This window comes from Neovison vison, chromosome 1, assembly GCF_020171115.1.
Source record: "Neovison vison isolate M4711 chromosome 1, ASM_NN_V1, whole genome shotgun sequence".
NCBI lineage: Eukaryota > Metazoa > Chordata > Mammalia > Carnivora > Mustelidae > Neogale > Neogale vison.
In genome coordinates, this window is record NC_058091.1 from 29,063,210 (window position 1) to 30,216,642 (window position 1,153,433).

The 1,153,433-nt window shown below is 35.2% G+C and overlaps 1 protein-coding gene, 1 non-coding gene and 2 pseudogenes across 5 annotated transcripts; 3 read left to right on the forward strand and 1 right to left on the reverse strand.

Moving 5' to 3' along the window:
• Positions 1–51,021: 51,021 nt before the first annotated feature.
• LOC122913090 lies at positions 51,022–51,742 on the forward strand (annotated as a pseudogene).
• Positions 51,743–122,003: 70,261 nt separating this feature from the next.
• LOC122897569 lies at positions 122,004–122,110 on the forward strand. Its single transcript, XR_006382556.1, has one exon. It is a non-coding gene; the product is annotated as a U6 spliceosomal RNA (small nuclear RNA).
• A 97,462-nt stretch (positions 122,111–219,572) lies between these two features.
• Positions 219,573–861,243, reverse strand: GRIK2 (glutamate ionotropic receptor kainate type subunit 2). Of its 4 annotated transcripts, XM_044244968.1 has the most exons (17): positions 860,586–861,243; positions 618,348–618,515; positions 615,990–616,247; positions 575,977–576,158; positions 569,086–569,139; positions 565,692–565,865; positions 474,773–474,916; positions 471,980–472,087; positions 456,716–456,829; positions 421,500–421,706; positions 380,967–381,190; positions 345,681–345,799; positions 341,395–341,612; positions 249,942–250,167; positions 234,005–234,255; positions 223,620–223,754; positions 221,216–221,271 (listed from the first exon to the last, which is right to left on the reverse strand). In XM_044244968.1, the coding sequence occupies exons 1-16, from the start codon at positions 860,698–860,700 to the stop codon at positions 223,635–223,637; spliced, it is 2,682 nt and encodes an 893-aa protein (XP_044100903.1). In that variant the 5' UTR covers positions 860,701–861,243; the 3' UTR covers positions 221,216–221,271; positions 223,620–223,634. The 4 variants fall into 4 exon arrangements, with proteins under 4 accessions (XP_044100893.1, XP_044100922.1, XP_044100903.1 ...); XM_044244958.1 differs by lacking the exon at positions 223,620–223,754 and having other exon boundaries at positions 219,573–221,271; XM_044244978.1 differs by lacking the exons at positions 221,216–221,271; positions 223,620–223,754 and adding an exon at positions 225,442–225,489.
• A 10,981-nt stretch (positions 861,244–872,224) lies between these two features.
• On the forward strand, positions 872,225–872,815 carry LOC122898570 (annotated as a pseudogene).
• Positions 872,816–1,153,433: the final 280,618 nt, after the last annotated feature.

The following is a 1,153,433-nucleotide window of genomic DNA, read 5'->3' on the forward strand; positions in this document are numbered from 1 at the left end:
TGGAACTTTTAGCCTCTGGAACTGTAGGAACAATAAATTTTTGTTGTTTTAGCCACCTAAAATGTAGTTCTTCCTTATGGCAACCTTAGGAAACTAATGCAATTTCTTACTATTCTGCACTCACTCACTGCTTCCAACTAAATTTAGAAAGTGGGTTCAGATTATTTGGATTTTTGTTTTGATTTGTATAAGTTTGTTATATATTTTGGATATTAGCCCCCTCCAAAACCCTGTATCAGAGATATGATTTGCAAATACTTTTTCCTGTCTAGTAGACCACATTTTCATTTTATTGATGATTTCCTTTGCTCTGCAGAAATTTTTAGTTTGATGTAGTCTCACCTGTTGATTTTTGCTTCTGTTACCTTTGCTTTTGGAATCAGACACAAAAAAATCATCTCTAAGACCAAATGTCAAAGAGATTACTGCCTGTGTTTTCTTCTAGAAGTTTTGTGGTTACAGGGCTTACTATCAAGTCTTTAATCCATTTTGAGTTAGTGTTTACATGTGGTATAAGATAGTATTGTAGTTTCATTCTTTTTCATGTGGCTGCCCAGTTTTCCCAACACCATTTATTGAAATACTGTCCTTTCCTCCTCATGTATTTTTGGCTCCTTTGTCATAAGTAATTTATTGACCATATATATTTACATATACATAATTACATGTATATTTAATTAAGTTTCATATACATAACTACATATTAATAATTACATATACATAATACATATATATAATTAATTGACCATATACATTTGAGTCTATTTATGGGGTATCTATTCTGTTCCATTAATTTATGTGTCTTTTTAATGCCAATACCATACTGTTTTGAGTACTACAGCTTTGTAATATACTTTGAAATCAGGAAGTGTGATATCTAGATTTGTTCTTTCTCGAGATTGCTTTGGCTACTTGGGATCATTTGTGGTTCCACACAAATTTCAGAATTGTTTTGTTCTTGTTCTGTGAAAAATGCCCTTTGAATTTTGATAGGGATTGTATTAATTCTGTAGATTATTTTCAATAGCATGAACATTTTAACAATATTAATTCATTTAATTCATGAACATAGAATAATATTTAACATTTTCTATAAAATAGGGTTATTGGCAATAAACTCCTTTGGGTTTTCTAGAAAACTAGTTATCCCTCATTCAATTCTGAATGATAATCTTGCGAGGTATTGTTGCTGATTTTTTTTTCCTTTCAGAACTTGGAATATACCATTCTACTCCTTTCTGACCTGCAAAAGTTTTTGCTGAAACATCTGTCTGAAGGGGGTTTGCCTATATGTACACATTGTTTTTCTCTTGCTGCTTTTAAGATTCCCGCTTTATTTTCGCTTTTGACATTTTAATTATAATGTGTCTTTGTGTGGATCTCTTAAGGTTCATCTTAATTGAAACTCTCTAGGCTTCCTGATCTGGGTATCTATTTCCTTCCTCAGGTTAGGAAAGTTTTCAGTCATTATTCCATCAAACTAGTTTTCTGCCTCTTTTCTCTCCCTTCTCATCCTGGGATTCTTAGAAAATGAATGCTATTCCACTTGATGATGGTCTCTATGTGCCTTAAGCTATCCTCACTTTTTCAAGTTCTTTCTCTCTCCTTCTCTCTCTCTTTTCCTGCTCTATTTGGGTGAGTTCTACTGCTCTGTGTTCTGGACCACTAATCTTTTTTTGTGTGTGTGCTCCATCTAGTCTTCTGTCGAACCTCTTTACCTTATTTTTCAATTCAGTCGTATTCTTCAGCTATGTGACCTCCACTTGGCATTTGCTTTTATTTTATATCTCTTTGTTGAAGTTCTCACTGTGCTCATCCATTTTCCTCCTGAGTTCAGTGAACATCTTTATGACCATTTCATTGAATTCTTTTTTTTAAAGATTTTATTTTATTTATTTGTCATAGAGAGAGAAGCAAGAGCAAGCACAGGCAGACAGAGTGGCAGGCAGAGTCAGAGGGAGAAGCAGGCTCCCTGCCAAGCAAGGAGCCCGATGCGGGACTCGATCCCAGGACGCTGGGATCATGACCTGAGCCTAAGGCAGCCGCTCAACCAACCGAGCCACCCAGGCATCCCCATTGAATTCTTTATTAGGTAAATTACTTATCTCAGTTTCATGAAGGTATTTTTTTCTGAGGTTTTATATGGCTCTTTTGTTTAGCATATATGCCCGTTTTTGTTTTGTTTGTTTGTTTGTTTTTCATTTTGCTTATCTCTGTTAATTTTTTTTTTGTAGGAAATGAAAGAATTCACGAACTTCCAGTCATGAAGGAATGACCTCATGTAGGAAATGGAATTTATTACTCAAGATGTTGTCTCCCAAACCTTCATGATTGTCTAAGTAGCCCGATTTATTTTCGTCAGGCCCTAACTGTTGAAGGTGCACCAAGATCTGTCAGTATTCTAAAGAGAAAGATATCAATCAGCATCTCATTTAAAGCTGATAGGAAGCCAGAACTTCAGGGTAAAGCTTTTAAAGTATACAAAAACATTTTAAAGTGTACAAATGTATAGAGTCCTGAGGGACAATAAACTCTGCTGGTCTCCTAACTAGGCAATCTGAAAGTCCCCCTGAGCAATGGATGCAAAAATTGCAGCTTCAGACGAGTATATAAGCTCTTTTGGCGTAGGTACTAGTGAGCTGCAGCAAGGCCAAGGGAGAGCACAGTGATGGCATCCATCAGTTTACATACCCCAAGAGAAACTCTGTAGCCTCTAGATATGTGATAAACATGAACTCTAGCCATTTAGCTAGTTTTCTAGTCTTTTTCAGAGGGAATTGCTCCTTGTGTAACTGTAGATGTGGTTTGTCCATGGGATTTGGTGAGTTCGGTGTCTTTCTATGCTGAAAATTTTTTTAAACAATCCTAATTTAGATTTTTAAACAGGATGCCTGATCAGTTAGAATTTGATGATATGGCAAAATGTTAACAAATATAACATTTAAATTATAACTTGAATAAACATCTTTCCAATAACTGGATTATAGGTTTCAAGCCCTAATTTAGGTTCCGAAATAACATTTATTGCTTGAATAATAACATTCAATGCTATCAGAAATAACTAGAATTATGTGCAATCTACTTATGATTAGCTGCAAAAATGAACCCTATTAAGCACATTTTTTTGTAGGAATGCCTGTATATTTATTATTAAAATATATTTATTTTAAGGAAGGTATCTTAAATGTAAAGTTTTTTTAAAAATTTCAAATGATAATAGTGCAAATAGATAAGACTGACAATTTTTAAACAACCTTTCAAGGTAAAAATGTTATTATATTTTCTCATCACAAAATATGAACATCTACAAGTGCATTTTGAAAGAGTGGTTAGAGTGTTGTCATGGAAACATTCCTATGCTACCACTCTATGAGTCTGTGGCAAAATTTTCCAGACTCCGCTTTTAATAATCTCAATACTATCCAATAATGCCATTGATGTGGTACATGCCTCTTGTACCACAGATATTGAAATTGATATAAAATCCTTTATTTTCCATCTAAAAGTGAAAAAATAAAATCTATCTAAATTGGCAATAAAACATTTTTGATTCCTATATCAGTAACAGCTTACTTAGAAACTAGAATATAGCAAAAATTTTAAAATTAGTATTTTCTATTATATACTTCTAAAAGGCTTTATATATATGAATATCTCTACATATGCATATTTATGTATTTTATATACATATAATATGCTTGCTTTTGTTTATTTATTTATATTAAGACTTTTGTAGCAAGATGGCTCAGGCTACTGCAAAATTTGCAATCATGTTTTTAGATGGTTGTAATTCATGGTGGAATTTGAATCTGGTGACATACATTAATAACTATTAAAATTAACTTTTGTTATACTGGGCTCAACTTATTGATTATTTTCCAGACCATTTAACACTGAACTTGTTCTTTGGGAATGAAAATCATGTAAATAAGATTACAAGGACACTGACAAGTTATGTGTAATTCATAGCGCATGGAGAATAATATTAACAATAATAATAAGAGCTCTTGTATATTTTGTATTTTCTTCATTACATACACTTTGTTTAGCACTTGAAGATCTATGTTTAACTATGAGATTTTAAGTCTATTTTATGAACTAGAAAATCTATGCTCAGAAAGATTGTGTAATTTGTCTAATATTGCAAAATTTTTCAGTGTTTGAATCTGGAATCAAAATACAAATTTATTTCACATTAAAGCCAGTTCTTGTAGCACTGATATATACTGTTTATCAGAGCAATGGACTATGGTTATTATAGTGGAAGCTAGCTACAAACAAGATACAAACATTAATTTAGATTTTAAAAGATAAGTAAAAATTCATCCAGACAAACAGAATCATAAAAAGTAGAATAAAAAATGTAATATGTTATAAATTTTGTCCCACTGTTTATTAGCATTATGATGTTTGTCCAGTTACTTAATGAATAATTATATCAAAACAAGGAAAATAGCATTATGGAGTTATAGGCTTGTTTTGATAATTACATAAAATTAATGTATAGGGATGCCTGGGTGGCTCAGTGGGTTAAGGCCTCTGCCTTCAGCTCAGGTCATGGTCCTGGGGTCCTGAGATTGAGCCCTGGATTGGGCTATCTGCTCAGTTGGGAGCCTGCTTCCTCCTCTCTTCTTCTCTGCCTACTTGTGATCTCTCTTTCTCTGTGTCAAATCAATAAATAAAATCTTTAAAAAAAATTAATGTATATAAAGAATGTAGCCTAATGCCCATCAAAAAGATGTACTTTAAAAATAAGTATATAAAAGTTCCCATATTAGTAAACCACTTTTAAAATCCTGGAATTATTTTTTTTAAACTACACCAAAAGAATGATGGTATAAATTAAGTCTTACAAGAAGTCCAATTTTATTGAAGTAATCCATAAAAAATATTTCATGAAGCTATAAACAATGAACTAGTAACATGATTCACTCATTGATCCTACCAATAGTATGGTTCCTTCTATGGGAAGCCATAAAGTACAAACTCTTAAGGTGTTATGGGTTAAATTGTGTCTCTCCCAAAAAGATAAGTTGAAGTCCTAAATAACCCAATGCCTTATAATATTATCTCATTTGAAAATAGAGTTGTTGAAGATGTAATTAATTCAAATAAGATGAAGTAGTACAGGAGAGAGTGGTCACTTAATTCAATCACACATTAACTGAAGTAATAATTAAGAAAAATTTTAAATAAGTTACATCATAGTAAATAACATATACACAGTAGAGAGAGGTAAAGTCACATGTTAGCTGAAGGGTGAACAAAAAGACCAAGCTAGAGAGAGAAGTGGATAAAACAGCTGGATCACATTAAAAGCAGTATTGCTAGAATGAACATTGTCAGATTTTAATTACTGAGGTTCCAGAATTTCTTCAGATTTTAGAATGACCCTTTTATCAGGTACTCCGTGGGGCATAAACTTCTTGTTGAATTAGTCTGAGCTTGTTTTCATTATTGCTCCACATAAAACCTTTTGATAATTCTCCTCTTCCTGACTTTTTAGCTGAATAATCTACATTTCTTGTGGAACAGTAAGTTCCCACTAGCAATAGTAATTTTTTCCCTGATAAAGAAAGAAGTATTTTAAAAAATTGATTTGTCTTTGCTTTCTTAAATCTTTATATTTGTTCTTCCCTGACCACCTTTCCTTTTGTTTCTTCCTTAAATGTTTTACTTACTTATAAGACAGAGAACAAAGGACTGAAAAAAACCTCACTTGATAAAGTGAGCTAAGATAAATCTCATGCTTAAGAAACCACTGTTGGGGGGCGCCTGGGTGGCTCAGTGGGTTAAAGCCTCTGCTTCGGCTCAGGTCATGATCCCAGGGTCCTGGGCTAGAGCCCCACATCAGGTTCTCTGCTCAGCAGGGAGCTTGCTTCCCCCTCTCTCTCTGCCTGCCTCTCTGCCTATTTGTGATCTCTGTCTATCAAATAAATAAATAAATAAATAAATCTTTAAAAAAAAAAAAGACTTGATATTAAGAAACCACTAATGTAGGTACAGTAGAGAGTCAACAGGAGACACACAAAGAATGAAGATGGACATGGTGAATGGAAGTATGAGAAGTAAGAGACTGGGAGAGTTTGAATGATGAGGATTGTGATAAAAGAAAATGGGATATTGTTTTAGGGAGAAATAATTGTTCTTATAAAAGTAATAAAAGTGTACCACAAACCAGAAATTTATACTGTTAAAAATTTTAAATTAACCTCTCCAGATTCCTTTATGGATATATTTTATAATACATGGATATGGATAAGCAATATATATCATATTTATTATATATATTGATATCATATATAATATATATGGAATTATATGTGTAGACTGTATATGTGATTATATATTATAGATACACACACACGTACATATATAGAAAACATTTATCTGCCAATTGTAGTAGAGCAGAGTGTTATAAACATCTGTAGAATCAAAATGTATGAATTTGAATATTTTCTTCACAGCTTTCTAGCATTATGATTTGGGATATTATGTACATTCTTGTTCAGTTTTCACATCTATAGAAATGATAAATGATGTTATCTAAACAATTTGTACTAAAAATTTAAAACAATAAAGCATACAGTGTTCCTTAGTAATCATTCAACAAATCTCACTTCAGTTTTAACTTAAATATATCTGGGCATGCTGCCATCTTTACACAGTAGGATAATAGAATTTAATGTAACATATTGTAAGCTAAAAGTTTAAAATCCATCTAAAATCTGATCTCCTAAGGTTTTCTCTGATTAAGTCATTATGTTGCCCTCTATTTGATGTAATAATTCTTGACTGAAACTCTTAGACTTAACTGCTTAAGATGTAGAGTGACTTACGTTTTTAGGACTTCCTTGGTTCATATATGTTAATGAACTTCTGTTGAAGAGATGTAATAGTAAAATACAATATAAGAAATCAAGTGGTTTTGGTTTTCCTTAGGGCTTAAAAGGGTACAAGGGAGCAAAAGCCCTATCCTAAAATTCATTTAAAAAAAAAAACTAGAAAACCTTGAAAATCATAACTTTTTGAGCCCCTTAGAGTGCTAGAATCACAAGTTTATTAGACAAACTGAATTCCAAATGATGCCAAGCCTGTGTATGGAAAGAGACATGCAGACTCTTTCACTTTGGGAAGACCATGGAAGGAAGAAGTGGATACCATAAAAAGTATGTAAGAGTAAAATAAGTAAACATTTAGCAAATTTCTAAGGGCTGAGTAGACTGGTGTGATACTTCAGAATCTCTGGGAGTCTGAGAAAGCAGAGAAGTCTGTCCCAATTGCCATCATTTACAAGAACTTTCCTCTTAGGCTTTATTTACATCTATGCCACTAAATAATCCTATTATTTCAAGTTGTAGCTTTTAGCTTCCTTCCCAAGTTTCACATTGCTGATCACTGAATCACAGAGTATTTTCTTTCCTAATCATGCTCCAGTTACTTTTTACATCATCCTGGGTTGTGCTCCAAGGAGATTTTAGGAATTGAGCCTTAAACTTGAAACATTATTAGCTTACAGCTAATAAACTCCAATGTTCATTTTTATCATTCACCAGGTAGTGAAATAAAAACACTGAAATTTTATGACAGTAGTTTGTAGGCCATAAGAGGAGAGCACGGTCTGACGGAAAGAGGACAGATTTGGGCATTAGACAGACTGGGTCTTACCCACATACTCACTGTGTGACCTTTAAAATATTACTTTAATTTTAGCTCTTGGTCTCTCATTTTCCCAATCTATAAAATGGGATTAATAAAATCTAACTTCCCTATGTTGAGAATTTGAGGTAATATATGAAAAGTCATTCTATAAATAGTAGTCATTATAAATTCAAGTTTTATTTCTCAATACTCCATCCATTGTTAATAGTAACCTTTGGATTAACAACAGTTTGTCTATATTAATGGACTTGTGAGAGAGTTGGAAAGGATTATTTTTATAAAAATAAGATTATCTGTTAGTATTTTATATGTCAATTAACATTTCTAATATTGGTATAATTTTCTGTCAGTAACCTACATTATCATCATCATCAAATCTGTCCCCACTAACGAAATGGAAAATCCATAATGATCCATAAATCTACATGAAAGCCTAACTATGTAGAAGCTATTAATATTTTATTAGCAACATAGCTGCAGCTGTCCTTACAAAAATTTGATTTTAAGAAAAGTTTTTGAAAGATTTTTCTCCATTAAACAATTGAGGATATATCTATTTTCATTTTTTAAAATATGGCTTTTAACTTCAACTATGTCATTGGATTCAGAAAGGAACATTCAATCATGTTTAATGGAAATAACTTATTAAATATTGTAGAGAGATGACTTTGATGATACTTTCATTAATTGAAGGTTGCCATAACAACTGAAGGTCTACGTTCACCACCTCATAGTTACAAAGGGAACTAGCTGTCCTATATCACCTTTATTATAATTCTTAATACTTGCACATGTGTGGCATGCCTAATTTATCTCAAAATGATATTGAGGTGAAAAGGACATGATAAAAATGCAAATACAGGGACTCATGTCCATTTTTGTTAGCACAAAGTATCACAAGTTAACTAATGTTTTTCTGTCTCTGAATATCTTAGAATGTATTTATTGTTTTCAAACATGTAATTGTACCCAGGCTATACTCCACAAATTGGATCTTTATGAGATTTTCTAAATATGTCATATATATATATATATATATATATATATATCCAGACATCTTTTTTCCCTATGTAACACTCACACTAATTAAGCAGTGAATACATGCTTGTTGAAGGAATATCACATTAGAAAGTAAATAAGGGATTTAGTTGACAAAAAAATATAAAAAATTAATGTCTTCTGGAAAGCAACACAATGTAGGGCTGCCATATAGTAGTATGCATGTAGCTCAGTCACATCTTTTGAGGCAAGAAATATGGCAATCTATATAGTTTCCATGAGACAATATATTCTGAATCCAAATCCCTCATTTTTAACAAATCATTTAAGACTCATCTTCAGCCCTACCTAGGGCTCTTTCCCCCATCCTTAGGACTGATCATTGTATTTTATTATACAAAAAGCTAGCTAATGGAATGAAAAAAATTTTGTTTTATTTTAGAATGGTCAAAGACCTTCCTTTTACTCAAATTATTTACTAGCTGTTATTAGTTACCCAGAATTCTCCCTTACTATAATATTCGATTAGTTGGATTTTATTAATTTTTTTTTAAATTATGGGTAGGAAGGCAGTTTTAGTTAGTCACATCTTTGCTCAAATATTGTAACAGGACCTATATTCATTGAACCACCTGACCTACCTACCTAAGTGGAATATTTGAGCTCATGTGCCTCTGTCAATATGGTTTTAGACATGCTAAAAAGCATTTCTCTACTTTTTCCTGCCTTAAGTCAGTCTTGCAGGTTACTTCTTGATTTACACTGTCCTCATCTCAGTGTGATGGAAAATTTACCCAGGCAGACTTAGCCAAGAATGTGGGGCTCCTTTCCCCTCACAGCTCCTAGTCTACAAGGATGGTTCTTATGGGGGGACAGGTGGCCAGTATGTCTTATCATCCTCAGCCCCATGTTACAGAAGCATTATTTTAGGAAAGTACAGCTGAGATGTATTAGGCTTTCTTCTTTCACTCAGCTTCTACTTATAAGGTAGAAGCCCTAATCTAGACATGGCAAGCTGAGGACACCAGGCTTTGTTTGCTCTCAGTCTTTGGAGGTTCCAATCCAGAAGGGGCAAGTTGAGATCAGGACTATCGTCACCACTCAGTGCCTTACTAGTAGAGCAGAATCATTATCCTGAGAGAAGCAAGCAAGAAGACAGAGTCCTTAGTCCTGGGATTAGATATATCTGGCATTTTTTATGGCAAATTCTTATTTCTTTCTAATTGTTGCTTTCGTAATGTCATTCAGCTTAGAACCACATAATCTGGATTTCCAGAAATGATACCTCTCAGTTTTTTTCTAGAACTCTAGCAATCTTTTTTATTTCTTGCTCCTTCATCCTGTTGCCATTTTTATTACTAATGAGAAATAAAATTTCTCATTTTCTTTCTAGAGTCATTGGTCCAGAACATCTATATATGTAGTAAAATAATGTAACATTATTTTTTTTAATAAAAAGAACAAAAATTTGTTTGAAATACTTTTCAAAGTGCATAACAGATTAAATAACATTTGTTTAATTTTCTAGAATGGGTGGCACAAAAATTGAGTACATTTATCCTACCTGGAAATCAAGGCTGTGTTTTGTGTTTTTTTTTTGTTTTGTTTTGCATACTAATGTGTTTAATTTTTTTAATTCAAATTTAGTATAATTTATTCTATTATTCTGCTCAGGCTGCCATAACAGAATACAATAGCAGAAATATTGTCTCATAGCTCTGCAGGCTGGTAAGTCCAAGATCAAGATGCTAGCAGATAGGTTTCCTCTGAGGCCTATCCTCTTGTTTTGTAGATGGCTGCCATCTTGCATTGTGCGCACATGGCCTTTTCTTTTTCAGAAGCAGAGAGAGAGATCTCTCTTCCTATAGAACCACCTAAATGGTCTGAAAATATGCAGGGAATGATCCCAATCTTTTGATACCGGTTGAGTCCTGATTTAGGACCGAGGGTGTGATCTATTCTGGAGAATGTTCCATGTGCACTAGAGAAGAATGTGTGTTCTGTTGCTTTGGGATGAAATGTTCTGAATATATCTATAGGAAAGAATGTCCAATGGAAAAAAGACAGCCTCTTTAATAAATGGTGTTGGGAAAATTGGACAACCACGTGCAGAAAAATGAAATTGGACCATTTCCTTACACCACACACAAAAATAGACTCAAAATGGATTAAGGACCTCAATGTGAGAAAGAAATCCATCAAAATCCTTGAGGAGAACACAGGCAGCAACCTCTTCGACCTCAGCCGCAGCAACATCTTCTTAGGAACATTGCCAAAGGCAAGGGAAGCAAAGGCAAAAATGAACTATTGGGATTTCATCAAGATCAAAAGCTTTTGCACAGCAAAGGAAAAAATTAACAAAATCAAAAGATAACTGACAGAATGGGAGAAGATATTTGCAAACAACATATCAGATAAAGGACTAGTGTCCAAAATCTATAAAGAACTTAACAAACTCAACACCCAAAGAACAAATAATCCAATCAAGAAATGGGCAGAGGACATGAACAGACGTTTCTGCAAAGAAGACATCCAGATGGCCAACAGACACATGAAAAAGTGCTCCATATCACTCGGCATCAGGGAAATACAAATCAAAACCACAATGAGATATCACCTCACACCAGTCAGAATGGCTAAAATCAACAAGTCAGGAAATGACAGATGCTGGCGAGGATGCGGAGAAAGGGGAACCCTCCTACACTGTTGGTGGGAATGCAAACTGGTGCAACCACTCTGGAAAACAGCATGGAGGTTCCTCAAAATGTTGAAAATAGAACTGCCCTATGACCCAGCAATTGCACTACTGGGTATTTACCCTAAAGATACAAACGTAGTGATCCAAAGGGGCACGTGCACCCAAATGTTTATAGCAGCAATGTCCACAATAGCCAAACTATGGAAAGAACCTAGATGTCCATCAATAGATGAATGGATCAAGAAGATGTGGTATATATACACAATGGAATACTATGCATCCATCAAAAGAAACGAAATCTTGCCATTTGCAACAACATGGATGGAACTAGAGCGTATCATGCTTAGCAAAATAAGTCAAGCGGAGAAAGACAACTATCATACGATCTCCCTGATATGAGGAAGTGGTGATGCAACATGGGGGCTTAAGTGGGTAGGAGAAGAATCCATGAAACAAGATGGGACAGGGAGGGAGACAAACCATAAATGACTCTTAATCTCATGAAACAAACTGTGCGTTGCTGGGGGGAGGAGGGGTGGGAGAAGGGGGGTAGGTTATGGACATTGGGGAGGGTATGCGCTTTTGGGTAAATTAGAAGGGGAGGCGAACCATGAGAGACTATGGACTCTGAAAAACAATCTGAGGGGTTTGAAGTGGCGGGGGGGTGGGAGGTTGGGGTACCAGGTGGTGGGTATTATAGAGGGCACGGCTTGCATGGAGCACTGGGTGTGGTGAAAAAATAAGGAATACTGTTTTTCTGAAAATAAATAAATTGGAAAAAAAAAACACAAAAAAAAAACCAAACCACCTAAATGATTAGAGCTCACTTTTATGACTTTATCTAACCTTAATTATTTCTTAAAGGACCTATCTCCAAATAAGGTCACATTGAGGTTATGGTATCAACAGATGAATCTGAGGGGAGGGGAGACACAATTCAGATTTATATTGGGCTTTTACTATGAATACGCACTGAAATATTCAGCCATTGCTGTAGAAGTCTATTTTAATACTTTATTTTCATATCCTTGAAAATGTTTATTGGTGAGATTTCCTAGCTTCAGGCAGTTTAATATTTGACCTCACTTTCCTTTTAGGATGGTTGCCAAATGGTCTATAACCTCTGCTATGACTAATTTTATAGTTACTTTCATAGCAAAGTCATTATCTTCTAGCAGTTCCTGAATGATTTTCCAAGGATATTTCACATGTTCAGCCCGTAAACATTCCAACGTGATATTTGCTTCCAATTTCATTGTAGCATTTTCAGATATGCCTGCATAAAATAGATTGGCTAAGAATGAATTTAAACACAACTTCAACTTTTGCTTTGGAGAGGAGAATAGATCACAAATGGCAGAAATCTAAAATACATTTTCTAAATAGTGGGTGGTAGCCTAAGGATACTATGGAAATGATCTGAATTAAAATATTTAATTTGATGTTAACATAGTTTGTATGTGCAAAATGTCAAATGTTTTAATGATGATAATAAATGCAATATTAAATTGTTACCATTTTCCTCTAAACTGCTACAACTGATATTCACTGGAAATATCAACATGAAATTTTAGAAAATTGTTTCATTAAAAGAGTTTTATTACCACCACTAGGAAATAGAAATAAAAATAACTAATGAAAAGACAACATGGTAAGGAGATATAGGAGAACAAGCAGCTTCAAGAGCATTCTGGGGTAAATTAATTTATAAATAACATAAAGATAATAAATCTGTCTTTTGATCATTATAATTGGCAATATTTTTTATTAAAGATTGAATAATTGCTTAAATATTAAATAGTTGCAGCTGAGATGTTTAGCATCTATAAATGTGAGATCCTAATACTTAAGGTTTCTTTTTTCCTTAACCAAATTTGTGATGCTAATTAGGAAGCAAGTGAGTTGTCATGAGTTACAAATGTTTTCAAGGAGATAATTAATGTTACCTGTCCAGGATAAGTGACAGCTCCTTAGTTTTGTCATTTAATTGTATCAAAATACATTCAGATTGATAAAAGGAATCCATTTTAACTTTACTTTGCTGTTGCATCTTAAAACTGTGTCCTCCATGGCAATGAATCAAAGTACATACTTTAATGTTAGAAGCAAAAGCATCTTCCCATGACTTGATGTTTTAAAACATTTTTTAAACATTCCTATTTTTAGTGTTTTCAACTTGTTTTTTACACTGATTTTTCTTAGTTTGGCTCATGCACATGACAAGCATAACTACAACTTCTTCTGTATAGGAATATTCAAAGATACATAAATAGCCTGTTCTGATTAAACCAGATTTCAAGAAAACATTTCTCTTTACTCTAAATCACGTGTTTTTTTAAGTTCCCTTTGATTTCAAAAGTCATTAATTTATTTATTCTGGCTTTCAGTGAAGGGGGGGCATGAGTTGGAACCTAATTACTATTTACTTTCTGTGGTTTACTTTCAAGGTTAAGTATAAGAGTCTCATACAGTCTATATTGAGACTTATATCCCTATACCTGGGCCTTAATAGAAACAAACAGTTGTTCCAGAATAAAAGCAAAATATAGAGGAGATGGAACTATATCACATGGGAAGGAGAAATAAAGGAAAAACCCTCATAATTCTTACAGATGAAGAAGTTAGCAAACTTCTAACAAAAGGAATGTATTTTTAAAGGGGAGATTATTCTAAATCAAAACCCCTGGTATTTTGTAGATACTGACATATGGATTCAAAATGTGTATGAAAACACAAAAGATTGAGAAAGACCAACACGATACTGAAGAACTAATTTAGAGTACTAACCCTACCTGCTTATGATACTTATAAAGCCATAGTGTATCCATACAACTTGGAATTGGTGAAAAAAATAGACATACAGATCAATAGAATAAAATAAATAACCCAAAAATTGAGTGGCACAAATTTAGTTACTTGATCTTTGGCGAAGACAATTCAACGGAGACAGGAAACTCTTCCAACAAATGGTAATGGGGAAACTGGAGTCCAGGTTCAAGAATAAAAATGACATAGACATGGAATGCAGCTTACATTTCCACAAAAATTAACTTCAATGTGTTGTAGCTGGGGTAAATGACAAATTCTAATAATGACAAAGTATTTACTATTAAGTAGTTAACTTGATTTTTTGTTTATCTACAATTATATATACCTAGTTATGCCTAATCTATGGATATTAAACAAAAAAATCAGTGATTACATTTGTTAATTCTATTGTTTTTACTAAAGAATTGATTTGTCATTTACTTTTCAACATATTTTTAAACCAAATTTACATATTTGCCTCTAAATATTTCTGACATCCCTGAGTTTAGTTACTAGGCATTTTTTTTGTTTGTTTTTTTTTTTTTTCCCCAATTTATTTATTTTCAGAAAAACAACCCTTACAGTTGTTTTCACGCCTTTGTTCTTGAATATGCCTGCTGTGGTGGTGCTCCTCTATCTTGCTGGAGTTTTATTCTTTCTCAGTTTACATAGGACTACCTTAAAGCTGTGGGATTCTGTGGGGGAAGTTTAATCAGGACTTTGCCCTGAAATATTTTACTCGATTAAAAAGATCTAATAGATATCACACTTTTGGTCTGATATTAGTTCTGATTCAACTTTGTTTAAAATTTTACTGGTTGTTTGTCTCTCAAAGATTTTCTCAATAATTTGGAGGGAGGTTAGGGGTCTCACATCAATTCGCTTTTTCAGCTTTGAAAAGCTCACAATTTCTGTATTTTTCTATCCCATTTCATTTTTTTCTTTCAAACCTTCCAATTCTTTCCTTGATTTACTATTATTTCCCTAACACCTTCCCGAGGACAAACAACAATAAAAATATCACTGGTATTCTATTTTCTGAACTCTTTTCCTATAGTTAGAGTCAGAAGGTGAGATCTTTTGCCTTTTAAATTCTCTCAAGTCACAGTTTTCTAAAATGTTTTGCCATTGTGTTATGTGGATTGCCTTTTTTCCCATTTCCAAAATGTTTCTTGGCATCTATTTTCCTAATTATAACCCTTACTTCTTCTTTTTTTTTTTTTTTAAGATTTTACTTATTCATTTGACAGACAGAGATCACAGATAGGCAGAGAGGCAGGCAGAGAGAGGAAGGGAAGCAGGCTCCCCACCGAGCAGAGAGCCCAAGGTGGGGCTCGATCCCAGGACCCTGGGATCACGACCTGAGCTGAAGGCAGAGGCTTTAGCCCACTGAGCCACCCAGGTGCTCAGACCCTTACTTCTTAAGAGTTATATATTATTCAAAGGATCTGATACTTTTGTAAGAAAATATATATATTTAAAGATTTACTTAATAACTACTGAATTTAAATTTAATACATTACAGAGAGATCATTCCTTACCAAAATTGTGGTAAGGTAAGGGAACTACTTCTTTAAACATTGGATGCCATATCTTTATCTTTGTTTTTTATGGAATGAACTAAGTTGAGAAAGTCTCTATGAAATTTGATCATTTATACCTATAAGAATACAAAAGATAATTTATTTTTTAAAGGATTCTATTTATTTATTTGAGAGAGAGAGAGAGCACAAGCAGGGAGGAGGGGCAGAGGGAGAAGCAGGCTCCCTGCTGAGCAGAGAGCTCAACGTAGAACTCGATCCCAGAACCCTGGGACCATGATCTGAGCTGAAGGCAGATACTTAACCAACTGAGCCACCCAGGTGACTACAAAAGATAATTTTAAAACTTCTAGAAAATGGTTTAAAAAGATTAGATATAGGAAGAATAGTGAAGAAATTCCTTGAACAATTTTAATCTCTGTAATTATGTCTGCAACAGAGCCTGGGTAGTGAAAGTGAGGAATTGTATGTGCTTTTAACACCAATGAATTAGCAATCACTGACAGAACCTGAACTCAAGTAGAAAGCTCTAACATCCAAAAGGTTCTACAGGCTGAGAGCCATAAGGATGGCTGGCAGAGAATCAGAGCATGGGTTCAAGTAAGCAGGCCGTAATCAATGAAGCTCATCTAGTGTATTTGTCATAAACAAGCAAATTAGTTACTATAACCAATGTAGGGAAAGGTAGCAAGGATAATTAAAAGCTAAGCTAATGATGGAACATTTAAAAATGCTCATTATCTAATTTAAAATTATCACTGAACTCATAGATATAGAGAACAGATGGGTGGTTTCCAGAGCTGGAGGTGGGGCTAGGTGAAATGAGTGAAGGAGGTCAAAAGTACAAATTCCCAGTTATGAATTAATTACGTTCTGGGGTTGTAATGTAACGTATGGTGACAATAGTTAATAGTACTATATCGTGTATTTGAAAGTTGCTAAATGAGTAGATCTTCAAAGTTCTCATCACCAGAAAAAAAAAAAAAAGGTAACTATGTGTATTGATAGATGGTAAGAAGAGTACTTGTAGTGATCACTTTGCAATATATACAAATATCAATTCTTTATGTTGTACCCCTGAAACTAATAAAATGTTATATGTCAATTATATCTCAATTCATTTAAAAAAAGGTATTGAAGTTTGAGATGCATCTCTGCTACAAATGGTTATTAAGTAGTCAAAAATAAAAAAAAATTAGTAAGATACAGAAATAATAAAGCAAAGATATCATTACAGAAGTCTCTAGGAAATACTACTTTTTATTTGTAGTAGTCATCATTTTAAAGTATTTTTTTCTGTAATAAATATTTTAAATGTCTCATAAATTGGGACATAAACCAACTGATCCATTAATTTGATTATAAATAAAAATGAAACACATAAAGTATTTTTTATTATTAAAGTATAATAGACATAGAATATCCTATTAGTGTCAGGTATATATTATCCTGATTTGATATTTGTATGCCTTATGAAATGACTACACAATAAATTGTTACCATCTGTCATGATACAATATTATTACAATATTATTGATTATATTTTCTATGCTATACATTCTATATTTATGGCTTACTTATTTTACAACTGGAAGTTAATACCTCTTAATCTCCTTTACCTATTTTACCTGACCCCAAGCCCTTTCTCCATCTGGTAAACAACAGTTTGGTTTTTTGTATCTATAAGTCCGTTTCTGTATTGTCTTATGTGTTCATTTGTTTTGTTCTTAAAATTCCACATATCAGTGAAATCATACAGTATTTATCTTTCTGACTTATTTCACTTAGCATAATATTCCCTAGGTCCATCAATGTCGTAAATGGTAAGATTTCATTATTTTAAAGATTATTTCTTTCTTCATTTATTTGAGATGAAGAGAGAGTGTGCATGAACTGGGAAAGGGGTAGAGGGAGAGGCAGAGAATCCTAAGCAGTCTCCACACTGAGCCGGAAGCCTGATTCAGTTTGATTCTATGACCCTGAGATCATCACCTGAGCCAAAATCAAGAATCAGACACCTAGCCGACTGAGACTTCCAGGCACCCCAAGATTTTATTCTTTTTATAGTTGAGTAATATTCTATTATAAAAATAATACCACATCATCTTTATCCATTCAACTATTGATGGACACTTAGGTTGCTTCCATATCTTGACTATTGTAAACAATGCAGCAACATAGGTATGCATAGATTTCTCTGGATTGGTATTTCCATTTTCTTTAGATAAATGCCCAGAAGTGGAGTTGCTGGTTGTATAGTACTTCTATTTTTATATTTTTGAGGAAACTCCATACTATTTTCTATAGTAGTTCCACCATTTATTTATTTATTTCCACTGACAGTGTACAAGCATTTCCTTTCCCCTGCGTCCTCCCCAATAGTTGTTACTTTTTTTTGTTGTTGTTATTTTGATAATGGCCAATTTGACAGGTATGAAGTGATATCTCATTGTGGTTTTGATATTTATTTCCCTGATGGTTAATGATGTTGAGCATTTTCCATATGCTCATTGACCATAGGTATATCCTCTTTGGAAAATTGTCTATTCAAGTCCTATGTCCATTTTGTAATCAGCTTGTTTGTTTTTCAAAAGCAAGTTGTGTAAATTGTTTATATATTTTAGGTAGTAACTCCTTATTGGACATATAGTTTGCAAATAGCTTCTCTCATTTAGTAGGCTACTTTTCCATTTTGTTGATGGTTTTCTTTTCTGTACAAATCTTTTTAGTTTGATGTAATCCCATTTGTTTATTTTCGCTTTTGTTGCCCTTGAAAACACAGAAAGCTTGAACATTATAAAACACAATGGTGAAAAGGTGGATCCTAAATGTATGCCAGGCACCACTAGATGTTTTATTCATATTACGGCATATAATCTTGAAGAATAACTTATTATTATTATTCTATAACATTTTTCATAAATATACTCAACCATAAATTAATTAAGTGCTAACACCTCTGGGAAAATTACTAAGAGTTATGATATGAAATCAAGTCACAAATACCTATATTGTACAACTTAAAGTCTCTACTGTGAGCTTATAAAATATTTCCAGCTGATAGATAATAGTTGTGTGCTATTATCAAACACTAATATATTAAACAATGACACCTTTAGTACATGTTCCGGTGGCACAATAAGCTACTCTTATATAATACACCCCTCCAGCTTTATTGTAAAGCTGGGAGCTGTTTCACTATTGTGAAGCACATGAAGTAGAACACTTATTGCTATTATGCCAAATAAATGAAGTGAAACAACAAAGAGGCCTTTAAATGAACTGTATTTTATGGCTAAAGCACAGAGAAGACTAAATGAAAAACCAACTTGGAATTCATTCAGTCATTTTGCTTCTTCGTTTGTCTGTGTGAGAGAACAGCCCATTCTGAACAGGAGGGGAAGCCCTAAATTCTAGTACTGTCTTGTTATGGCAGAGTTATGAAAGAGCCTAAACCAAGAGTGAAGAAAATGTGCATAGTACATCATATCATATGATTTAAAATATGATTTTAATATGGTTTATGATATAAAATACAGAGATGAAAAGGAATAATAACTGTCCTTTTCCAACTTCATATGGATAGGATAAAGCCAAAGTTGTTTAAATTTCATTGGGGAAAATGCTGATATTTAAGTTTGTAGCACAACCACAAGAAACATGTTTTTTTGAGATTTTATTTATTTATTATTTATTTATTTGAGAGAAAGAGAGAGAGATAGAGAGAGATGGGGGGCAGAAACAGAGGGGGAGTGAAAAGGAGGAGGAAGGACTCTCAAGCAGATTCTGTGTTGAGCACAGTGCCCAATGACGCACGTGATCTCACAACCCTGAGATCATGACCTAAGCCAAAACCAAGAGTCAGACATGTAACCAACTGAGCCACCTTGGCACCCCTCAAATAATGTTTTTATATACCCTATTTAAAACCCCAGTTTTTGAAATTTTAGATTCCAAACTTTAAAATATGTAATTTTTAAAAAAATCTAATTTTGGGGAGGGGTAAGGTATGAATATGTGTTTTCGTATCTTGATAAATATCTTCTGTCCTATTTCCTTAATTCATGTCCCATATTTTTTACATCATTCCTATTAGCTTAAAAGGTGCATGTTCCCATAAAAATAAATTTGCTGATATGGGAATATTAATTTGAGCGGACCTGTGTCAATGTTGACACTAAAGACAGCAGTGTATACTGTCATAAGCAGTTTCAGAAAATCAATTGTTTACTGATTGTAAAATCAGTATGATGTTGGAATGGGTTACAATGATATGTTATTGATCTCTCCTTAAAATATTATAACAGCCATAAATCAGGTTTCTGGGACCATAGCATTATCTATATATGAGGACAGAGCAGTGCTCATTTTTATATCTTTGTTGATTTTTCTCTAATCCTTTTCTTTCATAATAGCAAAACTAGAGCAGAAATTTGCTGGCCATAAGGCAATAAAAAATATGTGTTCCTCTCAGTGCTGCTGGAGTTTGTTCTGTGGGTTTAATCCCTCTCTTTCCTGAGCCATCAGCCTTCATAAATGCACAAGAATTTAAAAGAAAAAGAAGAGGAAGAGGAAGAAGGAGGAGGAGAGAGAGAACAAAGGAGAAGGAGGAGGAATTGAGGAGGAAGGGAAAAGAAGAGGTAGGGGAAGAAGTGAGAGAGGGAAGAGAAGGGAAAAAGGAAAAGAAAAGAATGTACCTAATCTCACCGCTAAGGGTATATTTTTCTTTTCTCACTGCTACTAGCTTTGGGGAATATGTGGTTTATTTTAAATATCTCCATTCTTCTTTCAATTCCTTTCCTCTTCCTCCTGTATACTTGTCCAGGAAACCCATCAGCCTGTCTCCCATGGAATTTATCATTACTTTGGCTTTGGGTACACTTGATTTTCCTAGGTATTTGCTGTACTTACAGTAGATTCTTCTATCTCACTCAGTGTTTCATATTCTGATCTAAAGTTGGTCAAAGTAGCTTTATTATTACCAGTGGTTATATAGTCCATATGAATAGTAAGCAGATTTCAATCTTTCCCTTTCGTTCTCTCTCTCACTTTTCTTATTCCTCCTCCTCCTCCTCCTTTTTTAATTTTATTTCTTAAAATAAAAAGAGAACATATCCTAAAAAGAGTAGTATAGTGGGATACCTGGGTGGCTCAGTCAGTTAAGCAGCTGCCTTTGTCTCAGGTCATGGTCCCAGGGTCCTGGGATCGAATCATAAATCAGGCTCCTTGCACAGCAGGAAACCTGCTTCTCCCTCCGCCTGTTCTGCCTGCTGCTTCCCCAGCTTGTGCTTGCTGTCTCTGATAAAAAAAAAGTAAATAAAATCTTTAAAAAAAAAAAGTATTACTGGTATTATTGCTGGAATTTTGGAGTGGTAACTTAGCAAGAATAGTGTGAGAATAATGTGTTTATCTCATAAAAGCTAGAATTCAATCCAGTTTGTAGAGATGTACTTTATCTTCTAGATGACTACAAACACGTCGGTTGAATAATTAAAAAAAAAAAAAAAAAAAACAACTTGACATTTTGCCAAAAAAAAAAAATCTACCCTAACATGGATTCTATGTTCTCATTACCTGCTTGTGTGTTCTATATGAGTCCAAATCTTTCAAAATGATATAAATCATTTTGGAATAAAGACACTGCCTGTTTTCCAGGTCTCCCAGAGAGGGAATAAAAAGGGACAGAAAGGAAATTGACTACTTTTCTTTTATCTAGGTTATTTGAAAATAGGTTATTTTAGAGATCTCCACCCTAAAATGGTGTGAGTGTTGTCAGCTGAGCCTAATCCTTAAGCATACCATAAAGTGCTTCAGAAAAAAATGCAATGTGAATGTGTGTATGTATACACAGGTGTCAAGGAAAAGTACAAAAAAGAGCGAGCCATAGATAGAATAAAAACAAAATGGTGCAAAATGAAAGCAATGTCTGAATCAGGGAAAGGGGGTATTAGAACTTCTTGCACTATTCTTGCAACTGTTCCATAAATTTTGAAATAAAATAATAACAAAATTTGCAAACACATAAGCATTTTTAAATAGAGAAGGAAAAACATTGAGCAGGATGAAGAAGACCCTAGATGACTTTGGAGAAATAAATAGGCACCAGATCATTGAGGGTTTTGTGGTCCATGGTCTGGGCTTGGATTTTACTCCAGTTGCATGGGAAGCATTAACTTATTTCTGGTAAAATCTGATTTGATGGTTTCAGATCATTGAGCTGCAGTTTGGATGAGATGGGGTTTTTGTTGTTTTTTTATTATTTGTTTTGTTATTTTCATTTTTCTCTAAAAACTGCTATCAGCTGTGTAATGTGCACTTTTGTTTCCTAATGGAAAGCCAGTTTACTTATTGACATTCGTCTAGTTCACAGCTTTTCAATTGCTTTTAGTTTTTACAGCTGTCCACTTAACAAAGCTTCTTCCTGCCTGCAGGACAATATGGGATTGTGACTCCAGAGTGGAGTAGAGGATTGGAGAAGTCTCACATATTCCATCCTTCCCCTCTTTGTTTGATTCTCTGCTCTGGTGTCTGAGAGAAAACAAAGGCAGTTCCTCCTTTGAGGCTTTTGGAGATACTTGTATTTGTATTTTAGAATCAGTGTTTCTAAATGAGAGCAACAATATATCCATGAGAGTGAACAAGCTGACCCCTTCTTGCTACCTCTCATTATTCAACTTAGGTTTTAGTGCCTGGCTGAGAATTTGACTTTAGTCTGCATTAAAGTTGTCCTTTTTCAGCAAGCCCAATATTTTTGCTAATAGCTATATTTAAACACATTTATTATTTTTAACAGAAAAGTACTGCTTTAGAAAGTAGCATAGTTAAAATAGGGATTGGTTCACATAGATTTTTTTATAAAGTTGAAAAAAGCTTATTATATATAAAAACAGGAGTATGGCTAACATACCATATATATAGTTGTGGATATAACTGATAGAAGCAAATTTAAATAGCAAGAAAAATATCAAAATGATGCTGAATTCTTATCATGAACCAACATATATAGATCATTGATTATTTTTCCCTAGAATTCTTCATTCAAAGAAAATGTCACAGGGAACTCAATATAATATAGATGGAATCTACTATGTTCTGGTGAAAGCATTGGTATTTGTCCTAAAGTCCCTATTCAGCCCTTCCCAATTCCTATCACCTGCAGACTCCGCAAATCACTTCAAAGCTCTCACAATAAACTTTAATACTTGCTTAAGTGATGGTGTTTTCCATAGATCTCATTTTTCTTGCTAAGAAAATATGTCTGAAGTCAGTGAAATTGTTTATTAAATGGTATATTATAATTAACATAATATAGTTATATAGTTATATAAACTATATAGTTTATATAGTTATATATATATAGTTATATAGTTTTATATATATAGTTATATAGTTTTATATATATAGTTATATAGTTTTATAAAAAACTAAAGTGCCATGGACATTATATTTAAGAAAACCATGATATAAAATGTATTTGTAAGAAGACTCAATTTTCTAAAAGAAGGGATAGAAATATAAAATATATTGAAGTTGAGAAAAATGTTAGTGTGTTTATCTCTGTGTTGTGGGATTTTGGAGGGAGTTTTACTGTATTTTGAAAATGTGTATGTTTTCTCAATTATCTATACCACATAAGTTTAACACCAGGAAAATATTTTAAACTTAGATCACTCTTTAAAATCACTGTAAAACTTGTGTTTAAATTTTATTTAAATTGTCTTTAATCCAAACTTTATCCTAATAGGATTGTTTTTGGAATTACAAAATATTATAGTTAAAGAAAACAATATAGATAAAACTTCTCCTTAAGTCCACATAAAATCAGTGTTCTTGAAAACACTGCTATGTCTTATATAATGTAACACTTCAGGAAATACCACACAGTATCCTTTAGCTTTAGAGATTTATAATTACATTAGAATTGTAAAAGCTAACAAATTGGAGATTTTTAACTTTGTCTGACTGTTTTCTAAATTTATTTTCATTTAACACTCATTATAATTTTTAGTAGCACAATTTTTTTTTTTGCACAAGATGTAGCAATATTACTATATGCTGTTCATTTTATAGGTGAGGTAACTTAAATCGAAGGATGAGGTTCTCTGCCTGAGATTATATTATCAGAGATGAAATAAGAATGAGAACAGAGACTTTCATTTTTATCTTATTAGAGAAGGAGAGGAGGGCAGAGAGAGAGAATTTCAAGCAGGCTCCAACCCCAGCATTGAGCCCTGCACTGGGTTCAATCTCACAACCCTGAGATCATGACCTGAGCTGGAATCTAGAGTTGGCCACTTAACTTAGCCACCCAGGGGCCCCACAGAACGGAAGCTTTTAAACTAGTGTTTATAGTCTGTATATAGTCCAATGCTTAGTGCTTGGCTCTAATAGTTCCAAAAATTTAAATCCTGTATATTTAATCGAAGGCACACCAAAAGGTTTATTGTACTTAGACAAATAGTTAAATCTTACTTTTTAAAAAAGTATTTATTGGGGCGCCCGGGTGGCTCAGGTGGTTAAGCGGCTGCCTTCGGCTCGGGTCATGATTCCAGGATCCTGGGATCGAGCCCAGCATCGGGCTCCCTACTCAGCGTAGAGCCTGCTTCTCTCTCTCCCCCTCTCCCTGCCGCTCTGCTTACTTGTGCTCTCTCTCTAGCTCTCTGTCAAATAAACAAATAAAATATTTTTTAAAAAGTAGTTATTATATTTGCTACAGGCTTCAGGAATAATCACAAATTCATAGATTATCATTATATTTCAAATATTAATCCTACAGAAATATCTTTCCTGCTAGATAAGTAAGAGATGGGAGGGGGTAAAAAAGCGAGCAAGAAAAAAAGATGAATATAAAGAATTCATTCAAAAACAATTATAAGGAAGTCTTAATATGTATCTGCATATGTGTTTAATACAAAAGGTAACTTTTTGTTTACTTTATTCACAATATTTCTCTATTCATATATTTTTTTAAACTGTCAATTTTTTTTAAGATTTTATTTATTTATTTGACAGAGAGAAATCACAAGTAGATGGAGAGGCAGGCAGAGAGAGAGGGAAGCAGGCTCCCTGCTGAGCAGAGAGCCCGATGCGGGACTCGATCCCAGGACCCTGAGATCATGACCTGAACCGAAGGCAGTGGCTTAACCCACTGAGCCACCCAGGCGCCCCTCTATTCATATTTTTAACTCAAATTCTGGAAGGACACTCAAGAGAATGAAATGGTTACTGTATTTTTTCTTTTCTTTTTGTTACATATGAATTTTTTTTTAATTTATTTATTTGACAGAGAGAGATCACAAGCAGGCAGAGAGAGAGAGAGGAGGAAGCAGGCTCCCTGCTGAGCAGAGAGCCCGATGCAGGACTCGATCCCAGGACCCTGAGATCATGACCTGAGCCGAAGGCAGCGGCTTAACCCACTGAGCCACCCAGGCGCCCTACATATGAATTTTTAATCACTGTTTGATTACATAGATACCATGATGTCCTAAGGAATTTTGTTCCTGATGTCTACTACTTTATGGAATGAAAATCCCCACACACTTATGAAGGATTCCATGGCTTATATTTCCCTGGGTAAAAAAAATTACCATTTATATTCAGTTTTGTTTAATGTAAATAATACTATCTTAATGATGTCTTTTATCTTCAAAAGAAATAGTTTTGAAAAAAGAATTCACACAAGGAAGAAAATATTATCTGAAAAGAAAAATGTTAGGTCAACAATTTAGATAAAAAATGACGGTTAAGAATTAAATTGAATATAAACTGGCAAAGCCATGGTTAGAACAATCTTCAGTTTGTGTTATGGTTCAGTTATATTTTAGATAAAGTTACTATAACAAATAGACTCAAAATGCGTATTGGCTTAAATATAATACATATTAATTTTTTACGGATATTGCCATTTAGTTTTGGTATTACTGATCAGTAGATGGCTCTATTACACATGTTGACTCATACATGGATATAGATTTTCTCCACGCAGTTTTTTATTCCCCAGGGCCTTATTATCAGCATATTGCTATGGAGAAGAGACACAGCTGTCCCCTAAAAGTTTTACACTGGAAGAGCACATTATGACTTCTATTCATATTACAGTGATAAGAACTACTCACATGGGACAGGACTAGCCATGAGAAATGTAAGCTTGTTAATGTAGTCCTTGGCTGAACAGCCAATTTTTAGCTACAAACGTATACCATGAATGGAAGACTGCAAATTGATAGATAACAAGACACCTCTGCCATTACAAAATATATATATATATACCAAGATATGTGTGATAATTGCAAACAACCCTTAACAAAAATTTACTTTTTTACTAATTATACTGTATTTAAATTCTAAAAAGCTTAATTGAAACTAAGAAGCATTTTTGTTTTAATTTCAGATTATCAGATAGTAATAACATCTACCTAAAGTGCATATACATATGAATCCTAGCATATCCGGATAAAGTAGAAGCTATTGATTATTCTTTTAAATAGTGCTTAAATGGACTTATATGTTACCTCTCCAGCCTCATTTTTCTTTACCATGGACCCTCACCCTTCTCTGAACCGGCCATTACTCTCTCACACATACACAGGATGATAGAATGAATTCATTTTCTTTACTTGATAAACTCTAAATTCCCCTTAAGTAGACCACTCAACTATTACCTACTCTAAAACATTCAATGACATTAGATAGACCGAACGCATTTCTACACGGCTCCTACAGCACAAAGCATAATTAACTAGCGGCAAAACCTCAGAGAAATTAACCTCTTAAAACACCTCATTCTAAGGAATACTCCTTAGTACTATTCACTGAGGCTGATTATGTTTTTCAAAAATGGCCACAGGAACATTGCGATCTTACATGATCTTACAGAATCCATTTCCCTTTGAATCTGTGCAGAATTCTGTGCCTCAAGAAAAACACAGAGATGAAGTGGTATTACCTTCTAGTTTGGGTCATAAAGATGGTACGGCTACTCGCTCTCTCACTCTCTCTTGCTCTCTCCCTCTCCTTCCTTTACTCTCTTGATCTCTCTCAGGCCATCTGTCCCTGGGGAATAGCTACCATTCTGAGAGAAAGCACAAAGTAGCCCTCTCAAATAGAACACGTGGAAAGAGAAGCTAGACCTCCAGCCATCAGCAACCATACCTGGAACTGCGGGTCAGTTTGAAGCCACATGACTGCAGCTTCCAGGCTTTAAATCTTCAGTCTCTGCCCCCAGACCTTGTAGAACAGAGACTAGCAATTTTGCTGTCCTCTGTCTGAACTAATTCCCTCAAAAATCTGAACATAATAAAAGCTGGTATTATGCCACTAAGTTTTGGAATAATTTGCTAAATAGTCAGAAAGGCCGATATACCCATTTTAGACACAAAAAGCCAGGTAGGCTGACATACTTTAGATACTTATTAAATATCAAGAAGAGATTAGAGATATCATGGGATCAATAAAGAGTGTAGTTGAGAATGACTAACACATAAGATGGACTTGGGCTTGAAACACATTACAATATCGATAATACAAGCATAAACATATCCAATTCAAAAACTGTGTGTCCTGGGATACCTGGGTGGCTCAGTCCCTTAAGTGTCTGACTTCAGTCCAGATCACTTTCCCAGGGTCCTGGGATTGAGCCTCACATTAGGCTCTCTGTTCAGCCAGCTTAGCCTGCTTTTCCCTCTCCCTCTGCCTGCTGTTCCCACCGCTGTGTTCTCTCTCTCTCTCTCTCTCTCCTGTCAAATAAATAAATAAAATCTTAAAAAAAAATCTTTGTGTTCCAATAATAATTTATAATTATCTTCTCAATAAGGAATCAGCAAAGAATTCCCTAATGTACACCAAAGGAAAATGTCTTTATTCTGATCACATTCAAATACTTTTGTTTTGTTCTTTTTCTTATCTTCATTCTTTGATTTTTTTTTTTTTGACCACATGTAAATTTATACTGGGTTATCCCTCCAATGTCTAAGACCCATGTTCTCAGTCTTTGTTACTAAACATCACAAAATTCACTAAAAATACAGTTTCAATCAATTAATTACAAACAGACTGACTGCCTCCAACACTTTCTGTGAAAGAGCTGGCCACTTACTACCAGTTAGCTTTGGAGCGGCTCTCCTTTGTATCTTTGTGACCTGGCAGCTTTCCGATGATCTTAGTTCTAAGCCCAGGGTCAGAATACTGTGTCCTGCCTGTGCTGTGGCCGATGGTCGGGATTAACTCTCATTCTGGTGAGCCACGACACGTACTTCCCTGTGTTAGAAGCTAATGACTGACTTTCCCAATTGGACAGCACAGAAATGCTGACCCTGGCATTGTTACATACCCGCTCTGGCAGAGGCAGCTTGGGAGCACTCTCGTTCACTCAGCCACCTCTGCAGTAGGGACTATCAAACCCAATTATTCCTTTTTTTTTTTTTTTTATTTTACTGTTATCCACCTGGCTAGAATCTCAGCTCCGTAAGAACAGAAAACCTGTCCCATCTTCATTTCTACAATCCTAAAAACATTTCTCATGTAGGGGTGATGCTCAATAAATGTTATTGAGTGTATCTTTTACATAGAAATCTTAAAATTAGAATCTGGCAATAACACTGCTCTTTGCCATCTTACCAATTTTTCACTCTACAGTGGTTCTTTAGCTTTTTCAGACATCTGGTTTTTAACTCCTCTCCTTTCTCTCAAACTGTAAGCCATGCCATGTGTTCTTTTTTAAATATAGGCTGTTCTCCACGTGGGCCCCTTCAACCAGGCCCCTATCTATACCCACAACCTCAATATGGGAAACTACAAGGACAGAGTAACCAAGATATATACCATTTTCACCCCTTACTAAGGGAGCTAAACCTGAGGGGAGAAACATGTCGTTGAATATGTAATGAATTGTTAGCTCCAAAAATTCTCAGTCTCCAATTTTCATGGCCCTTTAGAGCTACGAGACAATCACTCGGTTTTCCCAATAAATCCAATCTCCCATTATTTCCAAGGCTACTTCAAACCTTCTTCACTTAATTCCCTGCGCACATTACATTTCTACTCACTCTGGATGATTCCCTACTGACTAAAAAGACTCTATCACACAGTTCGTCATTCCTCTGTGCTCCTGTGGTCTGTGGGACCTTGTCCCTATCCTTCATCCCTCTGTCCACACATCCTTTATTCATACCTAACAGATGAAAATGTGTCTCCCACCATTTGCTCCAGATAGAACCTACTGTCTATGCCAGCTCTTCAATACCAAAATCTGAGAAATTATTCCAACTGTCTTATTCTTCAACCTTTCACTTTTTGTTGGCTCCTCACGTCAACATTTAAACACAAAATTTCTTGCAAATTTTGTGAAAAAACATTCTTCCTCTCGAAGTACCACCTATCTCTGTCTCCTTTCAGAAATTATCTTCTTTACCTCAGGTTTCTACTTCCACACTTCTAATGGACTCCACAAATGCCGCTTCCAGTCGGCGACGAGAGAAGAATCAGGCACAAACAAGTCAGGGGCAAGAGATTGGGAGCAGGGGACAACCGTCGAAAAGGACTGCAGCCCCGAGCAACTCCACAGTCTCACTTTTATTGCATAGAAAACAATAGCCAACAGAAGGATTGATGAAGGTCAAACGTTAGTCATGTCTTGCAGGCAAGCAAGGAGGAGGATAAAGTTTATAGTTAAACAAGCACATTCAAAGGACTCATCTAACTAACAACGGGCGCTTCGGGGAAGAGAAAGGAGCGATTGCTGATAAGGGAAGCAGGTGGTTTTCGGTCCACCCTGAGTTGACCTGGCGTTCCCGGGTGCTCAGCTCCTCTGAAGCAGGTGGCCTTCCGCCCTGGGCGGGCCGGGCATCCCCAGCTGCCCAGCTTCACGGTCGTACGTCGTCCTTCTCCCCAAAGACCTGTTGCCAGTATATGTATGTCCTAGGCCATATTTTTTTTTTTTTAAGATTTTATTTATTTATTTGACAGAGAGAAATCACAAGTAGACAGACGGAGAGGCAGGCAGAGAGAGGGAAGCAGGCTCCCTGCCGAGCAGAGAGCCCGACGCGGGACTTGATCCCAGGACCCTGAGATCATGACCCCAGCCGAAGGCAGCGGCTTAACCCACTGAGCCACCCAGGCGCCCTCTTAGGCCATATTTAAATGTAATTGGTAACTAGTAAAATCCTCCAGGGGTTACAGTTTAAGTAACAAATTGTTCCGAAGGGCAGCAGCACACAAATACTTCTTCTCTTTCTTTACTTCATTCTCCTTCCAACCACCTCTTCATTGAAAAAGTCACTTACTTATGGTAAATGTGATTGTCATTAATGTGTGTGTGTGTGCATAAAATTTATATAAAATGTAATTCATATATATTTTTAAAGATTTATTTGTTGGAGAGAGAGAGAGTGGGTGCACATGTGTGAGCAGAGGGAGGGTCAGAGGGAGAAGGAGAGAGAGTATCCCAAGAAAACTCCCTGATGTAAGCAGAGCCCCACAGGGGCTTCCATCCCAGGATGCTGAGAGCATGACCTGAGCCTAAATCAGGAGTTGGAGGGTTAACCGACTTTGCCACCCAGGCATTCCAGTATTTTTATATTTTATCACCAGACCAGATTCTTGCTTTTGATAATTTTAATTTTGCCTTGATGTTTTCACTTCCATTTATTCCATTTACAAGACTGTTTTTCCTGTTTTTTTCCTCCAAGCGCTTCTTAATTTTCTTAATGTTTGTTTTCTCTTACCACATTTTCAGTGCTTGTGTGTTTCTTTGTGTAAAATACTCTTTTTCCTCTGTTCATGTTATATCATTTCTCTGGGTGATATTGTCTGTCTCTTGTTTTAATTATTATATCTGAATGCTGTTAAATTCTAAATACACTTAATATATAAGATTTATTTAATGGGTTCCAGATCTATATATCCTACTACCTAACGGACATCTACACTTGGGTTTTCCATAGTCCTTACAATTCATCTCTGTTCTTATAAGTTCCAGTTATTACAAATACTAAAGTGACCTCATAATTTACATATCTCTTAAATTATGTTCATGCCTGTGTACCTTAAATAGTTAAAGCAAATAAAAGACTTTCTTGTGCTTTTGATATTTCTAAACCAGACTTAACCACAGGAAATTTTGACAAAATCATGCAAAATTCATTCTCTACATATGTTGCCAGGAATCAGGGCACGTACTTCCCTCGCTGCCCTAAGAAGTTGCTGATCTTGGACCAACTTTCAATTAGTAAGAACCTTTAGTTCTTACTTCTCAATTCTCAAAAGAATCCACTAGCAATTCCTTCACTATACACCTGGGATCTCTAGCATAATTCCAATGGTGTTTCACAAAATGCAGAAAGTTTCTTAAAAGCATCTTTTTGTTCAGTCCTACCATAGATTGCAGAAGAAATAATCTTGGTGAGGAAGAATCCAAAAAGGAGAAAATAGAGGCGGACTAAGTAAAATGTAATTTAACTTTTTTTTTTTTTTTTAAGATTTTATTTATTTATTTGACAGAGAGAGCAAGGGAGCACAAACAAGGGGAGGAGCAGAGGGGGAGGGAGAAGCAGAATCTCCACTGAGCAGGAGCCTGATGCAGGGCTCGATCCCAGACCCCTGGGATCATGACCTGAGCTGAAGGCAGATGCTTAACTGACTGAGCCACCCAGGCACCCCTAGTTTAACATTTTAATTGTCTTGTCATATTTACACAAACAATATTTTAATAAAAATATTTTAAGTTAACATGGAAAGTCTACAATAATCTTATTGTTTCTCTAAAAGGATCTTCTAATCACTGATGTGTGAAAAATATAAATATACTTTCTACTTCTCTCTCATGAAAGGTTGTGGGGAAGGACTATAAATCATCAAAGACAGACTCTAGACCTCACTAATCTCCCACTCCAGGGCACATGAGCGAACTGCTTCTGTAGATTTGCTTTTCTAAGTCCATAAACCATTGTCCAAACCACATACAGAGAGATGTTTTGGAACTCAGGATTTTTTTTGTTTTGTTTTGTTTTGTTTTCCCAGATTTTACGAAAGTAACATGGTACATGCACTAAATATTTTTGCTAAACAACTCTGGGGCACCTGGGTGGCTCAGTGGGTTAAGGCCTCTGCCTTCAGCTCAGGTCATGATCCCAGGGTCCTGGGATTGAGCCCCGCATCGGGCTCTCTGCTCAGTGGGGAGCCTGCTTCCTCCTCTCTCTCTCTGCCTGACTCTCTGCCTACTTGTGATCTGTCTGTCAAATGAATAAATAATAAATCTTAAAAAAAAATCTTAAAAAAAAAAAGAGAGATTTAAACAACTCTGACAATCTCTGAAAAAACACTCCATAATCATAAACATTCATATGACTTCAATCAAGGTAAGTGAAGACTTAAAGAGTCATATGTAAACGTAGGTCAGGTTTTCTAACTAATTAGACTTACACTGAACTCAAGCACGATGCCTGTTACATTTTTCGAGACTTTTAGATTTTGAGACTGCCGGGGGAAAATGTGAATCTGTATATCTTGAGAGTCAGATTGCAATGAACAATAATGAAAACTGAAGATCAAGAACTTCAACAGATAATTGGAAATATAAGTATATAATCCCTGGACTGCATAAAGTGTGTTAAATCAAAATAATTTACTTTGCTGGAATTTACTTTTAAGATCACAAGAAAATGGAACAAAGAAAAATGGAAGGGAAAAATGACTAGCTAGAGTACATTCATAAAATTTCAAACCTCTTAGTTCTTGAGTATTATCCTGGTTTAGATAAAGTAATCAGCTATTTAGTGTTTCACATGTCCAGTCTTAAAATGGAAAACTATCCCTGTTCTCTCTTACCTTGAAGAAAAATGCTCAAATTTCAATGTGTAATAGACTGTGAAGTTCATGGACTAAGGATAACATTTTTTGTGATGATTCTGAAATATTTAATTAAAATATATTTCAGTACTTATTTGAAAGGAATTAAGTGTTAATGAGTTTATAATAAAAATAATTAAGAAATTCTACTTCTCATGGAACATAATTGTTTTTATTAAAATATAGCATTAAAATGTTCTAAAATAAACACTTCTCTACATTTTTTAAAATTTTAGAGTATTTTTTTAATTTTAGAATTTTATTTTTTCAGTGTTCCAAGATTCATTGTTTATGCACCACACCCAGTGCTCCATGTAATATGTGCCATCCTTAGTACTGACCACCATGCCCTCCCAACCCTCATCCCTCCTCCCCTCCAAAACCCTCAGTTACTCAATTATCATATGGTTTCACTTCTCTACATTTTTAAATGTTTAGAAATGTTCAAAAGTTACAATGCCACCCAAGGCTTAAAAGACTAATGAACACGACTAGCTTAAGTAATGCTATCCATTTAGTTTTATATAGAAGAATTCGATTTAAAATGTCAAACTGATGTCTTTTTCACAGAATATTAAAAAGATTTTAGTGGAGTTTTTTTTTCTTTTGTTTCCTCGATGAAACTATTGGACATCTCACCAATTTGTACATTAATTGAATGATAATTCCATTTCAATTCAAGATTTTACATGCCTTCATAAATTTTGCCCTACGTTCCACATGTTCTTTGTAGTTTGAAACATTAGAGGTGCACTTTTATACATCTTATTTTACCTCTAAAATAATCCTTAGGTCTGTTTTCATTTCTTCATTCAGTCCTCCATTGCCATAGCACATGTCTTACCTCCTGTCATTGGATTGCTGTGACCTTTACTGATTGAAGTATTCTATAATTCTTAAAGACTTTTGCCTATGGAAAGAAATAACAACCCAAATGTGTGTTTTACTTAACATTCAATGATCAAAAATATTCATCCAAAAACAAAACTTTGTATATTTGTCAGGGTTCTTCAGAGAAATAGAATCAATAGGGTGTTTTTAGAAATATATTTATAAGGGGAGGTTTACCATAGGAATTGGTTCATGAAGTTACAAAGGTTATGACATCCCACAATCTGCAGTCAGCCAGCCAGACAGGAAATGTGGTATAACTGTCTGAGTCTGAAGGCTTGAAAATCAGGGAAACCAATGCTTTATATCCCACTCCTGTGCTGAAGGTCTAAGGGCCAGCAGTTCTGATAGCTGAGCACAGAAAAGATAGAAATCCCAGCTCAAGAAGACAGAGAGAATTTGCCTCTTCTTTGCATTTTTGTTCTCTTCAGACCCCCAGTGGACTAGGTGATTCAGGTCTACATTGGTGAGGGAACATCTCTTCATTCATTCAAAGGAATCAAATGATCATCTGCTAGAAATACCCTCACATGCACACAGAAATAATGTCTTACCAGCTCTCTACACATCTCCTACACATCTCTTGGCCCAGTAACGTTCACACACAAAATTAAGCAACACAGTTTGAAAATTAAAAAAGAAAAAGATTTATTTTGCTTTAAAATATTAAAATAAATTTGAATTTTAAAATATGAAAAATTTAATAAATTAAATTCCAATCAGATTCGTCTGAAATTGTAAATTCATTCAGGTGATTATTTTGGGTGGCTCAAACACAAGAAAAAATTGTTAATATCCAAAAAAAAGTGCATCATCACAAGAGAACCTACAAATGCTAACATGTTAATAAGGCAATATTATTATATTTATTTCAATAATTTTGACAAACTAGAACAAAGCTTATAGACCAAATGTGCCCACTGCCTATTTTTATACAGCTTATGAGCTAATTTGAAATGATTGAAATATAACCTACAGAAGAATAATATTTGACTCATGAAAATTACATGAAATTCCCATTACGTTGCCCATACATGCAGTTTCATGGAACTTAGCCACACATGTCCAGCTATGTATTGTTTATGGCTACTTTTATGCTATAATGGCAGAGTTGAGTAGATGCTACAAAAAACATATATGATGCTCCCATTTTGTGCTCTTCTACGCAACACAAATTGTAGGGAAACCTACAATTTGCCACTTTATAGTGTTTCAAGTCAAACTACAATTAGGTGAAATATAATCTTCCGGAAAAGACTTTAATACTTCTCATTAGTCAATTGTGTTAAAAAGGTAGTAGATCTGTATTACAAAATAATAACATATCAATAATATATTTTGAATTTTTTTCTTGTTATGAGAGTATTTAAGTACCTTGATGTTGAGTCTTGGCCTACACAGCCTAAAATATTTAAGATCTGACCCTAGAGAAAAAAATGTTGACTTCTGACAAAGATGAAATAAATTACTTGAAATATACCTATTACCCAAACAAGTGTAACACATATAAAATTGGAATAGACTTCTATAAATTAAATGAATTTATAATTTAAAAATTTTCCACAGAGAAAACTTCAGGCACAGATGGCTTCACTGATAAAAATTCCATGAAACACTTAAGGAAAAATACATGTATTTAAGAAAAAAACACATGTTTGTGTAGAATCATCTACGCAAACTCTCATGAATTAAAAAAAGGGGATCACTTCCCAACTCATGTTATGAGGTAGTAACTCTCTGGCCAAAATATCACAAGAAAGGAAAACTACAGAAAATAGCCTTCATAAACCTCAACAAAGAAATCAAAATTGGCAAGCCATATATAAATGGATCAGATATGATGATCAAGTGGGGTTTATTTAAGGAAAGCAAGTTTGGGTTAACTTAAAAAAAATTAAAGTAATTCATCGTACTAAAAAATCTAAATAAAAACCTATGCCCATATCAATAAATGAAAAAATCTTGATTAATTTAGTCCTTGTTCATTATAAAATCTCAGCAAACTAGGAATAAAAGAGAGATTCTCAGCCTCATTAATGATGATTATACATGAAAATCTACCTTCATGCTGAATGTTGAAAGGGTGAATGCTTTCTCCTTAAGATAGAAAATAAATGAGAAAAGCCCACTCACACTTCTATGTGTTCTGATCTGTTGTATACATTTATATGATTGTCTTAATATCAGTAAAACACTGCCTTGGTTGCTATACCTGTCTATGGTATGCTTTCAAGTCAAGTATTATGAATCCTCAAATTTGTTATTTTGTTGAGAGAGAGAGGGAAAGGACGCACATACACAGGGTTAGAGTCAAGAGGGAGAAACAGACTCCCTGCTAAGAGCAAAGTCCTATGCCAGGTTCCTTGCAGCGCTGTCTCTGACTGGGGGCTGATCCTAAAAACCCGAGATCGTGACCTGAGTTGAAGTCAGATGCTTAACCACCTGAGCCACCCAGGTCCTAAGATTCTTTGCCTTTCTATCTACATAAATCCTAGAATAAGATGGTTAACTGCTTAGAGGAAGAAGAAGAAAAAGAAGAAGAAGAAGAAGGAGGAGGAGGAGGAGAAGGAGGAGGAGGAGGAGAAGGAGGAGGAGGAGGAGGAGGAGAAGGAGGAGGAGGAAGAAGCCTATTGGAATTTTTACTGATGTTGTGTTAAATCTGTAGATGCATTTGGGGAAAACTGGCATCGTAACATTATTGAGTCTTCTGATTCATGAAAGTAACATCTCTTTCCCCATCTTTTTCTGGCTTTTAAAAGATATAATTCAGAAATATACAGTGTTCAGTATATAAGTCTTGCACATATTTTGTAAAAAATTAACTTTAAATATTTCATGTTTGGGCATTGCTGATGGTATGTTTGTTTTATGTTTCATTTGCCAAATTTTTCATTGCTACTATATAGAAATTGTGACCTTTGTGTAATAACCTTGCATTTTGCAGCCATGCTAAATTCACTTGTTATTCTAGAGGCATTTTTTTAAGGTTAGTTAAGATTTTCTAAATGTAAAATTATATCCTCAGTGAAAAAAAACAAACAAACAGATTTTTACCTTGTTCCAATCTAATATTTTCATTTATTTTGGTGTCTTATTGCATTGTCTATGCTGATCATATAGCACATAGCAATACTGCATTCTACCTGTATTTCCTTCTTTAATGCTCCATATAACATGCAAAATATTTTCTTATGTTTTTGGACTGCTGATCTCTAATCTGATCCCACCTACTTCCTCATTGTTTACTATTTTTACTTCTTATTTTAATGACAATGCATACAATTAAGGAAGATTTGAATTCTCAGATTTTGTAATAGTACTCGTCACAAACTTGCCAGGCACTCTCCTCATTCTGCGTCTTCCCCTTCTCTGTTCCTTCTGCTTAGGACAAACTTACCCCAAATAGCTGTAGAGCACATTCCCTTGTTTCTTTCAGGTCTCTACTCCTGTTTCCTTATCAGTGAAATCTACCCTGACTTCTTATATAAACATAACAATCCCTTTCCAGAAGCTCACTTAGAGACCCCTGCCATGCCTTATTTTTCTAAATGCCACTTATTAACATTTAGTGTGTTATTATATTATTTTCTCTCCATATCAGAATTTGAGCCTCCTAATAGGGACAAAGTATATTTTGTTCTGTGGCATCCTCATCAGTTATAACAGTGTCTGGGGCACCTGGGTGACTCAGTGGGTTAAGCTTCTGCCTTCCCCTCGGGTCATGATCTCAGGGTCCTGGGATCGAGCCCCACATCGGGTTCTCTGCTCAGCAGGGAGCCTGCTTCTCTCTCTGCCTGCCTCTCTGCCTACTTGTGATCTCTCTCTGTCAAATAAATTAAAAAAAAAATAATAACAGTATCTGACAAATTATGGGTGCTCAATAAATACTTTGTGGAGGAATGATTGAAGGAATAATGAATAACTCCAATGGGATCTCAAAATGTTTTATGTGTGTTTGTTCAATATATTAACAAGTACTAGTTATTGTCAGTGCAAGGACAAGATAATTTGAGATTTATAGAAACATTTAAATATATATATATTTTGGTGAACATTAAACATGTCAGAAAGTATATAAACAAAATGTGGCATAGAACACTTATTTTAAAAGTGGAATGAATAGCATGTGTTTCATGAATTAGTAGAGGAAAACATGACCAAAGAAATTAGTTGTTTCCTGGGTCCTTCATGAAGCTCAAAGCTATTGCTTTCTATGGGCCAGATTTTGACATAGAAGAAATCATATTCCATATTTTCCAACATTACATAAATATTTATCTTACCTTTTCTAAACCGGAAAGAAAAAGACTCAATTCTCTCAGTGAACAGTTGAATATGATACATCCCATTTTCATTTTTTACAATCCAGTTTAATTTAGAGACTGCAAAATGACCAGAGTCTCTAAACCATTGAAGTGATTATCTACATGGTCATCAGCAGTGGTGGGGTAAGGATAGAAGGATACAAATGATTTAAAGGAACCAGCATTGCTTCATGGGGATGGAGCCACTCAGTGGGAAACAATGCTGTACAGCCCTAGTCAGAGATGCATTTTGCATGTCCCCCAAGGTTTTTACAAGATCATACAGCTGCTGCATGCTGTGTGGTGAATTCTCTCCAAGCCCCAACATGAGATCTGGCTGTGTCATTGCCCTTTTATCAGAATTTTGGAAAAATTGACACTAAAAATCTATATAATACTTTTCAAATAAAATGTTAATGAGAGTAGGAGCTTATCAGCAAGGACACATATTTTTCCCTGGGCATGGGAAGGAAGAGTGAGAAGAGCAGAGGCAAAATGCAAATATCCCAAAATAGATTCCTTATCTTCTGTTTCATAGGATCCAAGAAAATCTACTTCCAAATAAAACATGTAAACCTACAAGGAGAAAGACACTGTAAATGATGGACCAACAGGAAGGTCTATGCATATATGTTTGCCTAGGTAAATATTAAAATAGGACATGTTAAAAATTTAAAAATAGAAAAAGTTTTGTTTCATTTCTGTTTATATTTCAGAAAGAATGAGCCTTATTAAAGGAAAAAGAAGCAAAAAGAAAGCAAGCTGTGAAATTTCTTACCACTGTTATTATGCTCGTTCTGACACCACAATTATTTTGCCACTCTGCATATAAATAAATATTATAAATTATATAATTATAAAATATTATATAATCATATATAAATTTATATATTTTATATGTCTATTAATATAAATTTATGTAAATGTATAATTATAATTTTATATTTATTATATATGTATATTTTGAGTAAGAAAAACATATAAATACATGTATATCCATGTGCACACATATTTACCAATATACAGTGGGTAAGAATATACAACAGAAGGTAAATTATTTTTTCTAAAAACTGTGGAATTATTTAGCAAGTTGGAAAGTTCATTTATCATTTTCAAATAAAATTACAGCTTTTTCTGTGAGTCAATCCACATGCTATTATTCAGTGTTGCCTATACTAACATTATTCAGCACTTTTCTGGGTAAATATGTAAACAGAGTACTTTTTTATTACAGGTTTTCTAGAATTTAGAATTCTCTCAATTAACCAAATTTTGTCTCATTTTTGATACTTTTTTTTCATTGAGAAGTTCTAGCAATTCCAGGTTGGAACTGAGTAAAAACTAACTAAAACTGAAAATAAAAGTTAAATGTCAGACTGACAAGTGTCTGGCTTTCAAGAAATAAGTATTTTCAGGGAATTCAGGAAACATTTTTCTGAAGAGCACCTGAATGAAATTATCTAGTATTAAAAGACATTAATACAATTTTATGTAAATGTATTTTATCTTTACAAATAAACCCAAGGCTTTGACATAATTATTATATTCTTATAACACCAATAGTATATTTTTATGATTAACAGTATTTGTGAACTAGTTTGTGGAAATTAGGAAGACTAGAAAAATAGAGATAAATCTCAATGAAGAAGTGAGTAAATGCAGAAGCAGAAATATAAAGGTCAAAATTAGCATTTCTGGCTAGATATATTAAGATATTTTATTCTTTTACTCAGTTTGTTTAAATATTTTCATGTTAAAAAGTCAGAGTGATTCATATTAAAATTTTATAGTGGAGTTTGCTTCTGCAAGCATGGGCTAACAAATCACCTAAACCGTAGAGAGTAACCAGAGTTGACAATGAAATTAGATTTTGTAAATCGACTATGACATGTTCATCTTTGATATTCTAGACTTAAATTTCAAGGAGCAGTCTCAAATGCCCAGTATGGTAGGCATATTAATGGCCTCTCAGAGATATCCACATCCAAATCCCTGGAACCTATAAATGTTACCTTACATGACAAAGGAAGAATATGGTATCAGATAGAATTAAGGGTGCTAATCAATTGCTATACACAGGGAAATTGTCCCTGTGGATCCAATATAATTTAAGGGTCTTTATTGTGAAAAAGGATGGAAGAAGTTTCAGTGTTTGAATAATGCTATAGGAGAAAAACTCCATCAGATATTATTGACTTTGGTGCTAGAAAGGGATCATGTACCAAAGATATGTGAGCAGCCTCTAAAACCTGGAAAATACAAGGAACTGATTCTTTCCTATATTTTCCACGGTGAAATGTAGCCCTCCTGACACCTTGAGTTTAGCTCAGTAAAAAAGACCCATTTCAGGTTTCTAACCTACATAAATATAAGTTAATGAGGATAATAAATTTGTTATTAAGTTTATGATAACTTGTTATAACAGAAGAAACTAATACATTTACCAAACACAGATGTTAAAGAAAAGAAAAAAATGTTTGCTATGAGTTAAATTTATATTCTAATGTTATTTTTGTATAAATTAATATAATAGGGCGCCTGGGTGGCTCAGTGGGTTAAGCCGCTGCCTTCGGCTCAGGTCATGATCTCGGGGGTCCTGGGATCGAGTCCCGCATCGGGGTCTCTGATCAGCAGGGAGCCTGCTTCCTCCTCTATCTCTCTCTGCCTGTCTCTCTGCCTACTTGTGATCTCTCTCTGTCAAATAAATAAATTTAAAAAATTAATATAATAAAGTATAAAATATTAAATCAGGTTACTCCCAAATGTATTTTTATATCTAGTCATGTTTTAAGACTGACCTTCTCTATCAGACCGTTCTTGAAAAACTCAAGATAAACCTACTATTTCACATTTTCTAGTTTACATGAAAGTGAAAAGAAAATTTTGAGGTATAATACAAAACATCAGCATAAATAATCACATAAATCTTAAGTGAACATTCAATCAATTCCTAAATTTTGAGTCATTTAGAGCATAAACTGTGTTTTTAGAATCTCAACTAGATTTAGAATATTATCAGCAAACTCAGAAATCTTTTACATTCTTCTTCCCAGGAGATACGCTTGCCAAATGTAAATAATATTCTGAATAGTACCTTTGATTTGTTTTTTGATAGATTTTGAGCCTTATTTTTTTTAAGATTTTATTTATTTATTTATTTTTTAATTTTAGAGAGAGTGTGAGTATAGGTGAGCTGGGGAGGGGCAGAGGAAGGAGAGAGAATCTCAAGTAGACTCCACGCTGAGCACAGAGCCTAAAGGGGAGCTTGAGCCCACGACCCTGAGATCATGACTTCAGCCGAAATCAAGAGTCCAACATTCACTAACTGAGCCACCCAGGTACCACAGTTTTGAACCTTATTTATGTAAACAGAATCATATAGTATGTACTTTCTTTTTTTTTTTTTTTAACCTGGGATGTTTTATTCAATATTCTATCTGTATTAATCACCCATTCTGTGTTTCCTGTAGTTCATTCTTTTTGGTCATTGTATATTATTTTGACATTTGTTTATGCCAGGTGCAGATGGAATTAAAGCTGCTAATCAATTAACTTTAACACAGAAAGATTATCCCAAATTATCCAGGTGAGCCCAGGGTAATCATGAGAGTCTTTAACCGTGGAAGAGGAAACACACACACACGGTTTATTGAGATAATTATTAATGAATTAATGAATCAAATCTTTAGAACATTTTGGGGAGAACTGACCTCTTCACAATATTGAGTTTTCTATTATGTTCTTTCTAATCTAGGAAAGTCTCTAACCTCTAATTATTTGGGGTTTTAATTGATCTTAAGTAACTTTTATATGTTTTTTTGTGCCTACTGTTCATAAGAAGGAAACACAAAGACAAAAATTCATACTTAGAGATGACACCAATGTCTTGGACTTAAAGATTATTTTTATTTGGATTGATGGTATTCTGTCAAATTCTGTCAAATACTATTCCCTGAGGTAATAAGAAAACTACAAATAAACTACAGTTGAGCAAATATCTATTTACTTATCTATCTCTCAAGTGGCAAATTAATCTTTTGTGAAATCCTTCTTTAAATGTAAAGGAAAAATAAATTATAGTATAAATTACGTTTTCCCTTCTAGACTGTCTCAAACATCTACAACGTAAAGTTCAACTTCTATGTTTGTAACTGATGCTTGGCAAATAATGCCAACTTACTAAATATATTCTTGTTATATTAAATAATATAATAAAAAGATAAACAGTATAGGTTACTTGCTTTTTGCTTTCTGTTTTTGTTTTTCTAATTATGTATATGTGTATATATACCTTTTATGGAAAAATATGTCAAGGATATTAATATTCATTTCTGAACTGATCTTTCCATTCTCATATTTTTTTCTGGGAGGTAATAATCAAATAATCCATTTACTTAATTATTATCAATTACTATTTTTTCCCTTAGTTTGCTGCATCAGCTTTTCAAATATATAGATATAACTTACTTTTTCACAAATGCATAAATTTATCAGATAATCTCTCAGTTGCAAGGCCCATATGTCCTATTGTAATCTGCAACAGGAAATAGATTTACAAGTCTGATACTAAATTATGGTTCTGGGACTCCTATCTACTATTCATCTGTATTGGATGCTTATTTCTTTTTAAATGCAATGTCCTAATTTTTTTCTTGGTTTCATGCTTTATTTTCTGAATGACTCCTTCAGTTGATTCACAAAGGAAGACTACATAGGATACGAAATTGTTAGTCTTTTTACACCTTAAAAATATTTTTATTCAACTCTTGCTATTCATTAATTGTTTAGCCCAATATGTCAGTTTATGAAATATATTTCTATTACATTCACTATATATTAAATATAGTAAGTATCTTTATTTTGTTTTTTGTTTTCTGTTTATGTTCCTGTAGGTCTTTTGTGTTTTTCTCTTGTTTATTTTCCATGTGTTTGATTCCTTGCTCTGTTATCTTTGAACCCTTCTGCTACTTTTACTTCCAAATTGTGGTTATCATATTTTAAATCTTTAAAGGTGTTTCTTATCCTCAAAACCTTCATCATAGCATGACTTCATGTCTTATAGCAGCAATATATCTTATCTCTGAATATGTTCAGTACATTAAGTTTTGCTCTGCTCCCTGCGCCTGCCTTCTTCCTTCCGAATGTGTGGTTTTTCTCTTTATTTTAGTTTGTTCTTCATCCCTAAGATCTGCTTAAATATCTGGTGAAGTTTGACCCTCATTGTTTAAGATGAGGCAACAAGAGGTGAAGGAGCTCGGACCTTGTCTGTGAAAGAGTGTGTGAAGGACACGTTCACGATTTTACATGTGATTCCGTCTTCTCATTTGGAGATTCCCTTGTCTCAGATATGACAGACTTTTTCCTGGGGCAGTTCAGTTTTCAGCAAGATTTGGGGATGGGGACCATGAACTACCTATGTCTGTCTACTTTCGTTAAGAATGTAAAATAGAGAAGAGGATGATGAAAGTTAATAGCAACATTTGTATTGTATCTTTAACTATAGCTTCAAATCCTATGTCCCATGCCTGTATGGTTGGTGTCCTGTGATGTCTGGAGCCCTTTGGTTCAATTTCCCCTGTGAGAAAGACCTCTGTTTTCTTACAGGGCATGGAAATTTAGGTATCTGGTTACTTGGTACGTGCTAATCTGTTTTAAGTTTTGAATATCTCAGGGATTCTATACAGAAACTGATTTTTATGTTAGTCTCTCCCTTTTCCTGCTTAGACTCTAAATTCTTTGGCTCCCAAAAGTCACTTCACATTCTTTTTCCTGGTTTTTATTTTTCAAGGAATTTTAAATATTTTATTCACTTTTTCCCTCTCTCCAGTCTCTGTCTTTGCAGTGTAACACTTTTATTCCTCTAATACCACTTTATAAAACTGGAGAAAGAAGAACATATAAAATAGGTTTTCCTGGAAGTCTTTCTTTCTGTTCTCCTTACAGAGAGAACCCAACTTTATTACATTATTACAACTTTAAAATTGTAGATATGCTGCTAACTGCAAAACAGTCACTTTATTTATAACATAAATATTTGTAATATTTATATTATATATTGATGATGGTGAGTGTGTATAGGCATAATATATAAATATATATTATTTATAAAATATTTATAACATAAATAACAGCCTTCAATGTCTGTGGTGTACCTGACATCTCATTGAATGGTTTATTGCCACTACAAATGTTATCAACTTTGACAAAAATTTATTAATTCTCCAACTTACCCCTCCTGTTCATGTTTCTCCACATTAATGGACATTTGAGTTGTTTTGAATGAGTAGTATTACTATAAATATTTTTGTACATGTGTTTTGTGAGATATATATTTAATATCTTAGGAACTTACTTAAGTGTGAGATCACTGATTTAAATGTGTTGTTTGGTTATTGCTGCTGTCTTTAGATTGTTTCTAGAATCATCTAAAGTTATAACTGAACCAGAAATTGAAAATGACTCAATCCCATAACGGACAGTTAATGTTGTTTGTCAGTTGGGAGTTACTTCAATAAGTCATTTACTCATTGCTTTTGTTGTTTGGGATTCTCGAAAATGGAGAGTGGCGTCTATGAGGGAGTGTCAAAGGTGAGCATTCCAGGAAATCCAACAGGATGTTGCAAGACTTCTGATGGCCAAGACTGGATATCTCAAAATACCACATCTGCCTTATTTAATTGCTTAATTGCCAGTTGCAAAGGGCAGACTGATTGAAAAAACAGTAAAGATAACGTTGGAATACTAGGATTGAGAGGCCATCTTTGGAGACCAGCTACCAAATATATTACATTTTATAAACATCCAAACAATTTTCCAAAACAGATGCATCAATACAGGGGTCCTCCAGATTCTCCATACCTCATTACTACTTCAAACTTTTAGTACTTTTAACCGTAGTCATTTTGGTGAGTGTGTATAGGCATATTATTGAGATTTTAATTTACATTTTCAAATGAGTATGTTGCTGAAGAATTCCAAATCTGATCACTTGAATGTTCTCTGGTATAAAGTGACTACTTAAATTTGTGCCTGTCTTTTATCATGTTAATTTACTTATTTTTCTTATTTGTAGGAAATTATTTAAATATTTGAAATACAGGGGTGCCTGGGTGGTTCAGTGGGTTAAAGCCTCTGCCTTTGGCTCAGGTCATGATCCCAAGGTCCTGGCATCGAGCCCCGCATCGGGCTCTCTGCTCAGCAGGGAGCCTGCTTCCCTTGCTCTCTCTCTGCCTGCCTTTCTGCCTACTTGTGATCTCTGTCTGTCAAATAAATACATTTAAAAAAATTTTTGAAATACATATTCAATGTCAAATGTATTTGTCATTCATACACTCTTATATGTGGTTTGTCTTAGCATCCTGATAATGTCCATTTTTTAAGAAGACCTGAATTACAATAAAATCCAAAATATTTTTTCTTTTCTATCTAGTGTTTTTATATTCTAAGAAGTTTTGTCTACTCCAAGGTCATACAAATATTTTAGAGTTTAATTCTAGAAGCCATTATATTTTGTGTTTATTTTATGAGGGTCTATAATCTACTTAAACTATGTTTTCTATTTAATTTGAGGTAGGAATAAAATTTCATGCAAATCTTTAACTGATCCAAATTTCAGGGGAACTTCTGTCATAAATCTGGTGACTATGTATGTTCCGGTCTATTTCTAAAGTTTCAATTATCTTTCCCTAGTCTATTTATCTATATGTTTTGTACATGTTTTGTTATATTGTATTTTTTCCTAGGTACCTATGTTGTTGGTATTTTAACCTCTAAGGAAAGTATAGATGATAAAGTCTAAGTAATTTGCACAAAATTAATAGTTCACAAGTGATAGAAGAAGGCTTCATGTCCCTGCCTGTTTGCCTAAATAATTTGTGTTATTGATACTTCATTATACAAATGTCTATGATAATAATATTACTTTCACATAGAAGTACGGTGCAAATCAAAGAGAATAACAAAAGTGAATCCTCTTTACTAGCTGGAAAGCACTAAAAAAAAAAATAAATTATTAAGAGATATATGTATTCTTTTTTTTTTTTTTAAGATTTTATTTATTTATTTGACAGACAGAGATCACAAGTAGGCAGAGAGAGAGAGGAGGAAGCAGGCTCCCTGCTGAGCAGAGAGCCTGATGCGGGGCTTGATCCCAGGACTCTGGGATCATGACCTGAGCTGAAGGCAGAGGCTTTAACCCACTGAGCCACCCAGGTGCCCTGAGATAGATGTATTTTTTATTGGCTCCAAAGACATCAGTTGTGAGTCTTGTCTATCTTAGTTATATGGCATTGTATAAGGTACTTACACTTCCTGTGACATGCCTTCAAACTATCTCAAATCCCTGGCATAAAATTAGACTACACATTTTCTAACATCCTTCATAGTTACTTAGACTATGTGGTTAAATTTTGGCCAATGAAATATGGTGAGTGAGGCTCTTGGGTGGCTTGGGCAGCTGCCTTCAGCTCAGGTCATGATCCCAGGGTCCTGGATCAAACCACCCTCCTCCTGGGTGATGCTCACTCTTGCAATCTCTGTAGCTCTCTCTCAAATAAATAAATAAAGTCTTAAAAAACAACCACGACAAAAAAACATGGACAGCAGTGATGTACAAGCTCTTCCAGTGCTACCCAGTAAATCTTCCCATGCATTTTCCTTCATCATCTACCTTGCCTAATGTCCTAATTGGAGATTAACACACACAACAAATTCAGAAACCAAAGCTAAAAGAGGCAGAGCTTTCATCAGCTTGCATTCCAGAATGTCTATGTGAACCAGAAAACTTCCCCTCATATTGAATTCTTGCAAGCCTCTATCATGAGTAAACAGTGTCTGTCAAATTAACTCTCTTGGATTTCAGAGTTTACCTATTTTATAGTATATACTGTATAGTATTCACATTTAATCTGCATGGTATTTTGCATTTGGTTTGGCACCCATATAAAATAATTTTGTAATATTTTTTAAAATGTAAAATTACCCTTTTGTGTAAATTTGTTTTTTTTCTTGTACTAGTTACAACATTTATAAACAATATATTATAGCAGTAGCCAAACCCCCCCAAAAAACAAAATAAAACCCTACAGCACTGACACTATCTTTGTATCACAAAGAGAAAAACAAGCTCTTTTAATAAACAAGTAGGTGCTTGTAGTAAATTTTAGACAAAATGCATATTGAAAAATACTCTCTCATCTCTAAGTCTATTGCCTTTTATTATATGCTGTAAATCCTAAAATTAATTAGAACTGCACAAATGGTAAAAATAAAATCCCCAAACTACAAACATTGGTTTCGGTGCCAATCCAGGTATCCAGATTCACTAATATGAAATTTTATATTGCACTTTCAAGCTGAGAATAGCTTCTCTAGGACACGTATAATAGAGTTTTATATCAGGGCTCTTTTCTGGAATAAAAATATATATTGTTTATGGAAGCATTCATGTGTAAAACGTAGTTCAGGAAATATTCTATAAACTTAATCAAGCATACAATTTTCCATCTTAAAGTGACTGGCCCTTTTTTTTTTTTAACTTTGTGGAATAGTTAAATACAAGTATTCAAAAAAGACTAAGAAAATTAGCATGTTAATATTTTATTTATTTGCATCATTTTTTTCTTCTTTCTCACCATTAGTATCAGTCATAAAAAATAAAAAAGTAGCATATAAGACATAGTTCTGTAGCTGTTACATCTCTCTCTTCAGGAGTACAATTGACAGTGGTGCCAACATCCCAGCCTTTGCCTGGGGGCCTGTCAAAGATTCATCTGTTGAAGGACAAACTGTCTTTAATACATTGCTCTCTCATAATCTTTTAGATTTCTGTGATATTACATTATATTACAACTCCTACTTCAAAGATCTCAGTGTTTCACAGATGTCATGTTTTTCAATCTCAAACTCCCTCCAAGGTCAAATCTACAAACAAACAAACAAAATTCTCCTTTTTTGTGGTGGGGTTTCTCTAAACATGCAACAATCATAATGAAGTGTTCAGCATAAATAACTCTCAACCTGCAATTGCAATTACATGGAAGAATATGCAAAAGTAAAAGTAATCATAAGATAACTGAATTTTTAGTTGTAACAAATCTTCCAATTTAAATTGTATCAGCATGATTAACATAACTGATGAGAAAAATTTACAAAACCTTCGTTATTCAGTTATATGCATCCTTTAAAATTAATTCTTATAAAATAATTTTGCTATTCTTTTTTTTAAAAAAACAAGGCAGTATGTTCTCCTGAAAAATATATTTTATTTGTTTTGAAATGAATCAGTTTTCTATTTTGATTCTGACACTAGCTAACTTCAATATGGGGATCATCAACTAAATATTGAGAATTTTGTGCACTGTAAACTATTACTGAAATTAATCCAATCCAATGGATAAAATGTGAGATAGGAAAATATTTGTGTATACATGTATATATTTTTATTTAAAATTGCAGAAAATTAAGTACAATATATAATAACTAACTTTTTTTAATAACTAACTTTTGAAGAGCATCTACTATGCATCAAAAAAATGAATAAACCTTATTCACTAGCAAAAACAAAAGTAGTATTTTGTAGGTCAGGATATTGAGAATCACGTGGGCTAGTGACTTTCAGATTCATCTAATAAATGGATTAGCTTAAATGTGAATCAAAGAGCACTAACCTTTGAATTTTCTGTGATACTCCTAATGATATCTGTTATGCAGTGACTATCTCATATAGTTTAAGGGAGAAAGCCAGAAATATATATAAAATTACCTTCAAAACTAATGGGCATATATTCTGAAATGTCCACTATTCTCCACCACCAATAGTAGCCTTGGTCTTGGACAAATGTTCACACTCTTGGGACAAAGTAGACCAGGTCCATTTAGCTTTAACGAAACACAGACGACAGCCAACAGAGCACACACAATAGAATAGCAGATTCTCCTGACTTTCAGGGCAGCTTCTGATTGTCTTCATTACTTGGTACTGAGACACACGTACTGAGACACATGTGATCAAAACGGACTCAGCCAAGTAGATAAGGAACTCCTCAGTTTAAGGAATTGTCTCTGGCATTCTTTTAGGTCTTACTTTGCGGGTCACACAGCCTTCTGGGAATGACATGTGTAGCCCCGCTCTCTAGCTTAACCACATTGCATCATCTAATGGTTACTAACCAATTCTATATTATAAATTATCAATCTGAGCAGGCAGCTGGCTACATGGCAACCTCAGCAGGATTATCATTTATTCTGTATCTGATACCTTCCAATATATTGCATGAGTAAGGAATACAAGAAAGATTATACAGAAAGTCAAATTCTCAGGCCTTCTTGAAGTTAGAGGGAAGACTACAGGACAGTTGTTTAACCATTCCTTTTCAGATCCTATCAGACTTATGCACTTGACTTAATTGGAAATACATAAAGCCAATTCCTTTCTGACAAGGGCTCCAATAGGTGCTGCTTCTAATTTTCTATTGAGGTGTTAGATTGTTTTCTCTTCATTCAAGGTCTATTCCCACATATGTCTAATCTCTCTTTTCAGGTTGGAAAATGTTCTGAGGGTAAAGATCTCATTCAAAAGAAAAAAAACAATAATAAAGTTAGAGACAGAGAACCTATGGTCTAGTCTTTCTATTCCTTAACTTTAGGACATCAAGGAAGTAGGTTGAACTCTCTGATTCTTAATGGGTACAATAAGTGGGATTGCCTAGATGATATCAAAACCTATTTACAAATCAAATACTTAAAAAAAAAAAAGATTTATTTATTTATTTATTTGAGAGAGAGAGGACAAGCAGGAGTGGCAGAGGGAAATGGAGAAAGAATCTCAAGCAGACTCTGAACTAAGTGTAAAGCCCTAAGTGGGGCCCGATTGCATGACGCCGAGATCATGACCTGAGCCGAAAACAAAGAGTCGGGTGTTCAACCAACTGTGTCATCCAGGCGCCCTACAAATCAAATATTCTGTATATCTCTGAGTCTACCAAAATAACTGACACAGAGTATAACATTAGTTCGGAGGGACATTTGGGATGCATTCCATATAGTGGTGTATATTTTTTGCTGAATAAGAGAAAGGGAAAATCTGGAAACAAGAGAGGCAGCTAGCTTATATTTTTACTTTCTGTTACTTTCATTCTGAGACTCTGTAATGATTGCACAACACTGCCCATTGTCACTTGCAGCAGTCTCCTGTGGAAAGAGTTGTCCTTGCCTCCTTTGTTGTGCAGCTTGGCCACATGAATTTTTCTGGAGGAAGAATCTGAGTGGAAGTGACATGACAGTTTTGAGAAGAACCTTGAACAGTCACTACATTCTTCAGTAGCTTCCTTGAACTTTTCCATCTGTTCAAAGCCAGCATGTTTTAGTCATGTTGATCCCATTGAAGACACAGAGCACAAAATCACAGCAAACTTGTAGCTTACATGTAATGAGAGAATATACATCTTTGTTTTGAAAGTCACTGAGACTAGAGTTGTTATCAATTCATGAATTCCAGATGGCTCAATAAGCAATATCAGAAACCAGATTTCTACATAGCAACAATCTAAATAATTTATATCTCAAAGGAGACTCGTGTGTATCGCCTTTTGTGGAAATGTTTAAGCCTATGTAATTTAACCTCCCACAAAATATATGTTTGCATGTATCTGAACATAATAAACTAATCCAGCCTGATGAAAGAACATAAAGTAAAATTAATATTTGATATTTTAATACATCAGATGAAAGTAAGATGCACCAGCTGACTGTAATTAAATTTATACTACTTATCTATTTGGGCTTGGTGATCATCAAAATATCACATACTAAAGTGTTAAAATTGGATGGTTGAAATAAACTCATTTGACAATTTCTTTACTTCATAAGCTCCTTCATATAATCTCCCCAAATTATCATTAGCATTGTGATTGTCAGTGATTCGTGATAAGAATTGATCAGTAGTAGATTGTACTAAAAAATAAATGATACATTGAGTAATCAATTTCAGAATTCTTTCTATGACTTTAAACCTTACTCAGATGAAACATAGAAAGTAACTGAGAAATATTAACAGTGATTTTGAAATCACTTAAAATTCATTTTCGGATATTTTTCCAGATTGGTTAGAAAAATATATGACCAAAATACTATTCTCGATGAGCTCTATAGATGTAGATTTAACCATTGTATTCATTTGCCTTATATAAAGAGAATTAATATAAGAAACATTGAAATATTGCTCATTAAAAAAAAAAAGAAAAAAAAAAAAGAAATATTGCTCATTAGATTGGGCTCTGGCTTCAGCTCAGTGGAGGGTGAGGTGGCCAGGACAGCAGATTCCACCCTGTGCCATGCAGGCCATCGAGTGTGTAGTGGTGGTAGACAGAAATGTAGGTAAAACCTGCCTATTGATCAGTTACACAACCAGGAATTTCCTAGAGAATATATCCCCCCTGTGTTTGACGACTACTCTGCCAATGTTGTGGCAGATGGGAAACTGGTCAATCTGGGTTTGGGGGATACAGCTGGACAAGAAAAGTAACATATTTCATAGCCTGTCCCATTCGCAAATAGATGTATTCTTAATTTGCTTTTCTCTTGTGAGTCCTGCACCGTTTGAAAACATTGGAGCAAAGTGGTACCCTGAAGTAGGACACCAATGTCCCAAACCCTCATCATGTTAGTGGCGACTAAACTTGGTCTCAGGGAGAATGAAGCCTCAATCAAGAAACTGAAGGAGAAGAATCTGACTCCCATCACCTCGACGCAGGGTTTGGCCATGGTAAGGAAGTCGGTGATTTAAAATGCCTGGATCGCTCCCTTATCACACAGGGAGGGCTCAACACAGTGATGAAGGTGTTACAGGAGTTCTCTGCTCCACTCTCATCAAGAGGAGGAAAAGAAAATGTCTACTGTTTAAATGTCTGGGGCCCTCTCCTGCCCAGTGCCCGTTGGAACCTTTGTACACTTTGCTCAAAAATGGTGGAACCTGTGCACTCAATTTCAAGTTTTTGTGACAGATTAGTTTTTTCATAACACTACTTTGAACCAGTTAGTAATTTTTAGGTTTTATTTGTTTAAAGTGTAAAACCTCAGTCTTACCCATTATATTCAAATTTAGCTCTAAAATGACAAGGTTTCTTAAAGCCATATTTTTCAAAGAGCTCCTATTCTTGCTCACACTAAGCGTTGCCAAAATACTTTGTGAACTAAGTTGCATTTTGCTGAGAACAGTAAGGCCCAAACCACTCAAGACCTTTGTATTTAAGAAGAGTCTGCAGTGTCTCTTTGGAAATACAGACACTTCCAAAGAAGTTTCTGATATGGAAAGCAGCACAGCCTCCTTCCTGAAACGTTGCTATCTAACGCACCTCTAGTTTATCAACCCCTATCTGTTCCCTAACACTGTACTGAATGTCATAACGGGATGAGTGTAATGGCTCAACTCTTTGGATCAATATTTTTTTAATTTTGTAGTGAGATTTAAACAAACAAACAAACAAAAAACAGTGTATTCGCTTTTGCTGAGAGTTTGAACACACCTCTTACTCCTGTGTCCCTCTGACAAAGTGTCTGTTCTAACCGTGTGCAGCAGGTGTCGTGATCCGAGGTTGAAGAGACTATTTTGACAAAACCTGGGGATTATTTATACCATATTGTACATGCCATAATTAAAATGAGTGAAAGTGTCATGGGTGAAATTTTAAAAGGTTAATCACTAATGCAGTAAATGATGAAGAAAGGTCAGTGTTACCACTAAGTAGTTTTAAACTTTACCTTTATTCTCAGACTTGCCTTCCTTCCTAAAATTGGGCATTTAATTCATTTTTGAACTGGTCATGCCCATAGTTGCTAACTTCGTGCTTTTCTTATAGAACCCCTTCTTAGGGAGCAATATACCTCCTTGTATTATAAAATCTTTCTGATAATGCATTAGACATTTTTTTTGTAGGTTAGTTAAAGTGCATTCTTCTTTCTTTGTTACTTTATTCAATGCTAATAAGTGCTTTCTTTAGTTTTCTAGGAAACAGGTATAAAAATCACATGTGGCTGCTTTATAGTTTTTGAAATATTTTAGATATTCCTAAAGTATAAACTTTCTTAACATCACTGTCTTGCCAGATTACCAACCATGTGCCTTGACTAATGCTGACCCTCCTCTTGGCTTAACCCGGATGGACACGCCCTTCCTATTGCTCTGCCTAACCATGTTCCTCTGGATCTATGAGGTTATGTAAGGCCCTGCTCAGGCTAACAAATTTTTGTACAACTTACTCACTGACAAAAAGACACCTTTCAACCAACAAAATTCTTAAAATTGACAGTTATAGAATTGAGGGGTGTCTTTACATTGATCTTTTGCTAATGCAATTAGCAGTATGTTTTGCATGTATGACTTAATAAATCCTTGATTCATAAAAAATTATTGCTAATTTTAAAAATCCTAAGTCAACCTTTATTCTTAGTAGTCTTTTAAATAGAAAAAATATATATTTAATATCTTAAAAATTTGGCAATGTTTTAAAGTTTTATAGGGATAATACAATCTTTCCTTTTTTTTTTTTTTTAAAGATTTTATTTATTTGACAGAGAGAGACACAGTGAGAGAGGGAACACAAGCAGGGGGAGTAGAAGTGGAAGAAGTAGGCTTCCTGCCTCGCAGGAAGCCCAATGTGGGGCTCAACCCCAGAACCCTGGGATCATGACCTGAGTTGAAAGCAGACCCTTAACGACTGATCCACCCAGCACCTGGGACAACACAATCTTTCCCCCATGTGTTGTTGCCATATCAAAGTATATTCTTCAAATATATTTCTAGTTTTTTTTTATTCTTGCATGAAAGAAATTTATGGAAAAGATAAATACTTACATTATTTATTATAGTAGTTAAAAATAATACCTTTTCCTTAAAGATGTCTCCTTAAAGATTCCTAGAATCTGTGAATATGTTAGGTTATTTGGCAAAGTTTAATTAAGGCCGTAGGTGGAAGTAAAGTTGCTAATCAACTAATCTTAAAATAGAGGTTATCTTGAATTATCTACGTGGGCTCAATGTAATCACAAGAGCCCTTAAAAGTAGAAGAAGGAATTAGAAGAAGAGTCAGAAAGACAGCAGTATGAAAACTGGCCCAGTGTAGCTAACTTTGATGATGGAAGGACAGGGCCATGAACCAAGGAAAATGGAATCATGAGAACAATAATAACAAAGACAAAGAAATGGATACTAGGGCCTCCCTCCAGAAAGTAGTACATCATGACAATGCCTTAGGCTTAGCCAGTTAGATCTATATCAGACTTCTGATGTATAGAACTATAAAATAATAACTTTGTGTTGCTTTAAGATACTGAATTTTTATAACTTATCACAATGACTATAGAAAGTTAGTACATCTATCCAATAAATCTTATTATAATTCTTTTTTTTTTAATTAAAAGATTTTATTTATTTATTTGACAGAGAGAGAGAGATCACAAGTAGGCAGAGAGTCAGGCGGCAGGGGGGGAAGCAGGCTCTCTGCTCAGCAGGGATGCTGAGGCAGATGCGGGGCTCGATCCCAGGACCCTGAGATCATGACCTGAGCCAAAGTCAGCGGCTTAATCCACTGAGCCACCAGGTACCCCCTCATTATAGTTCTTGAGCAGTCTGTAATCGTATTATATTCAAATTAGGTTAGGAATGAAAATAGGAAAAGAAGAAAATGGAGAGAAAAAAACTGAGAAATGAATTCATTCACTCATTCAACACATATCTGTTTGGTAGTATAGATATATGATAGCATGTATCTATAAACAGCATGTCTATAGCATATCTCTATATCTGCCTACATAGAATAAATGTATCAATAGCAATAATACAGAGAATCAGTTGTTGTGAGGAACAGCCAAGACAGATACAAGAAACTGGTTAGGAGGCTGTTTTTCCAAAGAAAGGAAAATACATAAAGATCCATGCTTCTTTATTAGTGCATTTTTAAGTAGTGATGAGGGTAAATAATGTGTTTAGATATCTGCAACATATGCGTTGTGACATCAAAATACCTGGGATTTCTATTGGTGACAAAGTGGTTAGGTTTTAAAAATACTGCTGTAGCTTGTAACCATCACAATGAAGTACTAAAATTTTGTTAGAAGTTAGTGAAAATAAAAATATTATTTTCTCCAACTGTGTTCAAGGATCTTTCAAGTTCTGTATATAGATATCTTTGGCTCAGTTCTAGGTCTAATGATCCAGGATTAACTTTCCTTAAATGCCTGCTAGAAGCAAATATAATTTTTTTTTTCCTCTGGAGGAATATAATATTATTCTTAGGTATCAAATCATGCGGGAAATTTTCCCTATTGAAAGTCTGAACAGAGGCGCCTGTGTGGCTCAGTGGGTTAAAGTCTCTGTCTTTGGCTCAGGTCATGATCCCAGGGTCCTGGTCTCTCTGCTCAGATGGGAATATGCTTCCTCCTCTCTTTCTCTCTCTGCCTGCCTCGCTGCCTACTTGTGATCTCTGTCTGTCAAATAAATAAATAAAATCCTAAAAAAAAAGTCTGAACAAACAAAAAGAGAGTTCTTCAGCCAACAGTTAGTAGAATACAAATTCTTCTCATGTGCACATGGGATACGCACCAAGATAAGCTATATTCTGAGCTATAAAATAAGCCTGAACAAATTTAAAAGAATATAGGTCATATCAAACATTTCTCAAGATATAATTTAATTAAACTATAAACCAGTATCAGAAAGATACTGGAAACTTTCTAAGTAATGGAAAATTAAATGATACACATCTAAATAGTTCATGCACTCAAGGCAGAAGATTTAAAGAAAATTAAAATTATTTTAACCAAATGTAAAAAAATATAGTATCAAGTTTGTGAAATGTAGCTAAAGCAGTGACTTAAGTGAATAAAAATAGTATTAGAAAACAGGACACATCTGAAAAAAGAGAAACAAAATGAAAAGCAAGTAGAAGGAAGAAAACAATAATAAAATAATAAGAAATCAATGAAAATGAAAACACAGAAACAATATAGAAAGTCAATGGAAGCAGAATCTAATTTTTTAAAAATAACTAAATTGATCATTTCTAGCCAGACTAACCAAGAAAAACAGATAGAAAATAAAAATACCAAGATCAAGAATGAAAGAAGTATATTACTACTAATCTCAAAGTCATTCAAAAGATGATAGGAAATACAGTTAACAAATCTATGCTCATCAATTTGAGCATTTAGCTATAATGAACCAATTCCTTGAAAAGTGCAAACTATCAAAACTCACAAAAAAGAAGTGAATAAACTGAGTAGTTCCATATCTATTAAAGAAATTTTATTTTATCTATAATAATCTAAAAAAGATAACTTCAGTCTCAGATAACTGCACTGAGAAATAATGTTAAATATTTAAAAAATAAATAATACAAACTTTACATATTTTTCCTGAAAGCAGATTAATATCAAAAGCAGATAAAATCACTAGAAGAAAACTACAGAACAATAACTTTTGTAAATATAGATACAAAAATCCTTCACAAAGTACTAGCAGAATAACTTATTTTTAATAGATTGATATGAAAAACAAATATACATAGATATTTGTATATTTGCATACAATGAATGTGCATGTATGTATACATGAATATATATATATATAGACATATATATATATATGTATATGTCTGTATATATGATAGCTTTTTCTCTTGAGAAAGCCTCCAACAAGCAGTGACAACATAATAGAAATGAACACATTGAACACACCTAGCTTTAAGATCTTGGTTTCTAAATGTTATTTTCCAGCAAAAAGAACCAGGATTCCTTGACAAAATGACTGACTCTAGTTAGGAAAAGGAAAGGACAAGATGAACATGGAGCATCTTGTACTGTCATAAGGAAGTGTTTGAAAAGATAAATAAATAAAAAAGATTGGTGGCATATCATCAAAAGGACACAGGAAGCAATCTGGAAAGAACTCCCCATTGCCAAAGTTGGAACAACTAGAGCAGCAAAATAAATGAAGTTCATTATAACTCAAAGAATCAAATAAATACACATATATTCATGTGTTCAAAATAATAACATACACCATTGAAAAATAAAGAAAGTGGAGAAAAGGGAAACTCTTCATTACAGAGAACTTTCAAGTAAATATGGAAGTTATGTGGTCATAGAAAATCAGTATGTGTACTTTATAGTAATGAGTACTGCAAGTATGATCCACTGATGAATGCTATATTAGCAAGCCTAAGAAGAGATTTCCATTGCCTCAAATAATCTTAAAATATTTATTAATTGGTGCAATTTTAACATGTATTTACAAATTTATTAATGCTCTTCTTTCCGGAGACAAATTTTCAATATCTTTTCTTTGAATATTGGCCGGATTTGGTGAATTGCTCTAATAAGTAAAGTATAAAAGGGAAAAATTGTAACTTTAAAAAGGAAAAATCTGGAAGACACCATCTTTTTTAATTTTTTATTTCAGTATGATTGACACACAATGTTAGATTAGTTTTAGGTGTTCAACTTGGTGATTTGACAAGTTTATACATTTCACTCTAAGTGTAGCTACCATCTGTCCAATTACCTTACCATGACTGTATCACTGACTGTATTCCTTATGATCCATTTTTTATTTTTATGACTTACTCATTCTATAACTGGTTGCTTGTATATGTCTCTCCCTTTCACTCATTTGGCTCAACCCCCATCCCCCACATGTAATCATCATGTGCAGACTTCAGAGTAAGTATGGTTAAGATAACCAAGGAAATAAAGGACAATATAAAAATGTCACCAAAGGAGGGGCGCCTGGCTGGCTCAGTTGGTTAAGCGTCTGCTTTTGGCTCAGGTCATGATCCCAGTATCCTGGGATAGAATCCCGCATCTGTCTCCCTGCTCTGCAGGGAGTCTGCTTCTCCTTCTGCCCCTCCCTCCCACTCTCTCTCTCTCTCTCTCTCTCTCTGTCAAAAAAAAAAAAAAAAAGAAAAGAAAAAAAAATTTAAAATCTCTAAAAAAAAAAAAAAATTTCACCAAAGGACTGGAAAGTATAAAAGAAGAACCAAATGTATATTTTAGAACTTGAAGCTACAGTAACTGAAATTAAAATCATCAAAGACCACAACATCACTTTATTGACAAGATACTTCTCCATTCCTATTTTATTTGAGTTTCCTGAGTATTTAAAATTGTTTGCCAAATGTCTCTTTTAGTTCTTACTGCTTCTTGATAATTTTTCTCCAAGCGTTCTTTGTCTGATCAGTTTCTAGTCTTGCTTCCTAAGATTTCTAGGTTTGTGTTTTATGTCATCCTATACAATTTCTTATCAATTGTCTTTGAAAGTGACAAATACTTACTTATCAGCATTTTTCTTTACTTTCTAAAAAATTATTTGTTTTCCTGGAAAGAAATTAAGCTCTTTGTATTTGTTTCTTTGAAACCCTAAAGTGTTTAATGTTGTGATTTGCACATAGTAGACACTAAAAATATATTAACAAATACAACTTTTATGAGGATCCTTATTATAGTTTAGTGTCACATTATTACAGTTCTAGAACAAATGCAAATATTCTTAGTGTTTATGGCGTATCAGGCTTTCAAAATTAATCTTTAATAATCTTTTTCGTTATGATGACATCATTTAACTTGTTAATGTTTTAGAAATGACTTACTTGGAAAACTAAAATGTCATTTTTAAAAATACTCTACGCAAAGCAGAATTTCTTTATTTATGGTTCTTAATTTTGAAGCTAAATAGATTATTTTTCTCATCTTATTACACTTCACCATTTTATTTTACTTTATTTTTTTTTTACACTTCACCATTTTAATTATTAAATGGGCTAAAAGATGAAAATGACTATGAAATGAAATGCCTTTTTTTTTCCACAAGCAGCACTTACTGATTATTTTGTTCTAACAGGTACTTTGGGAATGAAACACTGTTATTCTGTGCTTACAGCCTATTTGTCTTCTGAATTACCAGAATAGTCACTAGGCATCCACTTCCACAGCAGAGGAACTAATATTCCTGATGAAGGCAATATATAAGACAATCTGTGTTTCTAGTACAGAATGTGTATAAGCAAAACACAAAAACTAATCAAGCTAACTAGACTGTGCATTGATGAAATGAGTGAGGTGTATGAGTTCACTTATTAACTGGGAAAGGAAGACACAAATGTAAAATAATAGAAGCATAATTATTCTCATAACTTCTGTTTAATGGCTTGTTGAATTGAAAAACATATACAAATTTCTTATTAGATGTTATACATTGATAATAACTTTAAAAATATTTCACATGAGAAGAATTGAAGAAAAATGGCAGTTTAGAACATTTAGTGTCTCAAAGCCAAAAAAAAGAAAAAAGTGGAGGAAGAGAGAATAAAGAAGGAGGGAAGGGGTAATTCCCGCACAGGATAGTATAGCTAAAGATGGAAAGCAAACTAGCAAAAAAAATATTTCATTTATCATTATTATTTTTATTATTAGATACAGCAGTCAGTTGAGCTCTGATGAGCTTAATATAAATACATGTATTCTGTACGAGTCCAGTGTACCACCACACTCTAATCAACCACATCACATTTCTTCATTGAAGGATGAACAGCATTTTCAGAGCTGTTTAAATTCTGGAAAAGAGGATGCAATGTTATAGATTGGTAATTCTTTATTCAGGATCATTAATTCAGAAGAAATCTTTTGAATATACCTTGAGATCTGTGTTTGAGATTAGGTTTTGATGTGGTTGAGGGTCAACTGGCATGTTTTGGAGAAATTGATCCAAAATGCAGGTGCTTTACTGTTATTTTCTCCAGGTAAATTTCCCTGCATTCACTTCCATCAGATTGTTGATCTCTGTGTAGGCAGCTACTCATCAATAGTTCTTTAAACAATATGATTATAGGAAATATATCAGTTTAAAACAGGTCAATACAACTTTAATTTTCTCCACACATCACTCCTCCATTCATGTTGTTACACAGTATTTAAGAATCCCAAAACCTTGTTTTATAATATGACCCAACTCAAAAGTACACAATGGATAAATGCATTCCCTACTCTTACATCAAGATTTTGCATGTTAGTCCTGATACTTGTTCATTACTTTATAATAGAGATCATGACAACAACAATTTTACTTTTATTTTCCTGGTGGTCTTCAAAGTTTGAAGCATTACAAAAACATATGAAACATTATTATTTCAACAGTCTATTTTCTCCCTTCACCCAGATATTCTAAGATTTGTACATCCAAACTATTTTTTATGTTAATGTAGTGAATATATTTCAGCCATTTTAATAATATTTATTTGGGACTGGGGTCTAAAGTAAATACATCCAGCCGAAACAGCCCAAATATTGTATGTTACCATCGTCCTCAAACTTGTTCTTTTTTCATGTTTTAATTTTGAAGAATCATTTCTCTTTGCACTTACTGGAACTTTAGCTTTTTTTTTTTTTTTTAAAGCTTTTATTTATTTATTTGACAGGAAAGAAAGAGAGAATACAAACAAGGGGAGGTGCTGGCAGATATAGAGGGAGAAGCAGGCTGCCCACTGAGCAGGGAGCCCTCCTCAGACACCAGTCTCAGGACCCTGGGATCATGACCTGAGCCCAAGGCAGATGCATACGCAACTGAGCCACCAAGATGCCCCTAGCTTTTTTTTTTTTTTTTTTTTTTTTTTTTAATATTAGTGATCTGTATGAGTGTTAAGGGGTGGAACAGAGACACAATGTCCAATCGGAAAAGAGCCATACACTTGGAGTGAAACGTGTTTGCCTTTTAACTGTGAAATTTAACCACATTAACTTATTTAATATACTTAAATTCTAAAAAACTCAACTTCCTTAATAAGTTTACTTATCTATAAACTATAATATAGTTTACATGTAAAAAATGTAATTATGACTTCTGTATAATCACTACTGTAATAAGCACATAAGGTTTACACAAGAAGGCATTTTCAATTATAAAAGCCTAAAAGTACATAAAATAATATTTTAATTGACTAGGTTGTGGGCAATACATTTATATGTCCACAGTTTGTGCATTAAAATTAAAGTGGATAAAATTGGGCATTAAATGTTGAAATGATAAAATAGTTAAGACTCATAAATTAGTTCATACTGAATTCACTGATAGACAATAAGCATATTAACCAAATTCCGTTGTTTTAAGAGTACTAACCACCTTGCCAAGAGCTTTATTTTTAATTTGTAGTTAAAATAATGCAACTTTGCAGAATTTTATTTGAAATGTGAAGCAAGATACAATTAACAGGGGAAATGCAAATGCAAATTAATGGTTGTTTTCATAAGGGATTTAATCTTCTTGCTCATTTAACAGTAGGTGATTATTGTGTGTTTAAAATTTTACTGTGATAAAATATTCGTCCTAGGTGTAAAATAAAGAATTCATACTGTTTAAACTAAAATATTATGATTTGTTTTTACATTGACACTCTTCCATATTATATTCTCTGACTTTTGTGTGAAAAAGTGAAAATTCATTTCAGGCTTAAAAAAATTCATGTGGTATTAAATACAATTTTAATATGTTCTAATATATGTTCTAGGTAGATTTGATTTAAAAAGAAACAAATATTTAGAGAATTAAGGAAATACATGGAGTTGATACACAGACACTGCATCAAAATTAATTCCGTATAGTTACTGAATATTAAATATACATATTTACTGAACATAATATACTGAATATTAAAAATACATAGAGAAAAAGAGGAATAAATTGAGATATGTGTAAATATCCCAGGTTAACTTACAGTAAATGTTGACTCTAAAAATGTCTCTAAATAACTTTCTCTGGCTGTACCATTTGATTTCAATCTACAAAAATTAAAGACAATAACATGATTAATTTAGAGGAGATAGCATAGTCTGTCAAAATACATTAGAAGATAAAAGCACCTACTATTGTGAAGCAAACTTCTTTCTCAACAACAACAAACAAGTCAGTAACGTCAATATTTTAAATGGTAGTTTTTAAATATTTGCTTTCGCTAAAACAGTACAAAGATACACATGTGATGTTGCTTCACTTGGAATGATTCCAATAAATTAAATTAGTCTCTGACCTCTTTCTCATAACATTTCTAAGGTTATTAATAACTCTTGTTAATATGGTAAAAGTTTAGAAACTATTACATATTGGTAAATTCATCACTTAAACGTAATGGATGACATTTAAAATTATATGACATAATAAATTACCTGAATATTCTTTTTCACTGTAAACTAACTTTAAGCACACATTTTAAAGCATAAATATTTTATCACATTGCCATCAATGGAAGAGCCTCTTGGTGTTGAAACAACTATTCGATGGCTATGGAAGATAGGAATACCACAGCATTCCCCATGGAGTAGGACATCAACTTTTTTTTTTTTTAAAGAACCAAATTATTTTTAATTTCTTGTATTCATATACATAGAATAATGATGACTGATAAGTCAGGAGAGCAAAATCAGTTTTCCTAATTCAGAGCACATTCTATAGATGCATATAACATCTCTATTTAGAAGGAGAAGTTACTTAAACAGTAAGACAAAAATATTCCTGTGCAACCTCCTGTTACAGTATCATAAGTAAAACCTTGATGAGAAAGTTTGGTAGAGAAAATGATTAGTGGATTGATAGGTAGATGTGGTAGAGATTTATCTTCCATATTTTAGGTTATTTAAGGAGTATTTCCTATATATAGAAATACTGGATAAATATATATGAAATATCTTAAATCTCTTCATAAAATAATTTTAGAAGAGACATTTGAAGATTATCTCATGAAGAACACAACTAAAAAATAAAAACACTCAGACAATCAGAGAGAAATAATGAAATCCAGGGTGACACAGTGTACATATTCCTAAAACAATAAAGAATTTCCACAGGGCATGAGATAAGAAAACATAAGTCAGCTTAGGATACCATTTTTAAAGAACACAGAATTGGAATATAATAAGTAAGAACAACCCTCATACATTTCAAGGATGAACATCCTTCAGCATTGAGGTAGAGGGTCAATACTTAATATAAATTTCTCTTCAAATGTCGTCTTGGAAGATTCTCTTCAGCATTACATCTTGTCCTATTTCTTCTCATTTTGATGCAGTCCACTGTTGACGTTGTTGCTGATCACTGCCTAGAATGGTAGACTTCACCCCTCATAGGATTTTACTCCTCTCCACAAGGGTCTGAGAGAAGACTGTGAAAGGTAGTTTTCTATTTTTTGTTCTTTTCCAAACTTTCTCAATCTTCTGTTTATTTTTTCCAAATAATTTTATTTTTTATTCAAGATTTCATATGCATATTCATCATTTTTCCCCTGACATTCCTTGTTTTCTCCCACAGAAGTATTATTAATCTATAAACAAAAAAATAATAATTACCCAAAACTTATTTCCTCTCACCAGTGTAGGTAATGGCACCAAATTTATCTGTGTATACTGACTTGCTAAGATTTCCTTCTAATTTTATTTTTGTTGTTGTTCTTGTTGTTGTTTATGAAGATTTTATTTATTTATTTGACAGAGAGAGATACAGCTGGAGAGGGAAAACAAGCAGGGGGAGTGGGAAAAGGAGAAGCAGGCTTCCTGCCAAGCAGGGACCCCAATGCGGGGCTCCATCCCAGGACCCTGGGATCATGTCCTGAACCAAAAGCAGATGCATAAGGATTGAGCCACTTAGGTGCCCTCTAATTTTAAAATAATAACAAAACATTATCTCACTGTAACTAGGAAAGTGAACTTGACTTATAATCACAAATTTAAATATGAGATCCTTATTTCTGATGAAAGCAATATTGAAAGATTCAAAAAATTTTCTAAGAAAACTAGTAAGTTTACATGCAGTTCCACATAAAGAGAACATGTTCTCTAAAAAGAAAAGAAATGTTTAAGTACAATCAGTAAGAACCACTAATGTCTCAGGAAAAATGAAGCATTTAATTTTTTTTCCTCTACACACTTAAGAAAGAAGAAGAATTTGGACTCTGGATGTTGTCCATTAATAAAATAAAAATGTAGAACACTGATATAAAACTTTGGCTATTTAAATAAAATAAAATTGTAAAATTTCTAAATATTTCAAAAAGCATTATATTATATAATTTTGAAAGTATAATGTATAAAAAACATATGTATCTGTATGAGAAACTAAAGTGGTTGAAATTTCTGAAAAGCAAATTAACATGGAAATACCATCTGGCTGAGTGATGATGTACTTCCTGTAATATGAATTCTAGAAAAATTAGAAAAGCTGACACTAAAATACGCATAATGAAATATTGTTTTGAATAATGACATTAGAAATGATAGTTAACACATTTTGACTGCTTTTTATATAGTGGGAACTGGCTAAGTGTTTTTATATGTAAGTATTGGAAATCAGAAGATTTTAGATTCAAACTTCACATGTGCCATTTATTATATGAATTGAGGCAATAACTTAATCCTTGTGAAATACATCTCTAAAGTGTGGTGATAATAGAAAATAGCTAGAAGTGTGGTGTCTAAATTAAATGACACAATACACATGGAAGTATCTGGTAAAAAATATGTTCTGTTTAATTAGAATTTCTAATTTTCAGGAATAGGTTGAATTCTGGTTAATTTTTAAAATTCAATAGTTTCAATATTTATATTTATTTTAAAATTTTCTGCTAGTTAAAACTAAAATAGATTTCAAAAAAAGAAAGCCAATTGCTAAAGTTTATCCAAAGGAAAATTATATAAGCAACGTTATTAGTTTATAGCTGTGCTACACATATTCAGTCAATACTGAATGCCCACCTAAAGAGAAAAAAATAGCTGAATCTCAAAAAAAAGTCTCTTGTGATTAGGAATGTTCAAGACATAGATAAAACACTTCAAAAAGAAGTGAAGGCTGCAATTTCAAGTCTTTTTTCTTTTTTCTTGATTCTCCAAAGATTAGGCACTGGAAAAATGAAACTTCATAACATGGGAAAATATAATTGAGACAACAGGTTTAGAAAAATATATAGAAAAAAGAAAAGATGGTTTAGGTCAAATATAATTCTCTCTCTTGAGTAAGTAAGGTGGTTTAAGAACAGAAAGTTTGTGTGTGGAAACTCTAACAGAGAAAATAAAAGGAAAAACCCTCTTTTAATTCATTATATCACTTTAATACTGCATCCAGACAAGAAAAATACAAGGAAGCAGTTCTAATGGCAGTAACAGATATTATTTATTTCAGTTTCTGGCTTAAAAATCATCCCCAAATTAGTGGCATAAAATAACCACCATTTTATTGTGTGGGGCAGGAATTGTGATAGTGCACATTTGGGAAGACATCTCTACTTCAGACCTGGGACCTCAGGTGGAGAGACCCGAAAGGCTGTGGATGACTTGTACAACAGAGGGCAAGAGTTACCGTAATGCTTCATTCACATTTCTGTCATTTAGGCTGAGATGATCTACAGATCACAGTCAACTAGAAATGGTGACGCACATGTGGCTTCTCCCTGTGACTTGAGTTTCCTCGCAGCATGGTGACTGAGGGCTCCAAGAGTGGGTATTCATGCAAGCAAGGCAAAGACTAAAATTTCAGGTAAAAGGGACATAGAACGTACCCCTTCTTAGAAAGAGAATAAAAGATGTAGTCATATGTTGGGCACCTGGGTGGTTCAGTCGGTAAGGTATCTATCTTCGCTCAGGTCATGATCCCGGGGTCCTGGGATAGAACCCCTTGTCAGGCTCCCTGCTCAGTGGGGAGCCTGATTCTCCTTCTCTTTCTGCCCCTTTCCCCTGTTTATGCTCTCTCTGTCTCTCTCACATAAATATGTTAAAAAGTAAAAAATAAAATAAAATATTGTTAAACATTTCAACATTTTATTTTTAAGCATTGAATCAAACAAAAAATAATAACTTAATTAAAAGTCACTATTAGCTATTGGTCAAATATGAAACATAAGTTTTATAATATATATTGAAAAATAAAAAAAAATCCTAAGAGTGCAATATATTATTTTAAATATTAAAAAGATCTACATCAAAATTACTATCAACATGATACAGCCTAATATATAGATTTTGACATAAGCTAAGGAAACTGACACTAAGAGAAGTTTAAGCTTTTTTATTTCCAAATGCCTTGGTAATAATATAGAAATTTTATGCTAAAACCATAAGTATTTTGAAAGACTTTCTGGCAGTGTTTTCCTCCCGAGTTGCTTTTTAAAATAATGTATAATAGAGGTGGGATAATATCCCTCAATAACAAAAGAAATTCTGGACACCTAAGCTACTCCAATATTATTTCTGCATCTGGATCATTGATTTCATTTCTGTTGGCTTCTTAGGTTGTTACTATTACTGACATTTTAATACCATCCTTTGTTGAGAGAAAATTTAGGTAATGAGAGTTTTGCATTTAATTAGCTCTCATGGATTTTATAGTCTGGATGACAAATCAATTCCCTTAATACACAAAACTAAATGAAAAACAAACACTACCTCGTTTAGTCTATTGATTTCCCCCATGTTTTTGCTGTCTCGCTTTTATTTATTTATTTTTAATATTTTTCTTGTCATGCTTGAATCGAAACCTAAGCTTCCAGGCACAGGTGCTACCGTTCAAGCTCTTCCTAAAAGTGAAATGAAGTCCGCTCCTCTCGCTGACCTTCCTGGCCTTAGCTTAGAGTGAGATCACATATTCCCTCTCTTAGTCCCTTCCTGAAAAGCTGCTCCGTCCATAATCATTAGATAAGGCATAAAGTACTGGGTGCTAAGGAATGCTTTTCTAGCACAGAGAGCTTGCTCACTGCTTATGTCTCAGCTCAGGGGACAAAAGAATGCTTAAGAAGTCTTCTATTTGTTCTGAGATCTTAGTTTATTCTGCCAAGAACTACAAACGGTTTTATACTCCTCTATAGTTTTTGATGATGAGTCTACAAAGGAAATAATTTATATGGCTTCCTTCTTGATACAGTTCCTCTTACCGAAAAGAAATCCACTTTAAAATAGTTGACAAAATTAAAGTAAACACTCAAATACACTCACAGATTCTAGCCTCTGCTTTGTAGATGGACTCTGTCAGGATTCTATGGTGGGACAAGAGAAATAAATATTATTTTCTAAATTGATACTGAAACAAATGAGACGGCTATTGTCATTTTTCTTTTGTCATATCGTATTAGTCCACACTGAGGAATAGCGGCACAGCTATTCGAAAACGTTCCCATGTTGTCAACCCACGTAATGATTGTAAAATGAAAACCTTTCCTGTAATCATAAACATTTACCGACATATGCTTTGGATTCTGTGATATGTATATGCATTTAGTTTTACATTTATATTTGAAAGACCTTTTGGGTCAAGCATGTCTTCATTTATTTAGGTCTGAATTGACAGGCCACTCTTACATTCTGAATGCCATTTTCTAGAGGCAATGTATCCGAGTGTTAAGGATTTGGATGTTGTTGTGGCCATTTCTTTTGGAAAATACAATTTGTGACAACGTAGAATATTCTCTTAATCTTGACACATTTTACTACTCTTAAATTCTGTTGTTTCCCAAAAGGATATTGTTGATTCTTCCTTAGTTATTAATACATTCAGAATGTATAAGACAAAGGTGATTTTTAACATATATTGAACATTTTTTTATTATGAAAGGTAATAATGTTGACAAACGATTTGAAAATGAGAGAAACTCATGAAAGTTCAATGTTATTAAGGAACATGATGACTTTTAAAAATGTGATAATAAAATAAATAAAATACAGAAGTCACTTTGCCATTAACTTCTTTGGCATAATTTGTTAAGCTTTATAATTTTTCTTATAACCAAATAATAAAGGAGACTTCCTTGAAATCTTTAATCGTCCATATTGAAGTTAATTACTTCAAACTAAGGATTAGCCGTGAGCTGGGTAAATGGTTTCAGAAGATAATAATATTATGAAACCACATAGTCACGGGAAGAGATACTTAAGATATTAAAGAAATTAATATGGTCTGTTCTTAGTGAATTAATAGAGATTCAAAGGATTTGAGTAATAAACACTTATATACTTGGAAACTTTACAAGATGGTAAAAGGAGCTGTGGCATACAAAATTAGACTTCTGGGTCAAAATGTTACTATGTGATGTAGTCCTTTTGAAATTGATAATTAAACAACCATATTTTCCCAGATGACGCAGGCACATTTTCTAGATGATGAAAGTTTATCTAGCTGTGAATTTTAACTGGAAATAATGAAAAAATAATATGTTCTAATTGTTTAGAATGGTGTTTTATTTTAAATGGCTTAATGATTTCCCTCTCTAAACTAAAAACAGAAAGTTCTGGGTATACAGGCTGGCTCGCTGTGGAAAAGTTGTAACTTTGTCTTACATAGTATGGAAAAACACAGCAGCAACAAAAAAGGAGATGCTTGCCTTTTATGATAGTTGAAACCCACCAGTGGGAAGAAACTGATTATAGATACCAAAGTTTAGAGCTGGGTAATGTGAGAAGTTGAACAGATGCCAGAGGTTTAAAAAATAAGTTAAAAAGGCTGGAGAGATCATTTATTCTGAGAAAATTTAATAGTCTTTGAGAGCCTTTAAAGCTCAGAATCAGCAGCAAAGGTGTACTAATAAGTTACTTAATACCTTTATTCCAACTGTTAGCTGAGTATAAGCAAAAACAATGGCTAGAAAAGGAGAATGGGCTGACATTTATCACGGGTAATAGAAAAGATTTTTTAAAAACCCACAAAAATAAGCAATAAAAGAGATTAAACGGGAGTGAGTACTCTGGCTAATACAGTTCTTCAATTTCAAATTAGATTTGTGTTTCTTTCCTGCTTAATTCTAACATCATTCATCAGTTGTTTAAAAACATAATTAAACAAGTAAGGAGACATTACCTAAAGAAAGGTTGGTATTTTTATGTATTAAAAAGCACGATTAAATAAGCAAACTCATATTTAATTAAGTTAGGTATCTCTCATTTCCACTTCTACCCGAGTTGGTATACATTCTTCTACTCATCCTAATTATTTACCTCTGACAGGACTGTTCAACTACTGGCAAATTACAGAACCAAGCAGAGAAAGTAAAAGAATTTGTCATTTGTGCCAGTAGCCAATGTTAGGTGTTTGGGAAACCTTCCTTACCCTACTTCCACATGCATAGCTGGTTCTGTGAATTATCATGGAATTTATCACACAATAACAAATAAATAAATATGTAAGTGTTTGTTACTTTCATATCACAGATTATTTTTAAATATAGCAACCTCGAGAGCTAGAAAGGAAAACAGCACAAGGCAACAGTTTCATGAACTAGGTTCAAAAAATCCATAATCTCTTACATTATTACAGGCATGTAACAACACACAGGAAAGGTTCTTAGGCTCTGCTGAATGCCATTACAAGTTTTTTGAGTAGGTATATCATATGTCCCCTATAGCTGATCAGTTTGTGGTTCCAGTAAGGGTTGCCTTAATTGTCCATCCCTAAACCTCCCAGCTATTTTAAGGCCTTTGGCCTCTCCTTTCCTCACACTGTGGCTTGTTAGAAATGAGGATGAGGATGAGGTAGAAAAACAGATCACAGTAATTGCATATGCCTCGAGCAGTTCCGTAGACCTTCTCACACACCTCGGTGCCGCTTGCTCTAATTTCCCTACAGATTCTCCTGTCTAGTAAAGAAGTGGAATGTCCCACTCCTGATTTTTTAGACCTGTGATTTAACAATGCTGTCAGCTGTAGACAACTGAAAAAGCAAACAATCCAAAAAACACCCTACCTTTGTAAAATCCACTAATTTTAGGTGGTTACATCTGCAGGTAATGCAAAAAATTAGCAATTCCTTTGCTTCCTTCCTCCCTTCCTTCCTCCCTCCCTCTTTCTTTCTCCCTTTCTTTCTCTCTTTCTTTCTTTCTTTTTTTCTTTCTCTCTTTTACTACTACACTCCTCTTTCTTAGGACATATAAGTTAGTAGAACTCCATTTTTTTCCCTACAACTATGCATCTGACGAACATGGCATATTTTTCTTTTTATCGATGACTCACCATTTAATAATTTAATGACAAGTGTCTGAGGTTCTGTGTGTGTGGAGTGGGCTGGTGGAGAGTATGAGAAATAGATGTGTAGAAGGAAAACAACTTTCAAAAGACCGTTTTCTTATCTCCAGAGAATGTGGAATGGTTGAAAAATTCACCTCACCACCACTACCACCACCATCACGATGATTCTGATAAAGGTCCTTGGCTTGGACTCACGGATGAAAGGCAATGGCAGAAGCATGAGGAGGGAGTTTTGAACCATCAGGAGGCTTCATGCTCACCTTATGCAATATCTACAGCTGCATTTGGCCTGATTCCTGTATGACACACAAATCATCTTCTGTCCTATGTCCTGCTGCCTTTCACTGAAATTTGACTTCTATTGCCCTTCTCCAGTCTGTCTGTTTGTATGTCAAACCAACTGTTCAATGAGAACATTTGACCAGATGCCCATTGAAATGTTTCAAGTACCCTGACAGTTAAGAAGGCTTTGTCTGTTCAGAACAGATGGAAACTCTGGACAGGGCGAGATGGGATGTTACCTGATCCACATACTGGCACAGCTTTGAAGTCTAAACTTCAGCCAAAAAACCCTAAGAAACATTGTTACAAATATACCAGACGCTTCAAACCTTTTTAACCCCCCTTCCAAAAAAAAAAAAAAAAAAAATCCGTTAAGTCCTGGCTGAAGATCTAAAAAAGTTCTTGTATAGATGAAATCTATTTATAATTGCTGCACAGAGACTAATAAGTTGAAAAGCAACTGAAGCATCTGCTTACACTAGCTGGCCAGCTCTTTAGGGACAAGAAACAAGGTTCTATCCATTTTTATACATCCAAAATTTATCTCTCCAAAAGTTTATGTCAAATATTTAAAGAGTATTGCATTAGGCACCTTCCTGGGAGCTATTCCCTTCCATCTGGATGTAACAGTCTTCCTTCTCAAAGAAAGACAATTAAGCAACCAGTTTAATATCTTTTCATAACTACGGGGCTGGAGGTACAGACAATGTTCTGTGGCAGCACAAGGAATGTTGGTGGCAAAGTCAAAGTTTCCTGGAGAAAGCCACACTTCAGATGAGCTGTGAAGGATGCCAGAACACATACAAAGTTTACAGAAAGGAGAGATGAAGTGCCACCCAGAGAAACATAACAACAGTGTGACGAACTGGTATGTTTGGGGAAGTAAAGGTAGAAGCCAGGTTGAGCTTGAGAGAGAACACAGAAGGAAGGATTGTGTTCTTCATTCTGAAACATATGGGACCACAGAAGGATTTTAATACAGGGACTGGTATGATCATATTTGGATTTTATAAATATCCCTTTTGCAGCAGCAAAATTTATAGGAGTGGAACAGTACTGAAAGCAGAGGTACAAGTTATATTTTACTAAATATAGGATTCTTATATGGTTCAGATATTGCATCCAATACAGTTTTAAATTGGCTAAGTTTTTAAAATTTTCTTATCAAAGCCATATGATGAGTAGTTTTATTAAACTAAGCCTAGGATGGGTTTGGTACTAGCTCCAGCTCTAACACGGTCTTGTCCAGTAATATATGGGACTCATATGCAATGATGAGGCCTTGCATTTACACATGGTAAAATCAGAAAAACAGCCCTTCTCTCTTACCCCTACACTTGTGACTCAGCGTAAATCTACCTATTTCAAGAGCAGCTAGCAGGGCACACACTAATAAGCACAAAAGGAATTCAAATCTGAGCAGATAGCAAGGACTTAGTGGTTGAATGAGTGGGAGATGGTGGTGGGAGAGGCCCCTTCACCCCTTGGTGGGACAGTAAGTTGTATGAGAGTGTCCAGTGACTTAAACTGCATGTGGTTCGCCACTCGCCAGGCCTGGCTTCCAGGGAGTCACTAGGGAATGTAGAAAGTTATCCTAGAAGTACATGAAATATGTGCAGGAAATATAGACTGACGTTCCCTATCTGTACTATCAAGTATTTAAGCATATGGGGAGAACTACAGTATGGAATTCTTATATTTAATTGGGTAAGTAAGGTACATTAGACTATGAGTTTCAACACCTGAATTTGGCAAATTCTTTAAGAGAAGCATATATTAACAATTTGATTGTTTTGTTTCACAAAAAATATTTGTTGAAGAAAGCACTCTGGTTCTATCTATTTGTGTCTTTTACGACAAAAATATCCTGGTTGTGCAAACATAAGATCTGAAATATTTATACACGTTAAAGAAACATCTTAAACTGAGACTATCTTCCATTCTGCAGCACTGGCTCTGAGCTTATCAGGTGAACTTCCAACAAAAAAAACAAAAGGAAGAAGCATGCCAATGCCTTAAATCCACTTTCCTAAAAACAGAGGCTGTTCTTGAGAAAGGGATTGATTGAGGGAGGGCTCTCAGGAGAGGAGAGTAGAAGGCAGGGAAAGATCACAGGAAGAAAGGGAAACAAAGACTTTGTCTTGGCAGGGGATTAACTTCAGCTTGGCCCTAGGGGAAACTCAAATCACAGGGAAGAATCTGTCCCATGTAATGCTGGGGAGCTAGATATTTTAATTCCTTTGGTGGAGAGGGTGATGTTCTCCAGCAAGACAGGCAGAGCTATTCTCTGCCTGTTGAGAGCTATTCTCTAGAAGGATGGAGCCGCTAACAGTCTGAGCAGCAAGAAGCACCAGAACCCCCAGGACCCCTTAGATAATCATCCCGCTGAGAGGATGGGGAGGAGGAGCATGAAGAGATCCCTTAAACAGCAACCAGATTTGTGCATTTATAAGTTAATTTTCTGTTCATTACATATGAATCTTCCAGAATTTTACTTATACTGTACATGTGCTGCTGCATTTAAAAATATATCAGATCTTCAAATGGTAGCTTAAAAATTACGAAAATACCTTCTTATTCCTAACTGGCTCATCGGTCTAAATTACTCCGTAATTTTTCTAATTTAATTGGAAAAAATACACAGCTACCCTTTAAACATTAAATGCCAATTTTCAAATTTTCATAGTACGATTTAAAATCCTTGAAAAATAGGGGTTACAGTGGAAGTGCCAAGACAGCCTTAATTACAGCACTGGGAAAAGTAATGCTCTAATAGCTAAATAGTGGATTGTATTTCAAGTGAAGAAACAATAAAATTGTAAACCATGAAGCACAAGTGGGAGGATGAGACATATGTCTCATGGATTCACCCTCAACTAAAGTGACAATTTTGAGACCCAGTTGGATTCTTAATCAGATAACTTTATCAGGTGCAAAGAGCTGTCATTCTCACTGGCCATTAAAAAATAGCTTTTAAAATGGTGTTGAAAGTGGATCCCTGTTTCTTTCCTTCAGTCACATGCACTAGGGTCGGCCAGCTGCATATACGTGCTCACTTCTAAGAGCCTAACTCATCTCATTTAGGTCTTTTACATTTTTTTCTTGGAAATAATAAAATGCTAAACACTACAGAGTATAACCAGACAGCATCCACACCAAAAGAAATAACTAAAACATTTTCACATTAGCCGTGATTTTTCTTTGAGGACTAAGTCACAAGTTCTTCCTGAAAGGGATAATCTTGAAATTTCGATAAGGGTGGAAAGGCTTCTGAACAAAAGGTGAGGGAACCTATTTGTCCAGCATGGTTAAAACACTTTAGCTAAAACAACTATATAAAACTATTTCAACCTATTATATTCAGTGAAAAGTTTCCTCTAAAAATGAAATAAAATGCAAACATAAGAACAATAACAAAAAAAATACTCCTAAATAGATTACCCTTCCCTTTGGAAATAACACTTTTAGGAAAACTATCATATTTATTATTCTTGTAGGCTTGTGGGAAAGATTCTCCTGTGGGAGAATCCTGTGGCTTCTGAGAAAAGGGCTTGTGGGCTTGTGGGAAAGATTGAATGATGAGTAAAGAGTGACATATGTGAGATTTGGTCTCTTAATTCCCCAGCTCTTGTTCAAGTTGAGCTTTTAATTCCTGTTACATGGCTTCCTATTTCCAAAATAAGATTGAAAGGAGGAAGCTTAAAAAAGAATGAATGACAGAATGAAGGAATATATATTTGTGTAGGTAACATCCATGTATATACATCCATATGTACATAGATATCACATACTCACACACACACACCATTTTATACAAAACTTATTACCAACCACAGAAATCTGTTAACAGCGTGTCCTCACTCTTCACAATGAAATCCAAATTTATTTTCATAATCACGTTCTATTCCCCCAATATTTACTAATTTTTTTCAATGTAATAAAGTATGATAGGAAATAGTACATTAAATAAAGTTACACAAAGAGTGTTTCATGTCTGAGGCTTCCAGGGGCGAGATGAATTGCTTACATCACATAGCCTGAAGTAGAAGAACTGGGTTTGCATTGCAGAGATCCTAGCCTTTCTATCACACAGAATTATTACACACTCAAGGGCAGGGAAAGAACCTGAGACTTTTGGTAGGAGTTGCGACATGGTGCCTGGGTGTGGGGGGGTTAGGGAACATCCCAAACCCTCCACTGCACTGACCAACTATGAGGGAGTGGGGATGTAGCAAATAGAGGTGGGCAACATAAGGCTCTGGAAAACAATGATAAAAGCAAATATAAATATGAAAGTGAATATAAACACAATAAAGATAAATATAACAAATTGCATTTATTAGAATTATTTCACAATTTAATATACATGAAGGCCGATAAGGAGAATAAAAAATAAAGCCAAGCCTAATTGATATAGAGCATCTGTGTTTGGATTATTGGTCCTCAGTCACATCAATATGTGTATAGACTGACTATGCACATTCTTAGAAGCATGCTGATAAGAATTGCTATGGTCATTAAGAAGCTTGTAGTTCCTTCGACGTTTGAATTCATACTAAAAAAAAAATTCTTTCCAGGAAAAAGCAATTGGCTACTAAGAGGCAGCCATACCTAGCTACCAACTCCAAAGGACCAGTTCCTGTTTTTCTTAAAGAATGGGTTTCTGTTAATTCACCCGTTTCTGACTGCATATATGATTTTATATCTAAAATCTGTACAGATAAACATTTTCATTCTTAAAAAAGAATACCAGTGATTTTCTAATTTATGATGTGAAAAAATAAAATACATTTATGAAGATTACAGATTATGATAAAAATCTGCAATGCAAGGTCTTTCTTTTAGGGATTTTTTTTAAAGATCAAAGGAGATTAAAGCTATAAAACAGGGAAAACAATGAGTTAGCAACCCACAGAATACTATTACAATTTGCATTATTCTTAAAACATTTAGAATTTAGTGAAGTAGAAAATGAGAAAAAAATAGTAAAGCAGCCCACACGAAAACCAAATAACGTAGGAAATTAAACTATTCATAAATGTGGCAAAGCTTGATATAAGCCAAGTGGGAATTGACTTTTAAAGCTCAATCTTCTGAAAAATTAAATATGGCTTAAAAAATGGGTATCAATATGCACCATACACCAGTAGCTTTTCTTATTTACTCTGTTGCATTTGTCAATAGTCCCTTCATATTCAATAAATATTAACATATTGGAAGGAACTCTAAACACCTTATTTTTCCTAAGTAATTGTATAGTAAACCTAAATGTGAATGCTTACATGTTTAATTCTTTCAATAAAAGGACAAACTTTTTAAAAATATTTTTTAAAAAGTTCACTCATAGGGGTGCCTGGGTGGCTCAGTGGGTTAAAGCCTCTGCCTTTGGCTCAGGTCATGATCCCAGGGTTCTGGGATCGAGCCCCGCATCGGGCTCTCTGCTCTGCAGGGAGCCTGCTTCTTCCTCTCTCTCTGCCTGCCTCTCTGCCTACTTGTGATCTGTCTGTCAAATAAATAAATAAAATCTTAAAAAAAAAAAAAAGTTCACTCATAGAAAAAAGATGGGATCAGTAGGGAGACAAACCTAAGAGACCCTTAATCTCGCAAAACAGAGGGTTGCGGGGTGGGGAGGGTGGGGTTATGGACATTGGGGAGGGTGTGTGCTGTGGTGAGTGCTGGGAAGTGTGTGAACCTCACGATTCACAGACCTGTACCCCTGGGGCTAATAATACATTATATGTTTATAAAAAAATATTTAAAAAGTTCACTCGTAGAATCTGAGTGAAAAACTTTTTGAAGGAAAATAAGGGGATACGGTTATGGTTCAGTTTTGTGATTCACAGATTATAAAAATTGCCTGTTAGGAAATATCCCACAGTATTATGCACAGATACTTATTTGGAACTAATTACATTATGTTGTTATTAATTCTTTATAAGTTTGTTTTATATAGGAGTCTCCATTAATATGCAGAGGAACATTTTGTACAAGGAGATGGCCAATTTCTTAGACCAGATGAAGGAAGTACTTTCAGAAGAACAAAAAAATATATAAAACATTCAGAATTCTGAGAAGAGTAGATTGGTGAGTTTATAATTATCACAACGAAAATGCTATTTCTCTCTCCCTCTCCTTTTTTTCTCATTCTATTTATGGAAACAGAATAGCTTATTTAAGCAGTTATGTAGTACTACCAAAGTTACATAGTAGTTACATAGTCCTCTAAATACTTATATGTTAAATACTTAACCTAAACACAGACATTTAATTTCAAAATGTAACTGGTTAATTTCAAATTTTTGCATGCTTCCAAAAGTTAATTATTTTGATGTTTAATACATTTTAAAGGAAAGTGCAAATCATAACCTATTTGAAAATATTATAGATATAATCTTATTTAGATTATTTGAAGTTTATGTCTATGTTAAATATCAAATGACAGCACAATAGAATTAATTTTAAAAAGGAAGAGTATTTCAATATTCCTTCCTTTGGCATTATATTTTTCTCAGTTGAGGTCAAATTAAAAACATGAATACTAGCAAATCAGATTTTTCTACTAAGAAATATAAATAGGTCAGTTCTTCTATACAATGTCTATATGGTGAATCTCTGGTTCTGCAATTTGTATTTTAATTATTTTTTTCTTTCTGAATATAATTTTTGCCACTTGACTTTATACTTAGTTATTGCATGATGACTATAACTGAGAAAATAATCATATCAATATCTCTAGAAAATTCATTCATTTTCCCAAATTGAAACTCTGATTATAATTTAATCAGCCAATGACAATAATAAATCTATTGCAAAGAATATATCATTTGCCATTGATTCTGAGACTATGCTTCTTATATGTTACAGTACTATATTAGAAATACTGGAATACTGAGCTAAAAGAATACTTCTTCAATTCAAGTAAAGTACTCAGAATACTAATCAGTTTTATTATATGATCAGTATTACAGTTTTGAACTTAGAACATCATCCATTAACTCATTTTGTTTTTATGGCTTCCTTCAGATTATTAAGCAGTGACTCAATTCCAGAAAGTCACTAATATTTTTGTTAAAAATTATTGAAAAAAAAAGGAAGATTCCACTTAATTTTAGCAAAAAGAAAATCTTTCCAAGGATAAACAATTATATCAACATAAAATATTAGAAAATTCTAATTCATAATTGAAGATAAAAATAATACAATTAATTAAAATAGCTTAATTTTAATTAATTTAATTAATTTAATCCCTAGCAATTTATTTTTAAATCAATTTGAGGATCTCCATTGCCAGCAGGAAATGGTGCTTCAATGACCACATTCAATAAAAGGTGCCAAGAATTCTACAACCTTCTCAAGCTATAAGTCAGCCCCCAACTAGTGTTTCAGATTTGGACTGAATGCATGACTGCACATGTAGTACTGCTCCATTCAGTCTTAGTAGGAATATTTCTAATTAATTAGAAGAAATTTTTCCATTCCTAGCTGCCTTCATTTAGCCATATCAATTCCAGGTGAATTCTTAAGTTCAAGTTTGCTCAAGAATCGCACAGTGAAAAGGAAAAAGTATAATGCTAATTATCTCAAATCAACTTTTTAATATCTTATCATATATATAATGATATAATATGTAATGTATAATACATGATTTATGATCTTACTATATGTAACTATATATATATGTGTGTATATATATATATATATATGATCCAAAAATATACAACACAATCTTTCTTCTTGGTTTTCTGTTCTGTCTGTTCTGTCAAGAGAAAAAGCAGAAGGAATCATTTTCCATTACACATGCACACAAAATATATTAGAGTAGGTAGATAAAATACTCTTTTCAGAATAATAGGGAAGTGTTAAGGTGACATTTAATATCTTTGCTCCAATAATCACCTAACAATACTTACAGATAACTCAAGATTTTAGAAGTCAAAGGTTTTAAAAATTAGACAGAAGCCTCAAGCAGATGTGTGAATAGACTTTATTAACGTCTCAAAGTTTGAAAAATCTTTTAAAGGTTTTTAGTAAAAGTACTTACATGGTGTTTGAATTTCTTCTAATAGATTCCCACCATGTGGTTGCACTGACAGTCTGAAAATCTGTGACAGAGAAGCCATCATCCCTGAGGCAGCCTAGTCCATCAAGACTACTATAAAGTTCATCTTTAGAAGCCAACATTTGCCTTCTTATAGTTTTCAGTAATTATACCTCATTGCACCATATAAACCAACATTTCACTTGAATATGTTATATAATTGTAAGCATTATAGGTCCACATGTTTCTTCACTTCTTTTCCTCACCACTGTTTTATGAACTTCATGAATTAGTTGATGCCTTAGTTGTAATTTGATAATCTTTGTATTCCTAGCCCTTAATATGGAGTTATGCATGTAGAGAATATGTAGAATAAATGATTGTTAAATGAATGAATTATATCTGAAATATAAGCTCATCTCAAGAACAAGACACACTATTTTGTCATAAAACTTATGGGCATTGCGAGAAATATAAGGAAAAAGTTAATTAAAGGACAGCTACCAAGAATAATGGTCAATATTTCTAACATTTCCCAGGTACTTAAATCCAAAGCAAAGTCTGGGATCCATACTATTTTACTTGGACACAAGAAACACTGATGGTATCCAAGCAGGAAAGAATGTTTTTAACATGTGTTAGTGTGTGTTTCAAGAAAAGTAATAATCACAAATATGACATTTTAATATTATTCGTTTACATCACTGGAAAACTATAATCCTTTCAAAATCTAGTAATATTCAACATTATCTGTCTTTGGGAACACAGAATAAAATTTTAAATGTCAAAAATTTCTTAAAATACATTCAAAAATATTTTTTAAAAATGGTCTATAAAGAATACCAATGGAAAGATATCTTGTGTTCGTGGATTGGAAGGATTAATAGTGTTAGCATATCTAAAGTGATCTACAGACTCAGTGCAATTCCTATCAAAATTCCAATGGCATTTTTCAAAGAAATAGAAAATAAAATCTTAAAATTTGAATGGAACCACCAGACTTTAAATAGTCAAGGCAATCATAAGAAAGGAATTAAATTCTTGATTTTAAAATATGTTACAAACCTCTGGTCATCAAAATAATATGTATTGGCATAAAAACAGACACACAAGGCAAAGGAAGAGAAATAAACCCACCCACCCATATACAGATGTTTGACAAGGGAATCAAGAGCATACAATGGAGATGGCAAAGTCTTTTCAATAAAGGGTATCTGGTAAACTGGATATCCACATGCAGAAAAATGAAACGGAACCCCTATCTTATACCAATTCCAAATATGAACTTGAAATGGATTAAAAACTTAAATGTAAGCCATGACACAATAAACCTCTTAAAAAAGATAATGATCTTGGCAATGATTTCTGGATATGACACTAAAAGTACAGGCAACAAAAGCAAAAGTAAATAACTTGGGATTGCATCAAACTAAAAAGCTCTGCAGAGCAAAAGAATCCATCAACAAATTGGGGGAAAAAAAAAAAAACACCTACGGATTAGGTGAAAATATTTGCAAACCCATGTATCTGATAAGGGGTTAATAGCTAAAATACATAAGGAACACATACAAAAATTAGGTTAAAAATAGGTAGAAGGGGTTCCTGAGTGGCTCAGTTGGTTTATTGACTGCCTTCAGCTCAGGTCATGATCCTGGAGTCCCGGAATCAAGGCCTACATCTGGCTTCCTGCTCAGCAGGGGGTCTGTTTCTCTCTCTGACCTTCCCCTTCTCATGCTCACTCTCTCTCATTCTCTCTCTCTCTTAAATAAAAAAATAAAATCTTAAAAAAAAAATGGGCAAAGAATCTGAATAGACATTTTTCTAAAGGAAACACCTAAATGGCCAACAAGGTGCCTGGAAAGATAATCAACATCACTAATTATCAGGGAAATGCAAGTCAAAACCACAAATGAGATATCACCTTACATGTATTAGAATGGTTGTTATCAAAAAGAAGTGTTGGTGAGGTTGTGGAGAAAAAGGAACCCTTGAACAAGGCCAGTGGAAACACGAATTGGTATAGTCATTATGGAAAACAGCATGGAATTTTCTCAAGAAATTAAAAACAAAATTACCACATGATCCAGTAATCCCACTTTTGAGTATATACCTAAAGAAAACTCTATACCTAATGAAAACTCTGAGTGTATACCTAATGAAAACTCTAAATTGAAAAGATACAGGTATCCATATGTTCCTTGCAGCATTATTTACAATAACCAAGATATGGAAACAACTTAAGTGTCCACCAATGGATGAATAGACACAGAAAATGCGGTTTTATTCAACCATAAGAAAAAAAGAAAATCCTGTGACAACATGGATAAATCGGGTGTAGGGGGACATTATACTAAATGAATAAGCCAGACAAAAAAAGACAAATACCGGGGGTGCCTGGGTGGCTCAGAGGGTTAAGCCTCTGCCTTCAGTGCAGGTCATGATCTCAGGGCCCTGGGACCGAGCCCCGCATCGGGCTCTCTGCTCAGTGAGAGCCTGCTTCTTCCTCTCTCTCTCTACCTGCCTCTCTGCCTACTTGTGATCTCTGTCTATCAAATAAATAAATAAAATCTTTAAAAAAAAAAGACAAATACTGTATAATCTTACTCATATGTGGAATCTTAAAAAAAATAGGATTAAAAGAAACAGAGTAGAATGGAAATTGCTACTGGCTGAAGCATGGGGGAAATGGGAAGATCTTGGTTAAAGAGAAAAAACTTTCAATTATAGCATGAATATATTCTTGGGATCTAATGGACAGCGTGTGACTATAGTTAACAATACTGCATTGTATACTTGAAATTGGCTATGAGAGTGGATCTTAATTGTTCCCACAACACTTGCCAAAAAAACATGGTAACTCTTTGAGGTGATGTATGAGTAAAATAAATTTAATTATAGTAATCATTTCACAATGTATACAAAAGCAAATATGTTGTACACTTAAAATGTATACAACATTGTCAGTTATAACTCAATAAAGCTGGAAAAAGAAATATATGCAAAATACAAAAAAGACCCACAAAATAAAGTCACTACATGACATATAACTAAAATTTTTAAAATCTTTTTAGACACGATCCTTGAAAAATGGACCAGAATTCTTTATCACACATACTTGCACACACACTTTTAAATTTTTATTTAAAAAATATTTTACTGAGGCACCTGGGTGGCTTGGTGGGTTAAAGCCTCTGCCTTTGGCTCAGGTCATGATTCCAGGGTCCTCCAATGGAGTCCCGTATGGGGCTCTCTGCTCAGCAGGGAGCCTGCTTCCTCCTCTTTCTCTCTGCCTGTCTCTCTGCCTACTTGTGATCTCTGTCTGTCAAATAAATAAATAAAATCTTAAAAAATTGTTTACTGTTTTAATTTTTAATTGAAATATAGTTAACATACAGTATTAGTATCACAGGTACACGATAGTGATTGATAATTCTATACATTACACTCGCTCACATTCGTTTTTCTTTTGATGCTGCCACAATTCTTTAAATACCTCCTGTTATACCCCTGGCAGAAAAGGACATGCCTCTGTGATAGCCAGTGCTCCAAACCAGTGGTTGTCGACTGCCATGACACCATACACAGGTGTGCAGTGGAGGCTAAAAAGAAGAGGAGAGTTAGAACTGGCACAGCACGGCCTGTGTCCGTCATGTTCTCCCTGCTCCATCTGCTATCTCAGCAGTGCGCACCAGCCTCTGAGAGTAAGCTGTGCATTCCACACCACGCTGTAAGTATCAACATTCACATGGCTGATTCAGACATACCTTCCCTTCACCGCCATGGAAATGGATTTAACAATTTGAGCAAAGGTGCTAATGTCTTTGTTACTTCTCAGTTCTCATGCCCTCAGTTGCCATTAAATAAAATTGTGTGGTCTTCTTACTCAGTGCTTGTTTTAAAAAGATTGAAGGAATTTTAATAAACTAAACTAAACTAAAATAAAATTTAAAGTAAATTTTAAAATAAAATAAACAATAATCTGCTTCAAAACAAGAGTAAGGAAACATATCCACCTTTCTCCAGGTGAATAAATAAACCAACCAACAAACTAATAACTTCTTGTAACAACAAGAAATGTTACGAACAGGGAAAAGTCCTGCAACACAACACATATTGGGGGAAAAGGCCATCAGTAGACTTCTCCACATAGATGACATATCAGATCATCACACTGATGGGTAAATTAATATTTGAAATTAGGTGGGAGAAAAGGGGGAAAGCAGTTTTTTTCGTAAGGGAAACACAAACGTGCTGTGTTCACAATATGCAGTCTTTCTAAAATTGACGTTCAGAATAAGTAGGTTCTCGAACCTGCTTGCCTTTTCCCCCACCAAAGCATTTCAAAATGAGGATTATAAGGCACTATTCCTTTTCTTACAGTATGCCTTCTATTTGTAGAGAGACAGATTGGAGATTCACAGTTACAAAGAAAACACTTACTAGCTGTATATTAATGACATATCCCTTACTTATATTTGGAGAAGCAAGACGAATGAAAAAATAAGCATATCTAGGCATGTTTTGGTGAGATTTTGGGTAATTAAAATGAAGATTAGAGTCTAATAGATTCCAGAGAGGAAAATACAGAACCATGTGCATCAGCAACACTGTGCAAAAGAGAGAGAAAGCACACATGCAAATGTCACTTACATTTATGGGGAAAAATATCTCCAAGCTTGAATTCTATACCATGCAAAATTAAATGAAAGGGCATTTTTAGATGTAAAATATCCCAGAGATTTTCAGAAATATGTTAGAAAATGTGCACTAGGGTCTTGCACAAAATATATCACGGATTTTCTGAAACCCTCATTAAATAAAATACTCCGGCAGTATAATACGGAATACACAAAAAGGTATTTTGAAAATCCTAAAAACCAGGGCACCTGGGTGACTCAGTGGGTTAGGCCTCTGCCTTCAGCTCAGGTCATGGTCTCAGGGTCCTGGGATCAAGCCCCACATTGGGTCCCCTGCCCAGAAAAGCCTGCTTTCCCCCTCTCTCTGCCTGCCTTTCTGCCTAATTGTGATCCCTCTCTCTGTCAAATAAAAAAATATATTTATTAAAAAAAGAAAATCCTAAAAACCATGGTAGTAATATATATATAATATATGGTATACATATATATTATATACTCGATATGTTATATAATAAATATATTTAATCAGTATATATGTCATATAGATGTTACTAATATGACAGAGATAGATAAAGATAAAAATCCAGCCTAGGAAAAAATAGAGATTATTTAAAAACAAAAGAGAACTTTGAACAAATTCTAATTAATATACTCAGTGTCACATAAAAGCTTGCTTTAGGCCCCTGAGTTTTTCAATAATTAGATTTGTATAAATAGTATTGGAACATTCATTGTAAGGTAATAAACCACAGGTTTCCCCCACTATCCAAAAGTAGGATGTTTCTACAGAAACTTTCATAAGTAAATCATATAAAGCAAACAAGAAATTACCATTAATTTATATGGAAGATTTTTCAGCGCTGCCAGACCTAAAAATACAACCTCTCTTAGGTTTTTTTTGATACCCTAGGATACATCTTCCTAATGGATGAACAAAGCAAATCAAGATAAAGCACATACATAGTGACATATATAGTGATTTATATGGGTAATACATCAGCTGATTCTGGTAATATCACCAAGGTTATGAAATAAAGATAGTGAGAAAGAGAGTGGAATTGGGCTTCCTTCCTCTGCTGTTGAATGACTGAAGAGTGCTTTTTTAAAATTAAGTAATTAATTATTTTTTAAAATTATGTTCAATTAGCCAGCATATATTTGTTCTATCTCCCAGCTGGTACCTCTCCTTAGGACATAGTCTGAGTGATAAACACAGGAGCAGATTTTGTGTAACTGCTGTGTTCACGTGACATTAGGTGATCTTGGGATATGTTGTAAGGTCTTCAAATGCTGGGAAAGATGAACCTTGTTCTGAGGACTTCATAGTCACAATAGAGCCACTTCTATAGAAAATTGTCTGTTTTTCTTTTACATAAAGGACATACAGATTTGGTCAGATGGTAAGTCTTGTATTAGCTCTCCTATGCGGAGGAGATTTACGATGGCCAAGAAGCACAGTTATAGCATAAATAGAACTTGAAGCAACTTTCCTGAGCCAGTCCACTTCTCATCCTCACTTTCAGTTGTTTCTACTGATGTTGGAAAAAATCACTGGGATTATGACTACCATAATTCTTTTTGCTACTGCAAAATAATTTACCTCTTATTTTATTTAATAATACAGATTCTTACCATGAAAATGTAAATATACACTCTCTTGTCTAGACCGTATAACTCTGACCACATTTGGATGAATTTCTAATTAACTACTCCTTCCTATACCTATGGAAGTTAAAAAAAGAAAAAAAATTAATTCTTGATGATAAGTATTTTACCCATTCAAATTCTGAGGCTAAGGATCACATTTTTATTAATATCTTTGATCATTTTAATAAAAATATGCTATAGTGTAATTGATATTTTCAGTATATTAAGCTAATATAATTCCTTTACCTTCAGGATAAATATTTTAGAATGGACTTCAAAATATATGTCTAATCGTTTGAGTAGTGAAGTACTATTTTTATCTACGTCAGAGCATAGATGGATTTTAGTTTGCTATAAATGTTTAACATGCTGGTTATTTTATAATCGCTTCACCTCCAGATCAATATGGTTTTTAAAACTTAACAATATCATTTGAAAATTAATTTAAAATAAGAACTACTTTGTCCAAGTAATTTGAAACTCTAATACAATCAAACTTAATAATGACCTCTGAAGTAATCTCAAAAATGCCCTGATTCTCATTTTCTGACGATTAAAAACTGTGGTGATACTATATTTCTTAAAACTACGTACTAACTATTCATTTAATTTGATTTGAATGTGCTTTTTTGTGATTTTTGTTGTTGTTTTTTTGTACAACATGTAGTTTGTCAATCTGAACCCAACCAACTAAAGTTTTTGGTATAGCAGAGGGGATATTTCACCAAGCAAGATTTTGTTTCATAGTTACCACCTTTGTTCCAAGCGTAAAATAACACAGACTTGTTTGTGCAAACATTACACAAAATCAAACAAAATAAAACAAAATATAACACGTGTGCACAAATCCACACACACACGAAATATTATCATTTTAAAATATCAAATTCTTTTATGTTACTTGTAAGTATTTAATTGCTAAGTTCCACTAAATCTTTTGAAAATTGCAAAATGTAAGTTAAATCCACATTTATCCAAGACCAAGTCCATAGTAAAAGATATAAACTTTCTAAACAGCTTTGCTTTTAAAAGGGGACACCTGGATGGCTCAGTCAGTTGAACATCCCACTCTTAGTTTCAGCTCAGGTCATGATCTCAGGGTCCTGAGAGCAAGCCCCATGTCCAGCTCCCCTCTTAAAGGGGAATCTGCTAGATGGCCTCTCCATCTGCCCCTTAACCAACATGTGCGCACACGTGTGCACACATTCTCTCTCTCAAATAAATAAATAAATCTTTAAAGAAATAGGAAAGTAGCATACTTAGTAAACTTAGGCAAAAATTTTTGTCATCTAATGTTAGTTTTCAGTCTATATACACTTCTATGCTTTTGCAAAGTAATAAAATGTCTCATGTTTATTAGGCTAGCACTCATGATGCCAAAAAAAGGTGATAATTTACAAAGAAAAAGCCATAAGATATAATTAGCAGAAGTGTTAAATAAATAACTTATATGTTTGAATGAAATTTCATCTTAAACTAGGCATCTATGTTCTAATCTACATAGTTTAAGTGTATCTTATTTTTTAAACTCTTATTCATTGGTCCACATATAAATTAAATATTCCTTATGAATACTCACCAAATTACAAGAGATTCAAATATAAATTTGATATTTAAGTGATTTATTTGCATAGAAAAGACATTTGAAAGTAAGACTAGTTAACTGCTAAGTTAATCTCTAGTAGAAGACAATTCAAATAGAGGGATTTTGAGCTTAGTGCATTTGGCCCAGAATTAATTCAGAATTTAAAAAAGGAAGAACCTATAATAAAAGTTCAAATTATCGAAAAATAAAATTAAAATATTTAGTCAATCAAAAATTTAGAAATAGGATTTCAGAATTAGATGTTCATTTCACAGAATTCAATTTTCTAAATTTCTCAAATTACTTCAAAAGCTTAAAGTTATGTATTTAGGAACAGATGTTGTATTAAATTATATGCTCTTGTGCCTGTATGAAACAAGAATTATAAGATATATAATAGGATTTTCATTTTCCAGATAATTAAGTCTGCCATGGGCCACAAGACAAAGCATTTTAGATTGCTGAATTCATTCACATGGAGTTTCAAAAGATGAAAATGGAAGTATTTCATTTATAAGGAGGAAAATTCATTTATTTTGAGGATTATAATATTATCAGAAACATAGGTTTTATAATGCCACAACAGTTGTTTTGCAAGTTTAGGAACCCCAGGAAACATTCCTTAGACTATAAATAAAGAACAATTTTAGGTTTAACCAATATCTGAAATCACCCTCAGATAAAAGAGTAACTATATTTCTTCTATGCTCACTTTAAATTAGGAACATTTGAAGGAATTTTAGATATTCTGTGTTTCTTGGTGTCTTATTAACATTAAGTCATTCTGACTTTTTAGCAATGAAGTACTAAAGCAGACTCCTATTATATCTGAGAGCTGATTTTTTTGTTTTGTTTTGTTGTTTTGCTTCATTTTGGGAACTGATTGTTAGTGTTCAGGAATCTTGTAAGCATGTGAGTAGTTTGGAATGAGCCGTGGTACGGGTATTTACACCACAGACTTGGCAAATGCAACAAATCAAGTTTTCTTTGTTCATTTCTTTCTTTCTTTCTTTTTCTTTTTCCTGTTTTTTCCCTGGAGAAGAGTTGTTAAACTTTTACTAGCAGAGTAGTGGTTTTATCATTCCCAATGCTCATACATGTGAGAAAATTTTTAAATAGTCCTAGCTATAAATACAATGACTAGTGGATTTCTTTGTGAATGAACCATTGGTTTCTCAGAAAATTCTACTCTTGCTTCTCTACTCCTGTCACTCTGTAGAAGGCCAATTTCCACATCCCAAAATATTATTCTTCACAGAGCCATCAAATACGTATTCCCGGATTTTCATTATATTATTATACAAATTTTAGTCTTGTATTATAAATTATATAATTTCAGTATATAATTTTTTGTTCCTTTAACTGATATTTCTGTTTATCTTAACCCCTTCCTGAAACTCTATTCTATGTTCTGTTTCTTTGCAGCCCGCTCCGTACTCAATCAAATGGGTCAGCTTGCCAGTGTTATCCTTTTTGTTTTCTCTTTTCTTTGAAAGTTCTTTATGTTGTCTGAATTTTTGAAATTCTACTCATTCTTCAAAACCCACGTCTAGTGTTTTTCAATTTGAAGGAAGGAATATCAATATGATAGAAGTGTAGTACTGCAAATCTAACTTCTTGCATAGTGGTTAACCAAGGTGTTATGGAATAAACCATATATGATGCAGGAGGTACTTGTTAAGAAAAGAATGCAAATTTTAAATATTAATATGAGGTTATGGTGAACATGAAAACACACTGCTCAGCTATTCTGTTGCAGGAAGCACAGATGATCTCAAAGGGCAGCAAAGAAATTGTGTACCAAAATACCGGCAAGAATTAACTCTATTTAATGACAGAAGCTAGGGAAAGATCCTGGGATTAAATTATGTGGGTGTTAATTTAAAAGTGATGTTTTAAATTTAAGAGTGGATAAGGAAGGCATTGTTTTAAGGATACTTTTTCATGGCATGAGGTTAAATATTCTGGCAAGAATCCCAAGAGATGAGGCAAACTCACCACCAGGGTGACTCTTAGAAACCACCCAGGCTGAGAAAGTAATGGTGAATGCTGAGCAAAATAGAATGCCCAAGTTGCCCTGGAAGATGACATGGGAATGAATAAGGGGACATGCACATACTGTAATGGACATATGATGTCATGTCAGAGGACCCAAGAGGGAATTACGTTCCATGAGAGGGACCGTGGACATGACACAAAGGCCATTAGGAATGAGTTGGTGGAAGTTTTATTAAACCATAAAAAGTTCCATCATGTCTCTTCTCTGCAGTAGACTGATGACTAAAGGACAAGCAGTCACAGTGCTGGGCTTTTTAGTATCTCAGGGGATGACAGAATCCTGAAGTAATAGAGACCATAAGCATCACTGAACCACCAGAAGCTAGGAGACCATAATTGCAATAATATGGCTAATTCAAAGGGGAAGAGAAGGGAGCTGGGTCTAGAGGAGTTTTCAGATACAGTTAACAGAGTCTGGTACCCTTAAAACAAATTAGATGAACAGAGAATAAGGATGCTACTTAAGATTCATAACCAGGAAATAAGAACAAAGGAGCAAATCAAAAAAGCAAAGGCTGAGAGCAATCATCCCAATAAAATTTCATGAATCCCTTGTTCACGTCCTAGATTTGAAACAGTTTTTAGATTTGAAAAATGTTGATTGAAGAAAATGCCCAGGAAAAAAGGAGTCTTGCAACAGCAGAGTAACAATATAAAGTATTGCCCCCCCCACCCCAAAAGGGGTCTATGACTACTGGGTGACTCTATACTCAAAGGAAAGGCAAATACTCAGAAGGGTATATAACAGACTATGGGACACAGCAACTGAGCTGACACCAAAAACTCAACCACTCTCATGGCCTACCTGGCAGAGTGGGGACTTACAGGCACCAAACAATACATGCATTTTCTGTCAAAGTCCGTCTCATTCGGCCCACTTGTTCCATGAACTTGCTCTATGATCATTTTCTCAGTACCTGAGTATAAAACTGGAACGGATGTACTTGGCAATTTGAGTGGACACTACATTGTTTCATTGACCTTTGGGTATAAGCTTGATAGTAGGAAAGGTCAAATGAAAAACCTCTGAGACAAAATTAAAACTAAAATTACATTCCAGGAGGATGGGTCAAATCAGCACCACCTTTAAAGACTTAAAGCATTTGGGATCAATGGCTCCTATTATGTGGCTGTTTTAACTTGCCATTCTGGTCCCTGCAGAAATAGAATGAAGCTTGGAGAATCACTGTAGCCTATGACAGGCTCAACCAAGTGGAAACATGGACTGCAACCACTGTGCCAGTTATAGCATCATAGTTAGAAAGATTACTAAGGTACATGGTATACATAGGTGCAGGGCATACAGCCATTGATTTGGTCACTGCATTGTCGCTATTCCATGTACCAAAGAGAATCAGAAATACCTTTCATTCATAAGGAGTGGGAAATAATAGCCATTTACTGATTATATCACCTATTTTGCCTTCTATGATAATATAGTCTGGAAATATCTGTACAAACTGGGTATCACATAAAGCATCACACTAATCCATTATATTTATCAATATCATGTTGATATGATATGTAATACATAAGGTACACTGGAGAATTTGGTGAGATACTACCATCCAGAAGACACATGATAAGTCTACAAAGTTTAGGAAGCGTTCCAATTCTGCCGGTTTTTAGGAGTACAATATTCAAGGGCATGCCAGATGGATATCTTTTTTATATAAAAACCAAATTAATAAGTGCTGCATTCTCTATTACAAATAAGAAAACACTTCAAAAATAGCATGATAAGTACATGAAAGAGTGACCACACTCACAGAGATAAAGATTATGTATAGAACCAGCTCCAACTTACCAATACTGACATAACTACTGCCTATGAATGACCAAATTGGGAGCAACAGAGATGAATACTGAGCCCCCAATACAAAATTATTCAACTTGTAACTGTCTAAATTGAGTCTCTTCCAACTTGGAAGGCCAAAAGTCTGTCTTCATAAGGATAAATATCTATTCTAAGTATAGGTTTTCATTCTGGTCTCCAGAGACTTACCAGGCAACCATCTAGGGTGCTTACAGATCACCTAATTCACAGGTGCAGGCGTAGCATCTAAGTAGGCTTCTGACTTAACAGTGAAGGATGTGTGGGAGTCAGCCACAACCCACGAGCTCTTCCCTCCAGAAGCAGCCAGCCACATAGAACCTTAGAATGACCTACTCAAGGCATAACTGAAGTGACAGTTTGAAGACAATGCTCTGAAAGGAAAAAGTGTCCCTTTTCAAGATGTTGTGCATTCATTAAATCAGAGATCTTTATATGGTGTTTTGTCCTTAGTAGGAATAAGACACTGGCCCAAGAACAAAGGGCTGAATGCCTAAGTATCTTCTCTTACCATCCCTTCCTTTGAACCCATAGGAGAAATTTTGAGAAAATTCCAATCCTCATAACTCTGAACTCTGCAGGGTTGTAGTTTTGCCTCCAAAAGGGGAAAACTTCCTCCACAGAATATAGCAAGGAACTTACATTAAACTAGAAGCTACAGCAACTACCAGGATACTTTGGATTTCTGAAATCCAGACCAGCAGATAGATAACAAAGTTGCCATCTTTGAAGGAGCAATTTATCTTGAACATCAAGAGGTAATAGAGCTGCTTTTATACAATGGGTACACAGAAGAATATGTGAGGAGCTCATGTGATTTATTTAGGTACCTCCTGGTTCTTACTTTTCCCATGTATCTATAAGTAGACAAGTCCAGAGTCTCCAGCCTGAGAGGGTACAATTTGCCTCAGGCTTCCCAGGAATGTTGGTTTGGATCACATTACCAGTGACAGCAAAAGTTTGGAGTAATTTTGAATGCATAGTCATGGAGGAAGATGATGAGTACCAGTTGTACCCCAATGTCAACTACAGTATTAAGATCTACAATTCTTCCTATTAAACTCCCTCTTTTAAATTTCCACTGAGTAAGAGAGGTTCATGAGAAAATGCAGGAGCTATTCTTCAAACTCACATTGAACAGGAAATTCTGCCATGTATGCTGTAGATGATAGTGTCCATAGAGTTGTGCCAATAAGACCTACTACTTTGGAGAGTATAGTTGGCTAATAGCTCCAATTCCCATCCCTCTAATTTACCACTTCATTTATGCTGAGGACACACTTTCCCTCGGATGGTCCTAGTCAGTGACAGAGCTTGGCAGAGGTCTGACCCCTTCCAAAAGGACTCCTCTCATGGACAATTTCAGCATATATAATTTTTATTAGAATTTTTATACTAATTTTAGAAAATCTTTATCAAGTTTCTTTCATTCACAAACTGTTACATAGAGAATAAACTTCTATCATAAGACTGCTACTGTTTGGTGCTCTAAAAACACAAGAATTATTTTCAATTTTGTATTACCTACCAATAAATAGAAAAGTATATGAAAATGCAACATATTTATAGCTTTTATGCTACATTATCGAGTGAATTCTTGACATGAAAAGTGATACATTTTAATTAGACATCAGTAAGAACAGAATTTTCAAATCACTATGTTGTATACCTGAAACTAATATATGTCAACTGTACTTTAACTAAAAATTTTTAAAAATCCCTGAATCCCCCATTTATAATTTTATTTATCCCATAACTGGACAAACTTTCCATAGATTATCCTCTGACTCAGTACATCTCAAACCCTGTTTCTTCTTCATGACTATTTATTGTTGGTGCCAAAGAACATAAACTAGTATAGTTAGTATAAGAGAGTCTTAATTCTATGAGTTTAGGTCACATTGTGCACAGTGTACAGTAGAAGTATCTCTGGAAGTTGTTTCTGCAAGAGGATGGTTAATGGCAAGTTTACCTGAACATAGAAGGTTTCAAATACAGAAGTGTCACAAATCCCACTAAAAACAAAGAGTATCTCCAACTCGAATTCTCCTTGGCCAAATCTCAATAATCTTCCAGGCTGTTCAATATGTGAGCACAAAAAGAAGCCAAGAAGAAGTGTGATTGAGGGGAAGTTTGAGTTCAAAGAGATACCAATTGCAACTAATTCAGACCTAAGTAAACAAGCAAATCTTACAAAAATAAGAAATTAAAAAAAAAAAACACTTTATATTCCTGTGAATACATTATTGCTAAGACCATTACCTAGTGTCTTGGGGAGGGTCTGGGAAAATATGTGGTGTTGAAGTTTATAGCTCATTAATTTCATTTACCTTATTCTTTTGCTTCCAACAAGCCATTAAATGCACTTCTACTTTTGTATTGTTTATCTTAGTTAATACAATTATCTCAAGTTCAAGGTAGACCCTCAAACCCATCTTTGATTTCTACCTGTCATTTTTGTCTTTCACCCAGGCTGTCACAGAAGGATCCCAAATCTCCCACAAATATTTTATAAACTTTCTTCTTATCCATTCTTTTTGTACAGCTGTATTCTAGGTCTTTCTCTTGTTTGGGCTGTTACAAAATTGCCCCACCTTCACAATCTCTCATGTTAATGCTAGTGTCATCTGTCATAAAGGTAGAGGTGTGCACATCACTCCCTTACAGAGAGTGGAAAGAGAATGAAGATCAAACTATTCTGCAACAAGTACAAAAAGCATCCCGTGTCTCCACTTACATCTCCAGCTGCTTTGCCAAATGTGGCAGAGTAGCGTCTTTCAAATACCTGGGTCCTTTGTTCACTTATCCATCCACATAAAGTATTCTTTGACTTTCCCTTCATTTGACAAATGCCCAGACGTCTATCAAGAGCTAGATCTTAATGTCAACATCTGCTTTGTGAACACCAATCATTTCTCCTCTTCTTAGTAACAGAACTTAATCATTTTCCTAGGATGTGAATCCTCTGAATTCAGGTACTGCCTGGTTCACTTTTATGTTTGAAGTAGCAAGTGAAAACTGAATTAAATATGTATTTAATTTGTCACTTTGAATGCCATTCAGTTTGTCTATTGCTTGAATCATCTTGCCAATCAGATCCCCATTTTGTGTCTATGTCTGTTAAAATGTTCTGACCAAGCAAGTTTTTGTATCCCCATAGTTTTGGACTTGTTGCCATTTCTGCCTTTCTATTTCATCACTAAAGAAACAAGCACACAAGCAACTATAATAGGAATTAATAGAAGTTGGACACTCAAAAGGATGAATAAAGTGTACTAAATAACATTTGATATTAATTACCTTATAGATCTATATGTAAGAAATTATTATTCCTCAACTTATTGTATAGTAAAAGTCTAAAATTACTTTATCACCTTTGATATGAAAAATAGGTCCAGTCTCATTAGACAAAAGGGACCACATTTTATTTAACAGTGTATTTCCAGTAGTTGTTATAGAACTGTTTTCAAAGGTGATATTCTTTAATGACATCAAAAAAAAAGGGAAATATTTTAAGTTACAAAAGATGCTAGTATAGATAATAAAAAATGAAAATAAGCAGGAGGGTCTAGCGAGAGATGACAAATAATAAATATATACGGGGAGGTAGGGAAAAGAAGATAATGACAAATATTTGAGAGATAAATTAGAGGGGAAATAATGCAATACTCCACAATGGATCTGATGTAGTGTTGATATAGACAGAAACATAGAAAGGTAAATGTCACTGCCAAAGGACTCATTTTACTATTTATAAAAGAGTGGAATTTAAGACAAAACACTAATGGCATCTCCAAAGAGATAAAAAATGAAATGAATAATGTGCTTTCTCAGGGGAGAAATGGTTGAAGGAGCCACTTGCCTCTGTTCCTTTCAGAGTCATACTTTCTCCTCATTGTTCTATGGACTCCCTTGTCTTCTCCGGGCTTCAAAACTCACACAATGGCCCTAGACACATCAGTATGACTTCTTTGGTTGAGATATCTTTATGCCCCTCATTTTTATGTTGTAATAATTATTATATTTGCTTTGTTAATCTGAATTGGCAAGCAGTTTCATTTTATACACGGGATAACATAAGCAAGCTGAAATATGGCATGAGTTGAGTTAGAACAGGTAAGCTATTCCAATCACGATACATTAAAAAGAATCATAAAGAAAGACTGAGTCTACAATGGTAAAGGGCCAAATGGATTGGAGGTCATGGAGATAGAAATCCGAAGATAATTGATTTTTCTTTAATAGGAACTAGAAAGAAAACAAGGGATTAATGAAAAATCACAAGTGATAAGTTTAGGAAATTATTTAAAGGGAGGACAGACAGTAGTTAACTTGGTATTGGATTCATGAATGTTAAGTGGGAAGTTCATTATCTGATAATACTGATTACACCAAAAATCTCTTTTGAGTCATCAGTAGCCATAGCATATAGAAGTAGCGTTAGTAGCATATAGAAGTAACATTAATAGGCACCTGTACTGCTCTATGTAGACTTGCTACCCAAAGTAACTATCCTGAAAGAATGACTCAGTGACACCAGAGAATTCTTTCAGGCACTGGAACAAAATACATAAACATTTTGGGAAATTTTCTGTAACCTCAGAAAAACTCTAAATCTGAGGATATGGACCGAAATATATAGCAAAGCACACATGTAATGTGGGAGGACTAAATAGAGATCAAAACATAAAGCAGAGACACATTATATGTTCCTTAACTAAGAAAGTCAAGGAGACAACAAATATAAACAAATCCCATCATATTTTACATATCCTATATAAGGAAAGGTTATGTTATGCACATTTATTGCATTTTTAAATCTCTCCAATGTAGAGATTTACCATCTACTTAATGAACAATATGATTGTGATAACTCTTTATTTCAAGTGTCAACTTGACTGGGCCAAAGGCTTCCCAGACACTTGGTCGCACATTATTCTGGGTGTGTCTGTGTGTTTCCGGATATGATTAACACCTGAATCAGGAGACTTAGTAAAACAGCTTGCCTAGCTGACAGGGATGGGCCTCATCCAATCTATTAAAGACTTAAGTACAATAAATAGGCTGAAAAGTGAACTTCTCCTGCCTGACTGACTGACGCTGGAGCATCTTTCTTTTATTGCCTTGGGTCTTAAGCCCTCTGATTTTCAGACTGGAGTTCATATCAACAGCTCTCCTGGTTCTCAGGCCTTCAGACAGACTGGAAACCACTATCAGCTCTCCTGGGTCTCTAGCCCACCAGCTGCAGGTCTTGGGGCTTCTTAATCTCCATATTGCATGAGCCAATGATTTATAATAAACCTCTTTTGATATATCTATATCTATATATCTATATCTATGTGTGTGTGTCCTATTGGTTCTCTTTCTCTAGAGAATTCTGACTAATACAATGATACTGTGTGGTTCTAAATGCTAAGTGTTCTGTAATTTTCCCTAAATCTTTCTTTTTGGCATATAGCTAGACAGATACCAAAAAATACTAAAAAAGTATGTGAATCACTTTGGTACACACAATAACAAATTGGGAGAAAAGTGGTATCTTTTTCTTAATTTGTTTTTAAATATTTATTTATTTGAGAGAGTGAGAGTGGAGAGGGGCAGAAGAAGAAGGAGAGAGAGAATCTTAAACAGGCTTTACGCTCAGGCAGATCCAGATTAGGCGCTCAATCTCAACCACTCTGAGATTGTGATCTGAGTGGAAATCAAGAGCTGGACACTTAACTGACTGTGTCACCCAGATAACCCTTATTCTTTACTTTTTAATTGCCCATGCTCCTCTTTGCTTATACTCATTGTTTTACAAAGAAAACTTATTCTTTGTAAATAAGAATAAATTTTCTGCTTCTTTTTTTGCATATATTAATTTTTATTTAAAACCACACCTATTTCACAATTCTTTATTTCATATCTCTCACAGTGAATTACTGCAAGGCTTATTGCCTGTGATTTTGTATAATGCTTAGCATTCGGAGTCATACAATGTCACATTTCTTAAGTAGATGGAAGTCTCTGTTGTGTATCTATCAACACCCATCTCTATCTCAATATACTGCAAATACAATAAATAAGAACAGTGTAACATTTTCCTCATTAAGGAATATTAAAAATAGTAAACCTCAATAATATTTTTTGTTATTTGCTCATTTTGTTTTTAATCAGAAAGCAAATAGAATATTATTCTTATTAGTTCCTCACCCAATGCCACATATTACTTATAATAATTATATATACATATTTGTACACACATACCTTTCATGACCATACATATTGTTGCATGTCATATTATAATAGTTACTTCAGTTAAGTGTTACAAATATGGATCACTAGCTATGGAAAATAATGCTGATTGGCTAATACAATTGCTATAATAACCAGCAATTTTTGCCTTGCCATTTTCTCGACTATACAGGCCAGATAATTGCTTTCCTAGCTTCTCTTATAGCTTTGGGTGCCAGTGTGATACACAATATGTAAAGAAAATTTATAATTCAATAATAAGGCAATCATTCCAATAAGGTGGTCAAAATATTTTAACACTTCATAAAAGAAGATATACAAATGGCCAATAAACACATATATTTAGCCATCTGAGAAAAGCATATTAACACTGGGGGTGCCTGGGTGACCCAGGGAGTTAAGCCTCCACTTTCGGCTCAGGTCATGATCTCAGGATCCTAGGATTGAGCCCAGCACTGGGCTCTCTGCTCAGCAAGGAGACTGCTTCCCCCTCTCTCTCTGCCTGCCTCTCTGCCTACTTGCTATCTCTCTCACTGTCAAATAAATAAATAAATCTTTAAAAAAATAAATAAATAAACACATTAACACCAGATCAAAATATCACTACACACCCACTAGAACTGAATCTACTGTGCATTGGTGAGATTGTAAGGCAGCTGGAATTTCAATTAGTGATGGGACTAAAATTTTACAACTACTTTGGTTGGCAGTTTCTTATAATGTTAAACATAGATTTAATCATATGAACCAGCAATTTTATTCATGGGTATTTTCCCAAAAGAAATGAAAACACAGGCTCAATAGAAGACTTGACTGTAAATGTTTAAGACACTTTTATTATTAATAGTTCCAAACTGGAAACAATTGAAATCCTCATCAACAAATAAACGGATAAACAAATATTGGTAGAGTCATACAATTTAAGTGAAAATGGAAAGGAATGACCTACTGACAAATACAATATGAATAAAGCCAAAAGCATTGTGTTGAGAAACAAACTGAGGGTTTTGGAGGGGAGAAGGGACAGGGGTTGGGTGAGCCTGGTCAGTGTTATATAGATATATAGGCTTACAGTGGATATAGTCAAAATGTAACTTAGTTTTGATGCAGTTATCAGAGATACCAGATTATAGCTGGGTCTTCATACTTGGAGCAGTGATTCTGATAGAAAGGGTCATGATGTGCATACGTGTAACATACAATGTGGATGTCTAGTGGAGTGTCCAGAAAAGCTTCCTTGAGATGGTGGAGGGTATTAAGGAGGGCACGTATAGCATGGAGCACTGTGTGTGGTGCATAAACAACTAATCTTGGAACACAGGAAAAAATAAAAGAAAGAAGGAAAGAAAGAAAGAAAGAAAGAAACCAACCCCAAAATAGCGCCTACTGTATGATTCCATCTCTTTTGTTTGTTTGTTTGTTTGTTTTTTTTAAAGATTTTATTTCTTTATTTGTCAGAGAGAGAGAGCACAAGCAGGGGGAGTGGCAGGCAGAGGGAGAAGCAGGCTCCCTGCTGAGAAAGGAACTGGATGTTGGACTCAATCCCAGGACCCTGGCATTATGACCTAAGCTAAAGGCAGATGTTTAACCAACTGAACCACCCAGGATCCCCATGTATAATTCCATTTCTATAAAGTTCCAAAATCCACATAACTAAAGCATGGCGATAGGAAATAGAGTAGTGGTGACTAAGACCCTGAGGTGGAAGTGGGATTGACTGCAAAGGGTCAAAAGGAATTTGCTTGGGTGATGGAAATACTCTATATTTTCATTGCATTGCTGGTTATAAAATTGTATTCATTTACCAAAATGAATCAAACTATACATTTAAAATTGATGCATTTTGTTGCAAATAAATTATAGTTCAATGAAGTCAATTTAAAAGTTTAAAAATAATAAACAAAACACTGTTAGTCAGATTCTCTGTACTTTCCACTGAGTACGTCATAAACAAGTCATTAGGTACTAAGATATCCTCCTTTAACCGTAGTTCTAAACATATATAGATTTTAATCTCTCTAGTTAAATAGCTGTAGTCCTTATGGTTAAATGGTACCATGGAATGTGTGTGTGTGTGTGTGTGTGTGTGTGTTGATTTTCACTATTTCCACTCAGAATTCAGTCAAAGATTTTGAGGATGAATATAAATTAATTTGACTATAGATTCTCATATTTTAAATTGTGTCAAATAAGACCATTACAATCCAATATGAACTTCAAGGATATTCATTCCCCCGGAAACTTCTTAGTCTACTTCAGGAGGTGAATACCAATGCAGCAGTAATGTGATAATAATTGTGATCGAGGAGGTATGCACACTTCTGGAGCTGGGAGAAGAGTAAAATGCTTTACACTGATGCAACTACAGTAATTGGTTTGTTCTGCTCTGAGCTCAATTTAAAATGGCAATTATTTTTTGAATATGTGATTTAAATCTTTCAAGATATATTACAGTAAAAAAGAAAAAAAAAAGCTTTAGAATTGAAATGTAGACTCACACAACTAGTTATGGCAGAGGAAATTAGTGTCCATGAGATAACATTTAAATTTTATGTTGTGACTTCAATCAAGAATGAATTTGAATTTTTAGGATGTATTATAAGAGCATATGAATATATAAGACTAACCATTTAAAAATGACTTTTAAACTTACAGTTAAACCCTAATTAAAGATATTAAATGAGGCCTCATTCAAGATGACCAGCTGCACCGCCGTCTGAGTATAAGAAAATCCATCAAGTGTGTTCCATATCATCACTTTCATGTTTCCACAATTACGTGATATTATACTGCAGGTAAGTCTATCTAGGTTAAATGATCTCAGCTCACTAACTCTAAATTTTAGAACTGTTCAGGTCAAGGAATAATGGTTTACTCCTTTTCATCACAAATGCTCATCTGCAAATAAATGGTGTAGAAGTGAACATTGAGGAGTCCAGTATTTGTGATTTTACAAAACAATGAAGCCTCCTTCCAATAATTCACAATGCAGCGTAAAGCAGAAACATTATCATTATGATCAGAATTCAGTAGGCTAAGAATCTTAGGAAATAATGAATTACAGTGAAACTCGTGATAGTAAAATTACACAAATGCTACATCATTTCCATGCAAACCAGGATGACATCATTTAATTACTCAAAAACATATTGAGGAGTGTTCTTTCCTATGCATAAAAACAGGAGACTGGGGGCACCTGGGTGGCTCAGTGGGTTAAGCCGCTGCCTTCGGCTCAGGTCATGATCCCAGGGTCCTGGGATCGAGTCCCACATCGGGCTCTCCACTGGGCGGAGAGCCTGCTTTCCTCTCTCTCTCTCTGCCTACTTCTCTGCTTACTTGTGATCTCTCTCTGTCAAATAAATAAATAAAATCTTTAAAAAAAACAAAAAAAAACCAGGAGACTGGCCCAAGGAATTTCTTTACAATTATTACTGAAGAGATATCTATATTATTAATTATTATTATTCATATTATTTTTTCTTGTTGCGATGCACTAGAATTTTTAATGTTTCTCACTTTCATTTTATAGTGATGCACCCATTTTCCTATCTAGTTTACTACTAGGTGGACAAATTAAACTAATCTATGGCTGCCTTAGTACTATCAATATTACTTCATATTTATTGTATGAAAGGGGAAATGAAAATTAAAATGCAAACTTAAAGAGTAACAAGTAAACTCTTATTGGTCCCCTTTCATACAATACAAATAAAAACCCCTAGAATGATTTTTAATGAATTATTAATGCCACATTGCCAAATAGATGAGGGAATGGAAGTATAGCATGTTTACAGGAGATGGTGGCAAAGAAATTGGCATGGTGTCATTAAAGGGGTTCTAGCAAGGGAACATCTTCAAAACAAATGGGTCTTTTTTCCCAGTTAGATTTTTTTTTTCTTTTTTTTTTTCCAATTTATTTATTTTCAGAAAAACAGTATTCATTATTTTTTCACCACACCCAGTGCTCCATGCAAGCCGTGCCCTCTATAATACCCACCACCTGGTACCCCAACCTCCCACCCCCCCGCCACTTCAAACCCCTCAGATTGTTTTTCAGAGTCCATAGTCTCTCATGGTTCATCTCCCCTTCCAATTTACCCAAAAGCACATACCCTCCCCAATGTCCATAACCCTACCCCCCTTCTCCCAACCCCCCTCCCCCCAGCAACCCACAGTTTGTTACAAAAACAGGGTAGTCTGGATGGGGAGGGGCAATAATAATTCCATTTAATTCGTTTTTCTATACACTGTACTATGTATTTTATATTTATTCCATATCTCCCCCCAAATCTATTAGTTTGATTATTATTACCATCAGTTTGCTGATAAAAAAATTGAACAGAATGTTCAAATCATGAGCCAACTTGAGGATAGAAGTGAGAAGTGTGATATTTTACACATGTATACACATTTTCCAAAAAGCTTAACCAGTTTTTCAAACACATTTGATACTTTTAAAGATTTTTCACTTATTTATTTGAGAAAGAGAGAGTGAGAGAGCAGAGTAAGCAAGAACAAGAGAATGGGGAGAAGGGCAGAAGGAAAGGGAGAAGCAGGCTCCCCACTGGGCAAGGAGCCGGATGTAGGGCCATTCCAGGACCCTGGAATCATGACCTGAGCTTAAGGCAGATGCTTAACTGACTGAGTCACCCAGGAGCCACAACACATCTGATTTTTAATTTTATATTTGGAACTTCTCTATGCCACATTCTATATAATGAAACACACATTATATCTGTCAGGTACAATCTTGCAGACCCTTTGACAGAATTAGCTAAACCTTAAAAAAATATACCCAGCAATTCTAGATGAACTTCAATTGTATTAGTTTCTTGGGGCTGCCATAACCAAATATCACAGACTGAGTGCTTTAAACAACAGAAACTTATTTTCTTACAGTCCTCAAGGCTAGAAGTCCAAGATCAAAGTTTCAGCAGGTTTGATTTCTTCTGAAGCCTCTCTCTCTGACTGGGAGGTGGCCACCTCACATGGTCATCTTCCCGTGCACTTGAACACTTGTGTCTATCTCTTCTCCTAAAAATACCAGCCATATTGGATTAGGACCCACAGTAATGACCTCATTAACTTTAATTACTTCTTTAAAGGACAAACTGGGGGTTTCAGAGGGGAAGGGGGGTTTGTGTTAGCCTGGTGATGGGTATTAAGGAGGGCAGGAATTGCATGGAGCACTGGGTATTATATGCAAACAACGAATCATTGAACACAACATCAAAACTAATGGTGTGGGGTGCCTGGGTAGCTCAGATGGTTAAGTGTCTGCCTTTGGCTCAGATCATGAGCCCAGGGTCCTAGAATCAAACCCCACCTCTGCCCAGTGGGGAGCCTACTTCTCCCTTTCCCTTGCCTGTCACTCCCCCTGCTTGTGCTCTCGCACGCTCTCTCTCTCTCTGTCAAATAAATAAATAAAATCTTTAAAACAAACAAACAAAACTAATGATGTATGGTGACTAACACAACATAATAAAATTAAAAAATAAAATGAAGGCCTTTTCTCCAATGTTATTTAAATCCAAGTTACTCAGGTTTATGACTTCAACATGTGAATTTATTGGGGGTGGGGAGCAAGGTTCAACATATATACCAGCTCACCAAATTCTCTCAAGTTTTCTTATCTGATTCTCTCTCTTTAATATAGCTCAAAATTATTATTTTACACAAACATAAAGGCAATGCAATTAGTATCAAAGCAGGAAAATATTTCCAATTAGAAGATCTCTTTTTAAAATACAAATATTCAGAGAGAGAAAAAAATAATTAGTATATATTTTCACTAGATTATGAAATATATCAGATTTTTAAAATTTTATTTATTTATTTATTTATTTAGAGAACAGGTATATCAGGGGCACCTGGGTGGCTCAGAAGTTAAGCTTCTGCCTTCAGCTCAGATCATGATCCCAGGGCCCTGACATTGAGTCCCATGTGTCAGCTCCCTGCTCAGCTTCTCCTTCTGTCTGTCACTCCCCCTACTTGTGTGTGCTCTCTTTCTCTCTCTCTTTCTCTCTCTGACAAATTAAAAAAAAAAAAAAAATCTTTAAGAGAAGAGCTATATCAGATCAGTCTGTTAGAAACAGAGCTTAATTACTCTGAAAATCATTTCATTTAGAGACATTAAGAGAAGAAAGGTATTGCCTTAACTTCTTGCTACTAACTGTGTGGTTCAGGCAGGAGAAAACATCACCGGGGCGCTTACTAGAAATGCAGTCTTGTGCTCTACCCCAATCTTAGCAAATCCAAATCTGCATTTTAGCTATTCCTTGAGGTGATGATTATGAATAGTAAAATTTGAAAAGCTTTGATCTAAAATGTACCAGGTTTTTCCTAACAGCAGCATATATAAGGAATCAAAAGAGGTATAAGTGCAAATAAGGTCAGGAACAAGAGAAAATGATGCAGAAGTTTGATCTTCCTTTTGTTGTATTTTTGCTCTTAGAACTACTACACAAGATGTATATGCATAGAGAGTGTATCCAATAGTATTATTTAAAAATATTCTGTAATTTTTCCATTTGTTGCTTTGGAATAAATGTACTCCAATAATCATGCTTTCATAAGTGTTGTTATAGTAGCAACTTGAGATTAATTCCTTGAAATACTAGTACTGAAAATATTATGGAGAAGGAAAAGGCTGTGGTCAGTAACTTTGAGCAGGTTCGAATATTATATCCTTATATAATGTGCATTAATTCAGTGTGTAGTAGCATATCAGAGACTTTGAACCTTTCAGCAATAAGGCAACATGTCTAACTCTGCCCATGTGCCTAACTAATTTTACCATGGACACTTTTCATCTCAACCCCTACCAAAAGGTGAGAGGATGAGTATACTTGGTAAGTGTGCATAGACTCTGCTGTGTCCACTTCCAAATTTAAAGTCCAGCTCCATTACTTTTTGGATATAATTTTAGGCAATATTAAACACAACCAGGTCCCTTATAAGTAAACTGAGGTGTGATGATGTTCACCTATATCACAGTGTCTCGGGGCAACAAAAAGTTTAGTGTTAGCCTAAAAACAGATTAAGATACTTTCAAAGTCTCCTCTTTGAAGTCATCACTACTAGTGACCTGAAAACAAAAATAAAAATTTTCCTGGGTGCCTGGCTGGTTCATTCAGTACAGCATGCAATTTTTGATCTTGGGGTGGTAAATTTGAACCCCATATTGGGCATAGAGTTTACTTTTTAAAAAGTTGCAAAAGGGGTGCCTGGGTGGCTCAGTGGGTTAAAGCCTCTGCCTTCAGCTGAGGTCATGATCGCAGGGTCCTGGGATCGAGTCCCGCATCAGGCTCTCTGCTCAGCAGGGAGCCTGCTTCCCCCTCTTTCTATCTTTGCCTGCCTCTCTGCCTACTTGTGATGTCTTTCAAATTAAAAAAAAAGACAAAAAACAAAAAAACAAAACTAAAAAGTCACAAAAGAAAGTAGTTACACACACACACACACACATGCCCAACAATCACACAAAAAAGTCCCAAGAAAAAGTCACACACACACACAAATTTTCTTTAAGAAATACCAAAGACTATACAAAGATAATTTCTAATTAATAAGGTTTAAAAATGGAGATTTTCTCCCTGAATTCTACATGTTCCAGGCAAATATTTCATCTGACAGAAAATAGACCAACTTCATAAACATTTTATGTACGTTATTTGCTTTTTTTTTTTTTTTGAAAGGAGTTACCTCTCTGTAACATTTTAAGTTACCTTTATTTTTTTTGTATTAAAATGTTTTAATTAAATTTAGACTTATAGTAAATTGTGAATTTTGGGGGCATATGTTCATTATAAAATAAATATAGACTTCCTTTAGTTCAGAGTTTTTATCATAAAAGATTGTTGACTTTGGTCAAATGTTTTTTCTGCAGCCACTGAAAGGATTATATAATTTCTATCCTTCATTATATAAATTATACAATTCTATCCTACCCTTTTTAACAATTCTAATTTAGCTTCAACAATTGATTACAGGAATTCTCAGGAATAAACCTACTAAGTTCAATAGTATGAAAACATATGTCCAACTAAACAGAATAAATTAATTGATTTTAATAGATCTGAAATTTCTGAGAGGACCTTACCAATATCATGACTACCAAAATTGCTAAAGACTCTTTTTTTAAAACAATCTTAACTAAATTGAATATTGCAATATTAAAATGTTTTCAAAAATTGTTAATTTGTTAGACAAATAAAGGGATTTTTGGTTGTTATGTGTTTATATATTTATTTGTTTACACTGTAATTAAACATTGAAAAATATTTGGAAGGCCTTGTGTTTTTTTAAATCTAAGTGTTCTTTTGCTTTTTGCCATTTTTTTCATTTGAGCCTATATGAATATTTCTATTGATTGATATTACATTTACTTAAGCATATTGATCTGTTTTCATAGTTGTAGCAAATGTTTTTCATCTAAATTAGTTTAGCCTTTTTATTTTAAGTTTGTTGTGGTTCTATGGTTTTTGTTTTGCAGAAACTTTATGGTTTTATAGAGACAAATTTGTCAATACCTTATTTTGAGATTGATTTTGCTTTTAAACAAAACATTTCTAAATTCATATATAGTATATATTCTAAGCTTAAATCTCCCCTATCCTATATTTTGTCTGCACTTGTTTTTATGTGTATGTTTTGGCCTAATTACCTGGATATCTATTTTGTTCTGAAATTACTGACTTACTTGTTCAAAAATTATTCTCTTATTACCATGTTAAAATTTTATATGAATTAAGATTTATTTCTGGAATACTAAGCCAATCTATGCTCTCTATTACTGGACTATGACAATATATCATACTATGGGTACTTTTCTGAGAAGCTGTTTCTTTACTTCCTGTTACATAACATTGATTAGCACAGTTAGAAAGTAAAGAGGAAATGTCTTTCTTACTCAAGTATGTTTATCAATCTCTTTTTCAATATACAGAAGTCATTTCTCTTCATTTCCATTCATGTGGAAACCAAATCAGAGCAAAATGACTCCTGAAAGACCATTCGGCAGTGGATCAGTTGACTTTCCTTTACCTTCACACCATCAATCCACAGCAGAAACGTAGTCACAAGTATTCTGCTTATTTCATTTTTGTTGTTCTATAACCCCAAACTGGGCCAGATGAATATAGGGGAAGAGAGGTCAAGAGACATAGTTGAAGAATTACTATATTTATTATTTATATTATATATGTATGTACACAGTATATTTATATGCTTATATAAATATATAATTTATATTTAGAAACTCATACACTCATCTATTTGTATGTCATAAACAACTATATGTACTAAGTTACACAATTGTAAAAGTTACATTACACTATATATTACTCTCTTATACCCACAATATTATTGCCTCTACAGAATCCTCTTTTTCTCCTTTCTCTCATTTTTACTCAAATACTATATTATATAACTGTACTTAGGGAAGAAATTCATAAAAAAAATAATCAAATTTCACAGCAAAGTAGGTGATTACTTCAAAGAGAAAACGTAGGAAAAAATGTACAGAAAAACATTTTTGCTCCTTCTGTTTCCATTAGATGTAATGAATGTTGTAACCTACAAATCCAGAAAGAGAAACCTGGGGCGAATGACAAATGTTTTTCTCTCTTAGCAACAGCAGATTTGTGGCAAAATGGATCATTTTAGAGCCAATACATAAAATTGTATATTTTCCCCAGAATTGTGAGATTTTTGGTATGTTCTTTTATATCTTAAATCAATCTTTTGTCATCTTACCTTTCTGTAGTATTTTGGTCATCTGATCACGTTTTGTCTTTTGCTATTTCCCTGGTATAAGAGTTTGGCATCTTTCAGATTCTTTAACCCCAGAGATAGTGTTTTACTTATGGTCTCAGTTGTGCCATAGATAGAAGGGTCAACACCCACGAGCTTCATAATTTAATGTCTCTGTGTACTCTAGGGTGTATTTTTTTCCTCGAATATTGTTTCTTTGATTGTTTTAACAGAATCCATATCTCTTCCTAGGGCTCATCTATCACAAAACAATTTACAGTGCCTCACAAAACCCCACTACCTTGAAAAGAATGTATTTGTGTATTTTTCGCTCAGAGTGAATGACTCAGGTAGTACTATATCCCTGAGGCCTTGTTCTTTAGGTTCTTTCTGTTTAAAGAAAATGCATTTAGGTCAGATACTGAAAAAGGAACTATGTTTAGATAGCTGTGAGAACTGGTGAAAAATTGCTTGACAAGCAAACTTAGCAAAAGTTTGCTGAACTTAAGGTTTGAAGAGCCTACAGTCTTAGAGTCTTTGCAATTGCAGGAAATTTTAAATTAGTGTTAAAGATAATAACTGCAACCTTTAGTTAATAAAATAATAAGATATTGCTATGGTTTTCTATCCATGTCAATGACCATTCTCCTCCTTGATTCTAAGGCAAAATGAAATATATTGTTTTTGTTCCTTAGACAATTTTCATTGGGCTTAGCATATAGTTATATACTTGACATGCACTACTCAGTCCATAGTATGAGAATTCATTCATACACAGAACTTCAGGGAATACTTCTTTTATTTTTTACCAATATAATTTTGCCAGCCCACAGTCAGAATAATATAGTTATACAGTGCAGTGGTGTCTTTCAAGGAACTGTAAATTGTTTTATGATAAGTTGAAGCTAAGTTGGAAATATATTGCCTAGTTTTCCCTTCCTTGACCATTTCTGGATTCAGCTTGGCCCTAAGAGAAATCTGTGAGAGATCGGAAAGGGAGAAGGAAAGCTGTAGCCCGTTCCCCCGGTGATCAACACAGAGCTACAGGCATCTTGTTGCTGATCTCCTTGCTCACAGCGCAGATGCCTTGATTACGGGTCCTTCTCCTAGGCAAGATGACCTCCTTTAGTTTGGGTCCTAGCCGACACACGTGTGTGGGTTTGTGAAACGGACACATTTTTCTTGCAGATTGTGTCACCAGGGTTAAATGTGAGAGTGAAGTCCAGTCCATTCTCACAGGTCCCACTATGACTTTGTGGATTCCAGTTGGTGCTTCTGGGTTCCTGTCTGTTCCATGTTTTCTCTGTTTGGGTGGAACATTTATTCATGTTTCCCTGTTCTGCTGATCCACAACATCAGGCCAACAACCTTCTACAGACTTCTTCCCAGTGGCTCTCTGTAGTCCTTAATTAGTGTCTTTTCCCGTATCTGTTAAATGTTTCTTTCCAAGAGATTACTTTCTAACTATTCCAAAGATTGTGTAAGATTTAAATTCAATAATATACTTCTAATTCCATTTCACTCTCAGTGTTCTTTTTTTCTGAACTAACCATACTGACACATCTGGTGTCAAAAAAGGGAAACTGAGACAGAGGCAATCCTAGTTGTTTGCTAAACGTCTTTTCTCATGTTTCCAGGGCCCAAAATTAGATTATATTCCCCAGACTTCTCTGCAGCTTGGGGGGGACATGTTCGTCTAATCCTTTAAAAAATCCTGTATTTTTCTCAAGGCACTTGGGTGGCTAAGTCAGTTAAACGTCTGCCTTCGGCTCTGGTTATGATCCCAAGACCCTGGAATGGAGCCCTGCGTTAGGCTCCCTGTTCAGCGAGGAGCCTGCTTCTCTCTCTCTCCCTCTGCCTTTCCACCGGTTTGTGCTCTCTCACTTGCTCACTTGCTCTCTCAAGTAAATAAATAAAATCTTTTTTTAAAAAAAATCTGTATTATTCTCTAATACTCTCTCTTTAACTCTTCTCCCTGCTGAATGTAAAGTGTCCCAGGAAGGCTTCTGAAGACCATAAAGAAGCCTGAATCAGTAGAAGAAAGGAGACCAGGTCCCTGAGTGATGACAAAAAGCAGAGTACTGGAGCGCCTGGGTGGCTCAGTGGGTTAAGCCTCTGCCTTTGGCTCGGGTGATGATCTCACGGTCCTGGAATTGAGCTCCACATCGGGCTCTCTGCTCCGCGGGGAACCTGCTTCCCTCTCTCTCTCTGCCTGTCTCTCTGCCTACTTGTGATCTCTGTCTGTCAAATAAACAAATAAATCTTAAAAAAAAAAAAAAAAAAAAAAAAAGCAGAGTACTCCCGCTCTTCAGGGCTGCTGCCCTATGACATAGTGTGAAATAAACCTTATCTGAATAAAGCTTTGCGATTTCAGCATTGTTCATTTTTCATAAAAGCTGTTAGCCCGCCCTGACTAAAAGGTTTGGAATAAAATAAGAACAGAGCTTACAAATAGACATTTTTAAGGTACTTCTGAAGTTAAAAAAGTAGATCAGTTTCCATAATGGAGCAGAAAGAAATAGAGAATCACACAACAGAAAGAATTTCCCAATTAGCTTGCTAAAACTGAGTGACAAGTGTTTGAATATATATCCCCTGAGTAACCTGGCGACATCTGACATGGCTGGAAGTCTCAGGGAAGTCTTATTAGTGTATATACCATAGTTCACAATGCATATCACTCTTAACACTTATTATTATTGTGCTTTTTATTAGTTTTCTCAGTATTATGATTTAAATTTTTATTAATCATGGCATTTGCAATTAAAACTGATAAATCAAAAAAATTAACCATACACTTTTTGTTAACTGTATTTACCATATACCAACTTTATGCCATTATGGGACCTAGATTTTGTCCTTAAAATAACAAACAAGCTAACGTCCATGTAAATTTAAATTCTAAACTTCCAAAATATTTTCTAATAGTAAATTATTTAGAATTCTTCAATCTTCTAAAATATTTTAAAAAAGTCTAGACTTTCTGAAGGTATGGCATTTTATAAATTTTAACTCTGTATTAAAAGAAAAAGGTTTATTCAAAGCCACTGTGTTTCTGGAAGTTGAGTACCCTATGTTGTTCTTAAAATGTTTAAAGAATGCAAGTTGGTACAGCCACTTTGGAAAACAGTGTGGAGATTCCTTAAGATATTAAAAATAGAGTTTCCCTATGACCCTGCAATTGCAGTACTGGGTATTTACCCCAAAGATACAGATGTAGTGAAAAGAAGGGCCATCTGTACCCCGATGTTCATAAGCAGCAATGGCCACAGTTGCCAAACTGTGGAAAGAACCAAGATGCCCTTCAACAGATGAATGGATAAGGAAGATGTGGTCTGTATATACAATGGAGTATATGCCTCCATCAGAAAGATGAATACCAAACTTTTGTTTCAACATGGACAGGACTGGAAGAGATTATGCTGAGTGAAATAAGTCAAGCAGAGAGAGTCAATTATCATATGGTTTCACTTATTTGTGGAGCATAAGGAATAACATGGAGGAAATGGGGAGATGGAGAGGAGAAGGGAGTTGGGGGAAATTGGAAGGGGAGGTGAACCATGAGAGACTATGGACTCTGAAAAACAATCTGAGAGTTTTGGAGGGGAGGGGGATGGGAGGTTGGGTGAGCCTGGTGGTGGGTATTATGGAGGCATATATTGCATGGAATACTGGGTGTGATACATAAACAATGAATTCTGGTACACTGAAAAGAAATTTAAAAAATAAATAATTTTTAAAAATGTTTAAGATGTCTCTTCCTGTTTTGGATTATCAAGTTAAATAAGATTCTAAAAACACTGGCAGTGTCTTATAGTCAGTACTCAGTTTACCAGTTGTTTACATTAAAACTACCTTTAGTGAAATTCATGCAAATGAAAGTTTTCAAATCAGATGTGCAGTGGGTGCTTAGCCTGACACCAAAAATACCTACTGGTTGCCTGGTTTGCTCTAAGAGTAGAATATTGAATAAAAACACATGTTTTGAATTTGTCATCTCTAGAATCTGTACATGAACAGATAATTTCTCAATTTTAATCAGTGAAGAGGAAAGCAAACAAACAAAAGAACAAAAAGAAATATAAGCAAAAGAAAAAGACCTAGAAGAATAGATTTGTGGAAAATTAAGAACAAAAAAACCTTTTGAACAAGATAATTTAATGTTAAGCATATCTGTATTCTTATCTTTTGTATCTTATTGTATTTTGTCTGTATCTTATCTTTTGAAAAACATAATAATTTTTAGTAAATGTGAAATTTTTATTTTATAACTTTTAATATTTTTAATATCTCACAAATGCTCCCCTTTAGAGGATGTAGCAGCTTATTAAACTCTTAGAAAAAGTAAAGTAATACCATGAAAAGAACAATTTGAATATCATGTATTCTTTAAAGGGAATTTCAACATACTGACCATTGAAGAATTATACAATTCGAATTTAAATACTTAGGCTTCTCCATAAAAATGATTTCACATCTTTTGTATTATATTCCAGAAAGGCTATTAACACATTTTGCCTCATTTGAACCTAAAAACAAGCCAGGGAAGTATGCCAAATGAATGGTTTATTATTTGTTTTCCCTCAAATTCAACAAACAAAATTGCAAATATTTCATTTAAAAGAGTAGAGATGTACATACCGGAATAAAACTAAATAAAGAAAGTTACACAAATGTTCTGAAGGAGAAAGAATAAAGAGTTAATAATGAAATATTGACCAACATTTAAATCAAAAATTATTTTTTGTGTATATAAAGAGAGAGACAAAATTTAGCAAAATCTCCACCTTTGCATTAATTTTAAGTTTTATGACATTTTAAAAACTTACTCAGATTTTCATATCTATACTATCTTTTTTTGCAATTTTCCAAGCAATTTCCTTTTCATCATTTTCTTGACATTTGAGTTACTTTCACAAAAAAAGTTTTTGCCAAATAAAAGCTGTTTTTCCTGCCATACGAAAAAAAAAAAAATCTTTAAGACAATTTGAAAATCTGAACTGAAATAGAGTCTACCTTTTCTACTCTTTACAATGTAACTCCAATACGAGTCTCTCTCAGATACTTTACTTTCCTCACACAATGACCTTAGAGGGAATCCCTACTCCTTATTGTGTTCATCTCACTTAAGGGGGAAAAACATTCTTATATCTTCAGTGTCTACCTGAAAAACAATGACTACAATGTTTATATCTGTATTTCATCAAGATTACTGTGATATCTACAGCATTTGTTAGAGAAGAGTAAGAGACAAAGATGCAACAAGACAGGCAGAAATAGTGACTTAGACTTGGGGGGTGTTGCTGTGAAATATGGGACATATGGATTGATCTGAGGTATATTTAGAATGGACTATTTATTGGGAAATCTATGAGGTCAGTGACTGTGATGATCTGGATTTTCCACTTAACTAGACAAGGGGTGGAATCTGGAACAAATGTGTATTTGAATAGAAGAAAGACAACTTCAGTCTTGCTTCTTTAGTCATAAGTTGTTTTCAGAGATTCTAAGATGTAAGGCCAGGGAGGTTGCCGGGAGGTCTAGTCCTGCACAGTCCAATCAGTGGCCACTAACGATGTGTGACTATTTAGACAAAATAAAAAATTTAGTCTCACTAGCCACATTTCCCTTCATAGTTACACGTTGCTAGTGGCTACTGTTTTGGTCAGTACAGATATAAAACAATTCCATGAATAGTGGACTATTCTGCGGAGCTGGACTGATCTAGATAAAAATTCACTTTGTGATTTGTCTGTAAAGAAGTGTAAATACAGACATTATGAAGATTAATAGGCTGAGTGGTTACTTGCAGAATTCCACCCTCTAATCAGAGGAAAACAATGCACAGAGCTAATTACAAAGGCCAGGAAACGCTGGCATCATAAATCGAAGGGAGAGAAAGCTTCAAAATACAGAAAATTGTGGACAAGTTTGAGCTCTGTTAAGAAGCTAAGCAAGATGAGAGAAATATTTTGATTCTGGATTTAGTTACAGAGGGTTTAATAACAGAGGCCTTTGAAACAATTACTGAGACTTCCCACTTTCAGGAGAGTGTTAATGGTGAAGGCTAGAAAGGAATGGTTTCCAGAGCTAATAATGGAAGCTAGGGGGATGGGCACAGTATTATGGGTAATTCCTTAAATGCTTGGTTGTGAAACAAGGAAGACAGAATGTAGTCACTTCAAGACCATGAGAGGTCAAGAGGGAGATTGGTCCGTTTTTTGTTTTTGTTTTGGGGGTTTTTTGGTTTGTTTGTTTTTTGTTTTTAATTTTTAGAAAGAATAAAATGAATTTAACTTCAAAATCTATCTATGGTGTTGCAAAAAAGATGACCTTATTGAGAAGAAAGATAACTACAGAAGAGTGACAAAGAATAATTTATACTGTAGAATCCTGAGAAAAGAAAGAGAAATAAAGCAGAAAATGGAAAGATTAACCTGAGATAGAGTCATATGATTTACCAGAGTTCCTGTGATTTAAAAGCCTCCTTGTCATCTTTGCATTCACTGGTTTTGTTTTGGTTTTCCTATCATAAAACAATCAGAACATCTGTTTTCTAAACACAAAAAATTGTACTTACAGGTGTTTCTGGCACCATGCTGGCCTATTATTTTATTTGTTTTTCCCATAACAAGTTCACCTAAATGAGTCAATGAAGTTTAATCCTGCAAGACTCCTCTGTGTTTCTCTCCCATGGCAGTTACTTACCAAATGTTTCCCTCAGACAGGGAAAGGAACACCGTTAAGGAGTTCAATTTAACAACTCCATGGTCAGGTTTACATTTTAGGTAATTTCTTCCTCAGGTAGAGGAAGTTTCTAAGCCAAGGGAAGACTGCGGTAGGGAGAATATAATAGTAGGTGACTGCAGGTAGTAAGAGAAATTACAAGAGCCAGTGTTATCAAGGATGGGAATGAGGAACAGCAAGACAACAAGCAGTAATGGACAGACACAGAATGACCTAGAGCAGAAAGCATTCCATTGGCTCCTGTGTCATTTCTTTAATAACTTAGTTTATGATTTAATATTAATTATAGGATTACAGTATATACCAGTTCTGTCTCAAGTTTGTATTCATCAATATATTATATAGATACATAGTATATATCTAAATATTGAATATAGATTACCTGTATATTTATAGCTATATTCATAAATATATATTAACTAAATTTGTGTCAACTTTATATTCCAAATTCTCATTTCTCTGCTCTTTTAGTCAGAGGTCCTGATTCACCTATTATTTCTTTTCTATGATAATCTTGTTATATTCCACTTTACTTGACAATATTCCCTTTAAGAACAATGACGACAACAACAAAAGAGAATTGTAAGCTCAGTTCTAAGCTTGTGTAATATGTATTTCCACTATTTTCACACCCACAGTCTTCATCATGCTTTGAATACCATGTGCTCAGAAATGGAGTCTATCCTACGCTCCTACTCAGTTTTTTGGTTCATTCTCATCTCCTCCATCACCATAATAAAATAGTTATGCTTTTGGAATCTTCATGGAGGAGTAATTTCCAGGTTAGTTCTAAACCAAAAATGCCTCTCAATATCATGAACTCTGTTAAATAATCTCCTGAGCTACAGTTTCTGAGATTTTTGTTAAATAACTACTTCATGCCCACTACATTTATTTTAGCCTTCATTTTTTTCTTTAAAATTTAGCCCAGAAATTACAAAAATACATTTGTATCAGTCAAGAATAGAGCTACAAGCAGAACAACAACAACAACAAAACTCAACTAAATTATTGGAATCATAGACTATCATAACTCAAAAGAGCATGTAGGAAACTGGCCCAACATACTACCAAAATCAAGGTTTCTCTATTTTATTTCCATTTGACTTTTTTTCCTGTCATTTGACAATTCTCCAGCCATGATAAAGATATTCTACATGGCTCTGGAACACTTTTTAGAATCCTGAGTTTACATTCTAAGAGCATTACAAAAAAGATTGCTTCTTATCATCCATGCTTAGAAATATGCTAGAAGATCTTTGGTTTACTGACTTAAGTTGTACAACCACATTGATAGGCAAATTAATAGGGCTATATGTACAAGTTTTTTTATACGAAGAAAGAATCAAAAAGGCAAACAGTTACCAGCTACTCTGGTAGTTACATTAAATATGTTCTAGAATGAAAACCTGCTCAACGTGTTTTGTGGTCTTTGATTTTAAGTATTACGTTCAGTTGACACATTCAGAAAATGTGTTGTTTGAGTCTTTCATTTATGTATTATAAACAGAAAGGAAAAATAATCCCTTTCTTCTACATCTTGGTCCTCATTTAGTCCTCATAGCAGAGGAGAGAAAAGATCACCTTATTCTTCCTTATCCTTCCATAGTGACTGGAGGCCATGTTGAGCATGAATGGATATACACAGAAGGATGCTAGAGTCACCACGACACAGAATTTAAAGATGTGAGATAAAAAGTCAAACAGGCCTGATTTTAAATGCTAGCTCCACCACAAACTGAGTGTAATTAGGAAATAATAATGAAAGTATTCAGAGGTTATTTTATGGCAGGATTTGTTCTAAATGCTTCGGATATATGAGACCTAAGGGTTAACTTGTCTAAGATGGATCTTCCATAGGTAGGTTGGTCTCCTACAAATTTCCATGGAAACTCACTACTGCAGAGCTCGTAGGGAGCCAGCACTGGATGAGGTTGAAATGCGGGAGCACGATGCTGGCCTGGCATGTGATACAGATACAAACAGAAGGCTTGGAATTCAGCCCACTGACACACCATGATGGTCTCCACACTGGTATTCCTCCAACCACAGATGCTGAGCTGGGACATCTGGACTGGAGCCAAGGTTCTGCCCTTTGCAGTGTTGTTCAATCTCAGCTCCTCGTCAGGCCAGAGAGGGGAGGTCAATTTCTTATCCTTGCAGTTTAAATATCCTCACAACACAATGTGTAAGTCCTCCCAGAGACTGGGGTCCTGTTCTATTCTTGGGCTCCACCCCAGAATATAATGGGAGACAGGGGATCCACATTCTTGCCACTGATCCAGCTTCATTGTTTTTCCCAATAATTTTTGTTCCACTAGCCCTAATCTATGTGTTCTCTGACCATTTATTTGACCTCGTAGCTTGATATCATATTAATATTTGTTATGCCCAATTTTTTTTCCAATTTATTTATTTTCAAAAAAACAGTATTCATTATTTTTTCACCCCACCCAGTGCTCCATGCAAGCCGTGCCCTCTATAATACCCACCACCTGGTACCCCAACCTCCCACCCCCCCTCCACTTCAAACCCCTCAGATTGTTTTTCAGAGTCCATAGTCTCTCATGGTTCACCTCTCCTTCCAATTTACCCAAAAGCACATACCCTCCCCAATGTCCATAACCCTACCCCCCTTCTCCCAACCCCCCTCCCCCCAGCAACCCACAGTTTGTTTCGTGAGATTAAGAGTCACTTATGGTTTGTCTCCCTCCCTATCCCGTCTTGTTTCACGGATACATGGGGGCTTAAGTGGGTAGGAGAAGAATTTATGCCCAATTTTTTAATGGAAAAACAAAAATTCATTTATTTTACTTTTAAATTCCACACCACAACATTTTACTGAAAATGAAGTGATTTTTAATCTATAAGTAAAGGACTCTTTAAATGATACTCAGGATATTTTATAAGTTAGGTTTCAGGACAGATTTGAATTCACAACAGGTCTTATACACAACAATTTCAATTGGTCAGATACTCCAGAACACAATGTGGAGGCATAAGAGGTGTGTGATGACTTCTTAATAGTCCAAGGGCATAAAGACCTTTTTCAAATATGGAAAGAAATTAGTCTTTCCACAATATTAACCCCTAAAAGCTGTTTTCCTTTATAGACAATCATATTATTGTCAGTTTCATATACTTTTACTTTATAAAGAATTCCCAGAGGAAGAAATTTCTGGATGTTTTCCCAGATACATACAGCTACATTTTTCTGTTGTGCTTGAAACTGCAAAGTATGGCATGACCAGATCCAGATTCTTGTGATCAAAAGGCTTCATAATTGCCTCCTCTATATATACTCTCTGAGGTTGGTCAAATTCATAATCATTCCTGTAACAGGATCCATCTCTCCATGCATCATCACCACAACTTTATTATTGTGTTCATGGCCATTTGGATTGTTGCATTTCCCAAACAGTTTTAAGTTTTATTCATTATTCAGAGATTTGCTGTCGAGTAGGTGGGTGGCGCTGAAGGAGACGAGGTAGGACACTCAGGCCGGCAGTCCACCAAGCTCATTGTGGCTCTTGTTATTTTCATAAAACATTTCTACATGTTAACTCAACCCAGCATTATAGCTTCTTTCTGCGGCTTTACACAAACATTCACCTCTATCCAAAATATCCTTTCCCTTTGCTTAGTAAACACCTATTCCTTAGAACCCAAGTTAGAGGTCATTTTCTCTTTATGCTTTACCCTCTTTCCATGACAGAAACAGATGGTGATAATCCCTATACCTTGTAACAATTTTATGGCTTCGACATATTTCTAGAAAAGCATAATAAAAGTCATTCAAATTATTTGTCTAAAAGTTTTGGCTCCCCCAGAAAGATATGTTTTTTGAGGATAGGCAGCATTCATCTTTTTATCTGTATCTCTTAGCAACATGCCTGGACTGGAGTAGATGTATGATAAATTTGTTTAAACTGAAATTTACATTAAAAAAAACACCTCAGAATCCAATGTTATGGAAATAACCAAAATATTTAGACAATAAAGTTCAAAGCTACATTTTGAATGAAAATGATGCACCATCTGGCTCATCTCAAAGGAAAAGAACCACAAAAGTAATCTCTCAGAGTACTGATTACAAAGTCAAAATATATTTAATAACTGTTTGAGGAAATAAAACTTTACCACTAACATTCTCTTAAAAAATCACTCATCATTTCTAAATTGAACAGGGAAACTTGAACAACTCTGGTTAAATTTCCATGACAGTTGATGGAACATCTGTGCATATGGTCTCATCTGGTCACAATACCTGACCCACTGGTCAAAAAGAGAACCTGCTTTTCCTGTCACTTGTATCATTTATTTAGTGACACAGTTGTATTTTATGCTGTTTTGGGTTTTTTTTCGGAAATTGGTAGCTTAGTGACAATGATAGACTTAAAAATATAATTTTTATCCAGTCATTCTATCCAACAAAACATCTCCTGTTAATGTACCTTACAATCATTTCTTAAGTTAGTGGCTAACTTATACTGTATGCCATACATTTGATTTTTCATGAAGATTTATCTTTCTTCTATACCATACCACATTCTCTTACATCTTGATAACAATTTACAAAGATATTTAGACATTTCGTTTTCTTATTTTGGAATGTAGATATGGATGGGTTCAGGCAAACACATGGAAGTTGTCTTTTATCACACGGGGATAATTATATAAGTGGATATTCAGTGAAAATGCTTCCAGTGGGAAGAAAGCCCAGAGCAGTTGCAGAAACAATAAAAGGAAGGCAGCTGCCCAGTATTCCTGAGGGGCACTTAAACCCAGGTAATACATTCACCAAGCATTTTAAGTGTTCGCATTTTCAACAATGGAGAAGTTCTTCTTATACTGAAATTGAAATGGCACAAGAAAACAAATAAGAGAAAACCTTCATAGGGAAAACTCATTTCTGTCTGATTAATTTTGCGATGAGCATACAAATTCTCAAATGAATTTTTAAACTAAATGTCACGTGGTAGACTTTAGTTAAACTGAAAAAGTGATCAGCCTTATTACTTAAATTATAGACATCTGTATTCTTCCAAAATATTATCTAAATTGAAATTTTTCTAAAGGAATCTAAAGAGGAAGCTAAACTATAGAAATTCAAAAATGTTCCATAGATTTTCTTAAAAACAAGAAATGTGGACAAGGAAGCTAATCTCCTTTTGTATGTACTTTTCTTTATTAGAAAACAAACATGCTAATCCCACTAAACATTCGTTAAGCATGAGTTAACATAAAGGATCGAGTGAGTTGAAATCCAACTCACACAAATCAAATATTTTATTCCATTTCAAAATTTATTAATAAATTCAAGTAGATAAGCTTTTAAGAGGCACAGGTGATACAGGAAGAGTTTCAGTATTTGCAGTGTGTTTTTCTTCCCACATTGGATGTACCCTCCTGCCCAACTTAAAAGTCAAAGTCTCAAATTAGGGAAGTGTGTAATCTCCTAGATAATAATCAGGATCAAGTTCAGTTATAAAGATGCCCGTTTTTTATTCAGATAGATATATAGCGTGTGTGACATTTTTCGGGGAGCTATGCTGTATTCATCTATAGATTCCAGGATTGTTTATCATAAGCAATATTAGATCATAGGCATCCAGCATTCAATATACTTGAGGGAGCATATATTTTATGGTCATAGAGACCTTTTTGCTGGCATATATCCTTGCTTTGTTTGCCAGAAGTCCAGTTTTTACTATGTCCATAAAGAAATTACTCCAACTGCTCTCTTTCTATTTAAGTGAGCTCCCCAGCCTCAGGAATAAGAGCAAAATGGATTGCAAGTTGCTCCTCCTTAACCTCTTTCTTCCCAGCCTACATTTAACAAATGCAGTTTGAAGTAAGAGCAAACCATTAACTTTCTCTGGTCCCTCCCCTGAACTTTATTGCTTTAGCCAATACAATGTGAGTGGAAGAGCCAAAATATCATTGGATGAGTCCAGAGCAAGAGACTTATCAGTAGGAATTTCCAGGTACAAAAAAGCAGCAGTGAATCACTACAGAGTGATGTTAAACTACCAACTTTAAGGAACCAATATTGCAAATATGGTAAGGTACAAAGTATCTTTCCTTTCACTGTGAACGCCTCAAAGATTTAGCACAAAAGAAGAGCATAGTAAATGTTTATTGAATTGGATTTTTTAAACAGAGACATCTGTAAATTTTGAAACAAGAAAAACTTCAGTTTAGATATTCAACTTAGCTTTTATATATTCTAATTTAAACCTCTAAAAAGTTTTTAATCGCTTTCACATAGATAAGCTAAATTTACACATTTCAGAATGATCAAATTTTGTATTTTAGCTTTAATAAAAATGTATAAATTCTCCTTAGGTAGCAGATAAAAATAAATGAAGCTGACAGAAAAAGTAATGCTGTTTTCAAGCTTTCAGGTGTATGTTACAAAAATTAATAGTGATAGTAAAATGTATACACTGTGATAAAAAGTAAATACCCTTAACAGAAGTGTTTAGTTGATTCCTACTATCTTTTATTAAACAGCATTTAAGTTTAGCCATAATCAGTCATACTTTATACTGTTGGTTTAATTTATTAAAAAAAGCTACTGTGTTCATATTTGTTGATAGTTTAAACAAATACATACAACTTTCCTAAAAATATGCATTGTGTCTTTCAGAATTTGGCTCTTGCTTTTTAGAAACAAAAACAACAGAAACACTCATCAACCCTAGTATCTATTTTAAAAAGTGAATTTCTAAAAGTTCATTGTCTTCTAAAACTAACTATTGTAAGGTGAAACTATAAAAAATAAAATGAGTATTATGAATTATGAGAATTAGATGTTTCAAATTAAATTTGAGGTCATTTGATAGAAAATATTCCCACCACTTATGAGCTAAATAAGTAAACAAAAATAAATAAATAGGTAAATATAAATAAAAATAAGTAAATACATTAAAATGAGTAAATACATGCATAATGATGACTAATATAAATTTCTACTTTACTTTTGTCTACACTAAATTTATTTAAATATCTGTACTCTCTTTGTAACCAAAGTTGTCACAATATTTGATAACTTAAGAATGAGCAAATCTTTTTGGAAATAATTTGCCATGCAAATTTGTGTAAGAAAATGTCTTAAATGATGAAATTTTCACCATTATTTCATATTTGTTCACCTTTCGATTTGAGGCTATTTCCAGGCAAACCCAGATGAAACTATAAGACAGTAGACTGTAGGCTGCTTCTATGATTTTTTTGGCACCAATTTGAGAATTTGTATTTTTCTTTGAGCTAATATATTGTGAAAATGTATCTTTTTTTAAAGATTTTATTTATTTGAGGGGCACCTGAGTGGCTCAGCGGGTTAAAGCCTCTGCCTTCGGCTCAGGTCATGCCCCACATCGGGCTCTCTGCTCGGCAGGGAGCCTGCTTCCTCCTCTCTCTCTGCCTGCCTCTCTGCCTACTTGTGATCTCTGTCTGTCAAATAAATAAATAAAATCTTAAAAAAAAAAAGATTTTATTTATTTGAGAGAGAGTGGGCAAGAAAGGGTCTTCTCTTTTTTAATTGAGGTATAATTAACGCTGAACTCTTATAAACATTCAGAGTTGAATTTGTTTTCACCAATTTGGGAGTTATAGATTGTCAAGATTGCTGAGGTTTATCTGCAACAAGAAATTGTGACCTTTTTCATCTTAATGTTGATTATTTTATATTTTTACTTGCATTTAGATCTTTGTAGATATGCTAATCTCAAATAATATATTTATCTCGTTAATAATTGCTCTCTTTCATCTTAGTTGATATGGACTAGGGAAGAAGAGTATTTATTCATATACACTAATTACTACTTACTTTAAGATATAGTATAAAAAGTTATGACAGGAATTATAAGATCATTGTACAATTTGTCTCTAATATTCTATACTGTGTTCAAAATAATTATAAAAATTACTCTAATGATGAACATGTTAACTTATCCTGTATATATGTATTGTACATTTATTTTTAATGTGTTTAATATTAGAAGACCAAAGAAACCTTTAATTTGGAATTAATTGACTCAGAGAAATTTTTTGTTCTATTCTTTAATATCAGAATAATTTTGTGATAGAAAGGCCTGTTGATCCATAAATCCAAGTGCACCCTAATTTACATTTGGAAAGTTCCAGCAGTCTTCTTTTTTTTTATTTGCTTAGCTTTGAAACTATACTATTAAAAGTCCAGATAAGAAATAATCTAAAAGGGAAAAAATTACATTCATTTTTAATATGTATATATTGAAAAAGACAATATATTTTGGCATAGCCACAATATATGCTAAGTTGTTTATTAAGACTAGTTCTAATATATACTGAAGTATACAAACAGGTCAAGAACAATGGCTCTTGTATTTTTGAGGAAGTGTTTTTCTAGAATTTCCAATTGTTTGATGTTTTAATAAATATACTTGAAAATGAGGTGATGAATTATATACATATTGATGACCATTTAAAACATTTATCAAGCTATCCAAAGAAATCCTTCCTATTTACTTACCACTGTTTGGAAACCATTGCCATAAAGAATACCAGAGGGGCTGGCACGGAGGCATGTGCAGTAGATGACCACTTACATTATCTGTTTTTCAGATGTTCTTGTGAATTAAAAAGTAATAATAATTCCAGAAACGTAATGACTAGAGATTTGTTTCTTAACCATAAGGTTTTTAACCAGATTAAAAAGAAATATACCTTAGTCAAATCACACTCAAAAAAAAAAAAAATGTTTTTTCATTGTTAAGAGTATGATTAAGTTTCTGTGGAAGAAACTAGAAAGATAGAAAGTGAAGTTTGCTGGGTGGGGAGTCTAATAATTGCACTTAGGCTTTGGTTTTGTACAAATGTTAACTTGTAAATTTGAAAATGCAGAATATTGTTTTATCATGAAGGAATTGACCCTCAAACAGACTGTGAAAGATTATATAATTTGCTTATAATTCCTCCTCCCTTTTTTACCATTGATTAGTATGATTTGCTGGGATTATAACAAAGTCCCACCTCATGGCTAGGGGTGAGTCTGTATGATTTGCTTTAGCCAATATAATGCGGGTGGAAGAGAGAAAACACTAGTAACAAACTGGGCATTTAATAAGCATCACCTGTTCCCGCTTGCCCATATAATGGTCCGCCATCACTCTAAGAACACTCGTGCTGGGAAGTCTTGGATCCAAGGGCAACAAAGACATGCTTTAGCATATACCTGAACCTAGAGACCACCCCTGCTGCTTACCAGCTCCAGAGTAAGAAAATGTTAATTTTTTTCATCAGAAGCCAATCGACTTTGGGGTCATTATTTAGCTGACTTCCAATCAGTTTCTCTTTTAAAGCAATTTGCTAGAGATGATAATATTCTCTAGCTATACTTGAACATGGATATATTTTAAAACTTAGTGAGGTGCTCACTTCGGCAGCACATATACTAAAATTGGAACAATACAGAGAAGATTAGCATGGCCCCTGTGCAAGGATGACATGCAAATTCATGAAGCATTCCATATTAAAAAAACAAAAACAAAAACAAAAAACAAAAAACCAAAACAAAACAAAACTTAGTAAGTTTATTTTTTTTTTTCCCTGTAAGGGAGAGCAGAGTGTTGGTCCATACGTTGCTCTGCTGTTCTTGCCTTCACACACTCAGAATTCCCACATCTATGATTGCAGTGTCCCAGTTACACCCTTTAAACTATTTTATAATCTATGCATACTTTTTCCCATCTTTGCACCTGGAAAACATTTTATTTAGTTGTTTGCTGTAAACTCTAACCTGACATTCAGGACTCTTCACAGAATGGTTCCAACCTATGATTCTGTGCTCATCTTTGTTCTTTCCAATACATGTAATGTAGGTCAGTCAGTTAAGAATGCCCTGATGTGTCCAAATTTCAGGCAATTGTGCCTTTATCTATATAATTTTCTCTACCTGGGAAACATTCCATGTTCTAGTTTTTGTATTCCCCACGCTAGATTCTTGCCCCAGCACCAAGAAGAAGATCTGAAAATGAACTAGTTGTAACAGTTTCTAACTGAAAAATAAAATAAAATATAAAATAAAATAAATTAAAAAATAAAACCAGCTCAGAAAATAGTATATATAAGTAAGAGTATATAAATTATCTTCCTCTTGTTTTCTTTCGTAAAGAAAATATCAAAGAAAATAAAAGGTGATTATAAGAAAGATACGATAGGTATGAAAAGATACTCAGAAATCCTGGCTTATTAGAAAAAAAAGTGTAAAGGAAAAGATATCAAAGCAGATATCTTCAAAACTCTACCAATGGAGCAGAAAATAGAGTAAAAGGGAAGGTCACTTCTGTGTGTAGTCTTGTCCAAAGCCAAGGAAGAAAACGATAACCCATTTTTGAGATTTTATTTTAAAGACCAAAATTCAAGCTATTATGTTCTAGAACAAATGCTTCTTTGAATTTTCTTTTAGAAAATTTTTCATGGTACATTTATTTACCTTTCTATGTATTAATGGTTATTATTTAGAACAAACCAAATTTAATATCTGTTAAAGACTGAGAATATAGAAAAATTAGTTCAACAAGACCTGTTAAGAGTGATAGGTTTTATAAATCTTGCAGATTTGTTGTGGTTATGACAATAATAATAGGCTAGTATAATTTTCCATATAAAGAGAACTTGGGATTTGTTATATAATGGCCTTTATGAAAATATGTGAACATAAATACACGACTGATTTTTTTCTGGGGTGGTGCAAGATATACTTGCCTCTGCAGAATCTAAATAATACTAATTATGCAATCATTCTTATACTGGAAAAAATTTCCTGTAAGTTTCCCTTTCTTAAACCTTATATCTATCCATAGCACTTGTTAAATTTATAAATTAAATATGTGCCAAGAACTTATAACCTCTTTTTCAAGTAAAATGCATTTTTTTTAGTAAAATGCATTTTAATCTTATGTTAAATTGCAATGAAGTGAACAATTTTAAAAATTCTGTTATTTTTATTTCTGGTAAACTAAAGAAACATAATATTCTGTACAAAAGAGCAAGGCAGTTGTATGCCTTGGCTAAAGTTGTTAGAGTGCTCCATGACAGGGGAACTCAAAGAAAGGTGAAGGTTGACCCTAAGAAAATTTGACAGGATTATATAGAGGAGCAGATATCTTTCTGATATTTTATAGGCTAAAAGCTTAAGAAAAATATTTCTACTTAAAAATATTATCCATAGGAAAACCCCAGATATGTCAGAATTTGAGGGAAATAGTTTGGTATTGTACAATTTTCAAAAGCTGATGCATTTTAGAAAATGAACACATTTCTTAATTAAGTAACCTTAAAAATACATAATGACACGGGTAAAAATCAGTCTAAGCATTTTTTTATTAAGTATGTGAGATAAATTAAAATTGCCAATAATTTTGGGATCTTATAGGATAGCATCATTTGATCAATGTAATGATCCCATGAAAGGTACTATAATTATTTTCCAGAAGAAACTGAAGTTTAGGTCATCATTTACCTAAAATTGCAAAGTGATGGACCTGGAACTTAAACCTACATTTTTTTTTCAGGTTGAAATACTTAGCTATTATACTTTACCGTTTATTTATTTATACTGTATCATTCACTTATTCATTCTATTAAGGTGAACTCAAAAAATAGTTACGGAACCACTTCTATGGTCTAGGCACAATTCTAGTTAACAGGACAGTAACAAGCAGAAAAAAACAAAAAAAAAAACAAACAAAGAAAAAAAAAACAACAACCCTGCCTTCCCCCTTGAAACAGGTCAGAAAAACCTAAGGAGAAGTTAACATGGGGAATGAGAAGAGGGCTAACGGGATATTTGTAGTTTTAGAGAGTTGGATAAAAAGGAGATAGCTAAATAAAGCCTAAATATGGTGTGGAAAGAGGTCTTGTTAATATTTTGAGGGAGAGAATTCTACGCAGGGGGTAAGGGTGTATAAAAAATCTTTGAGGCAGGAGCATGCCTGCTGTGTTCAAGGAATCACAGAGTGTAGTATGGTGGAGCAGAGAAGATAAGAGAGGAGCAACAGGAGATGTGTTCAGAGAGATAATGAAGGGCTGACCATGTTTATCCCTGTAGTTTGCGGTGGTCCATCTAACATTTCTTCTCAGAACGATTTGTGGAATATTGAGAGCTTTATGCAGAAGATACCATGAACTGGCTTATGTTTACTAGGATCACTGTGACTGCAGTGTTGAGAATAAAATGAAGGAGAGCATATACAAACACATTTTACTATTTCAATTTAAAATAGTATTAATTTTTAATGAAATGCACAGTAAAAATGAAAGTGGAATGTGGACTGTGTGTTAGGACAAAAATAGAGTAAAAGCTGTAGAGTCCAGAATCTGGGTAGACATTTTACCAAAGAAGACATACAGATGATCACCAGGTACATGAAAAGATGTTCAACATCATGAATTATCAGGGAACTACAAATCAAAACCACAATGTGTTATCTATCACCTCATACCTGTTAGTATGGCTGTTATCAGAAAAACAACAAATAACAACCATTGGCAGGGATGTGGAGAAAGAGATCCCTTGTGCACTGTTGGTGGGAATGTAAATTGGTACAGCCATTATGGGAGAGAATATGGAGATACCTTAAAAAATTATACATGGAAGTACCATATGATGCAGTATTTCCACTTCTGGGTATTTTTCTGAAGAAAACAAAAACAGTCATTTGAAAAGATATATACAGCTTCATGTTCATTGCAGCATTATTGACAATAACCAAGATTTGGAAACAACCTAAGTGTCTTCCAATGGATCAGTGGATAAAGATATGGCATACACACACACACACACACACACACACACACACACAATGGAATACTATTCAGCCATAAAAAATGAAATATTGCCATTTGCAACACCATAGATAGATTTTGAAGGCATTATGCTAATGAAATAAATTAGACAAAGACAAATATTCTAAGAGCTCATTTATAAGTGGAATTTTAAAAAAAACAGCAACAACAATAAAAACAAGCTCATAGATACAAAAAAATGGTAGCTGCCAGAGGTGGTGGATGGGGGAGAATGGGCAAAATGGTGAAGGTGGTCAAAAGGTACAAACATCCAATTATAAAATAAATAAGTCATGGATGCATTGTATAGCATGGTGACTATAATTAGTAATACTGGATTGCATATTTGAAAGTGGTTAAAAGAGTAAATTTTTCAAGACTTCATGACTAGGAAAAATTTTTTAACTATGTATGATGATAAATGTTAACTAGATTTATTTTGGTGATCATTTTTCAATATATACAAATGTCAAATCATACAAAAAGAAGCTGTAGAGTCCAGGAAACTGTGATCCTTAGAAAAATATATCATATGCTTTATTAAAAATTAGAGACACTAAAGCAAAAGTTATTAATACCTCTTGCCAATTCTTATTAAAATGATTAAAAAAGTATAAGATCCACAAGAAATTAAGTTCAAGTAAAGCACTGAGGAAATTACTGAAATAATGAAGGGGCTAGAGGTCAGGTATTTGCATTAGGGTAGTGGACATGAAGAAAACTGAAAAGATTTTAGAAATACTTGGAGCATAAGGATTAACAGAATATAGTGATGGACTACATATGAAACATCAAAGTGGAGAGGCAAGTGTCAAGAATGTATGTCCTCTGAGTTTCTGCTTGTGAAATAAAAATGAAATTCAAAAAGAGAAAGCAGGTGACTTGTACTATCCATTCCTTATTACATGGACATGGGGGAAAGGAAAATTAATAGAAGGGGACAGAACAAATATGGTTCTAAACATATACAGGTGTGTTGGTTTTAAAATGTGCAAAAATGGGGTATGAGTGTGGTTCAGTGTGTTAAGCGCCTGGCTCTTCATTTCAACTAAGGTGATGATCAATTAAGGTCATGATCTTATGGGTCATGACATTGGGCCTCATGTCTGCCTCCACACTCAGTAGGGAATCTGCTTGAAGATTATCCACTGATGTGGATAAAATCACCTGAGGAGGAACTAGAGAACAGAACCTGATGCAAGGAGGTCTATTCCAGTATTTGCTGAAACAGTAGAGCTAAGCCTAGAGTGGAGACGTACAGAGAGAAGCAACTTGCAATGTATTTTTTTTTAATTTATTTATTTGACAGATCACAAGTGGGCAGAGAGGCAGGCAGAGACAGAGAGAGGGGGAAGCAGGCTCCCCACTGAGCAGAGAGCCCGATGCGAGGCTTGATCCAAGAACCCCGGACCATGACCTGAGCTGAAGGCAGAGGCTTTAACCCACTGAGCCACCCAGGCGCCCCTACTTGTAATTTATTTTTTATGGAAGCAGCGTGTCATTCAGAAGAGCATAGGATATGCTTTGGGGCAGAATCACAATCACCTTCCCTAATTTTGAACACATATGCCTGGAGGCATGAGTAGACCACAGGCCAGACAGGGAGCACAACTGGCATTTATTCCTCCTGCAGAACATCAAAAGCATTCGAGAGCCACTGAATAGGGAAGAACCAAGATTATGCAATGACTGACAGAGTGGTCGGGGTTTCCCCTGATACACCACAGAGGAGGCTGGACTTAGAAACAGATACGGGGAGCTAGCAAGAAAGCCAGGTCAATCATAAAGCCAAATACAGAAGCTTTGCTCCCAGGGCAACCACCTCATTCACACAGCAAATAACAATCCAGAAATGAAGTTCCTCTGTTGGAACTGCCCAGAGCCATGGTTCCCTTGCTATTAGAGTCATTCTGCTAAACTGCTGTACAGGAAATGTAAATTTATATCCACAAGCCCTCCAGCTTAAGATCTGAAGAGGGGACTAAAATAACAACTAGGTAAACAGTGAGGAAATTTCATTAAGAACACACCGTCACAAAGTACTGATATAGGCAAGATGGGGTATAAACACAAATTCAAGAGAAAATGAACAGAAATTGAAGAAGGGAAAAGAGAAGGAAGACTAAAATAATTCTGTGAGCTTTCATGCAGAATAGTTACAAAAATTCCAGTAATTTTTCCTATCCCTATTTCCTATCCCTGTGTCCCTACCTACCCTTGTTATAAAACTTTGAGAGCCCTCTCCATCTGACTCTGCTCAGTCTTGGGATTTGCTCAACACTGGGACCCCAGCAAATGACTAAGCATTTGAGAAGTGATTGTGCTTTGAGGCTTATCCTCTCTTGGAGCCCTGCTGCCCTATAAGAATTATGGGCTAGCTTGTTGGATAAGAGAGACAAGTGATTCCAGACATACATCCTAGAGCCAAGCAATTGCAAGGGTAAGGCCATCTAGGACCAGCCATGTGAACAGCTCAAGCCTAGATGAACTAAGCATGGCTCAGAGCAAAAGAAATGCCAGCACAACTGTGAACTTAATAACTCATTGTTGTTTTAAGCTGCTAAGTTGTGAAGTGATTTATGTGACATAAAAACTAATTGATGTGGATATTTACCATCCAACAAAAATTCTCTAATAAATTTTCAAAAAGAATTTAATCTGACTCTGATTATGTGTCTATTTATGATCATGTGCCAGTTGATACAGATCTGAGCCCAATGAGATAAAATTAGGGAGTCAAGGCTTATCAAGAAGGACAGATATTTCTAAACCACAGACAGTAAACTATACTTTTTAAGCGAGGTGAAAGTTAAAATAAATAACTCTTACAAACAAAATATCTAGCAATGAGAACATGAAAATAGTTATAGTAGTAAGGATCTGAAATCCCATATTATGTCAATGAAAAACAGAATGTGGACTGTGATCAAGGAAAAAGAATAAGTAGTATGATTAATATTTTGACTCATGCAGTAGAGACTTGGGATCTCTTTTTGTTTTAATATTATTAACTAAAAAATAGGATCAACTATGTATATTTTAAGTGCCATTACTAGTAGACTTAAAAACAGGATGAAAAGGTACACCTGGGTGGCCCAGTCAGGTAAGTATCTGCCTTTATCTCAGGTCATGATCCCAGAGTTCCTGGGATCTGTCCTGCCCCAGGCTTCCTGCTCAATGGGACATCTGTTTCCCCCTCTCCCTCTGCTCCATCCCCTGTTCATGCTCTCTCTCTCTTGCTCAGTCTGTCTCTAATAAATAAATAAAATCTTAAACAAAATAAGATGAAAACTTAAAGCATGCAGAATATATGTAAACTATATTATTAAAACCAGGCATATAAATTATATGATAATAAATATAAGATAAAACACAATAGTTTTTACAAAATACATAAAAGGAATAAAATAAACAGTGTAAGATAAAGCCTCACAAATTAGTTTTTAAAATCCATGTATTGGAGCACCTGGGTGGCTCAGTCAGTTAGGTGTCTGACTCTTGATTTCGTCTCAGGTCCTCATCTCGGGATTATAAGATCGAGCCCCGAGTTGGGTTCTGTTTTGGGCATGAGGTCTGCTTAAGATTCTCTCCCTCTCCCCTTCTACATTCCTCCCCCATCCCACTTGTGCTCTGTCTCTGTCTCTGTCTCTCTCTCAAAAACAACAACAACAACAACAACAACAATAATAATAATAATAACAATAAGTAACTAATAGAAAATGAAAACCCAAATATTATTAGTTACAAGGGACCCACTTAACACAAATTAAGTGATAAAGATTAAATATAAAATAATAGAAAATATATACTGGACAAATGCAACTAAAAGTAACTGGATTACTGCAATACCTTTGCAGTAAAATGAAAACAAAACTCATTAAAAATTACAGTTGTTTGGTATTTATGGAGGGTATAATCTACAATGCAGATATAACACCATCAACCTTCACAAGCTGAACAAAGAACTGGCCGAATAAAGTCAAACACCTAAAAAATAATAACCTTAGAAATGTAATAAGAAATTAGCATAAATTATTTGGTATTAGATTTCATCACACTTCTCCTTCCCTCTGGATAAATGAATTAATAAATAACTAAATAAGTCACCAAATCTGAATTATTCAAATAAAAAACTAGTATTATATCAAATTCTGAATCCTGCAATAGGGAATATGGCTACCTTTTAAATATCCTTAGCAATTTACAGAAATAATATCCACTTCAGGCTGCTAAATAATAAAAGCATTTCAAGTAGCAGAAAGTACATAGTTATTTTTCACAATTAGAATGTATGAACATTAAAATGATTATTAAGCATATCAACAGAAAGAACCCAGTCACCTGAAAATATTTGAACTCTTTTAAATAATATTTCTTACCAAACTTCCCATAAGACTGTGATTAAACAATACTTACAAAAAATAAGGACATCAAGATTTCTGAATTGAATTCAAAGCTATATTCAAACAAAACTGCTTAGATTAAAATATTTTCATGATTAAATTTAAAAGACACATAAAGCTAGCAGTCAATTCAATAGTTAGACAACAAAGATGTCAAATAATATTTAGTAAGCATAAACACACAGACCTAAGAAGGACAAATGTCTCTTTGACTATAGACAGTGAGTGAAGAAAATGAGAAAGTGAAGAAGTCTCTTCCTTCTCACAAGACTCCTTCATCATAACATTCCCAAGATCATCTTCTTTACCTGCTGGATTTCCTCAGAACATTTTATTAGAACAAAAATTTCAAAGACTAAGAAATGTTTAGAAAAGACTGTTTTAGAGCAATGCTACTTGTGGATTTTGATGTAATTGTTTTGTTTTTAAATTTTATTTTATTTAAATTCAATTAACTAACACTAGTGCATTATTAGTTTCAGAGGTAGGGTTCAGGGATCCTCAGTTGCATATAACACACAGTGATTACTGTAATTGTTTGATTAGATGTCAATCAAATTACAAAAATATCATATCAGCTACAGACATGGTAACTATACTGCAATAGCTTAATAATATAAAATCTAAAAATAAAAAAAATGTAAATCATGTATTAAAGTCCAACAAGAAACAAAAAAAACTTCATGGTTATAAAAATAAACAATAAAATTCACCATGTATATTGATTAAAAAAAGAACTTTAGGATGAATAAGATACAGATAATTTTAAAATTAGGAATAAGACTAAGCTTTTATATCATCACTATTATTAAAAATATTTCTTGGGGCGTCTGGGTGGCTCAATGGGTTAAAACCTCTGCCTTCGGCTTGGGTCATGATCTCAGGGTCCTGGGATCAAGCCCCGCATCGGGCTCTCTGCTCCGTGGACAGCCTGCTTCCTCCTCTCTCTCTGCCTGCATCTCTGCCTACTTGTGATCTCTGTCAAATAAATAAAAAAATCTTAAAAAAAAAAACCTCAACTCTTAAAAAAATATTTCTAGTAGTTCTTGTTAATACAAATGGAGGAAGAAAATGGTAATCAATATAAGTGTTAAGAAGGAAATAAAATTATCACTGTGTAGATTTTAACAGTATCTTTTGAGCAAACCCAAGAATATCAACTGTAAAATGAAGGAACCAGTGTAAGAGTTAAGTCCTACCAACAGCTGTACAATGGATTTAAAATAGCTCATACCTATAGCTCCCAACATAAAAATTATAAAGAGTTTAAAAACACTCATAGGAAAATTTAGATCATATGCAATAGCACTACAATTGCTATGAATACATTTAAAAAGATATATTGGAGCCTATAGAGAAAACAACAAAGTTTTACGAGGGCTAATAAAAGAATGCTTAAATAAATATCAGAAGTTTCAAGGTTCTGCTTGAGAAAATTACATATCCTACAGATACTTACAGATATTTATTGCCACACTTTTATACGCACAGCTTGCAAAATAATAATAACTGATTAGTGATGACTGAATAAACCTCAAAAGTTTCAAGGTTTGGCTTGGGAAATTACATTTTCTATAGTTTATAATAAAAAATAATAATAACTGATCATGAAGCTTCTGGTCACAAATACTCCTTTCTTTCATGGATTACCACTGTCAAAACTAAAACGTGGCTGATGTTTCATAAAACATTAAGTCCAAGGTCTCCACCTCAGAAACTCCAAAGTTGGATACAAACAACTACTAGATAACAATAAAAATTCTTATTTGGGAATGTAATTTAAGTCAAGTCAATATGGGATTTAAAAATAAGAATGTTATTTTTTAATGTAAAAGGAATTCTTTTAAATTCAAAGAGATTACCACTTTTTAATTTTTTTTTTTTTATTTGAGTCTAGTTGACACACGTTAGTTACCTTCGTTTCCGGCGTACATCTTAGTGATTCGATTTCTTTCTAGAGTGTTCTATGTTCACCACAGGTGTAGCTGCCATCTGTGACTACCACAGACCACCATTACAATAGCATTGACAATGTTCTCTGTACTGTCTTTTATTCCCATGACTTCATTCTATAAACTGAAGCCTATATGAAGATATTACTATTACTCTAAACAGTATCATTGTCTTAATTAAGCTAAATAGTATCATTGTCTTTCAAGTGCAGAAATACATCTGATATAGGCGATAGTATTTCAATTCAATTACCTAGTATTAGGTAAGCTTTTGTTACCACCCTCCTCACTATTTCCTAGCAGCACCAGTTCAAAGGTTCAAAGCAACCTTTTCAGCTCTTTTCTTCGTGAAGGTAGATGGACATGTTTACTCCAGCTTTGGGAACTTCCGCATGTTAAAGGGACTCTGTGATAGGTATGGAATATCCTAAACTTTACATGGATTTGAACACTATGTGTTTTCTGAGAATACACCTAGACTTATAGGCTTACTTCTTTTTGCCCTTTGAGAACGGTGTATCTTTATGCAGTTCTCAATGAACATTACACAATTTAACAAATCTAATTACACAGAATGTTCTCCATACTGAAATGACTAAAGGAATCTCTCCACATTGATGATCATAAGCTCAAATGCCCAGCCCCACCAGGAAATAGTGTCATTGTGTGAAAGGTCCAGGCTGGAGTAATGTCGAACAGGATAGCACATTACTTCTCAAGGAAGGCAGCTGCCGCTGAGCTTTGGCTCATTATTGTCTCTGGTGGAGATAGCTCTTTGATTTTTCACATAAAATCTCCCTGTACTTAATTATTAGAAAATAGTTCAATTTTGTTCAAATGGCGTGCCGGTCGAATGCACAACATTTGGCATGAGAATTACTAGTGGTAATCTCAGTTTTACCCATGCAGAAATCAGTAAAAACTCAGGTATTTTTTGTAAGGAAACAAAGCGATAGAACTTAGGATGTGGCTCCTAAAACTTTTAGGACACAAAACAAGCATGAAAATATACAACATGTAATAAAACAAGCAATAAATATGTCAACACAAAGAGGAAGAAGCAGAGGTTCCAGAAAAAGGTGCTAACATGAATATGAGAGTCATGTTCCCATCTTATCTTAATGGAATCAAACTGCTGTGATTACACTCGTGCCAGGGCGGAAGGAGAAAGGGAACAGCCCAGATTCATAACATCCTCTGGCAATGGCCTGCTTTCTAGGATGTCTTTTTCTTAAACTATGGGAAGAAAGTTCACCAACGGTGGGTGTTTGTGTGCCTGAAGCAAACCTTGAAAAATACCACTCTTACTCTATCCTTTTGCTGGAGAAAAATCAGAAATCTGTCCAGTTAGAAGACCCAGAGGGAAGGATGTCCTAAAGATAAAAGACATAGCACATTTGTTATAAGGAAATCCTAAGAATATAAGGGATAAAATACACTTACTAAATACTGCTATCTAATTACTAATACTACTAAATACTATCCCAGGTGCTTTATCTACGTTCACTTCCTTTATTCATAGCAGCAACCAAGACAGTAGAGTTATTACCCATGCTTTTTTGTAAAACAATAGATGCTGTCAAAGGGTAATTAACTCACCAAAGGACAAACAGCTAGAAAAGATGTAGATTTAAGAAAGAAATGTAGTTACATCTAGCTCCTTGAATACAATAATACAATCAAAGCCCCTTCAATACAATCAAAGGAAAGGGGAAAACACTTCCTGGCCAAGTTACATTGTCTCCAAATAGTATGGAAGAAAAGAGGGGCATAATTAAATTCTACTCCATTATTGACTCTCTCACTGTCAATCTTCTTGTCCTTCTTGTTTGTGAAGATGAACATAAGTTTGTTATAAAGAGTCATTCCAGGAATTTTAGATTAAATCCCTTTATCTCCCGTAATCATAGGAGTCTCTGGTTTTTAAATATATATATATCATATATGATAAGTTAATGATACATTAATATATATAAATTAATGATGATTTCTTTAAAGTTAAGTTACATTACTTATTTCAAAATAATATATAAAATAGGGATGACTGCTTGGTGCAGTCAGTTAAACATTCAACTCTTGGTTTTGGCTCAGGTCATGATCTCATGGGTCAGGTGCCATGCTCAGCAAAAAGTCTGCTTGAGATTTTCTCTCCCTCTTCCTCTGTCCCTCCCCTTTCTCTAAAAGGTGAATAAATAAATCTTCAAAAAATAATAAAATAATATTTAAAATATATATCACTCTATAAAAAAATTCAAATACCAAGAAATACATAAGCGAAAAATTCTTCATTCCTAACTATAGAATCTGTTTTTTTTCCAGAAGTAACCATGTTTAATAGGATTTTATGATCTCTTACAAATGATATATATAATGTATGTGCATGTAGAGATATGTCTATGTATGTAAGTATATATGTGTACATATCTATATATACATGTTATATGTTTATATGTGTATATATGCACATAAAAATTTAAATTCAGTGATTACTAAAGTAATTACCAACGAAGACAAATTTCCTCTGAATTTTAAGCTTATTATTATTTCATATATGAGCATTGCATCAACTAAATTTTATTGTGACTTCAAATATATCTATTTAAAAATAAGATTAAAAGTGTATCCACAGGTGCCTAGCAAAAAAAAAAAAAAAAGGAAACCTCCTGTCTCAGTAGAAATAATATAATGAAAATTTTCTGAACTATCCTTACTTTCTTATAAGTAGAGAAGAAAATATTTATATACATCCATGCCAAAGAGTTTTCAATAAAAATAAAACCAAGAAGTAAAGTACAGGTTAGTATTCAACATGTTCTTCTATTTTTAATTCTTAATATAATTTCATCTACTTGGCATACTCATTTTGGTTTTGTTTCATCTTTCTACAATTTTGTATCCTTCTTAAAAAAGATTTCTTGAAATAATAACAGATGCTATGACACAGACTATAGAAAAGGACTGTTCTAAGATACAGAATATTAACACATGTGAAGAAAAAAAATGCTTCTATTGATATTAAAATATTAGTATGTAGGGCACTTGGCTAACTCAGCCGGTTAAGCAGCCATCTCTTGATTTCAGCTCAGGTCTCTATCTCTGGGTCCTAGAATCAAGCCTCGTGTAGGGCTCTGTGCTCAGGGGGGAGTCTGGTCAAGATATTTTCTCTCTGCCTCTCCAAGCTCATGCTCTTTTCTCTTTCTTTCTCTAAAAGAAAGGAGAGATGGAAGGAAGGAAGGGGAGAAAGAGAAAGAGGAAAGAAGGAAGGAAGGGAGAAAGAGAGAGAGAGAAGGAAGGGCAGAGAGAGAGAAAGAGAGAGAAAGTTCTGTAAGTTCTGCTAGAGATTTGTTTTTAAAAATAAACTACTAATTTATTTATTTATTTATTTATTTATTTTGTTCATTCACACAACAAGAATGTTTGAGACTTTGGTGGTTTATTTACAAAGGAAAAAGAATCATTCTAAAGCTTTTTGTTTTCCAGTTTGAAGTCACTAAGTCTTCAGACTAAAACTTCTAAAAATTAAAAACAAAACAAAAATGTCAGCCTGGTCATTGGTCTAAATGTAGACATTCTATAGCTGTTTACAGAGCGGTCATTAGAAATCTTTGCAACTGCTTTGGCTGTGAAAACTTTGGAATCCAACACATTTTTGTGCTTGCAGCAATTTCAGTGAAAAAAAAAAAAATCTCTGTTTTATGTTGCTCCAAGTAATAAGGCCTAGGTTTTTGGAACTTCAGCTGGTTCTCTTCAAAAGTATCCATCATATGAGGGACTTGTCTTAATTCCTCCATTAGGAAATTTATGCTGGATTGCTAACCTCCACAATCAAGAGGAAAAGAAAAACAAACAAACAAGCAAACAAACAAACAAACACCAATGAAAGATCTTTATAGCTAATCTCATAGTTGCCCCCACCTAAAAGAGATGAAGAGAAATCACCAGGGAGGCTCATTCCCTTAGGGGAAAGACTCAGTGTTTTCACACGTGTTCTTCCTTCTACCTGGGATGTTCTTCCTCTCTCCTTTGTCTAGCTAATGTTTATCAGGCATTCGTTTGTTTAAACGTCATTTCCTCAGGGATGTCAGACTGTGTCAGTATTCCGTGCCATCTGTCCCAACCCTCCCCATCCCACCAATGCTGACGAGGCGAGGCTCCGCCAGACAGACCTATGTGTGTCTGCCTTTTTGCCATCATGCACCTCACTAGGCTCCCTACCAGCCACACTAGCCACCTGGCCCTTTCTGGAGCATGGCAAGTATACTCTTTTCTCAGAAAACAAGTGTGCCATTGCTGCTCCATCTCCCAGTACATTCTAGTTGCCACAAATCTGGCCCCTTCACCTCATTCAAGTCTTTACTCATGTCATTTACTCAGTTTGGTCTTCCCTGAGTATCCTTTTTAAAATTGAATTTCTCAGTTAGACAGCAAACTCCTTTCCTGTTTTATTTTCTTCTATAGAATCCACCATCTTATATACCATGCTATATAATTTGCCCTGCAAACTTCAAGAAACCAGGGTCTTTTGTCTGTTTCATTGGAACAATGCCCAGCTTTTAGGAGGTGCTCAATAAATATTTTTCGATAAACAAATGAATGCATGAAATACATTAGGGACTTTTAAACTGGGATCTATTGACCCAACTTGGGCACATAGATTGACTTCATGGATTCAATGAACACTTTGAAGTTGATTACAAAATATTCACAGGTCTGTATGTATTCTGAAAAACGTGTGGTGAGCTATCATCATTCTGAGGTTTAAGAGATTACAAAGGTAATGTATCTTTCAATACTTCACACATATTAGGTGCTCAAATTAGTACTATAGTAAATGATAAGTACCTATTTATACATCTGTGTCTCATATTAGACTACAAAGTTCTCAAAGAATTGTACACTCCTGGTATCTAATGTAATTTTTGAACTTGTATTATCTCATATTTGAAATTATTATTGAGCTCATATTATCAAGCATAAAGCAGCTATTCTTACTTAATAAATATTTGATGAACTGGACAATTATATTAACAAAGTCTGTAGAGAAAAAAGAGAACTAAATCAAGTTGGTAGATTGAATGAGCACACATGCTCAACTCCTCTCCTGCCTGAGAGCCAATTGAAACAGGTTAATAAGGATTCCTGGGTGGCTCCTTAAGCATCTGCCTTCAGCTCAGGTCATGATCCCAGGGTCCTGGGGTGGAGCCCCCCATCAGGCTCCCTGCACAGCAGGAAGCCTGCTTCTCCCTCTCCTACTCCTCCTACTTGTATTCCCTCTCTCTCTGTCTCTTTCTATGTCAAATGAACTTTTTTTAATATTAAAAAAAAGTTAATAAAACAAAATGTGTAAGACAATCACAAAAATTAGAAAAGAATATGAAATCATTGAAAATATAATTTTATTAAAATTGTGGAAGATGGAGAATGAATGGATAGAGTTACTGATGAACATGATTTCAAGAAATTGGAACCTCTAATGCCCAGAAAGGCTAAAATATACTTGAGATGCCTAGGACTTCAGAGGTAGTTGGCAATAGGACAGGGAACTGAAATCTAAATATTATTTGAAAATGAATAGCTGCATTAATAAGTCACTTTAAGGGCACTCATACACTGAGAGTGAAGAAACAGAAATTTATATTTCAAACAATTGGTAACCAAAAGATTGCAGGGGTAGACATTCTTAGACAAATGGACTTTCAGGAAAAAAAGGACACAGGAGACAAAGCAGATCATTACAAAACGGTAAAAAGATATAACAATTATAAATATTAATGGACTCAATACCACAACACCTTTAAATATTTGTAAAGCAAAGCTAATACCTATAAACACTTACACCTAGAAAAAAGGAAGATCTAAAACCACCTCATATGACAGTTGGCAGTTTATAAAAAGAACAAACTAAGCTAAAACTTAGTAGAACAAATGAAACAATAAAGATCAGAGCAGAAATAAATGTAATAAAGAATACAAAAGAAATAAAAAATACTTGAAAAACTAAGATTTGGTTATTTAAAAAGATAAAACTGACCAACCTTTAGCTAGACTAACCATGGAAAATACAAAGTACACAGATAAATAAAATTATAAATAAAATGTTACAAAAGATCCATAAAAATACAAAGAATCATAAGAGATTACTACCAATAATAAATAAGCACCAAAAAACTAAACATCCTAGAAGTTTTGGATAGTTCTTAGAAATGTACAACCTCCCAAGACTGAGTATTGAAGAACAGAAAATCTGAACAGACCAGTCATGAAGAAGGAGGTTGAATCAGTAATCAAAAATGTCTGAAAGAGAAAAGTCCAGGACCAGATGGACTCACTGGTGAATTCTATCTAACATTTTAAAAAGAATAAACATTAATCATTAAACTCTTCCAAAAAGTTGAAAAGGAGGAAATAGTCCAATTTCATTTTAGAGACCATAGAATGATACTATCTGATATTTTTATAATATAAAAGCCCAATAAGGTTACCACCAGAAAATAAAACTATAGGCCAATATCTCTTATGAATAATGATTCAAAAATTCTCAACAGGGGTACCTTGGTGGTGAAGTTGGTTAAGCAGCCAGCTCTTGATTTTGGCTTGTGTTGTGATTTCAGGGTCATGAAATTGAGGCTCATATCAGGCTCTGTGCTCAGTGTGGAGTGTGCTTGTGATTTTCTCTCCCTCTCCCTCAGTCCCTCCTCACTGCTTGCTCTCTCTCTCTTTCTCACTCTCTCTCTCTCTCAAATAAATAAAGAAATCTTTTTAAAAAGTTCTCAACAAATTCTAACAAGTCAAATTAAATAGCACATTAAAAGGTTATACAACATAATCAAGTAGGAGTCACTCCTGGGTTGCAAAGATGGTTCAAGATGTAAATCAATGAATGTGGTGTGTTGCATTAATAGAATGAAAGATAAAATTCAGACGATTATATCTCAAAAGATACAGAAACCAACTAACAAAATTCAACATCCATTCACAATAAAAACTCTGTAAGTTGAATATAGAGGAATGTACATGAACATAATAAAGGGTAGATATAGAATCTTGTAGCTGACATTGTACACAACAGTGAAAGTTTGAATTCTTGTCCTCTAACACCAAGTGTAATTCAAGGGTGCCCACTCTACCCATTCCTATTCAACTTAGTGCTGGAGTCCTAGCCAGAACAATCACACAAGATAAAGAAATAAAAGACAACTATCAGAAAAGAAAAAGTGAAATGGTTTCTCTTTGCAGATTACATGATTTTACATAGAAAAACCTTAAAACTCAACAACAACAACAAAAGAAACCCCACAAACTATTGGAACTAATAATCAAAATTGCGGGATACAAAATTAGTATACAAAAGTCACTAACAATGTACTCTGTGAAAAAGAAATAAAGAAACTATCCCACTTATAATGGCACCAAAATAATTTAAAAGCTTAGGAATAAATTTAACAATGGAGGTGAAAGTATTGTGGACCGAAAACTATAAGGCATTGATTAAAGAATTTGAAAATTCACAAAGATCCAAAGAGATCCTCAGTATTCCTAACTCAGAAGAACTAATATTGGTAAAATGTCCATACCACCCAAAGTGATCAACAAACTCAACCCTATCAAAATTACAATGGCATGTTTGTTTTTTGTTTTTTATAGAAATGGAAAAAATAAATGTGTTTGGATTTACGAAAGACCCTAAATAGTCAAAGCAATGTTGAGAGAGAAGAATAAAGCTGGAGGCATCACACTTCCTGATTTCAGCCTAAACTATGTTATAGTAATCAAATAGTGGGGTACTGGCATTGAAAAAAAAAAAAGGATGAATGAAACAGAATGAGAGTCCAGAAATAAACCCACACATATATGGTCAATTAATATATAGAAAATAAGCCAAGAATAGTCAGTGGCGAAAGATATTCTTATCAACAACTGGTAATGGGAAAATTGGATGTTCACAGGCAAAAGAATAAAACTGAACCCCTACCTAACACCACTCACAAAAATAAAATCAAAATAGATTAAAAGCCTTGAATGCAGACCTGAAAGCAAACATTTATAGAAGAAAAGAAAAAGGTAAAAAACTTCTTGGCATTGCTCTTGGCAATGATTTTTTGACTATGACACCAGAACCATAAGGAACAAAAGCAAAAACAAACAAGTATGAACCCGTCAAGCTAAGTAACTGCTGCACAGGAAAAGGGAACAATCAACAAAAGGAAGAGGCAGATTATAGAAAGGGAAAAATATTTGCAAGTCATATACCTGACACGGTGTCCATTTCCAAAATATATCAGAAATTCATATGACTCAATAGCAAATGAATAATTTGATTAAACTATGGGCAGATAATTTGAATAGATAATTTTCCAAAAATATAGAAATAGCCAGCAGGCATGTGAAAAGATGCTCCAGCATCAGGGACATGCAAATCAAAACCACAAGGTAACACGATGGCTATTATCAGAAAGACAAGAGATGAAAAATAGAACCCTCCTATGTTCCAGAGATTGCCCTTCAGAGTATATATTTGAAGAAAGTGAAATCATTATCTTGAAAACTTATCAGTGCCCCCACGGTCATTACAGAACTATTGGCAATAATCAAGGTATGGAAACAACCTACATCAGAGTGTGTGTGTGTGTGTGTGTGTGTGTGTGTGCTTATTTAGCCATAAAAAAAATAGAGAAATCCTGACATTTACAACAATGTGGATTTGGAGGGCATTATGCAAAGTAAAATAAGTTAGACCAAAAAAAAAAAAAAAAAAAAAAAAAGGACAAATGCTGTATGATCTCCCTTATACGTGAAATCTAAAAATATCAGACTTCTAGAAACAGAGCAAATGGCTTGTTGCCAGGGCCAGAAGTGGAGGAAAAGAATGAAGGTAGTCAAATGGTACAGACTTTCGGTTACAAGATGGACAAGTTCTAGGCATGAGTAACGTACAGCACAATGAACGTAGTTAACATTCTGTATTTTACACTTGAAGCTGTTAAGAGAGTAGACCTTAAAATCCCTCACCACACACACACACACACACACATAACTATGTGAGGTGATGGATGTGATGTGTTCACTAACCTCAGCGTGGTGATCGTTTCACAATATATCCATAACCATTCATCACTTCATACAACCTTAAACTTACACAGTGTTATATGTCAGTTTTATTTCAATCAAGCTTGAAAAATTAATACAGCAAAATTAGCATTCTGGAGATATAACTTGGAAGAACTATATTCAAACAGGCCAGTGAGTTTATTTCACGTAAGTGGATTGCTACTTCAGGTAATCCAGTGAGAATGGTGGGGAGTCAGAGGAAGGCAGAACACGAGGGTCTTAGATTTTACAGAAGTTCTTATGGCTACGATTTAATTTATTAGTATGTACGTGTAACATACTAAGAGAATATATTAAGTATTTTAGGTAAAAATAGCTGATACTTTTCTGCAATACTTGCTGTAGAAAATGGGGTATGGGAGACCGGAATTCTGTGATGTAAATATTCTATTCCTAGTTAAGAGAGATTTAAAAGACAGCAAGGATCAACCCATTTTGACACATGACAGATTTATGTGATTTTTTCCCTTAAAAAATCAATCAAAGGGGGTCAATAGCAATCCTCTTGTTTTGATGGTTGACGAACCAGAAAACTATCTGTGGATACATTGAGGACAGAGCAGACAGAGGAGTCTTGATAATCTCCTCTGTTTAAGATGTACAAGCCAGTTAAGGGAAATAAACGTAAGCATTGGTACTACCTTCCACAGAATCTTTAATACAGAAGTCTCTGTAAAAATACACACTCATTTCCTGGGAATAGATTCATGTAGATTCATAAATTGCTAATTAGCAGTTAACATTTAACAAATAGAGAGAGTACTATATTTTCTCTTATTCCTAATAACTGTGTGTATTCTAACTATTCTCTTTCAGAAATTTAATTCCATAATTTGTGGACTTTTCTTTTTTGAAAAAAAAAATCTAAAAAAAGAAAAAGAAATCTCCTTTAATTAGTCCCAACTAATAAACTATTTCGCATGGTTATATTTTCTTTCTGGACCATCTGCCTATGAAACAGGAATGCAGTGCTAAGCTGAGTTCAAAATAATAGGACTATCTCCAAAATCTCACATTCACCTTTCAACCTGAATGTCCAAAATTAAATACAGCTTCTTCCCACAGCACCTTCCCCTCCCTCACCACCAGGTCTGTCCAGACTGCTTTCCCTAGAGGTCTCCAAAAGCTAACTCCTTCATGTCCCACCTCTGACTCCATTCTGTCACTTCCTTTGCTATGGTTCTCCCAACTTTAATTCTTATGCGTTGGTATTTTTTAAATTGCACTAGCTTAAAACCAGTCTTCTTTACACAGAGTTGTGCTCTTTGACAAGCCCTATGGATTATTCTAAAGCAATCTCAATTTTTAAGCCACTACCTTTGAATATTACAAACTTAGAAATATAGAAGACACTGTAGCGTTCATTTAGTATGATTTTCTTTTTTCACCAATAAAGAAACTCGAGGTTGGGGCACCTGGGTGACTCAGTCCTTAAGCGTCTGCCTTCAGCTCAGGTCATGATCCCCGGGTCCTGGGATGGAGCCCTGCGTCAGGCTCCCTGCTCAGCAGGAAGGCTGCTTCTCCCTCTCTCACTCCCCCTGCTTGTGTTCCCTCTCTTGCTTGTCTCTCTCTGTCAAATAAATAAATGAAATCTTAAAAAAAAAAAAAAGAAAGAAAGAAAGAAATTAGAGGTTTTGATTACGGTTGCCCTTTTGAAGTTCTTATAATTGACAAACGGCAAAGCAAAAACAAAAGTCAGGATATCCTAATTATCAGTTAAAATCTTTCATTACATCTTAGTGAGAGATTTTTACTTATAGCACATGTCACATTTTGACTGTCAATTGCATGTAAGTTTTGTTTCAAACAGAATCAAAAGTGTGTATACATGTATAAGCTTATCTGAATACACTGAAATGACAATTGCTCTTGTAAGGACACGTGCAGAGAATTGAATCTCAGCAGGCTAACAAATCCAGCTGGAGTAGGGCAACGACGAGAGAGGTTCACAAAAGAAACACGTTAAGGACACATTGAACCAGCATGGTTGATGAGGCATGATTATAGAGTGCTGAGACATAATCATAGCATAAGGAACAGGCTGGAGTACCAGAATCAGAAACGTGAGCAAGGGCTCTGCAAACATCTGTTTCATCGCAACTCAAAATTACTACGCCACTTACCCAGCGTAAGAAAATCAGCTGGTCACATTTTTTCACATTTAAATGACAATTCTGAAACATGACAAGGCAAAGAAAATGTGTAGGGGTGTGTGTGCGTGTTCAAATGTACAGAAATACCCAGAAAACAAATTTTCAAAAATATTTGTTTTACATATATATATATACATATATATGTATGTGTGTGTATATATATGTATATACATATATGTGTGTGTATATATATATACACACACTCACAGATATACATATGTGTGTATATATACACACACACGTATATACAGATCTAAAAACATCTGTGTGTGTATATATAGATGTATTTAGATATATGGCATTTTAATATTCCCAAAAACATGAGATATCTTTTAATACTTTGGTACTTTTAGGAAAAAAATTAATTATCATAGTTTCCTCTTGGAGATTTATATGTATTTTAGTGTACAAACTACCCTTAAGGAGTCCTACAGAAAATAAAACCTGTCTTAAGCCTTCACTACCCATTCTTATTTGAAGGAAGACTTATTATTATTTTTTTTAAATTTACAGCAGGTATTTTATCTGCCACTAGGGACAGACACCTACCTCTTACTCTTTTGAGCTCAATGTTCGCTTTGCCTATTCTGCTGTGGGAAGAGAAGCAGGAACTCTATATGTCAAGTAGTATTAATGACCCTGTGGAAAAGAAATCACAGGTTGGAGAGATTGTATGTAAAAATCCTGGAAAGAGGAATCTGAAAAATGGTGCTCACCTTCCTGCAAGGTGACAATGAACTCTTGCCCATTAGTAGCTGCTATTTTGCAGAGGCAAAATGTCTTCTTTGGTCCACAGTGTCCACCACAGCCTGATTCATGCCATTATTTTATCTGCTTGCCCCTGTAAGTTTTAGAAAGTGTTATCCTTGCTGTGGGACTTCGAAGGAAAAGAGTCATCCCTTTCAGATGACAAGAAATTGTCAGTGTAGGTGGAGATTTGTCATTAATTACTTTGCAGCTTAGTGAATTTCACTTTTGCTTAAACTACTTGCTGGTGATAGCAGTAGGTCAGAATGCAAATAGTCACATTATTCTTCACCTGCATGCCTACTCCCATCTTGTCCTATTTTAGATGAAAATAATAAAGGAGATATTGATAATTTGTAGTCTGAAATATACATGTAAATCAAAATACTTTCCCCTAAGTTCTAATAAGATGATTTAAAAATCATATCATCTCTGCTCGTTGGAAACCTAACTTTTTGTTAATTAATATTACAGGCAGTGTTATTCCGATCATCGCCTTGTCCATGAGGGAATCAGATTGCCATTTGCTTTTATTCTATTTAAACATCTATGAGGAACAAGAGTAGAATAATAAATATGCTAAACTTCTTGTTTGAATTGCTATTTAATACAATGCCTGGATTTTATTGTTTGAAGAGTATTCCTTTGGCAATAAAATAATTATTATTTAAAACGAAATAGAGAAAGTGTGGGAATAATACACTGTATTCAGTTTTTCTCTCCCCTGGTTTCTGAAAGCTGCCTTTCTTCTTTCTTCTGGGCATGAAAAGAGGATAAGCCACTCTGACTTTCTCCTTCTGCTCATTTTTTTTCTTCTGGCTATGTCTGTTCCTGAAGGGAATAGAAAGTGTCAAGGAGCTTAGAAAGCAGCTTATGTGTTATCTGGGCTGGTTTTTCGCATTCTCTGCCTGCTCAACAGGGAACCATGGAATAGCTGACATCCTACTCAGTACTGCTGGGGACTTTTTGGACAAAGAAGACGGTAATAGGGAGCATTCTTTAAAACTTTCTGTGTGTAGATGATTTTAGATCCACAGAAGAGTTGCAAAAATAGTACACAAAGTTTCTACATCCTTTTCGACCCACTTCCATTATGCTAACAATCTATAGAACCACAGGATATTTATCAAAATTAAGAAATTAACATCAATACAATGCCATTTCAAGGAAAATACACAATTTATGTGAATTTCATCATTTTTTTTTGTTTCTATCACCGTACATTTTCTGTTCCAGGGCCAGTTTGGGTCTCACACTGTATTTGTTGGCATGTCCCCAAGTCTTCTCCATTCTAGAAGAGTGCCCCAGTCTTTTCTTGTCTTTTTGAATACTTGACACTCTGAAAAGGACTGATGGTTTTGTAGAATGTCCTCCAGTCTGGGTTTGCCTGATGTTTTCTCTTGATTACACTGAGGTTATGCATTACTAGGAATGATATCTCAGAGAGCATGTGAATTTCTCAGTGCATCATAACATGGATGCAAGATGTCTATATGTCATATTACTGGTGATGTTAACCTTGACCACTTAGTAAGAGTGGTGTTTGCTAGGATTCTGTACAGTTACTTTTCTGCTTTCTAATTACTAAATATTTCATAGATGAAACCTTGAGGTGATACAAATATCCTAGTTCTATTTAAACTTTTGTCCACTAATTTTGGCATCTATGGCTGGATTGGTGATTTTCCATTTACTGCTTTCCTTCCACTACTAATATTTGAAATTCTTTTGTGAGGGGATATTTGTCTATTCTCCTCAAACTATTGGTTTTTATTTATTATATCATATAAACTCATTAATTTGTACTTTATTTTGGGGGTTAGAATTCAATACCATTTTTATTTATTATCTTTGGTCATTGAAATCTCTTTCAGGATGGCTTATGTGACCTTTTAATCAAGGAAAAAGAGACAGGAGAAATGGGGTTGGGGGAAGTTTCTATTTTTAAATGAGATAGAGTAGCTCTCACTGAAAAGAGGATTTGGAGGTCAGGGATAGGTTGGGAAAAGGTGAGGGAACAAGGTTTGGAAAAAGCTGGGAACTCCACGTCCCAAGGGGAAGTAAGAGGCAGTGTGAGATCTCTAAGGTCCTGAGGCCAGTGTGCCTGCAGCAGAGCAAGACTTACCAAGTAGCAAAATGGAAGACAGAGGGAAGAAGTAGACTGTTTCAATTTAATTCTGTGGAGAAAAATAGCTTAGGTAAATAAGCGAATGCCAAAGTTTAAGAGAAAAGAGGGAAGGAAGGAAGGAAGGAGAGAGAGAAAAGGAAGGAAGGAAGGAGAGGAGAGGGGAGGAGAGGAAAAAGAAGGAGAGATGAGGAATAGTAACAGAGAGAAAGAGAGAGAGAGAGAGGAGAAGGAGACAAAGAAAAAGAGATGGGGCAGGGAAAGTGGAAAAATGTTAAAAATAAAATAAAATGTAGATCAGGATTGAAAATCCCCCAAACTGACAAAACCATCTAAGCCATGTAAGCAAAGTTAAATCTAATTTATTTCATGAATCAAATTTCATGAACATGGGTTATTTCTTCTAAGTGCTGTTAATAATCATTTAAAAAAGTACATCACCTTCTTTAAGTGGTATAAGATCATCATTTTTAACAAATCTCCTAATTCCTAGAACCCCCATTTTAATAACCAATCATTGAAATGGTTAAATGATTTCCTCATTTCCACTTTATAAGCCATCCTGTAATGTTAAGGTTCAGCTTCAAATCAGCTTTGGATTTGAAGGCCCCCAGTCGATGAACTGTTCTTACATGCACAACAAACTCTTACGAAGTACTATTTTACTGATCTGGTTTTAAAACTTACTGTTTCTGGATTTTTGGTAGAGGAAAAGAGGGATGGAGGAAGGGAACAAGGGAAGCAGGGAGTCAGAGAAGAAGAGAGGAAGTAAAGAAGGAAGCAAAGAAAGAAGGAACAAATGTACTACTTAAAAGAGGTTTATTATATATTAATGTGAAATAACTTCAAGTAAAATCTCATAAACACAAACAGGAGTATATTTTAGTGACATAATATAATATAATATATAATATTTAAAAGAAGCAAACTTCATTGTAAGTTTATTTTGTACCAAACATTGCATTAAGCATTTTCTACACATGTTCTCATTGAATCTCCACAAAGTAAGTAGAGAATCTTCATGGCATTGTTTTAAAACATCTATAGGTTGGAAGCTGGTGACTGATGACTATATGTCTCTCCAATGTCACACTGGAGTATTGCCTAACAGGACTAGCCAAGAGATCTGTAACTGTCTAGTGCTATACACATTTTATTTTATTTTACTTTACTCTATTTTTTATTTGCTAATTAGTATTGATTGAGGATTTAAATACTCTGTAAGGTAGCTATTGATTTGTATTAAATAGACAGTATTGCAAGTATTTCATGTCAAATAACACACATTAACTTTGAGATGCAAATAGAGATTCAAGGATGGTAAAGTTTTCATCTTTAACCAGTTTTATATATGATTAGAAACCTTATTCCAGCATCTATCTTTCTAAATAGAAAATAAATATTTTGAATAGAACCACCTTATTTTTTCTTGCAGTTTTAAAAGCAATCTTACCATTCTGCAGGTTTCTCATTAAGAAGTTTATACCTTTGGGACACCTGGGTGGCTCAGTTGGTTAAGCAGCTGCCTTCTGCTCAGGTCATGATCCCAGCGTCCTGGGATCGAGTCCCACATCAGGCTCCTTGCTCGGCAGGGAGCCTGCTTCTCCCTCTCCTCTGCCTGCCATTCTGTCTGCCTGTGCTCTCTCTCTCTCTCTGACAAATCAATAAAATCTTAAAAAAAAAAGTTTATACCTTTGACATGTATTTATTCTATATCTCTATGAGAATTATGCTTTTAATTTTTTGAAAAGTATACTTTGACTATTTAAAATACCTGCATCTGATAAACCTCAGTGATAGGGGAAACTCTCTAATGGCTGAAGCAGTTATATTAAAGATTCTGGCATAGTTCTTGATTATGAGTACTCCTGTGGACCAAAATTTGGAAGGAGTGGGTTCTACAAAAAAAAGAGTGAAAAGATCAAGAGTCACGGGGAGGAGAGAGACAAAAGGGTGAAAAGTCTTGACATTGTTCAAGTACTTGAGTCTACTCTTTCCTAAAAGCTAGGTCAGATGTCATTCTTGACTTCCATTAGACAGACTAGAATCATTTTAAAATGATTTAAAATCATTTTAAAAATCATTTTAAAACTAGAATCATTTAAAAATTTCTCAGGCTAACTTAAGTGGTTATGTTACTTCGTTATTTGTTGGTAATGCAACTCCAAATACAGGAAATTAAAGTATTTCAACTATGTCAGATATCAAAATCTATAGCTGGTTATCTGGTGCAACCAAGAAAAGATTCCTTTATAGTGGGTTGACAGACACCAGTCTTTTTGCTATCGCCTATTTTCTCTAAGGCACATGCTAGGAAACCGCAGGAACTGAAGATTTATGTGATTGGTGGAAAATAGCAGGTTACCAGCTCATATATATCAATTATCTGCTCTAAGGACTTGGAAAATACTAGTAAACTAAGCTGATTAAAAAAATAAATTTCGCTTCAATAAGAAGCTTATATTTTGATAGAGAGTTGTTGGTCTCAATGATCTTGTCCTTGTCCTATGGCCCATCTAAGCGCAATTAAGTGCAAGCCACTTGTACTCCACGGTACAAGCTAACTTTGTAAAAAGGAGACCCTTTTGTCTGCCTTCAGATACATGTGAGAGAGTGTGAGAATTCCAAGATCAGGAAGGACATTATAGGAAATGGGGGGTGGGGTGGATTCTAAGTTTATAACCAATATGATCGCTGTGAATCCTCTCCAGGAGACAAATACCAACACATTTAAAGACAGAAAGATGGAGTCTCCACACCTGTTACTAAGAAACAGAGCCAAATAATGGGGCCCAAATTAAACAGCAAGATTTCATAAGATTTCTGGATTGTGGTTACCAGCAAATGGATTCTTTCAGCAAACTTTTAAGGATTATAAAGTTAAAAATTAATTGATATAGATTATATCATTTTTGAATGATTGCTATTCTACAGGAGCAACCTGAATTTACCAAAAGGTTTAATTAAAATATGGACATGATTCATATCTTTGAGGATCTCATAATTAGGCTATGTAAAGCAGTGAGGAAATAAATAACAGAACAGAGTAGAGAGAAAAAAAAAATTCTGGAGGGATGAGCAAAATCATAGATACTGCAACTGCCAAAGGGCCTAGATTTACTCTAAGCCTGAATCTATACACTTGACATTCAGAGGAAAGCCAAATCGCACTTTAATGAGACTATTTTATCATCAGCTTCTGCTTTTCCTCATTTAAGTAGCTAACTGGTAAGAGCAGTATGTTCATAATCTACTTTCAAAGCAAACTTTGAAATAAAAACTCCTTAAAAATATGTCCTTATTCATGCATCATTACATTTATATAGCAGAATATTTTTAATCAGTGTCTAAGCTTTCTACTATGAATATATTTTCAAATAGTGCCTTAGTGCCTTGCGGAAGGAAGAGACACAACATATCGAAGAATAAGAATAACAAAGGAATAGAATAGGATAAGGAGACCTAATCTCTGGACGCTCACATTTAGAGCACGAAGAGAATTTAGAGATTGTTTCCCCCATTTTGAAGTTAAGAAAAGACCAGATAGGTTGATTCCATGTATAAAGACATGAAAAAACAAAGATATTCCAATGAAAGTGGAAGCCAGAACCACAGAGGAGCAAGAGAGTTCTGCACAATCTTATAGCTAAAACACACACACACACACACACACACACACACACACGTTCACATACACAGAGAGAAATACACACACAAAAGATCCCCACTTTCTGGTGTTCTTTGTTCTCATTGTTCTTTAGTGTACCAAAATACCAAATTTCATTGATTCAGTAAATACGCATTAAGAACGTACTATACACCAGGCACTCTTGTAAGTATTAGCAAATGCAGTGTCTGCTGAAGTATTTGTCTTCAAAAACAAACAAAACCTGCGTGACCATGCATTGGAACAAAGATTATGTTAATTCAGGCTTTACTTATACAATGAGGCTATGACTCCTAATTTTCACTAATGTCTACTTCTAAAGGCATAAATATTCCTCGTAATAATACATTCAGAAAACTGCAGCATATGACATAAATTGATAGCATGCCACGCTAAAACTTATTATAAGAAAGAGCAGATGAGGGGCGCCTGGGCGGCTCAGTGGGTTAAGCCTCTGTCTTCATCTTGGGTCCTGATCTCAGGGTCCTGGGATCGAGCCCCTCATTGAGCTCTCTGCTCAGTATGCAGAGATCACAAGAAGGCAGAGAGAGCCCTCTCTCTCTCTCTCTGAGGGCTCTCCCTGCCTACTTGTGATCTCCCTCTCTGTCAAATAAATACATAAAATCTTGAAGGAAAAAAAAAAAAGAAAGAGCAGATGAAGTGATGATTACCACAGGATGGGAGTCAGAGAAAGCTAAAGGAGGATACTAGTCTCCTGCAGGATCAGGCCATTAATTCAATAGGAAGACATAGAGAATTCAAATATCATCCAGGCTAACACCAGTAGTCATCAATGTTCACTCTGAGAATGTAGAGAGTAACGCGTGTGGAGTGATTACTGTAAGACAGCCACTTGCCACAACAGCAATTTTTCCAAGTTATAGGTTGGGGGTCTTATCTGGTTTAATCAGAGGGATACCAAAAGATGGCAGTAACAATAGGAAAAGTCCCAGAAAGCAGAGAAGAGTGTGAGAAGGTAAAGTTTTCTAGATAAAATCTGCATTATGGCCAGGTCCCAATGACATGGAAAAAATTTCTAGGACATAATGGACACCTCATAACCTTGTTGAATTAGTGAATACATGAATCATGTCATCATTTGCCATTGTAAGTAATCCATTACACTCAATCATTTTTTTTAACATATGTTGCTTTGGTACATACAACATTCAAAGTATTCTGATCGGTTCTATTGATGACACGAAGTAAAATGGACACGACTCTGATCTCAGAGAGTATAGAATTCAACCAGAGAGCTTTTGATTTCTCAATAGGCATAATAAATGCAAATAACTAACAGGTATAAGAATCAAAGGAAGGAGAATCCTCGAGGTCAAAAGGAAATGTGAAAGCTATCATGTGATTATGAGCAAGAGAGTAAGTGACATGGAATAGGCAGATACACACTGGCATCTATGGGTTCTAGTATGGGGCTATGGTTGGGCAGAACATAAAGTATAGAAACAATGGGTAGAGTCATAAGAAAAAGATTTTATAAGCTATAGTGGAGTCAAATTCTGAAGCATCTTGTAAACGATTCTTAATTTTCAGTTTAATGGCATGAAAGATCTGAAGGGCTATGAGCAGTAGACTCAGATCCAAGTGGCTTTATAAGGTCATTTTGACAGTCATTAGTGGGTTAGGGAGAAACGAAAGAAACTGAATGCATATAAATCGATTTGATATCTACTAGAAAGGTCCAGATTAATAAAATTTTTAAAAATTATTATTTTTCATGAGTTTCAATGTAGGAGAATGTAATTTCATATAAAATAATACCCTGGTTCGCATACACTGGATATTTTATAGTAAACTCTAAAAGTCAAATACTGAGTGTTTTAGAAATGTCAGAAAAGGTAATAAAAATCAATGTAATATTAGTTATCCTACTTTACATTATAGCAAACTCATAACCACTATCTACTAAAAGCTTTGAAAGTTCTTTAAGGAACATTATAATAGAGTTTTTAATGGAAAAAAGAAGGTCAGTTTCACAGCAAGAGAGGTCTCCATCAAATGATAAAAGAAATTCACAGTTCACTGCCTTTTCTGGAGTGCATCTTCTTCTTCTGTTTCTTTCTTGAGTTTGGGGCCAATAACAATGGCATGTGGAGATGGCAAAGGTTGAATTGTTGTGGAGGTGATGAACTAAATCATTATAGAGAAAAAAAAATGATAGAAAAATCATGACTTTTCAGGGAAAGAAATCTTAAAATAAAAACTATTTGCAGCTGTCCTACAAAAACCCAGTTTTCTGTTCTCCTAACGTTGTAATCAATTCTTGATTATCTACACTAATTGGGGAAGTAGGGCCACATTAATCTCAAACTCATTTATATGTTGTGACTGACTCAAGGACACTTGATAATATTCATAGCCTGTTGAGATTCTCCAAGGACCATGTTCTAATGATCTAATACAAGTATTCTAACACCAATTCTTAGGAGTCTTCTAGCGCCCTTGAGAAAACTGTGAAAAGGAGTGAACAAAACAGAAAAATGAGTATTCCATTTTACTTCATTAACTGTAGAAAAGAGGATGGGCATGACATCAACTAAAATAGAATTTTCACAAGGCTGTCCTGGGGTCCGCTACCTGGGCAATGTTGTGAATTCAGTTCCCTAACGGAAACAGCTGCTTTTCTAAACACTCACACAAAATAAAATCCAAATCAACCTACTGTATGATGAAGCCCTGTACTACTACATCAATTCCAAGTTTGACTCCAGAGACCAACAAATTTTGCCATTCTTCATATTCAGTTAAGTTAGACTTTCAGGAATTAACCCAAAAGCATCTCTTTCTCTCATGTATGCACATGTATATGTTATTTACAAGTCAATTTGCTGAAATCCCTCTAGTTTTCATCATTAACCGGTTTGCAACCAGACATTTCCTGAGCAACTGCCTTATCGGTTACAGGAATTTATTAGTCAAAGCAGACTCATAGAAACATTTCCAGCTTAGCGTGGCTTCTTATAGTTGCTGTATGTTTATAAACAAATCATCGGCAATATCTGATGCTAGAGATCTTCTGTAGCTACCTTGGACCTGAATCCATGTGATGTTTCAAGTGGGAAGTCAGTTACATGTTGATGTTTTCTTACTGTATCAATGAAATCCATATTTCCATGTCAGTTCTTGACAGGGATTTCTCAACAAAATGGATTTTTTTTTCAGTATTTCAATAAACATTGATATGCACCTCCCAAATAAATAACAAGTGATTTTGCAATTTTGATGAAAGCTATATACACTAATTTTTTTTAAAAAATGTCCGCCTTATAATTTGTGTGCGGTTTGAGGAAGTTCAGCAATTCCTTAAAACTCTCTCCAGTTGAACAGTGAATTTTTTTGTTTCAAGCACAAGGCCTTTGATCCCAGTCAACACACCCACTGGTTAGTAATGCCTTGTGTTATTTGAGCGTGAGCTGTTCTATAAGTTTGTCTGTGTTCCAGTGTGGATGATCGGGAAGTAAAAATAATCATCGTCCTACTCATAATTATAAAAGCAACATCAATGCCAATAGCAGTAACTGAAGATTTTATTTAAACCTATTTTAAAACAAGCCTCTTGTTTAAAATAACTAGGAGAAATGCATCATTTGTTTTCATAAGTGCTGATAAAATAGGAAACTGCAAGGTTTTTAACAACTATTTAATCCCAAATTAATCTCAGTCTAAATGTTCCCTTAGAATATGAAGTTCTTAACACTGAACCTGTGTTGGGGCTCCTGGGTGGCTCAATTGGTTAAGCATCTGCCTTTGGCTCAGGTCATGATCCCAGGGTCCTGGTATTGAGTCCTGCATCCTGTTCCTTGCTCAGTGGGGAACTGCTTCTCCTTCTCCCTCTGCTGCTCATGTTGCTTTTTTTTTCTCTCTCTCTCTCAAATAAATAAATACAATCTTAACTTTAAAAAAAAAAAAAAAACTGAATCTGTGTTAATTAAAGCAGAACTTTGTCCAGGGTATAGTTCTTTAAAAGCCTTGCACTATTTTTCTTCTGATTTTAGGTACTATAGGGGCCAAGGTGGCCCCAGAATATGACACTTGAGCAAATTATTTAAAATAAAGGTTACTTAAAAGGCAGCCTGTGCACGAAAGACACTCAGACCTTCCTCTGTCCCCTGAAAGTAGAAAATAAAACTCCCATGAGAAAGGTATCCTCCTTGTACTGGGGGGTAAAGAGACAATCTTATCACTGGAGATGGGAAATTTAGAGCCAAGTAACCTTCTTACTTTTTACAAATTTACCATGCCAGCCCAAATTCTGTTTAGAATCCTTACTAACTGGAGCTCCCAAAGTTAGGTTTTCCTTGTCCTGTCAATTCCTCACAGATTTATTATTGCTTTAACTAAAAATATATAAACTGCCTGCCTTGGGCATTTGCTTGGGTTTTAATTTCATTATTGGGCTTCTATGTGTATGTAACAAAATTGTTTTTTTTTTCCTTTTGTTAATTTGTCTTATTTAAATTTAATTCTTGTCCAACTGGAAGACCTTGAAGGTGCAGAAGAGAAGAATTTTTCCTTCCATTCAATACTTTATCAATTTTATATCAGTCATTTTTTTAAAGATTTTATTTATTTATTTGACACATAGAGAGAGAAATCACAAGTAGGCAGAGAGGCAGGCAGAGAGAGAGGGGGAAGCAGGCTCCCCGCTGAGCAGAGAGCCTGATGCGGGACTCGAGCCCAGGACCCTGAGATCATGCCCTGAGCTGAAGGCAGAGGCTTAAACTACTGAGCCACCACCCAGGCACCCTATATCAGTCATTCTAATGTGTGTTTGGCTTTGTGATACACAGGACAATTTTTAAGTTATTTTAAGAAGAGAACCAGACATTCCCTTTCTGGAAACCTAGAAGAATGGTAAATGTGAATATTTCACCATTAAGGGAAAGCTCATAGTATCTCTGGTGTTATAAGCACTGACTTGCCCAAGAGGTGGGCAGAGAGATGGAGAACCAGAGATCTCAAAGCACTTGGAAGATAAGGGAAGGGTGGAAAGCCCACTGTGAGAATGACAAAGGAATGCTTTGCAGGTTTGGTGGGATCCTCACTTGGATTGGGTGACATCAAAGGTAGTGGGACGTGGAGCCCAGGGAACTTGTCCTTCCACCTGGGGCCCTGCTGTGTCCTCTGCGTTCTTTCCCAACAAAACACATGTAATCAAAATATTTGCCTGGGGATTTTGGAATACTTTTCTTAACCATTGACTTCTTCCTGACCAACCCAGTTACACATCTATTTTAATATGAATTAGAAAAATGTGGGCATTCTATTCATAACAATGATATGAAGTTCAAAGTAGAGTGCTTTTGGGGGTCATCCCAACACTCATATACACCTCACTCTAGTTCCTTGATGGTGACTTCCTTCATGAATCTTTGTAAAGCAAACTTCTCAAGAATGTACTTTTGGTTTTCTTTTCTGTTCCCCTTTCTCCCATATGTGGTGCCAAAGCAAAACATAAAAAAGAAAGGAAAGAAAGAAAGAAAAGAAGGAAGGAAGAAGAAAAAAAGAAGCAACAAAAAACATCGATTCTTATTTTCTCAAAAACTGTGTTAATTATTTCCCCCTTTGTGCTCCCCACTCCCTATTATGAGCATTCATCACCTCCCCATCAGACCAATGCACTAGACCGCCACTGGTGCCTGAAGGCACGCACTCTCCCACTCCAGGCTTCGAATCACTCCTTTGCACAAGAGCACTTATTAGGACAGAATAAATTCCGGAGGTTATTCTGCACCATGAAAAATGTGTACCTAATCTTCCTTTCTATATGTATTGTCAATCCTCTTGACATCCACCAAACTTCCTTCTCAGAATGTGTATTTTCAAACCTTTGCTTCTACGTAAATGCATAATCTCTTCCATCTTGTTTATTTTTTCTTTCATGACCAATTTTTTTTGACCACTTCTCTTATTCCCTCACCTATGATTTTCTAGATCATAATATTTACCATTTCCTCGGGAGCCACAGGACTATAATTAATTTTCCATTTCTATTTTTGTTTGCATTAAATTTGCTTAGAATTCCTTGAAAAAGCTTTGCTTTTGGAAAAGGCTGCCCTTTTGTAAATGTTTAAATTTGTGCTATTAAATTTGCATTCACATTTCTCCACTCTTTCATGCTATTTTCATTCCTAACTTACCTTTTTCCATCCCACTCTTGGTCATCTTTTTCCATCTCAGAGTGAGTAAGAATCACTCACTTACAATGTTTTCTCTTCCCTGATGCTTGAGGGAAGAAAGTTCCATTATAGTGGGGATGAATATGGTCACATTGTTTTGTGATCAGACAGAGTTGTGTTTGAATTTTGCATTCAATGCTATCTAGCTAATTGGACTTAAGTTACCACTCTTATTAAAATTGCCTCATTTATAGTAGTTACTACAGTGCTTGTCATTCAAGAATTTTTAATATATACAACATTTTATTTTATTTTATTTTATTATTTTATTTCTAACATCTTAATTTAATTTCATTTCTTTTCAGGGTCCCAAGATTCTGTTTTGCATCACACCCAGTGCTCCATGTAATATGTGCCTTCCTTAATACCTAGCACCAGGCTTACCTGTCCCCCTACTCCCTCCCCTCCAAAACCCTCAGTTTGTTTCTCAGAGTCCACAGTCTCCGTGTCCTATAGGCAGAGAGGACAATGCCCAAGATCAACAAGTCTAGAAAGACATCCAGACACTTAATTGTGAAATTCATGAACCACAAATTCAGGCAGGTGGTCTTAAGGGCAGCTAGGGGTAAGAGATTCCTACATACAGAGGAAGGACCATTCAGGAATTTTTAAAGGTAAATGCATGAGTGTGTGTTAGTTGTTTACCCAGTAAAAAAACATTGAAATATGTCACTTCATTTCTTCTTCTTGTTTATATCTCAGCACAAGTAAAGAAATGGGTAAATTTAATTATAAACCCCATAGAGCAAAATTCTCACACTGGGTTTTAATTATAGCACTAAGAATATTCTTTTGTGATTCATACTTAACAATGTCAATATCCCAAGTGTCCTGCTTATGAAAACAAGGTGATACAGTGAAAGAAGCCTGAGTTCCAATTCTAGCTGTGTCACTCACATGTTGTATGACTCTGGGCAAATTAATTAAACTGAGTTTCAGTTTACATATCTGTAAAAACTCTGTGTAATAACGCTTACCCCTCAAAGGATTGCTTGAGGATTAAATGAGTTTGATGCATGAGTTTGATACCAATGAGTGTTGTTAAAAAACAAAATTTCAATGAGTACATTTTAAAGATCTAATTGCCATTATTAGAAAATTCATGAATTAAGCAGTACCCCATCTAGCAGGTAGAGGGGAGCTCTGGGGAGTTGTGCAAAATGGAAGGTTTTTAGAGAAAGAAGGTGGAGCAAGAAAGTTATTAGCAAAAGAAAAAGATTGTTCTAGTCAAGGTCTCTAGGAAAAGCAAGAGGTCTTATCATACAGATTACCTCATCTTCCTTTTGGGGGAGGACTAGGGCCCAAGTGGCAGACTCTGGCACTGATCTAAAAATTCCTGACTGGCTGGTTAAGAGTATACTTCTGGGGGAAGCTGGAGCAGCAATTAGATTATGTATTAAGCCTGAGTGTGGGAACTCAGTCTAAATGATGCAATTTTAGGCCTTCAGTTTTCTTTTTATCAATGTATAGATGATGATTCTCAGTGGAAATAGTCCTATGATTTAACTGTTTCATAAGTTGGATAAAATGCCATCCAGAATTGACATGAAATCTTATAGAATAATCAAGTCATTCCTTGTAGGAGGCTCTAAAAAACATGTCCCTCCATAATGAGCTCCTCTCTTCAGGATACAAACAAACACACACACAAGAAAAGGCTTAGTGGAGTCAATATTTTACAATCTTACATGCCTACTTTTTGTTTTTTTAAGATTTTATTTATTTATTTGACAGACAGAGATCACAAGTAGGCAGAGAGACAGGCAGAGAGAGAGGGGGAAACAGGCTCCCCGCTGAGCAGAGAGCCCGATGTGGGGCTCGATCCCAGGACCTGAGTCTAAGGCAGAGGCTTAACCCACTGAGCCCTCCAGGCGCCCCTTACATACCTACTTTTATCTTCATTTTATTTTCATCCATTCTACTCTTGTTCCTTATGAATTTGACTCTCTATATGCACACATTTTTTTCTTATTCTCTTCTGCTCTTTTCATGGTTCACAACTCGGGCTACATGTTAAGATCATCTGAAGAGCCCTAGAGCAAATATACTTGGGATCAATTGAATCAGAATTTCACAACCATTCTTCAACTCTAGCATGAGTTAGAATCATCAGGAGGGTTTCATCAAATGCAGTTTGCAGGGACTTATCCCCAACGTTTCTGGTTTAATAGGCATGTCATAGAGCTCGAATATTTGTATTTCTAACTAATTCTCATGTAATACTGATGCTGCTGGTCCAGGGAACATTTCTGAGAACCAGTGCACCCATAAGTAAGACTCAGATGTCAGTTTTCGATAAAAAGTTCTCACATGATCCTGATGCATACCAAGAGTAGGGAACCCCTATGCTGTCCTTTTCTTGGCTTCAAAAGCTACTCACTATACCCTTCATTCTGTGCCACCATTTTCCACCCACAGGCTGTACCTGCTATCATTCATTGTCAAGGTAGTAGGGATAAGCACATCATCCATTCACTAATCATTTAACACTAAAAACTGAGATAAATTACTTGCATCAGGATTTCAGGGCCTACTGAGGAAGACTAACAGACACAAATTTCAGTATCATGTGATACTGAAAATATCAGTATTATGATATTGATATGTAATATCAGTATCATGTGATATTTTATTAGTATCATGTGATTCTGATAAAATGTGTTTAGCCTGGGGGGCATAGGATTGAGGAAAAGGGCTCCTACTGACCTCGTATAGTACACAGTGTAAAAGTCAATTCTTCCATTTCAAGTACTAATTCAGTAAATAAACCAAGTAGGGAAGAAAATTCTAAAATACATTTTTGGTTTTGTTTTTTAGTATTTATTTTTCTTAGAAGGAGGGTGCAAATCATAATAGCTTCATGTCTTAAAGACTTATTATAAGAGATATTTATCACTAAGTGATCTAAACTGTGAGATACTTGGGTGGGCTATGGGTGGAAAGAAGACAAATAAATTTGGTCGAGCAATACTGAAATTCAGTATAAGTTTTAAAGTCAATGTCAGCACAAATCCACATTCAATAACTCAGAATAATCCTTACTTAGCAGAAAGAGTAATAGGACAGAGGTCGAATAATTTTCATCTAAAAATTTATCACAGTTATTTATTGTTGAGCCCCTCCAATGCCCCCAGTGTGCACTTGGCATCTGGAGTTACTTATACCTGGTCAGTAGTAGCCTAGCTAGGCTATAAATCAGGCTCTATTCCTTGACCTCTATTGATGCCATGGAAAAAATAATTAGCACCTGCACCACAGACGCAGATTCCAACTTTGCTGCCTGTTTATTCATCATTCCAAGTTAAAAAAAAAAAAAAAAAGAAACTACTTCTGCTGCCTACTCTGACCACCTGCCACCCTGTTCTTTCCTCTTTTCTCTCAACATAACCTTCAGAAGTAGTCTGAGGTGTGACAGACAACCTAACAGCTTTTTTGAAAAACACAGTTCATGTGCCTGTTCATTTGAGTGCTAAGTGCCAATTACGTGCTTCTTTGTACTGTGTCTACCTACAACATTGTTACTGCCATATTCCATATTCTTGCTATTAAAATTGCTGGTGTTGCCAACTCTCCATTTAAATATTTGAGGTGAGTATACAGTTCAAATACCCTTGTGACAAACATAAAAATGCTTAATTTGTTCCCGTGGCTCCAGCCCTGAAGTAAATAATATCTGCTTTGCTCCAGTCTGACACCTGTAGTGAACATTCAAGTCTAACCTGTTTTAGTTTCTGATTCCACTTCCTTGAAATATTTCACTTGTCTATATTTACCAAGCTGTTTCTATTAATAATTCAAATTAACCTCAACTAAATTACATTATGTGGAAATTATAATGTACACATTTTCGTAATGCATGCAAGGTTTAAAAAAAGTATTTTAGAATATACATCCAATACAAATAGAATGTTTACTGAACCAGAGACTCATAAAACTTTCAAGAATCTCAGATATAATCTAGTCTTAATGTATACATAGAGAAATCAAGAAATAAGTTTGTATAACACAGACCCTCAATGAAAGAACTAAAAGAACAAAAATTCCAGATTTTCCAACTTTGAAATCAGAACTATTTTCATTAAATGTAATTTTCAAAATGTGTCTTAATAAAATGACTGTTTGATAATGGCAAAGTTGATGTATAGAGCTAAAATAAAATGCTTTATTATTGAATCAAATAACTTTTTTAAAAAAAATTTTAAAGTTGTACTTGTTCAAAATCATAGGTTCATACTTTAGCTATTGTCTATGTTCATTTGGTCAAGATGCTCTTATAGGGCTATCGTAATTTATTCATTCTGTTTTAATGATGCCATTTTCTACACTTTTAATTTGACAACAGTATTCACTTGTCTTTTCGGAGCATCACAGACAGCTGCAGAAGAGAGATCCAACTGCATATTGGCAGGAGCCCACAGACCTGTAAGGCTGTTTGGGGTACAACTGCAGTTTAATTTAGGTTGATGAGAAAACACGCCAGAGTTTTCTCGTCAAAAATTTGGCCACATCTTTTGCTGAATATTTATGTGCTCCTAAATTTCTACAATTCTTTAAAAATACAAATTTTTTAATCTATTTAACAGTCTGTATATCGAAGTACTTAAAGTCTTCTCACGGTTCTTATAAATGTTAGGTTCTAAAATTACTTAGTGTAAGCAGAAATTTCACAGATAAGAAAACAGATCCTGAGAGGTTAAGCGGTATTTTCAAAATCACCCAGCTAGTTTATGGCAAAACTGAATTTCAGGATTCCGAGCTTATTCTAACGACCCCCAGACCATGGTTTGTCCATAGGCATTATTAAGCAAGCATCATGTTTGAAAATGCTACCTTCGTGGGTGCCTGGGTGGCTCAGTTGTTAAGTGTCTGCCTTCAGCTCAAGTCATGATCCTAGGGTCCTGGAATTGAGCCCCACATCAGGCTCTCGGCTTAGTCTCTCCCACTCTCCTTGCTAGTGTTGCCTCTCTCACTGTCTCTGTCTCTGTCAAATAAATAAATGAAATCGTTAAGAAGAAAAGAAAATGGTATTTTGTTAATACAGTTATGCAAAAGTGATGACTTCTCCTTACCTTTAACTCCCTCACCTCATCTAAATTACCACTGTGCCCTCATAATAACTGAATAGCCAGCCAATAATTTTCTGTTTTATTTTGTTTAACTATAGATAGTTTTCTACATTTATCTGAGGATCTTAGAATTAGGTTGTATCTGAGAGTCATCTTGGACTATCGTTCCTGTATTTTGTAACCCTACACGTCCTTCCAGTGCATGAATGATCTACTCTCTCCTTGAACGCTTTTAGTTTGTCTCACAAAGTTTCCCTTATTAGACAACTCTAAAACACTCAGTGGTTATTTTATTCAAGTTAGTATTTAATCTAGTTTACCATGGGCAAAATGATGAGATATATATCACAACTGGTGACATCAGTAATTCATAGTCCAGAGGAGGGAAAAAAAATAATGCTTGTATACACATAAGCATAATGCAGATAAAAACTGATAAATTTGATAAAATTATCTAAACAAAGTAACTAACATTTTTTGAGTCATGTCTCTCTGCCAGACACTGCCCATGGAAGAATGAAAAGAGCCCAAGGGATGCAGAGACCATCATCCTCTAAATAGCACTCATGAAGATGTCAGAACTTGGAATGTAGAAGGCTGAGTCAAAGCCATAGAGTGAGTTAGGGCTGGATCCAGAGTTAAAATCAAAGTCTCTTTCAGACCAACACTTCCACACTATGACACTCTGGAAATCTTAAAGGAAAAGGGAGATTAGTAGAGTTAGAGGTGGGATAAAACAAATCATAGAGAGAATGAGAGAATAAAATGGACAAAAGCTGACAGGGAAAAAAAAAAGCTTAGATCATGAACAATAAAAGTGTTTCAGTTTCAAGAAAGGTGACAGAGAGGGGAGAAGGTAGGATACATGCACTACGATCAGATTACAGAGAATGTGGAAAGCCGGCCTAAGATGTTTGTTGGCTATTGAGGAGCAATTGCAATTTTTGAGCATAAAAAATGACCTAATGAGAGTGAACTCCAGGGACATTAATTTTGGAGAAGTTTGAGAAAATATTGGATGAAGCAGAGTTGGAGAGGCATAGAGGCTCGGTGATGTCGAAGACAAAGAAAGTGTTGTTATTTTACCATGAGCCAGAATATTTTTCCGTACTTTTTTGTATTCTTTCTTAAAGATTTTATTTATTTATTTGAGAGGGAGAGAGAAAGAGCAAGTGAGAGCCAAAGAGCAGGGGTAAGGAGAAGCAGACACCCTGCTGAGCAGGGAGCCGGATGCAGGACCCTGAGATCATGACTGTGTGTGTGTGAAGGACCCTGAGATCATGACTTGAGAAGAAGCAGACGCTTAACCAACTGAGCTACCCAGGCACTCCCATTTTCATCTTTATTCTATTCCACCTTCTGGAGTGACACAAAATACATGCTATGATTTTTTTTATACCTTAAAGTAAGATTACAAGAATAGAAATGTATATTTTAATGTACTAAAATCACAACATATAAAAATTGTCTAATGCTTTACTTGCTAAATACTCCATTCTGGAAACTTAGCTTATAAATGAATATGTGCTTCCAGCTCGCTTTAAAATATACAGGTGTTATTTACACCAATAGCATCTAGACAGCAATCATATATCAGATTTATTAATGTTTTCAGGATTTATACAAATGTATTAGAAAAATTTCCTGAATACGTAATGCACAGTAGTACATGTTTGCATTTGATTAAGTGATTTATGAGAAAGATAAATAGAATGTTTATGGTCTGACAATAGGAGTACAGAAAAAATATTTTTATGAGGTCCAGCATTATAGTGAAGTATATAGAAATTGATTATATCAATTATTAGGTAACCTATAACATTAAAATAAACATAAACATTTATTCTCAACCTGTATTCTAGCACTCTGTCTTTAAACAACAGAACAACAGAAACAAAACAAAACAAAAAAACAGTACTTATATTTTGACATCTTTTATACATCTATATTTATATTTCACATGAAAAGCAGATGCTTAGACAATCCTTTTGTTAAAAAATTGACCCATGTAAATATATTCAGGATTAATGTAAAAATCCCTACACTTGATCTCAGCCAAAAGACCGAGAAGCGATTGTCAAAATCCGTACAAATGCACATACAATATGAACTATTAATTTCAATTTATTCTAAGGATAGACTAACGGATAAATGCCAAAATACAACTACAAGAATGTCTACTATTTCTTTTTGTATATTAAAGAAAATCTGAGGATCCATTAAATAAATAACACCCTAACAATTTAAAAATTATTTTTGTAAATGTATATTTAATAGATAGAAACATATTTTAAATTATTTAGGTATAAAATTCAGGCTAAAATACAATGAATAGGGAATGATAAATTATATGTATATCTAATATATGTAATTTATTAAACTAGTTTTCACTGGGTAGTACTTCCACAGTTTTTTTTTAATGCTTTTATCTATTTAGCACAATTTCTGTATTAAGACAGATTGAAAAGAATATCTTTTAATAGTTTTTATGTGAGCTGCAGTTTTTTTAGTCTCCATACTTTGAGGTGATTCATTTCACTGCAGTTTTCTTCAATTGTGTGTTTGACTATGGCTTCCATCCCAAATTTTCTGCTTCCACAGGAGCACACAGAATCCTCAGCTCAGATTTTTTTTTTCCCCTCCAAGTGTGCTAGCTTCTCATTGGTTATTTTTATTCATTCTTAAGCAATCTGTAAGAATCACTTTTACCTCCAAACTAATCATTCCATTTTCTACATTGTTTACTTGTCTGTATACTGCCATGATATTGGTATTTTTAGTCTCTTTTCAGTCATCCACACATAATATTTTAATAGTATTTTTTTAACTCAATGTATATCTTTTTCATGGTATTTGTTTTTCTCTCATGATAGTCTGCTTACTACAGAGAGAAATGTGTACTGGACTTGTTCTGAGTCCTTTTCCAAATGAATCTTGATCAAGTCTCCTTCACACACACAGATTAAAAACCTGTTGAAGTGTATGACTCATAGCTTAATTTCTAATATCTAGTAAGAGTTCTTGGACCAAGATTATCCTAATGTAGTTATTAAGAGCATGGATTTTGAAACCAGAGCTTGAGTTCATTTACTATTTGAACTTGGACAAGTTATTTAAAACTTTGGTCACTCAATCTCCTCATTAAAAATGAAAATAATACAATACTCTATTGGTTGTGGCAAAAGTTAACTAAGCTACCATGCATGAGGTGCTTAGACTAATGCTGCTTACATAGAAAGTTTTACAAAAGTATTGGCTATGATTTTTATACCTTTCCCTACTACCATTATCATTCTTTCACTCTCTGAAATTAATCAGAGAAAAAAAAAGAAGAAAAACAATAGTCTCAACTGTGCAATATCACTTTGTTTGGACTTCTCTAACCTCTGTTCCACTTAATAGCATATAATTGTGGGTATCAAACCTTTGGAGAAGTGACTTACTCTCAGACCACTTTACCCAACACTAATTTATCCACTGTGCTGTCTTATCCCAGGAGCGTTTTGTGACTTACCATTTCTAGGTGATTATTCAGAGACACAAATGGGAGTAGTGATAGTTGTGTGAGGACAAAGCACTGGGGGTTACTCAAAATGAGGTTTACACACTATAGGAATACTATTCATTTTTTAATATTCATTCCCACTTTTTATTATTTTGAGCCAAAGACTAGACCTGAGGAAGAAGTAGATCCACTTACTACTTTTAAGAAACATAAATGTTACTTTTTCACCCTTGTTGTATGCTTATATGATTGATATTTTTATGGTTATTTGTTGATTTTTGAAATCCATACCATCATAGTTATCACTAATAGAAATGTTTCCTGAATTTTATTAATAGGTTGAATTTAATATCCAGTTTTAGGTTGCATCCTGAGTTTTTAATTTTTTGTGTTTTTAAAGGGATTTTAATGGGAATTTGGAAGAGGCAGTAGCAAGTATAGTTAGTTAGATTCAACTTTGACCAAGATTCCTTAAAAGGAATAGTCCATTACGTAAGGGTTTGAGATAACAGGTTTTAGTTTTATTTTGTTCCTTTCCTAAAGAGCAAGAATAATAGAAGGAAGTACAAATGATTTATAGTGCTAAACATTTTTAAAGATTTTATTTATTTGACACAGAGAGAGAGATCACAAGTAGGCAGAGAGGCAGGCAGAGAGAGAGAGGGAATCAGGCTCCCCGCTGAGCAGAGCCCAATGTGGGGCTCGATCCCGGGACCCTGAGATCATGACCTGAGCCAAAGGCAGAGGCATTTTTTTTCAAAGGCAGAGGCTTAACCCACTGAGCCACCCAGGTGTCCCTATAGTGCTAAACATTTAACACTCACTAAGAAGAGAGCAATTCTGATGCTTATTAATTTTCCTGCCGAGAGGCCATTAATATACCCAGTCTAAATTTCACAATGAACTAGATGAAATTATAGATATATAGATGATATAGATAGATAGATGATAGATGATAGATAGATAGATAGATAGATATCCCTTCAGATAAAGCTCAGTTGGTGAAATTTGTGACTAAATGAAGAAGGTCACTAGGCTGGGGGAATAGAGGACCCTTGTGTTTCTAGTTTGAGCAACTGAGTTCTATGTTACCATTTAATAAGATTAAAAAATCATAAGGAAGGCACAGAGGTTTGGAGATTAATAATAAGTCAATTTGGGGAAATAGGAAACTTGATAAGCCAGTTGGCATCATATGGAAATAGGCAGTAAACTATTAGAAAGAAGGTAAGGAGTATGGCCATATTAATGAGTATCTAATGTAACATACAGTGTGAAAGATGCCGAACCAAGATCTGTGTTATGACAATGAATAAGACGAAATCCACTCTCCCTCTCCTGCTAGCAGCTTACAATTTAGCAACATGAGCCAAAACAAACTCCACAGTCTATCACTGATAAAAATGAAACCTTTGGTTCTGTTCATTGTTTTTGTTCTATTTTGTTACTCACTTTTGTTTATTATTAAACCAGCACCAAACATACAAGAGGTCATAAAAGAATGTGTGAGAGAAAGTGACCATGAAAGCTTCCTTGTTTGTTACAGGGATGAGCTCAAAGTTCTAAGTGTGTGTCTAAATGTGTAAGAAACTAAATGTGTAAGAAACTCACCAGACAGAGGAGCCAAAAACTGAGGACTCCCTGTCTCATACCCCTGTAGACTGAATGACTTCATTAACACCCAAGAGCCTAAGGAAATTCTTTCTGTATCACAATTACACATTTGCATTCCATTTCTTAGCATGTCATCTTCTACTTGAGGTTTCAACAGAGAGACCTAGGTGATCCAGTCACAAATATGCCGTAAGTGATTATATCCCAAGAGGGTATATGCTTCGTACAAAACAGAGAGAACAGAGTCTAGTGCATGGACCCCTCACCTAATCTCATTGGGGAGAAACCACAGTAACTTACCTCAGGAATGTCTTAAAGATATGAAAGTCTATCTTACTCTGGAGGAATTACATTCTAGGAAAAAGAGATAGCATGAATGAATGAATGAATAAATAAATAAAGGAAGGAAGCATGTAGAGTGAATCAGGAAACTGCATAATATGACTATTACCTGGTCTTGCCTTCCTTGGATTTTCGGAGGTAGATAATTTTAAAGGTATATCCTAAATATTATAATCCAAGAAGCAAAATTAATTATTTTGATAACAGAACTCCTTAAAAAAAATTTCAAGTGTTGAAAGAAAGACTAGACAAGAATAATAATTTATGGACTGTGATATATTCTAATTTAGAGCTCAGTTCCTGGTTCCGCACTGAGAAACTACTTCTACTACTCCTGACAATACTAGATATGATTTATTAGATGTCTTTTTTATACCTCCATCACATTAGCAATATTTCAGTATAGGCAGGAGGAAGTTACCATTTTATATGACTTAGTGTTTTCCTTTAGCAATGATCATAATTATAGGCATTCAATCCTCAACATCTTTTCCTCCCAAATCTCCTGTACATCACTATAAGGAAAAACATGGAAAAGGATGTCCGTCTCTATTTCTGAGATGACATAATTGAAGTTCTGAAAGCCTAATTCACTTTCAAAGGTAACACAATAGCAGAGTCAGAGTTTGAACCCATTCCTTTGCCCAGCATTCATTCCAGTTTTCCAGAACTGTAGAGGGGGTATGTGAGGGGGTATGTGAGCATATGTGAGAAGTTTTTGCTTTTAATATTTAAAATTTTTCCATCCCCTATATAAAGATGTCATGTGTGGTAGTTGAAAGGGTTGAAAGGGAGTGTATAAAGTTTAGCCAGCTAGCATGGTGCCCATCATCCCATTTTAGTCTTTCTGGTCCAGTTGACAATACATGACTGCAAACCTTTCCAAAGTGCCATTTCATCCATTAAATGCACATCATTTCTGTAGTAATTTGGTTCAAAATAAACTTCTATATTAAGGAAGTTGACCTGCAAAACACAGCATCTCAAACAAAGTAGAAGTTTATTTTTGTTTGTTTGTTTGTTTTTATAACACTCTATGGTTAGGTATACGGTCCAAGATAGGTAGACAACTTGGTTTCTCTATGATTTTTTCAGGAATGAAATTCAATTATACCTTGTTCTGTCATCTTTCAGTATGCTAACTCTGCCTGTATGATCCAAGTTAGTTTCACTTCACCTTTGTGTTTCTACTCCAGGTAGTAGGTAATAGGTGGGTAGAGGCCAGGTGAAGAAGTAAAGGGAGAGTATTTTCACATTAAGGCAGTGTATCTGTAATGTTTTATCCAGAGAAACAAAACCAATATGATACATATATATACACATAAATACTCACACATTCATACATATAATTTATAATATATTATATATTTATTATATACCATATACAGAGCTTAAATTGCAAGGAAATTGCTAATGCAGTTGCAGAGACTGGCTAAGCAAGTACAAAATCCACTGGGAGAAGAGTATTGTGGGCAGGATGGAACTCTGTGGGTATGGGCTGAAGCTGAAATTCCTCATTCTGTCATCTCTTCTCTTTGTCCTCCTACTCTTCCTTCTTCTTCCCTTCTCCTTCATCTCTTTCCTTCTTTCTCTCTCACATATAGGAAGACTCAGCTCTGCTTCAAGGCTTTCCAACTGATTAACTCAGACCCACACAAATCATTCAGAATAATCTCCCTTACATAAAGTCAATAGATTAAGGACTTGACTTATATCTGTGAAGTCTCTTCACAATAGCACTTAGTGTTTGGTTAAGTAGTTGGGAATGATGACCTAAGCAATTTCATGTAACAAAAAGACCCATTATAGCAAATTACCTGAAAAATTGTTCATATTAAATCCACTCACATTTCACTTGGAAAAATATAATTGTGTAGCTCCACATTGTTGCAAAGGAAACGGAATGGTAGTCGTTACCCAGGCAGTTGTAAACCCACCTAAAACTCCCTTAGCTTCACTGGCTGCAATGTCTCAATATTGCATTTTAAACACTTTTTAAATACATATCACCTTGTTTAATAGAGATTAATCTCTTAATTTTTCTCTATTTGACCCTTCAATTCCAATCATCCAAAATTTATCTTTTCTATGTAATTTGTTTCTTTCCAACACCTATTTCAGCCTTCATCTTATCCTTCTTTCCCTTTACCCCCACCCCCCACTGTCTTCTGGCTCAACAATAATTAGAGAAAGGGTTTATGCATCAAGCTGGTCTGGTTCAATGTTTTAACTGCCTTTTATTTTCCTCAGTCAACATATAGTGAGTTTTCATCCGTGTCCTGTTCTACCTTGTAATAAGTATCCCCTTCCTAGGACTTGATTATTAGCTTCTCTTCCATAAGTAGAAGGACTTTAGATTAGAGGAAGAAGATAAGAGGGATCCTACTTACATTTCTAAGAATACATCCCACTTCCCATAAAAACTTACTAGAGGAGGCCTTCAGTGGGAGAGGAGTAGAGTGCCTGCCTGAAGATGACATATCAATCGATGTTCCCCAGACATATTTTATTTCATATACTTCATGTTAGGATATATCTTTGAATATATATGGTAACCCTAGAGTAGCAGTCTAAGTGATTGGATAGGAAACTAATTCCCCACCCCTGGCATTTATTAGCATGATAAATATGGAAAGCCTTTGTAACAGTTTACAAACCATCAGAGACAATAGTCATCAATTTTTTATGGTCCTTTTTCTAATGAAATTTGACATAACTTGTTCTCATATCAGAGGACTCAGTTAAGGCTCCAGCAAAACTGAGGTTATATTTATTCTTATTGGCATGAGTCAATACTTAATCTGATCGGTAGCACAAGGATCAGACACTTCTATCAGAATATCCACTATCTGTGCCTTACTCCTGTTTTACGCTTGTGCACCTATTTCTCTTATTCTTCTCTTTCTCCCTCCATCTTGCTTTCTACAATCTTCATTTTCTCCCTCCCCTGTGAATATTTATGCCTTCATGAGGAAACCTAAGGGAACTGCTGCTGGCTCTTAAAATCAAGCAGTTGTGCACTTCCATTCAGCCAACGCTTAGCTGTACCTCACAATTCTCAACTAGATGATTTTAAATGTCATAAAACCATCTCAGACATTCTATTATTTTTTTTCCTTTTTATTGAGGCAACTATTAGGCAACAGAGTGGCTGTCTCTGTTTTATCTATACACTTCAGTGAGGCTGTTTTAACACCATGCGTGAGTTGGCTGCACCTCAGGATACTTGCTCTAGTGGTATTTTGCTGGGACATTATCATGTCTTGTCCACTGAGACTGAAGAATTCTCCAGAAACACTGACTGGAGAAAACTACACATGAACTAAGAACCCAGAGGATTGTGATATGGAAGGGCCATGAAGTTACTTGGAAACTTAATTATGAAAAAGCATGAGATGATTCTAGGGCAGAAGGTCAACTTGCCTCTGATTTTCACTCTTATTAATATAGAAAAAAAATCTTTTTACATGAAATAAAATTCCCTAGGCATCTCCATTAAGTTTCTTATTATATACTTACTAATTAAAAGTCTTTTGTAACCTTTAAATGATGAATTACCAGTAAATATCCCCCTAATATTCACATACCTGATCTGATATAATTTCTTATGGAGGAAGCAACATGGCATCATTTATTAAGAAGAGAAATTGAGTTCTTCACAAAGTAATGGGAATACATTCCTCTGGCATATTCTAAACACAGATCTTTGAAAACCCTCAATTAATAATGTGTTGAGATGTATCTGTGCCTTACCCACTAATCATAGGATGAAAATATACATTCTTTCTGTTTTTTCATTTTTAATGTTTAATCTCAAACGTAAATTTTTCCCTACAGAGAACATCTAAAGACAAATTCCCTTCGTGGCATTTTACAATTAATTTTAATATCCGTGAACTAAGCACATAAATTCTTCTAGTCATAGCATATGCAAATGTATTTCTGCATATCTTTGAAGTAGCTGTTATTAAACGCAGATACCATCTCCGCTTGGGGCTGAGCATTAAAATAGCTTTTATAAAATAACAAAAGATGCTGTATGTTATTTTCTAGATGGTTTATTTTATTCAATAAATCTCTTCAGACAGAAAGCACAAAAATGCTGTAACTCAAATTTCATAACTTATAACTCATGGAATGTGAGTCTTAGTATGAATAAAGGTTTTGAAATCATTTAAGTCCTTATTCTCAATCTAGAGAAGAAAGACATAATAAAGAGGAAAGCCTGGACAAATCCATTTCAAATAAAAATTCTACTCAGGAAATTTAAATTAGATACAAGATAAAATGAATTATCCCAAGTGATGAAGACCTTACAGTATTTTCTGTATCTGTGTCCAATTTTAGCAATATCCTCAGCTATTAATCACTGTTCAACAAAACAGAACCAAAATATGATATTTACATATATATTATAATGTGTTTATATAATAAATAATATAAAATATATATTTGTATATTTATAATATATAAATGCATATCCTTATGTATCTTGTGTATATACATATATATTTTATATATACAGATATATATAAAATAAGAAATTGGTTCACACTTATGGAGGCTGGCAAGTCCAATCTGCCAGGTGAGCTAGGCAGGCTGCAGACCCAGGAGGAACTGTACCAGCTGGAAGGTCATTAGTAGGAAAGCCAGTGTTGTAGATGTCTGAATACAGTTGACTGGAGAATTCTCTCTTACTTCAGGGAGAGAAGGGTTTTTTGTTCAATTCAGACTTTCAACCAATTAGATGTGACCCACTCATGTTATGGAGAATAGTTTGCTCTAATTAGCATTAGAATGCTAATTCCCTCCCAGAAACATCCTAGCAGAAACACCCAGAAGAATTTGACCAACTTTCTGGGCACCCCATAAACCAAACAAGTGAACATATAAAAAGACCTATCACCCACTCTCAATCATTTAAAATGAAAATTTTTATCTCCATATAGCAAGCTGAAGATTGATAAAGGTTTTTTTTTTTTTTTAAGATTTTATTAATTTATTTGAGAGAAAGAGAAAGTGAGAGACAGAACTGGAGCAAAGGGGGCCGGGCAGAGCGAGAAAAAGACTTCCCGCTGAGCAGGGAGCCCAATGCAGGACTTGATCCCAGAATCCTGAGTTCATGACTGAACTGAAGGCAGATGCTTAACTGACTGAGCCACCTAGGCACCCCTGATCAGGTTTTCATATCAAAATATCCATTGGAGGGGACCCTGGGTGGCTCAGTGGATTAAAGCTTCTGGCTTCAGCTCGGGTCATGATCTTAGGGTCCTGAGATCAAGCCCTGCATCAGGCTCTCTGCTCAACAGGGAGCCTGTTTCCCCACACCCACCCCCCTTTCTCTGCCTGCCTCTCTGTCTACTTGTGATCTCTCTGTCAAATAAATAAATAAAATCTTTAAAAAATATATCCATTGGGATAAAGAGAAATAGTTAAATATGTAGGCCTTATACGTTCTATAAGGTAAATTTTTAAAAAATCAAACTAAACTTGAAAGAAACAAATATTAACTTTATTCTACTTATTTACTAATTTGTTTACTTAAGTGGGCTTCATCCCCAATGAAGGGCTTGAACTCACGACCCTGAGATCAAGAGTTGTATGCTCTACTGACTGTGACAGGTGCCCCCAAATATTAATCTTAAAGTAAAAATCTCATATCATATTCAGTGCACAGAAGGGACTAAGAGTTTGGCAGTAAGATAGAACAATGTTTCAGATGACTAGTGACTGCCATTAAATGTTACTGGATAGTTTTCAAGAAGTTGTGAAATCAAAACGTGGGACAATGAATTAACCCCAAGGGAACACATGGTGGATTTGGTTAATTTTCTTCTAGGCAAAGAGCCTTAAGATGGTAAGTGTTTATCTTATCTTGAACAAAACATGTAGATTAGTGGAGGAAGAAATAATATGAATTTGGAAAACTGGCTCATCACCCAAAATTTCCCAAAATTCTCATACTTACTATTAAATAGATGCATTTAAGGCACACTAAAAGTTATTTAAGTAGTAATTGAATCCCCTTGGTTTCTTAAAGATATAATGAATTTGTATATCAAAATAATGACATCAATAAGTAAATCTCTATACAGAATAGGGCAAAAGTGTGTTAGACAGGTTGGAATTAAAGTGAGGATAAATTTTGATGATTCAATTTCAATTCAGAGTAATATTTGGTGGAGTTACAAAGACTTTCGCCATATTTTTCCCCTGTTTAGTAATTTCCTAATGAATAGGATACAGTTGTAGAGGGAATGTCTGTTGTAGAGGCCGTTTGTAAAAGGGTGGAAAGTATAGTTAATGACCTGTGATTTAAAAAATAATAATAATAATAATAATAACAACAAAGTTTTCAAAATTATAGCAGATCTTTTTTGTTATGGAACAAAACAGGGAGATTTCACAGATATAACTCTGTTCTTGTATTTTGGTTTTTGAAAGTAATATTTCTTCAATAGCTCATGACTGAGATTCTGTGGGAAAAAAAAAATTAGGAAAAGGCTTCCATTTCTGGCTATAGGACCGACTGGAAATCTTAAAAAAAAACTCATCACTAAAAAGCAATTAAAATAATAGCTTAACACTTTTTAAGATTTATTTGTTTATTTTTGAGATAGAGTGAAAGAGAGCATGTGTGCACACAGAGGCATGCTTGGGGTGGGGCAGAGGGAGAGGAGAGTCTCAAGCAAACTCCCAGCATCCAGCTGAGTGTGCAGAGCCCAAGGTAGGGCTCAGTCCCATGACCCATGAGATCACAACCTGAACCAAACCAATAGTCTGTCACTTAACTGATTGTGCCACCCAGGTGCCCCATGGCTAAATATTTTTAAACATTTTTAATTTAAAGACTATAAGGCAAGAAATTCCCTCAGGAGCCAGACTCAGTTTTTCTTAAACAGTTTTACTGTGTATAACTGACATTCAATAAACTGTACATATTTAAAGTACATGATCTGGTAACTTAAAAAAATGTATACATCACAAAAAACTCACCACATTTAAGAAAATGGATTTATCTATCTCCTCAAAAGTTTCCCTGTGACCCTTTGGTAGTCCCTTCCTTACATCTTTCCCCACACCCCAGGCAACCACTGATATGCCATCTGCCACTATAGATTAGTTCTTATTCCCTAGAATTTGAATATGTATCAAAATGTACAATATGGTCAAATTATTCAGTATTGACTAGAAGTGAAATTTGATGCATAAATTGTTAATGGATTAATTGAGGTGACAAAGGACAGAGACAAGATCTTATACAAGGTGAAAAGTCAGACTGAAGACTTCTACATAAAACTGAGGCTGCCTAAATGCAAATCCTCTGTGCAAGAGTGAAGAAGAAAAACAATATTATCCCAAAGGGAGACGGTATAGAAACTTGCTTCTACAACTATTGTCTCTTAGGTGAAAAGGAAATAATTAAAACTGATATTGTTTCCATTACCTAAAATTTATGGTTCAAAATAATCCAAGCTGAGAATTCAGTCTGAGAATTCGTCAATCTGTAGTGACTCCAGATACTTGGGAGAAAGATAAGCAAATTTTCTCAGAAGGAACATAGGTTACAGTTCATGACATCTGAGAAACGAACAACATCAAGACTAGATAAGATCAAGCAAGGGTTTTATTTGAGAAAACACCTGTGAACTATAAAAGGCTTAGAGAAGAAGTGATTAAAAGTTTTCAAGTTGTCATACAAGCCTGGCACCTGTGAAAAGTGAGAGTGAGAAGGGAAGATTGTGTAGAAGGACCACAGCACAATCAAATAGTCGCTTCCTTTCTGATTGGTGTCCTCAGTGAATAGGACCATGTTGGGTGCTAACACTGGTCTCCGTTGCCGGCGGTCTGATGGGAGCAAGCAGTGGCTTCTCAGGGGCATATGGATGATCACATAGATCAAGAGAAAAGAATAGGGAACTCAGAGATAAATTCAGACATATATGGAAACTAGATATATAAAAAGGAAGTATTTATGACCAGTAGCAAAGAAGGGTATTAAAAGGAACACTAACTCAAAAAGGCACCCCATGTTTACTGCAGCATTATTTACAATAGCCAAGATACAGAAGCAGCCTGAGTGTCCACTGACACATGAGAAGATGCAGTATACATATTATGAATATTACTCAACCTTAAAAATGAATAAGATCTTGCCATTGGGGACAACACGGATGGACTTAGAAGGTAATATAAGTGAAATGAGATGGAGAAAAACAAATACCATCTGATTTCACTTATATAAAAAGCAAAACAAATTAAAAAAAAAAAAGCAGAATTGTATCTGTAAATACAGAGAACAAACTGTTGGTTACTAGAGGGAAGATGGGGGGGACGGGCAAAATGGGTGAAGAGGAGGGGGAGATACAGTCTTCCAGCTATCGAATGAATAAGTCATGGGAATAAAAGGCTATAAAATATATAAGGAATATAGTCAGTGGTATTGTAATAAGGTTGCATGGTAATAGGCAGTAGCTACACTTGGGGTGAAAAATAGCATAACCTATAGAGTTGTTGAATCACTATGTTTTACACCTGAAATTAATGTAATCTTGTGTGTCAACTATATGCAAATAAAACTTTTTAAAAAGTACTATAATACTTTTCTAATTAAGGTGTTTTCCTGATTAAAAAGAGCAAAAAGGAAAATTATAAATTATTTTACAAGTACTTATAATTCAAAATAAATTTTGAGCTGAAATGTGAAATGCAAATGTTTAAAATGCTTCAAATATTATAGGAAATATATTCATGATTCCAAGAAAAGAAAAGATATTTGTTTTACATTATTTTATAAATAAGATGGGCAAAATGTCATGGAAAAACTAGTAAGTCAAATTATAATAAAATTACAAAATTCTGTCATCTTAAAACACTATAAAGTAAGTGAAAAGACAAGTCCCCAACCAAGAGGCAATATTTCAGTAGATATAACAGAAAAGTATTAGCGTGGAGAATACAGACAATTATTTGTAAAACGGCAACATGAAAAGAATCAGTCCGGTAGAAAACTAAAGAAACCATATGAAAAGACATTTTACTCAAAAGAAAACACAGATGAACAATAAATATAAAGAATGATGCTCAACATCAGGAAATGCGTATTAAAACTGCAAAGAAAAAATATTTTATAGTTAACAGATTTGCAAAATGTAAAATGTGTCACTGGGATTGCAGAGTAGGAAGAAATAATATACTGATAATACAAGTGTATATTGTTACAAACACTTAGGGAAATAATTTATCATTAGTTCTTAAAATTGACTATGTGTGGGGCGCCTGGGTGGCTCAGTGGGTTAAGCCGCTGCCTTCAGCTCAGGTCATGATCTCAGGGTCCTGGGATCGAGTCCCGCATCGGGCTCTCTGCTCAGCAGGGAGCCTGCTTCCCTCTCTCTCTCTCTGCCTGCCTCTCCATCCACTTGTGATTTCTATCTGTCAAATAAATAAATAAAATCTTTAAAAAAAATAAAAAATAAAATTGACTATGTGTATATCTGGACAGGAAGCCACGGAGGTGAGCACAATGGCTAGGAGAAGACTGCAGTTTGCAGGACATGTTTTTCAGGACTTGGTAAAAATTTAGAAAATAACAAATGTAGGCATAATAGCAATCTGTCACAGGTGCAGAAAAGGAGCAGCAACCTCCCTCCAGACCATCTGGGGAACAGTAACAAGACCCAAGGAAGGATTTTAAGATATAAATTTTTAAAAATTAATACAATTAATACAGTTTTACTCAGCACACTCACAGTAGCAAAAGAAATCCTGTTACTGATGAATGTTCAAAATTATTATTTGTGCCTAATTAGAAAAAGAATTTTTTTTAAGATTTTATTTATTTATTTGACAGAAAGAGAGAGAGAGAGATCACAAGTAGGCAGAGAGAGAGGCAAAGAGAGAGGAAGGGAAGCATGTTCCCTGCCTAGCAGAGAGCCCGATGTGGGGCTCGATCCCAGGACCCTGGGATCATGACCTGAGCCGAAGGCAGAGGCTTTAACACACTGAGCTACCCAGGTGCCCCTAGAAAAAGAATAATTTTTAAAAACTAGATCAAGTTCAGAAAATATTGCATTTCAGAAGTAAAGTGGAATATCTCCAACTTATTCTTAAATGATTGAATTATTGAGAGAAAAAATATATATACAGAGAGAGAGGGCGAGTGCAGGTGCTCAAATATTCTCGAGATAATACCTTCCCCACACACACACCCAGTGTGCACATCCTATATAATCCCACCACATGGGTACAGTCAGAGCCTGTGAATATAAGATATTACTCTCATAAGTAGGCTATTTATCAATTAATTTTAACTTAATCAAAAGACAGATTATCTGGTTGTGCCTGATCTAATCAACTGAGCCCATGAAGTCTTTAAGATTGGAGGGAACCATGTTGCAAGGACCTAGGTGACAGCCATCAAGAGGGGAGGCATCTAACTAGACTATGCCTTCAGGGAGATGAATTCTGCCAACAGCCATGTGAGCTTGAAAAAGAGTCCAACCTTGGGGCACCTGGGTGGCTCAGTAGTTTAAGTGACTGCTTTCAACTCAGGTCATGTCCTGGGATTGAGCCCTGCATCAGGCTCCCTACCCAGTGGGGACTCTGCTTCCCTCTCTCCCTCTGCTGCTCCCCCTGCTTGTCCTCTCTCCCCCAAACTCTCTCTCAAATAAATAAATAAGTAAATAAAGTCTTAAAATAAAAAGAAAAGGAATCCAACCTTCAGAAAGGAAGGTTGTCCAAACAACTCAATTTCAGCCTTGTGAGACACTGAGCAGAGGACCCAATGAACCCATGCCTAGACAGGAGACCCACAGAAACTGTGAAATAGCAAATTTCTGTAAGCCATCCGTTTTGTGATCATTTGTTATGCAGCAAAAGGAAGTCAATGCAATATTAAACCTGAATAAGAAAGATGATGATACTGATGATCTATGTAATGTAGGAGGATATCATTTGTGTGCGTGCGCACACACACACACACACACACACACACACAGAACCTCAGCTTCTAGTTTGCTCAAGAGCCAGGTTTTTTGGTTTATTCTGTTTCAGGTAGTACTCATATTAATTGCAACTTGTTCATGCAATTGACAAAGTCATTTAGAAAGTTTTCTGAGATTGTTGTGTTTCCATCACCTTTTCATTTATATGCAGTTTCTGAGTCCCATAAATCTTACCCACATAGACAGATCCTGAAGAAAAATGAAAGAACGTGCTAAATTCTTAAACCAAAAAAATCAAGATCATAGCTTTTCAATAAAAGTAAGACTATTGAAATGGACAGTGTCTTTCTAACACTCTGTATCTTAAGATTTTAAAATATTTCATGAAATTTAGATCTTGTGCCTCAATATTTTAGTAAATAAAAAATATGCTTCTTAATACTTCCTCCCCCACAGATTTTTTCATCTTTCTCTCTCACAAATACTAATGACTTACTCCAATATGGAGGAGTGTGAACGCTTCAAAGGATCTGTGGTACATTGTGTGTCATGCACAGCGTGGCAGGTGGTACAAGAAATCCAGCTACTTAAAAGACCTGGTTTGTCTTTCATATTAGCAGAAAACAAATAATCTTAATATACCCCCATGGTAACGCCACTGAGATTTTTATGATTATTGGTAAAGGCATCACACTCTCCATTACCATCATTTCTTTACATATACTGTGTCTAATTCCTACCTCCTTTTTGTGGTGGTCCTTTGGTTACAATACAGAACAAACCAGCTTATCACTATCTTCCTCAACCATCATCTTTACAAGTAATCTCACATGGTAGTTGAGAAAGATCACTATTGAACTGTTAATACAATCATCAAAGAAAAGGAATATCGTTATATTTGGCTAAAAGAATCTTTTTTTCCTTTTTTTAATTTACTTTTTAATTTTTTTAATAAACATATAATGTATTTTTATCCCCAGGGGTACAGGTCTGTGAATCACCGGGTTTACACATTTCACAGCACTCATCATAACACACACCCTCCCCAATGTCCATATCCCCACCCCCCTCTCCCATCCCCCCTCCCCCTAGCAACCCTCAGTCTGCTTTTTGAGATTGAGTCTTTTATGGTTTGTCTCCCTCCCAACCCCATCTTCTTTCACTTTTTCTTTTCCTACCCCCCAAACCCCCCACATTGCATCTCCACTTCCACATATCAGGGAGATCATATGATAATTGTCTTTCTCCAATTGACTTATTTCGCTAAGCATAATACCCTCTAGTTCCATCCATGTCATCGCAAATGGCAGATGCTGGCGAGGATGCGGAGAAAGGGGAACCCTCCTACACTATTGGTGGGAATGCAAGCTGGTGCAGCCACTTTGGAAAACAGTGTGGAGGTTCCTCAAAAAACTGGCTAAAAGAATCTTTCCAGAATTCCCTTGCCCTATTAAGATGACAGGATTATTGCATGTTTATTTTTAGTAAATATCAAAGTAAATATCTGCCAGGAACTGAGGACACAAAGTATTTCCAATTACTCTTGAGAAAGTTTGTACAAAAACTCTCAACAAAGTTTGAACTGCCTCCTGTACTGTAAGACAGAAATGTGTCACTCTCATAAATTTATAATAAATATGTTCATTATTATGTTAAAAATAATTTCCCACTTGATGACCAATACATTTTGATATTAAAATATTTTAATTATTTTTCCTTTTTCATTATTAATAAGGATGTTAGCTTTTTTTTCATGTAATTATTGGTCATTTATTGTTTCTTCTTTCCTGAATAAATTCATGTTTTCACTTAATTTAAAATACTTGCTTTTAATTACCTTGAGCTTCACACAGGATTCTCCAATTCTTCAAATGACCTCCTTTTGGTTTCTCTAATTCTTATAAAGGAAAATTTTTGGCTTTCTCAGTAGCATCCACATTAATATATTTGAAATAATAAAATGCTTTTTAAAAACTTTTGTATTATTAAATTAATAAAAGTGTTCAGTATGGCAATTACCAATAGACAAAAATCTCATAATTTATTCTTTTAAAAATACTTATTAATTGAAATTTATTGTTCAAAAGACAAAATGTATAATCAACCTTAATAGGAAGAATTACTATATAATTTTAGCAATGTTAGAATTCAGTATTATAAGATTTTTCCCATATCTTATTTTTGAGTTTTAATATTTGCTAATATATGATAACATTGCTATATTTTATCATTAAGAAATTCACCATCTTCATATAGTTTCTATTATAATCTTTTTTTATGTTTCTTTCCTCTCCAGTTCAGACATGCTTATAGTAAAAAAATAAAGATTGAGACAAAATTGAAATATTTGTAAACAAACTATTTGACTTTATTTATCGAGATTAGTATATCTATATACTTCTAATCTATGAGATGATAAATCAAAATAGTTGCATGTTTCAATGAAAATGTTTATTAAAGGACAACTGGGTGGCTCAGTAAGTTAAAGCCTCTGCCTTCAGCTCAGGTCATGATCCCAGGGTCAGTAAAGCTTTATCTGCTCTTTGGAAGAGCAGTCTATTTTCCCTACAATAAGCCCATAGAGCTGTATATTGCACCAGGTAGAAATCTGTAACGTAACTTAATTTTTACCTACAAGCACAACTACCAAAATATTATTGGTACCCTCAGAAGAGTTTGAAAGATTTATAATTGATCTATTTTTGCTCCATGCTATTTTTTTACTAAATATGAATTATTCTGTTCCATACATTCAAGTATACCAAAAAATAAGTTTAAAAAGTTTCAATAAGGAACAGAAGGAAATTTATCCTCAGCTTATAGTATACACTGATTTTCAACTTGAAGGCTATCTTTACTACCAGAAGGACTGTAAAGTGTACTTTAGAAAAGAGTTTATAGTCTATAGAGTTCCTAAGTGTGAGGAAAATACCTTAATCTAGAATTCAGGGATTTTCTACCTTCATGGATTTCTTCTGCTTATGCTTATCACTCCACTTTGGCCTTGAAAGAAAATTATCAGCGGCCAACTGAGTGTTTTCCTGTCCCGCTATTTAAATATTCTGCTTTGTATTATTCTACTCTGCCTCAGCTTCTGCTTGAAACCTGTAAATAAATACAATTAATCACATTTCACAGAACACAGTCCCCATTTTAACTCAATGACATGTATATTCTTGGTTTAAATCAATTGTCAACATATGCTCTGTCTCTTACTATTTACTCTGTAAGGTGTAGAAATTCATATACTAAAATAGAGAAAGAAAATATTTCATTTTCTTAGACACACTCCAAGTGTGTCAAATAAATGAACTGTGAAAAGTGACGTTGCTTTCTGATTCAGAAAAAGTTGAAAATTTTAAAGCATACATGTTTTTAAAACAATAGCTAATCAAATATGTTTAAACTAAATTACATGCTAAATGCTTATACAAAATCATGTTTACTCAGCCATATTCAAAAATTATTTATCAACTAAATGCTTAATTATAGTAACTGCTATTTTTATCCCATTCAGAAAATATTAATTAATCACCACTGGGCTTAAAACAATAAACAGATCAAATCTAAACAGAGCTGTCTAAACAGAGCTGTGCCAGTGTGGGCTAGCTTAGCTGGTGAGAACTGAGGGTTCCAGGGTCAGTGGAATCATATTGATTACTGCAAATCAGCCATGATAGAAGTATGGACACCACAGAGAATAAATGTATGGATTCAGGTACATTGGGTAGATGCACATGGAAGTGGGAGATGATAAACTTTCTGTTGAGATTGCTTCTTTGTTTTTTTTTTTTTTTTTTTCAGAGAAGGAGGAAATAAGGTCATGACTTGGGAGTGAAGATAAAAAAAAATAATTACAGATCATTTGAGAAGATTGGAAAAGGTAGAAACTAATAGTATGAGAATGAGAGAAAAGTATCACTGTCAAACAACATTCAGGATTTTTTTTTCCTTTACAGATGGCCCAATCAAAGTAGGATGATTCAAAGAGAATTAACTTTTAGTGAGATTATTTACAAAGGTGTAGTTATTAGTGCACTAGGTCATGACTAGTATCTGTCATGCATTCACCTCTAATCTGAAACAGACAAAAAAAGTTATTAAAATAAGAATGATTTTCATAGTACACTACCTTGAAAGTATCTACAACACACTCTTCTTTTCCATGCAGTTGCCTGCTGGGCCAAGTACAAACAAGTTAAAAGGGGCAATGGGCTCTGTTGATACATTATGTGGTCTCCTAAAGCAGGGTTTAGAATGTGTGGATCTAGGAACAATGGGAAGATATATTTTAAAGCCCCACTGAGGTTAGTAATCATAATTTTAAAGTTAGGAAAATCAGTATTTTTCTTTTAATTTTTTCTAGTCATGTTTATATTCAAGCACAGAGTAGCAAAAAAGTTGGATTTCAGTGGAACCACAGGAACTCAAATCTGTAAGGAATGAAGACAATAATTCCACTGAAGTAGAAGACTGAAAAAAAAAAAAAAAAGAGGCTTAGCAGGTGGCAGGTCTATAAGGGGACTTTAAAATTTTGTTGCTGAGAATCTTAAATTAATATTTCTATGTGAAAGTGGTCAACCTGAAAAGACTACAAACTGATTCTAGCTGATTCTAGACTGAATCTAGTCAAACTGAATCTAGTCTGATTCTTGCTTTATGACATTCTAGAAAAAGCAAAACTGCGGAGACAGTAAAAAAGATCAGTGGTAGCCACAGGAGGAGAGAAGGAGGAGAAATGAATAAACAGACCACAGAGAACTTTTAAGGGCATGAAAATACCCTATATAACATTATAATGATGGATATATATGATCATACTTTTACCCAAACCTATTGAATATACAACATCAAGAATAATTATGATAAATTATGGGCTTTGGTTGATTATCATGCATCAATCAGTGTTTGTACCATTTGAGTGAGTAGTATTAATAAGGGGGAAAAAGGTGCATGTGACAATGCTAGGAATATACTGAGAAATGTTTATGCCTTTATCTCAATGTTGTTGCAAATCTAAAACTGCTCTTCGAAAATAAGTCTTAACAACACACAAACAAAAATCTGGTTGTTTTAAGAGTGAAGCATGTGAGTATGATTTAGATTAGAAGCAGGGAGAAGAAGTAGTTCAGTTAGTTGAATAATACTCTGGGGGTTACAACATGCTTTAAATATTAAACAATTAAATTTAATTACCTGAACATTCCTAAAAGCTACATAGCTCATTCTTTCCTCAATCACATAACATACTTATTGAGTGACTGACGTGAGCCTTTGTGTGCTCTCATGGAAGGTACAGTGAAGGATAGTCTCTGCCTTCTTACAGAATTTTGAGAAATTAACTGGTATATTGAGAGATGAAATGACAACTAAAAGGTTTTTCTAGGATTAAAAAGAATCTGTCTCCACTCATGAGGTGCTTTTATACATTATCATTTCACCTTCTTCATCCAGCCTGTTGATCTCTGGATGAAGAACTGAGATGTACAGATTGTCACATTACAGACAGGCATTTTCAATTTACCAAACACTTTCCAATTTTATCCTCAAGGCCATGCTGTGAGATTATTTGAAAATTGGCAGAGAAATTTGCCTTAGGGATTCTAATAAAAGCTGAGGAATTAGAATTTGTTGTGATTATGATGTATTGAGAATGGTTTGATAATACAAAAAGATACAGTCATGCTCAAAGGAATTTTAACATTTAGCTTTATGTCTGTAAATTTTGGGTTCAACACCAGAGTTTATACACAATTTTGTAAAAATGTCTGTATGTTATTTTTAAATATACTTACACTGTGGTTTGGAGGAACAAAAGGTAACCCAAGAGATTCCCTGAGTCTACTTCATTATTTTAAGGATTTAAAAGAAGCATAACCGAAATGTTTCCAGTTTGTATTAAAGAGTAGAAAAAGAATTTCATCAAGATTACTCCTATATAGTGAAACTTATTCAAAATATGGATATATTCTTCATTCTCAGTTTTTTTCTCTGTATAGAAAGTACCAAAAAGAAACTGAGACAGTAATAAGTTAATGCCAACATTAACAAACTGAAAATTTAAAATCCAGTATTTAGTTGAATCTTTTTTTTTTTTTAAGATTTTATTCATTTACCCAACAGACAGAGATCACAAGTGGGCAGAGAGGCAGGCAGAGAGAGAGAGAGAAGCAGGCTTCCTGTTGAGCAGAGAGCCTGATGTGGGGCTCTATCCCAGGACCCTGGGATCTTGACCTGAGCTGAAGGTAGAGGCTTTAACCCACTGAGCCACCCAGGCGCCCCTTAGTTGAATCTTTTAAACATAATTATAAAAATACTTGGGGGAAAATAACTGATTTTTTGTTGTTGTTTTTGTGGCTTTTCTGCCACTTAAAGGACCGATGTTAATACTTAATGTTTCTCTTTGTTATTTAGGTTGTGTAATTTTTATTGTTCTATCTTCTGGTTTATCATTTTTTTTTTCTTCTGTCTCCTCCATTCTACCATTGAGCCCACTCACTGAGGTTTTATTCAGTTGGTGTTTTTTTAGGTGTAAAATTTGGTTGTCCTTTATGTGTTCTATTTCTTTGCTGAGATTTTCTATTTCTTCACTGAGACCTTTATTTTTCTTAAAAAAAAAAAAAAAAATATATATATATATATATATATATATATATATATATATAGTAGAGAAAAAGAGAGCAAGCAAGTGAGAGAGAGAGAGAGAGACCACAAGCTGGGGGGAGAGGCAGAGGGATCCTGACACAGGGCTTGATCCCAGGACCCTAAGATCATTACCTGAGCAAACAGGAGACACTAAACCAACTGAGCCATCCAGGTGCCCAGAGATTTTTATTTGAGACATTTGTTTCCAGAATGGTCATAATTGCTGTGAAAACATTTTCATCATGGCTGTTTTTGTTTTTTTTTTCTTTTAAGGTAATTCAAACATCTGCCATCTCAGTGTTGTCATCTATTGATTGTCTTTTCCCATTCAGCTTGAGGTCTTCCTGTTTCTTGATACAAGAGATGTATTTCAGTTAAAACATGCACATTTTCATATTATGTTATCAGACTCTGGGTCTTATTTAAACCTTTTATTTTCATTGGATTTCTCTTGGCACCATGCCCACAGGGGAAGGGGGACAAAAACCTTCAAGAACAATACCGTTTGTCCTCTACTGTATTTCTCATACGGGCACACAGAAGCCATTCAGCAAATGTGTTGTGTGTTTGAGTGAAAAGTGAGCTATCCAGCTATTAGGAGTGTTCAGAAGAGTAAACTGAAATGTCAAGTGAAGGTAAAAGTCCAGTTTGACCAATCAGCCTCCAGTCAGGGACAAGGCAGAACTTGTAGCTTTAGCATAGTATGAAGGTTCCAGCTCTTCACATGGTCTCCACTGACATTCTGATGAAGGTCAACTGGACAGTGGTGAAAGTCTTAAATCTATATTCTATGCTATATGAAAGTCCTAAATGAAAGTCCTATATGAAAGTCCTAAATCTATATGCCTCCTCTGATACCACCTCCATGAGGAAAAAGAAGAACCATCTTGAAACCACTAGGTGAGAGTGGAGATCCATATTCCTCATACAGTCTCTACCAATATAAATAAGGTGGTCTTATTATCAGCTGGCAGGGATGAAAGGCACAGATCCCTCTTTGGCCTTCTCTGACACTACCTCGTGGTTATGTTGGGAGACCCCATCATAACACTGCAAGGATAGAAATCCAAACTCTCTACTCATCCTATGCTGGCCCTGTGAAACCACAGTTTTTTCCTGTGGTGTTTACCTGATGTACAGAGGTTAATTGTCTAAAAGGTTTCTGTTTTGTAAGGTTGAACCTTTCCTGGTCCTTTGGCGAAAGAGCACAAGCTTTTATTTGGACTTTTTGTGTCAAGGTCTATTACAGTTTCTGGTATGCTAGATCTTTAAATCCAAGTCCAAGATATTTGAAGGAAAAAGAAAGCCTGGGAAACTCACGTTCCCAAGCTAGTCTATCTTTTCCCCATTTTTCAAAGTACTCTTTTTTTTTTTTTTTGTAATTAAATATGTAATGTTCAGGATTTTGTTTCATTAGTGGTTGGAATAGGGGAAAACACATCTTTCTTAATTTTTAAAAATATTTTTGATGTATGTTATTAATACAATAAATATATTTTAATTTGCTTGTTTTGTTCTACATTGTCAATTCTTATTCTGCCTCTGTTTGTATGGAGAATGACAGGAAATTATCAGTTGCTGTGAAATTATTAAATCCTGACCAAAAAGAAAAGAAATGCTTGCTTGGTCCACCCCAAGGAAATTACTTAAGGATAATGTATTTGAACATCAAAACACTGGCCTATGCCTATCATGAATAGATTTTTAACAAATACAAAGCATAATCACATCAAAAAATGGGCAGAAGACATGAACAGACACTTCTCAAAAGAAGACATACAAATGGCTAACAGTCACATGAAAAAATGTTCATTATCATTAGCAATCAGGGAGATTCAAATCAAAACCTATTGAGATATCACCTACACTCGTCAGAATGGCCAAAATTAGCAAGACAGTAAACAGCATGTATTGGAGAGGAGGTGGAGAAAGGGGAACCCTCTTACACTGTTGGTAGGAATGCAAGTTGATGTAGCCACTTTGGAAAACAGTGTGGAGATTCCTTAAGAAATTAAAAATAGAGCTTCCCTATGACCCTGCAATTGCACTACTGGGCATTTACCCCAAAGATAATGATGTAGTGAAAAGAAGGGCCATATGTACTCCAGTGTTCATAGCAGCAATGGCCACAGTTGCCAAACTGTAGAAAGAACCAAGATGCCCTTCAATTGATGAATGGATAAAGAAGATATGGTCCATATATACAGTGGAGTATTATGCCTCCATCAGAAAGGATGAATAGCCAACTTTTGTATCAACATGGATGGGACTGGAAGAGATTACACTGAGTGAAATAAGAGAGAGTCAATTATCATACAGTTTCACTTATTTGTGGAGCATAAGGAATAACATGGAGGGCATTGGGAGATGGCAAGGAGAAGTGAGTTGGGGTAAATTGGAGGGGGAGACAAACCATGAGAGACCGTGGACTCTAAGAAACAAACTGAGGATTTTGAAGGGGAGGGCAAGTAGGGGATTGGGTGAGCCTGGTGGTGGGTATTATGGAGGGCATGTATTGCATGGAGCACTGGGAGTGGTGCATAAACAATGAATTCTGGAACACTGAAAAGAAATAAAATAAAACAAAATGAAAAAAGATTTTCAGGCAACTATAGGAGAAATAAGTTAAAAACATTAAGCATATGTTGATCTATTATTAGGAAAAACAAAAGTTAATAGGTTATATAATAAAGTCCTTGCTTTTGACAGAGTTGTAAGAACCTATAAAAGCAAAGAAAAAATAAAATAAGCTCATTTCTATGATATAAAGCAAAAATGATTTCATATTTTGAATAAAATGATAAGTTCTTCAGAGAAGCCCTCAATGAAAAACCCCAAAATGTTTTCAAGGAGAACCTCATTAGGAGTATATAAATTTGGGGAAAATGTATTCAAGCCAGCCAGCCTAGATAATAGATTCTGAATCCTAATGTAAATGATCATGTCATTTGCAAAAACAAAAACAAAGCTGTTTGTCTACATTCCCAAATGGAAAGGTGCAGTTCTATGGAGCCATTTTAAAATGTTTGTCAACTTTAATAGTCTGATGATTTGGTAAGCATCTGGGTTACATTCTCTCACTTACTCACTTCTCTCACTTAATATGAAAGATTAGAAATTACATTTTAGTAAAGTTGCTCTAAAGGTCAGATTACAAAACAGACTTGATGTATATTCAGGATAAAATTTTGTCTCTTAGTAACCTGAAAGTGTCAAGGCAAAAACAGTCAAGGAAACAGGCTAAAGCTGTTTTGTTTTGTTCTAAATACAAAACATAAGCATGCATTCAAGAACTTGTAATCAAGAGAAAGTGGTTTTAGCTCTAGTTCTGTCATGGAACCATCACTCAGCCATTCTACAAGCCCATCTTCATTTGTGAAATAATTTTTACTGTGTCTGGTGAATCGCATCAGTTGTGTCCTGAGAATCTCTATGATCCAGTGGATGGAACAAATAAATTCATTTACTTCGTTCCTTCAACACATAAAGATTATTTGCCCCTTACATGACAGACATTGCAGAATCCAAAATGAGGGAAGCACAATCTGGGCTCTCAGGGTGATCTTGTTACCAGAAGCAATAACATCAAGGAATCAGGAAGACTCCTCAAGGGGGCGGCACCTCAGGCTAGGGGTAATTAAATAGAGGAGATGAACTTTTGAATGAGAGTAGATTTGGGGGCAAGGTGAAGGATCATTCTCCTTCTAAATGTTGTGCAACCCCTGGGGCTAATAATACATCATATGTTTATTAAAAAATTTAAAAATTGGGGCACCTGGGAGGCTCAGTGGGTTAAGCCGCTGCCTTCGGCTCAGGTCATGATCCCAGGGTCCTGGGATGGAGCCCTGCATCGGGCTCTCTGCTCAGCAGGGAGCCTGCTTCCTCCTCTCTCTCTGCCTGCCTCTCTGCCTGCTTGTGATCTCTCTCTGTCAAATAAATAAATAAAATCTTCAAAAAAAAAAAAAGAAATTATAAAAAAAATTAAAAAATTTAAAAAACATAATAAATGTTGAGCAAAATGCATATGTACCTTTTCTTTTGCTCTGTTTTGTTTTGAAAGAGTAATTCCATAGCTTTCACCTGAATTGCAAAAGGTAGATGACTCCCAACAGTTCAAGAATTACTGCCTTCTAGGAAGAGTAGAATTTAACCCAAGTTACAAGAGGGAAGGTGAGATGTCCTAGGGAGAACAATGAGAACAAGAAATACCACTGGAAGGAAGCACTATGCACTTATCTTAGAGATAAGATTTTATCTTATCATCATGGGGGATGTGGGGGAAGGGGGGACATTAAAAGGTTTTAAAGTAAAAGGAAAGCATATTCAGTTGGGTTGGAGAGATTGTCCCATAACAGCTGCATGTAGGATGAATCCAAGAACTAAAGGAGAAATTGGTAAATAGAAGCCTGATACTATATTCACTACTTAGGCAGTGTAGTAGGAATGTATAAGAAGAGATGGACTTCAGAAAAATTTAGATTAAAAAATGACCAAAAGTTGATATAACTGAATAAACAAAATTCATTGAAATCTATAAAAATCCATATAAAAGTGAACTTCCATTTCTAGCAATATGAAATAATAGAGATACACTGTTTTAGGATGGTTTCCCTAGAAAATACAGTCAGATACAAAGTGAAGCTTTTGTTAGGAAGTGGGATCCTAGGCAAGAAAGACGATACTAGGAAGAAAGAGGTTAGAAAGATAACAAATGCAAAGTGTTAAGTTGCTCGCTGGCCCCAGTTATCTCAGACCCATGGCTGGCTGCTCAGTCGCAGGGAGTATGTGGAGGAAAACACTGCACCTGAACACCGTGGTTGTGGGGCGAAGGAAAAGGGCTTATCCTCTTTTTCCCAGCTTCTGCTTCTCATTGTGCAAAGCTTCCCCATGGAGCATTAACTCTCCCGCGCTTCCCAGAATTGTTTCCCGGATCCTTCCTTCAGTCTGCTGTTGGGTACATGAGATCCATGTCAGAGTAAGGCACTTCACGGAACCGGAAGGGATGGGCAAAGTTTGTTTCAAGGCCTATGAGGGCAGTCAGTAGAGGCCCCCAAAGAGCTCCTCAGGCCTCTATTACAGCAGGCAGGAAGGGCCTCTGAGACAGCCCCGAGCATGGGAGATGTGGCAAATTGGCTCTCAGAAGGCGAAACCAGTGTGGGCAACAAAGGCGGCTAAATCAAGTACCAGAGTCATGTCTTGTACCCCAAGATGAATACAAAAAAAAAGGGGAGAAAGTCCAATTGTTCAGTGGGGTGGTCAGCTACAATCTCCTAAAAGAGCTATGAATATAAGTCAAACTGCCCCTACTTGTCATCTGTGTTTTGGTGTTTTCTGTTTGTTTATTTGTTTTTACTACTCCGACTTTAAATATCAGTGCCCCTTAAAGGATTTCGACAAAAATGGTCCCTAATTCTGTTTCCCTCTCCCCTTTGCTTGACCTCCTCTCTTCTCTTCTCTTCTCTTCTCTTCTCTTCTCTTCTCTTCTCTTTCCTCTCCCCTTGCTTTTCTTTTCCTCCTTCTCCCTACCTCCTTCTCCCCTCTTCCTTCCTTCCTTCATATCCCTAATGGAAAATTGAGGAAGTCAAATTAAGCATCACTATTACACTGAATATTAGTCAACTAACTGAAAATATATAGACATAATCTTGACTCTTTCAAAAATTTATAATATTTATTTAGACATTTTTCTTTCCTTTTGATTTGATTTTTATTTTAATTTTTGGAATTCAGTGAATTAGAAATATTCCATGTAATTTCTTTCCATTTTGACTTGGTATTTTCCCTTTCAAAGTTTAATTACTTGAAGACAATTTTTTAAAAATTTAATCTCAAACAGTGAAGAAAGATAAATACCTACTTATATAGAGGAGAAGAGTTGGAAACGCTTGACAGTATAGATGTGTACTTCTCTGTGTGTGTCTCTGTACATGTGCGTGGGGAGGGGTTGCATTTGTTTGTTTTTCCCAAAGTGTAGGAAAGTAAAATCATAGTAGTACAAGCGGAGGTGAACTAGAGGGAATTTGGAAACTGAATAATTTGAATTTCATAAGGAAGAAGGAGAAAAAAATCTCTTATAACAAAAGGTATTTTGAATTGATGGGAATCAGAGAAACACAAACCAGAGAGCGTGGAACTTGGAAAAATCACAAGTACAAAAAGATCAGCACTCTTGTCTCTATTATCAATAGAATGTATAACTTCACGAAAGACATCCAAATACGTTCAAAACAAGAGGTTGCTTTTTATGTATTTGTTTATGATAAGACATCATGTGTCTCAGAGACATGTAGAGTTTAAGTACTTAATATATTACAGTTACTTATTTTACTTTGTTTAAACTGTTTGCCTATTCATATGTTCTATGCTTTCTAAAGTTGTTTAACTGAAGTTCGGTTTTTATAATTAAGTGTCACCATCAACTCCTGAATACTCTGTCTTTTATAGTAAGAAAATAAATATATCTGCCTGCCCTCAGACTAGGGTTTTGGGCAGGGATTCAATTTGCACCATTGTGAATATTCCCTAAGAGATGAAAAAGTGAGGTGACATCTAAGTTTGCCAACTGGTCCATAAACCATAAATAGACGTATGCCTATTGTTCTGTCATAATTATTAATAGTGCATCTGCTCACTCTCAAAAGCATGTTAGTTTGGATGATAAATAAAAGAACTCAAAAATGAGGGCAAGAAGATTGTCATCAGGGAGCTAAAGTACAAAATTAACAGAATGGATCAAATCAGAAATGGATAGGTACATCTTAAAGTTAGAAAAAAGTTAATTAGAAAGTAATAGAATGTCTAAAGAAATTCAATTTCAATCAGGAAAGAATTACTAAATAATAGAAGCCTAGAAAAATCATTGTCACAGATTCTGTTTGTGCAAGCGTGACCCAGGTGCCACAGTGCCTTGGATCAGGACATTTTTATAGCGTTTTAAGCACACAGAGGTCCTCATGGTATTGTGAAGTTGGATGTATATGACAATCACAACCCAATGATAATCATTTGGAGGCTAAAACTTCCTTCTCTTGCTCTAATTTTGTGTTTATCAATCAGCCATCTGGTTATCTTTTGATTTTTTTTTTTAAAGATTTTATTTATTTTATTTGACAGATAGAGATCACAAGTAGGCAGAGAGGCAGGCAGAGAGAGAGGGAGGAGGAAGCAGGCTCCTTGCTGAGCAGAGAGCCCGATGCAGGGCTCGATCCCAGGATCCTGGGATCACGACCTGAGCCGAAGGCAGAGGCTTTAACCCACTGAGCCACCCAGGCACCCCATCTTTTGATTTTTTTGTGTAGAGATATGTACATTCCTTTTTTAATTCAACTTTTATTTAACACCTACTGTGTGTCAAGAATTGTGATGGACACTGGGATGCCAAGATAGATGCTGTTCTCATACAGCTCACAGCCACACTGGGAGAGAGAGTGAGATGAGAAAGGAAGAGGAAGAAGGAGGGAAGAGAGAGAGAAGGAAGAAAGGAGGGAGGGAGAGAGAGAAATAATTACTATTTGGGGTACTGTGGGAGCACCTAACTATGGGAGCTAGGAATAGGGAATAAGGACTGTCATGGGAGGCTTCCTGAAGGAGGTGACATTTAAGTGAAGTTAAAAATAAAATGAATGTGGGCGCCTGGGTGGCTCAGTGGGTTAAGCCGCTGGCTTCTGCTCAGGTCATGATCTCAGGGTCCTGGGATCGAGTCCCGCATCGGGCTCTCTGATCAGCAGGGAGCCTGCTTCCTCCTCTCTCTCTCTGCCTGCCTCTCTGCCTACTTGTGATCTCTCTCTGTCAAATAAATAGATAAAATCTTAAAAAAAATAAAAATAAATTAAAAAAAAATTAAAAAAATAAAACGAATAGAAACAGGGTGGTCAGACGGAATAAGAGAATGTATACTACAGGCAGAGGAGGACAAAAGAAGCAGTTAAGGGATTTGAAATTTGCATTGCTACTTATAGTAGCAAGGATTTTTGTTGTTTTTTTGTTTTGTTTTGTTTTTACTGTTTTAGATTTATTCCCTGACTGATCTATGTAGTCCAGGAAGGCTAACAACCATATTTTTCAAAAAAAAACAAATGAGTTGCATTCCTATGGAGTCTTGACTAAAGGGAGTACCATCCTGATTAGAGTTTTCTTAAAAAAAAAGGATTTTGAAATTTATTTGCAAAAAGGGAAAAGGCTAAGTATGCATATAATGGTTTTATTTTGGAAATATATCCATTTTTTAAGATTTTATTTATTTATTTGACAGACAGAGATCACAAGTAGGCAGAGAGGCAGGCAGAAAGAGAGGAGGAAGCAGGCTCCCTGCTGAGCAGAGAGCCCGATGCGGGGATCGATCCCAGAACCCCGGAATCATGACCCGAGCCGAAGGCAAAGGCTTTAGCCCATTGAGCCACCCAGGCAACCCAAATATATCCATTTTTTAGAAGATTTTATTTACTTATTTGAGAGAGAGAGAGCATGAGTAGAGGGGTAGAGGGAGGAGAGGAAGCAGACACCCCACTGAGCATGGAGCTTGAGGCTGGATTCCTGGACCCTGTGATCATGACCTGAGCTGAAGTAATACGTTTAACTGACTGAGCCACCCAGTTGCCCCTATCCATTTCTCTTACATATAGGTCATGTTCCTTGGCAGCCATTCCAACATCACGGACCTAGAAAGTGAGAGACACAAATAACATGCAAGAAAGGAGTATGAAATGTAAGCAAAATCACTGACTGGTAGGAAGGATAAATGTAAGGAAAATCCTGAGTCTGTGTGAAAGAGAGGCTAAAAGCAAAGCAAAGAGTGCCTGAATATGCACATCCTTCCTGGCCTATCTGGGATGAACTTCTAGAGATGGACTTGGTGCCAGAAAGGAGAAGCAAGACATCTTTATTCCTGGTTCCCAATTTTTAATATCTGGGGACAGAAGAGTACAGAGTCGCTTTGAATCAGTATAGGACAGTGACCTCACGGCAAAGAGACAACATGCCTTGATTTGACAAGAACCAAGAATTTGAGAAGAGCTGAAGCCCTCTCAGTCCTACACTCTGGTCACTCCTGTAGCTCTTTTGACTCCCAGGAGGTATGGAAGGGATTCAGATTTTGCAGAATCTCCATGAGGTTGTAAGAAGATAACTAAAAGAAAGAATAGAATTCCGTCTGGTAGGGGGAAAGGGTTTCTGAAACCAAACTCGGGATGAGCATCAAACAGCAGTAAAACATCAAAAATGTCTATAGCATTCACAACAGACAAGGTGGTACTGAGTGATCACAAAAGGACCAGTGAACTTTACCAAACCAGGAGAACAACCACCAATGTCCCAGCTATGGTAATCCTGCAGAATAGACAAGCTACCTTACCCAGAGATCAGAGAAGATAAAAAGGGCAGAGGCAGATGACAGTCTCTGCCACAGCACGATCATATCCTCTTTCTCAATAACTCACTGCCACCCTGGGGAAGAGGACATGAAAGAGAAGAGATGAAAAACTAAACATTTACCCAAAAGAAATCAAGGGATTCTAAAAGGCTCTTTAAACCAGAAAGGTTCAAGAGTATATTGACAAGGACAAGTCAGACAGATGGACTCCAGAAGTTGGGGCTTTTATGCCCCTTCCATTCCATGAAGTGTGGAAGGAATCTAGAAGTTCCTCTAGGTGTGGTGGTGGTACAGGGTTGAGTGTGGATTGTGGACAGTGGCAAACTGCAGAGCCGGAAAGACGATTATAGGTATCTCCACTGGGATTTGTTGTTAGCTTTTGCTACATTTAAAAAAATACTTAAGAGCCAAAACCAACACTATATTATTTTTACAGTTCTGTAGGTGAGGATGCATCTGTAGTCATCTGACAGCTCTACTGGGGCTGAAGGGTTCAAGATGTTCTCATTTACGTGCCTGAAAATGGGTACTGGCTATCGATTAATCCTCTCCTACACTTCCCTCTCTGTGGTGGGTTAACCTGGACTTCCTCACAGCATAGTGATCTCACAATCGAAAGAAAGAAACAAAATGAAATCTTAATTTTATGCAATTCAGGTAATCAGAGATTCCAAAAGAAATGTAGATTCTGTTGTAATAGTGAAATTTTCTTCTAATGATTACATTGTTCTCATCCTGTTCCCCGCTTGTTGGCGCTGAATGATATAATTATTTTTCTGCAGTGAATTAACTGCAAGTTTTCTGGTGCTTGAAACATTTTTTTTTTTACTTTTTTTTTTTTCTATTTTGGCCATCTCCCCCACCTACCTCCTCTCTGGCAGCCACCAGTTTCATCTCTGCTTCAGAGTCTAGTTTTTTTGTTTGTTTGTCATCTTTTTTCCTTTGTTCATTTGCTTTGTTTCTTAAATTTCACATATGAGTAAAATCATGTATTATTTGTCTTTCTCTGACCGACTTATTTCACTAACATTATACCTTCTAGATCCATCCACATTGTTAAGAATAACAAGATCTCATTCTTTTATCATTATTAATTTTCTTTATATACTTGGGCACAGAATTTATATACCTGGCACTAAAACATCAAGTCAAAGGACGAGTAGCCTTTAGAGAATCCATATACCCCCTGCAACCCTGGTATGCAAGTTTCCTCATGTTTGCCTGTTGGCCAAGCTGCTTTTCAAAGTACGTTTAACCACAAGGTCAGAGGTATTCGCTACCCACAAAGTTAAGATCACTGCATAAGCGAAGCAAGGCACGAGAGCTGATAACGCAAAGGGAAGTTGAAAGGGGTTATTGGTTAATGTTTAGTTCATACCCCATGCCCGGCCCCGTTCTCATTTCCCTTTCCCATATTGTCTTATTTCTACAATTAGTTGTGAACTGCTAAAGATCTCCAGCCTGTTTCCTGGCATACCTCTATCAAGCTATTCTGGCAAGGTTGAGGATTAGTAACAGATCATATGTACAGATATATTTGTGACAAAACAACAACAACAACAAAAACCTGTTTTTTATATGTAGAATGTCATTATTGTTTTTTTATTTATTTATTTTTTATTTACTCATTTGAGACAGAGACAGAGAGAGCACAAGCAGGGTGAGAGACAGAGGGAGAAGGAGAAACACACTCCCCGCTGAGCTGGGAGCCTGACATGGGGCTCGATCCCAGGACCTGGAGATCATGACCTGAGCTGAAGGCAGACACTTAAACATCTGAGCCACCCAGGAGCCTCAAGAATGCCATTTTTAAAAAAATGACATTTTGGGAATTCGCCTAATTAGCAATGGATTTTGCTTTCATTCATTCTAATAGTTTCAAAGAGTTTGTGTTATCTAACACCATATTCCTTCAGAGTTTCAAAACATTTGACTTCCTAAATTTACGTATTTGTCTGTGATGGAATCATTAGTATGAAAAATATTTCTCAAAACTCCATGTGGTCAACTATTATTCTTGATGAATTAAAAAACAAATTAATGAATGAAATTTTAAATAAATAAAGTTAAATAAAGAATAACAGGGACACAAAACGTGTTTCTAACTGATCACTTGTACATATATATTAAAATATACATTCTTCCAACACTTTAATAGTTATTTTTTCACCTTATGACTAACTCTATAGTAAATTTTTTAATTTACAGAAAACAACTTTTCATACTTGATGATGATTGTGTCCTTATGGTCACAAGATTGAATCCATAGAAAAGAAGAAGAATTTTAAAAATTCATGAATGGTTTCTATTTTCTCAAAGTTAATTACTTAAGCAGAAGGTTTAATCTTTATTACAGATTGTTCAGTAATTGAAAGCTGTTTGTATTTCACACCAGAGAGGTCAGGTTTATGTTCACAGTACCACCTCAGATTAAGGAGTAGACTTCAACTAAAGAAAGAATTAACCTAGAAAATAGAAATCTATTCGAAAGCACAGCTTGTGATTTTTTTTTTTCCTTTCAGGTAAGCCTTAGCTCTTAAAAAAAAAAAAAAATGGAGAAGAAGAAGAACAAAAGAAAAAGAAAAAGAAAAAAATAAGGCTACGAAGTCTGCCAGAACATAAACTCTTCCAAGCCACCACTCTGCATTACACACACACACATATACATGCATACACACACACACACACAGAGGCACCCACATGTGCACACACACATCTGCATGCACACACACACACACGCTCTTACACTCTACTAATTTCCCCAGGGCTTCTCTGATATAAAAGCAATTTTCTTCCCTTTCCCTCATGAAGTTTGTATTTTCAAACTGCTGTGAAACCATGCATTTAGTATAGCTCTTCATTTCTTTTTCAATTACCTAAAAGAAATATCTATCTTTTAAGTGCATTTAGGAATGTATCATCATAGTTCTATAATTGGATAGCTTTTCTTATACTGACTCTACTTCTTACACATACGGTTGTAATTGATAAGCCAAAAGATTTACATTGAAATTAGATGCCCAAACACTGGCAGTTCCATACCTATGGTGATTTTACTTATCTTTACCCGGATGTTATTTGTTTCTGCTTAGATACCATCAGCAACTTTAATATAGTATTTACAAATAAATAATGGTGATAATATTTTATCAATAAGTCCTCTTTTTAATCACATTACGTACACTAACATTTAATAGGATTAATATTTACTAAAGAATGTACATTTGTTGTGCAAGAAAATACTCTATTTATTAAGCTTTGTGTAGGAAAATGTTTTAGTTAATCACATTAGAAGTTTATGTATAACAACATTGTATTTATTTCATTTCATTTAGTTATTTTTTTAGCTACAGATCCTGCACATTGTGCTCCTAATTCCAAAGTAAATCTTAGTGGTTTAAAAGCAAAGTATAATTTCACTCATATTATTAGAAATTAGATATTGGTTGCAAATAAGGCCTTACCTAATAATGCCTTACAAACTGGTGTTTAATTTATTAATTTTTTTTAATCAAGTAGCTAAAATCTGTCACTTAAACTATACACTTTGTTTTTATGTGAGAAAATTAGCAACTCTTACTGAGATAATGATAGCTAGTACACTGTGTGTTAACTATATTCACTGTGTCAAGCACTTTATATCTATATCATATGATTTAATTATTACAAACTATAAGTAATGTTTTATTTATTATTATAAAGATAAAGAAAAATAAATATGAGGTGATTAATTAAATTCAGACCACAGCAAAGCCAAGATTAGACCCAGATTTCTAACTATTGCAAAGTCTGTTCTTAACCACTAGGCCTATAGAAAAATCAATTCTGTCCTTCCTACAGCACATATTTGAATGCTTCACTATACACTAAGACTTCAAACAAAATAGCTAAATAGATGCAGGCCAGAAAACCCTGGTAAAATATGTGCTAAAACATATGTCAAAATATCATAGGATTTGTTTGCGGGACACAAAATTTTGAATGATCTCAACTTTGGTGGTTATAAAAATGTGGTTCAAGATCACCCATATACAAATCACCTGATGTGTTTTTGCTTTTGTTTTTGTTTTTTTAAATTCAGATCCCTGGAACACATTATACAATTGACCCAAAATTGTAAAGAAATATGTCAGAAATGCACAACTTAATAAATTTCCTAGGTAATTTTCAGGTGGGCAAATGTTTAGGAAAACTGCTTTAAAAAAAATGTTTGCATTCTTTAAAATTCCATAAAGGCTCTAAATGTGTTAATCTGAGTAAAAAATACAAAATGTCCCTTGTGGATTTCTGCTTATCCCAAGATATTATTTAACCATATTCTACATTTATTCTTAATTACATGCTTCTAAATTAAAGAAGCAAATAAATAAATCTTTTTTAACTTGTTTTTCCAACTTCTATTTTATTTGCTCAAAAATAAAGTTGAAATCTAATTATTTCAGTTTTTATTATGACTTTCCTTGCTTTGTATCCCTGATCTGTTACCTCCAGTTGTTTGAGATGAATATGAAGTCTTGAGCAGTAAAAGAATGTTACATCTCTCATATTCAAGGATACAAAAATATAGCTCCAGAGAGATTCTAAGCATTGAGTTCTCTGTTATTAATGGAAGCGAAAGAGATAAGTTCGGAGCTATCAAAATTTGGGATTAGGAGTCACCTTCAGAGTCATCTTAACTATCATTTGAATTATCTGAGCTAGTAGATGCTGTCTTTTATCATTTAAATAGTCAATGCCATTAAACTTTATACATAATTTCTTTTTTGTTATGACTTTTATTATGTTTTGTTAGTCACCATACATACATCATTAGTTTTTGATGTAGTGTCCCATGATTCATTGTTTGTGTATAACACCCAGTGCAATCCATGCTCTCCTTAATATTCATCACCCGGCTAAATCTATCCCCCAACCCTCATCCCCTCTAAAACCATCAGGTTGTTTCCCAGAGTCCATTGTCTGTCGTGGTTCATCTCCCATTCTGATTCCCCCCTTCATTTCTCCCTTCCTTCTCCTAATGTCCTCCATGTTATTCCTTATGCACAACTTCTAATTCATAATCAGATGAGTGGGAATTGAAATTAAAATGCTTCTTCCTTTTTTCTATTATTTTTTATTTAGAGTTTTATTTTTTTCCCTTCAACTCTGTCTAATGTTCTTGGTGCAAAATTTTCTTTTGTGTATATAAATCTGATTATTCATTCCACTTAGCTAACATAGCAAAGGAATCTGATATAATCTGAAGGGTCAAAGTACCTCTCTGGTGGAAGTATAAAGGACATGAACAAGGAAGATGAATTCTCCATGCAGACAAAAAGAATTTGAAAGAAACTAAAGAAAGAGCTTGTGCAGGGCAATCTAAAATATGTTCAAGCAACAAGTAGTTCAGCTTGCCATGGGTGGAGAGAAAGAATGGGGTGGTTCAAAGATGGAATCACGATGCTACTGAGAGATAAAGATAGAGTTACACAGAAGCAGTGGATGAATCTGTATGTCATTTTTAAGTGCTTTCTCATATGGAGTCAAAGGAAAAGCTTTAATGTGGGAGCTGGAATGTTCAGATTAACATTTAGAAAAACCACTCTGGTTCAGTGTTGTATTAGTCCATTCAGGTTGGACTATATGTTCTAGCCTGGACCACACATATGCTGTAACCGGACACATTGAGTGAGTGGCTTATCACTAATGGAAATTTATTTCCCACAGTTCTAGAGGGAAATTTACTTCCCACAGTTCTAGAGGGTGATCTTCTAGTTCAGGATCAAGGTGCTGGCAGATTCAGTATTTGGTGAGTGCCTCCTTCCCAACTCATAATTGCTGTCCTCTCTATAAGGTATAACCTCACATGGTGGAAAGAACAAGCAAATTCTTTGAAACAGTGCTATCTGCATTCATGAGAGCTCCACCCACATGACCTAATCATATCCCAAACGCCTCACCTCCAGATACCATCACTTGGGGGATTTGGTTTAAACATATAAATTTGGGGGATATATAGACTTATATATCATATACATATATATGTGTACATATATATATATTTTATATACTTAAACATATAAATTTGGGAGATACAGACTAAATGTATATAGCTAATGGTTGTGGGAAACTTTGGACTAGAATTAGACTTGATATTCTCCTCTTTTCTAAGATGTATTATTTCTTCAATTTTTTGTATAAGGTATGGAATAAAAATCTCAAAATTCCTGAGATAGAAATCACTCATACTATTTTTTCTAGTAATATTTTTATTATGATATAATTTAGATGCCATATGATACACAGATTTTGACAGTTTCCTTGAGGTATACCTGACATACAGGTTTGCAGGGTACAATTTGTCAAATTTTGACATATGTGAACACTTGCAAAACATTAGCTCAAACAAAATGGGGAACATATCTATCATCTTTAAAACAATGTAGTGTAGTAGTTGAAACAGCAGTCGTCCTGGTCCTGTTCCAGGGGAAACATGTTAAGTATGATATTAGCTATAGTTTTTCAGACCACCTTTACCAGGTTGAATAAATTTCCTTCCATTTACTTTTTGAGGAGAGTTTTTATCAGGAATGAATGTTGGGATAAATTTTTAATTTCACTTATTTTCTCCATTGTGTTTATTTTCATTGATTTCCACTCTGACATGTATATGCTCTTTCTTGCACTTCATGTTTTTGTTTCCTTTTCCCTTTCTTGTTTCCTGAGGTGGAAACCATAGTCATTGATTTGAGATATATTTCTTTCTAAAAAGGAATTTTGTAGTATAAGTTCCCTTTTATGTTCTGCTATAACTGTACCCCACAAATGTTGACATATTGTGTTTCCTTTTCATTCGTTGCTAAATATTTGAAATTTAGCTTTTGATTTCTTCTTGGGGTCATAAATTATTTAGAAGTATGGTGTTTTCCCAAAATATTATAATATTTGGCCAAAAATGTTATTCTTGATTTTTAATTCAGTTCCATGTGGGCAGAGAATGCATTTTGTTTTATTCAAACACATTTCAATTTAATAATACTGGTTTTATGGCCCAGGATATGATCTATCTCAGTAAATATTCTATGTTTTTAGTATTACAACATTAGAGTAGTTCAATTACATTTCTCCTCTCCAAGATTTGGCATTCTTCATGTCATGCTTTTTACTTCTACATATGTTGTGTACTTTGAAATGTACTCTTATTATTTTTTGTTTTGATCAATTCATTTAAAGATGGTAAATAATAGTAACTCTTTATATTTACTCATGTAGTCACCATTTTTTAGTGTTCTTAATTATCTTTTGTAGAACTAGGCTCCTTTTTACTATTATTTTCTTCTTTCAAAGGACTCTTTAAAATTTCTTATAATGAATGTCTCCCTTTGTCTGCATAAGGCATTATTTTTTTTGAAAGATGTTTCACTGGATAAAAATTCTAAATTGACGGGGGGTTTTTTATTACTTTAAAGAGGTTGCTATACTGTTTTCTATCTAGCATCGCTTCTGAAGAAGTCCTTATTTTTTGTTGTTGTTATCCTTTTCCTTTTACTGTTTTAAAGATTTTCTATCACTGTCTTGAAGCAATTTGGTTATAATATATGTTGGTGTAGTTCTTTTCATATTTTTTGTTCTTATAGTTCTTTGAGTTGTTTGAATCATAGTTTTGCTCAATTTTGATAATTTTCAACCTTTATTTCTTTAAATAACTTTGGTCCTCTTTCTTCAGGGACAAAACTCATGTATCTAACCAACAGGTTAGAGTTGTTTCTCAGATCACTGCTTATCAGTTTTTTTTTTTTTTTAAGTAAACTTTCCTCTTTGTATTTTATTTTGGAAACTTTATATTGCTATATTCAAGTATACTAAACTTTTCTCTTGAAATGTCTAATTCAACATGGTTCCACCCATGATATTTTATTTTTCATCTCAGATATTGCCATTTTTACCTCTGGAATATCTTAAGATCTTCAACCTTTCATCTAGTTTCTTTAACATATGGTATATAGTCATAAAAAGGTTTTAAAGGCCCTCTGTAATATTTTCATCATGTGAGTCACTTGGGCATCTAGTTCTATGAGTCATTTTTCTTTTCACTTGGGTTGCATTTGGCTGCTTTCTTTACATACCAACTAATGTTTTTATTGGATGCTGGACTTTGTGAATTTTTCCTTTTTAGACATTGGCTATTTTTTATATTCCTATAAATGTTCTTGATATTTGTTCTGGGATAGTTAAGTTATTTGAAAATCATTTAACTTATTGAATGAGAATGTCTTACTCTTCATCTTCACCGACTATGAATTACTTCTCATTGCTACGAAATTTTAGATAAAGAAGTATACAGAATTCTATATTGTATTTTTATATCCAGTTTTTTTGTTTGTTAGGCTTTTGCATTTCAACCATGTTTTCACACTGTCAGTAGGTTTTTTGTTTGTTTGTTTTGTTTTTTTGGTGCTTTATAATCCATTGTACGAATACATGACACCTCATCTAACCATTCCTCTATTAATGGATTTGTTTTTTCTAATTTTGGACTATTCTGAATAAAGCTGCTACAAACATTCTTGTCCAAATATTTATTTGAACAGATGTTTTATGGTTTTATCCTTTATACCAGTGTGTGGAATCACTGCTTCATAGGGTAGAAGTGTAACTACTTAAGAAACTGTCAGATACTTTACTGGAGTAATAATATTCTCTCACTTTATTTTCATCCCTACTTTCAACCTTCCCTTTTTTTTTTTTTTTTTACTGTGAATCACTTATAAAAAGTGTATCTTTGGGATTTGCTCTTTTATGTTATGATGGTAGCTGTTAAATGGAAGAGTTGCCCATATTGGTATCTCCATACCCATCTCCTGAAAGTTTGCGATTTCTAATAGACACATGCAGTTACAAGCCACAGTTGTATCACAAGAACCTACCAAATCACTAAGTGATAAAAGCAAATCACCACTCAAATGGAATCTGATTTCATTTGTATGAAATCTAATTCATTGTGTATCTTTTAGAATCAAAATAAGGAGGATGTTTTTCACCATCAACTAATTTCTTTGTGATGATATTAAGAAACAACTTTTTTCCATGTAGTAATACTCTTTCTTATCAATGTCCCATCATAACCAATCATCGGTACCTTCACACATATACAATATAGCTTACAAAATCATCTCTACTTAGTAAATTCTATTTTCTTGTTTCCAAATTTTCAATATAAAATAAAGCAAAAAGTCAGAAAGCATTTCCCATTATATATGAATTATGAATATGCCAATAGTTAATTATTAATGAATATATGATTTAAACCAATTAAAAAGCAAAATATTTTGTGGCATGTCAATGAGACAATAATTGCTTTTACACATATAATATTGTTGATACATGACAACCATAATATTTAATATTAGAATTTTCTCAATAACACATCTGCTTTATTTTCTGATAAAGTTGTCATTAATTTAGGCAGCTGATTTTGTTAATGGCTGAGTAACGGTAGAATGTGAATATCATTATACATTTTTAATATTTTACTATAAGCAATATTAATTTAAATAATGCTTTTTAAATTATTTGTTAAATAATTTAAGATTTCTTGACAGGTCAGATGAATTAAATATAATGCTTCCTCCCTGATTTGATCAGTTAATTAAGTGAAAACAATTGAGAAATCTTATATATGTAAGCATGACAAAAGCCATTGAAAAGGTTAAGAACTTGGAATTTGTGAATAAAACTGCCTTCTGACAGAGAAACTAGACTGGGACTATAACTAAAAAGAGGCAAAAATTGTTTTTCCTGAAGGAGAAAGTTTAAGAGGGAGGAGTCTTGGTCCATCTGAAGCATAAAAAAGGAAATTCTCCATTAAATTAAAATCCAAATGCTGCCAGCCTTCCCCCAGGAGATTTCTCCCAGTGCAAGAGATCTTTCCTTCTCAGGCAGGTACACAGAGTGGGATCCCTAATGATATTTCAGGAAAAAGATAACTTGAAGCTCCAAGCTGCTTAGAGTCATAAAACTCACTCAGAGTGAGTTTTGGAGTTACCTCACTCAGAGTGAGTTTTGGAGTTAAGCTCCAAGCTGCTTAGAGTCATAAAACTCACTCAGACCTATGGTCTGAGTTCCATATTACTAGCGAGTCTTATACCACTTTTGAAAAGAATAATTGATTTCTTATTTTTTTCCCAATTCTCACCTTTCTTAAAGAGTAGAGAATACCTACAAACCAATATATGTTTATAGTTGCCTATGATAAGACTTAAATTTTTTCAATCAGATTAAAACCTAAGTATATGGTGATTTTTTTTGGATAATGCTAATTGGCACAATCTGAATCCACATCTAGAAAAGGCATGGCTGCCAGAGGTAGGATACTGCAGTTGAGAACCAGGTACAGAACCTCAGACTAGGCAGTGCTTAATGCCAGGGATTCTCTGCAACTGAGATTGGGAAAGGCAGTGAAAGAGATCTAGGTTAGCTTTCTTAGGTACAATAAAAGAAGGCAAGTTGACCATCAAATCAGGCAAACCAGAAGCAGATGCAAAACCTAAAATAAAAATAATATATAATTATACACTAAAACCAGTTAAGACTCAGTAAATCAACGTGGAAGAAAAAAATCCCTTCCTTTTTATGGAGTCGCCCTATGCAATAAAGTAGCTACTAGCTACCTGTCACTATTCACACATAAACTTAAAATAATTAATTAGAATTACATGTTCTGTTTATCAGTTGGTCATTTCCTTTCTCAAAAGCCACATGTGGCTAGTGGCTACTTTATTGGATAGAGCAAGTCTAGTGCATTTCCTTCATCACAGAGTGTTCTATTGGACAGTGCTGCTCTAAATAATGGCCTCAAACATTTGTAAACAGCAAAGTAACTTGCAATCTGCATGGATAAGTCATCTGGTTTAAATGTACAGCTTCCCAAAAGACAATTCTAAAGAGGCCAACAACTCAATACAGATGAAAAAAAAAAAAAAAAAAAGTTATGGACCTTTTTAAGCTTATGACTAGACGAACTGTGATGAAAACATCAAGGTCTTGTGGAAATACACATATGTCCTCTCTGACATCTCTTTCTAAAGCTTCAACACATGGTGTATTTTAGCAAGTTAGTCATAGCTTCATTCATTCTCTCACTCTTTCAGAAATCATTGAGTGTACGAAACTATGGTAGGAGGTAGAAATACAAAAAAAAAAAAAAAAAAAAGGAAGATACACAGTGTTCCTATAAGAATCTCATAGCACAAAAGTGAAGGATGCATGCAAGAAAATCATTCCAGTATATTTTCATTAATGTTATAATGGAAACAGTTTCAGCTTATTTTGTTTTTTTATTTTTTTGAAGACTTTATTTATTTTTGACACAGAGAGAGAGAGACAGTGAGAGGCAACACAAGAAGGGGGAGTGGGAGAGAGAGAAACAGGCTTCCGCTAGAGCAGGGAGCCCAATGCAGGGCTCGATCCCAGGACCCTGAGATCATAACCTGAGTCAAAGGCAGATGCCAAACAACTGAGCAACCCAGGCGACCCTCCACTGATTTTTAAAAGGCAATTCTTTCAGCAATCTGAGGGTGATTTAAGGGAAGATGAAGGTTGGAGAAAATGTTTGTGTACCAAGTCTGAAGTAAGGCAGTCGAAGAGGTAACAGAAGGAAATAAATTCATAAATATGCAGGAGGACAGTTGACCATAAAGTCCTTAACTATAGGTACTAACTCAGTATATTATTTAACTGAAGTTATTATTTTACTCATTATTTTTTTAACTAGTATATTATGTAACTAAATGTTCACTTGTTGAATGAACAAAATGAGAGGAAAAGAGGATACAATTTAATGATATCTTAGTGTAGACATGATGGAGAATGAGATGTGAAAGAATTTTCATTCATCTGTTCCATACTATGTTCTCTTACCCTATTATAAGACATACTGCCCCATGCTGTTGCCCAAGCCAGAAACTCTAGAGTCACTTTCTTGTCTTCCTATGTGTCTTCTCCATAGGAAATCGTATCTCATGACTCTACCTCTTTCATTTCTCTCAAAGGTGTTCGAATTTCTTCATCCCCATATCTATTGATTTATTTTATTCTTTTTGTTTTGTTTTTCTTTACAGGGAATTAAACAAAAGCCACCGTTTTTTTGTTTGTTTGTTTGTTTGTTTGTTTTTAGACTCTAATCTAGGTCTTCTCAAACTGATTCTCATCCTGCCACTGAGGTAACTTTTGTTTTTAAAGATTTCGTTTATTTATTTGAGAGAGAGAGACACCGAGAGCATGGATGAGGGAGGGGCAGAGGAAGAGGGAGAAGCAGAGTCTGGGCTGACCACAGAACCCCATGCGGGGTTTGATCTCAGGACTCCGAGACTACCTGAGCTGAAGTTGGACACTTAACCCACTGAGATATCCGGATGTCCTTGAGGTGACTTTTTAAATCTAAAATATGAATATAATCAAATCACCCCCTCTTTTATTTTAATGAGTATTCATTCCCTAACAGGTAAGTAGAAACTTCTAAGAATGGAATTACTTTAGAACATAGAATGTTTCCTTTCTCCTCCCCATGTATATTCACGACCTCAAATGTAAACTTTGAACCATATTTAAGCCGTCATAATTTTCGTAATAAAGTGTGTTCTTATTCTCTCTTCTGTCTTTAGACTTATCCCTTACTGTCAACTCTCTCCACCTCAAACCCCGTACTTTTTCGGGTTGTTTATGTTGGTCCTAATAGGCCATTTTCTGTACCACATTTAGAGGTGGTTTTCCTTATTCATTTTTCCTGCCCCCGTCCCCATCTAGATTAGGTACCTTCTCCATGAAGTCACATAATCTTATAAAAGCCTAGAAGAGTAATTTTCACAAAGGATTTTGATCTCTTTATTATAATATATTTGCTTTACCTTCTTCAGCATCTAGAAGAGTGCTTAGCAGTAATTTTTAGCAGGAAATGGAATACAGAGAGAGAGGAGATTTGGGGAAAATTTATAAATTCTCAGTAGTTACATAGAGGTGTCTGGCAATCAGAGAAGCAATCTAGGCTCAAAATAAATGTGAAGTCGCTGAAATCTAGCGAGTAGTTTAAGGAATGAGGTTATAGAAAATGTCCATGGAGAAAGGCAATGTCTTTACATGATTTCGTGATTTCCTCTTCGGTTCAAAGTTGTTGTTCTTTTAAGATTTTATTTATTTGAGAGAGAGAGAGAGAGAGAGAGAGAGAACATGAACAGAGGGGAGAGGCAGTGGAAGAGAGAGAAGCAGACACCTGGCTGAGCAGGGAGCCTGATACGGGGCTCCATCCCAGGACCCTGGGATCATGACCTGAGCTGAAGATAGATGCTTAACCAACTAAACCACCCAGGCACCCCTCAAAGTTTAGTATTGTAAGCTGAATTTAAAAATTCATTTATACTGGTAACCCATGTTCTCTTCCATCTTTACACCTGCCTCTGTTATTAGTTTTGTAATATTAATGAAATTTTTCATATTATATTTTCTTGGTACTATTTATTATAATTTCTTTGATTTTGAACTTGATTCTCCAAACACTTGGGAATCAGCAGATCACCAGGACATCCTTCTCTACTATTCTGCATTCACTTTTTGCTGACGGTGTTTTAACTATTATTTAGTGAGCTGTTAATTTCCTGAGACACCACTGTTCGCTTTTTAAGCAAATATTTATAGAAAAATCTAATGATAAAAATAAGTCACATGAAGGAGAATGGGACATTGCCTCCTAGCTACCTATTGAATCATCAAGAATGATTTTTCCCTATTAGTAGATCTAAGATTATTTGTCTTTTTTTTTGCTGGAAAGCTCAGCAAAGTAAGTCTTTGCAAAAGTAGGTCCATACCTACTGGAAAGCTGGAAAGCTCAGCAAAGTAAGTCTTTGCAAAAGTAGGTCCATACATTTCCAACATTGATTTTGGGGTGACAGGCTCAGGAATGCCTTAAGGATTTTCTGGGTGCTCTTCTTAGAATCTCAATTGCAAAATTGCCTATGAAAATTGATTAATGGTTATGATTACCATTAATGATCTATGGTTAAATGCTGATCTTACTGTCAAGTCATTTTGTCTTGCTCGCTGTGTTTTGGCTATACCAGTCTTCACTCTTTCCTGTGTTTTCACACATACTATTCTTTGAGTGGTTCTTCTCTAGAACTTTCATCCTTCTTGTCTCTCTTCTGGTACAATTCCAATTTTTACAGTTCAACCTAAATTTTCATTTATTCAGTCACCCTTTACTCTTAAGTGTAAGCTTTGTCCTCTGTAATACACTTTACTTACTATATTGGGTAGTTGGCTTAATATGTAACCCATATCTTGGTTTGTGTAATTATTTGTGTAATATTTGCCTATCCATTATACTGTAAACTGTATCACAGGAAAACCCAGTCTGCTAGCTAATCATTCAGTCCTTAGCTAATACCATAATATCTGGCTCACAGGAAGTGTTTAGGGAACATTTGTGGAACTAACATTCTTCAAAATATTTTCTTTAGAAGGAAGTTAATCATAAATCATAATTTATGGACTCTCAACTAGTCTTAACAAAAATGTTACTGACACGTCCAACAAATAAGGTTTACTTCCATAGAGATCAAATAATAAAACCATAAGCATGACAATGTAGGGGCAAATCTGTAAACATATCATTATACATTTGAAACAGTCATAAAAGAATCATGCATGATATTCTACGTCGATTGTCATTGCAATCACAAGAATATTTTTCCTTAAATTCTATTTTCATTCTTTCCCTACTGAAATTTAACTAGTTTTAAAACTAACTTGCTTACATTTTTCAAGATATAAAATATAAATTAAAATTAGGTTCAAAAGAAAAATTCACATATCACAAATAAAGGGCACCTACTATATTATATAAAAGACTGTGCTGAAGTCTGGAAGACTTCAAAAAGAGATCTAAGATGCATTTTCTACTTATGAGTTAGACCATGAAAATTGAGCAGAAAATTCTGATAGGGAGACACGGGGATGAGAACCTTTCTGGTATAGCAAGTGTACTAAATAAGAAAATTCTTTGCAAAATTATTTATCAGTTATATGTTAGGTTTGAAATATAGAGTATATGAGTGCAGTCATGAAAATGAGGGCTAAAAAGACAGTTTGGAACTAGCAGGTGTGGAGTTCAAAGTGTGTCTAAATGACATGTCAAAAGCTATTATTTATATTGCAGGTAACGGAAAAAATAAAAACACAACAACAACTAAAGACTGTTTTGTTGGTTTTTTTTGTTTTTTTTTTGTTTTTGTTTTTGTTTTTGCAGGAAACAAATGATTTATCAGGCTCCATTTTGTAAACAACTAGATTGGGGGTGTGAGGAGTAGATTAAAAAACAAAGTATGGGAAACAGGAAAAGATAGAAAGTGCTCCCATTGGGATAGAAAAAGATAATGAGAGTCTGGCTCTGTATAGGTGTATAAAAAGAATCCAAAATAGGTGAGGTGTGTACTTGTTTGCATATATATATATATATATATATATACACACACATATACACACACACACACACACACATACACACACAAACACACACACATATATCTATTTAACTTGGAGGTCAACACAGTCTTGTGTTGACCTCCAACATAGTTGGAGATCTAGACAAGTGCTGAGGGGGAGTGGACCTGGTGATTTCAGCAGTAAGTTCAAAAGAGGTAGGTGAAATGAGTAATGCCAAATGGGTTGGAAACAGCTCCTTTAAAGTCAGGAAAAAACAAAGAAGCACGTATTAGTTCAACATTGCATTGGGGTCATAGACAGCTTTATAAGACAAGAAGGAACTTAAAAACAAAAGTTTGATAGAAGAATGTAAGACATTCATTATTTGATTATGATGTGACTGTTTACATAGAAAATCCAAATTAATCTAGAGACAAATGTGTAGAAATAAAAGGAGAGCTTAGCAAGGTGGCTTAATATATGATATCCTCATCTACCTTTATATATAAGGAACAAACTGTATAAAAACAGTATTTTAAGAAAGACACCATTTATAATAGCTACAAAAATTATAAATTACCTAGAAACAAATGAAACAAATATATGTAAGAATTATATGCAAAATAAATTGCAAAAGACATTAAAGAAGGCAAGTAAGTGTTCATGAATAAGAAGGTAGTATCAAATAAATATATAAATTATTTCCAAATTGATTCAAAGATTTGACTTCATTCTGATTAAAATTTCAGCAGTTTTGTTTTACTGTGTGTGTATCATTTAAATGATTGATTATGAAATTTATGTGATATAACAAGATACTTCTGAAGACAGAGAATAAAATTAAACACAAAACCAGAAACAGACTCGAACATGTATGATAGGTCCCAGATGTAGCATAGCAGATCACTGAGAGAAGGAGATACCATTCAACAAATTAAGTGAGGCAGAAAAGATGTTTATACAGATGGGGGCAAAGGGAATGTACATATTTGAATTACACTAAAATTATAAAATAAAACTTTAAATTTTTTAGAAAAACATATAGATGAATATCATTCTGCTATCAATAAAGGAGGCATTTCTTAGAATATCAAAAGTGTGAACAATAAAGTAATAGAATGATACATTTGGCAACATTAACATTAGCAACTTATACTCATCAAATAGACTTTTTAAAACATGAAAACACATGAGTGACATAGGAGAGGCGATGTTTGCAGCAAATAAAACCAAGTAACAGATTAGATAATATCAGTAGTATTTAGGTGCCTAGAAATCATTAAGAAAAAAAAGTCAATAGAAACCTAGGTAAAGGTCCTAAGTAGACATTTGAAAGAATATGAAACACATGTAGCTAGTACACATGGAAGATAATCAATAACACTAGTCAACAGGAAAAGACAACTCAAGACCACAATGGCTTTTGAACACATTTGGTAAGAAAAAAATTAGAAAAAAAAAATACGAGAAAGATCAAAAATTGGAGAGGAAAGGTTCTCCTATGTATTGATGACTTAGGGGCTGACCAGTGCAGGTTTGGCAGTGTCAGAGAGTAGAACATTGACATATCCCAAGGCTCAGAGTATGTATATCTAATAAATATCTTAACATGTGGATCCCAGAAAACATATATAAAGATATATACGTATTAGCACAATATATAACTTTTAAAAAATCGTTGTAGACACTGACTAGAGAACAAATAAAGAAGTAATGGTGGAGTTAGTCAGTAAATATTATACAGCAGTGAAAAATGGTGAACAAGAGCTATCAGGAAAAAAAATTAATAAATCTTAGTAACATAATTTTAAATTAAAAGTAAGTTCCAGAAAACATATAATATCATACTTTTTCTCTCTATATATCCCTCTGTATTTCTGGAAATTTTCATTTCCACTGTTTATCGTCTGGAGTTTGTTAAATTGAAGGAAGGAGAGATATAAGGAAACTACTGAAATTACTGAAAAGCTTGGGATGATGAGGATGTAGGGAAAATGGGAGTAACAGAAGTCTCCATGGAAACAATGTGGGGGAAAAAAGAGAGTTTTTGCTCAGAGATAGTAATTTCAGAGTTTGATACTTAGGAGTGAGGGTTTATTCCTAGTGTCACTGAAGGCAAGGATGCAGCTAGATACGTGGGTTACAAAAATTATTTTGGAGTAAAGAGACTCGGGATTGTTATTGGGTCCCTATTGTAGATGAAGTTTATTCTTGTTGATGTCTTGCTGCTTTCAAAAAAAAGGGGGAGGGAGGTATATTTTCTATCAATCTTATATCACAGTCTGTTTAAGAGCTTGTATGAGAACTCAAGGATGTGCTAGGGCTATGTCCACTAACCCAAGACAAGTCTCCAATAGAACCCTTCCTGGGTTGCTTGGAAAGATTATAAAGTTGTGAAACATAATAGTCTCATTTCTCTGGCAATGTATTCACTATCTCTTTTATAAACCCACTCCCATTATCCAATAATTAAAGTTTAAAGGTAGGAGAAGCTTTGTCCCAGACCCTCATCTCTTCTTACTCAGTGCTCTTTACTGAGACTCTCTTGTTTACGTTCATTATTTTAGTTAATATCTTTTTGATGCTGACTTTACTCTTTATGCATTTACTCTAGACTCTAATTCACACACGTATAATGAATTGAAATTTCTTACAAGAAATTTGGATCTTTCAGAGATATCTCTGCCTGTGTCAAGAAGTACATGTATTCTCTTCCTCATAAATCTAGAAATTTCTTACACTTTCTTCTATTTGAGTTGATGGCAGTTAGTTGGGAAAAACCATACATTTGACGTAGATTTGCATAGCATAGTTGATATTACTAGTTCTCACAAAACCAATTTTGCTCTCCTTCCAGACTGCAACTCCCTACAGCACTTGGGAACCCCTTAAAATAGATCAGAAGTCTGTGAATAGATCCTACTAAGCCTTTCTGAGTGTGTTGTAGGAGAAGGCTTCACGAGGGTGCTAAAAGACTGAAGAATCTGGATTGTGAATTATCACAGGGAAGGTAATAGCCGTAGAGAGACATGGAAAAACAAAAACAGAAACAAAACCCACAACAGAATTTTCATGAATGAGGGATAAACTTTCATTTAATAAGCCATTGAGGGGCGCCTGGGTGGCTCAGTGGGTTAAAGCCTCTGCCTTTGGCTCAGGTCATGATCCCAGGGTACTGGGATTGAGCCCTACATCGGGCTTTCTGCTCAGCAGGGAGCCTGCTTCCCTTCCTCTCTCTCTGCCTGCCTCTCTGCCTACTTGTGAACTCTGTCTGTCAAATAAATAAATAAAATCTTCAATAAATAAATAAATAAGTAAATAAGTAAATAAGCCATTGAGACATCACTGTTGCTTGTTACTATGACCAAATATAGTGGCAAACAACATTGCAATCATTCTGAGTTTCATAGCTGTAAGACTTTTAAATTAATTTAAGTTCTCTTGTCAACAGTTTGCTTGTCCATAAAATGGGTGATAGTATTAATCCTAACCTCATAGTGTTGCTCAATGTACTAGAGGAGGTAATTCAAACACAGCGCTCTTTATAAGTTACAACACAGCAAGGATTAACAACCTTTATATTATTGAATTCACCAGGAAATTATGTGAATTTTTGCCTGCTGAATATTTTTTGAATCTGTCTCTTTCTGTTCATTTTTACTGTTACCAATCGGGTTTAATCTAAGCTAACCAGACTAGTTATTGATAGGGCTTCTTCACTAATCTTCCCATATCCACTCTGGTACCTATTTAAACTGTGCTCCAAATTGCAGCCTGAATGGTTTTTACAAAATGAAGATCTTATCCAACAATCTTGTTTCTGCTTAAGAGATTTAAATAGTTTGCCATTGCTCTTTGGATAAAGATCAAATCATTAAGGTCACTTGCACTACCTTGCTAAGGTCTAGCTCCTATCTATATTTTAAATGTATCCCAGTTACATATTCCCATACCTTCTTTGCTCTCCAATCGTACCATCTGTTAGTACTTGTCATGGTCCCTCCTGTCACAGGACATGTACATGTACTTTATCAGAGGCTTGTGATTTTTTTTTTCTCTTTGCTGAGAGCCTACTGCTCATCATTCACTGTCTCAGTGCAAACATCACTTACTCAGAGAAGCTTACCCTGATCCTCAAGTCTAAAATAAGGTTCTTTTATAAAAAACTGATAAAACACTGTATCTTTATTTTCTACCACTTGTGTGAGGAAAAACTCCAATGCATTTTTTGGTAGACTTTATACAGGGGCTAGATAATGGGAATTTGACTCAGTTTCATCCTGTTTCAACAAGGATGTTGTCGGTTTTATAAAGTCAGCTGTGGGGTCACTGTTTACTTCTACATTGCAAGAAAAGTAGGGAGCTTTTTAAAAAGGGCGGGGGGAGCAGTGGTGAAATTTTTTCTTATACCTATGTGAGGACAAAGGGGAAAAAATCAACACAAATGGGAATAGCATAGGTTCAAGAAAATTTGGGGTAAAGTTTTGGTGTCATATTTTGCATGTATTGGCAAATTGCCACCCTGAGTAATAGAATGGCAGTGATGTACTAATAGTACAGTTAATATCTTTGTTTATGTTCTCCACACCTGGAAGACTCCTACCCTGTGCCAGGGTTTGAAGTCAGTAGAAGTTATATACTCGTGGGAAGAAGATACAAATCAATAATATGTCTCATCATGCCAATATATGCTTATATGTGAATCTTTTATAAATATAAACCATTTTCATATATTTATCTCTTTAATTGTGCTGCCTGAGGGCTACTGAGGAAAGTCCCATCATTCATCAGAATCTAACAAAAGGAACACTTCTTTGAAATCATTTTATAATTTCTATTTATGTATTTAGCACATTTGATTAAGAACACCCTCCTCTAAACTATGACATCAAGTAAAATGTCTCCTTCTGGATCAGCATTGCACACAGAGTATCTAACACAAAGCTTGGTTTATAATGTAAATTCGTTGTTCTTTTTCACATAAACAAATAGGCACACATTTAATCGATTAATGTCGGCAAGGCACAGACTAACAGGCCAATGCTAACCGAGGTGTCCAATTTTTTAAAGAATGAGAAAGAGTATTGGGGCGCCTGGGTGGCTCAGTGGGTTAAAACCTCTGCCTTTGGCTCGGGTCATGACCCCAGGGTCCTGGGATCGAGCCCCACATCAGGCTCTCTGCTCAGCAGGGAGCCTGCTTCCTCCTCTCTCTGACTGCCTCTCTGCCTACTTGTAATCTCTGTCAAATAAATAAATAAAATCTTAAAAAGAAAAAAAGAATGAGAAAGAGTATCTTGGGAATCAAAGTAATGGCTAATATAAGTGAAAGGTATTCTGCAGAGTGAAGAGATTGGGAACTACTTCTTTTGTTGTGTTTCAAACAAATAATGTCATAAAGGAAAACCCAGGTTTCCATGAGATATAGGAATGTAAGGAAAACAGTAAGCTATCAGAGTATCTGATAAAGAGAGGGAGTGAGGAAGGTGGTGGTAGAGGGCACAAGAGTGGTAAGTGAGCAAAATAGGGGGTTAAAAGAACAAGGTCAGTTTTAGTGGGTGAGAGACTATAAAACACCGGGGATCTGTTTCCAATGCTTGTTTATACATTTTCCTCAGTGGTCGAACCCTTGACTTTTAGCTGACACATGGTTCCCTGAATTCAAGTCTACATTCCCTAACCTACCTTACAACTAACTGTGGGCATATGACTAAGTTGACCAATGTAACATGCGACTTGTGTGTGATATGTTACCTTAAAAGAAAGAAACAGGACTTTTTTGTTTCCTTTTGTTCCTCCCTCCTTGTAGAAATGTGGATACAGGGGCTGGAGGTATAGCACCTATTCTAAACTATGGAAAAACCTTAGATTAGAAGCTGGGATATAGGTCAATGTCTTAAAAAAAAAAACATTAAAAATATTATAGAAGGAGCATATGTGCTGTGTGTCTTTTATTTCTGCTCTACCATATGCAATTTGATAAAGGTGAGTTAGATATATGATCTATGATAGATTTTTCAGTGCATTAATAATGTTGGATTAGGTATTAAACTCTACAGATTGACTTTAAGGTAAACTATACTGGTAATTGAGAGTGTTATATTTTTGGAAGTATAATATTATAGAAATCTCCAGTTGAAATATAGGAAAACAGCAATTCTCCTTTGAAAGAGGCAGGGATATATTTGGTTATAAACATTTTTTTAAGTTATCCTCATAATAAATGTGAAAGCAAGATACCGTGTAAGGCAATATATTAAAGAGGAATTCTTAAAATCTTACAGTTCAGCACGGTTCACTAACAAAGTGTTCCTTATCTGCATTACAACACATGTTTCTTGAGCTTTATATAATAGAAATTGGAATGTTTTGAATTAGACCTAAGCCCTTAGAGTAAAAATTACACTAGTTTGCAAATTTAGCATTATTTGACAGATACTAAAATAGAAGTATTCCCCATTTCAGAAATATTCTTGGACTCCATTTCGTGAAATTCATTTTTTTGTGTGTGAAATTCATTTTTATGGTGAATGTATCCCCTTTAAATACGGAGTTAGAAAGATTATTTAGTAAAAAGAAAACATTGGCAATATTATGTTCTTTACAATTTGAAAAGCAAGGTCTATTCTGTCTCTGCTGTATTCGAACCAAAGCATTTCTAGTTTGGATTTGCTCCCTATATTGTATTTCTGCATATTTTCTTTAAAATGAAGTGTTGTTTCAGTGAAGAGTGAAGGATTGAATGGATGCATCAAATTTGCTCCTTACTCAACCATTAAAATGACAGTAGACAGATTTTTTTAATGCATAAAACTCCAAGAATAAAAGCAGAGAGGTGAAAATTTCACAAAATTTTGGAAGGAGATAGGCTTATGAACAAATGGTAGTTAACTAAGCAGATTCGAGAAAATAGAATTCAAAGTGGGCAGTGTGAAAAGCTGTCAACCAATCAGATTGTATAACAGAATTCTTTTTTTTTTAAAATATTTTATTTATTTATTTATTTGAGAGAGAGGAGAAAGAGAGAATGAGAGAGAGAGAGCATGAGGGGGGGAGGATCAAGCAAACTCCCCACTGAGCAGGGAGCCCGACTCCATCCTAGGATTCCAGGATCATGACGCGAGCTGAAGGCAGTTGCTTAATCAACTGAACCACCCACGCGCCCTGTATCACAGAATTCTTTAAGGCACAGGAACCAGCTGTACTAAGCACATTAATAACTAGTAATAGAGAAGGGAGAATACAATAAGGAGGACCTCCTAAATGTATTTTGAAAATGGTGGACCCCGTATCCCTCCCCTCCCTCTTTTTCACCTCAGGAACCTGTTCTCCACCAATTCAGCAAAATGATAGTGTTATTCTCAAAAGAGAAAAAAACGCAGTACTCCAGGCTAGAGGATGCCAAGCCCAATTACTAACTTTGAAACAGGTGGTGAAGTGACCTTAGTTGTTCTGAATTCAGAGAGTGGAGAACGCTAGTTCTCTTAAACAATGCTTACCATGGTGCATAAACAATGCATCTTGAGACACTGAAAAAATAAAATTATATTAAAAAACAAAACAACAACAAAAACAAAACAAAGCAAACAACAAAAACAATGCTTACCAGAACATTGGCAGTCAGGGCCTTAATCTTTAGGAAAGAAACTAAAAGAAACTTTTCATGAGAATCTAACAGGCCCAAGAAGAAAGATCCAAAGATATGGACATTTTGAAGGATTCATCAACAAATAGCCCAAGTAGATTAGTCTATAGAAAAGCTCAAATTAGATAAATATTCTTCCTTACAGCTCCGTGCATATAAAACTTCCAACTCAGAATTTAGTCATTTTTTGTTAATCATTAACAGGTTTCTAAGAATTAAAGTTAAACATTTGAAGAAAATCTCTAAAACAGAAGATAGGAATCCAAACAAGCAAGTAGGACAAATGGAACTGGGTAGAAACAGAATTATTCACAGGAAGAAGGGAATGTCATAGGATTGCTATTAATGTTTTCTGCGATATAAGAGAAGATATTATGGCCATAAAATAAGAACTTATAAAAATCAAAATAATTTCATGCTAAGAGAAGTTGTCAGAGTGAACATAGGAAGCAGAGAAAGCAATCCTCAAAGTGATGGTTCAGAAAGTTTTCTCCAATCTGAAGGACAACAGTGACTAAATTGAAAAAATTATCAAGAGCCCAACAAATGGATAAAAGTAGATATATGCCTATTACTTGGGTATTTCATGATGCTGGAAATACAAACCTAAAAGAGAGCTTAAAAAATACAAAACATCAGGGATCTGAATGATTTTGGGGTTTTCCACAGTAGCCTAGAAGTAAGAAAGCAATGAAAAGATATCTTGAAATTTATCTAAGAAAATTATTTTTAATTTAGAAATTTATACCCAGCAAAACCAACAATTATTCATGAGCATAGAATAAAAGCATTCAGACATATACAGCCTTTTTCAGAAATATCTCAAGAAAAAAAAAGAAATATCTGAAAAAGTGGACCTGTCCTGGAATTCTCAAGAAGCCACCAAAACTAGAGAAAAACCCTAGAAAAGAAAGGACATATATTAGAAGCAACAGAAGATTCAATACACTTGAGATTAAGGAGATCCTGAGGAGGCAAATGAAGGTAGGAATCTCACAATAATAATTATGCTGCAGACACAGATGGCCAATCATCAGTCCACATTGGAACAGTGTGATTCAAATTACAGATACATTCAGTATTGTCGTTATCAAAATCCTTACTGCCATTGTACCACCTTTTAAACCTGAAAAGATAATTCTCAGGTGAGCCTAGTCCATATTGTCATTCATACTTTGCCTTCCTTAATCAGACACAGAGGAAATTCTTCTTATATATTCTGTGACCTGTTTCCTGAAACAACCAGGCACTCTCTTCAGTGACAGTACTCTGCTTAAATTTACCTTTCAGAGTTGGAGGTGAGCAGCAGTAAGCCTACAGCCTATGTCCGGGGAACAATTTTTGGTGCACCCAATAACCAGATGCTGTGATACTGTGATGCTGCTGTACAATTGTATACAATTTGTTTTATGCATATTTCATAATAAACAAATATTAAAAAGTATCATTGTGCTAAAATATTTTCAAATCATTAATGTGTAATATATACGCCCATTCAATAATAACAAGAAACTTGTATAAAAATGTAACTGAGTTTCAAAATTTAGAAACATTTTAATTAATAAAATATCCTTATCCAAGTTACTGCATTTGTTAGATAAAATATACCCACTTGATGTTCTCATAGTGGTTAGGGTTGTTCATCTGTAAATATGTGAATAGCTCCTTGGTATTCCCCTAGTTGTTAGGGTTATTCAGCTGTAATATATATATATATATATACGTTACAAATCATTGGTATTTTCATTTGGTTAGGGTCATTTAGCTATGATATATGTAAATATATCCCCCCTCGTCTTTCCTAGTTGCTAGAGTTATTTGTGGTATATGTACCTCCACTGATTACCTGAAGTTGTCACATTATGTTCTTGATTGTAACACGTGTTCTCATCCTTCCTTTCTTATAGTTTAAGTGTTTTGCTAGAGAATAATGCTTACTTCAATATACTACCTTACCAGAAAGTGGACACATTTTTTTCACTGGTTGAAATTATTTTGAAAGTAATCAAGATTTTATTAAGATTGAGAACAGTATCTCAAAAAAAAATAGTATCTCAATTGTGCCTAAGCACCTAATAGGTAGGGAAATATCTGTTTTGGCTTTAACATAGAAAATGTTTAGGAAATGAATAAAAATTAAAATTACACAGTGTTTATATATCCTAAATTACCATTAGAGTAAAAATACAACAGTTTTTTTTACACTTTTCAAAATGGTTAAATTTAATATGTGAATAAAATAATTGCCACATTTTACAATCGAAATAATTATTTCCTGACTACTTAAAAAAAATTAAAGTTGTCATTTCTGGCCTATTATTAAGTTTGTTTAATATAATGAAGAACTGAACTTAAAAAATGCTTTAAAATATGATTAGAGTCTGATTGATAAAAAGCTTAATATCATACAAAATCTGAACATTTTTATGAGATATATTGAAGCTATTTACCATGTAAAAAAACAACGCTGAGATTTTTAGTAGTGGCTGTGTAACTCTCTAAAATTAAATCTGGGGACAAATTATCATTGAAATGTGAATTTTAATTGAAAAAAGCTGACACTAGAAATTTTGAAAATACTTGGGCATTTAATTTTTAATTTAATCAGATATTAGCAACTTGATTATGCAACTTCTATGAGTTTAAAAAATACAGAGCTTTTTCTTATTTATTTATTTGTTTGTTTGTTTATTTATTGGGTCACCTGTCATTAAAATGGTTACCTTTTTTCGCTTTAAAGAAATTCTGATAGGATGTTAACATCCAAACCACACCATTACTAAATATTGGTATTGAGCTTATCTTCTCTCCTTTTGCTGAGTTACACTGAATTATCGATGCACAAAGGAATTCTCAAATTGGACATAAGTTGAACTTCAAATATCATATAAGTAATCACCATACAGTCTTACATAACCCTATCAAATATAGTCAATATCCACTCATAGAAGAAGCAAGATCATGACTGCTGCTTCTGGAACTGCTATTTTTCTCATTTAAACCATCCTAAACTGAAAGATTCCAAGTTCTATCCCAGTCCGGCTTTTCCTACATCTGTTGTAGTTCATCACTGAGCCTTTTTCTTCTTTTCTCCAGGCGGTTCAGAAGCGGCCATCCTTGATGACCTAGAAGACTTCAGGAAGTGGACTTCCCTTCGAGCAATGAACATATTGTGCATTCTTACACATATACAAGAGAAAAATGAAAGTCAAAGCTGAAAGTAAAATGGACATAATTTTAATGATTTTTTTTAAATTTTGTGCATTGGATTCAAACAGCAAACTGTGTGCACTCAACTGTTATCACAATGTTGTCAAGAGGTCTGTGTCTTTTACCATTTTACACACAATTGTTCATTACAGTATGTTTTCAGCCTCGTGGAAACCCGGGGTGTGGCATGGTAAGCAGTGGTGGTAGTGCACCTAGCTTTTATATTATCTAACTTGAAAATATTTCTCTTCTATGATTCCTTTTTTCTTGATAAAAATAGTTTTCACCAAACGTTGGTGGTGCACACGCACTACCATTCATGCTTGACATCACACCCCTGACAGGAACACATGTTCTTATTTTGTTGATAAAAAGTATTACAAAAATTTCCATACAAAAACTATTTTCATAGAAATCTTGCATTTCCACAAATAAACCTGAACATTTTTTTGAAAAAAACTGCTCAAGAATTTTGTTCATTTAACATTGTGACTGTATTGATAAATGCAGTCCACTTCAAAGTTCTCCACACATACTTTTCTATGGTTGACCAGTCCCCTTTCTCCTTTCACCGAGATCTGCCCAGGCTCCATCAAGTTCATTTACAGCAGGAACGAGGGTTTAGGTTAACATATCTGAATGTGAGAACGAAAGCTTCAGTCTTCCACATAACCATTGATACTCAGCCCTCTTTACAACTTACGACAAAGATTGCAAAACATCATCCTTTTTAATTCAGAATCTCTGAACCAACTGTTGCCTTTTTATTCTTGGGACGGGGTTGGGGAAAAGGTGTAAAGGGATAGGTAGGGATCTGGTAGAGCTGTATGTTAAATCTCCTGCCTTAGTAAATTTAAGAAAACATTATTGCCTTAGTAATTGACATTTCTCTCTTAATCAGTGACACAGACTGTCAAAAGAAAGAAAGAAAAACACTGATGAATATTTGCTTTATATTCCACTTGCCATAAAATTCAGATTTGTTTTGCATTACATTATTTTTCACATCCTATAAAAACATATCGTCTATTCAGATGACCATTATACTGAGCAGCTGGGAGCTAGGAACATCACCACCTCTATTATCTGGGTGTCAGAAGTCTGTACTGTTTCTTCTAACACTACAGTTTTTGCTGATTCCAAGTATTTTTATGCTTAATGATTTTTTTTTTTAAACCGGTTACCCTTGGTTATTGATATTCCACCTCCTGGCAACAGTTGGACTTCAAAAGGAACCTGTAATTTCTCACTGGACTGCATTTGAAACCAGCCACAAAATGCGCATGTAACATTCACTCAAAAGAAGGGAGGAACCCATGATAAACAGTGTAACCCAGTGTAACTTGGTTGATCCATGATGCTTGTAAATCAAGTCTGATCATTGCAACTGCTAGGATCACAGAGTCTCTAGTTCATAGACACAGCGGCATGAGGTAACTCATTTTATTTTGCACAGGTTGCATATTTCCACAGGAAACATTCTCGCTAAATTGTTTGGAAAAAAAAAGGACGACAGTTTGTGCTTGGGTGTTGGGTGTCCCAGCTTTATGCCATGGTTTCTTTACCTGGCAACCTTCTGTCGTTAAATGTGTGCATGTTGATGACTTCTTCTGTTTTCACAATAACCGGGGCCTGTGGCTTGTGTTTCAACCGACGCTGACACTTCAGGGACATTCTCAGCTCTTCCACCATGGCGCTACAGAAGGACCTCTAAGAATAACACAGAGAATGAGATATTACAAAACAGATCAGCTGCAACTGCTCAGCAACAATATGAAAATCACTTTCAAGAGGCTTGTCAACATAGCAGCCTTGAAGGTTTGAAAACTTTCATTATAAAAGTGACAGCGGTTGTTGCAGTTATACAATGCATGATCATTAAAGTATCTTAGTAAAGTGGGCTAGTTTAAAGAAAATCTCCACCTGATAGTGATATAAACTGCCCACAAGGAATGCAAAGACTATGTCTATGTTGAATAGGATTTTCAGATGTAAAATTGATTAACATCGTAAAATATAGATCTACCTCAAAATTTAAATACAAACACATATACACCAATCAAGCAGAAATCCGTTCTTGATCTTTTAACAGATTAGAAGAAATGTCCTACTTTTTTAGATCACAACATGACATATGAAAATTTTCTTTAAACATGGATTCTTCATTGTGCATCTCAAAACAGAACAAAAATAGTACTCACACATTTAGACATAAAAACATGGAAAATTTCTGGTATTCAGTATATCTTTGTGGGATTGTGCCTATAAAACTATTGATGATGATTACAAACAAATATGATTTAATCATGAAATGACAAACTGTAGCACATTAAAAGTACATGAACAGATATTAACTTTTTTTTGGTCAACATCAGCTTGATAACTGAAAGCTGGCAAATAATTTATCCCATCAAGAAAAAATGACCCTATAAATAATATTTTTAATTCCCATTTCATTGGCAGTAGATTTGCTAGAAATTCTGTGTATCTGGGGCTCATTATTACACATTCCTCACGATTCCTAGTACAGAGTCATATATGTGAGACAAAATTTTTATTAGTCTTCTAATAACACACGTGAGATACACGTGTGTTAGTCACATATAAATCAGATTCATGAACCAGTTGCATATTGTAGTTGCAATTCAGATGAGCTGAGACTTTAGGCTCTTTCTGTGCAAGAACTGAAAATGTGGACAATGACCAAAAATGTGAACAAATATGAAAAATATATACAATTCCAAAAAGAGATATGAAAACATAATGAAATAAACCTAATCAAATTAGCATGTATAGATTTATTTTTTGCTTTAGGTGTTGCTGCTTTATTGTCTATCAGCTTAGGCTAATTGCAAATAATATTTAATAACATATATCTGGTTTATTTTTTAATATTTTGCATGCATAATCTTTTCTGACACTCAAAATAATACTTTGAGTTAAAGTAAGCATCTCTGTGACAGAAAACTGATTCAGAGAAAAGGGAAGCCACTTTCTAGAGTTCATACCTGAGATGCCAGTAAGATATCCTGATAACCCAATTTCGTGATTGTTGACCCTGTCTTTGTATCTTCTTGTCCATTCCTGGCCTTAACCTCATTTCTCTTTTATGGGTTCCTGAACAGTTTCCTTAGTGGTCTTCTCAACTCTCTATCTGGGATATTCCTTTCCAAAAGGCTCACAGATGCCAGAAAAATCTATTTTTAAACCTGTTATTAATAGCATTTCTTCATCTAAGAAAGAAGTAAAATCTAAATCTGTTCCCCCACCCCCATTATGTCTTCTCTGATTTAGCTTTCCTCCTTCCTCTTCACCCTCCCCATTTCTTTTTTCTATACACACACTCTTTCTCTGGTTGGACCTCCAGGGGTTTTCTCCTTTGTTTTTCCTTGCTCTAGGAGCCTGCAGAGTTCTTTCATCCTTCATATCAATCCAACTTTACCCCTTTACCTCAAGACATGATTCACTTTTTAACTTATTCAGAAATCACTTTCCAACTGACCAGGCTCATTATTTTCACTCAATTTGGTTTTGTCCCTTTAGTATTTTGCACTCATTATCATATTTTTCTATCTGGCCTCAGGGACTTCAATGTATCCCTGTCACTGAATTGTAAAGAGCAGAAATCAAGTTTTCATGGCACTGACTGAACACACGTGTATTCTTTAAACTTTGACTGGATTTTAACTGTAGCTACACATGACCCTAATCTTTGAATTCTTACTTAACACTCCATTTAATTCAATTGCTTAAGAAAGTTTTTTCAGAGGCACGGTAAAATGCATGTATACAAGAGACCTGACTAATCAAGGTAAAACTTTTGGTATTTGTTTAATAATATTAAATTAGTAAAGATATTAATTTATTAGTACTTATAATGGGTGATGATTAAATGCTACACATGAATTCCCCATTAACTTCAGTTATTGCCATGCATTATTTATAATGTGTTAAATTATACAGTTCAGAAGCTCATGAACTATATTTCTATTAAAGGATTTATATGACACCTGACAGCCAGTATATGGACACAGTGTTTCTCATTGCTTAATACCTACTATTAGATGTACTTATTAAGAACATGATGATAATGATGATGAAGATGGTGATGATGACAACACTGTAGAAATGGAAAAATCTGACTCCAAAAGGGGGAAGAATACATAGTCTTGAGGTAACTTAGTCTTGGCTCTCTGTTGAAACATTTAACAGAAGAATTGATTAGATAATATAACAAGGTCAGAACTTGATGCCATTGACACTTTAAAATGTTACAGGATGTAACAGGATGAATTGTTTGAAATAAGCCTTCATTTAAAATGAATAAATTTCCCGTATGTTAAATAATTGATCACACCCTCTTCTTGGCAAATTCAATTTGTAGACATTTTGAATATAATTAGTTTCAAAAAATAATGGCATAGATATATTAATTAATTTTGGGTCCATACTAAGAGAGTGGCCTACACAACTGATTTCCTATGGATAAAAAGTCTTATATATATGCATCCAAAGATGAAATGACTCAATTTTATTTCTAGTAAATTAAAGAGTAAACTGAACTTAGTACCCTACGATTAACTTCACACTACAAATAAAGTCATATAAAGTTCTTTTTAGACACTTTTATGTATTATATAACATTTATAATGCTGCATAATATAAAATGTAGGTAAGAAACCTACATCAAAGATCACGATACTTTCATCTTTTATAAATTAAATTGTCTTAAATGAATTATATTTACAAATTTAGAAACTCTGGAAATTATAAACATGTAACCCCACCATTACTGTTTTTAGGCTTTGTCTATTCTACAAAGCTATTAGAAAGTGAACATTTTAATCAAACAGCCTTTAATCAACCAAACAATAGCTTTGGTTATTTAATGTCAAATTACTACTTTTATTACATTTTTTTTCTCTGAATGAGCTGAATTTTAACAGTTCTTTTTTGATATATCACTGTCCATTTACCTAAGAAATAGTTTTATTTTAGGTTACTAATAAAGTCACTGGGAGACCACAAGGTTCTCTTTTCACATGTAGAATTATTTCTAATCCTTCACAAAACCATGAAAACCTTAAGACCCAAGCAAGAGTTTAACAACAACATGGGAAATTTAAAGAATTTAATGATATTATAAAGTACTGTTCATTTGTGACACCAGGCAAATACATGTTCTTTACTTTTTTTAAGTTTTACAGTGCAAATTTCTTGTTGTAATCTATGTTAAGAATCTAAAGTTGAAACTATAGATATGCTTGTGGATTATAGTTGTTTCTCTGTGCTGTGTGTGGCCAGAAAATTACTATGTCTAATTTTTAAAGTTCTAATGTTGTCATTCAAGAGACAATGTCTTTCCAACTTCATATAATAATTGGAATTTTGAAAAAAATGTCTCTCTGTTGAACTATGAAATAAGGCTTTGGAAAACCCAAGGACACTTAACAGGAGTCTCCTGACTTAAAATAAAAAAGAAGGGAAAGCAGAAGGGGGTATAGGGGGAGGAGGGAGGAGGAAAGGAGAAAGGAGAGCAGAAGAAAGAATTAAAAAAAAAGAGAGAGAGAGAGCAACAGAAAGAGAAGAAATAAAGGAGGGAATATGGGAGGGAGGGAGGAAGTCAGGCAAAGGCAAAGCAGGGAGGAAGCGGGAGGAGGGAGGAAGAAAAAGAAACTATGTTGCTTTCTTTTTCAAGTCACTTTTCCTTAAGAATGGAAAACCACAAGTTGTGTCATTAAATAAGGTAAGTTTCTTAGGGTGAGAACAACCACAAAAATGTTTCTCCACATTAATATAACAGACTACAAAAAGAAAAAAGAAAGGCACAAGGATACTAACCATTATTAAAAACCTCTTTTAGTAAGTTTCAAAAGTTTACTAAACAGTGTCTGGATGGTAGGGTGGCACTAACCATATAGAAGATTCCTGAAAATGAAAATTTAAATCTTTGAGCTGTTAGCATGTATAATTGCATTTAAATTAGTAAAACTCATTATCAAATTTACTATATTTAATGAGGCAACCTGTATTTACACATCACTAATTCTAGGAATGATGAAGGTCTGGAAAACTTAAAAGTATAGATTTGGCTATATTTACATTTTTTTTAACAAAGCTGTATTTTTATTTTGAGTATAATAAGAACAACATAATAATCCACAGGAAAATGTTCTCAAGAATATCATTATTGGTGTATAGAATAATTTATTCTTAATAGCTTAACTTTCTAATTTATAGATGTGTTTATATGATCACATGATGTGACAGCACTTGGAAAAGCACATGATTTTTTAAAAAGTACAAATCTAGGTGTAAATTTGTTCCACATTGAACACTGGCATAAACTACATTTTTAAGTTAAGATCTTTATATTTAGCGATGTCTCTTTTAAAAAACAGCAACTGATGAAAAATAACCAATTTGAATTTTTAAACTCTAAAGCTCATCACTTTCATGTTGAATATATGTAGTCATTTATCTCCCAAAGGCAAAATAATCATATTATGCACTGTGTATTTATATTTTTAAGGAGGAAGCTATTTTATATGTCTTGCTATTCTATTCTTTGATAGTATAAAATGAACTAAATGAGACTCCAATATCCATTCAGAATAATTTCCAACCATTTTTGCATATAGTTCCTATTGGAAATCCCACCAAAACATCTTCAAGCTACCTTTATCAGATTGTAGCTCAATATTCTAACATACACTAGCATATATTAACTAAACTTATTTTGTGTTTGTCCTTTAAATTGTTAACCTAGTATGGATAGCCAGTCCATTCTCAGATACTTTTCTAATTAATTTCTGAAGCCTTAGGCCATTTGACCAAGAATTCAAAGTCACATGTCATAAAGACGAATTGGAACAGTCACTGTGGATCCCCGCATAAAATTATCCCATATTACATAATAACTAAATCAACTAAATAATAACTAAAATGGCATAAACGTATATGAACATTATCAGTGATATTTTGTATAAATATTGCTGCATTAAATGAGGAAAATACTTGTCATTTAATACGACATATTCCTTTTGATTTATACTCTTTTTAAATGACAAGATTTTTAAAATATCAAAGAGCTAATGATATATATCAGAAGCATAAATTGACCTCAGGCTATATGAATGTAACAGTGAAGCAATGAGAGATGGAAAATGACTAGTTAAGACACTCATGTCAAAAATGTATATAGCAACTTTGATCATGATGCTCAGTTCCAGAGAGGCTCTCATTTTGGGAAAAAAAAAACAAAAAACAAAAATGTTATTTAGATTAGCTGTGCGCTGTCAGATGGGACCTTTTACCATCAGGTTCGGCCGTGATCTTATTACATCATCACTTTAATTTTATAGCTAGAGAAACTCAAACTCAAGAAGTCAAGTTATCGACCCAAGGTTATGCATATAACTGGTATCAGAGCTCAAAGAAGAGTGCTGTCCTCCTGACTAACATTCTATGAATGCTTTTATTATATCAGCCCACCTCCTGAACAGTGACTTGAATTTCAGTGGAGCTTTTTACCTGGACTCTGTTCTTAATCAATGTTAATTTTTGAATAGTAAGTAATAAATCAGACAGAAAAAATTATGGGGCAAAATGAAATACATTTTTTAATGAATAAAATGACAAAGCATCCTATGCTTTAGGTGGGGTTATTTTACAATGATAAACTTAACGAAAGATGGAAATATTCTCAGAAACCTTGACTCTTACAGAAACGGTTTACTGAATAGCTTTATATTGCATTTAGCAAATACAGTGAGTCAGAGAAAAATGAAGCATCATTATACATTTTTACACTTCCCCTCCTTAAGCTCGAAAAATCAATGAATAAGGTCTGACAAGATTCAACACCACTTTAGTCAATACAGCTATGAAATGCATTTTAAGAAAAAGCAATGTTAATCATCACTTTCTCACTAGCAGTCATAATGATACAATTTTCAACAAAACATATAACATCCAAATATCTAATGTTGAATTCCAGGAAAGCTCTCTCTTTTTAAGATCCAGCAGTTAAAATGCATCATCTTTATGAATAATAAGTATATTATAGCAATAGCTGCTTATTACACACCAGACATATGCAAAAGACTCAATGTATGTTAACTATCTTAATTTTTAAAACACATTCATTTATGGTGTATTCATAACCCATTTATTTGTTTATTTTAAGAGATGTATAAAAAGGTTAAGTCATTTTAACCAAAGTTGAACAAAGTTGAGAAAGGAGCCCAAATCTTTTTTTTTTTTTTTTTAATTCTAAAACTCATGCATAATTGTCTGGGAAAGTGAAATAACTAGACAGTGCTTAAGATCAAAGCCCACAATCTGTCTATCTAATTCAAACTCTCACTCTACATATTGCATCGATGCAACTTCAGGAAGAAAAATAATCAGGAAAAATAGTTAAATATTCTACATCCATTCTGTGCAATATGCTATAGCTTAAAAAGTGTGGAAGTAGACATCTTTGACTTTGGGAAGCACTTGACCCTTGAGACACTTATCCTAATGTACACAATATGGATAATGATATTTGCATCGTTCTCAGGGTAACTTTGTATTCAAATGAGATGGTACTCTTTAGAAACTCTTAAGTTATTTATAAAAATAAGGTAGTAAAATTATTATCCATTCAGCTAAAATCTTAATTTTAAAACATCATTTATGTGCATAAGTAGAGACTGGCTTAATCACAAACTAATGACTTAAAAATCCTTTAGATGATTTGGAACTAGATTAGTGAATAACATAAAGATTGGCATCTCACTTTTAAGTATGATTTGATATTTATATTTAAAAACATTTTTAAAAACCATCCAGGTAATTCTTATATAGGTCATTTGTAGAAATTAAGGGATGCTCTGCTCTCACATAAAGGCAGTAACATAAAAACAATACAAAATGGACTATTTGTCTAAAGTCTATTTTCAACTTTTAATTTCTGAATAGCAACATGCTTTGTGGCTAAATTTTATTATACTGAAAATAGAACTTCTACTTGCAAAAGGTAAATATTGAAATAAAATCTTTACTGATGATTTATAAACGTGTTTGCCTTCCTATGCCTTGTTCAATAAATGGTCTCTTTTAAAAAGCATTGCTCTGATAGAACAAATTCTTTAACATTCTGAAAGCGACAACCTGTTTTCATTCTTCTGGTTCCATGAAATAGAGATCCAGCCAGCTTTGAAAGTGTTTTCCTTGTAAGTATCTTTCACCCAAGATCCCTAGTCTTACAGCATTAAACTAACCCACTCTGACTTTTTCTTTGTTTTTCCTCCAAATTGTACTGTTTTCATTCGCTGGTCCTTCTAGTATGAGTTACAGCTTCCTTCTATATTTGTTATTCAACTATAGATTGAAGAGCATTCTATGTGCCCTTTAAATTTTTTTTTTAACTTTCACCGTCTGGAAAAACATCATTATTTAGAGATTATTTGGAATATGACATACCAGCGTTCTATAATACAAATAACAACATCGACTAAAATGTACTACATCCTGGAAAACAACAATACCAAGTAGTTCTTAACCCACTGAGCCACCCAGGCGCCCCCCAAGTAGTTCTTAAAATGTACTTCAATCATCTTAAAGGAAAGTTCAAATCAATACAAATTCAATATCTGAACAATAAATTGTTTATTTTTCTAATTCTCAGACATTTTGACTAAATATTGTTAAAACTTAAGTAATAAGAAAGAATATGTTTGCCGCTAAGTCTCTGTCAGGAAACTCAGAGATTCTTGTTCAAACTGTTCAATAAAAACCATTTTTACAAGCAAATCCATTTTCAATTGCAGGGAAAGAAAATATTTCTGTATATAAATCAGACAAAAAATTAAACTGTGTAAGTTACATTATTATTCTTTCTGGAATTCAGAAGTCAGAAATATGTACATCTTTAAAAAGAGGACATGTTAAAATATTTAAGAAAAGGTGAATGATTTTAAACATGAATTGAACCATAATTCTGTCATAAAATAATTTAGTTAAAATTAAAATAATTACTATCACTTCAAATTATAAAACCAATATATATCATCCATATGATCAGAGAAAACAAAACTTTGTATCTTAAATAGTTTTCTTCAGTTTAAGTAGACTTAGCGGGGCAGAGAGGAAATAGGATCTTTGAAGCAAATCCACGTGACCTGAAATTCACTGACAATTGTCTCAGATGTATAATAGTTTCTTGGATTGTTACTAAATGAAACTTAAGTACTAATATTTTTTAAATCAGGGAACAGGAAGGCAAGAAGAAAATCATGAGAAAATGTAAGTATTGATTAGTTACTTTTTCAGACACATTCAGGAAGGAAAAACATTTTGAAGATCTTTCCAAATGGTCAAGTTATATTTTGGAAAAATCAGAAAAATAAATACCTACTTATTTTAAAAGTTCAAAAAAATGAAAAGCAATGTATCTTTGATATATTAATATTTGCATCAAATAAAAACCATGAAGTATTATCAAAATTGTAATACACCATCTTGTGGTTATCTGAAAGGAATGCAATTTACGGTTTTTGAAGTTTCAGGGACCAGGTATTTCAGTGTTTTCTTCTGCTTTCAGTTTTAACCTTTCTTCATTTAAAAATGGTACTTTCTTACACCACTCCTAATTACTAAAAATATAAAAAAGTTATAGTCATCAAGACCTATTTGCTCCACTAACATTTTACAAAATGCATGTAATTCATTATTCATAAATTTTATCCGTAAGGTTCATATTCAACGAGAACTGTGTGTATCTGGCAGCCTATTTAGATAAAGATGGGAAATTTCATTTTTTTCTAAATCCAGTAATACTATAGCCTAAAGAAAGAAGGAAGAGAATAGAGAAAGAGAACAGAACAGAGATAGCAAAGAATATTTGAGCCAGGATTATGAATAATGTATCATTGTTCACATTTAATGTGCAAAATATAATTCCTTGCATGTTTAGTTCTCAATAAATAATTATTGAGTAAATGAATGATCACAAATATTTACCCTCCTTTTAAAATTTAACAAATGTAATTAAAGTCACAATTGTAAGTATAATAAATAAACTGTGAATTTTATAGGTCCTCATGCATATCCTGTGATAAATCTAGGAATATTTTATAGTTAATTTTAATAAATTAAGTAATATGTTAAACAAACTATAGGGTTCAACTAAATAAAGTATTTTCCTTAAGAAAAATAAAAAAAGAATTGAGTCCAAGAACTGGACTCACCACAATAAATAAAAATGGGTCACTTCTAATAAATCCATAAGTATTTATTTTATAAGCACAGTTCATTTGAACTATATAGAAACATAGTTCTTTTTTATTCTTTATGATATACTTTTCTAAATCATTTCCTGGCATCAACTTCATTAGTAATCTGAATAGATAGAAGGAAAATATAAATAAGTAAATAGATGATAGAGATAGATCATCCCTTTGGGACCTTGGAGATACAAACCAACAACACTACGTCTTTGTCCTAAAGGAACTGAGATTCTCATAGGGAGAGAGGCACTCACACAGAGAAACCAATATGAATAAAATAGTGTGCTAAGGGAGAATGGAGATGTGCATAGGCTTCACAGAGAAAAGGTATCTAGACTTAATAATTGATGTGGTTTAAAATGGACGAAATGCCTTCCTAACTTTCTCAAAGGGGTAGGAAATGTTTTTGGAATGATGATGGTACCTGAAATCACCTAAGTGGGAAAAAAAAAAAAGTAAGATGCATATCATAGTTTTTTTCCCACTGAAATGGGAAATGAAAACCCAACACCACCTTCTGGAATTAGCTGTGTCCTATACTCACATCCATTACATCTATTGATTAAGGAAAGCTTTCTGGGCAAGTTGATACCTACTCTTGAATGACTAGTGGGAGTTTACCAGACAGAAAAATGGTCAAGATTTGTTTAAGTCAAATGGAAGAAGATTTGAAAAAGCCAAAAGACCTTGGAAAATTGGAAGTCATTTAGTTTGACTAGAATAAAGGTACAAATTGGAGAAAAACAAAAAATAGAACTCTAATGGTAGACAGGGGCATCCTGACATGCCTCATCTGCTAAGCTGGGGAATTTGGATTTCATTATGAAACAATGTGGAGACAGAGTGTGAAAGCATTGGAGAATGTGACTAATAATACTCGCGTGATATCAACACAGTTGTTTATTTGCTTCATCTGAAGAAGAAAGGTACATTAATTTCCTTTTCCTAATTGTTTTAGAAGGTCATGCAGGTCCATAGAAATTCAAGAAAGCTGAATTTCAACCAAACTAGGTTTTTATAGTAAGTATGCAGAAGGTTATTTTAGAGAATTAAATCCCTAAATTCTCTGTTTTTGGGTTGTTTTATTTTGTTTTTAGCAGGAAGCATATAGACTGTGCATAAAGACACAGCCTAGGTAAATCATATGACTAGGACACAAAGTGACAAGGGCAATAGGATACCACATGTATCAAGAGAGTAATTCATTGGTTTTAACACTGAGCTTTAACTGAAAGAAAATGATTGCATATGGAGATTTGAGGTTCCAATTAGAAAACCCAAATTCCTTCTGGAATTTGTGGACTCATTTTAAGTATTAACTAACCAAATGACACATTTATTGCCAAATTATAGTAAAAATGGAAATTGATGTGTTAATGTTTTTTTGTCTTTGATTCGTTCTTTGAATTTGATTTCAAAACTGATTTTGACACTACAGAAAGGATCATAACATAAAAAACATATCTCCCTGATAAGAGGAATTTGAGAGGCAGTGTGGGGGGTTTGAGGGGTAGGGAAGGAAAAAATGAAACAAGATGAGATTGGGAGGGGGACAAACCATAAAAGACTATTAATCTTACAAAACAAACTGACAGTTACTGGGGGGAGGAGGGTGTGGAGAGGGTGGTTGGGTTATGGACATTGGGGAGAGTATGTGATATGGTGAATGCTGTGAAGTGTGTAAACCTGATGATTCATAGACCTGTACCCCGAGACAAATGATACATTATATGTTAATTTTAAAAAATATTGAGACTATTCGTTGATCACACCAGTGCAACAAATATTTGATTTAGCCCAAGTCATCAGATATAACCATCTTGAATGTTGTGGGGAAATAAATCATATGATTTTCTAAATTCTTCAAACTTTTGAGTTGGTAATTTTATTCAAGGGCAAAAAGAGACCTTCAAACTACTCAATTATAAAAATATTATTTCTAAGTGTTAAATACTATAGTCAAGTAAAAATATACTAATACTGTATCCAAAATTTTGATTCCAGACAGGAGAAGTAATTGCAACTAAATTGTCAAAGACAGAGAAAAATGTTTTTGTTTTTCAAAAACAGTTCTAAGGTTGTCCGTGTTCAAAGAATATTAGCAAAATATATTTACCTTATATTAATTTATGACATTATCTTTAATTTCATATGTTTTCTCTTCATATTTACCAGTAAGTTTATAAACCTCTTAAATATGAAAGAGAATATAATCTCACTATGACACAGGGTCTAAAGGTTAAGCCCTACAAAATTTTTTTTATTAAAAAAAAACAAATGAGATGGTTATATACAAAAAATAAATGAGGTGCTAGAAGATTTAAAAATGGTAAAGCAGTATTTCATGTTCAGAGCTATAAATTTACATACAAAAAGTTTCATGTACCATCTGAGAGATTTTTCTCTAAATATTCCTTATATTTATAGAACTGAAGAAATTATAGCACTAGAAATATATAATTTGAATGAGATTCACAAATTTTTCAAGAATGGAACATAAAGACATTTGTACAAAAGACTAAATATATTAAAATCTTGAGAAAAAAATGCCATAGTCTCAGTATATTTGAGGTTTATAAATATTCTTCTAAAGATTCTGGTGCCAAGGAATAAAGGACTTATTAAATGGCAAGAAAGGAATGACAGTATTTCCACACATTCACTAATTTAGAAAATTAACTGTAATTTTCACCATTTTTTTTCAATTAGAAAATTATTGGACTAAAAATCCTCCAAAAAAAAAAAATCTCATCTACCCTCTAACTTGAAACCTTCTTTCAGATTGTACTTTAAAACATGTTTTATCTATAGAGAAGTATTCTTTCCTTCATGTTACAATTTTTGATTTTTGCTTCCTTCATTAATTGCATTTCTTCATTGAACTAACTGCAATGAACTTCAAGCCGCAGAAGTTTCTCTTTTTCTCAGGCCTCAGTAACAGGAGAAATACTCCCTTGTCCTGAACCTGGCTTTAATTTAAACATATTCTTTTAAAATAAAAATCACAAGGGTATTCCTGATTCTTTCTGTGAACCTTCGTTAGCGAACGATTGGCAGAAGACAATTAGCGGTCACCGTGCTAAGCATTACCCTTGCTTGGAAAGATCAAAAATAGTTTGTTTTATTATAACAACAATTGCTTTAAATTGTAAAAAAGTGACATTTACCTTTTCCAATTGAGCGTTTTTTTTGGATTTGTATAAAAACTCTCCCACCGCCACAAAAACGGAGAGCACCAAGCCGGCTGCCAGCACAATGAAGATGCCACCAATATTTTGAACCCCCAGGGCACTGGCCTCCTTGCTCTCCTCCTCAGGACAGCCATTGCCTCTCCACCACTTCTCCTTCATCATGTGCAGCTTGCCTTCCTCTTGCAGCTGAAGAATTGCTATGGTGATTTTGTCTCTATATGGAGAACCTAAGCAAAGAGAGGGTATGTTAACTCTTTCAAGGAACCCAGAGGGTTTTTGTTTGTTTGTTTGTTTTTTGTTTTTGTTTTTGTTTTAAAGATTTTATTTATTTATTTGACAGAGAGAGAAATCACAAGCAGGCAGAGAGGCAGGCAGAGAGAGGGGAGGGGGGAAGCAGGCTCCCCGCTGAGCAGAGAGCCCGATGCGGGACTCGATTCCAGGACTCCGGGATCATGACCCGAGCTGAAGGCAGCCGATTAACCCACTGAGCCACCCAGGCGACCGGAACCCAGAGTTTTATAATTAAAAGTTAACATGATGAGAAGAGGACAGAGCTTTGTTCAAACGCTCCAGAGCATGCCAATGATTTATTTTCAGTAGAGAAAAACAACTGACCAAGGATAGAAATTTACTTTTTTTTTTAATATCTTTCATTTATTTATTGGACACAGAGAGAGATCACAAGTAGGCAGAGAGACAGACAAAGAGAGAGGGGGAAGCAGACTCCCCACTCAGCAGAAAGCCTGATGCGGGACTCAATCCCAGGACCCTGGGATCATGATCTGAGCCGAAAGCAGAGGCTTTAACCCACTGAGCCACCCAGGCACCCCAAGGATAGAAATTTAATGAAAGAAGTAATTAACAACATAAAGTAATGTCTTTCTGATTTTGAAGGATAAAATCATCTCCTTTTAAAAGGCAGGAAATTCAGAGCACTGGCAATTAAGTAAAACCAAAGTAGAAACCTAAACAAGAAATTGATAAAGTGCAAGGATATTTAGCTAATATATAGGAATCACTCCACACTGAAACAGAACATTGATAGACCAGTAATCTCTCTTTTCAGGAAAGTTGTGGGAAAAGTTGTGTTTCCCAGGATCAACAGGCTGTACTCAGGGGTAGCTAATACTTTGCGAGTGATAGGTACATACTCCTATTTTTTCTTTAATCTGAATAACAGAAATAACGGTCTTCTACACACTTGGATCCTTCAAAAATCATCATGGTAATAATACACTGTAAGTATTTTGGTTTTTTTTTTTTAAGTTTATTTATTATTTTATTTTTGGGGGGGAAAATGTTCTCTCCAGTGGAGGTAGCAGTATGAATGAAATTTAGTATTTATGTTGATGGGGGCATATATTCATCTGAATTAGCTGTTACATGATAAGTAATAACTTTCTAATTAGTTGCCCAAAAGCATAGAATAAAACTCAACGACGTGCATCTTTCAACCCCTATCCCAAGGGACTGGTGTTACCTCTTTTTCCCACCCAGAAATAGCCTCTATCTAAAGTTCCATCTTCTTTCCTAAAACGCTACACTGCACATTCCATTTTTCTGCATCTCCTCATTCATAAGTTCTTCTGTTTACAGAAAAATACTAATTTTCAAATTTTGCAACTTTGCTTAAAATGCAGAATAGTAGATTACAGCCGCTTGTATACAATCGGTGTGGACGTTCCTAACTACGCTGACACGACAGGTCGTTCTGGTACAGACCTAGTGTAAGAGCGTCAGGAAAAAGTCAATAACACGTGTATACACATATGGGTGTGTACCTCCATATGTATAGAGAAGCCACCCAGTTACATCCCACTGTTTGCAAGTGTTGCAAGGTAACCGGAACCTCAAGTAATTTAAATTCAGTTAACAAGTAGAATCCAGAACCAAACATGAACTAACAACAACATCAACAATAATAACAATTTAATAATAATTCAACAAATCATTAGAACAGGAAAATCACACTTCAGGGTTTGTGTGTGTGCTTGTGCATGTTTTTAAACAGATCTTTGTATCAGAAGCCCATTTTCTACCAAAAAACTGCGCTGATCCATTACTGTATTAAGTAAACTGTTGTTCTCACCAGTATTAAAGGTTAGGATAATTTCTGCACATGTAAAATTATTGTTTTGAAAAATATATTTAACATGTTCGTTTTTAATCCATTTCCTGCCTTTACAAAATGTCACAATTAAAAAAAAAAAACTAGTAAAGCTTTTGCAAAAAATTTCACAGAACATTGTCATTCAAGGCAGCAGTAACTTTTGATAATGTATAAAATCATATATGCAAAAATCTGAAACTCTCAGAAATATTACCCTCACACATAGTTCCACAGTAATAGGAAAAGAAAATATTTTTATCTGTGGAATACAATTTTAGCTGTGTACACTTCACGGTTAAGATCAGTATTTCCTGCATTTTTTTTTTTTTTTACTTAAATATACCTACTGGGACTTATACTAAAACTTTATCTTTGTTAAGAGTGATTAAAAACTTCGTCAAGAAACTTTTTTGCCTCATAAGGGACACCACTGTATATTTTGTTTTAACTTATTTAATATAACAAGACCAACATAGCATCATTCTCTTAGAAAGAATAGTCACGCTAAAAGCAGAAAGACAAGGGGAATCATAGAAAGTAAGTAACCTCATGAAAAAGTTGGAGGGATGGTCTACCTAATCTAGGGATGGCTGTTTCTTTAACATAATCCTTAATCTCACTCAGAAGAAATGTGTAGGTATATGGCTTCTGTACATTTTTCCAGTTTTCCTTAAAAGAACCATTATCCATTCCTATATTTAGAACTCAATATTTTGTTTCCATTATACAACTAATTCCTCATGATAATAGAAGAGTTTCTGCTTTTTGGCTTCTTTGTTGTACTCTCTTCCATATGCTACTCCTGATGAAAATATTAAATTTAAAATCAATTTAAAATTTTCAAAATCAGTTTAAAAGATTAGGTCTCAACTGACGAGCCTTGCTCAGTCTACCTTCTACCTTAATCACTAACTGAACACCCAGTCTAGGTTATCTAGTATTATCATTACTATTATTTACCTTTTGGGATGTGACTTATTTTCCTATGTACATTATAAACTCTGGAATAGATGATGTTTATCCATGTATATCTATCATTTATCTCTATCATCTATCATCTCAATATTTTTTACATGATTCTCAGTTCTGAATATTTTTTCACATAATAGGCTCTCAACAAATGTTTCATATTATGAGGAGCATATCTGACTGAAGTATTCTTACCATAATGGAAGAGTAACAACCTAGTCCTTTTGGTTTGTCGGACGTGTATTTCAAAACCATAAATTAAGGCCATCTGTTGTGCTATCCAGTTTTCATTAATTCACTGCATCTAACCTAACACCAGATTCAAGGTCACTCTTACTTTGAATTACCATTCTGATTAACCATGCATATTCTCTGTAAAATAAATATTTGATCGAGGGAAAAAATCCCCTTTAAGCAGAATTGCAGTTCATCAAATATACCTTTTAATTGGAAATACAGCAGCTGAAGCAAATTTTGTGCTGATAGTACTTGTGAAAATAGTACTTGTGGCCACATGTGACAAATATAAAATGTGGCTTCACTTTTAGAAGTACAATAGTAAGCAAAATTTGGGGTGATAGTGACTTGAAACGTAGACTTCAAAATGGAAAATTCTTGATACAGCTAAGTATTATTTTTTTTCAGCTAAGTATTATTTTGGGTCAGCTTATTTCTCATTCCAAACAATACTGAAAGAATATTATTTTATTGCCAACCCACCATAACCATTACACTGCATTAGGATGTTTATTCTAACATCTTCAAATACAATATTCTCCCCTACATTCTTAAAGAAAGAAACAAACAGAAGCAACCCACTTTTCAACAAATGATAGATACACCTTGATTTCTTGCTTGGCTGATCTTCCTAATTCTAGCACTTAAGAGTAAGCATAAAAATTTCCCATTGCTAGCAAACCTCCCCAAAGTTGTTTTCCAATATAAATATAATAGTGTGTGTATGGAATTTGGTTTAAATCAAAGCTACAAAGTTAATATACCTCATTTTGAGGTTTTAACAAGATAAAATAATATAGGAAATAATTGATGACAGTAAATCCTTGCCATGTTTTACTTATCATTTTTGTCATTGATTTAGTTCAAGTAATTATTTTTGTAAAGAAACAGCAATTCAACAACAAATTATTACTTCTTTGGTATATCATTTGATAATCCTGGGGAAATATTTCTATACAGAGACTAGTTGGATTCCAAGATGGGCTGAAATTTCATCTCATTGAAAAATCTCAAGGACACGTTGAGAGCAAAGAACAAAAGTATCTTTCATCCTCCTTGTGACATGAACAGCCATGTGCTGAGCCCCAATGAAGTGAACAGCCACTAGCTAGATAGATACAGCTTGCATTTTGCCCAGACCCCAACCCAGCTTCAATCCATACGCTGGCAAGCGAGGAGCCTTGAGAGCACTGAGCCACTATGAGAGAAGCTGCCTCCGAGGAAGATGTGTATTTTTGCAAGAGGACTCTGAGATTGATTGGAGAACTACTGAGGAAATTGTAAATATGTCTATGATAACACGTATTCTTTTTTTTTTTAAAGATTTTATTTATTTATTTGACAGAGAGAGATCACAAGCAGGCAGAGAGGCAGGCAGAGAGAGAGGAGGAAGCAGGCTCCCTGCTGAGCAGAGAGCCCGATGCAGGGCTCGATCCCAGGACCCTAAGATCATGACCTGAGCCAAAGGCAGCGGCTTAACCACTGAGCCACCCAGGTGCCCCGATAACACGTATTCTTGCACCTAAAAGTCAATCCTCAAATGCTTAAGGGACAGACAGATAGCCACAAATGAATGAAGAAGCACTTTTGACAAAACATATCTGAAAAATTACAACATCCACAGTGGATAACCTTCAGCTCCACTTTAAAAATTTCAACACAGGGGGGTGCCCAGGTGGCTCAGTGGGTAAAGCCTCTGCCTTCAGCTCAGGTCATGATCCCAGTGTCCTGGTATCGAGTCCCGCATTGGGCACTCTGCTCAGCGGGGAGCCTGCTTCCTCCTCTCTCTCTCTGTCTGCCTCTCTGCCTCCTTGTGATCTCTGTCTATCAAATAAATAAATAAAATCTTTAAAAAAAAATTTCAACACAGGGCTACCAGATATTTTATTTTATTTTTTGTGAGAACACATGAACCATGTTACCTAAAATTCTCTACATCAAAATATTAGCAAATAAATCATTTTTTGAAAAAATCTTGCAGGATATGCCAAGTACCTCTTAGAGCTGAATTTAGCCTTTTGATTTTCACTATGCAATCTCCGATTATTGGTTCCTTTATATTCTTGCTCACAATGAGATTTTCTTTGGTTATTTAAAAATGTAGTGCATACTGACATGAACTATTATGTTTAATTTTTTTTTACAAGTTGCCAAAAACCTATAAGTTAGAGCAACAAAGAAGTTTATAAATTCTTATGCATTCCTTGCATTTAAACACCAGTCAGCAGTTTCCTTTGGTCAGTGCTTTAATAAGTAAAAGACTGGTTAGCCCAAAAGATCTGAGGGTGTCTGCTGGAACCCTCAACTTCCATTCTTAAATTACTGTGCTGCTAGCAATGTTCTATTTTACGAAATGGCTCCCTGCTTCCTATGCCGAGATGAGTGCAAGGTTGCCATAAATGCACAATAAATTTCAGGTGCTTTTAGAGCTGTATCTCTTTTTACCATTCTTTCCATGATAAAATCTTCCAATAAAGATAGAACCAAACCACAGTCTCTTAGAGATTTTGCCTCAGTAGAAGATGGGTTTTATTGCCTCAAAGAACACTTTCCCTCCCATATTTGTTTTTAAGAAGTGCTAGGACAAATTTTACATTTACATTTCAGATTTAATTTTATATTGCTATATCTGCAGATCTATGTTTTTACTGAATCAATAATGTTCTTTACAGTACCATAGCATCATTGTCCATTTTCTCTTAGAACTTGTTTCTGTTTGTAATAAAAACATAACTTCTGTGATTGTTTAATGCCCATTGACCCTAACAAGCTATAAATTTCTTTTTTTAATTTATTTATTCGATAGAGAGAGATCACAAATAGGCAGGGAGGCAGGCAGAGAGAGAGGAGGAAGCAGGCTCCCCGCTGAGCAGAGAGCCCGATGCAGGGCTTGATCCCAGGACCCTGAGATCAAGACCTGAGCCGAAGGCTGAGGCTTAACCCACTGAGCCACCCAGGTGCCCCCAAGCTATAAATTTCATAAGGACAGGTATAACACCTAAGACAGAGTAAGAACACCATATTTGTTAAATGGACACATGCATAAATGAAAGAATGTATTAATTACAAAATAATTGATCATAAATGTTATCTTAAGTTATTTCTTATGAATCCAAACTATGTCTAGCTCTATAATTTATATGTGATAATTATATTAGATTTATTTCAAATGAAGCATTTAATACATGTAGCAACTAGACACTTTCATGGGGCCCATTTCACACTTCCTGTTAGATAATAGCTAAACTGGGTACTGTCTCCCTCTTTGCATTTTCTTTTGAAGATCTCCCACCAAAAGCCTTCAATTTGATAGGACTATAAGAAGTCCATTAATGAGAATCACAGAAATAGAAGAGTGATCTTATCTTGAAATCTAATTACCAACATTTTAATCACAGAATAGTAAATAACAGATAAAAATGATCCATTCTCCAGGATACCTTGTAATCTTTCCACATTGGAAATCTAGGAACATCATTTCCTTTTTTAAAATTTTCAGTGGTTCAGTAGTATAGCTCTTTCAGAGCTATAGAATAAAATACCCACTCCTAAATATGTCATGAAATCCACTTCTTCAATCTATCACAGGCCTCCTCTCTGATTTTACCTCTTCTACTTACAGCTCAACGGCAGTACACACTAGTTATACCTCCCATTGTCTGGAGAGCCCCATTTTCACACTTCCTCCAATTTTCTGGCTGAACTTCCCCTAATTCAGATAAACTTCTGCTCTCTCTTCCCTATATTTGCACACTTTTTCTTAAGTACCACAGATAAATACAGGATCCCTCTTCTCTGGTGCCATAACACATGCAAATATTCTAAAACAATATTTGGTGTCTCATGTTCTAATGTTTTTCCATACTTCTTTCCTTCCTAGATGACGATATGAATGCCCTGGGGGCAAGGACCATGTCAGAATCATGTGTTTTTGTTGTTGTTGTTTGTTTGCTTGCTTGCTTTTTCTTTACTATATGACACTCATAGATACCACGTAGCACAGGTGTAGATTCCAGGCATATAATGATAGACAATGCCACATGTGTCCTATCCTTGAGTTTTCACTGCAACAAAAACAACAAAAAACCACACACACACATTGGATATATAGAGAATAGAGGGTATAAAAGTAAGATACAAATAACTTAAAAACCACAGATATATCCTTAGTAATTCTCTGTGGTACATGTTTTCTGATGCAAATACTGTAAATATAATATGTTTAATCCTTATTACACCCCAGTTGTGTAGATGTGATTCTTTCACTTATAGATAATGATGTTGAGTCTTAAAGAGGCTCAGTAACTTCAACCAAGACACCAGCAACACTCAGGTGAAATGAGAATTTGTCCATAAGTCATCTAACTAAAAGTCCACACATTCTATATAACATGCAAAGAAAACGCCTTTCACATGAGAGCCAGCAAATGCAAGGCAGTCATCTTTGGAATTTAGTATTTACACATTTCACCTCCGTGCTTGTACTTTTTTTTTTCTAATAAGAGTGATTCATTGATTTTACTCAGTCCTTCTAACCAAAGGATAACAATCTGGCATAGTCAGTCTGGTTAACTAACCCATAATAGAGTTTGAACCCATGACCTTGGACTAATCAGAATAAGAAATCAACTAAATGAATGAAATGATCTTGCACATAAAACCTATGAGAACCAACTCTGTTTTCATAAAAATTGTCCATTCATGCATTGGCTGGGCACCATTTGGTCAGCATTTACAATATTAATGAGGATGGCTCACACTGTTGCTTATAAACCATCAAATTCCCCCTGGAAGCTTCCTAGATTCTAGCACGCAGGGTCTATTGAGGATGTCTGTGGAGCAGGCATAGCTTACTGAGACTCTCATCTGTTTTCAGTGACAAGAAATCTAGACATTAACAATATGCCAGGGATATACAACTTATACAAGTATAATTTGACTTTTTTTGGTTTAATTCAGGTTCTGAAAATTATTAGATCTTGATTTAGCCTTGCAAAATCATTTCACCAACATTAAAATTATGCTGCTTATGCAATGAAAAAATAGAATGCATTTTAATGGAAGGTTTGACCTGCAGAAAGATGAATAATTTGCATCAATTTTTGTGCATTATGTTCAACTAATGAAGACAAATGTATTCATTCATTTCAGTAAAGCTGAAGAACTGAAGGCCGGCTATTTTATGCATCTATAATGATGAATATTACAGTACTTATTATGTGATGAATTGGGAATTCTAGAAATGGATGGTGAGCAAAACAGGGAAAAAACATGCTTCTCATACTGATTTCTATTTTTATAAACACTGGCATCTGCCTTAAACAAACAACATGCCTCCCCTAGTACCAATTCTATATCTCTCACTTCATCAAAGAACAAGAAATAAAGAAGCAGTGAGATCTCATGGATTTAACATTAGAAGAGGGAAGTGAAGAAAGAAATTTCACATTGTTCACATGTCAAGGTAGTCTACTTCTACCGTAAAGAGTCAATGATACAACCTATTGCAACATTTTTTACTTAAGGCTAATTATGTATAAGAGCATTATAAGGAGATTAATGTTACTGAGAATCAGTCATAGGACTACTGCTATTTTGTATTCATTAACATAAAATGTTACCGAACAGTTTTTATTTATTTATTTATTTATTTTTAAAGATTTTATTTATTTATTTGACAGAAAGAGATCACAAGTAGGCAGAGAAGCAGGCAGAGAGAGAGAGAGGAGGAAGCAGGCTCCCTGCTGAGCAGAGAGGCCAATGCGGGACTCGATCCCAGGATCCCGAGATCATGACCTGAGCTGAAGGCAGCGGCTTAACCCACTGAGCCACCCAGGTGCCCCCAGTTACCGAACAGTTTTTAAAGGTAACTTGAAAATCCTATTATGAAATAAGAATATATCCTAACATTTATAATTAAATAATTAAATACAACAGAAATAAAATATATATAATAATTCTGTGTGTGATAAAATTAACTTTAGGGGTGCCTGGGTGGCTCAATCATTAAGCATCTGATTCTAGTTTTTAGCCTAGGTCATGATCTCATAGGTTGTGGGATCAAGTCCTGCATTGGGCTCCCTGCTCAGCAGGGAGTTTGCCGAAAGATTCTCTCCTTCTGCCCCTCTCTACTCTCTCTCTCAAAAATAAATAAATAAATATTTTAAAAAATTATCTTTAAGTCTAACCTTAGTATCAAAAATCACTATAAATATATCCACGTTACATTACTCTCTATTTCGTTTTTATACTTCTGCTTTATATTTTTCATGTATTACATATGTCAGCAGGTTGTATAATTGTGATATGACTAAGTTAATTTGCATTTCATCTACAGAAATAATAATTCACTGGCTGCATGAAAATTACTATTGATTTAACCCAACAAGTAAAATGGGAACGAATGATATTATAGAAAATTTTTAGCATCAACAGTATGCATAGAAAATGAACACAATCCCTCCATCCCCCGTCATCTGATACATATTTCATATTTATTAAAGTGATGAGGACTAGCGAATGAAGCACGCCACTAGCTTGTTGTTAAAAATAGAAATAGTTTTAATGACACCCTTCAGTCACTTTACAATATTTCTACCAAATTGAACATAGCAAAGCAAAATAACCCCAACTGGCCATAATGGATTTTTTCTAGACTGTTGCTTTCCTACCAGCTCATGGACCGCTGAGTCTGCCTAGTCCTCGAAGTAAAATGTGCACTCACCATTCGAAAGAGAGAAGCCAAGAAGGCTTTTAGTCTGGGCAGTAAGAAGGGAGGTAATGCAATAGAAAATGCCATTAAGCAGAAATGCTCCCTTTTCGGATAAATAGATTATTACCTATGGTGAATTAAAAGGCAAGAGACTGCAACTGCTCACACATTTTAAATATTCCCTAGTGAAAACTGCAGTGATTTGCTTTGATGCTTTACCTCATCTAGAATCTTTTTTTCTTTTTTTCAAATTCTTTTAAGGAAATAGGAAGTTCCGTTAAGAGTAAGAACACCTACAGCTTCAAAAATCTACCATACAGTACATATCACGTTGAAATAACACTGCTGCAGTCAGGAAAACGGAAAGGGATAGAATGTCACCCCAAGCTTAATTAAGCCAGCTTATGCTTATTTAGCATTTACCTTCACATCATTGTTGATTGCTCCACTAAAGTTATTTTTGTGTAAACAGAGCTTCCTTAATTAAATAGCTTATATTGGAGTCATTCAGCGATTTCACAACACACTTTGGGCAGTTCTCATCATACTCAGAATGATGAATGGTGATGGCAGGCCCCTAGAGGAATCACGCTGGAGGAGGCCTCGCAGGCTAACAAGAAACTGCATGGGCTTTTGGGGGGTTAAGGAAAATATACACAATTTTTGAAATATTTCTGATTTCCCACTCCAAAAAAGACAAAGTATTTTCCATTTTAACCTTCTCCACTTAACCTCATGTGCCTCCATGACAATATCTGGCGATCTGAACAACAATAAAAGCAAAAGGATTTCTTCTCCTTAATCACATTTACAGTATTAGTAAAGATGAAATTTTCACTATGGACTATGGCTCCTGCAGAATACAAACTCAAAATCCTGGGGAATTTCTGGCACTAATCTGAATTCACAGAACTTGAGCCCATGGTCCTCTACTGTGAATATATTTATCTCATCAACTCTTACTGCAAAAGAACAAGAGCCTCAAATAATATTTTTTTCACACCTGAATGAATTGCTTTTTGTTTGTGATTAAACAAAATTTTGAAACTAAATAAATATGTTGTATTACAAATAATCTTCAATATGCTTGAACAGCAACAACACAAAAGGCAAATGTTAATTAACTCATTGAAAAATATAGATTATGATATTGGTTGAAAGTTTATGGCAAGTCAGATTCTTATTCAAGTACTAGAATTACATGTCCTTGTGTTTACTAATGACTAAATAAATTTAAATAATTCACAAAGCCATATTTCTAGTAGAGGTAATGATAGAGCAAATCATAAATTACTGCCTGGAATCTTTTCCTTAGAAGTCAAGTATTTAAGGAAGTGAAGTATGAGATGCCTCTTTTTAGATTATACTTCTTTAATGAAGTTATATAAGAGAGTTAAGACTCACTCATAACGGACTGAGTCTCAAAATAATTTTGATTTTATACCATGTTATGAATGAATAAAATATAATTTGTTAAAGAACTTAATGTTATCATGTCAAAGTGAAGACAAGTTCTCTGAATAAGAAAAACAAGATATATATTGCAATACTTCCAGGTGATTGATTTGAATATTATTCCTTTACATTACTGTTTTAAATTTATCTCATTCAGAGTTAGGCTAAAAATAAAATATATGCTACATGCATTAAATAACCTTTAGTCATAATGAGAGGTTAATAAATTTAAATTAATATTTGGCAGTGAAAATAAAGAAGAACATGCTAAAATAGTCTTGGTCTATCATTTTTCAGATTTTTAAAATTTGTATTCCTATGTACTGATAATTTTACATTCAAATTCCAAGAATATCCTTACAAAAGTTAGAAATTTATCATGTGCTATTGCCTAATTTTAAAAAATTACTTTGATGAAAACACTAATATGCTACTATACCCCATTAATCTATACACTACAAAAAATGATTCCACTTAGATATATAATACAACATACCTCATGCATTGCCCTTGCCAATATCAATGGATATTTTCCACAATAACTCAGGTTTCTTCAAAAGGACAAAAGTTGATCTGATCAGCTAAGTTGAACAGATAACAGAAAAAAAATCTACATCCTGAGGTTTATAGTTTAATTTTTTTTTATCTCATCTATAAGATAAGCTTAAAATTAGAGGAAATAGAAATTCTAGGTGCTATGCCTGGTATTTTCCTCAATTTAAAAAGGTACATTAAAATATAACTTAAATATCTATCAATATTTTGAATTGTTTTATATTTTATTAATAAGCCTCTATCTTTTAGTAAAGAGTGTCAGGGGTACGGTGGGACTGAAAACTTCTTTTTGTATGTTTGTTTTGTGTATCTATAAGTCTGTTTCTGTTTTGTTTTCTTTTTCATTTTGATTTTTAGATTCCATATGTAAGTGAAATCACACAGTATTTGTTTTCCTCTGTCTGACTTACTTCACTTAGCATAATACCCTCTAGGGAATTGCAAGATTGTTGCAAATGATGATACTTTCTAATAGCACATTATCAGTCTATAGTCTAAAATATAAATTTGCTTATACTCCAATGCATAAATGAGTATACTTGAAAAAATGGCAAATAGTGACTCATCACAAATTCCAATAAATGGTACATGAACTCACGAAGTTTTTGTGTTCATTATGCAATTCTTACTGAGGGAAAGAATCATACCAGACCTAACCATGGCGAATACCACAGTTGGAGCACTCCATTAACAAAAAACTTTGCTCCTCAAGTAATAATTAAGAATACTCAATCATTAATAAATATTTATCATATATTAGAGTTAATTATAAAACTTCCGAATTAATACATACATTGGAATAACAACAATGCTTTGTTTGGGAGGGTTTTCCCTGGTTCAGGCAATAAAGGTGTTCATTTTGTATGCAGAATTTAAAAACAACAATAACATCCAATATTACACACACTAGCAAGGCAAACATGTCAAAAATAAAAATATCCCACCTCAAAAATATCTTCTGTACATCCAAATTCTAAATTATTACTGTTGAGTTTTAATAACACAGCTTTTATTAAGCTTTGAATTAACATACATTTAATTTCATAATCTTTCATAAACATTGTATTCCACTTGGAAACTAATTCGGAAAATGTCCTTTATATAGTTTACCCCCACCCTCACCTCCCGCAACAGGTGATCTCAGCTACACTTGCATAACTGGGGAATAAGAATCCAAGCTTTTGTGGATTTTTTTGTTTGCTTGTTTTCACTTCTACAGTGAATACGGAATCATTATTTGGGTCTACAATATATATATATAGAAATATGTTGGGCCTCCTGGGTGGTTCAGATGGTTACGCATCTGCCTTTGCTCAGGTCATGATCTCCAGGTCCTGGGATTGAGCCCCAGGTTGGGCTCCCAGCTCTCTGGAGAATCTACTTCTCCCTCTCTCTCTGCTTGTGCTCTCTCTGTCTCTCTCTCAGATGAATAAATAAAATCTTAAAAATTATATATATAGCAATATGCAGTTTAATAGGAGCTAGTGTCTCAAAGCTCTCTCAAAACCAGTCCAAACTACTTTGATCTATTTGATAAATTTGAGAAAACTTTACCAGATATAGTAAAATTTAGTGTAGAAATTTTTTAATGAAGTCATTATGGTCGAAAAGTTTGGGATTTCCCAGACATTTGAAAGTTGCTAGAAATGATCTCAAAGAAACAAAGACATTTATAGTATTGTAATGTCTGGAATTGCTCATGAAATTAGATTTCCATAAATCTATGCCTAACTTTCTAACCATTGTATATATGTTCATTTGAAAGAATTTTTTCACAATTAAAACTAACTAAATTTATGAGTAAAGCCAAATTGACAAGTAAATAAGGCTATGCTATTTATTAAATATAAATACATGAAGATCAGTTGTGATCAATCAATTAAAAATTTGCAGAAGTCAAGGCTCAGAAAAATTATAATGTTGTTATTTCTTACTGTGATGGGCCAGTGAATAGCTGTTTTCCCCTTCATTTCAAAAAACACATTGATGTAATTAAAACATGTTAATGTGTTGTTTTTTTTTTTTTTCCTTTTGTATAGTTTCCTGTTCCTGTTATAACAAATCATCTCAGGACACCTAGATGGCTCAGTTGGTTAAGCATCTGCCTTGAGCTCAGGTTATGATCCTGGGGTTCTGGGACTGAGCCCCACACTGACTCCCTGCTCAGCAGGGAGCCTGCTGCTCCCTCTCTCTCTGCCCCCACCCTATTCCTGTGAGTGTGTGCACTCTCTCTCTAATAAAGAAATAAAATCTTAAAAAAAAAAAATCACCACAAATGTAGTGGCTTCAAAAAATACAAATGAATTATCTGATAGTTTTAAGGGTCAGAAGGTCTAAAAGTGATATGTCTGCAAGGCTGCAATCCTTCTTCAACCTCTAGAAAATAATTTGTTTCCTTGTATTCTAAACTAACTCCAAGATGTCATCTGCTTTCCTTGGCTTGTGGCCCTTTCCTCCATGTTCAGTTCAGCAGGTAGCATTTTCAAATCTCTCAGTCTCTTTCTCCTCTCAACTCCCCGATACCATGGTCTGAATGTTTGTGACCATCCAAATTCCTATACTGAAACCTAATCTTCAACATAATGGTATTTGGAGGTGGGGCCCAATTAGTCAATAGATGGTGCCCTCATGAATGAGATTAGCGCTTTTATAAAAGGGACTCCGGAGAGATCCCTGACCATTCCGCCATGTGAGGACACAGTGAGAAGATGGTTGTCTATTAAACAAGAAGCAAGTCTTACTACAGGGAGTCAGCTGGCACTCAGATCATGGGCTTCCAGTTTACAGAACTGTGAAAAATAAATTTCTGCTGTTTATGTGCCACCCCATCTCTGGTATTTTGTTACAGGTGCCCAAATGGATTAAGATATTCTTCCTTTCACTTCTTTCATCATCATGCTTCCTTAACTGTGACTTCCTTAATTTGTTCTCCTTCTTATAAGGACCCACCTAGTTAAACCAGGGTAGTCTCCCCAACTCGAGATCCTTACCTTAATCACATTTGCAAAGTACCTTTTGTCATAAAAGGTAACATATTCACATGTTTTGAGGGTTAGGTTGTAGACATTTTGGGGAGCCATTATTATGCCCACCACATGTACATATGAACTGTAATGTTATATATGAATACATTTGTCACAAATATGTATATACGTAGACATATATTCATATACATTATACACATATATGAACTTCAGTACATCAGAGTTTTCATTGTCTCTTCTGGCAATTGTTATCCTTTATCTTTTTACTTCTTTTTTTATACTTTATTTCATTTCATGTTTATTATTGAAAATAACTTTGCCATATGAAAGAAAAAGGTTGTTAAAAATAATTAATCCTGGTGTCAAATATTCTAGATATGTAACTGGTAAACAGTCTGCTATTTCTCTTAAATAAAACAAACATCTTCTCTAATATAAAACAGTAAAACAAATATCCACAGAAATCAATGAACCATTTGTGGCCCATTCTTTTCATTAATTTTCTAATATTATACTCAATTCTACACTATATTAACTTTCAAATACTATACTCATAAGCCACAAATCTGAAAAATAAAATGCAAAAGCTTTTATTCCTAAAATATTTTTTAAATGTAGAATGGAGAGGGTCTTTTACATTGATGTGAGCTTTTTCTACACTGATACGCAAACATGTCTGCTGATGATTTTGGTAGAAATAAATTTTTCTTTTGTTACTTACCTGTTTAGATGCCGATGTCCAAATTGCTTCATGGTTTTGTACCGTAACAGAACATAACAAGATAGATTTGTTAAAAACAGAATTCCGAATGGCACATGGAGCCACTGTTTTCCCTTTTCACAGTGACTAAGATTAATGAACAAAGAACCAGGGACTGACATAAAACCTACCCATGGGGGTGCCAACACCATAACCTTTGGAGTCGATGAGGCCGCCAATCTGTGTCAGGTTACAGTTCCGCTGGGTAACAAACTCAATGGTTGTGGACTCCATTAGGAAAGCATAATCAGAGGTGAGGACTCTCTGGATTCCTTCTTCATTACTTTTGACGAGTACTGACTGCCTCCTGCTACTCATAAAGGCCCACATTTTGTCATACGTAGATATTTTTGATTTCTAGGGAAAAAGAAAATGGGTAAGAAAGATATTTCTTAGTTTCCATGTGATCCTACAATATTTAGATGGAATTCACTGTATTTCATTTACTCAAACTACCCTAATTGTTTTACTAATAATAGTAATATCTACACAATTCCTCATCTCACACATCCAGGTTTAACATCCAGGTGAATTATTTAACAAACATATCAAAAATAACTTATGTTAAAAATGCATAGCTGGTGGGGCGCCTGGGTGGCTCAGCAGGTTAAAGCCTCTGCCTTCGGCCCAGGTCATGATCCCGGGACCCTGGGATCGAGCGCCGCATCAGGCTCTCTGCTCAGTGCAGAGCCTGCTTCTCTCTCTCTCTCTCACACTCTCTTTCTCTCTCTCTGCTACTTGTGTTCTCTGTCAAATAAATAAATAAAATCTTTTAAAAAAAATGCATAGCTGGTAAATCATAGAAGGCAATAAAAAAGAGAATATCAATATTAATAGGAAGAATTTTGTGCTTGTATTTCACATGCGTATCTCAGATGTATAATTTTATTTTTCACCATAATTATAACATCAAATTCGGAAGACACTGACACTGGACACCAGCTGATACTGCAAAACCTTGAGGGTTTTTTTGTTTTTTTGTTTTTCCCTGCATGGTGACTATAAGACCAATGTCACATTATCCTCCAAATATACACAAAGGTATAGGTTGAACAAATAAAAACAATTTGTTCAAATAAAAATTGCCACTGGGACACAATCTGGACACCACAGAACCTCTTTTAGCCTGACTCAAGACAACAGGAAATCTATCATTCAGATCTACTGACTAAAGATTCCTGGACCAATAAAATTGAATAGATCTTATGTCCACCTGAAAATCCTCGATAAGGCTGCACTAGGATTTCATTAGTGAAGGAAAGAAATTGTTTTTGTTCAGAAGGCACTGGTAAAACATAACCATGGAAAAGGTAACATTGCTTATGAAAAGCTCATCTGTAAACCCTAACCTTAGTTAAATTCTTACATAAATACAAAAAAAAAAAAAAACCTGAAGCTATAAACACAAGGACGATATTCACTATATTCCTTGCACTGGCATAAAATGTTAAAACTGTTTTCAAATAAATAGATATGCAATCTTTCTACACCTTAAGCATGTATTTAGTCTTACATGTGCTAGGTCATAAATGGGATATTACCACTTCTTCCACCAGAAGGCCGGTGCACAATAATACTTTGAAAAATTCAGACACTGTTCCAATGACGATCGAAGAAAAACCTTACATGTACTGGGAGGAAAAACCTAAATGTACAATGACTGCCTTCTAAAAACAAGTATAGCATTAGGGCTAAGAGAGGGTAGAAATGCAAACCTTTGTTCTCCAGTGAAACACTAAAGCATACCAAAAGCCAACAGCTTGAAGTTTAAAAGATAAAGATAGCAGCTAGAACATCTAGAATAAGATTGATAGGATTACAAATTTGAGAAACTATGGTGGCATGTCAATTATTTTAAAGTAAAATAATCATATGTTGGAAATAAGAAAAATGAAAGGAATATTTAAGGTTATGATGAAATCCTTATTGGAATAGTTAAAACTGATAGATTTTGCACAGATGCATTTGACTTTCCAAATCAGTAACATAATGAGGATAGCCAGAATAAATTCCCTCCTTTCAAAGGTACAGAACTTATCTCCTAAGGATTTGCATTAAGAGAGGCCTAAATACAAAATAAAATCAAAATTAAAGCTCACCTGCAGATTGAGATTTGACATAAAAAATTAAATTGCACATAGTTTTTGATTTAGTGATAATAGATACACAATCCCATAAATAATAATTCTAAAAATGTATGTCATGAAAACTGCATACTCATCAGTTGATAATAAAAATGTAACTATTTAACAGAGAGTGATAGTGTGGTATCATAACTTGGGCATACTTTCCAATAACAAAACCAAGCAGAGAGAAAAGAAAGCGTACAAAAAGTGTACAGAAAGTTATTTTTGCTTGTATTGACCATAAATTGCCGAAATTCTCTCTTTTGCTTCAGTTATAAGAGTATTAACAATCGATGTTTTATTGCTTTAGTTACATGATTTCCAATTTCTGATAACACATTCTATTCATTGATAAAATTTAATTTAAATAAAACTTGAACATTAGTATTTTTGTCTCAAAGAGGGAGGGAACAGAATATTTACAATGACACTAATCTTTTAAATATGTCTATATACTTGTAAAATAATACATAATTATGTCTTTCTCTTATAATATTTTGTTATATTATATATTAGAATTTCATAATATTATGTATTATAAAAAATTATATTAGAAGTAGCATTTTCTGATTTAAAGACTATATATCATAGGAAATTTTAAAGAACAGAATTACATTTTTAACAGTATAACATATCCATTATTAATGTTGTTATGTAAACAGATTAAACTTTTTAACAACTGAAAACCAAGAAATTAAAAACCAATCCCAAGCTATCCTTTGCAGATATATATAGCTTAATTTTAAATTAATGTGAATGTAGAATTATTTTACATTAGAAGTATCTTATCTATGACTTTAATTGAAATAAGGATTTTACAAAATGCATTTGCATATAAAATTCTTTGAGTGCTTTGCTGCACTGATATTTTATTTCTATGAGTACTTCCTAGAATTACTATTGATAGTAATTTTGAAATTAATCATTTTGAATAATCCATTGCTACACAAGTATCTTCTACTGAGTTACTTCAGACTTTCAGAAATCTGTTGTCTATGATTTTTTTTTAAGATTTTATTTATTTATCTGATAGACAGAGATTACAAGTAGTCAGAGAGGCAGGCAGGGAGAGAGAGGAGGAAGCAGGCTCCCCGCTAAGCAGAGAGTCCGATGTGGGCTCGATTTCAGGACCCCAGGATCATTACCCAAGCCAAAGGCAGAGGCTTTAACCCACTGAACCACCCAGGTGCCCCTGTTGTTTATGATTTTTGTACAGCTTCACTCATCTTTCCTACCTGCAGAATATGTAAATATTTCTATTATTCTTAAAACTGTCAAATAGGTGTAGATAGAAAAGTACCCAAATTGTTTAATTTCTCTTAATAAAAATTTAAAAACCCGAACAAGAAATATTTCAATTTAAAAATACTATCTGCTGGTCACACATATTCTATGTGGCTTGTTTGCTTGATTTGTTGCCATTCTTGACTTCAATTTCCAATTTAGCACAGTCACTTGTTTGCACTTCCCATTTATGGCTATTAAGAGATATTATTAAAAATCATCACTGCCTCTGTGACTCTGTATGCATGGGGCGGGGAGATGATATTCATTTATTTCCTATTTCTACAGAAAGTTAAAAAGGTGGACTAATCTTCAGCATCTTCTGACAATCATTACTTCTTTTATGTATAGGAGTGAAGAGAATCTAATGTGTCAGGTTAAAAACAAAAGGTCTGCATAACATGAATTTGACTGAAACCCTCAAATTTAAAGAAGATAAGAAATTTACAAAGTATTTGAACTAAGTATCAGAATAAACTCATAGCCTGAATATGAAGTTTAGGATGTTTTTTTCTCTATAAATCTGACCATTCAGAAATAGTTGGTCACCTATTACTTGAGTAATTTATAGATCTATCTGAATAATGTAGGCTGAGTCAGAAATAATGATCACCAGCTGTATATCTCTTATTAATGGAATCTATGTCTTATGCAAGCCACTTAATATCTTTGAATTTCAGTTTGCATAATAGTCAAATATCTTTGCCAACTTCCTAGTGTTTCTTGTGAAAATCACAAAATATAATAAGATACTATGTGTAAGCACAAAATATAATAAGACACTATGTGCAAGTACACTATGTGAGATATTTTTATAATTCTTATTGTTTTTTAAAAAGAAAGTATACCACTAAATGCTTTATGTTAGTTTTCTTTAAAAAAAAAAAGACCAAAAACTGTGACAGAGATGGCAAGTTGAATACCGTCTCTGAGTACATGTTTCTCCCATGGTAAGAAACCACAAGATGAAAAAGAATGGGAAAATGTACAACTGGAAACAAAATTTTGGAAGCTGGAAAGAAGATAGATGAATTGTAACTCCGTTAAGTAAATTTAGAACACTCTCCTGCCCACAAAACTTACAGAGATTGGCATTTCTATATCTCTCTCAAAGCCAGAATGATCAAAGATCTGACAAAAGTAAAAATTATTGAAAGAATGTCTTTTAAAAAAGTTAGATGCTTGTTTCCCCCTTCTTTCTCTGAGCAGCATAGTGACTACTCCATTCCATCCAAGCAGAGGACTAGAGGTTTTCTTCTCTGGAGACAAAACAAGAGCACACTGGACACAGGTTAGCCAGGGCAGGCCACGTTAAAACCAGAAGAAAGAAGTTGGAGTCTACACCCAACGTTGAGGTCAGTCAGGCCTGTTTCTGTCCTCCTCCTTAGGATTCCTCCAGTAGAGACAATGGAAGATTTTTTTTCAAGTAAACTGGACTGTACCAGAGAGATAATAATGGCCAGTTAACACACATAAAGTTCAGCATGTGTGAGGCATCATTATTAATTATATAAATATTAAATCATTCTACAAGATTTCTATTAGGTGATAAGTACCTTTCAGCCATCCTTCAACTGAGGAAAATAGAAAACAGAGAGGTTAATAATTTGCCCAAATTCATGTGGCCAGTTAGTGGCAACACCAGGAATCAAACATTGACAGACTAGCTACCAAATTCATGTTTTTAATCATTACACAACACTGATTCTATGTAAAGACACATATCATGGATTCCCAACAAAGTGATCCAACACATCACCCTCTAACAAAGCCAGTTTTTCAGTCTTGAGCAAGCTACCAGAGTTTCCAGTAGCCTTTATCATCAAACACCAAAGATAACCAGATATTTGAAGGGAGCCTCTAATATGGAATATAAAGGAAAAAAAAGGCAGACATGCCTTCAGAGAGGTAAAAGATACTGCATAAATGAAAATTTAATTAATTAATTAATTAATTAATTAATGGATTCAGTTGAAAGAAAACACATTCAGGGAACAAATACATATTAAAAATCTCATATCAAAAATGAAAGCCTCAAGTGAAATATTAGAAAGTAAAATCTGAACAAAGTTTAAAGAAATCTCCAGAGAAGTAGGAAAAAGTTAAAAAGACAGAAAGAAGGAAAGAATGCCCTGAAGAAGGATCATGAACTGAGAAAGGCTGAGTCCAAGTAAGTTCATAACGAGAAGCGAAGAACTTTCTAGACAGAGGGAAAAGCAGTTAAGAGATGTCATCTTGGACATGAAATTGATAGACTGGCATACTTGAAGGAAGTATGCTTTGGCTGGGTCATATAGAGTCAAAGAACATGGTACCTGAAGATGACAGAGATATTTGACTAGAAAGATGACAGAGAAAGGGGTGACCAAGGTGACCTTACTGTTTCCCTCAGCTTTCTCATCTTTAGATGAGCTTTTTTTTTTTTTATTTTTTTTTTTATTTTTTTTTTAAAGATTTTATTTATTTATTTGACAGAGAGAAATCACAAGTAGGCAGAGAGGCAGGCAGAGAGAGAGAGGGGGAAGCAGGCTCCCCGCTGAGCAGAGAGCCCGATGCGGGACTCGATCCCAGGACTCTGAGATCATGACCTGAGCTGAAGGCAGCGGCTTAACCCACTGAGCCACCCAGGCGCCCTTTTTTTGTGTCCAGGCCCCTAACCTCATTTCTATCCTGGCCTTTCCAGAAACCAGATGGTCCAACCATTGAGGTCCCTTTACTCTTTTTCTTAGATTACTCACTTCAGAAAATATGTAATTTTAAATTCTTCATTTGCATCTTTCAGATGCTTTTTAAAAGCCTCTCATCAGCTTTACAGTTCAGGACCATCTTTCTCAAGAACCCAGGAGCCATCCTTGAAATATAATCATCAAATAAGAGAAGTGCATCTACCATGCAGTCTCTCTGTGAAGAAAAGAACTTAATTTATGTAGGCACTTTAAGTTATAAAACAATTCCTGTCATGAAGACACTAAAAGTTTCTTTTTCCTTTGGGTAAGACCAGTTAACAAATACAGTTAACAAATGTGGTGGCTATGATGCCGCCACCACAGCTCTTAGTAATACACAGCAGCAATCTAGGTGGGAAACAGTACTTGCACTAAGGGAAGTGGTGTTGGAGATAAAGAGAAAACTAAGATTTCAAGGTGTGGGCATGTACATATGCATATGTGTGTGTGTGTGTGTGTGTGTGTGTGTGTGTGTTATGGCTAGGGCTTGGTCATTACTGAGACTAATTGGTTTCTGGTTTAAACTAAGAAAGCAAAGAACATCAAAACAAGGTTGGAGGTACTTAAGAAACAGGTCTGCCATGTGAAGGTAGATATCTAACTTTGGAGTGCAGGGGAAAGGTAAAGGCTGAAAATACAGATTCTGGAGTCCTCTTGGACAAAGTAGTGGGTAGATGAGGAAAGAAGATCACAGAAGAACCCTAGGATCAAACTCAGTGCAATTTTGAATTTCAGTGGCTGGCAGAGAAAACTGAGCCTGCAAATGAGACACACAAAAAAGTGAAGAAAAAGGAAGAAAATATGGAAATTGTGGGGCTGCAGAAATCAAGGCAAGAAGGTGTTTAGTTAACAAATGATCACTTGTAGTGATTTGTGGGGGAAAAATGTATTCCTTGGACTTAGCAAGAGAAAGTTCCTTAGTTATTTAGCAAGAGCTAATTTAGTGGAGTCAAGTATTTAGAAGTCACATGGAAGTGGATTAAGGAAGGATTTGGAGAAAGTTAATGAAAGTTAAATAGAGCCAGTAAGTGTCAAAAAAGATATATGATCTCCACAATAATCTGTACATACATATGTGTGTGTGTGTGTATCCAAAGATAAACTATATATTTACATTTACTGATTATATATTTTTATTTTTATAAATATTTATATATGTCAGTAAGTAGGACTCTGAAGAATAGGAGATCCATGGCAGCTGACAGAAGAATATTTTGGTTTAAGTAAGACTTTCAAAGATTAAAGAGATTGAACATGTTTAAATGTCAGTGGGGAGATTCCAGGAGAAAAGAGAGGTTTAAAAAGCCAGAGAAAGAAAGACAATTAATAACGCAAAGTTTCTAATAAGATGAATCTCAAGTAGAATAACAGAAGATTTAAAACACTGCAATTAGCTTGACCTTTGATTTTAAAATATTAATATTAAACACATGTGAAATTTTATTGATACTCTAAGATGTCTTATGTAAGGAGAAAACAAGAAGTCTCAGCTAGATTTATTTTTAATAAATTAGAAAAATGTTGAACATTTTCAAAGTAAAATAGACTATAGATCTTTGAGGTTAAAATCAATAGGGGGAAGCTGTACAAATGAAAGATTAGGAATAAAAATTCATTTAAAGTCAGTAAGCAAGTAATTCAAACTGAAATTAACAATATTTGTATACTGAGTGTGAAAGTTGTATGTAAACTTGCTTAGAAGGAAGGACATACCAAGTTGCAATGTGAACTAAAGATTGGAGGTGAAAGATGGGACATGTTGAAAGAACCCCACATATGATGTTTTGCTTAACCTGCCGTGTTTAAGATTGGTTTCATTCAGTGAAGTAGCTACCAACCATCATCAAGGGACAAGGTAAAATCATGGATGGGAACTAAGCTGCTGAACTAAAATGTACAGTCTGTGAAGGTTTTCTAGCTTTGGGGCTTCAGAGAAGTAAGCACCTACATAGAACACCAGGAAAGACTCGGGAATTGGGACATAGTTTGGCTCTGTGCATCACTGCTGCCAACCTGGTGAGGAAAGACTTTCCAAAAGAATGCATTATTTAAGAGAAATAGGAAAAATGAAAGTCAGGTAATGAGCTAAGCATGAAATAATGTAATTCTTTGTAAGAAAAGCATTGAGATAATGACAAATTAGAGCATAATGGAGAAGCTGTTCAGATAGAGGTTAGCCAAATAAGATAAATATTCAATTAGTGAAAAAAAGAATCTTATTTTACTCCTTTACTACACAGATGAGAGAATTGAGGCTACTTCATAAGAAAAAAGAAAAATTGCCAATGAAGGTAGATTTGTAAAAAGTGATGATAGCATTTATAAGATCATGATTTTATGGAAGAATTTTAATTACATAGTAAGATGATTAACAAAAATGAGAAACATTCTTAAGTATTATCTTTACAGTTATGTTGTAAATAATAATTTAGATAAATAAAGTTGAGCAAATAAATGAAATCGTGACTCAAACACATTTCTTGCAATGTAATGAAAGTCAAAGCACTACAGAGAAAAAGCTTATTTAAAATTTTCTAAATAAAATCTTATTTTCTTAAGCAACGTACCCTGTCATTCTGAACACTAGAATCAATTTCTTTTTTGTTGTTGTTTTTGTGCCTCACATTAAAGACACTTTTTCTTCTATGTTAAATCAGATGAATTTACAGTGTCAACGTTTAGCAGTGTTTATTTTATCAGAATGCTGAGGTTTGTAAGCTGACTTGGTTTTTGCTACATCAGCACAAAACAAATAAAACTAGTTCATAAGGCACAGTCTTTTCATAATAGTTTTCAACAGAGCATAAAAGAAAAGAGTCTTGTCAAGAATAAACTTACAAAAAATAAGAAATACAACACTTTTTAAAAATTCCCACATGCCAAGTGATTTGTGCTTTAAAAAGAACATTTAGTTTAAATACTTGAAATATTTTAAACATACAGCTAATGATTTAAAATTTAAGGATATATTAGTTTGGGTTTCTGGCAGAACTCTAAATTTGCAACCTGAAATTATTTGGCTCTTTGCAGATCTCAAATAACTAATGGTTTTATGCAATGCTTTCCCTGAGCATTTTAGAGTGATTTTTAGAACTGTTAAGATATTAATGTAAGGATAGTGCTTTGAAATTTTGTTTCTCCGTGTTAGAAAAGGTTATGAAATAACATGAAATAAAATGTTATGAAAGCTACTAAAGTAAGGATTACTCTTGTACCATTTGTATAGATCTTTTCTTATTGGGAAAAACACATTTTACAAATAGAAAGCCATCTTCATTTTAAAAAAATATATCCTTAGCTTAAATTCTTTAGTACACAAATGAAATTTTTTTCACAAATGAATTCTTCATCTTCATTTGTTTTGCCTCCTGTCAAATGCAAATTAAAATTTAGAAACCATATTGTGATCATTAACCCTGTCAGTGTAAAAATGATAAGAAAATAACATATCAATATTTATGTGACCTCCAGAAGCAATAATTTAATTAACTTTTTAAGTACATTCTAGAAGAAAGTTTACCTTTACAAATGAAATGACAAATCTTAAACATTAATCTTGTTTGAACTATCATAGCCACGAAGTATCAAGAACACAGACAATCCAGTACTATTTTTGATAAGGTCTATTACATATAATATTAGAAGTATTGACTACAACTCAGATTCTTTAAAAATGTTAATCAAGTGATACAACCTCCAAAACGTCTTGAAATAAGCTAAAAAAATACTTCTTGTTAAGAATCCACTTATTTTGATTTAAAAAAATTATTCAGGAAAAAATTTTTGCCTTCGAAACCATAATGTCTGGCAGAACTCGCTGGACTTGATGAATATGGTGAAATTACCAAAATAAGAGACAGGAATTTCTGACCATTTTTCATAATTACCAAAATAAATTTGTTGGTATTGGACACTTACTCAAATTATTTCCTCTCAATAAATTCCACATGATGAATTCTGTTTCTAATATTAACCTAAATACGTGGATATAAATGTTATAATAATATTTCTTATTTTGTTAGGAAAAAGTCACATGTAATAATCCCTAATGCATGGTTTGAAAATGGTCCTGACCAAGGTCTCTCTTGGTAAAGGAGAATTTGGCTGAGATTTGCATTTTAATTTTTTATTACAGTAAATAAATTACCAACAATACTGGAACATATGTGCTAGGTAAGAACAGCTGAGCCCTATCTGGACTCATCTGACCTTGGTCACTAGGAAATTAGAGTTAATTTGGGAAAACAGGACTGAAGCCATATGTGGTTCATATCAAAGATGGATCTGAGGCTAGTGCAGTGATCTGAAAACATTTGGCTGTTAGTGAACCTGTCAGTTCTTGGAATAATTCTGGCAGTTTTATCTCAAGGCATCTGCAATCCCTTAAAACAGGATATTTGAAGAGAGGGACAATGAAACAGAATGTTTTTCTCAGTGCTGTGGAGAGCTAATAGAGGAATAAGAAACAGCTTTATGACTGAGCATAATATGATAGGCAGCAAGTTTAAAACAATCTGGTGCAGTTAAAGGCAGTTATTATTTTTAGGTAGCTAAACCAGTATTTGGTAACTCATTCTGCACTATTCAGAATCCTGATATAATGAGCCTTCTGGTTATGGCATTTTATTCTTTAAATGAGAAATCTTGAGCTCTGGTTAAAGGTTTTCTTTTCTTATAAATAATAGTAATCAACAATATATTTTATGGTCATTTGGCTAGACTTGAATAAAATTAGGAAACTTGACTTCACCAGGTCAATAAAGGACCTTGAATAAATCACAATTTCTTGGCATTGTCTAATACCAATTTCACAGAAATGTTATGATGAATTAATGAAAAAAATATATGAAGTCACTTTGACAAGCTATCAAGCTCTGTAGAGATATCAGGATATCACGATTTTATTCTAATCTCAAGTAATCACTCAATGGAGAAACATAGTAACTCTATACTATGACTGCCTTATACAATGACTGCAGCATTTTCCCACCATGTTATTCTATTTATGCCTTTTTCTTTAGAATAATTTATAATTTTTAGAGGTATGGAAGCACTCACTTGCTTACTCATTTACTCAGTTGTTCTTTCGTTCTAATATTTATTGAAAACCTGCTGGGTGTAAAGGATCAGGCCAAGTCATTGTGTATGCAGAGATAGCCAAAAACAAAGCAGGGCCCCTGTCCTAGTAAAGCTTAAAGTCTCATAATACATGACAAGTAAACTAAGAATTAAGAAATTGTGTGATAAAGGCCATGACAAATGACAGATGCAGTATGACCTAAATTGATGAAGGAAGACATGACAGAAAGTCAGAGGAAGTAATTTTCTTTCCTTTAAGATTCAAATCAGTCATAGTTTTTCTGGGTCCTTATTCTCCTCTAATTGAAACTCTGAGCTTTGAATAGTTGTGGGAAACACACAGACACACAGACACACAGACACACACACACACACACACACACACAACCCTCACCAAAAAAAAAAAAAAAAAAATCCCTGAACATTTGAAACTCTTTTTTAAAAAGACTTATTTATTTATTTGACAGAGAAAGAGAATGAGAGAAAGTGAGCCAGGTGTAGAGAGGCAGAAGCAAAGACACTTCAAGCAGATTTCCTGTTGAGCGTGCAGCCCAACACAGGGCTAGATCCCATGACCCTGAGATCATGACCCGAGCTGAAACCAAAAGCTAAGACCCAACTGAATGAGCCACCCGGGCTGCCCAACATTTGAAGCTCTTAAAAGAGCTGGCATTCTCACTTTTAGGCAGCCCCTTTCCTAGGGTTTCTTAATTTTATTGGGAGATAATGCAAACCTCACCAAAATATCTTAAAGATATGTATAATATCTGTACTGCTATAACCTTTATATATTTAACTATATCCCCAAAAAAGAGTGTTTTATTTCTAAATAGTAAATAAATGGCCTCAGTTGGATCCCAGGGACTTAAGAGAGACGAGATGAACAACCTTATTACCATTTCCACTCACTGACTGGACAAGCCTATTTGAATGACTAAATGAATCCTTAATCTCAGATACATTTTTTAGCCCCCTGAGGTACATTTTAATTACAAGAACCACACTCTGACCTAGGGGCTTGAACTTCCCATTTCTTCACCTGGAACCCACTTTCCTTGCATATTTGGTTGCCTCAGTCCTTCACTTTCTTCGGATCTTTACTCAAATATTACCTTTCCAAGGGAACTCCCACCATTTACCTTATTTATAATTCCCACTGTTGGCTTACCACAGATATGTCTCCTGCTTTTTTTTATCCATAGCACTTAATACCTATGTAGTATATTATTTATTTCCTATTTTTACTTATGCATCAATTCAATTTCTATCTCCATCTACTATGAGATGAACTCCATAAAGATGGAGATCTTTGTCTTGTTTTGTTTATCCTGATGCCCCTAGACCTAGAACAGTGCCTTGTACATTCCAATGGGTACCTTTTTGAATAAATGAGCCAAAAATGCTTAGATGGATGAATATATGCATACAGTGGAAATATTTCTACTGGGCTAAAGTCTAAAAAACAAGAATGTTAGTCTAACCTCTGGTCTTACCAAGCTAAGTGATATTTGGTGAGTAACTTCATCTCTCTAGAACTCAGTTTGCTCAGGTGCAAAATAAATGGGTTAAACCATATAAATGCTAAGATATCTTCCATCAAAGAAGGTCTACATAACTATGCATATTTAGAAGAATAACTAGGTAGATTTACTTCTTTCATATTCTATTATGCCTCAATTTAATAAAGAACAGACTACCACTGGCCTAGTTTTAAAGCAAAGCATAAAGAAATCCCCATCATTGCACTGCATACAGAAATTTAAGTTTCATTGCAATGTTCAAATGTAGCTTTAATGTATTAACAAAAAAATTCTAGAATGTATTTCACATTCCATATATCTCAAGGAAGAGAAGTAGGATTACAAACTTCTTTGTTCTTTACTTGGTTCTAAGTCATCATTTTCCCAACCCCTTTTGAAAACAAACCAAGGTACAAAACTCTATTCTTTAACACTCACACTCTACAATCTTACTACCTAATCCCTCTTACTATAGTCTTCTGCACATGTCTGGGTATTGCCATAATTTTTATAATATTGCAGGACCCAGTTGTTTGTTTCTATCAGTGGTGAACTGGCAAACATGTAATAACTGTCTTCCTGCCAAAGTAGAAAAGGCCCAAATTTATAATGTTTCCTGGTTGTTATAGTTTAAACATACCCACTATTGCCATTTTAAGCTGAGGGCATGATATCAACCAAACTATAAAATTCTAGAAAAGTTAATTCCTGCAAGTCAGTATAAGCCAGCTCCAGTACCCCCACTGTTCATCCCTCACTGGAAGTTCTGAAGTGACTCCACAGTTATTTGACAATCATTTCCAATGGCTTACTTAGATGAGCCTTAGCCACCCAAACCCACGGTCATATATTTATTTATCAACAACTAAATTTTCTTTACTTTTAAAATCAATTACTCAAATATCCTACTCCATGATTATTCCTTTCCTAGAGTGCTTATTTAATCTCTTTAGCTTGCATTTTCCAAGTTCATTGGTGCTTCATGCCATTAATGGTCTACATTGCAATTCATTACTACTTTCTACTTCTTTATATTCCATGTTGTTCAAGTGATTACTCACGAACTGTAGTTCCAAAATTAATGCTGCTAATATTCTAAACTCACCAATCTCCCCCTCTTCTTTGGATCACCTAATCTAACCTCAATTCTGAGTAAATCAAACTATCTACTTTTTCTAAATCTGTATCAAAGCAGCACAGCATTGCTGGAAAATGTCATACTACCAAGTATGACACTAAAGTAGGTGCTCACAACTGTCTGAAGTTTAAGACTTCTCAAATTATCCTCTATAATGCTGATTTCAACTTTTTCTCCTTTCCTGAAACTCAAAACCTTTTGTGGATTCATTAACTTTTGGCAGTTGACTTTGCCTTTACTTCATAATGAAAAGTGACACCACACATGGGAACAGACTCAAGGAACAATTTCCCTTATAGTAAAAATATTATATCTTACATAGCCATCTCTCCTCTTCTCCTTCTGTTTTGTTCCCCTTTCTCCCAGAGTGAATCCTTCATTTTGTGATTTAGATTCCATTTTGTGATTTAGATTTAGACACTTCCTTTTGTCTTTTTCAGGAATCTTACATAATTATTTTTCTCATATTGCTCCCCTTTAACTGACAACATTTAAGTATGTTTGAGTGTTCTAAGTCTTTACTTCCCTTTGCATAGGTGACATTCTTTCACTGGACAGTTACTATACCTTTTCTTTTCTCTTCTTTGCAGTAAAGGTCTCTTCATTATCCCATTTCCTGATTTCCTACCTGGGACTCTACCCATTCCAATCTGTCTTCTAGTCACATCCTTTTAATAAATCTAATGAAATATACCAATGACCTCCATACTTTAAAATTTAGATGAATTTTTGTTTGTTTTCAGGTTATCTGTCACCCTCCAACATGCTATGCGCTTAACCATTCCCGCATTCCGACATCCATTCCCAACAGCTCTATTCACATCCACTGCTGTGCCTTTCAGCCTATTTTCTCACTAAGCCAGAATGATCTTTCTGAATCTCAAACTTCATCATGTCAACTCACACTTCATTAATTGACTAGCAAGGTTCTTTGTTACTCCCAAATGAAAAGATAATAATAACACAGGCTATAAATCTAACAGGCAAAACTAATTGTCTATGTATTTTCTCCTTACTCCTTTCTAAGAAACTTCTAACAGAATATACATTTCCTATCCCGTCATCCATTGTAAGTTAGCTATGTGACCCAATTTTGCACAATGGTATAATCAGAAGATGGTAATGGAGCTTCTGGTGAATTCTTCTCAATAGGGCCGATTCAATTGGCATCTTCCCTATGCCTTTCTAGACTAACTCTGTGTTCTCATAATATATTGAAGGCAACATTTGTAGATTTTAGTTATACGTTCCATTTAATGATTATTTGGTTAATTTCTGTATTCTTCATGACTCTTAGTGAGTTATGGTGTCTAGGCATATCTTTATACCTATTTCAAGTACTGACAGAAAGAGACCCCATAAATATTTGAAAGAATGAATGGAATGCAGTAATGAAATGATAGACAATTAGCTATAAAACTTATTAAAATACATCCTAAGGAAAAATTCAATAATGCAATTTTATTAATTATAAAATTTAATTTTATAAATTCTAAAAGTTATTAACTATGCATAAAGTTATAGAATAGCTCAAGAAAATATGCAAAGCAATGATGAGAATTTATTAAATCTCATTTTCATGCAGATAATTTTAAATAATAGGCTAATTACTGTTAGAATCCTTTAAAGGAAGACTTGGGTCAATATTGCTACTGATAATATATACACCATATATTCTTAGTTGCTTTTCTTAAAACTTAATTGTGAACAGATACACAAAATGCTCCAGTAAGCATGTTAAGAAATGGTGCTATTTAAATTCTTATATCCCTATGAGATAAGTTTTGTGATATCCATCACAAAAATAAGCAAATTGAGATGAGGTCAATTAACATTTACTCTAAGATTTAAGGTAGATTCTTAAGTTATATGGGAGAGTAAGTTGCTGTGAGTTACAACAGGTGGCACCATTTTGCTGAAATTGCTTTTCTGTAATTAGTCTTTGGTACTATCTAAGTCAGTGATTTAGAGATAGGCCAAAATATATTTCCAAAATAACTACTATAAGAGGAAATAAAATAGATTCAAAACAATAGTTTCTGGCTAACAGTAAACAAAGGCAAGATTAGAACGAAACACCCTAAATACTTATGCTGAAGAATAAAATATGTAATGAAACCCAAAGAAATACCAAAGGAAAAAATCCAGTGGATATATCAAAACAAAAACAAAAACCCAGAAATTATATGTATACTACAACTGAGTTGATAGCTTTTAAAAACCATCCTCTGAAGTTAATTCCCAAAATCCCTAGTATGTGTTAAGTGATTCCTAAGTAAAGCTAAATTTAATCTTTAGGGCATGGTAAGAATAGTTTGGGTGTGTGCGTGGGTGTGTGAGTGTGTGCATGATATGTTGACAACCTGTTCAACTCCCTTTATATCCTCTGAACAGGATTAAATCCACTGGAGAGTCAATGAAGACTATTTTAAGAAGCTAGAGGTTAAAATTGATCCAATCCCAGGCCAACTTACAAGAAACATGAGAAAATATCCTTTTGCCAGCATGGGCAAATTCTAGGTCATCACCTCTGCTGTAATTAATGAATATCCTAATTCTATAAAAACATAAATGAAAAAAATCAGAACTAAAAGCTAATGAATAGCATTAATGAAAATTACATTATAAATAAAATCTGAAAAGAAACTAAAATTTAATAAACATAGATGGACTTTTATTTGTGATAAAGTTACATCATCATTCATCTTGTTAAGAGCATAATTTTAACCGTTTAGTTACTAACAGAGAAAGTAAAAATGAAAGATATTTTGACTCTCAGTATATATTTTTTTAAGATTTTATTTATTTGTTTGACAGAGAGAGAGATCACAAGTAGGCAGAGAGACAGAGGGGGGAGGGGAAGCAGGCTCCCTACAAAGCAGAGAGCCGGATGTGGGACTCAATCCCAGGGCTCTGGGATCATAACCTAAGGTGAAGGCAGAGGCTTAACCCACTGAGCCACCCAGGCGCCCTACCCTCAGTATTTCTATGTAAAAACTATTTGGTACTCACGCATTTAAGAATTTTATGAAAACAAAGTACATCTCTACTCTGATACTTAGTAGATAGCCAATAAGAACAATACTTAAGACGATTACGGAATACTTTTTGAACTTTTACTATTAAGTTAGCTGTATTTACCTGCCAGATTTTCTATCCTGCCTAAGATAACATACAAAAAAGGATAAGTCTTTCCTAAAAAAGCATTAGTTTTTTCACTAGAATGTATTTGTTACATTCTTTACTTCACATGTGACTGCTTGAGACCCTGTCCAGAAAGCACATAGTTCTCTGTAAAGAGAAAATGAAACAATAACTTTTTATATGGATATTGTCAAATTTACATATGCAAATGATTGATGCCTCTTTAAAACAGTCACTTTAATTTAAATTTGCTGCATTTTTAGAAATACCTTTTCTGGAATTGCCTTCAGATGTTATACTATTTTGACTATTCTTATTATTAACAATTTTAATCATATTAGATTTTCTTTTTGAAGGTGAGTCAAAGCATTTGGAGTAAAACAATGCATGTCGAATCCATTCACTATTTTTGTTGTTATTTTTCTAAAAGCTGAGATAACTATAAAGTAAAGGAGTTGGTTTTGTTGTGTTATAAGTGTATTCCTAAAACGAATTTCAAAATGAAAGCTCTAAAAAATTTTCTTAGCAGTCACAGCATAAAAACAGTCTCCTGAGGTGTTTCCGCAGTGCAATGGTATTCATTTCCTGTATGTGATCTATAGGCTTTGCACATGATGTAGTCTATTTTTAACCTAAAAGTTTTTTATTTTAAACATTTTTTTTAATCTAGCAAAAATATGTTTATATAAAAGCCAATCAGCCTGTAGTCTCTTTAACATCTATATGGGTAATATAATGTTAAACTGGGCATTTCACTTGAAGTGCCAAAAAAGAAAAGAAAAAAGAAAAAGACATAAAGTACTAAGTGTGAAATGGACGACCATGAAGACATTTCATGGGCCATCTAGGAACAACTGATGATTGATCCACAAGGGGAGTTAAAAGTTAATGAAAGATTAAGAATGAATATTTTAAGGACATTTAGGAAAGAGCTATTCTCTAGCTATGATTCTCAACACTTTTGCCTCATTCAGGTGGGCATGGGCACATGACATGTACCTCATAATCCCAAAATGGTTGAGATGCATCCACTTGAAGAGATTCATCCAAATCCCATTCATTGGTTAACATGGACAACTGGTGAGCCTCACACAGTTAGGAAATCTAAAGAGCAAATGCTTACATTTGAGAAGTAACTGCATCCATTTCCAGGATGGCAAAGACACATTTTAATCCCCAGGATGAAATACAGGCATCTGAATAAGAATGCTAGTCTGGGGCCAGTGTGATAGTAAGCTTGCCCAAGAAGGCAGTTGCCATGGGAAAAGGCAGGTTGCTTTCCAGTTAGCACAAAGTCAGCATTTCCTGAGGTAGATGTCACATCTCCTTCACCAGAACCCTGTTGTTGATTCTAAAGAAGTCGCAGATGTTGAGGAATGCTATCTTTGCTGATGGAGAGTTTTCTCTTACACCATCCATCAAAAAGATATTATGTCAAGAAGGCATCAAACCAGATGGTAAAGACAAGTTTTGAGATGGCAGTTTGACTTAAACTCCAGCCCTAAATTTTGGCTGATAACATCTTTTTGCCTTGATAAAAGTAAGCAGAACTGCTAGCATAACCAATTAATTTGCCTAAGTAAGTGCTACTAACAAAAATACCTATTTAAATGAAAACAAGTCAAATATTACTTGTTTGAAAAAAAAATACAGATAGTCAACTAAAAATCATGAAAAATGATTTCTTAAAATCCTTTTATAAGAAAAAAGAACCAAAATGTTTGGAAATTTATTTCAAGCAACAAAAGATACCACTAGAATGCCTCACAGAATATTTTTAAGTGTTGCTTACTTTTAGAAAACAAGTTGCACTGTTATTCAAATAATTAGTTGAAATAAAGTTTTCCTCAAAATCTTTCCTAGCAAGATTGTCTTTTAAAAAAAATATTGCTCGTCATAAAGTTATAGTTATTTATTCCACTTGAGTTAAGCAAATATACCTTGCTCCTACATTTCATGATTTCCAGTGTGTCCAAAATGATGATTTTTTGTTATTTTTCTCTTCAGAGATTGCACATTATTATTTGACTAGGCATCTGACTCTCAGGGATATGATTCCCTATCTCAAATAGTATTCGGGATTCTTCAGAGCATCCATGTAGCTGATACATAGTAGACATTAGTTATACAGAAAAAATTCAGAGAAGTGAAGCCAAGGACAGAGGGATATGTGTGCAAGAGGAGGCTCATGGGCACCTCAGTCAGTTAAGTGTCCGTCTTCCACCTAGATCATGATCCTCATGGGGTCCTGTGATTACGCTATGCATCCACCTCTCTGCTCAGCAGGGAATCTCCTTCTCCCCCTGCTCCTCCTCCCTACTTGTACACTCTCTCTCCCTCAAATAAATAAAACCTTAAAAAAAAAAAAAGAGGATTCTCATTAATTCAACAAAAGAAATTAGGATATCAAACACTAACTTTTCTGTATATGATGTTTTAGGTAGTAATCTAAAGGCATTGTCTTCCATTCAAAGGCCTCCTCAATTTATAACTTCCCTTTACTGTGTCACATGGGGAAAGAGAAGTTTCTCCTCTTTAACAGTGTCTGTTGAAAGGATTTCACAGACAGTGAAATGTAAATAAATCAAGAACTTTACCTTTAAAAAAAAAATCACATTGACCTAAGCTTTATGACTAGGAATAACAATAGTATAGAATTACAGAATTGCAGTTTCTGGAGATGTATACAATCTCTTAAATTTAAACAACTGAAGGTAGAGATGGGTTAAACTTGGATTTTATATTAAAAGCCCTTCCAGAAATAACCATTTCAATAAAAGTAAAGTGGAACAATGTTCAAAATGGGGCAAACGAAAGTAAGTCTGTGGTACTAAACCACACACACACATACACACACACACACACACACACACATAAAGATTTCATTAGTTGAATGTTGAATCTGTCAATTCTTTTTCATTTTTTTTTATGATTAGAGAACATAGAGAATTTATCTACATGATCAGGAAATAATCAAAACAAAACCAAGGTAATAAATATTTAGATATAAATTTTTCAAAATAACTAGTCAGACTAATTTATTTCAAATAATTTAAATAAGTAAACACTTGTGAGGTCAGTTTTAGACAATTGGATCTAAACCTGCTGTTCTATAATTTACACTGGTAGAGAATTAGTTTTTCTGATATACTTCATTACTTATTCTCTGTAATCAGATGACCCTGGCTCCAACCTTGCTGAAGCCATTTAAGTTAGTGTCTTCAAATTCCTTATGTCCACCTTGTGCATTATCAGAATTATTCCCTCCTGCATGTTTTAACCTTCTGTGCTGTTGCTTTATCATGGTTCTTCTGCCTCTCCAAGTCTTCATCCCAAAGAGCATGCCTTCTCTACCTTGTCTTTTCCATAACTACTTTTGACTCCTCCCTTTTTGCACACTGAGCCTTTAAAGCCACAAACAAATTGTTTTCCTATGTTCTTCACCATGTCTTCTTGACATGTACACTCTTCTCTCTGGCATTATATAACAACACTTTATTTTCCTGGTTCTACCTTTCCAATCCACTTTAAGGTGTGGGTTTTTTTTTTTTTCTTCTTCTTCTTCTTCTTCGTTCTTTTCTTCTTCTTCCCCTCCTCCTCCCCCTCTTCCTCCCCCTTCTTTTTCTTTTCCTCCTCCTTCTTTTTCTTCTTCTTCTTTCTCTTCCTCTTCCAACTAAGATTTTATTATTTAGAAAGAAAGCATAAGGGCAAGGGGAGGGGCTGGGGAAAAAGTAGAGAGAGAGAATCTCAAGTGGACTCCCCTATATGGGCTCTATCTCACAACCCTGAGATCATGACTTGAGCCCAACCAAGAGTCAGACCCTTAACTGACAGACTCAGGTGCCCCTTTTCTTTTTTCCTGCTTTCTAACATTAGATTTCTCTGTTCTGCCATCACCTCTTCCCCCCACCCAACCTCACCTTTAGTGAAACTATTAACTTAAAATTTGAATAATAATATGCTAATGACATTGTTTTTCTCATCTAAGTTCCCCTTAAGAGGCAAGAAAACATGTCCAATAATTTAACACTGCCATCTACCTGTAATTCCAGCCCCTTAAACTTGAATTGGCTCAGAGTGAATTCATCTACTCCAAGAAAATTTTATTTCCAACTTTTGTTTACATAAATGTATTATCTCACTATCCCCTAAAAGTAAAATTGTGGATTCCATCCATTTCAATGCAATACAATTTTTAAAGTTCTCTAAGATTTTGTTTTTTTGTAAATTCTTTCATGCTGTTTTCTGTGAAAGAAACGAAACAAGTGCTACAATATTCTGTCTCCATGCAGCTTAGATTCTAATAGGAAGGCAAACCAAAAGAGGAGTCCAAATATTGGTGATATGAAGAAGAAGGTGTAGAGCCACAGAGTGAAGGTGGCAGGAAAATAACATTCTAACAGGCTGGAAACCCTGTTTCTAACTGTTTCTATCATTTACTTTTCCCGTATCTATTTCTGAATATTACTTTATTTCAGGACCTTATTACCTCTCACTCAAACTCATATTATGATTTCTTAAATTGATGTAGTTTCCTCCTATTTCTCTCCTTTTCAATTACCTTCCTAACATATATTTTCTGATCACTGACTCTACCCCAAACAATTAAAATCACACATTTCTACAAAACCTCATATGATGTAATCATACTCCATAAAGTGTTACCTTTAGGGAAATTTCCATATTCAAACTGGCATACAAGCTTCACTAGAAACAACTATCTTAAACGCTGAACTTAAGTTTTGCTCACATTTTACCATGTATAGCAACGAAGGTAGTATTTTATATATAAAAGTCACTCAACAAATATTCACTGATTTCCACAGAATTCAAATACAGTAAAATTTTTAAATTATTGACAACTCCTATAAATTTTACCCCAAAATTAATACTGTGTTTTTAATTAAAATGACACAGAAAACATATATTCATAATTTTTTCATAAAAAGGTACTAAGAGAAAATTATGAACAAATTTATGCCAATAGTTTAAATTTCAATAAAATGGACAATTTCCTTGAGGAGAAAAATTAACAAAGTGGGCTCAAAGAAAACCAAAGGTGGTGGCATCACAATTCCACACTTCAAGCTCTACTACAAAGCTGTCATCATCAAGACAGTAAGGTACTGGCACAAAAACAGACACATAGATCAATGGAACAGAATAGAGAGCCCAGAAATAGACCCTCAATGCTACGGTCAACTAATCTTTGACAACACAAGAAAGAATGTCCAATGGGAAAAAAACAGTCTCTTCAACAAATGGTGTTGGGAAAATTGGACAGCCACGTGCAGAAAAATGAAATTGGACCATTTCCTTACACCACACACGAAAATAAACTCAAAATGGATGAAGGACCTCAATGTGAGAAAGGAATCCATCAAAATCCTTGAGGAGAACACAGGCAGCAACCTCTTCGACCTCAGCCGCAGCAACATCTTCCTAGGAACATCGCCAAAGGTAAGGGAAGCAAGGGCAAAATGAACTATTGGGATTTTATCAAGATCAAAAACTTTTGTACAGCAAAGGAAACAGTTAACAATACCAAAAGACAACTGACAGAATGGGAGAAGATATTTGCAAGCAACATATCAGATAAAGGGTTAGTATCCAAAATCTATAAAGAGCTTATCAAACTCAACACCCAAAGAACAAACAATCCAGTCAAGAAATGGACAGAGGATATGAACAGACATTTCTGCAAAGAAGACATCCAGATGGCCAGCAGACACATGAAAAAGTGCTCCACATCACTTGGCATCAGGGAAATACAAATCAAAATCAACAATGAGATACCACCTCTCACCAGTCAGAATGGCTAAAATTAACAAGTCAGGAAATGACAGATGCTGGCAAGGATGCAGAGAAAGGGGAACCCTCCTTCACTGTTGGTGGGAATGCAAGCTGGTGCAACCACTCTGGAAAACAGCATGGAGGTTTCTCAAAAAGTTGACAATATAGCTACCTCATGACCCAGCAATTGTACTGGGTATTTACCCTAAAGATACAAACATAGTGATCTGAAGGGGCACATGCACCCAAATGTTTATAGCAGCAATATCCACAATAGCCAAACTATGGAAATAACCATCAACAGATGAGTGGAAGAAGAAGTGGTATATATATACTATGGAATACTATGCAGCCATCAAAAGAAATGAAATCTTGCCATTTGTGATGACACAGATGGAACTAGAGGGTATTAGGCTTAGCGAAATAAGTCAATCGGAGAAAGACAACTATCATATGATCTCCCTGATAGTGAGGAAGTGGAGATGCAATGTGGGGGGTTTGGGGGTTAGGAAAAGAATAAATGAAACAAGATGGGATCGGGAGGGAGACAAACCATAAGAGATGCTTAATCTCACAAAACAAACTGAGGATTGCTGGGGAGAGAGGGAGAGGGAGAGGGTGGTGGGGTTATGGACATTGGGGAGGGTATGTGCTTTGGTGAGTGCTGTGAAGTGTGTAAACCTGGCGATTCACAGATCTATACCCCTGGGGCTAATAATACATTGTATGTTTATAAAAAATACAAAAAAATTAACAAACAAACAAACAAACAAAAACAAAATAAAGTGGGCTCAAGAAGAACTACAAGACCTGAATATCCTATGTAAATTTAATAAATTTAATTCCTAATTCAATGCCTGTGAAAGATAACTCCAGGCCCAGATGAGTTCATTGGTAAATTTTAACAAATATTTAAAGAAGAAATAACACCAAGCCCTATTTTGAGAAGCCTCTTACAGATTAGTAGTTTCCACAGATGGGGTGCCAGAGATGGGGGTGGGAAAAAGGGGTAAAGATGGTCAAAAGGTACACATTTTTAGTTATAAGATGAGTAAGTTCTTACTCCTGAAACGAATATTTTACTATGTGTTAACTAACTGGAATTTAAATAAAAACTTGAAACAACAGCAATAAAAGGGAAAAAAATATATTGCACAAACATGAAGATACTTCTAATTATGACTTTAACATCAAATGATAATATATAATTCTCTACAATTATAATTCACATATACATAGCTCATTTGTTTTTCTCAAACATTGTTTTACTGAACGTACTATGGAAAAGAATGATAAGACTTTGAGATGTTAGGAGAATTAATAAGGAACCTTAGTCTACAGAAATGATAGTGTGTCTAGGAGCCTTTTTATTGAGTATAAATCGAACATTCTTTTAACAAAATCTCCCAACTGAATGCTCCAGAAAATAATAAAAAATAGATTCCTCTATTTATATGGAATATTCAATACCAAAAAACATTAATTTTGTAAATTTTGTGTTTTTCCTTATGATATAATTCTATTTTTTATAATAATGTTATGCAAAATCTTCAAGTAGCAACTTTGATATTATGAATTGGATCATGTCCTGTCAAAATTTTTTTAACACTAACCCTGAGTACCTCAAAATTTGAATGTGTTTGGCAATAGGTGCCTTTAAACAGTTGATTAAATTAAAATGAGACCACCAAAGTGGGCCCTACTTTAATCTGACTAGTGTTCTTATAAGAAGAGGGAATCTGGACACATAAGTAGACACCAGGGGTCATAGGCACAGAGGGAAAACCATGTGAACACAAGGAGACAGCTAAGGAGAAAGACTTCAGGAGAAATCGACCTTATTAGCACCTTGACCTTGGACTTCAATCTCTAGAACTGTGAAAAAATAAACTTCCATTTCTTAAACCACTCAGTTTGTGACATTTTATTGCGATAGCCCTAACAAACTAATACACTTGGGTAAGATAGAACACATGTTTTCACTTATTGTATCTGAAGCCTTGGTTAAAATCAATTTATTGGACAAGATACTATGTTTTAGCATTCTAAGACATGATCCAATAGAAAAATTAATGCACCAGGGAAGTCTAATACAAAAATAATAAATATTATTTACCTGAAAAAATTGGGTCAGTGAGGACATTTATTCCTTTGAGTTATGCAAAAGACAAAGTAATTGTTGATGTGAAAAAAGCTAAGGAAGATTGATCAAGTATAATGCAAATATAAAAGAGATAGGAGGTGCTCTATAATAACACCTGATAGTTAAAAGTAATGACTAAAATAAATGTGTACCTACAACTTAAAGAAAGCTTATATGATTAGAACTCATCTAAAATAAGTTGGTTGAAATAAAAGTAGTAGAGGCAGGAAATAAGAGAAACAAAAACAAAATTTTAGTGAGGGGAGTGTTAAAGTCCCCTACTATTATTGTATTATTGTTGATGTGTTTCTTTGATTTTGTTATTAATTGGTTTATATAGTTGGCTGCTCCCACGTTCGGGGCATAGATATTTAAAATTGTTAGATCCTCTTGTTGGACAGACCCTTTGAGTATGATATAGTGTCCTTCCTCATCTCTTATTATAGTCTTTGGCTTAAAATCTAATTGATCTGATATAAGCATTTCCACTCCTGCTTTCTTCTGATGTCCATTAGCATGGTAAATTCTTTTCCACCCCCTCACTTTAAATCTGGAGGTGTCTTCGGGCTTAAAATGAGTTTCTTGGAGGCAACATATAGATGGATTTTGTTTTTTTATCCATTCTGATACCCTGTGTCTTTTGATTGGGGCATTTAGCCATTAACATTCAGGGTAACTATTGAGAGATATGAATTTAGTGCCATTGTATTGCCTGTAAGGTGACTGTTACTGTATATTGTCTCTGTTCCTTTCTGATCTACCACTTGTAGGCTCTCTCTTTGCTTAGAGGACCCCTTTCAATATTTCCTGTAGAGCTGGTTTGGTGTTTGCAAATTCTTTCAGTTTTTGTTTGTCCTGGAAGCTTTTAATCTCTCCTTCTATTTTCAGTGATAGCCTAGCTGGATATAGTATTCTTGGCTGCATGTTTTTCTCATTTAGTGCTCTGAAAATATCATGCCAGCTCTTTCTGTCCTGCCAGGTCTCTGTGGATAAGTCAGCTGCCAATCTAATATTTTTACCATTGTATGTTACAGACTTCTTTTCCCGGGCTGCTTTCAGGATTTTCTCTTTGTCACTAAGGCTTGTAAATTTTACTATTAGGTGATGGAGTGTAGGCCTATTCTTATTGATTTTAAGGGGCGAGGATACGGAGAAAGGGGAACCCTCCTACACTGTTGGTGGGAATGCAAGCTGGTCCAACCACTCTGGAAAACAGCATGGAGGTTCCTCAAAATGTTGAAAATAGAACTGCCCTATGACCCAGCAATTGCACTACTGGGTATTTACCCTAAAGATACAAATGTAGTGATCCAAAGGGGCACGTACACCTGAATGTTTATAGCAGCAATGTCCACCATAGCCAAACTATAGAAAGAACCTAGATGTCCATCAACAGATGAATGGATCAAGAAGATGTGGTATATATACACAATGGAATACTATGCAGCCATCAAAAGAAACGAAATCTTGCCATTTGCAACAACATGGATGGAACTAGAGCGTACCATGCTTAGCAAAATAAGTCAAGCGGAGAAAGACAACTATCATATGATCTCCCTGATATGAGGAAGTGGTGATGCAACATGGGGGCTTAAGTGGGTAGGAGAAGAATCAATGAAACAAGATGGGATTGGGAGGGAGACAAACCATAAGTGACTCTTAATCTCACAAAACAAACTGAGGGTTGCTGGGGGGAGGGGGGTTGGGAGAAGGGGGGTTGGTTATGGACCTTGGGGAGGGTACGTGCTTTGGTGAGTGCTGTGAAGTGTGTAAACATGGCGATTCAAAGACCTGTACCCCTGGGGATAAAAATATGTTTATAAAAAATAAAAAAATTTATAAAAAAAAATTGGGGAGGGTAGGTGCTTTGGTGAGTGCTGTGAAGTGTGTAAACCTGGCGATTCACAGACCTGTACCCCTGGGGATAAAAATATGTTTATAAAAAATAAAAAAATTAAAAAAAAAATGTTTAATACCTTGCCATTGGATAATATAGTAAGTCAGACTGATAGAGCTTTTAGAATGCAAAGTATTATAAAATTTAAAAATTGGCCTCTTACTGTGTAGATTTCTGAAAATCAAATCAAATTAATTGAATGGGAAAGGTATTACCGTTTATCGGTCCTCATAAAAGCAATCTTAGATATAAGAAGCCAAAGGAGTAAAATGTTAAACCATTGACAGAAAAAAATATATAATCTAAAAATTTTGGTCCAGAAAATCAGCAGATGAATACCATGACAGAACAAAAGTCTTTGATATATAAGGCACTCTTAATGAACTTGAGCAATACTATATAAAAGAAATTGTATCAGTGTTTCATTGATTTGGAATATGAACAGTAAGGATCAGTACATTATGGAAGAGATAAATACTGTCAAAATGAATGGAAATAAGAAACAGTGTCTTATAGTATATCCATTAGAATAGAGAATTAGGGCGCCTGGGTGGCTCAGTGGGTTAAGCCGCTGCCTTCGGCTCAGGTCATGATCTCAGGGTCCTGGGATCGAGTCCCACATCAGGCTCTCTGCTCAGCAGGGAGCCTGCTTCCCTCTCTCTCTCTGCCTGCCTCTCCGTCTACTTGTGACTTCTCTCTGTCAAATAAATAAATAAAATCTTTAAAAAAAAAAAAGAATAGAGAATTAAATTTTAATAATATCAATAAGATATATGTTTTTAATGGTATGGCATTTAAGAACCAGAGAGTTCAAACATGATGTTAAGCAATGAATAAAACACATAACTATGAATATATAGACATGCATTCATAAATATAAGAGGCATATATATCAAAGCAATTAAAAATCTCTTTACACTTTCCATATAAGGATAAAAAAAGAAGGAAAAAGATAAAAGTGATAAATGAATATAAAATGAAAAAGCAATGATAATCATAACATAACAGTGATTAAAGTAAATCTAAATAGGGTAAAGTTATGATCAAGGCACTAACTTCAGATTGGATAAGAAAATAAATTGTGGTATCTATTGCCTGTAAGGAAAAATTAAAAATAAGAAGATAGCAATTCAAATATAAGACAATCTTGAAGGAGCCTATGTCAGCTATTTTAAAATTTAAAATAGAATTTATGTATGCAAATCATAAAAGAGGAACTTGGAAGCTATGTAGTAAAGAGAAAATAGATCAAAAGAATAGAATGAATATAATCCTACACATGTATCTAAGAATATAGCCTCCATATTAAAGGAAAATTGGTAGAACTATCTATCTACCTATAGAACTTTTACTATATTATATATGATAACTATTAAATGCTATCATAGCATATAAGTAAATTGTAAGTTGAAAATCTCCAAAAGCAATACCTGATAAATTAAGTTAGAAATCAAATTAACAGAGAGATTAAAATCAGCAAATATTTAAGAAGGAACAAATCCATATAGCCCATGAGTGAAAGAAAAAATCAATGAATGAAGAAATTGAAAAATAGATTAGTTGAATGAAAATGAAAATAAAATGTATTAAAATGTACTGGTTGGAGATAAAGTAAAACTTCATATACATAGTTTAGAAAAGAAAAAATAATCAAATTAATTACTGCAATTTCCACTTTAAGAAAGAGAGAAAGAAGAGCAAATGAAAGCAACAGTAAGCAAAGTCAGAAAATAACATAAATAAGAGTGAAAATCAGTGAACTAGAAAAGGGAAAAATAACAGAGAAAGTCAATGAAATCAAATTAGTCTCTTTCAAAGGTCACTAAAATGTGTAAACTTCAAACCAGCTGATTAGAATAAAAGAGAGAACAGACAAATCATCAAAAATGAGAGAACTGACATTGCCACAGTTTTTATTGATGTAAACAAATAATAAAACAATACTGTGAACAAATTTTTACCAATAATTTCAACAACATAAATGAAATGGATAAATTTCATGAAAGATACAAATTACCAAAGCTCACTAAAAATAAAATAGATAACCTGAGTAAATCATATCTATGAAAATAACAGCATCTGTCATTACAAAGCTCCAAAAATGTATTTCTATAAAGAAAACTCTACAGAATTCTATTAGAGAATTCTGCCAAATATTTAAGAAAGAATACAAATTATAAACAAACTCTTCAGAAAAGAGATGATGCTATACTCCTAACTTGTTCTGTGAGGTCATCATTACTCTGATACTAAAACCAGAGAAAATATAAGATGAAAACAGTAGACCAATATCTGTCATGAACATAGATGCAAAAGTTCTTCTGAAGTTTTAGCAAATAGAATGCGATAATATATAAAAAGGATGAAGTAGAGTTTATCCTAAGGATAAAAGTAGAAAATAATATCATTTACCATATACACATATGATCATCTCGACAGAAGCAAAAAAATCATTTGGAAAAATTCAATTTCCACTCCTATTTTAAAGAGAAAATTTCAATAAATTAGGAAAAAGGTAAATTCCTCACCCCAATAAAAGAGTTCTAGAAAACCCAAAGCTAATGTCATATTTGATGAAAAACAAAATGTTTTCCCCTAAGTATGGGGCAAGAAAAAGACACTTTTCTCACTACTCTTAGTCAACACTTTAGTGAAGATTCCAGCCAATAGAGTAAAGCACAAAACAAAACAATGTTATTTATCTGGGGTAGAATATTAAAGTAAAACTGTGTTTATAGACCATATGGCTATCTATGTAGAAAACTCTGTGGACTCTACAAAAAATACTGGAACTAATAAGTGAGTTTAGTAAATATCTTAGAATAATACAGAGATGCTATAAAATAATTTTGCTTCTTCATGCTAACAATGGAAAAAAGACAAATATCATATGATCTCCCTGATATGAGGAAGTGGTGATGCAACATGGGGGCTTAAGTGGGTAGGAGAAGAATCCATGAAACAAGATGGGATAGGGAGGGAGACAAACCATAAGTGACTCTTAATCTCACGAAACAAACTGTGGGTTGCTGGGGCGGAGGGGGGTTGGGAGAAGGGGGGTAGGGTTATGGACACTGGGGAGGGTATGTGCTTTTGGGTCAGTTGGAAGGGGAGATGAACCATGAGAGACTATGGACTCTGAAAAACAGTCTGAAGGGTTTGAAGTGGCAGGGGGGTGGGAGGTTGGGGTACCAGGTGGTGGGTATTATAGAGGGCACAGCTTGCATGGAGCACTGGGTGTGGTGAGAAAATAATGAATACTGTTTTTCTGAAAATAAATAAATTGGAAAAAAAATACTATTTACAACAGTATTAAAATTATGAAATACTTAGTGATAATTTTGACAAAATTTATAAAAGATCCAGACACTGAAACTAAAAAGTATTCCTGACAATAATTAAATTAAACATTAATAGAAAAATATACTGTATTTATCAAAAGTCCCAATATTTTAAGATCCATTCTTTCCACTCCCTACCAAATGATCTGTAGATTTAGTGCGAGCCCCAAAAAATTATCAGTAAACATGTGTAGAATTTGCCATGCCGATCCTAAAATTCATATATAAATGTAAGTACCTGAAATAATCAAAATAGTTTCAAAGAAGAACAAAGTTAGAGGGCTTACACTATTTGATTTTAAGATTTGTTATAAACTTATGGTGATCAAGAGAGTGTAGCATTGGCATAGACAAATAGAACAGAGTGGAGAGTGCAGAAAAAAATCTCACATGCATGGTCAACTGATTTTTAAACTAGGTACAAAGGAAGCGAGCCTGCTTCCCTTCCTCTCTCTCTGCCTACCTCTCTGCCTACTTGTGATCTCTGTCAAATAAATAATAAATTAAAAAGTCTTTAAAAAAATAGTATGGAAAAAAAGCACAATTGACTATGCTTAGTATTTTTTTTTAACGGAGCAAACAAAAATATGGAGAAACAAAAATATATCTAAAAATAATGTTTTTAACAGAGTTAAATCCAGGGCTTAAAATAATTAAAGTTATTTGAAAAAATGAGAAATTCTACCATTGGCAACACTCATCAAAATAGGCCAATGGTGGAGGAAACCCAGTTTCTAAGTAATGATTCATTGCAACAAATCCATGACCATGCCTAAATGAAGATGTCTAAGGGGCCCAGATCTTTGGGGGAGCATCTCCAAGCAACCAAAAGAACAGGAAGGACAACTGAAGAATTCTAGTCCTCTGTGTCTTCTTTCTGCACAAGGGCATTCTCTAGAGGACATAAGCAGATGCAAACTATGATGCCTAATCTTCAGCAATCATAACCTCTTTCTTGTCACTCCACTTTATATTGGCAATTACAAAAAATAGTGCTGTCAAGTTAACCCTCAAAGCAAATGAAAATAGCTTTGTGCTCAACCTACACATGAAGATTGTCCACTGAAAGATTTTAGTGGAAACAGAACACTTTTTGCCATTTTTTGGCTGCATAAAAAAATGACTAGTGAATAATTATCAAATACAGTAAGAAAGAAAGAAACCTGATTGTAGTAGATGTAAAAAATTACTTTTCGCCATTTAAAATATTTAGCCTTACCCACTCTGTTGTCAAGCATTTTCTCTCAAACTATACTGACCTCTCTTGATACAAAATGTAATGTAATAAAAAGGACGGAATGAGAACAATTTTTAAAATAATTTTACCAAACTTCTCACTGCCTCTATTATACTAGATTTTGAACTTCAACACAGTGTGAAATTTCCAGTAATTTTAAGGACACAATTGATCAAGTAGTATTATAGTATTATATATGGTAGAATCTCCAATAATAGTTGAGAGAATCAATGTTAAAAAAATATATTCAAGTAGCTCAAGATTTTCACTCTAGTCACATTCATTAATACTACATGGACCATATAGTTCATTCACATCTCCTTGAAATAACTCCAGTTTAAACATACTACAACATTATCGAAATAGATGTATAAATTTTAAGCCAAAATTGTTACTGGAGGTGATATAATAGTTATGTTGGTGTTTTGTGTTAAACCAAACTTATTTAAATGATTTTGTGAATAGACATGTTTATAGATTTTTCATTCTTTTCCTGTGTTTTTCACAATAAGATTTTCAAGAACAATTTTCTCTAGGTTCTTTGGAAGGGTTATGTTCCCTTCTCTCACACACAAACACACACACACATGCATGCACATACACTCCTCTTAAATCTGACTTATATATCACCTGTGTATTGTGGGCTTAATAAATTAGAACATACCTCAAACTCTGTCAATCTTTTCATATTTGGAAACAGATTTTTTTTAAAGATTTTATTTATTTATTTGACAGACAGAGATCAAGAGTAGGCAGAGATAGGGGGAAGCAGGCTCCCTGCCGAGCAGAGAGCCCAATGCGGGACTCGATCCCACGACCCTGGGATCACAACCCAAGCCGAAGGCAGAGGCCCCAACCCACTGAACCACCCAGATGCCCTGGAAATAGATTTTTAAAACAACCTATTTTGAAAAGATATTGAGGAGCATTAAAGTAGTCTGCTATTTGCTATGGAATAGTAACAACAATTACAACTTTCTGAACAAAATTGATTTTTGGAACTGGACAAAAGAGCCAAAATCATTAATATCAAGAGTTCATTTCTGAAGAGAAATACATGAACTACAAAAGAAAATAAGCAACTGTCAAAATACACTCAGTTTTCACTCCAGCAGTCTTAAAGTTAATAGAAAAAAAAAAAAAACAACTGGAAAAATGTTAGTTGTTTTGTTAGCCAGTTATCAATTTATATAGGGAACACAACTTAAGGCCCATTATAACTTGTGTTCCTCTAATCAGACTGACATACTCATTAATCAGAAGTAGCCTCTTTCATTTCACTCAACCTGCCTCAGCTTTTAGAAAGCAAGTGTCAGATTCCCCATTTCATCTGATGGGTGGCATGTTAAACTGGACTACTTTGGATCTAGTATGGGTCCACATTCACAGATTGTAGTATCTTAAAATTGTTTAGACAATATTTATAGATACTCATAATTTTACTTCCACAGAATTTTTCCAAATAATAAATAAAATAATAAGGATCTATATCACAATAGTTATGTGTTCATATGCTAAGTTTTCTATCCTATAAGTCCTTTAAAGATTATTACATCATTAATGGTCATAAACATGATCTGATCAACACTGATATCAAAGTATCTTATCTTTGGCACAATCTATTTCCAATTTTTTTTCCTTACTTCTCACTGTAAGCTGTAGTTAAGGTGACCATATCATTTATTGATGCTATTGAGAGGGAAAAAAAAAAAAAAAAGAAGATGATGATTAGTTCAAGATACCAAGTACTAAGTGAGACTTTCCTGGGAAAATTGTGGCATATTTACATCCTATCTCTAATAGAAAAAAATGAAGGATTCATGGTCAGGGGTGCCAGATGGCATTACTAGTTTATCTCTAGGGGAGAAGTCTTGGACAAGTCTCTTTGTCATAAAGTTTCCCCTCTGTAAATTAGAATATTTATTCAGCTGTACCTAATATTCAAGAGTACAGTGAATATTTAATACATTTTGAGCTCTTTCCATGTTCCAAACAAAAAATGCATTAAAAATATTAGTTCATTGTTACTGCAATTTTGTGTGATTTTGAAATAAATTGATGCATATTTCATAATCACTATTTTAAAACTATAGACATGCATAAGTAGAATAAAACATTTTCATCTTTATGAATTGTTTTATCTAATAAGCTATGTAAAATATTATGCACTAATAATGCAAAAGCAAATAATTGAGGCTAGAAATGTAATTAAATTTAAAAAACTGGATTTTGAAGTTGAGATCACTGAGAAGTTGGGAAGGACTATGGGCAGAAAGTCCAATAGAAGACTACAATAATCCAGGATGCTCGATTGAACTAATTAGTCAGTATGGTAAGATGCACAGATTGCGGGGCACCTGGGTGGCTCAGTGGGTTAAAGCCAGGGTCCTGGGATCGAGCCCGGGCTCTCTGCTCAGCAGGAAGCCTGCTTCCCCGCCCCCACCTGCCTCTCTGCCTACTTGTGATCTCTGTCTATCAAATAAATAAATAAAATCTTTAAAGAAAAAAAAAAAAGAAATGCACAGATTGCAACATTAGCTTGGCAAAAATAAGACAATAAATACCTATGTAGTAGTTCCTAATATGATCCAAGCACATGAATAATAGATTCAAATACAGTTCAAGAAATACTAAAAACAAACAAAACAAAACAAACAAACAAAAAATACTGCCTATGTATAGATAAATAAAAGTGTTCCCATTGCCAGAAGAAAAGGACTAGGATTTGTAAAGTTATTTTAGCACAGAACTATGGTATTAACTTTTAAGTACAGTTTGCATAATCAAATTTGCACATTTTATTCTAGTTACCCAAAATGTCCAAATCTATGGCTACTTAAGATTGTAAAGCATGGAATATATATTTTATGATTTTGGAGTCCTCTAGTCCTTGAAAGATACCTTACCAGGTAAGCATTCAATAAACAACTGAATTAAATAATTATAAATGTATTTGAAAAGAAATCCTGAGAAAAACAGAGCTTGTTTAATGCTCAGAGGAGAACTAACAAATAAATATTTGTATTATACACAATAGGATTTTGTGTTCCTGTTTCTGTTTTCCTCCTGGTCCTCCTAGTCCTCTTTCTCCTCCTTGTCTTTAAATATAGAGTATAAATGGTTTGATCAATTGAATGAGGTTACAGGATGAACTTCATTGACTCACTCATTCAGCATTTACCAAAAAGGGATTTAGCAAGCTCAAGGATACAATTTACAGAAGTATTTTAAATACTTACAAATATGAAAAGTACTTATATTTCATTATGGAAACTATCTCACAAGTACATTTTAAAAATTATATATGCACACATATGTACATATTGCTCTTCTGTGATATAAAGCAGTATCTAAATTGTGTATGCTGAATAAAACCTGCACACATTTTAAATTCTTTTTTAAAAGAAGTGACTTTAATCATCCAAAGTAGTAACATTCCCTCAATAAAAGCAACTTTTATTATTTCCTTTAATCTTTAGAATATTCCATCTCTTTTCCTGTTGATTAAAAAAAAAAGTTTAGTTTGTCTGAATAATTCAAACTGGAGTGCTTTTCTTAAAAAGCTCTGCTGAGAAGTCATTAAAACTTGCCCACTGTGCTTCTGCAAACTGAATCTGATTTTGTGACCTTTATGTCTCACTTTTAAAATTTCAATCTGTCTGAAATCACTAGCTTAGTTTTTCTTTTTGCCTTTACCAAAATCCTCTCTATTGACCTAAGCTGCTTTGACCCTCACCCACATACAGTATGATTAATACCAAAGTGGAGCTGCATTAAGCATTTGCTTTGACGGGCTCATTATCTTTCCTCTTTGTTATTTTTCTTTGAGTCCTTTTTGATATGTATGAATTCATTGGAAACTGACAAGAGGCTTATGGTGATCTTATGCCCCCCTAAATAGGCTTTTATCTACACCATTTCAAATGCTACAGCAACATTAGAATGTATCACCCCTTTTACTTTGAGAACATAGAGCAATCTATTTATTCAAAAAAATCAAATAATAGGGAAGAGACTAATCTGAGGTCATGTAACGGTATCTTTCCTTGGGAACAACATCCTGAATCTCTGTGTAAAAGCTGTTTACAGTTGATATCTGCCACTGACTGATCTTTATTTTTATCTCAATTAACATAAATATTACCGCTATCAACTTTAAGTAAAGATACCTGCACAAAAAAATTTTAAAAATTTCCAATTATTGCAATTATTGCAAATAGTATGGATATATTATACAGTAACCCAGCTTTAATTGATTTAACTGGAAACAAATTTTACCATTTCTACAAATTCAAAAGCAGCATAATTTTTATTGATAAATGTGAAATTAAATATGTAAATATGGCACATATTATAGTAAGTATATTTATGCTAAATATATTTATACTATATTTATACTAAAAGTAAATCTGTTAATAAATGTACATTTTTATATATAAATATGTATATATAAATTTTGTATATATATTTTGTATTTATAAATATATTTATATTTACACTAAATCCATTACATTTATACTACAAATCAAATTCTTGGCTCTGACACTTTATATCTATATGAACTTCAACAAGACTTTTGATTCCAGAAATTTTAATACCCTTACTTTTATATGTGGATAATAAGAACATCCAGATCATAGTTTGGTTGTGAGGATTTTATAACAAAAATGCATGAAAAGTGCCTAACATGGTGCCTGGTATACAGTGAACACTCACTGTTGAAATGTGAACACTCACTCATATCAGGGTGGCAGAAATAAACCATTCTTCCAAATAAAAGAAAATGTATATATTGGTGACCCCATATAATTAAAATATAGCCATTGCTTAATTTACTACACATTTGAAAATGAAATTAATAGATTCCTATTAGATCTATATAAAACAAATACAGAGAAGAACAAATATCTATATATTTATAAGAATGTTCTTTGAAATGGTTTATTTCTTTGAATCAGTCCCAGATTTCATCTAATGACTCAGGAGCATTTGTGAAGCAAACTCTAAGACTGTATTAAATACTTTGTCTGCTGTAATTATTTAGTAAATGTTTATTTTTACAATCTAATATTATGAAAATCCCTAAAATAGTAAAATAGTTTTTTTCTTTAAATTTCATGGTTTCCACTAAAGAAATAATGAAATTAACTTTTATTGTGGGGGCGCCTGGGTAGCTCACTGGGTTAAACTTCTGCCTTGGGTTCAGGTCATGATCCCTGAGTCCTGGAACGGCGCTCTGCCATGGCTTGCTGCTCAGTGGAGAGTCTGCTTCTCCCTCTCCACATCCCCCAGCCCCCACTCATGTGTATGCATGCTCTTTCTCTCAAATAATAAGAATCTTTAAAAAAAACAACAATGATAACGATGAAAACCATTTATCATGTATCAGTGAGGAGCGTAGGCTTCTCCTATATGTTTTATAACTGCCAGGTACGTTTTATCCTGCAAGGTAGCCCTGTGGTGTACTGAGGAAGCTAAGGTTTAGGTAAAGTAATTTTTTAAAGCAGCACAAGTGATAAATAAAGACTTGCAAGTTCTTATAAAAAGTACTTCCTTAAGGTAATTTTTTTTTTTATTTGAACAAAACCATTGCTAGTTCCAAACTTTATTACCCATGAATTTTCCACCTCACAATTCATTTGCTTTTCTCTCCCAAATGAAGTAACTGGAAGATGTGATATTAAAAAAAAAAAAAAAAAAGTCCTAAGTGATATGATGAGTTAAAAATCTAATGTTCTATCCAAGCATGCATGTCTCTATCCATAATGCAGATAACATACTCTAAGACTCTAACTTAATTAATAAATGTCTTTGATAAAGCAAGAATCTGAAAACATCAAAACCACTGTGAAGTATTCATGTAGAAAAAGCTTTGAGGTGTGCAATGGAAATGGAATGTTTGCAAGGACATCCAAAAATAATTAACAAGCTCCTTAAGGTTCTTTTATAAAAACTACATAAATTCGATATACTTTGACTTTGACATTGGGGCTAAAAAATAAATGTACGGTATTTATGCAGTTCAGTATCAGATTTTATTGACATTTAACACTCAGATTATGCATTTAGAGATGTAAATTAAATTTCTCTTTAGAGCTCAGCAATGTACTACCAAAGGGTTTTTTTAAAGATCTTATTTATTTATTCATGAGAGACAGAGGGAGAGAGGCAGAAGGAGAAGCAGACCCCCTGCTGAGCAGAGGACCCAGGGCAGTTGAAGGACTTATTCCCAAGATGCTGGGATCACGACCTGAGCCAAAGGCAGATTCTTAACTGATTGAACCACCCAGACACCCATTAACATAGGTTTAAATTAAGTTTAAGATCAATTATTTTCAAGCTAGTTGGTTTGCTCTATAACACGCATGAGCCATATATTCTAGGTGCTTTTTTTTTTTTTAAGATTTATTTATTTGAGAGACAGAGAGAGAGAATGAGAGAGAGAGCATGAGAGGAGAAAGGTCAGCAAGAGAAGCAGACTCCCCACTGACTGAGCAGGGATCCCCATGAGGGACTTGATCCCAGGACTCCAGGATCATGACCTGAGCCGAAGGCAGTCACCCAACCAATTCAGCCACCCAGGCACCCCTATTCTAGGTACTTTTAAGAATTAACTCATACTAACTCTATGAGGTGGGGTCTTTTATTATCCCCATTTTGAAGATAAGTTACAAAGCACTAAGTAGCTTGCTCAAGGTCAAACAGCTACTAATGTGGTAGGAATGGGTTTCAAATTTAGGCAGTGAAACCCCAGAACCTCTCTTCTTTGTTATTATATTGTTTTGCAATCTCTTTTGCAATCTGTGATTTCAGTCTGCAGTCCTTCACAGAACAAATTAGAGTTAAAAATAACCTGAAACAGACTGTCTAAAGCAAACTATTATAATATTGTATATATAGTACTGGTGAAATACCATATACAACAGATTCAGATATTAGAATACTCATAGAAGAAATAATCTCAGAATCCAGTTTTTAGTCACACAGGTAACCTCCCCTCTAAATTATAATAGTGTGAAGCAATGTACAAGATCATTATGATTAAGTTTTTATGAATCATTCACAAACACGCACATACAGATACACACAGAGTCCTAACACTGGCATAAACCCTGAGCTTATCAGTTCCCACAGCACTGAGCTATTTGAAGCAGCAGATGAAGGAGAGAAGGCAGTTTTAAGATCTGATAAAACAAACAGTAAAGTGAAGATGTTCTTTAAATAGTTTCCAAGGTAACTGGTTATGGACTTGGAATCTATAAATAGAGGTATGGAGGATTTTAAGCCCAAGGAAAAAAGGGAAATTAATACTATCATTTCATAAAAATGAATCCAAGTCAAATGAGAGATGGAGCCTGCAGAAAACAGGAAAAAAGAAGTTACAAAAAATGTATTTATCTTGATTATATGTGGACCACATTATATATACTTCACAACCTACACTTATTAAAATTTAGAAAAATGAAGATATTAAAATATAAATCTAAGTATCATCTCATCAGTATAAATATATTCATGTAACTATATATAACTGCATAGTTATATATATTTGTGCTAATAATTAATATATATCTAATTAATTATAAAAAAGGCAACTAATGAAGTTTAATTGAAATTCATTAATAGGACTTAGAACAATTTAATTAACCCCATACGTCTTATATTAACTATCACACGCCTAATAGGAATTGAATAAGCAGTTACATTTTCATTACATTTATACAAATGTAAAGTTACTGTTAAAAATAGTCAAAGATCTAGCAGCATTAGGGTTTCAAATGTAAACATAATACAATTACTAAAGCAAAATAAGGTAACTACTTCTGGAATTAATAAAGGATTACCACCTATCTTTTTTGGTTTTGTTGTGTTGCTTATTATTAGTTCATTTGCTATGATTCTAAAGAACCACTAATGTAGCCATTCTGAATGTAAGCCATCCATGCCTTCACTAATGCCTTATGCATATAAAAGTGTTCCAAAAAGTTAGTGTAAGGTGAATAACAATATAATTCTCATATAGTGATGTGTAGACTATAGTTCTTAAGCGGAGTGGCTTGTAAACTTTTTCATACATGTAATAGGTTTTTGTTTTTTGAACAATCCATTCATCTAACAAGTGCCAGGTGCTGTTCCAGGCATGAATTATAAGAGAATGATTCTTTGCTAATGGTCTGGTGCAATATCATACTTGGGTCTAGACATAATAGACTTCCACAGCCTCATCAGTTCATGCAGGAAGTGAAGTACCAAAGCATCAAAACAAGATGGAAAATATGGGCATCCATGCTCAAGGTTACCTAATAGAAAAAGCAAATAATCCCCCAAATGTTTCATTGTGACATCATTTAATATCCTTTACTTTCTGGGGCACCCAGGTGGCTCAGTTGGTTAAGTGTTTGCCTTCAGCTTGGGTCATTATCCCAGGGTACTGGGATTGAACCCTACGTCAGGCTTCCAGCTCATTGGAGAGCCTGCTTCTTCTCTCTCCCTTTGTCCCGACCCCACCCCTCCCCCCCAACGTGTTCTGTCTCTCTCTATTGCTCTATCTCATGTAAATAAAATCTTTGAAAAAAAGAAGGAAAGGAAGGAAGGAGGGAAGGAAAGAAGGAAGGAAGGAAGGAAGAAAGGAAGGAAGGAAGGAAGGAAGGAAGGAAGGAAAGATAAGATGTGGGCACCTGGGTGGCTCAGTCTGTTAAGTGGCTGCCTTTGGATCAGGTCCTGATCCCAGGGTCCTGGATGGAGTTCTGCATCAGGCTCCCTGCTCAGTGGGAATCCTGCTTCTCCCTCTACCCCACCCTGCTTGCACACTGGCACGCTCTCTCTATTTCTCTCTTTTGCAAAAAATAATAAATCTTTTTAAAAAATAAATAAAAATAAAAATTTTAGAAAAGATGCTTTTATCTCCTTATGACTTTTATCAGGGATGTTGCAATGACAGAAGGGAGCTGTCAAGGTCAAACTATGCAGAAGAAAATATGACTAACTAATGTGTGGTTAGTTCAGGTAAAGTATCCAGACAATCCACACCAATATATTCACCAATTGCTAAATCACTCTTCTCTGACTGAATGTCAGACATAGCTTTCACACATACACTAAAATATAATGAATTTAAAATTAAAAGAATACTTTAAAGATAAATCTCCATTAGTCCAATTCTGAGTTCAGTATTCCTTTGTCACTTAAAACAATAAAAAATAAGTTTTCATTTTTTTGAATTCGTAATTGTAGCTCACTAAAATAAAATCATCATATTTATGAGTGCTTTGAAAAAGAATCAAATGGCATTTAAATCATATCAAAAATGCATTTAGTTCAATTTAATTGCTAATTTGAAAGAGATTGAAATCCAGACATTGAGATAAAAGTGCATAAATTCATATTCAAATGCAGTTCTTCATACTATAAAATGCATATCGCATGAACTTTGTAAGAGAGACACGATTTCTCAATAGCATGAGTATAAAATATGCCATACGTTTTATATCTTCTCTTTTTTGACAGAAAAAATAAAATGTAACTATACAATGAGGGCAAAAATATTACATATACCACACACTTTTTTATAAATTAAGTTTCAAACCTACGTGAACCTTCTCATTGAATTCTTTTTGTTCTCCATTCTATTCCTTTACCACTTTTTTCCTCTCTTCCACACCTTTGTATTAAAATGTATGCTCTCTGCTACAATCATAAGAACTTCCTTTCAAGGCCACCCTGAACTATTACTTCATATTTTTTGCCACCCAATGATTACATTTTGACTTTCCTTTTAAAGGGGTAAGAATCAAATGCCTATTTACAGTCCCAGAGTTTGTCTAATAGAAATAAACCTCCTTTACTTTAATTTTTTAATTTTATTTTTTTTAAGATTTTATTTGTTTGAGAGAGAGACAGTGAGAGAGAGCATGAGCGAGGAGAAGGTCAGAGGGAGACGCAGACTCCCCGTGGAGCTGGGAGCCTGATGAGGGACTCAGTCCTGGGACTCCAGGATCCTGACCTGAACTGAAGGTAGTCATTTAACCAATTGAGCCACCCAGGCACCCTATTTTTTTTCTTATTTTATTTTTTTCAGTGTTCCAAGATTCATTCTTTATGCATCACACCCAGTGCTCCATGCAATACTGCCCTCCTTAATACTCACCACCAGGTTCACCTATCACCCCTACTCCCCTCCCCTCCAAAACCCTGTTTGTCTCTCATAGTCCACAGTCTCTCATGTTTCCTCTCTCCCTCTGATTTCCCCCAACTCACTTTTCCTTTCCTTCTCCTAATGTCCTCCATGTTATTCCTTATGCTCCATAAGTAAGTGAAACCATATGATGATTAACTTTCTCTGCTTGACTTATTTCACTTAGCAAATCTCCTCCAGTCCTGTCCATGTTAATGCAAAAGTTGGGTTAAAAAATTAAACCTCCTTTATTGATCACTTCTCCTCTACTAAACATAGCTAACATAGACACATGCAGGATAAGGTCCAAGACGTGCAGATTTATATCAGAAGGCAAACACTCTCCAAAATCATGGAATATTTCACACTCTGTGTTCAGAGAGCATACAAAAAACCCAGAATGTCACTGAGAAAGATGTGGAACTACTCCTCTAGGCAGCTTGAAAGGAGTTAGGACTTTATCATAATATTGGACCTGAAATATTAAAGAACATAATAGCTTTTTAGATATATGTCCTACTTAAAAGAATGAGAAAAGTTCTTCTAACAGTTTAATAATGTCTGGTCTAGAATATATCACAAAAGTACCCCTTAGGAACAAAATATGGTTTATAAAACTATTTTCTCAGACCTGCAAAATTTTTTCACTGAATTTGAATGCTATTGAGGATGATACAAATCCTCAATTCTCTTCAGTCTTACCATTGCTGATTGTCCAGGACTGGCACATTGACTTAATTTACTTATTATCTTACCATTCACTGAGTTTGATGACTTCTAATTCACAGCAGTATTCTATGGAGTCCCGGGATTTAATGTAGAAGTCCCTAGAGTTTTTGGAGAGGAAGATAGGGTGTGGAGAAGGTAGAAACCATGGGACAATTGAAGATCTCAACTTCCACATATTTTATATGTTGGATATCTATATATTATTTTATTTGAGAAGAATATATTGCTTCTTTAAAGAAAAAAATATGTTATAAAATCACTGCTCTAAAAACACAGTTTATTTTCATTACTGGGGTCTGATTTGTGAATCATCTTCCTGGAAAATAATTTTATGAGAAGGTCCTTTTCTGCTTCTATAACTAATTGTCCTTGGCTGATTCTAAAATGGAACACTTTTTTACCAAATGCCATTACAGAGAGGATACTGTTGAAAATGAAGACGTGTGTGTGCGTGTGTGGTGTGTATTTGTATATGTATCAACCACAAATATATCTATGATTCTACTAGGGTAACTATTTCAATTGAATTCTTCCTAAATAACTGCTAAAGTATTGCAGAACTGGAAATATCCTTGAAGTTTCACTGAGGCCCAGAGAAAATAAATGAATTTGAATTCCAATGTTCCAGCCAAGGGAAAGGCTATTAAAGATACGTTTTGCTTGGGACAGTTCTTTGTTGGGCAGACACTACTCCACACAAAAGTAACATGGAGTGTAGCATCCCTGGTACACTGTGGTATGATGACAGCCAAATAATAAATCTCATTGCATACATTTCCAAATGACTTTTCTACTGGGGAGGGTAAACTCTCCAGTTTAGAATGACAGAATATCACTTAAAATTTACATGAGCCAAAGCTCTGTGTTCTTATTTCTGTTTTTCCCCTACATAACACTCCCTTTACATAAACACCTATCAATTACTTTTTTTTAAGATTTTATATATTTATTTTTGCAAGAGAGAGAGAAAGAGAGAGAGCATACACACGAGTCAGGGGTGGGAGGCAGAGAGAGCAGCAGACTCCTGGCTGAGCAGGGAGGCCAATGCAGGACTCAATTCCAGGACCCTGGGTCATGACCTGAGCAGAAGGCAGAGGCTTTAACCCACTGAGCCACCCAGGTGCCCCTAATTAATTATAACTTTAAACATGTTGGGCCTTTTTAGTAATTGTACCTATTTGCCATATGGATTATTAAATCTAACTTATGAAGGGTTACTTTCATGTAGCTATACTATATGTAGATCATATAAGATTTTTGTAAAGCTCCGTTTAGTTCTGTCTGTAAAAATATTTAATTTGCTTTTATTTTGCTCATAATAATGACAACAGATGTCTGTTATAAGCAATCTGACAAACATGTTTTCCAAATTTTCAAAAAGTATGGAGATTCTCAAGCTCACCTTCTGAAAATAAAACCAGGATATGGATTTCAAGAATTCAAAACCAAGGTTTTAAAAAAATTAACAAACCTAGTTTAAGGAATTATAGGTAAGTGGTGACTATACAGTGCTCACATAGTCTTATTCAAACATAATGTATTCTCTTTAAGACTGAGAGGAAATTGTAGGGTGCTCTCAGGTGAAAAAAATTAGTATCTCTGTCTGCACATACTTTATATGAAATGAAAGAGGGATTTCAAGTAAATTTCCTGTCAAGCAAAATATTTTGATCATTAAACCAACAATTACATTAATATACAAGATAGTAATAATTTAAGCCAATGTGCCATGTAATGTTGGAAATTCAATAAGATTTTGACAGAACACTTATTAATGCACAAATGTGTTTAAGCGATACAGGAACACTCTACATTTATGGTTGCACTAAAGATTTTGTGCTTTAGAAGATGATGACAAGAAAACAGCAATTAGAGACATGGCAGCAATACCGTCCTTTCACCTCGCGCTGACCGACCCATCCATGACTGATGTAGCAGGGATGAATTTTAGTAAATACGTAAACCGATGTGCAAAAATGACCATGATTTTCTTCAGCTAACTTCATTATGCTGAGTAGTATAGTGGGGTAAGCAGGAAATTTTAGAGGAGAGATAGAAAACCAACCAAAAGCCAAGTGCTGACTAAATTTGCCAACTTTACTCTTTTCTAGGTGAAAACCATCACTTTAATGTATATATTAAACCAATTGAAAGTTCAAGCCCTGTTATCCAGGTGGTCATTTATTGTCCAAATTAGAACAATTTAGAGAATGAAGAGAGGGTGCTAAAATAATTTAAAGAACTTAACTGATTTAAACAGGTGAAAACCGGGACTACCTTAAGAAAACTGGATACCTGGATTCTCCCCATCTTCTGCTTTTCTTTTCTTTTCTTTCTTTCTTTCTTTTTTTTTTTTTTTTTGAGAGAGAAAGAGAGAGGGAGAGAACATGAGCTTGACCATGGGACAGAGGAGGGGAGGATGTGCTGAGGGGCAGAGGGAGAGAGAGAATCTCAAGCAGACTCCACGCCCAGCAGAGAGCCTGACACAGGGCATGATGTCATGACCCTGAGATTATGACCTGAGCCAAAATCAAGACTCGGACACTTAACCAATGGAGCCACCGGGGTGGCCTGGGACTCCACTTTTTTTTAAAGATTTTATTTATTTATCTGACAGAGAGAAATCACAAGCAGACTGAGAGGCAGGCAGAGAGAGAGGGAGGGAAGAAGACTCCCTGCTGAGCAGAGAGCCCAACACGGGACTCGATCCCAGGACCCTGAGATCATGACCTGAGCCGAAGGCAGCGGCTCAACCCACTGAGCCACCCAGGTGCCCGGGACTCCACTTTTTAAAGGTGTGTCTCCCCTCTCAAGGGAACTTTACTCTTCCACTTTTTTTCTGAATCCAGCATTTGAGTGTAGAAGGAAGCAAATTTATCTCTGTGGGAATGAAATTCGAGGTCTGGTTTTCCTACTCTCTTTGGGCTCTTACATGCCATGATCCAGATGCCATTCATTTGGTAAGTCAGGGTGTGTGAAAATGGTGCCCTTTGTACCTTTTGCAGCATTTACTATAGTCTGCAATTTTTGTCTAATCCAGCCACCATTTTTACCCTCATGTGACACTGAAAAAGTTCTGGGTTCACACAACACAAGGTGTGATTGTATCAGTTAATGGTGAGAAATGGCTATGGCTTTTGCATTTCCATTTCTGCTTTTTCGTTTTCTTAAGTTTTACTATCCAGGATCAGAAAGGCATTCCTCCCTTCTGCTTTAACTTACATTTACAATTTAGATGGAACGGAAGAGGAGCCATCCTTTAGCTTGTCTTCCTTTACCTTTAGATTAAATGGCTGATTATTGTCTACCATCCAGGTTAAATCGAATAGCTTAGCTGCCACATATGCTTGGTAGAGTGACCATTAATGCAAACATCGTGATGTTTTAGCTTAAGTCCACACTAGAAAGTTTTATTTCTGAAGAGACCATTTGGGAAACAGAATAATTAAAGAAAGCCATGGGGAAATAATATGAGTTATTTTCCTCCTAAAAGAGGAAAAGACTAGGGTCAAAATATCTGAACAGTCAAGGTTAAAGATCAAAAAGACTACCAACCAGTTCTCTTTGCTTAAATTTGATGACAAATTAATATAAATGGATCTTCCTAACTCCTCCAAAATTGTAAGATTTCAGTCTCCTTTTATCTTCAATTTGGTTTGAAATAGTGGATGTGAAAATATACTGCCTGGCAGAGACTAGAAATTCAATAAATGTTAGTTTCCATTTTTTCTGTATTTTTTTCTTCCATCTGTCCATCAACTTTCACATCCACTCAACTATCTTCCTATTTTTGATTCCCTATCTCATTCTCACTGATCATACAATTCTGCCATCCATCTGCTCAGCTAATAAAACCAAGGTTATCTAAGTGAATTCTACTTTCTCATTTCCATTAAAATACTTTTTTTCTTTTCCTTTATTCTATTTTTTCAGTGTTCCAAGATTCATTGTTTATGCAACACAACCAGTGCTCTATGCAATACGTGCCCTCCATAATTTTAACTTCCACTTTACTTCTTTGCTTCCCATTTCATCTCAGAAGAAAAAAAAATTTTTTTCTTTTTATTGTTTCCTTGAAATTTTTCTCTTCTTCTTCTTCTCTTTTTTCTTTTTTAAGATTTTTATTTATTTGACAGAGAGAGAAACAGTGAGAGAGGGAACACAAGCAGAGACAGAGGGAGAAGCAGGCTTCCCATACAGCAGAGAGGCCAATACGGAGCTTGATCCCAGGAGCCTGGGATCATGACCTGAGCCAAAGGCAGACACTTAACAACTGAGCCACCCAGGAGCCCCAAAACTTTTCTCTTCTTCAAGGCATTGTTCAAATGACAGCTCCTCTGTAAATGTACTCCAGTCTCCGTCCTTTGCTGATTAGACTTAATCACCATTTCTTTGAATTCCTAGAGAAATTTGAGTGTATTATCATTGTAGTAACTATGTTTTCCCTCATAGTATTATATCTACATGGCTGACACCTCTCTAAACTGTAAAATCTTTGACATCAAGGATCATTCACTTCTTTAAATTAGCTATTAATGTCCAATAGATTTTGAGCATCAAAGATGCCTAGCCAATGATATTTGAGCTGAATGATGTTGATGATGTAGACAATGCACTATATGACCTTTTAACTTTTCATATCTTTGTACTTCTAAGTCAATGTTTGTGCTAATTTTTCCCAGGTTTCTAAGATGTTAAACTTTAGTCAACTTTTTTTTTCAGATTTTATTTATTTGAGATTGAGTGAGAGAGAGAGAGAGAGAGAGAGGGAGAGAGCAGGAATGGGGGGAAGGGCAGAGAGAGAGGGAGAAGCAATCTCTCTCCTGAGCAGGGAACCCAACACAGGGCTCGATCCCAAAACCCTGGGATCATGACCTGAGCTGAAGGGCAGATGCTTAAACAAATGAACTACCTAGACACCTCTCGAATTGTTTTATATCATGCATTTTCCCCAGATTAATTCATAAGTTAAGAATTATATCAGAATTTCTGATAAAGGCAGTATTATAAAAAGAGAAAATTTTAAATCCATGATGTTAAGAAAAGATGAATATATTTATAAACTTGAAATGAACAAAATGAAACAAAAACAACGTATGAAAGGTGGATGGAATGATGTGACCCACCTGCTTGGGTCTATATCAGGAATCAAGCATGGGTAGCTGAGAATTCAAACTCATGTTGTAAACAGAACACGTGTCTTCCAGGACAGGTGGCAGAATGGAGCCTGGCTCACTGTTCTACATGACAGATTGAAACAGAATTCTATTGCCTGGGGATATGTTTATAAAAAGCTGCCTGAGTGGGGACTCATGAAGACAGAGACACAACGGACTGACCAGGAACAGAATCAAGCTGCCTGTTCTAAAAAAAAAAAAAAAAGAAAGAAAGAATAAAGAAAAATTGGGAAACCTGGGTGGCTCAGTGGGTTAAGCTTCTGCTTTAGGCTCAGGACATGATCTCAGGGTCCTGAGATGGAGTCCCACATGGGGCTCTCTGCTCAGCGGGGAGCCTGCTTCCCTCTCTCTCTCTACCTTCTTCTCTGCCTACCTGTGATCTCTCTCTCTCCATTTAAAAAAAAAAATAATAATAATAATACAAATCTTAAAAAAATTTAAAAATTATTAAAATTTTAAAAAAAGAGGGGGTGTGGGTCATGATTAATTTGCTACTTCTAATCTTCCACTTCAAAGAAAATTAATTTTCATTTATTTACTATATGTTCTGTACTGTGGACTAAATGTTTGTGTCCCTCTAAAGTTCACAGACTGAAGCCTTGACCCCCAGTTTGATGGTATTTGGAATATGGCCTTTGGGTTGTAATTAGGTTTAGATGAGATCACACAGGTGAGGTCCCCATGACAGGATTAGTGCCCTTATAAAAAGAGGAAGAGAGGTAAGAGCTCTCTGTTTTTCTTTCTGACATGGCCAGAAGACAGCTGTCTACAAGCCAGGAAGAGAGCTTTCACCAGGAACTGAAATGGCCAGCACACTGATCTTGGACTTCCCAGCTTTCAGAACTATAAAAAACAAATGTCTGTTGTTTAAGCCACCCAGTCTATGATATTTTGTTACAGCAGCCCAAGCCGACTAAGATACTCTACTTACCTTCTTGTCACTAATGCAAACCTTTTAAATAACTCCAAGTGGCCTTATAATTAAAACATGAATAAACTATCAGAGACATGAAAGATTGTGTTTATATATTTAGGAATCCAAATGAGATAATCCCCAAAATCCTAACATTATTTAAGTACACATAGCATGTCTTTTAAAAGGTGATATTGATCAAAGTAATATACATATTCTGGTGGCATAGAGTTAGGAATTAGTAAATATTGCTCACTTACAAAATCCTTAAAGAACATTTACTCTATAAGGTCTATTATAAAAAAAAAAAAAAAAAAGAGAAAATAGTTTTTAAAAGGCTTTGAGTAAGTCATAGTACTGCTCTTACATCCCTTCCATGCCCTTCAATCCTTCTGGCACTAAGATAAGAAATTACTTTAGAAATACAGCAATCTCCAATTCTACTTGGGGACCTCTAAGATACTACTTCACTCAAAAAGAATTCTCCCTTTTCTTTAGAATCAGGAAAAGCAGTTGGAAAAATGTGAATGATGATAAAACATTCTTCCTTCATTCTGCTGAAAGTAATCATTTTTACTTGGTCAAGTTCTCTTAAAAACTTTCAAAGGGCTTTTGCTCTTTTTCGACATCTCAGCAGCTGTGTGTATTGGGGAGAGTATGAGATTTAATTGAAGTAGTAGGGAATTATGTAGAATGCATGAAAAACACGAAATTTAGAGCTATTTCAGTTCCTTATCTATGGATGTTTCTTTTCCTGACCAGCTTGTTTATTTATCTCACCATCATCCTTTCAAAAAATGGTAAACCCCACTTCTTCAAAGAAGCCCTTCTGACAACAAAAACAAATTTAGATCCCTCATTATATCCTTTCCTGACAAATGCAATTGGCCTCTGTTGGAATTCCCAAAGCTTTAATTGGTCATTATTTGTGAAATAATGGGCTTTGTCTCTTTCCTATTCTCTTGGCTGTAGCAGGACAGAGATTAAGCACTCACTACAGTACTTAAAATTTAGGAAAGATTCAATAAATTTTACTGAGTGAATAAGGAGAGGGTGAATTACTTAGGGGTTTAAAATATAAAGAATATAACTTTAAAAAGAAATTATACTCTTTAAGGTCCTTCCTTCACCAAGGTGATGAGGGAGCTTGTGTGCTGGAAGTAAGAACCAGGTTCACCAGAACCTCACATGCAGTATTAATCCATCCCTTCCCACAGAAAACATGAATCCTGGACAAGTTTATCTCTATCGAGGACAAAGAGGGAGCCGCTTCTTACCCAGCTCTTCTTATATCCCAACACTCCTATGAGTCTTCTACTGTGCCCTGTGGCACTCAGCAAATACCCCTCCAAGATCCATTATTTCCATGAATATTCTATTTATCTTCTAGCTTTAACAGAATTCTAGTTCTCTCCTAAAGATGGAAAATCCCCCCATGCTCATCTCCAGTGAAAGCTGTTCTTCTTAACAGTCCTGAGACCACAAGGGTGGACTTTTGGCTTTCTTTACCTATTGACCCTTTCCACCCTATTTCTGTTATTCCTCCCTACCTATTTCATGCTTTGAAATCTCACATGAGCAGATCATCTCACCTCCTTTGTCTTGTTGCCACCTCCTCCATCTTGTTGCCGCCTTTTACCAACTCCCACTTTTCAATGAGTTGGCCTCCCTGTTCTAAGCCACTTTCCCTTATGTTACTCCTATCTCAACTCTTGGTATATTCACTCATAGTTGATAATACCCATATCCTGTCCTCAAAGTTCCTGAACTTGTCTTTTTTTTCCCCTGGAACTTAACCATTCTCTCCCATAATCATACCATAAGCCTTGTCATCACTAAAAAATGCAATCCTTCCATAATCAGATTCCTGCATGCTACTCTTACATTGCTACTTCTAATTTTTCTAACAACCCTTCAACCCTAACACTTTCTTACTGTGTCTTACCCTCTAATACCTTCTCTTTCCTCCTCACCCAACTTAAATTTCCGGCTCAATTATAAAATTTACTTCCTATTTATGGACCACAGTTGACTTACCCTTTTTATACTTCTTCATCTGTCTTGGCAAAAACACAACCCAGGTTATATCTAGCTTTCTGCCTAACCACTTGTACCCACACAGCTGAACATGGTGAGAGAAAAATTTATGACCACAAGAGCAAGTCTCATTTTAAATTAATAACCCAAAAACCTCAGGCAAACTTTACTTCATCTACCTATTTGCATCTACTCCAACATACTCTGCCTTCTCTTCCTTTACTGGTTCCCAAAGAAAGTCAGTCACTCCACTTGTTCTAGACATCATCCTATTTTGCCCCCTCAGGGACGTTATTTCAAAAGTTCCTCCCACTTCTACACCATCTCATCCTTTCTACTAGATTATTTCCAAGAGCATACACATGATATTTCTTCCAATGAAAAACAAACATAACGAAATAAAGCTATTCTTTATCTTTACTGTGCTAATAAGTTATGTAATGTTATGTCAATAAGTCATAATAACACAACACAACTTATGTTTGTGACCTCACTGAAGTTTGGGTATCCAGCTATGGTGGGTATGTATATATGTGTCTTTATTTTAACCCCTCTTCACCATTATTCAAGAAAAAATAAAAATATCAATGTTATTTCCAAACAATACAATCTTGCCAAAAAAGCCACTTCTTATAAAAAATAAAAAATTAAAAAAATAAAAATAAAAATAAAAAAATTAAAAATTAAAAAAAAAAAACAAAGAGAGAAGCAAGAGCCCAACCAATCGGATGGATGCTGGCAGTTCACCACATCTGTATCTATACCATGAGCGTCCAGCCCGACCGTGGCACGGAGTCATCAGTTTGTTTTAAAAGCAGCCTCCGGGGGTGCCTGGGTGGCTCAGTGGGTTAAGCCTCTGTCTTTGGCTCAAGTCATGATCCCAGGGTGCAGGGATGGAGCCCCGTATCAGGCTCTCTGCTCAGCAAGAAGCCTGCTTCCCTTTCTCTCTGTCTGCCTCTCTGCCTACTTGTGATCTCTCCATCAAATAAATAAATAAAATCTTAAAAAAAAAAAAAAAAAGCCAGTTCTTTCTGTGTTGGCTACTGGTTCTCATCTTAGTCAGTCATCTCCCAATCTTTCTAACCTCAATCTGTTGATATTCTAACTGTGGCTACCAAAAATGGGAGAAATGTGTAGAGTAGAAGGAATGGTTTATATGGAAACAAGGGCCATGGATGGGGGCAGAGGGTTGTCTGCTTGAATTGATGGATAGTTACTGATGAGGTTTTTCATCCTTCAATTACTTCTGACCCAGAATTACACTTGTAATCCATCCACTTTATTTGAACAACATTTTAAATAAGAGCATATATCAAAAGACTTTTCAAAGAGTATAAATTTAGTTTCAATGGAATAAATTTGAATTTAAACTTCACTTTACTAAACTTCATAATTCCCAAATGGTATTCAGGAGAAGTAAAATTTTGCTCATGCTAACTGAATTTGGAGAGTATAACTGCTTGATTGGGAAAAGTATTGCTGTCCATTTTTTTACAAAACAAACATCTGCTTACATGACTACTGGATACAACTAATTGGTTGAAAATATGATATTATCTAAGAATGACCATAGGAAATGAGATTTTTTGACTCATGATTAACATACAGAAGTAAGAACAAAATAGCATTTGGTATATATCCATAGTTATACCACTAAGTGGTATAAGAAAATAGAAGGCAGGAGAGCTTTAGTCAACAGCTAATATTAAAAAAAATTGTCATTTATTTGCTAACAGTAAATAAATACAGCTTTCTAATGAATAAAAAACTGGTGACTAGTAAATGATTCTAAATATTATGTACATGCTTTCCATACAAGTGAACTGCTTATTAATATTTATGTCCCATTGACACAGTTTAATTCAACCATTCTTTCATAACATTTATATGGCTGTGGAAATATCAGCAATAGCACCAGGAAAAAAAAAAAAGGGAAATTGGCTTCTATATTCTAACTTCTTTCTGTCAGGAACTGCCAGATTGCTTCAACTTTTTGACATAAAGATACTGAAGATATAATGAGTTTAAAGTGAGCAGTATTCAAAGAGAAAAAGTAAGATGAGTGTAAGTACCCAACAGCTGTCAATCAGAATTTAAAAAATACCATGAGGTTACTACCTGACAGTCAAAAAAAGGACAACTTCTAGATTCAGTCATTTTGAACAAATGCAATTTTTAAAAGATCCATGTAATACCTGACAGAGGTATGGATAGACACTTCTTAAACTCCTCACAATTGGGGTAGAAATATACAATTGAGTAGATACATCAACCAACATTTCTCTGATTAGGAACACCCCCCACACACTTTAATCTTGAAAAACCTAGATGTATAGAATTTTGACCCAGTAGATTTGATCCTTAACACCCTGACATCTAAGCCATACTCTGATGAAGATGAGAAGATACCTAGTAGTTAAGCTTATGGTTTTAAGTCTCTGAGACAAATATATTTGGGGCTCAGAAAAAAAGTTACATCAGTGGGAAAGCAACTGTCACCATTTTTAAAAAGATGTTTATATTCAGAATGGAATTAAAATCACTTTCTTCTACAAATAACCAAATACATTGCTGCATCTTACTCACAAGAATAACTGTTTGAGCCATTTAAAGTGTGTTTATCATGTAGTCCACCTCCAGGAAAGTCACTCAAAGATTTTTACTTAGCAGATTTTTTTTTTTTTCTGGATAGAGTATTTCTAGAAAATTAATGCAATGAAGAAAGACATAAGAGCTGAAGTTGTGTTTGGATGTAGTGGGATGTCCAAGAGGACAGAGTGTACAGAGTGCAGAGGTCTTCTGTTCAGATCTCTCTTCAAGAGAACTCTGAGGAAGCACAGTTGGCTGACAGCCTCCAGTGGCCGCGCCTCAAGACCCACCATGGCCTTCATACCAAAACCACATTTCTGAGGCATTGCTCATAATCAGTCACTGAACAGAGTGAGGCTTCTCCATCTGGATCCTGCCTGCCTGATGTGGGACCCTTCCAATGAGCAGCACTGGCTTGGGGACTGTCCACTGGCCAGCCCGTGGCTTTCGCAGAATTGCTGAGTGGTCATAAATTCTCCCCATTCAGTCCTCCCCACTCACTTTTATCCATTCCCAGGTGTCAGGCCAGAACTGCTGTCTGAAGGCATTTCTTGCCCACCTTTGCTCCTCTCCTTCTCTTTCATCTCTCACAGACATTTCCAAACAAATCTTGGCTTCTCTAATTCCATCTTGTTGTCTGTTACAGGGGACTTAAATGCACCCACAAAATACATGCGCAAATTAATAGGAATGCACTATATTCTACTCCCTCCTTGTTGCACCCTCTCTTATGAAAAATCCCTTTTCTATTTAGTTCACCCCATATGGCTTTACAAGTTTCTCTGTTCCTCTCATTATTGTCATACTTACTGTATAGCTCCTTCACTCATTTAAGACATTAGCAACTGGGTCACAGTGTTTTCCACTCCAATTTTTGATAAAATATTGGCAATATTATGGCCATATAGACAACTGGTTAAAGGCCTAATCTCTCTGTCTTCTACAGAAATCCTCTGCTATTCCACAGCACTCCTCATTCCTGTAGTAAGACATCCCACTGTGCAAATACAAACTCCCATCCTTCTTACATATTTGCTCAGTTTATTCTACTGCACTTTTGTTTTGGAGGGGGCATCAGTCTGTCCACCAGCCTTTCTTTTACATCTCATGTCTTCTCTGTCTTCTAAGATTACTTAACTTTATTCCACATTCAGATTCCACAGACCATTTTGCAACTACTTTTTTTTTTTCCTAGAAGAGCCTGAACTCCTCTGCTTCATTATCCTCTCACAACAGTCATCTAAAAAACCTTCATAAATCCATTACTATTTATTCCATGACTATATTTAAGCTCCTTAATTCCACTGAGAAAAAAATATCCTGGAACAGGAGATGATAGATACCTTCAATGTCACCCATCACCCCAGAGTTCAAAATTGCCTTATTTGCTGTTACTCAATCAGTTCTTATGCAATTCTTCACAGTGGATCTTAACCCAATTTCCCTTTCCCTGAAATCTCTGATCTTCCTACCCTCCACCTCACCTTGAACTCTTTTCCCTCTTTTTCTAGTATGGTGAGAGAGACCCCTACCCCTGCCCTCTGTTCAAAGTGAAATAATTCTTTTCTGTTCTGTATATCATTGTCTTCAGCTTTTTTAGGGATCTTATGTTATCAAATATTTCCCTGTATTTCTGAGAGAAATTTTTTTTTAAGGTTTTATTCATTTATTTGAGACAGAGAGAGCATGAGCAGAGGGAGTGGCCAATGGAGAAGTAGACTCCCCACTGAGCAGGGAGCCTGATGTGGGGCTCAGTCCAGGACTCCTGGGATTTCGACCTGAGCTGAAGGCAGACACTTAACCGGCTGAGTCACCCAGGCACCCTGTCTCTATTCCTTCAATCGCTTTTCTACTTTCACTTTCATCATGTAACCCAAGAGAAAAAAATACAGTAGATTAAAAACATAGATAATACAATTAATTGTAACTAAAAGACCGTAACTAATCCCTCTTCCCCTCGTCACTGGCACTCTTTTCCCACTATTTGGCAGTTAACCAAACCACTTCTCCACTCACACTATTTTCTATTTCTTTCTGTCTCTGTTTTCTCAGCTCCAGTTTTTCCACCCTCACCTCTAGCTGTGCTTTGGAAATGGGCTCCACGTCACAAAATCCAATGGATTCTTCCATATCTCTACCTTGTTTGATCTCTAAGCAGCACTTTACACAGTTAATCACAACTTCTTTCTTAGGACAAGCCCTTTTGGTTTCCCAAACACCAAATATTCCACATTATCTTCCTACCTCTCTGATTGTTTTCTCAAAATTTCCTTTGTTATGTCATTTTTCTCTGAAATACTGGCTTATAAATTGCCACAGATCATTGCCTAAACAATTGTCCCTCTACCCTACAGCTCTCTAGGTGAATTATCTATTCCTAAAGTTTTAATTACATGAATTGATAATCATCACACTTGGGCTCCCTGGACCCCAGTTTTACCTTCTTTTTATACATCTCCATATGGAAGTCTCAAAAATATTTTAAAGTTAATATATCCCACATTTAAGCAATCATTTTTTCCTATTCTATCTCTTTGGATTTCCATAAATTAATCTATAAAACCAAGACATAATCCATGATTCCTCCTTTGTAAAAACAAGTAAAGAAAAGTATCAGCACTATTCTTTCCACTTTGGACTATTTCCACCTCAAATTGCCTTTCTTCTTGAACCAACCTTATCCTATCCTACACTTAACACTTAATTTTTTCTTAGCTAACTCTATTTTTGACTCGTTTCAATTTAAATGACTATTTTTAAAGGAAGCCTATCTTAGACCACCCAGACTGACTGGTTAACTGTTACATATATACAGATTCAATTACTAACACTAACATTCAGAATTTGAATTATTGTAATTTAATATAGAATATGTAGATTGTCAATTAAAAAACACTAATTCTATGATTCACACAATTTAGTGCATCCAAAAGTATATTTCCTCATTGTATAACATATTAATTATGGCCAAATTCCTTATTTAAGTTAAACAATACTGGAAGAGAATGCAGCACTCTAAGACTTCCTTGATATGGTAATGTGATTGTGTCTCACCGTACTAAAATGTGCTGTACAATGCAACATTTCGCACAGTGCTTGATCACCTTATAGTTTTTGGTTCATACTATATCCTAAGGAATAGTGTTCCAAGGATTTGCTTTGGAAAACATTGATAATTTGATAATTTATAAGCCACTGAGAGATGATTTTATATATGTCAATATTATTGCATACCTGATCCTTTAAAATTATTACTTAATACAATTTTATAATAGGTAAATATGTTTAAAAGAGATGAAAAATGACACATTTTGAGTCTGAAAACCTTTTGAAAAATCTCTGAGAAACAAACAGGGTTTTGGAGGGAAGAGGGATGGGGGTGATAGGTAAGCCTGCTGGTGGGTATTAAGGGGGGCACGTATTGCATAGAGCACTGGGTATGGTGCATAAACAATGAATCTTGGAACACTGAAAAACTTAAATTTAAATAAATAAATAAATAAATAATAAAAGCGCCAAATAAAAATGCACAGGAAAATACTGGGAGAAAATTTAAGACAAAGAAACAAAACAAAGATTCTAAATTTCTAAGAAAAAGTCAACAAAAGACCTTTTCTAGAAAGGTGATGACAGTAGGAATGTTTCTAAATATATGGGCTTTTAGATTAATAGTGAGATTGACTATTGTACAATGCATATTTGCAATGATAAGCATAAATGCATTTAAAAGTAGATTTCATCTATTAAAGAGTTCTGGTTTTAAAATATAGCATTCATAACCAACATTTGGAGAGTTTGCTAAAGATGGAGACTTGTAGACCCAATGGTAGAGTCTGAATCAGTAAATTGAAGAAAAGGCCCAGATTTTTAAATTTTATACAAAAATTCTGGTAATTTTGTGGCCTGTGAACTTTTTTTATGCCCTAAATAAATGATTACAAGCATAGAGTTCTTGTTATAACTAAAATCTTTCTCTTCCCATTCTCAAATGAAGCACTTACTGGTCAAACCCTTTCTGTTGTTCTTTACCACTATTCTAATTTATACTTTATGTGGGCTTATCTGAGAAACACATTAAATTTTTATCTGCAAAGATTATTGTTCTAAATTAAATATTTTATACTAAGGCCAAATATATCCTATAGACAGAGAAAGGAAATAATTCCATTAGGGAGAAGAACTGAAATTATCTTTTTGGAAATGATTCTTTATGCCACTGAAGTTACTATATTCTCTACCATAGATTTCAAATACTGACAATTATCTCAATATTACCCCTTATATTTCAAATTGACAATGATCTCAACATTACCCTTAATTCTGTCTTTCAGCACTTCTGTGGTTCTAATGAACTATTGAGACCATTGTTAATATTCTCATAGATCTTTCTCTTAAAAATAGCAAGTAACAACTTATGAGAAAATTCAGGTAAAATCAGAAGTATGATTTTGAGAAATAACCTATAAATATAAATATAGGCTAGAAAGTATTTTAGAAAATACAAAAATCTAAAATTTATTTTAATTTTTATTTTTTTTTAAATTTCTTTTCAGTGTTCCAGAATTCATTGTTTATGCACCACACTCAGTGCTCCATGCAATATGTGACCTCCACAATATCTACCACCAGGCTCACCCAACCTCCTACCCCCTCCCCTCCAAAACCCTCAGTTTTATCATGGGATTAAAAAATAACATTTAATAAAAATTCCACCATCTTATAATTATTTATATTTTAAAGAAAAGTATTGTGTTTTAAATGCAGGATGTGAAATATTAATACTATGTCAACTTGACGTTCACAATAATATGCTTTGAAAATACAAGATCAAACACCAAAAATACATGATCAAACTCTTTTTTTAACAGTTAGAAATTAAGTACAGTTCCTTCTTTATTTGCAATCCACATCTGCCATTAGATTTTATCCTAAAGAAATATACTTAAAGTTCTAGAAGTGCAAGGGTGAAAGGGAAGAGAGAAGAAAGAAAAAACATAAAGGTTGTACCTATAGGTTTGTCTTCAGGTAGATCAATGTTAGGAAATGCACATTGAGGAGCTAGAGATATTAAAATTATTGTTTTCTATTAAGGAGGGCTAGATGTTATCTGGGAGACCCTCTAAAAATACCTGATTCTATCTGGAATCCTCCTTTGACTGATTTTCTATTGACCATACTTTGAGCAATTTTGGAGGGATAGAAGCCATCTTGTAAAAAACTAACAGTAATGCAAATGATTCTTGTCCATATCAGTGCAAATTTGGTTTATGTCCTGGAGGAAAAATTGGTTTCCACCCTCTAGATAAGTTAACCCCATTTAAATTTATTGCTTTGATGGATTTTAACCAGTTTTACATTTATTAGCAAATGCATTTTAGCATTCCTAATTCTGAGTACTTACGTTTGTGTATTTTTCAAGTCCTTTTTTGAATAATTAAAAGGTGAGTAAAGCCTTCATCATGTGTTCTGTTTCTATTTACATGAGACTTGGTTTTTAACTTCTTGGAAATTATACTTTAGTATTTTTGTAGTTCATTTACCAAGATACCCAAGTGGATTCACCTGACAGAGTCAAATAAATTTTATTGCTGGAGAAGTGTACCTATGGGGCTACTTAAACTAAGGCACATCTTTTCTTGGCTACCAGAGTGAATCCCAAGTGTCAACAGAGCTTTAACTTTTCTGAGTCTTCAATTCTCAATTTTTTTTTTCTTTCTTTCCCTCTACTGTTTTTATGTCTTTTTTCTGTTTCTAGGTCTTGCCTGACCAGAAAATCATTCGTCCATTGATGACAGTAATGACTGCCAATTTGGTTTTCTGCTTTGTCCATTTGATGATCTCTTTCATATGGATAAAGAAAATCTATTCTCAATTAGGTGAAAGAAGACTGAGAATCTGGCTTATCTCCTTTTTATTTGTGTGCTTATGAGTTCAAACTCATTAGGAAAATGTTTCATGCCCACTGGGAAAGAAAACACTTAGTTGATATCTGAACCAGGAATTTTGTATTTTTCTGAGTTTACTTTTGACCATTGACTGAGGGAGTAAAACTATAGCTATATGGAATCTTTTTTTTTTTTAAGGTACATTTTGACTACATATCTCTGTGTCTGCAATTGAGAAAATTCTTCAATTCTACTTCCAGAGGGTATTAATAAATTATAGCATCTTTTAAATTAAAAAAAAAATCACTGTCCTAATTAGTTTATAAAAATACATACAGGCTTCTTAATTAAGAATTATTAATTAATCTTCTTAATTAAGCTTAAGCTTAATATTCTTAAATACTCAGAAAACACGATAAATTTTCTAATAAGTGAATTATGATAACCACTAAAAGATGCTTGTACACAGTATATTTTTTATAAAAATTAAAATCAGCCTGGTTTAATAATTATGATTTAAAGAATAAAAGTAGTTACATGACTTTATATAAATTATCAAGTTATATGATATACAACAGCATATAAAAATTTAACGTTTATAAAAATTAGATTTGGTTTCTCATGCAAAATCTATTTAATGTAAATCTTCGACAAAGCAGGAAAAAATATACAGTGGAAAAAAGACAGTCTCTTCAATAAATGGTGCTGGGAAAATTGGACAACTATATGTAGAAGAATGAAACTCGACCATTCTCTTACACCATACACAAAAATAAACTCGAAATTGATAAAAGACCTCAACGTGAGACAGGAATCCATCAGAATCCTAGAGGAGAACATAGGCAGTAACCTCTTCGATATCAGCCACAGCAACTTCTTTCAGATATATCTCCAAAGGCAAAGGAAACAAAAGCGAAGATGAACTTTTGGGACTTCATCAAGATCAAAAGCTTCTGCACAGCAAAGGAAACAGTCAACAAAACAGAGGCAACCCACAGAATGGGAGAAGATATTTGCAAATGACAGTACAGACAAAAGGTTAATATCCAGGATCTATAAAGAACTCCTCAAACTCAACACACACAAAACAGACAATCATATAAAAAATGTGCAGAAGATATGAACAAACACTTCTCCAAAGAAGACGTACAAATGGCTATCAGACACATAAAAGAATGTTCATCATCACTAGCCATGAGGGAGATTCAAATTAAAACCACATTGAGATACCATCTTACACCAGTTAGAAGGGCCAAAATTGGCAAGACAGGAAACTACGTGTGTTGAAGAGGATGTGGAGAAAGGGGAACCCTCTCACACTGTTGGTGGGAATGCAAGTTGGTGCAGCTGCTTTGGAGAACAGTGTGGAGATTCCTCAAGAAATTAAAAATAGAGCTTCCCTATAACCCTGCAATTGCACTACTGGGTATTTGCCCCAAAGATACAGATGTAGTGAAAAGAAGGGCCATCTGTTCCCCAATGTTTATAGCAGCAATGGCCACAGTCGCCAAACTGTGGAAAGAACCAAAATGCCCTTCAACAGACGAATGGATAAGGAAGATGTGGTCCATATACACTATGGAGTATTATGTGTCCATCAGAAAGGATGAATACCCAACTTTTGTAGCAACATGGATGGGACTTAAGGGAAGAGATTATGCTGAGTGAAATAAGTCAAGCAGAGAGAGTCCATTATCATACGGTTTCGCTTATTTGTAGAGCTTAACAAATAACATGGAGGATATAGGGAGATGGAGAGGAGAGGGAGTTGAGGGAAATTGGAAGGGGAGGTGAACCATGAGAGACTATGGACTCTGAAAAACAATCTGAGGGGTTTGAAGTGGCGGGGGGGTGGGAGGTTGGGGTACCAGGTGGTGGGTATTATAGAGGGCACAGCTTGCATGGAGCACTGGGTGTGGTGAAAAAATAATGAATACTGTTTTTCTGAAAATAAATAAATTGGAAAAAAAAAAAAAAAGACATGGAAAGAAAAAAAAAATCAAAAGGATAAATTTTCATGACATATGAAAATTATATAAAATTTAAATTTTAGTTTATTAGGTTCTACTGTAACTCAGTCATGCTTATTCATTTATGTATTGTCTATGGCTACTTTTGTGTTACAAAAGCAGAGTTGAATGTTAGTAACAGAAATTATGTGGCCCAGAAAGCCTATAATATTTATTGTCTGGTCTTTTACACAAAAGTTTGTCAACACTTTTTCTAGAAGAATCTAACTGTGTGAACTTAAACAGGGCATTTAAAATCATTCCGCCTTAGCTTTTTCATCTGCAAAATGGAGATTATAATAACTTCCTCAGAGAACTATCTGGAGGATTAAAAGAATTCAATATAATGTTGGGTTGTGGGTTTTTAAATTTGACTGCAACCCACAAGAAGAAATATATACACACATACATAAAATGGAAACGAGTGTTACAAAACAATACCTATATTCATATATTCATATATTTATGTGCTCTGAGGGTTTCCATATACTTCACCTAGTGCCCTTTGTTAGCATTTTACATAATCATGGCATACTAGACTCTGATATTTTTCAGAGATAATGAAACGCCTTACCTGATAAAAATTTCCAAGTCATGGTCATAAACACTCTTACTGAACTCAAAAAAATGGATAAACAGAGTAAGAAATTCAATAAAGAGGTACAAAATATTTAAAAATATGACACTGAAGTTATATAGTTGAGGAATACAATTGAACTAAAAAAATATGCTAGAGGGGTTCAATATCAGACTAGATGAAGCAGAAGAAAGAGTAAATGAACTGGAAGACAGATCAGTGGACTTCACCTAAAGAGTATGGCAAAAAAAAGAGAAAAAATTAAGAAATGAAGATAGATTAAGGGACCAACAGAACAACATGAAATGAAATAACAATCCCATTATAAGAGTCCCAGAAAGAGAAGATGGAAAAATAGGGCAGAAAACTTATTTGTAGAAATCAGGACTAAAAAATTCCCTAACCTGAGTAAGGAAACACACATCCAGATCTAGGAAGCTCAGAGAGTTCTAAAGAAGATCAGTCCCAAAAAACTACACCAGGACACACTGTAATTAAAATTTCAGAAGTTTAAGATAAAGAGAGAGTCTTAAAAGCAGAAAACAAAGCAAAACAGATGTGTTATGTACAAGGAAACTCCCATAAGAAAATAAGCAGATTTCTCAGCAGAAAATTTGCAGGCCAGAAATGAGTGTTATGATATGGTCAAAGTGCTGACTGTTAAAAACTTTCAACCAAGAATACTCTATTTGGCAAGGTTAACATTCTAAACTGAAGGAGGGATAGAGTTTTTCATTACCACTAAGCTGGTCTTATAGGAAATATTAAAGGGATTTTGTTAAGCTGAAAGGAAAGGGCAGTAATTGGCAACAACAACAATGAAAACACATAAAAGTAAAATCTCACTAGCAAAGGTAAATTTATGTTAAAGGTAGATTACTTATAAAGCTATTATCAAGGTTAAAAGTCAAAAGTAGTGAAAATAGCTACAACTACAAAAATTAGTTAAGGTATACATAAAATATAAAGATGAAAAATGTGACATTGAAAACATAAAAAAGGGATGCTTGGAGTAAACACATACAATTTTAGAATGCACTCAAATTTAACTTGCTATCAACTTAAAATAGATACATATACATATGTGTATGTATGTGTGTATATACATAGGTATACTGTACATATATCATTATGTATATACACTATTATATGTGGTAACCACAAAGCAAAAACCTATAGTAGACACACAAAAGATAACAAGAAAGAAACTTTAACATATCATTACAGCAAGTTAACAAACCACAAAAGAAGAGTGTAAGAGAAAAAGAAAGGAACGGAAAGGAACCACAAAACAGCAAACAATTAACAGAATGGCAATAAGCCCATAGCTATCAATAATTACTTTAAAGACAAATGGACTAAAATCTCCATTCGAAAGGCAGAATGTCTAAATGGATAAAGAGTGAGATCCATCTATATACTGTCTAGAAGAGACTCACATGAGAAGTAAGAACAGACAGACAGAAAGTAAACGGATAGGAAAAAAATGTTTTGTTCAAATGGAAACCAAAAGAAAGCTGGGGAAGCTATACTTATATCAGACAAAATGGACTTTAAAAAAATGTCTAATAAGAGAAAAAGATGGAAAAAAAAAAGAGAGATGGGCATTACATAATGATACAGGGGTCAATCCAACAAGAAGATATAACATCTGTAAACATTTATGCATCCAACATGGGAGCATCCAAAATTAGGGGGCAAAAAGGAAATAAGAAAAATCAGAAGAAATAAATGGAATAGAAAAAAAAAAGACAAAAGAAAATATCAAGGGGTACCTGAGTGGCTCAGTCGTTAGGCATCTGCCTTGGGCTCAGGTCATAATCCCAGCCTCCTGGGATCAAGCCCCACATCAGACTGCCTGCTCGGTGGAAAACCTGCTTCTCCCTCTCCCACTCCCCCTGGTTGTATTCCCTCTCTCACTGTCTCTCTCTCTCTGTCAAATAAATAAAATCTTTAAAAAAAAAAAAAGAAAAGATCAATAAAATTAAAAGCTTGTTCTTCTAAAAGAGAAACAAAATTGATAAGTCTCTAACTAGATTTACCAAGAGAAAAAGAAAAAGGGCTCATATAAATAAAATAAAATAATGAAGGAAACATTACAAATGATACCACATAAATACAAAGGATCATAAGAGACTATTGTGAACAATTATACCAAGAAATTAGACTGGAGGCCTGGACATATTCCTAGAAACATACATTCCTTCCAAGATCTAATTATTAAAAAATACAAAATCTGAATAGAGTGATCACTAATAAGGAAAGTGAATAAGTAATTAAAATCCTCTGAACAAACAAAAATCTAGGAGCAGAGAGCTTCAGAGGTGAATTCTAACAAACATTCAAAGATATAATACTTACCCTTCTCAAACTCTTCCAAAAAATTTAAGAGCAAGGAATGCTTCGAAACTCATTTTATGAAATCAGTATGTATACTGATATCAAAACTAAACAAGGACACTCTACACACAAAATATTACAGGCCAATATTCCTGTACACATTTTACAACATAAATGTAAAAATCCTCAACAAAATTTTAGCAAACATAATTCAACAGTACACTAAAAGGATCATACATCATTATCAAGTGGAATATAATCCAGGGAGCAAGGATAGTTTGACTTTTGCAAATTAACATGCTATACCACATTAAAAAAATGAAAGATTGGGGCGCCTGGGTGGCTCAGTGGGTTAAGCCGCTGCCTTCGGCTCAGGTCATGATCTCAGGGTCCTGGGATCGAGTCCCACATCAGGCTCTCTGCTCACCAGGGAGCCTGCTTCCTCCTCTCTCTCTGCCTGCCTCTCTGCCTACTTGTGATCTCTCTCTGTCAAATAAATAAAATCTTAAAAAAAATGAAAGATAAAAATCATATGATCATCTCAACAGATGCAGAAAAAGTACTTGACAAAATTCAATACCTATTTATGATGGAAACTCTCAACAAAATGAGTATAGATGTAAAGCACCTGCACATAACAAAACCCATATATGATAAGCCCACAGCTTACATATCTAACAGTGAAAAGCTGAAAGCTTTTCCTTTAAGATCAGGAACAAGATAAGCATACCCATTCTCACTACTTTTATTCAACATATTATTGGGAGCTTTAGTCAGAACAATTAGGGAAGAAAAAGACACTAAAATATCTAAATCGGAAAGAAATAAGTCAAGTTGTCCCTGTTTGCAGATGACATGATACTATCTGTAGAAAACCCTAAAGACTCTACCAAAAACTATTAGAACTAATAAATGAATTCAGTAAAGTTCTATGTACAAAAATCAATATACAAAACTCTGTTGAATTTTTATATACTAGTAATGAACTATCAGAAAGAAAAGTTAAGAAAACAATCCCATAAGAATAAAATACCTAAGGATATAGGGATGCCCAGTTGGCTCAGTTGGTTAAACATCTGCCTTTGGCCCAGGTCATGGTCTCAGGATCCTAGAATTGAGCCCCATGTCAGGTTCTCTGTTCAGCAGGGAGACTGCTTCTCCCATTCCCTGTGACTACCTCTTCCTCTGCCTATCACTCCCCCTACTTGTGCTCTCTCTCTTTCTCTGTCAAATAAATAAATACAGTCTTAAAAAAAATACCTAGGGATAAATTTAACAACGGAGGTGAAGCATAAAGGAAAGAAGTTAAGGAAGACACAAATAAGTGGAAAGATACTCCATGCTCACAGATTGAGAAAATTGATATTATTCTAATATTTACATTACGTAGAGTGATCTACAAATTCAATGCAATTCCTATAAAAATTCCAATGGCACTTTTCACTAAACTAGAACAATGAAAATTTGTATGGAATCACAAAAGATCCAAATAGCCAAAACAATCTTGAGAAAAAATAACAAAGTTGGAGGCATTATATTCTCTAATTTCAATCTACACTACAAAGTTATGGTACTCAAAACAGGAAGGTATTGGTATAAAAACAGACACATAGATCAATGCAACAGAAGTAAACCCATTCATTTATGGTCATTTAAATTATTACAAAGGAGGCAAGAATATTTAATGAGGAAACAACAGTCTTTATTGAAGAATAAATAATATTCAAAAATGGGACTGCCACATGCAAAAGAATCAATTTGGGTCTCTACCTTATATCCTATATGAAAATTAGCTCAAAATGGATTAACAATTTTAATTTAAGGCTTGAAAGTATAAAATTCCTAGAAAAAACATATAAGCTTCTTGACTTTGGTGGCAATCATTTTTTGGACCTAACTCCAAACGAAAATGTAACAAAAACAAGAATAAACAAATGGTACTACTCGTAACTAAAAAGCTTCGACACAGTAAAGGAAACCATTGCCAAATAAAAAGTCTTAACTATCAAATGGGAGAAGACATTTGCAAGTCATATAGCTGATTAGGGACTAATACTCAAAATATATAAAAGAACTCATACAACTCAATGACCAAAAAAACAAACAATCCAATTAAAAAAGGACAGAGATCCTGAATAGACATTTTTCCAAAGAACACATACAGATGTTCAACAGACACAAATTCATTTTATAGTTCTAAATAAAGCTATAAAAGATGGTTCTTCAGATGTATAATCTGCCTAAATAATAGAGATTCTGTATCTTATAAGAGTAACTTTCTTAACTTTATTTTGATTTTAAAAAATAGAAAAAAGAAAGTTCTTATTGAAGAGTTAAGATACAATGATATTTTAGGTTCATTTAAAATAAATTATTATTAAATAGATAATTAGGTACTGTTGTTCTGATATCTATGATCCTATCTTTATCAAGAGACCAAATCTTTTCTGACAACTTAATTTTGACTTTGTTAGAAGATATTGTAAACTCCAAAAAGATTTTTAAATAAATAAATCATCAATATCTTTTATAAGAAAATTAGCTTTCAGAGTTCCCAAACGATTCCTAGAAAACCTGAAAGATTTGTTCTTTACATTATTTTTTAAAATATGAGGAATGATTAAGTTCACTTATATACTCTATATTAGTTAAAAAGCACTTAGTTCACTGGGAAGAGCTGAATGTGAAAGGTTTCAAATTACAGATACCCTTCCTTAGTTTGTATAGGTTACATATTATCAGTATAACTACTAAAGTAATTTTAAATTTTACTAAAAGCCCTAGAGATTTTACAGTACACTCATTATCTACATTTTACCTTCAAGGGAAATACTGATCAAATTTTCATGAAACAGTTAGGTATTATACTCTAATAGAGAATTCCATACTCCTTTTCTATATTACTGGTTAACTGAAACAAATTATTCAGACTCTGATGCCTGTCTAAAGCCTCTACTGTAAGTTACAGGACAGGATTTGTATCTTCAACAAAGCCTTCTCGAAGTCTTATGAAAAGGTTCTCCCAAGTACTCTGAATTCCTCATACTTTAAAGAACAGAATCTAGGATTTGAGGGGAGATTACTTGGAAAATATTCAGACTGTGGGGTGCCTGGATGGCTCAGTTGGTTAAGTAGCAGGTTTGTCTCAGGTCATGATCTTATAGATCATGGGAATGAACCCCTCATCAGGCTCCGGCAGGAAGTCCAGGGAGTCTGCTTGAAGATTCTCTCCCTCTTCCTCTCCCACCACTCACATGCACAGCACCCCACCCCCTGCCAAAAAATAAATACATAACCAAACAAACAAATAAATAAATTTAAAAAAAAAGAAAGAAAATATTCAGAGTGTAATAATGGACTGAATCAGAATTTCCAGGTTTCTTTCACCCAAAACCAGACATACTTCATGGAAATAGATTGCTGTTCCTTGATGAAAAGAACAAGAATCAGGGGGTGGCTGAGTTGGTTAAGTGACACATTCTTGATCTCAGCTCAGGTCTTGATTCCAGGGTCATTAATTAATTATAGATGAATGAAGGAAATTTAATTGTGACTATTTGTTCAGAATATTGTCAATATTGCTTTTTATGTTCTCTTTTCAGGGCCATACAAAGATACTCTTTTCGTTCATGAATATTGCTAACATTCAGTTTTGTAGACTTTGGTTTTATAAATGGAAATTAACATGTTTAAATGATTCTGACTTATTCTCTGAAATTCAGAAACTCTTATTAAGTCCTCTTATTCTTTATGGCAATAACTTATTTGCATAGGTTCTATAAGAATATACTTTCATTTTTACTAGTATGTAATTGGACAAATCAATTTTGCAACCAAGACCATAGCTGGAGTGCCACATTTGATAATAATTCTCACTTAATCAGGGATGACAAGCTTATTATTTTTAAGTAGGGTTGATTTTTAATGTGCAGCCAATAGCTACAAAACCCCGCCTAGGAAAACAGGCCTATTCTTTGGCTTAAAAGTTCTAGCCTTACCGGTGGAAAGGAAGATTACTTCTTCCTAGGGCAGGAGTCTTAAGAATTCAGAGAACCATAAGAACAAAGGAATTCATCCACATTCAGTGAGATAGTAAGTGAAATTTGGAGGGAAATTTTCCCAATTTGGTCAAATAATAGCAGGTTTTAAAATTGTGATACAAGGCTATTTATAGAAAGTTGCAGTTAAAAGTTACTTCTATGATTTAGCAGCTGGAAAATAGTGCCTAGCTTTAGATTTGCAAAGCAAAATCATGGAGGCCTACATAGTTAATTAAGACTTTTGTTATATCTATATAAGTAATACAGTCTAATCTAAGAGACCAGTGTTTTTGTGATCAAGAACAATCTTTAGGATTTATGTAGAATAACAATGAGGGAGACATTCTGAAAATACTGTCCAAGATTTAGAAATGGATAAAAGGATTCCTGGGTGTTCTTTCAATGGAGGGTTGGATATTGTCTAGGGATTACCTAGAGATTATCTGATTCTATGAGTGTGCCCTGACTGAATTTATACTGAGTAAGCTATTAACAACACTATAGACATAGACATTATCTTATAGAAAACTGATAGTGATAATAAACAGCTCTTGTCCATAACAATGCAAATTAATTTTATATGTTAGAGTTAAAACAATTTACAACCTTTAGAAAGATTACAACAAATATATTTTATTACACTAGAAGAAATCAACTAATTTTACACATATTAGCAAATTCATTTTTGTATTCTCAATTGCTTCAAATTCTCTTTTGAATGAGTTTTAATAAAATCTTTGATACATGTTCATTTACATTATCATAAAAGTAACATTTTTAACTTTAAAAAATTATTCTTTAGCACCACAAATATTTGGGAAAGTGGCTATATACTTCCCCAAATTTGGAAACTGAAAATGTATGAGTCACTTTTCAACAGTGCCTCACTATACCCTATGAAATGGTTTTCAATCTTTGTATGTTTTTCAGAATCATTAAAATATGAACAAAAATAAGCAAACTGTTTTGGCTTCACTACTGGAGATTATGTTTCAATTGGTCTGAGCATTTGTATTTTTTAAAAGCTGCCCTTGTGATTTTAAGGCATAGCTGGGATTGAGGAATTTCCTTCAAGCATCATCTTGGACTACAGCTGAGAAAAGAGGGGAAGGAGACAGGTCTGTCAAATACTAGTTCCTCTCTCCTGTTTCAACTCAAATTGCTCTGCTTTTAGGAATTTTATATTTAGACACCTTTTAAAGAAAGGGTTTCACAGCTCTAAGAAGTTTGAAAATCACTCCCCTTACTTAAAGCCACCCAACTGTAATTCTTACTGTTCCTCCCAAATTCAACACTTAATCCAAACTGAACCATGCATTCCTGACGACATGTGCTCTATTTTCCTCTTACCTTACTCTCAGGACAGTGTTCCCCTCATCTCCACATTTCCAAATCTTGTATATCTGTTGTAACTCACCTTGAAAGAAAGTCATGTTCTACCCATGAAGATTGTGTAAATTTTTATTTTTTAAAAAAGTGGACTTACTCAATTTTCATGGTTTCTAACAGTTTATCTTACATATATATCGATTATAACATTACTTTCTAACATGACAATACATTTTAACAATAACAGGGTCAAATTCTCTGTATCTATTCCTCAACCCACAGTCTCACATTCCTTCCTTAAAAAATATGTAAAATACAAAGTCAGTAGGAGAGCTCACATAGGCAAACATTGTCCCATCCCTTATGATATAAGTTGATGAAAGATTAAAAGTGGTATAATGTTCTATTAAAATATCAATCCAGTACTGCTATATGCTTTTCTTCTATAAATATCAAACAAACTCCTATAACAGAAGATTTATTCAATGGATTGGGTATTGAATTAATCTCTTGAATTTTTTTTTACTATTTCACTTGCCTATCTGACTCAGTTGAATATTAGTTGTAAATCACTCATGTCAATCTCTCATTCATTGACTCATTTATACACTGGTAGTTTCTTGAGAACCTGTGATATGTCATTGGTTCCATATGTACTCAGGAAAATCAGATGGCTAGAACATCCACACCCTCAAAATACCTTGTTGGAAGAGTTAGGGTCTAAACAAAAAATTAAAATGGAGTGGATTTAGTAATATGCTTATCTTCTTCCATAAACTCCCTTCAGTCCTGTCAAATCCCTGTTCATTCTGTCAATCTAAAAATCTATTTGGGCATAACTTCTTTAAAATTTTCTAATTCTTTCCCAGACTTTGGCATTTATCCAGGAATATAAGATTGTTTTAAAATACAAAAACCAATTGATGATGTTCATCGTATCAATAGAATAAAGGAGAAAAGCAACACGACCATCTCAAAGACTCAGAAAAAGCATATTGACAAATCCAGCTCTTCCTCAAGATAAAAAACATTCAAAGAATAGGTAATAAATGCGCGCGCTCACGCGTGTGTGTGTGTGTGTGTGTGTACAGGCACACATGGTTATGGATGCTGAGAACTCCCATGATCTGCCATCTGCAAGATGGAGAACCAGGAAAGCCAATGGTATAATGGTATAGTTCAGTCCGAGTCGAAAGGTCTGAGAACAAGGTAAGCTGATAGTGTTAATCCTAGTCTAAGAGCAAAAGACCAATGTCTTATCTCAAATACCCAGACAGAGATAATTCAACCTTTCTCTGCCTTTTTGTTCTATTTGGGCTCCCAACAGATAGGACTGTACCCACCCACCCTGGGGAAGGCAATTGCTTCCCCAGTCCCCCAGTTCATATATTAATCTCTTCCAGAAACACATTCACAGACACACCCAGAAATAATACGCAACCAGATATCTTGGCACTCTGTGTCCCAGTCAGGATGACCCATAAAATTAACCATCATAGATTGTCTTCATTCTGATATGGAACAACTATTAAAAAAAATCTATACCATAATATAATAATAGTGAAAACCTGAATGCTTTCTCTCTAAGATCAGAAACAAGACAAAAATGTACCCTCTTGTCAATTCTAATCAACATTATACTGGATTTTTTTTTATATTGCCAGGACAATAAACCAAGAAAAAAATAAAAGGCATTCAGATTGGAAAGGAAGAATTAAAACTCTCTCTCTTTTTTGGTGACAAAATCTTACATATAGAAAATTCAAAGCAGTCTAGTAAAAAAATATTAGAAGAAATAAATGAGTTTAGGCAAGTTGCAGTATATATGATCAGTATACAAAAATCAATTCTATTTCTGGAAACTCGCAATGAACAGAAAATAAATTTCTAAAAGCAATTCTATTTATGATAGCATTAAAAAGAAAATACAGAGGAATACATTTTTAAAAGAAGCACGAGATTTATATAATAAAGCTTCAATACATTGCTTAAAGACATTTAAGGATCTAAATAAATGGAAGAACATTCCATGTCAAGGACCAGAAAACTTAACATCATTAGGATAACTATACTTCCCAAATAGATATATGAATTCAATGCAATCTCTATTATTATTCCACCGGGCTTTTTGCAGAAATTGACCAGTTATCCTTAAATGCATATGGAAATACAAGAAGTGCAAGTAGCCAAAACAATCTTGAAAAGGAAAACAAACAAACAAACAAACAAAAAACAGTAGGCTCACACTCTTAATTTCAAAATATAGATCAATGGGATAGACTTAACATTCCAAATATAAACCATTACATTTATGGATATTTGGCTTTTCATAAGAGTGTCAGAACAATTCAATGGGGAAAGGATAGACTTTTTTTTAAAAGATTTTATTTATTCATGAGAGACAGAAAGAGAGAGAGGCAGAGGGAGAAGCGGGCCCCCTGCTGAGCAGGAAGCCCAATGCAGAACTCAATCCCAGACCCTGGGTTCATGACCTGAGCCAAAAGTAGATGCTTAACCATCTAAGCCACCTAGATGCCTGGGAAGGATAATCTTTTTAACAAATAATGCTGAGACACCTGGGTGTTGACATGCAAAGGAGTAAAGTTGTCCCTGTTCCTCCCATCACACACAAGAATTAACTCATTGTGGGTCATAGACTTAAGTGTATGAGCTAAAATTATAAAGCTCTCAGAAGAAAATATAGTAGCAATCTCTAAGACCTTAGATTAGGATAAGTGTTGTTGGATATAATACTTATATCTCAAGCAACTAAAGAAAAGACATATAAATCAGAATTCATCAAAATTAAAAACTTTTGTGCATCAGTGAACATAATCAAGATAGATAAAAGACAACCCAAGAATAAAAATATTTGTAAATCATATTTCTGTTGAGGGATTTGTATCTAAAAAGTGTAAAGAACTATTTAAATTCAATAAAAAGATAACTCAATTTAAAATTGAGCAAAAAATATGACTAGATATTTCTCCAAAGATATACAGATGGTCAATGAGCACATAAAAAATGCTCAGTATCATTAGTATCAGAGAAATGCAAATCAAAACCACAATGAGACACCACTCCATTCTCAATAAAATGGTTATAATCAAAAAGATAAAAAGTGTTTGTGAGGATGTAAAGAGATTAGAATCCTCTATATGCTGCTGCTGGTAATATAAAAATGTGCAGCCATTTGGAAATCTGTCTAGGAATTCCTTGGTTTGTCAAACATAACATTATCGTATGATCCAGCAATTCCATTTCTAGGTATCTACCCAAGAAATATGAAAACCTATGTCCACTCAAAAACATGTACATAAATATTCATAGCAGATTTTATATATATAGGAAAGCATCACTCTTATTTTAAAATTCTATATGTATGTGCATATGTATGTATGTGTATATATGTATACACATACACATATATCTCAAAAGTGTGGTAAGAACATATAAGATCTCCACTTTCAGCAACTTTCAAGTATATATGACAGCATTTTTAGCCATAATATGAGTCATATATTCAAAACTTTTAAATATCTTATATCCATCATATTAAAGAACATCAGATAGGAGATGTAGGAAATTTCCTTCACAGTTCAAGGGTTATAATGACTATAGTTTAGAAGGCAGTTTCATGTATATACCGAATATAACATTTAAAAGTAAATAAAGATGGATTTCCCTGTTTTAAAAAGCATTTGAAAAACTGCACTGAAAGATTCCTCTAGTAACATCACAGTACAATATATTAATATGGTAAAATACCCTGAAAGATGACTCTTCACAACATGGAAAATTAACACAGATAGACATCTTACGGCTGGAGTCTGAGATATTTCTTTTAACTATAATGATGTTTCAACTGTATTAAACATAAAATAAAATCAGTGACCCACTCTTGCTAGAATAAAATGCTCCTGCTGGGTTGAAAGGACATAGGCACACTAGGTTCCACCTGTACACTATGCTTCTTTTAAATTCTCTTTGTCCAGTAAACTTAGCTGCCATTCTATGCCTTTGTAGATACTAATTTGAGACAGGTAGAGTGTTTCCTGGTTCTCACTACTGTCTGGACTTGTGTGTTAATTTAGGGGCTACAGGTGCTAGAAAAAAACTGGCAAGCAGTGTAAGAGGAGATTATCTGTAGAAGATAAGGGTGGGGGAGATTGGGGTGTGTGATAGACACGATAGAACTGTCTGCATTTGCCATAGAAATGTTGGGGAGATAAGAAAAATGGAAAGCAGAGCTACTTCTCTGTTCAGAGCATCAGAAAACTAGAGACCCTGGCAGTAAAAGAACATGCATTCTGCCTTAGGTAAGGTCTTAAGAACGCTGTAAGAAAAAGAAGAAAGAAAGAAAGAAAGAAAGAAAGAAAGAAAGAAAGAAAGAAAGAAAGAAAGAAAGAAAAGAAAGAAAGAGAAAGGAAGGAAGGAAGGAAGGAAGGAAGGAAGGAAGGAAAAAACAAAAACCTTTGGATACTGAGAATTGGGCTACAAATTATGCATGCAATCCTGCTTTCAAGCTGTAATGGATACAGAGATTTATTCAGCTGGTTTGTGGTCAACATCAAATCTCCATCAAATTCTTCTTACTTAAGAGTGAGAAAAACCTAGAATTGTCAAAGTAGGATCAATTAATTTTGAAAAAAGTATCATCTTGATAACTCAAAGGGAAAAACATATTTCTGTAAATGACTTATCACTATCAACAGAGAAGAAATTTGGAAACATTTTTTTAGTCTCAATGTGATGTGAGACTATAAGATTTGATAAAACAGGTGGAAACACAAGGTGAAACAGGTTGGGAATTTTGGTGTGTTTTTGTAATGTGAGATATTAGTGAAAAACTAAAACACACTGCCATTTTCTTAATCTTTGATTATTGAAAATCTGACAATCATTTCTTTAATTTTATGACAATTTTGAGTTAAAGTTAATGGTTCAGTACATGTTTGTATGACTTCCTTGACTCAAAGAACATTAGCCAAAAAACTGCAGTCATCACTAATTTGCAAAATTGTTGTATTTCTTTCAACAGTTCTATAAACTGCAATGAGTCATAGCATCTACACATGTATGCTAAAACATACTATCAACTGTGCCATAACACTTTTCATAGAGTCTGCTTCAAAACCAAGCACAAATAATTTTAATATCAAAAAGCATAAGGAAAGCATCACTCTTATTTTAAAATTCTAATAAATCAGGGTTGTTTTACCTAACATAGCTGGTGTATCAATCATTGTGAAAGAAACTAAATTTCTTATTTTTAGCTGAAATTCTTCTTTGATAGCCATAAAATTTTCGAAAATACCTATACTACTAGTTCTTTTTTTCAGTTTGAAACTCAACATGTCTTCCTAAATTTGGAAGTTTTTTCAGAAAAAATGTACCCAAAGTAGTAATTAAACAGTGTCCTTACAGTGCATAATTCATCTATATCTACAAAAAAAAGTGCTTGCAATTTTTAAAAATTTAAATCAACTAATATTTACTATTGTTAGAAAGCTCTTGTATACTATTGGCAATTGTTTGCTGGTTTAACTGAAGATCTTTTACTTATTGCACAATATTCCTTTTAATCTTTCCTTCTTAATTTTCTAATATTTCCACAGTTGAAATAATATCCTTTATCATCTTCTCATCTACTTTTTTTCTGTGTTTAAAAATCCATGTTGTTCAAAAGCAGTCCAAAGGTATAAGCTCAGATCCTTTAAAAATCATTTTAAAATTCTTGGAAGAGTTGGCTTTGATTTCAGGCAACTAATTTCATTGAATCTTTTATGGTCAAGAGAAACCGTTTATCAAATTCACTACGTATTTTCTGAGAACATTTCCTGATAATGGCTTTATTATTGTTAAAAATATGTTTATGCAATAAACAGCTTTTCAACTTTGCCTGAGCAAGATGCAACTGCTTTTTATGGTGAACTCTGTAACACATTCTCATCTAGACTCTTATTCTTTATTGTTCCAGTTGTATTACTAGCTTTTCCACTTCTACTCAATTCTGCTTCAACAGTATACCTTCATTTTACATTTGAAAATTTGCCCATATGTACTTTTTAAATTAGAAAAATAATTTAATTATATTTTTTTAAAATAATAGGATATATTTCAATTTATATAATTTTTTAAAGATTTTTATTTATTTATTCTTTGAGAGAGAGAGAGAGAGAGAGCAAGCACGCTTAAGCAGGAGAAGGGGCAGAGGATGAGAGAGAAGCAAACTTCCTACTGACTGGGGAGCTTGACACTGGACTCAATCCCAGGACCCTGGGATCATAACCTGAGCTGAAGGCAGATGCTTAACAACAGAGCCACTCAGGCGCCCCTATATTTCAGATTAATTGCCAGTTATGGCTTACATAGTTACTACTGTAACTTAGGTCAGTGCGTAAGCTGCTAAACAAACACATTACAATGTTACATCTGTACACAGAAGAAATCACTTGAACTGGGTCATTATATTGCAACTGCAATCACTGATTTGTTTATGAAGCCTACTAAAAATGACACAGGCACTGATCACATGCTCTACAATACAACATTTAACATGATGAAAAATTTAAAATGAATACATAATTTCATGTTTAATGGGAATATGTCCACACTGCCTCAAGTTCAAATTTTCAATTAAATTAATTAAATAAAATTTAAAATTTTGTTCTAGTTTCAGATAGAATAAATAATGGAGATAAAGGTACAGCATAGGGAGTATAGTCAATGGTGCTATAATAGCATTGTATGGCGATGGGGGTAGCTGGACTTGTGTTGACCACAGCATTATGCATACATGAATCTAATCACTATGTCGTACATCTGAAACTACTACACTATGTGTCAACTTTACTTCACTTAAAAAAAAAATTGTTCCTCAGTTGCACTAGCCACATTCTATGTATTTAACAGCCATGTACATTTTATAAAAGCCATAACAAAACAGAACTCCAATCTTATGTCTTAGCCTGAGAGAGTGAGATTTCTTTTTATTTTATTATTATTATTTTTGATAGAGAAAGAGAGAGAGAGAGAGATAACAAGGAGGCAGAGAGTCAGGCAGAGAGAGAGGGAGAGCAGGCTCCCTCCTGAGCAGAGAGCCCAATGCAGGGCTCGATCTCAGGACCCTGAGACCATGGCCCGGGCCCAAGGCAGAAGCTTAACCCACTGCACCACCCAGGCACCCTGAGAGTGATATTTCTTTGAAGAGTTTTGTAACAAGTCTCTGATCTTGACACTGTTAAAAGTGTTCCCAAATCAAAGAAAAAAGTACAAGCAAAATGCTCAAGTGTTTTTTGAGGTAGTCACGGCAAATCACTACAACCTTATTTTCAAGATAAAGCAGGGACAATAAAGTAGGCCCGATATTTGGAAAGAAACCATTGCTAATAAGGATAAGAAGGACGGTAAGATAGCTATTGCATGTCTACTGACAATACACACAGAAAGATATAGGAAGAGTTTAGCTACCATTATTATTTTTAACATATAATTCATTTTGTTCTTCTCGCTGTTAAGAGTGTTACTCTAAGAATTATGCATGTTACAGCATCAGGGTAAAGTAAATGGAAGTGGCAACTTGCAATGATTGGGCCCCAGAGAGAAAGCAGCTCTGAGAGTGACCTAGCAGACTTGATTCTCATGCACGAGTTTCTTCATTACGACAAAGGTTACATCCCATGATCTCAGGATTCCTGTTGCCACCAAATTAGTTTTCAGACACCTTCAAATAAAGATGTCTTTCTGACTTTGGAAGTTATCCTCTTGATAATGCTAACTTATTTGATTCCTTGTGAATAAATTTTGCTGGTTTTCTTAAAGTAATCTCTATTGTTTGTAATTCACAGACATAAATAGCTCTCGTGTTTTCCCTGGATTCCAGGGCGGTCTGTGTCATGAACATCAACATCTTCAATATCATCATCATCATTGTCATCATCAAATTGGGGAATCCTTTATGAAACATCTTCCTAAAGGTATCAAGTAGAACTAAAAATCGTTGTTTTTAAACATTATTATTTCTTGGTCATGGCCATCTTAGTCACTTCCTTTCACTTTGACAATTTGGATACCCAATTCACTCCACTAAATTCTACTTCTTAGAGTTAGGCTCGGTTATTTTCTTCCAGTGTTGGAGAGAAGGCCGATATAACAAAAACATCTATATGAGAATACTTAAAGAATTGAACTAACATAGATTTCCCTGATACCAGTGTAGGTCTTGGGCAACCCAGTATAACTGAGAAACTGAATTCCAACCCCAAAACATTCAATGCAAATTCTTAATGAGATTACAACCATGCAAATGTTCTTTCTCATTTATAGACAAGGCAAAGCTAAACTGCAGCTAATGTAGTTAAAGAAAGATATTTCTATAATCATTCTTCAAAATCTATACCAATATAGCTTAACTGAAAAAGGTTCATGGCTACTCCTATATATTTTTAATACCAGATTTTTTTCTTTTTCACTTAAAGACAAGATTGTATTAGGAAACCTAAACAGATAACCTTAATATCATCTCTCTACTAATTATTCTTCAAGGTTTGATTGGTTTGATTAAAAAATCCATTAAATTAAATATTTTAAAACATTAAATTTTTGCTATTTTAATGCAATGAACACTAATAACGAATATCTCAATTGATATCTGAAGTATTTAAGTTATAAGTTATTTCTTTGCTATATGTGTGAGTTTATATATAAACATACTTTGTGAAAGTTTGCAGTGACTAGGTGAATGGGCTTGGAAATTAGCAAAAGGCTTTCTGTTGTAGACTTTATCTCAAGAAAAAAAATTATTTCTGAAAGTATCATAAGAGCATTCTTATAATCCTATTTTACTGATAATGAATCTGTAAAGCATACTCCTGAAAAAAACATCAGTACCTGTGTTCAGTGAAAATATATTTGTAAAACTATATAGAGGCTTGAAGTCTTTAACACTGAAACAAAAAAGAAAAAAATCAATGAGATAAAACTATAGCCAGAGAGAGTGGCACCTCAGTGGCACAGCTGGTTAAACGACCAACTCTTAATTTAGACTTGGGCCATGATCTTAGGGTTGTGAGATCAAGCCCTGTGATGGGCTCCCCACTCAGCAGGGGGTCTTGCTTTCCCTCTCCTTCTGCCTCCCCCCCTGCTCCACCACTGCTTGCTCCTGCTCTCTCTCTCTCTCAAATAAATATATAATCTTTTAAAAATAGATATAGCCATAGAGAAAATACTGGAGACTTTTGTTGCAGGATATTAAGATTTACCTTTGCAGGTTAGACTTTGGCATTTTTTTCTTTGTTTTCCTAAAATTCTATAGTTCTCATGAGTATATGCATTATTTTTTTAAAAGATTTTACTCATTTATTTGACGGGGAGAGACACAGCAAAAGAGAGAACACAAGCAGGGGGAATGCAAGAGGAAGAAGCAGGCTTCCCACTGAGCAGGGAGCCCCATTCAGGGCTCCATCTCAAGACCCTGGGATCATGACCTGAGCAGAAGGCAGAAGCTTAATGACTGAGCCACCCTGGGGAGAAAAAGAAACTTGCTAAAATTACAATGGTTAATATTTATGGAAAGGAAGAACAATTTAAAATGGGAGTTTCTCTTCTTTTAGGCATTAATTCTGAGCATGAATTGTTTGTCAAAGTAAATCTCACATGTTAATAGAAAGACCATTAATAAAAAGATATTAATTAAAAGATGATACATAATAAATGGGTGTGACTTGATTCATGATACATTTTATCTTTTCAGCAGTAAAAGAGAGTAATCTAGAATATTTTTTTTAAAAATCTACAGTAAGGATCAAATCACAAATCAACCATAAATGCAATTGAGTGTCAGATTTTGGCATTGACCATAGGTAAACTAGATGTATTTCCAGGAATGCAAGCATTCATAGTGAGGGAAATGGTTTCATCTGCTACAGAATTTAACGATTCAACTATTAAGGTCCTTAAAACAAGGATAGCAGTAAGTACATACTGGGAGTTTATCGCATGTTTAGTGCTTTATATGAACAATCTATAAGACATAAAATCACACCACAGTTTACCTATAAAAAGTCTGGAGAGGTGAAATAAATCCCCAGTGAGTGACAGATGTATGATTTCACGACACAACCTAGCTTACGCTTTTAAACATTTTGTTAAGCTGCATTGTATTGACTCAACAATCTTTATAACCATTATTAATTCTCCTTTCTAATTATTTGGTCTTTATTTAATTGTTTTTGTACTAAATTAAAATGAAACATAAACTCATTGTGTTCTGAAAACAGTCAAGGGACCTACAAAGCAAACTAATTTATTGTGTAACCTCTAATTAGCTGTAATTACAATATTTAATAAAAGAAACACCTACTTTTAGAGATAATCAAATCTTTTCACTGAACTCCACTAGTGTTATGGTATATACAATAGGCTAATAATAATCAAAAGTATTATTCAAATGCTGTCAGGAAAAATAAATTACAATTTATTGCCAACCCTGAACTATTATTCCACTAAAACAGATTTAATATGGAAACTGGGTATAAGAAAGATAAATTATGTAATCATTCATAATTTAATTCCAATTAAGGTAACATATCTTTTTCCTATAGGACACACTCACTCATGTACATGGATACACATGTAGACACATTCACTCATCCGGAAAGTTCTTTACTTATGAAACTGTTAAGGAATTTCTCTGAATATAGGAGGTCAATGAAAGTGCTCACCAGTACGCACTAGACATTTAGCAACTGCTTCAGTCAATAATATCAGCATAAAGAGCCTGAGTTATTTCAGAATAGGACTTCTTTATGACTAAGACATTTAGCATTAATATTTAATCTAGTCATTCTTTATTAACATATAGTGTATTATTTGTTTCGGGGGTACAGATCTGTGATTCCTCAGTCTCACACAAGTCACAGCACTCTAGTCATATTTTTAAAAGGAATATTTTTCAATATTATATTCAGTTTGCATTCAGTTTATCAACATCTATGAATAAGCTCTAAAGTTTATTTTGTCCTTTTTCCAATCTCTGTCACAGTAGGGTAAAGGTATAAAAAAGAAAGAATGCTTTATGAGTTATGTTTGTTACTTGTGACTATGTGGGATGAACTAATGAGGTCTTTGACTATTAGAAGGGCTGATGACCCTATATTTTGCTTGCTGCCCAGGTGGAAAAACTGTTCTGTTTTGCCTTTAATTGAAAGTTTGAACATCAAAGATGGCAGCAGCAGTAAGTAATAGTATACTTCATTTTGCTTTATGGTATAATGGAAGAACCAAGTCAATGACCATATGATGTCTTTAATCAGCTCTTAATATCAAAGAGCAGAGTGGTATTATTGCCATTAGCACTTTTGGAAAAGAAGTAGGAAAACAAATGAACAGAAGAATATTCAGCTGACCGAAGACACTAATTAGTTTAAAGTGCATTTGCAACAACAACAAAAAATAGCTTTCCCCCACAAAAGACATCACGGTGCATGAAAAATCAACCTTAACTGCCAAGGGTATTCTGGATTAAGTACAAGTTCCACAGTATTCAATCTGTAATTAACTGACAACCTAGAAAGAGAATATGTTTTTATCGATACTCTAAAGTTGGATTCCCCCTACCCAAAAAAAAAAAAAAAAAAAAAAACCACTAAGCATGATTAATAGAGACTTCTTAGCCACAATTCCAATTAATATACTTTTCTCAAAGACTTTATAAAGCATAGAAACTGGGTTTTAGAAATACCAAATGATGCTGTTATAATTTCTATAGGAGAAGAGGAATTTTCATTTTAATTATTTTTATCTGAGAAATAAGACATCTTAAGTTTGAAGTAACAATCTTTATATTTATCTAAGCCTGTATTTTTATGTCCAAAAATATGCCTTTCTCAAATCCCCTTCAAATTGTTGCCTAACCAGTGGCTATAAACTCTTATAGTGACAACCATTATCCATTATCCAGTACTTGACATGCCAACTCAACATTGCTGTATTAACTGACTTTTCGAGTTTTCTCACTCCCTGTGGGGCCCTCTCTCCTAAGATTGATGAGGTGCAACCTGGTGTTTGAGCTGCCATGCCGGCCTGACAAAGAGCAAGAGTGGTCCCTGCACAGAGTGGAGGAGGGAAGGCAAAAGAGAGACAGAATCACAGTGCATCCTGGAACAACAACAGCCTCATGCACTTGCCTTTCAAGGCAATTAAAACATTGTTTTTCAGATTTTACAGTTCAGCCAAACACAAAAATTCTTTCTTTTATTAAAGTCCCCTAAAGCTTCATTGGTACATATTGAACATTAGAGAGGGATTAAACTTTTGCCCCTCAGACATTTTAGAGAAGCTAAGGTAAAAGTTGCTGCTCTTTCCAACTTTAAATACTTTGAAACTCTAATCACTTCTTATAATTCCCAAAATGGTGTTATCGCTTACTCTTTAACTATTGAATTCACTCTGGCAGAGCTAAGGTAATAAAACCCATCATCGTCTAATTTTCAGACAGCTTGATAGAACCAATGTTCTTAGTATAGATAAAGTGTAATGAAGCACTTTCTTTCCCATAGGAAAGTCTTCGACTCATATGCTTTGATGCCAACTAGCCTTCACATCTGCTGTTTCACCATTGATAGCTGTAACTTGGCATGCTAAACTAGTGACTGATGAAGCAGCTTTACTCAAAGGCACCATTTTATTTCTTGCAATGGGAACATAGTAAAACGGTGTTGGTTTCCTGTAGGCCTTATGCAAATCCCTGTAATAAACATAGGATCGGGCCTCACATATAATAAATTGTGTGTTAGATGAGAATGGGCGGAGGGAGACAATCTCCTTGGGTGAAAATAACCCCCTTATTATGCCAATAAATTAAATGTATTATAAAGAATTATTTTAAATACTCATTTCAAGACTAATATTAGATACTAATAAAATACAATAATAGTTTTAAAATATCAACTTTATTTTATTAAATAAAATATTGCTACTTAACTTGATGCCAACATTAATCCACTACCAACAACCAATATCTTAAAATCATTAATGAAGGAAAAAAAATATTTGGGAGAAAAAGAGAAATGGTACAGCTACAAAAATCTTTGCTGAGATATTTCTTTCAGATTTCGAGAAAAGTTGCTTAATTAAAAATGAAGAAAACATTAATTTGGACAGATGAAAATTATAGTAAGAGTATTAATCACTAATTTAAACTGACTGCCCAGATACACTGGTCTTCAATCACATAAAGATTTCAGGTTTTGTTTTATTTATTTAAGCACGCAAAAAAAAAAAAACACACAACAAAATAATAAACCAGATTATACACAAACTTGAAACATGAAATAAAAAATTCACAATAAAGTTTCTATTGTTTCTACATAATCACTGAATTATTACTTAATTAATAACTTGCAAGCAAGTTATTTGAAGGTATTTTTAATTACTTAGCTTGGAGAGGACCCTGGGCCTCAGTATTCTCTAAAAGTCCCCAAATGATTCTAATGTTCTAATGGGCAGACAAGTTGAGATGACTGATTTAAATGCATGGATATTTTAAGGATTTTTAAAACTTCGTGAATGATATACCCAAACAGGACAACATAATGGCTCCATCCCTTGAAAAAGAAAAACTGATGTAAAAACCGAGGCTGTCTTCTTGCTTGTGAGAATAATGTGATTGCCTATTACAGACAAGACCATATTCCCATGTAGCACCCATGCCATCCAGTCCCACTGGTTGTAGCACACCTACATCTACCATTTTGATGGATAAAAGACTAGCGCATAAGTTGAAGTAGGGATTTAACTGGGGATCCTGATAAAATAGTATCACTAATTGTGCTGGGCTATGCTCTAGAATTTAAGTTGCAAACATAGGGAGGTACAAGCTATCGGCAAATAAAATAAAAAATTTTAGTCACAAAATTTGTATGCCAGTATACATATGCTCATATTAATACACCATTTTAAACTGGTTTTTAGGCACAGAGACAATATCTCCCAGGTGAGACCCACAGCTGAAATTTGAGATCTAAATTATTGAGGAGAAAAAGGCAGTGTCACTACTAAGCATAAATTGACCCCAAATTAAAAAAAAAAAAAAATGACTTGAAAGCAAAACTGTGTGGCAAGTTAGACATGGCAACCCTTATACAAGCAAGTAATTAAGAAAGAATCCCTGTACTTACTGAGGTAGTAGCATAATGATTTTCTAATTATTATATTGTCAAAGAATCCCTGCTGGATATGTGGTGGAAAATGATTAGACAATGTATAACAATAAATTGGATACACCATGGGGCACCTGGGTGGCTCAGTGGGTTAAGCCGCTGCCTTTGGCTCAGGTCATGATCTCGGGGTCCTGGGATCAAGTCCCGCATCGGGCTCTCTGCTCAGCAGGGAGCCTGCTTCCTCCTCTCTCTCTGCCTGCCTCTCTGCCTACTTGTGATCTCTCTCTGTCAAATAGATAAATAAAATCTTTAAAAAAAAAAAAATTGGATACACCATGAAAGACAAACCCAATTACTATCCATGTGCACATAAATAGTTATTCAACACTTTCTTTGTGATGATCATACTTAACTGGGGATTTGTTACATAGAATACGAAAGGCATTTAAAGAATAAGTTCTGGAGATCTAAAGTTCAGCATCGTGAATACAGTCAGCAATACTGTACTATAAACTTTAAAGTTACTAAGAGACTAGATTTTAATTGTTATCACTACAAAAAGGAAATGATAATTATGTGATGTGATGGAAGGGTCAGCAATGCTATAGTGATAATCACATTGCAATACATAAATTTATCAAATCAACATGTACCCCTTAAATTACGTAAGTTGATGCCAATTATATCTCAATAAAAAATAAAGTGCTTTCAAGTCATTTCAGATTATTTTTCTCATCTTCATAAACTAAAAGTTCAAATTTATGCATACATATATGGACTTTCAGAAAGTTTTATCACCAATATAGCAAGCGGAAACTAAACACTCCTTTTGGAAAACCATTTTTCAATGTGTAAAGTAACTATAGATGTCATTTTGAAAATTTACTTCTCCAATGTGTAAAACTCTTCACAGTAAATATATTTTCACAACTAACCACTGCTCTAATTAAAAACAACAAATATAAATTATGGTTTGTGCAAATAAGGAAAAATATGAGAAAGTCTAATGAATGGTATATGTTTCTAAATCCATTTATAAAGTATATGCCATAAACTGCCAATTTTTTTTACATTCTATCTCTCAACTTGAAAATTACTTATGTTCTTTTGGCATTTAAGAAGCAAAAATCACTCAAGCTTTCAAAAAATCATTACAGGCAAGCCACACAAGCAATTCAGGCTTAAAAACCTATACTGTCACCCTAGCATAATTTAATTTTAGAAGACCATTGAACTGATAAGCTCAGAATAAGTAGCAGATTATAAAGAACATGTGACAGCTATATCTGCCCCAATGGCTTAATGCAAGTGTTTTAGAAATTTAATATGATCAAACAGTTGAGGTCATGTGGATGAACCAAAATGACTAATGCATTTAGCTCTTCTGAGTAATGATGTTATGCCATGATATCTTTAGCTATTACTTTTATTGTTGATACTACGAGTCCCTTGGTTATTGCTTTCATAATTAATAAGTCACTTAACCTCTCTATGGCCCAGTTTCCTCATCTGTTAAATGAGCATAATGATAATTGCTTCCCACCTTCCTCAGGGGTTGCAGTAAAGATTAATGAGCTGGCATTTAGATGTACTTTGAGTTCTCCCAAAGAGGGAGACTATGCACAAAGAAAAACAAAACAAAACCCTCTCTGTGGCTGAGTACCAAAAGATAAAATTTTCCCTCCAGATGGATTAATCCACTTGCTTGCATTCCTAACACTATAACTTACATTTCCAAATAAACTGACATTTAACCTAAAGTTCAAAGGAAATGCCACAGAGGGCTACACATTTTGAAAAAAAATGAAAACAAAAAACCTTTTTAGTTCTCCGCAGATTAGCAAACTGTTAAAGATAATCACATGTTCTATCTAAAACCCTTTGTCACAGGTTTTCCATCAATGAATGCAATAGTCATTGTGCCAAGGGACAACTGGACAGAACTGGTAAAAGAAGTGAGTTTCTGCCATAAAGAGAACCTAAACATGTAACACTGATGTAGGGTCACATGGTAGATTGCAACGAAATGATTAGTGGAAAATGGGAATCTGCGAATATAGGAGGAAATAATATTCTTAAAGTGTGCCTTAGAATAAGTTGGAAGATTGAAATGCATTAATTATCTTTTGACTTGGCCAAAGAAAGTCTAGACAAAGTGACAAAATATTCAAGGTATCAGCTAGTTTCTTTTAGCTACATAGGATAATAAGGTAGCACAAGAAAGATATGGAGTATAAACAGTCATAAGAACAATGAAGAGAAGAAGAGGGGGAAAGAAATAATTTAAAAGAACTGGGCTCTTTGTAAACAGTACTTAGAGGTGATACAGCAGACTTAGAATTTGCATCATTGGGTACTTTTAAGTGTTCCTAATCTTCAGTGTCTCAAGCCAGTAAAAGTTCTCTAGATTGTTTCAACGTGGTGCCAGTCTGTAAAAATAAAAGAACAAATTAAGCATGTTGCTTGATGTGTTAAGACCTCTAAAAAAGTTGGAGCAATGCCTTTAGATTATAAGTGGACTCAACTGGATATATTTAAAGGTCACAAATGTTTAGTAGAAATTGTATTGGCAAAAGCACGGTCATGCTGGTATAAAATAATTTAATTTTAGAAGACCAATGAACTGATAAACTCAGAATAAGTAGCAGATCATAAAGAACACATGGTAGTTATATATGCCCCAATGGCTTAAACCAAACATTTTAGAAATTTAATATGATCAAACAGTTGAGGGCATGTGCGTGAGCCAAAATGACTAATGCACTGAGCTCTTCTATGTAATGATGGTTATACCATGATACCTTTAGCTATGACTTTTATTGTTGATACTACAAATCCCTTGGTTATTGCTTTCATAATTCTGTTCAAAATGTACCAAACCTTTGGGCTTCCAAGTTTCTAGAAATGGGACTGCGGACTTGTGAGCTAAATAAAGGTTGATGTTATGTGCCACCGGGTTTTTCATTGCCTTTTAAGCAACATTTCTATAGCACTCAGTAACTAATAAAGCCCAAACCATATGCAAAGCCTGTGCAGGGAACAGGAGATCCCAAAGTGAGGGATACAGAGTCAGTCCCTGCCGCGCTGCTATGCTGGGTAGTGTAGAAATAGAAACCAAGCAGACAGCTTAGGTTGAAGATTTAATGAGAACTGAAGTAAAAAGTACTCGGAAAATAGAAAGGATGATTACCTTACCAGAACTGGGTAGATTTGGGTATAGGAAGGATCATGAAAATTTGGCTGGGTTAAATGAAGTATAAATTAGGGCTTAAGGAATAAAGAGAATATAACCAATAAGGTTGATAGAAAGGGACAAGTGTAAAAAAAATAAATAAATAAAATGCATAGCAGGCACTGGAGAAGCAGATGCATCATGTACTTGTGGCACAACTTGGAGCTTAAAACTCAACAGTTCAGCTATAGTTTCAAGTGTGAGTGCCTATAAAATACGTAGTCGTCCACCCATGAGGTATCTTGTAAACAGACTGAGGAGCTAGGTTTATATCCTAAAGCAAAAAGGAGAAGGTAATTTTTGGAGGACTTTAAGTCACTCTGGTAGCACTAGAGAGAACAACAGGAAGAAAACTGGAGTGGGGCGGGGGGGGGGCGCGGGGAGTTAAGTGATTCTACAAGATACTGGTCAGAGATGATACTAGTCTTCTGAACCAGAACAGTAGTGAAGGAAGTAGATATGTAGGAAATAGAATGGACAGGTATCAGGAGGTGCCTGGAGATGTAGGATATATGTTTAAAATTTAACACAATTTTTACCACATAAGAGATGATCAGTAAGTGTTTCTGGAATAAAAACTTGATATCTTACAAATAAACATCCATATGGTGTAATTAAGAACATCAGATGTATGGCAACACTGGCTAATGTAGAACATCTTGATCATTGGGTTAAAAAAAAAGTTAAAATTAGGATAAACAAAAAGAATTAAGGATAAACATTTTTTATATTAAACATTTTTATAGTTTCCTTTATCTACGATTTGCAATAAACTCCACAAAGAATTGCTAGTTGCACCTCAATATACCATTTCAAAATACGCAGTCTAGAAGAGAGCTTCCAATAGTTTTTTTATTTCACTTATGAAATTACATCTTCTTCATGAGAACAATAATTAGAAGACTGAAGCAATTTCAATTAGATAAATATGATGTGATCTCTTTTTGAAATGATTGATCCTACTGTGGGTCATAGAAATATAATTGATTTCATTATGTTTAAAATCATCCTAAATTCTGAAAATTTTTAATTAGCCATGTATTTTAGTAATGCTAATATATAACATCTGTCAAGCTTTAACTAGGTGGTTAGCATATCATGTAGAGCTTTCATTTAATATTCAAAGAATACTGTAAGAATGGTCCTGCTAGTCATTCCAATTTAGAGATGAGGAGTCGTGGTTTACAAGGAACAGTATTTTATCAAAACACAGCCAATAAGCGGTGAAACCAGGAAGTAAACTCCAGTTTTTCCAATTCTACAGTTTTTCTTTCATTGGTAGAAACTATTCTAAATTATAGCCTATGTTTTTAGAAGTATTGAGGGATTTACTTTAGATATTTGATACTATTCAAATATACTTTTAATATGTGGCAGAGCTTTTAAATAATAACCATGAAAGAAAACATGTATCTCCTTTATATGACCTTTTTCGGAAGGACAGGCTGTATTAGTACATGCAACAAGCCAGAGACTTCAGTTGATCAAAGTCAGAGAGAAAATTTGTAAAAATTGGAAAATGTGAATCATGGGTTACAGAGAAATATAAGTGATTCACCATCATTTTGTAAAACATATGACTCATTTTGAAAATCCAGGGATTCTCAAAAGAAGTCATCACATCTACAGGCTCTAGCTGAGTTATTTTTGAACATGTACTCTATATGTATTCATTCTTTTAATCTTTATACTTCAGGGAGAAAAGAATGTGCTTGTTGCTTGATAACATCCTGTATAGTGTTTAGCCCTGGGCAAGATTTCAGTTGTACTCCACCCACGTTCCCAGATTCTAAGAAGGAAGCTTTGACAACTCCTTTATTGTGCTTCAATAAAATCCCTGGGCCTTCGGTTAGTTTATCATTTAAATATGATTAAACATGTCCTGGTGATGTCATACAGTTTTCTATTGTTTACATGGAATAACACTGAAGAACCACCCAACTGCTTGAGTTATTTTACCAGTAATGGTTTTACATTCATCCTTGGGAAGAATGTATGTGGAGTGTAATGGATATAAAAGAAAAGAAGAAAGAACTCTTCTGGAAGACAATATACACATAAACTCAATAAGCAAAGTCAAGTACGTTCTTTGGAAAAATAATTATTTAAGCCGTAGAATCACATGACTCTCCATTCTTGCAATACTGAGGACTGACTTACCCCTTTTAGACCAGGTATCTTGAGCCGGCTCTTCTTGCTTGTAGTAACAAAGCTATACCATTCTTTAAAATAATTTTCTGGAACTGAGCATTCCAGAACAATTAACTAACAGCAGGGTCTTGTTAAATTTGTAAAAACAAGATGGAAATTCCTTTAGAAATCAATGCCTTAAGGGTTCTTCCTAGAGTGTTTGCATGCATTGCCGTTAATTAAGAAATAAAAGAATGGTATCAAATGTAAATAGAATACACAGACTACTCCCTGGTTCATTGCAGAGTTGTGAAATGAGCACGCAATTACTCCAATTCCAGATTGCTAGGGAATATTTTTTTAAAAATTTTATGCCCATGGCTGGTATAAGTGTATAATTTAATAAACTAAAACATGAAGTTGAAATTAGTATCATTTAAGGGTATAGTTAAATAACTAAAGAAAAATCAACATCTAGTGATTTTTAAAATCTCTTTTTTCTGATTTCAATAGTAAGAATTCAGTATGTGGTCGGTCAAGTTATCAACATAAGGTAATTGTCAACTTAGTGATTAACACTGTGTGGTTTTTATTGTGACTGTGTAGATTTCAGAAGGCCTTAATTCTACAGAAAGAAAGTCTGTGCTGTTGGAAACAGAAAATGCTTCTATGTCAATTTTCTCTTGGTGCTAGAGGTAACCCTGCCTGTGAGAGCAAAAACAAGAGATGACAGAGGGAAAAGAGAAGTCAATAGCAAGGAGTGAAAGTAGGGGAAAATGACGCTAACACTGAAGAGTAATTGAACTAAAGAAATTAAAATTTTAAAAATTTAAAAAGAAAGAGGAGAAAATTGAAAAGCTTGAAAAGACAAAAAAGGGAGAAAATAAACCTAAAGCTAAGAAAAAAAGAATTTTTTTCAAAGTGATTTTCCAGAGATAAACCTAGCTTATAGAATAAAAGGGCTTCAAAACAAGATATTTGAGGCTTCTGGAAAATAAAAATGAAATGAAAACTCTGATGTTTTTGGTAATTTTTTTTTCTGATGTATTTTTGAAACAGAAATACTCAATCACTAAAACTCACTGGGTTTAGGCACTTTGTGTTATTTGACAAACTCTTCTTCCAAAGTCTTAGAAGCTGTAATAATTTTAATGCATCATATATTCACTCCTTACAAGTTTATTGACAGTGACAATGTGTATTAGCATTTTCAACAGCTGATTTCTTTTAAAAAAAAAAGTTATATAAGGAAAGCTATCTCTATCAATTCTGAATATCCAATCAGAGAAAAATTGATGAATTCCAATTAATATAGTCAAATAGCATTATACAGATCATAATACTGTGCTCATATTAGGTTATTCAATAAATGTGATTAAATAATAATGATTTTGCAGTTAAATGTAAAATACATATTCAAGTTTTCATCTAGTCATATGAGAAATTCACTTTGAAAATAATTAAATGTTAAGAATTACATAGATTTGATTAAACACTCAATCCATCTCATTCTTTGGCTATTCAGTGTCCTCCAGAACTCCAAAATAAAATCTGATTTAGTTTAGTAGGAATTTTTATAATGAAAACTACATAATTATTTGGCAAATTTGCTGTTTTAAGTCACATAAAACCCAGTTCCATGATTGTTGATTTAGTCCTCCTTGTGTCCAACTAAACTATAATCTTCTTGAAAGTGAGAAATAGATGTTCTTTGCTCTAGAATACCAACACGTAGTGCCATTTCTGGTATTCAATAGGCACTTGATGAATGTTTGATGAAAGAATTTATTTTATAGCTTGAGTTAGTTATTTAAAAAAAACTGTACCACTTCCACATACTTAAATGGCCAATCCCTTATATGAACAGTGAAGGAAAATACCAATGCTTACAATTTTTGCCCAACCTACAAAGAACTTAAAAAGACTTGGTAAAAAAAAAAAAGACTTGGTAAAATATAAAAAGACTTATGAAGTAAGACTGACTCCCTGAAGTGAAATCTCCCCATTTAAACTACCTTGGGCCAGTGATACCAACTGGAGTAAGAAAAAGGGAATAATAGAAAGTAGGGGAAGGCATTCTATATGCCTGGAATTTGATAAAGGACATTGTCCATTTAAGCATCCCACAGGGCTGTCCCTCTGGAAATCACTGATAACCATCAGTTCAGGGGCAGAGCCCATTTTCAGACTCTGTGCCTTACAGAATATTAGGCAGATGAATATATGGGAAACAAGAATTATTTCTGCTTGTTTCTATTATTTATTTTCCTTCTTTTCCACAGGCTACCGGACAAGTAAAACTTGTCTCACCTTAACAGAAAGAAATGTATGTATGAGAAATACTCTTGCATATAATCATTCCATTCTTCTGGAATAGCTAAGCCTCATGAAGTTTGAATCTACTGGTACTTAATATACATATATTAGTAAATATATTAATATATAATTAATACACTACATTAATATACACATCATATTAATTCTATGTTAATATATTTGATATTTATATATACATATATATATATATTTATAGTCAAAGATAAAACCTTATTGAGAGAAAAACATGTTACTGTGGACAGATTTTCCTTTGAACCAAAAGGAAATCCTTGTAAAGCAAAAACTCCTTGAAAGTACTGAATTCCTTTCTTAAGTATTGAAATGTTTTGCCTTGATAACCATATATTTAGCTGTATACCTCTCTATGCCCCAAACTACATATTATTGATTATTCGGCACAAATAACAGTATTGCTACACGCAATCATTAAGAGAGAAAGGTTTCTTTTCCCTCTGTCATTTTAATACATAAAGTGTAGACAATCAGAAGGACTTACCTTGAAAAAAGTCATGGTTGCACCGTCCTCCACCGCCCCGTACTCTATCTTGGTTTGTTTAGCTAAATCATCAGCAGAGTCAATAGGGGATTCCATGCGCTCCACTGTCAGAAAGGCGGCTAAGTTAGCAGTATACGAAGAAATGATGATAAGTGTGAAAAACCACCAAATGCCTCCCACTATCCTGGTGGAGAGCGCTTTGGGCATGAGCTCAGAACCTAACAGAGATCGGGGTGGGGGGAGGTGAAACGAATACAGAGAATTCGATCAGCAGTCAGATACTTTTGGTCACAGTGGCAGAATGGAATCGCTGTGTAGTAAAAGCTTAAATCACAGGTTCACATAGTGCTTTAGTAAGCAAGCAACAACCACTGGGAGAGCAGAGGCTGCTTTCAGATAATAAACAGTCTCTTAAGACACTTAAAGTATAGTGGCAGGAGACTGAGACAACACAAACTAATTTGTAATAACGTTTATAAAAAATAATACTGGAAGGGAGAAAATAATCTCTCTAGTTTATAAACTACTTGTATACTTTTTCATATTTTTGTTAGTTACTTCAGTTTTAGAAGAAATGATTTAACATATGTTCAAATCCATTTCTTAACAAGCTTTATGTAAAGTTTCACTTGTCTTACGTATGAAAGCTCATAAATTTTATTTATCTTGCCATTTTAAAAAGTTATGTTTACAAAAACGCATTTCAATTACCCACATTCCTTGAGATATGGGGTTTTGGTCCAGGTTTGTTTTAAAATAAGGTAGTAAATTATTTCCTTTTGTATAAACAAATGTCTCCCATCACTATAGTTAGCCTCAATGAGAAGAATCAGAATAAGAATAAACAGTTAAATTGTCACAAACTTATTTTTACATATATATAAGTATTTCATAAATATATTACAAACATGGCTGGAGTTGCCTGCTCATGGCATTAATAAAAGTATGGGATCTGAGAGTTCTATTTTACTTTTGATTATTATTAATTTTAATTACTTTATATTATAAAATAAAATCCTAACAATTTTAAAATCAAGTCTTCCGGTTTTACCACATTGTTTACATTAAACACACTATTTATAGTCTAAATGTTGAAATCAATCCACATCAGCATGTGTGATTTTTTTTATAAGGAAAGTATACAAAATTTATGGATTTATGTAATATATTGCTATACACTTTTAATCATTTTGAATCTGTAGTCAAGATAGCATCGGCTACCAATTACTTAATTTTGAATAGGGTTTGAGTAAAATGGAATGAAGCAAAGACAGACTGCTTTGGATGATTTGTTTTGTAGTCGCATCTTCAACATAATCACTGATGCAATACCGTAACACATGTTTAGACAGAAGGAAAACTACAACCAATCATTCATGTTAGCATTGAAGAGAAGTGGTATCAGAACTGAAATATAACAAAACAGTCCACCTTCTACTGCAGTTCATCTTACTCTTATAATTTCAAACAAACAGACAAAATCTTAAAAAGCAGACAGACTTGGACATGACAGCCAACTCCAGCTCCAGACTCTTGCCTACCACTCTGTGAGGAAGAAAAAACAAAAAACAAAACAAAACAGAAAAGTACCTTTCTGATGTGGTTGCTCCTAGGCCCTGTCAGACACACACTCGAACACTGAAATACTAAAATTCTCCCAAGATGGTCAGCAGCAGCTTTGGCTGCCCGTTCTACATTTTTCTTTCTTTCTGTCTTTTTTTTTTTTTTTTTAACAACACCACCAATAAAGTCAAACAAGACTGGGAAAGAAAAGAACAGTGGAGACATTCGACAAAAATGGCCCAATTACCACAAGTTCATATCTTACCCAAGGACTTAAAGCGAGTACCTCCTAGGCTTGTGAATCAGAGCCTGGTTAAGGGCTGGCTGTCATGTACTCAAGGTAACGTCATGTCCAGCACTATATCCCACTAATTCCTGGGGAGCTGGGCATCAGCCAGTTTAGTATGGGTTCCTCTTTCATGTATCCACCAGCAGTGAAGTAGTTATGTGGCAAAGCAAATGTATATTTGAATTTTTCATTGCTTGGATTACTTGGCATCAATTTCAGATATATCAAATATTGTCTTATTTCTAATTGCTAGATTGTATAGCTAGGAAGTTAATCTTATCAGTACACAAATCTCAAAAACCTCCAAATATTTTAGAAAATAGAAGTGAAAAAAAGAATTTTAATTTTTCAAAGTGGTAGTAAACATAATTTAAAAAAATAAAAATCTTTGTCATGTTTGGGTCTTTCTTATCAGGATAATTTACTCCAGACTATTAAGGTTAGTTCTTGGCATGTGACTAGCAGTTTGCATGGGTGAACCCAATACTGCTTATAAGAGAAGTCTGTCTCCTATGACGGGATTTTATTCACTTCTAATATTTCATAAGAACTCCAGTGTTATCTTCCAAGTGTTGAGTAAGCCTAAGAAGAAAAAAACACTGGACCTAAAATATAGGAAAGGGAAAATATAACTACTGACTATTCATTTTATTTAGAAACAGATGCCACAAACTTAGATTAGTTCACGTTAAGAGTTCTCTGAGTTTTCAAGTTTTAGGTTTGAATATTTATAAGGCTATTAATATGGGTGTCATATTTTTATTTTTTTATTTTTTTAAAGATGCATTTATTTGTGAGAGAGAGCGTGCACAGGTGTGTGAGTGGGGGTCGGGGCAGAAGGCGAGGGAGAGAAGACTCCACGCTGAGCAGGGCTGGATCTCACCACCCTGAGATCATGACCTGAGTGGAAATCAAAAGTCGAACGCTTAACTGACCAAGCTACCCAGGCGCCCTGGATGCTCACATTTTTAAAAGAAAAAGAATTATTTCAACTTAGTAGGCCTTGCTTACTGCATGTACTTGTTAAATTAATTTTTCTCTTTTGATGTGTGGTTATTTATTCTCACTTTAGGAAATAGCTTATAAATGCAACAGTAATGAATTAATGGCCTTATGTATAATGTTTAACATGTAAGAACAAAGTACCTTTTTATAAACAGCCTTTTATAATTTAACCATAAATTTTCACTTCTTCAGATCTGTAATGCAATTACTAAAATAATTTCTTCAAAGTGGATAATAAAGTACACAACTAACATTTAAGGTAAACCCTCATAATAGGTGCGATAACTCTTATGAAGGAGTATGTTTTCCTCCCTACTCCAGTCATAGTCACTTCTTCAAATTTGCTTTATCTGCTAATTTTAAATGCATTAGTCTTAGATCTTGGCTAATGAAATCTTTTGAGTAGTTGGTCAGAAATATCACTTTATTGAACTTTATCTAAATATTAAAAGATTAATTTAAAAAAAATAGCAGCAGGGCACCTGGGTGGCTCAGTGGGTTAAAGCCTCTGCCTTTGTCTCAGGTCATGATCCTAGGGTCCTGGGATCAAGTAAGTCTCCCATCAGTCTCTCTGCTCAGAGGGGAGCCTGCTCCCCACCCCCACCCCCGCCTGCCCACTCCTGCCTCTCTGCCTACTTGTGATCTCCGTCTGTCGAATAAATAAATAAAATCTTTTAAAAAAAAAAAAAAGTAGCAGCAAAACTAAAAATAAATTCAACTTGGGAGAACTGAGACTAAAAAAAGAAATTCATAGTTACATATAAACCCTTAAGACATATTGCATGTATTATGTCATTTTCTAAGAAGTATAGCCTTTGACTTTTAACATTAATATTATAAATTTTAAATAATTATGAAAGTATTTTTGCATGCACTTCTGAGCAGGCATTATTTTCTATTATTATATACTATCAGATGCAGCTAATATTTTACTCATAAAGGAAACTAAATGGTTAAATATTTTAATTTTGCAAATTTATACACAGTTTTATTAGTCATGCAACACAAATGCATCTAATCATCAAGAATTGATATAAAATAATTTTTTACATCAAAATGAGTCAGGAAACAGGAGCATTACACTGTATTCTTGTCTCAAGGAGATGTAATCTTAGTAGTACTTTAAATGCAGCTACTGGCTAATGGATCAGGTTAGCTTGGTTATCTATGAAATAATGTACCTACTGTGGGTTAAGAAAAAAAAATTAGATGAGTATACTGTATGTGCATTTGCAAAAGCTAGTTATTTTCTCAGAATCTCTCTTGGATGGGATTTGAGAAGGCCTAAATGCATTAGGTAGATGGAGAAGCTGGGTTATGGTTACATGCACAGAGGCACCCATGCAAGCGACTTTGCCAGCGAGAGCTGTCACCCCCAGCAAAGAGTGGGACATGGTGCCCAAGGGAAATAGCAGGCTGAATCGTATACCTTGCTGCATGAGAGCTCCAACTCCAAACCAGAAACTATTTAGCAAGGTAAAATTGTTTTCCACCACGTCTGAGTCAGGATTGCAAGGGTGTGGATTATACCACTCATAGGGACTAAACCTGTGGTAATTGACAGAAGAAAAGAATATATTTAAATGGCAGTGAGAAGAAATTCTACCCAGCATTTTCGCTGCAAAAGAAACAGAAAGACAGGTAAGATTAAGTAGAAACCAGAAATAAACATTTCTACAGTACAGTTTCATAAGCATGACAGCAAGTGTGAAGTTCTAAAGATCTCTGTCCTTACCAGCTAATTTCCATACTAAGATGATAAACTGCATTTCTTTACAATATACTATCTGTGAGAGGAAAATATGTTTATCAGTAAACCAAAATTATTTTTTTTAAAACAGGTTTTTTTTTAAGTACAGAATAAAAATAAAAAGTCTAAAGAATCATTAAAGAAGAACACAAACTTAGTTATGAAATAAATATTTTTAAAACTGTGGAAAAATTGGGAGACAAACCATAAGTGACTCTTAATCTCACAAAACAAACTGAGGGTAGCTGGGGGGAGGGGGGTTGGTAGAAGGGGGGTGGGGTTATGGACATTGGGGAGGGTATGTGCTTTGGTGAGTGCTGTGAAGTGTGCAAACCTGGCGATTCACAGACCTGTACCCCTGGGGATAAAAATACATGTTTATAAAAAATAAAAAATTTTAAAAAAATGTGGAAAAATTGTTAAAGACAGAAGAAACAATACAAAATCAGCTTAAGATTTTTTTTTAGGATATAACAGAAGCTACCAAAGTGAGAGAGTTTAAAATAATCAGTGAATAATTATATATCTAAGAAAATAGTACTATGGATTTACATCTTCCTGTTTTAACAAACTCAACTCTAAACAGAAAACCAAATCAGAGTGAACTGCATTCTAATACATGCTTCTGACATAATTATACGTTTTCTGAGCGTATGGAAATATGCATAATATCAAAGCAGTGTTAGAAGCAGGAATACACTTTGAGGCTGAATGGTCTCCACTTATTATTTGGTTTCAAGTTTATAATTCATTTGAATCACTGTTTTAAGACAAGAAAATCAAATCAATTTTTGAGGCTAGTTCTAGATGGATTTAGAAATATTGGTAACATCTCTCAAATCAAACTGCATAACTGCTAAATTGTACACATAAAGTAATTTATTCTAATTATAATCCAGATATATTTATTAATTAATGGTACTATCAAAAAATATCACCACCATAATTAAAAATACTTAGTCTAATTGCTAAACTAACAAAATATTTTCCCTAATATCTCAAAATTTAAAGCCACTCTTTTATAAACCAAATTAGTGTGTGTGCTCTTTATGAAAGCATTAAAAAATCTTACATTCAATCAAAGTTATTTGAATAATGTATCTGTCACTTCAGAGAGCCCAATTTTCTTCACAATAATCTTTCTGACGTATTAAAATTCAGAGGATCAAACAAACCATTTTCATCTTTCTAATGCAATTTTAGAACACCCTTGTTTTAATAGCCTACCCTTGACAAACAAAGAAATGTTTTGTTTGGTTCTCTAAGTTAAACTGACACACTGAACAGAAAGGTTGATTGGATAGTAATTAAACGTTCTGATCTGATTTGTTGTGTCTGACACAACAGGAGAGCTAGCTTTGGTTGTAGACATTTTATTTTTATTTAAATTCCCTTACTATTTTTACCCTAGTGAAAATAATTATATACATCTTTAAAAGTAGTTCCAAGTATCAGAATGTTAGCCATCAATCCTCACACAATGTCTTCTTTCAAATATTACCCTGTTTAATTAACTATCGAAAGACTGCATTGTTTATCAGGGACAATGCAATCTTGCCGTATCACCCAGCTCCATGCCCTTGACAATCTGCCTAAACTCCCTGTACTACTTCCTTACCTGAAAAAGAAAGACAGTAGTAAGACCCAACTTTTCTAAGTGTTGTAAGGACTGCATAAGTTAATAGTGCTGGTAGAGAGCAATCATTCAATAGTTTGACACAACAATATTGTGGAATATTGTTAAATGTTGTGACTTTGCCTGTAGTTATAGACTCATACTCCTACTTTTATTTCTTAATAATTAAACCATTCTTTCCCTACTCCGGCAAGTGTATTAGCATAAACACAGAGTTGGTCTTTAAAAGCTGGGTTTACTTTTTTCACGTGGCAGATCATAGAAACTGATAGCACACAATAGGACTGATTGACATCGCTAGTTTTCGTAGAATTCCATGAGCCACTGAGTTTGATAGAAGTGCTTCAAGGGAGTCCATGAAAGGACAGACGAGAGATGGGGTGGTAAGGATTGGGGAAGTGGAAATATAAATATGCAACACTCTGTCCTCCCATCCCAAATTCATATATGTATTTTTTAATTTTGAGAAGGAAAGAGGAAGGCAGGTGGGAAGGAAGGGAAGAGAAAAAGGAGGAAGGAGAAAATAAAAGGAGTTAGGGAGAAGGAATCTTGAAATGATGGCACTGATTTCAAAGGACTAATATCTACCTCAGTGATCTTGCATAATTTATTTGAAAGGGGGGAAATGTATGGTAAACTAATACTTTAATTTGAATTATGTGCACTTCTCACATCCTCCACTTCCTTCCTCTGCTTTTTCTGTTAGGATGGACAAAGTCTCCAAAAGATGCAAATCTAGCCAAGAAAAACTGCTGTCTAACTTGAATTTATAATTTGCTCCTCATGGTGACCCCCAGGAAGCTTTTCCTCAGTCTCCATTTAACTCATTAGCATATCCTAATGGTGGATCCCAATGTACATTACTCCTTTCCTCCTTAAATCCCTAATTCTAAACAACACCCTCAGTCCCAAACACAAACATACACACACACACACACACACCCACACACACTCATACTCACTCCCTCACTGGCCTTGCACTGTTTAGTCTGGGGTCAGCTTTATCTCCTTCACATTTAAGTAACACAGCTCTGATTCTAGTTTCATTCTCTATTATTTTCTCAACGAAATTACCTCTTGCCTCAAAGAGTAAATGCCGTGCTCAACTCTATCCTCTCTATTTCCAACAGGTCTTCTTTCAGTATATGTCCCTACTTCCCAACTCCTTCAGATTCAATTTTAAAAATTCTATCGGCACCCATAATATTTTTTTCTGCTCATTAAATAATTTCAGTCCCCATAAGTCCATATATTTAACTCTAATCAGTCTCTTGACCTGATGTGAATTCCCAATGGCCTGAGAGTAGACTTTTCAATATTAATATGCCCGATGTGAACGTGCAATCTTTCTCCCAATCCTGCCCTCTTACTGTCTTTTCAATCTCTGTCAATAGCATCACCTGCCAGCATTCCTCAGTTAAACTGCAGTGGTCCTCTCGAGAGCTCTTAGCTCACTAGGCTTCACACTTTTTAAGTCAACATCAGTTCTTTACATTCCTTTGCCCTACAACCCCGACCTCCAAACATTTGTCAGATTATATGAGTCTGCCTCCAGAACGTCCCTTTCATTTCTTGACTCCCCTTTCCCTGTTCATTTCCACTGCCATGAAGGCTAGTTCAATCCTCATATCTTATAGCAGTCATCTCCTAGCTGGTCTTCCCACTTCTCATTCTGAATTTATCATCTCGACATAATGCTTCCCAGTTACTTTTCATGTAGAATAATTCTCATAGTGCCACATCTCTATTAAAAACAAATTTTCAATCATGCCAAGTATATATACAAAATATTTAGACTTTTAAACATGGAATTCAAGATCCTCTATACCATGCCCCAAAATACCACTCCATGATTATGTTCCATTACTTCTCCTAACCCTTGCACTACTGGCCACTTTACAGGAAAAAAATAAAATAAAATAAAGTCTTATATTGATTTTTTAAACAATTTCTTTGCTCATATTGTCCTTCAGCCTATAATTCCCTACTCTCCACTCCATAGATATTTAAATCCTGTACCAACCCTTCAATTCCAACACAGGACCACCACCTAGTTGTAGTTTTCTTGATTTTTTCATGGAGGCTATCTAAAGTGGAGACCTATATGACTGTCTCTAGGATTCACCATCCTGCCTTGGTTTTAGCAGGAATATTGCTGTCCTCCTAATAAAACTATACCTCTTATTTTCCCTTGAATGCAATGGAATTTGAGGCACTGTGATTTGAGCAGAAGTAGTGTGTACAACTTCTCAAAATACTCCATAAGGATAGTTGCCCTGGACTTTCTTTTCCCTCTCCATCTTTTAGGAGATGGTGATGACTATAGATGTATTAGTAGCCCCATGTGGAGATTGATAGAGCTGTTCCACCAGCCTTTGACCGTACTCCTCTGGATGGTGAAGTAAGAGAGTGACATGTTTTCTGATTCAAAGCACTAGGGTTTTTTGTTTTGTTTTGTTTTTATTTTTGTTTTGGCTATCTTCATTAAAGAAGCTTAGCCAGTATTTGAATGACTTAGGTTACTCTTTTCTTCTTATCTACAACACTAAGAGCATCGAGTCATACTTATCATAGCTTGGCTTCTTCACTACAAATGAGTGCACATGTATCTCCCTTCTTTTATTAGGCTGTAAATGAATACATCCAAATACAGTTTCTGACTTATCTCGTGTATCTTACAATATCTAGCATAAGATTTTAAACCTAGTTTGTATATAAAGCATTTGAATTTTTCTGATACTCCTACTTCTTTTTCAGTTTCTGGCCATACATATATAAAATGATAATTCTACTTCTCCATACCTAATTCCTCCATAACCAAGCTTCCATCTCTGTAAAAAAACTTGTTTTTAAACACATTGCATTTTTTAAATGCCATCTTTTCATTATTTTGCAGGTTCTAATAAAATTATAATTAAACACAAGCCCTATGATACCTTCCTTTTTATCTTCTGCGACATGCACTCAGGCTTCTCTACCCTATGCCTCACTAACAGGAGATCCCTTTGGGCTATGTTTTGGCTCTCAGATCTTTCCTCTCCTTTTTTTGTTTTTGTTTTTGTTTTTGTTTTTCTTTAAGATTTTATTTATTTATTTGACAGACAGAGATCAGAAGTAGGCAGAGGAGCAGGCAGAGAGAGGAGGAAGCAGACTCCCTGCTGAGCAGAGAGCCTAATGCGGGGCTCGATCCCAGGACCCTGGGATCATGACCTGAGCCGAAGGCAGAGGCTTTAACCCACTGAGCCACCCAGGCACCCGTCCTCCCCTTTTGATGACCCAGCACACTCATGGCTTTAGCCTTTGTGCTGATAATTCCAAGACCCTCTCAATTTATAGCTATCAATTCTTTTCAAAGTCTTTCAATCCATTTTTGCATATTCCTACTTAGGCAGCTCACCATTACCTCATTCTTCAAAGTCTTAAACACTGAACCTAAACATCTCCCATACTAGCTGTCCTTCCCAATGTCTTCATTTCTAAAATAACATGTCACTTCTCTAAGTTCTAGAGGCCTAACATTTATTTCCATTTTCTTTTCATCTCCTTCCTTAAGTACAAACAAATATGATATGCATAAGCCATTGTTTGATGATGCCTCTTTGCTTTGTCCCATCAACTTCCAGTGCATTTTCATCTCAGTTCTGAATCATCTGTTTCCAGAATCAATTTCTACTTGGTTCCCCCTTTTTTTTCCATTTTGTCTTGCAAACTATCTTCATATTTAGGTTTGTACCATGCAACTTCTCCTCTCTAGAACCAATCAATTTCTTTTAGCTATTGAACTGGTTTAATATTCTATGCTTCTGGGTTTCCATATTCTATAAGATACTGGCCAATTGGTTTAATATGTCTTTGCTTATGTTCCTAAGTGAGAAGTCATCTTCTCTTCAGTTGTTTCACCCAACAAGTGTAGCTACTGTCCTACACCTTCCTAAAATTCCATAGTGTTTACTTTTCCTCAAAGCTTTCTTTGTTTCAAATCTCTATATACGATCTACTGCTTTGGGCTCTATAATTGATATTTTATGTACCAATTTTGTATTCCCAAAGTTTTACGAAGTCCTTGAGATAATAATAATGTCATTATTATTATCATTATTAATATATTTTTATTACTTCTTTTGCCTAAAAATCACATAATAAAATGACTACATGTTTGGGGACTAGAGGACTTAAGCTAGAAAACTTAAGCTACAAAACACATTATGTTTTGTACTTGGTGACAGATAGCTAATCTAATTCTGGAATTTTTTGTCACTTTCCACTTCAGCCATGCTGAACTCTCATTCTTACTTAAATGGGCTGTAGAATTTCTCAGCATACTGATCATGCCAGGTTAGTGCTAATCCAGGTTAGCATGGAACCACTGGTATGTTGAGCACTTACTTGAGAAGCAGAGCACAGGAGTGGGTGTTATAACCAACTCCAGCATAAAAGCACATAGCTGGAAATGTGAGAGTATTTCTAGAAATTGGATCTAAATGGACTGAGAGTCACAAGGGTAACTACTTCTAGAAGAAGAAGGTACTACTAATTTAATTCAGGAATGTCCTGAAAAGAGCTAGCTATAAGAGCTATCATACTTGGGTAGAAAAGTAGATTAAAGTCCAGAAGGAGAAAGGATAAAGTATGCATGTTCTGCTAAAATTATACCATTTTGATGGCATCATTTGTGGGAGCAGACATAAAGTGGGAACTTCTCAAGCCTTTAAAAAAACAGGTTGCTTTCTTCTAAAAGAAGTTTTAAAACAAGGCATGAAAAGACCAGTGGAGGTACTCCAGGTAAGGCAAGTTTAAATAATTGCCTATTGAAAATGAGGCATACAGTTAAAAATTACTCTATTTCCTTATGTTTGTGTCATACTTGCCAATTATATAAAAAAAAAGTTATATATCCTATATGCAGCTATATAGGATCTATATAGGATCTAATTTTGACCTGCAACAAATAACCCAAGATAAGCACAATACTGTTATTATTAAAAACTGAGATTGAGTGAAATTCAGATGATTCTGGAATCTGCTCAATTTCATAGAAGGTTGGAGCCAGGTGTGCAATGAGTTGTCTTGCAAGCAAATCCCTGCTCTCTTATTGCTACCCATTTCAGTCAGCATTCAGTCTTATCATCTTCCATTAAAAAAAAGAAGAAAGAAAAGGGAATTTCTATGATCTAATTCAGGTCCTAGTGATAGAAGAATATTATTTCTAGTTTGCCTGTTCTCTGATCAATGAGGAATTGCTTGACTCTCATGCAGAATAAAACAGACTCTTTGTTTTTAGCACACTTAGCTCCAAAGAGTTAAATTTTGCACATTGAAAGCATTTAAAAATTAAGATTTGGTCATTAAAAATTAAGATTTGATGTCATTGGAGCACAAAAAAATATATTTATAAATTTTCAACAAAAGATCATGTTTTGGTTAACAATGTATTAACTATTGGGATGCCCGGGTGGCTCAGTTGGTTAAGCAGCTGCCTTCGCCTCAGGTCATGGTCCCAGGTTCTGGGATCGAGCCTAGCATCAGGCTCCCTGCTCAGTGGAGTACCTGCTTCTCCCTCTCCCACTCCCCTGCTTGTGTTCCCTTTTTCACTGTTTCTCTCTCTGTCAAATAAATAAGTAAAATCTTTGAAAAAAATGTGTTACGTGCCATCTGATTTCTATTCAGAAATATTGCAAAATTAATGTTATTCTTCTTTTTACCACCATACCAAGCCTAGTAATATAAACATTTAAATGTCAAAATCAAATAATATATGCATAGATATAAAATCCTTAAAGAATGTTCAAATTTATCTGAAGTCTGAACTATTTTTACACTATTATCTTTTTTTTTTTTTTTAAAGATTTTATTTATTTATTTGAGAGAGATAGACAGTGAGAGAGAGCATGAGTGAGGAGAAGGTCAGAGAGCGAAGCAGACTTCCCATGGAGCTGGGAGCCTGATGTGGGACTCGATCCCGGGACTCCAGGATCACGCCCTGAGCCGGAGGCAGTCGTCCAACCAACTGCGCCACCCAGGCGTCCCTACACTATTATCTTTGCTCTATATTTTTCCATTGCCACTTCAATTCTAACTATTTTGCACATGGAATATAATATTGCTTCTCTTACACTGTCTCTTCTCTTACACTGTCAGGAAAAGTTATCTTTTTGAATCCATGAAAGAGGCTAAAAAGCAAGAGTGTCAGCAATTTTTGGGAACCATCACAGTATCTTTGAGATGAAATAAATCAAGTTAAACGAATTTAACTCAACATATTGGAAAAAGAAAAAAAAACTCAGGTAGACTGTTTTTCAAAACTGTTCATTTTTAATTATCTCTGATTTCAGAAAAGGAAATATCAAGAAGTAACCTTAAAATATTTTTATGTGCCTATTAAAAATAATAATCAAAGATAATGCCATATGACTTTGGGAAATGCACCATGTCAGACACAGTGTTGTTCAGTTCTCTTCCTAACACCTGTATAAGACACAGGAGTTCATGATGAGAAATTTCTGTAAAAATGCCCTGGCAATTCCAAAGCTTAGTCTGTCCAATTATCTTATGTGATGTTACTCAAGGTCTAAGAAATGCAGACATTTCCTCCAGTCCTTTTACTCAATAGCAAACAAAATAGTACTGTTTTCAGCAGCATGTTTCAGCAATATACAAAACCTGACTCTTAGCAATTATTTTATGGGTATGCTCTACTTATATTCAGCAAGTATCATCTAACTTTTAGTTTTTCTACGTTTGATTGATTTTTACTTTCTGAATCTACACTACCCAACAGACCACTTTTAGTGCATAATTAATGCTAACAGCTGTTCTTAGGCAGAAACTTAGTATTATGATCATTTCAATTAGTTTCTCTAATTTAAGTAACAATTTTTTTTTCAGAAATAAAGATGGTTGATATTCTGTGGCATTTGATATTATATATTTTATGTTGCTTGTTATCAATAAAAGCATATATCTCAAAATAATTTCAATTGTTTTGTAAGTTAAATTCACTTTCCTTAAAAAGTAATTAATTGTCTGAGCATCAGAATATAAGTCACACCAGCCCACACTAGAATTCTTTTAATTGAGCATATATTAAGTACTTTGAGAATTGACTTCTAAGAAAAAGAATTCCCTAGGTATAGTTAATTTTAATTACCTTCCAAATCATTAATGAGCAGGATATTAGTTAAGGTTGTATTGTGTTTTCTATGCTCAAATGTAAAAGGCTTCATAATGTAAAAATAATGTGGTGAGATTTTGAAGGTGGATGAAGTTTAACTGTGGTTAAGAAAGAAATGAAAGGAACAAAACATTTGGAAAAACTGTTATATAAACTAGGAAATAATACACAAGTTTGCAATTTAGAAAGATAAATTTTTTAAAAGAACAAGCATAATTGAACATAAATATATTTAGTTCAATTAAATAGAGTTCAAAGCTTAAAAATAATCTATCATACCCTCATGACCCCACTTGATAAGAGTAGATAAACTCCAATGCACTGTATTAGCTAGTTATCACTATATCAAAAAATGTCCAAATAGAGTAACCATTGAAAAAAATTTCATTGAGAGAAATAACATGACTTCACACTCCAAATCAAAGTAACGCTAATACTGAAAGAACTACGATGGCATCAATAGATTCTTCATGCTGTTATCATTCTTCATATCACTGTAAAACTAGTTCTGTGCTCTTTTTTTAGTAGAGTCTCTAGCTGACATTTAATTAACTTGAACATTTTTGTATCTGAATCTCACTAGTGCCCCCATCCTATATTCTCAGCTCCCTACAAGAGTTTCCACCTAGATGGACAGCCAAACCTCAAACTCAGCATGACCAAAACCAAATTGGCCATCCACCCCATATCAAACTGACCCCATGTCTACACATGACCGATTTCGCAGATAATGTAGGCATTTTCTGACAATTGAGATGAGAATTCTTGAAGTCACCTGTCCTCCCTCTCCTTCAATGTCAGCGAGGTTCATTATATTTTTTCCTCAAAATAGTCATTGGATTTGCCTTTAAATTCTCACTTTACTATCCTCTATTACTGTAATTTTAGCTTGGGCTCTGTTTACCTCTAACTCAACAAGTCTCTTTGCCTTTTGATTCTCCCAACCTCATCTCTTTCATCCATCCTACATGTAATTATTGGGTAAATCTTCCCCTACTGTAATGCTGTTTATTCCTTCATTAAGTACCTATAAGAAAATAGCATTTCTTTCCACTAGACTATAACCTCTTCTGCCCAATCTTCAAAGCTTTAGAAAGCTGAGTCATCTCACCATGTTTCCTACTGTGCCCCCCCAAATCTTCTAATTTATGCTAATAGACCATTAAATATCTCTTACATGATATTCATATTAACATTTCCATACTTTTGCTAATGCTGTTCTTTATAGCTAAAATATTCTTTATTACAGTATATTAATTAATATCTTACTATATTTTAAAGCATAATTTGCCTATTGGATGATAAGCCCTTTGACAGGAAGGAATATGACATGCTTATTTTAATCTCCTCCACCCAAAATGCTCTCTCCATTTTCCTCTACTTAATATAATTCCCGTCATCTTTTACAGACAAATTCAGTTATTGGGATAATAGACTTTTTTAAAGGAAACAAGTATGTCATTTTAATTTTATATCTCCTTAGCAGTAGAATAATACTGGAAATAGAATAAGCACTCAATAAACACTACCATTTTATTGGCTCTATATATAGAGAAAAAAAAATCCTTTAGCACTTTGTTCATTGTTATTCGAATGTGTGATATAACTGGATGCAGAAGATATAGTACAGAGTTTCTTCCTTAGTGAATAATTAGCATAACAATGCTTCTCAATTAATAGCAGAAGGAAATTTCTTAGTTACAACTAAGGTATAAAGGTATTCTGGAGTTTACAAAACAGTTGCTAAGAATTATCTGGTATTCAATCTCCATGTTATCAAGCAAGTGCAATGTAGTAATATTGATGGCTAGTAGCAAACTTTGGACAAACAGAATTTGTCTTAATTCCATTTACTCTGCCCACCTGTGTCTTTTGTGACATGCTTCCGGAGCAGGTTTGCTTCACATTTAAATTACTTAATGGAATTATTCCTACTGCCTTAAACCCAGAGATAATAATAAGTAATATGTATTCTCCTTTTTATTCAGTTAACTTTTTCTCTGAACAATAAGCAAAACACTAGAATGACTAAGTTTATGCATGCAAAAAAATGAGTAAACTTTAAAAAAAAGGAAAAGAGCTATTACTCTCATTATAAGCTTGAGTTTCCTCAAAAGAGTGCTTGATGGGACTTAAGATATGACTTGTTTTGAAACACTACCTCATAAAACTCATTTTCTCTTAAAAGTAAAGAATAATGAGACCTCCAGACAGCTGCTACATGGCTAGCCCAGTAGAAACAGCACACCAAAAAAGTGGGCACGAGATGTTTTTTATTGACACAAGGGAAAACAACATGAAACCAGAGGAGGTAGCTCAGAAATACTAAGAAACCATAGATCTCTTCAGGAAGCTGAAGTCTAGGCACAATAACCCTCCCTCCCCTGTTAGCAGGATTTTTGGCTATGAATGAAAGCACTGCTTTTAAATGTGCACAGAAAGAAGTCTTTAGCCATTATTCAGCCTTTTCAAGCACAGCTTTCCCACCACTGGTGATCATTGTTGATAACATAATCCTTGAGCATGACTTAAAAGAGATTCATGTAAATACTGAGTGCTGACAGGGAGGTAAGATTGAAACTGGGAATCCCTTCTGCACTTAGCAATTCTAAGTACTCGGAGCTAAAAATATTTATTTAGAAAGCTTTTTTTTTTTTTTTTTTTTTGCTGCCTTGAAAATGACTTAAAAAAAAAAAAAAGATCCTAAACTTTCTCTGATTATCTTATATAAGGTTACCTTTTTGTTTTATTTGCTTGGCACTTTTTGAAATAATGCTTCAGGATAGTTGTGCAAGCTAGGAGGATGCCCAATGGAGAATGTAACCGATTACTGTCTTGGTAAAGCAGATTACGTAGTTTTGTCTATGGTGCCCTCTGTTTCCCTCCCTTTCTCTCTCTCTCTCATTCTCTTTCTAATTGTGTAATAAGACAAGTCAGTTTGCCTCGCTCATTTCTCTTGTACTCAATTAAATGTTCTCAAGTTCTCTCTACTTCCTGAATGTCATGATTTCTAAATATGGAACAAAGAATGCTTTGTGAAAAGCTTGGATGGGACCATTGTTTGTGCTCCTTTTGATATCAGATTCTGAAGAATAAGGAGTTCCATTGGGTTAGACTCAAGATAAGGTAGAAGAAGGTCAGTGTTAAAATATGTAATTATCTAACAATATTTAAATATTAAAATGAATAAATGTAAGAGTTACAAATAATGACTGCCTATAAAGTTTAAGGAGTGTTTAGATTAATTTCAATTTAATATCTCCTAAAATAAAACATTCTAAACCGGCAGCAGATGCTCTAAATCTACCTGGATACTTTTTATTATATTTCTAAAGATAGATATTTTTTTATCCTGAACTCCTTAAACTTTTAAAGAAAATTTTATATATATTTATAGGTCTTTCCTTCATTCATTATAGCTAGTGCTTTTCTACTTTACATTACATTAAACTATTCATTGAAATATTTATAAGACACTGAAACAAGAGTACAAACCTTATGTATATTAACACCTTAAAGAATCATCATTATTTAACATTATCTTCTGCAACTTTGAAAGTATGCTGTTGATTTCCCATAGCAAAATAAAAGAAAAACCTAAAAATTAGTCAATTGGCATTCAGTTTTATCAACCTCAAATATTTTGTCCATCAAATATGGACAAATCCATGAAGATTCTAAATTTAAAATGTATTTCCTATGCATAAAAAAATATATATGTGTGTGTAGACACTGTTATACACAAAAATTTAAGAATTAATTTGAGCAAAGCTTAAGAAAAATACTAAAAAGTAATTTGTCACTTTGCATTCAATTTTATCATCCTCAAATATTTTGTCTATCAAATATAGACAAATCCATGAAGGCTCTAAATTTCAAATGTACTTTGTATGCACAGAATATATATGTGTGTCCATTGTTGAATAAATAAATAATTCACAAGAGGTGTTTTCCATTACTATTAGTATTCTCATCTGTCGTGCCTCCCCTCAACCCCGTCTCCTCTCTTCATCCTCAGTTTTCTTGATCTGTAGAGGGAGAAGTCTGCCCCTGGGCTTCACTAAAGCTTCCTTCTAACATGGGCAATTCAAGATTTCATTTATATGGGTAATTACTTAAACAGCATAAACAGGACAAAATTTACATTTGTAAGTCCTTGTAAAAATTTAATGAAATACTGCAATTAAGTATCTCTTTAAATATACCGATTCAAGTTATGATTGAAAAAGAAGATAGTGGTATATATTTGCCCCTAGTAAGAACTTAGAAAACTTTATCACTCCCAGAGCATAATTTAGGCAGATTTGTCATTTACTCCTTACTATTATATTTTAGAGAACTGGGAAATGGTTTAGCTTTCAAAATTTTTCATTGGGACCAAAATGTGTTGATTTTCTTTTGTTTACTTAGTGGCTATACACACACACACACACACATTGTGTGTGTGTGTGTGTGTGTGCGCGTGTGTGATGGAGACATAGATACAGAAAGAATAATCACTAAATTCTACTCCTGAAACCAAAAATCAATCAATAAAATAAATTTTATTTTCAAAAAAGATATGAATATACACAAAGGAGATAGGACACTTCTTGCTACAATAATGAAACATGTTGTTCAACCAAATAAATACAAATCAAGAATCTATTGATGAAATGTAATAATCAATTAGGTCTGAACATTCCACCCATATACAAAGAGGCAGATGGTTCTGGATTGTGGCAGGCATCCCATGCTGGGGAGTGAGGAAGTTGTATTTAAAGTACTTGTCTGTAGCTCTAACCTCCAGACAGGCATAAATTATTTCTTCTATTTTCCTTCCTATCTTCCTTGTATGTTTAATGCCCCCACCCCCCACCCACTGGCTGTGATTTTTTCCAGTTTAGTGTCTCCTTTTTAGCTCATTTCTTCTTTATTTACTATAACCTTGTCAGAAGATAAAAGAGCCCTTATATTTAAATTACAGTGACAAAAAAGCAATAACATAAATACAGTGATTAGCTGCCTCTCTCTAAAGGACCACTACACATATATGTGAAGTAAGTGCCTTATAGGGAAAAACAACCATTACATCTGACAATGCACAAAGTTATTTGAAGAAATACTAGCCAAACCGACTGTGTGTGTGTGTGTGAGTGTGTGTGTGTGTGTGTGTGTGTGCGCACGCGCGCACGCGTATATGGTATTTACTGTGAAGCCCTTTGGGTAAGATCATCTGATTATTTTGTTAAGATGTCTATAGCATTGTTTATTGTTCTATCTTATTTGTTTCAATTTCAAGATAAATTGTAAAATCTAACATTTAAAAAACAGTATGTTTTACTAGCTAGTCACTGTAATTTTTACAAGTGGAAAAAAAAAGGGAATACATATGAAAGCCATATGATTTAAATATACCACATGCTAAAATATATAATATGATTAGAACTTTGTGCCTTATTTATAAGTACATGTTATGTGCTACATATTTACCACCAAAAACACCTCACAAAATTACAGACTGTTTAAATTTGATTTGAATTGATGATAATCTACTTTATCTACTTAGTTCCTAACTCTTTATCAATTTAAGGTTGGAAGAATAAATTGTGTCGGTTATGTTTTAACTTATGGCCAAAACAAAGCAAACATTAGATTAGCCTGGATTTTGCACTTGGTTAAATAATTTCAAAGCTCTAATGCATGAATCACTAATACATTTAAAGCTTTTACTTTCACTGTAAAACAGATTGGTTTTGATTCAATTAAAATTCCTTTTTGCAAATATGAATTAAAAGTTCCTCATATTAGAACAAAGTTAGTTAAAACTTAGTACTAGCAGTACATAGCAACTTTGATTCATAGCCACAGGGATTATCTGAATACTATAAAAATGGGGGAAAAAATAATGGATTTGTGTGCAAATGGTTTAGAAAACTGAAAACATTAATGATTTGACTTGTTATGTGGTTTGATTATCAGAAAGTAAAAATAGCATTTGGCATATTTCCTTAATACCAGAAAAAGAATTATTTCCTGCAATTATTTTATTAACATTGGAACAAGCCCTAACTTGTAATGATATTCTCTGTTTGGTGCCAGTATTTAAAAATTGACATATTTTTGGAAGAAAGCTTGTCATTTTAATTATTTTTACACATGTGACATCGTGTGAACATCACCATCAATACCAAGGTTTGTAATTGCATTTAAAATTTAACCCTGCAGATCTTCCCACCACCCAACCTTACCTATTTCCCAAAGCTTGCTTCCCATCTTAGAAATTACAGTAAGCTCTATTGATCTAGAAGATCACATGTGGGTATCTATTATTTTTAAAGTCTATGCAAAGTATGATCATGCAATTATTTTAATGATTTCTTGTGATTTGTCGTGGGTAATAAACAGGAGGGAGAATTTCAGGTTGCAGATATATTTCATTTGTTCAAGTCCATGCCTTAATCATTTTATTAAGTTTGAAACCAAGATTGTCCAGTTGTTCCCTAAAATCTTTTTCTTTCACCTGTATTGTCAGAAAATAACTATGTCTAATTTTATACTTGAATGTTTATTTTATTTCCACTACATTTTTCTTATTTTTGCATCTTTAGCGAAGCAACGTTTGTTGAAGGAAATAAGTTGTACAAAATACAACCATATATAATTAGATGCATCTTTATAAAGCCCACACAGACTCTGTGATCACCTAACCAGTATGCAATATTTGATTTATTGGATGCACAAAGAAAGCGGCTTTAATTTCTCAAACTGTATAATCTAGACTGGAAATTTGGGGTCTGGAAGATAAAGTGAAATACTAGTTATCTTTAACCATGAAAGCTAATATTTAAAGGACACTTTATACTTAAAAATCAATAAATGATTCCAGTATTTCTATTTTATTCAACCAAATCAACTGACAATCATGACAGACAAATTTATAAAGAAATTGTGAAGTAGCTTTAAAAAGTTATCTAACACTTACTTAGATTAACAAAAACATAGAAAAGTAGATGATTCAAAGAGCTGCAGTTTTATGACTCAAAAAGAGATTAGTAGATAGTAGTAAACAGTAAAAATAGATTGGAAATTTGCTAAAATTTAAATCAAGACATGAAATCTCTATCACTTTAACCTATGAAATTATTTTTATTTGTATAATTTCCTTCTATATCAAATGTAAAATTTTAGAATGCAGTTAATAATTTAAGGGAAAAATTAAGATTTTCTAAATTATACTATTTTTTTTTAACAAAAACAATTTCCTGATTATGTGGACTTTAAAAATGGCATGGAATTATATTGGTCAATAGTCATGAAATTACAGTATTTCACTTTGCAAGTAACAGTTTAGAGTGGAAATAATGACTTTAAACTAGTGTGTATGACATGGTTATGCATTAGATTATAATCACATCTTTTTCTTCTTTTCACTTCTTAGATTCTTTCCCCCCTCCAGTTTTATTGAGTAATAATTGACACACACCACTGTATAAGTCTAAGACATACAGCACAATGGTGTGATTTACATGTATTGAGAAATGATTGCCACAATAGGTTCAGCTAATATCCCTCTTCTCATACAGATTCAATAAGAAATGAAGAAAAGAAAAAAGAAAAAAATATTCTCCTTGTGATGGGAACTTTTAGGATTTACTCTCTTAACCACTTTCCTGTATATCATACAGCAGTGGTAGCTATAGTCATCATGTTACATGTAACATCCCTAGTACTGATTCATCTTATAATAGGAAGTCTGTACCTTTCCATCACTTTCCTCTAATTTCCGTCCCCTTGGCCCCCACATTCTGCCTCAGGTAACCACAAATCTGATCTCTTATCCAGAGTTTGGTGGGGGACTTTTCAGATTGCATACCTAAGTAGTTCTTACAGTATGTATCTTTTGTTCTTTAATATAGAAAAATATACCACTGATCAATGTTTCTCTTATTCCTCACAAAATACTAAAGGTAACTTTAAGTGATTTTGTTTAATGCCCAAGTTTTTAAACTGTATATAACAAAAGAGGTTTTAGAATATACACTTTTGTAGAATATTTATTAAATAAGAACTTAAGTATATTATAACATTTATATTAGCTTGTGTTCTCAAAACTCGAAGCATTTCCAATTTTATCCTACTGTTTATCCTTCCGTCACTGCTACTTTACATTACGTTTATATAAATGAGTTTTTTCTTATTATGGAATTAAGTACTGACTTCTGGTCAACGAGAGCTAATATATAGTGTGTGTATGTGTGTTTTTACGTATGTGTATAAACACATACTTATACACACACGTGTATATATTTACTTTTTCAAAGAGGCAAAGAACATATTTTAGCATTTCTAAAAGATGCATTTTTCCTCTGCATTTTGATTCTTTAAATAGATTTACTTATCCCAAGCCAATAAAGTAGGAAATGTGCTCATGAAAGAAGGCCAAGAAGTCCATCTGTGTCTGTTCATTTCTCTGAGCTATCAGTTCCTTAATTTCTCAAAATATTTTTTCATCTCAAGCTTGCCTATCTGCTTCGCTAAACAGAGACTGTTCCAACTTCTAGCAGTGGGCACCTTTTTCTAAATTCCAAATGAACTTATTTATAAAAGAAATTATCCTCTTCCTTCAGTATCCAAAAATTCTCCATTCATTCAGAAACTATCTTAGTATGTATTGAAAACATTTAAATTACTACTTCCTGTCTCTCTTTATAGGGATTTTCAGGACATTATCTCAATAACCATGCTTATAAAAAGTTATTTTATCATTTGACGTACTTCAATAGAATTTCTCATGACATTTACCATCAAAATTCCTTCTGCATTTATGACAGAGCCAATGATTCAATAAAATTCTTATTAGTGGTGTTTTATCCCCTGTGTAACACCTCAGGGTTATTTAATAAACTTCTAAGCTTTGAATTTGGTTTTACTGATAATTTAAAACATACTTCATAATCTTTTTGAAGAGAGCACTTTGATTTCTAAAGCATATTCTAGATACTAATTCTAGTCTTGTTATGTCTTTCCCTCTGTGAATTCCATTAAGTCTGTTAACCAGTCAGTGCCTCAATTTTCTTGTGTATAAAATAAGGGGATCATGTATAATCAACTTATCATTTCAAAATAATTTTATAATGCTATTAGTATGGTTGTTTCATTTTATTTACCTTCATGGTCTCTATCTGCAACATTTTGGGAAGGTTAGGTCTCCATTTATAATCTTTTTCTCTTAGCTCTGTCTTTACATAGGAATGCTTCTACTTGAATGAATGTTCTCTGGTTAAATATAGTCTGTTATGCAAATGTATTAATTGAATAACAGTGAATTCAATAAATTATTATATACCTTTTATATAATTATTTGTTACTTCTACTAAATCCTATTATCTATTTTTCTTGTGCTCCTCCCCTGACTTCTCCTGAGATAACACAGACTTATAGTTCTTGAAATCTTTACAAAAATGTCATGTTATAGCTAATACTTTAAGTCATATTCAAACATACTGAAAAGAGATAATAATCAAGGAATAAGCCAACTGGAGGAAACAAAATCTTACCTCTTTTCAATTACCTTAGATAAGGCACATACACACCCTCAAAACTACACGAAAGATAATAAAGAACAAACGTAATAAATATTGGCATGCAACGAAGCTGCACGTGACACAAAGATTTCCTGAGAAATCTAGCCTCGCTGTGTATATTTTGTTGATATTTTAAAATAACCAAAAATAATGTAATAAATTAAATTGTCAAAGGATTTTAAATTAGAACTGTACCAAGCAACTCTTTGGAGCAAACAATAAAAGACTAAGCAAAGGTGATCAAAGGATGCTGAAAAGCTCTGACCAATGAATGACTGAAAGTCAGGAAGGGAAGAAAGAGGGGAGAAATTCAGAATTGTGTTCTTTATACTAAATGGAAAGCAAAGAAGGCAGAAGAAGGTGGGGAGAGGAGGAGAAGAAAATTCCAATGGCCCTGGGCACAATTAAAGATGTGCATTTGATTGTGATGTATTTAATGACCTCAAAAACAAATGAAGGACTAAGTAACAAGCTAAAATGTAACCTATTGCCTAATGCTAGCTGATAGAACTCCTGCTTTATGCCATAGTCATGTGTCAAATATTAGAAACATGTTAACCTCTAGGGCAAGAAAAAAGTAACCAAAATATAATAAGCTAAAATATTAATTTTTCAGGAAACAGATTTCTATTAAGAACTGCAAAACAAATTGCTAGCCATACCACCTCTTAAAGGCTTGTGGGTTTGAGATTTTAAACTCTGAACTTCAATTATAATTGTGAAAAAGTGGAGTTCTGCTTACAGGTCCCTCAATTTTGTCCTCGTGCTCTGGGGCCCTGCACGCTGTTAACACTCTGGTTCCAGTTCTTTGATTAACTGTGATCAACCACCGGACCTTTGTCAGGTTGCTTTACTTCTTTAGACTTCCAAGTCTTCATTTATGGGCATGAAGTTCTACTGATTATATGTTAAAGTTTTGTTTACCGGTGACAGACCCAGATTTTATAGAAGGTTATTTTATTTAAAATGATGTTTGTACTTTTCTTCTTATTAAACATATAATTGTTTTCCTAAATGTCATCATGCATTTAAATGACACAGATAATTCCTGTCATTCTACTAATCTAATTTGTTCTAAAGTCTTTCAAGAGTTTATGACTTTGTACTATAAAAATGACACACTTGTGTCCCAATGTCTTATTTACATATATATCTGAACTAAATTTCTTAATATTTTTATATTGTGACATTTTCTTTATACTTAAGTCTCTGGCAAACTCTTAGCAAGCGTTTTAAGATAGTCATTTTATTGCTTTGTTCATGATGCTTTGTGCCACTGTTCATAACTTGATGAGTATACAAGTGTTTGGTTTTTAAAACAATAAATGAGGGAAAAATAACAATCAAAAGCAATGTGTTGTTGTTCATTATGCTACCACCTCCTAGCGAGGACTAACACAGTCACTAATATTTATTGGGCCAATAAATCAAATCTCAGGTAGGTAACAGGTGGTTCATAGAGCCAGAGACTCAAATATAATCGTTGTTTGTTGAAGTCTAGCATGTGGTTACAGACAATCATATCTTCTACAGACATCTTCTATAGGCAATGCTTAACACCAAAACACCACTTATTCTTTTCTAACTTCTTGAGCCTACAGTGCAGATGCTGTGCATTTTTGGAATGTGCCTCACCTTTTATGCCTTTTAGAGTACAGTCTCTGGATGGACTAATTTCTTACTATCTCGTAGCTTACTATGTATATTTGTCCTTTTGGAATGTTAAATTTTAAATCCTTCCATATAGACTGAACACATATTAAGTGTGCATTTTTCCACATTGCTTAGCCAATATTCTAGAAATAGTGGGTGGTCAAAAATTGGAGGATGGATTTAAGTCTCTGGAGTTTATGGCCTTAGCCCTAGGGTTTAAAAAAGACACAGAAACATACCCAAAATTTTGCTTTCTGGGTAAAATTCAAAAGCTAAAGCATCTGTAGGAAAGCCTTCTGCACAAAATTCCTTTCCAATACCCTGGTTAAAAAGAAAAAGGAAAACATATATACAGCTTTTCTAACAAACTGGATTTTTGAAACAATATTTTGTGTATATTTTATTTTACAATAGAATTTCTGAATAGGTTTTCATATTTGAATCAAGGAGCTGACTTATTGTCTCCAGTTGCTGTGTTTTGTACTAAAAATCTTTTTTACCATCCAGAATGTTCATCTGCATAACTGTAACTGTCTTATGTAATACTTTTTTACTCAAGCAAACTTGAAAAATACAAATTCTATCTTTATATTTCTGAAATAGCTTAAGTATAGTTTCTTAGCAGGTTATCTCAAATATATATTGGGTTTTATGAACGGGAAACACATAAGGAGATATATTTATTATATTGTGATTTATAGAGCTAATACTTACTGATATGTTGATGGGCGGACAGGGAGAGAAAGAGAGAGAACTGATAGACCTAGCTGGAATAAATTTCAAACAATGAACAACAACAACAAAAATCATGATGTATTATCATTTAGGACTCAATGAGACTTTATATAATCTCAATCTTGTTATAAGCCATGATCATTGACAACAAACACTCTGAGTGCATATTATCTTGTGATCACAAAGAAATAAATAATATACCTTCATTGATTCTAAGAAAGAATTAAGCAACACTTGGTCTAAATTTGAGAAAGAGTGGCTGCCATTTATGAAGCTTTTATCTAACAGCATTTTTTATTTGCAATAGGCTAAGACCTAAGCCATAATACTTTCCATTAACTACAAATGAGAATGTGTAAGAGGAGCTGGAAGGCTGCAAACAAAAGATTAAAATGAGCGACTGCCTTGCAGGATGGACCATAAAATCCTTTGATAATTGCATTCATTTTAAGATGAGCCATTCAAAATTGCTACCTGTCTAACCTGCAGAAGATGAACAAACTAGAAGCATGGAGAGAAAAATGCTGGTTGTCCCTAAACAGGCTGTTTTAATATCACTATAATTGAGTTTTAGACACTCTGGGCTTACATGAGTGTTGAATATGCTTATTTTCTGGCTTTTTGCACTTATGCTACTTGCACTCTGTGTAGAACTAGAACATTAATAACTATCATTTGATGTTGTCCAATATGTAAATGAGATTTAAAATGCAGTGCCCTCCTTCAGCCCTGATTACAGAGTGTGGGCCATAAGGTAGACAAATATGGCGCTAACAGAAAAGATTACCACCTCATAAAATATGTAGCTTCAAAATATATATAAGATTAAAAATCTACATAATTTATATACTAGAATGTTGATAATTTATAGAACAGATAACTAATTTCATCATTACAGTAAATACAAAATAAAGTATCAACCATTTTATAAAATACTCCTTCCTTTAACGAATAAGGTAAAATTATCAATAAAACTGGAATTTATTTAAGCCATGTGCTTGCTCTCAAATCAGTATGAAGTCAGTATGAAGAAAGCTTTATTGCTGGGTTTATCATTATTCCAAAATAAGGTCTTTTGCTTTTTCCAAATATCTAATTCTTTTCAAACTTTCAGTAAATGTAGGGAATTTTTAAAATATTCAGTGACTGTCTTTTCGACAGTAACAAATCTTGATTTTATAACCAAATTCACAAATAAATAATAATGAGTTGTCCTGAGACCAGGCATTTTTAAATGAAAGTTAATTTTTTAAATTCCATAACTGAAATAAAACTTTCCGCATACACTATTTTATTTTTTAATAAAGAGGAAAGAATGTCTCATGGCCAAAAATGTCTAGAAAATGCAGAGTTAAACAAACATACCCAAATTTCTTTACTGCAGGGCTTTTCAGAGCCTTTAATCTTCTAATAGTGAATTTTCAAGAGGAAGATCTAGTACAAAGTTCTCCTGACTTTCTTTGATCATAGAACTATCTTGGGTTCATTTTTCCTCCCTAGAAACAGTTTAGTTTTTGATGTTTTGTAAATACCGCCCTGTGATATGTTATCATACATGTATCTTATAAAAGTATTATGGAGCCTACCACATTTAACAATTTTTTGCACCAACTTCTTCATTGCTTTATAAAAGTTAGGGAAAACATTGATGTATTGGATATTCCACATCAAAAATAAGCCAGAATTGCCTTCTATGGGATTGAAAATTTATATTTTGATAGCATCAATTAAGATAATATTAGAATAACAATTCCTACTTCCTGTGCAAAACTAATTTTGTAAATTCTTATCTTAAGACTACAGTCAATATTCTAGAAATGGTGGGTGTGCAAAAAGAAAAGTGACCAGAAAGGAAGTAGAATATACCTCTAATGTATGAAATATCTACACTTACTTTTCTTATATTTTTAAACAAGCATCATTGACTTGTTTTAAAGAGAATGCCAGTTGAAAATTACAAACAGGAAGGAGTCAGGCTACTTAGAAACAGGCACCTTGATAACAGATGAGAAAAGGGGAGAAAGAAAACTTCAGAAGTGTACATTTAAAATAAGAAATGTGAGAGAATTGTTCACAATATAATAAACCCTAATTCATATCTGATAACATATTTCCTACTTAAAAAAGAACTGAGGTGGCAAAATACCCAGATAAAAGAAACATATCCACATCCTCTTTTGCATCTAGGAAGTAAAATAATTCTAGCCAATAAGATGTTGAGAAGAGAACGCTTTTCCTTTCTGAGGCAAAGGCGCTGTCTTTTTTGTCTTTTGCTTCTCTTTTCTACCTTCTGCCTGCCTGAGTCACAGATAGGATGCCTGGCATTGCAGTGACCATTTTGCAGTCTTGAAGATAAAAGGCTCAGTCTAGTAACAGTGTAGCACACACATAGAAGGTGCCAAGCTTCTCAACATCACCTTTCAGCAGTGGTTTCAATCTTGCCCTGCCCACCTTTAGCCTCCATGAGAACAGCAAACCTCCTATTTATTTAATAACTATGTAGTCAGGTTTTCTATTACCTACATGTGAAACTATCCCTACTAACATAGGCTCTAAGCCTATTACTGAAATTTCAGGGGACATCAATTCATGTATAAAATATTATTACTGAATGATCTTGGACAACTTTATTCCTTTCAGTATTTCTGATTAAAATATTGTAAGCAAGGAAAACCACTTCATAGTTAAAAACTTTCTATGTAAAGAGTTGAAGATTCCAAGTTTAATGATAACATCTCAATAATTCAAAAAATACCAGAATCCACAAGGACTCATTCCATGAGATTTTCTCTTAGCTAAAGTTTTTCTTAGTGTATTTTTTCTTTTCTTTTCCCTAGAAACTTTAATATGCAGTTGACTTCAAAAATAGTCATGCTCATTTTTAGATATCAAATTATTTTCATGAATGAAAGGATTAATTGGTATTTTCTTTAAGTTTAGAATTACTTTAAAGTTTCTAATGGTATTAATAAAAATCCAACTCTGTAATTTTGTGAAACTTTCAAGGCCCCATCACATTGCCATTACCATCCACATATTTTTCTGACACACCCCAAGTATCTGTGCAAGCAAATCCACTGGGCTACCTGCTATTCACTTTTACGATCTATGCTTATCCTTTTATTTCCATATGTTATAAATTAGCAGTATTCCAGAGCAATCTCATAATTTTGCACCTATCTCTCCAACTCTGGATTCAGTAAGATTCCATTGGTAGCTCAATACTAGTTGTACTGGTAATATTTATATCACAGAAATTGTCTATTGCTGCAAATCAGATTCTCTCCTTGCTATAGCAGTTGCTAAGCCAGAACCATCACATCACTGAACAATATACACCATTATATTAAATTGTCATGCCATATGTCGCTCACTAATTAACCTTAGCATTGTTTAATTGCAGCTTTAGTACCATAAAGTCATCAGATTTACACAGAATGAAGTACAAGGATTATCTGTATATGAATGCTACAATAATATGCTATTGAACATATTATTTAGTAGATCTAAATGGGTTGAAAGGGTTTAATGAGATGGTAACAATGATCAGTTTCACTAATTTGTAAATTTATTAACGGCAAATTTAAACTGTGATCAATTTTTGTTAAAAATATAATCTTGAGGAAAAATAAACATTACTATTAGCTATAGATGTATAACTAGAAATAATAATGTGTTTTCAAAATGTAAGACTTCGTCTCAATTCCCATTTAAAATTTGTATTTGACATAGGAAATTAAGTTCAACAATAGGCTGATTTTAGATCCTTATGACCTATTTTTAATCCTAAGTGATTTTTTAAAATTCATAATGGTATACTGTAATTCATCCAAATTTTAAATTTCCCAGGATTGTTTTTATTGTTATGGAATAAAAAAGTCCTTATTAAAATCGTCTGCTGATCATTTTAAGACTTCTGAAGGAAAGGCATTATTTTGGTTGCCCTAAGATTCGGATTTAATTTTACAAAGGTAAAATAAAAATACATAACTCTACACTTAACTGGAATCTATTTTTTAAGTATGCAGTAGATTTTACATAATTTCATTAAATAGCTACTAATGCAATTTTTAAAAAACCTAATTGTCCAGATTAAATTAAGAGTGGCTTTAAATTGGGAACAATAAGGAAAATATCCCACATAGCAACATTGCATGCAAGAAAGCATAGATTTGTCCTATCAATAATTTCTTACCAACATAGCTATTTGTTTGCAAGTGAAGAAACAAACATTAGAAAACAGTTTGTTTTTAAATTGGTTGGAACATAATATATATTTAAAAGAATTCTTTCTTAGACTTAAATATCAGAAGTGTTTAGCTTACAACACACTTGCTAAGTATTTTTGAGCAGTAAGTCCAGTATTAAAAGCTCAAGGCAGACTGTCTTAGATCAGTCAGATGGTTAAGTGGTTTCTAATACTGGAAAATGAAACAGATTATACTTTTAGAAAAATGGATGCTCAATACATAAATGATGTTATCAACAAGAACCTGAAGCTAGCATTGAAAAGGTAGCATCTGATTTTCTAACATCACTTGGATGTTTAAATTGATTTAGCTAATATGCAAATATCTGGATTATAAAAAAACATCAAACCAGCTACCATGAACATATAAGGCACTTTAGGCTTTTTTTCCTCATTGAATTTTTAACTATAAAATTAATTTTAATAAGTTTCATGAGGTTTAATGACTTTTGGGCTTTCTTTTTTCCCAAATAAATATCTTCTTAAATTATACTGTATTGTATCCAATAAACCAATAAAATATTTAAAAATAAGTGTATGCACTTCATATGCAGTTTAGTATCTAAAACAACTGAAGTATGTTTGGAAAGCATTCACTATTTTTGCTTTCAACTCAAATATCTGAATTAAGAAATATCAACATGAATGTTTTAAATTTGGGACAGAAGGAATATTTTAAATATATTTTTTAACATCTTCATGATTGAGAAAATTTGAAGCCCTAATTGAAAATTGTAGTGATATGAAAAAAAAAAAACAAAATCAACATACATTTCCTTAATGTGAATATTGATTTTGTATCTCCTTCTACAATAAAAATTTTCACCATTTTTTTGAAATCTCACTTTAGTAATACCATTCCAAAACATATCTTCAGTCAGTGTACTGAATTGCTAAATTCATATTGAAACACACCTCCCAACACCCGCTTTCTCAGTACCAGTAATAGTAAGGGAAGCAGGGAAACACTTACCTAATTTTATTATGTTAAAATAATATTCAGGTGCATATTCTGAACCAACTTAGATGACAGTTGTAGCCCTATTCTGTTTATAATGTTTATCATGCCAGTAACATTCAAACCCTACAATTTCACCTTTGCTTCAAATATTAAGTCCATTAATTTAATAGGAAAATCTATTATAAATCCATTCACTTCATTTTATCATTTCAGGAGTAGTCAGACAAGGGCACATGAAAATGGGAAATATTTTAAAATAATTAATTAAGATTAAACATCTTTCATAAAGAATAAAAGGAAACTAAGTTATATCCAGGCTGGGGAAGGGCAGAGAGGGTTACCTTCTACATATTTTTTAAAGTATTAAAACTAAAATTATGTTTGCATCCAATATATATTAGAATAAAAAGAAATACTATAGTTTTAAATGCAGGTGTGCATAATGACCTCATTAATAGGGTTTTTGTCATAAAGCTTGTCAGGTTAATTTCTGGGCTTCCAAACAAAACTCCAAAGTATCTCTAGCAGAGATAACTTCACATTTTAAGAGTGTCCTCTTTATGTAAGAGTTAACCAGAATTATTTAAAACTATAGGTTTTGTAAAATCAATAGAATAGTTTGTATTGTCATTTGTTTTACTAGTTCTATTTATATACAAGCACTTACTATTCAAATATAATCTTGAAATTCCTATAGCAATTTGAAAGACAGATGATATTTTTCCTAAAAACTATATATGTATATATACCCAACAGGATTGATATGAAAACAATTTTACTTGAATGATGTAATTATGTAATGGAATGTAAAAAATTATAGCAATTAAGGTGCTGTGACATGCTCTAATGAATGAAGTTACACTGGTTGATGACACTGTGTCTCCTACTCATTAATTATTTGGATAGATTGTATTATTTTACATAACATGATGAAATAAGTCATAAATTACCACTAAAAATTACATCCATACATTTTCATTTAATATTAATGATATTTTCCTGAATCTATGAATTATAAAAAATAATTAAAAAATCAATAGCATTTGGGTCTCTAGAAAAGTTCATAATGTGGTAGAATTCTTTGACTATATGCAGCTAATAATTTTCAGGGGATGAAACTAAGCGTCCCTAGAGAAATGGCTTAGAAAGCAAATAGGTTTATATGTTTATGAGGCAAATCTGTTCATGTGTGACTTGCCAATGTGTCCTGTTTAGGTGCCTAAGTGATTAGAAATATTTTTTAAGGTTTCTGATTTGCAAATCTAAAGAAAAAAGACATATTTCCTAAGTGTGGCAATTGAAGTAATTCTTCCAAAGTATTATAAAACAACATACTGCTAACATGTAGTACAAATATTTTATAGGGGATTCTTTTAAAAATATTACTTAAAAAGATAGCTAAGCTCTTGCTTTTTCTAAAATCTTAGAAGGAAACATGAAAGGTGAATTTAACATGATAGTCAAAGGAATCAAATGATATAAATTCCTTTTCTGTTTTCTTCTAAATCTGTTTTATTTAAAGCTTCCTCCCTATAATAAATTAGAATTTTAAAAGTAGAATGCTAGCATTAAACAAAAGCGAAATATTTCTAACCTCATTTGCTAAGAGTAAGGGAGTGAGGTTATATATTCCTATTCATTCCTTACATCAAAATGTAAAAACACAGTTACTAAAAAAAGAAACTAATAAATTAATCTCTCCATGGTTCTCAGATAAAACCTGGCCACTGTTGACATGCAGTTTGTATTAGTTTCCTTCCTTTTCTTTCTCAATGACTTCTTCCACATAACCCACCAGCCCAGTACAAAACTATATAGGAAAGAGTCTATTGCAAAAGAACAGCTTTATCCAGGTAAAAATGTTACTAATTTAGGTGTCAAGCTTACTATTAAATTTTTACTATTAAAAAAAAATTACTAAAAAAAATTGACCTATTTCTCTATATTTTTCAAGACACCTCTTTTTTTGTTTTAACAGAATACCCTCAATCATTGAGCAAAGACATACATACACACACATTATATGTTTATATATGTGTTATGTTTATATGTGTGTGTATATATACATGTATATACATATATGTATATACATATATGTATATAACAATATATGTTTATATATGAGTATGAGTGGATATATATGTATCCACTCATACTCATATGTAGTATATAAATATACTATATAGATAGATATTGTGTGTGTGTGTGTGTGTGTGTGTGTATTTCCTAATTTCAGATTTTAAACACCTTTATTAGGTGACTGAGAACCCCCCAATGTCTGAGGGGACTATTTTTCTGGGGACTATAGACAAGCAGGAACACAATATTGTTTTGAGAATTAATACACAAAAAACAAGCTGGGAAAATGGCTTCTTAACAAGGAATTCACAGTACCCTGTAGCTATGGAAGAGGTAGCTATCCAGAGATTGCAAAATAGGGAAGAGTAAGTGTATCAACTTGATAAAAAATACTTGGTTCTCTTTATCTTGTTGGTTCTTAAGAGTCATCTCAAAGAATTTCTTTCTTATGGTTAAAAAGAGAACCCTAAAACAAGGAAAGAAAAAGAATAGAGTAAGAGAAATAACCATTCACAGTATCGTTCTTATTAGCGTTTCAATCTGAATTAGCTAATAAGAAATGTATGAGACTTGGGGGCAACTGTTGAAGATGACACTACACTGCTTTTCCAAATCTTTCAAAGAAAAAAAAGTAATTTCTTACAAGACCACCATTTCTCAACAGGATGTCTGTGTGTGCGTCTGTGCGTGTGTATAAAAAAAAATTACATATTCCATAAAGGATTCATTAAAAACAGAGGTATCTTTTTTGTTAGCAAATATAATAAGTTAATAAACATTCATCTTCAAGATTTTAACGTTCCTGAGATTCTGAACATGCCTCTATATACAATTTATTAAAATTTGTATCTGTTATTTACTGAGCTAGATACTGTGGAACTCCTAAATTGAAACAAATTATAGTTCTCAGAAGCTCATTGGCCAATATATTTATAGAGTGAACACACTTGCAATGGCTAAACAGACAGCTTTTTCGCCTCTATAAGTCTTCCAATTCAATTTGGTGATGGAGGTGAGGAAAGACAAAGAGGCAAATAATTTATCCACAGTGTATGAAAAATAAAAATGGACTATCAGAATTCCACTTTTGTGCTTGTATTTACTTTTGCCCTATCAAAAAAAATTATGTCAAAAAATAATTTTGGAAAGGAGATCAAAACTTCTAAAATATATTCAAGCACAATCAACCATCTAAAAGAAAATGCCAACAAGTATTTGCTCACAGAAGACTACCCCCCAAAAAAATCACTTCAATTTTAAATTGTTTTTTTCTCACTCAATTATTTTTAAATCTTTATTCTTGTAAATGTCTCTCATAATTATGAAACTAAGAGGTGAAAAATATGTCATGCTTGAGGTTTTGTTCTTTTTCGTATGTAGATAATTTTAGTCAAAATCTCCACTGCCTTAATTATCTAGATATTATATTCTCCATAAGCTGAAAAGAAGTCACCAATTCAACTTACTTTCAATTAGTCTGGTTCTACTAATTATACAAATGGATTTTTTTTTTTTCTGGGTTGGTGACTCCATGTCTGTTTCACAACCATGAACATCATTGGAACCATTACAAATAAAGAGTTAAATTATTTTATAATATATTTACCAAGTAATACTTGTGAGAAAAAAACTAGTAATATAGATACAACCTCATTTCTTATGGAAAAGTGGTTTGAAAGTGCATTTAGTTTTAATCAATGGTGACTTTTAGGTTCATAATTGAGGTAGTTGTTAATATAATCAATTTTAATAATCACTTTCATATGTGTGAAAGACACACCAGCAAAACAGCACTATTTCAAGCCAAATTTTCATTAAATTCTAGGAAAATTGTTACATGGAAAGAGGAATAACCAATAGGGTTTCTTGTAGTTTACTTAAGTAAACAAAATGACTAAAAAAGTAAAAATCTATCTAAAATTGTGTTATAGAAAGGTAAAACTGAAATGGTTTTCTAGTAAGAGGTGGGCAAGTTGGTGGCAAAGGCACACAACAAAATTGGCATTTCATTTCATTGTGACAACAGTCTTTTTGACAGCATATTAGTTTAACACTGAACATCCCACCAAAACAGTTATCCATTTCCAAGTGCATAATAATTCATTGTTGCCCTTCGCTGTACATTAAATGTCACCCATCACTGTGACAAGAATATAAAAGCTGTTGCACGCTAGACAGGAGCCTAGATCAAAGCTGTTTATGCAAGCACTTGGGATATGGTTTTCTACACTCAGTTAAACCATCAAAAACACTGTGTTTAGAACATCTTTACCTCTGAGTACCAAGAGAAATACAGAAAATTTTTATAAGTAGAACTTTTAGTAAGGCAATAGCCTTGTCATCTTGTGACCGCAGACCACATTACTGTGAAAATGTGAAAATGGTCACTGTATTAATAAACCCTTGAGCAAATTCTAGGGAGACCAGCTCCTACTCTCTAATCCAATAATACAATAGATGATATTCTATATTCTAAAAAATCACGCAAAGTTATTCAACCCCACAACGTACAAGAAACTCCTATATTCTTTTTAACTCAGAAAAACTAATGTTATGTACTTAACACACTGAATATTCTTTGATTTGTTATCTTTGATAAGAAAGCCAGGTTAGTCAATATCACTTGCCTTCTTTTCCTCTTTTTCCTATATTTGATCATATTCACTTATTTATTTAAGTAACCTGAGAAATTTCTCTGTAATAATATTCTTACTAAAAAAAAAACCTTATATAGTATTACTTTTCTTCTCTAGTTTATTTGTATTTAATTTTAAAATGTCAATCTCAGAATAAAATATGCAATATTATTATAAGCTTAGTGAATTATTACTAAGGTTCCATCAATCCTGTTGGAGGGAAATGTGGATAGCATTGTGCTCTTCTTTTAAGTTTGGTCCTCAGTTATTTACCTCTACTAAGAACCCTAGACCAAGATTTACATGCTGAATTTCAAAATAGCTCTGTTAAAAGGAAAAAACAAAAACAAAAAAACAAAAAACAAAAAACCCCAAGAAACTCCAACATTATGGACATTTAAATTGACTCATTTTATAAATAGCATCTACTGCGTCAATATTATCTGTTGTTTAATAAGGGAAATATTTGAAGCAAGGTGAAAAATACGTCTCCTTCTGAGTATAAAGGGTGGATGTCCTAACCAGACTCTTTATATGACTAACTGGTATCTCTATACTAATACACTTAGGTCAAAAGAAAATATAATATAAAGAGAGAGGGAAAAGGCTTAGGGACAAGTATGATTAAGTACAAGATTGTTATGTACAAGATTTCTTCCTACTTCTCTGTCAGCCAAGAGCTATGGTTAGGATATCCAGGATAAGGCCATTCCATGTCCAGAATGCCAAGCCTCAGGCTCATCCTTACTGTCAAATAATAGTTTTCCACTAATTCAGATAAGCATGCTGATTATGTCATTATGCTATAAACAATAATGCAAGTGTTTGCAAGAGACCATAGATTATAAAAACATACCAAGACAAATAAGACCACATATCTCTTAATACTGGTTAAAAAAAAAAAAAAAACTTAAAACATGTTAAGTATTTGTTAGATAAATCTTTTTCTTATATATAAGGGTGAAGGGAAATTTTTATTTTTTTTTAAATTTTTTTTGAAGATTCCTTTTATTTTTTCGACAGAGAGAGACAGTGACAGAGGGAACATAAGCAGGGGGAGTGGGTGAGGGTGAAGCAGGCTTCCCATTGAGTAGGGAGCCCAAGGTGGGGCTCCATCCCAGGACCCTGGTATCATGATCTGAGCCAAAGGCAGAGGCTTAATGACTGAGCCACCCAAACGGCATCACAATAATAATCTACTTTTAAATTTAAGTTTAGAAAAAATAAATTCCAACAATTATGATCAGTACTTTATTATAAAATTTTGTTGTTGGCATGGTATTTAGTACTTTGTGCTTTTCAGTGAGAAGGAAACATATATCTGAGAATTTTTTAAATGTAATTTGCCTTTCTTTTTTTCCATGATCATTATGGAGATAAAGACAAAAAATATAAAGATAAATAAAATGCCATATTTATTTTGATATCAGTAATAATGTTATTAAATTCATCAGTGATCTCTACACGACATAAGATATAGTCTTCATGCATATGTTAAAAATCAAAATACTACATTTATTATGAATTGATAACAAATATCATAATACCATTTAAATTAGGAAGGTAATTAAGTTCTACAATTGAAACATGGCCATTTTGTCTGCATTTGCCCATCATGAACTGCTTTCATGGTAACAAGAGTTCAATACATACCAGAGTGGATTTTTCTTATCGCAGTGAAGAAGATTTCAATTTTATAATTAATTTGGCTTTGGTGTTTCAGTTTAGAAGTTAAATGAATTCTATTCAAAAGTTTTCTTAAAAAAAAGAAATTTTCTAATTTTCTTTTAATCTGAGTTTTTAGTGTGCTGTTTTCAATTTAGTAATATTTATACAAGATTATTTTAATATTGGGAATTGAACAAAATATATCTAAGACAATCTGCAAATAATCTATTTTCATATTATGCATATTTACCAAGATACCTAATATTATTTATTACTTAATATAGGCTATCCAACATTATTTATTATTTAATAGAATATATGTTCTTTCATCCATAAATGAATATATTATACTTAATTTTTGAAATTGTATGAGACTGTTCTCACAGTGTTGAATAAGATGTTGAAATAGAATCACTTTCAAGTGGGAGGTTGGGGTACCAGGTGGTGGGTATTATAGAGGGCACAGCTTGCATGGAGCACTGAGTGTGGTGAAAAAATAATGAATACTGTTTTTCTGAAAATAAATAAATTGGAAAAAAATCACTTTCAAATTCATTCATATAATAACTATTAATAAAATATAACAGTAGTATTCCAGAATTTAATGACACTAAAAAATGGCACACAAGCTAATGTTATGTTCTCAAAAATGACATGGGTTTATCCATTCTGACTAAAATTAGTACAGGTTACAATAATTACACAGGTGTTATATTGTTATTTTGTTGGATGGTTTATCAAACTGAGAGTTAAAGAAATATTTTGAAAATTAGATGAGTGCATAACCAATCCACATGCCTCTATTTGCAAATGTACTTTTCAGCTGGAAAAGAATTCAGATGTTAAGTATTTGGTAGTGAATGTAATCTCAGAAGATTTGGGCTCAGGAAATTAGTAATATCTAAAATTCCTAATATGAATTTGAGGTAACTCAATAGTCTCTATCTAAGGTCCCCTGGAAACTACAGTAGACTTAACTCAGCTTGATTGATGCCTACACAATTGCCTCAGAATGGTCTCAGGACATTTACCTCTCGGTTCTGATTTTATCCTTCCTGGGAACTTTCGTTAATTTGATTAAGAAGGAGCAGGTGTACCTGCAGAGAGCAAGAAAGGCTTTCTCTATACTTTGGAGTATTTATTTTTCTGTCTGCCTGTGGGCAGACTGTAGAGTTCTCCAGCCACTGAATTATTTACACTGTACTCCTTGAACTTGTTTCTCTGAAGGCATATAAAACAGGACGGTTTGTATTGGTCACTATAAAAATATATGTAACTGATGCTCAAAATGAAAATGTTGTTTTGTCTTCACAAGACATGGAAAAAACTGGAGCTAAAAATTTATGAACTTCATACTTCAAATTCTCTTTTTGGGGGAGAACTTTAAACTTCAAATCAAAATTATAACATGATTTACCATACAGCTACAAATGCTATATGTACACATGGTTCCAATACAAATTTCACCCCAATGCAAATGATAATTGTCTGAAAGACTCATGTGTTAATATTAAACCAGTTAGGTAGAAAATTATAAATTTTTATGGCATTTATATGTAAATATCAAAAAAATCTGTGTATAACTATAAAAAAGTACATATATCAAAATACTGTGCTACTTCCAGAAGTGATTTCATTCCTTTTTTAATTGAATGAACTAAGTGTTTTTTTACTGCTAGGAACAAATACACGACTGCATTGAGAAAAGAATAAGTTCAAGAAAGGATAAACATCCTTAGTAATAAATTTTTCAGAACGTATATAATTGAAAAAAATAACCCTCATACTTGATATTCAATTTTGATGATAGTGCCAAAAATATTTGTAGTTATACATTAAATTTATTTTGTGAAAAAGATGAGAAATTTTATGTGGAAAATAATTGTAGTCTTTTTATAGTTAAAATGCTTATTTTTAATTAGTCATGGTTCATTAAAAAAAGCCTCCTTTTAAATTTCACCACTTTGGTTTTTTTATTACGACTGATTTATTAGTTCAAACTAATAAAATACATTATTTTGTTCTCTGGCACAAGAGAAATCTTCAAAATGAGGAAATACTTTTTATGTCCTAATGATTTGGACTGCTTTTAGATTCTGATTAAAAAGAGTAAACTCGGTTATGGACATTGGGGAGGGTATGTGCTTTTGGGTAAATTGGAAGGGGAGGTGAATTTTGGGTAAATTGGAAGGGGAGGTGAACCATGAGAGACTATGGACTCTGAAAAACAGTCTGAGGGGTTTGAAGTGGCGGGGGGTTGGGAGGTTGGGGTACCAGGTGGTGGGTATTATAGAGAGCACGGCTTGCATGAGCACTGGGTGTGGTGAAAAAATAATGAATACTGTTTTTCTGAAAATAAATAAATTGGAAAAAAAAAAAAAGAGTAAACTCTACCAAACTTATAGCTTACTGACACAACCAGCATGCTTTCTGCCAAAAAGGCAGCATAGAATATTTTCACAAGTTATGGGATTCTTCAGAGTTCATTATTCTTCAGCACCCCAAGGGAAATAAAGAAAAAGAAAAGTAAAATTATTGTGACTTTTGACAATTATTAGTTAGAAAAAGGAGGTAACAATTGCCAAAAAAATCACAAAAGTGAGCATGTTACCTGGCTATGACAAAGAGCACACAACTGACACCCAAGTAAGCCAGCAGAATATACATCCAGATATCAGGGGAGAGAGGATTCAGGAAGGAGAAGACGCCTGGGTTTGTACCATTGGGTTTGCGGTACAAAATACTTATTCCAAGTGTCATAAAGGGCTTGGAAAAGTCGATGACCTTCTCTCGAACGTAGGTAATAGCCAGTGGGGCAACTGCAAGGTCAGCTTTCTGTATAGAGAAACAAAAGAAAGGAGGGGGAAATTGGTTCTAAGTCTCAAGAAAGAAGTCAGTATCCAAATCAAACAAAACAAACACTTCACATTTGAGAATTGTCTGTAAAGTATTACATTAACATTTAAAGCATTCTTGACTCTGAATGGAAGCATCTGTTTTTTCTGCTACTCATTTCTATGTCCTTCTAGATTTGCAAACCAACACTTACTACACATAAGAGAAAAACTGTACAGAAAAAACTGAAGAAACTATTGTACCTTTAGTACCTGAATTATTATGCTATGGGATTGTCTCATAATATTTTTAATCTAAACTTAAAAAAAAAACACAGTATCGGTTATGACTTCCTAAATACCTTGGTCAGATTCTAAATAGTAGTAATAATAATATCTACTTCAAATTATTTAACTGATAATCAAGAATCATGTTTTCCTGGTTATAGGTACAGTTAAAAGATTTTAGTCTTTGAATAATTAACATTTTGAAAATCATCTTTTAATGTGATTGTGTTTACTGCCCCTGAGTTTTGTTTTTATCCCTCTAATTTGTTTTATATTATTTAATGAAAATCCTTGCAGCCTTGCCTAAATCACATCAGGAAATGAGTTTTTCAATTTTCATGAAGTTGCTAATTTTCCACGGTAGCTTAAATATGTTAAATTGCTAGTGCTCTTCACTCATCATGCTATAACCACCTGTCAGGATGAACTTCAGCTCTAATATATTGAAAGAAATAATTATAATATTTTAAAATAATAAAGGCACCTATTCCCATACATGACAGGAAGCTATATTTCTACGTTCATTTTATTTTCATAAACTCACTGGGCTTTCAGAGACTAAGTAAGAAGTGCTCCTTGTAGTGAGCTACAGAGAGATGTATGAAATAATGAAATTGGGTCTCCACAGTTTCCTTACCTCAAGGATTGTTAGAGAACTTAAAGAGACTTCTCTAAGAAGATACCTTCGTTGACAATATTACTCCAGGTATGTGTTTGTGCGCATCTGTGTGCTGGGTGTGTGTGGGGAAGAGGGAGCAGTCAGATGCTTGAATAGAGTATCTTTGAGTAGCAATGGAGAGAGAAAAATATGTCTCTAAAAACTAGGAGGGGAGGAAACAGGGTCTTAAGGGCCCTGGAGAAGGGATCATCATATTTCAAATTCATAAATCAAAGAAAACAACAATTTAGCAATAATAATAGCTAATGTCCTTTAAGCATCTGCTATGCAATAGGCACTGTGCTAAGAACTTTACATGAATTGTCACATTTAATCCTTACATAATCCCACTATTATTCCCATTTTCAGATAAGGAAACTGAATCCATGAGAAGTCAAAAACTTGTTCATGGTCAAAGAGCTAACTGAGCATTGGAACTAAAACATAAACCCCAAGCTTTTGGAACCTCTGCCCAAAACTAACCATGATATGCACCTCAGAAGCCAGAAATGGAATCATGGAGACATTCCTTCATTCATTTATCAAGGAGTTTATAGAGATGAAAAGGGGAATACATAGAAGCAAGGAGCATGATCACTAGATTACAATTAATGAGAATTTAGAAGGTGAGGTGAAGAGGTTAGGCTGATGGAATATTTTCCACAGGGAAGAGAGCATTTCCTCTAAGACAGAAGGGAAGGACATACAGATGGTTTGAAAAGGTAAACAAGTTTATTAGAGAAATAAAGCAGGGAAATAAAGTAATCATTTAAGAAACAAAGATTCTAGTAAAAAATGGACAACATGAAATGGTGGTTTGTTCGTATTTAAGGGGTTGATTATACAGCCCAGTGTACCTATGTGCCACTTTGCTTTGTAACCTCTCTCATCCGAGGCACAAAAAAAGTAGAATTTCACCAAATGTCAGGCATATAAGTGTATATACTTTAAACAGGTAAAATATTTTTAAATTCATGATAGGTATCAACAGAACTTAGGAAAACAATTAAAATAACATATGCTAAGACAAAACTACTACACTATTGCAAAAAAGTTGTTCAATAGGCATATATTAATATGACTGGATAGACATACACCAAAGTTCATTTTGTGTTATTTTTTAAAGACTTTATTTATTTATTTGACAGAGCGAGAGAGAATACAAGCAGGGGGAGCAGTAGAAGAAGAGGCCGATTTGGGATTTGATCCTAGGACCCTGGGATCATGACCTGAGCCAAAGGCAGACTCTTAACTGACTGAGCCACCCTGGCACCCCAACATACACCAAATTTTAAATATTTTTATTTATTTATTTATTTAGAGAGAGAGCACACAATCGTGCATGAACAGGGCAGAGAGGAAGGGAAGAAAGGGAGAGGAAGAGAATCTCAAGCAGACTCTGTGCTGAGCGCAGACACCAACATCGGGCTCCATCTCAGGACCCTGAGGTCACGACCTAAGCCAAAACCAAGAGCCAGGCACTCAACCAACTGGGCTACCCTGGTGCCCTGACATACACCAAATTTTAAAATTTACTTAGCATTGCCTAAAATACAATTTCTATTCCAAATACAAAATGGAAAAAAGACAAAACATTACACAGTAAAATATTTTCAATGATAAAAATTCAAAAAATTCAATGATAAAAATTTAAAAATTCAAAAAAATTTGAAACCAAAGTTACAGACAGTTTTAGACATTTAGTTAAAAAAAAATAAACACATCAACAGACTGTGGTACATCCATATGACAGAATATTATTCAGCAATAAAATGAAATTAACTATCAAGGTGCAAAAAGACCTGGAAAAGCTTTAAATGCATACTGCTAAGTGAAAGATGCCAGTCTGAAAATGTTCCAGTCATATGCTATGATTCCAATTATATGACATTTTGGAAAAGGCAGAACTACAATGAAAAGGCAGTGAAAAGATCTGTGATTGCCCCAAGGACTCGGGGAGCAGAGTGACAAATAGGTGGAATGAGAACATGTTTACGACAAGGAAACTATTCTGTAAGAAATAATAATGGTGGGTAAATGACACCGTGCATTTGTCAAAAACCATAAAACTGTACAACACAAAGAGTGAACCCTGATGTAAACTCTGGACTTTAGCTAATGTCTCAATACTGGTTCAGCGTTAACAAATGTACTACACTGATGGAAGCCATTAATAATAAGGGGAAGTGTGGAGGTGGGTAGTATGGGAGAAGGTATAGAAACTCTACTTTCTGTTAAAATTTTTCTATACACCTAAAACTGCTCCAAAAATATCTATTTTTTAAAAAATAACAGGTTGTTTTAACCATATCCTCAATTACTGCTATTTAATGTTATGTTGATTAAATTAATTAGAACTTAGTTGTTACTACTAATAGTAAAAATACAAAACTTATCAAACATCAATTGTCAAAAATTATCAGTCTCTAATTACACACCAAATATACTTCTTAAACTCATTTAAACAATTAGACCTCTGGATTATCTCGTAGCAGTAAAAAACATTATTGATACATAATAGCATTGTCAATGAATACAATCTAACTCCATTACAAGTCTATTAATAATATAATAGTTTTGAAATATAATCAAGATGATGTATTAAAAATGTTTAAAATGACAGATGTGCTATTTTTCTATCAACTGCCATGCTATTAAAGACTAAGCCATCGGAGAAAAGAGCCTGATGGTAAATTGCATAATCCAAGAATTTTATCTCTGTCTGTAAAGGTTATGATTCCATGAACATAGATTTAGTAATTGGCATTTCATTTTGTTTTAAGACTTTAAGTTTTTATTTAAGTTCCAGTTAACATCCAGGGTAATATTCATTTCAGGTGTACAATATAGAGATTCAACAGTTCCATTCAACATCAGGTGCTAATCACAACAAGGGCACTCCTTATCCCCACGGGTGTTTTATTTTAAAGAATAAAATAAAGATGAAAGTAATAAAGTAATCTTGCATTAGGAAAAGCCAATGGTCAAAATTGTTTGAAAAAATCTATTTCATCCAAAGTAAAACAAATCAGTTACCTGTTATATGTCATACGAATAGCACAAAGGAAAGGAAGAGCTCAATTCTACCGGATCAAGTTGGTGAAGGCTTTACCAAATGATTACACTTGTGTTGTGTTATGAAGAAAGTGTCTGAGATGACAAAGGTCTGAACTGAGAAGGTGGCAACAGCAGGGGAAAAAAGTCTCATGAAAGTGGCTTAAATTAAATGTGTCCATTATGGGCCAAGACGATATTCTTTGCCCCTATCATTTCCATTAATCCTTACAACAGTTCTACCAAATTTCTAATGTGATTTTCTTTTTACAGATGAGAAATCCAGAGTCATGAGAGTATAAGGAATGTATATTTCCAAAGATGACTTAATCATATTCATTTCTCACTTTTTTCCTGTGCAATCAAATTCATCATAACTATTTCTTCTGCTATATTGTTTCTGTATTTCCTTGACCAAAATGATCTTCCCTATCCTCTACTATACACATTCTATAGAACACACTCTGGTTCTTTTCCTCTTATGTAGCCCTCTTTGAACAATACATACACATTACTTTCTCCTGAGTGAATTTTTATAGCACTTGTAAGCTTAACCATGTAATTTAATTGTGACTATATTTACATTGTGTTGTTTCTAATGTTTTCACATACAAGTCAACTAATATGAGAGACCTGAACATAAACATTATAATTGTGTTGTCCCTGTTCCGGAGAGTGCAGGCACTTGGGGACCTGCAGCCGTGCCCTTCAATCAAAGCACATAACTCTGAACTGAGAAAAGGGTGAAGAATCCCTCTTTGGAAATTTCACAAGGATGCCTGGGCTGCAGCTATCTTATTAATATATTTATATTTAATATTCTATCATTCGATGTGAAACTCTTAAAAATTGTTTTATGATAATAATCAATCTAGGAGTGTCTGCGTAGTTCAGTTAGTTAAATATCTGCCTTTGTTTGACTCAGGTCATGATCCTGGAGTTCCAGGATTGAGTTCCAGTCAGGCTCCCTATTCAGCAGGAGTCTGCTTTCCCTCTAACCCTATCCCTCTCATCCTCTCTCTCTCTCTCTCTCTCTCACTCTCAATTGAATAAATAAAATCTTTAAGAAAAATAGTCAATCTAAAATCCCTAGGGCATTGGACAAAATCTGACACCAAGGAGTTGCTTGATAAATGTTGGCTAAGTACAGTTTCAACTTACTAAAATACAATTTAACTAAAATATTCAAAGAAAATCACTCAGAGAATTTCAAAGTAAACTTTTTTCCTGATCTCACTCTAGAAATAAGATTTATTTGTTCATTAATGCAATTTCTTGTGGACTAACCCATCTAGGCGAGAACAGAATAATTCTTTTTATAGAGTTATATAGCTAATAGCAATCCTTTGATTAAAGTTTTATAGAATAACGGTAACATTGATTGGTCTAATTCTAGTTACCTATTACAAAAATTAGATAACAAAGCATATCTTCATGAATGTCACAATGACTCCAAATTTGATCATATTGAGAAAACCTTCTTTACTAAGTTATACAAAGAACATAATATGATATTATTTTATAATACAAGTTCTGGGCAGTGAAATGTCTTATGCATGCTTTTGAAAGTTCCTGTACTTTAACAATGGAAAACCAGTTCTAAACACTTTTCATTTCCTCATGTTGTGAAGTGCTCAGGAAAATGGATAAAATGGTGCATTTGAGTAAGTTGTAAATATTTTACCTGATTTAGCTAAGACATTTAGGCTAGTTAATTATGATTTGAATTTTATGTGACTTATAAGGGACACCACACTCTCCTAAACTCTTCATCGTGCATAATGTGGACACCTGCTTTTGCCTCTGTGTGCACTTTTAGGGGAAAAGTGTTCACTTTCTATACACATGGTGAGCCACCTCCACCAGTCTCCACCTGGTCACACCCCCTGCACTCTTGCAGTGGCCATGCTTTCATTCTTACCAACTAGAGTCTATTCTTCATCCAAAGGCAAGTTCTTCTTAAAATACATGCCAGATTATCACTGCTAGCTCAGAATTCTCCAATTACTTCTAGCACACATAGAATAAAACCTAATCTTGTCCTATAAAGCACTAGGAGAAATGGCCACTAATTATTTAATCAACATCAGTTCCTAACACTCTTCTGGTCTTAGCGGGATCACTATTGTTTCAGCAACTCTGGTCACATGGCTAGTCTTTAAATGTGCACACATTTCTGTTTCAAAGACTTTATACTTGTTTTTCCTTTTACCTGGAAAACTTGCCCCTCATCTACATGCCTTATTCACTCGGTTGAATGTTCTGATGTGTCTGTTCTCATATCAGTCACTCAAAGGGATTTTTGCTGACCACTCAGTCTATCACTTTTTATCTCCTTACCATGTTTTCAGTTTCGTCATAAAACTTATCATGACCTGAAATTATGTCATTTCTTGTTGGCCTACTTCCAACAGAATGTATGTCTCTTTTGAGTAAGGAGTTTCTCCATTTTGTCCACTTCTGCATCTCCAGTGCCTACTACAGTGTCTGGGCCATTAAATATTTTTAAATGATTGAGTGAATGCATTAAACCCTCATTATTGCTGATTCTTTCCCCAGTACTTCCCTAAACTTCGTTCTTATACTAAAAAAGAAGTTACCTCATTCCATTATGTTAGTTAGTATTCATTAGGTTGTGTTTAAGAAAAAAATGTAATGAGATTAAAGTTACACATTTCATACATGTGAAAACTTAACTTGAAACTTCTATAAATTATGTTATATACGGTATATAAACTAATATCTATTTGTAGTTTTATAAATTATATTTATTTATTATATTTTTTTTAGAAATATGCCGTAGGTTGCTTTTCACCAAACCACGTACTAACAACATTGTGCACAGTGTACAGAGGGCAATTTAGTTATAAAATACAAAGATGTCTTTACACATGAAAGACCTGCATAGGGACAAATAAGAAAGAATTAAACACAAGCTAGACCTGTGACTTTATTAACGCTTAAGTAAGCCTACTGATAATTTCAAACAATACTGACTACATATACCGAGCTTGCCAAAAATGCCAGAATGAAAAATAAACTTCTCAACTGGTAATTCTTAAGAAGAGCCATGGCTCTAAAATATTTCTAGAGTTTGATGGGTTTTTTTGTGGGGGGAGTGAGGGTTGAAGGGGATTTGATTGTTTTTGTTTTGTGTTGTATTCTTCACATTCAGTTCTGATTTTGTTGTGAACTCTCAACTGGATGGCTTATAAATATTTATATTTCTGTGCTAGAATTGTTATGGTATCTTCCTTTCTCACTTCAGTATTTCCAGGGACTCACTTGTTTTTTAATGGAGTAGTTTAATTGATTTAGCTTGCTTGAAAAAAATAGGTATACAGAAATTGAAGAGTGTTTTCCATATCGACAATCTCAAGAAAACTAAATTTCAATTAAAAATAATCTGAAGGGGTGCCTGGGTGACTCAGTTGGTTAAGCAGCTGCCTTGGGCACAGGTCATGATCCCAGGGTCCTGGGATTGAGCCCCACATCAGGTCCCTGCTCAGTGGAGTGCTCTCCCTTTGCCTGCTGCTCTGCCTACTTGTCCTCTCTATCACTCTGTCAAAAAATAAAACCTTTAAAAAAAAAATCTGAAATCATTCATATCAATAAATTCAAAGCGGAATTTAGTATATCTGTTATTCATGAGCAAAACACTGAATGGAGTCTCTGACATTTTTTGTTCTGCATTTTGGGTATATAGATTTCTTGATTTTAAAATAACTAATACCTTTTAAAATTATAATATAAATGAAAATACTTTATTCTAAGACAATCACTCAAATGTGAAAAATATTCTATTATATTCTATAATCTTTATAGTTATACATTTAAACATACATAAAAAAGGAAAAATCCACAATATTACTCAAACTTAATGTTCTTGTATATTTACCAATCAAATAAGAATCTTTTGAAAAGACAGAGAGATAATGAATGGCTTCTTTGAAACAAATTTATATTATAAGTTTCTAAACAGGGCACCTGGGTGGCTCAGTGGGTTAAGCCTCTACCTTCTGCTCAGATCATGATCTCAGGGTCCTGGGATTGCACACCACATCTGGGCTCTCTGCTCAGCAGGGAGTCTGCTTCCCCATCTCTCTCCGCCTGCCTCTCTGCCTACTTGTGATCTCTCTATCTGTCAAATAAATAAATAAAATATTTTTTTAAAAAGTTTCAAAATAGAAAATAGAAGCAACTCAAAATAGTATTTAAAATCTCATGTTATTTCTTGAACCTAGAAAACATTTACACAATTTCTTATTATTGATTGAAGGTATTATTTCACCTATATATTTTCTGCTAAACCTTTTTTCATTTCCCAGTTTACATGGTATGGGATCACAACCAGTGGACTAAGAAAAAACTACTATCACTAGGATGAATGACCGTGAACTATAGGGAATCTTTCTAATGGAATTGTGAACTTACAATTCTGCTCTGTGAACTGTCTTCAGGGGATAAAGGATTAAGCACACTGAATTATCAGGGTCTGTTGTATAATAATAGGTAAGTTATAACAACTGTAAATAATCTATGATATAAAATGTTTTAGTATGATCAGTAATCAATAATCATATAATCAAATCAGTAATCAATCGGTAATAAAATCTTTTTTAAAAAGTATTTATATTGATATAATAGCTAGTAATTATTGGTGTTGCATGTGTATATCTTTACAATTTAGTCTCTAGCAAAAAAAAAAAAACATTTGCAACATCTTCTTTGGGCCCCATGACTAATAAAATTTCCTGAGTCTATATTGTGATTTTTTTTAAGATTTCATTTATTTATTTGACAAAGAGAGACACAGCAAGAAAGGGAACACAAGCAGGTGGAGTGGGAGAGAGAGAAGAAGGCTTCCCGCTGAGCAAGGAGCCTGATGTGGGGCTTGATCCCAGGGCCCTGGGACTATAACCTGAGCCAAAGGCAGATGCCCAACGACTGAGTCACTCAGGTGCCCCAAGTCTCTACTATTTAATAATTAAGTTTTGTGAAGGTTTAACTATACTAGCTTATTTAATATCTGAAAAATTTTGAGGTATGAAGGAACTTAAATCCTGCCATCTATCTTGAGTCATTCATTCATGAAGTTATTAAACAATTTGTTATTAAACAATTCACTAAATTATTCAACAAATATTTATCTTGGGTGACAGTTCTATGGGCGATGCTGTTCCAATGCTCATAGCACTGGCAGAGCCAGACAAAGTGAACAAGAAGACAGACACGAAGCATGAAAAAAATTAGAGGATGTAATTTCAGGAAGCAAAGAATGTTAAGGAGTGAAGGTAAAGCCTGATAAGAGAATCAGAGTGTGACTAAGAAGAAAGGCAGGCACTCCTTTTTATCAAATGGACAGAGGAACCTGACATTTGAAACGTCAAGGTCCTGACATTTGAGTCCAGATTACAGTCAAGTGAGAGATAAAGCCCTCGCAGGGTCTGAGCAGAGTTCCCCTGGTGGAGGAGATTGTGAGTCAGGAAAGCTCTGGGGTGGAAGCAAGCGAGCTAGGGAGCAGCAAACAGTGTCTCTCACTCTCCTGACCTCCTCCCACATTAATCATTCTGTTGACCCTCTCCAGAAAATCCCACTGATTATAGAAACATTGTATGAAAAGACACTCCAACCATAAACAAAAGGTGTCAGATGTAAGAGAAAATTTGTGTCACTGCACTTCTAATGGCATTCTCCGTGTGTTTCTTCCACTAAAATAAAATACCATTTTGATTTATTCTCTTATCTTTATTCTATAAATGTGATCTCTATAAATTATTGGGTTCAAATTCAACTGCAAGAAAACTACTTGTGCCTTAGAATTTAACATACCTACCTACTTACCAATTAAAAGTTTAATCAAAACACTGATCCCATGATGTTGTAACTCAGCAACATATAATAATAACAAAAGAAAAAGAACATTATACTGGCAAAATATTTCTGAACCTGTGACATGACCTTGTTCTTACAATACCTATGTGATCTCCTGCCTGTACAAAAATCTGCTGTTGATTAATAAGAACAAATTCTTGCGTTTCTGAAGTATCACTGGGAAACAGCAATTTCTTTCTTGAATATTTGATTTTCCAAATAATTCAGGTATAATAACTGAACTTAGAACACTTCCTCATGTTTGTTAACAAAAATTGAGGTCATTCTTATATTTGCTCATGAGATTTTAGCAATATATCATCACCATATATTTAAGGATGCTTGGGTAACTCAGGTAAATTTGAATACAAAGGTTAAGCAAAAAAGAAAGAACAACAACAAACAAAAAACAACCTGCAAAATAGCAAACAAAAGCCTTTCCAATATTAGGTAGTTACAGCTCCAATAGTGTTTGATAGTAGGAAACTAGATGCAAATAATAATAAGTTCTAAGAAAAAGGTTGGAATACTCTATTATTTTATCCAAACTGCCCTTCCTTCCTTCTTTCCTTTCTTGCCCTTTCTGCTCTTTCTTTCTTCTAAAATCAGAGAGAATGAGTTTGTTTTCTGTTTTTCGTTTGTTTTTTTTTTTTTTTTTTAAGAGCATGTACAATAAAATTAAGTGTTAAATAGCAGGATTTCATAGAAGGATCAAATAAAAGAATTTAGGGCAGAGATTGTAAGCAAAGAAATTTTTCTACTGAATGGAAGTGTACCACCAATTCCAGGCTGCAAGAGCCTTAAATATAACCCTAATACTTAACCCTGGAATGTCATGCCTAGAATTATTTTTAGGAAATAATTCTAAATTCAGAAACAGGATAATATACAAGGGTATTCCTCCAAGATCACCTGTAATCTGGAACTGTAAACAGTCTACATGACTCAAAAAGGATATGCTTAAAATATCAGGGCATAACAATAAAGAATTACTATCCATTGTTAAATAGAATTTTATGATGTCTCCAATAAAAGAGAATGGACACTGATAATGTCAGCGAATATAGAAACATACAATATTAAACATGAATTCAACTAAATAAATACATAATAAGAGGAGGAGTCTACAAATTAAATGGGTCTTGAGATATATCAACCAATCACAAAGAGAATTTTAAGATCCCAATTTAAACAAATAATTTGTAATGAATGAGTAAATCAACACTATGAAGCAATCAGAATCAGAAAAGTGTAAATAAATACTGTTGGTTGAATACTTCGTGTCATTAGGAATTGTATTTCCCCCCCCCGTGGGATAATGACAATGTGGCCATTAAAAAAAAAAAAAAATTTAGTCCCTTTTTAGTGATATATGCTATTTATATATGAACATATGAAAAAATATGACATGATATGAAGTTTAAGAATTGCTACAAAATAACACAGGTGGCAAGAAAATTGGTGAGTTGAGATAAAATGAGATTAGTGAAAAGCTTTCTAAGACTCGAGGGTTGGTGATATGTACCTTGCCTCCCACTTTAATTTTCTATTTGCTCATGTTTGAAAGTTCTATAATATAACCAACTTTTTAAAAGTATAAAATCAATAATGGAAAGAAATTGAGCAAACTCAATTTAGTAGTGTAGTAGATAGTAGATAGTTTATCGATAGTTGTAGAATTATGGTTTTACAATGTTTTCTTAATTTTATAGTTTTTGTATAAGGAAATATATGTTATATAAAATATATCACTAATCAAATAAAACACAATTACAATAAAGTAAATCCATAAAATTTTTGTAGTCATTATGTTTAAGAATATAAAGATAGAGGTACATGTGCAAAGAGCTTATTTGACCTAAACTTACAGATTAACTTTAGTACAAATACAACTATTCTCTGAAAATAAACTATTAGATCATGAAATAGGGAAATAAAGTACTGCTTTACTTTAATTTAATTTCTGAAAGTAAAGATGATATATTTTGCATTTTGAGGGTAAGGAAAAATAAGCTTCCCTACTTTTTTTTTTAAGATTTTATTTATTTATTTGACAGAGAGAGACAGCAAAAGAGGGAACACAAACAATGGGAGGGGTGAAGCAGGCTCCCTGCTGAGTAGGGAGTCTGATGCAGGGCTCGATTCCAGGACCCTGAGATCATAACCTGAGCCAAACATAGATGCTTAGAGTCACCCAGTTGCCCCAAACTCCCCTTTCAAAAATATTTTCATCTGGATGATTTAAATGGAACCTCTGATATCATATATTAAATAACATGTTGGAGAAAATTCTACCATATTTCAAGACTACTAATTCCTGTATTTTTCCATACATTCATGTAGTTTTTCCATGTAGGATTAAGAGGGATCAATAATCAATCAGATTATCTTTCTGTAGATGTAAAAAAAAAAAAAAAGTAGAACAAAGAGTAAATTATAAAGTAACAAATACCCATGATTTTAGAATTTTAGAAGGTAATTACTATTCCTTCACTGGTTTAAAAATTTCACATAAATCTATCCCATAGTAAAGTAAAATCAGCTTTTATTTTCTCAGCTGTGAAATAATATGACAGGATCTATCAATCAGTATTTACTGGTAGACTAGACAGAATGGGGATGCAAAAACAGTTGGGCGTGATCCTTCCCAGAGCTTATATAAGAGTCCTTGAAGCAAAAAATATTGAAAGGAACTATAAGAATGCAATGAATTATATGAGGAAGAGATCAATGGAGTGGCTAAAAGAAGATTCACGGGATATTTGAGACTTACACTGTGAATGAGAAAAACCAATATAGCAGTTAATAGGCTTAGATTCTGAATCCATTAGCAATCCAACTTTCTAATCAAGAGCCACAACTTGTTTCCATAGTTGGTGGCCCAAAAGAGGGGTATATTTAATCTGCCAGTCTAGCTTTCCAAAGGGAAGACTAAAACCCAAGCCATTGGCAACAGCTCAGATCATAGCTAGAATTATAACTAATGGCCTTGATCGAGCTCTACCCACCAATAAGAATGATCCTGTCCAGTTTTGGTTTGGTATAGCTAGCACTGATGCTGGATAGCCATAGGAGCCAGTGAACACCATCATGTTTCAACTTGTCAGGGAACCAAGCCCAGGCATTTAGAAGAACCTCTATGAATCAAGGTTCCTATTAAGTCAGCAGCTGTTTATTTCATGCTGTGGGTTGGGGGTAAAATCACCATGAAGAGGTAGTTAACTTTTTCACCATGAAGAGGTAGTGAAGTCAGGATGTCACAGCTGCTTAGCTGGTTGAGTTCTTGAATATACTATATCATTTCGATAAGAGAAACTTTTGAGATCTTGCCCACCTTATTAGATATAAAGTCAAAGTTTCCCTACCTCAAAATAGGCTCATGAGGCCATGGAGTCACAAGATTTCTGTGGATCAGTCATTCGGGGTAGCAGCAAACGAATACCTGCTTTTTAAAAGGGGTTGACATGGTAACTATGTCTAAAAAGTGATTATTAGTACAGAATCTGAAGGAGAACTTCAGGTACAGGATAACAAAAGGCACATCATCACAGAAGGGTCCTTAGAGCCATGGGGTCCCAAAAGTACTAGAACTTTTCTACCTGCAACTGTTTATGATTGGGAGGATCTTCTCTGAGCAAATTCCAGCAAATCCTCAGCTATCATCTTTTTAAATATACCTCCTTCCATTTTCTTCTCGAACTCCTACTAGAGACATGATGGAATTTTTCACCCAATCCTCCTCCACGCCTCTTAGCTCTACTTTTAGAAGTTTATTTTCTTGTCTTTTTGTGCTGTGTGCTGATTAATCAGTATATTTTTTTTCCATTTAACTTGCTCTTTAGTATATCTTATCTATTGATGTTTCTTTCTTTTTAGAGAATAAAATAAATCATGTTCTCTGTATTTGAAAAAAAAAATCTTATTTTGATTGTTATAATCTTAAACAACTTAGTTATCCCAACTGATTCAGTAAATAAACATCCGTAACTTACCCTTACTTGAAGCTTCTTAACAATACTTGACCATAGAAAGCCCTTAAATTGTACTACTTACTAACTCAAAATGGTACCAAATTTGGAAAACCTACACATAAAAAAATGAATTAAAAATTTTGTCCTATTAAAAAAAGAGATAGGAATTACATTAAATATGTAGATTGCTTTGGGTAAAATATCATTTTAACAATATTTGTTCTTTGTGAGCAGGGAATATCTTTCCATTTCTGTGTCCCCTTAAATTTCTTTCATCAGTGCTTTATAGTTATCCGAGCACAGGTTTTTCACCTGTTCGGTTAATTTTATTTGTGAATATCTTATTGTTTTTGGTGCAATTATAAATGGATTGACTCCTTAATTTATTTTCTACTCCTTCATTATTGGTTTATAGAAATGCAAGGGATTCCCGTATGATGATTTTGTATCCTGTGACTTAACTAAATTTTACTAAATCATTTCTAGCAAATTTTTGACGTTTCTTTTTAATACCTTTTCATGATACTTTAAATTTTTTCATTATTTCATTATTTTTCAAACTTTTGTATTTCACTAACTTTACTACATAATTTCCTTTTTTTTACAAATATTTTATAGAATTTTAAACAATATTGTGTCTTTAGTTCTTATTTTAAAGTCTTTATCAGATATAGGGTACTTGGATGGCTCAGTCAGTGACGCGTGCACTCTTGATCTTAGGGTTGTGGGTTCAAGGCCTCATGTTGGGTTTAAGATTACTTAAAAAAAATAAAAAAATTTTTAAAACAAATAAATAAAAAATTAAGTCTCAAATAGTTCTACAAAATGCATTTCATTAGGATAAATTCATGTTCAATTATAATTTTCCATACATGCTTGTTTTTCTTATTTTTCTCTACCTCTCTTCCTCTCTCTCTCATATATTCTTATAGGTACCTTTCTAGGGGTTTTGTTATTGGCCAGTCTTCCAATCCATAGCTATGTTTTATATGGATGACTTCAGGTTCACATCTCCTGATGATATTGGTGGTATTTTGAATAATTCCTAAATAATTAGGTAGTTTGAGAGAGTTCCTAGTTATCTGGCTGAATCTGTGCCCTTACATTTGCCTAGGTCCACAAATCTCAAATAAACCAAAGCCTCAGACACCAGTATTTTCATGCTGCTTTCTCAAGTGAGGAAACCACATTCAAGGCCCTAGTGTCAAGGAATAAGCCTGTCTTCAGACTTGGATTTTACACGGAGCATTTTTAATCCATGGATAATTCTAGACCAACATGCCCTGCTTTGGGATCAGAAGCCCTGAGTCCCATAGCTTTAGTCTGGCTTACTCTGTTTATTTTGCATGGATTTTTTTAAATGGATATTAATCAAAGAGGGGGTCTCTCAAAGCTTGATGTTATTACACCAACCAGACAAGAAATGAAGTACTTTTTCTAAGTTTATTATAATATACACTCTTTCTAGTAGCGCTTAAAATTTAGTCAGAAGAGGTAAAAATAGCAAATAGAACTAGAAAGCTGTTACCGAAGAGAAGCAATTGGAAAAATGAAGAGAATGTTCTAGGAACACCTGGGTGGCTCAGTCTGGTAAACACTGGACTCTTGGTTTCCTCAGGTTATGATTTCATGAGTCATGAGATCTAGCCCTGCCTCAAGCTCTGTGTTCAGTAAGAAGTCTAAAGATTCTGTCCCCCTGTACTACCTCTCTCTCTCTCTCTCGCCCTCCCTCTCTTTGTCTAAAATAAATAAAGAAATAAATGTAAAAAGAAAAAAAAAAGATAGAGGATGTTATGGAAGCCAGTAGAAAAGAGTGCTTCAAGAACAGAGTAGTAAGCTGAAAGAAAGAGCTTCTTATAGATCAAATAAGATAAAGCCTAACAAATATCCACTGTACTTAACAACTTGTAGACATTACTAAGAACAGTTTTTTGATGACATGTTACTTCAAAGATTAACATGGGTAAGATGTGAGGCAACGAGTCAGTAACACAGTAGGTAAAGATAGTAAATTCAGAGGTAAAATAAAACGCTGAGTGGTGGTAGAAAGGGATTTTTTTTTTAATTGAGAAATCATAATCTTTTAAAAATACAAACACAAATAAATCAGAAGAGAAAGGCTCAGATATATAGAGAAAGAAATTCCTGAATAGGCAAGCTGGAATGGAAAAGAAAGATGAAGAGAGTATCTTCAGGCAGGAGAAGAACAATTTCTCCATGAAATGAAGAAGAGAGGACAGGTGTTAATGAAGCAGTGCTTGTCAGTTTGATGATGGAGGTTGAGGTAAAACATTCTCATCTAGTAATTTTTACTTCCTGTAGAAGCAGGACACCATGTTTTCTGCTCCAAGTTAAAGAGGGACTGTTAAACTTAAGAAGTAGAAAGAAACATTTTAAAACAATTGTTACAGAATAGAAGAGTGTGGTGACCAGAATTTATAGCAGTTGTGGCAGTGTTGACAACTTATTTGGGATTACTGACAATGAGTTTACACTGGGGTCCATTCTTCACAATTGACTGACTTTCTCCAAATGAGTTTATTCTTCTAAATTAGGCACAGTGAAGAAGATGATGACATTAATACAGAAACAACTCTTGAGGAGGTAAATGCTTAACAACAGAGAAAAAATAAATTTGATACCAGAAAAGAATGGTTGTAAGACTAAATCATAGAATCTATGCTGGATATGGAGAAATGTGAGGAGAGAAGAGAATTAATATATGGAAATAAACAGATAATCAATTCTCAGGTCCAGTAGGGTCAAAAACAAATGTAGTGGAGTCAAATGAATTTGTAAGCAAAAAGGAAAAGAACTGAATTTCTGAGTTTTTGATCTCAGAGTTAGTGTATGTTGGATCATGATAATAATTATGATGTAATTATAAGCATCTCTAAGGGTTATGTGGCTGAGAGACCCCGAAAAATGAATAACTCAAGAAGCTTAAAGCCCATGGTGATGGATGAGTCTTCTGTAAGGACAATGAATTTATCTAGGATCATGAAGTCAACCATCTTAAAGAGCAAGACTATGATCTAGTGGCTAAAGTCAACATTGGAAGAGTAACTGTGATGTAGAAGTGAGTAGAGAACAACATAAACAGAGAAAGAATATCCAGAGACATGAACCACAAAGAAGCATTTTTTTTTTCCCCAGAAGCTTAGAGAATTCATGAACTAAGAACAGCAATGGGGAGTATAGTAGTAGGGCTATTCAACTACATTCCAGACTGTCTTTTTCTGAGCACATGGTTGGCTGCACCTTTCCTCTCCTTTGAAGTTGAGCACAGTCATATGATATATTTTGGCCAATAGAATATAAGCAGACATGGTATGCTTTCCTTTCTGGGAAGAAACTTCTAAAAGTGAAAGTCCAGGTCACCATGTTCCCCTCTCTTTCCTCAGGGTGATAATCAGCAGTGCTCCAGTGGGGCATCTCCATCAGCTTGGTTTCTTGAGTGAGAAAACAAGGAGCAGAGCCCTCAAGAAAAATATCTGTAGGTATAAATTGCTAAAATATTTGAACCTAGTTCATGTTGCATAATCCATGCAGCTAAGAAGATATGATCCAGGCTCCTGAAGTAAGTGGAAGTGAAAGAGATAGAGTAGCCATCATGGATTGAGAGGGAGAGCAATTTTGGTAGTAGAAAGGCCAATGAGAATAAAAAATAATCAAAGGAGAGATTAGAAATGGAAGGAGATCATCAGTGATGGAGGGAGGAGGGATCCAGAAGGTGTAATGAATGGTTTGTAAGAAAGGGAAAGAGTGGCAACTTGGATCAGAGCAAAGTCAGCAGGATTTAGCACATTTTGGAATTAGATACAAGTAGAATTACATGGACTGAATAGTCTTAAAATTTTTACATTGCCCAATAATAATAAGGTGTAAGATACAATTTGTTTAGATGAACTAAAATCTCATTTTCATGTTTAAAATACACTACTGAAGATACAAATTGCAATTTCATGGCTTTCCACTAAATTCTCAAACACATGGCTGTTTTGTGAGAGTGGGTTCTGGTGTCAACCTTCTACTTTTTCTTCTCTTTGGTCTCCTATACAAGTAGGCTAAGAAGAAAAAAGAATGTCTTTTGGCTGGTCCCATCCCTACATTCTAAAGTAAGTGCAGACTTTTCCTTATTTGTTTATTCTCTTGATAATTTCAATGAGAAGTAGGGTGAGTGGAAGAGGAAGTGAGATGTCTGAGTTTGGGCTTTCATTCATTTCAGATATATTGCTGCTATTTCTATCGGGAAAAAAATACTAATGAGAACTAATATTTATTGAATGTTTATCATATACTTCATATTTTTCTAGAACTTCATGCGTTTTATGTTATATAATCTTCAGCATGAAGTGCAGGTTTTTGTCGGTGCTCTTTATAGTTATGAAAAATGAGACTCAGGAACTTATAAGGTGCCCAAGATCACACTTCTGATTAAGAATGGAGGAGGATTTACAAATTTGGCTGAACTCAAAAGTTAGTCTACTGGTTATAATTATAAAGCTTTATTAATATCAAAATATACCAGTGGCCTGATTATCTTTCAACATAGAATAAAAATATATTAAGGAATAATGAATTGAAAGTAAATTTCAGTGAGAATAGCAAATAAATCTGTGATCAAGTCTTCACTAAATTATCCAAGTTTATACTGACATTTAAGCAAGAAGCACTGTCCTTGACAACATGACAAATCTCAGCTCTTTCAAGCAATACCTGTTTTTTACTCAGTTTTATTCTTTTAAAACTTCTTTAGTATACACATACACATCTGTATATGGTTTATATGCATTCATAGATATATTAATACAATATGTGCATACATATGTATGTATATACACACACACACACCATGAGTATATATAAAAATGTATAAACATGTATTTGGGTGTGTACTTGTAATATTCTATCAATTGCTTTAAAAATTGTGAAAGCCAAGTTTATTTACCTTTTAAGTGTACCATGATTTATATAGAGGCAATAAGAGAGTGTTAGCAGAACTCTGGTATTATTTATATGCATATTACATATTCTATTTTAATTAAAAAATTCAACCTCACCTGTTATGACAAACCATGACATAAATAATTTATGTAAAGAGATGTATGGGAATGAATCCATCTATGAGGGCATAGAAGTAACACGCTTTGCTTAGGGTTTTGGAATGACCTACAAATACTGACTGGCAGCAAGATTCATCATAATTCAAAAAATTCTTTACACAATGACAGACTGAATTGAAAACAGAAGGACACTGGTTGTTTTGTTACTATGGCTATTCCTGGCAGTTATCCAGGGATTACAACAGCACAACCTTACAAACAGCATAGAAATGGACTGTTTAACAAAGGGTCTCAGCAGGGTAATGAGCGGTGCACATTAATTCTCACTGTGCATTGATGAGCTCTCTTTGAACTTTGCCAAGGTTTAGACAATGGTGACAGGGCTTTGGCACTGGTAGAAGATTTAGGCCTTGAAGAGTGCTTCAGGGGTGAGGTTTTTTGTTTGTTTGTTTGTTTTTGTTTTTGTAGGAAATGGCATTTTAATCATTTAGACTAGTTATTGGTTTTAATTAGATCTAGAGTTTTAAAAAGGCTTGTGAAATATCAGAAAAAAAATCTTTGCTGTGACTGTCCTCTAAAGATAAGGATCTAGAAGTGATCTTAGATTAACCTTTAAGAATTATACATTTTTTTTTTTTTAAAGATTTTATTTATTTATTTGAGAGAGACAGTGAGAGAGAGCATGAGCCAGGAGAAGGTCAGAGAGCGAAGCAGACTCCCCATGGAGCTGGGAGCCCGATGCGGGACTCGATCCCGGGACCCCAGGATCACGCCCTGAGCCGAAGGCAGTCGTCCAACCAACTGCGCCACCCAGGCATCCCAAGAATTATACATTTAAATTTCAAGGCAGGATAAGCCTCTGCACACTTTTTAATGGTATCATGAATAGGAAAAATGTATAAGATGGAGCATGGGAAATTCTTGATATTTCTCTTACTCTACAAAAATGAATTTTAAAAATCTTTCAGTCTAATATTATTATACATAATTAGCTGATTTGCCTACACATTTTCTTAAATTTTGACTTCTCAAAAACTGACTTCAGATTTCACATGTGTTTCAAATGATGTTTTTATTTGTAATGTTGATCCCAAGGTGAAAGATCATTACCTCATATTTTTAAACACGAATTTGCCTTTTTAAGCTAGACAAATTGAATATAATAAAATATTTGTGTGTGTGTGCATATATGTGTGCTTGTTCACACACATGCATATTCCTGCAATTGGTTCATCACTGTTTTTGACTGATACCTGCTCTGAATCACTGAATAATACCTTAGGAGAAAGTGATTAGACAGCATTTACACTAATCTCAATGCAGTGCCTTCTTCTATGGCCTTGACTGGTTCCTATAAAAAACAGTTCGTCTGAGCATATTTTTCTGATATACAAGTTTGTTCATGTTAGGTCAGCCTCTCAAGGTCCACTCAGTGTCACCTTCCCATAGAGCTTTTCACATGCCTCCAATCTACCTATATCCTCCCCTTGCTTGAGATTCACTCTCTGCCCCTCATGTGCGCATCATAATACTTCCATCGATCTGTTAGGGTGATTCTATATTCATATCTAGTTTCTGTACTGTATTAAATACACAGGAGGAGGAGTCCAAGTCTAAGTGGTCTTTATGTCATTGTCAGGGACTTGCTCAGAACAGTGCACGAAGTAGTCCTTTCAATAAATGAATGAAATAAATGTATTTTGGGCTTCTTGTTTAATTATTTATACTATGATATTAGCCATACTGCTCCTTTTTATTCCTATGTTTTCATTTAATAAGTTAAATACTAAATTTTTAATTTTCATGTCCTCCCACTTAGGGGTTGGGGCCGGGTAAATGTCATTTCCCTGAAAATGAAATTGACAATACCAAAATCCAATATATAATGTGAAGAACTAAGTATTTGTAGAAACATCCCACCAGACACATTTCCAGAAAGATTAAATGACTAGAAAAACACTTTTAATTCATAACAACTCAAAAGAAGCAGATATAAATCCAGAGATTTTGAGCTGACATTTGCCCTGAGGGCATCTGAATTCCTGTAATCCTCACAGGCTTGAGTTTGACATGTGATGGGCCAAAAGCCCAAAAGAGGAGGTAAATCCTGGGTCCCAGGCAAAATGAATGATCAGATTCGAAACTTCATTATATAAAGCCAAAACATCCTAGCACACCCATACTCACTGGTCAACAAGAATAAAGGACACCCCACAACGATAGATGATGGGGATGCATTCCTGATTTTAGTCTTGGCTTTAATTAAATGTGAGTAAGAAGGAGGGAAAAATGCCTGCTCTGGGAATTCTTAACCACTTATCCACGCAGATGTGGCGATCTCCCAAATAAAAGCCAAATACAAAATTTCTTTTAATAGGTTCTGTTTGGTTGTGTCACTAAAGACCTAACAGAAACTCATATTAAATTTCTCTGAAGAAATTCGTATCAACAAAAGTCTCAAGTGTTTCAACAAACGATATTTCAAGGATTATGTGTACTCCAATGATAAAATATCAGAAAATACCCAGTAAAACAAATTACTCTGGGCAAAGTCAGAAGAAATAATAAATTGCAGGATCAGATATTCAAGTATTCAGATATTCAGATATTAAAGTTACCTATATATGAGATAAACATAAAATAAATATTATATATCCCATATAAAGAATGAGAAGATATATGAAACACAAAGAACAAAAACAAACAAAAAAAAACTAGTAGAAATTACAAGGGGGGGGTGCAGACAAAAAAACCGGTATGTCTTTTTAAAATAAAGATTATAATAAAATCAGAAATTCAATGGATTAATTATACTACAGATTGGAAAATCTTTAGTATAAACTAGTGAAAAAGCAGGTATGTCAGAAGTAATTATTTGGAATCCAGTGTGGAGAGAAAGCAATGAGAGAATAGAGTTGAAATGCCATGGAAGTTCTAAAAGAAATCTAATCAGATTTCTAAAAAGGGATAACATAAATGGTGAGTAATGGCTGAGAATCTTCCTGGAATTGATAGAGGCCATGAATCCTCATGTGCTCAGTCAGTGTAAATTAAGCAAGATAAATAAATGGGAACTGCGATTCATCCAAATGAAGCTAAAAATACCAAAGACAGGGAGAAGATTTTAAAAGAAGCCAGAGAAAAAAGATGGGGAAATATGATGGAATAATAATCATATAGGAAACTTCACAAGAACAACAATGAAAGTCAGAAAAGAGTGGGCTGATAAGCTCAAAACTCTGAGAAAAAAGATAACTGTTAGATTAAAATTGCATAGCAGCAATACCACATGTCAAGAATGAGGACAAAATGAAGACAGTTCCAATTTAAAAAAAAAAAAAGAGTTGTTAAGAGAAGAATATACTACCAACAGAAAGATATTACTCAAGTGTATTATTCTAGAAGAAAATGTGATCCCACAGAAAGAATATCTATATTGATACAGGAAAAAATTGGGAGTAAAGCAAATCATTATGTTAAAATATGTAGTAGATGCCAGCAGGGAGTTGATCAGTTTGGTTTTCTAAGGCCCTTGTATTGTTTGGGAGAAAGACAAAGTATTGATTAATTGGTATCTTCCTAAGTATGCTTGTTAAAATAGCCACTTAGTTTAGTAAATAAAATAAATGAGTAAAATAAGTAAATAAGTAAGAGAAGAGAGGAAAAAATAGAAGGAAGTGAATTTAGATGAAAAAAATGAAACTGTTTTAAGACATTAATAACATGTTACCACTCTCTTATTAATCTAATCAGACAAGCAGTTGTTTCTTTAAAAATGACAGCCCACTTAATTGTATTGTAACATCCTTGAGATAAGATATTTTATCCAAGCAGATGTGTGATGGTCTGCCTAGCCAAATGAGAGATAAAATAGTATGTCTAGATTTTTATCACCAAAAAAGGATGCTCTAATTCTCAAAGCCCTGCATTAGTAATTAGAAAGAGACATCACCAGAATACAGGACAAGAGATTTGATTACCAGGGCTTTGTCCTTTGTCTCTTTGTCCACTGGTTTGTAAGTTGGCTTCTAATTGCATCTCTGGAATAGGAGTAAGAACTCTGCAAAGCACTCACATGAAAACAAATAATTTATATTTAAAATCAGTTCTGGGGCAACTGGGTGGCTCTGTCATTCAGTGGCTGCCTACGGCTCAGGCATGATCTCAGGGTCCTGGGACTGAGCCCCTCATCAGGTTCCATGCTCAGCAGGAAGCCTGCTTCTCCTCCTTTCACTCCCCCTGCTTGCGTTCCCTCTCTGGTGTGTGTCTCTCTTTTTAAAATCTTTTTTAAAAAATCAGTTATGTGTGTATAGTTAGCTGAATAATTCCTGAATAACTATGTAATAAATACTGGGGACTTGTATAACTATGGTCCAGACCCAGAATCAAGAGATCTCTGCTATGGAATCCTTACCGTGTGTGGGTAGCCCTGCAGAGCCGTCAATGCCAGTTTTAAACATATTTAACCCAATAGTACCTTCGGTTCACAAGGCACAGCTCATTAATCAGTTTATTATCAACACATTTTTTAAAAGACTAACCTTCAGTTATTTACATGCTGGTTGAAAATAGACATAAAAGTTACCTAGTCTGTGTAACAGTTTGTATAGGAAAGCAGATAAAGTGTATAATGAAGAAGGTTGGAATAGATTTCATATTCATGGGAGATGAAAAAAATTGTCACAGAAGCACAAAGACAAATGGGAAGTTTTCAAGTGGAATTTTAAAGAGTGTACTGCAGTTTCAAAGAGTGAAATACTTGCAATGCAGTCAAAAAAGGTTTCCATCAGAAAAGATTGAATTAAGGTGCTGAAAAGATAAACTTTTAGATGACCAGGATGACTTGTTTTCTTAAGGTGCTAATAACTAAAATTGTGACTTTTTTATACTGATGACCCTTTGATTACAGAATACACATTTCTCTTCTGTTCCTGCCCTAAAGACAAGCTATCTTTCAATAGTGTCAGATGTGATCAAGGCTCATTTGAATTTTACAAATATAATTGTGACAATTTTGACCTTTGTGTACTATTATTTGGGGGAACTTAAGGACAAAGTCACTTTACGTGTCTTACCCTGAGTGTTTTCCATAACTCATGTTCTCCTGTTGTCTCATTGTTTACTGTTTGATTATCTGACATTATCTGTGTAAGAAACTTTGGAAAATGACTTTCCTAGGGGGTCTATATTAGGTATAGTAAGTGTTTCCGAATGCCTTAATCTTTTATTCCATAGGTATGAATCATTTCTCTACTTTAAAATTCAAACTTCTAGTAAGTTCAACAATCTTACCTGAATTTACTTTTTTCAAGAAGGAATCTGTGATGATATCATATCCCAGGTATAATGTAAGTTTTATTGTACTTCCTTTCTGTGGAGAGTAGGGGAGCATGGGTGGATAACTTATACTCATCTATTTATTTTACAGACATTTACTAATCATCTCCACCATGTGTGGTACCCTATGGTGGGTATTGTGAGAGAGGCCAAGAATTTGAAATCATTTCTGCCTCAGTCAAGACACTGACATTTGCACAGAGGAGAAAAGGCATGTGTGTAAATAGCTAGAATATAATGGCTGGGGATATTCATTTGAGACATATCCCTATTTATAAGTAGTTTTTTAACTGGAGTTAGCCAAATTGGCATAGATTTAAAAAAATAATAATTAATTTATTTAACAAACCCTCATTAAGTGTCTATCCTGTGTTAGCCCGTGTTAAGTCTTTCCTATAGAGTTTCCTATAGAGTTTATACTCTGATTCAGAAAAAAAGTCTGAAGATGCATGCATTGAAAAACAGTGACATTACAGAGAATATTTTTTAATCTAAATGTTGGTAAAAATTAGTCTATGGTGAACAAAGGGAGCTTAGTGTATTATCAGGTATCTGAATTAATCACTTCTGAAGAGAAGAAAATACAAGGGTATAAATGATAGTTTTGTATTGTCTAATACTAAGTTAAATACTGTCACATAAACAAGTAAATAAATTTGTACTCAAATAAATCCCACAGACAATACATTTGATCGTCCAATGGTCCAAGCTAGATAATGCTTAAAAACAAAAAACTTGATCAGAAATATCACCATAATTAAACATGTTAAAAAAACAAAGACAAATAAAAGAACTCTGGTTCAGGGACTATATCTTTAGCAAAGACTAAATGTCTTAGAGGGCCAGGAAATCTTAAAATGTATTTAGAAATGATCAGGAAATTATATGGGTGAAGATACATGATTTTGGCATAAAACAAAAGTGCTTAATGTTAGTATAATGGTATACTGTCAAACAAATGCTTTTGTAATAGATTGTTTTTAGTTAATAAAAATAAATATTTTAGGAAAAAAAGTTGTAGAAACTTTGTTTTTTTTTTACTTTGTGTTAATCTTGAACAATTTTCTGAATCAGATCAGAGTCTATCTTTAATTGAAGTGTTTTTCAATATATTTAAATGAACCTGATCAAGTTATAGTTCGCTCCTTACTCACCTGTGATGTTATAGAAAATAATAATCCTTCAGGTAAAACTTCAAGCAGAAATTAAATAAACTGCCACACTAAAAATAGTACATTGGAAAAAAAATGTCATTTTCTTAGAATTAAATCTTAATGACATTTTTTATTCTTTTCCTTCCAGCCAAGATTAGATATATAACCCTCAGGTTTCCCAAAATACTTTGGGAATATCTCTATAATTGTATTACCTTAAGTATATAAAAATTACTTAAGTGCCTATCTCACCTAGGATTCAAGTTTATATTTTCAGTGCCTAAATTTGAGTTAAGCAAAAAAATGCTAAACTAATAATACTGAATTATACTTCCATAAGGAGACATCATGAAGAATATCTTATTTTAGAAATTACATGTTCTATTATTCAAATTTATTTTTATTTAAATTTTTAAGGATTTATTTATTTATTTGACACAAAGATCGAGAAAGAGAGAGAACAAGACAGAGAGCAGGCAGAGAGAGGGGGGAAAGCAGGCTCCCTGCCAAGCAGAGAGCCCAATGCAGGGCTCTATCCCAGGACCCTGAGATCATAACCTGAACCAAAGGCAGAGGCTTAACCCAATGAGCCACCCAGGCATTCCTCAAATTTACTTTTAAAAGAAACCTCACATTAATTTCATGTGATAGGAAAATTCAATCACAATTAACAAAGAAATGATATCTGTTCTATTAAGAAAATTCTTGCTATGGTTTGCCTTTTTAAAATTTTATTTTTTGTTTAGGAGTTGGTTTTGTTTCTGTTTTGATTTGTTTTATGTTCTAAAGCAAATGTCATTTTTGAAAAACCACATTTGTTTATATCTGTTTTCAATTCATTTATTTTGCTTTTCGGTAATAATAGATGCAAATCAGTGTTTATTATTTAATAACACACAGATGTTCCATATACCACAGATAAACTTTACAGCCCACTGCTTCAATAGTGCCGCTGTAAATTCACTCTCTGAATCAAATGCAAACTTTTTATTGTTGAACTCAAGTAATTCTAGATTTTAGATCTGCTTATGTGGGTAATTTTCTCCCAGAATACCCGTACCCTTCATTTATATTTCTACTTTCATTTTTATGTAACAATTTGAGTTTTCAAATTCCCAACTCAAGACTTCCCCATTCCACTCTGTTTCCTCTGTTCATTTATGAAACTTCTGAGAAGCTACTTTTGGGGGGTTTTTCAAAAAATTTTATTATTTTTTAAATATTTATTTATTTGAGAGAGAGTGTGTACACACACACAGGTGCACTTGAGCTTGCTGTTTAAACAAAGCTTGCTGCTTTGAGGCACTTGAGCACCTGGGGGAGGGGTAAAGTAAGTGGGAGAGAGAGTCTTAAGCAAACTCCAAGCTCTGTGTGAACCCCTGGGGGGCTCAATCTTACTACATGAGATCATTATCTGAAAGGAAACCAAGAGTCCTATGCTTAATCAACTTTGCCACTCAGGTGCCCCTAAAAGATTTTAAGTAATCTCTACAACCAACGTAGGGCTCAGATTTACAATCCTTACGTCAAGAGTTGCACACTCTATGGATTGAACCAGTCAGGCACTACCCCCATCCTCCATCCTATTTTTTTTTAAATAAATCTTGCCTAAGGGTTAGGGGAAAACATAAGGAAAAGTTTCAATGCCTAGTAGTGTGAGATTGATCGGTCGTATACTTTTTGTAGGAGGTAAAATTATGCATAGGATGTACAGGAGTAGATAAGAATATCTCTTTATCTATAGAAGTCTCTGTAATGTCAACTTTAGCATTGAACTTCCTCTTAGTCTTTAAAATATGTTTTTGTACTATATTTTTCTGATAATATTTATGTCCAAAACATTTACTTTACTGATATTTTAAAGTATCGTACATTCAGGAATCATATTTGAAGAATGTAAGTAGTATCCATGAGCGATGTTTATTTAGCAATTATTATATAATTATAAAAATAAAACAATCCTTAACTCTGTTTGTTTTGCTAACAATTACAATTAAAGAAGAAATTAGCAAAAGGTTGTGATTAGGGAATAAATTCTTTTAAAAATCTTGAGACTATTGGGGAGCTTGGCGGGCTCAGTCAGTTAAGCATCTGACTATTGATTTCAGCTCAGGTCATGATCTCAGGGTCCCGGAATGGTGCCAGGCTCTGTGCTAACTCTCTGCTCTCTCTCTCTCTCTCCCTCCAAAGATAAATGAATGGATGAATGAATGAATGAATGAATGAATAAATAAATAAAATTAAAGATCTTGAGAGTACATGTTAGAAAAAAATGTTAAAAAACTAAACATTTCTCTCCATCAAATAAATAAATAAAATCTTTAAAAAAAACCCAAAAAACAAAAACTAAGTATTTCTCAACATAACCTCAATGTTACTATGCAATCACATAGAAGAAAAAATCCTTTTTACACTAGTATGAAAAGAAATATTTAACACTTACCATGTCTTATTTTCTTTTTAAAAAATATAATCAATATTTTTGAGAGATATTATTAATATTATAGATAACAGTGTTTTTCTCAGAATAAGCCTTCAATAAATTGTTGTTGAGTATCAATTGTGGGATAATTTCCAAAGAATTATCATCTCTTATCTGGTACATATCAGAATTATACTGGTCTGTGATATCCTACATCTGTATTAACTATCTCTTCTTTGCCTCTGAACTATCTGACGGTACATTTTAACTATGACAGCTTCCTGTTTAAATCTGTTTTGAAGAAAAAGTTCAGTCAGAAAGAAGGCATTAACCCTTCTTAACATGTCGTGTGGTTTACCTAATTCCTTGCCTCTAATACCTGAGATAATAGTTACAAGATTTCTCATTAAAAGTAAAAATCATTTGCTTGCAAAGTGCTTTTTCTTTTTTTTTTTAATGAAGAAAGGAAAATTATTAACAAATATGGTGTGACTTTGAGTATTTGGGGCGGTCTCTCTTTCATGAAGGGAGCAGAAGAAATTGAGACTTTTACTTAAGTTGAAGTCCAACCCATGCGGACTTAATGAACAAATTTCAGGTGGACAGAAATTGCTAAATTTGAAAGACAAAAACCTTAGACACTTAAGTATTAAACAAACAAACAAACAAAAAACATAATTTCATGAGCTCCAGTTAAGGAAGAATTTTTCCAACAATGCACAAAAACATCACAAGCCATAAGGAAAAATTAACAAATTTGAGAGACTCAAACTTTAAAACTTCAATACCCAAACACACACATGCATACCCATTTTAAACAAATCAAAAAACAAGATCCTAACTGGGATAAATATTTGCATTATTAATATTCAGAAAATATAACAAATTACTATGTTTCATTCATAAAAGTCAAAGGAAGTAAATGGGAAATTCAGAGGAAAAACTAGTCTATACATGTAAGAGGAGGAGAAATAGGCTAACAGGGAATTGCAAATTAAAGCAATGAGATTTCATTTGCATGCAGATTAACCAAATTAAGATAGTGAAAACCTGAAGTTAGTGATTTTGCAGACAAACAGAAACTTTATACTCTTGGTGGAAATGTAAATTAATAAAATAATTTGGAGAACAGTATTTTCAGTATCTTATGAAATACATATAAACTCTAAACAATTTCTTTCTCAGTACGCCACACAGAGAAGCTCTATATAGGTGCTCTAGGAGACAAGCCAGCAAGAATGGATCTTCATAAAAACATTGGTTTTTGTTAACATATGGAATTAATTTATGTTAACATATGTTAACAATGGAATTAACTTGAGTGTCTCTCAGTAGAAGACTAGTTAAATAAACGTGGCATATTCCTATTTTAGAGTAGTACTGAGTGATTTAAGTAAAATGGGCCAGAAAAATACCAAACTTAAGATAGCTGTTATATGTGGAGACAGAAGAGCAAAATGTAATTCCACCTTTTGTGCTTGACTTAGGTTATTACTAGATTGAGAAACTAATTATGGTAAATAAGGGACTTCAAAATGGTCTGAAATATATCAAAAGAGAAACTTGAAACAAAGGAAACAGATATGCTAACAGTTGTCACTTTTGGGTCATGGAGAATTAAAAATAAATTTGCATGTTTATTTTTTAGTTCTTTCTCTTAAAATTAAAAAAATCATGATCATAATATCACTATTCTTCAATGTTTTTAACCGAAAATACTAGGATGCTTCCACTAGAGTGCAAAATTACGACAACATTACTATCAAAATTCAAAGCTACACTGCAAGTCAATTCCCATTTATTTGAAACTGTTTTTTGATTTAGGCTTTCCATTTTTGTGATAATACCTGGAGCAGTTTAAGGTTCCCTGAAAAACAAATATTTGATTTCCTCCCCAGAATATAATAAAAGAGCAATCAGGAGGCAAAGCAAAGTATAGAGAGGTCCTGTTAGGCTCATTTATGAATCATAAAAGGCTTGATAATGTTAAATACCAATTGCAATGCTAGGACAGCATGCTGGGAAGCATTCATGCAGTTGGAAATCCATAGCATCACTGGTCTTCTTCAAAATAATGTAAAATAAGAGTGAATTAGATCCCAACAGACTTTCCACTTCACCATTGTTGTGTTATAAACTGAAACTGAATCTTTTTCTCACTGTTTTTTATAAGAAATCTGCCAAATGGTCAAGCTTTTGTTTGTTTGTTTTTTAAAATTTCAACAGCACTGGAAGCTAGAAAAAGGAGCCTCATTAAAAAGAAAAAGCTTTTATTGACCAATACACTCTTACCGAACACAAATGGTTAACAATATCAAAATACAAGCCTCTTTCAGCACAGAGAAGTTGTAACCTTTGGAAAATAAGTTGGCCCCTCTGGAAGATCTAAGTTTAAAATGTTATTTAAAAGAAAACATACACTTTTAATAGACTAAAACTTCAACCTACACAATTCTTTTTTTTTTTTTTTAAGATTTTTATTTATTTATTTGAGAGAGAAGCATACAGGAGGACAAGGCAGAGGGAAAGAGACAGAGAAACCCAAGCAGACTCCCTACTGAGCGCAGAGACCCCCTTGAGGCTCAATCTCACTACCCTGATACGGACATCAGTAGAAACCAAGAGTCGGTTGCTCAACCAACCGCACACCCAGGTGCCCCTAATCTATACAATTCTAATGAGGTAAAGAGACTGTGAATATGGTTTTAAGACCTTCTCATTTTTTTAGCTGTAATTATAGAAAATACATAGCATCCAAATTCCCAAATTGCTCAGGTAAGAAATAACTGGATTTGCAGACATAATATTCCGTCTCACAGTTTATCAGCATTATGACACTAGGTCAGAAAAGGCCCAGAAGATCACTGGTGTAAGAATGTGCTGAAATTTGCCTCCAGCTGAGGCATATACTGCTGGAAAGATAAAAAAGCAAAGAATTTCAAATAACAAGGAGTGTCTCTGATCTCTGGTCCATTTTTAACCTGCACATACAGAGACTTTGCATACCAGTGTATCAACTTCTGTGTGGATGTTTACAAGTATAATTTTCCCAAAGTTTTCCACTGCCAAGGCAAACATCACCAGAGATTTGAAAATAATTTAACTGCCCTTGTCTCCTTTAAGTAGTCCCATAATAATATGTGCTGCTAGCTTATTGCAGCTTAGGTGTTTTCCCTCATGCTTATGAATAACTCTATTTGGCTTTATGAATAACATACTCACAACAGTAGTCTCATGAGCCCATAAATGAGTTATTAGCCATAAAGAATACACAACCCAAAGCTACAAGTAAAATTTATGCCTAGCTTAATACAATGGTTGCATTAGCAAGTTGTGTCTTACCTCTACTCAGTCAGGCTCCAACAGAGTCGGCAGTTACTTAGACATAAGCTGGGGGGCAGGGGGTGATAAACAGGCTACACATTAGAAACCTGAGGGCACAATATCCCCATTTTGTGCCTTTCAACATCCTGGCCTAGAGGCTTCCAATACCCTGGGGTTGACAGATCAAGAGTCACAAGTGTAGAACATGTGTTCTGCTCTTCAGCCTCTGTCCCCTGGGTAACCTAGAGCTTCACAGTAATACTTTTACATTGGGGTTTCAACCCCTTCTCCTCAGGGAGGGAAGATGACCAGGACAGTTTGGGCAAGAACTTTGTGGGGCAAAAACTACCCCTCCAGGCCAGGAGGTAGGAGGAGTCTCTTAGATGATTGGAAACAAACTCACTGGGAGACACCCCACCCCAGCTATGACCCCAGCAGACAGAAAAAGAAAAGATGCCCCTGCTGCCTCTGCACCACCCCTGCTGCCACTGTCCCCACCCCCCCTGCTCCCACACTTCCCACCTCCAGACCTGCCCACTCTCCCATCTTAAGCGTGTAGTGTCTTTAATAAACTGCTTTGTGCTTCCTACCTTCCTTATTGGCTGTAGTTATTCAAGTATGGGCCCTCAGGTAAATCTTTTGTGGGGAATGCAAGAAACTGAGATCTCCATTCACAAAACACAGACTCTGCTACTTACAATAGCTCAATAGCTAACCTTGGTTTAAGACGGAAAAATTTTATATCATATTACATAGAATATTATATAAAAACTTAGAATGCTTTAATTTCAAAAAGGAAAGGACATCACAATGCATTTCTTTACCTGGCCCTTGAATAGAAACTTTCACTGGGGCCTTCAAAGGCAACATAAAAATAAACGCATTTGGAAAATATGTAACCTTTTCTCTAAGGAAAGTGGTGCTTGAGTTTAACATTTGTTGTGGAACACTGTCCAACATTTGTGTCGTTCTTTCAATAAATATTCTTTAATGCTGAACACTTTCTACAATTGTATCATTTGTGTCTCCTGATTATTTTCAGTATAGGAAGCAAATGAATACTACTAAGTATATAACACAATACAGAGGACTATAGATGCAGGGAACTGATAAGGTAAAATAGTGCTCTTATTTAGATTTTTTTAAAAGATTTTATTTATTTATTTGACAGAGAGAGATCACAAGTAGGCAGAGAGGCAGGCAGAGAGAGAGAGGAGGAAGCAGGCTCCCTGCTGAGTAGAGAGCCCGACGCGGGACTCGATCCCAGGACCCCGAGACCACGACCTGAGCCAAAGGCAGCGGCTCAACCCACCGAGCCACCCAGGCGCCCCTTATTTAGATTTTAATTAGCCTGATGACTCACAAAAAATATCAACTTTTATAGCTGCCCAACAAACTTCAAATAGAATGGTCCATGGCACCAATCATCATTAAAACTCAATAGATAGCTTGATGGAAAGACCTAAAAAGGCAGGTTACCTATATAAAGGAAAACTACCTAGATTGCTCTTCTCTTTCCTCTGTAGTAGGACATATGCTATCAACATTTTTTGAAATTTACCAAATCATTTGTTTCTGAGTAAGTTTTATTTTAAAAATGTATTTAAATAGTGCTAGGTTGAAATTTTAGAAGATTTAGGCAAGAACAATATAGCTCTTTACTTTCAGTTTTAATAGAATTCAAATTTGACACATTACCAAAGCATAAATAAATCAAAGAGGTCCAAACATGTTTTGATTTTACTTCTAATGATTACTTTGATTTAAAAAATATACATATTAAATAGTAATTTTTTAAACTAGGTGTCTCTCCTTTGCTGGTATCCTAAGTATCATCCCTACCCACCAATTTATCTTGCCTATTGCTAATATCACACTGAATTTGACTTTCTATTAATTATTCCCTATATTTAATTCTAATATAAAATCACCAGACATAGATAATTTAGGTAGAATGACATAGCTGAACATCAAAAGTTCTAATTAACAAACAGTTTTATTATTAAAACTGGCCAATATTATGGGCTCTGATACAAAATTAGTATCAATAGCAACCCTAATCCCTACATTTTTCACATTATAATAGTGTCTACATGTTTTACGTTTTAGTCCTCAGCAAGCATGCTCATTAACAATATAGTAGTAGAAAGAATAAGTATACATATTACTATGTATAATAAACAAATTTCATACTTAATGCATCTGTATTGTTTATCAACTACATGTCAAGCACTGCATTAGGGAATTTATATATATATCATACTAATTATTAATATGACATTATCCTTATTTTATTTTTAAGAACACTAAGGTTCAAAGAGTTTAAGGCAATGTGCCCAAGGCATAAAACTACATAGCAGAAGAATTAGGATTTGAACTCACATCTGTCTCAACAGGGACTTACTAGTGTGCGGTGTTGTGCAGGCTTACCATGGAGATGATGGAAGGGGAAGGTGCCTTCAAGGGAAGGCTTGTGACTTTTTAAGGACTAACTGCCTCAGGGAGCTGTGTTTTCCTAATATCTTTCTTGTATCTTCATGTTACATCACCAAGGAATCATCTCTCATTGGATCAAAATAAATTTGAGAGATTATACCAAGCTCTGTACTTTGAGGGTCTTCTCAAAAAAGAGATATGGAGGGGCTCCTGGATGGCTCAGTGGGTTAAAGCCTCTGCCTTCAGCTCCAGTCATGATTCCAGGGTCCTGGGATAGAGCCACGCATGGGGCTCTCTGCTCAGCAGGAACTGCTTCCCTTCCTCTAGCTCTGTCTGCCTGCCTCTGCCTACTTGTGATCTCTGTCTGTGAAATAAATTGATAAAATCTTTTTTTAAAAAGTTAACAAAAAAGAGAGAGAGATGGAGAAGAAGGTGGTTAAGACAGGTTTTACTAAAATAACAAAGATTTGGAACTGTAAGGGCAAATACAAATTAAACACAGGAGGCTCAATTTTCCCTATTGAAAATAAAGGAATAAATCCCCTCCCCTTTTCTTAGAACATTTACTTTAGAAAACTTGTAAGTCCTTTCTCTCTTTGAAATATATATAAATCTTCAAAAAGTTAATTAAGCCTCTTTCCAGCTTTATGACCTAGGAATGTCTTTCCCAAGGATCTGGGGGGTATCTTTTTGAAATGTAATCACCATAGAAGATAACACCCTATTTCCAAATTTTTGTGGGAGAGGAGGAGCCTAATTTTGGTGGGTGGGAGCCTAAGACCTACCTTTCTCATAAAGACCTGAAAGTTTATTTTTCTATTATATAAAACCAATTAGTAAACACAGACATTCATCCCAGTTTCCAAATGAATTTAGGAGGAACCATATGTAATAAAGGGTGTTTTTAAGCCTTCTTACTTGAGGACTAGGTATTGTTTATCTTGAGAACATATATGCAATGGGTTGTGTCTTCCTGGCTATTAAAAAGGGTGAGATTTCTTTGTTTTTCAATCTCTTAGTGAATTGTTTTTGGTGTGCATTCCATTCTGGTTTAATGCCTATTCATTAATAAAATTATTTTATTTTTCATCTACCTTTATGAAAAGGTTTTCTAGGTTGGAAGGAGGTTTTATTTTTAATTGTATTTCCCCATCACTACACTTGTGTAAATACAGCCTCTTGATGGCTCTCTCCCTTCTACTTAACCTAGTAAAGCCTAAACAAAAACAAAACAAAATTGAAAATGATTTGGCACATAGTTCATATAAAAGAAATATTAGTTGCCTCTGCACCCAAACTTATTTAAAAATAAGTAGTATATTTGGGTAAATTGGAAGGGGAGGTAAACCATGAGAGACTATGGACTCTGAAAAACAGTCTGAGGGGTTTGAAGTGGCGGGGGGGTGGGAGGTTGGGGTACCAGGTGGTGGGTATTATAGAGGGCACAGCTTGCATGGAGCACTGGGTGTGGTGAAAAAATAATGAATACTGTTTTTCTGAAAATAAATAAATTGGGAAAAAAAAACAAGTAGTATAATTTAGATGGGCTCTAGCCCATAGTTTCAGGTATGGACACATGACCCAAGTCTAGCTACTCCAACTACCACTTCCCTAATTTTAGCCTTTTGGCCGATTAGTTCAGAGAATGAGCACCTTATCCAAACTGACCCAACTGATACCCATCCCACGTTACTGTAAACCCCCACCATGGGTTTTGTGGAAACTTTGGCAAAAGAAGACCTTTATCACTTTCAAAAGGAGGGCTTTAAGGACCATGTCACCCCAGAGTAGTTTCTTTAGTTCAGCATGACTGATGATTAGGGCCAAATAATTCTTTTTGTGTGTGAAGGCTGTCTTGCACGTTGTTTAGAGGTTAGAGCCACTAGCTTCTGCCTTTAGACGGTAGTAGCAACCCCCCCCCCACACCTCCTTAAGATAGTAAAAATGTCTTTGGGGGCAAAAACAAAACAAAACAAAAAACAAACGAATAAAAAATACCTCCCCAAGGTTGATAACCATTGGCCTAGAGCCACCATAGTTCACCTTTGTCACCACATGGAAGATAGTACTTAAGAATAAAACATATGGAGAGGAGAGAAAAGCCAACAGACAATAAGGTAGCAAAAGAGAGGTCAGTCATTAACGACAGACTTTAAAACCCTGGATCCAACTATACTTGAATTGAGAACCACCACTGGAGTTTTTAGTGTCATGGGGCTTTTTAAAAAACTCTATTTGTATAAGCTATTTTAAGCCATGTTTCTGACATTTGCACTTAAAATAGTTCTGATTGATTGTATAACTATCATACAACTTACATTTAAACAAGTATGACAGATATTGAGCTGGTAATTAAAGTGTGACAGGTGTTATGCAAGAAGGTTAGTGTGAAAACTCAGAGCAGGTGGGTTTTGTGGGGTGGGATGGGGAAACATCACTGGGGAAGAGTTTCTGAAGTTAAACAGAAATAATTCAGGTGAAGTGATTGAGGTGGAGGTTGAGGACAGTGGTACACAGAGAACTAACCTGAAAGCAAAAGAGAATAAGATTGGGAAACGTCCACATGGCTTTGGCTGGATAGGGCAGAATAGAGTAAAATAGAGAGAGGTGTGCCAATTAGAGTGGACATTGATTTTCAAATTTCAGAGAATATCAGAATCACCAGTGAGGCTTGTTAAAAGAAAGACCACCAGTCTCCACTCCAGAGTTTTAGATCTAGTAATTCTAGGATACGACCTGAAAATTTGCATTTCTAGCAGGTCTGGAGTTCTGTGGAACATACTTCAAAGACCTCTGGTGTCAGGAAATTTCAAGGGATAGTGCAGGATCCCAAGGCTAACAGTAGCTGAACTGTAACTACCCCTAAGATCCGAAGAAATAAAGCTATGTAGGCTGTAAGTTGGAACTGAGAACAGGAGAGAGATTTGTGAAGAGCAGGATCATAATGAGAAAGTGAAGTGCCGTGTAAGGATGCAGCCAGCCCAAGGCAACAGCTCAGGGAGTGAGGAAGGAAATAAATATTCTGACTTCACTCTCTTTCCCTCCCTTGGATCTCTTTCTGGGAGCCCTATTGATTTGCTCCAGGTAAGACAACCTTCCAATACAGAAAGCATGGTGGAGAAGATCTGAGATTAGTTCTGAATAGTAAAAAGAAAATTTCCATAACAGATAAACAATGACCAAATACGAAAGGTTTATGAATATATAGTCAGTCCTATATCCGTAGAATAATGGAAACTACTGGAGGATTTTATGCAAGAAAAGAGCAAAATAAGATTTTCCTTCTGAAACATGCCCTTTTCGTGCATAAAATCTTCCAGTAATACACACACATACAACCCCTCACAGAGATAATGGATTAGACGGAAAAGGGCCTCATATTGGGATATTATTCCAGATGACAGTGGAGATGGAGCTAAGTAGGAAGGTTTTGGAATTACTTAAGGAGCACACTCAATAGAACATGGTAGAGTGAGAAATGATTTTAAAATGACTACTAAAAAAATGACTACTAAATTTTGGCTTGGGAAACCTATTGACTCATTGCTCCATGTACTGATATAGGAAACTCATCAAAAAGGAAGGCTCAAGAAAGAGAAATAATAAATTCAGTCTGGAATATGCTACCTTTGAGATGCTTATGAAAAATTTAAGCCAAAAATATAACAGAAGTGGGTTGATATATGGGTCTAAGGCTCAGGGCTGAAGACATAGAATGGTAAAATTTCAGCAGGAGAAATGTTATCAAGCTACAAGACAAGGTAAGCTTATCCAAGGAAAGCAAGAAGTCTAGGGTATTTATCTGGTTATCAGTAAGAGTTACTATTTTTTTTGTTGTTGAAATTAGCATATTCATAAATGTGCAAACCGGGTTGAGTTTGTACAAAGAAAAATATATCGACTATAATCCTCATTCTATTTTAATATGACTTGTGCTAAATCTTAAAAACCAAGGCTATGTCGACAATATGAGACATGAGGAAGGTACCAAGAAAGGGAATACTAGTGAGGGAAAAAAGGAAGGTGAAGTGACAGATTTGGCACCAAGAAGAATAAAATGACTCAGTGACTTGAAGCCCTCATCAGTGGTCTCAACTCAATACCACAGGCAATTTTCTTGAGAAACAAGTATTAACTGATAATATCCCCCTTACTAGTCCCTTACTTGGTGTGTCATCTTTAAAGCCATAGATGTAAATCATTATTTCCTAACCTCATTTTCTACTTTTAATTTCCTTGAAGAAACATGGATAATAAGTCAAAAAGAAACAAATTCTAGAAAACAAAAAACTTCAATCCATTTTGAATCTCAAAAATCTTAATTAAAGGGCACTAATTGAGCACCTCTGACAAATATATACATAAAGACTTTGATGATCTAAAACTCCTGAGTTCTGACTCCAATAAAAGCTTTATATAAGCCACTTATTCCAAGGTCTGATAGTGGATATCCATTGTATTGAGCTGTGCAGCATCCGTTCTTCTTTCTTCAGGTATAAAAATCCTAATTTTCCTTTAAAATTCCACAGTTCCTCAAATCTAAATCTACATCGTTTTAAAAGAGGTTGACCCCCAACTCCTAGTTTCTTAAATGAATATATATGCTCCCAAGCTATCCAGTGAGAATGGCACTTCCTGCTGAATGGGATAATTGGTTCAGGATTTAGTTTATGACCTACCTCAGGCCAATGAAAACAAATTTGGGGTCTCTTGTTGATGAAACAACATACAGGTGTTTTACTTCTACCTGGATGTTTGATCTAGAACTGCTGGTGGCAATTGTTCTTGACACTTGTTGGGAGGCACATGTCCAAGAGTAAAACAGATACAAGGAAGCAAGGACTAAACTGAGGCAAAATCTAGCCACACAACGTCTGGACTTATCGAAGATGCAAACATACAAGTTAACATTTTTGCTAAACCAGCTGGAATTGGAGTTTTGATGGTTACTGCTATATTAATAGAAGTGAACATAAAGTTTAGTTTTATATCTGGCTCCAAATCATATATTGTCATCATCTTGAATGGATTTTACAAAGTTAAAATATAAATGGACCATTTATGCAGAATTTTTAAAAAATAATTGATTGAGTCTGGAACTTTAGGACCTTATTGAGTAAATTTCAAGTCGTTAAAAGAAGTATGTGGAAGATTTAAATAAAAATATATTTTAGGGGTGCCTGGGTGGCTCAGTGGTTTAAGAGTCTGCCTTTGGCTCTGGTCATGGTCACAGGGTCCTGGGGCTGAGCCCCACATCAGGCTCTCTGCCCAGCAGGGAGCCTACTTGCCCCTCTCTCTCTTTCTGCCTCTCTGCCTACTTGTGATTTCTCTCTCTGTTAAATAAATTAATAAAATCTTTAAAAAAAGAAAAATATATTTTAAAAATAATTGTTTATTTGTATTGTTATTCTGCTTCTAACCAAAGCCTAATATCTCCTTCTTTTTTTTTTTTTTTTTAAGATTTTATTTATTTGTCAGAGAGAGAGAGCGCAAGCACAGGCAGACAGAATGGCAGGCAGAGGGAGAAGCAGGCTCCCTGCCGAGCAAGGAGCCTGATGTGGCACTTGATCCCAGGATGCTGGGATCATGACCTGAGCCAAAGGCAGCTGCTTAACCAACTAAGCCACCCAGGCGTCCCTAATATCTCCTTCTTGATAGAAAGATGAAATATAGTTAGATAGATAGATACATACATACATACAAACATATAGATTCAGATCTCCCTTATTCCCTTACTCTTGATAATAAGTGTTGTAACTAATAGCAATGAAGTATTTCAAAATGCTGCAAAAATTGCTTATATTTGCTACTTCCATTAATAAGAACTTTTATTTAGGGTACAGTTCACACTGTATTTTAAAGGAATGTATATTTTGTTATTTTATAGAATATTTAGCAAGAATTACATGCCTTAATATTACGGAAAATGTCAAAATAAACTTAAATGTTACAAAACACAAAACCAAATGCAAAGTTATTATTTTGTAAGATAAAAGAGCATATTTCAAAGGGATGAATTAATTGACACTACTGACTGAGAAATTATGAAATAATGCCTTCAATATAAATGAAAATTATCAATTATAAAATTATAAGTTATGAAATAATGCCAAAGAAGGAATGTCTGGCTTATTCAACTAACTAACTAACTAAATAAATAAAATGTTTATCCTCCTGCTTCCATATGCTTAATACATTTGCATTATTTTTATACAGTATCATATTCTATTCTTTTGGATTGCTTTCATTTCTACTCTAAAGTAAGAACTATCCTATCCTCTAAAGATAAGAAGTGTCAAAAATAAAAAATAAAAAAATGAAGATAAGAAGTATCCTATCCTAGTTTAGGAAAATTTTATCACAAAATTTAGAGTTTGCATCACTCATTCTTATTGTTATGAACTTAGCATTATAAAGGTGAAAAAGAAATAAATTGTTGGGAACCCACATTATAATTTGCAAATTAGGACTAAATATTTTAAGGTATTAAATCACTACATACTAGTTAATTTATAAAAGACACCTCTTTCTAATAGGACCAAACATCCCTCTTAGATTCTTTATATTTATGGGCAAAAATATATCTACTTTATTACTTAAGAAAATACATACTTGAAATACATTATTGCTCTTTGTCATTAACCCCTGACCCTCAAAAAATTTTTAAAAAGTAAATCTTTTAGCAAACTAGCAGAGGTAATGACAATAATGAGAAAAGACACTTACATGATCAATCAGTTCACGGACCATTCCATTCCACTGTCCATTGGCATCATCCTGAGCTCCGTATTTCCCATCCTCCACAAGTCTAATTTCATACGTAAAGCCAAGGATTGTCGATAACTCTCTGAGGAGGTCAATGCAGTAGCCCTCAAATCGATCATTCCCATAGAGAGGCTTGTCAGATTTCTTAAACAGGACATAGGGTTCCTCCTAGAAATAGTAAACATGAAGATAGGAGGTATTAATTAATCATAAAACTATGAGAATTGTAGCTTTCCTTAAAAGACAGAATATTTCACATTAATTGAGAATAACAGTCAATTTTATTTTCTGTTAATTGTAATTAATATAAGGTGAAATCTTAAAAAAGCAGACTACTTTGGGAATATTTGTATTTCAAAAGAGAATATGTGACTATAATAATTTCACCATGACTATATAATAAAAATATGATATTATTTATCTTCTATCATACGTGAAAAATAACATATAATGTGATATATGCTATAAAATAAGTAAACATAAGATCCAATTTCACATGATTGCAATATCCCAACTTGATTCACATCATTCATTCAATATATGCTGTTCTATTTCAGGGGGCTGTATCAATGAAAGAATGATAAAAACTCACTGACTAATTGCCTACTATGCTCTAAAAACTGGAGTAGGGACTCTTACATATTACCACATTTTGTCCTAACAAATATGAAAATTATAACTACTATATTTATAGGAAAAAAATAGTAACTTACTTTGGAATATGGAAAAAGAAACAACATTTATCAAGGGTTTCTGCATTCGTACAACATTTTAGGGAATACCTACTATGAGCCAGCCCTCCTCTATATAAAAGAGAAATTTCTGAGTCATGAAGTTCATGATATAGATGAAGAAATCAATAATAAATGTCTAAAGAAATAGAACACATAACTTCTGATGCTGATAAATGACATAAAAGCATAAAATAGGGCAATAGGATACAGAACAACTTCAAGGTACTTGGCAAGATAAAAGAGGACAAGACAAAATTGAGTAATATGTCTGGAAGTCTTTACTGAGGAGAGGAGAAATGAGGTAGAACCTAAAAGATGAGAAACAGTTTAGCCATTTGAAAATTTGAAAGAAGAGAATTTCAGGTCAAGGACAGAGTAAGTAAAAGCCCTGAGGCCAATATGATACTGGAGTGTTCCAGAAAGAGGACTACTGCCATCCGTGTGACTGAAGTCACATCCAGGAGGTGAGGGAATCAGTTGAATAAAGTCAGAATGAATAGAGAGAGGAGCCTTACAGGCTCTGCACAACAGGCCCTGTTAAAAACTCATATGTTTAATTAAGTACTAAGAGAATCCATGCATTAACATATTTTTGTGGGGCAGGAAGAACCTGGTATCCTGTGAATAAACCAGAGTGCAACTGGCTCTGCTACTTACTATCTGACCATGGGTAAAGGCTCTGGAAGGCGCTCTCTTAGGGAAAGACACTGTGGAGTGGAAAATTTAGAGAAGGCTGCCATGCCAGTCTGTCTAGAAAGGTGATTACGCTCTTTCCAACCTCTGGAGAACAACAATCATCCCATGAGGGTCATTACACCTCATTTTGGATATGATGGTAATGTGTCCTCTTGCCCATACACATCTCAGAAACAAGACTAATTCCATCTTTCTTCCCAACCCTGTTGACCTGGCTTTTCCCTCTACTGTTTTCATATATGCTCTAGCCTGACCAGTTGCTGTTCTTCTCATGTTCCCACACACTGTCACCGTATGACAGAACTCCTGCTTAGAGATCAGCACATTGTTGTTCCACATTTTCAACTAATTTTTGGAATGCCCTGTCATCTTTCTGCTTTATTGGACCATATCCCAATAACAGTGCTTCTCCTTCAGCTCTCTTTCATGGAGATCATCATCACCTCCCCTCCTTCAGGTACAAAGGCACATTTGGTGTCCTCCTTGCCCCTCATTGCTACCCCATATCATTTCTTCCCTCCTTCATGCTTCTGCTCCTCTATGGCTCATGCCATTTTACTATACCATGCTCTCTCTCTCTTTACAGTTGCTGTTATCCAATGAAATCTGAACCAAAATATGTACTAAGTGGGAAGGGAAGCCTTTACTTCCAAATGTTTACCTACTGGATGACAATTTTGCTTTCTTTACCAAATCTTCTCATTATTCTTTATGTATCCAAAATCCACCTACATGAAGCATCCAACATGGTGTCTCAGTCCTTTTACCCTCTCATTGCCAAATCCTTTCCCTCACCGGAATTAGCCTCCCTCTCCCATGACTACAGCTACACTCTGCAATGGTCAGAAAATGATCTATCTCTATATTAAGATTTTTTTAAAGCCTATTCATCTAGCTCACTGTTCAATCACACCCATGCCTACCATTCTTTGGTCCTATAAAGATCTCTAACTCAGGGACCCCTATACTTTCCCTTTTAACCTCACTTCTGACTTCCAAACCTTGTCTGGCCTAGGTCTCATTGTCCATTAGCATAATTTCTATACTATACACATCTTCAAGACTTTCACCACTTTTGTGCTGGAGTATTTGGCCTTACAAAAAATATGCCTTACGTGACATTTCTTTTCCTCTATGCCTATTCCCAAAGAGATAAACAATACTAACTGTTTATACTCACAATTAATACCCTCAAACATTTTATGATAGGATCTATTTCCAAACTCTACGAGATGAACATTTTATCCATTTTTCTTTAACCTCACAACCTTCTACTCTAATACTTAGTTGATCACTTCAGTAAGAAAACAAAAGCAATGACATGTCATACCCTTACATGCCCACAGCAAACCCCACCAAACTCATCTACCTGTATTCATTTTCTCTTTCTTTGTCTCCTGTTATAGAGGAAACTAGAACTCTTTTGATTGGGCCAGTCCTAATAATTATATTCTGATTTTTGTATTCGTCAGGGTTCCAAAACAGGATGCCACTTTGAGCAGAGTAGTGATTTCAGCTGAGAAATACAACCGGTCTAACTACAGAATGTTTCCATGGAGATAGAAACCATGACCTCATTTGTCTCCCTCCCTTTGATCTCTTGCTGGGGCTTCCCACTGGTTAAACTGAATCAAAAGCCAGGGGATACATGAGTCTATTGATGTAATCCACACAAATCAGACACCTAGGACAGACCATAGAGTGAAAAAAAATGGAAGATGGATCTGGGAACAAAAAGGATGATACATAGTATATTCCCACCACATTTCACTTGCTCCAAGTCCTGATTAGCTGAGTTATTTTGTATCTCCTTCATAACCAATCTGTCCCTTCACATGGAATCATTTTCCAAGTATGTATACTTGTTCCAATAGCCTTCACTTAGTCCTGTGACCCCTTCTGCCACAGCTTAATTTCTCTGTTTCTCTTTATAGACAACTATCCAGGAAGATCTGTCTACACTGGCTACCTTAATGTTTCAGTTATCTGTCCACTCACTGGAGTGACTTCTAGACTAACTCCGCTTAACTGATCTTGACACAACACTAAGGACCTCCAATTTGCTGAATCCAAGAGATGTAGCTCTATTCTCTTTTTACTCAGCCTCTCAGCTGCATTTGCAAGATGAACTATCACCCTCCCCACTCACCCACACACACACTGTAACACTCTCCTCTCTAAGCATGTCATTCTTCCTTGGCATGCCCCTTACCACAATGGGAACTCCTCTCAGGATCTTTTGCTACTGTTTTTTGTTTTGGGTTTTTTTTTGTTTGTTTTTCTACCTTATTTTAAATGTTGATGATTTGCTATGCTTAGTTATAGCCCCTTTTAAGTTTTTTTTTTTTAATTTGTCCCTAAATGAACTTACCCACACATATTAAATTCAATAACATCTTTTTTAAAGCTTTTATTTTTTTGACAGAGAGAGAACAATCACAAGCAGAGAGGCAGGCAGAGAGGGGAGGGGGAAGCAGTCTCCCCACTGAACAGAGAGCCCGATGCGGGGCTCGATCCCAGGACCCTGAGATCATGATCGGAGCCGAAGACAGAGGCTTAACCCACTGAGCCACCCAGGTGCCCCTAAATTTAATAACATCTTAAGCTGATGACTCCAAAATTTATATACCTGATCTAGACCTCTCCTAGTAAGTGTTAGGCACACATATTCAGCAAGCACTTGTCAGTACCACTTAATGTCTCATAGATATCTCACATTTAGTGTGCCCCAAACAGAATTCATCTTTTTCTTAAAACTTGTATACCTTTTCTCTGATTTCAAAAAAAAAAAAATGACACCATCACCTACCCAGTTACTCAAACCAGTTACTGAGGCATCATACTTGCTTCCCTTTATTCTAGTTCATTCACTAAAGAGCAACAAAAGATCTTAAAGTATTTATTTAATTATATCCCCACAACTACTTCAAACCAACTAATAGATGACCCAATGCATTTAGAATAATATTCAACTTCCTTGCCATGACCCCTGAAATCTGTGTTACCGCTCGTTTTCACTATGGCAAATGAGTCCAGCACTCATAAAACCGATCAAGTCAAAAGCCAGGAAATCACTCTAACTCTCCATTCTATCCTTTAGAAATCCTGAAAACCTATCAAGTTCCTTCCATTTCCCCTGCTTTCAACATGGTTCATGTAATCTTTATTTCCCCTGTAGGTTCCTATTGTAGTCTCTTACTTCTACTTTCCATTTCTATGTTCCCATACTCAATTTTCCATAGAAAGTCATGTGATCTTTTAAAAATTAAACATTATTTCATCATGCATCTGCTTAAAACCCAATAGTGGCTTTTTATTAAAACTTGGGAAAAAAAAAAAGGCAAAACTGCTTACCCTGGTGGTCACAGTGCTATACACTTTCCTCTCTGACCCTAGCTTTTCATTCCTCTCTCATTATATTCCAGATATATTAGTTTTCCTTCTGCTCCTCAAACTTGCCAAGCTCATTTCTGACTTGAAGTCTTTGCCTTGCCTTCCTTGCCCCCAATTTCTGACTGGAAAGATCTTTCCTAAGATCATTCTCATCATTCAGGTCTCTGCTCAAATATTGCTTCTTCAGCACTAGATATAAATAGTGTGTGTATATCCATATACAGATATATAAAATATGCATATTTATAATATATAAATATATATATTTACTTATAAGTTATTGCTTTGTTTGCAAATGTTTTGTTTTTCCCATTGCATTTACTTTAATATGAGGTTTTATTATTTATTTATCTATTTATTTATTATTATTTAAATTAACTTTTGGGGGAGTGTGTATTTCTTTCATGAGTGCAAGGACATCGGAGATTGCATTCATTAATATATATCATTAACCACACTCAGGAAATGTGTTCAATGAATAAATTTTTCATTATGAAGGCTAATAGTCTACATTTCCCTCTACAATCTCATCTTTTCCTTAAATTCTAAATATTCTGTTTTCTTTCAGTTTCTCAAATAAAAAGAAAGTTTCTGCCTCAGAGCTTTTTAATATACTGTACTATGTGCATATAATGTTCTTCAAATGGTGAGCTCCCTTCCTTACTTTAAGGTTCAAATTAAATGTGAAACCTTTCCTGAACTAATTTAAGGAGTTCCTATTATTCCCTACTCAACACTTTATCTCCTCAATTAATTCAGTTTTAAGTTGTTTTATTTGTTGACTTACTTTTTGTTTGTCTCACTTCCTTGGAATATAATATCCATATTGATTCATTTTAGTATCTCCCATGCTTAACACTGCCTGGCACATAGTAAATGCTAAGTAAATATTAAGGGAATAAATGATTGATAAATTAGTGAATTCTCTGACTCAATTTTCTCATCTCTAAGTAGATTCAACAATGCTTTTATAATTATTTTGAGAATTAAATCAATGGAAATTAATAAATAATATCTTCTTAATATTATTTTATTATTTTTAGCTTCCCAATAATTTTCAATGGATTTTAATAGACTTTTTTTTTTTCATTTTTTTAGAGTGGGAGGATGGAGGGGCACAGGGAGAGGGAATCCCAAGTGGGTTCCATGCCCAACTCAGAGCCTGACAGAAGGTTAAATCCCACAACCCCAAGATCATGAGCAGAAATAAAAATTCGAACACTTAACCAACTGAGTCACAGTTATAGATTCACAGTAAGTTTCAGTGGAAAGGAATTCCCATATATCCCGGACTTCACACATACCTAGCCTCCCCTACTATCAACATCCCCCACCAAAGTGATACATTTGTTATTTTGGATAAGTCTACATTGTTAAATCATTTTTAAAAGATTTATTTATTTGTTTCAGAAAGAGAGAACCCTGAGCATAAGGAGGGGCAGAGGGAGAGGAGGAGAGAATCTCAGCAACACTCCCCACTCTGTGTGGAGTCCAATGCAGGCCTAGTCTCATAACCCTGAGATGACTTGAGACAAAGTCCAGAGTCAGTTGCTTAACCAACTGAGCCACCCAGCCAGGTGCCCATCATTACCACTCAAAGACTATACCTTCCATTAGGGTTCATTCTTGGGGTTGTACTTTCAATGGGTTTTGACAGATATAGAATGATACATTGTAGTCCATCATTGAGGTATCACACAGAAGAGTTTCACAGCCCGAAAAATCCTTTGTGTTCTATTCATGCTTCTCTCCCCTCTAACATCTGATAACCACTGATCTTTTTAGTGTCTCTATAATTTTCTCTTTCCCAGAATTCATATAGTTGGATTCAAGCAGTATGAAGCCCTTTCATATTGACTTCTTTTACTTAGTAATATACATTCAAGTTTTCTCCATATCTTCTCATAGCTGATACTTCATTTCTTTTTAGTGCTGCATGACAGTCCATTGTCTAGATGTACCATGTTTTATTTATCCATTCACCATTCACTTACTAAAGTTTATCTTGGCTGCTTCCAAGTTTTATCAATTATGAATAAAGCTATTATAAACATCCATGTGCTGGTATTTGTACATATATAAATTTGGTAAAACTTGTTTTGAAAAATACCAATGCATTCCATTATTAGATCATATGATAAAGGTATGTTTACCTTTGTAAGAAATCACCAAATGTCTTAAAAAGTGGCTGTACTGTTTTGTATTTCCATTGGCCATGAAGGAGAATTCCTATTGCTCCACATCCTCACCAGCATTTGGTGTTGTCAGTGTTCTGGATTTTGGCCATTCTAATCGGTATGTAGTGTTTTTTCATTGTTGCTTTAATTAAAAAAATCCTAAGGACATATGATATTGAGCATCTTTTCACATGCTTAAATGGGGTTTTATTAGAACTATTTTAGTATTTCAACTGTTTTACTAGTTGGACTATTTTATTTACTGGTAGGACTATTTCACTAGCTTCTTTTATTAGTTGTCATTTTTCAGAGAGGCTACATAATTTTCCCAGGTCACATAGCTAAGAAGAGATAAAAGGAAGCTAAAAAGAGGCAAAGCTAAGAACTCAGCTTTTCTAAATTTCAAAATACATACTTTTCCCATTATTTTATGTTGCTTTCTATACCTTAAGAGCATTTATAGAAAATCTACATATGCTGGATTTTTAAATGGAATTATGTCAAGCACATAGGTATCAGAAATTAGTTTTTAGCTGTAAGTTCACAGCTGGGTATTTGGGTTTACTTAAGGTAAAGGACGGTAAGAATCCTGTCTTTTTTTTTTTTTTTTTAAAGATTTTATTTATTTATTTGACAGAGATCACAAGTAGGCTGAGAGGCAGGCAGAAAGAGAGGAAGGGAAGCAGAGAGAGAGGAAGGGAAGCAGGCTTCCTGCCGAGCAGAGAGCCCCATGTGGGGCTTGATCCCAGGACCTTGAGATCATGACCTGAGCTGAAGGCAGAGGCTTTAACCCACTGAGTCACCCAGGAGCCCTCCTGTCTAATTTTTAAGTACTATATAATTACATACAAAATTAATTCTCTAGGGGCACAGAAAGTATTACCAATGTGATAAATATAGTTTTCTTCTTCCCCTACAGTTGTTATTTGGATAATAATACTATCATTCCTCTCTACTCATGTGGCATGCTAGTCTTTTAAGTTAGATAACACATTTCCATGGATAACAATTTAAATGCCCTTGTTACCTTGGAAGAGGAAGAAGCCTTGCAGTTAAACAGCTTTCTTTGCTAGGTATTTACATTTTGGGAATATTCAGGTGTTTCTTTTTCTGGTTCCTCCACAGAAAATTTTTGAAAACTTTTGAATATTTTAATATTTATTTTATTGAGTAGTAATTGCTGATATATACATATATGTATAGTTCAGAAGATATCTCTTGAGCAGTTTATATGGCATGGTAATTACTTAAATTTCCATCAAAAACCAAAATCATCACCAGGCACAAAGCAGGCTTACAAATAAAATGACTACTACACTGAACTGAGTGGAAATAGATTACTCTTCAACTGGGGAAGCCAAGGGAACTTGAACTTGAAACAAAATATGATAAAACAGTTACATTCTCCTATGAGGATTGGGTACGGGTGGTCACATATCCTCAGGTTCCTAACCCATGGGCAGAAAGTTAGAGATTTGAGAAGAACTTAGCATATGCCCCTACAGAAGAGGGGATAGCCTGAGTATTTGGGGCTATTGGAATGGGAATCAAAAGAAACACATTGGTGTAACACATTAATCCTTTTAAATTCATTCTTGATTTCATTTAGTTTCTGATTTATAAGTAAATGGATGTGGTTTTTTTTTTTTTTAAGTCACAAAAATTGTCCTTTTATCAAGCTCTATACACTAAGTAATAGAACTATCTAATATTTTCCAAGAACCAATTTTGTTCCAGACCCTGTTCTGGGTGCTTTCCTTGGATAAACTTGTGTATTTCTCACTATAACAATATGAAATCATTAATATTATTTCTATTTTACAGGTGAAGAAACTGAGGGTAAAAGAGCTTGTGCCCAAGGTCAATAGCCAGCATATAATCCAGGGAGTCAGACTATTTTACTATTTACCACCACACTATACTTTCCACATTAAACTGCTTCTAGTGATCCTTACCAAACTCCATGTGAATGCATAATTGCACATAGCTCATTAGGTAACTTGATATATCCTATGACTTTATTATTTTATCAATCAGTTGAGATTAGCTAAGTGGTTAACGTCATGCATGCAAACTGGTAATACACTTACTAATTGAACAATGCAGTCAAAACAACATTGAAGAAAAGAAGTAAATACATAATCCAAAAAATTCATTTTCTTCATAATAATGATCTCTTTTCTAAGTAAGAACACATTTCTAACATACAAGTTCTTCAAGAATTTGTAAAAATAGCATATTTTAAGCCCAACAGATTTAGGTAGTAATATATGAGTATCTAAAAAAAACCTTTCTCCTCATTTGCATTATCAAGTCATCATTGTGTCTATTTAAAATTTTGTCCCAAAATATTTATGGTATATTTTTCACATAAACTCACTTGAACATTAGGAAAAATATGATGGGAGTTAGTGATTACTGAAGTATATTCGAGGCACATGAGGGATTTTGTACAAAAGGTACAAAAGCAGAGCAAAAAATTTTTTTTTTAATTATGCCATTTAAATCTCATTAATTTGGGTTTTCCTAGTAACTAGCCAACCTATTAACTTGATTTTAATCACATATAAGCCAATAGGAAAATTTCTGTCATGGGCAAATAAGTTTGTTGATCCCTGTGAGACTGAAGTGTATTTAGGTATATATTTTACACAGCTTTTCATACCACTAGAGAAAAAACTGTGGTCTGAGTGCATCTTTCTAGTATTTATGGATCTCTGCAATGTCAAATATCATTCTTCCCATATTCAATTCTGATAAGTAAGACACCATTTTCCAGTGGTGATTCCTATCTCCAGCTACACTGTGTCACAAGACAGTTTACATCGAGTTATGACTCTCCTTTAGACTCTTTCTCTGTTTCATGCAGCACAAGGATAAATAATAACCTCATGTAGGAAAAGAAAAATGGTACCAGAAGCAATTACTGTACCACATACTGAGTTCAATGAATAATATGATAAAACTCTCCTGGGCAACTTTACTGATTTCTCATATAGTCTTAAATCTCCACATCAGCATTTGCTAGAGGTAAAGGCACTTCATTCCACTGGCATCTGTAATAAGGATTTGTCAGCATTTCCACTATCAACCCCAGTTTTAAGGAACCCACGTATTTTTATCTGCATTAGACTGGGAGTTGGCAAGGAATATAACCAAAATGAAGTTCTAAAAAAGGGAAATATGTCTTAAGGTTGAGGGGAACAAAATGTTTTATTTAAATATAATAAAACTTCATAATTTTTAAGTTATAACTCACATATCCTTCAGCCTTTACCTAGAGCTAAATTATTTTTTCATATGTTAATCCCTGAACTATCACTGTCTTACTCACAATATTCAAAAGATAGGGTCATGAAAATGCAATTTAATTTTAGAAATGTATAAAATATCCCTTGTCATTTCAAGGATAAGGCTAACTAATTTATTTATTTATTCCAATGTGTATTGAACTATTATGTGCCATTTTAGGCATGAGATATGGAGCAATGAAACACAAAGCAACACAGAAAAGTTTCTGCCCTTCTGTAACTCCCAATCTAGTGGTGAATTTGGATTTTCATCTATTTTACAGTATTCTGTATTATTCACTTGGCTACTTTGTTTCATTAATTTCCAGAAGAGAAATAATGCCACTATAGTACATTTTTTAGACATATGACTATGTCTTATTTTAGAGTAGGACCTATGACAAGGTGACCCTCCTTTTCCAAAAGAAAAACTGTAGAATTTTGATCAGAGAGCTCTGTGTCATATTTATTTATTTGGGAAAACAGAAATAAATATTCAGTTAGCCTTAGTCTCCTTCTGAATTTATCCTTATGACAAGAAAGCTTTTAAATGGCAACCAGCTGAAACTCCACTTGCTTTAGGTAACAATATTCGCAACTAAGAAGAGTATCAAAACATTTAAAAGATATTTTTTAATGGTTCTTGATTTTTCCTTAATAAGATAGTGTTCTCTCTCTCTCTCTCTCTCTCTCTCTCACACACACACACACACACACACACACACAAACACCCCTTTTTAAAAAAAATAGCATTCCTATGGCTTAAATGAAAAAGGCACTATGGTCACAATAATACCAGATTAAAATGAAATTATGTAGATTAAGTTTAAAACTGAGCAGTTCATGTGTTCCTGAGAATCACTTCTTGTCCCTCAATGTTCTTAGTCTTTTGTACATACTCCGTGTATCCTAACACTGTCTTCACACTGAAAGCATTAAATCATAAATAATAGTATCATAGAGCAGCTTGGGTCTCAAGGAGATCAGGGTGGGTGCTATAAAGTTGATTGGAAGTGGAAGGCTAATGAAATGGGGGGCATGAAGGGCAGGGGCTATGGTGCTGCTGACTTGGCTCCTGAAGAAGGGGAGTCAGCTCTGTAAAACTGTAGAACTTGACACATTAACATGAGAAGGAAAAAAAAAAAAAAGACCTCAACATCTTGCCCCAGCATACTCAAAATAATGTAACGTGCAGAATTATACTTTTAAAAGGAAGATTAAGGATGAAAGGGCATTACCATGAAGAGCAATACTAAGATGGGTAGTTCTTCAGCAAACAAGTTAACTCACTGTATCTGACCATGGCCTATCTATTGCTCTAAAAGGCATACTTCTGGGTAGATAAAGAATACATAATGCTTGATGTGATCTAGGAACAAAAGAAACAAGCTTATGATAACAATCGGAATGCTTCCCCAATACTAATACATATTTCCAATGGGCATGTTTTAATTTTAAGAGGCCATCACCATTTCTGTATGGAATAGTGACCTATAGGTAAAAACAGCAACTCTAAAAATGGTCAATGAATTACCATTCTCTTAAGAGTACAATTCTAAATCTTTATCTGATGTTTCAGAAGCATCAGATAAAACTCTATAAATATCTATATTTGATAACTTCATGATCAAACATGAATGTAAAATATTTTTGTTTTCCAGTTAATATTTTATCCACCATTCCATCAATCCATGCATTCATTAAACAAATATTTTTATGTGAATTCTGTATAAAGCAAATTTTCTCTTAAAGACTAGACAGTGAATATTTTTGTCTTTGCAAAAGTTGCGACTACCCAGCTGCCACTGTAGAGCAAAAGCAAACCCAGAAACAGTGAAGAGGCTGAAAAGACTGTTAGAGCTTAGGAAGGTACTTTTTAGGAACTCTGGAATTTAATAAAAAAAAAAACAAACCAAACAAACAACTTACAAGAACCAGCGAGATGCTTTATAAAAAGAAAAACTGTAGAATTTTGATCAGAGAGCTCTGTGTCATATCAATTTACCCTGTTAGGACTATCGTCCACTCCCAGTTCAGTAGCAGCTTTGAAGATGGCAGCCTGCATTCCCGGTGCAGATTGTGGGTATCGGAGGAACAGTACGGGCTGAATTCTCAAAGAAAGTAATTCTGGTTTTTTTTTTGACCTGTGTCATGATTCCCTGAAGATACTGGCTCAAGGGTTTGCCTTTGTTTCACTTACATAGGTGCTTCCTCAGGGTGGAAGCTGCTTTACAGGCGCAAGATACAGCAGAGATAAGAAAGAGACCAAAATGCCTGGACAGAAGAGGCTGGGGTACGAAATACTTACCATTAGGGCTACAAAATGCTCTGCAAATTCAAGGGATTCTAGAAGCCCATGCACAGGCCTATGGCAAGAAGTCTGCTCAGAGAAGACCTGGGAGGACCCTAAGTACTTACCTCTGGTGGGACTTCAGGCTCTACGCAAGCAGGAAAGGAGGGATGGGGCATAAGTGTAAACTGTCTGCCTAAACCGTGGAAACTAAAAACATTAACGAAAAAAGCTAAAGAAGACACAAATAAATAGAAAGACATTCTGTGCTCATGGCCTGGAAGAATTAATATTGTTAAAATGTTTATACTCCCCAAAGCAAGCCACAGATGGTGAAATCACTACCAAAATTCCTATGACACTTTTCACAGAAGTAGAATAAATACTTCTAAAATTTGTGTGGAACCAAAAATTACCCCAAAGAGCCCCATAATCTTGAGAAAGAACAAGGCCAGAAGTATCACAGTTCCTGATTTAAGACGATATTACAAAGCTGTATTGATTAAAACGGTATGGTATTAGCATAAAACCAAACACCTAGGTCACTGGGACAGAAGAGAGTTCAGAAATAAACTCCTACATGTATGGTCTATTAATTTATGACAAAGGAGGAAAGAATATACAATGGAGAGGACAGGGCCTAACTGTGAGGGGAGCCTTGCTAGGTTGAGTACTGTGCTAGTGTCCTTTTGACATTCTTAAAAACTTTTTAACAAGAGATGCTTATTTTCATTTTCACACTGGGGGGCAGAAATTATGGAGCCGGTCCCATATGCCGTTGGGAATGAGAACTACTGACTTAAACAAAAGGTAGAGTAAATGAAAATACCCTGGAGAGAGAAAATGATTCCTATGGATGCTGGAATGAATGAATAGCTCTGTATGATTTAAATGAAAAGAAACTGTGGAACAAAAAGAAGATAGGGAGTGATAATATCATGGGGATCTAAGTTAGGAAACAAACTTTATTCCTATTAAAGTCTGAGGAAACGATCTAGATGTAATCACTGTGGATCATCAGTGCTTGGATTAATATCCTGCTTAGAAGGACATTCTCTTTCCTAAGATTATTTTTAAGCATCTACCTAAAAATCAGTTTTGGTGTAGGAAATGAGGTTTAGAATTTCTTTCTCCAATATTCTCCCTTTAGGTATTTTCTCATGACTTAGATAGTAGATAAATCCGAATGCAAGCTTGAGAGAGTGAGAAAACAAGCCAAAAGGAGGAGGACGTGTTTTGTCACATGAGTGTAAAATGAAGTTTTTAATCATTAGGATTCTGTTTCTTTTTATTAAGTGCAAAAATCTGAGTTTGAAGTTTCTTTGCCTTAGAAAGGACCCAATATTACTGTCCTCAAGCTCTATTTACATTTCTCCAAAAGGAGGGGAAATATGATGATTAAAAAAGGGATTAGAACCCTAACTTGTAGGGCACTTGGGTGGCTCAGTCGATTAAGCGTCTACTTTAGGCTCAGGTCATGATTCCGGGGTCCTGGAATTGAGCCCTGCAGCAGGCTCATCTGCTTCTCCCTCTCTGCCCCTGCTCCTGTTCTCTCTCTCCCTAGCTCTTTCTCTCAAATAAATAAATAAACCTTAAAAAAAAAAAAAAAAAAAAGAATACTAACTGACTTTCTACCCTCATGCCTCCCCCAAACTGAACAGATACTGGCAACTTCTTCAAGACTCCTGCATATGCTTGTAAAGCAGTCATAAGAGAAAGTCCTTGTACAGTGAGAATTATCTGTCAATGGTTAGTGGTAGATAGCAGCATGTGTCTGCTGAAAATTCTTTTTTACATAATTGATGGTGAGCTGCTGCCCTTTCATAATCAATAGAATCAACAGAATCAGCCAATGTTTATTGAGTACCTTTCTTTAAAATACCTACTGTAAAACAGAGCTGCATCTCCTAAACACCTTTTAATCTAGTTGAAAATAGAGAATTTACACCAAAAATGCAAACTAACGATACAAGTTTTCATGTAAGTGCCCAAGGAATAAATGGCATAGGTAGAAGGACCATTAGATGCTAGCAAAAGTAAAGATGTCCCAAGGAAGTTAGATAAATCATCCTAGAGAAAAGGCCACCCAAAAAACGGATTGTAGAATGAGTACAAATTAGATAAACGGGGAGAAGTAAGAGTTGCTCAGGCAAGAGAAATGAAATGAGAAAAGAAGAATCTTACTGGCCCATGGCCTAAAGAAGGAGAATGATGGTTCATAAGGAGAAGATGTTATAAAGCCTTGGGGAAAAATAGTAAATGTGAGCACCGTTCATTGCTTCTTATTTTTTAGATTACTTTGTACCCATTTAATATTATCATTTATTGATAATTGTGTACCAGGAACTATGTTATATATTTTTCAAGTTTTTATTCTAATACCTCAAGTTGCATAACATTATTACCCTTATTATAAAGTTATGGTAATTTGCCCAAGGTAAATCATTCCTAAGTAGTAGACTCAAGATTCAAACCCAGATTTTCTGACTTCCGTTTTATCCCTTCAACCTGCAGAGAAGCCCTTTCTCAATTAGGTATTAAATTCAGATATGAATTTCACATATGAACTCAATGTAGAAACAGTCTGCTCCACTGATGTTCATTAGTAGGTTAAGCACAGTATATTGTTCTGGGAAATTATTCCACAAGTTTTACTTACAAGAAAACATTCTGCAATTAAAAATATTTGGAAATTCTACATATTTTCATTCCTTTGAGATATCCACAATACATATGGATTTACTTAAGACTCAGTGATAAAGAAACCCAATGGATTTATCTTAACTCAATATTTTCCAAAAGCCATTTAACCACACAATCGTTGTAGTGTGTTCCTCATTACACACCTATCAGAACAGTGGAGCATACTATGAAATTCTGATGTAACCAAATGATGAACGCTGCTACAGGGCATAGAAAGCACTCACTGTATTATGGAAGCAGCGTTTTGTCTGTAATGTTAGAAAACATCATCTTTGCCGAAAATTGCAAATTTAGAAGTTCAAAAGGCAAGATATAAATTTGATTTTTTTAAAGAATGCAAAGCTGTGACATATTATAAGCAAATATTTTATGGTCAGTGGTTCTAGTCACATTTGAATGAGGTATAAAATATTCTGCATATAATATGAAATGTTGTCCAAACAGGCATGTGGCAAAGACATTTCTTTTCTATTAGTTCTCAGATGAAGTGGTAAAAAACATTTTGTTTCTTTGTTTGTCCAATATTGGTTTATTCTAACAAGATGGTGAAAACAAACTCATGAGTTATTTTTTTTTAGACCCAAAACTGAGAACTCAGAACATAAAATTTATAGGACTCAACTCAATAATAAATTCTCGTTTAGACATCTAATTAATGACGTAAATAAATGGCATAAATGTCTTATGAGAAATGCACTTAATGACATACATTGACTGATGAATGGATAAGGACCTGAGGACTCATCTGTTATTCTGGATTTCTAGAGGAAATCACTTTAGTGATGCAGTAAAGAAAAACATGTATACATTTTCTACCAGGAGAAGAGTTCTGTACCTTCCTTTTTGAATCATTGTGGTGAGGTTAAGATAAAGTCTGCCATTAAAGGTACCAGTTAAATCTCTAATAAAAAGAAGCAATTAGGAATCAATGTTCAGTAATCAAGTTGTGACTGAAAATGCAAAGATCAGAATCTGATAAACAGATATTGCTCAGTGGCTCAGTGGGTTAAGCCGCTGCCTTCGGCTCAGGTCATGATCTCAGGGTCCTGGGATCGAGTCCCGCATCAGGCTCTCTGCTCAGTGGGGAGCCTGCTTCCTCCTCTCTCTCTGCCTGCCTCTCTGCCTACTTGTGATCTCTCTCTGTCAAATAAATAAATAAAATCTTTAAAAAAAAAAAAAAAAAAAAGAAAGTAAAATTAGGTTGGGGGTACCTGGCATCATTCAGGACTTATGGGTCTTGAAAATCTCACAATTGTCCCCCTTACTAATATGGACAAAGGACTCTTGAGCCTCACTTGAAAGACAGTGTGTTTTTGTGGGATTTTTTGCTTTTTTAATTTTTTTCCCTATCCCAGACTCTTCATCTTGCTGGGAAGCTCTAAATGTATAATTGTTTGTTTAGCCAAATAGAATAGAACAAGTTTTAGGAGATAATCCACAGAAATATCAGGAAGGAAAAGAAAGGTGCAGTGGTGTAGAATCACTGATAATCATCAAGTGCCCCCTAAGTGAACAGTATCTCCTCTATTCATGATGTCAACCATGATCTATCTTGATAACTCCAAATCTCATCTCCAGTCTAGATCATTCTCTTCAGCTATGGAACTATATGTCTAACTGCCAACCCAATAGATTCACCACAGGAAATTTAAATGTAACCTGTTCATCTTTTATTACCCCAATACTCCTTTTTTACACCAATTATGTTTCCGGCAATGTTTATTAGGAAAATAAAATCTTCCTAACCTCTCATCTCCTTTTAAACTTCAATTTGTAAACTGTTACTATATCCCCATTCTCCACCCTATATATCTTGTGACCCTGATGTCCTTCCCGTCCAACCTTTCAGATATTGCCATAGTTTGGACCTTATCAGCTCTCACTCTTGCAAAATTATCTTGGTTAACCTCACCAAATCGTATCTCATAAACTACAATTCTATCTCTAATTCTAAGGGAGATTTTTGTAAGTCCTGACTTGATCATATTGTTTAGGTACTTAAAATCTTTCAAAATTGTCCCATTCTGAATAGATTAAAATCTCAGCTTCTTTAAAGACCTATAAAACTTCCATACTTCTATGCTGTCATCTGTCTGCTCACCCGCATCCATCATTTCTCTTCCACATTCTCTGCTCTCCAACTGTAGTGGACTACTGACAGTTGTTCTACAGCTCGAAGATTTGTGAGCAGCAAGCCCTGGCTCCATCTCTCCTAACTCCTTACCAAAGTAGTTCTAAGGCTATGGGCAAATACAAAAACTCACAACAGTGAACAGTAAGAATAACAGAGTCTTGCCAAAAGTTGAGGGCATGGAATCATGTATGTACAGACAATTATATGTGGAGGATAACCGGTAGTGTAGGAATGTTGTCAAAACACCGGAACAAAGGTACAACCACGTCATCAAAAATGGCTCCACTGTACTTAAGAGAGAAAGCTTCTTATATTCAGGTCTTAAGAAATCTGTTGTCAAGCAAAGTGAAAAAGGAGGGCTGAATATTGTAATGAATTCTATTCAAAAAAGAAGAATGGCCTCTTCTAATAGAAAACTATCCAGAATTCAGTCTGCTTTCTTGTTAGATGTAAGTGGGACCACTTTTCCCTCACTGACATAGTGTACTGACAATGGCAGGGAAGGGTAGTCAAGTTGGTCTACTCATCTAGCTGGAATTCTTGACCTGCTTAACTTTAATTCTTGAGAATATACGGAGTTATAATGCAGTTGATGAAAAAACTTCACCTGTCATTTTGAAAGAATTGGCATTAAATATAAGATAACAGGAAACCAAGAAGTCTTGGTCTCCTGGAGGCACATGAAAAAATATTTTATTCATTTCTCCATAAAAAGTCCTTGCTCAGAGATCCATACCCTGTACCAACTAGAAAACTAGATGAATTCTCCAATAAACTTCGGAAACTATTCACCTTCCCATACCCTACCCCTTGCAGGAACTGAGGAGAAATTGAGTCCAAGTGATTCCAGATTCAGAGAGAATAGGTACCATGTTAAAATTCAGAGGAATAAATTAAAGATTGCATCAGTCAAAAGTAAGTTTTCCAGCCTGTTTTTTCCTTCTTAATTGAGAATGTTAGCTGCCAATCTGTAGGATTTCTTTCAGAAATTATGCAACACAGAGAACAGATACATGGATTTATGTATCTGTCAGACCCTCCAGATAGAAGGCCAGATCCCTCCCAAAACAATCCTTGTGTAATTCACCTATGGCACAGAGCTCCCATTCCCATTTATAGTGCCTTACTCTAAAGTGTGAATTGACATCTGAAAAAATTTGAGTAGAGCCTCTAACATCAAGACAGAAATAAAACAGAAAAATAAAAACACAAATAAAGAAACAAAATAAGAACAGAAAAATCTTAAAAAAAAAAAAAGGAAATATAATGAATCAATGTTACTAAAAGATCAGAATGTCTCAAAGCTCTTCAAAATTGAAAATAGAGGTAAACAGGGGCGCCTGGGTGGCTCAGATGGTTAAGCATCTGCCTTCAGCCCAGGTCATGGTCTCAGGGTCCTGGGATCGAGCCCCGCATCAGGCTCCCTGCTCAGCGGGAAGCTTGCTTCCCCTTCTCTCTCTGCCTGCCTCTCTGCCTACTTGTGATCTCTTTCTCTCTCTCTCTCTCTCTCTCTCGGTCAAATAAACAAATAAAATCTTTTTAAAAAAAAATAGAAGTAAACATAAATAAAGTGCACTAAAAAGAAATGAGGTACCGAGCTCTGAAAGACATGGAAGAATCATAAATGGAATATCAGTAAGTGAAAGAAGCCAACCTGAAAAGACCACATACTGCATGATTCTACTTACATGACATTCTGGAAAAGACAGAACTATGGGGACAATAAAAAGATCAGTGATTGCCAGGAGTTAGGTAAGGGGGTTAACAGGAAAAGCATTATTTTCAGGACAGTGAAAACACACCATATGATACTCATAATGGTGGATACATGTCATTATACATTTGTCCAGATCCACAGAATGTGCAACACCTAGAAAGAATTGAAATGTAAGCTATGTACTTGGGTGATGGTGATGTGTCAGTGAAGGTTCATCAACTGCAACAAATATACCACTGTGGTGGGGGATGTTGATAATGGGAGAGGCTGTGCATGTGTCGGGGCAGGAAGTATATGGGAAATCTCTGTACCTTCCTCTCAATTTTGCTATGAACCTAAAACTGCTCTAAAAAATTGTCTTAAAAATATAAACAGGGACGCCTGGGTGGCTCAGTCGGTTAAGCATCTGATTCTTTAAGCATCTGATTCTTGGTTTGGCTCTGGATTGTGAGACTGAGACTCACAAGGAGCTCCGCTCTGGGTGTGCAGCCTGTTTAAGATTCTCTCTCTCCTTCTGCTCCACTCATGCTCTAAATAAATAAATAAACAAACAAATAAATAAATAAATATTGATTAGTTGATTAAAATCCACGTATACATACTACATATACAGTATGTTATATATATAGTATGTATTATCTATATTTTTATATATTTATATATGTTTTACATATATTTATATGCATATGTTCTTATTTATATATATATACAGTTGAAGGGCTAAAGTTGAGGAACTCTTTCAGAAAATAGAATCTGAAAAAAAAAACCAAGATAAAACAAGATGAAATTATATGATAAAATCAGAGGATTATTATCATCTGGGGAGATTTCAAACAATACCAATGTTTGATGAGCTCAACAATTAAGTTAGAATGTCCCGGTATGGGACCTATGCACCAACATTTAAAACAAAAAATGGGGACGCCTGGGCAGCTCAGTTGGCTTAGTGCCTGAGAGGATCAGGGTCTGGGACTAAATGCCACATCTGGCTCTTTGCTCAGCTGGGGGTCTGAGTCTCCCTCTGCCCTGCTGACCCTCCTACTTGTGCTCTCTGACAAATAAATTTTTTAAAAATCTTTAAAAAAATAAATAAATAAAACAAAAAACCAGAAACTGGTTCTTTGCTAAAAAACTGCTAAAATTTGTAATACTCAGCCCAAACCGGAGGGAGAGAAAAGAGAAAAAGGCAAAGAGGAAATTATTAAATAAATAATATTTTTAAAAATATCTGAGAGCTGAAGAATATGTGTTTCCAGATTGAATTATCCCAGCAAGATACTGGACCAGCGCTGTTGAATAGAAATATAATGTAAGTCACAAATAGGAGTCACATGTGTAATTTAAAATTTTCTAGTAGACACATTAAAAAAAAATTAAACTAACAAGCAAAGTTAATTTTAATAGTATATGTTATTTACCTTAATGTATCCAAAGTATTATATTTCAACATATAATCAATATAAAATTGGGATATTTTCCTTCTTTTTTAAATATCAAATCTTTGAAAGCCAGTGTTTATTCTATACTAACAGCACATCTTTATCCAATCTAGCTAAATTTCAAATGTTCCACATCCACGTGTGACTCTTCGCTACTATAATTGGACAGCATGGATCTAAACTCTAGACAATGTTCAAATATTAATCTTAAAAAGTTCCACACACCAGAGCATATCATTCATGACATTAATTTCAGGAATAAAAAGATGATCCTAAATTACCCATAGGATAGAAAAATACAGTGCACATCCAAAGGATCAGGAGTCTGAATGACCATGCACGTCTGACTGCAAAAGGAAGAGAAGACAAATGGAGCAATGCCTTCCACAGAATTCAACCTGTGATTCTACCCAGGAGGCAGTATTTTTCAGTATACAAATGTCTAAAATGTTTGTCTTTCATATGATCTTTCTCAGAATGCTATTACAGCTCATACTCCAACAAAATTTAAAAAAAAAAATTTTTTTAAATAAGAATCCTAGAATCCAGGAAGTGGGGCTCTAGTAAAGAAGAAAGGCAAATAGAATTTTCAGGATGGTGATGAAATGAAGTCCAGGATGACAAGTGAGTAAGAGGTCTAATGCAGAAGGAGACCAGTTCGCAGCAGAGCCCATGGCTTCAAAGTATGCCTCCAAGGACAAAGAAGAAACTCACTGGTAATCTGATACCTCTGCCTATGCTGAGAAGTTTTTTAAAGCTTGGTAAGAGCATCTGAAAATGAATTAGTGATATTTTCATAGAAAGTTGCAAATTGATTTTTAAAAAATTTAAAGGTTTTATTTATTTATTTGACAGTGAGAGAGAGAGAAAGAGTAAAAGCAGGGGTAGGCGCAGAGGAGAAGCCGACTCCCCACTGAGCAGGGAACCCAATGCAGGGCTCAGTCCCAGGACCCTGAGATCATGATCTGAGTTGAAGGCAGACACTTAACCGACTGAGCCATACAGATGCCCCTAAAAATGTTTTTTTTACCGAGGCCCACCCTGGCCAAAATAAATATATAAAAATCAGTCACAAAGATAGAGGAAAAAATAGTTTCACAAGCATTAATTAGTGGAAAATAAAACTGGTTAAACAGAAAAGGAGAACTATACTAATGAAAAAAATATCAAAAATGTTTCAAGAAAAAAGTCATGAAAATTTAAGAATTTTGTATTCTAGCCATTTTGCCCTGTAATTTACGAAAGAAATGAAAATTAGTAAACATACACTCTTCATCAAAACAGGGAAAAAGTACTTTCTGGCACGAATCAAATAACAGCCCTAAGAATGGCAAAGTTGACATTTTAAAAGACCATAATAAAAGACCATAAAGATTACATTTAGTAGAACTAAGTTAAGTCTAAATTTTTCTCAAGATAGTTAAAGAAATGTGTAGAATTTAAAAAGAATTTTCAGAAAACGCATATTATTTAAATGCATTGTTTAATGACTATTACCTGAATTTCAAAGCCTGGTGCAGTTTGAGAGATGAAAGTTCTGCCTGACTCCACAGCACTCTGCTAACTATAAAGCTATGCTACTTTCATTTAATAAAAAAGGAGGAGGGGCGCCTGGGTGGCTCAGTGGGTTAAGCCTCTGCCTTTGGCCCAGGTCATGATCCTGGGGTCGTGGGATCGAGCTCCGCATGGGGCTCTCTGCTCGGTGGGGAGCCTGCTTCCCTCTCTCTCTCTGCCTGCCTCTCTGCCTACTTGTGAGCTCTATCTGTCAAATAAATAAATAAATAAATAAATAAAAGGAGGAGGAGAAGGAGAAAAATCTTCAAAGCACTTTTCAGAGAAAAATTAGCCCTAATATGAAATTATCATTAAATAATTAAAAATGAAATAAATAAATGGAACATTTAGGTAATAAATAACTAGAAGTTTGACAGCTAAAAAAAAACAACAACAACACACACACCGACAAGAAAAGCAGAGGGAGGAAAACAAGGCAATAGAAAAAAGTCAGTAAAGTGATGAATAGGAAAGAAGGAAATGACTAAATTATAGACATCTTTTAGTAAAAGTAACAATAATAAAATAAGTTCTCTTACTTAACCAACTCTAAGGAAAAAGAAAAACCTTAAAAACACAGAATTTCACATGAGAAAGGGACTCAGCAGAGATTATAAAACTTGTATAACATTGATTCAAACAGAAGTCATAAAATGAATAGGTCAATGGCTATAAAAGAAATTCCAGTATTTCAGAAATCTTTTCAGAAAATATGTAAATAGTGTGGAATTTTCATTTTTAAACTAATATGAAACAAATGATCTCATGATACCCAGTCTGCTTCAGAGCATAGGAAATGCTGTGAAACCAGTTCCAGTCTTCCTAAATGAGGTTAGCGTAACACTGACATAACAAGCTAACAAAATACTCAGATGCTGTTAGCTATGGAGCAGTTACTACCAAACAGTACCTAAAAACAATATAGTAAATAAAACATAGCTATCCACTGAAATGTGTTTCAATCACAACCAATAATAGTTTATTTCTGGAATACAACTGTGATTACAATTCAGAAATTGATTAATATATTCATCAGAATAATAAGTACAACTAGAAAAATTCATGATAATGTGTATAGATGACCCATGTATTCAACAATTCCTGAAAAATAATGAATTTGAAAACTAGGTATGGAAAGTCTTCTTGAGAATAAATCTATTATCATAAAATAAAAAGGAAAAATACCACTAAAATGAGGAAAAAACAGGCTCAGAGAATGAAGTTCTCATCAAATGCAAATAAAAATAAAACAGACAAAAGCAATAAAAATTAGTAAAGGGAGAGATTAAATTTAGGTATCTATAAAAGGTATGATTAAATTCCTAAACAATCAAAGACAATTAATTATAGATCTCTAAATAAATATTTTCACAAAGTGACTTGAGGTAAAGGAAATGTAAAATAAATTATTTTCCTATATATTTGGCATAAAAACATAAAATCACATCATTTGAACTCATAAGTAGGATCCACAAACATGCTATTTTAAAAAATGATCAACAATCTGTCCCCATAAACTCTATGTGATGGATGTTCTTCTGGAATTATGGCATGTCTCCTTTTAAATTTAGCTTATGTATCACTATGTTTTTGTCGCTTTTATGTTGTTATTTTTTTTTGCTGAATCTTCCTGAAACTTTTATTGGAAAGTTAAGAGAAGGTATATCTTTTACAATGGTGACAAAGATAGCTTCCATTATAAACATGTAGTGTGTACTTCGATCAGCAGACAATTCTAATAATTTAATAATTTACACTATAAAAGCAACACCGGAATTTAGAAAATGAATTCTGGTACCAACAGAGTAAATTAAAGATGAAAAATAGAGGACAAGTTTATACAGAATACAAGGTACTTAATGAAGGGAAAGGTTACACTTTGTTCCTTCTGCTTCTGTCTTGCTTTATTTAGATCTGAGCTAGGAACATTGTAAGTAGCTCTTCTAAAGTAACTGTCCAGCCCTTGTGTCCTGCTTGACAGCTGGCATAGGGATGCCTGGCCATCTGCCAGGTAAGAAGCCAGCCATAGTCAAACACCTCCAAGCAGAATAAAGAAGCAATATTCCCATGTTCTGACTTTAAACGGTTCGCATGTTTTCCTCTGAAAATGGTTGTTATTTTATTTACCCTAAATTGCTTCATATATATATACATATAATATAATATAATATAATATAATATATACAGTTATTATTTAAGAAAATTTCACAGAAACATTTATTATGATGGTGAAAAATAATAGAAATTTTTGGAACCTTATTTTTAATCAGCTAACTTTTGGTTAATGAGGATAAAGGAAACTGAATCTTATAATTGGAAGATGATTAAAAATAAAAGATATCTCTATTAAACTTATGGAATAAAATTTAAGTGCTTATTTAGTAGATCATGTTTTATAAAGTACTTTTTAAAGAATCAGAAGTGAAAATTTGTTATACATAAATGATTCATTTATAAGGTATCCATTTGCATTAATTTAAAATGGTATTTTTAAGCCTGATGACATTTAACAAGGATCTAGTGTCATTAACATTTGTAAAGATCAATGACTATTTGGTTTTATATCTTCTTAGACTATCCAAGGTCTGCAGACAATTCAAGCTTGTAATTTTACTTCCTTACCACCCCTGTCCAAACTACATTTTAATTGTTCTAAAATAGTCTCACAATTTTTTTTCTTAGCTATATTAAGGAAGTTTCATAAAATCTAGGTAGTAAACTTTGATCTTAAAGATGGAAAGGGATCATAGATTTAAGAGAATTAGTTTAAGTATTAGCATGTCAATACATGTTAATGATTTATACTGCTGTAAATATTGGGAAAATATGTAGACGTTTAACTGGACAGGCCAACAATATTTTCCAATTCACAGTCACAAGAAATGACCAACAAAAATAAGCAAAAGATTAGCAGAAATAACAGCCCAGTTGATTGTTATTACATAGACAGGACAGTGTTATTTATTTCTTCCCTGAGCCTCTGCCATTCCAGCCTTTGTGCTTTTAAGCTGTAGGGTTAAGAAAGGACTTGCCATTGTCTGAATCCTGGTCTTTCAAATTCCTTCTATTCACTATGGCTCCTAAAGTCTGAGTTCTGCCATCCCTAATTAACATTCATGTCAGAAGCCTAGGGTGCACTCTAGGTTATCACAGTGGGAAGTGAGAATACCAGGAGAAAAAAGTGGAAAAAAACCTAGCAGCTACCATCAGAACAACTTAATATTTTCAAGAAAAGGCAATATTAAGAATGACTGGTTTGTTAGGATCAAAAACTACCGAGAAGAGAATCTCCACATGTGCTTATCTATTTTGTTCTTTTGACTGGAAAACAAACCCCATTTCAATATCTCAAGACTTTATTACAAAGAGACTTTCATATGAACTTCCTGGATAGAAAATGAATAACTCTTAGAATCTGGAACTTGGGTTTTAAAGCACCAACAAAATAGTGTAGAAGACCTGTAGAGCAAAGCTGTACCTTAATAACTTTTTAATACACTGTGTTTATTATTTACCTCTTACTTTTTTTTTTTTTTTTTCAGGATTTAGGTGCAATCTGAGGCAATCTACAAAGTTTCCTTCCCTTTCTTTGTTTATTTTGCAAGATTATCAAGCAACGACATTCTTCTGAATACCTGATTCACACACACACACACACAGATCTTTTAGTACGCTACTGACATAACCACCGCATTCTTAGTTGCAGCAAACTGTGTTTACCTACTTTCAGAAGTACAACTACAGAGAATTTTCATGACATACAAGTATAAATAAATCTAAGCCTTTATTGGCCATAATTATTGTTCCAAGAAAAGTTTCTGTTTTTACTCTGTATCTACAGAAAATCTGCTGGGGAGCGCCTGGGTGGCTCAGTGGGTTAAAGCCTCTGCCTTCAGCTCAGGTCATGATCCCAGAGTCCTGGGATCGAGCCCTGCATTGGGCTCTCTGTTCAGCGGGGAGCCTGCTTCCTCCTCTCTCTCTCTCTGCCTGCTTCTCTGCCTACTTGCAATCTCTGCCTGTCAAATAAATAAATAAAATCTTTAAAAAGAAAAAAAAGAAAAAAAAAAGAAAATCCACTGGAATTTGGGAAGGTAAAAGGACATCTTTCTCCCTGAAATGTAATATAATCATTTAAAATTACAGCAAATCGTATAAAAATAGTGACTCTATAGAAATAATAGTAATATGTTGAATTAACTTTTAAGGAAAGGGTTAGAATTTTACTAGATGTGCTGTTCACCAATATTTCAGGAAAGATACTGATGTCAGAGCAATAGGGTTTAAGGGAAGAGTTGGATTATGATATCATTCATTTGTTTGTAAATATAGATCTGCTACTTAATCTTGCCACTTCCCTGAATTACCTGTTTAGATCAGAGATTTTGGTTGTCCCTGTCTTTATACTGGTATTTGTAGTTTGGCCATTAAATATTTCATTAACTTAATTCCTAAGTGAAGTAGAAAGAGGAAAAGAAAAGAGAAAAAAAAAAAAAAAAAAACCTCAAGCACAAATCAGTCAAATGTGCCATTTCACTGCTCTTCCAGTAAAAGGTTTGATGGGAAAGAAGACTGTACCTATTAGCTAATCTCTAAACTGCATCTCATTTCTGAATCTAATTTATTAGCTCCTTACATGAATAATCAAGGTTTGACTACACCAAAGTTATTGCCAACACCTCCATTCATTGATGACTAAATAGAGCTCACTATCTCCCTTCCCAAAATCCTTATTGTGCTCTGTGACAAGGTTAATGCCCCATCCCTTAGCTTTTAACCTGAAGTCCTCATCTACATTCCTCAGTTGGTTTTGCCCCTCATGTAACCCACCCCCAATAAATCTCATACTAGAGTTTACAATGTTGTCATCTCTTAGTCTTCCCCATAGGTACAACGTCTCTCAAATCAGACTCTACAAATCTCCCATTCCATACTGTCCATGAATAGACCATATCTCACGAGTTCAAAATGTTCCTTGACTCACTTTTTTGTTAAACGGTCTCAGAATAATCCATCTTTTTAAATTTATAATAATAAATAATTTATTATAATATTTATGTATTATTATAGTCACTTATTTTTATATTTTTATAAATATATATTTACATGCATTAAATATATTTATTATTATATTGTATTATAATAATAACCATCTTTTATTATTATTATTGATATCTAAATTGTTAATATGGGGTTTAAAGAGACTGAGGTATCTAAGAAGCAAATCACTGGTTTGAGTGAATAGAAAAGTACTGGAAACATAAACAGTTTGGAAATAGAGGAGGAAGAGGTATGGTAAAGACTGAATTGAAGAAGGAGGTTTGATGCATGCTGAGTTTGATATTGGACATCCACTCAGATCAAAGCTGCTGCTAAAATTGAGATTGTATAATTTTACGTGGCTCTATCACAATAGTATCTTTGACAATGGGAAAACGAGCAAAAATACTGCATTTCCATGTAGTTTGCTGTAGTTAAGCTGAACCAAAGATTCAGATTTCTTTATTCATTCTTCCATACCAAACTTAATACATTGTTCATAATAAAATAAGCTTTGACAAAATTACAGTATTGACAACAATGTTGGCAATGAAAAAGAATATAACAAAAAAATAAAAATACTTGAGAATCTTTATTATGGTGACATTTGTAAAGCAGATTTAATAAAGAAGGATTAAAGAAGCACATATGTGAGTGTACTGGATATTATGTGGTTAAAAAAAAAGGAGAAGCTGGCCCTTTATAAAACCTTTAAAGACTTGACCCTAAGTTTTAAACATTATGCTTTGGGTTGTCTGGCCCCAGTTGGTAGAGCATGCAACTCTTAATCTCAGGGTTGTGAGTTCGAGCTCTACATTCGTTGTTTACTTTAAAATAAAGTCTTTAAAAAAAAAATCACGTCTAATTTCACATTAAAACATAACTTTCGTTCTCTATGGCAGCACCAGCAGTAGCCTTATGTTTATCTAGCTGATGTGGACGTCTAAGAGAATATTAATAGTGATTTGAAATAAAGTGCATTGAGCTATTAAAGGAAGAATGAGAGAGAGAGAAATGTGATGCCAGCAGGATCCCTGAAACAGAAAAAAAATACGGTGAGAAAAGGTTCAGTTGCCTTGAAACAAACCAGTTGCAGGAGTAGGGTCAGAGGAGTCTGAGTTTGAATGAAGCACTCTCATCTCAGACGCGAACACTTAAGTAGTTCTTGAGAGTGGATATTTACTATATCTTTCTTAAATTATTTTGATCTTATTATCTCCACAATACATGTTTAAAACGGCTTAGAAATGGTGGAAGGGTTGCTACAAATGAAAATCTTTGTGAAGCTGCAGTGTCAGGGTTCCCAAGCCCTGATGGTAGCAACTTAAAGAAGAACTACGTGCTTGACAGTCCTTCTGTAACAATGGACAGAGAAGACTCCAAGGGAAAATGTATTGCAGTGGCAGCTACGAAGCCCTAGAAATCTGCTTTTGTTGCTATTATAGAAGAAGCTGCAGAACCATTTAGGGGATGATTCGGTCTCTTCATCTTTTGTATCATAAAACCTTCCCATTGTCCTTGGAAGCTTGCTCCCAGATAAGCCTCCTGTATCTGTGGGCTGCGACAATAAAGCTTTACAAGCCTAAGCAAGTAAACTAGATACTGAACTATATAACCCTCCAGGAAGTACTAGGAACATTTAAAAAATAAAATTTAGAAAAATAAGACTAAGTGGCAGAGGCAAGCACTTTTTTTTTTTAATTCATTGAGTAACCAGGCAGAAAGCACCCATGATAAAATAAGTGATTTTCCTAAAAAAAAAAAAAAAAAAAAAAGAAAGAAAGAAAAAAAATCAAATTTATAGTATTTGTACACTGAAGGGCTACTAGCCACCCTGGGAAAGAACACGTACAGTGACATTTAAGTGTTGGTAATTTTTGATGGACAAAAATCAATTGCTATACAGGGATAGCACAGTGGGAAGCCCTCAACTTATTTAGACAGGCCCCCCAAAAATCTGCTGCAAACCAAGAACTCAGAGGGAAAACAGGCCCTCCCTGTCTGAACTTAAATACCCAGGCACCTGATACTGCCCCCAGCTAACAGTAAGGACAATAGGATCAGATTATAAACTGAAGATAAGAGTACATACTATTCTTTAAAAGTATTCTATGTAAAAATAGATAGATAATTTTAAAAAATAAATAAGAGCACTCTTTGTGCTGTTCAGAATCAGTATTTTTGTGTATTATTTTTGGCAATAGGAATTTATATATTAACATGGTAATGAAATAAATAAAATCCTCATAAATAAAAAGATGATTCTAGGATTACATTTTTAGTTCCATTAATAAAAACAAACACAAAAAGCAAGAGAATTTTAATAGCAACTGAACTTATTTCACTTAGCACAATCTCCTCCAGTCACATCCACATTGATGCAAAAGTTGGGTATTCTGTATGGTGACTAACATAATGTAATTAAAAAAAAAAAAAAAACAAAAACAGTAGCAACTGAACTTGAAATCTGAAGATCAGAGAGATAATATGAAGTATACTAAGGAGAGGACATAAGAAGACTGAAAATTTAGGTCCAGATCTGCAGGTGAAGTTACATAAATTTCTAAATTGTATGATATCATAAATCTTCATTCAAAATTTAAAAAATAAACATTTTTTTAAAATGTTTAAGGCTTCGGGCGCCTGGGTGGCTCAGTGGGTTAAGCCGCTGCCTTCGGCTCAGGTCATGATCTCAGGGTCCTGGGATCGAGGCCCGCATCCGGCTCTCTTCTCAGCAGGGAGCCTGCTTCCTCCTCTCTCTCTGCCTGCCTCTCTGCCTGCTTGTGATCTCTCTCTGTCAAATAAGTAAATAAAATCTTTAAAAAAAATGTTTAAGGCTTCGTAAAATGAATTATTCCATGACAGAACTATATGCTGCACTCATACAAAGTATTGGGCACAGGTTTTGTTGTGAAGGGGAGTAAAAGATATTTATGAACAAGGTCCTTAATCTCAAATCTAAAGAGAAAAAAAATAAGACGGGTCCCCATATTATTTTGAGTGTCTGGAAAAATCTGAAATCATGGTTTAAAAAGGCTGGAAGAAAAACAAGTGCTACATTAAAAGAGGAGAGAAGTGAGAGGTCAAAAATATCCAATGAAGCATAGTCTAATCTTGACCTCTACAGAGGAAAATGTCTAACTGGAGACACCTGTGACAACAATAGTGCTCTAGCATATGTGGGATTTCTGGATGCGAAGTTTTGTGTAGGGGAACAACTCTCAATCAAGATATTATTTTGGTCATTAACTATAGTTGCTAGACTTTTTCAAGGTTGGTCAATGGAGTTTTCATTTCATAGTACTGGTTGTCCAAATTGACTAAACACATTGGTTGAAGTCTCACTACTATACTTTTTGGCTGTGTGCCCATTACAGGTTCTTTCAGCAATCAGGACATGAGCCTTATCAGTTGTAATAGTATTAATAATGGTATCTACCTCCAAAGTTTACTGTGACAATTAACCGAGTAAATACATGAGTAGTGCTTTGAATAGGGTCTAGCACATAGCAGGCATTCAATAAATGTCTGCCATATGTATGTATGTAAGTGTGTGTGTGTGTGTGTGTGTGTGTATTTTTATTTTTATTTTTTTGTAATGGTCTATGTAATCTTATGCTGTAAAGCTAAGAAACAGACCAAGGCACCAGCCCGTCATCCTGGTCTTCTTTCCATTTTGCAAATTTTCCAAGATCCTTCCTGTTTTAGGACTCTTCTTACCCCGTTCTCCCTGCCAAGAACACTCTTCTTCTCTTTCTTCACCTTGCTAATTCCTTCTCAAGCTTCAGGTATCCTGTTGTCTACTCCTCTACAGGGAGGCTTACCTGACTTGTCCTTTCCCTTCTGACTCCCAGTTTAACTCAGGATTATCCTGTAAAAAGCATTAACTCATTTATCTTTTTCTTCTATCCTAATCACAAGGTTTGGGGTGTGTGTGTGTGTGTGTGTGTGTGTGCATGCGCATGTGCGCATGCGTGTAAATTTGTGTGTAATCCTCCCTATGACTCCTTACCATTTTCTAAGCTCCCTGAGGATAGACACTGTGTCTATTTTGTTCATCAAACAAAGCTCATAGCATGTCATCATCTTCCAATACATATTTGTTAAATAAAAGAATGAATAAAAATAAATTCAAGAGAAATGGAACTGATTATGATTAGCATACTGATAATGTCACATCCTAGAATACTTCACTGTTTTTTCTTAAGACACACAATAAATATACTGAACAAGAAGCATAAGTGAAGTTCTCTTTGGTATCTCCACAACTTCTCTTTGTGGAGATATCATTATTCACAACACAGGCAGAATCCCCTCTGAGATTTTTCCAAGAGAGAAAAGAACAAAATAACCAAATATAAATCAAATGATCATAACCTCCTTATAAAATATCAACATCAGTAAATTACATCAAGAATAACACTTAGTAAGGTAACTAATTTCTTAAACTCTGTTCTTTTTTCGAGTGTGGATATTTTATAATCAGAGTAACCAGAAGAAGACTTTTTTCACTAAGTGATATAAAAATAAAATGACTTTCCTTTTAATAAATATCAAATTCACTTAAAGACCAAGAGAAGGACATATTCTAAAACAGAAATAATTTATCTTTCAAAATGTAAGCCTAGTGTATGGCTCCGTAGTTGATCTTACATCTTAGTTATACACAGTCATGATCTGAGCAGTTGTTCTCAATCATTGTAATGGACCAGAATTAACTGTGGAATTTTTTTAAAAAATGAAGATTTCCAAAGTCCAAAGCTCAGAAATACTGTATCAAAAGATATGAAATGTGTTTTGGGTACAAGCGCATTTTTAAAAACTTTATGCCTGGCTTTAATATGAAAATAAGGTTAAATACCACTTGTTTATCAATAGATGCAAAATTGTTCATGATTGAGAAAAATATCTGAATACTTCTTATAAAACAACCCTGAGTCATTAAGATTGAGAAATTATATGCGTTAGTCTTAATCACCTGTTTTGTTTGGACAAGAAGTTTGCACTAACCTTCACAAATGAAAATATTTAAATATAATCATTCAAAAGTTGCTTACTTCTTCTAATTTCCCATTTAATTAAATACTGTTTATCTAATTTAATTTGACAAATATTTGAGTATTTGTTATGTCTAGGGCACTTTTCTCTGACATTGAAATATCAAAAAAGTGCAAAATTTGATCATTGGCCCTATATAGATTCATGTCAAATGGTCACACAGATATATATATCTATATATATATATAGATATATACACACACACATTTTCTAAGCTAAAAAAACAGTGCATAGGAAGCATAGTAAGTGCCATAATAGAGTATTATCATACATAACGTGTACATCTCCCCACCCTTGACACCCTCCATGACAACACACAATTTAATGGAGAGATCAGGGAGTTTCATGGAGTGGTTGTCATTTGAGATGGGTCTGGAAGGATGAATAGGATTCTCACAAGGAAATGGAAAGAACAAGCAAAGTTTTGGAGCCATAAGAAAAGTGATGTGTCTGGGAGTTTGGCTGGATCAGGGAGAACACAGAAAGAAGTGCCAACTATTGAAGACTACAGATGTCTCTTATATAGCACTCATTATGAGCACTGTAGAGACACATATGAGGTAAAAATAGGACACATAATCAGTTCCTGTTCCTCAAAGAAATGTTCAGTGATGTTTGGCGAAATATTGCCACAGGAAGTAAGCAAAGAATAGTGGAATATTAATTCTAAATAATATAAAGTACTGACAAGTACAAAAATATCTCAGAGATGGAGAGAAACATATTACAGACAAAAGGAACAGGACAAACACAATCATGGGAGTGGGTTAACTGAAAGGGAATAATAGGAAACAAGGAAGGAAAGGTGGGAGAAGACAAGATTATAGAAGGTCTTGAACATCAAGGTCAAAATTTGGGGCATCTTTAAATAGTAGGGATTCACTATACTTAAAAAAAGGGAAACAGGAAAACAACCAATCATTATAATGAAGAATGGGGGTGCATTGTGGAGGGAGAAGGATGTCAGCAGTAGAGATGGTCTCTACTGCAATAGTCCTAACATCCATCCAATAGAGATGGTCTCTCTGCAATAGTCCTAAGAAGAGGAAACGCGACCCAGGACATACAGGCAGAAAAAAAGATGTCTTAGCAGCTTGTGTGAGCATTTCAACTGAAGAACAAGGCCAATAAATTGGTGGGTATGAGAGTACCTTTGAAAAAAGAGGGAGATATAAAGAGAATTTAGGAAGTTTGGATATGACGGATAGGGAGCAAGTATTCGCTGAGGTTCTCAGCAAGGGAGTGATTAAAAAATCTCAAAAAACTTCCAACACTGTCATTTCATGATTACCAGCTTTGTTTCATTATCAAGAGTCTTTAACCCAAGCTATTTTATTTTGACATGCCTAAAGATCTGCCATCCCTCATTGTTAATAAAAGGACTAGATTATGAATTCCTCCTGGCTTGATTTGGCATCATAAATCAAATTTAGATTTTATACAAATGCTAAGTGTGTGGTGGTTTGTTCTGAACATTAATCTCACATTCCTATTGACTACCTGGAAAGACACAAGAACTAGCGTTGATAAGTTTATTCTGTCGGAAGAAAGCACTAACTTAATAATATAAGAGCTCCTTGATTATTTTAAAATTAAAATTCCCATTTCAAATGGTATTGTAGTAGTACATAAATATTACTACATGATCTAAAGAAAATATAGAATTATAAGAGGCATATAAATATCCAGTGCATCAGTATTAAGTCTGTTACTGGTGAAAATTTTTCTGGCTTAGAAAAGCACTTGTTATATTTAATTTTATTAAGGAGATAAATAAACTAAAAGTGATTTTCTATGATGAAAACAATTGAAAGCAAGGTTAAAATACAGCTATAATAGAAAAAAAATCCTGAAAAATAAATGGCATGCCCTCTAAAATATATCTGCAGGAGATGAAAGCAGAAGAAAAGTTCACATGCTGTCCCTCATGTAACTTATTTATAATCTGCATCTCAATACATTTTTCAAATCTTAACACTGAAAATTCTTGCATGGAGTTTCCTCAAAAAGTTGAAAATAGAGCTATCCTATGACCCAGCAATTGCACTACTGGGCATTTACCCTAAAGATACAAATGTAGTGATCCAAAGGGTCACGTGCACCTGAATGTTTATAGCAGCAATGTCCACAATAGCCAAACTATGGAAAGAACCTAGATGTCCATCAACAGATGAATGGATAAAGAAGTGGTATATATATACATACATACATACATACATACATACAATGGAATACTATGCAGCCATCAAAAGAAATGAAATCTTGACATTTGCGATGACGCGGATGGAGCTAGAGGGTATTATGCTTAGTGAAATAAGTCAATCAGAGAAAGGCAATTATCATAGATCTCCCTGATAGGAGGAAGTGGAGATGCAATGTGTGGGGCTTGGGGGTAGGAAAAGAATAAATGAAACAAGATGGGATCGGGAGGGAGACAAACCATAAGAGACTCTTAATCTCACAAAACAAACTGAGGGTGGCCAGGGAGAGGGGGTTAGAAAGAGGGTGGTTGGGTTATGGACATTGGGGAGGGTATGTGCTATGGTGAGTTCTGGGAAGTGTGTAAACCTGGCAATTCATAGACCTGTACCCCTGGGGCTAATAATATAATATATATTAATTTAAAAATTTAAAAAATTAATTTAAACAACACATACTGAAAATTCTTCAATGATACCTAATTTTGTAGACATGTCATTACATTATGTTTCAAGTGATACACAAAGCTCTATTTTTAATCAATATAAGCAGCCCAAACATTAATACATCATTAAAAACTAATGTCATAAAACTGTGGCTAGATTAATCTTGACTCCTTTGTTACACAGGAGTTGCTAAATAACTACAAAATACATTCCATTTTATTCTTCCCTGTTCAAATTATAACGTTCTTCTTAATCCACTTCCATGTTTATCTACATTTATCTGAAAAAAAATGGAAAAGCAAATACTTACCAAAATGGTGGTAACGATCAAAGAACGATTGGATAACGAATCTGTGATGTTGGCTGGCTTTCCCTTTTGACTTTCTGTCATATTCAGGCCACTGGCTGGATCCCAAGTTCCAATCTATAAAACAGCATATGGACTTTGTAAATTGTCCATCAGGCACCTGGGAGAAAGTACTGCAGGAGAAAGTTAAGACGGCTAACACTTATTATTCACCTCTGCTGCATTATCTGCTGTCGTTAAAGTAAAGGCTGCTTGTTTTAAGCCTGATTCACTGCTCTGTGAAGTGTGTCCAGTGAAGTGTGACATTAAAGAACAAAATGATCCACCGCACTTCTACAGTCAGTATGGGAGCTTAATTTTCCATTCAAACTTTCATTCACCAAGATAAACCACATTTGATGATACCTTGATAGCTGGCTAGAAACTCATTAGTAGTGCATATCTTTTACTGTAATGGATCTATCTCATCCTCTCATTACAAAGATAACATGCCATGCTAAACAGATGAAGCTCAAAGACAGAGCAAAATCTGGGGATCCAGGATAAATTAATAGGTGAAGGCAAACTTAAGAGCTGCATTGATTTTGGTTTTTTGTTTTTTTTTTTTTTTTTTTGTATGACCTCCGCTAGGGCAAATTCATAACCAGAATTACCTTTGGAGCCTTTATAAATACACCTTTGAGCATTCAAAATACTCCAAGGAAAGATGACAGCACAATCTCATCTGAGCAATGCATTCCAATACTTCCACTTGTATGCTATTTAATATGTACTTTAATTTAACTAATACTCTCTAATAATTCAGCCATATACTTGCAGTGTTCAGACATTTCATACCCCCTTGAACACAGCCTGTGAGACAAGACAGCACACCTCTGGAAGACATATCTAAGCAAAGGATGTCACTGAATGCATACCCTGGGTGGTTTATGTGCTCTGACACCACTGCCCTGTCATATAATGGTGGTCAGCACTGAAGAAGGACAGAGGCAAAAGCAGATTGGAGCCAGTAGTTCTTTTCTCCACCCTCTCAAACCTAGGAGTGATGGATAATAAACTTTGTTTTCCATATCCCTCTAGCCAATTACCCACTATGTTCATTCAAAGGGAAGGAGAACTATCAATTATCTGTTTATCTTTAAAATAAAGCTTTTAAAATAAAGCTTTTATCAATTAAATAATTTTAAAGTGACATTAATTTAGCAGGTAATATTTACCCTGGTCTACCTAAATATGTTAACAAAGGTCTAATACAACTTAAATATTATGATTCTTTTGATTTTTACTTTTTTATATTTCATCACATTTACTCTTTTTGATCCTTTTTTTTCATTTACATAGTTTTCTTAGTAACCTATTAAGATGTCTCTTTCCCTCTGATTGGAGAAGCATAAAAGTAGAAACATTAATAATTTCTGTACTTCATAAGGATAATAGATATGCCATTTTAATAGTTGTATGTAAGTGCAAACCCAAGTATTTTTTTTTTCAAAAATGCATTAACTATATCGGGGATTCCATATAATGTTTTTTTAGTGATGTCTATAAAAAAACCTCTTTGGGCACCTGGGTGGCTCAGTTGGTTAAGCATCTACCTTTAGCTCAGGTCATGATCTCAGGGTACTGGGATCAAGCCCTACAGTCAGGATCCCTGCTCAATGAGGAATCTGCTTCTCCCTCTCCCTCTGCCCTTCCTTCTTGCTCACATTTACTCTCTCTCTCTCTCTCAAATAAGTAAAGAAAATTTTTTTTATAGATTTTATTTATTTATTTATTTATTTAACAGACAAAGATCACAAGCAGGCAGAGAGGCAGGCAGAGAGAGAAGGAGGGGAAGCAGGCTCCCTGCTGAGCAGAGAGCCTGATGCAGGGCTCGATCCCAGGACCCTGGAATCATGACCTGAGCTGAAGGCAGAGGCTTTAACTCACAGAGCCACCCAGGTGCCCCAATAAAGAAAATATTTTTTTAAAAAATAAATACCAGGGTGCCTGGGTGGCTCAGTGGGTTAAGCCGCTGCCTTCGGCTCAGGTCATGATCTCAGGATCCTGGGATCGAGTCCCGCATCGGGCTCTCTGCTCAGCAGGGAGCCTGCTTCTTCCTCTCTCTCTCTCTCTCTGCCTGCCTCTCTGCCTACTTGTGATCTCTGTCTGTCAAATAAATAAATTAAATCTTTAAAAAAAATAATAAAAAATAAATACCTTGTCATATTTTCTTATATTGAGTCTATTTTCCTCTTACCATTAAAAGCTATATACTCTTAATGTTTGTGTTAATACAGGAAAAAGTCAGGTAATACAGTGAGAAAAAAAAATACTGATTTTAGCATTCTCTCCAAAGTATATTATTCACTTTCAATTAAATTTCTTTACTTTAGACAATGACTACCATGATGTCATAAAGACAGAGTCTAATTTTAATTTAGCGCCAAAATGAAAGGCCTTCGGCCGCCAGAAAGGTAACTAACATCCATGCGTGAAGAAAAAGGGCATAAGCCAGAAGTAAGAATTTCTAGGCAAAGGTATGCAGGTTTTAAATTTTACAAAATTTCAAGGCAGAATAACAAGTAATTGCTACAATCCAGACCCTGCTCTTCTCACAGCTGTGTGCCTTGGGGCTGCAGGCTCCCAGAGCAGATGATTTTTTCAAGTTCTTAGTAAGGCATCACTAGGGCTAATAGAGGCCCCATTAGGAACCTGGACAGGGAAGGGCAGAGAGGATACTGCAAAATCTAGAATGCCTGCTGACCTGCTTAAAGTGTTTCAAATGCAAAATCATTAAAAAAAAAACAAAAAAAACAAAACACTGTTGGCTAAACAAGATACATCTGCAGATCAGAGTTTTCAGTGACTGTCACTTTTCTGCTCCCAGTCTATAATTAATACCTACTACACAATTGTCCCCTTAGATTTTCTTTATTTCTTTTTTTTTTTTCACCATTAGCTAAATAGCTAGATTTTTTCAGATGTGTAATTCTACCAGCCAAAGCCCTGGCAAACATCATTGCCCACAGTCATCTGCCTAATGACATCCTCAAGCTTGATCAATTAGTTTTTCAACTTTCTACCCAAATCACTAATATAAAATTATGCCAATTTCATTTACCATCATTCTCCATGATTACTTTTATAAAAAATAACTTAGGTAAATATCCACTCATCTAAATATATTTATCTGGTTTCATTCTCTGTCAGTTGCTTTTCTAGTATTATTTGGCTGGAGGGGTTCCATTTCATAGTATATGAATCAATAATTTTCCGTAATCATAAATATTAAATATCCCCTTTTATAACTTAGATTTCTAAATAGAATATTGTAAAATTTCAGAAATCTTAGTGACATGAAATTTTAAATAAAAAAATTTGTATGATCCCTAGATTTTATGTCTACAGGAAATGTGTAATTCAAAACTTTTTAGCGATTGAGGGCGTCAGAAGTGGGTCTTTTGGTTTGTTTTGTTTTAATCATAAAAGTACCATAAGCTAAGTCAAGACAATCTTTTTTTCTTTTAACCTATTTTCAGAACCATAATTTTTTCATGATATGATTTAATCAAAAATTTACAATACTTTTTTTAGCTCTAAAATGGAATAAAGATATCTAAGTACTCTTGACCTCACAGAGTTGTTTTAAGTAGAGTTATAACTCGCAACAAGATGGTATAAAGGGAATATATCTCAATATTTAAAAAAAGGTCATATATGACAAGCTTACAGCTAATGCTATACTAAATGCTGAAAAGCTAAAAGCCTTTCTTCTAGGTGAGGAACAAAGCAAGGATGACCACTCTTGCCCCTTTTATTCAACACAGTATTGGAAGTCCTCATCATGGCAATTAGGTAAGAAAAAGAAAATAATCTGGATTGGAAAGGAAGAAGTAAAACTCTATTTGCAAATGACATGATATTATATACAGAAAACTCTAAAGATACACACACACACACACACACATACATATTACACAGCCATAAAAAAAGACATCTTGCCATTTGCAACAACACGGATGGACCTAGAAGGTATTATGCTAAGTGAAATAAGTTAGACTGAAAAAGACAAATATCATATGATTTCACTCACATGTGGAATCTTAAAAACAAAATAAATGAATAAAGAAACAAAAAGTAGAATCTGACCGATAAATATTGAGAACAAACTGATGGTTGCCAGAGGTAGAGGGGTAGCAAAATGGGTGAAAGGTACTGGCAGAAACATGCTTCCAGTTATAGAGTGAATAGCTCATAGGTATAAAAGGCACAACATAGAGAATATAATCAATGATATTGTGAGAGTGTTGATGATGACAGGTGGTGGCTACACTTGTGGTGAGCATAACAGAATGTATACAGAAGTTGAAGCACTGTGTTGTACACCTGAAACTAATGTAACATTGAACACCAAGTATACTCAACCCCTCTCCACCCCCCCCAAAAGAAACCTACAAGGCATTAATGAAAGAAATTAAACACAGGGAAATGACAAGATATTCCATGATCATGGCTTAGAAGAATCAATTTTGTTAAAATCCCTATCCTTAATCAATATTCTTAAAATCCCTACTACTTCAAAGGTATTAATAGATTTAATGCAATCCCTATCACAATTCCAATGACACTTTGCAAAGAAATAGAACAAATAACCCTTAAATTTGTATGGAACCACAGATACACACACACATACACACACACACACAGGTCCAAATAGCCCCAAAGCAATCTTGAGAAAAAAGAACAAGGCTGGAGGCATCACACTCCCTGAATTCAAACTATACTACAAAGTTATAATAATTAAAACAGTATTGTATTGGCATAAAAACAGACACATGGATCAATGGAACAAAACAGAGAGTCCAGGAATAAGTATATATAGATATAGATCTAGACATCTATAGATATATCTAGATCTATATCAATATATCTATAGATATAATATATATTATCTATAGATATATATCCAATTAATTTATGACAAAGGAGCCAAGAATATACAACAGGGAAAGTACAGTCTCTTCAATAAGAACTGGAGAGCCACATGCAAAAGAATAAAACTGAGCCACTATCTTACTTCATACATATAAATTAACTCAAAATGGACTAAAGATTGAATTTAAAACCTGAAACCCTAAAACTCCAAGAAGAAAACTTAGGCAATAAGATGCCTGACACAAGACTTGGTGATTTTTTTTTTTTTAATATGATGCCAAAAGCAAAAGCAACAAAAGTAAAATTAATAGATGGGACTAAATCATTTTTAAAAACTTCTGCAAGGCCAAGGAAATCATCAATAAAATTAAAAGGCAACCTACTGACCGAGAGAAGATATTTTGAAATCATACATCTGATAAGAGGTTAATATCCAAAATATACAAAAAACTCATAAACTCAACAGTGAAAAGTAGCCCTATAAACAATTCAAATAAAAATGGGCAAAAAATCTGAACAGTCATTTTTCTAAAGAAGATAGAGAAGTGCCAACAGGTACATGAGAGTATTCTCAACATCATTAATCACCAGCGATATGCAAGTAACAACCACAGTGAGCCCTCTTACACCTGTTAGAGTAGTTATTGTGGAAAAGATGAGAGATTACAAGTATTGGTAAGGATGAGGAGAAAAGGGAAGACTTGGGCACTATTGGTAGGAATATAAATTAGTGTGAAAATTATAGAAAACAGCATGGGGTTCCTCAAAAAATAAAAAAAAAAAAAAACTACTATAGTATCCAGCAATTCCACTCCCGGTTTTTACCCAAAAACAAACATGAAAACAAAACAGCAAATATGACTTGAGAAGATATATATGCCCACATGTTCCCTGCAGCATTATTTATAACATACAAAATACAAAAACAATCTAAGTGTCCATCAATGTATGATTAATTGTGGCATAGATCTGTCCTGATTGAAGAGCTTCAGTGTACTTTTCTAAAGATCTGCATGATGATCACAAGAAACCACTCTGTATATTATGTTTAAAACAATCTTAGCGCATATGGAGTCTCCTTCGTAAGTATTCAAGAAAATATTCCCAATAATTAGTTACCTCCAATCATATGACACATTAAGTATAGTTTGTTTGAAGGGTATTTACCTTTTAGAAGAGAGGACATCCCTGATAGCACTATTTGAAGGTATTGAGAAATGGAAATCATACGGAAGGTATTGACATTAAATTTGGGAGATGAGTTAACTCTCCAATTGATCAAATGTACACTGGTGGAATGTATCTTTTTCCATTAACTAGTATACCCATTCTTTCTAGATAATTTACAAAGTCAGGTTTCAAGCCTATATAGTGTGATGTATAAAAACAGAACCTTTTCAACACCATAGTTGTTTTGCTAAGTGTTGCAAGCAAATTAGAAACTTCCTTCTCTTCAATTACCTCCCCCCTTCCAATGATCAATTTTTAAATGAAAAGTAGAGATAGTTATCTATATTGCTGTCCAATGACAGTATTGTCTAATAATAATTAATTGTTGTTTATTTCCACTGGATCACATTAACAGATCACGTTAGAAGGAATTCACACACGATGCCCCAGAGATAAGCATGAATCATTTCACAGTAATTCTTACCTGCAAGGTATTGCTACCTGAGAGGAAGAATTCATAGTAAAGAACAATTACCTGTGAACTGAGCTACCTTCATGTGTTAAGTAATTTGGCCTGGGAGTACCATGCAGAAACCCCTCAGTTAATTACTTTCCTAAAACTAGCTATCCACCAATTTCCACAGGATCTGGAATTTCATTTGAGAACGCTAGCGTTAATATAAGAACAATAAATCAGTAAGTATATAATGATCTAACAAGAAGGGATGACCAATCCAAACATGAATTTTTTACCTTTAGGATTTTTATTTTTGTCTAAGACAAAGTCAACTCTAAGTATTAGGAAACAGTTAGAAACAGGTGGTAATTTTGATTTTTTAAATAAAATTTGAATCCTTGAATTAACTGTTCTCAAATATAACAATGTGGCAACATTCAATTAATTAAGGGTCATTTTTCCAAGATTAAAAATGTAGTTCAGATATTACTTTAAAATCAAGGCAATGCTGGGGTGCCTGGGTGGCTCAGGCTTTAAGCGGCTGCCTTTGTCTCAGGTCATGATCTCAGGGTCCTCGGATGGATTGAGTCCCACATCGGGCTCCTAGCTCTCTGCTCCCTGCTCCCTGCTCTGCGGGAAGCCTGCTTCTCTCTCTCCCACTTCTCCTGCTCATGTTCCCTCTCTAGCTGTCTCTTTCTGTCATATAAATAAATAAAATCTTAAAAATAAACTAAAAGCAATGCTTTAAAAGTTATATTTAGTATACACGTTTAATTCAAATTCAGGAGTCAAAAGGAAAAAGGCAATATTTGGTATTCTCTGATGGGCCAAAATAGGAAATTGTATGCTCTCAAATTTACTGATTTCCAAACATAATGTCATCTGTAAAGAGCTTTCTTAACTATTTCATCATTGTGAAGGTTAAAAATTATCAAGCAAAATCAGAATTATAAACATACTGACACACACAACCCAAAAATGTCAGTGCAGTTGTAAGACAGGGCATATAATGAATTCTATGTAAGAGTTAGACAAATTAAACGGTTAATACCTCTAAAGAAAAACACTAGGCTTGGATCTGGACTAGGATACATTTTTGCTTTTTAAAAAAGCAAATAACACATTTCTGACTAGTCAACATGACCATTAGCATTGCTTTCCTACAGAGAAGCAAAAGAAATCACAGTTCCTGGGAAAGTTGGGGGTCATTGTTGTCATGGGGACCAGAATACACGTATCAAATGCCATCAAAGAGAGAAAGATTTAAAACTGCTATTCATCCGGTATCTAGAAATCTATCAAAGAAATAGTTCTCACCTATCTAGTGTGGATTTTCACACTTAGATAAATTTTGAAGACTGTAAATTCCATTCAGACACCTTTTTCCTAGGGAGTTAATGAGTGCAGGATTCTACAAGCTAGAGAAAGGTCAATAGTAAAGACTTTTATAGAAATTACCACTTGTTCTAAAAATATGTATGGTCTACAAAAAGTTTTTCAAAAAGCAATTTGAAACATGTTCTGATCCTAGAACATCTATGCTTGTAAACTCAGGCAGGCAGGATTTCACCACTAATTCTCACCCTCTCCATACATTATAAAAATATTTGCGTTTTCTGTAAGAAGCCTATGGATTATTGGTATCAGTTTCTTCTAGTGGGTCCAAATGCTGGCAGTAAATACTCAGAAAAAAAATGACATCAAAAGTTGAAAGGAAGCTTCACTTGAAAGTAAACTATGACAAAGTTATGCTTTAGAAAAGTTTGTGAATATCAATTATCTTGCTTTATATTGTATATATAATTTCTTAACTTTGTAGGAATTGGCAAACATGTATTCCATAAAATTGTTTTTTGTAGTCTCTTTTCTTGTTCAAAACTTCCCCTAAGGATATGTTAGTTAGAAGCTGATTTTATTATAAAAACGTCCCAAGGCGTGTACAGGGAAATGTACTGGTTTTATCCTTCCTTTTTTTTTTTCCAAAATTAATATAATATTAACACACAAAGTCAATTTGTATAAAGACTAATTAGATAATTTCCATTGAGGAGACAGAGAATTCTATTCTCCAAGTTCTATTTTAATATAGGTAACACATTCAAAAAAACTACCGGCAAAGTAACCAAAACAAATAGTTAACTTTGTTGCTAGAAAAAAGATAGGAGAGGTACACAAGAATGATTTTAGTTTAATACCTCTACTTAGAAGTTAATATTCCTAATACAGTAGAAATCCATTTGAGCAGAGACTTTTGTTGTTATTGTTTTTGGAAAGCACATGACATATCTAAGTGGTCGCAAAACGCATTTGGTAAGAAAACTCAATCATGTGGTAGGAATATGTGATTTTATTATTATTTTATTTATTTTTATTCAGGTATAATTAATATATAGTGTTATATTAGTTTCAGATGTATAAGTTATTTTATTATTGCATTATAGTTTCTTTTAAAAAATTATTTTTTAAGTATAAAGTGTTATTTTCCCAAAAACGGCCTCTAGATAATTCACCTTGCAATGGAAATACACCATTATCATGGAGTGTCATTACTCAATTCAAACCTCTCTTATGTAAAAGGTTCCAACTGTTTTTGCTTTACTCAGAATCCTTATGAAGTTACATTCTGAGCATCTTCTCAATGTTTCTTAACATCTTATGCCATTTAATCAAATGTTTATGTCCAACTGAAGCTGGTCTTTCCTAAGCACATAGTTAAGCTTCAGAGGACTAGGTAAGTAAGGTTAAACCACTTCCAGTGGTAAGTCATATCCTAGTTACATATTCAAAGAAAAAAATATAAACTAAAAAATTTCATTTTATTGTCAGTTATGATGACATTTTTACTTTTCTCATGTCAATTTTTCTTGACCTTATTATTTGTGCTATTTCTTTCTCTCCCTCCAAGTGACTTCAGTAATTCCATTGACAGACTGAGTATACAAACAGACAACAGTCTGACCATGTATGAAATAGAACTTGACCCAGAGCCTCTGGAGCAAACTATCTGGGAAGCCAAACCACAATCTCTGTGGCAATCTGCCCCAAATGGTCAAGATCTGTTCAATTACACACAGCTTCCCTATTTTTTGCCAGCGGTCCATGTTTCCTCCTGCCAAGACTCTCCAATCAGAGTGCATAGGAGGCCTTTCCTTTTTTCCACTGTAAAGCTTTTCCACTGACCTGCCCGCCTTCGCATCTCTGCCAAATGCCAAGTGCTACGGCAAGCTCTGAATAATAACTTGTGTGTCCTCATTTAAGTGGTCTACGCTTATTTCCATACCATAAACTTAGATGATGAAAAAAAGGGAACTTTTATAAATAGAAGAATTATTTTTCCTCTTTAATGCAGAATTGGGTCATCAGAGATTACAGTGCTCTATGCAGGGTACATTGGGCCCTCTTGCAAGTTCAGACTTCAGTGTTGCCTTTGCGGGCACTCTAAAATCCTATTCCCCTTGAAGCTTTGACTCACAACCCCAGCCCACTGATTAACTACTGGAGTTTTCTGTTCTCATTGTGTAAGTAGGGGACAAACTGGGGGGAAAAAAAAAATGCTGCATCATAGTAAAATAAATTTACACCAGACACATGAATAAGCATTCTATTTCTTGTGATTCTTATGAACTATTTCTTATGGTTCTTATGGTGATCCTTCCTTCATTCGATAGTCAATAACTATTTCTTGAGGATACACTTGTGCCAGTAACTTTTCTAGGCCTTGAATACATAAACAGTGGGACTGGGAGCATACAGAATTACACAATGTGGTAAGTGCCAGGAAGGAAAAGCAGGGCACTATGAGGTTAAATTTGGTCAAGGTTACAGGACACCTAAGGAAGAAAGACTTAATTTGTGACCCCCCCAGGGTGATCAAGAGTTATCTGGGCAAAGGACTAGTGGTGAATTTTCCAGGCTGGGAAAACTCTACAGGCAAAGTCATAGAAAAAGCTTGGTGTCTATGAAAAAATGAACAAAAGCCAGTGTTATTAAAGCATAGAAAACATCTGAGATGGTAGTGAGAATTGAGGGGGAAGGTAGGCAATACTTTGTAAACCATGTTTGGATTTTAATGAAAATACACTGGGAATAAGTGAAAGGATTTAGACAGAGCAATAACATGGATTGATTTGTTTTAAAAGACACTGGTCTGGCTTCTGACATCTGGGGAATGAATTGTAAGGGGGAATAAAACAGACAGGTTTTGTTGGGGCTCCAATACAGATGTTCAGGTGAAAGGTACCCTGGCTACAATTACAACAATGGATGTGGAGAGGTATTTCGGAAGTAGAATACACAATATGGTCTCTGAACTTAACAGAAGAATTGAAGCTGGAAAACCACTTATTCTTATTTTCTTATTCCTAGTCTGGACTACTGAAAAACAAACTGTCCTATTGCCCAAGGAAGACAAAATCTGGAATGGCACCTACAGTTCACCCCCCCCCCCATTATTTCTCCCCCTCTGCTTCAGAGAAAGTGCTGCCACAGCCTGGAGGGCTTTTTTGGACAGATGTGACTGGCTGTGTCTGCAGTATGAGTGACCCTTCTTGGACAATGGTAAATGGGCTGCATTCCAATGAAGGTTCTCGTCAAGATAGAATGGAAAAGATTCAATATAATCTCTGGGTGCTAAGTGGGAAAGATGGGTTCATAGTCTCATTCCAACCCCAAACTCCTTTCCCTGAACATATAAACCAAGTCATCTTTCTTTTTAGCACTTACTATTGTTCTAATCCTATATCGTACATTTGTGCATCCATGCACTATTGGCAGGTTTCCTTCAAAAGAGTATAACCTTCCTCAGGGCACAAAATAGAGGTTCACTCTATATTTGTTAGAAGATCAAGTGAATAAACGAAGTGTGCTGGACAAAGTTGACCATGATAAAGCAAGGAAAAGGTAGTAGGCATGAGAAGTAATGGATAAAACTATCATTTTCCTCACCTTGTCATGATAAAATAGAATTGAGGATAATCAAATTCTTAGCCTTCACATCTATAAAGATTGTATCTCTAGGTTCTCTTAAAGGCCATGATATTCTCACTTTTGCCTGTTCCAGAGGAAAGTCCTTTGCACTCTACATTTTTTGAGATGAGGAATTTGGCACAGAGAACTTGGGTGGAAGGGTGAAGTTCACACACTTGTGACAGATTTGGAATTGTAATTTAAGTCTCTTGGATCTCTATTGGTTGAGCCTTCCAAACCGTGAACTCTGTCATGGTTGGAGCTCTGTCTTTACATCTATGGGTTGGTAACTACATTTTTGAGGACAAAGTAAAAGTAAAGTTGGCAAGACTCATTAGTCTTCATGAATTAGATACTGCTATCATCGCCTGATGCAGCTGAATACACTGTGTGTTAGAGAAGGTAGGAAAGTTGTCCATAAATAGTAAATGGCAGAGCAAGGATTTGAGCCCAGTTTGGCCTGAATCCATACCTGGATCTCCTAACCATTCTACTGGATTAAAAAAAAAAAAAAAAGAAGAGTACATTTTGCTACTTAAAGCACTTTATTCCTACTACTCAAAGTCAAATCTGTCACAACGGCATTGCCAAAAAATTCCCATTATTCTTAAGATCTGACGAAACTAAATTCAACTGCCCTCTTTTAGTTAATGACTTACATACTTTTTTTAGAGAGAGAGAGAGAGAGAAAGAGAGAGAATGCGATGAGGGGTAGGGAGGGACATAGGAAGAGGAGGGAGAGAGAGAGAATCTGAAGTAGACTTGCTGCCCAGCACAGAGCGCCATGTGGGGCTGGATCTCACAATGCTGAGATCATGGCCTGAGAAGAAATTAAGAGTTGGACGCTTAACTGACTGAGCCACCCAGGCATTCCCTTATATACTAACTTCTGAAGATTCTTAAAGCATTTGATTTGAGCTTTTAATTCCCCTTCTTTTCTAATTTACGTTCACCCAACCTCAGTACTTTATGTGCCTCTATATATTTGTTCCAATTTACTTCTTTCTTTCCTTCCTTTCTTCCTTACTTTCTTTCCTTCTTTCTTTCTTTTTTAAGATTTTATGTATTTATTTGACAGAGAAAGAATGTACAACAGGGGAGCAGCAGAGAGAGAGGAAGAATGTGGCATCCTGTTGAGCAGGGAGCTGGATGCAGGTCTTGATCCCAGGCTTCTGGGATCATGACCTGAGCTGAAGGAAGACACTTAACAGACTGAGCTACCCAGGCACCCCTCCAATTTCTTTCTGATGATAATTTTCCTCACTAATTTCTTCAACAATCTTTGACTGATGCTTTTATCACTGGTTTCTACTTTTATCACCTGGTTCCTCCATTACTCCTTAAAAGCACAATCCCAATGCTCTGCTATTCCTTGAATTAACAATGCTGCTGAAGATTCAGTTACTGCCTCTGCACCATTTAGTCATCTCTCACTCCCAACAAGAATAGTTTGATATTCATGACTCCATATTAAAATTATTCCAAACTATAATATCTTTCCACACATCCCATAGACCTCCAGGCTATTCTCTCTTTGAATTCATATTATGTACTAATACATCGCAAACATCTCATTATGGTGCTCACTTTATGACTTAAATCTAGCACTCTAGCTCTGTCTCCTACTTTCGTAAGTGTGTGTGTGTAAAATGATCAAATCAAACAGTAGCTATGTCTTTCCCCATATTGTTACCTTTTTCTGCAGTGACTCAATCTCTACCAATCAATACTTCTCCATTATTCAAAGGCTAATTCCAGTCACCTCATATACCGTGACTCTACTTAATTATATCCTTTTTCAGAAATACTCTTTTATAGCTCTTTTAAAACTTGAAGCAGTTTTCCATTAGTGTGTTATCTGATCACTCTCTATAAAAAGCCCCGTGAAGATAAAGATCATGTGTAATTAATTTATCAAAACAAAATTTCAAATTTCAGAGGAGTATACAAACTATTTTTGAAATCTCAAGGCAATAGTATAACTCACATTGTTGTACCTTGCTTATCACTCTGGTTGATCACCCCATGTACTTTGTAACCGTTATATTCAGGGTCTTTCTATAATCCCCACTATTGCCTAGAAAAAGGTTTTCTATTGTTTCCTTTACAGGGGCCATAGTAACAAGAAAGACATTGCCATTTCTCTATTGATGTGTTGAAATACTAACAATAGCCAGAGTTTACCCTAGTGCCTCACAAACTTCCAAAAAAAAAAATAAGATAACAATATCTCCAGTAAATATTGGAATAAAACCCATAAGAGCTGATGAAACCACACCATTATCAATTCCAGTCTTGGGTACAGAATAATATTCTCATTGTGGGAGCAAGGCAGTTAGAAAGTGACTGCCTCATGAATATTTGTTTTACAGTTTGTTATGAAAGATTCCTGACTTTGCATGGTCTTTCAAAGGGTACAATCTCAAGCTCTCAGTGGGCAGAGGTAATATTCGTATCAACTTTAGTCATAGTTGGTTATGATATATTTCTTCCTATCTTGGTAACATTATCAAAAATGTTTTCTGTTTTGAAAATTATTTGAATCAACATTCAAATATGTTACTGGTTTTTTAGGTTAAAAGAGCCCTTCTTCTGATTCAATTTCCTTCTTCAGTTTCCATTTGTAAGTAATGCTTCATGTTTAATAACGAAATGAAGACAAGACACCTTACTATCTTGAAAACAATATTATCTCAAATATAATTTTTTCTTAAGTTCTTTCTTTTTTAAAGAGTTTTTTTTTAAGATTTTTATTTTATTATTTATCTGAGAGAGATAGCAAGAGAGAGAGAGAGCATGAGCTGAGTAAAGGGCAGAGTGAGAAGCAGACTCTCAGTGGGATCCCCATGTGGGACTCAATCCCTGGACTCTGGGATCATGATCTGAGCTGAAGGCAGATGTCTAACCAATTGAGTCACCCAGGCACCCTTTTTTAAGGATTTTATTTATTTATTTATATTAGAGAGAGTGAAAGCGAGAGAGATCACAGAAGGAGAGGGAGAACAATACTTGCTGCTGAGTGGAGAGCCTGAGGTGGACCTTGATCCCAGGACCCCAGGATCATGACCTGAGCCGAAGGCAGTCACTTAACCAACTAAGCCACCCAGGTGCCCCAATTTTTTTCTTAAGTTCTTACCAAAATATCTTATCAATAAACTCTCAACAATTTATCAGAAAAAATACTTTAATGCATATATTACAAATATAAACAACTTACACTAAAATATTTCTAAAGTAAGCATATACCTAAATTCTATAATCATTGTCTGACTTTACCCTAGGAATAGAATCAAATAAGATAGACCAGTGTAATGTATTTTTGTATATACCTAATTTACTCTGTGTACATTAAGTGAGACATTTCATTTGAATATGACCCAGCAATGGAAATAATCCTTCTGTATTTAATCTTTCTTTATGACCTGCTCCAAACAGGAAAGTCTATGCAAACATAAAGTATAAATATTTTTAATTACTATATTAAATCTCAAGGCTAATAAAGATTACATGCATTTCAAAGCATAAGAAAAACTTGGAGAGAAAATGAAATACTTATTTGTCTTAGGACACTTTTTATCCTTGAATACTAATCCTCAATTATTATATTCAACATAATGTATCAAATATGTATTTTAAGAGTTATTCAGAAAAGTTAAATGTTAATGAAATGTGGCTACAAGAGGAACTATTTCCCTATTTCTTCATTAGGATCTGTTGTATTTAATAATTAAAGTAAGTAAGTTGAATGACTCAAGTACCTTTTCCAAACCTTCTTCTTTGAGGCTGATCACATCCAAATCAAAATCTGTTCGTAAGCCATTGGTTTTATTGAAAGTTATTCTGCCTGTGAGACCTTCCCAATGTGCCTACAGGAAAATAAATAAATAAATAGGATTCACAAACAAGTAAAGGAAGATAAAACATTTTTTCACACAAAAAATACAAAAAATTATTTTCATTACTTCTCATAAATTTATCACTATTGATTTTTAAGACTTTTTTTCCTCTTTTACACTTTGGAAGATTTGTCTATAGATGTTGCTTTAGTCTCAGTATAAAACTTATTATAAATTTTCATTTTAAATAATGCATTTTCTATGAATAATTTTTATGAGAAATTCGAAGATTGTTTTAAATAGTAAAGCTCTTTTGCAAACTGAGAATAATTTAGTCACTTATTATAATACATGAGCTAGTGAATATCTCACTAGAGATTGCAAATAGAATTACTGTTATAAAGTATCACTCCTAACTTCATATTAATATGAACATATACTTACTTTATTACAGAGAAAGAAACTGAATTTAGGAAAACCTATGTTCTACAACTTCAATTATACACATTTCTCTTAGAATAATTAACTTATTACTTTATTTTCCCTTAAGTGGGACTGGGAGAAATATATCAAAATTATTCATGTCAAGCTATACTTCCTGTAAAAGGAGCTTTCCATGTAGAAGGAAGTGAAAATGTAATAATCTAATTACATAATGAGTTAAACCCATCATAGGTGAGCAGATTTCTTAGTATTTTTTGTTTTTGTTTTTGTTTGTTTGTTTTTGTTTTTAATACAGAAAGTTTTCTCATTCTGCTGCCTACATAGAAAAAAATGTTTTCCATTACTTGTCATTTGGAAATAGCTTGGGAAAAATGTTACGTATGAAAAATTTCAAGTAATGTTACATATACTCACAGCTATAATGTTTCAAAGAATATATACCAAGATCCAAAGAAATGAAACCAAAAGATTATGGGTAACCTTTCAATAAGGACTATAAGTGGATATCATTATTACTACACTAGTTAGACTCCATGTATTTCTATACTTATGTATAGGGATTCTAAAATAGTTTTAGGCTAATAAATTACAAATAAAACAGAAATAATTATAATACATGTCTATATACATATTGCAACATGTCATCACTGAATTTAAACATGTGTTAACTGGTCTCCAATAAGGAATAAAAAGATATTTAACCTATCCTTTTCCAAAGAAAATACTTTTAGGTGTTTAACAAAAATGCATCTTAGTACAAAAATAGTCAATTTGATCAAGAAGTACAGAAGTAGAAGTAGAGAATAGTTAAAAACAACAATCTGGGATAGAGGCAGCATAAAGAAATGTTTATTGGGTAAGAATGTACAACTAATAAAATACAATCACAAATCTAATTCTGAACTACCTCGCAACCAAAGCAAGGAGGAAAGTGTGATATATACATAATATACAGGGTCCATAATGTCAGACATACCAACTATGCAGAAGCTCAGCTCTTCCTGGCATTGAAACTTTAGAGGAATGTCTCTTGTTGGTCCCCATAAAGGGGCTCACCATGTGATTTAATGGACAAGGGCCTTGACAGCATTTATAATAAATACAATAGTGAGTTTCATAAAACTGTTTGTTATAGGACCATGTGACACACACCTGAACGGTCAGGTGCTGCATTCAGAAAGCAATTCTTTAACCACCCAAACCTGTGCAATATGTCCACAGCTCTCTGATGCTCAGTTTTAAACCAGACATAAACGTAGAATGCGAAACAAATAAAGAACTACATATGCCTCAGGGAGTGTCATTTCGCCCAACTGAGAATACATTAAAAATCACAAAAGGAAAATTCATGGGTATTCTTTGCCAAGGAACTGGCATATTCTTAAATATGACCCTATTTTCACTTTTATTTTTGAGATGAATAATTTATTATATGTTGAATTGATGATTTCTTTAAAGCCCATTAAGAAAAATCTTTTGTGGGGATAATTCCTGTGATTTTCCTAGCAAAGACTAAATTTTCATAGTTACACTTCCATATAAAAACTCCTGTTATACTCAAATGAAATGTATCCCAAGCTGACAGTCACGATGGGACAACTAGGAAGAGTGTGTGTGTGTGTGTGTGTGTGTGTGTGATCTTCAGAATTTTGCCTTTTTTTTTCCCTCACTGTGGGCATTCTTGGTCTATAACCATTAACAGTTGTAATCAGAAATGGTATGTGACCATAAAAATGATTGTATTACACAATATGAAGCAAATTTTGCACTTTTCCAAATGCAGATATTCTGTTATGTTAACTGCTAATATAATGCCAATAACTAGACATTATATTTAGGAACCATAGATCTAAGTAACAATTCTTTAAGACGTGGGACTTAGTGGAGTACAAATGGCATTCATGTTAAAAATTGTTGCCTAAAATACATTCTTTAAACTGTATCTCCACATAAATGAAAAGTAATACCTATAAAGATTCAGGGAGGTGAAAACTAACAATGTCATAAATCATAGGTCACAGATTTTCATCTGTTTACACAATCATATGTATCTTGAAGATATTTATTTATTTGTCATGTAATTTTCCCCCTTTTTTTCCATATCTTTTAGTAAAAGTGTTAATTTTGCCTGTATGGAGGAAGAAAAAAAGTTGAATTCAAAATATAAAAGTAAAAGGCCACCTGTGAGGAAAACTAAAATAATCTCAATGCATTCACCTTGAGGACAAAAGAGACTAGGCAGATGTGCTTCTCCCGACATACCCGACATACCTCTTTAATTAGGCTCATAAAACGGGTCCCGAAGCGCCAGGGTTTGTGTCTATTACACTGTAAGGAACTGACTGTCATCTGAGGAAACTGCTGGACGCCCACAGACACCACGTGCACGGCATCATACATTAGAGCAGCATCCGTCTGAAAGCCAAGAACAAGGAAATATGGAGTCAGTACAACCAGTGAAACCCACGGGAGGCGTTTTGGAAGGGGACTGAAGGAGTGAGAGAAATATATACTCATTTTACCTTCACCTAAGGGAGACAACAGTTCTGATGCTCTGGTTCTCTTAAATAAGATGCTGTGTTCGAATTACTACATCAGCTCCATTAGAACATTTGACCTACGGTCCCTTTCCTGAAGTGGTAACTCAGTTTCATATTGTCCTAGTATCTCCATTAAAGTAGGAAATGTGTGAAGACATTCATTGTTTTATTTTTTTGCCATCCCCTCTGTCTCTGTTTGATTGTCTCAGTACACAGACCTAGACACACATCATATGCACACACACAAGATGAATGCAACTGAGAACATTTTGAATGGTTACATAAATGACATGTTGTATATGAAATAAATAAGTAATTTCCTTGCATAGGAAGAGTGAAAGAAATTTGAAAGGAGAGTCACTTAAAAAGCTTAAATATAATCCTCAATCTTTTCTTCAACTTAATTTTTCAAAAGGTTCAATCTCAGAAATGATGCTACAGTTTTTGAATCTCAATAGATGTATTAATCCCTTTTTAAGAAACTAAGCTTGATCCCCTGTACTGTTTTCTTTTCCCCAAATTTCCATATGAATAAAAGTTCCTTTTGTCTTCTCAATTAAAACGGATATGAATTCTACTGTGTTTGCACCTGCTCAAATGACTGACCACTTTAGAAGTTGATGATAAAAAACAAATTGTTTGTAAGTCATAACAAACCAGAGGCTCAGTGACGTTCAAATGCTGTGTTAAATGGAGCCTCGCATTGTGTCTGACGGATCGATGCCAGGCTCACTACCTACGGACGAGGGCCACACTGACTGTAATGCTAGCAATGAACTTTGGGCCATCTGCTTGGCATGCCTCAGAATAAAAGCATATATTTCCTCTTCTCATTCACACAATTAGTGAGCTGTGAAATGAATTCCAAAATGAATAGGAACCCTGTAGATTATAGCGTTTGCCACAATACAATACAAAATGAGTACACACAGTCGCTTTCATGCAAATGGATCCTAAGGAGCTTTACCACATAAAATGGAAGACAGCTAAAGAGACAATGCAATGACAGAACATAATAATAATGCCATTTTATAGTTCATAAATCTTTGGGGAATAGAGCTTGCATTCCTAACCTTCACTTTGTAAATACCAGCTGACTACTTCCGCATCCTCTGATAGCTGCGGCATAAAACTAGGATCATGGAGTTGATACAGGCATACGTCATGAGCCTGAGGATTAGACTGATATTTGTCTTTGGCCTGAGGTAGCATTCAGGAGACAGCTCTCGGATACCACACAGGTGATCGTAAAAACAGTTACCAAGATATGAAAGACAGATTTGATTCCAAAATAAAATGCATTCTTAAAAAAATATCACTGTGAACAAAGGTATGGAATCATGAACACTTTCACACACTACACGAGGGAAAAGAAAAGACAATTTTGCAATTTGCACCACAAAACAGCCTTAAAAAAAATCTACATTCTTTTTAACCCTTCTTCTAACCAAGTTAGAAATAAGAACAAATGCTACATACATGATTTATTTTCTTAAAAGAGTGGAAACCTACCAAATGTTCAAATGAAGGAAATACAGTAAAATCACAATGGTATTTTATATAACCACTAAAAACGATGTTTTGAAAAATAATCAGTTAGATGAGAAATTGCATGTGAAATGATCCTAAATGTAAAAATAGATTATGCAGAGCTGGATGTCTAGCATTAGCCATTATATATCTTTATGGGTACTTCAAACATGCTAGATAATTTATTTAACTCTCACAATAAGGGTTTAATAAATGTGCTACTATTGTTCTCATTTTACAAATGATGAAATCAAGTTTGAGAGACATTAAGTAACTAAGCAACGTCACACAGTTAACAAGTGGAGAAGCCCCAGACTCAGCCTCTCTGCTCATAGCTAGTATTCTTAATCACCATATAACGTGTTATATGAATAATAACAGTAGGTTAAAAAGAAAAAAAAAAAACACTAAAATGAAACCAATGATCACTCCTGAAAGTTGGTAATTAAAGGAATTTAAACTTTTTCTTTTTATTTATTTTCTACATTTTCTTTAAGATAGAAGTTTGCTAAATACCATTTGATAATTTTCAAGATGAAAATTTATATGTTTCCACAAAATAACTAAAATAATATAAATATGATATTTCTGCTATATGCCATGATTTACTTACATAAGACTTACATGAAAATCCTAGAATAGTAATCTTATCTAAAATGATAATGTTAAGAAGGAATTTTGCCAAATTAAGAGTTTGAAAAATTGTTTTTGGTACATAGTTTCAGCAACAAGATCAGAGGACACACTAGTTGATAATAAAACTATTTGAGGGGCACCTGGGTGGCTCGTTGGTTAAACCCTCTGCCTTCCACTTGGGTCATGATCCCAGGGTCCTGGGATCGAGCCCCCGAGCCCCGCATCATGCTCTCTGCTCAGCAGGGAGCCTGCTTCCCCACCACCCCCCTTCTCTCTGCCTGCCTCTCTGCCTACTTGTGATCTCTGTCTGTCAAATAAATAAATAAAATCTTTAAAAAAAAACAAAACTATTTGAGATCTTGTGATTTTAAATATAATCATAAAAGAAAGATAGTATTTATTAAATAGAAGATAAATACTAGAAAAAAAATTGTAAGTAGATAAAAAGTTGCTGATCAAATTACTTCTGGAATTTCCAGTTTAAAATATGTTGATTTATGATAAAGAGATACACAGAACTTCTGAAACTACTCTGTATGATATTTTCATCAGTTTAGAGTGTTATTTTTGTTCTACTTTTAGACTGGTTGTTTTATGTAATAATATGGAGTTATTTTCCATTTATACTCGCTATCCTGTCAGACTCAACTTTACTGTCTTCTTCGCAAAATCATGCATATGCAAATTCTTCCACCTTTGAAAAGTTGTGAGAAAACTAGTGTTTCAAAAGTGTTTTTCTTATTTTCACAAGAATGCATATGCTTGAAAATCTGTCTTATACTAGTAATAGTATTACTTAACACTCATTTAGTATTTACTACAGATAAGACATTCTCTCTAAATCATTCCATTTAAATTCTCACAACCAATCTGCAGTTGAAAATCCACTGAATTTGTACCAAGTAGAAAACTGAGGCAGAGAGCAGTTCAGTAACTGGCATGTAGAGGTGAGGCTGGATTTGAAGCCAGACAACCTATGCAGAGTTCACAGCTCTTTCTCCGGTTTTTGCTCAGAGTTCCATGTTTAAAAAAGCAAGACAGTTTGAATAATTTTAAAGTTACAAAATATAAGAAATATCAATAAGTACTTGAATGTATGAATCTAGATCATGTTTTGATAAGTGGTAAATACGTAACAAAAATGGGCTGCCAGGTGTGAGTTATGGAGAATGGATTAATACAACCTCATAAACAAAGGAAGACATCAATGTATGGGGTTAGGTCATTAATAGGTTAGTCAGGAAGTAACATTAACCCGGAATGACTTCATGAAAGTAGATTTCTTCTACGCAGTTGCTGCTCAGAGTGTTCTCAAAAAGGAAAGGTCCTAGAATATCTTTCAAGATCAGGCTTAAGCGGCATCTTTTACTCCCGACTCTAAATTGTAGAGATTTGAATGAGCTGCTCTTGCTAAGTCTTTCACTCTCTCATATTGACTTATAATCCCTTGCCAAAATTTTTCTCTTGATGGAAAATAGGAGGGAAAAAAGGGGGAGAGGTGGAAGAGAGGAGGAAAAAAGTCCAGGAGACACACAAGTTAATTACTTTATCATTTTTATAATATTATTATTACTATCAAGTTATATTGCATGCTTACACTATACTACACAACCGTGTCAATTTCTTTACCAGCATTGGCTCATTTAATTCCACCAAGACCATATATTTTAGGTGATATTACTTTTGTGATTTTAGAAAGAAGGAAACTGAAGCTTAGTAAGGTTAAAGTAATTTTCTCAAGGTTTTGTCACCTTGAGAAAGGAGACTCAGAAAACAAAACTCATGCAAAGCTTAGGTCTTTGAACTACTGTCTGAACTATCACAACATGACTGGCAGAAACAAGACTTAGAAACAAGACTCAGGCAAGACCTAATTCTTCGACTCACTATCTGAACTATCATAACCAACAACATCTCTTCAGCTTATTCCTACCAAAACCATGAAAGGCAATGGGAGGATAAATGATGGCAGCAAGTCTCATTTTTTGGAGGTTCTGCTGAACACCAGATAATTATGTCCCCAGGTCCCAAAAAGAGTACGTCTCTGAATTGAGATACAGATAAAAGTTCCTTTGGCTCCCAAGTCACATTTTTTTCATTTTTTCATTTACAGCATAGCTACCTCTAAAGCTTCAGGATTATACATAACTGTAATTTAACCAGTTACATTAAAATGGAATATGTATACAATTTGATCATTAAAATCTATATGAGAGGTTTAGATAAAATTGTAGTCACTCACATCCTAAATTACAAAAGACAAAAGTTAAGCAGAGGAAAAAAAAACTAAAACAAACAAACAAACAAACAAAAACTGTCCTATTTTCTCTCTTTAAAGAATAATTACTCTCGGGGCACCTGGGTGGCTCAGTGGGTTAAAGCCTCTGCCTTCAGCTCAGGTCATGATCTCAGGGTCCTGGGATAAAGCCCCACATAGGGCTCTCTATTCAGTGGGGAGCCTGCATCCTCCTCTCTCTCTGCCTGCCTCTCTGCCTACTTGTGATCTCTGCCTGTCAAATAAATTTTTAAAAAAAATCTAAAAAGAAAAAGAGTAATTACTCTCTCATATATAAATAGATCATTCTTATTGGAAAGCTAGACTATTTCATTGCCCTGGGATTAGAGTTCAGAAGGAAGTGCAGACCAGGTAGGTATAGACAGACCTAAGTGCTAACTTCCATGCTTCACTGCTAGGTCAAGTATCTATCGATAGTAATAGGGGCACACTTGAGAGACTACCTCAGGCTAGATTGGAGTTGGAACTCTTTTTTTCTTTCCAAAATAAGTTAGTTAACTTACAATGAATGTCTGTCAGCCAAAAACTTCCTTTGCAAACAATTATGTGATATAGTCCTATACATTTCAATAAAACTGTAGTGACCTAAACTGGTGGCTTGAAAAGATCATGAGAAGTGTCTTCACATACATTTTAAATATGCAATAACCATCTCCCTAACTTATTGCTGGGTTTATCTGATACCTAGTCTAATGACTTTAAGGCATGGAGTGTGTACAGGGAGCGCAGTTGGAAGAGGGACAAATGCTAATTTCTATGGTTGAATTATTGCCACAGAAATTAGTTTAGTCACCCAGTATGATTTCGTCTATCTCAAGTAACCTCCAGTCTGATGAGACTTTTAAGTATTGAACAGTTTACATTTCTTTTATGCTCTGGAAAAGTCCACTATGCATTTTTGAATAATTGAAGATTCAGGGGAATTAGATACTCTCAACAGTTTCAAATGACAAAAAATACCATTGTTTAATACTTTTGATTTGGTAAGTATAATTGAAACATTTCACAACATATAAAAGCAGGAATAATCATAGATGCTGTGAATGGTCAAAACGTTTCTATATATTTAGATTTCATTTACAGAGGCGTTTAATACGAAGCATTGTTACCAAGCATGTCCATCCTGACTACATATGTTATTTCTGGTTTTGATCACTATAATCATCATCATTAAACATCTCCTCTGTAAAGTTCTGAGAGAGACAGGCGCTACAACAAATTTAAACATAGGTTTTATTTATGTGATGTATGAAGCAAATAGATAGAAATGAACAATCCTGAACTCCATATAGACATACAAGAGAATACTGGTACATAAAATCCCTCAGAAATACTAAAGACTTCTCTTAGAAAAAAAAAAAAAAAAGAAAAGGAAAGAAAAAAGCTATCAAAAGTATTTATTTTTCTTTCCAATGAGAAGAACATTCTTATGTTCCCCAAGTAGTGTGGGTTTTGGGTACCCCCACTGAATTTTCACAGGGGAACATGGAACATAACCTTTCATGATTTATTTTCTCTGTTATGCCGAGTGGAGTTATATTTGTGGCAGTGTCATTCTGCTTAAGCTCTTTTGGCATATTTGGGCTCTGGGCCTGGGTTCCAAACACACCCAATGTTGTATGCAATAATTTACATTTAAATGTAATCACTCTCTTTTTTTTAAGATTTTATTTATTTATTCATGAGAGTCAGAGAAAGAGGTAAAGGGAGAAGCAAGCGCCCCACTGAGCAGGGAGCCCGATGAGGGACTTGATCCCAGGACCCCAGGATCATAACTTAAGCCAAAGGCACATGCTTAACCATATGAGCCAAACAGGCACCCGAAATATAATTACTCTTAAGAGTGATGTGATATATGTTTTTATCTTGATTTAGTGATGTTTTTGTGGGTACAAACATATGTCAAAACATATAAAATTATACAATTCAAATACGGGAAATTTATAGTATACTGATTTTATTCCAGCAGAGCTATTTAAAATTGAAGAATGATCATGTGTTTTTCTAAAAAGATGGTTCTTAGATTTCATTTTGTTCTAGAAGTCTCTAGAATCTTCCCAAACTAAGCACCACTGATCTGTATCTTCTTTCTTCATTGCACATTCTAGTTTCAATAAAACTGTTTATGCTTCCTCACTTCTTTTCTTTCCTTCTAGACCACAAGCATCTTTTGGGTAATTACCATGCCTATCTTTGTAATACCCTGCACAGTACTCCAAACATTGCCATGCCCATAGTAAGTACATAAAAGCATTTTTCAACAAATTGAAAAAGTCAAACCAAAAGTTCGTTTGAACTGTAAAAGAAATAGGTATTAGGAAGCTCTGAATAACAATCACACTTTGCCACCTAGTTCGAATGTATTACCTCCCAGAGGTACCGTGAACCAAATCTGCCAGTAGCTCAGACCTGGGAGGAATGTGAGTGCAGCCTCTGTCCCGTTTCTAAATGAATTTATAGTAACAGTTCCGTGAACACATTTATCTTTCCATTAAATAAGTGCAGGCAGGTCCCCTCTGAGGTCTGAATGCTAGCTGGCAGGTGGCAGATCCATTCTGGAACCCCTATGTCTCAGACTTTGCTCATTTCCTGAATTCCCATCTGAAGTATAGTGCACAGCACACAGAGCAGCATGGTCTAACAAACGGAATTTGAGTTTATGAATTCTGGTCCTTTCATTGACTCGATCCTTTATCTAAAACAAATTAAAAAAAAAAAAAGTAAATCCCCCTTGCCTTGTTTCCACATTTTATAATTGGACATAAAAATGAAGATCTGCCTTATTTCGTCCTTGTTGGAAATTCACTTTTAAAAACCAGATAGTGGGGCGCCTGGGTGGTTCAGTGGGTTAAAGCCTCTGCCTTCGGCTCTGGCTCAGGTCATGGTCTCAGGGTCCTGGGATCGAGCCCCACATCGGGCTCTCTGCTCAGCAGGGAGCCTGTTTCCTCCTCTCTCTCTCTCTGCCTGCCTCTCTGACTACTTCTGATCTCTCAAAAAAAAAAAAAAAAAAAAAAAAAACCTTAAAAAAAAAAAAAAAAACAGATAGTTCCAAGAGAAAAACAATTACAAAGATGATTCTTCAATTAGAAGATATTAAGGACGTTAAGGGCAGGGGAGAAAGGGTGGATTCTGACCTCTGGAGCTCTCTGGTGCAGTCAGCACAAGCCAAAATGGGACAGAGAATCAGCCACCCCTCTGAGCAAGGGTGAGGATCACACATGGAAGGGAGGCTGGTGTTCAGTCGCTCAGCTGGCACACTGCACCCAGCACTCTGCCCGGCTCAGAGCAGGTGCGCCGTGGCTGCTAACTGAACGGAGGGGACTGAAGAAGAAATGCCCTCAGACCCAGTCGGGAGCCAATTGTCAGAGACAATTCACCCAGTTACACTGCAGCTGCCATCATGTTTCTCTATTGCCGGCTCTTTGTACTGAAACAGAGTTCTTTACCAGCAGCTGCGTGGACCGCACAGACTGCATGAGATAATACATTAAAGCAGTGTGCACGGTCTCTGGCACATGGTGCATAGGCAGGTGTTAGACGATGATGATGATGATCACCAGAAGAGCCGTAATCTCTTCGAGATGGCCACGAGCCAAAACAAGGAACTGCTTTAGAAAGTATAATGTTTCAACCCTTCTGCACCCACTGTTACCCTAAATGAGGGAACAGAACTCACGCTGTTCAGGAAAGCAGACCAAGTTCTGAAAGGGAATGGAGCAAGGAGGAAATCATCATACAACAACAACAACAATGTGATCCCTTTAAAATGTGGTGTGCACACAATGCCACAATTCAAACCTAACAAAAAGACACACAGAGAAACCTACATACACACATGTTGCCTGACAAATTTGGAATTTAAGAATAAATATAAGTGGTAAAGTATTATGGTGTCTTCCATTTGTTACTAAAGGAAGGGCTGCTGTTGGACAGATACTTACACAGCAGACGAATCTGCCTCATATTTTTTCTTCTCTCCGGGTTCTTCATCTGTAAGAAGAGGGGCTGGAGCCAGCTGGATTTTAAGGTGTTTTGTGGCTTACATTCCTCTTCCTAGGAATCTCACATTTCACTCCAATTGTATTTTGGCCTTTGTAATACAATCATAATCTTAATTTATCTATCTTCTTCCCATAATTATTTATGTGCTTGTTTGATAAACTTTGGTATCAATACTTCATAGGAATTAATAAACAAGGGAAATCAAAAGTCACTTTTCTTTATCCATTGTCTGTGCTCCATACTCTACCCAATTCCTGTGTGGTCCATTAAAGTCTTCTAATATTTGTATTATATTTTCTTTGTTGATTTAACTTCACAGTTAAAGTATCCACCCACACTAAAGCCCACCCTGGCTTCCCAATAATCTGCAGAGGACAACTAAAACCCTTTCTCTCTTACCCAGATTCATTCACTAAGATCCCAGGATCTTATCTTCCTTTGTGTCCTCTGAGACCCTGAGAATATAGATATGCCTATACCTCTCATGTTTTAGCTGACCAGAGAGATTCTTCCATTGTGGATTAGCTGAGTAAGAGGAGATGCCAAAAACTGCATGATGAGAGATTTTTAAAAGGAATATGAATTTTTGTAGCTACCCGTATGGCATTCAGCACCTATGAAGGCTAAAAAGGATAAGAGTTTATGGGGAAGATATAAAAAAGAGAAGAGTAAAGAATAGAATGGGTTTCAGCTTCACAGCCAAACTGATGAGTTACAAAATTCAAGTTTTAGCAATGTTCTGAAGCTGAAGTATGAAGATCGTGCTGGATGACAGTGTTGCTGGGATTCTGCAAAGAAATGGGTCTGGGCCAGGAGTAATGCCCTGAAGGATTAACAGATTCATTTGCTTGATGTCCCTGCGAATCTGCGAATTCAAATAAATGTCTATGTCTCTTCAAACCAGTGCTCTCTGGCTTAAGCTAAAAGCTATCAGAAAGTAATGACAGTTAATTAACCTATTTTGAATAGCAACTGGTAAAATACAATCTAAAATGGGATCTATGCTAATTCTGACAGTAAGAGTTTTCATTGGCCCTTGATGTTTATTTATTCAATTTTTGGCCATTAATTTTGCAAGAACTCTTGCTCAATGACATTTTCCTTAACAACATGGAACAAAATAATTTTACAAACAATATTTTTCTGTGAGCTTTTAGAGTATTATAAGGTTTGAAATTCTGTCCATGGAGTTTTAACATTACAATTATGAAAGCTTTAGGAGATGACTATTTTGCATTATTTCCAATAATTATATGTATTTACCATGAACATTTCTATATAATTTTCTTTCTGTCCTACATATATCCTTAAAATGCACCATTTCCCAAGCAGAAAATCTTTTTTTTTTTACTGCTACACTTTCTAAATTCTTTTAAACTTTTATATACAATTCCAGGATGTTTAGATGTTTCTCAAATGCCATGTAGAGAAACTCTTTACGTCTTAAATATAAATGATTAGGGAAAGCTGTGAAGCAGGTTAGAAAATGCCAACAAGTTTTCAATTAAAAGTTTCATTTAACTAATGTAATTATTCTTACCTAATTAAATTTTTTCAACTAAGATCAGTCCTTTGAGATATCTCATTCTCTTTTAAAATGTTCCATGAAGCTCTTACTAACGTCCATGAAGAACGCTGTATTGATGGGATTGTTAATGAACTCTCTAGCAACAAGGCACTAGGCTTAATAATTTAGGCCCTGTTAAATCTCGTCTGCTTTTTACTACATTTGGAACTACTATTGATCTAGAGAAGAGTCAATATCAAGGGGAAGTATTCTTTGTCCTTCCAGCTGGTCTCCAGTATATCCAATTATTTTGATATTCAGAGCTCAGATTAGTTTCTTGCACTTAAAAATTTATATTCATCAATATTGTTTATATTTTCTCCTTTCTATATGATGAAGTAAAACTGATTTCTATGTTAATAGATTAATTATTTCTAATTTGAGATCTAGAAATATGCAAACCAAAAATACAACAGAAATTTGGGTTCATGAGTTTAAATGTTCACGTAAAAACTAAATCCCAATGCCTATAAAAATTGAGAACCTAAAACTTTACATATCATTTACTCAAACCAAAAATCAAATTATAGTAATGATCTATTTTAAGCATGACTTGAAAGACAGGGAAGAAATTAATAAAGACATTTCTGGAAAAATAAAACAATAGATATGCCCATCAATCATATTCATATATACCCTTCATAACTTTACATGTTCTTATTGTATTTTTTTGTATTGTGCTTATTACTCTATAAAAAATTGTAATAGTAATTTCTCACAGAAATGCAAACAAATAAAATTTTCATAGAAAGCTAATGGGACTTAGTACTTTAATTCTATAACTTATTAGCCATTATAGGAAGTCATGTTATCTTTCTTAGTATCATTTCTTCATCTTTAAATAAATAGAATAATAACCTACCTCATAGAGTTGTGAGGATTGAATTGGATAAATTTATAAAAGTGTAAAAAACTGTAAAGCTCTTTATTTCATTATTTATAGAGAAAAGTGAGACTCTCAAGTATGTTAGCAATTCATATGAGTTTAGATGAGGCAAAAATCTTTGAGGAAAATATTAAGGATTGATTTGCATACTCATATTTTACAGTTTACCCTAGGTCCCTAATTTGAAGACTTCCCATCTCTTCACTGCTTTAGTTAACATGATTATTTTCTACATTGGAAAATATATTGATTTAACTAATTATTGTTTTAGTACCTTGAAGAAATGCCTTTGTTTATTCATTCTCAGGTCTCTTGAATCTCTTCTCCAATATGAATATATACTCTTCAAACTCTCTTTTCATTTGTCTCTAAGTGCTATACAGTTTGATTCACTCATTCAACAGCATTTATTAATGGTATTATTGTGTTATTGACAGCAAACACAATTATAAGCTTGAGCAATAAAACTGAGAAGTCAAAGATGATTTAGACCCTTGGGGTATTCGTCATAGGTGAGTGGAACAAACAGGTAAACCAAAATTCTTAATAATGGCATATGTAGGTCAGTATGGGTGTATTTAGTTTTGTCTGCAGTACTACCAACTATGTTCAAAATTAGCCATCATTTGAAAGAGTTTTAATTAATATCCATAGCTTCAAAAAACAAAGGAGTGGGGAAAAGCTAAGAAAACAAAAGTTGGAAGGAATGGTGAGATCAGGGGAAAGGTCAATCAGAATTCTCGTAATTTTTTTTTAAGATTATCTTTGTTCACATTCTGAGACCCTAACATCTCCTTTCAGACATTAGAATATGTTTGTCCTTTTACCAGATAAATATTAAAGGATTTCCCTAATGTTGAGTATATATCATTTCATCTTAGAACTGATCTAAGTGGAAGACTAAAAGAATAACATGGAGCTGAAGACCAAAAATAGGGTTCCAATTAAGTCATGCAACATCTTTGAGGAAATCTATTGTTTCTCTTCCTTGGCATCTCTTCTACTGAACCAGAACCTCTTCCCCGGAGTCCATTCCCTGACCCAGGATCTTAGTGCCAAGTGTTCCAGACCTGGTAACAAGCACTATTTCAGGCATAGCCAAGTGACAAGGCTTCTTGAGGGAGCCATTTGGGAAAAAGGTACATTCTTTCTTTTGGAGTTTTGTACTTGTGGTTATGAACCTTGATGCCACCTCTGCACTGCTGCCTGAGAATGAAGCCAATATAAACAAAAGAGGGTGTGAGAGATGGAGAGGAACCTGTTTATGACTCTCTTTGTGCACCTGAATCCAAAGGTACCTGACGACGGTTATCCTGGACGTTACAAGCTAGAAGACCAATGTGCTTCCTTTTTGCTATCAACTAAAGGAGTTTTAGACAACTGGAATTAGAAGAATCATGAATAATACAGCCTTGGGCTTTGGTTTGCCTCTGGGCAAAATAAGATTATGTTTTTTTATCTCCCCATAGAGTTGTGATACACATTTTAAAAAATCTGAAAATATGTGTAAAAATATGCAATATACAATTATACATATGAAAACACTAAAAAGATCTGTTATATTAAATAAATTCACCAAATATATCATTATTATTTCTAAATATTAAGACACTTAATTCTCTGTAGAAAGACATTTAATATGGTAGGAAATTTTTAGATAACTGCTAAGATATCTGTATAGTATTGTCAATTGGTTCCACTTACAAAAGCACAAAATGGGGCAACTGTGACATGACACAGAAGTATATACAACACCTGCCAAAATGCATGGATCAAAATTTTGTCTGAATCAACACTACCTTTCCCACTGTGAATTACACAGGTTGAGGGACAATCAGAATGTGAACTGAAGCAAAAAAACTGTAATGGTACACTGCTGTGAACATTATTAAGGAAGAAATCATAGAGGACTCTAAAACCAAATGCAAACTAATACTCTACGATGCCCTTTTAGTCAGCAAGTTAATAGACTGACATCAAAATTGGAAATGACTGATTAAGCGGTATCTGTTAACTCTTGACATTTACACTTTTGAGTTTTATACTTGATCAAACAAATTATAAATCACTAACCAGGCCATAAAAAACTTTCATTACAACATTTGTTTTTTTGGGTTTTGTTTTTGTTTTTGTTTTTTTAACTGAATCCCCCTGCCATTCAGGAAATTAACTCAAAGGAGGCAAAGAACAGGAAGTGAGGGTGATATAACTTTACTCAGGAGAGAAAATAGTTGGATAATCTTCACCTACTGGATTTGACAACTGAACAGCTGCAGCCAAAGGAAGAATGGAAGGTGATATATGGCAGGAGCTCAGGGAAAAGCCAGAAGGAATAACAATTCCACAGAGAAATTAGATGCAAGAGGATGTTAAAAATGCTTTAAAAGACATTTTTTAAAAATCACCAGAAGAAACAAAAAACAGTTTAAGGAATGATGAGACAGTATTCTTTCCTTGTTTGTTAAAACACAGACATTTGATAAAATTTGTAACAAAAAAATAAAAAAAAGAAAGAAAGAAAGAAAGGAAAGAAATTCAAATTAAAACACATTCAGAATGTGTTCAACTTGATCCTTGAGCTTTTTGCTTATGAGCTAGATTTGGGGGTCTTGTGGAAAGGAAACTTATAAATTATGCATTGACTCAAATCCTACTAATGACGCCTGAGTATGTCCAAGGAACCTCAGTACAAGGCTATAAACTTGAGTAGACACCAGTGTTTCCAGAGTTTGGGGTATCAGGTGATAGTTCTTCTGCTACTTTGCATTCCAGATCCTAACTCTCTCCATTTCTCTCTTACACAGCTGTATATCCTTTACTGTCTTCTTTTTCCTTTCTCTCCATTTCAATATGGGCCTTAAGGAAGATTTACATTTGGTTGCATTTTGAAGGAAAAATAACTGTAAATATAAGAATCATTTTATGTTAAGTGCTGAACAGAAATTCAACACATTTTATACATAGGCATTTGCACCTACTTCTGCTCCCAAGGAAACCAGTACAAAGGTTTTGCACATACCCACCATGTAAAGAATAGTGAAGTTTACTTTAATTTCATTATTCTTTGAAATTAGCTGAATCACAAGGACTATCCTTGATCAAAAGTTAACAGTGAAGTTTCAAAACAGATATCAAAAACCAGAGTAATAAGCACATCAGCTATAACTTTAGCTGGTCAGATCTGTTTTTAACTTTATGGATAATTTTGCCTCCTTTTTTCTTAAATCAGAAAGAAAATGAATATTTCACAAAGAAGCTATTTGGTCAAAGGATTGGTTTCTATAACAACTACCAAGTGGCATGAAGGTAGAAACTTTACAGATACTATTTAATTTAATTTTCTTTATAATCTAGTAATGTAAGTAATAGATCCCAAAGAGCCGAGGTTTAAATCAACCTAGTAAAGAACAAACCTGAGGTCTGAACCTAAGCTTATCAAATTTCAAAGATTCTATTTTTTCTACTAACCATGATAATTTATGCTAACATAAATTGCTGCTACATACAACATGCTTAAAAACATAAATTAGGCATCTATTTTAGAGATTACCTCCACCTATGTTACGATAATGGAGTAGTCTATAAAATAAAGATCACTGAGGGATACCTGAGGGGCTCAGTCAGTTAAGTGTTTGCTTTTGGTTCAGGTCATGATCCCAGGGTTCTGTGATCAAGTCCTGAGTTGGGCTCCCTACTCAGTGGATTCTCCCTACTCAGTCCGATTCTTGCTCTCCAGTGCCTTTCCCCCTGCTTATGCTCTCTCTCAAATAAATAATTTTTTTTTTTTAATATTGAAAAAACAACCTTCATTTTTTAATGACATGCATTAACTTTCCTGATCCAGAGGTGAGAGAGAATCAGTAAAATTTCTATGTAAGAAAATTCCTAATTTCCTCACCAGATGTAGGTCAGTAATGGCATGTTAACATCCACAGTTGGGTACTAGAAATAATTGGTACAATTATTCTGGAGAACATTCTGGAAATATGTGGCAAACACAAACTGGGACACTCTAATTTTACTTGGAGAATTTACTTCATGGAAATAAAAAGACAAGTGAACATAGATTTATATACAAATATGTGCATTATAATGCAGTTTATATTTTTACAACAATACAGCAACCTAAAGGTTCCTCAAAGTTAAGTAAATTACATTATATTTATATTACTGAATATATTGTAACACTATCAAAATTATTGTCCAGAGATATATTTATTGACACGTAAAGATGGATATCAAAATTTACATAGTCACATTACAAAATAATATATTCCTATTATAATAGTTCAGCATTACATCCAGTAAAATATTTTAGAGTGCACCATCTGTGCTCCAAACTTCCTAAGAGGTAATTATTCTCAACAACGTATATCTAAAAAGATACATACACACTGATATTGTGTTTATTTTTATATAGATCTAAAAGGACACATATAGATACTGTGTTTATTTTTATTCTTTTAATAAAAAATGTGATCTACTACAATTTGCTTAAAAAAAAAAACCACAGCAAACCTTAGGAATATGCTCTTTCAAGTTAATTTTAATAGATCCACCTTACTTTTAACAACTGAATAAATTTCAATTATGAACCTTCTTAAGATACACGTTGTTTCAGTATAAAACAGAATGTAGCTTATGTCCCTAGTTTTAATTTTACTGTATCTATAGCTGTCTAACTTCATAAATACTTACAGAGAGAAATAATCATAGAAAAGTTTACCTTTCTTCTTTATATTTTTATATTGTATGAAAATACTCTGTTAGGTAGAAAAGAAGTTACAATTACTATTCTTTGGCATGACATAAAAATAAATGAAGCACAGTTTTACTCATGCTTGATATCTAAATATTATGTGTTGTGCTTATAAACAACAGAGTTAATGGACCAAAGGCAAATTTGAATTTCGAATTAAAAGTAGCAGGTATTTGTTTTGAATTCTAGGTAATACTCATGTTCATCTGAGTCATTTCTAATTTCTCTGAGGTTAAACTATAAATTATCCAACTTCTCATACATAAAAACAATCAGAAGTAAGAATCAGGCCTCAAGATTACCAGGTGAGTTTAAAAACATGCCTGGATGACACATGAGTCTTGAAGACTGCCCCTTTGGGATATCTACAACCAGCCAGGACATCTCCTGCATCAGGGGACATAGAGAATTATTTTCTAAACACGGGCATCAAAAGGAATAAGTGATTAATCAAGCAGTATCTTAAAGCTTTTCTGCAAGCATTGTTCTGTTAATTAACATGGTGTCTGCTTCCTGCAAATGAAGCCCTGAGCTATTACATAAAATTATGGCAGTGCTCAGTAAGAAGGGGGCTCATTTGGAAAGGCACTAACAGGCTTGCTTTCTGTCTTGAGCACTGTCGTTAGTTAGCAGGCAGCTCAGTTCTAGAGGACGACACTCCCAGAAGTCATCTGGTTATAAAGACATGCTGTGTTTACCTAAAACACAGTTTGACAATTACATGTCATGACTAGATGTTTTCAAACATAGTGGTTTGATGTATCTTATTTATACCCAACTTTATTAAAAAAAGGAATTTGCGGTAAACATAGCAGATCTTATTCTCTCAACTGAATGTTATAGAAATCCAAAATGTGTTCGTTTATGTCAAACATGACTCTGAGGGAGGTTTAAACTGTTTCAGGAACTGTTAAGGATATCATTTTGATACCCTCAATGATATCAAATTGCCAGCCACAAGAGTTAGGAAAAAATACTCATGAGCGATTATTAGAAATATGAAATTGATGACATGGCTATTTCACTTTTTAAAAACATCTGTTAAATATTAAGGTTGATTTTCTCAGTTTTTAAAAGCAAGTGTCCAAATTATGAACAACTATATAAGAATAAGTGGAATAAATACAGAGTATATCAGGCAAATATTGATCTAATGACGACTGTGTGTTTATCACGTTCTTAAACAAACAATCTCTTCATGCTGAAAGTATTTTAAATGGATATTTGGCTCATTATTCTAATCAATGCACCTTGCAAAACAAAGGTAACTTCAAATGTTGTTCTAATCAAGAAATGTTTAATTTAAATTTTGATAGGATTAAATTTCTATACATTTTAGGATTTAGACTATTTATGATGCAAAAAGAAAGAATTTCATAAAAATGACTCATAGCATTTTCCTGAGAAACTAACTTTCAGTAGATGCATAGGAAAATCCAAATTTGCCAGGTTCTTCATTTTCAAAAAAAGGGCCATTTAATTATATCCACCCAAAACAACTTCATTTAAAGGTAGTGTCTGCCATTTCTACAGGTTTTCAAGAATAGGTTACAAGTTGAGTTTCTGCTTCGTGGAGAGAGAGAGAAACTAATTTCATAAAAAAACACTTCCTGAAGGACAAAATATCCTTTTTTGTTTTCTTGTGCCCTTTCTAAGTAGCAATATCCAATCACTGCCTCTGTGTTAGGCTGATTAACTTCAAGACTAACCCAGGTAGCTCTTGCAAAAGAGGAAGTAAATGTACCCTCTAAAACTGAAATGTAACTGGATCATTTCACTGTTCTTCCTAGAAAAAAATACCAATGATGAAAAAGCCAATTTGATGTGCCCAACTGCTGTCAGCATTTGTATTTAGATAAGACTACATTAACATATATATAACATCATTTAGATTCAGAAAGAAATCCGAGATAGACACAAGTAAATGGCACACATACAATCCATAATGAGGTGCCCCATGCTAGGCACTGTGCTAATGCTAGAGACAAAAATAGAAGCAAGATGGGGGCGCCTGGGTGGCTCAGTTGTTAAGCTGCTGCCTGCGGCTCAGGTCATGATCAGGTCAGGTCAGGGTCCTAGGATCAAGCCCCAATCTAGCTCCCTGCTCAGTGGGAAGCCTGCTTCTCCCTCTCCCATTCCCCCTGCTTATGTTCCTTCTCTCGTTGTGTCTCTCTCTTTAAAAAAAATCTTAAAATTGAAATGGGGGGACAGGGTGCTATAGCAGCACATACAAGAAACCCTAATTTACATCGGGTGACTCAGAGAAGGCTTTCAGAAGAAAGTGATATTGACATAAGGAGGTGTAAGAGTCAGATGAAGAGGGAAAAGATGTATGATGGCTCAAATGAGAGACAGCAAGACAGTCCTAAGGAGCCGGAGGAAAATTCCCTATGGTTGAAGCATCATGAGGATGGGGGATTTTAGTGATGAGGAAGAGATGGGGTTACTGGCAAAAATCAGAAAATAGAGGATTTTGTCAGCCATGCTCACAAATCTAGATTTTATCTGTAGGCTACGGGAAGCCATTAAAGTGCTTTGAGGAGAGACACATGATCAGATCTACTTTCAGACAGGACTACTCTTGTGTCCTTTGGTGCAAAACTTTGGTGCAAAACTAGAGACAAGGGGATCTTCAGACTTGTTAAAGTAATTCCAGTGAGGGAGTACAGTTGTTCAGATGAGCATATTAAGAACAAGGAGATGAAGAAAAAAATGGGTGAATTCAGGAAATATTTATGAGTAGACTTGTTCCTTGATTTTGGGGGAGATGAAGGAAGTGGTGACAAACAGAAAGGAGGCTGTAGTAATTCAGGTTTATTATTGTTTGGGCTAATGAGAAGATGGCCATGATATTCATGGAGATAAAATAATGTACATCAATGTTATCAATAATATGTCTCCAACTTTATTCCCTTACTTTTCTTCAGAGCACTTATCACATTCAAGGGATTATTATCTTTCCCCTCCTTTAAAGCATAATCTCCAGGTGTATAGAGACTTTTCCCATTGCTGTATCCCCATCAGACAAGAGGTTCCAGGAAGGAAGATGATGATAGGTTTGAGTTGTCTCTGAAACTTGCAAGTAGAAGTGTCTGGTAGATGGGGCTGAATGTATAACTTCATGTCTTAGGAGACAGGAGTGGGCCAGGGATATTAAGTTGGAAATTATCAGGTCAGGGGAAAGCCTAAGGCAGAGGAGCAAATGGTACCCAGGAGTAAAGGCAGAATGAGAAGAGGGCCAACACATAAGGACTGACAGGAAGAGGACCACAAAGCAGAGGACCATGAATACAGAGAACCAGGAGATGATGGTGTCAAAGAAACCAAGGCACAGGAATTAATTTTTTTTTTAATTTTCTGAATTTGTGTTGACCTTCCTTAAAGGCAAATGTGTAACTGCCTCACTGTCAAGTTAGACAAAAAATCTATGACTTTTTTGCTCTTCAACTTAGTTAACTGTGCAAATGATGGTTCTACATAAATATTAGCAGCAGTCAGGACTGGTTATATAATTTGCAGGGCCTAGTGGAAAAGAAAAACGCGTGGCTATCCAAATATTAAGAATTTCAGGATGGCAACAACATAGCATTAAAACGAACATGGGTCCTTTCTAAGCCTGGGATCCTATGTTACTGCACAAATTCAAGTGGGACTGGGATCCAAGTTACTGGGATCCAAGTTATTGCCTATGAAGACAGCCCTCCATATAACATTCATCTTTCAGTTTCATTCATGTTTAAATCGATTAAGGGGGATAGATCAATCAAGTTTGAATCTGTTAAACCAATCAACATGTTATTTTCTATAAAATACTTATACTATTTCATCTGGCCAAATTTCCTAAACCTTGTGTGAAAAAAAGGGAAACGAATTCCCCCTGGTTACTTTAAAGTTGACAGCAGCCCAGGAATATGGCTCCTCAAAAGGGAATTGATTTGAGGAGAAAACACCTATGATTTTGACTGGCTGAATAAACTGAACATGATTAAAAGATGGTAACTTCCTTATACTGAGGGAGGGAAAGGGGGAAAGGAATGTTTATCTTCTGGGATACATAGCATTTATAATATATCCACAATGCCAGTTAATTTGAGTTGTTTAGTCAAATAACTGGCAGTGAGCAAATAATGGACAATGACTAAGTCAGGCCAATATTCCATTTCTAGAAACCTCTAACTTAGAGTCATTTTCAGGATCAAGTGAATTAGGACAATTACACCGGCCCAGACCTCTGGCGCTGGGGGAATCATTCAGGTGTTAAAAACAAATCCTGCAACTCCAATGTTCTTACCACACTGTCACTGAATCGAAGCAGTAGGGAGAGCCCCTTTGATTTTCTGCCAAGACCCTCGATCTGTACTTTGTCCTTTTGTCATTACTTGTTCCTCTGGAGGATGGCCTCCATGTTCTTTGGAACATTATTTCATTTGTACATGAGTGTCTCCAAGGAATATCCAGCATGATTTGTCCTAATGCTGCAGCTTCGTGCAGACAGCCCTGTGATCGGTACGTGCAGCTGACACGGGCCAATCTGACTCAAGGAGATGCAGAGTTAAAAGCAAGCCCTTCATGTCTGATGATTCAGTCATAACGAAGTTTCGCAGCCACATGATTACCCAAATAAGAAAAGCAGAATGTATTGAAAACATTATACTTTGATGGTGACTTTGGTTTGCTTCTGGATTAACCTCATGGGTATCTGAAACTGACCCGTATGACATATCTACTTTTTAGCTGAATATTAACTGGACAAGAAAGTTGTAATTAGCATCTTGAATTTGGACAAACTTCAAATCCTGTCAAGCCATGTACCTAATGACACCACTTTAGACTAAGTCATTTATCAAACTAGACTAGGGAAAGCTGCCCCTGTCACCCAGAATACCCAGATTCTGAGGCAAATGTGAACCCAAGTCATCCCCTCTAATTCTGAGGAAGATTAGGAGGTACCTAATTAAAACAGGAAATGAGGACATTATGGGAAGATATGATTAAGTAAAACCTTTGCATCTGGTTTTGTTAAAAATATAACCCTGAAATATCCTGGCCATAAAAGCTTTTACTATGAGGATGAGGAAAGGCAAAAGCTTAAGGTCATATTCTAGTGAATGATTTTCTAAGGTATAAGTTTGCTGCCACAATATGGAGTTTTGCTGTAGTCAGGAAAGGAATATCACAGAATGAGAGGGAAAAAGAAGCCCAACCAATAGGAGTAGAGCATGTGGGCTATCAGGAACCCTCTGGAAAAATGCGGGGACCACAATTAACACAATTTTGTTTCCTATCCTATTTTCTAATGGGCCCATTATATTTGTCTTGAGGGTACCTATTTTAACTTAAATTGCTACTTAGAAAAAAAAAGAAAAAAGAACGGTAGATAAAACCACAAGAGTCTGACAGATGTTAAGTGCTCCTGCTTCCCTTTATTTTTTCCTCTATAAGTGATCAGTACAAGATGTAACCAAAAGACTGTCTAACAATTGATACTATTTCTGTTTATGGCCATGGAATACAACAATGCTGGCCCTGGAGACCACTTCTGTGTGCAGGTATGTTTTAAAGAGTAATGTGTGATCTGCATCCCTCTCCTGACTGCCCTCCGCGATCTCTCTAACTGAAGTCAAAAGAGGACACTAAATATGTGCATTCTTGGGAACATTTGCTTGGCGTTGGGCAGTTCATTCAGATGCACTACTTCAGTTATCACTGAGACTTTCCTTGTCCATCAACTGACACCTCATACTTGATTCTCATTATTGTTTGACATGTATTAAGTATCTCATGTGGGACAGATATTGTACCGATAATGTAAAACACAATTGTCAATCAAGAGATAAAAAATTAATTTTGTCTGTGTTAACTTTCTCAAAAATTGCACTTCCTAAGGAAAACTCTCAAAATGATACAAAGCACCACCATAATTTGTGTTAACCTTGTTACATTTATTTTTAATTCTAACATTTCACTTGTGTAATTAAGTATAGGTAAATTCATATTCAGGTAGCTTACTTTCACAGGTGTATCATCAACTCAAGAATGTTAAACAATTTAAAATATGTTTTTGTTTTAAAGTAAATTACTGTGGTTATCTAGCTAGTGATCACAGAAAGACAAATCTTTTTCTAATAAAGTGATTATCGGATGTGCTCAAGAGGTTTGAATAATTACAAATACAATTATAACTCAATTAAAATGATTTAAATCCTCCAAAACTAATGATTTTAAATGTTGCTATTTAATATGGAGCAAAGAGCCTTTAATAATGTTTCTATAACTTGAATTCAAATGACCAGGACTGCACTTAAACACCACATGTCCTCTGGTAAATCATAACCTCTCCAAACCCCATTTTTTTCAGCTATAAAACAGGGGCAATGATACCTGCCCTACTTACTGCACTACGGTGTAATGAGGCTCAAATGAAACAATGTGTGCAAAAACACAGTTAAATCTTTACACAGTCATTAGCTGCTATTTTTGTTATGCAAATCAGGAGATATCCAGCTTTGGGAAAGCTTCTTTTAATCAGAAAAAGTTTTTCAACTCCCCAAAATGAAAAAAAAAAAAAAGTAGGAATTTTAGATGCTATATAGGAGGAGATCTTCTAATTATAACTTATTATATTTTTAATAGCATATTTAAACTACTTAATACTCCTTTAAATAATATGAAAGGTAGGGGAAAACAAAACAAGGTTTAAAAATACAGTATTGTCAATTTCTAGCAAAGCTTTAATAGACTTGATCATTATAGGCACAGAGAATATGTCTAAGAATTTTTTAATATGCTACTTGATATGCAAAAATGATACTATGCGAAACTGCCATGTTGTCAGGCATCATTTAGTTTGGGGGCACTGTAAATGGATTTTTAAAAAAAGGAAAATTAAGCAATTCTCCTTGAATACAAAATACTTTAACTTGCAGTTTAAAATATTTCAGCCATAATCTCATAAGATTTCAGTAGGGCAGTTTTACGCTTTTGAAATTAAACAAATAAAGTTAAACAAAAGCTTTGTTTTTTTCCAACTTATTTATTTTGTTTGGAAAAAGCCTTCCTATGTAAGCCAATTATTTCCAAACAATGAATTAAGAAGAAATAGCTCGAAAAAAAGAGAATGATTTCCCTACTTTATCAGGTAATAAAATCTATTACCCCTGAAATCATTTCACTTAATTCTCACTTGCTTTCATATCCCATACTCCATTTTGCTGAGTGAAATTTAATAAATCTCTCAGTCCAGGATTAAATTTTACTGTTTTATGAACTGTTAAATTGCATTGTATGCTTATTAAAGCTGGTGTTCTCTCACTTCTAGACACATTCCCATCTCTACCCTGGGGCACAATTAAACAAACCACAGAGATTTTGTTTCCACCACTGGAGTGTCTTCCAACAGGGAGCAATACATGAACAACAGCAAGTCATTTAACTATAAACAATGTGCACCTAATAATCTGTGTATGCCGTATACTATCCTCTTTAAAATATGGTGCATGTAGTTCATAAAATGAATAATAATACCCACATCACAGGCTCTGACTTCGTTAAAACACGATAGTTATTGAAATGCATTGTAATATATTAAAATACTTTTACATCACTTAAACTTTCATGTAACCTACTGTGGTTTAATTACTTTTTCAAACTCATACAATGTGTTTGGCTTTTAATGCCAGGAATGAAGCTAACATTTTTAATTCAGAGGCCAATTATAAAGGAAATTCTATGAAAGATACATAATTGAGTAAGAGACAGAACTTTTAAAGGAAATGCATTTGAAAAAGAAAGTGCATGAAAATATTATTTTCCATCTGCAGACCATTTGAGTAGACTTTCCAGTCTGTACCCAGAAGTATCATAATTCTGTTAGAGCAAGGTCTCCACAACAGATGCCTGGACTTATAAGAAAGGGTTCTTGGGAAGTCAGGTTGTGAGACAGGAGGGAAGACAGGCTTCATTGTTTAAATCTCGGGTTTTGTGTCTTAGGCAAGCTGCTCATGCCTTCTGAACCTCAGATGAGCTGACCCATGAAATAAAACTAACAATTGTGTTTTCCTCTACTTGGATGAGGGGAAATAATTGAAATTCACTCCCCATTTGAAAATTTAAATGAATAACACATGTAGTATGCTACACTGAACCATCCACTCAAGAAAAGTTAGCTATAATTACTGTCATTATAATTACTGTCATTATTGTTTGATTTTTATTTAATGTTTATATTTTAATAATTCTACATTTTCCTGAATATATACTTACTATATTATATGTTCAAGGAAGAACTTCTTTATTTCTCCCATAACACATTAAATACTATATGTTCATTGATTTAACCAGAAAACAGTGGCCTAAGCCTCAGTTCCCCAGTTTAAAAATATATTTCTTTTGATCAGTAATATAACATATGTTGATTCAATGTCCACAAAAGCATGAAAACTCAACATGATATCAATAACTGAACAAACGTTTTCTATTTTCCTTCCCTGTCAACCCTCTGTCTCATCAGCTATTTAAGGCAATTTTGTTGGAAACTTGAACTTCAGCCACTGGAGTTCTTAGCAAGTAATTATTTATAAGATTTGGGAAGATCAAAATTCAATGTGCATATATACATTATATTACATTATATGTAAATATATATTATATATTACATTAATTTTATACATTATATAGTAATACTATATATCAGAGACATCTTTGTCTTTAAGAAACTTCCATTTTGTTTAAGAATTATTAGAATTAATTATTAGTGAGTGCAATAGCAAAAAAGTAATGTCAGTTGCTTGGCTAAGCTTCATGAAAATCAGATAAACTCATGAATAGTGACTGTCACACAAGTCTACTCTGTATTTTAAATTAATGCTATGACCAAGACTTCTTGCCTTACAAACTCTAGTACTCTGGTATTTTCAATTAACTTAGAATTGAAAAGAAAGACAACTCTTAAAATTCAAACGGCCAACTAAAGAAATTGTTTTCCAAAAGGTCTGAGTATTTACTTTCATACCAAGCCCTCCTAAACCTGTCCTTTGTCAAGAGTCTGTAACAACCTTCCAAATAAGGATTAGAGCAGCCTCTGAGATTTATGACTGGCATGAAGCGTTTGCTTAGGTGAGAACATATCTTTTAAGCAGTACTGAATAAAATGTTTAAATTTTATAAATGTAGCTATTTTTAAATGTACATTACCATGGGAAAAGGAGATGTATTTTCCTGAGAAAGATTATCATCCATGTTTCTTTGAGAACAGTGGTGGGAAGGCCATACAGCAATCTTAGCTCTCCCATGATTCTTCTTGCTCTTTTTTGTTCCTGCCTGTGTTTGGTCTTGACTCTAATTTGTTTTCTAAATATCCCAGTGCCTCCCTCCATTTAATTAATTTCCTAACTACTCCCTTGGGGAAACTTACCTCTTCTGCTAGTCCTGTCTAAACGGTGCAGCAGTGGTACTAACAAGGAATGGCATCGCAGTGGCCTCAGATGTTATTAAGGAACACAAAACCTGGAGGGAGGGAGCTTTACATCTCCTATAAAAGTCTTCTAGTATAAAACCTTTCAAATAAAGTGCCTACAGGTCCTCTCTTAACAGAAAGTATTCCAAATAAACATTTTTCCCCAAGTGTTAAAATCTTTGTGTTCAACAACTAATTGAAAAAACACAATTTCATTATAATAATGTTTCATAAATTGCTTTCCTAGGGTGAAATGCACTATATAAATCAGTTTTGCCAATAAGCTGGATATACTTATAGGTATAAGAAAATATTTCACAATATTTAGCTGTTATTTTGTCGTATTTTATTAATGTTATTCTAGTGTTATCTCTGCTACTACTCTGCTCCAAATGACTGAAAACTTACGATACTCACTGGGTAGATAATATTTTTGAATTAGGTTTTTATTAGTGAGCAGAGTGATTTCTGATATATCTGTCAAGCGAGGGCAGATAACACACTGGTTTATCTGGAAGATAGAATTAATTTCTTCTCATCGTGTCTCTGTGGAGAAAAACTTCCTGAACATTCTCTAGCGTCTACACCAGTTAGAAGAGATTTCGGATTCATATAGTGTTAGGAACAATTTCAGACATGATTTATGCCAACCCTGTTGTGAGGCACAGCAAGTTTAAATGACAGGTTGCCCCTTGTTTCTGGTATCAATTTGCTAGAATCCATTCTCCACACATTCAAGCCTGAGTGAATCTTAAAACTCTTCAGAAGTTCCTCATCACTAACAGGCTCAAGTCCATATTCTTCCATGTGGCTTAGGAGGTACTTCACAGTCTCACCTCTCCCTCATCTGGCCATTTTCATGTTGTACTGCCCCATCCACTTGACTTCTATGATGCAGCCATAGTGAACAATGTTTCACTTCCTCACAGGACCCACATTTTCTGACCTCTGAGCTTCTGCATATGCTGTTCCTGCTACATGGATCTCTCATTCTTTTTCCCTACAGTCTGATTCCTAGGTAGCACAGGCCTCACCTCCCTGACCACTCAGAATATGGAATAGGAGCCTTTGCTATGTGTTCACCTGGCACCCTGTCCTTCCTTTTCACAGCACTCATCACACTACATAGCGATTAATCACATATGTGTCTGTCTCCTTCGTGAGAACTTAAGTGCTCTAAGGAGAAGGGTGATGGCTTCTTTGATTAATTTTATATCATGAATTATGGAATGAGGGGTAATAATAAAAGAAAATACCCAACTCAGCTCACATAATTTTTAATAATATTTGATAGCCTCAATTTATGAAAGCAAACTTATTAATTGAAAGTTAAAAAGGTACCATGCAGAACATCCTTAAAAATTAATAAAATTACTCTATCCAATAACATAGGGCTATTTTTCAATTGATTTTATTGTTCTAATATTTTAATATATTCTGTATTATCAATATTCTATATCACTTCACACAGCAGAAACTCCCAGCAATACTCAATATCTAAGGAAGCTATCAACTATCATGCAGTAGAAATACAAGCCACAAATTTTCAATAGAGTTCTGGTCCCACTCTTTCTTTCTTTCTGTCATATAAATACAAAACTAACTGATTAGTAATTATATGGTTAAAGTCTTCTAAAAGCAAATACATAGAAAGAAAATAAGTATTATAAAGTATTTTACCTGAAAACAAATATTTATCTTTTATGGGTGGATTCATAATTATATACCAAGGTCAGTTTCCCCAAAGACTTTAGACCATCATTAAAAGCAATCAAACAGTAAGTGTGTTCTGATAGGAGAACACAAGTCCATCTAAAAAGCAGTTTTGCTCAAAAAACAAACACGTAAAACCTATAGGTATTTAAATCTAGAACCAACCACCAATTTACAGAAAATACAGAGGTCAGAGGAACATACTGAAGAGTACCATGGGGATACATTCAGCAAAATCCGGACAGTGGAATAACGTCAGCCTATTGTAATGAGCAGATTGTATTTGGATCCCAATTTTTAAAAAACCAACAATAAAGAAAAAAAAAAGAAATCTATGAGATGACTGAAATTAAAACACTGCATATATGCTGATAAATAATTATTAGTTAATGTTAGGGACTCTACTGTTATTTCAGTTATATTTTTTTAAAAGTCAGTTCTTAGTGATACATAATGTAATATTTAGGAATAAAATGATATGATATCTTGGATTTACTATGATATTACATGGAGAGGAAAACAAGAGACAATAGAAATAAAATGAAATGGCACGGTGAGCTGATAATTTTTGAAGATGGGTAGAATACAGAAGGTTTTGCTATGAATATTGTTTTCTTTTATACCTATTTAAATTTTATCATAATAAAAAACTAAAAATGAAAAATAAAAGAACAAAAGATGTTTATGACATTAGACATTTACAGTTAGTAATGGCAGAAGAGAATCTCAGTGTTTTGCTTCCCAACCCAATACCTTTTTCCCTGTACCACAACAGTCCATCATGTTCAGAGAACCTGACATTAAATGACAGTATCCTTTCAGAGGAATAGTCTTGAATCAGTGGCCCTGTTTAGTTTAGAAAAGACATGAAAAGTAAGTGAAAAAATAGCCAGCAGGCCTGTGTGGAAAAAAAACATGGAGAGTCTACCATTCTTCCACTGATCCTATGTCCGGCAGCAACTAATCTACAAGCCTCGACCCAATTATATGCAGTTGCAATACTTCTTTCCCTCTGACCATTCAGCTGCTAAGTGTCCAAAAACAAGAAGCTTGGAACCACAGGAAAATAATTGCATCAGTCTTCGTGAATGCTTTTTCTTGCCATAGCATCAAGACATTGATGAATCTTGTAGCTATAGTTGGCTATAGATATGTGCAGTAGCACTGAAACTTCGGGTGTCATTAATCAGCACCCATGGAAGAAATACTGGTCATGCCATCGAGAGCAGAGAGGAATCTGCTACAAGGTTTGATATTTTTATTTCTATCCAATTTCCAATGGATATGATTGAGCAGTTTTCAAGCTCATTTATTTGAGCTTCTGTGAGCAGGGTACAAAAAGAAAGTATCATGTATACATCACAAAATCTGTCTTTTAGGAGAAGGAAAGTAGTATTTATGGTGATTACTGAATATGGGTTTTGGAATTCCGGAAACTTCTGTTCAAATCCTGGCCCTGCCACTTACCTAGTGTGTGAAACTAGCCAACTTATTCTCTCCAAGCCTAAGAATATACAAATGCAAAATGGCAAAAATCATATCTCAACCAGGAAATTATGAGTTGAATGAGGCCACTTTTGATACAATATTTATCATAAAACCTGGCATACATAACTATCCAATAAGTAAGTTGTCTTGTCTTGCTCTTGCTATTGCTCTAGAAAGAAACCCAGAAGTAAACACACATTGAACAATTGCTTTCATTTGTCTTGCCTTTTCACCATGAAAGGAAAACCATTTTTCTTTACATAGATCATAGATATAAGATGCCTAAATATATGAAACCAGTCCAATTTTTAAGCCTCCTTGATAGACAACTGTGAACAAATATTATCATCATTCTCAGTTGAAGGGAAGCCACACGTGAGGGGGCTTCATTATCAGGCAGGTTTTAGGTCGGGCTCTGGAGCTAACATCTCAGAGATTCTGCTTTGAAATCTGTTTAGCAGAAATAATACTTCTTTTGTGATATGTAAATTTATAAACTTAGCCTTTCTTATCTAGCCACTTGGTAAACATTGGTCCCTTTCCTTTGCCCTCATTCAGGTTCTTCAAAATAAAGTGCGAAAAGCAAAATGGTCAGATTTAAATTAGGTCAATGGTTCTTTTTAAGCACTTGTTGCAAATGTAACAATTATTTTTAGACTAAATTTGGGAGTTTTTCGAAGTCATCCTCCTCTTCTTAGATCAATAAAAAATTAAAATTTTCAATACTCGCATGTACATTTTATTATATAAATAGCATTCTAATGAATTGGAACATAATTCATAACTAAATATACATACATTTAAGCCATAGTCTATCAAAATGCAGGAGATGATTATCCTGGAAAATAGTGTCAGGTTCTTTTTTTAAGCAACTACTAGGTACCAAGTATAGTAATACATCCCGGTGGGACATACTTCAATAATCCTGCCCTAGCTGAACTCACAGTCTGGTGAAATGGGAGAAATTTATATAAATATTTATAATGTAAATAATGTATTAAAACTATTTAGTGTGCATTATATATATTAAAATGTATTAAAACTATTATTATTTTAAAAGCATTTGAAATTATAGAAACCATTTTTGACTTATAAAAATGGCAATTTCATATGGTTTAATGAATATATTTAATGTCCTTCTTAAAGTCTTTAGTTGTACCAGAGTTCCCTAACATTAATTTGTCCTTTAATTGAACAAGGATGATTAGCTCCCAGAATACAAATTTTATCACCACTAAATAATTTTTATTCAATTATCTGCTTTGTGCTAAATTGATCAAAGAAATGGTAGAACAAAATTATGACTGCATTCTGTGACATTCACTAATAGATAATACATTTTGGTCTACTTTATTTCTAACAACTCTTAGAATAAGAAATAGTTAACTCCAAAGTATCCATTTATTTTGCCCAAATGAATATTTTTCATTTATAAGCTTTCCATTTCTACATCATGCTATAACTTACATTAATTCAGGAAGGATTTGTCCCTGGTTTTATATGGTAGGTACTATGGTAACATCATTTTGTTTATTTTTGCCTAAAATATGAACATTTTCAGGAGAAATTCTAGCAATTGCAATGCCAGATTCCCTTGGCTGGTGTCTCCTTCTGACTTGGCAGTATCTGCAACCCTCCTGCAGAGACTCTGGCTGTGGTCTCTACAGCACATGGCCTGCCAGTCACAGAACAAAGTAAGATATAATTGTTGTTTAATAATATCCAAAGATAAATTCTGTATTGCAGTTTTCTCTCTTAAATGCACTAGAAATGGTCTTTCTCTCTACTTTCAACTGAATCTAATTAGTATTCAGATATAATTTAAGCAACCCAAATAATAGTGAATGATATGTCTACCAATATTAATGTCTATATTGTTATTACAAAACAGTAATTTTCATCTTTGAATTTTTTTGAAATATATTATTATTGGCTCAATGAATTAAGATATCCATATGTATATGAATTCACAGAAGCACAGACATTCCAAAAGATCTAAGAAACCAAAAGTTAATGACTTGGAAGTAATTGTCTACTTTTCAAGAAAGAATGAAGGCCATCTAATTGGATAAAGCCTATCATTCACCAAGAAGGAAGAATGAATTTTATGTAAACTTGATATGGCCAAATAGGAAGTGCGGAAAAAAAAAAAAAAAAAAAAAAACCCACAAGGACTATCTATCACACCTGCTAATAACTACTCATGCCTGATAGTTTATGCAGATTTGAATCATGCCATTGTGATAAACATACGAACAGTTTCTAGAAGCTATGATGTCCTCGGCAGGAAACTAAAGGTCTCCCAAGACCCAGATGCTCTTTTAAACTCCTTCTCTGTCCTGGGATCGAGTCCCGCATCGGGCTCTCTGCTCAGCAGGGAGCCTGCTTCCCCCTCTCTCTCTCTGCCTGCCTCTCTGCCTACTTGTGATTTCTCTCTGTCAAATAAATAAATAAAATTTAAACTCCTTCTCTGATGTAATACGTAATTTAGGAAAGGAACAAATGCAAAGCTGCTAGTTAAATAAGTGGCAGCAAATTCATGGTTTAAGATACAAAATAGGTGGGCACTGGCTAAGTATGCAATACATTTTCATATGAAAGAATATTAACTCTCTCATGATCTGCTGATCTAATTCAGAGTATTTTAAAGTAAAATTTATGGAGAGAAAATATACATAAAATATTAACACAGCTTATAAAAGTTATATTAGATAAGATAGAAAGAAAAACATTAGGAAATTTCCCAAGGTATTCACAGGAGAACATCACTGTATATAAAAAATGTCTTAGTCCTGGGGCGCCTGAGTGGCTCAGGTGGTTAAGCGTCTGCCTTCGGGTCATCTCATGATCTCCAGGTCCTGGGATGGAGCCCCATGTAGGACTCTCTGCTCAGAGGAGGTCTGCTTCTCCCTTGCCCTCTGCCTCTCCCCCTGCTGGTACTCTCTTTGTCTCTCTCTCTCAAACGAATAAATAGAATCTTAAAAACAACAATAACAACTGTGTCCTCAGATGACTATATATGAATAGCCAGAGGATTACAATAAAAAGGATATGTGTGTGCATGTCCATTCACTTGAGTGCATGTGTATTTGCCAAGGGAAATTGAGAGACTCAATATTCGAATGCAGCAGCGCAAGTGCGTAGTTTAACTGAAGAAACAAGTCTGTTAGAAGGAAGGACAGCATAATGAAATCTATTTTACCTGCTGAGCTAGAAATCTGAAGGTGGTTGGACGGTGACAATAAAAAAAGACAGGATTGTAAGTGGAGCCATTCGTGAGGATAATATGGATAATACATAGGCACATGATTGAAATGGATGATTATTCCATGTTCACATACAACTTATTCTCTTTGATAGAATGATGAGTTACACAAATGACAGGAAGGAGGGAGGAAAAAGAGTACTCAACTCTCCTTGGAGTGTTATTCAACTAAAGAAGTCATTTCTTTGCTTGCCTTGATGGCTGGCAGTTTAACGTCTCAGATGCTAGAGGAAGCAGTACAATGACTTTGAATCCGTAAGAAGAAACGGGTGGCCAAGTTGGAACGATGGAACTCCAAATGACTTGCCACCAAATATTCAGGATAATCTTGAGGAAAGGTAGCTAAGAGGTGAGAATTTGGAAGTAATTGTCTACTTTTCAAGAAAGAATGAATGATTAAATTACAACAGTCCATGTTTTAAGAAATCAGATTTCAGAACTTTCAAAAAACAGAAAAATCTAAGATTCTGATGATAAGATAACTCAATCAGAAAGAAATAAAAAGAAGTCCTCTGAAAATCTAAATTAATACGTTACAATGGTAAGTGATCCTGATGAGGAGGGATATAGGGAAACATCTAAAAATGTAGCTTCATGGGAATCACTCTGAACGCTAAGTTTTTTGTTTTTTCCTAGATTTTTTATTTATTTATTTGAGAGAGAGAGTGAAAGCGCATGTACGCAAGCAAGGGGGAGGGGCAAAGGGAAAAGCAGATTCCCTGCTGAGCAGAGAGCCAGGACCATGGGATCATGATCCAAGCCAAGGCAGATGCTCAACCAGCTGGGCCACCCAGGCACCCAACAGCTAAGGTTTTAAAAAGAAATTTAGAAGAGACAGAAAAGAGAGGACAGGACTAAGAAATTTTTTCCCCTTATTTTTAGTTTTGTAAGTGGCATCAAACTTTGAGATTCATTAATAAAAACAAACACTAAATTTTGTACTATAACCTCATACATCCATTCATAAGTAAAATGTTCCTCTGTCCATTTTGGGTAAGAATACCTATCAGCCTTTATAAGTGCATAACTTTGCCAGGTACTTTTAAAGCACTGACCCGGTAAGGTAATCAGCACTTGAATAGCAGACCCACCATATTCAGCTGTTTGCTATGTTGGTGCTCTCGGATGGAGACGGCATAGGGATGTGGCAGCTACTCACTCTGATGAAATCCCTAAGTTGTGTATACCTAAAATTAAATCTCCAAAGTCTAGTCTTATTTATAATACTCTTTGCTACCAGAAGATATTCTTTCTTCAAATAATATGTTGATATTATACCCTCAGCTTTTACCAAAAGCTGAAAGAAATGAAATAACTCTGAAGAATGTAATATGCAGTCTTTTTTTTTTTTTTTTAGATTTTATTTGTTTATTTGACAGACAGAGGTCACAAGTAGGCAGAGAGGCAGAGAGAGGAAGAAGCAGGCTCCCCACCGAGCAGAGAGCCCAATGTGGGACTCGATCCCAGGACTCCGGGATCATGACCTGAGCCGAAGGCAGAGACTTCAGCCCACTGAGCCACCCAGGTGCCCCTAATACGCAGTCTTTTAAGATCATGTTATTTAATGTTCCTTATATAAGAATTAACTTAATAAATTTCTCTTAAAATGTGAAAAAAAATCTTTGCAAATGAAATAATAAAATATTTTTTCCATCAGCTATGGGAATTGCATAAATCATTTTACTTGTTTTTTCACCTTACCTACAAGGAGACTCAAAATTAACTCTGTTCCAGATAAAGCAACTATAATGTTTACTCTAATATTTCCTTAAGTAGCTCTTACCTTTTAATTATTTTTTGAGTAAGGACCAAAAAATAGAAGTGATAGAACCTACCATATAGGGCACGTGGTATTCCTATGTTGAAGGTTGGTGTTGATGAGGTTCAGGTCACACCACCCTAAAACATGGCACCGCATCATACTGTAGAGTTTAAGCTGAAGGAGCTTGGAAAAATGGCAGAAGCAAGATCACTTTGACTTCCTCCCCTCGACTCCCCAAGTTTCTTCTCCGAAACACCTCATAAAACCCTCAGGTAAGAGGAACCCTCCCTACACTGGAAGGAAAGAAGCGTCCTTATCTCAGAAGCCAAAGGGATGTCAATAAAACCCTAGCAAACAGGCCTTGCTAAACTTCTCCCAGTTTATTACTATAACCTCATATTTCTTAACCTACCATGTTCCTTCACAATTGTCCACACTTCATCAAACTTAGCATAAACATACTCAGGTCTGCTTCTTCTGGTCTTTATTTCTTTATGAAGACTGCTGTACAACATAAAATTTATATTAAATACATTTGTATGCTTCTTTTAATCTGTCTTTATCAGTTTAATTTTCAGACCCAACCAAGGACCCTGAGACAAGTGGATAAAATTTTTTCCTCCCCCACAGTGTGTGTTAGGTACCAGAAGGAAAATAAGAAACCACAGAACTCCAATTTTAATTCTTTTTTTTTTTTTTTTTTTTTGTGGCAAAGAGAACACAAAATTTAGATGGGAAGGGAGGAAAAGATAAGGAAAGAGGTCTCTGAAGGCCAAAATAGAAAGACAGCTTTTAAATTTCTATACTCAAGCGAATTGCATTCTGGTGTGTTGAAAAAATTTTCAAATAAATTGATCAGGCCCCTCTAAAATGCTAAAAACTGTAAAGAGGCCTAAATTTTCTATTTCCAGATGTAGGAGAAGGTATTTTCCAATAATCATCCCTAGTAAAGTTTTACGATAGCTTATTAAACTGATTAGAACTCTAAGGAGAGCAGTGATCACTAGGGATCAGCAGGGTATGATAGAACGTTCACCTTGGAGTCAGATAAACCTGGGTTTAATCCAGGCTCTGCTATTTAACAGTTAGTGATGATGGGCAAATTATTTGGTCTAGCTGAACAAAATTAGGACACAGTGAGCACTCGGTTATGCCGTACAAATATAATTTGTTTTTTGGATAAAGTTATGGGTCATTCTATACTTATGGGTTTAAAAGTTTCAGGTGAAGGGAGCACAGTTTTGACGTACAAATAATTTTAAAACGATACATCTGAACTACAGAACATACAGAAAGAAATCTGAATCTGCCTCATCTGACTAAAGCAGAGTCCACTGAAAACCCAGCTGCCATTAATTCCCTTCTGAGGAAGTTTCTTAAGAATTCAGCTGCTGTGGAGAAATCCTACCCATTCTATTAACTTCAGAAAGGCCAATAGAGTCTTTGATAGTTTCCCACTGAAGCCTGAAACCTCTCCTCCCTTCTTTGTAAGGACGTTATATAACCTTCATTTCTGGCTATTTTTCATTACTCATCACTGCGTACTAGTATGTGCTCCCTACACAGGTCAGAGACCTTTCTCCTGTTAAGGTATCTATTGTCAGTTAATTTGCAGGACCCAACCACTTGAACCTAAAAGATGGCAGAGGAAAAGTTTTCCCTTCGAATAGATGAATTGTGCAGACAAGGTGTATCTGGATTTCAAAAGGGTACTAGGTGAATGAAAAATCTAGTAATATCCTTGTAAAGAGAGATATTTGGGAGAGATGGTCTATTTTAATAGATTCTTTACGATTTGAATATACAGTAGATGTTGACAACTTCACATTATAATCACCTGGTGAATTTTTAAAAATGCCAACACCTAGTTCATTCTTCAGTCTAATTTATACAGTCAAGGTTGAGAATCACAATTCTAAGGGGAAATCACCAGTTGGATACGGGCATACTTGTGGCTCTCCCCGGTTTTGCCCTCCCCAGTGTAGTAGTTGGTTTATTTTATTTATTTTTCTTTTTTTCATCTGGATGAGAACCCTAAAAGCCAAATAAATTGGCAGATGACAGGCTGAAACATGGAGTTAACTCTAACATTGTAAAAGAGAAACAGAAGCAAAGGTCAAATTCTGAATATAGCTTAAAAAATAAAAGGAAAATAATCTAAGTACAAAGCACAATGGCGTGACTTAAGAGCAGTAGTCCCTCCACCCTCCTTTTCCGTTTCTATTTTTGCCTGCTGTTATTAGGTATCAATAATAAAGAACACACATATTTATCACATACCATGCATGGCGCTAAGTGCCTTCTAGGTATCCCCTCGCTTAATCCTCCTAACATTAAGAGCAGCCAATATAATGTCGTCTTATGGCCAAAGAACTGTTCAGACATGTGGTGACTTCAGAAGAATAAACCAGCCTGGAGAGCAGGGGCTTACCATGAGATCCCGCTAGCTGAGTCATGGTCTCACCCCACACGACCAGAGTAGATCTGGACTGGAGGAATCTGCCAAAAAGCTGCTGGGAATGTAGACTCCAGCTTGAGTCTAGAGACATTAAAGCTTGCATTCTCAATGATGGTGGAGGTGGGGTGGGGGGGTGGGGGGAGGCTTTGCCACATCACTCCCAGAGGGCAAAATTGGTTCTTGAGCAGGAACAAATGTGTGGCATTAGCATTTCCTGGGGTGAGCAATTAGGAAAACAATAAACAGGCTCCTTGGGGGTTGGCAAGTAATAATGAAAAAGAGAATCACTGCTCTAGAACGAAAGCTTTAAGAGTCTCACCAGTTTTCTGGGTAAGCTACAAGTCTACAGAAAATTATGTTAAACTTTCAATAGACCATGCTAAATACGTTAAACTGGAGGGAAATTTACCGGAGTAGCACAGGAACTTAAAAGGCTAAGCAGGTTGGATGAGAAAAAAAACACAGAGCGATGGCAACAGTGAAAATTGCTCTCCCTCAGCTTCAAGGGTATCTGAGAAATACAAAATTGTCCTTAATAGGTTTACCTACTTACAAAATACATAGATACACATAAATTATTTACTCATAGTATTTTTTAAAAAGGCTCTTACATTTACTACATCATTTCTTCATAGAAAGTTGTGAAGTAATAAAGTGTAATAGTCCCCTTTAAGAGAAGACGCCCAAGGGTAAAATGATTTGTCCCCTTCCCTCCACCAGTCAATAACAGAGCCTGAACCAGAATCCACATCTACTGTTCTTTGATTTGTTGAGCTATGATAGCCGCTCCCATTCAGAGTTCTGACAATCCTGAAATCAAAAACTGGCAGACCTGCTTTCAGATAGATGAAATAATGTAATAAACAAAAATTAACGAAGTGGTTTTAAATAAATATACCTTCCAACCACCCACTGAGGGCCTATGTGACTTATTGATCCTCATGTTTCTCAGTGGCAGAAACAGGACAGTGAAATCAATAGCAGGCGATAGTCCATTTGAAGTTATAAATGCTCTATTCAGCTGAGGTACTTACTTGACATATTCAAAAAACATCTTACTGTGACTATGGCATTTTGTAAATAGTCAAGAACCAGAAATAATTTAATCATATAAATAATATAGCAGGCTCTTGTCTTAATTGACAATTTCACAGACAGGCTCTCAGTGAATGATAAGCATCTGTGAAGAGAGATCCAGGGCTTCCTGTGTCTGCGCACTCTGTGGACTGCTGTCCTTGAGAAATCTTCAGAGTTCTTGCCCCTGCTACCTCTCATACCACAGTCCTGGTTTCTATGTTACTTCATGGAACTTACCATCATTGATATTATGTTTGTTTATTTTCTGTTTCCTCCCTGTAGAACAGTGGTTTTCTACAGTGGTGTTTTTTGCCAAGAAGAGGACATTTGGCACCGTCTGGAGACATTTGTTGAGGGGTGCTAGAGGCATCTCTTGGGTAGAGGCCAAGGATACTACTAAACATCTGATATTTCACAGGACACCCTTGACAATAAAGAATTATCTAGCCCAAACTGTCAATTTGGGAAACCCTGTTCTAAAATGCAAGCTCTGGGGACGCCTGGCTGGCTCAGTGGGTTAAGCGCCTGCCTTCAGCTCAGGTCATGATCTCAGAGTCCTGGGATTGAGTTCCGCATCTAGCTCTCTGCTCAGCAGGGAGCCTGCTTCCCCCTCTTCTCACTCCTTGCCTGCCTCTCTGCCTACTTCTGATCTCTGTCAAATAAATAAATACAATCTTAAAAAAAAAAATTCTTTTTCTCCCCCTCTTCCAGCTGTTTCTCTCTCTCTAAGAAAATAATAATAATAATAATAATAAAATAAAATGAAAGCTCTGTGAGAGTATAGACTTCCCCTTTTGCTTAAGAAATATTTACCACATGAATGAATGCCTGGGAGAATGACTGAATGGTGCCAGTGTCTCAGAGGGTAAAGAAGGTAGAAGGTAAAAGTGTTGTGAAGATAGAGCAGGTGGGAACACCAGAACAATTCTCAGGGAAAGAATACAAAACCGAAATTTGCACTACATCCTCAAAGCAAATTCTAAAGAGGAAAAACAAAGTGTTATCAATCTCTTAAAAATTTACCTAACATAAATTTTTTTTTCAGTTTTCTTTTTTTTTTCCAATTTATTTATTTTCAGAAAAACAGTATTCATTATTTTTTCACCACATCCAGTGCTCCATGCAAGCTGTGCCCTCTATAATTACCTAACATAATTTTAAATTGATTCTGAAAATAATTAGAGATGTTTTTTTGAATATATACATATATATTCAAAGTACCAGTTGTATTGTGCTTTGCCTATAATGTTATTATTTTCCAATTCTTCCACCCAACAGCTTATTTCTAAACTTCAAATGAGAAGAGTTGTCTGTTTCTTTCTCACTAGGAGGGGGAAGAGGAAGTCATACATTTCAACCTCTATCTTCTTGGACCTGATATTTCTGAATAATCAATAATTCATTTGCTTCTAAAGCTCATTTAATTATTCTCATCCTAAATACCCTGTTGACATTGGAAAATTTTCCTGATTTTAATTGATTCTGAGGTAGATTGATTTTTGCTCAACCTCTTCCACAGCATGCATGCCATCTACTTTCACATCTACAGCCAACTAGACCTTCGGCCTATAAAACCCTTCTGCTAACAGGTGCAAAAAAAAAAAAAAAAAAAAATCAACGTAACAGCCATAAAAGTAGAAACTCATTAAAACATGACCCAAACCTAGAGATCAAATGAAGTCATGGTTTCTATACATTTCTGAACATGATACCATTGTTTTTTCCAGACTCTAATATTTATGAGGTATGAATGTATGAATGTTGACATACGGAAGGACAACTGAGGGTGCCTCCAATGCCCCCCTGCTCTGTCCATTAAGTACAGTATACCTTTTCATTAAACAGTCTTTTTCATCTCAACATCCCCTCTATAGGGACTCTGGGCCACTCACAGTGAGTAAGAGCACCCCAGACTACACATCTGGACCTCACAACTCCACCACCACTCCAATGTGTCCACCCACTCCTCAAAATTCATCTATCTAAAACTAGTATTAGCATCTTTCCCTCAAAACTTACTCCTTCCTTCATTTTCTCTTTTTTGGTAAATGGCACACCATAAATATATTTGCTAAAATTTGGGCGCCTGGGTGGCTCAGTGGGTTAAGCCGCTGCCTTCGGCTCAGGTCATGATCTCGGGGTCCTGGGATCGAGTCCCACGTCAGGCTCTCCGCTCATCAGGGAGCCTGCTTCCCTCTATCTCCCTCTCTGCCTGCCTCTCCGTCTGCTTGTGATCTCTCTCTGTCAAATAAATAAATAAAATCTTAAAAAAAAAAAAAAAAAACAAAACCTAAAAACTTGGCAGCCATTGTTGATTCCTCTCATATTCCCCATTAAGTCAGTCTTTCAAAACTTCAAAACCTGGGGGTGCCTGGGTGGCTCAGTGGGTTAAGCCATTGCCTTCGGCTCAGGTCATGATCCCAGGGCCCTGGGATCAAGCCCAGCATCGGGCTTTCTGCTCAGCGGGGAGCCTGCTTCTTCCTCTCTCTCTGCCTGCCTCTCTGCCTACTTGTGATCTCTGTCTGTCAAATAAATAAATAAAATCTTAAAAAAAAAAAAAAAAAAACTTCAAAACCTTCTCACTTCAGAGAGACGACTTGAGATCAAACCACAATTTTCAAGTATAGTATTTACTACCTTGTTCCCTGTCTTTCTTTACAACAACCCCATTCCACCTCACGGTATTTTGCTATTTTAATCAGATTACCTCTCTCTCTCTTCCTTCAAATTCTCCGATGACAAAAATCAATTCCTTAATGTGTACTTTAAAGCTCTGTAAAATCTGCTCCAACCTCTTTCTACAATTTTCCCTCAGGATCTTTATCTCTAGTCTCCCTGTGATGGTTAATTTTATGTATCAAATGTGACTGGGCCACAGAGTGCTCAGATATTTGTTCCAACATTACTCTGAGTATGTCTGTGCTGTATCTGCAGATGAGATTAACATGTAAACCAATCAGAAGACAGAATAAAGCAAATTACCCTCCCTAAGGTAGGTGGCCCTAGGTTCAGTCAAAAGCCTGAATAGAACAAAAAGGTAGACGTACCTTCGAATAAAAGGGAACTCCTCTTGCCTCACTGCCTTAAGCTGGGACTTCAGTCTTTTCCTGCCTTTGGACTTGAACTGAAACATCAGCTTTTCTTAAGGCTTGAGTCTGCTGGCTTTTTGACTAGAAATATACATATTGACTCTCCTGGGTTTCCAGTTTACTTAGTACAGATAGATCTTAGGAACGTCTCAGCTTCTGTAATCACATAAGCCAATTCTTCATAATTAATCTTTCTCCATATATGTATACATGTGTGTATATATATATATATACAGATACACATCTATAAAATATATACTATGTATATTAAATATTTTAATATTTTACATATTATATATACTCTATTCCTCTGGAGAACCCTGACTAATACAGATGATTTTGGTACTGAGAGGCGTGCTACTTTAAGAAATACTTCAGTATGTTCCTTAAGATATACTTAAGGAACCAGACTTTGAAGTTTTGAGAAATTCTCAGTCTACCCATATTGCAAAAAAGTGAGAAAGCTTGTTCCGAAGAAAACACTAAAGATGTGGCTGAACAAACATCTGATGAAAAGATCATGAGTGGGACTCATGGACTTAATCAGCCACTTCAGCAGAGACCAGGAATAGAGATAAATTTATACCAGCCAAGACACTACTAGTTTGAACTGAAAAGGAAAGAGGACCTGAGAGATACTCAAGTATAGTTATTGGACTTCTTGGATTATACACATCTGGACCACAGAGCCATTTGGCTACTACAGAGGGCTATTCTCCAAGAAAAGGTAAGCATGATCCCAAAGGGAATTCAGAGATCATTAGGGCTTCCTCCTCAGTTTCAGAGGGTGGAACCATCACCTCAAAGTCAAAGGCCAGAGAGCTTATACCTAAAGCCTTGGGGGCAGGGCTGCCCAGAGCCTTGGGGATAGGAGGCCTACCTAGAATAGCTTTGTGGGAGGGATCCCCACCTTGCAGAACCTTGGGAGAATGACCTTCACCCAGTAGAGCTGAGGGGAAAGACGACTGCTCCACTGGGTCTGGAAGACAAGACATTGAACCAAAGATGATTATTTATTCTCAAGCCTTAAGATCTAATGGAATTTGCCCCTATTAGGTTTTGGACTTAAGACCTGTCACTTCTTTCTTTTGTAGTTCTTCTTTTTGGAATGGGAATGCCTATCCTATGTCTGACTCATTATGGAATTTTGGAAGCCTATAACTTGTCTTGTTTCACAGGTTCACAGCTAGAGAGAAATTGTTCCTCAGGATGATTCAGACTTTGTCTCACCCAAATCTGATTTAGATATTTAGATGAGATTTTGGAGTTTAGCCTTTAGAGTCGATGCTAAAATGAGTTAAGACTTTTGAGACTTTGGGGATGGAATGAACGTAAGAAAGTTTTTACATGCAAGAAGGACCAGAATTTTGGGGAGGTGGGACTAGAGAGGAATGCTGTGGACTGGATTGTGCCCCCACCAAACTCATATAATGAAGCCCTAACCTTTAATGTCATAGTATTTGGAGATGGGGCCTTCGGGAAGGAATAAGGTTTAGATGAGGTCATGAGGGTGGGGACCTCATGATAAAATTAGTGTCTTAATAAGTGAAGACACCAGAAAATTTGTTCCCTCTTGCCCTTCCCCACCCCATTCTTATTCTCTCCCCACCATGTGAGAACACAGAAAGAAGATGGCCATCTGCCTGCAAGCCAGGAAGAGGGCTCTTATTAAATTCCTACAATGCTGGCACACTGATCTTGAACTTACAGTTGCCACAACTTTGAGAAAATAAGTATCCATTAAGTCACTCAGTCTATGGTATTTTGTTATGTCAGCTACAGGGACCAAGGGCAAGCCTCCCCAAGATGGGCTCCTTTGGCATGAAGATTATTCCAAGTCAAAAAGCAATCAAAATCCTGCAGATTCAGAAAAAGCTCTTTACCTCCCCTGCTCAATGCCTAAAAGGAATTTAGAGTACCTGCTCCAGGAGGAGAGCTATCACCACAGATAACTACATTATGATATGAACTAGGTATAATAGACAGGGAGGAGCCTAGCAAGGCCTCTATGTCCCATTGTTTCCAAGGCCCTGCAAACACCTGTTTACCAGTCAATCCTTTCCATCTTTCTGTGAACCACATTCCTGCCTTTTGAAGTCCCATACCCCTACCCCTTCTTCCTTAGTTCAGAATGACATATATACACCTCATCTTGCCTGACTGTCTCTGGAATTTCTGCATCTGTGTGGATTCCCTTTACATATGAAATTACATTTGATTTTCTCCTGTTAACCCCACATGTCAATTTGATTCTTAGTGGACTTATAAAGACCCTTGAAAGGGACAAGAGTTTCTTAGATTAGGACATTCACCAGATTAGGACATTCCCCAATTACATTAAACCTCTATTTTCTCAAAAACCTAAATTCTGTACTACCTCAAAATACTACAAAAATTGATTTCCTCCATTTATATTGCCAGCTTCAACCTACTATTCATGATGTAGCCTAAATATTAAGTATTAAATGTTTCTTCCTTCTTCATTTAAATGGGATCAAATACCAATAACTGCATCCCTTTTGGGGGAAAAAAAAGTATAATCTAAATAGAGAAAATGACACATGTTATTCAAATAAACCGCCAAAACACAACTGAGCATCATTTAAATAAAAGAAATAAAGGAAATTTCATGCAAAGAAGTATGAACTTAAACATGTAACAGGCAGATTACTGTTTGTACAGATTTTATATATATCATTGCTCTTCTTACTCAAAGGTAATTAGACAATTTAAAGGTAAAAAAGTATAATAATACAGGAGCCATGGTGCTTCTGTGTCAAATTTTCCCGTACTTCATTTATTTCGATTCACTTGAGATATCTTTTTTTAAAGATTTATTTATTTATTTTAGGGAGAGAGAACACATTCAGGAGCATGGAGGGTGGGGGCAAAGGGAAAGGGAAAGAGAGAATCTCAAGCAGGATTCTCACTGAGTGAGGAGCTGGAAGTGGGGATCCAGTTCATGACCCTGAGATCAAGACCTGATCAGAAATCAAGAGTCGTGAGCTTCACTGACTGAGAAAACCAGGTGCTCCTCACTTGAGATATTTTTATTTGTTTCTAAATTCAAAATACACTTATAACTAATCCATTATATAAAAATGATAACCTTAAAAGCTCATCTTGTTCATTTTCCAAAACCTTTGGTATCATTTTCTTCCAAATGGTCAACATGCTACTGAATTTTTAATATAAAATAAGCAAATAATTTGTAGATATAATGGGTAGAAAATACATTGGTATAAAGATACAAAGAATACTGGTAGAAGTTTTCAGAAATTAGTTATTCCACAGAAATAGAGTTCACCTGGTGAAATAGTTAAAAACAAACATTAATCTAAGTCAATAAAAGCTTTTCAATTAGTAATCACTAGTTATTTTAATTAATACCATGTATTCCAAAGGGGTAATGAAAACAACTCTTTCAATAATTTTCTTTTGTGGGAGAGTAACAGTCATTACTTTGGACATGAAATTACTAAAAGACATTTTAATTGTCACATCACATTCAGAAAGGGAATTAATGTCAAACACTATATTCATTTATTGAACAAATATTTATTAAATGCCTACTGTATGGCATACATTGCATTAAGCACTGAAGATAGAAATGTAAGAGGAACAGATAAAGTGTCTACTCTCCATGTAGTTTATAGTCCAGTGGAGAGAATAAAGAATTATCAAGTAATCTAACAAGTGGATATAATTACAAGCTGCAATAAGGGCTAGGAAGGAAAGATCAAGATGTTGTGATGGGATGACTGACCTAGATTGAGACATCAGGGAGGTTGTGACTTTAAGGAAATAACTTCTCGAAGTTCAAATGCAGGATGAATAGTTGACTGGGTAAATAAAGGGTGTGGGCCAAGATTAGGTGAGAGAAGAGACTTTTAACAGCTGGAAGACAGACAGTATTTCTGCAGGACAAAGGCAAGGAAAGGATGAGGAGATGGAGAACCAGAGTTTGCAGAAGTCAGAGGAAGCAGAGCCTGGTACACCTCGGTAAGGCAGGTGACTTAAGGATTTTACCAGGGAATTGAATGCTAAGATTGGCTCGACTTCTTTTAAAAAAGAATTTAAGAGATATGTTTGGATTTAGATATGTTTCTTTCCAAAATACAAAAATGAACTATTATATTCTAATCAGAATCCCATTATAAAGATAATGAAAACACAGAGACCATCGGAATATGAGTATTCACAATTCTCTGTAATATGTGATTTTTTTTTTTTTTTGGTCTTGGGAAAATTCCATAGAGAATTATCTGAATTGGGAGTTAAATTGAACCACAAGATGATATATATGTAGTTATTGTATTGACAGAAAATTAGACACTTAATAGTAGCTTTAAAATATTAGGGAAAAATAACCAAGTATCTTCTCTGTAGAAAAAAGAAGAAATAAGATTATAATTATTTAATGCAGTCTCAACAAATGATACTTCCCCAAAATAGAGCCTAATTAACTAAGTAATTATACCACTTCCTCTACTTCAAAAAAGATCCTGTAACTCTACCATTAATCAAACCTTTACACATTTCTTTCAAAGATCCAGACAGGAGGTTAATTTGTTTTATCCATAGAAGAGAGAAAATACATCATCCCAGAGGACTAGATCAATTGATTAGAATAAGTGAAATGTTAAGTTCCCCATAAAAGGCATAACCTAAATATAAAGCAATTATCACATTAAGGGGAAAAAAAAGTGTGGTGTGAGAAAAAATGTGTTATATAATACAATAATTTGTATAGTCAAGGTTTCTGTCTTTTGTAATGTTCATGAGATGCTGTTCATATTCATTTAGAGGTGATGCAATGAGTATTATTAAGGTTCTCTTGGTTCTTGATCTTATTATTTGAGAGAAAGCATTTGTAATTCAAAGGAAAATTATGTATGGACTATAGCACCCTAGACATTGGCAGGCCAAGGTTATGATTCTATGGAAAATAGTTTAAAAGTCAGTAAATTATAGGAATCTGAGAGACATACAAATTCTGTCTTGGCTGATAGAGGATTCATTTGACTTTCTTCCCTTGTTTGTGGAAAAAAAAAAGTTTTGCCTCATTTTTTATATTCTTGAAATGGTGCCACATAGGGTTGAAACTAGCAAAAAGTTTAAAGCTTGTTTTTCAGAGAGTTATTTTCTCCTAACCAGCTATTGCGTCTTCCCAGACCCCAGTAACAAATCTATTAGCTCTCGGCAGAAGCCGGGATTCCAGATTCCAACCTGGGAACAAGCAAGGCCCTGCGTTCTTTACCAGAGATGATAAGACCGAGACCCCACCCAGTTTGTACCAGCTCGCAGCACTTGCCCATAGTCCCTTCTCCTTGTCCTGACAGAAACCCCTGACATCAGGGGCTGAATTCTATGCAGTTCTGAGGCTAATTCTCCACCCCAAAGTGAACATGGGATTTATGTTCCCGGATGCTTGCCTCATACACATGCTCTATCTTTCCCCTTGAAGAGTTGTAAATTTCCCAACCCTTTTCACCAGTATGTATGAAATCTCAGTGATTATATGATTATGAAACTCTGTTCTCTCCCTCTTCAGAGAGACAAGGCAATTTGGGGTCCTCTGGAATAAACCCTTTCCTTGCTGCATACTTGATACTCAGTGATTGACTTGGCTGCACATCGAGCAAATGGACTTGGGTTTGGTTACATTCCTAGTCTATAAAGCTGTCTTTTGGCTTCTCTTTCTAACCAGTATTAACATCTGCCTGGCTCTTCTGTGAGCTAAATAATATGTGTAGCACGTGTTCATTTTTGTATCTGTGTGAGGTTCTGATTTTTACCTTTTTATTTAAACACCATTATCTATTTTGCTGCCTGTATAAAATATGAGTTTAGGTTCTTTTTTACCAAACTCCCTGAAAGAACCCTGAAGTGTGAATTTTTGTCATGAGTCTCTCCAGTTTTTTTCATTCTCAAATTTACACAGGATTTAACTTTTTTTTTTTTTTTTTTTTACAGTCTTTGAAATTATTCATGAGTTGTATCATTGTGTCTATCTTGTTTTCCCAATTATAGTGAACTCAGTAGATTTTGGGCACTCCTGATGTGTTCAGTCCTTTATAAAGTTCTCAGTACAGAGATTTTTCTGGTGGTCCCCTTTCCTCACTCATCAGAAAAGCAATAAAGTAACTGAGGGCAGAGATGAGAATTAACTGAAGGAAGCAGAACAGTTCCTTTGGCAACCAAGTTAGGGTGGGAATTGCCTATTTATAAAAGAGTCACATTTTACTTGTAGTTTAAACCCATTCCTTAAGATGTGTAATGCTCTCTTCACTCTTCACTGCTGGGATAATTTCTAAGACTAGTTAGCTACTGGGACTGAAACCACATAGAAGTACTTGAAGTTCTGCTTGTAAAGAAAGTTGAAGAACTGTGAATAGTAATCAATCATCTACTTTGCATTTCAAAGCAGTGATAAGATATGATAACACTTTGAAGACGAACACAGAAGTAAATTGCAGTATGTGAGAAGCATAGTTTACTAACACTTCAGACTCCAACTGCTTTCCCCCCCTCTCTATTTCCCTCACTCTTTTAACTATTCAGTATCAATTGCCTGTCTTTTCTCTCAAGTTCTAGGGGATCCTCTCATCCTTGCTTCTTTTTAATGTGGCTCTTTCCCCTCCATGGGGTAACTGTTTTTCTCTTTTTCTTGCTGCTCCTTTCTGTTCTCTTTTCCCCCTCTTGTTTTTCCTCTCTCCTGGCTCTCAATTTCACTTGCTTCTGACTCACATTAAGAATGGGGGAAAAACCTGGAATGTGGTGAAAGGCAACTACTACAGAACTGTACCTATGAAGGGCTGAGTTTATGTTAGTGGCGATTAATTTTAATAACTCTTTTTTGTTGGGTGACAAATAACGCACCTCTAAGCACTTTTTACACTTCCAGGAGTGCTTGTGGGAGAAAAGAAAATGCAATTAAAACATCCAGGGGGGAGGTAAATAAACTCTGGTCAAGATAGACCAATCTTTTTTTTTTTTTTTTTTTAAGATTTTATTTATTTATTTGACAGAGAGAGATCACAAGTAGGCAGAGAGGCAGGCACAGAGAGAGAGAGGGAAGCACGCTCCCTGCTGACCAGAGAGCCCGGTGTGGGACTTGATCCCAGGACCCTGAGATCATGACCTGAGCCTAAGGCAATGGCTTAACCTACTGAGCCACCCAGGCGCCCAAGATAGACCAATCTTGACTTCACGAGGCTACCTCTGGCTGCCTCAAAGGAGAGACTTGGAGTGGGTTTTCGATTATGTATTTTCAATTTATAGTTCCCATCACATTCTCACATACATGTTAAATATGCTTCAACATGTGAGTTTCACTCCAGTGTGACTGTGGATTTACTCTGTTCTTTAAAGATCAAGAGTTCTCAGGAAAAAATTTTTCACCGCCTCAGATTTAGACATGATCTGGTGCATTTGCACATCTAGATTCTGCAGGAGTAAACAGTTTTTTATTTCTCATAATGAAATGAAAAAGAAGGTAATAAAAGATAGCTTAGTTTATCCTTAGCTATTCTTATGAAGCCTCTGTCATTTCATTTATTAAAATTTATGGATCCAAAAAACCTAAGGCTATTTACAAATAACTTGCAAATAATTATGTAAACATTGACTGCATAGTCAACCAGTTGCAATCCATATAGCTCATCACAGCTGATCGTAAAATTAAAATATAATGCCTGTCTTCTTCCAATGTTTTTTAAAATACCATTATTATTATATTAAAAGTAAAATGACTATAAATTTCAAATGTCCTATTACTGAGCAAATGTCATTCGATAAACTTATTTTTACAGTATGAAAAACAGAACATATCATCACATCAAAACTGTGACTCAATGATTGATCTTTTATGCGTGAAAAAGATCAGAATTGTTTTTTTTTGTTTTGTTTCGTCTTCTCTTTTCACAATCTTATTTCATTCGTTGGTAAACACAGTAGTTCAGGATCTGACAAATGATATCTTCCCATTTTTCAATTCTTTGGGATGATAATCAACAAATAATATCTTAGTATCTTAAATACATTTACTAACGTAAAATATAATACATCTAGAAAAGCCAACAAAACAGAAAATTGGCTCCTAGGTTATTCCTAATATAAATTCTATAATTTTATAATTATTACTTCCTATATATACTCCATGGAACAATACCCAAGGAATTTAAACTTTTTCAAAGCAATAAAATTAATATCTAAGGAATGCTTTGTATAATTCTGTAGGAGTGTGTGTGTGTGTGTGTGTGTGTGTCTGTGTGTCTGTGTGTATGTAGATAGAAAGGAGCATAGATCGATCGATAGAAAAATTAGAAAAGTAAGGAAAAGCATACTTTAATTAAATGCATAATCATGGATGCTGATCCATGTTACTGATGCTAAATGGTTTTCACTTTAATGAGCCATTTTAAATGAAATGGTTGCCTGCAATTAGACATCTGCAATCCAAGGAAAGCAAGCCAACTATGTAGTCTGGCTGCCAGAATTACAGTGCATTCCTCAGCAGGACAATGAAGAGAAAGGATAATTGTAATTATCACATATACATCTTTAGTGTTCTGTGGTTGAAAGAGTGTGCAAAACAAGGCTTCTTAATATATTTAATTGCTACGTATTAATAAAGGGTTGTCAAAAAGAGTTGCTTTTAATGTATCCATATTCCATTAGCAGTATTACTACCCCATAGTCACAAAGTACATATTTCAACACAGGAACCTGCATAAAAGGAAATAACAACGGGCTCTCACATTTTATGAGTCTCAGCTATATGTCTGGGGTCACAATTAAGGGATTGGGTAGGTTTGGGGCACCTCAGTGGTTCAGTCGGTTAAGCATTTGCCTTTGGCTCAGGTCATGATCCAAGGGTCCTGGGATGGAGTCCCACATTGGGCTCCCCAATCAGTGGGGAGCCTGCCTCTCCCTCTCCCTCTGCCTCTCCCCCTGCCTCTCCCCCTGCTCACACACTCTCTCACTCACTCTCTCAGATAAATAAATAAGATCTTTTTAAAAAAAGTTTGGATGGGTTATCATGTTCCTAATTGAAGACAAGTAAAATAGCTCTTAAAATATTTGGATGAGCATCAAGTGTTGTATTTGTCATGGATAACTGAGTCAGTAAGGGCAACATATCCATCCTAATAGTAAAGATACTGCGTGCTCACTGTATGGACTGTTACCTACATGTTTACAAATGAGGGAACTCAGGCACAGCTGGTGTAACCAATACACCCAAGTCCATACTTGTACTACCCACCAATGCTAGTCAGAATTCAAACCCAGGTCTGGGGCATCTGGGTGGCTCTGTCAGTTAAGCATCTGCCTTTGGCTCAGGTCGTGAGCCAAGGGTCCTGGGATAGAGTCCCACATCTGGCTTCCCACTTAGCAGGGAGTCAGGTTTTGCCTCTCCTCTCCCTGCTGTTCCTGATCTCTCCCTTTCTTGTTCTATTCCGCGCACGCATGCTCTCTCTCCCTCAAATACATGAATAAAATCTTTAAAAAACAGAAAACAAACAACAGAAAACAAAACCTAAATCTAGCTTTCTTTAAAGACCTATACGGTCAACCACTTTAATTAATTAACTTATTTTCATTTTCTTTTTAAAAACAACTCCTGGTGTCAGAAATGTAGATGCAGATCTTGGCTGTGCCACTTCATTGTGTGATTTGCATAAGTTGTTTTACCTTTTAAATGTCAGCTTCCTCGCATGCATATTAAATGGAAATGCAAATACGTACAATGGGGAGTTGTTTATATAATTCAGTGGAAATAAGGGGCATACTGTTTGTAGCACATGGTATGTACTCAATGGGCTGATCTATTATTATTAGCTGATGACAGCTATCCGACTCACATCATTTAATCCTTATACCTGCCATATCTGTGGTAAATTAATCCTACTAATTTCAAATATCTTTGGCTTTCAGATTAGATGCTTTTTAATACCTCAACAACATAATTTATCGAAATTATTTTTAAACCTAATGTTACTGCATTTGGGCAAGTACCATTTGGTAATTTATTCACAACCATCTGCACATTTTATCATTTCTGTTTTAGCTATTCCTTTGTGTACAGATCTTAACCTCTAAAATATACCTATCCGCTTCATGTGCACATAGGTAACTTTGAATTATCTATAAGCTGTAACTTCAACTTTACATTTTTAAGCCCTCACCTTTAAAGGTGGAGCCGCAGGACCTTTTCCTCTTCCCATCTCTCTTCACATTCTCATCTCCTGTCCGGTCGTGTGTATTTTGTATCCTTTGCACAGCTCCATGGGAAATGGAATGGGCCCTCATTATAGCGCAGTCACAAGGAGGAAGAGCTTTAAAACCAAGATTTCAAATAGTTTCTCTTTCCTCTCAGGAAAAGTAGAAATCAGCCAGACAAATCATTAAAAGATAAAGAGTTGAAAGAGAGCTTGCAACAAGTGATGTGCCTATCGTGTACCGGTTTGGTGAGCAACACCAGGCGAGCTGCGTGGAAGGGAGAACAGCCACAAAAGAGAACCAGGCCAGGCCACCCGCAAAGAAGCTTTCCTGACTCACGTTCCTGGTGAGGTTGCTATGCACTCCAAGGACATCAGATGTAGCAGTGTTGGGCTTTATTCTTTAAAATACATTCTCCTATCAAATACCCTGTTCTATTTTCTACTAGCTCTGCATCATTCAGGACAGGATTACTTGAAATATAAAATAATACTCATTTTTCTGTGATATTTCCCACAATTCTAGTCACTCTATTGCCACGTATCAATATAAAAAGCATGTAAATCAGATTTAGTTGTCTCATATTGTTAAATCAGGCATATTTGGAAAGAATTTATGTTTCAGTTGTTAAACATAGCTTAGTGTCTGATGTTCAGTAAATATTTAAGTAATTGGACATATGTGAATGAATTGATTAAAAGGTGCTTATATTTTACTATATATAATATTTAATATTTAATATAAAAGTGAGATACTGAAAACAAAGACCAAAATACAGTTTAGGGCAAATATTGTTAAAAATTAATATCTTGATACTTTCAAGTAGGTAGTAAGTTTCCATTTAGGCAAGGTGGCAGGCAGCCCTATAAAGAAAACAAACTCAAAATCTAGTATTACTTTGCTTTTTGGACTTGGTTCCTATGTGGTAGAAATGTTATGAATAAAAATGATTAACAAGTATAGCCTTCCATTTCAAAACACAAACGTGTTTTGCTTTATCTGTATTTTTTCAGTTTTTAAAATATGTAAAAGATATACAATTCAACCAAAGAGAAGACAGTTGTGCACATAAAATGCTAAAAATACAAAGCACTCATGTAATTTTATAGTCCCTTTATGTACATTTTTTCAAACGTGTAATCATTATTTGGTATTTTTGACAATATGCTGCTTTGGATATATGATGTAATTTCCACCAATATAAATTCCTCTCTTCATTTGTAAGACTGCAGTCATCAATTAAACTGTCACAGGTTTGGTTCCTACCAAAGCCAAGTGATTATAAATGTTTATGCTCCTCGCTGTCACAGTTGATTCCTGCTTGTATGCATATCTGAATTACAAGTTTATCATCAAATCAGAACTATAACCAATTCACAAGGATATTATGCATTCAAGTTTTCTTTAAGCATTTAAAAAATGCACTAGTTAGATTATTGATTCGTTTTAGTACCTTTCGTTGGCTTCTAGAAAATCACTGCTATAATCTTCTGAGTCAACAGACACTATCTTTGCACTAGCAAGTCTTGATTTTCTAATAAACATAGAGGCTAACCAAGCATAACCACCACTTTTAATGAGGATTAGATCTTTTCTCTGGACACTGTTTGCATGAGAGGCTATCCAATACATGAGGATTATTCTTCGAATCCTCTATGAAGAGAAAATTACAATAATTATCTTAATTTTATCATAATAATTAATTCAATTTAATTATTAAATTTAATTATTGTAAATAATTTTTAAAATTTTATTGTAATAACTATCTAAGAACTGTATTAGTGTTATTATGTATATAAGTACCTTTTTCAATCTTTAGGAGATTTTAAAAAAATCCTGAAAAACCAAAGGCTGTATTTAAAATTGAGTGGTTGACTTTAAGATTATGATAGTTTCATTAATCAAATTCTCACAAAAGTATTGCTGCAAATAAACTTCAAAAAAATGGGTTATGTAATCATCATGTAATTTACATTATCAATACCAAAGATAAATTATCATTTATCTTAAGAATGTATATAGTAAAATTCATTTCCTTGTTGGGTGGAGCAATCAGGTGAGTACAATGTGCCATGCTAAATGTAGGAAAATCTAAGCAGTCTTTGGGCAGTCAGTGAGCAGCGTGAAGTGTTGATCTCTTGAATTATGTCCAGAGAGTTGGGGACTTTATAAACATAGAAGATGAAAATTGTACATTTAAGAAATAATGGTTTGGCTAAGGTAAACATGTATTAAAGCCGAAACTAACCACTGAGTCATTCATTTCATAATGCTACTTATATAACAACATAAAAATATTATATCTTTTCCCAGATGATTCATTTATGAACATAAAAGAGAAAATGTCTTCTGCACAGAAATAAGTAAAAGATAATCAATAACATGTCTAGTATCTGCAGATGTCAGCTCAGATTCAGTAGAGGTAATTTAGATAAAATATTTAGATAATTTAGATAAAATATTTCAAATTAAAATAGTGAAGATTCTAGGTTTCACATTTATGGAATCCCATAGAACTAAAATCAGACAACCTTCAAAATATGGGACAATCAACCACTCAAATGTTGTTCCTAATGTTGGTCCTTTTGGGAAATCCCACCTTGGGAAAAGGTCAGACAAAGGGAAAGAAATCTATAGCTGTATAAGTTCACCTTGAAGAGCCACATGTGTTGGGTATAAGAGCAGCCATTTAATATATGAATAATTGTTATCCGTGAAAAACCATAAGCCTGGATCACCACCTCAAAATAACTACTTGATACACTGAATTCACAAAGGTGAAAATAGCTTTTATGGAAGGTAATGCTGAAGGTGATGGGAGCATAGCAGAGACACCAATATAGAGCGAGCAATAAAATAAAGATAATAGAAAAACCATGTCCAGATTATAGGAGTCCCTCAATGAAATACCTATGGGATAAAGAAACATCAGAATAGAGATAAAGGGGGATCTTCTCATCTTTTCAGTTCCCAAATTTCCTACTTCCCTGAGCTCTTATATTAATTGACCATATTACTTATTCTATCACCTCATTAGGTTTGTCTTAAGCGTTTAAAGTGTTTCCTCTTCCCCCAACTAGGTACCACTTTCTAAATACAAGAATTATGACTTGATCATCTTTCATTAATGCTTTCTCAGCTAACCAAATTCTTTTATGCACATTTTATGTGTCCAAAAAATCCATTTTGTACTGCACATCAGAAAAACAGACTATACCTAAGATAAGAATGACTATATAATTTTTTTTCCAAGCTGAAGCTTTTTTGAGAATGGGGTAAGAGGATACATTATTAACCATTATTCTCTGACAATCAGGATTGTCCAAGACACAACGAACTGTATGACCACCTAACCTAAGATAAATATGGCCACTGTGCAACTTCATTGAAGGTTAATATAAAGTCAAGACAATATAAACAAGCAACATTTACTGACCTACATGAAGGGTACATATGCTTTCAATATTTTTAAGACCACATCATTCTCAACTTCAGTGGGAATATGATCTTCCAATGGCAGGAAGATTTTCCCACTAAATACCATCTTAAAACTCATTAAATAATGGCACCCCTAAAACATATTAAGTACTAAAGAATCCTAGAACTCCATTTAAGCTGTCTCAGTTTTTTCAAGGTTGACATTGGCTCAGTCCTGGTTTTTCTCAAGAGAATCAAAGTATTGTAAATGAGACATGGTAATGATCTTCATGGTTGCTATAAGTTCCTTTCAAGCATTTAAGCTTGAAATAATTAGTGAAATTAAAATGTTAATTTAACAGAAAATAATATCATTTCTATTATTAAAAAGCAAAGACTAAATTGTAAGTTAAGTCAATAATGACCATGTCCTTAGAAAGTTACAAATAAATGATGCAGGTAGTTGAAATATAATTTAGAAAAGTCTACTGAAAGTCAATTTATAGTATTAATTTTAATGTGAACATTCACTAATTATTCAGTTTTTTTTCCTGTTTTTAACCAATTTGGCTTCCTCCTTTCAATTTCATCCACACTATCTCTTCTCAAATTATACCAATTCTTGTGGTATATTCCGTGTTTTGTCTTTAATAAGTCAAAGTTTAACTTAAAATGTGACACATTCACTCAATTCCCATACATAAATACACAACTGGGCAAAGTAATAAAAATAATAAAGGAATAATGTTGAAAGAGGAGATATCACATTAGAAAGTATTTAAAATATATCCCTGGTGGTATAGATACATTTAGTAACTCTATACGTTGTAAAATAAGAAAATGACAGCAAGAAGAGTTAAAGGAGAGAGACTTTATAATAATAAATATTACAATCATCTGTGGGCATTTTCTCCATAAGATATGAAATTCACATAGAAAGGGAGACTTCTAACTTCTCTCCTTAGCTCTCTTTGTTGCCCAACAATGATGTCATATTTTGAATTTATGTCTAATTATTATGTATTATATAAGAACTGTTGAGTTTCTCACATACTTCACTGGATTTCACTTATTATTTACTCAGTTAAATACCTTAGTGTTTAGAATCCTCAGCTGTAAAAAGAAGGGATCACACCAATCAATCACTAAGGTTTCATTCAACTCTAGGGTTATGATCTTATAATTACAGATATTCAGTATGGTACAAAATGCATCTGCAGCCACAGAGGCAGGCAGTTGCAAGATATTCATGAGATAAAAGTATTCTCAAGTTTCTAGTAATTGGCTTACTCAAAAAAATGTTGCTTGGCATTTTGCAACCTATTCTTATTTTTGAGATTTCTAAAATAATTTTCTATCTTAGATGCTACAGTGGAAAATTTTGTCACTTGGTTGATATGACTCACAGTTGAGTTCTATTATGTCTAGAACAGAATAATAAACACTTTCTCTTATTTGTGTGTGTGTGTGAAAATTTTACTTTTGCAGTTTATAGAGTTAGTTTCTGAGAAACAATAGACTTGTAAAGAAAAAGATAAATGTTGAGCATGAGTCACTTCTATTTCAATCTTAGCTATCTTGTTTTCCTTCATATTTGAGATGCCATTACTGACCCACTCGAAGTAGTGAGTCCATTATTATTTTTTTTAACAGATTTAACTACTTATCCATTCTTTCTGTTTTACCTATATCCAGACATGACAAAGTATATCTTTCTGGAAGATGTTTGGTATCAGGATATACTTTCTGAAGATGAAGTCTTTAAAATGACCAAATTGTATGTGTTCCTGAGTAAGAAGCTCTGATCCCTTAAAAGAAGAGTTAAGAAAACAACTGCCCCCATTCAGATTATTCTATAACGATCACATCTTATATAACTAGCTCCCATATCTTGTCTGTTTGTTCTGTCCTGTCAACTTTAGACTCAGATTTTCTTGGTCTCTGACTGATGCCACCATCCTACTTACTTCCTTGTACCAGAAACTAGAAGTCTCCCTTCTCATCACCATCTCATAGCATTTCATTCCTTTGGTCCTCAACTTGCCTACCAAGGACCAATCCAAAAGTAGCTCTACAGTCGGCATCCATTCCACCATGCATATGATCCTTTTGGGCTATCTGTCCGAGGAGAAGACAGAAATCCAATAAAATGGAACTAAAAAGTGGAGTTTCAGGCACTGTACTTGTACTCATTAACATCACCTGTTATTTCTAGAGGCACAGATTCTAGTCACTCTAACTATATACAAACAATTTCATCAGTAATAAAAATGGTGAAAAACATATAAATAAATATAAGGACAACAGATTATATAGAGTCAAATGTATAGATTTGCTTGGATCTGAAAGTAAAAAGAAAGAAAAAATAGGAAGAATTAGTACATTTTAAATGTAGCACTATAAAGTTGAATCACAAAAGTTATTTTTAAAATGGACCACTAGAGAGATTTACTAGACATATGTTCTAGTATAGTTCTGCCATAATCAGTAAAATCTTGAGACAGTCACTAACCTCCTCATACTATAATTTGTTTTGTTTATTTAAAGGGAAAAATACTACTAATGATTATATATTTTTCAGAAATGCCTGAGATGTGGATGTAAGTAATAATAGCAACTACAATACCACATTTGATCCTCACTACTGGTACTTTTAATAATAAAGTGGAAACATTACTGACCCTCCTGATAGTATACTATAGTTTTAAAATAATATTTTTAGAGTTAATACAGACTAAATTTTTTGTGAAAATGTAAATCTGGAGAAAAGAGTTGAGTGAAAAGATTGAATTCCTTGAGAAGCATGCAATATTGGAATTTGGAAGTAATTTCTTTAAGGCTAGTAAAATAGATGATATATGCATGGTATATTTGACAATGTCAGAATTCCATAGTAGTTTACAAAAAGTTAAAGAAACATGAAATGAAAATAATGGAAAGAGCAGAGTAAAGAAGTATAATTTAAAAAGGAAATGATAAAGAAAACTAAATGTAGAATAACATTGAATAATGAAGAAGAGAATACACAAAATATTAACAAATATTAAGTTTATTTCCATGTAAATCGTTGCTATAAAACCTGCCTTTTAAAGTAGAAAAAAAAGGAGGGTGCTTTTGAGTAGCTTAGTCAGTTCAATGTCAGATTCTTGATTTCAGATCAAGTCATTATCTCAGGGTTGTGAGATGGAGCCCTGTGTCGGGCTCTATACTGGGTGTAAATCCTGTTTGGAATTCTCTCTCTTCTTCTCCCTCTGCCTCTCCTCACTCTCTCTATCAAACTCTAAAATAAAATAAAATAAAATAATAGAAAAAGAGAGCAAAAAAAGCAACAACCTGAACTGAATTGTCACTAAGTACATATAAATTAAAAGTAGCTATCTGTTTTAAGAAATGGCAACATCATTAAAAATTTCTCACCCTGATAAACAAAGGAATGCACCTTATTCAAATGTTTAAATACAACTATTCAATTTTGCCAGTGAACTAAGAAATTACAAGATTGCTTATGATCAGTTTCTTAAGTCCTGGCATTAGTAAACAGTACCTTTACAGTGAAGGAACCAAGATGTGAAAATAATTCATCTTTGATGTAAGAAATATAATTGCTAAGATTCTGGCTCTAAAAGTTTTTTGTTTTTTTTTTAAGATTTTATTTATTTATTTGACAGAGAGATCTCAAGTAGGCAGAGAGGCAGGTGGCGGGGGGTGGGGTGTGGGAGTGGAGGTAGGATGCAGGCTCCCAGCCAAGCAGAGAGCCCAATGCAGGGCTCGATCCCAGGACCCCAAGACTATGACCTGAGCCAAAGGCAGAGGCCCAACCCACTGAGCCACCCAGGCACCCCCGGCCCTAAAGGTTTTATAAAGTTATCTGAAAATAATTCTTTTTAAAGTTTTTTCAGTTATATTGAGATGTAATTGACATATTACACTGTGTAACTTTATAAAAATAATTCCTAATAGAATAATTTCATCCAGTAGCAAAGTAAAGATGAAATTACAGTTTTGAGGGGTTCCTGGGTAGCTCAGTCAGTTAAGCATCCAGCTCTTCATCTGGGTTCAGGTCGTGACCTCAGAGTCATGAGATCAAGCCCTGCATTGGGCATCTCGCTCAGCAGGGAGTCTGTCTGAGATCCTCCCTCTCTCTCTGCTGCTCCCCCTGCTCTTTCCCTCTCTCTCTAAAATAAATAAATAAAATCTTTTTAAAAAGGAAAGTATAATTTTGAATTTCAATTATTCTTTTTTAATTCTTTTTTTCTTTTTTTTTTTTACAGTGTGTAAAGTGAGTTCAACTCAAACTTGTTATTTCTTTTTCATCCAGGCTCTTTTAATTTTTTTTTTTACTATAAATTTTTTTACTATAATCTTATTTGATAATTGACATTTCCATATCTAATCTTAGATGACTGAATTATTACTTGTCTGATTATTTTCCAAAAGTACTAAAGATATATGTCATATGAGAAACATTATGTTAGTAAATAAACAAAGATGAAGAGTCTAGAATGTTTTAGTGAGAAAAATACTGATGTCCCAAAGCTTTTAAGACCTACGGCAGAAACACCAGGAATTATTAATATATAATGCCAAATGTGTATTTTAATTTAAATCTAAATTAAGCAAAATTCTGTTAGCTGAGTAGAATAGTTGTTTAAGAAACAAATTAACTGTTATGCTTAAATAAATGATGAACTAATAAGATATTCAGGTATATTCAACTGGCTTACTATGAAAATATAGAACATAAGAAAAAGAACTGTAATACAAAAATGCTTTCGATGTAAAAATTCATTAGTTATTTAGTGTACAGTGTATTTAGTATTTAGTATTTAGTATGACAGTCTGAGTTGACAGAACACAAACTTTTTTAAGGGTATTGGGCTGAGACTCTCATAATTACACTGGGAACACATTGAAGATACAATACTCTTCTCTGAAATTTTGCTTTAACTCCAGAGATGAAAAATGACCCAGGTGGGGTGGGGGAGGGGAAAAAGAAAGGAAAAAAAAATCCTTTTGAGCTATAGTGAATATTCAGTAAAAATAAAAACATCTTTTTCAAAATAAATAACTGAATTAATTGCACCTATCTTTAATGCAAAACTTAGTGTTCTTGCTTCCTCCCTCTCTCTCTTTTGGAAAATGTATGAGCTCAAAAATATCACAACAACTTGTGCTTCTTTGTGAAATGAAAATAAAGAGCAATGCCATCACCACGGTGGCTCTAGGAGGAGAGTCAATGGACTATTAAATGGGAAATCATCTGTTTTCAGACTTTGCTTTGCCACTATTACATTCCTCCAGTGAGCTGTTATCTGGTAAAGGGGGCCTTAATCGCCTCCTGTGCTGGCAGAAAACCTCCATGCATTTAGTACAGTTATTCATATAGTAATGTGCAATCACCTCCACATAAGAATTCCAACTAAAATATATGCTTTCTCAGCAAAGCACTGCCATTAGTACATCTAACTGCCCACTGAACTCCAAAGACTTAATATTATTCTATCTCAGCCTATTGGAGGCTCATTGTTTAATCTGGACCTATTTGATGGTTCACAGTTACTTAGCTAATTTCTCCCTTTTTTCTTTCTCGTTTTGGGTGTTAGTTCCTTGTTGTAAGACATATACAGACCTAAGTAAATGATATAAAATCAAATATTACCACTAGGTCATGTATATGTTTGGCTAGCAATGAAAGTATATTTTGCTCTAGCTGCTAGATAAGTTAATGGTGAGCTGAAATGAAAAGCATAATAGCAACCAATGGGCCTGAAGAGAATGTGCCCGGTACTTTCCCCAAACGGCTGCTATTTGATTCAGAGAATCTGCCATGCAACAAATTAAAACACTTAGGACAATTATGTAGTCATGAAAAGAAAGCCCTTGCAGTATGTTGCACATTTCAGAACATATATTTATATGGCTTCTTTAAAATACATTAAAAGAAAAATATTTCATACATATTGTTCTTGGGAAGTAGAATGAGAAAATCACAAATTTGAGGGAGAAGGAATGCAAACATTGAAGGAAACATATGCTTTGCAGAGAGTTTAGCTTGTATTTTGCATGCTTAATAATTGCAGAAATTTTCATCAATTTGTATTTTCTTCAGTGATAGATAGGACTGAGCAAGTTATATAATAAAGTGATGAACACAGTATGTCAGCATTGAAAACCCTCCCTTGGGTGAGGATCACATCTAAGATTTGGTATCAAATCTCTACTTCTAAGAACAGTACAACAGGATAAACTAAACTAACCCCTATGGGCCTCAGTGTCTTCACCTAAAAGCAAAAGTGATAAATTAGATAATCTCAAAGTCCCCCTTCCTATTACAAGAGTAGAGTCTTCTTCATTTTGGCAGCATGGTCTCACAAGGATTTTTTACAATATGCTAAGAGAGTCACAACCTAAATATGGGAGGAATGGCCATAGTTGGGGATATAAAATTTATAATATTTTTTCTTTCTTCCTAAAAATCTTACAGCATAGAGAAAATCTGTAGTACTTATATATCTTCAATTGTTCTTAGAATATCAGTATTCAGTAATAGTAAAAAGACTTTTTGCATCCAAATTAAGACTTGAATGTCTGACCTTTTTCCTCTGATGGTTGATATTTGTCACTATTATCCATAAAAATGTTTATAATAAAATGGTTCTTCTAATTCCTATCATAATCATGCATCTGACACTCAGTTGTTTCCCAGTTATTTTCTGGCATATTCTCCCTCCCACAATATAGTATAATCTCCTAGAAAATAACAAATATTATTTTTCTTCATGTTTCTTAAAGGGCACCTAAAATAAGATAAGTGAATTTGCCAATAGCAGAGTTGAGTCTTGTTAGGGTACTCAGTTAATATCTGTGTGCAGTTTTTATTCTATTTTAATAAAATATATAAAAGCAAACATTGTGAATTAAAAAATAACTTGGGGTATAGATAATATAATAATGCCTCGTAAACCAACATTGACAGGAGGGTAAATAATACTTTATTAATAAATATGTTATCATTATTAAGAAGAATGACTAATATAATTTAATATGACATTATATAATTTATAGAAACCAGCTATTTATGAGCTTGGACAGTACACTTTAACAGAGACTAAATAAAGACTTTCTCCCAAATACATACAACATTTTGCTAAATTCAAAAATCAGTTTTGGAGGATTCTTATGGATTCAGTATATTATTGTGAATGTCAATTGCCTTAGTTTCAATGATAAATTTAAATTGGTACGATTTATTCATATACTTATACATTCATCACATGTGTGGCGAAGTACCTTTCAGTATCAAGTAGTGAAGATAAACATTCAGGCAACTGTGTTGGTTCCATCATGGAAGGAAGTACACACACACACACACACACACACACTCTCTCTCCCTCTCTCTCTCTCTCTCTTTTTGCCTAATCCCACTAAACATACATAAGGGCAGAGGTTTATCCCATTAATTCTGCTAAAAATTAGATGATAGGCCTCAGATGGAATTGCTTATGCTAAGTCCCACCCCACCAAACCAAGACTTAAATTACAGTTTTGGCTCTTCCAAGAATGGAATCTTAAACTAGTCAGTCAGGAATCCGCTGATCAGCACTAACTAGTTCAGTAACCACCCTCAGAGACAATGCCATCCCGTAAAGTAATCTTGAAACTACCAACCCATTTCTTTGGCCTAGTATAACTTTCTTGTTCTCCCTTCTGCTTTTAAACATCTCTTTTATACACCTTCTTGGTTCTCCTTTCTACCTGCTAGACTGGATGCTGTCCAGCCATGTGAGTCAATTTTTGCTCCAATGAACTCTTAAAAATTCTTAATATGCCTCAGTTTATCTTTTAACAATTCTCATCGCAGCAAGTGACTTTTTTCCCAAGGAAACTTCTCGTAACACAATTCCAGGAGTCAATTTTTTTCCTTTTTTTAAAGATTTTATTTATTTATTTGACAGACAGAGATCACAAGTAGGCAGAGAAGCAGGCAGACAGAGAGGAAGGGAAGCAGGCCCCCTGCTGAGCAGAGAGCCTGATGCGGGACTCCATCCCAGGACCCTGAGATCATGACCTGAGCCGAAGGCAGCGGCTCAACCCACTGAGCCACCCAGGTGCCCCTAATTAAAAGCATGTCTTGTAAGTTCTGAACCCTTAATAAAGTTAGTAATTTAATTTGAATATATCCATTTCTGATGAATACTACGTCAACGTTAATATTCAGAAGTATGAAAGGAAACAAGATCTTTCTCATTATTAAAGTTTTATTTTACTCTTAAAAAATGCATTACCATTCAGGAAAGAATGAAAGATGAAAGGTGGTTTACTTTCCCATGAAGCTTTGTCAGACAGTACATACACTTGAATTTTCTCATCTTATGCCACCCCCTTGCCTTTTTTCTCTGCTTTCATTGTTTGCTCCCACTCACAACTCCTTTTTCTATACCTCATTCACAGGGCTTGCTAAACCAGAAACACCCCTAGAACAAATCCAAACACTTTCCATTCTTCTTTCAAAAATCCATTTCCTCCACAAAGCTACTTAATTAGATGGAAGTAAAGTGCTAATTTGCTAAGGGGAAAAGATCATTTGCATATCAATTTACACACTTTTCTCCAAGTATTTATAATTAGAGAGCAATCAACAAGCTTTTGAAGGCTGATAGAAAGGGGAAAATGATTCCTGTGGAGATTAAGGAGGCAGTAAAGTATGGAGATGAAGGGACATTGGAGAAGGAGCCAGACATCTTCACATTGAGCAATAAATTTAACCTTTTGGGATATCAATTTTTTTTTAGCTATAAGATGGAAATAATTTTGCCTCTTCTAAAAGTAAATAGGCTTTAAGAATTAAGTTCACTATGCATGAGGGTCCAATACAAGAGGACTGCGTGTCTATTGTTGGTTAATGGAGTCAATAAGAAGCCATTATTTGACCTTTTTTATTAGAGTTACTTTCTCTGCAAAGAAGAATTAATGTATCTACCTTGCAGTTGGATATTTAAATAAGTCCAAAATATTTAAAATATCTGGAACATAATAAAGAATCAATGAACAAATATTTATAATTACTATTTTAGTTCCATACTTTATGGAATCTTAATGATTTTTCTAATCAGTCAGAGCATCAGAACTTTTAGAACCTTCTCTGGCTATTGCTTTCTTCCATTATAGTATACCTCTACTGCTCATTAGATCCTTCCTCTGACAAAGGAACATTTAACCCAATTGTATTTTTTGCCACTGCCCCTCTTTGCTCTGCTCCTTTTCTCCTTGTTACTATTAACTCTTTTTTTCCTTTTTAAGTAGGCTCCGCACCCAGCATGGAGCTCAACGCAACCCCGAGATCAAGACCTGACCTGAGCTGAGATCAAGAGTTGGATGCTTGACTGACTGAGCCACCCAGGTGCCCCTATTTTTAATTCTTAATTGAACACCATTCAGGTATGAAAAAATACTGCCTAAAAGAATATTAGAAATTATGTGAGCAAATAATTTTCTTTCTTTTTAAAAGATTTTACTTATTTATTTATTTGACAGACAGATCACAAGTAAGCAGAGAGGCAGGCAGAGAGGGGGAAGCAGGCTCCCTGCTGAGCAGAGATTCCCAAAGTAGGGCTCGATCCCAGGATCCTGAGATCATAGCCCACTGAGCCACCCAGGTGCCCCTGGGCAAATAATTTTCGAACTGTATTCATGAAGCCTTAGGTTTATCCATAGATACTCAAGAGTTGACATAGGAAAGAAAAGGTAGAAGGAAAATTGTCTGGAGAAGAGGAGCAGGTAGGGGGTAGGGGTGGAAGAGCTATAGAATGAGGACCTGGGAACTATGAATAGGAACTATGAATAGGAAGAGTTGGATTTCAAAATTTCTTTCAGGATTTCCAACAGATACTATCAAATTTTATCCCTTCAGTAACACAATTTTGTGAAAACACTACTTATTTGAGTCAAATATGTTCTATAGTTAAGAAACGTAGGGGAGAATATGACTTGTTTAAGAACACAAAGCACGTTTATGAACTGAATGGGTATTAAAGCCAAGACAAGGGGGCACCTGGGTGGCTCAGTTAGTTAAGCCTCTGACTCTTGGTTTCAGCTCAGGTCATGATCTCCATGACGTGCGATAAAGCCCCATGTCTGGGCTTGCGGCTCAAGTCTGCTTGAGATTCTTCTTTCCTCCTCTGCTTCTCTCCCTGCTCACGTGCACTCTCTCTCTCTCCATTTATGCCAGAAAGAAAGAAAGAAAGTCCGTCTTTGGGGGTGGGAGGAAGTACCGGCATTCCCTTTCAATGGTTTTTCCACGTTTGTTACTAAATCTCAAGTTTCTCTTCAGCTTTCTTCCTTCTTCCTTCCTCCACTTGCAAGCATGCTAGTTTGACAGCTGTGTCAGAAATAATTCTCTTTCATAAAGAGATTAATGAAGATCACTAAAAACAAACAAACAAACAAAACACCCTCTCGCGTAACTTAAACATGTATGGGCAGTTTTTGGATTATATTTTACTTGTGGCATAATGAAAAATGTTGATTTGATCTTTAAATTCCTAGATGTAAACTAGAGTGAACTATTCATAGTTTCCTAAGTATTCTGTACTGTCATTTATTTCCATGATGACCTTGGAGAAATCAGTTTCTCTGACTAAAAAGCTTCCCATCATTCCTGCGTTCTACCTCCTCTACCAGTGATTTCATCCTCCACGGTTGAGCTTAGCCTCCCATGCTCTGAGAGGACTTCCTTCAGACGCAACTACATGCTCTAGACATGCACCTTATTTCTTGCTCAATTTCCATAAGCACTTAGTGCCCTGAGTGACATTTATTTGTTTACAGGACTGTTTACTCACTAGTCTGTGGCACGAGATATGCACTATCTTATTTCCTCTTCATTTAATCTGTGCCTACCAAAGAAACTAGCAAAAGGCAGATTTTCAATGATGCTTTGAAGTTGAACAGAAATTATACACAAAACATAATCTTAATGAAATTTTCTAAATTTCTGCGATAACATCTCAAAGCCCATATCTGTGGTGTTTTTATCTGAATTCATTTTATGTGATTCATTTCCTGAACCTGTAAGTAGATTTGAACTTTTTTTTTTTTTTTGGGTACACTAACATTAGTCAATACTGAAACCATTCGAAGTGTGCTCTTAATATTAGAGTCACACAGTTTATACATTTGTATATTAATGTATTTCTTTCTATTTTAATTTTTTTACATTTTAATTGTTATTTAGATTTTGGCAACACTTTGTAATACCCTAGCATGTTTAATATAATACTTTTTGTTTGCTTTATATTATAGATTATTTTAAAAACAATTCTTCTGATTTGGAATTCAAAATGAAAATCTGTTTTTAAAATATTGTATTTATTTATTTGATAGAACATGTGCATGTGTGCATAAGTAGGGGGAAGAGGCAGAGGGAGGAGCAGACTCTCTGATGAGTAGGGAGCTCAACTTGGGGTCTAGATCCCAGGACCCTGAGATCATGAGCTGGCACAGACACTTAACAAACTGAGCCATTCAGGCACGCCAAAACGACACTCACTTTTAAGAAATTCAAGTGGATAAAAGGGAAAAAAGAAATAAAATGGCTACTAAAAAAGGTCTTGTGACAGAGCAAAAGAATTAAGAAGTCTTAAAAGTGAAATTAGACATTGTGTATGATAAAAAACTTAAACATGAGAACAGCTACTGTATCAAAAACAAACGAGCATGGGTGTGATCATCTCTAAAGTGAGTCTCCAATGAGAAAAAACCAAATGGGTAATTCAAAAGAAAACATTAACATTTTAAAAGCTAATGTCAAAGTAGAATTTTTGAAAGAATTTCTCTAGGATAAAGTATTAAAGTCAAATTTTTAACTCAAAAATTAATTTTTGTTGGGGCGCCTGGGTGGCTCAGTGGGTTCAGCCGCTGCCTTCGGCTCGGGTCATGATCTCAGGGTCCTGGGATCGAGTCCCGCATCGGGTTCTCTGCTCAGCGGGGAGCCTGCTTCCCTCTCTCTCTCTGCCTGCCTCTCCATCTACTTGTGATTTCTCTGTCAAATAAATAAATAAAATCTTTACAAAAAAAATAATTTTTGTTAAATTATTTTTTTAAAATTTTTGTTGAATTATTATTTGAACACTTTTCTTAGAGAAACAGACACAGAGTAAGATACATCAATTTATCAAAAGCATGGGAGTCAAGGCATCAAAAAGCATGTTCATTTCTGGTTACTAACCATTGGAACAGGCCATAAAACTCGTGTGGATAGTGTTTCTAATAGTTACTGTAAAACTTGATTTGCTAATTCATTTAAATGTTATTTTTGCAGGTATGAGTGAAATTTTAATTTTAAAGGTATGATCATTTTGGTTCTCCTCATATTAAAAAAGAACCTTCCAGGGGCACCTGGTGGCTCAGTGGGTTAAGTCTTTGCCTTCAGCTCAGGTCATGATCTCAGTGTCCTGGGATCAAGCCCCATACTGGGCTCCCTGCTTGGCAGGAAGCCTGCTTCTCCATCTCCCACTCCCCCTGCTTGTATTTGCTTTCTCGCTGTGTCTCTATCTGTCAAATAAATAAATAAAATCTTAAAAAAAAAAAAAAGAACTTTCCAAGAGTTAAGAGAAATACTTCCTATAAATGCATAATACTAAAGTGCTTTATTAGCTCAGGAGGAATGCTCTGGCAATCTACCTCCATTCTGCATGACCCCCTTAAATAACAAGTGAATATACTACTCTAAAATGCATTAGATATTTTTTTTGTGTTTCAATTTAAGAAAGAAGGAGGGGGATTTATTTCACTAAGAAGAAAGCTTATTTTGAAAGCAATAAACTTCATCTGACAGCTTAAATAAAAAAGGTTTTCGACTTTTAACTTAATGTAATATAAAGGAAAGAAAGCAATCCCAAGGCAAGCTTAGGGTTTTAGGATACTATACTTATCCCATTTTCACTTTTTAGAGAATAGATAATAAAGAGACAAAGGACAGTTAGGCTGTTTTCTTTGCTTCGAAATGGAGAGATATTTCAAAAGACAAGGATTAGAAAGTTTAAGTTTCTCTGTCACAAATATAGCCATATTTGCTTATTTCTAAGCATAGTTATTGGCAATAACAAAGTTTTAAAGGTCTTGATTGATCAAAGAGATTAAACACCAGTACAGAAGCTAGCAAGAAATAGTTGCTCATCATGTAGACTTTGACTAAAGAGTAGCTGGAATGGAAATGTCAAAATAGCTACAGTGAAAAGAAACTGATTTGTCATTATCTTTCACTGAATACCTTTATAGCTTAATAGACCTCGTTCTAGAGGATGATAAAGCTCCCTTTGAGTCTTTCCTTTGATAAATATATTTCTTGAATAACATCTATTTATTTTTGTTAAACAGAACTCATATTATGATGTTATTTATTTATAAACAAAGTATCTAATTGACTTGGGTCTCCTCCAGCCCAATTACCTGAAGAAAATTTCAGCATTCTGAATTTTCAGGAAAGCAATAGCACCGTTTAATAAGTCCTTAAGGAACACTACTCATATGTTATAAAATTTAAAGAAAAAAAGGTCAGGAGGTTGTTGTTTCATGTGTATAAATCAGCACTGGTGACAGACATCATGGCTCTAGGTAGAATACTGGTACAATTTTTATTTTTAAAAAGAACATCTCACAACCTCAAGGACACGGGCCGTTTAGTCATAGCATCTTCTTCCTGACAGACTTCCCTCCTACACCTACAAAGAGGACTGCATTCATGCTTTCTTTTATCTTTATCCTTTGTGACAAGCTTCTATTGTAAAAGGAAAAACTGAAGGGTTTTGTTTTGTTTTGTTTTTCTGATCTTGACCAAACATCTTAGAAATATATTTTCACTTATATTTGTGCCCCTAAATTAGCATAAATAGGCCTCATCTTGAAGACCTCTACTTTTATTGAGGAAGCATATAAGATATCTGAGAAAAAATAATTCTGATTATATGAGTATTTAATTATTGTGCCTGCTGTGTGAATTTTAAAACATACAAGAGCCCTTTACCTAAAATCCAATTGGAAACTATAAATAAGGACTAAACAGTGTGTTGTTGAGCACTGTGGTTTGAGTAGGGATTTTCTGGTTAATGATATTGGATGCCTCTGAGAATATTGTATCCCTCAATGGTGATAAAAGTGAAAATTTAGCTCCGATACTTTATTGCCCATGAACACTTTGTCACCTGAATGAAGCATTTAGATAGTTTTAAATCTTTACTAGTAACAAAATATCAATACCTAGTTAGCAGAAAATAAGATACATATTGCATAGCTCACTCTTGGGAATCTGGCCTTTCTCATGCTCAGATAGATATAGAAAGCCTAATGGATATTTGACATTTTATGTCAAAATTAATATTTTTACTGCAATCCACCTTAGTAAGTGGTGTACAACCATTATTGTAAGGAAAAAAATGAGGAAGTATAGAGTGATGTTCTAAATCATTGCTTCTCCAACTTTAACAGGCATACAAATCACTGGAGATCTTGTTAGGCGGCAGATTTTGATTTGGTAGGTCTAAATGAAACCTGATATTCTGTATTTCTGCATTGATACTGATGCTGCTGTTCAGTGGGCCACACATAGAATAAAAAGGTTCTAAATGACAGCAGTCAACTATAATCCTACGGTCTAAACAAAAGAACTTTAAAGTGTTGAGAAGCTAAATATAATTTTTTCTATGATTGACTCCATTCAATTTTAATTATGTTTCTAATCATGATTGAAAATTCTAATTTCAGCTTGGCTGCAAATTTACTCAGTCAATTGGAGTGATTAATTTGACCTAAGTAGGGGATAATTTATAGTTCATATTTTAGCAGTTGAAGGAAATTTGGAAAGCAAAATAAATATAATTTTAGTATCAAATTGCAGTAGAAATATTGATAGAAACAACCACTATAAGACGCTTTTCTAAATGTCAAGTATAATGCCACAGTCTAGCATTTTTGAGAAAAAAGTCCTGCTTGCTAGCTTTTATCATGTAATATTTTGGCCAATTGTTGCTGGTCTGTGTGCCCAGAATACGTGAAAATGCCACTATATGTTTTTAGTCAAGATACTTTGAGTTCAGATGTGAGATGGGAATTCTCTAACTGATTCATCTAACATAACACACTTTCTCTTTTGATCTTACATGTAAGTCAATAGTGCTCTTTGACATTCAAATTCTCATCACATCATTAAAGAAATTTTATCTTGATGCTTTGCTTCAGAGTGTTTGGATGTAAGTCGCTGGCTTCCCAAGGAAAGTATAAGTAATGAAAAAGCTATTTAAATTCAATTGTCTCTTATAATGCAAATTACTGCATCATGTAGTTTATTAATAGTTAATATTACTACCACATATTTAGAAAGAACATGTATAAGCATATGGTCATGAATATTACTCTCTGGAATTTATATTAAAATTACAAACTTCTTGTATCTCAAATTATGGAACCAAATTTAGGACACAGATGGACAAAATGCGAGCTCAGGATGAATTTAAAAATATTCTTTGTGGGATTTTTAAAATATATTTGGCAATGTATTTACTATCTAGTCAGAGAATTTCATCATCACACTGAATTTATCTTGAAGAATGTTTTAAGTTTTCTAATTTTAGTCATAACATTCACAGTTTATCTTCTAAAATTCAGCAGCCAATTAAGTTGACAATGTAAAACACAGCAAATGTTAACAGGGATAGACAGGTATAATCATAAAATCTGGCTTAGAAGAGGTGTGTGTGTTTTCCTAGGCACTCCTTTATCATTGTCTCAGTGATTCCTACTGCACAAGACAATCCTTACCAATGTAACACCCCCAAAGGGGTAGGTGGCTATTTGAAAGTGTCCACACAACTATATTAGCAATGTTCCATCCATTGAACAAAAACTTCAAGATTATTAAAACCTTAAGTGGGTGGCAGAGTCGAGCAAGATACAGTCCAAGCAAAACAAAATAGTTCTTCATAACAGTTATTTTAAGGTTAAGAAATGAGATTATGAATCTAAATACACTTATTTAAATTACACTTTCTCTTTGTATCTCAATTTCCCTGATCTCGCCCACAGAAAATAAAATAATGTTTTTACCCTGGTGCTACAACTTTTCTCCTCTGGATAAGTATTTTATTTTTTCAAAGTAGACTCCGTGCCCAGCAGGAAGCGCAATGTGCCACTTGACGTCTTGGCCCTAAAATCAAGACCTGAGCTTAAATACAGAGTCAGATGCTTAATAGAGTGAGACACCAAGGAGCTACCTGGATAAGCATTTTTAAAATATAAGCATTCATTTCCTTCAACAATCAATATTTATAGAGTCCTTACTAAGCACTGTGGTAAATTCTTTACACATGTTTACATTCATTGTTTCACATAATTATTACAAGAACCCTATGAAGTAAATGTTCAGTGTTATGATATGCATTTTCCAGAGGACAAAACTAAAGTTCACTCACTACTCTAGTAATGGGTTTGTTCTAGAGGCAGGGGTTACTGTGGTAACCACGTCAGGCAAGAGCTCTGCTTTTATGGACCTTACATTGGAAGAAGAGCCATTAGACAGTTAACACATTAACAGAAATGAAAACTGTGAGGGTAGGAAAGTAGGTGGCTCAGGGTGTGTGTGTCTGCAATGAATTAGATGGACATTCCCTGGCATTCACTTCCCTGAGGAAGTGTGATAATGAACCCTGAACACAAGAAGGAGGTCCACCAAAACCAATGTGGGAGCAACAGAGTAGTAATACTCCAATATTTCATCCCAGGAAGTCATCTCCAGAGAGAAGAAATATTCTCCTGAAATATTCTGAGCCAAATGCCAGAGACTGATCATTTACTTATATGACAAAAGGGAAGAAAGAACTTAAAGAAAGCAGTAGATTTCCTAAAATATAAAAATTAATGGTTTACCAGGGTTTCATTCTGGTTTCCAGGTGAGGGAAATAGATAAAGAAAGTCTCAGTGATCTTCATTGAAAGTGTTAAATGATTCAGAGTCTTGGTAATGGTTACAGTAATAAGTACACTATCATCAGGAAATTTTTTAATTCTCTCTCCCATTCACAACTAACCTGAGCTCTCACTCTCATAAACACAGCTGAGCTTCCATTTGAAGTCTACATCGTTTACAGCTCTGAGTCATTTCTTTTCTTCCTGGTTTAACATAGGAAGGGAAGGTGAAGGGTCACCAGAATTGTTTTGAAGGGTCAACTCAGCTGTCAAAATGCCTTTCAGTTTTCAAGCAGTGCATAGATTGAGCCCTCGTTGAGAAGAGGTGGATGGAGGCAGATCTAGATCTTACAGAGTTTTTCCAAATATCAACTATACAAAGATAGTTTTTCAAGATTATTAGTTATGGGGCGCCTGGGTGGCTCAGTGGGTTGGTCCTCTGCTTTAGGCTCAGGTCATGATCCCAGGGTCCTGGGACTGGACCCCACATCAAGCTCTGCTCAGCAGGGAGCCTGCTTTCCTTCCCCATTCTCCCACCTTCTTCTCTGTCAACTTGTGATCTCTCTTCCTCTCAAATAAATAAAATCTTTTTAAAAAAAGATTATTAGTTATCAGCTTGTCTCTTTCAGAAGATTTATAAACCTGAGATTTATAATGGGCTCACATAGAAAGTAAGAAATTCTTAGGATTAGGAAAGTGAGTGAGCCCCTGGAGGGACTATGGGCAATTTTCAATGACTGTCTTCTTTTGCTTGAGCCAGCCCCAATTACACAAAATTTTACTTATCATAGTTTTTATTTTGTTTTTAGTTTGCAGATTAAATATGACTCAAAAATTTATTTTAAAAAGAAGAAATAATTTATATCATAAAATCCAGTCACTCTTGATTCAAAATAAAATGCTACATATGACAACATTTTACATACATTCAGTAATAGGCATTTCCAAAACATTTGCGTACATGTGGTCTCCTCTGATCTTCACAATCACCGTTTGTGGTATAACTTTGTAAGCCCATCCAATTGGCGCGAAAACAGAGGTTCAAGTCATCTTTCCAAAGATGCATAGCAAGTTAGCAACAAAGCCAGGACTCAAAGGCAGATCCGCATGAGACTACAAACCCCTCCTCTCCCATTTCACCATTCCTGCCTTTCACACACTGCAGATAGCTCATCATCCCAGGAGATGACATTTTAAATGCTTCTTATTTGAAAAGACTTCAAAATGAGAACTCATCAGTGGGCTCTTTTACTTAAAACATACTAAATGTCATCCTGATCAAATCAGTGAGAGACCAGCTATCTCTGACAGTGGCACTGATGAATGTTTTGTGCATGAAACAATCCCCAAGGGCTAAGGGTAAACTCAGAACATCCCTGCACTGACACTGTTAAGAAGTTCTCTCTCATCCAGAACCAAATCTTGCTATTCCAGCCGCATAGACAAACTCCTACGAGAGCAAGGCTAAACATTAATGGCAAGAATTCTCTGCCTTCTATCCCATAGAAAAAGCAGATGATCCTCTGCCATCCTAGGTCTGTGCCAAAACCTGAAGCTAAGAGATAAAAGGCTGGCCAGAAATCACAAACATAAGGTTTTAACCCAGCAACCCAGTTACCACTAGAGCCATCAGCTTAAATGCTTAGACCTTACAAAGCCCAGTTACTCAGCTTGGGAAAATGACACCTGAGCTAAGCTATCTATCTACTTAATGGGAATGTCCCTTCTTCAATTTTAGAGCATTTTTCTTTGTTTGTTTGTTTGTTTGTTTGTCTGACAGAGAGATAGCAAGAGCGCATAAGCAGGGGGATCAGCAGTGGGAGGAGAAGCAGTCTCCCTGCTGAGCAGGGAGCTGGATGCCAGGCTGGATCCCAGGATCCTGGGATCATGACCTGAGCAGAAGGCAGTTGCTTAACCAACTGAGCCACCCAGGCGCCCCTTGGAGGATCTTTCTATACTAGCAGAGAAGAGTTGCTTAAATCCCTTGATAAAACAAAGTTAAAAAAAAAAAAGCAAAAAAAACTGATAGGTAGGTCTGCTTAAGGTGTGAATGAATGAAATTTTAACAAACCATCAAAGGGAGAAACCCGATTTGCTTGCTGCATATATGAACATTACCCAGGACAATGCCTGACACATGATCAACACTCACTATACTCTGTTACTGAGTTTTAAGCTGTATTAATATAAAATAATAATTAATTTAAAAATAGGTACAATAATTTATGATCCAGAAATACTGAAAAATCCAACAATCCTTGTGAATCAAAGATTTTGTAGTCCAAGGACTAAATTATGACTTATTAATTAATAAGGTAAGTTGGGCACCCTTCAGAGCTCAGAATAGGTGATCCTATTTGCTGCCTGTGCTGTAGGGTTTTAGTCTCAGTAGAAGTATATAATCACAATTGTTTAAAACTATATAATGCCTGTGTAGGTCATATGACTAGTCTCAGTTAACTCAATTACTAAATCTATGTGTTTTATTGTCTGACTATATGATTTTCCATGTTTACTTCTAAGTTTTTCTCCCTGTTCTGCTGGACACTGCTAGGCATTCCTCACTGAACTGTAATAACCATCCTACAATTTTGGATTAGCGTCTTAATTGTATTTTGTGTCAAATGAAAACACAGTTATTCATCTGTAAACCCATATAAGCCTATACTGTCCTATAATCAGGACATACGTTTTGAGACTGATTAATTGATTTGCTGTTTTTGTTGTTTTTTAATCCAGAGCCTGTGATGCAGTGATACAGTGCCTCCTCTTTTTCTCACCTGATAACACTATAGCACCTCCTAAGTTAAAGGCAAGAATTATAAACTAAGGAAACCAAGGAAGAAAACTGTATCTCTTGACAATAGCTCCACTAAAAGGCCCAGAATGTGTACATGTGTTAGCTATGGAGATGACCCACTGCTTGAATCTTTCTTCAAGACAAACTGCTACAGGAAATTTAGCTTCTACACCTTCGAAGACACCACTGTGCCTATGATTGAGCTTGGTAGGCTTGCTAGAATCATGGCAGTCCTTCCTGAAAAAGAATGTCTTTAGTGGGAAGCTCTGGCTCAAGGAATCCCCTTCAGCATGGTTAAGAATTTCTGCATTGCCATCTAAGGCATTTCCTATCCAAATTTAACACTCCTCTCTCCTCCTGTATCAGATATCAGACCTGTGTCTTAGACTGAAGACTCTACATGTTCTAGCTTCCTCCTTCTTTATCCATCACAGCATGTCTGCCAATAAATCTGTTGCACATCTAATCCTATTTTGGGATTTGGTTCATGGAGGACCAAAACAGACACGATATTTGATATATTCTGAATTATAAAAATTTTTTTAAAGATTTTATTTATTTATTTGACAGAGAGATAGCCCAAGTAAGCATAGCGGCAGGCAGCGGGAGAGAGAGAAGCAGGCTCTCCGCTGAGCAGAGAGCCAGATGCGGAGCTCAGTCCCAGGACCCTCAATTATCATGACCTGAGCCAAAGGCAGCCACTTAACTAAATGAGCCACCCAGATGCCTCCTGAATTATAAAATTTAAAACAAATTAATGTACTGCATAGTATACAAAATATTTGCAAATACATAATATGAGAAAATCAAGTTTTTGAATAATAAATATGCCAATAGGCATGTCTTGGGTATTACATGTTTTAAAGGGTGGGGAAACCTACTTTAATTTTATCTTGTGTTGGTCAATATTCTCTACTATATATTTTTTAAATAGCTTATTTTTTAAAATTATGATATGCATAGAAGATATCTGGTAGAACAAAGACAAGAAAATTCAGTTTTTACCGTAAGAGATCTGAAATAAAACATGATAAATCTCTCTCTGGGTGGTGCCCTCATGATGTTCATCTTTGAACTAAAAACAAAAATCAAAGCCTGAAGCACATTCACTGATTCATAGCTGAGTCATTTATGGGGCAGCACAGAGCTACTAAAGATCACAGAAAGATATTCTGTCCAACTGTGTTCCTGTGGGTATGTGTCGATCAAGGCAAAATATTGAACACAATACCAGCAAGAAGATGAGAATTCTGCATGTCTCCTTACATATTTCCTAACACTGTTGATGTATTCTGTATCATTGCACTTCTTAAGGAATTTATTTTAAATAACTCATTCAAGACACAAAAACAATGCCATTAAAAAAAACTGTATGTTCAATATTTAATATTTAAAAAGCATCAAAGCAGATGGAGAAATTAATTGCTATGCAAAATATTTTTTTACCACATTTAACTTTGTCATTTGCTGGCAATTATAAATGATTACTGTCTTACGTTGGTAGCATATTAAAACAGTGAATTCTTACTTAAACTGTCATTGGTTTTATTTTTCATACAATTTGATACACTTACCAAACATATGTTTCTTTCAATTCGTCACCACTTGAAACATATGTACACTGTTCATAAAGATTTTTCTATTCCTTCAGAAGTAATATTGTTCTATTATACAAAGAGATGGACATAAAAAGAAAATGTGCTAACAACCAATGACCAGTAAAGTCTAATATTCATTTGTAAACTCCCTCCAGGGCTTTCACTGCATTTTGATCAAAATCCAAATTTATATGTCCTTCAAAGATCTAAATCACATATCTCATGACTACTTTCCGTTCTATCATTTTCCCTCTTATTCTAAATTATTTAGTACACGGATAAACTCAACTCACCTGTTTCCATTTCAGGGATTTTGCACTTGTTCCTTCTGCCTATATGTTCTTCTGATAAATCTTTTCATGGCTTCCTGCTTCTCATTATATGCACCTATCCCACACATCAGCTCCTGGCAACACTTTAGCTAAAGAGCCTTCCTAATCACTCTCTATCTTCTTATCTTATCTCTATCTTCACTTGTTATCACTCTCTATCTTCTTAATCTAACTAGTTTTCTTTAACTTACTCTTCTATTTCCCAAATAGAAGGTCAATAAACTCCAACCTTACCACTATATCTCTATAGCAAGAACAGTGCCTAACACATAGCAGATTTTTAAAAATGTTAGTTTAACTTTAAGAAAACATCATGCAAACTATATACCATAAGATCCCATTTCTAATGAAACATGTACAAGTGCACAAAAAAATAATAGAAATAAATGTATGGATGATCTCTTTTCTAAAGCAACCAAAGCTAACATTTGGCCAGTTAATTAAGATGGTTGGTTAAAGCATATATACTTTAAAAGTTTTATTTTAGTGTAAAATATCTAACTGTAAATCTATCCTTAAATATGTTAATGTAGAGGCAAGACCCTTTTCATGGGTCTGCTGCTTAGAATCTGTCTCCTGTTTTGCATAAATCCCAAACATAATGGATTAGCCATGATTTTCAGCTTTGGTTTCTTTCAGTTGAAAGAAGAAGAAAGAGACTTGTAGAACAAACTATGTGCAGAATCCACCTTTTAGAGCGGTCTTGCTCACGCTAATATTAAAAAGAATAGATCTAGATGGCTTGCCTGTGCCAAGTTTTTCAATGTAATCAACTTAGTTTTCCTGGAAACAATTCTGATTTACCCTTGTAGTTCGTTATTTTATATAATATTTAACTGAATTATGTCATTAATAAATACAACAAGCATAAAATGGCTTTGGAAGAATCATTACTGACCTTTTTAGAGAATATACAACTGTGAGAGAAAAATACAGAAACCTCATTGAGTAGACTGCTAGCAGTGATTTCTCAGGCTGTTATGGACATCAATTAGTTTATTTTAAATAGTGGATAGAGAGCAAGCTTTGGTTACTCTTATGAATCAGTTAAGGCAATGCAAGTTAAGAGAGGTTCTACTAGTTCCTAAAATGTTGTCATTCTCTTGACTTGTCATGTTAATAAACAGAAAATTTTAATTTTTCTCCACAATTTTTTAAGGATTTTACTTATTTATTTGACAGAGAGAGATCACAAGTAGGCAGAAGAGCAGGCAGAGAGAGAGGGGTAAGCAGGCTCCCCACTGAGCAGAGAGCCTGATGCGGGGCTCGATTCCAGGACCCTGGGATCATGACCTGAGTCAAAGGCAGAGACTTTAACCCACTGAGCCACCCAGACGCCCCAATTCAATTTTTTTTTTTAGTTTACAAATTTTCTACAATATCATCCATAAAATAAAATTTAAATAATATTAAATATGCAACATATATATGATACTTTTATTTATTTTTTTAATATATGATACTTTTAAAAGTGACATCCATTTCTACTTTATTATCATTTTGATTATTTCAAATTACTTAAAATGAAATTTTAAGTAGTCTAGCAAATCTTAAATCTATGCATGGTTTTTGTCAGTTAAATCTATGTGCACCTTCCTTAGGGGCTAGAGAAGTTCATATCTTAAAGGTATTTCACTATCTTTAATTTTTTACTTACTCATCTGAGCTTTTCCCTTTGGTAAAGGATTTTTAAAGCCTAAGAATGGAGTCTGAGAAGTTGATTTTTGAAAGCAATATTTAGCAGGAGTAATATTTTTCTTGAAAGACAGCACCAGAATTCAAGTGAACATGTCTTTTCCCGAGGCATATTTCCGAGACCCAGGACACATTTGGTGGAGCCTCAGGCTGTTCGGTACAACTGCTGAAAACCAAAGGCACTAAGATGCAGTAATTCCTTAACCAATATTCAGTATGGCTTAAATTTTCTCACTTTCAGGGTTGCTAGTCTAGGGCCAAAGAGGTTGGCTAGATCCTTTTCTATGAAGGATTGTAAACATATACCCACTGGATTAGGGGTGTTTCCCTCCGTTTCTGACGAGGAAACTGAGACATTACTGCAATGAGAAACAATATTCCAGCTTCCAACTTTTTTGTCCTTCTCCTTTTAGGTATCATCATCTCCAATCCTATATGTCTGTAATCAACACTGTCCCCTTTCCAAGCCGCCACCTCCTCCAGATAGGCCCATTTTTATTAAAGTATTACTGCCCTCCCAGTTACCTAAGCTGGAAAGTTCAAAGGCCTCTCTTGTTTCTTATTCTTCTTTCCCATCTCAAAAAAGTCTCGCTGCTCAATCATTCCTTTGAGCCCTCTCTACTCTACTTCCAGTCATTATTCTTCTATGCTTGAATTACACCTTCCTGCCTCCATTGGAGTGAGTCTAATGCACCGGCAGAGAGTACCAGAAAAGAGAGTTTCTGGGAGTAGCGTGAAGCAGCGGAAGAGACCAGGGTATCAAATTAGAAAGGCCTAGACATGAAGCTCAGCTCCACCTTCTGATTTGAATGTCCTGGGATAATATACTAAACATATTTGAGCCTCAGTTCCATCATTTGTAAAGTGAGAAATAATATTTGCCTTGCACCATTTTTGTGATAATCAGAAGTAATGTAAGGCAAGTGCATCTTCATGTGACTACCACAAATGGCATAATGTTTAGTAAAGGATAGGTACACAGTAAATGGTAAATATTACTTTTATTGCTCTCTCCTATTCTTAAACATTTAATAATCTCTTTCCATTCTTTTCTTTCCACATGGCCTTCCTGTTCTCACCTAGTCTTATGCAACATACTATTTTATGTTTGAATTCAATTTCAAGATCCAGCTCAAGCACTACCTCCTCCAAAATTCCTTTCCCAATCACACCAAACTGTCCAATTCTTGTAACACTGTGGTGCATGTGCCCAGGACTTGGTGATGTTGAAATAATAAAAACCATGAAAATAATAATAATGATTGTTTGTTTAGCTCTATATCAGAAGAGAGAAACATCAAAGTGTCTGGGCACAGGCTTTCTTCTTCTGAAGTGATCCATTAAAATGCCCTTATTTATTCATTAATTTAAGTAGATGAGTGCTAATTCTGGACCATCTCTGTGGTGGCTACAGCAGTCATGCATAGAGAACACTCTTGCTTAGTACCAGGGGCTTGAGAATTGGTGGGAGGTAAAGGATACATATGCAAAAGAGTCAACTTTTTGACTCTTTTTTCTCCAGCTCCTTGGAGAACAAGAGTCAAGACCCTCATTCAGAGTGTCCCCGCTGAGAGAGGGCACAGTTTAAACAAGGCCTGAGAACACTCTGAGGGGCTGGTTCTGCAAACAGCCTGGGACTACAGTGGGGCTCCTGAGTCCACCCCACTGGGGAGATGGGCAGGCCCCCAGTTGCCTGTTTCCTTGTGTGAACAAAATTTCTAGGTAACTGAGAGCTGGAACAGTGGGGATCCAGGCCAGTCTGAGAATGAATTTGAGCCCTAGCCTCAGTGCTGAATGACCAGATAGAATGTAGAGAGACAATTGGCAAAAAGAGCCTCTACCAACAGAGGCAACAGAAGCTTGGGTACCTAGACATGACCATCCGCCTGCCACTTTTTCAGCAGAAATGCCAGGACCCCGTGTCTGGCCACATCCCAGGACAGCAGTAGCACTTTCTAGAGTGCTTCAGACCTGGGAGCAGCTATGGAATTCTCTGGCCAAAATATGCCATGTCTCAGTGGAACATTCTACAGTGGAACCCGTCGTCCCACCAACTGGCCTGATCAACCTGATCATATCTCTGAGTTTCTTGAACTTGTCACAGGTGTTGGATTCTTACCATGTCCAGTGAGGAGGGAACTACCAAGAAAGAGAACTCTTCTTCCTGTTAATTTGGACATGCAACATTCTCAAGCTGTGATTTTATGTGAAGTTGCAATTACGTCCTAAACAAAAAGTGGGTAAACGCCCATCTAAACACACTATTTTCTACATATATTCTTTATCACATGTGGGATATGTTTTACTATTCTTATTAAATTGATCATTCATCATGTTAATATATATGTATTTTCTTATCATCTATATGATCTAATACCACACTCTGCATATAATAGGTATTCAATAAATATTTGGAGAATGAATTAATGAGTAACAATAAACGGGGATTTTTCATGAAGGGTTGATCTGGTACCATTTCAACATCTGTGTGTGTTTAATAACTTTGCTTTTCCCTTCTGGTTCAATTTGGTCACAGGGTATTCTGAAGATTAATGAATAAAATATTTATGAACCCTTTTAGAAAGGCAAATGAAAGATCAACATAATATTTCCTCTCTGCATAATAAAGAAAGAGAATTCCTAATATCCTTTAGGCAAATTCACCTTAAAACTCTTCATTTCATTTTGTCTGAAATATTCTTTTGATTTATTAATGTGGATTTAAAGAGTACTGGCCAAGCATATCTTGGATATTAGTGCCTCCGAGTCAGTCTTTGACCATTACTTAAACTTTATATCTATCACAAAACTGCAGAGGCCACACTTAAAAAAAAAAAATTGTCTTTTTAATGTAAATATAGTTACTTACGTACCAATGTTATGAAACTAACATCAACAATTTGATAGTAAAACTAGCAATGATTCTTGTTCTTTCATTCACTTAATCCCATCCAGGGCACCAGAGGAAGCAACTACCTATTCTATGAAGTATATATATGTATGTGCTTAGTCACTTGTCATATTTGTATAAACAGGGTATCATAAGACTTTGAGAAAGATGAAGTTTACTCTGAACAGAAATATCATCTACACTAAAAGGCAAAAATGATATTTGCCTTGAAGTAAATGGATACCATTTTTGGAGGACTTACTATGTGCCAGACATTGTCTTTGAGGAGTAGCAAAGTTATGTATTTAATCTTCACAGTGACACCTTGATGTAGCCATTACTATTTCCACTAAATAGATGAGGTAATTGAGGTTCAGAGATGTTAAGTAATTAGCAGAAGTTTATAAAGGAAGTAATAAGCAGATCTCAGTTTCAATAGTTAGGTGACTCTGATTTCAAAGTTCTTGCTCTATGATAGAAATAGATTTAATAGTCTTTGATAACTGACATAAAAAATTAGCAAAAATCCAACCTTTAATTTAATTCTTTGCCAACAAGCCATCTTTTTAATCTAAAAAAGGCGGGGTCTGACATTGGGAGGAAATAAATGACATATACAAACAGAAGAAGTTTTTGTAAACGTCTAACTAGATTTAAAACCTTGTTCGGTAGGGATATGTCATTCTAATAGCACATTTCAAATTATTGTATTTGGGCCCATTTTTTAAAAAGACTACTAGATTCAAATACTGTGTAGATTCTATACGAACCTTCCTAAGTTTTCTATGCCGATCAACCATCCAGTACATATACACACACATCTACTACAGTGTAAACACATACAAGAGACAACATGATGTTGGGATAATTGAATTGAATTTTTTTTTTCCTAAGTAATCACCTGCAATATAGGGCTCAAACTCACAACCCTGAGCCCAACATTCACATATGTTACTAACTGAACCAGGTAGGCACCTCATGATTGAATTAATTAAATTATAAGCACCACATCAAAATTTGTTCTATATTTGGAAGGCACCAGGAGCTTAAGAGGAATCAATAATATAATTTATAATTATAAAAATCCAGGTAGGTTTCCAATATTTTTTTTCCAATTTATTTATTTTCAGAAAAACAGTATTCATTATTTTTTCACCACACCCAGTGCTCCATGCAAGCTGTGCCCTCTATAATACCCACCACCTGGTACCCCAACCTCCCACCCCCCCGCCACTTCAAACCCCTCAGACTGTTTTTCAGAGTCCATAGTCTCTCATGGTTCATCTCCCCTTCCAAAGATGTGGTTTCCAATATTTTTGTATGTTAATTCAATATCCCTTTTAATCTTCAGGGAAACACAATAAAATTTATTATTTCTATTTGACAAGCAAGGCCCAAAGGGGTTAAGTAACTTGCCTAAGATAACAGCATTGGAAAGGGTTGAAAATGGGATTTAGATGCTGGCTTCTGATCCCTATTTATTAGTTTAATTTATCTGGGAAGAATACAGGAGGGTTTAGTAGACCAACTGTCCACAAGTTTACCCCAAACTGGTGTGAAACCCTACACATTGAAGTTGAAGAAGAAACAATGAATGTAACATTTTTTGCTGGTTTCTAATTCATTGTACCTAATTTTTACTTCTGGAGGCTTAAGGGTTCCTTTAAGTTTGCTTCAGGCTATAGTCCAGAGATCTTCCTTTGTATATAGTCTACCTATTCTATGTACCTGCATCTATACACTGAGGATTATAACTGCCCCATGATGTTGCCATGAGGCAACAATAGGACTAGGATGCAGTTAAGTGTTAAATACATTTCACAGTAGGTCATTTCATAGTAGAGATTGCCAATACAAATGGTAATATGTATCAGGAGCAAGATTCAAAATTTATATACAAAGGCAATGTTTGGATCAGAGTTCCTAGGGCTATTATACACTCAAAGGCCCTCAATATTCACACTTCAAATCTGGGTATGCTTCTACTTCTAAAAACAAAGTCAAATAATTCTTGGATCACACAGGCAAGAAAATTTCTCTATCGGTAAAATACAGAAGTAGGAAACATCTACTGTTGCATATATTTACATGAAAAAAGCTCAGTTATGACTCTTGTTTATTATATGTAACATAAATTTCATTGTATACCATGTTCTTGATTTATTTGCAATATTATTTATCTTAATAATTCTTCTGAAATTAAGCATGATAAAACAAGCTGAAATTTGTTACAAATTACAGTACCGAAGAATGAAAATTTGTTAAAATTTGATAGATATACTGAGTCCAACATTTATAATATCTACAGTTAAATGTTACATTTATACATATTTTTAGAGTTAAGAGTTACTATTTATTAAAAAATCTATAAAAATCTTATGTACTTTTAGTGTCCTGAGGCCATGTATTATAAATGCTAATTGTCTTAATAATATTATGACACTAACATTGTCCTTCTAGTAAATAAATAAGGATAAACCTTTCCTTTCATTATAGTATCTAAAAGTAGTATTAATCTATGTAAATATAAATAATAAACATTATATGCTTTTATATTATTCGTTTTTATGTAAAACTCTATATAAATGTAAGTATTTAAATGGAAACTTTTGTTATTGTTTATTATTTAAAAATTTAGGGTGCCTGTGGTGTGACTCAGTCAGAAGAGCATGCGACTTTGATCTAAGGGTCCTAATTTCAAACCCCATGTGGGGTGGAGAGATAATAAATTAATAAATAAATAAATTTATTTATTTATTTATTTATTTATTATTGTGGAGCATAAGGAATAACATAGAGGATGTTAGGAGAAGGAAAGGAAAAAGAATTAGTGAAAATCAGAGGGGGAGATGAACCATGAGATACTGTGGACTCTGAGAAACAAACTGAGGGTTTTGGAGGGGAGGGGGTTGGGGAACGGTGAGCCCGGTGGTGGGTGTTAAGGAGGGCACATATTGCATAGAGTACTGGTTGTGGTGCATAAACAATGAATCTTGGAACATTAAAAAAAGTTCCTAGAGCATATTAATTAAAAAAATAAATGAACTTTAAAAACACTAAAAAAGTATATCATTTAAAGACTATAGTGAGGCCAAGATATCTTTTATCAGGTGTTATGTTTCAATATTTTTAATATAAATTCCAAATTATAAATATAGTAAAATTCCTAAAATAAATTCCTAAAATTATGAGTAAAATAGAATAATACAAAACAATATAGTTTTGATAGAATTATCACTCCCTATCAGTCCATCCCTTATTTCCAAATATGGAATGTAACTTAGCTCTGTGTATTTTGTTCTGAATGTAAACAGTCAAAAAACATGTTTTGTGCATTTTAGAAATAGATCCACTCTTTTTATTTTAGGAATAGATCTTATAAAGAAAAAAAACTATGGTTTATTGCAATTGTTAATCTTTCTTAGCCAGAATTTTTCTGTAGTTCGTTATGAATCCGTATCTAAGTAATATTCCTTGTTACTCATATGCCTCAGTGCTATCACTTACTCTGTGTTTTTAATGATTTCAATCACCTGACTTAAACTATTCTGAGTTATTATATGTTAAAAATATTGCACATTTATAATTGTCTTTGTGTTGATACACAAAAATTTTATCCCACATTTTCTCCCATTGTTTCCCAATCTAATTTCTTCTAATCCAGGAGAGTGAACATTATGTCAAACTTTATCTTAGCGTCCTTCTAACCTGAGTGCCTGCTCTAAGTAAAAGAATCTATTGCTTACTTTCTTAACCACCTTGTATTTCTTTTATTGTGTGCCCTGTACTTAACTTCCCTTATGTCATTTGTGATCGGTTATCTCTATATGTAACAATATAGCTAGTAAATACAAAATAAGAAGCTGAGGGAAATTATGAACAGAATAATATTAATGCATTACAAGTGAGTATCTCATGATCTCAGATCAGTGCTTCTCAGTATCAGATCAGACACATTTTGCTCTTGAGGGTGGAAGGAATAAAAAAAATGTCTCCTGATTCAACCTTCTTTTTTCCAAGTGAAAAGTTTAAAAATTGGCCTAAAAAATAACATGATTATGAAGGAAATGATTCATTGCAACTGCCATTTTTCATGTAAGGAACAATTACTTAAAATGGAAATTCCAACTCTTTATCAGCTTTAGATAAATGCTGATTATTTAATCTGTCAATGAGCAAAGGCAATTAAATGGAATGTTGTATGTTAATGAAACAATGGAGGTTGTTAGGTCATCTCAATTATTTATATTCAGATTTAACTTGCAACCTAGTACATCATGGAAGATTAATAGGTATATAAAGTAAAGGAATAGAGAGCACCATTCTGTTATTCATGCCACAAACTCCAGTCCTTTTACTATTCACTAAATCAATCATATACAAATGTAATGAGTGTTGTGCTTATGACTTCATAACATACTCTGAAATGTCTTATACAAATACTTCTGTCACATTTGATTATGATATAGATTCCTAAATATTTCTTCTGTGGTAAGGACAAGAATAAAACTAGCAGTTATGGTGATAAATATTGTGAAATGTTGCACATTTTTCAGAAAAATACTAAGAAATTATGCAAAACTCCTGATAAATATGTTTGTCTCTTGCTATCACAAAATAAAATAGAAAACAGGGAATTTTAACAATTTTGAAGAAAGACTTAGGAAACTCAATCAACCAAAGAAACACAAAATTGGGAAGAAGGCAACAATTAAAGTTTGAATGTTTTTTGTACTACTAAGATGTGAGATGTCATCAGTAAGACACTCTTCTGATTTTGTCAATTCCCTAAGCTCTGTGAGGAAATAGATGTATTATCTTCATCACCAAATCCTGAGTGCCTGATATCAAGTTCTGAGTACACAGCATATGCACAATTAAAATTGATCGAAGAAAAAGTAATTGATTCATCATTTTGTTACTTTTTATACCTTTGGTGTTTTAATGGGATTTAAGATACAGTCAATATTTTCAAATGTCTCTATTGATTAAAATGTGGAGAGTTAGTTTGATCCGCTGTCTGGCAGAGTCTTAAATTTTCTTTTCAACGGAATTGAAGAAAATGGCCCCAGCTAATTAAGAAGACAGTGGCAAGGATAGGCTTGTAGTTCCAAGAGTAAATGAAAATCTACTGGTCATACTTTATTCCTCTGTGATTCTATTTCCTAAAGGTATACCTTTGTACAGTAGCAGAGTGATCACTAGTGTCCTCTTAGTACCTAAGCTCCCTGTCATGAATTGGGTGTATAAGACATTTATCTTTAAAGTTAATCAAATTATGAAAGAAATTATAAAATTTCTGGGCTTAGAGGACATAGAACTTAACACATAAAGACACATCTCATAAACATTTTCACTGTTTTGTAAAGGAGAAGAGAAACTCCTTTCCTAACTCACTAAAATTTCACTATTTAATCAAAAGTATTTCTTCTCTTGCCTTTTAAGATATTTTTCTAACAAATATTTGACACTAGCCTAATTGCGTTTTCCAAATGATTAGATATCTTGACAATAAAGTATAAGTACATAAATTTTAAAAAATCTCCTTAGAGCATATTTGGGAAAAGGAGAAAATCTAGTGATTAGAGCACATATGTAATATGATTAAAATAAATTAACAATCACATTTCTTCAGTCAGACAGTCCTTTCATTATGAACACCCTCATAATACATTCACTTTCCATCAGATACCTAACTAGGTACAGAGCCTTCAAGGATGAAGAAACCTAGGTCCTGCCTCCAAAGAGCTACAGTCTTTTGGAAAGGAGACATGAGACACATCATGAAAGAAGTTAGGGTGGGCCGTTTTGTGAGCCTGGTGGTGGGTGTTACAAGGACACATGTTGCATGGAGTACTGGGTGTGGTGCATAAACAATGAATTCTGGAACACTGAAAAGAAATTTTAAAAATAAATAAAAATTTAAAAAAGAGAGAGAGAGACATGAGAACAAAACTACCAGTGTTGAACTTCAACATGCGGTTAAAAAACATGCCCAAATGAAAGAGCACACAGGTAAAATCACAGGAAAGGTAACAGATGACCTGAAAATTAAAGTACAAGTAGGGATATGCCATGCATTCAGACAGTGGGAACAGCCTGTGCTAAAATGAGGAGCACACAACAGTGTGGTGCGAATGGGTGGCTTCAGAGAGATGGGAGCAGGCAAATAGGAGGCTGGACAAGAAGCAGAAGCCAGATTATGGAGGGCCTTGCAGGCTTGGCAAATCGATAAAAATTTTATCTAGTAAATGACAAGGAGTCATTAGCAATGTTCACATAGAAGGTAAGCGTAGAGGAGAGATGTTAGGAGTGAGACTTCAAGAAGGAGACTATTACAATAGCCAGAGGAGAGATCATGGGGTTCTTAACTAAGGCATGGGTCATGGGGTGAAAAGAAGAACGTAGTGAAGAAAAAATTGAGACTACAGACTTGAAAAGTGTTTGATGATTGACTGATGGATGTGAAGAGAGAGAAGGAAATGGAGACAGCAGTTGGCATCCAATGTTTATATTTCCAAAATAGTAACCTCCCTGTAGAAATCCAAATAATATAGCCAACCAACACGTCATTATTAACTTGCATTTAAATTTACATTGTCAAGGAATATGTGCGATATTACATTCAATATAAGAATAGATGGTACTTTCAAACTACCAAATAAAATACAGGTCCATTAGTATTAATATATGTGGGCATAATGGGGGAACTAGGAAAGATTTCTAGGACACAGCTAGACTATTTAAAACTGACCTTGATGTATTTCCACTGGATTTCATTCTCTTGAATTGAGATTATTGCAAACTCAGTATATCAATAATAAATACAACCATCATCAGCTCTGATGGATTCAAGAAAGTCAATCTCTGCCCTTGGGAACTGTGATTGGAGAAGTCAGATGTCTGGGCAGAAGACTGAGAGCAATGTCAACTGATCATGCAGTAAAGAACAGTGGTCCACTTAGAGGACTTCCATACTCCCAGAAGCATGGATATATGTATATGTTTATACTCAGGAGACAACGCACAGTAAAAAAAAAGTGTTCTACAGTAAGGGCTCATGTCTGGAGAGGAGTCTAGCACATTGACTGGATGCAGGCATTGGGGAAAGTGTGAGAGGAGTCTAGTACATTGACTGGTGCAGGCACTGAGGAAAGTGCGAGAAAGGTGACATCAAGAGTTAGGAAAAGAAAACCCTTATTTGTGAAAGAAGGTTCTTGAGCTTCTTTTTTTAACTTCTTCCTTAAAGAGATTGGGCTTGGATGTACTCTGGAACTTGGTTTCTTGTTTGGATTGATACCAAATGGAGATAAAATTTTTACTGAGCTAATGAGATTAATATATTTATTATGATGACCCCAAATCATAGAAGAAACCACAAGTACAAGAGAAATGGTCTTGTACTTAGTCAATAGTCATTTAGCAGATAAACACTTAACCCAGGGGTCAGTTAAGATGCTAACTCAACCAGAAATATTCCTATGAATCAAATTCCTTGTTTCCTTTTATAGTTCAACATGAAGAAAGAATGTGAAAGTCTAAGCACTATGATCTTATATACTGACAAATGACTATGATACTGATAATAATAGGTCTTGCTCTAAGCACCAGGGACTTTGCTGATAATCCCATTTCTTTATGGGACCATAGCGGGAAAAAAGAACAAGAGATATATAAACACTGAGATCTCATGAACTGACTGAAGGGAATGTTGCCAAAACCACAAAGCCAGGCTGTATTTCTTTTCTTTTCTAACTAGACTCCTCTTAATTTCCTAACTCCATTCATGGCGGAAATGGCCTATTAATTCCTTTTCCCAAACACTTAATGACTGGGAAAATGCTTACAATCTGATCTTAAATGAATAAGAAAAATAATACTCATGCAAGGCATAAATATACTGACATTCTTATACAGATCCCTTGTGGGTTTTATATTTATAATAATAAATGTGGTATTTTATAATTAAGAATTAATGGTTTATAATGAAAATATTTTGCATATAATATTTTATGTCATTATATAATGCTATATAATGAGATTTAGAAAGATATTACTTTCCCAAAGAGAATTTTTAAAAAGTAATCAATCTGTATCCATTTTTGAAGACATTTTTATTTTAACAGCAAACTTCATGTCTACTTCCAAAATAGTTGGTGTTCCATGCTTTATTTATAAATAAGATATATAACTAGTACACATCTTTAGATAAGAAATATTATTTAAAAAGTGCTCATACAAGTAAATTTACTTCAGCTCACTCATTTTCAAAATATTCTCACTTTTAAATCTTATTTCAAGTTTTCTGGAGAAATCTTTATATCTTGTAGTAACTTAAAAATATAGAAATGAAGGGGTAATTATCTTTTATATGTGAACATTTTCATTTTTTTAATTTAATATGCCACTTGGAAAACACTTCATGACTGTAACAAAGGGAAGAGTGTTGGCATTGAGTATTCTTCTAAAGATTTCAAAATATGTTCTATACACAATGCCCAGAATTTTCAATAAACAGGCTAATTTTCTTTTTTTCTTATCAGTGCATTTTTATTCCATCACTCCACCACTCCGGCTAAATCACCTGCCAGCTCAGAGAGACAGAACTGAGAAGGAACGGACTCATGGCTAGAAAAAAAAAAGAACGCAAACCTTTATTCCTCCTAAAACCCTTTTGTTCTATCTTCTGAAGGTTAATTCCTCCTAAGAGTCCCTGCCTCCTGGACAATTAACCTTTCCTTTGTACTTATTTGTCTTTCAATAGTCTCTATAAGTTACTTAGAAGTTAGACAGCACTTTGTTTCAGGCGATGACATGTAGTGTTATATAGGGAATCACACAGAAATACAGAGAATACCTAGATTCACTTGGATATTTTTTGTGGTTTTGATTTATAAAGAAGAACAGTAATCCTTGAACATATTAGTAGAAGTTTTAGATTTAAGTGCCAAGTAAAAGTGTTAATATTGTCATGATACTTATTGATTTACTTTTCTTAAATTCATTCAAAAATGGTTTTGAGTAACGATAAGATATCCATATGGAAATCAAAGAATGATAGACAGCTAGATAACACATATTAAAAATATATATATACATGATTAAAATAATAACTTAAAGAATAGTATATACTTTAAGAAATAACATTTTCTTATTAAGTTCCAAAAGTTTAACTCAACATCTTCACACTGAGAATAATGCATAATATTTGTAATTTTTTTAGGTTGTATTTCATTTTTAATCTGGATATAATTTAGAGAAAAAATATCTTCATTTTACAATTATTTAAATATTTTCCTCCCAAAAAAGTTTCTCAAATAAATCTTAGGTTAATAATACCAAAATACTAGAACTAGTCAATGATCTCTATTTTTATGCAAAAGCATAAAATTCCCCTCATATTGTATCTTTAAAAATATTAATGTGGATAAAAGACATTTTCAAATTCTAGGAGGTTGTTTTTCTCACTAAAAGAAAGCAAAAGTCTTTTTTCTTTCCATTAGAAGGTTGGTACCATGAGGGCGACTATGATTTCAGTCTCTATGAAGATAGTTTATTTGTCTGATTGAGTCTACTTTTAAAGAAAAAATAACAGAAGTTTTCCTTTATTTTGTTATATGAAAACCATACTTTGAACCTTTATTGAAGGAACTAAGGGAAAAATTATCATCCTAACAGAAAAAGATTTCCACATATCAGAATAAAGAATGTTATGCTTAAAAAGTTTCCATTTAGACTGACACTTAATAAAAGACATTGTCATGACCTAGGAAATGTAAATATTGCCAAAGTGCTTAGTTATTTCCTAAAATGTAGCAATAATTAGAATAAAAATAGAAATAGTAAACAGATTCAATTAAAATGTATCAAATGTTTATAATTTGCTTAAATAACTATAGTATAAAAATAGTATAGTATAAACCTACCTGGTTTTATAAGGAACCCAGTACTTATATTGAGCTATTGAGCACTTGAAATGTGACTATTCTGAATTAATATGTATTGTGTTAAAGACAACTTTTGAAGACTTAGTAGCAAAAAGAAAATGCAAAATATCCATCCTAACTTTTAAACTAATTATTTGTTCAAGTAATAGTATTTTTAATATAATCAGTTAAGTAAAATAAATTAATAATAGTGATTTTTACTTGTTTTTATTATTTTTATAGAGATATCAGACAATTTTAAATTATATGTGTCTTCTATTAGGTTTTCATTGGCAGCAATGGTATAAGGAACTAAACTTATACCAGAATGTTCCCTTCTTTTGTAGTTTCTCCATAAATCCAGTTTCTAAGTTTAAACAAGGATTTGAAAATAACAAGTGTGATTATTGTTAGTTTTAAGCCTTAAAGAGTGACTAAATGAAAGGAGATTCTTGTGTGATGTAGATCATTCATATGATATCACAAACCAACATGATGAAGAATAATCATGTATCGGTAGTTAAGATCAAAAGTATAACTATCAGGTTAACATCTTCTTCTCAGTCTCTAATTTATCCTATATATGGCACTCATTAAACTTAGAGAAATCCCCACATTGTAGTATTCTAACAATAGCTGTAATGTCTTTTGAGATATAAAAGTACAAATTTGCCACATAAAATTAATTTAGGAAATCATTAATAGGATTATTGGCAATAGTAGTTCTGAGAACCTGCCTGTAATGTCAAACAGTTTTTATCCAGCAGATTAAATAATTTGTGCAAAATTACTTAGAAATACACAAACTAATCTGGAAGTGGGAATTCATACCGTCATAAATCCATCCAGCAAACCTGAATCGGGTTTCGGCGGTGCCTGCAACCGTTCCATTGACCACTTTTCAATGATGGAGGAGACTTGTGTGTTTTCTGTATTTAATATTCTGAACCCTGTCATGTTAACACCGCTGTATCGATAGGGCTCTACATCAAGAGCAAAGAGATCCTGAAAGACAAATTTCTTTGTGTTAGTATCAGTAGAGTGTATTCACACAAATGTAAAATTAAAATAGGCAATTATTCTTACTTCCTTTAGATAGTTAACATGATTGTTTCTCAAATGACGTTAAACATCACAAATCACCAAGATCAAATTGACTATTTTCATGCTTTTCTAATGTAAACATGCAAATTCTAAATAAATATGTATATATATATAATATTCTAATTCTACCAATGAAATGACAGGTTTTTCTGTAACCTGCAGTTAAGATTTACATAAGCTTTCTTCTCCATATTTAGGATAGATTGCCCTTAAACTTTATGTACTATCTTATTTTTTTAACTAACTAGATTTATTTATTTATTTATTATTATTATTATTGGTTTTTTTTTTTTTTTTGGTATGCCCTGCTTCCTTGACTCGTTACTGGCACTTACTGCTTTTTTATTTTGTCTTTTTTTTTTTTTTTTTAAGAAACATTTCATGAAATATGTCTTCTAACTAATGAAAATTATATTAAAGCTGAGGGTAACAAACTGGCCTTTTTGATTGTGGAACCCTTGCAGTTCCTTTGTTGTTGTTGTTTTTACCTTACCCGGCAAGTTCACCCTAGGGAACCTTTAGATTTTGGTTGTTGGTTCCAGGTTGTAGTGAATACTTTGACTTTAACTTTTGGTTTTCGCAGGAGAGAGGAGGCCATAGCATTCAGAAGTCACCATAAGAACATGCAGCATGTGGGACCCCTGACCTCTTTCAAGTTGGCATTAATTAATCTTCAGATCTTATAGATAATATTAGGAGCAAGAACAACAGTAATGCTGTTGGTCCTGTGAAGCTTGTCTTGGAGTTATACAGTGACATAGGCTACAAAATAGAAATAAATTCAGTGGAGAGCAGATGATATTGGTCTGAACTGTGCTCTGTGCTGTGAAAAAATATAAGGAATTTTTAGGTTTTTACTTTCAATATTTAAAATCTAGCCAAAGAGACACATGCTTACACACACTAAGGAGCAAGAGAGTAGAAGTGGTAAGTGCAAGGAGTCAAAAGCAAGACAAAAATCTTTCAATTTTTGTAGTCAAGAATAACTTCATAGAGCAGATGGGATCTAAGCTCCCATTAAAGAATGACCAGGCTTTTGATAGGCAAAAGGAAAAAGGATGTCATTCAAAGTGTCAGTAAAGGGACCAAAATTTGAAAACATAAAACCTATTCAGGAGATTGATCTAGATCAGTTTTTTTATAAAAGAGGATTGATAAAGGAGAATAGCAACAAAAGAAAATAAGAAAGTTAGGTTAAAATCAAACTAAAAAAGATGCCTTCAATTATGGGTTAATGAGCTCTATATATCTTCCTTTTTTTTTTTAAATTTCTTTTTCCTTATTAAGAGATACTTTTGATTCTTCTAAAATCTTGTGATCATGGTGAAACTGGGTTGTAACTATTGACATAAAATTTGCTGATAAGTAAAGCTTTCCATTCCCTCCCCTCCAGCCTATCACTAAGTTTCTTATGGGCTGCAAAAAGTCACCAGGTGGGAAGTAATACCCCTATTAGAGTGAACCACAGTATTTACCAGTAAAATATAAACTGCTGTGTGAAGAATCTATATTGGAGGAGGGTTGTTATTACAGGAAGCTATTGTAATCAAATACATTTTAGTAGCTTCAAGACTCCTAAAATCAAGGAGTCCAATCTGAATACCTCTGAGTTAATAGAAAACAGTGGTTAGACTGGCCATTGTGGGAATGGAGATGCATGCTAGAGACAGTCTGGAGGATAAAAACAGTCAAATTTTGGTGATGATGTAGGAGTCAGAGAATGGAGACTTTGAAGGAAGTTAGAAGAGGAGTCCATTAAGAGGTTCAAATAACTTGAAATTAATGTGACAACAGTTAGACTTGTTCTGTAATGTAACAGTAAATAACAATTCAGAAATATTACAAAGGGAAATTTAGATTTCATTTCAACAAAGGGAATAACTGAAGTTCTGAATACATACCGGTTCTGAAGAAAATACTGAAGAGGAAAAAGGAAAATAGAATAAAGGCTCAAACTTGGAGGTAACTCTCACACTTGAGGTAACAGGCAATAAAGGGAAATAGAATATGCCAGCCCCAAAGATGGCACTTTGGCAGGTGGATTTCTCTGATCTGAAGGCAATCAAGACCCAGTGGACTCAGGAAAAACTTTTATGTTGCCTTAACTACCTGAAATAATTTATATAGGGGGCCAGTACCAGAAAAACAGCTATTACTAGAGTTAAATTTTTTATCTGAAAGATCTTTCTACTTGGCAGGGCGAACTTCTAATTACCAAATATCTGCTTCTTATCGGTCTGTGAATTACCCTCCTCATTCTATTCCTTAGAATAGAAGCCGCAGGCCCTCATTCTATTCCTTAGCTCAATTACCTGACCTGACCTTGGTCTCATATCTTTGGGGCTCTTTACATATGAAATTAAATTTGTTTTTTTCTCCCATTAATCTGTTTTATGTCAATTTAATCACTAAACCAGCCAAAGAACCTAGAAGGGAAGAAGGACAAATTTTCTATCCTTACAGCAGGGAAAAATGAGTGACAGAGACAGTCATTTCACAGAAGAAGAAAATCGGGATACCATATTAGTAAAGAAATAGAACCAAGAGTAAGTAGGTTTGACAGAAGGGTAAGGTCATATTTTCATGCAAATTTAAGAAAAAAACTGTGTGGTGGGTATGTAAAAACAAAAGATAAAGGTAACATTCAATTTGCTAAAAAAAAATTCAGTAAGACTGACATTTAAAAATCTGACTAAACATAGGCAAAAATAGGATAGAAAATTTAGTGTACTAAAAGAACGGTTTCAATGAATCTAGTTTTTGTAAAGTAAATAGAACCAAATAACAACAGAAAAATGTGTGCTTTTTTTAAAAAACACTGATTTTCTCAGCAAACTAATTTTAAAATCTATTATGTTCTGAAAGTTCTGTAAAGCAATATATAAATAAGATATGATATTTTGAATTGAAATCTGAAATAATAATATTTCAAAATCATCAGCTTTCCACCAAAACATATTCCCTATGAGGATCAATTCCTCCTGAGTTCTACCAAAATAAAACAAATGATAATGACAAAGGTGTTAGTCATCATTTCTCACTCAAAAGCCCATTTTCTATACTGAAAAGTCATAACAATAAAATTTAGAGCATTAACTTTATGCTTTAATAAGTTACTTACCAGAGTGGTAAAGATATAATGATAATATTCTGTCATCATTCCCATAGCTAAAGCCTAGGAAGTAAAAAATAAAAAAAAATTAATATTTAAGGTACACATCATATGAAATATGTCAATAACAAAATAGTAGAATGTAATGAAGAATCTGGGAATAATATTCAGTTTACATTAAAACGGGTCAAACTAAATCTTTTCCCCATAATTAAGGAAGATTAGTGGTTACTGAAGGCATTTCTGAACCAATTCTCTTGGTAGAAAAGCTATTAGTTGAAAGTTTGCAATGTAAAGTTTATGACTTTACATATTAAAGGAGGCATTAAAATTGACACAAACCTGAAATTAGCACATCTTAGGTCATTATATTTGTAATGTCTCCACTACAAATACCCTAAAGAGGAACACCACTTTATTTTTATGATCACTATTATTCAATTAGGGGGTGAAAATGCTATAAAGTACAATGGCAGTAGGAATTTTTTTTAGCACTTTAGAGACTTTCCTTAGCATTGATGAAGCAACTGTAAATCACCACTGTTATTTGAAAAGTACAAAGAAATTTTTTTTTTTTACTTTTACTAATACACCAGTTGCAAATTACTGTTTTATTTCATACTTCTACAGTCCTTGTCAATTTTCGACAATCGATCTTAAAATAAGGACTTTTGGATTAGAACTTCCAGTCAGTGAACTGTCAATTTTTCTTCTGAAAATGAGAACACTTTTGAAATAGCTGTTTATCAATGAACAGTAGTTGGTGATGATGATTGAAAAATGATGCGTTTTTGAGCTGAATGAAGAGCTCTTAGTAGAAAACAAGTATTCTCAGGTGCACCTAATACTCTTCCATAAAATTCTAACTACATGAATTCATTTGCTAAATAGCTGCCCCAGCTCTACACCCCATATTCTATACTCACAGGTAGGTATTAACCAATTAGTGAAAATAAAATTTGCATATCTAGAAGCAAGTTGTTCAGTTAAGAAAGAATAGATATTCATGAAGACTTTCGAAAAATAAAATACATTTATTAAAAGGGAGGGACATTTGTTAATGAAAGGCAGCAGCGAAGAATTAAGCAGGTGAAAGGAATTTAGAAATTGTGATATTGCAATTTATAATAAGAGTACATATTTGGTCTTCATTGGTGAATTCCCCTGCCTGACACACACAGTGGAATTTTGTGCACAACACCTAGGAACCAAATTATCCAATCATATTTCCTGAATGGACAGAGATTGTGTGAGCCAATGATACTTTGATGAAGTCTGAATCTTAACTGAAATGAGAGAAAATTTCTCTAGGTTTATAAGATAATCTTTGTAGAAGGTATTCATTGTTCCTGATGGGTATGTACCAAAGGTTTCTCAACTCCAGAGCTGTGTAATAACAGCTCAGCATTATCCTTGTCAATAGTTTTTATCAACTCAACAGGTATATAGATATAGATTAAAAAAATTGAAGATAATTGAAAGAAACAGTAATTCAAATCCACAACTATAATTAACATATAATGCCTAAAATGTGTTTAGTGCTATTCTAAGCACATTGCATATTTTAATCTGTTAAAGCTTTGTAGAGGCTTAAGGCAAGCAGACACAAGATGGGTCATTTTAGCATGAACATTATTCCAAGCTGAAGGCAATGGATATCCTGTGGGCTCAAGAGAAACTTTTGCCCCTCTCTTAACTACTTTGAAAAATCTAAATTGGGGATCTTTCCAGAGTAAGGGTTATTAGCAGAGATAAATTTTATCTGAGTGATCCAACAGTATGGCAAGACAAACATCTAATTACCAAACATCTGCTTTCTTACACCCTGAGAATTGGATTCCTTTCCTCTGAAGTCCCTCTTCTCTTTATTTCATCATGACACATGTAACTCATTTTGCCAGACTGTCTTTGGAATTTCCATGTCCGTGTGGATACCCTATATGTATGCTATTAAATTTGCTTTTCTCCTATTAATCTCTCTCCTGTCCTTTTGATTCTTAGTCCAGCTAGAAAGACCCTTGAAGGGTAGGAATTATTGCTTCCCAATAGCTTCATTTAAAACCTTATGAGAGGGGCGCCTGGGTGGCTCAGTGGGTTAAAGCTTCTGCCTTCTGCTCAGGTCATGATCCCAGGGTCCTGGGATAGAGCCCCACATCGGGCTCTCTGCTCTGCCAGGAGCCTGCTTCCTCCTCTCTCTCTGCCTGCCTCTCTGCCTACTTGTGATCTCTGTCAAATAAATTTAAAAAACAAAAAACAAAACAAAACAAAACAAAAAACCACCAAATCTTAAAAAACAACAACAACAACAAAAAAACAACTTTATGAGGTAGGTCCTATTACTATGCTTATTTTATAGGTAGGAAAGTAGAACAAAATAAGAATGAATAAATTGGCCAACAAATTGAGATCTTGAGTAAACATGAACTCTAGATCTCTAACTCTTGAAGTTTGGGTATAATATGCCATTTTATAAAATGGCGTATTTTAGGGGCACCTGGCTGGCTCAGATGTTTAAGCTAATGCCTTTGTCTGAGGTCATGATCCCAGAGTCCTGGGATTGAGCCCCATGTCAGGGTATTTTATATTCCCAAAGATGTAGCTTCATTGTAGGATTTATATAATCCAAACTTTTTGCCTGTTTTTTTCTTTGATAGTTTGAAAACTTCAATCATCTCAATCCAGTGTTGAAAATTGTATTCTAGAGGCAGGGATGGCAGGGGTTAAGGAGATAGTGGTAGGGAGAGTGGTTTGCTGCACTCCATCACCTTGAGGAGAAATCTGTAAGGGATAACTAAAGGCTGCTTATGCTTTTCTCTGACCCTCCTTCAGCCTTTGATTTTGAAAACAAGAATCAATTATGGACTATGATGTGTGATCTAAATAGAAAAGGGTAGTTATTTTTAATTGAGTACTTAACTGTAGCATTAACAAAAATGGACAACAGAGATACTCTCTTGAAAGATAAATAAATAATTTTCAGGACAATTAAAAAAAGAACTTTGTGGAATTTAGACAATAGGCTTGAGCAATGCAAACTTGATGAAGGCAAAGGGGTCCACAGCGATGATCACCAGAATGAATACAGACATGCCTGACGGGCAATCACCTCAAGATATCCATAGTCCCCAACTGATTAAGGGGCTGCTTACAACTAGGTCCAGTTACCAAAAAACGAGAAAATTCCATGTATCACTGTACCTCCTCACCTTCCCTCTTTAAAAACAGCTTCTAGCCGCTGCCTCATAGCAGACAGCCTCTCCTTTGCTGTCCTGCCTACCTCTCCTTTGAGGTGTATTCAATAAACCTCTATCTTCTTTGTTCTGGCTCAGGTGAATTATTTTCACTGCCCCCCCCCACCCCAGGCCACTGGCTTCTAACCAACTGTTGCCCCACATATGGGGCCCCCATCTAACCTGGAGAGGCACCAAATTTAGACAGGACTAACTTGTTCTAGATGTTTTTTAAACTATAACATTTGGGGTGCCTGGATGGCTCAGTGGGTTAAGCCTCTGACTTCAGCTCAGGTCATGATCCCAGGGTCCTGGGATCGAGTCCCGCATCGGGATCTCTGCTCAGCAGGGAACCTGTTTCCCTTCCTCTCTCTGCCTGCCTCTCTGCCTACCTGTGATCTCTGTCTGTCAAATAAATAAATAAAATCTTAAAAAATAAATAAATAAACTATAACGTTTATGTCTTGCCATTGTGTCTTGTCAAGACAACATAATGTCTTACCACTTTTAAGTGAACTATATGTATACTTCAAGCCACATTAATAATAATAAAATTAATACCTTCTAATGTAAAAATAATTTGAGAGTAGCCACCATAGCAAACTTGGGTGTACAGCAGAAAAACTGGTTGTATTGTATTATCCCTCCTGGAAAGAAATACCACAGATACATTTTTCCAAAATCAAAATTCCCAACATTTAACTAGTGTAAACAATGCCACATGACAAATGAACACATCTGGGCATATAATTTGCAGTCAGTTTATCCTTTAGGTTATATCAAGAAGTTATATTGCTCAAAGTTAACAACTGAAGAGGTGGACTTTATACATATTTTTAAAATTTTAACTTAATTTGCTTCTTGTTGCTTTCTACTTGTTTATTTGCACCTGATTTTATATTTTTTCAATCTAAAAAATATAATCTCATATTTATTTATATAACACATATATGAATATAAAAAAATATAGTCTCTAATCTAGACTTTCAAGGTCTTAGTTAATACTTTTACTCTGTGATAGAATGACCTCGTGAGGTTTAATTGCAGATCATCCTAAGGCTGCCATAGGGAATTCTCTTTGACAAATTTGGGTGGAAGTGGAATCTTTTGTTATTAAAGCATGTATGCCCATTAGTGCTCTCAAAGAGCCAGCCCCATGCTTCACTCACTTTTAAAGTTTTCAGGGAAGAAAACTTCAAATTCTCTTTTGTTCAATATTTAGGAAGAGCTCACTTAGTTTAAATAAATAAAACAATGAAACAAATAAGGCTGATAAACTGATTCACATTTCTGGATACTCCTAATATGTGTTCTTAGATTAAACCAGACAAGCTGAAAGCCCATCTATGCCTGTTTTCCATCTCTTATACCATTTCTTTGGACTTCTGTCATTAGCCAGTGTTGAGAAATCTCAGAAAAATTTCCTAAGTCATAAAATGAAGTCCTATTAAATGGACTGCTTCATTTACAAGAAGGAAGCTATTTGCTTTCTTCTTGCATTCGTTTCTAGAATAACTGAGATCCAAATGTGGAACAAATGCTGTCTGGACAAGGTAAGTTAAAAAACAAACAGCATATATGTGGTTAGTTAGTGTTACAGAATTTAAAAACATGCATTCTCTGTAACAATGTTACTCTGAATTCATCTTAACTCTCATACTATCATTTTACCTTTGCTCTGGTTTTTCATCTACTAAACTTGCTAAAATTATTAACTTTTTCTACTGTATATATTTTATTTTTTAAGATTATTTATTTATTTATTTATTTAAGAGAGAGCACTTGCGTAGAGGGAGAAGCAGCCTCCCCACTGAGCAGGGAGCTCTATCCCAGGATCCAGAGATCAAGACCTGAGCTGAAGGGAGATGCTTAAATGACTAAGCCACCCAGGCACCCCTGTATATATTTTAAAATTTATCTTAATTCTGTTTTCATTTTGCAAACAGAGCAGGTTACGATATAAGAAAACAATTATAAAACAATGGATATATCAAATAGAAGGCAGGATGGCAATTCTATTATTAAAGTTGATAGATACTATAACCTTTCAGATATGCAAAATAAGTCAGTTACTCTAGATACAATACAACTGATCCTTTATATACTTGCTGGAAGCCTAGGAAAAACTACCAAAGCTCTGTCCCTGACAAATCATAGAGTGCTTCTCACTCTGGGCATAAAGGAAAGCTCTCCTTGCCAAGTCTGTATATTTTTAATATGACCAAGAATTGTTTTGGTATATATGAAAAATAAATCCCTATTCCAGGTTTCACTGTTTACTTTATTGCACCACTTTATTCACTACCAAAAAAGACCCAAGAAACAAAAAAACACACCCAAATTTCATATGCTTTACTACCCGAATATAACACTAGAGCAATCTTCCAAATCCAATTAAAGATTTTACTGTAGTGAAACCGACATTCACATTGGAAGATTGGACAAACATCTGCTTAATAAACTAACCATGTTATAACAGGCATTTACTGTTGATAGTTATATTTTATGGGATATAATTTGACATCTGAATCTATGTAATTCTCCAGTAGAGATATTTTATCTTATACATGAGAGGTTTTAGGACAGTTGATTAATCCCAAGCCACTGAGCTATTAGCCAGTATGTATAAAAGAGCTTAAAAGCCAAGGTCCAAAAGACGAGTCCACATCTAGGCTTTACTGCTTAGTAAGTATATGGGCTCATACTAGCCACTTAACCCTCAACATCCAAGTCTTGCCTCATCTGTAATATATAGGAGAATAATATTTGCTGCTTTGCAGTGAGCTGTTAGGTTAGAAAAGTACAGAAGTAACATTAAAAGATTTCACTGCTATGAATTATTTCATTTGATTGATTTAGTATTATCTTTTGAGTCAGGCAGTGCTTTATTCTGGAATGAATACTTAACATTGCTAGGAGAAATATGATTCCCTCTGCTATTTCTTGCTTCTGGTCATTGATCAAGTTACTCAATCTTTCCAAGACTCAGTTTCTTCATCTCTGTAGTGAACAGTCTCTACTTCCTGGGGTCGCAGTCATGATTAAATAAGATCAAATGTGTAAGGCATCTCCTAGAAGATGCCAGCTAAGTAGCAAATCTTTTTTCTCTTCTTTCAATGCACTGATTGTAATGGTTGAGATGCTCAATCACTGACTCTCAGTTTATTCCTTCATTTCAGTACAAAACAGAAATATCTATCTCAACAACCAACATTTGTAACAGCAAATAGCATTGCAGCCATTTGAAAGTAACCTCAGAACTTTAAACAATGTGTTTTTGAAGAGCATAAATATTTGCATTACTTTTCCTTTAAGACAATTAATTAAAAGCAAATGTCAGACTTTTTATCAGAAAATTACATCAAGGCAACTTCTCTGGCTCATTTTAACTGTGTGACAATAACACTTTGATTTAAAAAGGGTGGAGGGAGGGGACAGTGCCTGAGTGTCTCAGTGGCTTCAGGGTCCAACTCCTGATTTTGGCTCCAGTTGTGGTCTCAGGGTCCCAGTATCTAGCTCCTCGGGATTTCTCTCCCTTTTCTTCTGCCCCTCCCAGGCTTGTGGTCAGTCTTCCACCCCCGCAAAAACCAAAGGACCAAGCAAACAACAACCCCTGCTTTAAATGCAAATGTAATAAAGAACCCAAGAATTTAAGTAAGTTAAAGAGTACCTGTTTCAAAATGCCTGCTGCCATTTCGTGGCTACAGTCAAAGATTACATGGAACTCCTTGCCTCTTTTCATTTCCTTTAGTAATGGTTTTGCATCCTTTGTATCAGCAGGTAGTTGACGGATTTTAAGCCGAAGATTGTACCTTGATGGAGCTTTGATGAGCTCCTGCAAACGAATGAGACCTTTAATGAAAAAGGGGGAGAAGAAGCATATTAGAGAAAAAGCAGAATAGGTCATAGAATCATAGAACTTGTTCACTACAATGCCTGATTTTCTTGACCATGTATATGTGTATTCCATGGTGTGACCACTGAAATTCCTACTTCATAACTCCACATTCCCAGTTATTTTTGTTAAAATGATGATTTCTCTAATTCTTTAAGAATTTTTTTTTACAAATTATGAAAGACATTCATGATTATAAGTTGATGTAAATAATTTAAATAAATAAAATATGTAGAGCAAAATAGGCTCCCTCTGTATCCCAATTCTGTTCCCAAAGGGTTGTCACAGTTAATAGCTTACAAATATTATTCCTTCATACATTTTCTATGCGTTTCCACATATACACATAGAGTTTTGTGTTTTACAATAATACTAGTTTGTGACTACGTCTTAAATGTTGTTGTAAGTCAGTGACAATTGTTCTAGTTCATCCACTTCATACTATATTTTATAGCAGATGTAATTTATGTTATTATTCTTCAGTGTTGGAAACTCTTGATTGCTTTTTTGTTTTTGTTTACAAGTAACAGGCTAGTAATTTGGTATATAGGTAAAAGTAAATTAACTTTAATAAAATGAGCTCTGGGTAGTGGTCTGAACCATAAATAAATTAAAGAAATAAAACTTTTTTGTATTATTTGCTAGGTATCACATTAATTTCAGAAACAAATATAACCACACACATTATTAGTAAAGCAAATATATTTTCCTAGGGAAGCAGCTCCTGAGTACGTGTTTCAAAAATGTATCAAATTAGTAGATACACGTTCAATATGTCATGGAACTGTTGGGCATTTTTAAGTAACAGAGACAAATCATCAAATATATTCTTTCATACAAACTTCAGTAATTAAACCCCTTCAAGCACCCATATAAAAGATCCAATATAAAAGTGTGATAAGAAAAAGAGGATCATCCAATTCTATTCTAGCTTGGATCAAATTAAACAATTTTTTGTCTTCTCTTCCAACTCCTCTTTCTTATTTACCTTTTTCCATCTCATCTCTGTATTTCTCTAGATTTCTATCTTCCCTGAGGAAATACCTTCATAAATATTAGTAGAACAAATAATAATAAAGAAATATACTTATAAATAACTAATCTGTAGATTTCTCTTTGTGAATGTTTGTGTGTGTCACTTTACTTGGAAACTGGAATAACAGGAATAAAAATATATCTTATTATGAGTAAAAAAATCTGTGTATTAAAATAACATATGCTCCAGAGAGTAAAATCTAATTCTAGGACTTTTTTCATTCAACTTTTTAAATAGATCTTAATACATATAACGGTACACTTCAATATGTTGCAACATAGTTAATAAAATTAACATGACTAGTTTTTAGTATTTTCATCCTCAAATGAGACATACAGTTTAAAAAATGTGTATATTAACAAATTACGTAGTATCTTCTGCTTTTAATATATTGTTCCATAAAATTTACTTCATTTAAGATTATTTTAGAATTTGCCACTTAGAATTCTATAAATAATGGTTGCATAAATTACACAGTATACTACAACTGTCTCATTTTGTTTTATAAATTTAAATATTCACTAACTATAGTAAAATAAATATTACATAATTGATATTAAATGCACCCATTAAACATAATACAATTCAGTCTAGAGATTAACATGTATATAATGTGTACAGATGTTAACAGGCTAAACAAACATGAAAACAAATTTTGAATTTATAACACCTGTAGTAGTTTAACACTGGCCTTATAAAATCCTTCAAAACATGTATAAAAGTGTATATATATATATATATATATATATATATTTACCTGCACATGGGAATGCATTGTTTAACTACTTTTTATAAATAAAGCAGAGTATAATTGCAATATTTTTTTATAAATAAAACCAGAGTATAATTGCAGTTTACAATTGGTTTATTTTACAAATAAACCATAGTATAATTGCAGTATAAGACAATGTCATTGTCATTGTCTCCCAAACTTTGGAAGGTATGACAGTAATCTACGAAGATGGTTACAACCTGTAGAGAATATGACTCATGGATGTGCGTTTTTAACAATCTTTCCAGGTGATTTTCCTGGTCATCAAAAAACAAGGCCAATTTCCAAAGATAAGTCTGGTTTCAGGTAAGTGTCATAATGGGAGTCACTTTTTGAACCACTTTGGCATAACAATATTATAGGGTAATAGCTATATTATATTAGTTAGTTGAATAAACTAATATAATTATATTATATTAGTTGAATAAAATAATTAATTCAATTAATGAATTCCAACTTCATTAGGAAAAGTGAATCAGAAAACTATAAATACAGCTGACTGTAGAAATAAGAGATGGAAAAGAAGACAACATTCATTCACTCCCACATCAAAACAAATGTTTATTAAATTCTTGGGGTGCCTGGGTGGCTCAGTGGGTTAAGCCGCTGCCTTCGGCTCAGGTCATGATCTCAGGGTCCTGGGATCGAGTCCCGCATCGGGCTCTCTGCTCAGCGGGGAGCCTGCTTCCCTCTCTATCTCTGCCTGCCTCTCCATCTACTTGTGATTTCTCTCTGTCAAATAAATACATTAAAAATCTTAAAAAAAAAAAGTGGTGCCTGGCACACAGGGCATCAATAAAAAAAAATGTTTATTAAATTCTTTCTATGGATCAAGCATTGTTCTAGATATTGGTAATACAATAAAAAGTAAATTAGAAACATTTCCTGCCCATACTATATTAAAAAACATAAGGGGGAAGATAGGTAAAGTTTATTTAACAGGCAAATATAAATGAAAAATGGCAAATAATATTTTGGTAGGGAAGGGGCAATTATTGAGGAAGAATACAGCAGAATCATCTATCTTGAAATGAAAGTACTCACGAAAATTACTCAACGGAAGTGATAAAAGGTTTTTATGCTGACAGGGAGATGAGAGAGTGTGGGCAAAGAATATTAAGAATCAAGGAAGAAGTGCTGACAAGTGTAATTTAAGAGGACATGGGGCTCCTTAAGCCCATGTAAACTACTTTAGAGTTAAGGTCTTAAGTGTAGTAGAGAGTGCCCACTTGGAATCCACATTTCAAAAGAATCACTGGGATGCCTGGGTGGTTTAGTTGGTTGAGTGTCTAACTCTTGGTTGCGGCTCAGGTCATGATCTCAGGTCATGATCGAGCCCCATGTTGGGCTCCACATTGGCTTGGAGCCTGCTTAGGATTCTCTCTTTCCCTCACCATCTAATCCTTTCCTGTTACCCCTTCCACCCCCTCTCTCTCTAAAAAAAAAAGAGAGAGAGAGAGAGAGAGAGAGAAAGGAAAGACAGAAAGAAAGGAAAAAAGAATCACTCAGATTTTCAGTATGAAAGACAGATCAGAAGAGCTAAAACTGGAGGAAGAAAGGGTTGGGAGGCAGTTATAATAAAGCAGGTTAGGAAAGTCCAAGATGTGTCTGCAGGACAAGATGGTAAGATGGTACCTAGAGATAGAAGTGGATGGACCAGAGAGAGATTTTTGAGAAAGTACTGACAGTACTTGGTGAGGACGAGGGCTAAGTCAGGGAAGTTTCCCAGGTTTCTGATTTGAGCAGCTAGGGGGAGACTGTGCTTCCACTGAGCAGGAGATCAGGGGAGGATCAGGTCAACTGAGTGTTCAAAGTGAGGGGAGAGATCGGCCACGTCAAGGGTTGCTAGTTAACAACAACAACAACAACAAAGGTAAATACTTTACAAATGTTTATTAAATTTAACTACAAAATCATTGATGACATAGGTAAGGACAGTTCTATTAGGGTGGTTTGGGTAGATTGTTGAGCCATTAGTAGGAGTGGGAGGGAGGCAAAAAATAGACCCTCTTAAAACCATCTCTATATTTTTCCATACTGTAACTTAGTGCCAATCTTAATCGTATCTAATATTCTTTAAGGAAAGTACCAACCCCTTCCTAACCCACCACCAGACTTGAGCTCCAGAATAGATGGACAGGACACTTCAGTTTCCTATGTATTAAATGAGTTTTATCTATATCAGTAGTTCTCAAAGTGTGGTCTACATACCCTTGCACTCTTTCAGGGGGATCCCTGAGGTTCAACTATTTTCATAATAATACTAAGAGGTTATTTGATTTTTTTTTTCTTTTTGTTTTCATTCTTTCACATGTGGGCAAGAGTGTTCTAGAGGTTATAAGACACAGATGATGTCACAGGACACTGCATGAAGAAACAGAGAAGAAAATCCCACTTCCTCCCATTAAATCAAATATTAAATATTAAAGAAACCTATGAAAATATCTTAACAAATGCTTTCAGAGATCTTCAATTATTATTAAGAATAAGATGATATAAAAACCAAAATGAGAACTACCAAATTGGATTATCTTTAAACTTTTCCTAGCTCTGGATTTCTATTATTTTCATAAAATTACTCATATAAATGCAGAATGTTCTAATACCAACCTCTGCCAAATAAAGGAAAAAGAAAGCTATCTTTGGCTTACTTATCTCAAAAGATTTTATGCAAATTAAACATAAATTTGGGAGATAATTCTATCATTGTAGAAATAGCCTGGGTGTTGGGTTTGAATCCAGTTCCAAAATGTATAATCCATATGACTTTGTGTAAGACTTTATATCTCTCTTTGCTTTGCCTTTGTTTTTTCTATAATGAGATAAAAGCATATATGTATTAATATGTATTAATATGTAAAAGGAACTGTCATATATGGGACTCTCAAAAAGTGGCAGTTGTCAATGTTTTTGTGACTTTTGTTAAGATTAGGAAGAATATAGTTATTTTTTAAGTGGTAATTATTATATCTGTCCTTGGAAGTTATTTTGATGCTGATTTTGACTGAAACGTAACAACATCAAAATTTTAATCAAGTCAAAATCAAATTTTATTCAAAATTTTAAGAGATTAACTCATTACCAAAGAAAAAGGAGCTACATAGTTACAGATTAGTTCAATGGCTTTGGATTGAAAAATCTCAAGTGATTCAAAAATAGAAATTTCGAAAGATAAAATCCACAAATAGTATTTGCAGAGTCCACCCCAAGTATAAATACTGCCAAGTATTTTCAAGTCTCTTAAGAGCTCATATGGATGGTCCATTGAGCCATCAGGTACAATAAATGTTTACTTATTCTCTTCACACACATATATCCCTGCTGGCATTAATGTAACAGATTTCAGTCTGCCAGCTTCCCTGAGTAATAATATTGAAGAGCTAAAATAGAAAAAAAAAATAAAAAAATAAAAACAACTGCTGCTAGTAGGAACTGCCATTTCCTACATGAGAATAGAGTAAAACATTGCTTTTATTCATTCATTCAACATGTATTTACAGCATGTCTACTATGTGCAATATATCGTTTCATGGATAGATATAATGATTGGAATCATAGCATTTATTCAGACTTGAACTGCATGAGATGTAATTTGACTTTGGCACTTTTTTTTTTTTTTTAATTTTGTTTACTTATTTGCCCGAAAGAGAGAGAGCACAACTGGGGGTTGGGGGGTGGTTGGTGTTGGAGGCAGAGGGAAAAGATGCTCAGGCCTGAGCAAGGATCTGGACCTGGGACTCGGATCCCAGGACCCGTCCAAAGGCAGATGTTTAACCTAATGAGCCACCCAGGAGTCCCAACACTTTTTTTTTTGTTGTTGTTGTTGACACAAAATTTATTTCTGTAATGCTTTTCATTTTCAGTTTTTAGAATAAAATTAGTTCGGCTTTCCAATCACAGGAAAGAAGTCCAGAGAGCTGTTTTGGATACTGAAAGTAGAAACATGATTTGTAAATTTCGCTTCTCCCCATCTCCTGCGCAGGTGCTCAGACTTCTCTCTTGGTTTCCAAGACTTCCTTGCTCTGTCCTGCGATATTGTTTCTCTTTGACCCATATTTCCATTCTAGATCATTTGCCTTCCCCATTATCTGGCAATTACAATACAAATCTCTGAGTTTTGTTACTTAGAACAACTTGGAAGATTAAGAGACGGTTGACAAAAAGGAAGACGCATTCAAAATAGCCAAAGAATAAATGTTTACCTACTTTATTTAATAAGTTATTTGATGGCATCCTTGCAATTTAATATATGTGGTTGGGGTTTTATCCAAAGGGAAATGGGCTTAAAGAGCAGGAATGCCTAATTATAATACTGGGTATTTATTTTCCTCTGTGGATCTCTATCAATCCTCCTACCTCCCCCAGTATTCCTCTGCAAATTATTGTTCTAAAAAATTGTTATCTCAGAGAAGATTACCCTAATCAAATTCATCAAATATGCTTAAATATGCATGCTCTGTAAAATAAAACTGGAAAAAATATAAGCTTCTTAAAATAATTGGGAAGATTTACATATGGTCATTTCCTATGATTCTTTGGACAGAATGGAAAAATAAAAGGACCCATCTATAAGATGAGAAAAGGGTGAAATTTATTTTGTTGGAAATGTGGTTAATACAAATAATTTCCAAACAACAGTTTCCAGAAATGTAGTATACTTTAACAAATTTGGCACCCAGTTAAGTTATTTAATGAGAGAGTAGAATTATAACTCCTTAAAACAATCTTTTAATTAAAATGCCCCCTCTTTCCCTAATGTAATTAGTTGATGTAATGATAATAAAAGAGAAACAATCTGCACAGATGGGTTCCTGAAAATCTTCTAACAAAAAAGAGCACCACGTTGCAATTATCCCTTTATTTTGGTAGATGAGTAACATTCTATTCCCTCTAATTCCTTCACTGAGAGTACATTTTTTTTTTAACCTTTTTCTGCTTTCACTGCTTTCAGATATTGTACAGTAGCTGAAATCAAGGTTTATCTTCAGCTTACAGGGGACAGGGTCCTGAGCTACTCTTTTCAGAAGGTACCATCAATTCAGCTTTTAAGGAAAACCCAGAAGGAGCCATTTATGCACACTCCAGCTGGCACTTTCTTCTAAAGAGATCAATCACACCGCCTCTCTGCAGGCCCAGCCTCCCCCAGCCCCAGGAAGGGAGTCCCAAGTTCCCTCCTATACCCAGGTATCCACTTCAGCAGCTACACAAACTAGTTTTGCCACCTGGCTCACTCATCAGGTCTATTTGTCATTTCAGTGAATGGGGTCTTTGTGCAGGCCAGACCTCTCCCCTGCCCTCCAAATGCACTGTATAATAGACTATACAAAAATGACTCATCCACAGTCAGTGTTTCACCATCGACCCCACCCCCTTTTCTTTCAGTTGAGAAAAGCGATTTCATTGAGAGACAGAACATATCAAGGAGTTATTTTTATTAAAATGTTTTATTTGCACCACAGAGTGTTTTAGACTTTTTATTTTTCTCTTTTAAAGTAGGCTCCATGTACAGCATAGAACCCATCGTGGGGCTTGAACTCATGACCTTGAGATCAAGACCTGAGCTGAGATCAAGAGTCAGATGCTTAGCTAACTGAGCCACCTGGGCACCACTGTGCTACAGTGTTTTAAAGAAAACTGAATAAAACATCTACACCAGTTATGTATTTTGCAATCTATCATAATGCATTAAATATAGACAAGGGAGGTAATCATATTAATAAAATCAAAAGTAGCTTAGATAAGAGAGGTAGATTGCCATTGAAAAACAATTTCTGTCTCCAAATTTCTGTCTGCTCTCCTCCCTTTGGGAATGAGGTAGACTTGCTCATCAGTACAGCGAAATAGAAAATAAAGGAAATTGGAGTCTAGAATAAAAAGGGAGAAAAAGGAAGGGAAAATGGGAAGAGATTTCCAAAGTGGTTTTCATGTTCTTGGAAGAGGGAGAGAAAGCTATGTGTTGTAAAATTAGAGGGCTGGTCTCCTGAGAAAATCTTCAAATTCTAAGAATAACCGTATAGAGAGGGAATAACTTCTCTGTTTTTGACATTGGCTGTATCTTTAAAGTAAGACAGAGCCTATTACATTCAAAACTCAAAACACATAAAAACACTTTAGCAGGATATATTGGAAACCAGGTAGCAAACGAGTTTTAATTCACCACGAGTTTTAATTCATCACGAGTTTTAATTCATGCCAAGGTGAGTTGACTGTCTGTGGCTCCCCCAAGCACTGTGTAGAAAAATGTTTTGAGACTAGTTCTGTGTTCAAGGGCATGTTTCAATAAGGGATTTGAACCCTAGTGATGGGGCAGGCATAGTGGGGTCATGTATTGGTGATCCTTACATTAAAACCTCCTCCTTACTCATTAGTGTCATCAGAGCCTATCCATGAAGTTGTTTTATTAATGGCGAAGCCTTTCTTGCTTCAGAATGGAAAATAATACAGTGCAGACCATATATTTCAGACACCATGCTGTTTATGTGAAGGCAAGACCCACAGTTCAACACTGAACCGTGATGCGTTCAAGTAAGTAGAATCCAAACAGGAATTCTGACTCTTACTGTCTCCTGAAAACATTAAAAAAGTGTATAAACTGTCTGGAGCAACTTATTAAAGTTCTCTATTACTTCCTTTTCTCAGACACCCTCATATTCTGAAAACTTGCTTTAACACATACATATGTACATTTGTGCACACACGCGCGGGCGCGCGCACACACACACATCCCTCTGTTTTTATTTCCCTGGGAAATCTTATTTCTGTCTGCCCTGACTTCTCCCCACAGGATAATCTGGCCAGGATGTTTCTTCTCTTTCTGTTCTATTTCTGTGTGCATAGCACACATGTTCCCAGTACTGATCTAGCAAAGCAGAAGCCTCCTGGGAAGGCATAAACTAGCAGTACCTGAATAACCTTTATCAGGCCAGTCATGGAGAAAGGCTGAGACCTTTCAAACACATCTCAACCTTTTCATGTCATTCTAATATGTTGCATCACGATGCCAGATTTCTGAACCATCTTGTGCGGCATGGTACTCTGCATCAATCCCACCTCATTAACTTTCTACTGAATGACTACAGACAATATTGAAATTCTCCAAATTTTAGTTTTCTCACCTTTAAAAATATGATCTTAATAATTATTACCATACAGAAAAAAAAATCAAATGAGATAATGCATATGAGTCAGTACTGTGCCTGGCATAGATGCACCCTCCTTTGGTTTCTGGAAATTACTTCTCCCCTGGAACTCAAAAATCACTGGGGGGTGTGTGTGTGTGTGTGTCTGTGTGTGTGTGTGTGTGTGTGTGTGTGTGTGTCTTTTCTCCCCAAACTCTGCCTGCAATCTTATGGGTGGTCTCTATCAAAATCTCTTCATTTCAAACATCTAAGTAAATCCTGCTTCTTGCTAGAAACCTAATTAATATTTCATCTATATGCCGATAACTCCCAAATTTATATCTCTTGCTAGATATTTCCCTGAACTCTAGAGTCTAAAATTCATTTTCCCATTTGACAACTGTGTAGTAAAATATTAACCCTGTCAAAGAGAGGTCTGGCCTTTGCTATTGGCTCCTGGGAGCTAATCTCTAAGCCCTTGGAATATCTTGTCTGATCAGGGAGTCTTTGTTTATCTGGGAGCCTTGGTCCACACAGGATAGTCTGAGAATATGATTTATGGTAGGGGCTTTGGGTCATGAAGTATTAGGTCAGCCTCTGGAGGAGCTAGAAACTACAGGTCAGCCAAGTGCGTGGTCTGCCATGTTTGTATGATCAACCCCCGATAAAAACTCTGGATACCCCAGTGCTCACATGAGCTTTCCTAGTTGGCATTACTCCATGCATAGCAGTACTCACTATTGTCCAGGAAAATTAGCACTACCCACAAGTTGAGTTGTCGGGAGAAGACAACTGGAACCTCTGAGTGTGGACCTCTCCTGGATTCTGGTCATGTGCTTCTTCTCTTGACTGATCTCAATCTACATCCTTCTGTTATAAATTATAACAGAGAATATGATATCTTTCAGTCAATCTGTGAGCTATTCTAGTGAATTATCAAACTTGAGGGTGATATTGGGGACATTCGAATTGCAATCATTGTCAGAAATGAGGGTGCTTTTGGGGACTCCTGAAAAATGCAACATCTCTACTTTGATGTATGGTGAATACTACATCGCATTCCAAAGTTGGCTCTTCATGTCCCCAGCCTCCAAAATTGCTGCCCACTCAGTTTTCCCCACATAGTATAGTGGCAACCCTTATAATTCCAGTTACTCAGGCCAAAAACCTTGGTATTACTTTTGATCTGCTCTTGCTAGAATACCTGACATCCAGACTATTAGAAAATCTTTTCTACCAACTCTTACTGCTTCTAACACACTGGATTGAGCTTTATGATCTCACAAACGGATTACTGTAAAAGCCTCCTAACTAGCACTGCCCTCACACATTTTTATGTCCACGTCTATCTCGTAGCAATTCATAGCCCATTAGGCTTATTTCATAAGTCCAGTGAATGCAGTGATTGGGAGATTTTAAGATAGTAAGCGGGGGATGGAGAGGGCAGGAGGACGCAGAAGAATTTTAGTACAGGCTTGGATACAATAAGAGCAGTTAGGTGGAACTATGTTTAGTGGCCCCTGAAATATGGAGTCCTGAGGCTCAACTCAATTCAAAGGAATTGAGTCAATTCACAACGAATTCTACAGCATGAGACACATTAAAACAGTGGCTTATGGTTCTCTAGGACAAGTGAGGGAGACGCTGTGCTTTCAGATAACAAATCCATCTAAGCTTATTCCGATGATAATACTGAGGGCACAATGCAGTCCTGCTGGGTAGGGTCTCCCAGAGCTCTTGAGTCCAGAACAGGGGAAGCAACAGGGATAATGGGGACAAAGTAGCGAATGCCAGACCTCCTTCCATGTGCTTAAGGCCGGGTTCCTACCTGGTAACAGCGTGCCTCAGAAAATGGACCTAATTGAGGTGTTACATGGTGTGTCTGTGAGCCCTGGAAGGCAGAGGCTGCCAGGCTGATTACTACTCCTGAAGTCAATACCAAAATATGTTGTCCCCATTTCTTCCCTCACTGTTATGAGAAAAAGCAATTATGTTATTATTAGAAAGCAAACAGCGCTTCTGACCATGCCAAGGCTAAAACTCTTTGGCTGCTGTAGCCTCGGGGTCTAAGTTCCATATGAGCTAAGGTCAATTTTCTATTTAGAATGCTTCCATTTGTGAGGCGCCAACAGAATAAAGGTTGTGTTTGTATTTGCTTACTGTAATTACAACCTGCTCACATCTGATTCATGAGAGGGTAAGCACGTTAGTGACTGGTTTCCAGCCGAGGGGACTTAAGGGCTGTGCATTCGAGGGGTGCTGCAGTCACGGCAAGTGGCTTGTTCTAGGCTGACCTGGCCCCAGGTCCACCTTAAAATCTAATTTCTCTTTGTCTCCTTCATATAGCTGCTGAATACAGGCCTATGCATGGTGTAATGGGAGAGGGCAAGTAAAAAGCAGGACAGTTTAATAAGAGGCCAGTTGTATTTGTCAGAACTCTTCTGGTAATATGTGCAGACCTTATTCACACTGCACGGACCAAAAATGGAAAAAAACAAAAAATACACTCACCGCCTCCTATAACTGAAAGTAAACCCCAGACATGGTTGGAGACAAGAATTCTTTCCCTGTTACTGTTCTCTCTTCCTCTGGGTTGTCTTTGTTACCCCTCAATGTTTTCCTGCTTGATGGCACAGATGACCTATAGAATCTCTCTCATAACAGGGATTCTTTGGTCCCAAATTCGGTCAAAATGCTAAGAAGGCCTGGCCCAGATTGGACTGGCCCAATCTGTCTGGCCCCGACTGGGATTATCCGGTGAGAGTAGAAGTGTTGACGTCAGATGCATTAGTGGGTCGTGAGAGATGAAAGTGAAGCTTGCCTGAACCACAGAGACTCAAAAGATTCCCTCAAAGAGATTCTAGACAAACATATAAATGCCACCCAGAAATGCTTCACAACTAAGTTTTACAAACACTCTACAAAGACAGTACTTTGATTTGTGCCGAGAGTTTGGTTATTTTTTGATTTAATGCTTGTTTTCCATTAACGTGACTTGCCTAATTTTCATCAAACTGGGGCCCTTTTAAGAGTCTAAGAGAGACATTAAGTACACAATAATTAGACCAGGACAGCAAGCACAACTCAGGAACAATCTAGGCAAACCAGGAGTTCTGTACCGTCCTCCTACTTCACAGCATTCTTGGTCCTTCATCACAGCCCAGTCATCACCTGCTGTCTGGGCAGTATTATGGACCCATGCCCAGTGGGACTGGCCCACCCCATTGTTCAGTTCCGATGGCCACACTGCAGGCTCTTTGTCTCGAGACGGTCCTGCTTGGGTGCACACCTGTCTTTCTATCGTTCTACCCGCCCTCTCAGCTTGCAGTACCCCAACTGCCACCCTCCAGACAGGGGCTAATTAGCCAGCCTGCTGTTGTGTAATCCTCACTTGTGTCCAGGTCAGTGCAGTTATGAAGCCGCAAATAATCCTTCACAGCTCTTATTTTGGCTCTGTCCCCGGATGCTGCTGTTACTGGGTTTATCCTGCCACTTAGTATCTCAAATACAATTTAAAATTGGCGCTGATAAAACAGCGTAAGGAGTTTTATGTGGTGGGCCCATCACTAACAAGGAAGACCAGAACTTCTACATACTGGTGGGAATGCTGGGGAAAACATAACCCTTCAGGAGCTCAGATTTTTTTTTTTTTTTTCCCAATTTATTTATTTTCAGAAAAACAGTATTCATTATTTTTTCACCACACCCAGTGCTCCATGCAAGCTGTGCCCTCTATAATACCCACCACCTGGTACCCCAACCTCCCACCCCCCCGCCACTTCAAACCCCTCAGATTGTTTTTCAGAGTCCATAGTCTCTCATGGTTCATCTCCCCTTCCAATTTACCCAAAAGCACATACCCTCCCCAATGTCCATAACCCTACCCCCCTTCTCCCAACCCCCCTCCCCCCAGCAACCCACAGTTTGTTTCGTGAGATTAAGAGTCACTTATGGTTTCTCTCCCTCCCTATCCCATCTTGTTTCATGGATTCTTCTCCTACCCACTTAAGCCCCCATGTTGTATCACCACTCCCTCATATCAGGGAAATCATATGATAGTTGTCTTTCTCCGCTTGACTTATTTCGCTAAGCATGATACGCTCTAGTTCCATCCATGTTGTCGCAAATGGCAAGATTTCGTTTCTTTTGATGGCTGCATAGTATTCCATTGTGTATATATACCACATCTTCTTGATCCATTCATCTGTTGATGGACATCTAGGTTCTTTCCATAATTTGGCTATTGTGGACATTGCTGCTATAAACATTCGGGTGCACGTGCCCCTTTGGATCACTACGTTTGTACCTTTAGGGTAAATTCCCAGTAGTGCAATTGCTGGGTCATAGGGCAGTTCTATTTTCAACATTTTGAGGAACCTCCATGCTGTTTTCCAGAGTGGTTGCACCAGCTTGCATTCCCACCAACAGTGTAGGAGTGTTCCCCTTTCTCCGCATCCTCGCCAGCATCTGTCATTTCCTGACTTGTTGATTTTAGCCATTCTGACTGGTGTGAGGTGATATCTCATTGTGGTTTTGATTTGTATTTCCCTGATGCCGAGTGATATGGAGCACTTTTTCATGTGTCTGTTGGCCATCTGGATGTCTTCTTTGCAGAAACGTCTGTTCATGTCCTCTGCCCATTTCTTGATTGGATTATTTGTTCTTTGGGTGTTGAGTTTGTTAAGTTCTTTATAGATTTTGGACACTAGTCCTTTATCTGATATGTCGTTTGCAAATATCTTCTCCCATTCTGTCAGTTGTCTTTTGGTTTTGTTAACTGTTTCCTTTGCTGTGCAAAAGCTTTTGATTTTGATGAAATCCCAAAAGTTCATTTTTGCCCTTGCTTCCCTTGCCTTTGGCGATGTTCCTAGGAAGATGTTGCTGCGGCTGAGGTCGAAGAGGTTGCTGCCTGTGTTCTCCTCAAGGATTTTGATGGATTCCTTTCTCACATTGAGGTCCTTAATCCATTTTGAATCTATTTTTGTGTGTGGTGTAAGGAAATGGTCCAATTTCATTTTTCTGCACGTGGCTGTCCAATTTTCCCAACACCATTTATTGAAGAGGCTGTCTTTTTTCCATTGGACATTCTTTCCTGCTTTGTCGAAGATTAGTTGACCATAGAGTTGAGGGTCTATTTCTGGGCTCTCTATTCTATTCCATTGGTCTATGTGTCTGCTTTTGTGCGAATAGCCAAAGGGATATTGAAAAACAAAGCCAAAGTTGGTGGCATCACAATTCCGGACTTCAAGCTTTATTACAAAGCTGTCATCATCAAGGAGCTCAGATTTTATGTCATATTTTTGTCCCAGAAAAAAATACCATTAACCCCCATGCCTTCAGCAATTATGCTCATTGAGCATATATGAATGGTTGAAAAAGATGTGACTATATCAGAAATATGTGGCAGCGCATAACGTAGGCTTTATATTGGGAATGCAGAAGTAAAATATAAAACATAAACAGTAGAGGTTTGCCATTGATGAGATTATCACATAGTGGGGAGACAGGCATGCAAATCATTTTCTGCAATGAATTCCATGTAATAGTGTGAGTGTCTCTAAAATGTTGCGGCAGTGGTAGGAATAGAATGCCTCAGGAGGGGTAACCATTTGGAAGGTGGAAAAAGACGGATGCCCCTGGGAAAAAAGAAAGTGCATGTACAAAACACAACAATATGAGAGTACGGAAGTTCCAGAATCTTGTGAGCTGTTTGGCTGGGACTGCTGGACAATCAAGTGTAAGCTGTGATGAAGTGCGAGGGGAAGCTAGACCAGCAGCAGGCGAGAACTGGTTATGAAGGGCGGCTCCTTCAATCTAAGGATCTTTGTAAGTGAAGGAACTTTGTAGTTGCAAGTACTTAAAGAATAAAGGCTGGCTTAGACTCGATTAGAAACATCCAGGTGGTTTCATGAAACCCTAGCATGGGAATTCAGTCATTCCTTAGAGACCAGAAACAAGTAGGAACAAGGTTATAAAGATATCACTCTCTTTCACTTCTGTTCTTTTTTGTGTGCTGGCATCATTCTTATATTCCTAATGAGACCGGTTTTCTCTGCTTCACAGTTCAAATAGGAGACATGGCCATCTTTCAAATTCACTCCTGAATTTACTTGTTATAGGTCCAGCAGTTGGCAGAAACCAACTCATCTCTCTTGGTTCCAATTCCAAATTCCTGGATAGGGAATCTAATTGGCTCATCTGTGTTAACTCTTGGTCTACTCAACTGTAACCAGAGACACACAGATGTAGCTTCGACTCTGAGCATCAGCCTGGGCCCCACCTGTGACGGTGAGGGAGCTAGAGGATTTAGGCAGTTAGACGTGCTTCCCCTGCACAGTGTGACATCACTAAAGAAGTTAAGGCAAGTGAGATGAACATATTTTTGTATTAAAATGTCACTCTTATGGTATTTCTGAGGATGGATTTGTAGATACTACACTAGGGGCCATTGACAGTGAAAGATACTAAGGAAAAGGAGGTTGTCTTGGGTTTTAGCCTCCATCAGCTTAAGTGAGAGAATAGCAGGAGGCGTTTGCTCTACACTCTGCTTCATCCTTTGTTTGACTAATTTCTACCACATGTATGCATACATTCTCTATTGTTTAGTTCTCTGGAGACAGATTTTGTATAAAGAATTGTCACTATCGGGGCGCCTGGGTGGCTCAGTGGGTTGAGTCTCTGCCTTCAGCTCAGGTCATGATCCCAGAGTCCTGGGATCGAGCCCCACATCGGGCTCTCTGCTCAGCAGGGAGCCTGCTTCCTCCTCTCTCTCTGCCTGCCTCTCTGCCTATTTGTGATCTCTGTCCATCAAATAAATAAGTAAAATCTTAAAAAAAAAAAAAAAGAATCGTCACTATAAGAACTCTGTGAAGAAGTACTATTATCAACCCCAATTTGCAGATGATGTGAAGACATTGATATCTTGGTTATTATGCTCAAAGTCCCATGGCTAGAAGGTCACAAAGCCACATTCAAACTCTGGGAATCTTTCTCTAAATCCAGTACTCAGTCTTAGCATCCTAAATCAAATAACTTTGGTTTTATTGGTAGTCTATCAGCTAAGAATCCATTTTTCGTTAACAATTTTTGGATGTGTCATCTAGGTTTTATTCTTTTAAGGAAGTTTTGCAACTTTTCCTTCTCATTCCTTATGTTTTGATTTCACTATTTTAACTCTCAGAGGGTGACTTAATTTCCAGGTGTTTCCAGAGTACTTTACTCCAGCTTCCAACAGTGACAATGGCACCTACAGAGTGCCCTGAATAGTGCTGTAGGTTATAGTTTATCCATTCATGATGAATTTGGGAAGTAAAATTATTCTATTTGTTATTGATTTGTTATAAAAACATAAATTTTGTCATTGTGTTTAAGCATAAATCTTATTTCTAAATTTCTATTCTAAAATATTAAACATATAATATATATATATCTTGTATATGTCTTGCATATTTTCCTTTTTCACTTCTGATTAACATTTTCCATATCTATGGCTTTTCAAACCCTTCCCACTTTCCCATTAAGTCAACTAAGAATTTTTCAGTCTTAGTAAGATGAAGGAGGAATTCCTTCTCTATTAAATCCTTCTCAAGCAATAAACTATGTATTTCATGGTCTCACTCAAGCTGATATTAAGCAATAGTTCCTAATTGTCATTCCATGTGGATCTCCTGAATGTAAAGTCTAGATGGCAACCCTCTGGCTCCCTCCCCAACGTGTTGTTCCTTGCTCCTGTTGCTTACCAGTAATCTCCATTAATTAGTCCCTTAATTGTATATCCATGCTCCCTTGAAATTCATTCTAAATTATTTCATAAAAAAGAAAGTAAAAACAAGCTGTTCATTATTTTTATTCTTTTGCAACCCAGAGGATTTTTTATAATGCTATTTGATAATATTTAGATCATTTATTAAACACAAAATTTGTTTTACTAATTCTTCACAAAACTTCTAACAGATTTTTTTTTCTCTTTATATAGGAAAAAGAGGCACAGGAATTTGAGCTAATTGAAAATGGCTTAAATCTATAAGTGGCAGAATTGGAACTTATTCTCATTGGTACTCCTAAGTTTTGCTTATGAGCAAGTGCTAAAGTGTTAAGAAAAAGGTGAGCTCAATTCAGTTGGGCTGTCCTATTTCTTTTTGCCAAACATTTGTACAGATAATGATTTGCCGTAAGAATATTTGTCTACTTAAATGACGGGTAGAATAAGTTTATACAAAAAATTCCTATGTCACCAGAAATCCATCTGTCAGACTTTTGGGCAGAACACAGACTCTGCAGTCCATGTGCTCAAACTTAATAGTTTTGCTATATGAAAATGCGTCTGGACCTCCTTGGACAATTGAAGAGAACCAATGAACTTAAGACTTAGGGAAAAAATGGGTGTGAAATAAATATCTTAAAGTCATAGGCACCCTGAAAACTGTTAACTTCTTATTAGAACTAGGAGTCAAAACCACTGATTTATCATCCTTAGTTGTAGTTTTTTATAGTACACAAAGGTCAAAGTTAGTAACAATAGGACATTCAATCCCCATACACGTGCCATGTGCAATTCCAACTTCTGGATAAAATTTAATAATGCAGGGGTGCCTGGGTGGCTCAGTGGGTTGAGCCTCTGCCTTCGGCTCAGGTCATGGTCTCAGGGTCCTGGCATCGAGCCCTTTATCGGGCTCCCTGCTCAGTGGGGAGCCTGTTTCTCCCTCTCTCTCTGCCTGCCTCTCTGCTTACTTGTGATCTCTCTCTCTGGGTCAAATAAATAAACAGAATCTTTAAAAAATTTTAATGATGCAATAGAAAGCAAGACATTGTTAAGGAAGTGATGAGAGTACTACCTGCCAGGTGAAGAGTAGAAATGGGAAAGATTTCAGAGAAGAGGTAAATAAGGGAGTGGGCTGTACATGGAGAACGGTTTAGAAGGCAGAAGTGATGGCAGAGTCATTGTAGGTCACATGGTATAGACGCTTGAGTGAATCTATAACCAGGCCTCATCCACATTGTTTTAATGTGGGCTGGTGTTGACCTTACATGTGTCGCAGAGTTGAGTGAGAAAGAGGGTGAGAAGAGTCCAGCAGCGGTGAGGGATTCATGATTTCACTCTCCGAGCCATTCAGGCACTAGAGATCCTAGACCAGCTACCCAACCTGCGGAAAGGCTCTTTTAGCTGGGGATATAGAAGTGGACATCAGAGAGAATAAAGCTAGAGGTTAGTACCCTAGTCAAATTAGTTGTAATTTAGAATCAATCAGTCCTTAATTCCAGCAGAAAGTTGGCAAAAAATGTAAAACATAACAAAATAAACAAACATCAGGATCCCATTGTAACTTGGCATAGTTGTACATGCCAGAGAGTCACCATTGGATGCAAAGACCTTGGTCTATTTATTTATTTTTTAAAAAGACAAAAAAAAAAACAAAAATGAAGATCTTGATTTACAACAGGAGATGAACTCTAAACTCAACTTGTATGAGGTCTAGGTTTATGTTCAGCTGCTAGGCTTTCTATACAAATTTTAATATTAGATACTCAATTTATGATAAGCATTTATTAAGCAGCTGCTGTGTAACCGACTTTATTCTAAATGCACAGACTCCCATGAACTGAGGATCATTGAGACTCCCAGTTTAACAAGGGAGATGCACAATACACCATCAGTTACAGTGCACTGTGGTAAGTACTACCAATCAGGAAATGGAGAGGCAGAGACAATTTTCTAGTAGAAGGATGTTTTAAATGATATTTAAAGAACCATGAGTTAAATAGGCAAAGAGGGCCGCTTGACTCTTGGAGAAGAAAAATATTTTAGGCAGAGGGAATTTAATGCACAAAGGTATTGGTAACAGCATGGTGAGTCTGGGGAACTTCAAATAATTCCGTCTGCCTGGCATTGAACAAGGAGGAAATAAGGTGGTGAGCGATGAGGAGGGCAAAGTAAGCAGAGGCTGTGCTCCCAGGTAGGTCAGGATGACAGCTCAGAAAATCAGAACCAGGTAGGTAAGTAAATGAGTAGTCTAGGGTATATGTTGCCAGATGAAACTTTGAAGAATGAAGCAGGTATAATGTTCTGAGTGGGTGATTTGGTATAAAATAAATGAGAGCTTCCTGAGGCAAGGAAGGATGACAGAGGTCTGGTAGAGGGAGTCAGTTACATAATCTCAGCGTGGTGTCCTTCCATGGGCAGGTTCCGCTTTCACTCTTTAAATCTGTTTACAACCTTCAGGCAACTTTCAGCACATTTTGACATTTTCCAAAAGAAAACCTACAAGTGGAGAGTCTACTGAAAAGTTAGTGACAGAGACAGGAGAGGAGATTATATCAAAAGACATACCTAAGTCTCTCTTCTTGGTTATGTGACATATAATCTCTTCCCAAAACATGTCTGTCTCTTCACTGCATATGATGTCTAAGTCCCTTCCTCATTCTTGTGGCAACCGTGAACTCCACCTTACCTCTCTCAGTCTTAAGAACCACCTGCAGAGAAGCCCCAAAGGTCTAGCCACCAAGTGGGCTTATTAGAGCAATCACAAACTGGGTCTCTCCTTCAAGGAGATTGCTATGCTACCTGCTATGAAAAATTGCATTTCCTTTATATTATTAGAATTCGCCACAATTCTCTCAGTTCTGCACTATCAAGTCTTTCTTCTCTACTGGATTATTTTCTTCAGAATACAAGCATACTATTATTTAATTTAATTTAATTTTTTAAATATTTTATTTATTTACTTGACAGATCACAAGTAGGCAGAGAGACAAGCAGAGAGAGGAAGGGAAGCAGGCTCCCTGCTGAGCAGAGAGCCCGATGTGGATGTGGGGCTCGATGCCAGGGCCCTGGGATCATGACCTGAGCTGAAGGCAGAGGCTTTAACCCCACTGAGCCACCCAGGTGCCTCGTATTATTTAATTTTAAATAAATTTTCTCTTGACATTAATTTCCCCACCAGCTATCCCTTCATCCCTCTGTTTTCTTTTAAGAAAGTTCTAGAAAGAGTTACCTATAGTCACAGTCTAATTCCTCACCTCCCATTCTCACTGAAGCTCACTCTAATCAGGATTTTGGCCTCACCACTCACTCCCCTGAAACTGCTCAACATCACCAATGGTCTCCAGGATGCTAAATTCCATGGTCAAGTCTCAGCCTCATTTCACTTGACATATCAGCAATACAGCTCCCTGCTTCCTTGACAGGATTTCTTCACCGATTTCCAGGATACCCCATATTCTTGTTTTTCACCTTCTTTTATAGCCTCTCATCTCCCAAACTCCTTTTAATTATTTACACTTATTCCTATGGTGATCACCCAGTTTCATGCTTTTAATACTACTCTCAAATGAATATTTCAACCCAGACTCTACTGGATCTCCAGACTACTATCTCCAACTGCTTATTCCATCCCATCTCTATTTGAGTGTTCATATACACCCAAAACTTAACATCTCCAAAGCTGTACATTCTGTTGCATTCCCAATTCCCTGTTCCCATTTTGGGAACAGAGTCAGTTGGTGGCAACTCCTTTATTGAGGTTCTACCTCAGAAGGTTTTCTTTGCTTGTAATGCTCTTCTCCACATGCCGAGCTCTCTCATCTACTTTGACGACCCTATTTAAAATTGTAGTCTTCTCCTTTTCTACTTCATATTCCTCATATATTGTTTCATTATTTTTTTTTCTGTTGCACCTTCACCCTCCAACATACTCTATGTTTTACATATTTATGACATTGCTTACTTATTCTCTGTTTTCTTCCACTAGAATATAAACTCCATGGAGGCAGGGCTTTTTGTCTTTATTTCCTGGATGCATCTCAAATGACTAGAGCACATCTAGTACCTGATAGATGTTCAAAAACATTTGTTGAACGGATGAGTGAATTACATGATCTTTAATCCTAAGAAGCTTGCAGTCCATTTGGGGAAATAAATTATATGTTGGAGAAAAGAATGGTTGCCAGATAGAATGTGCCAAGTGATAAGTGAGTAGAATAGACCCAAAGTGCTAAGACATTGTTTTTTCTAAGGATTCAGAAGATTGGGCTCAATTTGAATAATTCATTCTGGGGGAAAATTGATCATAATCTAGGGAAGTGAGGATAGGAGTAAAACATTTTAGATGAGAGCAATTTAGGGCCTCAATGCTATTGCATTTCTGAATTTAAAAGGAAGCTATTTGTTGCCAAAAAAAAAAAAAAATACAAAAAGAGTTTGTTCCAACTGGAGGTCTCTTTCCTCTTTGTCTACAAAACTGCAAAACAATACCCCACTAATGGGTCTTTTGGTTAATGCATATGCAGTGGCTGTTACTAGGTGCTGGGGGTGAGTGTACAGAAGGAAAGAAAAAACTGGTCTGTAATCCCTATTTCAAATCAGATATTTTTCAAGTCAGTTAACTGCAAAATAAAGAGGAAAGGGAATTAAATAGTTACTGAGAAACAAAAGAAAAAATGTAAGTGGGCCAAGGGAAAAGCTTTTAGCAAATGTGAAAAAAAAAAATCACGCTGGCACTGATGATGGGCCACTTAGGAGTGATTATTTCTAATGGAGCAAAGAGGGGCAGTGGGTGCTATCAGGTGCAGGCTAGAGTCTCCTCAAAGAGACCCTGGGCTTCCTAACTGTCACTTTCTCCTGGGGCGAGGGCTGACTTTCTGTCAATGCACCCACACCCCTGCATCAGCTGTTCCTAGGCACAGCCAATTACGAAATGAAACCGTTTTGGTTACAGCTTTTCTTTGTCCACTGAGTATTTTTTCAGGGGCAGTAGAGGGTTAAACTGAAATGGAAGCAGATAAATTTATCTTTGCTTCAAGACTCCCCTCTTGTCCTCTTTTCTCATCCGTGACCCCTCCATTGCTTCAGGAACCAAGTGGACTGCAGACTTTTCCCTCTCCTAGGCAAAGAGAGGAAGATATGTTTCTGATCATTTAGACTGACATCTTTACTAATTGGTTTCTAATCTTTCCTCTCTTGGGGATTATTAGTGTTTTAAACCTTTGCTCTTCAGTTGTGAGATCTAAAACAATTCTGCCTACACTGGAAGGTTAAAGAAAATTTAAGCATCTCAATTAATTCTAAGAATGGAGTCCAACCTTCTTTCAGGTTGCTTTGGTCAAAGCAAAAGGTAATTTGTCTCGATCGCCCAAGAAGGCTTTTTGTAAAGAATTTGTCAAAGAGTACTGAATCAGTTTAAATAGCATGAGACATCCCTGAAAGATCTAGGGATGGCAGAAAGGCCCTCCTGGAATTTACTGCTCTCATTTGTAGCCCCCAGGTGTTGTCTGTGCTCAGAGGACCCCCCTGTACCCTCTTCCCCCTCATGTTTCTTCCCTTCCTCAGCCGCATGGTATCAGCCATGAATCAGCTAGGGCTTTCTCCCTTGACTCTTGGCTGATACCTGGTTCTGATTTCTTTGACCCTATCCTGAGGCACGGTGACCCTGCTTGTACCTTGAACATTTTGTAAACTCATTTGCCCATTTGCCATAAAGCTTCAGTCTCCAAGTTCATTATAGGGAGGATGTCCAGAGTAGTTTAGGAGGGAGACACAGTTCTAATAATTTATGAGAATACAGGTAGAAGCTCAAGTGTAGCTTACACTTATATGTGGACTAGAGTGATCTCTGAAAGTCAGGGCTGATCATCAGCTAGTAAACATCTTTCAGTTGTATCAGCTGTTGGTGGATGCCTATAAGGAAACTGGTGGTGAATTTTTTTTAAAGATGTTATTTATTTATTTATTTGACAGGCAGAGATCTCAAGTAGGCAGAGAGTTGGAAGTGGGGCGTGGGAAGGCAGGCTCCTGCTGAGCAGAGAGCCCCATGCACGGCTTGATCCCAGGACCCTGGGATCATGACATGAGCCGAAGGCAGAGGCTTTAACCCACTGGACCACCCAGGCGCCCTAAGTGCTCATTTTAATATGAGTTATTTATAATGACTATGGTCTAAAGCACTGACCCCTAAAAAAGGATAGCATTCGTTTTAAATTGCAATGAGACTTGAAGTAAAGAAGCAGAGAAATAAGTCTAGCATGTATCCATTTCTGCAAGGTGTTATGGATCATTTATTGAATACTTGATTAAAAATGAATTGACCCTGGGGCGCCTGGGTGGCTCAGTGGGTTAGGCCGCTGCCTTCGGCTCAGGTCATGATCTCAGGGTCCTGGGATCGAGTCCCGCATTGGGCTCTCTGCTCAGCAGGGAGCCTGCTTCCCTCTCTCTCTCTCTGCCTGCCTCTCCATCTACTTGTGATTTCTCTCTGTCAAATAAATAAATAAAATCTTTAAAAAAAAAATGAATTGACCCTGTATCAGAAAAATTTTTTAAAAATTTAGATCTTGAATGGATTAACACAACCTTTCTAAAACAGTTTTCTGTTTCCTACTCAACATTGTTTAAATGTTTATCCTGTTTTAAATGTGAGGTATGTAAAGTATATTTGGGGAAAAAATTATCTACCCTGCAAATGAGTAATCCAAACATTCTCACTAATACTCATTATCTCTGGTCTTCTTGGTGATGGCCCTTTTAACAGGTATAAGGTGATAAAATTGTGATTTTGACTTGCATTTTCCTGATGATTATGGACATTGAGCATTTTATCATGTGCCTGTTGCCATCTGTATGTCTTCTTTGAAAACTGTATGTTCAGGTCCTCTGCCCATTTTCTAATTGAATTACTTGTGTTTTTGCTATTGTCATTTTACTTCTTAATATATAATAAGTACTGTTTCCTTTAAGAATAGATAAAAGTGATGTTTAAAGATTATGCTTAAAACATTAATTTAGGGGACACCTGGGTAGCACCGTCGGTTGAGCATCTGACTCTTGGTTTCGGTTCAGGTCATGATCTCAGGGTCGTGGGATTGAGCCCTGTGTAGGGCTGCACACTCAGCCATAGTAGAGTCTGCTTGAGTTTCTCTCTCCCTCCCCCACTGCCTGTCCCTGCTGCAGTCTCTCTGTCTCTTGAAAATAAATAAATCTTAAATAAAAAACAAAAAACTCACATTAATTTAGTTCCTTGGTTCAGCTTCCAATGAAATCTGATAGTATTTAAAAAAAATTTTTTTTTAATCCCTTGCTTTGGTCTTTCAATATGCCAATAAGATAGCTCTCTGACCTTCAGCCATACTTTAGGAAAGGGAATTATTGCTTGTCATTCCTCATTGTGTAATTAATGGGGGTAATTAACAAGTTAGTGTTAAGATTTCAAGGGTTGACTTAATTTTCTTTCTTTAATGCCAACCCAATTATTTCAATTGGATAAAAGGATAAAAGGTTCCTTGTAAAAATGGGACAGGAAATTTTTTAAAATACTTAATTGACAAATCAGAATCATTAGTCATGCAATTAATACTTTTTGCAAAATTCTTTAAAGTTAAATTAAAAAGTAAAACTATTTATAAATTTGCTGAAACAGATATTATAAAACATTATATCAATGCTAGATGATTTTAAATCTTATTAATTTATACTTGACAATTTTTACTTTATTTATGATATAATGTTCTTCCTCCATATTAAATCTACTTTGAGACTGTTTAAAATGCTTTCGGACAAGAATATTCAGCAGAATTAAAACTACTCAGTATGGAAATGTTCAGAGAACTGAATAAATATTTTTCATAAGTGATTGATAATTTTATCTTATCAAAGTTAAATCTCTATAAAACCATTCTAGGTTTGTTTAAAAATTTTATATTTTTATTTATAAATGTATGCTTTTGTCTATTATATTGACAAATTTGAGTTACTGTCTAGTATTTTTCAAAATGTGATAATTTGCTTATTCTTTAAGATTTGATGGTTCAGTGATTCTGAAAGTGTGGTCACTAGACAGGCAACATCATGATCACCTGGGAAATTATTAGAAAGAAAAACTCTCAGGCTGCATCCCACACCTACTAAATCAGAAACTGGGAGTAAGGCCAGCAAGCAGTGTTTTAACACATATTCCTGATGATTTCAAAGTACACTAAAGTTTGAGAAATACGAGGTTATGCTATAAGGAAAAATCATTCCCCAAATCACAGCAACTTAATAGAACAAGATTTTACGTCTCTAAAAGTAAGGTCTACTCTAAGTCTAAATAATTCTCCAGGGTAGCTATTTTTGATATTTTGACTCAACATTTTAAGATGCATTGAACTTACAGCACAATTGCTATTGCAGAGAATGGGTAAGCGGGAGAATTAAGTGCCAGGCAATATAATTTTTCCATCTAAAAATGAGCAGCACTATTGCTTACATTTCATCAACCAAAGCAGTTCACAGAGTCACACCTAAATTTGTGATCTCTTGAAATTCTGAATGAATATTAGAATGGATTTTTCTATTTTTGCAAAAAATGCCATTCAGATTTTAGCAGAGATCGCCTCAAATCTGTAGATTGTTTTGGATGATGTGTTCAGATTTTCTAAATCCAGGCAAATTTAAGTTATATGAAAGTATGCATTGTAAATAATGCAACATTGGTTTTTAAGTTTCTTAGCCTAGATGTTTTAGCTTGATGTAAGACATTATGTAAATAAGTATCCCATGGTAAGCTAAACAATAAATGCTAAAGGGTCTGTTTTGTCTTTAAGGTCTGCTTATCAAAATTTTTAAATATTTGTTACCTTTAAGACATAAACCACTTTTGTTCAACAAAACTGGAGCATTATATCATAATATAAAAACTGCCCATCTCCCCTGAACAAGTAAACATTATGCTGTTATTTTTAGAAAAATATGGACTTATTTAACAGGTTGAAGATTTTCTTTATAGAACTGATTTTATAAGTTGATGAATTTTTATTACACTATTATCTAAAAACTCCTGAACTTCTTTGCTTTTGATTAGTCCTATTGTCCCTATAAGAAGTTTGATGTTAATATGAGATTTTAAAATTTGTTGCTGTATTTGAAGATGAGTAGCGCTTTTGCTCTCTACTGCGTCTCTAACACTAGGGTTCAATATAAAAATCTGGCTTTGTTATTGAAGCCTGATTACATACAAATGATATTTATGAACTCTTTTTGTGTGTGTGTGATAAAACCTATCACAATTTAGTGTTTGGGGGAGTATTTTGTCTTTCTACCATTTCTCCTTTCATCATATTTGGGAAAGAAATAGTCTGGAACTTTCTACTCTCAGCATAAGACTTCTAGTTTATTGCTTCTCTCCCCAGTAAGCCATTCCAGGAAATTCATCTTCTTTAGCACTCTGTCCTCACCTTCCAGAACAATACCTGGTTCATAGTAGATGCTTTACATATATTTGTTGAGTAAATAAATGATTAAATATTAAATAGTTATGGGTCCAAGAACCTGTGTTCTGATACAATTACATGTCCCACTTGGATTTCAAAAAAACAGTTTTTGTTATTTTCATGGTGATTTAATTATAACTATAATTAAATTGTAATTCTGTATATCTAATAGAGAAAGTGCAAGATTTACTTGTGTGGATCTGAATCTAATTAATTTTTACCTCTTGGCTTTATGATAAAATAAAAAGTAAACATAATTACAAAGAGGCATAAGGAAATCTTAGTGGGTGATGGAAATATTTATTATCTTGATTGTAGTAATAATTTCCTGATGTCAAACCCCATCAAATTTTGCACTTTAAATATGTGCATTTTATACCAGAAAAAAATAGAAAAAAATACATATCAAATTGCTTTCTATTGCAACATTTCCGTAAATATTTTGCTCCTACATCACTACATATCACTAATAAATATCACTAGATATCACTACAGAAATTCGAGGATGACTTGTGAGATTCTTGTGAGGCTATGCTAAATGATTCTTGTGAGGCTATGCTAAATTTCCTGCCAGGTAATTAAAGTTGCTACATTTCTGTCTCTATCAGCATTACCTTAAAGTTTTCAATCTTCAACCAGCAATATATGGGAAGGAGAAAACAGAGCCATTTGGAGAAGAAATCATCCCATGACTCATAACACAGTGAAGAGAGAAGAAAGATATGAATAATGAGTGAGGGTTAAATACTAATATTGATCATGGTGACAATAACGGCTATTAAGAATGTGCTGCATGACAGCTATGATCTAAGTACTTAGCACATTCCTCATTTTTCAATTTTCACACCAACCCTGTCATTGTTCCCATATAAACAAATTTGGATCTAAGTTGTAAAGAGCCGTTCCAAAGTAAAATACTACTAAGTGTCAGAATCAGAATCTGAACCCCAAATGCTGAATCTGGCACTCAGGGTCTTCATTACAACTCTCTACCTTCTCACAACAGACACAAGTAGGGAAAATCCAACAAACCTCAAGTAAGACGTGATGACAAAAATACATAGACTCCTGTATGTATTGACAGGTAAGGAGGGACTAGCATCTGAAGATAAAAAAGGATCCAGGGTCTTTGTTTATCTGTGCACATCTCTGCATAACTATGCTCTGATGTGGATGGTTTACTCTAGGTGGAGAAGTGCTAATGCTTGCAGGAAGCATTAAACAGAAGTAATAGTATGATATGATCTTTGCAACTTTTGCACCAAAAATGTTTTTGAAGACCTCAAGTTTTCTCCTGGGCTACAAAAGTGCATATTAAGCCAGGGTTTTGTTTTATGAGATTGCAAAACTCCAGCCAGACAAACAAATACAGGAGATAAAAAGAGATAAGTAAATGGCATATAGGATCTCCACTTTTACAGAGATGAAGATTATATCAGAACTAGCAGACAGTCCCTGTGGAAACGATGCATAATGTCCCTCATACAACTCACTCGATCATTTTCTTTTTTTCTTTTTTTTTTTTAACTGGAGATGAATAGCTTCTGCCATATTGTAAAAGAGAAGGCAAATTAAAGTTAGATAATAGAAAATAAACCTGAATGGCTGGAATACACATCGTATGGATGAGTATATAAAGCATTTGGCATGAGAAGCAAAAAGCAGAATTATATGTAACAGTGATGTGCTAAGTGCCAGTATCAAATATCCTTTGCTTAGGTCAGGGTTTTTGTCCTTGATACATTGGGACCAGATAATTCTTTCCTGTGGAGAGCTGTCCTATACATTGTAGTATGTTTAGCAGCATCCCTGGCCTCTACTCACCGAATCCCAGTAGCATTCCCCACTCCTAGTTCTGACGAAAATATCTCTAGACATTGCCAGATGTCCCCTGGAGACAATATCAGCCCTGATGAAGACCCACTGACTTCTCCTAGTATGTTCCTAGGCATCTTTAAAAATTAATTATTTTTATTAACATATAATGTATTACTTGCCCCAGGGGCACAGGTCTGTGAATCATCAGGCTTACACACTTCACAGCGCTCACCATATCACACACCCTCCCCAGTGTCCATAACCCAACGACCCCGTCCCTGTCCCCCTTCCCCTGAGATGGGATCAGTAGGCATTGTTTTTTGTTAACTACGTTGCAGATTCAAGATAAAGATACACTATAGCTTTAGATAAGTATGATTTAGAGGTCTATCTGTAGCTTAGAAATTGATATACATAGGCTCAGTACAATTAGGATTGGGTAGCAGTATCTCTGTTTATTGCTCACATAAACATTTTTTTAGTTACCTACTAAATGCCTCCAGGCATTTAGAGATACAAATATAAAGAACATATTACAGATTTGTATTAGACCAAAGATACTATTCATCCAGATTCTTAAAGATCCACTCTGGTAGTCTGTTAGATCATCAGAAACCACAAACTGCAGGCCTTACTACTTCGTACCTGCATAGAGATAGTTTCACTGAGTTATCATGATTTCCCTGTAGGTAGATATGAACATTTCCTTTAAAGTGATTTTTTAGGTTTTGTTTTGTTTGTTTGTTTGTTTTAAGTTACAAGTCAAGATACTGTGGTCCATTGCTATTCAATGTCTTCAATGCAGAGATTCCCATGATAAACTAAGGCTTGAGCTCAAAGCTATACAGGTTGTTTATCAACCAATGAGTCTGCATACTTACTGTTTGAGATAATAGTAATTATACTTTTAAAATTATAGGAACTAAAGGAACTACACATTCTGAATAATAATCAGAACCACCCTCTATCCAGAGGTTCCTTTTAACTACTTTCTCCCTTTACTTCCCTCCAAAGAGATAGTTCAGGTTCTGGAATAAAAACAAACAAACAAATAAATAAGCAAAATAGTAACAGCTCCAGAAATTGTGATATATATATATATATTCCTGTGATGTTATTTAATCCTTGCAAGAGGCACAGAAAAACCATAAAGAACATAGAAGTAAGGATGTTATGTAACTTGGCCAACATCACACATTTCATTATTACCATGTCTGGCTGAATCTAAAAGTCCATGCTTTCCCATTCTACCACCTTGCTTCTGGGCCACAGTAGGTTGGGATAATATTAAAAATGTTTCACAACCTGGGCGCCTGAGTGGCTCAGTGGGTTAAAGCCTCTGCCTTAGGCTCGGGTCATGATCCCAGGGTCCTGGGATCGAGCCCCACATTGGGCTCTCTGCTCAGCAGAGAGCCCACTTCCCCCTCTCTCTCTGCCTACTTGTGATCTCTGTCTGCCAAATAAATAAATAAAATATTTAAAAGAAAATGAGCACGTATGTTGAAGTCTTTACAGTGAAGTATTTTTAAAGAAATAACGTTGCTATTTTGCTATTAATTTCTAAGTCATCCTAGAATAGTCAATAATGGAACATATACATATAAAACTACATATGCACGGGTGCCTGGGTGGCTCAGTGGGTTAAGCCGCTGCCTTCGGCTCAGGTCATGATCTCAGGGTCCTGGGATCGAGTCCCGCATCGGGCTCTCTGCTCAGCAGGGAGCCTGCTTCCTCCTCTCTCTCTCTGCCTGCCTCTCTGCCTACTTGTAATCTCTCTCTGTCAAATAAATAAATAAAATCTTTAAAAAAAAAAAACAAAAAAAAACTACATATGCACATATACAAATATAAACACATATACACATATAAACACATATACACATATAAAACAAGTGCTAAATATCTAAAAAATCTTCAGGTTCCCAAAAATCCTTCTTTAAACTAAAAACAAAACAAAAACAAACAAAAAAAACTAAACAACAACAATAAAAAACGGACGATAATGAAAATCTTCCTTGACTTGAAATTCTTTATTTCTTTCTCCCCTGATGTTTTTTTCTCCTTGCTTTTCGTCTGGAACACTCTTAGCTTCAGATATTCCCATGGCCTATTTCCTCAGCTCATTAAAGTCTTAACTCAAGTGTCACCTTCTGAGTAAGTTCTCTTCTGACAATACAACTTAATATTGTAGTACTCACTCCCTTGCACTCCCTATATATTTCCTTGCTTTATTTCTCTCCATAACACCTACCACATTTGATATGATGTAATATACATATTTATTTTGTTATTGTTTATCACCCTTTACCAGAATACAAACTCCACAAGTCAAAGAATTTTTATCTATTTTGTTCACTCTTGTATTTCCAGTATCTAGAACAATGACAACACATAATAAATATTTGATTAGTTTTTGTAAACTAAATAAAGGAATAAACTTAAAATAAAACAAAAAGAGAAAAATAAATAGATGAATTAATTATAAAATAGTTAACATTCTCATGCCAAGGAAAGCATCATTCCTGCTAACTGGGTGACATGAATACGCTGACAATAAGATTTACTACAGAATTAATGATGAATTATTTTATCAACCAAAGTCTTGCATCATACAAAGAACAGAATTATCAGCTCACATGGGTAAGAGTCAGGGAAGGTTACTTCACATTTATACTTTGTAAGAATGTTTTAAGGTGCATCCTGAAGGTGTGAATAGATCACCAAATGGGAAGGACATATCAGGTAAAGAGAACAGTTTGTGCACAGCAAAGAGACTTGAAAGAGCAGAACATGATTGGTAAGGGGGAATTAAATTACTCAAGGAAGGCTGTGGCGTAAGTATTGAGAGAAGAAATACCAGGAAAGCAAAATCAAAGAGGCATGAGAATGACAGTGACACAGGCTGCATGTGTCATGCTGAGAAATTAGAACTCATTCTTCCAAGAACCGAGGAGTCACCAGACAGTGTTAAGACTGGGAATGACATCACCAGATTGTCATTGCAAAAAAAGACCATTTTGTCTGCATCAGATAGATGAACTTAAATAGGGTACCAGGTGGAACATGGTCAAGGCTGTATGCAGGTGTGTTAACTAAAACAGGGGTGGGAATAGAGAATAGAGCCAAATTTGGGAATTGCAAGATAAAAATGAGAATGTTTAGGGGTGCCTGGGTGGCTCAGTGGGTTGGGTCCTCTGCCTTCAGCTCGGGTCATGGTCCCGGGGTCCTGGGATGGAGCCCTGCGTCGGGCTCTCTGCTCGGTGGGGGGCCTGCTTCCTACTCTCTCTCTGCCTGCTTCTCTTCTGTCTGCTTGTGATCTCTGTCTGTCAAATAAATAAATAAAATCTTTAAAAAAAATGAAAATGTTTAAGTGATCTATTGAAAATGAGGGATGACAGAAAGACAAGAATCTAGTCTGATCACTGTGGATATGGCTGGGAAACCTAAGAAATAGGGAAAACCCAGGAGAAAAAGAAAGTTCGGAATAAAGACAATGAGTCTGGTTTTTGTCATGTTGGGTTCGATGTGCTTCTGAGACATCTAAATAAAAATGATCAGTCGGGGCTAGATCTATGAATATGGAACATGGTAGAAACAAGTGAAGGTGTAGATCAGTTATCTATATAATTAGAGGCAAAGGAAGGTATGGGGCAGAGGAAAATCTTTTGGGGAAATGAAATAAGCAGAGAACAAGTCTAAAAAAATTTGAATATCAGTTTTTAAGGAGCAGTTTTAAATATCAGTTTTTCATTACCATTTTATGAATATAAAAATGAAATAAATGGCTGAAAGGAAGGAGGTAACAAGGAGAGAGTGATAGCACAGAGACCAAAGTAGGAGAGTTTTTCTTTTCCCTTGAAGACGGAGTAGTCAGAATTGTCAAGGGCATCGGAGAGGGAATACAAGCCCTCCCCTTCTCCCTATACTTTGTAGAGAAGGAGACAAACAGCAAGAAAAGGCTAGAGAAAAAGTAACTAGCAAGAGGCTCTTGCCAAATTTATCATGTTCCAGATTTAAATTTAGGAAAACTGGCAGTGTCTGACTGTCACCAGGGAATTATTCTCACTTTATTATTTTCTTCTCTTCCAATGAAAACAAATTCTGCTGATCACTGGGTCTGGTATAAGACCTGTCCCTTCTATTTTGTTAGACCCGCAGATATGCAGGAATATGACTTGTGTGATTGTTGTGGATTAGAAATTTTATTTTCATGTTTTAGGGTTGGCATAAATTTTAAAGATTTTAAAATTGAAGAAAAATTAGCTCTTTGAATATGTTTAAAAATATTCACTGTCATGTAATCAGAGCCCAAGAAATAATATTCCAAATAATTTTATGCTAGCTTAAATAGGGATAAAGAAACTATGTTCAAGCAAAACCAACTTTGTAGAAACACTAATATATCAAGCTATGTAATCAACTATATCCAAATAATTAGGTTTAACTCATAATTTCTTATTGTATGTGCTCTTGGAATTAAAGAACTTGGAGCTTTGTACTTAGATTTTACAACATATAATCATCTTAGATCCAAATTACCCTACTTCCTGAAATAAAATTGAAGTTATTTGGTTATAAATTTTATAATACAAAAATTGCCATAGTATTGAAAATGAGTATCTTCCAGGAATATATATTTTCATATTAACTTATCTTCTTAAATTATTTTATTTTATCCTATTTAAACACAGGTCCAAGATAAAAAAATTAATATTACTTAATTTTGCATTTATTAAACTAACTCCAAAAGCACAGACAGATGTGTGTGGAAGGTAATCTATATATATACTTCATCCAAGTTAATAAAGTTCGTGAAGAAAGCATTTCTGCTTTTCTTTAGTATATAGACCTTCTTCTCTTATTCATAACATAGAAATTACTCAAAGATCAGCCTGTTAAATATTATAATCCCTTAAAAAAGTGACTGATCTCAGGGCATCTGCATGGTTCAATCAGTTAAGCATCTGCCTTTGGCTCCGGTCATGATCCAGGGTCCTCGGATCAAACACCACGTCAGGCTTCCTGCTCAGGAGAGAGCCTGCTTCTCTCTCTCCCTCTCCCCTTCTCCCCTGCTCATGTGTGCGCATTCTCTCTCTCTCAACTAAATAAAAAATCTTTAAAAAATTAAGACACTTTAAAAGAAAAGTCTATATTGATTTCCATGACTGCCTACTCACTAAAATAACTGAATTTTCTTGTACCATGACCTTGTTTTTTGGCAAATTTTTTTACTTCCTCATACCACAAAGAATTACAAATGAAGGGCAGAACAAACAACAATGAAAGTACCATATGCTCATTTTAAAAATTTTTTATTTATTCATATATATATTTTTAAGATTTTATTTATTTATTTGGCAGAGAGAGATCACAAGTAGGCAGAGAGGCAGGCAGAGAGAGAAAGGAGGAAGCAGGCTCCCTGCTGAGCAGAGAGCCCAATGCGGGACTCGATCCCAGAACCCCGAGACCATGACCTGAGCCAAAGGCAGCGGCTTAACCCACTTAGCCACCCAGGTGCCCTATTCATATAATTTTTTAAAGATTTTATTTATTTACTTGACTGAGAGACAAAGAGAGAACACAAGCAGGGGAACAGCAGGCAGAGGGAGAAGCAGGCTCCCCGCCTAGTAAGTAGCCTGATGCAGGGCTCCATCCCAGGACTCTGGGATCACGACCTGAGCCAAAGGCAGACACTTAACAAACTGAGCCAAGCACCCCTATGCCCATTTTTTAGAAGATTTATTTATTTATTTTAGACGGGGCAGGGAGGGGCAGAGACAGAGAATCTCAAGCATTTACTCCCTGCTAAGCACAGAGTCAGATGCCAGGCTTGATCTCAAGACCTCCAGATCATAACCTGAGCTGAAATCAAACGTTGAATGCTTAACCAACTGAGCCACCAAGGCACTTTTATATGCCCATTTGAAAATTTCTGTTTCCCAAAATGCATTTATGAAAACTTCAACAACACTGGATGACTCCAAGGGAATATTTTATAGTCACTTCAAGCTAATGTGTTAAGAACCAAATATACTCTCCCCTCTCCAAAATCTCTTTTTCTTGTTTTCTGCTCTTAGGTAAATATGCCAATGATTAATAGCCCAGACCAGAAACATAAAGATCATATTTCTCTGTCTCCATCACTCCCTCCTCTTTTTATTTACTTACTAAACCCTACAATCCTTATCTTCTATACTTTCCTAGAATTTCTACCTCAATAGCATTCCACCAAAAACTTTTTAAGTGAGATTGTCATTTTTTTCAACCTGATTAATTTAGAAATTCTCTTGTTTCTGGTCTTGCCTTGCCTACCATATCCCAATAGCCCTGATATGTTCTCCAGACTAAGGGCAGAGAGCCTTTACCAAAAATAGTTCAGTGTGATTCCTTTGCTTAAAATAATGACAAAAAAATGAACCAAACCAGACCGACTAACATTATATAACAGTATTTAATTAAACAGAGTATGTTCTGAAGTTGGCTGCCTAGGGTCAAAACCCAGATCTACAATTTACTTGCTGTGTAACCTTGGGCAAATTATCTCAATTCTCTGCATCTAAATTTTCTCATGTTAAAAAAAAAAGTAGGGGCGCCTGGGTGGCTCAGTGGGTTAAGCCGTGCCTTCGGCTCAGGTCATGATCTCAGAATCCTGGGATCGAGTCCTGCATCGGGCTCTCTGCTCAGCAGGGAGTCTGCTTCCCTCTCTCTCTCTCTGCCTGCCTCTCTGCCTACTTGTGATTTCTCTCTGTCAAATAAATAAATAAAATCTTTTAAAAAAAAGTAGGATTAATAATTCCTTTTTCCTAGAGTACAGTAAGGCATAATAGCACAAAGACATGAAATTTGCATTATTGTGAGTTTTAAGCTACTACTATGTGGGCTCTATGAGGTAGGACAATAGTCCTCTAAAGTATATATTATCTTTACTTTACAAATGCATCAACTCAGACTTTTAAAATCAAGTAACTTGCTGAAAAGTATACAACAGAGCCTGGATTTCAATACAGAATGTTTTGACATCAAAGACCATAGTGACCATGATATACCAGTCTACCAGATGTCCCTGTGTCTATGTTCTTTTTCAAGTTCATAGGAAGAAAACTGAATGTGTATATGCCCATCTCATTGACACGCTCAGTGGTGGTTTGGGAAGCAGGATCATATCGTGCAAACATGATAGGTATTGCTATAGACGTGTAGATATGGCAGAGGGGGAAATTTTTAAGGTAGATCCATGAGTCAAGTAATAACCAGGTGCTGATGACAGAATAGTTCATAGCCTTAGGGTTCATTCTGCTCAGGTGTGTATTTGATCCAGTGTAAAATATAGCCAAGAAAATTCATTTATAATGTGATGAATGTACTCATGGGCGAGGGTCAGGGGTAGTACCAGGTGCTGGGATGCGCTGGGATAAACTTTCTTTGTGACGGCTAAGCCAGATGGTATGTGTGAGCATGTATGTGTAAATGTGCATGAGCACATGTGTATGAATTTAGTGGATGGAAGGCGTGGAGGCCAGAATGAGAAATTTCTAGGTGAACAGAAACAGGATATTGGGCAACTTGAAAGAAGTTGAACAGCTCATCTGAAAAGACGTAAGTGAGGAATTCAGACTCAAAGGTCACTGGAAAGCTACAGGAACTGGATCATGTCAGGTCTTAGAAGTCTCTTTAAAAAGTTTTGGCTTTATCCTTACAGCAACGAGAAGCTATTAATAAGGAGAATGGATCACAATTGCATTAAAGAAAAAAAAAAAAAAAACCTCTAACTGCAGAGTGGAGACTGGATTTTAGTGGATACAGACTTGAAGTAGGGGGTCAGTTAGGAAGCTGTTAATAATAATCCAGGTGAGAGATAATGGTGATCTTGACCTGAGAAGTACCAGAGAGGATGGGAAAAAAAGATTTGAGAGATCATACAGGTGTAGCATTGACAACTGGTATAGCCTGATTGAGGGGCCTGAAAAAGGGAAAAAATGAAGGGAGATGTTCACATTTCTGTCTTCGGCTGTTGGTGGGCAGAAAAGCCAGTCACGGACGGAAGCAGGAATGGTGTGATAATAACCTGTCTCCTTTGGGACTCACAGAACTGTTTTGATGATGAAGTGAAATAGTTTATATAATAGCAACTATCACAATGCCTAGTGCCTTATAGCTCTTTTCTGTAGTTATTTTCATTCTCATCTCCTCATTTCCAAAGTTGTACCAGTGTTTAGTAGCAAAATTGGGAATAGAATTCCAGGCTTCTGTTTACCAGTCCAGAGTTCTTTGTTAATGGACTGCTGGTCTATAAACAAAGATGAAACACAGGGATTTTTAAAGCAAATATTCAGAACTTATCCTGGAATTGCTTACGAGCTGACAGCTATCCAACTTATTTTTAGTTTATATTTAAAGTGAATCATATGTTCCAAAATGACTGACAGAAACACAGCTTTGTTTCTGAAGCCAATTCTTTTCCATCATTTTTGGACATCATTCAGAGCTATAACAGACTTTCAGGGTGTTTAAAAGCATTCATCCACGACAACAACAAATGCTAATTATCATAAAAAATAAACAGCTCCTGTTAACATCATTCTAAGAATTTCTCCTACTCCAGCACTATATTTCCTCTATCATCCCATCTGTTTTGGGGGTGGGAACAAAGACTGGAGGAAAGTATAATTATCATGTATCAAACTGGACAACACAACAAAACAAATGAATATAAATGGGAGGGATAGCATACATAATAAATAAATCTGGAAAGGGAAAAAAGAAATGTAAATAAAATGGCACAGTGTGTCCTGCAGTAAACAGCAGATATATAAGTCCATAATGGAGTCAATAATATTTATCTTGCTAAGTATGAGGTGGATTTTTCCCCATTTCAGTTTATAATCCTTGCTATAATCAGATTTACTCCCACACGATCAAATAGGCATCTTGTTCACTTGGGAAGTTTACAAATCCTCTCTGTTGAATTCTCTCATTAAAATTCCACCTTGAGACTTTTAAAAATAGCTGAAAAGAAAAAAAAAGTCTACTTCCAAATATTTATGAATACATTTCAAAGGGAATCTTAGGGTCCGTTCTATCTTATAAAAATATCAAGAACAGCCACATTCTCAAAAGTGTGTTAAATTAAAAGGGACCAGGGCCCCTGGGTGGCTCAGTCAATTAAGGATCTGCCTTGAGCTCATGTCTGGGTCCCAGGGTCCTGGGATAGAGTCCCTGCATTGGGCTCCCTGCTTAGCAGGGGTGTGGGTAAGGGGCTAATCCTCCCTCTCCCTCTGCCCCTCCCCTAGTTTGTGCTCTCTCTTGCTTACTTGCTTTCTCTCAAATAAATAAATAAAATCTTTTTAAAAAAATAAAAATAAATATATTTAAAGGTACTACCAGTGGCCAGTTGCAGATGCCACTAGCTCACTACAAATGTAGTAAAAACATGGACAATGACATATCCCTAAATAGGAACTAGAAGCTCAGCCAGGGCCAGAACTTTGCTCTATTGGAATAAACACACCTGCACTGGTCCTGAGCAAATAGTAGATTCCTTACCAATACATTTTAAATTAAATGTTGCATGAAATAGAGCAATTATAAGCTTTTATTCTCCTCAGAGTACTTTTAAGGTGTAGCTACCCTACGGATAATTTTGTAGTGAGTCTTAGTATTAATATTTGAGTAATCGGGTTTTAGAATCTCCAAGTATTTATGTCACTTTCAAAGTGAAGAGTGCAGCAAATTTTCTTTTAAATAGTTTCAAACTATTTTAATAAATTTAATCCGAGGTCAAGTTTCCATTAAAAGTGCATACATTGAATTAACTAATTACATTTATTTCTCTATTTAAACTTGCTTCTATGATATAAATGTTTAGAATATTATTTAAAGCAAAAGATTAATTACATATGAAGCTTTGCTTTATTGAACTGTGATTTGATCTTGGTCACAAATCCCATTATCATTTTAGTCAATCACTCAAGAGCCTCATATGTGAAATAAAAATGTCATAATACACACACACACACACACACACAGAGAATAATGAAGAAGATGTATTATCCATAAACATTTGGAACATTTGCCAATATCCTTTCTACCATGAGGAGTTTTAAAATAATAAGAAATAAATATAAATATCACATGTACAACATATACCTATATGCACTCACATATGTGTGTATATACCATGTGTTTATACATATATATATGAAGATATGTTATGTTTGGATAGCATTCACTTGAATTAAATCAGAGGGAACAGAGAAGTAAATAACTCACAGATTCACAATGTGTATGTATTCATATTTATATAGTTTTGTATATGACCATTCATAAACAGTTATGGACCAATTTGTAACTGAGGTTTTCCTGGACCATTACATTATAACACCCCAGAAAAACCATTCACATGGAATCTACCATTTATAACTTGACATAAAGAAATTTATCAACAACAGAAAAGTAATGATTTGGGAGTGAAACATCATACAACAAACTTAGTAAGTCTAATTTCAGTTAAAAGACATCAAATATACTTACTAAGATATTTTTTGAAGGGCTTTTATTTATATTTCTAAGTTAAAATTATTCATGAACATTTCACTTTTTAAAATCAGAAAAGTGAAATTACTCTCTTAATGGGTATTGAGACTCAGTCTTTCTTACCCTAATGAAAATGTTTTTCAAGTTATATTCATTGTTTTCTCAACCCTGTAATTCTCTCTTCCGTTGTCTTCCTGAGAGAATTCCTATCTTAGCTGGTCAATTTTATGGGCAAAGGGACTTAGTCCTGCACATAGTTCTAAATCTTGCACGCATGAACAAAGTGTGCTACTATATTACTTTGAGAGAATTCGAATGAATTTCAATTTTTATGTAAACATGAAGGTATAGTGAAATGTCTTAGAATAAAATGCTATAATCACATCCTATTTTAAGAGCACTATTTGGACCATTGATAAACATCTTAATGCAAAATTCCTGTTACTATAAAATAATCAATATAGTATGAACTTCTATCAGTATAGTTGCCAAAGAAAATAAAATACATTTATTTTCCATTTTTTACTTTCATATATTTATCTATGAGACTTGTTTTTAATTGCTCCTTCAAAACAACAATTCATATATAAAAATAATAATATACATTACAACAAGAAAGCACAAACAACCTCTAGCCAGCAAACACTCATTAAATACTTATCAAAGACACTGTAATAAATATCACCTAGAAAACTCTATTTTCCAAATTCCTAAACTATGTCTACACATGGTTCTAAAAACTCTTGAGTATTTCAATGGGTATTACATAGTTTCAAATTTGAAAAAAAAAAAAAAAACTTTTCTTGAACTTCAAACATGCTATAAAGATATAAAAGTTATTATTTATCATACACATTTTTGGCACATAAATGGCCAAAGAAAATGTTAAGTCAAAATCCTGAATTTCTTGATAAGTTTCACTAATAGTCAATTGTAAGACTTTACTGTGGGAAACTATCCTGAACCTAGCAGAAGAATTCTTTCAATAAAATTTCAATATTATATTTTATACTCTCGCTATCCTTCATCCAATATTCTAGTTCATGCTAACTGATCCTTCACAGGAAAGGAAAGTGCTTATCTCACAAATATAGAAAGTATGGGATGTAGCTGTTCTTTGGATGTGTGAAATTAGTGTTGATGTTTGATTCCAAATGTCTTTCCATTCCTCACCTTAATTAAAAAACCAAAGAAGAACATAGTAAGGATCTTGAATAAGTTTCAGAAAGTTGCGCATACTTAAAGCATAGCCCTGAAGGCTACTAATTTTTCTTACCAGTGCTGTCATCATACACGACTGTGACAGTTTTCCACTTGAAGAACTGCACCAAATCCAAAATGGCACGGCTGAGTGAAGAGAAGTCTGGGTAAAGACTGACATAGAAGGAATCTTTGTTGTCCGACACCTGGTGCTTCCAGCGGGTCTGTATGTGGGGAACCCCCAGAGCATTGCAGATAGACTGCACAGCATTTGCTGAAGAGCTGTGTGAAGGCCCGAAGATAGCAGCTACCCCAAGAGACAGCTGATCGCAGGCTGAAGAGGAGATAGAAGTCGGTCAATAATGAGGAGAGATACCAGCTTCGCCAACATTACCACATTATTATAGTAAGCCTGAAGGTTTATCCTGAAGAAAGATTTTGTTTTCCTTATAAATAACATCTACATTTAGATAATTTCCATATCTTGTTGAACTCCAAACATTATGTTTGTTAGAAGGGAAATTCTTCCAGACATCTGCAGCTCACTGTTCAAATAATTTTACAAATAATGTCAACAGAGGGTATCCTAGAATTTAAGAAGGAAGGGTTATGAATGAATATAAACTTCACTGGATTTTAGTGGGTGACAAAATTTGTAAACCCCTTTTAATATTTTGTAAACCAAATGAGTTTAACACCTCATAATTCCTAAGACAGTAACCTGTTTGTTGCTAGAACATGCTAGTCTCTGGGCACTTGGGTGTTTCAGTTAGTTGAGTGTCTGCCTTCAGCTCAGTTCCTGATCCCAGGGTTCTGGGATCAAGTCCCAAGTTAGGCCCTCTGCTCAGCAAGGAGTCTGTTTCTCCCTCTCCCTCTCTGGCCACCCTACCCCAACAAGTGTTTGTGCATGCTCCCTCTCTCAAATAAATAAATAAATAAAATCTTTAAAAAATGTTTAAAAAGAACATGCTAGTCTGTTATTTTTACATTACTCCTTTGAATTTCTCATTAAGAAACCTATTAATATTTTTTTGTGCTTCACCCATATTCCATATTCTTTGGTCTAAATTATTTCATTTGAGACAGAGCTTCTTCTTCCTAATGGAAATAATCATGAACTATGTCACTAATCAAATGCGCTTGTCGTACAGTTAATGACTTATTTTGCAATTATGATGACAAATGTAGTATTTCACAATAACCTTTACCCTTTTTTTCCAGCCTTTAAAACCTTTCATCACCCTGACATGGTTCTGAAATGTGGAAACTTATTTGTATTCATAAAGATATGAATTCAAAGGGCAGGCAGAATATAGGCTTTGATAAACACTAGTTAGCTGGGGGATAAAAAGTGTACTTTCATCTCACGGAATATTGTACCTTATCAGTTGCCATTAATATTAATGAAATTAGAAGAAATCTAGACCAGGTTAGAATTATAAATAATTATGTACATTTCCATCAAGGTAAGATAGCTAATAAAACAATATTAGAATTACAGAAAAATAAATGTTGTTTTAAAAATATAAATTTAGAGCAAATGCTTTCTAAGTCCACTCCTTTGAGAAAAATCTATATTATGAAATTTAATTCCTGTTAATGCTAACTGTGCAAAAGAATGCTAACTATGCAAAGAAAAAATCACCCACTTAGACAAGTAAGACTATGGAAACCTCTCTCAAAATGCACTTACTACCAAGATTGTTGTTTGGTTAAAATAAGGTGTTGATAATAGTTCTCTATTACCTTCCTTACTTTATAAATGTTAAAGTCATATCTACAAAGTTATTTTTCTATTCTTACCATTAAAAACACAGTTTAACAACATAATAAAATAACAAAATTTATAAATATTCTAATTATATCTTCTTATAATTAAATTTTCACATTTTCCATTTATTTTCAGTCATAAGAAGATACATCCACTAGTTTAAAAATAGGCATGGAGTACACATAAATGAAAGTTTTTTGAAAATTTTTCAGTAAAGTTTTAAGATTGTGCTGACATTATGAAGTCACTTGGAACTACAGAACTTTCAAGGGAGTCAGTAAATTGAGACAATAGTAATAATGTAGTAGAAGTGACAGCTAATAGAAATAAAAATGTAAAAATGGATTCCAAAACTTGGTAAAATCCACTGATGTATCATTTTATTTAGTGGGTTCTTAAAAATAGGAATAGTTTACTAAGAAAACAGGATTATTAGGGAAAAAACCAATTTCACAACAATCATAGACATAAGCTTTTTTTTTTTGTAATAGGTAACCATATCACCTTACTGTCCTTGATAAAATTTACATGCATTTTAAAAAGAAATATTTGCATGAAAGTATTCCTAATAACTTATTAATTACATTTGGAATTAAGAAATCTCTCAAGAATACCTGGAAATTTGAATTCCAGAAAATATAATGTTAAATATTTGTCAATTACCTTTTTTGGATGCTTCAAAACTGTCATAGAGGTTTATCTTTTGGGTGTCATAAGTTAGAGTGGTATTGGGTAACAACGTTCTATTTCTATTGATTGTATTCACAGCAAATCTGAATGCAAGCTCTTCAGCTCCCATTGGGCCAGATTCCACATATTCAAAAATGCCACCTGGAAAAAAGAAAGAATAATCATGCAGTTCTTAGAAGATAAAGAAAATGTATAAACTTTTCTTTACATTTATGTATGTATGCATTTGTGTGTGTGTGTGATTTGCTTAAATTCATGGAATTTGTGCTTACTTTTTCTGTGAACTTGAATATTTGAGATATGCCCTTTTAGATAAATCAATATCATAAAAATTCTTTGCTATTGTTGTCATAATTTACCATAATTTAAATATGATTTTGCTTTTTTCTTTCAATAATTCCTTCTTTTAGAGCCCAGGTATATATAGATCTTGCCTTAAGTACCGAGCATTATCCCTCAAACTTTTGCACAGTTCCAGAATAATAAATACTCTATGCTGATATAAAGCTATGAAGTTAAGCATCAGGAAAATAATATTAAATATGTCTCCATTAATTGACAAATTCAGAAATCTTTAGCATAATTTCTATGGCACATACTATGCTAAACGCCCAAAATACAAATTCACTTGCAAATTCTAATGAATGAGCTTGCAGGAAAAGACAGCAAAGTAGCATTTCTCTATTTGTTCTACTCTAAGTCTTTTTTAGAAGATACTTGGACATTTGTGAAAGATAACTCTCCCCAACAGTGCAAATCCCTTCATCAGTAAATAATAAGGAAGCATATAATTTAGGCCATAAAATATAGAGTACAATTCAAAAACATGTCTTGTCCATTTGTCACCTTTCGCCAGTTATGTCTTAATCCAGTTTCCTCATTCTTGTCTCAGCCTTGCTGCTTCTTAATATTCTCTCTATTCAGTTACGAGTGACCTATGGGACCTTTGCCGCCAACAGAATCTCTTCTTTATTGTAGCTTTGGTAATGGAATGAAAGTGTGAGCATCTGATATTTGACACTGCCCAACCTCTGTCTTTGGGAAACTAGTACTAGTTTAACAATAGAGAGCATTTATCTTTCTCCCTTTCAAATTTCATTCCATGTACTCTCTGCACAGTCATTCACAAACTAAACTCCCTTGAATAAGTCATTTCCACAGTTTGCAATTCATACCTCATCAAAAGTCTTCTGACACATAAACCACAAACTACTTATTCTAAAGTAGTAAGAAGTTATGGTATGGTAACAATTCTAAATTAGCAAGAATCCATGGTATGGTAATAATTCCTGTAAACATGAGGAATTAGGAGTCAATAAAATACCACAGTACTCAGACAAATTCATATTCAAAGAGAATTAGAAAATTTATTATTGGACCCCATATTAGTTTGAAATATTTCTCTTACTCTTTCAACTAAATTAATGGTACAGTTACCAGAGCAATCAACTTACTGTGAAATAGTTCTCTGAATACAGTCAAAGTCTTTAGAGACTTAGGCCAAGCAGAACAATCACAATTTACATGCCTAAATGGTGTCAAGAACCAAGTCAGATGTCACATATATATGGAGGAGAACAGTGGTGTGAGCCTAGACTCAAGCCAAACTGGGTGTACAGTCTTTGTCTGTCATTTGCCATCCATGTAAAATTGGCCATTACTTGAATCCTCAGTCCAAATTTCTTCATCTCTAAAAAGAGTATGATAATGAAGGTGACTGCATAGAGTTGTTATAAAAATTAAATATTATCTTATAACAGAGCACTTAATTAGACTGGTGGCTGCCCTAGAGTAAGCACTCCATAAGTGTCTAAGGTTTCACTGAATCTTCAAGGTAATCCCAAATAGTATTATTTTATAGGAAAGAACTCTTTCGGCCCAAGATCATATAGCTATCAAGTGATAGAGCCAACATTACAATCTGTTCATTCAAAAACTTCAAAGCCCTTGCTTATTCTAGTACAAACTAGTATTTTTCTTCAAAGTTTTATTCAGGTAAAATATACAAAACCTCCTAAAGGCAAGACATAATGACTTTAATAATAATATATAATTAGAAATGTAAGAGTCTACATATGGAACAGGAAAATAATTGAGCAATTACAAAGTACTTCTTAAATTTAATTAGAAGTAAAATTTCAATTATAGAAATGCAAACCTGAAGTTGTTTCTTAATGGCAAAATAAAATGAAAAACTAAATCTTCTACTTTTCCTCAGTTCAAATTATAGTTTCTATGTGATATAAATACAAAAGACAAAAGGATACAAAAATAATCAATATTTGATGACAGTGGGATAAAATATTCCTATTCTTATAAATATTCCTATTCTTATATTCTTTATATTCCTATAAAATATTCCTATTCTTTATCTTGAAAACAAATAATTCTAATTCAAGTTTACATATTTATTACTGGTTTGAATATTTAAGGAAATCTTTGTAATTCCTCAAGATAACCCACTTTATCTTAATGAAATAAAATAATTAATTTTTATTGATCCAATGCCAGAATTGAAAATTTTGTATGTAAAAATAAAAAATATCAATGCAAGCTTTCTAAGCACAATATCTTCTATAACACCTTCTGGCCATGTTAACTCAAAGGAAGGAAGGAAGGAAGGAAGGAAGAAAAAGAAAGACCCCTACTCCTGTTTTGTGGAAGGCAAGTATGGACAGTGCAGTAAAAGTATTTAGCAAAGAATTACTTTCCAAAAAATATTGGGTGGGTGCCTTAAATTTATGTGGGAAACAAACAGAGCTTTTGTAATTCTATTTAAAATTTTGGAAAGTTTAGTAACATCTAACATAATAATTGATCAAAGAAGAAAAAAGTACCATCCCCGTATTAGATGGTTTAAGACACCTGATAGATATCATTAATTATTCTTGGTTAAGAAAATATTTTCAGAAAAAAATAATGGAGTCATAATGAAGCTTTACTAAGATAAAAATCACATATTAATGGAAATATTATATTTAAGAGTAAAACAGAAACAAAGTCCCAGTAATGTCAGGAAAAAGATAAGAATGTCTACAATATCCACTTTTACTATTATTCTGGAAATTTTAATAAATGTAATTAGAAATAAAAATTGCTTATTTTTAATTTCATTTTAATTTCACATTTTAATTTCATTCTATATATAGAAGAGACACAAATATCATTTGCCAATGGCATTTAATCATAAAGATGAAAATAACAAAATTGAGAGAGTTTATCATGGATAAAACCTCCCCTACAACAAATATTAAACAAATGAATTCTTTAGGTAGAGGAAAAATGATCCCAGAGGGAACCACTACACTGCTTAAATGTATGAAGTATAAAGAAAGGGTAAATATGTGGGTGAAATCAATAAATTTTAACTAAACAAGGAAGAACAGTAACATCTTATGATGTTTGTAATGAATTTAAATCAAAGTACATTCTAATAACAACACCAAAGTTGAGAAAATCATAAATAAAATTAAGGAATGTTAATGTTCTAGCAATGTTGGGAGGACAATAAAGATAATTATTTTAGACTGTAATAATGCAACAATACATATTTAAATTTCTAAAGTAATGAAATAACATATAATCAAAAATTTTAAAAGAAGAAAAATGACTTAATAAAAAATATTTTATTTGTCCAAAAAGAATCAGAAACATAAGTAAAATAGAGAAAACACCAAAAGAATTAGTAAGATGATATAAGTGATTCAAAACAAATGTATCAGTAATTACATTAAAGGTAAGTGAAATAGATTCACATTTTAAAGTTTAAGATTACCCAACAGAATAAAAAGGCACAAAACTGTAAGCTACCTGTAAGAGTAATAGTGAAAAATAAGAAAAGAGATGGGTAAAGATTGGATCTAAAACCACACTAACCAAATAAAACCTGGGGAAGCTATTCCAATGTTAGATAAAGTAGACTTGAAGAGAATAAAGGATGTCTATCATAATGATAAAATTCAGACTCTATATACACTAAACAAACAAACAAACAAACCTCCAACATATTGACAGGCCTAGAAGGAGATACAGATCATAGTGAGAAACATTAAAACACTACTCTTAGTAGCTCACAGAAGCAGCAGACCAAAAAAAAAAAAAAAAACAAAAACAAAAAAAAAATCAGTTAAAATTTAGATGATCTAAAAATATTTGACTTAATTAACAAAGATGAAACACACTACCTCAAAATGACAAATTAATTTTTTTCAAGTGTGTGTTTACCAAATTGATCATAAACTAGGCCATATACTAAATCTTAACACATTTAAAAGAACTGCAATAATTCAGAGCATGTTCCCTCATCATAGTGATATTAAACTAGAAATAAATAACAGAAAGATAACTTGGAAATCCCAAATTTAGAAATTGAAGAACATATGCCTCAATAATCCATGGGTCAAGAATGAAATCATAATGGTTATTACCAAATTAGGGAACAAAATAAAACCAAAAATTTGGCACTTAAAACTTGTAGAATACAACTAAGTCCATGCTTAAAAGAAAATTTAAGACTAAAAATCAAAATTTAAATTTAAAAAATAGAAGACTAAAAATCAATGATCTAAGTGCCATCTCAAATATCTAGAGAAAAAAAGAACAAATCAAATCCAAAGGAAATATAAGAAAAAATAATAAAGATCAGAGCAGAAATAAATAAAATAGTAGATAAAATAATGCAATAAAAAACACACATACAAAGCCAAACTTTGGTTATTTAAAATATTATTAAAATTTCTAAAATTTTGGGTGCCTGGGCGGCTCAGTGGGTTAAGCCGCTGCTTTCAGCTCGGGTCATGATCTCAGGGTCCTGGGATCGAGTCCCGCATCAGGCTCTCTGCTCGGCAGGGAGCCTGCTTCCCTCTCTCTCTCTGCCTCCCTCTCTGTCTACTTGTGATCTCTCTCTGTCAAATAAATAAAATCTTAAAAAAAATTTTCTAAAATTTTAATGAGTCTAATCAAGAATAAGAAGATAGAACTTAAAAAAAGAGTTGCACACCAACTCTTCATCAACATATAGATGCAAAAATCCTAAATACAGCAAATTGAATCTAGCAAAATATAAAGACAATAATACATCAAACCAAATGGGTATGGAGGTTCCTCTAAAAGTTAAAAACAGAACTACCCTAGGATCCAGGAATTGCACAATTCATACGAAATTGTGTATAGAAAAGAATACAAAAATATTAATTCAAGGGGTTACATGCACCTTCTTGTTCATGGCATCATTAGCTATAATAGCCAAGTTATGGAAATAGCCCAAATGTCCAGTGACTGATGAATGGATAAAGAAGATGTGGTATATTTATACAATGGAATATTAACCATAAAAAAGAATGAAAGCTTGCCATTTGCTATGATATGGATAGAACTAGAGAATATTATGCTAAGGGAAAGAAGTCATTCCAGGAAAGACAAATACCATACCACGTCATTCATATGTGGAGTTTAAGAAACAAAACAAAAAAGTGAAACAAGAAAAGAAGAGATAGAGGTAAACCAAGAAACAGACTCTTAACTATAGAGAACAAACTGATGGTTACCAGAGGGAAGGGGGTGGAGGAAAGGTGAGGTTAAGGAGCACCCTTGTGATGAGCACCAGGTGATGTATGAAAGTGTTGAATCACTATACTGTACATCTGAAACTACACTGTATGTTAACTAACTGAAATCTCAATAAAAATTTGAAAAGAAAAAAATAATAAGTGGGGTTTATTTTAGGAATTCAAGATGTGCTTATTAGCATTTGAAAATAATTCTATATTGTTTAAAATTTTAAGAGAAAATGGAGAAAATAGAATGATCTTTTTGATAATTATGAAAATATCATTGATAAATTTCAGCTTCAAATCACAATTAAAAGCTCTGAGCAATTTAGAGATAGAAGAGAACTTCTAAGCAGATACAGAGTATCTATAAACAACCTACATCAACCATCACACTTACAGTATAATGTTGAAATCTTTTCGCTTAAGACTGGAAATGAAGCAAGGGTGCTCACTATGACCACTTTTATTTAGCATTGCAATGTAGGTCCTCTTTAGTGCAATGAGTAATTAAAGTAAAATAAATAAATAAATAAATAAACATAATAAGTTTTGAAAAGGAAGAAACAAAATTATGGTTATTCTTGGATGAAATGATTGTATATGTAGAAAATAATACAGATAAATTACTAGAATTAAAAGAACAAATTTAGCAAGATTTTATTGGATATAATATCAATGTACAAAAATATATTTCTACATATCAACAACAAAACAAAATGAAAAAATTATGAAGTATCAATTTCAATAGCATCAAAAAACTTTAGATACGTTGAAATATAACATAGGATGTGCAAAATATTGTGGTGAAAAGTATAAAACATTATTGAGAGAAAATAAGAACTAACTAAACAGGGATATACTAAACTTATGAAATAAAGAACTCAAGATTTTAAAGATGTTAATTCTCCACAAATTGTTCTATAGTTTGGTATAATCCCAATCAAAATCACAGCAGACTAAAATACATATAGAAATGCCAAGGGCCTAAAATAATAAAAGCAATCTTAAGAGAAATAAAGACTGGAGGGCTTATGCTACCATATTTCAAGAATTGTAATAATTAATTCAACTATAAATTACTCAATTTTGGTATTAGTATAGAAGTAGACTAATAGAGGGGAACCTGAGTAGTTCAGTCAGTTGTGTCCAATTCTTGATTTTGGCTCAGGTCATGATCTTAGGGTAGTGATTTGAAGCCCCATTTAAGACTCCAAGGTGACCATGGAGTCTGATTAAGATTCTCTCTCTCCTTCTCTCTCTGCCCTTTCCATCCCTACTTGTGCTCTTTTCCTCTTTATTTAAAAAAGAAAAAAAAAAAAGGGCCAATAGATAAATAGAACAGTACATACAATCCATAAACAAACTTTCACCTATATTGTCACTGACTTATAAGTGATAATGTTTTAGTGCCAAAGAAAAAGAATTGTATTTTCAATAAGTATGTCTGGATCAATTCAATAATCACACTTAAAAAACCAGTTCAATCACATGGCTGAATGTGAAAATTAAACAATAATATTAAAAACAAGCTAGAGAAAGATTTCTTAACCAAAAAAAAGAAGACAAAAAGTATTAACTATAAGGTAGAAATATGAGATATAAGACATTAAAATTAAGAACTTAAGTTCAAGAAACAATTCAGAGGATGTGTCTACCTGTGTGTGTGTATGTAAGACAGAGTTTCATCTCTGGAAAATATTCATAAAAAGAAAACAGCAGTCAAATCAAAAGAAATATGGGTAGAAAACTTGAACAATCACTCTCCCCTAAAAATTCAAAGGGACAGTAAACATATAAAAAGGAGTTCAATTTCATAGTACTCTGGGCAATAAAAGTTAAAATTACAGTTCAAAACAATTTTACAGACACTCAAATGATTACAATGAAAAAGACAAGTAGTATCAAGTGTTGTTGAAAATGTAGAGCAAGTAGACCTCCCATGCATTGCTGGTCTCTCTAGAAGCTGGTACAACCTACTTTGAAAATTGTGCCACAGGGTCTTCTAACATTGAAAATCCACAAACCCTGTGGCCAAAATTGTACTCCAGGATAAGCACTGAACAAAAAGTGCATGCAGGTCTGTCAAAGATGATGTATTCGGTAACCACATGCAAAAATATAAGATGAATCTCATAAACAAAATATTGAGTGAAAGAAGTCAGGCACATACAAAAAAATACTGCTGTTTGAAAGCATTTTTCAAAAACTTCAAAAAATAGTGGTGGGGTAAGGAGGGTACATGACGTGCTTCTGAGGTGCTGGTGATGTTCTGTTTTTTAACCTCGGTGTTTGGATATGTATTATTAAAGCTCTACTACTCTATAATTCGTGCACTTTGGTACATATGAATCATCTTTTAATAAAATTTTATTTTAAAAAACAATTTCATGAGATGCCTGGGTGGCTCAGTTAGTTAAGCAACTGCCTTCGGCTCAGGTCATGATCCTGGGTCCTGGGATAGAGCCCCACATCAGTCTCCCTGCTGATCAGAGAGTCTGCTTCTCCCTCTCCTTCTGCTACTCCCCTGCTTGTTCTCTCTCTCTGTCAAATAAATAAAATCTTTTTAAAAATTTGCGTAAAAGCGCTAAGGCTTTTCTAAGTTTGATAGCACAAGCAATAAAAATGAAGTCAATATTGCTAAATGTAAGGGGAGTGTTTGAAAAATAATCATAACTGAACACATAAATATGATCAAAGAAAGGGAAATAAGAAGATAAACAAAAGTATATTAACAGAATATAAACATAACATTAAAAAACAAAAGAGAGGGGTGCCCGGGTGGCTCAGTCAATTAAGCATCTGTCTTCAGCTCAAGTGATGATCCCAGGGTCCTGTGATTGAGCCCCACATCTGGCTCCCTGGTCAGTGGGAAACCTGCTTCTTCCTCTCCCTCTGCAGCATCCCCTGCTTGTGCTTGCTCTCTCTCTCTCTCTCTCAAATAAATAAATAAATAATTTTTTAAAAGGTTAGTATCTTCAATATATAAATAACACTAACAATAAAAATATGATCACTGCAACAGACAAATTGACAAAGAATATGAATAGATAATTTATAAGCAATATATGCAAACAACTACTGAACATATTAAAATGCTTAAAAATAGGAAAGACTAAAACAAAGAATTTTTAGAGGTTAAATTTATTTAGGTGTATGAGAAAAGCACAGTTGAAAAGAAAAAGAAATTGATAAACTTTTTTGAAAACCTTTATTTAAGTCTATCAGGTTTTAAAAAAATCATACACTGGGGCACCTGGATGGCTCAGTGGGTTAAAGCCTCTGCCTTCAGTTCAGGTCATGATCCCAGTGTCCTGGGATTGAGCCCCGCGTCGGGCTCTCTGCTCAGCTGGGAGCCTGCTTCCCTCTCTCTCTGCCTGCCTCTCTGCCTACTTGTGATCTCTGTCTGTCAAATAAATAAATAAATAAAATCTTAAAAAAAAAAAAAAAAAGAACAATATAATTAGAAATGCTCTAATCGGGCGCCTGGGTGGCTCAGTGGGTTAAGCCCCTGCCTTCAGCTCAGGTCATGATCCCAGGGTCCTGGGATCGAGTCCCGCATCAGGCTCTCTGCTCAGCAAGGAGCCTGCTTCCTCTTCTCTCTCTCTGCCTGCCTCTCTGCCTACTTGTGATCTCCCACTGTCAAATAAATAAATAAATAAAATCTTTAAAAAAAAAGAAATGCTCTAATCACCCAATGGTAGACGCAAATTATGGTACATTTAATTAATTAAATAATATGTATCTAGTAATTTTTATATTCGATAGAAGTTATTCGATGACAAAAATGCTTTATAAGCAGTTACAATATATACTTATGTATAATAAAGTATTAAGTATGTTTATTTCAGATGACAGGTATTTGATTAATTTGCTTCTTTCTACTTGTTTATACATTTTATGTATGTATTTACTTATTTGTTTACTTATTTGTGAAAGAGAGAGAGAGACTGTGAGAGCAGAAAGGGGCAGAGGGAGAGGGAAAGAATCCCAAGCAGTGTCCACACCCAGCCCAAAGTCAGATACAGGGCATGACCCTGAGATCATGACCCCAGCCAAAATCAAGAGTCAGACGCTTAACCAACTGAGCCACCCAGACGACCCTTGTTTATACATTGAAATTGTTAACAATGAATCTGTGTTTTTATTCTTTTTAAAAAAATGAATAAAATATGTTTTAAGATGAAGCTAGACTATTATTAAGGGGTAGCAGAAAACAGGAGAGTAGCTAGAGGACACTATGAAATCTCTGGGTGTTTACGCATTTTTCTTTTATGATGAGAAAGACAGCAAGTTTATATGATGGGGAGAGAACAATAGAAAGAGAAAGGTAACAGGTAGAAAAGAAGGTATTACTGATGAAGCTAGGTGGCTCGGGAGCAAGAGAAGATCAAATCCAAAGGAAATGGTAGAAACCTAGGGAGAAGGACACTTCATTCATTGAAGCAAGAGGCAATTATCTGTGATCTGCTGATGTGAAGATGGGCAGGACACTGAAAGACTTCATATTTTCTCTATTTTCTTTGTGAAGTAGAAAATAAGGGCCTACAAATTTGATTCTCTAAGGAAGAAATCAGCTATTTTTTTTTTCCTAAGAGTATATGTTTGGCTTTAAAAATTGGTAATAAAAAATAGAAAGACAAAGCATTTTGTTTATCTGTTCATAAACCTACAAAAGGATAATTGTTCACCTGATTTTGAACAGATCCTTTTCTCTTTACATAGCTTGAGAAAAATAATACCCATTTTGCACTACATACCTTCTATAAAAAGTGCTTCCAGACTTATTAATTTTACTATGAAGTGTCAGAAGTGTACATAGCATTTCATAAGCATGTGGTACAGGAAAAGAGAATTGTTACCCTAAGGAGTTCAAAAATCATGTTAGGTGGGTAAAGTACATCCCAGAGTAATAAAGAGCACAGAAGAACTATATGATCCTAAAGAAGCATTTTAGTAACTTATAATTATGGGCTTTCCTGAGACTTGTACCAAGATTCACCCAATTTCACATTTTCAAGAACCTAAAGCCTACTTTCTCATTATCATCAAATTCCCTATTCTCTATTGGATACAAGTAACACGCCACTGCTTTCTTATACTTACCTTTGGCTTTTGAAAATTAAAAAAAAAACAACAAAAAAACAGCTACAATAATCATTCTCACAGCTTTATTTTTGTTTAGTTTTGTTGTTTTGTTTTTGTGTGTGTGTTTTAATTCAGAAAGAGTCACCATATCGCACATAACCCCTATATCAAACAATAAAATTCCTCCAGTTCTTTCTCCAAGCTTATTGTAAAAGTTAATAGCTCTTGTCACTCTGTAATAGGCTTGATAAAGAAGAAAAGAAACAGATGAGAATAGCCTTCCTTTGCATAGGTCTATTTGCCCTCCCTTGTTTTGTAGACATGAAAGAACAAATGGCAAGGAATCCTTTGTTTACACAAAACTCCCCAAAACTGAAACTTTTACTATTTCATAAAAGCAATATAAAGCAGGACTTGAAATAAAAAGTTTTATATTAGCTAATTGCTGAAGCCTCTCCAAATCTTTTCTCTTTTAGATCTATTTAATCTACTCCTGAGGACTGTATGACTCATAAATCTGTGACAGATGTACCAACCAACATCACATGTAATTTCTGAGATGGTTCAAATAGGTCCTTTCTTAAAGTAGGGAAAAATCATCATTTTATAGATGTTTAACTTAATAAAGAAATCAATGTTATAAATGTTATTCTCTCAGAAGACATGCTAGTCAACTATTATAATAATCTTATTTTCTACCTAAATAAATGCTCTCTTCACTTTAATTTTGTACAAATCTTTATCCAAAGGATAAAATCAGCATGCTTTTTTGTAAATGTGAAAGGCTATTTTAAAAAATGCCCTAGATATTAAATGGCATTAAGAAATTGTTTCTTTTTCTCCTTAGGCAAAATGATGCTTGTGGTTGTATAAGAAAATACTCTCATTCTTAGGAGATTCATGATGAAGAGTTTGGGTGTCATAAAAACAAAGATGGAAAAATGTTAACAATTAATTAATCAATGTGGTAAGTATATGAGCATATATGTTACCATCTGATCTTTTCTGTGTATTTTTTATTTTTTATTTATTTTTATTTTTTATTTATTTATTTTTTAAAGATTTTATTTATTTATTTGACAGAGCGAGATCACAAGCAGGCAGAGAAGCAGGCAGAGAGAGAGGAGGAAGCAGGCTCCCCGCTGAGCAGAGAGCCCGATGCGGGGCTCGATCCCAGGACCCTGAGATCATGACCTGAGCCGAAGGCAGCGGCTTAACCCACTGAGCCACCCAGGCGCCCCTATTTTTTATTTTTTTTAAGATTTTATTTATTTATCAGAGAGAGAGGGTGAGAGAGCAAGCACAGACAGACAGAATGGCAGGCAGAGGCAGAGGGAGAAGCAGGCTCCTTGCCGAGCAAGGAGCCCGATGCGGGACTCAATCCCAGGACGCTGGGATCATGACCTGAGCTGAAGGCAGCTGCTTAACCAACTGAGCCACCCAGGTGTATTTTTAAAGTTCATAATAAAAGTTTGGGCAGGGGGAATAAAAAGAGGAAGAAGAAATAAGACTCCTATACTTACCGTTTTGTTATTATTGCATGTTTTTAACAGATTTCTCAAAAAGACCATTAAATTAATCTTCAAGCAGTTATAAAAATACTATATGGTCCAATTGTACTATTATTGTAAGTATAATAGAGAGAGGAGTCTAAGAATGACATAATAAATCACCTGGTCTACACATCCTTTGGATACTTAGATTGCTCTACTACTGCATATGGGTCTCCTGGAAAGGTTAATTTGCTGCCATTTGAAGTTTTCCCTTACATCCTGGGAAAGCTCTAGCACTGAGTGTCTCCTACTTCCTAGGAAAACTCAAGCACCAAGTTCTACATATTAATCCATCATCTGTTTCCCTGATCCTTCTGATCATTTGCTCTGATTAGAATAAATTTAGGCCCAACTTTCATACGGTCATGATCCAGAATTTGAAAACAGATAGTATCTTCCTGCTATATTATTTTTTCCCGGTTAAAAGTTTCAAATCTTTTGCTTATCACATGAGTATTCTGATCTTTCATTTTTCTAGTAATTTCTTCTCTGAAAATACTCCAGTGTATCCACAGTTTATTGTGGGTCCATTTTTTAACCATATTCCAAGTGGTTTCAAGCAAAGCAAAGTACAATAGGGTTGTCTATTTGCTAAATCACATAGTATACATAACATAAATAGATTCTTTTTAGAACACAATATCATAATGTTAATTCCTCTTAAGCTTATTGTTAAAAAAGTTTGTTTCTAATGTACTTTTTAAAAATTTTTCATATATGTCTCTGATAAGTGTTATCTATTTATTGTTGCCTAATTTTCTAATTAAGACTATTTGGATTCTGATCTTATCATCAACTCTTTATTAATATTAGTTTATTCAAAATTCTAATGCATCAAGACCAGTTACTAATACTACAGAGATATAAGAAATGTGTTTCTTTTTACTTTGCTATGAGAATGGCCACATTCAGTTTTGTTTCTAAGTCCAAGTCAGTGACAAAAATGATGAGCAAGACACAGTTAAAGACAAAACCTCAGATCTTAACCCCAAGAATACTCCACTGGAGGCTTTTCCTACTATTAAACTAGCTAGTGATCTTAATTATTCTAGCTAACAGTTCATTGGTTTCCACCATTTCTGCTGGAACATCACTGTAAACCTTTCCACATACATAACTGGGTCCAAATACTTGGAAGTCCATCTTCCATGCTGTAGTAATGCATCTCAAGTAGATTTTTCAGACTTGTCCCTACTCTGCCTTTCTTCTGCAACTGAAGTAATATTTCTAAAATGCAACTTCTCATTTAATTTCTTAAGATCTTTCAATAACTGCCTAATTTTTAAGCTTAGGGCCATTTACAAAGTTCTTCACAGTCTATCTTCTGTCTCTTTTTCCAGTCTCCTTTCTTGCCATTCCCACTTTCCCAGTGCTTTCCCAGTATATTAAACCATCTACCTTTCTCTGAACAAACCAGAATCAAATGCCACCATTCCTTCCAAGTGATGTTTTTCTGCCCAGGAACCTAGCTCCTACCACAGCTACACCCACACCCACTTCCCCACCCCCCACACACACACCAGTAACATTCTCTCTCTCCTAATGTATCATGGCCTTTGGCATAGTCATTTTCTCTGGGAAGACATTCCTCATTGCCCCTTACCCTCACCTGGCTAAATTGTGTCTCTGATTTGCATTCCCTTGGTTCCAGATCACTTCCAAACATCACAATGTATACTCCTACACTCTGAAGCTTAAGAAAGTTAAGTCAATATGACACTTGTTTAAATTTGAGCTCACTCTGAAGAATGAAATCTTCTAATAGTCAACATTTATTGAGAGCACACTGTATATCAAGCATTGTGATAAATATTTTACAAGCATTAATAGAAAGTCATCAAAAATGTAATGACTCACTTTTTCTTTAATTGATGTATTTCCCATTGTTATAATATTTTATATTTTAGTTGTGAATATAACTCTGACATTTAAGTTGTCTACATTGTTGAGTCTAAGAATTGCTTTCCTCCTTTATGCTCCTTAGTCTCTAGGGCAGATTAATTCTTAGGGCAAATAACTTGCTTTACTGAGTCTATTGTGCTCTGCTTCAGCAAGATCTTGGAGCTTGTTCAGCACCCTATCTTGCCTTAGGACAGTTACACAGTCAGTAAGTGATGGATGTTGGATTAGGACCCAGGAGACCACAATCCAGGCCTCGTCTTTTAATGACCATACTGTACTGCTTCCTGCTAAGTGAAACTGCCACTCTGTTTTCCATCTCTTGTTCTTTTCATAGCCACTTTCCTTTTTCTTAATGGAAAGCATTTTGAAAAAGATTCTTAAAGTTTTATATTAATATGAAGTATGACTATAACATTCGGAAGCTGATTTTGTGTGAATTTGATGGATACCATCCTAGTGACCTATGTATATGCAGGCAGAAAATCACATGTGCACATGGGCCTGGTTGCCTGACACACCATGAAAAAATGAATTAGCAGGCCATAGCTCCTCAAAGTGGGATGGTGTGGGAAGCACATACTCTAAGGGGTGAATTTTCCAAGGAGAGAAGTAGTGATCCTTCTCTACTGCATACTGAGAGACACCTCCTCCTCTCCCCACTTGTTCTGAATCTTCTCAGCCATGAAGCAAAGAGTATTTCTAATTTAATGAATAGACTGACTCCAGTCTCATGAGCCATATTTCTAGTAACAATAATGTTATTCACTCTAATGCATACAAACTTGCAGCTCTGTCAAAATTTCAAGTAAACAAAATACTATACAAACATGTGGCTAATGAAAAGTTTGTCTGTAGAATATCCTGGAGTTTTCTGAAGTTCTAGTACCCTGCAATTCTTTATTATAAAAAGGATATAAAAGCTACTCTTGCATCCCTCCTCCTCCATCTATCATACTCCATTCAACTCAAACTTGTGCTGGGCATTTGGAAAAAGGAAGCTGCTGATGCAATCTAAAATAGAGAATATCTATCTGTTAGAAGGCATTATATAAACCAAAATCAAGGTGTAGGAAATAATGTCATAGGATCCCACTAAATAAAGATTGGTTAGGCTCAGGCATATAAATGTGCTTTCTTATTATAAAAATAAATAAGCTTTTAACTTTACAAACCTCCTATTGTTTCCAACATATTTTTTTGCCGGTGGATGGAAAATAGGTGCTGATTTTTCCTTCTGCAAACGGACCCTTGAAATCATAGAGAGAACTATGGAGTTACACATTCAAATAATATTACTTTTAAAGCAGATGCACTACATACTGCGAGGAAAATTGGGAAATGGGTACTTAAATGTTAGCAATTTAAGACCTAGAAGGAATGCATACTGATTGGGAAGGCAGATGCTTGAATAATATCAAGATATAAATAGGACAGATCAAACTGAGATAACAGGGAAGGCAGCCACATGAATAATCACCATATAAGCAGTATAAATAACACCAACTATTTGAGGCCAAGAGCACACATTTTAATTATATTGATTTTTTAAAAAATAGGTCAGCTAAATGAAAAGAAAAGGCAAAAAGTGATTGAATGAGCAAGTCCCTTCACAATCCAGACCTCTGTTTGTTTGTTTGTTTTTTTCCTTCTGCAAAATGTAGAGAATGGGTAAAATGATCTTGAAGATCAGAGAGTCAGAAAACTTTCATGATCCTAAGGCTGCTTAAGAACTGCAAAGTAAATTGGGGAGCATAACTGATTATGTCAGAATTTAAAATGTGGTTAATTGCCAATCTCCTGCAAATGTGGAACACTCTAACACCCTAACATTAATTTCCAAAAAAAAAAATGACTTGAAAAACCATGTGTCCAAATATTACTGAGCTCAATCAATAAAAATATAGATGGAAATTCATTTTGAGTTTTCAAAGAGCTACACAAAGATGTTAGGAGGGTATATTAATTAGAGACATTAAAATAAACTTTAGGTTTTAATCCAGAAAGAGTAATTAAAAAGATGGTTAGAAAATTGATGTTTTAAAAAATCCAAAATCAATTTAATAGCAATAGTGTAATCCATAAAGCAGTTTAAATATGTAATTTGGTATTACATATAATAGAATTTACATTACTTATATGGACTTTTACTTCAAGAAAGTCTTTTAATTCCCTCTTATAAAATTATTTTGCTAGATTTCTTTTAAAAATAATCTTTAGGCTATTTACTGGAGCCAAGTATTTTTGTGTTTATTATTTTGTTTTAACTAAGGAGATAAAAGGAAATTTAAAAAGTAACTGTTTACTTTCACCTTTTTCAGGCAAGGTTTCTTAAAACACTAAAAAATATTTTTGTTTAATAATCCAATCGAGAAATGGGAAGAAGACATAAACAGAAATTTCTCCAAAGAAGACATACAAATGGTCAACAGACACACGGAAAAATGCTCAACATCACTCAGCATCAGGGAAAAACTAATCAAAACCACAATAAGATACCATCTCACACCAATCAGAAAGGCTAAAATTAACAAGTCAGGAAACAATGATGTTGCTGAGGATGCAGAGAAAGGGGAACCTCTTACATTGCTGGGGGGAATGCAAGCTGGTGCAGCCACTCTGGAAAACAGTATGGAGGTTCCTCAAAGAGTTGAAAATAGAGTTACCCTATGACCCAACAATTGCACTAATGGGGTATTTACCCCAAAGATACAAAGAAGTGATCTGAAGGGGCACCTGCACCCCAGTGTTTACAGCAGGAATATCCAAATAGCCCAACTATGGAAAGAGGCCAGATGTCCATCGACAGATAGATGGATAAAGAAGATGTGGTGTATATATGCAACAGAATACCACTCATCCCTCGAAAGAATGAAATCTTGGGACGTCAAGTGGCTCAGTCGGTTAAACATCTGCCTTCGGCTCAGGTCACACAGTTAAGAATAAGGTCTCCTGTTGAATCACTATATTATACACCTGAAACTAATAATAAAACTGTATGTTGACTAACTGGAATTAAAATAAATACTTAAAAAAAGAGAGAAGATCTCTGAAGCTGGCCTGCTTTAGTTCATAGTCCACTTCAGCCTTTATGCTGAGCTGCCTTAAAGAAATCACTTAATTTATTTTATACCTTAGTTTCCTATTGGATTGTTATTTGTGTTATTAAGTACCAACTTCACAGGATTCTTGTGAAGGTTAAAAGAAAGAATAAATTAAAATTCTTAGAAAAACTGGTTATTTCAATAAAACTTAGCTATTTCATTTTAGTTATGTCTAAATATTTATTTATATATAAATACAAAATAAATATACATATATATAGAAATATGTCAGAAAGGATGGACATTAAAGTATTAATGGAGGACAGCTATGAAATAACTGAATTATAGATAATTACTATTTTCTAAACGTCTTGGAGTAAAAAGAATTTTATATATCTGAGATACCTTTACAAGCAGAAAACAATGTTTGATAATGGAATAATGTGAGACAGAACATTATACCATTTTAGATTCTTAGTATAAGACAGAACCTAAGCAAAAGGCAGAATATTTCCAATCTTAGGGAAATATCCAAATACAGATTCAGCAAATTTGGCTCACCACTATAGAAATGAACCACCTTAGTTTGGGATCATCCTATTTGTTTATTTTAGCTTTTGTTGCCTTGCCACCAGGAGACTGGTCCAAAAAAAAATACTGCTAAAAGTACTGTTAGGTGCTGTCCATGTTTTCTTCTAGAAGCTTTACAGTTTTGAGGTCTCACATTCAGGTGTCTAATCCATTTTAAATTTATTTTTGTTATAGTGTAAGATAGTTTTCTAGTTTCATTCTTTTGCATGTAGCTGTCCAGTTTTCCCAAAAACCACTTATTGAAGAGATTATCTATTCCTTATTGTACATTCTTGTCTCCTTTGTTATACATTATTTGACCATATGTGTGGGTGTTTATTTCTGGACTCTCTATTCTTATACTAGTGATCTATATATCTGTTTTCATGCCAGTACCATACTGTTTTGATTAATGTATCTTTGTACTATAGTTTGAAATCAGGAAGCATGATACCTCTATCTTTGTTCTTCTTTCTTAAGATTGCTTTGGCTATGTGGAATCTTTAGGGGCTCCATAGAAATTTTAGGATAAGGATGTAGAGAAAAGGGAACCCCCCCTTGTACTTTTGGTGGGAATGTAAATTTGTACAGCCTCTATGGAAAACAATATGGAGATTTCTCAAAAACTTAAACGCCTGGGTGGCTCAGTTGGTTGAGCAGCTGCCTTCGGCTCAGGTCATGATCCCAGCGTCTTAGGATCGAGTCCCACATCGGGCTCCTTGCTCCGCGGGGAGCCTGCTTCTTCCTCTGGCTCTGTCTGCCACTCTGCCTGTGCTCGCTCTGGCTCGCTCTCTCTCTGACAAATAAATAAATAAAATCTTTAAAAAAAAAAAAAAAAAACTTAAACATAGAACCATCATATGATACACTTTTATGTACTGACTCAAAGAAAATGAAAACAATTAGAAGAGATAGATGCATCCCCATGTTCACTGCAGCATTATTTATAATAATCAAACATTGGAAGCAACCTATATGTCCAGTGATAGATGAATAAAGGAGATGTGGCATATTATTGTGTGGTATCTATATACACACCTAATGGAATATTGCACAGCCATAAAAAAGAATGAAATACTGCTATTTGTGACAATATGGATAGACTCAGAGGATATTATGCTAATAAAACAAGTCAGATGAAAAAAGGTAAATACCATATGATTTCACTTATGTGTGGAATCTAAGAAATGAAACAGATGAACAAATAAAGCAAAACAGAAACACTTATAGATAAAAGAAACAAACTTCTGGTTACCAGAGAAGGGAGGGGTTAGGGGACGGGTAGACTGGTGAAGGGGATTAGGAAGTATACACTTAAAGTTATAGAAAAAAGAAGTCATGGGGATGTAATGTACAGCATAGGGAATATAGTCAATAATATAGTAATAACTTTGTATAGTGACAGATAACAACTAGACATCATGAGGATCACTGCACACATATTAAAAAAATACTGAATCACTATGATGTACACTTGAAACTAACAGAATATTGTATGTCAATTATACTTCAATTAAAAAAGAAAGAAAGAAATGAATCACTTTACCTTTATGGAATAATGATCTTGAAAGCTGAACAAAAAAATTACCTAGTTTGAGAGAAGCAATTCAGATCAGGCAGAGAGGTTAATTTAGCATCTCCTCCCAGAACACCACTTCTCAATATTTGTTGAAATGTGAGTAACTTGGTTATAATTTTCTCCCAAGTTTCAGATGTGCTAAGCAACTCAAAATAAAAATTGTTGCTGTTTAAATTAGAAACCAACTATAAGTTGAGTGAAATATATATATATATTTATATAATATATAAGTGAAATATATATATTTATATAATATATAATATATATTTAAAATGAATACATGAAAAGTAATTTTAAAATAGTATGTAAAAATGTCTTCTTCTTACACCCAAGCTAATAATGGGAAAGGTCACTGCTAGTTCTCCTGAGATTGGCTATCATGCGGCAGTGAAGAGGGTTTACGAGAAACCAGAAGAATGGGCAGAGATTCTCATGTAAGGTGAGGTCATCATCTGCTCCAGGATCTAGGTCTACAACCAATCATTTATTTTGGGAGAAGGATGGTAAGTATTAATGATTTTATCAATTCTTACTCCATGGCTCTTGGCTTCTTAGCTCAAAATTTACCAAGGACATATGGAGTTGATGCTGACTGCATACTGAAGAACATTTGCTGATGTCCTGACCTTATCCTGACAATATTGGTTACATTCTATACTGGGTTTCCTGCAGGATCTAGAGTACTTAAACTGCTACCCAAATTGCTATAAAAGTTAACTTAGTTGTTTCCAAGAAAGACTGATAACTCCCTAGCTGGGCAGTACCCATGCCAGAACAATAAAAAACAGGCTCTTTCTAACTCTGGTAAGTTAAAGAATGACAGGTTTCAGCAACATTTTCAAACACTCTGATTTGCATAAAGCCACAGATCAGAAGAGTGACTTTTAGTACTTTACAATGCAAAAATCAACTCTCATTCACTGTTCCGTTTATCATAACAGATGTTCTGATCAGCATTCCCAGGTCACCATGTACAGTGTACATGTTTATATAATTACAAGAGAAAAGAGGTTAAAATGCTGTGCCTCATCCAATACTGTCAAAATGAACCCATACAACAATTCACACAGGGGAACAGCAAGAGAGTAAATGTAAGCTCTATAAATATACATAAGCCACAACCTAAACTGTTTCCCAGTCCAACCTCCAGAAATGGATTTCTCCCAATAGACATATAAGAACCAATATATATCCCTAACTGCCTCGTGTGACCTAGCCGAAGGCAGCCTAGAGGCAGAGATGGAATTTCCATTACATTTGTAGGATTCCATGAATATGTATTTAGCTTTTGTCAGAGGACAACAAATATCCCATAGTTGTAACGTGAGTAAAAGTGCCATTTGTTTTCTTCCTCACATACCTGCTTGTGACACAGAAAATGTGGTACAAGGTACACTTTAGAGGAACGAGAGAGAGGGTTATTTATGGACAGATTCACAGAATGAAGATACAAATGTACACAAAAGTAAAGATACAAATCTAGACAAAGATAGTCTTCCTCTAAAGCAAAGAGTTTCTTGGGCTGTGATGGACACTACCTGCATCTAAACCCACCTGAGTTTTCCTTGGCATCTTTTGTTTAACTTAGATATATATTTAAGTGCTGACACAAATATATGATGCTCAATCGTACTACACCATGCTTATGTGAATTAATAGGAAAAAAATTAAAAGCATCATACTTATGGTAAGTGCCAAACAGGGTGGTAGTTTAAAGCCTGAGATTTTAGTCCTGGCTTGGCCATTAACTAACTATGAACCTTAAGAAAGTCAATTAAGTGTTCTGGGCTTCCGTTAACCTTGCTGTGAACTGAGGACCTTGAAGGACTCAAGTGATGTCAAGGTTCATGCTGTTCTTTTTCATCTCCTTAACTCCAGTACCCAATTCGGTGCTTAGCACAATGAAGATACTCCATGAGTATTTGTGGAAATGGATGAATGAATTATTTAATGAGTCAATGATTAAAGGCACCCATAAAATCCTTGCCAATCTAAACCATCATGACATTATGTAGTTAATTTGCAGGACAAACAAAACCTTCAAAATTAAATCCTGGTTCATAGACGAATGTGTGTTTTCAGAAATAGGTGATGGCATCTAGAAAGTAATATTACAGCATCACAACCTAAATCCCCTGTCAATCCAGTCTGAATCATGTTCCTGTCTGGAGGAAGCAAAGTTAATATAATGACTTAGCTGAGTCATCTAGTGTGAGCCCAGTGATACAGGCAAAGTGGAAGACCTCATCCGTGATCAAATTTCCACTGATGGTGACTTAATTAACCATTGACCTTGCACTGAACAGCAGAAATCATAACTGTGGATTTCTGTCAGCCTACTGCCTTTTCTATTCATGCCACATCCACTAGAAAATTATTATCTTATCCAAGAATAGGAAGTGGTCTCTACTTTCTAGAAATAGGTTATGTATTTGAAATAATCCAATCATTATATTTCTACCCCATGAAATTATTATGCTAATAAGATATTTTCTATAAAACCATTTTCTATGACTTTTACTCAAGCTTGGAAGAAAAGGTTAGGAAGAAATAACACTGATTGTAGCTTACACCAAGGTAATCACAGAAGGTATTTAGTCACCTTGGACCTACAGGACACTGAAATATTGTATAAAAAGCCCAAAATTGAGTTTAAATATTTTAAAAATCATACCCAACTTTTAGCAATTTAGAGAGAAAGTATTTAAGCTTTTATTTCTTGTTACTGCTATTGTTGTCATTTTTAGACACCTTCCCTCATTGATTGGAAGGAAAACGAAGGAAAGATGGAAGAGAGGGATGCAGGGAGGAAGGGAAGAAGAATGTAAGGAAGGGAAAGGAATAGATATACAAGAATTGATGACTTCAAAACACCTGGTAATGAACACAGCAAGAAGGTGATACCGGTAGGACTAAGGTCTTGTGTATAGAAGCATTAAACTTTTCCACTGCATTTCAGCCATAACATATGTATTTTGTTGAGAGGTAGTAGAAAACAGGAATTTAGTAAAAAATGTAAATAGTGACAATTTGTCTCTCATAGAATGGTATCCGATGTAAAGGGAAAGGTATAAATCAGTGGGATTGTTTCATCCAGTAATTATGTAAGATTTGAAAAACTATTAACAGTTGTGAACCCCCTCATCTCACAGTCTTGTTCTTGTTATTTCTACAGATTTGTAGGCCTGCTTTAAATCTCAAGGCTCAAGCCATCCACCATTTTGAGGACTTAGTACATTTGACTGTAGCTAAAAAGGAAGCTACTCAATATGATTTTTTAAATGTTATGCATTACCATAAAAAATTAAAATATCATATCCTGTTTGGTAAAGAGCAGAAAGAAGTGTTCATCATCAAATAGGTCATTACATATTTAAATAAATTATTGGCTTTTTAAACTACCATAATGTGGATAATTAATCAGTCTTCTTATCTTCTAACAGCCCTTCAAATAGCACAGTTTATCATTCTTGGGTCTGAAACTTCCTTTTGGTCATTGATTAAAATGAATAAAATGAGCATTACAAAACCTGGAAAAGGTCGGGGCGCCTGGGTGGCTCAGTGGGTTGAGCCGCTGCCTTCGGCTCAGGTCATGATCTCAGGGTCCTGGGATCGAGTCCCGCATTGGGCTCTCTGCTCAGCAGGGAGCCTGCTTCCTCCTCTCTCTCTGCCTGCCTCTCTGCCTACTTGTGACCTCTCTCTGTCAAATAAATAAAATCTTAAAAAAAAAAAAACAAACCTGGAAAAGGTCTATTTTTTGTACTTCTTAAAGGCAGTATGTACTTCCGCTAAACTGTAGCAGTGCTTCAGGCTGCGCCACTTATCACTTAATTATACATTGTCTTGCCTTGTTCTTTATTTCCATCATAGTTTTGTGTATACTCAGCTAGGCTCCCATGAATCTCATGGATCCAGAAGGGCGAATGGGACGATGACTGGATTTTTTTTAAGCTGACTTATTGTTATGGGGCGCCTGGGTGGCTCAGTCAGTTGAGCGTCTGCATTCAGCTTGGGTCATGGTCCCGGGCTCCTGGGATCGAGCCCCAAATTTGGCTCCTTGCTCAGTGAGAAGCCTGCTTCTCCCTCTCCCTCTCCCTCTACCTGGCCCTCCTCCTGTTTATGCTCTCTCTCTCTCTCTCAAATAAATAAATAAATAAATAAATCTTAAAAATTGACTTATTGTTAGTTACTAATATCATCCATTGGCTCTATCCATATGCATGCCTCCTATCATATTACAATTGCACATTACATATTACATTACATTTTTACTTTAAATACTTTATATACTTTATGAACAAGGAGATTTTTAAGCCAAGTTTTCAAATGGGAACAATTAACCTTTTAATAAGAAGCAAGGCATACAATCTGCTTTTTAATTTTCTTGAGATTATTTGTAACTAATCTTTTCTACTCCTAAGAAAGATAAATCCTTAAAAGAATTTCAATTCTAATTCTAGTACATTGTGACTATGCTACTATATACTTTCAGAACACTTATAGACAAACTTTTATACTTTACATAAGCATTACAGAAGTAATTATTACACTTTATATTTTATATGACATAGTATCTCCTTACACATAAAATCCAATCCGAATAGAAGCTACAGTTGTAAAACTTAAAGAAAATGCATGCACACAGTTCTTTTTTTCTTATTCTTAGCAATTATAAAAGTAATTATGAACAAGATTGCTGGTCAGATGTGTGAAATTCCTGGTTGTTAAAGCCCCAGCTCATAGCCTCTGCTTTAATGAAATATGTCATACAATGCATAGTTCTCTAATATCATTTAACCTATAAATTGTGCTTCTGACCCTTTCATCACTCAAACAGAGAATACAAAGAATAGAATTCATTATAAATTCATGGAGCTTCTAAAACATGAAGAGATACTGGTTATAATTCATTCATGAGTTATTTTCAGTTTATGAAGGAAGGTCTTGCCAAAAGAGAGTAAAAAGCAAAGCACGTTAAATCATAAAATTAAACACAGACTTTGCTGAGCATGGTTTTTAAGTTCCTCCACAAATAGTTCTAGCCCCAATATCAGTCCACTCCTGAAATTAAATAACTCTCTCTCCCCATGTGAACTTCAGTATCCCAACCATAAATCCAGCTTGCCAAAATGCTGGTTATGTTATTCTCTGCCCATATAACGATCTATAAGACCATGTCTCATCCAGAAGCACAAATATCTAACCACTTCCTTCAAACGTTTAACAAAATATTCACCTGTTAACTGTGATTAAGCCAGCCAAGCCAACTACTCTATCCACCTTGGCTTCATGTGAACACATTTGAATTGATGAAATTTCTTCTCTATCCAATTGACACTGATGATGTGTTCATTGACTATTTGCCCTTTTATGTCTATTTTACATCCACTATTTTCAGTTGATTGGTTAAGGTCTTTGAGACCAGGGATTATGTCTTTGATATACTGGCTAAAAGGAAGTTAATATGTTAAAATACTTTGGAATCTGTTACATAAATGAACACATCAGTAGAATGTTTTCAACAAGAAATAGACTGAGAGCTGCGTAAGATCCTAGTATAAGAAAATAAAGGGAATATAGGAAATACAAAGATGTCAATCTTACCCTTAAAGATAATCTTCTTTGATTAGGGCTTAAACCAATGTGGTGTGACTCACTTAACAATTCAAATAAGTGATGGATCCACATTATTGTTGACCATTCACCTTGAAAAAGTATGAAAACAATTGTTTTTTCTATGCTGATTCAAGGTAAACACTACTGATATTGAATTTTGTTCTAGAGTTACCTAACACCAGCATGGAAGAGTGCAGGAATAGTAGTTCTTAGAGCTGCTTGGCTCCAATCCTGACATTGATACACAAGACTCTCTTTCTAAGCCATCTAACTAAATGTGCACAGAGTCCTCATTGTTAAAATGTAGGGAGATATACTGTGTTGTCTGCAGTTATGCTCCATCTCTAAAACAACCTATCATTCATTGAATCTCCCCCTCTGAGAATCCATGTCATTCAATTTTTTCAATGAGAAAAACCATGAAATAATTTCCGTTTAACAAGTATTGTCTGGTATCTTAATCATTGTTAGAATAATTGCAAAAAGAATCCTTATTCTATTCAGTTGTCACTAAAATCCTAGAAGTTACATTTTTACAATAAAAGTGAGGCTACAAAATTATACCATATCATAGCTAAAAAACAGTGAACTCACCATAAAAAATAAAAGTATGATGATCACTTTTCATAGTTGGAGAGAAAAACAACTGACCAAAACGAGGGTATATGGTTTCTAGTTTTGTTTTGTTTTGTTTTGTTTTAAACAGAACTGATTTCTGTCTTTTTTTTTTTTTTAAGATTTTATTTATTTATTTGACAGACAGAGATCACAAGTAGGCGGAGAAGCAGGCAGAGAGAGAGGAGGAAACAGATTCCCTGCGGAGCAGAGAGCCCGATGTGGGGCTCAATCCCAAGACCCTGGGATCATGACCTAGCCTCAGGCAGAGGCTTTAATCCACTGAGCCACCCAGGCGCCCCTGGCTTCTAGTTTTTGAGCAAAGATCTGCAACTTGCTTTCTTTAGCAAGGCGGAAATAATTTTACTTTAATATTGACTATTGAATTCCTTGTGGTGAGCATATTTATCTACATTTAGTGAAACAATGATATGGCTTTTTTTTTAATGTTTTCTTGTTTTGTTTTAAGAAGAGAATCCTTGAAGCAAGGTAATACTAATAATTATCATTTAATGAGAACTTTCTACCATACTATACTTTTCTAGGTGCTTTGCATTTATCAATTCATTGTATTATTCCTGCAAAAATGCATAAAAAAATGAAATCAAGACACAGAAAACTTAAGTAAATTTGCTAGGACCACATAGCTAATAAAAAGTAGAGGAGAGTGAGTACCAACGAGGACTCAGTCCAGAGCTCACACACTTAAACACTGAACTTTGTTGCTGTGAGTCTATGTTGAGACAAAGGAAAGACACACTGTTCTGCTTAAGAAGGAGTAAAGCAGGTTGGAGACAGGGACAAATAAACTAGGGAAAAGAGTTGTAGAGGGCGTTTACATTGACTGGGAAGTCCAGCAACAAGACAGGTTGATGTCATACAAACAGGAGAGAAAAAGTGAAAATATGGGAGGAGAAAAAAGGAGCACTGTCCAAATAACTAGTTAGATTTAATATTCGATTGAATTTAAAAGTTACTACACGTGTTCTAGCCATTCAATCACTCAGTAAATTCTGTCCTACTTCATGTCTTAGCATGGATGGTATTTGGGGATACCAAGGAGTAGAGACTTTGTTTCATATTTTGAGGGATATGAAAACAGCTGCAAGGGATGACCGAGATTGAAGAATTTAGAGGAAACAATTACAGCCACAGGTGACTGGTAAAATGTCAATCCCACCCCTGCCTAAGGATTCTCAAAGGACTGGAAAGGGTCAAATGGCCCCAATGACATCTTGGTTTGACTTCAACACGCTCTTGAAAAGCTCTTTAACAATTCATACTAAAAACAAAGAAAATCCTTGCTATGATACTAAAAACCCTTGCTATGATATAATCATGCCAAGGGAACAGCAGACAGGACACACACATGGAAATCATGCAGGAACCAAACTCACTCTGAAACTGGAACCTAACTTAGAATGTTCCCTGATGCTTCTAACATAATAGATACCTTTAACTCACAATTATTTTAGAACTGATAATGCTCTAAAATAAGTAATAAATTAGGATGCAGGATCTACTTGGTGCCGGGGAATAGAACATTGTTTGAGAAATCCTATGCTCATGTGGTTTACATTCCACTGGGTTCTGATTCAGTATTTACTGCTGGCCAGCTTAAATGATAGTGATACAACCATTGTCTTTTTGCATATACTGAAATCAACACAAAGGTACAGATACAGATTTGTTCGAACATAACATAAGGACACTTTTGTTAAAGATAATCACTTTGGCTACACTATCTCGGGGATCACCTGAATTTTTATTAAAATAATGTCTCCTGGAATCTAGAAGAGCCTTAATTATTGTTCCTAACTCCCCAGGCAGTTAAAACATTGCCTCTATTCAAGGGTTTCTATGATTATTTTTATGGGAAAGTGATAGATCAATCAGATGTTATTAAGTATCTCTCATCTTAACATACAGTATTATCAAGCCCACCTTCCAAAGACACCTCACAAGTCCCCTCACTCATTCCTAAAGAAACTACTTTTCCCTTCATTTTTACTGGATCTCTCGACCCACTTCAATTCTTTTTGTCATCTCTTTAAGTGGAAAAGACAATACCAACCATATAGAGTTGTAATCACACAGAGCAACATAAATGAAATAATCTAGTAATGTAGGCCCTAGTTAAAAACAAAACAAAACAAACAAAAAAACAAACAAAAAAACCCCACCTGATATTGCTTAGAACAAATCTGGCCTCTTAGGTAAAAAGTTGAATTTCTAGAAGAAAGATGTTGGCAGAAATGAAAATAATGAAAAAGATAACTGAATATCTCTCTGTGACACACTATCCATTCAGTTATTCTGTCTGGATTGGGAAAAAGAAGAGGACACAGACAGAAAAATAAATATCAGTTTAAAAGCAATTCTGTGTGGGTTGGTTGACCATTGACCTGAGGATTTCCTGATAGCATGATGACTGAAAGGCTTTGTAAGAATATAAATGTCTAAAATTAGTGTAAACTTTGAAGTTGTTTGCTACATAATTCATAATGTGATGACTTTCAGAGACCAGAATACTTTTAATGAAAGAAATGTAGTGTTCCATACAACATTTTTATATTTGTGGTTTAGAATTGAGGTGTGGGGAAACAAGGACAAGTTATAAATTATAGTTAGGCTACCTTGGGGCAGAGGTAGAGAAAGAGGTGCAAACCATGGAGAAAAATATTGGTAGAAATAAAAAATCAAAATCATAAATGACCAAGAGAACATAAGGCCCAGAAAAATTGGGTCTGTGACAGGCTGCTCTTACTCAAATTCAAGAAGTTAGAGATTTTGGATGACTTCTGGTATGTGTATACATGTATGAAAACATACACATACATACATATAAATATTGCCATAATATACATATGCATATGTATATGTCTGTGTGTGTGTGTGTACATAATGCCTGTTCTTATAATTAGGAAAGTCATAAAGCCACGCTAGTTTGGTTCTTCCATAACCAAATACATTCTGGCATCATCTGGATCAGGCATCAGCAAACTATTCCCTTAGGTCAAGTCTGACCAGCCACCTATTTTTGTAAATAAAGTTTTATTGGAACAAAAAAACACCCATTGGCTTATATGTTGTCTAAAAATACTTCTGTGCTACAAAACAGAGTGAGATAATTGCAGCTGAGTTCATGGCACTTAAATTCTAAAATATTTATTCTCTGGCTCTTTACAGAAAAAGTTTGCTTACCTTTGACCTGGACCATCACCCTCCCAATTTTCTGACTTGCTGCCTTCTGTCTGTCCCTTCTCTCCCACTTTTTTTCTCTCTCTCTTGTCCTCCCTCTCTCCTTTCCTTCTTTCCTACTAGGTTGTTTGTTTGTTTGTTTGTATTTAAAGAACATTCATTTATTGAGTGCCTATTATTATTTTGTCATTATATTCAAAAACTACTTTTAGAGCAGTTTTAGGTTCACAGCAAAAATGAAAGAAAGGTACGGATATCTTCCATATCCCACATGTCCCCACACAGGCACAGCCTCTCCCATTATTAATATCCCTTACCAGAGTGGTACTTTTTTTTTTTTAATAATTGATAAACCTGCACTGACACATCAAAATCACTCAAACTCTATTGTTTACATAACTATTCAATTTTAGCTGTACAAGGGTTTGGACAAACGTGTAATGACATAAATCCATAATTACAGTATCAAACAGAATATTTTTACTGCCCTAAAAATCCTCAGTGTTCCATCTACTTATCCTTCTCTGCCCCCCAACCCTGGCAACCAGTTGTCTTTTTACTCTCATAGTTTTACCCTTTCCAGAATGTCCATATAATTGAAATGAAACTGGATGTAGGCTTTTCAGATTGGCTTCTGTCATTTAGTAATAGACATTTGAGTGTACTCCTTGTCTTTTCATGTCTTGATAGACCATTTGTTTTTAAAGCTGACTAATACTCTATTGCCCAGGGGTACCATGGTGTATTCATCTCTTTACCTACTGAAGGGCATCTTGGTTGCTTCCAAGTTATGACAATTATGAAGAAAGCTGCTATTGTTATCCATATGCAAGATTTTATGTAGAGATAAATTCTCAACTTCTTTGGGTAAACACCAGGGAGTGTGAATGCTGAATTATATACTAAGAGCATGTTGAGTTCTGTAGGAAACCATCAAACTGTCTTTCAACATGGCTGTACATTTTACATACCCACCAGCAATGAATCTGATTTTCCATTGTTCCACATCCTTATCAGCATTTAGTATTGTCGGTGTTCTGGATTTGGGCCATTCTAATTGGCATGTTGTGGCATTTCACTGTTGTTTTAATTTGCATTTCTCTGATGGTATATTATGTGAAAGAACTTCTCATACTTGGCAACTGCATATTTTCTTTGGTGAGGTGTCTGTTAAAGTCTTTGGCCCTCTTTTTAATTGAGTTGTTTTCTTATTGTTAAGTTTAAAGAGTTCTTTTTATATTTTGGAAACAGTCCTTTACCTGATATGTCTTTTGCAAATATTTTCTCCCAGTCTGTGGCTTATCTTTTCGCTCTCTTGAGTTTCTTTTTCCCTTTCATTTTCATGTTTTTGACTCCCCATCATGTTCTTTAAAATAACTATTCCAAACTTTTCAAGATTTTGGAAAGTCTGAATGTTCAACTTGAAGTTCCTCTGTATCGATTCTTCCCTCCTTTCACTTCTGTGTTCCTCAAGCTTAAATCACCCAACTCTGCCCTGATCCAATAGCTTCCAGACTTCATTATCTTGCCCAAAGTTATTCCCATGTTCTTTTCTACTAATATTCTCTGCTCTCCATTAAAGTCAACATAAAAACATTCCTCCAATTCTTATTCCCTGTAATTCACCACCCTATCTACCTTTACCCATGTTTATAAACTAGAGATATTTCGTTAAACATTACCCATATGTCACTGCCTCTACTTTATTACCACCCACCCACACCATAAATTCCTTCAATCTCACTTTGCTGGGCTCCTCTATTGAATTTTACTAAGGAAGTCACTAAGGACCAACTGATAATCAGTTTTCTGTTTACTTCCTCCTTAAGATCTCTTTGGAATTGGATTTTGTCATATCTTTATTGAAACTCTTTTTCACATTGTTTCTGAAAATAAAATCCCACTAGTACCCAAGTAAAATGCATCCCTAACTTTTCCTCAAACATAAACTGTATTTTACAACCTTAGGCCATTTTTTTTTTTTTTTAGTTCTGCTTTCTTTGAAATAAACATGCTTTTTGGGTAATACAAGCACTATCTACTGCAAGTTGTGATATGAAAATCTTTCAAATATGTGATAGTGATAAATATGATCTAGGAGTACAAATGTCTTCTTTAGTCTCTGTTGTGTCTCCAGTAATGGTTACACATTAAATACTAGACAACAATGGAATAAACATACTTAATATCTGAAAGAAAATTCAGAGATCATCTACTCAAGCCCCCTTCAATTTTCTCATTGTTAAAAAAAAAAAAATTACTGGTAAAAGTGGAACATTAGAGTTCATTCCAGTATTTGTTTCTGCATTTTAATGCAGCTTTTATTATATATTAAATTATTATGGAATCTTTTCCTTTTCAAGTTATCTTTAAAAGAGTAATGACGTAATGAATTAAGAAAATCACCCACTGTGATTATCAAAAATTGTGAACTTAATGTAGTATTCAGCACCCAACACTTCATCATTTTACTCTTCTATATATTTTTTTTTCCCCTGTGATTTGGTGTAGGTTATGTTAGTATATCCGAATATATAAACATTTTTCACTGGGGGTATATTCATTTTAGAGAAATACTTACAACACATTCCATCTGAAAATTCTGTAACTTTTTTTATAGCATGAGACAAAGGTTCCCCAAATATGATATTACACCTACAGTAACATATGAAGCTGTCATCTATTCAAAAACTAAATCTTGCTCATTCGGAAGAAAAAAATGAAAAAGTCAACTTTAATATTACTTGGAGTCATCTGTTGGCAGCATAATCTATAACACCTAATTTTATGAGTTTGAGCTCAAATATAAGCTCCCACTCATCCCACTAAAATTTGTTGACTGCTTTTCATATTCAAGGCACTATTCTAGGTTCTGTAAGGATAGAAATAAACTCTGTAGCTTGAAGAAGTTATAATGAAGGGAATAATAACATTATGCAACTGGGCTTTTGCTTTCATATCTAAAAATGATAAAAATTCCAGTCTTGCCCAGCTCCCTGTATGCTTGGAAGACTCATGAGCAGTGAAAGCACTCTGTAAAATGCAAATAATTACACAACTCTTAATTATTATTTTTATGCTGACTACATGATAGCAAATTATCAAAGACCAAAAATCTCTGACAGATACGATGAGGAGGACTCAGCATAGAGCAGAAAGTTAGGGATGTCTTTATAGAGGAGGCTGCTTCCTTCCATCATAACCACTGCCACCTCGCCTAGACTCTGGAAATGGTCTATGAGGGCCCGACTTTCCTCCAGTCTCTTCTTACTCCAATCCACTGCTATCACTCCCAAAAAAAGTTCTCACCAAGTTTTCATGATCCTTTTGTCAACATCTTCAAACACTCACAGCATTTGGGAAGAAATGGGAAGAAATTCCTTTTTTGGAATTGTATCAGCCTCATTTCCAATGCTCAGTTTTCCTTAGTTTCCATGCTAACTAAACTCTGACAACAACTATTGCCTATATCATTAATTTGGTAATTTATTTTTATTTGTTCCAGCATAGATTTAACATGGCTCATTTGGCAATTAATCATGTAATATAATTCCCTGTAGCATCTGTTCTGCTGTTCTATCAAACTGTTACTTATATTTTCTTTTTTCATTTGCACAGTTTCCAATTTCCTTTTTTAAACTTTTTTTTTTTTTTTTTTTTTCAGGAGAAGATGCGGAAGTGTGTCTTCTGGGCAGACATTACCTGCTGGTAAAAACTGACACCACGTTTTAATCTTCCTTCCATACCACACCCCTAGGGTCATACATACGGTTTTGCTTCGACCTACAAATTTATTGATGGACAATTCTGCAAAGGTCATTCCTCCCTTCTAAAGAGAAATGATACAGCTCTTGTCTATGAAAAGCAAAAAATATAATATATTAGCAATTCTGTTCTTTGCCTCCCAGATTCCTTTCCAAGACTAAAGGCTTAATTCTCTCAGTTGCTAGGAAGGTTGCCTGCTGGCCTTCCCAGGAGTAGTCCCTGCTGAAAAGTCCCTTCCCCAATGCACATCTCTTTCTTAGGGCACAACACATCCAAGAACTCGTCAATGCCAGCAAACAAGGTCCCAGGCACCTCTCCCCAACCTGGGGTGTCTCTGAAAGCCACCTCAGCTTCATAGCACCCCTGAGAGGTCAGCTGAGTCCTTCTTCTAACTCTATTGCAACCAAATTTCTCTCCTTCCTAATCCCACTTCTCTCTCATTTTTTTCTGTAGAACTTGCTGTGTGTGAATATACATTTGTCTCCTTCCCAAAGAATCCAACTTCTGACCAAAAGTATGGAATAAATACAGTTCAAAACAAAGCTCATCATGTTGCTTTTTTCATTCATTCAAGAGTTCTGACCAAGAACTCTTAGCTAAATTTAATGCTCAATTAAGGTAACTTATCATGTTTAGTTTATAGTCTGTCCTACCCCCATGCTTCCATTTTTTATATTTTAACAAGTATTTATTGTATATCTTTCTTATCAAAATCAGTTGTTAAAACATTTTTTAAAGTATATGAAAGAAAAAATAATATTAAGAGAAGAAAAGGAGAAAAAAATGTCCCAATGAGTGAAGTGCAAAATTCTATAGAATTTCAAGAAGGGAATATTTAATGTTTGGTTGAGTCATCAGGACAATAACAAAGCCAAAATTTTTAAATAATTTGAATTTGACATGGATTTTAAGACTGGAATTGGTACATAAAGGAGTAGAAGATGGTCTGCATGAGAAGGGGAGGGGTAGGTAAGCCTAGAAAGATTGGTGGCCCCTGAGCATGAGCTATACCAAAAAGGATGACTAGAATTAGAAGAGTATAAAAGGAGAGAGAGAAGTACTGAGTTGTATTACAGAAAATCTATGTTAGAAGGATAAACACTATGTAGACTTATGTGGAAGAATTTTAAAAAAAAAGAAGACATCTTAGCTAGAACAAAAAGATCGACCACTGCTTCTGAAATCAGTGCCACAATCTGAAAGTCAGAGAATAGAACCTGATAAAGAATTCGAAAGCACAATTTTTTAAAAAAATGAAAGTCAGCAAAAATGTCACGTGAAGGCACCATTATTTTAACAGATGTCAGATCATCGCCGTTGTTTCTTACAAAAGGATAATGTTCTATTTCTCTGCTTAGGAAAATTTCTGCTTTCCAATTAACTTCTGTAGTCCATTTATTTGTCAGGGTCCAGTAAAGGGACACAAACTGCACTGATAATTTAAACAGGAAAAAATTTAGCATAATGGATTATTATCTAGTAAAAGATAGTTAATGTCTAAAAGGGGTAAAACAATTCTTTAAAAACTACAGGAATAGCAAATTCAGAGAGAAAGTTCTATCTCTAGGGCTAACAGGGAAAACCTAGGAAAGGGACAAATTTTATGTTCTCCCATCCCCTTCTCACAAAGTTGATATTCAGACTTTGTTGGGAAGGGTTTGATAGGAGCACAGTGGATAGCCAAAACCTTTCCCCAGGGATCCTGGCTCAGAGCTGGTTCACAGAAAGCCCCCCCCTCTGGGTTCACTGGAGCACTGTGGCCTGGAGCTAGTACACAGGAAGCTACCTGATGGGAGGCATGGGCTGGGGTCAGTCTACAACTATTGGGGTGCTGCAGAAAGTCTCCAGGAGTTGAGTGGAGAAACTCACTGAAGGGCAAGCAGCACAGCGTTCTTACCTACCTATCCCCATGCTAAAAGGAAGTCACACCAGAACTGGAGAAGTTCTGAACTAGTTCAAAACTGGAGAAGCCCTTTCTTCAGCTATAACTTACACTGCCCTCCAGTGTCCTCTGTTGACAAAACCTAACACTGAGTCATCTAACAAAGGAGAAATGTCTATAGGGTCCAGCTCCAGTATGTCAAAGTGGGAAAAAGAAGGCTGGATTTAGATCTGAGAGAAAATAAACTGCGAGCTGGTGCAGTCAAACACAGAATTAACTTTGTTATATGAGATAATATGAAACAGAAGCACACATCGAGGAAAAATGAACGAGAGCTTTTTCAAATGCACTGTTGTAAAAATGAAGAATGATGCCCAGATGCATCCTAAGTATGTTACTTAGACAGAAAAGTCCATTTAGTTTTATATACAATATATATTTCAAAGCCAGCAAAAATCAATACACTTTTCAGAAGTACTTCAGAATATTTGTTTAAAAAATTATCATTATCCATTTTATTATGAATATTCTCTCCAAATATGTAAATAAATTGAGTTAATAAATAAATAATTCAGCTACCCAAAATACCTAAGACCAAATTTTCTATCTCCCAACAAACTTTCTCTTGAGCTCCAAATAGCTTCAATCTACCATCTACGAAACATCACTATTTGGATGTCCAATCAGTACTTCTAAAACCAACATCCAAATCTCAGTTATATGTTGGTAAACTAGGACTCAAAAATAAAAACCAACTCTGAATGTATCTTTTGGCAATTTCTACAGTGCAAATACTCCCAACATGGCCTTTTTCAAGCTTCTGACAACTTCACAACCTTTAAAACTATTACCTGTTCAGTGTCTCAGTGAATCTCAGCCCTTTTCACCACTCCAATAAACAAGCCTGAAACCTTGGTTTCATCTTTTATTTCTCCTCCCCTTTCATCACTCAAACACTTTTCTAAATTATACCAATTTTTTTGGCTTTGTTTCTCCAGTCTGTCGCTGCCTTTGTTCCTGCTGCCACCATCTTATATCATGCCATTTATGGGTTTCATTAGCCTACCGGCTGTTCTTATCTCAATTTTCAAGTCTATCTTTCCCACATATTGTTCACTGCAGGCAAAATCATCTTTCCTTTTTTTTTTAAACTGAGATATAATTGACATAAAACATTGTATGAGTTTAAGGTGTACAACTTCTGATTTGATATGTTTATATATTATGATATGATTACCAAAATAGCCTTAGCCAACACATCTATCATGTTACATAATTATAATTGTGTGTGTGTGTGTGTGTGTGTGTGTGTGCTGAGAACACTAAAGATCTGGTCTCTAAGCAACACTGAAGTTTATAATAAGTATTGCTGACTACAATAACAATGCTGTGCATTAGATCTCCAGAACTCATCCAAGTTCTAGTTGTGTCTTTATCCATTTAACATCTTCCTCATTCCCCTTCCCTCAGCCACTGGTAACGACCATCCTCTGCTGTTTCTACAAGATCTGCTTTTTTAGATTTGACATATTAGTAAGATCATATGGGATTTGTCTTTCTCTGGCTCATCTCACTTAACATAACATCTTCAAGGTCCATCTGTGTTGTTGTACATGGCAGTGTTGATGTTTCAGTGCACGTAAGTCTGGCTGCTCCGCTTCTCTTAAAACACTTTTGCAGCTTCTGGTATGAAATATGATGGTGTGTGTGTGTGTGTGTGTGTCTGACTCTTCATCTCCTTTCTAGCCTCATCTTGCATTACACCCTAATTTTTCATCTTAATGACACCCCTTGCACACGGCAGCTCATCTCCTCTTAAGCCACCTTGAACTGCTTGCAGCTCCCGATGTGATTGCGTTCCCTGGCTTTCAGGTATTGACTTATAATAGAGTTTTCTGTACTTAGACTGTATTTTTTACTTTTAATTTATTCCTTTTATACTTTTTTTCTTATCAATGACCTAATCGATTTTTAAATCTCCCATTGCTCATCTATCAGCTTCAAAGTTGTATCCATTTATACGCCAATTACGTTTACAAAACCAGTGCTCTAACCGCTGAGCTGTGGAGCCACTGATTACATTTATATTTTAAGTTGCATTCATGTTTTATCCTAATGAAACAGAACATTAGTGAAATTTCTGCTCTCCTCCCTAGCACAAAGACCTGAGAATGCCTGTGTACAGAGCTTCCCCAACAATACCCTTGTATTTTATTTGCATTTTCATTTTAGCTGCCCCAAATTTATTTTTAGAGCTAATTATTAATATTTGCCTATATGCTTACTAATTCTTTGCTCACCATTCTTCATAATGTCTTGCATTTTTTCTACCTGGTTTCAATTTCTCCTTTAAGTATGTTCTTAGTAGTTTAGAGAGTGTCTGTGCATAGAAACCTCTGAAGTATTTGTTCTTCTGAAAACGTCTTCATTTTAACCCCAATTTTCATCAACAATTTAGCAATTCTAATTTAGGATTCTAGTCTGACAATTACTTCCTCTCAGCACTTTGAAGATACCATTCTCTTGTTTCCTAGCCTCCAATATTGCTTTTAAAATCTATTGTTCAAGTAGTTATAATTCATTTCTTTGTAGTATTTATACATTGACTTTTATGTGCTCAAACTCATGTGGTTTTCAGTCCAAGGGTTAATATATTTCATTAATTCTGGAGATTTCTCAATCATTAGCTCCTTAAGTATTACTTCTTTCTCATTTTCTCAGCTCCTTTCGGAAATCCTATTTCAGATAAATAGGTGGGTAAATTTTGTCATTTTGCTCTCTATATCTTTAATTTTTTTCCCCATATGTTCTATTTCTTCTTCACTTGTGCCATGTTTGGGGAATTGCCCCCAGATCTTTTTTTCTTGAGAATGGGAAATTTAAAGAAAATTTAAAATATCTTTAAATTTTCCTTATAGCCCTAATCTTTTGTTTTTAAATTTGAATAACTATAATTTTCATTTCTAGAACACTTAGTTTCTTTCCAGTTTTGCCTGTTTGTTTCCTGTCTTGTCTGTTTTTTAAAGATATCTATCTATCTATCTATTTATTTGACAGAGTGTACACAAGTGTGCACACCTGCACATGCTGGGTGACTGGTAGAGGGGGAGGGAGAGAATATCAAGCAGATTCCCTGCTGAGTGAGGATCATGATGGGGCTCCATCTCAGGACCTTGAGATCATAACCTGAGCCAAAATCAAGAATCGAATGTCAATAGACTGAGCCACCTAGACGTCCCTTGTCTTTTTTTTTTTTAATAAATTCTATTTCCCCTTTAAAATCTTTGTTTTAAATATATTAATCCATTCAACAAATTCTAGAATTATCCTTAGCACAGTGGATACAACAGTGAATATAACAGACAACAATAAGACACCTGGGTGGCTCATTTGGTTAAGCATCTGCCTTCGGCTCAGGTCATGATCCCAGAGTCCTGGGATCAAGATTGTAGGGGGGGTGTGGGGGTTGTCCTTCTCAGCAGGGAGTTTGCTTCTCCATCTGTCCCTCTCCCTGCTTGTGTCCTCTCCCCCTCTCTCTGTCTCTCTCTCTGATAAATAAAATCTTTGAAAATAATATATAATGGACAACAAGATTCTTGTCATCATTAAGCTTATATTCATATGTTAATCTTTTTCCAGATTGTCTTGTTAAATCAAGTTCTCAGAGATTCTGACTGTCTTCTTTGTTGTGATTTCTAACTCTCCCTCAAGTTGTATGACTTTTGTTATGGTATGGGGTAGGGTTTGGGCTCATCCTGAGTGGGAATTGTTTTTCTCTGTGGGACTCTGTATACAGCTGGGTTGGACATATTCCTTCAGAGTAGTTTTGCATTTGTATTTTCTTCTGCCAGATGTCCAAAGGATTTCATTGTCCTAAGAAGAATTTTTATGTTACAGGGTCTACTTAGAAATCCCTCTACTATGAAAAGAGTGAAATTTGTATACTATACCCTACATGAAACAAGTTTTGAATTTTGATATCTTATAGAAACATGTTTTCTCTTCTTCCTTTCTTTCTTGCTTTGTTTTTTGTTTTGTTTTCCATTTCCATAATGCTGCCCTGGGCAGCATTATGCCTTCTACTTCTTTCTGTGTCCTTGTAGGTAGAGAGTAGAGATTTTAGTTCCTGTTCCCTGGAAGATTCAGCCCTTCCACATTATAGTTTAGAGCTTTATGTGGAGATCTCAGCTTCAAACTCATGCTCTATTCCAACCTATTGGTTCCTATTTTTGAGTGGGAATTAAAGCCCAAGTGCCTAGCTTCAAGAGCCTAGCTTCAGGACTAATGTCCCAAACCCCAACCCCAAAACCCTGCACTGCCTTATCATGGCAACTAACATTGTTACTGCTCTGCTTTTAAGTGTCTTCTTCCTTCCCCTCTTAGGTTTATTTTTTAATTAAAAAAAAACAAAAAACAAAAACTTTTTTTTTTGTTTAAAGTTATTTATCAGTTTTTGTTTGTGGAGACAAAGGTTTTTGTTAGTTTGGTCCACAACAGGGCTGGATCTGGTCTTTTATACTCTCTGCCTAAGGACCCAATTCACTAGTCCCCAACATCAAACATTGTCCATGTATTCTTACTGCCAATGGATACTATCTTATGAATATACTGTGTAATATTTACCTCATTATATTGTATTTGCCTCTTAATCGTATTGGACCTCCTTTAGAGCATAAATTGATTGAGATTAAGATGTGTAACTTACTCATCATTATATGCTAGCACAGTACCTGGGCACTGTAGACACTATTTGTTGAATGATTAAATGATCGAATAAATAAACACATGAAGTCATTTTATCATAATAGACCAGCAGACTCACATTCTTACACATGCAACATACATACACACACATTCACATACATCTGTAAATACATATATGCAACATTTACATTTAAAAATTAATTAAAAAAAAAACTACTTTAGAGTTTAAATACTTAGTCCCAGAATCAACATGTCATTTTTGAAAATGCAATAGTAATTACTGGGGAAATTTCTGACATTCAAAGATTTTAGTATTTTACTTATGTTAATTACTTTTGAAAAATCCCCAATTTTTAGATTGTAATCATGACTGAGGATGTTTCAGCACATTACTCTAAACTTGTTCAATTATTCATATAGCTGAGAAGTAAGTATTGTGTGGAGGATTCCTCTACTTCACTTTTCAAATGAAAAGAGATACTTACTCAGAGCTTGGGAAAAAGAAAATGTTAATCTACTGATAATAATCCTCCTTCCTATAGTAACATCCCCATTTATTGGAATTTCAGCATGTATCTACATGGTACATCCCATAATCTTGCATTTTTGCAACTTCTGACATATGTGTGCTTGTGTTTATAAATAATTATTGCATCTGATGGTTATGAATATCTTGTTATATGATCCATTATGTCAGTTCTTTCTCTCTGTTTTCTAGGTAACATTGTTATAATATTAGATGACTATGCCGATATCAATTTTGTCTGCTTTTTTCTTTAAAAATATTTAAAAATTAAAGCAACAGTGCAGTGTAGAAGCAGGTAGCAATAACTTTGATGTTGATTCATGTGCCAAAGACAAATGACTTCTCTCTTTGACTTTGTTTTTCCAGATTTTGTTCAAGGAGTTTCCCTGTTATCTAGATTTTTTATGACATTTTTAAAACGTTAGTTTTGCTGTTGTCCTCTAATACTAAGAAAATATTTCCTGATGTAGAACAAAGCAGCACACTTCAGTAGTACCCTCATGAAAAAAATTAGTTCTTTAAAATTACATGAAACTCGACCATTTTTACTTAAAAACTTTAAGTATGTGTTACCTTACAGAACAAAACCTTCCTCCAAAGGAAGAGAAATAAATTCTATGAACACAGAAAGTAGTTCGAATTATGTTTGACTAGATGAGGAAAACAACTGAGAGGAGAAATTTCAATTTATTTTAATATTGCATTTAAGTGACCTGCTTTGCTTCACTAAGTCCAGGAAAGTAAAAGTAAGCATGACAAATGAAGTAGGATTAAAATATCCCTCTACCTTATAAATACAAATCTTTGTCAAAATATGACAACATTTTAAATTTTTTTCTTTAAGAGAAACTTTAGAAAATAGAACACACATGCAAAACATGATCCATTTATCATTGTACTCATCCACATAATAACATCAACTGCAGCCATCATGCCAATAGTCAATGACAGATGGCATGTGATATAAAGAAATCTAGTTATATACTTCTGTATCATATAAAATCTGCCATATTAAAAAGATTTTGCTTATATTAAAGCTACTTCTAATTTTCTCTGCCAGAGCAAGCAATTTATTTGGCAGCATGTTTGATGAGAGCAATTAAATTCCCATCTTTCCAGGATGGTAGCATCTTTCATGGACAAGACATACAACTTCAAACAAAAGCACCAAATGAAATGAAAGGGGGGGGAGTCAGTTGCATAAGTTTTCACCAAACTAGCTTGTTGTCTCCAGCTGTCAAAATATAACAATGCGTTACTTTCTGAGAATACCACCCTACATGGAAAACAGACAAACAAACAACCAATAGGAAAAAAAAAAAAAAATCATAGTCATTTTCATTTCTATAGAGATCCTTGAAGGATATCTAGCAAGCCCACCTTACCTGCTACATCAGAGGTCAGAAGGCAGATGGCTAATGACAAGAGGGCAAATGGTTTGTACAAGGATCTTTGAGTTGCAAGTATCAGCAACTCGCTCAGGCAGTCTTAAATGATGGGGATATGTGATATAGCAGCAATGCTCATAAGGCGGGAGACTCTCATAGGAACCACAACAATAAATTTTAAATTATCTAAGATCCATGTAGCTCTCATCTTTTTGCTCCAAAGCAGTAAGAGCAGGAGTCTGTAAATCTTGATTTTAATGCACCTGCACCTGCATTAACATGGCTTAGGTATTCACTAAGTCCTGGCTTCTCTCAGGGTGTTTTTTGACCTGTTATCCTTCTACCAGCGAGGCTACCCTTTATTCTGTGTATTATTTTCTCTCCTCCATCAGTCTCTTCTTAAGCATTCACTAGCCATTTGCTTCCTCTGAGCTTCTTTATATTTCTAAGTATCAACAGTCTCTGCCTAACTAATGTTTCCTCATGGTCTCTCTCTCTCTGATGACCTTTCCATTATGTTCCCATAGCTTTGGCCAGATCATCTCCTTATTTCATCATTCAAGTTCCCAAGAAACAAAACCTGATTTACCTGAGTGATCCCTACTCTTTAGAGAACAGGGCTTTCCATACCAATTTATAGGCCTCTGCCCACTACTGATTTCATTGGCTATGACAAAGGAGAGGTTAGAAATGGGGATGAGTAACATGGAGACCAAAGTTTCCCCTGCCTAGGGAATGTGTGCACAGAAGCTTCCATTTGTTAGGAACTATATGTGAAGGTACATAACCAACATCTTCTACTCCCTTTATATGTATGATCCATACTCTTTCTAAACTGTAATGGACACTATTCTCTCTACATAATCTACTTTTTCCATTTCTACATAGATTTCCTTCCTATTCCTTCTGTTTTAGCAATCTTCCAATTCTCATTTCATCTCCCCTGGTTGAAATTCAATTATATATTCAGTGTCCATTTAAAGTCCATTCTCAATGAAGTCCACCTTATTTCTCTTAACATTTACTTCTAATTTTTTGCCATTTATATTCTTATACTGCAGATATTTGTGTACTTCACTTCCTAATTTATATTTTAACTTTTTTTTTAAAGGTATGGAGAATGTTTATCCCCTCTTTATATACCAAACACCACCTAATCAAATGCTGTATATTCAGTTTCCAGAAAATCCTTACAGAATAAATTCATTCAACCAGACCAAAAAAAAAAAAAAATGTTTATAACACTACTGTAAGCTCTGTGGACACAGCAGTGAGCAAAAGAGGCAAAAATCCCTCCTCTCTTGGAAGTGACATTCTATTAGAGAAAATAGGTAAGTAAATGGGTAGTATGAGAGTGGTGGTTATTGTTATGAAGAAAAATAAAGCAGGGAAGCAAAGTGCTAGGAGTTAGGTGGTAGTTTTAATAGAGTGGCCAGGGAACTGCTCACTGAGAAGGTGACCTTTGTGCACAGACCTGATGGAGGGAGCCAAGGGGGCTCCATCTGAAGGACGAGCACTCTAGGTAGAGGAAATAGGAAAGTGCAAACACTCACAGGCAGAAGCATGCCTGACACGTCCAAGAAAGAGCAACAAGGTCATGGAGGTGGAAGAAGGGAAAGGTTTTGTAGGAGCTGAGAACAGGGAGGTCAGTGTAGGGGATGAGGTTCAGGTAGGGCCTTAGAAGAGCTGGTAAGGTTTTTGGTTTTTCCCAGCAGAGGAGTGTTAAGATTTTACTCACAAGAATCACTTTGTTACATTCAAAAGAGACTAAATGGGGCCAAAAATAGATGCTAGTGGGAGGCTCCTGTTAACAATCAAGTTGAGAGATGATGTGGCTTAGACTAGGAAAGTATCAGTAGAAATGGGAGAAGTGCTCAGATTCCAGATATAATTTAAAGGTAGAGTTCACAGATTTAGCTGACAGATCACACAGTTGGTGTAAGAGAAAAGAAGAAGATTTAAAAATTATTTCCAAATATAATGGCCTATGTAACTGGTAGGAATGGAGTTGCCATTTGCTGAGTCAGGGAAAATTACAAAAAAACAGGTTTGTTGGGAGCATAGAATCAGGATTTCAGTATGAGCTAGGTGTAAAAATGTACATTTCAGAGGAGAGAGCCAAACACTGAAATATAAATTCGGAAGTTATCAGATTATAGATAGTATTAAAGTCACAAGGATTAGAAAAGATCACCTGAGAAAAAAATATAGAGAAAAAAAAAAATAAGGAATCTAAGACTTTCCAAAATGTAGAGACGTGTTCATTTAACGGTACTCATCATACTAACCTCTATTAAACTTCTCATTTTACAGGTGAGGAAAATGAAGTACATAAAACATAGATGCCTGTTGTCTAACTGCCTTTTCTACACTCGAAAATAGCAGAAGCTGAAATTCAAACCTGTGTATCTGGCTTCAGAGCTGCTCTTAACCACCATTTTATTTTATATCTCCATGAGTATAATCTATACATTGCCCAATGCATAGTAGATATTCAGTAAGTTTTCACTGAGTTGGAATGTAGTGCATCAGCAACAATTTTACTCCTAAATCTAGAAGTAAGCCTTAATCAAACAGCACTTAAGCAGTTTGGAAAAGCATCCATGAAGCCGAAAAGAAATTTTCACGTGGGCAAGGGGGGAAGGTCAAGGGAGTAATTTAGACCACTTACAGGTAGAGTAGCCACAGCTGTTGTATCCCCTCCCGGCTACTCTAAGATTACCAAGCAAAACCCAAATGCTTCAGAAACAGTCCAAACACAGACCAGATACTTAACACCCATTTCCTTGTTCAAATGCCCCATATGCTGGACTCTGATTAGCTCTTTTGGCACCAGCATACAAACTAATCCAGGCTGGTTGCTTTCTGGCTTGTTATGTTCTGTAACAGAGCACAGACTCACACAAAATGAACTAGTTCAATGCCAAAACTATTCTGATCTTCCCATTTTAGTCAACAAAATAGAAAATACAGAGACGAAGTTTAGATTTCACTGGGTGCTGCAGAATGGTTCCTGGGATGCTTTTACTAACTCTTAGAGGCTTAGAGGTCAAAAGTACTTTAGCTTCTTTTTTCTAAATTAGGCATAATTTTATATAAGCCAGGAAGAGAAGAAAGGATACCACTTAGTGGGGATTCCTGGGTGGCTCTGTCCTCTGCCTGCAGCTCAGGTCAAGTTCTCAGGATCCTGGGATGGAGCCCGCATCTCACTCCCTGCTCAGCAGGGAGTCCGCTTCTTCCTCTACCTTACCCCCTGCACCCCACTTGTGTTCTCACTCTCTCTCTCTCTCTCAAATAAATACCTAAAATATTAAAAAAAAAAAAAAAGGTGGAGGAAGACCATTTAGTGTTGTGAGGAAATGAACCAGTGTATTCCTGGCCCTAGTGAAATCCACTGTTGTATATAAAAAAGCCAATGGTTACTGGGATATTGGTGCTTCCTCCTGGATCAAAACTCACAGGTCCCTGAGGTGCACAGTGGGGTTTTAAGGTGTTGCTTATCCACACTGCATGGATGTGTCAGTTTCAGCAAGAGACCAAAACACAGGCCTTTTATAAGTGTCCCCACTCTACTTTTCCCCCTCTGCCCTCCATTCCCACACAGGAGCTCTTTGTCCATTCATCAGATTAATAGTAGCTTCCATGTGCTCCTTCTCTCTCAAGGCTGTTACATTAGAAGAGATTATATATTACATTGGCTTATCTTAAGTCAGTCAAAGTAAAGAGAGATTTAATTAATACTTTATTAGCTGCTTTATCACACTAAGGAAAATAAATTTAATAAGTCATACGTTCTTCTGATTAGTTGCCCTGACCTATGTTTTTAATTCACAATGTGATTTAAGACAAACATATTTACTTACATACACTCTAGCCAACGCTCCTGTTTTATTAAATGTTTTTATAAAACATTTGGTTTTATTCTGCGGTTTAAAACTTTAATGTGTAGATTTAGTTAAGATTTTTTTTTCTTATTTAAAAGAAAAATTATGGTTTCTGTGAACATGTGGAATTACTTTGAAAACTTTCTAGTTTATATTCATGATTTGGTGATTGTTTTCATAAAAATGCTGTGCTCAGAGGCTCCATTCAAAAGCATTCTGGGGGTAGGGGTGCCTGGGTGACTCAGTCATTAAGTATCTGCCTTGGGCTCAGGTCATGATCCCAGGGTCCTGGGATTGAGCCCCGCATTTGGCTCCCTGCTCGGTGGCGGGGGGGGGGGGCAGGTGCTGCTTCTCCCTCTCCCACTCCCCCTGTTTGTGTTCCCTCTCTCCCTGTTAAATGAATAAAGAAAATCTTTAAAATAAAATAAAATAAAATAAAAAGCATTCAGAAAATGTTGTTATTGTGTCATTAACTATCATTTATATAGACTTTAAATGACATATTCCTGACCTAAAAACCAAATATAGCAGTATAAAGTCATTTCTTTACAGTGCAAAATGGCCATTTATTAGTTTCCTTCAAGAACTCCTGTGTCAGATACAGAGTTACATTTAGCCTGATGTTGATTTTTTTGACCCATATGTAACTAACTATAACCCAGCTGTCAAAGAAAGCAAACCAGATCTAAACAACAATTACTTAATTTCTAACGATATCTTTAAAACCTTTAACTTCCAACACCTAAACACAACTGTAAAGACCTTTCTTAAGCAGTGTTGAAATCCTCACTATTTGCTTCTAAAAACAAGCTGGTTAGATTGCTAGATATAAAAACACAATGTGCTCATTATATATTTATAGAATGTAGCTTCATTTATATATCAGAAGAGCTTCCCCCACCCCGAAATGGCTTTCTAGTACTTGTGACAACACAATTCTTAGATAAAAGCATACACTTAAGAAAGATGAGCCAGTAGTCAAAAAATCTGAAGTTCAGGTATCCTATCCAAGTCCCCTCATTTGCATAGGGAAGTAATATGTCAATGCCGTTTTTATAAAATAATCAGATACCTAGATATGTTTATACTCTGATAGTAAATAGCTGAAGAGATTAATTTAGCTTTGGAAGTCAATATAAAAATTCATTTTGCCACATAATGTGATACTATTTACTCAATGTGTAGCACCCTGAATATTGATAAAAATCTTGATAAATATGTCCGTTTTCTACACACATACACATGGAGGTAGAACATACTTACCTACCCATCCCCGAAAAAAAAATTTTTTCCTCTGGACAAAAATGGGGAAAAAGGGGTGATTTTTGAAATGTTTAATTCATTCTAAACCTAGAGAAGTATCAGCTTTAGATAGCTTAACAATTATCACTGCCTAAACATAATAAATACTACCATGATTATAGTAGTGACTAAAGACTCCAGCAACTGCAAAAGTTCCTTCAGGCTCAAAAAGTTTAGAGTAAAAAGCATGGTTTGAAGTGCTCCCTAGAATTAGTGACTCCCCTGCAACCCTTGCCAATGCTTGCTGACAATGCAAGTGTTTAGATACATGTTTCTTATTCCTTATTGGTGGTAGCTAAGCACCTTACAGAACATGTGTGGAAATCTGATATACTGAAAGGACCACCTATGTTTATCACACCATAATTTGTCTTACTAAAGACACAAACTTTAGATTCAAATATGCTAATTGTTCAGCTGAATAACAATTGTTTACTAATTACATTTTATAGAAGAAATTTCTAGATTGAAAGTACAGGACATAGAAACATAGAAATTCTCACATAGGTTACACAGAAAAGAGATATTTAATACCGGGTGGGGGCATGAAATAGAAATGATGATGAGAGGACATGCAAATGAGTCTACAGATGTTAATTTAAGACAATATAATGCAAAGTGCCACCACCTGGAAAAGCCCATGAATTAATTGCCTACCTTACTATGTAAAGCTTATAAAGCTAGAGTTTAATGGTTTCAGTAAAAACAAATCTGAAATTCCATGTCTCTGAGAGAGCCTCAGAATTATATTCAATTAATGGAATTAAGCAATAGAAAGTCATTTATATTTTCTATGTGAAATCATGGTTCAACTAAACACAAATGATGCAATATGCAAAAGAAGAAAATGATGACATCTTCAGGTATGTTTGCTTTCAGGTAAATAAAAGATATATTACCTGATGTGCAATGGTTGCCCCCAAATGTCTCAAAAACTACTAAACATAAATAACATAAAGCTTATGGATATAGAATACAATTATTTACACTTGACACTATTGCATACACTTGTTTTTTCTTAAATTTTAATTAATTGAATCACATTTTCAGAAATTCATGTCTAATTTTTGTGCCTGTATTTAATTAAAATTCTGGTCTATGAGCAAAAAAAGAATAGAATAGTATTACACTCATGAATTATATATATTGGATTAATGTAATATTATCTACTACAATGCTATTGCAATGTTACCATTTGTATAATAGGAGAACTTAATTGGTTGAGGCTTGGGGACAGTTTCATTGTGTTCCATCTCTTATCTTTGAAAATAATGAAAATAAAGTGACATATATTGCAAACAAGAAATAGTAAAATTATTCTAAAACGTGAATAAAATATATGATAGTATTAAATAATATCAGGTGCAACATATTTGCATTTGAAAAGTCAACCCTTCATAATATTATAGAAGTGCTTATTTCAATCTATTTTTCCCCAGCAAATAATAAAGAGCATCATTCCTCAAAAAATGAATATAGGAATTTTTTATTAAATATAAATATTATATTAAATTACCAGTCTAAAATCCTAACATTAGCTAATAATAATAATGATATTTTAATACAATTATCTGATATTGTACATCTTAGATTAAAAAAAAGTAGTCTTAAACTCAGTGTTCCATATTCACACTTTTCTCCATTGAAACATCCAGCAAACCAGGTGTTATGACACATTTTATTAGCAGTCTGCTTTGCTTTGTGTTTACAAAAATAACCCTGAATATCTACAGTGAGTGGCAGCCCTAAGACATGGAGACGAAAATTTAAAAATGATCAGTGCAACACTGAAAGCACTAATTGGCTATTTTCCAATGTTTCATTTTTCTGCCGTACCATAATCTTATGTCCAAAAATTGGGTATGGAACTCTTCACTTACATGTCTTCCTTTTCTTCTTAAAAAAGTAAGTAAGTTATATTACATTAGAGCTCTTCATAAATATACATATTAACAGCTTACTCATACCACAATTGCTTCAATTGGAATTGAAACTCATCTTTACTGTTTCTAAATCTGCAGTTACTTTTTATTACCCCTTATTTTTAAATAAATGGTTTGTATAACACCTGCAATTTATCCTCAAAAATAGTATTTCCTTCCATTTTATGTACTATGGTCACCATAAGAAGTGAAATCAAGACTAAAATCTTTTCACAGTATAAACTAAAACTTAGACTTCATTACAGAGAAGCAACACAACATGTTGGGAACCACATGTAAGTTACATAGATTTTCTTGGGGGCAGCGGGAGGGAGTCAACTAACTAGAATCTAGTTAGCATTTAATATTTTTCCATAATATTTTTATAAATTAAAAGACATTCCCTCTAGAATAACCTCTTAAACTCTACCAGAAAAAATGAGCAAAAAAAAAAAAAATTCCTTAGCTTTTTGTATTTCCTAATTTCCAATTTAAATATGATAAATACTGATTGCTAATTTGTATGTGTTACTTAAGCATACCTGATAGAAAGGTTGTAAGTGGCATATAAAAAATGAACACCCTTCCAAAAATAAGTATATAACATGTAGAAGTCACATGTGGCAAAACAGATCTATCACAAGATTATTACATATTATGGCACAATGAGCCAGGCACTGTCAGCCCCGGAAATTTAGAAATAAATAAAACTTTGCAATTAGCTCACATATGAGTGAAGATGATAGAAATGCTCTAGAAGAAGGCAAAAAATGAATCATTGAACAAAGCGAATACTAGGGCTGATTCTCAGCACAATTTTTAAAGACAAGCATACATCTTCGGAACAGTGGCTTCTTTCAACAATTAACTTTGTTTCCTTGGACTATCTTTGTCCCCATCAACATGCTGCTTCCTTTCTGTTTAATGTGAAGAGTTGGATTATCTCTGACCAAAAATCCCACCAGCCCTGAACTCATCAGTGTAAACTTTACAGTGGGAAAATATGCTACAGAACAGGATAAGAACAAATTCTAACGTCTTCCTATACCCTTTCATGCCAAAGTACTTTAGACAATACATCCACCAACACCTACCAGAACATCACCTCTACAACAATTATCTGACTTAAAATGATTCTAAAGACAGAAACTGAAGCCAAGTATGAGGATGAAGTATCTATACTAGAAAATCATGCAGATGCTTTGGGACAGAAAATATCTTATAGTAAATTTTGGATTATATTTAAAGAATCTCTACCTCTGTTTATTATTGAGTGACTCTAAAGGAGACATATACCTACAATAAATTTTCACGTCTAAGAAAAAAATAAAATAATTAACTTTGGCCTCATTTTGATGGAAAGCATCTCCTATTCTATTCTTATTTGTTTCTACCTTTTTAATCAAAATGAATTCAGCTTTAGTTTAGCAAAAATATTTAAAATGTTTATAACATGTTGTATTATGAAAACTTTAAGTCAAATACTGGCTACAAAAAAAAAAAAAAAAACCCACACAACTAGATATTAGAATGATCTCAAACTCAGGAACACTTGTGGTAATAGAGAAGACTACTGGTATGGGGAAGGGAAAAATAAACTCTTTCAGAGTTAAATATAAGAAAAATAAAATCACCTAGACAAACCATTTAGCTATACTAACCAGGAAAAAAGAGAGAGGATTTGAATAAATAAAATCATAAATGAAGATATTATAACTAATAACACACAAATACAAAGGATCATAAGAAACTGTGGTAAACAATTATATATTAACGAACTGGGCAACCTAGAGGAATGGATAAATTCCAAGAAACATACAAACTTACCAAGACTGAATCATGAAAAAGTAGAAAATCTTAACAGATTAATTACTAGTAAGGAGGTTGAATCAATTATCAAAACCTCCCAACAAAGATAAGTCCAGGACTAGCGGGCTTCACTGCTGAATTCTACCAAATATTTAGAAAAGAATGAATACCAATTCTTCTTAAACTCTTCCAAAGAACAGAAGAGAGAAAATTTCCAAACACATTCTATAAGGCTAGCAATAACCTGATAGCAAAATCAGACAAACCCACTATCAGAAAAAAAAATTACAGAACAATATCCCTGATGAACACAGATGCAAAAGTCCTCAACAAAATACAAGCAAACCAAATTCAACAGTATATCAAAAGGATCATATACCATGATCAAGAGGAATTTATGTAAGAATTGTTCAACGCAGCAAATCAATCAATGTGACACACCGTATTAACAAAATGAATGATAAAAACCATACAATTATTTCAATAGATCCAGAAAAATCATTTGACAAAATTCAGCATCCTTTCATGATAAAAACTCTCAGCAAACTGGGTATAGAGGGGATATACCTCACCATAATAAAGGTTATATATGACAAGCCCACTGCTAACATCATACTCAATGGTGAAAAGCTAAAAGGTTTTCCCCTAAGATCAGAAATAAAATAAGAATTCCCACTCTCACTACTTTTTTCAACACAGTCCTGGAAGTTCTAGCCAATGATTAGCCAAGAAAAACAAACAAACAAACAAATAAATATGGCATCCAAATTGGAAAGAAAAGAAGTAAAGTCTGCATTTGCACATAACATGATATTAAATATAGAAAACCCTAAAGACCATCAAAAAAAAAAAAAAACTGTTAGGACTAACAAAGTTTTAGGATACAAAACCAAAAAACCAGTTGTGTTTCTCTACAGTAACAGCAAATAATCAGAAAAAGAAATTAAGAAAATAATCCCATTTACATTGCATAAAAAAGAATAAAATACTTAGCAATAAATTTAACCAAGGAGGTGAAAGACTTGTATATTGGAAAACTATTAGGACATTTATGAAAGAAATTGAGGAAGACACAAAGTGAAAATATATTCCACACTCATGGAACAGAAGTATTAATATTGATAAAATGTCCACACTACCTAAAGTGATCTGTAGATTCAGTGCAACCCCTTCAAAATTCCAATGGGATTTTTCACAGATTTTTATTTTTAAATGTAGGTTCCTTTTTAAAAAAAAAAAATTTTTATTTATTTGAGAGAGAAAAAGCACAAGAGTGGGGGAGGGTCAGAGGGAGAATCAGGCTCTCTGCTGAGCAGGGAGCCTAATGTGAGACTTAATCCTGAGACTCTGGGATCATGACCTGAGCTGAAGGCAAACACCCAACTGACCAAGACACCCTTTTCACAGAAAATTTTAAAAAGCCCTAGAATTTGTACTGAACCACAGAAGACCCTGAAAAGCCAAAGCAATCATGAGAAGAATGAAGTTGGAGGCATCATACCTCTTGATTTCACAATTGATTATGAAATTAGAGTAGTCAAAATAGTATGATATTAGCATAAAAATAGACACATAGATTCATGGAAGAGAATAGAAATAAGCCCATGAATATCTGGTCAATTGATTATAACAAAGGAACTAAGAATACATAATGGGGACTAAGAATACCTTCAAAAAGGTGCTGAGAGAACTGAAGGGCTGCATGCGAAACAATAAAATGGGGGAAGTTCCTTGACATCAGTCTAACTAATGATTTTTTATTTTGACACCAAAGGCAAAGACAACAAGAGCAAAAATAAACAAATGGGACTACATCAAATTAAAAAACTTATACACAGTAAAGAAAACCATCAACAAAATGAAAAAACAACTTACAGAATAGGGAAAAATATTGGCAAATCATGTGTCTGATAAAAGCTTACATCCAAAGTATATAAATAACACAACAGCAAAATATATACGCAATTTTAAAATGGGTAGATGAACTAAATAGATATTTTTTCCCCAAAGAAGACATACACATACACCAGAGATACATAAAAAGTTGCTCATTACTAACCATCAAGGAAATGCAAATCAAAACCACAATAAGATATCACATCACACCTGTTAGAATGGCTGTTATCAAAAACATAAGCAATAACAAGGGTTGGCAAATATGTGAAGAAAAGGGAACCTCTGTGCACTGTCGGTAGAAATATAAATTGGTGCAGTCACCATGAAAACAATATGGAGGTTCTTCAAAAAATTAAACATAGAGCTAATACATCATCCAGTAATCCCACTTCTGGGAATACATGCAAAGGAAGTAAAAACAGGATCTCAAAGAGATACCTCCAACCTTGTGTTCATCACAGCATTATTCACAATAACCAAGACATAATAATCAGGTAAGGATTCTTCTATGGATGAATAAAGAAGTTATGAAACACACACCCATGCACACACACAGAGAATGGAATATTATTTAGTCATAAGGAAGAAGCAAATCCTGACATTTGGAAAAATATGGATGGACCTGGAGAAAATTATGCTAAATGAAGTTAAGTCAGACAGAGAACAACAAATACTGTTTGATATTGCTGATAGGTGGAATCTAAGGGGGCAGAACATACACATAGACCAGAATAGTGTTTACCAGGCTGGGGTGTGGGGAAATAGAGGAGATAGTAGTCTAAGAGTACAAACTCTTAGAAAAAAAAAAATAATATAAATAAAATAACACCATAGAGGAGAAAAAAAGTATCTAGAAAAATCATGCTCCTAAGTGTGATGACTTGTTTGCTGAATAGAAGGTTTAAGTGCTCTCCTTGGCTAATAAGACTCACTTTTTAAAATTTTTTTTAAAAAAGTAACTTCTAGATGCCTGGGTGGTTCAGTCAGTTAAGCTGCAGCCTTTGGCTCAGGTCATATCCCCGGGCCCAAAGATGGAGCCCTGCATTGGGCTCCCTGCTCAGTGGGGAGTCTGTTTCTCCCTTTCCCTCTCCTAATGAGCTCTCTTTCTCTCTCTCAAATCAATCAACCTTTTAAAAAAAGTAACTTCTAAAAATGAATGAATCTAGAAGGGAATAGAAAGCATAAAAATAAGTATAAATTAGTAATCAAGTAGCAGTGTTAAGAACTACTATTGGAAGTAAAGTTTGATGTGGTAACAATATATAGTCTGGCACCATAAAAAAAGAAAACCAGATACAGAGAAGACAATAACGGACTTTTAAACATCTAAGTATAAATTTTTCCTGATTTGTCCTTTCCCAATTTTCACACTGCTGTCATTATCTGCTGATTGTAGAGCATCAACACAATTTGTTGAGTATTTATTACATTGCCAGGGGTTGTTTAAGTGATTTACACAGATCATCTAATTTATTACTTATATCTAGTTTATGCGGTTGATACTATAACCCTATGTTCACAATTTAGAAAACTAAATTTTGCGGAGGTTGAATAACCTTTCCCAAACCACAATAGATTACAGAAGTGGAAAGTCTAGGATTCAAACTCTAGGATTCAAGGTCTAGGATTCAATATCTTTTCAAAGGTTGCACTCTGAACCACTACACTATTTTCAATGACCAAGGAAGAATACGATTAAGCTGTTTCTGCAAATTCTGGGCATCAGATCCATGTGGCTCCCTTTCTTATTTCATCGATATCACTATCTGTAGCTGAAACGTTAGTGAGTCATGATAAACAAAGTTCTTGAAGATTACTCTGAATTGGTAAGACATGTTTGCATCAAGCTTAAAGTATTATTTATTTAAGAAGGTAAAAAAGAAAATAATTTTAAAAGATTTCAAGCATAAGTATATCCAGGCTTGAGGGATTACACCTTTAACTATCTAGGATTTACTAATCTTTCTAGAATTATTCCTTCTGTAAAAGTACAGTTGGCTAAAGATTTACTCTTACATCAGTTTTTTTTTTTTTAACATAAACAATTAGTGCTTTTGTTTAAATGCATGACTATTTGATGATTCTTTGGCTAGAATATCAACATACAACAGAAACACCAGGAATTCACCAGACTATTATTTTTGAGTAACATATATGGGATATACTCAGAATATATATATATATAAATTAGATCAATGTGATTGTATATCACTATATATCATCTATAAACACACTAAATATCTTTATAAGAAATCAGCAACAAAGTTAAGCCACTCAGTTGTATTTCATTTGTATTTTATGAATTTACTAAAGAGACTACCTGTTATATATTTCAAGTTAGTATCCATACAATAAATTTTGATTGCAGTGGAATTCCATTTGAATCATGAAGTTTAGTATCTACTTAACTACTTTGAAAAGGTTTATTTAAAATAATAATTTCAGAGTGTAACTTTTAAAAAAGTACCTTATTATGAGCTTTGATCAGTTTGCTTAATTTTATTTTTCCTTTATATAATTTAAATGATTTAAATATTTTTCTTTAATAAGAAATGCCCCAAAGTAGATTTTATTTATATACATATACACACACGTATATATATGTGTATATATATAGCATATAGAATATACACATACAGAATATGCGTTCCTTTCAAATTTCAGAAGCTTCTCCTTCATTGGTGTACACTCATAGCTAGGAATAGATATGAATGTTCAGGCTCTCAGTACAAGGTCTTTTCCACAGAGGGTCCTTGTCTTTGTAATTACCTCCTACTCCAGCTCTGTAAGAGTCTCTTGAAACACAGGATTCCAGGCAAATTGATTTTCATTGTGAGAAGGAACATAGTTGATGTACGAGGACTTCTGTTGTTATAGAATAATGGATTTTCATGCTGCACTGTTTTTTGTAGACTTTCATATGGGAATGAATGGGCTTGTATCAGGGTAGAAATCAAACAAATCTTTAAAAATAATTTTAAGTGACTGAAAGAAATCACCTAAACAAAGATGTCCTGAAGGCAAATTCTAATATCCTTCAAACTGTTCACAAGGTTATAGAACAAACTTATGGTGGGCATTTGCATTGCATTGCATTTGAAGATTCCCAGAAGATTAAAATCCCCGGTAGCATCATTTACATCTTCAATTACATTTATTAGGCATCTACTTACAAATATATGCAATGCTAAGAATTCTGTATAATAAGGGGCATAGGTGTAGTCTATGTTTTAGAGAAGATTATTTAATAAAGTACATGAACAAAAGAAAGTCATATAACAGGGCTGGGCTCAAATCAGTATTTATTTCTATAGCCAGTATTTCTTAATAAATAGTTAAAAACAATGTCTATGTAGGAGTGAGTTATGACAGATGGCCTAGTAACAAAATAATAATAATAATAATAATGATGGTGATGATGTTAGGAGTTGGCCAATAACAAATATAACCTTACATATTTGGTTTAAACCTAGCCCTCTATGTAAGTAATAAAACTCATAAGTACAAATAATAGTGGGCACTGTACTAAAGATACATTTTTAGCAATTATACTTTTTTTTAGCTTTTTATTGAGTATGGTACCTTTAAACAGAATAGAAATATCATTATGCTTCATATACTCACAAAATTATAATTTAGGTACCACTGAAATTTGCAGTAACTCAAAGACATTAAATATCATTCATATGCATCTGATGAGCTCCTTTTTTTCTCTTACAAAGATAAAAATTAGATACCTTCATTTTAAATGAATAAACTGCTTTTGGATTCTCATACTCATGAGAAAGTCTTCCTTCAAAGAAAACCTATTTCCACATTTATTATATATGATCTATAGTAGAAGGAGGGAAAAAAGATGATCTGGAATTTCATTGGACGTATTTCTTTTCTTGTGTCATAAATGAAGAGATATAAATGTCTGTTAAAGAAATGAATGGAAGAAAAGGAAGGAAGGAAGGAAGGAAGGAAGGAAGGGGAAGTGAAGGAGGGAGAGAGGGAGGGAATGAAATAAAAAACTAAAAAGCTAACAGACTTCAAGGAACAGTAAAACTCATAATCTTTAGGGCTAATACCAATCTCTGACTTCAGTCTCATTCACCCATATTGTATCTTACTAGGTATGTTTATTGTGCAGAGAACCACAAAGGATTTAGATAACCTTGGAGTTAGTCCTTGCTTCTGCCAAATTCATGTTAGAGTGTTGAACAGCAGCATGCCTCACAATATAGTACAAGTATATGAAAAGTAGATTTAAAAGTATAAAATAATTAACATGTATGTATTAGCGTTCTTAATTTGATCAGAAATGAAACTTAGATACAAAGTACTTCTTTTTTGGTTTACTAAGATAATGTATATTCTATAAAATTCTCTCTAGATTTCTTTGCAATTTTCAGTAACAAGAACATTAAAGTTGAAATCTTTAAGACATACAGATTCTTTTTAAATTATGCTTCACGATAACTATTTGCATTTGTTTTCTGTATCTGTAAATAATAACTTTGTTTTTAATGTTGGATTAGTTTTCTTCTATTCACTTCATATATTATCTTATAATTGCAATTAACTGAATTCCATTAGGAAATATCATTTTCAAAAAATAAAGAACAAAGTGACAACTGTAGAAGCAAATTCAGAAGGAACTAGAGTAAACATGTAATTGGTGAGTTAACAATTGATTTAGAATGGTGTGCACAACAAGTTGATGTTATAGAAAGAACCAACCTTGCCCTCCCACAAAATATCTCTGGATACCTTTCTAAGAGGTAGAATTGTAACTCTGTTGAATAAGGTTTTCATTCCAAACAGAGAGCCAACTCAAACATCTGCTATGTTTCTAAATTGTGATAAATGCAATGAAACAAACACATTTGCAGTTCAGGAGGGATTGAAGTGGTATGGTTTGAATCCTACTTAAAAAATTCAGATACTCCCTGAAGATGGCAGCAGTAGAGCTAGACTTAAAATGATTCCAGAGAATAAGATGAAAGAGGTTATTCCATTTGGCCAGAATATGAGGTTGGTGAAGAAAACATGTGTTATGAGAGAAAAAACAGAAAGCCACTAAGCAATAAAAAAGTAACACCAGTGTGGAGATTAGATATAAATTTAGAAAACAATGAAAAGCTCCTGTAATCTCTTGAGAAAGGTAGTGACACGGTAGGGTCATATTTATGAACTTTAATGAAGCTTGAAATAAGACAGAATATGAATGAACAAGAATAGATATAAGGAAGGTGTAAAATAAACAGATCCCATCACTATTATTATCAACAAATATTTAAGGTGCCTACTACTACAATATGCAGGGCACCATGCCCACTCAGAAAATGCAATGCAATACACGTTCATAGGTAAAACAATTTCCACCCTTCAAATTGACAATACACTAAAAATCACAGAACTACAGTTTGTTTTTTAAAAAACTCCCAAGGCAACTTTTATATAATAAACCTATATACATGTTCACAGATCTATAATAATTTTTTTTTCTTGTACTACTTATTCTCATTGATAGATAAATAGAATGATTTTGAAGTGGCAGATAAGAACAGAGGACAAAAGTAACAGAAGTTCTTTTTGTTATGCCAAAGATAATTGAAATTCTTTCAATTTTAGGTTGAAAGACTATACTGCGGAAAGATATCTTAGTAAAGTTTGTTTGTTTTTTAGTTTGACTTTAAATTAAAGATTCAGTTACCAGTTTCTTTAAATAAAAAAAAATGTGATACTAAAAAAAAATCTTAAGGCGTAATTTTCTTTCTTAAACATGTGGAAATAAAAATTCATTCAAATGTATAAGGCAAACGGCACACTTGGTGAGGGAGAAAGTAGCACAGAGGTACATGTTTTATGTAAAAACAAACAAGTGGTTGTCAAAGACTTATGAGAACTATCTGTAGTATTAACTACAATTCCAAATAGTATGCAATGTTATTCTCTCAGAAGGAGAATATTTCTTTTAATACATCTGAAGTTTAATCTAATAATCATTCTGCCATCAGATGAAATTCAGTATGTCCAAATATACATTGAATGATTATCATATGTATTATAAACAGTGATAAAACTTGGCTTATTTTAGGACAGGACACTGTGTTCGCTTTTTGATAGTTATAAATTGATCAAATATAACCCCTAAAATAAAATAATAAACATTTTATTTACTGGCATGGAATTCCTTTTAGAAGTTTCTTCATTACATTTAAGCCTTCAATACACTTTTCTTTATAAAACGATTTGCTCACTGAGGAAAGAGGTAGCGTGATTAAATTTACAACGCAATTTTCATTTGTTACTTAGGTGAATTGAATATTCCAAAGGAAAAAAAATACATATGTGTGTATAATACATATATAATGCATAATGTTTTCAGAAATATGCTCATTTAGAAACTCTTCAAAGCAGAAAAATAAAAGAAATAAATTGTACTGACTGGTAAAGGCTGAAACTAACACTTTCTTTATAAACGTTGGGAAAAGTTTATGCAAACGTTACCAGTACTTTCTGTCTTCTAGGACGGAGACTGAGATCCAACTAATCCTTTGCTGTCAGAGGGAACATGCTAGAGGCCCTACTTTTTATTCTGATATTCATAGATAGTACTTTTGGGGATGGCCTAAATACAGTGAGGTAAATCAAATGCAGATACCTTAGACAGAGATGAAAAGTGTTCTGCTTAGTAATGTAATTGGTGTATCTTTCAGAATAATCTAGCCTCCATAAATTTTAGATCTATTCCTCCTGAATCTTAAAACTCTAGATTTAAGTACCTTTCCTTCCTGAAACATGATTGAGAGAATAGCAAATATTAGTAGAAGTATATTGGGAATGGAGATAAAACAACTGCAGGAGGGAAAGTACAGTCATGATGCTCTCCTCCCTCCACAGAGTGAATGGAAGGAACCACTGGGTAAAGTACAACATGGATCAGAATGCTATTTTCCCGTCCATGTATTACTCGAGACTGAACAATCGAGAATTTGAAAAATGTTATTTTGAACCAGCACTATCATGCTGCAGTCTTGGTACCAGATCACATACTGAAAGTACAATGGACCAGGAAATTCACCGGAGAGGAACCATCAGACGAAGAAGGTAATCCAGATGAGCAAAGTGATGGGGTTTAGAGGGGGGGAACGGGGCTACCTAATCTCTTCAGAGTGGCCGGTAATAAATGTGGTGATAGTTTGGTCAATTCTCCAAGGCAAGTAGAAGTTTGAGAGCTATTTAAATTAAGGGGGAAACTGACTCCTGCCACGGGAGGTCAGCGGGAACTAGACAAAGAGGCACAGTGAAGAAATCTGGGCCCCGAGAAAAACCATTCCCAGTACCAGCTGATCTTATATCCGATTATTCTTTCTTATGTTATTCTAAAGGCTCTGACGCGATTTACTAATGATTATGACTTTAGCTTCAGTTTTGTTGCAAAGAAGCAGGAAAGCATTATGCAAACTTTTGAAGTGTCCAACAAGAAAGTCACACCCATCCTACCTGGTTGCCAGCTTCCATCGGGAATCACCAATGAGAGAGAGAGCTAAACCAGAAAAGCAGTCCTCTGGGGGTCACTGATAGTGGAGGCAGCATTTTTGTAACTAGATAAGAAAGACACTGAAGTACCTACATCAAGGACACATGAAGCAGAAAACTGGAAAGAAACCTCAAAAAGAGCTTAGGGGTGACTCAAGGGGATTTAATTAGCCCAGTGAGGGGTGAGCCTCAATAATCTGAATATATAAGTAAAATGTGTCTTATTTTGTGTTCTGACTGAAAGGGATTCAAGATATGTATGTTCAAGTAATATACATATGTCAGATATATATAAAATAATATATATTGGATAGATATAATGAAGTAATTAAGGGCAACATTCATAAATAGCATATTAAAACAGAAATATTGAATATTATATCTCCTGCATTACAATTTTTGGATCATTGGTTGTACTTTTCTTTTAATTGTTAACTTATGCTTTGTGATTTTGGTAAAAGGAAATAATGGAAGACTAAAATATGTTAAAATCAGAAAGTAAAAAATAATAGCTGTTCAAGTGAGTCTCACAAAGTTTATAGAAAGGATGTTTGGATAATATAGGTAAATAGGTATTCTAAAACTTAAAAATCATACAAATACAAAATAGTCCTATCATTTTAAAATTCTAATTTTAAAAATTTATTATTTTGTGCCTTATATTTTTATAATTTATAAAACTTCTTTTAACTTTAGAAATTTAGATCTTTAGTCTTTCTTCTTAACTTTAAAATGAAAAGACTATGTGGAAGAAAACTATGTGGGGGAGATAGGTTTAAAAAAAAACACTGCTTTTGGGGCACCTTGGTGGCTCAGTGGGTTAAGCCTCCGCCTTCAGCTCAGGTCATGGTCTCAGGGTCCTGGGATCGAGCCCCGCATCGGGCTCTCTGCTCAGCAGGGAACCTGCTTCCTCCTCTCTCTCTGCCTACTTGTGATCTCTGTTTGTCAAATAAATAAACAAAATCTTAAAAAAAAAAACAAACCGCTTTTTCTGATAATGTAAGTACCTAACATTATCAGTTGGAAAGCATCCAACTGAAGTTAAATTATTAAAACTAATGGTCTACATGTTACAATATAGAACAACAGAATGTTTCAACAAATCTAAATAGAATTAACAAAATGTTTGTTGGAAACATGCTCTTCCTTTCATTTATAAATAAAATTATTGTGTCAATCAAAAACAAATTACGTTTTCTTCTCTCGGAACATGTGTTTTAAGCTTTTAAAAATCAGCAATGATTTGTTATTGACATTTTAAGATACTTAATGGAACCAAAAAGTACAATTAACAAAAGATGCCCTGTTTACTAATGCACTATCCTATCCCTCATGCCTAAATTGCTATTGTCTAGTTTATAGTGTTTAAAAGTATATAGAGCTACCCTATGACCCAGCAATTGAAATACTAGGTATTTACCCTAAAGATACAAACGTAGTGGTCCTAAGGGGCACGTGCACCTGAATGTTTATAGCAGCAATGTCCACAATAGCCAAACTATGGAAAGAACCTAAATGTCCATCAACAGATGAATGGATAAAGAAGGTGTGGTATATATACAATGGAATACTATGCAGCCATCAAAAGAAATGAAATCTTGCCACTTGGAATGATGTGGATGGAACTAGAGCATATTATGCTGAGGGAAACAAGTCAATCAGCAAAAGACAATTATTATATGATCTCCCTGATATAAGGAATTTGAGAGGCAAAGTGGGGGGTTTGGGGACAGGGAACGAAAAAACGAAACAAGATGGGATCAGGAGGGAGACAAACTGTAAGAAACTCTTAATCTCACAAAACAAACTGAGGGTTGCTGGGGAAAGGGGGTAGGGAGAGGGTGGTTGGGTTATGGAAATTGGGGAGGGTATGTGCTATGGTGAGGCCTGGGAAGTGTGTAAGCCTGATGATTCACAGACCTGTACCCCTGGGGCTAATAATACATTATATGTTAATTTTAAAAAGTAAAAAAAAAAAAATAGTATATATATTGTATATAAATAGTTGAAAATTAGGAATATGGTATTGTTTGGGGAGGAGGAAAGGACCAAGGATGAAAATTGATGTAAGCCTCAGAGATGTGGTAAGAGCAGCTCCCTATTAAATATATTCTATTTTTTTAAGATTTATTTGTTTCTCAGAGAGAGCGACTGCACATGCAAACGGGGAACAGCAAGCAGAGGGAGAGACAGGCTCCTCATCAAACAAGGAGACCCATGCAGGACTCAATACCAGGACCCCGGGATCATGACCTCAGCCAAAGGCAGATGCTTAACCAAATAAGCTACCCAGGCTTCCTATATTCTTGGTGTATTTACAACTCAGGCAGTTCATAAAGCTTCAGTCACCTTTTCTTGTTTCTACTAGTTTTATTGTTTGTTTGTTTTTAGTCATCATTACACAGAATCAAAAAGAAAAGTACAGACCACAGACTGATATTTGATTTCAAACAAATGAGAAGGAAATTATTCATTTGCTATGAAAAGCACTGTCTTAAGAACAAGAAGGAAAATATCATTTATTGAGTGTATGGCATTCACCTTAACATTTTACATACATGATTTCATTTAATCACTAAAACAACCCAGACAGACAGATATGATGATTCCCATTTAACAGATGAGAAAATGGTTTTAGAGAAGAAACCTGCCCCAAATCAAGCAGCTGTTAAGTACTCGGGTTGTATGATATTCTCTCCATTATGCCAGTGCTCTCCTGCTCAAGAAGGCACGATGCATCAAATAAAAATCAGAATAATAGCCTCCATTACTGTTTTTTTTGAGGGAATTATGGCAAATATAAATCATTTTAGTTTGTGGATATTTCTGAAAGCTGTCTTGCTAGGAACATGAGAAAACACATTAGACTTTCCCCCTTTCCACAGACATACATTGAGCTGAAATGAGAATAAGAACAGGCACAAAGCTATCGTACGGCCTTCTGCACTTCCCAGGCTAGTGGGAATGATCTCCACTCACTTCAAGGTAAGGTTAACCTCTACCAGTGTAACTTAGTTCAACAACAGTTAAGATAACAAAAGAAAACAATACACACACAACGTATCTTAAAAAAATGACTTCCTTCACCATTCACCCTTCTATACCACTTAATTTCTCTCTCTTTCACAGCCAAATGTCTTCTAACAATATCCCGGATATATTCCAAGTCTGATTTCTTTTTCCCTACACTTCAGATTCATCTTCACTATGATTAGTAATGTCTACGAAGCTGCTAGCCATTGGATAATTTTTAGGTCTCTTTTTTGACTGTACAGCAGCATATGTTGTTGTTGATAGTATTTTCTTTCATGAAAATACTGTAATATCTCATTCACCTTACACCTCTGTCTTCAATGGCAAAGTCTCACTCACCACAACATCTCCTCAAAATTAACCAATGCCACAGGTTCTCAAGGCTTCATCTTAGGGTCTCATCTGTCATTTACACCAAGACAATCTAAGCAACACCCCTAGCTTCACAACTGAAAAGTTATCAAACCAGGATGTCAAACTGTCTATGCAAATTGTGTAGCACAGAGGTACCTCAAATACTGTCAGAAAATGAATTCACCATCTTCCAAAAGTTTGGTCTACTTTCAAAACTTGACTGGTTGTGCTGGTGAGAAACCTGGGAGTCATCCCTAACATTTCTTGCCCCCAGTCACTCTTAGTAAGTCACCAAGTGCTATGGATTTGTCTCCTAAAATATACCTTGAATCTTTCAACTCGTCCCCAATTCTTCCACCACCACCCAGTACAACCTACCATGGTCTTTCACCTGGAATACTTTAATGGACTCTAAGCTGGCTTCCTCACATCTATCCTTCCACCTTCCCGTATTTTCTTCAAAATGCAGCCAGAATGATCATTTCAAAATGCAATATAATCATGTCACTCTATTGTTTAAATCTTTCATTGTCACCTCACTGATCTTAGGATAGAAAACTGATTTCTTGACATCAATCACATTCTGAATAATTTGACCTACCTTGTCCCTGATTCACACCACCCCCTCCGCAGGCTCTTTGTTTCAGCTCCCAGGCTTGCTTCCAGTTCCTCAAATGTGCCAAGCTCCTTCTCTTAGAGCCACTGTGCAAGCTATGCTTTCTGCCCAGCATTCTCTCCTCTTGCTTCTTCATAGAGTTAATCCCAATTCCAACTTTCCTTTTAGTGCTTGGCTCTTAAAGTTTTCTTCGGGTTAGGCACTCCTCACCCCTAAGACTAGATCAGGACCTGGGATACCCACTCTCATGGTGCCAGGCAATTCTCTTTTATAACATTAAATTTATAATCGAAATTAAATGGGCAAGCAGTTATTTAATGACTTTCATCCCTGCCAGACTAAAAGCTCCATGCCTGCAGGGACTAGATTATCCTCATGGCTATATCCCAGACACAGTGTTCTGAAAATCATAAGTTTACAACAAATGTTTGTTGAAAGAATGAATTAGTCCATAGTTGAAAATCACCTTTACTCTTTCCCTTCTAATCCATTCCCCAACATATCTTACTCTGGTTTCTAGTCTTGACCTCCCAATTAAATTGTTTTTATTCCAAAAATTCACCAATGACATCTAACTGTCAAATCTGGTAGATATACTATATGCTTATAATACTGAATTTCCCAATTTTTTTAGCCTTCTTGATCATTCTCTTATTTTTGAAATAATCTTCTACTTTGTGCTCCATGGTATGACACAGTTACCTTCTGTTTTTCCCAGAAAATGTAGATACTATTTCTTAAATTTTCACAAGTTTTTATTATACCATACCTATTTTACCAATGAAGAAAATTAGATATTAAAAGGTTAATTGACTTTCTAATGTTACATAGTTAGTAACTGAGAAATTTGAGATTTGAATCCAATCACTATGGTTCAAGAACATTTCTTGACATTTTTGTATTGCAACAAATTTAAGCTAATCTAAAGTCATTGCATTGAGTGTCTCTTTACAAGGGTGACTCTTAGATCTTTTTTGGCTCAAATAACTCTAATATGTTTTGATCATTTAAAAAAAAAAAAAGCATAGACATTAAATAGCATCACTTAGGTTAAGGCCCCAAGTCAGTAAACCAGGGCTTAATACCTAATCTAACAGCAATTTTAATCTCCCCTTGAAATGTAGTCTCATCTGATCAATCAGAAATATTCTGGTGGGCAGAAATACTCCAATGAGTCTGTCACATGGCCTTCTCCATCCTCCAAAGGAGGTGATCTGCCTAAGACTCCCTGATCTTCCCTCTAAAGGAAAATGACCATGCCTAGAACCCCCCCTTTTTTTTTGCTCATAAATTTCATGTCTCACCCTCCTTCCTATAAAACCTTCCATTATGCACAATTCCTCAAGCCCCCCTCCTATTTGCTAGATGAGATGCTGCCTGATTCATGAATTATTTAATGAAGCCAATCAAATCTTCAAATTTACTCAGTTGAATTTTGTTTTTATTTTTGTTTTTGTTTTTAACATTGTTAATATTAATCTGCCCACTGTACATCTCCACCTCATATCCCCCAGCCATGTTGAGGGATACGGGAACCCAAAATTGAACTCTCACCTTTGCTCAAAACAATTTTCTTCTAAATTCCTTGCAGTATAAACTATCACCACAACCCCCACTTAAGTCCCATATATCCAGTCCAATTCCTCTGACTCTCCCTTATCCCTACTTATCTCACTTCTGGTACCCAAATTCAGGAGATTTTTCCCTCTGTATATTTGTATACAGATCCTTTATTTATTTTGTATTCTCATCACTTCTCTCATAGTCTATGTGCTCATTATTATTTGTTTGTACAATACTGGCTTCCCAACGGGTCTGTCCAAACTATCTTACTGCTCTTTTTATATCCTACTTAATGCTACCCATGTGAAATTTCTAAAACATAAATCTGTGACATTTACCTGTTTTTCAGCATTCAATGCCTCCCTGAAGTTTTCAAAATCAGGGTTTAATTATTTAGGAGAAAGTGCAAGGGTCTGTATCTCTGTCTGCCCCTTGCTTACATAGTCATTCTCACCTTCCATCTCTTTACTTGCATCCTAGGTTCCAGCCACTCTAGCCACTTAGAGTTCCTCTAACGTGCTTTCCTTTGGATGGAACCCACTTAATCCTATCGTAAACTATCCATACTTGAATGCTGAGCTGAGATATTGCATCTCTTAAATGAGCTTTCCTTGACCTTCACCCAGGGCCTAGTTATCTCAAATACACACAACCAAAACCTCCTTTAGAGTTTTCACGTTCTGTGGCAAAAAAAAACAAAAAACAAAACAAAACAAAACAAAAAACAGAAAACACCAAAAACACAACTCTAACCCTTACTGAAATTATATATAAACAACTTCTTTCTAGGGCCCATGGTTGCTATCACAGTTCTTTCATCACCTAGCCTGATGCCTGGCCCATAGCTGAGGTCCTCAATGAATGATAAAGATAAAACTAAAGTCTACATTTATTTCCCATTCCCTGTAGTATAGGCATTATCATTTAACATTTATGTTCCTAAGTCTACATTCTTCAGAACATTAACTAAGTTAGATTTGTGCAAATATCTTTACCATTTTTATTTAAAAAAATAAAATAGTGCATCCTTAGAACAGTGCTTTCTCTTAAAAAGCATTGCTGAATAGCATCCAAACACCATACTATTTTTTTTTTTTTTAATCACAAAAAGTCCTATCTTCCAATTGCTACCACACTGATAAGAAATGAATAGAAATGGTAAGTTTGGGACTGTTAGTAATAACAATATGCCTTAAAATAAACTTTCACAAATAGTGAAATTTCATGGTATATTTTTACCGTTTAAGAAGTATACTTTTTTCCTTTGAGAAAATAAATGTGTTTACTGCTACAGAGGTCATCAAGTTATCTTACAAGCCTTAGAAGCCTGAATGACTTATATCAGCATTAAAAAATGTCTTCTAAATTATTTATCAATAATCACAGTGTTCAGTTTTGAAAGTTTATCTGGTTGTTTAATTTCCCCTAAGACGTTTTGGTTTTTAATAGCCAGTTTCTAATTATCTACGGTATGCGTCCAACTGATAATCCAAACAACTTGTCAACATCATGGAAATGCTGCTCTTGCACTGGATACTATAACATATGACCTTTAATTTTAAGCCCTAAAATACTTAATAGCTATATTCAGATGGAATTTTTTTAGTGACCCTAAAGCCCTAAAAGGTATTTTTTACTAAAACAAAAGTAAGTATAATTTGTCCATAAATTTATTAATTTCTAAAATCCAACTCACCAACATGTAGTACTAACTGTAAGTTAAAGAAATATTTTGAAGATAAAATTAATATTGGATTAGTAAAGTAAAATTGTTATAGAATATTGAAGGAATATATCCCAGTCTCTTGATACTCATCTGATGTAGGTGAACTGTGCTATCTCACAAACTATTACTGGCATTATTGCAGATAGGTATCCGGTTGTGAGGGCTACAGTTCCACAGTAAAGTTAACAGTTCTTAAGCATCTTTTATAACAGCACAAGTACTAACTTTAGTGACTTCATAGTTTAATGAAGAAGGCTCTGAAGTAAACAGGTAAATCCAAATACAAATTCTGAAATGAATGTGATAACAAAAGAAAGTCCAGAGTTTTTTTGAAAGCCTATAGTAGAGTTGGCTAAATCAGACACATTATTTGGTAGAAAGAGGGAAGGAGATTCAAAGGAATTATAAATACGCATGGCTTACACAGAAGCTGTCTCTCTTTCATTGTTATTAAAATTATAAGGCAGTTAAGCATGTAGGCATTAAACAATAAATATTTGAACATAATTATGTGTCCAACATTGTTGGGAGTAATTGATTGTAAATATGGCTAAATTCTTGTCCTTCAGATACTTACAGTCAAATAAATATATCACATATAATCTTAATCTCCAGATAACTGACATGTCTATGGTCAACCCAAAGTATACTAAAACTTGAATAGGAGATTGACTTGAACTCATATTGCAATGTTCAAGTTGTACAAGTACAAAGTACTATTCTAATAATAAAAATTGATGCAAAAACATATAAAGTGTTTTAAAAAAATACAAATCTAATTTGAGAAATAAATAACTACTTTGTCTAGGTAGAATAGAAACAAATAGAACACACGGGTATTATTAGAGGTCTAAATCATGCTAAGAAAACACCAAAGACCAGTTTGTTTCCATTGTAGCTACCCATAAAGTACATGGAAATGTCTTAAAAACACTGAGACTGAGAGGAAAGTGGGAGTTCATTTCATGAAAAGGAAGTGAGGTGAAGAGATGGACCTACAATATCGAATGAATCCTCAGAAGAATGTATAAGCATATTTAGTGAGTTGATGGAACACAGAGTAGGGGTAGTCATGCAGGGGATTTCAGGAAGATGTAGCAAGATTGTCGCAGCAAGACTGTAAAGCTCCTCTGAACTGGAATGTCAAGACAGGTTTTATTTTGTACATAATCGAATAATAGGGAAGATTTTAGAAAAAAAAAAGCCAATTGTTTTATTAATTTTGATGTAAAAGACAAATTGAAGAAGAGGCTCCACATAGTAAAATAACCCTTAAAATACTCAAATAGTTTAGGTCAAAGTTATGATGGCATGAACTAGGTGAGTATAAAAATGAGTGAGACACAGCAAGTATTTTAGTAGAATACTGATTGGATATCAGTGTGGGGGCCGAGAACAAGCTGCCCCAGAATGTGCCACTTGGAATACTGATTATTTAAACTACAAGTTACTTGAGAGGCAGCCTATGTAAGAAGGACACTTGGATCTTCTTTTGTCCCCCTAAAAGTAGGAAAAAATCTCCCATGTCAAAGGTACCCTCCCTCGTAGTAGGAGGTAAATAGACATACTTATCCCCCAAAATGGGAAATTTAGGGGCACCTGGGTGGTTCAGTGGGTTAAGCCTCTGCCTTCGGCTCAGGTTATGATCCCAGGGTCCTGGGATGGAGCCCCGCATTGGGCTCTCTGCTCAGCAGGAGTCTGCTTCCCCCCTCTCTCTTCCTGCCTCTCTGCCTACTTATATCTATCTCTCTCTCTGTCAAATAAGCAAATAAAATCTTTTTTTAAAAAAATGGGAAATTTAGAGCCAAGAAGTCTATATAAACAACCCTGTCACTTCTTACTAATTTAATAACCCAGACCAAATTCTGTTTAGATTCCTTACTAACTGCACTCCCAAACTCAAGTTTTCTTTGTCCTGTCAATTTCTCACAAATTTACTGTCTCTTTATCTAAAAAGTATAAAAAGTGCCTTCTTGGTAATTTCTTTAGGTCTCAATTTCATAATTGTACCTTCATGTGCACAAAATAAACTTTGCTTTTCTTTTTTTCTCCCATTAATCTGTCTCATGTAAATTTAATTTTTAGTCCAGCTGGAAGACTTTGAAGGGTAGAAGAGAATTTTCCCTTCCTTTCATCAGAGTTTTCCAGAGGGAGGAAGGAAAAACTCACATAGTACCTTCTTCCCTTAGTAACCAAAATCTTGGTGGCAATCCCTGAATAGATAAAGAATTCTAAAGAAACACAAGAAGAGGGGTTTGAAGTGGCGGGGGGGTGGGAGGTTGGGGTACCAGGTGGTGGGTATTATAGAGGGCACGGCTTGCATGGAGCACTGGGTGTGGTGAAAAAATAATGAATACTGTTTTTCTGAAAATAAATAAATAAATAATAATTAGAAAAAAAAAAGAAACACAAGAAGATTTAAGATTAAATATTCTTTGACTTTGACCATATTTGTTACTAGGTAAACTGACATACAGCAAAAGTTGAAAACTCACATCTGTAGTTCAAAAGAGAGGCTAGGGACAGAGATTTATAGATGATAGTAAATTGCAGGTGCCTAATACAATGGTTGAAGACATGAAGTAGATAACATCACCCAAGACTGGGTGTAAAATGCCATATCATGGAAAAGCAATTTTTGAGGGGCAGCCTGAAAAAAATGGGAATAAGCCAAGAAAAACAAGAATTAAATGGGAGGAACAGGGGCCATGGGAAAAAAAAAAAATTCTAATCTGTGATCTGACCCTGATTTCTTTCGGATTTCCTGTTATACTTACTTCTATCTCATCCTCAGGCATTGTAAGCTTGAACCACACTTACTGTTTCCAAAACATGCTGTTCTGGTTCTCAGCTCTGTGTTGCCCTGCACCTTTTAATCTGCCTGTAATTCCCACCCACCAGTCCTTTCAGATGCCACTTCCTCTGTGGAATTTCCCCACTCTTGGTTCCACTGATGTCTTCCTTGTCAAACAGTTACATTAGACCTGCCAAGTCCCTACTTGGTAATTGTTTTTGCATTGGTCTCTTATTTAAATGGGAGCTCCAGGTGGGCATACATGGCCTTAATCTATCTCCTAAAGCCAAGGCCTTGCACATCATGGGCACTTAAGAAACGTTTATTGAATATGGAAGGCTTGGGTGGGTAGGAACACTACAGGTTTCTAAGTTCTTGAACACAGAGAATAGGAACTTGGATTTGGCTATTTAGAGGAAGTGATGACCTTTGTAAGAATGATTTCACTGCAGTGCTGTGGGTAGAAGCCAGATAATAAAGGATTAAGGAAAGAGTGGGTGGTAATTAGATAGGAAAACTACACTTTCACTACACTTTGCTACTAAAGGGCAGTTAAGATATTAGAGAGTAACTTGAGGGTGAAGCAATGATGAGGGAAGGAATTTAAGGAGAAGGAAATCTTGAGTAAATTTATAAACTGGAAGCAGTTAGTTAAGAAACCAAGTAACAGGAATATACATTGTTTGATGTAGAAAGAGATGAAGAGGAAGAGATGCCAAGTGCACAGGTAGCTGAAAGTGAGTAGGAACTGTCACTCCTCTGAGATTGGAAGGCAAAAGAAAGAAAATGTCACACTAGAAGTTTTCTGTTGTAGATGAGAAAAAATTAAGAGCCTTCACTTCTTATTGAGTGGCTTCTGTGTATAGGTGGTGATGATTCTGCCATCTCCCATGAACAGGTGTTAGAAATGGGAATATTAAAAAAAAAAAAGAACAGTAGATGTATAATTAAGGAAGGCTACATGACTATATAATAGAGAAACAAACAAACAAACAAAAACCACTTTATTGAACTGAGGCTAAATATTTAAACTTCCATAGTTAAGTAGCAACTTAAAAAACCTTAACATATTTGGTACACATAATAAATAGGAGTCTGGTTAACAAAACACCTCAGTTAATAGTTATATAAATTGTGAGCTTGTTTAAAAATTGTTACTGACATATATATTTTTAATTGCTCTTAGCATCAAAACTAGATGAACTTTAATTTTGACTTTGTAGTAGACAACACTTAAGGATCTTAATCGGACAATCAGGGATATCACTTTTAATTTTCATAGTACTTGAATTGTCTAAAAACAAAATTCAAGAAATTTCCAGTCAGTAGGAATCTAGAAAAATAATTAACAGTGCATGTCACATTATACTATGTACATAAGTCTACTAGTTTACTATATTAGACTATATTAACTCCAAAGCCAATTTTATAAGAATTTAAATCTACCTCCTCTAGAAAAAAATGCAGCTTAAAAATACAGTACAAAGATTTAAAAAATATAAGTGCTTATATGAAGTCAAAAATAATTTCAAAATTCTACAGAACTTCTTTTCAACCTCTAGTGATACTTTAAAATGTTCTTATTCTAACCCACTGAAAAGTATCACAAATTCATCATATCATTCATCTTCCTCAAAATATCATCATAAAGCAGGTTCCTATTGTATAGTATTTGAGAGCTTGAGGCTTGGTGTTAAACAGACCCGTTTAAATACTCAATCCACCATCTACCAGCTAAGTGATCTTGGCAAGAGGCTTACACTGTCCACACCTGTTACCTCTTTTGTGCAATGGGGATAATAGCACCAATCTCACAGGTTTGTTGTGAAGAGAAAACAACCTGCTGCACGTAAACCATTTAATAAGGTGCCTGGCACAGAGAAGCTCTGAATAAATGGCAGCTATTGGGATGACTTCCTATAGTTCAATCATTTTTTTTCTGACGCATTTCTTCTGTAATTGAATTTTTTAAAAGAGCAAATGAATATGAAGGAAAAGCTGTTAAATTTGTGAAACAATCTTAAAATATGTCCAATACCTATCGAGAGTGATAGTAGCTATATTTTCGACAAATCAACTTTTTAAAAAAATCAATTATATTAGCTCAATCTGCTAATGAAAGTAGGAAAACTAAATGAAGAGATTAAACCATTACCATTGTAATGTTTTATAGAAAAAAAGACCTTTGGATGACTTTCAGAAGTATCATGTCCTTATGATTAGCATTTATGGAGATACACCTGCAATATACATATCATTAAAAATAAAAATGTACTTGTTCCAGCACCTTCTGATTAAACGCTAACATTAAATAGTGTAATCAATTACTGAAAACTTCAATGTTTAATACTCCATTCATGACATTGTTCCTATTGTTCTCATTCTACTTCATTACTAATTAATTTATTTTGGTTCTCCTTCTCATATTAATACATAGTGTTCCAGTGGTTAGCTAGATATTTATTACTCATATAAAAGACTTTTTTTTTCAAGATTCTCCACCCATTACCAATGTTTATATTTGTATTTACATCAGCAGAAGTAGGTTAAAAAAAAATCAATCAAATAAAGCTGTCAAAATGGCCAAGATTTTAAGTGTTTGTTTCCATATACATGAAAATGGAATTTTAAAAATAACAATTACTTGAAATAATCCATATTTAAAAGTTTTACAAAATATTATAATTGTGGGTTAAATAAGTGCTTATTATAAATGTTTCTTGTTACTGAAAAATGTACCCAACAGAAAGACAATTACATAAAATTATGGATCAAAATGTTCTCTTATGGAGGTGTCTTTCTCTTGACTCACCTTGAAGGCCAAATATCTCTGGAAATCAAAGTTACTCTAAAATACCCGCATGTCTCTTAATGTAAATATGTTAAACTTGACATTGAAAAGAAGAGCCAAAAACTACCACCAGCCGTTTTCTAAAAATCAAGAGAGCCATGATATGTATGCTGCTTGCGATAAAGGTCTGTGTTCCGCTAACCTTCCCTAGGACCCTATAATTACAACAGAAGGGTGACTGGAAACTAATTCTACTTAAAGCACAGCACACCTTTGCATACACAACCACTGTGTGAAAACCTTATTTATTTTGAAGACTAACACCACTTTTGATTTGAGTCACTAGCATAAAAAGCATTGTCGCAACAGAAGCAGAAAAATCCAAATATCAAACCCTACTGTGGAAGGAAACTCCAAAACTAATTAGTGAATTGTAAAAGCATACTTTCAGTATTCAGTATTGAAATTTTTCTCAATAATATTTCAACTATCAATATAAAAATATGACCGGGAGTGATGTAGAAATTAAATATAATTGCAACTCACTGTTGTATTCTTTTCCTGTCTTTTCTATCCAGTTACAAGATGACCCAGTTACACTGTAACCCTATCATATATTACCCATTCACTTTTGAGTGGTTATATATAAATATGGTTAATTTGGAAAAGATTCAAAATTTATAAATCAGTATATTTGATAACAAAGGATATCCTTTCTATGTACAGGTACAGATTTTTTTTAGCAAATATGTATCAAAAACATACTCAGCACTGGGCAATTTTGTAGCACTATGGTGGGCATTAAAACAGGAAAAACAAATAATTCACAGTCTTACTCCCGGGAGACCCCCTCTAGTGGAGAATAGAGACACAGAGTTCCACCAAGAGAGCATTTCAAAGCTTTATTGATGGCTGTGACAGTGATATATACAGAGTTTGATGCATAGCTCTGGAAAGCTACCTAACCCAAACAGGGGTAGATATGGGGGCAGTTAGAAGAGATTCAAATTTTCTCCCAAATATGATGATGGATATGGTCTGACCCACACAATTCTCTTGATCAATTCCACCTAATATTCCAACAGCAACAAATCAGCACTTGTGAATATTTTAATCAGCTTTGTGGATGGATTGCAAAGAACGAATCTTATGTGTGGCTGTCTAAGTGTGTTGGGATTATGGGGTGGTGAATTCTAAGGACATGGATACAGGGAATAAAAAGTCTTCTGCTGACTTGGCAACCTCTTCCTCTTGTCCCTCTGAGGCTGACTGGTGTCTTTTTAAAATCTTGTATAACTATGTTCTTTTCCTTCTGATTTTTGCTCCCTCATAACTTTATCCACGACTTTCCTAATTCCATTCACCTGTTAATGGTTTTAGCCTCTGCTTACAGAGAGAAACCCACCTCAAACTCTGATGCCAGGTCAGGCATACAGGAGTGGGTTAGTTGTCAGAAGCCCATCCAGATCTCACCACATATGGACAGCGGAGTGGCCCAAACAATACCAGTCCACTGAGGCAGCTATCCCTGTCTGTAGGCAGCTTTTTGGAAGGCAGTATAGAAAAGGAAGCATGGACTGAGCACTGAAATTTAAGATGTCTCTTGATAAGGTTTAAAGCATAGTCTGGGCTCTTTTCTATTTTAGCTCTCATTTCTATTACTTTGACTTTGGACTACTGTGGCTCCATCCAGTTCTCTAAAATTTCATCTGTGGTCTGCAGAACCTGGTTGTTTTAACTGAATCCCCAAATACCTTACACTGCTGTCTTCCATGGTATAAATTCAAATTGCTCATACAGAGAAGGAAACCGACTTTGGTCATGCTCAGCCCTTGAGTGTAATCTCCCTGTGGTCATTTCTGCTATGAATCTATAATAAAATTCTGATGGTGATACCTTTTTTCATTTAAGGATCATTCATTTATTCATCAGATATTTACTTCGTTTGTATTATGTGCCAGAAACTGTTGTCAACGCCGAGGTTATAGCAGGGTACAAATAAAATAAGTCTTTTCTGATCAGAAATTACTAGAAAATAAAATATTTTAAATAATGACAGCTTCCAGAACTGAAACATATCCCTTTAATATACACATTTTGCTTTAACTCTTTCTACAATTAATTTGTTAAATTTCAACCTTTTCATCTAGAGTCTTAGAAACATTTTAAGTACACCCTAATGACAAAGGAAAATCATTTTGAATACCTATTGGTATGTTATATAATTCCTATGATACTCTGTATTTAACTCTATTATGATGTTTATGATCCCGTATGTCAAATTTTTTTTTCTGTCTACTTTCCAAAATATGAGTTCCTGGAAAACATTTAATTTTTTCTCTCAGTGCCTCACCTAGTGAATGAGTGATGATTAAACAGTCACAGGGACAGCACTGAGGAATGTGTAATTCGATCATGTACATTTTCAATATGATTACAAGCAGGAGTTAAAGAGCATGCTGTTGTGCAGAACCACCAAAACTTATCAGAGTCCAATAGTTTCAACTTCAGACAGAGTGTTTTGAGAGTATTTCCCATTGATCATCTCTGAACACCCATGAAAGAGTAAAAGGAAGTCTCAGGTGGCAGAGGACGCTTTTTCATTAGTGCCTTTTGAAGTGCCTCGAGAAATAAGCTTATAATAGAATCCTGAGCACATTACCTTTCCAATTCTCAGGTGTACAGACAGCAGGTTAGACACATCTGTGCTGAGCACAGTATCATGATTAGTGCCAAGTTGTGTGCAGTGAACTGTCCCAAAGGCCAGTGGAACTAATGCACACACCGTGATTTCCCACCCATACATAATGCCAAAAAGAAGCAGGGCCAAATTTTGGATGAGTGGGAAGCATTGTTCAAGAACTTCTAATGATTATCTTCTCTAACACTTTTATTGTTTGTTCCTCTAGAAAATGAGGAGATAATGTGGGAGAGAATCCGTAAGTTTTACTCAAAAAAAATCCAGCCAGAGCATAAGCAGGAAACTATATAGCATGAGACCCATAATTTATTTCCAGGGAAAAAAGACAAGGAATAGAGATCCTTTGGGTAGAAGCTCAGGATTAACCTCTTAAAGCAGAGAATGCTAAATTCACCACCTCAAACCCTTCAGCATCAAAAACTTCTGAGTAACTTTCTTTGTAATTCTGACAATATATTTGAAACCTTTCAGTTCAAATTTCCTCAACTGCCAGGAGGAAATGACAGGAATATGTGATTTGCACATTATGCCTGTAAGTTTACTCCCACTTTCAAGGTCTTCTCTTTCCTAAAATACAGGTAGATAGATAGTGTTCTCTCCCACCCCCCAGGAATGGCACTGGGAGAAAACCATGCATGCCTCCCTCTCTTCCAATTATTTCCCACCATGACCAAACCTGATGACAGACCAAATTAAAATTCACCCAACATTTCTTATTTATGATTGACTGGTTACCACAGGTCAGCACTGTACTTGATGCTGAAGCTTTATGCCAACCTTCCCATCTCAGAGTCCTTCTACAGATCCAAAAGTGAGAGGCCATTATATAATCCACTACACAATCACATAGTCTATTACACTAATAGTTCACTGTTTCCTAGTACTGTCTGGTTTTTGTGACAAGATAGAATTACAACAACCAAAAAAGAAGCAGACTGAAGGGGAGAATTACATAAGTGGGCATAAAGATGATACTTGGGTGAAAGTCAACTCCCATCCCAGTGCCAAACTCTTCTTGGCATATAAAGTCTTAAGGTGTTAAAGGTTTTGTCTGTCTGTGTTCCCAAGGTCTAGAAAAGTGCCTGACACATGCTAGGTGCACAACAAATTCTTGTTTTTAGAATGAACATATTTGGGATTGGCCAGATCCAGGTATGGCCATATCCAATAACTAACTGAAAAGAGGTGTAGGCGTCTGATCATAAATGCCCCAGAATGTCATCTTAACCCCTAAAATTTTGTTTCCTTTAACTCTATATCCTAAGTCTCCCATGCCTAGGGGTAGTGGTAAAATGAATAGTATGATAAATTATGCATAACCTAACATGGCATTCAAAGATGAACTAGAACACTCTTTAGAGGCTTAAAAAAATTGACCACCACACCTCATTTCTTTAACAGCCAGGCATAGCACCTAAGCCACCTACTTAAAAGTGCTGTATGAAACAATTCTAAATAAGAACAAACACCTTGAAGAGCTGGCTGGAAGCTTACTAAGCCCTGGGCTCAAAGAGAAAAATCCCAGGGGCTCCTGGATGGCTCTGTCAGTTAAACGTCTGATTCAGCTCAGGTCATGATTTCAGGGTCCTGGGATCGAGCCCTGTGTGGCAGGGGCTTCCGTGCTCAGCAGGGAGTCTGCCTGTCCCTCTCCACTCCCCAGTTGTGTGTACACAACTCTCTCAAATAAATAAAAATAAAATCTTTAAAGAAAAACCCGATACTCATAAATTTCGTTTTCAGTGTTTTCGGGACAAGCTTTCAGGAAACACGCATCTCTGAGAGTAATAAAGTAGGAGGAAGTTTGAGATCACAGTGATTTGCTTATAGATTTGTCTGAGATCATAGTCATTTGTCCCTCATTCTTAGGGAATCTAAAGTCAAGAGCTGTGCCCTACCTGGATGCTGACCTGAGACTTCTTCAGGTTGTTGGAGCCGAAGCAGCACAGAGGTAAGGATAACAAAATTCTCAAGGTCACAAAACATTCATGATTCTATCTCAAATGGCTTCCAAAAGATTTGCAATAACCTTTTTATTTTACAGTTAAGGAAATAGAAACCCAGAAAGGTAAAGAAATGCACCCAAGGTTACTCAACTTATTAGCAGCAGATGGGTGTTCTCTCTGAATCATAAATGCTTTGAAAGGGAAATTGTACCCACAGCATATTTGCACATGCTACATCTGTCTACTTTCACTGAATATGCAGGCACATGCTATTCACTTTTGACTAGAAAGGTAAAATTGGGCCAAATAATATTTAATTCCCCACTGTAATAGTAGTTTTACATTCCACATTCAGACAGCTGGCATAATTGAAGACAGCTCGGAACCCCTGAGGATATCCAAACTGTCGCAATTGGAGAAAAGATTTAAGTATCCTGCAGTGTAAGACCTACTCAATGACATTACAAAGCTGATTCAAAATATCATCTTTGTTGGATCCTCAATATCCAATCTATGAACAATAGACATAATTAAACATAAAAAGCTGTAAATTAAGCAAACTAAATGATGGAGCAAATCATTTCGTTTTTGCACCTGTGAAGTACAGTATGCCATTGTTATTTTCCCAAAGAAGAGAGAACAGACTCTTGCATGGACAATTATCTAAAGAGTTCAGAGCAGTAGCAGCTATAATGGACAATAGATTTCTTTCCAAAGACTAAAAAGATATCAATGAATGTAGTTTTCAAGTCAAAGTGAGAATACACAGCTGCTGTCACAGATTCCATTTAATGTATTTCAATGTTACTAATTTAAAATAAAAACTTGGGTCTCCTATTCACGAGCTGGGAAAAACCAGAAAACACAGAAAGACAACTTCAACGTATAATTCTGTATGTCTCTGTAAAATAGCTATAGGTAAAGTCTGTGCAATGAAGACCCCTGCTTAAGGATGGCTCTTAAAGGAGGTGGTATCAGGTTAAGAATCTGGGTTCTGGACACAGAAGCCTGGGGGCAGTATCTTACTCAGCTACCTCCTGAGTAACCTCAGGCTTAACCCATCCATATTTTGTTTTCCTCATGTATAACATGGGGATAGTTATAGTTCCTACCTCACTGGACCATTGTGAGAATTAAAAGCTACAATCCAGGTAAAGCTGCTGAAACACTGACACTCTGCAAGTGCCAGTTTTCATTATTTCAGTCCAAAATATTGCATATGAGATTTTTAAATAAGTCAACAAGAACAGATATCTAAGAAGGCATTCTTAACCTGTATTTTAATGGCAGACTCATAATAGCAATCAAGGAAATTTCACCCATAACATGGCTTTCTAAAAACCTTAAAAAAACAAAAAGCAACTGAGCCACCCGTTGGACGACTGCCTCCGGCTCAGGGCGTGATCCTGGAGTCCCGGGATCGAGTTCCGCATCAGGCTCCCAGCTCCATGGGGAGTCTGCTTTGCTCTCTGACCTTCTCCTCGCTCATGCTCTCTCTCACTGTCTCTCTCTCAAATAAATAAATAAAATCTTTAAAAAAAAAAAAAAAGCAAAAAACAAAAAACAAAACAAAACAAAACAAAAAAAAAAACACCTGCTGCATTGAAGTCGGATGGAAATAGAAATATATTCTAATGTGAATTGGTAAAATATTGGCAAGGTCATTGTATGTGTATCACCAACAGAGATACACAGCGTCACCTCAAGCTGGGATTGAACTAAAAGAGCCAAGGGAAAGATCTGCCAATGAGCCCACCATGAACTAACATAAAACCACCTGCAAAATCCATTCAAGCATCTGTCTCTGTAAAGTGCCAAGCCTTCCCCTCCCACCCCACTAGGCTGGCCCCATCTACCACAGAGCAATACTAGAGGGATTTTTTTGAATTTTTATTGTTAGACCTCCTCCATTTTATCATTTGAGGAGGCATGACACACAATCCCACACAGCAATTCATTCTCATTCTATGTTACAATTTATGCTGTACATGCTTAGCACCAGTCATACTAATCCATGTGTTCAAGTATTGGATATTTAATCTACAAAATAACCTTCAAAATAATCTTCAAAATTGTCATGGGAGAAATGATGAACATAGTAACATCCATTGAATGGCTTTGTGTCATCTTCAGTAGGAATGGGACCGTGGATCATCTATAAGGGAATGTTTCAGCTATAACCCTTCTCAGAGTCAGTGCAAAGGTAAGACTTAGACGAAAGGAGAGAAACTACGCTCCTTCCACATGTCTACATGTATAATTGAGGATACTATTACCTACTTTATGTGATTTTTGTGAAGATTAAATGATTTAATAAATGTAAAGTGTTTAAACTAGTTCCTCACAGGTCCTGAGCACTCAACAAATGTTAGATATGATGAGATCATAATCATGATCAAGTGATGGTGATGACTGTGACGATGATGATGATGAAAGAAATTAATTGGCAATGAATCTAACACCATGTATCGGACTAATAAACGCAATTCGGAGAGGAGAGTTAAAATATTTAGCTCATCCTCTGCTTTCACTGATTTCACACGTTGTAGGAGAAAACGGGAAATACAATACTACAGAAGACAGACATTTACTCCATAATGAGACATGAGCTCGAGGAGCGAAAATAGATGATAGTTACAGGAAAGCAGAAAAGCCACAGGGTATGAAAGGGACTCTAGAATTAGGGCATTATTAACAGTTTCACTCAAGAGATAATAAAGTAATATCATAGAACAATATTAATTAATATGCACCCAGCACTTGCAATGTGTCAGGCACTGTTCTATATTCTTTAATGTGTATCACTAATGTAATCCATACAACAATACTGTATGCAAGAATTGTTATTATCCTCTGAAACTAGGGCACAGGATTAAATAATTTCCTCAAGGTATCATAGATGATAGGTGGTGTAATCAGGATTTAATACCTTCAGTTTTTCTCTGATGTTTGCTTTTAACTGCTCTACTATAATGGCCCTCAGTATAGGAAGGAGAAAATCTTTCAAGAACTTTAACGCTTAATAGAAAAATTATTGGTGGAAATATGGAAAAATTTTTTTAACAAAATGCCAACATAAACTCTTCAACATTCCCAAGGGTATCAGGTTAATCTTTAGAGGTGATTATTATGCAATGTTTTAAGTAAGCAGCGTTCTGAAGTCATTTTTGAGAGAATTTCAGTTATTCTCATTTTAACAATAAAGTTGCTTTAGCCCAGAAAAGATTCCTCTTGTGTTCATTATTTGTCAACACAACTTACAATATTATAAGTGACCAAAAATCATCCATGCCCTTTGAGGGCCTGCAATCCAAAAGTGAAAAAGCATCATGTGCCTGTAATACAATTTACATAAGTAGGATAGAGATTGTAGTCCGTTCAACCGCATGGGAAAGAAGGATGGGGCAGTGGTTACAGAGGAATGAGAAAGCTCAAGGGATTGGTTTAGAAAATAATACTGAGAATTAAATGGCAGCAAAGAGATACAAGAATTCTGATCTTTTGGAACTAGGAAAGAAGTGGTAAAGGAATGAAAAATTCAGACATGTAATAAGGCTAACTATAAAAAGGCAAACTAATTATAAAATCTAAATACATCTTTAGGAAGTCTCTATGAGAAAGGCGTAAAGGTTTGTTGCTTAAGAAGTGAGTGGTATAATTACGGTTCTAGTACCTCAAATTAACTCAACATTAACATCTTAGCCGGGAAAACTGTTGCTTTTATGAAAGAAGAGTGTACACATATTGGCACTATATTGGCTTATTTAACAAATTCATAGTCTAGTTTTTATATCCTCCAAAACCAAGCCAAGTATCTATGAAACACAAATAGGCACACTTATGTATTTTATAATTATACACTATAATGTGTTCTCAGAAGGGCTTCCATAATATAATTGTGCAAGTTCTGAGATGAAACATAGTTCTTCTTGAGGTCTGTGTTTCTGAGTGGGGTACTTCTATTCCCTAGAACATCCAGCCTAGTGCTGGGATACATAAATCCACAGGAAAAAACATCATACACTAATCTGGTTAGGAACATTTCCTTGAAGATTGGAGGAATGCCCTATTTTTATATTTCAACAAAAACCTCTGTGTTATATAGGAAAACGCAAAACGCACATAAAATTTGAAAAAAAGAAAACAGTGGACTCCCAAGAAATTTGCTCTTAAAATAAGTCTGAAAATATGCACATGGTTTACTAGACCTTTAGGGACTCTTAGAAGACAAAGCTAAGAAGCACTGTTGGCTTTGTTTTGTGAGAAAGAAACATTAGTGAGGTGGTACACAGGCGCCTTCTCTACACCTGGGAGGCAGAAGATCAGACAAGCACTTAATTGCTTCAAAAGTCAGGAAAAAAGGTCAACTTCCTATGAGCATGTCCCCAGGGACATAACTAAATTTTCCCAGAGAAGTATTAAGAAGTCATAAACACAATCCAAAACTAAGGAACAATTAGGAAGTGTGCTTCAAAAGGTTCAAGAGAAGAGAAACTTCAGAAGGAAAGGAGGAAAGAATGTCAAGGATGAAGAAATAAATGATTGTTTCGCTTTGAATATATTACTTAAAGACAGAGAAAACCTAGAGTGGTCTATAGTATTCTACGAAAGAGCAGAGTAAACTCCATATTTACTCCTTGAGTGCAACTCACCATGAGGCTCAGAAGAAATCTGCAGATTGTAGAGAAAACCAGGGTTTGAATTTCAGCTCCATCACTCTCTAGGTGGAGGGCCTGAAGCATGTTCACTTTTCTGAATCTCAGTTTCCCCAACTGAATAATGAGTGGCATGATAATTGTAGCAAAGTGCTATTTGGGGGATAAAATTGTGTAAAAGCACAGAGCAAGGATTGAGGAGGCCTTCAAAGAAGGTTAGTTCACTTGCAAAAAAAAAAAAAAAAGTGTTGAGGTAGCATAAAAAGGAGGAAGGAATATCAGAGGGATAAAATCCAAAATAAAATAATAATGGGAAGTAAATAAACAAATAAATAATGGAAAGGACAGGCAATAGTGAGAAGCACTATAGTGATGATTTACATAGGATTCACAGCAACGGCACAGGTCTTACAGCACACTGAGTCACACACACTTCCAAGGCAGCACCAGGGTCTGGTTTTCATTCTCCGAGCACTGAAGGCCAAGCCTAACTGGCAACAGGTTCAGTGAATCCAAAAGCAGGGGCCGTCTTGCTTTGCCTGAAATGATGACCTATGACAAGAATGCCTTAAAATTCTGTTTAGAGGATATTCTATAGAGATAATCTGTCAGTCCAAACTCTTAGTTTTCTCCAGAATGCTTTTCAATAATAAAAACATGGTTATTGGTTTTTCCTTGGTAATATCCTTTTTCTCTATTTTTTTTTAATAAAAGGAAAAAGGAGGAACAGAAGAAGGGGAGGGAGAAGGGATAAAAAGAGGAGAAAAATTGAATTGGTTATAATGACTGAAAAGAGGTGAAAGTGCTAAACTCAGTGTCAGTGCTGTTTTTGACACTCTTCCATCAACACAATCTACTGTCTGTTTATTTTAAGTAATTATAGCACTGTGTTCTTGACATATGCTCCACCAGTGTCCCACTGAGATCACAGCACTTCTTCTGCTTTATTATACTCTGCTTGCTCAATTATTTTCTATCACTGGGCATTGTGTGAAAATCATCATTAAAAGCAATATTTTGGCCAACTCCTTAGTAAGCGTTATGCTGTAATTGACAATTTATTGTTTCAATTGTATTTTAGTTATCTAACAAAATGTCTGTAGTATTGGCTGAGGGCCAGCCACTGTTAAAGTATTTTATAAACAATAGCTCATTTAATTCTCATAAAAACTCTAAGGGCTAAGGATTGTTATTCCCATTTTATACATGAAGAAACCTAGGCACAGAGAGGTTTCACTAACTTGCGCAAGGCCAAAAGCTAAGTGATAATGCTGGTGTTGGAACCCAAGTTTGGGAGTCTATACCTTTAAGCAATCCCTGAAGCTGCTCTTCATTTGGAACAAATGAGCTAATTCAGAGAAATACTATAGAATAATGCCTGGCACATGATAAGGGCTAAATAACTGTTAGGTGTTCCTTTCTGTTTTCATGATGGTGCTGTTAAAATCATGCATAAACATATTGGGTATTAATTCGCCTAGGGCTTATTTGATATATTCCTGCTGGCCCAAGTTATGGCCCAGCCTTTGTGTATTGGTAGAAAGGTTTACTTTTCCCAGGTAGTTAACTGGGATATAGTTCAGAATCGAAGAAAAGCCTCACTAAGTCAAGTCATATTACTTCAGATGGATCTACTAAGTTGGTCACACTGGCACAGAAGAAAATTAGATTAATGCAATAAGAAGTGTTCCTCATGGAGTCACATTGATTTCTGCCTGCATTAGATGTTCTTCCACGTGCTTACAAAATTGATCTATTCCAGGTGAGCAGAAAATCTACCATTTCAGGGTCTGTCCTTTTGTTTGTCTGTTGCTTGTTTTCTAAACGGCTTTGAGTTTACCTGTCCTTAAGATATATTTCAAAAGTACAGACAGAAGACAATCCAATTTTCCCTGAAAGACAATTTTTTCCCTTATATAGCTTAACTCCTAGGTGGTTATCCATTAACAGAAGTTATCTTCCTCATAATTATTGCATTTTCTTACACTCCCTGATAACAATGGGTTTGGAATAAATCAGTAGTAATCTAAACCCATGACGGCCTTTAAATCAAATAGCCATTGGTGACATTCTAAAAGCAGAATGGGCCATAGTTAACTAATGCAGCCTTCTTACTATCACTGAATTTTCATTTTATGTGGAAACATTAATGTTTCATAGTTTAGTTAATTTCCTGCTTGAGCTGTGAGGTCATTTATACTCTTATAGTTATTATATAATAACATAACTATAAAAAAGCTCGAGTGCCTCATGGTCTTCCCAAACAGCTTCTTGTAAGTAGGGTCTGAAATTGCTGACTTGTAAATGCTTTGAACTTATGCATAATACTTGCAATAGTATAAGCTATCATCTTTATGCACACTTGATGAGAGAAAGAAATGCATTTTAAAGGAAGATGTTACTGCTTCTTCTAGCTTCTGTGCATCAAACACAATCTTGGTATGGTGACTACTCTTTAGGTATGTTTGTGGAATAAATGTGGAAGCATTTATATATAATATATATATAATATTATATATATTATGTACCTATAAAATGCAAAGAACCCAGACTTGCTAGGGATATTTATCAAACATGGATACAATGAACATGATATATATGCAATTGTTAAAAGCTAGTTATTTTCTGATTTCAACAATAATTTTGGCCTTGTTAACAGCATTTGGAATTCTCTTATGATTCTTCTTTATTCTTCAAATTCATAAGTAAACTCTCTCACAGCTCATGATAAACTATGATTAGTTTTACCTTTAAACTGGATTTCATCAAGCTTAAAAAGATGAGAAACTTGATTATTACAGTTTCCTTAGAAACACAGGAAACAGTAAAAACACCTTGGGATCCAAGACTTTTTGGCAGAGTCTTATAGTCCATCTGCTGTGTTCAACTATTGTGAGAATACAAACAAAATAGCTAACATTCAAATATCATTGTATATAATTGTATTCTCTTAATAAAAGAAAGATTTTACATTATCTTTATCAGCTATAACTATATAAGTAATACATATTACAGCAAAGCAAAAAAGGAAGAAACAAAGGAGAAGGGAGAGAGGGGAAATGGAAAAAGAAGAAAAAGATGGAAGCTTGCACCTCCTTCACTACCCAATCATGGGCATGTATTTTCATAGCTTCTGGGGGTCACTGGGTCAACAGTTTGTTAAATTGCATTCTTTATACCTATGGAATATGGTCCTGTAAACTTTTAAATTACATCACTTAAATTTATTTAGTTCTTTATTCATTTTTTTGATTATTGAATATTTACTATGCTAAAGCTATGTGCCCATGACGGCCATAGAGGCTGCAGCCCTAACAGCAAGCAAGATATATCTCTGACTTCAAGGAGATGAGAGACCCCTGGGGAGAAAGAAATAGAATGCAAAATTACAAACTGTTTCATGTTCCCAGCACCCCCCATCACCTCCATCCCATTCTTTTTGTAACTCCTAACCTATCCCCCTTCCCAATACCACTCTTAATCAATATTCTTCCTAGACTTTGATTCTGGTGGGGCTGGCGGTCACAGTATATAAGGGCTCCTCTCCTACCAACCTCCTTTCATACTCCTTGCTTTGGCCATAGGAGTATTACTTGATGTAGATCCAACAGATTTTTTTTTTTTTTTAATTTGAGTACTGAACACAGATACCCAGGGATAGAAGGGTTTTAAAACTGGGTCATCAACTCAAGTCCACAAATTCTGCTGGAGAGATTTAGGGCTGCCATGCTCCCATCTTTGTCCAAAGCTTGATTTCAATTGTTTATTCAATTCTGCAAACTATGAATATCCTCCAAAGTTTCTTTTTCTCTTTTTCTTGCTTATGCTAATCAGATTGCGGTTGAAATCCAGGCTTAATGGCTCTAATATTTCACTGTAAAATATTGAGACTTCCTTCCTATGCATTAGCCGAGAAAGACAGATGTTCTGAGTCTAATTCTTCATGGAATCCTTACTCAAGCAAATTTCTAAAAATCGATATAATTATATTTTATTTGGCACTCATAGAAACTTAAAATGAGAAAAAACCTTGAGACAAGGTCAACCAGTCACAGGTTTTGAAAATCTCCATGGTAAAACTATACAACTACTCTTTGAATACACCCATTGATGGGGAACTCACACTGCGCAAGGAATTTAGATTCCTTTTGGGCTGATTCTAATTGTCAGAAAGACTTGGCATTTAGTTTAAGTTTGCCTCTCACAAATTTTCATCATAACTTTTCAATGAACATTAGATTCTTTGCCATTTCCTACAAAGGGCTAAACTTTAATTGGACACTTGCACCATCAACCAGATTCTTACATGTTTCAATATAAATTGTCAGAATAGACTCAAAATCCTAGAAAATGGAATTGCAAAAGAATGCACATCTTCACAGACCACAAATTGGACCACAGAAAAACAGCCATGCTTGAATGAATATTAAAAGATCAGGTGAAAAAAATGCCAAAAAAGCTCTGACCTTTCATGACAAGCTGCCAAGAAAATAATTATTTCTTGGCAGACAGACCAGATCCAAAGGCCAAATATCAATGGACGCACACTTATCCTCCAATCTTTAATATGATTCAATGAATCTAGAGTTGGCAAAAACTTTAGACATCATGTAGCTAAATTTAGTTTTAAGAAACTGAGGCATGGAAATTAATTTCTATTCTGTAAATAAATTTACTGCCACCTTTTGTGTGTGTGTGGTTTTTTTTTGTTTGTTTTGTTTTGTTTTTTTACTGCCAATTTTTGAAAAATCAGAGCTCTACGGTAGAACTCTGGTGTTTAAGATGTGAAAAAAACCCTACATCTAAAATTTTTCTTTGGCAAACATGACTTGGGTCATTGAAAATTGGGTTTATGACTTACTCATCTAGAATGCAAAATTGAAGACAAAAATTAATGTACTTGAGAGATATCATATTAGCAAAGAAAACAAGAGAATGTCCATTTTTTAATGTCCATTCTTTTAATAAAGAAATGGAGAGTGCTTATCACTCAGTACTACCTCTCCTAAGCAGATGACTTGCTACAGACACCAAAAGTTAATTTTAAAACCTATGGTAATTAATCTGAGATAATAATAAATTAGTCATTTCAAAATTTTAATTTTCTGTTTTAATCACTTAAAATTTTTAAAAGAAAAGCTTGCAAATAATCCAGTTATTTCCTTTCCTCCATTTCCATGATAGCTTCACTAATGTCCTGGAATTTGAGGTAAGTTTACAGTAATTTAAATTTATTATATGTGCCCATTAGGGATATATTAAAAACCCTATTTCACCAAATATTTATGGTTTTTTGTTATGTATGGTTATTATGTACAATCTGATACGTTATGATCCTTTTTTAAAGAATTATTTCTTTATTTTAGAAAGAGAGAGAGTAGGGGGCAGGGCAGATGGAGAGGGAGAGGACGAGAGAGAATCTAGAAGCAAATCCCTACTGAACACAATACCTGACACAGGGCTTGACCCCGATCCTGAAATTATGACTGAGCTGAATCCAAGAGTCAGTCTTAACTGACTGAATGACCCTAGTGGCCCTCGAGCTCTATAAAAATGTAAGTAAAACCAAAAAAGGTTAGATTTATTCTCTGTATCAGAAGTGAATTACCATTCAGAAATGCTATTTTTTTTATTTCAAGAGTCTGTGTTAATCATTCTCTAACCAATGGCATGAAGTGACAGTTCAATCTTTGCCTCTAAGTAATGATTATTTGTTGATTGGTTCAATATTATTTAATTGACTTGCTAGATGAACCCTAAAACTCTCTTTTTTCCCCTTACATGACAGATTTTTTCATTTGTGCATATTTTATGTAATAATTTCAAAATGGAATAATAACTCCAGTTATCATTAAGTTAGCTATCTAGCATTGCAATCACATGAAATTTGGCTAGAATTAGATATTGATAAAAGACAGCTTTAGGTAGCAGAAATTAATTTCATAAAACATTCATAAAGGCACCCACATTTTAATCATAAGAAAAGTCTCATGTGTTTACTCAAGTCTGTTCTTGTTCTGTAGACATTTTTAACCTATTCACATTGATAGGAAATCATAACTAAATGAATAACATGAAGAAGGAGCACAAACACCAGTGAAGTTATAGGCGGTAGGCAGGAGAGACCATATTAGATTGGAGTCTTTTGGAGTGCATACAAGTAGGGCTAAATAAACAAAAGTTACTGAGGATATCTATGAGCCACAGCAAAATCTATAATTGATAATTCTAATCATGAGCCCAGAGTGCCTAGAAAAATTTTAAATGTTCTTAATGTACTATGTATAAGAATATACTACCTGGGTGCCTGGGTGGCTCAGTGGGTTAAGCCGCTGCCTTCGGCTCAGGTCATGATCTCAGGATCCTGGGATCGAGTCCCGCATTGGGCTCTCTGCTCAGCAGGGAGCTTGCTTCCTCCTCTCTCTCTCTGCCTGCCTCTCTGCCTACTTGTGATCTCTCTCTGTCAAATAAATAAATAAAATCTTAAAAAAAAAATGAATATACTACCTGTAACAAAATTTTCTATTATAAGTGGTAAAAACTTTTTAAAAATTACTAATGCTTAAAATGGTAACTTTAATTATATGAAGAATTAGGCTGGGGAGATACCACTCCCTAGCACTGTCAAATAGACAAGGCCACAATAAAAACACAGACCAATGTAACTTTTACTCTCTAATTTATTTGTGTATCTGGGAGTTGGTATTACTATTCTCAGATTAATTCTTTCTATATTCTGAATATAGAATATATTCTGATTAATCCCATTGAATGTCATAGCACCTTGAGATAGTGCTGGTCCTGCAAATATAAGCTGCCCATATGCTTTATAGTAAAAACACAAAACCAAAATTATTCAGTTAGCAAAAGATGATAGGTTATAATGTGTTTTTATCAAGAGTCATGTTGGTTTCAAATGTTGATATCGTGCATACATTTTTTTAAACTGAGATATAATCGGCATGTTAGTTTCAGGTGCACAGCATAGTGCTTTGATACTTGTATACATTGTGAAAAGTTTACCATAATAAATCTGGTTATCATTGGTCATTTTATAAAATTAACAGAATGCTATTGACTATAAACCCCAGGCTGTACATTATATCTCCATGACCTACTATTTTATAAGTGGAAGTTTTTGCTACTTAATCCCTTTAACCCAAATTGCCCTCGCTCCCAAGCCCTCTCTCCCTCTGGCAATTACCTATCTGTTGTCAGTATCTGAATCTGGGCTTTGTTTTGTTTTGTTTGTCACCATGTTAGTTTGTTTTGTTTTTTAGATTCTACATATACATGAAACCATGCCATATTTGTCTCTCTCTGTCTGACTTCAGTTAGCATAATATCTTCAAGGTCTGGCCATGTCACTGTAAATGGTAAGATTTCCTTCTTATTTATGGTTAAGTAGTATTCCATAACACTATCTATATCTATCTATATATATGACTGAAAAGACAAGAAATAACAAATGTTGGAGAGGATGTGGCGAACAGGTAGCACAGTGATTTCCTCAAAAATATTAAAAATATATGAAATTAAAATATATAAATATAAAGTATATTTACATATAAAGTAATATGTGTATTATGTGTATAAAATATATAAAAATAATACATATTATTTTATATATAAATATAAAATATATAGAAATATATAAAATTTATATATGTATATCACATTTTCTTTATCCATTCATCCATTGATAGACACTTGAATTGTTTGCATATCTTGGCTATTATAAATAATGCTACAATTAACATCTTCTTGTATATACCTTTTCAAATTAGTGTTTTCATTTTCTCAGATAGATGCCCAGTAGTGGAATTGCTGGATCATCTGGTAGCTCTATTTTTAATTTTTTTGAGGAAATCTTTGTACTGTTTTCCATAGTAGCTGTACCAATTCACATTCTCATCAACAGTGCATTAACGGTAATTCTCCATTTGCCACATCCTCTCCAACATTTGTTATTTCTTGTCTTTTCAGTCATTTATTTCTTGTCTTTAATAGACATTCTGACAGATGTAAGGTGATATTTCATTGTAGTTTTGATTTGCATTTCCCTGATAATAACTGATGTTAGACATCTTTTCATGTACCTGTTGGTCATTTTTATGCCTTCTTTGGAAAAAAATATCTATTTAGATCCTGTGCCAATTTTTTAATTATATTATTTCTGGGACATTTGTTGTTGTTATTAAGTTGTACAGGATCTTTATATATTTGGATATTAACCCTTTACAGACACATGACTTGCAAATCTCTTCTTTCACTCAGTAGGTTGCTTTTTGTTTTGTTGATGGTTTCCCTCACTGTGTAGGAGTTTTTTAGTTCTATGTAGTCTATTTTTGCTTTTGTTTCCCTTACCTTTGGAATCAGATTAAAAAAATCACTAAGATCAATGTCAAGTAGTTTACCACTTACCTTTTCTTCTAGGGATTTTATGGTTTACATTCAAGTCTTTAATCTATTTTGAGTTTATTTTGGGGTGTGGTATAAGGTAGTGGTCCAGTTTCATTCTTTTGCATGTAGCTGCCTGGTTTTCCCAACACCATTTATGTCCTTTCCCCATTGAATATTTTTACACCTTTGTTGCAACTAAACTAACCATATATGAATGGGATTATTTCTAGGCTTTTTATTCTGTTGCATCAATCAATGTGTCTGTTTTTATGTCAATACTATACCATTCTGATTGCTATAGCTTCATAGTATAGTTTGAAATCATGTAGCTTGAGATATCCTGCTTTGTTCTTTTTCCTGAAGATTGCTTATGGCTATTCAGGATCTTTTGTGGCCCACATAAATTTTAGGATTATTTGTTTTATTTCTGTGGAAAATGTCATTGGAATTTTAGTAGAGATTACACTGAATCCGTAGATTGCTTTGAGTAACGTGGACATTTTAACAAGATTTTTTCCAATCCATGAGCACAGTATATCTTTCAACTTATTTGTATCTTCAATTTCTATTACCAAAATCTTTAAGTTTTTAGTGTACTGGTCTTTCACCCTCTTGCTTAAATTTATTCTTAGGTATTTTATTCTTTTTGCTGCAATTGTAAATGGGATTATTTTCTTGATTTCACTTCCTGATAATTTGTTATCAGTGTATAGAAATGCAATGGACTTTTGTATATTAATTTTGTATCCTACAACTTTAGTGAATTTGTTTATTTGTTCTAACAGTTCTGGGTCATACTTTCTTGCTTCTATGGTAATAAGTAGTTCCCGTTACTAAGTTTCCACTGTAGTCAGTCCAATTTTGGATATTTCATCTCCCTTTTATTTTAGACTTCTTTAAGTAAATAATTCTATGTAGATGGTTTTAGGAAAATCTTAGTGTGACAGGCATGTGCTAAGAGATGACCACTCACACCACGATATCCCCTCTGGCATTGCTGAATTGTTTTTTTCGATGGCGGGGCATATATAAAGCAGTACACTTGAAAAGAGGAGTCTTTTGTTCCCATTCCAGATGTGTCACTGGTGATTTGGGAAGGTCAACTGATGACTCTATGCATGTTTCTTTAATTAAATAGCAAATTAATAGTTTTTCTAAGTTTACGAGACAATCTGAAAGCCTCTAAAGCCATTCCACCTTGCCAAATGATCACCTACTCTCTGGTGGCACAGAGGCCCATCTGGCCGCAAATACTGGAACACAGATGAAGAAATCACTAAAAAGTCATTGCTTTTTGTCTCTGTCACTCCCTGAAATATTGTCTCCCCAATCTGCTTAAAAACAAAAACAAACCAAAACCAAACCAAATCAAAACAATTGCTGCTCTCATTTTGTAGCATAAAACAATTGATTAAAATGCTAATCAGTTTTTATCAACTGGCTTTGGAGGTCATGCAATGGGCCCACTCTGGCTGGAACCAATACTCACCAAACAAAATAAGATTATCTCTTGATTTGTCAACAAAATAGAAATAAAGTATATTTTAAATTCCTTTTGAGTCTCTATTGAAAAGAATGTTTCATATTTAATATGAATTATAAATAACAAGGAGTCAAACATGGAGAGCCAAAAGTGCTCCATGGGAGTAAGTGGATCAGTTTCAGAAGTACTTTAACTCCTCTTGCCTATTTGAATATCATTTCAAGTTCTATATATACTAAATAAAACTCCAGGGACCTAAAGGAGCTAGCATGCCTCAATGTATTTTGATCCACTTCCACAACAGACCAACAGCATACCACTCATTTCAAAAGCCACATATTTAGAACTTTTATCTTTTTTTTCTCCTCATTATGAAGATAAAAATTGACATTATTAAGCTCATTTAGACTGCAATAATGTGGCATTGATTAAAACTAGGATAAATCTGGCCTTTTAAGTAAGAATTATTACCCATTGGAAGAGTCTGGATGAATGCGTATGAACAACATTTCACTGAGGAAAATTTTAGTATTGATAATAATAATAATCTGCTTATAACCCAAACTGTTTGGTAAATACCTATCTAAAAATCTTACAGGCAATTTGGGAGCCAGAGAAAAGTCATGTTGTGTCTAAAAGCATAACATAAATCAGAACAAAAATAATAATATGCAGATAATTAGAATTAAAGGGATGTAATTCCTCTAAGTATCTTTTCTCAGTATTTTCTTATTTGTTTGTGTGCAGCTCATCCCTACTATCAGCCTGCTGGATTCTGCTCCTGGAAAAAAATTGAACGTACAGATGTCCTTTAGATAAAATCTAACATATAGGGTGAATTAGAAGAAGATGGACATGCTAGAATGAAAAGATGTGCGTGATATGCCTAAGATCATTCTTGAAAATTGAATGCATTTTTTTCCTGGCTTAATAGCATTCTATCTAAGGTATTGCAAAAACCAGGTCATCTCCAATGCACAACATGACTAGAGTATGTTGGAGCAATGTACATCATTCCTGAACACCCTTCTGTAGCAAAAAGAGTGGGGGGTTTAAAAACAAGTTCAGAAAAACAGTTTCCTTTATCTTTTCAAAATGTCAAGGAAACAAATGGAAAATGGAATTAATAATAGTTAATTAGCACAATAATTATCTTAGATGAACATAAAATTATAGTTTATCCCTTAGGATTTTTCTATCATGCGACTAGGCAGAATTAAATCCATTAATGCAACTAGAGAAAAAATGCATTAAAACCTGTTAGCAGTCTGTATACTTTATCTTAGAAGCATGGCTTCCTAATTGGTTTGATGTTTTGCTTAAACACGAAAGTGTGTGTGACCAAAACATTTGCACGGTACTTCATTTAGGTGCTTACTCTCAGTAAAAGCAGCATTTTGCAGAAATGAAATGTTCTGTCTTCGTGAAATATGTCAGCAGTATAAAAGAAAAGGAAAAATCACAGCAAGAGAATTGTTCAACATAGCTCATCCATATCATCTACAAGGATAGTACCACAATTGCTTTTTAAATAGAAAAGGAGCCAACAAGTGTACAACGTGGCCTCATTTATTTTATAGAGTAGAGTTAATTCAGTGAAGAAAAGATGGGATGTGAGAAAATATATTAAGAACTCAAATAACAGCACTGGTAATTATTTAATCACCACTTCAAATAAGAAATGATCAGCAGTTTGTTATTCCCTTGGTTTTTCAAACAAAGCCATCTTGTAGTACAGTTGCCTGGTTCTTATTTTCTTTACATTAAAAACAAAAAGTTATCCAACATGGACAGGAAAAGAATTATAACTTCGATTAAAAAGTGAATTTTCATTTTCATGTGGTACAACCAGGCAGCTACATTCCGTTAGTTGACAAGTGCGATATTGCTACCATACTGATGTGATCTCAGTTTAAGCCCAATATTTCATGAATGTTTCTCATTTCTAGCCAAGATTTAGAGATATCAACAGTAAACACATCATGCCTTTATGGGGGTTTTCATTCCCCTCTGACATACCATTTTAGTGAGACATTTTATTACGTTAATAGAATCCAGGGGTCTTTTTTATAAGACTGGAGCAATACCTAGTTATTTTCAGAGAAATCCTACTTTTTACTACTGGTAGAAAATGTGGAGTATTATGTCACAAAATGAAACTACTTTGTGTTTAGTCATAAGCAATATGTTAATGATGTAGCTCAGAACCCAGCAAAATAATGTCAAACTAATCCACAATCTGCCCAGAAAAAATGAAATGTCAGCCAATTCTACCAAATGGCAAATGGTTTTGCTGTTCAAGTACAAGGCTTATAAATCTGCTGGTTTAGAGTAAGAAAAAAAAATTTAAAAGGAAAGAAAAATCAAAAGCCTTGAGAAAAATCACTCTGATAGTAATCTTTTATTCTTCCTTAGAGAAAAATACTAAAATTTTGTTGATGTTTTAATTGGAAAGTTTTGTTTTGTTTTCAGTGCTATTAGAATGACTTAGTAGCTCAAAGATATAAGTTATCATTATTCTGGTTTTGTAGGATAATATTCTTCAAAGGAATTATAAACAAAGAAAGACTATGTTCCTCAAACATTATTTATTAAAACTAGCCCTTATAACTAAAACCATTAAATGGAATTTTATATAAAAACTCATGTCTCTGTGACAATGTTCCCAAAGCTTTCCACCAACTGCACTGTGAGTACATCTTACATAAAAGTAAGACCAGCATAAAATACAGATCTTTCACACATGGTTTAGATAATTTGAGATGCCTTTAAAATCACTCACTATAGTATTAGCATGTAGATTTAATATTTGGGGGGTAAGAAAACAAAATAGTATATCCAGAAATAGCATATTTTAAAAATGATTCCTTTCTCAAATATATGAACACCACAACCTGGCTGAAGCTTTTCCATACTGGAAGCAGAAACTAAGAGCGCTCAGTAGTACCCTTTAATACTAGCATCTAATCAACCAATATCAAACAAATTAAAGTCATTACTAACAAAAGACACAATGTTGTGAGAATATGTTTCTCAACTCATTATTTTCTGAAGACCTGAAATATAGCTAAGTTGTGTAAATTATATATATTTTTTAAAAGCTAAAACTTGATTTATAGAACAGCTTTTGCTTCTGATTGGCTTACTATCTTCATTTTTTTAGATAATCAGGAAAAATGTGTTTATTTTCTTGGTCTGTGTGCACTGTTTTTGTAAGGATTGCTTCTTGAATCTGTGAATTCTTTTCTCTTAATGACAATGAGTCGAGAAGGTATGAAAGAAAAGAAGATCTATGATACTAAAAATCAGAACTTCATAAGCAGGAAAGGACAAATGCAAAATAAGTGCAGAAACACTATATAACTATGACAAATAAGTTCCAGTGGCAGCAACAACTGGATAGTCATGGACTGTGATTAACTATGGGGGCAGATGTTTAATTTCCTTCATAATGAAAATAAGTGGTTCAACAGCTGTCATGTAGTAAAATCACTGAACTCTTGTAGCTAGGAACACATACTCCATGCGAGAGCACAATTCACATTGTTTCTACAGTGCCCTATTAGCATGAATGGTCTAATAGCATTGTCAACACGCAAGGTGTGACAGCCTTGCAAGGCATTTCAGCTATTTTTAAAGACCCTTAAAATCTTCAAATAGTCTTGCCTTCTCTGGATAGTTGTGCAGACTAAAAACCCTTTCAAAGGCACAATGATACCTTTCAGAATAGAATAAAGGTTGTTCCAAAGAGAGTATAACAAGGTACGAAAGGTACCATTCTCTCCTTCTCCCAGACTTTTCTCAGCCTCTTCTCTAGCTCGCAAGTGAACTGATCTGCAATTTCTGCCAGTTTTCCTCAGACATACTTCACATCGGTGCTTCTTTTTGTTCTCACTGATAAATTAATCCCTACACTGCTATTTCTGCTTGGATACTTGGATTAATTTCATAGCTGCTCTTCTTGGAGACTTTCTTGCTTCTTCTAGCCAGGGAAACTTAATTGAACTATAGCACCACTTCCAAAGAAAACACAAAAACAAAAACAAAAACAAACAAACAAAAAAAACAAAATAAATAAATAAACAGTGCATAGAAAAGGCTTTTTTATGCATAAAAGACCAACGTCAAAGTGCTTACCAAGGCATTAAAACCTTCTACACCCTGGCCTCAAGTTAGTTAAGTGCTAAAAGACAAGGATGAAAAAAGACTTATGTTGACAATTAAATGGAAAAGTTTGAGATCAGCTGAACCTAATTGTTCATTTAGTCTTAAATGTTAATTTACTCAACTCACCCACTTTCAAAATCTTTTCCCTATGTCTTTTCCATGCTTTCTTCTTCTCCTCATATCTGCCCTTACTCCTTTCCTGAAGTTCTATATAAACCTATTGAATAATCCTATGTGAAAAACATTGAATATACAGAGACACATAGGACAAAGTCCTCTTCCCATTCACCTTCATCCCCTCTTCCTCACAGAGGACCTCATAGATCCTCTCTTCCTTTATAGAATCATATTCTTCAAACTCAAGTCTGTTTGTTTGTTTGCACTGGTTCCTTTTTGGCCCTCACTCTTCCTTAGGTCTCTTCCCATCCAAAATCTCTTGGGTCTCTGATATGCCTTTGGGATAGCATACATTTTTCTTTATCTACATTCACTGAATCTAATTCTCTACTCTCTAATTCCTTAAACTTCTGAAATCTGTCCTTATTCTTACCTCTCTCCTAGAAGTGTTCTAGGGAGGTCACAAATAAGAATCTAACTAAAAAGAAAGAATTTCTTCTCAGTCATCAGTCCTCTTCTATGCAGAATTTAATATATATTTATTCAGTGTTTACCAACTGCCAGGCACTGCATCTGGGGCCAGACTAAAAGATGGCTCAGACAGTCCCTACTTTCCTGGAGTTCTTGGCCTAAACCCCTTTTTATAGGCATGTATACACAATAATGTGTGACAGGAACTATACATGGCGTAAGGTCTATTCAGGGCATAATAAAAGGATCGCTTCTCGGCCTTTTGGCTAAGATCAAGTGCAGGGCATAATAAAAGGAGTAGTCAATTCTATCAGAAGTCAGAGAATGCTACTCAAATGAGGTAGTAATTGATTATGTTCTTAAAAGATGAACAAGAATTATTCAGAGTAGGAAAAAAAGGGGATTCCAAAGAGAAAATTAACCATGTACAAAATGGTATGGATTGTTTGAAGAGTTATGATTAGGTCGGTATGGCTGAAGCAGTGAGTAGAGGACAGCAATGAAATTAGAGAGAGTTCAAAACACAGCAGGCCCCTGCCACACCCCCTCATGTGATTTGTAACTTGAGCAATTGAGAGCCATTATGGCATTTTTAAAGGAATAAATAAAATTATATTTTGTTTCATAAAGGTAATTCTGTTCTCTAATGGTGGGCACTTGAGGACACAGGTAAACCTGGAACCAAGGCACAAGTTGGTAAGTTATCATAATGTTCCTAGTTGAACAATTATGAGAATAGCAATCATGAGAAGCAGTGGCAGAATGTATAAATATATGAGATGCTCAGGAAGAAAATTCACTTTTTTTTTAAAGATTTTATTTACTTGTCAGAAAGAGAGAGAGCCCAAGCAGGGAGAGTAGTAGAGGGAGAGGGAGAAGCAGACTCCCCACTGAGCAGGGAGCTTGATGAGGGACTCAATCCCATGACCTTGGGATCATGATCTGAGCAGAAGGCAGATGCTTAAGGCAGAGCCTCCCAGGTGTCCCAGGAAGTAAATTTAATAGAACAACAATCAGATTTGGAGCACTAGAAAATCTCAAATCCCAGATTTCTGATATACTAGATAATGGCACAATTAACCAAAATAGGACTTAAAGAGGAGAAAAAAACTACATGGGGAGAGCCATGATTCATTCAATGTCAGAATCCTTGATTTTAACAGAATGGTTCAGGGTGTTGGCTTATCTGTAACGCAGGAAAGAGTTTAGAGACTGAAATATGTATTTGGAAGTCTTCAGTAAAGAGGCAGTATTCCTTTATACCCATACCTGTATCTATACCTTACGTGGGTGAATGAGCTCAACTAAGGGAAGGCCTTTTACAATTATATTGTCTCCCTTGAGGAATTTCAGCCCCATACATTCATTACAAGTTCTAGGAAGACTCTTAAATCTGCATATTCCGTGCCGCCTTTCTTATTTATCCACTTAAACAATTTTGAGTGCCTACAGTACTGGCACTGGACTATGTATTGTATACATATTTTTTTTTAATGAAAGTCATGGCCCTTTCCTTCCCAAGGTATCAGTAGAGACAGAAAGAAAAATCAAAAGCCTTGAGCATGTATATTAGAAGCAAGTATAATTCTATGGGACCACAGAAGAATTAATTTTGACTAAAGGGCAAGATGGGGCTTGACAGAGCTCTCAACTCATATTTCTGAAGGGTTTAATCAGATGTCCCAATGGAATATTCTATCACACTTCAAGCACAATGTATTTAAACTCAACATTTAACTGTAAAACTTGATGAGTCACCTAACCTATCTCTCATTTTCCTACATACAATGAGAGGGAAAAAAATAAGTGGTCACTTCTAAATCTAACACTCTCTGATTTCTCTGAACTTTTCTTACAAACCTGTAGCTCAATTATAACTGGCTTATTTAGCTAACATCACAGGTATTAGTCAGTGGCTCCTTCCTCTCCTTTGCTTTCCTTACCCTGAAAATGTGTAAGTTCCATTTATCCTCCCTCATAAAAAAAAAAAAAAAAAAAAAAAAAAATTGTTTTCTATTTCTCTTGCATCTCTACTGCCACTGTCAAATTCCATGTCCTCTCCGCCTCTTGCAGATTATTGCATTAACCTCTTAAATATTACCCTTACTTCCAGTCTTGGTCACCAAAAATCTCTTCCAAAGATTATTTCTAAAACAACTTCTATCGGAGGATATTTTTAGTAAGCAGGACTCAGCTGAAAAACTTCTTTTGCCTCTCTGCATTTGTCAATCACATAAGGTCAAATTTATATATTTTAAGACTTTCCAAGATTTTCTAACAATTAGTTTTCCAACTTTATTTCATCTGTATTTCTCATTTTTTTCACCTATTCCCTGCCTCTGCCCAATTGCATTATTTTCATGAATACACAAGCATAGATATAATTTCCTAATAACTGTCATGTCCTTCATTAATTTATGACTAATAGTTAAAATATTGTTCACAATGACTTTTGACATAATGATTTTTAAATTACTTGATTTCTTTTGTAAACTTGACTCAGTCACTATAAATAATTCAAATAAAATAGAAAAATACAAAGAAGTTGGTAGAAAACATGTAGAATGCTATTCAACTTATGTTGAACATCTTTTCAGACAATTCTTTACATGTATAATTTTATACACATAGATCATATTATACATGAGGCTGCTGAACTTTTTAAAAATTTAGTAGCATGTTCCATGTATAGAAATGTAGGTATGTGTCCTTATTTATAGGTATAATTCATATTCAGCCAGTGTGTACCCATATAGTGCACAGGCCTCCATCTGTTCATTCTGAAAAGTCAGACATCTATTGATTTTTAATATCAATCTAATTTTAAAAGTGTACCAATATTTACCTAGCTAGTCTTTTCCTGATCAACATAAAGGGTAATATTTAAATCAATTTTTAATAAAAAAATGAATTTCATTTATCCTTTATATACTACTTAAAGCACTTTCCTCTATTAAACCATTTTTTAAATCCTCAGCAATAAGTGATCTCCATCCTTCTGAGTTCCTATAGGACTTTGTCTACTTCCCTGCATTTATCACTTCAACCTTGAATTCTTTTAGTTTCTTTCCCTAATAGAATATAAGCTCCTTTAGGACAACAACCCTTTTATAAATTCCACAGTATTTGGATTAATGCCTACCTCATCATAAACACTCAAAGCTTGTTTGTGGAATAAATGGTTGGATTAATGAATGTCAAAAATAGAACAACAAAGAACATCGTATCACAAGGGCAATTCAGAATTCACTATGTTGAAATTATTTGCAAATGGTCAAATAAATTATGAAACTTATCCTAAATTATCTAGTAAGCAAATTAGCAACTGTCAATGACTTTAGAAAGAAAAAAAAAGGAGAAAAACCTATCAAATAGCAATTTCTCATAAGGCAATTAGCAAAGCAATTAATGAGTGGTGAGCCTTGGAGACTATAATGGAATTACTGGGTGGGAAGGCATTCATTTAGACATCATTTTTCTAAATGTCAAGCGAAATTCTACAAAGTTAATTCGCTGATGGTGTTACACTATAAGGAAGCTAAAAAACAGAAAGAGATAGATAAATTAAATTGTATGAACTGTATTTTGAGTTTTGCCATTATCAGTATACCCCAAAAGAATTTTGAAATCTATAAAGAAACAAGGTATATGAATAGTAATGCAAGTTTAATTTCTGCAGACATAGGGCTCCTAGGCACTCCAGCTTTCTGTTGATGAGAAAGAAATCTAGCTTAACACTCCATTTGGACCACTCATCAGATGGAGTGAAAGGCATGGATTTTGCCCTTAAGAGAAGATATTCATAGACTAGGTCTTAGCATCCATCAACCTCATCTTTTAGCAAGTTAACTTTACTCAGGGCCAGTTAAGTTATATAAAAAGGTCTTTTCTCATCTTATCTTAAACTTCATAACAAAAAAAATGCCATGGGGTGAATGGGATAAAAATAAATAAAAATAAAAATAAAAAAGAATGCCATGCATTTGTAGCACCATCATGTAGTGAGTATACACAACGGGGGAAGTACACAAAATGAGTTGTGATTTCTGGACATATATAATTATGTAGATGGTCTGGCATTTTCTTATCTAGAACTTTAAATCAACCTTTCAATGAAACCTCCTTGTTCACATAGATGTTATTCTAACCTACTGAGAGCAAACAGAGAAATGTAGGACCTTTGGAACCTTGAAGGTCAGCCCCTGCCTCTGGGCATCAGTAGAGCCCTGGAGCTCTAGAAAATAGGATGAAATGGAAATGAAAGAAAATGGGATGATCCAAAGCTAGAGGCTGACTGTCTCCTATAGAGCAGAATTTCTGAAGTATGAAGCAAGACCAAATTATGAAAATGCGTTTTCTGAAAATGAAGCAGAGTAATTTTAGTAAGGAATCATTTCATTCCATGTGTGATGTCTGTTAGTCCTAACTGAATAATAGGACCCCCAAATGAAGCCAACCCCCTCTATAGTGAGGGCTGAGTCATCAATACTTTGAGAACCACAAAGAATGGGTCCGCCGCTATTGTTTCCAGGTTTCTTGCCATTCTGTTGTAGGGTCCAGTTTGCCTTAGGGATGTAAGAAAATATAACAGAGATTTGCAATTCCTTATCTAAAATTTGAAAATCTAAAAATCTCTAACAAAAGAAGGTTTTGTTTTGTTTTGTTTCATTAGTCACTTACTTGACAGCAAAAGCTTACCTGAACTGATTGAGGCTATTTACAATTTTTATTCATCCTTTATAGCGTATTTTCTAGATTTGACTACAGAAATATCAAAGTGTTTGATTAAGACTTTCTGCCCTATGGGTGCCTGGGTGGCTCAGTTGGTCAAGCTTCCAACTCTCCATTTCAGCTCAGGTCATGATCTCACGGGTTCTGCTAACATTCTCTTGCTCTGTCCCTCTCCCCTACCCATAGACATGCATGCTCTCTCTTAAAGAAATCTTTTTAAAAAAGTTTCTGTCCCAGACCCTAAAATAGGTATTACAAAATATAGAGTACAGATGACTTCTAAAATCTGAAATATTCATTTTTTTAAGATTTTATTTATTTATTAGAGAGAGAGAGAGAATAAGTAGGGAGCGTGGCAGAGGGAGAGGGAGAAGCAGACTCACCACTGAGCAGGGAGCCTGATGCAAGGCTCAATCCCAGGTCTCTGGGATCATGACCAGAGCTGAAGGCAGACGCTCAACCAACTGAACCACCCAGACACCCCATAAAATCTGAAATATTCTTAATTCCAGAAGCTATGGCCCCAAAGTTTTCAAATGTAGTTATTTGGTATTATCATAATTAATAATTACTAGGTACTGAGTACCACACACTTTTCTCCCCATTCTATATGAATTAAAATATTTAATTCTCCTTGCAGGAACTCTATGATTATGAAGAAACTGAAGTCAAGGTGGGTTCAGAAACTCGCCCAGCATTACCCATTACGCTAGGTGGTCCAGCTGGGACAGACACCGTGCAGTCTGACACCATCGCCCATACACCTTCCAACTCCATGTCACGCACCAAGACATCTTGACTTAACCTGCTCTTGAAAAGAATTAACTATTTCAGTGACCCTGTGATAAAGCCTTACACTACAGGGAAGGATTAAATATATAATCACCCACTAGTCATCACTTGCCAAAATTTCCTTAGAGAAGAGTGGGTGGACAAGAAAAGAGCACCTATTTTTGTAATGTGTTTTTACAGAATGTTACTAAAGTATGCATACTAGACTGTGCCTCTATTGGATGAGATGTCATTCCCTTAAATCAACTGTTAAGATGTTCACTGCTGGCATCTGCTCCTAATGGGAGCTGAAGAGCACCAGGAATACTTCTGTGCACAGCTGGATGTAACCCTGAAAGTGGTGGAAAAAGCAGGCAAGACTGGCCTTCATCAAAATCACAAAATCAAAAAGTGGCTGATATGTTCTGGGAAAAAAAAAAAAAATCCCTTCTGGCAACTGAAAACTGATTTTTTAATTGGAAATTGACTTTTTAGTCAATTTTTCTTCCAAATTTTAGTTCTAACCATGTTATCACCATAATATATCGGTCTTGATAAGAGGTCCTGGAGGCTATCCTCTTTTGCTGAGCTTTAAGGGATTCTTAAGCAAATACCATTTTGTTTTTTGTTTTTTGTTTTTTTTTTTTAAAGATTTTTTATTTATTTATTCGAGAGAGAGAGACAGTGAGAGAGAGCATGAGCGAGGAGAAGGTCAGAGAGCGAAGCAGACTCCCCATGGAGCTGGGAGCCTGATGTGGGACTCGATCCCGGGACTCCAGGATCACGCCCTGAGCTGAAGGCAGTCGTCCAACCAACTGAGCCACCCAGGCGTCCCGCAAATACCATTTTGTAAAGAGACTTCCTTTCTTTTGTTCCTGAAGGAGATAAAGTCTATGGGCCTCTGATCTGAAATTAGCTAGTGGAGCTTGATCCTAATGTAGCCATCATAATTTGGATGGCAGTACTCTGTGTGTAGGCTAACAGTTAACTTTCCTAAAAGGACAAGCAGGTGGTTTCTGCTTGGGGGAATGGGGGCAACATTCCCCCAAGCAACATTCCCCCAAGACATCTTTGAGCAAAGCGACGCCTTTGATCTGTCTGCTCTGAAGAACAGAGGCCACATTCTGTTGGACCCAACAGAAAGAGAATCTGAGGGTGCCTGGGTGGCTTAGTGGGTTAAGCCATTGCCTTCAGCTCAGGTCATGATCTCAGGGTCCTGGAATCAAGTCCCGCATCGGGCTTTCTGCTCAGCAAGAAGCCTGCTTCTCTCTCTCTCTCTCTCTCTCTCTGCCTGCCTCTCTGCCTACTTGTGATCTCTCTCTGTCAAATAAATAAATAAAATTTAAAAAAAATAAAAAATAAAAAATAAAAAAAAAAAAAAAAAAAAGAAAGAGACTCTGAAGACTTCACTCTGGGACAGCCTGAGGCTACTGGACACAGGTCAGGTCTGTGACACTGGTGTTTACTCACTGGAACCTCTGAACCCCAGGAAAACTTGGTTTTCTTAAGGACCCATGGCCTGAGGGGTCACTCCATTTGCCCCCTCTATGCCATCAGTTTTACTAAAACTGTGTGCAGGGGTGAGAAATTGCCTTCCCCTCTGACTAGTGCCTTCCTCTCTTGGTGTCGTGAGAAGCCGCAGGCAGCATTTAACTCGGAGACTCTGTCCCCTACATGAAGCCCCAACTACCTAGAGAAAAGTGACTTTCTCCAACTACACATCTGGAATTAGAAAATTAGTACTAGTCAATATATCAGCCATTATTTAATCTTCCATATCTAAGGTGAGAGAATGTAATCTAGCATTACTTTTGTATTTTTCAATTATCAAACAAGTACCTCAGCAAACAAAGTGGAACACACTGATTTATGTTGTTCTTTAATATTTAAGAACAATCAATTTTGTATAGTTTTACATATCTACCCTAATTATTAAAAAGTCTAACAACTCTCCCATTCAATTTTCTATTTTTTTTAAAATCTGTTGATAAGTACAAATTTTTAAAAGTATCATATATTTACTAAATCATGAAATGCATCATAAGGGTGAAAATTAAAGCAAATTTTTAACCTATTAAGAATATTGATAATGAAAAAAAAAAAAGAAGGTTAATAATGATCACGGTGTCAAAGTTCTCTTTTCTTAAGCTAAGTGTGATTGTAGAGAATAATGCAAAGTGAGCCATCTGCAGAGACTAGCCAGACAGGATCCCAGAGAACATACTTGGTCTGTGCACACATCTAAGGAATTTCTTCTACTCCACTACTTTTCCAGAGAGCATCAGCTTTTTCGGTTTATGCACACTAACTCGAGGGTCTCAGTGTATCCCCCCTGTGCTTCACTGCCATTTCATTCTTTACTATATCACACTTTCTATACCACTGGTGCTGTTTGTTTTTTTCTCTTTTTATTTGTCCCATTATATGGTCCTTAAAACAGCGGTGATACTCAGAGGAGGAAAGTGGGAAACTGTGCCTGATTAATATGCAAAGTTGATCATTCTCCTCCTATAACAGAATTGACAGTGTATAATTCCACATGCACATTATTTTCATAAAGTTGCTCACTCAGGTCATGTCTTAAATTCACAGTAAACTTCTAGTTTTTATAGAGTGGGTGCTGGACAATAGGGAATTTTGACTTACCGTGAAGCACAAGAAATTAAAACCAGAATATGAAAGTGTATGAATGATTTCAATAGCTTGTTCTTCTTTGAATTCAGGAATTGGTTCTTTAAAGGCATCAGATCTTTAAAAAATAAGGGGAGAATTATTATCTAAGCTCCTATAGGTTTCTGTTTTAGAAGTGTTTTTCTGGGGCACCTGGGTAGCTCAGTAGGTTAAGAGTCTACCTTTACCTCAGGTCATGATCCTAGGGTGCTAGGATCGAGTCCCACATGGGGCTCCTTGCTCAACAGGGAGTCTGCTTCTCCCTCTCTGTCTGCCACTCCCCTTTCTTGTGTGCTCTCACTCTCCCTCAAATAAATAAATAAAATCTTAAAAAACAAAAACAGGCTTTTCCCTATTTTTACTGTTTCCTACATACCTGGTAGTAGGACTCAATCTTCCAAAAGGTGAAGAGGTTCTAATTATTTGTCATTAACAGGAATCTATACACTCTCATAATTGGACTATTGAAACCCCAGGATCAGTAACTCATGGGGCTGACTTAAGTGCTGGAGCTGACCATAAACACAGAACAAACATTCAACCCACTGATATAGACCTATATAGACCTGCCCTCAACATAAACTATCATTTCTGCATGATTGAATATGTAAAAGATAAAAAGCAAATAATTCCATCAAAAACAATTAAATTGGGGCACCTGAGTGGCTCAGTCAGTTAAGCCTCTGCCTTTGACTCAGGTCATGATCCCACAGTCCTGGAACAGAGCCCCGGCATTAGGCTCTCTGATCAGTGGGGTGAGGGGAGGTGGGACTGCTTCTCCCTCTTCCTCTCCCTCTCCCTTCCCTCCCACTCATGTTTGCTCACTCTCTCTCTCTCTCCCTCAAATAAATAAACAAAATCTTAAAAAAAAAAATTAAGTGTGTTCTTGGGTTAAAATGAATATATATGCATAGCTTTCTTTAAATAACCTAACTTCTCATCAGCTTTTTGTCAAGACTCATTTCAGTGTCTTTTCAGTTTTTGAAAGCTGTCACACTTGGCATCATGTGAACAAAGCAAATAAACAAACAAACAAACAAACAAACAAATTCTAACTGATGAGATCATTTTTTTCCCCCACAGAGGGGGAGAGTGGGAGGAGGGCAGAGGGGGAGAGTAAATCTTAAGCAGACTCCATACATCCATACATGCATGGAGCCTGCGGTAAGACTCAATCTTACAACGTTGAGATCATGACCTGAGCCAAAATCAAAAGCTGGACATCCAATCAGTTGAGTCACCCAGGCACCCCTGATGAGCTTAAATTTTTATACTGCCCTCAAGAGCCTGCAACTCTTAAGCTTCCTACTAATGTGAAGAGGAATTAATTTGTATAATATGGTATGAGGTTGTCAATTGCTAGCCACAATACTGGCAGTCTACTTACTGTCCACTACTGTTTGCATTTAGGAACTACACCATGCAGGACTTGGGCTTTTTCTAAGTATCTCATTTATTAAACCCCATAATCTTGGATTTAAAGTTGACAGAGAGGGACATGAACACAAAGTGTCAGCCACACCTCTAGTAGATAAAATTGATTGCTATCTTAATTTTCTAATACCACTTTCTTAGAAACTTAAATATTTGTTACATACATACACACGTATGTATATGTATATGTGTATGTATGCACATAAATCAAGCACTGCCTCTTCAGGAATTTGGACCAGAATAACAAATATCACTTCTGATTATAGTCCATTGACCTAATTAGCCTGTGGGCCCACCTAACATTAAGAGTAGGGAAACACTGTCTTCTGTTTTTATAATAAGTAGAAAAGAACTGAGAATATTGATGAGCACTCCCAAAAACTTCTTAATCAATATGCATTCAGTAGAGGGTCTTTTTCCAATCAGTTTGAAATGAACTTCTGCCCTTCTCAACTTCTCAAGAATTTAAGACCCAGATCCAAGGCCATTTTCTCCACAAAACTCCTCTGGTATTCCTAGCTTGAAGCTATTGTTGATGGTTGATCTAGGAATCATTGCCCCAGATCTTATATTTAACATTATACTGTTTTCTGCAACAGTCATGATTATATGTACATATTATCCTTAGGAGATGTGAACTCTTTGAGGTCAGACATTGTGCCTCATTCACCCCTTCTCCTATATTCCCTCCATCAAGTTCTTACCATAGTGTTTCTTTTTGTAGCTCTAGAATAAGTGTTTTCTTAATTGGGTGGGGGAGTAAGTTGACAGATATATCTTATGAAAAATTTATTTCTGGCTACCAAATTTTTCTCCTATGCACACTGTAATATAATCATTCCCTAACACAGATTTTCTCAAATAGCGTCACATATATAATATGTACTAAACAAACAACTGTTTCAACCATTAAGAAAGAATTCACCTTGTTGCATATCATGTGCACATCATCATACATAAAACCACGAGATAGTTGAGAACAATCAACATAGATCCAACTTAATTACTTAGTACTCTGGTTCATTAATTCAACAGATATATATCTAGCTGCTTATTGTATGCTAGTTATTGTGAATAAAATTGTGAGCAAAAATGGTTGTAGTTCTAGAAGTAATGGAACTTACTGTCTAGATGTAAAAAAAAATAAGACAATAAAAAATTCATTATGATAATGATTATGAAAAGAGAGAACAAGATATTAAGAGAGTTTCTGGAGAAAATCAGGAGAGAGGGCAGTTTTCAAAAAAAGATACACAGATGTTTTATTTAAGCTGAGTTTGGTGGACATTACTAATGCCTACAAGCATTTTCTTTCCTATCCATTAGGCAAATTATACTTCTAGAAAGAAGTACTTAAAAAGTGTTGTACAATTTTTCATGCTCTCTTACTCCATATTCTTCCTGTCACAGAATCACATGTTACAAGATAAAACATACCAAATAAAGGACATGACAGCCACCTTCATCTACAGTAGACTTGTGTGAGTGAGAAATAATGTGTTGTGCTAAACCATGGAGATTTGGTCTTTTCTCATAATGCATCATAACCTAGCCTATCTGGACTAATACACAGACACCAAAATGATGAACAGTGATTAGGTAAGTGAAAGGGGCAGAAAGGGGAAAGGGCCTGGTGTCAAGCAAAAATCAATCAATCAATCAATCAGGAAGGGCAAAACCCTGATTTTGGAGATAACAGGTGCTTTTGAGACGCTAACTAAAATTAACTTCATGGTTTAAATTGTTGCAAAAGAAACTAAGTGATTAGTTTCTAAGGAAATTGTTGAAAGTGGCCATTTAGCATTAAAATTCTAATAACTTCTAAGGAGATACGAGGCACATATCTAACCTACAGTAATCCAATATCTAAGGAGACACTATCTCCATAATACTTTTGAAATAGTCACGAAAACAAATGTCCAAAATAGTCATTGAAACTTGCTTAAATATAAAACTTGCTTAAAATATAAACTTGCTTAAATATCCTACTTCTGATTGAAATTCATGAAATATAAACAATGCATTTTCCAGAAAGTTAAACCTTTTTTTTTTCATATGTGTATGAAAATAAAGTTCAGCTCCTTATATTTGGTTATTTCCTATCTTCTCTATGGAATGCATAAAATAGGAAAAAGGAGAAAGAGAGAGTAGTTATCTTATTCCACATTACAACTTATTCCAAATAACTTTAATTCACTATTAAGAAAATTAGACAGCATTTATCCTTTATATAATAATAATTCTAAGTTAAAAGTACCCTGTTACTTTATTTCATTTTATCTTATTTTAAAATAAAATAATTCTATGCTAATTTCTGATTAATACCTTGCTAATTTTTTACTGATATTTTAACCTTGGACAAAACTTTAATTGAATAATTGAAGATCAAAAATTTCAATCATTTGGGAACACAGTTTTATGCTGCTAATTAATGCAATATAAAATTCAAGAACACAAAGATAGTAATAACAAAAACACACAAATAAAAGTTTGCATGAAGATGCTTTAGATGGCTGGTCCCCTGAATGAATGATTCCATAAAATAATACTTTTAAAAACATACAGAAAAATAATGCTTGTTAGGTGTTGATTTTCTAGTAAAATTAATGATTTATCTCAATATTTTCATTGTTAATGAATTCTAAGAAAATGGCCAGCTATAAACATAACTCAAAGTCTATTAAAATCTGCTGGAGCTTAGTCTATATGGTAGTTTATTTTTCTCAGACAGAATAGATATGGCAATTTTAGTTACTAAACATTGAAATTGGCATTTATCTTTGAAATAGTAATTTTTATGTTTTCGTTTCTTTGGAAAAACTAATTATAGAAAAAGCCTTTTAATCTAGAAATCTTATTTTTTCTGGAAAAACATGATAATTATGTGAGTGATGAAAAGCTAGCATGGTCAAACATTACAATTTTGTTTCTTTTATTTGATAAACTTTCTTTTAATTTTGGGGAATTTTTTTCTAGAAACTGGATTTCTTGTGTATGTAAAAACATGGTATGTCAATGCATATATAAATTCGTAATTCTGAAAGCTTTAATGTAATTGGATAGATTTTCTATAAAAACAACCATAAACAAACTAATTTTTTCTCTGAGACCTCAAGATATTACTCTGCTTCATGGTGCTCTAATGATGTCATTTCTCATTGCACAGTATATACACTGAGAATATTTAGGAGGTTGTGCTTTACTGTCTACATGATCACTTTTTTTTTTGTATTTTTATAACTCTCATTCATATTGTTTATTATCAAATACACTTTACACATACACAGAGTTGCAAACAAAGTGCCAAATGAGAATAGATACCAGATAAACAAAAAGTACCTGGTCCTTTGACTATATAAGATCTGAGGGATGCCTGGGTGGCTCAGTCAGTTAAGCTTCTGCCTTTAGCTCAGGTCATGATCCCAGAGTCCTGGGATCAAGCCTCACATGGGGTTCTGTGCTCAGCATGGAGTCTCCTTCTACTTTAGCCCTCCCCTTCCTGCTTGTGTCCTCTCTCTATCTCTCTCTCAGATAGATAAAATCTTTAAAAAAATCTGAGAATATTTGAAATGTAAAATAATCAGTGTTTTGAATGTAATCTCTTCCTTAAGTACTTTTTTCTTCCTGTTCTTGACTATTCAATATCTATATTATTAAATATTAAATAGTTGCTTATTAATAGGTACTCTAGCCTCTGTACATTATTATTTCTTATGCTTATGGAGCTCTATCAAACATCTCATGTATTAGTTTTTTTTTTTTAAGATTTTTTAAAATTATTTACTTATTTATTTATTTGACAGAGAGAGAGAGATCACAAGTAGGCAGAGAGGCAGGCAGAGAGAGAGGAGGAAGCAGGCTCCCTGCTGAGCAGAGAGTCTGACTCCAGGCTCAATCCCAGGACCCTGAGATCATGACCTGAGCTGAAGGTAGAGGCTTAACCCACTGAGCCACCCAGGCGCCCTCACATACTAGTTTGATGTGGGAAAGAATATATAAACAAAAAAGAAAGTGCTTAATATTAGAGAAAATAAATTCCCTGGAGAATAGCAGTTTACTATTAAAATTCAGAAAAAGTGTGAAAAATATAGTTATTTAGAATTTTATAGGATGGGAAATATTTCTCTTTCTTTATAATAATGTAGAAAATAACTTTCAGGATTCTCACTACTTTAGTATTCTAAACATGGTCCTCATTAATAACAGTTTATAAGTGAGCTGGACTTTAAAGTTAGGATACCTTTGGAATCCCCAAAGTTTCCCTGTAATTTTTGAGGCAGTCTATTTCTTCCAGTCAATATTTGCAGGTAGATACATTTCTCATAATTCTGCTATGAATAGTGCATAGATGAGCTAATTTCAAAACCAAGCTCCAGTCTTAATTCTGTGTGATTGCACTAAAAGAAAAAAAAAAAAAAAGACAACTTATCAAAACTGTCCCATATGAACAGTACAGAAATTAGAATTTATAAAATTTCTTAAGAAAGTCAAATATTAGGCCCAAATAAGCAATCTGACTGGTTTCATTTCAAATCAAGAGAAGTTCAGAATTTAGGTAAATAGTTGGGTATTTTTTTTTTTGCATATATACAATTGCAACTCAAGTAACAGTGGTGGTTCATATCTTTTCTATTTTAGTATCTCATCAATAATTTAATCAAAGAATGAGGGTTTCAGTATGATAAGGAAGAAATCACATTTTCCTCAAGAATAAGATAGAAAAGGTATTTTACACTTGAGGAGTTATGAGATGATCCTCCTACAACAAGGTAAGTTAGTGGCTAAAATACAGGCTCTAATATGGGGATACGAACTTCCAACATCCCCTAGCAGTATAACCCAGGAAGATAACATGAAATCTCAGTCTCTCTATGACCAGAAAAGAGGAAGAGAATAATATTCATATCATGAAATGGTTTTGCAGACCAAGTGAGATAAAGTACTTAGAACACTGCCTGACAGCACCACTAGCCAAAAAAAAAAAAAAAAAAAAAAGAATATGTGTGTGTGTGTGTGTGTGTGTGTATTAGTCTTTAATTAACTCTACAATGTGCCAAGTACTCATTTTGGACTTAGAATTTGGAGTATCAAGTGTAGAATGATGTCTATTCTCCTATCAAAATATTGCCCATCCACTGAGGCTGATTTAAGTCCCTCCTGCTCCATGAATCTTTCCCCAACCTTTCAGACCTCCATAAATCTGTCTCTATTTTTCATCTCCGCAACATATATTGTATATCCCAAGGTGTACTGGGAAATGTTGCCGTGGATATTGCATGGCATGCTGATGAGATTATCCTTAGTTCAGAGGGAAGGCTTGGCCATTAAAAGCTTTGGAACGTGGGTAATTTCTAGAAGTAAGATTTCTAAGCCAAAGAGCATTTATATTTTTTATATTTTTTATATTTTTGCATGTTTTGCCAAACCTTCTTCCTGAAAAGTTTTAATAGTCTCCACTGTCCTCAATAATGTATTTTTTAAAGTGACGCTATTATTAAATCAGCATTTTATCATAGAAAGGAAGCTTTATCATCCTTTAAAAGGATACTCAGCTGGATTAATTAGATTTTAAATCAAGGAGCATTTCTAAAAGTGGGTTCATTCTATGGGAGGCACTCAGGACATAGAATAAGCCTGGAAATTTACTTGTCCAAACAGTTTTTACTGGCGTCATTATTGCAGCCCTTCTTAGACTCTTTAATATGCTAGAGTGTAGTGTAAATCTCTAAAAGAAATATATATCAGACCACATTTCCCAAACACATTTGGCCATAGAATATTTTTCTCAGAGCATTTCAAAGAAATAATGTTTCATAGATACTCTGGGAAATACTGTTTGTCACTTACTCATATATCAGCAAATATTACTATCTGTTTCAGGTAGACAATTTATTATCCCTTCCGTGTGATGGGAGGCTACTTACCTTGTCTTACAATCTCTGTATTTCGCATAACCACCACAACATCCACCACAGAAAAGGTGTGAAATAAATCTGTGCTGATTAGCTGACAAATAACATATTTAACAAAAGAAAATTATATATGCTTGAAGTTCAAACAGAGTACAGGAGAAAGTAAAGCTCCTAAGTAAGTAGGACCCAAAGCCATTTCCATCTTTTTAACTAATGAAAACATTTATGTTTTTATTATACACAGAAGTGTCATTAAATGCTGCAGTATATTAACAGCGACTGTATTCTCTCTAACTACAATTAAACAAACACTAGCGATAGCACTTTTTAAAAACTTTAACACCAACAGATTTGTCTTAACAACAAGACACACTCCAATAAACACTTCATCTTACAGGCTTAATAACTCAAAACACTTGGGAACCAAAACATTCATAATGGCTCTTTTTGTGAGGAAAAAAAAATTTTTCTGTGTCTAAAGAAGATTATCTTTAGGCTGAAAAGTCCACAGTTTAAAATAATTACATAATCATATGGTGACACCAGAGAGTCAATTCCTAACTATGAGAAGTGTAAGACAAAAACAGTGAATATGCACTATAACCATTAGGACTGACATTTGCTCTCTCTGTACACATATTTCTTAAAATAACTTCAGCCTATTAATATGATTCTTTATTAAGTAACCAAATATTGCTTGAGGAACAGAAAACCACAAATGTTGATTTTAAATACTCAATATCTGCTCAGAAGGCAATACATTTTCAATAATTAAAACTGAGGTTGAAAAGTCAAAACCATGTTTTCCCACTTCACTGTTGCCTGACTAAAATACATCATGCTACCTATTTTAAAGTATAATATATTACATTTGGAGACCATTTGGGGATGCTTGGACTCCCTACACAATATAAATATCACATTTAATATTTTAAGTAAAAAAAAATAAACTTGCTCAAATTTTCTTTGGCTCTTGTCTAACAGCAACATCTTCATATAAAATACTTATCTACTATGAGCACTCCATGTTATACAGTGCATTTTAATTCTTTTAACACTTAACCTCCCTTCTCAGATCTGCAAACTGAGACTCACACAAGGTAAGCAACTTGCCTAAAGTTTCACAGCTAGCAAGTTGTAAGATCGGGTTTCAAGCGCAGAGTCTGCCTTTTTTTAAACCAGGCAGAAAGCCCTCTTTCCTCTACAACATGCTGGCTCTCCTCTAGATTTTCATATCCTTGCACAAAGTCCCCCATTTAGTATTTTAACACGTCCTATAAAACATACAGATTTGTTAAATGAAAAGTAAAAATGATGAAGATAAGCACCTTAATTTAACTTATTCAGTAAGAAAGGGCAGAGGACAGAAAATGTGTTCCGTAAAAAAGCAATTGACCAATGCTTATATAGTGAACTGAAAATCTCACCAATTTGTTCGATAAGTGAAACCTAACTTGGAACACAAGACTACCTTCTGTTAACTACCAGAGTCAAAAACACAGATTGTTTTTCTGCTTGGAAATTTATGAAACATAGTAAAGAGGTGTCATGTTATCACTAAATATATCTATATATTAAGGACCAAAGAGGCCAACTTGTTTAACAGATGAGGATATTCAGTTTTTATATACTTGCCTTTTGCTGGGAAGGCAGCCAAATTTCTAACTGAATCTAAGAAAGTCTATATTTTATTATAGCTATGTGCATGTAAATGAACAGTATATAAAATATAGGCAGCCTCCTTTCAGGTTATTTAAACTATGAGGGATCAGTATACCATTAAGAAGACATTCTCTGTTCTACCTTTTTCAGGACATAAAGATTTGAAGATGTCTTCAAAAATTATGTATGTCACTTCAGAATTTTAATGTTTCTATGACTCTAGACAAAAAGTTGACTTTATTCTCTAAAAAAATACTGAAAATGTTATTTGATCATTATTTATATGTTTCCATACAGCATACCTTTTGTTAGGGTTCTAGTGTACCATCATAAATTTGCCCCACCGACAAAGACCTTTATTCCTTCATCATCACTTTCCTTCTTTTGTAATAAGATTAGATGGGTATAGGATATCATGGGTTGTGAAATCAAGCAAAATCCTAGCAATAGGATTGCTACACAACTGACTGAAACATAAGTATCTCTAATGTGTCTCAGATTGGAGTATTAGACTGTTTCAATAAAATAAACATGTTCTACTTTTTTTAATTAATAATACATTAAGGGAAAATTGCATTAAATAATTTATAACCTCAACATTAAATGAGCTCCTTAAAAAATAATATGTAATGAAAAGACTATATAACAAATGATATAAATTTGACTGGAATTAAAAAATACCAAATCAAAGATAAAATAATACTACCATACATGAAAATCACTATTTTTGTCAAACACAGGCAAAATACTATGACAAAGAATTTGAAGCCACAAGACTTCCAAGTGTGAGAGGATATTGTAAAAGTAGTTAATTATTTGAGGGGCACCTCGGTGGCTCAGCAGGTTGTCAGACTCTTGATTTCAGCTCAGGTCATGATTCCAAGGTTGTGAGATGGAGCCCTGCATCGGGCTCCATACTGGGTATGGAGCCTGCCTAAGATTCTCTCTCCTGCGGCCCCTTCCCCACCTCTCCCTCTCTGAAACAAAACAAATGCAGTTAATTATATGAAAAGAAGACTTTTAAAACACAGTGAATCTTCATAATACTTTGTATTGAGATGGGAATGACTATAAATGCCATTTGTGCCACATAAAGTTTTGCTGATTATATTATAGCAAAATGAAAGAGTGGCTTATTGAAAAAATATAAATACTGTGAAGAGAATATGGTCAAAATTGATGTTTACAAATATTTTCATTATGAAACTGTTTTACAGAATTTAAGTACATCTGTTAAAAATGTATGTTTAATACCTTATGGTTAGTTTATTAGAATATCTAATTGATTTCTATTGAGATGGAAATTCATCAACTGAATTTCAATAAAATATTTGTCATAATTTTTGGATGACAATTTGCCTCCAACATTTGGATCTCTATACTTTTGTGAGGAATCATTTTTCAGTTATAATAGCAATTAAAACCAATAAACCAAACTTTAGAACCAGACTTTCAATTCCTGCAAGTCGAAGTGTTAAGCCAACTTATTATTTTTTTAATTTTTATTTCTCTTAAGGTTTATTTGTTTATTTGAGAGAGAGAGAGAGCAGGGGAAGGGGCAGAAGGAGAAGGAGAGAATCCCAAGCAGACGCCCTGCTGAACACTGAGCCCCCTGCAGGGCTCGATTTCACAACCCATGAGATCATGACCTGAACCAAAATCACGAGTTGGACACTTAAACAACTGAGCCACCCAAGCACCCCAGTGTTAAGCCAGTTTAATAAAAATAAATATTCATATCCAATTGCCTTACCTCATAAAAAATGTTAGCATTATTCTATTTCTATATTTTAGCCAGAACAAAAATGTTTCTACCATGAATGAAAATAAATACTTTACTTTTAAAAATATCAAATATTCCATCATTATCTTATCCTTTTAAATTTCTACCTTGCATATTTTAAAAAACATATAATATAGGATATGTATACATAACTCATAAGTAAATATAATGTCTTTAAAGATATTGTATGCATGTATTTTTTGCAAATAGACATATTAAACAAAAATATTTTTAAAAACTGTGGCTTTCACAGATGACACTTTTCAGGCCCAACTTTGTATGAACTTCTTTTTTTGAGTAGTTATCTAGTTGTCCTTTATTGTTCAACCAAAAATTGTTATGTACCAATCTGTGTTCTATATGTTCAAAATACCAAGAATTACGCTACAAATCCAGTCACTAATCAGAGGTAGTTACATAAAAGATTCGGTACGTTTTCTAAATTGATCATTTTTTAAAGATTTTATTTATTTATTTGATAGAGAGAGAGTACACAAGCAGGCAGAGCAATAGACACAGTGAGAGGGAGAAGCAGGGACTCTATCCCAGGACCCTAGGATCAAACCTGAGCCAAAGGCAGATGTTTAAACAACTGAACCACACAGATGTCCTTAAACTCATTATTTTTAACCAATATATAAACCAATCATAACTAAGATTCCTTTAAAATATCTCGATTTTTTTACTATAAAATTGTGATTAAAATCAGCCTCATAAATAAGTATTGCTTCTTTCTCTTTGTATTTTCTAATGTTCTAGGAGAAAATAACTTGTTTTATATATTTGTATCTTTCTAATAATTGAATTATTAGAAGTTTATATACATTATAAACTTCTTAGGATCCAAAATGCTTAATAAAATGAGCAATGTACAATTGCACATTGCACTAATAAATTTAAAATTAACATTAAATAGTAGTCACATTAATAATTCTATATAGAGGATTTTGCTATACTTAATATTCATTTTATTTGTGCCACTGTTATTCTACAGAATTGGGAGGAATACTGAAGATCTTCCTATTAGCTTCACTTAACAAATAAGGGAGCAGGACCGAAGAAATTTGCTAGTCAAGGATAAAGAAGTCAAGACATGTAAATCTTTATCCAGTACTTTCCCAATTAAAGTGCATGAATGCACGGGACCCACTAGTGAATTAAATTATAATAATCTGTTATTGGGAATGAGAGCTTCTGATGATAAATAAATTCTTAAAATACTCCCTTTGTTGTAAGGTATTTATAATGAGTATTCCCAGTCCCATAAGATATTTATTTGGTGACATAGCAACTCTCCTAAAGCCCACGTAACTGAATGTTCACAAGTTTACTATAATCACTTAGTGTGATAGCTGATTTGATCACGTTTCTAACATGATTTCCACCATAAAAAGAATATATCAGGGGCACCTGGGTGGCTCAGTGGGTTAAAACCTCTGCCTTCGGCTCGGGCCTTGATCCCAGGGTCCTGGGATGGGAGCCCCGCATTGGGCTTTCTGCTCAGCGGGGAGCCTGCTTTCTCCTCCTCTCTCTGCCTGCCTCTCTGCCCACTTGTGATTTCTGTCTGTCAAATAAATAAATTAAAAATCTTAAAAAAAAAAGAATATATCATCTTTCAGTCAAAAACTTTGTTCTGTCTTGTTAATTTTTGCCATTCTAACTGGTGTAAGGTGATATCTCAATGTGGTTTTAATTTGAATCTCCCTGAGGGCTAATGATGATGAACATTTTTTCATGTGTCTGATAGCCATTTGTATGTCTTGATTGGAGAAGTGTCTGTTCATATCTTCTGCCCATTTTTTTGATATGAATTGCCTGTTTCGTGTGTGTTGAGTTTGAGGAGTTCATTATAGATCCTGGATATCAACTTTTTGTCTGTACTGTCATTTGCAAATATCTTCTCCCATTCCGTGGGTTGACTCTTTGTTTTGTTGACTGTTTCCTTGCTATGCAGAAGCTTTTGATTTTGATGAAGTCCCAAAAGTTTATTTTCGCTTTTGTTTCCTTTGCCTTTGGAGACATATCTTGAAAGAAGTTGCTGTGGCTGATATCGAAGAGATTACTGCCTATGTTCTCCTGTAGGATTCTGATGGATTCCTGTCTCACATTGAGGTCTTTTATCCATTTTGAGTTTATCTTTGTGTACGGTGTAAGAATGGTCGAGTTTCATTCTTCTACATACAGCTGTCCAGTTTTCCCAGCACCACTTATTGAAGAGAGTCTTTTTTCCACTGTATATTTTTTCCTGTTTTGTCGAAGATTAATTGACCATAGAGTTGAGGGTCCATATCTGGGCTCTCTACTCTGTTCCACTGGTCTATGTGTCTGTTTTTATGACAAGACAGGAAACAACATGTGTTGGAGGGGATGTGGAGAAAGGGGAACCCTCTTACACTGTTGGTGGGAATGCAAGTTGGTGCAGCCACTTTGGAGAACAGTGTGGAGATTCCTCAAGAAATTAAAAATAGAACTTCCCTATGACCCTGCCATTGCACTCCTGGGTATTTACGCCAAAGATACAGATGTAATGAAAAGAAGGGCCATCTGTACCCCCAATGTTTATAGCAGCAATGGCCACGGTCGCCAAACTGTGGAAAGAACCAAGATGCCCTACAATGGACGAATGGATAAGGAAAATGTGGTCCATATACACTATGGAGTATTATGCCTCCATCAGAAAGGATGAATACCCAACGGGACTGGAAGAGATTATGCTGAGTGAAATAAGTCAAGCAGAGAGAGTCAATTATCATATGGTTTCACTTATTTGTGGAGCATAACAAATAGCATGGAGGACAAGGGGAGATGGAGAGAAGGGAGTTGGGGGAAATTGGAAGGGGAGGTGAATCATGAGAGACTATGGACTCTGAAAAACAATCTGAGGGATTTGATGTGGTCGGGGAGTGGGAGGTCGAGGTACCAGGTGGTGGGTATTATAGAGGGCACAGATTGCATGGAGCACTGGGTGTGGTGAAAAAATAATGAATACTGTTATGCTGAAAATAAAAAAAAAAGAAACTTTGTTCTGTTTTGGGGGTCTGGGTGGCTCAGTCGTTAAGCGTCAGTCTTCGGCTCAGGTCATGATCCCAGAGTCATGGGATGGAGCCTGGCATCTGGCTCCTTGCTCCACAGGAAGCCTGCTTCTCTTTCTTCCACTCTCCCTGCTTGTATTCCCTCTCTCACTGTGTCTCTCTCTGTCAAATAAATAAAATCTTAAAAAAATTGTTCTATTTTTATGAATCTTGCTCTACTGGATATTTTTTGTTGATTGCCTGCTTGCAATGCATTACACCTTCTTTTGGCAATAGTAACCCTATTTTTTGTTTTGTTTTGTTTAAAGACCTACTCCTCTCCAACTCTCAGACCATGTTCTTACCTAGCTAAAGAAAAAGACACAACATCGTCTTCTGCTACAAACATGAGAACAAAGGCAGCTCAAGAAGACCTCGAGAAGGATGATAGGATTTGCCCTGCAGCAGCAACATTAGCATCATGTAAAGCCTGAGAATACTCACCACCCTCCATCCCCACACCACCTCCTTCATCCCTTCCTGATAAGCCACAAGTCTCCTCCCCTGGCACAATCCAGGAAAATATTTCCTATTAATCTGAAAAAAAACACTCTCTGTCATGCCAGGGATTGAATAAATTACAAATGTTAGTGATGTTCACCTCTTTCTTTATGCACACAATTTCTTTCAGTTCCATATAAAGGCAGCCTGCTTTTCTCATTTCCTTATTGATATAATTAGATGAAATGATACAATTTCAATTGTTGCAACAAGTCTTTCCATCTCTCCTCACATACACTGCTTTATCAATAGGTTAAATTTTTACCTTTCAATTTTGGCTAAAATATACTAAAACAAAGAGGTACCATGCTGAATGGTTTTGGTTTTCATATCTGGAATGATTATTGAATGAAAAATAAACAATTTATTATTGGTTTTCCATATAGCCCATTGTTTGTCCTTAGAAATTTTAGCAGAATTTATTTTTGAATAAATGAATACATTTATATACATTTTTATTATACAGTATCAATTTTTTTAAAGTTTATTCATATGGCCTATCTTATGTAATTTTCCAGTTTGAAAACACTAGAAGCTATAAATGTAGTTTTTTTAATGTGAATATTATACTTTCATCATTTATACAATCTTAACATGTTGAGTTAGTAACAATTTGAGACCACAAGACCTCTAAGTACCTATTAGACCAGTGCTTCTTTATGTTCATTGCACATATGCATTACCTGGGGATCTTGTTAAAATGTAGATTCTGATTTAGTGAATCTGGATTAGAGCCAGAGAATCTGCATTTCTCACAACCTCTAAGAAAATGTCAATACTGCTGATCCTTGGAGCACACTCTGAACAGTAAGTTAATAAACTATGAAACTAATATTAGTTGTACTTCTTGAGAATTTTACTATCATAATTGTGTTTGGAATCTAGAGCTGAACTAAATATTCCTTTCTCTTAACTGTAAGAAGCGTAGATATATGTACAAGTTTCCTCAAGTAGGAAATGCTTAATACCATATATTATATTAATGTGGCCAAAGGCCTGATAAATACATTGAAAGTTAATTTCAACACACATTTTTTTTTCTACACACATGCACAAATCCATAGATCATGAATTGCTTGGTGACATCTAAATGTCATTTTCTCCAGGCCAAGGTAAGTGATCTACAGAAAATAACATAGGATTAAAAATGAAATTTTGAAACCCAAAGGAATCCTATAAGCCAGCATAGCAATTCAAAGGTAATCATGTTTCTTTTATAAAGAAATGATATTTAATACAATTTCCTAAATTCAGCTAAGATGTACCTGAGAATAGAAAAAAAAGTAGTCCAGTTTTGTATGTTCTACTACTCAGTGGTGATCTGAGTCTCTTCTTGCTCCCAGAAAACAGGTTCATAGAGCAAAGATTTAAACCACTCCTCAGGATATGTAAGTGTGCACATTTGGCTAAGTTCAGGATAACTGTAGAATCACTTTTTTTCATTGAAATCCCAGTTTGCCTTCCATCAATGTTCCTTTAAAATGTTTAGATGCTTGCTTACCAAATGACCTAAGATTAAGATGTCTAGGTCTGCCTGAGCACCTCTGAAATAATTTTGCTGTTAAAAAAGCAAACCAGGGTGCCTGGGTGGCTCAGTGGGTTAAGCCGCTGCCTTCGGCTCAGGTCATGATCTCAGGATCCTGGGATCGAAGCCCACATCGGGCTCTCTGCTCAGCAGGGAGCCTGCTTCCTCCTCTCTCTCTGCCTGCTTCTCTGCCTGCTTGTGATCTCTCTGTCAAATAAATAAATAAAATCTTTAAAAAAAAAAAAAAAAGCAAACCATTGTCGAAAACTAAGATGTATCTATCTAATAATTGGAATTAAAACTATTGTTTAACTTGTAACAAAAAAAAAAAGTAAACGATGAATTCATTTTAAACAACTTTACCTCTCATCCTCACTTTCCCTTCCAAAAAAAGCTAAAATGCTTTTTTAGCTTTTAGCGTTCATGCTTGAACACATGCTTATTAGAATCAAAACCTTCCAATCTTTTATTTACAGACTCAAAATAACCTTACAAGCTGCTGCTGCTTCTTTTTCTTTTTTTCTTTTTGAGAAAGAAAGAGCAAGGTGGGGGTGGGGTGGGAGCAGAGGGAGTGAGAATCTTAAGCAGATTCCACACCCAGCTTGGAATCTCAGGTGGAGCTTGATCTCAGGACCCTGAGATCATGACCTGAGCTGAAGTCAAGAGGCAGACGCTCAACCCACTGAGCCACCCAGGTGTCCCTATACTTGCAAGCATCTAATTACCAGGTTATGGGTATTAACTTCATTTAAGAAAAAATAAATGAAATCCCACTTCAATGTCATTGAAATAAGTTTACTTATACCTCTTTAAAAACTGAGATAACCATGTATTTAAATGGAATTAATGTATATTTCTATATTAATTAAAAATATATGACAGAAAATTATATAATTAATTATAATTATATAATTAACTAACAAATATCTGGAAGAGATTTACATACATTTCTAAATAAGTAGCAAAACACTGCATATTTATTTATTTTTCAATCCATATTTAAAGTACCTCATGAATGTTTGGTTCTTTCTTGGAAAGAAGGTTGAGCAGAATAGATGAAAGAGATTGAAATGTAAACTACATTCTTTGCACTGTGCTGTGCACATAGTAGTGACATTTCAACAGTCAACGCCAATGATTATGCTAAGAGAGCAAAGCAATAGGGCAGAAAATACCGAACTGCAAATAAAACAAATATCATTGGGAACGCATGTGTTGCTTTCTATCTGATTATAAATACTCTTGATATTTTGGAATTTATAAGCAGACTTCACACTAAATTACAAAGCCAAGGTTAATATCTAATTCAGAAGCAAATGGAGAGCTTCCCATATTCTTCATTCACTACCCGGATCATTCCCTCTTCCTTCTCTGTGGCCATTCCAACCCAAACTACAGAGACAAGGTAGTCAAGCTTCTCCATAACTTCTTCCTAAGCTTTCAGTTCACGGCAGAATGATAACTGCTCATTTGTGGGTTTTGTTTTTTTTTTGGTGTTTTGTTTTGTTTTTTAAGATGTTATTTTTTTCTGTGACAGAGAGAGAGAGAATGAGCAGGGGGGGAGGGCTAAGGGAGAGGGAGAGGCAAACTCCCTGATGAGCAGGGAGCCCGACACAGGGCTGGATCCCAGGACCCCTGGATCACGACATGACCTGAGGGCAGCCACTTAACTGACTGGGCCATCAAGATGGCCCTGCTCATGTGTTTAGAAATATATTTGCTGGTAGCTGAATTAGAGTAGCCTTCAAACATCCTCGACTGCCAGCTTTTAATGGTTAACTTGTTTATATATTCAGTCACTCAATACATACAACCTTCTAGAACTAGGGAATTAATAGTTCAGTATTTTAAAAAAATCCAACTTACATATACTGAAGGCCTGATCTTTAAATGACCTCAAATCTTATCTGGCACTATGGTATATATAAACAAATAACATCCACTGTGGTCAGGTTAGTTAGTCGCTTTGTATACATCATAAAATTTCATCCTCACAGCTCTGTCTAGTAGATATTACCAAATGCAAAGGTGAAGAAATTGAGGCTTGAAGAAGTTAAATAATTTACCTAAAGTCATATAGACAGAAAATGTCAGAGATGGAATTCAAAGTCTCTCTAAAACTCAATGCTCTTTTCAACATACAAACTGATTCCAATTGAAGATATAGGATTACTAAATAAATTTTAGCACCATACAGGCTGAGTCTCTGATAGAAACATATCTTTGAAATAAGTTGCATCATAATTATTTCATGGAACTGAGGCATTTGGCTTTATATGTTGATATCTTAAAAATGAAACTCCGAAGGATCGGGGATATACAAGCTTATTAAGTAATCAAAGTAAAGTAAGAGTTGATAAAACTTAGAAGTCTCATGTTTTTCTATATAAGCTGTGACATAAAGTTTTGCTTTACTCTACTTTCTTTTAATATTAAGGGATGGATTAGTCTTGAGTACTTTCTTCATTTAAATTTACCTAACACTGTATATTCAGAATTTGTACTATCTGGAATTATGGTCTCCTGTCTGCATTGAACTTCAAGATCCTGAAGAGCAGAAATTCATCTTATTCTTTCTAAGACTTGAGCAGCACCCAGCAAGCTATCTAACAAGTTTTGAGAACTAAATAAACCTTTGTTCAATTTAATTTTTTATATGTATAAATTTGCTCTAAAATGATTCTCCCATTGAAATGAAGATTAAATAGTGAAACGAAATATGAAGCTTTCAGACAGGATGATTTAGTCCTACCTAATATATATATATATATATAAAATACATATGTGTATAATATATATATCAGTAAGCTCATTATTTGATCCCATGTGGACATAACAACTACTTAATTGCCTAAATATCCCACTTCTTTAGTTTCTTTGAAGGTATACACAATGACAAACAGAAAATTAACTATTGTCTTTCAGATTTTTCTATTATTGTAATATGTAGTAAATTCAAGATAATGTATGTTTATATGAGTTATGAACTATTACGCTAAAACTAACACTTGTGAACTCATCATTAATCTAAATCTTAGAATTTATTACCATCACCTTCTCCCCTTATCTTCTTGCTAAGGACATTATCTTAACTTTCATATTTACCATTCTTCTTGCCTCCTTTTATGTATGTAGTTATTTATTTATTTTGAAGGATTTCATTTATTTATTTGACAGAAAGACACAGCAAGAGAGAGAACACAAGCAGGGAGAAGCAGGCTTCCTACAGATCAGGGATCCCGATGCGGGGTTCGATCCCAGGACACTGGGATCACGACCCGAGTGGAAGGCAGGTGCACAATGACTGAACTACCCAGACACCCTCTTGTCTCCTTTTAAAAATCGTTTGAACACATATTTTTATATTGCTAAGTATCGCATAGCTTAGTTTTTTATTCTACTTGAGCTCTATAAAAATGGAATTCAAAGTCTCTCTTAAACTCAAAGCTCTTTTCAACATATAAACTGATTCCACTTTTTTAAAGTGGTCCTTTACAATGTGCATTTTTCATTCCACATTATGATTCTATAATTCACTTTCTTTATTTTAGCTATCACCCACTCATACTTACACCCACTGACTAATATCCCATCGTGCAAATTATACATCTTCATCTTTTTTAACTTCAAAGTTTTTGGATTTTTTCTTTAAACCTAAGTTCTCAAAATTCTGATGAAAACCTAAAGTAGTGGGAAATATTTCTAATATATGCATAAAGTTATGTCATTGATATGTGTAAGCATACATGCAACAAATAGATAAATATTTAAGGCAATAGCCAATTCCCTCTCTAAAACCAATTAAGTTGTCTCTTTGGAGTAGCACAATTTATTAAAATAAAGTGCTCTATAATTAAAGCAACAATTATATGGAACTTTAAAGAACAGACTTTCCAAACTAATAGTAATTACATAAGTAAAGAATGTAAATTTCTGAATGAGGTTCTAGGACTCAGCATATGATTTCAAGATTCCTAAAATAGCTAATCAAATTTTCAAGGCCATGAAAAATAAAACATCTGACCCTAATAGTCATGTTCAATTAAATATATGAAAGAATTCATGTGAACACGGTGGTCCTAACTGTTGCTAAGCTTTGTGGAAAGTCACATGGTTATCCTTCCCACTTTCCAGAGAGAATAGTCTGAACAATTCAAGAGAACATCACTCTAATAACACTAAGAACAGAGGATTTTCATCAGTGAAGCATCTCCAACCTAATTTAGATCAATTTCAAATTAGTGTAATGGTTTATTTGGTATGAAATAAAATGTAAACCTTATATCAGATTGATTTTTGCAAAATGTCCCTGATATCTTTATCCAATTCAAAGCTCACAATATGCACATAGCTGTACAATTTGAAGACCCCTGAATTTATAAAACTCTTAGTCTTTTAAAGTACATCAAGAGCTAATAGTATTTGCAGCTGATTTCCAAATTAGAAAGAAAAGCTCTATTGATCTTTCTCAATCACTAGTCTACCCAGTTAAGAAATGAAAATGAAAACAAAAACACCTGTAAATGATGACTTTAATTGCATTTTCATGGAACTCTGATCTTTCTAAACTATGTATTCATCTAGTATACATAAAGCCAAATACAGAAGTGGAAGTTGAAAATTTCATTCCTAAAATCACATGCTTAGAAATAGCCATATTTGTACTTTTTAAAAATTATTTTAAATAAATATGTTTGGAGTCATTCAGACACAGAACACATATTCTCTATACTTCCATATTATGTTGAAGGATTAAGGCAACGGAAAAGATATGGATAATTAAATTTCATGTGAAAATAAAAAATTTAAAAAAAGGAAACACTTGGCCCACCTTTTTTTCATTTAGATAGAAATCACCCTCTCTGAAATGAGTCCTAAATCCCAAGAAAAATGTTCCTAACCAGAGAGTGGACCAGTAGGGGTGATGTGGGTGCTGGCGTTAACTGCTGGGGTTGGAAGCCAGCTTCACAGTCACAGCCATGTGACTGTGGATAAGGTAATGAGTCTCAGTATGCATTATTTTCCTCATCTGAAGAATGAGAATAATTACAGTATATATTTCATTGAATGGGGGCACCTGGGTGGCTCATTGGGTTAAGCCTCTGCCTTCAGCTCAGGTCATGATCTTAGGGTCCTGTCATAGAGCCCCGCATCTGACTCTCTGCTCAGGGAGCCTGCTTATCCCCTCTCTCTCTGCCTGCCTCTCTGCCTACTTGTGATCTCTGTCTGTCAAATAAATAAATAAAATCTTTTAAAAAATAAAATATTTCATTGAATGATAATAAACATTAAATTGATTAATTTATGCAAAGCGCTATAGTGATGCCTAATACATAGTGAGCACTCAAAAAAGTTTGTATTTGGAATATTCGTTTGTAATTTCTTAGCCTACTCAGTATATTCTGTCCTAATTTAAAACTTTTATATGCCTTTTTAAGTTTTACTTTTAATATATTTTAGTATTTAAAAAAGCTGAATGATTAGAGATTGCTACTCCTTTTGCTCTACTTTTCAGACAAAAAAATAAATGTCTTCTGCTTTTTAAGTTTTTCAAGTAGTTGTCTGTACAAGAGACCATGTAAGTCTACTCTGCTTTAGAGTCTTGGAATTGAGAGTTAACTGTCCTTCTTCCCTCCCTTACTTCTCAATTTAAATTGGTACATTAGCTAATACATTTGGGACTCTGTGAAACTTCGACTGGGGGGACCCCTATGCATCCACTAAAGAAATGCCTATGTAATATGAGTGGTATTGTTCTAGTGTTATCTCACTTTTCCACACCTCGTACAATAGGACCGGTCACGTTTTTAGTTTATCGTTGCTGCTAACAACTACAGAAGTCACAGAGAACTGAAGCACTAAAGGACAGTCAGCGGGCCTAAGACAAGCTATGGAAACACTCTTCACTTTTCTCCCAAAGAAGTACCAGGCTAGAGTCAGCTGATTTGTATATGAAAACTTCCGTAAGTCATTGGCAAAGGACGTCAGCTGAACGACATGTTTAAAGTGAGCAACAAACGAACTTCTCTTAGCGCAAAATGAGCCAGGTCCTAGAAGACGGAAAAGCAGTGTCACGGAAAACTCATAAAGGAAATGAAACACAGAAATGTATGTTAACAGAATAATGTGGGAAATAAAAATATGCAATCCTTGACAATCTAAGACATCAAATCCACCAAAGGCTAAACAAACATAGTATTTTTTAAACAATAGCAGAGCTGCCCTTGACCAAGTAAGGCTTTTCCTTAAAACAAACAAAAATTATTTACCTAGTACATCTATCTCAAAAAATACTGACTAAACAAATAGGACATTCGAATTGCAAAAACCAGCTATTTCTCATTCCTCTCTACAACTCACCATGGATGTGTCCAGGAACACATTCTTTCATGCAAATTCTGATGGGATGTGGGAAATATACAGCTCACACAAGGGTATTCTGGGCTACAAAACTAATAAGTGACTTCTCGCTTGAATAAGATTTTGCCTTATTTCTCACAAACTTCACAAAAAATTAAAATAATTTACAATGAATGCAATAATCAATAAAACAGAGTATTTTATATAATACCTGTTTAACTAAAGATTCTATTATTAAATACAAGCTGTCAACTCCTAATCCTGGATATAATAATCAACCCGGTATAATTTACATTATTGCTCTTATCCTGTGTATCACCAACACAAAATTTAGTTTAAAGTATTTCAAATGAAAAAATAAGTCTGAAAGAAAAAAAATACTACAAATTTTATAATGGCAAAATCTGAATTATGGTAGTGGGTTGGGTTTTTTCTTTCTTTTTTTTTTTTTAAGATTTTATTTGTTTGACAGACAAAGATCACAAGTAGGTGGAGAGGCAGGCCAGGGTGGGGGTTGGGGGAAATAGGCTCCCCACTGAGCAGAGAGCCCAATGTGGGACTCCATCCCAGAACCCTGAGACCATGACCTGAGCTGAAGGCACTTTAACCCACTGAGCCACCCAGGCACCCCTGGTTTTTTCTTACTTTTCTATATTTTCCACATTCTTCTACAGTAATGTCTTAAATAAAAATTTAAAAAGATCAAAATGTAGCTTACTGATCTGGTAACATGATTATCTTTGTACCTGAGTATTATTAATGACAAATGATCCCTTGTAAAGCATAATATTTTAAATATATTTTATCTATATCCTAGGAAACTATATAAAAGGTCATGCAATATTTAGGGTGTTTCACAGATAAATGCAATTACTTGAGTGGGATCAAAGATAAATATGTAATTAATTATTACCCACTTTCCAATTTCTATGACATAGATATATAGCTTCAGTCTGTCTGTAAAATAAAAGGAATACTATTTAGAGAAGTCTCTTAGTTAAACCATAATGCTACAAGTTATGAGAGACAGCAAGAGAGGGGATCCAAGCAGGGGGAGTGAGAGATGGAGAAGCAGGCTTCTCATGGAGCAGGGAGTCCTACGCAGGGCCCAGGACTCTTGGGATCATGACCTGAGCTGAAGACAGACTCTTAATGACTGAGCCACAAAGGTGCTCCATCTTGCCTGCTTCTAAATCCAACCTAGAATATGAGGAGGCATTAAATTGGATTAAAAGAAAGCCCTCAGCAAAACCAAAATTTTACTTATTAAAAACCAAGGAGAGCATCAAAGCACATGAGGAGTTTTTTTCAAGCCATAGAAAGAGTAGAGAGGAACACTCTAAAACTTACATCATAAAACATAGATACAATAAATTTAGACTAGGAAATCTGTAAGGGTACTAAACACCTCCTTTGACCATCAAAAATATCAGTGAAGTATCAAGAAAAATGTCAAAATTAGAATAATATAAATTCTTTGGGTCTCTTCCAAGAAAAACCAGTTACAAAATGTATGCCTAGGGAATGAAATTAATTGCTTTTCAGTTAATCTGGGATGTCTACTAAAAATGATGACTTTGGATAAAAGACGTTTTTTAAATTTCCCTCAAAAACTCGGGGGCACCTGGGTGGCTCAGTGGGTTAAAACCTCTGCCTTCAGCTCAGGTCATGATCCCAGGGTCCTGGGATCAAGCCCCGCATCCGGCTCTCAGCTCTGCAGGGAGCCTGCTTCCTCCTCTCTCTCTGCCTGCTTCTCTGCCTACTTGTGATCTCTGTTGGTCAAATAAATAAATAAATAAAATCTTAAAAAAAAAAAAAAACAACTCAGTAAGATTTAGGAGATCAAAGAGCCTCTCATTTTCCCCTCCCTCTTTCCTGCCATTCATAGTCATGTGTCTTGAAAAAGAATAGTCTACTATACCTGTGGTCTCATCTCCTGTTTATCAATTCACTCTGGACAGGATCTTAACTCCCCTCCACTGAAACTGTTCTCACCAAGGTCAACAAGGAATACTCTATGCTAAAAACAAATAAACAAACACTCTTTTTCAATACCCAATGTATTTGATTTCTCTACAGGTTTTGACATGGTTGACCTCTCCTTTCCTTCCGAAAACTCTTTTCCTATCCTGGTTTTTTTCCTATCCTTTTGTTTACTCCTTCTTAGTCTTCTTTGGGGGATCTTTTCCTCTGCTTTTCCCTTGGATGCTGGGTTTTCATTTTTCGTAGGCCCCCTTCTCCTCTGTTAGCAGTATCACCTAAAGCACACGAGCCTTCCTGTCAACCACACCTCAATGGCGCAGTCACCCGCCTCTGTAAGAAGGGCAGGCCACAAATAGGGAAGGACGTGGAAAATGTAGATTGAAAAAGCCCTATGGCCTATACAGAATTGGTTTACACTCCAGAGTATCTATCTTTCCCACTTTGGGTGAGAATCTAGTAATATAATGAAAATCTTAAACTACAATGATGTCAAGTGGATTAATAACAATGGAAAGAAGGCATTACCTCATTTATAAAAATATATATAATTATTTGTTTTACTTTAGTGCTTCAAATCACACATTACATATGAATATATTCACCAGACCCCAACATCCAACTGTCCTAACACTCTCTACAAAAGAAACTACTGTCACTAATTGTGTATCATTTTAGTACTCTTCAATGTAATTACAATAGTACAGAAAAATACATATTGAGTTAATCAATCAATATAACATGTAATTACATATTAATTACGTTTATTGTCTCATTTTTGCATTAAAATGTCATGCTTTCCATAACCTGAGATTTATTTTCCCTTATTCCATTTCAGAGATCTTTTCATTTCAGTCTATTCTTTTTTGTGCTGCATTACTAAACCATGATTCATTTACTTTTCCCTAATAATGGATATTTAAGTGTTTCTAAATTTAGCTATTATAATGTTGCAATGAATATACTTGTTACATGGCTATTTGTACCAATGCATTTCTGTAGATCATACTCTAAGAAATATTGTTAAGCCAAAAGGAATGAATGTACTTTTTAATGTTTAATAGGTAATGCCAAATTGTCCTATAGATATGTTTTAATAATGAATATTCTCACCAACAGTAAATGAGAGTGTCTACTTTCCTATATCAATTTCATTATGTTTTGCCAATAAGGAATACTTTATTATTATATTAATTATTACAGATGAGGAAACTAAAATTCAGAGATGCTCAGAAACTTTCCCAAGGTCACAGTGTTAGTAAGCATTAGAGCCGGCTTCAAACGAGATTACTCAAGTTCTTTCTATAGACCTTGCTGCTTTTGAAGAATTACAAGTGTATAAGCCAGATATAGAATCTAAAGGATATGTTGACTCCTAATTGCCTCACTTGTCAATATGAATGTAAAGCCTATCAGAATATGTCTAGACACAAGGAAATCTGGTAATTGAATAGATAAATGTGACATATTTTGCCACTGAAATATCTGTGCAGCAATTATGCCATCTAAAATTATAAAGCACAATAATTGGTATAAGTAATTTGATTTAAAAAATCACTGCTTATTATAATGATTTCAAACTTTTTACTATGTGGATAATATTAATTAATCTTAAAATTTTTAATTAATGGCTTATTCTAGAAAAAAAAGAGAAATTATCTTCAGTTCTTAGCCTCCCCGGTTAGTTTTAAAAATTGTTTTAGAACAGATGTCTAGAAAAGTAGTCCTTCCTATTTCATGGAATAAAAAAAATCTGAAATATATTTATGTAGAATCACATATTAATGCTAAAATACAGAGTGAAGTGCTTAAGAGTTTTTCCCAGATCCTTCTTTTAGTCAAGATGCTTTTTGTGACTCTGAATAGGTTCTGAAAACTTTGATTACCTCTAACACTGTACTTACATGATTGTCAAGGCAGTTGGTCTGTAGTCTGGGAAAACATTATAATTATCTCAATTATCTATGGCATGCTTTATTTTTTGATAAAAGAACACTCTTGAAGAAAGTTATCAAAATTTATGAAGTATTGATGACAATAACCAGCATTTATCAAGTACCTCACTAGGCAGTGATCTAAACATTTGACATACTTTGTATTACTCTACATTAAAATGATTAGAAGTGGGGTACCTGGGTGGCTCAGTGGGTTAAAGCCTATACCTTCGGCTGGGGTCGTGATCCCAGGGTCCTGAGATCAAGCCCCATATTGGGCGCTCTGCTCAGCAGGGAGACTGCTTCCTCCTCTCTCTCTGCTTGCCTCTCTGCCTGCTTGTGATCTCTATGTTTCAAATAAATAAATAAAATCTTTAAAAAAATAAAATAAAACGCTGAAAAGTAGATACAGACAGTTTATAGATATAGTGAACGTGATGAAATTTGAGAGCTGATTTGTGATCCCACCCTAGTTTTGGTTTTGGTAATGGACATGTCCCACGATGCTATACTGATTAATGATGAAGAATGAGTTATTATCAATATCATTAACTGCTAATAAATGAGTATGTCTTTGAGAGATAATGGTTTTCAGACAATAATCTTAGTCTTTCAGAGATGTGCTTTTGTGTTTACTTTCCATCATCATGCTGGACAAGAGTACTATCAGAAGAAGAAAATTCACACTTTTCCTAACATCTAGTTTACCTGTTTAAATTCATGCAATATTACACAGAGGAAAAGTCACCAAGTATATAAAACTCATCAAGACCAGGTTGAAAACCATTCACCAAAAGTAGTTTTCTGCAAAGTCACCTTAACCTAAAAATTAATCAATTGTCTTTTCCACAAATTTAGTTCAATATAAGAACAGTATGGCGATCTAGAAAACTTAGATCACTCCAAATATCAGCAATGCAATTAAGAATTTAAACAAAAATTAAAAACCAGAAAATCTCTTATTCCTAATGTAAATCCCATATATCTGTGAGTCATAAATTTTGACTTATCATTATAGTGACAGGCTTAAACTTAGTTGACAATTTAGAATTCCTAGACTCATCTGAATTTTTTTAAGATTTTATTTATTTATTTGACAGAGATCACAAGTAGGCAGAGAGGCAGGCAGAGAGAGAGGGGAAAGCAGGATCCCTGCTGAGCAGATAGCCCGATGTGGGGCTCAATCCCAGGAACCTGGGATCATGACTTGAGCAGAGGCTTTACCCCACTGAGCCCCCCAGGCGCCCCGACTCATCTGATTTTTAAAAATTCACTATGGAGGGACACCTGGGTGGCTCAATTGTTCAGCGACTGCCTTCAGCTCAGGTCATCATCCCAGGGTTCTGGGATCAAGTCCTGCATCAGGCTCCCTGATTGGCGGGAAGCCTGCTTCTCCCTCTCCCATTCCTGCTGCTTGTGTTTCTTCTCTCCCTGTGCCTCTATCAGATAAATAAATAAAATCTACTATGGAAAGATAATTGATTTTCTTGGGGAAAAAACAAACTCTTTCTATGCATATATAGATAATCAATATTGACAGTTTGATAAAGGACAGAATTTACTTTAAGAACTTTGATCTAGAATCTACCACTATTTAAATAATTCCTAGGTCAAATTATTTCACTTCCCAGCGTTTCAGGTTCCTATATTCTAAGTGAGGATGACATTGTCTTCCAACAGTATTCTAGAAAATCAAAGAGCCAAAAATTATATATTATAAGTAAATGAATGCTTTATAAATAAAGATTATCTATGCAATACTGAAAACCTAGAATACTCAGTCTGGTCCTTCCCTGTTACCTAAAGGAAATTATCAGTTCATTTTGCCTCTTATCAATTAATTAAATAAGGAAATAAACAAATATTCACTGACCACTAAGTAAGTGCCAAGCGCGGTCATAGGCTTTGCAGTCCAGTTGTTGCCCTAAAACACATTAAAAATAAAGTATCTGCTCATTCTATACTATAAACAAACCTACAAGTAGGATGAAAACAGTCCAGTTTGAAAATATAAATTTTAGTGACAGAAATATGGCAAACATACATTTCTGCAAAATTAATAATTTTCTACAAAAAGACAAGAAATATGTGTTGGTGAGAATGTGGAGGAAAGGAAACCCTTTTGCATTCTTGGTGGGGCTGTAAATTGGTGCAGCCACTATGGAAGACAGTATGGAGATTCCTCAAAAAATTAAAAATAAAAGTACCATACAGTCCAACAATTCCAGTACTAGATATTTATCCAAACAAAACAAAATAGTAATTCAAAAGGATAAGCATTCCCGTGTTCACTCCAGCATTATTTATAATAGCCAAGACAGAGAAGCAACTTAAATGTCCATCAATTACTGCCCTATGACCCAGCAATTGCATTACTGGGTATTTACCCTAAAGATACAAATGTAGTGCTCCAAAGGGGCATGTGCACCCGAATGTTTATAGCAGCAATGTCCACAATAGCCAAACTATGGAAAGAACCTAGATGTCCATCGACAGATGAATGGATAAAGAAGATATAGTATATATACACAATGGAATACTATGCAGCCATCAAAAGAAACGAAATCTTGCCATTTGCGACAACATGGATGGAACTAGAGCGTATCATGCTTAGCGAAATAAGTCAAGTGGAGAAAGACAACTATCATATGATCTCCCTGATATGAGGAAGTGGTGATGCAACATGGGGGCTTAAGTGGGTAGGAGAAGAATCCATGAAACAAGACGGGATAGGGAGGGAGACAAACCATAAGTGACTCTTAATCTCACGAAACAAACTGTGGGTTGTGGGGGGAAGGGGGGTTGGGAGAAAGGGGGTAGGCTTATGGACATTGGGGAGGGTATGTGCTTTTGGGTAAATTGGAAGGGGAGGTGAACCATGAGAGACTATGGACTCTGAAAAACAATCTGAGGGGTTTGAAGTGGCGGGGGGGTGGGAGGTTGGGGTACCAGGTGGTGGGTATTATAGAGGGCACGGCTTGCATGGAGCACTGGGTGTGGTGAAAAAATAATGAATACTGTTTTTCTGAAAATAAATAAATTGGAAAAAAAAAGAAAAAAAAGTCCATCAATTGACAAATGGATAAAAAAGATTTTATGTATAAATAAATACCATGCAATGTTACTCAGCCATAAAAGAATGAAATCTTGCCATTTGTGGCAATATGGATGGACCTAGAAGGTCTTATCCTAAGTGAAATAGGTCAGAAAAAGACAAATGCCATGAAATTCCACTTACTTGTAGAATCTAAAATATGAAATAAATAGAACAGAAAGATACTCATAAATACAGAGAAGAAATTGGTATTGCCAGAGGGGAGGGAGGTTGGAGAAGAGCAAATAGGTAAAGGGGGTTAAGAGGTACAAACTTCTGATTATAAAATAAATAAGTCACAAGGATGAAAATACATTATAGGGAATATAGTCAATAATATTTGTAATAACTTTATATGGTGACAAATGGTAACCAGATTTACCATGGTCATCATTTCATAATGTATAAAAATATCAAATCACTATGTTATATACCTGAAACTAATTTTGTATGTCAACTATACTTCAATTAAGAGAGGAACAAAAAGAAAAACATAAAAATAAAGCAAGTATTTAAAGGAATTACAAAATCAGAGTATATTAAAATATACTTATCATTGCCACTTCATAACCCAATATAATCCCAAGATTTATTTGCTAAAGAATTGAATGCTCTAAAAGTCTTTACATTACGACAGCTATAAAAATGCTCAAATATCAATAAAAAGCATAAAGTTTGCTAAAGAAAATAGAGTATTTTTTAATTGACCAAGCTATTTGTACTTAGTAAGCAAAAGAAAATAGCGTTGATACATTGTCAACTTCTTCTAAAGCAAAGTTTATCATTGCATATCTTTTGAAAACATATCCCATCTTTACAGCATTTCTGTGTTTATCAATAAAAAATGAGTGTGTAAAAATAATGTTTAACATTTAAATTGGCATCTTTAGCATAATTTAGAAGATTTTAACCTAAATTTCTCTTATTTTAAAGTAAAATTTCATAACATTTTAAAAACGCAGAATACAAAGTTAACTTTAAATTAGCTATGAATGTGAACATATGGGACTTTTAAGATAAAGATAAATCTTATGTACTAAGTATGACATTTTACGATATTAGTTACATAAAAAAAGAATAAACGATAGATTCAGCACTCTTTTTAACTTCATACTCCCATCTGATGGAGCAAAAATGTTATTACTTCATTTTAAAATGTGAAAATCAAAGGTGTAAAATATCATATTTCAACAAAGCTCAGTAAAAACTGAATAGATGCAACCCCTCAAACTGTGCATATTTATGATTCACTCATTTAGTCATTCATTTTACACGAAGTCAACAAAATATTTATTGAGCATACGATGTGCCTGACGCTATGGCAGGCATTGGAATTAGATGGCTAAAAAATTAGACATGATCTCTAACATTGTGGAGCTTATTATCTAACGCAGAAGATATGGGTTAAATAAACAAAGATAACTATAGAATCCCAGGTTATGGTAACACTATCGTGTTAGAAAGAAAAAAAGTTAGAAGAAAAAAAGTGTGATAAGAAAAAAACAGAAAACATACCTTTAAGTTAGTTTACTCAAAGAAGAAAAATCATTGAGAATCAAAAAGAGTAACTAAAAGCGAATACATCAAGAAAAAACAGCAGGTACAAAAGCCTGGAGGTTGAAAGGAATGTAGTGTGTTTGGAAAGACCAGAGTGGCTGGAACAGTGAGTAAGAACAGCAGAGGAGCTGAGAGTACATTAGATCTATTTGGCCTCATGAAAAGTGTGTGTTTTTTTTAATTTAAAAACTCTTTAGCCTACTTTGTCCCTTTTACCAAACAAAACCAGGAGCCATCGAGTCAAAAAGTTATTTCTCAAACTAAGATCAAATTTATTTCTAAGGTTTACTTGATCAGTCTCTCTTCAAATCCTTAGGTGATCAGCTAACCTGAGTTAATTAATGGGGCCCAAAATAAAAGTGACCTTCAAGATCAGGATAACTACAGATTTGTTTTTTGTTTTAATTAAAAGCTCACTCTAACTCATTATTTGGGACTAACATTAGTAAATGATCACTTAAATTTCAAAAAGTCCAAAAACATGTTCTTCTTCATTAAATGTGAAAGCAGTAAATTCTATTTCACGGGTGCTTAGTTATTCTCCAAACCTTGCTACTTTAAAAGGCACAGATTTTGTTTTTCTTGGGCGCTAAAAATGAAACATTTTTCTAGATGCCAAGTTAATTCTTGTTGGCAAAATACATACCATGCATAGTGTTTGTGCAATTTGTAATTACAAACTGACACCCACTGACAATACAGAATAGCTTCTACCCCAGCAAGTAGTTACAAATATTGAAGACCATTGTCTGATCCCATAAGGCAAGTCATTAACTTTCATTATTACTAATGGGAGTTATGGGCATATTTCCAAAGTAAATCATAGGCATTATGTCACATCACTGCTCCTAAAAAAGGCTTTATTTTCAGGTTGGATATTTCGGTCATGCAGACATTTGACTATTTTATTTTTCTCCTTAGAAAACTCCAGACACAAAATACCAGCACATATCTTTCATTTTTCATCTTTTTTTCCTCTCTTAGTATATAATTTTGGAAAAAGTATAGAATCAGTTTAAATATTTATTTAGAATAGTCTGATGTTACATGTATATTCATATATACAGGCCTCTGTATAATAGCATCAAGTATTGGTAAGTGAAAGGTATATTCCCATATACTCTATTTGATATATAAATTGGTAAAACCTTTATGGTATCTGGCAATGTGAATCAGAAGCCTTAAAAACATTCTTAACATTTTATTGAATAATTCCAATTTAAGATATTCTCATAAAAATAACCAGAGATGTCTATGTGCCCTAGAATTCAAACATCTTGGGGAAGTCAATGAACTCTCCATAATGCATGGAAACCAGTCCAATCCTACCTGTATGTTAAAGGCTGAATGACACAATTAATAAATGGGAATTTAGATGGTTATGTAGGTAGGTAGGTAACATAGAAACATAGATAATATATTATATAATATGTAGCATACATAATTATATTAATAGAATTTTATATATTACAGATATCATAGTAGATAAACAAAAGGCTAAAGAGGATACAACAAAATATTGACAATCTCTAAATGAAGGAATTATAGGTAATTTTATTTATTATATCTATATACATATATTTACAAAGTATTAAATGATATATTATTTGTTTTTAAATGTATTAGGAAGTATATTTTCTGTGAACTATATAATTTGTTATTCCAAAATCTCTATAACACTTACTAGTTTTATAAGCAGTATAATCAGCAAAATAATAATTGTTAAAGTTTTTTTTAATTTTCCATCATCTTTAATTTCAATTTTTCAATTTAAATTCCAATTAGTCAACATACAGTGTAATATTAGTTTCAGGTGTACAATATCGTGATTCAACACTTCCACACATCACTGTGCTCATCACAAGTGCGCTTCCTTAACCCCATTATCTATGTAACCCCCCCAACTTCCTCTCTGGCAACCATCAGTCTGTTTTTTATGGATAAGAGACTGTTTATCCTGGGGCACCAGGATAGACTGTTTCCTCTTTCTCTCTCTCTCTTTCCGCCCCCTTTGCTTGTTCATTTTGTTTCTTAAATCACATGGTATTTGTCTTTCTCTGACGGACTTATTTTGCTTAGCCTAATACTCTCTAGCTCTATTCATGCTTTTGCAAATGACAAGATTTCTTTCTTTTTTTAATGGCTGAGTAAATTTCCACTGTATATATCACATCTTTATCCATTCATCAATCCATGGACACTGGGCTATTTCCATAATTTGGCTATTGTAAATAATGCTCCTATAAGCATTAGGGTTCATGTATCCCTTTGCATTAGTATTTTTGTATTCTTTGAGTAAATACCTAGTAGTGTGTTTGCTGGATCATAAGGTAGTTCTATTTTTAACTTCTTGAGGAACCTCCATACTGTTTTCCAGGGTGACTACACAGTTTGCATTCCCACCAAAAATGTAAGAGGGTTCCCCTCTCCACATCCTTGCCAACACCTGTTGTTTCTTGTGTTGCTGATTTTAGCCATTCTGACAGGTGTGAGGTTATATCTCATAGTAACTTCAGTTTGCATTTTTCTGATGGTAAATGATGCTGAGTATCTTTTCATGTGCCTGTTGGCCATCTGGATATCTCCTTTGGAAAAATTCTATTCATGTCTCCTGCCAATTTTTAATCAAGATAATCTTTTTAAGGTGTGAATTTTTAAAGTTCTTTATATATTTTAGATATGAACATTTTATCAGATATGTCATCTACAAATATCTTCTCCCACTCCACAGGTTGCCTTTTAGTTTTACTGATTTTTTTTTTCCTTCACTGTGCAGAAGGGTTTTTTGTTTGTTTTTTTATGTAGTCCTAACGGTTTATTTTTCTTTTGTTTCCCTTTCCTCAAGAGACATATATAGGAAGAAGTTGCTATGACCAATCTCAAAGAAGTTATCGCCTATATTATCTTCTAGGATATTGATGGCTTCAGGTATACGTTTAGATCTTTCCATTTTGAGTTTATTTTGGGGTATGGTGTAAGAAAGTGGTCCAGTTTCATTCTTTTGCATGTCCAGTTGTCCCAATACCATTTGTTGAAGAGACAGTCTTTTTCCCATTGAGTATTCTTCCTTGCTTTGTCAAATATTAATTGACCATACAATAACGGGTTCATATTTGGATTTTCTATTCCATTCTATTGATCTATGTGTCTATTTTTGTGCCAGTACCAAACTATTTTGATTATTACAGCTTTGTAATAGAATTTGAAGTCTGGAAATGTTATGCGTCCAGATTTTTCTTTTTCAAGATTGCTTTGGGTCTTTTGTGGTTCCATACAAATATCAGGATGGTTTGTTCTATTTCTGTGAAAAACGTTGTTGGTATTTTGACAGAGATTATATTAAATATGTAGTTTGCTTTGGGTATTACAGACATTTTAACAACATCTGCTCTTCCAATTCATGAACATGGAATGTCTTTCCATTTCTTTGTGTCATCTTCAGTTACTTTGACTGGTGTTTTATAGTTACCAGAGTATAGGTCTTTCACCTCCTTGGTTAGGTTTAATCTTAAGTATCTTGGGTTTTTTGGCGCAATTGTAAATGGGATTAATTTCTTGATTTCTCTTTCTAATGCTTCATTATTGGTGGATAGAATGCAACAGATTTCTATACATTAGTTTTGTATCCTGCAACTTTACTGAATATGTTCGTTAGTTGTAGCAGGTTTTATTGGAGTCTTTCAAGTTTTCTATATATAGTATCATGCCATCTTCAAATAGTAAAAATTTTACTTCTTCTTTACTAGTTCAGATGTCTTTTATCTCTTTTTGTTGTCTCATTGCTGTGGCTAGTACTATGTACCAGTACTATGTTAAATAAAAGTGGTGAGAGTGGACATTCTGTCTTGCTCCTAACCATAAAGGAAAAACTCTCAGGTTTTCCCTATTGAGGATGATATTAGCTATGGGTTTTTCATATAGGCTTTTATTATGTTGAGGTATGTTTCCTCTAAAGCCACACTGTTGAGGATTTTTATATGAATGGATGCTGTACTTTGTCAAATGCTTTTTTCTGCATCTATTAACATGATCATATGGCTGTTATCCTTTCCTTTATTAATGTGATTTATCACATTGATTTACAAATATTGAACCACACTTGCAACCCAGGAATAAATTCTACTTGATACTGATGAATGATTTTTTCAAATGTATTGTTGAATTCGGTTTGCTAGTATTTTATTGAGGATTTTTGTATATGTGTTCATCAGAGACACTGGCCTATGGTTCTCTTTGTTTATCGTGTCTTTATCTGGTTTTGGATTAGAGTGATGCTGGTCCCATAGAATGAATCTGGAAGTTTCCCTTCCTTTTCTGTTTTTTGGAACAGTTTGAGAAGAATATGTATTGACTCTTCTGTTTGGTAGAATTCACCTGTGAAGTCATCTAATTCTGAACTTTTGTTTGGAGTCCTTTTTTATTACTGATTCAATTTCTTTGTTAGTTATTGGTTTGTTCAAGTTTTCTATTTCTTCCTTTTTCAGTTTTGGTAATTCAGATGTTTCCAGGGATTTATCCACTTCTTCTAGGTTGTCCAATTTGTTGGCATATAGTTTTCCCAATATTCTTTTATAATACTTTGTACTTCTGTGGTATTGCTTGTGATTCTCCTCTCTCAGTTGTAACCTTATTTATTTGGATCTTTTTTCTGCCTATAGATTTATCAAGTTTATTAATTTTTTCAAAGAACCAGCTCCTGGTTTCATTGATCTGTTCTATTTTTTTTTTAGTTAATATTTAATTTAGTTAATAAATAAGTATCATTTATTTCTATTCTAATCTTTATTATTTCCTTCCTTCTGCTGGCTTTAGGCTTTGTTTGTTCTTCTTTTTCCAATATTTCTTTGCAAGTCTGGTTTTAATTTTTAATTTTTAATTTAAATTTTAAATTTAATTTTTGTTTGTCTGGGAAACTTTTTTATATCTCCTTCCATTCTGAATGATAGCCTTTCTGGAGATAGAGTATTTTTGGCTACAGATTTTTCCCATTCAGCACTTTGAATCTATCATGCCACTTTCTTCTGGCTTGCCAAGTTTCTGTTGAAAATTCTGCTATACTTTAGAATTTCTCTTGTAAGTTAAGGACTTCCTTTGTCTTGCTGCTTTTTTTTTTTAAGATCTATTTGTCTTTTTCACTATATTTTGCACATTTAATTACAATATGTCTTGGTATTGGCCTGCTTTTGTTGATTTTGATGGGAATTCTCTGTGCCTCTTGGGTCTGGATATCTGTTTCCTTCCCCAGACTAGGGAAGTTTTCAGTTATTATTTCTTCAAATAAGTATTATGCCCACTATTGTCTCTCTCCTTCTTCTGGGATACCTACAATATGAATGTTATTATGGAGTCACTGAGTTCCCTAAGTCTATCCTCATGTTGGATAATTCTTTTTTCTTTCCTTTGTTCAGCTTCATTGCCTTCCATTACTTTGTTTTCTAGGTCATTAATTCATTCCTCTGTTTCTTCCAGCCTGTGGTTCATTGTATCAAACATGTCTCTAATTTTGTGGCTTTACACCCTTCATCTCCGATTGATTCTTCTTTAACTCTTCTATCTCTGTGGTAATGGTCTCACTGATTTCTTTCTTCCATTCTTTTCTAAAGCCCAGTGAATATCTTTATGATTATTGCTTTAAATTTTCCATCAGGCATGTTACTTATATCTGTTCTGCTTAGTTAGATCTCTGGCTGTGACCTTATCCTATTCTTTTATTTGGCATAAACTCCTCTATCTTCTCATTTTATCTAAATCTCTGCCTTCCTCTCTGTGTTAAAATAGTCCATTATGTCCCCTGCTCCTTAAAGTAATGGCCTTATGAAGAAGAGGTCCTGTAGTGTCCAGGGCCTGGTACTTCAGGGAGTGCCTCCAGTGAGTGTTGCATCTTCTCTACTGTTGTGTTCTGGCTGCTCTATCCTTCAGGCCAGTCATTTGCAGAGGTTCCCTTTGCCTGCTGTGGGTCCCTTCCCTAAATATGGTGAGTTTGGTCCCTTCCCTAAATATGGTGAGTTTTAACTAGGTGCTTTGATCTGCTTGTGAAATGAGACCTATCACCACCTCCATGAGATCTGAGGCCCTGCAAAACTCTCTGGTTAGGAGATGTAGTGGTTTGGGCTGATCTTCTGCGGGAGTTCTGGGAGGTGGGCTTAGTGTAAGCAAGTTAGGCAGCCAGTTTTGGTGCTGCACTGCCTCCTGCAGGTGGTTTTCTATTTGAACTGAAGAATGTGGGAGGGAAATGGCAGTCACCCAGCTCCTTTGTTCCTAGAAATGTCTCTGTCAGGGTCATGCTCTAAGAAAAGCAAAGATTGCCTGGGGCCCCCTATTGCCGGCCCCAGGCACTCTTCAGATAGCTGTTTCCACACTGTCTGCCCCCAGGTTTTTTTGCCTGCCTTCTCTCCAGCAGCAGTCCAACGTCCTCTGGGCTCTATCCCAGCCAAGCTTGCTGACTTTTATGACTCCAGGTTTTAAGGGGAGCCTGGTTGGCTTAGTCAGTTAAGTGCCTGCCTTCAGCTCAGATCATGATCCCGGGGTCCTGGGGTCAGGCTCCCTGCCCAACTGGGAGCCTGCTTCCTCCCTCCTTTTGCCCCTCCACCCCCCACTTATGCACACACACACACACACACACACACACACAAAATCTCTCTCTCTCTCTCTCTCTCTCTCTCTCTCTCAAATAAATAAATAAATAATCTTTGGAATGCCTGGATGGCTCAGTTGGTTAAGTGTCTGCCTTTGGCTTAGGTCATGATCCCAGGGTCCTTGGGCTCCCTGCTCAGTCAGGAGTCTGCTTCTCCCTCTCATTCTGATTCTCCCCTGGCTTGTGCATGCATGTTCTCTCTCACTCAATCTCTTTCTCTCTCTCAAGTAAATAAATAAAATCTTTAAAACTCCAGGATTTAAGCTTCTCTGGCTGCAAGAACTCATGAAATTCAGTCCCCCTCATTTTCCAAGCCAACAGCTATGGACAAATATCATCTTGTGTGTTCCCTTTGTGCTCCACTCTCTGTTTCCTTCTACACAACCATGGCCTCCTCCCCTCCACAGCAACCAGGATCCATTTCTCCCCCATACCATATATCCACACTTTCTACCTTCTTCAGTGTGGCCTCTTTTCTACCTTTAGTTTTGAAGTTTGTTCTGTCAGTCTTCGGGTCAATTTCTGGTGTATTTATGATGATTTGATAGTTATCTAGTTGTTTTCATGGGCTGAAGCAGGCTAGGGTCCTCCTTCTCTTCCACCATCTTCTTCACCACTCCAATAATCGTTACAGTTTTTAAAACTCAAGTGTTCTAATATAGATATTTTTAAAGAATATATTCTTACACAAGCAAGAACTGCATCCTGCTCAAGCTCCTTGCTTGGACTTCTGATTACTGCTGTAGGTCCACTCTGTTTATTTTTCCCTAAATAGTTATTTTTATTCTTTTCATGGTTACTCTAAAAAATGTAGTATATACATTAACTTAACATTACCTAACTTTAACCAAAAGAATGCAAAGATAACAGACTGCTGTAATTCCAATCATTACGCTTCAGATCTATATGATACCTTTGTCTAGTATTTTAGTTCTCATTTATTACTTTACAAATGAGACATCAATTCAATTTTCTACAATCCATGATTGTTTATAATCACACATATATTGATCATTTTCTTTGACATTCTTTTTGTATCCCTGACTTCACTTCAAGGCTCTTTTCTCTTCTTCCTAAATCATATTCATTAAAACTTCATTTAGTGTTGATTCATTGGTTAGTAAATATTTCTGATTTTTTTTTTGTGTGGTCTAAGAATGGGTTTTTCTTTTTTCCCATGTTTTGAAAAGTAATATTACTGAGTATATAATTCTCAGAAATCTGATGATACTATGTCACTAACTTCTGTTTCCATTGTTTCTATTCAGAAGTTAGCTGTAAGTCAAATTTTGTTCCTTTGTAAGTAATCTATATTTTCTGTCTGGCTAATCTTAAGACTCTTCTGTCTGTTCTTAACATTATGAAGTTTCACTGCAATGTAGTTAGGTACGAATTTCTCTTTTGATTTGTTGGATTTCCCTAACCTGAGGATTGATGTCTTTAATATTTCTAGAAACCTCTTAGACATTACCTCTTTGACAGTTGCCTTTCTTCTATTCTCTCTAATCTCACCTTCTAGCAGCCTGGTTAAAGGTACATTATGGTTCTTCCACTATCTTCTGTACCTAAAACTTTTCTCTTTCACATCTGTGCTATACTATGAGTATTCTGCAGATCCTTGAGTTCACTAATTGCCTTAGCTATATCTAATCTACTATTAAAGCAATCTAAAATACTTAAAAAACATATGTTATTTTTCTTTTTTTTTTTTAAGATTTTATTTATTTATCAGAGAGAGAGAGAGGGAGAGAGCGAGCACAGGCAGACAGAGTGGCAGGCAGAGGCAGAGGCAGAGGGAGAAGCAGGCTCCCCACCGAGCAAGGAGCCCGATGTGGGACTCGATCCCAGGACACTGGGATCATGACCTGAGCCGAAGGCAGCTGCTTAACCAACTGAGCCACCCAGGCGTCCCAAAATATATGTTATTTTTCATAGTCTTTTTGTTATTGTTGTTTCTTTGGTAAGTCACTGATCTCTTCTTTTATTCATGTTAATATAGTTATCATATGTATTTTTCTGAATATGATAATTATAGTATTCATAGTCCTACAAATGTGATTCTAGAATTTATTTTCTATTCTGTCTCCAGTGATACTTATCTTTGCTATTATTAACAAATGTTGTTTGTTAATTATTTGTTATTTGTTAAATTTGTTAATTATTTATTTGTTAAATGTTATTTGTTAATTAACAAATGTTATAATAATAACAACAAATATATATATTTGTTATTACTATTATTTATTATTATTTTCTGTGTGTGTTTATGCGTGAGAGAGAGAGATCCCATATTACTGGTCAAGTTATCCAAGGGATTTGTCTGTCATTAAACTCTGGGAGTCCCTGGGTAAGTGCACAATTCCAGGTATGGGACAGGGTAAGTGCAAGTGCAGCCCAGGTCTTCTTGTGTTACACAGAAAGAAACCCTCAAAAACAAATGAGGTCATGTCAACAAGATACAGGAGATAGTTTAGGGCAATGTGGCCTTCAAAGGAACAGTAACTGTAGTTTATTATAACTCATGGAATATTTCAAATGAGCCTATTGTGATGCCCAGAAGAGAGAAAAAAGGAAGGAGAGACTAATTTATTTGCCCTTATTAGAGGTGACTATTATGTCCACATCTGGGAGAATTGGTAATTGAAGAGGGAAAAAAATAATGCTTTACTTTTATGAGAAACTTTGGTTCCTTCCCAGTTGATGAAGGAAAATTCATCATTAGAACAGAATATCAGCTAATAAGTATTAAGTATAAGCTGATGAATATCAACTCTCAATAAAGTAATTGATTCAGCGAGTATCATTATAGGATACTAAAACTAATAGGTACAGAGTTATGTGGAAACAAGATTTCCAACTAGAAGCAAAGCACTCTAAGGATAATTTGCTAATGGCAACAGAAACAAAATAACTATATTTGCAAGGAGATCTTGTAATCACCACCTTTACCAAGTGATCAACTTTACTTAGCCTCACTAAAAGGGCAACATCCTAATTTCTTGCATCTCCTCATGAGAAGCAATGAAAGCACATAATGGAAAGAGTTTTTGCCAAAAATTTTTAATTTATGAGCATTTAGAACTTTCATTTACTACAGGCATATGTGTGTGTGTATAATATATAATATACATATACATATATATGTTATATATATATATAGCGCACATATATAAATATGTGTATGCATGGGTGGGTGTGTATTCACATGTGTGTAAACTATATAATGTACAACAGAACTCTAGTTAGGGAAAATAATGACTGTAAGAGATGATTTAGCATCACCCATGGAAATCTGAATATAGAGTAGGAATGAGATATTAAAGAACTATACTAATTATTTTAGGTATCGTGAAAATAATAGTAGTATGGTATGGAGATGAGTATTTTTTTGGACATGTATGCTGAAATATTTATGTTAAAGTATTATGATATCTGAAACTCAAATTCAAATGGTTTGACATAAGAGAGAAATGGAAAGGCAGAGACAGAGACATGAGACAGATATAAAGCAAATTTAGCAAAATACTGACAAGTGGTGAATCTTGTTTAATTATGAGTATATGGATATTCATGTACTACTCTTTTCATATTTATATGTTTGAATTTTTTATAATTAAAACATTTTCATAAGTCAAATATTAACAAATTAAAGTGCCTTCCTCCAGAGCAGATCTGTGTTTGCTTTTGCCATGTGCCTGGGAACCAACTTAAGACAACTGCAATTCTGACTTGGCATTTTTTTAGGCCATAGGTACTAGCAGTGTATATCCCAACCCAAATGAGTGTAAGAATTTTTTTCCCCCTCGTCCAGAAACAAGTCTAGATTGACAGACACATTTCTGTATTTGGACAGATAAGGTTTACTTCCTTCTTTTTTCTCATTTACTCACTGAAAGAGTAGCTACTTGGGGGTTACAGCCTTATGGAAGACATTTTGCTCCCAACCTCCACCTTGTTAAAACCTTGGCTTTGTCCCTGACCTTCACATATGTGGCTCAGTGAAGTCAAAGGCCACCAAAAAGTGGCAGACTTCAGGATGTCAACTTTCTCACTGCTTCTGATCTCTGAAGATTTCTCTCACTTTCTCACAAGATGGATGACTCCCACTTTCAAAAAAAAAAAAAAAAAAGTGTGTGTGTTTGGGGTATGTTTGTGTATCACTAATATTGTTTTTGCAACATCCAGTTCATCATATTATCAGAAATAGAAATTAGGATTCAAAAACATTTTATGAAAATAAACTAAGCCTAGAGCCTATACTAAAATGATTTTGTTTGTTTTGCTCTTATCATTGTCATTACTTTCCTAGGTCTACTGTACTATATAGTTTTGTTATTTGTTTTCCTTGTTGGAAGAGTTATACCAGAGAAAGTGCAAATATCAACAAGAAGTATATCTAGTAACCTTATAAGTAAACTTAAAATCAATGTAACTGTGATCTTGTTTATCAACATTTATCCTATAGTAATGACCTCTTCAAGATAAGCTAAAGGTCTGTGCGCCCCCAAGATTTTATGCTTAAGCCCTGCTCCCCAATATGATGCTATTTGGCTATATGATATGGGGCCTTGGGAAGTAATTAGGTTCAAATGAGGTCATGAGAATGGTCATGCAACAAGTATTCTTATAAAAAGAAGAAGACAGAGCCATGCTCTTCTATTCTCCTCTCCATGTTTGGATACAGTGAAAAAATAGCTGACTACAAGTCAGGAATAGGGTTCTCACCAGGAACTAAATCTGCCAGAACCTTAATTTTGGCCTTTCTAGTCTCCAGAACTGTAAAAAAAATAAATGTCTGTTGTTTAAGTCACCCAGTCTATGGCCTTTTGTTATGGCCACGTGGGCTAATATAAGACACATTTCTGAACACAGCCAAAGTCCCTTTCCTCCACCATCTCTTCCTTAAGGATCACTGCCACCTCTGGATGCCTATGACAATTCTTGTCTAGACTATAGCCCTTGATGAATTCAGGTTCATGGGGAGGTTAAAAGCACAGACTGTAATCAGATTTCCTGGGTTTTTTACTCTCTCAGCAATGTGCACAGACCCTATGACTCTGGAGATGTTTCTTAAGCTTTCTATGTCTATCTTAACAATTGCAAACTAGAAATATCAGTAGTCCCACTTTCTAGGACCCTTTTGATTACTTAATGAGATGACTCATGAAAGATGTTTAGCATAGCACCTAGCATGTAGTAAGTTCTAAGTGTATTATTATTCAATGCCTATAGTTATCTCTGTAAACATCCATGTTTGATTCTTGTATGGAAAACAAACAGTCCTTACAAATAAAGGCCACTGCTACTGCTCCATCTCTTGACAGGAGAATATAATGCTGAACATGCTTTTTACCAGATTAAGTCATATTTATATTCTGTTAACAACTATAGTTATTTAAGAATATCACCACCAAGTGCCTGGGTGGCTCAGTTGGTTAAGCAACTACCTTTGGCTCAGGTCATGATCCTGGAGTCCCAGGATTGAGTCCTGTGCCAGGTTCCCAGCTCCACAGGGAGTTTGTTTCTCCCTCTGACCTTCTCCCCTCTTGTGCTCTCTCTCACTCTCTCTTTCTCAAATAAATAAATAAAATCTTAAAAAAAAAAAAAGAATATCACCACCATATTAACACTTTCCTTTCCCTAATAACTATATTATAATATTGAACCTGAATCTGTCTTTCAGAGGAAAAGATATCATAGTTTTAAAATTGATAAAATATACTTCTAGAACCACCTTCATTTAGAGAACAAATTCTCTAAGGATGAGATTTCATAATCCATAATATGTGTCAGAGAAGTATTGATGGATACTTGGGCTTATCTGGAATCCTCTAAAATCATATCACACACTTAGAAAATGAAAATTCCATGGAAGAGCACCACTTACCTGGAGAAACCCGGCTAAGCAATTGAACAGCCTCTAAGAAGATTTCTTTGACTTCTACTGTTCAATTACAAGACAGAATAAATTGGTAAATTTGCCAAGAAAATGAAATACTATGTCACCGCAATAGGCAAAATGGTGATTTCACAAATTCAGCTTCTTACAGATGTGCTTAAAATACCACCACTTTCTCAAGGAAAAAAAATGAATAAACCAATGTTGGGGAAACAAAAATGCCAATTGGATTTTACCTGTGTTTTAAATGAATGGGTTTTCATAGTAGAATAATCAAGTGGCCTCCAGGCATTTCCTTGGCTCTTGGAGAGTTCCCATGGAATATAAAGTGCCCTACTTTCCACTTTTCATGGTTCTCCAGTGATAGTCACTTAATGGAAAATAGTGTTTATCTAGGATGACATTCATGGTGATTTTTACTTCTGAAATAAAAGCTAATCGTGTATCACCTTCTTATGCAAGTAAGGTACACGCTTCCTTGAGTATTACGCATTTTGGCAATTTCTGGACCCACAGATGAATGGGAGGATTTCTAGAGGTAGGTTTACGTTCAAAAATTAAATCTAGTGGTCACAAGTATTCAAAGAGCAACAGTATTAGAATTCTAATCAAAATATAGATGTTCAACTCTATCATTACTTTGGACAAAACTATTTTAAGCAGAACTGAATTTATTTTTCTAAAAAATAATCACCTTTTGAAATACTATTAGCTTCTCTTTCCTATAGCCTGCCAATTCTTCCTGTAACTCTCAGCATTATAAAGGAAACTCCAATAATTATATTTACATATTTTCTATAAATATAAATTCACCCCCTGTAATAAGGATAAATCTACCTGTTATCAGGAATGCAAAATCAAGAAAATCATTTTTAAAAATTAAGCAGAAGTATAACAAAGCAAATCAAAAAACAAAAACTGTGTGTATGTGGAAATGTAAGAACCTCAACAAAAGAATTTAGATATCATTTGGTCTGGCCACTTTATTTTAGATGAGGAAACACAAGCCCAGAGGAAAAAAGTAGCTTCTAAATCACATATGGTAAAGCTAAATTAGAACTCAGGTTTTCCCAAAACGAACAGAGATGTACAACCATATTATTTAAAATAACTCAAACAAGCCCCCTAAGTGAAAATGACTTCAACAACCTCTCAGATTAACTCCACACCAAATTCACCCTACACTGTGAGAACCTTTAATGTGTTCATACTATAACAATAGATATTGTTTTCTTCTGTTGATAAAGATATGCACCCACAGAATGCAATCAAAGGTTTTACAAAAATCACAATCCATGACTGCTTTCCAACCTCTACCCACAAGGCCTGTGAAGAGATTGCATTAATCTGAGGATCATAGACTATGGAAGTTATACTTCCACTGATAGGACTTCTAAGCTTCTCATAGGCACTCTTTACATTCTCCAGTAACAGTTACACAGGTCAGAATAACTTGGTTAAATATAGGACAGGAGATTACTTATAAGAAAAGTAGGAGATGTTATAAAAATATCATTAGAAGCATTAATAATTTTAAGAACTATTTAGAATGTCCTTATATTTCATTTTTAAATAGTATCCCAAATAAAAAGAAGGGCAAAGATTAGAATTTATACTTTATATAAAGTTAATATCCATTTTCATCAAAAATCAAAAGAATTAGACTTCGTATTTTTTACCCTTAGAGAGAGTAGAGTGGTTGTACCCTTCTTGATAGTTAAAAAATAATTCAGATTGGGGGTGCCTGGGTGGTTCAGTCAGTTCAGCATCTAACTCTTAATTTTGATCCAGTCATGATCTCAGGTCATAGTCTCAGGGTCGTGAGATTGAGCCCCACATAGGGCTCCCCACTCAGTAGGGAGTCTACTTCTCTTCCTCTCCCTCTACCCCTCTCCCCACTATATACTTTCTCTCTAAGACTAATGAATCTTTAAAAAATAATAACAGTGCAGATTTTCCTTCTAATGGGTAGTACTTCTCCTACTGACTAATGAAATGATATAATAAAACTTATTCAGTTTTAATGTGTCATTTCCCATATAACCCTGAGAAAGTTCTCCCTAATTTTGCTACTTCCCTGCCAAAAGGCAAGTTCCATGAAACCAAATACTTTTATCTTTTTTATTTGTTTTCCAACACCTAAAGCACTATATAGTATAATTATCACATAGTATTAATAAATATTTGTTAACTGAACAAATGACTAATTAATAATGCAGAGACTCTTATGTGTTAGCCACATGATAGCATTCCTATACATAAGTCATATTGTGTCTGTTACCATGTGTAAGTCACATCGTATATGTGTTTTAGATGTTGGTGATTTTCATATATATCTTATAAGATGGTTGTCAAAGATCTTTGTCAAATGACTATAAAACAATAGTGCTCCCATCGACAATTCCCATTCATAAACATCATCTCCTTTTTTCTTTATAGAAATGCTATAGTTGAGGTAGGACTGATATTACTATCACCAGTTTATAAATGAAGAACTGAGGCTTGAAAGGAGGGGAGACCTCCGCACATTTGTAATGTTGTTCTGAAGCAGACTAAGACCTAGAATGGCCAGTGGCTTTGATCTTTTAGACCAAAACTCACTTCCATGAAATACTGGCTCTGATTTACCACTGTCAATTCATGGATGTAGATTTGATGGAATGGATTTTTGAGGCCCACTTTCAGATTCAATAAAAGAGCGTAAGTAAAGAGCTAATAGATTAGTAAGATTCTCTCCCAGACTAGGCTTCCTTCACCCACTGAAGAGTTGGTTAAGAGGGCTCCAAAGTTAAAAGTAAGCATGAGAGTATCTTTTGGGCATACTCCCTCATGATGGTTTCTGGTTCACATGCCTCCGTGACTTTCTGTCATCTATAGCTTGGAGTGAAAACCCTTCAATTTGGTAGATTTCCACAATCTTCTCATTTACCTACTACTTTGCCAAATTCCATTTCCATTATGCTGCTCTGATAGTAATATCATGGACACCGCACAAGGAAGAAAACCTCATAAACACTTGGTCATTACTAATACATAGACTTCTGTCTCCCATACCCGCTCAAATTAGAAATTTCCCTTGGTCACATTACTCATCTTTCCACTTCAAGGCTATTTTCTTTTTTTTTTTCTTTTACCTGAACTTTACCTGTTAAAAATTTTAGGGAGAAGGAAACTAAAAATACTGGAGCCTGGTTTTTCCCCAGGCAACACCTCTCCCAGGGAAAATCTTGACACAAGACTAAGATGCACCGAAACTCATCAACTGTATTACTAAAAGGTTGATTGATTGAATTTCATGTAATCATAAAACAGCATAACTAGAAATCATAACTAGAAACATATGGATTTTGTATTACAATGCTATATACACATATCAACAGTCCTGTCCCCCCAAAAGTAAAGCTATTTCACTAAGTATAAAATAGCATAACTGTACCTACTAAATACATTTTCTACCAACAAGAAAAACAGCAAATATATATATATACATATATGTAAAGATATATTCTTTGTATCACATATCATAGTTCAAAAGAACTATAGCTTTCTTTGCCTATTATGCAGAAATGTAGCTGTAATTGTGCTATTCTTCTAAGCAAATATTCATATTAAAGACTTTCATTTTATATTCATGTTTTATCATCTATGTATATTTCAATATAATTGCCCTTATCCCCATAAAACCTCCCTGTTATAATCAAATCTACTAATATTTATGGTGCAAATACTTCTCTAAATTCCATAAGAATTACTTTTCAGAATTAATGACTGAAACAAAATGACTAACAAAGTTATCACCATATTTCATGTAAATATCCTAGAGCAAGTTCCCCCAAAATGTCACAAGTCTATTTTTCACCTAATAATTTAGGAGTTTTCAAAGTTACAGAAAATTCCCATAAAATATATATGTTGGAAAGGCTAAAGAAAAATTGCTAATCATTCATATTAGTTTATTTTGGCTAAAAAATAAATATAATGCAATGCAAAAAGGATACTGTACTGGTATGAGATTATGAGTCCTGCATTATATCCCTACTAAGCCACAAACCAGCTGTTTGACCTTGGGAAATTCATTTAACTTCTAAGGGTCTTGAACGTTCTCATCTATAAAATGAAGAAACCAAATTATCTCATTGCTAAGGTACCATCAAAATAAATGATTCTAAAACTACGAGTAGTTTTCATAATTGGGAGTAAAACACAGGATTTAGTATACAGATATTTAGAACTATTCTTTTTGCTGTAGCAGATAATCTGTGTTTAGTCAAGGTTGTTGTCACCACACTATGTAAAGTCAAGGGTATTTGATGCTATTTAGTTTTCCTGATAGGAGAAAAGTGTTTCAATTGAATTATGACATGCTTCTGCAGCCTGATCCTGCAAGACAGCAGCAGTCTGCTGTCTGTCAGCTACGCCAATAAAAGTGATAAATGTTTCCAGTGATTAAGTTATTTGTCAATAACAGAAGAAGCATTTTGAACTCCTAAATTCTACACTTATAATTTCATACTTATCTAAAAATGTATAATCTATTTAATGATTGAAATATAACAGAAATAATTCAGGGAAAAAAACCTATATTTTCTAGGTTAAAGAAATATACTTTGCCACAAACTTCTCTACTGTCTGAGAAAAATCCCAATAATCCTTAACAATAATAATAATTATTATTATTATTATTATTGAGGTTTTCAATGCACCTTTAAGACAATGGCTTGAATATCATCTTAATATTATCCAGACATCATTTCCTCATATTAATGATATAAATATGAACTTACCAATATACAAATATATATTTATATATATGTACATATATATATATATATTTTTTAATGTCTAACAGTGTAAGAATCAATTAGAAAACTTTCAAAATAGAATGTTCTTTAAATTTTTTTAAAAATCTGATCGGATTCCCCAGGAAATCTTTTCAGAAAACACAATGGAGGATAATATGCTAAAGTAGTAATATTCAGGCTGTAGTGGGTCTTTGGGGAAATATTCAATGTTCTATTCAGCTTTCATTGAAAAACTAAACAACCACAAGCAGCAGGACAGTTTTCCCTCTGGAAGTGGATGGTTATAGATGTATTAAGGAGTAAAACATATGCTATTAAATATGGATGGTGAATAATTCATATGTGTTATCAAAAGAGCCAAGCAACTGGGACTAATATCTGCTTTGCTGAAATTCTCATTTTGTTCTTTGTTGTCTTTTGCAATCAGTAGACTCACAGAATATCTGGTGTAAATGAAAATAAGGTTGACTGCAAAGTTATAAGAAAATAAATGAATTAAACTCAGGTTATAAGCCAATGCTGACATATTTCCCTTTACTTGAAAAAAATCTACAGAAGACTGTAAAGAGCTGTCCAGTATTTTTCATTGTAATCTAAGTAATATGTTGACAAAATGTTCATATTAATTTTAAATAACTTAAATAAATAATTTTAAATAACTCTTTGGTTGAGGAGATAGGAAAAGTAAGCCAACAAAAGTTTACACAGGGCAATAATAGAATAAACAGCCTAGAAATTATGTTATTTAGGGCAATATTTTTATTTTTTAAATTTATTTTAAATATTTATTAATTTATTTGAAGAGAGAGAAAGAGCATGAGTTGGGGAAGGGGCAAAGGGAAAGGGAGAGAATCTGAAGCAGACTCCCCAATGAACATGGAGCCTGGTGCAGGGCTCTATCTCATGACCCTGAGATCATGACCAGATTCCAAATCAAGAGTTGGATGCTTAACTGACTGAGCCACCCAGGCACTTCAATGGTGACTTTTTTTTTTTTTTTAAAGATTTTATTTCTTTATTTGAAAGAGAGAGAGCTAGAGGGAGGGAGAATGAGCATGAGCACAGGGGAGGGGCAGAAGGAGATGGACAAGCACTCTCCCCATTAACAAGGATCCTTACATGGGGCTTCATCCCAGGACCCCAGGATCATGACGTGAGCCATAGGTAAACACTTAACCGATTGAACCAACCAGGAGTCCCAGCAAGGATGACATTTTCAAAGGTGATTGTTTAAAGGTAACATTCTGCTTAAAAGAAGTATCTGGACAAGCAAGAATGTGGTTCAAGACAGCATTTACATTGATACAGACTCAAGAGAGTCAGAAGTGGCATTTCTGCACCCACTACTAATTATACTACAGAAGATCTAAAAGAAGTAGAAGCTGCTTATTTAATAAACATCCTTTGATAGTAAAAATTGCTATAAGTTACAACATTGCCCCTTGCCCAGCACAACCTTTGTCACAATGAAAACCCTAAGGAGGACAGGTATCATAAAGTAGAATGCCATAAAAAAATTTAACACTGACTACGAATTCTGCAACATTTTAAGATCTATTTTAAAAAAAGAAATTTAAAAATGATGATTACTGCTTTTGAAAGATCAAAACAAAGGGAATAATATAACACTGTTATGACTCATTCATAAAGATGCTTAAATTTCATTTAAGCATCTTTCTATCACACAGTTAATATATTAAAAAATTACAGATTGGATGCAAATAAGTTCTTATAAAAACTATCAAATATAAAATTATTCTTGGTTTTACATTGTACAATTTGTTAAAATATCAAGCAAAAACATCCTCAGGTGTCACTGAGAAAAGATTCATTCAAGTCGTAGATAATGAAGGAGATGATTTTAAAGTTCTCTTTTCCCATCATTTATCACTTCGGCTTGGTCCCTAAATCATATTGAGTCAATCATCTATTCATTACTTCTCTATTTCTCCTGCTTTGGTCCAAACCTCTCATTTCTTATCTAGATTACTCTAAAATAGTAATTGAACAGGTCTCTCATTTTGCTTCTGTATTTCAAATCTACCTAAACTCCCCAGCCTGCCCCCCACACATATTACATTCCAACCATTTCCAGAGTCACCTTCCTAAAATATAAATCTGATGCCATTCCTTTGCTCAAAAGACTTCAAAGATCCATTATTTTTATGCTGTTATTCAGTCTTTAGTTTAAATCATCAAGCCTTTCCTGATCTCATTTCTGCTTATCTCCATAACCCCATCTTTAACTCTGATCTCACATGTACATTTTTTCCTAGAAAAATTGAATGACTTGATAATACCCTGACAATGCAGAGCTGTGTCCCACCCAATCTTTCTCACTATGATTTCTCTGCACGAAAGTGCCTTTCTCTTTTCTTGCATTCATAGTGACACATCCTTTAATGTCCAGTGGTGTCACTTGCTTTGGAAAGCCTGAACGGTGCAATCTGTTGTGGATCTCCATCTTTTGTACCCCCATTTAATCAGGGTAGCATATCCCAACCTGAGATATATCACTGACACCCCCATCTTGCCTATTAATAAAGCTGGGAAATCCATTGAGAAAGTGGAGAATGGTTAATTTTATTCTACCAGTGCTGAACATAGACCTGACAATAGAAGGTACTCAATAGTGATGTTACATGAATGAATCTAAGGGAGAAAATTTACTGAGGGGAATAAAAATATTAGTACTTCAGTGACACTGATATACATAATAATCATTGGCATATGTCTGTACTCATTCACCTTTTAAATCCAAAACCAAGTACTTTAAAATTGCAAAATGCTTTAGAAATACTTGTTAGGGGGGCACCTGGGTGGCTTAGTGGGTTAAAGCCTCTGCCTTTGGCTCAGGTCATGATCCCAGGGTCCTGGAATCAAGCCCGGCATCAGGCTCTCTGCTCGGCAGGGAGCCTGCTTCCTCCTCTCTTTCTGCCTGCCTCTTTGCCTACTTGTGATCTCTGTCTGTCAAATAAATAAATAAAATTTAAAAAAAAAAAAAGAAATACTTGTTAGGTTAATCTGTTACTTGTAATTCAAAGAAATAAAATAAATAAATTGTACTGACCTGAAAATGTTATGTATTTAATACTCAAAAATAATCTGAAATTATCTTTTCAAATGGTATAATAAGTACAACCTTTAACTGAATACTAAATAATTTTTATATAAATTATAACAAAGCACTGTTTTATAAATACTATCTTCTATTAAGTATTAAGTAATGCCTTCTAAAGTTTAGCTTTATCAATAGTTAGACACATATCTCTTTAGCTTCAAGGGTACACTCCAAGCTTCCACATGTGGGATGGAAACTAATTAATTGTTAATTGAAAATTATGGCTCTAATGATACAAAATACAAAGATTCCTTTGAGATCTGCTCAGAGTTTACTTGCTAAAATAGCATTTGGCTTTGATTCCAAATACCAAAAACAGTCTATATATACTTTTTTGGGGGAGGAGGAAAGGTCTCAAAAATTATGTCATTAGTTTCTAATCCCAAATTAAAAGAGTCCTTGCAAAATGCAAGAACAACGTATTTCCTCAGTTACATTAAAAAAAATAAAAATCTATGTGTCACTAAGTTTAATTTTCAATTACATGAACTTTAGAATAAGAGGAATGAGGCACAAAGTTATTTTGACATCAAAATTATCCTTGGATTTAAAAATGGGCTTTGTCTGGGCGCCTGGGTGGCTCAGTGGGTTAAGCCACTGCCTTCGACTCAGGTCATTATCTCAGGGTCCTGGGATCGAGTCCCGCATTGGGCTCTCTGCTCAGCAGGGAGCCTGCTTCCTCCTCTCTCTCTCTCTGCCTGACTCTCTGCCTACTTGTAATCTCTCAGTCAAATAATAAATAAAATCTTAAAAAAAAAAAAAAATAGGCTTTGTCTTCTGAGTTCCCATATGCATTGTCTGTCTTCCTTCCTCTTTTCCTTCCCTTTCTTTCTTTCTCTCTCTAAAGATTGTTTATTTTTAAGTAATCTCTATCCCTAATGTGAGGCTCAAACTTATAACCTCAAGATCAAGAGTCACATGCTCTACCAACTGAGCCAGCCAAGTGCCTTCCACAAAGTACATTTTCACAGAAAATCCGTTATATGTTTGGCTGTCATTTCTGTTTGTCAACACACTTTAATGGTCTATTTTCCTTTCATTACCTACTTACTTTATGCTCACTCATACTTGTTCTTGCTTTCAAGCTCTCAATAATTAATTCTATATTTACCAATATCTGTAATTACAGAATATTCCTACCTTTCTAAATAGGCTAATATTTCCAAGATTAACAAAATGACTGAGGGAAAAGCAAAAGTAGGGACCACGAATCAGAGCATTTTCCATGAAACCCAGTTGTTTTCACCATCTCTTAGTAATAAAGTAAAAAATAAATAAATAAATAAATATATAAAAGGTTATCTTAATAGTTGGCACCAAAAATTCCATTAGGGATGAACTTTCTTTATCCGGAGAAGAGGTCTTACCAGGCTATAGAAAACAACACTTTGCAGAGGTGAAAGCAAAGCAACAAAGCAATAGTGAGACTTTGCAAGAAGTAGAAAAAATAAGATTTCCTTTATAGTATGAAAATGGTATTTGCTTTCCTCCTGGTGAAAGAGAAAGAGAACATTAGATAGGATGATAAGAGGAGGAGGAGGGGAGCCAGTGAAATGCTATGAAACTGGGACCAAAATAGGAGATTTACTTAAGCTCCAATTTAAAGTCATTTGCATTGATAGGATATAACCTGCCCCCAACTTTTCTCTCCTAAGATTATCAGCAAGGTTTGCTGCTCTTGGGAATAATTGGTTTCACTGGTTGTTTTGTGGATGTTCACAAAGAGGCTTGGTTTCTTCTGTGGAGTGATGCTTTGCAGAACAGAAACTTCCCCAGAATAAGCAGAAATTATTTTGGCAGGATAACCTAACCACACAATCTTTCACCACCACAAGCCTTTATAGATTTGCAGAAACCCCTGGAAGGAAGGGGATTGGACTTGCCTGGAGCACAGTAGGGGAGGCTAAAACTAATATGTTTTGCATTTTCTGCTGATATCTGTGCTGCTTTACAAATTTATAGGCTTGGCAAGTCCCCCAATACTCTGTATTGAATGTAGTATGATTTGCCTTTCAAAATTGGAATATTTTCCAGTAAAACAATTCAGAATATACAATTAAAGGTACTGCCCTAATAAGATAACAAAAAAAAAAAAAAAATCAAGAAAAATTCTAAATGAAAAACATTTGAGTTTTATTCACTTTCATTCACAAAGTAAAGCATTTTCAGTGTCTAAATGTAAAGAGTAAAAGGATATCTAAGTGATGACATTTGATATTTGTGTACAAATACCAATAATAGAACCCATTTCATTAAATAGGCAATTTATATATTAATAACTTTTTATTGTTCTAACGGGTAAGAAAAGAGTTAAAGTTAACCAAAGATAAAATATGTTAAGAACAATAATTTCAACAGTAAAAGGTTTTAGAAAACTCAAAAATACAAGCATTTATTTTTTCAACTAATTTTTTAAAAATCTGTTAAAAAGAAAGCCACAGGTCCAAGGTGGAGTCACTTGCCCCTGGGACAGCAGATCAAAACTTAACTGAAGTTTAAACCAATCAACCTGGAATTTTCTGGTCAGCACCAATGAGGTAATCCATCACAGGGACTCTCCATTCCCTAAAGGAAGAGGAAATTCACCTAATAAGATCCTCTGCCCTTCCCCCTAAGAGAAGGTGATCTCACCTATAACAATAGAACAATTCTTTATTCTCTTTTACTAATAACTTCTTGGCCTTCCCTCCTTCCCATATAAATCTTCCATTTTTGTACAACTTCTCAAAGTTCCTCTCTACTTGCTGGATAGGATGCTGCCTAATTCAGAAATTGCTTAATAAAGCCAATGAGATCTTCAAATTTCCTCAGTTGACTTTTTTTTTTTTTTTAACAAATCAAAACATTATCTGGTAACTTCAAACTTTTTATCTTCTGATCTTCCTACAAGCCTCCCTATAAACACACATGGTAAATAGCCATAATGACAAATGAGTTGGTGGGATTTTCCAACTATGCCAAAGTCACGTCAATCTTAAACTACAAGAACAAAATTCTCACTCACTGAGAAGTAAGACTTATTCAATGTAACTATTCATACAGCACCTTTGAAACAGATATTCTCATAAGCACTGCTAATAGAGTTAGACTAAGTAGTACAGACTGCTAGGAAACAAACGTTACAGAAAAAGAATGGGCAAAGAAAGGAGATTGGTGACCGTATTCATACCAATGAGAGCTTAGATCTGTCTAGACATTTTCTCTTTAATTGTATAATTGTGTAAGATTAATTTTGGAAAACTATAATAAAATGAGAACAAGTTACTATCAACTTCCGTGTTCATTATACATTTTTTGTGTGTGTGCTCGTGTGTTTGACATTCACATGCCTCTTGTGTCTCATTTTCCCCTAAACTGAAAAAGTCTGCTGATTTTGTAGCTATGAACAGCAGGATCTATTTCAATAAAAATGCCCTTCCATGTTTGAATATTGAAAACATACTGCTATAAGTAATGTACAAAAGGCTAAATACAACTAAACCAGGTAAAAGTGGTGGAAAATGTATGTTATATTCATTAACATTAGATCCAGGCTTCAATTTTTAGCACTACCTTTTAAAACAGATGCTATAAAAACACAGATAAAATATAGTTCATTCTTTTGCATATAATGCATTTTTTAACAATCTGAACATTCCGATTTTATTTAAAACCATTTTTAAATCATTCATCCAGTCACCACTGTGAGTTGTTCAAGAACATTCTGAACAAAGTAAACATTCACTAGAAGAAACAGGATGCAGATATAACAACAGAGTGTCATGTAGATTTCTTTGATATCCTCTCATAAAGAAATCTGATTTTTGAGGTACCCAATATTTTCCAAGGACTCAAAAAAACCCACTCAAGTGAAAATTTAGGTTTAAGAACTATATTGTCTACTGTTTTCTTTTTTTTAGATTTTTTTTGATTTATTTGATTGACAGAGATCACAAGCAGGCAGAGAGAGAGGAAGGGAAGCAAGCTCCCTGCTAAGCAGAGAGCCTGATGCGGGGCTCAACCCCAGGACCCTGGGATCATGACCTGAGCCGAAGGCAGAGGCCTTAACCCACTGAGCCAGCCAGGTGCCCCTGAGTCTACTATTTTCAATGAAGTTCTATTAATCATAAAATCCCACTCATACTATACATCCCCATTTAAAAATGCACTTTTTTGGGATGCCTGGGTGGCTCAGTCATTAAGCATCTGCCTTAGGGTCTGATCATGGTCCCAAGGTCATGGGATTGAGCCCCACACCTATCTAGCTCTCTGCTCTGCAGAAGCCTACTTCCTCTCCTGCTCCCCCTGCTGGTGTTCCCTCTCTCGCTGTGTCTCTCTCTGTCAAAGAAATAAATAAAATCTTAAAAAAAATAAAAATAAAAATGTACTTTCTCATAAAGATAGTTCATAGTCCAAATCTACATAACCTTTGTTTTAAAAAATCAAAGATGCTCGCTCAGCTGTCTCAGTTTAAGTTTCAAGCAGTGTCTGGCACCAACAATAAATATTTGATTTTAAAGACATTCATATTTTTAAAAGCTACCTGTAGTGCTATTCCTAGGAATGGCAAGCATGATACACTGGTAGATTCCACAGCTGTTACAATGAAATTGACAATATAAAATGTAAATTATGGTCTAAACCGGTGAAGAGAGGAATCAATTAGTACTTAATCTATTTGAAGTTCTTTCTAAAAGTCCCTAAGAATGAAAGATACCTTCCTCATGTTGCTCATTTAATATTGGCATTTCTATGTGGCAGATGGTGACCTTATCCCTGTGCTTCAGCTAAAAAGATTTTTATTAAGGCTAAACAAGTGTGAACAGTGCTAATTTCTTGCAGCAGGCAGATATGAATAAACCTCTCGAATGAATAGAAGTGCCCTGCCTCACCATATGGTTAGAGGCCCACAGCCTGCCAATAGAATGGACTGAAAAGTAGCCAACATGTTTGAATCCTGCCCCAAGCCCCATGTTTCATCATTAGCCACCCAATCAAAGAATAGTTACAAAGGAAAGGAGATCATAATGAATGAGAAACATAATCTATTGAACTCTTTGGTGGGCTAAGCTCTGAAGAAAGGTTGGTCAAGAGTAAATTCTGAAATATGAAACATTCGCCTTTCAGCCCCCCTCACGATACTTGGGGTGCTCTAGCCACTTTTCTCCCTAATATAGACCTACTACCCCCTTCTATCAACCCTGATGGTGCCTGATACTTAATCACAGCTCTGGGCATACTACCTTAAACAGCTCCCTTCAGTTTATGTTCCAAGCTCCTAAGGTATGTCTCAAACTTAAAAATTATAGGCACCGTCTTCAAAGAACATGTATTTCCAGAGACTCCTTGTCTTAACTTATTTTATGTCTCTTTTACATAAACAGAAACTAGGTAGAATCGTTTTTACTTTAGTTCATAGGGAGTTTAAAAATGATGGGTATTAAGGAGGGCATGTAGTGCATGGAGCACTGGGTGTGGTACATAAAGAATCTTGGAACACTGAAAAAATTAAATTAAATTAAAAATAAATAAGTAAATAAATAACTAAAATCTTCAAAAAAATTTATAAAATAACATTTAGAAACTTCTACATCTAATAAATTTGAATTACCTATAGTTTCCAGCTTTGCTATGATAAATTGCTTGATATTTGAACATGGGGTAATTTCTGATTATCTAAGATCCTAACTTGTTGTCTTCCTGTAACCACTGTTAAACTTATTTGTGGATCCTTGATTTAACAACACTTGGTTTGAATATGATGCAAATGAGATAGTACATGCTGAACATCTGATCATCTCAGTGGTTAACTACATAAGGCAAAATGATTTTTTTATAGACCATTAAAATGAACATTAAAAACATTAACAGTCTCATGAGAAACTTAAGGAATATTTTAAGAACCACCACTCAAAAATTTCACCTCTTCTTTCCCCTACCAAAGAATAATTACTATATAGTAAGATTCAGTAAATACTTTCACATGCCAATTTTATGAGTCTTATTGCTGTGATTCTCCCAATAAGCCCCAAATAGATACCATAATCAGTCACATTTTATGGATTAAAAAAGCAAGATCATATGATCAAGACGCAAACCATCTCAATGGACTCCAGAACCTTTTTCCTTAATTACTACAATATACACTATCCACTAACTTGTCTCAACCAGTTGTCCAATGCAAAGCCCTTACAACTTGGCTATCCTTAAAGCACTGACTACCTCTCCTGAGAATATTTGCATTTCTCCACTTACTATCCCACCAAAATGAATAAAAACAAAAATAAAAATAGCAGGAGATTGATGCAGAGATGAACAAACAATTCCATAACGGGGGAATATTTCAAAAGCAGTACTGATGAAGACCAAATAACTATATAGATAGCTACTTATTCTCTAGTAGTTTAATCTGCACTGGAGAACATGTAATGGCTGAACCTATTAACAGTTGTGCTCTAAATCAATTGTTTCATGTTTTCTGGGGGTTAATTGTATATTTGCTTGAATGAAAGAAAAAGAAGGCATAAACCTTTTAATATTTTTCAATGTCTTACAACAAAGAAAACTGAAACGTTTTGTTTTATGATATGCTTGAATGCATTTTATCCTTCCACAAAATTTTCCCGATTAAGCAGATCAAATGTGACATTTTCCTCTTTTCTGTATATGTCACTATACATCTAAAAGTATCTATTTTTTATATGCTCCTATAACATTCAACTACTCTTCTACTCTTAATCTGTGTCAGTTATAAAATTTTAGTCTATTTGTATAGATACTAATGATTTTCATTCCCATCTATCTTTTCCTTGGGTTTCACTCATGTACATAAATATTGCCTTTGCCATTTAAATTCCAAGGCTATATAACTTTTATGTCATTAAGACATTTTGTATCTACCAAATAGTGCCATATATCATGTGCAGAAGATAGAAGCAACTCTGTTTCTTTTTACTATGGGAAGAGAGAAGAATTGTCTCTCTGAACTCTTCAAAAAAAAAAAAAAAAAAACACAACACAAAATCTAATGGAAACAAAACAAACCAGCCAAAAACACAAATAAAAGTTCTCATTAAAGAAAAAACATCAAAGTGATAAAACAGCTATTTATTTTCTTTTAAAAACTTGATCCAACTTTTAAACTGATTAAAGTTTAAAGTCTACTATGTAACTTCTAACTTAGTCAAAATAATTTCTTTTAACTACATTCTCTAGAACACATTTCACATGCAATTTTAATATATCATTTTAATGGATTCTGACAAATACAATATTTGTGATGTTAAAAAATATAACAAATTCAGGGGCAACTCGGTGACTCAGTAGTTGTCTGCCTTTGGCTCAGGTCATGATCTCAGGGTCCTGTGATAGAGCCCATGGAGGGCATTCTGCTCCGCTGGGAATTTGATCTCCCTCTCCCACTGACCCTTCCCACTGACCATCCCCCCCTGCTCTTGCTCTCATTCGCTCTTGCAATCTCTTTTTCTTTAAGATGAATAAATAAAAAATCTTTTAAAAATATAACAAATTCAGTTACATGTTTGCCCACCAAGCTGACTTTTCTAAATTCACTAGACACAAGAGGATGATAGAATTCTAGTCAGTGAAGGAAAGCATCAGATCTCTAGGGCACAATACACCTTTCCTAAATGTGTGTCAGCTTCTAACACATATTAGCCTTTAGATGTGTTATCAATCATCAGGGAGAGAGTCAGGCAAAGCAGATAAGAATTTCTTTCAAGAATTCTTTTCCTAAGGCCTCAAGGGAAGTCTCCTATAATTGATCAACATAAGTGTTACACCTTCTGGTTCTCTGGGAAGCACAAATGATCCATGTAATGAAGCATTCAAGTGTTTGCTTGCATGGGACTCCTGGAAAAAGAAAAATTTGTCTGCTAGAAGAGTAGAAATCACTGATGTAAAAATTCACATTTCAGATTTCCTAAAAATTTATAATTGTAGATATTGTGATAAACAGTATTCTGTGAGCTTTTTTTTTTTTAGATGTGAGCTTCCTTTTAAACAGTATCTATCATATATAATCAAATACTTACATTATCCATAAAAGTTACATAATATCCAATATGCACAGTGTAATTTGGGTAGTGAAAGTACAAAGTGAAGAAAACATACCACTTTTCTATTTTTCTCTTATGGAATCTGAATTTATTTCACTGACTTAGATATAACAGTGATACATGTAACAACTTAATGGGAATATGAAATAGAGGGTAAGGGTCTTGGAATATCATTATCATAGAAATAAGATTTTTAGAGGCATAGTGCTTTTATAACATATTAGTAGAAAAATCTGTAGCAACAATGCAAAGCACAATATTTAAGTCTGAACTTCTCATAATAAGCCAAACATTTTAATTGACCAAATAAATCTTCAGGACATTTATTATATTAAAAATAAATAAGATTGACATTAGGTAAGAAATACATGCTAAAGGTTTTCCCATATTCTGGTTGTTTTGGCCCTCTTCAAATAAGCATAACACTTAATACTCTGTGACTTAAGAAATAATGCCTTTGCAATTTTAAACAGTCAGTCCAAATGATTAGGATATTTCCTTTCTAATGGTAAATAAATTTTAAAGTCTTTCTCCTAAGCTTTTTTATTATTTACTCAATTCATTTATTTTAAATGAACAGAGCAATAGTAACATTTGATTCAGTCCCAAATGATCAAAGCTCTCTGACCCAGTGAAGGAGAGTTTTAGTTCTTTTTCATTATCCCCTGACCCCAAATCCACTCTGCACCACTTCTCTGAAAGCATCCCACAAAGGATTCATTAGCAGGACAGTGTGGGGGAGAGGAGACATTACATTAAAAAGAACTGGGCAGGAGGGCTTGTTTGTTTTGCTTTGTTAGCTAACAGTGAGAGATGTTCAATATTCCTACAAAATTTCATCTGAGTTTCATTTGTGATATGTAAAACAAGGCAAAATGAGAAAAAGTAACATCTGCTGCTCCTTTGTGCTTTCCATTTTGTGATCGATCATCATATCTATTCCTCAAAGCTATGAACATAAGTGTTTTACTTTATGACAGAGCAGATAAATACAATGTGCTACAAACCTAAGGGCATCCAATATGTTGAAAATATAGGCAAAAACAGGCCCATGACTAGTTATATAACCAATTGATTAAGTTATTATTTGGTTCTGGAACAAAAATACGGAGTATCTCAAAGGTGGGATGTGTAGTCTCTTAGAACTAGTCATTGAAAATTTTTAGTTCAGCTTCAATTCCTGTTTTGTTTGCTAGAAGAAAGTATTTGTTTTCTAATAAGTAGTGTCAGGCCAAATAAAGCACAAATTACTAGCATTGTAAATTAAACCCAACCAAATTTTTTACATGACTGCTATCTATGTTGTTCAGTAACAAAAAATGACATTCTAATTGTTCACAAAATCTGGGTAGTGTATATAGAACATACAAAGAAAATCCGTCTGCCACCTGTCTTAAAGTCTTAAAATTCCCAAAAGAAACAATGAATGAATGAAACCTCAAAGCTGAAATAAATTATTTAATATACTTTCCTAAAGCAGCATATCAGATTCTGAATTAAACATAAGGGGCTTTAAAAAAAAAAAAACAAAAGACAAAAAGTCAATTTTATTTTCTGCCTGAAACTTAAAAAAATAAAAAATAAAAAAAGCATTCTCTTACTGTAGGACTGAAGTCTCAGAAATAAAAGAAAAGGATGTATTATTAAAAAAAATCATACAGAAATGAGAGCATTTCCTTGAAATGGGCTGAATAAACACAGCAAGATATGATCAATTAGAGACAGTCTCAATTTTAGTTATTAAACCTCTTTTTCTTCCCTGCTCACATCTATTCTAAAGTTTCTGTTAAACTAAAAAATTGAAAATGAATACAATTTGTTGCTTTCCAATTCTGAATATATAACATTTCTCTCATTTTGAAATGAATATCATTCTTTAAAATTAGCAATCAAAGAACTTTGAAAGCGGACAGTGCAACAAACTGCATAATGATTTTAAATCACTGGAAGGAATAGCTGCCAATCAGCTAATTGTAATTATGTATTGTGTCTGCTCAAAAAGAACCTGAAATGGAAATTGTTTCTTATTCACACACTTAAAATAAATTTCAGTCTGCATAAACTTCATGAATTTTGAATAATCTTTAGGCTGTACATTTTATCTGTCAAGTCATAAAAGCCTGTCTTGATTTTAAGGGTAGGGAAAAAAGAGAACCCAACACTTTTATATTTCTGTAAATATGTTGTAGATATATTTACTTTAAATGCATATATTCAGTATGGGAAATCTATGATGTGTCTCTTAGGACTCTATATGAATACTGAAGTCAAAATAAATAATCTTCCATATTTTGAAAAATACCAAAACAAAAGGTAATCTTAAATATCACAGGTTCTAAATAGTATTATATCTCTATAAAGAAAACAAATTCAAACAAAAAATTAGGCACAAAGGAAAGGATGTCTTTGAAAAGGCAATCTTTAAAGTGCCAAAATTCCCAAAAGGTAAGCTATCCCAAAAGAGGAAACTGTTGAGAAATCCATATACCTCCAATCATATACTACTTAAAAAAAAAAATTATGAAGACATATTTCTTAGAAAGATAATTGCTGTATGGCAAACAAATGCTAAATGCTGTAACTAAGTAACCTATGCTGAATAACAATAAAATGCTTAAAAATACAAATTCAACCTCCAAGTATCTTGAAAGAACTATATTTCATATGTGGCATGATAATAGGAAAATATTATTTATTGAAGAAAAATTCTTTATGGACACCATGACTTATATAGAACTGATATTTTATAGATGTGTGTGTGTGTGTGTGTGTGTGTGTGTGTTCCAAACTTGTGGTATTAACAAAGGAGAAGCACACCAAGAAGAAAATAATATCTCAATATACCAACTTGCCGATATGCTTATGGTTTGGTTACAGATGCATGTTTAAAGATTTAATGATCTTTAAGCCATCCAGTTCCTGGATTAGGAAACTAAATAATTTTTTTTTTAGTTTAAAATATTTTATTAAAAAAAGAAAACTATTTTAAAGAAACAGATCACATTTCTCAAATAAATAATGGTAAGACTAAAATGCCAGTATCAACCTTAGTTTTAAAAAAGAGATAGATTCTGCACAAAAATGAAAATATCTCGGTTTTATGTTAGCTACTATTTAGAATGCTTAAAATCATTTCATGACCCTGGTGTTTAGCTATAAGACATGTTTATTACCTTGTCTCTAAATTGTTAAATGGCAGTAATCAAAATAAGTAAGTCAAAATACCTAAAGGTTTACTTTAAGGAGATTATATGGGGCGCCCGGGGGGCTCCATTGGTTAAGTATCTGCCTTCAGCTCACCCAGGTCATCATCGCACCATCCTGGGATGGAGCCCTGAGCCAGCCAGTTAGGTGGGCTCTCTGCTCAGCAGGGGCCTGCTTCTCCCTCTCCTCCTGATCCCTTGTTTCTCCCTTTCCGCTAGCTCTTGCTCTATCTCTGTCTCTCTCAAATAAATAAACTCTTTAAAAATAAAAAATAAAAAATAATCCATTTAATAGGATCACGTAAAAGTTATAGATACCAAATCATCCTGGAATATCAGGTTACTGGGGGCATGGAAAATCAGGTGACCCTTGGCAAACATCAAGCAAACACCTTAAGTCATTGACTCAATGGAATTTTCTAAAGGATATTAGGATTAGAATATGAGGCACAATACAAGAGATAACCTACCAAAGTGTTATACATAAGGCTCCTAAATACTAAAATCCAAAGAAGATAAAGGATTGCCCAAAGTCACAGCAGTGCAGTTACCCAGATAAGGCTAGATCTGAACTTGGGTTTTTCAGGTGTCAAGTCCAGATCTCTTCCCAATGTACGTGCAAATAAAAAATGCTAATTGAACATTAAGAGAAGAAAGTGAAAATATGGAACTGATGCAACTGTGGTTATCACTTTGCTTAATAACACAAAATGAGTATGTCAAAAGGTAGCATTTATGTTTGAGTTACCGTATTTGCCATAATAATTTCTCCCCAAATGTGTGTACTGGGGTTTCTAATATCATGGTTGTACTGTAAATCATGCAATCTGTTGAATGTTTTCACACATGTAAAATATCTGATGGACAAAAGTGGTAGAGAATTGTCTATTACACTTTCAAAGATTAGCTAAGAATCTGGTAAGTTGGCTTCTTGCTACTTTCCTTGTACAGTCTACTACCAATGTGGAGAACAATAGTGAGCAGGGAATTTCCTGTTTCTCAGTAATTGGTGACTAAGCTCACAGACCAAGGACAAAGACTCAGTTAGTCTCTGAAGATAATGACCTTCATACAGAGCTTGAGCCCACCCTTCCAAGACAGACCACCCCCCCTTCCCCTATCCCCGAGGTATAAAAAGAGACCTCCTGGGAGGAAGAGAGAGGGTTTTTCACAATCAACACGGTAAGAGGGTTTCTACGGGAAAGAAGAAGAAAATCCACTCTCAAAGCTAAGTGCTTATATATGTGTGAGGGGAGTATAGAATGACATCTAAAAATTGAAGTGTCTAAGAAGGGGAGACTGGCATTTTGCTCCTCGTTTAGAGAGCTGCTTGGAGAATGAACTTCCTTACTGCCCTCATACAAAGTAAGAGGAATGGAAAGAGATGGCAGAGTAGAGTGTGAGCAAAGCAGCTCACACTCCACCAACAGCCATGCAAGCATATTAAGAGCGTCCCTCAGATGAGAAGGAAAGGACCCCATTCAAGTCATTTTGGGGATATGCTAAGAGAACTATCCACCAGTAAGGAGACCCCAGAACCAAGCTGCTTAACTGGCAGAGAGAGAGATAAAGTGGAATTGCAGAAAAGTCAGGTCAATCCTCACTTGTCAAGGGCTTGGCCTGGGGGAATGCCCCACAGAGCCTCTGAAGAACTTGCATGTGCCCACGGCAGCCACGTATCAGGCATCCGTGTCTAGGTAGTGTTAGCCAGAGAACCTCTGACCACCAACACAAAGACCTACAACAGCAGTGATGTAAGTAGATGGTGCTTCTCCTTCTTTCTCTTGCTCCTCTGCATCCTGGAGGAGTCAGGTCCTGAAGAAAAGGAAAGAAGAGATGTCTAGGAGCACAGTATACCCCCAACACCTGCATCACTCCAAGAAATCATGCCCCCCTCCACGCAGTTCGAAGATGGCACGGGATGAAATCAAAATGAAGTATTAAATTGGACCAATTTTTAAAAATTAAAGTGACTAGAAAGTTATGAAATGTGTTCAAGGTATTACTAAAGGATGAGAAGGAAATGCTCAATACAGCATAATTAAAACAGAGATTGGAGAAAAACAGGACTATTTAGGGTCAATACGCCACCACCTACTGAACTCGGATAGTTAAATGAACCTGTTTTTATGAATGTGTAAACCACTGGTGTTTACTTATCAATGATATCAGGTCTTCATCAGTAATAACAGAAATTCTTATTTTATTTATTTTATTTTTTTATTACGTTCAGTTAGCCAGCATATAGTACATCATAATTTTTTGTTGTAGTGTTCAACAATTCATTAAGTATATGCAACTAAAAACAGAAATTCTATTTGGGCAGACTATTAACTGAGCAGACCTCGTGGATTAACATCTTCCAGAAGAAAGGGGGAAAGGAATGCTCTTTTCTATGTTAAATAATTTCCTTCAACTGGGGTTGAGTCATGCATTAAGGACTGTGAGGAAGAAAGTTGTCCTGTCTTGCATGCCAGAAACAGCTTCCCCTTTTCTCATTTGCACCTTGTTTCAATCTTATAAAAATGGTAAATATTATCCCATGTGTTAAAATAGCTTAGCTCATTGATCAAGAAATCTGAAACCATAAGATCCAACAGTCTTGAATAAACTCCTTTGCTTTCACTAGAAAGAGGTTATTAACTATGGAATGTTCGAATTTTCTAGTTGGTAAGTATTAGAGACCACTTAGTAAACTCAGTCACACTGAGATGTTCCTTTCAACAGTTCTGAAAAATGGTCACCTAAATCCTATTTAAATATTTCCAGGGATTTCCATTCCAATAGCTTCACTGGAACTGTAGTCCTCTGGGTTACTCACCTCTCCCCGGGGTCCACAGTCAATGCTGTCTGAACAAAATGAATGTGAGTTATTTATGTTGTGAGGGAAGGAAAGCAAGAAAGACTGGGTAAGAGAACACAGGGTTGATATGACACCTAATAAAAATTGGTGAAGCTTCTTCTCTCATAACAGGATTTGGATTTCTGTGGTTTATTAGATTTTATGGTTCAAGAAAATCTCTACCTGCTCGATTTCCTGGTAAGTTATATAAAGATCCAGTAAGGATCGTCATACAGGGGAATGTGTCCCAGTATCTGTTTCCAAAGCGAATGGGTTCTTGCAACTGTTTCAAAAGCAAACCAAAACTGCAAGAGGAAGTCACCCATCTTTCACAAGTTACTGGCTGAGAACACTTCAACTTCTTTTTTAAATTATTGAACTAAAATCTGCCTAGGATTTTCCATTGTATTCCATATGGATAACAACTGAAGTTCTTGGCCCTTCCCAAAGGGAAAGCATACTATAAACAGACATGCAGGATAACTGGAATCGGAACTAGCGTTCCTATCTGATTGAGGCCCTCAGTATATTCAAACACTGAATCTTTTCAGCTGAAATTAAGCTTTAGTAAAGGAATAAAAAGTGAAACTGGACTGATGGGAATCTAGAAGAAAAAAGAAAGAGAGGAACGAAGGAAGAAAGGAAGGAAGGAAGAACAAACTATGGGAGCAGCACAGACTGAATGTTTATATGTGAAATATAATCTAGGTTACCTTTTACAGTAGGAGCTTTCATGTGTGTATTCAGTACATAAGCTAAAACTTAGCAAGATGAACTTATGTTGATGTTTTTTTCATGTTGCTGAACTTGGATAATACAAGAAAGTAGGGATGGAGTAGGAAGGTATTATTAAACGTTATACTCAGATATAAAAAGTATTTCCTTAGCAGTGTCCTATCAGGATTTCCCCCCTCTTTGTTCTCAGTACATCAGGTAAGGGCAATACTGGGTATTGGGAGCTAGAGTTCAAGTTCATTCAGCTGGTAAAAATAAGGATGAAAAACTAGCTTGCCCTACTCTGCATCTGCATCACTGTGCACATTTACCAAGCTATACAGAGGCACTGAAAACCTTCATCTCTGATCCACACATTGAAAGCTTTTTATCTTTTATAAAATTTCTGATTATGTTCATAAAACAAAATCCATAATTGGCCTATCTATGTTACTTTAGCATCTGGCAGTTTCACAGACTTGACTAAAAATATATATTTAAGGCCCACTACTGTATAATTAAATGAAACTTTGGCTTTATTAAAAAATGCAAATGAATTCTTGGCTTTTCTCTTATATACTTTTCAATTATTTATATATATTCCCCATTCATAGTACTTTCTCTCATCCAGAAACAATTCAATTTCAACAAATTTCCAATTCATTTAAAATTTTACAATAGAAAATGGCTTTAAATTATACGATAAATTCATATTTCTGTTGCTGGAAAAGAGTATGAAATGTATCTTGTAATATGCAACTTGCCAAGCCAGAAATGACTGAATAGACATTTCATTTTCTTGTGTCAACTGATACAACCACTGTTTATGCATATTAGCAGGTACTTAAATCTCAGAAGAAAGGAAATTATTTTTACAACTTATTTGAAAGCAATAAATGAACACTTTCAAATTTCACCCACCCTCTGAAATCTAATCAATGAAGAAGTAAATGTTTGTTTGTTTTTTAAGATTTTATTTATTTACTTGGCAGAGAGTGGGAGAGAGAGAGTGAGAGAAAGCAAAAGCAGGGAGAGCAGCGGAGGGAGAGGGAGAAGCAGGCTCCCCACTAAGCAAGGAACTGGATAGGAGGGATGCAGGGCTCAATTCCAGGACCCCCGGATCACGACCTGAGTTGAAGGAAGACACTTAACCAATGGAGCCACCCAGCAGCCAAGAAGTAAAAGATTCTAATAAAATTTTTTAAACAGTCCACAGCAAACATTTCGAGAGTAATCCTTCATCATCTGCAAGGTTTCCCAGCTAAACCTCATGAAAACACATGAACTCTTTCCAAATACAGCAGAGGGGCTTCTGGGTGGCTCGATCTGTTAAGCATCAGCCTTCGGCTCAGGTCATGAACCTGGAGTCCTGGGATCAAGCCCCTTGTTGGGCTCCCTGCTCAGTAGGAAGCCTGCTGCTCCCCACTGCTTGTACTCTCTCTGTGTCAAATAAATAAATAAAGTCTTTAAAACAACAACAACAACAACAAAAATATATATACCAGAGATTTGGAGTTGCCTGAAATAGCTGATGCCTCCTTTGCTCAAAGAAATGTTTACTTCTCAAGAGAGTTATTTATGTCCTGAAAAATGGATAAATGAAATAAGATATATGCTACATGACAAGTTTAAGTACAGAGAAGCTTTTATCTTTGAAATATTAATATTTTGAAGTAACAAACATGTTTTCACCAACTCGAAATGATTTGATTTACACAGCAACTGACTCCTAATTGTGAAGTAAAAATACAGTGCAAGCTGCAACAAAGAACTTCTTATTGAGAATTGGTCATTTTCAGAGCAATTCAACTCACTGAAATGTTATGAACAATAGTAAGATGACAATATTAATCTAAGGCATAAAAATGGCACAAATTGTATATTAATTGTTTTACTTTGTATATAAAATAAAATTCATAAAATGGAAGCATCTTAATGAATATTGTGTCAAATCTTATAAATTCACAGACCAAACTGTGCTTCTCTGAGGTAAATGGAATAAGTTTAATAATAAGTCAGTTTAAATTCAATGAATGGATGAAGGTTGAAGAGTTTCAAGGTGATGAAACCATGACCCAGAAAGAAATCCTCTGACAAATTAAGAACACTGGAATGACAGAAGGAAATATTTTGGAAACACTGAATAAGTGTGAACCAAACAGCCTAGAGTGTCAATGACAACAACATTGACTGGAGGCCAAGATCTAAATAAACCTGTCTTTGATTTATTGTTGTTCTTGTTTTGGAGCTCATGTGGGAAGATGATCGTACCTCATGCTTTTAGACAGTGCTGCCCTCTACTCAAAACAGCACTCAACCTCTGGAAGAACTGAATTAATCTAATCTTATTCTCCAAATTGAGGATAATGTTCTTTCTGAGAAAGGCTGCTAAATACTTGACCTGACTGAAGTCTTAATATATCTGAATTCCTTTGATTTAAATAACACAAGTATTCTGTTTGCTATTCCCCAGTAAAGGAGGGATATTCTGGCTAACACTGAGATCTCAGGATATTTCTCTCAGGGTGGTCCCTGGGCCTCCTAGCTCAGAGTCACCTAGACAGCTCACCAAAAATTGAGAGCCCTGGGTTCCACAGCTGACCTGCTGGGTCAGACACCCTAAATCTGCAGTCTAAGAACATGCTTTGATATAAGCTCTCCAAGAAAAGTCAGGATCCGTTGTTCTCAGATGTCACCTCCTTGGCCACACTGCATTTTAGGACTATTCAAGTGCTACAGGTCACGAGACAGTGGAGCAAGAATTTAGGAGTCCTGTTATTAAGATTGGCTTACAAAGAACTATGGATCTATGCTCCACATACTCTAATGCTGTGAGATATAATCCCTTTTTTAGAAATGTAATTAATTAATTAATTAAAAGCTTATACTGTTCTATCTAGAAGAATCCACCACAAAATATTTTTATAAGAAGTTATAATAAAAATTAGAAAAAAAATTAGAATAAAACTCAGTGCAATTGCCTTTAACCACAGGATAGGTTTATACCTGTGACACTGAGATTGTCTCCTGCTCAAGAGGAACCAAATCAAAATAAAACAAAACGAAATGAAAAGTGTGAAATCCAGAGTAGTAAGTTCCTTCATTAATCACGTTGCTTAATTAAATAAGCACAGGTATAAATACATGAAGCAATCATGTTGCTTATTTAATTAAGCAACATGATTAATGAAGGAACTTACTACTCTGGATTTCACACTTTTCATTTCGTTTTGTTTTATTTTATTTAATTTATTTATAAATTTATAATATATTATAATTAAATACATTATTTATTTAATTTATTTTTAAATTTATTAAATTTATTTATTAAATAAATAAATTATTATTAAATAAGCAACATGATTGCTTCATGTATTTATACCTGTGCTGTACACCACTTACTAAACTCTATCATGGCTAAGGACACTGGCCCTCTCTTTAGGCTAACTGGATCTTGTACAGATTATCCCATTTTCCCATCAGTCTGCTTTCTGCTTTTGTCTTCATTGCCAGCTACCAAGACTGTGCAGTATCTGTTCCACATGTTCCTTTGTTAATCCTACCCACAGCCACTTCACCTGAGTGGGTTCCTAGCAATTAAGAAAATATGCCACAAAATCTTATAATAATATATAACCAAGTAATATAATAATCAAAATAATCAAGTAATTTTTTGTCAAGTTTTACTTATTTACTTCAGAGAAAGAAAGAGGGACAGAGGAAGAGAAACAAGCAGATTCCCTGCTGATCAGGAAGCCCCATGTAAGGCTTGATCCAGGACCCTGAGATCATGACCTCAGTCAAAATCAAGAGTTTGACACTTAAACAACTGACCCACCCAAGCACCCCTAATCAAGTAACTTTGAGAAACACTATACATCTTATATGCTATCTTCTCTTAGATTTTTACTATATATATATTAGGGCATTGAAAGAGCTGAGAATGTTTACAGTAAAGAAAATATAATATATTCTAATCCAGAATTCCAAGTAAACCCTTCACCCCCTTAGGTGAATGTAAACTTTTCCTGAGAAATAGGAAATATGCTGTCAAATTTAATACAATAATTTCTAACAATACCCACCTAATTGGCCATCAATTTAAGAAAAGAGGGGCACCTGGGTGGCTCAGTGGGTTAAAGCCTCTGCCTTCAGCTCAGGTCATGGTCCCAGGGTCCTGGGATGGAGTCCTGCATCGGGTTCTCTGCTCAGCAGGGAGCCTGCTTCCTCCTCTCTCTCTGCCTGACTCTCTGCCTGACTCTTGGCCTGCTTGTAATCTCTGTCTGTCAAATAAATAAATAAATAAAATCTTTTTAAAAATAATTTAAGAAAAGAAAATAAAAGAAAGATATTAGGTCCAGTTTCAGATGAACAATGTTTTACTAGAAAAGATTTAATAAGTGAAGAACATTGGGGGTACATTGTGGTAATGTATGGTTCTACAATAATTATATATGTTATGCTGTGCCAGGCACTAATAATTCTAACTGAAATACATATTAATATTTAACATCTTAAAATAGATTACTATTATTATTTCTATTTTACTGAGGCAAAATTAGGCCCTGAAAGGTTACATGATTTCCCCAAGATCACAGAGCTAGTAAGACAAGACTGCGATTTAAGAGTAGACAGCCCTGGGGCGCCTGGGTGGCCATCGGGCTCTCTGCTCAGCAGGGAGCCCGCTTCCCTCTCTCTCTCTCTCTCTGCCTGCCTCTCTGCCTACTTGTGATCTCCCTCTGTCAAATAAATAAATAAAAATCTTTAAAAAAAAAAAAAAGAGTAGACAGCCCTATGAAGAAATCCTCCACTCCATGTCTCTTAAAATAGCTAAAAATTTCAGAGAATGTAATGTTCTGGTTCTGTAGAAAAGCTACTGGAAGTCAAAAGACTTGGGTTTTAGAACTTAACAAAAACTCTTTCTACTCAATGCTTTTCATTAGCCCAATTTAACCCAAAATGATCTTCCCCTGGTAATCCCTAATGCTAAATAGTTTTTGGCAACTGAGAACTATTAAGATTATTTTCCTCAGCATTGTAGTAGATAGAAGTATATCTATGTGTATCTCCCAAGTATATCCATGTCTTAAGCCTGGAACCGGTGACTGTATTATGTTACATTGAAGATGTGATTAAGAGTATGGCCTAGGAGATTAAGAGATTATATGGATCATCCTGGCAGACTCAATGTAATCATAAGAATCCTTAAAAGTGGGGAGTTTTTCGTGGCTATATTGGAAAAATACAATATGAGGACTCCGTCAGCTATTATTGGTTTTGAAAATGGGAGAAGGGGACCATGAATCAAGGAATGTGATAATATCTATAATGGGGAAACAGCCATCTGCTGATAGCCAGCAGGTGAGCAGGAAATCAGTCCTACAACCACAAGGAATAGAATGCTGCCAACAACTAGATAAGCAGGAAAAGGATTCTCCCCTAAAGCCTTGAGAAGAAATTCAGCTCTGCTGACACTTTGATTTTAGTCTCGTGAGACCAATGGCAATTCGGACCTACAGAACTGGAAAACCTTCAAGCCATGAAGTTTGTGATAACAGATCAGCAATAGAAAACTAATAAAAATGAAGTCTCCAAAATTCATTTTCACTTGTTAAACCCAGAGCCAACACTTGTAAGTGTCTACATGGCCTCATCTTCAGGATTTAGGAACTGGAAAATTAGCTAACTCTTCTGCGCTATCATTTGTCTCCACATTGTATCATCCTCTTATGATCTCCATGTTATAGCATTCTATTGTATGTCTAGGGCAATGCCACACACACACGGGGCACACACACACACTGCTACTAAAAATAATTATATGTCACCTCTAACTTATCATAAAATGACTACCTACATAAACTCCATTACAAGGGGTCCATTTGTTATAAAGCCAAAATAAAAAAAGACAACTTTTCATCAAACTGAAAAAATTGACTTGTCAGGAATGTCCTTCTGCTTTCCCTTAGGCTTCTAAGGACGCACGATTGGATATTTGAGAGCCCATGCTTAATTCTTCCAGGTGTCCTTCCAGAGAAAATGAAGAAATAGCATAGTGAAAATTGAACTTTCTCTGTATGGAGATAACCCCCTGCTGTTCAAAGATTAAATGCTAATTTCTCCAGGATGGGATTGTAAATGTCCTCTCTACACAAAATGGGCCAAAGGGTTAATGTGCTGTATTATTCCTACTATATTTAAAAAGTAATCCAAACTGCAAAGGACCATTCCAGTTTATTTGCAACAGCTTCTGTCCCCGTTAAGAATACATGTTGCTGGGCGCCTGGGTGGCTCAGTGGCTTAAGCCGCTGCCTTCGGCTCAGGTCATGATCTCAGGGTCCTGGGATCAAGTCCCGCATCGGGCTCTCTGCTCAGCAGGGAGCCTGCTTCCTCTTCTCTCTCTCTGCCTGCCTCTCTGCCTACTTGTGATCTCTCTCTGTCAAATAAACAAATAAAATCTTTAAAAAAAAAAAAAGAATACATGTTGCTACATATTAGATTTTTAAACCACTGTCACATTACTAATGAAAGTTTACTTGAGGAGCTATTCTTCTAGTCAAGAAGAAACAAACTTCTAATTGAGGAGCAACGACTATCAGAATGTTCTATATTAGCTCTTGGGTCTATAAAATAGTTACTCTTGAGGAATGCTTTTTCTTGTTTGAACATCTGCCCGTGTGTAAACAGACCTAAATGGCTCCAAGGAGAGCACACTGGCACACTTCTCAGAGGACAAATTGGGAGAAGGTATGAAAGGCTTCACAGAGGAGGGGCTATTTACACCGTGGCTTCACAATTGTCACAGCACATCTGGAAAACTGGAAGAAAGATGCGCGTGGCAGAAGTAGGGAGAGATTTTGGAGGACATAGTTAAGATAAGAGCAAGTGGTGTGCAATTTCAATGTTACCAACCAGAATAATCTCTATAAGATTATAAGAAGCATGCATTGAGGATGCACTACAGTGAGCCTCTATATTTTGAGGCTTCCTCATTGGCCACAACAAATGGTCCAATATATCTGAAAAACTTTAAATCTCAAATTTCATACATAGATAGATAATTTTTTTTGCATACCTAATATACAGTTGCAGGAAGAATCATCACTGCCATGTTTAAATAAATTATGCCTTCTACAAAAAAGCATTTAGTCCTCTATGTCTACGAATATGTTAACAAAGATTGGGAAAGTTATTTCAGTAAGAGTATATCATGATAAATTTTCTTAAACTTCATGGCAAATGCATTTGTGCTTTCTAAATGGAAGACTAAATGGTTTCTTCCACATCAACAGAAATTGCATTATATGGCTATAACTCTTTCTTCTTTAGACTGATTCTTACATGCTTTAAAATGACAACATTCAAAGGTTCAGTTCAATCTAGGTAATCATCAGAAATGTCAGCTGCCTTTCAAAGGACCCTTGGTGTTTGCCAAATTGGGCTAGAAATCATGCATGGATAGTTTTCATTACATGTGAGCTGACGGTTCCTGTTTCTGGTCAGAGAAGAAAAAAAAATAGCTTTCTTACAAAGAAGGTATGCTCAATGTCTTAGCCCCTACCCAGGTGGCAGACCAGAAAGGTGTGTTTTTTTTTCCTTGTCATCAAGACTCCCAATTTTGCAAAAATAAGAATCTTGATACTTTATACTTCCAGCAAATATTAAAGTAAAAAAATTGGGGATCATAATCCCAAAAAAAGATGCATTTTAATTTTTTAGGCAATACTGACCATATTCTTTTGGATTCAAAATTATTTTTAAATCAATAAATCTGGCCTCCTGGAATGAGAATTCCTATGTTTTGAAATAAATTTAAAATAGCAATACTCCATGTGGAGAAATGAGCTTCTTCAGAAGGAGCTCTGGCAGAGAATTGTCAAAAGTGCCGCCCCCTTTTGGCTAAAGAGCTGCGTCTGTAGGGTTAGACGCAGCTGCAAAGCAAAGGTGAGCCAGGTTTCACCCAGTGAACGTCTCTGTGGCAGACACAGGCTACAGAGAAGGTCCTGACCTTGTCTGATGGAGCTTTGCATCTAAGGTGCCTCGAACTGAGGCTGAGTCAGTGCTCAGTGTCAATTACATCAGAGCTTCCCAAACAGTGCACACATTGGGGCTGCGCTGCTGGAGGCTCAAGTGGCCCAAGCCTGGACCAGCAACTTGCATTGCCAGCATCCTCTTTCCTGTTTACCCTCACTCGGCCATAGATAATCTGATCATTTTCTACCTGTGCCAAAATGTGAAAAATACTGGGAACACTGAACGAAATACATGAATTTCCCCATAAGGACATATTTAACACACTGGCCAAAAACAGAGATTGGGTCATAGCTTTTCACAAACATACCATGATGGGATAAGTCAGTTGCATAAAGTTCCTGAACTAACACCAGGGACTCTCTCTATTTATATGTGGATTTTTCTGGAAAATTTCTGGAAATTTTCTTTAACAGTTGTAGAACAGAGAACAAAAATAATTTCATCTGATATCAGTACAATAATACTATCTACCTTAACTGAAATCTGTATTTTTAAAATACATACAGTATGTTTTTATGGAATACTTACTTTCCACAAAAGAGTCTTTTAAAATGATGGTTTGAGTGCTTTCACTTTTGCCTTTCAAAATAAATTACTTTCAAGGCCCAATATTATTTTCATAATTTAAATAAAGGCAATATAAAAAGGCTTAATGATCTTAAATTTACTATAAAACACTTCACTCACATTGAATGCTTTTCGCCTTTGTTTTGCTTTTCCCTTCTCTGTATCATTCCAACTTGAGTATATATGCTGCCAAAGTGAGCCCTTACCTTTGCTTTTATTCAGAGTAACAGCCATAGGGTTTTGTGACATCCCAGGAGTTGTTGTCTAATCAAGCAGTTATAATTTCTAATTCCAGGACAACTTTCTCATGTAGGAGAAAACACACAAAGAATAACATTCTGTGAAGCACTAAACCCTAAGCATTGATATAGTTGAAACTCCTAATTTGATAAAAGGGATAAAAGAACCCACTGGAGCAGTTAGCAAATAACTATAACTTGACTAAGTCCAGAGACCAAAGATGATGTTTAGAAACTAAAATGGACATCTATTTCTATAAATAGAAAAGCAAGATGTTAATTAAGCCAGACTTAGCCATGAAAAAAAAAAAATTAAATACCCCATAAGAGTGAAACGTGGCTAATTAGCATCTTGGCTAATCAAGGTTATAAACACGTGCAACAAAATGAAATCCCAGGGTTGCTAAATGCCATATTGCCATACGCTTAATTTATATATATTTTTTTAAAGATTTTATTTACTTGAGAGAGGCAGAGATATGAGAGAGAGAGAGCACACGCAGGGAGGAGAGGGAGAAGCAGATTCCCTGCTGAACAGGGAGCATGACGTGCAGCTCGATCCCAGGACCCTGGGATCATGACCTGAATCACAGGCCAGACACCCAGTCACCCCGTTAATTTACATCTGATACCATGCTACCACAATGTCCACATTAAAGATATCAATATTTGTTTTTAATCAATATGTAACCGCAAGAAGTACAAACTGATTAACATATGCTTATGTCTTACCAAGTTCCCCATACTCTGTTATGATTATCCAGTTTATAATATTGATGCTGATATTAAAATTATGTACATGATAAAAAAACAGATGTGCACTCAGAATTTGCTCATAAATTCCTATGCAATGGCTTGATTGCTGACAGTTACATATCTGCAGCCGAATCAGGATGTCATTTTTAACTCATTCAGTACTTAACTTCGCCTAAGCATATATGCATACAAAAAAGATCATAGTTCTCCCTTTAGAATTGTTTAGCAATCAGTCCAATAATTCAACTAAACCAAACATTACATTTTTTTGGTCATAGCTTCCTTTATTTAAATGAACTTCATTCCATTTTGGTTGTCCCCCAAATAATCCAGGAATAATCACCTAAACTCTGGCATTGTGGCATTTGTCCTCTAGCATTGTGTCTGTTTTAGTGTGTGTTTTTGAAGATTTTTAAAAATTAAAGTATAATTAAGAAAAATTAAAGTATAATTAACATATAAAAGTATATTAGTTCCAGGTGTATACTATGATTCAATAATTCTATACATTTAATCAGTGCCATGATAAGTGTACTCTTAACCCCTTTTATCTATTTTACCCATTCCCCCACCCACTTCCCATCTGGCAACCAGCATGTTGTTCTTTTTATTTAAGAGTCTGGTTTATCGTTTGCCTCTTTTTCCTTTGTTTGTTCATTTGTTTTCTTAATTTCCACCTATGAGTGAAATCATATGGTACTTGCCTTTCTCTGTCTGACTTATTTCAGTTAGCATTACATCTTCCAGATCCATCCATGTTGTTGCAATTGACAAGAGCTCACTTTCTTTTTATGGCTGAGTAATATTCCATGGTGTGTGTGTGTGTGTGTGTGTGTGTGTGTGTGTATCTCACATCCTCTTTATCCATTCCTCTATGGATAGACATGGGTTGTTTCCATATCTTGTCTATTGTTAACAATTCTGCAATAAACAGAAGAGTGCATATATCTTTTCAAATTAGTGTTTTCATTTTCTTTGGGTAAATACCCTGTAGTGGAATTACTGGATCATATGGTAATTCTATTTTTAATTTTTTGAGCAACTTCCATATTGTTTTCCACAGTAGCTGCACAAATCTGCATTCCTACCAATAGTACATGAGGGTTCCTTTTTCTCCACATCCTTGCTAACACTTGTTATTATTTGACTATTTAATTCTAGCCATTCTGATAGGTGTGAGGTGATATCTCATTGTGGTTTTGATCTGCATTCCCCTGATGATGAGTGACACTGAGGATTTTTTCATTTACCTGCTAGCCTTTTTTCTTCTTTGGAAAAATGTTTTGATATATTTTTATCTGTGAATGTTAAATTTTTTGCCTGATTATAACATTTGAAAAGACAAAAAAAAAACACCTTTTGAGATTTAGATATACAAACATACATGGCTAAAAATAAAAGTCTCGATATTGCCAGAACTCAAGATTTATAAAGTAAGAAATATGGTATATAGCTTATATTCCTCTTTAACCTCTTGATTTTTTCAAAATTAAGTTTGTATTCACATACAAATGTATGCATGCACATACCAAATACACATCTGAAGTTGACTCAAAAAAAATTTCGAGCATTTATTATATGCCAAATACTGTTCTCTAGGTAGAGCATATACAATGTTTATTTCAAATAATTACTGGTTATTTGGCTAAACTTAACCACTTTGATATTTAGAATTTGATTTTCAGAACAACTCTATCTGGGTGATCCTATATCTCTCCTCCCCTAAGTCCCACCACCAAGTAGCTTCCTGGACAAACAATATTCTGCCTAATCAAGTTTGAGTACAAATCATCTCAAGGAAAGCATCCCACCTCAAACTGAAAATATTTCAAAACCTCCTTCTGGATTCGAGGCATTCATAATATCCTTTCCTATCAATTTAGGCCATGTGCAAATCAAAATTTACTGTGTTAATTAAGTTTTCCTTCAGTGTGTTCTAAAATTCTTTTCAATATCCCTCTTTTCCTTTTAAAAGCTGCTTTTATTCCTGCCTGTGCCCAACCACCTTAAGGTACCTAGACTCCACCTGCCCCCAATGACAAGCTCTATATTAGAACTATCTTGTATTCTAGATCAAATTCATGAATCAAACATGCAAAATTATCTCCTTTTTCAAATAACATGAGTATCTATTGCGGGCCTATTCTGTGTCAGGTCCCACACAAACACCCCTTTGAGACATTTTCTCTGATGAATACCGGTCAGCTCATCTCATAAGCTGACCTAATGTGTTAGTGAGTCCTACTGGGATAATGGATTACTTTCACAGTAACACTACATGTTAATAAAAGGTTCCTGCAAATAGTGCCTTGATCTGCAGAAACTATTGCAGTAGTTGAAATTTCAGGAACCAGAACAAGGCAATATTTAAAAGTCATTTCAGATCTGGAATGGACTTTCAAGACTATCTAGTCAAAATCCATTTACAGAAACCCTAAAGTATTAAACGATCTCCCTAAAATTTTACATTTGACTCCTAGAAAAAACAACCTTTAAGTTTCCTTGTACCCCAGACTTTCAATTTGTCACTTCTAATTCAGGGTAAACTATCAGGTGTGCAATTCAATTATATATTGAGCAGACCCTGTTCTTACGGAGCAATTCTGATTATGATGACATCTACCAAAAGATGTGAAAGCAGATCACACACTGGCATAAAACAAACTACCATAGCAAGTCATAAATAGAACTATTCTCTCTCCTACTAAACCCTTAACATATCTAAATGAGGCCACAGCATTGATACAGGTTTACCATATTTATATGAAGATTTCCAAATCAAACCATTATCTATCCATATTATTCTGGCAGGAAGACCACTGTAGAAAAATTTAGGAAAATTACTGAACCCTCCATTTATAGACTCCCCGACTCCCCAAAATGTCTACATTCTATTGAAATTAACTTGAGCAGTGTAAATCTAACCTAGGTCTAGTTGTTTTATGGTACAGCACCTACAACCCTGCATTAACAGTGGAGACAGGTCCACGGCATGTTAGAAGGAGGGAGACAGGAACAATTCAGCAGAGAATTGGGGCAATGAGAAAATAAATTTAAAAAGGACCTCCCAGGGCACCTTGGTGGCTCAGTGGGTTAAAGTCTCTGCCTTCAGCTCTGGTCATGATCCCAGGGTTCTGGGATCAAGCCCTACATTGGGCTCTCTGCTCAGCAAGGAGCCTGCTTCCTCCTCTCTCTCTGTCTGCCTCTCTGCCTACTTGTGATCTCTGTCTCTGTCAAATAAATGAGTAAAATCTTAAAAAAAAAAAAAAAAAAAAAGGACTCCCCATTCTCTTGAGAAGAATTTTACTTTCCTCCCATTCTAGGCACATCAAAAGCATAGTCTTGAATTTTGGAATACTGTTTGAAAAAAGTGTCCAACATATAAAATACAATCTATTGCTAAAATCACTGAGACTAAACAGAACATTTGTGGGGCACCTGGGTGGCTCAGTGGGTTAAAGCCTCTGCCTTCGGCTCAGGTTGTGATCCCAGGGTTCTGGGATCGAACCCCGCATCAGGCTCTCTGCTCAGCAGGAGTCTGCTTCCTCCTCTCTCTCTGCCTGCCTCTCTGCCTACTTGTGATCTCTGTCTGTCAAATAAATAAATAAAATCTTTAAAAAAAAAAAAAAGAACGTTTGTGAAAACATGACCCACTGTTTGTTTGTTCTTCTTTTTCAGACATGTAAAACACAGCAAAAAGCAATTCATCTACTTTACCAGAAAGTTTCTGTCCCCTTTTCTTACTCCAGCTTGCCATACCCTATCAAGTCTGATGGCCTCTATACAGCAGCTCCCACAAATGATAGTTGTATTCCTGTTACCACTAAATCCAGCAGGTAAAAATACGGAAGACAAAATGGAGACTTATGAAATCATTTCAAATAGTAGCAGAAATGCAGTATTATATGAAAAGAGAAAGAAAGAACACTTAAAAGTAATACATTTGCTACATATAAAATTGTGAACACACAGGTATGTGTAAAGGAATTCTCGGATCCTGGTGTAATCTGAGTCATTTTTAAGAAAAGAATCGCCACAGTTTAGGTGTTATAGAAAAGTCTAACAGAGTATAACCAAGGCTAAAACAAATCATTCAGTTAGTCAGACATCCTTGAATATCTGGGGGATCCAATAACCTTATTTTGGAGAAATAATGTTTAATATTAAAATACTGATTCCAGTCACCACTGGTACCTGCTTACTGATGGACTGACTGACATCATGGGTTGCACTTTCTTTATGTATTAGCTTCCTGTCAGCTTTATAGCCAGATTCCTTCATCATGCTTTTTTTGGGGGGTGGAGGTTTCATAATTACAAGCCAAATCCTAACCTGGGAGTAGATTCTGGATTTCTAATCAATTAGAACTGATCATAATTTAAAAACAACCACAATATCTTTTTTTTTTTTTAACAACCACAATATTTTTAACCTAAAAAGTAAAATCAAAAACAAAAACCTAATGGCTATAAAGATAGCCACATGGAAAATGTATATAATTTGTGCCAGACACACAATCGTTTATGAAAAATATAAATGCGGGGTGCCTGGGTGGCTCAGTGGGTTAAGGCCTCTGCCTTCGACTCGGGTCGTGATCCCAGGGTCGTAGGATCGAGCCCTGCATCGGGCTCTCTGCTCAGCGGGGAGCCTGCTTCCTTCTCTCTCTCTCTGCCTGCCTCTCTGCCTACTTGTGATCTCTGTCTGTCAAATAAATAAATAAAATCTTTAAAAAAAAATAAAGAAAGAAAAATATAAATGCATAAAAACCTGAAAGAAAATAAACTAGACTGCTAATAAAGATCTTAGGGGCAGTTATAAGTAAAATCTTTCTCTTGCTCCTATTTTTCAATTTTTCTGTGGTACTATTGTTTAACTTCTATAATGAAAATGTTTAATTAGAATAGTAGACTTATTAGTATGTTACCAAAACCAAATTTTTCTTTAGTTTACCTTAAAGTGAACATTCTTTTTTCTCAAAACACTGTCCATATAATAAGCAGAATATTTTTATTCTGACTTAGCAAAGTCACCATATCATCTTAAGAGCAAATAGATTGCTCACTATTTCATAAACGGTACACAGTTCAGAACCTAAAAACAGATTTTTTTAATTCAAAAGGTGGAAAATTAGTTTGATTGTGCATTGCTGATCTAATTTAGAATCCTCAGGCAGAGCAAACACTGAATTTCACAAAATATACCTACCCTTGTATGAAGATTATACACATGATCATGATCAATGTCTGAAAATCTCGAGAATCCATCAAATTTATACCAATAGGATTTAACTTCTTCTCTTAGCAGAGACTAAGGCTGATGCTTCTATAATCCTCACAAGCTTTGTTCCAGTAAGGTTTATGTCTCACTGAAGCAAAAAGCTACCTGTGGTTTCCCCACAGAGAAACGTATCAGAACTTCTCTTGAGTACTACAACATAGAGAGTGGAATTTGTAGAAGCTAATGTTTGGATTGATTGGACCCGCCAAAGGTTTTATTTTAGAAATTATTTTTAAAAAGCTCAGAATATGGTATGTTATACCATACAGTCTCATGGCCAGGCCTACTGCTGTGACTCATCAGTGTCCTATGTTGAAATGTGAACATTGAAACAGAAGGCATAAAAGAGAACCAGCATCTTGTCTGGGATGGCTGCACTGGCCTTCCAGGTTCTTTCCCTGATGGGAAGGTCTAGCATGCTTGGCCATCCTCATGTGAGGGCTGGAGGTTGGATGAGAGCAATTCCACAGGTATCTCATGAATTTATACTGAATCTTTCAGAATGCTTTAGAAATGCTCCATCCCATAAATCATAGATCATTCTACTGTCATGAGAATCTATGATTAAAAATAAATAGATTTTGCTATTGTGGAACTTTAAAATTCTGAATAGTTTGTCCTGAAGGAAAGTAAAGGGAACAAACCTGTTTTATACAAAGTCAGATGCTTTGAATCTTCAACTGGTATTGCTACCAATCAAAAAAGAAGACTGAGGAGAAGGAGAAGGGGCAGAGGAAGGAGACCGCGACGAAACAGGGCTGCTTGCTTTGGTCTGCAATAGGAAGGCTCAGCTTTGCCCCTTGTATGAACAGTATGAGTTCCGTTTCTCCACTTTTGCTTTTCCTTTATTGTTTCGTGTACTGATTATCTAATGCTCGGCTTTCTTGATTATGTCCTTTTTTGTATACTATGCTTTGTTCAAGCAGTTAGGAATCCTCAAAGCCTGTCACTGGGAAATAAGTTGATGTTTTATATAAAATTTAAAATGGGTGCAATTTTAAAGAAACAGGTCAATGAAGTAAGAAGAGAATATTAATACAATAAAATTCAATGTATATGTGTTAAAAGGGTACTTATAAAATCAAAGTATAGATATAAAGCACATGGAATGGAAGAGTCTATTCATTTAATAACATAACATTCTGGGGAGGGGGTATCATTTCCAATAGATAATTCAGAAGAAAAATATTACACTTGTATTGCTCTAGTGACTGGAAAATCACAAACAAATTAAACATTTTGAATGCATCACGACTAATAAGACTGTGGAAACCTTTCCTTATTAAACTAGGTTAACGCTATCAATTTAAAGCATATTTTTGACAGTTCAAATACATTTTTTGGCCATGTAACAGGTTTGCAAATCTTAAATGGTTTCACATTTCTCTAAACCATAATAAGAGCATAACATGAATATTTAAGCAGCTTAGCTTTGATTTAAATATATTTGCTCAGGATATGCTGGCAGCAACCCAAAATGTAGTGTAATACCCTCAAAGCTGGCAATTCCAAACTCATTTAAGAAAGCAGATAATATGGGCTGGCAGCATTAAAGCAAATAAAGTCAATTAATTTTTTTTCTTAATTTGTTTCTTCTAGCTTGAAATTGCCAAGGATGGATAAATCTGAAGATGAATATAAAAAGAAATTACTGGGAATGGAACAAAAACAAACAAACAAAAAAAAAGATGAAAAAACCCAAAGTTGCTATTTCTTATTCTGATCTTAATGGCAGGTTACAGTTGAATAATAATATTATCTATTGGAGGTCACTGAAATGTAGAGAGAGAAATCCATTTTGAAAACTTTCGTATGTAGAAAGTCAATATATCATTTTCACAAGCAATACCCTAACCAGGAAAAATCTTTTAGCGCTACCATGTTACAAAAACCTGCTTTTTTTATAGTAACCAAAGATGTAAACTTACTGCAAAAATAAAATTGTTGTTTTCTTTTCTTACCATTAATCACATGGATTGAATTTTGATGCCTTGTTGAAGTCAAGACTACAGAATGGTGAGATTCTCCTCCCGACCACATTCAGACAGTGCTCTCAGTGTTTTCCTACCCCTTTTTAACCCACATGGTTTACATGGAACTATAATACCACTTTTTTAAAGATGGGAAAGCAATAAAGGAGCACATTGAAATGGAAACCTAACTTGCTCTCCAATAAAGATACCGTTTGCATTATTTAGTTTTTGCTCCAAGGCACTTCAATTTTTGATGCTTAGAACTGACTCAACCTAAGTGTTGAGCAAACATATCTTTCATACTATCATTGCCACCTTTTTAGGGGGAAAAAAAAAATCATAGAATGGAGTGGTTTTAAAGGAACTTGAAAGCAGTGTCTTACTTGATATTTCGAGAGCAATAGTTTTCAATCTTAACTGAATAATTTTAAAAAAAGAAAACAAAAGCAAGAACAAAAACAAACAAAACCCCTCAAGCTTGCATTGCAACCCCAGAGTAATTAAATAACAATGTCTTTGGGTGAGACCTCAGGCATTAATAGTTTTTAGAAGCCCCCAGCGAATTCTAATATGAGGCCAGGCTTGAGAACCACTGCTCGAGAGGAAGTTATTCTTAAAATGTTAGCAGGGTTTTTCTACTACTAAATGGACTCTTATCTTTAATTAAATCAGGGCACCATACCATACTGATTATCAATAGTATAGCCATGTTTCTTGAAGAAAGTGTTTAACATATGGAGATCCATATGCTTCTCTTGCATATCCATATGCTCTGTTTCTATGTATGTTTTTTTAAAATACCATTTTAGCCTTTGTGTGACTTTCATAAGAAATGTGCCCTCCAAAAAAAAGTGCCCTCCATATTTTATGAATTGATTACAGAAGAGTATCTAAACTATGTAATATGTATATAAATATACACACACATACACATATATAGTGATTTAAATTAATTACAATAATACTTCAAGCTATGATACACTGAAAACTATTTATTGGGTAAGGCATTCGGTATTAACTGGTATTTCTTTTTGCCCTTTAATAGATAATATTAAATATCAAGAGTGCCTCCTTAGAAAGGGTGAAATAACAGAACAAAATAAGCAGTTCAAAACAAAGTTTCTAATAGTTACTAAAAAAGACATAAAAAGGAAACTGACATTTAGAGGGCACATCCTCTGGCCAGTTACATTAACTGTATTATTTCATCTATCTTTAAAAAGTAAATAATACTAATACTAATTACTAATGCTAATATTAAGCCCTGAGAGGTAGATAGCACCCACCATCAGTGTTAAATAATTTAATCTTAGAAAAATTAATAAGTTTCCCAGGTTCACACAATAATTAAGTTCAAAATGGGATGCAAATCCAGATTTTATTCTGTACTTTTTCCGACTAGTTCATTCTGTGTCACAGAAAGGGGGCTTTTGTATGGGTAATTTATGTAAGACATCATAAACAAGTAGGAAGGAAATGTCACAATCAACCCAAATCTGTTCAAGTAATTTATCAACTGCCTAATATAATCAGGGACTGCTGATACCTACAAAATTTATAAGAATGCAAACCCAAATGACCCTTGCCTTCAAAGATACTACCATATGAATAATAACTGATGATAAAATATTAAGGACAGTACGAGAGGTATAAACCAAGAAGTACTACATCAATACAGAGGCAGGAGAAATTAGTTTCAGGATTGGGATTCAAGGAGGCTATAGGAATGATAATGGAGCTCACCATGAAGATTAAATAGAATTGCCATAAGAGTGTGAGAAAACTGTGCAGTAAATAATCCACAAAAGAGGAAGAATAGTTTTGGACTGGTAAAAAGTAGTAAGATCAGGCTAAAGTATAAAATACATGAAAAGATGGAATGGGAAAGGAGACTCAAGCGATCTAAGAGCGTCAAACCCAAAAGACCAGAGGCCACGTTTAAGATTACCAAGCAGCATGTTCTCTGATTACACTGAGGAAATTGAGTCCCACTAATGACTGGCAGGGCTTTCCACAAAAAAATAATACTTAATTGCCTTTTTTTGTGTGCACTCCCCACAATTATTCCCCTTCCTTCCCTCCCTTCCCTTCCCTTCCCTCCCCCCTTCCTACTTCTCCTTCCCTCTTTTCTTCAGTATTTTATATTTTTCTTTTTTTATATATTTTTTTATTTTTTTATTTTTACTTTCATTTCATTTCTTTTGTGTTTGTATGTTCCTTTGGGGGATATTTTAAACAACACTCTATATTAAATAAAGTAAATACCATAATAGAAAGGTTAAACTAATTTATGCAGACAATCATGAAAAATAAGGAGTAGTTTCTGCGACACTCACAGGTGCCATTTACTTAGTAGCAAAATAAATATTTACTCTTGTATACACCACACCATAAGCCAGTTGGAGTTTGGACAATAAATCCTGACGTTAACTCTGAAGTTGTCTCTGGTCCAGAATCACATCCTTGATGTGGTCTTGAGACAACAAAATCTCTATATTCATTGTTTTCAATCTGTCACATTTCCAAAACTCCACAGAATCAATAATAGTAACAGAGAGGGCAATGTTACCATAATATATTACCATATTGCAATAAGGTTAATCCACCAACTTACTATGAATTCATTTAAACAGACTCTATGATGGTTCTTGTCATGTTTTACTTTCACTCTCTGAATCTATTATTACTAGAGCTACAAAATTTCATGCCATCTGGATACAACTTGTGATTTCCCAGATTTCTCTGTTGTGTATGTGTGTGTGGGTTTAGGTATTTGTTTTGCTTTGTTTTATTTTGGGCTTTTTGGGGAGGGGGTTGTTGTTGTTTGTTTTTATATTAGAATGCCATGATCCATATACTCATGAAGTTATGTACTTTATCTGAGCTCTGGAATGGTTTTCAACAGACTCAGTAGTATTTTGGAGTCTATTAGTCAATGTACTGAAGAGTAAATTTACAAGAGCAATTTATAAAGAACAAAGAGTAAAAATTTTGTACTTTGGGAAGTCATGATGTTCTTTTACTTTTCTCAGACTCTTCTGAAATTAGAAGATGTTCACATTGTTCAAACTTTTCCCAGTTTTATTTTGTAATAAAATATGTGAAAAAATCACATTCAATGTCTTCTTATCAGATTGTCTTCCTCCATTATATTTTGAAATATTTACTAAAGGTATCTGAAATATCTTGAAAAAACTATACAACTATATGTTTAAGGTATTCTACTATTGACACTAGCATTGTAAATTTTCAAACAAAAATGCTTTTAGAGCCTCTCAGTATAAATAATTTAACTAAAAGAGATGCAATTTTTATAGATTAATTATACTTTTCAGTAAAATTATTACTTTTATTCATTCCAAGAATATTGATTAAATTAACTTATCCTAAATTAAAGTTGTAATTAATGTTGTAATCAATGTTAATGAGCAACATAATTCCTAAAATTTGCTCCCTTTGACATTGTCAGTATGCCAAACATACAGATAAAAACAGAGAAGTTCAACTACCTAAGGAGCTCAAAATACTCAACTGTGAGATAGCATGTTGACGAAATATTTCCATGTGTAGTATATCTTTTTTTACTTAAAATCTTTTTTCACTTAAAGGGAAAATTAAGAAATTTTGAATACTGTGTATATAAATAATATACGTATACACATATACATACAATTCAGTACTTAATTTCGAAATTCTTATTAAGTAAATTTCACCATGTTGTTAAGAAACACATTTGTGTAAGACCGAATACAAATTCATAATGTAGGACTAGACAGATGTCCGCTCATCTGTAATCATAACGGAATTAAAATGCCCTCATTCTGGGGTGCCTGGGTGGCTCAGTCAGTTAAGCATCTGCCTTTGGCTCAGGTCATGAGCCCGGGGTCCTGGGATCAAGTCCTGCATTGGGCTCCCTGCTCGGTGAGCCTGCTTCTCCAACTCCCTCTGCCTGCTGCTCCCCCCTGCTGTGCTCTCTCTCTCCCTGTTAAATAAATAAATTAAATCTTAAAAAAAAAAAAAAAAAATCCTCCTCCTGCTCAAGCAAATTGGTCTTCCTTTAATATCAGAATATCTGTATTCCAGGCACACACCAGAAGATTTACCCCTAATTGATTACTATCCAAGTTTTGTCAAAATTGCAGCTGAAACAGTTGGCATGTCAAAGGGGTGGACAAGTCACCTCTTAATTGATAATTAGCATTATATTGTCAGATAATTAATATTGCTCTCACAGAGGCCCAACCATGTTGCATTTTAGCATAAAGTCCTTGGATTATTAAAGGGAAAGATCTAGAAATAACCAGAAGTGTTCCCAAAAAAGATATTGTTAAGGCCATTATCCATTCTGCTGTTACTGTTTCTTATGTATACCCTTTATTTGTACATATATACCAAAAAAGATGTGATCATTTATCAGATTATTGTGCATAGTGCTAAGTGTTTCATATTACCCTGGCTTCCAGAACATCTAGAGCTAAACTGTGTTTTGTGTTCATTTCAAATGTAAAGTAATATATTTATTTTAAAAAATGAAAAACACAGAGTAATATAAAATAGAAGGTAAAAATCATTTTGTTCTTTTGAAAACAAAGAATACACTCCTTACCAGTTTGTTCATCTAATAACTATTTTAGTTTTCTTATTGCCTTATTCAACTACAGATGAGATTTAAAATATACTAAATCTATGTCCTTTTTACTTCTTATTTAGAAAATTTACATTTCTTGGTATGTGAATTCTTTTACTTCATGTCCTTTTTCAACTTTTCCATTAATATTTAAAGATTTTTTATAAACTCACAAAAACTCCACATACAATGGTATTTCATGTTTCTTTCAAATATTTTCTCTATTTGTTTTCTATCTAATAGGCATTCGGATATCCCATGAACAATTATTTAATAAACAAGCCTCCTTTTTCCCACTGGGTGGATGATACAACTTTCTTATATATTAATTTTTTTTTCTAAAACCAAGATGAGTTTTGATTTTCATACAGTTATGTTGACTCAGCAGTAAATCAAATGTTATTATTATAACTATGTATTACCATAACTATGTAAGCATGGGTGATTAAAATACTTGTTCCTTTTATTTCCAATATATTTTAATGCTTATTTCTATTTTTCAAAAGTTATCATAAGAAAGCCAAATTCATATTAAAATATTCTATTAGGATACAAATATTTCAATACATTTGTTACTATTATCATTGCTATTACTATTGTTAAACATTGGGTGTTTTTTTGCCAACAACTTTACAAAGATTTTTTTTTTTTAGTTACTTATAAAATTACTCTATCATGTGAGAGTCTTGAGGTTGTGACTACATTAATGGATGAAACACAAATAATAATCCAGAAAGTAAATAAAGAAAACAAACTTATTACTTAGAACTTTCTATTTCTATATATGACCTACTATTTTGGTTTTTTTCCTTCTTATATCACGTATCTAAGTAAGAAGTACATTTTCTTTTTCTTTTTTATTTTTTTGAGCAAACTCCAAAACCTATTGCTTTTTTTTATAGTTTATAATTTATTATTATTATTATGTTCAGTAGCCAATGTATAAGTTTTTGATGTAGTTTTCATTAGTTTTTGATGTAGTGTGCAACGATTCATTAGTTGTGTGTAACACCCAGCGCTCATCACCACATGTGTCCTCCTTAATATCCAGCACTGGGTTAACCCATCCCTCTCCTTAATATCCAACACTTGGTTAACCTAACCATCCACACCCTTCCCTCTGTATCTTCGGTTTTCCCTCCCTTTCCCTATGGCCCTCTGTGCTATTCCTTATGTTCCACATATGAGTGAAACCATATGATAATTATCTTTCTACGCTTGAGTTATTTCACTTAGCATTATCTCTAAGTGGGTACTCGGGTAGAATAATTTCAGAAGCAGAACCACTTTTTCTTTAGACTCAGTATTTTCCCCATTCTACCATAAGCCTTTTTGAATTTTATAAAAGAAAAACAAAACTTGATTTCATGATTAGATTTCTTTTTTTTTCCAATTTATTTATTTTCAGAAAAACAGTATTCATTATTTTTTCACCACACCCAGTGCTCCATGCAAGCTGTGCCCTCTATAATACCCACCACCTGGTTAGGTTTCTAATGGAATCATTTAAGTTATCAATTTACATATAATTTCTCTGCTGATGTATGAGTTGTGATTGAAGTCACTAATATAAAAATGTTATCTTTCTTAATAAATAGTTATGAGTCTCTGCATATCAAAAATGATATTTATTTTAACCAGGTAAAAAATATTCATGTATCAGCAAACTATTCTGGACTAAGGGATATATCAGTTCCGGTTTCTTCAGGTAGACCCTGACTGTCAATGTCATATGTATAGTACACAACCACCATATGTATCATCAAAAAGTCCAGATGAATTAATATGTAAAAGATATGGACATTATGGTCATAAAGTTAAGCATATTATTTAATATATTGGACATCATAGTTTATATATGTGAAATTTATAAAATATAGTCTTTCAAACAAAAAGACACACACATACATACATACACATACACACATAAACTATTTAAAACTGAGGGTTGCTGGAGGGGAGGTGGGCAGGGGGATGGGCTAAATGGGTGATGGGTATTAAGGAGGCTATTTGTGATGAGAACTGGGTGTTATATGTAAGTGAAGAATCACTAAATTCTACTCCTGAAACAAATATCACATTATATGTTAACTAACTTTAAAAAGAATTTAAATAAAACATTGAAACAAAAAAAATTTTTAGTAAAACTCAATTAAATTAAAACAGCAAAGATTGAGAAGAATGCCATCTTATATATATGGAACACAACTTTAAAAACTTACAAATAAGATTTTAAAAGAACCTAAAATGTGAGAAAAAGCATTGGCACATCTTTCTTCATTTGTTAATAGTAGAGATTAATTTCCATTCCCATCATTGCTCGCTGGGACTAGGCTCTCAACTAAGCTACATGTTTCCACTATTTCTCCTTCATTATCTATCCTCCATACAACACAGAGGGATGTTTTTAAAACAAATCAGTTTATATAACTCTCTGCTCACAACCTTCCACTGACTTTCCGTCTCCCTTCGAATAGTATCCAAAATTCTCTCAAGCCTCTGAATGACCTTGTTCCTGACTATTTTTCCTACCTTTTCTATTAATGTCCTCCTTGCTCAATAAATTTTAGTTACATTAGATTTCCTACAATTCCTCAAACACCCAAGTTCTTTCTGGGCTCAATCTTTGCACTTTTTTCCCATGTCAGAAATGTTCTTGCCCAGTGTAGTCATGCAGATCTCTCCCTCATGCATTCAGTTCTCTGTTCCAAAACCCTATCCTCAGAGAGGCCTGCACTGACATCCCTATATAAGGGAGCCCAAACCCTTAGCTTTGATCTTATGCTAACTTTTTCCTTCCCCTTTACCTCTTCATTTTTCTTGATAGGATTTGTGTAATTTGTCATTACACTTCAGTTATTTTAATTCTATATTCACTAGAAAATAAACTAGAAGAACAGGGGATCAGAACATATCTGACTTGTTTCCTACTATATTCTCAATAGCTAGAATCATGCATGTGGCACACAACAGATGCTCACTAAGTATTTATTGAATTAACTGTTAGTATTTTGATTTTTATGTAAGTCAGTTTTTTCTCCATAAGAAATATAGTTTAATAAAAAAATTCATTTCTCTAGTCTGAACCTTGTAAAATTATCATTTTGTATGTCAAAATGACCAAATATTAGTTATTACACATGGTTCAGTCTAATACAAATGAATACTTAAAAACCGATTAAAATTTTTGGTACTCTTTAGGTAAGGAAAAATCTAGTCATTTGTCAGATATTTGGGGGATTAAACATAACTGAAAATCAAACTATTTCAAATCCAGTTTTTTGATTGGTTATTTGTGTTTGCTTTGGGATGTATGTGTGTGTGTGTGTGTTGGACAAATACAGAAGAAAGGAAGAAAGGAAGGGAAGGAGGAAGAGAGAAAGGGAAGGAGGGAAAAAGGGAGAAAGGGAGGGAGTTCAATTATCTGCATAAATAAGAAAGCTATATACCTAAGACTACCAAAGTTTTAAAAAGCTTTACTCAGCTTCAATTCTTAGAAAATGAAACTTTAAAATAATAAATAAAATGCATCATTTAAATGATAATCTTTTTATAATGTAGGTCCACTTTCCATTGCACCTGGATAATCTATTGGCCCCAGCTTACCTTTGTTTATTTGGAGCTCTCATGAGGAACTGAAAGGTTGGACCATATCATAACCTTGGTAAATTCTCAGGGCCTCCAGAAATTATAAAGAGATTTCTAATATTACAATGCTAGCCAAAGTCCAAGCTATTGAGTCTCATGTCTGTTTTTTTGTTTGTTTGTGTTTGTGTTTGTTTTTGTTTTTAGTGTGTGGTTACATGTTTTGGGAAAAGGAAGTATGTATCCTCCCTTTTCTCAGGATGTATCTGTGAATTCTTGCAATCCTTTTGTGGGTGTCTGTAAAACCTACTTCCTCCCTTCTCTTCCCATAGTTCAAAATGGCTGATAAACCAGAAAAGTCAGCTTTATTAGAATTACATATATATGAGTGAATACATGCTGGAAACATTTAATGTACAAAATTTATGACTAACTGTATGATTTTGTCATAGGTACTCACTAAGTATTTGTTGAATAAATTTTTGGTTGGGTCAGATTAGTTCAAATATATTTATCTAGAAAGAAATCAAATTTATAGCTTATTGTCCTCTACTGGAGATTTGTGTAAAGGTGCACAACTTCCTAGGAGAGCATACTTATAAATCTTAGGGGACTCTTTCAGACAATTTCCTTCCAAGTCTCCAAAATTCCAATTCTCCCTCCATTTTCTGCCATGGCAAAAGCAAATCTTATAGAAGAAATGGGTTAGACCACATAGATTAATTGAAAGGGGGGAAAAGGTAGAGAAACACTGTGGTATCTGCATAAAGTCCTTTCCATGTTCAATGTGTCTTAGAAGCAACCAGAGAAGGGGATTCAAGTGGCTCTAGCTAGTAATGCAGAAGTGGCACTTCCGTAAATTCTCTCACAAAAGTACTACAGAAGTCATGAGTGTAGAATGTTTTTTAAAATTGTTCTGATATTTAATCCAGTTGTCCTTCAAGATTCAGAACTTTTAAGAACAATTTAGAAAATATAAGGTTAGTTTGAAAGTAATTCTCCCAAAGAATTTTAAAGTGATCTATCAATTTGTCTTCCTTTCTCAGGGATGTTCTGAAATAACATCTTACTACCAAGAGCCTGATTCGCAAATGTGATTAAGCTTTTACAAAACGACCATCTTATGCAACTAAAACCATAAAGTTAGTATATAAAAGAAAGATATTACCAATAAAGAGGCACCAATGCCACTTTAAATCTGTTTCGTTAATGCTGTATGACTTTATTCTACTCAATAAGGATTTTACTCTTTGTTATGGAGTGTAAGCAATGAACTACATAGACACAAAGGATGAAAAATTCACAAAAGTCCTATGAATAACCCATAAACTCACTCAAACCTTTGCTATCAGGAACATGCTTCTAAATTTGCAAAGTTTATACTTCTACTGAACTTGGTTCAGTGAACATATATTCTGTCCAACTGGATACAGACTAGGTTAACTACTACCAGAGACACTAGGACCACAGAGTCCTATAGGCAGGATTATCAAAAAGATAATGATTCTACTCAGCAAAACCAACAGGAACAAACTGAGTGCTGACTATGAAGAGGTCACAAAGGAGAGAAAAGCATTTAAGTCTTGAAGTTTGGAGAAGGATATCACAGGCAGAGATCAAGACGAATGACAAAGATGGTAAAGCATAAGCTGTACTCACAGGATGACAATGATGCCAAGTCCTTATAGATGCAAAACTATATGCTTATATACATTATCTCATTAAGTTCTTACAATGTCCATTAATGTAAATAAGGCAAATATCTCAGTTTCACTGATAAGCAATGAGTCATATAGACATAGTTTTTGTGTGGGCCATGACAGGAAAAATCCTGCAGGCCCTGAAATCTGGAGAGGTTTATCACAGCTACATTAGTAAATAAGTCAACCAGAGATAGGAAACGTGGCTATGACCACACGGCTATAAAATTGCAAGAATTTGTTGTAGGGTTAGCATTCATTGTTCCACAGCCCATATCAACTAAATTTTCTGGCCCATTACAAAAGAGAAAACAGACACAGAAGAGTAAGTAGTGCTATGGAAGGATGAAAGGAAATTGGTAGAAGATCAAAGAAGCAATGGATTCTAAAGTGGTATCAAGTATGTTTTTTTTGTTTGTTTGTTTGTTTGTTTGTTTTTTATTTTTATTTATTTGAGAGAGAGAGACAGAGAGAGAATGAGCGAGGAGAAGGTCAGAGAGCGAAGCAGACTCCCCATGGAGCTGGGAGCCTGATGTGGGACTTGATCCCAGGACTCCAGGATCACGCCCTGAGCCGGAGGCAGTCGTCCAACCAACTGCGCCACCCAGGTGTCCCTCAAGTATGTTTTTTGAAATGGCTGTCCCTGGAGTACAAGCTGAACATTGAAGCAGATGAACCAGAATGAACAAGATGTAGAAGGCATATGAGAAGGACAGAAGGACTCGGGGGAGGAGATAAATAAGAAGTTCATTATGGGGGTGGAGGGAGGAGTAGAGAATGGAAAAGAGGATGGGATAAGATGTAATGTTCACAGAAAGTATGTTCGGAGTCAGAAATTTTGGAAATAGAATACTCCCAAGTAATGACAGAGAATGTAATCACAATGATAGGGGGCACTCAAACTGGCTGAAACTGAAGAGACAAACGCAACTAGGCTTCAGGAGGTAGAAACAATGAGAGATGGAGTAGTCAAAGGTCATCAACATGAGTACTGTCTCCAAATACAATGCCAAGAGAAAGCCACCAAGGGAGATCAACCCCAAACTTAAATTATCAAGGAAGAGGAGAATAACATAGTGGAGATCAAGTCATATGCTGAGCCTGTCTCTTGGTTCCAAGATTTTTAGGGAATTGAAAGAGTCAATCTATACTGGAAAGGAATCCCAAGGATGTTGTCACATTTTGGGTAATATAAAGAAGAGAAAGAAAAAATGTCTGAGAGGAAGTTCAAGTCTGAGGATTAGTTTGTTCAAAACCGATTGAAACATGCATACAGCAAAGTAGAGGCAACTAATTAAAAGCAGATGGGCAGAGGGACACTGAGGGTAGATAGGGCAGAACTGGTAAGGGTTAAGAACACAGGAGGATATGGTAGTAAAACAGAGAAGCTTTCATCCAAGAGGAAAAATGCTCATGGCTCAGTAATGATACAGGCAGTGGTGAGTAGACAAAGTAGTTAATAATGAAAGGGTGTGTAACATCAGCCACATGGGTCAAGTTGGTATCTTTTTTTTTTTTTTAATCTAAAAAAGGTACAGATTTTCAATAAGAAAGAAGAATAGCGATTCCCAAATTGGAAATCTTTCTTAGTGAGTAAATTGTATGGTTCTATAACAAAATGCAATTAAGGTGAATTCAGCATATATATTGAGCAGATTTTGTTAAATTTGGATAATTACCACCTTTAAAAGAAAACTAGAATCAAAAGTCACCACAGACTAATATAAAACAGTGTTTTCTTTTCTAATTCAGAAACATAATGCATTTTACACATAGTATTTTAATAATCATATTGTTGAATTGACAAGACTTAGAGATAAAACATTTTGACTAAATTGGGTATAATATTTAATATAAACCTAAAAGATTTCTAAAAATTACTGATGTCAAAACTATATAAAAAATAGAAGAAAAAGTTCCATCCACACTTTATCTCAACACATAGGACGTACCCTGCCTTGAGAAGGAAAGAAAGTAATTTAAGAATGAATATAATTTCAGACTGAGATATTGCAAATTACACTTAATACAGTGCAAATGATTTCAGGTAGTAATCATATTTCTAGAGTAAGTAATCAAGAAAAAGAGAAAACTATCATCTGGCTTTAGTTTAGAGTCTCCAAAGTATATGCACATATTGAAAATACCCTACTAAAAGTTGCAGAAATAATTTTCACTGATATGTAATAAATGATAATTACTTTTAAAGTGATTTTTAAAAAAAAATATTCCCTTGCACCCAAAATTTACTCACCAAGTTTAACTTTATTGTTGCCTTGGAAGGTAAGGCTGAACAAAACTGAATTCCCTGATTAAAACTTAGAAACATGTATCCACTCATTTGTCTTGAGGGATAATCACAGTACAACCACATAATTTATTTTGATATTTAATGTATTCTGCTTTTTCCATCAGTCACCAGATATTTTCAGTGCTTTTCTACATGGTAGTACACAATTGGCCCTGAATAACACAGGTCTGAACTAACTGTGTGGGTCCACTTACACAAAGCTTTTTTTTTTTTTTAAGATTTTTTTAAATTCATTCATGAGAGACCAACAGAGAGGCAGAGGGAGAAGCAGGCTCCCTGCAGAACAGGGAGCCCAATGGGGGACTCAATCCCAGGACCCTGAAATCATGACCTGAGGCAAAGGCAGACGCTTAACCAACTGAGCCACCCATGCACCCACAAGGTTTTTTTATTTTTTTCAATAAATGTATGTCCAGTACTATCAGTGTATTTTCTCTTCTTTATGATTTTCTTTTTTCTAGCTTCCTTAATTATAAGCATACAGTATATATGTAACATATAAAATATGTGTCAATTGATTATTCGTGTTTTGGTAAGGCTTCCTGTCAACAGTAGGTTATCATTAAAGTTTTTGGGAAGTCAAAATTATATGCCAATTTTCAACAGCATGGGGGTTGGTACCCTTCACTCCCACATTGTTCAAGGGTCATTGTATTTTCCTATGTAAACTGGAATCCAATTATGTAGTTTTGAGATAATGTATTTTCCACATATAGAGATATTTTCCTCCATTTATTTTCTCTCCAGTGTTCTGTTTGATTCTTGAAAAGAAAAAGCACTTTTTAACTTCCACATAGAATGTTATTAGTTTCCCCATTCCATAAGTATGTATATCTTTATCTTTTCTTGAGGACCCCTTTTTTATTTTGGATATTTAAAAGAGGGAATCAGCAAACCTTAGCATGATCACTCTGTGATGCATTCTATTACATTGAAAAAAGTGATGAAAATGAAAGAGTCCAATGCAAAGAGAGGTGGAAGTAGAATTGAAAGTATTCATATCCAATCCTATTGTAAACACTACAAGAAAAAGAGTGAAACTGGAAAAATACCTTCTGTTGTTTCTTTGATAGTTCACTCATGATTTGACAACAGCACAGTACTAAACTGATTTGTAGAAATCTAGGAAAAGTCTAGACAGGAGATGAAAACTACCATCCTTGGATCAAATCTGTCTACTGCCTGCTTTTATAAATAAAGATTTTTTGAAAACTCAGCCATGCCTATTTATTTATGTATTGGCTAGTTTCATGGTACAAAGGTAGGGTTGAGTAGTTACTACAGATACCAGGTGTCTTACAGAATTGAAAATGTTTACTATCTGGTCTCGTAGAGAACAAGCTTGCCAACCCCAGGTGTAGTTCAAAGGGGCTCTTCATTAATTTGTCCTTCTATCACTCTTTGAATCCTATATTCCCTTCTAAACCCACTGTCAGCATATAGAAAACAGAAGTTTCTGGTGAGTCTTTCAAGAAATCTGGCAGCACGTAAGACAACTATCAGGCTTCAGACCACATCTGTGGCCAAAGCCAGAACACCATGCTATTTTTTCCTGCCAGCTAGCAGACCCTGTAATCTCAGCCAATGTTTCTTCCTTCTTTAAAATTATTATCACCTACTCTTAGCCCTTGAAATATAATCCCTTATCTCTCTCTCTTAAGAATTAAGAAAACCTGCTCTGCCCATCCTTTTCTTGCATCTCCCAAAAGTGTACAAATTCTTACACTACAGAAGTTCCCCAAGCCCTTTTCTTGTACTCTGTGGCTCTGGCAACAAAATGAGGCAATATAGATTCTTTACTTCACAAAGCTCTTCCCAGACCTTAGATCAAATCAAGGCAGAATTATTGGAGATCTATCATCACAAGCAGGTAGATCACCTTCTAGAGTGGTTAACATCATCTTCTGGGTAGCACGAGCTTTTCCAGTATCAAAGCAAAAACTAAATGACCAAACCAACAACAGAAACAGTTCTTTCATTGGAAGAACAACTTTTAGACCTCCTAAAGAGAAAGAAAAAACTAGAAAACTGTGACCATTTTTTTGTTCTTAATCTTTGGTATGGAAATAATACCTGATTCACCCGTATCCTAGGAAGTACAGGCTGGTCTGGCAGGGGCAATCCCCTTAAAAGCAGGAATCCCACAGTGGCAGGAGAGAGAAACTAGACTATAAAGAAAGTATCCCTCAGTGAGGAGTGATACATTAGGGATGCTGGCTTTTGGAAAGGATTGAGGTTAGAGAGAATATAAAGGTTATTAAGGCCTGTAAAATGGAAGATAGCTACACAGTCTAACACTCTCCTCTTTGTGAATCTTCAGCAAAATTGAAGTATATATACATATACAAAAGCAAATAAAACATAGCATTTCCTGTGGCATCTGGCAAACAGGAAGAGTATTTAGGTCTGATCCAGAAGCAGGGGACAGACAACAGGAAGAAGTAATACATTGTCAATCTAAGGAAAGGGGTTTGAGCTGCTCTCTACCCTCAGATGGAAATAAGAATAAATGTGTCCATATACACCAGGGCAGAGACGGACCCTTAGTTGGAATCTGGTCATAAATTTAAATTTCTTAAGCTGAAAAGAACTAGGTAGGAAACAGAGTTGTTGGACAGCCTGAATGGTTTCAGGTTCTATTACACAGGAAGAAAGATGTATAGCTTTCAGTTCCTCAGTCCAGTTACTTCCAACTGGGCATAATCTTCTTCAAATGATTTTCCTTCAAAGTTGACCAGTCTTAGAATTGGCTGATTAACCAGATCGACAGTGCAAGCATTTGTGCTACGGTTCTTGAGGATCCAAACCATTGGGTAAAAAAATAGAGATTCAAGTGCCTCAGCAGGATTATCTTAATTACTGATTAAGTTAATGCACAGAGCCAAATTGCAACTTTGTTCATTTCTACATAAAATCTAGTATTTCCCTCTAGTTTTTGTTGACATCAATCGACATTTGTGAAAGAAGATTTGGTCCATGCTGTGTCTTATACCTATTTCTGTTGTATTTCCCTCTATCTAACTTTACCTTGATTATTTCCTGGTGTTTTATTATTTTAATAGATTCTTTTTCAAGGACTTTGCCATGGAAAGGTTATTTTTATTTGATATTCCATCATTTTTTTTCTGCAACTACGTGTAAGGGATCTTGTATATCTTTCTTGAAAATTATCTTTTCCACTGGCAATCAACTAGAATTTGTTCATTCCATAGCATTTTCATAATTTCATTGAGATGGTTATCTGCTAATAGAAATATTATTAATATGATTTCAGTTTTTAATCCCAGATTCTCACTAATTATCATGAATAATATAAATACTCCTTTAGGAATCTTTTCAAGAGTTTTTTTTTTTCATTAGACTCTAAGGGAGAATATCATTTTTCTTTACAAAATGTACAGTTCAAGCAATGAGGTATACATATAACCCAAAATTCCAAACCAAATGTTCATCTAAATAGAACCTTACAATAGATAACTACCTATAATGCCTAAATCTCAGAGATATTTTCTTTCTTCTGTTATTTCAGCTACAGTGCATTTCACTTCCACTTTTAAATTAATGTTCAATATACATATTCATATGTATGATAATGACTTTAAGAAAGAAAGTGGATTAAAACATGAATGTTTACTGGAGTCACTAGAGTATAATGGGGAAAACCCCATATCTTTTGGAAACGGAAAATCCTGGGGTCGAATGTCCATTTGTGTGAACTCAGGCAACTTAGCTTTAAAATTCAATTTCTTCATCTAAAATGTGAGGTATGGCTTAATTTTCTTATAGGGTTGTTATGAGGGTTAGATGAGATAATATATGTGTAATAGAGCCTATGAAGCAGTAAGTAGCTGCCAGACTTATGCCTTCCTTCTAAAGCTGAAAGTCCCAAGATTTTTTTGTTGTTGTTTTGGTTTGGTTTGGTTTTTTTTGCATGAAGTTGTTACTTTGATCCATGGGCTTCCAGTGAAAACATATACCACTATGCTTTCTAGAACAACATTAACTGGGCAAGTAATTGGTAGCCAAAGTACAAGCAAATATAAATAAGCTTATCCTCTGAGATGAGTTCCATGGAATAATGAGCTGTAGGAATAATTCACATAAATATATAATGGACCAAATAGGACCTACTTTCAGAAAGTAAGCAAGCTGAGTGCACCCAACAAAATGGTAACCAAGCTCCAAATATGCTAGGAGCAGCTGAGCAATTGTTTAAGATACATATGAACCTATGTTACATCCCAGGCTTAGAAATTATGAGATAAAATTAGGACTCAAGCTTGGTAAATGAAACCAGGAAGACCTAAAATATGCAAAACTTCATTAGTTCTATATACTCAGCAAAAACTTCAATTATCGGGACGCCTGGGTGGCTCAGTTGGTTAAGCCGCTGCCTTTGGCTCAGGTCATTATCCCAGGGTCCTGGGATCAAGTCCCGCATCAGGCTCCTTGCTCAGTGGGGAGCTTGCTTCTCTCTCTGTCTCTGCCCTCTCTCTCTCTCTGCCAAATAAATAAATAAATAAAATCTTTAAACAAACAAACAAACAAAACTTCAATAAATCATTGCTCCTATTGTCATAAAAATCAATAGAGCTTATGAAAGTGCATGTTGTCTTTAGACATGAATGTGCCCTCTAGACCATCAAATCTATTCCCTGGAATTCAATTGCCATCTATATGGTGATGACTCTTAAAGTCCCTTTATTTGTGACTTTGTTTTAAAGCATCCTGTTCTCTGTAAGTTTACCCAAAAAAAACAAAAAAACAAAACAAAACAAAAACAAAAAAAAACTAATCCTATTTGACATGTCACTTTTAAATGTTACTTTATATATCTTTACTGGAAAGTAATGATGTCACACATTTATTAATTAAAAATAGGGACTCACTGGAAGAGTGTGCCAGGAACAAAAAAGATGTTGAGCACATGTTTGTTGATGGTGATCTCACAATGAGGCTGCATTATTTTGGTCTTTCCAGAGGACCGTATATTAGAAAGATCTATGTTCCATTCAGGAGTTCCTCACAAACATTTATTTATAAGTGCAATAATGGAGCTATTCACAGGATGCATTATCCTTTGTGATTTTAAATCTCTCAAATACAACTCATCTAAAGAATTAAAGCAATTAAATTAATGGCTAGTGTCACTTCAGAACAAATTGTTCTGGTCAATTATGTCATTCTGTGAAAAATTAAAACATTTCAGCTGGCTGAAATCAAAACAACAACAAATGAGTTCCTTCCCCCGTACTAACCAAATCTTAATCAACCTTTAAAGCCTGTTTCATGTCCCCTTTCTTCCATGATATCTTTCTAATCACTTACTTCAATCCATGAGGACCACTAACCTAGTAGAATTACAATAAGCCTATTGCCTATATAACAAAATTGGCATTTAATCAAAGAATACCCACTTAAACTTTCATCTGATGGATAAATGGAGACACAGAAAGACTTTGTGATCAAACCAAGGTTTTAGAGCTGTTTGGTGGCGAAATAAGGACTCCTGGAGCTTAGGGGGTTTCATGCCAAGTTTTGTTTCCACTATATTCTATGTTCTCTGCCCACTGCTTTACCTGTTATTTCCTTTGATGTACGTTTTTGTCTGTCAAAATGAAAACATAACCTCTTTGAGGGAAGATGGGTGGAATGAGAAGGGAATGTGAAGGTGAGCTGGGAAGGAGATAAAGCAGGAATTATCAGGCACCTTCTTAGCTTCTTTACCTACATCATTTATTGTACTCATTTCAGTATTCCTGTAAATATTTCTCCAGATTTCACTGGTGAGGATCTGAGATTCTGAGAAATTTTGTTAGTAGCCCAAGGCCACTCAGATGGCAAGCTGGACAGTTTAGATACTATGGGAAAAATGAGCAGTAGTATACTCTATGTACTGTAAGGATATAACTATAGTACTCTTTTTCCTACTCTCTCAGATATTAAGAATGTACCCCCATTTATTTAAAACACCCTCCTTTTCCTAAGAAATCTATAAAATTACAAGTTCTTAAAGGCATAATAACAGAAATAACAGAGAAACAGAGTAGGAAATTTTTAATCATAATATTTACTGCATAGCAACAAAAAATATAACAAGGGTCTTTGAAATAAATGGAAATAGAACAATCCTTTCTGTCCTAATTGGCACCGTTGTTGGCAGTTGCGAAGTACATTAGATGCTCACTACATTATGTTTCTATTATGTAGCTAGACCATTATCAATAAAAGAAAAAAAAATTTGCTAAGATTTCCATTAAGTAAATAGGTTTCATGAAGGAATGCAAAGCGACATTTTTGCTAATGCTTTTCTCTTTGTGAGAACTGAAAACTGAAGATTTTTCTGAGTATGGAAATGAGCCAGCAATGTGGTCTGTCGACTGCTTACTAGCATCAAGTGACAGGAGTTTTATGTCTCTCCTTCCGTCCTTGGTAAATTTGAGGGATTTCTTTGCCAAATACTGGCTGCAAAAGGACACCATGAGGTGTTGTTTTTATTTTGTTTACAAATACTATATATATATATATATATATATATATATATATATATACAGGTAGTTAAATTTGCAAGTATTTTAGCAATAACATGTAATGTATTACACAATGATGAAGCAGATAAAAATCTCTACTTTAAAACCATGATATAGGACATATCTAATCTTAATTTAGAAGAAATTTACCATAGAATTTTAAATAATCTATTACTTTTTTTGAACTTTATATCATTATTGATTTTTACAAAAAAAAAAGCCCCCACTTACAAACAAACAAAAAACTATGAGATCTTAAGTCTACTGATTTAGTTCTAGGAAAATATTACACATGATGAACCAAAAAGAACCTAAAAATTTGAAGAAAATACCAATTCCCCAAATTACATATTCTTTATCCAGACTAGTACTTGCTCCCACATAAAAATCTTGCTCCAGTAAAAGCAGGGGTAACATAAATCATAGGATCTAAATATGGAAGAAACCTAATTATTCACCACACCCCCACTCTATTCAAGCTTTGCCACAGAACATTTTCTCACAAGGCAAATGCTAAACGTCTCTGTACACAGCCTTAATGCTGAAAAAAAAAAAAAAAAAAAGAAAGAAAGAAAAAAAGAAAGTAACAATGTCACTAAGAGTTCAGTACCAAAAAAAGAAATTAAAAAAAAACTGTCATCATCTCAATCAAGCTTTCTGTTTTGTGGAATACTCTAAGATACTCAAAAAACATACTGTAAGACTATAATATACATGAACCTCCAAAAACACAGTTTGGAAAAAAAAAAACTCATTGCCTGTTTTGCTCATAGAACTAATAATTAGCAAAATGCAGGTATATAAATGTTTAAATATATATAGATAGATACATATATATCTATACTATATCTATACTATATATAGATACACACATATATATGTATATAGATACATCAACTTGTTCAAAAGATTTATTCCTGAAGACGTCTGAATAGAATCTATTAACCAAATTTATCTTAAATGCACTAAGCAATGTTACACTTAGAGAAATGCTCAAACTGAATTTTAAAAAAGATAAACAATAGATCCTAACTTAAAAAATTATGTGCACAGGGGTGCTTGGGTTGCTCAGGGGGTTAAGCCTCTGCCTTCAGCTCTGGTCATGATCTCAAGATCCTGGGATCAAGCCCCACATCAGGCTCTCTGCTCAGTGGGGTGCATGCTTCCCCCCACCCTCTCTCTGCCTGCCTTTCTGACTACTTGTGATCTCTCTCTCTGTCAAATAAATAAATAAAATCTTTAACAAAGTTATGTACTCATTTTAATATTTTCACATGAAACAAAAGAAGGGAAGAATGAAAACAGACACATAAATGATGCAGGCCACTGGAATCATCCATGTAGAAAAATGAATACCTAGCTATGAACAGAAGAATAAGCCAGATCCAAATTCTCTGAAACTGAAGAGTCTCCAAGTCTTGGGAAATATTTAGCCATGAGGGTAAGGAGAGGAAAAAGTCAAAGACAAAGCCAAGATTCTGACTTTAAGTAACTGAAGACTTTCTTTGGTATTAGTAGGAATAAAAGCATGGATTCCGGGAAGAAGAAAATGAGATCTGTTTGGGCACATGATTTTTGAGATGACAAAGGAAATTTTGATGGCATGAAAAAAGCACAGGATTAGAGACAGAGATTTAAAAACCACGTGTGTAAAGGAAATTGCTAGAGCCATTGGTACAGAGGCAATGGCAGAGGGAGAATGTAGAGAGGCCTAGAGGTGTTAGCAGAAAACTGGGAGAGACAGAGTTACAAAAGGAGTAAACTAGAGCTGTGGCTTATTTGGGGAAGGGAAAGCTGAGCCGTAGCTGCATCCTGCTTTAAAATGTCTGTTTTAAACCCTCATTGGTTAAAACAAACAAACAAGTCACTTATAGGTCTTCATAGTGGAGTAGCTAATTGGGGAATTGTCTGATTCTTGGCACAGTTCAAATAGGGTAGGCAGAGACTGAGTCCTGAGGGCAATGATCTCTGATCTGAACAGTAGAACCTGAACCAGTAGAACTGAACCCACATCAGACCAAGGTCAGAGTTATACCATGGCTCACCACAGCTACTGGGAAACAAAGCACAAGACATCATTACTACTGCTGAGTCACACACTACATTAAAAAAGAACAGAAAAGTACACTCATGGTACTGGATGGAAGCACTCAAAAATCTGATCTAGAAATTGTTACATAGTAAAGAAAAAAAAATGGTGCCAATGAAAAAGAAAAAACAATTTCAACTCTAAGAGCTGGGACTATGTGATCTATTATTTTCTTTGAAAATGCAAGCTCGGTTTGAACAACCTAAAATCTCTATGGAAGCAATTTTCTTTTTCTCCTCAGACTCCTCCTCAGGAGCAAAAACAAATTTGCCAAGTACCCGGAGTCCTCACAGGGTAGCTACAAGGAAATAAGAAAAAATATTCTTTGTTTCTTGTGGTTTTGTTTTCCCTTCAGGAATTACGGCGACCATCTGGGAAAAGAAGTGTCCCATCTGGAGTGGTGTCTTCACTAACACATCTGACAGATCCTTGAGAAAAAAGGGCAACCCTCCATGTGGGATCAGGTATGTGACATATCAGATAACCACAGAAATATTAGGAAATCTTCCCTACCTATATAAAGCTTTATTTTGTTCCAGAAAGTAGTAGGAAAAGTGAACATTTTCAATCTCCTTGTCTAGAAGGTGATATTTCAACCATTAAATTAAACTCAACAGAGCTATAAAATTTTACCCAAGATTCACAAACGTCTCAGGGGGGAAGAAATATAAATGGCTCAATATTCTCTTGCCTCTTCCAATAAATTAAAAAAAAAAAAAAAAGATTCAAATTAGTGAGAAAAGTCTACATGCCAGCCCTCTGTTCACTGAATCAGACCCTGAAGTCTGCTGATATTCAAACCCCTTCCATTTCTGAGATTATACTATTTTGACTTTGCCTTTTCTGAGAATCCATTTCTCAGGAGGTGACCTGGGCCGTATCTCTCCTGAGGCTGAATTACGGAACTCTTTCATCAGGGATCCCAGGACTCGCATATGGCGCATCAGCCTTTTTTCGCCTCCAGGGGGAGCCTCTGGGGCAAGTCTCTAGAATTCTACCGCCAGTGGTTCCACCTTACCCCCAGGAATAAATAGCAAGTATGCACTCTTTGCACTATTTGCCTGTCTTAAAGAAAGACCCATGGCCAGATGTTATTCTATACTTAAGGATGATCTATAAAGCACATATATACACCTGTACCAATGGGCCACAGTGAAATTTGGGGCCACCATGTGACTGTGACTAGCCACGCACTATTTATTCTAGCATAGTAAAGGGGGACTTTGAATCCCTAGTCACTATTTTAAGATCTATTCCTGGTCTGCAAGACTCATAAAGTGTTACTTAAGCTAGTTTTGGGAGTAATTTGCACAGGCAACTGATGATCATTAATTGGGTGACTGCAAATGTAGGCAATAGGGTATAAATAAACATAGAGTTTTCTTTTTTAACCACACTGCTCACCTATAGGTTCAGAGCAAAAAAGAAGTTCTTATCCTCATGAACCACCTACTCTGTGTGGAATACTAAATACAAAACTATATACCTTGCTCTTTAGCCCACATAACATGGAGTTAAAACAATAAAAATAAATAAATACCTGAAATAGTTATCTTTCAATGAAGAAAAAAAATTGAGGCTAAGTTTTAGGCACATAAGACTGGAAGAAGGAACAAAGAGTGTAAATCTCTATTGTCAGAGACCTAGTAAACATTTATTATACCCTTACCACATGCAAGATATAGGGGTAAACCCATTTAAGAAAATTTATTATTATTTTTAATAAGCTCTATACGCAACATAGGGCTTGAACCCATGACCCTGATATCAAGACTCGCATGTTCCACCAACTAAGCCAGCCAGATGCCTCATGCACATTTTTATATGATATCTCTTTCAATCCATATAACTGTCCTACAAAGCAGTTACTAATATTATCTTAATTTATAGATGAGGAGATTGAGGCTAAAAGAGCTTAAGCAATTTGCTCAAGGTCACACAGCTAGAAAAGTATCAAGCCAGGTCAGTTGTTGTTTTTTGACTCGTTTCAAACATTGAGGAAGTTACTTTATTCAGTCCTTCCAGAAAGAAAACTGAAAAGAAATGGAGGCAACTTGTATTTCTCAGGTTTTTCCAGATGCCAAGCACTTTACTGGACATTTTATGTACTTTTTTATTTTCTCTTAAAGTAGGTCCATGCTTGGCATGGAGCCCAATGTAGGGTCTAAATTCATGACCCTGAGATCAAGACCTGAGCCAAAATCGAGTTGGATATTTAACTGACTGAGCCACCCGGGTGCCCCTTCAAATAATTTTTCTGTGTTATCTACACAACAGCTCCCAGACTAGTTATTATCACCTCCAATTTACAGAAAAGATCACATGGGATTCTGCCAGTCCCAAAGCCCTCCACAGCTTCTGTCTTAGATGACTTCCTCCTGTTGTAAAAGATCCACAGTTCTCACCTCAGTGTCTATGCCTCAGACACTCTACCTTGGAGTCCACTCAGACCTAACCACATTGTGTTGCCAGGATTTAACTCTCCTCCTCCTTCTTAAATTCATAGTCTGGAATGGGACGGGGGGGCTCTTTCTCTGTTTCACATCTTTTTTTTCCTGGAGCTCTATAAAGCCATAATAGTGGAGAAGGTTTTTCCCTTACACATGTAATTGTCTTTTGTTGATTTGCCAAAAGGAAAGCAAAAGATATTTAGAAGATCTCTTCTCAAGAAAATAGCCCTGTTTATAAGCATATTATTGTGCTCTTTAATTCTACTTGAGTGACAGAAACTAAATATTATCATGCATGGTCTTTTCTTAAGTAATTCTAATCATCACCCCTGCCTATCCCCAAGCAGATGGGTGCCTTGAGAGACTAGGATAAATTTGTTCCAAAAAGGTAAAAAAGAAGTACACAATTATTTTTAATTATCATCCTTAATACATAGGCATCAATCTCCTTCTCCAGGCTACTAGAATACAGAAGTGAACCTTATTCACCTTTCTATGTCCACCACATTAGGTGTTCAATAAATGTTTACAGAGTAGATTTCTGTTGAGTGTTATCTGGGTAGGAAATATCACTTAATCCAATGTTTAAAACTGATACCACAGTACAAACTAGCTTAGTAGGATAATTACCCCAAGAAAGGTCCAAGGAACTAGGACACTAGAATATAAATTCCATTAGAATGGGGATCTTGTCTTCTTAGTAAGCACCTAGGGAGGAGCCAGACATAGAGCAGGATCCCAGTAAAGATTAGCTGAATGAATGACTCATAAAGCAATACTTCCTAGGGGAAGCAGAAGAGAAAAATCTAAAATATGATAAACTATTCAAACAAGAACATGATAGGATCACAGGTAGGGAGCCCTAGAAGGAAATTCTGAGAACATGGGGAGAAATATGAGGGCTTGGGGTATCTGGGGAAGGGCACAACAGGATCTAATGAAAAATACAATTACATAATCACAAGATTCTTAATTGTGAATAAAAGTATTCATTTCTTTCCAGTTGCTCAAGATGGATTATTAGCTTTCTGTATACGAAAAGTAGAAAAGAATAGAGATCCCTGCTTTCTAATAAGGAATTATATTTTTTTTAGGAAGCTAGGACATGGAATGTTTACATGATTCCTGCTACCAATTGTCCATGTCTGAAAAAAATTTGCACATGACTCCACAAAGGAGCACAGTCATGGTCATGTGTAGGAAGCCTCATGCCTCTCAGCCTAATTCAGTGTTGGACATTATTTCTCTGTACAAAGAATTATGGTTATAAAGGTATTCACGGAAGCTCATGTAACAAACCGATAACACGTAGCCTTATTTTTCAAATGGCCAGACTGATGTTAGACACCAATCCTGCTCTGGTTACTAATAGGGTAAGTTAAGTTTATTTAGGTCACACATTATCCTTCACACATACACAAACACAGCAAGCACACACACAAGGTAAAACCCTCCCTTCCATGTGGAAATCTGTTCTTTTTCTCCTTCTTATTGGCCTGAGACCTTTTCATGGCTCCTGACCAAGAACTTTTCCAGGTTGCCACTGAGAAGAAAGATGTTAATTATCTACTTAGCACTTTCTTTTTAGGCTCTCAGTAGTAACTGCTCTTCATTTCTCTGCCAAGATAATTCTTGGTCTATTATCAGAGCTCTGAGTTCCTTATGCCATCATTCTGACTCACAGCTGTGAATTGCCCTGCTCAAAACACAAGGGAAGAAGGACAACGCATATATAGTTAGGGTGTGCACTACATCTCTTTTTAGTTACATGTTAATGAAACATTTAGAAATGACAAGGTTACCATTTGTCCTGGTCTTAGGTGAATTCTTTCATCTGCAAAATTGTTCTCCTCTTAACATGCTACTGACAGTATCAAGGTTCTTGTGAATTAGGAACAATAAATAACTACTTTTGAAGCATTTTGACTGAAAAAGATCTGGCGCTGTTCACACGCGTTACTCCCACTAGATGCTGCTGGAGAGACCAAGATCGCCAAGACTCTTACTGTTCTCAAGAGAACTGAAAATGAAATGGCAACACACATACACAGAATAGTATTTTTGACTCGGGCTAAGATGCAAATATAAATATTTTACTTTTTGGTGAATAAGAACCCATTTGATTTTTCACAAGTCTTTATCTTAAAACTCTAATGTAGCAAATTCTACTATAAGAACCCTAAGAATTTGAAAGGAGAGAGAATAATAAAATAAACGTGAAAGAATGACAATGTGATACAGTAGAAGAGCACAGGGCTGGGAGTCAGAAGACATGTTTGGGAGAAAATCCCTACCCCACCAGCAGGCTGAGCTGGTAAGTGACTACTCTGACACATTCCTTATGAGAGGGAATGAGGGTATTTAATGACATCATGTTTAGGTTACTCTCTGCTTTTACATTCTATGGCTTTATAGATTCTCAGTACATTTGCTTTAAAAAAAAAAAATACAAGGATTTTCATTCATGTTTGATTTTTTATAAAAGTAGAAGTTTTCAAAATGGCTTAATAATGTTAACAATTTCCTTATGTAACTAAGAAGCCCTTTTGATTTCAATACAGTTTTTCTTGTTTCTTATCAAAGTTACCCTGGATCTTTTAAAACTCAAATAAGAAATAATATAAAGTGATATTCTCATGCTACCAAGAATTTAAAATTCATTTCACAAATGTTAATTTTTTTTTTAAGGATCAAAGCTTTAAGCTTTTTCTTTTATGTTGATAACAGACCAACCAAACACATTCTCATTTTTGTTCTTCTCATTTAATGCCATAAAAATAGCTACCATTGGTGAAATGTATTTTCCTCACTGGGATATGGAGGGCAACATAAAAAAGTTGTATGTTAACAAATCAAAGCTGTACTAAAGAATTCTCAGAGTTGACAACAAGGCAATCACCAGGCTCAAGAGAACTCTGGATTTTTTATTTTTAGTGTCTATGATTCATATTCAGAAATTATCATTGGTAGTTGGTTTGGTTCACAGGAAAGAAAAATCACTGACATTTTTGTTTACAAATAAAAAATGTGGACTGAGCATTACTTCCAACAGAAGTACTAATTCCTAATGATATAACTAAAGAAAAACCTCACAGTAGGATATTTTTAGGAAAGAAAAAAAATTGCCCCAGAACCACTTTCTAAGTTGATAACTCTGAAGGTTAAATATTAGAAAAGCACTTAAAACTTATTCTTAAAAAAAGGTTACATTTTACCTCTGTGATGCATCAGATTATCCCAGAAATTTTACAACACCTTAGAGAACACCAATATCTTTTAGTTGTGAATTGTTGGCACTCACTGGATAAATGAATAATGAATAAGTATACAATAGGCAACCTGACAGACTGACAAGCTAAAGGCAGAATAACCAAAAGACTGATCAATTCAATCAATTTACATGATTAAATAAATCATTTAATTTTATGAAATATTTCAGATTTTTATTTCCTCCCAGAATTTGCAGGTACAAAATACTACCATAATTCAAACCTGGTCATTTGTAATCAGTACGCAAAAGTGCTAGCGAGCCCAAGTATATTCCCTGGCAGGAAAAAAAAAAAATAGTGTATTAAACAGTGTTGGTTCAAAGTTATTCACTCAGCAAATACTGACTGATGAGAGCACCAGGGTATGGATGCAGAGATGAAACGCTTACAGTCTCTGCCTTCAAGCAGGTTTTCTAGCTACTTAAATCATCATACATAATTATATGTGTTCATGTATAAAATAACTACAAAAGAGGCAGACAAATGTGTAACTTCCAAAATAGAGTTATTTAGATATGCTCTGGGATTTCAGAAAGGTAAAGCAATCAGAAAGAAGGTGGCATTTCATGTAGGTCTTCTTGAATATGTTGGGATTTTAACAAAAGCTCAATTAAGCAAGAGGAAGGCACTCAAAAGGTAGGCATCTGGCCTGGGCTGATATTTAATTTATCTGCCTCACTTTGCAATAGCAATTGTTAAAATACTGACATATCTATACCTGAGGGTATAGAGGGAACCAGCCTCTGCCCAGTTTTCCCCAGAACCCTCCCACCATTCCAGCAGCAGAGAACCCTCTCACAGGACCTCCTGAAATTGAGAAACCAAAATTTTAATTTGGGGCAGAGCAAGGCTCCCTAAGACCCTGTTTCAGTTTTCAGTCTATGCTTTTGTTTCGTAAAATTTTAAATATATTATATATCAACCTTATCCTGGGCATTTTGAGGGGGGGGGGGAAGCAAACCCAGTTTGGACTGTCTAGCATGCAGGGGACTACTGGAAAGGGATCTTGAAACTGGATTATGTAGGACTGCTTTTTGGGTTTTTGTTTATTTGTTTGTTTTAAGTTTTTATTAATGAGAGCAAGAGAGCAAGGGGTGGGGCAGAAGAAGAGGGAGAGAATTTCAAGCAGACTCCCCACTGAGCTGGGAGCCTGATGGGCTGGATCTCATGACCCTGAAATCATGAACTGAACCAAAATCAAGAGTTGGGATGCTTAATGAACTGAGCCACCAGGCATGCCTATGTAGGACTTTAAATACCAGGCTAAGTAGTTTGGATTTCATTTGGAAAGCATTATGGCGGTGAGCGGGTAAGAGGGGAGAAGGAGGCAATCAGTAGAAATAAAACTAAATTTTAAGAAAACTGATCTGGAAGTAGTACGTAGGACAGATGAGAGAGGAAGAGGCAGGAATCAAATAGAACAGACACTACACTCTTTTAGTGCTTACCTGCTAATAGGTATTCTGTAATCCTCACCACAACCTTGTACAGTAAGTACTATCATGTCACAGGCCAGAGACAAGAAAGAAGAGGCATTAAGACTCTTGCCCAGACACATACAGTTACTCCACAGCAGAGCTGGGATTTTACCCCAGGCCATCTAGCTGCAGAGCCCATCTCTTTAAGCAGAATGCTACACTATCTCTCAACAGAAAAAGCAGAAGATAGTGAGGACTTGAATTAGGAATTAGACTACAGTTGACCCTTGAACAACACAGGGGGTGGGGTGTTAACCCTCACACAGTCAAAAATCCATGTCGAAAATCCCTACAAATTTAACTAGTAGCCTTTTGTTGACCAGCAGCCTTACTGATAACATAAAGAGTCAATGAACATGCATTTTTATGTTACATGCATAATATGCTATATTCTTATAATAAAGCGAGCTAAAGAAAATGTATTATTAAAATCATAAGGAAATTACATTTACAGTATTAGACTGTATTTATTTTTTAAAATCTGTGTATAAGTGGGCTTGCACAGCTTACACCCATACTATTCAAAGGTCAAATGTACTTAAAGAAAAGATTTTTAATAAGTGCAATATGACATGTGCATAAAAAAAGAGAAAGAGAAATAAAAAATAATAAAAAATGTCTCTAAGCCTCAAAGTCTGAAGGAATGCAAGGTCCATCAGGGGAAAAAAAAAAAAGGAAACTCAGATGTAAAAACTAGCTTGGGAATAACAGGTGATGATTTCAGTGCCAGTGAGATTTTCCCATCAGTGTGTCCTTCAGTGCCCTCCTTGAGAGGGACACTGATGTTCAGAAGATAGGATTATACTCTCTTCTGGAATAATTTTCAAGGAGAGTTAGTAGAAGTCAGAAGAGTGCTGGTCAGAGAGAGAGCAGAATGAAAACTCTGGACGCCAGTTAGACTTAAAGGTCTAGAAGAGGAGTGAACAAAGCTCATCTTAAATCTGAATTTGCGTGTGATATACAGGATAGGTTGCAGGAAAAGTTAACTATTTATAAATAAGCATACTGTGCTATCTTTAATGTTTTTATCTTATGATTCGTGTTAATGAATGCTTTAAATTAATGACACAAACTAAAAAGAAAAGTAGCATACAATTGTGTGTAGTCAGGGTAAAAATTTAGGGAAAAAGATGCATATTGGAAAAGAAAAAAAGGAATGGAATGTGCTTAAATTCTTTCCAGTGGTTGTGTGAGGTACTGCTGTTACTATTTTGATCTTCCATGTATATGCAATATGATCACATAAGTTACATAATAAAATACATTTATTAAAACATAGTTGCACTGGCACAAACCAGCACTGGTCAGAATTAATATAGCTAATGTTCCACTAATAATATAATCAATCGTATTAATTGGATTTAATATCTGTATTAATTTTTATGCTTGACCAGTAAAATTTGGGTACAGTAAAATTTATAGCACTTGCTATTAATTCTAAATACTTTATGCAAGTTGGAGATCCAGGTTTGTTTATTTTCTGTTTTTTGTTTGTTTGTTTTGTTTTGTTCAGAAAATAGTAGAAACCACCATATACATGTATTTTCTGAGGGGGAAACGAACGCCCATGAATAATCTGTATAATCTTTCCTCAGGCTCTAGACATTTTCCACTCCCACAGCACCCAAAGCTGTGCTCCAAATTTTAGGAAACTTCCCATGGAAAGCGACCGAGACTGTCCAAGTGGTCAAAGCTTTAATAAGTGCTTTATTAAAGATAAATAATAGCTTAGTGCTGTCCTATTCTGTAAAGAACCCAATTCCCTAGAAGTGTCAAGGATAACATGGATTAGTGAGCCATTCTACAAAAATGGGAATAAGCCATGTAAGGCAAGATTTCTTCAACTTGACTTGGAGCCAGCTCATTTCTGCTCCTAAAGGCGCAAATCTCAATTAAATGCCAAAATAGAGAAAAGGTATCTATATACTCTCCAGTCTCTTCAGGATTCAAAAGCCCATCTTCTTCCAAATTCCACTCAATCTACACTCCCTTTCTCTTCCAATGCCCCACCCCTGAAAATCACCTCTCTTTCCTCCTACATCCTCTCTCAAAATCAGAGGAACACAATCGGATTAAGCTAATATGTACTAAGCTTTGAATAACTGGGAGTTTTTCAGAGAATATCTTAATTTCCACATGTAATGACACATATATATAGCTGTTCACACAGGTGCATTAAGTATTTTCATATGTCTTCTTCCTTGTCCCCCATTTATCTTTTTTGTTTGATTCCTCCCTTTGGTCTCCCCATTTACACCCACATTTTTCATATATATCTATGCCTCTTCTCTTCCAGTCAGCTATGTAAATAATCAGTGCGTTCTTCTCTGTATTTATGTAACTTCACACAGAGCTACACTTACCAACACATGAGCAAAAATACACACACAGAATACACGGTACACTGATAGATACAACATAAGCATATACATTTATATAGGGATTTTTATCACTATTTTACTGAAAAAAGGAGGAAAATATTATACATATTATACTTTATTAGATATTGTATGTTATTATACAGCACATTATGTATTGTTACATAGGTATGTATTTTGGTTTTGTTTTGTTTTGTTTATTTATTGCTTTTCTCATCTAACAGTATCTTTTGGAAAGCTCTCTAAGTCATCTGGTGTAGTAATAATTTGTTCTTTTTAATAGTAGCATAATATTACATAAGAATGACATACCTTATTCCATGATTTTCGTATTAATGGAAATTTACTATATTTCCTTTTTTTTTTTTGCCATAACAGACAACATTGAAATAAACACCCATTTACTTACATCTTTATACATAGTGCTTTTATTTCTATGGAATAGGATCTTATGAGTATAAAGCTTTCATGTGTATATTTAATTTTAATAGATGCTGCCAGATTGCTTTGCAAACAGGCTGTATGCTTCACATTTCCAGCAGGATTGTATGAAGTACCCTTTCCCCCACATCCCAGTCAGCATTAGATTCTACAACTCTATTCTGGTTCTGTCAGGCTGATGAGTGTGAAGTGATATATCACTTACTTCCAATTTGCCTTTCCCTTACTGCTAGTAAACTGAACATCTTTTCATATGCATATTGGCCAAGTGCCCTGAAAAATAAAGAAGTTTCTTTTTCTTTTTCTTTTGGGGGGATACCTACTAGCGTTTTTTAAAGTATACCTAAGAAAAAGCTTACCTGACCCATCCACAAGAGTAAAACGGGGTTCTGCCTAGAAGGCTGAAACAAAGTCAGTCTGGAAAAGATACTCAGCTGTGCGCTATAGAGAATCATTGAGGAATTCCTTCGTTCCAGCCTAAAGACCCAAGAGTGTTCAAATTGGCCAAGGGTTTGTGTTGTGTGGTTGTGGATTGATAGAGAAAGTAAAGGCACAAAGTCTGAAGTTCATGGGGGGACAGCCAAGTAGTCAACATCGCCTTTTGACTTCTTGTATTTCTACATGTGCTACAATGCACAGCCCCATCTGCTCTTTGGTAGGACACATCCCATTGGGTAATAAATTATAGCGCTGAGGTTTTATGGCAACATGAACCTTCCTATGAATTCCCACAAGAGCCATAAGTAGGAAATGTACTATAAATCAAGGAAAATACACAAGATTCCATAAAGAGTTCTAAGAGATGTCTACAAATACATATATATTCACATAATTCGTTTTCCTGGTCATGTTCCAATGTTGAATAATTCAGGGAGAAATATAAATATGACATTAAAATCATCCCATTTGATTTTCAATGGTAAGGAAAAATTTGTGAGCAGTAGATTGAATTTATATTCAAAAGTGTCTCTTTGTTTATTTTTTTTCTTTTTTTTTTTTCATCTTACTTGAGAGCAGTGGTGGAGTAAATATGAAAGTCTGGGATTATTTCCTTCCAAGAATGTACTCAGTGAAATTTTAAACTTGAAGTGTTTCTCCAAAAGGCCTGAAGAATAAGGGAGGACTTCATCAGGTAGGTCATAAAACCACTAAACATTGTGAAATCAGAGCTGTAATGATGCTCCAAATTAGCTTCCCTGAGGAGGGGATTCTAGCCGCAGCCTTTGTTAAGTGCTGTAATGTGTAGTGAGTAAAATGAATTATTCATGTCATACTTGAACATACTCTGGGAATTTCTGAAGGACTCCAGGAGAAAAATGTGATTTGTCTTTCAGGGAATGAGAAGAATCTGGATCCTGATTTCAAGCAAAGGATACAATCTAAGAGCAGCTTGCATTGATTTCACAACCTTTAGAATTTCTCCCCACTTTGTAAAAGCAGAAGAGGTATAAGTTAATCAACTGGGTGAAAACCCGCACTATTTATGTAGAGCATTCTTCTGAATTCTCAGAGGTGGGACTTCCATTCCTGATGCGTGAGTAGCATTCTGCTTGCCTTGCTAAGTACACAATTGCTGCTATTTGTGTAGATGAATTATTTCTCCTATAACAAGGTTGGAATTACATTTGGGGATTTAATTCAAATTAAGTATTAATAATAGGAGGAACCTTCTTAATGTCATTAAAAAAAAGTGCCATCAGTACTTAAAATGTAAGTCATCGCCAAGGATCCTCCCTTCCCCCGCATACCTTCAGGTTCTAATTCCATCATGAAATAGTCTGTCAAGTTATTTTCTAAGTTGTTACCAATGCAAGGAAGGGAATGCAAGTGAGATTCAATGTTCATTTACTTGAGATTGCTTTAAAAGACTGCTTTGTTTTGTTAAAAAGAGAATATAATCAGATGTTTATTCTCTTGTGGGCAGGGGGCGGTTGGAGGCACAAATGACCTAGAAATGCTTTCAAAACCAAAACAAACAAACAAACAAAAAAATAAAATTTACTCTAGCTGCATTACTTGTACTTAAGTATTGTTTATAAGAAGTTGACTAGTGGGGCACCTGGGTGGATCGGTGGGTTAAGCTGCTGCCTTCGGCTCGGGTCATGATCTCAGGGTCCTGGGATCGAGTGCCACATCGGGCTCTCTGCTCAGCAGGAGGCCTGCTTCCCTCTCTCTCTCTCTCTCTGCCTGCCTCTCTGTCTACTTGTGATCTCACTCTGTCAAATAAATAAATAAAAATCTTAAAAAAAAAAAAAGTTTATTAGTAACGAATTAAGAAAATATGAACGCAGAATGATTCTAACTTTAAAATATTACTCAGGAAAGTAATGTTCTTTAAACTTTCAAGACTCATGCCTAGGTTAATAGAAAAGCATTAGGAATGTCTCCCTTTGGGATAACAAAGTATTAATGAGCATATATTAAGGAACACATCCCTCAGACTGGCAGAGACCCAGACAATGGAACGGTCCCAGTCATTGCTCTTCATACCCACTGACCCCTGCCTTCTCCTCTTCCTTCTGTGTGACTGTATCCTAGACCAACCTCTAGGCTGCTAAAGGCCACCCATCCTATATATCATGCTGATAGCTTACTGAGGAGAGAAACACTAATTGTGGAATGAAGTCTTTTCTGAGACCTTGCCATTTGCCCACAAAATGAAGCTCCCAGAGCAAGAGGCAGGAAGATCTGTAGCTTGATGAACCAGATGGCTGGAGGTTGACCAAGTCCTACATTCTTAGTTGTCTTGTGGTGAAAAGAGGACTTAGTGTACTCCTCCCACCCCCAACAGGGCCTCAAAATGCAACAGAGCACCCCTAGAAGCAGAGTAAGAAAGAGAGAAGAGAAGGCTCCCATGCTGTCTAGATTTGATAGTGCTGAGCACGGCCCCACCTTTGTTCCCACGCCCTCAACCTGGATCTGTGTTGGTCTTGCTTGATCTTACCTTCCCATGTCATGGGAAGATAACCCTTTTTTCACTTCAATTTTGCCTCTGAAGATTCCGGTCATTTGGCAGAGATCTAGAAATCTAAATAAAAATATAAATATCACTAAAAAGAATAATGTGATATTTATGCTACTCAAAACTTTGTCCTTTTACACTAGAGTATAAATTATCTGAGGGCAAGATATCTGCCCTTACAGTAGAGTATAAATTATCTGAGGGCATGTCCATTTCTGTTCATGCTATAAAAACAATGACTAATACACCACCTGGCATGGAGTAGCTGCTCAATAAATATATTAACTAGTAGTTGTCAAATTTTAGTGGGTATCAGAATCACTGGAAGTTTTGTTAAACCACAGATTACTAAACCCCATCCTCAGTTTCTGATGCAGCAGATCTGAGGTGGGATCTGAGAATTTGTTTTTGTTTTTGTTTTTGTTTTTTTAAGATTTATTTATTTATTTGAGAGAGAGAGAGAGAGAGCACAGGTCAGGGGTAGTGGTGAGGGGGGCAGCGGGAGAGGGAGAGAGAACTCCAAGCAGACTGAGCACAGAACCCGAGGTGGGGTTAGATCTCAAAACCCCGAGATTATAACCTGAACTAAACCAGAGTCCAAAGCTCAGCAGACTTCAGCCTGGGCCACCCAGGCACCCCTGAGAATGTGCATTTCTAACAAGTTCCCAGATGCCATTGCTGCTAGTAGTCCCGAGACCACATTTTAAGAAACGCTGTATTAAACTGCACAAAATTACCATTTTTCTTGGTCCAAAATGGCCAAATATTAGCAATTGTATGTGACTTTACTTAATGTGCTTATGAGTTAATATGTATAAATGAATGGATAAATATAATGTAGGCATTTAAATTCTTTGAGTTTATTCATATCCAGAAGCCATAGCAAGTGCATATGACAAACTAGGGAAATGGGCTCTGGAACCAGAGAGACCCACATTTAAATTCTCACCCCAACACTTCACTAGGTGTGGAGCCCCAGATAAATCACCTATCTTCTCAGTTTTCTTGTCTTTAAAATGAGGGTGATGCACTGGTACTGAATGAAATAATATATGAAAAAAAAAAAACCTACATCATATCTGGCATGTTGTAGATATTCGGTGAAAAGTAACTAACATCATTATTGTTAGTTTCACCATTATTATTATCATGAAATTTGTCCCCCTCTAGAAATTAGATTAACTTGTGTTCTACTATGTGATTTCTCTATGTAGTGAGTAAGCCAAAATTGGGAAAGGTTCTGTAAGAATCATTTCAAAACACCAATGGTGTTCTTGTTCTAACAGGTAACACCTGCTCTAATTCCAACAGTACACTCAGGGAACCTCATATGCCAATCTAATAATTGCAAAATTCCACTAACTTCAACTAAAAGTTGTTGAGATGAAAGGGTCAGAAAATAGTGTTGGAGGTCTAAAGCAGCTTCAAACTCAATGTCTGGGATAGTTGGGGGAAACTACTCAAACTTTCTCAGCCTGTTCTCTCAACTGGGAAAGGAAATCAGCAGCACCTACTTCTCGGGCTTATTATGGGGACTAAATACTGTATGCACAGATGCATATAAAATGCAAAACACATTTAAGTATTCTTCATGTAACATCTGGTGAACAGTCTCAGTTTCAACCACACTATTCCACTGTCCCTAAAAGTCTACCCCTACATGTCATACCTATGTGTTAATTAAGAGTTTATAAAATGTGGTCACTGTTAGCCGCACAGTCCATGTCAGGACCTCAGCCATCCCTCTACAATACCAGATGGCCCAGATACCTCCACCACCAATGCCCCAGCCTCTCTGCATAGGCCTCCATAAGATTTTGGTTATTTAACAAAGCTACTAGCTACACAAAGAGAAAAAGAGACAGACTGAGAATAGGATAATTATGGGTAGAAGGAAATGGAAGTGAATCCTGGAATGGCAGAAGGATGATGGGAAAAGACCCTACACCCTTAGGAAGAATAGAGCATGTGCTAGAACAAGTAAGAGAAGTAATTAAAGCCAGCCTGCTGCCTCGATTAAGGAAGGGAAAAAAAAAAAAAAAAAAGACACGGCATCATAGCTGTTCACGATAGGGAAGGAATGAGTCAGGGAAGAGAGGAGAGAAAATAATGTAAGCGGTATAAGAGGCTCTCTTTATTCCTATCTTGGGCACAGATAGTTGAGACTTATCTCTGCTCTTAAAGGCAAGCGGAGTCGTGTAAATATGACCATATTAAAATAGCACACTTGATAAGTTCCAGTAAAGATTTTAAATTCCTTTGGCATGTCAAGGTGACCCAGTTACTGGGGCTATCCAATAAATGAGAAAATGGTAAATTACCTGGGTGTGAGGGCTCATTTTCCTTTAGATTTGATAAATATCATTTTGCAGATGCTGTTTAGAATAGCTATTTCTTGTTCAATTGATGTTGAGAACATCAATGTTCTATTATGAGAATTTGGGGAAAGAGGAACAAACAGAGTGATTAATGAAAGGGGATTAGCAGAGGGAACATAGGAGCTCCCCTCCCACATAACCTCACCTGTCCAACTATCACCCTCCTAGAAAATCCAACCACCCCATCATACCTCTTTGTAAAGATCTAATGTGAGCTGCCTTCTTGACCCATCACCATGAAGAAAGCAAATGAAGAAACAAGAGACAAGCATTTGTAAGGCTTAGAGTCTCAAACTTCTGTAGAGTAGTATTTGTTTCACGGAAACGTGAATCTAAGATTTTACAAACGTCAGTGCAAAAACTGTCTTCACTCTACCCTTCCATATGTAATCTAGTGCCAGTCCCTAAAAGGGCTGTGAAGCTCTGCACAGACCACTTTATCATAATAGGCTCTTTTATCTGCTGCCAGAGAGCAACAAAAGAACACTTGCATGTCTGTAGAGATTCTAGGATTATGTTAGGATGGAAAATAGAAAGACAAATACTTACTAAAATACTGTCTGTTACTCCCAGAATCACTATAGCAATACCCAAGCCAAGCAGCAGAGAAAAGCTTTAACACACTATGCAATTCAGCTACAACTCATCACTGCTGCTATAATTACAGGTGCCTGCCTTCCTCCTCTCTGATCCGGGTATAAAAGCCTAGGGCGGAATTTGTTTCTCAGCTGCAAAGAAGCTGAAGCTAGCAGTCAATAAACACACAGAACTCAGCATTTGACAGACAGGCTCTTGCAGAATATAGAGCTACCCTGTTTATTGTTCAACGGCTCTTCCACAGTCAGATTTTCAGGATAACAAAGAGGAGATATTTCTGGATGCTTCCCAAGTACAAGGACCAATTTCATTTTAAGACTCATAAGAATCCTGTAAGTGAGGTGTTATTATCCTTAATTTTTAAATAAGAAAATTGAGACTCAAAGGCTGAGTGAGTTGCCCTAGGTTATATACCTTGTAAGTGATGGACTTGGTTCTGGATTCCCAATCTTTCAGACCCCATTATCCATGCTTTTTCCAGATCAGTCTGGAATCAGGCTCTTGGCGAAAGGAGGTTATTGGTAATGGGTTGTGGCTCTCATAACTTGGAAACAACTCTTAAAAGTGGATGTGTGACAATATTCAAAGAAGAATTCTGTACCCATATCCTTCTATGGGGAGGTGGAATGATTGGGATATAAGATTCCACTGTGGATGTATCCATTTATGGGCAAATCAGAAAATACTGAATTTAAAGACACCCTAACTATGATGAGCACTAGGTATTATACTTAACTAATGAATCACTGAACACTGCATCAAGGACTAATTATGTATTATACAGTGGTTAACTGAACACAATAAAAAAATAAAATAAAAATAAATAAAGGCAACTCAAAAGATTAGGAAGAGCACATCAAGGTAACTAGAAAAGGGATGTTTAGGGAGACACAGTGGCAACACACAGAATATCTAGAATTTCTGTCTTATTAAAATGGGATTGAAAACATTAGTGCTGAGGTTCCACAGACTATTAAAGGAAGGGGATAGTGTCCACCAGCCACATGAAAATTTGCCTTCTTATGCATTTGGAAGTCACCCTCAGGCACTGCTGCTGTACTGGCAGGGAAACCACTCCCTTCTGAGCAGGCCAACAGATACCTCCTTCCTGGGATATGGAGTCCTCTCAAATATAGAACCCAGATAGACCTACAATTTCCCACTCTAGATCACAGCATTATTCTGGCTTAAAGTCTCCAGCCACACATATTTATACCATTTTACCAGGGATTTATGAAACCCTTAACGTGTCCAGTTTTTTAAAATATCATCTCAAATAAATAGAACAAATAAATCTACTATTTAAGAGAATACCCTTTAAAGAAAAATGCTAGGTAAAACTAACCTAGCAACAAACCCTGAGGAATTACCCATTTCCAAATGTTAATTGTTATGTGGAAGTGGCTTTTGAAGTTCAATTTAATTTCCTGAAAGCCCCAAACAACTCTATTTCCCTACAGAAAATAATGAAGCATCAGGGATGATAATATCATTAGCAAGTAAAACACCTGGAATTTGCTTAGCAAATCAAAAAGCAAAGAGAAGAGTGCTGTGCAACCATTGCTCCTCCTCCCCTGGCCCCAGCTCATCAGAGATGCTACAGGGCCTCATCCTTGGAAGCAGGCAGAGAGGGCCAGGTCTACAGCTGCAGAGAAACATCATGATATTTATATGTCACCTGTCTAATGGTCTACTGGGTTCCGGTCGACCGTCTGGTCCCTCATGTTCCTAAAGGGCAACCCACTGACCTGAGGGACATCCCAGGACTTCTGTGGGGTCCAATTGCCCTTGTGAGGACAGCACAAGATCCACAAGTATCTGATCTAAATTAGCCTGAACCAATTACCAAAATCAAGTACTCTGTGTGGCAAAATCAATTAAATGATTGACAGATTATAACACTTGTTAGGTACTTACATGTCAGGCACATCACTAAGCACTGTATGTGTTTACCTGTTTTAATCCCCAAAATAACCATGTATGGTAGATAATATTAATATTCCCATTTTACAGGTAAGGAAACTTGGGAAGACTCAACAACACATGCCAGTCATATAGTTCACAGAAGCAGAGCCAAGTTCAAACTCAGGTATGTCTAAACCCAAAACCCAAGCTCATGATCCTATAATAGAGGGACTGGTTGATGAATGATAAACATGTCTCTGATGGAAAGCCATACACTGTTAAAAATTGTTATAGAAAAATACTTGGTGGGGCACCTGGGTGGCTCAGTGGGTTAAAGTCTCTGCCTTTGGCTCAGGTCATGATCCCAGGGTCCTGGGATGGAGCCCCAATTCAGGCTCTCTGCTCAGCGGGGAGCCTGCTTCCTCCTCTCTCTCTCCTGCCTCCCTCTCTGCCTACTTGTGATCTCTATCTGTCAAATAAATAAAATCTTTTAAAAAAATCCCAATAAACTATTGAGTGAATAAAAGTAACAAACATGTACGGTAAGATTCAAGGATAAACCTCAAAATGTCACCCATGGTGAGGTCATAGGTGATATATACTTACATTATGATTTTCTATATATTTTCTATTTTCTGCAATGAATATGCATTACCCTGATACTCAACCAAAGTATTTTGCTCTAATTTTTTAAAAAGCCAGTAAATAAAAATAAAATGATAATAGTGTTTTTGGCTCAATGTCATAATTATGAGAAGTTTTATTTTCAATTTTATACTTCTCTATATTCTCCAAATGTGCTACAAAGCATTACTTTATGACTACACACACACACACACACACATTAAAAATTCTAAAAAGTTCCTTCCTAACATGTTTACTTGGTTGCTCAGGGCAGAGTATAGCAGCGGCGCTTTAGTATTCACTCTCCATGACTTCCGTAGGTATAGACCCTGAAATCTTCAGCTGTGTACATTTCACACTATAGGACTTCAATTCTCAGCCTCCTATTTGCTCAGTTGTAGCCACATGATGTTAGGTAAAAGCTCTGTACAAGATCCAGAAGGTGTCCGTCCATCTTGCTACAAGGAAGGTGCATGAGATCACTAAAACTCCACTTTAGCCTATGAGAAAGGCCACACCAGATGACAGACTCAGATGCTAGAATAGAGAACTGGAAACACCATGAACCCCAGAAAGCTGTAGAACCAGTACACCACCCCTGCACTACCCACATCTAGACTCGTGTGTAAAGAGAGGTGAAGATTTATCTTGTCTTGTTTTGATGTTCCAGGGTGTAAAGGGATATTTCCATGATATGTCACTGAGTCTACATCCTAACTAATACAGTACTCAAATACTTTAAATAATTTAGACTAGTTCCCTTTCTCTCTCTTCACCTGTGTGTGTGTGTGCGTGTTTGTGTGTGTTCCATGATGCAGGGACCCTGTTCTTTCTACTCTCAAATTCTTAGTGTTCTAGAGCCCACCACAGTATCTGGCATATGGTAATCAATTAAACATTTGTTAAATGGATGTTTAAAAGAATGAATGAATAGATAATGAAATGAAGTAGTAGTTGTTTGCACAGAGATGTAAATATTATAGATATGTATATATTAGAAATATGCAATATATTATATGGTATATATTAGAGTTAATGTATTTCCTCAAAATATTAGAGCAAAGTTATTTCCAGATATGTACATTTTAAAAATTATATCAAACTAAATGTAAATTCCTTAGAAGTCAATAAGATGAATTTTCATTCTAACAATGTACTGGAATAAAATATTGAAAAAGAACCTGTTGAATGGAATTGAGAACCACACATCTCGGGCATTTGGGTGGCTCAGTGGGTAAAGTGGCCAAATCTTGATCAGGTCATAATCTCAGGGATTTGGGATTGAGCCCCAAGTTGGACTCTGCACCCAAGAAGTCTGCTTGAAGGTTCTCTCTCTGCCTCCTCCCTGCTGAGGCTCTCTCTCTCTCTCTCAAATAAATAAATAATCTTTTAAAAAAAAAAAGAAAAGAGGAACATACATCTTGCTGCCTGTCAGTTAAAAAACGGCACCATTAGGAATCTTCATATAATGTATTTTTTTAAATAATCAACCATATTTTCAGGAAACTTTCATATTTACTGAAGCTTTAATTATATCTTGCTTCTCAAATATTGTTTTATGTCAATAATCAAAGAGCTGAACCAGATACCAATGCTGAAGTTATTGAACATGCCCAATATTGAGAGTGTTCAATAATTTCAGCATTGGTATCTGGTAAATTCACCAGTACTTGGTGAATTGAATGGCAATTTAATTCTTAATTAAATGTTTAATTTAAATTAAAAATGGAATCAAAACTGGGAGTTGACGGGACGTTTTCAGCATCCTCTTTACAACCATAGTACAAAGCACTGTTTTATCTTCTGATAAACAATTTAGCTTTATCACTCCTCCTTGAAGAATAATTTTAATAAAAGAGAGGAAAAGAGATTACTTACACTAAATAGGGCTTTTTCTTATTAATATGCAGGGATATTTTATATTCAAGTTTAGCGGCCTTATAATAGATATAATATAGAAGAACAATAAACAAATTGGATGGTTAAAATTCTCTTCACAGTTTGCTTATAAACCATGCACTTTGAAATCCCAGCTAAGATTCTATCCTTCTTTGTATTGAAAATGCTGATGTAGTCTGGCTACCGGCTAGGAAATAAAAGATGTATAAAATTCAATGAACTTAGAGAAATTCACTTCCATTAATATTTACTTGTGGCTAACAAGTTTAAAAAGTCAGAGATTCCAATCTAAAGCCAATAAATGAATACCCTTGAGCAAATGTGAATTTATTAATTTTTCTTCTATTGTGAGCATTTTGTATATCCTACATATATATAAATTCATCCTACACAAATGGAGAGGCTAAAAACATAGTAATTCTGGAACTACAATTAGATGAATATATGTGAATAAAACACACTGTGAAATCATGTCATATAAAATAACTTTTCATAATTTGTCTTCCAAAGAACTGCACACCAGCAGATACATTTTTCTGAAATTACGTATTTACAAGTTCTCAATTGTTAACTGCCCCCTGAACTGTTTTAATTAAAAGACTTTATAACATTTGAACACAAATTGGTAAATATTGTTTAGCCCAATTAAAAAAAAGAAACTTCTAAGGAATGGTGAACTTAATCTGATGAATTCCTTCAGTATTTGTCTTAAAACTATGATTATCATGTGATTATCATTTGATTTTAATACATTAGACTATTTAACCAATCTACATGTGTTAAAATTGTACCATCAATGAAGTGTCTGGTCTATATAATTCTGTATAGTCTCCCTAACGGCAAGTTAAATTATAGGAATAATCTTAACAAACTAAGGTTTAAACCTAGTAGGCAGCAAATATGACAAACACGTATTTACCAATAATTTGGACAAAAATATTATCAGTTTTAATGTTGAAGTGGCATATGGAAATATTGATGATGTCTACCTTAAACAAATACATAAGGGCATTCTGGTTTCAATTCAAACATCATGTCCAGATTTCAACTCTTGGCACCATGACTTAAGAATGACCCAGAAGAGCCTGTAATCAGAGCAATGAAGCAGGGAGTAGGGGTGAGCATACAATCATCCAAGAGGTTTCTAATGAACACAACCTAGGTTAGACTCTATTTTTAGCCTAGATTCCAGGCTATTTACATGTATTCTTGGCAACCAAGTCAGTGTCCTACAGCAACTATCTACCAGAACTATTTTCTGATAGTCTTGGGGGAAACTAAAAATTGATCTATTTGGGACTCCCTAGGTAGAAGGTTAGGAGGGAAAGGTCCCACAACTATACAACATCTTAAATATTATTTGGAAAATAACACCTGTTTAATATCTCTTTGGGCTGTGGGCTCAGTTATATGAGTATGACTATTCAAATGCTTAGGTTTAAAAGAATCAGTCAGCTTCCCCAGTGGTATGCTGTGAGACCATCACCATGTATGTTATGAGAGGTAATAAAATATCTAAGCCACAATCTTCACCTATAAAATTTACTCATGGTTATATACAATTTAGTCATGATCATCAATTGCTAATCCAGAAAACGGAACCATCTGCCCATCATAAACAGAGGAAGTGTAAATTATAAGGTCAAAACTCTTTGGAGCATCTGGCTCAGTAACTGATTTTCAACCTGCCTTTAGAGTTTGTTTCTTTTATGTATATTACACAGGAGTTTAAAAAAAAAAAAAAGCAAAGGTACTACAACCATGCAGCGGTAAAAAATGAAACACTTTAAATAGGTTAAAAACAGAGAGGGAGACAAACTGTAAGAGACTCTGAACTAGAGAGAACAAACTGAGGGTTTCTGGAGGGGTGGTGGGTGAGGGTATGGGTTAATTGGGTGATGGGCATTAAGAAGGGCACTTCCTATAACAAGCCCTGGGTGTTATATGAAACTGATGAATCACTAAATTCTATTTCTGAAACTAATAACATGCTATATGTTAACTAACTTGAATTTAAATAAAACAACAAAAAAAAAGAAACATCTTTTTCTACAAAATACCTAGGTTTGGGAACCAGGGATTTAAATTATTTAAAGCTCCTTCCATTCTGAGTGAAACAAGGTTTGGGAGCCATTGGTCTGGTCAAAGTCTGTTGGCAATGCTTGAATTTAACCTACAGAATCCCTGTCTAAACACAGACCTTTTAGAGAAGCAAAACTTGGTCCAGATTGTAAAAGACAATCAATGGATGGAACAGCAAAAGGAAAAGAAGTGTATCTTACCAAACAAGATGATGGTGAGTGACTGGAATATTGCCCCTGATCTCCAGGAAGGCTTTGTGAGAGATCAAACTAGAATACTCATGGAAAAAATGACTGAATGGAAAACAGCTCTTTCCTTCATGCCCTGGAGGCAGAATTCAACTGTATTTTCACCTGCTCTAGCATCAGTTCTGCTATGATGGGCAGGCTGCTTCCAGGAAACCCAAATACTAGACTTAAGATAGGAAAAGTGTTTTTCAACGTGTATTTAGTCCATTCCTCCTATAGATTATCATATAAATCTTGAGGCTGCTTCTTCTTGATCCCACTCTTGAAGGTTGAGAATCACTGACCTAAAACCTCATTATCTTCAACATCCAAGAAACTTTCCTAACAAACTTAATATTTTGAAGTTTTGAAAACTTAAAAAGAAATTCCAAACATTAAAGTGTATTATAAGTTGAATACAATTTTTCAAATGGTCCCCTGGATTCTCCAATGTGGCAGGTGGGAGAGAAGGAGGCACCTTCACCTGTCTCTACCCACCTCTATGCTGAGCCCCTTACCACTGGGTAGATCTTGGGAAAAAAGAGCCAAAGATAAGTCAGAAATACCTTGGGAAAGATAGTGAGGTTAATGGTGTAAGGATAGCACCAAAGTCTATATTATGCCTTAAACAGTAAGCTCCACAAAGACTGCCTAACACAGCTCCTTGATAAAGATGCCAGTGTAATCATAGAAAAGTCCCACTTATCTATCCCAAACAACTGTATCAAATCTGTTTATGTAGCTTTCCTGAATCAATGCAAATGGATCAAATACAGTCACTTGCATGACTTGAAATACAAAACTTGAATAACAGCTAAAAGTTCACCATGGGCAGATGGATGCAGAATGAAGTATATATAAAATCACACACAGCTTTCCAGAAAATATTTGTGACCAAAAACTAGAAAAACTATGCAGTTGTGAAAAATCTTAAATGAAAGGACTTAGCATGATGTCTTTGCATATTATTTTTATGTTAGCTATGGCTTGTTTCCTGCTTGTATTCTGCATATTTGATAATGCCAATCAAACTCACAATGTCAAAGAAGAAAGAGAAATTATGGCTCTGCTCTTCTATAAAACTACCAACTCAGAATAAGTTTGTTCTATTAGACCATAAATGCTTTTCAATGAGTTTATAATAGTTTCAAGTGCATTCTGAAGAAGAATATTTGGAGAGTAATTTAGAAAAGACGGACTATTTTAATGTTTATGCACAGTTTAAGAAGTTGAATTAAATGTACATGAAATTAACAAGTACTACTCTGCTTCAAATATACACAGTAAATAAACAATAATACTTTCAATTCTAAAAGTCATATTCTGCTCTTAAGCAGAATGTTCTATACATTTTCCTATTAATTCCAATATTATCCTCAGAAGATAGACACATAGCAAGTAACATCAATTCTATAGGCATGGAAACCAAGGTCCACTACAATTTAATTATTTTTCCTAATTTATGATTACTAGATGACAGAATCAAGAGTAACATTCATAACTCAAACAACTAAACTCAAGAGTCTGGGTTCTGAGTGCTTGTAGAATTAGAAAATATTATTAACAATGAACTTCACTAAAATTATTTTTAAATTTAATTTAACTTTATATTCCAATTTAAAACAATTTTATTACATAATATATATAAACTGCAATATAGCGACATATAATTATTATATAGATATACATATATAATGCTTCAGGGAATGAAGAGCTCTTCAAGTCAGACAATAAACATTGAGAATTTCTTGAAGGCCATTTATTTTTATTCCTCAAAGAAGCTAAGAGTACTTTTAAATTGCCCTCCAATGCATTTTTCCTTAGATTAACAGGAAACTTTTCTTCACTTAATCACGTCATCTGGCCATGTGTTAAAAGGACATTGCTTTATTTCACTTCAGGGTTTCACTGCAAAGGTATCTGTGATCCCAGACCAAGAACTTCTTAAAGGCTTCAATGATCGAGGACAAGGATGGGTCCTTTGCTTTCATTTCAGTAAGACAGAGAAGGGGGATCCACTTACTCTTCATAAAACACAAGCAGCAGCCTAAGAAACCACTTGACTGCTTGTTGCACACTAAGTAGAGCTCATCCTTTCACTTTCAATGGCTTTCCAGAGGCTACATACAGAAGTTGAAATCCTGTGACGTAAATATTAAAGTTCTGAAAAAGCAAGGCCTTCTCTATCTTCCATAGATAGAAAGACAAATAGGAGGACAGAGCTGGTCCATTCCCTCTTCCAAAGCTCACCTTCTTAATTTCTGACTGAATTTCCTCTCTTGTGCTGAGTCTTTTGTCAGTGATACACTCCGTTCCTCCCCCGCCTTCCCTATCACACAATTTTTTATAGGCCCCAGTGAGAGTCACATCTCTTCTATAAAAATTCAAATCCACAATAGTCTCCTTTAAACAACTATTATATATCTTTTTGGCCCCTCTCCCTCTCTATATAAAATATTTTTAATTAGACTACAAACTCTTTAAGGCAGAAACTAGGTCTTAGATTTCTATTGGCCTGACACATAATATGTACTCAATTACTATTTATTGTATGAGTAGAAGGGGTTAAGCTATGGACTCAGGGGAAAGAGGACCTTGGCAGGCACAGAGGAGGAGAAAGGAGAATGACAAAAAAGAAGAAGAAATAGAGAAAAGGGATAATCTATGAGATATTTTTTTTTAAAGATTTTATTTATTTATTTGACAGAGAGAGATCACAAGTAGGCAGAGAGGCAGGCAGAGAGAGAGAGGAGGAAGCAGGCTCCCTGCTGAGCAGAGAGCCCGACGCGGGACTCGATCCCAGGACCCTGAGATCATGATCTGAGCCGAAGGCAGCGGCTTAACCCACTGAGCCACCCAGGCGCCCGAGATAATTTTTTTTAATGTTATGTTAGTCACCATACAGTACATCATTAATTTTTGATGTAGTGTTCCATGATTCATTGTTAGTATATAATACCCAGTGCTCCATGCAATCCATGCCCTCCTTAATACCCACACTGGGCCAACACATCCCTCCCAACCCCCTCCCCTATGAGAGAATGTTCTATGAAAGAAAGATGATAAAAATAAAGTAGACAAATTTTAGGGGCGCTACCTAGAACCAGGGGCTTTTCCTAAAATGGATGGAAAGCACAGAGTGAGAGCCTACACTGGAAAATAACATAATTCACTGAAAAAAATCACCTGACTAACAGTCAGGATATTCATGTTTGGGTGTAAAATCTGAAACTAATTATCTGCGACCTGAAAAGCTATTTAACTGCTTTTGGCAATTCATCAGCAAAAGGAGGATACTAGATTTGATGATCTCTAACGCCTCCTTCGTCTTGAGAGAATATTCATTTATTCTGGGCAAGGAAGGGCCTCCATTACAAGGTATGATAATCTGAATACAGAAGCTTCAGTTGGTAAAAAGAAAGGCAATATTAAAAAGACAACATAAAATAGGTCAAATGCCTATGACCATACTGAAGCAGGACGTTTCTTTAATATTTGCTTTGCTCGTTTGATCATTTAAGCTGAGAAATATTCCCATAGTGATCGGTCAAGGACTCAAAGTAGGAAGACTGAAATAGACACTGAAATGGGAATTAGAGGCAACACTTTACAAATACTTGTTCTAGTTCAGTGATGGAAAAGTCATTTGTTGATTTTTAAAGAGTATGCAAAGTATTTAAAGATCCTTTTGATTGGGAAGAGATATGTCAATGTAAGACTATCACTGACATCTTATTTAAAATAATCACGTATCCTCAAAGATTTGGACCAATACAAGCAAAACAATCAATTTGCAAAGCACTGAGATGTCTGGCAGTAAATCTAGAAAAGAATGTATGCAGTGGCATTTGGTTTCTCTGTTTTCTCGGTCTCCCCTTCACATCAGTGCTAGACACTCAGCACTCCCTTAGGGACGAGGTAGTCTCTTCTATATCTGAGCATCTCTGTCACAGACAGAATCAATCAATATAATAAACTTAGCCTAACTTTACGGTCTAGGGACTATGTGTTCTCCCTTCCAGAAAATACTTGTCTTGTAACAAGGCCATGGAAGAGGGCAAATGTGTAACCAAAAGGGAAGACTGACAGAATTACATGTGCCCATGGGGAAAATAACTGAAAGCCACAGCCTCCTAGACACTTTCATTTTTTTTTTTTAAGAAAATTTTATTTATTGGCAAGAGACAGAGACAGAGACAGAGAAAGCTCAGAGGGAGAGGGAGAAACAGGAGCTGAGCAGGAAGCTCAATGCAAGGGCTCCATCCCAGGACCATGAAATCATGATCTGAGCCAAAGGTAGACATAACCAACTGCACCACCCAGAGACCCTCCCCAGACTTTTTCAGATCTTCACACATAAGCTCTGCTGCTGTCTAGTGACCTGGCTTTCCACTAAATCCAGAGAAGAATGTTGAGTTGTTAGTTCAGGAAATAAATGGTTGAAATCAATCTATAAGCAAACATTATATTTGAATGCTGTCATAAATGCAGAGGTACATCAAAGGCCAAACACAAAAATAACATGAAAATTTTTAAAAAATCTTACAGATAGATTTTGATGATCATCTCTAACCTCCTATTCATATTGGTTTTATCAGATTGGTTTTACTAAACCAATTGCTTTTAAACTTATTGCTTTGAAAATACAACAATATGAAATATTTGGCCCTAAAATTATGAGGCAAGAGTCGAAGGAGACTTATTTGTCTGGGGATCAACAGGGAGTGAGAAAAGTCTGTGTTCCTTAGAGAACCTGTGGAATGTGAGGCGGGCTGGAAGGGGAAAACTGGTGACTTCTAGGCTGCTTGCTGCTTTCGATTTTGTCAACTCAGATTTTTTAAAACAGATTTTTAAATTGTGTACAATTAAAATCTTGAAAATTCTCATACGAAAACTTGGGTTTGGGGTTTTTCTTTTTTAATTATTGAAGGAATGGACAGCTTTCAGTAGACAATTCCACAAGGAAAGAAACAGCTGAAAGTGTGTGAATAATCTCATACTAGATGGAGGCTTGACTTTCATGTTGGGACTGGCTGTCCTTCAGAGTTTCCAGTGGAAAGCAGGGAAGTCCCCTTTTTTGAGGGAGAAGGGACCTAAGTGGGCTAAAATGTGGCAATCCAAATATCGAATTTTTAGGAAGAGAGAAAGAGAGAGAGAGAGAGAGAAAGGACAGGATTAAAAAGACAACATAAAAGATCAAAACCTAGGACTATACTGAGAACTTCTTTATTACCTCTGTAGTTTTTCTACCACAGATAAGCTTTGTTTATAAGTAAAAAAATAATGAAACTTTAAACAAAAAGTCAAATTTGTTCTTTTCAGTTACAGAAAAGAATTCATTATCAACACTTACCCTCAATACCCTGTATACTCTCAAAGAATTTTAAATGCCTTTTGTGTTTGAAGTAAGAAACATATAATTCAATTTGTTAGGTCAGTTCTTAAAAATATTTCCTTATTGAAACTTGCTCCTAAACCTAGGTTCACATGTATGATGAAGATCTAAAGAAAGCTTATTTAACCTACATTAAATCTTAATAATGCATTAATGAGTCTTTTAAAGGGATAATTTTAATTCCCCAATCTTCAACCATAAAGACTGGATAGTGCTAATCTGCCTTGCCCTTTCGATTAAACTTGTTAAGGGCATTCTATTTAGTCAGCACCCAGAATGGGCCATTAAAATTCTTGTTCGGTAAGAGTTGTGTTCAGTGCTCTGTTGTTTTAAATTCCATTAAATCCAAATGGTCTTTATCACCCCATGACCACCGTGACTTCAATCAGCCAATTTAATTACCTTACAAAATTGTCAGCAGAAGCAGCAAAGAAAAACAGGAAGCCCTATGACGTTATCAGATTGAAATCTTCCTCTTTGGTGTTTAATCTAGGCCAGTCAATAATGATGATATGCACCTACTTCCTTCCCTTTCAGGGGCTTTTGACCTTACCTTTCATGCTAAGATTTAGGGTTTAAGGTTCATTTGAAGCACTTCTAGTACCTCGATAACTGCACTATGAATTGAATGCCCGTAGAAGATAATGCTACATCATCACCCAAATATAAGACAATCAACAATTCCATTTCAACACATCAGATCATTCTACTGGGGGAAAACTTAAGGTCTCCCACAAACCCTGGGTATGATGGAGGCAGTGGACTGATGATTTCAATACAGTGCAGCTGAAGAACAGTGAACTGCTTTCTATTCTGAGGTGGAAAAATGGATATTGATAATTTTCAGGGAACAAGTGTAAGTGGACCTACAGTAACACAATAAAATCTCAAGAACAGAAAGAGAAAAATGAATTCCTCTCCCTTTAATTTGTACTACAAAAGAGCAAAGCATCTTCTGTATCAGAAATTTTGACAATTTAAAGAAAATCAAAGATTATGTCATCTATATCACAGGCAACACTTTATTTAATGGCGAATAGACTTGAAAGGGCTCTGATAATCAATGATACATCCTGTGTTTGGTCTACGGTATGTTCCTCCTTTGTGTGAGAGCAAGTCACATTAACTTTCCTGTGCTGAGTAAATGTTGAAACAGTGCCACTTGAGAATTCAGGGAATGAACACACTGCAATAATCATTTGAATTAAACTAAAAAGCAGAAGGTGTCTGTCTAAAGAAATGTCTACTGACATATAAACCCCTGTTCACTTCCGAAAGACAACCTCACAAAGCCTGAAAATGTGTTGAGTTCCATGTGTCTGGGTGGAGAAGGGGTGCTATTTCTAGAGGACGAAAAGATCATTTTTCAAAGTCATTTTCTGAAATGAGTGTGCCTCTGTTGATGGATCACATAAGAGTTAGTCTTTGAAGCTTTAAGAATAAGTGAGAACTTCAGTGAAAAACAGATATATATATAGATATATTTTAGTGGCCATTGTATTGGCAATTTCTTGGAAAGATTTCCTTCCCCTGCTTTCCAGAGCTCAGCTGAGCAGGTGTTCCCGGCTTTATCTGTTTCAAACAGTAGCCGCTATTACTCCCCCATCCCCGCCTCTCAAGAGCCAGTTTTCCTGCTCCCAGATGTAAGGCCACTCCTCCCTCCCGCCCACCTCACCTCCCAAAAGAAGAAAAATCTCTTTCAAAGAACTTGTAGAGAGTGGCGGCTTCTAAGCTCAGTCAATTCACTCACCCTCCTTGATGCCGTAGTACATCTGCTACTAATTATTATATGTGGGAGCACATGGGATGTCCGGCAAATAGGGGGGTTTCCATAGGAACTCTTTCCACTCCTTCTCACGTTGTGGGTTTTATTATCTGAGCTGTCCCTGAGCTAGCTGTCTTCACCTTCGGCATGTGTGCTGGGAGGTGGCTACGTGCTGCGCCACAGTGTTGGCCCGTGCGCAGTAGCAAGGAGGTCTGAGCGCATCTGGGGGAAGACCTCGCCTGCGAAGCCTTTAAAGAAAGCCGTTCTACCCGCAAGCTTAAAAGAAAAGCTAGGTCAAAGCAGCTGGAGGAAAGAAGTGGCCTATATCACACGCTCAGCTCCTCGGACGCGACTAGTTTGGAGAAGCTGCCCAAGAGTTTGAGAGAAAGTTTGGGCTGATGTCTTCACTCCTGGCAGTCTAAATGCCAATTCAGATCAGGACTGAAAAATAACCAGACCTCGAAGATCGGCAACGACCGGCAGCTTGAGGAGTGACTGCTCAAAGGAGATGCCCACACCCCCAAACTACAAAAGGGATTTCTAGCCCAGTACAGCACCCCAGGCAGAGCCACTTTCTACACCCACGCTTTCCCAGAAGCAGAAGTCTGAAGGGAACAGGAAGGAAGGGAGGCTCTTGTAACAGAAGCAGTGTTCAAGTACCGGGAGCTGCAGTAGTTCAGCAGGGAGATTGTGGTATTGGGGGCAGCCCCCGAGAACGGAAGGATCCTGCCTTTGCCCTCTCCAACTACCCCCGGGACCAGGACGCAGCTGCAGAGATACAAAGGTGCCTCATTTACATGGCCCTGGGACCCGCCGTGCCTGGTAGCAGCCAGAGTGGGGGTTTCTCGGGCACCTGGAAAAGCTGGCTCTGAGAACGTTTGACCTGACCTGGAATGGGGAAACTGACCCTAACTGTCCGGGATCCACTTTGTCCCCTGATATCCTCTTACTAGGTGGGCGCTGTGGAGAAGCCAAGATGTGCACAGCTAGGATCAAAGACAGAAACGGCCCAACCCACGGAGAGGCGCCAGCCCTCTCGCTTCGGAGGAGCTGACTCTTGGCTGACCATACGTCCCTACTGTACTGGGCTGTCTTAAAGCATAGGGAAACTGCCCTAGGGTCAATGTTCCAGACAAGTTCTCTTGGAGTTGTTTGCTAAGCCATAGGAGGAACAGGCCGGGGTGTGAAGCTCAGGGGGAGCCAGCCAAAGTGGGCGGGGTGTGTGCCGGAACAGAGGCGCTCCCAGGCATAGCTGCCTACATTAGGGGGGCACTAGAGAGGAGTCATTGTACCAAAGTGTCAGACTTGCAGCAAGAGTGCATTTCCTGTGGGGGGTGTGTGTGTGTGTGTGTGTGTGTGTGTGTGTATAAGACAGAGGAGGGAGAGCAGCGCTGGAGCCAGAGAGAGAGAAAGAGAGGAAGAGGGAGAGAGAAATGAGAGAGCAAGAAAGCCCCAGCACAAGGGAGTCAACTTTGTACCCAGAAGGGGTGGGGGGGGGTGGAGAATGCAAGGGATGAGGCAAGGGTCAGCACCCAGGGAAGACAGCTCCCCAATCCAGACTTTGAAAGGAGGACACAGACAGGGTCAGGGCCTTGGGTGAGGGGGAGGGGACATGGAGGGCAGGGTTTAAGGGATCTGGGGAGTGGGGGTTAGGGGTAGAAAAGACAGCATAGAGCCCTTGAGGATGGTTTTCCACCACCTGAGGGGAAGAGGGGCAGGGGAAGCTTCCTAGCAGGGCTCAGGAGTTGGTATAGCACCAAAATAGAGTCGCTGGGTGGCTGAGCTCCTAGTCAAGCCTAGCCTGTGGGGGAGGGGGGTTAAGGACTAATTGCCACCTCTTCAGTGGAGGCTGCTTTTCTCACCTGCACCTGGCAGGCCACTGTTTCAGGGGTAGCTGTTTCAGCAGCAAATCCAAACCCTACCCTTATAAGACAAAGACAAGGAGCTAAGTGAGGCTTTGGTTGGTCCTTTGAGTCAAAGTTGAAGTTAACCTTTCTCAAGAATGGCTTATACACTCCCAACCAACCATCCAGTCCACTCAAAACAAGTTTCCCCAGAAGGAAAAAAACAAACAAACATACTCCCCCCCAAAAAACTCATTGCATCCAAACAGTCCCAACAGGGGAAATGGTCTACTGATTACAATGTACATAATCTTTCCCCATAACCCAGGTCAGAAATCAGAGAAAATAGATCTCCATGTGGAAGATGTTTGAAGTTAATGGAGAAAATAACAGGTTATCTAAAAACTGAACTGTTGTTGGTTTAGGGTATCAAGACACTGTAAGAAGGTCTTTGCCTACTCTCCTATTTCTTAAGGACATTCTTAGTAAGCATTGGTCTAGGAACATATATTTTTGTGTGTGTGTCAGCTCTTTTAGAAAGCTGCTACACACTCTGCAACAGTCGCCAAGATTTTTAATATGAAGATATGAAATGATCAGCGAATGTAACAATCTAATGATTCAGCAAATATTGTGCTGCAAGACCAGACCAGCAATAATTAAATCTTTAGATTACTGGTGGCAGTTTTTCTGTTCCAAGTCTTCTTTTTTTCCCCCCACCCAGACTGAAAGCAAATGCACTAAGGTACACTCATTCCCAAACACATTTCAGAAGATTCCTCACTATTCCAAATAAGTAGGTTGTACTACTCAAAATATTGGGCAAAACTACCATACTATAACATTTACTATGCTTTAAGGAGGACAGCTGAACGCACACACATTTTCCATGATACAGGGACCTGTTTAATCTCATCCAAAGGAACAGCATTCCTGTGGATGCTTGTTGCTAAGAGCAACGTGCTTAAGTACCATCTAAAGGCATGAAGAAAGAAAAAAAAATGCTACAGTAGGAATTTAGATATAACCTGTTGTCTCTCTTTGTCATTACCAGCCTTCTGGACTCCCAAGTGTTTACGTGCTGAATGGGGGAGGGGAAGGTAGGATTCCCTTTTTAATATGTGAAAACTACCCTGGTTTCACAAAGCCTGAGAAAGATAATTTTATCATTACAGAAAAAGCACATGGGAAAAAGGAAAGAGAGAAGATGCTGTGGACATGATAGGAGATACAGGCAATCACTTCAATTTAAATTTGACTGACTTAATGGATCTGTTTTTACTTCAAAAACACATGCTCAGGATTATATGGTTACTTGCACTCTTTGGTCTAAATCCACTTGAACTGTCAAAGGAGGCACCCACAGTGGGAGCATTTACCTGGTTGGCTTTCTCCTCTCTCCTTCTTATCTACTTAAGGGAACTTTCCCTCACTGGTTCTGCTCCTACTAAAACTCCATTGGCCATCCACAGCAGCTGAGTTTGCCCACGCTTCATTTCCTCCAAGCAAACCTTCTGACCAGCGTTTCCACGGAATCCCACGTTTAGATCTCCCTTCGCGCTCTACAGGAACCCTGATTCCTTAGGAAAGTGATAGATTCCTCTAGTATATAACTGCCACTCGACTCTTTTATCATGCCACGATGAAATAAAGATGCATACTTAGATTCCCATACACGACTCCTCTCCGCCCCAATCACCACTGATAATCATTCATTAGATCAGGACGCGCGCCGTCAGAAAGCTGTGAGAGGAGGACTCTCAAGTTAAAAACAAGACAAAACAAAACAAAAGCCCAAAACAAAAAAGCCTCCTCTTGCTAAGTAGAGGCTTTTACCTTACAACACTATTTTTAAAAGCGCCGTGTCCCCTTAAGGGCGCTAGGGGCTGGGAAAGCGGGGAAATTCACCTAAAAGGCTCTCTGTTCACAAAAGAAATCCAAAGGGTTCGCGCCTTTCACTTGCGGACCTGTCCGGGTCCCAGACCGAAGCGGAGAGACGCCAACTTGCCAACTTGCCGAAGAGTTCCCAGGTACGGACTCTCGAGCCCCGCAAACTGAGAGGCGTGGAGCCCCGGCGCGCGCTTCCCGCCCGCCAAGCCCGCAAGGCTCCCGGGGAGACAAGCGGGCGCAAGCGCCGGCTGTGCCCCCAGCGTCATCACCATCTCGGGCTGCTGTGTGGAGGTAACGCAGCGACCACTACCACACACTGGCACTCATTTCACCCTCCCGGGGCTTTTTTTCTTTTTTCAATAAAAGAAAAAGAAAAGGAAATGAAATGACACGCGGGGGTTCTTGAAAACCCCGGGAGGCTCCGGAACTGCAAACAGGTCGGAATGCCCTGAGCCCACCCGCCTGTCAGAGGGAGCCCGCCTGTTTACATCCGGCTGCCTCGGAGCCGGATACCAGGCAGCAGAGGGAGATGGGGGATCTTACCAAATCTTAATACGTGTGTGGTTCCTTGGGAATATCCAATCCACAGTATGCAGAGCAGGAGTTTAATGGTGCGCCTGAAGACTGGATTACTTAAAATCGGGGAAATAATCTTCATGGTGTTTCTGTGTCCACAGGCGCGGCACCCACTTCCCCGATCTAGCGTTAGGCTCCCGGTTCGGGTAGGAATGAGGATGCGTCGAGTGGTGGCCGCAGACACGATCACGGCATGGTCACAGAGAGAGGAAGGAGTCTCCGCTTCCCAAACCCATTAGCAATCGCTGCATGTTCCTCACTCACTGCGCCAAGGAGCAACCTTCCACTGCAAGGGATGGTGGGACATCCATGTTAGTCGGGGAGCATCCGGGAGAAATCCAGCACGCACACCCACAACGTCCGGCCGCGCGAGCCTGGGGAAGCAAAGGAGGGGGAAATCAATAGGAAATCCAGCCTTGGAAACCTCCGAGGCGTCGGTAGCGAACCACAGTCCCAGCACAAAAGGCGCTTTGCTCGCAAAGGTTTTGCCAGGCCCTTTTCTACTGCACTGCTGCACAGCTTCTGACGTGAAGCCAAGATTAAGTGAGAAAAATTGAGATAGCTGCTTGCCTGTTAAGGCTCCCTGCCAGCGAGCTTCCCAATATCTCTTATGCAACCGATCTCATCGCCCGCCTTGAGTTTCAAGAAAGAAGTCGGATTTATTTACGCGGAAGAAACTGCTTTTATTTCCCGTAAGAGTCTTTGCTAAGAGAGTAACTGGTGTATGCAAACGGACTTCTTACAATCAGCTGATGAATTTTAATAAATGACAAGCTAATCCAAAATCACTTTGCCTAGGAGTTGTAAAAAAGGAAGTGGTCTAAGGCTGAGGAATTTACTACAAATATAACCTGTCTTTAGGTTAAAAGAAAGTCTTCTTTATATTCTGAAATTTTGGTCCAGGAGTGAATATAGATTGGAGTACAATTGCAGAAGTTAAGATAGTCTTTAAAAACTTGAGTGGACATTCCTTGATTACTACCCAGGGGTTAAAAAAAAAAAAAAAAATGTCTTCAAGTGGTCTTTTAGGAAGAAAAGTGTTGAATTAAAATGAAGGAATCATACTTTTCCACACATTTTTTTAGCTCACCTAAAATAATTGTGCCTATGTATAAAGACAATGATGTTTAATTTGGTATAACAAACTCCAAAGGTTTCAATAATTTATGCCCAAATTTCTTCTCATTTTGGTTTTTTGAGTATGTTTTTCTTTCAGAGGCATAATATGGGATCATAGTTTGGGCAACATTGAATGTCACAGTTTTGCCTAAAAATGCCTTATTATTGTCTGGTGTTCTGGTCAGAATATTTAGTCTACAAGCAATGACTGACTTGGCTTTCATCAGGTGCAATTTATTCAAGGAAAAGAAAAGTACACAAGTATATATTCTTTTAACATGAAAATACATTTTGCTGTTGAAATAAGTAATATGCTGTCATGCAGGCATAGAGATTAAAATACCCAGTCCTAATATTTTACATTCATAAATGAAACTGAGATGATTACTAATAAGTATATTATACATATTAATATTTTAAGTGATCAAGTAGCACGAAAGTAGCAAAAAAGGCTAGATTTGTTCCTTAAAATTAATCTGCTTTTCATAACCAAATAACAGGGCATAGGTTAAACCTTATAAAAAATTATAAGATTCTACCTTATTTGAGGAATATCTAATCTTTTAATAAGGAGGGATATGAGTACTATTTATTCCAGATAGCAAGAAAATAATGTAATGTTTTCATTTCATCATAGTGATTTTCTTATTCTATTTTTTCTTAAGGTATTATAAAATGCTGATTTGAAAATAAAGCTACATTTTGCAAAAGCATTAAGTGGGCATTGACTTTTTTGAAAAAAAAGATGGAGGCATAACTGCAGTGTCAAAAATAAGTATCATGAATGACTAGTTCTGCAGTGTAGCAGGCAATTCAATCAAATAATCTGACTATTTGAGCACTTTAAAAGGAACACCTTGTGCTAAAACCAAGGGTTTCTAGCGACTCCTTCAGTCCATGTTTAAAATATCTCTTGTAAGACATGTATAGTCCAATACATTCTGTATTTGTTGTTTCATTTATCCTATTCTATTTGTTCTTTCTCTTTTTGATCCTAGCAGATATAATAATGACAGCCAGAGCAAGAGTAAATATTCTTAGTTTTTTCATCTGTCAATATGATTGCTATACACTACATGAAAATAGCATGTTCTAATGTGACTAATCAAAATATTGCAGTTTTGCAGTTTAGTTAGCATTTAATAAAACCTGAGAAAACAAAATGCACCGTAAGTCCTTATTCACATATTCTGTTAACATAATGGAATTTGATGTTACAGTTGTAACTTCTCTACTTAAAACTAGCATTCTAAGCTATTTGGTTTTTGTGGGGTTATTTATTGGATATCTAGTTGGAAAAGTGAAAGATAAGCTTCCAGATTCATGAAGTTCTTAGTATATTAAACAGTAAAAAGTCTATCATAAATTTTTCTTACTATTAATTGGTCCCCAAAGAACCCACTTTGCACATATGCTAAATTAGGTTCATTTACATCCATCGACTAATCTGAAAGACTTCAGCATCACGGACAGCAAGTCCACCTGTCTAATTGAACTTCTCCAATATAGGAGACGACCTTTCTTCAGGACCGCGGACAGCGCTCCAGGCATTGATTTATTCTGAAGTAGTACATTCAAAGTAGTACATTGAATGGGTAATGTGCCATTTGAAGTGACAAAGTGAATATTTCTACTACACAGAGTCTGGGAATATGAGTTATTGCATTGTTCACATTGTCAAGAGGATTATTTTTTCAACTGTGTTGTGTGTATATTTTAGTGTGACTTACTGGGATTGCTTAGCTTACCCAGGATGTGCTAATAGTCATCCTTTTCAGGGCATACTACTACAAAAGCCATCTACATTAACTGTGAGTTCCCTCATAAGCAAGAAACTACTGTTTCTCAGTATTTAAAAAAATGCCTGAAAGACCACCAAGATTTCAGAATACTGAAGAGCATGCTGCCAATGTTCAGTGGCTAAAGACATTTCTAAAATATACAATTAGTTATTGGTTGAATTCTCCACCTTCAGCTTTTCATCTATTACAAGGGTAATCAGATCAATTCTCATTCTTTTTCATTAAACTTTGCTCACTCCTAGGACAAAAATAACAACAACCTTAAAAACAAAACAAACAAACAAACAAAACGCCAAAAGCTAAATCAAAACAACAAAATCCTAAGATTACCACCCCCATAATAGAACAGAAGGACTTGATAGTAGAGAAAATACCTCAGAATAGGGCAATTTTGAAGTTACTGCAAGTTTCTCCCCAATTCTGATACCTTCATATAGCTAAGGCTATATGAAGGATTGATAGTCATTATATAGTGGTCATTGACCATATTGAACTCTTTTTAAAATTGTCCCAGTTTTGTAATTTTCTTTTTTCTCAAAGGGAAAAAATGTGATTTGGTGTCAGACAATCATATATTTAGCAATAGTGAGATTTACACACCTTACTGCATAGCTTCATTTGCTTTTTATGTATTTTAACCATATGGCAACCTTGATATCTAAGAGCCAAAGCTCTGTAGGCTCCAAGGTCAAAGCAGAGATGACAAACTGCAAATGCACACATACATGCACACACAGAGAAGCTGTATCTAAAGTAAGCCTACACACATACACACACACACACACACAGAAGGCTGACATGAAGAGATATCAAGCCTATGATAAATTAGCAAAGAACAAAATGCACATCATGTTTATGTAAAGCTTGTTCCAACAACAACAACAAAATGCCATTAGCTTCATCTTTCACTGTGTTTTTATATTTACTGACACTAATGACCTCTTATTCTTGGGTACTATTACTTGAGAAGCAATTTTAGTTTTCTATTCTCCCAGTGAAAATGAATCTTATTCTAGTTAGCTGCCACCTGCTGGGGCATGTACAAATGTGTAATAATGCCTACAGCATAACGTTTAAAAAGACAATGCCTATACCTTTCGTAAGAAAGAGCAAATACACATCCCAGGACAACCTGAATTTCAAAGATGTTTCAAAGGTTCTTCCACACCATATCTATATTTAAATTTTTCCACACGGAATTCTTTCTAAGGATTCCACTTGACTTGTCACCAAAGTCCTGCTGCTACATGACATTTGAGAAACCTCATCTTACAGTAATACCTGACCTATTCTTCCATGTGTGTGGCCTGTTGTGTGTAAGCTAAGCTAAAATAAACTGGCTGTTCATCCGTGGCATTAGAAGTGCCAGAGAATAAAGTCAGAGCTGATATCAGTTAAAAACACACTGTTGCATACTTGCGCTTCACTCTTTCTAACTATGAATGCTATGCTATGCAATCCCTTGTGATTCCGAACACATATCAGCTGTTCCACCAACATTCTGCTGCATTGATGATTAATGACACTTAGAGTTTTAATTAATTTTTAGATGCCAAAAATAAGTGTATCTTAATTAAGAAATTGAATTGGAATAGCTTTACATGCCCTGGAATCATTTTTTTTTCTTTTTAAAAATTTTAGTCTGTGCAATCCCCAGTGGGTTTTAAATAGAAGAAAACACACAGGTAAGACTTCCAGGCATCACTTATTTCTCAATCACCCTCCTTCTGTGTGTTTCATTTTGCTTGTTTGTTTGTTTAATAAGTTTCTAAGGCCACTGAAAGCTGTCTTGATGGTCACAGGAATGGTTCCAATAAAAAGTTAGGCAAATCAAAATTAAAATATTATTACCTATCTTCCAGTAACTAAACTACAAGCTAATTAAGATTCAAAGGAATCGATCATCTCTTTTGAAATAAAAATAATCATCCATCCATAAGGTAATTTCTGATGACAGAATACTTACAGTATGAAGATGGAGAAATGCTAGAAGGTGGTCTGTGTGTTACCAAAAGGATAGTAGTAGTAAGTTTTCTAACGTCTCCTATTCCCTAAACTGGAAATCATGATCTAGGGAGTCTCAGCTAGGTCGTGGTGTTTACTAAAGAACTCCCTGAAGGTAAAGATGTCAGGGGATGAGAGTCATTAAAAGTTTTTAGCGTTTCTGATCCACCCTGGTGGGTGACTCCCCCTACCCTAATGGGACACCCTCGATACTGGCGTTGGTTAAAATCAACGTCTGTACTTCAGCGCAGAACTCAAGAGCAGGGTTCATGGAAAATTGGGCGGATGGAAGGAAGGCTGGGGAGTTCTTCAGACCCGCAGGCAGATACACAGATTCTTGCCATCTGTCTCTCTTCGCCCCGCGTGAGTCCCAGTAGCTGAGGCCACTTCCTGACACGTCCACTTATTAAATTATTTTATGAGGAGAACGCGAGCGCCCGCAGCCAACCGAGCCAGTTGTATCCTTGACGGGAATTGGCTGAGGCGAGCGGGACAAAGCCACTCGCAGCGAATCGGTCCAGCGGATGCCCTGAGCGCACCGGGCTCCGCGGCGCGGCTGTTCGCCTTCTTCCTCTCCAGGCGTTAAAAGCCCCTCGCCCACCCCCGGTCCCTCCGGTGGGAACTTACACCCCGGGAGGCAGCCCCGAGCGGAGCCCACCGGGGGGGAGGGGGGGAGTCCTTACCTCTCGCTGCGGGTGAGGTAGGCGGGGAGGGGGAGGGGTGGTCCTCGGGGAGGAGCAGGCGGAGGAGGTCGGGCGGGAAGTCTGCGGCTCCGGGACGGAGGAGCGCAGCCGCGGGCGCCGAGCGCGAGTGACGGCGGCGGCGGAGACGGAGACCGTGGAGCAGCGGCGGCGGCGGCGGCGGAGACAGACACGCCTCCTGGCGGGGGTTCCTCGCCTCTTGCTTTAAAGGCGCCGCGCTCCTTTCCCCGCGGCCCCTGCACACTCCAGGCGGCTGCGGCCAGCAGGGCGCAGCGCTCACCCCTGGACAGCAGGAGGGAAAGTGCGAGAATTCTGGGCGCCTCCAGGCTTGGACGTTAAAAATCCCCTGGCCGGGACTTCATCTCTTGCGCACACCCCCCGCCTGCTCTGGGATGGAGGGACTGGGACTGTGATGTTCGGTCAGAAAGTGATGCAAACCCCCAAGGAATTCGCCGGGCCCTGGGTTGTGACAACACGTACAAGGAGCCCGAGCACGTTTAGTTCTGGGTGGTGGATTTTATGCCTCTTCGAAACCATAGCAACGAAACTTCTCTGCCGCCAGGATTTGGGGAGCAGCTGGTAGTCTCCAAAGTGGCCCTTTTAGTCCAACTACTGTCATTTCCCTTTGAGGTTTGCGTAAAGATTTTGACCTGCGACTTACCCCCACCTGCACCTCTTGTGTACACTACTAACGCTCTCCCCCAGCGCTGCCCTACCCCCTTAGGCGCCTGGAGTCCGTGCACCTCACCTCGCCTCGCCTCAGTTGCTGAAAGCAGAGACTTCCCCCCGAGTGTCAAGGGGAGAGGGTTTTGGCGAGAAGTCTCTGTGCGGGTGCCGTGCTTAATGACAAACGGCCACGCGCCACCTGCCCCGCCCAGGTCTTTGAACTATCGACCCAAGCAAATTACAGAAAGAAGTTGGGTTTGCGATCTGGTGGGCGCCGAACCTGAGGTCGCAAATTCAAACGTTGGAGAAAGGAGCCGGGAGAGCAGTCCCGGCCAGGCGGCCGCCTGTCTAGATTCCCTGGAGCATTTTTTTTGGGCCGGAGGTGGGGAGGAGCACCTAAGACCTGGAGTCTACCCTTGGCTTGGCTTCGGGGAGGAGCCGCTGGCGGCGAGCCCTACAGGCTTCCCCTGCTTCTCAGCAGAAACGATTAGCTTCTGCAAACAATCTCTGATTTCTGCTCCTCTGGGTCGGATAAGTCAACATCCATTCAATACCATTGCTATTTTATCCTCGGCCCTACAGTATTAACTAGAGCAGAGACTTAGCAAGTTGCCGCGGGAGGAAGTTGGCGAGCAGCGATTTGAGAGAAGATTTAAGTGAGGCTGAGCGGGAGCAGGCCGCCCCTGAGCAGGGAGACAATTTGCAAAGGGGCCAGGTGAGGTCCCGCGGCTTGCGGAGTCCCCCAGCAGCCCTGATCCCCGGCGGCACTCAAATCTGTAATTTTGAAGGCCCAGAAGGAGGGAGGCTCTGCGTCTCCCGGCACTGATTGTCTTGGCCGAAGAACAAGAGTTTGTCCTTTGGTTGCATCTTTCTTTGCAACCCCCTTAAAATTAAGCCCCCACCAGAGCTTGGCTCAGCATTGCTACCGCGCACGCCCTGGGGCTAGCGCCTGATTCAGCCTAGTCCTGCAACACACCGAAACAGTCCTGCCAAACCCTACCTGGCTTTCAAGCAAAACCACCGGTTTCTAGCTTCTTGGACACCACTGCGGAATCTCTGTGCCTCCTATCTACCTACTGCGCCCGCCCAGGTTGGGGAGACTCTGGACTCACAGAGGTTAAGGAGAGATTAGTTAGCGGCAATGGAGAGTCTGTTAGTCATTTAAAGATCCAGGGGGTGGCAGGGAGGCTCCCGTAATTAAGTCAACAGCAGCCTTGTTGTACAGAGTAAATAAATAGTCAATGACTCCATTGTGCCTCGTGGAGCGGGCAGCACAGACGCGTGACTGGCTCTGGGCGCCTGGGCTCCAGCTGCTGTGACCTGCAGCCTAATGGGCCCTCGAGGCACAGCCCAGTTTGGGCCAGGCCCGGAAAAAATACCCTATTCAGTCCCATTCCCCGGCAGGAGGAATGGAGACAACTTGTCTACTGGCCAAAGACACTGTCCTTGTCATCCTACAATCCCGCCTCCCCACTTCCAGGGAGGGAGGAGCAACAAGGCTTCACAGAGGAGATTCCAGAGCAAATCCCTAGGTGAGGGCATCCCGCTCTGTTTTGCCATGGCTGGGAGAGAGTAGAACAGGGAGTGTGTCTCATTTGACTTTAAGTGTTTGGCACAGTGTTTGGCATGCAGAGGGTACTAAATGAAAGAATGAGGGGATTACTGGATCAATCTTCCACATTCCACACTGTTGTCCCCAACCTCCTTTTGTCTGGGAAAGGAGAGGCTTCAAACAACTTCCTCTAAAGGCCATGTGTATTCTTAGAACCTAGTCATAAATTTCTTTTCCAGAGCAACCAGGACACATTTACAAAGAAAGAAATAGCAGGCACTAGCAAGGGCTTGGAGGGCAGGGGGAAGGAGCTAAGAGAATGAAACAAATCAAAATTATGCATGTTGTGGCAAATTCATTTCCTCAATAACAAAATGTTATCTGAATTCTAATGAGAAAAGTAGAATAACAAGGGAGCATTAGACTACACACACCCATTTAACCCTTCAAAATAAAATTCTTCAACACGATAAAGAATATTTTCCAGAATTTATTCCAGCATTTATGAGGTTATACTTTAAGGAATCAGACGCCACATCTCTTTAGGGGCAACAGGAAAGCTTTTTCTTCTCCATTCCCAGTGATCCATCCATAAGAATTAATCTTCTGTCTTTGAGGAGGTCACTGAGTCCCTCAGCTGGAGTCCTAGGCAGGAACCACGTCTCCATCTTCCCTTTCTTACTTACCTCAAAGTACTCTTAGAACTTCAGCAGATCATTCTGCCTCCTGATGGCCCAGCAAGGACCCGTCTGATTGCCCAAGCTGAATACAGGTTTTGTTTGTTTGTTTGTTTGTTTGTTTGTTTTTGTCAGTTTTGTTTATACTGAATTACAGTCAAAAGGCATAACTTTGACTCATTTAGTCCCAACCCTTCATCTTAAAAGTCACATAATACAAAGCAAGAGAAGAGGAGTGACTTGCTCAGGATGTGGTAGAATGAAAACTGCCTTCTCCCTGTGTAGAGCAGCATCAGGCTGCCTCCTGCCATCCTCTTTCAAAACTTAGAATCATATGAAGTTAAGACGAAAAGAGACTTCAAGGACTTCTACTCTATTTCAGGGTCACATAACTTTCTCTCATCTAGAAAAAAAAATGTACACGTTTACATGGCCATGAAATTTTTCATACAGCAATAGAAGATGCTCATATCCCCTAAAACTCATTGTGGGAACATCCAGTCCCTAGATCCTAGGCTAAAAACCTCCAATCTAGTCCCAACATCATTTTACAGCTGATGAAATGTAAGCAACAACGACGACGACAAGAACTTTAGGGTCAGAGTGCATTAGGGACAATTCCTGGATGCTAGGTGTCCTGATTCCCACCTGTTCCCACTCCCTCAGGTCTTCTTAGCTGTAATTGACATAAATTACACTGAGGTATGAATAACTCATAATGACTTAATGGATTTTTCTCTCAGAATAATTAATATCTGACCTTGAAGAATGGGATCTATTATTCATTTCTGAAACCTCTCAATATATTTACTGAGTTCATACTATCTGTCAGGCAGTGCTCTACTGCTAGCAAAATGGCAATAAACAAATTAAACAGAACCCCTGCTCTCACTGAAGGCAGTTTAGTGCCAGGAAGATAGATAATAAATAGATGAGCAAATATATGTCATCAGATGGCAAGGAGTGTTATAGAAAAAACTAAGGCAAAGTGAACAGAATAGGGCAAGTTGGGAACAGAGGCATGGGGGAAGGTGTTATTTTCATAGGGTGGTTAGGGAAAGTCTCCCTGAGTAGGTGATACTGGAGTAGAACTCTGAAGGAAGTAAGGGAAAGATCTATGTCCATAGTTGGAAGAAGAGGAAACAGTGTCAGGGTCCTATGGTTCAAACAAGTGTAAAGCCCCCAAGGAAAATCAGTGAGGACAATTCCCAGAGATGAGACAGGAGATTGATAGAAAATCCAGTCTGAGAGGTGCAGAGGGTTTGGTCCTAGAGGATTCTGGATTTTCCTCTAAAAACAATACCGAAGACTTGGGAGGGTTTGACCAGAAGAGAAGTATGATCTGACATAAATCTAAAAGGATATCTCTGGCTGTGCTATTAAGATCGCCTAGACTTAATAAAGGGCAGCATGCAAGCAAGACAACCATTTAGGAGGCTACTATAATAATCTGGAGAAGACCCAACTGTGGACAGCACCAGCTCAGTAGTGGTCAAATTATAGATTATTCTTAAGTAAAGCTGAGAGAACCAAGATTTTCCACAAAAGCCTAGTGAACAAAGTAATCCTCCAAATGGGTGATTGTTTAGCTCTGCTAAATGCTGCTGAGAGGTGAAATGAGTGAGTACTAAGAATTGGCCACGAGATTTGATGATGTGGAAGCCACTAGTGAGCTTGATGAAAGCATGCTAGCATAGTGGTAGAGATTAAAGTGTGCCTGAAAGAAGTTCAAGAGAGAACAAGAGGAGAGGAATTGAAGATGGAGAATAAAACCATTTTTCCTCCAAGGAATTTTGTTCTAAAGTAGAGAGGAGAAACAGGGCAGTATCTAAAGAACAAGGTGGAGTCAAGAGATTTTATTTTTAAACAGAAGATAATGCAGAATATTAGTATTCTGATGGGAGTCAATCAACTGATGGAGAAGAGAAGATGGATGTCCTTAACTAGTCAAGAGAGGATGGGATTGAGTAGACAAGCAGAGGGCTTAGCCTTGAATTAGAAGGGTCCATTAATTCATAACTGATGATGATTGATCATAAAGAAAGTGGTGTGTAAGTGTGGTGTTGAGGACCTACTCTTCCAATGTGAGCTCTAAAGCCCCATGCCAGGCTGCCTTACTCCATAGACACCTTCCTTACTAATCTCTGCCTCCTGCCATCTTAACTCTCATAAAGGTACCTGCTTGCTTGGTCCTAACCCAATAGTTTACATATTGAATTTTTCAGTAAGGGAACAGAAAGGAAAGAGAAAACAGGAAGTGGAAGATGGTGTGAGGTCCTCTTCTTATTCTTTGCATTTTCTTTATGAAATTATCATTAAAAAAAAAAAAAAAACACAAGCCGAGGGTCTTGGAAAGGAGAGAACATATTAGATGTTTAGGGAGAATAGAAAAAGTGTGAAAATGTTTATTTAGGAGAATAAAAGAGTAAAAAGATAATGAAATGCAGTTGGATACTTGACCAACACTCAGAGCCCCTTAAAATTAATGATCAAGAATCTAACCAGTGAGCATGATCGTGTACTTTCCTTTTTGAAGTTTTATTTTTATTTAACCTCTACACCCAGCATGGGGCTTGAACTCAAGACCCTGAGATCAAGAGTCACATGCTTTTCTGACTGAGACAGCCAAGCCCCTCCTGGTACTTTTCTTTAGGCGTGTTTAAGGTACAAGTGAAGGTCTGGAGTAGGTGAAGAGTTGCAGTTAAAGAGTTGAGATTTTGCCAGACAAGTGTGATGAAGAGATAGGCAGACAATGGAGTTAAACATGTACATAAGGTTGTTCTTGTGTTGATAATCCCTGGAGACCAAGAGTAAAGTAAGGATACAAAGAAGCAACATGGGATCAAGAAAGCAGATAGAATTAGTGGGGTCACTCTTTGATAGATGTTTTGCTATTTCTGGGGTTGTGAAGAGAGAGAATGAGTTGAAAAGGTAGGAGGTAATGGTTTAAAAGTTGTTAGTGATATTTGAATTTAAAATTATAGAGAGGATATAGCTTTGGATAATGAAAAATTCTTGTAAAAGATAGCAATTAGCCACATGTGACTATTCAAATTTAAATATTGATTCATTAAAATTAGCTATCATGGTGAGTTTGTTGAAAAAGACCACTAGCCCTGTGGGACTGGCTATATGTGTGAGTACACACAAAAGGTTAAGAATATTGTATACAAAGATTCTTCTTTTTTAAAAAAAGTAAGATTTACTTACTTATTTTAGAGAGAAAGAAAGTGTGTGTGTGTGTGTGTGTGTGAACACATGGGAAAGAGCAGACAGAGAGGGAGAGAGAGAATCCTGAAGCAGGAGCAGGAAGCCTGGTGCAGGGCTGATCCCAGGACCCTAAGATTATGACCTCGGCTGAAATCAGGACTTCACTACTTAACTGACTGAACCAACCAGGCGCCCCCGTACACAAAGATTCTTGATGATCTTGAGCAAATTCTTAAAAATTCAGCATATAGAAAATATACAGAACAGATTACAAATGAAAAGCTAATTATGGTTAAAGCAGAACAAGATGCTAAGAAATTAGAAGACTAACTTCAGGGTGGTCACTAGAATAGGTGATTCTTCAGGCTAAATATAACTAGGTCTGGCAATAAAAAATGATACAGAAGAAACCATGGAACTCTTAGCAGAAGACCCTCCTGCCAACCAATGGAAAGGGCCAATATAATCTTTATTAAATGAATAGTGTGTTGATGGGAAACTGATGTAATTAAATGTTCTGTTACATTAAAAAAAAATACAGTTCCTCAGTCACATCAGCCACTTTTCTAATGGTCGATAGTCACATGTGTCTGATGGTTACCATATTGGGTGGCCAGCAGACACATCAGATACAGAATATTTCCACCATTACAGGAAGTTCTGGTAGGATAGTTATGGAGGAAGTCTGGGAGTGGGTGACGGAGATAGGTAGAGGAGTAATGTTCTAGGGAGAGAGGCCAGGGTATTAGAAGTATCATTGATTTGGATATTGAAATCATCAATAATGATCACAGGAATAGTTCTGGTGAGAGTGATAATCAGATTCTTCAAGGAATGGACTGAGAGTGACATAGGTACAGAAAGGAAGGTTAACAAGTGGTAAAGTCTGTTGGCATAAACTTTAAAGTTCAAGGGTTTTAAGAAGGAAGAGTGAACAGTGATATCTGGAAGCAGCAAGAACACCTACTCTATCTCCAGGCCCAGTGGCAGCAGAGGTGAGGAAGAAAAACAGCCATCACATGAGAGATCTGCAATTCTCTGAAGGAGAAATTCACAGAAGAAGCTGGTAATAGACTAAAAATTCACAGGGTACAGGGTTTTGATTTGGGGATCTACATAGCAATTTGGAGATGAGAAGTGATCTGGGATGATCTCCAAGCCCCAGGCTTCCTTGTAAGGGCTGATATAAATAGAGATGAAGGTCAAGTTGGGTTAAGCCTAATGGTCTCCAAGGCATATTGTTGTGCTGAGATTGCATTAGTGTGGGGTAGATGAGTGGGCTTGTTCCGGGATCCTCTTTTTACTTCTGACTGTGAAGGTATGGGTCAGGGCAGATAATTGTTGCCAGACCTCAGAACTTGTGAGGCTTTTGCCTGCTATTATTCCTAAAGAAGATATCCATCCACTCTCTGGGGAGGAAGAGGAGGCAGAGAGAGATACGAGCACCTCCTCCAATGTAATTTCTCCCCCTCACCATGAATGTAGAACATAGAGCTGCTCTTCTTGATCTTGGAAAACACCATTTCCAGACTCAACAATTCTATGAGACCTCCAGGCCACCTGAAATGACTAAATCATTAGCTTTATATAGTCAGTCCATTGCTTCATACCTGTTTCCACTCAGTATATTTTTTGCATATTTACTGCATCTCAACTTTATCAGTGTCAAAAAAATTTGGTCACTTAGTAACTTTATTTTTGCCTAGATTCCTGCGATCACACCAAGACTTGAATACTCTTCAAGCACTCTACTTTGATGACTTATAAGTCTTTAAATTTTCCTATGATTCTCACCCACTCTTTCTACCAGTGTAAATTTTAGACTCCTGAGGTTACTTTGTACTGTCTTCCCTCAACCACCTTATTACTACTGTCCCTTCTCTCACTAATACGTATACCTCCAAGTCCTCAAGCCCTAGCTAACTAATTAATTCTTTTAGCAAGTATTTATTGATTATATACTGTATTTCAGGGAAATGAGGACAAAGCAGTGAGAAAAAAAATGTAGATAATAAACTTTGTAAGGTATTTCTAAAGAGAAATGGTTACTTCTATTAGCAAGACTAGGACATTCTTGCTTCTCCCTTTGTAGGAAGCACTGATATAAAGGCAGAAATGGTGTACCTGAGTGTCTCAATCAGTTAATGTCAGATTCTTGATTTCAGCTCCGGTCATGATCTCAGGGTCATGGGACTGATTCCCGCCCCGCACCCCGCATTGAGCTCCATGCTCAACAAAGAGTCTGCTTGTTCCTCTCCCTCTGCTCCCCTCCCCCTGCCAACTCAAATAAATAAATAAATGAATAAATAAATAAATAAATAAATAAATAAATAAACTCTTTTAAAAATAATAAAGGCAGGAATGTATCAGCAGTATATACCTAAGTGGCACCTTTTAGAGAGGCATTACCAGAAAATATTTCTTACTGGACTCCCCATCCCACCCTTAACAAAGAAGGAGATTAAGCCATACAAAGACAGTGAAGACCATTGGGAGTATGAAAAAAATGGAGAAGGATTTCCATTCTGGGGGTGGATAAGAAGACATACAGAGACAGAAGCACTTGTTTCCCCAAAGCAAAGGAACTAATTTGCCAGATCGAGAGAGAATTGCCAAATATAAATCCTAAGGGTCATACTCCAGCTACCCTGATTGATCTCTATTCTTTCTTGGAGGCTTAATGCAAGGTTTCAGGGGAAGAAAATGATTTACATAAGTCCTACTCTATACTAGGAGCATTTTCACATAAAATATCACATTTAATTCTTTGAACCGTCTTATCAAAAGCATAATTCCTATTTTGAGGATGATAAAACTAATACAGAGAGAGGTCATGTAACTTGCCTAGGGGCATACAGATAGCAAACGCAAAACTAGGATTCAAACCTTTGTAGTTTATTGTTCTTGCAAGCACATCAGAGAAAGCAGGTAGAATGCAGTGGTATCTGTCCCAGCTCTCTGCCTCCTTCCCCAAAGGGTGTCAGATGTTGCTTACAAACTGTTAGGGATTAAGCCCTACAGATTAGGTTGAGGATGCCCAGAACTGGAGAATATGGAGCACGTAGGATTGAGCAGATTTGCTCCCCCAGAGCAAATTTGCTCTTCTCCATGAGAAGAGGCTTTTTCTGGACCCCAAAAATCAGAAACAGCTGTCTCTCAGAGGGGATGCCAGCTTAAAAGCAAGCAGAAGGCTCTTCCTCTTAGACTTTATCAGAGTCCAAGGAAAACCCCAGAACCTGATCTGATCACTTGAGTGTTCTCAAAGAACCCAAAGGATATTCTTTGCCGGAAGCTCATTTCTTGCATTAAATCAGAACTAAAGACAAAAACTTTTAGTAATGACCCTTGATCCATAATGGTAATATCTTCCTAGTTATTCCTTCCTGGGAGAATCTATACCTGCTAGCTATATTCTTACTTTCTGACTATATAACTGTTTGGTGCATTCCAAAGTGGGAACTGGAGATTATTTCAAAGAACACTGTCTTTATGGGTTGTTTCAATCAATGATAGGGTGGAGTTCACTTATCTATGTCACAGGATTCAAGCAAACTTTGCAAACTGGTTCAGAATGTCAAATAGGGCTTTATAGTTATTTTTTTTATTCAGCACTGAAACATTCTGATTGATTCACTTCATCATAAAAGAAGTTGCTGGATATAAAATTAAGGCTGTTTTCTTAATGGGCCCTGCCTGGAGAAGTCATCTGTACTAGAGAAAGCTGCTAGGTAGAAACTTTAGAAACTGACCAGGGTGCCAATAGATTTTCCTCCTTTACTTTAAAGTGGGGATTCTAATTAGCAAAGTTTTCAAATTTCTTATTACTGGTGAGCCCAACTTCAAGGGCTGACATTCATTAAGTATATGAGCACTGCTGACCACCTACCTTTCATATCCCTTCCCACAGAAGGATCACATGGGCCACTGGAGCTGGGCTGTCCTGGCCTTGTTCGGATGTGCACCATTGGAAACCACACAACAGAGGTAATAGAATTCAGTTATGGTTTTTAATTCTGTAAATTAATGGGTGAGGCAGTAAGTTTAAAATGAAGAGGAAAGGAAAGGAGGTTAAAATGGAAATGTAGGCCCATATTCTGTACACTAAAGGAAAGTGTGAGAAGCAGAAAATAAACTTTTATTTTGCAACCTGTCATCCTGACAAACTTTTAATATATAACTGTTTTAATCGGCTGACAGATCAGTGTCCCTTTGTAAACATATGTTAAATTTGAGTGCAAAGAGATAAACAGTAGCAATGCATCACTTAATCGCATCAAAATTTTATGTAATTGATCATGTAAAAATCAGAAGCCGATTTAGCCTTTTCTGTGGACTGTAGAGACTAAGGGTCTATTGACCACATTTCCACTTCGCAAACAGAGCTACCCAACCAAGACCTGTTTACAAACTGCAAATGTGGTCAAACACACTGTCCTTGATATTTTATTTGCTCTTCTAGACTGATGAATTGATAACTTTGGAGTTATTGCTACAAAACTAGATACATACATAATTAGGAAAATGTGATATGGAAATGAAAGATATATTATATTTAGAAATTGTTGTTTTGGTGAGTAAAACAGAATGAATGTAATAATTTCCGCATTTTCCAATATTTATTCACTTTAAAGCAAGACATAGGTTTCATATTTACATGCACTTCATTATTCTTATAATGTTACAATAAGGGAATTAGGAATTAAGATCCAATTGTCATAAGCCAGAATTATGGAAATTGGTCTCAATTACAATAGGGTGAATACAGGATTTGCAGATCTGGTTTCACTTATTTCTCCTCATTCTATACTTATAATAACCATTACACAGAGTCAAGGGATATATTCTCCTCACTTTATAAATGAAGAACAAAAGGTTCAGAACAATTTTTATGGCACAGCAAAAATAACACTACACTAAGAGTTCCACCAACTGAATTTCTATTTAAATATAATGCCTTTGGTAATTCAGTTAACACCTATATGCTTCAGTTTTCTCCTTTGTAAAATCAGGAGCAGGAATTCATTTTGAAATCAATGAGGTCCTTGCAATTAAAACAAACAAACAAAAAAGAACCAGGATCTCATTAAAGTCATTGGTGGAATAGGGGCAATACTCAGGCCTCCAGACTGACTATTATCCAGATAATAAAACATATCTGAAATCAAAAGCTAAGCTGCAGAAGATGTATAGTTCCCAGCTTTCCCCTCCTTCATTTAAGGTCATCAGAAACACGCAAAACTTACATTCTAATTTAAAAGTATATCTTCCTACCAAAGAAAGACACATTTTGTTCACTTAGCAAAAACCACGATCAATACTAATCTGATAAATTTTTGCCTAAAGTTAACATATACATGAAATGACAACATAAACATTTTTATAAACATCACCCTGATTAAACTCACTCATTATTTTGACCCAAGCAGCTAAACATATCTAAAGAAAGTTTACAGCTGAAGGTGCTGGGTTGAAATTCATGTCTACCTAAAATTTGTGTCCACCTAGAATCTGTGAGTGTGACCTTATTTGGAAAGAAAACATTTGTAGGTATAATCAAATTAAGATGAGGTCACTGTGGGGGCACCTGGGTGACTCAGTGGGTTAAAACCTCTGCCTTCGGCTCAGGTCATGATCCGAGGAATCATGGGATCGAGCCCTGCATCGGGCTCTCTGCTCAGCAGGGAGCCTGCTTCCCTTCCTCTCTCTCTGCCTGCCTCTCTGCCTACTTGTATCTCTGTCAAATAAATAAAAAAAATCTTAAAAAAAAAAAAAAAAGATGAGGTCACACTGGATTAGGGTGGGCCCTAAATCCAATATGGCTGGTAACTTAGAAGAAAGGAGAAATTTGGACACAGATACACACACAGAAGAAGGTATGCCATGAGAAAATGGAGGCAGAGATTGGAGCGATACATCTACATACCAAGGAATATCAAGGATTGCCAGCAGCCACCAGTAGCTAAGGGTGAGGCATGGAATAATTTCTCCCTCAGAAATCCCAGAAGGAACCAACACTGCCAAAACCTCCATTTTGGATTTCTGACCTCCAGGACTGCAAGAGAATAAATTGCTGTTGTTTTAAGTCACTCATGTTGTGGTACTTTGTCATGGCAGACCCAGGAAACTTATACATGGACAGTCTGACCTAGCAATATTACTAACTACTCATTTCAATTGAGCTCTCAACACAGACCTGTAATTTTGCCCTTCAACTGTTCTATAAAATTATTTCACATCTCTTGCTTTCTCCCTCCAAACGCTCATCTCCGCTTATAACGTGTTTCGTTTCTACTCAAGGCAAAAGCCACGATCGGACAGGAATTCTCTCTCATGACCAGCAAGCATACTCTGCTGTTGTCACCAGTTTCCATATCATGGCATATACTTGACCTTCCAAAAAATGGCATGATTCCACTTTATCTTTTGAAGGTCATCCTGTGATTGTGTCCTGGATTCTGCCCATTCACACATTTCGATCCTGTCATTATTCCATCCCATGTCTCTTTCAGCTACGTTCCTGTTTCTTTCCTTATCTTCGAAGCAGAAGTTTTGAGTCGTCTGAGCCTGTTTTTATTTCCCTACATCACCTTCTTGACATATTCCATTTTATCATCTCTCCCCTGCATTCCATTAGAATTGCTCCTGACAAGTTACCAGCCAGTTCCCTGTCGCTCTGTCCCATGTTCCTATTTTTCTCTTTATCTTCTTAAATTTTCGAGAGCATTTCACACTTGTAGACCAGTATCACTTTCTTCAAATGGTTTTATCATGATGACTTAAAATGCTTTTATTAATGTCTTTGCTGGTATAGTTATTTTAATATTGGTTGTACCATATTTTTCTACTTTTCTTTCTCAGTCTCCTTTATGGGATCTCTCGTGTGTTGCTGACTTCTAAATGTTTGAATGATTCAGTTTTAGATCTTCTCTTATGCTTCCAAGTGAATTAATCCAGTGCCATGGCTTTAAAACACTATCTTTAGGCTAAAGACCTAAAATATATTATCTTCAATTCTTACTTCTCTCATAAGCTCTAGACTCATACTCAATTCCGTTTGAATGTCTAAGGACCATGTCCCAAACAGAACTCCAGATCCACCTGAAATCTTTTACTTTTAGTCTAACCCTATTTTAAACAGCAGAAACATCTTCTCCATTGTTGGAGTCAAAACCATGAGTGTCATGAATCTCCTCTTTCTCTTACTAAGCACCACGCCCATTGCAAATTCATCACCAAGTCCTATTAGCTCTCCCTTCAAAATCTTTCAAAAATCCATCTACCTTTTCATGTTCATTTCCATGACCTTGACCCAAGCCACCATCATGTCTCATCTAGCCCACTGCCGTAACAAGTTAAATTATATCCTTACTTTCTGCTCTTGTCCCCTAAAATCCATTCCCCACATAGCACTGGTTGTTGTACATGACATTTCCCTGCTTGAAACTCTCTGATACCTGCTCCATTCAATTAAGTTTATAATACTCAACTCCTTACCACGGTCATACAAAACCTACTCATCCCTCTAACTTAATTTCCTATCAAGTTCACCCTCTGTCATAATGGCCCCAGCCACACTCTTTGTTTTCCCCTTTTCTCTGAACAAAGACCTCATGGTCTTTATGCTCATTTGCTTGCTTTGCCACACTTCCTGTTCCTTCCGCCTAGAGTTCTCTTGCCGTAGATCTTCATGTGGTTGAATTTTTCTCATCTTTCAGGTCTTAGTTTAGTAGTTACTGTCTCCAAGATGGCTTTCCTAACCATTCAACCCCACCTGCTATAGTCCATTCTGTTTCCTTTTCTTCTAGTATGTATCACTATCTGCTTCTCTGTAATATAAACCCCATAAAAATAATGACCACAGTTTCTTTATTTATCACTCTCTCCCCAGGACCTGACATAGATTAAGTAGACAACAAATATTGATGAAATCTTATTATCTCACAAGTACTATGCAAAATGCAGCTGACTTAGATACAGAGATGTTATAATTTCTTACATGTGAGACACCACATTATATTTATCTCATATTTTTCGTATCATATGTGATTTAAATTAAGAATTATGTCCATTCATAATTACTAGTTAAAATATTATAATAGTTATTTCTCTAAACTTACAAACTTCAGACCTTTTTTTTCTCTCAAAAAATAGAATTTCACAATTAAATACAAGGAATAAAGTGATCACGGCAGATGACGAATTTACAGAGTAACCCTCTGTTGCTTTTCTGGTCATTGGACAGCAGTTCCAGAAGACAGCAATTCCAACTATGCTCAAAAGGACTGGGGCTTTTAGGGCATATCCTAGCAGTGCCTTGGCCTTTTACTGTCACCAAGACAAAATTATTGGGAATGTTCCTTATATTCTAAGTATTTCTTCTTTTCCCAAAATTACTTGTTTGTGATTGTTTAAGGCTCTGTCAGGTGATCTATACTCAACTTTCTCCTGTACTATCTGATGAATGCATAGGAAAGAGAAAACTATGTGTTGTTTTTTCTGGGTCCTTATACCACATTGAAGATTGAAGAAGGAACACATTTTTATTGAAAATTATTATATGCGGACAGTCTCTTGGGTGTTTTACATATTTTATTTCATTAAATTCTGTTAAAACAATCCTTCAAGGAAGGTGTGGAGATTAATTAACTCTGAGTGGTCTTCAGATGTTAGGTCTACTCAGTGAGTGTTGGGCCTAGTTCTGCTTAGTTCCTAAGTTCATGCTCTTTCCATCCACTCTCTGAGAATGACATTCATAACAAACAAATAGCATTTTTTAAGTGATATGTATTAGGTCAGATAGGAGGCCTTCTCCTGGCAGAATGTGTTCTTTGATAATATGCTTGGTTTCACATCAGTACCGTCAAGGAAATTTTAAAATAGTATTCCCTATTTTTTATAAGGGTGGTTTTATTCCAGAAGGACAACTCTGAAACATTTTGAAAGTAAACTAATTTTCTGGGCCTTATCTCAGCATATTGTTGAAATATCTCATTTATATGTCAGTTTTCTTATACTGTTTCATACAGACAACAACAACAATTTAAAAAAAAAATTTGTTTTTTTTTTTTTTCCTGGTTGAAATACCTTTTAAACAGAAAAGAATCCTAACTTCCAACTCCATTGACCCTATATAAACTCTTCAAGTTCAAAACTGATTTTAAGTCTGGCAGTTTCTATTGCCTACAATATAAAGGTGAAGGAAATCTAAGATTAGACCTTCAAATGTGGGAAAGAAAGATGTAATTGGTAGAAAACAGGAAAAGATGTGTGCCCCAGCTCACTTCAACTGCAAAATGAAGACTACCCCACCTTGGGTAAAAATGTTTTTGAAGATTGGAGAATAATGATGAAAAACCATTCTCAGACTATGGTAAAATCTTCTTATATAATAATTATATTAATTAATTTATATACATCTTATATACTCCTTAATGCAGGTTTGGAACACATGGTCTGAATATAGAACAAAATAATTGAAATCAGAAACTTTTAAGAATATTTTACTTATATTTATAGGTGAATGCATGTTTTCTAATTAAAAAACATGCATACACATGAAAATATAACATGGATACTTATTTACAATTACAGAACTTCTGCCTTTACTTTTTAACCTCCTCTATCTCCCTGAGGACTACACAGACATACAGTGATTTTTGTCTTTGTCAAAGAAAGTGCTACAATTTCTAAAGCTGCCCATTGAGTGTTTCTGAGCCATAGCCAAGAGCTATTTCAAAATGAGGACAGATTTCTTTTCTCTCTGGGGACAGACAGCATGATGCTTCTTCAGCCCTGCATTCTAAACCTTTTTTCTCTCAGATCTTGTCCAATCCCAGGCACAAAAAGACACTTCTTCCACTATTAAAATGCTGACAGCAATCAAGGTGGGAGTAAGCCCATTTTTTATTCATTTCATGTTAAATTAAATCATCTGTAATTCTGTAACCAAGAATTTAGCCATTCACTTAAAGAGAAACAAAAGAGATTTCAACCATTCCATTGGAAAAGAAACAACTACCAAATTGTTCTCACATATGGGGTCAAGAACAGGTCATTGTGAATGAAGTTAAGCATAATTATGACATACATTCATAATTCATGGTATTGTTTCCATTCTTTTCAAAGACCATGCAAAGAGTGTGCTTTCGATACCAGTGGTAACAGCGATCTTCTCTGTCTGACCCATTGCTGTGTTTTCTCAAGCCTGGCTTCCTCTCCTCCAACTTATTTGCATCTACTATTGTAAAACAACCATGCATTTTGTTAATGTTGCATTGTTTTTCCAATATAGTGGCTTTTTCATATTTTCACAGGGCTTGAACAACCTGAATATAAATTCTCACAACATCGCTTCAGACTTCCCACATGGATTCAAACACAATATGCAATTATGCCATTTATATCAGTACAGAGAAACCTAGAAAGGTTAATGTTCCAATGCTTTTAACAAAGTTCTTTCTGCATCATACCATTTTATTTCTCTGTGAGGAAAAAAAAATGCAGTTATAGATGGTGATAAAAGAGTTGAACCAAATAAGTCAGTATTACATTAGTGATACTGAGTCAAACCTTGGCTCTCAGATTCTAACTTGCTACAATACCAGCACACATGAAACTACCAACATCCTTCTCCACTATTTGGATTTTTCTACCTGTTTAACATCAGGATGGGAGGGGGGAATGGGAGAAGGGAAAGTAATACATTTTGCATGTGAATCATTTGCTTTATAAAGAACGGGGAAAGAAAAATAAAATAAGATAAAAATAGAGAGGGAGGCAAACCGTGAGAGACTCTTAACTATAGGAAACAAACTGAGGGTTACTGAAGGGTAGGCAGGTAGGCAGATGAAGTAAGTGGGGGATGGGCGTGAAGGAAGGCACTTGATGGAATGAGCACTGGGTGTGATATACACCTCATGAATCACTACATTCTACTCCTGAAACTAATATTACACTATATGTTAGTTAAATTACATTTAAATAAAAACAACAGCAACAACACAAAAATGCTTCTATCTTCATAAAAAAAAATAGTGTTAATTGGTAAGTTTCAAATAAAAATCCCAATAACAATCTCAGTTAGAAATGACAAGAAAAAAGATATTTTAATAACTCATCTCGACTACTATTTCAGTGTTTTTGTTTGTCAGTTTGGTGGGGAGGAGGTATGCATGTGCGTGAATTTTTTACCGAATCCATGTGACCACTGCAGAATTCTCTCATCAGGACCAAAATTCTAGTTTGTTGCTCAGAACAGACTTACTTTTAACCAGGAAGAAGTGCACAAACATTTCTATAGCATTACTCTTGTCCCCTACCTGTCAACTGCCATACCAGGAGGGTTCCAGCAAAAATGGGACTTCGCACAAGAGAAGGCTAAACAAATTTTGGGGTGTACAGAAAGCCAGGGACTTCTCTCAAAGAACATTTGCCAGTGAACTACCAGGCTGTGCTCATGAAGAAACATGGATCTAAGATGAGAGATGAATGAAACAAAGAAGGATAGCAAATAGAACTTGGGTTCCACACGCTGAGGATCAAGATCTAAGCAGCAGAGTTGGAGACTCAGACTCCTGGTGGAAGCACAAGCCCCAAATCTAGGTACCAAGAGACGTGAAGTCAAGGGCAGGAATCCAGACAATTAAAGACAGTGCCATCTTCATCCAAAAAATAAAATAAATAAGAAAATAAAGAAAATAAAAGAGCTATCTAACCATAAGAAGACACGGAAGAATCTTAAATGTCTATTAGTAAATGAATGAAGTCAATCTGGAAAGGCTACACATTTCATGATTCCAACTAAATGACAAGCTGGACAAAGCAAAACTATGGATATAGTAAAAACATCAGGTCACCAGGGCTTAGAAGGGAGAAATGAATAAACGAGGTACAGAGGATTTTTAGGACAGTGAAACTATTCGGTATGATATTACAATGGTGGATATACGTCATTATGCATCTGTCAAAACCCATAGGATGTACAACAGCAAGATTGAACTCTAGTGTAAACTATGAGCTTTGGGTGATAATGATATGTCAGTGTAGGTTCATCAGTTGTGACAAATGTACCACTCTGGTGCAGGTTGTGGATACTGGGAAAAGCTGTGTGTGTTGTGTGTGTGTGGAGGGGAGTGTTGGTGTACCAAGGCATATGGGAACTTTACTTTCCTCTCCATTTTTCTATGAACATGGAATGGTTCCAAAAAATAAAATCTTAAAAAAAAAAAAAAAGATGTTACCATTAAGTTCAGAGTACGACCACTAATAAAACAGCTCTAGCACTGACCCAGAACCTCAGGCGGAAAGAATCCCAAGCATCTTGCTGTCCAGAGCCAGGCCCAACATTAGGAATTAAAAAAAAAAAAAAAAAAAAAAAAAAAAAAACCAACAAGATTGAACCTATAGTTAGATGAAGCTGTAAACTGAATTGTGTCCCCCCACCAAATTCATATTTTGAAGCCCTCTCAATGTGATGGTATTTGGAGATGGGACCTCCAGGAGATAATTAAGTTAGATGAGGTCATGAGAGTTAGACCCTCATGATAAAATTAGTGTCTTTATAAGAAAAGATACCAGAACACACACACACACACACACACACAAATGCAAGTGCGTATACATTCTCATTCTCTCTCTCTCTCGCTGCCATGTGAGGACACAGTGAGAAGTTGGCCACATGAAACCTGGGATGAGAGCTCTCAGCAGAACCCAGCCTTGCAGGCACCCTGATCTCAGAATTTCAGCCTTCAGAACTATGAGAAAGCAAGCTTCTGTTACAGGTTAAGCCACCAACTCTACGGTATTTTGTTATGGTCGCCTGAGCAGACTAAGACAGCTGTTACCTGCCAAGCCTAAAGCCCAACCTAAAAGTCTTGATGTGGCAGATAATGACTGTAGGCTTCCATACCTGCAAACTTCAGGCCTTTCTGTCTTTGTTCAGTAGCCAGATGCATTTAAATCTTTCACTAGGTGTACAAAAAAAATTCCTGAAGGCTAGAAAAAGTATTTAGATACCTACAATCTAATTTGCTTTGCAAAGGAATGCTGTGTTACTCTAGATGAATACCTATTCTTCGCTATAAAAATTTGAAAAAAGATTTAAGAATGTAAAAGTTAAGTAGGGAGGTAAAGATACCCACAAGATCTGTTAGCCTTTCTGTGTGAAATGTAAAAGAAAAAAAAAAAAAGAGGAACTATGAATAAATATGCTTTATTTTATTGTTTTTAAGAACCTGTCATTAAGCTCACTTCAAAGGAGTTACTCTCTTTTTCTTTTCCTTATTTGTGGATTTCTTGAATAATTCCATATTCAGCAGAGCCTTTCCCTACTTATTCTGACTCTTATTTCCAGAGTAACACAGCCTTATCACTTCAATCTATATTCAGAATTTGCCCTGGTGGTTTTTGTTTTCTTATTTTTGCTCATCCCTCAAGGGACAATGATCAGAATCTGGTGATATGCCCCAGGCAGTGGCACACTGAGGCTTTGTGAAGGGTCACTGATAGGAATTGTCTGTACCCCTCATGACTGTGGTCAGAGACTGATGGTGGGGTTGTGGGGTCAAGACCCTGCTTCTGTGAAACCATCCATATGTACAGAAATCTACATGTAAGGCAATCACACCCTGTGCTTTCATCGGCCACAGTGAGAAAATAAAATTGAAAATTCATTTTTATTTGATGTCTGAGAGACCATAACAATAGTGGAAACTAAAATGACTCAATCTCAACTAAAGAATTGCAACATTTCCATAGACATTAAAAGAAGGAAGTCTGAGGACCTTTTCCTAAAGAAGGGGGAGGGGGAGAAATCACATTCAGGGGCAAAGGCAGCATCAGCGGTCACCAGCCCCCTCAGTAGCCTATTATGATATGATATGATACGATGTTACTAAAGTGCCAGACGTAAATGTGTGGCCTCACAGCTCTTCCTGGCTCTACATTTGCTCCCTCCTAGGAAAGGCTATGGCTCCACATGCTTGGTCTCCATAGGCACTCTGCCCTCTCAAGACACCGTCTTCTGGATCCATCTACTTCTTTCCAGTCCTACAATTCATTAAAATGACAAAAAACCACTACCATGTATTGAAGGCCTAGTAAGGGCACAGTCTCTCATTTAATATTTAGAGCAAATTATTTTCTTTTCTCTCCACATTCTACACAGAGATTCAGAGCTGGGAAGTAACTTGATGAAGGTCACAATGCCAGCAAGGATGAGAGACATAAACTTAATCCGTGCTTCTCAAACTATAGCCCATTTAGCCAGAGTATGTGGTGCTGTATTAGGGTTTTAATTAGAAAGCAATTTGACACATCATTATATTAAAATAAGGATGCATGGCTTTTTATATAACACACTGTCAATTTTACAAGGATTTTAGGAAGGCATGAGACATCAAAGAGAATCAAAGATTCTCTAGGTGTACTAGGCTATGCTGGGCCACATCCCAAATCCTCCTCCAGTTTTATTCTCCTGTGTTATTAGATGTTTGGGGGTTTAAACTTGGGGAGTATGCTTCTTCCATGCAACTACTTTTACAGCAGGCAGAATTTCAGCTTTTATAAATAAATTTTCTGAGAACAAATGGAAGAAAGTGCGCACTACAAAACCACAGGAGGTTTGACATACAATAAATAAAATTTAGAATCCACTGTGTTTGGGTTGACATGAACCTTAAGTTCCTACTTCACTCCTATCTCACTGGGCGCTAGACCAAACTATGAGGACAGCCAGGCTGATGTGGACTTGAGTTGCCACTGTGCTTAGATTTGGACAGTCTATGGCTCTCCCCACAGCCTCAGCCCTCACCCCCTCTCAGGGACGCTTGCCACAACTGGTCCTGACTCTGTTCCACTTCAGCTCCATAGCCATCCTGACCTGAGGGAACACCATCCTATCTGGCTCCAAATATCCATCCAACAACCCATTTTACACTAAGTCTAAAGATGACTTCTCCATCTGAGAGCCAGGGACATGTGCTTATGGACTCCTCCCCAACTGTGCTTCCTTGTTGTGTTATTTCTGGAACAGGACCTGCCTACCCCTATCCACCTTCTTCATTCCTTTGAACCCTAACAATTCTCCCCACTACTATTTTAAGATGGACTCACCTTCCAGTCTACATGAGTACAAGAACCTGCTCTCCTGAGCATTCAAATAGCCTCAGTATCAGCTGATACCATCCAAGCAGAATCTCTATCTCATGATACGTCCAACCAGGTTGAGGTCATCACTACCTGAGAGTGTTTTCCCAAGGTGGGGAAATTTGGCAATGACAGCTTAGAAATCCTGGAGTCTTACCCTAGGTTTCTGTAATCCAAAACTAAGTAAAAGCCTATTATATACAGTAGACATGGGGTTTTAAAAATGGAGGCAAGACCTTGGGATGCATATCTGAGCTCCATGTCTCCAGAGGCACCATCTCATTTACTTCATTTTCTTTTCTACCCACTGTGCTCCCATCACAATGTCCAATCACTGGAACAGATCCTCCGGCAGTTTATAGGAAGCGGTAAATGAACAGTAAGCCTAAACTTCCCTCCCCAAATGAGAGCTTACTGACTCAAATGAATCTCCCCTCTAGTGTGTGGGAGAATTCCTGCTGCAGGCAGGTGGCCATTGCTGTTTCCATCACCACCTTACAAACTAGGAGAGCTGGCAGCCAAATTCATGAAATCACATGGCCTAATGCCATTCCCCTGCTGTCCTTTTACCTTTGAAACAGCTTCATTCCCCCTTAGTAAAACAGTAAAAACAGTCTTTGAATTGCAAAGAATATATTTTAGAAGCGTATGGTGGAAAGTATCCAAATATAGAGATTTCCTATCCTGCTTTTCCTATTTTTGCTTTGCAGCAAATTCTATAATGAAAAACTGGAAAGAAATAACTCTTCATTGTCCCATCCCTTTCTAAATGAATTTGCAAATCTTCTGGTTTGCCCTTCCATCAAAAAATTACGAGTTTTGAAAGCCTGCAAGGTATGACCCAAATTCACCCCATTCTGCCTCCAATCACAAAAGCATAATAGTCTTTCATTTTTTAACAGAACATGACTTTGGTGTAGAAGTTCTTTATTTTGATACAAATCTCATTCTGGAAGAAAACATGAATAGTCAATATTTCCTCATGTATCATGCTGTTCATCTACAACAACCAATTTATTCAAAGAGATTTATTACCTTGCCCAAGCCCACTGCTTAGCACTGACAAAGCTGATAAGAAATCCACTATATTTATGAAACTACAACATTTTTGCTTAGGTATAAAGGAGGTACACATAAAGATGTGTAATGAGTATGCTCTTACATAACTAGAGATAGAATCACAGGGTGTTGAAACCAACAGAGCTATCTTAAAGAGCCAAATGCTGGCAAAACCGGCTGAGGGTCCCCTGGGCTCCCACTTAGAAGCACTTCTATTAAGCAGAAACCATATGTATGAAAATGCCAACTCCTCCATATCTTGATAAGTATGTGTCAGTGTTAAGTTTCCATTAAATGCAAATTTGATCTTTTATAAAATCATGCTTAAAACTAATATCACAGAGCATCAATTAGACTTCTGTATGCTTTTAGAAGGCTGAATAATTGCATTCATTTAGAAGCTACCTTGTTATATGTATAAAACCAAAATTTCATCAAATTTAACTAATTACAAAGTTAAGTCAAATTCCATGCTCAAATGTAAATAAAGTCATCCTACTGTTTGTTTACTTACTAGGTTTCTTTTTTCCTTTGAAGAATTCTGGTCCTTGAAATCAATAGTAACTGATTTATTCTGCAGTGATGTTTTCTTTACCAGGCATGAGATTTTGGAAAACGGAGGATTGTAGCTCCTTTAGACAATATTTTTAAACATTAAAAATTTTAATCATAATAACATAATCTTATATATTTTATATATTTAAATTACCCAAAGAACATACATCTATCCAGTTAGATCTTAATACTTTTCTTTACTCTGCAAGGCATGGAAAACAAGTGCTTTTACTGAACAGAGGGAAAAAACTGAAACTCAGAGAAGCTAAATGACTTTTTTCAAAGTCATTTAGTGAAAGAACACAATATCGAAATCTTCAGACTCAACAAAAGTGCTCTTTTTGTCAATAAAGACTTTTGAAAGTATATTTAGTTCTCTGCTTTATAAAATAGAAGTTTCTCAAAATATTTCAAAATTTTCTTGATGAATCAAAATTTTTTATGAATAACTGACAAATTGAACCATGCAGTAATATATTGCTATTTTCTGCTCTTTGGAGTATGAAAGATTGCTTTCCCCAACACTGTATAATTCCAGAATGCTGTGCTGTTCTAATTGGTGAGCTTTGGTCTTAAATTGGCACTAAGAATCCCTAGAGGGTTACTGAGTCGTATAGAACTTGCCCTTATATTAAATGTCCTCGGAAAGCTGTAGTGCTCTAACGGATATTCCTCTCCCTCTCTCCATTGTCATCTGCAGATACTCCCACCATTGTTCAGGTGTCAGCAAGTTGTCCCACCACCAATTTAATCCCCAAAGGTACTTCCAATATCACTTTTGCTCTTCCTATTTTTCCCTGTCTCTGTCTTCTTTAGTCTTGCTAAGATTTGCATTATCACATTCAATGAGACTGTTACCACATTTTTATGTTTGTATCTGTTTCTTTTTGGCAATTTTTTTGCTGTTTTCTTTATCTATCATCTATCTATCTATCTATTTGAATTTGTGGTTGCTTAAAACTGATTATAAATAAGTGAGAACATGGCTGTTCTAAATAGAATAAATTATTCAGAATATGTAATACTTAAATTATCATTGAATTGCTAAAAGGAGAGAAAATGATAACTCCCAGTGTAGTAGATGAAGTAACTCAAAGAATATGATGGATCCCTTTGGTTCCTGATACAGAGAATGAGGGATATCTTAAATGGAAAAAATGGGACCACGCAATATCAAGAATACAGAGCCTAGTGACCATGTGAATTAAGCCCTGGAGTTCTCAACCTCTTTTTCTGAATCCACATATAAAATGATTCTCACAAGCACGAACTACTTTCTGAGTATATTCCTGATACACAAACGACAAATCTATCCTTTTCCTCCCACTCAAAATTACATATAGGAATAAAAATTAGTGTGAATGATATTATTCTAGGGAAAGCCGCCCTAAAATAAAATGTAAATCTTCTTGGCAAATTTGGCACTTCATCTATCAGTAGAAACAAATTAACCACAAAACATAAACTACAGACTGCTATAGCAAAGTGTCAGATTGAGAGTCCAAGTCTTTACACAGAAACTGAGTTCCAGACAGGCAGAGGGACTTACCTAAGATCACACTGTCGGTGGTGGTAGTGCCAACGTTGCAGACTGCATCTTTAAGTCTACTGATATTCAGAGTATATCGTGCAGCCTCATAATTAAAATGTAAGACCAATATGTCAATTATATGGTGATAAAAAAATTTAAGAAAAGGAAAAAATGTAATAAAATGGTACAATATAAAATAAAATGATTTTATATTAAATATTAAATGTAAATTTTTAATATAAAATAAAATGATACTAAAACACCAGAGAAAGGCAGAAGAATGATTTTCAAACTACATTATAATATTAGGGCAGAATATTATTTTTTTAATAATGTAAGCCATTATAATTATTAAAAGTCTTAGCAATGATAATTAGATAGCCAATGAGAAATTTCTGGCATGTAAAAAATACCTAAAGGACAAAAAAAAAAAAAAATCTCCACACAATGTTTTAAAATGAAACTAGTTAGCCCATTGGTAATCACAAATATCCTATTTCTATGCCATATTAGTAAAAAAAAAAAAAGTTCCAAAGCAACAGCACCATATAATCAATAAATATGTCTGTGATACAAGATGCAATTTTGATACTGAACAAAGCAGTTTCTAGTAAGCTTGTATCTACATGTCCAAAGTAGCAGGTGGAAAAGTAAAACTGTCACCCAATTATTTCATGTATCTGACTTAATTCATTTTTTAAAATTTTCTTTTATTTTTTCAGTGTTCCAAGATTCATTGTTTATGCACCACACAATTTATGCACCACAAAATTTAGTGAATTTTAATTCATTAAAAATGAATTAAGTGACTTAATTCATTTTTAACCATATTGGCTGACAGAGTTGGAATCAGGTGGAGTCCTTGACCTTTCAGCATTTATAGTCAAAAGGAGACAACATCTTTGTTGGTACTGACCATAACTGTGAACTAAAGATTGTACCTCAATCACATAGTTACAAAAGTTAGTACACATTTTATCACAAAGTGATGTAAAACTAATCTAAAGGGAACATGTGCAAAGGAACTATGGCTCTATCTTAGTTCAGGATGCTGTAACAAAATACCATACACTGAGTGGCTTAAATAACAGATATTTATGTCTCACACTTCTGGAGGCCTGTGCCGTCAGCTTCTGAGGTGCATCCTCTTGCTGCCTGACAGACTAGGGCTTTCTTGCTGTATGTAGCCTCACGTGGCAGAAAGAGAGAACGCTCTCTGCGTCTCTTCTTTAAGGGCACTAATCCCAGCATGAGGACTTCCCACCCTCAGGACTTCTCTAAACTTAAGTACCTCCCAAAGGCCCCGTCTCCTAATACCATCATGTTGAGGGTTAGAGCTTCAACATGAAAATTTGGGGAGGGACACAAACATTCATTCCCTAACAAGATCAAAGTGTTAGGCTTTCTGATTTAATAGCAGAAGTAGATTTTTTCATTGTCCAATAAGTAGCATACATATAGTATCTTTTTAAAAAATTTATACATTCGAAACCACTACTTGTGATTTAATAGCCAATGTCTTGCTGACATAGTGATTTTAATTCCATTAGGCTAACTGTGGACAATCTGCTTGTCAGATACATGAAATATCCCATCTATTTCACACACAGTTCACTTATCTGCAGTGATAAAACTGCATTCCACATATTCTTTGGGAGTGAAAAAAGTTCACATCTTACTCTTTGCTTGATCCTGAACCACCTCTCCAATGCTCTGTCATTGCCTATTCCCCTTTATGGGTGATAATGTAAATTCTACAGAACAAGATGCCCTTGACTTAAAACCATTCTGGCATCAAAGCAGTGCTTAATGCTGCCCACCTCTCTGCTTTTTTGACACAGTATAAAAAAAAATCTTCTACCTAAGTTTAGCACCCTTTTAAAGTTTAGCAAACCAACAGACCAATGGACAACAATCAGGACAGATTGGTGAAATTGGCCATTGTCAATCAAAAGCTTATGATTTGTCTTGAACAAAGATCCTGGAAAAGAAAAACAAAAACCAAATTGAAAGAACCACAGACTAATGGTTGCTTGAATTGTACTCTCACATTGCAAGAATAAAACAGTCTTTAGTCAAACAACAAAAATTTTCTCCAGAAGTGAAAACCAAATCTTGTAAAGATAGTTAAATAGTTAAATAATTTTTGTAAAACCTGGGAAACAGATTCATTTTTGAGCAATCTTTTCTCCCATTGCACATTAGGGAATTCAGAATGTGCTTAGTATAAATAGATTTAAATGTGGAATGATTTCAAGTCACAAATATGCATCTAAAGTATTTAATGCCTCATAGACTATATATGTCAAGTGCTTTGAACTTACAGACAACCATGGACAAACAATCATGAGCCATCCAGTGTGGGATGGGAAGGGGGAAGAGAGGGAGGAGGGAGGGAAAAAAACATCTAGGCTGTTCAACTTCTTAAAGACACAAATCTATTTTAGAAAGAGTTGAGGCTAATTTAGGACATTAAATAAGTGGTAAGAAAAAAAATGAGTCTCAGTTAAATCATTTTGTTCCAAAGTTTAGTAGAACAGGTTTTATTCTTCAACTATCAGCTTAATACCAATAAACTTGTATTAATTTAATTATGAAAAGAAAATTAAAAAAAAATCTCTACATAGAAATATGAGAAATTCAGTTATAGTTACATAAAGTAATTTGAAGAATATGGAACAAAATGGATATGTTAGAAAATAAATAAAACTCCATTCTAAATACCTTTGAATTCTGAATTCCAGCCTTAATATAAAAACTCAATACATTAAGGAAATTTGAGGAGTAATGAATCAAAACTATTTTAAAGTACTTTAAAGGTATTAATTTCATAATTAATTTCATATACATGCAACTTAATATGTCAGTTAACCCTATACAGATTCTACTTTTAATCATCAGACTCATTTCCTGTATATTACACTTAGGCTCATAAATTGTTTATGAATGTGCATTTCTAAAACATTTAAGAAACTAATTCCAGAGTAGTTCAAACTTCACTCAAGCCCAGTTAATTAACTTGCATCTTTATTAGGAAGATATTTCTAAGCAAAACAGGACAAACCTAGCCCCTGTCCAATTGTCTTAAACTAAAATTAATTTAGATTTTAGGAATCGGTATTGATGTGTTTTTATTTCCAAGAGTGTAAACTCCAAGACGGTATCTTTGATATCTCAGGCACCTAGAAAAATGTTGAGCATATGATGATTACTAAAGTCTTTGCTGAACGTTAAATGAACACATTGTATTCCTTTTCCCAATCTTACTCCAGGAGAGTTTCTCTTATTCCTTTTTCGGATACAGCAAGGTTTTCAGGAGAGAGGCTCTACAATTGGACTTTCTCATGTGGTCCAGACTTGTCTCAGTCCCAGATTTAATATTTTCTCCAATAATTCTGTGCTGTTATTTTTAGAAATAAGATTTTATTATATGATGTTACTTTTAATCATATTGAATTGCAGTATCTTTTGGAATGTATAAAGTCACTTGGGTATACTTAAGGAAAAAAAGCTCCTTGCTAAGCTTCCTCCTCAAGGAAGTCAACTGGCTAAGTGCAAATGTTCCAGTTTATTCACTGTAACCAGGAGACTGATGTGAGCTGGAAATTTTTAAATGTTCGAAGGATTAGCATTTCAAAAAGACATATTACTAAATCCCTTTCTTAAAACTCCTCATACTCAATTTACTCTGAGAACATTTCTCAAACATTAGTAGAAATGTTTCAATAATGTTTCAAAAGATAAAATAAGGAAAATCACAAAGATTGGAAAAAGATTCCTTTTTTCTTTTTTTTATTTTTTAAACATACCCATTGTCAAACCTTAATAAGTAAAACACTGCATGGAGTTCATCTCCTTTAAGGCAATATATTTCAGAACTCATATAAGAGAGATCAGATTGAATATTTTGCCATCTATTACCTAGAAATAATCCATCATTTTTTTTTTAATTTCTCAGAAACTATGTTTAGAGATATTGTATACATCCTTCGGCTTGACTTGTAGTCTTGGATCTGTTAGATGAAGCAAAGACCCAAATATGTTTCAGAGATGTCTTTACATTTACTGCTTCCTTTTAGTATTTTCAAAGCTCTCTTTTTACTTATGTTTAAAAAAATACACTCACTAAAAAAATGCAAACATTAACAAAACACGTGCCTTAAGAACTGAAAATAACCAAGCCCAAAACTAATGCCTATTGGTAGGTAATGAACATATTTCCTATTTTTTTCACTCTGTGTTCTAAAATGTGTGTGGTGTATCAGATAACTATGCTTATATGCTTTTACAAAAATGTAATCATACAAAATATAGTGTATAGTGTATATTATATCTCTTTTTGGCTAACAACATATCTTGTAAACTCTCCTATTAGTAAAAGTAGATAAATCCATTTTATAAAACAGCATCACTTTGTGTCTCTACCATAAAATGTTTATCTAATATCAGACTTGTGGACATGTATTTTTTTCTTTTTTCCCTTTTACAAGTAAATACTATTGCACTCAGATCTTTCTTGTGCATTTCTGTAAGATGAATTTTCTAGAAGTGGAATTTCTGGATCAAAATGTATATATATTAAAAATTTTAATAGTTAAATTTCTCTAGAGAAAGATTATATCAATTTACCTTTTCACCAATATGAATTAGAATGGCTTTACTACACTTTTGCCAACACTAAGTACTAATGTTTTTAATAGCTGAAAATATTTATTTATTTATTTATAAAGATTTTATTTATTTATTTGACAAAGAGAGATCACAAGTAGGCAGAGAGGCAGGCAGAGAGAGAGGAGGAAGCAGGCTCCCTGCTGAGCAGAGAACCCGATGTGGGACTTGATCCCAGGACCCTGAGATCCTGACCTGAGCCGAAGGCAGCGGCTTAACCCACTGAGCCACCCAGGCACCCCCTTTTTTTTTTTTTAAAGATTTTATTTATTTATTTTAAAGATTTTATTTATTAATAGCTGAAAATATTTAGATAATAAATATTTTAATTTACATTTTAATTATTGCTAAAGTTACTGGGTAGTTTATATAGTTTATTTCTTTGTGGATTACTGAAGAACTCTTTTTATATTAGGAATATTTGCCTTTAGCCAGTTTTACTGTTGCAAATTTTTCCCATGTTTCTGTTCATTTTTTAGTTTGATCATGATATTTATGTTTTTGCCATAAAGGTGGCTTGTGTCATGCTTAGTAAGATCTTCCCTAAATATAAATATATCCAACATAAGTATATTCAAAGGTGGGAGAATAGCTTCAAAATATTTAACACTATCCCAACTTGAGTTTAAATTTATACACTCAAAAGGTAGAGATAAATACTTAAATAGACATGTATATATCCTATGCTACTAGTATGCTTGTACTGGTTTGCACAAACTGAATTATCAGTCCTGCTTCTATGTTTTCCTTTATTTCTTTTAAAATTCAAATTTTTACATTTAAGGCTTTCATTCACATGGTATTAATTTAGCATTAAAAATGAGTGGGAAATATAACCCAATCCCCAAAAGGCTAAATAATTATTATATTGTCATCTGTTGGATAATTCATTTTACTCCTGTGAGGTGAAATGCAATCTTTATTTTGTATACATTGTACGAACATTTCAGGGTAAGGGCATTCCAGGAAGAAAAAGTAGCTATTGCAAAGGCTCTAGCAGAGGAGGACTGGAGTGTTCAGAAAAGAGCTAGGAAGCCTGGGACTGGAGAGGATCGAGCTAGAGTGAAAGAAGCAGGAAATGAAGGGTTACATAGGAAGCGGGGAGGACTCACATCACGTGGGACCTCCTAACCCACTCTGCATCTGAAAGATTTTTTCTGGTTTCCTTTGCTTAGACTAGCTAATTGGTTTGATTGTTGGTAAATAGGGATGGGAATAGATTTCTTTTTAAATCTTATTATTTATCTTTTTTTTTTTTTCAGTTAAATTCTTTCCTTTTCAGATCAAATTTGATTGTTTATTTTCTTCAATAACATGTTTTATCTAAGATCTTCCCCAAATTCATTAACATGGAAAGGTGCAAAGAAATTTTTTAACATTTAAATCATATATTTTCCCTCAATTCATAAGTAAGGTGTTTTCTTTCTTTCCCTACTTATGCTTCCCTTTCCTTTTTTTCCATTAAGCTATCTCATAGCTTACTTTTTTTCATGAACTAGCTCTCACATTTATCTATGTTGCTATTTTCCATTTCTTTAATTCTTAATAATTTATGCTTTTACTGTTTTCTATCTTTGAGTTAATTTTTTAAAAAATTTCTTGAATTTGATAGTCAAGTGATTCATTTTTATTCTTTTATGTTCAATAAATTAAATGTTTAATGCTTAGAATTTTTTTCTGGATAAATTCTAACCATATCTTATAGCTTTTGATTTATAATGTGGCATCTTTATGTCCTGGAAATTCTATAGTTTGTTTTGATCTTTTCTTCGATCAGCTGAATTGTGTAGGAGAGAGGTTTGTGTGTGTGTGTCTGTGTGTGTATTTACCAGTTTCAGTATTTTCATTTCCTATTTTTGCTATAACTTCTTATTTTATTGTTTTATAAAAAAATATTGTTTCTACCGCTTTTATGCTTTAAGACCTTTAAATTTTACATTTGTAGTCAGTATGAGATTCTTCAAAAAAAATTGATAGGTACATTTATACTTACTAGTAAGGCTGAATTCAGCATTTGAATTCTATTCAAAATATTTTTCACTTTTTCTCTGACCTGAAAAGAATCATAGAATAAATTGAAATCACTTTAGTATTCAAAGAATAACCTGAAATTACTACTTGGCATTAATACATTGATCCTATCAATTCAATCAAATCCATTCAACCAATCCAACCAATCCAATAATGTGTTAGGCTCTGTACTAATATGTGGGATAGAATCATAAATGAGCCACAGCTCTTTCTCTCTGACTGGAAATGATTTAGCCATTAAGAAAATTGTGGGCAATTACCAAAAAAAAAAAAAAAAAAAAAAAAAAGAGAGAGAGAGAAAGAAAGAAAGAAAAAAGACAAAAGGTCATACACAAAGTCTGGTAAAGGAACACAGTAGGGGGAAAGTAATTCTAAAGAGAATCAATGAAGGCAATAATGAATCATTTCCTTCCTCTACCAGGGTCTCTAATTTGTATTACTCAGCACACCCTATGACAGAGATCAGAAAAGACAGATTGTCATAATACATGAATTTGATCTCAAAATACCATGAAGTCTGTGCTATAGATGTCATGGTTTGGATCATAAACCTAAAGTCAGAAATATTTCATTACATATCTTCAAATGCAGATTTTCTGGCAAGACTTACCAAACTATTTCTCAGATTAGAGCAACCCCCTACCCTGCTTCAACCCACACAATTGAAAAATATATGTCTTAAGGGAATTTATATTTGAAAGCATGAATCTCTGAGGCCATACTCAAAGCTAGTAAGAAAAAGACTGTCAGAAAGGGAAAACAAGGTTTTATAAAACAAAACGGGACATTTCTCTTATTATTAAAAGATGCCAAAGAGCTCTAGGGATTGTGGAGCTCAGGTGCAGAATAATGAGCCTTGATTTGGCAATGGAAAATTCCGCGAAGGGTCCAACATGTTACTATAAAATTTTTTACATTTATATTGTGATTTTCATCCTTCATTATCCCAAAATGCTTTATTAACAGAAGCTACTATGAAGAAAACCCCACCACTAGCTTGGGAGAAAATTGCTAGTCATATATTTTTAAATTAAAATGTCAAAAACAATTTTGTTTAAGGAACAGAGAACAAAATGATACCTAAATGGAAATTCCAGAAATAAGCTAAAGTTAGCAAATATTAGCACCATCACATTTTTAGTTTAGATTTTTACATTTTTTTGCCCTGGAAGTAAGGGCAAAGGACTGGCCTGAGGTGATAGTCCATCCACCCTCTGCCTGACAAAATCCTTGAGTGACAATCTCTGGAACACTTGTGTTCACAGAACTTGTGACAAGAAATTCTGTAGTCTGTCCAATCCCCTGCCCCTGAGAAATATGATTTAATCCTCACCTGGCCCTTTCACTTCTACCTAAGGCTTTCTCTGATGCTCTTAACAGAAGAAATGTGGAGAGATAACACAGGTAGAAGTGGAGGCCTTTCCCTAGACTAGCTAGTAAAGGGGAGCTCTCCCACCCGCCGCAAAAACACACATTCCCTGGACAGAAATTGGCATTTCTTCTTCTAGTTTGGACAAGCCAGAGTCAGGGAGTCATGCTAGCGTGCTTGGTTCAGGGTTCGCTGAGGAGTGCATGGGCTACTTCCAAAGCACCCTCCCCAGGATAGAACCAGCAGCCTCATCCCTAGGAAATTGTCAGGGAATAGCCAGTACTCCGTAGTGGCAGGGGAAAGTGGTCAGAAGGAACAAATTGAGTCTCTCTTCCCTGACAATGTCCCCACGATCATGTCACCTCTGTAGGCTTCTGCTTTGAAGAAGGATAATACATGAAATAATTTTTCAACAAAACCAGTGTACATTTTTATGCATCAGAAAAACAGAAGATTAGACTTGATCTCTAAAAGCCTTCTACTGTCAAAAAATTCTAATTCTTTCAGACCTTGGGTCTGCCCTGCCCAATATGTCATCTTTAATGCTTACTGCCTCAGAGCTTAAAACATTTCCTATGTTAACTTTCCCCCCCCCCCCCGATAGTGTAGAAGCATGGACTCTTGAGCTTGGGATTTGGGTGACCTCGGGAAAATCACTGATTCATTACTTGCCTACATATCCCCACATACAAAATAGGAAAAATAATGCTACTTACTATCATAGGTTAACAAGGAAAGCACTTAGAGTAATACTTAACATTAGAATCTACTTTATTCAAACTGTTACTGTTAATGGTCAGGTTATACAAGGTATAATCAGATACAAAATTTTGAAAATTCAGAACAACAAACTACATAAAAATTCGAAATCAAATTAACCATCAAACAAATACTTCACACATTTACATATTTTAAAAAAGATTTTATTTATTTATTTGACAGAGAGAGAGAAAGGGAGAGAGATCACAAGTAGGCAGAGAGGCAAGCAGAGAGAAAGGGGGAAGCAGGCTCCCTGCTGAGCAGAAAGCCTAATGCAGGGCTTGATGCTAGGACCCTGAGAACATGACCTGGGCTGAAGGCAGAGGCTTAACCCACTGAGCCACCCAAGTGCCCCACACATCTACATATTTAAAGGCAGAATGTTTCACATTTTATCATGCTGCTCATTTCCCTTAACATTATAATGGGAGCATTTCTCCTGTCATTAATAATGTCAATACTTGTTTTAATGGTTTTATTATAGTATCTCATATGAAGATTTATTGTGATAAACTTACATTTCTTTCTTTAAAAAACAGACTGTTTCCAATCTTTACTATTTGAAAATGCTACAATAAATATTCTTGCCTGCAAACATTAGACTAAATAATTGATTTTTATTTCCTCAGGATGTATTCTACGAATGAGATTTCTTGGTCAATAGGAATTAATATCCTCAGGGCTCTCTATATGTAGCTCTCAATTGCTTTCCCAACTATCTTAATTGTCACTGCAACTTCTGGAGTTTGAGTGTCCTTGTTGAATTATACCTTACTCAGTATTAACTGTTACCTTTAAGTAATCTTTGACAATTTGATAGATAAAAATTGTATGTTAATTAATATGCTCCTTTGAACGTCTGTTGTATTTTTTCTGTCAATTGTTTATTCACATCTTTTTCTTTTCTTTTTTTAAGATTTATTTGAGAGAGTGAGAGTGTGTGAGTATGTGGAAGGGCAGAGGGAGAAGGAGACAAGCAGACTCACAACAGAGCGGGGAGCCTGCTATGGGGCTCCATCCCAGGACCCTGAGATCATGGCCTGAGCTGAAAGCAAGAAAGCAAGAGTCAGATGTTTAACCTACTGAGCCAGCCAGACGGCCCTGCTCACATCTTTTAACCATCATTTTATTATACTATCTGTGTTTTATTATATAACATTTTGTCATATTTCACAGTTTTTTTCTTCACAGTTCCTATTTATGTCTTACTTCTGTTTTCAGTGATATTTTATTCGTACAACAATTATTTATTGAGCACCAACTATGTGTAGGGCCCTGTTCCAGGCTCTAGAAATATAAGACCGTGTACTCCGCAAAGTAAAGACAGAGAAGTCCTTGATTTCATGGAACTTACAATTTAGTTAGGGAAATAGATATTAAATGAGAAAATAAACAATTAAATAATATAATAGACAATGCAATAAAATTGATCTTCGAATGGTGTTGATCATTTCCGGTCTGCTGGAAGGCTGCAATATATGTGTCATTCATTGATTATAAAGTTAAAGGAGTATTTCCCAGAGCACAAAAACTGGAGGGTTTTTTCCCATGACAGGTGACAGAGTAATAAAAGCTTTCCTTCACTTCCCAAAAGAGGATTCTTAACTCTAACTGCACACTAGAAGCACCAGCTTTTTAAATATCCATGCCTATCTACCCCTCTCACCCCATGAATTTGTTTTGGATAAGGGTTGGACATAGATATTTCTTTAAAGCTTGAGGGGATGATTCGAATCAGCTTGAATACAAAAAGACTAAGAACTGGCTTTTACGTCGAAACAAAAGATACCAATCTGGGTCACCTTGGGATCTGATGAGAGATACAAATATCCTTACTCCTGGGAGAAATCCAGATGACTGGAAACCAGATCTTAAATCATCTGCTAATAGTTAAAGGGAAGGAGTTTGGGAATATAACTAATACTATAACTGAAGATAAAACTAAGAGAAACACATTATATGAAAGGAAAATTGAATAGCAGTAAAACATATACACCATGGAAGTCTGTATTAGGATAGGCTCACGCTACAGCATTCATGATAATTTTTAGTGGTTAAAAACCACAGAAGTTTATTTCTTGTTCAGGGTAAATATCCTGCAAGAGTTGGCAGGGAGCTCTGCTTCATAGTTACACTCAGAATTGTAGGCTAACGCATGACTTTAAACACAAAGAAATGAAAGAAAATGAAAATCAAAGTACTGTATCTTTCTAAGTTGCCGTGCCATAAAAATACTGCTTTTTGCCCTACATTCTCAAAAAGAATGGCAGCTGGGAGCTACTCCAGTACCTGGTTTGGAGTGTTCCATAGACATTTATTATTATTAATGGCCAGATTCTCCCTCAAGGCAAAACAGGGCTTAAAATTCCCTATTCAAACCTGAACTCAGCATCGTGCAGGAAGAAAATAAATATGAGTTAATGAATTTGTAACACATGTTGCCTGTGTCCACCAGGGGTATGGTTTAAAGATGTGACCAGCTAGATGAGTATCTCCTCCTCACATCTGGATGGGTGTAAGGGTGGCTGGTGGATGGAGCTAAGGAAGAAGGTAGACCCACCAAGCTGTTCTCTGCTCCTACATGGTGCTTTACCATTATGAATAACAAAGTGAGTGGAATGTATGTTGTTTTTCTAAACTGTTATAGCATAGTGAAGTAGGTGAAAAAGAATCCCAAGACCTAACAAAGTCAAGAAACAAAGGGCATCCTTCCTCCAAAAGAAAGCATCAAGGAAAACTGACACAATGTATTTTTTAATACCATAATCTGACACATGCTGACTCAAGTGAATGTTGTTGTGTGGGGCATTACTTCAGTCGGCTGGACACCATGTTCCCAAAAAATCAGTCAACAGTGTGATCCAAGGAAACCTCCTCTCCAGATCCCTATGTGACCATTCACCTCTTAGAAATATGAAAGGATAATATGAAAAAAGTTTAGATGGATCAGTTTAACTACTTCCCCATGATGAAGTTCTAGAACCTAGGTGAGGTTCAGTGGGGTGAGGTTCGGAGCCGATGGCTAAAGAAAGAATTCTTAAGACGTCTCTGGTGCAAAAAGGTGGTTTATTAGAGCACGGGGACAGGATCCGTGGGCAGGCAGAGATGTGGCTGCCCCGAGCCTGTGAGGAGTGTCTGGTTGTATACACAGGAGTTGGGTAGGTGAGGACAAAGGCGGTGATGTTAGTCTCTAAGGAATTTTGGAAGCAAGGTCTGCAGGACCTTGAGGAGCTAGTTATTGTTGGGAGAAAGGTTATTTATTACTAGTAATAAAAATCTTCTTGTGAGTCCTTTTAGATGTGTATCAATGGGCCATATGTTTGGGAATGATTCTCGACATTATCTTGGAGATCTAGAGATAAGGCTTCACATTTCTCCTATCAAGTGTCCTAGTTAGTGAGATTTGGGTTTAGAAGAAATTTAACTTTATTTACATTTCTTTCTACCTCTGCCTCCTTTGGTTTCTTATGGAGGGGAGGGTGGCATTAGGGCTTGAGGAACTGAGTTATGTGTCCTTGGAAATTGGGCTACTGATAAAGTAGCTTCTTTGTTTGTAAATCTCAAGGACATTTGGAAACAAAGGGAGACTCCTGCCTTACAGGATTGTGATCTCTGCAATATAACCATTTTTTCTTCTTTTAGGGCAGTCAGGGGTGCCTGAGGAATGTCATACATATTACTAAGGGGAGTGGGTGGAGAGGGGGTGCAAGGCGCCAGCCCTTGCTCCCTCCTCAGCCAGCCTCCTGCTCCCTCATCACCCATAGTCAGGGAAAGCAGTCAGAGTGTGGGTATGGGTCTCTTTAAATCTTAAATACTATACTCCACGAGTGAATCAGTAGTCCTTCCCCAGCTTCTGCTATGTTCTTAGAATATTCTGCTGTAAAAAAAAAATAAAATCACTACTGACAAATTTAGGATGAGGTGGAAATGGGTTTAGGGAATTGATGACATAAGGAGACCTGTGAAAACCCTATAGATATTTTTACATTAACCAAAATAAAAGGAAAATATAGTAGATTAAGTAGAATAGCAAGAATGTATTAAATATCCTTACATGAATAACTAATACTTAGTTTCTATTTTCTGTTCCTTCTTTACTGGGGCTACTTCAGATTCTTCTGCCCCCATTTTTTTTTTTTTTTTTAAGATTTTATTTATTTATTTGACAGAGAGAGATCACAAGCAGGCTGAGAGGCAGGCAGAGAGAGAGGAGGAGGCAGGCTCCCCGCTGAACAGAGAGCCCGACGCGGGCCTAGATCCCAGGACCCTGAGATCATGACCCGAGCCGAAGGCAGTGGCCCAACCCTTTAGTAAATGACTTATAAATTGTCTTTGTTTTGTTACACCTTTTAAATTTACTGAAGAAGAGACTGATAATCTTATAAAATTTTTGATCTCCTTCTGCTCTTATGACCTAAATGGGTGCGTTCTGCTTCCAGAGATCCAAGAAAACCAAAATAATTTGTATACTTGTTACATGAGATTAAGGGGGAAAAGGTGATGACAACAACAAAATTGGGGTAATCTTGTAACTTTTTCAGTGTATTACAGAAAAGTAGATCTTATCAAGGCCTAACTCTCACACCTTGAAATATGCCCCCCAAACCCAAGACAATGTTATTTAAGACTAGCTTCATCTGTGAACCTAATCAAAGCCAGAATAAATTAGAACACAGCAAAAGATTTAGACCAGGCTCAGTGAAAACCTCAGACACTTTTTAACAGCTTCCTACCTAACAGAGAAGGTTTAGAGTTACTCTTTATTTGCTTTCTCTCTTACGTCAGCACTGCAAAACTCTCAGTCACACATTGTGGACCACCGTTGTTTTATCTATCATTATATCCCCTTCCTGGAGTGTGGTGTTAGGTGCATCCCACATTTGATGGACTAGTCAACCTCTGTTTTTATCTTCTCCCTTGACCAAAAACAAACAAACAAACAAACAAACAACAAAGGAAAAAAGGCCAAAAACAAAACAAAACAAAAAACAAAAGAAGCAGCAGCAGCAGCTCACCCTGTCTGTTATGGACTGGAATGTGCCACTCCCACCCCCAAATTCATATATCAAGTCTTACTCCCTTGTGTGATGGTATTTGAAGATGGGGTCTTTGGGAGGTAATTAGGTCATAAGGGTGGAGCCTGTACAATGGAATTAGTGCTTTTATAAGGAAAGACACAAATTTCATTCAGTCATCCTTTCCCTCTCCCTTTTTCCCTCTTCTCCACTCTCTATTTCTCTGCACTTGCCATGTGAGCATACAGCAATAAGATGGACTTCTGAAAGCCAGGAAGAAAGTCTTTATGGGGAACTTAAATGGCTGACATCTTGATCTTGTATTACCCAACCTCCAGAACTGGGAGAAATAAATTTCTATTGTTTAAGCCCCCAGTTTATGGAATTTTGTTATTACATCCAGAGTAGACTAGGACACTGTTCCAGATGATTTATTTTTCATAGTTGAAGGTACTGTGGCTAAATCTAATATGTTTCTAAGAGTTACCATTTTTTCTTATTCAGAACCTGGAACACTATACTGGGATACTGGGGAGAGGCAACAAGACTATCTTCCACCCCTGATCTCTCCCTGCTCTTCCCCTGGCTCCTTTTCTCTCCCAAGTGTCACTCCCTCCCTAATTCCCCACCACAAAATTGCTTCAAGATCTACATCTACTAAAACTGAAATTCTCTGTGTTGATGAAGTACTTTTTGAACCAAATTTTCAAGAGAAAGAAACATATATGAGGACAGACTAAATTAAGAAGTTGCAACTTGAAAATCTGTTATTGTGTTTTTTGCATTACACATATGGTACTGTACATTAATAAGGTAAATTTTAATTTAACAGATTAGCCTCAAATGGAAGCATTTGTTCTTCCCTAGCTTTAAGCAGACTTTAAAATTATGACTGATTCCTTGTCAATGTTATCTGTAAGAGGGTGAGGATATAAAAATAACCTGACATTTTGATTTTAGGAGAAAAAAATATTATTTTGTGTATAAAGCCCTGTAGCTATGATGTTCAAGGCCTTCTTAGACACAATTTGGTGAACACAAGTATGTTAGAGATGTGATCTCTTTGGGGGCTGGACCTCATTACTGACCCTAGGGAGAGGTGGACTATTTTAGGATACCCTTATGTGGTTCTGATCTATGCTGCTACACTAACCTTGGTGCCTTAGTTCTTTCTCTTCAAAGGACAGTCTAGGTCTCAAAGGACTTCAGTGTTGTCCTCATGTTTTATGGGTTCTTTGGACTATAATATCCAAGGTGGACTTATAATGGAATTCCTAGAGGGGTTTAAAGATACTCTAAAGCATGTGTGGGAAACTCAAAAAATTAATATACATTTATTGAAGACCTACTCTGTTTCACTCACATTTTTTTCTTTTCTTCTGTATTTGCAGGTAAAGGTTCAGTTTACCAATTCATAGCTGCATTTCTCTTCAAAGGGAAATGTTTTCATGAAATCACCTTTGTATTCTTCCACTTCTAATAAAATAAGGCAGCATGATTTGGAACCTCTAAACCCATTGCAAGAGTTTCAGAAGATACTAAACTTATAAATAACCACTACTACTAATCATTTCAAACTCTAAGGACTACCATTATATTTCGTCTGTGTTTTCCTTTATGTTTGTTTTCCATGTGTTTAAAGTGCTAATGACATTCATTGCTTTTGAGATTTATCATATTAACACCACTGTAACAGTTTATGGTGTTACATTTTACAAGTTTCACTTAATATAATTTTAATTATCACTGAAAAATGGCTTTTAGTCATAAAAGTACTTTAAAAATTACAAGCTAAACCCACCCTAAATTAAAAGTCAGGGCTTGTGCTTTTACTAATAATTTTATTAAAAGATAAAATCACATGACATGGTAACTCAAAATTAAAATATCCATATTTTAAAGAACAAAAATACATTTTTGAAATATAAAACTGCCAGATAAAATGATTTCTTTGTGGTCATATTTTATAGCATTGTAGAAAATTATTAGTATGATAATTACAGATTAACAATGCATATTATTTAGAAAAAACAAGATTTAGTTTGAAATCTTGGTATTTTATAACCATATGGTGCCTACAAAATATTATAATGTGATGGTGAAAACAGTGTAAGAAGCCATTGGACACTAAGCACCACGAAGGTTATTCTTGCATAAAAGATACACCTAGTTTTGAATCATCTTCAAATAGAAACTCAATAAAATTTGTAAATAATGATTCAGAAAAACCAACATTACCAAGGAGCTCTAATGATTTTGCAAAATTTTTAAAATCTAGAAGTTCCATTTTAGAAGATACTATAAACAAAAGTATCAAAACTATCCATAAAAAAGCCACTATTTAAATTCGGACATTTATTATTTCACATAATTACTTCTTCCTCCCTAAACTTGCTAGAGGAGTTCAACGTTTCTACTTTGGCTTAAATTAGTTTCTTACCTCTTACTAGGAGGTTTTCTCTATTTCTCAGTAATTCCCTACTACCCATCTTAATTTGTATTAGGTCTTTTAAGACTTTGCTCAAATTTGAGAGCTATAAGAAAATTCAAGATTATACATAATTCCTGTCAAGGGTTAGGCAAGTGTTGGGTCCTGAAAGTTTGGACAACAATGGCAGAAATTAAGGATATTAGTAACTTAAAAGCATGAGATCGTGGGTCTGAGGACAGTTATGAAATTTGGAGATGAGTTAATCAGGGAGAAAAACACATAGGATCAAAACATGACTTGTCTAAGATTCTCTCCCTGTCTGAAATTCAAGGCATCCATTAAGTCAGGACATTTAGTGATAGCAAAAAAAGAGCAGGGAGATAAATAACTAGCATTTGGAAATCTTGCAACAGATAATGGAAAACCAGTTCTGAGAAGTTGGTTCAAAGACAGAATATTAATTCTTTCGGAGTTCTGGGGCCATAGGTAGGGACTCAACCACAGTAACCAACTGGAGGCTTGATTACCAGGAACTTGAGACATAAGACAAGAATTTATTTACAGTTTCACGATACAAGAACTCAGATAATGGGGTGCTGAGGTAGAGTGGAAGCAAAACACGTAAGAATCAGACTGGCCAAAGGTTTTAGGCAAAAGACAGATGGCTGGAAGTCAGGAGCCTCAGCCATGATAAGGAAAAAAGCTGACTCCCCCGTGAAAAATAAGGACATAAAAACAGAACTTCTAATGCCATTTCAAGATGTTCTTGCCATTTATGAATTCCATCTGTGCTCCTTTGGTGGTACATAGATCACTCCACAAACAACTGGGTCTCAAAATATGGGATTGAAACATTGAAGACCATTGCCCTACTCAATGGAACTTCCTACCTGCCCCAACTTTGACTTTTGAACTCCTGTAGGAAATATTATTTCCCTTATTTGTCTGACATTTAGGATATCCTACCAGTGTATGGTTTTAAGATATATAGTCATATTTATAATATTTCTTTCCCCTAAAGTCTGAGATAATATTTTTAATCTCTTTGCCATTTATTTCCCAGGAGGCTGACATACTCCGTACCTATAAAAGTTTGTAGTTGATGGTGAGTTTATAAGACAGGATGAGAAGAGCCGGCAAAGGCATTGATTTTGGATATTGAAAATGCCTAACAATTTTGAGGGAAAGGGGTAAATTTATTTACCTTGAAAACTGGATATGCTCCAGTGAGCTTCCAAATATCAGATAAACAGCTGTTCAGATTAGCCAAATAAACTTCACATCCTTGCCAGGGGAATCTCACACTACTCAATATTATGAGAAAAGGAGGGAGGGTAAGGAGAGAAAGACAGGGAGGGAGGATGGGAGAGAGAAAGGGTGCAGTATGATTAACTTAAAATTATTGAAATGAGTAGAATTTTTATGATTATCTTTCAAACACTTAAGAAAAAAATTGATTAAATACATAGAAAAGAGAAAATGTTAAGAGGATTTACAAGTATATGATTAAGATGAAATGAATGGAAAGAAGCAAAAGAAAATGAGGCTCAAAATCAGGAAAGATTTGGGGAGCAGAGCCATTATCCTAAAGTATCCAGAAGCGCATAGTAGGATTAAAGATACTGTGAACAGACAAAACTTCTCATCACCGTAGAGAACAGACTAGATTTCTGAGCTAATCTTTTCCCATCAAGTAGTGAGATGCTTTGTGAATTAATTGGTACTATTGTTGTTCTGAAAATTGTGCTCTCATTTTGCTTATAAGAGTGTTTGTGTTTATGAAAGGACTGACAGTTTTCTATCTCAGGATCATATCTTGTTTTGTGCTGGTGAAGGCTCATATACACATATTCATTCAACAATTACACACACACACACACACACACACACACACACACACAGCAATTACAGAGAAATCTGTGTTCCATGAAGCTTTGAGAGATGAACATAGAGATTTCTTATTTGAATCTTCTTGAGTACTATCATGACTTACGAGTCCTACCTAAGTCAATTCTCCAGTACAGGAGGGACAGAATTGTGGCAATGTTAAGTTATTAAGAGCAAAAGGGAGCTGGAGACATACCTTTAAAATGCACTGAAGTGTTAGATTGCACATACTATAGGCTGCAAGCCACAGTCAAGGTAGATCTTAGACTGTAAATGCGTAGGTTATTACTTTGGAAGGTACCAATAAGCTGTCCCAGAACAGCCTAACACGTGGTCCTTAGATGAAGACATTCACACATGATGAAGCATCGGTTATTTGTCTTAGGTCCTATGCCTGGTTAGCAATGGCAGATCAACCAACATTTCAGACTTTTGGAGCCAAGGCTTTGGCAGTTTGCTAGCCAATGCCTGCAAAAGATTTTCATTTAGAAAACAAGGGCGAGTTTCTATGTATAAATAATGGAAAAATGCATTGGCTGTGATAATTTTAAAAACTCCTTCCAATTATATAGATATCCATTCCTGTTAATAGTGACATCTTCAAAGAGGAAAGCATCAAGCAACTATCCATAAATATAATAAGCAGTATCATCTTCACTCAAATCTCTCACTTAGCAACAGTAGCCTTAACAATGGAATTCAGTAATTTTGCTCTACTCAGGGAAAGCCCCTACAAATGTAGTATGTTTTCTGGCTTAAAAAAAAAATGTATGCTCATTTTATTTCTCTAGACTCCTAAGCACACATTCATTCCTTCATTCACTCTGTCATTCAATAAACACTTGTGTGTGCCTGCTATGTTCCAGACACCCCTCTAGGTTACAGAAATAAGTACCGTGACAAAATAGAAAAATCCCTTTTATCGTTGAACTTAAATTCTGGTGGATACAATAAAATAGAACAGACAAAAATACTATGTGATTTCTATGAGGATGCACATTTATAATTTAAACTATCTCTTACAAAGGGAAAGAGAGATTTACCTAAATAATTCTCTGTCTTTTTCAGCTTTACCATTTTAGACCTGTCACAGTACACAGTAATTGCTAGATATTAGGAGTGCAGTAACAACTGAGAATTACAAACTCCCATTCAAAGTACAAAACCGCAATGTCCAAATATGTTGCTTGTTCTCTCTCTCTCTCTCTTTTTTCCCAAATGGGAAGTCCCATTTATATATTCTATGGATAATCACCAGTCCTGTCCCTCACTTCAGAGTAATAAATTATACCAGAGAAAAGTTTAAAAATTCTTACCTAGTTATCTAGGAACCCGAAAATCTGAGCCAAGTTCAAGGCAACCCCAGCTCCCTTTTAACCCTCCTTCTTTCACTTCCTCTTGCCCTTCCTCCCAGCACTGGTATGATACCCAGGACTCCATAAATGGAGCACTCGTTGTGATGAGGACAAGAAGTCACTTCCCCCTTGATCCCTTCTGTGGAGCCCAGCAGAGAGAAAATGTACCAGCTCTGTTTTCTGAAGTTAATCAATGTAGATCTATACGCTCAACGTAACTCAGATCAAGTACATGTGGGGAAAAATGAGAAAATAAAATACCATAACCTCAAATATGCTATTCCTTTCCATTTTGATATAAGTGCTTTGATGCACAAAAGATTTAACGTAGAAAAAAACTAAAATAAAACCTTGTGATCTAATCAGCAAGTAGTTTGCTCTGCATTTAATAGCTTTGTTCTTAAAAAATACAATTACTAGCATTTCTATGTTCTCTAATTCCACTCTCCTCAACTTGATTTCCTGAGGAATATTAATATTAAATCACTGTGAAGTGGCATATTATTCATAGGAAATGTAGTTGCCAACTAAACAATGTATCAAAATTCAAGTTTGATTTTTTAAATTTCATGTTTTTATTTATTGCTCCTGAGAAATGCTTGTGTGCCTCTGAAACCCTAGGAGAGTGTAGGGTCCTTGCTTTTCTTAATCAACAAATATTTATGTGGTAAATAGAATGCCTTTGGCCAAGAATTCGCGTGTCGACTTGCATCCTGATGAAAATTTAAATAGCTGATTAAACTTCTCAAACACAGGCTTTATAATGGATGCCACTATCATTTTGCAAAGTAATTTAATGCATATTTAGTGCAATTATTATGTGCTCTCTTTTCATAAGGAGACCCAGCTGTGATTCTGCAAGTGCAAGAAAGAGAGCAATTGGTTTAAGGACAGCCGTTTGTTGAGATTAGTGTGAAGAAGGTCTCCTGAGCCTCACTTCACTGGAGATACACAATCATAACTTTGAAAAAAAAAAAGAACTTCATGATATTGTTACTATGTATTGTACGCATTTTGAGTGAAGGAGATAAACAATGTAATATTCGACACAAGGATTGGAAAAAAATCTATTTGGAAGTTCCTATCGCTAATCAGATAGAGACATTTAAATGAGCGCACTCCTATGGTATATCCCTTCTTAGATCGTGGAGGACCAAGTGGGCTCAAGACTCAGGCAGGTTAGCAGAGTAATGCCTTATAATGTGCACGCGTGCGCGCCCACACACACACACACACACACACACACAAAGAGAACAAAGACAACTAACATCAATCCTTTATCTCTATATGAATGAACCATAAACACAAAACTCTATCTTAATTAAGCCAAACAAAAATTCCTCTCCCAATTTTCAAAGATTTTACTTTACCCAGAAATTGTCCCTGGATTTCCTCTCAAATTGAGTACTGATTTATTAAAATTATTATTATTATGAACTCCTCATGTGCTTTTAGAGTCGTAGAATGTTCTTTGGAGAGAGACTATTGAACCAGTTTTTGCAAAGAAACCGGAGAAAACATGGTGCTTCACAGATAAAGAAAAGAAGAGAGAGAAGCCCAAGAAATGATGGGAAATAAATTTTCAGATGAGAGTTAAAATGAACCTAACCATGTAGTTCCATAATTTATTTCTAAGTTGTCTGGAGTCTTCCCATTAATGTATTCTCATTTTATACCCTTTTATGAGAAGGAAAAAAAGGCTTCTTCAGTGTACCACATTCTGCATGTTTTCTTCCCGTTGCTTTTAATAAAAATGTTATCAAATCTTTCCAGTGCATTTTGGCACCGCTGAATCACAATATTCGACCCGTATGTGCAGGCCTGATGCAGCCTTCTTCCTGTAAGCACCTGAAATCTGTTATCAGCTCCCTTTCTCCACCCGAGAAGCATAATAAATACCTTGGTTCTCTGAACCTCACTTAAATTGACATGTTTAGACTATTAACTAAAAATATGTCAATTTTCACCTCTCTTTAACTTAAATCCAGGTTTCGCTATAGAACCCGAAAATAACCGGGAAAACTGGTCTAGAAAATAATATTCTTTAATACAAAATAATATTCTTTAAGAAACATGATGAGTATTTTCCTGTAAGGAAATGTAATAAAGGTGCCATTTACCATTCCTTCAATGTGATGCTCTTGGTGGGGGATACAGTTGGGAGGGAGGAGAATCCTTCTACATTTTAAAATAGGAGAATAAGCAATAGATATTGCTTATTCTCTTATTTATATATATATAATATATATGTATATATACATATATATGTTACATATATTTATTTTTATATACATATATGTAATATATATATTACATATATATATATATATATATATTTTTCAAGTTGGGTTTACATTAATATAAGGGAATGCACTAGGGCCTTGGGAGCCTCCACAACATTTAATCAGTTTAGTTGTTTGGATTTCTATGAATCCATCCTCTCCATTTAGTGTTTAAAACCAAAATGTTAATAAGGGGGAACCTGGGAAAAGACACTTAATCAGAAGTTCCTTTATCATGAGCTCTCTTAACTAAATTCTCAAGGGAGTTCCAATTTTAATAATTTTGAGTTTATATCTAATAACCACTGTTAAATTTTTCAGTAAATATTTATGTTCTTGTTTGTGCTTTTCAGAAACATCTGGAAAGGAAGGAAAACATTCTTTCAATAAAATAGCTTAGCTCTAATGGGAAGGAGATGGGGAGTAGTAGGGAGTAAAGAGGAGAGACAGACTTAACTGACTTTTCTTCTAGAGAACTCAATAAAATGAGACAGAATTTAGAGGGTTCAAAGTACATCAACTTTAGAGATCTGAACTCAGCACTGATGGGGAAAGAAAGAGGTTAAAGGCTTTTCAAAGCACTGGGGTAAGAAACTGAAGGTTTGTGGGTTTTTTTTCCCCCCCAACTCCCTCCGCATTATGTTTTCACAGAATAATTTAATATATGCTCTTAAAATGTATATATTACAGAAGTGTCAGATACAGTCATATGCAAAACCAAAAATAACATTAAATTATTTGGCAGTCAATATTTGCAATCTTGCATTACAAGCTTCACTGCTCCGTTTCACCAGCCAACTTCAACCCACAGTTTAACAAGTCTATCTTAAAGCTCTACTGTACACGTAGCCTTGAGCTACAAATGTAGGGGAGGAATTAAGAACGAAAGGAAAGACAACAAACAAGCAAACAACCTGGGACCTGCGCGATGGTCTCAGCCCTAGAGAAACCTACAGTTTAGCTGAGGTGTCTGCATGCATGGCTTTGCTACTGACTGCAAGAAGGTTTGTCCCCTGGTCTGGGTGCACTAGAAAGAAAGCTTAGTTGAGGGATTTGGGATGAAGGGTGCAATTCACTGGCAGGCTGGATCCGTTCAATCGACTTTTCTAGTTTTGAATTCATGTTCATAAAAAGGGCTTTTATAGTTCTTTAGAACTAGCGTGACAGATTGTTCTGTGCTCTCTCGAGCTGCAGATTCAGCCAGTGAATTTCCTACAGCCTATCCTAAACTGAGTTCTACAACCTACACTATTTTCCTCTGCTGTTACCCCTGCTCCTGTCATTTACTTTGTTCCCCGGGGAAGGATTTTGACTGATAAGGCAGTTAATGGGTGTGTAAGTTACAGCGCTGGAACTGCTGCGCCAACACGGGGGAGGTGTGTCAAACTAGAACTTGTGACATAAGTTTTGGAGCAGCTTGAGAAATCTTCAAGGAGAAAGATCAAAGAAACAGGTAGTGAAGATCAACAGGCATTTAGGACTTAACATACGAAGGGTGCCATGTAATTACTGCAACTGGGGAGGCCCCACCCACAAGGGCACCGATAAAGCTGGAAGAGGGTGTGATGGGTTAGCCGGCTGATGGGCATCAAGGAGGGCACGTGTTGTGATGAGCACTAGGTGTTACATGCAACTAATGAATCACTGAGCACTACATTAAAACCTCATGACGTAGGACATGCAGGCTCGCTGAACATAATTGAAAAAAAAGTAAGAAAATGTGGTCAGAGTGTTACCGTGACATCAGGGATTTGAAAAGAGGACTGATTCCTAACATGAGCTTCTAGGACAAGAGTCCGACCAGCTACAATATGATAATCCTGTAGAGAAATGATCGAATTATGTTCCCACTGATCTTAAGTCCAATTTGTTTGAATACATGACTTTATTTGTAATCTTAATTGAAAAGATAGTTGGAAAATATACCGAGTTTCAAACAGAAGTATGTCACTAGCTATGCCTACAAAATCAGGAAACTCATGTTTCAGTCTCATCTACCAATTATTCAAAATTTTTTGCGAAAATTCAGATAGCAAATTTCCATCTTCTCTGACATTAATCAGATGTTCTTTTTTTTTTTTTTTCTTAAACTTTATTTATTTACTTGACAGAGAGAGAGAGAGATCACAAGCAGGCAGGCAGATAGAGAGGGGGAAGCTGACTCCCTGCTGAGCAGAGAGCCTGAATGCAGGGCTTCATCCCAGGACCCTGAGATCATGACCCGAGCTGAAGGCAAAGGCTTAACCCTCTGAGCCACCCAGGTGCCCCCAGCTGTTCTTAACACATACATTGTAAGGCAGTTTTTCAGAAATCAGAAAAACTGATTTCCTCCCCATCTCTACCCCAATTTTTCTGATTTTTAAAATAAACTAGTTCAAAATTCACTAACTTCAGATTTTTAAAAAACAGTTTAAAAACTGTAGTTTCTGAGTTTTTTAAGTATGTAGAGTTTATAAGCACAAGACTATTTATAGGTGACACATTATTTTCAGCAATAAAATTACATAGCAATGGAAACATTTCCAAATATTCACTTTTGAAATGCTCTCTCTGTAGAAAAGATTTTTTTTTTTTACTGTAGCATTTATTTTCTCACTTATTGCTTAAATGTCACCTTTACCTTTGAAAGAGACAGACTTAGGGGGAATTTTTAAAAAAACATCTTCTAGATAGCTTACTGTTGAATCTATTTCCCTCACAAAAGTACTTAGTAAATTTAAAATATTTGTCTTTTATGAAATAAAAACACATACCTTTGAAATTTCAGCAATTATTTTAAATATTTTGTCACAAGACAAATGGCAAACCTCTGCGTGGAACAGATTGTCAAAGTCATTCTACCTCTTATTACAAAGCATTTAAAAATTATAGTATTTCCAGGATGCGTCTTTAACCACCTCTCACACAGCTTCTGCAGTGGAGGATGGGAATGTCCCACTGGCCTGTCCCATTCCCCCACATGTATATGTGACAAGAAAGACCGAGAGAACCGTCTCCTAAGAACTTAGGCATCAAGAAGAACACATGGGTAGCTTGCTTCTACCCATGGCCACAGAGACCGACAACCTTTTGTAGAGACACCAGTGAGTCCCCCAAACTTTGACCAAAATATCATGCTCTTTCTTGGGTAGAACAACCAAAAGGAGAAGTAATGAAGGGGAAATAATTCCACTGACACTTCCAAATTGAAAAATAGTAAAGGGGCAAAACCTTCCCTGGGGGTTGGTTTCTACAATCCTTCTCAGCAGTTAGGAGAATTCATCTTTGAGCCTTTGTGTTCCCCCTCCTCTGCAAAACAAAGACTAGAATTCCTGCTTCCGGGGTTAAATGAATGTGTTTAAGAAAGTATAAAATACTATAAATGTGAGATGGATCAGTTACAGAGGAACGGCAGAGTGTTCTCACTGTCCTCACTAGTTTCAGAAGCTGAAAACATCCAGTTCCTACAGCTAACGGGGAGGTGAGGGAGGAAGAGAATACTTTCTAAGACAATTTGAAAGACATTGGTTTTTAATTCACAGCTTGGATGGGTACAACTCTTCCACCCACAGCCAGCTGTGCCCAGAGAAAACCTAGTCCTGTATTGGTGGCACCTGTCTGCTTAGAAAGTTTGAGAAACCGTTCTATTTCTGGCCATCCCAATACTTCCAAGCACTCCTCCACAGCATGCAATTTAATCAGTGGTTTCCCTGGACAGCCTATTTTCTCTTTACTCATATGACGTATTATAAGCCCTTGGAGACTCAAAGAACTCTCTCGTCAACACCTCTCTTTGTCTTCCTAAAAGAATTATTCCAAAACATGACTCCCTTTCCTCAAGGTTTCTCGTGGAAACCTCATTCAGCAAAGAAAAACAAACAAAAAATGATACCCTTGTCTAAAAACGCTGTGTTTTTTGTTCTACAAATCCCTGAGTTCACTCTTATAGAATTGCTTATGAAAGCTTCTTTCAATCCAGTATTGGGTATAAATGATAAATGAAATGAATAGCATAATTCATAATGAGATGTTTCACTGGTCTCTTGCCTTTGCTAAAAGTCAGAAGCCTGCCATGCTTCCCTTTTTTAAAGGCTCCGAAATAACCCAACTTATCATGTGATGCTCTTATGTTATATATCTGAAAGGCATATATTATATAATAGATTAGAAAATAAACTTAAGATACAATTATGAATCTGTTTTCTTTCTTCCAAAACTACTATCCCAAGTTTCTCTTTCTCTTTGCCATGATACTTCTACAATGAGCTCTCAGTCTCATTCCATCAACAGGGACCATGTCTTCTCACCCCATCACTACACTAGAGCTAGAGCTGTTCTTGGAGATTGTCAGCTGGAACCTCATCTAAAGGTCAGGAAATATTTGACACTAACATCCTCTCCTAGAAATCCTCTCCTACATTGATTTCAACTTTGTTCCTCAATTCCCTCTCACCCCTCCCGTGGCTGGTACCACAGTTGCCTTTGCACGCTCTTCTCCCTCGGCTCCTGGCCTGAGATGATCTCGCCTTGTTCGCTTTTGGTTAACTTCATAAATGCATCTGTTGCACAGCCCTCTTCATCTCTGACTCACAGGAAGTGACTTAGGTTAGGTTAGGACTGCCTTGTAGGTGAGATGTAGTTCTTCATCTCTAAATGCGTCCTTCTGACTTGTCAGCTTTCAGGTTGTATTTTATCTTAACTCTTTTTTTTTTTTTTTTCCCCAGAACTATCTACCCCCATACATTCTACATCATATCATTCACCTCCTTAGAAAATTCCGTGGTTTCCCATTACTTTTACAATATTATGTAAACTCCTTAGTGTTGATGGCTGATAGCATTTAGCACTCTGCTAAGATGTGATTCCAGTCATGCTTCGAGCCTCACTTCGCAGACACCCCTGTGAGAATTCTTCTCTCAGGGGAGGCCAGATGTTTTATTGCTCTCTGAGTGCACTGAGCAGTTTTCATACCTCTGTTCCCTGGATGTTCTACTTGAAGAATGAATGGGATTTCAAAAAAGCCCAGCACAAGTGGCCCCACCTCTGAGAAGCCTGCCAGAAGACCAATGAGATTCCATCTCTCCTTCTTTTGGCCCTTCTCCCTCCTCCCTCTACATCCACAGCATGGAGCCTGTTGCTTCTGCTAGAGCATTACGAGGATTCTAGTCTGGTAGTTGTCTACACACATGTTTAGCAAAGGAGATTTGAAGATAGACAGAAGATGCCCAGTTAATATCTAAGCAGAATTTGAAGACTTATTAGAAATCTTTATTTTTAAAAGATTTTATTTATTTGTTTGAGAGAGAGAGCACAAGCCAGAGAGGAGAAGCAGAGGAAGAGGGAGAAGCAGATTCACTGCTGAACAGAGAGCCTGGCGCCAGGCTGGATCGCAGGATCCCTGGGATCATGACCTGAGATGAAGGCAGACACTAAACTGAATGAGCCACCCAGGTGCTCCGGGACTTATTTGAAATTTTATATTGAATTGCTCTAGGTGAGTGGGGGAGGGGAGCAAAATTTTTAAAAAATTATATAAAATTCGAAAATAAAGGGCAGAAAATATTATAACAATATGGACCATCCAGAAATAATAAATAAGAAATGTTGACATTTTGTTTTATTTGCTACAATTTTTTTTTAATTTAACAAAGCATTTCTGATACAGCTGTGGCTGTATCGATCTTAGTATTCAATCTGTAGGTGCACTTTCTTCGCTCACTACAGGCAACTTCTCATGGAATTTTTCTATATCCTATCCATTTGAATTTTTATTTTTCTTTAATTTAAATTCAATTAGCCAACATACAGTACATCATTAATTTCATATATAGTGTACATCGATTTGTCAGTTGTGCATAATGCCCAGCGCTCATCACATCACGTGCCCTCCTTCATGCCCATCACCCAGTTACCCCATCTCCCACTCACCTCCCCTCCAACAACCCTCAGTTTCTTTCCCATAGTAAAGAATCTCTCATGGTTTGTGAATTTTTTTTATTTTTAATACTTTTTACACATTCAATAACCTAATGTTAGTATTGTTTTGTGCATTAAAAAGTTTAAGTAAATGGCACCACTGTGTAATTGCTTTTTCCACTCAATTATTATGCTCTTGAGATCTGACCATATTAGTACATGAGGATCCAGTTCATTTTCATTTGAACTGACTGCTATATATGTCACGTTATAAGTAGACCACAATTTATTTATTCATTCTCTTATTAATGGATATTAAAAAGTTCCCCCAGCTTTTTGGTGGGGAAATAGTGAGCACTCTTGTATCTATCTCCTCTGCACCTGTTCTAGTGTTTCTCTAGAGTATGCGTATAAAGCAGTATTGTTGGTTTATGGGTGTTTTTTGTTCTTTTGCATTTTCAACCGTAATAGATACTGCCAAGTTGATCCCCAAAATGGTGGGTAAGGAGAGAGAAGTTTTAATGAAATTTGAATGTGACTGACCAAACAAAGACTTACTTGTGTCATCAATGATGTTCTGAGCTAACTAAAATGCCAGGAGGTTAAGGAATACATTTTATGAATTGACAATTCACTTATTGGCAGCTGATAATCAAGTAGGCCTAATTCATAAAGATACTAGTGTCAGCAGTTTCTATGCTCATTTCTAGTATATAAATTTTACCATTCTTTGGCAGATATGAATCTTGACGAAGAGCTCAAGTATGCAAAAACTGGAACATTCCTCTTCTTTTTTTCCTTAAATCAACTAAATTTTGACCAATAGCTCTACTCTTGTTTGTTGTTGCTGTTGCCCCTCCCACCACACAGACATGCAATGTTTCCAGCAACTCACATAGTACCAGGGCTCCCCCCAGCCCTCTCCAGGGACTTCTCCTGGCTTATCTTTGAAACTTCTTATTCCCAGGGGCTGTGGCCCATCATGATCTGGAAGCTCTCCTTTTCATTTGTCATAGGTAGAACCCCTGAGTCCCTGTGCTCAGAGTCTGGCAGACTTAGAATGCTATCTGGACTTTGGAGGTCTTTGCTCTTTCTCTGGACCACTCTTAGGGACTAAGAATCACCGAATCTTGAGACTTTCCTACTTTTGTTCTTTTCTCCAGTCTCCTGGAATCCAGTTTTTCTGTCTGCCCTCTCCCCCACCTCTCTCTCTCTCACACACACACACAGAATCTTTCTCCCTTTCCATTATCTTCACCAGTCTCCCTCTCTCTTTCCTCTCTACTCAAAAATAATTAGGAAAATACTCATGTTTTTCAAGCACAAAGAACTTATATCCTGTGATCTGTGGGATTCTATCAATTTAAAAGTAAAGTCCAGGGTATTTCGGGGACAACTGCCACTTTTCATTGATTAACAAAAAAGGTAATTAGGGATACCAATTAGCCAGAAGTATTGCTTTAATTAGTTGAAATAATTATTTTCCGCAGGACTTAGAAGAAACATGAATAACCAGTTCTTAAACTACTGAAGAGTTTTAGAGGACAGATCTGAAATTACCATTTCCAATTTCTTCCCAACTTTTCTCAAACATGTTGGGCACAGAGTGTTCAAGTACAGAATGAGCATCAGTGCTGGAAAGTTACCAGCTAACATCAGTAGGCAATAACCTGCCAATTATAAAGGAATAAAAATTATTGGAAGCTTAGCAGTAAGTAGTCTTAGCTCTGTGAAGAACTGTTCCCAGGGAGTTCTTGGGTGGCTCAGTAAGTTAAGCGTCTGCCTTTGGCTCAGGCATGATCTGAGTCTTGAGATCAAGCCCTGTTTGGGGCTCCCTGATCAGCAGGGTGTCTGCTTCTCTCCTTTCCTCTCTCCCCCCATGTTCCTCCTATGCCCCACCCCCCCTCCTTCCCTTGTGCTTTCGCTCTCGGTCAAGTAAATACATAAAGTCTTAAAAAAAAAAAGAAAAAGAAAAAAAACTGTTCCTAGATTACTGAACTGCTTAATACTCTCTCTCTTTTTTCTTTTTTTTAAAGATTTTATGTATTTATTTGACAGAGAGAGATACAGAGAGACAGGGAACACAAGCAGGGGGAGAGGGAGAGGGAGAAGCAGGCTCCCCAGCAAGCAGGGAGCCTGATTGGGGGCTCAATCCCATGATCCCAGGACAGTGACCTGAGTGGAAGGCAGACACTTAACCAACTGAGCCACCCAGGCACCCCAAACTGCTTAATAATCTAACTCTATTTTATAAATGTGGAGTTGAAGAAAGTCAGGAAAATCAGGAAAAACTCATTTGATGATTGGATTCCCAGCCAACTCATCCCCAGACTTCCATGAGCTCTCGGTGGATGCTGAACAGATTGTAAGAACTTGAAAATGGTCTAATGTGAGCTTCAGCTTAACCTTTGCTGACCGTGCTCTGTAATTCCTTATTCATATAGGTTCTAACTTTGAGGGTTTAGAGATTGAGCTATATTAAGACAAAGAACATGGAATAAATGTCAAAAGCTTCTGTGAGCCTCTTTGACTGGAAGTTAAAAATCTATATTCTACTCACAGATTAGGGCCTCTGTGTTAAATGTAGTTGTCACTAATAAGAAATAGACATTTGGCTGACCAGAATCTGCTCGCAACCTGCACAGTAAAGCCCATTTCTAGGTACTAAGTAGCATTAGTGGGTGACCAGACCAAATAACTATAGTTTCACTGTTCATCTCACCTTAAGTTTTAGTAACAAAGATACAGATACACTTTCCAGTTGCTTTGTTTGCAAACCATTGAAAGTATACCCCTAGAGGGAGTCGATGGAATTTGGTATGGAATAGAGCTGAATTATGACCCCGAATTGGCTTCACCTCTCTTGCCAGGGTGGTTACCTTGGGTAACCATACACACATGACAGTAGATGTATTGATTGACAGAGGAGATATTGATTTGTTTACCTCCTCTGTTGGTGAGGAAGTCTAGAAGGAAACCCAATAGGTTAATACTGAACCAAAGGAACGTCTCACAATCCTTGCTCTGTGAGTTATTTTTTAGCATATGGTCTTTAATTAGGAGTTAAATTAAAAACCTTGTGGCAGCAGAATTATTTGAGCTTGCTGGAGTAAAGTAATCAAGGACTAGCCTTTTATTTATTTATTTTTTCCCAAGATGATCATTCAAATAGATATAACTAAATTCTGTTAAATGTGATAGGGAAACATACCTGCAAACAGAAGACACAATGAATCTAATATATGCCTTTTTTAGGACTTGATGAATATAAACCTCAAATGCCCTTAAATATTAAATACTTTGAATAATGGAAAAGGAGTCAAGAACAGGGATCACTGTTCAGCCTTCCACTAAGTATTTAGCTAAGACAAAGGAAAAAAAGTAAGGGAGTCACCATTGTTTCTCACTCTATAGGCTAGAATAAGCAATAGTATGAGGCCAGTTAAGATGGCTACCAGAGGGGAGGTGGGTGGGTGGGGGGATGGGTGAAATAGGTGATGGGGATTAAGAAGTGCACTTGTGATCAGCACTGGATATTATATGTGAGTGCTGAATCACTAAATTGCATACCTGAAACTAATATTATACTGTATGTTAACTAACTAGAATTTAAATCAAAACTTAAAAAAGAAAGATGATAAGAGCTGTTTAAAGAGAAATCCACAGAACTAGAAAATTCCTGGAAAGTGGATAGTAGCTGACCTCTGACAAGCCAATCTCCTATCTATTCGTAGAGTATCCTAGGATTGTTCATTGGTATAAAGGGAAGACAAAGAATGGGGCTGAGATGTAGAGCAGTCGGAAGAAATAGACTTACATGGAGTAAGAGCAGAAATGTTGGAAACCAGTAACCAAAGAGATTGGAGTGAAGAAAGGAAATCACTGAGGCATAGTGGAAGGTAAGAAAGTGTACATGGACACAGGTTTCAACACCTGTGCAAAACTAGTTAAACTGGAGAAATTACAAAGATGACTAGGAGACTGATGGGTACAGAAGAAGTAGGAGATCTAATTCTGTAGGGAGGAGAAACTCTCACAGGAGGCATGAACTTGGAAGAATGAGTGAATAACAAGTATCAGATGAGCAAGATACTGTAAATTAAAAGATAATGATAATCTTACATAATTTGTGAACAAAAATGGAAAGAAATTGGACTGGAAATTAGACAATATCTGAAAAAGAATGATAATAAACTTACAACATAGCAAAAACATAGTACAGAATATAAGTGTTCCTTAAGGGGTTACTGATCACCTAACTACTTAGAAAAACAAATCAGAATGAAAATTATGGAGCTAAGGGTTATAGTTCTTAAAGTTAGAAAAATCACAATAGACAAAATCCAAAGAATAATACAAAATGAAATATGATGCTAAACACCATAAAATAGAAAAATAAAGATGAAATAGAATCAATGGACCCAAAATATGGCTTTTTTTTTCAAAAAAACCTAAAGAAATGGGCAAGTTTATAATAAGATTTATTAAGAAAAGACAATATTAATGATAGGAGTATCATAACTACAGATAAAGCAAAAAATTAAGTATAAACAATACTATTAATGACTTAATGTTGATAAATGTGAAACTGTGAACAAAATAGTTTTCTAGAAAAAGACCTTACTAAAACTGAATCAAAATGAAGGAGAAACATGAATAAAACAAATCATTAAATCAGTCAGTCATTAATAACATACAAACTTGTGCTTTGAGAGAAATAGGGACCGACTTCATCCTATTTCCTAAAGTAAATCACAAAATGAAAAGAATGATAAGGTAATAAAATGAGCAATTGTATTCCAAAATTTAGATAATCTAGATAAGATGGACAAATTCTTAGAAAGACACAGCTATCAATATGACTCAAAAAGGAATACAGAATATGAATAGACCTGTAACCAAAAGAGGAGTTGGAATTATGACCAAGATGGTCTTAACATTTCCCTCAGCGTACTAAATTTTAGACAGACTTCTGCATCCCTGTAGTCTCCTCACATCCCTTACCTAGCAACATTTTTAACTATATTTCATTCAGTGTATTCTAACTTCAGAATCTATCCCTAACCCTGTCCATACCTCTGGCCCTATTGTCCCAGGTACAGATTTATTTCTGACTATTATCCCTTGCTCCCAGACTTAACTGTGATAGCTACTTTCTAACTGGTGCCAATAATTTGATCTACTCCAGTTACTGACTTGCTCAGTAACCTTTGGGACCTGAGTCTTCAGGTCCCAAAGTCCACTATGAAATGTACATTTTAGTCCCTCTCCAGAATATACTCTCTTCTGGCCTTCAGCTTTATTTAAATTTGTCTGACCATAGCTGATTACTCATTACATAAAATAATACTCTAGGCTTGAGTTAAGACACAGAAGCATATTATAAAATGAACCAAAAGATATTACTTTTTCAAATTATTGTTATTTCAGAAAAAATATACTACATCATCTTTCGGGTGACTGATTTGCTAATTATAAAAGTAAATAAAAGTTTTATTAAACATTTCCTAAAATTAAGACCTAATCAATGGGAAGAAATTGAATATTGATATTATATTACATTTCCTCACTTAATACATGAACTTTTCTTACCTAATTCATCATACTTCCTAGATTGTAAATGTGCAGTGTTTTCACCATCTTCAATTTACATTGCAGTTTGAAGAATTGTATTGAATATTTAGAAATATAATTAAATGTTTCCTGTTGATTGAAAGATTAGCCATGAAAGAAAGAATCAGAATTCTCATTCAAGGGGATAGCCATCTTTGTTTAAAATGCTAATATTTCTTTAATGAGTCAGAGAGCCAAGAAATTCTATGGTAGATATTTGATACCAATTTTAGAGATCTGTTCTGGGCTAAAGAGAGTTAACAATAAAATGATTTTTTTTTTTTTTTGAGAACAGTCCATTAATCAATCCATATATTAGTCCACATATCATTAGTTTCATCTTTGTAAGTAAGAACCTAGTCTTTAACAGCTAAAGTACCTACTCTTTCTTTTTTTTTTTAATCAGAGTGAGAGTGAGTGAGCACAAGCAGGGAAAGCAGCAGGCAGAGGGAGAAGTAGTCTCCCCACTGAACCAGGAGCCTGATGTGGGGCTCAATTCCAGGACCTTAGGATCATGACCTGAGCAGAAGGCAACTGCTTAACCAGCTGAGCCACTCAGGTGCCCCCTACACTTTCATTTTTAACATGAAGAAAATTCTGCATTCCTAATTGGTAAACTGAGACCTAAGTGACATACCAAGATGTTATAATTTATTCTCATTTGTCTCTAAGTATTCCTACTTTTCCTTATGATTTCTTTTTTTGACTTTTTGGTCTAATTTTTCTTACCATTTTTTGACCTTTTTTTTTGGTTAAGAGTGCATTTTTAATTCCATACATTTGTGACTTTCCTGTTTCCCATTAGTTATTGATTTCTAACTATTTTATTTGTGGTCAGAAAAGATACTTTGTCTAATTTCAATCTTTTAAAATTTATTAAGACTTTTTTGTTGTCTAACATATGGTCTATCCTAGAGAATGTTTCACGTATACTTAAGAATGTCTATTCTGTGGGAGAAGAGATTTGCAAATGATATATAAAATAAAGGGTTAGTATCCAAAATCTAGAACTTATCAAACTCAACACCCAGAGAACAAATAATCCAATCAAGAAATGGGCAGGTGACATGAACAGACATTTCTGCAAAGAAGATCTCCAAATAGCCAACAGACTCATGAAAAAGTGCTCTATATCACTCAGAATCAGGGATATACAAATCAAAACCACAGTAAGATATTACATCACACCAGTCAGAATGGCTAAAATTAACAAGTCAGGAAATGACAGATGTTGCAAGGATGCGAAGAAAGGGGAACCCTCCTACACTGTTGATGGGAATGCAAGCTGGTGCAGCCAGCCACTCTGGAAAACAGTATGGAGGTTCCTCAAAAAATTGAAAATAGAGTTACCCTATGACCCAGCATCGCACTACTGGGTATTTACCCTAAAGATACAAATGTTGTGATCCAAAGGGGCACATGCACCTGAATGTTTATAGCAGCAATGTCTATAAAAGTTAAACTGTGGAAAGAGCCTAGATGTCCATCAACAGAAGAATGGATAAAAAAGATGTGGCACACACACACACACACAGGAATACTACATAACAATGAAAATAATTGAAATCATGCCATTTGCAACAATGTGGATGGAGCTAGAGGATATTACATTGAGCTAAATAAGTCAATCAGAGAAAGACAATTATCATATGATCTCTCTGATATGAGGAATTTGAGAGGCAGGGTAGGGGGGGTTGAAGGGAAAGGGAGGGAGGAAATGAAACAAGATGGGACCAGGGAGTGAAACAAACCATAAGAGATTCTTAAACTCAGGAAACAAACTGAGGGTTGCTGGAAGGGACAAGGGTGGAATGGATGAGGTGGCTGAGTTATGGACATATATGCTATGGTGAGTGCTGTGAATTGTGTAAGACTGATGATTCAGAGACCTGTACCCTGAAGCAAATAATACATTACATGTTAATTAAAAAAAAAAACTCACACACACAACAACAACAAAAAAGTCTATTCTGGTTTTCCTGGGTGGCTCAGTTGGTTGAGCATTAGACGCTTGGTTTCAGCTCAGGTCATGAGCTCAGGATCTTGACGTTGAGGCCAGTGGTGGGCTCTGTGCTCAGTACAGAGTCTGCTTGAGATTCTTTCCTTTTCCTACCTCTCTGCCCCTCTCCCTACTTGTGCGAACACACACTCTTTCTCAAATAAATAAATGAAATCTTTAAAAAAAAAAAAGAAAGAAAGCATGTCTCTTCTGTTGTTAGTGTTTAAAGTGTCCATATATATGTCTGTTTAATCTGTCTAGTGGTTTTATTTTGTTGCTGTTGTTCAAGTCACCTGTTTCTTTACTTCTCTCTAGTTGATCTATCCATTATTGAGAGTGGGGTTGGATACTTTTCTTAAAACTTTGTCAGGTGGTTCTTACGTGTTTCCAGGTTTGAGAACAGCAATAGTATATGAGCGATTTGAAATTATGGTTAGAGACAAAAACCTTCTTATGCAGCAATCATTGTTCAGTGTTTCAAGTCATTTATTTTTGTCCAGAATGGGATGTTTCCTCATTTAGTTGAAAGAGTTACTAACTGATGTATTTACATGATAGTACAATCCATTGCTGTTAATTTTTAGTGGGTAATATCTCACTAGAACCTCCTCAATAGGCAAATGGATTAATTGATGTATTTTCTTAGAAACAGATTTATGGATAAAAAATAATCATCAAATTCACATGGAATTGGAAAGAATTCCAAATATCCAATACAATCTTGAAAAAGAAAAGTAAAATTTGGAGTTAGAAGATTCACATTTCCCAATTTTGAAACTTACCTACAATACCATCGTAATCAATGGCACTGGCATATGGATAGACATATGAACAAACAGAACTGAATAGAGAGCCCAAAAGTAACATATATGGTCAGTTGGTTTTTGACAAGAGTGCCAAGACCATTCAATGGGAAAAGGACAATCTTTTCAACAAATGGTGGTAATAAAACTGGATATCTATGGACAAAAGAAAGAAATTTCTTAACTAACCCTTAACTAACACCATACACAAAATTTACCTCAAACTAAAATGACCTGAATTTAGGAACTAAAACCATAAATTTCTTACAGGAAAACACTGGAAGAAATCTTCATGGTGTCAGTTTGAAAACGACTTTAAGGTTATAACACCAAAATTTCAGGCAACAAAAAAAATAAATGGGACTTTATGAAAATTAAGAATTTTTGTGGTTCAAAGAATACTGTCAAGAAGATAAAAGACAATTTACTGAGTGGGAGAAAGTATTTGTAAATTCTATACCTGATAAGGAGTTGATATCCACAATACGTAAACAAGTCTTAAAAACAATAACAACAAGCAACTCAATTTAAAAATGGGCAAAGAACTTGAATAGATATTTTGCAAAGCATATGGCCACTAAGTACCTGAAAAGACGTTCAATGTCATTAGTTTTTAGGGGAATAAAAATCAAAACCACAATCAGAAACCACTTCATATCTATTAGGATGGTTATAATTAAACAGAAAATAACAAATATTGGTGAGCACATAGAGAAATTGGAACTCTAGTGCACTGTTGGTGAGAATGTAATATCATGCATCCACTGTCAAAAACAGTAATTTTTCAAAAGGTAAAACATAGAATACCATATGAATTAGCAATTCTATTCTTATACACTCCAAAGAACCGAAATAGGGATCTTGAACAGGTATTTGTACACAAATACTTATAGTAGCATTATTCAAAATAGCCAAAATATGCAAACAACTCAAGTGTCCATCAACAGATAATGGGAAACAAAATGTGTTCTTATGTACTGTATAATGAAATATTGAAAAATTAAATATTATTCAGCCATAAAGAATGACTTTTTGATATATACCTTAACATGGATTGACTTAGAAAACATTATGCCCAGGAAAATTAGGCAGAACAAGTAGTGTATGTAAAATGATAGAATACACAGGTAAGGTACCAAGAACACAGTTATAGAGACACAGAGTAGAATAGAGGTTGCCAGGGCTGGTGAGAGGAAGGAGGGGAGTACTACTGCTTAATGAGTACAGAAATAGTTTTCAGGGATGATGAAAAGTTTTTATAGATACTGGTGATAGTGTACAGTATTATGAATATATTTAATTTCACTGAAATGTACACTTTAATGGTTAATGTGATCAATATTCTGTTTTTGTTTTTTAAAGATTTTATTTATTTATTTGACAGACAGAGATCACAAGTAGGCAGAGAGGCAGGCAGAGAGAGAGGAAGGGAAGCAGGCTCCCTGCTGAGCAGAGAGCCCAATGCGGGGCTAGATCCCAGGACCCTGGGATCATGACCTGAGCCAAAGGCAGAGGCTTAACCCACTTAGCCACCCAGGGGCCTCGATCAATATTCTGTTATGCATAATTTGTCACAATAAAATATATATTAATGCAAAACCCAAACTAAAACCAAAAACATTGCCAAAAAGAATAACTATAACCAAATATCTCTTATGAACAAAGATACAAAATCCTCAACAACATAAACAACATCTTAAAATCCAATCATTAATTATAATGACAACCAGGTGAGATTTATTCCAGCTTTGTAAGGCTGGTTCAACATTAGAAAATCAATGAATGTATTTATCACACCAACAGGGTAAATCGGAAAAATCACATAATCATAACAATTGATATAGAAGGAGTATTTGATGAAATCCAAAACTACTGTGATAAAAAACAACAACAAAACTCTCAGCAAGCTAGGAATAAAGCAAAATTTCCTCAGCTTGTTAGAGAATATTTACCAAAAATACCTAAAGTTAACATCATACCTAATTGTGAGATACCTAACTGGATGTTTTCCCTTTGAGATTGGGGAAAAAGCAAAAATGTCCCCTCTCACTACTTCTATTAGATATCAGATTATAAATCATAAATAGTGAAATAAGACAACAAAATAAAATGTGTAAAGACTGGGAAGAAAAAAAATCTATCTTTGCAGATGGCATGACAATCTATGTAGAAAATTCTAAAGAATCAACCAAAAAAACCCCCCTGAAATTAATAAGCAACTCTGTTGTCAAATAATACAAGGTAGATACATAGAAATCAATTGTTTTCCTTTATGGCAGTAAAGAATAATTAAAACTTTTAAAGATTTTATTTATTTATTTACTTATTTGAGAAAGAGTGAGAGAACGAGAGAGAGGGTAAAGAAGAGGGAGAGAGAATTTCAGACAGATTCTGTGCTGACCACAGATTCTGAGGTGGGGGCATGATCCCACGACCCCGAGAGCATGACTTGAGTTGAAATCAAGAGTTGAACACTCAACCGACCAAGCCATCCAAGTGCCCGGATAATGAGAATTCTAAGTTTAAAAAATACCATTTAGCTTAACACCAAAAATATTAAATATTTCCATATAAACCTAAAAAGAAAAATATGTTCAGGATCTATGCAGAAAACCACACAACTCTGGTGAAAAAATTCAGAGGAAGACTAAACAAATGGAGATATATTCCTTGTTCATGGATTAGAAGACTCCGAACCATTAAAATGTCATTCCTTCTAACTTGATCAATAGATCCAGTGAGATCCAATCAAAATCCCAGCAAGTGATTTTGTAGAGATTGCTGAAGTTATTACAAAGTTTATATGAAAGGCACAAAATGCAGAATAGTCAACACAGTACTGAAGGAGTAAAAATTGAAGAACTGATATTACCAGATCTCAAAACATATGGTAAAGCTACAAGGTTCAAGACAATATGATACAGACAAATTAAAAAAAAAAAAAAAAAAAGATACGTAAACAATGGAAGACAGTAGAAAGCCCATAAACAGATCCACACAAATATAGTCAGCTAATTCATGACAAAGGAGCAAAGGAAATTCAGTGGAGAAAAGATAGTCTTCTCAATAAACGAATAAACGGTGATGGGACAATTTAATTGGACATCTAAATGCAAAAAGAATCTGAACATAGCCCTTACACTTTACATATAAATTAACTCAAAATGTAAATGTAAAAAGAGTCCCACACGTAACATGAAAACTATAAAACATCTAGAGAAAAAATAGGAGGTGACTTTGGGTTTGGTGATAAGTTTATAAATACAACACCAAAAGTAGGATCCATGAAAGAAAAATTGATATTGGACTTTATTAAATAAAAGCTTCTGCTCTGCAAAAGACATCAATTAAGAGAATAAAAGGACAAGTCACAGACTAGGAGAAATTATTTGCAAAACACATTATCTGCTAAAAGATTTCTATTTCAAAAATACAAAAACTCTTAACTACCACCCACCCAAAATTAAAAATGGTGAAAGATTTGTATAGACACCTCAACAAAGAAGAAACAACAAGTAGAAAATAAGCATTTGAAAAGATGATCAACACCATTTGTCTTTAGAGAAATGTAAATCAAAACAACAATAAGATGTCATTACACACCTATTAAAATGGCTAAAATCCAAAGAAACTGAAATACCATATCCTAGCAAGGACTCAGAGCCATAGAAACTTTTATTTATTGCTGGTGGGAATATGAATTTGTACAACCATTTTGGAGGACAGATTGACAAAGTTAAACAGTCTTGTCATACGACCCAATGATCATGCTTCTGGGTATTTACACAATTGAATTGAACACTACGTCCAAAATAAAACAAAACGAAGCAAAATCTGTGCACGAGTGTCTATAGCAGCTGTATTTATAATCACCCAAAACTGGAAGCAGTCAAGATGTCCTTAAATAGGTGCATGAATAAAGGAAGTGTGATTCAGTTCTACAGTAGAATATTACTCAGCAATAAAAAAAGAATGGACTGTCAAGCAGTTAAAAGATAGGGAGAAAACTTGAGTGTTTATTGTTAAGTGAAATGTCTATGTATCATGTGATTCCAACTATATGACATTTTGGAAAAGGCAAAACTGCAGAGAGGAGAAAGACCGGTGGTTGTTAATGGTTCAGGGTGAAGGGGTTGGGATAAATAGGTGAAGCACAGAGATGAAACTAAAGATGTACTTTAATAGTGGAGACTTGATGTGCAATTGTCAAAACCAATAAACTTCACAACACGAAGAATGAACTTTAGTGTATGCAAATTTTGGAAAGTCAGTTATATAATTTTCACGAGAGTCCAGATTATTGACAAGATTTTTAGAATTCCATGCTTTCAGCAGTACTAATTATGGCTCATTATTAATTTTGCTAATTATTCATGATGACTCAGAAATTTAAAATGGTTGATCAGAATTCCTTATGAAAATTCTGATTTGGAGACTGTGGTAGGCAGAATGATCCCCTAAAGATGTCCCTGTCTTGATCCTGGAACACAGGGAAATGCTACACTCTGTGGCAAAATAAATTTTTTTAATATATTTTTTTTATTTATGTGAGAAAGAGAGGATGAGTTGGAGGGAAGGGCAGAGGGAGACGGAACACCAGGCTCTCCACCAAGCAGGGAGTTGGACACAGGGCTCAACAGGGCTCAGAGGTAATTAAGGTACAGACTTTAAAACAGATAGATTATTCTGAGTTATCTAAGTGGGTTCAATCTAATTATATACGTTAGTAAAAACAGAAAATTTTCTCTGGCTGAGGCAGAAGGGAAGTCAGAAATTCAAAATGTGAGCAGGACTAGGCATGCAGCTGCCAGCTTGAAGACGGAAGGGTGACAAGGAATTCAGACAGCCTGATGCAGGTTTGGGAGGCTCCAGCTGGCATCGTTCGAAGAAACAGGTACCTCACTTCTACAGTCGCACAGACCTGAATGCTACCGATAATCTGAGCGAACCCGAAAGCAGATTCTCCCTGAGAGCATCTCAGTAAGAATTCAAGGGCCAACACCTTGACTTCAGCTTTGCGAGACCCAGAGCAGAGGACTAAGCTGAACCCACTGGATCATCTGACTTCCAGCACTGTGAGATAGTGAATTTGTGTCATTTTAAGCCACTAATTTTGTGGCTTACAGAAGCAATTTGCGATTCTGCCAAACTTGAAATCAGCTTTTAGTTTAACAAATGTTAAGAAATACTCATAGTATACCCTTCAATCAATGTAAAACTGAGCACATCTAAGAAAATACCAGCCCGAAGAGCATTATATCGATATTCCTAGACACCGCACTACCACAGCTATCAGGCTGTCATTCCATTGCGTTCATTCATTCACTCGGCAGGTATTTTGAAATGGAAGAGCCAAAAAGTCTTGAAAGAGAAAAACAGGAAGAGAAAACAGAAATATGAATGAAAGTGAAATAAGAAATAATCAGCCTCAGTGGGTTAAAGAATAGAACAAAAGCATAGAGAAGAAACAATAAGAAAAGCTAAAACTCATGGAAGTCGAGATATGAAATTAACAATTAGTCCCTGACAGGTGGCCTAATGAGGAGAGTGGTAGAGGTCTGCGGTGTCAGCTCTGTCTCTGGCTGGAACAAGAACCTCATTACCTCATTAACTTCACTGCACCCTCAATGAGCTGAGAGAAATTTTCTAGGCCCTTCCAGAAAGGGGAGGGGGTAGTGGGGGAGCGGTTCAGGAAGAATGTGTTTATATTTATGAAACCTTCCCCTCTGACATCATTACTGTGGACTCTAAAGTATTTCAGATCCCCAAATGGTGTCATGACTTCTCTAGTGGGGGAATGTACTTTGAGAAGGCAATTAAGGAAAAGCCAGAAAATAGTAAGCTGGTAGGAACACAGAAAGGGACTGTTTAAAACAAAGTTCTCTTAACGGACTGAAGTGGTAAATGAAAACGAACTACACAATCATGAATATGATTTTTTTTTTTTAAACCAAGCTGATATAGCTCTGAAGACTTAAGGACTTGGCAGACTATTGAAAATTGAGTTTAAATAGAAAGTTTCACCAGTTTGTTCTTCTGTACTGACATCTCATTCAATTACACTTCTAATTTAGCTGTTATTGAGATAGTTTTATGCTAGCAAGTTGACAATTTAGTGGGGGTATTAAGGGAAATTCATTTTGGCCATTAACTATTCCCTAAAGGTTTCCATCGGAATGTGCATCTCATTGAAGCAGAAACTAAGGTTGTACAAAAAAAAAAAAAAAAATTCCCGTAAGTGTAATTGCAGATTCTCTGTTTCTCCTCTTCTGTGAGAATTTGGTTAAGGTAACATTGGCAATGATAGGGAAACTATTACAATAAAGACATTTTTACCTAATTGCTACCATTACAAGCTTTAAATGAGAAACTTGAGTGGTTAATAGGATGTTGAAAGCAAGGTTGTGTGAGTTGTTTGAAGACCTGAGGACTCCAGGGGAGAGGGGTCTCTCAGGCTGGGGGGTAAAAGGGGTGAGTTTTCTGCAACCATCTGGGTGGGAAGGGGTGACAGGGTCTTCACAGAATCTCTTATGTTAATATAAGCTGTGGTTGAATAAGATTGTAAATTGTATGCACGATATAAATTAAGAATGTCTGGTTTCCTTCATATCATTTGGGTGTTTGAGGAAAAAGTGAATAAGAGATTGAGGGAAAGCCTGGGTCAAGGAAACTGAATAGAGAAAAGGAGGGGGTCAAGGGGAAGCAACTGAAGTTATTTCATAGAATTTCCAATTATCCTGACTTCTCTGACTTGGCAATTTTCTAAGATATAGCTTTAGTTTATATTTGAATGGTGTCACCTAGGGTCAAGAGAATCTGTTCACATAAGGAAAAAAATATTTTAAATGCTCAATCTCATGAAAAACAGGACGATCAAATAAGTAACTAATATTCATGATGAAATTCCTTATAAAATATCCAATACTTGGGTCACATGTACACCATAAAAATATTTTTAAAGATCTTAATTTCAGTCTTAAGAGCTTTCTTTCTTTTTTTTTTTTTCCCCAGCCAAGAAGACACAGTGAAACCGGTTTGAATATCTTGAATATCTGTCACCACCCTGTGTTACAGGGCTCAGCTTCCTGACGCGACACAATCTTTCACTCTTCTCTTGGCACAGCCTTTTTATTTTTATTATTTTTTTAAAGATTTTATTTATTTATTTGACAGAGAGAAATCACAAGTAGATGGAGAGGCAGGCAGAGAGAGAGAGGGAAGCAGGCTCCCTGCTGAGCAGAGAGCCCGATGCGGGACTCGATCCCAGAACCCTGAGATCATGACCTGAGCCGAAGGCAGCGGCTTAACCCACTGAGCCACCCAGGCGCCCGGCACAGCCTTTTTAAATGGAGCCCTCCTCAGACACAGTGGAGGTACTGAACACTAGATTTAGGAATTTTAGTAGAGAAATCAGCTCATCCCGCCCCAAGCTTTACTTGACGTATAACTAGCAAATAAAATTATAAGATATTTAAAAGGTACAATGTGATGATTTAACATGTATAATATATTGGGAAAGATCCCCTCCATTGAGTTCATGAACACATCCATCACCTCACATATTGACCTTTTTTCTTCTCCTCCTTCTTCTCTTTCTTCTTTTGAGATTTTATTTATTTGACAAAGAGAGAGCAGAAGCAGGGACAGCAGCAAAGGGAGAGGGAGAAGCAGGCTGTCTGCTGAGCAGGGAGTCTGATGAGGGACTTGATCTGAGCTGCAGGCAGACTCTTAATTGACTGAGCCACCCAGGTGCCCCTGACTTTTTTTCTTAAGTTCTACTGTATTAGCAAATTTCAATTATATGATATAGTGTTATCAACTGCAGTCACCATGTTACACATTAGGTCCTCAGAACTTATTCATCTTACCATTGAAAGTTGTTTCCTTTTACCAACCACCTAGCCCCCAGTCCCCGACAACCACATTTTTACTCTGTTTCAATGAATTTGACTTTTTTTTTTTTTTTTTAAGATCTCCCATGTAAGTGATACCATCAAGCAGTATGGTATTTCTCTGTCTGATTTATTTCACTTAACATAATGCCCTCTGGGATCACCCATATTACAATTAACAGTATTTTTTTCTTTTTAAAGGCTGAATAATATTCCATTCATTCATACCACATGTTCTTTATCCATTCATCTGCTGATACATACTCAGGTTGTTTTCATACCTTGGCTACTGTGATTAATGCTGCTATGAACACAGAAGTGCAGATATCTCTTTGATATCCTGGTATCCTTTCCTTTGGATACATACCCAGAAGTAGGATTGCTGGATCATATATTAGTTCCATTTTTAATTTCTTAAAGAACCTCCATACTGTTTTCCACAATGCCTGTAGCAGTTTATGTTCTCATAAGCAATATATAAGGCTTCCCTTTACTCCACATCCTCACCAACATTTGCTATCTCTTACTGTTTAAAATGGACATCCTAACAAGTGTGAGGCAATATTTTGTTGTGGTCTTGATTTTCCTGATGATTAGTGATGCTGAGCATCCTGTCACATACTGTTGGCCATTGTGTGTCTTTTTCAAAAAAAAAGTCTATTCAGGTCCTTGGCCTTTTTAAAATTGGGTTTTTTATTATTATTAAATTGTATAAGTCCCTTATGTAATCTGGATATTAACCCTTATTGTATGTGTGGTTTGCAAATATTTTCTTCCATTCCAAAGGCTGCTTTTCATTTTGTTGATGGTTTCCTTTGCAATGCAGAAGTTTTTTACTTCGATGTAATCCTCTTGCATGTTTTTGCTTGTTTTGCCTTTGCTTTTTGTATAAAATCCAAAAAAAAAAAATCACTGCCAAGACCAATGTTAAATTCCTTACCCTCTATGTTTTCTTCTGGGAGTTTTATGGTTTCAGGTCTTATATTTGAGTCTTTCATCCATTTTGAGTTAATTTTTGTGTGTGATGTAAGATAATGGTCCAATCGTTTTCTTATGCAAATGGGTGTCCAAGCTTCCCAATACTATCTATTAAGGAGACTGTCCTTTCCCCATTGTATATTGTTGGCTCCCTTGTCAAAAGTCAACTGAGGATATTTGGCAGGGTTTATATCTGGGATTTCTATACTGCTCCACTAATATATGTCTCTGTTTTTATGACAATACCATACTGTTTTGACTTATTATAGCTTTGCATCATGGTTTGAAATCAAGAAGGATGATGCCTCTAGCTTTGCTCTTCTTTCTCAACATGGCTTTGACTATCTAGTCTTTTGTGATACAAAAATTAGGATTTTTTTTCTATTTCTGTGAAAAATTCCATTAGAATTTTCTTGATTGCATTGAATTTTACATATAAGTGTAATATTCTTTTTTTAATTTTTTAAATTTACTTTCAGCGTAATAGTATTCATTGTTTTTGCACCACACCCAGTGCTCCATGTAATCCGTGCCCTCTCCAATACCCACCACCGGTTCCCCCAACCTCCCACCCTAAGTTTAATATTCTTTAGAGTCCTACATTCAATAATATTAGCATGCAAATCAGCAACAATAAACACTTGATGTTCACTACAGTATCTATAAAAATTTTTCATGTACAATATATTATTTCATCTTCACAGTAAAATTGGGAGCTATTGTAACGCCCACTTATCTAGTGGCCCATTATTAGCCGTCTCAATTACTGAGCGCATGATCGAGCATTGGAGTGAAGCAAAACAATAAAAACATTTCCTTTTTTTTTTTTTTTAAAGATTTTATTTATTTATTTGAGTGAGAGGACATAGGGAGAGAGACCAAAAGCTGGAGGGAGGGTCAGAGGGAGAGTGAGAAGCCCACTCCCCACTCCGCGGGGAGCTGTACTTGGTGGCCCCACCTCAGGGGCCTGGGATCATGAACTGAGCTGAAGGCAGATGCTTAACAACCCAGGACACCCCCAAAACAAAACACTTCAATCAACTCAAATCAAGGTTTAGAACAGCCATAAAATAAAATGTATTTGAGGTGCTTGGGTGGCTCAGTGGGTTAATCCTCTGCCTTTGGCTCAGGTCATGATCCCAGGGTCCTGGGATCAAGCCCTGCATCTGGGCTCTCTGCTCAGCAGGGAGCCTGCTTCCCCCTCTCTCTCTGCCTGCCTCTCTGCCTACTTGTGATCTCTTTTTATCAAATAAATAAATAAAATCTTAAAAAAAAGAAAATGTATTTTACTATTAAGATAACACCTCAGTTTTACTCTGAGCCAACTTATTTTTTATATTAGCACAACTTCAAGAAAACAACTGGAAGAGGTGTGGGGAAAAGAGATGGACACATTAAAGATAGTACAAGAGGTATCTGATCTTTGAAATACTGATACATGGTTTTTATTTTAAAGCAGTCAGGAACTCAAAATGGGATCATTTATTGGAGGCACAGATGCCTCTGAGTTATTTTACCAAGTATAATATATTTATTATAGTTATTCACACATACTGACTAATAGTATTTAAATTAGTTTTTTTAAAGATTTTATTTATTTATTTGTCAGAGAAAGAGGCAGCTAGAGAGGAAACACAAGCAGGGGGAGTGGGAGAGGGAGAAGCAGGCTTCCCGCTGAGCAGAGACCCTGATGCAGGGCTGGATCCCAGGACCGTGGGATCATGACCTGAGCTGAAGGCAGACACTTAAAGACTGAGCCACCCAGGCATCCCTACTTAATTATTTTAAATATATATTAGCATGCAATGCTCACCATAACACTATGATGTGGAACTGTTAATATTCCCATTTTACAGATAAGGACCCTGAGGCACAGAGAATTTAAGTGACTCATCCAAGGTCTCACAGCTAAGCAAGGATTCCGATCCAGGTCCGTTAGCTTCAGAGCTTATGTTTTTAACCGTTCTATTCTAATTCATATGATAGCCCTGCATAACAAAAGAGCAAATGTTTATAGACATTATAGTGTACATGTTTTTAGAAAATGGGGAAATGGAAACGTTTTTTTAAGAAACATGTTCTTCAAAACTATTTTCACTTTTTTTTTCCAATTTATTTATTTTCAGAAAAACAGTATTCATTATTTTTTCACCACACCCAGTGCTCCATGCAAGCCGTGCCCTCTATAATACCCACCACCTGGTACCCCAACCTCCCACTCCCCCGTCACTTCAAACCCCTCAGATTGTTTTTCAGAGTCCATAGTCTCTCATGGTTCACCTCCCCTTCCAATTTACCCAAAAGCACATACCCTCCCCAATGTCCATAACCCTACCCCCCTTCTCCCAACCCCTCTCCCCCCCAGCAACCCACAGTTTGTTTCGTGAGATTAAGAGTCACTTATGGTTTGTCTCCCTCCCTATCCCATCTTGTTTCATGTATTCTTGCATTTTTTTAGTTTGTTTTTAAGTTCATACATTTGTTATATGAAAAAAAAGTAACACTTAAAAATTCCATTCCTCCATAATATGAGCACTTTTTGTTGTGGTGGTGGTTTGTTTTTGTCTTGTACTATATTTAAACATTCCAGCTACCTATAGCCAATTATCTGTCTGGTGAAATTAAATAGTTAGAAAAACCAAAATGAGAGACAATCTTTGATCACTTCATTAGAAGCAGAAAGGGAAAAAGATAATAGGCAGTTCAGACTAATTTGAATTGATTGTCTTCTCTAGGCCCAGGTTTTATTTGTCACTCTGCAGAGAGGAGTTTCCCTAAGCCCACAGAAAGGCTGGAAATGTGCAGGTTCTACTGAGGATAGAAATCCCATCCCAAGTCCTCCATGGCACCAGGGACCTGGAGACTAGAAGACAAAGGGTCTGTATGAGGATGACTGTGCCTCCCCCCAGCTTGCCTGGGCAGACCCATTTCAGGCCAGCTGGGTCAGTGTGGACGCTGTTCACTGCCAAAATATGTTGATTTGGATTATAAATGTGTAGCTTGGAAAGCTGATTGTTAGGCACCAAGCTCCTGTCCAGCCTTCCAGGTCTCTAGCAACAGAGGCAAAATAGTGGCTTTAAACTTGGGGCATTTTTTTTTTTTTTGCATTCTTTTATTTTATTTTACTTTATTTTTAATTTTTATATTTTTTATAAACCTATAATATATTTTTATCCCCAGGGGTTCAGGTCTGTGAATCGCCAGGTTTACACACTTCACAGCACTCACCAAAGCACATACCCTCCCCAATGTCCATAACCCCACCCCCCTTCTCCCAGCCCCCCTCCCCCCAGCAACCCTCAGTTTGTTTTGTGAGATTAAGAGTCACTTATGGTTTGTCTTGGGGCATTTTGATGGCAACCAGAACAGATAAGACCAGGAGCGCTCGATATTTATAAGGCCTCAGACCTCTAAGACAGGAGGCTTAAAAATGGGAACATGTCTGTCAGTAGTAGAATAGGATTTAGATAGTCATTTTAATTTAAAAAGTAGTAGTAACATAATGTGGGATTTCTACACTCGATGCTTGCAAGCAGGGCTGGCTTCACAAGCACGCAGCTGGACAGCCGCACAGGGACTCAAGGTCAGAAAGGCCTTGTGCTTGGCTTAACGTCTGCTGTGGCCATACTGAAATTCTTAGTTTTTGTGCAAAAGACTCCACACTGTCTTTTTGTACCAGGTCCTGCAAATTATATAAGCAGTCTCTGTTTATGAACATGCAGAATTAAACTCACACTTACTATATAGAATTGGGGATACTTTTTATATCTCCAGACCACCTGACTTGAAACCCAGAGTAAGTCATTAAGTCTTAGGGCTGAGTTAAAATTGCACACCAAATGCAAATACACATAAAATCTCAAACCAAAGATAATTTTTCTTTGTTTCACAATTTAGTAATCTTGTTATCAAATTAAATTTTAGAACACAAAACCTCTCAGGCAAAGTAGGTTAAAAAAAAAAAATCCTTGTAGAAATGTATATTTTAAAGCCAAGTAATAATTGAATCCCTGCAGACTAAACAATATCACTTAGCAGCCTGCACAATGTGAAAGACTAAAAGCTTTTAATTAGACTTTTACTCAATAGGGGAGGAAAAAATAATTTAAAAGACTCAGGGCTAAAGCTGAATTGTTAGTTTTAACTTTGAACACAATGAAGGAACGATTTGACTAAATTAGTTTAGCTGTGTATTCATTAGCCTTTAATAGAAATGTGAATGCAAACTGACTCCAGGTTATTGTACTTAGAGCCAGCTTTTTAATTAGTGATTGGCAAAATGTTTATCTAGTTTGTTGTTGGAATGTTGAACCGTTTACACAACAGGACTGTTGTAAACCTTTATGTAATCTTAATTGGATCTTTCAAAAGAACAAGATTTCATGTACATAAAATCACAAACTATAGTAATAAAGTTAGCTAATTTATATCAAACTTGGCACTTAAAAAGAAAAAGTTGTGCTATGTGACTTAATGAGGTAGAGAAATGGTTAACATCTATTTAAACTTAGTTAAATGTGATGCTCAGTTGAACTTGGCCAAATCTTGGTTATCTCTGGCTTTGAAGTTAGACACACATGATTTCCAGATTGTAAGTGAGCTATTAATTCTATAATATTGAGCACATTAATTAGCCTCTCTGTGCCTCTGTTTCCTTATCTTTAAAATGGGAATTATATAGTAGGTCTTAAATAATGAGACCTATGGCATTGATAACATAAAAGAAAATATGGGGGTGCCTGTGTGGCTCAGTTGGTGAGCATCTGACTCTTGATTTCAGCTGAGGTATGATCTCAGGGTCAGGGTCCTGAGACTGAGCCGCCTAGGGCTCTGCCTCAAGCTCCAAGCTCAGAGGAGTTGGCGTTTCTCCCATTGCCCCCCCACACCCCAGCTAGAGGGTGTGAGTGCTTTCACTCTCAAATAAATATAAATCTCTGTGAGAATATGTAAAAGCCCCTATTTGAGGAATTCAATATATGGTAGCTATCATCAATACCATCATCATCAGGATTTTTTATTTTTAATACATTTAAGTTAAATAATTTTGAATAGATAAAATTAATCACATGTTGCAGAATCCAAATGCTACAAAATTCAGAATGGGCAAAATGTCACAGAGAAAAGTGTCTCTCATTCACCATGAATAACGTGGCATTATTTGCACAGATTAAGAGGTTTCTATTTTGTTATAGTATTACATGATTATGTAATATAATTGTAACTTCTAGAGATCATTCTATACAATATAAAAATTCCTCATCTTTTTCAAAGGCCAAATGAATATGCATAATTAAATTAAATAGTGCCTTATTGTTGGAAGATTAGTTTATTTCCACACTTTTTGCAGGTGTAAATATCAATAAAGTAAATATCCTTATGCACAGATTATTTTGCACCTGTGTGAGTAGCCTTTTAGGATGAATTCCTGGAAGTAATATTGGTAGCGAAAGCATATGTGTATTTTTTTTCATTTTGATAGATACTACAAATTGCCCTCCACAGAATTATAACAATTTACATTTCCACCAATACCTCTGAGTGATTATTTTCCATCACCTTCACCAGGAGTGCATCAACTTTTAAATATCTCTGACAATCTTACATGTGAACATTTTCTTTGTAGTTTCAATTTTCTCATCTTTTATTGTGAAGTTGAGACTCTTTATACATTTCAGAGTAATTTGTATTTTCCCTTCTATGTATTATTTCTTCATGGTTTCATCTCACATTTGTTGGATTACTGGTCTTTTTCTAAAATTTATTTTTGGGAAAGCTATATATAATCCAAATGCACATCCTTTGTCAATTGTATTTCTTTCCCCCCATTTTATCTTCTCATATTTCTTTTACTTTTATGTAAAGTTGTACATCTTTTGTTTTATAGCCTAAGTGTTTTATATTATCTCTAGAAAAACTATTTATCTCCAAGAACAATTTTTTAAGTCTTTCATAATTTCTTCTAGTATATTTGTAGTTTCACTTTTTACATTTAAATCTTTGAATTTGTTTTAGTACCCATTTAGCTGTTTCATCATTATCTGCTGAATAATTCATCTGCTCACCATTAAGATATAATATAATTTTCATCAGATGCCAAAATTCTTTATTAATAAATTGTATCTTTTTCTGGATTCTCTATTTATTTCCGTTGATCTACTTGCCTGTCCAAGCAGTTGCTGTTTTAAATTCTGTAGTATTTTTTAAAAGATTTTTAAAAATTATTTATTTATTTGACAGACAGAGATCACAAATAGGCAGAGAGGCAGGCAGAGAGAGAGGGGGAAGCAGGCTCCCCACTGAGCAGAGAGCCCAGTGCGGGCTGGATCCCAGGACCTGGGATCATGACCTGAGCCGAAGGTAGAGGCTTTAACCCAGTGAGCCTGATGTGGGGCTGATTCCAGGACCGTGGGATCATGACCTGAGCTGAAGGCAGAGGCTTTAACCACTGAGCCACCCAGGCGCCCCTAAATTCTGTAGTGTTTATACTGTTCCAATATCTGTAACTTAAGCAATTTATTGCTACTCTTTTTTTCCACATAAAACTTAGAATCAGATTATTTAGTTCTAAAAAACACTTAATAGTATTTTTATTGAGACTGAATTAAGTTTTCAGATTTAGAGAAAATTATGTTTTATGATATTACATCTTCCCACTCAAGAATAGAATATGCTTTTTCTTTTTTCAGAAAGAAAGAAAGGCCCACCAGGCAAATTTCAGAGGAGAGCAGGAGACAAGAGAAAACTTGCTTTGTGACTGAACCTCCAATCACAACTTTCCCTTCCAGGCTGAGGAAGAGTTTGTAGCATTTCAAAGTATTTTTGTTGGTGTGCCTGGGTGTTTGGTCAGTTAAGCATCTGCTTTCAGCTCAGGTCCTGGTCTCAGTGTCCTGGGATTGAGCCAGACATCTGTCTCCCTGCTGAGCAGGAAGTCTGCTTCTCCCTCCCTCTCTATCTGCCACTTCCCTTACTTGTGCTCGCTCTCTGTCAAAAAAATAAATAAAATCTTTTAAAAAAGGTGTTTTTATTTACTGATCCAATAGAAGTCACATGTAATATATCTTATCCTCATACATTTTGTCATAATGTTCTTCAATTACTTTCTTTCTATTATGGTAATTGGTTTGCTTAGAATTTCCTTTTAAATTATTTTTTTAAATTTATACTTATAAATTATATTCATATTTTCCTCCATTTATATTTTCATACAGTCTCATGTTCATCATAGTCTCTATGACTCTTTGCCTCCAGAGCTCTGGTTATTCTTTTATGCTTATTTATTGATTGATTAGCTAAACTTTATCTCTTTTATTGTTTTTTTGTTTGTTTTGTTTTTTTCAGGACTATGATGAGGCAGTTTATTACCCCAGCATGTGTTCTAATGCTTTTTGTTGGCAACTGCTACCTGTCCAGTGATTCTGTCCAGATTCGTCTGTCCCTAAACTGTCAGTTTGCAGCTCTCATCTTGGTCCTTTTCCACCATTTTCAGCCTTGGTAAGGCTTGGAGAACCCTGTGCGCCATGCTGCTGGAGCCTTGCTGAAGTTGCTGGGCAGGACCCCCTTTCTCTGATGTTCTCTGTTGGTCTTGACCTTGAAGGTGACCTTGGGCTGCGCTTCCCCAGAGGTCCCAGTACTGTGCTCTGGTAGCAGGTCCTGAGTAGAGCCAGTTCTCATCACAACGAGCAAGCTCTTTGTGCTTGGCCGGCTTGACAGTGCCCACCCTTCAGGGAACTTCTCACTTCCCAGACTTTCTGAGGAAGGCTGCCAGAGTCTCATGGACTCCTGCTACTTCAAGTCATCCACAGGAACTCCATGCCTCCTGCAGCCTCCGTGCTGCCCCTCAGGGGACCTTTTCTTTGTCTTTTTTGTCAATTTCTTTCTTCTGCTTTCATTTAACCAATTCTTTCTTGTTTTTGTAATTGAGTTGGGTGTTTAGTTTTATCCTTACTGGTTTACTTATACAGGTCCTTAAGTATATGTACATTCCGTGAGTACCATTTTAGCTGGATACAATTGGTTCTGCTAGGTAGAGATACAATTACAATTTTCTAAATATTCTTAATTTTTTGGTTAGGAGTTCCTCCAATCATAAATTTGTTGTTTTTTAAAGATTATTTATTTATTTGTGTGTGTGTGTGAGAGAGAGAGAGAGAGAGAGCATGAGCAGGGGGAGAGCAGAAGGAGAAGTAGTAGGGAGTTGAAAGCCAGGCTCATCTCAAGCTGAGTAGGGGGCTGAAAGCCGGGCTCCATCTCAAGACCCTGGGATCCTGACCTGAGCCGAAGGCAGACACTCAACCCACTGAGTCACCTAGATGAGCCCCTCCCCTTTCTTTTAATCATACTTTTTTAAATGAGTTTTTAATTTTCAGGTAACAGGATTTTTATTCTCTAGTTTTATTTACCTCTGAGCAGAAAATATTACCATCACATTTTCTATATTTAAATATTTGGTTAGTTTTTGATGTGTATAATACATACATTTTTCTTATGTACTATGAGCACCTTAAAAGAAGGTATATGCTGTTTTCTTTAAAGAGTTTGATATTTATCTATTTATACCCAATTAAATATAAACTGTTATCTATTTATAGCCAATTAAATATAACACTATTATTTAGTTCTATACTTCTCCCTATTTTTCATCCTTTATAATTTTGAGAAATAAATTAAAGCTTCCTTCTCCCAACACAATTCTGTCTATATTATATCATTTTTGAATATTTTGAATCTTGTATTTAATGAAATAAAAAATAAATAAAAGGGAAAAATCATAACATCAAAAGCTGTTTAAAAAAAGGATAAAATTGAATTGATCAACTCTCAATATATTAAGACACACTGAGAGACATCTAAAGACAGACAGAGACAGAGAGCACAAAGTAACCTATCTCAAGTAGGAAACAGGGATTATCACTTTAGGTGCTAGAGGTAATAAAAGAATAATCAATACCAGGAGTATATTAATGCCAATAGATTTGGCAGCTCAGATCAAGTAGACAAACTACTTGAAATACTTGAAAGACAAAAAATTATTTAAAGTGATTCAGGAGAAAAAGAGAAAATCTGAGATTCTCTGAAAGTATTAAAGATTTCAATTTATAGTATAATAAAGAAAATCCCAGGCCCAAATTGCTTCAATAGTGAATTCCATCAATCACTACAAGAAGAAATAATACAAAAACTACATAAACTCCTTTAGGAAATAGAAGTATGGACATGTCTGAACTTCTTTTATAAAACTAGTATTGCCCTAGTACTAAAATAAGACACAGACATTATAAGAATCTCCTATGAATAGAGATGCAAAGACCCTCAGCAAAATATTACCAATTCAAATCCAACAATCTCTAAAAAAGGTTTTTACATCATGACCATCTACATTTTTCCCCCTCAGGAATCAATGGTTGGTTCAAGATTTGAAAATCAGTCAAATATAAGTTTAACATATTAACAAAGGAGGAAAACCACAAAATTATCTCAATAGATGTAAAGGAAAGCATTTAACAAAATTTGACTTTCACTTATAATTTAGTAATAGAAATGAGCTTCTTCAATCTAATAAATAGTATGCATAAAATACCTACAGCTAACATCATCTCCAATGATTAAAGATTAAAAACCTTTTCCCTGAGATTGGGGGAAAAAAAGAGAATGTTCGCTCAGAGCTGTTCTATTTCACAATGCAAAGGAAGTTGTAGCCAGTGCAATAAGGCAAACAAGGAAATAAGGAAAGGAACAAAAGGCAGGGAGAGATCACAGGAAGAATGGAAAAAACTGTTCTTACTCTAAGACAATGTTATCATGATCATGTACAATAAAAATCCTAAGGAATCTACAACGACTCTTATCATTTGTAAGCAAATTAGCAAATCCACAGGATATAAAGAGTATAAAAAATCAATTGCATTTGTACTCTGACATTGAAAAATTAGAACTTGAAATTATAATTACTACCACTTTAATTGTATTCTAACATGAGATAATCACGGATAAATTTAATAAAATACATGCCAGATCTGTACACTATAAATTACCAAATATTGCTGAGAGAAACTAATGATCCAAATTGATAGAAAGGTTATGCCATATTCATGGGTCAAGACATAATATTGTTAAGATGTAATTTCTACCCAAATTGGCCTATGTATCAACATAAAATCAATCAGAACCTCAGAAACATCATTGTAGAACTTGACAGTCTGACTCTATAATCTGTACTGAAAAGAAAGGACCTCGAAAGGCCAAAACACTGGAGTGTCCTGTTCAAAGTTAATGCTGTTACATCATCAAGAAGGGGATAGACTGAAGGTGGTAGGTCCATACACAGAGAGTTGTTAATGAATTATATAACAAGTTCAAAATTGAGGATTTAACTATAAAAGCAGAATAATTAAGACAATATGGTATTGACATAAGAATAAATATATAGAATAATATAACAATACAGAAATACATTCATCAACACCAAATGATTTTGAATAAAAGGAGCCAAGATAACCTAATGGAGAATGGATACTTTTTAACAAACAGTAAGGAAAACCAGATAACCATATAGAAAGATAGGAACCTCAACCTTTATGTCACAATATACAGGAAAATTAACTAAAATAGCTATAAACATAAAAACTAAGCGTTTAAAAATTCTACAAGAAAGATGGGGTGCCTGGGTGGCTCAGTGGGTTAAAGCCTCTGCCTTCAGCTCGGGTCATCATCCCAGGGTCCTGGGATCGAGCCCCGCATCAGGCTCTCTGCTCAGCAGGGAGCCTGCTTCCCTTCCTCTCTCTCTGCCTACCTCTCTGCCTACTTGTGATCTCTCTCTGTCAAATTAAAAAAAAAAAAAATTCTACAAAAAAGAGAGGAGAAAATATTTGTGACCTTGGTGTAGGCAAATATTTCTTACATCACAAAAGAAAAATCAATACTTGGATTTCACTGAAATTAAAAACTGGCTTTTCAAAAGTCACCATTAAGATAATAAGAAGGTTAGTTACAGATTGGCCAATTTAATTTTTTAAGTTTTTACTTAAGTTCTAGTTAGTTAAAATACAGTGTAGTATTACTTTCAGATGTACAATATAGTGAAGATTGGTATATTTAAATGCACACATGTGCATGGATGTGCACACACACACACAATATATATATAATATATATATGTGTAAAGATTTGTACCCATAATATATATCAATAACTCTTATAAATTGTCAATTAATAGGATACACACACACACACACACACACACACATTCGTCTTTTCCCCAAGTTCCTGCTAATATTTGGTTTTCAACCCCAGTTCCTGACGCAGAGCTCCGAAATCCTTTGGAATTTCCTGGGTTATAGGACCATCTTTTGTTCTAATAAGGTAACTCTTGGTGGCCTTCATAAATATTCCAAAAGTACAGAACAAGTTGGTGAACATGACCATGCACCAGGAAGGTGGAGTGCCCCAACTCCACAGAGACAGAAGCTCCTGTATTCAGGACACATCCAGACCTCGCCCTCTCTATCTCTTCATTTGGCTATTCATTTGTTTCTTTTAAAACATCCTTTGTTACTGTATGATGACTAACATAACATAATATAAATAAATTAATAAATAAATTAATTAATTAACAAAACATCCTTTGTAATAAATCAGCAATAGTAAGTAAACTATTTTTCTGGGTCTTGTGAGCCAATCTAGCAAATTATTAAACCTAAAAAGGGGGCCATGGGAACTTTGAATTTACAGCCAAATCAGACAGAAATTGTGGGTAACCTGGGAACCCACTACTTGCAATTGGCATCTGAAGTGGGAGGCAGTTTTGTGGGATTGAACCCTCAGTCTATTGGTCTGCACAAACTCTGGTTAGTGTCAGAATCGGACTTACTTATTAGGACACCCGGTGTCAGAGAATTTGTCAGTGTGGGAAGAACACCCATACAACCCGGTGTCAGAAGGGTTATGAGTAAAGGAAATGAGTGGTTTTTTTTTAAATATAACTTAATAAGAAAACAACCTAATAAAAGATAAGTGAATGGTCAATAAGCACATAAAGATGCTTGACATCATTCGTCATCAGGGAAATACAAATTAAAGCTACAATGAAATCCAATACACACCCACCAAGATGGCTAAAATAAAAAAAGACTGACTCTACCAACTTTTGGGGAAGAAGTGGATTAACTGGAACTCATATATTGTTACTATAAATGTAAAATGATAACAACCATTTTAGAAAAGAGTTGGGAAATTTCTCAAAAAGTTAAACATAACATGAAATACAAAAAATCCATCCCTAGATATTTACCCAAGAGAGAGGAAAATATATGCTCATACAAAATCTTGTTCAAGGATATTCATGCAGCTTTATTCATAATAACCAAAATGTTGGAATAACATAAATGTCCATCAATAGGTGAATGGGTAAGCATATTGTAGTAATACCTACAATGGATGTATTCAACAAGAAAAACTAGCTACTGATTATCATGCCACAACATAACTGAATCCTAAAAAGCAGTATGTTGAGCAAAAAAACCATATATAAGAGAATAAATACTATATGATTCCATTTATATGAAAGCATGAATATAAAAAATTTAATCTACAGAAATTAGGTTAGTTGTTGTCAGGGGTCAGGGTGGGGGTGGGGACTGACAGGAAAGGGGCAGAAGAAAACCTCTTGAGATGATGAAAATCTTCTATATTGTGAAAATGGTTATGTTTGTCAAAATTCATGAATGCTTATAATGGAAGCTTTTCACACAAAATACTTGATTTTTTTTAAAGTGAAAGTGGGTTTTTTGTATTGGGATTGGTGGTGATTCTGTATGTGAGTGATGGGTTTTATATAAGGCACTTGATTTGCAATGGGAGATTTTATCAAGGAAGTTCTATCAGGTGATAGATTCTGCACTTTGGATTCGGATGTTTGAGTGTAGAGTTCTCAGCTGGTCCTGATGAGATTCACTGATTTCTTCTCCCCACACATAATGGTGAAGGAGAGCATAAGTGGGCCAAGCTTTGGGGTGCCTAGGTGGTGTAGTTGTTTATGCATCTGACCCTTGGTTTTACTCAGGTGGTGATCTCAGGGTCATGAGATTGAGCCCTGTACCAGGCTCCACGCTCAGCGTGGAGTCTGCTTAAGATTCTTTCTCCTTCTTCCACTGCCCCTCCCCACCTTCTCTCTTTTCCTTTATCAAAAAAATAAAATCTTTAAATAAAAAATAAAAGAGGGCCAACCATTAACATAAGCCAGAGAGATTATTCTGAGGCATTCTCTCTCAGAGATCTTTAAATAGTGCCTTATTTCTCTTAAAGATTGTGATGGTTAAGATTGTGATTGGGGTAAGCGATGCCCAGATAGCTGGCAAAATACTGTTTCTGGGTGTGCCCATGAGGGTGTGTCCATGAGTGAAGAAGATTGCCTTTACCAGTGCAGGTGGGCTGTACCTAAGCTGTTGAAGGCTGATAGAACAAAAAGGAGAGGAAGGGTATTTGCTCACTTGCTCAAGCTGAACAAAAAAAGGCAGATGGATGGTGAATTTGTGCTCTTGCTTGAACTGGGACACTGATCTCCTGCCCTTAGAAACTGGTGCTCCTGATTCTCAGGCTTTGTGTTTGCACTATAACTACAACATCACTTTTCTGGGCCTCCAACTTGCAGAGGGCAAACCATGGGCTTCTCAGTCCCCATAATCATTTGAGCTAATCCTTCATAATAAATTTATTTCTGTATATATCTGTATGTATACTATTGTTTCTGCTTCTCTGGAGAACCCTGATGAATACAGACATATGGGAAACCCACTGTTTGTTTCAATTCAAAGGGTCCTATTTATTCCTATGGAAAAATGGAGTTGTACATTATATAATGTTATCCTTTGTACAGGTTTATATGTATATACCCATATATAATTTCACACTTTCATTATGTTTTCATTTTATCCTTTCAGTATGTCCTTTAATTTTTATTTTACTTTTTAACTAGCCAAGTCTATTGTGGGCAACATTGTTGAATGTAATTTTCTATACTATGTAGATAAGAATGGTGTGGTGTCTGGATATGTAAAATACATTAAATCTGGGAGTTCTAAGTTCTCCTCCTGAAAAATGATAAGTCACCCAGTTGAAAATAGAATATCTTAGGTTATTTCACTATAAGTGGATATGGAGGTTAAATAAAGTTATTTCTAGGTTTCTACTTCCACAACTAAAGAGCAGAGCTTTGAACTTTTCTTCCTAGTTGTTCTCCACAGCATTTTCCTTACAATTCATGCATAACTAAATGTATTATTTCAAGTAAGCCAGACCTGGGTTCAGATTCTGACTTTATCCCTTGTCCTGGCCCTTGAGTGACAACTCTCTAATCTCTCAACTCTCTTTTATTAGATGTAAATGATAATGTTACCTTTCATGAGGGAGAGAGAATCCATAAAGGTTGGGCATATCAGTAAGGCTTCATGGAGTTGATGACATTTAAAATTCCCTAATTCATAGGTAAGTTATCAACAAATGGGATGAAGAATGTGGCATTCTGAAGCAGAACACTGTTCTCAGCAAAGGAACTGAGGTAAGAAATTACAGGGTATATTTGACAGCTATACCGGTTTGTACATGGAGTGAGAAAAATTTTCAAAGATTGTTTATTTATTTTGAGAGATGGGGTGGGGAGAGCAGCGGGAGGGACAGAGAAAGAGAGAGAAAGAGAGAGAGATTCAGAGAGACTCTCAAGCAGACTCCCTGCTGAGCACAGAGACTGATGTGGGGCTCCACATGATGACGCTAAGCTAAAATCAAGAGTCAGATGTGCAACCAACTGAGCCACCCAGGTGCCCCTGGAATGGGAAATTTTTAGGAGAGTTGTGAGAGATAAAACTATAGGAAGGCATTGAATGTTAAATCACAGAATTTGGATTTATATAATCACGAATGGGGGTCAACAAACGTTCTTGCCCAAGACAGGGATTGATCAGAATTCTCCTTTAAGAAAAATATTCTCGTAATGATGAAAGGAGTACCTGGATCTTGAGAAAGCAATGATCAAAATCAAAGAGTGTGGCAGTTAGGAGTTTACATAAAGCAGAACATCAAATGTAAGACACCATCAGTTGTAAGATGCATCATTAGTCTACTTAGTTAAATGAAAGAATGGGAAGGGCTGCTAATTAAACTGTGACACAATCCTAATACATCACTGATTGTGAAACATATTCCAGTTTCAGAGATGTTACTATTGGAATAAATATGTATGCTAGAATTGATAAAATATGGTATAATGGTTGTAATGAAAAGGAAGAAGAGATTAAAAGTTTCAACAGAATCTGCTAACTGAATTACCAAAAAAAAGAGTGGGCATAGAAGGAATCAAATGTGGAACTGAGATTTTTAGTTTTACTTCTTAAAGCTAGTATCGAAAAATGGGTTGATGTTATTGTGGTACCATTAGAACCTCTGGGATATTGTGGATCAAAGGGCTGGAATGTGAAACAGAACTTGTAGGCATTGTCGTTATTTGAGAGTGATATTTGAAAATCACATACTTAGGAATAATCATTGAAGTCATGTGAATATGTGAGCTCACTAAAGAACAAAGAGTAAAGAAGGGAACTAAGGACAGAAAGGTACATTTTTGCAGGAGAAAAAAAGAACAAAGAAAACATAAAGAAAAAGAATTAAAGAATAGAAAAATAGTCATTCTAGGATAGGAAACCCTATCCTAGTTAGGGAAGAAAAACATTTCCAGAGAATGTGTGTTGGTCATTAGAGTTAGAGGCTGTAGAGTGGTTAAGGACGAAGGAAGCCAACCACTGGGAACAAAAAAAAAAACATGGTTCTGTTTCAAAGTTAATTAAGTGAAGTTAAGATTTTACGTGCTGAAAAATATTCTCAAAGAAGCATGCTGAACAGATTTTATGTTCTTTTCTTTCTTGAGAACTTTCCAGCATTTAAGAGGGACACATTTTGTTTTAAAAGCTAGTATATAGGTGTTTAGAATCTGCCCCACATTTTAAAAAGCTAATGCATGCAATTTACCAGTAATCTTAACCAAATCTGAAACATAGCTGTCATAATAACTTCTCCACTTCCCAGTACTGCAGATGGTCATTAGAATTTTCAAAGAGAAAAAATAAATGTAGCATCCAGAAATATAAAAACAGAGAGCAAAACATTTCTCCAAATGAATAAATAAATATTAATATGACTCATATTACAAATACTTCCTAGCAGAGGATAAAGATATATGGCAAATATTCTTCCAGAGCCACAAGCTCTACTTCATCACACCTTCTCATAGGGAACATATTTTCACTGGAAGGAAATCCCTCATCTCATGCCCAACTCCCCACTTATCCCCAATAAAACCTGTTAGATCACATGAAGGAAGATTGGAACTTTCTGGGTCCCCACGTGCATGGACCTCTCTTCCTCCATGCCAGTTTTTTGTTTGTTTTTGCTTGTTTTTTTTTTTTTTGTTGTTGTTGTTGCTGTTGTTTGTTTGTTTCACAGCTTGTGTTGTATTTCTCAGTGAGAAGAATAATCCAGCATCCCAACTCATCTATTATTGGACATCATGGCCTCTGAGGAAATTGTCAAACTAAATGCATTTCTAGGACCATGCCTGGGAAAAGGGAAGGGGCTAAGAAGAAACAAATCACTGTATTCAATGACTTCTACTCTGAAATTTTTATGCTAGCAAAATCATAGTAAAATAAGCAATAAGGAAAGCCTCGGTGTAGAAAATTTAGGCTCAAAAAGTAGGGGTTAAAACTAATATTTGTTGAACCTTTAAATATGAGGCAAAACCTCTACTAAGTGTTCTAGAGATATTCTTTTATTTTATTCTCAAAACTACATTATAAGATGTATCTTATTGGTCCCATTTTCCAGGTTCTGATACTGAAGATGCAAGAGATTATTTGTCTACTGTGTGACAAATCAGGATTCAAATCCAGGTCTCACTCCAAAATTCATGACTTTTCTACAACACAGTGTTACCTGCTTGAATAATGGGGGGAAGTGAGGACTGAGACTCAAAGCAGTGTTTGGAACATATTAACAATCAGTTTTTCTGAGCTGATTATGTATTGAATGCTCAGTTTTCATTTATTTTTTTGCCATCAGTTTAAACAAATATCACCTTCCTACCATGTGTTTCTGTGTCAGCACTCACCTCTCTGCAGTAGGGAGACACCAAAGTAGCCAACCCAGGATTTAAAGCTAGTCCACACTTTTAATTTATTTTTTATTTTATTTTATTTTTTATTTTATTTTTATTTATTTTTTTAAAAGATTTTATTTATTAAAAAAATTTATTTATTTGTCAATGAGAGAGAGAGAACACAAGCAGGGGGAGCAGCAGTTTCCCCACTGATCAGGGAGCCTGATGCAGGACTTGATCGCAGGACCCGAAGACCATGACCTGAGCTGAGCTGAAGACAGACACTTAACCGACTGAGCCACCCAGGCACTTTTAAATAGTATAAGCTTTTATCCACACTTTTAAATAGTATAAGCTGCTTCTGTAAGTTAGATAAAAGTGGTTTATAGTTAGCTATTTCTATTTGCACATAAATAATAGCCTAAAGCTTCTTCAAATTATATATATATATATATATTTTTTAAAGACTTTATTTATTTATCCATTTGACAGAGAGAGATCACAAGTAGGCAGAGAGGCAGACAGAGAGAGCGGGGAGGAAGCAGGCTCCCTGTGGAGCAGAGAGCCCGATGCAGGGCTCGATTTTAGGACCCCGGGACAATGACCCGAGCCGAAGGCAGAGGTTTTAACCCATTGAGCCACCCAGGCGCCCTCAAATTATATTTTTAATGGGGCTGATGTGCCCTAGCACACAGTTTTTCTTACAAGAACTCTTCGACTTTTTCTGTTCTATATACTGCGCATTAACTTTTGACAAAGAACTATTAAAATACAGCTATCGTATCTCAAATGCCCACCAAAAATAATATGGGAAAGTGGCCCCTAATCTGTGACACAAAGGCAACAAAATCTACCTCCTAATATTATTGTGAATATTAAAGATGACTTGTTCATTCAAAAATGGCTTGTCGGGTACCTGCGATGTGCCAAGAATAGCTCTAGTTAGGTAAATTGCCCAGCAACATGCATGGCACAGACCTGGTGCCGAGTGAATAAGGGCACAGTCTTCACCTCATAGGACCCCAAGAGAATAGCCATGCAACAATTAAAGGGACTTCTCATGACTTCTGAGAGGTGTCCTTTCTCCTTTGGCCCCTGGCAGCACAGTGACCACTGAAGGGCAATGGCTCTCTCATCGACAGAGGCCCTGCCCTGTCTCCTTGCCCTGTAACTACTCAGCTGGGTCACACAGTGCTGTGTGAAGGAGCAGCATATTGGCTTTTATGTTATTTACTTCTTCACAGCAGGCTAGGATTTTTATGCCAAAGCCCACCAAACTTAAGTTCTTACACATGCAGTGGCTTTAAATATAACCCAAACAAGAATATTTTTAGCCATTTAGAGCCTGCCTGCTTTGCTTACCCCGGGAAACCGTACCCAACATCTGCTAATCATAGATAAGTCAAACTAAGTACGCACAAACAACAAAAAAAAAACACTCTTAAGAAACTAGAAAGTTGCTGTTCAAGGAGTATGAAGTTTCAATTATACAAGAGGAAAGGTTTGAGGGTATTATTTACATGCAAATAGAAATACCTAATAATCAACTGTGGTTATCTAGTTGATAGCAGCAGTGTTTTATATTGTATTTAAAAGTGAGAACTGGGTTTAAATCCCAGATGGCCACTTAGTAACTAAGGACTTGGCCAAGTTATCTACCTTCTCTAGGCCTCAGTGTTTTGATCTGTGAAATAGAATAACATTTAGGATAACCCATGTAAAATTGCTGATATTTGACAGTTTTTGAACTAGAAAGAGGGCAATTTCATGTGGTTTCATCTAAAAACTAACTCTAATATGTATGCCAAAGGGATTATAGAAATAATATGCGGAGAGCATCTAGCACACTTCCTGGAATATATTCAAACCACAATAATGTTCTCTCATATTTCCCCTCAATTCTCCGTGGAGGATGCTGACCTTTACATATAATCTGGTCTTAATTTTCTTTGTTAGTGAAGATAGCCAGGGGATGGAAAACCAAATACTGCAAGTGATAATCATAATCTCTAAGAGCTAAATTGGACCTTGGGTGTGAATTACTCCAGCCTACTAATTTTTTAGGTGAAGACTATGAACTTGGGCACTAACAGAAAACTCCTTCACCATCCTAGATTGGGATCGTGATCTATAAACCCCTAATTTTTCTTACAGAACCAGTCTATCTGCTTGTCACAGAATAACTCTTAACTCAAAATTTAAATGCTAAAACATGTAAGAGGGACTTTTGGTGATCATTTTAAAGTTTGAAATAGAATTTATGAATATGCTGAACATTATGAACTGCAACCATTTCACAAGGTTTAAGTCATCAAGAACATTTATTAAAACGGAGAAAAAAATCCCTACAATAGAGCTAAAACATTAAATTAGCTCTAATTAAACAATATAGACCTTAATACATTGTCCATGCTAGTGCCTCTAAATTTCTTCTCCTTCTGTCAACTATTCATATACCTTTTGGACCTCCTAGGTAAACTGAGTCCACATAAACTTTAAAATAATGATATAATATTATTCACAAAATTTTTAAAATCCCTTTTTGATTGTAGGCATGCTATTGGTTTATACTCTGCTACAGTGTATATACAGGCTATATCTAAAATAAGAATACCAGCTGCAGGAAATAGCAGAGTGTCATGACCACTTCAATTAAGAAGTATAGTCATTTGTTAGCTTAATTAAAACTCTAGGCTTTGATTCAGAAAAGTGTTGACTAAAATTCAGCCTCAACTAGACTCCAAATTGGCAAAAAAGCAAACATGTTTATATATGGTCAGTAATGGCAGACAGCCTTGGAAAAATTGAGTTGAAAAACAAGGAATTATTTACTGGGTGTGAAATGTAAGCATACTATAATCCATTTTTCCTCCGCTTATACCCATCCCTGGTATTATTATATAGCCTATGGAATTGAAATTGCATTGCAATCTGTTTTTTGCTAATGTACTGTGTCAAATAGGCCAACAACTCAGAAACATCAAACTACAACTATAGCCCATTTTTAATAAAGAGTAAAGTCATTGGCTAGGTATTTATCAAGAGTAGTAGTGCTGATGTTCATAGACAAGGGACAAGTTAAATGGAACAAATTAAGAGAGAAAAAAGAAACAAGTAAAAGTTTGCCTCAGAGATGACTGAATAAGGCCACCAAAGATTCACAAGCATAGCACTACTCTGTCATTTATTTTCCTACAGTGTATTCAAAGGTGGTTCCTAAGAAATCCTGGCAGTAGTCATCTTTGCTTCCACTACACTGTACTCACTGCCTTTCCTAGCCGGGGATCAGTTCATTTTTTTCTGATTAAATTTACAAGAATCATGCAAAAACAATCGCACTGTGAGTTTTGCCTCTGATACTCCAGTCAACCAAATGTAAAAGTGGCATATGGCACAAAAGCAAGCTGCAGATGGCCCAACAGCAGCCGTGCACATCTGGCACGGGGCTGTTTGAGTTTGTATTTGCCAACTTGCCAGATGACTCTTTCTGGAGAAGAGCCCAATAAGAAAAATTCACTCATCTTCCTTCTTCTACGGACCCAAGGCTTTAGCCACTCTTCTCAGCCTCATCTGTACAGCCCAAACAATCACAGATTCTCAGCCCTTCTAAAAGAGAAAGAGAAAGGGGGCAAAAAGAGAGAGAGAGAGAGAGAGAAACCCACAACCAACAACTCCATTTCAGTTTTCTTCTAAATGGTATCCAGGTTTTCTGATTTTACAACCTCTGTGTAACCACTTCAGAGATGTATCTTTGGGAGCTAGTTAGACGGCCTATAAAATGGAAGAACATTTGGTGCAAATGATTCTGCAGTGGTAAGAATACGTTGATAGAAATTCAGGAATATCAATCTCCCTCCAAAAGCTTTGCAGCTAGATATTGGAATCAAGCTGTCAAGATATTTTCAATCTAACCCAATCTGATACCAGGAATTGATTGAATTGAACTGGAATAGATTGTAAAGAAATCACTCTTTTGCTACAAAAATTATTTTACCTTGTAGGTAATTTATAGGTTCTAGAGAAAGTGTACATGCTCTCTTTAAGTATGAACTATCTGTATAAGATGTCAGCAGGAGTCATTTTTGCTAATCTCCTCACATTTCTAACTCTCTCAAATAATTTGCATTTACCTAAACATACCATGACGTAGCCCATTTTCCTACAGTTGCATATACTTTTCACTCTATCTGAAATATTCTTCTACTTTTTGAACTTAACACTGTCTTATTCATCAATCAAAATTCAAAATGTTACCATCTCTAAAAAGATTTCGCTTCTTTTTCCTTTTCACCAGCTCCCCAAAATACCTCCTTTGTGTTTTCATAGCGTTTTGAATATGACTTTTTTTTTTTAATGTACTCTCCTGGTTTATCTCCTTGATTAGTGTGTTGGTTTGTGATGGCTGCCATAACAGAGTCTCACAGACTAGGTGGTTTAAACAACGAAAATTAATTTTCTTATAGTTCTGGAGGCTATAAGTCAGAGGTCAAGATGTCATCATGGTTGTTTTAATGAGGTCTTTCTCTTTGGGTGTTAGATGGCCATCTTCTCCCTGTGTTTTCACATAGTTTTCCCTCCATACATGATAACATCCTAATTTTTTCTTCTTAAAAGTAAACCAATCATATTGGATTAGGGCCTATCCTAATTACCTCATTTAAATTTAATTAACTCTTTAAAGACACTCTCCCCAAATACAGTCACTTTTTAGGGTTGGGACTTCAACGCATGAATTTAGGGAATACACAGTTCAGCATGTAACAAGTAGGTTATGAATACTTTGAAAGTAATATTGTTTTAGTTACTTATACATTTCCAGTTTCTAGCACAACCTTCATTGGGTACCTTGAGAGTAAGATCTCAGATAATTTCTTTTAGGAATAATGGAAGAAGTGGAACTTGAAGGTAGGTCCAAATCCATAGGGAGGATAGGTCTTAGGGTGGACATGTAAATAGCATTAGTGTACAAGATTCAATTAATGACCTAGGAGGCCTGTTCACTCATGCTGTTAGCTGGGCAAAGGGTAATCATAAAAGGTAAATGTGAAGAAATTATGGTCACTGGTGGGTAGGGTGGGTTCAGCCACAACTACTGGGAAACCAGGACACAAACTAGCAAATGCAGTTCCTGACAGAAAAGAACAGTGAGTCAGGAATCCTCACACTGAAATGTAACACTATCATTGGTGCCAATGTCTCAGGACATGTGGTCCTTATCAGTCAGCTATTACCATAGGATGCTGTGTAACAAATCACTCAAAATTCATGGGCTTAAAACAGCAATCATTTGTCCTTATGCAGGTTATCTGTGGTTCAACTAGGGTTTTGGTGATCTATTGGGGCTAAATTGACTATACTGTGGTTATATTTGCTTCAAGTTATTATTGTGTCTAGAGTTATTTCCCCATTGTGGGAAGGATCAGGTCAGCTCTGCATATGTGGAGCTCAGGCTGTACAGGCAGCATTTACCAGTAGAAGTTCTTCTCATGGTGATAGCAAAAGTACAAGAATGCAAGCTCAATCATTTTAAGATTTTGTTTTCATTTCATTCAACATCTCATTGGCCCAATCAAGTCACACAGTTGAGCACAAAGTCAAGATGAAGAGAGAGTTCTCTCCACCTTTAGTGGGAAAGATAACAATGTCACATGGAAAAAACCACAGATATGAGAGTGGTAAACAATTGGGGCCAAAATGCAATCTACCATAAGCCCTTTGAGGTCTTGAGTATAACTTTAAAGAAGAAAATGAAGAAGTTGACTCTCATTCACTTTGTAGATTGTTTTACCTTTACCTAAATAACCCTCATTTTAAAAAAGGAGAAAAAAAATTTTCAGATAATATACAAAGAGATTTATATAGTCATTAACACAGAATTATACAGTCTCTCCTCAATTTTAGCTCTTTCCCAAAACAATACCTTGCACATGGCTAAATCCTTTGCCACATACAGATCTCAGAATAGTTATACTGTCTATGCTGGATATGCTACTGCGTGGTCTCACAGCACTCTGAACTTTCCTGGTCTTTGAAAATCTCCTGCTTGCTTCACTGCAGAGACAACCAGGTCTGTGGCTAGGTTGTTAAGTGCTTTGACCTGAACATCTAACAGTATCTGGCACAGAGCCTGTATCAGGTACGTTTGTGTTGAATGAGAAGGAGTGATGTTCTTGACTTAGAGATAGGCCTCTCAGAGTTAAGGAGACTAATTCTGGAGGACCAAGGTGAAAAACTTGAATATGGATTCAGAAATTTTGATGAAAAAGAATATTACTGTATCTTAGAAGGGCCCAAGCTTAAGTCCTGCATCTCAGTCAAAAGGACTCCTAAAGGGTAGATCACAAGGCCTCTGGATACAAAGTGAATGCAGTGACTTTTAAGTTCACATTTTAAGTTCACATTTGGGCCCTTCTGGTCTACAGAATAATGCTTTTTTTTCATCATTATACTTCTTTACTATGGCCTGTAAGTGTTCCTTTAGGATGAATTTTTGGATCTGGATTCTTGGGATCAGAACATATAGGTTAAACTCACTTTGGGGAGGTCAGGAGAATGCCTGAAATTGAATTCAGGTATCTTGTTAATGACAGAAATCCTTCTGGCACTAGGAGCTAACTGAGGTCTATGTCTGCCACTTGAGTGAAAACCCCAGATGATGTGTGTGTATGATGAACCAGCAGCGGCAGCAGCCAGTTTCAAAGGTGCAGAGGCTGAGGCATTGAGCCCCTTGGGAGAGATCAATAGGGATTCTGGAAAACTAGTAATGCTTCTAAATTCATTATCTTTTAATATAATAGGTTGTTGAAAAGCACTAAAATAAAATAGTGAAGGTCATATGCTAAAACAACAATGGTATTCCAGTTTTTACCCACCAAAATATGGTTAAAGGCTTGTTTAAAGATAATGCCTGGTTTGAGTTGCTTTGGAAGTGACCAGGCAGCAGTGTTAATTGGACAACTGAATAGAAGCCAACAAGACAGAGGATCATAGGGGAAGGGAGGGAAAATGAAACAAGATGAAACCAGAGAGGAAGACAAACCATAAGAGCCTCTTAATCTCAGGAAAGAAACAGGGTTGCTGGGGGAGCGGGGGTGGGAGGGATGGGCTGGCTTGGGGATGGACATTGGGGAGGGTATGTGCTATGGTGAGCACTGCGAATTGTGTAAGACTGATGAATCACAGACTTGTACTCCTGAAACAAGTAATACATTAGAAAGAAAGAAAAAAAGAAAGAAAGAAAGAAAGGAAGGAAGGAAGGAAGGAAAGAGGAAGAAGGGAAGGAAGAAACCATCCAAACTTCTCACTACAGCTTTTCAGGGCCAAATGCCACCTACTGAGAAAGGCCTTCCCTGACCACACTGCCTGCATAGTTTCTCTATCGCAGCCACCCTTGGTTCCTTCACCGGATTTTTCTTCACAGTACCCATTGTTCTCCAAAGTTCTCTTGTTTATTGATATATTTCTTGTTTATTAAAATATCCCCTACTAGAATAGAAGTCCCTTGAGGGCAGCGAGCCAGTAAATATCTGTTGCATGAATATATGCCTGAATGAACAGAATGACGTAAGCAGACTCTGCTATAACACTGACACTGAACTTGAGATCATTGGTAGAAGGTCCCATATCAGACTGCTGCCATACCCAGTTATAGAATTGATCTCAAAGTTTAGAAGAATTAGTTAGAATGATTGTTAATAAAATATTGATCCACATATACAGAACATTTACATGGGTCAAGTACTATATGAAGCACTTTACATACATTAACATTAAATCTTCAGATAAACCTATAAGTTAAGGTACCATTTTTACCTCTATTTTATAGGTAAAAAAAACACTGGTGGTTCCAGTGATGAACCTACTTGCTGAAGGACTTTTGGTAAGTAAAGCGTGCAAAGATAGGATCCAGAGATATTTTACTTAAACTATAAGCCCAATACTGGGCTGCCTGAGTACCCACAGGTAGCCCCTCTTGGTATGTTGCTTTTCTAACAGCTATTCCACTAGAGGATGTAAGTAATTACCTCATAGTTTTCCTTTTGCTTCCTTCCCACTCTTCCTTTTCCTCATGCCGCAGAGGACTTGCAATCTAGAATAGATCTTACTTCATATTTCCCTTTCTGTCCTGGCTCATTATGACCTTGAAGGCCCATGGAGTTTCTGCAGATCTCTCCTTATAGGTCCCTAAATCCTTGCAACATACATTTCCTTTTCTGTCTGTCTATTTTGGTTACTTCTTGGCAGTCATGCTTTCCTTGCCCATTACTCATCTTCTGCTGTCACCGACTATTGCATTTCATAGAACATTCTAACTAAATTTATAATCTTTTTAGTACATAAAACTAGATTGTCCATATACAAATTTAAAATTCCAATTTACTAGTGGATTTACTTTCTGTTTTGAAGACTTTAATATTCCCATCAGAGTTAGAGCAGTTCAAATAACAAGAAACATCTCCCAGGTAACCTCCAAGTTTCTAATTTTCTGTTGTGATTATTATACTTGGCATATCCTCAGACATTTCAAATTCCTAAAGTCTACATGAAACACATGTCACCTGTGATGACAGGTTTGGGGCCCAAATAGTTTCTTCTTTTCAGTGTGTCCACAGAAACATAATGATGAGCAAAGCAGTAACTAGCACACCAATTATCTAACCAGACATAGGAATTAGGCTTAGAGTCAACAGCTATAGTAAAACAGCTGGATCTTCTCACAACTAGGCTATATTCCTAGAAATTATGAATCGTGGCCTTGGAAAATGGTACCATGGAATCGTTTTTTGGTTTGTTTCTTTTCCTCTAGGAGTCCACTTTTTTCCCTTTATTTTAGAGAGAGAGAGAGAAAGCATGAGAGAGTGCACAAGCAGAGAGCAAGGGGGAGGGGCAGGGGGAGAGGGAGAGAGAGAATCTCAAGCAGGCTCAACGCAGGGCAGAGAGATGAGGCAGGGCTCAATCTCACAACCCTGAGATCATGACCTGAACCAAAATCAAGAGTCAGATGCTCAACCAACTAAGCCACCCAGGCTGCCCCTCAAGAGTTCAGTTGTCTAGTGCAGTGTTCTTTATACTCAGCACATCCTAGTTTACGCAATAAAAATACATTGTTTGCCAGGCAATACAATTGAGATTCAGCTACATGTTAGTGCGTTTGTTCAGCAACTGGTCCCTCATTATGACAGAAGTTAAAATAAATACTAGCTCCAATCTATGTATTCTTGAATTCACAACACTAAAGGCGTGCCTATTCCTTTACTTTTGGCACATTTTCACATGGTTGCTTTGGCTTGTGTTTTTTACATGTGGCTGGTTAAATATAAAGTGGCATGAAACTCAGAGTTAAATAAATAACAATCGAAAGGGCAAACCCAAAACAGTTCACAACAACAGGGCTTTCTTTGTAAGGTGGCAGCTTAGTGGTAATTGAGACATGGGTTAGAGAACTGCTTCGGCAACCACTGCCTCTGGAGACCTATCTATGTTCTAATCAGATTTGATCTTAATACAAAATGCCATACACGAAATACCATGTGTAGGAAGGTCTAAGTTCATGACTTTGGTATTAATCCCATACTAAACCCACGCATCAAACTCCATGAACTTTAACTGAAATGGGGAAAGACAATTTCAGAACCTGCCTGTAGGCGGATAATTTATGATGTAGTGAGGAATAGAGGACTTTCTATACCTGAGCAACACAAAGGGCCACCTTTACTGTCATCAGTTACTTTTGTACAACACTGGGGTCAGTCTCTGCCCCCAATTACTCAACTGCAAGAACAGAACTGGTAGCAAGAAAATCAACAGATCCTCAGAAGTTGTAAAGCAAACCTGGAAGGGGACTAAGCTGTTAACACTGGTCTCTCTATCCTCTGCCCTGCATACCAGGAAAGCTTTGCAACATTAAGAAACTTGCAGTCAGACTCTAGAATTCTGATCCCAACAGAAGGCTCTGAGTTCAGTTCTGCCTAGAGTATGCAGAAGTCTGGGGAGCAAGCGCAGCCTACTTGGACAGTCGCACACCTCTCTTTTTTTCCTTCACCCGAAGCAGGACTGAGGCAGGCCAGAAGTGTCTGACTACCAAAGAAGCTGCTGAATGAAGAAATTCTTTTCAGAGGGGAGAAGTTTCCCTCCCCAGCTCAATAGGACTTAGCTTTTCCCTACAGTGAGAGGGGCAGCTTGTGAGTAAGACAAAGTGAGTAAGACAAAAGTTAGTTATGACTCTGCCAAAGCACAAGCCCAGTGTTTTGTCCATCGCCGTGGCTGGTTTTCTATCTGCATTGTAAGGGCTTGGTCCTGGATCAGGAGACACAGACCACATCTTCTAAACCCCAAGTCATTTGTTGCTCACAGTGCTCTAACATCTAGGGTGTCTCTTACTCCTCGATTCAACCCGATAACCTTTGAACTTATTAGATTTACATAAACAGGATCCCAGGTAAACTTTTTTTTTTTTTTTTAAAGATTTTATTTATTTATTTGACAGAGACAGATCACAAGCAGGCAGAGAGGCAGGCAGAGAGAGAGGAGGAAGCAGGCTCCTCGCTGAGCAGAGAGCCCGATGCGGGGCTCGATCCCAGGACCCTGAGATCATGACCTGAGCCGAAGGCAGCGGCTTAACCACTGAGCCACCCAGGCGCCCCCAAGGTAAACTTTTATTAGAATCGAAGTTGTATGGCTTAAGATTTTGAAAATCATTGCAGAATTGGGAGCTCAAATTTTTCTTTACACCTCACACGCGTTTCTCTTGAAGAAATGGCCAAATATGGTTCTAAGGAGGCACTGAAGCCAGTTTGTAGGGAAGTGTAGCTGGTAGTAAATGGAATTACACATTGAACTTGAATGAAACCACTCGTTTGGGGGAACAGCTCTCCCTTTTATATTTAAAATGGAGTTGAGGAGGTTATAAAGGAAGATGAGATAAGGGTACCTCCTACTGAAGAAACCTTAAGGGACCAGAGTGGGGTTAAAGGCAGGAGACACAATGAGGGCACTCCAACCTATGTGAGATGAAGGTCTCTTGTCTTCTTTCCCATTTTTTTCTTCCTGATTTTAGGGTGAAAACTAAAGGCAAAATCATATGCATATTTAGTGGACAAAGGAAAGGTTTTTTCTGCCTTTAGGCTGGGCCATTATGTAATGGAGGTAAAAGTGCGGTTGAGGCTCACTTGTGATTCAATCCAGCTTCATTGGATAAAAGATAAGATACGGATTGGAGTTCAATGCTCTAGCTAGTGAAAAGTGAATGCACATTGCTGGAGTGTCTCCTGAGGATATATAGCTCACGGGTAACAGCAGCTATGATAAGTTCAAGATTCAGACTGCGGTTTCACACCCCCAGGGATCTTTCCTTCTAAGAAATATGAATAATAGAGTGTTTTAAGAGGCAGAGATCAGGATTTTACAGAAGTGAGTTACACTCTTTCTGAAATGCCCACAATGGTTAAAGACCTTCCTAAGGGACAAACCTAAGAGGGTAGTCCCCAAGCAGATGTATTTTTAGGAAGGATAGATATCTAAATATGTTTTCTTGCCTTCAGCAATTTCTTCTGCACCTCATAAAAGATTTAAATGCATCTGGCTGTGAAACAAAGATAGAAAAGCCTGGAAGTCTGCAAGGATTGAAGACTATGGTCGACATCTACCATATCCAAATTTTAGGCTGGGCTTTTAGGGACCTTGGTTTAGGAGAAGTAGGACCTGGCAGATATCACTGCCGTAGTCTACTTAGGCCACCATAACAAAATAGCAGAGACTAGGTGGTATAAACAACAGAAATTAATTTTCTCACATTTCCGGAGGCTGGAAGTCAGAGATCAGTGTGCCACCACCATTGGATTCTGGTGAGAGCTTTCATCCTGGCTTATAGACAGCCACCTTCTCAGTGTGACCTCTCAAAGCAGGCTGAGGGCGGGGTGAGAGGGAGAGAAAAGAAGTAGGAGAGAGAGCAGCCACAGCAGGAGGAGGGGAAGGAGATAGAGAGAACTCTGTCTGGTATCTCTTCTTAGAGGACACCAATTTTATCATGAGGATCCTGCCCTTGTGACCTCATCTAAACCTAACAGTGTCCCAAGTGCCCCATTTCTAAATATGATCATCTCGAGACTTAGGGCTTCAACATCTAAATTTGGGAGATAGACAATTCAGTCCATAGCAGAGGGTTTCTGAATATAATATTGCTCTGTATCTATAAGCACAAAAATGCCAAATTTATTATAATGAGGCAGTAGGAAGGTCCTTAGAAACAGGATTATACCTTTAAGAGATGTGGTGTAATGCAGTGAATTAAACATGGGTACTTGGAGCTAGATAGATTTGTCTTGAAATCCTATTCCGGCACTTGTAATCTCTGGGATGGCAGAACTCTGGACTAGGGTAATACTAATTCCTACTTAACAGAATTATTGTGAAGATTAGTGAAATAAAATACAAAACCTCTAGCACCATGGCAGGTACTGTTACTACTCATAAATATTAATTCACCCTTCCTCCTTACGTCAATTAGAAATGTTTTAACACAAATAACAGTAGCCTTGTCACTAAACACACTTTAATTGTCTCTCAAAATTAACAAAAAGTCTGCAAGTAAAAAGATCTTAGCTTAGAACAGTACCTCAATAATGCCCTCGAGGACTTTTTATATTTCCTTCACCCACCTTAGTGTTGTTTTATCAGACAAGAGCATCTTCAACTGCCCCAACAGAAATGTGTATGCGTTTGTTCCCAGGTGGCTTGGTATACTGTTTGTCACCTCTTGGTCACCAGATGGCCAGTGCAACCCCAAACATGATACCTATATTCCATAAAAGAAGGAAAAACACCAGGACTACCTGTTTATTTTATCAGTAAAGCAAAAGTTTCTCAGGAACCTTCCAGTGAATTTCCTCTTAATGCTTCCTTTGTCAATTAGTCACCCTCCCTGGAAAGGAGCCCGAAAAGCAGTAATGTAGCTCTGCAGCTTCTGTAGTGGACATGGTATAGGAGAAGGAAATTAACAGTGGCTGATAGATTAGTTCTCTGTGGTAGGCAGAATTTGAAGGTGCCTCCCACCCCCAGTTCTGGTGTACAGCCTCTAGCATATACAAACCTCTCAGTTATACTATCAAACTCTAATATAAGTACTGCTAGGAAGGGATTTTTAACAGATGAAATTAAGGACCCAAGTCATCTGACGTTAACAAAGGGAAATTATCTGGGTGATTTTTTTATTTAATCACATAGCCCTTTAAATAGGAGTCTAGATGTCAGGGATAAAGAAACCGAGGAGAATGCAAGGCACCTTTGCTTGAAGGATGAAAGAGGAGGCCACGTGACAAGGAATGTGGCAACCTCTAGGAGTTGAGAATCGCCCCAGCTAACAGCAAGCAAGAAAATGGAGACCTCAGGCTATAAACACAGGAAGTGAATTTTGCCAGTAACAAGAATGAGTTTAGAAGAAGATTGTTTTTCCCCCAGAGCCTCCAGGCAGGAACTCAATTCATCTGCTGTCTTGATCTCAGCCTTGAGAGACCCTGAGAACAGCCATGCTGTGTTGTCCTTCTGACCTACAGAACTAGGAGCTAATAAATGGGTGCTAGTTCCAAAGCCACCAAGTTTGTGGTAATTTGTTACACAGTTTTAAAAAACAAACACACCATCCAACACTGCCCACCGCATCTCCTGACTTTGTTTTTAAAGTATTCTCTTAAAACATATAACAAGTTATATTTATTTAATTGAAGTAATTATGAAAATAGTGTGTGGTGGAGAGATGAGAAATACTTCGAGGAAAAAGATTTAGTTAAATCAGCATAATGAAAAGAGGCAGAAGTAAGCTGTAGTGAGTTTTGACTGAAGTCTCTAGTTTGGAACAGTTTGAGCCTTAAACTTGAAAGTGATAGGAAAATTAGGTATTTAGCAAGTAAACTAAATTTTCCCAGAAATAAGGAAGTTCTAAAACTTAATCCAAAGATGGCATTGTTTTCTAAAGCAACTACACCATCATTTGTCCCAAGAGACACTCAGACATTAAACAAAGATATGAACTTGGCCATTCTGGCTTCACTAAAAGGCCTTCTCCATGCCTGCATCTTGAAAGACAATTTTATTAATTACATTTGCTTAGATTTTGAACAAAAAAGAGCTTCAAAAGTCATAACTGATTACCTGAGGCATCCTCCTCCTGATATTATATCTACACAAAATAAAATACTGAGTGAGAAAATTGTTGAATAGCTACCAAGACAAACAGGTAGTACCTATATCTATGTCAGATAAGTAGATCACCATGGGAGTCTTCAACGTTTATTCAGAAATGAAAAGTCACACCTTGATTCGATAGGGTCAAGGAGAACCCTGACCCCATAACACCCAGGGCAAGTGAGAGTTAGGTAAGCCTCCCCTTTCATTGAAAAAGAGAAAATAAGCCAGATGTGCCCATCACCCAAACCCTGACATCTTACAGAAGACATGGTCATTTGTCAGAATGACATCAGGATACTTTGAGGAGAGTGTGAAGCCTAAATATCATCCAGCACATTAGGATTCTGGAAAATAAAAGTAAAAATCACCCTGTCACTTTGGTGGAACTGAAGGCTAGAAAAATTAGACTTCCTGATGATTAATGTTAGAACCTTCAGCTTCCACTCTGTCACCTACTTCTGTGGAATCTGGGTTTACACCGTGGGCAGGAAGAAGCAGTTAAAGCATGCATCAAGGCAAAAACAGAACCAGCTTTTAAAGAAAGATTGCTTTAACTCTTCAAAGAACCTCCCCTTTCACATACATCATGTCTCTTTCTGTGGCTGGCTCAGATCAGCGAGTATAATTAGACTGAATCTCTGGTGGCAGGGCAGGTGGCAGCTGAATGGCTAGAAAATTACACACTTTGCCTTTACACTGCCAGAAGCTCCCTTTTCCCTGTTTCTGACTTTGTTCTTTGAAAAAAACAAAAGTTTTCTTCAAAAAACAAATTTAAGTAGAGCTGCTTTCAAAACATTATAAAATAACTAAATATTGTGGGAAGGGAGTCCACAATATAAAGTCTTGTGGAATATGATCAGTGACTTAATAAAATGTAATATTAATACCAGCTAGACAGGGTAAGGAGGAAAAGTAGTGATATCAATTATACATGAATTATTTCAAGTTCATTTAAAAGTCTAATCACCCTTCTTCCTTGTCTAAGTTGAAGGTAAGATCTTGATTCTTAGGCCCTTAAGTAAGCATGTTTATTTTTATATTGGGGAACTTTAAGAATTAGCTAAAATTATGTATCCTCTCCGGAAGAAAAATGCACGTACACCTATGGTCTATAGTACCAGGACCTAGAGAATTCTGGAAACATTGGTTTCAAATCTTTCTCAACTTGACTTATATTCATTATAGATTAATAGATTTTAGGAATCCAAAAATATAGGAAAGATATAACTATGAAGGAACAATCCCTTCCTTCAGGAAGTGTATATCACAAGGTGGACAGATGTTCAAATGTAATGGTTCCCTTCTCAGAAGTAGAATCTAAGGTTGTTGAAGGTGGGCCATGAGATAAGTTAAGGAAGGACTTTTTTTTTTTTTTTTTTTTTTAAAGCAAGCTTTAAATTTAAAAAGTATTGAGAGACCAGGACATTACTTAAACAAAGGGTTAGATAAGACTTTATTAAATGAAGCAAGCAAACAGAGAGGATGGTTATTTGGATGGAGCCGGGGAAAGAACAAAGGATATATAAAGATATACAAAAGGGCACTAAAAGGGTACTCTGAAACCAGGAAAGGAATTTATTGCAAAGAGCAACAGATGGACATGCGAAAACTATAAAGGGTGAGGATCATTTTCAAAGTGTTGTCCAAAGAAAAAAGCAGAGGAGTTAGAAGAAATGAAGTTGATGGAAAGAAACTTTATGTCTTGACTAAACCAAATTAAGAAACACGAGGCATGGAATTCAAAAGCACACGACAAAGCTAAAAAATAGTAAGAAATAAGTGTCAGAGGCCTGAGGGTATGATGGATTAATAGCTATCATGATGATTTTTACAACTGCAGCCATTATACTTCTTGACTCAGGGATGCAAGACCATGGTCCAGACATGACCCAGGGATTGGGGGATGGGAGTTGGAGAGTCCCTTCACTGATTGTTCCTGCTTAGCTGGAAAGCTTACCTTTCAACAGAACACTTTCAGGAGTTTCCAGAACACCTGTGTTGCCATAAATATTCCCTAATATCCATGAGATAGCCTCAGGTCTCTCAGTTCTTTCCCAAACAAGGATCCATGTACCACACCAAAGGAAGGATTCTTGTCCCTGAACCTATTAAGTTCTCCTCTTAATCTACTGGCTCACTCTCTGGTTGAAGTTAGTTTCAGTGGTCTGTGAGCTCTCCCAAACCCATGTCTTCAGCTCTGTCTTCCTCCCAGACTCTAGCCCTGCATTTGCAATTTCTTTCATTTGTCTGTAAGAAGTGAAGATTCCTCATCAGCATAGGGAAGATCTTTTAGAAGTCCCTGTTGATTTCTCTAGCTTCATCACCCTCACTTCTGGCTCTGTATTCCGTTTACTGTCAAACCGAGCTTCCCCAAACACATGAACAGTGTGCTTCTTTAGCTTGACCAGGAAAATCCTACTGACTTTACACAAAACCTCAAATAATACTTCTCAAAAATTCCTGCCCTCCCTATACATAGCCATTCATTTGCCCCTCCCAGGATACTCTGAGTGCCTAGAGACATATATGATGATATTCTCATCTCTGGTTCTAGTACAGTGTCTGCTATGTCTTGTTTCTAAAAAATACATTTCAGAAATTACTATAAATGTTGTGGCTTTATGTTGTTATGTCAACATACAGTTCTCCTTAAATACACTGAATATTTTTTTCCAATGTACAGGGCATATCTACACCACTGGAAAAAAATGACTTAGAATATGATAGGAAAGAATATTTCCCCAAGTGCTTAGAAGTAGCTAGGTGAGGAATTAATGCACGGATATAGCTTTGCCATATTGTTTTCAGGGCTAGATATCCAAATGTAATAGTTTGGATATAGCATAATACAAATATAAATACAAATCTTATGTAAACAATTGGTGATTATCACAGACATTAAAGAATATGAGAAAAATTAGAGCCATTGGGATTTTCTTCCAATGAGTAAACTAAGAGAGCAAACAGTAGATATAAAGAAACTCTTTGCTAGCAAGAATTGACCATAACCTAATCAACATTATTGATATAACTAAGAATATGTCATTCAAAGGAAAGATTGTGTGGCTGTTAAAAACAACAACAGCAAAAACAGAAACAAAAAACTGACACAGAAGCAGACACTCACGATGATAATACAGGTATTACCTAGGAGAGAAAACACCTTTTTCAGGCAGGCACAGGCCTAAACCTGATTTGCTTGGAATATCTCTGTTATACGGCTGGATACAGTAAGATAGCTGCTATTACACATCAAGCACGTTTAACTAAGACACCTGATTCTAATTATATCATCACTAATCCCAAGTAGTTTGTCTACAGAGAGAGAGGGGCAGGTCAGGCAAAGAGAAATACCTGACCTTTCTAATAGTTACATTTCTCATTATAAATTAATAAACTGCATTCTTGTTTTATATGCTGATCTTTTGTGAGATCTGTTTGCATGATTCAACATGCCAACATCTTATCACTCTGGAATACAGATGCAATTAGATTTCTGACTTTAGAAAGCTGAGCACCAGATTCACCAGTCAGTCATCCCTATGATACACACTTTATAATTATATACTTTCTCTTGACACAAGTTTTCCCCATACAAAGAGGGGAAATATAGAACAATTGGTTTCAGCCTTAAGAAAACACTCTCCCAGAAATGCTGGTAATTGAGATAAGCAAAAGGAAAAAAAAATAGTAAATAAACAGAAAAAAAAAAAAAAAAACTTGTCACAAAGGCCAAAGATCCATCTAAAATAAAGAACTAGAATGGAGGGGAAAAATTATACATCTGGATCCCAAAGTGTGATTTCAAGGAGGAAACAGAAAGAAAGGCAATGATGAACTCCAGAAGGTAAGTAATGAGATCATACACTTAGAATTGGTAATAAGGACATGATTTTAATGGACCAGAAACTAGACTGCTGAGAGTCAAGGAGAAAGCAAGAGGAAGAAAAGTAAAGGCAGTAATATAAATCTTGTACTGCACAAGGAAAAGTGACACAGTAAGATTTACACCTACACAAATCTGAGAGCTCTGGAGTTTTGCTCTCAGACCTCCAGCAAACTATTCTGCTCATGTAACTGCAGAAGTGTCTGGAAGCAGGAGATTTCAGAAAGGCAGTCACTAAGAAAAGAAGACGGTGATCAACACCGATTACATAAAATAAAAATGGAAGTGGCTTTGCAATGCTTGCTTCTCATATCAAACCAGACCCAAGAGGGAAGGATCAAAGTTCGCGTGGCAATACAGAAGACATCCTATCCAGTATACATGCCAACATTAGGCTCCTGTTCTTTTACAACAAAATCAAGAGCACTGTGGCCTGTTTGGTGCTCAAGCACAGACATTGCCACCAATTTACAGGAAGCGGAGAGGAGGCTCTCAAGCCCAGTTTTATAAAGTCAAGAAGATTTTATCTTACCGTAAACACAAGTGAACTCCTCTGACACAGAGGGATAAATTTTCACTATTTTTCGAAATGGAAACTTGAAGAATAGAGGATTAGTAACATGTACTTGTCAGACCTCATCTAAACCACTGCCTTTTATCAGGATTTATGTAGCTTTCAGTGCTTAGAATGCTTTATATTTAAATCTGAACCTAGAACGGGATAAGCCCAAGCAGTTATTATTTTTCTTTTTTTTCCTGAAATGGTCTCCTACTGCAAGTAGTTCATGTTCAATAACTGCAAATTTCTAAAGTTAAACTGAAAATTACATGCAGGGCTATTGAGAAGGTAATCCTTCACTGGCGCAGGACCAGGCCACCAAATGGGTCTTTCCATCTCTACTTTCTGCATGGAGAGTAAAAATTCCAAGACCTTTCAACTCTCATGGGATCAGACAAACAGTAAGCTTTCTCAACTTGATGAAACCGGCCTTAGAGCAAGGCTTTCTGTTCTAACACATTATAGCAGCCGAGCAAAACTTAAGCTTTGGAGCAAATTGTGTGATACTGAGCAGGATCGGTGTTTTTCTTGAGTTCTGCAGGGAGCTGGGATGATGAGAAAGGAAGAGCATGAAATACAACAAATGTGTTGTATTTATTTGAATTCTTACAAATATTAATAAATTGCTCATGTAATACTATAAATGTATGTAGAAAAATTTGGAAACAGTATTCCCAGGTACCATTTATATACGTAATTATTTCTTCCTGTAGATTATGGATCACTTTTAGAATTTCATGTCTCTTTCTACAGTAAAAATTGCATATACACACTCATACATAGACATACAATCACATAAACTGACACACCTCACAATACTCCAAAGAATTTCATAGGCTTCACAGATCCTTTGAAGCAAGAACCACTGTGTGTATCCTGACCCACCCAACCCCCTTTTGTGATAAAATTTTGTTCTCTGTTTTCATTATGTGCCAAACTTACTCTGTTCTCATTATGTGCCAGGCCATCAAGGGCTTACAAAACCTAACCAATTGTAGTTTGCAGAGGTAAAAACCCTATGAATTTTGCAAATTTATGAAAAAAAAATGTTTGTTTAGTGAAACCTAATGGTATACCAAATGAGATATCACTTCAAAACTAAAATTGAAAATACTAATAATACAAAATGTTGGCAAGGATGTGAAATAACTGGAACTCTCCCACAATGCTGTGGGATTGTATATACTACAGCAACTTTAGAAAACTTCTAGGCAGTTTCCTACGTTAAAGAGGCTCTCACACAATGACCCAATAAATTCCTTGCTTGATCTTTACTCTAGAGGAATGAAAATAAATGTCCACACAAAGACTTGTTTTAGAAATGTCCATAATAGCTTTATTTTCAATATTCAAAAAGAAGAAAACAACCCCAAAATTCATCATTTGGAGAATGGATAAACTAAATGTGTTATGGAAACAAAATGGAATATTACTAAGCAATTAAAAATGGATCTCTAAAAAAACTACACTGGGTAAAAAGATACAAAAGAATGCATCTTGTGTAAATACCTTTATATGAAGAATAGAATAATCCATGAATAAAAATCAGGACCATGGTTACTTCTGAGGAAAGAGAATGAATGGAAAAGGATCCAAGGGAACTTCCTTAAGAATTGGAAATGTTTTAGATCATGAGTGGGGTATGGGTTAAATGGGTACATTCATCTTTGTAAATTCATTGAGGTTTAGGTTTAAAATCTGTTCATTTCAGTGTGTATAAATTACATGTCAATTTAAACACTTAAAAAAGACCTTTAGGGGGGCGCCTGGGTGGCTCAGTGGGTTAAGCCACTGCCTTCGGGTCAGGTCATGATTCAGGGTTCTGGGATCGAGTCCTGCATCAGGCTCTCTGCTCTCTCTCTCTCTCTCTCTGCCTGCCTCTCTGTCTACTTGTAATCTCTCTCTGTCAAATGAATAAATAAAATCTAAAAAAAAAAAAAAAAAAAGACATCTGGTCCTGGACTTTAAAAAAAAAAAAAAAAAAAAAAAGACCTTTAGGAAAAGGATAGACATGAAGTTTTTCTCCAAAGAAAGAGAAATAGTAGGAAATAGGAAGGGCCGAATGAAATCAGAAGCAAAGTTCTAGAACGAGGATAGCTAGGGATCCTACTACAGGGATGTTCTCTGGACAAATATAGTCATAAACCATAGAATCTGCATGTTGGACACCACCACACATATCAACTAACCATTACCTCTTTAGTCATAATATTTCTTAGCATTTGCCTCTCTGGAATTTAATTCCTGACTCTTTGGTTCTGCCTTATAATAGTCACAGATTAAAACAAGCCCTTTCTCAATGTGATAGCATTTAAACTATTTCCTGAGAGTAATTATGCCTCCAGAGTTCATCTATACCCAACATGAAATTGGAGGCCCTTCTCCACACTGATTGCACCCTTCTTAACAGATCTTCATTTGTTAATGGGTTGTGCTTTTATTAATCTATCAAAGTTTACATTAGCATTTTAAAACTTTTTAATTTAAATTCTAGTCAGTTAAAATACAGTGCAGTATTGGCTTCAGGAGTAGAATTCAGTGATTCATCACTTACATACAATACCCAGTGATCATCAGAACCAGTGCCCTTCTTACTACCCATTGCCCATCTACCCATCCACCCACAGTTTGTTCTCTATCTTGAAGAGTCTCTTATGGTTTGCTTCCCTCTCTCCTTTTATGTTTTTCTTTTTCCTCTCCTCCCATATATTCCTCTATTTTGTTTCTTAAATTCCACATACGAGTGAAATCATATGGTATTTTTCTTTCTCTGACTGACTTATTTTGCTTAGCATAATACACTCTAGTTCCCTCTGCATCACTACAAATGGCAAGACTTCATTCTTTTTAATGGCTGAGTAATATTCCTGTGGGGGGCACATGGTGTGCATGTACACGCATATGTGTACATCTTCTTTTTCCACTCATCAGCCAATGGATATTTGGGCTTGCATTAGCATTTCTGAAAGTCATGTCACTTGCTCAAATGAACTGCTGTTAAGTCAAATTTCTCCTATCCTATACAAGAACAGTGGAGTAAAATTACAGAAGGCATTTCAAGAATTGCCTGGTCAAAACCATTCCTTCTATGCCTGAAGAAATTGAGACTCAGAGATTGATCAACTCAAATCCTTCAGCAAGATTATGAGAAAATTAGGTCAACGTCCTGTTGTTGTATCCCTATACCAGAACATTTACTACTACTGCATTTGGAGTCTTAGGTCTCTGAGACCAAAAAGGATCTCTGAGATCTAAGGCTCAAGTGAAAACCTAAACTGAAACTTCACATTAAAAATATTAACAGGAACCAGGTAGATAGGAACCAAATTATTATATTAATAAATATTACCTGTTTCTCATCAACATAATCATCATCACCACCTTAACAGTATGCTGGGTGGGTACAATAGGCCTGGAGAGTCACTGGAGTCAAAGTGTGTATTCAATTTCTAGCTGCGTACTGAAACTTGATTTATGATTTCATTTAATTTTCCAAAGTGTTTTAACAGGTAGATGTCATTTTATCCTTATTTATTGGATGAATTTGAAAAAACTGAGGTCCAAAGAAAGTTAAATATTTTTAAAAACTTAAATGTTCTCATCAAAAAAAAGAGAGGGGGATAAATATGTGAGGTGATGATTAATTAACTCAATGGGGGTAGGGGTAAAAGAAAAAGAAAAAAAGATTAAGATCATATAAGTAGCAAAACCTGACTTGTACCCTTCTGACCATATCTACTTAATTTCAAAGTATAAATCACAGTCTTACTCTGAGGCACAAGAACACTGTATCCTTGCTATATGGTTTGAGGAAAGCAAGGATTATTCTTTTTTCCATGCGATATGGGCAGGTGAATTTTTTTTAAAGGCATTACATTTTTTTAAAGATTTTATTTATTTATTTGACAGATGGAGATCACAAGTAGGCAGAGAAGCAGGCAGAGAGAGAGGAAGCAGTCTCCCTGCTGAGCAGAGAGCCTTATGTGGGGCTCAATCCCAGGACCTTGGGATCATGACCTGAGCCAAAGGCAGAGGCTTTAACCCACTGAGTCACCCATGCACCCTGGGCAGGTGAATTTCTAAATAACTTATTTTTATTAGTATTCTTTTTTTTAAGATTCTATTTATTTTATTTGACAGGCAGAGATTACAAGTAGGCAGAGAGGCAGGCAGAGAGAGAGAGAGGAGGAAGCAGGCTCCCTGCTGAGCAAAGAGCCTGATGTGGGGCCCGATCCCAGGACCCTGGTATCATGATCTGAGCTGAAGGCAGAGGCTTTAACCCACTGAGCAACCTAGGCACCCCTTTATTAGTATTCTTAACATTGTGTTAACATTGGAATTAAGCAATGGCCATAAATCTCTGTATGCTAGTCATTAATAGTATATCTCCCAAATAGGATATCAGATATTGGCCATTTTATAAATCATATGGGCTTGTCTGCTTCCTTCAAGTATACTATAATCTTTTCAAAGGTGGAGAGTATGTCCTCAACATCCATCACAGTGCCTGTAACCTGTGCACAACACTGGTAGCCTATAAAGGGTACATAGTTAATATTGTATCCCATTACATATGTGATTGTTTAATGTACATCAGATGGTAACCACAATAATTTACACATCTGTTAAGCAGCAGAACTAACAGATACTTTGAGTTGTTTCATACTGAACTGTGGTTTGATTTAGTGAGTCCATACAAAAGATTATACTTTGTAAAATGAATTTTCTTTCTGGAGTTTATGGTTTGATTAAGGAACAAAGATACATGGGAAATCAACAGATATTTTAGTTGCTAATTAATATTAACTGAAGGTTGAGTATGGGAGATAGGAAACACAAGAGACAGAGAGAAAGGAAAAATCAAAGAGAAGTCTGGGTCGGCGGGGAGGAGTTCATGGTAGAGCAGTCCAACCACTAAGTAGCCGCTGGATGTGGACAGAGCAGAAAACAAGGCCTATTATGTGGGAGGAATAAACGGACTAAAAGCAAAGATGGCAGGCTGGGTAGGTGTAGTGAAGGAAGAGGTGGAAATACGTGTGGAAGAAATAAGAAACTAAATGCAGAAAACCTTCATAGCATGCCATTTGATGCTAGCCCATACACATGTTCCTGAATGAAGATCTGAGAGAACAGAAGGGTTGTCTGGGTTGGAAAAACAAACAGAAGGGACTCAAAAGGTCCTGCTAGAAGGAAGAAAGCACAATAGTAGCACAAAACTAAGAAAGGTCGAAAGCCAGCTGGCCTCGCATCTTGTTAGTTATCAGAGCTCAGGTTGATGCGAGTCCTGAGTGTAGGTCTGGGCTCAGGAGACTAGACCTCGGGTGACAGGCGAGAAAGGGCTCTCCGGTGTGTGGAGACAGTGGTCAGAGAAGAGAGCTAAGCCAACGTGAGGCAACGGAACATTTTGTACCAAGAAAGAAGCTAGACTGGTCTGAGCACCAAGAAGCTCTTTAGTAAGACTCAGCGATGAAATGGTGCTTCTTTATGCTCTAACTAGCTCTTCCCCAGAATAAAACCGGGGCCTAGACAAATCTAAACAAGGATGTCCTTACGATTAGGATTCATCAATATAGAAGATTTCTGACTGAACTGAGAGTCATACCTGGGCAGATTGTTTCTCAAATTTCCACTGGGACAGACTGTGGGAGGAGCGGAAGGAATCTTGAAAAGCAGGTTCATGTCTCTTCAGCATCTAATTCTCTTTCTTATTGTCCTGCGTCTGTTACCATGGCAAGTATCCAGAAAGTAGGGTAACTAGATCTTGGCAGTGTGGAAGAAAGGTTAGTTTGGCAATTACTTAGCAGGATAAAGCACAGAAACTCAGTTGCTGGTCTCCTACAAAATATTAGCTCTCGGGTGATAAAGCCAGGGATCAGAGTAATTAAATATATAAACAAGCAAACAAACCAATTGCAGTAAGAGATCAATGCAAAAAAGTAACTCAAAGAAATGTGTATCTACCTCGGGCTGGGGAACGAGTACAAGGAGTAATGTAAAGATTATCTCCTTGGTTTTGAAGATGAGAATAAAAAAGTGGGATGATTACAAGAGGACTTGGTTTAGTCCAAATCTGAGTTTTGTTTGGGACATGTTAATGTACGAAGGAGGTCCCTAGGGTAGTGAGTTAAAGGTAGGAGACTTGCTTTCAGACTTGTCACGAAGGCCAAAGATCTGGATTTAGGAGTAAGTATAATGTGGAACCTTGGGGAAACAGGAAATACAGAGGCCAACCAGAGAGTGGAGATGAAATGGAAGTATCCGCAGAAACAACATCAGTTAAAGTGCCAGGTACACTTCAGTCTTCTGACAAGCTGCCCATTCATGTAGAATATCCTCTAGAGCAAAACTGCTGTGTCTCATTTATCTTTAGGTGCTAAGCTCCTGACACAGTGCCTGGTCTATAGGAGATCATCAACAAGGTGTATTGCACTTAAGTCAACAACAACAACAACAAAAGGGACGTGGGGTTGATTGTGTTCCATCTCACAAAACTCCTTTTCAGGGTTCAATCCTCATCCCAGCACACAAAGAATGTCCTCTTCTCTGGCTTCACCTGCCACTGCTCCCCAAGGCCCATGTTATGCTGTGGCTACACAAGTTCATACAGATAAATCACTTTGTTTCAAACTGCATGTTATCTATATGGTGTTTCTGCTAACAGAATCTACGTCCCTGCCCATTCCTTTACATAGCTAACTCCTATTTTTCCATCAGTTTCATCTCAAATGTGGATTCCTTCTGGAAGACTTCCTTATTGCACACCTAGTCTGACTTAAAAGTGTTATGCTGGTGCTGCTTCATACAGGCTGTGCCAGCCAATTGTGCATGTTTCTTTCCAGGTCTGTGTTCAGTGGTGTCAGGCTGACAGACTGAAATCATCCATGGTAGAAGTATTTGTACCATAGGAATAATCAACTGCTACAAATTGGGGTTAGGGGGTTAGGGTTTTTCCTCCACAGAACTAATTGTTAAACATTTACCAGCACATGCTGCTTAAAATTCCTTTTATTATCTTAACTTCCTATAAATCATCTTGCCATAAATATTATCCCACTGTCCTAAAATGATTTGTTTACTTCTCTTTCTAAACCTTAAGTTTCTTATAGATGTATCCTCAGCTTCCATCACATATACTAAGCACTCAAAAATGTCTATTAAATAAATCATAAGAATATGATTGGTTCTATTTTATTGATGATATGGAATTTTTTAGCTCTGAGTTATATCCTAATTCTGATTAAGCTTACAATAGAGCCTCAGGATAAAGAGACCAAGTGGCTTTGTCCATTTTCCTACAGGTAAGAGTTACAGCTATGAGAGTAAATGAGTTATTTTCAGAAAAATAATATATTGAGAATAGCAAAAAATCCAAGGATTGAACATTAGAAAACAGCCAGATCAGGAGGCATTGGTGGGGTGAAGAAAAATAGAGATGGGGAAAGCAGAAATCAGGGAACAGAGAAGGCAATAAAAAGTATATTCAGAGACATCAGTATGACACATCTGGTGGGAGAGAAAAGATTCAGGAAGATGGGGTTAGTCAATTATTAAATACTACCAGCTGTAACTGATAACCCTCAACGAGGAATAACTTACCCAATTTTCAGCACCAACACTGAAGACAGTCCAGGATCACATGGTCACAAACAGGTTTTATGATTATACACAGTGGTTTTCATTATTTTAGTAAATAGAAATGAAGGACTTAAGAACTGTTCCTGAGAAACAGTTTTAATCTTAAATAAGTAGCACAGATACTGCTGGGATTATAAAATGAGTACATGCATATACACACATATACATTCGCATATTCACATATATACACACATACATACATGGAAACTTTGCTTCATTGGGAAAATCATTTATCTTCTCATGATATTTTAGTGATAGAAAGAAATTTAACATTGATATTTATTTTAAAATGTCATAAAATATCAAAGTAATAAACTAATTTAACTTTCAAATGATTTTTCTTCATTTTTAATTGTGGTAAAATACACATAACAAATTTACCCTCTTATTTTTAAGTGTACAGATTAGTAGCATTAAGCGCATTTATATTGTTGAGCAACAAATCTTTAGAATTTTTTGATCTTGCACAACTGAAATCCTTACCCATTAAATGACAGTTGCCCATTTCCCCTCCCCCGGCAACCACTATTCTACTTTGTTTCTATGAGTTTCACTTCTCTTGGTCCCTCATGTAAGTGGAATTAGACAGTATTTTTTTGTGACTATTTCACTTAGCATACTGTCCTCAAGTTTCAGCCGTGTTATAGCATGTATCAAAATTTCCTTCCCTTTTAAGACTGAAGAATATTCCATGTTATGTTTATATACTACATTTTGTTTATCTGTTCATCTGTTGATGGACTCTTGGGTTGTTTCCACTTTTTGGCTATTGTGAATAATGCTGCTATGAACGTGGGTATGCTCAAATGGAAATTTTAAATTATTTTTCTTAGTAGTTGTAAGTGATAATTATAAGTCGGCAAAACCAGAAACCAATAAATCAGACATTATGCTCTTGGCAATAGACTAATAAAAGTTTCTATATAAAGTAAAAACAGTTTAAGAGTCTTTACCAAGTTCAGTATGAAATACTATGTACTTGCCAGAAATATAATTAGAAGAAACTTTTAGAAAATGAAAATAATATGCGTTGGTTTTACATACATTATATTTGTAGAGACTCTAAATTTCACTAAATTAGTTGAATAATTAAAAGCTAAAAGCAGATATAACACCACTGCTTTAAAATTACTCAGTGTAACACAGGAGATATTTCCTATTGATCACTATAATTAAATTGCCTCAAAATAAATGACCTGAAAATACCTTAAGAAGCATTCTATAGGGTTTTTGGACAATAGAAGCTGAAGACTTTTTTTTTTTTTAACTGTATATATTGAATAATAGAAATGATTTAAACATATGGTTAGTTCTGCAGCTTATAAGTTCTGTAACTTAGCAGATGGTTAATACTAGGTTTGAAAAACTGAAATGACATTTCTCAACAGCTTAAGATATCATGTGATCTTATTTACCTGTTCAATGACTGCTGCATCTTTCTAGAATGTAAAGTGCACGTCATGGCTATAAGAGGCAAGACTATGGAAAATACTTATTAAATATAAGAAAAGGGAGTGAAACAACCATAATGATTTACCACAAGAATAATAAACACTGGTTACCATAAGGTCTTTAAATAAAAGTATAGTAATGCACCAGTCTAATTACCTTACAGATCCTATTAACTCTTGTCCCTCCTGCCCTTGTGTGTGTGTAAGTCTTCCTCTAAGGCAAGGAGACTCAACACTAATGTTCATTACTCTGGTTCTCCCAACCCCACATGTATGATAAAGTTCTATGCCTCTAAAAACAATGAAATATCTAAAAAGACAAACACCCTGCCCTAAGTCCGGCTCATGTGCTTACTAGAAAATTATCTGGCTGGATTTTGATATGGCCACAGAGAAAAAAATATTTTAAAATCTTAACCACCCATAGTCTGCATATTTTAATTTTTTAAGCATAGAATCTTAAGTGTAGATTTTTTTTTCTTACAAGGAATAGACAAGAGGTGCACAAAAATCAATTGCATTGTTCAGAGAAATGAGTAATAGTTATAAAAAGGATTACTCACTGATATAAATTAGCAAAGAAATTCAATTTGATAGAGAAAAAAATCAAGATTATTAAATATGTAAGTCTATTCTCCCTATCCGGAGTAGTTATGTTCTATAAAATGGTTATGAATTCTGAACTATTGCTCTTAGGAAAAAGACGAGGCTTCTATGAGCCTATGCCACAAAATTTTCTTCAACCAAAATGCCCCTTGCTTTATATAGGTTCGTTTGCCAATGTCTCATCAGTATTGAAAACCTGTTCTTCTACATAACTCTTTTCCCGTATACCACTTTGCAGGTAGCTTTTAAATTCTTCTGCAGCATCCTCATCTGCAAGTTTAACATTTTCCCCGTCCTATCGTCTTTTGAAATGTGGGAGCCAGTCAGCATTAGGCAAGAATGGCTAAACATTTTCCTGACCCTGAGTAATGGGACCATAAACTTCTTTGACTTTCAGCCTCACAACAATACTATCCACTACATTTTTTAACTCAGTTGTCATCTCGTGAATCCACAAATACAGCATGGCTTCTTCACATTCCGTAGATGTTACTTGAGCGCTTTCTGGAGCAGCCTGGCATCAGATTGGATAATTTCTTCTTCCTTTTTCTGACTATAAACTGTTGTCGATCCATTAATATTGAACTCCTGCCTAAACACAGGTTATCTAACACCCAGATTATCTCCATAAGGCACACCACTGTCTACTTGCATGAGACAGTCTTCGGCACTACATCTGGGGACCGTTTTAAACAATGAAATCATCACCGAAAAGTGTAAAATACAAAACCAAAACAAAACATCCTGTTCCATAGGCTACCGGAAGGATACCTATTTACAGGGAGAATGGGAAAAAGAAGGAAGAACATTTTCATTTTCAACACCTGCTGGAAAGTGTAAGTCAGGTGGGCCACTCAGATTTCCTGCAGCTCTGCACATGTCTGGGGATGATGGGGAAAGCCCTGGAGTATTCATTTTGGGGCTACAAGTAAAGCTTAACGTGTAGGTGAGTTCAAAAATATGGAATTAACAAATAACAAGAAATGCATAAAGAAATCTTTATGCATCTCATAAAGAAAAATTGTAAGCCTGCCTTTGCGAGCAGGGCAGACAGAATTACATCAATGTGGCAGAAAGTCCTAAAGCAAAATTGAGCACTTAAAGAGATGAGAGTATCTAGATGTGATCCTAAGACACTATTCACTTACCACAAGGATCTGCCTTCTTTAGCGTCTTTTTTTCCATTGTGATTACCTATAAGTTAATTAATTTAACATCAATTGAAAAATCAAAGTCAGTCACAGTGTCCTGATATATGGACAGAATAGTGGCACAAAACTAATGTTCATTCCAATTCTAGCTCTCTTGCAGTAAATTCACCTGAAAATAGAGTGATAAACACTAGTACAGTTTGGCAAAAGCTCCTGGAAATGAACAACACCACACAAGAAACAGAAGAGAAGCAGAAAAAGAAAAATGTATGTATTTGCCATTTGTCAGAGCTGAGCATCTAAGACAAAGGGGAAAGGAGAGCTAACGTTTAACAAATCCTGTCTTAGCTGTCAGGGATTTCAATATTCCCATTTTACAAAGGAAGAAAGTTAAAGTCGGGGAATAGCGTGCTCGAGCCCACAGTCAAAACCACGATTCGAACCTGTAGTTACATGAGTCGAACACACGGGGAAATTCTTTCCAAACGATAGCTTAAGACTGATCTAATTTAAGAGACAAATTAGCTTCTGTTCAGGAGTATGTAGAAGGATCTAGGATTATAAGGAGGAGTTGGAAATGGACTTATTCGCTGGCCCCACCCTTATTCCATCCTTCCTCTACCTTTATTTTTTGTGAGCCCTGACTCCCTGATTCGTGGAAGCTACATTATCAGGACTCTTGCCCTCTGCCTGCCACTTGGGTTTAGCCTATGGGAGGTACCAGCAGAAGAGGCCAAGGCAATCCTCGTAAGTATTAAGTCGTCTAAATTGCTCATAGTTCAAAGAGGTGGGCACGGTGAGCAGTCTGCAGCTGAATGAATAAACGGGAACAAAGATACCTTGCAACATTGTTCTGAGGGTTAAATATTAAAATACTATATATAAAATGGACTGTGGAATTCGTCAAAACTAAGTAATTGTATAGTAATTGTTTTATTTTTATTTAAAAATTAGGACAAAAATTAAAAACTTTACAATAGGAAAAGCAAAATGACATAAGATCAACAACAAATTGCAGAATTGTGAGTGAACTGGAAACTTCTCCTGTCTACTTTTTTTTCACTATACGAAGTTAGTAGAGTCTCATCAAAAATGACAGTTCAGTCAGTCCTGTGAAGTCTTCCCACCCCAGGTTCTGCCAGACCCCAGGCCGAGGTCACTTTAGTCTAGCTACAGACCCCAGGTTAAGTGTGAGTCTGAGGAACTTGAGCTCTGTGGCCTTTAATCTCCCTGACAGGAGGAGAAGCTCTTCTTGCTCTTTTCTCTCCCCATGTATCTATAATCCAGAAACTCAAAGAAATAATTTTTAAAGTCTAGAGGGGCTTTTTCTGGTTTTTTTTTCTTTTCTTTTTAAACAGCAGTGTCATGGTAAAACTGATGTCAAATAAACTGGACATACTTGGGTGTGCAATTTGCTAGGTTTTGACATATGTATAAACCCATGAAACCATCAACACAATCAAGATAATGAGTGTACACACACAGAAGTTTCCTTGTACCAAAAAAAAAAAAAAAAGCTTCCTTGTACACTTTTATCCTTCCCTCCTACCAACCCCCATCCTTCCCTCCATGCAAACACTGATCTGCTGCTTTTTGTTACTAAAAATTAACTTGCGTTTTCTCGAATTTTATATAAATGAAATCATCCAGTATGTTTTTTTTTTCTGCATTTCTCATTCAGTACAATTTTTTGAGATTCCTCCATGTGGTTGTGTATTTCATTAGTGCATTACTTTTTATTGCTGGGTGCTATTCGATTGCAAGGACTTAACACGATTATCTGTTCATTATATTTCATATTAGGTTCGCATTTGTGTTGTGGCCATTTTGGGGCATGAGCACATTCATATACAAGTTTTGTATGGACATTGTTGTGAAACGATGATCTGCCTGGTCAGGGTTTTCTGAGCTGTTCTGCCTGGTCAGGGTTTTCTGAGCAAAGAACACTAGCTTTTGGGTTTGGAGATAACTAAGTAGCAAGCCTAAAGATAGAGACAACCAGAGAGATAGGAAGTCTTATCTCTCCCTTAGACCGTTGTTCATTTCTGTTTCAAAGGGTAATGTACCTAGAGGCTTTCTTTCCGCTTCCTGGAAAGAATTTGTTTACATTTCTATATACTCCTGAGAAAAGCTTGCTCTCTCTCCAGAGGAGAAAAATGGGTATATTTGCCCACTGTTCTATGTAAAATCTGAGATTCATAACTTCCAAGTTCCTCTCCTGCAGTGCAAATCCCTGTCCATGCACAGAAACTTTAAGTCTTCATTGTGTTAGTTCATGAAATATTGGGGTATGGAGAAACGGCACTGAGATGCTCTGTGAGTAAATCATTGTTTTGTCTTTTGACTCAGCAACTTTGTATTTCCCACCAGCATAAATAAATATCAATATAAAAATTTAATTGGCATGTGCATTTATTTCTCTTGGATAAACAGCTGGAAGTGGAATAGCTCTACCACATGGTACGTACATATTAAATTTTTAAAGAAATTAAAGTGTCTTTAAAGTGTCTTACCAGTGCTCGCTTTGGCAGCCCATATACTAAAGTGTCTTACCAAATGAATATAACATTTTACATTCTCACCAGCAAGCAGTGAGAAGCGAGCAGGCTTCTCGTTTCTTCTCATCTTCTCCAACACTTGATACTGTCAATCTCTTACTTCACTCACTCTAGTAGATGGGTAGTATCATCTTGTTGTGATTTGCATTTCCCTAATGGTTAATGATACGAAGTATCTTTTCATGTGCTTACTTGTCATCTGTAAATCTTTTTGATGATACGTCTGTTCAAGTGCTTAGCGCTTTTCAAAATTTAATTGGGTGGTTTGCCTTCTTATTTTTGTACATACTCTAAGATACAAGTCCCTTGTTAGATGTGTATTTTGCAAATATTTTCTCATTAAGGGGTTTGTTCATAACAGAGACTTTTGGAAAGTTAAACAAAAAATTAATTTGGAGTCCAATTTATTGGCTTTTCTTTTATAGTTTGAGTTTTGGCCCTGTTTAAAAAATCTTTGCCAAACTCAAGATCACGATTTTCTACTATATCTTCTTCTAGAAGTTTTACAGAATTATATTTTAAATTTAGGCATATGATTAATGGTGAGCTAATTTTTATGTACGTGCAATGTATTTATGTCTAACATATGGATCCCCAAGTTATTTTTTTTACTATTTTGCAAATGCATATCCAATTATTCCAGCACCATTTATTGAAAAGACTACTTTTCCTGCATTGCATTTTTGTTAAACATAAGTTATCCATACATGTGGGATCTGTTTCTTAACTCTATTCTCTTTCATTAATCTAGTTGTCCATCTTTATATCCCAATGCTACATTATCTTGATAATAGTAACTTTACAATAAGTCTCCAAACTAATTAGCTCATTAACACGTGTGTGTGTGTGTGTGTGTGTGTGTGTGCGTGCGTTTGTGTGTTTATAACTTGTTTTGCTTATTCTGGATCTTGGCAACCATAGGAAATTTAGAATTAGCTTATATTATTTATTTCAAAAAAAGACATTATATTTTGACTGGGACTACACTGGAACTATATACCAATTTGTGAAGAATTGACATCTTAACAATATTAAGTCTTCTGACCCATCAACACATTGTGTCTCTACAATGTTTAAGTCTTATGCTTTCTCTCAATAGTGTTTTCAGTTTTCAGTACATAGGCCTACACAACTTTTATTAGCTTTATCTCTAAGTAATTTGTATTCTGGTGCTGTTATATTGTCTTCCAATTTTAATTTTTTGTTGCTAGTATATAGAAACAAAACTGATATTTGTATATCAATCACATATCCTATAACCTAAACATATTCCTTTTTGATTAGTTACATTTTTATAACTTTTCAGTTACTTCTTTATAGATTTCATAGCTCACTGATGCCCCCCCCCCTTTTTCCCCTATTTCCTCCTCATTTTCATTTTGGGTAGTTTCTACGGTGAAGTCTTCAACTCATTCATCTCATCTTCCTCAATGTTTAACCTGTGCATATTTATTTCAATGTATTAATCACTCGGTGTATTTTTCATTTCAGACATGGTAGTTTTCATCTCTGGATATTCAATTTGGATCTTTTTGATATCTTCATGTTTCTACTTAAACTTTTGAAGATAAGGCATACAGTTATAATTGGCCAATGTGCTTGTCCATTAATTCTAATACCTGTGTTATTTCTGAGTCAGTTGTTATTGTTTAATTTTCCTCATTATGAGTTGCATTTTCTTGCTTCTTTGCTTGCCTGCTAATCTTTAATTGGATAACATAGATGGTGAATTTTACCTTGTTGGATGCAGGATATTTTTGTACTCATATAAATATTCTTGAGTTTTTTTGGGGGGGTGGATACAGTTAAGTTGTTGGGCAACAGTTTGATTCTTGCAGGTCTTGCTTTTTTGAGATTTGTAAGGCAGGGCCAGAGTCATATTTTGTTTAAAATTAGTTCCCTCTACTGAGTCAAGACTATTCTGTGTACTCTATCCATTCTATCCACTACCCATTCTGGGTACTCTATCCACTTTATCTCTGTGAATTATGAAATCTAGTCTGGTTTGTAGGTCTATTCCTAGTCCTGTAGTGAGCATTTGTACTATTCCCTCTAATGACTGGTTCTTCCACAGCTATGACACTTCTCTTGCATGTATGTACTTATCATTATGCCACTGAATACTCATGAGAGACACAGATGATCTCTGGAGCTATCTGTACACATCACAGATATTTGGCATTCTCTCTTACAAACTCAAATTTTCTTGGTGTCCTTCAATCAACAGCCTGCCAGCCTCTGTGGGTTTTTGTTTGTTTGTTTGTTTGTTTTTTCCTTCTCTGTGAGTCCCAGTCTGGAAATCATTGTAAGACAATAGCCTAGAACAATTGCAGAACACCTCGTTTTTTTCCCCCCATATCACAGGGATCATTGTACTTTTTGCCTGATGTCCTGTATCTTAAAAAAAAAAAAAAAAAATCATTGTTTCACATATTGTATCCAGTTTTTTGTTGTTATGGTTTCTCATAAGAAGGTCAGTCTGGTCCTTTTCCCTTGTCCTCTCAGTTCTGTTTGTTTTGCTGGGGGAATTAAGTAACATTGCCAGAAAGCACCTTCCTTTGATTTTATGAGAATTTTCAGCAGTTTTACTTACGTCTTCATAGATTTAAACCTAAAAGAAAAGATTCAACTCCTTTCCTAGTGCCTGAAATAAAGATAGCTTGAGTAGCTACTATCCCCAGTAGATTGAACTTAAATTGAACCTGGCATCAGTCAGGTAACTATCTTGAAGCAATCACTGTGACTTAGGGGTTGCTGTATTCTGCTTGGGACAGCCTGAATCCCTGTCATCCCTGGGTTCAGGGTGCACATAATAGCACCTCACCACATGGGTTGCCAGGCAGGTAGAAATTCCTCCCCAGGATATTATCAGATAATTGCAAGAAGGGCAGATGGATGGCTATGTGGAGAAAAGCAAAATACAACAACAAAAATGGTGTCTATTATATGGTTCTTACGCTTATTATGAGACGGTAAATAGAGGAAGCTTACTTTAGTCATTTGAATAAAAAGTTCTAGGTCTTTGTTTTATTTTTTGTTTTGCTTTTGAGTCATTTTGTTAACAGTTATAGCTTCATAATAATTCAGCTGACCTAAATTAATTCTCTGGTTCAACATTATAAATGCTCTCTGTTCAAGACCATAAATTAAGTAAACTTTTATTAATAAAATATTCTTAGTGCAGGGGCGCCTGGGTGGCTCAGTTGTTAAGTGTCTGTGTTTGGCTCAGGTTATGATCTCAGGGTCCTGGGATAGAGCCCTGTCTTGGACTTCCTGCTCGGCGGGAAGCCTGCTTCTCCCTCTCCCACTCCCCTGCTTGAATTCCCTCTCTCGTTGTGTCTCCCTCTGTCAAAATACATAGGTGAAATCTTTAAAAAAAAAAATCCTAATTAGGTGAAAGCTTTAAAAAAAATATTCTTGGGGCACCTGGGTGGCTCAGTGGGTTAAAGCCTTGGCCTTCAGCTCAGATCATGATCTCAGGGTCCTGGGATCGAGCCCCGCATCAGGCTCTCTGCTCAGCAGTGAGCCTGCTTCCCTCTCCCTCTCTCTCTCTCTACTTGTAATCTCTGTCTGTCAAATAAATAAATAAAATCTTAAAAAAAAAAAGGCAAAGCCTTCCTTTAAAAAAAAAAATTCTTAGTGCTGTGAAAATAATACTGAAAACAATGAGTCCTTGCCTTTATGTTTAGTCTATACTACATGTTTGCTTCATTAAAAAATCACTTTAACTTCTCAAGATTTCTGTTTTCAATTCCATAAAATAAAAACTCATGATTTGCTTTGTATTAAAGACCAAAAATACTCAAACATATAGCCATTGCTAGTAAGGATTTTGAACATTTATCTTCTCTTAACGTCACCTATCTTTTGTAGACTAATGGATTTCGCACTGCTTCTTGTGATTAAAGCAAATAAGGTAAAAATGCATATACTCCATCCCTAATTTGTACTTCTAAGGAACATATGAGTAAGTAGATATATCCTATGGAAAATATCATTATCATCCAAGTATATATTACTTATTTTTCAATGATCTTTTCTACATTTTCTAGAGTTGCTTTAAAAGCATGATCACCATTAAAATACAGCTTAAAAAGTGTTATTCAATACATTTTTTCTTTTTTTACCATGAATGAGTAACAAGTAATCAAGCAGCTTATATTAGAATCTTTTCCATCTTCCAACTCCAGCTGTTTAAAGTGGCATGAAATTCATTTGGAAATTTTCAGAAGTATAGGACTAAGTGTTCTCTAAATCAAAATTTTGCGACATAAATAAAGGTATCTCTGCCTGGCCTTCCAAACAAAGCAATACCCACCTACTGGGAAGTGCTAGCTGAGAGTTACCACACTGGATGCACTTAATTTACACCTGGCCTGCTTCGCCTCACAAACCACCCCTGATTGCACGCAGGTATAGTTACATAAAGTTTGAATGACTTTTTTTTTTTTTTTTTGGATGCATCCGTGCATCATTTCACATATGCTTAAGCTTTCTGTTTGTCCTCTATTATTTTCCTAAAATGTTAGTTCTTTGAAGAAAATGATATGGTAGCTCATCAAGTTAAATTGAATAATCCTTTTCATACTGATGACTACATCAATGCAATCTAAATGATTTTATTATTTCTCATTTTAATTGGATAGTGTTGATTTGCCTCTACTTAAATTTTAAAACTACCTAAAACTCTTTTCAAAGTTTTATAAAAGAGTTCTTAATTATAGGACTATTACCGACTCAATTTACAAAGACAATGAGTCAGAATGATGGTTAGTAAAACAATTAGTACTATTTTCTGGTTTCTCTTAGCTAGCTACATGATGTGATTTTATTTTTCAAGATATTGTTGCAAACTTTCCTTATTTACTTCATCTGACCACAGTGTCAGTTGAGCTGAGTAGTTGCAATTCAGGGACTAACAGATAACCTTAAAAAGAATGTGTTTATTTTTTATACAAACTTACTACTTGGCATATTTTAAATAACCAGTCATTAAAATATTAATGGGTTATTATTTAGTAAATTCACTTAAAATTAAAAATTAAGCACTCAGAGTTGACATTAGAGACCCCAAACTTCCTTCTCAATAGATTAAATCTATACTTTGTTAAAAAGCAATCATAGATATGACCAGGAATTCCAATTATGGCCACGGTGAAAACTCAAAGATCAGATTTACACTGACACTTGAAATAGTTAAAAAACAGATCTCAGCCAAAGAAGGAAAGTGATGCCTAAGAGTCAGGAAACAAATAAGGTAAGCCCTACTACTGCTCCAAACCATTGCCTGGAGAACATTTCTAGACTGTGATCATAGAAGGGGAACACAGGCAGAGTCTAGAAGAGTCTGTAATTGAAGAGATGGAACTGAGTGTCTTTGGAGACCAAGGAAGCTAGAGTTCTAAGGACAGAGAACCAGAGATGAGAGTGCTCTAAAATAAAGAAACAAGAGTTCTGAAGGGAAGGCTTCCCTCTAGTACTCAAAAACTAAAAAAGAAAAGTGATACGATCATTATTTCTTTATGCATAAAAAAATCATTTGACAATACTCACCACCATTCATCATAAAAAAAAAATCCTCCAACAAACTAACAGAGAAGGGGGTTCCTTACCATTGACAAAGGGCATTTATAAATAATTTTATAAGTAGCATCATGCTTATAGGTGAAAGACTAAATGCTTCCTCTCGAATATTAAAAACAAGACAAGAAAGTCTGCTCTCTCAGGAAAAAGAAAGACACAGTATCCATATTTGAAAACAAAAATAAGTAAAGCTGTCATCACACAGAGATGCCATTCTTATGTATGTAAAAATTCCATCGGGTCTATCAAAAAACAAAACAAACAAACAAACAAACAAAACAAAACAAAAAGAATTAATAGGTGAGTTTATCAAGGTTGGAAGATAAAAAATAAATATAAAGTACCATGTTATATGTCTATATACTAGCAATGAACAAACAAAAATTGAAAGTGGAAGGGATACAAGAAAGACAACTGTTATGTTCCTCAGAAAATGTATGAGCTTCAAAATAATAAGCATTACTGTTTTTATAGTTCATAATAAAAGAGATGCATATTGGAAAAAACTCTGAAATTAGAAATCAATACCATAGCATCAAATGTGAAATAATTAGGGATGAATCTAACAAACAGTATGATAAAGTCTATATCCTGAAAACTAAAACACACAGCTTTGGGAGCTCAGAGAAGAGGCAAGTAAATGTAACGATACAGCATGTTGGTGGATCATCAGACCCACTATTGTTCAGACGTCAGTTTTCTAGAAATTGACAAGTAGATTTGATGCCATACCAATTAAAATCTCTGCAAGCTTTGTTTTAGAACTTGACAACCTAAATTTACAATCACATAGAAATACAAAGGACTTAAAATGAACAAAACCAACCTTGATAAAGAAAAACAAAGTTGGAGGATCAACACTATCTAATTTCAAGATTTAGTTTAAAGCTATAATAATCAAGACAATCAAATAATTAAGATTTGGTATACATATAGAGAAATAGATGAATAGAACAGAATAGAGAATGTGGCTATATATATATATATATGGACACCTGATTTTGGACAAATATTCATAGTCAATCATTAGAGAAAATATAGCGATTTCAACAAATGGTGTTGAGCAAGTGGATATCCCTATGTAAAAAACAAACAAACAAACTTTGATCCATAACTTGCACCATATACAGAAGTTAGCTTAAAATGGACCATACTGCTAATACATTAAACCATAAACCACTAGAATAAAACATAAAAGAATACTTTTGTGACTTTAGGCAAAGATTAGATTAGATACAACATCGAAAGCATGACCCATTAAAAAAAGCTTGATAAATTGGACTTTCTAAAATTAAAAACTCCTGCTTTTTGAAAGACACTGGGAATAAGAATGTAAAAACAGGGTATGTGCTATTGTGAGTGCTGTGAAGTGTGTAAGCCTGCTGATTCACAGACATGTACCCCTGGGGCAAATAATACATTATATGTTAATAAAATGCCTCCATCAGAAAGGATGAATACCCAACTTTTGTAGCAACATGGATGGGACTGGAAGAGATTATGCTGAGTGAAATAAGTCAAGCAGAGAGAGTCAATTATCATATGGTTTCACTTATTTGTGGAGCATAACCAATAGCATGGAGGACAAGGGGTGTTAGAGAGGAGAAGGGAGTTGGGGTAAATTGGAAGGGGAGGTGAACCATGAAAGACTATGGACTCTGAAAAGCAATCTGAGGGGTTTGAAGTGGCGGGGGGGTGGGAGGTTGGGATACCAGGTGGTGGGTATTACAGAGGGCACGGATTGCATGGAGCACTGGGTGTGGTGAAAAAAATAATGAATACTGTTTTTCTGATAATAAATAAATTGAAAAAAAAGTACTTACAAATTCTAAAGTGAAAAAAATAAAAATAAAAATAAAAGCTTTCTGAAAAAAAAAAATTTTTTTTAAAAAGAATGCAAAAACAAATCACAGGGGCACCTGGGTGGTTCAGTCAGTTAAACAACTGACTCTTGGTTTCAGCTCTGGTCATCATCTCAGGGTCATGAGATCAAGCCCCACCTCGGCTTCTGAGATCAGTGTGAAGTCTGCTGGAGATTCTCTCTGTCCCCCTCCCTCTGCCCCTTCCCTGGCTCATGTGTGTGCTCTCTCTCTTAAACAAGTAAATAAATAAATAAATAAAATCTTTTTTTTTTTTAAAGATTTTTTTATTTATTTGACAGGCAGAGATTACAAGCAGGCTGAGAGGTAGGCAGAGACGGGAGGAAACAGGCTTCCTGCTGAGCAGAGAGCCCGATGTGGGGCTCGATCCCAGGACCCTGAGACCATGACCTGAGCCGAAGGCTTTAACCCATTGAGCCACCCAGGCGCCCCAATAAATAAAATCTTTTAAAAAGTAAAAAATAAAAACAAATCACAGACCAAAGAACATATTTAAAAATTATATATCTGATGGAAAAAACTTGCAGCTATAATATACAAGACCTCTCAAAATTCAATAATAAGAAAATACCACATCAATAATCAGTAAGAAAGTACCACATCATGGGTGCCAAGTACACTGTTGGTGAAAATGTACAATAATACAACCATTTGGGAAAATAGTTTGGCAATTTATTAAGAAGGTAAAAATATATCTATCTCACGATCCAGTTAGTCTACTAATAAGTATTTTCTTAAGACAAACGAAAGCATATGACCATATAAAGGTATGTATATAAATGCTCATAGTGGCTTTTTTTTTTCCCCTGCAATAGTCTGAAACTGGTTACCACCGTAGGATCCAACAATTAAATGGATAAATAAACTGTGGTGTATCTGTTCAATGGGATACTTAGAGCAATAACAAAGAATTAACAATTGATACACATATACTGTGGGTGAATTTCAAAATAACTATACTGAGTAAAAGAACCTAGACAAAAAAAAGAGTACACAGTTCTTTTTAATGCCCAGTTAAGGAATATCCAATTCTTTTTAAAAAAAATCTAGAAAATAGAAACTAACCTCAGTGACAAAAAGAAGAATAGTGGTTGTCTGCAAATAGAGAGGGAGGTGCAGGGCTGCAAAGAAGCAAAAAGAAAATTTGGGGGATGATATATATGTTTACTGGTTATATACATACATCAAATATGTATATCAAAATATATACATACATCAAATATGTATATCAAAATATCAAATTACACAGTTATGATATGTGCTTTTTATGTTATGTCAGTTTTACATTAATAAACTGTTTTTAAAATTAAATAAAATGAACAAATGAAAAAACAGGTAGAGACAGGAAATTACCAGGTCCAGATAACGTGTTGGAGTTAGCTGAGCCTGAAGCTAGATCTACCCAGCACTTTTTTTTTTTCATTTTATTTTATTATTATTATTTTTCTTTTCAGCGTAACAGTATTCATTGTTTTTGCACCACACCCAGTGCTCCATGCAATATGTGCCCTCCCCCATACCCACCACCTGGTTCCCCCAACCTCCCGCCCCATTTTTAACTACTTACACTGTCCTCGGCATACTGTATTCTCACATTGTGTTCCTTCAAACACTCCTCTAACCCATTACAGATAACATCCATGCTTATGACCTTTTCTTCGTAAGCACTCCTGCCCCTGCTTTGACATCACCATCTAGGCCATACCTGCAGGTATGGAAGGGACATACCTCCCATTTTGTACATAACTTGTGTTCAATTATGATTTGTTGGCTGAATTGGTGACTGAATAAGTGAGTCCATTTTCAGACCGGAGCTGAATGCAGTAAGTTTGCATAGTTTAGTAGTTTCTTAAGTTTGTGCATTCCTTTCCTCCTGTACTTACTCAACACATGAGAGACTTCCCTTGTTTTTCAGTATTATTGGTGAAATTCTGGCTAGGGAGAAAGGCAGAATCCTTCTGGCAAAGTGAGTCTAAATTATTGTTAGGAAGATTTTCGTGCAGAAAAATACCCCACGAACTCATGTATCTAATGTAGAAATGCCACGTTTTTTGGCATTCTCATGGTATTACTTCATTGTTTACTCAGGGAGAGATTCAAGTCATACAGATTTAAGTGATACCCAGCACTTTTTACTTAAGTGTGTGAACAATCTTAAACTTTGGGCAGGTTGTTTTAGATTGGACCTCTTGTCAATAGAAAAAAAAAAAAAAACTTAATTGATGTAAAATGTCCTTTTTTTCTTATGTTCTGGGGTGAATCATCAGTAGTTGAAAATTATACCAATTACATCGAAACCAATGCCACTTGGTATCCCAAAGCCTTGCCTTTGTATCTGCTTCATTGCTAGCAACCACAGGGATTCATTTCCCCTGTATCCCTGAGCTCGCAGTATCTAATTGTGATGAATCATTACCACTTTTGTCCTAACTAGGTTTGATTAGGGTTGACAGATTTAGCAAATAAAAATACAAATACTGCATGGAATGTACTTATGCTAAAATATTATTCATTCTTTATCTGAAATTCAAAATAACTGAGCACTCTATTATTTATCTGGGATCTGTGGGTGAGATAAATAATCCCAGATGTGTATCTTTGACAGTCTATATTCTGCAACTATTTTAGATACCAAACAGAAATCATTTTAGGTAGTTCAAGAGGAAGGAGACTGAATAAAGAGAATTCTGTACCCTCAAATATGTTGACAGGTGGAAGAATAAAGTTCAGAAACAGCCCCTTCTGTATCTCAACTGTTCCACTAGATTTCAGGAAAACTAGTCCTCAGATCTGCAACTGCAGGCAACAAATTGTATTGGTCATGGCTACCTAAAGGCAACTAATGGATTAGGAGAAAATATTTGCAAACCACCTATCTGATAAGGAGTTAATATCCAAAACATACAAGGAATTTGTTCAACTGAGTAGCCAAAAAATAAATATACAAATTTTAAAAAATGGGCAGAGGACACGAATAGAAATTTTTCCAAAGAAGACATACAAATTGCCAACAGATGCATGTTCGTCACTTATCATCAGGGAAATGAAAATCAAAACTGGAATTAGCTATCACCTCATACCCGTTAAACTGTTTACTCAAAAGAAAAAAAAAAAAAAGACAGGAGATAGTAAGTACTGGTAAGGATGTCAAGAAAAGTGAAACTTCATGCAATATTGGTGGGAATATAAACCAGAAGATCCCCTATGGAAAACAGTATGGTGCTTTCTCAAGGGGTTAAAAATAGAACTACTACTATATGAACCAACATCTCACTTCTGGGTATATATCCAAAGGATGTAAAACCACAATCTTGAAGAGATGCCTGCACTCCCATGTTCACTGCAGCTCTGCATCATCTTCTGATTAGGACCCTCCTTTCTAATGGCTTTCTGTGCCCCAGCCACACTCAGTTATTCCCTACCTCCTGGAAACATCATTGACTCTGTCTCTGCATTAGTGTATGCTTTCTCACCACTGGACTGTCTTTTCTCATCCTTCTTCCCTAACTCTTCCAGCAGCATTCATTATTCACACTAGTCAAGGTATAGAAACAACTTGAGTGTCCATCGATGGGTGAATGGGTAAAGAAAATGTGGTGTGTGTGTGTGACACATATACACAATGGAATGTCATTCACTTTGTTTTTTTAGTTTGATTTTTAAATTTTTTTGATTATAGTTGACACACAATGTTACAGGTTGACAACTTAGTGATTTGACAAGTTTATATATTATACTATGTTCACCATAGGAGATCATTCACTCTTAAGAAAGAAGGAAATCCTATCATCTGCTGTGACATGGATGAAACTGGAGGCCATTACGCTAAGTGAAATAAGTCAAATAGAGAAAGACATAGGCTGCCTGAACTCACTTACAGGTAGAATCTACAGAAAAGTTGAACTAAATAGAAACAGAGTAGAAAAGTGGTTGCCAGGGGTTGGCAGGTGAGGCAAATAGGGGGAAGTTGGTAAAAAGGTACAAAATTTCAGTTGTAATAAAAATAAGGTCTGAGGAGCTAATATTTAACTTGGCGACTATAGTTTATGATACTGTATTATACAATTGAAATTTCCTGTAAGAGTAGAAGATATGTGTTTTCACCAAGAAAAAAGGGGCAAATATATGAGATGATGGATGTATTAATTACCTCAATGGGAGGGGGATACTCTTTTCACAATATATACATACATCAGATCATGCTGTACACTTTAAATATATTACAGTTTTGTCAATTATACGTCAATAAAGCTAAGGGGGAGCAAAGCGCATGCTGAGTACATCATTTTATATGAATTCCAAAAACAAGCAGAGCAGATCTAAGATGCTAGAAGTCAGAAGAGGGGTTACCTCTGAGGTTAGAGGATCAGAATTGATTGACACTTGATAGGAAACAGTGTTCTTCGGTGCTGAAAATATTCTGTCTTTATCAGGATGTTTGTTACATAGATGCACAGATAAATATTCATCAAGTTGTAAACCTAATATTATGGCATATTTTATAGGATACATGTTATATCTTAATATAAAGATTTTTCAAAACTCATGTTTGCTGAAGCCCACATTCATATTCACCACCACTGGAGGAAGAACAATATTCCCTTCTTTCCTTACCACTTTCAAATTTCATGAAGTACTTGTTATTTGTGAAAATTTGAATCATACCCAGCAACAGATTCTGGGAAATTCAGTTCCTAGAATTCTGACCCCACAGAACAGGGGATGGTATAAAAGGTAATAGAAATAAATGCTGAGTACTCCTCACAGTGTTTTTGTCTTGTGGAAAGTTAATAAAAAGCAAAAAATAAAAAGTGTTCTAGAATATGGTATTACAGATGATATTTTAAAAATATTCCTTTTGGAATATCCTAGGATCCATAATTCAGATCGAAGAGAGGTAGATGTGTGTGTGTGTGTGTGTGTGTGTGTGTGTGTATTTTAATCAGGATTAGCAATGTGAAGGAAACATTATAACACATGGTTAGCTAGGGACTAGGATACTAAAATTATGAGTCCCTATACAATTGCATGATTAAAATTTAAATATTCTTAGACTGTGGGAACAACAATTCTAATTATACTTTAACTGAGCAAAACACTAGTGTTGATTCTCTAACAAGATTTTTATCGAAATGATAGGAAACAAAATGAAATAAAAATAACACATTTCAACAACTTTCTTATCATGACCCATGATATAAAACATATATACCAGATTTAATTTTTTTTTTACTTTTCTTGTTTTGTTTACTCTGCTCAGAAATGTGAATGTACCATGTTTAGTTTCAAGCCTATCAATCTAGTTTTATGACCATTTTAATTAGCATGTTTTACTAGAGTGAAATATTTTGCATATTATAAAGTGTATTGCCTTTAATGATATACTTTCAGGCTTTTCTTTAATTAAAAAAAATCTGTGATTATATATGCCACAAACCAATAGTTCAATGTTCTATCACACCGTATTACAATTATAAACTATATTCTATCACATAGAATCGTAAGTGTTACAAGCCTTACAAAGTACAGTGAGAGTATTTTTTAAAGAGCTGTGGCTACTCCCCTGCTAATTTTCATCTTTCCTAGACCACCCCTACGGTTGCGATTTGTCATGTGTTCTCTCTCATCCTCCTATTATGGCCTAGACAACATGATCTGACAATCAAAGGCCATCTAGCTCTTTTTCATTCAGAAGTCTCCTCTTATGGTCTTAACTTGGTACAAATTTGGCATGTCTCCTTATGAGGAGGGACGCAGGATTACTCTTATAATAAAGACACTGTAATTCACCCCACCTGTCATTTCATCTTTCCCCACCTCGCCCGAGTGTGGGCACACGTTCATGCGAATGCTGCGTTTTTACAGATCTCAGCGTGGTCCTGAAGAGAAGAACACAGTCTCTCTAATTGAAACAAAGGTATCCTCCCCACCTTCCTCAAATAGCATGTTTTGTGATTTCAAGTTTGCTGGTTATTTCCTTCTGATTTACAGCATACCACTGTGCCGTATGTGTCATCCAGTAAACTCTTCATGAGAACATTTGCAGCAAGATTATAGGGGAGAAGAAAAGGCAAACTGAAAATTGCATTTACCAACGTCAAGGTCCTCTCTCTATCTTCTTAAAAACACAAAGAAGAAAGTGGGCACGACCTACACATCACTAGCACCTTATTATAATACTGCAGTCATCTGACATTTTCCATACATCACTAAGGACTTTTTTCTGAGTTCAATGAGAGCATTTTCGAACACCTTCTAGAATGCAGCCCTGCATGTCTCAAAGCTACTGCAATAATATCTGTAACTTTCCTATCTAAGCTTTTGTTCCTGCATCCTTTCTTGGGCCATGTGATACTTGGCATTCTTTCCCTAATTCTGTTTCTTTAGCAATCTCTAAATTCCTTCTGCAAAATATCCCTAATTTCTCTGACCCAGTTCTCTTAAAACATTCAACACATGTTCCTTGAATGTTTTAGTATGTGCAGGTCATACCCACTTTCTTATTTGTGTGTTCTTTTTCTCCTTTTCTCGATTACCTGACCATATTCTTTCTTTTGTGGGAAGGATAGAAGAGGGAAGAAATCTAAGGTTAATTCTGGCCTATTAAGTCTTTCTTTGACCCTGGACGAACCACTGTACCTCTCTGGGCCTCAACTTCCTCACCTGTAGGTAAGAAAGGTAATCGGGTTGTCCTGTGATGTTACTGCTAGTTCTAGAAATTCTATAATTGCAAGAATCAGTAACTATATCAATACCATATGTCTATATCTACACCTATTTCCCTATTGCATTCTATTTCTTAGACTAAACTAGTATCAAACTCTTTTCCTCCCAGTTTCCAGCTGTAAATTCTATATTATATTGCTTATTTTGCTTATTTTTCTTTTACTTATACTTTGCAAATCTATTTTCTGTTTGTCTGAACTCCAGAGAAATCATATTGTATAATTTGTAAATAGCCTGCTTTGTAAGTCTGAAACCTGGGACTTCATTAACCTACTCATTTTGTGAGCACATATGCATACATACATATATACACATGCATATTTTGATATATATACTCAGTTTGGTGTCTCTGGAATCAGAGTTGTCTATGTTCAAAGCCTAACCATATACTTCCCTCTCAGAAACCATGGTTTCATCAACTGTGAAAATAGTGTTCCTACCTTAGAGCTGTGTTCTGAGGAATAAATCAAATAATTATGTAGAGTGTTCAATGGAGTCCGAGTACGTAGTAGCTCTTAAACTGTTCCCTTTCCCCTCCTACTCATTATTTAAATGCTATTTCAAATGGAACATGTAACCAAGCTCCTGTGGCAAGCTGACTTCCTTTGTCTTCCACACTGGGCACTAGAACTGTGACTCTCCTGGAAAGATGGCATCCTTCAAATCCCTGGATCTATTTTTAATAACACCTGGAAGAGTTCTTTATTTGAAGATTTTCTGACAATGATAAAAGGATTTGTGGCAATGAGTAAATCTACTCTCTGTAAAGAAAACTACATAAAGTTTATTATTCGGTGGGTACGTCAGTTCCAGCTCACTTCCGGCTCAGTGAGGAACTGGTACATCACGTAGTCAGGGTAACTGAGGGGGTAATACTTGTTTTGGCTCTGCATGGAACCTCTTCTTGATTTTGTCTCATGCAGATTCCCCCTTCTTTGCCGAGACAGAACTCCTTCGTCTTCTCACCATGAAGTTGATAAGCCTATCTCCTTATTTTCATCTTTTGTCTTCTCTTCTGTTATAACGGAAGACATGCCCTGCTAGCCCACCATTTCCCTCCTGCATCATCAATCCCTTCTCTGCCTTGTTAATCCATCTTCTATTGACATGTTATAGGATATACTCTTCTTAAAATAGAAATCTCCTGTCTCCATCCTAAATCCTCCTCTAGTTAATATTCCATCTCTGAATGTAGCAAAGAGTTCCCCATTCCCCTTTTCACAGCAAAATGTCTCAAAAATCTGTTCTCATGGTCCTCATGTTTTCACTTCCCATTCATTCTTCAATTGCACTGCCTTTTTCCACTTTTGAAACAAAACTGCTCTCTGTATGGCAACCAATAAACTATCACCTGGTCAAATCCATGCTCAATTCATTGGTCTTCTCTGCCTTGGCTTCTGACCAGCATTCACAGTGCACTCCCGTTTTTTAAAATTATTTCTACTTTCACTTCCATGATAATCACACAATCTTGGTTTTCCTTTTATTCTACCTCCTATGTCCTTTGCAGGATCATCCTCCTCTCCAGCTTCTAAATATTGGAAAACCCTAAGACTTAATCTGTTTTTAATGTCTCCATCTGCAATCTCTTCCAGTTCCATGGATAGAATTGCTATTTCTGAAATGACTTCCAAAATCTTATCTCTAGCACCCAAGCTCTGCTCTAATATCTCCTGCATCTATCCCTAGATATCCAATAGGCATCTCACACTTGACATACTCTAAATCAATCTCTTAATATAACCCCTTTGTTCTTCTCATCTGCCCCATCTCATTAAGTGGCACCATCATCTTTCTTGTTATTCAAGTTAAATACATCTTACCCTTGACTCCTCTATCTTCTCCCTCCCCATCAAATTTAATCCACTTGAGTTCTATGTTACCTATACCTATTAAGCCATCATCAGCCTTTCATACTACTGGAAGAGAGAACTTGGAGTAAAAAGGGATTAAGTCATATGCTGATGTGTTTATATGCTAAAGAGTTCCCCATTCTTCAGCCTGGCTTTTCAAGAAGGAATTTTAATGAATAATAGAATGATAAGAAGTATGATATTTATTCCATTAGAAGAAGGACTGAAGAGGAAAAAATGGGAATATAAATATATGGAGTATAGGGAGCAAATATATATGACATTCCTTTTTTGGAAGATCCCTAAGGCTCAACCAAGAGGAAAGCATAAAGGTAGTATTTTTAAAATTGAAAATAAATCCATTTTAATATGTTAATCCAAAATGACTCCAAAATGCATCAATTTAGTCTTTCTATTTTGAATATGTTAAATCAGCAACTTTTTTTTGAAGGACCAGAATCTTTGTTACTTTTAATATGCTGTGGTAATAAATGAGATTTAAAATATCCTTTGAAAGAAAGTATCTCTTCATGTGTGAAGTTAGAACTTTGAATCATTCTCATTTATTCCTCTTGTATCCTTATATCTGCAACTCTCACATAGCCTAAGAAATAGTCATTTGGGACATCACTATGTAATTCCCTCACGCCCTAGAGTATACATTAGTGGCACATAAACACAATGTATATTGACTCAGTTTTTATTGTGGAATGTAGCAAATATCTCTCACCATTTTTCTTAGTCTTGCAATTCTCCTAGGGTCACTTCACTCTGGGGAACAAGGAGCTTCTATTTTTGTTGTTGTTGTTGTTCATTTATTTTGCTTATTCCTATGCCCCCTTTATGGAGCCTGGCATGAACAAGTGATGCGATGTAATAAAGGAAAGACACACCCTCAGGATCCTCTGCTCATGTGTATACATTTTGAACCTGAGTGGCTGAGAAGGCTGACTCTGCCTTCTGGAGAAGACAGAGACTCTCCTGTGATCTTTCCAAATATCTTAACTAAAATTTTACTTGGTTTTCTCCCATCACCACCTTTATTTCCTAGCTTCTAACAACCAATAATTTTTCTCCTATCCTCCACCTCTCAAGAGTACTTTATTTTCCTGTTATTTTTCAAATATCTGTCAATCAGAACTCTAATGCATGTTCTCACTATAAGTTCACTGAAAACATTTGTGTACTTTACTCTCAAGATTTTCTCTGAGTTCCCTCTCACCTAGTGTCATTGAGTCTGACTGTATTTTCCTATTAGATTTCTCTCCTATTTTACAGTTTCACTTCTGCTATTTTTCTCACTGTTAATTACAGTCTCATTGTATTTACTGTGTATCAACTGCTATTACAGTTTCACTTTCTGCTATATTTTTACCTCTATCATAGCATCTCCTAACCATAACTTTTCTGACCTTTACTTTTTTGTGTAATATTCTCTATTCTTGGCTTATTCAGAAGAATCACTAAAATCATTTCAAAGTCCTAGCTTCTTGTTTTCCCTCATGTATTCTCCAAAGTCTGATCCATTTCTTTCCCAACCCAATCTGAAGCTTACAGCAAATTCATTATTAACAAGGATTTTAATTATCTCAAACATGCCTCTTGTGTTCAATCCAACTGAGTCTCTAATCAGAGTTCCCTGGTTGAACAACTCTTCTCAGATCCCCTATGGCAAACCTTCACTGGGATTCTTCTTTGAAAGCATCACCAGCAGCCTTCACATCCTTTTAGAGACTGAACAACTTCTTTCAAACTTACTCTTAAGCTCCTCCCTAGAGTAGTTCTTATTAAAAAAAAAAAAAAAAAAAAAAGGCAACTAATCAAACAGGACAAATTTGCTTTCCTTTTCCTCTCCCTTCATTTCTCTTTTCCACACTAAATCAGCTTCTCACCATTGCTTCTCTTTTACAGAGTCCACATTTGCAGGTAGCCTGGATACTGAGAGTGAGCTTGGCTGGAATACCACTGGCTCATCACAACTGAACTCTGTCTGGAGGGCACCTGCTGTGGCTCTCCTTCTCCACAAGGACCACCGCAGTATGAGCACATACTGAACTGTTAGTTTCCCTTGACTCCTCCAACACCTGTTAAGAGTACTGTACACGTTGGTTCTGATGTTTTCTTTAAATTAAATGCGCTTTGCTTTCCTCACTCTTTGTTCTCCCTCTACCCCTCATCCCAGGGGCAGTCATGCTGTCTCAGCAGAAATGCTAGCCTCTTACACAGAACCCACCAACTAAATCCAGTAGGAACTCTATTTGAACTACATTTGCTCTAGTACTTGTAATTAACTTCTAACCTGGGAATTACAGAGGTCTGCTGTGATCTAGTCTGGCAGGGCATCACAATCAAAGAAATATAGTCAAACAAAAGTAAATAGAAATTATTTCAAATCTGTACTTACCTCTTAAGAAAGCCCAAAAGGCACAGTGAAATACCTTTAAAATCCTTTCTAGCTATCATTGCCATATTCTCTGTACTCTCCACATAGGTGGAAATTCTCACAAAATCTCAGTTCACATGGCTTATCTCTCTTTCTGTATTTTCTCTTTTATGTTAATGGCTAAAAATCACTTTTTTTAGTTCATCACTACAGTTCTCTTTGTCTACATACTACTCATACTACTTCCAAATTTTTCTTCCTGCAAACACATGCCATCACTTCAATCACACTATGCCTTCCCGAGAAGCCGAAGCTCTCCACTTCTGAACACCCCACTATACAGAAGAAAAAAGTGCAGTCAACCCACTTCTCTGGCCAGAGCTCAGAACATCGCCCAAACTCTATAGCAAAAAGGAGAGTCCATGAACTGACCCATCAATCAGGAATTGACTCCTCTCTCCTTTGAAAGGGACACAAGAGTGAGAAAACATGAATATGGTAAATATATTACAATATTTCCTTTCTAAAAGTGGAAATCCATATTAGTTGACAATCTCTTGCACAAAAAAGAGCTAGGAAAGATATTTTCTTGCTGTACTCGACCTTCACGATGTGTTTAATGTGACCTCTCTATATAAAAGTGTAGAATCCTGGGCGCCTGGGTGGCTCAGTGGGTTAATCCACTGCCTTCGGCTCAGGTCATGATCTCGGGGTCCTGGGATCGAGTCCCGCATCGGGCTCTCTGCTCAGCAGGGAGCCTGCTTCCTCCTCTCTGCCTGTGTCTCTGCCTACTTCTGATCTCTCTCTGTCAAATAAATAAATAAAATCTTTTAAAAAAAAAGTGTAGAATCCTATCTTAGAAAACTTCTGGAATGTGGGAGTGACAGGAACATTGGTTTAAGAGTTGGAAAACCTGGAATTAAACTCTTCACTATCACAGCCTGGATGACCTTAAATAAGCCACTTGCTTACTTAGTTTAGGTTCTGAGCAGATCTGAGACAAATATTTAAGTACAATTAGTTTACTTGAAAGATGACTCCAAAAAACATGAGTGTTGACAAGGGAAATGAGATAGAAAAAGGAAAACAGTCAGCAACAGAGGTATTACAAGTTACCACTATGGGCAACCAAAGTTTATTTTGCTGGAACTCTGACTGTAGAGGAGATATCCTTCAAAGTTATCCCACTCCAGGATGAGGCAGAAGGGGTATTTAAACATACATACATTTGTCAAAACCTTTTTTGGGGGTGTGGGATGATATTAATTCCAGCCTACCCTTAGAACAGACAGGGAAGGATCTATTGATCAGAGTAAACACTCAAAGTACCACAAATTCTACCAGTTATATGATTTGGTAGGGTGCATGGAAATAATAAATATCAAAGAACTATGGGAAGGACAATTGTAGTGCCTTGCTACATTCTTCCCCTTGCACTTAGATTAACTCATACCACATATGAAGGTCACTCCATCCTGTCACTAATTCACAATTTCTTCTGTAAAATTACACTAAGAGTGTTAGTGGAATAAGCCACAGTGCCCCCTGTTTCACTGATCCTGAGACCATAATTAATATGCATTATTTCCTTCCTTTATCACACATGCTTGCTTTTCCTTTATCCTCAGCAAGTGCTTTAGCTTCTCTATCTAGACTGCTTGCCTGGTAGGGTAAATCAGACTCTAATCCTTGAAGGATCTGAGCTCCTGTACTACATCCTTGTCAGGTATGGCTGCTGCAGTGCCCACTCAAAGTTATTATCAGGCATGGAAGCATTTAGAGGGACATCACTGAACCTCCTGAGCTCCAAAGATACTCTTTCTTGCTCCCATTAGGTAATAACAACTCTTATCTCCTCTTAAACACCAGGGTCAACCATCCCGCCAATATGGTAACTTCTTCCTTTGACTGCTTGTTTGCTATTATGAGAAGCACAAAATTACCGGTTGGTAGCCCTAGCTAAGGTTTAATGGAACGTTTTCCATGCACCTTGACAGAAGATTTACTTTCTATTCCTGAGAACTTCTAATTTAGCAAAATTTAAAGTTGTGGTCCCAGAAATCACAAATCCCCTAATCAGACTGACTTTAAGATGGGCCACCACTCTTACTTTCAATCCTTGGGTTTTTTCTATATATCAGGAACACAGGTTGACATTATATGGCAATCAATTCAAAATATGTAACACCTCTTAAGCAAAGCCCTACCTCCTCAGAGCTTCATCAGCCAGTTAGATCTCTAACTGTGCCTTTAAGAACTAAAGTTCACAGCATTTCACCAGGCCAGCAGCTTCTGGGTGAGTGATGCACAAAATGGTTGGACTAATGAATGGGTCCTACTAAGAACATGTCCATTGTTGAAATTTTATGCCTATAAGTGATTCCCTTAATCCAAGCAACATCATGGGGAATTCCATTATGTTAAATGAGGTACTTTGTGGACACTTTGACTAAGGGGCTGGAAAGGCAAAATGTGACATTTACTGGCAGTTTGAAAGCAAGCTTACATGCACAGAGATAATAAATATCAAAGAAATATGGGTGGACATTGACATTATCTACTGACTTCCTGAAACAGTTTCTTCATCTATAAATTGGACCCAATCTATGGGAATCTGCTTTTAAAATATTATAGAAATGTAAGCTATAAATATTGCTTTGTGTTAGAATCTACAAAAGAAATATCATTGCTCCAAGCTCTAGAAAATGAGAACCTATTTTGAATTTTCTTTTACATTTTATTTCATACTTAGCTACCTGTGGTTAATATGTGACTTTAAATCTAAGCTATAAAAATTAGGCAACTAAAAAGAAAATCCGTCTTTACAGATAATAAAAAGGAGAAAATTAAGGCTTCCATTTCCAAATAATACTGTTGCTCTTAATAACACATATGAAAGAAACTAAGAATAATTAATTTTTTAAAATAAAATCTGTAATTAAGTACTTGGACAGTTGGTGGAGGGGAAGGTCCTTTACCTGTTAATGTTTGATTGACATTTTAATCTAGTACATTAAATCAAAGAATTCATTTATTTTAGAAAATCAGATCACTGGATGATACCCTTGATCTTTAAGATTAATAAAAGTCATCCTTAGAGGAGACTTTTCAAAGCTTTCTGAGTTGCTCTAAAAGTCTTACCAGTATTTTCTCCCCATGAACAGCAACTAACATTACTTTATGTTCAGTAAGCACACAATCATTTTTGTTAAAATCCAGTTTCTGCTAAGCTGTATTAATTTTTGTGGGAATTTATAGGGAGGAAATGATGGGATAGCCTTAGGACTATGAGGCCACATAATGAAATGCAAGAGCCAGTCTAGTAGAAAGAAAAAGTCTACTAGGAAAGAAAAGCAGTGGGTTGAGGCTATAAAGAAGAAAGGAAGTTTAATGGCACAGAGAGTGCATTTTTTTTTTGTACCAAGAAGTTATTTTTATATGAGAAAGAACAGATCCAACCTAGTAGGTTCAAATGGTAATGTTCATGAGTGAGATACCCTCGGGGAGACAGAGTTCTCAGAAGAATGAGAATGCCAACTGACTGTCGGAATTGGTTATCAATTACATCTTTGGAAATACTATTTTCCAACAGAGACAGTTTCCATTTTAATAAATTTGTTATCATGGTTAATTGTGATTATTTTAACTAAAAATGTATTTCTTATTATAAATAAATATCCATAGTATCTTTTAGGATACTTTTGTAAAAACTGTTTGCACATTCCTAAGGCTATTCACCAATAACTAAGAACTATCTATTATCTCTCCTCATCCCGTGCCAACAACATAGGAATGAATAGAAAATCTTAGCTGCGTCTGAGAAATCTAGTTAGAACTGCCTCAAACCTCAAAGCAATAAGAGAAAATAATGCACAATGTCACACTTGGTAACAAGACATGGTGAGATCATTCACAACCTTTTACAAAGGACAAACATGAAAAGCAAAAATTCATTAGTGACAACAAATACCTGTCCCAAGGTTTAGTGCTTGACGAACTAGGACTTATGACTACACCAACATTCAAGATTAATGTTCTCTTTTGTTCACATAGAGAACCACAGACATGATTAAAGGTCTGCTTCTCCATCACATCCTCTCTTATGCTCTTCCCACAAACAAAGAAATGTTTTCTTTCTCATCAGCCTTTGAAATATTGATAACATATTTTTATGCCCACACTCAGGAAAAATTTATATAATATAATAAAGCAGATTGAGATTATGTATTTTACCACCTGTAGCAAAAAAGCTGGCGCGCTCTCTCTCTCTCTTTATATATATATAAATATATATATATTTATATGTATAAATATATATATAAATATATATATATGCATATGTGTGTGTGTTGTGTGTATATAGTTTATATCTTTAATAAATTTTATTCTTAACTTCTTGAATAGTCATGCTTTTCCTTTACCAACATGTAAGTAGTTCCACATAGTATCTTAAACTGGTGTTCCAGAGGAAATAATATTTTTGGCAATAACTCAGGGACAGGAGGGTTTTTTCCCATCAAAATGCACAAATGCAAAAAGTCTTGTTTTCTTTGTATTTTTACACTTAGATGATATTTCAAATATTATTTTTCACAATATTTTAAAATAAATGTTCATCTCAGAGTATTTAGTGATGGGTACAATCCCTCCCTAAAACAAAGAAATATGCAAAAAAGAAAATGTTTAAGAAGAGAAAAAAAATATGATTACCAGGACAAGTATTATTTTTGATTAGAAGTTTATGACTAGAATCAGGATTCTAAACTCCTGATCTCGAGGTGCCTGGGTGGTACAGTTCATCAAACAACCAACTCTTGGTTTTGGCTCAGGTTGTAATTTCAAGGTCAGGAGATTGAGCCTTGCTTAAGGCTGGGCACTTAGCACAGAGTCTGCTTCTAGTTTTTCACTCCCTCTCCCTCTGCCCTTGCCTACCATGCTTGCACTCTTTCTCTCTCAAATAAATAAAGAAATCTTAAAAAAAATAATAAAAACTCCTGGTCTTATAGTTTGTAGTAACATAATTTCTGTGAAATTTAAATAGGTAGAAATTCGATTTAAGTTTTGTTCAGATGGAAAACTAGATCAAATATTTTGTCAAAAAATGAATGTTCATACAAAATGAAACAAAACAAAACAAAAATGGATGTTCAATTCAATTTGAAATTTTTAGACTGACTACCAGTTAAATTATAGAAATAAAAACACTTTTGTTCTATTCAAAGGATAATACAAAATAATTTAAAACATGCTTTCTATATCTATGGTGTTAGGAGAACTATTATTTTATGTATTTAATCTATTATGCTAACTTAACAATTTGATTTGGACAATTTATATAACTGACAAGATATTCAAACTAAGCTGCTTGCCATACCACAGTTCTTAATATTAAATATAAACAGATACAAGGCAAAGTCCTTTCCCTATTTGCTTCAAATACCTGGATTTTCAAAGACAGTAAATTTTAATGCAAGGGAAATTTTGTAAACAAAAGACGTCACCTTTATATAATACTGCCATTAAAACCCACTACAATCATCTTATAAATTTACAGTTATCTGTTTTAAAATCCTTTAATTAATGTATACTTACAATGTTTAACAAAAAAATTGTGATTTCAATCTAAATTCAAATATATGTAACTATCATCATAAGTCACCCTAATAAGTAAATGTATTTGGGTTTAACAGTATGAATTGCTCTAAATGTTTTATTCTCCTTAAATGACTACACAAAAACATGAAAAAAATGGGGGAAAGGATGAGAATGAGCTAATATTTATCGAATGCTTTCCTCTGTGTCTCTGTTTTCAGCATATTATGTATATTCTCTTAAATATCAATTGTCTTTTCTTTTATTCTTTAAATCAAACATTGGGAATTTTTTTCTGTTCAGGGCTAAGGAAGGACTATTTTAGCCTCACAGGTCTCTGGGGCAACTGTTAAGTCTGTCAGTCTGTGTCAGGAATGGGTAGCATTGAACTTCTCCTTCCATAGAGCTGAGTTGCTCCTGGAAAATGACTACTCTTAATTAGAGAGGATGACATTAAATTTTTATGTTTATTTTTATCTCATCCTGTCAAAATTTACTCCTGAATTCATTTATTTTACACACTTGGCATATTAGTAAAGTAGTACACACATGCAATGTATAAATAAATATGCATATGATAATGATATGTTCACAAATATTTTTCCTAACAGAGCTATGCAATCAAACAGGTTTTAAAAAACACTGCACCAGGCCATAAACACCACAAGAAGAGGGATTATGTTTGTCTCTGCACCCTTCACGGGGCCTTGAACATGATTACCCCTCAATAAATTCTAGTTTAATAGGTAAATGAATAATAAATATCTCCAACTCACTATCTTTAATAATTAGTTGGAATTATTATATGTATGCTAGAGTAACTAAAACTGTATTTGTAAAAACAAATTATTCTAGGCTTGCTTTCATAAATAGGCAAAAATCAATTCATAAATAATAGCATCCATTTGCATGTAAACAATGTTCTAAAGTCTTCTAAAATTATGTTGTCTCTTTTATAAAGGTTAAACACCCCCCACCATCTTCTTTAAGCTATTCGTCTATTCAGTTAAAACTTTCTTCAAGATAACACAAAGGGAAATGTCAGCCTTGGCAAATGATCAGAAATTCCAAATTAAGTAGAATCTGAATTAATAAGGTTTTACCGTATCTTCAAACCAACAAAAATCATTTACTATGTTCAAGGTCATTACTTCCATTTTTAAAGGGTAAATTTAACTTTTAAGTAAATGTGTGTTCAATAATGATTCTCTAAACTCTGTCGTGTATTCATATCTAGAGAATCATGTCTTGGGAAACATTAAAATAAGTATTGCTATTTAAACTTCATGTCTTCAGTATAACCAACACCATATTTTTATAATTTTTCCAAATCATGTGGCTACCTTATCATTTCCTTTACTACAGCCTTTCTACATACTAAAAACATAAAAACATTTCCTGTTTTTAAAGTAATTTTTTGTATACAATAGTTTTTTGTTTAAAGCATTTCGATTACCTACTCCAGCCCCACTGCCCCTTTTTTTGGTCCTGCCTCTACTGTACTTCTCTTTCATCTGTAAGAAACTTACCCCTGCTGACAAGCAACCAGAATGGAGTGACAGAAAGTTTAGCAGAGCTTGGTCTCTGACATCCCCCAGTTAGGTTCTCTGCAATGAAAGTAGGAAGGGTAAGTCGAGAAATCTGGTTCAGTAGCTGGTGACAGACACTAACCTTCACAGGCAATTACTAGTAGGGTTTCCTCTAATTCATTTATTCGTTCAATAGCCCATATTTACCACATACCCTTATGTGCAAGTGTTACAGGTTCGCTGGTGAATGGAACAGACCCTGCCTTCATGAAGTTCATTACTGTCCACTAGGGGAGTTTTACACTTCTGAGCGGATATATGAGTATATTCTTGCAAATTGCGACAAATGCTAAAAACCAAAAGAACAAGTATTTTGGTCATTTTCTACCTACAAACTGATGATTTAATAAGGACAACCAACCATAATAGAGATCTTTTCTTTTTCTTTAAAGTCCTTTCTGGAGTTGGTAAATAGATGAGAACTGGCTGAAACTTTGCTGGTTAGAGTCCGAATACTGCTATGCTGATTCACTCTCAGTATTGTAACTATGTCACGCCTTGCTTTTCCTGCCAACCTTTATCTCGGTAATCTTGAATCTTTCATACTCTATATAAGAAAGTTACTAAGGATAAGGTAGAGTGTGGAGGTTAGAGGAAGTTCAGGGCTTATTTTTTTATAGTGTGTATTAAAAAATTAAGTGCTTACCATGGTAAACATTGAGAAACATTAGGATAAAGGCAGGAAAAAACCAAATGCAGTTAAAATGCTGACAATGCAATGGTTAATCTGAGACACTAGCCAGAAAAAAATATGTATATATAGCCTGATTGCATTGGCTATGGAATATATATATGGTAAACATACATGTGTGCATATATATATATATATATATATGTATATGTATATTGATAAGGAGTATATCCCTTAGCCAAATTCAATCAGGCCAGTTCTAACTAAATGAATATATTTTCCCAAGTACAACCACATTGCGATGACCAATATACTCTTTTTTTTTTTTTTTCCAATTCATTTATTTTCATCCCTGGTGGTCTAGTGGTTAGGATTCGGCACTCTCTCTCCAATTCATTTATTTTCAGAAAAACAGTATTCATTATTTTTTCACCACACCCAGTGCTCCATGCAAGCTGTGCCCTCTATAATACCCACCACCTGGTACCCCAACCTCCCACCCCCCCGCCACTTCAAACCCCTCAGATTGTTTTTCAGAGTCCATAGTCTCTCATGGTTCACCTCCCCTTCCAATTTACCCAAATTCCCTACTCCTCTCTAACGCCCCTTGTCCTCCATGCTATTTGTTATGCTCCACAAATAAGTGAAACCATATGATAATTGACTCTCTCTGCTGCGATGACCAATATACTCTTAATGCACACACATTCCAGGCCAAAAGAATATCTTTAGTTGTATGTCCTGATGTATTTAACATCATCTAAGGAATAGTTTCTCTTCAGTTTCTGCTGTAACTGAAATACATTATCTCTTTTTTTTCTTCCTGAGTTTCCAGAACAATGATCAATTTAAACCTACAAGGCAGGCAAGAATACAGTGTAATTATCACCATTAGTTGATTTACAGTTTTGGGAATTTTCTGAGTGAAGTCTGAAACTGACCCCCCTTCATGGAGGGCCAAGAGAGACTGAGAAGAGGCAAGCCCCTCCAGATTGGTAGGTGTCAGGTTTACTAAGCAAAAGAACTTATGTAAGTGGCTTGTCTCCAGTGGCTGCAAGATGAATAAATCTCCACACCTGCTCGCCAGAATCTTGAAAGTTTATATAGAGGCCTTAATGGGGTTCAGTCACACATACCATCTAGATGGTCTCAACAACACATTGCTCTCTCAAGGCTGCATCCTTGAAAATAACTCCTACTGTGGGAATGGCTGGTGGAATGTACATCCCAAGTACAGAGGAGAGGGTGAAAAGCCTCTGATTGCCTGGGTCCAGCTTGCAGGTCAACCAGAGGTTACACTGTCTCCATGACCTCCTCCAATACCGTTAGCTCAGGAAATGTCCTGTAGCAATTCCCTGAAGAGGGGAAGCTCTTAAGGAGAACATTCTGTGTGGAATAACAGTATTAGACACTGTACTTTCAACCCTCTTCCTCTTGTCTTTTCCTTTTTAGTGGTCATTCTTCTTATTAATATTATCTGGAGTTTCTTTTATCCAACATAGAGGGAAACAAAATATATCCTTCTATAAAAATGCAGGTCCACCAATAAATTATTTCCCTATGCTAGCTTTCCTAAGGTAAGGTTCCTGGGTCATATTAGGTAGGTACATTTTTAGTAATAATTATTTACTGATATAATTAGCCTTATAAGAGTATGCCACTTTCTCACATCTAGGAAGAACTTAATATTTTCTCTAATTCAATTTTGTAATGGTATAAACACATCATTTTTGCACATACTATAAATGTCTGAATTTTAGAGTTTTAGAACTGTTGTATTTCTTCTATCATGTATTGCCTAATCTGATTTTCTGTCTTTTTTTTTCTTGTTATTTACCTTTTACTTATGTGGGAGGATAACTTTTGTCTGTGTCATTATCACCATTGGTATTCTTCCTCTCTCCTACCAAGTCAGGAGAAGATATTTAACTGCTAAAGATTTTAACCGTTTATCATATTTTACATTCTTTATATGGCTATAGATTTTTCTTGTATTTAAGGGCTTAAATACATTTCAATTCCATGGCATCTTGGATTTCAGTATTGTTGGAAGGATATTCCCTACTCTTCAAGGTGAAAGAGACATTTCTTTCTATTCCTTCTTTTTCATCAGGTACTTTTTTTTCATTGAACTAATAGCTAACTAGCAGCAAATGCCTGAGTGAACGGCTGCTGTATTCAGAGTTGCTGAATCCACAGCAATGTTTAAAAATTGATAAGTAAAAGCAGCTGGGACCAAATACACCTCCATCTTTGGCCAACTCCAAATGCATTATGTTTCTGAGCTCCAACATGAGCTTCTTCAGTCCCTTTATTTTTTTTTTTTGTTTGTTTGTTTTTTCCAATTTATTTATTTTCAGAAAAACAGTATTCATTATTTTTTCATCACACCCAGTGCTCAGTCCCTTTAGAAAGGACTTCAGACTCAGACTTGAAGTTGATTTTTCCTCTAAAACAGTTCTATCCATGAGGTTGCCCGGGATGGTGCTCCCTCAGCTATCTTTACCTTGTTCCACCATCTTGAAAGTGATGTTCCACAACTGCACGCTCTATCTGAAGCAAGTTCTAATTCATTTCAAGAAAAATGGCATTTCTCCCCCATCAGAAGAGGAAGGTAACGGATAAATGAATCTTGAGTAAAAAAAAGAGATAGAGGAAACAAATACAAGAAAATGAACTGAAAATAACAATATAATCATTACTACATTGTTACTATATATTCTACATTAGGAAGAGAGGGGACATAAGATGGAGAGATGTTTAAATGAGTTAAGTCCTTGTCTTGCTTAAATAGATTATGTTTAAAGTTGGTAAGTCAAGAAAGAATACTACAAGCATACAATTGGAGAGCTAGACGCAATGACAAGAAGAACTAAAAATGAAAGTAGTTAAACTTGGACTGGGAATAGTGCAGGGAGAGTAGATGACAGGAAAGGTAGAACCATATAAGACCTCTGCTCTGTATAATTGTATATTTTAACCATGTACTACTTTGATAAAAACGAAATACATGTACATAAAGGCAAAACAAGCTCAATGATTAGTCTTAGCATCCAATAGTTAAGCATGATCTCCTCATAATAAAATGAAATAACAAGATGTATCAATGGCTATGCATTATTTTTGCTTTGAAAAAACCTAAATGCAATAGAACATCTGCTGTAATTGGATAGTTTATTGAAGATACACAGAAAAATTTTTTTAAAAAAGCTAAATAAGACAAGAAAAAAGCAATCAACCAAATTCCAAAATGCTGCACACTCTAAAGGACAAGTGATCTAGTTTATAACAAATAATGACAAATAAATAAATGACTTATAGCTTAGAAAGGAGTGAAGAGACATAAAATACAAACTCTATATGTGAAACACAATTGATTCCTGATTTGAACACACCAACTGTAAAATACATCTTTGAGAAATAGGAAAATTTGAATATATACTGAATACTAGGTGACATTAAGGAAAAACAATTAATTAGAAAAGTGTGATAATGGCACAATGAGTATACTAAAAATGTCTTCGCAGGCAGAGAAGAATATGAAAGTACTTAGAGGTAAAATCATATGATACATTGGATTTGCTTTAAAAATACCTTATCAAAATAAAATGCTGGCAGTAATAATGACAAATGAAAAATGACGATAAATGATGCTTGTTGTCTCTAGTTGATGGGCACATTAGGGTGCATGATATAGTACTACACTCTTTACTTGTAATATATTTGAAAGTTACTATAATAAAGAGATTTCTAAATTTTAAGAAGTGGATAGGCTCAGAGATACTGGGAGATTTTCTTTAGTAATCAATGAATGTGTAGGAAAATAAAATTAGATAATCAAAATTAAGACTGAGATCAAGCAATGTCATTATGACACATACCATTCCAAATCTTTTTATAAATACGTGGGTATATAAGAAAGTGATGCTTTCCACTGAAAGAAAAATGATTTATAAAGACAGGAACTGGGAATGGGGCTAAGCACTGAGCTGATTTAGGATTGGTTTGTGACAACGTGGAAAACGCTGGACCCAGCTTCTATAGACTTGCCTTGGGAACAGGTGATGAGTAGCAATAAAAGAAACATACATTTAGGAGAACAGCCAATCTTAATGCTGAGTATTTCTGGTGAGAAAACAAAACAAAACGCTGAACGTGGGATTTTCCTCCCTTATACCTTGAGGAGCCATGGGCTGGGCAAAAATATTCACTCATTGACTGAGCAGGCTTTAAAACAGAGCAGGAACCTAAGCCCAAAATTCACCTTTTCATGCCGACAAAGTATGGGGCAACAACTTCCTCCTGCCTTGGAAACCGAGGGGTACGGTGACATCTTATGCAGCGGCCAGCGTTCAGAGGTAACAGACAGTTCTGCCCTCAAGGGAGAGCATCTCAATTCTGGGTCTTAGAAAATGTTTAGGAAATCCAGGATGGTCCTTCAGACATGAGAGAACAGGTTTAAGTATTCGTGGAAATATCACTGAAGAAGGAACCCAAGGAGAGGGAAACATTTTGCTGGTTTTTGTAGGAAGAGGCTCTACTGCTGTGCTTTGGGAATTACTGAAATGCCATTATTTGGTTCTTAAACAATTAAGCAATGTAGCTCTGTTAAAAACATATTTACATAAATATAATCATAAGTACATATCATTTGCTTTATTCCACTTACTAAATTGTAAACATGTCAATAAATAAACTGTAATGTTATCTTGCTATGCAAGTATTCCATTAAATTACTACTCTTCAGTTTGTTCAATCTAACCTCTACATCTAGATATTTAGATATTTATAAATAAGTATTTATATTTAATATTTGTATTTAAATATCAAGATATTTCCCAATTTTTACTATTATAAAAATAACCCAATGAATATTTTGTTATTAAATCATTATGTAACCTTTATTTTCTCAAGATGAATTTCAAGCAGTGGAATTTCTGAGTCAAAGTGATGCTGTGAATGAGCAAAACAAAATGAACAGCCCCCAAACAGAGCTGAGTATATGTAAATTACATATATGATAAAGCAGACATCATGGATTAGTATAGAATAAAACGGTTTTACAATAAATGTTCCTAGGCCAATTGCTTAGCTATTCATCAGACTTATTTTTAACATCCCTCTTTGTTACAGAAATAGTTTAAGATGACTTACTAAGATATGTATCATAGAGCAAGATACGGTAAATTTCACAAGGGAGAAATGAAGTAAGGGGAAAACAAAGCTAGAAGAAGAGAGGTTTTGGGGTTTTGTTTTGTTTTGTTTTATTTTGTTTAATATGTATGCTTTCCAATACTATCTACTTGCTGGACATAAGCCACAAACTTCTTCTAGCATCAAATGAGAAGACAGGAGTAGCAGTTATTGAATTCACATAGATAATGAGATAAAGGCAAAGTTGTTGGTAGGAGGAAGCACAAATACTTGTATGTTAACCCCTGAAAGAAATTCTCCCTAGGTTCTCTTGGAAAACAAGGTGTAAATGTAATGGACAACACCCTTACAGTATTTACCACAGTGCATTTCCTCAGCCTATTTGCTGCAACATCCTTCAACATAAGTTAATGGGATTGTGTCAAAATGCAAGTCAATACAAACTCCACAAGGGAGGGTGAGCAATAAAATGCAGTCCACACAGGCAGCAACCTATTGTACTGATTTCATCCAGGGTCAGAGCATCTGAAGAAGGATGAATAGCAGATCTTTTAAGTCAATCCTTCTTAAATATGGTTTCTCTCAACAAAAGCTTTGATAGATGTTAAGCAGCATTGAGTTGATACTTCCTGAAATGTACTATGAGTGTAGTCACGTTAAAAGCAGTAAACAAAATAATGAAACCCTTTATAAGTATACATAAATCTTGGTAGGAATCTATCTCATCTCTCTGAAGTAAGTCGGGCAAGTAACTACACAGTTTAGATGAAATAACTAGTCAGTAAATGGGTTCATACTATTTATATCATGGTTGTAATTAAATACTCATCTAATGATACATTTAATTCATAATCTCCCTGCTAGACTATAAACCCTGAAGGCAGGAATCACAGGTACATCATCACAGAAATGAAGTATTATAGACATTACAACTCACCACGACCACCTCTATGCATCTTACATGGAATATTGTCCTATAAATTCAGACATGTAATTTATAAGCCAAAGAGTGGTACACATTTTGGACAGAATGTCCAGTAAATTAATAGTCTGTAATTTGGGGGGATTAAAAGAGCTTTTGTTTCATGAAAAGGAATACATGAAAACTTGGGATGTCACATAAATTCTGTCTGTTGAGTTGATCAAGGTGAGCCTGCCAGTAAGAGCTCAAGGCCAAAATTCAGGGAGGTTCTTGACAATGCTATCATCAAGAATTTCTCCCCAGTTGCTTCATTTAGCTAAAATTCGAATCATATTTTATCTGAGTTCTGCAAAGTTTGAAACAGGTGCCTTTGGTTTATATACTGGAAAAAGTAGATCTCCCAGGTGGTAATTTCTCAGAGGTATTTTACTCATTAAACAAATGAATCTGTAATTAATAGAAATGTAGGCATCTGTGGAGTTCAGACTCCACAGCTTGTTTTCTTACGATGCACTCCCCCTGTTGGTGGAGGGATGAAAGGAGGGTAGAGGGAGGAAGAAGCATGTGAATTCTACCTTGCACATCCTCTACGTTTTTATAGAATTGTCACATATGTTGAATTTTTAATAATGTATCCAATAAATTTTTCTAAATAAACTAGCAAAAAATAACTCTCTTTGAGATTCTAACATCTCCCATTCATTAGCTCAGAGAAAGATATGATAATATTATAGTGAATTTTATGTTTCAACTTGGCTCTATGGAAATTTTGTGGGTTTTTGTGCTGACAAAATATGTAAAAATAAGTAACCTTATTAAAATAACAGTGAAACTTATATGCGTGGAAGTCTTAATTTTTTGCTAATATTACTTTAGATAATATGCATAATGAAACTAAAAATTTTAAGTTAAATATTTAAATAGTTTTAAAATCAGTCCTTGATCTTAATATTATGGTAAAAAAGAAGTTTATATAATTATGATTGACTTGAGCAAACTTAACATTTAATCCAGGAAGTCAAACTAAACTCAGCTAATATTTGCTTATACCTCCATGATCAAAGCAGTAAATTTTTATTGAAAATAGACAAAATGAAATTTATTATTGAAACAAAAGTTTGCACAATTACTTGTAATTAAAAACAAACAAACAAACAAACAAACAGTAAAGCCTTATGTTAAAACAAACAGAGGGTGGCATATCTGTGTGATTACCCACAGGCCTAAATCAATGCTGGCCATCCCCAGGACCCTGATGATTGGTGTACTACCTCTCCAGAATATTCCAAAGGAGGAGAGGAGTGTGTAGTGATGGCAGAGTAGAGGAGGCAAAGGGAGACTCAGTGGTCTAAGACTTAAGAGAGGCAGGCAGGGCCCCTGGATAAAAGATAATTGAGTCAACAGATGCACAATTTGATACACTGAGCCAACAAACATCTGGATACTTACAATGCCTCAAATAATGTAAGCATTATTATTATTTCAATTTCAAATAATTGAAGTAATACTTCCAAAGACACAGGCCACAGACTGAAGCAGAGTAAGAAATGTGTGCACCGAGGAATGCAGAAAAAATGGTAAGTCTACGTGAGCAAATGAACAAGGACAACATCTGCCAACTTCAACTGTCATGACTGAAATATGGCTTTAACTGAGGGATGCCAAAGGACATGTTTCCTTGCTCTTATTTTCTATCTTGATAGAAAAATGTGTTTTGTTTTGTTTTTACCAACTTGTATATTATAACATGACTTACATTTCACAATTTAAAGAGACCATTTTAAGTTTATGACAGCAATGGGTTTTTTTTCCTTGTAGCATACATGGAATGCATGTGATCTCCTGAAACCCGGCACACACACTTCTGACGTTCTTTTTACTTGGACTTATTTGCAAATTGGAACAAGATTTGTATCAGCAAGAGCCCTACATGTAATGGTGGCTAAAATTTTATTTGCTTGACAAAACTAACAGTATTGTTCAAGATCTAAGACAAGATCTTACTTTAGAACATATAATATTTCCAGGTTCTAGGGCCATATAGGCCCTGACACTGTCAGCTACTCTCCTTTGACCCAACTGTATCTGAAAAACTGCTGTGATGTCTTCTCTCTTTATCTGAGTTAAGTATCACATTTATCCTCTGGCCTTGTCCTCACTGAGAGTCACTAAAGACCTGGTGTCCTCCTTCCGTCAGCCGCTTTTGACTCATTGCTCACTAACATAACAAGACTCTGATAAAACTGCTTTACCCCCATTTATCTGAGGGGAAACTTCTTAGGAAAATAACGGGTGCCAAGTATAACTTTATAAATGTAATGCAATTTTTTAAAAAACACTAATCACAAACATCCAAAAGATAGACTCTAACATCTTAAAACATAATAGAAGTTTAAAAAATATGTTGAATCAATAAACAGATTCATGATAAAGAAAACCAATCTGCCTTCATCTAGTGACACAATGTTCTATTTACTTATTTAACATAATACTTTCCAACAATTTTGATATCATTGTTCTTTTTTCTGACCTGTGAAATGCTGTGTTAATTCGAAAAGAAAATATATACATGGTATATGTTTTAATTGCAAGTGACAAATCTGTAACTTGGGGTCTTTTCTCCTCAGTAAATCTATTTGACCCTGAAGATAACAGATCCAAGACGACGTTAATATATTTAGTCTATGATAATTGATCTAAAATGTCTTAAATTAGGTCATAGAACAGGAGACTATACTAGCTGAAATAAGTCATTGAGCTGTTTCAAGTTCTGATTTCTTTGTATTTTTCTAGATAATTATAAGGATATAATTTTTTAAAGGAAGAAACATTTTTACACCCTCATGCAGACATGACATTTAGACCTTCATAGTTCATAATTTCCACAAAAGCCAAATGGCTGTTACCAGTCACCCAGAGCTGTCATAGGTTATAAAGCAATTAAGACATTTTCAAGAGTTCATAATGACTATTTTTTTCTTAAAATACTATGGCAAGCAACAAATGACATTCAGCTTCATTTAAGTCATTTTAATGGTTTGATTGGATCACATTTATCATTAGGACAAAAAACTCAGAGGGCACATTTTTCATAATCTCTCTGTACAAATTCTTGCTGCACATGCATTACTTAACAGACTGTTCTCAATTCCTAGGTGCAAGGGCATTAAAGATAGTCTTGAAATTTTAGCTTAACTTCTATTACCTTGAGTTGGCACATTAACACTAGATGCCTCCTCACTATTTTATGGAAACCCTTTCTGTTGCCATAGGGTCTTCATGCCTACATATTTTTATGCATGAGAAGATATATACAGCTATGACCTGAAGGAAGCATTTTTGAAAGCAATCCATAACCATAGCTAAGTCTTTTAAATGATATGGAAGACAAGTGTAATAAGCAAATCTGTGTACTGGCTAGAGTGACAGGTGCAGATAAAGTCAAGTTCTGGTTATCAAGAAAGGACAGAATGAAACTCAGTGCTTAAGAAAAGTGAACAAAAATGTGCTGCCTGAAGGCTCTGAAGCAAACCCTGAGGTCTGGATGACAGCTTCTATTTTCACTTACTCCTTGCAAAAGATTGATGACAAGTGGTAGACAATGAAAAAAAGATAGCCCCAATTCTCTCTCTCTCTCTCTTTCTCTACACACACACACATACACACACACACACATTATATTTCAACAGTTTTCTTGGGAATGTTAAAGTTAATGTTTTTACATCCTAAACCTGGATATAGTTCCAAAGAGTAATCAAGAATCTAATCAAATTTACATTAACCCAGGGGAATTGAAAGCATGAAATAATGAAGACTAAAAATGCATTTAAGAAAAGAGGTCTGAATTTTATTTATTTATTTATTTACTTAAGATTTATTTGTTTATTTATTTGACAGACAGAGATTACAAGTAGGCAGAGAGGCAGGCAGAGAGAGAGGAAGGGAAGCAGGCTCCCTGCTGAGCAGAGAGCCCGATGCAGGGCTCGATCCCAGGACCCTGGAATCATGACCTGAGCCGAAGGCAGAGGTTTTAACCCACTGAGCCACCCAGGCACCCCAAGGTCTGAAATTTAAACTAGTATTTTATAATATTTAATATATAATTGATCTTATGCATGTACTTTACTTCATGGGGATATAAATTATTATGCAGTGACAGTTTATTTCTATTAAACTTAGGTGACCACACTTTTTCTGGATGTCATCCGTGAGTCATTGTATATGTTGAAGTCATTCCTCTTTGGTAGCATGAATATACATGTCAATAATGAGTCAAGGGGCGCCTGGGTGGCTCAGTTGTTAAGCATCTGCCTTCAGCTCAGGTCCCAGGGTCCTGGGATCGAGCCCTGCATTGGGCTCCCTGCTCAGTGGGGAGCCTGCTTCTTTCCCCCCACTCCCCTTGCTTGGGTTCCCTCTCTCACTGTCTCTCTCTCTGCCAAAAAAAAAAAAAAAAAATCTTAAAAAGAAATCAGTCAAAATTAAGGTATCTCCTATAATTTCTGAAATACAATGGAGAAGCCTGAGTGACAGAACTGGTTATAACTTGCTGATTTTCTATTTGTCAACTTCCTGATGTATCCTTTCTTCAGTCATATTGTCATCATCATCATCATCATCACCATTATCCTCATCTGCTAAAATGATAGCATATTGGGGTGCCTGAGTGGCTCAGTCAATTAAGCATCCATCTCTTGGTTTTGGCTCAGGTCACCATTTCAGTGTCCTGAGATCAAGCCCCACATTGGGCTCCCCACTCAGTGGAGAGTCTGGTTCCTCTCTCTTTCTCCTGTCCCTCCCCCTGCTCATGCACACACATACTCTCTCTCTCTCTCAAATAAATACATAAATCTTTAATAAAAAATAAAAATAAAATGATAGAATATTAGTACTCCAGCATTAGGAATAAAGTTGCCAAACTGCTTAATTTTTAAGAAATTAAGGTCTAAAGAATTTAAATAATACAAAACAATCTGGCAAAGGAGTAAAGATTTAAATATCCTTACACATACAACAATGCTTTGTTACTAATTTTGCACTACTCTGAATGGTAGCTTCTATCATACTGTATTTCACTGAATGTGAGGCACTATCAAGCACATGACATCATTATTTTATATGCCATTTGAAAAACCAATAATTGACCTTAAACTATGATAAGCCATCAACTGTACGCCACATCTTCATTTCAAAGACATTATATAAAAGATAGAAATCTTAGAATTGCTGAAATATGGTATCACATTATACATAAAGAAGGTCTCCATCTTATTCTGAATTCAGTAGCAAAGCTATAAAATAAAAGTTCAAAATGTTTATGATCTGATTCTCACCAATGGCTACTAGAAATAATACTTATTCTTTTTTATATGTACTCTAACTACTTCCTGAAGTAATTTGAGAGAGCCTAAATAAATAGATAAATCTATTTTAAAAAATCAGTAATATACATTAAAAGAATAAGAACTAAAAATAAGGGATAGAAGATAGTTTTATGATAAAACCCAGACCAACAAGAGCTGCAGAACTCTAACCAAAACAGAAATTACTTCTGAAATTTGTTGAAATTAAACACAGTAAAAATATATAAAATGATCAAAACAACAAGTTTATGATTTATTATAGTATATATTTTCTACGGGGAAAATTACAAAGGAGGACACTGATGTTTCTGGACAGAGTGTTATACCAAATTAATAAAGAGATTCCTAACTTTTATTGCATCATCGACCCCTTTAACATCTGATAAAGCCCTGCCCCAAATTTCCATAAGTATATACACATAAAATATGCATGCAATTTCAGGGAGTTCCTGAATGTGTAATTAAGAACCCTTCCTTGATTTCTAATCTTTCTGTCTTGTGTTACAGATTCTGGTCTTCATTCAAGATTTGAAACTTTGGGTTTTCTTTCCCCCAACAATGAATTCTCCTGAAATTCCTCCACTCCTAGGCAGGTCACATGCTCTACTCAGAAACCATAGAGGTGTTTTTCAGCTTTGCTGAAAAAGCAAAGCTTTTTCCTATTTTTGAAGTGAAGTCTCCCACCTCCCCATTTCTCTTCCTGCCCGTCTACATCTCAATGCTGAGAAGAATCTATAATGTTAATGCTTTTAGTTTTAGAAATATGTTTCATTTACCTCTATTTAAATAAATCTTGATTGCTACATCAAAATTGCTTTCTTTAAATTAAAAAAGTAATATAACCTATCACAAAATATTCTGTTAAGAGGTATAGAAAGTATGAAATCATGTACAAAGTCCTTGACCTGTGTCTGCCCCTGCCTTAAATTTGGGTACGCTTTTCCAGAAATTTATCCATGTCTTAAACTAGCATATTTCTGTGCACTCAACATACAGATAAAGATATGTGGCTTTACTATTACAAGATACATGAAACTATCCCCACTGTTTTGTATTTACTTACCTAACTCCATAATACAATGTGTAGGTGTACATGGTCAAATAGGAGTTTGGCCCAAATATAGGGCAGATCTTCATTTGCCTTATTATATATTATTGGAAGAACCAATATTTTTGTATAAAATACAAATGAATTTGGCCAGCTTTACATTCAAACATTTAGAGATATAGATAAAATATTCAATGTCTATTTATAATATTGAATTAGTTTTGGAATGATACATGCTTTAAGTAGTTATTTAAAATATCATTATCCACTCTCCAACTCCATGAAAAAAATTTGTTGAAACTCTTCACATATATGTTGGCTATCCATATTTTTGTGATCACTAGAGCCAGTTTTGGAGTCTTGAACATAATTTTCCAAAGCCCTTCATCTTTGACTCCATCTAGTTGTTTGCAAAGCCATTACTGCAAACTTAGTCAAAACCTTAAGGGCCCATTCACAAAATACCAGAACAATGATTTTTATTATGTTGGTTATTTACATTTATCCAATAGATAGTGATTTACCAAAGTGTGAATCTGGGCCAGCAACATCAGTATCACCTGGAAAGTTGTTAAAAATGAAAAATGTCAGGTCTCTTATCTGACATACAAATCTGTGATTTTAAGATTGGGGTCAAATAATCTGTATTTTAACAAGCCCTCCAGGTGCTTTTGATGTACCCTGAAGTTTAAAAGTAGGAATTTACTTCATTTTCCATAACAATCACTTACTGCATTGTTTGTAAAACTGTTACTTTAAAAATGTTTACAAACATTTCCTAACACTTCTGTTTGTGAAGGATTATGCACAGGATAAATAATCAAATCTACACTAGATTTCTGTGAAATCTTTTTTTATTGATTACATCAGGTGATATTGACAAGAAACACAAATGACACTGCTTGAAATTGTTTCAAGCCAAGGTCATCCCCAAAGAGTATTTCTTTGATTTAAACAGAATAAGGGAGAGAACTATCCTATAATAGGAGAGATTTTAAATGGATAAGGAAGATGTGGTCCATATACACTATGGAGTATTATGCCTCCATCAGAAAGGATGAATACCCAACTTTTGTAGCAACATGGACGGGACTGGAAGAGATTATGCTGAGTGAAATAAGTCAAGCAGAGAGAGTCAATTATCATATGGTTTCACTTATTTGTGGAGCATAACAAATAGCATGGAGGACAAGGAGCGTTAGAGAGGAGTAGGGAATTTAGGTAAATTGGAAGGGGAGGTGAACCATGAGAGACTATGGACTCTGAAAAACAATCTGAGGGGTTTGAAGTGGCGGGGGGGAAGGAGGTTGGGGTACCAGGTGGTGGGTATTATAGAGGGCACAGCTTGCATGGAGCACTGGGTGTGGTGAAAAAATAATGAATAATGTTTTTCTGAAAATAAATAAATTGAAATAAATAAATAAATAAAAGATCTCAAATACAAATAAATTATATTGGGGCGCCTGGGTGGCTCAGTGGGTTAAGCCGCTGCCTTCGGCTCAGGTCATGATCTCAGGGTCCTGGGATCAAGTCCCGCATGGGGCTCTCTGCTCAGCAGGGAGCCTGCTTCCCTTCCTCTCTCTCTGCCTGCCTCTCTGCTTACTTGTGATCTCTGTCTGTCAAATGAATAAATAAAATCTCTAAAAAAAAAAACAAACCAAATTAATTATGTTTATTTGAGGGATAATTTGGGGGAGAAAAATGTCTTTCCTTATGTCTCCCCATGTGCATGGCTTCATAAATTTTACCTGTTGTGGAGGATTTACACATATGGATTGAAACTAAGTTCTGGCCACAGCACCTTATCAGCATTTTATCCCACCATAAGAACTCACTGTGTCTAGTGAAGAATACCTAATTTACATATTTATAATATCTAACATCAGATGGAAGTTTATAGCAGAATCTAGTGTTCACTATTCATATATAGACCAAGATTTTAGGGTTTATTAAGCATAAGATCTTCAGTTTTCACCACTCGTGACACTTGCGACCTCTTCAGGACAGTCTGTTGCCCTTCCACTCTCCTAAGGTTGGAAGATTGACTCTCTAGACACAGGCTCCGGACCTTACACTGACAAGAGATCCCAGTACAAGATCTTACCCACAGTGATAATCTAGTCAGCTACCCGGGGGGAAACACTACATGGTGACTGACAGCCTACTAACAGACACCACATAAAGGTTGGGGTACTCTAGAGGATGCTTTAGTGTCCCATCCAGATTCCCCATTAAGGATCAAGGCACTTATTTTTCTAGTTGTAGAGAGTGTACACCAACAATAGTTCACAGCTGAGTCCTGTTATAGGCATTGCCCTCAACCAGAGAGTTTCTTCTCCCAAGTTTATACCTCCCTTGGGGGCAACCTATACCCAGTGACTGGTCAGTACCAGTACCCTTACCTCGAGTAGAACAACTCTGAAGATCCATGCCATTCTCCAGAGATTCTCCATGGGGATCAACTGCGTATTGCATCTACATGTAGTTCAGCTTTTCCCCCTACCAATCCATCTTCCTTCTCTCTCTTACAGGCATTATTCCCAAAAGCTTAGTTGTCAATACATCACCTGTATGCAAATCTCTGTCCCAGGGTCTGATATCCAGGGAAACTGACATTAAGACAGGAGTTGCATCCTTAATCAACCCCCCCGGTACAAAAAAAAAAAAAAAAAAAAGCATAGGAAAGGGAGGTTTAATTGATATAAATTAGATTATTTTATATTGAATAATCTTTGTTGTGTTAAAAATTCTATAATGAATATATCAAAAGATTTTTGAATTTTAGTTTTAATGTTTTTACATAAAATCCAATAAGTACAATATTTTACACAATGGGCTTTAGACTCATAGTTGTTTTGTTATTGTCATTGTTTAAAGCAATTGTTGAATTCTATTCTAATATATAGAAATATTATAATTTATTTAACTAATTCACTATTCATATTATGTTTTTTAGACTAGCTTATATATAATACAAATAATTTTCTATATAACATTTAAAAAATAACCATACAAAGAGTATAATATAAATAACATCTCTGTAACCCTTCCCCTGACTTCTAGGTCCCAAAGACAACCACTTTATAAAGTCTGGTTTTTGGTCTCTTGGGACTATTATTACAATTGAATAATATAACATATTATTCAATATAACTGAACTTATTTTTCATAGTTTATTGATTTAAATGGTGTCTGTTGATACATTTTATTAAAGAAGAATATTTATACTATATTTTACCACTCCAGCTACTTACTTCTTTTGTTTCATATATTGTTGTTTTTTTGGTTCATATATTAGTATATACAACTCTTCTAATCATTTCTTTTTCAAGTTTAAATATTATACTGATTTAAATTCAAATTTATATTCAATTTCTTTTTTTTTAAATTTTTTTTAAAGATTTTATTTATTTATTTGACAGAGAGAGATCACAAGTAGGCAGAGAGGCAGGCAGAGAGAGAGAGGAGGAAGCAGGCTCCCTGCTGAGCAGAGAGCCTGATGCGGGACTCGATCCCAGGACCCCGAGACCATGACCTGAGCCGAAGGCAGCAGCCTAAGCCACTGAGCCACCCAGGCGCCCTATATTCAATTTCTTGATTTATCATCATGAAAAGTAACCTATTTAACTCCCCCATTTATGACAATAGTAAGTAGTATAACTGAACCTAAAATTAAATCATTTTAATTCTCTTCCCCTTAAAAGAAAAAGTAACTATGTATCTGATTCTCGTGGATTCTCTTTTATTTTTTTTCTGGATTTCTTCACTTTTCTTAGGAATATTCAGCTACCTTTGTTTATTGTACCCTGTTCCATCTTTCCTGTATTTATTTAGTTGTTTTGTTAATTTTACTGAAGTAGTCTTTGAATATGACACTATACACAATGTATACATGGTAAATGTTCCAAGTATTATTGTGTTCCAATTTCTAAATATCAATATCAATATCAACATATTATTGATAACAGCCAGACACAGAATTCTGAGTTTAAAGTCTTTGAAACTTTTCTGACTGCAATGGTAAGAAACTAGAAATCAATTACAAGAAAAAAAAAAAAAAAACCTGGAAAAAAAAAAAAAAAACACATGGTAGCTAAAGAATAGGCTATTAAACAACCAATAGGTCAATGAGGAAATAAAAGAAGAAATAAAAAAACACATGGAAACAAGTGAAAACACAATGGTTCAAAAATCTCTGGGCCATAGCAAAAGCAGTTCTAAGAGGGAAGCTCATAACAATACAGGTATATCTCAGGAAACGAGAAATCTCAAACAGCCTAATCTTACACATAAATGAGCTATAAAAAGAAAAACAAAAAAAGCTTGAAACTAATGGAAGGAAAGAAATAATAAAGATTAGAGTAGAAATAAATGAAATAGAGACTACAAAAACAATAAACAAATCAATAAAATCGAGAGCTAGTTATTTGCAAAGATAACCAAAATTGATAAAACATTAGCTCAATTCATCAAGGAAGAAAAGGACTTAAAGAACTAAAATCAGAAAAGAGGCAAAATAACAACCAATGCCATAGAAATACATCAGATTATAAGAAATATTATGAAAAATCTATGCCAATAAATTAGACAACCTAGAACAAATAAATATTTAGAAACACAAAATCTTCACCACCTTCAAAGGTGAAGTCTATCAAACATTTAAAGAAGAATTAATACCTAGTCTTCTTAAATTATTCCAAAAACTATAAGAGGAAGGAAAATTTCCACATTCATTCTATGAGTTCAGCATTACACTGATACCAAAACCAGACAAAGATACTACAAAAGAGAGAGAGAGAGAGAGAAAACTACAGACCAATATCTCTGATGAATCTTGATGCAAAAATCCTCAACAAAATATTACCAAACCAAATTCAATAATACATTGGAAAAAATCATTCACCACAGTCAAGTGGGATTTACTCCATAGATGTAAGGGTGGTTCAATATTTGCATATAAATCATCATGATACATCACACCAAAAGAGAGCATAAAAATCATAAAACCATCTCACTAGATGCAGAAAAAGCATTTGACAAAATACAACATTCATTCATGATATTTTGTTCACTCTCAACACAGAAACTTTAGAGGGAATACACTTCAATATAATAAAGGCCACATATGAAAAACCCACAAGTAACATTATACTCAATGGTAAAAAACTGAAAGCTTTTCCCCTAAGATCAGGAAGAAGACAAGATGTCCACCCACTATGGTACTGAAGTCCTAACCGCAGCAATTAGAAAAGAAAAAGAAACAAAATGCATATAAATTAATAAGGAAGAAGTAAAACTGTTACTATTTACAGATAACATGATAACATATATTAAAAATAACCCTGAAGATTCCACCAAAAAAATATTAGAATTGATAAATGAATTCAGTAAAGTTGCAGGATACAAAATTAATATATTGAAATCTGTTGTCTTTTTTTTTACATAAATAACAAGATAGCAGAAAAAGAAATTTAGAAAATAATTTCATTTCCAACTACACCAAAATGCATAAAATACCTAGGAGTAAATTTAACCAAGGAGGTAAAAGGACTGCACATTGAAAACTGTAATACACTGATGAAAGAAATTGAAAATGACCTAAACAAATGGAAAGATACACCATGCTCAAAGACGGGAAGAAGTAATATCATTAAAATGTCCATACTAGGGGTGCCTGGTGGCTCAGTGGTTAAAGCCTCTCCCTTGGGCTCAGGTCATGATCCCAGAGTCCTGGGATCGAGTCCCGCTTTGGGCTCTCTGCTCAGCGGGGAGCCTGCCTCCTCCTCCTCTCTCTCTCTCTGCCTGCCTCTCTGCCTACTTGTGATCTGTCTGTCAAATAAATAAAAATCTAAAAAAAAAAAAAGTCCATAATATCCAAAGCAGTCTACATATTCAATACAATTTCTATCAAAATACCCATAGCGGGGCGCCTGGGTGGCTCAGTGGGTTAAGCCTCTGCCTTCGCTCAGGTCATGATCCCAGGATCCTGGGATCGAGCCCCGCATCGGGCTCTCTGCTCAGTGGGGAGCCTGCTTCCCTTCTTTTCTCTCTGCCTGCCTCTCTGCCTACTTGTGATCTCTGTCTGTCAAATAAATAAATAAAATCTTAAAAAAAAATACCCATAGCATTTTTCACAGAACTAGAATGCATTATCCTAAAATTTATACGAAACAACAAAAGACCTTTTATAGCCAAAGAATTCTTGAGAAAGAAGAACAAAGCTAGAGGTATCACAACCCCAGATTTCAAGATATACTACAAAGCTATAGTAATCAAAACAGAATGGTACTAACACAAAAATTGGACACACAGGTCAATGGAACAGGATAGAGTGCCCAGAAATAAACCTAAACCTATCTGGTGAATTAATCCACAACAAAGAAGGCATACTACAATGGAAAAAAACCAACTTTTTAATAAATAATGTTGGGAAAACTGTACAGCTATGTGCAAAAGAATGAAACTGGACTGCTTTCTTTCACCATGCACACAAATAAATTCAGAATTGATTAAAGACCTAAATGTTAGACCTGAAACCATAAAACTTCTAAAAGAAAACATAGGCAGTAATTTCTTGAACGTTGGCCTTAGCAACATATTTAAGGCTATATCTCCTCAGGTAAGGGAAATGAAAGCAAAAATAAACTATTAGGACCCTACCACAGCTAAAGAAATCATCAACAAAACAAAAAGACAATCTACTGAATGGAAGAAGATATTTACAAGTGATAAATCTGATAAGGGTTTAATATCCAAACTATTTATAAAAAACTTACACAACTCAACATCAAAAACATAAACAATCCAATTAAAAAATGGACAGAGGACTTGAATAGATATTTTTCCAAAGAAGATCTTTTTCAAAAGTTAAATGATTGTGTTTCTTATCAAAGAATATAGCCAACAGACACATGAAAGTATGCTAAACATCACAAATCATCAGGAGAATGTAAATGAAAACCCCAATGGCTAGTACCAAAAGGACAAGAAATAGTGATTGTTGGTTAAAATGTAGAGAAAAGGGAACACCTGTGCGCTGTTGGTGGGAATACAAATTGTGCGACCATTGTGGAAGACAGTACGGAGTTTTTGCAAAAAAGTATAGAAATACCATATGATCCAGTAATTCCACTAGCAGGTATTTATCCAAAGAAAACAAGAAATCTAATTTGAAAAGATATTTGTATAACTATGTTTATAGCAGCATTATTTACAGTAGCCAAATTACAGAAGCAACCCAATGTCCATCCATTGATGAATGAAAAAAGAAAATGTGATGCACACGCGCGTGCACACACACACACACACAGAGTTTTAATTACCCATACAAAAAAGAATGAGATCTTGACATTTGTGACAACATAGATGGACCTATAAGGTATTATGCTAAGTGAAGTAAGTCTAAGAAAGACTATGGACTCTGAAAAACAGTCTGAGGGGTTGGGTGGCGGGGGGGTGGGAGGTTGGGGTACCAGGTGGTGGGTATTATAGAGGGCACAGCTTGCATGGAGCACTGGGTGTGGTGAAAAAATAATGAATACTGTTTTTCTGAAAATAAATAAATTGGGGGAAAAAAAAGACAAATACCATGTAACTTCACTTACATGTAGAATTAAAAAACAAAACAAACAAAAAAACAGACACTCAAATACAGAGAATAAACTGGTGGTTGCCAGAAAGGGGTGGGTGGAGGGATGGACAAAATAAGGGGATGAAGATGTCCAGTTATAAAACAAAAAAGTTACAAAGATACAAAGTACAGCATAGGAGATACAGTCAATAATATTGTAATAACATTGTATGGTAACAGGTAGTGATTTAAACTTAACTATGGTAAGCACTGAGTAATGTATAGAATTGTTGAATCAATATATTATATACCTGAAATTAATATAACATTGTATGTCAATCGTGCTTCAATAGTAAGAAAAAGAAAAAAAATCTTCAAAACTTTGAAGAAATTGTTCTATGATCTTTAAATATTCATTGATGCCAGAGCAATTCTTATCCCATTACAGTGTCCTGCTTTTTTTTTTTTTTTTACTGTTTTTCTTCTTTAGAATTTTCTATGTCCTATGAGTCTTGAATTTCACAGGATTGTTTCTAGGAGTGATTTTTGGCTTCTGTTTAGTTTTTATTTTTCTTTTTATTAAACAACACTTAGCATTTAGTGGACCCTTTCCATTTAAAGACTCTTTCTTCAGATCTGGGTTGGTGGTTTGTCTGTCTGTCTGTCTGTCTTTCTCTCTCTTCTTCTCCCTCTTCTTCCTCTTCCTCTTCTTCTTCCTCTTCTGTTTAATGTTCATTAGTATTCTTTCCACTCTTGACTTTACTTCCTGCTTCTAGACCTAACATTAGAAGAATATTGTACCTCTCAAAACTTTCATCCACATATTTTAGTTCCTCTCACATTTTTTTTAAATCTCCTTATTGCTTAACTCTGTGTTCTCAACTTTAGCTTCCATATATCAAGCCTGGTACTCAGACAAGCCTGTTTTATTTCTCCATCATGATTATTCAAGTAAACATTTTTAAGTTATTTATTGTTCTCTCTTTCCTTTTCATTGAAGCTTATTCTTAATTTATGGGCACAGATTCTTCTGAGGTTAATAATTAGATTTTTCAATATGTATTTTTTCTTTAACTGAAATGTCCTGTTTCTAACAGAGTTTTTGAGTCTTCGTTATTACTGCAGTGTGCTTCCCTAATTCCAATAAAAGAAAAGCCTGTTACCCTAATTCTGAGAATGTTGTCAGCAGGCAGCTCTTCAGCTGTCAGCCCCATGAGTTGCAGAGAGCCCCTTTCCACAAGGTCACACCCCTTCCGGAGATTACCAATATCTTATGAGTATTTAATGTGGCCCAACCTGAAACAATGATGAAGGACCACTTCAATTCCAGGGCCTCCCCTTAAGTTTGGCTGAGGCTCTCATTTGGCTTACATCACAGCTCACCTTCTCATCTTGCCAGTTATTCCCCTTCCTTCTTATAGGTGTAAATCTATAGAATTTGATAATTCTAATCAAATTCATATCATAATATGATAGCTGTTACCCTTGTCCCAGAGTCTGTTTCTCAGGGAATCCAACCTGCAACATTGTTGTAAAATAAACATACTTGTTTATTTTGTATTTTTCTTTCAACCTGTTGGATTTCCTCAGATATCTTGCAATACTTTGTTTGTAGTTTATATTTAAAAATGACTCTTTGGTTTAATTTGGAAACCAATTGGTCAATGATTTCTTGGAGCACTGTACATCTGGAAGAAATTATCCCAAACTCTGGATAAGTAGCTAGAGGATGTCTGCAGGCTTGTGTTTCACTTGAGAAAATTCAATTCGTGAAAAAAGAAGACCCAGCTACAGAGTAAAGCTATTGAATATACAAATAGTGAATTAATAATCCCAGGTTTGGTAGACAAAGCTAAATTCCTATGACATAGTTTCCAACTTAAATGAATAAACACAGTTTTTTTTTTTCAACAGCCACTTTAACAACATTGAAGTGAAATGTATTTTCCCATAACAAATATTTCTAGTCTCAAGTTTGTAAGTCAGGAGTCCTCAGAACTAATAAAACAAAGTTTTCATGCTTCAGAATGGATGTTACTCAAGATCTCTCAGAGGAGGTGATATTTGAGCAGTAACCTTGGAAGAATGTTATATATCAGGCTCAGGAAACAAGTGTAAAGTCTGTGAAGTAGAAATGAACTTGGCATTATCTAGAAATAAGACCGCCAGCATGGCAGAAGTGATATAAGTGAGCGGAGTAGGTGAAGGAGGAAAGTCTGAAAGCAAGGCAAGGGCAAGATCCTATTTTTTTTTTTTTAAAGATTTTATTTATTTATTTGAGAGAGAGAGAGACAGTGAGAGAGAGCATGAGCGAGGAGAAGGTCAGAGAGCGAAGCAGACTCCCCGTGGAGCTGGGAGCCCGATGTGGGACTCGATCCCGGGACTCCAGGATCACGCCCTGAGCCGAAGGCAGTCGTCCAACCAACTGCGCCACCCAGGCGTCCCAAGATCCTATTTGACCTAGAAGACTCTACTAAGTGGGATTACCAGTGAATATTTTGAGTCTTAGAGTAAAAGGATATGGTATACGTTTTAAAAGATCACTCTGACTGTTGGGAAAATAGATGCCAGAACAGGAGTACCAGTGAGGAGGCTATTGCAATGGTCCAGCCTAAGGTGGCAGAGGTATATATGGTCCGTGATCAGATCAAGATGTGTTTTGAAGGTTCAACTGGTGTATATGATAGGGGATTGGACACAGACGATGAAAAAAAGAAGCAGAAACAAGAAGGAAAAAAAAAAAGAGATCTGAAAGAATGTTGAAGCCAATAAATGAGATGGGCTTTGGGGGAATTATGCTTGTGAAACAAGTGAAACAGAGAAAGACAAATATTGTGTGAGATCACTTATATATGGAAACTAAAGAAACCCAGCTCATAGAAATAGAACAAAATGGTGGTTTCCAGGCACTGGGAGGAGAGGTAGTTGGGGACATCTTATTGGAGGATATAAACTTGCAAGTAGATAAATAAGTTCTGGAGATCTGATGCACAACATAGCAATTATAGCCAACAATACTGTATTATAAACTTCAAATTGTTAAAATAATCATTCTTAATTGTTCTTACCACAAAAAATAAATCATAATTATGTGATGTGACAGAGATGTGAACTAATTCTAGAGTGGTAATCATATTGCAATATATAAATGTATCAAAAGGGTACTCGGTATACCTTAAAACTTACACATTGATATAGGTCAATTATATCACAGTCTTTAAAAAAGAATGTATGTGTCAGTTTTGTTTCTTAATTGGTAATAGAATTCAGAGAGGAGATGAGATTTAATGGATGCCAATAAAAGATGATATTTACTTTTTCTCTTCTATGCGTTCTGAAAAAGTTGGATAATAACAGATCTCAATGCATATTGTGTACATTGCAGTGATATTAAATGAAAGTAACAGTATCTACTTATACCACCAAGAACATCTCTTTTCAGAGAGTGACTTTGAAATAAGTATCACTAACTGACAAAGCCAAAGAAAATTTAAAATATTTTAAACTATTGCTTCATTTCCATCTTTAAAAATTAGTGCTTATTGAGCTCCTCTGAAGTCAAAGCAGCTTGGAAAGTATGCAAGAGTTTGAGGGCATGCCAACAACCCGATCCAAAACATTTCATGTGCTTAGAATAGATATAAAGTGCATCTCTACACTATAAAGACATGATTAATCCCACTCATATGGAGGGGGAAATGTGAGATAAAATTTACTATAAACTGATTATCTTCCTTCCTTTCCTAAATTCAGGTTTTCTAAATTTCAAGCTATGAGTAATGACAAAGAAACGAACTAAACCCTATGTTATCTGAATCTAACCATCTGCTATTCAAAATTGTGCTTAAAAAAGGACACATAGGGACAAAGCAATCAAAATCTCTTCTACTAAAAGCATTCTTTAATTAAAAAAACTAGTTCCCTTAAATAGCAAGAAACTTTGATGAAAATAAATCTTGAAAACTTAGTTATCCACTTGATCGTGAAAACAAAGCATTGAGACATTTTTAATAAAAATGCCATATCAGTTTCAGATTTGAACCTAATGCCTTTGAAATATAAAGTACTTAAAACTGTTCATAGTATTTTTTGTTTGTTTTAACAAGACTGATTCCATATATATACCTTTTTTAAAAAGTCAGTCATGAGAGTAGTGAAAATTTGGTACTCCTACTCTTTAAAACACACACACACACACACACAGTAGTAGCAGCAGCAATAACAACTTTGCAGCTATGTACAGATAAAAATTAAATTTTAAACACAGTTTTTCTAGTATTTATCTCTTCTAAATAAAGATTGTCTAGGTATTTTTACAATTATGTAGCTGTATTTCTATGCCTAGTTTAATCAGTTCTTATTTTTCATATTAATAAAGTAAATCATAATCACAGATAAACCAAAATAGTATATAACTCTGTCCAAAAAACAACAAAACCTTTTTTTTTTTAAATATAATTCTGTCCCCTGGTATCAAGAGGCAGAATGTGAAATGTTTAAAAATGTGTGCTTAGAGTTAGCCCACTCAGGGATGGATTCCACACCTTACTATATATGACCCTGTAATTTAGAGCAGGTACCCTAATCTAAGCCCTTATATCCTCATCTGCAAAGCTGGAGATACTGAATAGTACTTACCTGGTAGGGTGGCTATGTAAATTATATTAGCTGATGCATACAAAATCCTTTAAACAGTTTCTAGCATGTAATTGATTAGTAAATGTTAGCTGGTAGTAATAGATACAGTAGTGGTAGCATTCTGGAAATTCGCTGCAAACGAAATTATAAAATCACAAAGAGGAACACTGACTCAGAAGGGTTTAAAATCCAATATTTACCATGAGTATATCTCAGAGAAAATAACCTCACTCAATTATCATATGGTTTCACTCATTTGTGGAGCATAACCAATAGCATGGAGGACAAGGGGCGTTAGAGAGTAGTAGGGAATTTGGGTAAATTGGAAGGGGAGGTGAACCATGAGAGACTATGGACTCTGAAAAACAGTCTGAGGGGTTTGAAGTGGCGGGGGTGTGGGAGGTTGGGGTACCAGGTGGTGGGTATTATAGAGGGCACAGCTTGCATGGAGCACTGGGTGTGGTGAAAAAATAATGAATACTGTTTTTCTGAAAATAAATAAATTGGGAAAAAAAAAAAGTTGAACATCAAAAAATCTGACAGCCAAAAAGCTGCCTGCTGACACCACTTCACAATTAGGGTAGTAAGCTTTTCCTTGAGGGGTATCTGGGCAGTATACCATAAGACACCACAGGGTCCACCTTAAAGAATCAAAGACCCTGTTAGAATCAGGGACATTTCAATAAAATCATAAGTGTTTGTGTGTGTGTGTAATTATTATCCTCAGAAGAATTCGTACCCATAAATCAAAATAAGCTTTAATGAGAAAAGAACAGAGGACAAGAAAGAACTTTAAAAATATGCTTATTTATATAAAGAAATTCAATAAATGATTGGAAAGAAATCAACATTGAAAATTTGCTGAGAGTCCTAAAAATGGCTATAAAATACCAAAAATCAAAAAAATTCAGAGTGTACCAGAAGCAATAGTCTGATTTAATCTTAAAGAATCTATTTTGCTAAGAAGCTGGTAAACCTAGAAGCCTAAACAGTGATAACAAAGTGAGGAAATAACATATATAACAATGTTAGGCTAGATTTTTTTTTTTTTTTTTTTTTTTATCATTCCTGTAACTCTCCTTGTTTGGAAGATGAATCCATGGAGTTTTAGCAAAACACAGAAAGGAGAGAGTCCCTGCAGGATTTTTCTACATCTTTCCTGCCGGACTTAACTAACTAGGAAGTAGGAAATATTAAATGATAATGAGAAGCTAAAAGGCAATTTGAAAACTCCCCTCAACATAAATATGTAATGAGCAATGAGACAAACATCTGATGTCCCATCAGTGGCTGTCTCCAAGAACAGAACCTGAGGGTTGAAGTGAGAGCTTCCTTGATAATGAGGCAGCAGTTTAGGGAGAAAGTCTGCAGGGATTCTGGGCCAAGGCACTCAGCTGCCAAACAGGAGCAGAGGTGCCCGCCACAGATGACCCTAAACACCTCAGCAGAGAAAAAAAGTTGTTTCTGAATAAATGCCTTAACACAGTTAATTGAAAGGGAGTGAGAATGAGTGGTACTGAAAAGAGAAGGCACTAAGTTGAACCTAGTTTTTTGTTTCTTTTAACTCTTGCTCTTTTTACAGGACTGTATTTATCAGCTTCATGTAGTGGTGTTTAATAGTAGTTAGCCCACGAGATCTTTTTTGAAAATGTTGTCTGTATCTGCCCCTTATATGTTTCCGACTTTCTGCTTGTAAGCCCCGGTCTGTACTCTACCACAAAATGCCTTTTCCACCTCGTACTAGTTCCTCGCAGAAATGAGCCTGAATATTTCGCCAATATAGTATGATTTCAGTGAAAGCTCGAAGATTTGGAACTGAAAAAGACATGAGCGATTCCTAATTTTAGGTAAGAATTCTGCTGCCAGAAAGGATTAAAAACAAATGAGCAAAGGTGTCTAAGGTCGTAAAGCTAGCCAGTATCTTTTGGGGACACATGGACTCTGGCTCCCCACCAGCACTAACATCCAGTGGTTTATATTATGCCTGACCCTTCAACATGATACTCATACATTACTTTATACTAGGAAACTCATTTTTTTTTATATTGTGTTATGTTACTCACCATATAGTACACCATTCGTTTTTGTTTTTGTTTTGTTTTTAAGATTTTATTTATTTATTTAACAGACAGAGATCACAAGTAGACTGGGAGGTAGGCCGAGAGAGAGAGGAGGAAGCAGGCTCCCCGCTGAGCAGAGAGCCCGATGTGGGGCTCGATCTCACGACCCTGGGATCATGATCTGAGCCAAAGGCAGAGGCTTTAACCCACTGAGTCACCCAGTGTTCCAAGACTCATTATTTACGTATAAACAATAACCCCCATACAATACGTGTCCTCCTTAATACCAACCACCAGGTTCACTCATCCCCCCACACCTCTCCCCTCTAAAACCCTCAGTTTATTTCTCAGAGACTCATTTTTTTTTTTTTTTAATATGAGTTAAGACAATGGGCTCATGACTACAAAAGCTTTGTCAGAAGCCTGGCCTGGTAAAAATGAAGCAGTCTCTTAAAAGCTTACCTAAAGTACTAGCTTGGGGAAAACACATTTCAAAATAATGACACTGTCCTCCACAGGCGATAGCTGCATTTAAACAATATGTAATTTTATTTTCTAATAGCTGGAATGTATGGGGATGGGGTTAGGAGGTACCCTTTCTTCCATCTCTCCCAGTGACCCCCTGAGAAAATTTGTGGTTTCTTAAATGGAAAGCACAAGATTTACTGGCTAGGAATCCTAGACCTTGCAGTGGAGGTAGTTCCCACTTTTGCTGGAGGATATATTAAGATTTCCATGGAGTCTGAGGCTATTATAACCACGTAGCCACTTGTAATTCTCATGTCAATGGACGAGCAGGGGGATAAAGGAGTACAACATTTTGGGATTTAATTAATCCTAATTACTATAGCAAGCCAGAATCATAACACAATAGGCCAGAGAGAATTATGTATGGAAAGAACCTAGATGTCCATCAACAGATGAATGGATCAAGAAGATGTGGTATATATAAACAATAGAATACTATGCAGCCATCAAAAGAAACGAAATCTTGCCATTTGCGACAACATGGATGGAACTAGAGCGTATCATGCTTAGCGAAATAAGTCAAGCGGAGAAAGACAACTATCATATGATCTCCCTGATATGAGGGAGTGGTGATGCAACATGGGGGCTTAAGTGGGTAGGAGAAGAATCCATGAAACAAGATGGGATAGGGAGGGAGACAAACCATAAGTGACTCTTAATCTCACGAAACAAACTGTGGGTTGCTGGGGGGAGGGGGGTTAGGAGAAGGGGGGTAGGGTTATGGACATTGGGGAGGGTATGTGCTTTTGGGTAAATTGGAAGGGGAGATGAACCATGAGAGACTGTGGACTCTGAAAAACAATCTGAGGGGTTTGAAGTGGCGGGGGGGTGGGAGGTTGGGGTACCAGGTGGTGGGTATTATAGAGGGCACAGCTTGCATGGAGCACTGGGTGTGGTGAAAAAATAATGAATACTGTTTTTCTGAAAATAAATAAATTGGAAAATAAATAAATAAATAAATAAAATTATTGTCTAAATTATGTCTACAACCTAGAGAATACTGGAGATTCTACTAGTCTCACCCCAGTAACAACTGCCAGTAGGCCAACAATAACTACATCCCAACAAAGTCAAGGCAATTCAGGACTCAGACTCCCTTCTAGAGGAAGAAGAAACCCGTAAGAAGCATGATTATTATCAATTACAGTAGGAAGATAAATAACAACAAAGGAGGCTGCAGTCTGACCTGTTAAGACTCCTTAAACCTTTTTCAGACATTGGTCTGAAGGAAAGGAAAATCTGTGATTGGCTGGCTTGATGCCTCCTTTCTTAGGCATTTCCTCTTAAAATGAGGGCATTTTGTTCTTATAAAAATGGAGGTCTCACATAATAGTTTCACAAGAGGGTATGAGCAAACTGAATCGTGCCCAGGGAAGATTATACTGGACCTGATTTATGTCTCTTCCTAGATTTGCACAAACTTCTCTACCTTCTGGTCCCTCAGCTAGAGACTGTTGTTTTTTCACTTTCTAACACTACCAGCTGTCTCTGCCACAACTCTAGGTTAGGGCTATGCTGTGCCAGCATCTATTACACCTGCTGGGGCAGGGGTTACCAGAGTTCCAGACCCGAACCCAACCCAAGATTCTGGCTTCTCCAACTCTTCCATATCCAGAAGATGTGCTTTGCCATGGCATGTAAGATGGGGGTTTTTCAGGGGCTGTCCAAAGGTCTCAAGTGGCAAAATCCAGAACTGTAGGAAATGATGATGAGAGGGAACCAACAGGGTCTTCTTCCTTTCTCCCTCTGCAAGACTGTTCCAAAGGGGAGTGGTTCATTACAGCTTACCTCATCCACATGAGCAAGCAACTAGATGTGGTTTTCATGGAGTCATGTCAGTTTGGTAAAGAACCATTTCGTTCATATTTGTTAGTTCTTCTTCCCTGTCACTCCTTCCATTTTCCCTCACTATCGCCACCCTTGCATTATACTTCCCAATATGACATCATCATGAAAATTGTTGTCTTCGACTTTGTTTTCTGAAGAACCCTAAAACTAAATATTTTGATTCATTCTTCCAAGAGATACTCCACAAACTAAAAAGACATTGCATGTGCTGCTTTCCCCAAGTATACTGCCATGAAAAGGATTTTACTACCATATACCTAAGCATTATATTTCAATAGATGAGCAGTTTCAATTCATGCTTGCAAAAAAATTTTAAAAAATAATGTTTTAGTGTTTTTCTAATGTCCTTTGTCCTTTCATACTTCTCAGAGATATGTGTTCCACTAAAATTTTGGTCTAAGTGTACTTAAAAGTCTTTTTCTTCTAGTTATTTTACTTTACCAAGCATCTTTTCATGAACTTTAATTTGAAAGTATATTGTTAGAGCTTGAAATATTTCTATACTTTAAAAAAGCTTTGATGGCATATTGTTACAATAAAATATATATTTTTAAAAAATTCTCTTCATAAGTCAAACATTTTAAAAGGGAGGAGTATTGTTCTTAAAATTGCAGAGTATGAATATATAAAAGAAGAGAATTTGTAATATTTTATCAATTCCTCCTCTACCAAACATGGACACATAAGATGCACTTTTTTTTGGAGGATAAAATATAAAAAAAGTGATAGTTGTTAGAATACTGCTCCAACACCTGTACATTACTGAGTAGAGGGAAGGTCACACTGTCAAAAGAAAGAAATTAATACATTAACAGGGAGGACTGAAAAAGTATCAGATTATAAATACCTCACTTGTAAGAAGTATTTAGGAAGTCTTATTTCCACTGATTCAATTGAAGTTGTCAGATATTTTTACTAATTAAACTATTCAATAATAGTAGTATGCTAGAGATGAATTATGTCTTCATTAATAGGATGTTCAAAGAATCCAGAGGGACTAGGTAGATTCTAAAGGGCATTATTTTAGATATGCAGTTTGCACTTGAGGACAGGATGTTCAAGAAATTGGAGCTTGTCATAGGTCATTACAACATGAGTAAATGAAGAATTCATAACAGTATAGGGTCTCAATGAAAAAAATGTATTATGCCCCCCTTCTTTTTAAAGTAAGTTATCTATGAACTTTTTAAAGTATTTCTTTCATGAGATATAACAAAAATCTAACAAATGCTTTCATTAAGCAGGTTCCAACACAACAAAAGAAAACACATCACTCAGAGAATATCAGTTAAAATCTCAGCACAGAGGTGGTGATATCTTTCCAACAACAAACGATAGGCCTACGTGAACTTTGGTTAGACTGAGTGAACAGATGTCTAATGCTTTAGGGAAGTAGCTGCGCATCCATCTTGCTCTCCTCTGTGGAAAGTTGGGGAGATTATGGTTTGTGCTTCTTTTCAGTTTTGACACACTGGCCTTTGAGAAAGTCACCAAATCCCTGAGAACATGAATTTCCTTTCTGTCAATTCAGCCTTCATTTATATGAAGCAGCCATAGTAGAAATTCATAAAACTCATCTAAATGTAATGGTCACTTGTTTGCTTGAATCAAGTAAAATTACACAAGTTCGTATACTTTTTTCAGAAAGTTAGGTAAAAGTGGTCCATACAATTGGTCAATTGGTCAACAGGGATCATAAAGAAAGCGTTTTGAAAGTCATGCTTTCTTATACAATGTGTTTGTTATATTGAAAATATGTCTGACAGGGTAGGAAGAAAAGAGCAACTTTGAAATAAGTGGTCTATTTGCTTTGGTAAAGAAAACAAGTGTATCTTTAGAAGCTAATGATTAAGAAGGAAAGGAAAAGAGAAAGGAGGAACTGGGTAGGGTTTGGTCAGAATAAAAATAGAAATAGCCTGTGATAGAAGCTTGGAAACCTGTAACTATTGCTGATTGGATGTTTGGCATCATGGGGAGGCAAGGGAGAAAGAGAGAGAGAAGGAGTAGCATATTTGCTATTTTTATCTGAAATAGGCAACTTCAAGCAGTAGCCTTTCTAAGATCTGTGCTATAAACTAGCCTCCTAGGCTGTGAGCTCCTGCAGAACTAGGTCTGTGTCTTCTTTCTATCTTTATCCCCAGCCCATCACACAGCATGTGGCAGATAGAAGATGTGCGATAGATGTTTACTGAATGAATAAATGACCATGCAGCTATTCAGTAAGAGGGAAGCACAAGCAAGCATGATAGAGAAACACAAGGAAGTGAGAACACAAAGGATGTTATCTGTCAGTGACCGCCACATACAGAGGGGTAGAGAAACCCATGCAGCCTGAGAGAGCCCTTATCGTTTCTACCATTCAAGCTTTATGAGATTCTTAATGGAAACCTCCTTGTGCAAAGACATCAAAGGTGTCTTTGTATTTTTTTTATTTTAATCACTGCTGAAACCTCAAATTCTTTCTTGAAATACTACATTATCTTTTGTGATGGTACTGTTAGAGAGTAGGAAATCCATACCCAACCCATGGTCTCACTCTTCTTTCCTTGACCCCTCTATGAGCAGTTTGGTTTTACTTCTATATCAGAGACATGCATATTCACAATCACATTTACTTTATTTACTTGCACAGCTCACAATTCATTGTCCCCATTTGATTGTGGAATGGCTTGGGAATGTATTCCAGTCATATTTTATGTTTATAATTAAGAAAAATATTGGCTCAAATCCTAATATATAGAAATAACTCTTCCCCATCTACCACAAAATGTATTCAGTGGCTATTTGTTTGGGATGTTTTTATGCCCTCAAACACCAATTCAGAAAAGAACCTAGGGTAAGTCATTACTTAAAGCACAGCTATACTTTAAATTTAGTGTTTAAATGACCTTATGAATTTCTGTTTTCTCTAGGTGACATTCACATTAAGTTTATGGTTTAACACACCAGCATGTGATTTCCCTGAATACTAGCCTGAAAAATAACTGCTCACACTAGAGGATACTCTCCATGATGTCCCCCTATAGCGACTGTGCCTGTCCCAGGAGTACACTCCACTCAGCACATACAGGGGTATCCAGACCCAAGTGCTCATTTATAGCTGACTCCAAGCTAGCTGACACCTTGTTTTGACACACAATCCCATCACTCTTAATTCTAACCTTGGCTGCTTTCTTGTTTCTGGCTCTATCTCTCCACTTCAGCAAACACTGCCATCAACAAAGCCTTTTTATTTCTACCCAAACCAGAAATCTTGGACCCATATATCACCCCAGGAGGCAGTATTCATCTGGTTTTCTGCTGACAGAAGTTGCGCAATATTTTGTGCTACAATGGAATATACCATACAAAACATGCATCATTGCCTGTGTTGATAGATTATTTATTTATTTATTAAGATTTTATTTATTTGACAGAGAGAGAGAGAGATCACAAGCATGCAGAGAGGTGGGGGAAGCAGGCTCTCCACTGAGCAGAGAGCCCGACGGGGCTTAATCCCAGGACCCCGAGATCATGATCTGAGGTGAAGGAAAAGGCTTAACCCACAGAGCCACCCAGGCACCCCAGATAGATTATGTTCAATTACAGACTCTCAGCATGACAAATCATCAACCAAACAGATACAAAACATTCTTTCAGCTCTCACTTTTTGACAGCTTTATCAACAAAATACGTAATTACAAAAATGTATATCCCAGCTATTACCATGCCCATTGTGATATTTTGTTGTTTAAGGATTAGTAGCCCTCAATCCAAGCAATGACCTCATGGCACAATTCTTTTTTTTGTCAAATCACCACTCTTGAGCCCCATCTCCCCTTGACATTCCCTTATGCTTCATTTTGATCACCCTTGTCTCATAGTCTACTGACACCTATTATCCTCTCAAGGATACACTTCCTTTCCAAACTAATACAAACTAAGTTGTTATTACTGGTAAAGTTTATTAGGAAATCACATCTAGAGTAGCTTCATTCTAGTGATGGACAATTGTTTTTTGTTTTTTGTTTTTTTGGACAACTATTTATTAATGGTGAGATTTCAGTCATCAACAACAAAATTAAGAAGACATATGGCAAGGAAGACTCCTTTTCACAAGAAACTACTTACCTCCTTTACTTAAAATGGACCCACCTTCTACCCTTAGTCCTCAGCTTTCCAAAATGTAAATGATCAATATTATGAAACCTTAAACATTCCTGAAAGACAATAATTTAGTGATAGTCTCACCTATCACTGCCAATAATTAGATTTTCTATCAAGTCCTACTATTTCTTGTTAACCAAGTATCAATTTAACCAATTCAATAAAAAGTTAAAACATCTCTAGGGTGTATCTGATGGATTCTACAGTGTTCTGTATTCAATTAAATTTTTGATTCTAGAGTCAATTGTTTCAAAAAAGAAAACCTATGATTTAACTGAGCAAAATTTAGCAAATTTCCATTGCTAAGAGCTTTATCTATGTACCACTAACTGATTAGGCAGGCTCTCATAGTAAACTTAAAGATCTTTGTCCAGATTTGACATCCATACCATAGACCACAAAACATCTCTTAAGATAAAAATCAATAAACCTTTTCCGTTAGGTAAGATAAAAGAAAACTTGATTGGTAAGAGTGACTTAAATAACAAAAGCTATATTTAGCAGGAATGTAGAATGACCCAGTCTCAAAAGTAATTATCCTAAAAGTAATGATGGATGAAATTGAGTTTAAAATTCAATCCTCACATTGAAGGGCATTAGCAATTCTAAATCTGAGATTACAAAGAAAAACAAAACTTGCTCATTTTCATATCATGCCTTTGTATGATGATTCTTTGTGTTCCCTCCTCTCCCCATTGGAATGCATCATTCTCCTTGACCATTTGATAAGGTTCTTTCAAAACCCTATTCAAATGCCACCACTTCACTAAAATCCTTCCAAATTAGGATGGCACACTAATGATGGGACAATTGGCATTATGTGCTTCATGATATGGATGTGATACATTGGAAAATATCCACTTCTACCTATAAATAATTATTGTGAAAAAAGGTAGAGCTTCCATGTAATGAAGCTACTCAATCTCATAATTAGTTTATAGGAAACAGTTAAATCACACCCGAGAGAGGCAATTAGTCAAATCCAGAATATGGGACATTCTCTGGGGCCAATTAGCGAGATTAAAGAAAAAAGTTAGGATGACTATCACAAAATAAAAATTATTGATTAGACATAGTAACAAAATATAATGAGTAGCTCTTGTTTTGGTCCTGATTTCCAACAAAATAAATCTTAAAAAATCATTTTAGAACAATTAAGCAAATTTGAATATGGGCTGGGTATTAAACAATATTAGAAAATGATATTTAATTAGTTACATGTTATAATAAGAAGAGTTATATTAGAAATTATTGAGGCTGGTGGTAGGTATGGGAGGGTTCATTAAACACCACTCACTACTTTTGCATATGTTTAAAAATTTACATAATAAAAAGTTTTAATATGCCAAATATCTACAGAGGGGGAAAAAAATCCACAGAACTCTGTGTACAATTTGGTGAACAAGAACCTCATCAGAGCTTACTTTCCCAAGAAGAAAATGCAATAGAAATCTTTTTTAAACTAATAACTAACAAATTATAATCTCTTAGTACTCCAGAAGAAAAGTACAATGTGTCATGAGAGTGTGTTGTAATTGGTATTGTGCCTGGCTGCCTACAGGCCCCTCCATGCCTCTCAACACTCATCTCCAGCATCACCTTAGCTGTCTTAGTTATCTTGTCCTCTCTAGGACATTTAGTCACTTTCCCTTTGGTCCCTTAACTCTTATACCACATGCAGTTGTATCTGTAACATCTATTATAATTTACTCTATTTATCTGATCGCATGTCCGCCCAACCCATGCCCACCTGCCCTTGCACCCCAACAAGCTTATAAGACCCTTAGTATCAGGGACACTATCTGATCCAGTTTTGTGTTCCCTGTACTCAGTTAACTATGGGCCCTTGGAGACAGTACCTGATCCCACTATAACAAACTTCACCTATTGGTATGGGTACCCATTGTTAAACATATCCAGAATAAATTTTTGAAAAGAAAAGTTTGTGAGGGACACAGCCTTTTTATAGGCATTCCCGCCTGCCCCTATGCTAAAGCAACCACATCAGGCCAGATGCCAGAACTCAGATGGACAAATGCACCTTAATCTGGTTCTTGACACCTCTACTTCCTAACTTCACTATTTGTGTCCCTTCACCTCCCTTCACTGTGGGTTGGTGTGTGGTCTTTTCTCTGTCCCTTTGAAAACTTCTCATTGGAGGTAGAAGAGCCTAGACTCAAAGTAGAAAGCAGCTTCAACTCCAGCAAGAAAACAAAGTATTTCCCTTCTCTCTAATGAGCACAGAGTTTTCTGTACCTTACAGAATTTGCCTTATCTGATAATCAAAGGACCCATCCAATGCTGGGATTGTGATCACAACCAAAAGTTACTTTTCATTTTATTTTTGTATACGCCGTCTATGCAGATAATATGCACATAGGCTTTGGAGAGATGGAAAGAACAGTAAGGAAAAACAAGGAGTCTGACCTCAAGCTTTACTATGCTTGTGGGAAAGCATTGTCCCAGTCTCACTAAAAACAAACAAACAAACAAACAAACAAAAACTTACAACTGGGTCAAGCAACAGGGTCTATAATTTAGTAATTTCATTTAAGCTCAACCTAAAACTTAATAATTCCTATTGATAAAAGGAGGGTGTGTTTGGTTAGACTCAGAAATTCCTCCTGGTGTAAAGCCTGGCCATTGGATACGGTTAAAGAGAAACTGGGGAAAATATTACTGTGGCAGGCAGCTCTCCCCCTACATGCAAGCTAAGATGAAGAACAAGGAGAGGGTATATACTCTCTTACCACATCTGCTCAATATTTTGCTGGAGGTTCTAAGAGAGGGAAGCTAAAGATAACAAGAAATGGAAAGCAGTGGTATCCAGACTGGAAAGGAAGAAATAAAATTGTCTTTGTTCATATACAACATGATGTCTTATAAAGGAAATCCTATGGAATCTACAAGAAAGAGACTAAGACTAAGAAGCGAGTTTAGAAAATTATGGATACAATGTCAATACATAAAGTCAATCATATTGTTGTACATTAACATCAGAATTTTAAATTTTAAAAATAACACCACCACCTGAAGTAGCATGAAAATAAAAAAACTTAGAGAAAAATTGGACAAAAAGTATATAAAATGTATAAATGAAAAATTACAAGGCACTGCTAAAAACAATAAGGAGGCCTTGCATAAATGAAAAGTACACTGGATTCATAGATCAGAAACCTCAATCTGGCTAAGAGTCCATTTCCCACAATCTAGCCTATATATAAACACCAATCCATTCAAAATCCCAGCAGTCTTTTTTATTAATTTTACACGACTATTCTAAAATTCATACAAAATGCAAAGGATAGAGAATGGTCAAAATAGCTTCAAAAAGAACAAAGTTGGGAGATTTTTACTACCTGAATTTGAAACAATATAAAACTACATTAAGCAAAGTATGGTATGGCCATTAAAATAGAGAAATTAGACTTTATAAATAAAGAGTCTGAAATAGACCCACACATATGTGCTCAGCTGATTTTTGACAAAAATGTAAAAACAATTCAGTGAAAAGAGAAAAATCTTTCAACAAATGGTCCTTAAATTATTAGCATCCATATGAAAACTGATAAACTGCCATCCACACCTCTCAATGCAAACAAAAGTTAACTCCATGTGGATCACAGGCCTAAAGGCAAAGTCTAAAACTATAAAACTTCTATAAGAAAACATGGAAGAAATTGTTCATAATGCTAAATTAGGCAGAGATTTCTTACATGCATCAAAAGGATAATGCATAAAAGATCAAATTGACAAACTGAACTCCATCAAAGTTAAGAACCTCTGCTCTTTCAAAGACTCTTTTAAGAATATGAAAGACAAGCCACAGACTAAATTAAGATATTAGAAAATCAAACATCTGATAAAGAACTTAAAACAATATATTATTTAAAATTCTTAAAAATACTCAATAACAAGAAAACAAACAAATAAAATATACAAAATATTTGAGAACTTATTTGGCCAAATAAAATACATGGATGACAAATGAGCCATCTGAATGTAAAAAGATAGCCAATATCATTAGTGATTAGGGAAATGCAAATTAAAATCACAGATACCACTACACACATAAGGAATGGCTAAAATTAAAAACAAAAAAAACCTTTTAACAGCAAATGCTGATAAGGATGTGGAATAACTGCTTGTGGTAATGTAAAATGGGATAACTTTTTTGGAAAACACTTTGGCAGTTTCTTGTAAAATTAAACGTGCAATAACCATATGACACAGACATTCTATTCCTAGGCATTTGGCCAAGAGATATGAAAGCATAGGTCCCGCAAAGTATTGTATGCTAATACTTTTAGCAGCTGATTTGGTAATAACCCAAACTTGGAAACAATCTAAACATTCACCAAAACATGAATAGATAAACAAATCATGACATATCCATGAAATGAAAAACTAATCAGTAATAAGAGAGAATAAAGTATTGATACATTCAGCAGCATGGATAAATCTTAGACATGCTGAGTGAAACAATGTGAGTGAATAATGTATACTTTCATTTATATAAAATTTTAGAAAATGTAGACTATTGTACAGTGAAAAAAATCAGATCACTGGTTGCTTATATATGGGGAAAGTTGGGAGAAAGGTGTGAGAGGGGAGAATACAAAGGGGCATAAGAAAGATTTGGAGTGTTGATGAAGGATAGGTCTATTATCTTGATTATGATGTCCCGATTGTGGTTTCACAAATGTGTGTGTGTGAGTGTGTGTGTGTGTGTGTGAAAACTTATAAAATTATAAACATTAAATATTATATGTCAATTACACCTTAATAAAGTTTTTAAAAAAAGCTTACAGTAAACATTATACTTAAAAAATAAATACTGCGGGGAAGGGGCAAGATGGAGAAGTAGGAGACCCTATTTCAAGCGGATCCTTAAAGTAAGCTAATTATCTAACAGAACACTCTGAATACCCATGAAATCAGCCCAAAATGTAGGATTATACACTTCTGGATCTCCTTGGGGGCAGAAGAGGCCAGTGGAGAGGTAAAGCAGAGTGGGAATGCTCAGACTGATAGACTGATACCGGAGGATAAACAGAAGGGGGAGAGAGGCGTCAGAAGCGACCCACTGGAAAGTAATAGCCCAATACAAATACAAATACCACAATACAAAAATGCCCTGTGATTGGGGACTAGCATTAATTTGGAGACAGAGGTCTGGGTGCAAATTGGCACGTCCGTCCTTAAGAAAGTCACCAAAAGAATGAGAGGACAACCACCAGAGGGTCCCCATAAAACTGTAAAACCCCAATTTCAGGGGAAAACAATATATTAACCTCTTATATTGCCCTAAAACCTGTATATTTTATAGATACAACTTTTATTTTTAGTTCATTCTCACTATTCTTGTTCTTTCTAATTTTTTAATCTACTTACCATTACAACTAGAGGTTTAATATAACATTCTATAATAACCTTTTAACTTGAACTTTTTTCATACATATGCCTATTTTTTTCTTTTTCTTTTCTATTTTTTTAAATATACATATAGATATAAGATTCAAGGTAATCCCCTTTCCCTAATCAATACTACCCCTATATATAAGCCAGTTTTAATCTCCATTTATCTCTGGAAAGTTGAGTCCTTTAACAAAGATATCAAGATATACCCAGGAAGAATCAAAATAAACTTGCTCACCCACATCAAGGATTTATAACCACTCTCCTATCTTTTTCTTCTGTCAGTGTTTCTGTGTACTTGTTTTTGTTCTGTTATTATATAAATCCTATCCTTGGGGTTCATTTTGGCTGGGCTCTTTTTTTTTTCCTTGTCATTTACTTTTGTCGGTCTTTTTGTTTGCTCTGTTTTGTTTGTTTACCTTATAAACCTTACCTTTGGGGCCCGTTTTGGCTAGATCTTCTCTCTCTCTCTTTTCTTTTTTCTTTCCTTTTGATGGTGACTTCCAACTGCTCAGAAGCATTCCAGGGTGCTCCTTGCCTGGATTGTGGATGATATATTCAACTATGCATTCCCTCAACCACCTCTCACTAAAATGACTAGGAGGAGGAATACCCAACAGAGGAAAAATTCAGAGACTGTGTCCTCTCCATTAGAACTATTGGATATGGACATAAACAGTATTTGAGAAAGGGAATTCAGGGTAACAATTATCTAGGCAATGGTTAGGATGGAGAAAACCATTAGTGACAAATAGAATCTCTAAGGGCAGATGTGAAAGCCACCTGGGAAGAAGTTAAAAATGCTATCAAGGAGATGCAACCTAATCTAAATACTATAACAGCTAGGGTAACTGAGGCAGAAGTTAGAATTAGTGATCTAGAGGACAAACTGATAGAGAAAAGGATCAGGAGGAGGCATGGAAGAAACAGCTTAGAAGCCATGAAAACAGAATTAGGGAAATAAATGATGCCATGAAATGTTCCAATGCCAGAATAACTGGGATCCCTGAGGGAGTGGAGAAAGAGAGAAGACTAAAAGATATAGTTGAACAAATTCTCAATGAAAATTTTCCTAATCTGGGGAATGAAGCCAGCATTCGTGTCCTAGAGGCAGAAAGAACATCCCCAAAATCAACGAGTCTAGAAAGACACTTGATTATAAGACTGACGAATCATAATTTTAGACAAGAGCTTCTAAGGGCAGCTGGGGGAAGAGATTCTTTATGTACAGAGGAAGGTCCATCAGAATAATGTCAAACATGTCTACAGAAACCTGGCAAGCCAGAAAGGGCTGGCAAGACATATTCAGGGCAGTAAATGAGAAGAGCATGCAGCAAAGAATACTTTATCCAGCAAGACTGACATTTAGAATGGATGGAGAAATAAAGAGCTTCCAAGACCTGCAAGGTTTAAAAGAGTATGTGACCACCAAGCCGGCACTACAAAAAATATTAAGGGGGTCCTATAAAAGAAGAAAGAACCCAAGAGTGACACAGAACAGAAATTCACAGAGACAATCTATAAAAATAAAGACTTTGCAAGCAACATGATGTCAATAAAAATCTATCTTTCAATAAATCACTCTCAACCTGAATGGCCTAAACACCCCCATCAAATGGCACAGGGTTGCAGATTGGATGAAACAATAAGACCTGTCCCTATGTTGTCTACAAGAGACCCACTTTGAACCTAAGGATACATCCAGACTGAAAGTGAAAGTCATCTTTCATGCCAATGGGCCTCAAAAGAAAGCTGGGGTAGTGATTCTTATATCAGAGAAATTAAATTTTAAACTAAAGACTATAGTCAGGGATAAAGAAGGACACTACATCATTCTTAAAGGGTCTATTCACCAAGAAGTTCTAAAAATTGTAAATATTTATGCCCCAATATGGGAGAAGCCAACTACATAAGACAACTGCTAATCAAGATAAAAGAGTCATATTGATATGAATACATTAATAGTAGGGGATCTTAACATGCCACTCTCAGTAACAGATCATCCAAGCAGAAAATAAATAACGAAACAAGAGCATTGAATGACACATTCGACCAGATGGACCTCATAGACATATACAGAACATTCTACCCTAAAACAAAAGAATACTCATTCTTATCAACAACACGTGGAACTTTTTCCAGATCACATACTGGGTCAAAAATCAGGGCTCAACTGATACCAAAATACTGAGATTATTCCCTGCATATTCTCAGACCACAGTGCTTTGAAACTGGAACTCAACCACAAGAAAATGTTTCGAAGGAATTCAAACACATGGAAGCTAAAGACCACCCTGCTTAAGAATATTTGGATCAACCATGAAATCAAAGAAGAACTTAATTCATGGAAACCAATGAGAATGAAGATACATTGATCCAAAACCTACAGTGGTCCTAAGGGAGAAATACACAGCCATCCAAGCCTCACTCAAAAAAAACCTGAAAAATCCAGAATATACCAGCTCTCTTTATACCTTAAAGAATTGGATAATCAACAACAAATTAAGCCAACCCCATACACAAGAAGGGAAATAATCAAGATTAGAGCAGAGATCAATGAGAAAGAAACTAGAGATACTGTACAAAACATCAATGAAACTAGAAGCTGGTTTTTTTAAAGAATCAATAAGATCAATAATCCACTGGCCAAACTATTCCAAAAGAAAAAAGAGAAGACCCAAGTTAATAAAATTATGAATGAAAAGGGAGAGATCATGACTAACACCAAGGAAATAGAAACAACCATCAAAAATTATTATCAACAGTTATATGCCAATAAGTTAGGCAACCTAGATGAAATGGATGCATTCCTGGAAACCTATAAACTTCCAAAACTGAATCAGGAAGAAATGGACAACCTGAATAGACCAATATCTAGTAACCAGATTGAAGCAGGGATAAAAAACCTCCCCAAAACCTCCCCAGCCCAGGACATGATGGATTCCCTGGAGAACTCTACCAAACATTCAAAGAAGAAATAATAATACCTACTCTCCTGAAGCTGTTTCAAAAAATAGAAACAGGGGTGCCTGGGTGACTCAGTGGGTTAAAGCCTCTGCCTTCTGCTCAGGTCATGATCCCAGGGTCCTGGGATCGAGCCCCACATCAAGTTCTCTGCTCAGTAGGGAGTCTGCTTCTCTCTCTCTCTCTCTCTCTCTCTCTGCCTGCCTCTCTGCCTGCTTGTGATCTCTGTCAAATAAATAAATAAAATCTTTAAAAAAAAAAAAAGAAACAGAAGGAAAACTTCCAGACTCTTTCTATGAAGCCAGCATTATCCTGATCCCCAAACCAGGTGAAGACCCCACCAAAAAGGAGAATTTCAGACCAATATCCCTGATGAATATGGATGTCAAGATTCTCAACAAGATCCTAGCTAATAGGATCCAACAGTACATTAAAAAGATTATCCACCAAGATCAGGTGGGATTTATCCAAGGGGTTCAAGTGTGGTTCAACATCCACAAATAAATCAATGTGCTAGAACTAATTAATAAGAGAAGAGAGAAGAACCACATGGTCCTCTCAAATGATGTAGAAAAAGCATTTGACAAGATACAGCATCCATTCCTGATTAAAATGTTTCAAAGAATACGGGTAGAGGGAACATTCCTCAATTTCATAAAATCTATCTATGTAAAACCCACAGCAAATATCATCCTCAATGGGGAAAAGCTGACAGTCTTCCCTTTGAGATCAGGAACACGACAAGGATGTCCACTCTTGCCACTACTGTTCAACACAGTACTGGAAGTCCTAGCAACAGCAATCAGACAACAAAAAGAAATAAGAGGTATTCAAATTAACAAAGAAGAAGTTAAACTCTCTCTCTTTGCAGATGACATGATACTTTATATAGATAATCCAAAAGACTCTGCCCCCAAACTACGAGAACTCATACAGCAATTCAGTAATGTGGCAGGATACAAAATCAATGTACAGAAATCAGTTGCTTTCTTATACACTAACAATGAAAATATAGAAAGGGAAATTAGAGAATTGATTCAATTTACTATAGCACCAAGAACCATAAGATACCTGGGAATAAACCTAACCAAAGCGGTAAAGGATCTGTACTCGAGGAACTACAGAACACTCATGAAAGAAATTGAAGAAGATATAAAAAGGTGGAAGACCATTCCATGATCATGGATCAGAAGAATAAACATTGTTAAAATATCTATACTGCTTAGAGCAATCTATACTTTCAATGTCATCCTGATCAAAATTCCACTGGCATTTTTCAAAAGAGCTGGAACAAAAAATCCTAAAATTTGTATGGAAGCAGAAGAGACCCCAAATTGCTAAGGAAATGTTGAAAAAGAAAAACAAAACTGAGGCATCGCGTGGCCTGATTTTAAGCTTTGCTACAAAGCTGTGATCACCAAGGCAGCCATGATACTGTCACAAAAACAGACACATAGACCAGTAGAACAGAGTGGAGAGCCCAGATATGGACCCTCAACTCTATGGTCAACTAATCTTTGACAAAGCAGGAAAAAATATACAATGAAAAAAAGAGTCTCTTCAATAAGTGGTGTGGGGGAAATTGGACAGCCATGTATAGAAGAATGAAACTCGACCATTCTCTTACACCACACACAAAAATAAACTCAAAAGGGATAAAAGACCTCAATGTGAGGCAGGAATCTATCAAAATCCTAGAGGAGAACATAGGCAGTAACCTCTTTGACACCTGCCACAACAACTTCTTTTGAGACATATCTCCAAAACTAAAGGAAACAAAAGCGAAAATGAACTTTTAGGACTTCACCAAGATCAAAAGCTTCTGCACAGCAAAGGAAACAGTCAAAAAAACAAAGAGGCAATCTATGGAATGGGAAAAGATATTCTCAAATTACACTATAGACAAAGGGCTGGTATCCAAGTTCTTTAAAGAACTCTCAAACTCAACACACACAAAACAGATAATCACGTCAAAAAGTGGGCAGAAGACATGAACAGACACTTCTCCAAAGAAGACATACAAATAGCTAACAGACATGTGAAAAAATGTTTATCATTAGCCATCAGAAAGATTCAAATCAAAACCACATTGAGATACCACCTTACACCAGTTAGAACGGTAAAATCAACAAGACAATAAACAACAAGTGTTGGAGAGGATGTGGAGAAAGGGGAACCCCTTACACTGTTGGTGGGAATGCAATTTTGTGCAGCCACTTTGGAAAACAGTGTGGAGATTCCTTAAGAAATTAAAAATAGAGCTACCTTATGACTCTGCAATTGAACTACTGGGTATTTAACCCAAATATACAGATGTAGTGAAAAGGAAGGGCCACCTGTACCCTAGTGTTCATAGTACCAATGGCCACAGTCACCAAACTGTGGAAAGAACCAAGATGCCCTTCAACAGATGAATGGATAAAGAAGATATGGTCCGTATAGACAATGGAGTATTATGCCTCCATCAGAAAGGATGAATACCCAACTTTTTTATCAACATGGACAGAACTGGAAGAGATTATGCTGAGTAAAATAAGTCAGTCAGAGAGAGTCAAGTATCATATGGTTTCACTTACTTGTGGAGCATAAGGAATAACATTGAGGACATTGGGAGATGGAGAGGAGAAGTGAGTTGGGGGAAATTGGAGGGAGAGACAAACCATGAGAGACTGTGGACTCAGAAACAAACTGAGGGTTGTGGAGGGAAGGGGGATGGAAGGTTGGTTGAGCCCGGTGGTGGGTATTAAGGAGGGCACATATTGCATGGAGCACTGGGTATGATGCATAAACAATGAATTTTTGAACACTGAAAAAAATAAAATTAAATTTAAAAAAGAGAGAAATACTGCATGCTTCCTCTTTAAGGATCAGGAAAGAAATATAATGCCCCTATCACTGCCACTGATTCAAAATCATAGGAAGTCTTGGAAAACTCATTAAGAAATAAAAAAAACAAGAAATGCATAATTGAAAAAGGAAATATAAATGTTCCTTTATTTGTAAAAGATGCCATTGTTTAACTAGGGAGAAATAAGAAAACTCAAAGAATCATCAGAGAAGGAAGATGGCAAGAAATATACAAGACTTAAAATTTCTGATAAATAAAACAGAAGGTGATTGAAATAAAATAGAATCTTTCCATGCTCTAGAAGGGACATTTTAATAGTATGTAGATATTAATTTTCTCAAGATTTATCTATATGTTCATTGCAATCCCAATCAAAATCCTAGGTGTATTTTTATGTAATTAATAAATATAAAGTTTTCATGGAAGAATAAAATTCCATAAATAGCATCATTTGTGATGTCAGGGATCTGAAGAAGCCCTGGGTATCCCGTGCAGTGGAGCAGGTAAATTAGAATGTACACAGTGGAGTCCTATGTGGACTTTGGCCCAAAGAACTTGATATATACATAGTAATATGTTGGACCTTAAGTACACAGTGTTTAAAGGAAAGAGTAAGAAAATGAACGAGATCTATAATTTCATGCATCACGAGGCAATAAAATATTCATTCACCTAAAACATCAATTCTTGTTTTTCTGGAATGCATGTGAAAAAATAGCTATATATCGAATACATTAGAACAGTTGTCTGTAGTAGGGAGAACATGGGAGTGAAAAGTGAGGAATAAACGCAATAAAGAAATAAAGAATAGTCATGACTGAGCAGTATGCGTAATTAACCCCACTGCACCTGAGGTGTTACTAAAATGAAATAAAGTAATTAAGAACAAACAGCCCTTAATATTTGGATGTTCTTTCTATAGTCAGTATAAAATATAGTGACAAAACATTACATTGCCTTCATTATGGAAAACAATAATTCTACTTTGTATTTATTTTCTACTACTTCATAACAAGTTATAACTATTTCCATGGTCAGGTTCAGGCCCAGACAGTTTCCCTGCTGTGTCCCCTGATCAAGGTATCACAAGGCTAGTATCCAGATTTTGGCCTGGCTACATTCTCATCTGGAGGTTGGACTGGGGAAGAACCCACTTTCAAGCTCATTCAAGTTGTTGACAGAATTCATCTTGTTGTGGCTGAAAGACTGAGGTTCCCATTTTTATGATGGCTATCATTCAGAGCCCACAGAAACACACAAAAGTACACACACACACATGCAAATACACACCATAATGTGATCATGGGAGTAACAGCCCATCACCTTTGCCATATTCTATTGTTGAAAGCAAGACAAAGTTTTTACTCATACTTAAGGGCAGGACATATGCATAGAGGCTACCCTAGAGCCTATCTGTCACATGTATGAACCATATTTATATAATCATATTACCTTAAATGCTGTTTATTAGCTTTTTAATTCTTAAAATCTACCTACAAAGACAGTATTAATAGTTATTAGAAGTTTCATAACAGGAGAAATAAAAAATATAAAAAGATATGTTCTAAAGTAGATATATAAACAAAGGAAGAGTATGCTTTTTTAAGATCATAAAGGTAACCTCCAGAAAAGCACAATAAGATACAACTAAAAGGAAAATGTTAAGGGAATGAAGAATTTTCTGGTAGTTTAGATGGAATAAATTCTTCATCTTTTATAAAGGGAATCAATATTTTCTAGTGGTAAGTCTGGAAATCAAGTTACAAGTACATTGTTTTAATGGGAATTAGAAGTAAAAAACAGAAACCATTAATTCTTGCTTGTGTGGACAGACCAGGGGTGGGAGCAGGGAAGAAAGAAGATTTTTAATTTTTCCTTAGATCCTTATGTACCACTTGATTTTTTTTTTTTTTTGCCATAGGATAATTTTCATGTTAATTTTAAACTTGTTTTAAAAATAAGATTTTAGGAAATGGGTGACAATATTTATATCAAATATAAAAGCTAGAAAGGAATATAAAAATTATAAATACCATTTATAGCCACAGAAACTAAGGCACAGAGAAATGCAGTTGTGTACTCTGGATCATATCTGACTGAGTCTAGATAAAGCCTTGAGTAGAACTTCTACCTTCTGATTCCTATATAACACACTGCTCAAGTAGTTTTCATCCAAAGGCATAAAAGCTGGGCTGTGGATTCCACTTCTAATGTGCCAATAATTTGCATGGGGCAAGTCATTAATTGAACTTCACTTTCCTCGTGTATAAACCTCATGATCATGTGTAGATCAGTGGTTTTCAACTTTTTTTTTTAAAGATTTTATTTATTTATTAGAGAGAGAGAGATCACAAGTAGGCAGAGAGGCAGAGAGAGAGAGAGAGAGAGAGGGTAGCAGGCTCCTCGCTGAGCAGAGAGCCCGATGCAGGGCTCGATCCCAGGACCTTGAGATCATGACCTGAGCTAAAGGCAGAGGCTTTAACCCACTGAGCCACCCAGGCACCCCTCAACTTTGTTTTTAAAGCAGCAAAATTTAGTCATTAAATGAAATCCTGGAGTCTCATTTGACAAAAATTCAAAATGAAGGGGAAAAAAGTCAAACCTTAGCTTCTCTGGTTGAAGGGAGTTGTATGAACACTTTAAGCTCTCTGCAGCCCTGACAGACCCTCTTCCAGATGTCTAGAGCTCTTTGGTGAATGCTCTCTGGCTATCCTCTAACTGAGGGGCTGGGTGAAGGGGAGGCAGAGAGTACATTTCTAACAAGCTCCCAGGCAGTGCTAATGTTGCTATCTCTTGGCAAGTCACTAGATGATCTCAATATCTCCTCCAATGGCCCACGTGAGATTTTACCTTTGCTTTACTACTTAATACCCATTTCTATGAACCTATTGACAACAGAGGCCAATCACAAAGAGCACTGCTACCTCCCAGTTACTAGCGAAGGAGCTGATGTGAACCATGGAATTAGCATCAAGGCATGAGAGTGCAGTGATGGAGAATATAATCTCTGAGTATGACTGACCTGGACTAGAGTATCAGTTGTCCCACTTACTGGTTGGGTGACCATGGCAATTAACTTCATGTCTATGAGCATCAGGTTTCTTATCTGTAAAATGGAGTTAAAATTGGGTGCCCTCTATGTTGTTGTGAGGATTCGAAATGACATTATGCTTCAAGATCCCTAGAACAGTGCCTTGAATATAACAAGCAGTCAATAAATATTAGGTATTGAAGGGACACAGAGGATATTTTAAAGAATTGTTTACAAGACTTTAATTTTAGTATCAAAGAATCTACGTATAAGAAATTCCAACCTGTGGTTGGAAGACTCGAAGCAAATTTATAATGTACAAAGTAGGAGCACATGGAAGCTTAAGCAGCAGAAATAAACTACATAACTCTCACTAGGGTCCTACTGACTATAGGTGATTAGGACACCAGTATCATCATATTATTATAGTTACTCAATGTATTGCCAGAAAGTATTGTTCATCTAAACTGTCTTTATAAGAATAAGTATTAAATTAAAATATAGAGAAAGAAAAATTTTTCTAAGTCATAACTAATTAAATCTTACCTAAAACATTGATTCCATCTCCCCAGTTTTCTGTGATTTTTTTTCTGCTAAAACTTTACTGTTGTAAGAAAAAAACTATTTCACAGTTATCCTCCAAACCAAGTATCAACATTTTTTCCATCATACCATGTATATTATTTCTGATATCTCCCTGCAGCTCACCATACATAAATTATCAAAATAATTTTTTGAATATTCTACACTACAGAATTCTAGATTTAAAGAAAGATTATATCACTTTACTGGGAAACATACTCAAACACTCTGGTTCTTTCTGATTTCCTTTGAAGTGGCACTTCCCAGGACAGCATAATTGATTATATGGGGTAGCCCAGAAATAAGTGATTTGGGGCCAAGGCATTTTGGCAGATTACTGTACAAAGATAATCTATCAAAAGGTATTTTCACATTAACCTGCGATGATCCTAGTGTTCCAGCTGAAACCAAAATGTACTTCCAGGAAGCTTAGCTGTGAAGAGATAGCTAATTTAGGCAATAAACATAAAACTTTATCTAGTAGTAGAATGTGAAAGAATAAAGAAACAAAATGCTACAACTTCGTCAAGTGACTATTGACTAAAAGCTGCACATATTTTCAAAAATAAAGATTAATTTATTAAAAGCATGTATATACGGTGTAAGAGAATGGTCGAGTTTCATTCTTCTACATATAGCTGTCCAGCTTTCCTGTTTTGTTGAAGATTATTTGCCCATAGAGTTGAGGGTCCATATCTGGGCTCTCTACTGTGTTCCACTGGTCTATGTGTCTGTTTTTATGCCAGTACCATGCTGTCTTGGTGATCACAGCTTTGTAGTAAAGCTTGAAATCAGGTAGCGTGATGCCCCCAGTTTTATTTTTGTTTTTCAAGATTTCCTTAGCAATTCTGGGTCTCTTCTGATTCCATACAAATTTTTGGATTATTTGCTCCAGCTCTTTGAAGAATACCGGTGGAATTTTTATCGGAATGGCATTAAAAGTATAGATTGCTTTAGGCAGTATAGACATTTTAACAATGCTTATTTTTCTGATCCAAGAGGATGGAATGGTCTTCCATCTTTTTTGTGTCTTCTTCAATTTCTTTCATGAGTGTTCTGTAGTTCCTCGAGTACAGATCCTTTACCTCTTTGGTTACGTTTATTCCCAGGTATCTTATGGTTCTTGGTCCTACAGTAAATGGAATTGATTCTCTAATTTCCCTTTCTGTATTTTCATTGTTAGTGTATAAGAAAGTCACTGATTTCTGTACATTGACTTTGTATCCTGCCATGTTGCTGAATTGCTGTATGAGTTCTAGTAGATTGGGGGTGGAGTCTTTTGGGTTTTCTGTATAAAGAATCATGTCATCTGCGAAGAGAGAGAGTTTGACTTCTTCATTGCCAATTTGGATACCTTTTATTTCTCTTTGTTGTCTGATTGCTGTTGCTAGGACTTCTTTTTTTTTTTTTTTTTTTTTTTTCAGGGGAATTCTACCAAACATTTATTTATTTATTTATTTATTTTTTTATTTTTTTAATTTTTTTTTTCCCAATTTATTTATTTTCAGAAAAACAGTATTCATTATTTTTTCACAACACCCAGTGCTCCATGCAAGCTGTGCCCTCTATAATACCCACCACCTGGTACCCCAACCTCCCACCCCCCTGCCACTTCAAACCCCTCAGACTGTTTTTCAGAGTCCATAGTCTCTCATGGTTCACCTCCCCTTCCAATTTACCCAAATTCCCTACTACTCTCTAACGCCCCTTGTCCTCCATGCTATTGGTTATGCTCCACAAATGAGTGAAACCATATGATAATTGACTCTCTCTGCTTGACTGATTTCACTCAGCATAATCTCTTCCAGTCCCGTCCATGTTGCTACAAAAGTTGGATATTCGTCCTTTCTGATGGAGGCATAATACTCCATAGTGTGTATGGACCACATCTTCCTTATCCATTCATCCGTTGAAGGGCATCTTGGTTCTTTCCATAGTTTGGCGACTGTGGCCATTGCTGCTATAAACATTGGGGTACAGATGGCCCTTCTTTTCACGACATCTGTATCTTTGGGGTAAATACCCAGGAGTGCAATTGCAGGGTCGTAGGGAAGCTCTATTTTTAATTTCTTGAGGAATCTCCACACTGTTCTCCAAAGAGGCTGCACCAACTTGCATTCCCACCAACAGTGTAAGAGGGTTCCCCTTTCTCCACATCCTCTCCAACACATGTTGTTTCCTGTTTTGTTAATTTTGGCCATTCTAACTGGTGTAAGGTGATATCTCAATGTGGTTTTAATTTGAATCTCCCTGAGGGCTAATGATGATGAGCATTTTTTCATGTGTCTGATAGCCATTTGTATTTCTTGATTGGAGAAGTGTCTGTTCATATCTTCTGCCCATTTTTTGATGTGTTTGTCTGTTTCGTGTGGGTTGAGTTTGAGGAGTTCATTATAGATCCTGGATATCAACCTTTTGTCTGTACTGTCATTTGCAAATATCTTCTCCCATTCCGTGGGTTGCCTCTTTGTTTTTTTGACTGTTTCCTTTGCTGTGCAGAAGCTTTTGATTTTGATGAAGTCCCAGAAGTCTATTTTCGCTTTTGTTTCCTTTGCCTTTGGAGACGTATCTTGAAAGAAGTTGCTGTGGCTGATATCGAAGAGATTACTGCCTATGTTCTCCTCTAAGATTCTGATAGATTCCTGTCTCACGTTGAGGTCTTTTATCCATTTTGAGTTGATCTTTGTGTACGGTGTAAGAGAATGGTCGAGTTTCATTCTTCTACATATAGCTGTCCAGCTTTCCCAGCACCATTTATTGAAGAGACTGTCTTTTTTCCACTGTATATTTTTTCCTGTTTTGTCGAAGATTAATTGACCATAGAGTTGAGGGTCCATATCAGGGCTCTCTACTCTGTTCCACTGGTCTATGTGTCTGTTTTTATGCCAGTACCATGCTGTCTTGGTGATCACAGCTTTGTAATAAAGCTTGAAATCAGGTAAGGTGATGCCGCCAGCTTTATTTTTGTTTTTCAACGTTTCCTTAGCGATTCGGGGTCTCTTCTGATTCCATACAAATTTTTGGATTATTTGCTCCAGCTCTTTGAAGAATGCCGGTGGAATTTTGATCGGAATGGCATTAAAAGTATAGATTGCTCTAGGCAGTATAGACATTTTAACGATGTTTATTCTTCCGATCCAAGAGCATGGAATGGTCTTCCATCTTTTTGTGTCTTCTTCAATTTCTTTCATGAGTGTTCTATAGTTCCACAAGTATAGATCCTTTACCTCTTTAGTTAGGTTTATTCCCAGGTATCTTATGGTTCTTGGTGCTATAGTAAATGGAATCGATTCTCTAATTTCCCTTTCTGTATTTTCCTTGTTAGTGTATAAGAAAGCCACTGATTTCTGCACATTGACTTTGTATCCTGCCACGCTGCTGAATTGCTGGATGAGTTCTAGTAGTTTGGGGGTGGAGTCTTTTGGGTTTTCCATATAAAGAATCATGTCATCTGCGAAGAGAGAGAGTTTGACTTCTTCATTGCCAATTTGGATACCTTTTATTTCTCTTTGTTGTCTGATTGCTGTTGCTAGGACTTCTAATACTATGTTGAATAAGAGTGGTGAGAGTGGGCATAAAACTCGACCATTCTCTTACACCGTACACAAAGATAAACTCAAAATGGATAAAAGACCTCAATGTGAGACAGGAATCCATCAGAATCCTAGAGGAGTACATAGGCAGTAATCTTTTCGATATCAGCCACAGCAACTTCTTTCAAGATAAGTCTCCAAAGGCAAAGGAAACAAAAGCGAAAATAAACTTTTGGGACTTCGTCAAAATCAAAAGCTTCTGCACAGCGAAGGAAATAGTCAACAAAACAAAGAGGCAACCCAAGGAATGGGAGATGATATTTGCAAATGACAGTACAGACAAAAGATTGATATCCAGGATCTATAAAGAACTCCTCAAACTCAACACACACAAAATAGACAATCATATCAAAAAATGGGCAGAAGATATGAACAGACACTTCTCCAATGAAGACATACAAATGGCTATCAGACACATGAAAAAATGTTCATAATCACTAGCCCTCAGGGAGATTCAAATTAAAACCACATTGAGATATCACCTTACACCAGTTAGAATGGCCAAAATTAGCAAGACAGGAAACAACATGTGTTGGAGGGGATGTGGAGAAAGGGGAACCCTCTTACACTGTTGGTGGGAATGCAAGTTGGTGCAGCCTCTTTGGAGAACAGTGTGGAGATTCCTCAAGAAATTAAAAATAGAACTTCCCTATGACCCTGCAATTACACTACTGGGTATTTACCCCAAAGGTACAGATGTAGTGAAAAGAAGGGCCATCTGTACCCCAGTGTTTACAGCAGCAATGCCATGGTTGCCAAACTGTGGAAAGAACCAAGATACCGTTCAACGGACGAATGGATAAGGAAGATGTGGTCCATATACACTATGGAGTATTATGCCTCCATCAGAAAGGACGAATACCCAACTTTTGTAGCAACATGGACGGGACTAGAAGAGATTATGCTGAGTGAAATAAGTCAAGCAGAGAGAGTCAATTATCATATGGTTTCACTTATTTGTGGAGCATAACAAATATGTCCCATGGAGGACATGGGGAGTTAGAGAGGAGAAGGGAGTTGGAGGAAATTGGAAGGGGAGGTGAACCATGAGAGACTATGGACTCTGAAAAACAATCTGAGGGTTTTGAAGGGGCAGGGGGTGGGAGGTCGGGGTACCAGGTGGTGGGTATTATAGAGGGCACGGCTTGCATGGAGCACTGGGCGTGGTGCAAAAATAATGAATACTGTTATGCTGAAAATAAATTAAAAAAATAAAAAAATAAAAAATAAAGCATGTATATAGCATTAGGGCAACAATGCAAGGCAAAAGAGTTTCCCAGATAATACTAAAGAGGACCCAAAAGATGAAGCTAACCCACATTTTTCCATAAAATGTATTTTGTTTCTCATATTCAACGAGTAACATATTGTCATTTTTATAATCGCTAGATTATAAGGCATGTGAACTGATTTTGTCCCCAATTTTACTTCTGAGTTGTATGACCTTGGATAAGTCATTTAATTCTCTGAATTTTGACTTCTTCATTTATTTAATGAAGGGACTGACCAGTGCAATTATAACTCTTAGTATACATATGTTTATTATAAAGCTATATATTATTTATTTTGTGAACATGTTATACTTATAAATATAGAAAAGTTATAAACATAAATTTTCCTTACTTGTTCTGTGTTTATTTTTTAACCCTTTCCATATACATTTTTACTTGCACCAACCTTATAAAAACCTAGAGTAATAAAATTTTATATGGTTAACATAAACTGTGTTTGAGAAGAAGGCTGTGTGTGGGTGAGAAAGAGTGAGAGATATTAAGTTCACACCTGAGAGAATACATATGTATTTAGGATACAGGGAATATGCGTCTCTATAAAACAAACCTAGGATGAGTTTTATTTAGCTGTATATTTCATACTGTCACTTCCTAAAGGAGAAAGAATGCAGCTTTGGAATAGTCTGCACAGCTCCTGCCATGGTCTCACAGGCATTTAGGGGATTATGAGGCATCATGCCCATTAGAATTGTTTCTCCTGTAAAGAATTTCTCTTCCTTCTCTTCCATGACATGTCTTCTTAATTATTTCCCAAAAGGCATAGTGTCTTACCTGTGGTGGCACTCAATAAACATTTGTGGAATGGAATTGAATGCAAGCCAAAATGTAAGCATAGCAAAAAGGGGTTTCTCCCACTGAAATTCTCCTCCTTTGGTAAGCTCCTGTCTCTTACTTTGATGTCTCAGTGTCCCTCATACCTACAAAGCCTGCCCTGTCTCTAGTTGTCAGCCTGCAAACCTCCTGCAGCTTAGCCACCTGCTTCCCGACACAGTTCACCAGCACACACCTCCCACACCAGATGGCTCCCTTCTCCTGCCTTTGCTTGGCAAGAATTTACAACATTTCCACGTGTCCAGACTGGGACATGGGTGGGCACATCCAAGCGTTAAGGCTCTGTAGGAGCAGCAGCAGAAGAGGTCAGCCTAAATGAACTTGGAAGACCTGTCTTTCTATACCATTTTGCATCCTTTTTGTTTTGTTTTGTTTTGTTTCCTTTTGAAGGGGAGGGGAGACATAAAAATACTTTGTCCTAGAAACTTTGTTTCCCTCAATTGCATATAGAATTCCTCAGGAATTTTCCAGGTCTACTCAACAAGGCCATATCAGAGAATTGAAAAGATTTCTTTACTCTAAGTTTCAAATTTGACCTTACAATTCTGTGTAACCTGATTCCAATACCACCATGATTGTGATTGTGAGATTAAGAATGGTACACTTCTTGGGTGCCTGGGTAGCTCAGTGGGTTAAGCCTCTGCCTTCGACTCAGGTCATGATCTCAGGATCCTGGGATCGAGCCCCACATCAGGCTCTCTGTTCAACAGGGAGGCTGCTTCCCCTTCTTTCTCTCTGCCTGCCTCTCTGCCTACTTGTGATCTCTCTCTCTCTCTCTCTCTGTCAAATAAATAAATACAATCTTAAAAAAAAAAAAAAAAAGAATGGTGTGATTCTTTAGCCAGCTAGAATTACAGGTTTGGGAAGGAAGAATGTGTGGAAAAGTAGACTTCACAAATTGCATGGAAACCAACTAGCAGATCATTTATATGAGCTATCAAAGTAAACTTTTCCTATCCACATTTCAGAGATGCCCATCGCCTCTTTATTTTGATTAAAATTGTTCAAAAGTGAATACAGTTGTCAAAATGAGACTCTAAACACTATACAGTTGTTTTTACTTCCTCTTGGTGCATCTGTTATGGAGGTAAAGGAAGGAATCCAGTCTTATTTCTATGCCCATTCCTCCTATTACATTTTATAAACTAAGGTACAAAATTGAGCTGGAAGTGGAACATAATAGTCTTGGAAAAAACAAAAACAAGAATTTAATTCAATCTCTTTCTACCAACCACTTTTGTTCACTGAAAAATCATGAAATATCTGAGTCTTTTTTAGATTTTGTTAGATCTATGATCTCAAAACAGCCAGAGAATGGTGAATCCTTAAGGTATACCAGGTAAACTCTGGTGTGGCCTTAGATCATGAGGTCATGATAGTCATAATATTGCAGAGCCTAAGCTAATGACTACAGAGTAACTAGTAATTTGTCTATAATTTGGGGGTAGAAACCTTTACTGATAACATTCAAAAATTGTGAACTTACCCTCATTGTCCAGGAGAGTACCTTTGGTTGTTCAGTTGGTTAGGTGGTTGATTATAGTAGAAGTCAAAAGTGGGTTTGGATAATCCTTGCTGGTTTCTTGACATTACCAGGGCCACTGTATATAAATACCACCTACAACATATTTACTCGCAAATCCTACAACCTCATAAAATTATCCTCCTCTCACCTGGAAAAGGAAATGAAAAAATCAGGAAAGATGATATCCTTGAATAATTTCCACCCCTACACAAATTTTTCTTTCCTTGAAGCAATAACTATGGCAAAAACTTTAGGGCCAGCCAGCTTCATAACTGGCAGAAGGGAGGAAATCTTGTATATCCATCATCTTCTTTAAAAAAAAAAAAATCTCCTTTATGCCAAGGAGATTCCTCTACTCAGAAGAGTCACCACAGAGACTCAGAGGGCTAAAACAAACACTGTGAAGGTTCTTAATAATTGTAGCTGTTTTACCCCTGCCCTTCAGTTTTTGTCCGTCTCCATTACTCCTCACTTGAACTAGTCTAGCATAATGCTTTTCCTGTAGATCAAAGGTCCTGAAGCCAAAACCCAAAAGCTTGAAGAAAAAGAAAGTAATGAATATAAATATCACTTTTCAATCCCTTTGCCTGTTTCCCAAAGCATTGATGCATTCATTTTTATTACTTTCCCAAAATGCTCTCAAGAAATAGTAAGAAAAGGGGCACCTGGGTGGCTCAGTGGGTTAAGCCGCTGCCTTCGGCTCAGGTCATGATCTCAGGGTCCTGGGATCGAGTCCCGCATCGGGCTCTCCGCTCAGCGGGGAGCCTGCTTCCCTCTCTCTCTCTCTCTGCCTGCCTCTCTGTCTACTGTGATCTCTCTCTGTCAAATAAATAAATTAAATCTTAAAAAAAAAAAGAAATAGTAAGAAAAGAAGTTAGGTAAGAAGAGAAAGAGAGAAAGAAATAAGAGGCCAAGGTTAGAGGCTGGTGTTTGGAGTAAGCAGTAAGTATGGCTGCTTACCCTGTGTCTTTCAGAAAGATTCCCCTGCCCCCAAAAATCTGCTGACCCCACCAGCTTTCTAAAGTTTAAACTACCATCATTTGACTTACACAAATTTGAATTAAAATGTTGGCTCCTATTAAAATACAGTTGCAGGGGCACCTGGGTGGCTCAGTGGGTTAAAGCCTCTGCCTTCAGCTTGGGTCGTGATCCCAGGGTCCTGGGATCGAGCCCCACGTCGGGCTCTCTGCTCAGTGAGGAGTCTACTTCCCTTCCTCTCTCTGTCTGCCTCTCTGTCTACTTGTAATCTCTGTCTGTCAAATAAATAAATAAAATCTTAAAAAAAAATAAAATACAGTTGCAAATCTTGAGAAACCTTACATAAATGATTCATGAGACCCTTCATAAAAGTTGATTTTGATGGCAGTAATGGAGAGAAAAAACCTGAGCAACCTGAGAATGGGCTTAATAAAAAATAAAATAGAAATAGAAAAAAAAAAAAAAGGGACACCTGGGTGGCTCAGTTGTTAAGCATCTGCCTTTAGCTCAGGTCATGATCCAAGAGTCCTGGAATCAAGCCCCGAATCGGACTTTCTGCTTGGCAGGGAGCCTGCTTCACCCTCTCCCACTCCTCCTGCTTGTGTACCTTCTCTCGCTGTCTCTCTCTGTAAAATAAATAAATAAAATCTAAAAAAAAAAAAAAAAAAAGAAAGAAAGAAAAAAAAGAAGGAAATAGAAAAAAAGAGGGCAGAAAACATATTGGTTGGCCGGCTATAGATAAACTGTTACTGCCTGACTAGAGTTCATTAGGTTTAGCAAAAGAAATAGAATCACAGGTCATTTTCATTCATTGACATTATTTTCCTTCTCTCTCACAGAGTCATGGTGAAATGTATAGACTCTGGCATCAGAATAGCTGCCTTGAAGCCTGGCTCTACCACTTAAACTCTATCTCACTTTAGGTATATCACATAATCCTTTCTAATCTCAATTTCTTCATCTGTAAAATGAGTATAACAGTGCCTATGCATGTGAAGATTAGTGATATATACCACAAAAAATTCATAATTCAGTGTCTGCTCTAAAAAGTGTTTATCATCATCATTATCCCATGGGAATATCATGAAGAAACACAGAAATTGTGTAAGAAAATTAGGTAGTGAAAAAGTTACTTTTCTAAGGAAAATATTCTCATTTGATAATAATACTCCTTATAATTAAGCTCAAGGACAAATTGTGGTTTGCCTCTCTGGGATAATAACAGTCATTATTTACTGAGAAACCACTGAATGTGAGGCACAGGGTTATTTACTCTATGCATTCACATTTAATTTAAGATACAGTATCCCTTACAAAGTTTCAGTTATGCCAGATGAATAAGCTCTATATAACAAAGTAACAATACTGTATTGTACACTTAAAATTTTGCTAAAAAGGCAAATATTATCTTAAGTGATCTTACCACAAAAGAAAAGAATGGATATAAATAAAGAGATAAATAGATACAAACAACCATAATTAAATACATACTTTTAGAAGTGATAAGTTTATAGCCATGATTATAGTGAAAATTTCATGACTGTATATTTGTCTTCAAACTCATCTAGTAGCATATGTTAAATATGTACAAACATCCCTCAAAAAAGTGGTATAGAAAAAAACAGTAAGACAGAGTATCCTGGAGAAAAGCTAATTTTTCTAAATAATCAGATTTTTAAAATTCCACTTAATACAGCAACTTTCTAGAAATTTTTCTAAGGAAAAAAGCCAGACCCATGCCCAGAAATTTATGTACAATGTTCATAGGCTTACATATAATTACCAAAACAATGAGAAGAAAACCTGGGTACCCAACAATGTAGACTTGAGTAAACACAGAATGTTCACCCTTCTAATGAAATACAATTAAGCTATTTCAAAGAGAAATATTTAATGCCATGGGAAATTATTCAAAATGTGTAAGCAAGGAAAACATTTTATAAAACATTGTTTACAGTATTATTTCACCTATATAAATATTGATACAAAGTATTTAACACAGAGCCTAAATCAAAAGATACTAGATAAACATATGTAAATCCATAGAACAAATGCAGTAAGGATAATGCTTCCAGTGATTATGTAGGGAATGAAGGGATTAAAAGTGGTCCTTGATTTCTTCTTTATGTTTCTCTGGCTTCTCCAAATTTTATATAATGAACAAATATTACTTTTCTTAAAAAAAAGAAAGAAAGAAAGAAAGCAATTCTGATCATCTCAGTAAGTAAACAATTCTAAGAAGCTCAGCAGAAGAGAAGTATTTATAGGAGACAAGAATGAGAATCCTACAAAGCAGGTAAGTGAGGGCTTTCAAAATTGAGCACAAGAAGCAGAACTTGGGTAAATTCCCTTAGCAGGAGAAAGGGCTGTTACAGCTGTTAGAATATGCAGCAGGCATGAACCAAGAAATAGGTACTCAAGATTCCCACCATTTGCAATGATGTGAATGAAGCCAGAGAGTATTACGCTAAGTGAAATAAGCCAGTCAGAGAAAGACAAATACCATATGATTCTACTCCTACATGGAAATTAAGAAACAAAACAAATGCGCATTAGGAAAAAAAAAAGAGAGAGAGAGACAAACCAAGAAACAGACTCAACCACAGAGAGCAAACTGATGGTTACCAGGGGAGAGGAAGATGGGGGTTGGGTTAAATAGGTGATGGGGATTAAGGAGCCCACTTGCTGTGATGAGCACTGGGTGAGGTATGCAAGTGTTTAATCACTATATTGTACACCTGAAGCTAATACTACACTGTATGTTAACTAACTGGAGTTTGAATAAAAACTTGAAAAAATAAAATATTATGAGACAAAAAAAAAAAAAAAAAAAAAAAAAGGATATCCACCTCCCTGAACATTCACTGATAACATCAATGGCTACTACACCTGCTTAAAGCATGTAGACATTTTCCAGCATGTTCTGCAATAACCCCTATACAAGATCCCATGTGACCAATTCATTTTAGGGTTTGGTACAAAAAGAAACTGTCTTCTCTGAAGAGTCACTATAAAGGAAAACCACATACCTTAATTTTGAAAGAGTGTGGCTCTGGCTGAGAGGACCCAAATCTAAGCAGCCCTCTGCCAGTCATTACCTTTGTGATGTTAGCCCAGCTACTTACCTTCTTTAGCCTAGGTACCCTCATGTGAAAAATACATTTTAGAATAGTAACTACTTCATGGGCTTTTTTAAAAAATTTTTTTATTAACATATAATGTATTATTAGCCCCAGGAGTACAGGTCTGTGAATCGCCAGGTTTACATACTTCACAGCACTCACCATAGCACACACCCTCCCCAATGTCTATAACCCCACCCCCCTTCTCTCAACCTCCCTCCCCCCAGCAACCCTCAGTTTGTTTTGTGAGATTAAGAGTCTCTGATGGTTTGTCTCCCTCCCAATCCCATCTTGTTTCATATATTCTTTTCTGGCCCCCCCAAGTCCCCCACGTTGCATCTCCACTTCCTCATATCATGGAGATCATATGATAGTTGTCTTTCTCTGATTGACTTCTTCGCTAAGCATAATACCCTCTAGTTCCATCCACGTCATCGCAAATGGCAAGATTTCATTTCTTTTGGTGGCTGCATAGTATTCCATTGTATATATATACCACATCTTCTTTATCCATTTATCTGTTGATGGACATCAGGTTCTTTCCATAGTTTGGCTATTGCGGACATTGATGCTATAAACAATTGGGTGTGCGTGCCCTTTTGGATCACTACATTTATATCTTTAGGGTAAATACCCAGTAGTGCAACTGCTGGGTCATAGGGTAGTTCTATTTTCAACATTTTGAGGAACCTCCATGCTGTTTTCCAGAGTGGTTGCACCAGCTTGCATTCCCACCAACAGTGTAGGAAGGAGAACCCTTCACTTCTTTTTTTTTTTCTTTCTTTTTTTTTTTTTAATAGAACTTCCAATTTATTTCATTTGGTTATTTTTTTTTTAATTTGGTTACTTTTTTTCTTTAATTTATTTATTTTCAGAAAAACACTATTCATTATTTTTTTTCACCACACCCAGTGCTCCATGCAAGCCGTGCCCTCTATAATACCCACCACCTGGTACCCCAACCTCCCACCCCCCGCCACTTCAAACCCCTCAGACTGTTTTTCAGAGTCCATAGTCTCTCATGGTTCACCTCCCCTTCCAATTTACCCAAATTCCCTACTCCTCTCTAACGCCCCTTGTCCTCCATGCTATTTGTTATGCTCCACAAATAAGTGAAACCATATGATAATTGACTCTCTCTGCTTGACTTATTTCACTCAGCATAATCTCTTCCAGTCCCGTCCATGTTGCTACAAAAGTTGGGTATTCATCCTTTCTGATGGAGGCATAATACTCCATAGTGTATATGGACCACATCTTCCTTATCCATTCGTCCGTTGAAGGGCATCTTGGTTCTTTCCATAGTTTGGCGACCGTGGCCATTGCTGCTATAAACATTGGGGTACAGATGGCCCTTCTTTTCACGACATCTGTGTCTTTGGGGTAAATACCCAGGAGTGTAATTGCAGGGTCATAGGGAAGCTCTATTTTTAATTTCTTGAGGAATCTCCACACTGTTCTCCAAAGAGGCTGCAACAACTTGCATTCCCACCAACAGTGGAAGAGGGTTCCCCTTTCTCCACATCCTCTCCAACACATGTTGTTTCCTGTTTTGTTAATTTTGGCCATTCTAACTGGTGTAAGGTGATATCTCAATGTGGTTTTAATTTGAATCTCCCTGAGGGCTAATGATGATGAGCATTTTTCCATGTGTCTGATAGCCATTTGTATGTCTTGATTGGAGAAGTGTCTGTTCATATCTTCTGCCCATTTTTTGATGTGTTTGCCTGTTTCATGTGTGTTGAGTTTGAGGAGTTCATTATAGATCCTGGATATCAACCTTTTGTCTGTACTGTCATTTGCAAATATCTTCTCCGATTTCGTGGATTGCCTCTTTGTTTTTTTGACTGTTTCCTTTGCTGTGCAGAAGCTTTTGATTTTGATGAAGGCTTCTCTCTGAGAGGGAGATCAGGGTGTGGTTTGATTTCTTCTACTACTACTTCATGGGCTTTAATGAGGACTAAATGAGATACTCCATGTATAATAGAAATCACCCATTAATATCACCTATCTTTGTTATTGCTATCAGATAAAAGAATTTATATGATGCTCATTCTTTCCCTATTTGCATTGGCCTCCAGGGAGTCCCAAATGAAATTTAATCTTCAAAGATTCTTTATTTTAAAGATTTTATTTATTTGTCAGAGAGAGAGCGAACACAAGCAAGGGGAGCAGAGGGAGAAGCAAGCTCCCTACTGAGCAAGGAGTCTGATGTGGGACTCAATCCCAGGAACCTAGGGTCATGACCTGAGCCAAAGACAAATGAGTAATCAATGAGCCATCCAGGCATCCCTAATTTTTAATGATTCTAACTAAATTAGTCCTTATGAATATTTATTTACTTTGCTTTGGCAAGATTTTACTTACTTATTTCTATGTTTAGACAGTATCATACATTTAATATTTTTCACAAGGTGACAAATTATTTTCTGAAGGAAGTAACTCCATTAAAAAAAAATCTCTTTATTTCACTTCTTTTTCGGCTGCCTATCTCATCTCCTTCATACTCAAACTTCTGAGGGTTTCCTATGCTCACTGCCTACTCTTCTTCCTCTTCAAACCTCTCTAATCTGATCCTAAATCCCATGGATATATTCAGTGCTCCTCTTTTCTGACCAGAAGCATTGAAACATTTAAAACATTCTCTTTCATTTACTTCCTTGATGACCCTCACCTTGTTTTCTTCCCAAATCTCTGTCCCTTCTTTCCCTGTCTTCTTTACTGTCTCACTCTCCTCTAGTTGGCCACTAAACATGGAATAGATATCTTCAAGTGCCAGACTTAGTGCCTCTTCTCTTTGTATGCTATACATTATACACTTATTCATTTCCCCAGTGATTTCATCTAACCCATCTTATAATCCATCTGATGATTCCCAAATTGCATCTAGCTCTAGGTGGATACATCCCATGGACTTCTCCACCAGATTTCTCCACTTAACATGTGTCAAAGACAACTTAAGCTCAGTTTTCTTAAAATTAAAACTATAGTTTTCCCCTTAATTTTTTGTATAGCTTTATAAACCACCACAACCACCACCACCACCACCAACAACAACAACAACAAATTCTCACTCTTCAACTCCACATGTAGTCTATTAATCAGTCTTATATAATTTACTTCTCTCTCTTCCTCTGAAACCAACGTGGTCCAAGCTACTATCATCTTATACCTGTGTACCATACTAGTATATCAGCCTTTTAATCAGACTCTCAGATCCATTTTGCCCATTTCAAAATCATCCTCCAGGAATCTGTCAGAGTATTCTACTTAACTTGTAAATAACTGTCTCTCCACTGTTTTAAATCCATTCATCTTAGATGAAGTACAAAGACTTTAACTGACCCAGAAGACCTTGAGTGCTTTTGCCCCTACTTACGGTCTCCGTCTCATTTCATATTGCTCTCTCCCTTTTCTCCCCCCTTTTGTCTCAACTTCACTGGTCTCCTGCCAGTTGCTTGAACCTAACACCAAGTTCTTTCTCACCTCAAGGCTTTTGAATATCTGGTCCTTCTGCCTAGAATGCTGCTCCATTTCTCTCCCTTCCTATATTTAATTCTTACCTATCCTGATTTTATACCAAATAAACCTTCTTCTGAGACCCGTCTGAGACCCCTTCCCTGCCTCCTCAAGTTTGGGTCCGATCTTCCACCACATGCTCTTCTAGAATCAAGTATGTTCTCTTCATAAACCATTCTGTGTTTGCATTTACATGATTTTGAGATTACGTGAACAGTTTTCTGCCTGCTACTATACTGTAAATCTTATGCAGGCAAAGACCATTTCTCTCTTGCTCAGCAGTATTAATTTACAACCCAGCAGAGTCCAGGGTATCCAATACCTATTAACTGAAGGAATGCACAGCATATTTTATGCCCTCCTTTCCAGTCCCACTGCTTCTCCAAACTCACATTTGCATCATCACATTCCTGGGTTACTGCAATAACCCCTTAACAGGAATCCTTATCCACCTCCTATATTCATCTCCCTCTAGCACAATTTATAACTCACTGCCAGATTAATCTTCCAGAAGCACAACTCTGATAATTTCATTCCCAGTTCAAGAACATTGAGTAGTAGTTCTCCACCATGAACAGAAAAAAGTCAAAATTCCTTTTGGCCTCCAGCCAACCTTTCCAATCATACTTTTCCACTAATGTTCACACACCCTATGCTCTGATTAAACTGAGATGCATATAATCTGACTCATATATATATATATGTAAAATACACATATTTTTTATATATCTCACACATACATATATTTCTTTTTGGCCACATACTGGATATCCTTTTCTCATACAGTTTTCTCCATGTAGAATATTTTATTAATGTTTCCACTATTTTCACACAGCAAAATCTTTATGATCTTCCAAATGTAGCCAAAATCTAACTCCTTCAAGAAGCTCTCTTTGATTTCCTCCAACTAGAAATCATCACTCTTGCTTCTGAATCCCCATCCTTTCTTTTCTCTATCTCTAGAATTAAGGTTGTCATTTTCCATCATTCATCATAGCTATTTATTATGTGCAAGCCACACTAGACTGCAAACTCTTTGACAAACTGGGATACCCAGTCTTACCTTATATATTGGAAGAACTACATGAACATTCATTGAATTTTGGCTTGTGCAAATATGTGAAATATTTTAATAATATGCTCCTTAAAGATTTCTTAATTAAAAAGGGAGAAAGTCCATCTACATTACTTCTCTTTTGTGGACAGAAGGTGGTTTTCATTGACCCAGTGGGCAATTTTCTTTGTGCACTCACTTAATTTCTTCTAATCACTAAAGTGGCAAAATGATACAGGAGAAAATTATACTCTTAGCCATTTCCTTCTCTTTTGATAGTAACTTCAGAAAGAGTCTGCTAGAGTCCTTTTGACAGAATATAATTACAGTGTATAGTTTTTATCTGTTTCTTATTAATCCCATTTTGGGGCTCATGCTGGCAATTGAAATCCTGTTTTTCTTTTTGCTTGTGCTACTGCTTCCAGCCAGCTTGGACAGCTCATGCTGAGTACCCAAGCCACCTCTCTCAATGGGCTCCTGCCTCCTCTTTTGAAGTAAGGAGGCAAACCAGAGAGAGAAAATGCCCTTTTTTGACAAATTTAAAACATTTGAAGGCGGAAAGGAGAAAATTAACCCATCAGCATAGCAATGTGGACTGCTATCACAACTTTATCCTTGAAAATTCAGAATGAGGTGAATCCCAGGAAAAGCATTCAGATTACGAGATATCATAATTAAGGCTTTAAATTTGTTTTATATATATAGTATAGTTATACAAATATAACCTATTATTAATAATAACTAGAAGTGATCCAAAAGCCCAATATTTAATTATGCTTGAGGTTGGCTTACATATTATTTGAGAACCTAGAATTTTTAGGAAGTGATTCCATTTCTACCTCTAAGGTTGGATGTCCTCAGGCAGGACACTATAGTAGAAGTCAGGAAGCCTGTGTTCTGGTTCCAATTATCACTTATTGGTGATGAGTCCCTGGGAAAAGTCTTAAATTTCTCTACAAATTTATTTTTCTTGAAATGAAAAGAATATCTACTCCACTTGTCTCTCTAGATACCTGTAAGGATTGAATGAGAACAAATGAAATCATGTATATAAAATCATGCTGTAAACTGAAAGCATATGATTTTATCAATTTCAGACTAATCTAGTTAACATAGGATATGAAATTAAAATATTTCTAAACATTAACTTTAGAAATATTTGAATATTTAAACCAAATTTTAGCTTTGTCCACTTATGAAAGAAGGTGATAATAGCTTACCTCTATATGTAATTGATTGTAGTCTGTCCTTACTTCTTCCTTATAATCTGTTCTTTCTTAAGTGAGTAAAACTACTACCTTGAATCTTTTCCTCCTAAGACTTATTTCCTCAAAGTTGAAATCAATCCCTTTTTTCTCTTCACCTTTTCCAAATTTTAAAATTGGATTTAAAATACCAACGATCTTAGGGGAAGACTGACAGAGCCCATGGATATCAGCTTACAATTGACCTTACTACCCTACAGTTCTTCTTTATGGTGTATCTCAACATCTGTTCACTTTTATTTGCCTCATTTATTCTATGCATTTATTGAGCATGTCTTATTTGAAAGGCAGTAGAGAATGTATTCAATGTAGAGTATACAGAGTTTTATTTGATTCTATATTGGCTTTCCAGGAGTTTACACTTCTACTAGGGAAGATAAAACATGCAGACAGGAAATATTGTCAGGAAATGGTTCAGTATTAACGAGGAACTGATTTTTTTTTTTTAATCTGTTGAAGCTTGGTTTTAAGAAAGTAACTTTAACACATGCTGTCCCAGGAATCTCACTTGTGAGGATATTTTCAATTCTCTCAGGAGAAATTATATATTTGAGTGCTAAAAATCTTGGGCTACTAGCATTTTTGTTAAATATTTTCACAGAAGATGTTTAAACAAATTTCCCAAGACCAAAGTATCTCCTGGATCTAATCAAGGCCCTCCCAGACTGCATTGCTAATTCTTTTTAGGCACGAGACAATGTGTTTTTTGTATTATCAAAATGTCCAACATCACTGGCTCCAAATGAAAATATAGCCCAATATAGTATTTTAAAGTGAAATAGTATATTAGAAATCTGATTCAAACTCTTATTTTACAGATTTGGAAAAACTGAAGCCCAAAAGGTTTGGGCACAAGCCTAAGGTTCCACAAGTGATTTATAACTAATCTATGATTCTCTCTCTCCTCCTAGGTCGGTGTCTGTTATGCTATACTTTAAAAGTAAGAACTTTTGAACGGTACAGAAAACAGTCAACAAAATGAGAAGGCAATCTACTGAATAGGATAAAATATTTTCAAATCGTATATCTGATAAGGGATTAATATCCAAAATATACAAAGGATTCCTACAACTCAATAGCAAAAAATAAATAAATAATTCAACTGAAAAATGTGCAGATCTGAAGATACTTGTCTGAAGAAGATACTTAAAATCTGAATAGATATTTTTCCAAAGAAACATACAGATGGCCAGTAGGTATTTGAAAGATGTGCAATATCATTCACCATCAGGGAAATGCAAATCAAAACTGCAATGAGATATCACTCATTAGAATGGCTATTATGAAAAAGATGGGTGACAAGAAGTGTTGGTGAGAATGTAGAGAAAAAGGAACCTTCATGCACTGTTGGTGGGAATGCAAACTGGTGAAGTCACTATGGAAAATAAAATGGAGATTCCTCAAAAAATTAAAAATAGAACTACCTTATGGCCCAAATCCCACTTTTTGGCATATATCCAAAGGAAATAAAATCAGGACTTTGAAGAGATGTCTGCACTCCCATGTTCATTGAAACATTATTCACAATAGTCAATATATGGAATAACCTAAGTGTCTATCAATAGATAAATGGATAAAGAAGTTGTAGATACATATAATGGAATACTACCCAGCCATAAAAAAAGAATAAAATCTTGCCATTTGTGACAACATGGATGGACCTTGAGGACATTATGCTAAGTGAAATAAGTCAGACAGCGAAAGACAATTCATGATATCACTTAAATGTGGAATATAAAACAAAAACATTAAGAAAAATAAATAAAACAAAAACCTAGCTGATAGAGACAGAGAACAGATTGGTAGCTGTGAGAGGCAGGGGTAGAGGGACAGTGTAAGGTGTGCAAAATAGGTGAAGAGGATCAAAAGATAAAAACTTTCAGTTATGAAATAAATAAGTCATGGGAATATAATATGCAGCATGGTAACTATAGCGAATAATACGGTATTGTATAATTAAAAGTTGCTAAGAGAACAGATCTTAAAAGTTCTCAGTACAAAAAAAAATTTCTCCCAATCAAGTATGGTGATAAATTCTAACTAGACTTCTTGTAGTGATCACTTTGCAATGTATACAAATATCAAATCATTGTTACACCTGAAACTAATATACTGTTGTGTCAATTATACAACAATTGAAAGAAAACAAAAGTCTGTTTCTGAGAGGTGAAGATAGGATAAGTGGAGATCTTCTGTAGAAGGATGGTAGAAAGGAACACTGGGCTCCGTGTCCCTACCTATTTAAATCTTCTTTTCTCAACATGCTTTTGCAGATCATTATAAAGGGAGGTGCAGTCCCAGAACAGGGACTGATTTCTCATTCCTAATGCCAACACCCTGGTTCCATCTCCATTTAATTAGCTCTGACCAAAAACATGTTGCCCTCATATGTAAAAATTAAAAACAAAACAAAACAAGAACAGAAAACCTTTAAATATGCATATAGTTCCAAACTATGACATTTTTTTCTTCCCTTGCCAACTTAAGCCTATTCACAAATGTAAATCTTAGTTATAATAGACATGCTTTAGGTTGGTTCATTAACTCTGGGATGGAATGCCAGTAATCTAGGTGGCTAGTGCTTTTACAGCATGTTCACTCACATTCCCTCCCCTGATCCTGAGGTCAAAGATCCTGAAACTGTTCTAAAAAATAGAAATGGAAGAAAAACCTCCAAATTCATCTTATGAGGCCAGCATTACCTTGATCCCAAAACCAGACAAAGACCCCATCAAAAAAGAGAATTACAGACCAATATCCTTGATGAACACGATGCAAAAATTCTCACCAAAATACTAGCCAATAGGATCCAACAGTACATTAAAAGGATTATTCACCTCCACCAAGTGGGATTTATCCCAGGGTTGCAAGGTTGGTTCAACATCCACAAATCAATCAATGTGATACAACACATTAATAAAAGAATGAACAAGAACCATATGATACTCTCAGTAGATGCTGAAAAAGCATTTGACAAAGTACAGCGTCCTTTCTTGATCAGAACTCTTCAAAGTGTAGGGATAGAGGGTACATACCTCAATATCATCAAAGCCATCTATGAAAAACCCAGCGCGAATATCATTCTCAATGGAGAAAAACTGAGAGATTTTCCACTAAGTTCAGAAACACGGCAGGGATGTCCATTATCACCACTGCTATTCAACATAGTACCAGAAGTCCTAGCCTCAGCAATCACACAACAAAAAGAATTTAAAGGCATCCAAATGGGCAAAGAAGAAGTCAAACTCTCTTTGCAGATGATATGATACTTCATGGGGAAAATCCAAAAGACTCCACTCCAAATCTGATAGAACTTATACAAGAATTCAATAAAGTGTCAGGATATAAATCAATGCACAGAAGTCAGTTGCATTCCTATACACCAACAACAAAACAGAAGAAAGAGAAATTAAGGAGTTAATCCCATTTAAAATTGCATCCAAAAGCATAAGATACCTAGGAATAAACCTAACCAAAGAGGCTAAGAGTCTGTACTCAGAAAACTATAAAGTACTCAGGAAAGAAATGGAGGAAGACACAAAGAAATGGAAAAATGTTCCATGCTCATGGATTGGAAGAACAAATATTGTGAAAATGTCTACACTACCTAAAGCAATCTACACATTTAATGCAATCCCTATCAAAACCCCATCAATTTTTTTCAAAGAAATGGAACAAATAATCCTGAAATTTATATGGAATCAGAAAAGACCTTGAGTAGCCAGAGGAATGTTGAAAAAGAAAGCCAAAGTTCGTGGCATCACAATTCCAGACTTCAAGCTCTATTACAAAGCTGTCGTCATCAAGACAGTATAGTACTGGCACAAAAACAGACACATAGATCAATGGAACAGAATAGAGAGCCCAGAAATAGACCCTCAACTCTATGGTCAAGTAATCTTCGACAAAGCAGGAAGCAATGTCCAATGGAAAAAAGACAGCCTCTTCAACAAATGGTGTTGAGAAAATTGGACAGCCACATGCAGAAAAATGAAACTGGACCACTGCCTTATACCACACATAAAAGAGACCAAAATGGATGAAAGATCTCAATGTGAGAAAGGAATCCATCAGAATCTTTGAGGAGAACACAGGCAGCAACCTCTTCTACCTCAGCCACAGCAACTTCTTCCTAGGAACATTGCCAAAGGCATAGGAAACAAGGGCAAAAATGAACTATTGGGGCTTCATCGAAATCAAAAGCTTTTGCACAGCAAAGGAAACAATTAACAAAACGAAAAGACAACTGACAGAATGGGAGAAGATATTTGCAAATGACATATCAGATAAAGGGCTAGTATCTAAAATATACAAAGAACTTATCAAACTCAACACCCAAAGAACAAATAATCCAATCAAGAAATGGGCAGAGGACATGAACAGACATTTCTGCAAAGAAGACATCCAGATGGCCAACAGACACATGAAAAAGTGCTCCACATCACTTGGCATCAGGGAAATACAAATCAAAACCACAATGAGATACCACCTCACACCAATCAGAATGGCTAAAGTTAGCAAGTCAGAGAATGACAGATGCTGGCGAGAATGTGGAGAAAGGGGAACCCTCCTACACTGTTGGTGGGAATGCAAGCTGGTGCAGCTACTCTGGAAAACAGCATGGAGGTTCCTCAGAAAGTTGAAAATAGAGCTACCCTATGACCCAGCAATTGCACTACTGAGTATTTACCCTAAAGATATAAATGTAGTGATCTGAAGGGGCACATGCACCCAAAGGTTTATAGCAGCAATGTCCACAAGAACCAAACTATGGAAAGAACCTAGATGTCCATCAACAGATGAATGGATAAAGAAGATGTGATATATATATATATATATATATATATTCATTATATGTATATTCATTATATATATATATATATAATGAATACTATGCAGCCATCAAAAGAAATGATATCTCGCCATTTGCTATGACATCAATGGAACTAGAGGGTATTATGCTTAGTGAAATGAGTCAGTCAGAGAAAGACAATGGATCTGAGGACGTTGAGAGGCAACATGGTGGGTTTGGGGGGTAGGAAAGGAATAAATGAAACAAGATAGGATCAATAAGAGACTCTTAATCTCACAAAACAAACTGAGGGTTGCTAGGGAGAGGGGGGTTAGGGAAAGGGTGGTTGGGTTATGGATATCGGGGAAGGTATGTACTATGATGAGTGCTGTGAAGTGCAAACCTGGCGATTCACAGACCTGTACCCCTGGGCTAATAATACATTATATGTTAATAAAAAAATTTTTTTAAGTATTGGCCACAATATGCCATAAACAGAGAATAAAATCTTGTCTAGAAAAAATGTTTTCATTATAAATGAGAAGGCATTAATATCCTTAAAAAATGAAGAATCTTAAAAAGAATAAGAAAAACAAACAGTTCTTTAGAAACGTAGTTTATTATAGATAAGACAAACTTTGGGACAATAAAGATATGACTTGACACTTCATTTATGATCAGGGATTATGAATAAAATAAGAATGGGTTGCATTGTATCACCACTTAGTTGAACAAAAATGGGGCGAAATTGATAGTATCCTGTTATTGACTACATGTAAATATAGATTTTTATTGAAAATTTAAAAAGAAATCTCTGTATCTGTATCTGTAAATGAACACAAAAATAAGATTAGAGATCTAAAAGACCTTGGGCTTTTCCACTCTACAACTCTACCAGTTTTAACACAGGTGTTCATCAGTATATGCAAAGGTGGGGGTGGAGATTATTTCACTTCAATGCTCTGAACACAGTCTGCCTAATTGGTGAATTGCAGACACTGAACTTGTTACCTGAACACTGGGTCATTCTATGGCCCTGCTAAATTCCACACTTATCTCAATGGTAAATCAATTAACATTTTCTGGGTGTCACTTTTCTGATTGTGCTGGGAGAAACATAAAATGTGTCACTTTTCTACTTTACAAATGTGAGCAGATGTTAATTATCTACAATATGTCCCAAGTAGTCTAAGGACAGCACTATGTAGAACAACACAGAACTGAAGGAATTTCTAAAGAGAAGCAGAGTAAAGGAAGAAAAAAAATGAGGAAATCTGTGTACTAGCTGAACTGAAAGTTTTAAAAGATGGCAAAGATATTTATTCAATAATTTCTGTAATTTCAATGCAGTTGCTACCAAAAAAAAAAAAAAACCATAAAATCATTACTAAATGTTACATGGTAGACAGATGGTATTCTCTTAACAATATAGCAAAAGTTCATGAATGGAAGACTAAGTGGTATTTATGTTGGCGGGGATACTAAAAAAAATATGGACACTTCCTATTTAAGGCAAACATTTCAAGAGCAGACCAGATTGCTCAGTTCTGATTTTTCAACCACAACAAAGATGAACTGTGGGTGTTTTCATTTTTCCTTTGGGGAAGGGCATAGGTCAGAGGGCTCCAATCATTCCTTATTTGCTCGGATTTTGATTTATCTTCTAGCCTGAACTCTTAGATGTCATTGATTTCACAACAATTTACTATGATCACATTGTGAGTAATTGGCAATATCTTGATTTATATACTGTAAGCTGAACAATGAGCATGGCATATTATAAAGCATCTAGAATTATGTCATCCATTTCCTTGAGGCAAAATCAGTAACAACGACATAATAAAAATATTTTACTCTAAGGACCTTACAAAGACAATGTTTCATTTGATTCCAACATTTGCATTATGGAAAATATTCATGATTCATCTAATATTTATATAGTAACTTTATCTAAGAAAGTGTTTTCATGACATAATTATTTTCAGAACAGTTAAAAGCAAGTTTTATTAATAGAGAGTTCACATTGTATTAGATAGCAAGGCTAACACTGGAGCCCAGGCTGCTGGTCTCTTAAGCAGTATTCTATGCCACACTTAATTCATTCCTTCTTCAACTAGATGATAAATACTATGTGCCAAACACTGCGAAAAGAGTACACCGCTTTGGAGTCTAAGAGTTCTGGTTTTGAAAATGAGCCTGATCCTTACCAAATGCATGACCAAACTTTCTTTCACATGAGTATTTACCACCCTAGGTTGTTTTCAAATGGAATGCTGTAACTAGGCAAAGTGTCTAGTATATTATATATATTAATGAATGCAAAGGAGGAAGAAGAAAGGAGAAGCAAGAGGACTAGCCAAAGAAAATAAAACTAAATGGAAAAATAAGAATGAGATTATGTGTTCCTGGCCTCAACTCCTTTACTATGACTGCATTTTTCTTTCCTATTTCCCCAATTCCAAAACACAACCATAACAGAAGGCCACATTGGTATTGATAAAACCATTTATTCTAAGTTGGCAAAGAGCCAGTGATAGTCTATTCAACCCATTTTTAATATCTGCTATATACATAGTACTATGTTAAATAACTGTTGAATTGAAACAGAAAGTTAAAATTTTTCATAATATTATCATATGTTACATATATAGTGACAGTCTATTCAAAATGATGTTTTGAATATAGATTCTGAGACTTCTCTGCCTCCTTCTTCCTGATGCTGGCTGTTGCCTTCTTTTCCATCATTCTTTGCTCCTGGTATTGTTTCCTTCCATTCCTTCTTATCTTCTTTGATATCTCCTCTTTGTTCTCCTGTCTTTTTTCCTGAAAGTTCTATCCTATGAATTTACTCCTTTTTTCTCTATATATGTATTTTTCCCATGATCTCATCCATTCATATAACTTCAGCAGTTCAAAATTCCTCATCTTTTTTTTTTTTTTCCCCAATTTATTTATTTTCAGAAAAACAGTATTCATTATTTTTTCACCACACCCAGTGCTCCATGCAAGCTGTGCCCTCTATAATACCCACCACCTGGTACCCCAACCTCCCACCCCCCCCGCATCTTTAATTCATCATTCCCGCAGCACTCCATTTCCAACTTTCTCATGGTATCTCATCTAAAGTAACATATATTGGTCTAGGACTGCTCAAGATAGCTTTCATTTTCCCTCCAGATAACTCTCCACTCTCCTAAGTGCCCTGGGAAGCAGACCTAAATGGATGACCTGAAAAGCTCTCTTGACATCTGGCTTCTGGTTGTACTTGGCCAATGGAGAACCCCAGCAAAAAAACCAGAAGGAGAATAAGGCCATAATACTTCCCCTGGGGTTGTTACAAACTGGCTCTCCCTCTCTACTAAAGGCTCTCTGATCAAACAATTCTCCCCTGAGATATGATAAAGTCTCTGCCCCACATCATTTTAGACCTAGGGGTGGTAATGTTCCTAGTTCTAATAACTCCCAAATAACTGCATTATGTATTCCTTGTGATTTCCACCCCCCCAACTATTCAGAGCTTTGAAAATAGTCCCTTTATTAAACTCTCCTCAAATTATTCAAATTGAATGTGCCATTTTTTTCCCATATAAACCCTGGATAACACTTCTCCAATCCCCTCTCATTAACCCAGGGACTAGAGAATTGTCATAAAATCAGAACTCATCTTCCCTCTTCTCTTTCTCTGCCTGATTTCTGTCAGACCACATTTCTTAAACCATTGTGCTAAACCTATTCTTCTTCCCCTCAAATGCTTTTAGGGGTGCCACGTTCCCAGCCAAATGAGTCTGGGTATTTCACCTAATATTTAGCCACTTCTGCAGTAAGACCTCCCTATCCTTCTAACTTTATTTCCCACTACTTCTCCAAGTGTACCTTCGTATCTGGAGGCATTTAACTATTTGCTATTCCAAAATATAAACCACTTTCCATGGTCACAGCTTTGTTCATGCTCTTCTTTCTCTAGTACATTTATTTCCACCAAATAAAATCATATCTCTTCATGTCCATCTTAAATGCCATCTTTTTCATTAATCTCAGTTACATGAACTACTTTCTGCTTTTTAAACTCCATTTAAATTATTTGTACTTTTCTTATTTATTTGGTCTTAATTACAATTATTTGTATTCTTATCAAATCTTTGCTATGGGCTTCTTGAAGTTAAGGTCCATATCATGCCCCATTATTTTAGGGAAGGGGTGGTGGGGCAGAAGGAAAGGGATAATCTTAAACAGATTCCACACCCACTGTGGAGCTCAGTGCAGGGATCAGTCTCACAGCCCTGAGTTTCTGACCTGAGCTGAAATCAAGAGTTGGATGCTTAACCAATTGAGTCACACAGGCAACCCCCTTTTTTTTTTTAATTTTATTTATTTATTTGACAGAGAGAGATCACAAGTAGATGGAGAGAGAGGCAGGCAAAGAGAGAGAGAGAGAGGGAAGCAGGCTCCCTGCTGAGCAGAGAGCCCAATGCGGGACTCAATCCCAGGACCCTGAGATCATGACCTGAGCCGAAGGCAGCGGTTTAACCCACCGAGCCACCTAGGCGTCCCAGGCAACCCTTTTGACCCATTTTTAATATCTGATGTATACATAGTACTATGTTAAATAACTGTTGAATTGAAACAGAAAGTTAAAATTTTTCATAATATTATATGTTACATATATATCTCTAAGTCCTCATGATACTAGCCAAAAATTATGGAAAATATGCTAAAATACCTTATATAAATATGTCTCCTTATATTCTTGATATGGCTCTTGATATAATGTGTATCTCTTTAGCAGTTGCATGATTGTGTCATGCTTTATTTCTCTATTTGTAGTTTTGCATCTATGTATATAGTGGAAAAAAAAAGAAATTTACTCATCCAATCTATTATTGCATATCACATGCAGCAAGAAATCATATGGAACTTTGCTATACCGGATTTCATCCCACATGTCATGTAGGAAGCTGGGGAGAGTGCTGTCACAAAGACTTAGCTAAATGTCAAAAATCCAAAATGCCAACTTTTATGACTCAAGATGAAAGGGTAGTATCTGCTGGCCTACTTGCTACCCAATGTATACTAGGTCATTGCTGCTCAGAATGAGGGCAGAACAAGAATAGAACTTCTAACTTCCCAACAAAGAAGGGGGAAGCTATACTCAGCCCACTTCTAATGTAACTCTTTCATTTCCATGTCAGTCATCTTGTCCAAAGTCAGGTTGTTGGAAGCTGGTCTGGCATAACAAAACAGAGTATAGGCGGATCTTAGAGATAAGATGGTTAATTTCTCTGTTTATTGGCTCATTCACCAATTCATTCAATACTCATTTAATAAGAATTTGTGGAATGCCTACGATGTGCCAGTCATGGCAAATCAGCAACTAATAATGAAATAAAGAAAAAAATCATTAAAAAATGCTTCATGGAACTCACAATCTAGTTGGGAAGGAACAGGGTTCAAATCTTTTCTTTTAAAAAAAGAAGTCTAGAAGACAACATTGTTTCTTACCCCTACTTACTTTTTATTAATAACCAAATATGTTAAGGTACATATATGATATAAACATTCTTACCTGTTCATATTTTCAAATGACATTTTATATAATGGGATTTTATGTAAGATAAATTTTATATAGAGATATAATTTAATATCATATATTGGATATTATGTATATCATTATATAAAATGATAAAATGATGAATGAATTTCTTGGGAAATTACAATTTTGACTGTTAGGTAGTAAATAATTTGCTGCTTCATCATCTAAAGCATCTTCATGGGGCTCCTGTGTTCCCAAGAGCAGAGTTTAGAAAGGTTGATATCCAGGATCTATAATGGACTCCTCAAACTCAACACACACGAAACAGGCAAACACATCAAAAAAATGGGCAGAAGATATGAACAGACACTTCTCCAATCAAGACATACAAATGGCTATCAGACACATGGAAAAATGCTCATCATCATTAGCCCTCAGGGAGATTCAAATTAAAACCACATTGAGATATCACCTTACACCAGTTAGAATGGCCAAAATTAACAAAACAGGAAACAACATGTGTTGGAGAGGATGTGGAGAAAGGGGAACCCTCTTCCACTGTTGGTGGGAATGCAAGTTGTTGCAGCCTCTTTGGAGAACAGTGTGGAGATTCCTCAAGAAATTAAAAATAGAGCTTCCCTATGACCCTGCAATTACACTCCTGGGTATTTACCCCAAAGACACAGATGTCGTGAAAAGAAGGGCCATCTGTACCCCAATGTTTATAGCAGCAATGGCCACGGTCGCCAAACTATGGAAAGAACCAAGATGCCCTTCAACGGATGAATGGATAAGGAAGATGTGGTCCATATACACTATGGAGTATTATGCCTCCATCAGAAAGGATGAATACCCAACTTTTGTAGCAACATGGACGGGACTGGAAGAGATTATGCTGAGTGAAATAAGTCAAGCAGAGAGAGTCAATTATCATATGGTTTCACTTATTTGTGGAGCATAACAAATAGCATGGAGGACAAGGGGCGTTAGAGAGGAGTAGGGAATTTGGGTAAATTGGAAGGGGAGGTGAACCATGAGAGACTATGGACTCTGAAAAACAGTCTGAGGGGTTTGAAGTGGCGGGGGGGTGGGAGATTGGGGTACCAGGTGGTGGGTATTATAGAGGGCACAGCTTGCATGGAGCACTGGGTGTGGTGAAAAAATAATGAATAATGTTTTTCTGAAAATAAATAAATTGAAAGAAAAAAAAAAGAAACCTGTTCCACTACTTCATGTGCCTCTTTGATCACATTAGTAATATCCTTCTGAGAGTGAGGTTATTACTTACGACTTCTTCATGACTACAGGAAATCTTCATTAACTTCAGTGTTTCTGTTTTTTTTTTTTTTTTTTTTAAACCAAGACATAAAAGCTGGGAAGGATCTTGGATAAAGATTTCTGCTGAGTCTACATGAATGAGGAGTTCAGTGGTCCAGAAGGATGTGAATTCAAGAAGCAATGGTTAATTGTTTGATCTGGTCCTTAGAGAAGGCTCACAATGCAATGGTTTAGGTGCCACATCAAATTAGAAATTGCATGATTCTTGTTATCTAGAAAACTAAAGTTCTCCACTGGTCTTTGTTTAGAAACAGAATCCTCAAGTGTACAAGATTTCATTTACTTTCACTGTTTTACACAGAAGCAATACAAAGCTTCTCTTCACAGGGTGGACACCCTGAATAACTTAATTGAATGTCAGGAGCAGTGACTCCCCAGAGAGGACTCTATTTTAGTTGAATGACCTTTTGAGACTTCATGGCTGCCTGAGGGCCAGACCTAAAGCAGCAAAAGATCCTGTTTGTGTCTGGTTTCTGAAAATAGCTTACCTGAACCCTCAGTTTTGATCTAATAGAGAGAGTAATCATTCCTGTCTATGAAGTTACATTGTCACCAAAAGCAGAGTTCAGTTTCAAAGAGTTCAAAAAAGTCTGAAAGGAGAAAAAGAAGGAAAAGGATAAAGAATAACATAAATGATAAGAGAATATTAAAAAAATTCTAAGAAAAGAAGAATAAGTAGAGAATGTCATTTCTAAATACTATATGAAGAGAATAAAAAGATAATAATGTCTACTGTATATGAACATAAATCAAAGGAAAATAAAGCAGTAAGTAACACTCAGCACACTGCCTGAAAAGTGACAACCATAGCAAGAGGAACAAACACTTGTTGACATTTTATATCTGGCACATGGACTTTCCAAAATTCCCTTTCCTATACAGTTTTTCATCAAACATTTGTAGTCAAGGACCATGGCTGCATCATGCTATGAAAACAAGATAGGAAAAAAAATTCAGCTAATAATAACTGCATGGAAGGAAAAGTGAAACTGCTCCGTTGCAGAAGAATCTTTTAAAGGTATAAATTAATCTTTTTCATAATTTTATGGAGAAAAAGAAAAAGTTGAAACATAAGCAATGGCTACTGATCTTTCATCTTAAAGTTCTGATCTGTCTCTGTAACTGCTTCAAAAACAGCTTAATGCAAAGAGAAACAGAAGTAGGAATATACTATCACTAATGACAAAAATCAAAGTGTCTTATTTGGTAAGCAGATACCACATAAGAAATTTGAAGGCCTCTTCTAAATTCTAAAGTCAGTGGCTTGGTCTGCTTCTATGTTCTTAGTTTTTACAGTAGTCTGCAACCATGCCATGGAAATCATATGTCAGAAGAGTTTGCTGTCTTTAGCTGAAGCCTCTGCCTCAGGCTTTGGACAAGTGTGAATACAGGTATATATGCTGATTGTATTCCCCCACAAAATTCATATGAGGAGGTCCTAAACCCCAGTACTTTAAAATGTGACCTTACTTGGTAATAGGACCATTGTAGATACAACTACTTAAGATGAGACTATGCTGGAATAGGATGGGCCCCTAATCCAATGTGACTGATAATCATATAAAAAGAGGAAGTTTGAACACAGACATGCACACAGGGAAAACACTATGTGAAAACACTATGTGAAAATAACTAGGAAATAACTAGAAAAGAGGTCTGGTACTGATCCTTCCAGGGAGCCTTGTTTTATCTTGGATTTACTTTTATCTTGGATTTCTACCCTCCAGAACTGTGAGACAATAAATTTATTTTGCTTAAACTACTTAGTTTGTGGTAGTAGAAACTTAAATATAATGGGATTATATATACTCAGTTATATAAATAAATTACCATGGTTTGTCTACTAACAGTCTCATTCCCATGGTAGGAAAGTCATGAGAACTGGTTTAGTTCATTGTAAGGATAATTAGCCTCTCCATCAAAACCTGTGGGTGAAGAATTATCCAATGACCAAACCACTCAAGATGAAACAGAACTGTTGGGTTATAATATTACTGGGAGATATAGCCTTGCACAACTCTTAAAATACCTCAGAATCATAGAAAAAGGAATATCTAAGTTGCTATAATCCTTAACTAGAATATAGAATATAGAATATGCATTTTTCCCCTAGAGAAAAATCCATCATTGGATCATCAACTTTGAGAGTTGAAAAACTAAATTAAAATGTCCAACCAGCTTCTATTGTGCCTTCCCAGACCCCTAGATAATAATTGTGATTAAAACATTCTACATGTGACCTTCTAAAATTATGTTTCTACTATCTTATAGAGTAGAAGCAAAATAAATAGGTATGCATTCTCAACGTGGCAGGTAGTAGACACACAGAAGAAAGCATGTCTATTTTTATGGTTAATTTGAAATTATAAACTTTGAAAACCCTGTAGTACCATCATTATTGTTTAGATATAGTAGACTATAGCAGATAATATCCATTAGAAGATATTGACTAGGGGTCGTTGGTTGTCTCAGTTGGAAAGCATACAACTCTTGATCTCGGGGTCATGAGTTCAAGCCCCACATTGGGTATAGAGATTACTTAAATAAATAAATAAACTTTAAAAAAAGATATTGACTGAAAGTCTCATTAATAAATATAAAAAGAGCCTTATATTCTATATCAACAGTTATTTAGTAAATATTGTTTCTTTAAATATGAAAGTTGGTGACATTACAAAGGGTGAAAAAAACCTTATGAAATAACATGTACCAAATTTGCCCTAAGGGCAATATTTAGAAAATTAAAAAGAAAACAGAATATTATACACACACATACACACATATATATACATATATAAATATAAATATATATATTATGCTAACATTTTTGCTAACTCTTGATTTTTAACTTAACAGATTATCTATTGACTTCTTTTTTATTTTAATTAATGCACAATTTACATAAACAATAAACTTCACACTTTTTAGTGTTTTTCTATGTGCAGTTCTATGGGTTCTGTTAACTGTATAGAATTATGTAACCTTCACTAAAACCCAACAAACATGACAGGCCCATCACTCCATAAAATCTTCTTGTAAAATCTATTTGTAATCAAGTCCTCCCCTCTACAGATTGAATGTTTGTATCCCCCACCCTCAGAATTCATATCTGCCCAATGTGATGGTATTAGGAGATGGGTGAATGAGGCCATGAAGGTAGAACCTTCACAGGTGGAATCAGTGCCCTTAAAAAAGAGACCCCACAGAGCTCTACCACCATGTGTAGGAACAGTGAAAAGATTGCCATCTATGAACCAGAAATTGGGCTCTCACCAGATACTGAATTTTCCAATACCCTGATCTTAGACTCCTAGCTTTTAGAACTGTGAGAAATAAGTCTCTATTGCATTTAAGCCATTCAGTCTTATGGCATTTTTGCTGTAGCAGCCCAAGACATTGCTCTACGTCTATTATCTGAACCACTGATGTTTTCTCTCCTATTCTTTTGCCTTTTCCAGAATGTTATACAAATGGAATCATTGAACATAGAGCCATTTGGAAGTGTTGTGTTTTGTTCACCTAATACAATACCTGTGAGATTCGTTTCATCCATGCCATTGCCTGTATCAATAGTCCATTTCATTTATGGCTGAACAGTATTCCATTTTATGGATGGATCATGGTTGGTATTCACCAACCATTCACCAGCTGCTAGACATTTTAGTTACCAGTTTGGAGCTATTACAGATAAAACTGCGATAAGTGTTGGGTAAAGCTATTTCACTTCTTTTTTCACTTCTTTAATTTACCTAAGAATGGTAATGCTACAGCTTATGGTAAGCATATGTTTAATTTCATAAGAAACAAGTTGAACTCTTTCCCACAGTAGTTAAACTATTTTCCATTCCCATCAACAACATAGGAGCATTCCAGTTGTTCTACATCTTTGCTAGTAGTGGGTACTAGCAGTTTTGTTTTTGTATTTTAACCATTCTAGCAGTATGTAGTAGTATTCATTGTGGATTTAATTTGCATTTTCTTAATGACAAATGATATTTAGAATTGCATGCATTTATTTGCTATTCAAATCTTTTCTTGGTGAAGTGTATATTTAAATATTTTAATTCTTTAAAATCTGTTCCATTTTTAAAGAGTGTGCTTTGAGAATTATTTTTATATTCTGGACACTAGTCTTTTTAAAAAGATATAAGGATTTGAAAATATTTTTACGCAGTTGACTTGTTTTTTTTGATTTTTCTAAACTGTGCCTTAGGAAGAACAGGTATTTTTAATCTTGGTGGGATCAAATTTATCAAATTTTTCTTTTATGGATCATGTTTTCAGTGTCATATCTAAGAGAACTTTGCCTAAACCAAGATTACAAAGATTCTCTTCTGTGTTTTCCTCTAGAAGTTTTATAGTTTTAGGCCTCATTAAGGTCTATGTTCCATTTTGAGTGATTTTTTTAAAAAATGGATGCAAGGCACAGATGGAATCCCTTTTTGTTTTGTATAGATATCCAGTACCTTCTAATACCATGTGTTGTAAAACAATCTAGGATTTCTGGTTTCAACTGCACATACAAAGACCTTGGAAATTTTAAAAAAAAATGGCTAAACAAACTGAAAATTAATTACTTTTGTTTGAATCAGTAGAGAACCAAAGGAAAAATCACTGCCCCTAAAATTTGGAGAGACAAGTGAAGACAGAGAATCATGGCACAATCTTTTTAATTGCAGAAGAAGCCACAGGACCAAAAACTAGCAATATTAAATGGTAATTGAATGATAATTTGGAAGTTGAGTATTGACTTGCATAAACTTGAGAAATTCCTCAGGGCCACAGTCTCAGGAAAGCCCCTGCCAACATGGTGGGTTTTACCTCCAGAAACCCCATGAGGTTCTCATAATGAAGAGCCAGGAAAGAATAGCACTGGGGTTGGAAGCATACGTTGGCCTAGTACATTTTCCTCTGTATATCTTCTTTACATCTAGGGTATTTTTTGCATTTCCCAAACTTGAAATTTTATTGTTTCCTTTTTATTCACAGCTGTTTCTTATAATTAAGGGTACCAAGTAATTAGAATCTTAACTCTATCTATTTGGTTACAACCATAAGTCAAATATCTATCACCAGTTACGACTAAAATATATATGAGGTAAATAGAGAAATGGAAGTATAAACTACCATATTTGCTAGAATTTATCAAAAACAAGCCATCTTTTAAAGAAGTATATTAAAACTTAAATTAAAAATACTAACTTAATAATGATAACTTACTAAGTGGTTGTTCAAAACAAATTGTTTCTGAAATATTTTGTGTAGAGAAAATTAGAGCAGATTGGTTTAGGTTAAGACCAGATTAGGTAAATGCAGTAGCATATTAAAATGGTATAAACAGGGACACCTGGGTGGCTCAGTGGGTTAAGCCGCTGCCTTCGGCTCAGGTCATGATCTCGGGGTCCTGGGATCGAGTCCCGCATCGGGCTCTCTGCTCAGCAGGGAGCCTGCTTCCTCCTCTCTCTCTCTCTGCCTGCCTCTCTGCCTACTTGTGATCTCTCTCTGTCAAATCAATAAATAAAATCTTTAAATAAATAAATAAATAAAAGATTTAAAATGGTATAAACAACAAAAGAAAAATTGAATCACTGTCACCTTTCAATTAAAGCACCTTTCAATAATGTAGCTTGAAAACATAGAAGAAAAAAAAAGGCACTACAATGCTACAAAAACAATAAGAATAACATGTAAAAATGCACAAGAAGTAGCTTGATTAATTGAGGAAATGTCTGCATCTTTCCCAATGGAAAAAGGAGCCAAGCAGAAAAATAGCAAAAGTGTTTCCTGATTGTAGAATTCATGGATAAAAAAATTCCACAAAGAAGGAGATAGGGTAAGAATGAGCAACGGGATTGGGAGGAAAATAAGCATTCAGGTACTAACAAGCCTAGATTACACACACAGAAATAAGAAAAAATAAATTTTAGCAGAAGTAAAAGATTTGGAAAAGGTCACAGAGACAAGGGGATAGGCCAAAGGTAAAAATTAACAAAGGCAAATATGTTTCAAAGCAAAGAAACAAATGCCAATCTCATGCCAAGAAAATAAAAGAGAGAGGTTTAAACAATAAAATTCTCATTGAAATGACAAGGAAAGCCCCCAAAACTAAACAGAACACCTAACGGTCATGAAAGTATATAATCAAAATGGATTGCCCCACAGTAAATCATCACAACATTTAGTTTCCAACACAATTGTTTAAATCAGTTGTGCCAATTTCTTTTATAGATTTGAAAGATGAAAACTACTACACAAAGGCCAGTGGTCTGGGATGTAACCAATTTAAAAATGACTATGATAAACACAGTAAAAAAGTACAATGAGAGAATTAACATCTATTTAGTGTCTATTATACATCTAAGCTGTCATTTGATCTTGAAAGCAACACTTCAAAGTCTGTATTAGTGTTCAAATTTTACAGATAAAGAAACTAAACTCAAGGAGTTTAAGAAACCAACCCTAGTAAAACAGCTTTAAAGCCAGGAAAAGGGACTCAAATGCAGACCTCTGAACATAAAGCCCATGTTCTTTGCACTTTCTGTGTTGCTTCCCTGCTACAACTAAGTCTAGTGATACACACATTGGGGGGGGGGTGGAGAATGACAGTGTAGTTCTAGGAATCTACAGTAGAAATGAGAGCATTCACTGGGAAATTCATTCAACTTTGTTGTAATCTTCGAAAATTTTCAGAATAAAATGTTGGGAGTCTGGAGTAGGAGAAGATACCTAAGGGTTTAAAAGATCTAATTAGAAGGGAAACTCTAGAGATTAAAGTTGTAGTGTTATCTACATTGAATATCAAAAAGCTCAGAGGCCCATTTTCTAAATAGACACCTTCACCAAGGTGCCAAAAAGACATTAACATCTCTTTTGGTTAAGACATTTGAGGTTCTATAAACCTCATGCTGAAATAGAGATATGTTGCCTGGATTGAGATCGTATCTTAAAGCATTTAAATCCATGAACATATTATGCTGATTACATCATCTTAACACTTTAGAAATAGAAGAGGGCCTTGGAATAATGGGACAAAGAGAGGATATAATTTAATACAGAAAACAGTAATAATGATAGCTTCTCATCTGCACTTTGCTTACGATATTGCAGACACTGTTGTAAACACATAAAATAATTTATTTAAACTTGTAAACAAGTCAGTGAAGTAGGCATTATTATTATATAATATAATTGATAACAGCAGTTTGACTCCAGGGGACACATCCTCAGCCATTATACTACACTGCCTTTCCATTGCTGTCTCTTTGGTATATGTGGGGATCTTGGATACCTAGGAAATGCTAGAAAACTGAAAGTGATGGTAGTCAGGGTCATGGGGGCAGAGGAGAGGGGCTAATGATAAAGGTTTGAAAATAAACAGAACCTACATAACTTTGCTTAGGTTCTAACCATCACATTTCTTATAATTAGAGAAGAAAGAAAAAAAAAGTTTTTGTGTGTGTGTTCTGTCCATTGTTCCTTTTATTTATTTTTTTCCCTTCCAATTTATTTATTTTCAGAAAAACAGTATTCATTATTTTCCACCACACCCAGTGATCCATGCAAGCCGTGCCCTCTATAATACCCACCACCTGGTACCCCAACCTCCCACCCCACCCCCCCACTTCAAAGGAAGAGGAGAAAGAAAAGGATACTTACACCCTGGAAGAAATCAAAATTGAATAAGAAGAGGAAGGAAATGATAAATAGGGAAGAATTCATAAAAGTTATTTTTTTAAAAAGGAGAAATTTCCAGGTTAGTACTATTAATATGTTAAACAGAAAAGTATCTGAGGCAAAAGCATGGAGTGAGTCCATTAGGGCAAATGCAAGGTATATGCAAATTGTTATGTTGTTCAAAGCAAAGGTGATTCCTTTCAAATGTTTCCAGTTACATTATTTAGTTTTGATATGGCCGCCACATTTTGCTACTTAGGATCCAAATATTTTCTTTTGGAAGAAAATCCTCCTTTGTATATTGCAAAGGAAGTTTACCTCCCTGATTTCCAAGAACTCCCTCTCCTTATGTAACCTAGGATTAGCCAAATAGATGCTCCCTCGCACCAGGGACTGAAGGTCTTGCAGCCACAATGCAAATATTCAGGGATTAGAATCTGGGGTAGAGGCCAGACCAGAGCCACATCATCTCCAATTAGCAAGCAGAGGCTGGAAGCCTCCAGTAGTCATCAAAAAGGCTGCTCTGATGCATGACCAAATGCCTGCTCCAAGTGGACCTACTTGTAGCCCTTCCTGAACTTAACCCTTCCGTGCAGCTGTCAGTTCGATGAGCTACCTTCCAATAAATTTATTTGCAGCTTAAATTAGTCAATCAGACTTGGCTTTGTGCTTGCAACCACAAAACCTAACAAACAAAAATAAGCCCTCAGGAGGGGGCTGCAGCATGGAGGGCAAGACGTGAAAGGCCACACTGCAACAAAGAAATTGTGAGAGTCAAAACCTGTTGTTGGCACTTCTTTTAGTGACATTAAACAGACTGAAGAGAGAACAACAAGTTATATCCCTAAATGTTTGGCTTAAGGAACCACCTGATACCTAGCGCCTTCCTCTGAAGATACTAATGAATTTATTTTTTTTTTAATTTTTAAAAAATATTTTATTCATTTATTTGACAGACAGAGATCACAAGTAGGCAGAGAAGCAGGCAGAGAGTGAGGAGGAAGCAGGCTCCCTGCTGAGCAGAGAGCCCAATACGGGGCTCGATCCCAGGACCCTGGGATCATGACCTGAGCCGAAGGCAGAGGCTTTAACCCACTGAGCCACCCAGGGACCCCACTAATGAATTTATTAAGCCCTAAAACGTCAGAGCTAAAGTGACCAAAAACCACACTTAAGGTTAAGGCAAATAATTTGTTGAGTTATGTCTACTGAAGTTCACAGCCTTAAGACTATACAATCAGGGATCATCTCTACAGTATGAAGTTCAGAGCCTCACAGTCTCCTTTTAAGGAAGTTGTGGTATTGAAGAAGAAAGAGCAAGACCTTATAAAATGGGATAGGAATAAATAAAAGGCTTCAGAGGACGCAAATGACCCTGAGTCCTGATCTCTCATTCCCAACCCTGAGAGCCTCCCTTTGTCAGCTATCACTACTACCTCATTGTCTGTGAGACTCTTTGTCCCTTACCTAGGGCATTACCTTACAAGAAGATGTCAATGTTCAAACCCTTTCTGCCTCAGTCCCAGTGTGTCTGGAAGGTCAAATTCATCACTGCATGATTCAGTGTTCTGCCTTGAGAAGCTGGAAGGGATTATAATGGTTTGCTCAGCTAATTATTAGAAATTTGGAATAAGTGATTCACAGCACTAAAATGAAGTTGACATGCCAAGAAAGTCCTTGTTAGTTTCTATTAGGAAATCCTGTTGGCTCTACATTCAAAATATATTGAGAATACAATACTTCTGACCATCTCACTGTTACCCTCCTGGTCTGAAACACCATCATCCCCTGCCAGGATTACTACAAAAGCCTCCTACCTGGTTTATGAGCTTCTGCCCTTGTCTCCCCCAACACCATCCTCCTGGATTATTTCCCATTCAGCAGCTGGATGGATCTTTTTAAAACCTCATGCAATGTCACTTTCTGTAAAACACTACAAAGGTTCTCCATCTCACACACAGCACATCCGAACCCTTATAATGACCCATAGATCTCAACAGTTTCCCTCTGACCCTCCCTCCTACCACCACATCCTCACCTAGTCAGCTTTAGCCAAAGTAGCCTCTAGCTATCACAGAACTTGCTAAACACACTCCCCCTTAGGGCCTTTGAACCCACTGTCCCTTCTGCTTAAACCGCTATGTTTCTGAACGTCGGTATGGTTGGTTTCCTGACCTCTTTCCATTCTTTGCTCTCCTTCACCATAAAACATACCCCGATCATCCCATTTCAATCTGCAACTGCACCCTTCCTCTGTTCCGCTCTGTATCTATGAGAGGCTAACCCTACAGTATGCATTCCCAGGTGCCCAGGACAGGCACCTTGGGCCTTTCAAAGGGAACCAAGAAACCTGACTGAAATTGGTAGGTAAGGCAAATATATCTTTCATTTCTACTATAGCATGGCCCTCCAGAATCCTGAGGTTTCTAAAAAGATTTTTTAAGGCTATGAGTCTACTAGGATTCCATTAGTTAAAGTGAAGATGCAGTTTACTAAATACTAACCTGAAGGCTTTAAAGAGTTAATGCCACTTTAAAGTAGGTTGAACATAATTAGGCCACGTCTTTAGGGTAGGGGAAGGAATGGGGTTTTGTTCAATTTGTGCTTAGATATTTGTTTTGCTTTGTATAGTTATCCTTGAAATCCTAAAAAGATTATATTCATTTGAAAAAGCATATAAGTTGAAATTATTATAGAACATTTCTAAAGCTAATTTATCTTCTCTTGATTATTTTCCATAAATATTCCCCGATGTTTCCTTCTGTCTTTTATGTTTTTTGGAGTAATTTTGAAGTGTTTCAGAAACAGTCATGGTGAGCTAACTGCATGCTAGCATTCCAAAGTCTGTTTCCATATTTCCATCCGACAGTAGGCTATTTGTTCTTGGATATGTCCTCAGGCAATCTTGACACAGAAATGCAAAGTAATCACAGTTATCTGGAATCTTTGATTAAAACTTACAGTGATAGCTTTGGCAGCAGAAATATTTTCATACACCAAGGTGTCATAAGGCTTGATTTTTAGGCTGTGATTATATAATGAATCCACATAACCCTGCAAAAGTACACTTTAATTTATTTGTAAAGATTACCATTTATACAGCCTAGGTATGTGCTGGGCATTTTATAAACATTATCCCTTTGAATTCTTACAACCTTTCTAAGACTATATTATTAGCCCCATTTTACAGATGAAAAACTGAAATTTAGAGTCCTATAGTTCTAAGTGACAGTGGTTGGATTTCCACCCAGATCTTGCTGATCCCAAATCCTCAGTTGTTTCCATTAAATCTGCCACCTTGGACTTCAAAAAAGACATAGGAACACACAAACATCTATAAAATGTTTATGATCCCCAGGACGCCTGGGTGGCTCAGTGGGTTAAATCCTCTGCCTTCGGCTCCGGTCATGATCTCAGGGTCCTGGGATCAAGCCCTGCATAGGCTCTCTGCTCAGCAGGGAGCCTGCTTCCCTTCCTCTCTCTCTGCCTGCCTCTGTGCCTACTTGTGATCTCTGTCTGTCAAATAAATAAATAAATAAATAAATAAATAATCTTAAAAAGAATGTTTATGATCCCCAATAATGTTAATTCATTGGAATTGTTAGGAAATTAGGAAATGTAAGGAGAATCAAGAAGATGCAAGCCAACAGATTCATGTGGAAATGGAACTTACTGGGGATATAACTACATGTCTTCTGTGGTGGTGGTGCCTTCACATAATATATAATAATAACTTAATTATTTTTAACTTAGTAAAGGAAAGACTGATCAGATATTTGTATGAAGAATAGTTGAAGAATCTAGGAAGAATACACAGAGAAATTTTTCTCTAATTAAATAATAATACTACCATATTTTATTAGGGTATAATATGAGCCTGTCATGGGAAGAGGTATATAAATGTCCTTCAAACTCTTGCTATCAATATTTATAGCTGAGGAAATGGAGACAGAGATGTTTAGCATTTGTCCAAGAAAGCAAGTGGCAGGGTTGGCAAATAAAGTTCATGCTTTCAACCAAAATTCTCTTAAGCACTATAAAGCACTGATGGTACTGCTTCTGAATTGTAATATAGCTTCCCTACGTGTTCCCTACCCTCATGCGAGGCTATGACATCTTAGAAAAACAATTATAATTGCTTAAAATGTCATAGCAAAGAACATTAAACATAGTAATACTGGAAATAAGCTATATAAAGTTGTGAAACATGCATTATGGATCTATTTGTTCTGTGATTTTAAAAAAAAAAAAAAAGATACCTTTTCAGCTTAACATTCTGGAGGGAGATCTTATAACCATAACTTTACTCCCAAATGAATTACCCTACCTGGTATCCACATCTCTGTGTAGTCCACTTCCACAAAGATGCTCATCATATCCACATGCCTTGTTTTGGCCAGTAGATATTACAAGTATGACATAAGAAGGGGCTTAGCAAATGCTAAAAACACTGGGGCATGTTCTTTTGGAATAGTACTACCACCATGTAAGAAACTCTGACTACCCTTCCTGAGAAACTGCACAAAGAAGAACTAAGCAGTCTCCCTCAAAAGCCCTAGATAACCCTTATTCATGTAAATGATGTTATCATGGGCCAGCCTGTCACAACGGAGCCACTAGATGACCATAGGCACAGGAGTGACTCCATGTAGGATCAGCAGAAAATCACCAGCTAAACCTAGCTTAGATTGCAGAATCATCAGCATATGAATGGTTATCCACTAGGTTTGGGGGTAGTCTGTTACAACAGTAGATAACTGATACACTGTCCCTTTTCTATAGTTATACAAGTACCCATAAAAGTGTGCACCCTCACTCTCTCTCTTCACACACACACATGTGCACACACACACACACACACACACACACGCTACCCTCTTTTCAGTATATTTTCACATATTATACTCTTGACACTGGAAAAGAGAATGCTCCAAAATGTCTAGGGCATATTTCTCTATACTGTATTGTCTTTTGGGTTATACTTTTACTGAGCTTAAAAATACTTCACAAATACAAACTTACTGCCCAGTGATATAAAACTGCCTAAAAAATATAATTCATACTAAAATAGAAACATTTCATTGAAACAGTTAGATATGCAATTCTTTAGGCCTTACTTTACTTTTTTCATTATTAAAAAGTAAGATTCCACCAAGTGGATTAAAGTTCACCAGTAAACTGAGTAATACTTTAAAATTCAGGAACATTAAAGTCAATTTTATGAGCAGATATAAAATATGGTCATCTGTTTATGGAAACCAAGAATATTCTTCCCATCTGCATTACTCATAGATAACAGAAATAGCAATAAGATATTAAATATTGTGGTATAGGGGTTGGTCCTCAGTAAAACTGCAAATCCTTGGGAAGGATAACATCTTTCTCTTTATTTATTAACAGTTTATATTATAACATTGGGTTTCTCATTGAATATGGCTTTCCCAGGGTATTAGGGAGAATTGAGGACTGTAAGAACGTAAGAGTACTTGACTAACAAGAGAGAAGGGATGGGAGATACACTTAATCTATTTCACTATTGCTCTGAAGGTCTGGGATGAAATCAGCCTAGATAGGTTTGCTTCCAGAGAGGTTGGGAAGTACCAGCCACATGAATCCCCAGATCCAGAGAGGAGAAGATTTTACAGACAGGATTTTAAAACATATAGGTGTCATTTAACCTGGAAGCTCCCCAAGCCCCCAACTTACCGCACAACATTACTCTTTTTGTCCCTGCTCCACCTAGAAACTTGCACAACTGAGAAAGGGAGAGGCAGATAGGCTTTTGTAAAATAAGAGAAAGAATTTTAGAAACGTATTGAAACCTCTGCTATTTTGACCCAAGTTCTTCTAGTACACTCCTTCTGGAAACTGAGATTAATAACTCATTCTTACAAGATTGTTTTAAGGCAGGAGTTAGGAAATTCCAGCCCATGAACAAAATTTAACCCATATCCTCTTTTTTTTTTTTTAAAGATTTTATTTATTTATTTGACAGAGCGAGATCACAAGTAGGCAGAGAGGCAGGCAGAGAGAGGAGGAAGCAGGCTCGCTGCTGAGCAGAGAGCCCGATGCGGGGCTCGATCCCAGGACCCTGAGATCATGACCTGAGCCGAAGGCAGCGGCTTAACCCACTGAGCCACCCAGGCGCCCACCCATCTCCTCTTTTTGTATAGCTTGTAAGCAATTTCTAGTCAACCCTACAAGGTTATACAACATAACCAGTGATGTGGCAAATTCTTCTTGTGATTCAACAAAATAATTCATGCCAAAATTGAATAATGATAATGATGTCATTAATAAATAGTGATTTTAGCAAACTCTTGAAAGCACAAAATATGTGTTTTTGTTAACTACTGTGAAAGAAAAATAGTGTTTAGTATTTAGATAATATTCATGGAAAATTTTGTATAAATAAATCCATTAGGCATTTTATCCATTACTAACAACTTAATTAGTTATCTTATTTGCTTATGTACAGTAGGCAAAATCCCCCCCCCCCCAAAATCAGAGAATATTGGGTAAATAAGAATGATAAAGACAAGACAACCAATTTGCAGGATGGAATTATTCAGACTGGCTGCCTTTAATAATAGCTCTGTTCCTGCCTGCTTTGACTTATTTGTGTGGACCTTGTCTTAAATGACAAACCAGAATTTTTGAGGCTAAAGAAAGCAGAAGAGGGAGTATTTCTAAGGGAAACAGAGGAATCCTGGGAGCAGATGGGCAGATTAGAGAAAGAACAGCAGAGCCATGGCAGTAGCTGCACCTGTCAAAATTTGGCTGGAAAGTATGTTCCCAGTTGATCTGATTTTAGAGTAACAGGATGGATCCATGAAATACTTATCCTGACACTTTAAAATTGTGGATTTTACGGTTTGCTGCTGCTCCTGCTGGGCTGCCTGTTCCATTCAGCTATGCTGAATCCACAGATCCGGAAATGGCATCTCTTGACAGAGGGAGGACTGCTTCCAAAAAGGCCAGTTTAGCCCAAAGAGACCCAAGACTGATAGTGAGCTCACACAGTAATCTAAGACTTGCAATATAATGAAGATAATCAGAGAATATTGAGGAAAATATCAGAGCATTCCAGTAATCAGTAAAATCAGTAAATCATATAAAGATTTATTACCTGGCTCTGAATCTTGAACAGAATAAAATTTGGTTTCAATGGGCACTAAGAAACTGTTAGTGTTTTAATCCATAATGAATAAAGGGTAAAATTATAGATAATGGAGTATCTGATCGAGTTTTGAAGTATGGACTCTGTAAATGCAAAAGAGAAAAAAGGAGCCTAGAATAGGTCCACGTATAGATTAGCAGCCCTGAACCCCTTCCTTTACCACCACATAGCCTCACTCCCTCTCCCTCCTCAGTCTACTACCATCTTACTTAAACCACCTACCAATCCTCTGAAATACTGCATCAGGATTTCCCAGGGTCATGGATAATGCCAAGTTATTTTCCAGCAACCTGGTAAACTAAGTGCCCTGATTGAATCTTAAATAATTCTTCCAAAAAACAAACAGAAAAAAAAAAAGAACAAATAAAAATTTTAATTTATCTGTGAGTTGATGAGAAAGTAAGAAATATTGAGTGAAGGCAAAAAACCAAAAGGTAAAATTGGCTTTTACTTTGTGAGCATTTGCCAAACCTTGATACATTTTCAGTTGTTTTTTATGGCTTTAAAATTGAAGAGGGTGGATAAGAAGTGGAAAAAAGCCCAGTATCTCCTTATTCAGAGAATATGATGAGATGTTCACCATAAAACTAGAGTTCAAAAGCCTATGATCACAGCAGAATGGTGAAAATGAGGTTAAGATAATTCTATCCAAATGCCCACCCTTCAAAATGGGACTGCAAAGAGAACTACCTTGGTTCTGAACATTCCTGACAATTTTTAACCGCAATCTAGACTTCACATGGATTTTATGTAAAATTTATATACTTATTTAATCTGAAAAAATCTCAAGCTAAGAATTTCAAGTGTTTCTAAACTACAACTAGCAGGAAAAAATGAAACTCTTCATATGAGCTTAGTTTTGAGTTATTCCTATAGCCCAAACTCCAGGAAATAGTTTCTTCTAGCCAAAATTACAAAACATAAATAAATCACCAAATACAACACAAAAACAATAAAGAACAGAATCAGACATGCAAGTAGTTCAGATATTGAAATTATCAAACAGAATATAAGTATTTTTAACCCCTGAAACAAATAATACATTGCATGTTAATTAATCAAATTTAAATCAAAAATAAATTTTAAAAAGAATGTAAGTATTTTTATTATGTTTAAAAAATAATGAAAAGGGGCACCTGGGTGGCTCAGTGCGTTAAAGCCTCTGCCTTCGGCTCAGGTCATGATCCCAGGGTCCTGGGATCGAGCCCTACATCGGGCTCTCTGCTCAGCGGGGAGCCTGCTTCCTACTCTCTCTGTCTCTGCCTGCCTCTCTGCCTACTTGTGATCTCTGTCTGTCAAATGAATAAATAAATAAATCTTTAAAAAAATAATAATGAAAAGATCAGTAATATAAATAAAGATCAAGGGACTTTAAAATTGCCAGCCATATTTGAGAAATAATCAAGCAATTTCTATAAATGAAAAATATAATGATTGAAATTAGAAACTTAAATAGTAAAAGAGATCTGAAAACTACAGCACAGAAACACAGAAAGATGAGGAAATGTTGAAACATGGAAGAGAGAAGGAGAAAGTGTAACATTTTAATCAGTTAAATTCTGTCTTAAGAAATATTAAGCAAGATGAATAAAAAGACATCTATCCCCTACTCAAATCACTGTAAAACTATAGAAACTAAGATAAAGAATATCTTAAAACAGAATTAAAATAATAGATTTACTTTTAAAGAAACTATAATTATACTGACAGCAGACTTTTCAGTGGCAGCAATATAAGCCAGAGGCAAGTGGAATCTTTTCAATGTGTTAAGAAAAAAGAAATCTTCAATCTGGTATTCTGTATCAAGTAAAAATATCTTACCAAAAAAGGACAAAACAAGACATTGCTATCTAATGAAAACATTAGGGTTGGTTCACAGACAGACCCTCACTAAAATGAAATTAAATGATATATGTCAGGCAAAAAAGAACATGATCCTGATAGAATATCAAGAAGCAAGAGGAAATAAAATTCAGGAGGCACTAGGAATAATTTACAGTGGGATAAAATGTAAAATAAAAATACATGGTAATAATAACAAAGTTGGGGGGCAGTAATTGCATTTAAAGATTTTAAGGACTTTACATTGTTTTAGAAGAGGATAAAAATAATAATTAAATTTATCTTGGAAAAATAAACATGCTGAATTTTCTAGAATAATTATTTTTAAAAATACAGAAAAGAAACTACATCTTACAAACTTGCCAATGAAAAAACTAAATGAGAAGAGTAATCAATTAATCCAAAAGATGATAAGAACAGAGAAAAAAGAAGTGTAGAATAAGTAGGATGATCAAATATTGGATTTATTGAAATAAATCCAAATATTTCAGTTATTACAATAAGCGTACATTTTTTAAATGCTCTGTTAAGAAGTCAGAGATGATGAATTTCTTGGATTTCTGTCATAAGATTTCTTCCTAAGTACCATTTACAAAAGACACATTTAAGATACAGAATTCAGAAATATTGAAGGTAAAATGATGGAAAAAGATGCATCAGTAAAACACTAACCAAAAGAGAGTGGTGTTACTCTCTTAGTATCAAACAAAATAAATCCCAAGCCAAAACAACAACAAAAACAATGAAAGAGGTCACTGCATCACCACAAAAATTCCAGAAAAATATAGAAATTTTGAACACATATACATATATTGACATTGCCTTAAAATATAAAGAGCAAAATCATAAAAACCACAGAAAGAAATTAACGTATGGATAAGGAAGATGTGGTCCATATACACTATGGAGTATTATGCCTCCATCAGAAAGGACGAATATCCAACTTTTGTAGCAACATGGATGGGACTGGAAGAGATTATGCTGAGTGAAATAAGTCAAGCAGAGAGAGTCAATTATCATATGGTTTCACTCATTTGTGGAGCATAACCAATAGCATGGAGGACGAGGGGCGTTAGAGAGGAGTAGGGAATTTGGGTAAATTGGAAGGGGAGGTGAACCATGAGAGACTATGGACTCTGAAAAACAGTCTGAGGGGTTTGAAGTGGCGGGGGGGTGGGAGGTTGGGGTACCAGGTGGTGGGTATTATAGAGGGCACAGCTTGCATGGAGCACTGGGTGTGGTGAAAAAATAATGAATACTGTTTTTCTGAAAATAAATAAATTGGGAAAAAAAAAAGAAATTAATGTATGCAAAGTGACATAATAGTGAAAATTTAAATTGATGCAATTAATAAGCTTTATTATGCTTAAACATATATAAATAATTGGATTCAGAAATTACAGAATACTTCATTTTCAAGTTCACAGAGAACTACTACAAAATTCACTAAATAAATGTTTATAATATTAGTCTTAATAAATTTCAAAGAACTGATATAACCATTTCATTTTCTAATCCAAATAAATTTATAAGTCAATTTAAAAATCATAACTCTTAAAAATTCCATACAATTATGAATTAACATGTACTTCTAAATAATCAAGGGGTAAAACAAAAGCCATAAGGAAAATATATATATTTTCAAGTGAAGGATAGAAATACTATATGTTAAACTGGGTAGAATCCATCTGAAACAGTATTTGCAACCTTACACATATTAGTAAAGAAGAAAGAATAAAAATTAATGAGGTAAGCATGCAACTTGTTACTATCTGTGTGACCATGAGCAAATCCCTTAACTCCGAGTATGTCAGTTTCCTCCTCTGTAGAATCACAAAAATAATGGCATTTATTTAAGATTGTTGTGAAGACCAAACGGATGTGCTGGACATTTCACATTTCCTTCTCCAGATCCACTCTCCGGCCTTCTCCACTCTGATCTGTGTTTCAGGAGGCTGACCTACATGGACTATACAACTATAAGGCATTCTTGCTCTCTGTGGGGTTTCAAGCAGCAACAGGAGGTTGGTTGGTTCGTCAGAAAAGAAGGAATAAGAGTATTTATTCACATGGCTCCTCCACTTCAGCCCAACCACTGTCTACTGCACCTTAAGGCTAAGGAGTGATAACAGTTTCCTATTGCTGTTAGCCCCCAAATTTTTCACCAAAGGAAACCATTGCTTTCCTTTATTCTTGACCATAGCATCATAAATAATTCTTTAATTAAATTCTCTTCAATTACCCATATTGTGATACTTCGGCTGATACAATGAGTTAATATATGAACCATTCATATATAGTACTTAGCACATAGTAAGCTTTTCATAAGAAATAGTCAGTATTACTGTTGTTTTTGTTGTTGCATGAGGTAAGTTAACACTTACTAATCACTTTTTAAAAACCTACTTACAATGTAAGAATAAAAAGGATCTTCCTTAAATACAATAGACAATTTGCAATTCTTACCTTACTTGGTGCTCTTGGGAATTCAATGCCAGTAATCACAATGTATCTTGAAATCCTCCCTGCCCTTGGCCTTCATGTAAGGAAGATTAGCCTGATCTTCCTTATACTTTTATGATCATTCTTTCTACCTTTATAGGTTCCTTTTCTTCTACTCATTCCCTAAATGTTGGTATTTCTAAAGTTCTGTTCCCTGTTTTCTTCTCTTTTTATTATACATGTTCTCCTTGAATGATTTAATCAAGACATGTTGCTGATAACTCCCAAATCTCTACCACAACCCCACACATCTGAGTTTTGAACCCATACACAACTACTCTAAATGACCTACGAGTACCTCCAACTCAATCTATCCAGAGAGCTCCTCATATTTTCCTCCAAGTTTGCTCTTCATCTCATGTTCCCTATTTCAGTAATGCCTCACTAACAACCCAGATATCCAAGCCTGAAACCTAGGAAATCACCTCTGATCCCTTTTCCTGCACATCCTTCATATCTACTTCTTCATATCTCTCAACTCCATCTGCTTTCCATCTCATCTGCCATCTCCTCCCCACACCATTCCAATAGTCTAACAACTTCATAGTTTCTGTCTAGGTTCCTTCAAAATCATTTTCAAGGCTACTAATTAGGTTAGTTCTGCTTAGGATGTTTCAATGGTTTATTATATCCCTAAGGATAGTATCCAAACTTTTAATGTGGCTTTCAAGATCCTTCATGAATGGACGCCTCCCATTTTGCAACTTGTGTTTTTTCTTTCTCATTCTTTCCGTACTGAATTTTTCAATTCTTTGAAAATGGCATTCTTCTTTACCTCTAGCTAAATATCTATGTATAATGTTTACTCTGCCAGAGATACTTTGCCTCTCCACATGGTTAATTTTTAAACCTTGAGATATAGGACTTTAACCGTTTTAACCAACTTTTAATAGTAAATTTTAAACATACACAGAATTTGAAAAAATGGTTTAATAAAGCCCTATTTTCCATTTCTCAATTTCAAATATCACTAACTCACACTGATCTTGTTTCACACATACCTCCATTTACTTACCCCTTCCTGTATTATTTCAACACATATTATTTCTAAAATCTTCAGTATATAATCCAAATTATAAGGACTATTTTTACCACAACTATAATTTGCATATTTTAAAATATTAATTAAAACTTTTGTCCAGTAGTGTTCAGATATCCAACTGCCTCACGAATTCCATATACATGAAATTATTTATACTTACAATTTCTTTATGTGACTCAAGAGCCAAATAAGTGTAATACATTGTGATGATAACGTTCTTAAGTCTCCTTTAACCTCAAATCCCTCTTCCATGCTTAGCAATTTATTAATTGAAAGAAATGGATTGACTGTTCTGTAGAGTTCCCCACATCCCAGATAATTCTGATTGCATCCCTGTTTTACCATGTTCCTCTGTCCACCACAGTTACTATAATTTGTTAACTAGATCTAGAGATTTAATCTGAATCCGTTGTTTTTTTTTTTTCTTTCCAAGACTGTATCATACATCATACATTGTATAGTATTCTTGTATCAGGGAGTATATAATGCATGCTTGTCTCTGTTATTGTAATGTAAGCAGTCAGTGATGATCAATGCTTAAATCCACTAATTGATTAAGGGTTGGTAAACTGCTAATGTCTAAACCTCTTATTCAACCTTTATTTCTGAATTAGTACATTTCCTCTTTTTGGAAATTCTTTCCTGGCTCTCCCTATCAGTATCTACTTTCATACTAGACATGTTGTCCTATATATATCTCCTAACATACTCTTTACTTCATGCGGCTGTTAAATTGAGCATCTGTCCCCAAAAATGGAAGTCTCATGTGGTAGGGAGCACATCAGCTTATTTACTATTAAATCCTCGATACCTAGCATGATGTCAGGCATATATACCTAGCATGACATCAAGCATATAGTAAGTGCATGAACAGTACAGAAGGAAAAAAAAGGAAGGAAGGAAGGAAGGAAGGAGAAAAGGAAGGAAGGATGGGGAGAGGGAGGGAGGGTAGAAGGGAGGAAGAACCTTGGTGAGAGGAATGGGTTTTAAACATATGGATTATTAAATATATAGTTTATATTCAGACTATCTGAATCCTCAGATTGGCTAGTGTCCCATCTTCCTATTCTGACAGTGCCGTAGGTATACCTTCAATGATCTTCCTAATAAACTGAAATGTTCTGACAGCTTATTTATGAGTTATTCTAGACAATGATAATATTGCTTTCATCATTATATCCCTGCACTGTAACATGTGCATGCATAACACAGAATATGCATTTGATGAATATTTTTGGAACAATGGCAGCAAGGTGATCTCATATGAAATAACATACATACTCCCTTTAATCCAATTACTACAAAAAGTAGTCCTCCAATGCAAGAACATATTTAATCTGATGTTACAATAAAAGATTAAATCCAATAATCTTAATATAAACAAGAAGATTTTCTTCATAAAGGTTTTATCTCAACTAAAGGTAAAACTTCAACTGATGGGGTTGATAAGTAATGCAGATACCTCATGTCAGGTGAATTATTTGAAGAAAAAGAAAATAGTGAATATGATTGTTCACATTCAACTTTGAAAACAAATATATTCTCTTAATGCTGAGCTTTTATACACTCTTTCCTTTTCTTTCTTGGTAAAATTATCTCATCTCCTCAAAACACTTTCAAACATTTAATAATGTAATATGATGTAATGCAATGGCCTTAAACAATTTCACAGTATATGAAAGTCAGAATAACCCAGTGCAGGAGTTTGTAACAACTTCAGTCCTGATTGTTTTATAGCCTAGGCATATAATTATGTATATCAAATATAATCTATTTGTCCTATCTATTAGTTTACCAAACTTCATGAGAAAACCTTATAATATCTCTATAAAAATAGCCCTTTTTCATTAAGAATATTTGCACTAGAAAAATTAATAACGTTTTTCTATGAACGGATTTTTTTTTAAACAAACAGATTGAGAGAGTTGGATGGAGGACATGTGGGTTTTTCTTGATCAATTGTGAGCTAAAACAATTGAAGAAACTCATCCCTGCACTCAAGTAGAAGTATCAGTTGTGGACTAGGGAAGAAAGACAAACAACATCTAGGTCAAGGTGAAGCATTATTAGGAAAATAGGCATCACTTCTTATGTCCCATTCTACCAACACATCTCAATGGTATGGAATTTGCTTATGTGTGGATCCCCATTGGAAAATAAATTTTTCATTCAACATTTTAGAAAGCAGTTAATCATTTGGATGGAATATTGTTTTTTTTTTCATCCCCTATGGAGAAGGGTCTCAAGTGTGACCTCATAATTATAATAGTCCATCAAAACCCTGTACTTGCTCCCTATTGAGGTTGCCTAAACTATCTAATTTCAAAGTTGAACCTCAAATCTAATTTTACAGAAGCCTGAACTTCACTGTAGAGATACTCTAATGATTATAACTGGGAGTTTATTGCAAGGCTGGTAAAATCAATTACTTCATAATTTCAACTGTTTTCTGAGAGCCTCAAAAGCACTGTCCTAGGTAAGCATGGTGTATAAAAACTGTCAATATGATTCCGGTCTTCAAGTAGCACATAGTAAGGCTCATAGCCTGACTTTGAGCATTCCGTGAGCATTAAAGGAAGTGGGATACTCAAGGGCGGTAGTACATCTAGGGATAAAGAGTGTTGAAGCCGAGGTAGGGTCAAATGCTAAGTTACTTTTTTCTTCTTAACTTCTTGAAGCCTCAGTTTCCTTTACTCCAAGATGGAGCTAATGATATGTACCTCATGGAACTACTGAGACATTAAACTGGATAAGGTATACAAAATGCTCAGCACAATGTCTGGCATGTGAAAAGTACTAAAATAGGAGAGTTAGTATAAAGCCAAGAACCAATAACTAATTAGTATGTAGAGAAAGACAAAATATTTATTTTAACACTCTTTTTTTACTTCCTTTCCAATGAAAACACTTTTTCAGAAACATCCACAGCTATGAATTTACTTAAATTTTGTATTCCCTTCTTTGTATACATTAATCCTGTATTTTTTGTTTCCCTCTAATTTGTACTATACTTTGCTTCTTTTCCAAAGAAGATCTATTTGAGGTTGACTCTTTGGGTTCCCTGTACAGTATATTGATGAACTACAGAATTAATTCAGGTTGTTATGTAGGTGTTGAAGGAAGAAAGACTGAGGAATTTTGGATATTATTTTATCATCACATAATAAAATATGTTTATTATTTTATTATTATTTTGGATATTATTTTAGGATCACATAAATTTCATGGATTTTGCAATTGAGTGGGGCATAAGTGATTTATGAATCAAATCCCACTGTATCTAGACTACACTGAGTGTCCCTGTTAGGATAAGATTAATGCTTGGTTGCTTTGAGTAGCTTTTTTTTCTTTCTTTCTTTTTCTTTTTTTAATTCTATTATAGTTCCCATAATGCCTTGTGCTGACAGTTGCAGTTTCCATAACATTTAGCTCTGTTAATTTTATTTTGTCTGTATTGTAATAATCCTATTTTATTCATTTTTAATAGATCCGATTCAACTAGGCTCCTACCACATCAGAATAAAACTGCAGCATAATGGCAGGAAACATGCTACATTAAAGATCTCATATGGCCTTCTGCATGTCCTCTGGTCACTTTGCTTTTAAAGCTGGGGGATAAACATTGAAACCATCGTGTGAATTAAAACACTGCCACATCAATTTTATTGTGGTACTAACAGGTTGGCAGGGTATATTTCAGGTATGGTGGTACAAATGCTTAATCTCTGAGCAAAACAATAAAATTCAAAAACATAACATTCCTTCGAGGGGAGGAGTTGCTTTTGAATGAGCTCAATTAAAAAAAAATAATGCCAACTGATTACTCCAAGAACACTGAAAATCAGACATTGCCAGAAGGAACGTGTAAAAGCCTTTCTGATGGCTTGGATTAGAGACAAACTGTTCCCACAAAGCCTATCAGAGATAAATGAAATAAATGGAAGGAAGACGCAAACTCGGTCTTTGTTCCAATAACTGCCGAATGTCATATTGGAATTCTCAACACAGAACCAAATGGCTGGCAAGATCATCTGTATGCAAATGTGGAGTAAGTGACCCCTCCCCAGCTCAGTAGCTATTTTGAGATAATTGAAGTCTATACTGTGGGAAAGTAGTTTCTTTCCAGAATTTTGTTGCCTTTTCAAGAAACCTGAAAAATTCTATATGAGCACTTAATGCCTAAAAATATGTTACTTTTATAGTTTAATAGTTTTATAAAAATATATATATTTTAAGAAATTTATAAAAAAATACTTTTATAGTTTAATGGCACATAACATGTGCCATTCCTTTAATTGCCTAGCATCTGAAATCCCTTCCTACCTGGTGAAAAGTAAGGCTTCACCTCTCTCTGAAAAGTGAGGTGTGTCACAGTCTACTTCTCCCTGCCACGGACAGGTAGGGCAGGTGACCCAGGCTAGCCAATCTGATGATCCTGCCTGCCCCATTTGAACTGTAGGTAAGTCAGAGAAAAAGGCAGGGACAGTTTGGAATTCACTCCGAGAAGCATCTCCCAGTGCCAGCGGCAGAATCCAATGTCCAGGATAAGGACAGGGAGGTGAGGTAGCTGCCGAGGCAGAGACGGGTGTCCTCACTAGCCCATTCCTGCTGCATGACCTCGGCTGTGGTTCTTGCTGCTGATCCTGCCCGCATTCCTGCCAGTCTACAGAGTCTCTAGGCTCTTCAGCAAACAAGTGAGCTTCCTGATAGGCTGCCAGCAAATTTCTCTTTGCTGAAGTGAAGGGGAGTTCAGCTTCTGGTGCTTTCAACAGGGAACCCTCCCTAATACACAGAGGGTTATCTTACTGTTCAGTGTTGCCAGCACTGTTGGAATATGTTGTGTTGTGCTATGAAAAGAAGCCTAGTGACGTATGAAAGGAAGAATTGTTGATGGGGATATACCCAGTCTTCCACATGCCTGTTTGTATAGTGAAAAGCCTCATAATTCTATGGGTTCATCAGATAAGAATATTGCTTAAGAGACAGATTAGGGTAGTTAGAATTCTTTTTTTTTTTTTTTAAAGATTTTATTTATTTATTTGACAGAGAAAGATTACAAGTAGGCAGAGAGGCAGGCAGAGAGAGAGAGGAGGAAGCAGGCTCCCTGCCAAGCAGAGAGCCCGATGTGGGACTTGATTCTAGGACCCTGAGATCATAACCCGAGCCGAAGGCAGCGGCTTAACCCACTGAGCCACCCAGGCGCCCCTAGGGTAGTTAGAATTCTTAAAGATTAATATTGTGGTTGTACTATTGTACATCATATGATAAGTACAACAAAGAATTGTTTACTAAAAATGATAGAAATGTCCTTCTTTCTCTTAAAAATGTTCTTTATAAAGAGTAAACAGGCCGGGTTATGGACATTGGGGAGGGCATGTGCTATGGTGAGTGCTGTGAATTGTGTAAGGCTGATGAGTCACAGACCTGTACCCCTGAAGCAAATAACACACTATATGTTAATTAAAAAGAGTAAACAGATAAAAACTTTACAAACAGCCAACTCTGTGTAAGTAAAAAATGTCACTTTGGAAATATGTAACTAGCAAGAGACTTTGGGAGGCGGCCCGGCATAATTACTAAAACTGCAGGTCCGGGTTTCAATTCCTATTTGCCTATTTACTTACTAGCCATGTGGTGTTACCTATTTTAGATCTCACCTTCCTCACCTATGAAATGTATACACTGACATCACGTACTTTATAGGACTAACATGGTGACTGATTATGGTACAAGATAGGAATCTGGGAGTAGAGTACTAACAGATAGTAAGCGTTTATAAATGGAGGCCCATTTGCCTAGAAAGTGCATTATACAGTGATACATCTGTCCCGACTTTTGTGTGTGGGTGCGCAGACACAAGCACACCACCAGTCCCAGCCCCTCCCATGCTCCCACACACACACTTGTTGCAATTTATGTTGTAAAGGTTAACATAGCTCACATTAGTTCTCTCTCCCCTGGCCTCTCAGGAATGTCATCAAAAGACAGTCCTTGGGGCGCCTGGGTGGCTCAGTGGGTTAAAGCCTCTGCCTTCAGCTCGGGTCATGATTTCAGGGTCCTGGGATCGAGCCCCGCATCGGGCTCTCTGCTCGGCGGGGAGCCTGCCTCCCCCTTTATCTCTGCCTGCCTCTCTGCCTACTTGTGATTTCTGTCTGTCAAGTAAATAAATTTAAAAAAAAAACCTTAAAAAAAAAAAAAAAAGACAGTCCTTGCCCTACACCTCAGCACTAGGAATCTCCTGGTGCTACTAGCATGGTTGTTTTGGGCCTGTGTCATATTTAATGAAAGGGAAACACACACACACACACAATCTCAACTTCATCCTAAGAATAATATTAGCAAGTTTGCTTTAGAATGAAATATACTAATGATTTAGGCAATGAGAGCAGTGATTAGAGAAATACTTTGTGAAATCTCCCCTGCCCTTTTCAGATTAGTTCCTTATCTCTTTCTTCTTCTGCTGCTGCCATTGACCACCCTTCCCCCCATTCCACACCTAATTCTAATAACCAACTGATGAAAAAGCATCCTGAAATGTCCTTTATAGACTTGAAAGTAGAGTCCATGGTTCAAAGCTGTCTGTTGTTAAAAGACAGACCTCCAATCTTCACCCTCACCAGCCTGACTCAACCCACTGCCTCTCCCCCTGCACCACTGCCCTTGCCTCCTACCTGGTCTTCCTGCTCTCTACTCTGGCCCCTACCCTCAATGTCCTGGATGATCTTTTACAAACATAAACCAAATCACCTCACAAGTCACAAAACCCTCAGTCATCCACCTCTAGACTAACAGTCAAATCTAAACCAAGTACATGTAACCCACAGTGTGCCCTATAGTCTACACTTCAACCCCTACTTCTCTGTCTTCACTTCAAACACTGCGCTCGCCCATTGTGTGCTGGCCTGTCCAGTCTTCATTCCCTTCCTTGAACAAGCCATGGACTTCCTGACATAGACCTCGGCGTCAGCTTTCCCTCTGCACAAGCCAGTTCCCTCCCCCACGTGATCTCTTAGTTCAGTCTTATCACTCAGGTCTCAGCCTAGATGTCACCACCACCCACGTGCTCTCTATCCCATCACAATATTTTACTTTCTGCAAAGCTGTTTTTCAGGAAAAAAAAAATGCACATTTATTTCTGTCTCTCCCATGTGCCCATGGAATTAAGCTCTATGCAAGTGGGAATCGATTCAGTTTTGTTTACCAGCGTGTCCCCAGTACTTCAAGCTATACTTACACGTGGTAGTTATGCAATAAATATTGGTTACATCACTGACTGAATAAATATTTGGTTTTCTTTTGAAACTCCAAAAGATAATGGTCTCTCCAACCTGCCCCTCACTATCCTTTCTGATATTTCCTCTCATTTCATGAGTAGGATGCTACCAGGAAAAAAAAAAAAAGTGACTCCATAGCTACTGGCAATTTCTGGTTATGTTTCTGGTTATTGTGGTGGTGGTAGTCTTTGCCAGTTTTGCAAGTAACAGCCTGGACTTTTTCCTTTGCTCACAGCGTCTTCCACACTCATCTCTGGACTAAGGAACCAACCATCTGGTGCTGTGCCCCTAGATCAGAAACCAGAAGTAGACAACCTCATGTGGTAACAGCACACCCAAGCTCAGTCCAGGGAATTTCTTCACCACACAGCAAGATTACCAAGGTACCTAAGTGCAATTTCACATCAGGCTTCCTGCTCCCCATAACAGAGGGTGAGGAGGCAGCTCATTAACTAAGTTTGAATTTAAGTGTAAAATGCCATATTTTCACAGAAAGAAGGAGATGCATTTTCTGTGAAGAATTCCAGTCTTGAGTTCTCACTCAGTCTTTTAATTCCTAAATGCAGACAAAAACTAAATAAGCTTCACAGAATATACACATAAGAAGCTCTGTTTAACCCTAGGCGATTTAACACCTCAGTGGTTTTATAAGCGCCAGAATCTCATTAAATCTTGAGTGTGTGTGTCTTTGTGTGGGTAAGGCAAAGGGTGGCCCCCGGAGCGATCCCCGCCACGCAGAACAGTCACACTGAATAAGCTATGGAAGGACTGAAATTAGGAGGCAAGCAACAGTGACATCTAGTGTGGGTGAGAAATGCTGAGAAGGGCAAACTCCTATTCTTCCTTTAGCAAAACTGAGAATATAATAGAGAAAGGCATGGCAAGTTAGGGTCAGGAAAGTAATGGTGAGGGTAACCAGAATGCAACCAGAATGCAAATAGAATAGATGACTCTAGAAAAAGACTCTGCTCAAATGACATTGCCGCTAAATTTTCTTCTCAATTATATATTATTGTGCACTTTTGCACCCCACGAAAATCTCTAAGCTGACCCAGTCTCCCACCTCTGCTCCTCACCCATCCTCCTCATCCTAAACCCTTCTATTGTACCCACTGGAATTAGCAAACTCTTTATTTTAAAGAGATCTTTTTGGATACCATCTGCTCTGAGATCTTGAGGAAAAGTTCTTCTGTTTTTCACCTTAAAACCACACCCTGACAGTCTTGCTAATCCCCAGCTTTTTCTCCTCTCCCTCCTGCTCACAAAAATCCCTGCTCTTTCGAGCTCCTGCTAACAGGACATATTACTCCATCCTCACACCCGTCGCAATCATCTGCCAAACTCTGCTCATTCACAATCACTTATTGAATATTTTAACTCCTGCTTCACAATATTCCCTGGACCACAGTATCACCGCTTCACCTTCTGTGAGTCCTTCCTGGGTTCCCTGCCCTCCTACCCAGCCCATATAGTCAAGGTCCAGTATTGTATTCCCTGCCTTGCAAATACTCTCAGTTTCCTTCCTGTTTTCTCCCTCCATCAAAGTGATGGATAAAATGGGGTATCCATGCCTACGGTTACACAGCTGAACATTCCTGAAGAAAAATTGCCCAACCTGGCTGACTGGTTTCACTTTAAATTCATGACTGCAAAGTTAAATAGATGCTCACTACTGCCTCGTAATCCTACTATGTTTCTCAAGTAGCATAACTTCTAACTCACCAAGAACTAGTGTATACATACTTCATCCTCACTCGAGGATAAAGGTCTCATCTCATTACTCTCTGAAAATAAGAAAGTCAGTGATCTGCTTTATATTCTCGGCATCTACAGCCATTTTTCCCCTTCTCTGCTCCTTCTATTAAAGCCTAACTCCTCCTGTGTGCTCCGGTTCCCACCTTCTCTCACCTTCTCACAGATGTCACTACTTTGGTTAAGCATTCCCCCTCTCCCCTGCCAATCCCAGATTAGCAATTCTCCCCTCCACTGAAGCAGTTCTATATTTATTCAAATACCCTGCAGTATCACAGATCAAAAACAAAAAAAAAAATAAAATTTAAAAACCTCTCTCAACCCCAAAATATTCTTTTCTCTCCTTCATAGCCGAATTCCTCAAAAGAGGCATTACTTGTGCTGCCTCCACTTTTCTCACCTCCCATTCGCTCTTCAACCCACTTCAGTCTGGTTTCTGCCTGCACCGCTCTGGGGAGCGCTTCTCCATCCCAGCCTCTCAGATGCGCTTATCACGGAGTGCAGGACTCCACTTCTCTTTCTACTCCGCTGGTCACTCCTCCTCATTCTCCTTTTCAGGTTCCCTCTTCCCCCACACTAGATCTATATATATTGGCAATTCTCCATGCTCCATCCTGGCCCGACTTCCCTCCTCACCTTATGGGATCTTACCCATTCTGACTAAAAATACTATTTATATGCTCATCTCCCAGAAGCTTAGCTCTCCAGCACAAATCTTTACTTTGAATCCTAGGCTCACATATCCAGCTGCCTATTTAACATCTTTACTTGGATATTTCTCACATATCTCAGTCTCCAAATGTGTGAAGCTAAACGTGTTTGTCCTTTCAACCTGCCCCACCTCCTTTGTTTTTTTCCCATCTCAAAACAGCCATACAGGGGTGCCTGGGGGGGTTACAGTTGAGTGTCCAACTCTTGGTTTTGGCTCAAGTCATGATCGCAACGTCATGGTACTGGGCCCCAGGATGGGCTCAGTGTGAAGTCTGCTTGGATTCTCTTTCCCCTCTCCGTCTCCTTCAGTCCCTCCCCGGCACTGGTGCTTGCTCTCGCTCTCTCTCTCTCTCTCTCTCTGAAATAAATAAATCTTTTCAAAAATAAACATCAAAAAAATAAATAAATAAATAAATAAATAAACATCAATACTACACAACCTGAGACTCATCCTTGATTATTTCTTTCCTTCCCTCCCCACATCCAAGTAGTGGCAGCAATTCCTATATGCTTTTTATCCTCAGTGTATATCTTGACTTAGGTATTTCCTACATGTTTACTGCCATTACTCTATTCATGAACCACCATTGTCTTAGTAGGTTTCCACAAAAACCTCCAAAATTAGTCAAGATTGGTTGGGCAATAGTACAGCAACAGTTATGAAAGCTGATTGCCCAAGAAAGGAGAAGAACTAGAAATAGTTGGCATTCCGCATTGATTACTGTCACAGTCTGCCCCTCTACTCATCAAATACTCCATTCACCATCTTTCCTACAGGCCTGATATCCACCCCCACTCTATGGAAGTTACCCAATTTTGTATCTGGTCATGGTATTAAGTTCAATGTCCCAGACTTCCTGATGATGTCTGCGATAGGCTCTAAAAACTGAAAAATAAACTATCTTTCCCACAAACATTTTGAGAAGCTAAAAGGGGACAGGATAACTGCAATAAACAAGCCCATTCAAAGAGCAGGAGAATGAAAAGAAGAGACAGAGTAGTAAACATTCCATAATAATCATGAAATCCTACCTGGGATTAGAGTATGTTCTTTGATCAGATCCAGATTCTTCTTCTGGGAAGGGGTTCCCCAGTCCATTGTTCTCATGACCTTGGCTCTGAACTTGGGGAATCTTTCCCATCATCCAGCTTGACCACTTATAAAATGGTCATTGAAACCTATGTCCTTCCCCTCTTTCCTTGTCTCACCTTTGGGCACTGAGTTTGCTCCCTACCTTTAGAGATTTGGGGACCAAAAATTATTCTAGGTCTCATCAGTCACAAACACCTTCAGTTCTTTGAAATACTATGCTCTCTCAAAAAGTTCATTTCTCATCTCTTTGATTCCAGTTAGCTCTCTGTGTGCCATTTGCTACAACCACAATTCTTTCAAGAATTTCCCCTCCTCTCCTCCTCTCCTATCCTGCTCTCTCTCTCCCTCTCTTTCCTTCACTAAAATTTTAGCTCCATGAGATCAGCAACTCTGACTTTATTGTTTTCTGCTGTATCTGTAATACCAAGCTCAGTGTCATGGCTATAGTAGGTATGAGTACATTGTTAAACAAATAATTATATAAACCTTACTTAAAATCCAAATGATCATTCTGCTTTCAGCTCCACATCCTATTTCCCTTCACTATTTCACTCTTCTTTCTTATTTTTCCTTCGTAAAAATGTTAACGCCTGCTGGGCTGAGTGTAAGTGACTTATAATTCTAGTCTTCTATTTCCTTCTCTGAAAGTTCTCACCTTCCTCTCTCAACTACCTTTGAATCCTGATAAGGCACTGAATTTTTTCTCACTCTGCAGCTGTTTCCCTAAAATATTAGTGTTCATCTTTTCTAATTCTAGAGCAATGATTCTAGAGCAATCATGACTACGTATTCGAATTAGCTGGAGAGTTTTTGAAACTCTCACTAGCACACATAAAACAATTAAATTAGAATCTCGAGGGGTCAGACCCAGACATCAGTATTTTTTATAGCTCCCACGTTATCCCAATATGCAACCAAGGTTGCAAACCACTGTTCCAAAGTGAACTTTCTCTCTAACTCCTTCTTTCTTCCATAACTCTGAACCCTAATACTGATTGCTCAACCTATAAATCTACCGTCATTCCAAACAGCAAATCAACAAGTATTGAATTCCCTAAGTACTCACATCTGGGACTAATTTTACTTCCTTCTCACTCTTTTCCCCCCTCCCAGCTGCATCTCTCCATCTCTATTCATGGCACTAAATTCTTGATTTTAACAATTGCACTTTAATTTCCTTTTAGATTTCATCCCATATCTTCTCTCCTCAATCCCAAAACCTTACTTAAGATTTCAACTAAAGATTCTACATTTTCTCATCCAACATGTGAGCAAATTTTCTCTTGCTTTCACTTATTTCCACCCACCTGTTTTGTTTTAATCATAAAAAAGGGGGATCATATTTAGGTTTTTAGTAACTTGGCTTGTCTCTGTTATGTGCCCTGTCCTTCAGTCTGTTCTGATTGCTTTTTTTTTTTTTTAACTGTAATTACTAATCATCACATCCCCCTGCAGATATCTTTTTTTTTAAAGATTTTATTTATTTATTTGACAGAGAGAGATCACAAGTAGGCAGAGAGGCAGGCAGAGAGAGAGAGGAGGAAGCAGGCTCCCTGCTGAGCAAAGAGCCCGACGCGGGACTTGATCCCAGGACCCTGAGATCATGACCTGAGCCGAAGGCAGCGGCTTAACCCACTGAGCCACCCAGGTGCCCTGCAGGTATCTTCTTAAACACAACATTCTCTTAAAAAAAAAAAAAAACAAAAAAAACCAAAAAAAACCCACATTCTTACTTACTGTCTCAATGTCTAAAAAAATCCATTAAAATGCAGCTACTGTTTCATATGCTTTGGTATGGGTCCAGTAATTAACAAATAGATAATTTTTTAAAAGAGATGAAAATGGATATTGGAAAATCCATAATTTTAAAATATACACAATAAACACAAAAATATATGATGAAGAATGTAAACATCTTTTGACATCCCAACAGCCTTCTTCAAATGTTCCTGAAAATGTATATGTAGAATGTCAGACTCTGGCAGGGCCTAAAGCTGGGACTGGAAGTTGTCATCTCTGATCAGCCGGCATTTAAACTTCTGTTGGTGCCATCATACTCTAAATGGAACAGGGAAAACCATTAGAAACCTGACTGAAGAAATGTTTCTAGTATAGAGTATAGTTTAGGCAGGTCACAAGTATATGTAGGAGTTGAGTTCAATCCAGACCTAGCTAGAGGCAGAAGGCTAGCAGTAGAAATAATTCTGATCAGACAGCAAAAAAGGATATCCATCGATGTGCTCAACAAATGCTTGTTTTTGTTTTTTTTTTTAATATTTTATTTGTTTATTTGACAGAGAGAGACCAAGCAGGCAGAGAGGCAGGCAGAGCGAGAGAGAGGAGGAAGCAGGCTCCCTGCCAAGCAGAGAGCCCAATGCGGGACTCAATCCCAGGACCATGAGATCATGACCTGAGCCAAAGGCAGAGGCTTAACCCAAAGAGCCACCCAGGCGCCCAATGCATGTTGACTTCCTGAACTGCCCCAAGCGTAGAACCAGGCACTGGAATTAAGAAAATCAAGGATGGGACGCCTGGGTGGCTCAGTTGGTTAAGCCGCTGCCTTCGGCTCAGGTCATGATCCCGGGGTCCTGGTATGGAGTCCCGCATCCGGCTCCTTGCTTGGCAGGGAGCCTGCTTCTCTCACTGCCTCTGCCTGCCTCTCTGCCTGCTTGTGTGTACTCTCTCCTGGCAAATAAATAAAATCTTAAAAAAAAAAAAGAAAATCAAGGTCAAGTAAAGGAGTTAAATATACTAAAACAATGATACTACAATATAAAAATTGAGATGTACACTAAGCAGAAACATGATATGAAGAAGTGTTTGATTAGGTCCCTAAATTTGCTGGGAATCAGGAGATAGAAATTACATAATCAAATATGTAGGAAAACATTGCAACAATTAATTGACTGAAAAAAATGTAGTGGGCTATTTTGATAAGTAATGAGTTTCCTTCCCATCAAAAGGAGGCTGGTCACATCTGACAGAGATGCTGGAAATTTCTTCACCTAGAGATGAACACAACCAGGGTACTTTATTTAGTACTTACTCCCCTACTCCTCTCTTTCCAATCCTGGGCTTCAAGATGGAGAGTTAAAAATAGAATTAAGTTAGGTAATAAAGATATTCTATATAAAATGAGAGTGAGAGAGGAAAAGGTAACACAAACTCTACATAATAGATTTGGAAAATTTAAAAAGGAAATCACTATTAGCAAAATCAATGAAGTCAAATGGAACAACTTTACTCACAAAATCTTTCCAAATATACTATCTTAAAATAATCTGGAGATAGCCATGATTGAGACCCATGGCTGCCATGTTAATGCATACAAACACTTTGGACATTTTCAGTCATTCTGTAATAAACTGTACCACAGAGTAACCCAATTAGCTCCATAAACTCCTTTTATCTCAGTGCCTTCATCACTTTATTATTATTATTTTTTAATTTATTTGACAGACAGAGATCACAGGTAGGCAGAGAGGCAGGAAGAGAGAGAGGAAGGAAAGCAGACTCCCTGCTGAGCAGAGAACCCTATGCGGGAATCCATCCCAGGACCCTGGGATCATGACCTGAGCCGAAAGCAGAGGCTTTAACCCACTGAGCCACCCAGGCGCCCCCTCTTTATTATTTCTAATCACTTTTCTCAATGTCCTCTTCAAGTAACTTCTTATCATACTGGTTTATACTCTGGGATCCACATTTTATAGACCTCCCAAATGCTTCTTATAACTTTATAGATTGCATCATTAATAATGACTTTGATTATGTTTTAAACACCTTAATCTACTGTATAATATTGGGTTGGTCGTATTAGCAGAGTATGATCAGAAAGCACAAATCCCATAACATTTTATAACACCAATGAAGAAGGGGTTAATGATTTTTCAGCTGCATTTCTTGCTGGTGAATATGCCACAGATGAATATTTTCAAAATGAATATGAACGGTTTTAGATGAGTGCTTCGTAAATGTCACTGTGTATTAGTCATGCAAGGATCATTAAGGGATATGAGAGGTAGACTTGCACATTTCATCCAAGACATAGATTCTTGCTGTAGACTGTTACTGTCAGACTTGCCAGGTTAGACTCTGCTGCTAATAATTATTAATGTAACTGAAGCATTAAATGGTTCATTTTTCTCTATATACAACCATATTTCCAAAATAATTCAGAAAAAAAGAACCATCTTTTTGCATGAGTCTTTTGGGGGTAGCAAAGAATATAAGGTAAATGAAATGTTGCACATTCCAAAATAAATTGATGAATGGAAATTATCTATCTTATTTTATTAGAATTAATTTATCTTATTAAAACTTAATGATATATTAATATGCCTATTTATAGGAAGAAAGCACATTCCTGCAAATGAAACACCTTGGTTCCCAAGGGAAATATGAATCACTGAGTGTGTTGCATGCCTAAATGCAAGTAGATGACTGTAGGTCTTCTTCCTTTTTGACACTTTTACGTCAGATATCAATCCCTACTTTATAAGTTTGTAAGTATAGTTAACCTTGAGGTGACATTTGGTCCCACCTCAAATATTTATATGACAAATGAGAAACACTTTACAATCTCTCTCCCAAACACACTGGGTGACCTATTATTTAGATTTTGTCAGAGTATCAATTGCTTCAAAGAGTTTTGAGATTGATCACCAATGAAGAGACCCTTTGAAATTCATCTGATTGTCCCAGACAGGCTATATGGGCTATACACAATGTTCTCACTACAGGAAGGTGGGGCAGATCTGGACCAGTGGTCTGAGGAAAGCCCTAGAAGCTTTTCTAAGAAATAATATTTTTTTCTCAATACCAGGTCTCACATAACCATTTTCTTTGACTCTGAGCAAATCATTTAACTTCAGTTTCTCCATCCATAAACTGAGAAGAAACTACCTCATAAGGATGACAAAACTGCTTAGGGCCTTTAAATAACGTTCTTTGAAGATAGCTAACGCAAGTTGCTTATAATTATAATACAGCAATTTGAATTTAAAGAATTTTTTTCTCCTGAGTAATTCTAGTTACTGAGTATTCTTTGTCAGTATAGTTAATTATTCTTCAGCTAGGTAAAGCTAGCTGGCAATGTGTGAAAAGTTGCTATCAGCATCTTAACTCTACACAAAAAACAAGCTATTGCTATAAAATAGCAAAGTCTTTTATCTGGTTGAAATATGAGTAAGGTAGCAAATGCATGTGATTTAAGCCTTAGTTGTTAAACAATGAGTTCTTAAATTGGGTAGAAATCCCTATGCAAAAAAATGAATTCAATGGTGTCTATTGTTATTATGATTATGTTTTCAGAACTCAAAGCTTTATATTAAAAGCTATAATTAAATTTCTAAAAATTAAATCATATCATAAACAAAACATTTTTCTCTCAGTAGAATAAAAATGATTTTCATTTCCTGAAAAAAATGTGATTTATCTCAAAGAGGTCTTTCTTGTCTACCTGACTCTATTCATCTCTCCACTGTGTATAATCAAGTAAGAAGGCAAATAAAATGATTAATAAATCAGCCCTGCATATCGTGACCACATTATATGAGCTTGGGATAGAAGTAGCAGGACACCTGTGCATCATAAATGTACACAAGCCAAACAGGAGGGGAAAACTATAACTTCTCCATTATTTCAGACATTTTCACGAAATATTATGTTCCATTCCCATTCCCATTAAGTCCTATACAAGGAAGGTAATTGTGAACATAATCATCTTATCAAATAAGATGCCCAAGGAATTAAATGGCATGTCTAGAATCCTTAAGAAATCAGAAACACACACATACATACACACACGGGTTTGGGACCAGCCCCTCACTGCAGAACTATAAACGGCTTCTTGGCATCCCTGTCTCATTCAATCCACCCTCCGTACTCCTAGTATCATCAGGACATAGCCTAAATGTCTTAGCAGCAACTGTATGACCCTTAGGCTTTGTTCTCTTTCTTCCAGTCTCTCCAGGCTCATTTCTTGCTACTCCTCCATGTATATTTCAAGTTCTTTCCCTGACATGTTATAGATGCACAAGTGTACATATATGCTTACAAGATGCAGACTCTCCAATGTCTTCACCTACTTATCCTTCACTACTCAGGACACTTATTCATCCTTCAAACCCTCCCTTGAGGATCTCTTTCCAAGAAGTCTTCCCTAGCATCCAATCCCCAGGCTTCCTATGGTACCCTATTTAGTGCTGTTATAGTGCATTTCATAGGATGCTTATTCTTTATCTTCTCTACAAACTGTTGCAGCTTGACAGCAAGAGCTGTGTTTGTTTTATTCCTGCATCCTTGGGACTAGCACAGTGACTGAGACATAATGATTCTTTGGATCTGGGCTCTAGTAGTGCTAATAAGCTGGTCAGACCGCAAAGACATGCATATATGATGCAATTAAACACAACATAGGGCATGATAAACTGTGAAATGTGGAATTTGATGCTAATTTATGTAGGAGAGATTTTTAGAGAAATAAGAATTTGAGTTCTTTGCCTGCATGAGCAAAGAAATGGAGATGGCCAAAGTAGTATGATAACCAGAAAGCCAAAAAATAAGGGGTTGGGCCTAGCAGCAAAAATGAAAAGAGATAAATCCAAGCACTATAAGAATACAGTATAATAATGTATTGTATACTTCACCTATTAAGAGGATAGATCTCACACTTTGCTCTTAAGACGAGAAGATACCTAATGTTCCTCTTACGTGCCACTGTTGAGAATGTAAAGTTGCATGCCCTTTCTAAATGTCTGTTCAGCACCAAATCCTTAAAATATACATCAGTTGCCACTATTACCACAGCCTTGAACATATGTCTTTCCAAACCTATTAATACGAGAATTCCACATCTAACAACTTTCCCAAAGAAACCATTAAGAACGTGTGAAAAGATACATGTAGAAAGTTGTTTATTAGCTTATCCTGAAAATTAGACCAAAAAAAAAAAAAAAGAGGAAACTAATAGTTTCCCATTACTAGGGAACTTCTTAAATAAAACATCACATTGCCTTTTAATGAAACACCAATCAGAAATTCAGCTAGTACTTGAATTGAGAAAATAGAATATTTCTACAAAAACTTCCATTAGCTGAAGTGGCATAAAGTGAAGAAACAATTACCAATAACATACGGACACATTTTGAGTGTTCCCAGACCCACAAAAAAACCTTGTAGGTTTTTCTGAGACCTCAGGACACATCTTGCTAACAGATGCACAAAACAAATGAAGATAAAGCACAGATGCCTGCAGACACAGTTCAAAGCTACAGAGGCTTGATGCTCATGGTAAGTGTAGTTGACCTGGAAAGGGCTTGGTGGCGGCTTGGTGGCGCCACTCACTGCTCTAAACACACACTGCTTCTATAATGGCTCACTGCAAAACAAATGCTGAACACTATTTTTGCCTTTTGTCTTTTATTACAAAAGCAAAATCTCTTTGGATTTCCTTCAGTTTGTGAAAACAGGTACTGATGCAGGTCTTTCACAAAAGCAAAGTTGCCTCTCCTAAACTTTTGAAAAGTAGGAGATAACTGTATTCCTTTCTGTTATTATAATACTGTAATAATAGTAATAAAATGTTAGAATGTTAAATTTATTAACTAAAAAGAATCCAAGTTTATAAAAAGAATTTATAATGCTACTTTATTTTATTTTTCTTAAAGATTTATTTGTTTGTTTTAGAGAGAGAGAAAAGAAGCAGGAGGGGCAAAGTGGGGAGAGAATCCCAGGCAAACTCTGTACTGAGTGCAGAGACTCATGCAGGGCTCCATCCCACAGCCCTGAGATCACAGCCTGAGCTGAAACCAAAGTCTTAACTGACTTTGTCACCCAGGTGCCCCTAATGTTATTTTGTTATTTTCAAATATATTGAGAGGAAGAAAATTTGAAAATATTACAATATACTAACAATTGGAAGAGTTATGAGAATTTTTTTTGTTACTTACATTTTATATATTATCTACGAGTAGTTTATTTTTGCAAAAAGAAAACTAATAAATTCATCTTAATTGACAGAAAAATCTTTACTGGCTCTAGGCAATGAACAAGGAAGAATAAGTTAGAATGGAAAGGTTATTTGGGAGAAATGCTGAGGTTAGTTTAAGATTTTATTTTAAGGAATGATTGATAGAATCCAATGAGATAAAATATAAAAGGGCTTTGACAACCATAAAGCATAGCAACAGCATTTCTTGAAGCCCCTTTCCAGGAATATTTATAGAGGCTATGTCAAAATGTTATATGATATAACAAAGATAGAATATTCTGGAATAAGCAACATGAAGTGAATTTTTACTGCAGGACATATCAGAGACTTTAAGATGCACGTTTTTCACTGTGAATTTCCAAGAGAACAATATAACCTGCATTGTTTCTCAAGCACATTTGACTATTTTCTCGCAGAATATCTGATAAGATTCATGTTTCATAGAACACACCTTGGGAAATGTTACATTCAAAATATACGTAATATTCATTTTGAAGTGATTATAAGCAACTGTAAGTACAGGACTGGCACAATCAATTTAAGAGTCATCACCTTTGGTTGAGCTTTCTCAATCTTGGCATTATTGATAGTTGGGGCCAGATAATTCTCTATTGTTGAGGGCTGCCCAGTGCATTCTAGTGCATGTAGCAGCATCCCTGGCCTCCACTCACTACATGCCAGTAGGAACTGCCACCTCTCCCCACCCAGCTGTGACAACCACAAATGTCTACAGACATTGCTAAATGTCCTCAGCCAAGATAAAGAATATTTATTTGAGGAATTAAGCTGGCAAGCTGGCTGATGTCAGAATTCCCAGCCCTGGTTCTCCAGGCTTTTTAAATATAAGCAGCCATAACATCTTGCAAAATGTCTGTCTGCTCTAGCAAATGCAGAATTGTCATCATGTTACTTTTCTAAAACACTATGTCAAAAGAGCCATCTGTTAAAATGCTGCATTGTGCATCATCATTTTATCTATATAACATTTTGATGAATGCTTAATTTTAAAAAAAAGTTGTAACTTACTAACAAATGAAAATGTCCTTTTTTAAATGTTAACTGCAACAAATAGTTTTGTTATTAGATAAACCATTTACTTAGAGCCTTAGTTTACACACACACACACACACACACACACACACACACACACTAAATCTGAGACCATAGGTCCAAAGTAATTTCTAGAGGTCCTCCTAACACTAAAAATAAAAAATATCATATTTCATTCATGATTTCATTCATGTAAAAGATTTTACACATTAGAGCATCTGGGTGGCTTGGTCAGTTAAGTATCTGCCTTCGGCTCAGGTTATGATCTCAGTTTCCTGGGATCAAGTCCCACACCAGGCTCTCTGCTCAGCAGGGAGTCTGCTTCTCCCTCTCCCTCTCTCTCAAATAAATAAATAAAGTCTTAAAAATGTTTTAAACTTACTCTCTGTTTTTTGTAAAAATTTCAACTAGAAAAGTGCTACATTCAGACATTGGAATAAATTATATTCAAAAGAAGCCAGGAGTTGTGACCTTTATTATACTTTGGAAGTCCAATGTAAAAACTAGGCAAACAAGCCCTGAGTTTATCAAAAACAATAACACAGGGGTGCCTGGGTGGCTCAGTGGGTTAAGCCTCTGCCTTTGGCTCAGGTCAGGATCTGAGGGTCCTGGGATCGAACCCCGTATTGGGCTCTCTGCTTGGCAGGGAGCCTGCTTCCCCCTCTCTCTCTGCTGCTCCCCCTGGTCCTAATCTCTCTCTATCAAATAAATAAATAAAATCTTTAAAAAAAAAACCCCAATAACAAAATACATAACATGAGGGATAAGAAAGATATAAATTCAGAAAGAGAGTTTTTTTTTAAATTATGAACAAATGCTATACTAATATTAAAATAAGAGTTACTGGGATGTCTGAGTGTCACAGTCACTTAAGCGTCCAACTCTTGGTTTTAGCTCAGATCATGACCTCAGGGTCATGAGATACAGCACCAGTTGGGGCTCCACACACAGCATAGAGTCTGCTTGAGTTTCTCTCTCCCTCTATGCAGCCCTTAACCCCCTCAAATAAATAAGTAAATCTTTAAAAAAATAAGAATTATTGATGAAAATAATTTTCTAGAAATATTGAAAGAGGGCAGCTGGGTGGTCATTTGGCTAAGCGGCTGATTTTTTACTTCGGTTCAAGTCATGATCTTGGGGTCCTGGTATCCAACCCCATATAAGGCTCCAGGGTCAGGAGGGGTCTGCTCCAGATTCTCTCTCTCTCTCTCCTCTGCCCCTCCCCCTGCTTGGGCACACATGTGCACTTGTGCACTCTCTGTCTCTCAAATAAATAAACAAATAAGTAAAATCTTTTTTAAAAAATAGGAAAGAAATTGAATAATTACCCAAAGAGAAAGTTAGTATCAGTTCTATGGCAGAATTATTTCTTCAAAACACAAATCATTCCTATGCTATTTTAACGCTTCTAGTGTAGGGAAATCTTAAAAATGTGTTGTTTTTTAAAATCTACCATACCCCCAATACTAAAATCAGAGTAATATATGAACAAAAAAGAAAAAAAATCTTAAAATAATAATCTTACTAACATGAATTCAATAAATTCAAAAATCCTAAGCAAAAAGTAAATCATATCCTATAATAAATTAAAGGAAGTATCTCACATAATCAAGTAGAAGTCAATGCATCCATTAATTTATTCAACAATGTTGAATGTTTATTAAGTATCTATAATACAAATCATAATTCTCAGTACTTAGGATATATCAACAAACAAAGATCGCTGCCTCATAGAAAATATAGCAGGAAATGAAGACAATAAACAATTGGTAGCATAAATAAGTAAATTACACAGTAAATTAGAGAGTGACAAATGAGATAGAAAAAAAAACTAGAGCAGGATAAGAGGATCAGGGATAATGAAAACAGGGAGTGGGTTGCAATTTTAAATAAAAAGTTCAGGAAGAGATATCCATTGAGTTGATAGCATTTGAACAAAAACATGAAGATATAGGAGTCAGGCTTATGGATACTTTGAGGAATAGCATTCTAGGCAAAGGATGTAGTCTGCAAAGGCCCTTATGGCCAGATTATGTCTGGTACGCTCCAAGAACAATAAAGAGGCTAATGGGGTGGGTGCCGTGAGGTATGGGAAGACTAGGGATGGAGTTAGAGAAATAATGGCACCAGATCTCCTAGGGATACCAATACTCTGAGTGAAATAGGGACACCTGGGGGTTTTGAGCAGAGCAATAACATAAATGATCTACATTGTAAAATAATCACTCTAGCACTGTGCTGAGAATAGACTGTAGTGGGAAAGGGTGGGATCAGGAAAAACAGGAGAATATTGTGTGTTCCAGGCAAGTGGATAACCTAGACCAGTGTGATATCTGTGGAAGTAGTAAGAAGTGGCTGGTTGCTAGATATATTTTGAAAATACAGAAATCAGGAATTCTTATATATTGGAGGGAGAGGAGGCAATGATGACTCCATAGTTTTTATCCCCAACAACATAATGAAGCTGTCATCAGCTGAAACTGAAAGGCTATAAGTTGAGAAATGTGGAAGGAGAAAGATCAAGAAATGTTCTAATATACTGTATTTAAAAGGAATTCATATACCCAAAAGGAGACATCAAGTAGGCAGCTAGATAAACATGCGTGGAGCTTTGGAAAGAGGTGGAACAGAGATATAAATATGTAAGTCTTCAGCATACAGATAATAATTAAAGATATGAGACATGATAATTTCAAGAATATCAGAGAGAAGAAGCCAGCAAAGGAGACTGAGAGAGAGAGAGGAGGAAGCAAGCTAGAAGAGAATGGTGTTTTATAATGGTGTTCAAGTATGGCCAAGTCCTGTGGAACGGTTGGTTTAACATAATGAAACATATAATTAATCATATTAACATAATTATTTTGATATCATTAGTAAAATACTGGTACATCAAAAATGAAAAATTGTATCATCATCTTAACAACTGCCAGAATGTTATTGGGTAAAACCAAAGGCTATTTAGAAAGATATGTGATCAACTAATAACCAACAACATACAGAACAGTAAAATAGTGAAGACATTCTCATAGCAGCCGGCCATAAGAATGGGATGCCTGGAAGGATTACCTTACTCATTGTTTTTCTGTAAATTCTCATGAATGACATAAGATGTGCCTCTTTATAGGGAAAAAAGAAAAAAAATGAATTGTATATATAAGAATACAGGACACTATGGTTGTCTACTTAAGAATCTTTAGAAACTTCAACTCCAAAATCCTAATAATTAATGAAAAAATTGAGAGGATCCTCATTACAAAGAAATTTTAAAAATCACTATAAAAAACAGTAACTAGTAAAAAAATCTGAAGGTCCCATTTTCAATAAGAGCAAAGAGACAAAATATTTAGAAGCAGAAGTTAATATGATAAAAATGTGATTACTGGAAGTATCAGTTATGATGCATGTAACTTTAGCCAGAAAGGATATGACACTAACCTGTGTCATACAAGAGATCAAGCATAATGGCCTGCTTTAGTTGTCTTCTCAGCATCTTTGTAAACCCATAACTGGAGTCACCTGCCTTTTTAACTTTCCCTTAGGCTATGGGACTAATTTTATTTTTGGTTATCTCCAGCTCAGGCAGTAGTCATTTCTCTGATTTAACTAGGTATATGCTATTGTCACCATTATTTCCCAACAAGAATATTGGGCTTTATAATAATAACCATGCATTTTCAAAGCCTCAAATTTGCTTACCCCTTGACTCTTTACTATTTAGTGTATATTCATTGTTTTAGCTAGCATAGCAAAAGGAAATCTCTAAGGCCATTGAAATGATACGGAACTTTTCATTTTGGTGCAAAAAAATATAAAATCACCCAATAAACTTTACATGATAACAAGTCATATTTGGAAGAGTGAGCCTTAGAGAACATCAAAAGTTTTATCTCAGACCCAAACAGACATATGAAACTCTGAAAATACTTCCAGGAATTGTGATGGAGTTCTATCAGAACACTGGATCTAGATACATAGTTTTTCTGAGATCTCTTCCCCATAAAGAATGTGTCATGGTCATGCATTACATTTCAGAGAACAAACTTTGAGCATTCATGAGCAGAAGAGAAAACAAGCAAAAATTCAGGTCAGAGACCTGAATTCTAGATCTGCCTGTGGGTCACCATGCCTTACAGTTAGTGGTGTAGTACCTTCAGAGAGAATCTTGATTTTCTTATCAGTCATATAAGGTTGCACAGAAGCAGAGTGAGTGTTACTATCCTTATTTGTTGCAGAAGAGGAAACCTAGCTTTTTAGAGATTAAAAGACTTGTCCAAGGTCAAAAAGCCAATGAATAGCCAAGTCCAAGTTTGAAGAAGACCTCCTGACACCAAATTCAGGATCTTATCACTATATCTGCAGACCCGTGGACCATCCATTTCACCTCTCTATTGATTCAGTTTCCTCATCTCTGTACTATACCAAATATATATATACTTAGTATATATATATATATTTGGCATATTACACCAGTCCTTCTGGGTCTAAATTATCTGCTTTACAGAAGTTAGAAAAGGAGGTTCATATCCTATGTCTGGTCAGTGGAAAAAAAAAGAAAAGTCCTGACATTTTTTAGGTCTCCTATATATCCTTTCTTAATTTTTGGCATCACGAGCCTAATCTTGATCCTCTAATTATAATTTTATATTACCAAAACCTAGCTGGTTTTACTGAAGAACTAATTGCATGGTGTAGATGGTACCAGTCATCACAACATTATCTGCACAAAACTTTGTGATGTTTCCCCACATGCTACTACTGAGCCGCCAATGCTTCCTGTCTCACTACATCCGAAACTCATCTCTTTTGTTTGGTGTTTTGAACCACCAATGGTTCCTGTCTGCTTCACTACATCTCCTCTGTTTGGTGTTCAAACTCCCTGTAATCTGGCCCCATCCAATTTATCTAATTTTACTTCCCAACTGTACTGCCTCCGGTTATTAGACCAATATCCTTGCCAACCAAAGGAGCCAGAGTTTATTTTCATATTGCTGTCTTTGGTCCCATTGCTCCCTCCCCTGGAACCATTTCCCTGGCATTCCACATACTTCAGTACTACACCTTCTTAAAGACTACTCACTTTTTGCTATCACCTTGAAAACTCTTCCTACTACAAAACTAACTAAATCCTCCTTGGCCAGCTTCTCCTCTTAAAGTTTTAAAATGCCCAGAGAATTCATCGTCTTCTCCTTAAGGCCCTAATTATATTTATACTCAGAGTAGATATTTTTCTATTTATGACTACAGAGAATTACTTATGTTCATAGGTGTTCAAAGTTAAAGAAAGTTCCAGTTGTGTTCAATGTGCTACTATGTCGTTGCCAAACCTTGAACTCCCAATGAGACATTATTGAGCATATTATAAACTATGCCCTCAAACTATTTTATAGAAGTCCTATTATTTTATATTGCCCTGTATGAACTACCTTGAGAAATATTTCCTCAAGCATAGTCCTTAAAGAAAATTAAGCAAGTTGACTAACCAAATTTCTCACACACTGCTATAGTTTAATACATACAACTACTTAAAGATAAAACATCATTTTAGTATAAAATTATGATGTCAGTATAAGACATATTAAGGGAACATAAAATTTATACAGAAAATATTAATAAGTAGAGATTCTTAAATTCTTTAATATTGTTATATTATGGGAAAGATATAATATTCAAAATATTCTAATATAGGAAATATAACTTATGGTTCTTAGAAAAACTTAACTTTATACTTTCCTGAAAGCTTATATCTGAGCAATTTACTTAAAAAAGAGTTAGTAGAATTTAATGAATATCCTTTCCTGAGTAATTTTCTGCTGACTGTTGTAATCATAGACTCTTTTCCTTTGAATTTTTTAAGTAGGGAAAAGATAGCTATACTACATACAAAAAAACCCAAGAAGACTGTATATGTATGAAAAATATAGTCAATTGTTAAAATAAATAAGCATAGTAATCACTACAATGCATGATAGCTGGTGGAAAAAAGGACATGGTCCTTCTAGAAAAAGCACTGGCTTTGGACCTATATGATTCAAGTTGTAGGATAGAGCCTAACAACATAATACCTGTGTGAATTTCTTTGAAGAATCAGTTCTCACATCTAAAATAATTCCTATAAGACCTTCTATCACTTGACCTGGTAAAAAGGTAAATGTAAGTATTACATGTACTATTGTATATGAAAGCATTTTGTATACTGTGAACTATATAATTTTTCAAAAACTTTTCTTGTCTATTTATGATTATTTTAAAATTCTGTAAAAAAATAAGCAATGTAAAACTTTATCAAAAAAGAAAAAAATCCAAGTTATTGATAATTTTGTCATACAAGAATAATCATTACTATTTTACTGTGTAACTTGCCAGCTTTTCTTCTATGTGTATTATATGTACATATTCATACAACTATCTTTTAAAATCCTGAATTATGTTACACTTATGCTTTAAAAGCTACTTTTCTCATGTAAAAAATAGAGCATAACTTTGGGACTCAGATAAATAAAACAAAAATAAAAAGTGTATAGTGAGGAAGGAACGTGACATTGAAAATCTCTCTGGGAAACCTTGATTGTACACAAAATACCTTCAAGATTACAGTCTTCAAGATTAGGGTCTGCTTTTCCAATGGTGGATACCCCAAACCCCCTGCCATTGGAAGCACTACATTTTCATAGGCAAGGGCAGCTCACACCTCAGATTTCATATTGGAATCAGTTGGGGGATGGGGACTTGCTTGCTCAGAGCTGGTTTCCAACCAGTGACTGATGCAGGGACCAAGGCTTGGTCCTGCAATTGAAAACAATTGTAAGGACCTTTTTCAATTCCTTGTAAGGGTATCTCCAGAAATCCTTCCTCCATAAGTCAACTTTTTCCCAATATACTTGACTTCCCACCTCAGAATCTGTTTGCCAAGAGCCCATGACAGTTCCCTTCCTAGCAAAATAAATTGAAAAAATAAATAGAAGGAGGAGAAGAAAAAGAAGGAAGAGGAGGGGAGGAGGAGGAAGAGGAGAAGACGAAGAGGAAGGAGAAGAAGAAAAGAAAAAAAAAAGAACTGAAAAGGGTTTAGTTACAGAAAGGAAAAATAATTTTATTGCAAGTAGAAGAAGGCTGGGATCCAGGGTCACTTTAAATAAAATACCATTGGTAGGTAACACTTTGCCTGTTACTGAAGACTTTGATACATATTATCTTATTTGATCCTCACAATAGCCCAGTGAGATGTGTTTTATTATCTCCATTTTAAAACTTAAACATATGAGAAAAGTATACTGAATAGTGTGATTTATGGAGAGATATTACTACTCAAAGATGACTCCTTTAACTCATCAACTCTGAAACTCTAAATTAATCAGATACCTATATAAGAGTTAAGGAAATATCTATTAATTTCACTAGTGATTACTGCATTGCTTTTCCCACAGCTTCAGAGATGTAGTTTTTATGGGAATTTTGGGGAGATGAAAAGGTGGAGGAAGAGATCAGGAACAAAGATAATTGTAGAAGATAACCCTCTCTCCCCAACCCCCATATCCTATAGATGATACTCTATACCTTACATCTTCAGTCTCAATCTTCCATTTTTCCTCATCTCACAGCACACCCTTTTGCTCAAAAATTTTATTCCCCAAGAGGCCCAGATCCTCTAGATTTTATACAGGAGTTTGATTTTCTGTGCCTGGGATGCATATCATACCTCTTCGTCTGTGGAAAATTCCTATTTACCTTCCAGGATCTATTTTGAATTTATTGGAGTACTCCTTCGAGTCCCCAGATAGAGTTGATCTCTTATTTCACCAGTCCACAGCCCTTATGTGCTCTCTTTGCTCTTCCTCGTTCATGCTCTATTAGGGCTCTAAAAACATGGTTCTGTAATTATCTGCTTACATGTCTAAGCCCATCATTAGGCTCTGAAGACAGAACTGCATCTGATTCATCTTTGAGTTCTCAGAGATTTGTTCAGTTTCTGTTAGATAGCAGGTTCTCAATACATGTTTACAGACACATTTAGGATTATGGACTGAGCTGGGTAAAAAGTCACAGAAGGATTGCAAGGAGGCACTTGGAAAGTTTAAACTGCGTTTTAAAAGGTAAGTAGAAGTGTTAGGCTGGCTTAGATAATTTTATCGAATAGTTTATCTCACTACCTTTTAATTTACTAATTTTAATAGATTATGTTGTAATTAGAAAGTATAATGCATCTGAATTTCATAAAGTAAACAGGAGAAGGAAAGAGGGACATGGAATGCTAAGTCAGAGAGCAAAACATGCTTCTGTCCGTAGGACTATGGAAGCTCCACCTCAAATATCCATAGTAGGACAAGAGCAGTGACTAATTTACAAGAAATTACTTCACATAAAAGTGATTGTTTAAAAAGTTTTACCATCAGTTTGGCTACTTATGATTAAAACCAAAGAAAGAAGTTAGGTACTACAATATTCAAAATTGATGTCAGAGGAAAAATGTTTGTACTCAGGAAAGTAAAGAAAAATCAAACAGAATCTTTTAGGAAAGAGTTTTAATGGCTTTCTCTTAGAGTCAAAGAAAAAGGAAAAACAGTTATCATTAACTCTGAAGAGAAAATTATGCTTTTGATAGGTTTTAAAAGCATTTTAAAGTGTTTAATACTGCTATATTCTATAGACAAAAAGAAGAAGCCTCATATTTTAATGTATAACACATGTGTGCAATTCCTTGGAATATCTGAATAACACGTGCAGTGTTTTTCTATTCAAATAAACCAACCTGTTTAGAAAAACACCAGGGAAATTCAACAGTTGTGTATTATTATTTTCTCTGGAATCTTGCTTTAAATGTTGCTTGGATAATACTTTGTTTTATGAATATTTCAGTAATCAAATTATTGCTAATTATTCACATTAAAAACATAAAAGCTAAGTAAAATATGCATTTACTGCATATAAATTAATGGTTTCTAAGTAACATTTAATTTGAAGTTCTAAAATTAAATTACTTACAGAAGGAATATATTCAATAATTAAAGAAACATTTTAAAAGTAATTATATTACTCTAGTTCTCTTGAACATAGCACTGACTTATCACTATAACCTAAAATTTCTCACTGTGTTTTATCTTTTGCCCTGTGCAATTTAAGACTGCCACTATCTATAAATGAGCCAAACCAAAAGAAGCTAGAAGTTTTCTGCACAAAACTGCATAATGATTAAGGCATGGCAAGCAAAACTATTGACCTTAGAAATAGTACAGGAGACTGGTATAAAACATGTTACCTATAATACTTCACCTTAGCTCCTATTACCCTAACCCACTTTACCTAATCACTCCCCCGCTGAATCCAAAGAGCTTGGTATGAGTCTACGTCCAACATGCTATGGTTTTTAAGCTAAAAATCAGTGACTCATGAGAACTGAGGATGGATCATGTCCTAACAGATCACGTGCTATTCCACTGACCGTGTAAAATGCAATTTATTTGTCTTTACGACCTTATTCCAAAACTGCTCCAGTATGGTTTTGGCAACTTAATATTAAGCCACCTGCATTTCAAGTTCACCTTGAAAGTTCAACTTGTCTTCCTATAACACTAAAGAACTATGCTACATCAGTACTACCTCAAAATTTATGGTCAAATGCTAAATGTGGTGCTGAATCTCCTTCAGGTATGTTCTCCATCCTTCTCCACCATGTTCTGTAACCAGGAGGTTAAGCTGTACACTTTGCCTTCTGGATTTGGCTTGGGTCTAGCCAGTGAAAGTCACCAGTAGCCAATCAAAAGATAGAAGGAAAGACAGATGGTGGTATTTATTCCCCTGGCTCCCTCTTTGCCAGGGGCAGGTTAGCAATGGCTGCACATCTACCTATACCCACAGCTCAGGCCTGGTCCTCTGGCCCAGTCCTTCAGATACAACTCTCTCAGGATTTGAGTAACTGCTCTTTTCCCTTTCTAATGCAGTTCTCCTATAGATCTCCCTTGGTGGTTAGTCTTGATGATTTACCTTAATTCTGCCCACATACTACAAATAGCCCATTCATTAACCAAGCCTAATTACCAGAGTGGAGCATGCCATTTGATTCCTTCTAGAGTCTAAGTGATGTAAGTGATAAAGCCAAACGTTATTTCAGAAAAAAGAAACATTTTCTTCTTGCTAAAATGAGTTACCCTCTTTTTATATTATTTCAGTTGATTGCGGAAAAACGCTTCTTTTGAGGAAAAAAACTATATTTCTCAAACAAGGGACATAAATTCTATTTCTCTGGCACCCATCAAGCATCCTATTTCTCTGGCACCCATCAAGCATCCTAGTCCCCTGATTCCTAGAAATAGGTATAGTAATGTGCATTTATTAGGCAATCAGCAAATTGGTTTCAAACACTGAAATCTAACCTAAGTAATATCTGTGAGTACTTAATGATCACAACTACCAGTAATAGCAGTAGTATCACCTGAGACAAAAATAACTCATTTAGAAAAAAAAAATTATATCACTAATCAAATAGAAAAGAGAATACAGTAATTTCAAACTCACAATTTTTTTTTTTTAGAATTCATTTATTTGACAGAGAGAGATCACAAGTAGGCAGAGAGGCAGGCAGAGAGAGAGAGGAGGAAGCAGGCTCCCTGCTGAGCAGAGAGCCCGATGCGGGACTCGATCCCAGGACCCTGGGATCATGACCTGAGCCGAAGGCAGTGGCTCAACCCACTGAGCCACCCAGGCGCCCCTCACAATTTTTTTTTTTAAACTCAAAAGCTTTTGAAATTTCTAGGACCACCCCTGGGAATTGTCAATGGAACTGAGTAAGGCAGTTGTATAGGAAAGAGATCACACCTTTTAATCAAATACAAGTCTAGTAACTGCATATGTTTACTATCGGACAGAAGAATTTAATCTTTACTTGTTTAAGGTATAAATTAACTTTACATGTGTTTTCAAGAAAATTTCTTAAGAAACAGGTGGACCGAATTAAAACAGACTTTCCATCTCCTGAATTTTCATTATCATTACAAAATTACATATGGCCATCTTATAATATTTCAGTAATTGCTATAGATAAATTGGAAGAGAAAAGAATATATAAGTAAGGCAAATAATGTTATTTTCCAGCAGATTCAAATAAACACTGAACTATTTTTCTTACTTACTCTTATCAACTAAGTTATAAAAACTTCTTTGCACAACTTAAAAATAGAAAATTTGCAGAAATTGAATCTTGCAGAAATTTATTTAACTTTTTATTATGTAAATCGAAGAAGCAGTGCTCCCACAGCTTTGACAAATGAAGATTAAGTACACTATTTGTGTTGGTTAGTTTACTCTCTTTCAGAAACCACCGTCCTACAAGAAGTGAGAAGAACCCCATTTCAAGTCAAGAGACAAATCCTTTTAAGTCCAGAACAAGTTAATCTACCTGTCAGCAACCCTGTCTCACCAAGGAAACTAAGAAAGGGATCAGTAACCCTAGGCTATTCCAGACACTGAAGAGAAAGTCAAGGACATACACCATCTGAGACTATGGAGAAAGTTTGTAACCTGCTTTGTGTGTCATCAGTTATACTTAATTATTTTATGGCAAAATACTCAAGTCTCAGTACTTCAGAAACATGATATTCTAGTTTGTATTGTGCTATGAAAATAAAAAATACAATCAAAATCTTCATAATGATAAGCATTGTCCATTTTGGAGTCACTAACAAAGCCTTTCCCTATAAAGTAGATTCTAACTCATACAAAAACAAACAAAACAAAACAAAATAAAAAACCCACAATAATTTCCTAAATTAAAAAAAGTTATAGTAATTCTCAGAATTTTATAAAATTTTAAAGGTAGATAATTAAAATCAATATTGAGCTTTGGGAAAAGACAAACATTTCGAATATCAAGTTGGAATGGCATTTATTCTAAGATGTTTTTTAATTCTAATTATGATGCATTGTTCTCTTTTCCCCCTCAATCTATGATCTTGAGAAGCAACGTTCTTGGTTAATTTCCTTTCAGAAGTTTGAGAGTCAATAAAACAATTTTATGGTGACATTTTCAAATAATATTTATTTTTGTATAAAGTAAGTGGTTTTAAATATAAATTCATTTAAATAAAATTTAAAATATAGAAAAATATAAAGAAGAAAATAAAAAATAATTTATAATCAACCAACCGAAGAGAGGTTTTTGTTTTTTTTTTAATTTATTTCAGACAGAGAGCACAAGTGGGAGAGAGGGGAGAAACAGAAACAGGGTCCCAGCTAAGACGGGGCTGGAGCCCAATGCAGAGCTCGATCCCAGGATTCTGGGATCATGACCTGAGCTGAAAGCAGACGTTTAACCTACTGAGCCACCGAGGCGCCCCAAAGACAGGTACTACTTAAATTCTGGTACTGGTTATGCCATTTGATTCTTATCTTATTATTAAACACCATATCATCAGTGTTTTTCTATGTGTTAAATGTATTATAATTTAGTTACAGAAATAACACCTTAATTTGAACACTTTGCATTTTGAAAATCTCCTTAGGATTGAGTTGTAATACTGAAGGAAAGAAAATTAACATTTTATTTTCAGACCAATACTTTATTGAGGGTCGAGAGCAGAGCTTCCCTTCCCTCCACAATCCTGATGTCATGGGACTCATTTTGGGCACCAATGGCCTGTCAGCAGAACTACTGACCTTAGAAATAGTACAGGAGACTGGTATAAAACATGTTACCTATAATACTTCATCTTAGCTACTATTACCCTAACCCACTTTACCTAATCACTCCCCCACTGAATCTGAAGAGCTTCTTATGAGCCTACATCCAACATGCTATGGTTTTTAAGCTAAAAATCACAGTGACTCATGAAAACTGAGGATGGATCATGTACTAACAGATCATGTACTACTTCACTGACTGTATAAAATGCAATTTATTTGTCTTTAGGACCTTATTCCAAAACATTCTTTGTGCTCATCCATTCTTTATTTTCTTCTGTCAATTTTTTTTTCTGTCTTAATTTCTTCATTCATTTACCAGTTGTTTTGTATAGTTTCCCCATATACACCATCACAATCTATTTGTACATTAAGGTATTTGTACAAATAAGGTTAAAGTAGTTTTTTATTTTTGTTGGAAATTTTTAAAATAATTTAAAAGGTACGGTCAGATTCAGAGAAAAACTAGTAAATTAAATGTTATACACTAAGCAAAAATTTTATTTCTACTCTGAATAGATTTTAAAAACTTGTTTTTTTATGGATTTTTTAAAAGAAGAGTCAGTATTTGTCATTATTTTGAGTGTTCTAGCTTCTATTTTATTCATATGAATATAAGAATTATTCATATAAATCTTTCACCATTTAGTCTTGACTCTAAACCTCATAAAATAAGGTGAATAAATATATAGAAGATTGGTAACCCAGAGGCAAATGCCTATAAATAACTTACTTAATTTGTCCTTTTTACTTTTAATGTGAAACACAAAGCATCTTTCAAAGCTGGAGTACAATATCAAATAATTTTCACTGCCATAATATACTTATTCATTAGTTTGAACTATATGTGTTGCAAGTAAGTTGAACGATGTTACACATATCAATTCCCCTGTGACAGGAAATCAAACAACATATGCTTTACTGTGGTGGGATAATCCAGGATAATTTTTTTCTGTCAACACTTCCACTGAAAAGAATGGATTTCAGTTAGAGTACTTACTTTGACTGCTTTTGTTTGTAATGAATCATTTTGAAAGTGTTATGACGTTTTGTTCCGTCAGATAATTAATCTGTACTTTTCATCCATATTCATTGTAACTCTAAAGTCATGTTATAGCTAATAAAAGACACCCTGTAACAAAAAGCACGGAATATGTGGTGTATGTGGTGACCTCACGTTGAAGTTAAGGCCAGACATTCAGCAGATTTCCTTCACATGTCCTCTGTATACCAGGGACCATGCTGGTGCTATGAGAGAAAACTGAAAGTGAAGCAACTGTCTCTTCTTAAGGAGCCAACAGTCCAGGTCATGAATAATAAATTACAGAAAAATGAGAAAGTTCTCTAAGGGTTACTAGTGTGGTACTCAGAGCAAAGACTGACTAACTTGGAGGATGTGAGTTGGGTCCTACCAGCTGGTCCTACAGGATTGACCACAATCCTTAGAATAGGTCCTCTCTTGGTAAGAAAGGAACAGAGATTCCAACCAAAGGAAAGGAAAGATGGGCTGCCCCAAAACATGGGATCTCCAGATAAAAAGGTTATTTTGTTTTGACAGCAAATATCCCACGAAGGATTTTACTCTTTTCAGTTTGTAAATCGAATAATGGCATCGGGGCACTCCAGTAATTCTGCATTTGTTTGGATTGGTGAAACATTCTAAAGGAATTTAGAATGAAACATTCTAAAGGAATTCTCCTGCCAGAAAACGGAATTTATTGTTAAAGCCATTAAGGCGAGGCATTTAAGCAGAACACTTGCAGAGTGTTTGTCAGGGCACTCCGAAAGCTGCTAAAGGGCCTTTTCCTCTCTTTGAAACAATCCAATTAAAGGCTACAGAGTTAGACCCTATGGAAGGAAAAAAAATACTTCTTTTTGCTCCAGTTTTTGTTTGTTTGTTTGTTTTGTTTTGTTTTGTTTCCCCGTAGTGGTACTTCAAGTTCATTTATGTCAGATGCAGTGTGGTCTTACTCTTCAACTGTGTTATTTAGCTTGACCAAAGAGTGAGATGAGGGTGAATGAGAGTGAGGGGAAGAGAAGGAATCCCTAGTAACATTGTCATTCACTATTTTTTTTTCCCACTTAGGCTGATTTTTTTTTTTTTTTTAAGTAGCCAATGTTATTCAGAGTAAGTTTTTAGTAATCTCCCATGGTTTGTGTTCAGATCTGGTTATCTTCAAATCCTCAGCATATCATCCTGGGTGATACCCCATCCACTGACATTTTAGTAATGGCTGCAAAAAAAAAAAAAAAATGTGTATGCTAGTGAAGCTGGAGATCATTGTATACTAAAGGACTAGGTTATTTATCCAATACAGTATACTCAGAAAGTTCTTTATTGTTCTTAAGTGTAAAGTTATTTTTCAATTCTAAAAATCAGAATGTGCATGATGATAAATGTTTAATGAACAGTTTTTATATATGTTCACAAAGAGAATATTCTTAAATCTAATAAATTGTGTCCTCTTCTTCAGGATCCTTATGTAGGAAATATTCACAAACATGGGGTTACTCTGACCAACACATTAGCTGGCATCTGTCACAATACTGTTTACTGATTGAAAATTGAAATGCTCCTACCTGTTTCTTCTAATCAGTTCCACTTTTTTTTCTTGTACCACTGTGTCCCTCATTCAATCTCACTGCCCTCTGTTCTCTCTCTTGAACACAGGAAATAATTCCCACCTCAGAACACTCGTACTTGCTGTTTCCTCTGCTGGAATAGTTTGATTTTTTTTGTTTGTTTGTTTTTGTTTTTTTTTTAAGATTTTATTTATTTATTTGACAGACAGAGATCACAAGTATGCAGAGGGGCAGGCAGAGAGAGAGAGAGAGAGAGAGAGAGAGGAGGAAGCAGGCTCCCCGCTGAGCAGAGAGCCCGACGCGGGGCTCGATCCCAGGACCCTGGGATCATGACTGGAGCCAAAGACAGAGGCTTTAACCCACTGAGCCACCCAGGCGCCCCTGCTGGAATAGTTTTTTATCGGATTGATCTCTCTCTCTCTCTTTCTCCCTCTCTCTCTCCCTATGTTTGTGTGCATGGGGGTGGGGAGGGGCATGTGGGCATTAAGCAGCTCTTCTTGGAACCCAGTTGCCATATGGAATAAAGTATTCTAGTCAACATCTCAAGCAAAGGTTTCAGCCAACAGCCGGCATCAAGTGTCAGACATAAGAGCAAGCCTCCAGATGAGTCTAGTTCCTAGCTTTTGAGCCACTCTATAGAGCTGATACCAACTGAAGCAGAAATAAGCCACTCGGCCAATAACCTGTCCAAGGTCAGCAAAATATACATTGTAATTATTTGTTTTTAAAGATTTTATTTATTTGTCAGAGAGAGAGAGAACACACACTTGCAAGTGCACAAGCAGGCAGAGTGGCAGGCAGAGGCAGAGAGACAAGCAGGATCCCTGACAAGCAGGGAGCCTGATGCGGGACTCAACCCCAGGACACTGGGATCATGACCTGAGCCAAAGGCAGCAGCTTGACCGACTGAGCTACCCAGGCGTCCCTACATTGTAATTATTATAAGCCATAAAGTTTTGGAGTGATCTGTTACACAGACATAGTAACTAGAACAGAGTTTTGGTACACATATTGTACAGTATATACATTAAATTGCACAAGAAATAATTATTGTTTTCATGCTTTTCTAAAACAATGTTATTTTGTCTGGTCAATACTCATATACTCATATATCTTCCCTTTCCAGTGTTCTTCATTCATTTTTGCACTCCTATTCTTCCACCTGTGATCATTTCCTTTGCTTAAAGTATACCCTTGAGTGTTTCTTTAGTTTGATTCTACTGGTGACAATTTTTTTTTCACTTTTTATTTGACGATGTCTTAACAATTGCCTTAATTTTTGAAATACATTTTCACTGAGTATAGAATTATGAATTGGATGTTATTTTCCTTTGGCACTTGAAGAGCTCGTTTTTTTGTTAGTCTATTACTTTGTAGAAGATAATAGGCCTTTTTTTTCTCTCACTTCTTATATATTTCTTCTTTGTTTTTGAGTTTCAGTGGTCTAATTCTGCTGTCCCTATGTATGGATTTCTTTGTATTCATACTGCTCGGAATTAGTAAAGGCTACCCAAATGTGGTTTAAATCTTTCTTAGCCATTATCTCTTTAACTGTAGTTTCTGTCATATCCTGTCTCTGCTCTGCTATAATTATATATATATATAAAATATATAACATATATATTTTATATATTTTTATATATATATATTTATATAATATATATATAAATATTTTTTTTCTACCCTAAACCATATAACATGTATTTTGTGTACATGTTTTCCATTCTTGGACGTCTCTGTGCTTCAGTCTGGATATTTTCTTCTGACCTATATTCCAGTTCACCAATTCTCTCTCCAGTTTTGATTAATCTGGTGATAAACTATTTATTCAATTACTAATTTCAGTTGTCTTTTCAGTTCTAGAAATTCTACCTTTCTTTTTCTTATACTTTCCACTTCTCTATCTAAATATCTTCATATTTAACTTATAAAGCATCTTAACCATATTACTTTAAATTCCAAGTCTGATAATTTCATAACCCCAGTATATGATTCTTCTGTATATTCTGTTGCTTAGATTTCTTTCCTCTTGGCTTTCATCCAGTTCTGATATTTTTATACATTCAGTTACTTTAGATTGAGTGCCAAATACTGTGAAGGCTCTAAATGATGTTATCTTCTACCAGAGAGGATTTACAATTGCTCTTGGCAGGCAGCTAGGCTAGGGGAGGATTACCATAATCTAATCAGGCATTGAGCTAATTTAAAATTGGGCCTCCATTATTCTGAGGGATAGTTTATTACTAATATACCCTTTCTCCTAGAGATTAGTCCTTTGGGGGATCCAAGTAATATCTCCAGATGTATACCAGGGACTCTTTTCAGAAAGCTCCACACTCTGGCAGCATCCAGAGACTGCTAAAATTTCATCTCAGTTTGTCCTCTAAGCCAAGGTTTTAACTTCAGTTTCTCAGTTGCCACTTTTGAGTCAGCAAATGCCTCAAGGGGAAAACTGATGCCAAATGTTGGATTCATTTCTATGTATTTCCTCACACATCCTCACTGTCTTGATATCCCTCAGAAGCCATCAAATATATTGTTTTATTTATTTCAGCTTTATAGTTATTCTCAGTGGGAATTTTGGTAGGAAACACAATAGTCTGCCAATTATGGAAAACTGATCTCTGGTTGGCTTATTCTTAAGCATTAGGTGACTTCAAAAATATTACTCTGTTCAGAGAGGTCTTGATTCACCATCGATTAGCCAACTCATCCTGACTCCTATTCCTTTACTTTCTTTCCTTTTCCTTCATAATATCTTATTTATTTATCACTATCTGCAGTTATCCTGTTTTATTATTTGTGTAAGTATTAATGATTTTTAAAATCATTTCTCCCAACAAGAACACAAGTTTCATGATAACAGGAACATAACATTCCTCATCATTAATATACCCCACAGTCCAACACTATACTGAAAACATTCAATAAATATTACTTAAGTGAATAAATAAATGAATAAATTGCTTTTAGTCACTTAGAAGATTCAAGAGGTGCTTTTCAAAAAGAAATAACTAAAACAAAAAATAACTAAATAGGTAACATTAGTTGCAATGAACATTTCATTCTATGTATTTATTACTAATATAAAAAGTAAGGATGTTGGGGTAGATAAAGTTTAGAGAAATCATATCTGAATTCTATGACAAATTATCAGCCTTGTCATTAATAAGTATTTAATGCTGTGTTAATAATATCCTATCTGAAAAAAAAATAATATCCTATCTGAAAATTGTGAGAAACCATGGGAGCTTTGGGAAACAAGCACCCCTTCATGTTCTTCTTCTTCTTTTTTTTTTTTTTGAAAAATATTTTATTTATTTATTTGACAGAGAGAGAGAGAGATCACAAGTAGGCAGAGAGGCAGGCAGAGAGAGGCGGGGGAAGCAGGCTTCCTGCTGAGCAGAGCCTGATGCAGGGCTCAATCCCAGACCCTGAGACCATGACCTGAGCTAAAGGCAGAGAGACTTAATCCACTGAGCCACCCAGGTGCCCCCCTTCATGTTCTTTCTTTACTTAAATCAGTAGGTTTTATGACTATTCCTTTCTTTAGATTACTCTGTAATTACTACTTCTACTACTACTATAATTGCAAGACAATTTTCTTCTTCCAGTATTTCTTTCTCCATCTTTCTACTTTTCATACTGAAAGCATTTCTTAGGGAATGGACTTTTTATTTATTATTTTTTATTTTTTTATTTTAAAAGATTTTATTTATTTATTTGACAGACAGAGACCACAAGTAGGCAGAGAGGCAGGCGGAGAGGGGGAAGCAGGCTCCCTGCTGAGCAAAGAGCCTGATGCAGGGTTCGATCCCAGGACCCTGCGACCATGACCTGAGCCGAAGGCAGAGGCTTTAACCCACTGAGTCACCCAAGTGCCCCTATTTATTTCTTTTTATAGACTTCCCTTACTGTAGAGTTATTGTATGTGCGCATATACATGCATGTATATGTGCAGGGAGTAAGGAGAGAGAGAGAGAGAAAATCAAATGATGGCAGAGACTCTGAAATATATTGTTAATGAATTCACTCTAAATAAGCTGGGTATTCAATTTGCCTGAATCTCTGAACCATGCTCAAGAGGACAAGGACATTTTAATAGAAATTTGTTTTTATCTCTTCTAATATTCAGGGAGAAATATGCCCCGCAGCTAACCTGAAACTTTGTGTGTGTGAAAAAATACAGAACCAGTTTTTGGAATCTGCTTACAAGATCCATGTCAGGGTTGGTTGTGGCAGCTGGTGATAAAGCACTGCAAGTTTGTTCCATGTTGATGCCTCAGCGAACCTCTTCACACCAAAGAGATGACTTTTAAATACACCACAGCTACAATCATTCTTTCCAGGTACTGGTCACAGACAGATCTTCCAGAATGGGGATGTTTTACGTACTTTTCCAGAAGACACAGTTCTCTCCTATTACATCTCAATGGGTAACAAAAAGGAAAGGTGCTGAAACCAATCTTTCATGTATTGATTACTATGGAAGGCTGATGGAGGATGTAAAGGACATAAAACATTTCATCCTTCCTTCATGCTCTTCTAGTCATAAAATTTGTCTTCAAAACTATTAAAGATAAAGTGTGAGCTAATATTTAAATATAGGTCGGAAATCAAAATTTTAGAATAGAGGTTGTAAACTGGCAACCTATGGACTAAATTGACTCTTATATATGTGTTTCCTGGCATAGTCATCTTAAAGATTTAAATTTAATGCCTCTGGGTTGGAAATGTGTCCTTTGTTTTACCAGTTGTTCCCTACTGCCTGGTATTTTATATCAAGCACGAATCAGTCAATTATACTGCATGCCTGGCCTCTATAGGCATTTCAGACTGCGAACTCAATTTTAGAATGTATGTATTCACGTTTTTAAAATAAGTAAAATTATCTTTAAAAAATTGTATGTATCAAATTAGTTTGCAGAGTCTTCAAGGATCTTAAATAATGATCATTATAATTTTTATTTTAAAGTCAATATTCCATATATTCAATCACTCAGATTCAATCAAGAGCTAAAAGCTCACAATCTAGAGTTGAAGGAGTCAGAACACTTGGGTTCCACTTCATGTTATTCTGTTGGACTGGCCCAAATTCCCTAGCCTAGTTACACCAGTTATATATTTTTATAATGTTCAATTTATCTGTAAAATAGGAATAACAACCACAACACCTCACTGGCCTGGTGATATATAAGAAATATTTGTGCTCAGAAGTCTGTGGGTTGGCTGGATGATTTTGTTGATTTGAGTTGGGCTCAATGAAGCTCAACCATGTGTCTGTTGGAGTCAAGTGGGGATAGGCTGGTCTAAGATAATCTTAGTTAAGACACTGATGTCTGACACACCAGCAGACCAACCTATGGTAGCAACTCCCAAAAGAGAGAACAGAAGAGCACAAGACTTCAAGATCTGAGCGCAAAGCTGGCACACCATCACATCATGAAACTGATAGAAATAAGGCTCAAGGAGAGGTTAGATTCACAGGGTGGGGAATAGACACCATCCTTTGGTATCAAGTCACATCTGAGAGATCATATCACAAAGAGGGATAGAAAATTGAGGCCATTTTAAAAATCAATCTACTTTAGTAGCATTTTAAAATCTTTTTAAAAAATATACCATAAGATCCTCTGAAATAATTAATACCCTCAGCCAATTTCTTAGGAATGCTTTCACATTTAATGTTGCCTTGGGGTCTGAGAATTCATGTTCTAAGAATATTTTTGAGATTTATAACTTTGAACATCATATAATACAAAGACTAAAGAAGCTAAAAAAAATTTAAATTTAGTGAAAGAACTAGAAATATGTATTTTCACAGCTACCATTCTGATTATTCTTAAACCTTATTTTTTTTCCTTTTGTTTTTCTTTTCTTTTGTTGTTAAGGTTCTCTCTTATCTGGAATATAATAATAATTCCTAAGAGCTTTCCCTGCTTCCAATCTGGAAACCCTCCAACACACCTTGCTCACAAACTGCCAAAATGAACAATTAAAAAAATATCTAATCATACAACTCCACTCTGTGAAACCCTTCAATAATTTCCTTATTTCCTCAGGATAAAGTCCAAATCCTTGGTTCAGCACCACACATGCATATGCATCACACACCACCCCGAACATGTTTTCTTCCCATTTCTAACTCATCTCTTACCTCCACACACTCCTGATGTTCTAACTGCACCTCAACATTCTAAGAATGTACTGTGTTGTTTCATATCTTTGAGTCTTTGAAATCCTAGTTGTGTATGACATTGATGAAGATTTAAAAGATAATTAAGGTGTAAAAAACATACTTAAATACACTATGGTAAGAGTCTAAACTATTGCCAACTTTCTGGAAAATATCAAAATCTTTATTTTATATTAAAAAATACAGTATTTCCATGTTAAGGGAAAAACATATTAATCATTAATTTTCCTTCTTCAATTTCTATTCCAAAGTTGAATATTAGAATAAGAATGAGAGAGGTGCCTGGGTTGCTCAGTCTTTAAGCATCAGCCTTTCCCTCTCAGGTCACGGAGCCCACATCAGGCTTCCTCCTCAGTGGGAAGCCTGCTTGTCCCTCTCCCACTCTCCCTGCTCATGTTCCTTCTCTCGCTGTCTCTCTCTCTCCCCCTCAGTCAAATAAATAAATAAAATAAAATAAAATAAAATAAAAAGAATGAGAACCAGGAAGCGAAATTTAACAGAAATTTACTGGCAAGAAACATCATTAAGTGAGATTCTAAGTAATTAATATCATATATCATATTAATATATCCCATATATTAATACCACATATTAATATATATTAATATATGTCATATATATTATATACCATATATATCTCATATATTAATATCATATAGCCTAAAAATCCAGAAACACGTATTTATAACCACTGAAATTTAAAGTCTTTTTCCTAAGAGTGAAGTTTTTCTTTCAGCATTTCTTCTAAGCTTCGGAACATATATTAAAAGAAAACTAAAAGCTTGTAACCTACATGAGAAAGAACTGGCTCAAAAAGGCAAGCTATTACTAGAGATGGCCTTCGAGCAATCCTGTACCTCTTTGGGCCCTCATTAAAGTTTATTTTTTGTAAGATACACATTGAAGGTCAGTCTGCTATACTGAGTAAATTGAATGTGAGTACTCCTTTGAGTTTGGTTGTGAGGAAGACTTGGACCACTCCCAACAATGAAATAAGCTCACTGTTTTTGAAAGTAAAAAGAATGCTGTGAGCATTTTAGTGAAGTTTACAGTTTTGCTATCAAGTCCCTTCTGATGGGTCAGGTGGAGAGCACAAGCTGAAAAAGGGTGAGTGATAAACAGATGATGGACCAATATGACCAGAGTGTTCAGAGAGACAGGCAGTGAGGCATATGCTGACCCCCTAGCTCACTGCATACAAATCTGTGTGTCATCAGCTAAATGGGGGAGAAAAAGAGCTGACTCTGCCTGCCTTTTGGAAATGACCCTACACATCCTCATTCACCTACCTCATGGGCTGACCTACTTACCAATCCTTAAAACATGTCTCTTAAATGAAGCCTTTGGATGATGCACTAACATAAGCCACATTTAAGTAAGGTTTCCTCCAAAGTTTATCCCAAGCAAATAGAAATAAACTGCAGACCAACAACTGGCATTGATTTTTTTTCTATGTTTTCATAGTTTTATTATGCACTTTTCATAAATATAACTAAATGATTCATGTCAAGCTTACAAACAAATATGATTTGGCTATGAAGTGTGGGTATTGGAGACAGATACTTATTAACAAAGAACTAATTTTTACTATTAGCTAATGTGTTCAATAGACTTGAGAACTAGAAGTTAGCCCAGGAACTAAATGTGAGTAGCAAATTCCTTAACTAGAACCTAACTTCAGATACCCACAAAGAAAATCATATACCAATTAAACGGCAAGTGTTAGTTTTATGAAAGAATATCAAAAGAGGGAAACAATACTCCTTTCTACTCTCAGAAAAATGCACCAGCACATATAGACACTGACCTAAAATAGCATGAATTTTATTTAATAAATCATAGAATGGTGTTTTAGGGGAAAAAAGTAAAATCTATTTTCCATGCACATTTTATTATCATCTCTATTTTTTGGAATAAAATCTATTGTTTCATTACTAGTACAATTTAGGAGTCATGTGATTTTTTAAAAATTAGGATGATAATCTATTATGTATCTTAACTGGAGTTGAAAACAGAGCCATCCCCAAAGCCTTAACAAATATTCCATAAACTTGAGCAGTGCAGATGACCTCAGCTTACTTACTTTAGCTGCAGTGTGTTTTTCTCCATTTCTGAATTAGTGACTGTGTCTTTATCTCATATAAGGAAAAATAGTATCATTTAAAAATTTTTTGAATGGGATAAAAGCTTACAAACTAAACTAGAATAATACATTCTTCTAGATATAATGTTTGCTATTTTCAATACTTGAACACAAATATAGGACTCTACTATTTCCCAGGGTGTAGGCAGAATTCTAAAATGATCCCCAAGATTCCCATATCCTAGTGCATAAACACCCTGTACAACCCCTTTGAGTGGGAAAGGACCTATTAATATGATAGGATATCACTCCTGTAACTAGGTTATGCTGTTTGGAAAAAAGTGAAGGGATTTTACGTATGTGATTAAGCCCCATGGGTTACTTTAAGTTCATTAAAGAGATCATCCTAGGTGGGCCTAACCTAGTCAGGTAAGGCTTTTATTTAAAAAAAGGAGAGTCTAGAGATGAGAAACAGGAGAAATGAGGGATGCTTGGGTGGCTCAGCCATTAAGCGTCTGCTTTCGGCTCAGGTCATGATCTCAGGGTCCTGGGACTGGGTCCCACACTGGGCTCCCTGCTCCATGGGGAGCGTGCTTCTCCCTCTCCCACTGCTGCTCTCCCTCTCTCTCTGTCAAATAAATAAACAAAATCTTAAAAAACAACAACAACAACAACAAACAAAACAGGAGAAATGAGAGGGGTTCTTCAGCCATGATGTGAATTCCATGTGGAGAGAGATGTCTCCTGGGAGCTGAATTCCACTGTCCTGCAACTGCAAGAAACTGAATTCTGCCTGGAACCTGAATGAGCTTTGCATGGTACTCCAAATCTGACATGAGATTATAGCCCCAGCTAACACATAATTTTAACTGAGTGACCTAAACAAAGTTATTTCATACCTGGACTCCTAACTGTGAAACTGTGAAATAATATTTATATTGTTTGAGGTTACTAAGTTTATAAGTAGTGTATTATGGAGCATTAAAGACTAATGCAACCAATAAGCTATTGGTCATGTTTTGTGGTATATTCTCAAGTAGAAAGGACCTTAAAAGTCACCTAGTCCAACTATTTATGCAAGTAGAAACATACATACTTTCCTGATTAGAGAAATTAATTAATCTCTCCTCATTTCTTTCACTACATCCTTTACATTGAAGGACTGTGTGTAGCTTCTAGAAACTGATCTCATAATCTATTCATTTCCTCAGACATCCTTTACATGCTTACCTATGTGGCTAGAACCAACTTGGGCAGAAATCATTATGATGCTGAAAGTGGTCCACTTAGCAATGCACATGGCTACATGGAGCTTAGTTAAAATTAACTGGTCCAAAAACAGGTTTGAGATTTAACCATCTAAATTAGCTCATTAGGATGTGAACCACTGACCAGGATCAAAAAACTGAATGTGGACACATTCTAGACAGTCAATTCTAAATGGAAGAGAATTTATAAATTTATAAACATATAAGTGTTTATAAACATAACTTTGAAATGGGATTCTGAAGATTTAGATATGGATTCTATCTCCAAGACTAATTCATCATGTCATTTTATATAAGGTCTGAACTTCCATACATAATTTGTGAAGTTATGTTAATTATTAGAGAAACTCTAATGGCCTTCTAGCAGAAATGTTCTAAGATCATGTTGGTTCATTCCTTTAAGTAGGGCTGAGCCTGCCCTACTTATGATGATTGTTTCAGTCTTCAGATAATTGTTTTGGTCTACCACCTGAAAATTCTTGTATTTCCTCTAAATGAAGAATAGCAATGATGAACACTACTCACAGATATGGCATAGTAAAATCTTTGCCA

Excerpts from the sequence above, each read along its gene's own strand:
- GRIK2 (XM_044244958.1), bottom strand. The coding sequence starts at position 860,700 with ATGAAGATTATTTCCCCGATTTTAAGTAATCCAGTCTTCAGGCGCACC. Across the intron at positions 472,088-474,772 it reads TTATGAGCCTAATTAAAGAG|GCACATTGGGAAGGTCTCAC; the intron begins GTATGTCGGGTA and ends ATTTTCCTGTAG. Across the intron at positions 381,191-421,499 it reads TCCGTGAACTGATTGATCAT|AAAGCTGACCTTGCAGTTGC; the intron begins GTAAGTGTCTTT and ends TTCTCTATACAG.